At 41.9% G+C, this 1,138,640-nt stretch overlaps 19 protein-coding genes, 10 long non-coding RNA genes, 3 other non-coding genes and 1 pseudogene across 69 annotated transcripts; 15 read left to right on the top strand and 18 right to left on the bottom strand.

The window, feature by feature from the left end:
* Positions 1-7,142: 7,142 nt before the first annotated feature.
* On the bottom strand, positions 7,143-15,632 carry LOC113037538 (cholesterol 24-hydroxylase-like; annotated as a pseudogene). Its single transcript, XR_013901894.1, has 13 exons — positions 15,505-15,632; positions 15,202-15,291; positions 14,250-14,336; positions 13,928-14,066; positions 13,653-13,763; positions 13,399-13,561; positions 13,136-13,201; positions 11,300-11,372; positions 10,563-10,645; positions 10,368-10,478; positions 7,639-7,727; positions 7,406-7,472; positions 7,143-7,318 (listed from the first exon to the last, which is right to left on the bottom strand). The product of XR_013901894.1 is annotated as a cholesterol 24-hydroxylase-like (transcript).
* Positions 15,633-16,137: 505 nt separating this feature from the next.
* LOC113037514 (cholesterol 24-hydroxylase-like) lies at positions 16,138-26,341 on the bottom strand. The gene is made up of 15 exons (XM_026194699.2): positions 25,570-26,341; positions 25,427-25,504; positions 25,255-25,336; positions 24,072-24,145; positions 22,414-22,500; positions 22,143-22,281; positions 21,940-22,050; positions 20,502-20,664; positions 20,052-20,117; positions 18,225-18,297; positions 18,057-18,141; positions 17,767-17,877; positions 17,333-17,421; positions 17,142-17,208; positions 16,138-17,054 (listed from the first exon to the last, which is right to left on the bottom strand). The coding sequence occupies exons 1-15, from the start codon at positions 25,716-25,718 to the stop codon at positions 16,914-16,916; spliced, it is 1,515 nt and encodes a 504-aa protein (XP_026050484.1). The 5' UTR covers positions 25,719-26,341; the 3' UTR covers positions 16,138-16,913.
* A 553-nt stretch (positions 26,342-26,894) lies between these two features.
* On the bottom strand, positions 26,895-32,978 carry LOC113037512 (cholesterol 24-hydroxylase-like). The gene is made up of 15 exons (XM_026194697.2): positions 32,702-32,978; positions 32,554-32,631; positions 32,388-32,469; positions 31,922-31,995; positions 31,483-31,569; positions 30,589-30,727; positions 30,392-30,502; positions 30,138-30,300; positions 29,823-29,888; positions 28,696-28,768; positions 28,528-28,612; positions 28,178-28,288; positions 27,947-28,035; positions 27,751-27,817; positions 26,895-27,668 (listed from the first exon to the last, which is right to left on the bottom strand). Exons 1-15 carry the CDS (start codon positions 32,848-32,850, stop codon positions 27,516-27,518), a joined length of 1,527 nt encoding a protein of 508 aa, XP_026050482.2. The 5' UTR covers positions 32,851-32,978; the 3' UTR covers positions 26,895-27,515.
* Positions 32,979-33,023: 45 nt separating this feature from the next.
* On the top strand, positions 33,024-38,197 carry LOC113037515 (uncharacterized). 5 transcript variants are annotated; one of them, XM_080289901.1, is made up of 13 exons: positions 33,033-33,164; positions 34,038-34,063; positions 34,373-34,458; positions 34,607-34,639; positions 34,736-34,826; positions 35,234-35,305; positions 35,414-35,502; positions 35,615-35,717; positions 35,979-36,081; positions 36,161-36,213; positions 36,325-36,403; positions 37,320-37,511; positions 37,620-38,197. In XM_080289901.1, exons 5-12 carry the CDS (start codon positions 34,788-34,790, stop codon positions 37,325-37,327), a joined length of 546 nt encoding a protein of 181 aa, XP_080146027.1. In that variant the 5' UTR covers positions 33,033-33,164; positions 34,038-34,063; positions 34,373-34,458; positions 34,607-34,639; positions 34,736-34,787; the 3' UTR covers positions 37,328-37,511; positions 37,620-38,197. The 5 variants fall into 5 exon arrangements, 4 of the variants coding, with proteins under 4 accessions (XP_080146024.1, XP_080146023.1, XP_080146025.1 ...); XR_013901895.1 differs by lacking the exon at positions 34,373-34,458 and having other exon boundaries at positions 33,075-33,164; XM_080289898.1 differs by lacking the exon at positions 34,736-34,826 and having other exon boundaries at positions 33,024-33,164; positions 35,234-35,502.
* A 6,720-nt stretch (positions 38,198-44,917) lies between these two features.
* Positions 44,918-46,495, top strand: LOC113007075 (uncharacterized). The gene is made up of 4 exons (XR_013901897.1): positions 44,918-45,058; positions 45,327-45,423; positions 45,797-45,907; positions 46,357-46,495. It is a non-coding gene; the product is annotated as an uncharacterized LOC113007075 (long non-coding RNA).
* A 3,013-nt stretch (positions 46,496-49,508) lies between these two features.
* On the bottom strand, positions 49,509-50,333 carry LOC145420572 (uncharacterized). The gene is made up of 2 exons (XR_013901896.1): positions 50,195-50,333; positions 49,509-50,086 (listed from the first exon to the last, which is right to left on the bottom strand). It is a non-coding gene; the product is annotated as an uncharacterized LOC145420572 (long non-coding RNA).
* Positions 50,334-54,607: 4,274 nt separating this feature from the next.
* Positions 54,608-56,546, bottom strand: LOC113006479 (uncharacterized). The gene is made up of 5 exons (XR_003269759.2): positions 56,327-56,546; positions 55,584-55,609; positions 55,189-55,274; positions 55,008-55,040; positions 54,608-54,911 (listed from the first exon to the last, which is right to left on the bottom strand). It is a non-coding gene; the product is annotated as an uncharacterized LOC113006479 (long non-coding RNA).
* Positions 56,547-56,631: 85 nt separating this feature from the next.
* Positions 56,632-56,704, top strand: trnat-ugu (transfer RNA threonine (anticodon UGU)). Its single transcript has one exon. It is a non-coding gene; the product is annotated as a tRNA-Thr (tRNA).
* Positions 56,705-57,667: 963 nt separating this feature from the next.
* trnal-cag (transfer RNA leucine (anticodon CAG)) lies at positions 57,668-57,750 on the top strand. The gene has a single exon. It is a non-coding gene; the product is annotated as a tRNA-Leu (tRNA).
* A 9,862-nt stretch (positions 57,751-67,612) lies between these two features.
* ism2b (isthmin 2b) lies at positions 67,613-77,064 on the bottom strand. The gene is made up of 6 exons (XM_026143151.2): positions 76,434-77,064; positions 72,622-72,873; positions 71,467-71,794; positions 69,517-69,654; positions 69,327-69,395; positions 67,613-69,107 (listed from the first exon to the last, which is right to left on the bottom strand). Exons 1-6 carry the CDS (start codon positions 76,542-76,544, stop codon positions 68,590-68,592), a joined length of 1,416 nt encoding a protein of 471 aa, XP_025998936.1. The 5' UTR covers positions 76,545-77,064; the 3' UTR covers positions 67,613-68,589.
* Positions 77,065-79,941: 2,877 nt separating this feature from the next.
* On the bottom strand, positions 79,942-96,777 carry sptlc2b (serine palmitoyltransferase, long chain base subunit 2b). Its single transcript, XM_026142310.2, has 12 exons — positions 96,491-96,777; positions 92,520-92,714; positions 92,123-92,277; positions 89,473-89,621; positions 88,932-89,056; positions 87,508-87,601; positions 86,804-86,909; positions 85,350-85,569; positions 84,853-84,979; positions 81,781-81,916; positions 81,487-81,616; positions 79,942-80,369 (listed from the first exon to the last, which is right to left on the bottom strand). The coding sequence occupies exons 1-12, from the start codon at positions 96,632-96,634 to the stop codon at positions 80,256-80,258; spliced, it is 1,695 nt and encodes a 564-aa protein (XP_025998095.1). The 5' UTR covers positions 96,635-96,777; the 3' UTR covers positions 79,942-80,255.
* A 10,395-nt stretch (positions 96,778-107,172) lies between these two features.
* snw1 (SNW domain containing 1) lies at positions 107,173-115,249 on the bottom strand. Its single transcript, XM_026142837.2, has 14 exons — positions 115,109-115,249; positions 114,476-114,629; positions 114,179-114,340; positions 113,831-113,926; positions 113,064-113,170; positions 112,021-112,125; positions 111,693-111,762; positions 111,523-111,588; positions 111,311-111,427; positions 111,080-111,221; positions 110,388-110,490; positions 109,549-109,666; positions 109,242-109,405; positions 107,173-108,030 (listed from the first exon to the last, which is right to left on the bottom strand). The coding sequence occupies exons 1-14, from the start codon at positions 115,120-115,122 to the stop codon at positions 107,838-107,840; spliced, it is 1,611 nt and encodes a 536-aa protein (XP_025998622.1). The 5' UTR covers positions 115,123-115,249; the 3' UTR covers positions 107,173-107,837.
* A 49,325-nt stretch (positions 115,250-164,574) lies between these two features.
* On the top strand, positions 164,575-167,407 carry LOC113006869 (uncharacterized). The gene is made up of 2 exons (XR_003269816.2): positions 164,575-164,616; positions 166,744-167,407. It is a non-coding gene; the product is annotated as an uncharacterized LOC113006869 (long non-coding RNA).
* A 10,104-nt stretch (positions 167,408-177,511) lies between these two features.
* LOC113037117 (uncharacterized) lies at positions 177,512-180,699 on the top strand. The gene is made up of 3 exons (XR_003274580.2): positions 177,512-177,689; positions 180,055-180,142; positions 180,343-180,699. It is a non-coding gene; the product is annotated as an uncharacterized LOC113037117 (long non-coding RNA).
* A 43,526-nt stretch (positions 180,700-224,225) lies between these two features.
* On the top strand, positions 224,226-254,580 carry LOC113006527 (uncharacterized). Its single transcript, XR_013901908.1, has 3 exons — positions 224,226-224,418; positions 225,677-225,803; positions 251,569-254,580. It is a non-coding gene; the product is annotated as an uncharacterized LOC113006527 (long non-coding RNA).
* Positions 254,581-273,816: 19,236 nt separating this feature from the next.
* On the top strand, positions 273,817-594,921 carry nrxn3b (neurexin 3b). Of its 20 annotated transcripts, none has more exons than XM_080289990.1 (24): positions 273,817-274,091; positions 278,205-279,317; positions 284,381-284,398; positions 284,793-284,819; positions 348,812-349,113; positions 350,498-350,521; positions 352,127-352,288; positions 366,099-366,537; positions 376,321-376,704; positions 404,872-405,075; positions 406,658-406,684; positions 407,829-407,948; positions 408,339-408,451; positions 409,229-409,497; positions 409,865-410,055; positions 410,825-410,998; positions 411,785-411,811; positions 413,888-414,007; positions 510,849-511,030; positions 545,844-546,015; positions 555,676-555,765; positions 557,354-557,664; positions 581,527-581,605; positions 589,769-590,044. In XM_080289990.1, exons 2-24 carry the CDS (start codon positions 278,621-278,623, stop codon positions 589,876-589,878), a joined length of 4,242 nt encoding a protein of 1,413 aa, XP_080146116.1. In that variant the 5' UTR covers positions 273,817-274,091; positions 278,205-278,620; the 3' UTR covers positions 589,879-590,044. The 20 variants fall into 20 exon arrangements, with proteins under 20 accessions (XP_080146116.1, XP_080146117.1, XP_080146115.1 ...); XM_080289985.1 differs by lacking the exon at positions 589,769-590,044 and adding an exon at positions 592,299-594,921 and having other exon boundaries at positions 273,819-274,091; XM_026193776.2 differs by lacking the exon at positions 589,769-590,044 and adding an exon at positions 591,960-594,921 and having other exon boundaries at positions 273,822-274,091.
* A 9,606-nt stretch (positions 594,922-604,527) lies between these two features.
* On the top strand, positions 604,528-610,722 carry LOC113033268 (uncharacterized). The gene is made up of 7 exons (XR_013901928.1): positions 604,528-608,638; positions 608,747-608,815; positions 608,909-609,003; positions 609,428-609,554; positions 609,712-609,829; positions 609,937-610,013; positions 610,151-610,722. It is a non-coding gene; the product is annotated as an uncharacterized LOC113033268 (long non-coding RNA).
* A 4,071-nt stretch (positions 610,723-614,793) lies between these two features.
* On the bottom strand, positions 614,794-693,727 carry cep128 (centrosomal protein 128). Of its 8 annotated transcripts, XM_080289974.1 has the most exons (27): positions 693,594-693,727; positions 681,368-681,443; positions 681,104-681,265; positions 659,104-659,190; positions 658,211-658,331; positions 657,940-658,058; positions 655,698-655,798; positions 654,729-654,801; positions 654,014-654,136; positions 651,363-651,449; positions 650,784-650,858; positions 650,473-650,620; positions 648,226-648,365; positions 646,899-646,970; positions 646,491-646,676; positions 642,852-643,040; positions 642,130-642,591; positions 640,312-640,476; positions 638,703-638,867; positions 631,936-631,995; positions 629,803-629,995; positions 624,266-624,315; positions 622,798-622,821; positions 620,516-620,593; positions 618,833-618,946; positions 616,701-616,809; positions 614,794-616,009 (listed from the first exon to the last, which is right to left on the bottom strand). In XM_080289974.1, exons 4-27 carry the CDS (start codon positions 659,155-659,157, stop codon positions 615,936-615,938), a joined length of 2,982 nt encoding a protein of 993 aa, XP_080146100.1. In that variant the 5' UTR covers positions 659,158-659,190; positions 681,104-681,265; positions 681,368-681,443; positions 693,594-693,727; the 3' UTR covers positions 614,794-615,935. The 8 variants fall into 8 exon arrangements, with proteins under 8 accessions (XP_080146100.1, XP_025998146.2, XP_025998149.2 ...); XM_026142361.2 differs by lacking the exons at positions 681,104-681,265; positions 681,368-681,443; positions 693,594-693,727 and adding an exon at positions 659,918-660,851; XM_026142364.2 differs by lacking the exons at positions 681,104-681,265; positions 681,368-681,443; positions 693,594-693,727 and adding an exon at positions 659,918-660,845 and having other exon boundaries at positions 650,491-650,620.
* tshr (thyroid stimulating hormone receptor) lies at positions 661,041-687,144 on the top strand. Its single transcript, XM_026142368.2, has 10 exons — positions 661,041-661,575; positions 668,586-668,657; positions 669,453-669,527; positions 673,923-673,997; positions 674,917-674,991; positions 675,683-675,760; positions 676,345-676,413; positions 680,674-680,751; positions 684,406-684,594; positions 684,954-687,144. The coding sequence occupies exons 1-10, from the start codon at positions 661,406-661,408 to the stop codon at positions 686,407-686,409; spliced, it is 2,337 nt and encodes a 778-aa protein (XP_025998153.1). The 5' UTR covers positions 661,041-661,405; the 3' UTR covers positions 686,410-687,144.
* On the bottom strand, positions 691,960-702,630 carry gtf2a1 (general transcription factor IIA, 1). The gene is made up of 10 exons (XM_026142370.2): positions 702,397-702,630; positions 700,606-700,707; positions 699,394-699,571; positions 699,121-699,182; positions 698,272-698,347; positions 698,031-698,152; positions 697,396-697,500; positions 696,055-696,339; positions 694,746-694,835; positions 691,960-694,091 (listed from the first exon to the last, which is right to left on the bottom strand). The coding sequence occupies exons 1-10, from the start codon at positions 702,424-702,426 to the stop codon at positions 693,984-693,986; spliced, it is 1,158 nt and encodes a 385-aa protein (XP_025998155.2). The 5' UTR covers positions 702,427-702,630; the 3' UTR covers positions 691,960-693,983.
* Positions 702,631-706,470: 3,840 nt separating this feature from the next.
* ches1 (checkpoint suppressor 1) lies at positions 706,471-789,860 on the bottom strand. The gene is made up of 6 exons (XM_026143270.2): positions 789,406-789,860; positions 739,435-740,034; positions 726,815-726,966; positions 720,224-720,282; positions 711,291-711,399; positions 706,471-710,224 (listed from the first exon to the last, which is right to left on the bottom strand). Exons 2-6 carry the CDS (start codon positions 740,014-740,016, stop codon positions 709,666-709,668), a joined length of 1,461 nt encoding a protein of 486 aa, XP_025999055.2. The 5' UTR covers positions 740,017-740,034; positions 789,406-789,860; the 3' UTR covers positions 706,471-709,665.
* LOC113017401 (uncharacterized) lies at positions 767,622-783,576 on the bottom strand. The gene is made up of 17 exons (XM_080290268.1): positions 782,995-783,576; positions 781,921-782,029; positions 781,469-781,631; positions 779,541-779,733; positions 778,699-778,795; positions 777,564-777,625; positions 777,184-777,298; positions 776,888-776,949; positions 776,117-776,213; positions 775,967-776,028; positions 775,731-775,833; positions 773,992-774,056; positions 770,940-772,929; positions 770,799-770,858; positions 768,832-768,912; positions 768,179-768,244; positions 767,622-767,863 (listed from the first exon to the last, which is right to left on the bottom strand). The coding sequence occupies exons 2-17, from the start codon at positions 782,021-782,023 to the stop codon at positions 767,622-767,624; spliced, it is 3,561 nt and encodes a 1,186-aa protein (XP_080146394.1). The 5' UTR covers positions 782,024-782,029; positions 782,995-783,576.
* A 108,480-nt stretch (positions 789,861-898,340) lies between the features above and the next one.
* Positions 898,341-910,591, top strand: kcnk13b (potassium channel, subfamily K, member 13b). Its single transcript, XM_026143646.2, has 3 exons — positions 898,341-899,286; positions 903,549-904,315; positions 908,408-910,591. The coding sequence occupies exons 1-3, from the start codon at positions 898,950-898,952 to the stop codon at positions 908,561-908,563; spliced, it is 1,260 nt and encodes a 419-aa protein (XP_025999431.1). The 5' UTR covers positions 898,341-898,949; the 3' UTR covers positions 908,564-910,591.
* Positions 910,592-912,152: 1,561 nt separating this feature from the next.
* LOC145420494 (uncharacterized) lies at positions 912,153-914,865 on the bottom strand. The gene is made up of 2 exons (XR_013901815.1): positions 914,814-914,865; positions 912,153-912,844 (listed from the first exon to the last, which is right to left on the bottom strand). It is a non-coding gene; the product is annotated as an uncharacterized LOC145420494 (long non-coding RNA).
* psmc1b (proteasome 26S subunit, ATPase 1b) lies at positions 914,817-925,623 on the top strand. Its single transcript, XM_026142507.2, has 11 exons — positions 914,817-914,905; positions 915,420-915,473; positions 916,081-916,177; positions 916,470-916,594; positions 917,028-917,213; positions 919,025-919,153; positions 919,250-919,346; positions 922,050-922,239; positions 923,093-923,244; positions 923,687-923,841; positions 925,297-925,623. Exons 1-11 carry the CDS (start codon positions 914,903-914,905, stop codon positions 925,429-925,431), a joined length of 1,323 nt encoding a protein of 440 aa, XP_025998292.1. The 5' UTR covers positions 914,817-914,902; the 3' UTR covers positions 925,432-925,623.
* A 3,561-nt stretch (positions 925,624-929,184) lies between these two features.
* calm1b (calmodulin 1b) lies at positions 929,185-941,718 on the top strand. The gene is made up of 6 exons (XM_026194508.2): positions 929,185-929,423; positions 934,093-934,123; positions 934,866-935,009; positions 938,777-938,883; positions 939,771-939,906; positions 940,623-941,718. The coding sequence occupies exons 1-6, from the start codon at positions 929,421-929,423 to the stop codon at positions 940,649-940,651; spliced, it is 450 nt and encodes a 149-aa protein (XP_026050293.1). The 5' UTR covers positions 929,185-929,420; the 3' UTR covers positions 940,652-941,718.
* A 22,606-nt stretch (positions 941,719-964,324) lies between these two features.
* On the bottom strand, positions 964,325-965,871 carry LOC145420700 (uncharacterized). Its single transcript, XR_013902020.1, has 2 exons — positions 965,061-965,871; positions 964,325-964,991 (listed from the first exon to the last, which is right to left on the bottom strand). It is a non-coding gene; the product is annotated as an uncharacterized LOC145420700 (long non-coding RNA).
* A 10,968-nt stretch (positions 965,872-976,839) lies between these two features.
* On the bottom strand, positions 976,840-988,498 carry brms1lb (BRMS1 like transcriptional repressor b). Of its 3 annotated transcripts, none has more exons than XM_026142659.2 (11): positions 988,218-988,498; positions 987,910-988,000; positions 986,626-986,753; positions 986,054-986,133; positions 985,724-985,820; positions 984,190-984,279; positions 984,015-984,079; positions 983,884-983,923; positions 983,448-983,577; positions 980,955-981,046; positions 976,840-977,370 (listed from the first exon to the last, which is right to left on the bottom strand). In XM_026142659.2, exons 1-11 carry the CDS (start codon positions 988,351-988,353, stop codon positions 977,345-977,347), a joined length of 975 nt encoding a protein of 324 aa, XP_025998444.2. In that variant the 5' UTR covers positions 988,354-988,498; the 3' UTR covers positions 976,840-977,344. The 3 variants fall into 3 exon arrangements, 2 of the variants coding, with proteins under 2 accessions (XP_025998444.2, XP_080145566.1); XR_013901615.1 differs by lacking the exons at positions 976,840-977,370; positions 980,955-981,046 and adding exons at positions 982,609-982,682; positions 982,777-982,887; XM_080289440.1 differs by lacking the exons at positions 976,840-977,370; positions 980,955-981,046 and adding an exon at positions 982,609-982,887 and having other exon boundaries at positions 988,218-988,497.
* A 5,511-nt stretch (positions 988,499-994,009) lies between these two features.
* On the top strand, positions 994,010-994,675 carry LOC145420516 (uncharacterized). Its single transcript, XR_013901838.1, has 2 exons — positions 994,010-994,150; positions 994,358-994,675. It is a non-coding gene; the product is annotated as an uncharacterized LOC145420516 (long non-coding RNA).
* A 9,481-nt stretch (positions 994,676-1,004,156) lies between these two features.
* Positions 1,004,157-1,006,560, top strand: LOC113006948 (NF-kappa-B inhibitor alpha-like). Its single transcript, XM_026143213.2, has 6 exons — positions 1,004,157-1,004,493; positions 1,005,059-1,005,164; positions 1,005,260-1,005,467; positions 1,005,582-1,005,670; positions 1,005,774-1,006,034; positions 1,006,131-1,006,560. Exons 1-6 carry the CDS (start codon positions 1,004,270-1,004,272, stop codon positions 1,006,158-1,006,160), a joined length of 918 nt encoding a protein of 305 aa, XP_025998998.1. The 5' UTR covers positions 1,004,157-1,004,269; the 3' UTR covers positions 1,006,161-1,006,560.
* A 1,316-nt stretch (positions 1,006,561-1,007,876) lies between these two features.
* On the bottom strand, positions 1,007,877-1,013,511 carry LOC113006871 (proteasome subunit alpha type-6). The gene is made up of 7 exons (XM_026143098.2): positions 1,013,332-1,013,511; positions 1,012,365-1,012,459; positions 1,010,509-1,010,590; positions 1,009,962-1,010,117; positions 1,009,690-1,009,868; positions 1,009,422-1,009,516; positions 1,007,877-1,008,089 (listed from the first exon to the last, which is right to left on the bottom strand). The coding sequence occupies exons 1-7, from the start codon at positions 1,013,405-1,013,407 to the stop codon at positions 1,008,032-1,008,034; spliced, it is 741 nt and encodes a 246-aa protein (XP_025998883.1). The 5' UTR covers positions 1,013,408-1,013,511; the 3' UTR covers positions 1,007,877-1,008,031.
* A 26,014-nt stretch (positions 1,013,512-1,039,525) lies between these two features.
* On the bottom strand, positions 1,039,526-1,047,558 carry LOC113006844 (protein FAM177A1-like). Of its 5 annotated transcripts, none has more exons than XM_026143048.2 (5): positions 1,047,429-1,047,558; positions 1,042,789-1,043,001; positions 1,042,628-1,042,694; positions 1,040,773-1,040,870; positions 1,039,526-1,040,693 (listed from the first exon to the last, which is right to left on the bottom strand). In XM_026143048.2, exons 1-5 carry the CDS (start codon positions 1,047,507-1,047,509, stop codon positions 1,040,481-1,040,483), a joined length of 672 nt encoding a protein of 223 aa, XP_025998833.1. In that variant the 5' UTR covers positions 1,047,510-1,047,558; the 3' UTR covers positions 1,039,526-1,040,480. The 5 variants fall into 5 exon arrangements, with proteins under 5 accessions (XP_025998833.1, XP_025998829.2, XP_025998830.2 ...); XM_026143044.2 differs by lacking the exon at positions 1,047,429-1,047,558 and adding an exon at positions 1,043,225-1,043,749; XM_026143045.2 differs by lacking the exon at positions 1,047,429-1,047,558 and adding an exon at positions 1,043,225-1,043,749 and having other exon boundaries at positions 1,042,795-1,043,001.
* A 60,221-nt stretch (positions 1,047,559-1,107,779) lies between these two features.
* On the bottom strand, positions 1,107,780-1,107,852 carry trnat-ugu (transfer RNA threonine (anticodon UGU)). The gene has a single exon. It is a non-coding gene; the product is annotated as a tRNA-Thr (tRNA).
* Between the last annotated feature and the right edge of the window lie 30,788 nt (positions 1,107,853-1,138,640).

Raw genomic sequence — 1,138,640 nt, 5'->3', positions numbered from 1 at the left:
TTGCTTTAAATCTCGTTTTGGGATTATTTTTGTGGAAGCCCGTATTAGTTTTTTCTCGTGTGTTTTTGCCTTATTTTTATTTTCCTGCGTTGCACCCCGGTTGCCTAGGCCGGGGTGTAACATATGGGGGCTCGTCCGGGATTGCCTTCGCTGGGGGGTCCGGGGACCGCCCCAGCCTTTGTCGTCGCTGGAGGGTCCGTGGGACCGCTCCAGCCTTCATCCGCCTTCGTTGGAGGGTCCGAGGGACCGCTGCAGCCTTCGTCGTCTGCTGGAGGGTCAGTGGGACCGCTCCAGCCTTCATCAGCTTCGTCTGCCTTCGCTGAGGGGAGGGTCCGTGGGACCGCCCCAGCCTTTGTCGTCGCTGGAGGGTCCGTGGGACCGCTCCAGCCTTCATCCGCCTTCGCTGGAGGGTCCGTGGGACCGCTCCAGCCTTCGTCGTCGCTGGAGGGTCCGTGGGACCGCTCCAGCCTTCGTCGTCGCTGGAGGGTCAGTGGGACCGCTCCAGCCTTCATCAGCTTCGTCTGCCTTCGCTGAGGGGAGGGTCCGTGGGACCGCCCCAGCCTTTGTCGTCGCTGGAGGGTCCGTGGGACCGCTCCAGCCTTCATCCGCCTTCGCTGGAGGGTCCGTGGGACTGCTCCAGCCTTCGTCGTCTGCTGGAGGGTCAGTGGGACCGCTCCAGCCTTCATCGGCTTCGTCTGTCTGGATCAAACTTTTCACTTGGTGTTAAATGTTTGATCTTTGGGTGGGGGCGTATGTTACGGTTCGGCGTTGGCAGTGTGTTGTTTTTGGCGTGACTGTTATGTGTTTCCTGTCTTACTTTGAAAGTCTGTGTTATCTTAGTGTTTTCAGTTTGCGTTTCCCTGTCTCGTTAGTTCTGAGTTGCCCCAGCTGTGTTTCCCTCTTGTTGTCCATTTTCCTGATTGCTCCCTCTAGGTATTTAAACCCTGTGTTTCAGTGTGTCATGGTCGCGATCTTCCCCCCCGTTGTAAATAGTTTGGCGCCTTGTGTTGTGATGTAAATAAATATCATATTTTGCTTTAAAGAAAATAGTGGTCGATACTTTCGTTTTGGGATGATTTTTGTGGAAGCCCGTATTAGTTTTGTCTCGTGTGTTTTTGCCTTATTTTTATTTTTCCTGCGTTGCACCCCGGTTGCCTAGGCCGGGGTGTAACAGCCAGCATCCAGGATGTCAAAGGTCTGTCCCGGGACGAGAGTGAAGTCAAACCTTTGGAGCAGTTTGGCCATCACCACTTTAGCCTCCATCTAAAAAACACAACAGCGCCCACAGAGATGAGTCAGTGTGTTTATAGGTGAGCGGGTCTTCACATTATTTAGCCATCCTCACCTGAGCAAAGTTCTTTCCCAGGCACGCACGAGGACCGAGGGAAAAAGGGTAGTAGCAGTAATAAGGCCTTGTTGAACAGACAAGAGACAGCCTCAGTTACTGTGAACCATTTTTCTCATTAGGTAATAATGACCGAAAACAAGAATAAAACATGTCAGCATGGTGAAACAGTGTGTTTCTTACTTGGGAGCATCTGGGTGAAATCTGTCTGGATCAAATCTCAGTGGATCCTTGAAGAATCTCTCCAGTCTCCCACTCGCATAGGAGCTGAACTAAACATTAGAACAGTTTATTATTTATCTCGATTCCAGGTAACTTTTTTTTTTAAAGGACTTAAGCTGGTGGGGGGGCTGTTTGGGTTCTGTTTGAGTAAATGATTAGAAGCATACACGCATACACACACCCATCTTCAAACCAAAAGGTATTAAAACATATTTAAAATCTTCACAACTTACAAGAGCAACAAATCCTCCAGGTATGTGGATCCCATCAATCACCATGTCTTCAGCAATATGACGAGATGTGCCCGGAGCTGTGGGGTACATTCTCAGAGTCTCTTTTAACACCTGGGGGAAGATTACAAGGAATACGTGTAATGTGTATGTGTTAGTCTGCATTTAACCCAGTGAAGCAGTGGGCAGCCACTGACTACTGAGCTATCCCTGCCTGTAAACTGGTCTTGTGTCATAACACACGAGATGCAGCCTTTGATTGTTAGTTGACAAACTTTGATTTTTAATCTCATGGATTCACACTGAAAACATTACCACAAAGTTAAAAGAAAGAAAGAAAAGTAGCAGTTCTCCATCACGCTGGTTACTTCAGGGGTCTCAAGACTGACTCAGAGGGATTCAGGGTTCAAAACTCATTTTACTGTCATTCAGCACTACCTCAGGAAAGCGATGCAGAACAAAAATATGTGGCATGAGCTCAAATAAAAACACAAAAAACCTCATTGCGATGTTTAAAAAGAGGCAAGTGTGAGACATAAATAAATGTAAAATAACAAAAAACAGTGCTGCATATTTGAAAACACAAATAAAAATGATTCAATTATTGCACAAGAGAGCCGATGAGCTGATTGCACTGGAAATTCTTTCTTGACAGATTTGTAGAGTATAATAATCTACAAAATAGCAGCTGTTTGAGCTGTGCAACAGTCTGATGGTGGTTGCAAAGAAGCTTCCACAGAACTGCAATGACCTGCACCTCTACGTTACTGTCTGCCTGAAAGCAGGAGTGAGAACAGACCGTGGTCGGGGTGTGAGGTGTCCCTGATAAGGTTTTTTGCAGCGTTGTTGGGCCAGGCCCTAAATAGATGGCAGGGTGGCTCCACTTGTCCTCGTTCTCATGCTAGAGATATGCTGCTTGTCAGCACACTCTCAGCGGTGCCTCTTTAGGAGGTGGTGAGAACATCTGGACTCAGATGTGACCTTTTCAGCCTTTCTTGATCAGTGAGGTGGTGTGCAGGGACAGACCATACATCACATCAACTCCCAGGAAGTTCATGTGCTCCATGCTCTCTGCTGCGGTGTCGTTGATGTAGAGCAGTCTGAACGAGGGGTTTCTTCCTGTAGTCAGTCACCAGTTTCTTGGTTTCATTCACATTCAGGAGAAAGTTGTTGTTGCTGATCCACACTGTGAAAAGCTCCACTATCTCTCATCGCTGTCCTGGATCAGACCCACGGCTGTTGTATTCACAGTGTAGTTAACCCTTTAAAGCCGGTCGGATCGGGCACGCTCTGTTTTGCATAACTATTTTTAAATCCCGGTAGCACTGCAACCACGTAAGCTAGCGCAATTTTTTTTTTTTTGCATATGAAACCAGAGGTCAAGGTCAAGGTAACTTTATTTATACCCATAGGCAAGGTAAACTTGCCCAGCCCTGGAGCAGGGTGCCGCCGGTGCATCGAGCCACCTGGGGGGCTCTTCAACTGGTGGGGAAGATTGTCACATCTTGCAGGAGCTTTCCTCTCCTCAGGGGCTCTCTCTGCAGGAGGGGGAGATACAGGAGAGGTACTTAGACATTCACATTACTCACACTCTCATTACACATACATATAGGATCTTGGGGGTGGGCACGATACACGGAATCCAAAGTACCATCAGGGTGTACACCCCACCCCTGGCGTCGTTGCCCACCTCTCAATTTTAAATACACATAGACATTGAGGGCTAGCAGGAGGGACCATGCGCTTACCTGCTGCTCTCTGGCAGGTAGCTCCATGCCCTCCTGGGTTTTAAATGCACCTTAGAACACACATGCATCAACACTACAATGAGCGGGTGGAGGGAGGTTTGGAGTCTTCTCTCACCCCCGTTCTCTGCGACCTGCTGGAGCGGGGGGACTAGGAGGAGGAGTTGGCCATCCGACTGCGGTCTGGAGTGTGGGGCCTCCCTGCTGCTGCGGAGTCGGGGCGGTCTGCCTCCCCCCACCGCAGGGAAAAGGGTAACACCACCTGGGTCTGGGTGCAGTTCCCCCCTCCAGGGGCAAGGGTACCTAGACCCGGTTTGTAGAGTACGCTTGGGGAGTGTGATCGTGTGTACAGCGTCTCTTTATGTCTGTCTCCACGTTGGTTGAGTGTGGAGTAAGTGCATATGAGAGCATGAGGGTGGGAATGGATGTTTGTGTCTGTGTGTGCCTGTATGTCTGTGTCTATATGTCAGGTTGGGTGTCAGGCGCCACCTCTCTGGGGACATCTCAGGCCCTCCAAGGTTTGGAGGCCTATCTCCACCCACCACCACTTCCCCTGCCAGTGGCGGACTCCCTCAGACATCGGTGCGTTGGTGGTTCTTTGTGTCCGGGGATGGGCGTCCAGGTACACACCGGCTCACTCCTTGGCGGCCGCTTATCGGGGCCTGGAGCCTGGGGCTCGCTCGGGCCACTTCGGAGGTGGGGTGCCCCCGGCCTCTCGGCCTGGGGCTCGGTCACTCAGGCACGGCTGGCTGCCGGCGGAGCTCACGGGCGCGTCACTGCAACTCCCCCTGGCTTCTGCTCCGCGGCTGCTGAGTGAGCCCTCATCTGGGACTCTCCTCAGCTCTTTCTGGGACAGTGGCGCGGCTGCCCCTCTGTTGGTCTTCCTTGGTCTCTTGTGTTCTGGGGGCCTCTGGATGTCTGGAGTTTTGATCTCCTCCATACCTGCTTCATGCCCTGGAGGACGGGGCTGTGCCCCCCCACACCCTCTAGCAGATCATTACATGAAGGAACCTTTTAAAAAAAAAAAACAAGCGCGTCCATGCTCACAGGTGTACACACGGGTGATCACACCCACAAACTACACCCTTTTTGGCTCCTACCTCAAAGCACACTGTGTTCTGTTGATCTTATGTGCTGCACAATAATGTTTAATATTTAGTATTTACTGTCATATTCCCATATATCATTGTGATGTTGTTTATTCTATTACTCTTGTTCTCTTCTGCTTGTTTTCTTTTTTCTTTCTCAGCAGGTGATCCAGGTGATTGATATATGCATTTTTTTCCTTCTTTTTTTTTCTGCTCATTCTGTTGGTTTTTGTCTTTTGCCCTTCTCCCCCGTCCCTCTTCTCAGCTGTTTCTCTTTCCCTCTTTCTTTCTCCCCTTCTTTCCCCCAGTCAAGTCTGTCCCGTATTCAGTAAGTGAAAATAAAATAAACAATAAAAGGTGAATCAAATGGACCATTACGGCAAGGCTGGGATGGTCAATTTGGTAAAGTAAATCCGTTGGGCATCTTTCTTTGCCTTTAGACAACAATTCTGATGGCAAAAGAGCCAAACGGGACAGGCCAAAAAAAAAAAAAAAAAAAAAAAATGATAGCATTTAGCATCCCTTCAAAAACACACATACCCAATAAAGATATAAACCTCCCTGTAGCACATATATAGTAATTTAATATTTCGAATCAAAAACAGTTTTTATTTAATTCAAAGACAGCAACGGGGACAAAGCTATTTTTATAATGCTTTGTCCTACATCTCGGAAATAGAAACCTCCGTCCTGAGGAAAGAAGCTGAAATTCACCCCTTAGCGGATGGGAACCATTTTTAAGGATTGATAAAGCCATCCTCTGTACCTGCTTGGAGTACAGGGAGGCTAAACAAGACTGTGGCTCACCTATCAGACGACTGGACCATCTCACTATCTGATTTAGAGAGTTTTTCTCTGTGACAGAGGTCTGACCAAACCATGCCACCAAACAAAAGGATAAAACAGACTCAATAAACGAACGATAAAACAAAGTTAAAATTAAAAGAGGAGTTGTACTTACATCAGCTTGTCCTCGGTCACAGTTTCCTTCCACATAAAGCTTTGCAAAAACTGCATAAAAAGCACTTGCAGCAACAAAAACATAATATTCCAGAAACACGCTTTGCCGATCAGATCAGTTGTTTGTAACACTTCCTATGTCCATCAGCGCGAACTATCGCATGTCCGCCATGACTTGCCTAAGACCGGAAGTGACGTTATTTTGCGGAAATGTAGTTTTTTTTTTACCATCAGGGCTTTATGAGCCTATAATGGTGTTTTTAAAAGTTATGTTTGACTTTATGACTTTCTGTGTCGTTTCTGGGATGCTTAGGGTTAGGGTTAGGTGCACTGCTGAAAATAGTTTATTTTGATGCATATGCTTTTTTTTTTTTGTAAATTTGCATTATAATATTCATTTTCATTTTTCCTGCAGTATATAAAAATTGGTGTATTTCAAAAATAAAAATATGAAGACATTTAAAATAAATTTCCTGTGGTGGGAAACTATTTTGTGCAACTTTATTGTATTTGCAGTTTTGAGGGATAAGCCTCATAAATTTCTCTAACTAGAAATATATGTTAAAAAAACAAAAACAATTTTCAAATTTTTTGTAGTTTATTGCACTTTTTTGCAATTTATGTAATGCACTTAATGCGTGCATATTATTATAATTTGGGCTATAATGGTTGTATTGATGTATATCAACTTGAAATGCTCCCAGAAATGGCTCCACAGCATGTAAAAATATAATATAAGCTCTGGCGGACTTGGTTCTATGGTAGTTCTTAAAGGGTTAATAGGATTTATACAAAAATCTGTGGAACAATCGTGTCATCATGTCAAGGCTATAGTCACTTAAGCAGGTGACTGAGGGTTTCTTTGGCGCTGGGATGATGTGATTTGTAGCAGGATGGCACAGCATCTTGGAAGCATGCAGACTTAAACAAAAAAAATTCTGTGGGATCTCAAAATTTATTTTCATTTTCATAACATGCAGCACTTTTATGAAAATCTTGGATGCTATGCAGGCACAAAAGGTTCCTTTGCTCACTGGTTATTAAAAAAAAGTCACATCAAACTATGTGATGATTTTGTGCAAGATTAAAATGCTAAGTGCAAACGTTATTATACCATATAAATTATCATAATGAAGACATAAGCATGATTACATTCATTTCATATGAATTTACAGTGTAGTTCATACATGACACAATTTTTTCTTTAAATTCTTTTTTTTTTTAAATCACAAGTTTTAGACAGGAATAAAATTCAAATCAGTTTTACCCTTTAAACCAGAGGTGTCAAACATGAGGCCCGGGGGCCAAATTGGCCCACGGCCATTAATATTACGGCAATGAAATAAAATTTTAAAAAAGAAGCGAAAATCCATTCTGTTCTTGACAAGGATCTTTTTACACATTTATTTCTACAATTTAGACTCAAAGAGTTGTGCTGATTTCACTTACTAAAGAAGCATTTCTAAATCATGTAGCAAAACTGAGACATAGTGTTGAAGCTGTACTTTCTTTTCCCTATATTAATATATCTCAGGGACCAAAAATAGACCACTTTTTATGTAAAGTCCTTTAAGATCCTTTATTTTTGTAATCCCTGTGACTCAAAGTGCACAACACTCCACTCTTTGGTCTGAGTGTGCCAGCATCCAGGATGTCAAAGGTCTGTCCCGGGACGAGAGTGAAGTCAAACCTCTGGAGCAGTTTGGCCATCACCACTTTAGCCTCCATCTAAAAAACACAACAGCGCCCACAGAGATGAGTCAGTGTGTTTATAGGTGAGCGGGTCTTCATGTTGACTTACGCTGTCATCCTCACCTGAGCAAAGTTCTGTCCCAGACACGAGCGAGGACCGAGGGAAAAAGGGTAGTAGCAGTAATAAGGCCTTGTTGAACAGACGAGAGACAGCCTCAGTTACTGTGAACCGTTTCACTCATTTAGTCTGAGATAATAAAGTGTGTGCAAATATTAAACATAATGTTTAATGTTTAAACATTATGTTTAAACATTAAACACACTGTTTCAGCATGGTGAAACAGTGTGTTTCTTACTTGGGAGCATCTGGGTGAAATCTCTCTGGATCAAATCTCAGTGGATCCTTGAAGAATCTCTCCAGTCTCCCACTCACATAGGAGTTGAACTAAATATGAGAAGATTTAATTTTACATTTTAACCATAAATGTATTTGTAATTGCTTGAATAAGACCTCATTTTTTATCATCATCATCATCATTTATTTATTTATATAGCACTTTAAAAACACACCTGGTAGACCAAAGTGCTGTACACTACTAATATGCACATAATAATAAAACCAAACATAGCAATAAAGTTAAAAAAAAATAAAAATGTCAGTTACCCACGGAGTTAAAAGCCAGGGAATAAAAATAGGTTTTTAATAAAGACTTAAAAACTGGCACTGATGCAGCCTGTCTAATATGGAGAGGAAGGTTATTCCAAAGCATCGGCGCGGCAACAGAGAACGCTCGGTCTCCTCTAAGTTTCAGCCGTGACTTTGGGACCGAAAGCAGCAACTGCTCAGCTGACCGAAGGGAACGAGTGGGGACGTGGGGCTTCAACAAGTCAGACAAATAAACAGGTGCCAGACCATTTAGAGATTTAAAAGCCAATAAAAGGACTTTAAAACGGATCCTGAATTCAATTGGAAGCCAGTGTAAAGAGGCCAAAATCGGAGTGATGTGATCAAATTTTCTTCTGCCAGTTAAAAATCTTGCCGCAGCATTTTGCACTAATTGCAAGCGTGACAAAGTGCCCTGCCCAACCCCTGTTAAAAGAGAATTACAATAATCTAAACGTGAGGTAATAAAGGCATGAATAACGCTTTCCAAGTCACGCTTGGAAAGAAAGGGCTTAACCTTTGATAAACGTCTGAGGTGATAAAATGCTGATTTTACCACCCCGTTTACATGGTCATCAAAGGTGAGTGCAGAATCAATTTTAACTCCGAGATTTGTGATCGAACTCTTTAGTTGGGAAGTCAAAGCTGCAAGATCAACATCCAGAGTATGAGAAGAACGATTTGGGCCAAATAAAATTGCTTCTGTCTTCCGATCATTAAAATTTAAAAAGTTTTTTGCCATCCATGCTTTGACATCAGTAAGGCAGTCAAGCAGAGGTCCAGTTGGGAGACTATCAGAATGACTAAAAGGTAAGTAGAGCTGGCAGTCATCTGCGTATAGATGGAATGGCACTTTATACTTTCGGAAAATCGCGCCAAGAGGCAAGAGGTACAATGAAAACAATAACGGCCCAAGAATAGATCCCTGTGGAACACCCCAAAGCAGAGGGGCCACAGAGGATGAAGCCGACCCCAACTTAACACAAAATGTCCTATTTAAAAGATAGGACTTTAACCACAAAAGTGCCGAACCAGTAATTCCCACACAGTGCTGTAAGTGGGAGATCAGCAAATCGTGATCCACAGTGTCAAATGCAGCTGTCATGTCCAACAAGACCAGCACTGCATATTTACCACGGTCTGTCGCTATCAGGATGTCATTCATAACTTTTACGAGGGCTGTCTCCGTGCTGTGGAATGGCTTAAAGCCGGACTGAAAGATTTCTGACAATTTAGAGTCATTCAAGTAGTCCATCAACTGAGTATAAACAATCCTTTCCAGAATCTTACTAAGAAAGGGAAGCTTAGAGATGGGTCTAAAATTTGATATGACTGAACTGTCTAAGCCTGGTTTCTTAAGTAAAGGATGTATGACTGCATGCTTAAATTCCCTAGGTACTTGACCAGACAAAAGACTAGTATTAATTTTATGTTTTTCTGACAACTTTGTGACAGTTTATACATACACTACCAGTCAAAGGTTTGGACACTTTTCTTATTCAATGTTTTTTTCTGTTTTTTTCATGAGTATTTACATTGCAGATTTTCACTGAACGCATTAAAACTTTGAATGAACTCATATGGAATTATGTAATAAACAAAAAAGTGCGAAAGAACTCAAAACATGTTTTATATTTTAGATTCTTCCAAATAGCCACCCTTTGCATTCTCTTGATGAGCTTCTTGAAGTCATCGCCTGAAATGTTTTTCCAACAGTCTTGAAGGAGTTCCCAGAGATGCTGAGCACTTGTTGACTCTCTTGCCTTCACTCTGCGGTCCATCTCATCCCAAACCATCTCCATTGGTCAGGTGACTGTGGAGGCCAGGCCATCTGACGCAGCCCTCCATCCCTCTCCTTCTTGGTCAAACAGCCCTTACACAGCCTGGAGGTGTGTTTGGGGTCATTGTCCTGTTGAAAAATAAATGATGGTCCAACTAAACAAAAACTGGATGGGATGGCATGGCACTGCAGGATGCTGTGTTAGCCATGCTGGTTCAGTGTGCCTCCAATTTAGAATACTAAATTGAGACTCTTGGTCTTTCCTGGTGCGCTCCTCAAGTGAGCCAGTTTCATTGTAGCGCTTGATGGTTTCTGTGAATGCACTTGGGGACACATTCAAAGTTTTAGCAATTTTCCGGACTGACTGACAGACTTTCTTTACTTAGAATTCATATAATGGCGAGAACCAATCAGCTAACAGGTGACTACATCATGAAGCTTATTGAGAGAAGGCCAAGAGTTTACAGCGCTGTCAACAAAGTTAACAGTGGCTACTTTCAGGAATCTATAAAACATATTTAGAGTTAATTATCTTTTTTTCTTCGCTACATAACTCCATATATCTTGCTTCATATATTTGTTGTCTTTAGTATGTAGTTATCATTTAGACTTACAAACATATTAAAAAGAAAATGACTCACAACAACGCTAAATCCCCCGGGTATGTGGATACCGTCAATCACCATGTCTTCAGCAACATCACGAGACGTGCCTGGAGCTGGGGGGTAAATTCTTAGAGTCTCTTTTAACACCTGAAGGAAGGTTACAATGAGAAGTGCACACTTTGGGTGAGTTATTAAAATAAATAAATGAATAACTAAATTTACCACATGTACCTGTGACAGGTAGACCAGCTCTCCTAAGTCGTCATCTTATGTCACGTTTCATCCCAATGACATCATCGACCTCTTTCTTTGCTCTAAGAAATAAAAATATAATTTAGAAAACCAAAAATTCACTCTATATATTACACAGTTATAACTGCAGAAATATTACCTAAATCATCTTTAGAGGTTAACACAGGTCATAGGAGTAAATATGTAGAAACAGATGTAAAACTACATTTTTTATAGAGAAAAATGCACATCTACATAAATGTCTGTGGGCTTGAGATTTATATAATCTCAGGATTGGGAATATTTTTGATGTTTGATATTTGGATGGATCAAATTAGAAGAAGTTGTTTTCACACAACGGGTTGACAGTCAGATCTGAGGCACACACTGATTGTAAGAACTGGATCTATCAGACTGACTGTACAACAAATGGCCTGTATTTTATATAGCGCTTTACTAGTCCCTAAGGACCCCAAAGCGCTTTACATATCCAGTCATCCACCCATTCACACACACATTCACACACTGGTGATGGCAAGCTACATTGTAGCCACAGCCACCAACAAGTGTGTCACAGCAAGAAGATTTCTGAAGATCTCAAAGACTTTTGTTTAAGTCTTCTTTACTTGTAGGACCTTATAGGTTCAGTCAGATCATGTTTCAGGTTATATTCATGCAAAAATATAGAAAATTGTAAACAGAAAGTGTAAATTGTTGAGTTCTGTTTGACTTCTTACTTCTCTAGTATTTCAGGATGTCTTCCAAGCGCCATGATGCAAAAACCCAGTTGATTGGCTGTTGTTTCTTGGCCTAAAATGTTGCCAGTTTGTCAATAATGCGTCATGTAACAAAAATAAATCATACGTTTCTTTTTCTTGATTGCTATTTTATTCATTTGCAAATGTTATCGTCCTTGTCACAAACAAAGTTTGAAAAGAGTATGTGGCGGAGCGTGGTCTGTGGCGCGGCTATGGGGAAGGCGGACACACCTGAGTGCCATCAGCTCATAACACCTCAACTGCATTTAAGTCTGGACTGGTGTCTTGGGTGAGTTGTTGTTGGTGTGTTTGGCTGACAGCTTAAAAGCTGCATCCGAGTTGTAAATGACAACCGAAATAAAGAAGAAATGCTGAAAAGTGTTGAAACGTGGTCAGGTCTGTCATGCATCTTTTACAGAGTAATAAATATATATACACATTTTTTTCTTTTGGGGGGGGGGGGAAATTTGAGACAAACAGTCAGTAACCAGTGTTGGTCAAGTTACTTGAAAAAAGTAATCAGTAACTAATTACTGATTACTTCCCCCAAAAAGTAATCCCGTTACTTTACTGATTACTTATTTTCAAAGGTAATTAATTACTTAGTTACTTAGTTACTTTTTAAAAACACGATTTGCAACCTGAATAGGTGATAAAGTGATAGATCTTTCAGCCCAATTCTACTTTTTCTACATAATCCATCATACAAAATGTAATCAAATGGAAAAGCATCTTTTTAAAACTTGTTTTATTAGTTTTAATCTTTTAACTTTATGCATCAAGCAAAAATTTAATTATATGCAACATTCTCTGACTGGAAGAAATTTGTTTAACATTCAAACCTATTTTCTGCACATTCCAGCACATAAAATAATTTTTTGTGTTTACACTCAGTCTTTCAAATAGATGCAAGTAAAACACAGCAGAAAATAAATAAAGTCAAAGACTCAGCGGTCCTGTTGCTCTATTTCCACCTGTAAAGCAGGAGTGGGGCAGGCGGAGGTTTACCCTGGTGCAGGTGTGCCGCGGTCAGTGGAAGAATCCGCGAGTTTCTCTGTGAGTTTCCCATTACGTCGTAGCTACTCGGTGCTTGTTTGGAAGTTTAGGGGTTTTTTTCGCTGTAAAAAGAAGTTTTCTTCCCACGCACAGCGGACACTAATGTTTTTGTCACTTTTTATGGAATCAAACTCAAAGTAAGGTCAGTACTTCCACGCTTTAAACGCTGCACGCTCATACTCTCTCCCGCACTTGATATATGATCCATTGTTGATGCACACAGCTGTTGCCACGAACGTTGCACTCGCTTACGTCAGTGTCATGAGACATTCTCGCAAAAAAAAATAAATCACGGTTTTAGTAATGCAGTAACGCAGCGTTCCTACGGGAAAGTAACGGTAATCTAATTACCGTTTTTGCAATAGTAATCCCTTACTTTACTCGTTACTTGAAAAAAGTAATCGGATTACAGTAACGCATTACAAGCAACGCGTTACTGCCCATCTCTGTCAGTAACACAGGAACTAGAGTTTTGTGACACAGTGTGTGTGTGCAGATATTATGCAGCCCCTCTGGATAAGAAAGGACAGTTTTGTCCATGCTAAGTGAACACGTGTTTGAACGGTGATATCAGGATGCTCTACAATTAACATTAAACTGCAGCACACAGCAGCAGGATACAAATTCACAGACAACAGTGGCCACATTGTGTAAAACTGAAAATAAAACACACTCTTCAGTGCAGTGAGCTTCGTCTGACGCTACAAAGGAGCTTCCAGCTGCATTTCACACATCAAAGCTGAAACAACAGAGACTCACCTGCAATGAAAAATGTCACAAAATTGTCCAGCATAAATTCTTCATCTTCTTCAGTCATGTTTTCCTCTGAAATGAGGAGAGAATGGACAGATACATCGATATTTAACTTCTCCTGGTTTCCAACATTACTTACAAACCACATGCACCGAACTGAGAAGGCATCAAAAACTGTGGGTCACATTTGTTCTATTCACTCTGTCTCGTCACAAAGAGAATAAAATATTGCTCTAGTCTAGTCTAATGTGAAATTTGGGAACTCCAACCTTGGCTTGCAGTTTTGATGATTTGTGTCAGGATGTCTTTGGGGACCTCGTCACCGTTTTGCATGGCGGTCTTTCTCTCACTGATCCACTTGGCTCCAGTTGTACGGAGCAGGCGGCACGCTTCCCTCACCTCATTAACATTTCGTCTGTTCTTTGGATTGTACTGGAATGGCAGACTGAAGGGTTTAGCCTGGCATCCTGATAACAATGTTGTTGGCAGACATACTTCATAACAACAAACGCTGAAGTAATACCTCAAAAAATATGTCTCTAACATAGGTAACCATTCCTTTCAGACATGTCTCAATGGCTTTAGGGAAAGGTGAACTATTCTTCAAGAGGTCCAAGTCCACCCCGAAGGCAACCTGAAATATCAAGACACGGATGGACCTGCACTCACACTTACAACACGCTTAGAAACTTTTTAACAGTAAATTAAAACAAACGTAAAAGCTTGTGCCTTCATCAGAATTATGAAAAAAACAACAAAAAAAACCCCACGTTGCATCTGTAAAACTGACTATGATACCTTACTAATAACATCCAGGGTGACACAGTTGAAAAGATGGAGCATATTAGCTTCTGTTTTATTGTCAGCAAGCTCTGCAAGTTTATCCATCAGTTTCTCTGCCCTCTCATTGAAGGTTCCCATTAGACCTCTCAGATACCTGGAAGTATGATAGCTTTAGACGGAGAAGCAGCACATCCAGGACATCCCAACAAACCATCACAGAAATTCATTAAAGGATAATGTTGCACAGAAAAAAAAAAAAAGGGAGATGTTTCCAACCCTGGACAAGTGGTTAATCATACAGACTGTTGTGTCTTTATGTGGCAACTATGAAACTCACAGGCTGCTGAACGCAGGGTCCATGATGCGTCGCTGTTTGTACCACTGCTCATGATCCCGTGCTGTTACCAGGCCATTTCCAAAGAACCTGAAAAGATATTGAGAAAATTAATAAAAATAGCAAAATATGATTGCAACACAAATGATTTTAACTCTGTAAAAGTCAGGAGCTCAACAGATTACATTGTCACACAGCAGGTTTTATTATTATCATAGTTAAATTGCTGCTAGCATGGCTACACAGCATGTTAAGTTACTGCTGAGTTGCATTTAGTTTGAACAGTAATGTATGGATACATAAATACAAACTACTTGTGGTCAGATGTTTACATATATTAACCATTGGCATGAATGTCAATTCATGTTTTAATGATTTCTTTGAACGTTTCTTTCTCTGGGGTGGAAAGACTGTGCAGTATATAACTGGCTTCACAAGTGTAAATTAATTTCACAGTGGGTCAAAATTATACAAACATCTTCAAATATCTACATACACTACTGTCATGATCCGGAGTTTGTGACTCCGTGTTTTGTTTTAGTAGTTATTATTATTCTGGGTTTTATTTTCATGTTCCTATGTGTTCCCCAGTCTGTGTGAAGTTTGTGTGTTGTGTCATTGCGTGTATGTGTTTCCTGTTTTATTTTGAAGGTCTGCGTCTTATGTGAGTGTTTTCAGTTTGCCTCCCTAGTCTCGTCACGTTAATCACTCCCAGCTGTGTCCCCCACCTGTGTGTAATCTCCCTGTGTTCTTTGAGTGTTTTTAAGTCGTGTCTTCTGTCTTAGTCGTTGCTGGTTCGTCTGTGTTGTTTCCCCTCGGTCTCCCTATGTATTTCCCCGGACCTCCCTGCATCTTCGTTCAGGTTTGTTTTCTTAGCTCTGCCCAGTTTAGGTTTTCCAGTTTTATGTTCACCCACCATTGCTGTTTTTACCCACTCCTGTAAATAAATACTCACCTGCACCAGAGCTGCCGCCTTTTGGGTCCTTTCTACAAACTCCACACGTCTGCCACACCGGACGTGACAACTACACTCCAGCTGAAAACACTACGTCCAGATGAACAGAATTAACTTTCTTGTACACTACAGAAACTTCACCACCAATTAAAGCATTTATGAATGTATGTATATATATCCTAACCCTAAATAAATTCTAACTTGTGCACTCAATTCTTATTGAGTCAGCAGCGTAGTATGCTGTACAATCATTCCACCCTGGAAAAAGAAAAGCTCAAAGAAATAATTAAAGCCCAAAATTACCATGACCATGAGAAACGTAAGTGCCCGAGCAGCCAGGCTCAGAAGCAGGCTGGAAAGTGCCATCCTGGAAAATGTCCCGGAGACGTCCGTGTTAAAGGTGTGTAACAAGTGTCCCTTGACAGTTCGCTGACTTCTGCCGTGTGATTGGCCCAGGAGCTTTAAAAGGTAGTGGGTGTGTGAGGGGAGGTCAGTGGTCTTCTGTGGGAAGTTCCAGACCTTTGGAGATTAATTATTAGATCTGCAGTCTGCAGATCTAATAATTTATTATGGTAGGTGCCGGTTTTTAATGCGTGCTGCTGGACTTATTAGTGTGAACACGAGTTTTAATGGAGGAATCAATCAAGCTCTAGATCGACTGCGCGCGGGGAAATCGATCAATATTGTAGGTATATTGAGTGTTTGTTTTATATCTGTGATTTTGAATCGTTTAATAAAACTGATCTTTTATTGGATAACATTTTAATCGATAGTCTTGATCGTGGTTGTTGTGCTGCCTCTGCTTTAAAAGTCAGGTTTCTGTGCAGGAGCTTAGCGCCCCCATGTGTACACTGTTGGTAATTGCATTAAAAGAGCAAGTTGGGTACATAAGAAATCACTACACCGCAAACACAAATAACATCACACTGACAAACATTAAAGTTTCAGTTTTATTTTCAATTACATAAAACCTGTGCTTAAATTAGTTACAGACACTAAAGCTTCTGTGGTTCAATGGCTATGAAAAAGCAACTACATAATATAAACTAAAAAATATATATCAGCAGTGTATAAAAGTAACAAATGGCAATACCTTAGAGACCAGCGCCCCTCAGAAATGTTTCTATATACTGACTATTGTAATGGGTGGCTCTGAAGTGTAGTGGTTAACACATTTGCCTATCAAGCAAAAGATCTGGTCATTCGCACAGACACAAGACTCCTTTTGTTGTTGTATCAGAAAGGATTTCTTCCTCTTCTTTTTCCTGCTTCCTTTAGTAGTTTCCAGATCATCTGCCTCCACCTCATTCCATCCCTAGGATCCTCTTCTGTCACACCACCTCCACCAGTCATAGTCCCTACATTTTAAATTCCTACTCTCACCTCCACTCCTACCTTCTCTCTCTCTCTGCCTCCAAACATACCTTCCCCTTTTACTCTTCCTTTGTCTTCAGCCAACAGCAGCACAGTTTCTACAGACTCCCTGTTGGCCAACAAGTAGTTTTATATTCATTATTGTAATAAATAAAAAACACGACATAACTTCATATGAATATGCTATGTATTTAAATCACACCATTATTGTTTTCATTACAAGGTTTTCTTCTTCTTTTTTAAGTGACAGTTTTAGATATGAATAAAAGCCCAGTTTTACTCTATAGACTACTATGACCTCTTCTAATGTATTGGTGCTTTATGGCCATTTATTCTTTTTATTCCCTGTGAGCGAAAGAGCAAATTACTCCACTCTTAGGTCTGAGCATTCCAGCATCCAGGATGTCAAAGGTCTGTCCTGGCACAAGAGTGAAGTCAAACCTCTGGAGCAGTTTGGCCATCACCACTTTAGCCTCCATCTAAAAAACACAACAGCGCCCACAGAGATGAGTCAGTGTGTTTATAGGTGAGCGGGTCTTCATGTTGACTTACGCTGTCATCCTCACCTGAGCAAAGTTCTTTCCCAGACACGAGCGAGGACCGAGGGCAAAGGGGTAGTAGCAGTAATAAGGCCTTGAACAGATAAGAGACAGCCTCAGTTACTTTGAACCGTTTCACTCATTTAGTCTGAGATAATAAAGTGTGTGCAAACATTAAACGTAATAAAGTCAGCATGGTGAAACAGTGTTTTTCTTACTTGGGAGCATCTGGGTGAAATCTGTCTGGATCAAATCTCAGTGGATCCTTGAAGAATCTCTCCAGTCTCCCGCTCACATAGGAGCTGAACTAAATATGAGAATAGGTTATTTATTCGTCTTGATTCCAGGTAACTGTCTTGTAGGGCAAGACACTTTACCCTACCGCCTACTGGTGTTGGCCAGAGGGGCCGATGGCGCGATATGGCAGCCTCGCTTCTGTCAGTCTGCCCCAGGGCAGCTGTGGCTACAACTGTAGCTGCCTCCACCAGTGTGTGAATGCGAGAGTGAATGAATAGTGGCATTGTAAAGCGCTTTGGGTGCCTTGAAAAGCGCTATATAAATCCAATCCATTATTATTTATAATTATATAAAACAGAAGTTTATTTTCTGCTTTGAAGCTAGAAACACATAAAAAAAAATATCTATGACTCACTACAGCAACAAATCCTCCAGGTATGTGGACACCATCAATGACCATGTCTTCAGCAATATCACGAGATGTGGCCGGAGTCACGGGATAAATTCTCAGAGTCTCTTTTAGCACCTGGGGGAAGATTACAACGTTTATGGTGCATCTTGTTTTATAAAAACAAGACTGAGAGCCTAAGTTTACTGTTGATGCAGTCTTTCATTGTCAGTTGACTAATTTTGAATCCATGGGTGAACATGAGATTACAAATCACACTAAAAACATTACCACAATTTTCAAATTGCCACGTGTACCTGTGACAGGTAGACCAACTTGCCCAGGTCATCGTAGCTTATTTCACGTTTCATCCCAATAACATCGTCCACTTCTTTCTTCGCTCTGAGAAATGAGAAAACTCCATAAGAAACCAAAGTTCACTTGTTCTAATGGAAACTGTTATGTGCTATATTTTGACTTTTTACTTTTCCAGTATATCAGGATGTCTTCCGAGTTCCATGATGCAAAAAGCCAGCTGATTGGCTGTTGTTTCTTGGCCTGAAATACCACAAATGTATCAAAATTGAATATTACCACCATGAAGCTCAATAAAATGTTACAACATACACTATATACAAAAGAAGCTGCTGTTTTTCAAGTTTCAAGTTTAGCATTTCCTCCATTGCTTAGCATTTTTGAAACCAGGGGTCACAATCAAAAGACAGCTCAGACGGTGAAGCCAAGAGCACTGCACACTCATGATAGCAGCAAGCCATTATTTAGATTCCTGTTGATGCAGAAATCTACAAATACCATGTACTTCAGCATAAAGACTCGAATCAACAAGGCACAAGAAACCTGTAACTCCTTGATGCTGCTCTGGACTACAAAAATCAATAACATCCACCAGCAACTCAGTTCAATTGTTGTGTCTACCCCCTCTCCAGAACCTTTTCTCTATTTTGAGCCGTTTTCCACTTTCCATCTTCCTGATTTATCTGATATTTCTGAGTTTATATGTAACTCAAAGCCTGCCACATGTCATCTTGACCCTATGCCTACAGGGCTTGTGAAATCCTGCCTCTCTTCCTTACTCCCACTCATCTCTGCTATCATTCACTCTTCACTCACCACCGGTGTCGTCCCCTCCTTAGTCAAGATTGCTTCAGTCACTTCGTCAAAGGAGCTTGCAAAGAAGGGCGTCTGGACTTCTTTAAGTTACTTGAAGACGTTTCACCTCTCGTCCGAGAAGCTTCTTCAGTTCTAAGGTCAAATGGTGGAGAGTCCCAGATATAAACCTAGTGGGAGTGACCCCCCACAGAGGGACAAAAGGACCCCCTGATGATCCTCTAATCGCCTGAGACAAAGAGGATCATCAGGGGGTCCTTTTGTCCCTCTGTGGGGGGTCACTCCCACTAGGTTTATATCTGGGACTCTCCACCATTTGACCTTAGAACTGAAGAAGCTTCTCGGACGAGAGGTGAAACGTCTTCAAGTAACTTAAAGAAGTCCAGACGCCCTTCTTTGCAAGCTCCTTTGACTACGATGACCTGGATGACTGAGAACCTTCACAGACTTCAGTCACTCCCATGCTGAAAAAACCTTCTTTAGATCCTAACAACTTTAACAACCGCCGTACAATTTCTAATTTACCCTTCATCTATAAAATACTTGAAAAAGTAGTTGCAGTTCAACTTCATTCACACCTGGATAATAATAACATCTACGAGAGATTTCAGTCTGGTGTTCGTTCATGTCACAGTACAGAAACTGCTTTATTTAAAGTCACTAATGATCTTCGAGTCGGAGCTGACTCTGGTCTTCTCACCATTCTCGTCCTTTTGGATCTGAGCTCAGCCTTCGACACGATCTCTCATTCTGTCCTTCTAAGCAGACTTTCCTCTCTCGGCATCTCTGACCCACTCCAGTCAGTTCAGTCTGTAGTCCAGTCTCTGGTCCAGTCACTCATTCATCATCCTGTTCAGCTCCCTGACCTGGTTACAACCATAGCTCCTTGACCACTCCCAGTTTATTCAACTGAAAGCATTCCACTCTCGTCTATTCCCGGTCACTTCTGGTGTACCCCAAGGTTCAGTGTTTGGATTTAAACCAGTCTTTGATGAAGGGGGCTTCATATATGTGGACGAATATGCTGTGGCAGTTAAGCCTTGCAGTGTGCCAGAAGGAAGCACAACATCCAACTTATTTTGTAACATTTCACAGATCCATCCAACTACCCATCTACTTTGTTAACCGCTTATGCTCTTCAGTATCACAGTCTGCTGGAGACACACGAAATAACAGAGACTCACCTGCAATGAAGAATGTCACGAAATTGTCCAGCATAAATTCCTCATCTTCTTCAGTCATGATTTCCTCTGAAACAATAAGAAAATTGACATATAAATTAATATTTGGCTTCCTTCTCTTTTTTTCATTTATTACACGTCAGATGATACAATGTCTTCTGTGTTAATGTCTCTATCAGTCATCTGTTTATATTCGGCAAAGCTTCCAAAGTGTCCATTTTCAAGCGAATCACAGAGCCAGCCTTCCTGATCAGTTTATTTAGTTTGCTGGTGTCATCGGCATGATGTCGCTTCTTCAGCATCAGCACGCAGACCACAACAAAGAACACTCCACTCGCCACAACTAAAAACTCAGTGTATTTGTTTACTCTTGTGTGTACTATTCACAGCAATTTAAAATCAATGCTCAAGGCTTACTGAGTCTATTCAAATGTGAAATTTAGGGATTACAACCTTGGTTGGCAGTTTTGATGATTTGTGTCAGGATGTCCTTGGGGACCTCGTCACCGTTTTCAATGGCGGCCTTTCTCTCAGCGATCCACTGAGATCCAGTTTTGCGCAGCAGGCGGCACGCTTCCCTCACCTCATTAATGTATCCTCTGTTCTTTGGATTAAACTGGAATGGCAGATTGAAAAAGTTAACATTCCATGCAACAAGACTTGCAGTACATACTTTCTTCTTCTTTGGCTCTTGGAGGAGGCGGACGCCTCCCCCTCTCCCTCCCTTATCTTCTCTGCTGCTGCTTCTAGGTGTTTGTCTAGTCTCGTCTAACTCTAACCCTCAAAGAGTTTCTCGGTCTTGTTCTCTAAAACCTAAAGAATTATGGATTTGATCAACTGGTCCCGTAATGGAATTGACAACCTGCTAGGCTTGGGAGAGCCCGATTGTCCTGCAGAGACGTTTGCTGCCGGATACTCCATGGTCGGTTGCGTCGTGTGTCTGGCAACACTCGACGGAGGACATTGAACGACATCTACCAATTTGGAACCACGATAACGGAGTTCGGGCTGATTGGAGCTGGCTTGGAGCTGGCTTATCGAAGAACAAGAAGCGGCTACAGCTGTTCAAAATCCCATAAGGCTGGCCAACATGATAGACGATTGGCAGGGCTGGGAGTACTCAGACTGTGTTTTGAACGCAATATGGATAACATCTTGGAGAAGAACAATGGGAATTGAGATAATTGGTGACCAGTGATGGACATTAAACCAACTGTAAAAATTGGATGCCGTTGTTTGCACTAAACCCAAACATTCACCAGCTTCACTCATGTGGCTATCCCACCGGTGCCAGCTGAAGGCCTGCCAAGGTCGAAGCTGACTGGAACAACAAATTCTTCCCATGATAACAGGATTGTTGTCGAACTCTTTGTACCTCATTCAAGGCCACCTGGGTCAACTGGAGACTGTTGACTGATGCTTAACCGGGCGTGGTGACATTTTCTCTCAGTTGAACATGGGATACACACACACACACGCACAAAACATGTACGCTGATACTCACTATCACCCTCCCTCCCCCGAATCCAACGCCTCCTCCCATGCTTACCTCCCATCCGATGTGGACACCGGATCAGCTGGAGGTGCAATCGAAGATTGCAGTGGACCCAGATCAGCTGTACACACTGGAATACTCTCCCATGTTGCTTGTCTGTGTTTTATTGTGTTATGGTGTGTTGATATCTGTGCATTCCTGGATTATCCTTTTGTGTTACACATTTCGATGTTTTTTTTTCCTTGCTACCTAGCCTGACCTGTCTCCCCAATGTGATGTTTGTGTATTCTATGTACGGTCGGCAAGGTCTGTCATCTCAGTTGTGGGCAACTGCAACTGACAAATAAAGGCTATCTCATCTCTCATCTCGCTCATCAAAAAACACTAAAGTAATACCTCGAAAAAGTTGTCTCTAATGTAGTGAGCCATCCCTTTCAAACATGTCTCAATGGCTTTAGGGAACTGTGAAGTGTTCTTCAGCAGGTCCAAGTCCACCCCGAAAGCAACCTGAGATTTATCAAGGAAAAACACAAACATGAGGAAATATTATTTGGATAAAGACTGCTGTAAAAGCTGTAAAACTGACTGTAATATAAAACCTTAGTAATAACATCCAGGGTAACATAGTTGACAAGCTGGAGCATATTAGCTTCTGTTTTACTGTCAGCAACATCTGCAAGTTTATCCATCAGTTTCTCTGCCCTCTCATTGAAGGTTCCCATCAGACCTCTCAGATACCTGGAAGTAATGATAGCTTTAACCGGAGGAGCCAGAACCTGCCAACAAACTACCACAGAAATTCATTTGGAAAAAAATCAGTGGTTGAACAAACAAACTCTTTTGTCTTTTTGTGATAACTGTGAAACTCACAGGCTGCTGAATGCAGGGTCCATGATCCGGCGCTGTTTGTACCACTGCTCATGATCCCGTGCTGTTGCCAGGCCGTTGCCTAAGAGCCTTCAAAGAAGACAGTTGACAAAATACGTTATTTTATTCCTCTGAGTTTTAGTTACTGTTAGTTTTGCTTACTGTTGGCATTCAGGTTGCATCTAATCTAAATGTTCCTATCTGGTCCTCCTATAGTTTTAAGCTGTGCGTGCCATCTGCTGTCTTCTCTTATTATCCTGTGAGTATATATTATCTCTGTCTCCCTTTGTTCATTGCCACATTGCCCCTCTTCCCTCATGGTTGCGTATTACCTTATTCTGTGTTTCCCAGAAAATTCCTAGTGTTTGGATTCCTCGTTCCTGCCCAGTTATTGTTTGAGATTTTATGATTATTTTTGCTAGATTTGAGTTTATGTTCTGTCTCCTGAATCCACATCCTGCCTGCCATACAGCGAATACATGACAGAACGACGCGATCCTGATGGACTCACCGAGCTTTCTCAGACTGCCTCCACAGTGAGGGAAAAAGGCTACTTAAGTATGTGATAAAGTATTAGTACGTCATTGATTCCCATCTCTGCAGTACAGTCAGTGTTGGGGAGTAAAGGAATACATGTACCGCTGTTACGTATTTAAAACATAAAATATGAGTAACTGTATTCGGTTACAGTTACTGTTTATAAGGGTGGTATTTAGAATACAGTTACTTTGTTGAAATAAAGGGATTACACGGCGGTCTTTTCCTGTTTCATATGTTCAGCTCTGCCCTCTCTATTTTTGGTAATTCCACACCGGTGGAAACAAACAAAACACGCATTAAGAGGCTCAAATGCCAAACAGAGAGCCTGACGAGCCCAGTTGTAAGTAAGCTATTAAGACTCGAATGTACACCGTGTTCGTGTTTTCCTCCAAAACAATAAGTTCCGTTGCAGCAGCCTTTCAACGCCTCTCTCTGTCTCTCGCTACCAAAGTTGACCCAGACAACAAAGTAAAGCTAGTTTTTGGCTACGAGCCCGACACGAACCCGACGTATTAGCCAGAGGTCCTTTACTACGGTTCAGAGCCACAGACCTGTTTTATATACACGCGGAATAGTTTTCTATATGAGATCGCTGCAAAAAGTGCAGCCTTACCTAATGTCCACCTACTGTTACTCATTTATATTAAGATTTAAACATCTAGTTGCTAATGGTATGGTGAGTAGCCTTCAGTAATAGTAATAAATCACACAGCAATAGGACATTCATTAGTTGTTAAAAGGCATGATAATATATTAAGTAATCCAAAGTATATTACTTATATATTAAGCAATTACAAAATACATTTTGGGGCATGTATTCTGTAATCTGTAGTGGAATACATTTCAAAAGTAACCTTCCCAACACTGAGTACAGTGGTGGTCTGTATTATACCTGTGAGTCTTAATCTTAGTCCAGGTGTTAAACAAATAAGAGTATTGCAAAGCTCACTCCACCTCTAAATATTGGTAAATGAATGCAAAGTATCACACTGGTATCTACTGATATCTGCCTTTGTTGATCAATTCCAGCCAGTAACTGAAGTTAAAACGATATCAGTAACAGCACAGCCTTTTAGAACTGGTGCATCGCTACAAAAAAGCGCCTGATAAGGCAGTCTTACCTTTGACCAAACAGGTTGGCAAGTCTCTTATAAACAAGTTTATCTTTGGGGTATTTTGTGGACATCAATATTTGCTGAAGCCAGGAGCAGAAAGACAGAAAAAAATTTTTTAGAGAAAGAAGATTTGATACGAATATTATCAGGAGTTATGCTTAGTGAAACCAAAATGTCAGTAGTTCACACTTTGAAGTTAAGGGCAGGATTTGTGCCAAGCACTTTCACACACTCAGCGGCGGTCCTAGCCTGTTTGGCGCCCTGGGCGAACGGATGATCTGATATCGTCGCGTTGTTGTTCCTGGAACAGCATAGTAAATGTTGTTCCAGGAACAACATTGCAAGTGACCAATCACATTCTTGTGACGTTATTCTTTGGCGCGCCAAGCCATTCGTGCATTTATGAAATTCCAATGTTCCAAGGACAATATCAATTCTGCTTAGCGTTTATTAAAGGGTTAGGGTCAGGGTCCGTTGATCGGCGGACAGAGGCGGTTTCTCGCAGCTTAAGTTTTTTGTTTTACGGCGGTTTTTCCCGAAGTCGCAAAAGTATGACGTCACAACATTCTGATTGGTCACTTGCAATGTTGATCCTGGAACAACACCAGATCGTGCCTGGGCGAACACTCCCTCTGGCGCCCCCTCTGGCGGAATTATAAAGTGGAATTGTAAAGCGCTTTGAGGGTCTCAAAAAGCGCTATATGAAAGCAATCCATTATTATTTAAACCAACTGTTAACTGTATATTTCTGTACATTTAAGTATTATTATTATTCATATTGCCGCATTCATTGGCCTTTTTTACAATTAATTTTATTGTTTAATCACATTAAAATGTTCCTAATTTAATGTTTAACAGCACTTGAAAAAGGCAAAATCCCATGTAAAATTAGGGCAACAAACTGTATTGTCATTACTGAAAATAACCGTATTTTCATGAGAAAGTTATTTTCTGTTATTTTGTGGTATTATTTTGGCGCCCCAGCAAATGGGCGACAGAAAACCGATCGGTGCCTATGCCATTCCCAATACGCGCTGGCATGATGTCGGGGCAGCATGAATACGAGCAATTTGTTTTTATTTTTTGCCGATGCCCGTGATGCCGCCCCCCACTGCGATGCCGCCTCGGACCCATGTCGCCCGTATTAAAAACCGCTACTGCACACACTCATGTTGTTGTCACAGTTTACCTTTGTTGCCTCGGGACAGGACACACACACTACAGCGTAATGCAGAGCATATATCTTGTAGACAGGCCCATACTCATCCGCCCTGTAAAAGACATACTACCGCATAAATGATACGTTTTATCATTATTTATTAATCACTCCTACACACAACCATCGTTTACGTTCAAATTACCACTCCAGAAGTTTCTGGTGCATATTTCCGCCATTTTTCATTATCCTCAAAAGCGATGCTGAGTGTCCGAAGAGAAAACTGGGGAAGAAATCACGTGGTCAGCGTCGAGCAGTGTCAGCAAAAGTGCCGAGAACTTTACCTACCTGTCCGTCGGTGGGCCGGGTATGTGGTCATATTTCATATGAATGTGTTTAACATACAAGCAGTATCCGAGAAACACAACGACGAGCAGAAAGAAGAGAAAAGTTAGCGTCTGAGCAGCCAAAGACAGAAGTAAGCTGAAAACTGCCATCCTGAGAAATATCCCGTAGACGTCTGCGTCAAAGATGGTTATCCTTTCTATAACACCGCGAAGGATCCCTGGTTCAAGACCGAGGGGAGACACAAACAAGCCTCAGTGAAGTCACAAGCTGGTTTACCCCAGTGTCGTCGTTCTAAACTCGCATTAACGGGAGATCCAGCCGCCGTGGCTGTGGCGACCCTTTGGGAGGAAAAACAAGGGAGCAGCTCCAAATACCGACCGCACACAGCCAGATCTAATTAGGCGGAAGTTCGACATAGCGTACTTCAGAGAAGAGAGCCCACGGAGACGCACTGAATGTCACAGCTTTCGTGCTGTTATTTTGCGAACATTGTGAACAAGTGCAAAAACCCTCTACAGTTTAAAAAGGCTACTGCTGGGATTTATTAAACAGGCGCAGTTTCGATTTTGCGACATAAAGGAGTGGGCCTTTTTTTCGGCTTTGTATTTCATATGTGTTTGCAGAAGTTGTGCTTTCAGAGCGCAATATTTTGGGAAGAGAAAGGCGTCTAATTGAAGCTGAATTTCAGGCCAATAGAGGGCTTTGAGCTGGCGCACACACTTGGTAAATCTGCCTCTAAGCATCATCTTTAGTAAATAAAATGCATTCCACCTTAAAAGCTGTCGGCACCTGCAGGTTTATTAATTACTTAAGGTTAAGAGATCAGAGTCCCGGAACACTCTGCTTTGTTCATATTAACATTATATTCAAGTCTTCTTCATCAAGAACACAAGAAACAAGATAAAAGCAAATAAAATGCATTCATTTCATCTTATAGTGCGAGGCGTTTATTTATCTCAGCAGATGAAAATGTCTGACATCTTCACTTTTCGTTTGACAGCCAATAAACTCATCATCCACCAGTCTTTCATCACGACTTCTGAACCTCTCCCGCTGTGAAATTTCGTACCTTACGCCGTTTATGCAAACTTTCTGGATTTGTTTCAAATTAAAAGCGCTCACCAGACAGTAATAGAGCTTTTCTTAACTGGGCTCTTATTCTGAAACATTAGTAGGAACCTCTTGTGAAAAACTAAACCGTTAAGAAAAATGGCACATAGGATGTGTGCCTCTGAGATTTCACTCTCTAATAACAGTTTGTTAATTCATGTTATTACTGTATACAGTTTGTCTGAGGTAGAGAAAGGGGGCAACTTCTCAAAACAGACATTGTATTTCAGTTTTATTTCATTTACACAAAAGTCATGTTTAAATGAGTGCTACAGGCAGTGGCTATGAAAAAGCAACTGCAATACATTTTGCAGTTCTCTCCATATTTTGCTTACAAGGAGCCAGATTTTCCTTTAATTATTTAAAGTGGTATTAATCATTCAAGCATACAATAGGCACCTATAACTCAAGTGATGAATCAGTGATGTGTCTGCACATAACAGACAGCTTTGAAAGTGTCTTTTATATTTAGGAAATTTGTTACTAACAGAAAAGAAGTTCCTATGTTCTAAGCAAAATAAAAGAAATTAGCTTTGCACAGTATGTGTCTGTGTATATTTATATGTGTGTGTATATGTGTGTACATACATACAGTAGCAAATGGTATTGATCCTAGCTTCCTCAAAAATGTTTCCATAATAATAATAGATTATTCCAGTGAAGACATAAAAATAGTTATAAGCATTTCATATGAATATATTGCGTGTATTACGATCATACATGAGACTATTTTCATTACAAGGATTTCTTTAAAAAATCAGTTTTCAGACAAGAGTAAAAACTCTGCCCCACCATATAGATACCTATGACCTGTTCCAATGTGAAGTCCGTTAAGATCATTTATTTTTGTAATCCCTGTGACCCAAAGTGCACAACACTCCACTCTTTGGTCTGAGTGTGCCAGCATCCAGGATGTCAAAGGTCTGTTCTGGGACGAGAGTGAAGTCAAACCTCTGGAGCAGTTTGGCCATCACCACTTTAGCCTCCATCTAAAAAACACAACAGCGCCCACAGAGATGAGTCAGTGTGTTTATAGGTGAGTGGGTCTTCACATTATGTTGTCATCCTCACCTGAGCAAAGTTCTGTCCCAGGCACGCACGAGGACCGAGGGAAAAAGGGTAGTAGCAGTAATAAGGCCTTGTTGAACAGACAAGAGACAGCCTCAGTTACTTTGAACAATTTAACTCATTTTATCTGAGATAATAATGGGTGTACAAACATTATTATGTAAAACATGTCAGCATGGTGAAACAGTGTGTTCTTTACTTGGGAGCATCTGGGTGAAATCTGTCTGGATCAAATTTCAGTGGATCCTCGAAGAATTTGTCCAGTCTCCCACTCACATAGGAGCTGAACTAAACATTAGAAAATATTGTATTTACTTATCTTGATGTTTATACAGAAGTGTATTTCCTGCTTTGCTAGAAACACATCAAAAAATACATCCATCTTCAAACCAGGAGATATTAAAACATATTTAAAATCTTCACAACTTACAAGAGCAACAAATCCTCCAGGTATGTGGATCCCATCAATCACCATGTCTTCAGCAATATCACGAGATGTGCCCGGAGCTGTGGGGTACATTCTCAGAGTCTCTTTTAACACCTGGGAGAAGATGTATACAATTCATACGGCACATCTTGTGTGTGTGTGTGTGTATATATATATATATATATATATATATATATATATATATATATATATATATATATATATATATAACACCGTTCTACTCAACAGAGCAGTGAAAATGCTTAAAACCACAAATCTCATTAATGCAGAAGACCAAGGATACTTTAAGATACAGAAAAATAGTACCACAATTTTCAAATTGCCACATGTACCTGTGACAGGTAGACCAACTTGCCCAGGTCATCGTAGCTTATTTCATGTTTCATCCCAATAACATCGTCCACTTCTTTCTTCGCTCTGAGAAATGAGAAAACTCCATAAGAAACCAAAGTCTATTTGTTATAGTGGAAACTGTCGCGCAATATATTTTGACTTTTTACTTCTCCAGTATATCTGGATGTCTTCCAAGTTCCATGATTGCAAAAGCCAGCTGATTGGCTGTTGTTTCTTGGCCTGGAATAGCATAAATTACACACGACATTAGGCAGTACAAAAGATGTATGCAGCTATTGTAACATCATTCACTGGTCTGATTGCAAAGCTGCAAGATGAGAGTTTCCACCATCTTGATTCCAAAAAGAAAAGGATGTGATGATGAGGGGGTCAGCCCACACACCTGACATTTGACTGACAAACCAATGAATGTGTTGTTTAATACTACAGATCGGCCCCAGCCACCTTCTCCTCAAAGACAGTATGGCTAGCATACTGGTTTTTGATTCAGTGTTGACCCAGGATGAGTGCCTGAGCCTATAAACTCTGCAGGTTTTACAAAATCACATTAAAAACAGCACCACTGAAAGCCATTTATGGAAAAAGTCATTTTTCCATAGACTTCTATAGGAACAGGAGCAACCGCATATATCGCCATTTCGTGGGCTTCAGAAAGAAAGCAGGTTTAATTCACTTCCATTTTAAAGTTCACTTTTAAGACACTGTAAATGACCACGGCAGACCCGGGTGCAAGTTCATGCTTTGCAGCATACTTTATTGACTCACACGGTTGCTGTTCACAATGCTCACAGAGCTGCAGCTCTCCCGCTGCCTGCTCAACATTATCGCAACCACAAATACAGCACCCATTACAATGCGTGATTGCACGCCCCGCCACAGACACAAAAGCTATTTCCATCTTTGATATACAGTCTATAACAATACATCCATCATCTGGATGGTCAGTAGTCCATGAAAATGAATGTATGTTGTGAATACCTGCAATAGATAACATTTTATAAAGATGAAACCATTTGGCATTAAGTTAAAAATTGATGCTTAAAGTGGTGACTGCATTGTGCGCCTTTTAACACAGCAAACCTTTTGGTGTTCCACAAAGATAGAGCAAGCCCAAATTATTGTGTAATATTTCATACATCAGTCCATTTTCTTAATTGTTTTCTTAACCTATCCCAGCTGTCACTGAGAAAAAGGCACTATCCTCCCTGATCAGATCGCCAGTCAATCACAGGGCACTACTTCTAACATCAAAGATGAAATAACAGAGACTCACCAGCAATGAAGAATGTCACAAAATTATCCAGCATAAACTCCTCATCTTCTTCAGTCATGCTGTCCTCTGAAATGATAAAAAACTACCTATAAATGATTTGACATCTACCATGTTAAGATGTGCTCTCATCATGAACAGGTACTAACACAAACCTCCAAGGAGAGTTCATATGGGAGACACTGAACTTGTGCTGTCCTATCATTTTTTTTCAGTGTGTTTATTTACTCGTTTTTATGCTCTTCACACAGATTCAACAAGATTCTATATTATTGCTCTTATCTAGTCTAGTCTAATGTGAAATTTGGGGACTCCAACCTTGGCTTGCAGTTTTGATGATTTGTGTCAGGATGTCTTTGGGGACCTCGTCACCGTTTTGCATGGCGGTCTTTCTCTCACTGATCCACTTGGCTCCAGTTGTACGGAGCAGGCGGCACGCTTCCCTCACCTCATTAATGTATCCTCTGTTCTTTGGATTGAACTGGAATGGAAAACTGACAGGTTTAGGATGGCATTCAGATAACAATGTTGTTGGCAGAACTACTGCATAACAACAAACGCTGAAGTAATACCTGAAAAAATCTGTCTCTAAGGTAGTAAACCATTCCTTTCAGACATGTCTCAATGGCTTTAGGGAAAGGTGAACTATTCTTCAAGAGGTCCAAGTCCACCCCAAAGGCAACCTGAAATTTATCAAGAAAAAAGTATACACAAATATGCACACACACACTCACCCTTTGGAAGGGTAAAAATGACTGCAATATAATACCTTAGTAATAACATCCAGGGTGACACAGTTGACAAGATGGAGCATATTAGCTTCTTTTTTACTGTCAGCAACATCTGCAAGTTTATCCATCAGTTTCTCTGCCCTCTCATTGAAGGTTCCAGTTAGACCTCTCAGATACCTGGAAGTAATGATAGCTTTAGACGGAGAAGCAGCACATCCAAGACATCCCAACAAACTATCACAGAAATGAATTAACGGATACTGTTGCACAGAAAAAAGAAAAACCTTCCTACTATCTGCTACTATCTCCCTACTGTTTCTACTAGTTCTCTAGGTGAAATTGCCTTGTTGATGCCAGAGATGGGATGAGAACGTCCAGACTGCTACAAACTGAGTAACTACTCATTACAAATCCTCTTAAACTGGTTTCTTCCACCTCTTTCCATCTCTGTAATATTCTTTGTCAATATTTTTGATATTTAAAATTGAGCGATTTTTGATAAATTTGTGCTATTTGTCAAATTTGTAAATTCTGTAACATGTTGTATTATTTAATTAGTGTAGTCTGTTACTGTAACTGTCTTGGAGCAACTGTAATCCAAATAGTTTCCTTAGGGATTAATAAAGTATTCAGAGTCTGATTCTTAACCGTGCTAATGAGTTCACTGTGTTCAAATGGGCTCCACAGTCAGCTCTCTAATTCCAGCTGAGGTCCTTTAGGATGTGGCAGATTTGAATGATGGATGCACAGCCAACAAATGTGCAGCAACTGCATGATGCCATATGGACCAAAATACCAAAAATCAACCAAAACGTATTTCCAGCACTGGTTGAATGTATGCCATGAAGAAATGAGGCAGTTCTTAAGGCAAAAGTGGTTTCAGCCTGGTAAAGGCAAGGTATACCTTATAAAGCAACAAATGCATAACTCACGTGCTGCTGAACGCAGGGTCCATGATCCGGCGCTGTTTGTACCACTTCTCATGATCCCGTGCTGTTACCAGGCCATTGCCTAAGAACCTTCAAAGAAGGAAGTTGAGAAAACATTCTCACAAAACCCAATTCCTAATTGCTGTTAAAATAAAAGCATTTTTTTCAAAATGTCTTCAAATGGAATAATCATAAAAATATATAACATTTCTCATTTTTTAAAGTATATTATAGTGCACACCAGATCTGCGCTGGCTAAATCAGCAGAGGTAGTGTATTGAAGAGCTGGATGACTTTAAAACAGTTTGGTTATTTATTCATGAAAAGACATCATTTTATCGTGAGAATTTAATTTTGTTCCACTGATAAAGCAAAATGTAAATAAACAAGTCTGATGCTAATGTAGAGAAGCAACCTAAGTAGCCTGATAAGGCAGTCTTACCTTTGACCAAATAGGCTGAAGAGTTTTTTGCAAAGAAATTTATCTTTGGGGTACTTTGGGGACATCAGGATTTCCTGAATCCACAAACATAAAGTAGAATCAGAATCAGAAGACTTTATTTATCCCCAAGGGGCAATTAACAAACAATGTTCAGCATATGTTGAAGATAAGAACAATAAGAACAGGAAATAGGAGTGAAATAATAAATACACAGAATATACAGTATATACAGTTTTAAAATTAAAGTGACTGAAGGTGAATAAATAACTCTAAGTGACTAAAAGTGAATAAAGTGTCAGTAGTGTAGGAAGAGTGTAGTTTATGGGTGTGGGAAATGAAATGAAACATTGCAAGAAATTGGATTTATGCAAATATTATCGAGAGTTAGGCTTAATGTAGTTATTTTTTATTATTTGGCAATTTAACAATTGCAGGATTTCTGCCCAGCACTTTCACACTGTTTCACCTTTGTTGCCTCTGGACTGGACACGCACACTACAACGTAATGAAGACCATTTGTCCTGTAGACAGGCCCATACTTCTCGGCCCTGTAAAGGACATGCTGACCTTTAAATATTATTAATCACAACTTTTTAAAAACCGCACAAAAACATCGTTTACGCTCCACTTACCACTCCAGATATTTGTCGTGTACAACTCCGCCATTTTTCATTATCCTCAAAAACGACGGTGAGTGTCCCAGAAGAAAACTGAGGACAAAAACAGCTGGTCATTCTCTGGTAATGCCAGTACAGGGGTTTCGACGACGGCTTCACCTACCTGTCCCTCGGTGGGCCGGGTATGTGGTCATATTTCATATGAATGTGTCTAACATACAAGCAGTATGCAAGAAATGCAACGATAAGCAGAAAGAAGAAAAATGTAAGTGATGGAGTTGCTAAAGTCAGAAATACGCTGAAAACTGCCATCCTGAAAAAATGTCTGATATATGTCCGGGTTAAAAATTGCTGCTCTTTCAGTTAGGCAGCCCCAGCCTGAAAGAAGACGGACTTGTTTGGACGATCTGATTTCCTCGTGTCAGCATTTTTGTTCCCACATCATCATAATTAATGTTGTTCCAGGTTCAACATTGCAAGTGACCAATCACCTTCTTGTGACGTCATTCCTTTGCGACTTCGAAATACCCGCCTTCGATTATTTCGAAATACAAGTGAAGAAGCGAAAAACCGCCGCCTGTCCGCCGAATTTGAAGTCAATTTAGGATACTTTCCTTTAATAAACGGTAAGCATTATACATATGTTCCTCACTTGGCTTGCTGTTTGTTTGCTAGTGATAGGCTACTTGACGACAGCATTAGCTAACCGGTGTTCCCCAACTTTTTGGGTGTTTCGTGACCCGGGGGTTGGGTCAGGCAAAATTGCAGTAGCTTCCCTGATCATTTTACAAACATAAGTGAAGAGAATCTGGACTAAAAGGCCTAGACTTATGGTTGTGTGCTGAATCTATGACTCAAACTATCACCTGGAAACATAATTAACTGGTCCATAGCTGTGAAACTGGACATGAGTTCTTGATTCTATGGAGATTAACAGTAATCCAGAAATTTACAAATTTGTCCTGGTACATCGCGTAAATGTTGTCCCTGGGACATCGCGTAAATGTTGTCCCAGGGACATCGCGTAAATGTTGTCCCTGGGACATCGTGTAAATGTTGTCCCTGGGACATCGTGTAATTGTTGTCCCTGGGACATCGTGTAATTGTTGTCCCTGGGACATCGTGTAAATGTTGTCCCTGGGACATCGTGTAATTGTTGTCCCTGGGACATCGTGTAATTGTTGTCCCTGGGACATCGTGTAAATGTTGACCCAGGGACATCGTGTAGATGTTGTCCCTGGGACATCGTGTAAATGTTGTCCCTGGGACATCGTGTAATTGTTGTCCCTGGGACATCGTGTAATTGTTGTCCCTGGGACATCGTGTAAATGTTGACCCAGGGACATCGTGTAGATGTTGTCCCTGGGACATCGTGTAGATGTTGTCCCTGGGACATCGTGTGATAGCTTGTAAATAATGGAATGAAAATTATTGATTGTTATTAACTTGTGAAAAAGAAGTGTAACAAATCCACATGTTATGTTCTTACACCCTTACAGAAACTGTGACTCCTTCACAATGTCAGGTAAATGTCAACTCATGTTGAATAATCAACCAATCAAGCCTTTTATTATCACATGCAATGTTACACGTACAACTGCAATGAAAATTTCACCCCCTTCTGACCATACATATATTGCTTAAACATCACATTGGGAAGACAGGTCGGAAACAGTTAGGAAGGTCAGAAAACAATTTAATTAATAGATGAGGGGAGAGGAGGAGAAAAAAGAACTACAACCAGACAAAGCTCCTAGAAGACTGAAATGGATGATGGTTGCAGCATGCAAAAAGAAAACGATATCTGTTAACTACAGCATATGCTTTCTCACAGATTACCTTGTGGGAGTAGCTGGACCAAACTCTATTGGTATTTCAAGTTTGAAATCCCTGTTTGACCAGACTAACATTTCAGATGAGGTACCTCTTGACATAAAAATCCTTTTATGTTGTCATAAAACTAATGTTAAATTCTGCTTTAAATACACTTTATTGTACAATTTACTTAATGAATCGTATTCCTTAGTTCTGTTTTTATTTATATGTATTTATTTATTTGTTTTATAAGGTAATAGATGGCCTAATCTATTTGCAGTGTGAGGTATGTTGAAAAGCTTGTTTGATCATAATGACATAGCATGTTTACGTTTTTTGTAATGTATTTGAAAACATAGGTGTATTTATGTTATTTTTATAGAATTTCCCTCACATTTATCCAATACCAAGTCAAATCACTGGAAAAATTTTGGATGGGTCCACAAGAGCACAAAAGTGCATACTTTTTGAAGGTATGACTTGGACTGTGGTAACTATGTTCTTATCACAAAGGGTTTATAAGTTGCCACTATAAACAAACAGCATTTTCCAAAATTGAAGCCTTGTCTGAAGAACCTGAAAAATACCTTTCTGAAACCTTTTCTGTGTAAAGACTTGTTCAAAAGCAATGCACACAGATTAAAACATTTCTGTCTTGGCCAACTGATAAAGAACACCAAAAATTGAGTGGTGCGTGTTGAGTCTGTGGTCTTGATTTGTTTTGTACACACTATAGAAATTAATGTAAACCAAAAATGACACTTTCTATATGTTTGTGTATCTGCAGAATTAATTACAAGTCTCACCTGACAAGCTTTTGCAGTTTTGCAGTGTCATTCTTGACAGAAAAACATACTTGTCACATTCTTTTTATTTTCAGAAAAACATCTTTCAGATGTATGAGAAATTGATTGGAGCCTGTCTGGAAAACGGCAGCCACTGGACCTTGTTTGTAAGTTGCACAGATTTTGCACTCTCTCTAGTGCATGATACTTTTCAGTGTCCCTCATTAGGAAAGCTCAAGGCCCAAGCCTACCATATCCATCTTTTTACAAAACAGTTTTGTGACATACCCAAGAGGACCATAGTCTATATGAATTCATTTGGCGAGTCGGAGGTCAGAAAAAGTGCGGTGTTGAAAAACTGGAGGTAATTAATTAACATATTTAACATAACATATTTAATTTAATTGAAATCATTACCGAACGTGGTTATTGATTTCTCTATATGCTTTTTATTTGTAATAACTGCGATCTCTCAGCTCATTTGCTTCAGCAAGAGGCTGCGCTGGAGAGTGGACCTTGTCACATGTGAGCCACCCACATCAACAGGATGGGAACTCATGTGGAGTGCATGTCATAATGGTACTGAAAACTATAGCTTTAACCTATATAAGTAATGTTTACATTTTTGCCTATTCAGTTTTTAAAGCCTTAGAGGCAGGATGGTAAAATCTCAATTTTTTTTGTAGATTGAACCATTTCAGCAGTAATGCTTCGCTTTGGTTGCTCTGTTTTTGTTTTTTTTTCTCGGGGGGGGGGGTTAAAAACAAACAAACATTTCTTTGTTAATCTAATTCTTTTTGTTCTTTCTTTTTTTTTTTCTTCTTCTTCGTCAATTATTAGTTTGCCCAATCTCTCATTGATGGTAAAACACAAGTGGAGGAGTACAACACTGAAATCACAAAGCTCAGGTCCCGACTTTGCCACTACTTATTTTCCTCAATAGGTAAAGATAAAATTAGCTGCCTTCTTTTTCTCTAACATTGGAAAATGTAACTTGTACTTAAACAAATTATATTTTGCAGATCGAACTAGGAAGTGCAGTCAGTGCTGGTGTGTGATTGCAGCCAAAGACCGGGTACACTATGACATGTCCTTAGCCATATAGATTGTTTATTTAATGGACTTTGTTCATTTGCTTTTTGTTTGTTTATTTCTTCTTCTTCTTCTTTTTTTTTTTAATTCACAGGTGCAGTGCCAGAAATGTGGTGCATATAAGCACATGCGTTGTTCAAAGTCTGTTTGTGGCATCTGTATCTTCTGTGAGAGTAAGTCACAATATAACTAAACAATGTCCAAAAATGTTTAAAGTGAAAAAAATTTCGTAATTTTGCCTTTGCACACCCGGACTGTGTAATTAAAGTGGACGTTTCAAGATCCAGTTTTTACACAAAACTATTTTAGACATAACTGTGTCGTATTGTGGGGATTTCTCTTCACAATTAAATTGATATAGTGCTGTTTATATCATTCTTCTTTATGTAACAGCACAGTGCAGCACAGCAGAGGGAAAGGAGTTGTGCAGCATAGTGGGTGGCTATACAGGAGGAGCAATAGAAGTAGCCAGTGAAGAATGTCATCAGGGAAAGCATCAGGCAGCGAATGACAAAGGAAAAGTTCCTAAGGGAGAGAACATCTGCAGCAAATTGACAAGTAACAGTGAGATAGGAAGACTGACAGTCAGAGATGAAGGTACACAGACTGAAAGAGATGAAGGTACACAGACTGAAGACAACGAAAAAGAAGCAGAAGTATACGGCACAAGTCTGAGTACAGATAATGCTGCTGCTGATGATGTTGACAGGATCGATGCAGATACAGAATTCCAAACTGATTCAGAAGGAACTAGTACAGTTTACAGAGTGCATGGTCGCTTATCTGTACCAAGCTCAAAAAAGAAAACCTACACAATAACAGAAGACGAGATCAAGCGCAGAATCAACGCAGAGAACATGTCAGTTCATGTTTTCAGAGGTTTGATTGGGGTAGGTATACATTTCGTGATTTTGATGTCACCTGAAATAAATCCGGGTTACTCGTATCAATGAAGTGACAATGTGGCTGGAAATTGTGCATTTGCTGCAACATATACACAATTACACCATGTAAACAAAAGCATTTAACTTTGTGCGCGTGTGTGTGTCTCTCTCTGCTCTTTTGGTGTTTGCACTTTTTCTTTTTTAGGGCCGTAAAGCCAAACTGCCCGCAATGATTCTTGACAGGCCTAAGAAGGCCAAAACTAAAGTAAGTGTTTAGTGTTCTGAGTGAAGAGGAGGCTGGGGAGCTAGCCCTCGGGTTTGCCGGAAGATTGGCCTGCGATGTCACAACAGACATGGTCTGTAAAGGCATCGACCATTCAAGTGCTGATATGACAAAGTAAGTTAGTAAAACAATATGAAAGTTGTATCTTTTTTGGTATTATTTGTCATTTCCCCGTATTTGGGTTATTGGTGTAACATTGTTAATCTTACTTTCTAATAACAGACAGACTCTTCTCAAAATCCAACACAATCTTAAACATGAGCTGACTGATTCCTCAACCTTCAGTTTGCTGACACACACCTTTGGCCCCGCTGCACTGGATTCTGTCATTTCATTCCTGTGTGAAAAACTTGATCTTGTCTCTTAAATAATGAAACCTTTTGTGACTTTTGTTTGTTCTGTAAATCAGAATCTTGAAAATTGTTCATTGTTGTTCTAAGTTTGTGTTAACTATTTGGCAAAAATGATTGGTTCCTAATCCAAACAGCATAATGACTGTTCTAACACATATCTTAAAAATGCTACAAAGAAAGAAAATTATCACATATGTTTCAATATGAATGTAATTGTGTCACACTCGGTTTGTAGTAGCTTTCCTGTTTTATTTTGAGTTTTGGTATGTTTACACTGTTATTTTTATTTCCCGTGTGTTCGTCTTCCCTTATTAGTTTTACTGTATTTAATTAGTCTGATTTAATAACTTATAATTATTTACTTTCCAGTGTGTATATATGCTCCTCGTTTGGATTATTGTTTGTTTGAGTTCTGCCTGTCTTTTCTATTAAAGATTTGGACTATTAGTGGACCTCGTAGGTTTTTATTCTGTTCAATTGGTAATTGACTGGGTTTAATTTAGTGGCCTGGAAAACAGGCCGGAGGGGTCTGGTCATTTTAACCCCCTAAGACCCGAAATCTTCCATGGCATGCATTTTTAATTTCTCTTTGATATTTGGGCCGATTGGAACCCGATGAATGTAAAAAGAAAGAATTACCAGGTTTTGTTTTTTTTACCTAATTTTTGTTTCTGAGAAAAATGAGAGCCACATATGAGGACATTAATTTGAAATTTCGATAGAACAGTTGCAGTATAATGTCCTCATAACTGTATATCAGGCACTTGTTGATCAAGATTTAGTATTTTGGTCTAAATAACCCAAAATGTGATGTCCACATGTGGACGCCAGGCTGGAGTAAAGTGTTAGAGCTATTTATACCTATGTAAACTTTTATACACTGGTTTTTACCTGTCTTGTTTCAGAAAGGTTTAAAAGGGTAATGTCCACAGTTTATTTGTTTATTTATTTGTTTGAATTCAACATATTTTATTAAAGTAATTGAGCTTGAACACAGAAAAAACTGAATCAAATAATCATAAAATCAAATCACTTGCACTATACTGAAGTCTAATCTACTCTGAGCTAATGCCGGTTTCCAACACTAATGATCGGGTGAAGGAGAGAGATGAGGGTGTGCACGGCCACTGGTGCTCTTATCCCTGTTCTTTGTGATACAATCCAACAGGAAAGCAGTCAAACCCTTGGACATTAGCCAAGTTAACGTTCACAAATATATACACACAGAGGAACTCTGAGCCCCAATGTCAGCATTAGCACAAACATGCCACTTCATACCAAATCTCAGTGTGAGGTCAGGTGTTAGTCTCATTCCATTATTCTGGCTATATTTTCTTACTCATTACTATTAAACTTATACTTAAGACTAACTATTAACAAAATCACACTCCAATAACTCTGTTATTACACTTTGTATTTAATCATAAAAAGGCTGGATGTTGAAACCTTTTACTTCTATTTTGTATGAGCCAGGATTCTCAACAGCTGATACTCTGTCTGTATCAGCTGGTGGTGGCGCCTGTGTCCGGCAGCCTCGCCTCTGTCAGTGCGCCCCAGGGCAGCTGTGGCTACAGTGTAGCTTGCTATCGCCAGTGTGTGAATGTGTGTGTGAATGGGTGAATGACTGAATGTAGTGTAAAGCGCTTTGGGGTCCTATGGACTAGAAAAGCGCTATACAAATGCAGGCCATTTACCATGTCCAAAAAGTGACAGGTATCGTTTTATGGAGCAAAAAACTTAAGAGCGCATATTTTATAAATAATACCAACAATTACAAATGCAGACCTTTAATAGTAATAAGTAATCCTTTATTTATAATGCATAGCAATATAAAAATAGTAACATGTGAAAATATTACAATGGGCACAGATGAATTTGTATCAAAAACAGCAACCAAGCCAAAGTAATGAATAACACACATAAATAACAACTGCTTGAGAGAGCAAACAATTTCTTTTCATCTGTTCCTTGGCAGAAAGTTAAGACAGCTATTCAGCTTTAGGTTTCAATAAACAGAAGTAATGGATGCAGTCCCTTTGAAATGTCACACAAAAGTCTACTTGTGCATATACTTAGCTTTAACTCTTCTCTTTTTTGTTTTGTATTCCAAAAGGTTTTCATTTTCTCCAGAGGATGTCTCTCTTTCAGTGGTTATCGACTGTTCACATTCATTTTCACAGACTGTTGGAATGTCGATGCTGGCCGAACGTTTCTTGCTAGAATACAATGGCCTAATTTTGCGTGCATTATCTGTCGTCTTTATTTCGTACTGGCATATACTTTTGCCTACTTGTTTTGTTTTTAAGACATTTGTATGCAGTTCATCTATCATTGCAGTAATACCCTCTGGAATGAATGCCCACTGTTTAACTGTGTCTAAAACAGCATTTAGTTTTCCAACTGCATCTTCTGTGCATTTTTTGTCTGTGCTTTCAACTACAGGAGTGTCATTCAAAGTTGATAGAGGACTTTTCAGAGAGTTTTTCATTTGTTTAAAATGGCTACAAGCCACCTTCAGGCAAGCACATGTGTTATAGTGAGAGAACCTACAACAAGTGCACTGAAGTGTTTCAGCCGATGCAAAAAAACAGATTTCCAAACAAACTTGGCATTTTTATCACTTTCAAGTCCTCACAGTGTACAAAGTAATGCCTTTCTTTCACTGCAATTCTTGCCAAGGTAGAAATGTCTGTTTCCATGTTTGGATAGATGTCATTGTCAGCCTCTGCTAATTTTGCAAGTAACACTAGATGCTTGCAAAGAAGTCCTCGTAAGCCATATGTACAGTTGCAGTAGGACTCAACAGGGCAGACATCATACACCATGTCTTCTCTTGACTCAGATGGGACTTGATATGCATTAACTCCATGGCTGTTCTTGACTGTAATTTTAAGAGCCCAACCACTTTCCATCAGTCTTGAAGCAGAGTCTGAAACTTGAGACAAGGTGTCAGCAAACCTGTTTTTCATGCGGCCCACATCTTGCAGGGTTTTTATGACTGAGAAGTAGTCGTCGGCCTTCCCTAGGAGCACTTCAATCAGATCATCCAGACGCCTATTCTTGTAGCCAGATAAAAACTGGTATTTCAGGCGGTGGAAAAATCTGAAAAACAGTTATTTGAAATGATTAGTAACTGTAATTGAAGGAATTTAAAGTTTTAATCAAGACTGTATTATTTTTTTAAAAATTGGAATACCTATTGCACACGTCTTTTATAAAGGAATGCTCTGTGCCGGTTTAGCTGATTTAGGCAAATCCACCTACTCTGTTTTTTGTTGTGATAACATAAAAAACGCTGCTAGAATTTAAAGGATTTGCCTAAAACCTGTTCTGGCAATGACATGACGAACCTACTCAGTTTAGCCTCTTGGATTAAAGCATAATATCTTTTTTTCAGCAATACAATTGAATGAGGTCAAAATAATAAATCATACCTTTCAATCACATTGTTTGTTTCAGAACGAGCGTGACTGAAGCGACGGCCGTAGTCACACCACATGTGGCCAATGCCTTCCCAGTGCTTCTGAAAATACTGGCACACCAAAGGGTATTGCTTGTCTGGCAGAACTCTGCTGATGTGGCTTTAAAGTCGTCCTCCTAAGAGAATTGGATGCAACAGAATATATTTCAATCCATTTAACAGACCTATTGAAATCTTTAATATTATGTATTGAAGCCCTTTTCCTTTTATTGAATAACATTAAGAATTTTAAGTTATTAATAATATGTCGTGTTTTTGTATTAAGAAGCAATTATTTCTTCCCTTACAATGGCTATGAAGGAACACTAAACCTATAAGCATATTTGGTTTCAGCATCTGTCTGTGAAAGAATCCCACTCACAAGTTCTACTGCACAGTGGGTGACACAATGATGGTCTGCACAGCTTAAGTACTTGTTTTGATAAGCAAGATAAGAAGCCAGTTTTAGAAATTGTTTCAAAAATTTATTTTGTATCTCTCTGTAACTTTTTTTTAGCAACTGAAAGTTATTATGCTCTTAGTGTAATCAAGAAATCAAAATGTGAAATAGACAAATTACACTTACAGATGTGCAAGCTTTCAGCTTACAAAAGAAAGAAATGATTTCATTTCTCTTTTGGGTTTTAGAAAGCCCATGGACCCCGGACTCTGATTTTGAAAGCCATCGATTAACAGCCTGTGAATGTAAGAGGAAAAAAGTTAATCTGGAGAGAGAGACAGAGGGGCAGCTGTACAAAAAGCATAAAAGAAAGCTGACGTCCAAAAATAACTTTGTCACTCACTGGACAAGAGGACCTGTGCATTACAGAAATCAACCAGGCAAACATATTTTTAAATGTCAAAAAGAGCTTTGGGAAGCAGCCACCAGAAGATGAGTGCACTGTGGTCTTAAATGGATGGACATAGTCACTCAACATTTTATCCCTTTATATTCATTAACCTGAGTAGGTGAATATCACAATGAGGCAAATCATAACAACAGGACCCTGTTGTAAAAATGTGTTTCAGGTGCATCTTAGACAACGTGAAAAGAAAACAATGTGGTTTACCTGCAAGACATGGTACCAGCATAGAAGGATAGCTGACTCTGGAAAAACCTTCTGCAAAGCATTTATTTCCGCAAAGTCTTTGTCAACCATAAATGCTCTACAGAAAAAAAGAAAACACTAAATGAGATTAAACAGTATGAAAATGTTTTTGCTATCTCAAAGCACCACTTCAATGCCAAATTAAACATTTCAACTCACAAGTAGATGTATAAAATACTGCATACAGCCTATAGGAATAACTTTAACAACTGGAAAGGAAAGTTTTTTGCAGCCCATGCTGCAGCTATAGCATTAGATTCTGACATGTTATAACTTTTTTGAAAAGGAATTATTTCAAAATTAATAGCTGTCAATGTATTATTTACCTCGGGGAAGTTGGGAAATGCTCACAAACTATTCCAAGAACAGTTTCCAGGGTTTTCTGACTTTCGTTGCTGACAATAGCATAGGCCACAGGGACTCCATGCCCATGATCATCTCTTACAACAAGTGTGAATAAGGGAAATGAATACTGGTTAACGCAGTGCGTGGTGTCAACAAATACTAACTGTTTTGCATAGTTCTCCATGTTTGATTTCATTACAGGTGTCTGCAAAACAATCATTAGTTCTTGGTCAGATGTGTATGGTTGATAGAAGAGAACATGTTCTTGATGTTTTCCATTAAGTAAGGTATGTACACTTTGACTGTCTCCACAGTTAAAGTGCTTCTTCCTCATCATGCAGGTTCTAACACTGTCAATGTCACGTGGTGTGACAAAATGCTCTCTGTTGTGAAGATCTCTGTGTCCATGTTCTTTGGCCCATTTATGACATTCGGTTAGTATGATGGCTGGCTTAGTTCCAAGGGAAAGCAGTTCCTCAATCTTCCTCCTCAAATCACTGGAAATATTGTTGAAATGTGCGTCTTTTGGGTCCGAAGGATCATGCCCATCATGCTTATCATATGTACGCTGCACGATGACTGTGTGGTCTTTCCAACATTTGAGTACTTTAAATGAAACATAGGCCTTACAGCCCACTGCTCTGTAGCTGTTTCAACTTTTTTTCCCAGCTCTGATGCAGTTGAATTTGTAATAGTCTCTTTTCCTGTCTTTACCTGAGGCAACATTTAAACATTTATAATGTCCATGAAGGGTTAATGAGTTCAATTTTTCTAACACAACACTGAATGGGTCCTCCTGGCATTGTGACACATGCACACAAAGTTGTGTGTCTTTTCCAGTTCTTTTTTTTCGTCATTCAGAACACTTCTTCTAATTATGTCGTCCATTTCTGGTGGAAAAATAACGAAGGTTTAATTAGTCAATATTCATTAATTCATTTTAACTTGTTTTGGGGTTTTTTGCAATACAATGTAAATATTAAAAAAAAAAAAATAAATATATATATATATATATATATATATATATATATATATATATTGCAATATTGAACCTGGAACAACATTAATTATGATGATGTGGGAACAATGCTGACACGAGGAAATCAGATCGTCCGTGACCAATCACCTTCTTGTGACGTCATTCCTTTGTTGTCCCTGGGACATCGCGTAAATGTTGTCCCTGAGACATCGCGTAAATGTTGTCCCTGGGACATCGCGTAAATGTTGTCCCTGGGACATCGCGTAAATGTTGTCCTTGGGACATCGCGTAAATGTTGTCCTTGGGACATCATGTTAAAGTTGCCAGAGACATACCATATGAAAGTTTAGCTTCTTTTAGCCCCTGTTTGTTTTATATTATTATATATATATATTTTTTTTTAATATTATATTTAATATTTACATTGTATTGCAAAAAACCCCAAAACAAGTTAAAATGAATTAATGAATATTGACTAATTAAACCTTCGTTATTTTTCCACCAGAAATGGACGATATAATTAGAAGAAGTGTTCTCAATGACGAAAAAAAAAGAACTGGAAAAGACACACAACTTTGTGTGCATGTGTCACAATGCCAGGAGGACCCATTCAGTGTTGTGTTAGAAAAATTGAACTCATTAACCCTTCATGGACATTATAAATGTTTAAATGTTGCCTCAGGTAAAGACAGGAAAAGAGACTATTACAAATTCAACTGCATCAGAGCTGGGAAAAAAAGTTGAAACAGCTACAGAGCAGTGGGCTGTAAGGCCTATGTTTCATTTAAAGTACTCAAATGTTGGAAAGACCACACAGTCATCGTGCAGCGTACATATGATAAGCATGATGGGCATGATCCTTCGGACCCAAAAGACGCACATTTCAACAATATTTCCAGTGATTTGAGGAGGAAGATTGAGGAACTGCTTTCCCTTGGAACTAAGCCAGCCATCATACTAACCGAATGTCATAAATGGGCCAAAGAACATGGACACAGAGATCTTCACAACAGAGAGCATTTTGTCACACCACGTGACATTGACAGTGTTAGAACCTGCATGATGAGGAAGAAGCACTTTAACTGTGGAGACAGTCAAAGTGTACATACCTTACTTAATGGAAAACATCAAGAACATGTTCTCTTCTATCAACCATACACATCTGACCAAGAACTAATGATTGTTTTGCAGACACCTGTAATGAAATCAAACATGGAGAACTATGCAAAACAGTTAGTATTTGTTGACACCACGCACTGCGTTAACCAGTATTCATTTCCCTTATTCACACTTGTTGTAAGAGATGATCATGGGCATGGAGTCCCTGTGGCCTATGCTATTGTCAGCAACGAAAGTCAGAAAACCCTGGAAACTGTTCTTGGAATAGTTTGTGAGCATTTCCCAACTTCCCCGAGGTAAATAATACATTGACAGCTATTAATTTTGAAATAATTCCTTTTCAAAAAAGTTATAACATGCCAGAATCTAATGCTATAGCTGCAGCATGGGCTGCAAAAAACTTTCCTTTCCAGTTGTTAAAGTTATTCCTATAGGCTGTATGCAGTATTTTATACATCTACTTGTGAGTTGAAATGTTTAATTTGGCATTGAAGTGGTGCTTTGAGATAGCAAAAACATTTTCATACTGTTTAATCTCATTTAGTGTTTTCTTTTTTTCTGTAGAGCATTTATGGTTGACAAAGACTTTGCGGAAATAAATGCTTTGCAGAAGGTTTTTCCAGAGTCAGCTATCCTTCTATGCTGGTACCATGTCTTGCAGGTAAACCACATTGTTTTCTTTTCACGTTGTCTAAGATGCACCTGAAACACATTTTTACAACAGGGTCCTGTTGTTATGATTTGCCTCATTGTGATATTCACCTACTCAGGTTAATGAATATAAAGGGATAAAATGTTGAGTGACTATGTCCATCCATTTAAGACCACAGTGCACTCATCTTCTGGTGGCTGCTTCCCAAAGCTCTTTTTGACATTTAAAAATATGTTTGCCTGGTTGATTTCTGTAATGCACAGGTCCTCTTGTCCAGTGAGTGACAAAGTTATTTTTGGACGTCAGCTTTCTTTTATGCTTTTTGTACAGCTGCCCCTCTGTCTCTCTCTCCAGATTAACTTTTTTCCTCTTACATTCACAGGCTGTTAATCGATGGCTTTCAAAATCAGAGTCCGGGGTCCATGGGCTTTCTAAAACCCAAAAGAGAAATGAAATCATTTCTTTCTTTTGTAAGCTGAAAGCTTGCACATCTGTAAGTGTAATTTGTCTATTTCACATTTTGATTTCTTGATTACACTAAGAGCATAATAACTTTCAGTTGCTAAAAAAAAGTTACAGAGAGATACAAAATAAATTTTTGAAACAATTTCTAAAACTGGCTTCTTATCTTGCTTATCAAAACAAGTACTTAAGCTGTGCAGACCATCATTGTGTCACCCACTGTGCAGTAGAACTTGTGAGTGGGATTCTTTCACAGACAGATGCTGAAACCAAATATGCTTATAGGTTTAGTGTTCCTTCATAGCCATTGTAAGGGAAGAAATAATTGCTTCTTAATACAAAAACACGACATATTATTAATAACTTAAAATTCTTAATGTTATTCAATAAAAGGAAAAGGGCTTCAATACATAATATTAAAGATTTCAATAGGTCTGTTAAATGGATTGAAATATATTCTGTTGCATCCAATTCTCTTAGGAGGACGACTTTAAAGCCACATCAGCAGAGTTCTGCCAGACAAGCAATACCCTTTGGTGTGCCAGTATTTTCAGAAGCACTGGGAAGGCATTGGCCACATGTGGTGTGACTACGGCCGTCGCTTCAGTCACGCTCGTTCTAAAACAAACAATGTGATTGAAAGGTATGATTTATTATTTTGACCTCATTCAATTGTATTGCTGAAAAAAAGATATTATGCTTTAATCCAAGAGGCTAAACTGAGTAGGTTCGTCATGTCATTGCCAGAACAGGTTTTAGGCAAATCCTTTAAATTCTAGCAGCGTTTTTTTATGTTATCACAACAAAAAACAGAGTAGGTGGATTTGCCTAAATCAGCTAAACCGGCACAGAGCATTCCTTTATAAAAGACGTGTGCAATAGGTATTCCAATTTTTAAAAAAATAATACAGTCTTGATTAAAACTTTAAATTCCTTCAATTACAGTTACTAATCATTTCAAATAACTGTTTTTCAGATTTTTCCACCGCCTGAAATACCAGTTTTTATCTGGCTACAAGAATAGGCGTCTGGATGATCTGATTGAAGTGCTCCTAGGGAAGGCCGACGACTACTTCTCAGTCATAAAAACCCTGCAAGATGTGGGCCGCATGAAAAACAGGTTTGCTGACACCTTGTCTCAAGTTTCAGACTCTGCTTCAAGACTGATGGAAAGTGGTTGGGCTCTTAAAATTACAGTCAAGAACAGCCATGGAGTTAATGCATATCAAGTCCCATCTGAGTCAAGAGAAGACATGGTGTATGATGTCTGCCCTGTTGAGTCCTACTGCAACTGTACATATGGCTTACGAGGACTTCTTTGCAAGCATCTAGTGTTACTTGCAAAATTAGCAGAGGCTGACAATGACATCTATCCAAACATGGAAACAGACATTTCTACCTTGGCAAGAATTGCAGTGAAAGAAAGGCATTACTTTGTACACTGTGAGGACTTGAAAGTGATAAAAATGCCAAGTTTGTTCGGAAATCTGTTTTTTTGCATCGGCTGAAACACTTCAGTGCACTTGTTGTACGTTCTCTCACTATAACACATGTGCTTGCCTGAAGGTGGCTTGTAGCCATTTTAAACAAATGAAAAACTCTCTGAAAAGTCCTCTATCAACTTTGAATGACACTCCTGTAGTTGAAAGCACAGACAAAAAATGCACAGAAGATGCAGTTGGAAAACTAAATGCTGTTTTAGACACAGTTAAACAGTGGGCATTCATTCCAGAGGGTATTACTGCAATGATAGATGAACTGCATACAAATGTCTTAAAAACAAAACAAGTAGGCAAAAGTATATGCCAGTACGAAATAAAGACGACAGATAATGCACGCAAAATTAGGCCATTGTATTCTAGCAAGAAACGTTCGGCCAGCATCGACATTCCAACAGTCTGTGAAAATGAATGTGAACAGTCGATAACCACTGAAAGAGAGACATCCTCTGGAGAAAATGAAAACCTTTTGGAATACAAAACAAAAAAGAGAAGAGTTAAAGCTAAGTATATGCACAAGTAGACTTTTGTGTGACATTTCAAAGGGACTGCATCCATTACTTCTGTTTATTGAAACCTAAAGCTGAATAGCTGTCTTAACTTTCTGCCAAGGAACAGATGAAAAGAAATTGTTTGCTCTCTCAAGCAGTTGTTATTTATGTGTGTTATTCATTACTTTGGCTTGGTTGCTGTTTTTGATACAAATTCATCTGTGCCCATTGTAATATTTTCACATGTTACTATTTTTATATTGCTATGCATTATAAATAAAGGATTACTTATTACTATTAAAGGTCTGCATTTGTAATTGTTGGTATTATTTATAAAATATGCGCTCTTAAGTTTTTTGCTCCATAAAACGATACCTGTCACTTTTTGGACATGGTAAATGGCCTGCATTTGTATAGCGCTTTTCTAGTCCATAGGACCCCAAAGCGCTTTACACTACATTCAGTCATTCACCCATTCACACACACATTCACACACTGGCGATAGCAAGCTACACTGTAGCCACAGCTGCCCTGGGGCGCACTGACAGAGGCGAGGCTGCCGGACACAGGCGCCACCACCAGCTGATACAGACAGAGTATCAGCTGTTGAGAATCCTGGCTCATACAAAATAGAAGTAAAAGGTTTCAACATCCAGCCTTTTTATGATTAAATACAAAGTGTAATAACAGAGTTATTGGGGTGTGATTTTGTTAATAGTTAGTCTTAAGTATAAGTTTAATAGTAATGAGTAAGAAAATATAGCCAGAATAATGGAATGAGACTAACACCTGACCTCACACTGAGATTTGGTATGAAGTGGCATGTTTGTGCTAATGCTGACATTGGGGCTCAGAGTTCCTCTGTGTGTATATATTTGTGAACGTTAACTTGGCTAATGTCCAAGGGTTTGACTGCTTTCCTGTTGGATTGTATCACAAAGAACAGGGATAAGAGCACCAGTGGCCGTGCACACCCTCATCTCTCTCCTTCACCCGATCATTAGTGTTGGAAACCGGCATTAGCTCAGAGTAGATTAGACTTCAGTATAGTGCAAGTGATTTGATTTTATGATTATTTGATTCAGTTTTTTCTGTGTTCAAGCTCAATTACTTTAATAAAATATGTTGAATTCAAACAAATAAATAAACAAATAAACTGTGGACATTACCCTTTTAAACCTTTCTGAAACAAGACAGGTAAAAACCAGTGTATAAAAGTTTACATAGGTATAAATAGCTCTAACACTTTACTCCAGCCTGGCGTCCACACATGTGGACATCACATTTTGGGTTATTTAGACCAAAATACTAAATCTTGATCAACAAGTGCCTGATATACAGTTACGAGGACATTATACTGCAACTGTTCTATCGAAATTTCAAATTAATGTCCTCATATGTGGCTCTCATTTGTCTCAGAAACAAAAATTAGGTAAAAAAACAAAACCTGGTAATTCTTTCTTTTTACATTCATCGGGTTCCAATCGGCCCAAATATCAAAGAGAAATTAAAAATGCATGCCATGGAAGATTTCGGGTCTTAGGGGGTTAAAATGACCAGACCCCTCCGGCCTGTTTTCCAGGCCACTAAATTAAACCCAGTCAATTACCAATTGAACAGAATAAAAACCTACGAGGTCCACTAATAGTCCAAATCTTTAATAGAAAAGACAGGCAGAACTCAAACAAACAATAATCCAAACGAGGAGCATATATACACACTGGAAAGTAAATAATTATAAGTTATTAAATCAGACTAATTAAATACAGTAAAACTAATAAGGGAAGACGAACACACGGGAAATAAAAATAACAGTGTAAACATACCAAAACTCAAAATAAAACAGGAAAGCTACTACAAACCGAGTGTGACACAATTACATTCATATTGAAACATATGTGATAATTTTCTTTCTTTGTAGCATTTTTAAGATATGTGTTAGAACAGTCATTATGCTGTTTGGATTAGGAACCAATCATTTTTGCCAAATAGTTAACACAAACTTAGAACAACAATGAACAATTTTCAAGATTCTGATTTACAGAACAAACAAAAGTCACAAAAGGTTTCATTATTTAAGAGACAAGATCAAGTTTTTCACACAGGAATGAAATGACAGAATCCAGTGCAGCGGGGCCAAAGGTGTGTGTCAGCAAACTGAAGGTTGAGGAATCAGTCAGCTCATGTTTAAGATTGTGTTGGATTTTGAGAAGAGTCTGTCTGTTATTAGAAAGTAAGATTAACAATGTTACACCAATAACCCAAATACGGGGAAATGACAAATAATACCAAAAAAGATACAACTTTCATATTGTTTTACTAACTTACTTTGTCATATCAGCACTTGAATGGTCGATGCCTTTACAGACCATGTCTGTTGTGACATCGCAGGCCAATCTTCCGGCAAACCCGAGGGCTAGCTCCCCAGCCTCCTTTTCACTCAGAACACTAAACACTGTTTATGCTGATTTTTTCCCTTTTTCCGTGTGAGCTTACCTGCGATAACTTCTGGACACTTGTAGATCATTAGGACTAGAGTGTTCTTAACAGAAACAGCAATATTTTATGGTTACCTTGTCCTCAGCGCTCCGTGTGTCTGTGGCCTAGACACAGCTGAAGCCTGATTACAGCGTCTGGGCACCGAGCAGCCTCAATAGCCTGGAAAGGTGCTAACCGCTAGGCTAACTAGCAACAAGATGCCTTCCCTCTCCACAGATGACTACCACAGCCTCCTGCAGAAGATTGCAGTACTGGAGACTCAGTGCACTTTATCGACAACTTTAATATTTTTTGGGAACGCAGGCATCTGTTCAAAGCAAATGGATTTAATTTTAACAAGTCAGGGGTGAAACTGTTCACCTCCAACTTGTTTTATTCCATACGTCATCCATCCGTGCTTGGTGCCAAGGCTGAGATAAACGAGGAGTTATCTCATAAAGAGGAACAAACAGTACTCCAAGAACAGACAAAGCCCAGCAGAAACCTTGAGGAGGAGCTCCATTTGCCCCCACCCGGGAAGAGCCTCAGAAAGGAGAGACATCTAAGGCAAGAAGAGGGGTCCCTATTTGCCTCCAACTCTCTCAACAACACCAACGACCAGGACAAGGGACCACGACGTTCCCCAGTCCCCCAAACCCCTGACAGGCCATCACCCTCCTCCCCCTCCCTTTCTCCCTCCTCCCCACACCTGAAATTCACTGAGGAGATGATGGAGCGGGTCAATGCTGGGCTCAGATCTACCCCCCGTCCCAATCCCTTTTTGTCCCCCATAAACCCCCCACCAGAGCGGCCAAAGGTTCGCCATCGAGCCCCACCCTCAACAGAGCAATCGAAGTCACATTGCCCAGCCTCGCCCCCCTTAGTTCCTCTTCATGCCCTGTCTCCGCAGTCTGATGCGTGATGTGTGAAGGGTCCAGGCTGTGAGGATTATGGCAGTGATGACTTTTCCCAGGAGAAGCTGGGACCCTGTTTACTAGAAGGTTTTAAAATTTCTGTACTTTTAGGTGACAGGAGACATGTGGCCTGGTCAAAACACAGAGAGCTGCACTCTCAAAGATCTTTAAATATAGTAAACATACCTTGTGTGCCACAGACTGCTCCCAAACACGAGGGGACAAGTAATACCTCTAAAACACTTAAGTTGGCTTTATTAAACGTTAGATCTTTAGCTGGGAAAACATTTTTAATTAATGATTTAATCACTGAGCACAGCCTTGATTTTATGTTTTTAACTGAAACTTGGTTGGACCAAAGTAACAGTGGAGCTGTTCTCATCGAGACGACCCCTCCTAACTACAGTTTTATCAGTGAGGTCAGGGCGAGCAGGAGAGGAGGAGGGGTTGCTGTCTTATTTAATGAATCATTTCAATGTAAGCAGCTATCTCCTGGAAGTTTTCAGTCTTTTGAATATGTGGCTTTACAGCTGAAGGCCCCATCCAAAGTTGTGTTTCTTAATGTTTACAGGCCTCCCAAATACTGCACAGACTTTTTTAATGACCTCAGTGAACTGCTGTCTGTGATCTGTGTTGATTTTGACTGTGTAATTATTGCTGGGGATTTTAACATTCATGTGGACAACCCTCAGGACAAAGGGACTAAAGACCTGAGTAACACTCTGGGCAACTTTGGGCTGACTCAGCATGTAACAGAGGCCACACATAATAGAGGACACACTCTTGACCTACTGATCTCCAAAGGCCTGAGCATTTCAAAGGTTACTGTGTCTGATGTGGGCCTGTCTGATCATTACTGTGTTTAAAATCTCAGCCCACACAAATATATCAACAACAGTGATCACAAAACGGTGTATAACTGAACACAGTAGTGCAATTTTTAACCAGGTCTTCCCATTAACACCTGACCTGCCCAGAGGGTCAGTCAATGAGCTCGTCAATAGCTTCAATGCTAACATGTTAAATGTAATGGACACTATTGCTCCCATTAAGGTGAAGGTTATCTCAGGAAGGAAAAGGTCTCCATGGAGAAACTCCACACTGGTGAAAAATGAAAAAAGAGAGTGTAGGAAAGCTGAGCGCAGATGGAGAAAAACAAACCTCCAGGTTCATTATGACATTTATAAAGAGAAACTTCACAATTATAATTTACAACTGAGGAATGCAAGGAGGTCCTACTTCTCTGACATCATCACTAAAAACAGCCATAATGCTCGGGTCTTATTTTCTACAGTTGACAGGCTAACAAACCCTCCTGTGTCAGTGGCAGCTGAACTTCATTCGACCATGGCCTGCAATGACTTTGCCAAATTCTTCACTGAAAAAATCCAAAAAATTAGACAAGCAATTGGTACATCAACAGCAGATCCAGGATATGTACTGTGTCCACCAAAAAACTGTTTAAACACCATGAAACAGTTTCAACCTATTAACAGCAAAGACCTGGAGGACATCTTAGGTCAACTGAACTCCTCCTCCTGCTGTTTAGATGTCCTGCCAACAAGTTTTTTCAAAAAGGTCTCAAAGACTTTAGAGTCAGACCTGTTACAGATCGTCAACTTTTCTTTATTATCAGGTGTGTTTCCAGAATCACTAAAAACTGCTGTAATCAAACCTATACTGAAAAAGGACAATCTTGACAAGACACAAATGAACAACTACAGGCCGATCTCAAATCTCCCGTTTTTAAGTAAGATCATTGAAAAAGCAGTTTCTCAACAGCTCAGTTACTTCTTAAAACAGAATAATTGCTACGATGCCTTCCAGTCAGGTTTTAGACAGAACCACAGCACTGAAACCGCTCTGACCAAAGTGTTTAATAACATATGTCTGAATACAGACAGTGGAAAAATGTCAGTCCTAGTTTTACTGGATCTCAGTGCAGCATTTGATACAGTTGACCACAACATATTACTCAAACGACTGGAGAACTGGACAGGTCTTTCAGGAACTGTACTAAACTGGTTCAAAACATACGTAGAAAACAGGAAATACTTTGTATCAATAGGTAACTTCACATCTGAGCAGACAAGTATCACATGTGGAGTTCCCCAAGATTCCATCTAGGGACCCCTTCTGTTTAACATCTACATGCTCCCACTGGCACAGATTATAAACAACAACAAAATAAACTATCACAGCTATGCAGATGACACACAAATATATATCACAATGTCACCAGGAGACCGAGGCCCTGTACAGGCTCTTGGTAAATGCATTGAGGAAATCAATGACTGGTTGTGCCACAATTTTCTCCAGCTAAACAAAAACAAAACTGAGGTAATAGTCCTTGGCGCCAAAGAAAAACGATTACAGGTCACCAGAGAACTTCAATCTATACATCTAAAAACCACAAACCAGGCGAGAAATTTGGGTGTAGTGATGGATGCAGACCTAAACTTAGAAAAACACATTAAGACAATAACAAAGTCAGCTTACTATCACCTCAAGAATATATCAAGGATAAAAGATCTGATGTCTCAACAGGACCTGGAAAAACTAGTCCATGCATTCATCTTTAGTAGGCTTGATTACTGTAACAGCATCTTTACAGGTCTACCTAAAAAATCAGTCAGACAACTACAGCTCATTCAGAACTCTGCTGCTCGAGTCCTCACTAAGACCAAAAAAGTGGACCACATCAGTCCAGCTCTGAGGTCTTTACACTGGCTGCCTGTCCGTCAGAGGATAGACTTTAAAGTTCTGATGCTGGTCTATAAAGCTCTGAATGGTTTAGGACCAAAATACATCAGTGACCTCCTGACCCAGTATGAACCTTCCAGATCCCTCAGGTCATCTGGATCCGGTCTTTTATCAGTTCCCAGAGTCAGAACCAGACACGGAGAAGCTGCATTCAGCTTTTATGCTCCTTATATCTGGAACAAACTCCCAGAAAGCCTCAGATCAGCTGAAACACTCAGTTTATTTAAATCCAGGTTGAAGACTCACCTGTTCTCAGCTGCATTTGAATAAAGCACCAAATCCACACTTTAAGCTTAAATTTCAAAACTTACATTTAACTACTGATTTTATCTACTGTTCTGATTTTATCTGTTTTGATTTTATATACTGTTTTGTTTGTTTGTTTGTTTGTTTGTTAATTAGTTAGTTAGGTTATTTGCTTGTTTTAATCAATTTTAAATCATGCTTTTTATTTGTTCTTGTTTCTAATGTCTCTGTAAAGCACTTTGAATCACCTTGTTGTTGAATTGTGCTATACAAATAAACTTGCCTTGCCTTGCCTAGTGTGTACAAAACAAATCAAGACCACAGACTCAACACGCACCACTCAATTTTTGGTGTTCTTTATCAGTTGGCCAAGACAGAAATGTTTTAATCTGTGTGCATTGCTTTTGAACAAGTCTTTACACAGAAAAGGTTTCAGAAAGGTATTTTTCAGGTTCTTCTGACAAGGCTTCAATTTTGGAAAATGCTGTTTGTTTATAGTGGCAACTTATAAACCCTTTGTGATAAGAACATAGTTACCACAGTCCAAGTCATACCTTCAAAAAGTATGCATTTTGTGCTCTTGTGGACCCATCCAAAATTTTTCCAGTGATTTGACTTGGTATTGGATAAATGTGAGGGAAATTCTATAAAAATAACATAAATACACCTATGTTTTCAAATACATTACAAAAAACGTAAACATGCTATGTCATTATGATCAAACAAGCTTTTCAACATACCTCACACTGCAAATAGATTAGGCCATCTATTACCTTATAAAACAAATAAATAAATACATATAAATAAAAACAGAACTAAGGAATACGATTCATTAAGTAAATTGTACAATAAAGTGTATTTAAAGCAGAATTTAACATTAGTTTTATGACAACATAAAAGGATTTTTATGTCAAGAGGTACCTCATCTGAAATGTTAGTCTGGTCAAACAGGGATTTCAAACTTGAAATACCAATAGAGTTTGGTCCAGCTACTCCCACAAGGTAATCTGTGAGAAAGCATATGCTGTAGTCAACAGATATCATTTTCTTTTTGCATGCTGCAACCATCATCCATTTCAGTCTTCTAGGAGCTTTGTCTGGTTGTAGTTCTTTTTTCTCCTCCTCTCCCCTCATCTATTAATTAAATTGTTTTCTGACCTTCCTAACTGTTTCCGACCTGTCTTCCCAATGTGATGTTTAAGCAATATATGTATGGTCAGAAGGGGGTGAAATTTTCATTGCAGTTGTACGTGTAACATTGCATGTGATAATAAAAGGCTTGATTGGTTGATTATTCAACATGAGTTGACATTTACCTGACATTGTGAAGGAGTCACAGTTTCTGTAAGGGTGTAAGAACATAACATGTGGATTTGTTACACTTCTTTTTCACAAGTTAATAACAATCAATAATTTTCATTCCATTATTTACAAGCTATCACACGATGTCCCAGGGACAACATCTACGCGATATCCCAGGGACAACATCTACACGATGTCTCAGGGACAACATCTACGCGATGTCTCAGGGACAACATTTACGCGATGTCCCTGGGACAACATTTACGCGATGTCCCAGGACAAATTTGTAAATTTCTGGATTACTGTTAATCTCCATAGAATCAAGAACTCATGTCCAGTTTCACAGCTATGGACCAGTTAATTATGTTTCCAGGTGATAGTTTGATTCATAGATTCAGCACACAACCATAAGTCTAGGCCTTTTAGTCCAGATTCTCTTCACTTATGTTTGTAAAATGATCAGGGAAGCTACTGCAATAGCTAGGTTTCATTTGACGTAGACGTGACGTCGACGTAAAGCGCGAAATTTGACTGGCGGTCGGAAGTGAAAAAGATAAGCGCAAAATCACAGACAGACAGTACGCAAAATGCCTATGTCCTGTTGTGTTTGCCTGACCCAACCCCCGGGCCACGAAACACCCAAAAAGTTGGGGGAACGCTGGTCTAGAGAACAATGGTTAGCTAATGCTGTCGTCAAGTAGCCTATCGCTAGCAAACAAACAGCAAGCCAAGTGAGGAACATATGTATAATGCTTACCGTTTATTAAAAGAAAGTATCCTAAATTGACTTCAAATTCGGCGGACAGGCGGCGGTTTTTCGCTTCTTCACTTGTATTTCGAAATAATCGAAGGCGGGTATTTCGAAGTCGCAAAGGAATGACGTCACAAGAAGGTGATTGGTCACTTGCAATGTTGAACCTGGAACATTAATTATGATGATGTGGGAACAATGCTGACACGAGGAAATCAGATCGTCCGACTTATTTTTCCTTTCGTTCACCACTTCCGTGTTCCTCAGGAGTAGTAATAAATAGCTGTTTTAAGACTGGCGATACCAGCACAGGCTCCATAGCTCAGTGGTTAGAGCACTGGTCTTGTAAACCAGGGGTCGCGAGTTCGATCCTCGCTGGGGCCTGTCGCAGGACAACCTTTTAATCCCTTCAACATAATTAAAAAAAAAATTCAGGTATGTTACATTGTTGCTGTTTTTTCTTTTCGTTCTCTAATAACCATGTTGATCGACAGAGACGGATTTACGGCCGTGTCATTGGTGGCCAATAACATTTATATCTAGAATGTTTCAGTCAGTCATGTTTCGCACTGATCACCACCTGCACTCATGTATATATCTATCTACTTAGCACTTTTAATTCTTATTCTTATTTTTATTTTCATGTCTATTTAAGCGTAATTTATGACAGTATGTTTGCACTGAAGCACCGCAGCAATTTCCTAATGTTGTAAACCTGCTCAACATTTGGCAATAAAACCCTTTCTGATTCTGATTCTGATTCGCTTAACTCAAATTGTACAGGTTCAATTATTAGCTGGCTTTTTTGTTGTTCGTCAACTACGTAGTGTTACCACGACGAGCAAAACATTTCTCGTGCTACATCAATATTAAATGAATAGTCACAATAGTTATCACTAGGTAAACGCTATAATCGTCTTATAAACAGTTTAAGACATTTAACTTCCGAGTCATCATAATTAAAATGGCATATTAATATTCACAGATCAAAACCTACATGCTTGACTGAAAAAGACTGAGGTACTTTGAGTAATAATAATCATAAATAATCCCTCGGTTACATAAAGCGCTAATGAAAACAGAAGGCTTGGGCTTGATATAATTTCATGTTATAGCATTAGAAATACGATCCAACAGCGACCCCTGTCTCCGACTCTCGAAAATTGGTTCAATTTCTAATCTGGCGAGCCTAAATTTCTGAGTAACACAAGCAAGAGTCATCGCCTGCATGAAGCTGTACAGTACATAAGCATCATTATTACAGCTATGAAACATACCAAACAATAGTAGATGGGTCGATGGACTCAGTCACACTCAGAAGGGAATGTGATCTTTGGGTAACTCAACGTCAGGATGGCCGAGCGGTCTAAGGCGCTGCGTTCAGGTCGCAGTCTCCCCTGGAGGCGTGGGTTCGAATCCCACTTCTGACATCAGTTATTTTCTTGAACAACTGAGGTTCTGAAGACGGTTTTCCTGTGAAATGCTCGTACACGGTCCATGATGAGGCAAACTTGCTCTCAAACCGCATGTAAATGTGCTCTTATCCCCTTGGATGCTGGGAATTTGAAAACAGAAATTTTTAATTTGCAAGAGCTCTTAATCTACTAATACGAATCAACATTGCTATAAAACACTTGGCTGGAAAATATGAACCCATGAAATGTCAACAAGGAAAAGAAAGCTGTTTTTATTGTAATTATTTTTATGTGATAAATACCATGACCATAACCAACAATAATAAAAATGTAATTAGCAGAATTTCTAAGATGAATGTAGGCTATGCCGCAAAAGTGCTTCCTTAGAATACGTATGTTAGGTCACCCCATGAGCCATATGAATTGAATTAATGCACCAAAAGTTTAGCAGGAGCAGGCTTGTGTGGCACCGCGCCCTGTAAACTTCAGCGCACGATGTGACGCAGATGCAGTTTTGACTCATCACAACTTTTAAAACAAACTGTAAATGGGGGAAAGGCAGGGAATTCCTTCGAAACATAAAACAGGATCAGTTTTGTGCTTATTACAGAGATAGATGTGCTTCACACATCAGATCCCGCCTGCCTTTTCCCCTCTGCTGGCGAAGCGGGAAATACTCTCTCGGTTCATGCGATTACACTCATTTCCAGGAGCGCCGGGTAATTGCTTGAGTCAGCACAGAATCTCACGTAGATGTGATGAAGACACGCGTACAGAAGCGACGCGCTGAGTGATGCGAATGGGCATTGTGACTCAAATGCGCACTTATGTTCGCTCGTGTAAATGTGCTGGCTGAGCATTAAGCACACTGCGCGGTGCTTAAGCGGGCTGAAAGGCTGTGACTAAGTGAGCGTATAAACTGTTACTTTAACTCTCCTAAACTGATTTCTTCTCTCTCAGTCCCAGCAGCATGAGCCTGTGCAGCATCCTATTTATAGGACCCAGTATTGCGATCCATGTGATTAGGCTGACACAAAGCTAGAAGAGGAGATCCATGATTACTATCTCCAGACGTGGGTGGTGATATATACGCACACTGTGGGATTATTTTGACATGCTAAGCCGAGTTGTTGATTGCTTTTTAGTAACAGTGTGCTGGGTGAATTCACCAGTGTGAAAATCTAAGGCGGTTTAATACGCTATGGTTTCTGATTTACGTGGATCTTTTTTAGGTCACTTATTTCAAAAAGATTTAAGTGAAATGTGATTTCTAGAACAGGCCAGCAGTTTATATACATCACCTGCCGACTGTAAGCTAAAACATTTAGCCGCAAAATACATTTTATTTGTTTAAATTATTTTATTTTTAATTTCATTTAGTGGTTTAAGCTTCATAGATATGACTTTTTCATCTCCCTGTCATGATATTAAAATGTTTTCTTATATGGACTCCTGTCAGAAAGAAAGCTTTCAGGCTGGACTCTGTGCAGCTAAGTACTCCCTGTGATTCTGTAGCTTGTAGCATAACTTTAAGTTATTGTTTTCTGTATGTTACTTCAGTTCACTCAGGTTCTTTTAAAGCCCTGCCAAGGTTTTTCAGTCAGATTGAGGTCTGGACTTTGGGCCACTGCATCACCTTAATCCTTTTTCAGCCATTCTGTTGAAGATTTGCTGCTGTGCTTGAGGTTGGTGTTCTGCTGTATGACCCAGTTTCAGCCAACCGTCATCTTACAGACAAATTGGCCTCACATTAGACTCTAGAATACTTTAGTATACAGAGTTCATGGTTGAATCAGTGGTTGCAGGGCTCAAACCAAACCCAAATCATCACCCCTCCACCACGGTGTTTCTGCAGATATGCTGTCTTTGGTTTTCACCAGACGTGGTGCCCTGCATTAATGACAAAACATCTCCACATTGGCCTCATTTGTATATTTTTTTCAAGTCTTGTTGTTTGTTAAGATGCAACTTAAAAACCTAAGCTATGGCACCTTATGGCGTTCTTTCTTTCCTTCTCTGAGAATTGCACAGTCTGAAGATTTTGTCATTTTGTTAACACACCTGAGTGCTCCAGTCCAGCAAAACCTCTACTTTTATACGGGTGCATTTAATTGGCACCACATGGCTGATATTTACCCTCTTAATTCCTATACAATACAATACAGTTTTATTATATAGCACATTTAAAAACACAAAGGCACACCAAAGTGCTTCACAATAATACAGAAAATCAACATAAATCAATTAAGAAAGTACAGATTGGGCACTAGCACCAGCACAGACGGAAAGGAGGCACTAATAGACCAGAAGAGTTAAGTAAAATAGGTATCGAACATCCAAAGGTTAGGTGCAGCTGAAGCAAAGGCATGATCGCGTCTGGTCTTCAGCCTAAACTTAGGTTGGGCCAGGAGTAATTGACCTGATGATCTTAACGCTCGGCAAGGAGAGTACAGATTGAGGAGATCAGTGAGATAACTGGGCGCAATATTATTCAGAATTTTAAAAGTGACTAGCAAAATCTTAAACTCAATGCGATATTTAACCAATGTGAATCAACAAGAGCTGGAGTGATAGAATCTAATTTTCTAGCTCCAGTAAGAAGGTGAGCCGCAGCATTCGGAACAAGCTGTAGCCTATGAAGAGCGACGGCTTGGAGACCAAAGTAAAGAGAATTACTACAGTCTAACCTGGAGGTTCCTTCCTATGGAAGGATTTACTTGGATTTTGGAGAACTCTAAACCGTTCTTATTCACATGGCTCGATTTCATAAATACCAAACAAAGTCCTAAAATGATGAAAATAAATAATAAAATAATAATAGAAAATATTATTATTATTATTTTATAAATAATAAAATAATAATTAAATAAAACATAAATAGCTTTTAAAAAATTCTCTTTATTCTTTCAAATATTAGGTCATTTATTAGGCTACAAACAAAGCGTTATATCCAGGACTGCTGCAGTTCAGGCTGAATTAATAAGGCCTGTGTACTTACAAATGATGACCAGCAGATGGTGCTCAATGACAGCTTCCAAAATAATTCCCACCATTCTTTCTGGCCTTTTTCTTTAGAGAACTAAAGTACGACATACATAGACTTGCTAGAAAACACTGTAATGGTTTCTACTTTAAAACACACTTTTTTTTAATCAAACATTTAAACGAGAATGCCGTCTGTTTTTTGTTTCCAACATTTCCTGCAAGACAAGATCGCAATTCTGATCTAAGGAATCCAATAATCCTCATCTGACCTTAAATACCACTTTCTTTCTATTTGTTTGATACGATCCAGCCACTTTTACTGCTACGGCCGCTTCATACCTGTGCATATTGTTCGCAATAACCTTCAAGCTTGTCTGCATTCTTATCTTAAAAAGAACAAGCAATCATATTTTGGTCCAGGATCTTGGCTCTGTGTAAACGCTGGAGGCTGGGGGCCGTTTGATGTTGTTATGGCTGGCTGGCTGCCGCCTCAGCACTACTGGATCTGCAGGCCCCTCTCATGTCCAAAGGTATTGTGTTGGCTGTTCTTTTGATTATATTATCAACAGAGAGAAAATTAAGACTCCCACTGGACATGAGTAAACAAACAAAAGTTTGTAGAGTCTGGTTCATCCAAAGAATGTCAGCTATTCAGACTGCTCTGAGGATATTGATGTCCAGTGTTGGGATTATCATGCCGAATATTATTCTTACTTGAAAATGTTATCAGTCCTTGGTTTGCGAGAGAGATGAAAAGCATGAAAATACTAAAGAGGGAAGGACAAGTATCCCAAACTTGAGATTGTTCATGTAAATGCACGCCGAACCCAGTTTTTTTAATCTCTTAAGCTGGAATGTGACAGCGAGGGTTGTTTGTTTTCAGCTGAAATACATCAGTAATAACTGGATATGTCCTTGTGAAAATTTGACCGGGCGTATTTAGGTTCATCTCTTTGAAAAACTGTCGTGCAGATACCTTTTAAAATCGTACGTATTGATTGCAATTTAACTTGTGACAGGATTATATTATGCCTAGAGGATCACCTAATTATTTTTCCCCAATCACCACGATATTGTTATCAAGCCAAACCAATGCTGAAAACTGCATTTGCTTTAGCGGCCACTTGAGGCCTCTTGTCCTGTTGCCTTTCATATTAAATTAATTCACATAAAACACAGACTTAGCTTCTGGGTCTGACACGTGAAGCCAGCATGAAAGTGACTTAAACCATTCTTTTTACAGGCCACCAGGGGTGGTTGCAAAAAGACCTACAGTCCTATAGTATCTACAGGCAAACAGCCCTCTGCAAAGACATCTGTAACCACTTTACTGAGGAGTTCATGCCCTCATTTTGGGTCATACTGCACAAAACATGAAGTTTATTTTGTAAAATTGGGGTATTCTAGGCATCAGAGATGAGGAACAACACGCCAGTGAACTTGTAGCTTCACATGTCATTGGTGTCACCTCATCAAAATGTGACCTGAGAACCAACTGGTGATGCCATGGTAACTAAATCCCTCTCTAATGCTGTGTATGGTTAAAATGGCAAATACAACAACTTTGAAAGGCATATTTGTCATACTGTAAGCATACCTATGGGTAATTTCACCAACAACATTCTTGACAAAGAATGTCACTTTCCGAGTCACTGTGAGTCACTCTGTCTGCAAACTGGTGACTCCTTAGTTTTCTGTGGTTATTCTTGCATCTAGAAAGTTTTCTTGACATCTAGTATTTTTGTAGTCTGCAAATCAAGCTAGCTAGCACGCTCCGCCTTCCCATTTCACTGTAACAATCGTAGTGTATCCTCGTCCTTAACGGATGGGCTAACCTCAACAAAACCTTTCACAAGCATCATCACACATGCAGCGATTATTAACATTTATACATTTTAAAAAGGCTTTATTATAAATGCCAATTCTTTGGATTTTATGATTTTTTGAATATGGTGTTCCAACATGCAAAATGAAGCTGGCAAATGAGTCAACCAGTCACTGTTGACAACATGCAATTGCCATTAATTCGGCCTGCTGGTGTTAGCATTTAGCTTCAAGTACATTTGTGCTTAAGTAGTTTTATATTTGCAGGGTTTTCAGTCTGTAAGAGTGGAAGTACAAATTGTGTGAAGTGCCACTTGTATCCCACAGCTCCTCTTTTTTCAGACTCTCCCTGGGATAGAGGCTCCATTTTCAGATTAGTTTTGTTGACCACCTGAGAACAAGGCCTTCCTCTGTGTCAAGCTGGTCAAGGAATGGGATAATTCAGGCCTGCAGATAATCCATCAGTTCCACTGATCCTTTGGTATTCTCCAAGTCGCATAGGTAGAGCTGCTGAGGCATGTGTATGGATCTGTTCGTGTGTGCAGACATGCATATGTGAATTAGCGTTTAATTAGGTTTGTGAGCACGTCCGTAACGACCGCTTTACTCGACCTTACTGAACCCTTTTCTGTCTCGGTGAATATATGTTTGTTTGTGTGGAGTTACCCACGTCACAAGCGATCGGCGGGAGAGCTGGGGATGAGGCTGCCTGTAACAGGAGCAGCGAGGCACTTGAAGGACCGTGCTGTTTGCAGGTCGACCAGCCGCAGCACACCCAGAGGAAATCTCATGTTCCTGCCAGCCTGCAAAAGTAAACAGATCTGTAACCACCGAGGGCTGGCACCAGGCCTGGGCCACCAGCGCTATAACTAAAGGAATGAATCACATAACACACACACACACGTTCACGGCCTAAAATTAGAGTGCACGGCAAAGAGCGTATCCAGAATCCTCCACGCCGGTCCGGTCTTCTCACATTTCGTGCGTAAAATCAATCGCCCTAATTTGAAAAACAATGATTTTTGTCAGCTTGAACTTCTGTGCAACCACAGCACACTCCCTCTGTGACATGATCCACATGCTCTCCATAAGCTGTGAAGTGTATTCACCCAGTTTTAAACGCATCTGCCCAGAAAAAACTCCTGCTTCATTCAATATTCCAGACAACATCTTTCAGCTACAAAGCTTTGAAACCTCCCCTCCCTTTTATGTTCCCTTTCCCTCTCTGTTTCCCTCTCCCTGCTTTCTCCTCTGTCTACACATCTGCGGTTATTTATCTGTTATTCTGTGGGAGCAATGTGGTCAACATGTGTCTGGCTTCCCTCCACACAGCACTCATCTGTAGTCAACTTAGGAATCACTGGACGACCATAGTAGATCTACCAAACTCTAAGTAGATACTCTCCATGGAGATGGAGACTGATTTTTATATGTTTTTCTAAAGCATGTAGACATGACAGTAAATCTTTCTGCAATGGGGGCCCACTTTTAAACCAATATTCTTTTGTTTCTTGGGTGAATGTGGGCAGTAAATGAAGGTTAGCCAACATGACCTACAGGAATTAGGGGATCTGAAAGGAGTATTTGGCTTGCCTAAGCCTATGGATTTGCATTAGCCTGACCTTTAAACTTTTAATCTCAATGTTATTTAATCCTCTGGAAAGAGTATAGCCTCAGACAATGTTATGGTACGAGTAGGTCAACCTAGGCCACAGCAGAGATGGCTGCAAGGTGAAGAATCCTTGGGCATGATATACGAGATGCCCCCAGATGCATTTGATTGAGTGTAAATGGTGAACTTTTCTAGTAAGAAAATGCTCTGTGTGCTCAAATAAAGCGGAAAAGTGCTATATAAGTACCACACTATTTACCCACTTTCTGGAACATCAGTTTAAAGGATTTTCTAGCCAAAAACCACCATCAAGCTCTTTCTCTCTCTGTCTTGTAAAGTCTTTCAACTTTGGGCCCAAACCACAATTGATAAATTAGATTCGTGAATTATGCCTCACCCTCGTGAATCACAACTAGGACAGCTATAACATGTTTGTAAATCGTGACCCATGCGTGGCTCGATGAAGCTGTGGCTGATTGTTTGGAAGTCTTAGAGAAAATGTTAGTATGACTTTTGACTTGTAGACGTGAAGTCAAGTCTTGAGGCAGACCACTGTTACACTGAGAAGAAGCAAACACAATCAACAGAGTAGGCTGATGAAATGTTGGACTGTGATGGTGCAAGCAGTGACTCTTTGCTAACATGCTAGCAAGGTGCCTCACTCAGTATGTACTTGGTGACGGAGTTGGGGAAATTGGGTCCAAATCAAATATAGTGCCCAGTCGCTGCCCAGTTCATTATCTATATCTGTTTAACTGCTGGGGAATGCAGATATCTTATGAGCCAGTCACGTTGCAGCAACTCGATGCATTTAGGTCAAGGTGACCTGCTGAAGTTAAAACTCAGCATCAGAGTGGGAAAGAAAAATGATTCAACTGACATGGTTGCTGGTGACAAGTGGGTTGGTCTGTTTCACAAACTGTTGATATGCAGTGATTTCTCCACACAATCATCTCTAGGGTTTCCACACAATGGTCCCCTCCAAAATATCCAGTGGGCATCAGTTTTCTGGGTGAAAATGTCTTGTTGATGCCAGAGGTCACAGGAGGACAGAAGGTAACAGTAAGTCAAATGACCAAATGTTACTACCAAGGCTGTGGTTCCCAAACTTTTTTTGCTAGGCCCCCCTTTGTATTACAAGAAAAATGTTCGCACCCGTGCAGGTGAAGCCAAAGGGAAGATATGCTTCACCATATTTTCTAGTCTTTGGCTTGGAAGGAAGTTGGTTTGGAAACATATTTGGCGATGCTTCATCTCCTGCTTTGCGTTTGTGTGTGACGTCAAAAACCTGTCCATTATGCTAGCAGTGTCCGAGCGCTCTTTTTTTTTTCTTTTCTTTTCATACCACGCCCCCCTCCCACACTTTGGGAACCTCTGCTACCAAGGTATGCAGAAGAGCATGTCTGAACACACAACGTGTCGAACCTTGGAGCAGATTGGACCACACCAAGTGTCTTCCCTGAACTAAGAATGAGAAACTGAGCTCACATAGGCTCACCAAAATTGGGCAATAAATGACTGGAAGAATAGTGTGATGAGTCTTGATTTTCTGCTGAGATATTCAGATGGTAGCATCAGAATTTAAGCATGGATCGATCTTGCCTCTCCAGTGGTGGTGTAATGTGTGTGTGTGTGTGGGGGGGATTCTTGGCTGTAGATTTCAAATCTGCAGCACCTCTGCGATGCTGTTATGGCACTATAGACCAAAGTCTTTGAGGAATGTGTCAAGGACGTTGTTGCGTCTTTGTCGCAAAGAATGAAGGTAGATCTGAAGGGAAAAGGGGGTCCACTACCAGCAAGGTGTACCTAATAAAGTTGTTGGGTGAGTGTATCCTTCATATGTTTTGGATTAAGCCTGTAACCTACATACCGGTAGTTTTTTTTTTCTTTTTCTTAATTTTAGATATAAAACTGTATCCACTCCAGGCATTAGTAACATATTGTTGAACTCTTACATACTGTTCTCCTCACATTCAGTTTGTTGGGTTCAAGTCCCCCTCGTAGGCCTTGGCGCCCCTAGAAGTGTCAGTACGGATCTGGATTAGCATCCAGGAATTTTTTAAAGGATTGTTTACCATTGCTAGATAGGAAAAAACTGCACATTCAGAATCATTTCTTTCCAAATGCATATGGAATAGAAATGACTAGAAGTGACAGACATCCTCTTTATATTGCTATATCACAAGCTGATCCAGATCCACATGACTGTCTGGATACAGGGATTCAATTCATGCATGTTGTTGAGGGAAATTTCAGCCTTGGCGGAGGCGTGCAGTCTCAGGCTGCTCATGTTTTTAAAGCATTCAGCTTGGCTCTACTACACAGTACCTAAAGAGTGGAAAAAGAAACACCACAAGAGTCAGATGATGAATGCAAGGTCTTTATATATATATTTCTTCAGTATAATTGCAACATATTTATAGAGTACTGCAGTAGAACAGAATAAAACACAGACACCTGTTGTTGTTTCATGTAGTGATATGAGGCAGGAGGTTTCCCTTTAGTTAATGGGTGCCTTCATTATTCAGTCTTACTAGTGCACCATGATGAGAGTAGAGTCATTTCAAAGCTTCAGCAAACTTAAAAAACAAGAACAGACAAATAAATACTGTACAACACCATATATGTAATACTAGATTCAGAAGTCACAAAAAGGTCATGCTTTTCTCAACAGAACAGTTATACGTATATATGCACCTTCATATAACAATGCAGCATTTCTGGCGAGTTTCCCTTCACAATAACACTCTCATCAACAAATGGCAAAAGTAAAGTGCCTTTTCTTTAGAATTGGTGATACCAAAATGCAAATGCATGATTGCAAAACTGCATCTGGATGCAGACTTCCTGAAAAGATAAAGGTTTGGAGCAGACATCCATAGAATTAGACTGGATAGAAAGGACAAGTGGCACACGAGGTCATTTGATAGGCTGTTATAGGAGTGAGGATTGTTTAAGTGATGTGCAGTGTTTAAAAACCTCTGTAGCTACAAAGCCAAAATATATTCTGAGAGCGGTTAAACAGTCGCTTGATCAATCTCACGAGCCACACTTAACACTCTTAAGCCACACACTTGAACACACACCATATAACGGTAAGAGACTATTACCAGTATCCTGCGTCAGCCTGTTTATGGGTCGCTACCTGAATGACCTCTCAGGGATGTTTATTTGAGAAGCGATGTCCTTTCTATCCAATCAAGCACTGTACATAAACGCAAAGACCTTAAACAACAAACCACACAATTCATCAACAACAGGGATCAAAGGACTCCAACTGCACTAAAGCATCATCTGTTCAGCAATTATTGATTACACACCCAACACTCCTCTACTAATCTTTACCCACAAGACTGTACAAGATCCAATAGTGCTCCGCTGTCGAGGTAAATGAGCAAATTTGTTGTGATGGTCAGCTAGTCCCCCCCTGAGAAGATAGCAGAGACACAATCTAAAAGAACGTAATGTTTTCCCCACATTGCGTGGAGATACGGAGGTGGGATTTACACAGGCACCAACAGTCAGACTTCTGTTTTAGCTCTTTGGCACCCAGATCACATATACTTCCTGGCAATGAAAGAAAATGTGTGGAAACACTTGAAATCAATCGGTGTGAAATAGCATTTGAAATCAAATGTTCTGTTCTTTTATAGTCTCTACCTGAAGACTAATAGCATCATTCTCTCTAGCAAACTAAGCACTTGCAAATGAATGTTCCAAATCCTTTTAGCTTAGTTGTCTGGCTGAGACCTCAAATTTCTCAATAACCTCCTACTTCAGTTAAGTAACTCAGAGGACTGGCTGAATGAATGTGTCCTGTGAAACTAATGTCTTGTTCCACTTTATAATGCCTTTGTAAAACCTGAAGGATTTTATACTGTAGCAGCATAGTTAGTTATCACCTGGACTGTCCAAGCCATGTGCTTGTTCCATCAATCAATCAAGCTCATATTCATTATATTTCCTCATGTAAAATCTACAATAAGCATGATCAGGATGTTTCCTTAATGTTGGTGTTGTCAATCACAAGCGCTCAAAGATAGCATCAAAAAAGCCAGTAGGCAGACATCATGCTTACACACACCCAGGAGAGAGTACTGGATATAAAGAGAAAGAGCTTGGTGTCATGCCAGATGTGTAACAGGTTGGCAAGTGATGAGACAACAATGTATTTTTTGTTTTAGTTCAGCTTGGTTGAGGCCGATATAAGGATAATGTGCCAAATCCTAACTTGAGGAAACCAGACTTCACCAATATTCCTAAACCTCCGCAAAACTCCTAACCTGTAAATTTCCTTCAAGTCATGTCTATTTAATTATTTATAGGTGGCTTTGATGTAATATTTCATGACTTTTAAGGTAGGCTACCTCCCCTCAAATTAGGATTGGGCCCTCTGACTCTCTGAGTGAAGTGGTAGTTTTGGCTGTGGTCCTTCAGTACTCCCTGGCCTCTTCGAGTTCATTCATGAACACGTCCTCGTGGGGGTTTTCTGGGCAACTCAGTCCATTGTTGGGTGGTCGCACCGCATGGAAGCGACTCCAGTCTCCCTTGCACAGAATCCAAGGCAGCACATCCACTTTGAAGTGCAGCTCGGGCGAAAACTCGGTGCTAATCAGGTTCGGCGTGCCTGCGCCTTTTCCTCGTGTGATCAGCCTCCCGCGGTCGTCGTAACAACAGTGCTGTGCCGCAAGGGTAGTCGAGTCACTGGACAGTGCCGAGCGGATGCAGCTGCGCGCTGAAGGCTTGTAGATGTCCAGGCGCTCCTTGGAGCCGCTGGCATCGTGCCAGCGGAACGGCCGTCCGTGAGCGTCATCATAGACACTGACCACAGTGTACGCGGCTTCAAAAGGGTAGGAGCAGGGGCAGTTGGGCAGCTCAGACAAAACCTGATGGAGGTACCTCTGCAGGAACTCGCTCTTACAATTGAGCCATTTCTCACAGCTGTCTACATCTGTTGGAAAGAAGACAGCAACACTGCATTAATCTCTGCCACTGCTGAGAGCATGAACAGATGAAAAGACACCATGGAGTCAAGTCTGAATCCTATACTTGCATCTGTATACATCTGCTTTACACTACTGAGTAAGCCTAATCTAGATCCAGTTCCAGTATATATCTGATTGAGAAACCTTTTTTACGGTTATGGAAAACTTCCCGAATAAACACTCACCTGTTCCAAAAGGCTCTGTGCCATTTTCCATTTCGAAAGGGAAAGGCTCTACCACAGTGTTGACATCACCTACATAGAGAGGGATAGATTAGCCGATTAGTGAAAAAAAAAAGCCCTGCAAATCAGAATAAAAATCTGAATCATTTAATGCACGTGTTAAAGTAAAATATGCTTGGAAGTAAAATATTACCCGGGCAGGGCTCCAGGTCACATTTAGAAGCTTCTGTCAGAGTACAGGAGTACCCACAGGACTTGGTCCTCTTCCTCTCACCATGTCCACATGTCACTGAACAGGGAGACCAGGGTGTCCAATCATCTATGTCTTTCTCTGTGGAAGAGAAAATGTAAACATCAGTGTCAGGAACCCAAAGGTACACAAGTAGTGCTTAACAGATTTTAACTTCAGACATTTATTTGCTCTTACGCACACAAACATGCAAACGTGTTTCAGCCTTGTGGCTTTCATCAGCGCATCAGAGACTGAAAATGTAAGCATTTTCTGTGAACTCATTTCCTACTGATCAAAACCTATTCCACACAAACAAGAAAAAGCCTATTAAGATTAAAGCACAAGAGAATTTACACAATGGGAAAAGTGTCGTAGAGATTACGAGAGGTGATGAGAAGATTAGAATAGCAGCTCTGCACCTTCCTTTTGTAATAGGTGGAGCTAATTGGAAGCAGCTTCGAAGTGTTGATAAATAATTACAAGCACAAGAGGAAGAACCGGCAAAATACAATAACACCGTTTTGTGTTGCTATGAACTAAACACGCACTTCGACAGGCTAATCCAAAATGAGCTTTCAAACTTTCCTGACTGCCTCAGCCCAATTTTCTCCTGGTCTAACCTTTCCCATGCAAACCCGTGTTCTTTTTAAGAAGGCTTCAGTAAAATTAAAGAGAGAAAAGCTGTGCTGTGGCTGTCCGCCTCCGCGCCATGCTTCCTTGTGGTGTTAATAACACTGAAAACAAGTCATTCTTGATTAAAGGCGAGGTGGGTGCAGAAATACCAGCTTGGGTGTAGCGAGCACCCAATTTTACTTCGTGGGCGCTGCCAACTCGCCATGTGGCCATACAGGAATGAGGTCTCAGGAGAGTCTTAATTATAGAAGAAGCTAAGGCAGACATCCTTGATTTATGTTCACCAAGCCTTTAGATGTGACCACTTTATAGGCATTGTTGCCTTTGCTCGCTCGTCTATACGCACAACAGTTAAACAGATGGAGCCTATATACCGATATAAAGGACAGAGGAAAAGCGTTACAGTAAAACCTAGTTTTAAGCACCTGTTACTGCATTACAATAAAACAGAGGAGTTTTGTGCAGCGTCAACCTTCATAACTGTTCAAAAACACAAATAGATTAATTGTGCACAAATTTGTATCTATGGGAAAACCTTTGACGACTAAAACTTTCATGCTGTGGTGAGTCTATGGCTGTGCACTGAATTAATTTGCTTTTCATTCACTGTACAAATCTGACCTCTTCTCATCTCGCACTATTTACTATTTTTACAACTGAACAAATTGTCTGTGCAAGCTGAGACACAACACTAGTTATGTGGATCCTTTAAAGCACCCCGAAATTCTTGAACTCGCTCAAAAGGCCAAGCCGCCGAGGGTACTGAGGACCATCAGGGTCTGAGGGGGGCCCGAGGGGTCCCAGGGAAAGATGAAAGGGCCGGACAAATGGCCGCTGTCATTCTCTGTTCCCAATCTGCCCTCTAATTGTCTACAAGCAGAGGGCTGTTTTGTCCCAGGGAACAGTGCCGGCCTCACGCTGCCATTAGCAAAAGCATCAGACCCATCTTCAAAAGGCAGGCCTCTGCGACCAGCACAACCAGTGTCAACTTCAAAGTACCCATAACCCACAATGTCCTCATATTCAAGTGCTCATGCAGCCTCACTTGCTAGCATTGTTTGGATCTCTGTGACTACAGTTAACATGCAGTCTTTCTAAGCTACACTTCTTTCTCCAGCTCTACTTCAGGACCATCTTCATCGCTTTCAATATGATTTACTGAGCTATTTAGTGTCCAAAGGTTCATTTTTAAGCCTTTTTTTCCTTTGGGAAACAGAAACAGTTGTGTTTATACGGCCTTAGTTACACACAGAGAGTGCACCACTTTGCAAAACCTACCATAGTAACTCTGTATTGGATCCCAGCCTTCGTTCCAGTGAGTATCCCAGTCCCCGCCTACTCCGCTGGGTAAGGGCTCCTCACTACCGTAATCCAAAGAGTAATCTTCCTCCTCCTCTTCTTCGCCAGTTTCCTCCATGCCCGACCGGCTGTTGCTGTCCTCGCTGGAATCGGTGTAACTCCAAAACAGGGGCCAGAAAAGCTTCTTGCCTCCGAGCAAATCTACTGTGGATGAGGGGGAGGAGGAAGAGGAAGGTAGCCAATCTTTTTCCTTGGCAAGGTCCATCTCCACTTCCATTTGAGGATCATCGACTACTTCAATGGTCACCTGAGTAAAATAAGAGAGTGTCACTGATATCACAGCATGAACAACGCTTAAATGAATTATTTGGAGTCAATGAAAGATAATCAAATATTATCCATCTGAAATGTTCAATATCGCTACAATAAATCTGCTTTGCGGTTATGAAAAAGTACAGCATATACTTTTTGCAGCTTTAGTGCTTGACTTACAACTCTTCTTAAGAAATCAACCATGTCAAATCCTTGGAAGGGTATTTTAGTCAGGAAACCCGCTCTCCGGATCTAAGTAAGCCAGTCAGACGTAAGCATGAGCACTCAGTCAACTAAACGATCCTCTCAGGGAGAGAATGCGAACCTTTATTCTGGATAACTACCTCTCATTACCTCGATATGACTCATCCCAGATTCACAGTACTTCCAAGGGCCCACTTCAGCTGATGTAAAGACCAGACAGCAGTGAGACTAAAGAGAAAAGCTATGTTTCTGTAATTGTTGTAAAATGAATAGTTAGAAAGTAGCTTGACGATCGAGTACTATGGTCATTTCAGTATAGCTGGGTATATTCTTGCTGTTATCCTCGGCCTAGGGTAGGTCTTGTAGGTCTATGTTACATAAAATCTCCTCGGAAATCAAATGTCTCTGTACTTATATTGATGTACAGCAGATTGGTAAAACTATGTCTCGCATTCTGAATACTCTGACCAAACAGGAGAAGATAAGTGCCTGCAGAGATCATAGAAAAGACTAAATCTGTGTCTTCATCTGTTTGTTGTAGACATTAAAGGGTTTCCTTTTAGCCTCTAGACATATAACACAGAGGTAATATCACGTGACTCCCTTGTCCCTACTAACCTGTATGTTGGGGTTCTGTGAGTTAATGTCAGCTTTGGCCAGGTCTGGAAAGTTCTTCAGATCCAGTATAAAAGGTTTGGTCTCCTCCTCAGGCTCAGGTTGTGGAAGAACACCAAGGGAGCGGTGCTGGGGGTGAGACCACCTCCTCTGGTGGCTGTGGGGCTCAGGCAGCAGACTCTGAACCTGGTTCTGCTGCTCCAAAGCCTCAGAGGCAAACTGGACACCACCACTATGAATTGACTGGCCATGAGCCTGACGGAAAGAACAGGTAAATGCAGGTTACAGTGAGCACAAGTTATCTACTGGAATAATTTAAGAAACTAACCAAAAGAACACTTGACAGAAAAACTCTTAAGGTGCGATTCTGCTTGCAAGGTGACAAAGTTTGCAGACACCACCAGTGTGTGCTGCTTAAGGGCTGGTTGCAGAAAGAAAGATCTATTATTAATAGTGGCTTACTGAAGGGTCTAAAAACAATTAGTGTTCAGTTTTCAGGAAGAAAGCCTTTACACCATCCACCGCTTTGCAGCTTGGTAAGCAATTCCAAAAGGCCCCTGGGCATCCACTAACCAGCCAAGTCATCACCCAGCCTTCGGTTCGTTTTCTTTTTTTTTTCCCACAACAGTCATGCCATCCAGGCCGTGGACAAAGAGGGTCCTGTGCCAGAGAGAGATCCGCTTTTAGCTTTAATGAGAGGGCCTGGGAGGCGTGGGACCCCTGGGCTGATGCGAGTGTGTCTGAACCTGCTGTGCTGCCGCCGCTACTGCCACTGCTTAATTTGACCTTTCAGGTTTTACAGTTACTAAGAAGGAAGGCCGGCAGGAAGAATCGCTGATCTCCGAGATTAATGGTGATTAGAGGTGACATTATAATAGTGGGTAGTTGCGGAAACATGTACCAAATGTAGAATGCAGTCTCTAAAATGAGATGGTGTTTTTTTTCTTAGTCTGTTTTAAATCTAATAGGACACATGACTGTTTCATGACAGTCACTGGTAAAGAGGAAAAAAACAAAAACCCCTAATGAACCCTTGTCTGCCATTCGTTCATGTTTTTGTCATCCTGTGAAAGAGCTAACTGGCCCAAACATATGATTTGACAAGAATTTCAGATTGGACCTGTGCCAGTTTGTGGTACGCTCAGCACAACAGTGGCAGTCGGTGGGCTAAAGAGCAGAAGAAACGCTTTAATGAATGACCAGTCAGTTCATGATTTATGGTTATGGCCTCGAGAACAGGGCAGACTTTTCAGGGACCGCCTGTGATCATCCCATAAAGAACTTATGTAGTCAGTCAAATCCAAGAATGTGAACACATAAAGCTGGTTAGGAGGCGGTGCCTGTCGGGGATGATAAATGATGGATAAAGGTGAGCCCTCCTCAAATATGTGTAAGCTGGTGGTGACAAACAGATACTTTTTTCTGGAAACATTTAGGTGTTTTCTTTGCACTATTTGCCACTTTTCTTACAAGAAATGACAACAAAAGTTGACTGAAAATAGCGATGGTGCACATTTTTTAAGCAAGAATTTTAACATTAATTGTAAGAATATAAGTAGCGGTGAGTAACATTACAGTTGTATTTATATTACTAATGTAAAACAGTTATGTTTACTGGATTTTAGAATTTTTAGATGAACATTTAATGTGAATTTTACTGAACATTTTATACTTTACAATACATAGTCAGCCAAAGAAGACCGCCAACTTGCTGTGCCCCCAACACGCAACACCCCCCACACAGATCTAATGATTCACCATCTTCAACATTACATCTCATGTCTGATATAAGATTTCACTGGTAAAAATTCACCCCCACATTGCTGCGTTTATCCCCGTACCTGACCTTAGTCCATACAGGTCATAACGGGCTTACACAAACCAAACACACACAAAATCTCAAGTCCAGAGTCATGAAAGAGACCGCATACTTTCACACCCTCCTCATCTCGTCCTGTTACACATCTGGATCCTGTATTCTTTCGCCCTGTATATCACTCTCCTCCTCCTTTCGTCCTCCCCCTCATTCTCTCTGATCGTGATCTCCTCCTCTTGGTAGTGGGGCTCCTCTGATCAAAGGCATCATGGCTGATGGCATGCAGTGCGTTTTAACAGGGACACTGCATGATGCACCGGGGGTACTCGGCTCTGGCCTGGGGACTGGATTTTCTTCTTGAAACAGCCTGACAATACACCCTTTTGGCAAACCGCAGCGTCCTGCTTTTAAGTGCCCGGAAAGACTGAATGTTGGGCTACTGTCACTGCTACTGCTGCTGCTGACACGCATTTAGGTTAGGGAGAGGAGGTCCGGAGACTGGATGGGGTGAGCCAGAGTAGAGGGGTAGGGACAAGATCCGGTTGGGGTTTGGGGGAGGGGGGTATGCAGTATGGCAGCCCTGATTTATGCACCCGCAGATATCAAAGGGTCCTGCACTTGGCTGTTTCCAAACCATTACAGAAGAACAATAAACTATGGACTCTCTTTGATCACCATCTTTGTGTAAATGGAAAGAGGACAACAAATGCATGCCTGGTAGAATCAGGGTGAGGTAGTGGAAGTTGGTATGTATAGTGGGGGTACAAAGCAGAAGAGGGCAAACAGGTCCCAGTATCTGGAAAAGAGGCCACTTCAACACAACGCCCCTCCCTCTATTCTCCACCGAGGCATGGGGGTAAAGGCAAAAACAGGAAATTCCACATTAACACAAAAAAGAGCCAACGTAAACAATCAGATGAATGACACTTGACCTGAGCTCCAGTGTGAGAGATGCCTAAGGCTTCCCTTTCTCTGGTTACATAAGCATCTTCTTACTGGGCACCCTAACCCATACTGAGCTTGTCCTCCTCCTCCCGCAGTCTTCCTCTGCTAATCTCCCCTCTTCATCCACCACTCACACATGCAGGGGGGGTCACAGGCAGAGAGAGTCGCCAACATTTGGCTTTTTGGTGAATGAAATGAGCAGTCACAGCAGCCACAGTAAGATTTTTATTTTCTTCTTGTCACTAATGAGACCTTCCTTGTGTCTTTTTGCTTTGACATCAATCAGGCAGATGATGAGAGAGAGAAAGTCCCAATAGGGCATCCATGGGAGGCCACACAAGAAGGAGAGAGTTCAAAGGCAAAAACTGAACCCTGACACAAACACACACAAGCAGACTTTGATATCCAAATATGTCCATGTGTAACACAAACATTCCCCTTTGACACACCGCACAGTGTGTGTGTGTGTGTGTGTGCGTGTGTGCAGAGAGTTTGGATTTAGCAGAGTGAATGCCCAGAGATGGCAAACCTTACTATACATGGAGAGAGCAGTGGAACAAAAGAAGGCAACAAATTTCTAATGTGGAAATTCTTTAGTTGATTAAAGAATGCCTGGAAAAAGAGGGTGAGAACATTTCATTAAGGTGTTTGTGATTTTTAAATTTCAGCAAACAAAATTACAAACAAATGCACAACATAAATTTTAAATGTTGCAAACAAAGTGAATAACTTAAATAATTTGCACCAAGCAGTTATATTACCAAGAGGCTGAATGGGAAATTAAAGCTAAGCACCAACTTTCTGATATTTTATTGTGCTCTAGTTTTAAAATTATGTTGGTACAATTTTATAAGCTATTGTAGTAATAAAAGGAACAGGACTCAGGAGACATTTTACAACCATCAGCAAAAACTTCCAACGCATTAGCTAATTGCCTGTCAGTGGCAAGTGTGATCTATGGCTTTTTCTAACTTGTTGCTAAACTCTACGCCACAAAAAAAGCCAACACACAGAAAGGGAAAAGAAAAAGGAAAAAATGGAGAAGAGAACTTACTTTGTGGGCAATATTCTTGCGTCTGGTAGGTAACCCTGTCACCACACTCACAAGAAGTATTGACCAGAGCACAACCAGCATCTGAAATCTTCTCGGGACCTCTTGACTCATCTTTTCCACTTCAAAGCTTCCCGTGAAGCCTAAAGGCGGTAAAAGTGCTTCACTGTGCACTGTGTGTTTTAGGTTAGATTACAGCTTTACAACAACAACACAAAAAACGCTTGTGTCCTTTTCGCGTTTTCTTCTCTCCGACTTTTGGCTCAGGACAAATAAAAGTTTTCAGCCTCGTCTATCAAGAAGTGTCGCAACTTTAATAAGATGCGCACGAGCGTCCGCAGGTATCCCGCGCGCTATCCATTCCTGACACCAGCGCCTCGCGCAGCAACTGTCAGTCCGTGTGGCGGCTCGAGCTCGATGCTGCGCTTCTCCATAAACACCGCGGGACGGAGGAGCTTTAAGTACCAGAAAGAAGTTAAATACCCCACGCAGAAACTCCCCGTCCGCACTGTCGCTCACTTATTCAGCTACTTCAGAGTGTGACTCACTCGTCGTGGGCGGGTGCTCACTTCCAATACATTGACATCTGGAGTTCATAGTACGCTGTGCATTTTGCTAGCTGTCTGTCTGATGCGTTCATCCATTATCCAGCTGAAGTTCATCCACCGGCTCTAGAGAGGGTGTGCGCGCGCACCGCCCAGCCAACCGGTTTCGGTAAACTTTCCTTTTACGCACGCATTCAGGGGGGTTGATGCTGAGGGAGGAGGGGGCAGGATGCTCATTGCTCACAGCTGTGCGGAGGGTGGGTGCGCTGGGCACTGAGGTACATGGTAAGGTTTAGTTTGCGTTGCAGACGGCAAGCCACAAGGCGGACATGCTCTCACGTGTTACTGGGAAAAGTTAGAGATTATCTTCAATCTCGAATACCAGTGGCTTAGGGGAGGAGTGTCAAATATAAGGCCCGGCAATAATTGTTTTTTTTGTATTTTCATAAATGTTACAGCTTATCCTCCTGATAAAGACACACACATTAATACTACAATGATGAAGTAACAGATAAGCAATTAAATGATACCATAGAAATGTCTAGTTTTACTGTGTCCACGGTAAAATAAACAAAAATAGGAAATTTCCCAGGAAATTAACAAAAACTTTCTTTATAATTACAGGACAGTCTGGGCAGTGAGGTCACAGACTTCTCTGTAATTTTACACATTTCTTACAAATTTAAGCCCAAAGTGACAGATTTATTTCATTTACTACATCTTTATATAGGTAAACTGAGATGTAGAAACTGCACTTTTTGTCCTAATAATGAGATATCTCAGAGATAAAATGTGAAGTTAGACATCTTTATGCTGACAGAGGGTATTCTTACTTGTCCTCCTTACTTAAGATCAAAGCATGACCCTCGAATGTAAGATGAGCTTGACAACACTGTTAAGTGAATTATTCAGCTTTAGCTCTGTGAAATTTTTTAATCAATTTAAATTTGTGTCACTGCTTTAAAAGTAGGTTAAAGGGCAGCCAATGACTGGACTGTAAGGAATGCTGACTTGTAAGGCAAGAAGCCTTTGTAACGTATTCTTCGTGAGCTGTGCCTGCAGTCTGCGTGTGTGTGGTAAATAAACACAACGTCTTTCTAGAAGTTGATACAAAGAAAGTGATTTAATCTTTGCAGCACCATTTCCAACAGCACGGTCAACAAACATCATGGCTTTATAAACTCCTTTAAGTGGTTTATCTCCAACCCAAATACGATTCCAAAAGGCAAAAGCAACAGATAAGTTTCCACTGGTCATTGCAAGCAAGTTTACAGGTATTGTAAGCAGCTGTGCATTTGAATCATTTCTGCAGACATTAAACCTGCAGTTTCAGTGAGGGGAAACCAGGCTGAGAAAAACAGCCGTGTTGCTGTTTGCAATTACATTTTTTTTTTTTTTTGCCTCCATGGACAGAAATGTGAAGACTTAACATACTGCACGGCCCTGCAGGAAACTGAGTTTTATGTCAGGGTGCATACAGATCATAATGAAGTGTTCCACATTTTATTGCTTGTTAACAGCAAATGCATCACCGATCTGTTAGTCAAACTATTTTTTTTGTGGGAACACAGTACTGGAATGATACAGACCAAAAAAAAAAAAGAAAAAAAAAAAAAAAAAGTGACTAATGTATGATGGATGTACGGTTTAAAAGACCAGCAAATAGCAGTCACGCTGTGCTGAAATGCCCAAAACATTAAACACACACACACACACACACACACACACACACACACGTCTCTAAACTTGTGTTTCATCGAGTGTTTGCGGGAATTGGCCAGACGCTGGCCAGGTTTCTTAATGGCTACACTGACACTGCAGCTCAAATCAATAAAGTGATGGAACATAAACACACAAAAACAACACGCACTCAGATGAACAATGTTTGACAGTGGCTTGTAAAGCCACATGTTTGGGGTGACCTTACACAGTAATGTCGGACCAAAACAGAAAGTCAAAAAAACAAATGTGACACAAAAAGCAGGTTGATATGGAATGTCATTCCAGAGGATGATAACATCTGGTGAATGATAAAGTGGGGGAAGGGAAAAACCAAAAAGAAAACCCCAATGACATTTGGACTATAACCAAACAAACCTTACAGGTTTTCAGTGACTACGTCATCTGGACACAAAACGCCCGTCAGTAGTGCTGCACTGAAGTTAAGACATGTAGTCAAGTTGAAACACACTTTCCACTCAGATAATGGTTTCCACAAATAAAAAAAATAAAAGAGATCGCTAACGATCGACAAACACATGTTAAATAAATAAAGTTGTCTGTATATCAGATGAGCCCTACATCGTCATGCATACAGCGTGCTCAGATTGGCGATTCTCATGAAAGCGCTTGAGTGAGAACGATTTCAGCAGGTGAGAAAGCAACAAACAAGATAGAAATCACATGTAGCTCATTAGCTTATAGAAATGTTAAAGACACAAGGCTCAAGTTTTTGAGTGCAGGTGTAAACCGTAAATAAAGCTGAAAAATATTTCTAGAAAATATGCAGTTAAAAAAAATCCTTTGTCTTCCTCTCTGGAATTCTTTCCCTGTTAAATGTTTTAATTTTGAATATCTGCTTTGCATTTTAACAGGAAGGCTAGAAAACATATCTATACATATACTTAGAACCTTTGGTTGGGTAAAAGAACCCAATAATCTCTCTGTTCAAGTAAAAGCAGATAAATACATATAGTATACACATGCTTATTCCCGTGAAATAATGCATCTCTCGCTGAGGTTTGGGATGCTACCCCAAGGCAGTATTACCAACATTGTGATAAATAATATTTACATATATGATCGTTTCCTATCGACTTCATCATAGCACGAGCTATGATCAGATTTCAAGAGTGCAAGAGCAGGAAGTCATGGCAGAGCTTCTTCTACCTTGCTCTGAGTTATTTGAATTACAAAGAAACACCACGCTGCTGCTGTTATTGCACAAATAAGATACACATTCAATGTGCGCACAAGAATAAGACTTTATGTTAGACAGATGCAGTCGCAATAAGTTAGGACAAACTGGAAGGCTCTGAATGGACTTTGTAACAACGGACACGGACGCATGTGGCTGATTTTGGTCGCGGTGAAGCTGTTGGGACTTTGGCTTTGAGTCCACTGGAGTTTGATGTGAACAAATATGGATAGCATGAATGCAGACACTGGCTCAGACAAAAATACGTGGGGGCATAAGACTGATATCAGACGAGAAACGCTAAGAGAGGGGCCAGTGAGTTAGGAAAACACGCTCTGTGTGACAAGAAGAGGACGACGAGGCTCAGTCCTGAAGAAGACTCTCCTCGGACATCCACCCAAGCGAGGGAAGAGCCTGCTCACGTCTTGAGTATTTCAGCTGCAGGAGGTCGCCCACTTCACTGATGGCTTCCAATGCCTGACAAAGCAACAGGAAGAATGCAGTTAATCTCGATCCAAAATACAAGAAGAAAGCCACACAGTAAAAAAACAAAACAAAAAGACGGTACACATGCCAAAACTTAAGGGATTCAGCCAGACTGATAAGACTGGCTTTGATTTCTAACACGTCAGAGTGTTGAAGGAGGCGAGGAGTCCAAAAGCAGAGGTGAACAGAAGGCTCCCTGTATAAACCACAACTGAACACTTCTTTCCACCAGAGACTGTATCAGTGTTGCAACACACTGCAGGGCACCTGGAAACAATTTACCTTCCTCCTGACCTTTTTTCTGATTCCACGCTTTGCCTGGCTTTTCCAAAGACGGAAAAAACGGCTCCTAGAAGCTCTGCTACAAAGGCAGGCCTGATGCCGTTTAAACGGACTATTACAAATGGTGTTGACAAGCTTCCCAGTAAGATGAATGAAGTGTCTTTGGAGAGACAGAGCAGCTCAAATAAAAGTCTCTGCCTGAGTCACGCTGTAATCTTTAGAGACAGCTTGGCCCTTCTAGGTTCCTTCGAAATAAAAGGACATATTGGAAGCATTTATTATTCGACAGGCACGCTCACACATACATGGACTCGAACGCAAGGCACAAAAAGCTGTCAGTCAGCGGTCAGGCAGGCAGTTGATTAAAAGTGCAGGAATCCATGATCACCCACAGTGGATCAAAACAAACTCTTAAATCACATTGAGGATAAAATTAAGTCTTCAGCAATCAAATAGTCTATCCTGTAACAACAACTCTTGAACTGGCTTCAGTGGTGAAGGAGACCACTTAGAAGAGATCAGATGTGCCCCTCTCTTTACGTCTTTGATGATATTTAAGAACTTATTGGAAGCTGCAGATCAGAAGTGGCACTTTTGCAAAGCTCTGGTTTTAGGTCGTGCTTTACAAAGCAACATTGCAAACTGTTTTTAAAAGAGTGAACAATATTTTCAACTCAGTTTTGCACCAATTCTGCTTCCATGCGCACACAGATACGATTAACTTTTAGAGTAAAAACAGCCCATGCTGCAAGTATGAGTAAGGGGGGGGGGAGAAGATAAAAGTAAACTTTTGTCTCTTGTGTTTCATGTTAGAAATGGGACTTACTGTATCGAGCATCTCTCTGGTGTGAGCGGCTGATACACAGAAGCGTGCTCTGGATTCGATGATGGGCGTCGCGGGAAAGCCGACGACCACTGTACCGATGTTCCTCTTCAGCATCTCCCGACCGAAGGCGCTGATAAGCAAAGGAAACTTAGACAAAGGGCAGTGTGCTGCTATTCATACGATGGATCTACGATTAATGTTCTCATTAAGTAAAAGGTTATATTAAAAACAGAGCATATGCTCTTGTGCAGCTATACCCCAAAAAAATCTAAACAAACAAAATAAAAAACACACCCGATTTTGGCCGGCATGTAGAGCATCAGCGGTACAACGGGGGAGTCATCGTTGCCATAGATGATAAAGCCCATTTCGTGCAGTCTTCTGCGGAAGAAGGTGGTGTTCTGTGAAAGCTGTCGGAGGCGATCAGCACCTGGAAAAGGTAGACAGAGATCCAACTGGGCTTCAGAAGAGTTATTCACAATTTTGAGTCAATCTTTTGAGTCAGTTTACTCTTTACTCCCTGAGATTTCTTCCTCTTGAAGAAGTATCAACTGATTCTTCGCATTTTTGTCAAATTAAATATTATAATCTCTATTAAGTTAACTTTTTTGCAATTGGAGACCTCAAGTATTCACCAAGTAACATCTCCCGGCCTTGATTAAAGCCCCTCCACATCAATGGTGCAACCACACAGGTGTTTTCACTAAATCTGCCTGATAAGCCCTCTTCAGTACAAATTGTTCCTGATTGGCATCCCCCCACCCCTCACTCCCCATTGCACCTGTCAGAACAGGAAAACTTACACTTTTATGGCACTTTATTAGTACATGAACTTCAGTGATCTCACGCATTCCAGACAACCTGAGCAGACGTCTAATCAGCCAGAGTGAAAGCACCTGTGAGGGTGTGCTGCTCCTTTAAACCACACCGTTCTGGTTACTGGTGCTTGTAAGCTTCGTAAAATTTCATTATCTGCTCTTTTTCTGCAGCCAAGTGAAGAAAGCAGTGTGTACTTTACAGAGACCCCTCCCACCACCACTCATGACGTCTTTATTCCTCAATTTAGCTCGCTTTTGAGCACAACTGATCCAGAGTGAAATACGCAGTTGTGGTTCTAACAGCAAAACCATGTTAACAAAAACAAACAAACAAAAAAAGTACAAAACTCTCAAGAGGGCCACATTGTTTCCAGCCTTCTAGTTATTTGAAGACTAGCTTTGAAGTCAAACAGAACTCTAATATTTTATGGTCAAGAGGTCAACATCAATCATGTGTCAACCTGATGCATGTTGTGGATTCACTCACTGAGTCTGTCTGAGCCTCCAGAGATAGCATCGTAACCCAACAAATAACCATATGGCACAAAGCGCCTGCCTGGCTGTGCTCAAAAATGGAGCAGAAACAGCAGCTTCAGAGCACTAAGAGACACAACAAAGTCTGACATTACACTTAACCACATGCTTCTTTTCCAGTCAGGGGATCCAAAGGTATCCACAGAAGAGTGGAAGATTCTTAAACCTCCTTATATACGGATGAAAGCTTTGTCTACATACATTTGATTAATATAAGCTTACAGGCTTTCAGCAACAACAACAGTTTCGCAGGCGGCTCAAATGTCACTCGTGACTTTGTGTCAGCGCCTGGATCTTCAAAGGGTTTCATTTCGAGGGCTGACGGGGCTGCAACCAATCAAACTGTAATAGTTACTGCTGCAATGCTGCAAGGTCAGCTGGTCTGGCCTACTCCTCTCAGACTAACTTACAGGAAAAGCTGATGACACTGTAGAAAGACAGTAACAAAAGTTAACACCAGATGTTTATTCCTATGCCTAATGAGTTTCATTTCATCTTATATCAGCATGTTTTGGAACTCCAAGTCAGTCAAGCCCTGTGAAGAGTAAAGGGGTCCCACCCTGCAAGAAAACAAGACCCTATCATCTATTTGTGTGTGTGTAGGAGAGTCCAGCAGAGTTTGATCTGCACAGACCTCTGGTCGCGAGCACCATGCTGCTTTGTACCCACAGCGTGAAGGAGCACAAACATATACAAAGAAACACACATCTGAAAGCCATAAAGGGGGAGAGGGGAGGGGCAGAATAAAGCCTTCCATCAGCCTGGACTGAACTGGACAAAAGAAAGGAACCGTTAACAACCAAATGGAAGAGCCACAATCACACAAAGTTCAGAGCCTGACCAACATATGTTGGTTTGCCAAATGTTCTCAGCTAACTTCAGACCAACACAGATATATTGCTATCAGTGTATATGTTGTCAAATATGCAACTGGGCTTGGGAAGAGTTCATTTAGAATCAACGTTGTAGGTGAGCTTATTATTAACTCAACATGTTGCAGCAGATAGCCACCCTCCTCGAGCCAAGACTTGTTCTCATTATTTTTAAAGAGAACATAATGCAGAAAAAAGTGCCTGTAGTAATCTGGTCTCATCACATGCTTTGTCCAGCAGAGCGCGCTCCAATCTCAATGTTTATAACACGTAGTACCATGGACAACTAATCTATATGTGTCTGATACTTTAAAATAAATAAATAAATAAATAAATAAATAAATACTGCATTTCTCAGTCCCTGATAAAATTCTGAGCCTAAAACTCCATCATCAGTAAGCCAACAGTTTTTAAACATATTTAGAAATCAGAATCAGAAGTGTCTTGTACTAAACTTTGCACCCCATGCTGCAGTCACACGTGACACTGTCAGATTGTTTCTTATATAATATGGGCATGTACCTGTGCAGCATTTACAGCACACCCAGAAAGCTGTAACACACACACGCACTTTGATAAAGTGGCCTGACACACCTTTATGTATAGGTAAATATTTACCAGTTAGCTAATAACACTGGCTTTTATCTCTTAGCTGTGATAAAATATAGACCGTATGAAGGAGTAGAAAAGCTGGCAAAGTTGATTAGAAATTAAATAAAAGCAATACCATAGTAACTTTGCATCCAATAACCCACCAATATGTCTGCAGAATAATAGCTGAATGACTGGTCTATACTGCCATCTTGTGGTTAGGTCAAATAATAGCAGGAAAACTGACCACAAACACAAGGTTAAAATTTCAGTGATTTCTTAAGTGTTGCAACCAAAACAAAACTGCAGGGGGAAAACAAACAAAAAACCCCAAACCATACCAAAAACCATTTGTAATTAAAATTTTAAAGATTCAACTTTAATATTTGATTTGCCAGGCTAATTAACAAAACTTCTATTTGCAATTTGACCACCAAAATGTTTCTGCACAACAATAAATAAGCAGTTATCAGAAACAGTTTATGGATAAAAACACCGTCTACACTTCCCTTCCAGTATTCCAAACAGCTGTGAGCAGTTTTTCCACCTACCCAGTGTGGTCCCATCTTCTCCCATGATGATCTTCATAGAGGTGATTATCTGCTGGGCCACAGGAGGGGACATAGAGGTGGCATACATGGCGCTATGAGAGTGGCGGCGCAGATAGTCAATCAGCTCCTGACAGAATGCAATTAAAGTGAGGGGGGGGGGGGGGAAGTATCACTAGGACAGTTGGGACATGATTTTTTTATTTTATTTTATTTTTAAACGTGGCATACTTGAGTTTTTCAAACTGTCGTTTCTAGCTCAAAATGAAAGCATACACTCAATCAGATCCTATCTTGTAAAACAGGAAGCTGAATTCTACTTTACCAGTAAACACTGTTGGCCAACACTGAATTAAGCAATTTAGGAGTTAGGAAACTACTCAAGCTATTGACTATGAGTAAGTGTCTCAATACTGTAATAACCATGAACCATTGCTTTGACTACTTCACATTGCACAGACTAGACTTAGCCTTCTGAAAACTGTCAGCAGTTCACTAACCTTTTTGCCTCCAATATATCCCCCAGCAGCCCCAAAGCTTTTGGTGAATGTTCCCATCATGATGTCAACATCTTTGGAATCCAGGCCAAAGTAGTCCACCACTCCCCTGCCATTAGGGCCCAGGGCGCCGATACTGTGAGCCTCGTCCAGGTACAGGTAGGCCTTGTAGCGCTTCTTCAGAGCTATGACCTCCGGCAGGCGTACGATGGACCCCTCCATACTTCAGGATTATGAAAAAAAAAAAAGAAGAAGAAAGAAACTAAATTAAACGTCTGCAACAAACCTAAAGCCATTATTAACAAACACCCACAATCTGAACCAAAGCACCAGAAGGCTGCTGTGTAAAGCAGTTGACATTAAAAGGTACATGCCTAACACTTGCAGGGCTGTTTATGCATAGGTGAGTACAGTCTATTTTAGCAACATAAGGTTTAACTCTAGAAATCCCTGTGGAAATGAAACTCCATTAACATTGCATCAGTAAAGGGCACTGACTCTTTCAGGCAGTTGGTCTGAGAACTATATTGATCAACAGGATTGATTGTCCTTATAGTAAATCCCTTCAAAGAACAAGGAATTAGGGGTGCAACGATACACAAAATTCACGGTTCGGTTCGGTACTTTGGTGATACAAAAAAAAAAGTTCATGCCTTTTTAATTTATCATTTATTAAAATTATAAATATATATTTTAACTCAAAAGTACAGTTTTTAAATTTAATGTTGCTGAAACAACAAAATAAATCTGATCGAGGAATCACTCATCTTTGGAAAAGAGAGTTTATTACAGAGAAATGTCTCTTTCCAAAATAAAAGCTATACTATACGCTTCTTCTGGGCTATATTCTCAGCAGCATATTAAACATATCAGGTCCCCATTAGGAGAATTATGTGCTAACGGCTGTCTAAATGACTCGGGTAAAGTTTGTAGCATGCGTGCTTGTTGTTTTTGTCTTCCACTTGTCTTTGCACTAGGATGCTGTCGGAGTAAATGTGCAGTCATATTCATTGTGTTCCCACAGACAGACAGCTGCTATGTTGCTCAAAGACCGATCAACCAGCTCACATCCATGTTAGTCCCACACCACCCAAAAAAAGAAGCTGTGGTTGAAGAAGCTAACATATTAAACTACCAATCTGCTAACACCACCTATGTGTCATGATATCAGAAGTGGCTAATTGTTATCTCTTTGGGTGCAGCTGTCTGCCTTGGCTAGTGGCAGATGGTCATGTAACAACTTACACCCAACCACAGTAGTATAGTCATAAAATATTAATGATTAATTTGATTTGAAGTATTTATGAGGTTGAAATGACTAAGTATACATTACCAGCTCACACAGCATATAATCTATGCTAATTCGTTAAGGCAGTACATTATTTCGTTTAGGCAAGTGTAATGCTTTAGAATAGTATTTTATCGTGCTGAAAAACCACAAAAACTGCTGTCTGCACCTGTAGATGCCCTCCACCACAATAAGAATTTTCTTCCAGGGTCGGTGGGTTCTCGGCTGCCCGTGCACGATGGCATCTCTCAGTAGCTTCTCAAGGCTTTGCATGTCTACAACACAAAGGAGTTTGTGAATAAATGTTTGTTTTAGGTTACTCGTTAAATCACTGACAGTAAGAAAAGCCAAGTAATGAAAAGACAAGCAAATTTAAGGATTAACATTTTCCCAACAGAAATATGAGACCTGTGTTAAATGGATGAACAACTCTGTCAATATTTCATGATCACAGAGCATTTTCTCAGAAGCCACACAGCTTGGTTCCTGCCTGCTGACTACACGTCATGATCTCAGGTGTGTGTGTGTGTGTGTGTCATGTTTTTATCCTGAGCCGAAAAATAACCACACCCTATAATGTGTTATTTAGCACTGGAAACAATACAGTCAATGTATAACTGCAGACGTGAGTAAGCAAGTGTCCAAAAAAATCGTTTGGATTTTATAAAAGCAGCATGCTGAAATGTACGCACACACCCACGCTGAATGTCTTTGCTATCCTTTTGACTTAACGGGAATTATTGTTAATTGTTGCATAGAGTTGAAAGATCCATTCTAATCCTTTGTCTCCAGTGTAATGTCAAGCTTTGGGTGTAACGCAAAATACAGCTCAACTGCTTGCAGGTCAGAGGTTTAAAACTGGAAGTCACTCACTGTTGTGTTTGAAGACCCGAATCGTGGAGCCCGACAGACGAGCACCCAGCACCAGCGACGTATGATTCAGCTCATCGCTCAGGATGAGGCAACCCTACAACCGCAAACAGAAATGAATTTTTCAAATGAAAGCGACAAAGTTTACACATTTTCACGTAACTTTAGCAGCTCACCAAGTAGCCAGAACAGCAGAACGCCATCATTTCTCCAGAAATGTATATAGCTCAGAATTTAAAGAACTATCTTCGCTCATCCTTGTTTAGGGATGGATCTATTGTTATTTAGGTTACACTTATGGTAAGCCTTTAGTACAAGAGGCAAATATTACAAGAAGAAGAAGTCGCGTAACTGACACACTATGCCTGGCAATGTGAATTTTTATTACATTGAAGAGTGAATTAAATATGACAGATAAAAAATGGATCGATAATTGTTAAGTTCATACAGATTGAAAGCAAAAAAGACATCATTAAAAGCAATACCAACCCGTTTAAAAAACAAACAAACCGAAAAAAGATAACATAGCAAAATGGCAGCCTGCCCAGCTCTTAAAATCAACACGCCCAAACGGTCAAATAAAAGTTCCTCTAGCCAATGAAAACCCGAGTTCGTTACAACATCACACTATGAGGACAAGGATGTGAGCTAGTAGAAACGTGACAACCACAGTTAAGAATTTATTAATGTTTATGACCAGAGCAGTCTGATTAAATGTCAGTCTCGATGTTGTTCCCTTTCCCACGTTTGTCATTAATGGTCATAAAGACGTATGCTCTGACTCACAAGGTGCAGTGACACGCGCCTATCAGCACAGGTTTCTACCTCCCCACCAGCTACAGAAGAAAAGCATCACGGCTGGAACAACAGGAATTCCAACACTCAGATGTTTTGAAAACTTTCCCAGAAACTAACGGGTTTTAGAACAACCTGAACTCTACAAGCGTGGCTATCCATCTGAAAAAAATACCCTGTTTTTGTTTGTTGTTGTTTTTTTTTTTTTTAATCCTGTCCCCTCTGGCAGCCTCTGCAATCTGAATTATGATCTGAATGCATGATTGTGCCAAACACATTTTGGTTTTCCCACCAACACAACACCCCAGGCCCCACACCCAGAGACCCCGATTAAACCTGTTTGACCAGGATGTATTATGAATGGAGTGATTTTTTTCCAACTGTTTTGGCAAGGCCTTTGTAAAGTATTTAGTTTTACATTTATAAGTGACATTGGGCAGTAGCTCTGTGGGAGGGCAGGATCTTCGCCTGGTATCCAGTAAGTATCCCATTTTCACTTTATACAGGAAGAGGTGGGTTTCCTCAGCAGAAATTGCTGTTACCAACACTCACAAAGGGCTCAACGTGATAACATACGTACAGACTCAGATGAATACATTTGAGTGACAATGGAAGTGAATGAAATTCCTCACCTTCCCCATGAGAGCAGGAATATTCATGGAATTGGTTGCAAAACCCATGCCAAAGGCCATGGCTGACTCAACTCCCAGAAACCTGGCAACCAATTGCTCCATTTCCTCGTGGATGTCCAAGTTTCCTGAAAAATCACAGCAGCTCTTCAGGTTCCTCTAATATTTAAATTACAGACTTTTCTCTAAGTCACGCTGCCTTTTCTATCATATCGGTGAAGTCAGTCCATTTCCCTTAAGCTACACCCCCCCCAAAAAAAGTAAAGAAAAAAAGAGAAAAAGAGAGCAGCATACTAGGTGCTGAACTGTAAAAGGATTTGAATTTCAAAGCTCCCATCACAGATTATTATTTCAGCACTTGAGCTGTGGCTACTGATGCATCCTGAAAGTGAAAACAAATGTGGAGCAGCGGTTTAAGTGGAAGTGGAGAGTCTGGGCAATTCCACTTTTACTCATAGTGGAAAAAAGCATCCTTGAAGGATGACGAATCACAAGAAGGATTTCACAGACCAAATGTCAACATTCAAAAGATTTCACCCCTTACCCATCTCACAGCGAGTGCTGCCCACTCCCACTCCATACATTTTTGTGACCTCGAGAGCAGCATCGGCACAAGCTCCGGTGTTCTCAGCGAAGCCGAGGTAGTTGTATGAGCCCATGTTGATAACGTCCTTCACCACTTTGCCTGTATGCCTGACGGGAAGAGACAGAAAATTGGGTTTTAAAAAAAGTTGTTTCTTTAACCTTGTTTGCTCATTTTGCAATGCAAATCTTTTTTAGTGTTTACATTTCAGCTTCCAATGTTATCATGCACATTGGAACAATAAACTTATGTTATCAATAGAATTTGGCAGGTATGCTGCATTTTTTAAAACAATAGATACTAATCAGAGAAATATTTTTAAAGAATGATAGTCTTTAAAATAAGCAGAGCAGTTTATTGACAGCTACTGAACTAAATTCAGTAGCTGTCAATAAACTTTTCAACTCTTTAATTACAGATCACTTAACATTATAAAGACCCTACTGTACCCTATTGTAGGTAGCATGTGCTAGCTCGTGCTACCTACAATAGGGAGAAATAACAACATCCCCTTTAACAGAAAGAAACTTAGAGCAGAGCCGGACTTTATGAACAAAAGTATTGGGCCACACCTGTTTTCAGCCCTACTGCCAAATGCCGTACACACCTGGCTTTGCAGTCTGCCTTCACAAACTTTTGTGATATAATCAGTCATTCTAAAGAGCTCACTGAATTCCAGCATGGCACTGTGACAGGATGCCACCTTTGCAACAAGTCAGTTCATGAAAGTTTTCCCTCCCAGACATTTCATGAGCAGCTGTAAGTGGCATTATTGCAAAATGGAAGCATTTAGGAACCACAACAACTCAGCTACAAAGCAGTGGACCTTTTAAAGTTACGGTGGATCGTAGGTAGAGCTGGGCGATAGAACGATAACGATATGTATTGCGAAATAACTTTTCTATCGAGGAAACGTTAAACTATTGCGATAGGCCTCATCTCTCTTGTCCTCTTTAAAAAAAAAAAAAAAAAAAAAAAAAAAAAAAAAAAAAGGAACAACAGCCAATCCAAATTAAGTAGCGCAGAGCCGAACCAATCACAGCCGCAGCGTCACGTGACTTGTTACGTGCCGCACATGTGTATTTGTTTGGGAAGCAGCCAGCGGTAATGGAGGAAATGACTGACTAGAGAAAAATCAACCGAGCGTGACCGAAGGTTACCGAAGAGAAAACAGATGATGGTTCCAATGCCGGAGAGATTGTCGAACGGAAGAGCCATAGAAGTTCCGTAGTGTGGAGGTATTTCGGCTATTTCAAGTCTGACAAAAAACAGAGTAGCGTGCACTGTAAATTGTGCTGAAAGCAAGTCTGGAAATACAATAAACCAGTGCATGCTCAATCTCTGACTGGAAGCGCTAATTCGTCATTCGGCTTTTGTCAGACTAAAGTAACTGTTAAAACTGTTTGAAAAGCTCAGCTATACAACAAGGAGAGATTGAGAATTTCCTTTTAGTTCTCAGTTTATTTGATATTGACAAAAGTTAGTCAGTTTTGTCTGTTCTTCTGTAAAACAAACTAAGATTTATTTTTAGAATTAATATTTTGTTTCTAAGTGGAATTGACAATTTAGTCTGTTTCGTTTGTTCTGTTTTGAAACTTAAACGCTTTAGCGGCTGCCTTTTGTGTAGTTTGCAATATTTGCCTTTATTTATCTGAAAAAGTCTCATGTTCCTTAAGTACATCTACCCTGTTGAACTTATTATGGGAAATAAATATTTAAATCAAAAGAAGCTGCTGATTATTTCACATTTTACTTGTGAGCAACAGCACATTTAAATCTTACAAATATAGTTATTTGGCTTATATTGTGATAGATATCGTTATCGCCTGAAATGAAAAGAACATATCGTGATATGAAAAAAATCTTATATCGCCCAGCTCTAATCGTAGGTAAAAGTCGCCAAAGCTCTGCAGACTCATTAACTACAGAATTCCAAACCTCCTCTGGCATTAACATCAGCACAAAAACTGTATGCCGAGAGATTCCTGGCAGAACAGGAATCTGTTTGTATTTAAAGTTTTACAGAAGTAAGCTGCTCTTTTAGGGCACTGAGCTAAAGCACTCTGAACGCCCTTGAAGTAAACACAGAAATAAAAATGATCAACTCACTCATCTAATTTGGTTCGTCATTATCGTCTAATCATATTTTCCTAAATAGTACCTCTGGAAATCTACAGGTGTAAGGGAAATACATTTGAGGCTTTAAAGGACCGACTGCCAGTTTGCTTTGGGATGTCAGCATGTTCAGGGATGATTTCTCTTTCATACTTTACTGTAATGAGTTGTGTAGGGTGTATCTTAGGACATCATGTGACAGAAAGCAGTGGTTTCAACATAACCACGTGAATCATGCCTTGCATCACTCACTATCAGAAACACAAGGTCAGTAAACTGTGAGTGTAAATCAGTGACACAGAAATACACACCTCAGAGAGACTACGTCACTCTCATTATCAGAACTGCAAGGTCAGTGACTTAAAGTGCATGTTAATGGAACAGACACACACACACCTCTCAGGGGAGTAATGACCTTCGTGTGAAACACCTCTATTCAAAATAAACACATGGAGACAAAGAACCACAAAAACAACACAAAAAACAAGCGACTTACTCAAACGTCCAGTTGTAGTCGTGAGTTACTCTCTCTACCAAGTCCACCTTGGCACCAGGAACACTGCAGATAGGGCGGTTCCAGTTGTCTCGGATCCGCATGTACAAATTCCTGGTGTAAAAGTTTTCAAAATCCTGATAGAGGGGGACAAAATCCTGCAGAAAGAAAGCGAGAAAGTGCAGACGATTTCTAACATAATCTTGACAGTTTAAATTAGGAGCAATCTCTGAACCAGATGTAAAACAACATAACATGAACACCAACTCATCAAATATCCAAAATTCAAACATAAAACATGTTGCAATAAAAGTAGGACGACTAGATTATTTTGTCTTGTTTGGAATTTGTCCCCTGAATTTGTCTTGTATGTGAAAAACTTCAGTATACACTTCATTACCTTCTGCTCGTCTCTCTCACGGGCCACATGGCACTTTTCAATGTCCCAGTGTCTAAGGAAGTCTCTGAGGTAGCCAAAGATGGTGAGGATACCGTAGCCCATGTAGGTGAGCACAGCAACCCATAGAGGAGTCTCCTCGAAGGATTCCACAAATGGTTTCTTGTACAAGCTGGAATTATGGGGGACATTTTGGTTCTGGAAGTCAACAAAAAACAAAACAAAAGGTTAGAATCTCAATTTCAATTAACAAGTGAAATTTAAACATCTTTGTGCAGATTCAACCAGCCAATCTGAGTGTGAGATATAGATTTAAGACCATTTCCGCATCTCGCCAGATCTGTTCGCTTACTACTACTATACAAGAACTCCAAAACACAGCGGTCACTCCGGTTTAAGCTGGAGTTTGAGTTTGTCTTGCAAAGACTGTCAGAAAGCTAAAAGTTACACAATAAGCACATATATTCGTGGACACTGAGGCATTCCTGTGTCACTGCAGCCCCCCCCAGCCCATTCCCTCTAGGGCTCTGAGTCACTGAGCTTTATGAATAGTTATATTGATCTTGGATTGTGAGGTGATATAAATGTGGTCATAGATTGGTGGAGCAGCACAACATTGAAAAAAATAATAATAAAAAAAGCTTGGCTATTTGATTTTTTTGGTAACAGTAAACCGATGAGGGCAGTTACTCATTACATTGCTCTGCCCTGCAGCTTAGCAGCCATATCGCATATGACCAGTCATGCCTCTCCGAGAAACACCTTTGAGCTTATGACCAGGAGAGAAGCGTGCATGTGTGTGCACAGGGTGTGTAACTAAACCCAACCACACAGGTAAAGGTTCACTGAAACAGCACTGAGAGAATAGCACTCGGGCAGCCATGTTTTCTGAAAGCAGTGAGCACAAAACAGTCCTGTTCAAGTGCACTGTTCAAACAGACTGTTGCATACCGATGGCAGCCAACAAGACTAGATGTAGTTTGCCTGGCTTCAGATTTACTCTGTTTAAAAATAAAATAAAAACTACACCAGAGGTCCCATTTGTTTATAGACGAGCATCACTGAAACTGCACCCAGAGAAACAGCCAAAAAACAACCCTTTATGTTTGCTCTTTCTCATGCTTCCTCTGCAGTTCAGCAGATCATATTACACTGTATACATAATAAGAGCAGCTCTTGGTGTACGGTTCACATCAGACACAACAAATTATGTCTAATTGTCAGCTGAAAGGATCTTTCACTCTGCAAGCTCAAATCCTTCTTCCAACCATTTTTTGATAAACTTGTCATACGTGATTATTGATCCGTCATTGAAATCCAGTCTTTACTGTAAAATGTGTTAAATACTGCACTCGATCAACAGGGAACACTCATTTCAACTAGCTGACTGAAGGAAACAGTTTAAAAAACAAAACAGTGCTGCTAAAAGAGAGAAATTATTAACAGCCCTATTCCTCCATCAAACACAGGTCTCACCAGGAAGCAACAACAAATTCAAGGCCTTAACAGCAGCAAGCAGAGTGCCCAATCAAAGCAGGCACAGGAGAACGCTTTTTCACCATTTACAGCAATTCCAGTTTAAGTGTAAATACCATGTATAACAATGACCAAGGCCAATCACCCAGTTTGACATTGCCAAATAAAATTAAAGAGGTCCTAATGTGCGCATTTCTAGCTCCAGGTTTCTTTTTTTTGGGACTCCATTAGCTTTTACTTTTTGCCTTAAACCAGCTCATTACAGGCCCCGCCCTCATAAACTGAAGGTTTGAGGAGCAGGTGGGTAGGGCAGCAGTCAGCCTCGTGTCCCTAAGATGACCATATTCGCTACCAGTGACTCACACAGAGGCAAGAGTAGGAAAAAGAAACTTTTCTAAACTGATCTTTTGGTTCACAGCCTTTACCGCCACATACATTCATTTCATTATTTGCAACTTTGACGATGTTAAAACGAGCATCTATATATATCTTTAAGGATTAAGCTGTTAATATAGCCACAAAATCTGGATCTAGTAATGTAAATGCATTAGTGTTGAAATCAGCATTCTGAATGCTGTTGGATTAATGCTGTCTCCCTTCTGTGTTTAATTTAAACAAGCTAAAAACAACAAACACAAGGCAGACCTCCACTACCACAAAAAAAACAAAAAAACAAAAACACTTTCAAAAAGAGTTCTTTTCTTTTCTTTTTGTGGGTTTCATTCCTGCCTTGGGAATGAAAGGGAAGGACCCCACCCTTCACAGCCTGAAGACATTCCTCTCCTGCTCAAGTGTCATGTGAAAGTAGTGGTGTCCTTCTCTCCCAGGATACTGATAGGTTTCTGTGGTAATAACTCCGCAGGACCTCAGTCGTCTCATACTGGGGTCAGCGCAAACAAAGGCCTGTCTGATTTCACCTGGCACAGGTGCAATATACACACAAGAGGTGAAAAACAACAGAGTGTAAAGTTACAGAAAAAAGTCTCCACTGCAGTCAGGCCTGATCAGGTGGCATGCTCCCCTTGACAGCATAAGTATATGTAGCCTATACAGCGCAGTAAAACCCAATACAAGGTAGAATCACAGTAGTGACTTTCTAGATTGGAATATGTTAAAGAGAAATGCTTATTTAAAAATAAAAAGTACGTACAAGTTAATTTTAACTTAAACAGCTAGCTTGAGGTTTATAGTATTAGGCCTAAAAGTGTAGACTGTATGAGATCACCAGAGAATGCATTTCCTGAAGAAACTGCAGTGTGAATGCTGATAGCTGAATGTTTTGAGCTGAAATGTAATGTCATATTGAATGAGCTGAAATAGGCCGAATCATTCACCTGAAGGCTAAAATGTAGAACAGTTAAGAGCTAAAGTTCACACAGAAGTAGTTTCAAAATTGGAAAGTAGCTGAACATCTTTAAAATTGAGATGAGAAAAAGCGGACCAATACCAAAAGAAATTTAGAATCACAAAACATCTGAATGAATATTGAAAGTTCATATTCTTTAAATCACTGAAATGTGGGGAGAATCCACTACAGACACACAACAGTGTGTTCGTTATGCTCCTGCTGTCATAAATATGGCCACAGGAGCAATTTAAAAAGTGGAGTCTTTCCTGCTGTTGAGACAAACTAACTAAAAATACAACACAGTATGTCTCTATGGGTTGGTTAGAAGTTACTCCCTTCACTTGCATCCACAGTTTAAAAAGGTTACATGTGTTAGTTTTGAAAGATGCATTGTTGATAACTGTAGACCAAACTCTGTGGACACAGCAGCAGTTGAAAGAGAAGATTTTAAGGTGCATCTTTTGATCTATGCCACTCTGGCATTTGGCTTTTCTCACTGTAATTGCCAACATTCCATAGACACCCATTATAAACTCTGAAACGGGTGAAAAAAAAAGCATTAAACTCCAACTTTGAACACCACAGACACCATTCAAACTTTGTGTCTGTAGGTCATCGTATGTGGAAGTAGTTAGAGATGAAAGATGAGTAAGTTGAAAGAAGATTTGAACAGTCTCCCCCACTGAAATACATTATAAATATTTGTTGAATAAAGTTGAATAATTTGAAAATATAAAAGTTAGAAATGAGGGAAAATACCAGCAGTAATGTCCAAAAGAAGAGGAATCTAACGGTGGTTTACAGTTTTTTTCTATGCTGAATGGCGCTGAAGGCGAAAGCGTAAAACAAACGTACGGAATATGAAATAATAACAATAATAATAAAGACGTGAACCAACTGCCCAGACTTCAGTCTTGGCTAATTTCATTGACATGGCAGCTAACTCGTGAGGTCACAGTCATATGGCAGCTACTCACACTCACATGCCTGCTGTGGAAACACACTCCCTCACAGGAGTATGTGGCCACAGTACAAACAGAAGTAATACAAACGAACGGCTCACAGGCTAACACTAACAGGATTAATTCAAACTATGCTGAAGAGCTGTTTGTATATGAATGTGCCCTAGCAGTTGACGGTTGGGCCTTACCTTGTCTCTGGGGCGGCGATACTTCTGTGGCTGTTCAAACAGAGAGTGATCCTTCACGAAGCCATTTTTACTGGCCTTTTTACCATTCGAGGTCCGGTGACAAATGTCCCCGTTTAGCAGCTTACTCGTAGCACTTTCCGTCATCTTCGTCGACCGGCTAAACCTATAAATTTCCCGGTTTGACGTAGCTTAACTTGGGTAACGTTATCGTGAAGTATGAGCTGAAGAAGAAGACGCTATTCAACGCCCACTATGAACCATGAAGACACGAGACTGCCGGAAATCCCCGCCCCTCAATGGTGTTATTGGCCAATGCGGTTACTCCAGGACAAAGATCGTCTATTTAAGTCAAAAAATATTGTTCCTATCGTTTAAACAAAACAATGAACGATAAAATACACACACACACACACACACACACACACACACACACACACACACACACACACACACACACACACACATATATGGTGGTGTGTGTGTGTGTGAGAAATAGAGAGACAGAGAGAGAGAAGAGAGAAACGACTGTCACTGCTTATATACATTTCCTGCTATGTCTTACGTAACAGCTGCTGTTCAAATAACAAGAAAAGTGATGATAACTAATTTGGGGTCTTGGATTCATTGCAATTAGCACTTGTCACGATTCTCCCAATTTTTAGGCAAACAATTTGCCATTAAGCTCAGGAAACATAATCTGCAAATTTCGTGGCGGGATTTAACAACGTGATGACATTGCGTTTTATTAGGAACAGTGTGAGAGCTCTTACTCTACTCCTCCCTCCCTCTCTGCTAGGCCCACCCTCTCGTTAGCGTTGGACGTCCTAAAGCCCGGGCCTTGGAAATAACCCAGAATAACCTTCGCTTTGGCGTCAACTGAACACCTTTTTCCGCTGACGTTTTTATGTGCCGAGAAGATACAAAACAATGCGTCACTGTGTATACTGTGCAATAAATTAATTCCACTATTAACGCCTTAATTACGTATTACTTCATGGGAGAAACACTGCCATGGACCATATTTGAAGTACACAGGCAGGGAAGAGATCTCTGTTGTGAAAGCGTGCAGCAACAATGGCATTTCCTGGACACACAGCCAGGGTTTTGTGGTGGACCTCCTTGTTGTACTTCCTGTTCTTTTCCTGTTTGGTACATGTCTAGTGGGGAAACGTGCCTGGCTGTCAGCACACAGTGCTGGATAATATGTGACTGTTTGTACAATCCTCCTGCTGTAAAGCAGCATTACGCTCCTTTCTGGGTCCATCATTTGCATGTATTTGTTTGGTTGCTGGAGGAATATTTCATGTGAACAGGGCTGTTCAGACTCTTTAAAAACCCATTCCCACTTTTAGCCTCCTAGATGGCACTGTTGTGCTATGGAAAGGTTGAGCCCCATCTGTTCCCGTACCTGCAGTCAGAGGTTATATGCTGGTGCTGTCGGTCAAATATAGTTCAGAGTTAAGCGGCATCGGCGTGTTGCTTCGGTGTCACATCCGCAATTAAGACACTGATGATAAAATCTGATGATTTAATTCTCTAATCAATGGTCAGCCCTCCTCTCAAGGCGGTAACCTTGTTTGTGGATTAATGCAACATCAGCCTGGTCAGCTCTTACCACTGTGCACAAATGCAGTTAAGCACCCATCCATTCCAAACCTGATAAAGGTGATAAGGATCCAGCTTTAATAGGATCAGAGGCAGGGTTAAAAGGTACAGGGACGTGCTCTCATGGATGCAGATAGTGCAAGGAGCTTTTACGTTGATGGTATTCGTTCTGATGAGACTGTGGAAACCATACTAACGTAAAATGAGCAAGCAGTTTGTTTGTTCTTGGTATGACCTCTGTCTTCTCGTAATTATTAGCTTTATCCCTTAAACAGATCTGATGCATTGGATAGTCATTACACTGTTATTTGTTAATAATACAAATTCTATGTTATGTTACGCGTTATGATAACTGTGGAACAGATTCATCTCTGAGATATAACCTTAACAGTATCACAGACCTTTTTGTTTTTCAGCTGCTACTATCGCACGTCCAAGGGTTCCCAACTAAAGCAAGTGAGGCAGCAGTCCCAGGTACTGAGCTCCAAGAGCTGAAAAGATATTAAAAATTGACCTCCATTCCTGCCAGGGGTGCCAGATCTGTAGTTTTCCTAGAAGAGTGGGTTAAATAGGGTAGAATTAAAATGTATACCCTTCTCTTCTTCTTTCAGCTCGTCTTGTTAGGTGGATCATCTGCCTCACTATCTGCATGTCCTCCTTCATTGTATCCATGAACTTTCTCTATGGTCTTTCTATTTTCCTCCTGCCTGGCAGCTCCTCTTCTGCACATGTCCAAAACACCTCAGTCTCGACTCTTTAACTTTGTCTCCAGCTCACTCCCAGTGAAACTCTTAGCACCTTCCAATCTGTATACTCAAATCCTAACAAACTCCTAATTAAAGTTGCCAACTCTACTGGTATTGGGCTTTTTCTTTTAGTTTTCGATTTATTTTGGCTAGTTGTGATTGGCTGTTAGACTGACTTGTTGGCAAATGAATGCTGAAGAGGCCTGATTTTGTATATCTTCCGTAATTTGGATGACCATGACTTCATTTTTTGACTTTGTATCTTACTTAATATAATGATTAACTGGTCAATGAAACAAACAAGCCCATAATTACTCTCATTGCCTTACTTGCAGTTATAATATAGTTGTCCTACACAGTACTATAGGAATGAAAGTAGCAATTAGTTAACAAGCTTCAAGCCTTTGAGAGTTATTTAACTTTTCTTACTATTGCTACATACAGTTTTCAAGGCTGTTGATATCTAGCATTTTTTTTAATCTTAACAAAATGTAAAGTTGCTTCTATGTTCCTGAGCAATAAATATATAATGAATACTGAAGTCAGTGCAGATCTTAAACTTGCATTCTTTCTAATGGCCACCAGGTGACGACTCCACTGTATGCAAGAAGACGCTCCAGAGTGCAGAAGTGCGTGACTGAATGACATATCCTTGGTAAATGTTTCCAAATGTGTTTATGGTCTTAATGCTAATATTAGGTCACTTTGAAATTGTAGAAACAGTTGGACTAAAATAAACATTAAGCAGGCTGTTTTCTCATTGACGAGTTGCTACTGAGTGAGGCCTAAGTCACAGTGATTATTCCCATCATACATATACAGTCTATGCTAAGATTAATGGGGAATTTGCCAGATGGGGGAATGCTAAGATCCTATCTGTCGATGCAATGGCAGAAAATGACAACTTGTATTGTGAGTTCTTGTTTTCCTTATGAACTGGCTGTGAGTTTAACTGACCCGTGCTGTTGTTCGTCTGATGTTAACATTTCAACATCTGCAGCCCGCTTTAAAATAATATGGTCTGTTATGGGAACTGATCAAAGGGATTTTTTTCATCCTCTCCCCATCTCTGGTTAGACATGAGGATCTATTGTCTATAAAATATTTGAATCTAAATGCAACATGAGAGTAATTATGCCTGGGAGCATATGTACCTCAAGCCTCCTCTTTCAAGCAAACATCAACTTTCCAGCCAACTGATATTCAGCTTTAGCCTAGTCATGCTACCTGTTGGTGTTTTTTCAAAATTTGCCCAACAACAGCTTCATCCTCATCATGAAAACGGAAAATTATCCTTGCAATTTATTCGTATTCAAAAGGAGAACACTGCACATAGCAACTCTTTCCCTGGGCACCTGGCTGATTGGATACCTGCAGCGACTCAGACATACTATGAATGCAAAAACTCTTTACAGATATTGATTCTTTCACTGATCCGCGGTGCTATAAAACCTATGTGCCTGCTCTTGCATCATAATCCAAATACCTTATTATCATAATCTACCCAGCGTGATGCCCCAAGAAAACTTCCCTGATGAGAAAAACATCACAATTACAATATCTCCATTGACAAGGTCATATGTCCCCGCCAACGTTCTTACAGTGTAATTCAAACAGGGCATTATTTCCCATTCACCGAAGATGCATTCCTGCTCTCTGCTGCAATTTCCCCGCTTTGATGTCATCTAATGAAATCATCAGGAGAATCAATCTCTCCTCCTATTCCCACGACAGCCTATTAAGACCCAGCACTAGAGGAAGTCTAGGCAAGCAGCCATTTTTAACTTCGGCGGTGTCTAAACGCAGGGCGATAACAAATGATGAAATCAAACTGGTGCACAAGTAAGAATATAAATGAGTATAAACGAGGGTGCTCGTCGCTAGGAATTACGCTCCGCTTCGCAGAGAATTTGCAAGTCATATCCCAATCAATGATCCATCCCGGCGCTCACTAATAATTCCTGTAATCAATGCTTCCAACAATCGTGTAGGGACAAAGTGTTAATTAGAGCACCGCTTGTGACACTGTAAACGGCTAAAGGGAGAATAGTCAGTATGGGCGTAGCATGGAGGAGGATTAGGTGATACTCATATGAGCAATATTACTCCACCATCGTCATTCCTTGTTGCTTGTTTTATAAATGAAGACATCAGCTGCCGTGGTTATAATCCATCAGGGAGCGGAGCAGTCCATCCCATATGGGCGAGAAATTAGAAAAATCTTGTGGCCCTCTTCTGAGTTTTCTTATCAAGTTACGTATACATCAAGCAACCACACAATATAAGACAACTTTTTAATATTGTAGGCAATGGGAAAGGAAAAAAATCTATACGCGCACCTCCACAATGTTGGATGGATCCTGTCGCCACTGTGCAGCAGCTAGGCTGCTTTCTGACTGACACCACCATTAGAGATGGTTACACCTGTCTAAACCTCGCCTCTGTCACAGATTATCAGCAGAGAGAGCCACTGAGAAGAGGACAGAGCCTCCTCCATGGAGTCAGGTAAGGCAGGCGGGACAGACAGATTGACAGGTGGACTATTTTCCAGAGAGCAGTAGACTCTGTCCAGCTCTACACCGCTTGCATAATGAGGAGTGACTTCTGGCGTGAATGTGCGCAGATGAGGAACTAATGATAAGAACGTGATTGAGGGGCACAGAGGTTGCTCAGGTGTGTGCTGCTGTTAGTGCTGAGTGTCAGTTTGACATATTCAATTTCCAGACTGTGCGGCTTTGTAAACTGCACTAACCCTATAAATATCTCAGTATGTGTTTGAGTGAAAAACCATATCAGGCCCAAAGGGGAATATTTCAAGATTACAATATAAAATAAACATTGTAAGTAGAAGACTGCTGGAACATAATGTAGGTCATGTTTTTTATGCTAAATGTTCAGTGCATAAATAGATATTTTTTTCTGCCAGTTAAAGACGGTATGAATATTTCATATATTACAATCAGCATTAATTCTTTGACTTTTTTAATGGCACAGAAATAAGATGTAAACACAGCCCTGACACATTTTAAACTGACCAAGTTAATTAATAAGTAAGCAGCAGACAAGGGACAACACCTTAATTTGCAGTCAAATGTTCCCTTATATTTACTAGCGAGGTGCTAATTTGATCTTCCAGGCTACATCCAAAACAATGAGCTAAAAGAGGATAAAAAGGGTCTGCAAAGCTATGGTGGAATCATGGGAAGGCAACAGCAACTCAAATCCCTCATTACAACCAAGATATGCAGAACAGCTTCTCTGAATGCATAACTTGTCAAACCCTGAAGAAGATGGGCTTCAGCAGCAGAAGACCACACCAGGTGTGTTCAAAGCCTTTCTGCTTAGAACACGAAAGTGAGGATGCAATTCACACAGACTCACAAAAACGGGACAAATAGACGTTTGGAAGAACATTGAGTCTTGATTGGTGCTGATACATTCAGATGATTGGATCGGAATTTGATGTAAACAAAATGAACCAGTGAATCCATCCTGCCTTTTATCACCAGTTCAGGATGGTTGTGTTGTTGTAATGCTGTTTGTAGAATTTCTTGGCATTTTTTTTGCCTCCTGAGTGCAAGCTGAGCATTGTTTAAACACCACAGCCCACTGAACATGTACTTCTCTTTACGACCACATCATACCGATCTTCTGATAGACGGTTGGAGCACAATCATGTGTAATGTCATGAAACTCAGATCATCTCAGACTGTTTTTTTCCACAGTCTGCAAATCCCAATCCAATAGATCTCAACAAATATGCATTATCATCATCTGCTATCATGTCAATGTGGACTAAAATCTCTGTTATGAATGGAGGGAGTTCTGAAGGCAAAATGTGGTGGTCAAGTGAAAGTATATTTTCTAGATTATTGCTGCTGTAAATCAAATTTACATTTCTTGCACAGTGCCTACGTAAATAAAGAAAAATCCATCTCTGAGCCCATAGAGAGAGTAGGGATTTTTGACCTTTTGTCCTACAGAGCAGATAAGTCATGCCAGTTTCATGGCAGAGAGGGAATGGATCCAGTGTTTTCCGTGGATGCAGGGGTGTTTCTCTGACAAAATGAAAAGGTTGCCTTCAATACTGGAAGAGACACAGAGGGAGACAAGATCTCTCTCCGGCCACTGTTTTCGACAGGTCATCAGCAGCAGGCTAGAACATTTATCACCAAACTTATTGCTTTGCTGCCACCAACAGGAGGAAGGGGTGGGGTTGGGGGAGGGGGGGGGGGAAATCACAAAAGGAATCACAAAATAAACTAAGCTATCCTCCTTCAAGTCCAGCAAGTGGAAAGATGTGCCGCAACAACTCAATATTGTTTATTATTTCTGGGTTTGTTTCCTTGTGGAGCACAGATAAGGAGCTATCCATCACGGTCCCGGCTGGTGACCTGAGGATTCCATTATGTCCCGACACAATATGTTCACGGTTTACATTGAGCAGCACACAATGGCAATGCCAAGGAACCAATTTCCTCTTACCTTCATGAATAAAGAATCTCATTCATCTTCCTCTGTGCACATCCATAAAGGCAGACAAGAGTGGAGAGGAGGCCCATTATCAAGCTGTCCTCAGTGCTTCCACAGTGGTCTAAGCACAAATGCGGCTGAAGGGAAACACAACTTTCCTGTTGTTTTGAGATAGGAAAGTTTAAATTGTGTTGACTTTTGAGATTTTTTACAACATTTTTTTTTTACCTTCTTTCTTTTTGTGCCTCCACAACCACACGTGAGAGTCGTGCGTGACTACACTTGTGATTCAGTTACCCTCAGCTGGTGTCTGTCATATTGATTTCTTCACACTGACACTCATATCAAGCCTTCACAATAAACCCCCGCTGTCCCTAAAGTACCTCTCACACTGTTGAGTTTCTATCCCTCCATTCAACATTTATTCATATACAGCTTGTTCCCCTTTCATGTCATTGTTCCAGATAATATAACATGTTCGAGACAATAGAGTGATCCTAAAAATGATGCCTCACGCAGAAATGAAAAATCAGGACAGCTCTCAATATTACAATATCTGAGCCCTCTCCTACCACTGACTCGTGTTTTTTTTATTATTCAGCTCATTTCCTCAAGAGCAGAGGGGAGACTGTGACAAACCACCTGCTTTCCCCCACACTGGTGAAGAATTGGATGACTTTGGAGCATGTCGGGTTCTTTCTTCGCAAGTATAGGTCAGTGTTAAATCACATCAGAGCCACATTGCTGAAACTGAGCGAGAGTTTAATGTGTTCGCGCCTGGTTTCTCAGTCCGTAGACGAGGGTGGGTCTTTCACAGCTTTTTCCTCTGGTCCGACGGGAGGTGAGAACTGTATCAGCACAGTGAGGAGAATGAATTTTAGGCTATAGTCCATTCAACCTTTATTTTATTTTTGACTCGAATTTCTTCTGCCATATCATTACATATGTTTATACCTAGTTAGACTTATAGGAAAAATAAGGTTTTCATAGGAATCTATACGTTAAGTACACCCCATGATTCAGTAGGTTGTAGAACCATGTTCGTTACGATGTTCGTTACGATGTTCGTTACGATGTTCTTTACGATGTTCGTTACGATGAACCACTTGTTGTTCCTAGAGTACTTAAAAGTAGAATGGGAGGCAGAGCCTTCAGTTTTCAGGCCCCTCTTCTGTGGAACCAGCTTCCAGTTTGGATTCAGGAGACAGACACTATCTCTACTTTCAAGATTAGGCTTCAAACTTTCCTTTTTGCTAAAGCATATAGTTAGGGCTGGACCAGGTGACCCTGAATCCTCCCTTAGTTATGCTGCAATAGGTGTAGGCTGCCGGGGGATTACGGGTTTTTCCTTTCCAGTCACCTTTCTCACTCAACATGTGTTAATAGACCTCTCTGCTGAATAATACTTGTCATTAATCTCTGTCTCTCTTCCACAGGATGTCTTTATCCTGTCTTCCTTCTCTCGCCTCAGCCGGTCACAGCAGATGGCCCCGCCCCTCCCTGAGCCTGGTTCTGTCGGAGGTTTCTTCCTGTTAAAAGGGAGTTTTTCCTTCCCACTGTTGCCAAAGTGCTTGCTCATAGGGGGTCATGTGATTATCGTGTTTTTCTCTCTATATATTATTGTAGGATCTACCTTACAATATACATAGCCTTGAGGCGGCTGTTGTTGTGATTTGGCGCTGTATAAATAAAATTGAATTGAATTGAAATTCTATTTGTTGGGGTTTACAGGAATTTGTTTGTGCACAGCTCGCCCACCACAGCATTTCAGTCAGTCTGGACTTTGACTGGGGCATTGCAACAATTTTTCTAGGTTTGCTGCTGTGCTCGGGACCATTATACTATTGCATGACCCAGTTTCGACCAGACGTTACCTGTGTGCAGATGGGACACAGGTAACGTCTGTATACTTTGGTTTGGTTTATAGACCAAATCAGTGACTGCAAGGCCCCCAGGTCCCGTAGCTGCATAACAAACCCAAATCATTACACCTCCACCACCATGTTTAACACCTGATATGACGTGTTTGTGCTGATATGCTGTTTGCTTTATTCAGATGCAACTTTGCAAAGCCTAACTGTGCTAACATGTTCTTTTTTTGTGAGAAGCTTTCTCCTATCAACCCTCCCAAACAAGCCACACTTGTTCAATCTTTTTCCAGTTGTACTGTCATGAACGTTAACGTTTATCATGCCAACTGAGACTGTAGAGTCTGAGATGCGGCTCTTGGATTTGCTGCAGTTTCTCTGAGCATTGCACCGTCTGACCTTGGAGTGGATTTACTGGGACGATTGTGTCATTGTGCTCACCCACGCCTGAATGCTTCAGACCGACAAACTGCTTAAACTGCTGCTTTTACAGAGGTGCTCACACTTAACATCCTCTTATGGAAGCGGTGAGGCAGTACTTAGCTTTTCATGGCTGCAAAGACTTCAGTGAAAACTTTTTTCTTTACAACTACATATGCAGTTTGGATCGTCAGTGCCATTCCTACTATAGATGTAAATGTGTACAATGGTCTTGTGTTATTTATACCCTTAATATATATTGAGTATCATTTCAGGATCTGTGCTCAGTTGAAATATTAAATAGAATAGGAACAAGCTTAAGGGCTGAGTGCAAATTTGTCATCTCCATTTAAATTCTGGCAGACAAAGCAGGTTTTAAAAGTTTAAGCAACTTTAGGTTTTATGGAAATGGTGCAAAGTGTTCCTTTAGGGCTAGGATCGAAAAGCTTAGTTGCAATTTAGTGGGGTGGGGGCTGTGACTTGGAAATTCCTTGAAACTCACTGTATTTGTTAATGTTAGGAAGACTTAGTCTGCTATGAAAACTAAAGAAATAGATTCAGTCGTGTTTGGCTTTGGTTTATTTATTGTGTGCTAAACAGTGTATGAAGTAAATGTACAGTAGTACGCCCTTTCCTTGTGACATCTGCACGTACAATAAAATGTTATCACTGGCCTGCAGGCTACACTACACCCGTCTTTAAAATGAATTACACTTGGATATCCTAACTTGGTATTTAGAGGTCTTCAGTTTTGGAATGACCTTTCCAATAACCTCAGGTTTACATCAGTATCTGATCTTTCTCACGTCCAACAGAAAACATACTTTCTTAAAAAAAAAAAAAAAAAAGCCAGCTATCCAAAGTGGCTGTACGATAGCTGATATTTGATTTGTTATATAGACCTGCGAGTACGACCCCAGGAGTGCATAAATACAGGACTAAGTATTATTGCAGATGACCTTCAGCTCAGCAGTGAGCTGCTCACACTAAGCCTCCTGTGTAGCTGTGGCTTAAGGCTATAATTTCTCACCTGCTGGTAAAAAGATGTGCAACATAACAATCGCATTCAGAACCGTGCATGAGTCAATACCCACAAACAGCGCCCACTGAAGAACAGTCTTGTGCATGTAACCACTGTTTGTCCCTTTTCAAGCATCAGTGGAAAATGGCATGGTGCAAAGATTTTGGAGTCCACTGGGCTGTGTAATGCCACGCTGATTATTTTCCAGAGCCAGGGAAAATAAAACTGTCAGGCTGCATAAATCATAATTAATTGTAATTAATTGAACTAGTTTTAGCCTAATCATCACATAAATCGCACAGCCAATTTCCAGTGGGGGGGAAAAAGCCCTGAAAACTACTCACACACTGTAATTGATGGCTTTGCTGAATGCATTTCAGGCATTTAATCATCTATGTAAATGGGCTGCATTACTCAGGAAGTGATTAAAATAATGGAAATCTACTATGTACAAACTATGCCAATTACACAACTAATGGACTTCCCACTATGTTGGAAAAGTTTAGAATAACTGAAGCTTAACCGGACTAAAAATAACTGACAAGGAAAGACAAGTCAAACTTGTTTACTAATTAAAAAAGCACAGCAGTTACACACGATATGAAACTCAATCCATTGGTAGTAATGTACAAGAACTATAAATTTGGCTGGATTTATATCTTCTAGATACATTTAAGCTGCTGTACACATCTGCCATAAAACAGGGACTGTGCTCACAAATGTACGAGGGGTTTAAATAAAACACTGCCATAACAAACAAAAGGAGGGAATGTGAGGAGAAAGTGAGGAAAAAAAAAGGGGGTAAATACTGAGGAATTCCTGTTGAGTTTATTCTGTAACCTTCAGCATTACAGGTTTATAAAAACAAAAGCAGACAGTGACTAAAATCTACATTTTTTCCAGGGTCAGTTATCACCATTCCCAGCCACATGTGAAATGAAAGAGGTTGCACTGTATAAAGAGTAATGTTTCAGATGCAGAGCCCACTCATACTTTGCCTCACAACAAATGCTCAACATGGGTTAATGAAGTCTAATAGACAAAAAACAAACAAAAAACAAGCGTTTTACACAGCCTTACACCCTCTTTCACACTGAAAGAAGACATCAATCTTAATGTCCAGTCCTGACAGATACTTGTATACCACAACAACCCTCAACCGCTGAGGGGATGCACTGACTCCCCCTCTGTATGAGAAGTGCACCGAGCTGCTCTCACTCCTTCCTGCGCTTCTTGTCGTGGTAGTCATCCTTGGAGCGGTTGCTAGTGGATGGCCTCTTAGAGCCGCCGTGCTGCTTGGCTTGCTCCAAAAATTTATCCAGACCGAAGGGATCCTCCTCAAACTGAACAGGTCCTTCGCGCCTCTGCCCGTGGTCGGCGCCTGAGAACTCTTTGTCTGGGGCAAACCTGAAAGTGGACAGGAAAATAACTCATTACCAATCCCTACCTGATCTGCAGGTTATTAAACGGACTCACTGACAAGGGGCAGAACATTTTGAATGAGAAGAAAATGACCCTGAAAATATCATGGAGCAAATGTCTCTGGTAAGTCAGTCAAAAACTGTTTTCAACATTCTGTTTTGCACAATGGTCTTGCACCCTGTGGCCAACCAAACACTCCTGAAGCACAATGACAACCTGGTGACTAAACATATGGGACAGGCTATGCTCGACTAGCCGAGTGTAGCACTGCTGCCTCAAGGACGAGACTTCCTGCTGGGATTCATGTGAATGCTTGTCTCGTGCCTCAAAATAAAATTAGAATAACCTTGAAATTTTTTAGGTCTTTGTCATTTAAAAAAAACATAGATACTCCCTTGGCTAAAGGGCGCAGGCTTAGCCATCTTGGTAGCAGCCTAATTAACAGTTACTATGCTTAGATTCCACACATTTTCAAACGCAAAATTCAAACAAGACAACAGCGACGACTTCAAGTTATTATAAAAGTGAGAAAACCGCTGGCGATATGAATTGACCAGCTCCGGGAAAAATCAACTCCCAATGCGAGCGACTGAAGGAATTACCAATGAGAAGGCAGGATACCACTAGCTGACATATGACCTGGTATAAAAAAATATATATGACAAAGTTATTTAGGTAACCGGAGCCTGGAATGTCTGCTAGCAACAAACCGTCAGCACCAAACGATGCACAATGAGCGACCCACGTCCTGTGCAGACGGAGCGTATTGGAATACCAAATTGTATCCATGGCAGAAAGCTCTGAAATAAGGTTCACATGAGGAAGTATGATCACACATCTGTCACTGTGTTCCTGAGTTATGTTGTTAATTACTTGCTGGAACAATACGACATCCAAATAAAGCTGACACAGATACCACCACTTCAGCTTTTTTACCCTTTTAGACATATTAAACATATCTCTGAAATGACCTCATAATGAGAATATGAATATAATAAAGTAAGTCCAAGGTGTTCTTGATTTATTGTGTTCAGTCCTTCCTTGGGTGACTCTAAATTTTGGATGTGTTGTCAACACATTATGTTTTATCTTAAAGGAACATTTTTGTAATCATTTTCTTCCCAGAACAGTTAAAAAGGTGAACAGGTCAAATAACGCCGTCTGAAGAAAAAAAGAAAAAGAAAAAGTCCTCATACCTGTTGTTGTGCATGAGTGAGTCCAAATCATCTGCATAAGCATCTTTGTCTATATTCTTGCTGGGCCTGTAGATGTTGGAGGCCATATCTCTGCCACTGCGGAAAGGCTGGTCATACACGTTGTACGTCTCATCTTCACCACCAGCAAAGCCACTGTCCATACCCTGAAAAGAATGAGGGAAAAAAGAAAGACTAAGATCCAGTTTGATCTGGAACTGAAACTTTCAGCTACATTTATCTTCACAGCAAAAAACCCAAGATGTGAACGCTGGAAGAGTGGAACTAAAAACGTGAGAATCATTCCAACCTTGCTCTGATTGAAGAGTCTCTGGTCATATTGCGCCTCGCTGGAGGAACGAGGGTTGGGCTTGCCCAGAGCGATGAGCTCACTGACGTCCCTGTCCTGATCTCTCTGCAGCTTCGACCTGGGACGCGGAAAGAGGAAATCAAAGGGATGTTCAGCAGAAATCAAAGACAAGATAGAAGAAATGACTCATGGAAAACTTTAGAGAAAGTTTACTTTAACTTTCTTTAAAAGTGCTGTAATAATGTGAGTGCTACAGCTTCAAAAAATTAAAGAGAATAAAAGTGTCATTTCAATGTCATGTTATATAATACATAAAAATTTATTGGAAAAATGCTGGGAGAAACTTGCATGAATGCTTAAACTCTGTATCCTGGCCTTAAAGCTTAAATATATATTGAAATGTGAAGTTTTTTTATTCAGTTCTTGGTGACTTTAACATCTTGATTGTCCTTCAGCAAACAGTCATCTCAAAGTGAAGTGAAAAGTAATTTTAAGATAACAAGGTCTGTGCTTTCTGACAGCTGGAATTGTGACTGTAATGAGCTCTCCTCTGAATTTCACTTTCTTCCCTTCTCCACGGACCCACAGTTCCATCAACTGACAACCTGACGTGCAGAACACATGACTTAACACACAAATGCACACTGGCGGCGCATCCCCCATGCACAAACAGTCTGTGGATCCTGAGCGCGCTGCTGGATCCTGCTGCGTTTGTTCAGTATTAGCTCTAGCTCCATGAATGATTCAGCAGTGTGGACTGCATTCGTGTGTGCGTGCGTGTTTAGAGGGAAAGGGTGGTTGAGTTCACATGCGGTGCATTTAAAGTGCGTGTCCAGCACCTCTTATCGGGAGCAGCTCTGGAAATGTTCCTGTCGTGCTGCCTCTCTTTCCTTCTGTCATGGCGGATCTCGTCACGCTCCCTGGCCTCGCCGTCCTCGCCACCTGCCGCGAGAGATGGACGGATGGGAAGAGGGAGAGAACAGGGTGCAAAGAAAAAACGAATAATAAAGAAGAAGAGAGAAGCAAGGGGTACACATGAGGTGAAATGGTGCAACAGAAGTGTGGAGTGAAAAGAGCAGGGGAACAGGGCGGGGCAGAAAGAGAGAACAAGAGAAGGTTTTATAAGTAACCTTAGAATATTTGAATCAAAATCACAGCTGATGGATGAAGCATTTACCACAGCAAAAGTTCTATTTTATAATCACAGTCAATGTCCTGTAGCTAAACAGTCATTCAAGGCGTAAAAAAAAGAAGAAGAAAAAAATAGACACGAAACATTGATTTTTCCTCTCAAAAATATACGTGAATTATCAGTGGGGAAGCAGGAACATCATTTCACAGCTTACTGGTCCTGTCAACACTGGCAGACTGAAAAATGTTGTCATGATTTATGCCGGTCATGTTCCCGATTTGGAAGTGGTGACAGCACTGATAACAGAGTCCGCTCTACTTGCTCAGAAAAGCCTCACACAGATACACCCATGAATATTAAGTAAACTTTATATTCCTGGCTCTTATCTTCAGGGCTCACCTTTGTCACCGTGACTTTTGATCCCTGCCCTGCGATCTCGAGCCATTTGGGCCAGCTCCCTCAGCTTCTCCTCCTTCTTTTCCTTCTCCTTCTGAGCCATCTTCTTCTCTACCTGAGCTCGCATCTCCACGGCCTCTCTGGCCTGCAGACATAATCAGCATTTAAATATAACCAACAAACGATCACTTTAAAGCACAACCTTTCAGATTCCCTTTGACAATCATGTGTTACCTTTCTATCAGCAATATAAAGGGCCTCAGCCAGCTTGGCAAAGTTTTCATTGATGTGAACCGTTTGAAGACCCCTCCCATCAGCAGCCAGACGTTTGTCGAGTGGGATGGTGTAGCCCTGAGCGCAACCAAGCATAGTGAGGAAAAAAAAGTGGGCACACACATGTACAAAAAACAAAACCGACCCAATAACTATTTCAGATGTCATGTTACCTTAGCGTTCTTCCAGTTGGAGATGCACGGTGGAATCTTCCACTCTTGCTGCTCCTTGACCGTCATCTGTAACAAAACTGAGAAACTATCAAACATAGTGCAAGCAACTTGATTTAGGATGCAGCGTTAAAATGCCTGAAAAGCCGGACATCTGTTTGAGCCAACTCTACCTTTCTGCTTGGAGAATGCATCACAGGGGCAGGGGGAGAAGGCGGTCCACGAGGAATCTTCTTGTTGATTCTGAAGCACGAAGAATGACAGGCAAAATATTTTAGATGTTTAAAAAAATTTATCCTGTAAGACTTTTTAACACATTTTACTTGGAAGTCCTCATTTACTCCTTACTTTAAATTTCTAGGGTGATCAAAACACCACACCCACAAAAGGGACACATTCTAGATATCATAACTATGTATTAAAGTGTCAAAACAGACATTAAAGGTTAAATGAACACATTTCAAATTACATAAATTAATGATGGAGATAATGTTTACTTACTTAAAACGTGGAGGTTCCATGGGGTCTTTCTGCATTTCCACCATGCGGATCACCCTCTGTTTGGCCCCTGAATTAAATGCCACTCCCTGTTGGGACGGGGTGTACCTTGAAAAGAGGGAGAGGATGAGGGGAAAGTGCCAGACAGACAAAACTTTATCCTAACCCACACTGACATCCGTTAAAGCTAAAAATACAAGCATGTAGTTGCGCGGCAGCAATAAGAGCTTTCTGAATTCTCCAAATACTTCAATAGTTCATTTAATAGCCCTTTAAACAGCATCCTGTATGAAAGGAGAAAACATAAAGCTATCCCACAAGTTAGTGATACACCATTTGACCATTTATATAAACAATTAACATAACTGACAAAGGTAGTGTGAATGATAATTGTAAGTTAATCTTCCATTTCATGTCATGAGTTAGTGATATATTTTATCAGTTAAACTCTGATCATCACATTTTTCTAAAAAAAATAAAAAAAATAAAATCAGCTTCTTGTCAAGTTGTTGCCTTGCATAAAATACACAGATCTATGCATGTTCTCAGAATCACGAGTCAGACTAATTGATCAGTGTGTTCAAGGTTCTGCATAATTCTGCTTGCACCAGTACCGTCTGTTCTTGTATTGCAGCCTTTAGGATGAGCAGAAATTAATCAATAACTAACTAACTAACTAACTAACTAACTAACTAACTAACTAAACTAATACAGTCTAAGTGCAAAACTCTGGTTTTGTAGGCTGAAATTCAAGTGAATCCAGAGGAGAGCTGCATTATTAACAAAGAGGTAATTTTGGGGGGAATGATCTGAATTGATTCCTAGACTCGAGTAGTTATGTTAGCTAGTGTACATCATTAGCTTACTGTTAATAAGCTATACCCAAAAGCTGTTGTACCCACGTTAAAAGAATCTAAGAACAGGAGTAGAACTGAAAGAAGGCCTCAGGCCCATGTACTACAGAGCACTACAGAAACTGGAAGTCAACTTTCCGACCCTCCTCCCTGACTGTGTGCAGTGTTGATAATCTTCTGACTAATACATACCTGATGTACTGTGCAGGAGCTTGTTTGTCTGCGGCTCTTACAGGCATGGCAGCAGCGATTTTTTGAGACACCTGCTTCTCCAGGGCTGTACGGGTCTTCTCTGTGAGCTACAAAAGGATGATCATGTTTACATTCCAAATTCAAGAAAAGCACATGTCACATGACACAACAGAAACTGTACTTCTCAAACATTAGTAGTAAGAAAGCATCCTGACTGGAAACAACATCAACTGATGAAGGTTGAGCATGGTGCAAAATCGGGAGATGAACAATCTCAAACAATTGCAGGCTTTGATCTACTGAGAATCAGTAATATCTCAAGTACACTAAAACACTACAGCCTGAACTGTCTTTTTATTTTCTTTACTTATTTATTCATTCATTTAGGTCTTTATGGTTTAGTTTGCAGGAGGATTAAATAGACTTGAATCAGTAATTTTGTTAGACAACCTTGTATTTCACAATGACAACTAAAACGAATCTTAAAGATAAGCAGTCATCCTGGTGTCCAACACTTCTTACTAATTAAGTTTAAAAAGTCTAAATACAAAGTTGTCAAAACTAATTATGACAAATTGTTTCACTCGCTCAGCAACTTTACTGGGACAAAAATATACGTTGTCCATTTTTTCTTTGAAATCATCGATACCTCTGAAAAGCACTTTGTGACGGCTTTATATAAAATTTTTACTTCTTTGGTAAATGGTTCTAAAAATGACAAGTGAGCACTCAAATCTAAAGTAATTCTGAGGGCGACGTGCTCTTACCTCTTGTATAGCCTCCTCATCTGGCTTCTGTAGTCCTGGAGCATCTTCATTGAGAACTTCCTTTGGAAGCAGGTCTGTGTATTTACTGAAGATCACCTATAAGCATGAAAAATGAAACCAATAAAGGAATACCACTTTTTAAAATGAAAACAGAGCCAGAGATGCAAATAAACTAAAGCCTAAAAGTCATTTTCTGGCCGTGCGAAAGCGATGTACATGACAGGTTTTATTCAGGCCTTAAAAGAATTGCTGATTTTTATATTATGATTTAAAGACAAATTCTTGGATTGTATGGATTGTATTGAGAGGATCCCTGCTAACTGTCGAAGGGATAAAATGCCCATATACCTTATCCTTTCCCTGTCCTTGTCTGGCAATGGCATCATATTTAATCTTTCCTTCTGCATCCACTTGTACTGCCAGGGCATTTGATGTCTTCTTCTTTCTACCCATCTCCAGAGGAAACTGAGCCACATGGATCTCTGGGAAAGCACCTCCATCTCCAAAGTCCTGCAGAAACACATATTTTGCAGTGAAAAACTCAGGGTTGATTTCATCTTCAACCCGTAGAGGTTAGACAAAAAGGGACCCAACTATAAGCGAGCCAAACAAGAAACCTTATCCCATACGAGCAAGAGGTTTTACCTCGAGTGAGCGAGGTATCCAGCCTTTTCTGTGTCCATAAGGAGGGGGCTCTCTACGGGATGCAACCAGGGCGGTAGAGTAAGACTTCTGGGCCCGGAGCTTCTCCTCTGCCTCCAACTGATCTTGGGACAGCTGGGTCGGCGCCGGTAAAAAGCTGAACACACAGGAATCCTCATGTAAGTCTCAAAGTGATGAACAGTAACACAGGCGCTCTAAGCCCTGGCTAGCATTAGCCGCTAGTGACAACAAGTAGCTTCGAGGTTAATTAAGACACTCGTGTGTCAGTTCAAATAGCTAATGATCAAGGTAAGTTAAGAGAAAACGTTAAAGAAGCAAGCTTAAACACGTGGCTGTCTAAACTACGTCTACACAACGAACTACATCATATCGTGACCACAACTGCGTGCTGATAAGCTAGCTATGCTAAATGTGGAACTCGCGACATTTTTACTTGCTAGCCGTAGCCGTTGGCATCGACTAAATCAGATACAGAAACGACAGCGTAATACCACACATATCAGTGTGATACATTAATCGTAGTCTACACATCAGAAACCAATCGGTTGAATCGATATCTTATTTCCTAACAGTTTTGCAATTTATAACTACAAAAGGCTTTGTCGTGAAGCTCACCTCGTCAGAGACATCTTCCCGTTTCTTCCTAAGCAATGAACTGCACATGCGCGAAGACAGAGCAGACATGCGCAGAATAGAACAGACGACAACCACCAGAAACAAGAAACGTTCTGGACAAAGTATATAGGTGGAAAGTAGGCAGGGGCATTTGTAAGGTCTAGGAAACGATGGCTGGAGAAAGAAGAGCAGAATTCTTCATACTTTTAAGTTAGAAAAGTATCATGCAAAATTGAAAACAATTACTCATTTAAGAATAGAAGAAGTGGTAACTGATAACCTGAAAATGATAACTAATTCATGTTCATCCTATTATATAAAAAAAAACTTTATACGCAGTGATGCTCTGACCTTTTTAAACTCTTTACAAAACACTCCCAAACTGGAAGGAAGGTGAGGATTTATGTGACACTATCTGTCAAAAAAAATCTGTGAATAGTATATAGTCATTGATCAACGGTATTTGAAAAGTGGTTGTTGATCAATGGTCATGACAATGTGCATGTTAATGATTAAGGAACTGACCTCACAGCCCATTGTTTATTCAGTGGGCTGGTTTGAGTTATTGTGCAAAAGTACTGTTTATAAGGTTGGGGAAACCTGCAGTCAGCTGAGACTGAAGAAGTCACCTGGATGAGTGATGAAACGTTTCTCCCACTGAAAACACTTTGTCCAGATGAACAGATTCAACCTTTTGGGATCTATAAGAAGGCTGAAAAATAACAAATGGGACAGATCGCTTGTCATCTGAGTTCTATAAATTATTTCATCCTCAGTTGATGCATTACCGTGGCGTATGACTCAAGGATTAATTACTCTAATTCCCAAACCTAAAAAAGATTTGCTTTTAATAGACAGCTGGCGTCCTATTTGCTTATTGAATAATAATTACAAAATTGTGGCCCTTGTCTTTGCACAGAGAATCAAACCGGTGTTAGAGTCAATAACTGATGAAGAGCAATTTGGCTTTTTACCTAACAGACATATTTCCAATAATATCAGGCTTATTTTGGATATGTTGAATTAGTCATACCTAATTCCAGATAATGGCTATATTCTGTTTTTTGATTTTTTTTTAACGCTTTTGACACGGTTGAACATCAGTTTTTACATCATTCACATAAAAGCCTTGCCTTTTTGTAGTTATATAACAATGCCAACTGCTCTATTAAGCTTAAACATGGGTCATCAGCCAGATTTAATGTGCAACGAGGCATCGGACAAGGCTGTCCAATTTCACCATATCTTTTGCTTCTTGTTGCTCAGCTGCTCTGCTCACATATAAAATCAAGCAACTTACAGGGCATTTCTATCACTAACATTTCTCATTGATCAACTTGCTGATGACACAACTTTGTTTTTAAAACATAGCACAGGGATTTCTTTTGCAAGTATTTTGTTAGAATCATTCTCTAAAACTTCTTTTGCCTTAATCTTAAAAAGTTTGAATTATTTTAAGGAGTGTTTAAGAAGTGTTTTATTTGGAACAACAGTTATATTTTCTGTAAAAACAAATCATTTTTTTCCAGAACTGGTTTGATAACAGTCTCATGGCAAGCCAACTATTTAATCAAGAAGTGCATCTGTTTACTTATGCTGAATTTTTACACTACTATAAAATTCCTCTTTCTCCGAAATAATTCTCTGTTGTTTTTGACGCTATTCCCTCAGGATTGTTTTCACTTCTTTGATGTGTAACAGGAAATAGAGCCCAGCTTCTGCCTCCTCTGGTCTCTGGAACTGAAATTATTCAGACTAGTTTTCTACCCTTTTAACCACCTAAAACAAGAACCAGACAACTCAGAATCTGTTTCTTCAAGATGTGCTGTTCATGCTTTTATTTTTGGTGGTTATTTCTTGATTTTATGTTCTTAAAAATTGACAGTAGGCTTTCTAGATCATGTAGTAACAAAGTGAATAGAAAAAGGTCATCCTGCATGCTAGATTTATAGAGTCCTAATGCAGTAAGTGAGACAGTGTGCGGGAGTTATATTTACATTGTTGTGAAAATACAAAACTATACTCACTGCCTTTATAAGCCATCTGTATGTTTTTTTTCAGTTGGTGTTGTAAGTAATACTCACGGCTATCAGTGGAGTCTCAGGCAAGCCAGTAAGTGCAGACAGATCAGATTGTAACTTGCTGCAAAAAGCATTTGGAGATTCTGTATTGAGTGTACGTGCCAAGCATCAAACTGAAGGGCTGAAAAATGAACCCGGCACAGACGTGTCAAAAACTGCAGTTCCTGGCTGTGAATCAAACCCCACAGATGCTCCTGTTAAAGTGCCTACATTTAAAGCAAGTATTTCTTGCATGTTTTATCCATTTAATTAATTAAATTTAATTCATTGCTAAAATTCACAACTTCATTAGCAGCTTGGCTGCTCTAAATGGCAGGTGCCAGCACATGTGGCTGTCGATGGGAGCTTTCTGCTGTGCTCCAGTTTTGGTGAATTGCACCTTTCTGGCTCCAAAAACGCAAGTTAGCAAGTATTTAAACATATAACAGAAATCACGGAGGCTATTTCCATCTTTTATACCCTACAGTCAATGATATTTGCTTCATGACGCTTTTTTCGTGCTAAGTGTTGAAAATGGCAGCACACATGTCCTTGACATCTGTCATGGCATTACTATACTTGAAAGTTTCACAGCCCTGATGCCCCCCCCCCCCCCCCTTTAGAATATCTTTTGTTTTTGAAGCAAAGTGTAACAAAGCAACATTTTGGGCTGGATTTAGGTGGAGATGAAGGCTGAGGCAGAGTATAGCAGAGGCAAGAGGTGCTTATTTGTCCACATATGCTATAACTGCACAGACAATTAAGGGCAGGTCAGGCCTTCCAACAGTAACACAGCGCACACACTGTCTAAGGACAAATGGCAGCCTTAAATACTCTCATCTGTTAAAGGACTAAACCATTATTTGCTCACATGTGAGTTTACCAAATTCCAATATTCCACCATCTATAGACAACCCACATTTTCATAAATAAACATATGCATTTTACCATTTTCTAATAACAATGAAAACTATGATATATTTTAACCTTACATCTCAGCACCATCATAAAAACACCAAAAGAACATGTTCCCCACACTCTCTTAACCCATCGGCTTTCCTGGAACCTTTAAACGATGTCCGGACTCCCGGGAAAGCATTTGCCCAAACAGCCTGGAGAGGTCACAGAGGACTTTTTACATCAAAACTTTTACCTCTAGACTTCGCACATAAACCTTTGCCTAAGTTTTACTAAACACTAGACCTTATTTGCTCCCCATAACAATTCTTTACCCCTCCAGGGCAACCACCACACGTCTCAATGAGGAGCAGCTATGCAGGCCCTGGAACAAAAGGCTACCTGCTAATTATTAAACTACTCAATAAATATTCAATAAATAAACTTCTTTTGTGCAAATAGTTATTGGTGTGCAACTCTATGCCTAAAGTGCGGTGTTAAATAAAATGCTAGTTAAAGTGCTTTTAATAAAAATTGCTGAATGGACTGACAAGTCACTGATAAATTGCAGCCCTTTGGACCAACAGTCCAAGCTGCACTTACATGTTTCTGTTTTTGCAAGCACTGACTCTACAAAGTAGTGTAAAAGCACAAGCAGGAAAAACAGCTGACGTTATCTTGTGTAAAGCAGCTGGAAGGAAACCCTCAAGCAATCACGTCCTAGTTCCCATTTAAGCCTATATGTTTCACTTTTTTACATTTGTTTCAAAAACGTGCTTTGCCCAAGAATTGTAGGATTATGTCAAAATAATAGAGTTTGCTGTTATATTGTATGTGATGAATATCTTGAATCAACCCTTCTGACATGATGATCAGCCATAAAGCAATACGGGACATCCCCACAGGTGCTTGTAAGCTTTCTTTCCTCCCCTTCCTCTGTGTCTCTCCTGTGAGGCAGTCTGTCAGTCCCTCAGCAGAGACATAGTTTATTAATGTGACACAGGGTAAAAGGACACGTCAAAGGAGATCAATCATCGGGCTGTGGTACGGGACAAGAAAGCTTTTAATAAACCCAATCATCTGGGTGCTTCTCCCTCTCGCTCTTTATTTAATGTGCCTGACATTTGGCATTGAGGAGCCCTACACCATCCTGTGTGCACACCCTGGATATGCTGTATCAGGATTACTGATGGAGAGGTCATTGTTTCACCACTCAACTGAAAAACCTCCAGGGAGCTTCTAAGAAGTGCTGTAGACGCATGACAAGCAGCATTTCTTTGTGAATGACGGGGGATGTTTGAATTCAGTTTTTAGGTTACGCTGACAGAAGTGGTCACGATACATTTTTCACACAAGTAGTTTTAATGATTGATTGATCCCACATTCCTGGCCGTTGAATGAAATACAAGAGGCTGCACAAATCTCTTCAGTGGGATTTAAAAATGACAATGACAAATAATTCAATTTTTTTCTCTATTTTGTTTGAAGAGCAACATTTAATGGAATATATTCCTCAGCTTAAGGTCACACAAAAAGCAAACCAGTCGTGCATTTTCTACATCATGAGGCCAGACTAATAATAGTAGGGCGCTTCCGCATGTTCCTGGCTGTGTTTAATTTGGGGTCATGACAAAAGGTGATGCAGGCCAACACGGAGGTGGCAGAGCTCCTGGCGATGTGGACGCTCAGAGCAGCAGTAGTGTCTGAGGCTGGGGAAGGCGACGCATGCCCTGATACATGACAACATGGCCCCTCAGTGTCACTGTAGGGGGACATCAACCAGGGAAAAGTGATGTTTAAACTCTAGGGCACAAGATGAATGGACATAGCCATCATACATCCATCATTCATCCACACGTCTATACATACTGAATGTATCCCTCTGCCCACCCGGCCCACCCGGCTCCTGAATGAAAGTTTTAGGTTCCTTTTAGTGCTGCTGGCTTCTGTTGCTTAAAAAAACATGACCTATCCGTTCAAAGACTCCTTATGGAAAACCAACTGTGTTGATATAACAATGACAAATGTTTCATTATTAATGTACACGAGGAAAGTAATATGTTAACTGTGTTTCTTTAGAACTCTCATGCAATCAGCTGAGCATCGCTGTCATGCTCAGGCAAGTTTTGATACATTGTTAAAATAAAAATAAGAACTCTTAGAATTATTTGTTACATTGTTTCTTCATTGTTTCAGCTTCATGCAAATTTTAGTGCACAACATTACCATACAGCAAGACTGTCAAAGAATAATGGTTGTCATTTTTTAAAGTGATGTTAAGCAGTAGCTGTCCAGGCTTTCCAAAGGTCTTTCAAAGTTTTTCTTTGGACATTGGCTTCTTTTTCACCTTTTTTCAGTCACATCCTTATACCTGACCATTTTCAGATGATTATTTTAATGTGTGCTAAAGGGGAAAGAAAGGAAAATTAGTGGTAATGGGTCTGATGGGGTGCTCATTCCAAATTTAGACAGAGGAGGTCAGGAGAAAAATACAGTGTCAAGTATCTACAGCCATGTGTAAGAAGAGAAGGGTGTGTCATGGTTTAGCGTTGCATTTCAGCCAGTGGTGTTGGAGATCTTGTCAAAACTGATGGAACTATGAGGACAGAAAAATGCCATCAGATTTTGAGCCAGCATGCAATACCATCTGGAAAGCTTCTGATTGACAAGGATGAAATTTTTCAGGATGATCATGATTCTAAACACACTACAGGTGCAGTAAAAGCATACCTGGATAACTCAAAAGTGGACAATGAGCGCCGAGCTATGAGAAGTACTTGTAATTTGCTCGCTGGAGATACGGGAATCAAAAGAATTTGTCTTCTCCTCGCTCTATTCTTTGGAGAGGAGGAGTTGTTCTCACAGATGAGCTCCCCTCTGCTGAAAATGATTCATGTAAATTCAAGTAAAATTTATTTATATAGCACATTTCACAGATAAAAATCACAAAGTGCTTCACAATAAGATCAGACATACAAGTTAAAATTAATTAAAAGCCTGTTTGTATAAAAATGTCTTCAGCTGCTTTTTAAAGGAGTCAGTAGAGTCTAGACAGCGTAAAGACAACGGCAGGGAGTTCCACAGCCTAGGTGCCAGTGCCTGAAAAGCCCGATCCCCACGAATTGTGAGGTAAATACTGGGAGGAGAACAGGAATAAGTTTCAAAAAAGAGAGAGACATTGAGAGAACGCACGAGAGCCTTGTAGCTCCTCGTGAGGAGTGAATGAATAAAATGAAAACAACTTAAAGTGGGTCACCAGACTGCCAGTTCCAAGTCTGGTGTATGTACACGCACCCACACATGCACGCGCACAAGTACACATTTGCATGCATAATATGCGTGCACAAATACAAATTGACACACTCGAGAGGATGTTTACTGCATGCCATGCAGCACATTTAACAAAAGAGAGCAAAGCTATTGTGGCACTTTGTTTATTCATTGTTGCACTGCAGTCCTCCACCTGAGCTAACAATCTCATATAGCGTCACTATGTGTCACCTCAGATATTAGATACAGAAAGATGGTCTTAAACGAGTCTGTGTCTATTTCCATTTACCTGCCACACAAGGTTACACAGAGAATGCTGTTTCTGTTCCCTCTTCCGGCTGCTTGATGAAGAGAATCGGTTTGAATTACATGGATGTAAGTTCTTCGGTATTGTCACAAATAGAATCTGTAAATCTGTTAGACAGGTATGGACACCTTGCTCGTTATCCCTCACTGGTCATTAGTGCTTAATGTTCACAAAATGTTGTTCTCTTTTTCTAGCTAGAAACTGTTGGGATTTCTGATATAACTAAAGAGGGAGCAAAGAAAAAGGAAGATGGGTACAAATTTTACAATGCAAAAAAGACTGAGTGAAATTAAGTTATTTTAAGAGTGGCAAAATCCTGGGTTACTGTGTTGTCAAAGCCAGGGGCAATGCTCACTGGCCTTCCTGCAGTGGAGTCCTGCTCAGTGCTCCTCTTTGCCAGGATTAGGATGGATTCCAGAAAAAGACTGGGCCAAATAAGGTCGGCAGAGGGCTTGCACAGCTTATGGGGGCTAAATAAACCAATGGAGCTTGTCATCTAAAAGAAAGGGAGCAGCACTGCGGACTAAGTGGAAGAAGAACAATATTTGATTGTTCGTATTTGTCTTTGTGAATCCATTATTTTTAAAACATGCATGTTCAGCTGATGGACACAATAAGGTCAGGGGATGGATGATTAAGTTAGCAGAGGAGTGGGTGACTCAGTGCTGAAGACCTTGTAGTTTATGCGGCGGCGTAAACAACATTAACAAATGTACACATCCCTGCCCGAGGTTGTGAATGATTATTTTATTTAGCAATGGTTAGATAGAAGAGCAAATAATACAAACATTTTCCAATATATATATTGCATCAATCATGTTCTCTTTTCTTTTGGAATGCTTATTTTGATTTTCATGAATTTCGAGGTCGAATAAATAAATGTGTTTATTCACCCTTTGGCTCATTACATAATGAATGAACCATGTCAAGCAAATCATATCTACTCCTCAGTTCTCAGATTTGCCACTAGATGTCAGCACCATCCCGAGAAGGGTCATCAGTTCTGCACACACACACACACACACACACACACACACACACACACACACACACACACACACACACACACACACAAATCCGAGCACATCCACTATCACAAGTGAGAACAAAGATGCCTCCAGGTGTTTCTATGACTCTGAGCCCTACTACACTGCATCTGTTTTGCATAAGAAAGAGACAGACACTGAAATGGCGAGATGATGCTGTATACTTGTGGGCGACTGCATGTTTTTTTTTCTAAAGCAGGCGTGCTTGTGCGCAGTTCTGTGCGAGTGCCAGGAAACGCATTAGTAGACAGCGAGAGAGAGAGAGGGAGCCAACAGCGGCCAGTCAGAGCCTCTTTGCATCAGCAGGCGGGCTGTCTGAGATACTACCCCCCCCCCCCCCCCCCCAACCCTCGCTTCCTGCTCTTTTGGCATTTTCCCAACTTGGACAGTGCACACCCCATTTAGGGTGCTTGGTTTTGTGAAATGGGCTCCCATCAACACCAGCACTCCCATCATTTGCCTCCCATGTTGGAGAGGAAGTCATTGATTTCCTAATCAACAAAAAATTGCTCTGTCATTCAGAGAGAGCTTGTTGTTGAGAGGGCGGACAAGAACAAATTAAAATGCTCTCCGCACACACTGGCAAGCCTTTTACGCAATTATTCAGCCTGCTGCGTGTGTTCAAATAAACAAGGAAGCCAAGTTGCTCTCTGTTAAACCCTAATTTCATGCCGCATTCATGCATTCGTGGGCACGCCGTGGCTGGTTTTCGGCACCTTGATGTCGATCTGACCTTGAGAATGGGGAAGGGGGAGATACAGGCAGAGCTAAGTATGAGCAGTGGCACACGGGGCTCGATGAAGGGTGCTGATAGTGAGCAGCGGCAGCGTCTCCAACAGTGGAGATATGCATCGCTCCAGATTTGAGACAGAGCCCTCGAAGTGAAGCAAAGGATTTGAGAAGCGACTTTAAGAATCTGCAGTTCAGCCTCATTTCATGCGCTCCCTGGTTTTCAGTGGAGCTAGCGTTACACACTAAAGAAAGACAATGTTCGCCCAGGTGCAAAATAGTAGTTCTGTGTTACTGTTGGCTTCCACTACTATGACTGGTCTGTGTTACTTTTGTAAGGGATTATGTGTAATTAGCCCTTAGTAAACAGGGTAACTGATAGACAATAAACCAGTAACCAGTTTTATCATATTTCTGATGGAACAACACAGTTACAAAGTCAGATGCAGGACTAACATCGTTAGCTAGCGCACCACGTACCTCATCACGTCTCACCTGAATATCTTCCTTAGTCTGTAGAAGTATCAACTTTACATAAATGTATATAGTGCCTGTATACTGCTCTCACCTGAAACACAGCAAAATAGCAGTTCTGTGTTACGTGTGCAGTTCACAGGGAAGTAAGGAAACTTGTGCAAGCTGCTGTAGTAAATGTTTGATTTGGAACTCAGCACTTGTTGTCAAGGTCACATTAGGACACCATGGGCTGCAGGGACTTTTTTGGGTGTCTTTTTCAAGCCCCTTGATTTCTCCAGCACAAGTCAACTATCGCTCTGCTACAGCTCCAACCTGCACAAACAGAGCACAACACAACAGCTCAGGACTGTGGCTACAAAAACAAGCCATAGACACACACACACACACACACACACACACACACACACACACACACACACACACACACACACACACTGCTAGAGCTGCTTCATCGTCACAAGGCTATGTGTTGTTTAGTTTAGCTAGCTAGCTTAAATTTTTAATAAAAATGTTTAAATAAGATGGAACATAATCTTGCTTTGATACTTTTATTGAAGATAGTTATTTTCTAATATTGGTGCACACATTTACTCAAAAGTTCTGACTCTGGTTTTCCTCTTTCTGCTAATAATACTTATCTGTTGTGTTTCCGAAAAAGTGGACTGGAAGTAGAGGACATGTCATTGGAAAATTTGTAAAATAATTAGTTGTTGTTCTTTTTGGGGAATTCTAATTGTATTTTTTATATATAATCAGGGAATCTTAGTTTGTAAATTTAATTGTGGACCTATGTTAGGGTTTTTAGATTTATGTGATGTTTGGGTAAGCACCCCCACCCCCCTGCTTGTGTCTGGCAGGATAGCCCATGTCTACGCAATGTGACCAATCCTCTGTCTGTGTGTTCGAAATAACTAAGAGCAATACATAACTGAGGAATTTGTTGCTGTTGTGTTTAGAGGCATGAAACTCTCACTTTTGGAAAGAACTATCATTAAAAAATGCAATCATTAGTTATTAAACTCTCTCTCTCTCTACCACAGTGTGTCCTCTCTCCCTCCCCTCCCTGAGCCTGGTTCTGCTGGAGGTTTCTTCCTGTTAAAAAGGAGTTTTTCCTTCCCGCTGTCGCCAAATGCTTGCTCACAGGGGGTCACCTGATTGTTGGGCTTTTCTCTCTGTTATTTTGGCATCTTTACAATATAAAGCACCTTGAGGCAACTCTTGAAACTGAATTGAATTAAACTAAAATAGTCATGGATGGTTCCTGGTGAGGTCTAATACAGCAAGTATGTAATAAACTCTAAACTCTTATTAACTCTTGTATTTTCAAAACTATATATATTTATATTTTTTTTTAGCAAAGTTGTTACGTTTAAACTCAGATTAAAATGAGGTGGTGCGTTTGCTTAACTAAGTAGAAAAAGGAGAAGTAAATGTATCTGCTTTTGATGGTGTAACTGAGTTCTGATCATGTAAGGCCAACAGAACTGTACATATTTCATACCTTTTGCCTGGGATTTTTTTTATGTGGATTCTGGTTTGTGCATGTCTGTGTCAGTGATGTGCCATGTGATTTGTCCATAATTATCAGTGGGCTTACTCACACACAGCTGTGTGTGGGACATATTCCTGTGACAGTTGGGGAACTGCCAGGCCAGCCACGCCCTCTAACCACTGTCTGATTGATTCGTTGGAACAACGTTGGCCCTTGTGCTTTCATCTTTATGCATGGAGGCTCCCCAAGGCGATCAAACCCCAGATTTTATTCATTTCCCCTTCAGTCTCCATTCACCATCTTCTATTCATGGCTCTCTCAAACGTACCACAGGCAGCCAGTGTACTGAAATGGACCTCATTATCATAATAATTGCAGGCGAGGTTCACCTTAGGATGGCTGCTTCTCCACTACAACCAGATGACGTGTTCTGGTAGTGAGTGATGCGATGGGGCTGCTCCACCCTAACAGCTTTCGACAGTTGAAGGAAACTGGAAGTAGAATTTGCATCTTGGTTCTGCACGTACCTGGTAGCAGATCACCTGGCATTATCTGCTAAGCAAGAAGGGACACAGCAGCATCAGGATTTGATCCATGTTGTAGACATGTTGGTCATATCAGCAATCCAAAACATTATAAATGATTGATTATTAAATATTAAATATGCTAGCAATAGCAATAATGTTGTCTTTTAAACATAGACGCAGTAGTGCCAGCGATCTTCCATTGGTCTCTTATGACTAGCCCCGGCTGGTGAAGGAGAACTGTTCCTCAGAATGGTTGCCCCAATTTTGCACTCAGTTTTCCAAACATTTTCTGTGCTTTCTGATCTTCAGCAGCGCTAACTCAATTCAGTTTGAGGGGGTAGAGACCAAAAATGCACGTGAAGGTTTGTGAAGAACTTTGCATTAATAACTTGCAAACATCCTGGGCTTCAGCAGCCAATGAAATACCTCTACACTTATTGTTTTTTCACTTATTTGGTGTGGTGGGGAGGGGAGCCTTTGGTGATCACTGAAAAGTTACCACAGGCATAACTGGCTTGTGGTGGACGCGCATTCATTGTGATTTTGCTTTTTGATCCTTCCTCTCATTGTGAAGCAGAATTCACCAAGCATTGAATTGTTCTTTTAATCAATATTCACCTTTTTTACCTTAAGTTAAAAGAAAAGATTGGCACGACTTCTATACCACTATGGGGGCTTAATGTATTAGTGCAGATTGAAAACTGGAAACCAGATGAAACCATTATCTTGGCTCTTAAGTAAACAAAATCCAGCTCAGCACTTAAATACATTAAAGTGATGTGATTACTCTTTTCATTGATGGGTTCAGTAATTAGCCTAGATTACAGCTGCTCTAACCAACTGTTTTGACATTTCAAGTGCAGCTTCTTTGCTATTTAATTTTTTTGAGTTAAAAGGAATCTGATTATTTGCTATCATTTCAGTCTCACTACTTTCAGTGGACACGCTGATCTGATTGATTATGATAGGCTTGTGATTGGCTGAAGGACAGATGATATATAAAGAATGAATGAGACATCATTTCTTCTTTGGATTGCACACAGTTGAAGCCCAAATATCTGAGTAATGTCATACTGCACTGGTGACACTATTTGCAACTACCGTCTGCACATTAGTGACTGGGTGGGGTGACGGCGACGTGGTATCGATGTCCTGCTTCCAGGGAGCTGTAATGGTATCCAACTTTATATATAGTGAGCTGGCGATGTGACGTTAGTCTCAACAAAAAGAGGAGAAATGTGACTCCGGGTAACTCCACAGCTGTCTAATCCATATATTGTGTCTTTTTCATTTGCTTAGTCACACACCAGTGAGCCGATGTTCGAGAATCACCTGGCTTTTTGTTCAGGGCTGGAAAATGTGCGAAAATGTAGGCTGACGTCTCCTTAAACCAAAATATCTTTTCTTATTTGGAAATGGTTTGTCATGGGGTGCGTAACAAAAAAAATCTTATTTTAAACAATATTTTATGCTTTAAAAAGCTGAATAAACAGACCACATATTACTCACCATTATAGACATGAGAGTGGAATTTCTCTAAAGTGTCACATTTGTTCTTTAAAACTCTATAAAATCTTTAAAATAATGTATTTTTCCTCAATATCTATATATCTATCAATAGATATATAGATATATATATATATGTATTTTTTTTCTTTTTTCTGCCAAGTAGTGTGTTATGACAAAGGTATTAAAGATCAGAAAAGGCACAGCGGATGCTGGAGTGGATATTCATTTACATCTCAGAGCCAGTCAAGGGTGGCGAACCCAAATGGAACTGCCAGTACTGTCTCCCCCTTGGTTTTATCGGGCTTTCTCCGAATTAGCACTGTATGAAAGTAAACTGGAATATGGATTTTCAAGGCCCTCCACCCCACCAATGCCCCCACCGCATAAAGATAACTCAGACGCTACCACTTGCAGCCTTGGTTAAGGGGTGTATGTATGTGTGTGTGTTTGTGTGTGTGTGGAGGGGGTGGGGGCTGTGAAAGATCACAGGGCATGCATTTCATTGCGCTGGCCTGACCTGTGAATTAGCCATGCATGACAGTAAAATACAAGGCATGAAATTAGCTACAGCTCCCCTCCTCTGTCATTTGTCTCCCGTGACATCAGTTGCTCTCTGCTGTGTGTGTGTGTGGAGTTTTTTGGGGGTGGGGGGTATTTTTCCATTACAAATGAAGTAGCAGAAAAATGCAGATCGGATTTGTTATGGATCAGCACTGTGGAGTGGAGTATGGTTATGTCTAACGCAAAGCAGTAACATAATTTGCTGCTAAATAAGAAAGAATGAGCAATACATGATGCATTTCAAATGAGTACATATATTCTGATTTGGCAGCAAATGTGTGCTTTGAATTTTTAAAGACAAGGCTGTTTTAAGTGTGAAATTGTTTATGAGAGGAGAAAAATTGTGCAACGATGCCTTGAAAATGTCTAGGTTTTATGTCCCAACTGATCTCTACTCTTTACAACTTCAAACATAAAAATATCTCTCAGAAATAAATGATGAGACGCTCCTCTTTTTTTCCACGCCTCTGAGATTGCTAACACGCGTGGCCTTGATTTCTTTGGTTGTGTCTTTTAGCTAGCTGATGACACATTCTCACATGATACACGTCGCTATCATAAAGGACATCTTTATGGAAGTCTTCAAGGACAGTGACTCTGCAGGATCTGTCTCGCTCTCTGTGCATGACTTTCGTTTCAGGTGTAATTCCCTCAGCAGGCTTTCGCGAGATCAATGCATATAGTTACACCCACTGCTTTTATGCTTTATGTTCTCATGTGATGCACCTACACCTGGGTTGAAGTAACATTTCCTATCCCCCACACCACAAAAAAAGCCCATGGAAGAAAGGAGTCACTCGACATTGACTCAATTGACCTGGCTCTCCCACTGGAATGAGGTGTTTTTGGCTGAGTGAACAGTGTTTCAAGGTTATGGCGAGAGATGCAGTCAAACGTAATGGCAGCCTGTAATGAGTGTTTTCCTGTGGGATGGATGGTGACTTTGTGGATGGCAGGTGATTTAAGGCCTGAGGGAAAAAGGATTAGAGAGTCTTCTGCCATCTCAGGGTTCAAACTAATTTAAACTGATAAAGCACAGTTTGTTAATACCTGTCTTTCTGTTTGTGCTTCTGCACCCCTTTTGCTCCGCGTCAGTCAAATCTACGTCTCGTTTGTGTTTTTTCTGAATGAAATGTTTGCCTGTGCAGCTTTTTCTCAAGCCTGTTTGCCTCCTTTTGTGCTTGGCCTTTGTGATTGGGATATCCATTACATATTTTTGCGGTGCCTTAAAACGACGTGGCATGTCAGGTGCAGATGAAGCATTGTCACTACAGGGAACCGCTGGCATTGTGTTCGGGATGAAAACAAGTCAGTGTACGATGGCTTGATGCATGAGCAAAACATTTGCCTAAAATTTTCACCTTAGCAATAAAGACCAACTCAGCTGTACTGAATACACAATATACTTATTGCCCACAGGTACATTTAAAGCAAATGTATGTGTGGGCTGGAAAATAACGTCCCTGAAAACTGCATCTTTTCTAATGGCCACTTGAGGCCAGCTTAAAAAACCTGAGTCAATCCCCCATATAGCATTATGGGTCATTCCATCTCCAATTATTGTGGGCCTTCTGCTCAGCCGTCTCTGATTTCCCTGCAAATTAATAGTCCAAAGTTTGGATATGTGTAAAGATTTCTGTGAAATTTTAGCTTCATATATCAATTTTTTTTCAAGATATATGCATATATACAGTGGGGCAAAAAAGTATTTAGTCAGCCACCGATTGTGCAAGTTCCCCCACTTAAAATGATGACAGAGGTCAGTAATTTGCACCAGAGGTACACTTCAACTGTGAGAGACAGAATGTGAAAAAAAAATCCATGAATCCACATGGTAGGATTTGTAAAGAATTTATTCGTAAATCAGGGTGGAAAATAAGTATTTGGTCACCTCAAACAAGGAAAATCTCTGGCTCTCACAGACCTGTAACGTCTTCTGTAAGAAGCTTTTCTGTCCCCCACTCGTTACCTGTATGAATGGCACCTGTTTGAACTCATCATCTGTATAAAAGACACCTGTCCACAGCCTCAAACAGTCAGACTCCAAACTCCGCCATGGCCAAGACCAAAGAGCTTTCGAAGGACACCAGGAAAAGTATTGTAGACCTGCACCAGACTGGGAAGAGTGAATCTACAATAGGCAAGCAGCTTGGTGTGAAAAAATCAACTGTGGGAGCAATCATCAGAAAATTGAAGACATACAAGACCACTGATAATCTCCCTCGATCTGTGGCTCCACGCAAGATCTCATCCCGTGGGGTCAAAATGATCATGAGAACGGTGAGCAAAGATCCCAGAACCACACGGGGGGACCTGGTGAATGACCTGCAGAGAGCTGGGACCAAAGTAACAAAGGTCACCATCAGTAACACACTACAACGGCAGGGAATCAAATCCCGCAGTGCCAGACGTGTTCCGCTGCTGAAGCCAGTGCATGTCCAGGCCCGTCTGAAGTTTGCCAGAGAGCACATGGATGATACAGCAGAGGATTGGGAGAATGTCATGTGGTCAGATGAAACCAAAGTAGAACTTTTTGGTATAAACTCAACTCGTCGTGTTTGGAGGAAGAAGAATACTGAGTTGCATCCCAAGAACACCATACCTACTGTGAAGCATGGGGGTGGAAACATCATGCTATGGGGCTGTTTTTCTGCCAAGGGGACAGGACGACTGATCTGTGTTAAGGACAGAATGAATGGGGCCATGTATCGTGAGATTTTGAGCCAAAACCTCCTTCCATCAGTGAGAACTTTGAAGATGAAACGAGGCTGGGTCTTCCAACATGACAATGATCCAAAACACACCGCCCGGGCAACAAAGGAGTGGCTCCGTAAGAAGCATTTGAAAGTCCTGGAGTGGCCTAGCCAGTCTCCAGACCTCAACCCCATAGAAAATCTGTGGCGGGAGTTGAAAGTCCGTGTTGCTCGGCGACAGCCCCAAAACATCACTGCTCTCGAGAAGATCTGCATGGAGGAATGGGCCAAAATACCAGCTACTGTGTGTGCAAACCTGGTAAAGACCTATAGTAAACATTTGACCTCTGTTATTGCCAACAAAGGTTATGTTACAAAGTATTGAGTTGTATTTTTGTTATTGACCAAATACTTATTTTCCACCCTGATTTACGAATAAATTCTTTACAAATCCTACCATGTGGATTCATGGATTTTTTTTTCACATTCTGTCTCTCACAGTTGAAGTGTACCTCTGGTGCAAATTACTGACCTCTGTCATCATTTTAAGTGGGGGAACTTGCACAATCGGTGGCTGACTAAATACTTTTTTGCCCCACTGTATGTTTATTTTTGCATTTTGAAATCTGAGGCAATAATTCAACATGAGTATATCAAGAACTGTTAAAGGTAAGCCAGACATTTTCACTGGCTTTTATTAGTATTGGCTTGATCACTCTTGCGATATTATAAAAGGCATATAGTTCCAGTTCACAATAATGCAAAGTGAAACATGTAAAACACCTTTTGAAATGAAATTCTTAGTCATAAAAATGAAGAAAATGCTATTTTTTATTCATTTTTGCAGGTTGGATTGAACATTTATAACAACTTGTACCACAAAAACCAAAATATTAGTAGTAACCCAAATATATGCATATTTTACATTTTGGGACCCACTTTGTAAGCATGCACGTCCTATAATTTTACGTTTAAAATATACAAAGAAGCATTAAAAAAGCAACAATTTAACTGTTTTATTTTTATTACAGCTTGTGCAGCATTTATTCAGCAGTTGGCGTGCTGACTGCCTCAAGTTTGCTTGCATGTAGCAGTCAAGCCATCAGGGTTATGGTTAAGGTTGGGCTGCCAATCATACCAATGCATCATGTGGACATTGCAACATGGCTTTGCAAGACTCCCATGAAATGAGATGCTAATCCCTTTTTCACTACTTTTAATTGTTTTACTATGTTATTTGTGTTTATGAAAAGTTTTGTTATATATATATATCTTGGGGAACATTGCTTCTAATTCTGCTCTTTAGGTATGGCTCAATGGATTGGCCATGCAGCACGTATTTATATATCTTGTTATAGTTTCATAGCATGACTGTTGAATAATAATGGCATTTTCTTCATTTTACTAAGAATTTCATGTTAAAAAGTATCCGAGATGTTTTATTTTGCTTTATTGTATAATTCAGCTGTATACTTTACTTCTTTTATTAGTATGTGCTCTGTATATTATATATGTTGTATTTCATGCCTGAAGATGGAATGACCCCGTGTTAAAAAATTTTACAGGAGAAAAAACATTTATTGCTACCAAGGGTTTAAAAAAATTAATAATTGAAAATGAATTAATTGGCTGTGAGTGACAGACGGATGTTACACAGTGAGCTTGACTTTATCTCAGGAGCTGAACTGAACCTCTTGCTTATGTTTGTGGTGTTGTTGCCGTTTGCGGCATTTTTAATCCAATCCTGAGAAATATGATGTTTGCTGAGAGGTTGAATGTAACAGAATGCCCCAAAAGAGATTTTTATTTCTCTATAATTAACAGCTGGCTATGTGGTGCATACATTCCACAGTCTTGTGAAGCTTGCTAGGAAAAATGAACCAATAACTTTAGACTCTATTTAATGTGGCCACAAGGTTTGCAGAACTTTAATCTTCAGCATGGGACTCCTCCACTTATATACTGCATGTAAAAGATTAATATATTAATAATGATAGCTGAAGTGAAATAATATTTCAGGCTGTTCATTTAGGCTTAGGCATACAGTATGTATTATTTAGGGTTTTCACCATATCATATTTTCTCTATGTGATTAATAAAGTAATTAACTTAAAGGTGCTACTAGATGTCTAGTATAGACTAAAAAAACAGTGAATCGGCAAGCTGAGCGCTTCGTCTCTTTTTGGAATCAAACACTGAGGTCACATGTAGAGCACACACAAATGTAAAGATAAAGACACTGACATACAAAAGTGATAGTGAGACACAGACTTCGATTAAATTTCCTAATGAATATCGTTTTATTTAAGCTTTAGTCAAATTTTTAGAAAATGTGCAGGTGTCTCAGATAATGTTTATGATGCTTTTCATTTTTTCTCTTTCACTTCCATATTTCCTTTATCCATCCATCCATTACTCTGGCTACACACTCCATGCCTCACCAAGAGAGAGGAGGGCATGTGGTACTGCATCAGTGTGTGTCACTGTGCATGCCACTGCATGCTATGAACACTGAGGTGAGAGGAGGAGGGTGACAAAGTTGTGCCTTGTAGCGCTGTCAAAAGTCTTAAGCCACCCCTCATTTCTTTATATTTCACTAGGAAACTGGGAAATGAGTGCAGCGATTTATTGAAGCTTGTACAAACATACATGGAAATACAGTATATGAGGCAAAAACAGAGTCTGTACAACTGTAACAAGCTTGAAAGACAATATCTGGTACGACCACCAGATATTTAGTCTTCAGCCTTTATTCTTCCTTTGTCCTTTATTCTTGGCTGCCTTTTGTTCTGTTCCCTGTTAAGTTGATCCCACAATGTTTCAACTGAGGTCCAGGCTCTGGAGAGGCCAATCTATGACTGATAGTACACCACTGTGTGTTTTGCTATCCAGGTATGTTTTTACAGTGTTAAAGTGTTTTTGAGATAATTGCCGTGGTGAAACAATGAATCTGTTCCCAATCGGATGCTTTCCATGGATACCATCAGAAAATACCATCAGATTTGGATGAAAATCTGTGTTTTACAGATGGCTGCAGACACTGTTGCACCTCCTCTGTATGTACTGATGATGATGCTCTGAAACAAAAAGTTCCAATTTGGATTCCTGACCCTGTAAGTCCTGTTTTCCGTAACTTTAAGTCCAGTTCTTGTTTAATTTGGCATAACTGAGCCTTTTTGCAAACAGGGAGATATGCTTCTTGGCACCCACCCTTCCCCAGAGACCATTTCTGATGAGGCCTCAGTGAACAGTTGATATGTGCACATGAATTTCAAATACTGTTCACGTGCTGGTTTTTTTTAGGCCTGCCACTTCTCCTTTGGTCCTCCACTCTCCCAGTTTCCTTAATTTTTTTAAAGACACAATGAACAGCATGTCGGGATACGTGTGTGTTTTCAGTTATTAGCTTTTTTTGTTTGATGCAAAAATACTTTTTTATGCCTGTCAGTCTGTGCGGTCTTTGGAGTTTTTCTTAGATTCATTTCAAGAATTGGAAACAATATGAAAGCTGAAACTGAAGCACAAATAACTTGGATGGTCTGCAACGCACCGCAGGCACTTGTTATTTGTGAGATATATCCACTAAAATTGCTCCAAAAGGTGACAGCACCGCAGGTGCTGTGGAGCGGTCCAGTTCCAGGACTTGAATTAGTGGAAGTGAAGTCTAGCACACAGTGATCAGCTACAGCTGTCTGGCACCTGTCATTTGCTATGGAGGGGAGGATTACAGGGCTTCAAATTAGCTGTAAGCATGTATTTTTAATGCTGTTAGGGTGAACATTTTAATGTGAAATAGTCTATGGTGCACTCACATACAAACCTATGTGCCTTTTGATCTTAAAGAAATATTTTGCATTTCCTCAAGCTCAGATTCTTACATTATTTTAACAACCTTCCATACACACACGGAGCCTGCATCACTAGAAATGACACATTGCCCTCTCTGCATGTGAGACATACGCCGTGGCAGTAAACAGTGCAGAATACGATTTATGTGCCTCAGCGCTGTGGCAGGAACAAGTGATAAATCATGGAGTATTGTGAAGTGGACACTTCATCAGGCTATGCATTTTCTGAATATGTCTGCTGTAATTCTGAAGCAATGAGTGCTATTACTTTCTCCTCATTGTAATTAATGTCACCACAGAGAGAGAGAGATAGAAGTATAGAGGGAGAAAGACAAAAATAATACAGAGACAGGAGAGGAAATGAGCAGCTAGCAAGCCCGAGAGGAGAACATAATTCAGGGCTGGACCGAGTGCCTCGGCTGTGAGATAACGGTGATAATACAAGAATTGGGGCTGTTGTTTCAGGGATAAGCTAACAGTGTTAATTCCTGTAATTCTTAAAATTAGAGTTAAATTACTCAATGCATTACTGATTTAGCAAATATGTATTTGGAGCCTAACTGGGAGAAAATGTGAAAGTAATGTTTAGCACCTACCGGATTTTTGACCATTCAGGGGGAGTAGTGTCACACAGATCACATTTATAAACTACTGTTTTCACTACAAAGTTGGTAAGGCTGATGTTACAGACAAGCAGTTGCGTATTAAAAACCCAGTAGATACAAAAAAAAAAGTTTAGTGAATTTTTGTTCTTCTTTGAGTCCCTCTCAAATTTAAAGGTACAGTTAGTGATTTTTGTAAGGTTATTTAACAGAAAAAAAGGATACTGTACTCATAAATATACAATGAATACTGTGTAATTACATCTTCCAACAAACTGATGCATTCTCATAAACTTATGCATTGTTTTACTATTTCTGGAAAGATACTGGCCACATAAGTGGAGGAAAAGAGAAGTCGCAGGCATTCGCTTGCCATTGAGAGACATGTAGATTAATAACTGAATCTTTGGATTCTAAATATGAATATGTCATACCTATGTTTTATTGTCTGAGAAGGGATCACCTTCACCAAAGAAGGGAAACGTGAAAAAAAGAGACAACACTACTGGCACCTTAATCAAATATCATCCTCTTCCTTCTCACCCCAAGCCTCATTTCCTGAACTGAAATCAGGGCTCTAACACATGAAAATGTGCATAAACATGCTCATTTTTCCTGAAAATGTCACAGTTACTTATTGTCAGCAGGTTAGATATGTGACCCTGCCATCTCCTGCAGCTGACAAGAACTGGCTGGACAACAACAAGTGGCAATAAGCGAACATTATGCTAGCTAATGTTGGGCTGAAATCACACTTTCTCTCTGATAAACATTTTGATTAAATTCTCACATTGTATGAGAGTGTATTTGCTAACCCTCAGAATCCAGCAATGTTACATCCACTTCAAAAAAGCTTCACAGCAAACAGCAGCTAACAGAGGCTAACAGCAGCTAACACAGGCTAACAGCAGCTAACAGCGGCTAACAGCAGCTAACAGAGGCTAACAGTAGCTAAGAGTGGCAAAAACAGCAGTGCTCACTAACAGTTCAGCATATCCTCAACAACTCACCACAGTATCTTTATCACTGATCAGAACTGAGCTTCTCTGACTAACTGACGTGTATCAGACTCCTTTCCCAAAGTTTCACAGCCTCTTTCAGAGTAAATAAAGGTGGACGCTGCTCACCTGGCATTGACGGCTGAGGTAAAAGTGGACTCACAGCCTTCAACAAAAAATGGATCTGACCAGTTTATACTGGTAGCAGTATAAACATGCTGATTGGAACTGGCTGTTATAGGCTGTATTTTGATATAATGTTTTTGATCTCTCTTGACTAAAACCTGTTTGTCCTGTAGCTAGGATTATGCACCTAACTGTGATGGGTAAGAAAACAGACCTCAGATGACTACAGTCTGAAGCTACTGACAGCTAGTGGTAAAAATTGTAACCACCATAACTCTAATTTGAAAGTCCAGGGTGACTGTCAGGCTAACATGTGAAATATTTTTTGGCAATAGTTAAAAATAGCAATATTGTTAAATAATATTGGGTTAAATAAAACCTTTCTATTGAACAAATGAAAAACCTGATGACCGCACTGGCATTGTGACCATAAACTTACAACTGTACACCCACGCAAACTCACAAACCAAAAGAAGGTGACTGTGGAGTTACTACAGCCTTGAAGTTTAGAAAAGCCACATTCAGTCAAGAGATACTCTGTGAGAAAACCAGCAACACCCAATTCAGAAAAAGTACAAAGATGTAAAAAAAAAAAAAAGAATAAAGAGATAATTACAACATCAAAACATCGATTGCTTGGTTTAAAGTGCTCAGGTGTTAAAGTGAAAAATAAATCAGACAAGGCAAATCTTCCACATGAACTATTATCGAACTAATTACAGTGAAAAGAAAACTAAGTCTCAACAGCAGTGGTATAAACACCACACATACACGCACACATATCTTTCAGTTTAGTCTTTCACCTCCTCAAATTCCTTTCTGCAATTGTTATTTGCTATTATTACAAGCAGTTCATTTTATTAACAAACATGCATAAAAGGCTGTAAAAAATACAACTGTTAATTGGAAATTTAAAAAATAAAATACCTTGCATCGCCCATCGGGCCAATTGTTCACAAATAATATGCACCAATAATTCTTTTTTGAGAGCTAGAATGTGAATGTCTCTAAAGCACTCTGGGTCAACTTCTGTTGTTTAAATGTGCTACAGAATTTAGCACATGAAACAGATGTGACAGTCAACGTATATTTTTTCATTTCCCCCCCAAAATTCAACACAATTCAGTGGATTACATAATAAACAAATTATCAAGCCTATTGCTCTTGTATCGATCCGATACCAATGCCTGCATTGGTTTGGACACTATTGATATTTAGATCAATCTGCCCAGCTCTACTTCTTGTGGTGCCGAATTATTCCATAACATGTTTCATATATATGTAAAAAGATGTGCTGTTTTTTTTAAAAAAAAAATCTACTTAATGTAAAGAAAATGCTTTCTAAAAGTCTTTTCTGCAGGCTGAAATGTTCACAGATGCATATTTGACACCTCTCCCTGACACTGTGTATTTTTGACTGCTCCATTTTGTTTTTGAGATGTATTTTGCCTCGGTCAGCCTTGGAAATGAAAAGCTGACTGAGTGGCTGTGTATATTACAGGCCTCCAGGTGAATTTGAGAGAGGAGGGAGCAGCAGAGACCAAAAGCAGATGCAGGAAGCAAGACCGTCTGTCTGAGAAAGCGTGAGCAAAAACAAGGTTTTTGTGCTATTATTTGAAGTTTTATTATCAATTAAAAATGTTCTTAGACAAAGGGGAACATTACTTCTAATTCTGCTCTTTAGGTATGGCTCAATGGATTGGCCATGCAGCACGTGTGGACTGTTACGAGTACGCATGCTTCCACTTGGAAAGATTAAAGATTAAATACTAAGAGTTTTTAATCAACTCTGGAAGAAGAGAGCAGTTTGAGAAGTCATAGCCTGTACTATTGGAAGAAAAGATTGATTTGTCGCTTCAATTTACTCTCGGTAATGAAATACGATAAAGACTTTAAAGATCTCATTTTATTGTTGCCAAAGGGCAGAAACAGAGAAGCGAGTGCACTTCGACACTTCATAGCTGCTGTGATCTGCAGTACCTGCATGGCCAAATCCACGCTGCATACATCATCCTGAGCATACAAGGAAAAACAAGATGCATGTCAATGCTCAAAAAGGCTTACTGATGCAATATTGTTCTGTTGGAAAAACACCTGGCGCAATTTCTTCACTCGTCGCCCCAAAGCTCAGCAGTGTTTAAAATCCAGCACACCTTTGATCGGCACGCATGATGCATTTTCTCAGCCCCTCTAAACTGAAAGCGACAATGCATACTAAAAAACCTTGGGGAAATGCTACAAATTAAAAATCGAGTTGGAAAAACAAACACACACACACACAAACGCATGCTTGTATCCAGCATTGCTCTCACGTCGCCTTCTCTCTCGCTGCTGTTGCGAGTTTCTGTTTGCTTTAAACACAGATATCCCTCCAGTCCCTCACGCTGCTGCACACTGTAGCAACTCAAGGCCTGTTGATCAATGCAGCCTTAATTTGAGAGCATGGATTATAATAGAGGCATTAGCGTCCATTGATTGGAGCGCAGAGGGCCAGTTGCAGTATGAACGGAGAGTCGATAGAAACATCACTTACATTGACCAATACTTGCAAAAAGCCCCTCGGGGTGGGGGGATTTAAATGTCAAGAACAAGTTTGATGTGGGGGAGATTTGACCGGGCTCTATATTTGGTTTGTTCAATTTTTTTAAATGTTTTTTTTAATTAGAAGAAGAAGCAAAGTCCTGTGATCACGTCAAATAATTTAAAAGTGTTAGAAAAGCTGCTAAGGGGAAAGATTAAAATATTTTAGATACTAAAAGTAGCGTTGATGAAGACACTAACTGTTCGTGAACTGGAAGATTGGTGCTGGGCTAGCGTATGGTAATTTAAGGGTACATCTGCAAGGTTAGGAGGAAAATTACAAATTGATTTTGGCGATTTCACAGGGTATTATAAGCTCAACTTGTTGCGTGCATTTAAAGATCCACACCGAGCGATTAGGGAAATGAGAGCACAAGTTCAATGAAAGTAAAAACACTTCATCTTGGAAATGTCTGTGGAATCAGTGCAGGCTTCAAAATGTCTGTTCTAGAACACCATCTAGGTGCTCGGGGCTGTCCACTGCAGGTATTTGTGGGTGATAAAAAAGTGTTTCTACATACTAATAAACATCATGGCTTCTTTATTTTGCATGCAAATTTTAAACACTTTGCTTGTACTGTTACATTCGGTCTGTGAGATAACATACATTTCTCCCCTGTAACATCCCATAATATCCTAACAGAGATAACAGGCAGTCTGGTCAGTAATCGGATTAATGAAGCAATCTGGCAATCAGTATTAATTAACCAAATGAGCCTAAGAATGAGTTTTTGGGGGGAGAAAAAGGCAAAAACAACAATAAGTAGAGCCAATCGTCTTTATCTGTGAGAACCACATTGCTCATCCACACTCTCTGCAGCCAATCATTCGAACCCTAATTAACTCTCTGGAATTGGCTCTGTGTGTGTGTGTGTTTTGGCCTAAATGTTCCTTCCCACTATTTACAGTGCAGGAGATTATCTTTTTGGTTGTTGTTGGTTGTTGATAATCTGAGTGTGCTGCAGGGCTAGCAAAAGCATGCCTGGAGCAGCAATATTTCCTCTCTGCTTGCACTTTTATTGGCTGTGCCCGGGTTGACAGAACCTGTCCAACAGTCAGTCACAGAGAGGTGTCCTCTGCTGCTTGTGTCAAACTACACCTAATCCTTTACATTTTGGTGGATAGAATACCTTAAGATGTCCAAATGCTTACAAGCCCAGAGATGGAAAGGTGTTTGACCGTGGAGAGCGTTCACTGTCTGTCTCTTTTGTTGCACAGATTCCCAGCTGATCTACGGTATTGTTGTGCTCTCCATTCCTTTGAAGGCACTATCCTCCTTCCTCCTCCCTCTTCATGCTCCTCTTGTGAAGCATGAAGTAATAGTGGCTCAGTGAAACTGCTGCGCTAGCTCTTTCATCTCCCCATGGAGCATCTGGTTGGTTTGAGCCATGTAGTTGCGAGTACACACACCCCGGGCCCCAGTGTGAAACTTCACCCGCTAACACACTCTGATGGCGTCCTCCGACGGAGCATTTTTCGATTTTCACGGCTTATGCTAAATATGGCTCTCTCGTGCAGCTGGAAGTAGCTGCTGGAGACAGAGAGCGAGCAAGAGTGATGGGAGTGGTGGAGGGCAGGGTTGCAAATGGTGATGTGGGCACATGCAGGGCTTGCGAGAATGAGGGGCATGACAGAAGAGATGAGCTCGGGCAGGTGAAGGGGTGAATCATGTTGTTGTGTTTTGCAGCAGCTAGGGGTGGGGCAGAGGCTGATTTGGAAGCCCAGAGGGGAAGGGGGTCGGAGAGTGAATGCATTGAGGCTAATGTGGGGAGATACGAAGGGGGAATGAGCTGAACAGTAGGCTCAGTCAAGCAGGCAAGTTCACTCATTCAACGTATTCCCACAGAAAGCTAATGTACAAGAGAGGCAGACAGAGTGGGTGGGATAGAGAGAGTTATAAAAACGAGAGAGGAAAGAAGTAGAGAAATATGAGCTTAGGGCATAAGTAGGAGTGTTACATCATGGAATAGTAAAAGATTGGGTCAGGTGGGAGTTTGTCTCCTCTAGGACTGAATTCGAAATCTCTCTGCTGCCTTTTCAGCGTGCAATAACAGCCAGACCGATAACTCAGAGAGCTTATTATCTCACAGTCCTCCACTGCCAGGTCAAACAACAGTCTGCACCTCTGAGCCCCCAGGATGGAGCACTGCACCACAGGGGACCCAGGGCTGCTGCTCTCCCCCCTGCTGGTGGAACAAACTACACAGTCACCCAGGAGCACTTCCAACTGCGGAGACTTTTAAAATACAGACCTTGAGCCCTTTTGGTTTTAGCCATGTTTTTATTTTTTTAATGATTCATTAGGAAGCAGCTTGCCTCTTTTTGGCTTTGCTTTTAATCTTTGGTCCTGTTGGGGTTTTCCTGCCCCTGCTCACGGTCTTGGAAGAATGATCCAGATGCTCCATTACAATTAAAAGTCACTTACACTAAGAATTATTCTCAAATCAGAGCTTTTGGCCACTTGGGGGCAGCGTAAACAAATTGTCAACCTGTCGTCTTTTATATCACTAAACTAAGAATCGGTATTTCTTTGTAGTGATGCTGCTGGTCATCTGCTGAAAGCCTTTATTGCCTTTTTGGTTTGTTTTCAGTTACCTACATTCTGAAAACAAAAAACAACCAGCTTTTCAGATGCTAAATGCTCCTCTATGTTTGCTGTCCAAGCACTGGCTTTTCATTTGGCGTTGCAGAACTATGCAATAGTTACATGCTAAGACCAAGAACAAAAGAACAGCCGGGCTGAACCAAAGCAATAAAATGGTCATCCAATGATGTGAGATGGCTTTTCTATCACGAGCAACCCTTTATACATTTTTATCTTACGCGGTGTGTTTAGGTAAAAAAAAAAGATAAACTCTTGATATTCTCTTCTATCTCCTGTGGCGTTGTTATACAATGTCCCTTGCGGGGTTCCGTAATACTAGACATATATAGAAATAATAATAAAAAATTATATTTATTTCAGTGTAACACATGCTACCTATGCCTGAAACTGTAGTTTATATTTTATTTGAAATGTTTATAACAACAACAACAGCAACAACAACAACAACAACAACAACAACAACAATAATAAAAGTGTTACTATAATCATCAACTTTATAAACTTAAGGCAAATAATCACTTCTCTGAAGTGAAATTAAGATTCTAATTGATTCAGGATCAATGTGTGGCATTATTGATCATATATGTAGATCTAAAAATTACTCTCTTTGTCTGAAGACAGATCTCAGAAAAAAAGACTCCTAAAGACACCAGGATACATCAAACTAAACTCAGCTCAAGTTAGCATTCGTCACACTCTTGATTATAATAATTGTCTAGTTTAGTTCATTTCCCTTCAAGGTGAATTTTGTAGACATTTCAAACGGCATTAAATGTGAAAACTGAGAAAATATTAATGTTCTGCATTACTCTAAATGGTTATGTGGACATCTTTAGTCTTTATATTACTTTAAAGTATTCCCTGGCAGTATTTTCTAAAGCCTGAAATAGAACTGAGAGTTGGTTGGTTGGTCTAGTCCTCCTGTGGGCCTCTTGAATTACAATATTGTGAAAGATTATCGTTGATTTTTTTAGCCAAAAACATCATATTTAGTCTAGAACACAGGTGTTTTTAAAAACATAAAGGGCTGTCAAGTGCATACCATAGACGATAACCTAACCATGGAGGTATGTTGGCCATTAAATGGCCAACAAACAACCTGGCGCACAGTCTGATGTCCAAAAAAAGAGATAAAGATGTATGTCTTTCAAAGTTCTTCACCCTGTGTGAGTTTTCCAAAAACTACAGTAACCCAAATCCCTGTCTACATGGGAACGTAGCCTAGGTTTAAGTATTCACACTCAGGACATAATTGTTACCTAAATTAGGAAGTTTAGAAAGGTAGCAACAGCTGGTAAACCATCTCCACACAGGAACTCTGGTCTGGATTCAGGACGAATGGACCAGTTGACTACATATTAATAAGTTGCTGCCTTGCTCATTAAATGTATTGTTCTTATTTTACAAATATGCAGTGTCAGTTACTGTTTCAAACAAGCAATGTAAGCAAAGATTTTACAATGAACTAAGGTAAAATCATATAGTGTTTTGGGATGTGGTTGCTAGCGTAGCAGAAACAGTGGTTGCTGCTAACGCTATTAAGGTTAGCCAAAAAAAGCCACACATTTCAGTTACATCGGAAACATGATTCTATTAATGGTTTCATATAAAATACTCACAGAATAGTCTGTTCAAGGTTCTGAAGGTTTTCTGGTTTTTAGTCAACTTTTACATTTTTTTTCTTTGCTTTAAACGATTAGCAACTTAGTTGCTAGGAACATCTCTCATCAAAGTTGCGCTTTCTTACATGTTTCCTTTGAATTCTCCAGCTAATTACCCACTTTTTAAAAAAAATATGTGCTCAAACTACTGAACAGCTGGGAGGGTTTAAAAAAAATACTTCATGCCCTGTGTGTCTAATTGGTTATTTATTTTTCATCTGATACACCTCATCATGGTGTGTTTGGCTTCATCTTCTCTATATATTAAAAAAAAGAAATCTTCAGAAAAAAAAATGATACATTGAAATTTACTGGACTATAAAGGAGCATAAAATGTAATAATTCAAGTGCCACAACTCTGCTTAAAAGAATGTGACTAAGAAGGAAGACTACACAAGCTGTAGTGACAGCCAGACAACCGGCCAGCGTGCCAAACAAGGACAGGATCCCTTGCGAGCTGCTGGCAGGGCTGCTTTGTTGCATCCTCCAACCTGCTCAGGTGTGCTGCATCCTTAACTAGGCCAGCTTCACCCATCGGTTAAATTGGAAAAACTCCAATCAACAACCCTGTGGCCATCACACAAGTAAGCCTAAAAGTTAGACGCAATGGCACCATTGCCTACTTGTCGAAATCAGAGTTAGTGCATTATGAAATGGCTCATTACTAATTTAGCCTGCTTGTTGTTCAATAATTTGTGCTATTCATACACGCGCTTTCTCTATGCACTCAAATTCTTCTGAGCTGCAGACAGCCAAAGTCAAATACTTTATCCACACTGCTGCAGACAAAAGGTTACTCTGATTCTCCCTCTGTCATATCTGCTCACCTCTTTTCTCTCTCACTCCATCTGTCTCCATCTCTCTTCTTCAGTCTCTCTTTTCTTTTTCTCCGGAGAGCTCATTCTTCCCGAGCTTATTTCCCACGAGCCGTCGCTGATTGTATGATTGCAATCACCCCACGCAGCTGCCATGGTGACAGGTAGAGCGTATTCTTGCTCTGAGCGCAAATTTAACACCACATTTGATGACATAAGCAGAATGAGGTGTACCAGGATGTGTCCCTGTATGTGTGGGTGCCTGGTTGTGCAAGTGAGGCTAATTTATCTAACGGACTTATACCCATCACAAAAAGCCACCGGCGTCAGAAAGTCTTGTGACAGTGTGTTGTGTATTTCTCATTTTCTTATTACATCAGAAAATGAGAAATACCAGCAGATAGTGTGAAGTTATATGTCAATTTGTAAGCATTCTCTCCTAAGGGGCATGAGGTTTGTCAGGGAATTGGGGTTTTTATGAGTGTTGTCTGTCTCTACATCTTTGTAGCTTCTATGAAACCTCTCTGAGGGGTGGAGGGTGCCCTTGCTTGTGTCAGAGAAATCTGTTTTGACAGGCTCGGGGTGATGTTTGATGGTAAGGTGCCTTTTCTGTTGGATTTATTTTAGGTATTAGTTCCTCCTACGCCGAGCGGCGCATCGGGAAGCTAGTGATCTCCATCGATGTCGGTCAGCAGCGACTGCTTCAGCTTCGTCCCAGGCAATGTCGACAGTTCTCAGGTCGTCCATAAATGTTCGACGCCATGTGGTCTTTGGTCGGCCTTGCTTTCGCTTGCCAGTTCGTGGACGCCATGTCATGGCAATCTTAGCTGGGCGATGAGGGGGTAGGCGTAAAATATGTCCCGCAAAGCGAAAGCGTCTTTCTGCAACAACATCGGCTAATGGGCGGGTGCCTGCTCTTCGTAGGACCTCCTCATTTGTTATTCGGTCCCGGTAGGAAATTCTCAGGATTCGCCGCAAGCCACGTTGTTGAAGCACGTTCAGGTGTTGAATAGTTGCACTTGTTGAGCGCCAGGTTTCACTAGCGTAAAGTGCAGTAGGGAAGACGATAGAGTTCAGTAGTCTGATCTTGACCCTCACATTCAGGGAAGTCAAGTTCCAAATAGGTTGGAGACGTCGCAGGACACCAACTGCCTTCCCTACTCTGGCGTCGACATCCCGATCAGAGACCCCGTCATTCGAGATGATGCTGCCAAGATCTTTTCTGTTGGGAAAAAAAAGAAAAAAAAGAAAATTGTTTGGTCTGTGTCATACATGCCTCCCTAACTGGCAGAGTCATCGCGAGCAGAAAATAAAAATGGTTTGCATTGTGTGACAGTCCTTGAGTAAATTATGGTGAATGTGGGGAGAAATAACACCTGGAAAACCCTATTTCACGGCACATAAAACTGCACATCAAGCAGCTAATTTCCATTCTGAATGTATTCTCTTGCATTTGTCGGCAGAGGCAGAGAAAGCCGGCGCAATATCACAAGTTTAAGGGCTGATGTCACCCAGTTATCCAGTTATGTCTGGCTTTTATATCTGCGCCGCCGCAGTAATGTACAGAAAGCTCCACTATAGCTCACCAGGTTGAGTGGGTGACCCCACAGACTGAAGGGTTAGTGTAGATGCCTGTGTTGTTTCCCTCTTCTTCCCTTGTCAGAAAATTAATAAATAAAAAAATTGTTATTATTAATCTGGTTCTGCTGAAGGTTTCTTTTATTACTGTGCTGGTATCTATCTGATACCGAATAAATACAGGGCTGGTATTTCCAATGCCGATACCACTACCAAAAGCTGTATTTTTAACCCATGTTAGCGGATAGCAGTGTGTCATCATTTATGAGATGACTTTTCATTCATTTTCCAAATTCTGAACACAATTTAATGACCAGTAAATCACTGTTTGTTTACTTTCCACAATAGTCAGGTAACACAGTAAAACACACCTTTCTGCTTTAATGTATTTTTAAACTGCATTTTTTTGAGGTCACTGAGGCAGTTAAACAACTCCTTGGTGTCAGGGTTCTTGGGGTGGATGAGGTCCGCCCTAAGTTCCTAAAAACTCTGGATGTTGTAGGGCTGTCTTGGTTGGCACACCTCTGCAATTCTGCATGGAGATCAGGGGCGTTACCTCTGGATTGGCAGACCAGGGTGGTGGTTACCATCTTTAAGAAGGGGGACTGGAAGGTGTGTTCCAACTGTAGGGGGATCACACTCCTCATCCTCCCTGGAAAAGTCTACATCAGGGTGCTGGAAAGGAGAGTCCTTTAGTTCGGCTATCAGGGAGGGGCTCACAGTAGAGCCGCTGCTCCTCCACATCGAAAGGAGCCAGTTGAGGTGGTTCAGGCATCTGACAGGATGCCACCTGGGTGCCTCCTGGGTGAGGTGTTCCAGACATGTCCCATTGTGAGGAGGCCCCATGGCATGACAGTGTGTCCAGGACACGCTGGAGAGGTGATATGTCTTGGCTGGCCTGGAAACACCTTGGTGTTACCCCTGACAAGCTGGAGGAGGTGGCCGGGGAGAAGGAGGTCTGGGCTTCTCTGCTTAGGCTGCTGCCCCCATGACTCGGCCCCGGATAAGATGAAGAAAAAGGATGGAATGTAAACATGTCTGTCTCTAAAACATTTTTGGGCAATTTCGTTTGTTTAAATGTGATATAGGCTATAAAAAATAAATGTGACAGTCAACAGATTCAGACATTTTTCATACTACAGATTTAAAAAAAATACTGACATTGGTATCAATACTATCGATATCAGTCTGCCCACCTCTAGTTTCTTCCTGTTAAAGGGCAGTTTGTCCTTACCACTGTAAATCTTAGATATCAGCTTAAATCACTTATTAAGTCATTAATTAGCAACAGGAAACCATCTTTTTAATCCCCATCCCATCTCTTCCCTTTTGGCTTTTCTTACATATACTCCTGATTTTTTTCTAACCTGCAGCTCTCGATCCTTTTCTCTTTTACATTCACACATCATCTCTCCTCTTACTTTGACTTTACTCTGTTCATTTCCTTCTTCCACCTTCATCTTACTCCCCTTTTCCCCCTGCCTGATGATGCTTTCACTCCTCAGGTTCATACTTCATCTCCTCCTTTCTTTCACTCTACCCTGCAATTTGATTTAATTTCCTTCTCTTTCACTTTAGTCTTCCCCCCCACTAGTTTTTAATACCCATCTGGATATAAAAAGGACACCACGGAGCATAGCTTCAGCCAGGCTGAAGGAGATGTGCAAATGTGTTTTATTATGAGTAATTTGGTAAATCTACTTGGACACAAATAACAGATGACAGTTATACAGGAAATATAATTAAGAACTTAACTTGACTATTTTAATATTAATAATTCAAGCTTCTTTTGAATTACTTTTAGGGAAAAAATACACTTAACGGCCACTTTATTAGGTATACCTTTCTAGGCAGGTTGAGCCCACTTTTGGAGGCCGTTTGAGAAGAATGAGTTCACCTTTCTGTCATGTTCAAGGAACCAGTTTGAGCTGATCTGATCTGGCATTGTCAGCCACAACACTCAGGTAGGATGTTTTGTTTACAAATGTGGTGTTAATAGCCAAGAATATATCTCGCACACTCTTAAACCACCAGCAGCAGCCCGATGCAAAGATTGAGTCAGACCGTCATGCTGTTTATGTTGTTTGTGCCAGATTCTGACCCCTAAATCCAAATGTTGTAGCAGAAAGCAAGACTCATCATACCAGGCAATGTTTTTCTTTTATCATCCATTATATATTTTTTAACTTTATTATTACTTTTATGAACTTGAGCAAACTGTTTCCTGTTTATAACTGACAGGAGTTTCTCATTCTTGATTGGAAGTGGCAGTTTCTGGAATCCATCCTTAATGTTCAAGCCAGACTATAAGAGAGGGCAGCATCAACGCTAACAGCAGGATGTCTCTGTTTGGCAAAAACTAGCCAAACTATTGGCTTAGGGTAGCACATTGTGGTGGATTTAGCGTTCTGGTCGCAGGTTGTTGTGGTCGCAAGTGACTCAATTCAGTTATCAGTACAAACATTTCAGTTGTACAATCTTTCTAATAGCTTATGGTTCTGCCTCCTTGACACTGGCCTTGTAATGTGTAGCAGCCTGTCTTTTAGCTTGGCTGTATAAAATTCAGTTTCATACTGAGCTTTGTTGAGAAGAGTCCTCTGTGAAATGGATTGAATGAACAGACATGTTTGCTGTTGGCTGTTGTTGAGCTGAAAAAAGACACCATATCCACTGTTGCTCTGTGCTTTTCTTCTGTACAGAACCCAAATGAATTTTACTTTTCTTCACAACAAGAAATGCATTCTGAGCCAATAGTGAAATAAGAGTGAGCAGGTGGATGGTGCTGCCGATGTAGGAGCAGGATGCAATAGAAGACCAGTTTAGATATAGGCGACCCTGCTGTAGGGGGCAAATGGTAACAGCTTTAGTGGTATTTTAACTAAATAGTTTTATTGATTCTGAATTTATGTATAAAATAAAATCCCCAGCTGCTGCTGTTAAACTTCTAATTATATGTGGGGATGAATCCAATCTCAAAATGTCAAGTGTTAAGTGTAGAGAAAACAGAAATGTCCAAGGTTTGGTAACACCTCAAATAAGATGAGGTCTGAGTGACTGATACTGCTGTAATCTGATCATATTTTATGGAAGTTGTCTTTTTAAGAAGAGAGCCATAGGTTAATGAAACACACACACTTATAAGTCCACTGTTTAAAGAAAATCGCTCAAACACCTTGCTCTCTATCAGTTACAGATTATTTTTGCACACATAACTGCTGTTAAAATAATAAAAGAGGCAGTTTTATAACTTCTAGTTCATGGCACTCCCTGCAATGTCAGAATCCTGCTGCATAAATGTTTTGGAGGTGAGAATATTTCAACTGAAAGGTAAATTAATCGCAGTAGAGCACATGCAGCCACACTCTCATTATTGTAGAGCATTCATGGTGTCCACAAAGCGATGCACTACCCTTGCTTTATAGACTTTGATGTGTTGCACAGATCGGGGAGTTGGCCTAAACCCAAAGGCTCGTTCTCCTGGTATAGCAGTGTCATGAGAAAGCCTTTAAATTTAAACAGTCACTGTATCCAGACCTGATACACTGGGAGTGGACAACAAACAGATGTGGCTATTAATAACTTTTCAGCTTTAGTTATGGAAACAAACAACAGTCACATCGCCTCGGTTATTTTCTCCAGAAGATACAGAAGTCATCAAAGAATGTCTTCATTGACTCTTCGCTAAAATAGTCCCAGTTTGTGCTTCTCCCCTAGCTTAATCTCCATCTATTCTGAATTTGGCTACTCAAAGGAAATTTGATGATCGCTCTGGCAGCTGTGAATGAATTTTGTACTTTCATGTATTATGCTATAGTGCTCTAGTGTGTTTGTCTCATCATGCGTGTGAATTAAAAGCTGATTCTCTCCTTGACTGCCACTAAGAGCCACGTTGTAATGAATGAATGAATGAGAGATTTAAAATCTCTCATTCATTCACTACAACTTGGTTGTAACTGCTGAGCCAGGAGCACGACGGGCATCAGAGACAAGGAGTGACTGAGCTGGTGAGTGAGGTTGTGGTTCACACAGGTCAAGTCTCCATCTTGCTAAATGAAAGACGCATATGCATAGAGAGGGTGTGTGTCATAAACTGGCTGTGTGGAGGCAGAAGAGGACCCAAACGCAAAACTCACGGAGACAAAAAGCTGAACTCAAAACACTGCTTTATTGCAGGCTTCACAAAGAAACAGAACTAAACTGGGAATGCTAACTGAGGCCCGAGGGAACACAGAAAAGCACACATGTTCGGGGAGGAGACATTGACAACGCGACACCGAACTGAGGGAGACATGCACATAAATACACAGAGGGTTAACGAGGGAAGTGGGAGCACACGGGAAACACAGCTGACACAGATAATCATAACGAGACACGGCAGGCGTAACACAACACTGACGGGAGACTGTCAAAGTAAAACAGGAAGTACACAGAGGTGCAGACAGGAGGAGAGAGAGAGACAGAAGAGCACAGGCATAGCGGGCTGGGGAAACATGGAATAAAACACAAGGAGGGGGGACGAGGGCTCACAGATATAGAGGGGCACACAGGGGGTAAAAGTCACAAGAGGGAAATCAAATAAGGAACAACTTAACAGAGCAACCCAGGAACCATGGCCTAAATAAAGAACAAAATACAAAAATACATGAAAACTAAGAATGCTGGGCCAACATGGCCCAGGATCATGACAGTGTGATTTACTGGTGTTAATATTTAAAATGTTTATTATTATGTGTTTAGAATATAAATACTATCTGATAATATTATAATATTGTCTGTTTCTGGTCTCTTTCTCTAACCCATATACTCATTAAAAAGAGACCAAAGTACATATACAAAGCTAAAGATGAATTTATGTGATGACAATACTATTATTTTATTTATTATTTTACAAACTTCCATTGGTATCAAGACATCAATATTTCCGATTCTTTGGAGAACAGTGTTGTAGCAGCCTAATCCCATGTTGCGACAGCCCTGCTCCAGACACTAGTCGATAGGAGAAGAACAATTTAGTTTTGGATTAACAAGAGTTCAAAGAAAACACAAAGTGCTGCTTGGCAGAGCATTGCATGCATGCAGAAAGATGCTTGAAAGTTACATGTTTGCTAGCTGGTAAGCTTCTTGCAAGCTGTGGGCACTGGCACACACACAGCAACAAGCAAGGAACGGCACGAGCTGTGTCATGTGATTTGATTCTGAGCGACGGATCCTCACAATAAAAACTTTTCACACAGCTTTGCAATACTGAAAGATATTGGAGGTTACCTTACCTGCCCCTAGAGTGAGACGACTACACAGGTGTAGCGAGTTGAAGAAGTTTTGTTTCTCCCTTTTCACAAAACACAACATATCTAAAGCTGGGAGGAAGTCTCAGCATGACCTCTGTGTCATGTCAGTCATTGCTAACACTGGCAGCTAGGACTGTGATATTAAGTGACAGAGACAACCTGCAGTCTCCAAAGGAGTGATCTGCTATATGAAGTCTCTTCTCTCGAGTTTGCCAGGTCCACAAAAGACGGGAGGAGTGAAGGCTGGCGTCGCCCCTGATGATTCTGAAACACGAGCACTCCTGCACCGCTGTGCACTTTGCAAGGCTGTTGCTTTTGTTGAATCGATTTTATTTATTTTTATTATACGTGTGTGTTTAACACCACACGAAAGGCCGAACAAGGAGGGGTCTTTAGTGACCTTTTTGACTTTTTTATTAAAAGATGCAGCGAGACTGTGTTTGCGGTTCTATGAAGCATATTTTTTGATAGAGATGTTCTGCTGTGCCACAAGAATTTTAAATGGCTCAATAACAACCTTGTAAATGTCAAACGTCTTACTCCCATCTTGCTGTTTACCCCCCCCCCCCCCCCTTTTTACACGCTTTCTTCTTCATCCTTCGCTCATGTGTATGTCTCGCCCATCCTATCCTGTCTTCCTCTCTCTTCTCTAATTGTCCCCTATAGCCGAGGGGACGGAGCCAGACAGGGAGACAATTATACAGAAGTTGCTGTTATGTAATTCATTATCCTGCTCCGTCTTGATTGGCTCACTTGGGTGAAGTAAGGGTAGGAGGGAGGGAAATAAGGCAGTTCATGCATGGCGCACAGAGTAAAAGGACGGCCGGGTAGTGATGTGCCTGGCACAGCATTCTTACATGCCTCAGCGCTTTCCATATATACACATATATAGAGAGATAGAGATTGTTGGAGTTTGGCTTTATCAGGCTGCACTCAGGCCAACTGCCCCTCCTCCTGTTTCCTCTTATCACCACGCCGCTCTGAAGGTCAAATATTACTCCGATGTTTGCTCAAAATGCTCGAATGAACACGCAGGCACAAGTACAAATCTGTCCAATTTATTACAAACCAGAAACACACTTGTTCATTATCCGTATGTCAGGAGTTGTAGATATGCAGAGTCCAGAAGAGCACTGAAGGCAGCTTTTTGGGGCTTACATGTAAATTAAATAACCGTTTCTTCACTCCAACATCATAATGCACGACTTCACAGAGCCTCTATCGCTATCCAGTGACACATTGCTCAATGAAGCTGTTCATTGTGCTTGCAGCAAACATAAAGTTAATCAAATTATGGGTGTTCTTCATTTTTCTAGGACACTTCAAAAGCACCCGTGGTGCCACTTTGGCCATTTCCTTCATACAGAAGACAACAGATGGGACAAAGGAGTCGTTTCATTTCAAGGCCGAGGACAGGGGCTTGATTGTCTCCCAGACAATTTTAGGCTTATTTGTAATAAAAAAAAAAAAAGAGAGAGAAAGTGGGAATGACTTTCAAATGCAGCTCTGTATCGTTAGGAAAAAAAGCAGTCTAGTTTCCTCTGCGCTGCTGACTGGATGCCTAACATAATGGACGGACACCTGTTTGAATTAACCAAAACGTTGCAAGGTTGCTCTGACACTATAGGCATTGCATGGTGCATTTAAACAAAGGCTGTCTAAAAGAAATGATGCAGTGATTGAGGAGTGAGAGAAGAAGGGATAAAAGGAACAGGAGAAAGAGATGGAGGAGGGAGAAACAGAACAAGGAAGAGTCACACTGACGGGCGTCTTATAGCAGGGCCGATGTCCTCAACATTGTGCGTCTGTCATAATCTCCCTAATTCACCACTGTATTACATAATGCCAGGCAGGAGGCCTTGTTTTTATATAATAACCGTTTACTACAGGAAATGCCCGAGTCAGTGTGTGCTATTTAGTTTTGTATTCGGACTCGAGGAGTAGAGAACGGAACTTGGAACGTATTAAATGACCGTTCCACAAGCAGCACCTACGCAGCGACACTCAGCCTCGATCTCTCACTTCAGGAAATAATCGCTGTGTTTTATTTTACTAACATATTTACTTGAGCATTCCTGTGCACGGACAACTTGACACACAGTGCCGGTGTGTTCAGATTTCCATTATTTTTGTTTCTCCTATGTAATCTGAAACATTTATCCGTGATGCAAGGAGTCATCCCGGCAGCGTAGCTACAGAGATCGGTGCAGACTCAGTAAGTTGTCAGAATTGCTATGACACTTTATACTGACATTCATTGTCCCGACATCATCTTAAAAGCTTTGATAGTACCAGGATCTTTCCCCCTCCTCCATCAGGAGCTTGACATATGCAGTTTTGAGTAAAATACGTTGACATGTATTGGATGGACTGTCTTGAAATTTTTCCAGAGACATTCATGATCCCTTTGGATGAATATATCAACTTTGGAGATCTCAAGGCTTTGACTTTAGACACGTCTGGCATCAGGCAGTGTGAGGGGGCTCTGTGCTTTGGGAGAACATGCACATGCGTATCATCAACAGTGACAAGCAAATTCTTCCCTCATATAAAGGCCTGCATTTCAATCCAAAACCTTTTAAAGATGTTGAAGAGCTGGCCTCATTTGGCAGACTGTATAAACTGTAACAAGATCTGATGTGTGCTGACAAGCCTCTGCTGTGGATGTGGGCTTTGTGCAAAACTACCAGCTGTAAAACCGTTCTGCAAAAAGATGTACCAGGCTACCTTGAAAGAGTACATTAATTTGAGTAGTAAGATGCAACTAATGCAGTCCTGCTGCATCCTCTTTTCCGTAAGCCTTATTTACTGAAAACAATTTATACGAGCGTCTTAATTGCTATTGTATTTTTAAAGGTAAAGCACGTCTCTGGTGTTTTATCTCCAAGTTCCCTGCTAAATCTACAGGCCTGGCTTACATTTTAACACCTAGTGATTATAGCCAAGATGAGATGGCAACTTTTTTTCCTGTCTGGAGCATAGATTGCACATAAAATATGGACGTATAGATGCCTGGATCTTAAAAGTGTAGCCAGTGCTGTGTCTTAAAACTCTTTCCAGTGGTTGTTGGGAGAGGTTTATTTTTATTTTATTTTGTTTTACAAAATACGTTGTGTATGTATTCAAATTGTTATGTATTTATACAATTATAACCTGTTACTATAATGTGCAAACAATGGCAGTAAGAAACATAGTTTTAATAGCTCCGAATAGCATTATTTTCACCTTGACACTCAGATTCATCTGTTGAAGATGAAGGAGAGGTCAAAGGTCAAATGCAACATGCTATTTTAAATCTTTATACAGTACTTTCTACATATTGACAACACACGCCACACTTGTAGCAATCATGGCGTCTAAGTTATAAGGCTTTCTGACCATTTTTGACTAATAAATGATTAAACTGACTTTGAAGAGCTTGGTGGAAATAAGCAAAGGTGTAATGGATGGTTACCATGACTCCACTCTACAGCCGTACATGCAAAACTTTACAAATTATTGTGTTCACAGAAGAAATGATGGCAAGCAATCAAAAATATAAGCTCCTTGGCAGCTGTAATTATCTATGGAGAAGTGACCCTTCTTCTCAGTTTATGATCACAGAAGATACTTTTCTAATAAGTTTAAGGTCTTAATCGCTAGTTTTAAATCCCCAACAAAGACCAATTTCCTTTTTATAAATCATGATCACATCCAGACACAAAAACTGACAAAAGACAAGAAGCCAATCCTGCATGAGTGTGCAGTGCTCTCGATTCCTCAGTCAGATCCACCCCTTGCTTGCATAGTCTTGTTTGAAAAATTAAGATACCGATGGACAAACTGATGAACTCATGGCTTCAATATGGGGTCTGCCACACACGAGGTGATGTCATCTTGCTCACGTCAACTTTTAACATACAGCCTATGATCAGGAGCTTGTCAACATCAAACAAAGTGCCCAGAGCTGATCTGTTTGTGCAGTCGACTACAGCAGCTTCACTGTGTACTGTGGGTGGGGGAAATGAATATGTACAAACCATCAGTGGGCTTTGCCAGAATTTGTCTCCTGACACCTTGTGTTTATCTCTTTGAATGCATTACATCTTGTTACTTCAGATAATCAAATTTGAATGTGAGGCGCCGATTAAGCAAAGCTCACACAAATATATACATTGCACTCAAATATTCACGCACACACACACACACACACACACACACACACACACACACACACACGCGTGCATTTATTCTTGACCGTTTGAATTGCACCATTATGGTGATTGCAGTTTACATCCATCTTCTCTTTCTCTAGACAGCCACAGTCAAACCTAATGAGCTTTGCTCAGACGGAGCTCGTGGCTCTATTCAGGTTGTGCAAAATGTGTGGAACCTAATCCTTTCTTACGCAGATCACTAACTTACACTGATCAGCTAATAACTCTGCCAACTCTCTCATTAACCACTCTCAGTGACTCTGGTCCGGCGCCCATGAACTCACAGACCTGGCACACACACGTTTTTCCTCTCTCTTCCATACATGTAACAGTGCTGGGTGATAGCAAGCAGAGAGCTATATTTTAGGGTGCAGTTAATCCTTTACATACATAATGCAAACCAAAGACATTTTTATCACTACACCTGTAAGGCCTGGAAGCCTTCTCGATTTTAAGCCACTTCGATTTGGTCAGAAATGATCCAAATGTAAATCTGAGTGAGAGCTTACTGCAGCATCAATGACACATCTTTAAACATTTTCAAATGTTGAACAAAGTTTTAGGCACAATGGTTACTGTCAGAGGCCTCTTCATAATGTATTTATGGTACTAAGTATGCAAAATGGATAACTGTTGGCATTCTTATCCGAGGTTTGGATCAACATTAGGGCACTGCATCATTTAGCGCTGTTGCATTGGCTCAAGAAGGTCCTGGCTTCTGTGTGAAGTTCACATGTTTTCCCCACATCTGCTTGGGTTCCCCCGAGTACTCCGGCTTCCTCCCAAAGACATGCAATTATTTGGTTTACGGTAACTGGTGATTCTAAATTGGACATAGGTGAGAATACGAGTGTGAATGGTTGACAGAGAAACATTCAACCAAGGTAACCTTTCCAGGGTGTACCCCACCTCTTGCCCTATGGTAGCTGTGATCGCCTCTAGATCCTCTTGTGATCCTGCGTCAGATAAGTGAAAGAAAATGAATGGATGGATGGGTCAGCATTAATGAACGACTGCTACTTTGGAACCTTAGAGAAAATATATCTACATACAAACATATGTGCACATGGAGAGATGACACAGCTAGCTTTTAACATGGCGTCCTACAGCTCTTTGTAACCAGTGCCAGTATAGTGTCACTGATTTATTATATATTTGTGATAAAGAATGCAATGTTGGGGCCAGTATGTAATGCTGTGTTTAACTTCCAAACCTAATGAATTATGCAGGCTGTGGCTGAAAAGTAGCCTGAACATCCATCCATCCATCCATTTTCAACCGCTTATCCGAGGCCGGGTCGCGGGGGCAGCAGCCTAAGCAAAGAGGCCCAGACCTCCCTCTCCCCAGCCACCTCCTCCAGCTTATCCGGGGGAATATCAAGGCGTTCCCAGGCCAGCCGAGAGATATAATCTCTCCAGCGTGTCCTGGGTCTGCCCCGGGGCCTCCTCCCGGTGGGACATGCCTGGAACACCTTGCCCAGGAGGCGCCCAGGGGGCATCCTTGTCAGATGCCCGAACCACCTCAGCTGACTCCTTTCGATGTGGAGCAGCAGCGGCTCTACTCTGAGCCCCTCCCGGATGGCCGAACTTCTCACCCTATGTCTAAGGGAGAGACCAGCCACCCTTCGGAGGAAGCTCATTTCCGCCGCTTGTATCCGTGATCTCGTTCTTTCGGTCACTACCCACAGCTCGTGGCCATAGGTGAGGGTAGGGACGTAGATCGACCGGTAAATTGAGAGCTTCGCTTTTACACTCAGCTCCCTCTTCACCACGACGGACCGGTGCAGCGTCCGCATTACAGCAGCTGCAGCCCCAATCCGTCTGTCAATCTCCGGCTCCCTTCTCCCATCACTCGCGAACAAGACCCCGAGATACTTGAACTCCTCCACCTGGGGCAGGAACTCATCCCCGACCCGGAGAGGGCACTCCACCCTTTTCCGGCTGAGAACCATGGCCTCAGATTTGGAGGTGCTGATCCTCATTCCCGCTGCTTCACACTCGGCTGCGAACCATTCCAGTGCGAGCTGGAGGCCCTCACCCGATGAAGCCAACAGAACCACATCATCCGCAAAAATCAGAGATGAGATTCTGAGGCCACCAAAGCGAAATATATATATATATATATATATATATATATATATATATATATATATATATATATATATATATATATATATATATATATATATATGTGTGTGTGTGTGTGTGTGTGTACAAGAAGGCCTATCACGCAAGACCCCAGGTGCAGGCTGTGTAAAGATGCCCCAGAGACAATCCAGCACATAACAGCAGGGTGCAAGATGCTAGCAGGCAGGGCATACATGGAACGCCATAACCAAGTGGCCGGCATAGTGTACAGGAACATCTGTGCCGAGTATAACCTGGAAGTCCCGAGGTCAAAATGGGAGATGCCCCCAAGGGTGGTGGAGAATGACCGAGCTAAGATCCTGTGGGACTTCCAGATACAGATGGACAAAATGGTGGTGGCTAACCAACCGGACATAGTGGTGGTAGACAAACAGAAGAAGACGGCCGTAGTGATCGATGTAGCGGTTCCCAATGACAGCAATATCAGGAAGAAGGAACACGAGAAGCTGGAGAAATACCAAGGGCTCAGAGAAGAGCTCGAGAGGATGTGGAGGGTGAAGGTGACAGTGATCCCCGTGGTAATCGGAGCACTAGGTGCGGTGACTCCCAAACTAGGCGAGTGGCTCCAGCAGATCCCGGGAACAACATCGGAGATCTCTGTTCAGAAGAGTGCAGTCCTGGGAACAGCTAAGATACTGCGCAGGACCCTCAAGCTCCCAGGCCTCTGGTAGAGGACCGAGGTTGAAGGATTGACCGCCCACAGGGGCGAGCTGGTTGTTATATATATATGTATATAAAAAAAACCTAATGTTATTGGTTTACCACACTGTGTATGTGTGTAAACTTGAACAGAATAGCAATGACTGCTGAGATGTCAGTAGTTTTCCCTCACAGTGACACCTGGAACTGAAATGACAGTGAGGTTGGGGAGCTGTTTACTACTCACATCAAGACAAATGCAGTTCTTCACTTTTTTTTTTTTGGCCTGTCCCGTTTGGCTCTTTTGCCATCAGAATTGTTGTCTAAAGGCAAAGAAAGATGCCCAACGGATTTACTTTACCAAATTGACCATCCCAGCCTTGCCGTAATGGTCCATTTGATTCACCTTTTATTGTTTATTTTATTTTCACTTACTGAATATGGGACAGACTTGACTGGGGGAAAGAAGGGGAGAAAGAAAGAGGGAAAGAGAAACAGCTGAGAAGAGGGACGGGGGAGAAGGTCAAAAGACAAAAACCAACAGAACGGGCAGCAAAAAAAAGCATATATCGATCACCTGGATCACCTGCTGAGAAAGAAAAAAGAAAACAAGCAGAAGAGAACAAGAGTAATAGAATAAACAACATCACAATGATATATGGGAATATGACAGTAAATACTAAATATTAAACATTATTGTGCAGCACATAAGATCAACAGAACACAGTGTGCTTTGAGGTAGGAGCCAAAAAGGGTGTAGTTTGTGGGTGTGATCACCCGTGTGTACACCTGTGAGCATGGACGCGCTTGTTTTTTGTTTTTTTAAAAGGTTCCTTCATGTAATAATCTGCTAGAGGGTGTGGGGGGGCCACAGCCCCGTCCTCCAGGGCATGAAGCAGGTGTGGAGGAGATCAAAACTCCAGACATCCAGAGGCCCCCAGAACACAAGAGACCAAGGAAGACCAACAGAGGGGCAGCTGCGCCACTGTCCCGGAAAGAGCTGAGGAGAGTCCCAGATGAGGGCTCACTCAGCAGCCGCGGAGCAGAAGCCAGGGGGAGTTGCAGTGACGCGCCCGTGAGCTCCGCCGGCAGCCAGCTGCGCCTGAGTGACCGAGCCCCAGGCCGAGAGGCCGGGGGCACCCCACCTCCGAAGTGGCCCGAGCGAGCCCCAGGCTCCAGGCCCCGATAAGCGGCCGCCAAGGAGTGAGCCAGTGTGTACCCGGACGCCCATCCCCGGACACAAAGAACCACCAACGCACCGACACCTGAGGGAGTCTGCCACTGGCAGGGGAAGTGGTGGTAGGGGGAGATAGGCCTCCAAACCTTGGAGGGCCTGAGATGTCCCCAGAGAGGTGGCGCCTGACACCCAATCTGACATATAGACACAGACATACAGGCACACACAGACACAAACATCCATTCCCACCCTCATGCTCTCATATGCACTTACTCCACACTCAACCAACGTGGAGACAGACATAAAGAGACACTGTACACACGATCACACTCCCCAAGCGTACTCTACAAACCGGGTCTAGGTACCCTTGCCCCTGGAGGGGGGAACTGCACCCAGACCCAGGTGGTGTTACCCTTTTCCCTGCGGTGGGGGGAGGCAGACCGCCCCGACTCCGCAGCAGCAGGAAGGCTCCACACTCCAGACCGCAGTCGGACGGCCAACTCCTCCTCCTAGCCCCCCCGCTCCAGCAGGTCGCAGAGAATGGGGGTGACAGAAGACTCCAAACCTCCCTCCACCCGCTCATTGTAGTGTTGATGCATGTGTGTTCTAAGGTGCATTTAAAACCCAGGAGGGCATGGAGCTACCTGCCAGAGAGCAGCAGGTAAGCGCATGGTCCCTCCTGCTAGCCCTCAATGTCTACGTGTATTTAAAATTGAGAGGTGGGCAACGACGCCAGGGGTGGGGTGTACACCCTGATGGTACTTTGGACTCCGTGTATCGTGCCCACCCCCAAGATCCTATATGTATGTGTAATGAGAGTGTGAGTAATGTGAATGTCTAAGTTGTGGGATAAAATTGAGGCAGAGGCAGCCAGAAGGGGACAGAGGGGGGGGGGGGGGGGGGTAGCTTCCTCTGCACCCTGGTGACATACCCCTACTCCAAGGCCCTGCATGTGTGGGTGGTTGTGGTGGAGCGGGAAGAGGGAGGCAGCTGGAGATGGGGAGGGAAGGAAGGGAGGGGCAAGTGACCCCTCCCTGGGGCCAGCTCCCCCGCTGACCCCAGTAGGCACCCCCATACTCCGCGACCTGCCAGGGAAAGGGGGCCCAGGCCCATCCAGACCGGGGCCCAGTGCAGCAGCGCCGCCCGGCCCCACAGAGCCCGGGACAGTCCACCCAACCCCACCACAGAGAAAACTGCACCCACCCCACCATCCACTCATCTTCCAGACTACATAAGACAATAAACACCCAGGCTGAGATCTTCCTCCACCTCTCCTGTATCTCCCCCTCCTGCAGAGGGAGCTCCTGAGGAGAGGAAAGCTCCTGCAAGATGTGACAATCTCCCCCACCAGTTGAAGAGCCCCCCAGGTGGCTCGACGCACCGGCGGCACCCTGCTCCAGGGCTGGGCCCCCATGCACCCACCCGCCCACAACCCCGGCAACACACCAACCAGGACCCAAGCCCCCGAGGCCCGGTCCGGGTCCCAGCCCAGTTCTTCACTTTAAGACTGTGGCCGTTTCCTTGTCATTCACCACAGTGGGTGTGACTTCAGAGAACGGAAATATGTTAATTTTCTAATGATATCATATATGACTGTAATGAACTAATCTGTCAAACGTGTGTTGCTCCTATCTGCCAATCGTCTTTCATCAAATAAAGTGTTTGGTAGGTGGTTATGTTGGTAATCTTTATAGCTATTTTAATAGCTCCCATTATTCCCCCGTTCCACTGCTTTCACAGTGATTCAAAACCTGCTGACAGCAGCAGCTGCCTGGGAAGCAGCAACTGGCGTACTCATTATTTCACAATCAGGAGTCTTTTATTTACCTCCATTCCCTCTCATGGTCTCTATGGGAGCTAATGGGAGGAGGAAATGTTTTTCTTATTAAAATGAGACCAAGATGGGATGAACTGACTGGCAGTGAAGAACTTGAGGTGTGGCTTCCGAGAGAAATCTAACACTGGTCGTTTTGTAAATAATAGCAAATTTTTTTTGAGTTATAGTAGAAATTGTTTAAGTTGTTGCAAATTAAGACTGTTATCTTAAGATTGTACATACTGAAAAGTTGGAATAAAGTAATGAACCTGACTATGAAGCTGGAGAAGTTAAGGGTTTAAATTCCACCTTCAGAATAACTAAAGTGATCTGTCAAGAAGTCTAAGGAGCTTAAAAAGAAAAGCGTCTGGACTTCTTTAAGTTGCTTGAAGATGTTTCACCTCTCATCTGAGAAGCTTCTTCAGTTCTAGGGTCAAATGTTGGGACTCCCCACCATAGCTTCTCAGATGAGTGGTGAAACGTCTTCATGAAACTTAAAGAAGTCCAGACGCTTTTCTTTCCAAGCTCCTTAGACTACGATGACCTGGATGACTGAGAACCTTCACAGACATCTGTCAAGAAGCCAATCTTAAGGAGGAGGAACGGGGAGAAAAAGCTGAAGTATGCCAACTTAAACAAGAACTGGACTTAAAATCAGTGGCAACCGATTGAAATTTCTGGTTTAAGGTAGTGTCAATATCTATGGAGGGGGTCAAGAGAGAAGTGCAACGGTGAGTGTCTACAGCCTCTAAAGCACGGTGGAGGCTCAGTCATGATTTGGGGCAACATCTCAGCCAGTGGAATTGTGAACACAGATAATTACACTCAGATCACCATCTGACATCTTAATTTTTCAACACGACATTGCTGTAGTTCCATTTATTTTTGCACACATTTCAATAAATCATTGCTTGTATTTTCCAGACTTTGCAAACTGTTGTATAACTCATGTTTCAGCTATACAAACAAGGAAAAAATAAAAATGAAAGAAAATGTTGCAGAAAGCATGAATGACTCTATCTACCTGTGAACTCAGAAAGTACCCCTACATCCTACTACTTTACTTACAAGCTTTCTATTTGCATGTGTTTTAAGGTAAGTGAATAAGCTTTAATTTTATGGGGTGTGCATGCTGCAGTAACCAGAAAGAACCGGTAAACTGTCATTATGGATCTGAACGTCTTATTTCCTAAATCTATCTTTTAATCTTCTCCATGTAGAGATAGATGACTGCATCACTTTAGAAACAGAACCTGTTGCATACTACTGTCCTTTGTTATCTGTGGTGCATGTCAGACTAATTATGAGAATAAATTGTGCAGCCTGGTTTATTTTAAAAAAACTGGCCTGCAAGAAGAAAACGTGTCTTCCTTGCTGAATAATGCACAGCGTTAAAAAAAGAAATCCATATGATCCTTGTAGGAAAAATGGGTCCTTGTAACATTTAATTATTAGAAATTGCTGAGTAGAAAGGTTTTGTAATAATAGCCCTTCAGAGAAATACATAAGCATTTATCCTGTAAGGGAGAAGGCCTTTGGTTGTTTGGTTTGTAATTAAGGACGGTACAGCTCCTGCAGCTAAACAGCTCTCTCCTCCTCTTCCTCCTCCTCCTCTCTTCCTCCCCTCTTGTCGGGAGCAGTGTTCAGTGTAATCTCTGGCCTTAATAAACACATGAAGATACATGTGTGTGCACACACCAACACACTGACACACACATATTCTCTGTGAAATCCCTTTAGCTGGAAGAGCACGCTGTCTTAACAGTGGAGGCCTTCACCACGCGCGGCAGTGGCTATATATAGAAGTCATCATAGTCGGCTTTCAGGCCCCCTCATCTATTTCCCCTCTTCTTCTTTTCTGTATTAACCGCACCACTGGTTTTCTTTTCCTAAAGTGCTTTCTAGCCGGACAGCCCATCCTCACTGCTGTCCTTGAAAAGGTTGCACACATGTTTCATTCTTCTCCATTTTGACTGTCTCCTGCAGAGAAATCGGCGAAGGGCGACGGCAGAAGAGACGGAGAGCGGGAGACAGTCCCTTCTGATTGAGAATGATTAAAAGCAGCGGGATGTCACACCCTGCTGGTGCTGATGACACGACAAAATTACAGTGTGTTAAAGACAGTAAGCTGAGGAGGACGCCCGGAGCAGGAGGGAGAAAACGCTGGGAACGAAATTGCGATCCAAAATCAGTTCTGACAAATTGATGTTGAGGTGAGCCTGAAATCCCACACGTCTTGCCGTCTCAAACCCAGTCACCCCCCCCCCCCCCCCACCACCCCCCAGTTCAGTTGCCTCATTATACAGAGAGTGACCTCATTATTTCCTACAGAAACAAGCATTCCCTTTCACGACCCTTATATGAGGTGCCCCCAGGATCCCATTAAAGCGACGCTCTGTTTGAAGACCATTCGGAGACCGACACTGCTCCACTTGAATTGTTGATGTACCAACTGGTGGAGTGCAATGGCTCTGAGCTGCTTGTGGTGGTGTTGTTAAAGTTAATGTTTGATTATGGGCTCTCTGATTTGCCATCTGGACTGCATGGGAGGAGAAATTAGCACCGTTACAGAACTGTCACTTCCTATGCTCATCAACAGCTCTGGCTTTAGAAGATATTTGAGGTTTTTTTTAATAAGGTGCAAAGCAAAAAGTGGATTATCACTTCATTACAAATGTAGAGATCTGGTATTTCAGTGGAGACTGCAAAGTTTACGGTCTTTAATACCATGTAAAAAGTTTTATCAGACCAGCAACAGCCCTTTTTTATTAAAGAAAAGATACTAAATAAATAATAATAAAATAAAAAAAAAGAGCTCTCACATTAACAGTCTGAGACTGAATGCTTCCAGCAAGGATGGAGGTTCCCTTCCACACCATACAGGAAATGAGTGTCTTTCCAGAAAATTACCTAGATTTGGATTAACTTGTGATATTTTCTTGAAAATGAAGTATTTAGGGCTGTCAACGTTAACGCGGTACCGCGGAAGGATCCGTCATCGAGATTAACACAATTAACCCATCTGGAGTGCAGAATGACTCAAAATCCCTGAAATGTCTCCGTCAACACATTTTGGGCAGTTTGTCCATTTTGCGCTCCAGTTAAAACTGTTAAAAATTTAATTACGTTAATCGTGATGACGCGTTAATGTTGACAGCACTAGAAGTATTGATGTAAATTACAGAAAGAATAATTTTAAAAATTCCTGGATCTGGACCAAACTCCTAAGTTAAGCTGGGCCAAGCCTTATACATTAACTCATGCAAATTCGTCCTTAGGATAAACTGAAAAATCACATTTTCGTGGATTTTTGTTGGTTTGAGTCTTTTTTTTTTCTTCTTTTTCTAAGTTCTGCATCCTTGTAGAATGCAGAGATTTCCACCTCTGTTGTGCATGCCTGTGAGGTAGCATAACATAAACAGCAAGGCAGGTGATAAGTAGACAGCATCAGCAAACTAGTCAAGTTTCTTTTAAGTATTCTTTATTTCTGGTATCTGCATTCTGCCATAAAACAACCAACCAGGTAGGCAATACACACACCTGAACCTCATTAGTCTCTACCATTGAAAAAATAGGTCAGACCAAACAATGCGATTCTAAACAAAGAACAGGAATACGATTATGCATCAAATTGACTCATTTACTCAGCTAAATGGTCTGAAAAGTAAAACACTGCATACAATACAACTCAAAAGGCTACATTAAAGAAAATAAACAATACTATACAAAATGAAAAACCCTTCATTTGGTTGCACCCAGTGATGCGATCGATGACCTCATGACCCTATATAAACAGGAAGTACTGGAGCAGCTCCTCCCACACACCTGTTTTAGATACAGGACCTGACGAAATAGACAAGTATGGTAAGTATAACCAAAGCAGCATAAAGAAACATAATTTTCTAGACATTTGCCTGTGAACAGAAGAAAATTGAAGTGACTTGATGGTTAGTAGTAATTGCTTTAAAAACATGTGCGTGGGTGTAATGGATGTAACCACTGCTACCACAAACAAACCTGGTATAGTATGTTAAGCAAAGTTACACCAGCAATGTCTAAATTAAAGCATTATGGTCAACTGCAAAATAACAAGGAATAGATTATCAATATGGTTTTGGCAAAGGTCTGGTGTTCATGTTTTTAGCATGATTTGTGGTATTTCAATGAAATCTTTCTCTCTCTGACCTTATTAAGCACTACCTCACCTGAGGTCAAAGTGCCAAAGCTACAGTTCACCAACTAACGTGTGAAGATGCGTAATGGTTCCAAAAACACAATGGTTGCTGACACAGAATCTGCTAAATGGACCTCTTGGTCGTGTGTGTGTGTGTGTGTGTGTGTGTGTGATAATTTTTCTAGTTTTGGTGGCTTTGGGAGTGAGAACGGGTTGAAACTATAATGTAACTTTCCGTGTGGAGTTTGTTCTCCCTGTGCCTCTGTAGGTCCTCTTCAGGTAGTCATCCTTCCACACACATGCGTGTTAATAAATAAACTGGTGGTTTCTAATTGGTGATAGGTGTAAATGCTTGTCCATCTCCTTGTGTTACTCTGCAAAAGACTGGTGAGCTGTAAAGGGTGTACCCTACCTGTCAAGCAATGACAGCAGGGTCAAAGCTCATCCCATCTTGGCTGACGTGGCGAATATTAATGCAGTGATATTCCTTTGGTAAACATCTTGTGGAAGCCTTAGATTTAGCACCGTCATTCTTTCCTATCATGAAAGTTAACTTTAGATTAACATTAGCTGTGTTACACTGGCAGTGATAGATTACCATCAAGTTACAGAAATCCTATGTGCACGCTGCAGGCTCGTGGTTTGTTTTTCCTGTTTTGTTGCTGCTTTTTGCCAGATTGTAATTATAATTTGTATAACGAAAGTTGACTTCAGTTTCTTGTGGTAACATAAAACAGCATTACTGACATCTACATAAAGATACTGAATACAAAATACCTCTAACAGCAGTGCAACAACACACATGTGGCTAAATATACTTCGGGGAAGCTGAGGAAACTTGTACTAATTAGGAGCTGGAGTGTTATCATTTAGTTTTTACTCACTGATGAACAAAATGTAAATATTTCATTATAGTTCTTTTCTTGAAATCCTCCCCCCCCCCCCCCCCCCCCCCATGTTTTAGGTAAAAAAAATAAACAAGTAGTACTTTTCATCAGTTTTTAATAATCAGATCTTAGGTAACGTTGCACGATGTGCGACTCATTTCTACATGTTTCAGGATGGTGCCTGATGTCGCACTTTTTGTGGAGAAGACAAATTTGGTTTTAGTTTTTAATGGTTTATCAGACGACAAAAAGGTTAAATTTAGAAAACAAATTACTGAAAAATAAGTACAGAACTGCCGGCACTTTCAGTCGGTTCTTAAAAACAGAATGAATGCTTCTGGCATAACTGCACTTAATTCCATGGTTGGTGTGAACGGCTGCATTAGGAATAAGTGAGTCCGAAACTTGTATAAGGAGCAGGTTTATTGCTTGACCAACACATTTTGGCCCGTGGCCTTCATGACCCTGCTAAGGCCTCACAAACTTTTTCTTGCAGCTACCTCAGTTTAAAATGTATAAAACCAAAAAGTTCCCTTACAGTGGAGAGTTCTTAAAAATGCAAAGTTTATAAACACTACAAATGTAGGATATCGGTGAAGTCCTTTACACACTTTGCAAACTTAATCTATTTGTTAGATTCCTGAGTTGTGATGTAACAACATGACAACTGGGAGTTCAGGTGTGCACACAGGGAGGGACTCGCTTATCATTCATGTCTTTGAAGCTGACAGCTGATCACTTACAGACTAGGCTCCAGTTGCCTTTATAACCCTCTGCTATATTTACTACCCTGTCATATTCAAACAATAGTATCCTGTAGTATCTTAAGACCTTTACACATAGGAAGGGTAAAGTCTGTGTAAATATTTTGTGCATTAAAAATATTTTTGAGACTCACCTGTCCAATCAGATCTCATTGGTTTGTTCCAGGTCAGTCAGCTCTCTGAAATGATTTGTCCGGATCCTGAAATGTGCTCCCAACTCTGCCAGCAAAAACTCAAACTGCCACGCTGACATCCTGAGATATGTAAGAAAGTGGTCATGAAACAGCTTCAACTTCTGGATCAAACCATGAAATTCTCCCTGCTGCTGCTTTCTCCTAAGAATCTGCAGAATCTCTGTTTCTTCCTAGAAGATAGAAAAACACACGACAGAGCACCATCAGTCATGGATTGATCTCCCCAGAACTTGAACCTCCACATTGTTAAACAAAGTGTGATATCATCTCAACACAGAATGGGACAAAGTACAGTCAACATCCAAAGAAATGTTTGCACTGTTACTACTCAGCCATACCCAAAATTGACTTGGCAAGAACTGTACAAAAATATTTCAATAAATCACTCCACCTGCTATTTATTTTCCCAGCAAAATATAAGAAAAGAGTGACAGTTCAAGAATATTCCACAATACTGTAACGCAACCATATTTATTGTTTTAAGATGTTTTAGCTGCTTTGGAGTGATATATGAATGTATACAAAAAAGACTTTGGAGTCCTTTCAATGAAACTCTCTGATAAATGATTGCTTGATGTGCACTTAATCGTGCTAATAAACTGTGCCCAGGACTTCTGGTAAGTGAACCTAAAGTAATTTTTATTTACCACTTATTATCAGGAATCAATGCCTGTGCTATCCTCCTGCACAATTTAGGAATGCAGTTTGCCAACAGTGCCCCCTGCCCCCCACAAAAGCGTTCTAGCGAACAGTGTTGGGGAGTAATGGAATACATGTACCGCCGTTATGTATTTAAAAGACAAAATATGAGTAACTTTATTCCGTTACAGTTACTGTTTATAATGGGTGGTATTTAGAATACAGTTACTTTGTTGAAATAAAGGGATTCCACGGCGGTCTTTTCCTGTTTCACATGTTTGGCTCTGCCCTCTCTATTTTTGGTAATTCCACGCCGGTGGAAACCCAAACAAAACAAGAGGCTCAAATGCCCATGTCTCAATCTCGCGTCTCATAATGACGTGAAGAAATATTTTAAAAAAATGATTTAATATGAAGGCAATAGCAGAGTGTTACAGGCATCGCCCTAAAGCATGTAGCCTGATGGGCAGTGTAGTCCGTGCTGCAGGGTGAATGGACTGTCATACCCGTTATGTGTCTGTGAGCGAGGGAGGGAGAAAAAGGTGAGTGGAAAAGTACGAGCTGTCACCGAGCAGAAACGGGAGCTGCAAGCATGTAAATATAATAATAACCACTGCAGCCAAACAGAGAGCCTGACGAGCCCAGTTGTAAGTAAGCTGTTAAGACTCGACTGTACGCTGTGTTCCTGTTTTCCTCCAAAACAATAAGTTCCGTTGCAGCAGCCTTTCAACGCCTCTCTCTGTCTCTCGCTACCAAAGTTGACCCAGACAACAAAGTAAAGCTAGTTTTTGGCTACGAGCCCGACACGAACCCGACGTATTAGCCAGAGGTCCTTTACTACGGTTCAGAGCCACAGACCTGTTTTCTATACGCGCGGAATAGTTTTCTATATGAGATCGCTGCAAAAAGTGCAGCCTTACCTAATGTCCACCTACTGTTACTCATTTATATTAAGATTTAAACATCTAGTTGCTAATGGTATGGTGAGTAGCCTTCAGTAATAGTAATAAATCACACAGCAATAGGACATTCATTAGTTGTTAAAAAGCATGATAATATATTAAGTAATCCAAAGTATTCAGAATACGTTACTCTCATTGAGTAATGTAACGGAATATGTTACAAAATACATTTTGTGGCATGTAATCTGTAATCTGTAGTGGAATACATTTTAAAAGTAACCTTCCCAACACTGCTAGCGAAGACTGCAGATTGTTATGATAACGGAAGCAATTTATCCGGACGGCTTTTCAAATGAGCAAATGGAGGCATAAACTCCTCGTTGACAGACAAGCGAAAGGTGGAAGGAGAGGAATGGGTTTTTCAGTCTAAGAGATGACATGTCTACTTTGCTGTCCTGCCAGCGCTACCTGTTCCCTGGTAACATTTAAATTGCTACCTTGCTGCAGGCTCAGAGATGAGCAAAAATGTCAGTGTGTGATGACAAACAAACAGTGCCTCTACCATGTCTTGATTCTCTCTTTATTAGACAGAAACGCGGTAAGGTTCATTTGCATCGAAAAGAAATGTGGGCGAGAAAACCTCAGGCGCACACAAAGAACTGCCGGTGTGACGCTGCGAAATATGACATCGTGCCACAAATAAAAGTCAATCCCTCAAAGGCTACATGCTTTTTTTCTTGCTCTTGCTTTCTGTGAACAGTCTCTCTCTCTCACACACAGGCCCAGCGGCCATTCGTTGTTTGAGCAGCATGTACCCATCAAATCCTACCTCCCCTCCCATCCCCGCCACCTCTCTCTCTCCAAGTGTATATCACAGGGCTGACAGACAGCACTGGGGCTGAATCGCTCCCTCAGCTTCGGAGGTCTGCTCTAGTGTGTAATACTGATCTGTGTGCCATCAGCCACCATTGGCTTCACTTACACACTGCCTCATAGAAGCAAATTTTGCTTCAAAGGGAGAAACTATTTATTTTCTAACATTTGTACCAGAGAAGCACACAACTAAGCTCGCCAAGGATTGTTTTCTTTTTCCAGGTTTAAATCCAGGACATTAAAGCTGCTCAAATTGCCTTCTCAAAGCTTTCTTGGTTATCTGTCGACAAAGCAGTCCAACTCAGTAGTGCAGCATAAACAACATCTCATTTATCTTCGTTTTAGTCAACAGCAAACGTCTTGCTCTTCGATTCAATTTGCTTCACGCAGCTCCAATGATCAGAAATATAACTGCCAGGCATATGGAAGAGAGCTAATCCAGAAATGTTTATTAGTGTAGCAATTGTACCTTTATGAGCTTTCAGCACCACCCATCACTACACTAATGCAGATGCAGGACTCGCTGTTAATGAATGCTGCCTGAAAGATAATGTTTAATCTGTAAAAGAAAAGATATTAATCTGTTATTTATGTTGCTGATTTGCAGTCCCAGCTGGATCTGCTTTACTATTCATAGAGTTGAGCCTGAGCCTCGCTGCATGGGCCGTTAAGGCCGTGATTTGCACGAGACATTGCCCTGTGCGTATGTGTTTATACAATCATGCATGCATGCACTTGTGCTTGAATGCATGTCCATGTGTGCTTGACCCAGCTCTATACATGCAAGGCTGGCTTTCAGCACACCACACAGGCATGTTTTTTTTTCCCTATACAGCATATTTTTCTCTCTTAACCTCTGCAATCCAGCTGATTTGGTGACTCAACACTTTTGTTGCAAAAAGAAACACAGTCTTCACAATAAAATGCAGTGCATCTCGAATTAAAAAATAAATAAATGTGTGGACTATAAGCTAACTTGTAGGAATTTAATAAACCTTGTGAATAAGTAAAAGCCACCAGTACCAGTAGGTTTGATGGTGAAGTGCATAAATGAGGTTTTTTACAATAGCACAGTTGTATTGAATTGTCATCTAATATTCAATCAATCTGCTCTGCATGAAATTTTTGGAAATGAGACCTTAAACTATGACCTCAAGAGATGGTGCCTTTAGCAGATCCGGGATTAGCTATGTTGAGTGTACACAAACCCATAGTATGGTTAACTACTATATACACTGATCAGGCATAACATTGTGAGCAATGACAGGTGCAATGAATAACACTGATTATCTCTTCATCGCGGCACCTGTTAGTGGGCGGGATTATTATATTCGGAAGCGAGTGAGCTTTTTGTTCTAAAAGTTGATGTGTTAGAAGCAGGAAAAATGTACAAGGATTTAAATGAGTTTGACAAGGGTCAGATTATGATGGCTAGACAAATGGGTCAGAGCATCTCCTAAACTGCAGCTCTTGTGGGCTGTTACCGGTCTGCGGTGATCAGCATCTATCAAAAGTGGTTCAAGGAAGGAACAGTGGTGAACCAGTGACAGGGGTGACAAGGCTGAGGCTCACCGATGCACGTGGGAAGTGAAGGCTGGTCTGTGTGATCTGATACAACAGATGAACTACTGTAGCCAGTTGACGCTGGTTCTGATCAGAATACACAGTGCATTGCAGTTGTTGTGTTTTCGGCTATACAGCCACAGACCAGTCAGAGTGTGCATGCTGATCGCTGTCCACCACCAAAAGCACCAACAGTGGGGATGTGAGCATCAGAACTGGACCACAGAGCAACAAAAGAAAGCCTTCTCATCTAATGAATTATTTTTTGTTTTTGTTTTTTGTACATGTGGATGGTGTGGTGCATGTACACCGTCTACCTGGGGAACACTTGGCACCAGGATGCACTATGGGAAGAAAACAAGCTGGGGGAAGCAGTGTCATGCTTTTGGGAAAGTTCTGTTGGAAAGCTCTGGGTCCTGGTGTCCACGTGGATGTTACTTTGACGAGCACCACCTACCTAAGCTTTGTTGCACACAATGTACACCCTTTTACGGAAGCAGTATTTCCTGATGGCTCTTTCAGCAGCAGGAACATGTGCCCTGCCACAAAGCAAATATAGTTCAGCAATGGTTTGAGAATAGAATAGAATTTTTTTAAGGATATATATTTTTTTAGTTTTAGAATAGAAGAGGAGCACAAGATTCAGTTTGAGGTGTTGACTTGGCCTCTGAATTCCCGAGATCTCAATCCAATCGCACATCTGTGGGATGCACTGGTCCTGTTGCTTTCCTGGTCATAATGCTATGTCTGATTAGTGAATATGATTAATGCACTCTTTATCATGATTTGCATTTTCCCCCCGCTGAGCCATGCTGGATGATTTTCACGTACAGGTATTTAACCCGGGCTACAGTCTGCACTGTTATATCTTGGATGGAAATTCAGGCAAATTACCTTAATATTTCCACTTCACTGCTAACTGGATATGTATTCTAGCTGGTCTCATAAAGTGGCGAGGAAAGTGGAAGGTGAAACTGATTTTTATTATTTACCCCTGCAGGCATCATTTCACACAAATCATGCACTCACTTTTCCTTTCCTTCAAAAGAATCTTAAATCCTTATTTTTCTTTTTTAACCCCCATGAAGATTGTTGTAGAGGGAAAAGCTAAACATATTCCCCTGACATCAATTCCAATTCCCTCAACTGTACTGTAATATCACTGCATATTTCATAATTAAATATTTTTGTGTTCATATCACTAGTGATCTGTGCAATGAAAAACAGACAGGCAGCTGAAGCTCAAAGCAAAGTGTCAACCCTCTGTGTGGTACTTTTACCTTTACTTCCTGTTTTATTTTATTTTATTTTATTTTACCCAGAAGGCATGCCATTGCAGAAATTATGAAATCAATGTGGATATAATAAAAATGAATATACATTATTAAAAAAACAAAACAAAACCAAGTCAGAGTCAACAAATACAATATTACAAAAACATAAAGTCAGACTTATGAATATTAATTGCACCAAAGTTTTTATAAAAAGTAAACTTGCCCAGGGAGGCAAAAGCATTCGGCTTCAGTGTAAAGTTTATTCCAAACAGAAGTGCAAAATAAGACAAAGCTGTTCTACCAAGTTCCCAAAAAGACACCCTAAGGAGCAGCCATCTAGACAAGTGCAAATCATAGCAGCTATCTGTAAGTTGTAAAGGATTGCACAGATAAGGAGTTTACCCAATATAGCACTGTACTGGGGAAAGTGCTGTTGCGATCGTGTTGTTGCGATCGTGGCTCAAGAGTTGGATGTTCATCTTGTAATCGGAAGGTTGCCGGTTCGAGCCCTGGCTCGGACAGGCTCGGTCGTTGTGTCCTTGGGCAAGACACTTCACCTGCTGCCTACTGGTGATGGCCAGAGGGGCCGATGGCACGATATGGCAGCCTCGCTTCTGTCAGTCTGCCCCAGGGCAGCTGTGGCTACAACTGTAGCTGCCTCCGCCAGTGTGTGAGAGTGAATGAATAGTGGTATTATGAAGCGCTTTGAGGGGTCCTGAAAAGCGCTATATAAATGCAATCCATTATTATTATTGTGTCCTTCGACCTAAAGAAGGCCAGAAAAAAGTGTGATGTTTTTGTTCTTAAAGCGACTCATGGACCGGGCCGCGAGAGTTGACGCTCGGGTGTGAAATTTATGGTTTTCAGGGTTTTATTTTGTTGCATTTATCTGCGACACCTTAAACGCCGGTCTGTGAAAACATTGTCAGACATAAATAAAAAGGTTGGGGGCCGCTGTGTTAGACAACTAATTTGATGAGAAGCTTAAAGAGTTGTGATACGCAGTCCAGACAATGTAGCGTAGAAGAGGTAGTTTGCATGTAAGTAAAGTCACCACGAATAGTAACATTTAAGAATGTAGCCAGTACGTGGATTTTCTTAACTGGTAAATTAAGACAGTTTTTCATTAGTCTTTCAATAAAACCTCCTCCTAGATTACGAATGGCAGCATTAACTAAGTTATTTGTGGAAAACATGTTGGCATTTAGAACCTAATTGAAAAGATGCTGTGATGCCTGAAAGGCAGTCTGGAGCTCCTTAGTTTCCTGACTCAGAGTAAAGTATTGTGTCATCTTCATAAAGGTGAACTTTAGCTCAAAAACATATTATCCCAAATTTTATTTACAGAAATAGTTTTTTGGTTTTTTTGTTTTTTTTTAAAGAGAGGGCCTAAAATGGAACCAGGAGGGACTCCTTTGAAGAGATCCAAGAATTTTAACTGGAAATCCTTTCACGGATACACACAAGGTTAAATCTGCAAGGTAGCTCCTGAAGCACCATATTACCCCCTCACTCAAACCAGTATCAATGAGTATGCCTAACAACAGGTCATAGTCTTCAAAAGGTAAAGCTGCTGCTATACTGTGACCCACTCTAAAGCCAGACTGAGTTTTCAGCCCAATACTGTTTTATTTCATACAGAGAGGCTACAGAAGTATGCTGTAGCCTCGGTGTTACCCATGGTGTTAATTTATCACTTTGAATTACAATGCTACAACTGTACACTGAACCACACGACATACACACTCACACATCCATTAAGTGGCGTGTCGGATATCCAGCCGTGAAATCAACCGCTGAATAAGGAGTGCTTCCGTCCGGGTAAAGAGATCCATCGATCGCTGTCTCCAGACATAAAAGAGTGTCTTGATGCAATACCCCACAAGGATTTGTGCTAGACATGCAGACCGAGAGGAATCTCATACTGTACTCTGCGATGGATCTGACCTGAGTGACTCCTCCTGCTCCTATCCTACCTAACAACTTTCTACTCAGACACGATTTCTGTTGTGTGAAGTTCATTGCATACCTCAAGTGATAAAGCTCATACCAAACAAGTGAAACATCTGACACAAAACCTTTGTGAAATTCCCTACAAGGAAAACTGATTTTTCCAGTCACTTCCACTTCCTCCACCCTTTGAACTATTGTAACATGATCTTTTTGGGTACTTTTTTCCTCTCTGTCTGCTAAGGGACAAGACCAAGAAAACCTGATCTGAATGAACCAAGTGTGTGATAATGAGGCGTATGATAATAGCTACGCTACACTGTGACCCTTAGCTCCTTATTCAAATTCAGTGTGATGATGGGATTGAATTTCTTCCAGCCTGGCCCCTGAAATAGAGCGAATAACCATGGTCATTAAAACAACCTTATCCAGTGGAGACCCATGAGAAAAATGACCTATTTGAGTCTAAAGTATAATAACTTAAAAGAGCCAAAGTATCCAACTGTTACGCTGTAAGATCCAAATAATTCATCTATAACACAGTGCTGCTGAAATGCTATGTATTCTTAAAAGAATAGATATTTTACTGGTATGACTAGTCTAGTGAATCTAAATCTATATTTAATAGACTTGCAATGTGGGCTTCAACTCCTATAAACCGAATTTATTAGTGAGGAAACAAAAAAGACAAAAAAAAAGACTTGCTAAATATTGTGCCCACAAGCAAAGGATGTGAGTCAGTTTTCATGTTACACATCCCCAGTGGAACATTGGCTTATAAAGTGCTCCTCCATAAAATGTCGGCTGTTACGCCGTTCTGGCAGCCTCCAGGCAAAAGCTGTAGAGGTAGCTTGATCTCCTTAGACATTTAATTTTCTTCCGTGTAGGACAGAAAAACTTGTTAATGTGCTCTTATATGAGGTTTTTAAGCGCAAATCATCTACATAATCTGTTGTTTTTGTCTGAGGTTTGCAGGTTTTTGCGCTACATAGTCTCCTTTTCTATTTCAGTATGAAATTTGCAAGTAAGATGTTCTCTCCAACAGTCTGTCCGTCACTCAATTATCACCCCAGCACATGTTGTATACGTTTTAAGCAGGCAAGCTGCGATAACAGGGGAAGTAGTGTCGTTTTTAAGAATCACTTTATTCGTCGTGCATTTGCACGGTATGTTGTGACACACAACACACAGGTGTCTGCACGGAGCAGAGTCAAAAGCAGCTGTGTTACTTCCTGTGGAGTGGGTTCTTGATAGCTGTCTGTCTACCGGTCTGTGTGGACACACATCAAAGCCTCCTGTCAAAAACTTCTGATGGAGTTGGAACAGTGACATATTTCAGAGCTATAATCAGTCACAATATGACAGAGAAATTACCACCTTCCCTCAAGAGCAATCAGTCAGTTCCAGTGCCAATCAGCTCATCTGATGCTCACACAAATAGACATGTCAAAAAAAAGAAAAAGGATACCACTCCCACTCTGCTGTAACGCTAGTTCTTTCTGTTTGTGGAGCTCCGAGGAGAACCGAAAGAAGCTTTGCACTCCAGAGATGTTTAAGTCGTTCAGCGAAACACCTGTGCTTGTTTCATTAAAACCCATTTGATTGTCAAAATAGGTGCACACACTTATCAGTGGTCCTATAAATTCTTTCAGTTGGTGTCTGAGTAACTTGTACGCAAGTGCACGCAAATGATTGCAGCCGCATCTTTGTCAGCTCGCCTCGCTGTACGCAGCAGGCCGGTGCACCTAGTCAGTGTTAAATGATCATGTTCCAGTCTGATGGTCTAACCAAGCTCTGCTGTGCAACGACGATGCCTAGAGAGACGAGGCTCCATTTGAGCAGAAAGATAAGACGGCCTCCTGCCGGTCTGCCAGCGCAGCAGGGGGTGGGAGAGTTTGACGGTGGAGGAGCGGGGATGCATAAAGTGGGAGTGAAGAGTTTGTAGGGAGAATGTTTTCTGTCTCTTCCTCTGTAATCTGACCAGAGTAAAGAGAGGGACTGGAGGGTGAGGTGAGGTGAGTAGTTGTAAAGCAAATGTGCCACACTGGCAGGCCCCTGGGAAGACCCTGTAAACACTGCTCAGTCACAGCTCTGATTACAAAGGCAGAGAGGGGAGGGTTATAAAAAGAAGAATGGAAAACAAGGGGGAACTGGGAGGGTGTGACAGCAGGAGGGAAGGTGGGATGAAACCAAAGGGACAGAAAAGGACGTGGAAAAAAGAAGAGGAAGGGAGAGATGCTAAGTGGATGGAGCATAAACTAGAGGTGGCTGATGAAAGAGTGGAGAAAAAAAACGTCAGAGAGAATGAAATCGATATCAAAACCCTTTGTTATTTCTGTTTAGCCGGAAATATTTTTCTCTACAGGTTGAATTGTTTGCTTCTATAGGAAATCATCCAGCCTTGTTGTGCAGCGTATAACTCCATCACAAAGTCAACACATGGATTTACCTTCTGGAGTCGATACTGCAGCTACATCTAACTCTGTTTCATTTGCATTTCTTTAACCATGACTTTTGTGCTCCCCTCTGTGCTATTGATCCACGCAGCCCGTGCAATATGAGGATTTGAAATGGCGGAGGAGAAACGTTTGATATAATTTTCCTTTAAGCCACAGCGCCTAATTATGTGGCATGAGCATGAACACTGACAAGAAAGCAGGAAATTGGCCTCGGCTTCTGAACTGGCAATCAGTGCTCTTTGATAGAAAGCTATGGAGTCATATCATTGCATCAATAATTACAGCTGTGGATAAGCCCCAAAAACAAGCACCAGCAGAATAGGAACCAACCAATAAAGAGAGGCAAAACAAAGTGGGCCAATCAAAAGGCGAGAAACATTTAATATGTCAGCGTCAAGCCAAAGAGGCACAGCAAGAGGGATTTTGAGACTGAGTAATGAACGTCGGTGTTTGTCTGTGAGGTTGTTTGTGGTCCTGATAGCTATCTGTGACGTGGGGCAGATGGATTAGTTCAATATTGAATTAGAGCTGTCTTTTTAGAATGCCTCTCCGTGTTCACAGTTAGCCTGTTTAATGTCTCGTGCCATTCATCTGGAGCAGACTTCCTGCTGGTTCAACATGAGATTGTGTTCTTTTCTTTTAATGCATCTTAATACAACTTTAATAAAGTGATATATGGAAGTCTGTCGATTTCAGTATTAAATTTCAGTGCCTAATATGTGTTTAAAGTTACTCTAAGAAACAAAAACAAAAAATAAACTCACTTAGTATGCTCATAAATCATGAGCACACAGATGATAAGTTTATCAAATGTTCAACATTATTAATATACATACACTGGCCCCTTCAGTAGACCTTATGCGTCAGAATTGGCTTAAATTCACCAAGGTGCTGGAAACATTCCTCTGAGATTTTAGTCCAGCATAGCAGTTAGTGCACGTTTGTCAGTGTCATGATCTGGAAAATTCCATCAGGCACCTGAGTTTCCTTGGTCTCCACCCCTGGGCGGAGCCATCATTGCTCCTGCAGTCCTGCACACCTGAAGCTGATTCTGGGTAATCGGGTTGAGGATTTAATCTCCACTCAGACTCTGCTTCACTGCCAGTTTGTCAATGACATCATTTTCCCTGGGCCTTCTTCACCACTTGCCTTCAACCTCAGCTTTTCTCGGGTTATCTCCGCGTTCCGGAAAATACAGAAAACCTCACCTGCCTGCCCTCCAGCTGTCGCTCACCACCTCGAACGCAGTGGAACTCAGGTCAGCCCTCTTCAATACTCACCCAGATTCTCGCTGCCGCTCCCTCAAAGCCAAACTCACTCTGGCTATCAGTAAGCAATATCAGTCATACTCACCTTCCCTAAGTGTCCTGCACCCGCCACCTTTCTAACCACGTACTTTTCTCTTCCCAGTCGCACCCGCTCCATTCCTGTCCCACCTGTCAATTCCCAGTTCACCCTCACTGACCCACAGCCGCATCACTAGTAACACTTTGCTACGAATTAATCTGTTTTCTTAATAAAACACTAAAACGTACATGCCATCTCTGTGGTTCTCTGCATTTGACTTCAGTTTAGCTATCGGCCTCTGACCGTTGTGACAATCGGCTGCGTATTCATGATGTAACTGTCCCACTGTAACACATCCCAAAGCATGTGTGTATTCTGTTGAGAGCTGGTGACTGTGGTGGTACGATGACCTTATTGCCATGATTAAGAACCAGTCAGAGACAATCTAAGATGATTTGAGGTTTGTGACAAAGCATATTATCCTGCCATAAGCAGCCATCAGATGTTGTAACTTAAGGCATTTCAGTTGCAGCCATCCTGTTTAAAATATCCTTAAAACAAGCACTAATCAGGGCCAGTTGGATGTTCAGAAAACATCTGACATTATTTCCATGGGGAAAAAAAACAAAACTGCTGCATCATGACCCAAATAAGTCACACATGAAAAATGGTTTGACGTACATGACAGATGTTAGGGGAGGGGGGGAAAGGGCGAAGAAATTAATTAAATTAAAACAGAATGCATCTATCTCTGTCTACGTCTGTGGACACTCCACTTCTTACAGTCATCGCACAAACACACGCACCCTTTCCATTTCCTCCATTCCCCTTCCCTTAGCTGACTCGCTCAGAGTGACAGCCTGGATGATTTCTCTTGTCAGTCTAAGTGTGCGCTGTCACACCATAGCTGCACCTGCCTCTCTCCACCGCAGCACTCACTCTGCCCTCACCTTCTGTGCTGGCTGCTCTTTCCCCAAACTTTCTCCTCCTCCCTCTTGTTTTGCTTAAATCTTCTTTTATCCATCCTGCAGACTCATTTGGTCTCAATTCACTGCTTAACATCTTCTTTCCTCGCAACACAAACCTCCTATCCATGTGGGCGTAGGGGATGGAAATGGGAGTGATATAATTGACTTTCGGGTAAAGCTCATGCTCTGATGGATGATGTGTTAATATAGCTGCAGTGACCTCAGATCAGTGTTTGGTGTTCTGATCTTATCTGCTAATAAGTGGGTTAATTAATCTTAATATTAACTTTGACCCATTGGAGGGGAAAAAAGGATGTGGTGTGTTCATAGGTCTCTGTAGGGACTGGTCCACAGATATGAGTTTCCATGCAAATGCTGAAGTTGAGCCTATTTTAATGAAGCAGAGAAAATAAAACAACTGCTGCATCTAAATGTGAAACTGTGGGAAAACATACCCATCTTTGTTTTTAAGCTGAGGCGGAAGGCAGGAGTCGGTGAAAGAACACTACGTGAAAATTTTAAATGCCAAGTTTAAATTAAAGCCCTGCAGGTAAAATTAATGTAGAATATTTGAGAACTATAATAGACCGAAAGCAAAGGAACACTCATTCAAAGACGATAACTGTCAACATCTCAGTATCCCCATGTCTGTGATCGTTGGAGGTTAGTAATGTGCCTTACTGTCAGCCGCAGTCTGCCTTAATTGATAATCACTGTCAAACATGTAGAAATTAAAATTCAGTGATGGATTTCTTTTCTAGGATGGAGTCAGTATAGCTGCATTAAACATTTAAACCTGCTTTTTCTACAACCACGAGCGAGTATTAGTCTATATATTTAAGGTCTTATCTTGACCTGTTCTAAGGAGGAAGGTTTATTTTATTTATTTATTTTTTTAAAGTATAGTGCTGTCAGTTTGATTTGCAGCATGTTTGATTTTGTTTGGTCTGTTTGTGCTGGTTCTCCACACCTTAGTGTGGTTGAGGGGCTTGTGTGTCTCAGTGATCCCAGGGGCTTTGTTGTTGGGGGGCTTTTTGCCTCTGATTTCCCAGGAAAAATTGGGTAAGGGACCACAAAGAGCAATTCATTCCTATGTATGGGGGGGGAAAAAAAATCAAGGGGCAAAATTACCCAGTCTGGAATAAGTTTACCAGGGCCCCACCCTGGAGCCATGCCTGGGTGCACGCCTGAGGCAAATCGCCTACCTGATCTGAACCACAGTGCTGTTCTATTATTGGACTTCTCATCACATGATAGTTTGTCTATAAAGAGGACAATATCTGAACATAAGGGTGTCTGTAAGTGCATGTGGCACCAGGACACCCTAGGTCACAGGTTTAACTCAGCTCCCAACTAATCATTACCTAGGATCCAACTGAAGATCAGGTGGATGTCTTCAGTAGAGGAACCAGATTCTGGGGACGAGGGGGGCAATCCACCCATCACTGGGGACGAGGTAAGTGGATTGGTTGTTATACAGCACTTTATACAACATGGCTCATTTACCTACTGACACACATTAATACAAGCGCTTTATTCTAAAGATGATTTAATAGTTGATTCATATCCCCATGTTCATCTATGGTCAAAGCTTTGTATAGTGACCAAAAGAATGAGAACATGGATCCAAGTGACAAAAGTGAGCTTCCTTTGAAGGGTGTCTGGCATCGAGGGGTCCCTGGGATAGAAGAAGGACATGCTGGAAAGATTCAGCTGGTCTGGGAACGCCTCATTGTTTCCTGGATGTTGGAGGAGGTGGATGAGGAGAGGGGAGGGTATTCTGGGTTTCTCTCGTTAGGCTGCCCCTGCAACCTGGCCCCGGAAGGGGAAGAAAATAGATGAATTGTTCGTGCTGTTGGAAACTGATGTAATCAATCAAATTTAGAAATGTAAAGGGGGAAAAAAAAATCAGTGGTAGAAGTTGTAATTTGTTTAAAATGGGAACACCATTGTAAGGTGGTTATTAGTAATCTGTAATTCAACTTTTGTGAAAATAAATGAGATTAGCTGAAATTAAAATGATAAGATGTTTTCATAAGGTGTAAGTGCATAAACCATAAAGATTTAAATATGAGTCATTTAGCCCATTGCTAAGTGGTTACCAGGCAACATGTTGTGTTATATATCATATGCGATCGAATGTTACTGCAGTGAAATAGAAATTATATACTTTTATAAGGTGTTAGAGGTGCATCAATGTGGAAAAACAGGCCTTTTTAAACCATTGTGACATGGTTGCTAGGCATCCTAATGACCTCATTACTATACAATATAGATAAGAACCTTCAAGAGCCCAAGATATACCTGTGTATCAAGTTTGGTTGCTCAGATCCTGATTGTGTAGAAGAGGTTTGTAGACAGAGTGTGTGCATACTCTACCTCCTAGATTAGGCATGGGTTTTTCAGGCTCATCTGTATGTCATTATCACTTACCTGCAGAATTCAACCCCAGCTCAGGTTTCCACTCATCACCAGATCGCTGACCTACTCAGTGTGGTGAGAAGTTGAGTTAAATGAGTTGCTCTGGCTCTTGCAGGATCTAGCTTTGATGCTTGCCTTTTTCACTTATGTACCTGCCTTGTCCTCCTCTTGCTGTGTGTTATGTGAACAAACAAAACTGCCTTGCAAGTCTGAATTTATTTTCTAAAACACAAGGAGGAGGTGCAAAATCAGTGGAAAGCAGCAGCAGCAGGCTGCTCTTCCCATCCCAATACTGGGTCTGTCTAAGTTTGGCTAAGAACCAAATGTTCCCAGCCGCCATGTCCCATGGATTAATCTCTTACTACAGCAACACATGGAAACTTAATATTACGAAGAAACTTCATATCAAGAGTTCTACAGTCACTTGCCATGGCTCTTAGCAGTGCCAGAAGGCTAATAACAGGATCTAATAGGTTTTAGACCCTGCTAACCATCTGCCCGCCCCTGCTCTCTTCTCACACTGCCTACTCCTCTATGAGTGGAACCAGCACTCAACACAAGCACAGCTCAGTTCAGCTCCCTGCTCTCTAGATTTTGCTCTGTCTGGCTTCCTTCAGGAAACCACTGATCCTGCTCTACTCTTCCTAACATTCACTCTAAGCTCAATCCAAACTCTAACTTCTGTTCTGAAGTACTCTCGGGTCATTTTGCTATCTTCTTTTACAATAAAAAATCATATTAATTACAGCCTCCCCCTCCTTACTTGTAATATTATATGTAGCATAACCATTCCCAGTCTGATGGGCAATGATCTTAAAAAAGGAAAATTTGCTTTTCTAAGACCATTGCACCTGGATACTCCAGACCAGCAGACTTCTGCTCTTACAGAGATGTTACGGTGTAATCTAGTGTGCTGTTCATCAGAGGCTGAACCTAGCAGTGACCAAAATGTTTTTTTTATTTTTATAATCCTGATGCGTAAACCCTTAGACTCAAAAGAGCATGTACTTTCTTTTTTGCATGACCGTCTATAGGGGGAAGAAAAAAACCTTGGTAAATATTTTTCAAAACAGGGTTGATGAAAAACTTATACCTATCACATCAGACAGAAGCCTCACCAGAATCCAGCCAAGGTTAACCCCAGAGCACCCCTGGGCTAAACACAAAACTGACTTTGTGATCTGCACTGCGTCAGATTTCAAAAACTACCTTCAACACCTTTAAAGCAGCTCGGTCTCATGTGATTTGTTTCTGCAAATTTAGAAATATTTTTCCCATACAGTGTCTTCCCACAGGAGAAGCAGCATTAACATAAAATGAAGCCAGTTTACACTTACACAAGCTTGCTGCCATCAAACACTGCTACTTAAGGATATTTTCTAAATGTTCTCCCTTGAGTGCTACAATATTTGGATTGCAGCTCAGCAAACGCCAAATTTTCAAATGCTTTCATTGTAAGCAGGTGAAACAGGGGGAAAACAAAACTGTGCTAAAAGAGACAGGATGGTGGAAAGGAATGAATAATGTTCAACAACTGAGGGGACAAAAGAGCAGAAGCTGGCATAAATTGGCTTGCAAAAGCAGCGTACAGTCATAACGTACGTGTGTATCTAACCGAATGCGGATTCATTACTGGAAATGTTTGCGAGAACCTGTGCACTTGTGGTACAACTGATACAGAAGCAGAAAACCCAAGGTGGTTAGAGTTTTTAGGTTCGCAGGCAAACCAACACAGATTAAGAATCAACACAAATCGAAGACCCAAACTTAACGACTCTGCAGGGTGTTGTTTATTTTTATTTTTTTACATTTTCAGTTCAGTGCAGAACTAGGGTTACTGAGTGTTGAGGTGTGTGTGTGTGTGTGTGTGTGTGTGTGTGTGTATATATATGGCTTTAATATCCTCTGTCTGATCACTTGTTGGGTCAGAAAAGATGATCCATGGCTATTCATTCTTATCACGGCTGCTTTTGTCAATTTGTCGTATTATTGATTGGACCTGGAAGCGAAATCTCTGCAGCATCCGAACAAAGATGAAAGAGGAATAAAGATGGTACATCTGCAGTTTGACCGTCACACAAGATGGCTTAGGCCTGCACCTCTGTCCTTGTGTGCGTGATATGTGTGGAAGAACACTTCTGGGGTTCGCCCCTTGATACATCCACAACATAGATGGATGAGGCACACCAAAACAATATACCCTCTGACCTAGATACTAATAGAACGGCCCCGGCCTTCAGTCGCTCGCTGCTGTTCATACCACACTGTCTCTCACGAGAATCTACACAGTAAGAGAAGGATTACTGTGTTCCTTATATGGAGTAAACATTTTTAAGTGGTGTGTTGCTCCTGGTTTTGTGGACATAACTTCCTCTTAGGGAACAAAGAACAAAGTCCCTGAAGATGTTCAGCCTTAGGGTCACAAACTAGTTTACTCCTTCGGCCAGTCCTTAGTTTCTTCTTCTTTGTCGTCGTCTTCTTATAAAAACATGGTGTGTGTGTGTGTGTGTGTGTGTGTGTGTGTGTGTGTGTGCCCCAGTGTGCCAAAAAGCCATTTTTGTCCCTTTTCATTTGTAACACATGCCTTCATGCACGCTGTCCACATAACCTAGAGTAGTTGGCTCGGTGCATGTTTTCTCACACTGTGTTTGTGTAAATACCGGCATTCACAGTGAGACTGTTTGCCATTATTAAATATTAACTATGGGAGTGTTTGCTCTGTCTGACAGACCAGCTACTGCTAATGGCACTGTGAGTGTGGTTTATTTGTGAGATGAGGCTCTGTGTTGCAGGAGCTGCTCCTCAACTTATTGACAGAGGGAAACAGAGCTTGGTGAGGGTGGCTTACCCCTGAATTATCTGTCTTGCCTTCACATGCAGGCTCTCACATCCTCAGCCGTCTCTCCTTCTGGTCAGGTCTTAAGAATTGCTGCCTGCACTTGACCCTCACTGGGGTTTGAAAATGAAGTCCACTTTGGACTTTGTTCCAAGGTAGACTTTAATCAAAAAGATGGATGTGGAAACATTACAGTATCCATAGGCTTGTGGATTCCCAAGATTTTACTGATGTTATTGTCATTTTCTAGAGACATAGGTACTCCACGGCTTGACCTCCCATTTTGAAGCCTCAAGTCAACCAAATATATTTCAGCATCTTCTTAACATCTTGATAACTCCCTGGGAACTCTGAGTCACCGTGAGTTGTTCAGAGGGACGTTTTGTCAAACAACAGAGGAGTTATCAGATGGAAGGACTGCTCATGCTCAACAAGGATGAGACAAGAGAAAAAATCCAGTGATGACATTTAGCTGCGAAGCACTGCCCTTTACCAAAAGTCAATTGAACAGGAACACACAAAGGTCAGTGTGTTATAAACTGCAGCACAGCGATGACACGCAGGTGATTCACCTGTAAACAACACTGTAAGAGCTTCTGTTGCAACAAAATGAGGGGGAAACGGTTCACACAGTGTGGGCACATATTCCATATACACTGAAATGAATGTCAAAATCTTCAGTCGCTTTTCTCATTTAGGTCACCGGTCTGATGCTCTAAACTTTTGATCCAATCTAGTTTTGAAACCTTGCATTTCACAAAGCATTCCACGATTGATGCAATGTACACAGCAGTCTTTGTTAGAGCTTCTTTTCAGTTTCTTTCCACTTTAAGCTCCAGCAAAATGGTTTTTTTTCCCTTTTCATAGAAAACCCATTTTCAGAGGCTAGATGTCAGTATAAAACATGTTTTTACTGTAAGTGTTTGGCATGTGTTCTTGAATAGTAAACTTGTCTCACTTTGTCAGATGTATGATGGGAATTGTAACTGTTACTGGAAATCCACATTAAAGTGTTTGGTCCTGTTAACACTCAAACCTTCACTAATTTACTTTACAAAGGTTGTTTTCAAGAAGGCTACACATCCGCCTTGGCAGGCCAGAGAGACCTGGGAGGATACAATGAAACAGGAAAAGTATTGCTGACACGGGTTTAGGAGTGTTGTGCATTCACTTAACAATCACTTTTTCCTCTTTTGTACAAATGAAGTAATCATGCTAGAAATTTCAACAAAAGGTTTCCTTATAAATTCTTTCTGAAATTTCAAAGAGTCTCCCAGTGTTTTACGTTGTATTAGATGTGGGGTGATTATTGCTCATGAGATCAATTTGCAGTATCCAACACCTCCAATCGTCTTTGGCCCTGCTTTTTCAGGGAAACGGGAATTTTTATTTTTTCTGTCAAGTGAATGCATGATACTTTCATACTTAGTCTGAGTGTATCTGTTAAGCTTCTAATATAACAGTGGAATAAGTCCCACTGTTAGAGATTTTGCCCCACTTATAATGTAAAAAAAGCGTTATGCATTGAGTAATCCACTCTGACTCGATGCTCTACAATGCAGACTGCAGACTGAACGATTAACTGTAATTTCTGTGAGACAGACAAGGAACAGACAGCTTTTTGTGTGGATTGATCCTTTTATGTGGCCTGATAGCTCACATTTGTTTGTGGATTTTACTGCTTGTTTTGTGCTTTTCCTCCCTATTAAAGCAATAAAGTTTTTCTGTTTACTAAAGGTGAAACTGAAAGTTTGGCTTCTTTAGGGTGTCAAACGTCTTCACAATTCTGAAGTTACCTGAGGCATCTGGCTGTAGGGTTTCTATAATTATGGATCATTGTCTTGCATACGTTTTGACATGCATCATATTTTCCAATGATATCTGTTCTAAAGCTTTATTTATTTTTAGTTTTTTATTATTTTAAAATAAGTGCTGCATTTTCAGGATCTGTGGGGGAAAGAAACTTTGTTCCTTCCACTGGCTTCTACCTGTGCAGAGACAGGTGGACACAGCACAGTTAAACTGCTGCAAATCAGCAGTTTAACTTCAAAGATAATCTCATTTACAGAACTTTTCACCTCAAGTATGCCGATAGAGGCTAAGCATCATTTCATCTGCAGCCAACACCTCCTCCTTCAGTTGACGAGCGATACGTCCTATTCATAGATGCTTTTGCAAATAATGATAAATATGATTTACATTAGCATTGAGCAGAAGGGAAATATAAAACACTTTCACCATAGAAGAGCTGAAAAGCAATTTTAATTAACAATGTTTTACATTTCCATACTGAATACTTCCATTAATGTTCCAGCTATGGCAAACATTCGTCTGGGGCTTATTCAATCAAAAGTTAATTAAGTTTTGTTTGAATTAATACAAATGCATTACAAATAAAGGATTAGCATCTCAGATACCTACCACTTTTATCAATTACAATACTTTAGAAGCACAGAAATTTAATTGGAAACTAACCAGCTCTGCTGGTAAAAGCAGAAAACAACAAAGCCTTTATCGCACAGTGAAATGGCCTTGGTTTCAGAGTATGAAAAATGTTTTACAGCTCAAATTATCACTGCATAACAGTGTTTAGGATAATTTTCCCCAGAGGGTTAAACAAAACAGGTTCATGACAATTTATCATAACACAATTTTTACGCAGGTTTGAACATAGCTTAAACCTTGACAGTACACGCTCACCATTACACACATTTGCTTTCCCCCATTTCACCTTTTTTGCCTCATGTGATCTGTCTCCTGTGTGGATCTCAGAAGTTTGACTCAGACTTACGGTTTCCTCAGCCTCCTCTCGCTTCTATCATCCGGCTCTCATGCCGCCTCCTTTCTCTCTGCCCCACCTCTTCCCCATCTTCCTTTTCCTTTCTCCTTGTCTGCCATTCTTGCTGGTGATGAGAAGCATTATTTCTCAGAGCTTTTACACCCAGGAGGCCGCTGCCTGGCTTTTGGCAGACGTTGATAAGGGATGATGCTGCGGTTGCCAAGCCATACAAATTATTTCAGGAATAAAGAGATCAATAGCATCTTTTAGCAAATCCTCCCCCTTCCCAGACCACCGTTCATCCCGAGTTTATTTTTCACTGGCAGAACAAAAGTTAGAGGAAACAAAGAAAAAATCTGAGGGAGGCAAGTTTAAGCTGCGTAGTGCACCAGAGGTCATTCATAAGAAAGAAAGGAAAGAAACAGGAAAACCAAATGTCAGCTTTTCTGTTTGCTGAAGGTGCCAAGCTACAACTCACACATGTAGACACAAAGGTGTGTTTCTGTTCAGTGTGACTGACAATGTAAGGATGCTGTATGTAATAATACTGTTAGGTTTATCTAAGTAAAACCCTTTGCTTAGATAATACACTTATTTTTTTAATATTATGTTATTCTTTAAGCCTATTTGTGAATGAATTAGTGTAAATAATTTTGATATACTTGTTTGTATGATATATTTGCAGGTTGTTGTAGCCAAGCTTAGTTTAAACAATGGAAATTATGGGATCGGGTAACTGTTAAGCATAATGGTGGCTCTGCTGTGCAAAGGATCAGGAACACATGGGCATGTAGATTTTTCAAACAAGCTTTCATGAGTGAATCATGGATCCTACAACTTTTCCGAATGTGTTCATATGTCGCCTACAGTAGTCCTACCACCAGTGTTGGGTCCGTTACTCAAAAGTAATGTATTACACATTTCTCCTTACTTTAATTAAACGCAATGCCGTACATTGCTTAATTACTTGCCACAGAAAGTAATTCATTACACTACTTTGATGTTTGTATTACTCTGTAAAATGACCTGAAGGACATTGCTAACTGATAATTTTGTCACCATGTAAACCTGAAGCTACAGGTCCACACAAAGACAAAAACACAAAATTGACAACACAACAACGTTCAGCCCTGAAAGTTCATCACTGCCTTTGTTAGCTTTTTGTAGCTGCTGTTGGCATGTACTAGCTTTGTGTTAGCATGCTCTCTGTGCAGATGCTTGTAATATTCATGTGACTGCAGTAACATGTTACTGCACCCAACCCTGCTCACCACCAGTTTGATACTGACTGCTTGTGCATGAACACTAACGTTTCTTGCCTCTGGCTGAGGAAAAAGTTTCTGTTCTCTACTTTTACATCATTTCCTCTGGGATTAATAAAGTATTCTGATTCTAGGGTTTCTGTTACTTTGTTTGGTTTTCCTTCTGTTTCCTTCTGTCAAAATGCTGCAGCATGAAATAGCGCAGTGTGCTCAGTCTGAGGAGACAGCTGCTAGAGCATAAGGCGATCAAGGATCTAATGCAGTTAGCTAGCAAGCTAAATGAATCAGTGAAATCCAGAAACATTTTCATAGGAGAGCATTTTTATTGTTTGCTCAAAATGTGGCCCAGATGTAAGATTTATACCCAGTCATGGCATTAAAAAAATATATGATGGGGAATTGGAGTTTTAATTGATGCAGATATCACGGGAAACTGAACCGTGAACCCATGTATGTATTTTATTTAAATGAACTATTTATTCCACTTGTAAGACAAAACTAGTCAAATATGTTTGTGAGGGACTGCAGCTTACAGGCATCAGAGGGACAGAGGCAGAGGGCAACAGAGCATATATAGGTCAAGCAAAACAGACAAGACAGGTAAGTATTTCAACTGTGAGCTTTGTTTATGTACAAGAGTATATATTCCTCCTTTAAATACGTGTAAAACTTTTTATTGATAGGATTAAAAAAAATCACAAGTTCTTGTTTTTAATGTCATGACTTGTTTACATTTTTAATAGAGCCTCCTAATATATCATATGTATAGTATTATTGTTGTAGTATTGGCTTTTCTAAAATAATATACCAATACTATTGTCTACATTGTGCTATGTAGCAATATGACAAACTGTTCAGCACCTCGGACGGACAAGACTGTGGGCTGATGGTTTTTGATGAGAGATTAGTAAGACATCACATTCAGTCAGAAAATACTATATATTGTTATACTATGTAGGTCTATAATTATTTTTGTTTAAACAAAAGGCACCAGTTTCCCAAAGGTGTATTCTATACATTTGTAATTGATTCTTTAAAAGTTACTCTGCAAGTTGAACTGATTGTAAGGTAAGTCATCAGGTAAGGTTACACTGTCACGTGTGCACATATGCAGTAGCTGTATGATTTAGTGAAGTCTAAAGAGAGTGCACCTGTAGCTGTTTACCTGTTTAATGATCTCATCAACCAGCCTGAAGTGACATTTGCAATAATACTGTAGCTCAGTCAGATTTCTGCAGCAGCAGATGCCTGCGACTACACAAAGTCAATTCTGTTTGTCATTATAATAAGAAATGTTTGGTCTGGTTACAGATTTTTCTTATTCTGGCATTTAAACCTATTATGTTTGAACAACAAACTTGGCCACAATAAACAGGAGTAGTGGCTGTCTGCACATTTCCACCAGTCGAGCAATGTGACACATTTCCCCCAGGTGTGAGAACAAAACCACTGTGAAACAATCAGGAAGACATTTCATCTTTCTGATTAAATGCTTTGTTCTAGCTAAACCCTCTACTCCACATCACTCACCCAAACACTGGTTCTTTTTATCTCTCCCATTGTTAAGTTATGAAGGAGGGATAAACATTTGCACAAGCTATTATTATTATCTAAACCCACTTGCATTATTAGGTTGCTAGTACGAGGTTGGGCCCCCGTTTGCTTTCAGATCTGCCTCAGTTCTACATGCCAAGGTGCTTGAAACATCCCTTGAAGATTGTAGTCCATGTTGGAATGAAAGCATCACACATGTGCTGCAGATTTGTTGGCTATATACGCATGATACAAATCTGATTCCTCCAGGTGGTCTATTGGATTGAGCTCTGATTGAGAACCAGCCATCAGAAGATGGACATGGTCAGCAGCAGTAGGGAGATGCAAGGCAGGTTCGATCCCTGCTGTTTACATCTCGTGTTGTGTTTTCATTCAAGTCTGACCCTACCATCTAAATGTGGCAGCAGGAAAAAAAAATCATCAGCTCAGACAAGAATTTTTCAATATTCTATTTTCATATTTTCCCAAGCACATGTTAACTGTAGCCTCCGTTTCCTGTTTTTGGCTGACAAGATGAGCAGCCAGTGTGGTCTTCTGCTGTAGCTGATCTCCATATGGTACCATTCTGCATGCTTTGATTGTAACGAACGGTTATTTACTGTTGCTTGCCTACTAGCTTGAAACAGCCTGGCAATTACCACCAGAATTCTGGCTTCAAAAAAACATTTTTAGCCTAGAGATCTGCAAGTAACTGGTTATTTTTGCTTTTTTTGGACGATCCAGTGCAAACTCTAGAGATGGTTGTGTGGGAACATCCCAGTACATCAGTTTCTGAAATACTCAGACAAACCGTGCAATTTTTAAAGTTACTTGAATTACCCTTCTTCCCCATTCAGATGCTAAGTTTGAACTCCAGCAGATCATCTAAACCATGCAAAAAAAAAAATGTGCTGGTGTCATTACCCTAAATGGGTGAAATGTATTTTGTATGTTATAATGTATTTTGCCCCTAAATGGGGCAAAATACAAACCAGATTTTGTTCTTAAGTCTAAATAATCAGTGAGTAAGAGGTGGGAGGCTCATTAAAAAGTAACATTTGTTAACTCTTTAATTAAACATGATTCAAAATAAACAACTTCACATTCTGAGATTTATAATGATTTTTTGGAATTCTTATTTCCTACTTTACAAACAAATCCTGCAGCAGTTAACAGTTTTTTTTGTTTTGTTTTTTTTTTGTTTTGTTTTTTTAAATAATGAGATTTTTTGTTTCATTGTCAGTGGCACCAAATATTTGCTGAACTTTTCATCCAGCTCTCATAAATGGTTTATTAGTTAAGGTCATTCTGGTGCCAGTAGCACTATATTTCTACATATATCCTGCTTATGTGCCACGGATAATGATCTACAGAATCTCTCATACATCTTTCTGTGTATATGAAAGAAACGGCTGGACATGATGGGATTTCTACAGCCCTAAATGAGACATGGGAATGAATGATGGAGCATTAGGACTGTAGTCTTTGTCATCTTCGGCCATGTTGCAGCTTCATATCAATGTGCCCATTACTCATCATTGGAAATCAGTGAATGCGTGGGTGTATGTATGTGTGTGTGTGTGTGTGTGTGTGTGTGTGTGCGCGTGTGCATGCAGAGAGACATAGAGATGCAAACAAAATGATGCCTAGCCTCTATGCATGCCTGAGGTTTCTGTGTAAGCAGGCTTTTGTAACGAAATACTGTACAGGAACTTATCAAATCACCCACTCTGGTTATTAGATTGCTACGTTTCCCTTTTCTTGTTACCTTTTAAAAAAAAAAAGTGAAATAAGAGACAGAATGGTATCCTTTGCAGTTTTAAAAATTAATGTTGACAAGTGAGGGCTTGGTATTCTTTTATTTTTCTGAGAAAAATCTTACATTGTGACAAGATACGGAGATAAGTGTGTGTTCTGTTTTTTTAATATATCGATGTCTTTTTGTTATGTTTGCTACAATCTAAAAGAATAGTTATTGTGTCAAACGCACAGTCTGACCGTTTCATTACAAAAGAACAGCTTTTGGCAAGATGCCCTTGAAAATGGCAATTAACCCCTAGCTGCTGCAGTGGTGTTGAACACAACTCGAAGTGAAAAGTGTTAATGAAAAATATTAAGTCAGACCTAGGCAGCCTAGAGGTTGGATAATGACTGAAAGGTTGCCAGTTTGGGTTGAGAAAAGAAATAAAAAGAGCTCCCTGCTCCCTCAACAACTGTTGCCAATTTGTCCTTGAGCTGAGAAGGAAACCCCAAATGGCTCCAGTGGAACTGCTCAGCAGCTAATGGCAGAAGATTGGTGACTGTTGTGGGCAGCTCCCAGATGGGGATGTAAAATGTGTGCTTGCTGCTGTGCAACACTTTACTGAAAGATTTTGCAAGCTTAGTCAAATTTCTACAACATATTTGAACAGTTTATGTAGAACACAGTGGAGTGTTTACTTGCAATTTACTAAAAACTGTATTATTATTTTGTCTGTAAGCAGCACAGCATAGAATTACAGAAATAACGTTTTAACTACCCATCCATCAGTTTTTTTCCACTTATTCAATTTACTGGGACCAATACAGTTTTCACTAACAAGTGGTATTTACCAAGTGTTTGGTCTCTAAACCCTGCACGATTGGGGCTTTAGTAGCCGATTTCACAGCAACTGCGAGTAATCTCAGCTAACAACTCTCAACCGGTCATGGAATGCACATTATTTTTGTAGAAACTGGTGGTTGTCACCAACTGGTCTCATGGCCCATGTGACTGGAGTCACTGGTCTTGTTCCTGACCTGATGCGCCATCTTTTGGCTTGATCGCCACCAGAGATCCTCAACTATGAGATTGTGCCAGTTTCACACAGAATTTTGTGCTTTGTTACAGTTTTGTTTGGGAACACTGGTCAACAGTGTTCCACAGCATGTCTTTTATCCTGTCTTCCTTCTCTCACCCCAACCGGTCGCAGCAGATGGCCGCCCCTCCCTGAGCCTGGTTCTGCCGGAGGTTTCTTCCTGTTAAAAGGGAGTTTTTCCTTCCCACTGTCGCCAAAGTGCTTGCTCATAGGGGGTCATATGATTGTTGGGTTTTTCTCTGTATCTATGAAGCGCCTTGAGGCGACTTTTGTTGTGATTTGGCGCTATATAAATAAAATTGAATTTAATTGAATTTAATTGAAACAGTGGCAATAGTAGCAGCTGAGTTGAAACTAAGAAGCAACCCCATGTGTCTCCAGTAGCAGTGCCCAGCAGCTAATTATGAAGCTGGAAATTTACTCCTGCTAGTGGCAAGCACAACATTTCTGTGGAGCAGTCAAAGCTTATCCGTGGAGACAGGTGCAGCAGTGCACGAGGAGATTTGAAGGGGGAAACAACAAAATTTAAAGAATGTTTTACTTTTTTAAAAAAGAACTACATCCTATATAATTTATTTCTATATTCCAGCATGGTGAAATCCAACTGGTGAAAACACGATTTACAGATAACATGTATGCTTGTTATTTTGGCTTGTAAACACAGATGCTAACCCTAGCTGTAACCTTTTAATGTGTCATTTTAATGCTGTGTAGTAACAAATAACCTCAAAATGCAAAATGCGCCTAACGGGCATATTATTCATAAGTTATCCCATGTTGTACAGACAAGAGTCAATTATTAAGTCCTGGGGTGATCGTGGCTCAAGAGTTGGGTGTTCGTCTTGTAATTGGAAGGTTGCCGGTTCGAGCCCCGGCTAGGACAGGTTCGGTTGTTGTGTCCTTGGGCAAGACACTTCACCTACCGCCTACTGGTGATGGCCAGAGGGGCCGATGGCGCGATATGGCAGCCTCGCTTCTGTCAGTCTGCCCCAGGGCAGCTGTGTGTGTGTGTGTGTGTGTGTGTGTGATTAACACACTGTATTTAATTTGTTTTGTCCATAGAAAAACTAACCTGTATAAATGACAGTTTTCCTAGGCGGAGCTGTCTGGCTTTTGAAAATGTTTCTCACAGAGCAAAGAGGGTGTTTTTGCCGTTTTTCTGCCTAAACCCATAATTTGAGGTGCAAAGCCCACTTGTCAAAGCAGACATACCTATGACCTTTCGTATGATTGAAACCAGCCATGGTACGGCACATCATATTATTTGATGTCCTTGCCTTGATCGGTGCAATCATTCAAGCATTAAATGTCTACTTTATAGCTATTCTGAATGTCACTCTCCCTAGTTCATCTTTTTGAAAAGGAAGGTCTTCAGTTTTGAGTGAGCAACCCTGCGAAGCAGAGCACAACTCAATCCAACCTGTTCTACACAATTTCACAGCACAAAAAGAGATGAAATGGTCTGATTGCTTTCTCTACATTTTTGATTTACTATTAAACCAAACAATTGCTAACAGACTGTGTCACCCACTGTCTTGGTAAAGATAGCAGAGCACTTTCACAGGAGGCATAAGAGTTGAATTCAGTTCAAAGTCTATCATTATTTGATGCATTTGTCTCTTACAGCTTCTGCTGTGAGCACCTGTAGTGCTTTTTTTATGTTGTCAGTGCCATCTTAGTTCTTTAAATTCATTTCTTGACCCCTGTGACAACAAATTAGTGTCATCTAATGTCGTCGAATTAGACGAGTGTCGTCGAATGTTCAGTTCTGACACGATGACCATAAAAATAACAAATGAAGATAAAATACTTTTTCCTCAAAATTCAAATAAGAGTTTTAACATTTGAATAGCTAAATTTAGAAATAACTCAATGAAGTAAGTTATTCATGACGTACAAAAAGTACAGTCAGATGACTGTAATAAACACCTTGTATTAGGTCAAATGACTCATTTCACTGGAAAAAAAATCTACATGAAATTTGTGAAACTTCTAAGCCAGAAAGATCAAAAACAGCACGGTGCAAAACACATGCACTACTTTATATGTATAGAAAAGCACCTCCAAGTCGCATTTGGCATTCATTGGAAGGCTGCGTAAAGCAGACGGGATAAGTGCCTTTTTCTTCTTCCAGAACCATGACAGCAGCGATTTATATCACCTTAGGATGTCTGCTACAGGTATACTGGAGAATTAGTACAGGTAGAGAAAGATTACATTAACGGTCATTGTTTTACTAATTAAAAAGTACATTAGAATATTGGTTCATGGCAAAAAACCTGTTTGCAGTGTGTGGTTTTGCTATACTAATTTGTTATATGACTGTGTGTAATATGAAAGGATAAAGGGTATCATTTGTAGCTGTAGTCCTTCTCAGTATGTAGCATGCCTCGGCTAACTGTTGTGATTTTATAGCTCACATTTTTACTTTTTCTTTTGAATCTTCCGGTTCTATTTTTGGCCACAATACACATCCCACTGGATGCTGTCTGCTGAGCACTAGTTAAAAACCAGCTGATGAAGATGGAGAACCAGCTAGCACCAGCTGGTTAGCTGCTAGGTGCTTGTTAGCTGCCATGTGCATCCACTGCCAGGTGGTTCCCCGGAATTGGGCATTAATCTGATTCTGTCACATTGCAAACTAAATAGCTGTTATCATTTTATCCTTAGGTTATCTAAGTGTTTGTGACCTGTTGTTGTACATAAGAGTTGATTATTCATGACCTTTGGAAAAATAGTTTGAGAAACAAATCTCAATTATTTTAACCCCCAAACTGGTTGATTTTTAAAGGAAAAATAACTGCAATGTGACAGAATAAGAAGTTTTAAGTTACTGTCAGAGTTACAACCTTACCCTGGTTATTATTTCTGACGTTTTTCACAGCGGCTTTTTCAGATCTGGTATCACCAGTGTGGGGCTTTTTTTTTTTTTTTTTTTTTTTAATATCTTTATAAACACACCTATTGTATGTCCATCTGGCAAACAAGAATACTTATTATTCTTGCTTTTCAGCTCAACACTGGCAACTGGAATTATCATGTTAAGGACACAGCTGCCGCTGGGCAAAATGAGCCAAATGCCTGAAATGGTGCAGCGTCAAACCTTCTATTAAAACAAATGCAGAGAGTGGGTGGTTACACTTAGCGCTTATTCACCATCTGAAAATATAATTATAACAACAGCTGACACCATTGTTCTCACTTTAAACTTTTCTTTGAGGCTGCCAACACCTGCCGGGGTGAATTATACTAATGATGAGCACTCGCAGTCACAGTGATTGACATTTATCTGAGTTCACTTCCACTACACATAATGCGTTTTATTTTTTTTTCTTCTTCTCTCCCACCCTTAAAACCTGGGCCTTTTAGTTTGCTTTCCTTGCGAATTTATTTATGCATCTCCAGGTGACGGTGACTGGCAGAGAGCAGAGACTGTGAGACAAACAAAGAATTAGAAAAGCCACAGTGAGAAGAAGAAGTTGAGAAAGGGAAAGCAGAGGGGTGTGAAGTCTCATTTAGCTTCAGCCGCAACAGAATCTTTCAGCTTCACTGGTTGGTTTTGATAGAACAGGAACAGCCAGGCTCCCCCACAGAGAAAGGGGCCAGCACAGTGAGATGAAATAGCTTTTTCTAAACACCCTGATCACGCATTACAGCAAATTACTTCCCATCACACTGAAAAAAAGAAATAATAAATAAAGAAATCAGTGTGCATATTCAGTGAACCATGGCACTACAGTCTGTGATGGTGCAATGTGGAGGCTGATTTGTACTATACAAATGAGGATCCGGGAAGTGTGTGTGATTGTAAAGCAAAACTGCATACGTATAAGTTTTAAGAAGGGACTTCAAATAAAAGTTGCATTTAATAGACGCGTCTATGGCTATTACGTCTTGCGATGCACTTCATGTATTCATTAAGCCTGATCCATATTGCTAATTAACTTCCCCTGTGTGAGGCTTATCTCAAATTGCCTGTGTGCTGCACAGCTGTTCAAGAAGCATCTTTAAAAACTCTACGCTTTGTAAGAAAGTCTCCTAAAAAAATATCCTGCCTCGGGGAATTTTTTTTTCTACACCATGCAGTGACTTACAAGAAACTTGGATGAAAGCGGTGAATGTCAACTGTTCCAAAGTTATGAGTGGAAATTATGCATGCGTCAATGTGTCTGTAACTGGTAATTCAGGAGGCTCAAACTGGAAGGGGCTCCAACATTGACACGGCACTCCTGGTACTCATCCAAATAAGCATCCCCTGTTTTTGTGTTTTGCTTAATTTTATAGTAATGTTATTTTTCAGGGCATGGAAGAGGAAAGGTTCATGTTAGCGCCCCATTCAGTCTTTCTGTTTCAATTTAGTGCATAATGCTTACTTAAATAAAAAAGAACAAAATTAAAGAGGCCCAAGTGTTTTGTTCAGTTGGCATGTTGGTGCAATGGTTAGCACTGTTGTCCCACAACAAGAAGGTGAGCTGGTGTTCTCCTGTCTGCATGGGGACTTTGGCTTCTTCCTGTCTAACTGGTGATGGGTTGTTTTGGTCTCTCTCCATTGGCCCTGTGACAGACTGGTGACCAGCACACGGGGTATCCCTCTTCTTAAGAACTGGGATGAGCTCTGCATTAGTGTAAAAATATGAATGGGTGCTCTGTTTCTTAAATGCTCATATTAATTATGGCCAAATATTTGAATAATTAAAAAACTTAAACAGTAAAAAATGAATTGAACGGTGTATATCCAACAATTTGCTGTCAGCTAGAAAGCTGATTCTGGCTTTTTATGGTGTCCGACTAAAAACAACCATTTTTCTTTTATTATTAGGACTCTTTCTTGTTCAAAATTCTAAGATAAGAACTAATGCAAAAAACCCCAAAAGAAGAAGAAGAACAACAACAACAAAAAAACCCTTTTTTCCATCTGAATTCATTTTTAGTAATGAATCTTTCAGCTCATAATAACGGCAGCGATTATTGGACGTTATGTGACAGGTTTTGTTAAGTTTGAATATTTGCTACAAAAACATGTTAAATAAGAAATTTATATACATTTGATTTATTTAAAATGAATGTTATCATGAAATACTGTTTTCTGTTACACTGTCACTTTGTGGTTAAGCACTGTATTATATATGATGGATAAGTGCACATAAGCTGCTGTGCCTACACACTGTCTAAAATATAGTCGGGCTTTCTCTCTCTCGCTCTCTGTTCTTTATCTTTGACTGACTGAATGTCAATGAGAACAGATGAATTTTAATGCGATCATCACAGCTACACACCTCCGTCTATTAGCCCCACCAACACTTGAATTTTTTTTTTTTTTTTTAGATTGCAAGGACCAGTCAAATGGCATAAAAGGCAGGTAAATGGGAACTAAAAACAACTTCTTCTTTTTTCAGACAATAGAACCTGCACCAACACTCAGTATGAGATGAACAAGGATTGTCTTGAAGTGTTAATTGCACAAAGCTACTCTAGTCGAGTCCCAAAATAAAAACAGCTGGGGGCTGAGAATAATAATAATAATGATGATAATAATAATAATACACTTTTTCCTTTTTTCCCACTAATTCTTCACTAAGTTTACCTTCTACAGTGTAAGAAAAAAGTCAGTGGATTCCTGTGCGATATAAATATCAATTGATAAAAAAATATTATCACTTCTTAGTATTTAAAAGGTACCAAACTCATATTTACATATTTGACTTTGCATTTTCCCTGACACCGCACCAAAAGCCTCATAGAATAGAATAGAATAGAATAGCTATGTGCTTTGCAATATATACATTTAAATCTAAATAAACAAAATCCTAATAAATGTAAATATTTTGCCAGGTTTGGGACACTTGTTTGCTTCACTCGTGTATAAACACGTGTGTGTGTGTGTGTGTGTGTGTTTTGTTTGGTTTTTTTTTAGTCTTCAATATATCAGTCTTTATATCAGGTTTAATAAATGACATCTTTCAGGCAGATGAGTTACTGAAATTGGTTTCAGTTTTGGACATAAACCAGCAGGTGGCTCCATAAAAGCTGAAGGATCTATTGTGTTGAATCTACACAATCCTCTGAGCACCCTCTGAGCAGGTGAAAGCAAACGTCAGACTGCACTTGCACATTCAAATGAAACAATATTATTAATATCCACCAATAGTAGCGCAAATTGTTTTGTAACCAAGTATCATAAATATAAGCAGAAAAAAAGTTAAACCATCTATTTAAACAGCATTCGAGACAGAAACCTCTGGCTTACACCTCTGAGCTGTGGCTTACACCTCGGTGTAAAGTAAAGGGAGCACTCAGACTGCCATTAATCTTTAGTGCTCTCTGAACATCTCCTCGAAAAGCCTTCATTATACCAATGAGGCTCGATTTTAGACCAAAGTACTCAAAAAACCTTTTAAGATAAAATGGTCAGCACTGTCAAATACTTCTATTTGGTCTAATGAATCCAAACTCTGTTCCCTAAGTACCAGAGGAATCCAAACATTGCTGATTAAAGGCATAGCAGCCCTGTGTATACTTGGTTTTAAAATGTTTCTTGCACAGGCGGATTGTAAGTGGACCATCATGCAGAGACATAATCGTTCACACTGCGTCTCAAACTAGACTTGTCCAGTTGAGATTTCATCACTCAAGATGTCTTTGAAAAGCAAATATAAATGTGGCCAGAGCCTTACCAACCAGTCTGAGCCCTGAAAAATGCTTTGTAATGTAAACAGAGATGGGCTAGACAGTTCCTACTGTCCTCAAAGTCTTATTTCTTCAGAAGCACAGTTATCACAGCTCTTCTGCTTATCAGAGGTAGAATCAGCTATTCAAAGCTTTCACTGTAAACATCAATAGGATCTGGACTGAATTCACTGAAGAAGTTCTTCTAAAACTCAACTTGGAAGATCAGGGCTCAGAACAGAACTCGCAACATCCTTCCACACTCACAAGTTTCTGTGAGTTCTTCTCCAATAGCAGACCAGAAAGAGGTGATGTGCTAACTCTATATATTCCCAATCTCTAGTCCCATAAAAAACTTGGACGGAGCATGTATCTGGTTGATGGTCTGGATTCATCAGCAAGGTCTAATAATGAACTGTTGACCGAGCTGAACTCTCTCTTGTCCCACAAGTGTCATAAAGAAACGAACTGTTCTTTTAAGGCTTTTCCTTTCAGAATATCTAAAATACTTTTTTTTCCTGCCAAACAATTAGTTACCTGGGAAGGGGACAAAATTATTCTCTTAAATGAGATGTTACTTTGTCTTCACTATGTAAACTTTTCCACTAATTCCTGTATTTCTACTGTTAATCGCTCTCTCAAAGCCAAAAAGAAAAGAACTGCTAGTCAAAGTGTCACTTACATACTATCATAATTTAGACTCTAGAGGTAACAGTTGTTTTGCACTTTCTGTGACTGCAGATTTCTTTTCACATTACATCATGTCTGTATCTGCTCTTTCTGCCAGAATTAACTCTACAAGACAATGTCAAGTCCTTGTTGTAGTAGTTGTTCCAAACTGTGGATAACTCCTGTGAGACACTGCATGCTTAAGCAGAGGAGCTTTACTTTCTGATAGGAGTTTCTCTCTCTCTTTTAAAGCTGGGTACTAATTTTTTTTAATGTCTGGTGAAAGTGAGTGTGTGAGAGGGAGCAAGCCAAACCAGATACATGGGAGTTTACTTTCTAATAACACAAGGCCATAATTTCTGGGAATGAGAAAACTGAGGAGTGCACAAACACACACAACATGATAAATATACCTTAACGCCGTACGGCTGTGTTCATCTGCATTGCAGGCTGACGCTAATGGCAACTGTCAGGGACGAAGGTGGCTGTGTTATAGGAGACAATGATCTTTGATGTGCTGTTAAAAACACCTGCTAGAGATGCATATAGCTGGAAAAACAATTTTAAGGTGACTCCAAAGCAGGAGCGCTTTATGGAGATGACTTGATATTTTATGCTGTGTATTGCTATGAATAGCATAAAGCTAGATAAGTTTGCAAATTAAGAGTAATTATGATAACAAAATTACTTGATTGTTGACTATTTACAATTGATTACATTAAAAAAAATCTGTAAATGTACCTTAACAGCATATTTGTCATGTTTTAATGTTCTTGTTATCATGGGAGCATGATATATGCACATGTATGTTTGTTATTATTGCCACAATCCAAAACGATGACAAATACTCTCCAGAAAAACCCCTCAAAGGGACCGTGTGCTTTAAACAATGCCAAAAGTTATATATACTACCACACAGTAACTGTGTTTAAACTGCCACAGGGGGGAAATTAAGGCTGACAAAACATCCTCTTCTAAGTTGGATTAAAACAAAAACAGAAATTAAAAACCATAAATAAAAAACACATGTAAAAGTGGGGAGTGTAATACAAACTTAGGACTCAGCATAAAGTGCAGTTTGGTTAAAGCTTATACTTTAATAAAAAATTAAAATAATTATTTGATCCCCTGCTGAAAGAATCTCTAATTTTTATGGTAGATTGATTTGAATGGAAATAAAGTATGGATAGGGGCTCCATGACCTTAATGTGCTTCTTTTTTAGCCACACCTTTGCTGCCTTGGAAGTATGTTTAGGCTGATTGTCATGCTGGACGACCCATCGGCTCTAGCTGAGGAAAGGAGGTTCCTGTCCAGGATGTTATGGTACACGCCCTGTATAGGGCCATGTACTATACACTACCCTCTATTCTACATAGTTAAGCCATGCTGGCTGTTCCCTTAGCAGACAAACAGCACCAAAGCATAATGTTTCCATCTCCATGCTTGACTGTGGAGGTGGTGTTCTCGGGGTCACACTCTGCATTTCTTTTCCTCCAAATTCTTCTTTCTTGTGTCCTTGTTGTTTAAAATGAATACTGCACAATCATTCCACATCCTTAAACGCATTGAGTTGCTGCCTTTTGACTGGCTAATTGGATATCTGCATTAATGAGCAGTTGAACACGTGTAGTGGCCAATGAGTATTAAGAGATTTTCACTGGAAATTTGGCCAATGACATTGTTTGCAGAGTTCTTATCAATTAGGTTAATGGCATTTTAAAAGAAAGGCACTGTGTAAATAAGCCATTGATTTTTGAGCAATGGTACGTGCCCTTTTCCCAGTGCAAAGCAGTGTTTATTAAACCTACATTAGACCTTACTGAATAATTGATCTGTCTGTGACTAACGTGTCACAACATTTTAACTGTGCTTAGCTCTGCAAATCTGTTCAGAGTTCTACTGAAGGCTGTTTGCCCCGGTGAAGTGTGGGATCCCAGGAGATTCACCTCAAGGCTTGAAACATAAGCATTTCAAAATGCCCACGGCTTCTTTTAAGGTGTTTGTTGCTGTTGAAGTGAGTGTTTTAAAGTACCGAGGAAAAACAGATGGCTGCAACAGATTTGAGCCAGCAGCTGGGCATCACATGCCATTAGCTTTAAGCTGCCCTCTCTTGCTGCAGCACTGATCATATTGTCTCACCCCATCTTGTACATACAGATGTCTTCCTGCAGTACCAATAAATCCTAGACTCTAGCCTTAGCCTTCTGCCTTTATGCGTGGTGTGGGGAGATGTTTCACTAACATTTTCTCAATGTGCTGCAATATCTGCACAATTGTATTGGATGTACAAACATGGCTGATGATAAATGTGTGTATGTTGAAGTGCAGGTTCAAAAAGCACGTGTTAATCCGACAAAGCTTTTTCCTCCCACTCCTGTGGTGTCGGTTTGTCTGCTTTGAGAACATGTCTCCTGTTTTTCCATTGTGCTGATTTTCACAGGCAGAAAAGTTACCAAACAAAACACAAGTGAATAAGCAATACCAGCGACTACAAGCAGAACCTTTTAGAGTAAATAAAGGTTGTTTTTTTTGTGTCGTCAGTAAGAATTTGTAATGAAGAAATTATGCATGTTTGAACCTTTTCCTCCGACTCACATGTGCACAGTCATCAGGCTTATGAGTGGGATCTTGTCAGCTCGATGCATTTAAAGACACACACAGCAGGGAACTCTATCAGTATTTCCCACTGCTGGTGTTTTTGCCATGAAAAAAAATGATTTAGCAAGTTTTTTGGACTCTGTAGAAAAAATATATTCTGATGAGGAAACATTGACCCAGAAAGAGGTGGAAACCAGCCGGTGGTAAACAGAGATTCTGAACTTAAGTAGAAGTATAGATATGAGTGTTTAAAAATACTCCAGTAAAACGTGAAGTACTGATTCAACACTTTTACTCAAGTAAAAGTAAAAAAAAAGTACAGTGAGAAAGTAAAAGTAGTTTCTTGAAGAATATTTCTACCAGCTATTTTTATGCAAAGCCAACTGAACCTTGTTCTATATTAATGTAGTAATAAAATATTAATAGCTTGCAACTTTATTTCAGTCTAAATTTTTAATTCTAATAAAGGTACTCAGCTTGAATCAAGTAAATAGAACATGATCAGAGAAAAAAAATTGGAAAATTTAAAATAAATAGCTCAATTATTTTGCCTACATTATACAGCATGACTTTGCCAATAAACAGGAACATGAGCAGGGAAGAAGGTAAAGTGGGATTCAGCAGGTCTGAGATCAGTTGTAATGGCTCAGTGTGTGGAAAGGGTCATAACTCACAATAATTTCTATTGAGAGCTCCGGTAGATTTTCTTTGCTCTGCTCTGGATCTGCACAACTGAATTCAACAAGACGTCAGCAGATGTTTCCTGAACTGTCCTGGCTGATTTCCATCCTCTACACTGACAGAATACTGTTTATGCTGTCTTTATTCTAGACATTATAAAGTTGGTATGAATTCAGCGAATGAATCTCAGCATCATCAGCTTAACTTCAAATTCATTGATGCAACCTAACTCTGACCATGAGCTCCACAGCCGTTGTGCACCAGTCACACACTGTTCTTTACTTTAAACCCATCACAGTGCACTAAACTGCAGAGTTTTTCATACAGCTTCTAAATAGCTGCGTTTGTTTTACAGCACGTTTCACAGGGGGTACCCCACATTTATAGCGGTGCAGCACAGACAAAGAAAAGGATGAGGAGGGGTTCTAACTAATGAGGAGGGAAACCGCAAACTTGGAGGTTCTAAGAGTCCGATATATCAGGATCAGTTTGTGGTTTAGAACAGAGTTTGTGTAATTATAAAACTATGTAATTTATAACCTGGCTACATTAGCTCGCTTTCTTCTCTCTCCGTGTGAAATACAACAGCTGTACTTCTAGTTAGCAACACACTGTGCTACAAACTGCACACAAACACTCTGTGTTTGCTGATGTTTGTCGAGCTGATAGGAACACTGAATTTGAAATTACCTGACGCCTAAACAACGTCACTCCCTTTATGTTCGCTCCTCTTCTCTATGGCTAGCTAGATGCTGAAGTACCGTCACCTGCAGTCAATCCAGTGTATGATTTTAAAACACGCACACGCCCACCGTAACCCCTGACTATGGCACACAGTTTTGCCTCTCTCATCTCTTTTTATGCGACATCCTCTGATTTCTACATGAACAGGATTGCCTTTCATGTCTTACTGTTTAGCCTCAAATCGGTTTGATTTGAGGCCCTGATTTAATAACTCTCCTCACATCTGTTAACCCAAAAATAACAAGCCTGTCTTGAAAATGTAAGAAGTAGAAAGAAAAGATATTTGTTTAAAAATGTAGGAGTAAAAAGTCGTCAAAAAAAAAATACTCAAAGTACAAATACCTCAAAATTCTACTTAAGTACAGCAACAAAGTATTTGTACTTCATTACTTCCCACCCCTGCCCGGGAGGATATGATCCTAATTACTTAGAGAGACAAGTACTGCATCTTCTTGTCTGCCACAATGTTTTTGAAGGAGGTAGACAGTGTGCACTTCAAAAAAAGGGTTCTTGGGTTCATTAGGGGCTCTACACAGATCAAAAGGGATCAAGTAAACAGTCTCTGTGTGCTGTATTCTCACACACTTTGCAGCGTAGTGAAATCTCATTTTTGCATATATATACATATATACATGACCAGGGTTAATTCTTGCCTGCTATGTTAGGATGTTCTGCGAGAAATAAAATGTGGCAACCTTGTCATAAGCAAAAAGTTGTTGGTTTTAAACCAAATTCAGGTGCTGATATCTCCTCTGAGAGTTGGATTTATGCTCAAAGCTGAAGTACAGCCTCTGAGCATAAATGCATATGCACCTGCATATTTAGTCAGCATAGTTAGACTGCCTGATATTGTTTGTATGTACTTTCTTTATACTTTCACAGAAAAGCCTGTCTAGCTTTTCTGTTTGTCAGAATGCATGTAACAAAATACTGCTTTAATTCAACACACAGGCACCCCAAAAGAATCAATGGCCTCAGAGGAGAGGTAAAAGCCAAAAGAAAATAATAACTGTGTAAAAAATAAATAAATAAATAACATCCAGTGAAACAAAATTCAATGTCTTTACTAAATGTCTCACACACTAGTTTTTATGTGAATGTAATGATCTCTTCAGAGGATGACATAATGCTCATTAGATCAGATAAAAGATACAAATGGAGGTAGATTTAAAAGAAGTATCATGCCTTTTATCGGACAAAAGCCACCACAAAACACATGATTGTCTGCTGCTGCGCTAAACGTGCTGCCAGTGCTTAACCAGTGGAGGGAGACTTTAGAGTTTACCTGTACAAAACATACTACAAAAATAGCTACACAGAACATACAGTAAAATTAGGGCAGAGTAAAAATACCTTAAACAATAACATATCAACTTAGAGTGTGTTTTGTTATATGCAGTGGGATTGTCCGTTCATAGTTATGGACAAAGTCGCTTTTTTTTCTTTTCTTTTTTTTACTCAATCAATTATTTCTCCATCAATTTGCCTTAGAAAAGAAATGTTAATAAAACATTCAGGAAGGGGTTTTGTAATTGAACCTGTGTTGATAATGCCTATGAAGAAATAACAAATGTTTCTTGGCTGCCCCTAATTAACAGTAACTTTCTGACTGCAAGTGTAAAAATAATGTCTCAGGACTGGAACCTAGCCCAGGAACCATAGATGAGAGGCGGGGTTTACCATGGACAGGTGGTTGTCTGTTGCAGGGCTAGCACATATTATATTCTATTATTCTGCCATGCCTTATTGTCTCTGTTTGGATGCATGTTTAACAAGGCTCCACAGGGCTTGGGCTGGTCCAAAAGGACATTGAGAGACTGTCTCAAAGTCATTTAAGTGTCGTTGCTCTCGTCATTGTGCTGACAGACCAGCTCATGTCTCATAACTGTGTTGCAGCATTTTTCATGTATGTCTACCCAGTCCACAGAGAAGAGATCAGTTTCCCTCTCTAATGTCATTTGAAAGGAGCTCCCCCATTTAAGATTTGTCACCTTTGAAATAGATTTGTTTTGCTTTATGATATAATAGCCTGCAGCACCACATTTTTACTTTTGCATATTTAAAAATCCCATTAGTTCTCATTTAAAATTCCCTGAATACTTCATTAAATTATGCTTTGTTCTTAGGATGAGATGAAATCGAGAACAAATGTTTTGCTTCCATTAATAGATGATGGTATTAAAAATTCTGTTTTATATTTTCACTTTATTGTTACCAGATGCCTTTCCAATTATTTGCACTCACTTTACATTTGGTTTCCGTAAATATCTGAACGAAGATATTTTTTAAAATGATATGTTGGGGTTTTTTTTGGGGGGGGGGTTCGTCCAAAAGCGGTGCTCCACACTTAAAACTTTGCACACTGCATGATACACTTACACACATAAACAGCTGTGGTTGAGTTTAGCTACTTTGCAACCAAACTAGAGCTGCTGTTTGAACATTCGGTGACCCCCTGAAGGAAGGAAGCCAAAGAAACGAAGGCAAAGGACTACTATCAATTGATCCAGTTTTTGCTTTCAGAAGTGCTGTAGGGACAAAAAGGTTCAGAGATGGTGTAGATCTAATGTCCCATTAGGACACAAAGTCTTTCCACATCACTCCCTTAGATCTGCTGTTTTAGACCTTCAGGATGGACTGATGCATCAGGCTCCCTGACTGGCTATCTCTCCATCTCACAGTTATCCTTCACTGAATGCCTCTGGATTCAGCTGGCTCTCTGATGCCTCTGATCAAGTGAGCAACCATGCTCACACTCTCAGGGTGAAAGATTTTTATTTTTGGTTAGACATATTGTGAAATTTAGCCCCACAGATTTACACGACATGTAGCTCATCACTCACACATAAAAAAAGAAAAAGTGTCACTTCGAGCTCAGATATGTGACCTTGATTAATGTCATATTGAAGGAGTGATGGTGGTGGGTCAGTGCAGAAAAATAGAAGACATTACTGTTGTTGCATATACAGCAAAAGCAAAAATGTATTTATTTATTTCCATGGAAATGAGCTGACTTTAATATAGAGTTGACATATCTGTAGCGTATGATTATTCTCCTGATTTTTGGTTAATAGCAACTTAACATACACATAAACAAATTGCAGAAAAACAACATACACATATCAGAAGAGCTACAGAAAGGAGTAAAAGCACTTATGGCAATTACTGTGAGGTTAAACAAAAAACAACAAACCCGAAAACAAATGGTATGCAAATGTGCAACAGCAAATTACATCATTCAAAGCAGGATAAATCTCAGTGGATACATGGCATATAGGCTTGTAAATTACACAATCTACAAAGGCCAGACACTACCAGCTACTTTGTATTTGTGGTGAACGCAATTAAATGACAGGTACAGTCTCCAGGCATCCTGCAAGCAGTTAGATGTGTTTTTTTTTCCTTCTCTTTGGAGTAACATATGGATGTTATATCTGACATCAAAGTTTAGGCAAATCTGTTTTGCTTGGGTTTTAGAAATGTACCCACCAGTAATGCAACTTCATCTGGGATTGCATCGCATTTGCCAAACACATAGGTATGATTTTTTTTTTTTTTTAAGGTATGGCTGAATACCACACTTTCATTTCTTTTACCAATACCACAGCCTTGATCTGCCAATACAAGTATCAATCTTTCTCCCCTCTTGTAAACAACTGGGCAGTTAATAATTCATTTGTCTGGACATACGCCTGAGCTTAAGGTATCAGCTGTGCCTTTGAATCCTCATCTGTGTTATATTGTGGCAGGTAAAGGTTTAGATTTAACAAACAGTAACAATTTTGTTTTAATGGATTTTTCTCCAATATCTGATCCATAGCCAGATTTTAGTCAGTATCTGACTCTAGTGAACAGTGTACTGTTTGTCATTGCTGTAGTATTATTGTATTGCTGTAGTATAGTAACGGGTACTCCGGCATCCTCCCACACTCCAAAGACAGTCAGGTTAGGTTAATTGGAAACTCTAAATTGCCCATAGGTGCAACTTGTTGTTTGTGTCTGTGTGTTAGCCCTGCGAGCTGTCCAGGGTGTACCCTGCTCCGTGACAGCTGGGATAGGCTCCAGCCCCCCCGTGACCCTGAAAAGGATGTTTCAAAGATGAATGAGTAATACCTGGATCTGCAATTTAGAGTTTTGCAGAAACTCTTTGTTGGTTGTGATTCCGATTGAGACCTTCAATAAAGCAGCCTCATGTGGCATTAATATCATTAACATGCAAATAGCTCAGGGTCTGAGAGAAAGTAACATTCTGTGACCCTACAGGTGAGCTGTAAAACTCAGTTTATATATAGTAATTAGGTTTTGTCAGTGTGTCTGATGTGTGTTCCACTTAAACAGTATTTATAAATGTTGAGATTTATAAATCATCAGGATCAAAGAATCATTGCAGTTTGGTGGTGTCATATAGTAATCTGTCCCTGTACCCAAAGTTTTTACACAAACACAAAGCCTTACTTTGGTTACCTCCATCTGAAGCAGTTTGAAAGATTGCAGAGAAATCAGATAATAACTCTACCTTCATCATCAACCACTGCAACAGTAACTAAGAGATGTGAGGCGCATCTAAAAGTCCATTAAGAACTTGCGCTTCTACATCTTCCACCAACCTCTTGGCATACATCACTCCTGCTGAACATTTCCAATTTAAATTTAGAGTAATGGTTTGCCCTTTTGTTTATAGAAGTTGCACCGGTGAGGTTCAGGAGACAATTAGAGTTCAAGAACTCAATGTTCCACTTGACTGAGGACAAACAGACACTGAAACCCAGCGCCATGCAAATGAGTCCAATTAGCTGTAATATCACTGCATCGGGTCTGCCTCTTAAGCAAAGCAGTCTTTAAAGGATTTTGGCTCTTCTGCACAACACTGTGTACAAGTAGAAGTGAGAGCTCCCCTTAAAGCAGAGTCAAATATTTGCGCAGCATTTTATTTTTGTCATGATTTACAACTACCCAAAAAGCCTCCTCTTCCTCCTTTTTCTTTTTTTTGCCTGTCCCGTTTGGATCTTTAGCCATCAGAATTGTTGTCTTAAGGCCAAGAAAGATGCCAAGTGGATTTACTTTACCAAGTGGATCATCATGGCCTTGCCATATTGGTCCATTTGATTGACCTTTATTATAATTATGTATGTATTTTATTTTCATTTTTTTAAAGACGGGACAGACATGACTGGGGATAGGACAGGGAGAAAGAATGAAAGAAAGAGAGGGAGAGAAAGAAAACTAGAGGGGAGAAGTGACGGTGAGAAGGGGGGAAGAAGAAAAACAAAAAAACACCTGGATGATAAAAAAAAACAGAAGAGAAAACAAACAACAAAGAGCAACATAATAAAAACAACACCATCACAATAAACTAGCTAACAGTAGATAACAGTAGATACTTTTTTAATTTCACCTGTTGAGAATGAAAAAAGAAAACAAGCAGAAGAAAACGAGAGCAACATAATAAACAACATCACAATGATATATGGGAATATGACAGTAAATACTAAATATTAAACATTATTGTGCAGCACATAAGATCAACAGAACACAGTGTGCTTTGAGGTAGGAGCCAAAAAGGGTGTAGTTTGTGTGTGTGATCACCCGTGTGTACACCTGTGAGCATGAACACGCTTGTTTTTAAAAGGTTCCTTCATGTAATGATCTGTTAGAGGGTGTGGGGGGGCCACAGCCCCATCCTCCAGGGCATGAAGCAGGTGTGGAGGAGATCAAAACTCCAGACATCCAGAGGCCCCCAGAACACAAGAGACCAAGGAAGACCAACAGAGGGGCAGCCGCGCCACTGTCCCAGAAAGAGCTGAGGAGAGTCCCAGATGAGGGCTCACTCAGCAGCCGCGGAACAGAAGCCAGGGGGAGTTGCAGTGACGCGCCCGTGAGCTCCACCGGCAGCCAGCCGTGCCAGAGTGACCGAGCCCCAGGCCGAGAGGCCGAGGGCACCCCATCCCCGAAGTGGCCCGAGCGAGCTCCAGGCTCCAGGCCCCGAGAAGCAGCCACCAGGAGTGAGTCAGTGTGTACCTGGACGCCCACTCCTGGATACAAAGAACCACCAACGCATCGATGTCTGAGGGCGTCTGCCACTGGTAGGGGAAGTGGTGGGGGGAGATAGGCCTCCAAACCTTGAAGGACCTGGGATGTCCCCAGAGAGGTGGCGTCTGGTACCCGACCTGACATATGGACACAGACAAACAGGCACACACAGATACAAACATCCATCCCCACCCTCATGCTCTCATATGCAATTACTCAACACTCACCCAACGTGGAGACAGACATAGAGACACTGTACACACAATCACACTCCCCAAGCGTACTCTAAGCCCCGGGTCTAGGTACCCTTGTGCACATTATCATATTCTAGCATGCCATTGTGGTGATGGGAAATGTAGTTCTCTTCTTGCAATAGCTGTCAGTGTTCTTTTCCTGCAGCAGCTCTCAGACAGCTTTGTTTACCAGCGTTAGTCCTCTTGACATCACAAGCTATAAGCCCCATTGTTTTGCTCATGGGGGGGAAGGAGATGTAGACAATAGATCAGGCAGAGGAGAGAAATGAAGGCAGGAGTTTGACTATAGGGGTGGTGCGGGGAGGTGAAGACCGAGCTGAGTAAGGTTGTGCCACTGAAGAGAAAAGGTGAGAGAGGGAGCGAAGGGTGAGAAGTAAGAAGAAAGCTGGCAGGGTGAAAAGGATCTGAGAGGGGATATAGACTGAGGCGTGTATCCCGGTGGCTTTTGAAATGGGTTATGAAAGTAGGCCTAGAATCCTGTGGAGCGTGTTCTTATACTACAGAGGAGAACAATAGGGGGGCTCAACACCTTTCTGACCGAAAAAACACACAGTCGGAGGTTCCTCAGAACATTAAAATACAACATAAACACTCGTGTATTCCAGTGTACATTTCTCCGTGTATGTGTGCTTATGTCAATATTCATCACTCTCAAGCCTTTTAGTGAGTGTTTCCTTGTCTTTCAGTGTGTGTGTGTGTGTGTGTGTGTGTGTGTTCCTAGCTGCAATCTCTGAGACTCATCAGAAAGCAAAGAAATGAGGTAAAGAGATGAATGTGTTCTAAAGCTGTTGTCTTGTGAACCCACTACAATCTGCCCACAGTAACTCCCAAGTCTGAGAAAAAAACCCGGTTTGTTTTCATTACACATGAGAATACGTTTCCATATGTGTCAGCACAACTACATCTCCAGCCAGCCAATGGATATCTATATGTAGGCCTAATTAGCCCAAAACTCTGATGGAAAGAGCTTCCCTGAGTTGCACTTTGTTTGCCAAGAGCTGATTGGATTGAATCGCCAAGCTGGCTGAACTTCACAATAGCACTAAATCAAACCATATTTTGCTGGGGACCTTTCCAAGTAACTCTCCCACCACCCCTCTGTTTCTCACACCTATTTCCCACTTTTCTTATGTTCATTTTCCTCCGATGTTTTTGTATCTGTTTCACTCACCACGCTTTTCCATCTCTCTCTACCTGATGTCTTCTGCCTCTAACTGTGCCGGCATTTACATGTCTTTTTGTTTGTGTTCATGCGTGTGTGTCTGCCTGTGCTTGTGCACGCAGCTCATTGCTTTGCATAATTATATTATCTTATTTTCCATTATTCTTTACAGTTTCTTCCCACAGGCGGTAAATATAGGGAATCTGTTATTCTTTGTTTTATTTTTTTAAGATTTAATTTCTTCGGGGAAGAGAAGGTGTAGGAGTCTTTCTCTATGGTTTAGAGATTCATTGTTCAGGTTATAACTGTCTCCTTAGGGTGTGAAGTTGGGAGCTTACGTCCACAGTTTCTGCTGATGGATGCAGTGTTTGTATCCTGGTATAATAATAATAATAATAATAATAATAATAAGATTATTTATCTTCACTATGTTTTATACTGCAAGTGATTTAGGCAAAACTTTGATATATTATATTTGATATTAATAACAACAGCATCAACTTTTCTATTTATATGACACGGTTCCTAAAACTTGCAGAAAGTTATTAACAAATTACAAATATTAACAAAAAAAGAAGAGCAAGAATACAAGTTCTTAAAAACAAATAGATACAAAATAGACAGAAATAAAAGCAATATCAAGACTTATGATCATAAAGTGTTCAAGAATTAATTTAAAAGATGATAAAGATGTTGCTGGTTTGTTCTCAACAGGCAAAACGCTCCCCAGTTTGGGGGCTTTAATGGAAAATGCCTGGTCAGATAGCCATGACCTATAAATAACCAGCAGGGCCCAGTGAGTGTCGCATAAGGGGTTAATGAGTCCATGATGTAATGTGAAGCAAGGACATTTAATGCTTTAAAAGGCACAAAGAGGTTCTGTTTTAGAGGTCTGAAGGACAGAACAGGTCACTAAAAACCGGCACATGGTGCAGGAAAATTAAGCTCAATTGTGGCCAACACGATGGTTACAACCAAACCAAAAATGAGAAGGCACTACCTCTCCCAAAAAGTCAAGGAAATGTTACAATTCAGGCTGCGGAGATATTCCATGTCTCAAATATAAATTAAATACATTTAAAAATTTCTTACAAAGCATCCTTACATTCATCTGTTGCACTTCCTTCTGTGTTTCGGGGAGTATTACGTGGAGAGGATACAAGCTTATGTTACCAGCTCCCCACAGAGAACACCAAGAATACCATGTCCTGTTGTTGGAAATGGGATTCTAGAGGCAGGGCACAGATACATGTGGGGACTATCTACAGGTGTGACATTGACATGATGAGTTCAAGTCCAAAATAATTATTGTCCAGTTATTGACAGAAATTCAGACTTTTTCTGGAATGCACCGATACAGTCTTGCATTCCCAGAAGACTTTGATATTGGCTACACATTGACTGATGCATGCTGGGTCTCTGGAAACCACAAGTGGGATCAGGGAGTAAACAGAACTTTCAAAGAGCAAAACAAATGTGCAAAGATTTTTGGACTAGTTCGGAGCGTTCTTTACAGATATCACTTGAATGTCTGGTTCATTTTCAAGGTTCTGCTCTGTTTTGCCAACAGTGATAACTGGGAAGCAACTCGTTAATGCTGAACCTGTTTTAACATTATTGAAGATGGTATCACTAATGATCAGAGCTGTACCTTTGACATGGATGTTTATTTGTGGATTTGTGAATTTGTCTGCATTGGTCTGGGTGAACTGGTGGGAACCAGAACCTTCAGGTCTTGAGCCTTTTCATCTGGGTATAAGAGTTAGCTTCTGTACACTGCAGGCAGCAGCACTGAGAGCTCAAGGTCACATCAGCCCTGTGAGCCAGCTGGATAGACCAGGATTCCAAACTGTGGGTAAGAAAATGATCATAGCCTTGCTTTGGGCAGCGGTTGTGCATGTGGATTTATATCCACTGTGGCTCTGTGGAATGAAGAGCAAGGGAAGAGCAGTGAATGCAAGTCCTATATATCTAGCAATTATGGGAATCCCTAATTTTCTAGAATCGGGTCAAACTTGGAGATCTGCTGCTCAGTATTGCTTCTGTTCACCCAGCTGATGGCATCCCGAGCAGGCTCAAATAGAGGTGAGTGGAGGCACTGATTTTAAAAGGAACTGCAGTCTAAGTTATAAACTACAGCTAGTAGTAAACCAGAGTGCCGACACGACCAGCATCTCATGCTCATCCCACAAGAGCACTGAACAAATCGCTGGGGCTGGCGTGTGATTTTAACACATTATGTGCCAGTGCAGAATGCAGTGTTAAGAGGTCGTACTTTTTACTTTTTTTTTCATATTTCTTTGAGACCAGGCTGAAATTGACTGTTGTGATAATGGCATAGCTTGGAGAGTGACAAGGTAAAATGTCATTCAATATGTATGTTTATCTCCAACCTCGGTTGGAGCTATGTTTCTGTCTATCTCTCCACACGGAGCTGTCTTTCTGAGAAGAGCTCTGAGGGACTTTATGCTTGGTAATCCATTAAAAAAAAGCAGGCACATTACGAGGGCATATTAAATCTCACGCTTAAATTACCCCCTATCACAACCTCCTTCTTTTGCTTCTTGAGAGCAAAATGTAATGCATTCTCAGGCTGTTTTTCAGGGGGGGGCTGTTGTTTTTTTTTGTTTTTTTGTTTTTTTACACATAATGAAACCAATTTACAGGTAATTGCCTCCTCTGTACTCCTTGTCCAGTGCCTGGTAATGACAGTGCTGTGTGTGTGGAGTGATAAAAACGCAGGAAAACATGAGCCAGAGTGTTGTCATGGGGAAAGCAGGGATGTCACACTTTGCCGCGTAATTCCATGAACTGTACACACAGAGAGGAAACAAAATGCCTGTTTTGACATGTGTCTGGGTCTACTTTCAACTGATAAACAGGTCAAATTTTTTTTCATCCAATACACTCTGATTTGTGATTTTCTTTTGCCACCACAATAAAATTTACATGAGCATATTTGTTTGCCTTTAATTACACATTTTATTAAAAAACAATTGTGAAACCATGGTAACTATGTAAATGTATTATATGTTTACTACATTGGATATCCCTTTACCTGTTCAGCCCCTGCTAACATAAATATCTAATGAGCCAGCTATACTGCAGCAACTCAACCCATGACCTGCTTAAGTTCAAACAGAGCATCAGAATGGAGAAGGAAGGTGACTTAACTGAATGTCGTTTAGCTGTTGGAGCCAGACAGGCTGGGCTGAGTATTTCAGAAACTGTGGCTCTACTGGGATTTTCCCACACAACCATCTTAGAGTTCACAAAGAATGGTCTTAAAAAAAGAAAATATCCAGGGAGTGTCAGTTCTCTGGCCGAAAATGCCTTGTTAATACCAAAGGAGAATGACCAAACTGCTTTGAGCTGATAGGAAGGCAGCAGTGACATCAAATGACCAACTTTTAAATCCAAGGCATGCAGAAGAGCATCTCTGAATTCACAACACACAGAACCTTGATGGACATATTGGCTGCAGCATTGGAAAAACATTGCCTGTTTTGACGAAACTCGATTTCTGCTGCAGAGTTCAGTAAGTGTGGTCAGAGTTTTGCATAAACAGCATGAAATCATGGATCCATCCTACCTTCTATCAGGTGTTCAGGCTGCTGCTGTTAGATTGTTATTGCTATCATATCGATATGGACTAAAATCTTTGACGAATGTTTCCAGCACCTTGTTGATTATTTGCTCTGAAGGCAAAAGGGACTCTAACCCAGTGCTAGCAAGGTGTTCCTAATGAGGTGAACAGTGATTGGAGCTATTTAAAATAATTCAACAGTGAACCGGTTACCAGTCCCATAACATTTAAAGTGTGGATTTAATACACTAGTAATAAGTTTTTTGTTTGTTTTTTAATACCACAGCTGAAGTCCGTTTTATTCGCTGCTTATTTTCGACTACTGTTCCTCACAACAAAGAAGTAGATGAAAATATTGCTTTGTTTGGGTTTTTAAAGGGAAAAGGCTCAGGGGCTTCTGTCCGCTGAATGTTAGTCAGTCAGTCAGTGAGTCAGTCTGTCTGACTGACTGAACCACTGAACCAACCCCCAGGTGGATTTTTGAGGTGGCTATAAGTGATCACATCTCTTTGAAATTATATTTATATACCTCTAATTTTTAAAACAGTTTTCAAATGCAGCGATTATGCTTCCAGAGAACTGCAGCTGCTTTCACACTCGCTTCCCTCCTGCTAGATCAACCCAAAGACCTATATAAGCTCCCTTAACTGATGAGCAGTGTAATTAACCAAACGTTGCCCGAGTTGCAGGGACGACCCAGACATTTAAAAGCAATTTATTTTTGACTATTTTTCTACCTTACAGTTCTAATATGCACACACACTTAATCATATTAATACCGCACACATTACACTGATGAATGTTAATGGCTTTTTTGCTTCACGTCATCAGGGATTAATTAAAGTAGCAGAGGTCACTGACACAGCTGCCTGAGACAAAGATTTTGGGCGCGTTTATGTCTATGTGGGCGAGCATGAGCGCATGCGATTGCAACACCGCTTTGTTTTACTCGTCTTATCACTGTCAGAGCAGCTCTCTAACCCCCACCCCGCACCCCCTAAAAAAAATCCACCAGCATAGCAACTCAGCTAAATACTAACCTCCTCCCATCCTGTCACCACACACTCCTCCTATCCCCGCCACTCACACATTCACCACCTTACTCTGTCACCAAAATGTCCTAAATTAGCTCTGACCTTCTCTAATGAAAAGTGAAAACAGCACCGTGGCTTATTACGGTAGCAGGGCTGTGAGCCCGTGAAATAGCATGCTGTTATTTACCAGCCCCCCAGTGGCAATTATGAGTCGCACCCAGGCTTTCCACGACACTTCCCAGCTAGCAGGTGGTCCTTTTAGATACAATAGACACAAATGACAATGAAGTAAACAACTCCTATTCAGCTTCTCTTGCTCTGAGGTAAATGGCAATACCACTGCACCGAACGATAAAACCCATAAGGGGGGGAAACATTTATGAGAAAACGCTACCTGATTTTATTTCCTTTAGCGATAAGATTGCTAAGTATATGGAGGTTAAATATACTAGAAACTTCACTGTTTTCCAACAAAGAGCCAGGGTCTTCACTAGATAGACGCAGACTTGAGTGATGGAAAAGGTGAAGTTCAGAAATCTGTAAGAGATTCTGTAATCACATTTATTTGCATTTATTTTATTTATCACTCTACTTTTTCAATATATGTGATCAATTATTAGAAGTAAACGACAAAAATATTCTGAAATGACAAAACACAATGAACAAAATGTGCATTCGTCTTTTGACTTTGCAGTAATTTTCTGTGCAATCACTCCAAATCTTTTTCTAAGCCAATGGAAGGATTAGTGTATAAAGACAAAAAATATCAAATCATTTGTGAAGAAAAAATGCAAAACATTCTCTTCTCTTCTAGTTTTACTATAATTAAACATCTTTCTGTCTGTATATGAGACAAATAAAGCAAACTGAAGACACCCAGACTCTGTGAAGCAGTGATGACTCTGTGTTCACAGCATTTTATAGATTAAACTGTAAATAAAAAATACATTTTAATTAATATTGACAGTAATTTGTTTCCAGCCCAATTTTCTAAACTGGTTGACATAGTTCAGCCTGCCAGCACATGGAGATGGATTATTAGATCAATGAAAAATGTGCTGAGGTCGTATCCTAACACGACTATCTTCAACAGGGCACCAGAGTCAGTTAGTGTATTACATTAATAGGCTGTTCTAGCTGGCATTTGAAATATGGCAAAGGCACAGAACATAGCTTCTTTGCAAGAACATAACTTGAATGCTAAACCGATTGGCAAATTTATCTTGCTTACTAGTTTCTAAAGGTTCCACTTTGTATTAGTATTATTTCTTGTGGTAATGAACACTTCAAAACCCTCATAGCTTTATTCAGTGCATGTGCATAGTATGTGTCTCAAGGGATAAGAGCAAATGAGAATGTTTTAAGATCTTTCAGATCTTATGTCATTCCACCAAACAGCTGTCTAGCTTCGCTGAAGGAATAGTACTGTACCCGTTTCATCACCTTTTTAAACATTATCCATGTTTCAGGTAGTGCTGCAATTAATTAAAGACAAGAGCCTTCTGGAACAGATGTATTCGGTGTTAAGTCACTGAATACATTTAAGTGTGAAAGCTGATTTGTTCAGTGTGTCGCAGGTAAAGAGGGTTTGCATTAGTGCTGTTTGCTTTCAGATCAGCTCATGTGAGAGTGGTCATGAAGTCACTGTTGTAAACTGACTCTGCTCTTTCCCAGCAACGATGCACTTCTCTGCTCCTCGTCTCTTACGTTACCCATCTGTTGTAGCAAATTCTCATAGGCCCTTTTTGAGCAGCATTTCCACACAGCTCACACGTTTCTGCTCAGTATCGAGGGCAAATATAATCACCTAAATAAATCTGAGTCCTCTTGATGGCACTCTTCTTCTGAAGAACGAAACCGCTGCCACTTGAAAACACTCCAGCTAGTCTTGGTAACTTGTTTCTTGCAAGATACATTCCACTCTCCTAGATCTTGCTTTATTCAAGCATTCTAAAGGATTTGATATATAAGTTATAATGAAAGTAATGATTACTGGGGATTTCCAGTCCCCTTTAGAGCAAGTGCACTGTTTCCTGTAGAGTTAGCAAAGACCTTGCATGAGCAGCAGGTCCCCATAGTAGATGACTTAAGCTTTTAACAGTGTAGACCTTACACTTTATTAAAACTTCTAACAATAAAAATAAAACAAAAAAAATGTGTCGAGATATGCTGTGGTTTCATTTTCTATTTGTAGTACAGACGCGAAACTGAAAATCCCAGCACACGTTACATATGGGTTTCTTTAGGCATGATTTTTTGGAATTATTATTTATTGACACGCTCGGATTAAAGCAGCTTTATTTCAGTCCATCCACCCATCCATCCACCCCCCCACCCACTTCTGCTTAGCAGGGGGCAGCCTAAGCAGAGAATCCTAGACCTCCCTGTCCCCAGCTACCTCCTCCAGCTTGTCCACCCAGGGGGCATCTAGGAGGTATCCTTGTCAGGTGCCCAAACCACCTCAACTAGCTCTTTTCAATGTGGAGGAGCAGCAGCTCTACTCTGAGCCCCTTAACCTATCTCCAAGGGAGAGGCCACCCTTCTGAGAAAGTTCATTTCCGCAGCTTCAATCTCGATCTTTCGGTCACTACCCAAAGATTGTTGACCATAGGTGAGGGTAGGGATGTAGATCGAATGGTAAATCGAGAGCTTCGTTTTTACACTCAGCTCTCTCTTCATTACGACAGACGGTACAACGTCCGCATCACTGCAGCTGCAGCATCAGTCCATCTGTCGATCTCCTGCTCCCTTCTCCCATCACTTGTGGCCATCACCCGATGAAGCCAACAGAACCACATCATCTATGAAAAGCAGGGACAAGATGCTGAGTCCACCCAAGTGGAAGCCTTCTGCCACTTGGCTATGCCTAGAAATACTGCCCATAGAAATTCTCCAGAACATTCAATTCAATTCAGTTTTATAAGGTAAAGAGGTTCCCACCCTCTGAAAAGGAAAAAACCTCAGGCAGAACCAGACTCAGGGAGGGGCAGCCATCTGCATCGACTGGTCGAAGGGGAGGCAGATAGGATAAGGCATGGGGTGGAAGAGAGCCAGAGGTATTTTTATAATAAATAATGAGTAATTGCAGGGTGATGAATAAATCCACAGAGAATAAAAAGAGGTGCACTGAGTGTTAGGTGAGTGAAGAAGAGTGTTTCTTTTTCACTCACCTCATACTCAGTGCATCTTTAGAAGCCTCCAGCAGTCTAGCCTGCTGCAGCATAACCAAGGGAGGATTCAGGGTCACCTGATCCAGCTCTAAGCTTTATCAGAAAGGAAAGCTTTAAGCCTAAAGTAACAAATGTTTTGTGTTTGTCTCAAGTTTTCCTGTGTTTCAACTAGTAAATTAACATCACTATCTTTTGGAAACTGACTTGGATGAGACATCGCTTCAAACTTCAGTCCATAAAAATAAAACAAAACTCTGTCCTTATTTAAAAAGAAGGATCCTAAAATGTAAACGAGGCAATGTTTTTCATTTTTATGTGTAGAACTTTTTAAACACATATACTTCAGCTGCAGTTCAAAGCAGTGTAGCTAGACGTCTGTAGGAAGTGTAAAATGCTAATACACTTAGTTCCTACAGTAAAATTGCAATGGTGTCAGTCAGCTCAAATCAGTATATTTTGTCTCTTTATTTACCTGTCAGCCAGTACCTTATCCTCTGTTTCAGATAATTCCACATCCAAAGTGAAACTCTCCAGAAACATACAACATATGCATCACTGTTTCTTTTAAAACAGTTTCTTTGGAAAACACATTGTCTGCACAAAAACTGCAGTGTACATTTCTGTTGCAAGAAAGATGGTAATAAAATAGGGAGGTGCTTGGGTGGATGGATAGATAAGAACAATAGTAGACTTCAACACAAGAGAACAAGAGATGTGCTTCTTTTGTAGCTTAACCAAAATTCAAAGTTAAGAAGAAAAGAAAAAGGAGTACAATGTCCTATCTTTAAGTCTGCTGAAGAGGGTTAGTGGTGAGTAGTGGCCTTGAGCTCTTGGTATTAAACTCTCAAGATAATTAATTTGGAAATGTGAGATGCAGGTCATGGGAATATTGTGATTGGAACCAACCCTTGTACCAAAAGTCAGCAAAGTAATCAAATGCATTTGTTTAACTGATCAGTGTGAGCACCTCTGTACAAGCAGAAGTTTGAGCAGTTTGCTGGTCTGCTGTGTGTTAACTCAATCCCACCCTTCCCAGGAGTGCTTTTCCCAGCAAATTCCCTGAAGGACTGTGTGAGAAATGGAAAACAAACAAAAAAACAACATGTCTCAAAAGCCCCTTGTCCATTAGTACCTACTTGGATCGACTCAGTACAGTTCACCATGGCATTCAGGATCCAAGCATATTTTAGAATATGCTCGGATCGCTTGTAACCCTCTACTGGGGCTACAAGCGATCCGAGCATATTCTAAAATATCTTTTCGCCAGACTGCATGTCATCGATTGGCTGGTCAGTAGTGTTAATTGATGAGTCATGAGAGCATCTCATTCACAAAAATTAAAACCACTATTTTTGAAACCCAGCAACGAGAAAAATGGCTACAAAAACAATGGCATGGTCCCCGAGTCTGAAGTTTTACCTGAAGTTCAGTTCACCTGACGCTCGGACCGGCAGCCGCCTCGGGTCTCTGCTCCTCCTGCCACTCCTCGTCCCTCATCCACCTGCTGGCCTCCACCACTTGTTAATTTTACTGAATCTGTGGAAGCTCCGCCATAGCCACCACCAAACAACTGAGTTATTTTTACACACCGGCCAGCATCTGGCCAATCCACCACCTCTCATTGTTTATACAGTTACCAAAAATAAATAAATCATTGGCCCATAGAGCAAATGCCCGGTATGCTCGATGGTCAGTCCAGCTATGGTCGTGCCATCAGTTAACCCTAGGGTTGCCGACCCCTGTTCTAGACTCTAATGTGAAGCCATCTGACTGCTAAAGTATGTCCCACATTGGGCCATGCAACAGGACAATGATCTCAAGCACAGCAGCAAATCTACAACAGAATGGCTGAATAAAAAAAAGATCAATGTTTTTCAATGGCCCAATCAAAGTCCAGACCTCAACCTATCAATGCCGTGGTGAGAGCAATGCTTAAATGAATGACAGCAAACCTCAAGCAATGTTGAAAAGTAGAGTATGAGAAAAATAAAAATGATGTAAGAGATTGACAAAGTCATTCAGAAAATAATTACTTCAACTTGTTGCTGCTAAAGGATGATTCTACAGGCAACTGAATCATTGGATGTGCAGACTGGATTAATCCTGTGAACTCTCTTTGTCACCTAACTGAACACGTTTCCTTATTTTTAATTTTCCCTCTAGCAAACACACAAGCGTATTTTATTTTTACCTTGGACCTCGAGGTTAAAAGCCTTTTGCCTTCATTGTGCTTGTCCCTTTTGATTTTGCTTTTTGGAAGTTTGCACCTGTGCCTGTCTTGATCAGGTAAACGGTTGTCAAATTCTGTGTGCCTCATCAAATTAGTGAACTTTGATTATAATTAATCTGCCTTGTCTATGATTCATGATTGTACTGGTCTAAATCAGAAGACTGAAAAAGGGGACGGCATTTGGAGTTTTTGGTTTTGTTTGTTTTTGGTTAAAAAAAAAAATTGTATGTTGTATTGTTGGAGAATAACAATTAATGCAAATATAATTTGTCACCGAGTGCTATATTTGCTCTGCTTTGATGTTTTACTTTGATGTTTTTGTTTTTTATTCATATTTTTATGCTGTATTTACTGGTTCAGTTTGTAGAGACTGACTTTTTTTTTTTTTTTTTTTTTTTTGGACCAGTGTCATAACAATTAACACCAGAAACAAAAGCACAATGTGACAAAAACACTTGTGTCATAAAGATTTGTTTGTTTCTTATAACTTTTTCAGCAGTTGCTATTTGAAATTCTAGGCTCTAGTTGATCAGGTACAGGGCCGTGCAGAGAGGTTTAAAGGGGAGGGTGCTCAAGCCCCTCTAGCCCCCCCCCCCCCTGCACGTGCCTGATCAGGTAACCCTCGTTTATATTTCCAATCCTGTAACAGGTTTGTTAGCCTCTTAGCTGCAAATACGGGAAAGACTATTTCGGTTCCTTTCAGCTGAACTCAACACCTGTCTATTATTTTGCAAGTCACTGTTTCAAATTGCCAAACTTCATCAATATTCCCGACTTCTTCCCTACACCGTTACAATTCTTTCTCTGTGTCTATTTGGGAAGCTCCGCTAGCCAGATTAAGAATTTTTAATTTAACTGTAATTTTAAATGACAGTACTACTGAGGTACCTGCACCGGATAGGCTGAAAATAGGGCAAGATATTGTCGTTATTGTAGCATCTGAAATGGGTACCCTCCCTCTGGCAATATCCATCTTTATCAAAGCCAGTACAGCCCATCTGAATTGCTTCCAAATGGTTACGACCAATGACTGAGGAGAAATGCTCAGTTTTATGGAGGTGATATAGACATTGTAGTAAATGTAATGCCACACTAACACCACGAGTGTGACCTCTACCCATTCTTTTTTTATTTTTTATTGCTAATGTCTCAAGGATATGGGAGAAGCCTGAACTCAGATAAAAGTCGGCCCTGCAGTTATTGAGTGAGAGCGAGAACATGCCCGAGAGCAAACAAAGGGAGCGCATTTCACTCAAACTCTGTTTTTAATCTCATACAATACAGAGGTGTTTCTGACCCCCGTCCCCCCGAGCCACACCATTACACCGTCAAGAATGTCAAAGAATTGCTGACAGGCCAGACTGCAAAACCACAGAATTTACATCAATATAAAGTACGTATAAAATATTGAGACAATGAAGTAGAGCAGCTGGAAAAAAGTGCTTCATACGTACCCGGCAAGACTGTATTAAGTGTGGCTCTAAATGTAGCATTGAACAAGTGTAAATCCCTTCTAACCCTGCAGCTGTATCATATTTGTTCCATGAGTTTTTGAGGCCCAGTTTTCTTTTCTGAAAACCCTGAATTCATTGCACAATACATTTGAAAGCAATAAATTGTGCATAAATGTCACATTTGGCCAAAATGATACAAATTAAAACTCAAATAGACAAAAAGCCTTTTTTTTTTTTTTTTTTAATTGTCTGAAAGTTCAATAAACTCCCATTTTTTTAAAATGTGAATTTTCTGGCAATTATTTGACTGAACATGAGCAAATTGGACTATTTTCTTTTTTCTTATAGGAAATCACAGAATCAGTTGTGTAAACTGTTTCTACATGTCAGTCAACAAAACTCAATAAATGTGTGTACTTCTACAAAGGAAAGAAGTCTTTTTGTGGTTCTTGTTCTGAGAAGCACCTGATTTAGGTACATACTGTCAGAAGCTGTGCAAAGTAACTGCTTTCATCAAATCACTTGCACTCTGAGTTGATTCCCTGGAGCTTTCTACTGTACATGTGTTCTCTGTCGCTGACATAGTTTTTTGCTTGTTGCAGACAGAATGCCTTGCCTTGAGTGCTTTTTTTTCTTCCTTCCCCCTTTCTTTAAAACCAACACATGCAAGTCGATGAAAAGACGATCTATATTTGAATGGATTAGTTCTGTTTTGTGACTTCCACATCCACGTACACCTGTGGTCAGTATAAAAGCAGGGACAGCAGCAACCGCCTTTTTCAGACCAGAGTATCAGTGGCCATAGATGTGACATTGATTAAATCAGATAACATGAGAAGGAGGAGCTGGTGTAGAGGTGGGTTGCAAAGCGACCTGCAGATGAACAGCAGGTTAACAGGCTAAAGGAGCTTAAAGAGTGCACTCTATATGAGATTTGCCCCTGGGGTGCATAAAAGGAAATCAGCTGAGGGATTATCTGCTACCCTTCTATGCAGAGCTCGTCTGCCATGAGTGCAGCTGAGCTTGACCTCGTGGCCCGCCTGAACAAAGAAAAGCTGGATTTGTGTGATCCACAAATATATTAACTGATTAAACTGTTTTGATTATGCGGATTTTATGAGAGCTGTCAGTGCCAGCATAAAAACTAATCAGATGTTTTGGCTCAGATTTGATGGGACAAGAACTGTGAAGTGTATCCAGGAGACCTATTTGAACTATCTGCATCCTGTGGAGCATGTAACACTCCAACCAAGGAGGACTAAATATCAGTGAATTTGCAACAGAGCTAATAAGCAACTAAAGCTTCTGTCCATTATAGACTCTCCCACCCTTAAAGGTCAGCACTGTCAAGTTGATTTTCGATGGCTGACAGAACACTATGTGGACACCACAAATTAGTTTTATTTAGAGACAGAATATCAACCAAAGAAAAATAACAACAACAAAAAAAACCCAAACATGTTACATAAAAGTTATAAATTGAGGAAAACCCAGACAGAATTCTGGCCCTTCACAGATTAGCTATTATATTCAATCAGCCAATGACAGATACTCCTGAAATCAACTGTGTATAATGCGCACCTGTGCACAGACAGGCATTCACATTTCTACACAGACAAGCTCTAAGAGCTGGGAAAGAGCGTCAAGACTGTAGACCTGCTCAAGGCTGGAATGGACTACAAGACCATCGGCAGCAAACTTGCGTTTGTTCAGAAATGGAAGAAATATAAAATGACCACCAATCACCCTTGGTCTGGAGTACTGTGCAAGATCTTGCTTCATGAGGTAAGAAAGATCATGAGAAAGGTGGCGGTTCAGCTCAAAACTACATAGGAGGAGCTTGTTATTGATCTGATGGCAGCTGGAACAATCAACAGGAAACGTTATGCTTTGGGGCCGTTTTTCTGCTAAGGGTACAGGACAACTTCACCACATTGAGGGACCAGTGGAAGAGGCCATGTACTGTAAAATCTTGGACCAAAAGCTCCTTCTGTCAGCCAAAACACAGAAAATGGGTCATGGTTGGGTCTTCCAGCATGACACTGAGCCAAAACATACCAAAGCAACACAGAAGTGGCTAAAAAAGAAGCACATTAATGTCATGAAGTAGCCTAGTTAGTTTGAGATGCTCATACCTTGAAATCTGTGGAGGGAGCAGAAGCTTTGAGTTAGCAAGCGGCAGCCAAGAAACCTAAAGGATTTAGAGTTTATGCAAAGAGTAGCTTGCAAACCACGCACTAAGCCATGCTTTGCTTGAGGATCAATTACTTTTTTCATTCAGTGACCTGCAATTTGTAACTTTTATGTAATGTATTCTTTCAGAATTTGTGATTGATATTGTCTCTCTCGTTAAAATGAAACTACCATAGAGACTGTTCATTTCTTTGGAAGTGAGCAATCTTATAAATTCTGCTGGGGATGAAGTAATCATTTCTCTCACTGTACATAAAAAATAGCCACAACACAGAAAAATAAATAAATATTGGATAAAATATTGAATAGCAGCTTGATCACATGCTTTGATATACTTTCAGTCATACGCATATCATCTGTTATAGACAGTAGGATCAGTTTTCCCCCTTTGATTTGAGTCTGATTTGAGATTAGTTAGTATCCAACAGTGTATCATCATCACACAGTAATTTATTTCCAACAGGTCTACTGGAGCGCTCACTGGGCAGTGACATCCATCTGCATATCTGCTTGGGTTTGATCTCTTCAGGCAGTGAGAGACAGTCAGGGAAGTGGCAGCTTTCACAGCATGGTGGCTCAGACTCACCATGCTGTGAGAAGGAGGTGCAAGTAGAACCCGTCAATCCCCAAAATCACCCAGCATAACACTTGCATCCAGTGTCAGGTTGCCATTCACAAACTTGCAGAAGTGTATTTTTTACCTCATTTTTACCTCATCATACTTTGATGATTCAAACTAAGCTAATACAAGTTGGTTCAGTCGTGTGTGTGTGTGTGGGGGGGGGGGGGGGGGGTTCTTACTTCTTTAAATGATCCAGACTCCTCCTTTTGTTTTCACTTCATTTTTCAGCCAATTAGCTCTCTCTCTCTCACTTATATTCCGCTGGGATGGTAAGTGACACAGTCCAGTGGAAGCTACGTTACAGAGGCTGTCGACACCATCCAGCAGTCCTGACACATCACTGCCCAACTGACAGGTGAGCTTCTCTCACAGAATGGGAGTAATGAAGACTCAGTTTTTATGCCTGGAATGGCTCCATGGTCTTACATGGTAAAACTGCGTTTTCACATGATAAGTACTAAACTTTTTATTCTCTTCACACTACTCTTCTTCTTCTCATGGGTTTGTTTGACATTACTTTGAGTTACTCAGGAGTACCAGTGGTATTTAACTAGATTTTCACATTCAAATAATAAAAGAATCCAGCAGGTAAGGACAGATGGAAAAGAATTATTTGCACACTATTTATTTAATTCTCGTGGCTTCACCTCATGTATTTAGAGTTGATGAGAGCAGACGAAGGAATACTTGCACAACATTTTATTTTGCAAGACCACATTCAGACATTATACACATCGCAACCTTTAAATGGGGTTTTAGTGCAACATTTTGTTTTAAAAAGCAGCACACTAACAATAAATCTGTGCAAAACAACTTTATTTGTTCATATTTTCTAACACACACACACACACACAGACAGCTTTGGTTTTGTGCACAGATCTAGGCTTAAATCCAAAAACCCAAACGCAACAACTTGGTGCACACAACTGCACCTTACCCTAACCCCCACCCTGCATACCACACACACCACGACACACAACCTTTTCAAATACACAATCTACTTAGTATGCAAAATATGCACTGCAGTAAAACACTAGGGTTGAGCTAATCAAATTGTAATGATTTTCCCCAGGAAAACTAATTATAAATTCTTCAACTCCACTCATTCAATAACATAGCCATTAAATCATAATAGCAGGGGAAGAGTCTTATTGATATTTTCCTCACATGAGGAGGCAACATGCTCTCTTGTAAGAAATGAAGCTTTGATGCTGGTCTTTGAGGTTTACTTCAAAGAAAGCATACAGGCTAAATGATAGTGGTGCCGAGTTGAAGAGAGCACTCCAACAGGGCAAAAACACTGAAATACTGACGAAAAAAACACGCATGTTGTATGTAAACATATGAACGTCCATGTACCATCCATATGAAAACAGCAGTAAAAGCAGGCACTGCAGTACAAATGTAGCACACGAAGCCATAGTGACACAGACATACACACTGCTCTAAAAGTCAGAAAAAAATGAACATTTGGGGAAAATATGTCGTGAAATCTTTTTCCTCATTAATAACATCAAAACCAGTGTGGGAAAGTGGAATTCTATTATTGTCTTTGGAAAACATATAGAAGAAAGCATGACTTCTGTAGTTTATTCTGAATTTTTCTGAATTGTTATAATAGAAGCCAAGAATAAGCACCTGCTTGTTTGCATTGTTTTGCTATACTAACAATAGAATGAATTATTATATTTTTCTTCCTGCCTGGGATCACAACATCAAATGAGAACAAAACAAAGAGTTTTGTCAAGTCAGTCATAGTAGTTGCAAATGAGAATTTGCATAATTCAGGCAGACATCATGTTCATTTATGAGTTACTGTGCTAATAATGTAGTCACAGTACTCAGTAATATTAGTACTTATGTAATATTATATAGGTTCATTATAATGAAAGTAAGAATTGTCAAAGAAGACCTTGTTCACACAAGCCTGGTTGGTCACAAGGGAAAATATTTATTCTACAACCAGTTGAAAAGTGGTCAAAGGAGCTTGACTAGCCTGCAGTTGTTGGAGACTGCAGGCTAGTCAGTCGCAAAGATGGTGCTGCACAAAAAGCCTCGCTGCAATAGTTTTTTTTGGTGTTAGCAGATTCCTGGGGTTGCCTGTAGTTTGCATGAAAGCCACCAAATGCTCGCCATTTAGTCTATGAGATGGACTGAAACTTGACAAAATGCACCTTCCAAGTAAAAGTTGCATTTCAATAGGCACAATTTTAACTTTGAAGGAATAGGTTTGGCTTGCGCTTTTCATAGCTTCACTAGTATTTTGCAAATGTTTGCAGAAAAGTCAGCTGTGGTAGCAGGGTGTGGTTTTTAGCAGGTTTTTCCCTACTGACTGGTGGCTGCCAGATTGTTCCAGAGTGGTCGAGACGCTAACTTAAGATTTAATGAGTCACCTGCCAGTGCTGAAGCTACCTGCAAATTTAAATGTGGGCTAGATCAATGCTTTCAAGGCTGTCAAGGTCCAAAACAATTAGACCAAAACTATTAAGAGGGTGAGAGCGTTAAGCATTACTGTTGTGTCTAATAATATTATATGCACTGTACTGTATGGTGGCATGAGTACAAGTGGACTTTTTTATTGAATATTTTCATAGATTTCTCTGGGTTTAAACAAAGTTCACTAAGTTGGAATGACAACAGAACAATGTTAATGTTTACTTAATGTAGGTTGACTTGAATCCAAGTGTGAAGAAAGATGAAATAATTAGCACAGCTGGCAACAAAGAAGACTCTTCCTTAATGTGATATTTGTCTTTTCAACATTCTTCTTCCATATTAAACTCATAGTGATGCTTGCTTTTAGCTTTATTCGATACATCCATTGTGTTCATATATGATAATTTTTATAACATGAAATGTTTTTTAATGTGACATGATGAAAGAAGACAGTGGGGAAGTGCTTACAACCTGCTGGCGTCTCAGCGATGTGCACTGGGTGCCCTTCTGCATCAGTGCCTTGATGCAGTGGCTATAGCATTTTGCATTTTTAGATGCAGAGCGATAACAGCCTTCTTTTGAAGAGTGAAAAAGTCTGTATAATGAGGTTGGAGAAGGTCACGGGTTCACTGGAGACCGTGGTTCACGTCCTGTTTGTGATCTATGTTTTTTTTTTCCCACTTTTTTTCCTTGTTTCAACTCGATTTCTTTCTCTCTTTTTTGTTCTTTTTTTGTATGTTGTTGCACCAAAAATTGTTTCACTAGGTTTAGGGAAAGGGTTGGTTTGACCCTGCATGTTGAAACAAGATGCTTATCCTGTGTGTTTATGTTACTAATTGGGAATGAGAATTCTTTCAACACCTAACCCCTAACCTGTCTCACTATTACCTGGCCCTACTGTGTCAGCACAAATGATCAAGGACACTGTGTGTGTAATTTTCTGATGCCAGCGGCTTTGACCAAACAGTAGAATTTAATTCCACGAGAAACAGGCTACACATACAATGCAAATCCTAAAAAAGACTGGCTGGTGGAGTTTCACATTTAATGTGGTCTTTGCAGACATGTCTGATCAGATAGTGTTTTAAGTGCAGAGGCATTTGTGCCGTCTGAGTAGGTAACCTGAACCAACAACTTACACTGACACCATTCCCAGTTGGTTTCACACCAAGTCAAACCTCGATCTGTGATTCACAGCACTTCACTACAACACTTTCCCACCTGCTGTGTGACCTAAGTAAGAACATTCTGAGAATGGTGTCATGACTGTGAACAATCAGAGATGTTTTCCCACTACTCCCCACCTGATAACACAAACCGCAATGACCTGTGTGGCAATCAGATTCAAGTCTCCAAATAGTAGTTTCAAGCAGGCCAAAGGAAATATGAATGTGGAAGCTTAAAAGGTGGTTCTGTACACCTTACCCACAGACGTTACACCTAAAAATGAGAGGTGCAGTTTAGACTAGTTGCATTCGCAAAAGACTCCAAAAATAATACTGCAGTTGGCAGCAGAATATTATGGCAAGAGCTGAATTCAATAATATTAAAAAAGGCATTAAGAGCATCCAGGGAACTCATTTTACTGAAGCCACTAACGCTAATGCCAAACATATTATTTGAGCACAATACACACACACACACACACACACACACACACACACACACACATTAAACAAGCTTTGTCGAATGTGGTAGTTATTTATCTAAGGATCTAGCCACAGTACACATTTTTATGCCAAACACAAACTGCACAATCCGTCTAGTGATTCCCTGAACCACTAGACTGTCAGATGAGTGTCAGGTGCGACTCTTAGCAAAACAATGACACTTAATACCAGCATATAAACGGCAGGTTCCTTGTGTAGTGACGCACAGGGAGATGACGCACAAATTATAGCAGTGGCACTTTAATAATTCCCGCAGCAAACATCTATTACGTGAATGTGTGTTTTAAATTCAAGGACAAGAGGGAAAGGTAGAAGAACCCGCTCTCTTTTTTTCTGTTTTCTGATCAATTATCGTGCATGTGTCAACCAAACAGCCAATAATTGTGCCAGTCTCAGACTGTCATCTCTAATCACTCATTGCTTACTTCCTCGTCAGTTTTGCGTTTCCAAGCTGTTTTTACCCCAAATGAGCAAATCAGTGCACATAATATTAATCTTGGCAAAAATATTTAAACTGGTCTGAGGAAGCTGACGATGGTAAAACGCATGTTTCTTAGAGGTTTGCATCTGTTTTCATTCCTCTTTGGTCTGGTTTGTAGTTCCACTTCACTCAATCCTCTGTACGTGTGTGTGTGTGTGTGTGTGTGTGTGTGTGTGTGTGAGAGAGAGAGAGTGAGTGAGAGAGCCAGTGTATGCATTTATTAATATTGCTGCAGCCTGTAAGTCGCTTACTCACAAATGTAATTTTTGAGCGCTTGATTTCAGATCTTCACATTTGGCTGTTTGTGCAGTTCGACAATCTGTGCTCCCTTCGGCCTAATTTGCACCTCACACTCTCAAGGCTTCTTGCCACTCACCTGCTTTTTCACACATTTTTCTTTGGCCCTGTGAACCTGTTAAGTCTGTTGCTGGAACTGGTGCGTGACTCTGCCACGATCTAACGCCAAAGGGACAGATATGAAAAAGTGGGGGAAAGCAGTGGAATAAATACAGCATAGCGTTTGAGTGTTGCAGGCAAGCTTATAGTGCATGGTTGTACTCATGGTGCCTGCACTGTCACTGTATAAGCTCTGACACATGGTAGCTGGACCGTGTTAAGCAAAGGCAAAAAAAAAAGAAGAAAAAGAAAATCAATCTTGTAATCCACTACTTGATTGCATGAATACAGAATTGGAAGTTGAGGCTCCTGTGCCATCTGTATGGTGGTGCACTAAGAAAATAATCTATTTAATTTCCCTGGTGGCCGCAGGTGCTATCATTTATCTCATCCAGAGAGACTTCTAAAGTAGATAAATGCACTTCTTAGAATGAGATAAATCTACCTTACCATATGTGCCCCGCTGTGCTGCCTTATGGGAAAAGGGGGGGGGTGTGTTCCCTCAGCCATTTAATACTCAAGACGCCAAACCTTGGCCAGACGAAATTCATTTCGATCAGTTTCAGTGGGAAACTGTTGCATGGCGATCTGTAACTGCAATTTAATACCACCACAAGAAATAAATGAGAAAGCAAAGTGGAAAAGTCTGCGCTTAAATGGGGTATTTTTGAAAGAACATCACATCATGTTAAAAGATTTGCAGCCATATCAGTTCTTGAGGGCTAATGAGCGTATATGTAGTCTATCTGCATGATCCGAATGAGGCGCTGGACAGCTAACATAGCCTGACAACCCTCTGCATGTGTGCTCGTGCATATACGCGGTACGTTTGATCCAGCCGCACAGAGATAGAGTCGTGATTCTGTCCTACGCTGTGCACACACCCCCTGGTGTTTTTGAGTTGACATTTTAATTCCTACTTGCGTGACTGTGCTAAAGACTCTCTGCCCCTCCTTTAACGTCACTAATGTTCTCTGTCTTTGTCTCCTCCTATTATTCCTCCCTGTGCAGAACTTTCCTTCTTTACTTGTCCTTTGTTTCCTTTTCTGCAGGGCTGTCAACACTCCTCACCCTAAAATCTTCTTTCCTCCTCCTCCTCCCCCTCCTCCTCCCTGAGGACTTGCATCTTGCCTATCACTAACATTTACTGGCAATACAATGTACCTGCACTTGAATCTTTTGACCCCTCACCCTTTGGGACTATGAAGTGCTCTATAACCACTCCAGATCCTCATTGGTCACAGATGCTCATGACAGTTTTAGCTTATATTCTGTAGCTGAATATGAGCCTATGCATAATTCATAGAGTCAAGTCCTATGGCCTTGAGTGATGCTGCTGAGAAAGTTAAGTGTAGAAAGCACCCAACCATGGGGGGAGGTCTGTGTGCAGCTGCCAGTGCAACAGTTTGCGCGTCATAATATTTGATCTTGGAGCTAATTGAACTTGACATGCATTGGGGAAAAGTGCATCATGGTGTGTAGTAAAGAGAAGTAGGACTGCTCTGGGTTTGAGCTTGTTCCTGAAATAAAAAATGCATTATTTTTTTAAAGGGAAAATCTGGCTGCTCCAAGGGATTTCTAATGGGTCTGGTGTGTGAGTAAGTAAAGGTGGGCTTGCCTGTCGCATTCAAGTATGAACCTTCTCTCTGTTTTTAATGTGGTGTTTTGTTTTTATTCCTGCTGTAATACATTTCTATGTCTGCATACCTCACCCATACAACCCACTGTTTGACGGAGCAACAAATTTGCAGCAGAAGGCAAACAAAGGGAAAAGAAACAAATCACGTGGAGCTAAAGGGGTGCAGTGGTTAAATCAGGAGTCGGTACATGAGCTCCGGCATTGGATGTTGGGGTTTTTTTTCTCCCAAGCCAGTGGGCAGAAAGAGTGGGGTGAGAAGGGGAAGAAATTATTAAAATGTGCCACAGCCACAAAGTGCTCTTGGAGTAATTAAGTCGACAGCAGCTTGGCTTGCTGCTCCATTTTGAGTGTGTAATGTTTTTCAACAATGACAGAGCACGGCAGAAAACTGGCCTGTCGTCACGCTCTCTCTCCCAGCTAATCCTTTTACTGCTGACCACTCTGACGGGGTGTGAGTCCAGCCCTACTGCCTGCCTGCCTGCCACTTTTCTGGGGAAAGAGAAAAAATAAGGGCGGATGGGGGAGGAGGGATGAGAAAAAGCAGCCTGTTTGTTTTCCAATGTAATGTTTCACTTTGTTTGTGTGTGTGCGTGTGTGTGTGTGTGCATGTGCATGTGCATGTGTGTGTGTGCGTGCATGTGTGCATGTGCATATGTGTGTGTGCGTGTGTGCGAGTGTATATGTGTGTGCGTGTGTGTGCATGTGTGTGTGTGTGCGTGTGTGTGTGCGTGCGTGTGTGTGTGCGTGGGTTAATGTAATGTTTAATTTCATTTTGAATGTGTGAGATTTCCGTTGCTTGCCTGTGGGGTTACGTGCCAGCAAAGATGTTGGTGCATATCTTGGGTAAATGTTTATTCGGTCCACAGTGAATACACTCCAGCCCCTTGTTACTTACAGAGAGGGTTTTTAGCATCATCTCAGGCTCCGAGCCCATCCACTCTGCTCTGGCCACAATGGCTAATCCTGACATAGGCAGCGGCGGCAAGCAATCAGCACTCGCGGCCCAAAACATAATGGAAGTCTGCCTGTCTGACTAGATGTCTGTGTGGATGACTGGCAGGCCAACCCCCTCGTCTGGATGCTTGCCTTTCGTACCTCTGTGGCTGTGCTGATGGCTGAGTAGACAGTGTGTTAGACAATGTAAAGTTATTCTGTCAATAAATAAGAAGTCGAGCGCATCCCAGAATTGAAGTAATCAGCTAATTACAGAAAAATGTAAGAAAAGCTTTGGCATCTCTCAGATGGTTTGAAACACTATCTAATGAATACAGAGGGAGATTTAGTACGCAGCATTTCCATATGTATGTCTTTCTTTCTGCCTTGCTGCATTTTTTTGAGTTTCCGCAGGGCTGATGTGCTGAGCTAAGACAACTGGTCAGTCCAGTATTCCTAGTTCAGCATCTCTCAGGGATAATTCATGCTTATAATCTTTGAACGGTTAGGCGAAAAAAGAAAAAAAAAAGTAGTTACACATTTCAACAACATGGTCGGTTTATTCTCCTGTATCACAAAGCACTGATTTTCAGCATGCTAGCATCGTTGAAAGGATATCAAAGTCAGTAAATCCATCAGACTGAAATATCTCAGCAGCTGCTTAATGGATTGTCATGAAATCTGTTACATATGACAAGCATATAATCTTTAAAATGGTACATGTGATAATTGCTAAACTTGGTTTATGACCAACTTCCAGTGTAATGAAAATGGGTTTAATGCTGATTAACAAATATAAGCTAACACACAAAAATAAGATGGTGCTGTTAGTATCTTGTTGCCTGCTAACACTGGAAAGATGTTCTTTTGAGAATATTAGCATTGTTATGCTACTTTTTTACTGTCACACCTTTCCACATGCTTACTGGACCAAAGTTGCCTATTCCAGCAAACGCACCTATAGTCACATGAAGAAAAAAAAAAACCTGTGCTCTCTTTCAATTTCAAGGTTATTCAAATTAGGACCTAATAAGAAAAAATGATCAGGTCCTTATCAGGTTCACCATCCTGACTTCTTTCATACAAAGCAGTGTATGAAAAACTGAGTACGTGCTTTCTTCTTCCATGGGAATCAGGAGGGCAACAGTAGTAGCAGAGTAAGAGCCAAGTACTGATAATCAAATATACTTGATTAAAAGATCATCAGCAAGTGTGAGCACCGCTATAAAACCAAGGTTTGGCAGTTTGCTGGTCTTTAGGATTTAGGTGTGTGTTAGCATAAAAGCAAAAAGCTCTTTAGGAAGCACTTGTTGCTGCCTATCTGTCTGGAAAGGCCTATAAAGCCATTTCCAAACGATCTGAAGTCCATCATTCTACAGTGAGAAATATTATAATACACAGTGCAACAAAACCCGGCATATGAGCGCAAACACCTCATACCAGCTGTGAAGCACGGTGGTGGAGGGCTGAGCTTTTGGGCTTGCTTGAGCACTTTGCAGCAATTGAGTCGACCATGAATACCAAAGTATTCTTGAGGTGGATGTATCTGACAGCTAAAACTTGACCTGAAATTGAGATGTGGAGCAGGGCAACGCACAGCAGCAAATCTCTAACAGAATAGCTGAAAAAGAAAAGAATCAAGGTGCTGTCAGTCCAGACCTCAACCTGATTGAAATGCTCTGCTGGGACCTTATTGGAGCTTTATTGGCTTTTATAACTGAAGTAACTTTGTAAAGAAGAGTGGTCCAAAATTCCTCCACAATGATGTGAGAGACTGATAAAATCAAAAACAATACAATTACTTGAAGTTATTGCTGCTACAGGTGGTACAAGCTACCGATTAATGAGGTGTAATCACTTTTTCACACACTGCTCCTGTATTTTTATTAAATAAATACGATTTAAACTATGCTGTGATGATCTACGTTGTGAGGGAAGCAGTCAAAAAGCAGGGATGCCCAGACTTACCCTTTCCCAGAGTCTCCTCCCTTCAGTGTTTAGGAGTAGGGGCTCTAGTCGGAGCCCTTCTCACATTACATGAAAAGCTCATTTCTGCCATTTGCTCACACTGTCTTATCTTTTGATCACCACCCAATTTGCAGCCATAGGAATGTAAAATGACCAGCAAATCACTTAGAGCTGCTAATTCTCACTGCCCTGGTGCACATTGGAGAGCATCACTCAACTAAGGCATTAAAATGTCTCCTAAAATAAAGCGGTTTTGAGATTAGATTGCAACGCTCATTTCAGCACACATAAAATGAATAAGTGCTGAATTTTATTCAGGTGCTTCAGCTCCAAGGCCCTCACAGTTATGCAAAAACATGCAAGACCAAGGCCCGTTGTTCACAGTCAGTGTGTAGAAAGGCAAATTTTATGTCTCCAAGCCAAATGCATTCTCCATGTGTACCAAACCCTCGTATGGCTCTTTTTACTTCAAACACAAGCTCCTGAGTAATATTGCCTTTAACTTGTTGTGTTTTGCTTTAAAACACTGTAAAAGACATTTTTACCAGAAAGCTGAGCTGAATTATAGTAGATGTGTTTTTCCTGCAGTACCTTTCAAATATTGGATCACAGCAAATAGTCGTTAATGGGAGGAAATAGGTCTCTCCCTAGGGCTTGTTGCACTGAAGCAGCCCCAGTGCCTCAGACCTCTCTCTCTCACACTCTTATTCACCCACTCTCATTTTCCTGTTTTGTCTCTCTCTATTATGATGCACTTTGATGCTTAGACTCCACTGCTGTTTGTGAGAATGCACCATTGTGCACGCTGAAGCTTTCCCATAATGAGGCCAGAGGTTGTCAAGGGGAGGGCCAGGGGGGATAAATGGAAAGATGTGAGAGAGTCCGGAAGAGGTGGATAAAAGGGAAGAGAGGCAGATGAACTGGCAAAAGAGCAAGAGCTGTGAGTGTTTATCGGGGAGCGGTTAAGAGCTCTGCTGCATGCCCAAGGTCTGCTGTCACAGCTTGAGAGAGCCCAGCCAATAGGCACTGCGGTTGCACAAACTTAGAGTTCAAGGGTCACCAAATCCTATTTAACCTTTCCATCTAAAAAGTGACATATTATTTAAGGCTCGCATCGCATCACCTGAGACGTCTCCATTCTCAGGGATTTAAGATGACTGTGTAGCTTCAAGGGTGAGGCCACAAAACAACACAGCGGTACACTCGGCTTCTTTGCAGAGCCACAAACAAAGATAAAGTCCTTTCATGCCAAAGATCTCTATTCCTGTCTTTTGTCGCTCAGAGCTGTGTGAAAAAGATACTGTGCATAATCCAGTCGCATCCGTATGCAGCCAGTTTCAGAGCGATAGAGCGGGAGTAAACAGGATTCCCTCCGGCTGTTGCTTTCACCTGCTGGACGTGGACTGTAAAAGAAAAACAAGGCCACATTCACAGAGCTAAAGGCTTTTCATGCAAAGGACCGGCTTACAGTTGAAAAACTTACAGAGGGATGAATTAAATATGACTGGATGAATACCACATGACTGTTTGTGCAAAGGATCCAAAATATTTATGAAGGAGAAAAACAACAATCGTCACACTTTTTGGTGATTTGTTTCTATTTTTTTTAAGAAATAAAAACGAGTTTGACATGGATGGAGCTCACTTGTTGTTGCCCCATCCGTGCATGTGAAGTCTTTTTTACAAAGGCCATTGAAAGCTCATCGTTTGTTCATTTTATTTATTTTTTAATTTGTGGATTTGTTTTTAAAAATTAATCTGCAGTTATTAGATTTTCATGCTGGCTTCACAAAAATATTTCATTCTTGTCACATCTATTCTTCCTGTCATGCTGGCTTTAATTATGGATTTAGATATAAATGTACACATATAACACACACACACACACACACACACACACACACACACACACGTTTACCCCTTTTCCAACTTGTTTTTTCATTTATTTGCACTTTAGCAAGCTTCTGCCTTTCCTCCAGCTGACCATCTCTCCTGTATACCAATCTCTAACTACACGCCATCAACAGCACCCAGAGGGCTTCTACATGCAATATTGAAGATTTCCATTAGAGCTGAATTGTTTGTGGGGTGGGGGGTGGGGACCTTCAAGAGTGTTTTGTGCATCAGGAAACGGACATGAAGCTTCAGCATCCTCACAGAAAGGAGAGATGTGTAGTACGGGAAGAGGAGGAAATAGGGAAAACCTCAAGGGTTTGATAAAGGAAACAAAGCAAAAAGATCAAAATTAAATAAAACAGAATGCAGTGTAACAGTACATAAAATATCAGCATGCGTTGCTCCCATTTCACTTTTATTCTCAGGTTTAAAGTGAGTTTTCTACCCGTGAGAGTGACGGTGAGGGAAAATCCAGCACAGCGGGGAACGAAACTCATCCTCTGTTTATTTGAATGGCATAAAAAGATTCAAATACACAGAAATATACTTGAACATATTGTATACTACTTAGTACAACTACCTGGTGATATATCTCTGGGGAAGAAAGGTGATTTAAGTAACTTTGAACGCTGCATGGTTGTTGGTACCAGAAACTGTTGATGTGCTGGGTGAAAATGTCTTATAGATGCGGATGAGGAGGATGGCCTGATTGCTTTGATCTGACAGAAACAAAGAGAAGCTCAAATACTTCAAAGAACTATTAAGTTAGAACCAAGGTATGCAGAAGAGCATCTTTGAATGCACAACACATTGAATCTTGAAGCAGCTACAACAGCAGAAGACCACACCATGGCATGATCTTAAATGAGGCGAGAATAGGTGAAGAATCCACCAGACTGTCTGTGGACAGAGCCCACAGCAGCACCAGCCCAATACTCCACCTGAGAGTACAGAGAGAGGATGAGAGCAATAGAGGGCAAGAAAATCAGGCCTGCCTGGACCATGTCAGGTTCAATCTGGTAATAGCAAGGTGTGTCTAATGAAGTGGCTAGTGATTGTCTACGTTCAGCAAACACTGACCATTTTCATATCCAGTATCCACGTGGCACACAAATTACAGTCAATCAATTACAGATACTCCTGATCTCAACTCATTATGCATTTAAAGCACACCTGTCCAGCTTCTCCACCACTGTGGGCAAGACCAAAGAGCTGTCAAAGGACAGACCTCCACAAGGCTGGAATGGGCAACTAGACCATCAGTCACAAGTTTCGTAACAAGGTGACACCTGTTGGTGTAATTATTCAGAACTGAAAGACATATCAAAGGACGATCAGTCGTTCGCATTCTGCATTGCATGCATTCTTGCATGTACAAGTCTTCAGCTTTCCAAATAATTCAGAGAAGGCTTTGGAAAAAGTGCTGTGGTCACATGAAACCAAAACTGAGCTCTTTGGCTTCATCTCAACCCGCTGTTTTTAGAGTAAGAGAAATACTGTGTATGACCCAAAGAACACCATTGTCACAGTCAAGGATGGAGGTGGAAACATGCTGTCGGGCTGTTTTTCTGCTAAAGGTATAGGATGACTTCACTGCACCGAGGGACCAGAGGAAGAGGCCATGTACTCTAAAATCTTGGATGAGAAACTCCTTTTCTCAGCCAGAACACTGAAAATGGGTCATGGATGGGTTTTCTAACATGACAATGTAAAGCTTATTTCAGTGGTTCAATCCTATAGGAAAGGTGGAGGAAGCTGGAGCAGCCAAGAAATGTAGATTTAGATTTAAAGAGTTCTGTAAATAGGAGAGGTCCAAAATTCCTCCTAAGATATGTGCAAACCTGGTGACCAACTACAAGAAATGTCTGACCGCTGTGCTTGCTAACAATGATTCCTCCCCCAAGTTATACATTGATTTGCAGGTCATTAGGCAAAGGAAATATGTGATCCCCAAGCAAAACATAACTTTAATGTAATGTGGTCTTTCTGGATTTTTGGTCGATATTTTGTCTCTCTCCATTAAAATGAAACTACAATAAGAATTAGAGACTGTTCCTTTCTTTGGAAGAGAGCAAACCTACAAATTCAGTGGGGGAGGGGTGTCAAATAATTATTTTCCCCACTTTAAGTGTTTTACTACCAGACAGGTGCTCAGTTTCTCTCTGTGCCGACTGATTATCAGCATTTTCCTGCATAAAACTGCATGCTGCTGCAGCTGGACACCAAGCTGAATGTTGTGAAAGGAAAACCAATTTGCAGTAAATTTGAGGTGCACAAAGAACAAAATGATTGGCTAAAAGATGCTAAAGCTAAGGAAAAATGCACTTGGAATTGGATAGTACTTTTCATTAATATTTTTCACATTACATTGCATAACTACATTGCATTTGCATTACAGCCATTTGATTAATGGCTGTAACAATTCTAACATTGTTAGAAATGTTATATACGTAATTAATCAGATGCAGACGGAACGTCCCCCAGGTCACAGTACATTGATCTCATTCATCAGCTGACTCATATAGCTCTCTTTGATTATGTTTGTATTTGAAACTCCAATATTTATACCTTCTCATTTCTGTTTTTATCTACACTTACCTCTGAGGAAAATCTGACTCTTAAGAAGAAGTGCTCCACTAATGGTTCATCTGTCTGCTGGCTGGTGAGTAGAGATTGTGTATTCTGTTAATCAGTGATTATATGCTTAAGTAGCAACCTGCAACCAATAGAAACAAGGCTAACAAAAGGTAACCAAAACAATGAGCTGAAAGACACTAAAGCTGCAACGACTGCAAAGTCAGGTGATATTTTGATACATTTGTCATCTTTTTTTTTTAAATCTTTTACACAGTCATTGTTAATTTAAGACGTATAAGTGAAACAGGCCACTAAATTCAAACAAATTATGGGTCAAGCAAATACTGATCAAACCAGTTGGGAATAAAGCCACGGGCCACGTCTTGATCTACAACAGTGAATTAAATTTAAACACAACTGGTACCTGTGCAGAAAAGGAAGCATAATAGTGAAACTTGCCGGAGAAAAACAGTTTAACACTGTGTACTTTTCACGCTTAATTCCAATGTTTCAGGGTTGGAGTGTCTTGCAGAACTTATTCCATCAAAGGCTTTAGACACAGTTATCTAACGAAATCAGCAATTAACTGCAAAGAAGCAGAGACAATTCAGTGAATAAAGCAACCTAATTAACTTCCACCATGTGAATGTTTTTTCCAGCAAAACATTTTTGATAGTCGAGCAGATTCTCTAAAACTGTGTGTAGATGTAGCGCGAGGCAATGTGCTTCTCTCTTTGTGTGTCTGCAGATTTTGCTGTTTTCATTAGACACATAAGGACTCACCACGTCCTCTGTCCAGCTGTGAAAGTAGAAACTAAGAAGCCTCCAGGTGCATCGATGTGCAGTTAATTCTGTAGCTAAATGCTCTTTCCTGCTCATACGGACGCACACACACAACCGCCTCCACAAGCACACACATAAGCGTGAAGGCAGTCTTTCCATTTACTAGCAGTATCAGCTCCTGAGAGGCACTTTCCTTGAATGCCTGAAGTAAAGTGTGGGCTTCTTTTCCCTACCATGTTAGAAGCTGGAACAGCTGCCTGTTTTTGCCCATGCATAGTCACATAATGCATGTTTATAGTGTTGTGCAGTGAATTTGAATGTCTCTCTCACTCGACTCATCTAGCTTTCTTTGAATAGATTCAAACACATCCTGTCCCAGGCACACACACACACACACACATCGGTAGTCATGCATTTAGCTGTGGCCCTTTAGGTGGATACCCATCTCAGCAGGTGACAGCTATCAATCAAGCCCCAGGGTCAATGGAGGGATAGAAGAAAACCCCTTTCATCTTCCTTTTGACTTCTACTCAGTCCTCTGCGCTTGCTCTCTCTCCTGGCTTTTAACTGCACCTTCTTGTGTGTGCAGAATTCTCAAAGCTCTAACACACTTGTTCAAGATTCTTCAAACCTTTTTACAATAGGCGTGCCGGCATGTCCTTGTTTTGCTCTCTCTTCTGCCCTCTTTCCACTATCACCTTTCATTCACTCAGATTTGTTTGAATTCTGGGCGAGGGAGCAAAATCCCCAGCAGATGATAGACTTGGGCCTTAGAGGGAGCAAGTCACTGGCGCCATGCCTCCTGGACCAAAACTCAGAAAGAATTCTTGTACTTGTTGAATGTTTTGGCTCTGTGCATGGGCAATCACGCAAATCTGCTTTCCGCTGGGGCTCTGCGGGAGTCTATTTATGGTTGGCCTGATTGGAGAATAATTCTCACTCTTAAAGGGGTCATTTCAACTATTTGTGGTCTGTGACAGTTCAATCAATATGTGGAAATATGAGCAACTCATTCTCAGAGTAAGAATGCCTAAACAGAATGCCCTCCACAACGGCATATTTTTGCTCACATTTGAAAAGCACGGAGGGTTTTCGGCTCTATTGAAAAACTTTTCTTTTAAACGTTGTACAAATCGCATCTCCATCAATGCCTCTCTCCTGCCCTCATGAACAAGACAGTATCCAAGTGTTTTTCCTCCTCTCTTAGTCCCTGGGGAAAGGAAGCCCATTCCCACCCACGCATCCCCCCCCATCACCAGTTCATCATCCATCTGGGAGGCAGGATAAGCACTGCATGGGACATTAGGCCCATTACCCAATCACAACATGTTATCAGCCCCGGCCCACCAACTCTCCTCTTGCTCTCACACCGTGCTCAGATTTACTGGAAAGGACACTGTGCTTAACACAAGCTGCGAGGGAGCATTGGGGCTGTATCACACCACTAGATTGTCTCTCCATGTCAGATGTGTGTAGCTGTATTTCTGCTTTCAATTTGAAAGTCAGATTATCTTCATGAATGTATAATGACATTTCTAACCCTCCAAAGGGTAAGCGAGTATAGCTAATGGCTGGATGGATGCATATAAATAATGAAAATAGGCACAAGCTTATATGTTTCCATTTGTAATGAGATCTTGAGAGGTTTAAAATACTTTTTTGGAGAGGGGGCGGGGCATTTATAATTGCAGGCCTCTACATGTATGAAAGATTAGAGTGAGCAACTCTATTACATAAGTGAGTTTAAAATGCACAAATATGCCATGTATGCCAAATAGCAAGCGTTCCAGAATAAAGTTGATGTATGTAAGATCATAAAAATGCCAGTAGAAATTGCTTACCTGTTTACTTGTGGCCCGCTCTTAGCACCCAGCTGATAGCCTGGACTAAAAAGTAAATTGACCTGCCTATTGTGACTTTTACATAATTTCCACCATGGCTGAAAGAGTCCAATAATTATTAGTATAAATGACACAAGAGGAGGATATAACAAGCTTAAGATTGGGGTTAAAGAAACACACACACACACACACACACACACACACACACACACACTTTTTTCTTATCTCTTATTACTTACAGTTTGTAATATACAATTGCCCTCAAACCCGTCAACTGAATTTCTTTTCAGAGGCACAAAGTTTTCAAATCTGCAGAGAAAGTTTAGTACAACAATTCCTTCTCCTCTTAAATGTCCCTCATTTACTTAGTTATAAATTAGAAATTTTAAATAGAAATTGCAAATATACTTTGCAGAATATGGGGAACGGACAGAGTGAGATTAAGTTTAGACAGGTTGCCCTGGCAACAGACCTTAGAAAGGGGAAGTTCTTGCAAGCTGCACAGGAAGTTTTAGTGCACAGGCATATTAATAAATAAGACACAGAAAAGAGGAACTTTGCCATATAAGGAATGTTGGTATCGAAACTGTGTGACGTCTGAAGTACAGAAATAACACCATATAAGACACATGTTGAGATTCTAATGTTAGAGATCCTGCAACTGGCGTTTGGGCGGTGCAGGGGTCTCTCTCTTCTGGAAGATGATTGAATAAAAAGAAATATAAAATGTTTTGACCACTATGAGTCGGGTTTTCTCTGTTCTATCATGGGGACAAAAGAATCGGGGTTTATAGAATAGTCACAACAGCTAGATGTCTACAGAAATGTTCAATTGTAGCTGCTGCAAGAGCTGAATCGCAGTTTGTTTTTAATACTGTTAAAAGTGCAATCGCTATAACAACAGGGAGCTTCAGCACATCAGCAGCTGTTTTCATTATCTGCAGCGCTGCAAGATGCTGATGTTGGTAAGGATTGTCTTCCTGGTGCTGAGGCTGCTATATAGCACTGCATATGGTTGGAAATAGTGTTCCCAGTATGGGGAATGGCTGTTGCATGTTGACCAAGAAACAAGAAAACACAAACAAAACAAACTATTTGGTTTTTTGTAACCATTTTGACACACAAAAAAAACTGTTTCTCCATAGAAAAAAAAGTGTACACATTTTTGACACATTACATGACTCTGGTGTAGCTAATTATTTAATAGTTAACTAAATTAACATTTACATTTGTGTTGATACACACGCAGGCACAGCTACAGTGCTTCATGATGATTTATACTGTAATGTACAGACCCTAAAATATACAGAGAAAACAATCAGATGACCCCCTCTGAGCAAGCGTTTGGCGACAGTGGGAAGGCGAAACTCCCCTTTAACAGGAAGAAACCTCTGGGAGGTGAAGCAACCAGTCCAGAGGTTAAAGAAACTTTGTTCAACATTTTATATTTTAATCCAATATTTAGGTCAGTTCAAATGTAATAAATTAACAAATCTTTTGCTAATGTTATCTCAGAACTCATTTCTGCACAATCCTTCCAAAAAGTTTGTTTTTTTTCAGTTGTCCATTCTATACCTTCGACAATGATTTCAATATTAACTGCTTGGAATTTTCTAAAAAAAAAAAAAAAAAAAAAAAAATTTAATAAATAATAATCAAATAAATCTACTTAAAAGATTTGAATTCTTCCCAAAAGCACATAGTGTGCAGTAGTCTGCCAGAGTGAAAAAGGATGGTCACAAAAGAAATGCATCAAGTGAAAAAATGAAAAGATACCTCCTACAATACATTAATTATTTAGACCTTGGCTAATGTCAGGGAAGAGATAAAGCTGAATAGACCCTGTTAATAAGAGTAAAAGACTAAAAGAGGACAATTTACCACACAAGTCCTTTAAGTTCCTGCTTTCTTCAAAGTTAGATTTTACTGTCGGACTGTGGGACTCTGCAGCGCTGCTCCCAAACCAAGAGATCCTGCATAGTCTGTTCATAAAGCTGACAGAAGAAGTTGTATCCATGAAATATTGGCTATCAACAAAGCTTACAGTAGGAACAGTGTTTATCAGCGTATCTCAGTGTGTATTTGTGTCTCTGAGTAGTGTGTCTGTGTCGGTTCTCGGGGGTGGGGATCCGACTGTCACTCTCTGACATTGTAGCCTAGATCTAGCGGGGATTTAGTGTTTTTGATTCCACAGTACGAGTGACCGTTGGGCACACAGGCAGGACAGAGGGTGTAACCGGCCTCAAACCTCCAACTAATCTACTCATGGAATTATCTCCTGCTAAAGGAGCTTATAGAGCCACTGTTTACCCCAGGGGGGACCCCAGATGTACAGTAGACTCCACAAACACACATTGATAAGGGAACCCGATGCGACTTGCTCTCAGAATTATAGCCTGGGATTTCATTTACCTATCCAAGACAAGCCAACAACCAGATTTGGGTAAAAAAAAAATAAAAATAAATCAGATCTTCTTACATGTTTTAGCAAAAAAAATAAGGAACCAAGGAAATCTGCACAAGTTCAGCTGTGCTTCTCACATACAGCCCCCTCCACTGCTGGATATTTAATACGTTAGTTCTTTAATGCATTAAAAAATAAATATTCTGTCCCACTTTGCATGCTGAGATGGTTGTATTGCAGTAAGCTTGTGTAAGCACAAGGCACACCAACTGAGTGCTGATTCCAGTTTTGCCTGTCCAGTACGTTAACCGGTGGCTAAAACACGGGCTAAATGAATAAAGTCTCACAATGGATTTGAACAAATTGCATATTTTGGGATTTTGCAAAAAAAAAATTATCAGCATTTTTTGGGGTATCAGGCGATACAGCAGCAGCATTGAGCACTGACCTGATAATCCTTAAAACCTTCACATTTCAGTTAAAGGTTTAAAAAATAACAATGGCTCTGGGCATGGTAAAGTCTATTTCTCAGTTTCAAAAATACCTAAACAACTGAAACTTGGTATAGATGTCCATGGCACACACAGAAATAATGAATTTAACAATCTCCTGACTTTCACTCTAGTGTTACCATGAGGTCTTAGATCCCTTAAATAGCATCATGAAGGGAAATGTAATTTGAGCAGTAGACAGTAGCGGTTTTTGATACGGGCGATTGCCCGGGGCGGCATCGTGGTGGGGGGCGGCATCACGGGCATCGGCCAAAAAAATAAAAAATAAAAAATTGCTCGTACTCATGCTGCCCCGACATCATGCCAGCGCATATTGGGAATGGCATAGGCACCGATCGGTTTTCTATCACCCATTTGCTGGGAGTAAGGGCGCCCTCCGTTTGCGAGGTGCGCAGGGAGGAGAGGGCAGGGCGGCGGGGGATTCTCTGGCTGGCTGGAGCAGCATCTAATAACCAACTCGTAAAATAAAACAAAATAAAAACAAACCAACAAACAAGAAAACAAAATAAATTTAAAAAAATAAACTGCCCTCTAGTGACACTACACAGCTATAGCATGAAGAACTACAGGCATCTACAGGCTATTGCACTGTCATGGTGGCACCTTCATGCAGAGGCTGAGTACCCTTGTATGGAGTCCTTAAAGAAGCCAAATGCTGATTAGCTGGAATGTTGATATGGAAAGGAAAGGGCACAACCAAAGAGGAAGGAGAGGAAGAAGAAACAAACAATACCTTAATGACACTCAGTTTTCACTACTTTTTAAAGTAATTCTTTGTTCATTATAATTTCTGCATTTTTCATGACAAAAAAAAATCTCAGCGAAAAGACCAACAGCAGCACAAACATAATCAAGGGAAGCTTATGTTTTTGGCTGACATTTTTTTGACACCGCCTTTGAGCGGGGGCAGACAGCTACAACATGTAGACACGTGTAACACCAGTGCAGTACTATTTAAGATGCTGACTAGAGCTTTTAAGCCTAAGCACTGCTGTTTGTGGCTCCAGAGAGTCACTAGCATGGCTCTTCCTGTAGCAGGGTTAGTGGTGTGAAGATGATAGCATCTTATTAGTCTTTGTGCATTACCTACCCACTCTCTGTTCTTTCTTTATGATTTATGTTGTTATTGCTTATTGATCTTTTGTATGTTGTGTGCATGTGCATTTTGGGACAAATAATAAATAAATAAATAAATAAATAAAAGACCTTTTCAGTTTAGTTAATTTTCTCAAAATGTCAAAAAAAAAGAGTCTAAAATAAAAGTCACACTTATAAATACTTGCAATCTCACAGGTTCAACATTGCGGTTTTTACACAACATGTCTGTTGTGCCTTCTTCCTGGCAAGCTCCTCTCCTTCCCTGTAGTTTTCACACTGTGATTCAGCCAATTGGCCAAGGTGTTGATATGAGCCACGACAGCATATGAAAGCATGAGGTGATGAGAGCACGTGGGAGGCTTTGAGATCCAACATGAGCTGTTCATGGGTGTTTTCTGGCTGTTTTTGCTGAGTCCTCACTCCCACCCTTTGGAGGTGAAAGCCAATGAGTAAGAGGGAGAGGAGGGGGGAGAGAGAGAGAAAGAGTAAGCCAGGCAGGGATGACTCTCTTACATAATGTCTGCTGCTGCTGCATGACACGTTTGGTCACGCTCCGAATCACTACTCCCAAGTCCATCACCAAGAGGTGTGTGTGTGTGTGTGTGTGTGTGTGTGTGTGTGTGTGTGTGTGTGTGTGTGTGTGTGTGTGTGTGTGTGTGTGTGTGACTGACAAAGAGAGATGATGCTGAGAGGGTGGTCCGCAGTCCTGCCCGCGGCTGAATGTAGGGATTTGTTATTGATTGCACAGCTGTCTTCTTTAATTATGTTTCCATCCAATCAATGCAAAAGGTGACGAGAGCCAAAGTGACATTTCTCCACTCTGATTACTTGTGTCTCCTTTGTGGCTATTCTGTCCTCTGCTTTGACTTAGTGCCACACTGCACCCATCTGCACTCGTTTCACTGGACATTTTAGCTAGTGCGAGCATACGCTTTCATTCGTTTCGGGATGCACAATGGCACAAGTGAGATAAACCAGGAGTGTGTGCAAATACTTAGGCTGATCTATCTAGGATAAACAGTTAAGCCGAGAGGAGACGCTGTGCAGTTATCACCAATGGGGCTGTGAAAGAAGAACTCAGCTTTATTTTCCATTCACACCATGTTAGAGGACTGACTGGGACAGCATTCAGCACTGCTGTTTGTATAATCAGTCAAAAACGTGACAAACCATGTTAGAGAATGTGATTCTTTGACAAACTTGCTTCTGGACATAAATGACAGAAGTCAGTTGTGATTCTTGTGTTTTAGAGGCTATTTTTAAATTCAGTGACAGGCCAGAGCTAACGATTATTCTCAGCAAACCTGGAAAATGCTTTCAGCTGTTTGGACACTCTAATTCTAAAAATAAAGTGTTGGAACGACACTTTAAGTATAAGTATTATCAGAGTATTTATAACCACTCTTTAATTTTTTTTACATCAAGAACCATAACAAATGTATTTATTTACATTTACTTTTTAATTTAATGCATAATTTATAATAATTATGAACTAAATAATGTATCTGCTGCATTTTAACACATGCAAATATTAAACCCATGTTCCATTAATTATTGGAAACTTTAATCTCATATTCTTGGCTGTGCGCTGCCCTGCATTTCACTAAAGACTTCCCATATTATGCTAATAATTACATGGAATGATTTGATGGGGACTGTATCAAAAGAAAGTCTATTTTCTTTATAAATAATGCCAAATCACATTATTCTGCCAAGCAAACTTTTTTGGAACATTATTCAGAATTATGCAAATTGCTGTGGCAAAAAAATGCATTGGAACAGGCAGCCTCTTCCACTCTGCAGCTTCAGTACTGTGCAGTGCAGCGGGTGTATTTCGAACACAAAAGTGCTTGGGTGTTCAAATGCTCAAGTTGGTTCAAACTTCATCAGCCCTGCTCTTTGGGCAAATACTGCAGATAACATAAGAGATATTAATGGATCTGTTCCTGGATTGGAAGCATATTTGACTATCCGCCTCCTAAAATCCTCTTCATATCAAAGCAGCAGTTGAATTAAATTTTATTTATATCCCACCAAATCACACCAATGGTCATCTTGAGGAGGGGAGGGAGACAGGTCAAAATGCACAATTTAATAATAATTAATGATTAAATGCCGAATGGTGTATAAACACATGGTGAGTGAAAAGGAAAAACTCATTGCATCATAGGAAGCCTAGACCTATTACAGCACATCTAAGGGATGGATCAGGGTCATCTTGTGCAGCCATAAATATAAGCTTTATCAAAAATGAAAACTTTAAACCTCATCTTAAAAGTAGAGACAGTGCCTGTCTCCCAAAGCCAAACTGGGAGCTTGTTCCACTGGACAAGGGCCTCCCAATCTACTAGGCCACCCCATCTAAACCAGCAGTCTGAAAGCAAGTTGCTCTATTTGGGCTGATATGGTACCATAACAAAGTGTATAGAGTGTTCACAGAAATCCCTTTGTGCATGGGAAAACACTATCAATGTAATTTCTATTGAGTATTATCAGGGCTTCAGGGCTTGTGCATGTAGATACCGTGTCCTTTGAGTGGCAAAATGAAACTGACCTCCACAAGCCAAAAACAAATTTAGCGAAAGAGGATTCACGACAGCAGTGTGTTTGTAATTGTGACTTTTAGTGTTTGCCCTGTTAAAATTGAACGTGGCACTAAATCAAATGTTCCTCTGAATAACAAAAGCTCAGGACATATGAAATGGACACGGCTGGATTGAGCAAGCAGTAATTGAGGTGGTTGCAGGCCTGAGCTAACAATGGAGACGGTGCAATGCGCTACTGTCCATCAAAATTAATGACAGCGCCCGCTGATTAATTCCAGGTCAAAGAATATTACAAACAAATTTCTGCAACCACCAAAACCTGTCTTTCATGCTCTGCCTCTCTTTATTCATGATTTATTACAAGCTCTCCTTGTAACGCTGTCTTCCTATTACTTTCCATCTTTTCTACTTGCTTTCCTTTTCTTTGTGCCCTCGGAATGAGTGAGGTGTAGAGGTAGCTGCATCTGAAAGGCATAATTGAGTCCTTGAATTCTTTATGGGAACAATATTCCCCTCTGACTCACCGCATTCCCACATTAGCGCCACAGGATTCTAAGAGCTTTTATATCGGTTAGTCTTTAATTTCCACGATATTAAATTGCTTCACAGCTGTTGGCAATTCATGTTCTGGCAGTATACATTCAGAGCTCAATTCATCACTCAAAGCAATTTGAAATTAGCTGAAGCATGTCTCCGTCTACAAGGGGAAACCACATAAACACCTGTCCAACACTTGAGACACAATCTTGACACTATTTATCCCACTGCGCTCGTTAATTTCATTTGTCTTGTCTCGTACAGTGGGGGGAAAAAAGAGTATGTCTGGTGGAGCTGTAAATGTGAGAACAAAAAAACAACAACTGAGGGACACTTTAAAATTCTTCTTCCTCAGCTGGAAAAACAGCGTGTTCTCCGAGGAGTGCCATGCTCCCTTCGTCTCAGCCATTTTTGTTGTTTGGGATCTCACCAGGACAGCGGCTAACTGACCCCCATCCGTCTCCATGGGGACAGAAAAGCCATTTCTGCTATTACTGAGATTAGTAATCTTATCTGCTTCTGTTCTATTTTGGAAAAGCTCATGTAGACTATCAGGGGGCCTACTGCTGCTTCTCCAACAGCTATTATCATATCCACAATATCTACATCTCACATATCAAACATCAGTACCTATACCACTACTGCTAAACCCCAGAGATGCACTTTCTGGCATCACAGTTATCTGTTTTCCACCACTGCCGAGCCAGCGTATAAGCAGTGTTCCCACAGTGACAACCAACCCACCTTTCAATACATTTTGGAGGCCCACTCCCACCCGATGTCAGTTGTTCCAACTTTGGCCCGAGCAGTTTTGTGAGGTCTCACTGGAAAAGGAATGGATTTAAATTTACATTTAAAATGATGCAGCTGAGTAAATGCGTTTTAAGGAAAACTGTGAATAAACAACAAAAAATAAGATTAGTCCAGTTACTCAACCTTTGAACATGTTACACCCAAAAATGACAAACAAATGCACTCCCCTCTTTAAATCCTGTTGTTTGGGCACAGAGTGCATTTCAATTTGTCACTTTTCATGGGCGGAGCAGTAACCGAAATTACATTTTGACCAATAGTGTGAAACGACACATTTAATCCCTACCAACCCAATTTTCCACATCAGTATGTTGGTTGAATGCATTCCTCTGCAGCAGGCCAGTGCATATGTTCTTTTAATTTAAAGCCACGGCCAGTAGAATATAAAATGTCTTGAATTTACCTCTCCCTCTTCAAACCGAGCCCCACGGTACGCCTGCTCTATGCAGCGATTTGAAAGATGACTCACCACCACTTGTTTCCCCTTTTGCAGACTGCAGAGTGGAAAGTCATTCTGTACAGTAAAGGCACAAAAGGGGTGATGCAAAGACGTTATTATAAATATTGAATACAGTGACTGAAATAAACTTGCACAAATATGAATTCCTTTTTTTTCTCCTCACACTTTCTGCAAGCTTACTCACCAGCAGTGGTCAAGAGTCTTGACTTGGCCTTTTTGTGCGGAGGTTGCATGTTTGCACAAGTTTTCTCTTTGCTGGAAGTGTGATTGTGTTGCTTTATGTGCAGTGAAGATGAGAGGATATAAAAACTATGATTTCCAGTTCAATATGAGAGTAATTATGGTAATAAGTTATGACATGGTGTCATCATACTAGAACAATACTATCACCACTAAATTTGGTCTCTTCTTAAACGATATAACTCTTTCTGCCTATGTGAAAAAATTGATGTTTGGACATATAACATGTGCCAGACGTGTTAAACTGTATTCTGCCATCAGAATTCTTCTTCTCTCACATCCTCCCTTTATGGATTGTCATAGCGGCTCCATCAGCCTCCATCTCACCTTATCCTTGGCATCTCCCTCTGTAACACCAACCCTCTGCATGTCCTCCCTCATGACACCCATGAATCGTCTCTGAGGTCTTCCTCTTTTCCTCCTGCCTGGCAGCTCCATCTTCAACTTCCTTTGTCCAGTCTCCACTCTCCCTCCTCTGCACATGTCCAAAGTGTCTCAGTCTGCCACCTCCAGCTCCGTCTCCTGTCCTTTTGTTAAGGGCCACCATCTCCGAACCATACATGGTTTTATTTTTGTAGCAACAAAAGGTGCCACTTGCCCTGCTCTGATAGAACAAGCTCATTACTGTGCCCTCTTATGTGACCATGGTAGCTTAAATACATATTTGAACAAGGGGTATGTTGATCAAACACTGGATAATGAACACCACCACACATCCTGGAACTGTGAAATGTGAATAGAAAATATGTATATACAATGTTATAATTAAGAACACCATGAATAGTCTTGTAGCTGGGGATTGTAGATGGTTATATGTGCTGCCCTCATTTTTACAGCTACTAATGACCTCCTCTTCACTCTCACTGCTCTCTCCTTCCCTCGCTTTGTAGACTGAGTTCTCACAATCCCCCGGGGGGCCCGAGAGAGAGTCTGCGTGCTCCGAGTGATGATCAGCAAGTCTTAGAGAGATCCCGACAGCCAATCATCTGTCTTCCAGTGGCGGGCGTCCTGCTTGGCTTCACATTTCAGGATGGTGCCATTTCTTATATTCCTGCCCGGAGAGCTGTTTCATATTTGGAATGGACTGGTGGTTTTTCTTTGCCCTGACGTGCCGCTGAATGTGACTCTGATAGATCTGTACTGTGTTTATTAGGGGAAAATCTGCAGAGCTTTGTCTGCATGCACAAAGTGTAAAAGAAAATGTTCACCCGCGCTTCCAGAATCAGGATAGATTAGTTACACAAGAAGTATTTCTTGTACTGCCCCCCCACCCACCCACCCACCAGTGTGAAGAGGAAAGTTTCCCATTAAAAATCTTCCCAGACCCAGCTCAGTTAGTGTGGAAAAAATACATTAGGAGAGTTAATGTGATTTTGGCTGAGCAGATTAGAAATGTCTTTCATGGTCACATTCCAATATTAGTCCAGAGCTAAGCCTCAATATGTGTTTCTTTTGTGCTTAACCTCATAATGTCAAGAGACCCATAGTCAATTCTGGCATGGATATTCTCTACCGCTGGCAGCAAAGTTAGCTGCTCTACTCGTCTAAATCCGTGTGGAAAAGGAAAAGTTTGGGGAATAGCATGTGGCAAGGAGGAACACGAAATGTGAAAACGGATGTTTTGATAGACAGCCACTGTCAAACACTAACCTCTGCAAAAGCCACAAGTGACGCAGCATTGTCACGTACTGTAGTGGACGTGTGCGCAAAACAAACAGGCATGGGAGTCAATGGCCGCGCTGATGATCTGCCCTAACAGACCGAGAGTCCCGACTGTCAGCGGGAGCCAAATCCACAGAATAAACACGAGCGGTGACTGATCCACTTTCAATTTAAATGACCTCCATGCTGCCGACGCAACTCACTGAAGGAATCCAAATGCCTCAATCACGCCACACTCCCTCCCCAACTCAATCCAAGAGGGATTAAACAACCAAATCAATTAGAAGCTGCGGCTAAGAAGCAGAAGTCTGCAGCTATCTCTTCCTTACTTTCACTCACCCTTCATCTCTCCGCATGCAGCTCAAAACAAAAGATGCTTAAGTACATTATGTATATTTGGTGTGGTCACTGCCTCGGAGCTGAGTAATTGGAGCTACTTTTAAATATGAACTTCTTTTCGGTGCCACAGAGCACATGTGACGCACAACCAAATGTCGATTTAATTCTATTAAAAGAAACACTTTTAACTACTACTTAGACAGTGCACCAAAGACTCGAGCGGCGCTGTTCAAAATCTCTTCTCGTGTTTAATCCCTGACTTTTCTACCCTCTGCGTGGCCCGCTTTTTCTCAGCGAAATCTTTGCATGCAGAGCCTCTCGTTGCACCTTTCCCTCCCCACCTCCGTATCTCTCCGGCCCTGGGAAGAATACAAAAGTTCTGAGGGAAACAAGTGTGCAGGATGAGAGGACCGGGGCTGTTGCTGAGCGATTCCTCCATTTCTCTCTCACACACAATCTGGCTACCCCCTCCTCTTCCACCCCCTGTCTGTCTCATCCTAGTCCATGTGAATCAAAGGATATCAGCTATCTTATAGCCCTGTCTTAGAGGGGTTTGACTACAGAGGAAAGAGAGCGAGGAAGTGGGTTGGTGGGGGTGGGGGCACTCTTCCGATAGAAGTAACTCAGAGGGCAACACGGAGAACATCAAATAAATGCATTGAAAATATATTCAGCCTTTTGTGTCATTTTTATTCTTTTTTTTATTGTTTGTACATCTGTAGAAACTTTAAAGCAGTTTGTATTGTGTGTCTGTGTTTTGTTATGCACCCCTGCCTGTCAGGATATCTTAATAATGACTTGAGATAAAGAGAAAATCTTGGCTGAACTGATTTTACCACGGTTTATGGTTTTCCTCTTTATTTCCAATCACGTATCTGGTTGGGGTAATCATCTTACTCCGCATTGTCTGGCTTATGTATTCTATTAAAGCTTGTCCCGGCTCTTTATTGGAGCTACAGTAAAGGATGTTTAGCCACAGTGAAGTATTAAAACCCACAGTTTTCATCAATACACAATTCAATCAAATGGAAATAATCTTTCAAGCTTTTTTCTCACGTTCACTTTGACATATTTGATATCTTTGGAATTCGTTTGAGTTTAACAAAAGTTTAGCTCCACATCTCAGTCTTGTTAAGAAACATAATGGGGGAAGCTGGTTTTGAAAACTTGCTTGGAGTCATCTTGAGAGGTACATTCTGTCATGGTCCTGGGTCGTGCGACCCAGTGTTTTGTGTTTTAGCCTATTTTGATGTTTATTCTTTGTTTAGGGTCACTAAGGCAGTCCAGCCATTTGTACATATTACCCGTGTATTAAGTCTCCCTTGCCCTTCGTGTGTTTATGTCTGCGTGTCTTATATTGTCAAGTCCATGCTGTCAGTTATGTCATCTCCCCTGTACTACGTCTCCCCGGTTCATGTGTCTTGTTTAATCTCCATGTTTCCTGTTTTACTTTGAAAGTCTGTATTCACGGTCAGTGTATTCAGTTTCACTCCTTCTGTCCTGTCGTTAAGTTCAGCTGTGTTCCCATGTGTGTCTCCACTTCCCCTGATCACCTCATGTGTGTATTTAAGCCTTCTGTTTTTTGCATGTCATTGTCAGGTCGTCTGTTTGCATCCCCATAGTGTTTCGTCATAGTTTACTCAGTGTTCATAGTTTGTCATCGCATTTTCACTGAGTTTCTTAGTCCTTTAGTTTTCTGAGTGTTCACAGTTTTCTTAGTTTTCATAGCTTCATGCTTTTTCGTGTGCCAACATCCAAATAAAGGATCGTCTTCTGTTCAGCCAGCAACTCCGCCTTTCAGCATCTGCTTTTGGGTCCTGTTTCCATTCACATCGGCGCACCCCGCCGTAACACATTCCATACATACCCTTTTTTTTTTTTTTTCCTTATCAAGTTCAAAATCATGCTGCCCATCTTGGTTGATGTAGCTTGCATATCTTTGAACTGCAGGAGGAAGCTCAAGCACCTGAAGAGTACCCATGTACAGGGAACAAGAACAGGGAGAACCACATGGCATCAGATGACTGTTGGATTCAAATCCAGGACCTCCTTTCTGTGAGGCAACAATGCAAACCACTCACCCCGTCCAGGTTTTAAACGGTTAAATGTCTGTTTAGTGATCGTATATACTAATACGTATTAGTTAACAAATGTTCAGATTTATACTCACAGCTCTGTCAGGCTGTATAATAATGTTAGCTTAAAGCTAAATGCTCAAGTTAATATGCTAATATGATGGTGATGGCACAAGGTGTTCCCTATATATTATTTTTTATATCTTAAAAAACAGGTCATGCCTGCCATGCTATGTTATGTTACTTAGTGTAGTTCAGAGAGTATGCATGTTAACAAGCAAAGCATATCAAGAGCTATGGAGGATTTTGTCACAAACATATTGGATAAATAAATGTAACACTTACACTTAGACAATACCAAGTTTTTTCTGACTGTAATGCATCACTCGAATTTCCCTTTGCAAAAGATGCATTTTGTCTCATGTGTAAAGTTATGCGCATATTTTGTAGATTCCCTTCGAGGGCAATGTAGGTGAAGCAAAGCATTTTGCATAATGTTGGTTGTTAACCAAACAGATACTTTATAAGACAGAAAAGCAAAATACGTAACAAAGCTCATGTCCAATGAGGCCTTGGTTTGTCACAGGGCAAATGCTTAGGCTTTGATTCATGGTCTTACTGTGCTCAAGCCACAGTAAGCTTGTGCATTAAGGCACTAGTGCTCAAGTGCTGCTGAAGCCTCTGCAAGAACGTTTCACTGGGATTCTTGGCTCTGATTCCACACCAGCAGGAGTCTGCCATAAAGGAGGTAAGTGCTCCACTGGTTCCTAAATCACCGGCGCAGCTTAGTCCTTTTTTCAGAACCTAGTACTCCTATCGATGAGGTTGTCATTGCGAGGGCCAGTCGAGCTCTAACAGGAGCCTCTCCCTGTCATGAGTTGGCAGAGCGTGCAGACGCAGTTTTACGTGGAGGACCAAAATGCAGGAACACAGAGGCAGGTAGAGTTGAACTGCAGCTGAATGGCTTGTTGTAGAAAATCAGAGAAACACAAAAGTCATGAAGGAGTAACCAAAAAACAACTGAAAAGTAAACAAGAGATACCTGCAAACTGAAACAAACCAGCCAGACTGGAGCTAAGAAACACTAAATGCCTTTTCAACAAGGACAGAGACAGACGATCTACCGTATTTTCACGACCATAAGGCGCACTTAAAAGTCTTAGATTTTCTTCAAAAAGTACGGCGCGCCCTATAGCGCGTGCGCCCTGTGTGTTGTAATGAGGACGTAGTAGAGAACACCATGAGAACGCTAAAGGGTGAAGTGTGGCCGAGTTGGAGGAAAGACTCGAGCGGTGGATCATCGAGCAAAGAACGAGCGGGAGAAGCGTTTCGACACTTTTGACATCCCGGTGAGTCACACTGTGGAGAAGAAGGGGACCAGCACGGTAGCGATACGCACAACGGGGTATGAAAAGTCTTCTTTCACTGTTGTGCTTGGCTGCCATGCTAATGGACAGAAACTGCCGCCTATGGTGATTTTTAAGCGAAAGACTTTGCCTAAAGAGAAGTTTCCAGCAGGAATCATCATTAAGGCAAATGAAAAGGGCTGGATGGATGAGGAAATGATGAAAGAGTGGCTGAGGGAGGTGTATGTAAGGAGACCAGGTGGTTTTTTCCACGCATCACCATCGCTCTTAATCTGTGACTCTATGCGTGCCCATCTCACAGCCGATGTGAAAAAACTAGTGAAACAAATGAACTGTGAGCTTGCTGTCATTCCGGGAGGCCTGACAAAGGAACTCCAACCGCTGGGCATCGGTGTGAACCGCCCGTTCAAAGTAAGGCTGCGAGCGGCCTGGGAGCGATGGATGACCGATGGAGACCACAGTTTCACCAAGAGTGGAAGGCAGCGCCGGGCGAGTTACGCCACAATTTGCCAATGGATTGTAGATGCTTGGGCTAACATGTCTGCTGGCACTGTTGTTCGAGCTTTCGCAAAAGCCGGCATCATTTCCGAGGAGCCGCACGGCACGGAAAGTGACTCTGACAGTGAAGAAAGTGAACCTGGCATGTTTGATGAAGATTTAGCGCAGCTGTTCAATTCAGACACAGAGGATGAGGACTTCGATGGGTTTGATTGATGATAAAAATGTGAGTACCAAACTTTGTTTTGCTCCTGCTTTATTTTTAAATACGCACACTTGTATGCTTGTGTGTTGTTGATGATGACGATTACCGGTAATAGAAATGTGAGTAAGGTACCGAACTCAGGTTTGCTCCCGCTTTATTTTTAAATACGGTACTTCTATGCGCCCTATGATCCAGTGCGCCTTATGTGTGTGTTAAATACAGTAATGGCACACATAACTGAGACTGCGCCTTTTAGTACAGTGCGTCTTATGGTCGTGAAAATACGGTAACAAAGAACATGGAGAAACAGCGAGAACATACACATGAAGGAAACAAGGGAGGAGGAAACAAGTGGGAACACAGGTGACAGTAATCACAGAGACATGGGAAGGATGAGACTAAAGACCACCAAAGTAAAACAGGAAGTAACAGATGTCAAACTGACAACGTGTGAAACGACAGAGTCCAAAGGTAAACAAACACACAGAGGATGAGACTGAGGGAACAGGAAGGGAACACTAAAGGGCACTAATATACCAAAAGTCATCTATAACTAAACTAGAGACACAAACAATATTAAAGGAAACCAATTGAGGGATCAGAAAATCTTATTAATACGAACTAGGAACATAAACCACTTTTCAAAATCCAAAACAATAATGAATTTGCACAAATCCAAACACAGAAACTCTTGGTCAAAGATGAAAAACCATAACACTCCCAGCGCCATTTAGAAAGATCAACATGATATACACATTTAATCTAATAAGAAACACATTACATTTATGGAGGTCAAAGGAGCTTGCAAAGAAAAGCGTCTGGACTTCTTTAAGTTGCTTGAAGACGTTTCACCTCTCATCCGAGAAGCTTCTTCAGTTCTAAGGTCAAATGGTGGAGAGTCCCAGAGGGACAAAAGGACCCCTGATGATCCTCTAATCGCCTGAGCCAAGGTGTGAAACTGGGTGTGGGTCCCAATCAGCCAGAGTTTCGGGTGTGTTCATTGTGAAACCTGGCCCCACCTTATCATGCAAATTCCTGAGGTCAGACTACGATGACCTGGATGACTGAGAACCTTCACAGACATACATTTATGGAGATTATGAAATGGCATCTATCCAGAACTGACCCCGGTGGCATTTTTTTGGTGACCTTACCTCTTGTTTGTGTGGACTGCTGTCATCTGTCAGAGACCAACATCATTTCTTCAAGACCTACAAGAGATTGTTACCCGACTGAAGTACAACCATCTCTGTCTTCCACACTCATTCAAACCCACAGATGCTCTCTTTCTATATCTCTCTCTCCCTTTCACACACACGCACACATATACTCTCTCGCTCTTCAAAAGCTGTATTTGAAACAGCTCATTCATTCATAATGCAAGGACTTCCATTCATGTTGGACTCACGGCTGTGTAAACTTAACAAAGAAAAAAAAGGCACATCACCTTCCTGCTGAGATGGAGGAACATATTACCGGCTGCCTGGTTCTCAGAGTGCTACCACATTAAGTGTCCAAAATATTCACTGTAATAATGATGTACAATATGTGGGAAATTGTTATTGTTAATCAACTGCAATCATTTACCAAAGAGCTGGAGCAGCTGCTTCGGGTAGGTTCGGTTGATCGTTAATTTAAAGCTGGTTCATTGGAATAAGCAGCTCCCCAGAGATCTGGGGGTTCTGGGTTGGTGGTGGATTTAGATAAAGGCTAAATTTAATTAAAAATAGTAAAAAAAAAAAAAAAAAAAAAAAGAACATATCAAATGCAGAAACTGAGATATGAAAGGTTTCTGTGTTTGTTCGTGTTTTTGTTTTTTGTTTTTTTAAATGCTCATTTTGAATTTGATGCCAGTAACAAGTTTCAAAAAGTTGGGATAAAGGCATGTTTACCTCGGTGTTACATCACCTGTTCTTTAAAAAAAAGAAAGCAAGAAAGAATAAAGAAAGTAGTTTAAATGTGAAATGTTTTCCCATTCTTGCCTGAAATAGAATTTTAAGGCCTCCTTTGTCATCTTTTTCATTTCACAACGCACCAAATATCTCTCACTTTCAGCACTGATATGTTGGCTTTGTAGTTTTTTCAATTTCATATCATGCCATCCAGCATTTACTCACATATTACAGAAGTGCCCTAAAATTTTTAGACACAAGGTAGTACGCAGTTTACATATTCCTACATGTCTACGCGTGCTCTTCTTGCTGTGCCGGGTTTCATTCTTCTTTTTCAATGACTCAATCGTGCTGTTCTAGGTTAGTGTGTCTTTGAAAAATGTTACTTTAGTACTTTACATGTTAAATTTAGTATTATTTTATCATCTCGCTCCTGCAAAACCCAAACCAAAGCAAACAAAACACATTCAAAGAAAAAAGGTTGATGTGAATGCTGAAAGAAATAAAGCAAATAATAAAAACCAAACTTTTTTAAAACACAAAATACATAAAAGTTATCAGTAATACAAGACTTATGAAAAACAACCTTCACTCACCAATTTATGGAGATACCAAACCAGTAGCTCTGCTTACTTTACGTCACTGTAGTGCTTCATTGTCTGCTGTACTACTGTCACCACACAGATGCAACTGCTTTAGCAGCTTTGTATCCATTACTTTTTTTTTTCTTTTTCTTTTTTTTTCTTGCAATTATTATTATTATTTATTTTTTTTATTTATTTTTTGTGTCCCGTTTGGATCTTTAGCCATCAGAATTGTTGTCTTAAGGCCAAGAAAGATGCCAAGCAGATTTATTTTACCAAGTGGATCATCATGGCCTTGCCATATTGGTCCATTTGATTGACCTTTATTATAATTATGAATTTATTTTATTTTCAGTTGCTACAAACGGGACAGACATGACTGGGGGATAGGACAGGGAGAAAGAATGAAAGAAAGAGAGGGAGAGAAAGAAAACCAGAGGGGAGAAGAGACGGTGAGAAGGGGGGGAAGGAAAGAAAAACCACACAAACAAAAAAAACCAAAACACCTGGGTCACCTGTATGGAGAAAAAAACAGAAGAGAAAGCAAACAACAAAGAGCAACATAATAAAAAAAACGGCAACATCACAATAAACTAGCTAGCAGTAGATATCAGTAGATACTAAATAATAAACGATATTGTGCAGCACGCAAGATAGACAGTGTACAATGTGCTTTGAGGCAGCAGCCAAGAAAGCTGTAGTCCGCGTCTGTGAATACCCGTGTGTACACCTGTGTGCATACCTGTGTGGATCAGCATGCTTGCATTCCAAAGGTTTCTCCATGTAACGATCTGCTAGGGAGTGTGGGGGGGCCACAGCCCCGTCCTCCAGGGTATGAAGCAGGTATGGAGGAGATCAAAACTCCAGACATCCAGAGGCCCCCAGAACACAAGAGACCAAGGAAGACCAACAGAGGGGCAGCCGCGCCACTGTCCCAGAAAGAGCTGAGGAGAGTCCCAGATGAGGGCTCACTCAGCAGCCGCGGAGCAGAAGTCAGGGGGAGTTGCAGTGACGCGCCCGTGAGCTCCGCCGGCAGCCAGCCGTGCCTGAGTGACCGAGCCCCAGGCCGAGAGGCCGGGGGCACCCCACCTCCGAAGTGGCCCGAGCGAGCCCCAGGCTCCAGGCCCCGATAAGCGGCCGCCAAGGAGTGAGCCGGTGTGTACCCGGACGCCCACCCCCAGACACAAAGAACCACCAACGCACCGACACCTGAGGGAGTCCGCCACTGGCAGGGAAGTGGTGGTGGAGATAGGCCTCCAAACCTTGGAGGGCCTGAGATGTCCCCAGAGAGGTGGCGTCTGATACCCAACCATTTGTATCCATTACTAAGTAACACAAATCATCTCCTGATGGACATAAAGCACTGCACTGCTTATGCCCATATCATATCTTACTCTCAGAACCTTGAGAGAAAATCTGTGATGTACAAAAGCGTAACTTCACAGTGAAAATCAACTCAAATTTCAAATCTATAAATATGCGACTGGAGGACTGTGAAGGGTAATTGCAATGTTGTCAACAGCCACATCAGCCACTTCTTCTATCTGCAGGTGGCACATGCCATGCGGGGGCCTGTTCTCTCATGCTGGTTCCCATCCCTGCTCATCTTTTGTGCCGGGTTTCTGCTCTACATATTTTAGCTTTCCACTGAGGTGTCCATATGTCAGGCCTTGTTCTGTTTGAACAAGAGAATGAAATAATCGGGCTTCTTTTTTTTCTTTGCAAAATTTGAATTTGCAAATATAGCCATTATTAACAATAATCATTCTTCTTAATTATCATGAAACATTGTTTTTGGAAAGGAATGAGATGTAAATACACAATATGAGACACAAATATGATTTTTTTTAATGACCCTGTTTTTTTTCCCCCCTGAAATTTGGCATGGTTCAGATACAGTATGTAAAAATTGATTTGCCTTTCATTTTTCCATCTTGATATGATCCCTCCAACATACACTTTGGCTCTCTGCCTGTCAGCCTGTCTGTTGGCGTCGGGTCATCTCTCTCCACGCTTTGCCTTGTTTGTATGTTTATTCCACTTTTTGTCACAATTTCTCTGTTCATCTGTCTGTCCATCTGTCTAGCTGAGTAATCAATAGTCTTTTATTACACAAATGGAAGGAGATGGGAGGAAACTACATCAGGAAGTCAATCAGATAGCGTAAGAGGCAGGGAAGGACATTTCAGATTCAAATCAGCTGAAATGAATCACAAGGGCACAGCTGATTCATAGGGCAAGGCTTGATTTAGGGCTTCATGGGCGTGATTCAACAACAAACTGGCTCTGTTTTCTACCAAACATGCTTGTGTGTTTGACATTTACTAATAGTTACAAACTTTTGTGTTTACACATACACATTTGCTGCACATGGGCCCACACTTGTGGACATGTGCTAAGCAACAACCACCCACATTTTACATTCCCTGCTGGACGTGTGTGGATGGGGAATTGTAAAGGTATGTGCATTGCATACTATGCAGAAATGTGCATAGTACAGTATATGCTTAAATACTGTACTTGTATACTAAATTGTTGCCTCGTCTAAAAGTGTTATATCTGGATTGTTCCCTGTCTCGAACGTGACAGCTTACTTGGTCCTCTGAATTTGTTCGTTTAGCCTTTCGTTAGGTTTGCAGTGATAACTCTGTTCATTGATGAATGCATGTATGTGAATGGTTTTCCAGGTGGAGGCCACTGACACATTACCCCCCTCATCTTTTATTTGGCTAGATAGGGTGTCACTGCTGTTAGCTTGCGATGATACCTGCACCCTGCAGAGCTGCGCAGGTAGTCCAACTCCTCCAAGATGGCACATCAATACGTGTAATATGAAGCTTATCTGTAAGATCTGTAATCATTCATCTGCTAGATTTCCTTAGTGCTCGCCTGCTAGTCCATTCTTTACATCTCTACCACTTTCCCATGCTGTCAAAATCAATACTGCCATCATTACACTTCCACGCTGCGTGGTTTAAATTTCAGGGAGAGTGACAGTGCTCTGTCATTCTCCCTTTCATGCTCTCATTCCTACAACCCCACTCCTCCCCATCTCTACCTCACTCTAGTCACTCACAGCTCCATGCAAGCCTCCATCTTCGTCTTCACCACCACCAATGCCTAGACTCCAGGGGCTCCTGTCCTAAATCATATCACTGCTTGGACACTGTTCTGCCATGATGGGTCATCAGTTTTATTGCCAAATAAGTTCATTTCTCTACCATAATAAATCATGTCCAGTTCTTCCAAATGATCACTCCTTTTGAATGCTAGAAGGCTTGCTGTGTCTCCCAGCAGAGTCTCAGGAGCATGGAGGAGATTTCAGGAGACAGGCAGTTACTCTAGGAGAGCTGGACAGGCCCGTAGAAGGTAAAACCTTCACAGGCTTGGCAGTGACACCTTAACTGCGTTAGGTATCGGGAGGAAAACCTTGGACCCTCTTGTAGACCCTACACTGGCAGAAATATGAAGATAGCTCCTGAAGAAATTGACAGATTACCACACTGGCCTAACCTAAATCCAATAAAACTCCATGGGGACATTATCTTTCGATCCATCTGACGCTGCCAGGTCCAAATCTGGGAACCATCTTTCATCCTTAACACATTACCAGTCCATATCACTACAGATACTCTCTCCCCCCCCCCCCCCCCGCCCCCCAAAATAAGTTGTTTTTTTCCCAAAGAGCTCTGATGTGATGTTCCTTAACTTTTTTGAGCAGTGTATACAGCATGTACATTATACTATTCCTCACCTCCTCCACTCTCTCTCTACTAGATTGTACTGATTGCAGGAGGCAGATGTTCGAGCCTATCGTCTACATTTTTCTTCAGTGTACATTTCCTCTTTAGTTAAAGAAGTCCTCTGTTTTTGCCCCAGATTTCCTCTTTGTGCCAACCAACATTCTGTCAGCTCCTCTAATGTCAAGTGACCGAATCGCACTGAACTGAACTCAGGCGCAGGACCCAGACAGAGACAGCAGGTGGTTTAACAATATTTATTAGACTTAAGCTCTTGAAACGTGGCAAAAACAAAGCAATAGAAAGTGGAGCTTGACTTGGTGTGGCCGGGGAGACGTGGCTAGGGAAGTGCAGAACTAGGGCGAGGGAACAAGGCCTGAGATGCAGAGTGGAGCTGGGCAGGAATCGGTCACACTGAAGGGAGAAGATAGAGTTAGGGAGGTAGTGGAGGTAGCCTTGAAGTGGAAAGTAGTAAGTGTAGCAATCTTACTTGCAGTTAGGGACACAGAGTGTTGGGGGGGGGGGGGGGGTCCAGGGGTGCTGAATGGCGTGGCAAGGGCTGACCTGAGATCTATTTGATAGTCCCTCGCCTTGTGTGCTTTATGATCAGTTTGGATTCCCCTATCTCTTTGTGTCTAATTTGTCCCTGCTGTGTCTTTTGTATTTTCATGCTCAGCTTTTGGTTTTGAGCATAACAAACAGCTCACTTTTGGTTATGATAATCCTGTCTCCAAGCGTCTGCATTTGGGTCCTACACATCACGCACAGACCTGTGACAAGTGAGGTGAGGTGAAACATCCAGATTCAGCCTGTCTTTTTGGTGTCACGTTTGGAAAGGCTGATATAAAGCTCCTATACTGTATACAGACAACAGAAGTAATTACAGGGAGAAGCAAACATGTTATAAGTACGATGTCTGTGTAATATATGAAAAGAGACTTACACACTGAAACATATGAAGACATTCTTCTTTTCTGGCTCCTCTCCTTCTCTGCGTCCGCTTCATTTAAATGCTGAGAAGTCAGCAAATCCACAGAGGAAGAAGGATCACAGCACATAAAATACCAAAGGAGGTGAACCCGAGCCCTCGTCGGGGAATTTATCCACGGGAGATGAAAAATGGCCGCTTCCCAGACTACATCGCTTGTTCCCACCTGGAGTCTCTGTGGCTTAGTGAAGCGCTTCATCCCGAACTGCTCCATTTTGAAAGTCACTGCCTGGTTCCATATTCATAACTATTCCTGTATGAATGTTCAATTCCATTACAGCCTATTGACAAATCACCTGCTTAGAACTACCATTCCAGCCCCGTTCTCTATGCAGTGATTGATCTCTCTCCTATCTCCCGGCAGCAGCTTTATTTCAAATCTGAAAGCAAACATTAGCGGGCTCAAACATTACCCTTCTTCCTTATATTCTGTGCCTTTCTCCCTCTCAACATTACATCTTTCTCTCACCATTCTCTCACTATCTCATCCAGAAATCATCAGTCAGCGCAATGAGGGAATAATAGGAGCTCCCCTTGCTAGGTCGAAGTGACTGCTCCATCTTCCATTACAACTCAGAGATGAATGATGGCCTTGAAGATAGAAGGTGGGGAATATGAATTAACTGATCAACGTTAGGAAGAGAGAGGGTGGTGTCGGGATTGCTAGCGGCTACTTTGTTTAAGGCTAGGAGCTGTGGGATTTCTCCCACTACACATGACGCACTATATCTCCAGCTAAGCCCAGCATATTCCAGAGCTTTGATATAAGATGGGGCCTCTTCTTCTTCTAATACATATTTGCTTTATCTTCCAAAGGGGGACAACTTTGATGAAATGTGCCCGTTTCCTTTCTTCTTTCTTTGGCATCATAGCTCTTTTCCAAGGAGCCCCTTAAAGAAAGAATACAAATTGTGTCCCCTCTTGAAAGCATACAGCAGTAGTGTTGCTTGGTGGAAAGAAAGAAATGTCCACATGATTTATGTGCCATATGATTTCCAGTACAATTGCGGGGAGAACAAAAGAAAAAATGACTTGCGCTTCGGCATTGTATTGCATGTTGCTTTGATAAGCAGGCATTCTTTCTGCAAATGAAAGAAATGTGTCATCTTTTTCAAAATTCTCGGAGCTTTCATCACTTTGTTTGTCCCTCCGTGCCTGCTTTTGTTTCACCCATTCTGCCTCTGAAGTAGTTTTCGAGGGGCAGAGGGCTTCATTGTATCTTTTTGTGTCTGTCCTTTTCCCTCCTTTTCTCTTTTTGTCATTCTTCCTTATTCAGAATCTAGAGCCTGGCCTTTGTCTCTGTTCCCACAGTCTGACTACAACAAGGCAGGGGAGCAACTCTTGATGGATCACATAAGCTACCACATTTTCACGGCCTAAAGCACTATCCAAGTACCTGAATACATTACTTTTAAAAAGTTTGGGGTCACTAAATTTCCTTATTTATTTATATGTTTTGCGTGTTTGTTTTCATCTAATTCGACAGAGTTTTTACACTGGATGCCTTTCCTGACATAACCCCCACAGCGGTTTGTATCTCCACCTGGGATCGGACTGGGGTTCTTTTCCTTGTTAGGTAAATGTGTAAACCACTACGATATGGAGTGATGATGCCTGGAATCAATCAAAAATGAATTATTTCTAATGGAGTATGTTGGAGTACACAGGTCTATTTCCAGTGGAACATTGTGTACCTAATGCAGGTTTATCATGTTAAAGGCCTTCCTGATTCATCTGTTGACGAGAGAAGCAACAAAATCAAATAGCTGCGTGTCTGAAACATCAGTCTCAAAGCAGCCCTAAAGTAACTTTCACATAAAAATATCCATCCATCCACGCATGCTGCTAATCCAGCAGTCTAACTGGCAACACCCAGACTTCCCTCTCCCCAGCTACCTCTTTGAGCTTTTCTGGTGGGACACCAGGCCAGTGTTAAAAGCGCTGCCTCACCTCAACTGGCTTCCTTCAAATTGGAAGAGGGGTGGCTGTGCTATGAAGACCCAGCTCCTCACTGTATCTCTAGGCGAGAGCCCAAACACCCTCTGGAGGAAGCTCGTTTCTACCACTTGCATACTCTCTCATTTTTATGGTCACTACCCACAGCTGGTAGTCATCGTAGTTGCATTTGGAATGCACAATTGATGGCTGCTGAAAGTAAGCCTCTGTGGGCCGTAGCATATATTCCATTAAAAGTCATTAATTATTTATGATACTTTATTTCATTAATCATAAATTGTCACTTACAGCATTTCCAGTTTCATGATTTATTAGATAGACTTTTCTTCTTTTTTGTTGTTGTTGTTTTCCCAAAATAAGAACTTTGTCTTTGACTTTGTCCAGACTTTTGAGCAGTGCTGCAAATATATCATGTGAAATAGAGTAATTTAGTAGGTTTGGTTCATTTTATTGGCTATGTCAAGAAAGCAAGCAAACAAACAGGTGCATGTTTTTAAAAACAAAAAATGGTTACAGCTTAGGAAAGACACGTTTTCCGTTCCACCCTTTATGATAGCTGATAAACTGTCAGCCTTCAAGATAACATAAAACCTGAGCTACAAACTCACGTGTGGTATCGAATGCAAAACCCTTTCACCTTCCCATGAAGACACAAGCAAGCACAAGCGAGGAACATGAGCAGTATCTGTTTCTATGCATGTGTTTAAGACTGCAGATCTACAGTGCATCTGGCTCACATGAATAATTTGTGCGAGCAACTGTATGCCGATGTGTCTGCGGGTAAGCGTTTGTCTGCATGTGTGATCTCCCTTCACGCAACCATCTGGCCAGAGTCTGAAACGCTTAGGTAACACACGGCCAATCGTGCCAGGTGTCAGGGTGTCCTGGTGCCCAGGTGGCAGGGGTGTCTTGCCAAGCCCTTTGCCTGTCTGGATCTGTGATGTCAGCAGCAACAATTAAAGCAATATTTCACTTTTGATGTCAAGCTTTTTATTTTATGTTAGACTCACCTTGACAGAACTTAATGAGTAGTTTACCTTTCGCCAGCAAGCTCTGTACGCTCTTGACTTTCATTTCAAATCAGTTCCCAAACATGTGACTGAATAAATGAATAAAGTTTTCCGTTTCTGTAACAACAGCGGTTCAAGTTGCACGGCACAGAATCATTGCAGGATGTAGCTCTGCGCTGTAGCATTTCAGCCGTCATGATACCCAATACATTTTTCATTCTATCAATGTTCCTGAAATCTGTGGTGGAGGTGGCGAAATATCAGCAGTCCATACAGTAGGTCGACTCCAGTTTGAAAACATGTATTTCCTGTTTGTGTGCGGGCAAAACTGAATCCTTAAGTTGGAAAGTTTAGTTGTGCTAATAAAGGAAAAACAACTGACATATTTATTCCACAGATACTATGAGTTATAACCTTTGCGATTTGTAAAAAGTTACATTATTTCCATTTGCTTTACTGCAACTTTTCAAACTCTTCTACTGTCTTATACACACAGCTATTTACTCAGTAAAACAGGGCACAGAAAGCTCCGGTGGGCTCCCACCTGAGGTTAATGGGGTTGCACTTGCTTTCACACAATTCACAGCTCACAGTTTTCACAGGAATCATCTGAGCAGCAGAAAGACTACTTGAAATACTGTAATAAGCCTCAATGAAGGACTTTTGAACAAAAACATTTGCTCAGAAAGCTCGAGCTGTGCTTTGTGTTCTTCAAATGGCATATCTCAAAACTCTTCTGATCTAAGAGCCGCAATTTCTCAAGGTGGGGGAAGTGATTGATGCAGCATTACGGCACCAACACCTCTCTGGTGATTGTCTATTCAAGCTCCGAGGAATGTGGTTAAAAAAAACATGCAGGTACCCTGCAGTGCGGTGAGTGTGCTCTCGGTCTCTTTGTCTCTCCCTCGCCCTCCCTTCAGATGTATGTAGGTGTTAGGACTACAGTCCATGTGTCAACATAACAGAGTCTGACAGGTGCTTCTCCTCATTATTCAAATAGATTCTCAACAGTGGGAGAGGGAGTGATAGATGATGTGCCCTCTTGTGTCGTGTTCTATAAGTTCCTGCATATACAGTATACTGATGGGTTTGTATATGTGTAGAGTCGGATGTGTATGCATTGCCCCCCACCCTGCGCATTGATGGTTACATTAGACTGACATTTACAATGAAATATCACCCTCTTATCATCTGTATATCATCACATTTTTCCCCATAAGCAGGACTTATCGATCTAAATATCACATCCATCCTGCTTAGCACCAAAGCTGTGGACTTTGCACGCAACAGTTCCCAAACAACAGGAGATAAATGAGTGTCCATTAAGGAGGTTAGCTAGGACTGTTTGAGGACCCAACCTGGCCGAATTAGATTCTAATAGATGTCCTTGATAGCGTAATCACTTTGACCCGCTAACAGCCTCTTTACTGACCGGATGGTCAGCGTGCAGGTGTTTAGGTAGCGGGGATTTGAGGTAAAATAAGTACAATTAGGATCAATCAGCAGCATCACTGTGTGCGTGTCATTTTTGTATGTGTGTGCGGGAGAGAAACATGTGACCTTCAGTGTGGAGGTGGCAGCATTATTAGGACCCTCGTGGATTATTGATAGCACTGTGGCAGGTGGCTCCCGCTGGCAGGAGGCTTGTTGAAATGTTTTGTTTTGGAGTAGCATTAGTGGAAACAGCACAGACATCCACACAACTTAATCAGATACATCGTATTAGCTTAGCTTAGCTTCTGTCATAGCATAAAGATAGAAATAGGTGAAAGCGCTAATTTGTGCCTGAAAGCACATTTTGTGAGGTATTTGCACATTTGTCATGAAATATTATGACACATTAAATACAAAACATTTAATATTTATATACATATTTATATAATTGCAAGCTTAAGAGGTGCTCTGTTACCTTTATCTACTGCTTCCGCACAAACGATCGACCTTATGGCTGTCAGCCTGGTTTGATTTGTTGGCTGTTTGTCTCGGTATCATTCGCTCAGCAGAAATTAAAAAAAGCTTGGTTTATTATTTTGCATGCTGTTCATGTAAAATATCGCTTCACATCTTATCTAACTTCTTTGTGAGCGTGGGTTCAAAGACTGCTTTAAAAAACACTATGGCTGCAAAGAATAATTGCCCCCCCATAGGTTGTAAGTTGTTGTCAGTGATCTTTCCTGTCTTCTTTGATATGATAGAAGATGATATGATTTGATACTCTTCAAGCTTTTGTAATGACCAGGTTTGCCCTACAAAAGACATCCACGTGTCACTTCTCAGACACATTTAATAATCTGAAACTACTGAGCAGCAGTTACTATGAATATAAGGCAATAGGAACAGTAAATAAAGATAATGGATATTTTCAGCGTGCACAGTGCACACACACGCACACGAACAGCGGTGGCACAGTGTCATCTTTGTGTGGCTTAAATATAAGCCTTGTGCAAACTAAAGGCTAATAAGTCCATAGCTCATCTGCTGTATCGGTGGTAAGTGGAGGCTTAGCACTTCGGACTGCAGTTAGTATCATGCAGGGAAAAGTCAGCTAAGGATCAAACTCCGCTCCGAGTCTCCCGCTTATAGGGGCAGCTAGCCGAGCCAGGAGGCCACTGATCTGGCAAGAAAGCTGGACAGTAAAAGCCCTGGAAGCAAAGATACTACATTTTCTCTAGAAGTGAGTGTGCTTGTGTGCGTGTCAGGAGAAACAACCGTTCTCTGAAAAGCGCACAGAATAAACCAGGGTAAAAACTAAGACAGAGATGTGGGATTAGTCAGGGAAAGAAAGAAATCTGAGAAGATGCTCTCTTTTCTCTGTGTGATGACTAAGCATGCTTCCAAAACATCTCCATGCAGGAGGGGAATTCTTCATCCATGATTAATGTGTTTTTGCATCATGGCATATATAATACATTGTGAATATTACAACAGTTGTTGTGGCAGCTGGAAATTCATTTCAAGATTTCAGAACAAGTGGCTGGGGTGTTATTAAAGTATGCCAGAAGCTTTTGCGCTGAATTCGGTTTGAAGACAGTATCCAATGGTTAGAATTCATTTATTATGCTTTTTTAGTACAGGGGACAGCAAGATAGAGAACCCTGCCTGGGAAACCCGTCACACTCGGGGCACTTCCATCTTTGATTCTAGGAAATATATTTGTAGAATGAACACTTCTGTTTGTCATTCTGTTTGCATGTATCTTTGGCAGTTTAGCAGCTCATGAATGTTTGTTTGCATGTTCCATAATCCATCTTCCTTTAATTCCCAAGGGATGTAGCTCTGTCCGCTGCCTGTTTGCTCTTTGATTCAGCTCTACTGTAGCCAAGAGAGAATCGGTAATCTCTCATCACCCCAAAGACCTAATTAATGTGTCAATACATTCTCTTTAATATGAAACCCCTGGACGAGCCCCTACAGGTGACAGTTTGGCAGAATATAACAGAATAATATGTGACACAAATCAAAAAAGACCACAGGAAAAAGCAACGTTTCATAGGTGAGTTTAACAAGGGGAAAATGTGTAGAGCTGTCTGCTGGATGGGCTATATTAAAATCGCTTTAATCATATTTTATAATATCCATCTTGGTGGTAATGGTTAGCTGAAGCTCGATGGGGTCTTTATTTTATCGAGCAAATAGGTGAGATGCACTCATCCCGGAACCATTCGATTCAATCATTCCTTCATTCTTTTCTCACTTTATCCAGGTCAGGGTCTCAGTGGCAACTGGGCAGCAAGAGTGGCCCAGATGTTGTTTTAGCCTTGCAGCCCTATTCAAAGTAACAAATGGCCTCAATTTTACAGCAGCAGCAGGAGATTGTTTCATTTACTATTAGACTTCAGTGCCTCATTTAACGCTGTTCGTCCTGCAGTCGTAATTCACCTTCTCTACCAGTGGGTTAATGTCTGTGGCTTTCTGCTGCTTTGACTAACACCTCGCCTTTGTTACAGAACGTATCCCTTTGCTACAACTAGTGCTGCGTGTTCAGACATCAGAGTCCCTTATGTTAATGCCATCATGCAAAATACAGCACTCTTTTAGGTTACTCAGACCATAACATTTGATCTAAATATGCATATAAATGTGCCAAAGGTATTGTAAGCTTACTCAATGTCAGGGAAATGGTTTTAATAATATGGCTGATCACTATAGATGTCTTTAATCCTGTAAAACAACATTAGCTAAAATGCTGAAAACATATTGGGGCATATAGGTCCATTATGAGTTACTTTGCATAGAGCAAGTTTCATATATCTCAGATCGTGTCACAGTTCTCGCATACACAATTGTAAATACATGTTTTTTTTCTCTACCACCTCTACAAATCCATAAATCTCACTTGTGTCTCCAAGTTCTTTTATTCTTCACAGAACAAGAGAAGGTCACCGATGCTTTTCTGCTCATCTCCCTCCAGTCCTGCCATGTGTCAAAAGCCACTTTCATGCTTTGAGCTATTCCTCAGTGCAACAGCTAAGATTTGAGCTGGTGCCAAAGACGGACAGACCACATATCTCTGGATTTAGCTTCCTTCCACTGGCTGCAAGTTCTTATCATGTTTAAATTTGGTCTGATGCCCAGATATGTATAAAATGACCTGATAGTTCAGTGTAAGGGATTAGGTGAAGACTCTCAGGTAGCTGATCCTGAGTCTAGACCTGCACTTGAGATCCCTGAGCCCTTCAGCAACACGCACCCTGAGGAATTTTCAGTATGTACGTTTTACTTTGATGCAACTGTTTTTTATCCCCTTTGGGTTTTTTTCACCCAGTCCAGTGTCTTGCTGTATTTAATGTTTCTTAATTACTATTGTTATTATTATTCAAGTAATTCATTTATCCTGTGACAAATATAACATTTCTATTCCCTTACAGGATGGCAACACCCTCGTTGCCATATCTGCCCTGCCAAACACGCATGGGAGATTTTTCAGCAAATGTGCTAGAAATATGGAATGGTGCTGAGTCAGTGCTTGGTCAGGAGGTAGAGCAGGTCATCTACTAATCTGAAATAGGATGGTTCAATCCCTGGCTTCTCCAGTCCGCTTGCCAAAATGTTGTTCTTAGACAAGAGTGAATTCCAAATTCACTGGATTGTAAATGTTAGATAAAAAGCATAGAAATAAGTGTTGTATGAATGCGTGCATCAGTGGGTGAATGACGCTTGTAGTATAGAGCGCTTTGAGTGCTCAAGCAAGGTAGAAAGGCACTATATAAGAATCAATCCATGTACCACATCATAATAAAAAAACTCCCAAAACTCCAGTGTTCATAACTCCATTTGAGTTGCAGAGATTTGGAGAAGCAGCACCAAGCACGGTGGCCAAACAGCCTACTACAGCAGCAGCTACTGTATACCTGTGGAAGAAATGCTACAGAATATGATGGCTGGTGGTGTACAGTTTGAGTCAGGTTGCACTACTCTTGCAAAACATTAATTATCAAATGAAGAATGCACAAAGTGAAACATTGTGGATCATTACCTGTATTGGCAACACCTGGGTCCCAGGGCCTCATGGGAGAGCCCCTTATCACATTTTCCAAAAACAGTGCCAAAATATGTCAAACCAATAAAGCTACACAGAGCCTCTTTCAGCTGCTCCTTGTTTAACAAGGGGTCACCACAGCCGGCAGCTACACATGTTTTATTTAGCAGATTTTTCCACAGGTTGCCCTTCCTGAAGCAACCCCAAAGGGATTCGTGTCTCCTCCTGGAACCAACCAGGGATCTTTGGCTTGTTAGGTGAAAGTGTAAACCACTCCACCGTGGAGCCACAAACCAGTACAGCTGTTTGAGCATGTTAAATCCACACTACTACTAGCTGCATAATATCTTGCTATTATGACTACTTAGTAGCAAGTGTAATTAGTAGTATCAATAGTGTGTAGAAAAGAGACTAGATTACAATAAAAGGAGCCAGTGACAGGCCCAACGGTCATCTCTCTAGTTTTCCTCTCTTGTCTGAAAGGCTTTCTCTCTTTTCGCTCTCATTTACGCCTGACAAGCCTTCAGGACCTTGGACAGCACCCTGGCATCAGAGCTGCTGAGGCAACACGCAAAAAAACGAAAGATTTCCCCTCTGCCCAGGGTGCGGCTCGTTGGGATTTTGCACGTCGCCCGTAGCTGTCTCAAGACCAGGGGGTGCTGTCCAAGGTGCTGAATTTAAGCTCTAAACCCCTATGGTGAAAATTAAAACCAAAACGTCACATTTTCACTCTGTGCTCTCTTTTCGCCTGGGTTTGAAAAACTGCACTGAAAGAAACCAAACCTTCTGCCCGGAACAGCCCCCAGGAACATTTAGAATTGTGTGTATTAAACACACACACACACACACACATATGTATATATATATATATATATATACACACACACACACACACACACACACACACACACACACACACACACACACACACATATATATATATATATATATATATATATATACATACATACATACATACATACATACATACATACATACATACATACATACATACATACATATATATATATATATATATATATATATATATATATATATATATATATATATATATATATATATATATATATATATATTACATATTAGGTGGGCATGCCATGCACTACTTTTGCAGTACGTAATTTGCTTCTCGTAATGTCTCGTAATGTCTCCTAAGCGCGCAAGCAGCCTGAATTACATAAAAGCCTAGCTTAAAAATAAGGAATAAATAATTTTCCTTATTGGTAATTTGTCCCGAGGGGCTGTTGTCTCTGCAAATGGAGTAACCCCCCCCCCCCCCCCACCCACTGTGCTGATTACTCTGAAGAAGGCGGGTCAGATCGTCAGTGTGGGAGAAATCCAGGGGCCCATCAACAGTAGCGCTGAGTGAAGCAGAGCTGAGAGATGCGCGTTCACTGAGCCGGAGGAAGGAGCACGGCTGCCTTTTCCTCCACCGCGCCTCACTTATAATAACCGCCTCATCACCACCATCAGCATCCCACTCTCATCAAGAAAGGCTCGGGTTTGTGGATGGGATTTTGGTCTGGATTACTATAATTTGCAATATTTACGCGCGGGGCTTTTGTCCGTCCGGAGTCTCTGCGTGGGAAAAAAAAAGGTAGGAGCAGATTAAAACTGGTTTAGTCCTGTTTTATTTTAATTTTATTTATTTTTTTATTCTTTCCCTCCCCACCACCATCTTAATACGTTATTTGTTTCTGTGAGGATGCTTAAGTTGCGGGATTCTGAAGTTTTTCTGAAAATATTCTGCGAATTTGATGTGACTTTGAGCTGAGATGAGGAATTAGGCGCAGTGGGATGGCTTGGATCGTTAGAATTTTGAAAAGCCTTCACCCGCAGTTTAACACTAAACAGTGGGTAGGTCTGTGACGTGAGGGAGATAACGTGGACTTATTAGAGTTGATTTTTTTTTTTGTTGTTGTTGTTGTTCCTTTTTAAAGCAAACAAATTCGTAGGGAATGAGCGAAGCGCGTAGAGATGGAAAGTTTTAGCTCACCGAATCGCGTCTCTCGGTCGGAGAGAACAGCGAAGGAGGAAACTACCCCGAACTATTCCCGTTTTCTCGACAACTTCACCCACGAGTCCTGTTCAAATTTCGCTTCGTAATTTCCAAAAGCAAAGGTTCGTAAGCCCTCGAGCCACAGTCAGACTGCCACCGTGCGAGAGGCAGAGGGAAAGCTTGAGCGCTGCTGGGGGGGGGAACATGTAGCCCGCTGTTTTATTCATCCGTGCGGGCTTGCGGGTTGGATTTCTGGCAGGTTTTAAATGTTTCCTATCATCTGAAGGTTTAAAATATTCCATTAAGGGATGAAATTACTCATGTGATCGATAGCATCATTTTCTGTTGCACTTACATTGTGAAAGCTCGGCCGTGCGGAATTGAAATGTCCACCGGGGCTTTCAGCAGAGACTACAGCATCCCTCTAATTTAATATTTCTGCCAGAACTTGTGTCTCTGAGCTGACTGCAGAGTTACCGCTGATCCCGTCTCTGTACCTTATTTGCTCTAAATTATGGCTGGTGTTTTATAAAAGTCTGTTTACTGAAGCCCACGTTGGATTTCGTGATGCATTTAGGGGCCATTTGCTCATCTAAAATCTAAATACTGGGCTATTTTTTTCTTAACTGCAACATCTGGAGCCCTGCACAGATGTTCAGCGCGAGCGGAAAGAATCGTAATGTGTCCGTTCCTGCTGGTGCCAGATTGAAGTTTACGCTCTCAAGTTTTGCACTGAAGCTTTAAATGACTTCACTTTATTCCCGGTTCACCCTAAAATTCCCCTTTTGCTCCGTGCGCCCCACTTCCTCTTACCAGCAGTGGACTTGGCAGGTCCGGACACGCTTCTAATGCAGCATACCCTTGTCTGCTGTGACTGCTGTCGGATTAAATCGCTCCTCCGGGCTGCAGCATGTGATGGACAGGGAGCACAGCAGGGGGCTGAGGGGGTCTCCAGTGCGTGATAGGGGCTCGGCTACATTACAAAACATGCCTATAAATCTGCTGCACCGAAGCCGGACCTGTCAATGCATCATTTATGGGCAGTCAGTGAAGGTATCCCATACAGGTCATCTCATATCCTGCACTATTTAATAATTCAATGTGTATATCCCGGAAAATATGTGCTTATTCTAGCAGAGCAAGGTAGCTATTTAGAAATTATGCCACTTCCTATTTGTTTAACAGGAGGCAGAAAAAAACAGGTTTGGGTTTATGCTAGTTAAACAGAGTACTTAATTAAGAAGCCCAAAACAGCTTGTTAATTTTTCCTTTTTCGCCCTGTGGAGTGAGGACTGCTGGGTGCTCTCAGGCATGCTGTTAGCTGAAGGGCATCTTTCATAACAAGCCTGCGAGGAAAAGTGTCAGTAACATATTCTGGGTAAAACTCAACTTGGCACTATGTTAGCTTCATTTAGCTTAGCTTTGAGGTGGAAAGATTTGGATTTTAAGCAGGGCTTATAGTCAGTCGAATGTTAAGTAGTTAATGTCATGGTGGGCAAATGTTGTTTTTAAAGTCAGAATCAATTAAAGGTGGAAAAAACCCCTATTGTAAACAGCTGTGTTTAACACAATGATATCTCCATAACTGCTTGAAAGAGAATATGTTACCATTGTTAGCATTCAGTGTTAAAACCATGGTTTGCAGGCTATAGGGACACCCGATATCGCAGTTAAGCAACACACACACACACACACACACACACACACACACACACACACACACACACACACACACACACACACACACACACACACAATAACTCATGTTAATTGAATAGAGTCCAGGGCCATTTTTTTTATACCAGGCAGGCATCTCAGATTTCATGGGCATATTGAGCCTTGCTTAGTCAAGGGACACAGCACATAACACTCTTTTATAGTTGGTGGCTTGGGTTGATGCAGTAGCGTTCAGGGTGATTTCACCACACAGAACCTTTTAACCTCTCTTCGGACGCTGTCTCACAAAGGCACTTTTAAGACAAAGACAGTCGTCCAGCCAGGCAACCCAGCGTTGTCAGAGAGACACAGTCAGGTACACTCCTGCACAGGGACACACATGCATGTGTACACGGTGCATTAGCATAGGTATCAGTTTCTACAATTCAATAGCTTGCCTGCTGCAGCAAGATTAACTATTCAGGGCAGGTGGTTAAAGGGCCTATTGTGTTGCATGGGTCTGTGCTACTGTCATGATTGGACAATGCGTTTGTCTGGTGGGCAGCCCAATAGCAAAACAATTGCAAGGGCAAAGGGCTGGAAGAGTACACACACGTATAAGGTTTCACCATGTGAATCATTCCTGGCTCTGCAGAGCAAAATCAAACAGAACTAGATGAGTACAGGTGTAGCGTACAAAGGCCAGTGAGCTAGTTAATATTCAGTACCGCTGTCATCTGGGTTTGGGTGATGTGAACAAGTTAAAAACGTATTCACTGAAGGAAATTTAGAAAAAGAATGCTAGTGGTGGGATTTGGAAATGAAGTAGCACCATCGTAACATCTTTCTGAATAGCTGTTTATGATTGCAATCCCCCAAAGATACGCAAATGAGAAAAGGAGAGTGGCGGCAGATAATTAGTCATATTTATCAGGATCCCAGCAGGCCCTTACAGACAGCAGGCTAACGTCTGAGGCTAAACACATGCTCCGGCTCACCTCCATGGATTTCCTCTCATCGTGGAATCAACAAGGCAACCCAGCCCAGTAGATGGACTTTATTTATTTGTGTATTTTTCACAACGCCGCTTTGTTGTCCTTCGACTATTTGGGAATTCATCTCTCAAACGAAGGCTTTACAACTATAAATGATTATTTGAGTGGACCTTCAAATAAAATGAGTAATTGGCAGAAATAGAAAAGTGCATAAAATGGTTGTAAACCTTTAATGGGTGTTCAGTAGATATTTAGTGCTATTTAATGGCCACCTAGAGAGTCAAATCCACATTGAATGGTGCTCTCAGTATCCCTTCTAATTCATCTAAACTCATAGGCACAATTTGCCTAATTGCTGTTTTCCCTATTCCACCTCCTCTGAGTGCTGTTTTACATCTGAACCAGCTTTATAACTCTAGTTTAAGTTGGCATATTTTAGCAACAGTAAAGAAAATCCCTACAGTTAAGCCAAAAGCTCACAGACAGTGTTAGTTTGACAAATGATGTTTCCAAAATTCTACATTGTGTTGGCTAACTAGATATAGAACATTACAGGGTTTGTCAAATGTTTACAGGCAGGGGATCTCTTACAGAGGGGGTCATTTTCCAAGGACACCCCACCCCTCGTTGTCCTAGCAGTGATTTAGCTGGTCAGGGATTAGGGGTGTGGATCATTTGAAATATTTCCTACATAGCTAACTGGCTAATAAACCAAAGTACACTACAACAGGAATGGTTGATTGTAGCTGAAGAGGAGTGAGTTGTTTTATGACAGATTGTCATGATGTGTCACAATCATATTAATTTCTATGGGCCCTAATAGGATGATGGAGTGGACACAACATGCTTGGCATGAATGGGTCTCCTTTGTACAGACTTAATTGATACAACATTTTATAACCTTTAATAAGAATCTCTGGACTCCTCTTTGTTATGTTTCATTGGGTCACATATTTTATTTGTGTCACACATCCCCTTGCAGGTGGTTGCTTTGTTTTGCTAGAAAATAGAGATTCATCTTAAAGAAATGCATTCAGTGCTGTCTGTTCTTTCCCTGCAGTTTAAACCATGGGGCGTGGAACCGGACCAACGATGACCGTTCTGTGCTTCAACCCAGGAAACCGCCTTAAAGAAAAATCACAAGACACAGCTCTGAATCACTGACAAAACACGCTACGGCTCACCTTTACCATAGCAATTTTACGCGTTTATGTGGAAACTGGATTTTTTTTCCTTTCCTTTTTTGCACAATTCTCCATAGATTTGGCAGTTGAGATAAGATCCTTTATCAACGTTAGATCTGCCTCTCAGATAAAAAAAAAGGATATTGCGCTGTCTGCCTGACTAAGATTATCTATGTGGAATATAACATTCAGCAGAAAAAGCCCGGAACTAAACCATTATCAGATGTTCATATCACTTTGAGGATCTGTCCCCAGTTCTCACCCTCTTCTGAGCTCCCTGTTATTCTCTACCATGAATCCAAACAGCCTACCTGGATTTTTCCTTATGCTGCTAAGTACCATGCTGGGCCTAAGCATAGGCCTGGAGTTTACTGGCTCTGAAGGTCAGTGGGCTCGCTACCTGCGCTGGGATGCCAGCACCAGAAGCGACATGACGTTTCAGTTCAAGACTTCAGAACCAGAGGGCCTGATGCTCTACTTTGATGATGGCGGATATTGTGACTTTCTGCTTCTCGCTGTATCTGAGGGTAAGCTGCAGCTTCGCGTCAGTATCGACTGTGCCGAGACCACCATCACCTCAGATAAGATGGTTAACGACAGCCGCTGGCACTTTGCAGCCATCAACAGGCACAATTTGCGGACTGGCTTGGCCTTGGATGGCCAAACCAAGACGGAAGAGGTGCGGCCTCAGCGGCAGTTCATGAATATTGTCAGTGACCTCTTTCTTGGAGGCCTCCCAGGGGACATCCGCACGTCTGCCATCACCCTGCCCTCCGTCCGCGAGCTAGCGCCATTCAAAGGAATTATCACAGACCTCAGTTATGGGAGTAAGCTGCCCACGCTTATCAATAGTCAGAAAGTCCGCTTGGAGATGATGGGCCTATGCACAGAGAACCCCTGTGAGAATGGTGGGATCTGCTCACTGGCAGACGGAGAACCCTACTGTGACTGCTCCAGAACTGGATATGTAGGTCGATACTGCACTGAAGGTAAGAGGGTTGGCTCCAGAACCTTTCTGTGTCAAGCACGATTGCTGGTTAAAATTTTGAAATAAAAATTCAATGGGATTCCTTACAAATGCAGACTTCAACTAGCATCACATCTGCTGTCTGCTTCCAGGTATAGCGAAAAAAAAAGATTATATGATTACCCTTCATATTTGCTTTTTTGTTTTTTTGCATATGTTGCATCATTAAAATCATCTCATACCATGTGGCTGTAAGCAACGCAATAAATCTCAATACAAGCCTCTGAAAATTAGATTCAATTTCCATAACTGTGTTGCTATTCCCGCTGCACCTAATGCGATTTGTGCCACACCAAACTTCATTTATGAAATGCCTCGAAAAATGTGCATTGATTGCACAACAGTGTAATTTATATAAAGCAGGAGCATCTATACTCTGGCGTGTTTAAGCGGTTTAATGCAATTCATGCAGGACACCCAATGAAAATACCGAGGGTTTTGTTGCTCTTACGGCTTCTTTTAGAACGTCTTCGTATTTCACGTGGGAGTTAAATTGGAGATGATGTTCTCAGCATTTCTTCTCCCTTCACAGTTATTACTTTTGATCAGGCAGTGGTGGATATGGTATTAGCTGATATGACTAAAATTACAATACTGAGTTCTCTTTTTTCCCCCCTATTAAATGTATTCAGATTTTGCAAGGTGCTGCAGGACCTGAAGGTACACAAAGTTTGGTTGAGAAATAACTTCATGTGTTTTTCTTCTGCTTCTGTGCCAAGGCCATCGCTTTATTTGGAGAGTGTAATGAGATCCAGCTCTTTGAGGATATTCCACCCTATTCTATCATCTTCACACCCTAAAAGCTTTAGTTATTAAAAAAAGTTGTTTTTTTCTAATTGATACCTACGTGGTCCGACAAAACTTGCCACTGGTCTTTCCCTTCCTTTTCAGGAAATATATATTTAAAAAATAATCATGTTAAAATCTCTCATTGTTCAGAACACCCTGCTGCTTTACAGCCTTGAGATCAGTGCTAGCTGATGCCAAAAATAAGTTGCTCGTTTTTTTGCTATTCCATTCACCACAACACAAAATTTTCTCTTTTTTTCCATATTCAAGAACGGTAACCTTTTAAATACACAGTTTCACCATAACCTTACTCGCTTAACTATTTGTTTACGTGTATGGATTGCAGGAGATCCCTTTGTGTGAACAGACCCATGTCAAATTTCCTCCCCTGCTGACCCACTTCCTGCCTGTCTAAATCAAACTGACACGACTGAGGGATGACTCCATTTTGCCCGAAATCAGAGGAATGCTCACTGAAAGCTAGAGCGCTAATGACGAGCTATTTTAAACTGTATCTAATACAATTAAAATGTTTGTTTTTTTAAATGTCATCACTGCAGCGTGCCTTTAAAATGTGATTTTTTTGCTGTCTTTTGCTTCCCAATATGCACCAAAATTTGCTGATCAAATGAAGCTGTTCGGACGTCAGATCACGAGTGCTAGCCTGTGGCGTTGTTGAGGACAGCACGCGATGTGCTGGTTGCAGAGCAGTCGAGCAAACGGGCTGGACTTGACCTCTTTTCGCTTCATCCCATTTGCCCGCTGCCTGTGTCGAACAGTCGATAGAGGAGGAGCAGGAGGCCTGTTGGTCTGAGGGCTGACGGTGGAACTGTGACATCTTTGTGTTAGAAAGGCCGAGGTTTTAAGACGACTCAGTCGGGCGGTGGTCATATCTTAGCTGCAGGGCAGAACGAGTCCAATGTGTGAATTTACCACTGGCCTGTTGTACCCTAATTTGTCACAGGAAATTAGCTGTTGGACAACAAACCAACTCATGCTTACTTCCTTCTTCGTCCTTCTATCCTTCTATTCAGGCATCTGTTCTTCATTTTCCTCCGATTTCAGGCTATAAAAAAAAGGGGAGCTAGGGGAGGGTAGTCAAGTTAATTCCCCAGCTGAACTGACTGCTGCTCTTTTCTGCTCTCCCATTAACTGATGTGGCTGATTGTTGATTATGCCACAGAGACTGGGAACCATAATTAGGAGGATAATGAGAACAGAGATGGCTAATTTGCCTGGAAAATGCCTGCGCAAACACTGCCGTCAATTCAAACTGTCTGTCGGCAAACTCGTGAAGAGTTCTTTTACTGTTATGGCCACATGTCCACAAGTGGGCAAAGTACTTGTTGTTCATGCGGCGCTTGAGCACAGAATGTTTTCAGGGGATGTTCGCACACCTGTCCCGTCAGTATACTGTGATCATGCCGTACATTAATGAGCAATAAAATTAGCAATTTGTCAAATGTGTGAATATGTATATGTTACATTGTCGGATGCAGGAGTCCGGATGCATTTGCATTCACAGGCATGCGCGTGAATGCACGCGGATGCAGGCGAGGCCCTGGAGCTGCTCGTTAAAACGGGCAGATGGCTGACTGGCTGAGTAGACTGGGCCTTGGAAGAGTTTTCCCAGCCGTGTTTTTAATGGTAGCCTGCTAGCCGACTGGCCTGGAAGGGAAAATACAAGGACTGGGCAGAATTCACATGTGTGATGAGAAATGAGAAAATGGGAAAAGTGGGATAAAGCTTCTGTTTGCCACTTCACTGAAAAACATCCTTCTTGTTCCCACACTGGTATACCTCCCCCCCCCCCCTTTTCTCATCTGTCATGAATTAGTGGGGGTCAACCTTCTGCTAAGGCATCATCATTTCACCGCAGTGATAATTATGAAATGGTTCCGTTCTCTGAACGCCTGCAAGCCCTTCCATGCTTTGCACCATAAACAGTTGGCCATAAAACACATGCTCAGTCTCGCCTCCTGTGTGGATCAGGATGTATCAGTGTGGCTAACTGCGTCATGGCGCATGGATTGAAATTAGACAGTACTCGCTCTCTGCATGCGTCGACCTTAGTGTGCAGATCTGTAGCTGTAGCTTTAGTACTTGACCTTGTCATTGATCATTCTTAAACTGCTTCTTTAAGCACAGCCATCGTTATTATTCTCCTGCTATTCCTTGTGCAAAGATCACTGTCTTTAATAGAAATGATCTGGATGTGAAATCTCTTTCAGTTCAGCTAACTTAGCAGCGGTGACATTATGAAATCTCTTGAATACCTTGTGGTTTTTCTGGTTACATAAAGGTATGCAGAAGGTCAAGGTTGTTAAGAGCTGCACAGGATTGTTTAATGAATATGTAAAAATGATCATCCATGTCCTCTTTCAGGATTCCACATCCTGCATTTGTAATGAGCAGTTTAAGGACCTCCTTTTTGCTTAAACAAATATGCAGGGACTCGTTGGAAGGTTAGTAATTGAAGGCTAGGGCAAGCAAACTGTTAAGTAAGTGCTGAAATGGTGCCTTCGGGCTTAGCTTTGGGGATTAATAAACAGACATGGAAAAAATGACAGTTACAATAATCTTACTATAAAAAGTAGGTCAGCGAGAAAAAAAATGGTGCAGGGACTTGCCTGATGCCAGTGCACGGGGCATTTGTGTCTAGTGCCCATGCTGAAAATTATGCTTGGATTTGAGTGGTGAAGCTGCTGGTAAAATAGAGCCAGGGATTACGCTCGGACCACATGTCCTCCACAGCACATTGGCTTGTTCTGAGCACCGTCGCGACAAGAGAAAAGGTTTTATCTACACGGAAACTGAGCATTTAACACACGCGCACGCACCATATCTGGACACAAGCATTTGCACAGTCAGGGAAAAAAATATGTGTACCTGCTGATTCAGGCACATAAATTCAAGCATTAAGTCCCCCCCCCCCCCAGGATCATCTCCTGAGAACTAGAACAGTGCTGCCGTCCATCAGCTGGCTTCTACCCTCCTTTCCCACACTTCCACCCATCGCCCTTCCCTTTCCTCTTCCAATGTCATTTTTCTTGTGTGGGAGGAGAGGCAGCATCCATTTTAGACTCCCTAAAGGAGACAGAAGGAAATCTTCACCTCGTCTTCACCATCCCCTGCTGCAGAATTTGCCTCCCTACTCCTCCTCTCAAATGATATATCTGTCGTGGGTTGAGTTTGTTAAATTTAACATTAAACAAGGACTTAAAGCTGTCAGGGAGGCGGGTGGGAAAAAAATGAAACACAGAAATCCCTGGATGTATCTAGTAGTACGAAACAGGCCACTCCTCTTTGTAGACTGGGCAGAGATCAAAGCGCATCGCTAAGTCACATTAATATCTGATATCTCGCGTTAGAGCCAATATTTAAAATGTCTGATGTAGTCTGTCTTAATTAAGATGTGTTTAATTTTCCTCTCATCAGTTTTTGATGCTCTTTGGGGGGCACCGATTACAAGCGCGAGTATTCCTATTAGGATGCGAGCTTCAGGTTTGTGACTAAAGAAGAATAATAAATATATAACAGACTCAACTGATGTTGAATCCACTCAGTCATCTGTAATGTTGCCTAAATCACACTGGCATGTCTGAGACCCACAAGGTGTCACTGACGGGTGAGCTCTCGGTGAGGATGTTTGCCGCGAGCGAAGCTTAACATGCGGCTTTTTTTCTTCTTTTTTGTAATGTTGCCGTGCTCCACTATTAGCTACACCGGGACTCCCACTGTGAGCATTCTTCTGAGAAACCACAAGGGGCGTGTGATTGTGGGTGAGCGATAAGTTGAAGAAGAGGAGGTGGAGGAGAAAGGCATGGGTCTGAGAACAAGCAATCCTGCAATCCATAAAACTCACACCATAAATCCTCAACAGCGTGGATTTATGCATCATTTTACGTGTTCAAGGGACTCTGTGTGATGCGGAATATTATGCTACAATGACAATATTCGAAATGTGGAAGAGTTGTTTGCACAAATGTCGATCTGGATCCCGTGGGGGCGGGACAGATTCAGTTTTATGCCTTTTTCTTTCCACAGGTGTTCACACTGAAATAGTTTACAATCAGACATGTCAAGAGGGCGCCTCTTTGCTCCTTACATGATCGCCAGTGTGTTAGGGGTTTGGTTTTTTTGCATGTGTAGATGCAACATGCAAAAGTGGTTGTAGAGTGTTGCTAATGCGATGCTTCTCTTTGCTCTCTCTCTCTTTTCCTGACGTTTCCACAGCAGTCCTGAGAAAACCAGGTGAGTCTCCAGGCAAATGAGGTCACAGCTTCAGTTTAACTGCTGCAGCCATTCACGTCCCATCCAGTTATAAGTTATTTATGCATTCACCTTTAAAACGCAAGCAAATTTTTTTACCACAAGTTCTGTTTTAACTCTTAGATTTGACCTTTATTCAGCAAACACCCTCCACAGTTACTTTAATTCACGCAGACTGTTCCTCGTATAAGTCATTTGTCTGTTTCAGTGGAAAGCTTTCGAATGCACTTGGGGAAGCTTTGCCTTTAGTGTGATAGCCATTCTTTGCCATTATGCAAAGCATGCACAGTGACAATACAACTGTAGTATTGGCGTGTTGTGTTTTTTCTCAATTTTTCCTCTCTGTTCTCCTGTCTGTTTGATTTTTCTCTTCAAGGCCTCGCACACCTGAAGGCAGAGCAAGGTACTCTTTCCTCTTTCTTTGTAGATATCTCTTTTATTTATTTGTTTTTTAGCTCACTAACCCCTGTGTTGGTTGTGAGCTGTAAATTTACAGTGTGCGCCTGCACTACCTGTCCGTTTGCATTTGCGTGTTGCTGTGCGGCTACTGCAGAGAGGTGGGGTGGGGGTGGGGGGATGACTGTGTGTGTGTGTTTGGCGCAGAGGGGTGCACAACAGCATGGCATGTCCCACATCTCACCTTTGTCTCTCTCTCGCTGTGCTCGTGTGTGTCCTCAGCCTCGTTTCATCCAGGTCTCTGTGTATTACATAATTGTGTACTACTCTCACTTCCACAGCAAACAAGCAGTGACACGGTCCACTGTGTGGGAGCGGGGATGGTGGGGATGGGGTGAAAAAAAACAGGGAAGCTCGGGGGTGGGGTTGGGGGTGGATAAGGAAATCACTGGAATTTGGGGAGACAGCTCAGAGGAGAAAGAAGCTTATCTGGGATAGAGAGGGGTGAAAGGGAACAATAAGGATCAAAGAGTGTCAAGGTAAGGTGCATGTAGGAGAAATAGTAGCAGGGTTTGCATTCATATTTGATGAATCTGCAGCAACACAATTTACACTCTACATCCACTGCCAGTGTAAGATAATATTGAAGTCTGGGTGGTGGATGGGTGAAGACAGCAGAGCCCATTTCTGAAGTGGCACATTCATGGAATGTGAATTACTATTACTATGATTAAAATGGACGGAGCCGCTTCCTTTCTGTCGGATCAAATTCAGTAAAGCTGCATTTGAGAATCTATTTTTTGGAATAAGCTTAAAAATATCAGGCTCTTAGTTACTCTGCAATTTAGATTTTTTTTTTTTCAGATCTCGCTGGCTTGTTGAAAGGGAGTCTGAGACTTATTGTATTTCAAAATCAAATTCAATCTAGCTCTCCAGGAGTCCAAGATTATTAAGTTTGGCATAAAGTAACTGTGACTTTTCTCTAATTGTGCCCAAGTGTTTTCAGCTTTCACTTACCTAAACCGAACTATAACTGTGTGCCGATATTACAGAGAAAGGATGTTCGTTCTTGTTCTTGGAAACAACATTTGGCCATGGCTTCCAGTCATATGACGAGTTTGGAGTTTGCTCAGCTATCATGAGCAAACTATGGCTTATTTACAGTACCGTGCAAAAGTCTTGAGCCACCCATCATTTTTTAAATATTTTGCTTCCAAAGAGCCAGACTTGTCATTTTTAACCTCCTAAGACCCGAACTCCTCCACAGCATGCATTTTTAATTTCTCTTGGATATTTGAGCTGATTGGGTCCTGATGAATGTAAAAACAGAATTACCAGATTTTTTTTTTTTTTTACCAAATTTTTGTTTCTAAGAAAAATGAGAGCCACATATGAGGATATTTGTTTAAAATTTCAATAGAACAGTAGCATATAATGTCCTCGTAAGTGGATATCAGGCCCTTGTAGAGCAAAATTGAGTATTTTGGTCTAAATAACCCAAAATGTGATGTCCACATATGTGGACGCAGGTCCGTTAAAGTAGTCTTGAGCAATAGTTCTCCAGGTCTTTCTTTGGACAATAGCTGCGTTTACACCCAGTTTCAGTTTAGTCCTTGTACCTGAGCATTTTCACAGCAATGTTTTTTGTTTGTTAATCCACTTAACAAATCTATGGATCTGAATGAATCATTCAAACATAAAAGCACCTCCTGACCTGTGTTGTGTCTGCACATAATGAATAACTTAGCAAACAACCCATTTTTAACTCTATTAGCAGCAGTTTGTCACAAAAACATACATTTTTTGAGAGTTTAGACACTCTTGAGGAAAAAAGGTAGTTATCCCAAATAGTGACTTAGAAAAATATAAAGAAATGACTTTTGCACAGTTCTGTATATATACTTCAGCCAAAACTATGACAAATAGCCAGCGAAAACCTTAGCCGTAGACCTCAACTCTATTAAAACAACACACAACGGCATAAACAAAATGAAATCTAGAAAAAGAATTGTTGAGATTTTGAAGTGTCAGTTGTGTGCTGCCCGTGTGCGCTTCTCCCATTACTGCACAATTTGCATGATTGTCGACATGTTGCATGCAAGTGTCACAGGCTTTATGTAGACTAACAATAGCTTAAACCTACTTTTTGTTGTCTTTTTCTGGTGCTCTGCCTTGGATGACACTCTTCCTTCTTTTATCTCTACGGATCCTTTCTCCTCTAGGTAGAAGCAAAGGTACAGCAAATCCTTTTTCCCCTACTTTTCTTTCATCTAAGCTGCGAGAGATCTCTCTGTGTGTTTACATTTATGGGCTGAATTTTCACTGCCGCTTATTTTTAATTCACTTTGAGTGATTATTTAACATATTCATTTGCTCATCGTGGGAGGGAGCCAGGAAAGTCACAGGACCTGATGCTTTCCAGCTAACGAGCGGCCACAGTTATCGTTGCGTGAACGATGAATGAGTGAGTGGAGAGATGAGAGAGGGTGGAAAAAAACACAGTGTCAGTATCGCATACTAAATGAGTCTCTCTTAATTATCACGTTAAATATAAATGATGAGAAAAAATGGATTAATCATTGTCTTAGCAAGCAGTAAATATTAATAATAGCCTGTCTGTGTGAAGATGCCTGTGTTGTGACAGTTCTGTGTCTCGGAAAAAAAAGAGTAATTGGTGAATTTGACCTAACATTTAACTTCATTTAAATGAGACCATAGAAGCAACCTCTGTGTAGTGCAATTGTGCAGACAATATTCTCATTCTACACTGATCAAAGCCATGTGGCCCGTTTTCGTTAGTTGTGTGTGTTTGTGCGTTTTTACAGGATGTCCTGCCACGTTTGTGTGCTTCTCAGTGTCATCTTGATTGATATCAGTTTTAATGAAAATAGCATATTTCCTCATTTAAAGTAGCTTGCATGAGATGTAGTCATGTGCACAAGTGTCCCATGTTCACAACAGTGGATTGGTTTGATTGATTGTGAGCCCGCCTTCTTAGCTACTGTTGACAAACCTTATCAGTCTTTCTGTTCTTGCACGTTGCATATTGCTGTTTGCTCTAATAACGGGGGCGACTTTGACACTTGAAACTTTGAGTTATTTTGGAATCAGTCACTCCTTGCTTTCAGCAGAGGTAAAAGCAACAGCAGGTTTTCTCATTTTTAGCCTGCAGTCATTCAGTTTACTGACTGAAATGACTGCAGGCAATTTGATCAGCTTAGTAGATTTGATCAGCACTGCTTGGCTAATTAAGCTAACAGTAGCTCCTTGTAATTAACACGGGTTCGTGTTAAAATTTCATAAAGAGAGTCTTGTAAAAAGGATCTGAAAGAAGAGCTATTTTGCTCATTTGCACCTTCAAATTTTCGTTTGTAGCTTTGCATGGTTAACAGTTCAAAAATAATCCTCATTTCTCTTTCACTGGGTTTTTGTGCAGTCCCACAGTTCATCCTCTGTTTTAGTTCCTCTCCCTCAAAGCCTCTGCTCGCAGACAGCACACACAGAGTTGTGTGCCATGTTCAATATGAGCATCCACCCTTTTAACAGTATATGTACTATACTGGTACCCTTTATATTTACCCTTGGCTTCATGTATCATATGGTCAGTCTGAGGCTACGCGTTCCTAAAGACAGTAGGCAAAAATATAGCATCCTACCTGAAAAAGGCTTTCTGGATGAAACTTTGACAAACTTGACACAAACGTCCTCAGATCCATCAGTTCAGTCTGTCTCCTAAACTCTGATAGCGGTCAGGATCGGTTTTCACACGGTGGAAAAATGTTACAGTGGATGTGAACAACCTGTAATCTTACAAAGTGATGCAATCTAGTGATTTCCTTGGTCTTGGATACGATGCTGGGTTTCTGCTCTATGTAGTAAGCAGTCAAACACACTATATACCATCACTTATATTTTGCTTTTGTCTTCTAGGGCCACAGTAAACTCCATACCCCCCACTGTTTTGATACAGAGTTGATAGTTCTGCAACTTCCATCACATCGTTAAAAATCCCAATTCCAATAAAGTTAGGACACTCTGTAAAATTTAAAAAAGAAAAAAAAGACCTCAGAAATCCATAGTTTGTTCAACTGAGCTGACAGATAGTGAATTTTGAAAGTTTGCCTGAGCCAATGCAGAGATTTCCAGGACAGAATCCTCCCTGTTATCTATACAGTGCAGTCTGACAGATAATAGGCATCTAACATTGATCATTACTGTCCACTGTGAGCAGAGATTCCTCCAGAATTTCTGAACCTTTTGATTAAATTATGTTCTGTATACAATGATATAGTCAAAGTCGTTGCAATTTTACGTTGAGGAACATTTTTCTAAGGTTGTTTTATAGTTTTGGATGCAGTTTTTTCCCCCAGATTGGCGAGCTTTTGTCCATTTTTATGTCAAGGGGTGTGCTGTGGCAGGCAGGAGGAAGGACCCAAACGCAGGACTCGTACACGAAGGAGTAAACTCCAAATGGCAGCTTTATTGCTGGAGAAACATGTAATACAAGAAAACTAGACTAGAAACTCAAAACATGAAGCCCAAACTAGAAAAACAAAACCGGGAAACAGAGAACCAGAACATTGCCAGAAGCATGGAAGAAATACACAGCACAGTGAGGGGATGACACAACAACAGAGAGAGGGAAATAAAGGGCTTAAATACACAAGGGACTAACGAGGGAATTTGAAACAGGAGGGAATCACAGCTGGGACTAATCAGATATCACGAGATGAGGAGGAAGCAAAACTGAATGCGCTGACATAGGACTATCAAAGTAAGACAGGAAACACAAGACAGGCACAGAGACACGGACTTGACACTGAAACATCAGGAGCAGAAGGACAGGAGAAGAAAACTGTGACATGAGACACGACTGACTGTGGAACATGAAAATAGACATGAAGACAGAACTAAACATGGGGGGCACAGGAACAACACCCCAGAACTAGAAATCACGAAACACTGAAGAACTGTAGAGCTAGAAATTACAAAAGACATAACAATGAGAAAACTAATAAATTACGATATATAAAATAATTAAAACATAAACACTGGGTCACCAGACTCAGGACCATGACATTTTACCTCAGAGAAGCTCTGCTTCTCTGAGATACTCTTTTAATACCATATCACATCATATTACTGATTGTTGGAAATTAACCCATATGGAAAAGATATATATAAATCTTATAAAGTTTGTATCTGTCTTGTGTGAAACTTGAATGAAAAGCATACAAGAGTGAAAACAGATATAAGATCCCTTGAAAAATTCTATAAATGAAACTTGTATGTTTTGGATACTTAATAAAACAATATATGAAAGTAATGAGAAAGTGGCCACTTTCATGAGTAAATCATATGATTTATGATTCACTATATGAAGTAGGCCACATCTGATGCAAGTCTTTTATAAGCTCTTACTATTTCTTTTCCATATGGGAACCTAATTAGTTGCTAAATGTGTCTCTGTTGTTTTTTAATCTTTCCATCCTTTTGTCGCCCCATCTCAACTTTTTTTGAGACATCAAAGTCAAAAAACTTTATTTATCCCCAAGGGGCAATTAAGATAGACATGTTGCTGTTATCAAATTCAAAACGAGCTAATATTTTTTTTAAAATCAGAATTTATGTTTTCCATGTTCTGTTGTGAGTAAAATATGGATTTATGAGATTTGCAAATCACAGTATTCTGTTTTTGCTTACAGTTTACACCGGCTCCCAACTTTTTTATATCTGGGGTTTTATTATTATTAATCCTTTATTTATCCAGGTAAAAAATCTCATTGAGATTAAAAATCTCATTTCCAAGAGAGACCTGGCATCATAGCAACAAAAGTCACATACCACATAGGTCTATGTGGTATGTAGACGTCTTTATGGGAAGACGTCTACTGCCTGCAGTGTCTAAATGATAGTTCTGATTGGGTAGTCATTGTTTTGATGTGACTCTATGTGAGCAGTTCAATATCACCAATTTCCCGGGACCGTAATGTATCTGCTGACTTTTTACACAGATGGAATTACAATGAAGCTTCACTGTAATGTGTTTGATTTACCCATTGCCTATCAGACTGACTTTTCCCTGTGTATGGGCTAAAACTGAATTCCCCTGCATTTATATCACTTAAGCAAAATAGGTTGTAATGTCTATGTAGTTAGAAATCCTAAAGCTCTGTTGCACAACAGAAGGAGCCAGATATGATACACGGGACTTTCTATGCAACTCTCTTGGGGATTTTATTTTCCTCCCACAATCTGAGTCAGTCAGATGGACTGATGATTTAAAGTTACTAATAGGTGTAAGTGGGACTATTGTCTCTAGACTTGTGTGACATATGAATCAATATGTAGCCTTTTAATCAAGGAATGCTTAAAAATGATACAATATGACTCTAAAACAGAGACAGCAGCCAAGCCAGTGTTCACATTACACTGTGATGAGTAAAATGAGGACATGCCACGGTCCCAGTGTTATTAGATCCATGTCTCTGCAGTAGTGTGTGTGTCTGTGTGTGTGTGTGCTGTAAATGGCACAGCGGTCAAAGGGCACAGTAAACAGGAGGCTGGGGAAAATAGACTACACAAAAGACCCGAGTCCACCACAGAAAAAAAAGGAGTAAAAAAGAAAAATGATAGCTGCAGCCAAAGGGCCAGGCGAGAGTGTCAGTGTTGCAAGATTATATACTTGTAATGAAAAATGTGGAGCACCTTGTCATCCCTCTACTCAGATCTGGGGCTGATATTGCACGTAACCGTTAAGCCATCTATAGGGAAAGTTTTAGTCGCTTGCAATCCAAGAGAACCCCATTGTTCTTGGCTCAGAGATGCAACTTTTTGATGCATAGCATAAGTTGACATGGCAAACTTTTGTATAAGCTATGGCAGTGGACTGTGCTCCAGTTAGTAACATTGCTCTAGTTAGCAAAATGCTGAACTTCAGGCTACAGATATTTTCAGATTTGAGTGCCTCGTTTATCTAATTAATGTAAATGTGTGGTGAAGATTTATTCTTATGAGCAACTTTATTACTGAATTTAACCTATTTTGTCTTTGGGAGATGGAAAATAGGGCAGCATTTATAACAATCCAATTTCAGTCATACTTTTATGTCATCCAGATAATGAGCTTAGTCAAAGGAGACGCCATAATGTTCATTGTTGGTTTCAATATTTTGAGTTTGGTTATCTGTAGATAGTAACTGTGCTTCAGCTGCCAGACACATCAGCTGTTACATGTATCACATCAACACTTGAGGTGTTAATGTCAATCACAGATTGAATGTGTGCTATGTTTATTAACACGTCGAATTAACACGTTGAAACAAGGTTATTTTCTACTGTGTACTTAGCTGTACAATGAACAAAATTTATACCCTTAATGGTAATTATTCCACAAGATCCTATTTTTAACAGAGAACAACCACTCAGTACATTCAGTTCCCTTTTACATGATGATTTTTCCCCCTATGTCTCATGAGAGGTGTGCCTCCATCCAGACATCTGGTGTTCATCTGGTGGTAACAGTATCAATATCAGAGATGAGACTGCAAGGCAGATTGCACGTTTCACTACCTGGCTTTTCTCTGAGTTTTAAGAATGTTAAAGCCCAAATGAATTGTAGTCGAATCCAGGCACACACTTAAGAGAGACAGAATATTTTCACAGTTTGTAATAAATGCAATGTAAAGTTGATTCTGTTCACACATAGTCAAAGGGTGGAAGTTGTCTGATACAGTGACCTTAAGAGCTCATCTCACCTTTATGGGGATGATGTGGTTTTATTGGTTTCACTGGGCAGTGACCTCCAGCTCATACTTGGGAAATTGATGCTTGAGTTTGCAGCAGCTGGAGTGAGAATTAGTACTTCAACGTCCAGGAACTTTGAAGTGCTAACTTTGAGGTCAGGCACGAGTTACTGTTCTAGTTGGAGGACTTGTTGATGATTGAGGGGAGAGATGGATTGGTGTGGGGTCAGCGGTGATGTAGACTTTGTACTGGTCTGTTGTGGTGAGTTGAGCTGATGGTGAAAACAAAGCTGTCGATTTACCGGTTGATCTACTTTCCTACACACACCTGTAGTCGTGATCTCTGGGTAGAGACCGAAAGAAGAAGATCACGGATCCAAGTCACTGAACTGAGCTTCCTCTGAAGGGTGGCTGGACTTCATCCTATATGGACAGGGTAAAGAGCTAGGTGTTTGGGAGGGACTCAGAGTCGAGCCTTTATTCCTCCACATCGCCATTTGATGTGGTTCAGGCATCTGACCAGGTGTCTCTCAGGAGCTGGTGTTGTAGGCATCTCGCACAAGGAGAAGGCCCTGAGGCAGAGCCAGGACATGCTGCATTTCTGCTTACACTGCTGCCCCTGTGACCCTGGACTTTGGTAAGTGGCAGAAAATGGATGGATGGCAATCCAAAGGTGGTAATAATACATCCGACATTACTACAGGCTATTGGACAGAACTGAAATGTGCCAGATTTCTTTTTCTATAATTGCACTCCCAGTACTGTGAATGATCCTGAAAAGGCTACTGGCTTTTTCTGTAATGGAACAGTATGGACAGAGCGCAGGCACAGCTACAGTAGCTTGTCCCCATTGCCAAGTTGTCAGCGGTCCACTTTAGAGAGCAGTTAGTCCTTGGAGAGCGGGAGAGCGAGAGAAAGGAGTTCAGCCCAAGTCTAATCCCTCAGCATGAAGGCTTAGGACTAAGAACTTATTCTCCACTTCTGGAGTCACTCTCCCTAATTATCCCCTCAAAGTCCTGCCGCAGACTTCCAACTGACAAGATTTTTGCTTTCTGCCTCTGCAGCACTCATTCTGTTTCTGTCTCCTCTATATATACGCTCTCTCCCTGCACGTCACCGTTTACTTGATTCCTTCTTTCTCAGTTGGCCTCTCTGCCTTTGTCCCAACCCATTCATCTCTGTCTGCCTCGGTATCCTAGCCTTTCTCACTTTTGCTCTCCTCATCTTCCTCTTAGCTTTCTCTTCTGTTTCTCTACTTCAAAGTCATGTGGGCGTCACGTGTCTCAAATCACAGTCAGGCTTAAGATGGGAGTGCTTACTGCTGCCCACAGATGCTGCCAGGCTTCAGTGGCATTTATGAAGAGCTCTGTCCATACGCCTCTTAGCTTTTTGGTTTGGTCACCGGACTCGGACAGTACTACACCAGAGTACTCTAGTAGTCGCAGTGGTTTCAGAAAATACTGTAACTATACCTTCAGCACTCATGTAAGATTTATTTTAAACGTTAAAGGGCAGAAAAAAGATTGTATTTTTGCTTCAGAACAAATTTGCAGCGTATGTGTTTTTTTTCTATTGCTGTGTTGTGTTGCATTACTTGATATGTCAATCCAAGGAATGATTACATTTCTCCTCTTCTGAGTGGTTGATGTGTGTTGATGCTTGAAAATTTGTGAGTGACATATAATTCATGTCAGGATGTTAGCGAGTTAACACAGTGGGTGCTGGTGTTTTGAGACAAGTCATGAGCTGCCACTGAATGCCGGACTTCACTGGCTCCAGCATCAGCTTTCAATCGCTGTCACCTGAATCAGTGCTGGTTAAGTATGAGGGCAATAAGGCTAAGTAAGCCGCTGCAAGCCACAACTGCAAGTAGATCTGAGGGTAATGTCGGCACAACTTAAGTTGTACGTTTGCAAGAAATTTTATGCTGAAATAATAATAGCAGACATGGAACCAATGGGCTAACATGCACCTGCTCTTATTCATGTAATTCCCAAATCGAGAACTATATGAATTAATTATCCCAGTATAAGTGCTATTAGGGAATGACATTAACCGCTGTTTTCATAAAAAAGACAGCTGCTTTTACTGGTAGAAGCTTGAGTCATTTATGTTTTATATTAAAGCTATTATTGATATAATCACACTCAAATTTGTCAGCGTTAAACAGGAAAGATTATTCTGATGTAGTTAGGTTAGCTTAATACTTTTAAATAATGTGAAGTGATAAATACTGTTTTACATCTTTAAAAATACAATCATGTGAAAAAGAAAGTTTTTCACTGGACTCTGTGCACTCTTGCTGCTTCCATAGGAATGAGAAGGGTAAGGAGCAGCCAGGTACTGCTAATCAAATGTACTTAATCAAATGATCATTAGCAAAAAATCTAGCAGTTTGCTGGTCTGGAGCATGGAGCAAGTGTCTTCAGTGCCACAGTCTTCCCAGAAATGACATGCCAGCAAATTTAACTCAAAACTGTACTGTGCAATGCTCAGGGAAACTGTAAAAACAAAACAAAGAGCCACGTTTCAGTCTCTACACACCTCACTTAGCATGTTTACTGTTAAACGTTAAGGCAATACAACGAAAAAAGACTGAACAAGTGACTTGTTTGGAAAGGTTGCCAGGAGGAGACCAGCAGTTCTCAAATGATGAATATAAAATATTGGCTGAAAATTATTGAAATGACAAAAAAGAAAAGAGTCAAAATGTTTTAATGGCTCAGTCGAAGTCCAGACCTCAAACTGATTAAAACGCTAAACTGGGACCTTAAGAGAGTTGTGCATAGATGAATATCTACAACCTTCAAGTGCAGGAGGTGAAGGAACGTTATACAGAAGAGTGGACCAATGTTCCTCCAGTGATAGTCAAACAGGAAACAGTTACTTCAAGTTATTGCTGCTAAAAGTGGTTCTACAAGACACTGACTGATGGATCTACTTAGTTTTTCACAGGACAGGAGTCACTGGACAACATACTGTTTAACATGACTGTAACTCACAATCCAAACTACTGCAGTTGGTAAAGTTGGCCAACTACGGCGATTATTAAACCCCCGAGAATGTTGTTCAATGGGAACATAAGAACCAGTCCACTTGGAGTCTGTAGATAAATCTGATTTTCTGTCATTGATCGATATCCTTCTTAGCGGTCTATCTGTGGACTGTTGAGATGAAAGTTTAGACGAGGGTTTTCCATTAAAATTAAAACATATTTTGTGTTTGCTGTCTAAAAATGTGTTGGATTAATTTTTCCCCTTGTGAAATATCAAAGCTCAAGTTTTGGACAAATAATTCAAAACGTGCATTGAAAATTCATTAGACAGATGAAGTTTAACTAAAAGATTTTGGAATTATTGTGGTGTTGGCACATGTGTGAAAAATGTGTTAAGAGAACTTATGTGCTAAGAGCTGGGAAGGGAATATTACTGTATTTTACAGTCCTTTTTAGGGAAACACTTTGGGGAGCTAGGAGAAAACTCTGAGGATATCCCTGAATGCTATATTTTACTGAAGCAAATTGACATTAAATTGATTTTCTGCTTCTAAAAAAAGTAAGGCAGAAAACTTGACCTCACTTTATTCAGTCCTTTACTGACTGATGGCACGTTTGAAATGAAACACTTGTCCTTTCTTGTCCTTTGTAATGCATGGCACCAACAGGCAATGCATGTCATCGGAGGCCTGGTTCATTCCCATCCATGCCACATAGACAACGGCTGGGAGTTTTCCTGTCGTGCTTCAGACGTTGCATTCAGAGCACCAGCTGTCACTTATTGGCCTTGGCATGCGTTGGCTGTTCTGTTGATAAATAGCTATTTACGGACAGACGCTCACCCTGAAATTGAGTTTAACTTTGCCCATCCTCATTACTCAATCCAAAACTACACCACAACCCTCAAGGTGGGTTTCAAAGTTGCTACAAATTGAGGCCACTGGTCCAATTAAATTTCAGCACTGACCGGCTGCTCCTCAAAGCAGTCAGGAAATATGAGTAGTAAATGGAGACCTTCTCTTCTATACCTGTGGCTTTCCTCCCGCAGCCCATTGTTTCTAAAAGAGGCTGATTGGCTGGGCTAAAACCAAAGAAATATCTGGGAGTCGTAACATAAATGGCTCAAAACTCCAACTGAAAGTGGAAGCAACAAGCAAATTCTGTTCAAGGATCAAAGGTATTAAAAGATTTGTTTCTAGAATCTGAGAGCATTGATTGTGCCTTCTAATTTCCGTTGCATGTTTTCTCCCATTTCTCTCCACATATTATTTTCTATGCTTTGCCATTTCCTTCATTTCTCTCATACTCTTGTTTCACTCTGTTACTTTGGCCTTTTGTTTTCCATTTAGTTTAAATCATCCTCTTGTCGTTTTATTTCTCCTCTCTCGCCCTATTTTTCCATTTCCTGCATCTCCGGTTCCCCCGGACGTTGGGCAAAAATAAAAAAAGTCAGCTACAGTGCAAACTTCTAACTCACTGATGTCATTGCGATATTCGGTAGCCTTTCCCTCCTTCTCTTTGCTTTCCTCTCTGTCTCTCCCTGCTGCTGACCTCTGGGATCAACCGAGCAAAACTGATTCCCACTTTTTCACGGATCACCAGTACGTCAGCGGTTACACAACAGCGAACGAGAGAGAGTGAGAGAGAGTGAATGCAAATATGCAACTGACGTATTTGTCCATCTTTATTTGTGTCGCTGTTTATCACCATGAGAAATTTGGTTTTGGTTAAGCCTCGCTCTCATCACAGTAGTTAGTGAATTGTGATTATTAGCTGGCACGTGCAAAATGTGCACTGTTTCCTCTCCGTGACCAGTGAAAGATCAGCTGACACGTTACATAAATTCAGTACAACACATCTGCAAATATATACATGCAAATTGAAAACATCCTTATCATTCTTCCAAAGTCCGATTCGTCGACCACGTGATTTAACTTAAACTGCATGCTTGTCCAGCTCAGGCAATCTGTCAGAAGTAGGTCAAATCATATCTCGTGTAAAATAAATAAATAAATAAATACTGGAGTACGAGTTCACATTGGGCTGAAATCTAGGAGATGCTGTGCATTGTTTGTGAAGTGCATTAGATCTTACAAGTGGGATTTATGCGAAGAACTAGGTTAAGATGTGGCTTGAAGGGCTGTATTGTGAGAGCGTAAGTATGAGTGCAGGAAGGCTTAGCAATATGCAGGAGCGAGTGCGTCTGTGCAGAGCGTTGTGTGATCGTGCAGACGGGTGACATGTGTAGATGTGATGGCTGCAGCCATGCATAGATGTTCACACCAGGGAGAAAGTAAACAAACATGGCAGCAGAACGGTTTACGAAAGCAGCAACCGCTGCTAGAGCACGTCACCTCTTTCTTTCCCTTCTCCCTCCTATTATTGTTTAATTCTTCCCCCCGTTTCCGGTTGTCCTTGGCTCAGGAAGTCATTTTTTCACGTGTTGTTTGTTAGTTTGTAAAAATCACAAGGTTAAGAAACTGCTAAAAAAGGATTGCAGGTAAAATATTTAATTGAAAACCGCAGTGTGTGAAAAATTTGAGTGGTGGTTACAAACAGCTCTTTTCTGCTTTGGTTCTTTGATTTATTATTTATTTTTGGGGGGAGGGATGAAGAAAACAGGGAATAGATTTTCCAAAATGCAGTTTGGAAACCACCGGCTATCAGTTGATGATAATTTGCCTTTTAATTAGCTTTCTGCATTCATAAACTGCTATATGTCACTAGTTCTTAAGTTTCTTTTTGAAAACAACAACAACAAAATTCTCACTGTGCCCTATTTTAGGTTTGATTGCTGTAATTTAAAATTACAACCAAATTTAGAGCTCTTGTGCACAGACCATGACTCAAACATAGCTCACTCTGCTTTATGTGGTGCATTGGATTAACGAGGAACAGGTCTTACCACATGCAGTTATATGAAAGAAAACATTTTCAAAGGACTCTCTGCAGTCTTCTGAGAAACAAAGTATTCCCCGTGATTTAATAGCTTCTAGAACCACCTTTAACAGCAATAACTTGAAGTAATATTTTCTGTATGACTTTATCAGTCTCTCGCATCGTTGTGGAGGAGTTTTAGCTCACTCTTCTTGACAGTGTTGCTGTAGTTCATTCACGTTTGGGAAAATCCATGTATACACAGCTCTCTTAAGGTCCCAGCACTACATTTCAGTCAGGCTGAGGTCTAGAGCATCACAACACTGTGATTCTTTTCTTTTTCAGCCATCCAGTTGGAGATTTGGTGACCCAGTATCAGCCAAGCTTTAGCTGTCAGACAGATGGCCTCACATTTGGCTCTAGATTACCTTGGTACACAGAGATGTTCATGGTGGACTCAATGACTGCAAGGTGGCCAGGACCAGCGGTTGCAAAACAAGTCAAAATCAATACCCCTCCAATATTGCTGAGAGTTGGCTTGATGTGTTTGGGCGGATATGCTGTGTTTGGCTTTTGCCAGATGTGGTGTTATGCATTATGGCCAAATGTCTCCAGTGGGGCCATGTTTGTGTTTTTTAAACACAAAAGGGCCTTTTTCCTAGCAGTCCTTCCAAACAAGCCATACTTCCATACAGACTGTACATGAACGTTATCATTTAACGTCCTCACTGAGGCCTGTGCAGTCTTCTGGTCACACTTGCTGATGATCAGTTAATCAGTTGCATTTGATTAGCAGCACCTGGCTGCTGCTTACCCTCTTCATTTCTGCATCATATGCATCCTAGCTTTCATAAATACGTATGAGGTATAGATTTTTATGTTATGTCAATACTGGACTTTTTGGCATGTTTTTAAATCAGTTTCTTTCTGTTTCTTTCTGTTTCTTTCTTTTTTTCTATGTATAACTCATGGCAGTCTTTAGGCCTATGAAATGTAGTCGATTTTTCATGATTTCAGAATCATATTTGCACGTATCTGTATGAATGCTTATGTGTGTGTGTGATGATGAAGTGTAGTGCTCATGCAGTGTGTTTCCTGCAGTCTTCTAACACAGAGGAGTCTACAAAGGCGCTGTCTCAATTTAAAAACATTTTCTACCCTGGCTGGTGAAATTTTGACCCATGAACCATGAAGGCAGAGAGCTAATGGAAATGTGACTTCTATTAACTGCGGAGTTACAAAGTAAGCGATATGAAATGTTAAAAAGGTGAAATGAAAGAACAATTTTTTATACTAACCAAGGGCATAGTTATTTTAGATTAAGAATAAGTGACACCATCTGGAGACAATGAATATTCTGAGAGTCTTGATAGTATCTGATGTCTTTTTAGGCCAGTGTGACTGAAACGAAATACACGACACCGGTGACGCCCTGCTCACCCCTTTTCTGTGACAAAATAAGCAAATTCCAGTTGATTCGATTAACCATACCACCGGTTTGTTACGTAAGCGGATTCCAAGAGAAAGGTTCAGAGTGCTGAAACAGAAAAACTCAGGCAGTTAATATTGGCTGCGCAAACATCCGTGCCCACGTGTTTAATTTGCCTCCGAGACGACGATAATTGACTATACAGTAACTCCAGAGATTGTGCACAATGCAGAGAAATTATCTTCAGTCACATTTTTCTTTTATAATCATGCCCTCAATTAACCGGGCTGTTGAGATGTCTAAAGGAGCCATGTGACTCAACAAAGACGTCCAGCATATGCTTAGAACAGAAATGAAAGAGGATCTCTAACCCTCCACCACCACTACCCCCCCTTCAGAATGAGACATGGTAGAACCCATGTAGCAGGCAAATGCCCTTGCTCTGGTTGAGCCATTATGCAGATGATATGCTAATGAAGTCATCTGATTTGATTCTGCTTAGGGTGTGCTGCACTGGGGGGAAGATAATCAAGCGTTGATCAGCTCCCAGTACTGCACTCGCTGTGTGCTCATGTGTGTGTGTGTGTGTGTGTGTGTGTGTGTGTGTGTGTGTGTGTGTGTGTGTGTGTGTGTGTATGCAGTCACGTCCTATGCTGGTTGGCTTCAGGAGAGAGAAAATATATTTGGTTATACATTAAGTTTATGTAATTTTTTTTGTCCTTTTATGTACGCTTACTACACACACTGACTGCTTTACTGCATTTAAACACATCAGTGTACTTTTTGGTTGGATGTTGCTGCTGCTGGAAACTGCACCGTCAGTGGGGCTGTGGGTAGGACGCCAGAAAATCTTCAGTGCTCACAACCTGTTTGTATGTGTTACTTACATTTTTCTTTTGCTATATATTTATTCAGCTAGTTCCATGCTATTTACTAAAAGTCTAAAGGTTGTTTCATAGCCTTTTCTGAAGTACAATCTAAAAAAATATATTTTAGTGGAATGGTAGCTATTTCTGGAGGACTGTCAAATCTCAAAATATTGCAAATGTCAACCAAAATAGAGTACATAAAGCTTTGCGAGACGTTTCCAGATTCAAATCTAGGAGCTAACAAAATGCTTTGACTTATAAATGTATAAACTTAAACGTATACACATATACGTTTAAGGATGCAGTCTCCATCGCACTGCACTCTGTCCTCTCAGGCCTGGACAACAACAACACTTACGCCAGAATGCTGTTTATAGACTTCAGTTCAGCGTTCAATACAATCCACCCCTCACAACTCATCAGGAAACTGACAGACCTGGGCATCAGTTCCCTCATCTGCAAATGGTTACTGGACTTCCTGACCAACCGGCACCAACATGTCCGGCTGGATAACCACTGCTCATCTACCATCACGATGAACACCGGTGTACCACAAGGCTGTGTGATGAGCCCTTTCCTCTACTCCCTCTTCACCCACGACTGCAGACCTGCTGATGGTTCCAACACCATCATTAAGTTTGCAGATGACACCACGGTGATTGGCCTCAATGACAACGATGAGGTGGATTGTCTGGCTGAGTGGTACAAGACAAACAACCTGCTGCTCAACACCAAGAAGACCAAGGAGCTCATCGTGGACTACAGGAGGAATGCTGACCCACATCCACCCATCCACATTAAGGGGACGGCTGTGGAGCGTGTGAGCAGCTTCAAGTTCCTGGGAGTCCACATCTCCGAGGATCTCACCTGGACGACCAACTGCTCCAAGCTGGTCAAGAAGGCTCACCAGCCTTTTCTTCCTGAGGACTCTGAGGAATAACCATCTGTCCTCAGACATCCTGGTGAACTTCTATCGCTGCACCATTGAGAGCATCCTGACCAACTGTATAATCAGAATCAGAATCAGAATCAGAATACTTTATTGATCCCTGGGGGAAATTATTTTTTGTTACAGTGCTCCATTTTAAACCAACATTAAGACAAGACAGACAATACACTAACTAAGAATAGTACAATATATACATATATACATAAGTCACTTATAAATAAATATTTGGAAAAGAAACATGTGTAGTTGTAGCAGCAAACAGTGTTAAGTGGATGCGTTGTACAGGGAGATGGCCACAGGCAGGAATGATTTCCTGTGTCGTTCAGTGGTGCTTTTCGGTAATCTCAGTCTCTCACTGAACGAGCTCCTGTGACTGACCAACATGTCATGGAGTGGGTGGGAGGTGTTATCCAACATTGTCTTTATCTTGGACAGCATCCGCCTCTCCGACACCACCTTGAGGGAGTCCAGCTCCATCCCCACAACATTGCTGGCCTTACGGATCAGTTTATTAAGTCTGTTGGCATCTGCGACCCTCAGCCTGCTCCCCCAGCATGCAACAGCATAGAGGATCGCACTGGCCACCACAGACTCATAGAAAATCCTCAGCATTTTCTGGCAGATGTTGAAGGACCTCAGTCGCCTCAAAAAATAGAGACGACTCTAACGACTATAACAGTCTGGTACGGGAACTGCTCTGCCTCGGACCGGAAGGCGTTGCAGAGGGTCGTGAAAACTGCCCAGCGCATCGCCGGAGCACCACTTCCTGCCATAAAAGACAGCTACAGGAAGCGGTGTCTGAAAAGGGCTGGGAAAATCATAAAAGACCCCAGTCACCCATCACATGGACTCTTCACCCTCCTGCCCTCTGGGAGGCGCTACAGGAGCCTCCGGACTAAGACCACCAGGTACCGGAACAGCTTCTTCCCCACAGCTGTCAGACTCCTGAACTCTGCCTCCTGACATCTGACCCACGTTAAACTCATGGACTGAACATACACACACCCACAACCACTAACACTTTATACAGCCTCTGTAGAAAGTAGCCACATATTTCACTTATCTTAACTGCACTACTTAATAATTCTGTATAAACAGTCATTCTGTACAATACGATAATTATAATTCTACAACTGTTTACAACTTGCATATTTCTGTATAGCTTTATATTTATATCCTGTTCATAGCCTGTACAAAGCTTGTATACCCACTACAGCCTGTACATACTTATAGTTATAGCATATTCATAACATACCTTCATACTGTGTACATTGTAACATACCCATAATAGACCTATTTTTGTACCCTCATACCTATAACAGACCCATTTCTGTAATATATCTATATTGCTAATATATATTTTGTAATATATCTATATCATGGCTAAAGCACTTCTGGATGGATGCACACTGCATTTTGTTGCCTTGTACTTGTGACATGTGCAATGACAATAAAGTTGAATTCTGTTCTATTTTATTCTATTCTATATATCAGCTGAAACATTCCAAATTCTGATGGGTGTTGTGAACAACATCGATCATCTTGTTGCAATGCAGTGTTGTGCTGTAGTCTGGCATTATGTTGCTGTTAGTCTGACACAGCTACGCTGCAGAACAACTCTAGGAACATGACAGAGAGCCCAAGCTGTCTGCCTGCCCTCCCAGCTGCACAGTTTCCAATCCAGTTAAACAGCCAGACCAAGTTCTGGTGCCCAGAGGTCTGAGCTGTTTTTCTCGCATGGGCACACCTAAGTAAGTACGTAAGTAAGTCAAATTTGTATTGCTGAAAAAAATATAATGAATATTTTAAAACCACATCAGATATCAATGGGAAAAAATAATGCTGCATGTCTATAGTGATATGGCCTCGGTTGTGTGTTAGGAATGGAAAGATTCTGGAAGGATGGAAATGATACAGAGGGCTGAATTCAATACACTCGGAAAATCAAATTGGACAAATAGTTTACCTGCAGCAACTCAAAATTGTACTCAATATTTTGTTGGGCCCCCAAATACTTGTTTTTATGCCTGACAACATTCGTCCCAACATTGTCCCAATGTTTCATTCATTGTTGGGGCAATGAATCTGGACATTGTCATGCAGGACACACTGCACCAGCTTATGCTCTGACAATGGGTCCAAGGATTTGATCCTGATAACTAAAGGTAGTCTGGGTACCTTCGCCGAGGCCTTAGAGGTCTGTGTGTCCCTCCATGGATAAGCCTCCCCAGACCATCACTGACCCACCACCAAACTGGTCTGGGGTGGCTGTAGCTCAGGAGGTAGATCAGGTCATCTACTGATTGGAAGGTTAGTGGTTCAATCCCTGGCGCCTCCTAGTCTGCATGCCAAATATCCTATTAACCCCAAGGTGCTCTCCATCAGAATATGAACGTTAGATATTAGAAAGCACTTGAAAGCATACAAGACTGTTCTTGTGTGAATGGGTGAATGTGGCATGTTGCTTGGAGTACTCCAGTAGAAGTAGAGTAGAAAAGCGCTCTATAAGAATCAGTCCATTTACCATCAAGCTGAACGATGTTACAGACAGCATAGCAGCTTCTCGAGACCCTTTCATGTCTGTCACATGGTCTCAGGGTAACCTGCTCTCATCTGTGAAAAGTGGCCTGCTGGAGGTTATTTTGTACCTCTGACAGTACTTAACCTGTTCCTCCTTGCACAGTGGAGCAGATACCGGCCCTGCTGATGGGTTACGGCCCTGTCCAGCTCTCTTAGAGTAACAGATTGAGATTGTGCTGGGAGACACAGCAAACCTTCTGGTAATGTTGTGCCATCCTGGAGGAGTTGGACTTTCTGTGCAACCTCTGGTCCAGGAATCACCTTATGCTACTGACATGTACTGACATTGACCCTACCAAATGCAAATCTAGTGACGAAACAGTCAGAAAGGAGAAGTAGGGAAAAATGTCAGTTGCCTCAACCTGTAAAACCATTATTGTTTTGGGAGTTGTCTCATTGTTGGCCCTCTACTGCACTTGCATAATTTCGTTTACACCAAAGCAGCTAAAACTGATCAACAACCCTCTCTGCTACTTAACAGACCAGATCAATATCCCAGAAGTTGAACTGACTTGATGCATTACTCTGATTAAAAAGTGTTCCTTTATTTGTTTATTTATTTTGGGCACTATATTAGGAGGGTAGTTTCTTTTTTTAAAAAATCATCTGTGTACTTTAGTATGCATGTTGAGAAATACAAATCTGTAGCCTTTCACAGGCTATAAACTTGATTTTACAAAATACTGTTAGATTCATCACTTAACTGCTATTTTCTATTTTGATAGATTGTCACGTCGAACCTATCCTGAGATTAAAATCCAGCATGTGCACCAAATTTTAACCATAGGACATGAACTCCCTCACTATCATTGATGCATTCGAATTTCTAAAAAATACAGTGAGCATGACTTCAGTGTCCTCAGTGGTAGCTACAGCCCTAGTGCTGTCACAACAAATATACTAAGAGGACTCGACTGCGAGGCTCTGGTCTTTATTTATTTCTTACAGTTCAGCTGCTTCAGCTTCTCCTGTCTCTGAATGATTTTTCTTACTTTTGCTTCGGATTTCGCTGTCTTCTTTCCCTTCCCGGTGCTCCGTTCACCTCTGCAGTTCCTCCTTTTGTCTGTCCTCGCTTTCATCTCTGCGTCCCTTTTCTCCCGCTCATTCTCTTGTCACTCTTTCACCCTCACTCATTAGTCACACACCCACCTCCACAATTCCTCTTGTTCGGCTGTCAAACACTCATCAGTTCACTTTGTGTTTTTCACCCCCACACGCGTCTCTCGTTCCACCCCGTCTTTTTCTTCATCACCTCTTTTTTTATATAAAATGTGAAAATAGCAATTAAATCATCCATCTCATTCTTTAAAAATCTATTTTCGTGATCTCCCACTTTAAAAACTATTACTTTTCCAGTTTAGCTAAAGTTCAGCACCAGTTTGCAACACTCCTCTATCTCCCCCTGCCACTCTTTCCCGTTTCCACTGCACTACCTGTTCCCAATCCCGTCTCGTCCTAGCTCTGATCCTGCCCCGAGCCTTAAGTAAACATAGCATCCTTTCACTCTTTCATCTTTTCTCATTTTTTTTTCCGTTTGAATGTCGCTGAGCAGATAATGGATTCAACTTGCATGTTCTTGTAGGCGAATCTCAAAGCGCCGCAGCGCACCCATTAACCCCGATTGCCTCAGCGTCTGACTCGGGGTCCTCAAAGAGACTCGCAGACGCATTTGATCCCATTTGAGCATCATCTTCCCTTTCAGAAAAGCGCGTGCTGCTCGGACGAACACATCTTATTGATCTCCACTGCCCTGCGCTCGCACGGCATGGCAGATCTGTAAGAGGCAATAATCGCTCTGGTAATTGGCTGATCAGTTACATGGAAATTTGCTGAGCTGACACAGTTACTGGAACATGTTTAAACAGGTGTGGGTCTTTGTGGGCTTCCTTTTATGTGAGAGATGACACGCTGGGGATTCTTTCTAATTTCAGATCACACACTATAACATTCATTAAAAGCACAGTTTGGGGGTGATTAATAGAAATATTGAATTATATTTTGCTTCTTAATGAGATTTACTGTTTCGCATATTTTCTTTTTCTTTCTTGGGAGCAGGTGCTGCTCTCTGTTCAGGTATTTGATGAAATTCTTTTTTACTTGTTTTCAGTGGAAATCGAAGCGGGCTGCAGTGTGTTTAAAGAATAAGCGCAATAATATTTTGTGTGCCTCTTGCAATGAACAATTTTTAGAAAAAAACAAATCCCAAACCAGCAAGTTCATCAAGATTCAACTATGTAGCCAAAGCTTAATTGGAGCTTAAATTGGATTTCTCTGTGCCACAGAGTTTCATTGTTATGCAGCAGCTATTAAAACTACACCACCTGAGCCACACAGTTGCACAGTGACATGTCCTTTTCTTGTATCGTAAACACACTGTAGTGTTTCAGACACATGGCTGAAAGTAGTCTCTGACAAATACACTCTTTTGTTCTGCTTGAGTAACACTAGCTTAAAAACTCCAGTCCAGCTGGTTCAGGAACATATTCAACCTTATTAAAAAATAAAAGCACATAATCGAGACCAAAGCTATTTGGCCATTTAAGCAATCTTTTCTCTCTAGGCTGAGCACATTCAATTTGAAGTAAAGTAATGGATACGTGAATAGTGTAAGTGAATATTACGTTAAAGGGTTCGATTTAACTTTAATAGACTTTAAAGTATAATCTGTTATTTTACATTATTGGACCAAACGTGCATGGCCGCACTTGTTAATCTTAGAATTCAGTTAGTTTTAGTCCTATCTACATAGGTGTGTAAAATAAAGCTCCCAGTCATGCACTCTGCTTTTACAAACATTGGTGAAAAAAAGGGTTTGAGCATGATGTTATCACAGGATATCACCATTTTAACAAGTTAAGTGGTGACATTTGTTTCCTCCTACATATTCTGCAATCAGCTTTAAGTGGCATTAATGCAAAGTGGAAGTTTGCTGCTTTAATATCTGCAGAGTTACAAACATCAGCACAGAAACCGTGTGCCGGGAGTTTCTATGCCCAAACAGCTCAGTTAGCTGTAATGTGTAGGTTTGCCTGTATGTTTTATGCATGTAGCTTGCTTTACTGGACATTTGCAAACCATTTTATACTAAACTTTTATTTTTTTAAATATGATATGCAATTTTTGTTACATAAGTACAGATCAGAAATCTGTGAAATTTCCATGATTGGTATATATTCAGTTTATACCAAGCATATTTTTCCTAATTACTAATTACTTGAAAAGATAAATCCTTGATGTGATATTTTCACTGCATTTTATTAAAAATTATTGAGGACACAGAATCGTTTCTTGAATGTACAGAAAAATATTTCTATGCTGTTATAACAGCCCCATCGCCTGCGTGCTTTTATTTATGTCCTGTTCTTGTAGTGAAATGAAATAAAAAGGGTTGGTTATAGCCTCACTGGTAAACGCACTACTGAATACCACTGGTGCTTATCGCCTGTCAGAACAAAGGTTCACCCACAGGCTTACTTCTAATGTAACAATCATGCTTTCTCCTTACATGTAGTCAGTGCTACTGTTGTTCCACGATTGTTATTTCCTCACCTTTAACACTGCCGGATGGCTCTATAGATACATGTGACGATGCTGGTGTGGCTCTGTGAGTTCATGAGTGTAAACAGCAGAGCTCGTTCTTGTGAGTGATCAATAACTCTTTAAAGCATAACAGCATCACTATGCAAGTGAGTGTGTGCGTGCATGTGTGTGCGTGTGTCTACAGAGACATTAGAGGCTAAAAGTAGGTGATGGACTCATGAAGGGAATACTTGTCTCTAACAGTGGCTAACAGACCTGCTGGGTGAGGCACTGGAGAACAGATCTGACCTTCTTCTGACCTACGCTGTGGAATGTTCACACCATTCAGTGATGAATGACGTGTGCACAGACGTGTTAACTTGTCAAAGTATGATCATCTATGTCCTTGAACATGCTAGGCAGAGAGACGTCTGCTTATGCGTATGTATGACTGAGCGAGCGCCTTGCTGAATTATAGAGTATGTTTGCTTTTTAACAGATCAGCAGAAGAGGTGATGCCACAGTCAATGTCACAGCCTTCATGCATAATTGCTCCACTTTGTCATTGCCAAGGGCTGGGCAGAGCCACATCTGATTGCTTCCCCCTTTTCTCCTTCCCTTTGTGTCTTTTCATCTCTCCCCTTCAGTCTGTATTCTCATTAGGCTTATTAACTTATCCTGCAGAGACAGACAGAGCGAGACAGACAAAGAGCGAGCATATTGAGTACACTGGAGTCAAAACGAGTAGTCTGCACAGGGTGTCTTTTAAAGGTGCTCTACAGAAAGAGATACGTCACAGCATAAACCAAGAATAGCATCTTAAATCTAAATTAAGTCATGTATGACCTCATGTCTGCTACAGCAGACCTAGTGTGTGTGTGTGTGTGTGATAGAGCGGGCATAAGCGTGCGGGTGCAGCGGTGTTTATTTGCGAGAGCTTACCTGTTGGCACGGGAGTGATGATAGTAAGAAGACACTGAGCCGCAGAAAGCTTACCCCATCTGTGGTGCTGAGAGGTCACTGTTAGCCGCTGACTCACTGTCTGCCACTGGTTAAAAATGAATAAGAAAAAAAAAGAAAGCGCAGTGCAACTTTCTGGAATGACTTGATTTGGTAACATTTTATATTTATATATTTCCGCATGAAAGATAGATGCCTTGCTTTCCATTAAGGTACTGATGTGCTTCATATGAATGTGTCATATGAAGCTCAGATAACAGGTACAAACAGATGATTTTTTTCAGTGTGTATCTGTGACGGGATGACCCAGCTCTGAAAGGCCGGCAATGAGTGAAGTTGGAGTGTCTCATAGTTAAATGATGGGCCCCTTTCGGGTACTCGGAGGGCTTTGAAACACTAAGTAATTGGTTTTCCTGGCAGAATGGGGCCACAGCTATGGCTTTGGGCCAGTGTGAGCTCCACTGTAGCTCAGTACTTGTCAGGGACTAAACACAGGGTAGAGGTTCAGTAAGAATTGGAAAATATAAGTCATGTAAATACCTAGATTAAAAAAATTGAATAAATACTTACATATCTGTTCACTATTAAGAAAAAGACCTAATATTAATAGTCTAGGATTTGTTGTAAGTTATTACAAAGCATTTACACTTACTAAGCCTTACATATGATCTAAAAGTGTGGATGATGGACTGCCTCTGGTCTCCTGTGTGCCTCAGGACTGCATTACCACGACACTGTAACATGACGAGTGTGTGTGCACAGTAATGACTGAATGCCAAGAACATGGCTCGGATATGCACACACACAGAAACACATGCTCACAGATTTAGCTACTCAGTGTTTGTCCCTAAAAAGTCCCAGTTCAGCAGGCTTCTCTAACATTCACTCTGATAAACACACACACACGTACTGTACTTACATCCCCAGGTCTCTCAGCTGATAAATTTTCCCATACTTGTGTGTGTGTGTACACATGTTCATTTTTGTATGTTTGTGGGCAGATGCAGTGGAGCTGGCTGGCTGCAGCTAAAGGCTGGTTGGCCTCAGGCACAGCAAAAGCTTAATATATAAACTGGCCTACATGCCACGAACTCTGCTGGGAGACTGTCAAGGGCAAATTTTTGAGACTGATAGAGTTGTGTGGTAAAGATATGGGGAGGGGCACTATAAAGCTTTTTATGAATTGCACTCATCTCTTTTTGCTCTTCTGTTTCTGCATCAGTGCTTTTATAATTCAAAAAAGGATATATAACACAATGCATATATTCTTCTTTCAGTTGCCACAGTGGATAGATCTCTATGTTCGATTTGTGGGTTTTTTTGTTGTTGTTTTCTTTTTTTCTTGATGCAACCCTGTGAAGAATTTGTGTCTCCTCCTTGTCCATGGAAAGTAAAGACAATGCCCTAACATGTATTTTTATGCTATGGCTTTAAAAGCTAAAGAGAAGATGGAGTTCAATGCAAACCACCTGATCTTTGGTGTGTACCATCATGCCATTGTGAACCTGCTCGCAGTGCGTTGAAGGGCAGAACATTTTTAAGCGACACCAAAACAGCTGTCCCTTACCACCTGAGCTACCAGCCGAATAAGTCCCAGCAGAAGGGTCCAGCAGTCATGCAAATATGGTCAGAATGGGCCTTCCAACATATTAGGCATGTTGGCAGTGGTGCAACACTCCATAAAGAGGTAGCCAAATATGAATTGGATATGTTGGCTCTTTATATTTTCTGTTTTCTCACTGACTAAGAAAAAAATGTTTATACATTCATCAAAACGTTGAACATGATCAGGCTTTGCACGTTTTTCAGTCAAATATTGCAAATAGGAAGTCAGCGTATTTCTACATGTGCCCTCCAAATCCTTGAAATGAAGGGGAAATCACTGTCCTCACTGACCTTTGGCACTGACAAAGCTTGGAGTGATTTAACCAAGTATTGTGTAGTGTCATCTTTAAAGGGCTTGTGAAGCTCTGATTTTCCTCCATGACTTTCAGCCCTTGGTTACTAATGGGTTGTCTGTCAAAATCTCACTTTGAAACATTCTTTCAAAGCGTTTCCAAATTGATGGAGCTTTTTAGTGGAAGGCCTCCGTTTAATCCACAGGGTTGTAGCTAATTTGTGCAAAAAGTTGGGAAACTTAGTTATTTGATGTGCAGCAGTTACACTTTTAGCTTTGGATCCCTTCTCGACTTTCCCTTCATCCCTTTCAACATTAATGCTGTCCTGTAAAGTGGAAAAGGTGAATGTCTTCACATTGAATAGAGAAAGAATGCACATATGTATGTGCTTTAAAAGTTGTCTCAAATGGGCAGCTGATTTGCCTCCTTAATGCCTGTCGGAATGGTGTTTGTCTCTCGCTAGGAATATTTGATGAAAGCTGCATTTCTAACTTACCTAAGCGGAAGAGTGAGTGAGAAGTATGTAGACGATCATCATGGGACTGTGTGGGAGTGCAGTTTGTAATATAAAGTGGTCCAAGGCCATTTAGAGCTCCATATAGTGTATGTAAGCAGAGGAACTTGAAAATCAATTCCGAAATATACTGGAAGTCAGAGCAGTCTGACAATAACTGGCCTCACGTGATCCCTGTTTTCTCTCGGCTAGTTGGCTTTCCAGAAGCAAAGTTCTGAATCAGCTGAAGGCATCAATAGAATGTTTTGGAAGGATAATTTAGTCTGTTTGACATAAAGGTGTGCCTTATTTTCTCTGCAACATCTCAGATAAAAAAGGTCAAACTTTCAAGGATTTTCTAGTAGGTTTCACAGTCTGAGCTGTATTCATCGGCTCACGGCGTAACACACAATCACAACTACAACTCTTAGCCTGCAATGCAAAGCACTGATCTCATGAATGTGTTTCACCATAGATCAGCAGCCACACAAATACCCACTCCTCAGATTATTTTTTTACAGTTTGTAGAGGGATGATCTCTAGCTCAAGGCTTTTTCTGGTGCAAACGTTTAAGCCGCGTCTCACCCCGTTCCAAATTTTCTGAAAATCCTTGTTTTCCACAGTGGATAGAAATAGGAGACCTCTGGCAATATAAGGGACGAAGCTGTCAGTTCAGCTTGACGCCTGTCAGATGTTCCCTGTTTGGGGGTTGAGGAGGAACAGAAGCTGCTTGACAACAGATTCCCACTCTTGACCGTAAACTGGTGTCTTTGACTGGAAAAGCAGTACTAAGGTCAATCAAATTATCTGTGTATGTATATATATATATATATATGTTACAAGTTACAAGTACCTGGGGATCCCACAGGCAAATGGGAACCATGAAGAGGCCGCTAGAAAAGCTGCAACCACCAAATACCTGCAGAGGGTCAGGCAAGTCCTGAGGAGTCAGCTGAACGGTAGGAACAAGATCTGGGCTATCAACACCTACGCCCTGCCCGTGATCAGGCTGGGATAATAAGGTGGATAAAGGAGGAGATAGAAGCCACTGACATCAAGACCAGGAAGCTCCTCACCATGCATGGAGGGTTTCACCCCAAGTCCAGCACCCTGAGGCTGTACGCTAAGCGGAAGGAAGGGGGCCGGGGACTGGTGAGTGTCAGCACCACAGTCCAGGATGAGACAACGAACATCCACGAATACATCACAAAGATGGCCCCAACTGACAGCGTGCTCAGTGAATACCTCGATACGAGGAACCATCATGGAAGGACAGGCCCCTGCACGGTATGTACCACCGGCAGATAGAGGAGGTGGCTGATATCCAGAAATCCTACCAGTGGCTGGACAAAGCTGGACTGAAAGACAGCACAGAGGCACTAATCATGGCAGCACAAGAACAAGCTCTGAGTACAAGATCCATAGAGGCTGGGGTCTATCACACCAGGCAAGACCCCAGGTGCAGGCTGTGTAAAGATGCCCCTGAGACAATCCAGCACATAACAGCAGGGTGCAAGATGCTAGCAGGCAAGGCATACATGGAACGCCATAACCAAGTGGCCGGCATAGTGTGCAGGAACATCTGTGCCGAGTATAACCTGGAAGTCCCGAGGTCAAAATGGGAGATGCCCCCAAGGGTGGTGGAGAATGACCGAGCTAAGATCCTGTGGGACTTCCAGATACAGACGGGCAAAATGGTGGTGGCTAACCAACTGGACATAGTGGTGGTAGACAAACAGAAGAAGACGGCCGTAGTGATCGATGTAGCGGTTCCCAATGACAGCAATATCAGGAAGAAGGAACACGAGAAGCTGGAGAAATACCAAGGGCTCAGAGAAGAGCTGGAGAAAATGTGGAGGTTGAAGGTAACAGTTGTCCCCGTGGTAATCGGAGCACTAGGTGCGGTGACTCCCAAGCTAGGCGAGTGGCTCCAGCAGATCCCGGGAACAACATCGGAGATCTCTGTCCAGAAGAGCGCAGTCCTGGGAACAGCTAAGATACTGCGCAGGACCCTCAAGCTCCCAGGCCTCTGGTAGAGGACCCGAGCTTGAAGGATTGACCGCCCACAGGGGCGAGCGTGAAATTTTTTATATACACACACACACACACACACATATATATATATATATGCACAGTTTATTTTGTTCTTACTTGTAGTCACAATAAAAAAATATGGAGTTTCTCTTAAACTAATGGGATTTGGATACTTTGGCATTTCCCCAATTGGAGCAAAGTAAAAATAACGGAGCCTGAGTACCTTTGCAAAACTGACAACACAGTTTCATTAAATGCAGAGCGATGGTATGAATTCAGCTGTTTCAATTAAGTTTAATTGAAATTTTCTTTTTTTGATGCTTAAATTGCTGCTTCGAAAGTCCAAAAGAAACACTTCAAAGATTTTTGACATTGCATAACCGTATTCATATAATCAGATGTGGGGGCTTTAAAACACAATGCTGCCACTGAATTTTTGTGTTTTTTCGCCACACTTTCAGTTTGCCTGTATCTGTCCATTCCTGCCCCCCTCTCCCCAGTTCTCCGCTCTGTGCCTGGTGGTAATTGAGTCATTTTCTCCTCATTCGAGTACTGTCTCCGGCAGGCAGCTGTATCAAGGTGACCTCCCGCTATTGTTTGGGCCGCTGTGTTTTTGTCTCGCTAGCTCACCAACATAACCACTGCCTTTCAAGCAATGTTATGGGTCAGCTGTGGCAGTGAGACATCATTTCTGACCCTGGATACCTTGCTTCACAGTTGGAAATGTCAGTGAAGAGACAAGTAGGTACGACAATGAATGTAGTGATGTAATACTGCAGTCAAACCTTACCTTTCTTATGTATCCCTCTCCCTCAGAGCACACTGAGGTTTTTCGCTCAGCGTCTCCCTCGTCGAAACAGCCAAAGGGAACGTTAGGATCTGTGTGGAGTTGGTCCTCTCCTTTCCTCTCCTTGGAACACAGTTGCTCAGAGGAATAATCTCTGTCTGTTTAAAGCACTAATCCATCTGTCAATTCCTGTCTATTAATTGTACGGTTAGTGTTTTGTAGGGGAAGCTGGACAGGCGGGGTAATTAAATTGATTTCACTGCTACTTAACCTTTCCGTGGCCGCATCTTACTCAACAACAACATTTCAATGACACAACGTCACATTTATCATCACCATCAGCTCGAGTGCACATGACTTGTGATGTTTTTGAAAGTGTAATCTCTTATCCTGTACTGGGTATCCTTCTACTTCACATCCATAAGTTCTTCTCTAACTGGGACATAGTTCAGACAGCAGTGACTGTGTTCCACTGCCTCAATGTCATGCCGTCCTTTCTGAGGATTAACGATTTCTGAAGACTAAAGAGGAATCTATAGACTGTTGCAGGATTACTGATCATGAGGCGGACAGATCTTTACCCTCAAATCCTTTGAGATGCTCTCGATAGGGGGCCGATCATTATGTGCAAGTTAGAAAACATACTGTGATACCACGAACACGATACACATAATAAATGGTAAATGGCCTGTATTTGTATAGCGCTTTACTAGTCCCTAAGGATCCCAAAGCGCTTTACACATTCAGTCATCCACCCATTCACACACACATTCACACACTGGTGATGGCAGCTACATTGTAGCCACAGCCACCCTGGGGCGCACTGACAGAGGCGAGGCTGCCGGACACTGGCGCCACCGGGCCCTCTGACCACCACCAGTAGGCAACGGGTGAAGTGTCTCGCCCAAGGACACAACGATCGAGACTGTCCAAGCCGGGGCTCGAACTGGCAACCTTCCGATTACAAGGCGAACTCCCAACTCTTAATAATAATAATAATAATAATAATAATAATAATAATAATAATAATAATGAAAAACGTTAATGTAAATGCTGTTTTGGTAACTCTGTTTTTGATAACACATTCATGAAGACTCATGAAAAGAGCAGTAATTCATTTACATGTCTTTGCTTCTCTTGCACAGCATCAACAAAACAAAAGAAAAAATGAAACAGGTGAAATCAGCATTGCTTTTGGTTGGCAGCAGTTAGATAATTTGGTATTTCAAACATCTATATTGGCTCAAAATTTTGCAGCATCACAGAAAATTGTTGCACTCCTACTAAACACTTTGATCAGACTGGGCTTCTGTTTGCCCACAGTGTCCAACAGTTGTCTTAACTGCTTGTCCAGATCAGGGCCCCTATGCAAGCTGCAGTAGGACGAATGGCATGGACATCATTTGTGATGACCCTAACCATAAAAATATTCCATCATCCATCCACCTTCTTCCGATTATCCGGGGCCGGGTCGCGGGGGCAGCAGCCTAAGCAGAGAAGCCCAGACCTCCCTTTCCCCAGCCACCTCCTCCAGCTTGTCCAGGGGAACACCGAGGCATCCCCAGTCCAGCCAAGCGATATAATCTCTCCAGCAATGGCGACGCTGTCATGCCACGGGGCCTCCTCCCAGTGGGACATGCCCAGAACACATCCTTGTCCAATGCCTGAACCACCTCAAATGGCTCCTTTCGATGTGGAAGAGCAGCGGCTCTGCTCTGAGCCCCTCCTGGATGGCTGAACTTCTCAGCCTATCTCTAAGAGAGAGGCCAGCCACCCTTCAGAGGAAGCTCATTTCTGCTGCTTGTATATGTGATCTCGTACTTTCCTTCACTACCCACAGCTCGTGACCATAGGTGAGGGTAGGGACTATATAAAAACATCAAATATTCTTATTGCGCAGTGTCAGGTTAGGGAGTAGGTGGTAGAGGTAAGACAAGAGAAACTGACAGATCAATTTTGCTATGATAAATTGTTTGCGTTCATGTCAACATAGTTATGTTAATATTGTTTTCTTAAATGTCATTTTACCAAGAACGATTCAAGTTCCAGATAAACACGACAGAGTTTGAATTCAACAAAAATGATAAAAGCATGGAATGAAATATACAGTGAAATTCAAAGAGTTTTCTCAGCAGCCTTCGGGAAACACCTCTAAAACTTAGACCTCAGAGGCTTAAGAATCATTTTGTTCTTAAATGTTATTAGCAAAACGAAGCCCCGATCTGCAGTTGGGGCTTATGATCTGATTCAATTAAAGAAATGAAACAATCACCCTTACACTTTAAGCTGTTGGCTACGCCAAATTAAAAAGCGGTAAAGCGGTTTGGATGATGGAGAGACCACACTGCCTCTGGCTAAGATTATCTCTGACCTGGAAATTCACCCCTGCCTTCTCTATTTAAAAACAGCATTCAGGTTAGGAGTCCCAACAGCTACAGTTAAACCATACAGTAAGGCTGTTTGATGGGAGGATATAGCGCTGTAAAGCCCTACACAGTATGGTTGCTCATGTCCACTAACACATGTGTCACCGACTGTTGGCGAAATACATGATCCCTCACTGGTCAGTCATGTAACCTGCAGTGTTAAAGATGATGCGCTGTGCACCCTAAACATCTGATAGTGCTTAGGATATAGGGAGGGAAAAATAAAGGCGGCAATTCATAACAAGTGCAATTCTGAACTTTCCATTGGATAGTCCGTTATCATCAGAGGAGTGAGGACACGGAACAAGAAACATGTTTATTAAGAACAAAAGAGAATAAATGGACTACTGTCACAGGCTTTCTACAGCTGAGGAAGACTCACAGTTTGAAGGTGTAACTCACGAGCCCTAAGAAAAATAGTCCAGCCTTTCAAATAACCTGTATTGAAGTATTGTAATTCGCATTCGACTTCAGTGAGTGATATGTGATCGCCAGGTGAGCACGAGTAAGCTGGCTGTGACAGAGTGTGAGGGATGCTTTGTAAGTGAAGCTGAGCCACGGGTGGCAGTCAGAGCTGCGTTTACAGGCATTAAGGATGAGAGGCACTTGTCTCGTTCTGTCACTCCCTCATTTCTTTTCCTACCCCTTCTCTCTCTCGCTCTCTGTCTTTTCTTTTTTTCGGTCTTGTGACTGATTTGGCTCATTAAGATCGGGAGAAGGAGAATTAATTATTGTCATTAAATGAAGCGTGTTTCTCCCCCTCTTTCAAGCACTCCAGGGTTAGTGAAGTGTGGACAGCAGTGAGGGAATGAGGAAGGAATAGAAAGTAAAAGGATTGGGGGGGGGGGGGGGGGGGAGTAGGGAGTAATGGAGACTTATGCAGCAGATGTGAGGAAAAAGAAAAAGGTTTCGAGAAAAGGAAGAAGAGCGAAAAGAAATGGGACGAGAGAGTTTAAGATGGTGAGAAGAGTGGAAAGGGTGGATATGATTGGATGGAGGCCTCGTGGATAAAGAGAAAGGGACAAAATGGAGAGTGACCAGAAAGCACACATGAGAGTCAGGCATCATAAGATGGAAGGCTAAGGCCGCAGGAAAGGAGAGGAGAGGAAAGGGGACAGATACAGAGAGGCGGAGCCTGAGCAGGATTTCATTTTTTTTTCTTTTGGCTGGGCTGCATGCTAATACGCTGGAGCGTATTGTTCAGCTCAGGGAGCTGAAAAAATGTATAATCCAGGTCAGGCAGGGATGGAGAAGGATGGGGAGGGGGGATGGGAAGAGTGGGAGGAAGGGAAAAGTGCAACAGAAAGACAGAGCAGAAAAAAAATACAAGAGGAGGTCAGAAAACCCAAACCCAAGAATGCAGAGAGGCAACAGAAATATCACGCAGGAGACGCTAGTCACCTCCGTAATTAACGGTACGGCGGCTGCTGTTTCTGTAATCGCTGAAATAAGCAGGGAAGTGAGACAAAAGCATCAAAGAACAGCGGGCGAAGTTTAGTTTGTGCTCGCTCTCACTCGCCTGTCACCTGCAAAAATTACATTCAGATTTTTACACGAGAAGCCTCCAGTGGCTGCTGCACTGCCTGTGTTTGTGTGTGTGTTTGTGTTAAAGCTAATATTATTGACTGTTGAGGAGGAAGCTTGAATGCACAATGCCCAAGGGCAAAGCCTCTCAAGAACATCCCCTGCAATTCAAGTGACCTGCTTTCCTGATGTTGGCTCGTTCCCCATTACCCAGAGTGGCATTTCATTTAGCCTGTGTCATTCATCGTTCCTTTTCCAGATGGGATAGGGACTCTTGTGTTGCTGACACCTCCCCCCTCTGTTTTTTGTTTTTATTGGGGGGATGTTTTCTTTTTAATTTCCCTATCGCTGCCTTCCTCTTTGTCTTGCTTTACGTTTGTTTGCTCATCAAATGTGGTCTTTCTCTCTCCATCTATTTTTAAAAATCACGAGCTTCATATATTTAAGCAGTTTTCCATGCATGGAAGCTATTTGCCACACAGAGTAGAAACACACAGCTTAGGGCGCACGTACGCAGCCAAATTTGTTACACCACAGTCGTGCACCTGGGAGGGAATGGTATTTGAGGTGAGGTTCTATTGAGTGCTGCAGTTAGCATGACTCAGCCGACAAATATACCTAAGCGATAATCTCTGCTGCCCTTAAAGTGTTTGTGCTTCAAGACCAACTAATGCTGACAACCATATGCATTCAGATGGAATTTATTAAGTTGACACACTTGCTCTAACAGAGTGTACATCAGCAATAGGCAATGGTGAGAATGTGTTCTGTTGATACTGTGTTCATATTGAAATAGACGAGAAGATAACAAAATGATTTTATTGGAGAAAATTAGTCGGGAGATGCCAGGATCAGAACAGCAGTGCCAGCAGTTGAAAGTTGGGGTATGCTGTTATGTGTAAGGTACAGGTGTGCGCAGCGATAGCGATTTGTCTCTATTCTTATGTTATTTGGCTCTATTCAAGGAAGTGTTAACACTGAAGGTGTCTTTTGTCTCTTTTTGTTTAAGTAAAATGAAAAGAAACTTTCAAAAGCAAGATTTAGATTTTGCACACTAACAAACTGAATTGCAATACAAGCATTCTGGGATACACCAGAGCTGGATAAAATCAGACAGACAGACGGTATTAATGAAAGTGGTATTGCCTAGTACTTCTATCTCCACCACTGAATATCTTAAAAACTGGAAAGATTGCCTTGAGATTTTGTGCAGACGTTTATGGCCGCTTTAATGATGAACTGTAATACTGTTGCTGATCATTTTCACGTACAGCTATTATCAGTTCAGGATTTTAATTTATCTGCTGCTTTCCAGAAAGCTATTGTGGTTGCAGGTTGGGCTCAAGGCTAATTAGCCATTGTTGCCATGCTAACACTAAAGAGAGTTGAGAGACTGTCCTCCCCCAGAAAGCAGCTTAATACATTGTTTTGTGCAAGCTGTAATTATGATGTGTCCGTTTTAATGTTAAACAGCCCTTCAGAAACTGTCTAAGTGCTGCATGTGAAATACAGACTGTTGTGCTTTACATGTAAATGAACTACATGAACCTTTAAAATTAAACTTCTTCTGTTCAACAGATGCAATTAAACTCAAACCACTCAAATCTTTTTCTGACCCTAATCAAGACGTTTTTGTGCCTGATGGGAAGAAAACAGCGAATGCGGTTCAGGTGTCCCGTATGAGGCCAGGTGTGTGTTTGCGTCACAGTAACGTCATCTCCACCCTACCTTTTGTTTCAGGAACGATTACAGGGGGTGTTATCATGACTGACGTCGGTTTAGTTCATGGAAGACGTTGTAACATTGTAAAACTGGTCATGCTAATTATTATGTTTTACCTAAGAGAAGTACATACACTCACCAGATGTTTCATTAGGTATACCTATCTGTTCCACTCGTTAAATCTCATATCTAATGAGCCAATCACATTTCACTAACTCAGTGAATTTAGGCATGTAGATATGGTCAGGTTGGCCTATTGAAGTTTAAACCAAGCATCAAAATGGGGAACAAAGGTGATTTAAGTAACTTTAAATATAGTACGGTTGTTGGTGCCAGACAGTTTGGTATTACAGACACTGCAGGTCTGCTGGGATTTTCCCACCCAGCCGTCTCACCAGTGAAAATGTCCTGTGCACGTCCGTTCTCTGGGTGAAAATACCTCGTTGATGCCAGAGGTCAGAGGAGAAGGGCCAGACTGCTTTGAGCTGCAAACAATAGTAACTCAGATAACCACACTTTACAACAAAGGCATGCAGAAGAGCAGGTGGTGATGGTGTAATGGTGTGGGAGATATTTTCTTGGCACACTGTTGGCCCCTTTGTAGCAGTGGAGCATCATTTCATTCCCTTTATGATCACAGAGTACCCATCTTCTGATGGCTGCTTCCAGCAGGATAACACGTCATGTCTCAAAGCTCAGATCATCTCAAACTGGTTTCTTTAACGTGGCAATCAGTTCGCTGTACTCAGATGGCCTCCACAGTCGCCAGAGCTCAATATAACAGAGCAGCTTTGGGATGTAGTGAAACAGGAGACTGACATCATGGATGTGATGCTGTCATGTCAATAAAATCTCTGAGGAATGTTTTCAGCACCTCGATGAATCTATGCTGCAAATAATTAAGAGAGTTCTGAAGGCAAAACCCAGTGCTAGCAATGATGTAGCCGCTGAGTGTATAAACACAAGCAGAAATCATTGCAGTGCCTCTAACTGACAGCAAGTCGCTAGTCAAATCTAGTCCATTAGGGTTATTCACTCAATACCAGGATAGATAGATGGATATCAATGGAAAGAGCAAAACGAGGGGGAAATACTGATTTCTGGAACATTTCGTCATTTGCTGTGATGGCATTAATACGTTTCTTTACTGTATTTTTATGATCTGAAAATACAGGATGTAATAGTACTTTTAACCTCCAACCAATGGCACAAGTTTTAGTAGAAGGCACAAACCCAAAAGCAGACTAAAGAAACCTTTGACCATGGATCATCTCAGGCAGGTCTTGCCCAGGGGTCTGTATGGGCAGCTGCTACAAAGTTTGAAAGAGAGCTTCCTCTTTTTAAGATCTGACATATAATTTGACCTGAGTGGGGTACATGAATACACCAGCAGTTAGACTAAAACTGCTTTATCTACTGTATGCCTGAGGCAGTCCATCATTGTCTACTGCAGAAGACATATCATTTTATACACCATTACACAGCAATAAATGGTAAACCATTATTTTCTGGCAACAGCAATCCAGTTGAATTTTATATTTTGTGTACTCATCTGAGATATTATCCTGCAACACTGAAGCAGAGTGCACCATCTCACATTTGTAGTCGTCTCAGCCATTATTCTGCAGTCAATACCACTAAAGATCTAAGTTTTCAGGCAAAACTTACTTCACAATTCAAACCTTGAGTCAGCAATGAGCAGTGAAAGTCAATATTTATTTCTCACCTTCAGACTCTCCTCTCCGTCTCCCATATCTGTCTCTTAGTTCATTCATCTCTTTAGTTATGTAAAAAAAAAAAGAAGAAGAAGAAAACAAGGCAGCGGTTTTACTGTGTGCCATCGCCTTTTTATAATATAACACTGCGGTTGTGCAGACAGTCACCACAGGTGTCTCTGGAACCAGTGCAATCTAGAGATAGAGATGTAACCACACAAAGCGGAAAGGGAGAGACGGGAAGAGATGGGGAGACAAAATTGAGTAGAGCAACCAGAGGGAAAAAATAATGACACCAAGCCGAAGAGGGAGGGGGTGAAAACAAACAACAAGAGCAAAGATCAAGAGAGAAGAAAGATGGCAGCGAGCTAGAGAGAAGAGTTTGTGCTTTAGTGGCTCTGGGGCTTTGTTTGCTACGTAGATGCTCATATATGCCAAAGGTGCGCTCAAAGTCATGCTAATAGGTGCAGCGTATGCGAAGATGAAACAGTGGGAGAACAAACACTCGTAGCTTTAGCACGCCTTGTGCCAACATCTGTGAGAGAGCTGGGACTTTGGTATGAATGCAAATTATCGCTGCTGTCCTCTTCTGCAGTCTCCCTGTGCAGAAATAGAGTGGGATTGTCTGAAGTGTCTCAATATTCTGTTTCTTTTGTGGGTAGAGCATCTGTGAAAATAGCATGCATTATACCTACCAGAGAAGGACACACACTTGCACGCTTTACACCATCTGCACCCAGAAACAAGCTTCATGTGCTACACACGAGCTCACAAACCGTCCTCCACGTACACAAGAGCTCATAAAATTACTGTTTCCACACACAGACACACACACACATGTGCGCACACTCCAGGGTGGAACTTAATGGAGTGTGATTTGGTCTGAAGTCTCGGCGTTGGGTCCCTCATCTGCATGCAGGCGGTATTCGCCAATGTTCCACGACCCATGATAATAATAATAAATCCAGACTGAGGAATTGGCACACCTAATCTGACAGGCCTTTATGGATCGTCTCATTCATGTAGGACCGGCGTCACACTGTATTATGGTTCTGTAACTCTTTCATATACCCTGCACATCACCAATTGTTGAAAACTAAAGATTAATGATTTGAGGGAACATTATTTTGGAAAATTGGATAAATCATCTTTGACACATATAGATCACATAGTGAGATTGGGGGAAGTGGGGGAAAGAGTCGATAGCGAACAAAATGAAACACCGGCAACGCACAAAGCCAAAGATTTGATGCGAGCGCTCGCATTATTGGATCAAACCAAATCTTTAGAGAGGCTGGTGTTTTGTTTGACTTCACATAATAAGTGGAATAATTTGCTCTTTGATGAAAGTCTGTCTGGACCGAACGCGCTGAATTAAAAAAAAATCTCTTAATAGAAAAGGCACTCTTCAAAGTTAATGATCTCCCCGATACCACATCTGCATGAAAGCTACACAATAGTGCAAATGATAGTGTGTGTATTAGGCGTATATATTTATAACCTGGTCTGGACTTTGCATTGCAGCACCTTGATTCTCTTGTTTTTCTGCCATCCTGTTGGAGATTTGCTGCTGTACTTGGGCTCATTGTCCTCGAGGTTTAGCTGTCAGATGTCATATTTGACTCTGGAATACTTTGGTATGAAGAAGAATTCATGGCCGAATCGATGAGTACAAGGTGCCCAGGCAGCTGTAAAATGGACCAAAACGATCACCTCAAACACTGAGCTTGAGGTGCTTCAGCCTTTAGCCTGCATTTACACCTTGTTCATGACAGTCATATGACCCCCCTATGTGCAAGCACTTTGGCGACAGTGGGAAGGAAGAAAGGACAATTCCTGGGAAGATTTGCAGCTGTCTCTCACCATGGCTGCTACTTAACCTCGTAATTGCAATGGAAGCAGTAAAGCATGTACAGTACGCCGTTTGTGTTGTGGTTTGGTTTTTCTTAAATGCATGTATGTCATGCTATGTCATTTATCTGAGATTCTATTTACATAATTTTAAGAAATAGATGAAAAAAAGATGGAAAACGATGTGCATTCAAAGTGCATAGTCTTACATTTTTAGGCCTGCTTCATAAGTTTTATTACTGTTATTATTTTGCAGATATAGTCAGCATTAACATTTGGGGATCCATAAGCCATTAATTTTCATGATGTCATTAAAAAAAAGAATCGAGTTCAAGTGGCATCCTGTTTTTCTCTAAGCGCTGTTGCTGTTGCATATTAGTGATGCATAAACATCATTTCTTAGAGACAGAGTTGCTGCAAACACCCGCTCCCCAGCTTTCACTTATACAATGCACGAGCCAAATGCTGTGAGATTTAATGTCACACCTGGGTGCTGTGTTAGATAATAGTGTGTGCGGGTAATGAGATATGAAACATCTTTCTATATGTACGCCTTGTCGCAGTTAACACTCAGTGTACTTTTTTTTCTGGCCATTGACTCGGTATATTCATGCCACTTACAGTGGAAAATATATATATATATATATTTAAAATAATATATAACGTAGAAAAGGAATTGAGTTTCTGTGGTTAATCTATCATCCTTTTCATCATCGGCTTCATCGTTATCTGCAGTCGCTCCTCTTTAAAGTTGCCGACCCGCAGGACAAGCTTTGACCTTGGAGCGACAGCCATGGCTTTCTCCGATGTCTCCGGGTCTGGTTGGTAACAAAGTCCCTCTCCGACAGATCCACGGCTTAATGAACTTCACCCAGATGCTAAGGGGAGGAAGAGCCTCCCAGTAGCCCACAGTCCCTCTCCAATCTCCGCCTCATCTCCCAGTCCTCCCTGTTCGAGCTGTCTTCTAGCATTTCTCTCCCTCTGTCTTTGTCTCATTCTCGACTGGAGCTGGTTGTCATTTTGATTATAAATGACTTCCATTACCCGTTTCCCTCCTTTCCCTTTGCACAACTTTCCCCGAGAACCGTCTTCTTTCTTCTTGTCAGGGGTGTTAGGGAAGACGGGACAGTTTTCTACACATATCCATGTGTGCGCCGTCACGGCACACATGCTGTAATAAAGACTTTCCCCGCCCCATCTTTGTATTCTGAAGAGAAAAGGTAAATATTAAAAGGCTTTTGTAGTGCCGCGAGTCTGCGAAGAACAAAGTCATTTATCTTCTAACATCGTCCCTCTCTCCACCAGCAGCCAAAACATCGAGCGAGCGAGCGTTTCCATTCGCCTCGCCTCGTCTCCCCCCGCAGCAAAAATAGCTGAACTTCTCTTAGCTCCCGTGAAGAGGGAGGGCTATAAAAACGTTTGTTGTTGGAATTTTTCCCACACACTAAAGCACAAAATGGATTCATCTCCTTTTAGCACAGGGGAGCGGGGGGGAAAAACAAAAAAGCAAATAAACAAACAAACAGACACAGAAGAGTAGGCCAACCAAAAAGAAAGGAGGAGAAAAAAGGAAAGAAAAAACAGGAGCATGACAAATGGTTCTTCTGAAAGCTGCATAATTCTCCCATTCCTCTTTGCCTGGGAGTGTTAGAGCTATTATGTCACTCAAATAAAACATCTTCCAGCGCCTTGACCCTTGTTCATAATGGACTCCATATGCCGACGGTGATATAAATAATGGGGAGACGGCTATGGGCTCAAGAAGTCTATAAGAAGAGGTGTAAGTACATTACCTCTGTGTATGCGTTTTTTCCCAGCTGCCATACGTGATAATCATTCGCCCATTTTTCAAAGGGAAAACGTGCATCTTTAAAGTCAGCACATTTGCCTCGAGGTCTAATTTGTGATTCAGTTCAGCTGAATGACTCAGTAAACAAAACCCATGTTGGCATTTTCAAAGAAACCCTCACCGTGTTCTGACGTTTTCTGAGGCCATTTCGGTTGTATTTACTGACCCTCGATGGCCACTCATCACACACCGGGCAAAACGTACCTCTGCAAAACCAATGTGACACAGCGTGGCCCATGCTGTGCTAATTAATATCCTCCTGCTCTCATGCTGTTTTGGATATGCTGCAGAGTGCACTAGCTGAGAAAGAGTGCCAGAGACATGAAGTGTTGGTTTATTGAAAAAGGGATTCCAAGTCTCTTTGCTGTCAACAGGGGTTGGAACCCATGTTTCTCCTCTTATCTCGCCTCCTCTGTCTCTAGTGCTCTATTTGCATTCGGGTGTGCGACTTTTGTGCACAATGCATGTGAGTACACAGGCATGTCTCCCTGCATGTGCCTTCCGTGTGTACATATCCCTATGTACAGGCACAGATGGACCTGGGATTCACCATCCATTCCTTTCCAGGGTGTTTGCATGGTGCCTGCCCACCACAGATGGTCTTAATCATCGGCCATTTTGAGCGTGACGTGGCACTGAGAGCGTGGGTACGTGGGAAATCAGAGAGCGAGCGGATGGACAGAAGTCGTGGCAAGAGTTAGATAATGGCAAAATGGCACATGGCACAACTGAAGAAGTGTCAGTTACTCTGTTACTTTTTTTGATAGATTAGACAGTAGGATGTGATGGGATGAGACTGTTTACACAATTGACCATTGAACCAGTGATGCTTAGTAGTTGGCTGGCCTTCAAAGAGAAGATGAGACCTCTTCTCTTGAGGCACAAAGTCTGCCAGCTTTCAGCTCTTAAGACCACACTAGCTGCCAGGAAAAGCCATCGTTTGTCCTGCACACTGTGCGAATCGCAGAGGTGACAAATTAAAGGAAAACATGAACCCTTGATATCCACGGTGAGATGATCGAGCAGCTCTGTTATTCTGTGAGCGCCGTTTGGCTTCACTTGCTCTCTTGAAGTAAAGGGTTGCTGTGTATCCTCACCGTGCTGTACTGAGTGATCAACAGGCATAGGATCTCAGCACCATTAAGCACCTTTGGGAAATATTGGACTGACGCATTAGGCAGTGCTCTCCACGGTTATTCACAATACCCTGTATAAGAAGAATCATATCCCTCAAACTAATGCCTAAAGTAAAGTCATGCATTGAAGTTATACGGTGATCTGGGATTCTTTTTTATGAAACAGTTGCAGTCTCATGCCAATGTCAGTGTAGTGAGAATGACTTGAAAAGGGGACAGACAGATTACTTTCAAAGGAATGAAATCACTTGGCTTCAGAGATGGTTGGTCGGCGTCTTTATTACAGAGTGAACGATTTAAAGAGCTTTTTTTTAAAAGACATTCATAGGTCCCGTAGGATAATGCTATTAGATACAATGTACAGCTATAGTAGTGGATGTGGTCTAATGTTACTACCATTACTACTCTTGGATTTTATGATGCCATTGAGAGGGGATATCATATATATGCCCAATCAACAGGTAAGTGGGGCCAATAAAAGGGAAGCTGGTATAAAGAGGCGTGGCCTTAAAGGGAAAGGCGTTAAAACGGTTTATTTCGTACCGAGGGCCGTCCCCACGGAGCAGCATGAGATAAGTGAGGATAATTTTGAAGTGTAAAACATGCACAGCTGCTCTAGCAAAGTAGCTGCATATGAATAAGAGATGCACTTTAATGATACGGAAACTTTTCCACTTTAAAACTGGAATTTTGTGTTTTTTACCACATCTAGTCCAAAATTTGAGAACGCTTTTAAAAATAAATATCATTATTTATGACTCATGTTGGAAGAGTCGTGCACAACATTTGTACAGTTGCACAACAGCGTGATTTAGATCCAGGTTATGGTAAATGCTCAGTAGCGCACAGTGCGAAAACATTATCGGCAACACTGTGGAGCTGACCAAGGTGCTGAAATTTCATATGCAGTTCTCTGCAACATAGTTGGACTTTAATGCTGGACGTTAAAGATCCCACAAAAGCAATGAGGGTGGTGGTTGTTTAAACTGTCGGTGAAAAACAAGGTCCGAGATTTTATGGATGCTTGAAAACTGTTGTTCAGTTACACGGAACAATTGGAATTGTGCATATGACACATTTTGGTAGCGACTTCAACACATCCAAGAAAAGTAACAAGTTTGCTACATAATATGCGTTTTCCCTCTGGAAAATGTAATGACAGCGTGTTAAATCCTTGTGCTCTATTTTAATCCATCTGTTATATTTTTCGAAGCCCCGTCAGAGTCGGCGTGAGTGAATCTAACGCTAGAAAAATTTGCTGTTAGGAAAAAAAGTGCAGAAAAGGAAGCTGTCGGAGTCACCTGGCATCATTTTGCAGAGCAAATGGTCGCGCTGAAAATGTCAAACAGGTGCCAAAAGCATCGCTTAGGTTAGAACTCTTTTCGTTTGTAGATTCAATGCATCTCAATTTTTGCAGATTAATGAAACATGCACTGCTGTTGCCCATTTGCCCTGAAATCTTTTTTTCTGTCCGCTCGCTTTCAGCAATATTCTACTATGTGGAGCAAGAGAGGGACATAGACCGCGGGTCTTAAATTATCCCTGCTCTACATTGGCTCTGAAGCCTCTGAAGCAATGTGGGTGGACTGATTTTATGAGTGCAATGATGGTTTGACGTGGCGTAATCCTCTTTCGCTGATCTCCTCTCGTCCATCTGCTCCATCTTCATCCCTCTTTTCTCTCCTCCCTCAACATTTCATCTCTCCGTTCAGATGCACACGCATGTAGATACTCTAACATAAGCGTGTGCGTACACATGCACACATACCCTGCATATGCACAGCATTCAGCAGATTACATTTGGATGTTTTCTGCCGTCCCGGGGCAGCTCTGCGAAGTAATCATAGGTCAGCGGAGCAAATTTCCATCCGTCTCATACTCCATTGGCACCCTTGTGTTTTCTGATGTTTCTGCTCCATCACTGTCGCTCCAGTGAAATTGGTAAAATAAAACTAAGTGTTCCTATCTGATGAGTCTCTGCACTCGTGTGCCTCTATTTTTTTTGGCCAGAGATTGTATCACCTTCTATCTTTTTTTTTAGATAATCCTATTCACTGCTAAACAACACAAACAGTCTCAGAAGAAGCCACTTGCACTGGCAACATGTAATTTGTCTGACAAGTGGAACACTTGGTTTTCTGGTATATTTCTGGTGGCGTGGCAGGGACTTTCTTCCTAAAAGACAGCCAAGAATATCCTCTTTCACCCTGCTTAAAACAGTCTCAGAACCCCTTGTTGTAATTTGATGTGTTTAAAAGAGATAAATATAAACCGAGGGCAGCATTTCCATAATGCAAGGCTTATCATTTTAACAGAAATTACATTTTAAGAATGACACGTTCTTTTAAGTTTTCATTTGCTATCACTGGAGAGATTGCTTTTTCGTGTACGCACAGATATGTACATTCATGAAAGTTAATATTTCATGCGTCACTTCTGCTACTTGATTTCTTCTGACTTGGGTGGAAGTCTGCATTTGGTGGCAGGGAATACTCTGATTCCTTTTTTTCACATGCACAAGTTTGCATTGAAGTTCTGAATTTCACACACTACCTCCACTTACTCACCTTTGATGATTCCTTTGGCAATTTTCCCCATTGTCTCTCACCTCCCCCCTTAATCTTTTTTCCTTTCTCATAGCTTTTATCTTCCCTCAGTTTCTCTTTATCTTTCTTTCTCTTAGCCTCCCTTCTCATCATTCTTACCCCCACCCACCTCATCTTCTCCTCTCCTTTTCCCTCACTCTCTCCTTGCCATAGCAGTGGGTGTACTAAGCAGGGATTAGGCGTGATTGAAGTGCTGACGTGAGAGTTCTTCCGCCGGGGCCTCTTATCCTCTGCAGTTCCCCAGAGAGACCTCTCATTGCTAGGCTTCAGTAGCAGGTTGGGTCTGGCCTCTCCAAGGACTCCCCATGGAAATAGCCTCTCTTCATGCCTCCGTGCTTTATCCCCAGAAGCCTTAGTGCCTTTTCCTGATAGATGTGTGGCTTGGCCCTGATAGAGCTCTCTGCCTGCCCGACTCCAGCTTCTAATTTATTTATTTATTTCTCTCTCTCTCTTTTTATTTATTTTTTTAAAGAGAGAGGCCATCCCTGCCGCTGTATATCAAAGCCTGGACTGGAAGACTTGTCTTCCTGTCCTTCCCCGTCCTTTTTTCCCCTGTGCCTGCTTTGCTTCACGGTTTAGATGGAGCCACATGAGTGACAGTTGCTGAACTTACTCAAAAGACCCACTAGTTGAGTTTTCATGGAGGTGCCCAGCTTACCCAACTCATCGTACCATTTCAAGATCAAGCTCGAAAGGTCAGAGTGTTTTTCTTTAATGTGGCATATGCCCGCAACACTGTGTGATAGTAGCAGAAGTAAATTCATAATGTGGAGCAAGCAGATGCCAGAGAGTCGGGGTTGGGTGAGAGGTTGTGCGGTTGCTGGGGTGGGTGTTACGCCAGTCACTTCCCACGACCTAAATCTTCATTACATTCTCATTCGTCTTCCATCTGCTGCTGTGCTGATGGTGATTAACACATAAAAGAGTGTGAGATGTGTGATATGGCATACACTCAGCATATTGTGTGTGCTTTAACCCCCCACCCCCCAACCTGACTTGGATTCTGCAAGAGCGCTAGCCTTTGAAGTTGAGCTGTAGAGAAGAAGAGAGGGGAGCGGGCGGAAAAAAGACTCCTATATTCAGAATGTAGTGTTGCCCTCAGGGGCGGACGGGAATATTCATGGCGCCACTTGTTTCAAGTTTGTTGATTTAGCCAGTATTTGATTTCCCCTCTTTGCTTTTTCTTTTCTTGGCAGTGTTTTTACACGGCTTGTGTTTGCTCAAGAAAATGCTGTGATTACCTCTTTAGCCCAGAGTCAGACCCTCATCATCATTTTCGCATAGCAATCTGTGGCAATTGCAAAGCTCCGCTTTTGACCTTTTACGCCATCAGCTTGTGTCCTGTTGGGCCGCCGCGTTTAGAGGCGATGGTTACTGTGCTTTTTGAAATCACGGTGAGCAAGTCACAGTATTACTTTTGACTCTTTGCTGTGATTGATGAGAAGAAAAGGCAGAGCCTAATGTGAGCACAAGCATACGTAAACTGAAATGCTTTGCAGCCAGGCGACTCAAGTTTGAGATGATGGATTTATCCCAGCAGCAACACTCCCCACAAACATGCTACATATAAACCTGGGGAGTGATTAGTTAAATATTCCCCCTGAGCTTGCAGGTGAATCCAATATAAGAGCTAAATAATGGGCTAATTTCAGCCTGGTGTTCATCTATTATATGTTCACTGTTTGGCTTTTGGGGCTTCGTGGTAAGGCTGAGAATGTTTTTTTCTGGCATCCAGGTTTAAGTTTAAAGAGGCTGCTAATGACATCTCAGCACACTGACTTGGACACAGTGTGTCTTTTGTCCTGTCTTCCTCCCCTTAACACCAACCAATCACAGCAGATGGCCCCGCCCCTCCCTGAGGCTGGTTCTGCTGGAGGTTTCAAATAAATTCAAATTCAAATTCAAATTTTATTTGTCACGTACACAGTCATACACAGTACGATATGCAGTGAAATGCTTAGACAACTGCTCGTGACGTAAAGAAAAAAAAGGAAAAGGCTATGAATACGATAGGAAATAAATATGAAAAATTAAAAAGGGTAAATTTAACTAGGAAGGAATAAAATATATTTAAAAAAATTAAGGTTAAAAATGAAATAAGATAAAATATATAAATTAAAGTTGAAAATAAAATAACTGTACAACAAAATACACAATACACAATATAGAACTATATAACTATATAAGAATTCTTCCTGTTAAAAGGGAGTTTTTCCTTCCCACTGTCCCCAAGTGTTTACTCAAAGGAGGTCATTTGATTGTTGGGGTTTTTTCAGTCTTATCGTAGGGTCTCACTGAATTGAACTGACCTGAATAACCTATGCCCATCCAGCACGCACTTCCTGTAGCAGGAAATTGAGGCTCCTCTCCTCACTGCTGTGGACTGTCTTTGCACATTAACCCTTTGAATCAGAGTGTGCAAGAAATCCTGCTCTTTTTGCAGAAACACCTTGGAAAAGAAACACAGCAAAAGAACTGTCAAACAGCTCACTGTTCTCTCCCTATGTTCTTTCAGAAATAAAGCTTTAAAGGAAAGAATCACTGTTTTTTTCTCCCTTTTTTTGAAAACCTCTTCCTCAATACTGCTGAGAGGAAAAAAGGCTGCTCACAGGCAGCGTTTCTCCAGCTTGTATTGTGGTTGGGGGTCAATTGTATGTCCACAAATGAGTAGGTGAGCTGCAGTGACACTGCAGGAATGCCTCTGTCTCTGAGAACTCGAGTTATTTATCGGTTGCTTTGCTGCTCCCTGAGTCAACGAAGACTCAAAGGACAATTTTGACTTGTTTGCGAAGAATGAAAAAAAGGACTGGTTGAGCACTGTGTTTGAAAATAGGTGCCCACATGCACACGTGTAAAAACTGCTTGTATACTACGTGGAAACGTCGATGTTACACAGATCCATAGGGATGGATTGACTATGCATCCAGCATGATGGCACTGCTGGATGAACCTCCACTCTATACTAAAGCGGGCGTCAGCTAAATGCCACATCATAGACCGGAACCACACTAATCGCTGCATTGTGTAGCTGTGTGGCCGACTTCTAAACGCCCTTTCCCTTCTCCTTCTCACTCTCCTTGCTGTTGATTCTCAGGGCAGCCGGGAACGTATGGCACTTATTACAAGTTAATGGATCATAAATTGAAACTGAAAGTTCTATAAAAGAGCTCCAATTCTATGCGCATGTACTCACAAACACTCACACACACACACTGCTCACGCTGAGACTTCTTCCAAAGAATCCGACCTCAGTCTTACTCATTTGTTATGCCCAGCCGATGCCTGGTTTGAGGTCATCGTTTATGAATTACCAGCCTAAATTTACAACCTAATAGGTTTTGGAGCATTTATGTGGTGCTCTGCCCTTCATGTCCTCTACAGGGAAGTGCTAAAATAGGCGTCAACCTCCGGAGATTTTACTTAATGGACTGTTTCAGTTACTCCTTGCTGGTGATGTCATCTGGTTGTGGTCTGTGAGCATGTCGTGGTTGATATGTGTTTATGGATGCACATGGAGTGGCACAGTGCGGCAGCGGTCCCAATTTGCGAGTGGCGCTGTCGTGAGGATTTGATTTGAGTCCAGTGAAATGGGGAAAAGGGTTTCATGTTGAGGTTTGATGTGGATGACTATATCAGCTAATAGTGAATGACTGAGTTCATTGATCTTTACCTCTCAGCCATGAAAGATTGATGGGCGAGTGTGTGGCGTGGACACCCAACTTTTTCAGTTTGATAATTCGAGAACGAGGCAATGTAGGATTTTCACATTGATACCATACCTGCACCTACTAAACATCCACTAAAAATCTCTGACCTTGACCTCAGAAGCTAGATCAGGTTATTTACTAATTGGAAGGTTGGGGTTTGATCCCTGTTCAAGCTACAGTCTTCATGCCAAATATCTTTGGGCAAGACACCCCAAGTTACTCTCTGGTGCATTCGTCAGAGTGTGTGCGAATATATATAATATATATTAAATAAAAAATAGCTAATAGATAGGAAAACGTGATTGCATGAATGGGTATGAATGGGTGAATAAGGCAAAGATGTATAAAGCCGTTTGAGTGCTCAGTTAGAGCTGAAAATATAGACGAACCAGTCCATTTAGTGGAAACCAGTCCATTTAGTGGAAACCAGTCCATTTAGTGGAAACCAGTCCATTTCGTGCTGTTGGACTGTCATTGTTGTCGGTGGAGAAGTCGCACACCTCCACAAACATATCCACAGCCAGACGTTGCTTTTGTTTGAAAATGTTAAAATATTTAAATATGCATTTAAAATATGCAGATATATTTTCACGTGGTTTATCTCCGTGCAGTTCAAGAGGAAGCTCAAGCTGAAGCAGCTAGCCCATTTGTAGCTCCGATTGAAAGGCCACAATTCCCTGGATCATCAGCTACATCACATTAAATGTGTTTCTGTGAATAATTGCAAATCACCAGTGGTCATCATGATGGTTCAGTGGTGTGTGGTGTTTACAACATGTCCGATTAGATGGGTTCTTTTGGTTCCTCCAGCTGTCTCATTAGATACGTGATTTGAAAGCTGCTTTCATCTTCAGTGACATCCAGTGAGGCACGCAAGGGTTCCCTATGATTCGCTCAAGTATATACCCGAAGTATAGCTGAAGGAGTAACAAACTGATGACCAAGCAAGTGGACAAATGAGTGAACGCACTGAGACGAGTACTGTGGTTTTGACTGAGATGCATCATGTGCTGGTGAAGCATAGCCACCGAACAAACTGCTGAAAGAATCTGAACGAATTTTTTACATCAACAGAAATGTTGAAATAAATCAACTGTGTCCAAAATATTTTGCTCATCACTACTCCCCTTCTCCCCAGTGCTCATTAATGTTTCAGATATGGCACATGGATGTTCAGCGTTCGACAAAGTACATAAGAACACGCAGATGCGCAAATGTCCAATAAACATGAACCACGAGGACTCGTGTTCGTCTAATGGCGATTTCATGAACTCATTGGAATACTTTAAATTCCCCCAATGAGATTAAGAAACCAAAAAAGGCATTGCACCCCTCCTTCGTGCTCCTTTTTTCATTTTATTTTACCCTCCTCCTTGGCCGGCATCCTCAGCGTAAATTAGCTTCTTGACACGAGCTCTCTCACATAATTCCACAGACATTTAAATAAACTGTCATAGCCATCACCATCATCATCATTCCCATCGCTATCCACTCACCCAAATAATGGAAGTGTGTAAAGTGTGTGTGTGTGTGTGTGTGTGCACGTGGATGTCTTTATTTGTTCTCTCACCACATGGCCATTGTGGTACAATAGTCAATTAACAATCTGTGAAGTGGAGGAAGCAGTAGCATAATAAAGCTAGAAACCACTTAGGTGGATACGACACTAAAGCTAGCTCATATTCTTTCTGGACTATCAATTCAGTGAGCGTGCATCACTCTTAGCTCCGTAAGTACCACCTCACATACGCGCACCATTGTACTAAACCCAGCTGTACTCAAACCCCTCATCCATCTGGGTTAGCCTGTGATCGAGGAAAAGAGTCATACTCACCACCGGCTCTAACTGGTCAAACACAGATGCGCGCGCTCATGCAGATTCCAGAAATAGACATGTGGAGTGATAGCCTGCAGATTGGAGCTGACCAGTCTACCATACAGCCAGCTGTCCCACAGGAATTGGCATTTACTTAGACTGGTGCACACACAGTCGCACACACACACAAACATACACTTGTGTTTGCATGAGTCACGTGAGTTTCAAGTCTTATGATGACAGCTTGTTCTGGATTGGTGTTAAAACAATACTGAATCCCCAAAGTAAATAATATATAAATAAAGCTATTAGAGCTGTTCCTCATCGTAGAACTCTTTTGAAATGTTTTTATTAAGAAGTAGAAGCTAAAGAGTGTCAAACAGTATTTAAGCCTCTGGTTTTCTATATGTGCTAATGGTAAGGCTTCAACTGATTGTAATGACAAGTAGTTGAATTTATGTCTTTAATGATGAATAGAAACTACACTTGCACTTGTCTTTTTTAATCATTTGCACTGGACACTACACAAAGTTATTTCAAATGTGATATTAAGAATAGTAAATGGACATAGTCTCAGGATAAAGAAGGCTTGAATGTTTTGCTGACTTTATGACAAAATGTTTTGCTGTTGTTAGTTAAAAAACCTGAAAGTTTTAAATGACACTCGTGCTTTTTCTAACAGAGCTAGCCGACTGTGCAGCTGGCTACTCATTCCCTTTTTGTTTTTGCTGTTAGTTTTTTTTCTTGCGCCATGACACGATGTTGTAAAAATAAATAAAATATGTCAAAATTAATAGTGCTCACATTCCGAGTCCCAAATTTTGTTCTTTATCTATTTTTCTGTCCTCATTGGTAAGAAATTAACGACTGAGTTTGTGAAGTGGCTCCAAGGCTTGAGAGGATCCTTTTCTCTTTAATTTTAGAATAGACCGGCCCTTGGATACATAACATGGCTTCTCCCTCTTTAGACCGAAAGCTGTTAGTCTTATCTGTGCTGATGAGATATAGATGTATATGTTGTTTTTGTGCGTGCACCTAACCCATGCTTGTCCCATCGTTAAACTGAAATATGTTTGAAACAAGGATCTGCAACTGTGCTAGAAGCAGACAGACTCCTCCCTCTAACAGGGGGATCTGATCAAAACAACGGGGGGTCTAAACAAAGATGTAATTTGTTGGTTAACTTGAATGATTTCTCGAAAATTCGATCAAGTGAGTAGCCAAATGAAGCCAAACACCAGGTGTGCGCTGATGTCTCAGTAAAAGTGTCTTTACTTTCAGTTCAGCTCTAAAATACTTTATTCAGGCTTGTCAGTCAAAGTTCTGGGCTAAAACACAAGGACACTTAAAAGAAATAAAACAATTCAGATGCAGAGATTCAATAAGCTTCGCGCTATAATTCATATCATGGAAATATAAATGCTAATGCAATCTCTTTTGTGCATGCAATGTGAAACACAAAGCACTGCAGTGAGTCATTCCTTTCTCAAATTTCTGGAACCAGCCTAAAGTTGTTGATGTAATGTCCTTAGCCCAATGAAAATAGGCCACTGAAGTCCATGAGGTGTTCACTAGTGTGTTATTCAACTAGCAGTAGGCCTTCTGGCATTTGTTCCTCTCCTTGTATTTTGAAGGGTCCCGTGGGAGAGTGAGCCGGTGAAAACAGAGAGAGGAGTTGGTGGCGGGGGGGGGGGGGAGACAGCGACAAAGAGGATGCTTTTAGTGTACCGGGCCAAATAAAGCACCTTTTCTCTGATAAAGCAGTGATGAAGCTAAAGAGAAGGAGACTGTGAGTGTAATAGAAGAGAGAGAGAGGGATTCAGGGGTTTGGTGCGAAGAAACAGGAAAATTAGCTAAACCTCGTGTTTCGAAAAGACGTGTCTTCGGATCATTTCTAATGTAGTGTAGGAAAAGAAAGTCATACAACCTTGACTAAGTTGTCTCTCTGAGTATTCTTACTCTCATTCATATTCCCTCTCACTTCTCTTTGCACACTCATCCTTTCAGTGTGGTGATTTATCCCTTCATCTCCAGAGTGTCACTGAAGAGAGCCGTTTGGCTCTCCAGACTAATAACCGTCGCTGAGATGGAGAGAGGATAATGTTATTGACTTCCAAGCTAGAAAGCAGCTGGCAGTGTGTGTGTGTGTGCGTGTGTGTGTTTCCATGTGCCATGTACTGTCATTCTGGGTTGTATTTTTCTGTGTTGTTTAGATCTGGTGTGCGTATTTAAAATTTGTGAACATCTGTGTTGTGAAAGCTGCTTCATTCACCAGTACACCAAACAGTTAGCTATGCTGCTGCAAGCTTGCATTAGCATCGTTGTGCTAAATGTAGGCAGACCTTGCTTCACAAATAGTAAATACCTCTTTCCTCAATGACAATAATTCTGTATTTACCTCCGCATGTCAGGATCAGTTGATTTGATTGCAGCCAAACAGGATTTGCTAAAGCGGCTGACATTTGTTTTTCATAAAACACCCACTCATGTTGCCATATTTTTATTATTATCACGTGCAGGAACCTGGATCACAAAAGTTTACAGCATGTGTTTAAAAAAAAAAAAAGCTATGTATGAAACAATGATGGTCCAGATGATATGGTGGTCACACTCAAAGCACTGGAAAATCTATGTAGGCAAGGCAAGAAAGAAGAAGAGAGATGGCAGAGTTCAGAGTGAAAACTGATGCAGAGACACGGTGGCTGGGCATCCAGCATCATGTTTGCTTCCACGTGATAAAGAAAGCAGATGTGAGAGTGTGAATGTGTCAAAAAAATCCAAGCTCACCTTTTGCCTGTTGATGCTTTTGTGCATCTTTTTTATATATATGTCTGTGGTTGTAAACTGAGATGTACTGCATTGTAGCTTATTTACCTTCATGCTTAAAGTTTGCAATCAGCCCTGCAGTAAGGTTAAAAGGAGGAGGCTCAAGGAAGGTGAGGGTAATCCATCGCTACTCTTATCTCTTGAAGGAGCAAATCGTTGCAAATGCTTGCGCACACTAACACACAAACACGTGGGCGTGCACGCACACACACACGCGCTACCGAGTGAGAATCACATATTGTTTTGGCTACGGGCTATAACTGGTTCTAGCTGGATTTAAAGCTACAGAAGGGTTTTCTTTCTTCATTTTGTCAAGCTCAATGTTAAATGTGCTTCCCTGACTCGTCTCCAGCTTTGTCCCCGAATCTCGTCTGCTCTCCAAGAAATAATTATTACACTCAGCCCTCACATATATTTGTAAATGAGAAGGGATATACTTCTTAGTTATCTTGCAGCCCGTGTTTCATGGTTTGAACTAAATACTCGAATGTCTGCGTGTAACCAAATTGCTGTTTCACCGCCTTCTTAAAGCGCCACTCAACACGATTGGCTGTTGAGATTAGGTCACAGATCGAGCCTGAGGTTTGGCACCTTGCTCTTCCTCGCCATCCAAATTATATTGGCTTTGAGGGCTCTTTCACAGTGAGTCATGTTTATTTCATTGTCCCTTTTATGGCACCGCTGTTCCCCTTTTAACCCCTCGCCTCCCTGCGTGCAGCTAAATGTTCTGGCAGTACACAGGAGAGTAAGTTATGGAGGTAATAAATATTAGAAGACCTCAGCTCCGACTAGGAATGTGTGCTAATCTGTTTCAAGTGCTGTAGAGGGACTTTGCCTCTCGCCTGCTCTCATCAGTTTCATCCAGGAATTGCATTAATGCTATATTAAACAATTTAATATGTTATTTAAAAACTGTTTAGTTTTTTTTAAGGAACAAATGCAATGACCGGGAGCTATCTCTGCTGTTTCTGGTTCCCAGTGCTGCTTCAGATCTGTGCGTCATGTCATGTTTAAAATAACAGCACAGACAAAGATCTTAAAAGCACCACCCAGTTAGTTTCTTTATAGCTGATTCTTTTTATAATGTAATTTCATGTATAAATGCAACTGTGACAGTTCATCAAACGTCTGTTTGATTTATTAGCATGTCATTCCAACAGCAGCGGTAAGAGCTACACAAATCTACTTTTCTAATTGCGTATGCTGTGCAATCTTTAATCGGCGTGTCACGTTATCGCAACTGCACATGTTGACTCGCATGCATATGGGATGTTCGGTAAGGAGGAACTGCAGAAAAAAGCCTTCACATTAAGCGCACAGTGTTGCTGTAATTACAAGTGTGAATTTTGATGTGGGCCCACAGATTTCCCATGTGGCATTGCAAATTCAGAAACTGTGTCAATATAAGCAGTAAACATACTGAGGAATCCATGAATGTCCTCGTAAATCAAAATTAACTTGCGGTGGGATTTTATTTTTGTTGTTCTCTTTTAATTTGAATGAGTACCATTTTGCAAGTGTTGACTCTCTTGAATGACAATAACTTCTTTTTCCTTAAAGATCTGATGTGCAACTGCTAACTGCCATTCCTGCGATGTAAAAATGATTCAGGTGCGGCTGGTGACATGTGCTGCAGTGTGAATTCACTTAATTAATCGAGGTTCTCCTGCATGTGGACAGGAGCAAAACGGCATGCCGCAGCTGTGTCATTTTAAATAGTAGCACTCAGAATATCTACGTAGCTGTTCCACTCGTTAAACAAGTCAAATGATTTTATTAGCAAAAGCCTCAAAATAAGAGGTGACATTTGGGTTTGGAGCTGAAACCGTGAAGTGGCAGTAAAACTAATGATAAGAGTAGCGTGCAGCTTCATGCTCCGTGGCTCTATCCACAGGCAGGTTGGAAACTGACAGAGACTGATGTGGTGAGGTGGAGACACAGCCAGGCTTCTGACAGGAAAGATAATAGCCAATAAGGCAACGCCACTCTGGATGACTGACAGGCTCCAGGGAAGGCCTTGCCTTCCCGCAGTCCTGCTCCATGGAGCAAGTCTCTGCTTAGATATAAACATGATGAGTAGACACACATGCACAAAGGCACACGCTGAGGACTTCTCAATCCAAAGTGACATTTCACCGACTACACAAATTACCGAAGGACAGCTTATTATGAGTTTGTGTACTAGGGCTCAGTCTATAGTGTACATACAGTGATCCCAGTATGCTTTTATTACTCATTTTAAATTGAATTCAATTTTAATCTGATGACAATACAAAAGAAAAAGCATTATATTAACGACATGAAAGAAAAAACACTCAATTTTGATCAAACAGCATTTTACATCAAATTAGATCAAGGACGGCTTTTAGTTTTGGCTAAACTTTAGTTTGTAAAGATAAAAATGCCATGATAAAAAACATAAATGATTGTTGACAATTACTAACAAATTAAATATGTATAATGAATTCACAAAATTGAACTATGTCACCAACTAAAACTAGGCTGCAGAACTTGGGGGATATGAAACAGGCCACTGAATACTGAGCCGCAGATGGATATGGAAATGAGACAAAATCTGATTGGATGACGTGTAAAGCGTAGAAATCTGTAAGAGTTAGCGATACTTCCATGTGTGCACAATCTAAAGGATTCTTTCATTGTCACAACAGTGGATGGACGTGCTGAAGTTCTTACCTCGATTACATTGAGGACCTCTGAATTCCAGCTTCAGACATTCTGCATGTTTGCTTGCTCACATTTGTGGTGATTCTCATGAGCGAACAACAACCCCTACACAGAGGAGCAACAGCTTTGCTCTTTTATGTAGCAAAGCCATTTGATTTTAAGATAAAAGGGTTTGAGTGGACTTAGAATAAAGTATGTGTTAATTAGGGATTCCCCTACATATTGCCTAATTAACACATACTTGGCTTTTTCACTAATATCAGGCTGCTGGCATAGATGATGGCTTATAGACAAGAAGCTACTTTTAGCTGCTCCCTCATCACAGAGGATGGCCACAGTGATAGCTCCACATTTTTTTGATTTGGCAGCGTTTTATGCCCAAAGGGCGTTTGTGTCTCTGGTTGGAATTGAAATAGCGACCTATTGACCTATCAAATGTGTTTGCTGTGAAACATTCATAAGAAAATCAAGACATTCTTACAGTCTACAAATCTTTAAAATAAGCTGAATGTCAAATAATCTAAGTGAAGGATGGATTGTAGTCCTTTTACTCTATTTATATCCAACAGTTTTAATCCCAAGCAGAAAACCCCTCCTAATTTTTACGGTACATGTAGCATATAAAACATATGTCAAACCAACACAGATGCAGAGTGGTGAAAGTTTATAAAGACGCTGCCATGCAGAGCAGCGGAGAATATGAAACCAATGCAATGCTCACTGCCGTCACTTTCCATTTGGGTTCAGGATGGCAGCTGTCAGGCTGACGCAAGAGTCGGCATTGGAGAGACACTCTGTCAAAGATCGTTTGATTGTTAAAGGAATAATAGCGACTGCAGATGACGCCATAGTATCATAACACACACTTATAGACATTAAAAAAAATGAAAACAAAAAACCTGCAGTGCATAAAGATTCAGTCAGCATGTGACAGTATTAACCAGATGCTAAAAACACACAAGTAAATAGCTAATGACATCAGCTAAATGTAAAACCTCAAACTGTGTCAGGATGTCAGGACTTTGAATGCATATTGCACATTTAAAGTCAGAAGCATGGCTCAGGTGTCTTTCTTTTTTTGTTTGTTTGACTAAGGTTTCCACTGTTTGCAATTTCTGTTCAGTTTCTCAATAACCATCACTGTCTGTTATGCTCTGTGTGCACGTTATAACTGCATTATGCTGTCACACTCGGCACAAAACTTGAAAATTAGCAAAAGGTTAAATGTGCAGCACATCTATTGAATGTTCTGCACAGGAATTAAGAAAAACAGTGCTAACTAACAGTTAATGTAGCTATCTTAGCAAAGCATTGACATTGATATATTGCTTACAGAGGCCACTATTTACTGCTTTGCACTAAATCCTTCAGTAGAACAGAGTCATGTTTTACTTACTTTTTTAAATTTAAATTTAAATAGCTTTTAACAAAGTCAATCAACTCTTATCAGTACATAAGACTTCCTCGTGATTTTAGCCAGTTAATGCCGACATATAACTTTGGAAAGCCAACGTTAAAGGGGGGCGCCATGTTCTGAGATTTCTACTCTTTATTGTATACTATCACAGACTCGTAGTCGTACTTAATAATGGGAATGCAGGATTTCTCCCTTTCTCCCCTTTGCAAGCTCATCTTCAACCTCCACCTCCTCGCTCCAGCATTCGCTCCGCACAATTGCCTCAGTTGATGGGATTGGACCTCAGGCGCCTGCCCCCATTCTTCAGACACCCTCCATCCCTCCATCGTTCACTCCCACCATTCGCACCATCCCCCGGCTGTCATTCCAGACCTCATCGCTCACTCCATGGAGACTTCACCATCAGGAGCCAATAAGGAGCTTCACACACACACACACACACAGACGTAGAAAAACACATTGAAGGTGACAGTGACTGTTTCAATCGGTAGCTGGAAAGAAGCCTCTGGCCATGTCTAAACGAATGCAGATAAATTAAACAATAAAATTTATCTGTCCAAACATTTTCAGATCCTTTTCCTTTGGACACCCAGTACAAAAGTGAAATCTTTCACATTCTTCTTTTGCCCATTTCACTGCAGCTCTGTGTTTTTTCTGCAGTTGCTTGAAGAGTAGCTGCATGTCATTCTCTCGTGGTATCATATCAAAGTCCACGGGAGAAGTAGCATTTTTAAATGTTACGCTTGAATAACTCACCCCTTTGTGGGCATGAGAGACATTTTTAGTCATTGTTAACAATTAAGTCATTATAAATTCAGAATACACAAAACGACACAGTATGTGTGTGCACGTGATTCATTTCAGTGCCATATTCCCCCTCCTCCTAGTGCTGCTTTTTTGACTTTACTGAATCCTGAGGGGACAAACACTTCTCTATATCTGGTAACGCTACATTATATTTATCATCTAATTTAGAACTTTTTCAGTTGCCCTTTGACCCTTTAAGCATAATTTATACAACTATGTCGAATCCCTGCATCGTTGTTGCGTGCATTTCTACGTATGCCCTCTTGTGTCTGCGCTGCTCGGCCATCATGAGTGAAACTGAGCTGTTGATGTTGGCACTAATACACTTTGAAGTTAGTTGTTACTTTTACTGAAAAGCAGTATACTGTCCATGGCTAGTAAAAGAAAAAACTCCAGAACGCTCACTACTTCATGGTGTAATAATCAAACTAGATTCTGTACAATTACAACCTATTCGGTTTTTTTCAATAAAGCCTTTCTGCTTTTGCCAATCAATAATATGATCCATAAATAAAGCATTGATGCTAATGCTGTGTTTATAGACCATATTACCAAACAGTCTGATTATGGTTGACTTCAGTGTCACTGCAACGTTAAGTCACATTTCTGGTAAGCTGCTCGTCGTAGCTTTAGCTCTATGTCATAGATTTAATGCAGCACTATTAATCAAACATTAGTGCTTCCGGAAGTGCTACAGAGTAAGTTTGCATGTATATTATTAAAATAGGAAATGCTAAATCTAGCTCACATGCAATAAGTGAAGTGGTATAGTATAGTGGTAAAATATAAATTAGTTTTGCTGCTACTAATTAAAGGCATGTGGGTGTTTAAGCACATAAGACTAAGGCCTCGCCCATGCATCCTGTGTATTTTATCATCATCATTTGTAAAGTGTGATAGATAATCTGCTGTTATTTTATTATTATTTTTATTATTTTCATAAAAATAATCAAGAACATGTCCGACAAATGGAATTTGCACTCTCATGCAGACACTACAGAACAGGGGGAGTAACTCCAGGCCTCAAGGGCCGGTGTCCTGCAGGTTTTAGATTCTCACACCTGAATCAAATGATTAGTTCATTACCAGGCCTCTGCAGCACTTAATTTAGCCATTTAAATCAGCTGTGTTGGATCAGGAACACATCTACAACCTGCAGGACACCGGCCCTTGAGGCCTGGAGTTCCCCCACCCCTGCTACAGGACCTTGAGGGTAAATAATTGAAATAGCCCTTGGCACTGACCGCTAAAGTACTGGACTTCTAGACAGCCAAACCATGGATACACACATGACTTTATTCTTACATGAGTCTCTACAAGTAGTTTAAATGGTTTAGTATGCATATCACCAGCCAATAAAGAGAAACACCAATATCATCTCGAGCTTGCTCTCCTGGCAGTTTGTGATAATGAAATTGCCCGTCCACTGAGAATAATATGGTGTCCCGCTTAAGTGTAATATAAAAAGGAAGCTGTTTGCTCTGCTGCCATTCCATGTGCATTACTTGCCTTCCTACCAATAATGAGCCACATGCTCTCACAGTCAGGATGTTGCATTCTTTTAAGTCTGCCTCGTTTCTCCCTTCAGCAGTTTCTATTGCGTGAAGCATTTTGAAGTTGAGAGGGGTTTATTTTATTTATACTACGTGGTAAATATTGCAGTAAAATGAGCATGTACTGCTGTATAAGTAATGATGGTTTTGAAACTCTAAATGAAACATGTTTTTTTTTTTTGCAGTGGGAGATCTTAGATACTAATTTAAACAAGCCATTCATTGGGGACTGTACTTTTGCAGGGATGATCTTCCGAGTGTAAAAGGTATCGTGGAAAGTGTTGGACTGGCAGAGTTATTTGTGTTTTCTGAGAGGTTAAAGGAGGTAAGGAGAGACGGGGATTTGGTGATGTGTTATCAGGTGCAGTAATGAAGAATCGCAAGCCGGAGGGACACCTCCTCACTGCTAGTCTTAACACACAGTGTCACTTTGTTTCTCTGGAGAGCCATTGGTAGCGTCTCTGTCTCTCCTTGCTTCCATCTGCCAGTCTCACTCTCCTGCTCTGGCTCTCTCCATCTTCCAATCTCTGCGTCCTTTTTTCTTTTTTTTTCCATCTCAGTCTCTGCTTCCATCTCTCACATCCTTTTGTCCTAGACTCTTTTTGCTTCCGCTGTGTCACTTCTGTTTATGTTTATCTCTCTCTTTGTCTCGCTCTTTGTCAGTCTTCCTTTCTCAATCTGTGAGCGCAGACATCAAAGGCAGTCTCAGACAGGCCGTCTGCCACGGCTTCACAAGGTTACATGAAATACGAGATGAGAAAAGAAGTGTCAGGGTGACAGTTCAGTTTAACCTCTTAGATATGTCGTGTGGCATCTTTAAAGCTGTCATGAAAAGGACACACTAAATGATTTTTATGTGTAGTTTTTGTCTTGCAGATAAATGCCTGAAATCTCTCATGTGTTGCTTTTTCACTGCATTTTTGTATTCTGAATGAATGTAATTGTTGCAGAGAGTACGTCGGTCATAATTGGCCGGTAAAATATTAGCAGGGAACACATTTCCCACCAAATCTCCCTCCAACATAAGCCTTTCTGACAGTGCTGCTTGCTTTTGAAGAGAGACATCACCCATGGTGCTCCAAATTCATTTGACATGTGATGGCTCACCACTGAACCAGAGCCGCACAGTCGCATAGTTAGCATTAGCCTTGCATTGCAGTAGAAAACCATATGGTTCATATTGTTTGGGGTTTTCTGGCTAATTTGGGCTAAATGTAGTCTTTTAGCAGTTTTCAAGTGATCCTGTTCTCACATATTAGGGAAGGAGGTACAAAGTGGTGATGATTTTTAAGCTCATTTTCTTTTGAGTGGATGCAACCTTGGATAATCCCTAAGAGTACCCCACAAATGCTAGTAGCAGATACTTAAATCTTCTATGTTTAAGTTTCAATCTTCAGGCTTGTTTATCTGAAAACACAGTGCGAACATGTATTTGATGTGTCACACATCCTGTTCACTTTGCCAGTAAAGTGTCCTTGGGACTGGTGGTCATGCTTACTACCCAGCTCACTTCCTTGTGAGGTTTGGGGGTTTGGTGGCTCTGCAACTGTAAGTGAGCATTTTTGCCACAATCACAAAGTCTCAAATCTGATTAACATCATCTTGTTTCCCTTTTATATGTTCCAAGTCTTTTTGCCAACAAACGATAAAGGGCAGTTTGGTGTCCTGCAGTTGTTTCATAAGACCCTTGAGGTCAGACTGGAGAGAATTCAGCGTGTGTGACAAGAGGAAGCGGAAGAAAATGGGAGATGGTAATGAAGGAGCTAATTGCTTCCAGTGGATTTTGAAATCGAACGCCAACCCCCAGTGCATACACCAGGCATCACACAAATGGAATATTGATGACTAAGGCGAAAATAAGAGAAAATGACCCCGCTATGTGATCAATATGAAAGCCACAGATCTGTGCAGAACATGTCTCAACAGGCAATACATTTCCCCTGGTCTTTATGGATCCGTATACACTTACCGCAAGCTTTGTATTGCTGAAGTGCACAAATAATGCATATCAATTTGCACTCTCTGTTATTCAGAGCAACAATGCTATATTAATGGCTTTTTACAGCTCTACAGAAACTTTGTAATTACATCATTGTAGATAACGCTGTAACATATCATAGTAAGCTTCTATTTGGAATTTACTGTCAGTGTAATTTATGATAAACTAGCTTTGACATACACATATATACATTTCCATTCATTTTCTTTTTTGCTAGCTGTAGATTCAAACTATATAGAAATTTGTTTAGCTTTAAAAAGAAGCACAACACCTAAGCTGTAAACCTTGGGTTTGATATAAACATAGAATACTGTTGGTATAATAATAATGTTGACCTCTAATCTTAAAAGAGACATTTAAGGGACACAGTGCATATATTTTGACAATAATTTTAGATCCTAATATACATTGTACCCTACTGGATTCACATGTCGGTCAGGCTGATCATTTAACCTCAAACTTCTGCCTCCATAATTATTCATTCATAATGTAAATTAAAAAGAAATGAAACTTGCACATAAGATGATGAGCATGATCACATTTTATCTGCCATCAGTCGTTAGCGATATTAACATGATGAACATTTTGGTTGACATTAAAATGTTGACCAAAAGTTTAGGAATTGGCAACATTATGTCAATATGATACATCCAAGGCCCCTCAGTTTCCCTCATTTCTTTATATATTACTAGGAAAATAATAAAATAAATGAGAAAGTTTAGCGATTTATTGAAACGAGGGATAAATGGAAATAAATAAACGGAAGAAAAGAAAAAGCTGATTCTAATGAGCCAAGTCCAATATTTGTTATGATCACCCTTATTGTTCAACACAGCCTGACTTATTATAAGCAAGCTTTCTTGTAATTTCTTTAAATAGGTTTCAAGAATAGGTTTCCAGGATTCTTAAAAAACATTTCAGAGCTCTTCTTTGCACGTTCGCTGCCTTTTGTTCTGTTCTTTGCCAAAATGATCCCTCATTAGTAATCAGTAATGCTGAGGTCCGGGTTCTCAGGAGGCCAATCCATAACTGATCATTGTGGATGTTTTTTCATCCTGGTATACGTTCACTGTCGTGCTTATATAATAGTCCGAACAGGTGCAAAGAAACAGTCTCTCTAGGCTTGTTGTGCAATTTGAGCAGCATTCCTGAGATAGCCAACCTAATTAAAGTGTGCTGTATAGTAGAGGGATGTTGCCATGACAATAACCTTTCTACCTTAGGTCAAGGGAGAGCATACTAGATCAGGTGTCTGGAGATGATCTAAAGGATAACACTGCTGCATGCCTACAAAGAAAGCTTGTACACAGAGGTACTTTCCCTGTACCTTTCAGTTTCAAATCACAAGTGTTCTTCGTTTAAATGCGTTCATTGCTGTGTATACAGTAGAAAGGTTGCTTAGTATTCAAGTGAGAACAGCTTCAAGGATAATTGATTTGGAAAAGTGAAAGACGCAGCATTTTATGCGTCTCAATCAGTTGGGAAAATTCAGCCCTGTAACCATTTTTGCTGTCAGTTTGCCATGCAAGAGGCCTTCAGGCAAGATGTGACAGAAGGCCCACAGAACATATAGCACTGGCTCTCTCTGATGCTAGTGTTAATGTTCAATAAAGCCAACCGGAGCGAGGGGCTAGACTCTCATTTTATTGCTGTGGATGTAAAAATCAATATTTTATTAATAATCTGAAAGTGTTTTGAAAGAAATTACGGCCCTTTCTGGGGGAGCTTTTGGATGCGACATGCCGCTGTCTGTTTTTCTTCAGTTATTACAACACTATCGTTTTGATTTTGATGCCCAGCACAGTATAAAGCTTTTGCGAAGAACAATATTACATGAATATACAATCAGGCGAGCTTCTCCACGCTGTCAGTGCTTGTGTAATTTCTAAGATGAGATGCATAAAATCAGTAGAGATGGGAGGAGGGCTTTTTTTTGATCCTCCAATGTATATTCTTTTAGCTCTGTGTTGTGCTGTCTCAGTGGTAATAATGGGTTTCTATTTATTCCCCCGGCACATGGATGAGGGCTTTCACAGTTCCTTTGTTTCCTCCCATACTATTTCTTCCTGTTTCTTCGCGCAGTGCAAAGACACGAGTTTGACATCCCACAGCCTCGCTCCCCTTTTTCATTTGTTTCTATCTCAGTATTGTCGTTCTCATCCTTCCTTCCTTTCTGCCAGCTTCTCAGCACCGCTCCCTCATGTTTACATATTGCCTGATCCGAAACAACAAAACTGAAGCTCGCAGCGCTCGTGTTCTCCCCCTCTCTCCCTTTTCCTTTCTCGGCTTTCTTCTTCCACATTTGTCCATCATGACTTGTCTGCGAGTAACACAAAGGAAGAACCCCAGGACAGTGAGGAAATGAAATGACACATTGAAATGCCTTTTGTTGGCAGGTAGCATTGTAGTTACCGTCACAGCAGTGCCAGAGCAGTTAGTAGGTTTGGTTCATGTTGTTCTTGAGGTTGAAATTTCTGAAAGGTGACACCTTGAACAGTGCGCCTTCGGAGGAGGAATTATGTAGTCGCTGCAGGTTACTGTTGCCAGCTTAACACAAATGATAGTGAGGGTGTCTCTATTAGATTCACCCACACCCATATTGACCATGCAGCACAGAAAGCTACACTGAGAAACTGGGAAAACAGATTTCTAGAGTCCTCCCTTTCCCCGTCTCCAGCTGTCTCACCATACTTATAGCGTCAATTTAAAAAAAGGGACTCAGGAAGTCACTTTGCAACAGCCGAGTGACATAAAACTGTAAAATCAGACTAAGTTTGATTTATGCGCCCCATTAGCGGGGAATAGTGTTCCATCATAAGTAGCCTGTCTGTCTGGAGGCTGTACGCGAAACCCAAACCCACGGTCGTACAGATCGGATTTTATGATCTCAGCTGAATGATGGGATTATCATAGCTGTAATTATAGTGCATTGTGTATGTGTGTGCTTGCCTGATGGAAGCTTTTGTGCAACATGCAGCAGTTCCCTATTTACTCAGGCTGACTCACGATGAATGAAGAGAACAACACTCATGCTTGTTTCATGTTTAGGAGATTTTATAACAAACGGCAGAATAAATGCGGTCTTGTGGAAGAGTGCGATGAATCATAGCACGGCACCGCAGCAGGGGGCTTAGCTGCTAGACGTTAACGCCGAGCCTCGTCGTCTGTCAGAAGATGCATAACGCCCTGAAAGTAACACTTTGCTTCTTTTCCCTTTCCCATTCAGCGAGGGAGGAGAACGTGGCCACCTTCCGCGGCTCGGAGTACTTCTGCTATGACCTGTCACAGAACCCCATCCAGAGCAGCAGCGACGAGATCACGCTGTCCTTCAAGACCTGGCAGCGCAACGGCCTCCTCCTGCACACGGGGAAATCCGCAGATTATGTCAACCTGGCACTGAAAGACGGGGCAGTCTCGCTCGTCATCAATCTAGGTTCTGGCGCTTTCGAGGCCATCGTCGAGCCGGTCAATGGAAAATTCAATGACAACAGCTGGCACGACATCAAAGTGACACGCAACCTGAGACAGGTAATCGGGGGTAGCGGCGATGGACGGAGTTTGGAGACACAGTTTTGTTTTGTTGTTTTTGCTTTAGATAAGCTGCTTCTGAGAGCTTCTGAGAGGGAGCTGGGATTAAGAATGTCACTTTGTTCTGATTGGTTGTCATTCCATTGCTACAATTCAGACAAATGCCATTATACTTTTACAGAGATATCTTTTATTTCAATGTCATTGTCTAATTTCTTTCTTTCTTAGCAACTAGTCAATAAGAACACGGAAAAGCAGTTCGCAGCATATTCTAGGTACCGTCTTTCTAGGTGTTTTCCTCTCTCCTGTTTAGCGGCGTATTGAACTTGAGCTCCCTGTGTTGTCAAATTAAAGTTATCAGATATTTCTGTTTTGCTTCACATTCCTCTAAGATGACACCTCTGTCAGGCACTGTCACTATCGCTTTCCTTTGGGAAACTGTTCGTATGCTTGTGTAGACCACGCACTTCCACTTTAAAGGCAGACACAGTGTTTGCCTTTCAGCCGTCCATTAGCACTGTATTTATAGCACAGATGATCGTCGGGCTTTTTAAAGGCAGAGATACATCTGTATGGCATAAACAGAATTAGTAATGCGACATGTATTGTTTCCTATCATATTGTAGTAATTTATAATTAGCTTTTCTTACTGTTAAGTGCATATATTAGATCTGTCTACAGGCAGCTATATAAAGAGTGGAGGTAGTAGTAGCGACACGTGTGCGTTTGCTCATTGTGTCGGCCGACCTTTAGTTTGTCGGCAAGGTGAGACAGCCTTTAGTGTTGCTCTCAGAGCAGCGGAACAAGTAAGTGTTGATTTCCTGACCCTCCCTGACAGTAAGCTTTTGTTCCACAGGTTAGTAAATAGTTGTTGCTGAGAATCCCAACAGGATAGCCCGTAGTTTAGAGGTTAGAAGCTAAGAGTCAAGGACTGCTGGCCTGCTTTCTCTTTCTTTCTCTCAACAGATCTGTCTTTCTATCATTTTCTTTCTTCTTTTTTGAAAGGCACAATTTGTTAGACTACAGGTGAAAGAAACACTGCAAGATTTGTGGGATTTAAGCCGTCCTACACAAATTTGATGTGAAAGTCCTCTCTGTGGTCCTCGTTGACGTTTTCATGTAGGACTCTGGTGTCGAATATTTGGAAAGGATGGCACGATGCCTCGGATCTCTGGCAAATCGCACAGTGTTTATTCACTGTAACACTAACTCATCCATGATATAAGTCATTTTTACTACTAACCAATATCTAACCAACTAATGTACTAACTAACATCCTAATTCCTCATCGTTGGTTTTGGTTTTTCTTTTCTGTCCATCCTTATTAACAACCTTTTTTGTTCACTATTCTTTTGATTTCCTTTCTTCCCCTTTTTCTGGAAAGCAATCAGGCATTGGACACGCTATGGTAAACAAACTACATTGTCTGGTAGATATCATTCTTATTGTCTTTTTTTTGGGTTTGCCGTGTGTCCCCCCCCCTCTCTTCTTTTATTCGTTCTCTTTGAGTTCCATCCTAGACACTCTTATCAAAAAATGAGGAGATGGGTTTGTATTACCAGGCAATTCTTTCTTCGCTTCTTCTCAATTTCCTCCCTGACCTGCCAACAACCTCCTTCTTTACCCCACAATCCCCATCCTGTTTTTTTTTCACTTTGGCTTTTACTTTTTTCTCTTTGTTTCTTCCACATTACTGCAGATTTACGACAAATAAAAATAATTGACTTCTTTGCCTTTGTCAGGGCAACTTACTTTTTATTTTTATTTTTTTCACACAAAAAGTCCCCATTTTTTGTGAGGACTGTCGTCCAGAACTGACAGAAGCTTGCCACAATCCCAAAGATGGTGACCTCGACAACGGGCCCTAAAAGAGAAACTATCAAAAAATGGCAACCCCTAACCTTCATTGCGGGAGCTCTGACAGTTGTTTCCAACACACAGTGACGCATGGCATGCCCACACCTCATTGACCTGTCACCACCCAAAGTCATATAACAAACATGTCACCCAGAATAACCACTAACACTCTAATTCATCCGCTCACCTTCCACCTATCACCTTCTCATTCACTTTGCCCTCCCCGTGTGTGTTTTCGTAGCATGCTGGTGAACGTGACGTTCTGTGTGTTTTGACTAACTCCGATCACCCTTGCCCCCGGGCCCATATGCGTAACATATCCAAGAATAAGCAAACTGATCTAGGATTATTGGTCTGGTGTAGTGACACGGGCACTGCAAAGCATGACACCTGAGCTAAACCTGATCAAAGATCAGCATGAGCTATTCTGAGAGTGTATATGAATATGGGCTCTGGTCTTGATTGTGCATGAGCGCAGCAACCTGTGTGGCTTGCTCCAGCTTTGTATGGCACCATCGATCCACTTACCCCCTTACATGTCCAGTTAAGTGTGTTTAATTTGCCTTCTAACAGTGATGACCTTGGTTTGCACATGGACGTGGTGTGAAAAGCCTTCCCTTTGTTTTGCATGTGCGTGGGTATATACATGTAGTCGTCTGCAAGAGAGGCGAGAATGTGAAGATGGTTGGTGTGAGAGAGAACGTGTGGAACAAGTGAGGACGTGCGTGTGCACGTCTGTGTGTTTAAGTGCAGTCACATAGTGTACTGTAAATGTCTGTGTCTGCAGTTACAGATAAATCCCGAAACCTAAGACAAGTGGAATCAATTTGTCCTTGGTTTGAACATTGTACTAACCCTCCCCCAACCTGAAGTTTCAGAACCAAACCTAGAATCCATTCTCTTACTCCCATCAAAGATAAAGAAAATATGCCTCTGCCATATTTTCTTTACCTGTCCTGTGAATCCTATGGCAAAAATTCCATTAACAAAATCAAAAAACGCTGTCTTATCCAAAGGTTCAATGAAAAACCAACCTATCGTCAGGAGTCTTATAGCTCGTTTTGAATGCAGACCAAGGAAGGAGGTGTGTTGTATCCACAGCATAGAATCCCAGAGTGTAATAGCTTGGCTTTGGCTATGTGTTGCCCCTCAACAGGTCACAATCTCCGTCGACGGGATCCTCACCACCACTGGCTACACCCAGGAAGACTACACCATGCTGGGATCCGATGATTTTTTCTACGTGGGTGGGAGCCCCAGCACTGCAGACCTGCCTGGATCTCCAGTTAGCAACAATTTCATGGGCTGTCTGAAAGAGGTAGGAGGGGCTCGAATGGGAAAATAGGTGCATTATCAATTAGCGTACCATGCTGGTACTTCACGGTCACGCTCTCTCAATCTGCGCAGTTGTTTTCAAAGTGTACAAAATAATAATCATTATACTGGCCCTGAAAGGAAAGAGAAGAAGAAAAAAGAAAATTACATTATCAATTAAAGCTGCTGAGTTGGCAGAGGGAGTATCAGACTTTCAATATTCACCCCCTTAATCTAATTCATAACACTTACTGCAGTTTGTATGTGAGAAAATATTCCAAAATTGCTTCTGTCACATGTAATTTGCAGCATCAGCTTGAGTGCGCTGCTAAAACGCCTCTCAATAGGCGGCAATCTGAAAGAAATATTTGCTTATGATGAAATACGAAAACGCATTGTTGTTTTGGGACATTTAGAATGTATTTGCTGGCTCTTTGAGTTTGTTAGAACCAGAAGACATATAAAGTACCCCATTATTTTTATTCTGCTCACCATTACTTATCCTGCAGCCAGTAATAATAATAATAAAGTGCAGGCTGGTGGCTCTTCATGGCTGTAAAAAAGTCTGCATTGATTCCTGCACTTCAGCAGCACCGTCAGGAATAACCTTCGCGTTTTACTTGTGATTCAGTTTGTCTTTATATGATGATACTTCTTATTATAAATTATATTTTATTGCTTTTTTAAAGGTATTTCTGAGCTCTTACTGGGCGGTTACACTATTCTGTTTGAAGGCTGTACTTTTCTACACTTAAAATATCTTTTTCTGTTTTCATATGATAACATTAAAGCTGCTGCTTTAAACTGTTGAAATGACAGAAAACCAACTCCTCATGATGGGAATCCTACCTGAAAACTGTTGCCATAGTTATAGCACCAGTGCTGAAAACGTGAATAACAACAGTGGCTCTGAAAAGATGCAGGCAGTCGTTCAGTGGGGGATATAATTATTTAATCCCCTGCTGAATTTGCAAGTTTGCTCACTTACAAATAAATGAACAGTCTCTCGTTTTTATGCTAGTTTCATTTTAATGGAGAGAGACAGAGGGCGCCAATATGGAGGCCGAATTCTGGCTGTGATATAGGGGATCAAATACTCAATACTAATTCCGTACATAATACTTATGTTTCTCTCCATTAAAATAAAGCTGCCATAAAAATTAGTGACTGTTCACTTATTTGTGAATGTGTGAAAGTGAGAAAACTTACAAATTCTAGCAAGGAGTCAAATAATTATTTCCCCCACTGTACATAAAACGCTAATTGTGGCTCCACGGTGTAGTGGTTAACACACTCTTCATCTTAGACATGAAAGAGACACATTCCCAGTGTCGGTCCCTTCCCTAGATGAACGCGAGGGTTGCATTAGGAAAAACATCTGCCATAACGACTGTGCTGAATCTAACATGTCCAAAATGTCGATAGGGCTGATTTCTAGGCCAATATTAGCCATTTCCTGGTGCGTTAGTATTTTGGATTGTTATCTGTGTATCTGTGGTTTGCCATAACATGCAGTATTTCAATAAGAGGTAACTATTAGCTGGTATTTTATTATTGTATCTATTGGTATTACTGTTTCTAATGGCAGATGCATGAAAATTAAAACAATAAAGAGAGGACAGGAGAAACACCCTTCAAACGTGTTAAGAATGTTGACATTTCCCAGTTTTTCCACCAGAGGGCACTCTGTAACATCCCTGCTGGCAACGTGTGTTTGGAAGCCACACACAGCGGACACAAACACAACAACCAGCTAACTCTACTTGGATAAACAATGACACATAAAACTGTTTTAGGAAATCTGGTTATTTTTCATGGTTCTGATATATCCAAGTGTCAGGTTGTTGTTTCTTGGTCCAAAAAGAGATGCCAATGGAATAGTGACTTAAATTGAGGTTTATAAAGGCCAGCAGAGAGCGACTCCTTCGGTTGCCCAAAAAAATACAGTCGTATAGAAGACTATGAGTCATTTGGCCTACAGCTCTTTTGACCTGTGAACCTAATGAATTTTTTCGGTGAGTTTATGATCTCAATTACGAATTTTAAGCGTTATTGAACACATCATCATGTCCATTTTGTAAATTATGTTCTCATTAGTGTCCAAAAGGATTATAAAGCAGATCATGCTTTAGTTCTATGATTGACAAGTTATTATGTGAGAGTGCAGTGTCCCTCAGTTACCCAATCAGATACATCAGTCCCTTGTCATATCCTATTTCAAAGCACCAAGATGGCGAGAACCAAAATATACAGCTTTAGACTAGAAAGTGAGGTCTCACTAACCAAAGGGGACCTCCCCGTGGCTATCTCCATCAGTTTTATCCAGTTTATGGAAATATTATACAACCTCATTTCTCACAGGACTCACTCTATCCTCTCATCTAGGCTGTTTTTCTCTTCCATTACAATCTTCTCAATTTTGACAAGGGCTAGTAAAGTGTATGATGTGCTGGCAAACTCACTGGGCCACTGTCCAACTTGACACACACGCGCAGGTTTGGGTGACGGATAAGGGGAAGGTCACCTTGTCTGGACTGTTGTATGTTTCGACTGAGTGGCTCAGATTGCTGTTCCTTTAGTCATTACCACCCTGGCTAATGCATCCCTCATCAGCCCTCAAAGTGCCATGACCCTTTGTGTGTGACTCTCACACACACAGATACATGTTTATGGAACATGCTGTATGATTAAATAGTTTTCAAGCTTTTGATTGATTGCCAGTGTTTGTTTTAGCACCAATGTGCCAAAACGATACACAGTAGAGAGAAGAGGACTTATTCTACTTTATTTTTATAGATTAATTAATGCATTAATGGGCTACCTGGCATGAAGCAAGAAGGAATGATCCAAGTAACCAAAGCACACATCCTGTTATAAAAATTCTCTTCCTAGCTGCGTCGTGTTTCCATGAAAAATGAGCATCAGTATGTATATTGTCTTTTTTGCAGCCTGTGAAAATCTGTTGATGTTTAGTTCTTGACAGTACTTTACAAAGCATGAGATATAAATGAGCAGTTTGGCCAGTTTGCTGCAAAGCAAGTCTCTCTACAGCGTTACCGGTAGTCTAAATACAGTTCGAATTTTTTGTATCAAAGCAACACAAAGTGGATAACAGTAATATCTGACCTGTTTAACATCTACATGCTCCCACTGGCACAGATTATAAACAACAACAAAATAAACTATCACAGCTATGCAGATGACACACAAATATATATCACAATGTCACCAGGAGCCCGAGGCCCTGTACAGGCTCTTGGTAAATGCATTGAGGAAATCAATGACTGGTTGTGCCACAATTTTCTCCAGCTAAACAAAAACAAAACTGAGGTAATAGTCTTTGGCGCCAAAGAAAAACGATTACAGGTCACCAGAGAACTTCAATCTATACATCTAAAAACCACAAACCAGGCGAGAAATTTGGGTGTAGTGATGGATGCAGACCTAAACTTAGAAAAACACATTAAGACAATAACAAAGTCAGCTTACTATCACCTCAAGAATATATCAAGGATAAAAGATCTGATGTCTCAACAGGACCTGGAAAAACTAGTCCATGCATTCATCTTTAGTAGGCTTGATTACTGTAACAGCATCTTTACAGGTCTACCTAAAAAATCAGTCAGACAACTACAGCTCATTCAGAACTCTGCTGCTCGAGTCCTCACTAAGACCAAAAAAGTGGACCACATCAGTCCAGCTCTGAGGTCTTTACACTGGTTGCCTGTCCGTCAGAGGATAGACTTTAAAGTTCTGATGCTGGCCTATAAAGCTCTGAATGGTTTAGGACCAAAATACATCAGTGACCTCCTGACCCAGTATGAACCTTCCAGATCCCTCAGGTCATCTGGATCCGGTCTTTTATCAGTTCCCAGAGTCAGAACCAGACACGGAGAAGCTGCATTCAGCTTTTATGCTCCTTATATCTGGAACAAACTCCCAGAAAGCCTCAGATCAGCTGAAACACTCAGTTTATTTAAATCCAGGTTGAAGACTCACCTGTTCTCAGCTGCATTTGAATAAAGCACCAAATCCACACTTTAAGCTTAAATGTTTGTTTGTTTGTTTGTTAATTAGTTAGTTAGTTTATTTGCTTGTTTTATTCAATTTTAAATCATGCTTTTTATTTGTTCTTGTTTCTAATGTCTCTGTAAAGCACTTTGAATCACCTTGTTGTTGAATTGTGCTATACAAATAAACTTGCCTTGCCTTGCCTTGCCTGTGTGATGGATATCAGGGAATGTACCTGGACCCACTGTGTTTTTTCCAAAGCTTGCAGTTCAGTGTTTGACTCATTAATTGAATATTGATTTGTGAACACAAACGTGTCTCCTGTGCTCTGCAAGTTTGGCATAATTGTTTGGATTTCAGTCAAGACGGCTATAATCGAAAGAAGAAGACGAGTATTTGGCAAGAGCTATGACACTGATTAAGTCAGGAGGAGCATTAAAGAGGAGCTGGTGTGGATGTGAGCTGCAAAGTGGCTTGCAGTTGTGCAAATTGCTAAAGCAGCTTAAATGTTGCTCTTTATAAGATTCGTGAGATTTGCAGAATGGATGTGGGAGCTGATGTGGCTGTCACCAAGATCAGCTGAGCTCCAGGATTGCAGCTGAGTTTGGTTTTGTGTTTTTGCTTAATCTGATTGTAGATTTCTGGGTATATTTCATTACCATTGGTGCATTACCTTGAGAGCCAGTACACAAGGTATTCAGTAGGTACACGTGTGCATTCTGAGTGGCTGTAGGAAAATACTTAGTCCTCTGCATTTAACCCATTCACTCAGTGGGCGGCTACCGGGGAGTAGTGTAAAAGCGGTACCTTGCTCAAGGGTACTTCAGGGTAGCCATTCGCTCATGGGGCAGACACTCCACCTACTGAGCTAACCCTGCCCCCTAAAACTGAAGGGCCATGGGTAGGAGTTGAACCCGCGCCGCCCACTGTCAGGGCGCCTGCTCATCTTGCTTGAGCTAAACCGGCGCTCGTTAGCCATGTGTGTTATGATTACTTGTCGTATCTCAAACCTCAGTCAGTCATTTATTTCCCAAAATTGTCCACCCTGCTTAAAATTATTTATACATTAAAAAAAATAGAAAAGTATATGAATGAACTGTGTAGTATAATAGTGCTAAAGCGTGAAAGAGTTCCCCCGCCCAATAAAGTGATTAATGACAACGAGCAATACTTACTACTTGAAGCTGGATCACTCTGTTTGGGGGGTTTGGCCTCTACATAATAATAATAATAATAATAATAATAATAATAATAATAACTTTTTTATAGGCACTTTTGAGACCCTCAAGATCACCTTACAATAGTACAATAACAGTAAGAACAATACAATATAATAAAATATTGTACTCCATAGCAAGATTGGATTTCGGAAATATTTTTGCCCTTTTTAGAAAATAAAATAAATAAAATCTACACGTTTGCTAGGAGGTCCTTGTTGGTACATAAAGAGACAAGGATCCATTTAAAATCTTAACACGGACAATGCAAATCTATCATTCTCTGTCCTTCCACCACTTGTCGAGGAAATATCTTTTTAGCTGTTAAATCTTCATCAGCGGTCATCGGCTAGTTTCTAATTGGAAACACCCCAAACACTGTCTCTGAAAAACGCCACCGAGCTTTTAAAGAAGCAAATTTGAGCCGATAAATAGCTTGCATGTTTCCTGAGCCACGACGCGGAGACGGTTGTATAAAATGTTTGTTTCCATTATTATCTCAACAAGCGTGACTCAGCATTAGCTGGCACTTGAGTGTTAGGTGCACAGAATCACGAAGTGATTCACGGTGTGTTTGGTTAGTGGTAGTGTCGTGTGATGCTCAAGTGTTCATCATACATAGCTCCATTAAGTGGGCACGATGCCAGCTGCTACTCAGCACCGTGCAAATTGCTCACAAGTGGCACCCTGATCTCCCTTTCATACTCTTATTCATTAAAGGTATTTCTTTGATTGTTCCATTAGTCCCACATTGTACGCATGTGTGCATTTCCCCTGCGTGTGCTCCCTGTGTATCATCCCTTTGTCTCTCAGCCTCTCTCTTGTTGTCCGTATTTATTCCTTCCTGCCCCCTCCGCCTCTTCCTGTGGATTCAATATCCCCACATAATGAGGGAATGATTCAGTTGAGTTTGGCCCGCTGCTCAGATCAAGATGCGTCAGTGTTTCTGTCTGCGTGTGTAATGTCTGGCTCGAGCACTTTGAAATGCTGGTGAAGCAGGAATGTTGGTCTCTGTTCATTCTGAGACTTTTTAGAAATTTTTTTCAAAGAACACCTTTTTAAGCTGATGAATACGCTGGTGGAGACATGTGTCGCCACAGCGAGCAAATGCTTCCTTTTCTTGTCTGATAACAAAAGAGATGCCTGCGTGCTGCCATCACAACCCCTGTCCTGTTCAGTCTTCGCTGCACTCATCTGCGCCCGTAGGCTACATAGGATCTCATCCATACACGATGCAAGCACACATGTCCCACCCACACTCGTGTTCCGCCATGTGGGCTGCGGTGTATCACGTGACCGACTGGCCAGCGGGCACACTCTGGTCAGCCTGATGTTTGGTAGTGCCGTGCAGTCTGTGCCTTCTGCAGCCCCTTTGAACTCTCACTCCAGGCCCCTTCAAGCACAGGGCGGCACTGCGTAGTGGCAGACTATGGGGGCGGCTGGGGAATACAGTGTCAACCCTGTCAGGAGAGGAGGAGCAGCATCCAAGAGGTGGAAGCAGAGAAAGAGGATGTTGAGTAACAATCAGGGAAGCAAGTATGTCAGGCTAGAAAGTGGGAGTGTTAAAAAAAAAGAGAGGAGGTGGGTGACAGAGTGTAGGAGAACAGAAGTGAAGTGCAGGTGGAGAGGAGAGAAAATCAGGATGGATGGACATGGAGAGTATGATGAGTAAGTGAGAAAAAGAGAAGGGGCAAGAGACCACTATTTGACATTTGAGAGAAACGATGTCGTCATCAGTTTTGTGTTATTCACTGCTGTATGTTCAGGCAGTGCTTCTTTCCCTCTATTACAAATGCAAATGTCACCCTGTCCTTTTAATAATTTGACTTTTTTTTAATATCTCCTTCGAGGGGAACAATGATGGATGGGTGCAAACAGAAGACTTTAATGGAATACCTTCACCTTTCCCATCACCCGCCCCCACAGGGCTAAGCTGTGCCACTGGTAAACAGTTTCTGTTTAGAGGATTTGGCTCCAGGTGACACCTTTTGTACAAAGCACCTTATGCGCCCGAAACACAGGCTACCTGTAAATCTTATATAATGTGATAAAAATAAAATTGCTGAAAGATATTTTTAAGTTCTACAACCACTTGCTCGGGGAGAGCACAGTTGTGGCTATGATAACGGCGAGCATTTGAGAGGAATGATGTTTTTAGAGTCGATAAAATTAGATCTGTTTTGTAACTCTTTTGAAGGAGTGCAGCTAAAAACAGATGTCGTTTTTTTGAGTTATTTGGAGCCATTTGGTAACACGGGTGAAATTCTGTACTTGTTATGTATGAATACAATACAGAAATCGAGTTCACGACTCCATGCTTCAGACTTTGCTGAAGTATTTCACACATGATGATCCTGTGCAGACTTTGTAAGGTGCAACCCACCACCATTTCTAATGACCTATAAATGGTGGTGGTCTCTGTCACATAGAGACTAACAACCATCTGCACTCACATTCAGACTTATGGGTAATTTAGATTTACCAATTAACCTAACCCTAATACTTGCATGACTTTTAACTGTGGGAGGAAACCAGAGTACCCAGAGAGAAGCCACTGCAAACAGCCAGACCTTCTTGTTGTGAGGTAACCACCACCGTGCCACCGAGATGTCGATCCAGGCTTAACAAAAGTAGCAAAGCTATGACTACAGGGCTTTTCCTTTTTGTCCTCGACAGGTTAAACCACAATAAATACCAGTAGCATACAGATGGCGTGTGTATAGTTGTTTGCCTCTTATAACCCTGGTGATTTTCCTGTGGTTGGAAATCTTGTGTGATGTTGTGAATTTTGTGAGTCCAGGCAACTAACTAGTCTCACTAGATTGCATCATGTTATCTCAACAAGAACAAATTAAGTTGTTGAATTTCATGCAGATCCTACATGATTTAATTATGTCCACCATAGAAACGTGAAACTATTTTGTTCAAACTACAAGTTAGACTTTTGTAAATGTAACAACCACCCAATTTACTTTTTTTCAGTGTACCCTGATATTCTTTGATGAGTAATGATGCAGAAGTATTGAAAAATATTGATGTTAACACTTGTTAAAGATCATTGACTGACAGGGATAACAAAAATGTGCATGTTAACTGTGACGCAATTGATATAGAAAACTGTTAAAAAAATGTTAACAAAAATACCAGAATCTCAAGCACCCGGAGATTAGCTTGTGTGACGCAAGCCCAAAGTGTACAGTGCTGCAACGCTTTAATCAGCTGAAGAGCAAAAGTGTGATCATAGATAAAATGTTTCAGGTTCAGTATTTGACAGATGACACAGCCGAGTGGATTTAGGTCAGTAAGCTTTAAAAAAAACTAAAAAACACATTGGTTAAAATCTGTGGTCAGAGTCAGTGAGAGTCCTCTATGCTGCACACGAGTAGTGAAATGTGCTTAAACTGTAATAGTGATAGCATGCTGCAGTACAGGAAGGATTGCATGGCACAGGTGGGTGGTTTGGGTGTTGCCCTGAAACAGGAGGGATACGACTGATTTAACAGTAAGCATCTCTAAAGCACCTCTGATGAGCACAGTGTGTACACAGGATGTGTTCAAGCACAGCACTAAGTGTAGGTCGTCAGCATTCGGTTCTTCATAAAATTCTTGTAGATGTCCTCATAACATTAAAGCAAATAGACTTCTGTTAAAAGTGATGTCCCGTCATGTTTAAGGCTGAAAAACACTCCTGTGTGATGTACAGTATATGCAGTTAAACCACTCAACTTGTACTGCTTTTGCTATGGTGCCACTTTTGACTGTTTATTTGACTTGATGCTGCAACAGAAGGACGTGAGAGACTAACGATCCCCACAGGTGTAACCGTCAATAGTGCTGAGGGGGGGTAGCCATAGAGACAGGGCTTTCACAATGTCATATCTTCACTTCACAGTTATCTTGGTCAAAAAACGATAACAATAATGAAATACCAACATTTTAAAATGAGGAATAATTGCAGTATTACAGTCAAATTTGGTGAATTAGTTGAACTAAAATTACAATAAAATACGAGTGCTTGGTGCAGAACGGTATGCACTGCAAAAAAAGGACAACTGCACAGTTATTTATGATAATATGTGATATGTGTTACCATCATTTGTATGGTTGTCATGTCATCCCTGCACACAGCCAGAGGACAGTATTTTAAACAGGAGGGTCAGTAATGACTCCATGACCAAGATCATGTGACAGCCCAAACAGGAACGCCTCCCTGTGGATGCTGCAATGAATAATGCACCATGTCAACAAACTGAAGCGCTGTGCCTCAGTTTTGCCACATTAAGGGTTCGCCCAAATCATAAAATATCTCTCCCACGGAGTTACCAATTCATTATTTCTTGAAAGACGTGTCTCAGAAAAGTCATGCTTTGTTACTTTGAGAACCACAATGCTACATTTGCACGCTGCCTATGTTAAATGCACGTGTGACAAAACATCTGTTTGCTTTCCGCTTTGCACTTTGACTATCTCGACAAACAGATTGTGTGCATGTCTGTGTACATGGCGGCTTGTGCGTTTGGATCTGTTCACATCCAAAAGAATGTACTGGTTTTGTGGGTCTGTGTGTGCACACTTGAACAAATTGCCATGTCCCCCTGCGAGGCTGTCTTTGTAAGTGTGTGAATGTTGTTGTGTGTCTTCACTGCACTTCACTGGAATTATCCTGCTCCTTCATTAACACTAGGGTAAATCAGCAGCTGACAGCAGCTGTGTTTGGGGCCGAAAGGACATGAGCACTCATCTAAAGTAGATTAGGGAGGAGAGCGTGTGTGTGTGTGTGTTTGTGTGTGCACGCGCGCGTATGCACGCTTACACATGCCTGTTTGTGTGCACAAAGCCTACACTTCCACCAACCTACCCTTGCTCTGTACCCTTCTTCTTGTAGCTTTACTGTGTCCCAATCAATACTCAATCCGTGGAGGATCTGGACTTTATGGAGCTGTTACAGTCCCCCTGTGCGTGCATTATGAATGAGCCCCATAAGGCTGTTGGCTAAAAGATAGCGTAACAAAGCACAGCAATAACAAAGGGAAAGATGAAGCGTGTATAGCCGCAGTAGTCCATTCTTCTGTTATAACAAAATTTCGATTACATTATCGATCAGCCTGCAGCGGGACGGACGAAATCATAATTCCAAAACAGATCAGGGATGGTTGATTGGAAGATTATCGCACCCTCGAACAACACCGCTGCGCCTCGGAGAGTTTGTAAAGACTTCACACTGTCAAGAAAATGAAGCCGGAGGGCAAGTTAGTCATGAGTTAAACAAACTGAGGTTTTCAGAGCACAAGACAAACCGTTGTTCTTCGGATAGAAACCTGAAGGAATCTCAGGGCTTAATTCCTCTTTCCATGTCTACTTGTTATTTCTCAAAGATATAGACATAGTGCCTTGGAACTTTGGCAAGTTTGAGCAATTTACATCTAAGAACTGCACAGTCACTATCCCTGTACTATTAAAGAAAAAAGTTCTTCATTGCAAATGAGTAGCATTAAAGCACCTCTTTCTTCTTCTTTCTCTTTTCATGTAATATTCAGTTTGTTCTCTTGCCCAAGAGTGGTCTTAAGCATGCCGGAATTGGAATCCAAGGTATCGGGCTTCAGACGAAAACATGGTAAAAACGTCAGTGTTTCAGAGAGATCAGTAATGATGGTTAAAGCTCAAATATGTTAGAGCTACAGGGCGGCTGCAGCATTTCAGTATTAAAAAAAAAAAAAGAAATTCAAAATCATCCCCCATTTTTCATCTGGTGCTTATCATCATCTCAGAACGTGCGTTGCATTTACTTGGGTAAGTACAGCAGAGCAACAAATGTTGCTGCTGCTGATTGATAATTACCAGAGAGCAAAAAAACACAAACAAAAAAATCTCTCAGATCTCTCAGAACTGAGTGGGGGGCAGAAACGACCCCCCAAGCCATGGGTCATATTAGCATATTTAGCATATGCAAACACTTTATTGCTTTTTACTGTTTGATTTATTGCCTAAACCTTCTTCTGTGTAGTACGGAGGACCAAAGCTGCCAACATCCAGAATAAATAAAATGCCATGCATTCTTCGTGCTCACTTCTGTTCCGCCAATACGTGAGGACTTGACCCTGTGGCGTACTTCGAATTACACTCTCCCTCGTTTGTGTAGTGAAGCAGAAAGGCACAAAGACATAAATAACTCTGAGGAAATAAATTGGCAAAGAAATAAAAGCATGGCTAAGTAAACGGGGGCATTAATGCAAAAAGAAATAAATACAGAAGCAAATTAAAAGAGGAAATGTATTTTTTCTTGTTTTTGGCAGGATGGGAGACAAAAAACCTGATTTTGACATGTTGCAGTAAAAGGAGAAAAAAAAAGCACGGGATTAATTAACGATGGCCCAGTTCCATTAAGTGTGCCAGTAAGCCATGACAGTGAACCAGTGTACACAAAAGCATTCGTTTAAGTCATGTCTGAAGCACCAAACAGTTTCTAGAAAATACTTCGTACTTATAAGCTTTTGCTTTTATTTGTTTTATATTGGAAGTACTGGGGACTGTGTGTTTGACAGATAAGCATTTGGATTTTATTTTTATGTATTTTTCATACATGTTACTTGTACCTTTGCTTGCATTGCAATTTTTTAGCATTCCATCACAAAGGTGGGCGCAGTAATAGAAATGCAGTTTGAAACTACTCGCAGTTATTACATATTAATTATTTCTTTGCCAGTTACATATTTATATAAGTGTATTTATTGACATATAAGATAATCAAAACTGCTGTTAGGAAGCAGTTAGTACCTATTAGCTATTGACGTTTGTGTCTAAGTGGCAGGTGGGTTACACAGTGGCCTTAACACTTTGCATATGACTAGATAGCATCTGCAATTTATAGCCACCAGCCTGTGTTGTTAATGTTTTTTTAAATAATTTTTTAAAACAAATACACAACCTTTGCTTTTGATTAGATTGAAAATTTAAGACTGGGTGGGCCTGGTTATCAAGTAGTTTTTGAGTAGTTTTAAGTAATCTAAGAAACCTCTTATTAACCCTCACCTGTAAAAGGCTGTGGGGGTGTTGTTGTCACGCTGCTAGACGGCCCGGCGGTGCAAGATTTTGAATGCAATAAGTCAGAGTTTGAAATTGATAACATAGGTGTATCTACTAAAGGCTGAGGGGTAGCACTGGCGGCTACCAGTATTCCCAAAATGTATCTCAGGCACCTTTTTCCAGTTTGTGTTCTTACTGAAAGTTAAAGCCACAGGTCTATACCCCATGAACTCTCATTTTTACAGTAAACGTCTCAATTAAATCGCTGCGTTGTGTTCCAGTTGGCTTTGGTTTTCTTTGTTAGTGTACTTTTGTTTTCTCTTGCTATTCTGTATAAATGTTCATTTTTAATTCAGAGGGTTTCTTTTACTGTGTATTTGAAAGTCAAATCACCTGTAACAGTACATAACCAGTGGATTAACAAAGCTTGACAGTGAGCGTATTTTGTTGTGTTCATGTTCAGAAGATTACATGTGGTCATTAACTGCACTGACATCTGCACACACACACACACACACACACACACACACACACACACACACACACACACACACACACACACACACACACACACACACACACACAGGACCCTATTTGACCTTTTTACTTGTGTCTTGACATGTTTGCTGCCCTTGTTCTCACTAGCTTGTTGTTGGAGCTTGTTGCCTCCCCCTTAACACACAAACACACACACATTACACCCCTCTCAACCCCACCCGCTCCCCTCCTCAGTCCTCCTCAGCGCTTGGGTCACCTGTGTTGATTTACTGTCAAATCTTCCAGGATTATCAGTAATCCCACAGAAGTACAATCTGTTGGCTGACAGCTGTGCTCGCTCTAACAGTGTTGCTGTTTCCTGCGCATACACTGCCCTATATACCCGAAAAAGCCTCTCTTCCTCCTCAGAAAAAAAGAGGGAAAAAAAACATTAATTTTCTGCATCAATGGATTCCAATTGACAATATTCTGCAGCCCATATCTGTGGTATTTTGTTGTATTTGACTATAATGTGGCGCTGCTTTCTACTTTGATGGATTAGAGGGTTGGTGTAAATTTATTGCTGGTAAATAAATATGATATTGGATATATTCTCACACTGTCACAGATCCTCCTGTGGGGTTTCACCCTCGGTTTATCAAGGCTGGTCTTTTTGAATATTACAAGAAATGACTCGCTAATAATTTAGCCATCACGTCTCACAGTTCAGTCAGTGAGTAGGTGTTCAATCAAGCCCAAAAGAAATAGTCGTGCATCTCCTTTTTGTCATAGATGAATTGAAGCGGGAATAGAAAAATGACTGAGACAATCAAAGCTTTACATATATATTAGTTTTATTGATCCAGCTGCCCTTTAATTTGCAGTATATAATAATGTCAACATGATGCTATACTATTGCACTTTGAAATGAACTGCAATTCATTTCCATAGAAGTTATTTACCGTTGCTGCACCGGCAAATCATTTCATATACTGAAACATTGGAAATAAGCTTTGAAAAAGGACGAGAAAGTACAGTAATCGTACAGGATTCTTGGTGATCGTTTCCCTCATATATCTTCCACAGGTGGTGTACAAGAACAACGATATCCGCCTGGAGCTCTCCCGCCTCGCCCGCATTGTCGACCCCAAGATGAAGCTCCAGGGTGACGTGGTCTTCAAGTGCGAAAACGTTCCCACCCTCGACCCCATCAACTTCGAGACCCCGGAATCCTACCTGGCCTTGCCAAAATGGAACACCAAGCGCGTGGGCTCCATCTCCTTCGACTTCCGCACCTCTGAACCCAACGGGCTGATCCTCTTCACCCACGGTAAGCCTCAGGACAGGAGGGACGCGAAGGGCCAGAAGAACAACAAGGTGGACTTCTTTGCAGTGGAGTTGCTCGATGGAGGGCTCTACTTGCTGCTAGACATGGGCTCCGGGACTATCAAGGTCAAAGCAACGCAGGCTAAGGTCAATGACGGCTCCTGGCATCATGTGGATATCCAGAGAGATGGTCGCTCAGGTAAGGATGAAAGAAAAAAGACAGATAAAGGTTGAAATGTCTGTTTTTGTGTTTTTAAGTTATCTGTGCTGAACTTTCACAGATGTTTAACATCCCTGTTAAATCAGCTCTGTGCTTTGAGAAGGCACAGTGGTCCTGCCATGTCACTGGTGTCCTGTTTTCTCTGATACACACACAAATACACAAGAAAAAAATGGCTTCAGTCAAAAAAATTGAACTTCTGCTTCAGCTCAAACCGTGTTGCCTTTGGCTGAACGGTACAAAGTATAAATTTATAGGCAGAGAACTAAAACATGGTCAGAAACAGAGTAATAAATACAGAAGAAAAGAGAATTGCAACTGTGCAATATTTACTTATGTAATACACAGTGAAGCATATCTTGTTTTGTTCTATTGCTATTGGGACTTTTCTATTTTTAAGCAGTAGTCAGCTTTTTAAAATGCCAAAAGAATTAAAGACAAAATTGCATCTTTAATGCAAAGACATCAAGTTTACATCCACTCACCATGGGCATGGATGGAATTTGGATTTTTGGATTCTAATGATTTCTTTGAACTGTGCTTTTTCCAGGCTGAAATGACATCTTTAATGAATTTGAAAAGCAACTCTTTCAATTTATTTTGGATTTTCTCCACTCCACACAGGGTCAAAAGCATACATACACACATCCACACTGATATTTGTGTCACTTAGCACCAGACACTTTTGCCATGAACAAGTTTCTGGCATAATTCTGGCTGGATATTCATTTGTTTTTTTCTTAGCACATTTGGTAGAGTTCATTTAAATTCATTGGTTTCATGGCACAGACCCAGCTTCAAGCTTAGTCGAACTTGAAAACTGTTGATTTTGGAGCACAGGCTTCTTTCTTGATTGGTACCCACTCAGCCCACAAAGGCGTGGACAAACTCTTGTCACGTTAATCTGGATAAAATCCAAATCTTTAGTGAACATGCTGAGACAGAACATGACACAAGGAAAAATACTTGGAAACACAACTGGAAAGCTTGACTGCACAGTAGACGAAGAACGGCAGGTGACAGAGCATGGATATATTATATGTGTATATAAATGAACAGGACAAAGTGAATCTGACAGCAGTGCAGAAACATAAATGCAACCAAAATCCAAAAGCATGGCCAAAACTGCAGAACTGCTCGCTTGACTGTTCACTCACATTTTGCAAAAACTGACACACTCTTCAGTCAATTACAAACAAAAACTAAAAAACCTAAAATAGCAACTACAAATAGGGAAACATGAATTCATTTGCATAACCATTTATCTCTCAGTTGACTACAGTCTTCGTAACACTAGTGAAACTAGCTTTGATGTAATGAAATTGCTTTGCTTCAAAAAATACAACTTGTGCATACTTACAGTGAATTATACCAGCTCAAATGTTGCAATGCTGCAGTGATTCTACGTATTCCAGCTTTTCCTGCATCCCCACAGCGAGATGATGGAAACCATCTCAATATATTAATACAAGCATTGATTTATTGCCAGGATAAAAGTCGTATCTCTCTCTAGATAGCTACTGAGTCCATTTCCTCTTACCTACCGCTATCTGGATGTTCTCTGACCTCATAACATGGGCAAATACACAGAAAGTACTAGAAGAAGATTATATTAGAGAAAGGGGCTCGAAACTTCTTTCGCCTTGAGCTCCGAACCCAACACAATCTCTGCATTAGGTGAGATCCTCCAGAGGACTTGGTTGTGTTAGACGGCATTACAGCCCATGTTATATATCAGATTAGAGCAGCCAATTTAGCCATGTGTCAGAGCTCGCTGCTTTGATTAATCACCGGCACAGCCCCCAGTGCGATAGCAGAGTAAAAAGTAGGATTTTCAGGGGGAAAAAAAGAGGAATGAGACAGATATATGGATACCAGACTGAGGGATGGTTAAGAACAGCCATAATCACACTTGTGGCTTGAGTGAAATGTTAATAGGAGTTGCAAGTGAATTAAATTTTCTGTCCACAAAGAGCTATATCCAGGATCTCTCTCTGAAGGACGGCAAGGTGAATATAACATAAAGTGAGAACTCACAGTGCACCACTTTCAGACAAGCCAAGTTTAGGCTTTGTAGTGAAAGTGATGTTTTCATCTGTTGTGTCCCTCGCATTAAAAAGAGCTGATAATGAGCTGCGGGTAGAGGCAGTGTAGTAGAAAAAGAGCTAATGAACCTGTTTATTTCTTCCTGTAAGTTCATAATCATCGAATAAGGTCATAAAAGTGTTAAAATAATTAAAAATCTTGACATAAAATATGAATATATGGCCTTGGGTAATGACATTATGTATGCATGATGTTTTATAGACACGCAGAGCAATCTGGGGGATTTTTATGGAGTTTAAAAAAAACACACACACAGAAAAGTCTATAATTTGGGAGACAAACCAGATTCTCTTTGCTTACCTTTGAGTTTGTTATTTGTACGTCTAACACCAAATGTTAACTTGAAAAGATCTGAAGTGTGAGGAAAATAACATGAACAATATAACACAGTCTACCACAGCACAAAAAGAGTGTCTCGTGACTGCAGGGGTTATTTCACCTGTTGCATTAAAGTGCAGCTGTAAAATGTGATCTATTTCCTCTGGACCCATTGCTAGGACAACGCAGCAAAGAACCAGTGTTAAATCTTTAGGCACTTTGTTACTAGCAGCCTGCCACAAAAACACATAATTTGTCCTCATTTCTTTAGTTGAAAGAAAGATTACACAGTTTGACAGGCATATAATGGTATTTTTGCACCGGCAAGGTTATTTCAAATAACTGTTATTACAAAATAACAAGTGGAGGAAGAAGTGGCTGGCCTTAAAGGGTATCTGCTGCTGATGAGTCGTATCTGAAAGTCATATCCTCAAGAAAAGGAAAATCCAGCAAAAACCTCACACAGGACCTGATGCATCTGACCTCCAGCTGATTAGATAGATGTGAACCCAAAGGCAGACGATGGAAACAGAATCTTATTTTAAATTGAAAGTGTACCGTTTATTTTGGCAGAAACACAAAAACACGGATTTCAAACCAAACTGGGGAAACTAAGGCAAGGCAAGGCAAGGCAAGTTTATTTGTATAGCACAATTCAACAACAAGGTGATTCAAAGTGCTTTACAGAGACATTAGAAACAAGAACAAATAAAAAGCATGATTTAAAATTGATTAAAACAAGCAAATAAACTAACTAACTAATTAACAAACAAACAAACAAAACAGTATATAAAATCAAAACAGATAAAATCAGAACAGTAGATAAAATCAGTAGTTAAATGTAAGTTTTGAAATTTAAGCTTAAAGTGTGGATTTGGTGCTTTATTCAAATGCAGCTGAGAACAGGTGAGTCTTCAACCTGGATTTAAATAAACTGAGTGTTTCAGCTGATCTGAGGCTTTCTGGGAGTTTGTTCCAGATATAAGGAGCATAAAAGCTGAATGCAGTCTCTCCGTGTCTGGTTCTGACTCTGGGAACTGATAAAAGACCGGATCCATATGACCTGAGGGATCTGGAAGGTTCATACTGGGTCAGGAGGTCACTGATGTATTTTGGTCCTAAACCATTCAGAGCTTTATAGACCAGCATCAGAACTTTAAAGTCTATCCTCTGACGGACAGGCAGCCAGTGTAAAGACCTCAGAGCTGGACTGATGTGGTCCACTTTTTTGGTCTTAGTGAGGACTCGAGCAGCAGAGTTCTGAATGAGCTGTAGTTGTCTGACTGATTTTTTAGGTAGACCTGTAAAGATGCTGTTACAGTAATCAAGCCTACTAAAGATGAATGCATGGACTAGTTTTTCCAGGTCCTGTTGAGACATCAGATCTTTTATCCTAGAAATATTCTTGAGGTGATAGTAAGCTGACTTTGTTATTGTCTTAATGTGTTTTTCTAAGTTTAGGTCTGCATCCATCACTACACCCAAATTTCTCGCCTGGTTTGTGGTTTTTAGATGTATAGATTGAAGTTCTCTGGTGACCTGTAATCGTTTTTCTTTGGCGCCAAAGACTATTACTTCAGTTTTGTTTTTGTTTAGCTGGAGAAAATTGTGGCACAACCAGTCATTGATTTCCTCAATGCATTTACCAAGAGCCTGTACAGGGCCTCGGTCTCCTGGTGACATTGTGATATATATTTGTGTGTCATCTGCATAGCTGTGATAGTTTATTTTGTTGTTGTTTATAATCTGTGCCAGTGGGAGCATGTAGATGTTAAACAGAGGGGGTCCCAAGATGGAACCTTGGGGAACTCCACATGTGATACTTGTCTGCTCAGATGTGAAGTTACCTATTGATACAAAGTATTTCCTGTTTTCTAAGTATGTTTTGAACCAGTTTAGTACAGTTCCTGAAAGACCTGTCCAGTTCTCCAGTCGTTTGAGTAATAGGTTGTGGTCAACTGTATCAAATGCTGCACTGAGATCCAGTAAAACTAGGACTGACATTTTTCCACTGTCTGTATTCAGACATATGTCATTAAACACTTTGGTCAGAGCGGTTTCAGTGCTGTGGTTCTGTCTAAAACCTGACTGGAAGGCATCATAGCAATTATTATGTTTAAGAAGTAACTGAGCTGTTGAGAAACTGCTTTTTCAATGATCTTACTTAAAAACGGGAGATTTGAGATCGGCCTGTAGTTGTTCATTTGTGTCTTGTCAAGATTGTCCTTTTTCAGTATAGGTTTGATTACAGCAGTTTTTAGTGATTCTGGAAACACACCTGATAATAAAGAAAAGTTGACGATTTGTAACAGGTCTGACTCTAAAGTCTTTGAGACCTTTTTGAAAAAACTTGTTGGCAGGACATCTAAACAGCAGGAGGAGGAGTTCAGTTTACCTAAGATGTCCTCCAGGTCTTTGCTGTTAATAGGTTGAAACTGTTTCATGATGTTTAAACAGTTTTTTGGTGGACACAGTACATATCCTGGATCTGCTGTTGATGTACCAATTGCTTGTCTAATTTTTTGGATTTTGTCTGTGAAGAATTTGGCAAAGTCATTGCAGGCCATGGTCGAATGAAGTTCAGCTGCCACTGACACAGGAGGGTTTGTTAGCCTGTCAACTGTAGAAAATAAGACCCGAGCATTATGGCTGTTTTTAGTGATGATGTCAGAGAAGTAGGACCTCCTTGCACTCCTCAGTTGTAAATTATAATTGTGAAGTTTCTCTTTATAGATGTCATAATGAACCTGGAGGTTTGTTTTTCTCCATCTGCGCTCAGCTTTCCTACACTCTCTTTTTTCTTTTTTCACCAGTGTGGAGTTTCTCCATGGAGACTTTTTCCTTCCTGAGATAACCTTCACCTTAATGGGAGCAATAGTGTCCATTACATTTAACATGTTAGCATTGAAGCTATTGACGAGCTCATTGACTGACCCTCTGGGCAGGTCAGGTGTTAATGGGAAGACCTGGTTAAAAATTGCACTACTGTGTTCAGTTATACACCGTTTTGTGATCACTGTTGTTGATATATTTGTGTGGGCTGAGATTTTACTTTCAAAGAAAACACAGTAATGATCAGACAGGCCCACATCAGACACAGTAACCTTTGAAATGCTTAGGCCTTTGGAGATCAGTAGGTCAAGAGTGTGTCCTCTATTATGTGTGGCCTCTGTTACATGCTGAGTCAGCCCAAAGTTGCCCAGAGTGTTACTCAGGTCTTTAGTCCCTTTGTCCTGAGGGTTGTCCACATGAATGTTAAAATCCCCAGCAATAATTACACAGTCAAAATCAACACAGATCACAGACAGCAGTTCACTGAGGTCATTAAAAAAGTCTGTGCAGTATTTGGGAGGCCTGTAAACATTAAGAAACACAACTTTGGATGGGGCCTTCAGCTGTAAAGCCACATATTCAAAAGACTGAAAACTTCCAGGAGATAGCTGCTTACATTGAAATGATTCATTAAATAAGACAGCAACCCCTCCTCCTCTCCTGCTCGCCCTGACCTCACTGATAAAACTGTAGTTAGGAGGGGTCGTCTCGATGAGAACAGCTCCACTGTTACTTTGGTCCAACCAAGTTTCAGTTAAAAACATAAAATCAAGGCTGTGCTCAGTGATTAAATCATTAATTAAAAATGTTTTCCCAGCTAAAGATCTAACGTTTAATAAAGCCAACTTAAGTGTTTTAGAGGTATTACTTGTCCCCTCGTGTTTGGGAGCAGTCTGTGGCACACAAGGTATGTTTACTATGTTTAAAGATCTTTTAGAGTGCAGCTCTCTGTGTTTTGACCAGGCCACAAGTCTCCTGTCACCTAAAAGTACAGAAATTTTAAAACCTTCTAGTAAACAGGGTCCCAGCTTCTCCTGGGAAAAGTCACCACTGCCACAATCCTCACAGCCCAGACCCTTCACATATCACATATCAGACTGCGGAGACAGGGCATGAAGAGGAACTAAGGGGGGCGAGGCTGGGCAATGTGACTTCGATTGCTCTGTTGAGGGTGGGGCTCGATGGCGAACCTTTGGCCGCTCTGGTGGGGGGTTTATGGGGGACAAAAAGGGATTGGGACGGGGGGTAGATCTGAGCCCAGCATTGACCCGCTCCATCATCTCCTCAGTGAATTTCAGGTGTGGGGAGGAGGGAGAAAGGGAGGGGGAGGAGGGTGATGGCCTGTCAGGGGTTTGGGGGACTGGGGAAGGTCGTGGTCCCTTGTCCTGGTCGTTGGTATTGTTGAGAGAGTTGGAGGCAAATAGGGACCCCTCTTCTTGCCTTCGATGTCTCTCCTTTCTGAGGCTCTTCCTCAGATGCCTTAGATGTCTTTCCTTTCTGAGGCTCTTCCCGGGTGGGGGCAAATGGAGCTCCTCCTCAAGGTTTCTGCTGGGCTTTGTCTGTTCTTGGAGTACTGTTTGTTCCTCTTTATGAGATAACTCCTCGTTTATCTCAGCCTTGGCACCAAGCACAGATGGATGACGTATGGAATAAAACAAGTTGGAGGTGAACAGTTTCACCCCTGACTTGTTAAAATTAAATCCATTTGCTTTGAACAGATGCCTGCGTTCCCAAAAAATATTAAAGTTGTCGATAAAATGCACTGAGTGGTCAGCACATGCTGATATAAGCCATTTATTCAGTGTAAACAACCTGCTGAATCTCTCGTCTCCTCCTCTGACCGGCGGTACAGGTCCACTGATGAATACAGCTGCATTCAGAGAGTTTACAGTATTTAATAATCCAATAAAGTCCCGTTTCAGAACCTCCGACTGTTGTTTGGACACATCGTTTGACCCTGTATGCAGAACAATGTTTGTCACAGTTGGATATTCATCTGCAATTTGAAGAATTCTCTCCTTCAGGTTGTTGACCATATCCTTAGGAAAGCAGAGGACTTTAGTGTTCTTACCGCACATCCTTTGTACATCCTTTACGGCAGAGTCACCCACAATCAGAGTTTCAGGCCTAGCCTTTAGCTTTCCCTGTGGTCTTTTGCTATTCAGCATATTTTCAGACCTTACTTCGCTACTTTTAGATGGATGGTTGTCCGATATAGATCCAGGGTCCTTTGATAGTGGAGCAAATCTGTTCTGCAGTTTCACATTCAGTTGTTTTGGAGGTTTGTTGTTAACCTTCCTGTTCACGGTTGTCCAGTCCTGTTTCCTCCCGTATACAGGGGTAGAAGAGCTTCTCTGTCTCGTAGGAAGTGAAAGCCAGTCGGTTTCAGAGAATTCAGCTCGCTGTGCCCTGCCTGTGGTACGTCCTCCCCCTTCCAGGAGACATGATTTATGTCTTGGTTTTGCACCAAGACAGTCCAAGGGGGGATTATCACTTGAGGATTTATAATAATGCACAGAGTCTACTTTCTTGGTCATGTTATCTGTGCTCCTTAGCTGTGTACTAGCTTGCTCATCGCCATTGTTTTGAATCAAAGGCAAGGTTGTTTCATTTCCACACAGTCCATTTACCTCCACGTTTACTTCTAAGCGATGAATTTTTGTCTCCAGTACTGCAATATTCTTCAGGAGGCTGTGGTAGTCATCAGTGGAGAGGGAAGGCATCTTGTTGCTAGTTAGCCTAGCGGTTAGCCCCTTTCCAGGCTATTGAGGCTGCTCGGTGCCCAGACGCTGTAATCAGGCTTCAGCTGTGTCTAGGCCACAGACACACGGAGCGCTGAGGATAAGGTAACTATAAAAATGTTGCTGTTTCTGTTAAGAACACTTTAGTCCTAATGATCTATGAGTGTCCAGAAGCTATCGCAGGTAAGCTCATAAGGAAAAAAGGGAAAAAATCAGCATAAAAATCAATAAAATCAATAAAAGAAGCAAAGCATTAAAGAGCAAAGAGATGAAGCGTCCACACTCACAAAACTAAGCAAAAAAACCACTAAAACCAGGGGGATGGAAACCAGGAGGGAAACACAGCTAGTGCTAATCACACACACAGAAACTGAACACACTATACACAAGACAAGGAACTATCCAAATAAAATTGGAAACAGGAAACAAAAACAGAAACGCAGACTAGACACCAGAGCTGTGGAAGAGCAGACATGAAAACTTAACTAGACGTGGAACACAGGAGGAGGCACAGTAACAAATCTGGGAACAAGAAATCACTAAATACAGGAGAACGTAGGGAGCTAGAACTACAAGAGACTAAACCATGGAAAACACTAAATCGAAGAATATACAAAACCCAGAAAAACACAAACACTGGGTCCCAGACTCAGTACCATGACATCATGAGATTTTGATCCACCTTGAAGTGCAATCTGGAATGCATCTGACTGGCAATAGCTTCTGTAGATAGAAAAACACAGTGGAACACCATCAGTCATTGATTGGCCTCCCCAGTGCCCAGACCTGCATATTACTGACGCAGTGTGGGATCATGCTGACAGAGAACAGAACAAAAGGCTGAAATGTCCAAAGAAGAGCTTTGAATGCCTGGAGAACTGTTCCTGAAGACTACTTAAAGACGTGACATAAAAGCTTGGCTAAGAGCATTCAGACTGTGTTGAAGAATAAAGTTGGTCATACCAAATATTGACTTTCAGGCTTTTACACAGTTTCTGCCTTAAACACCGTTTTTCCACGTATGTTTGTGCATCTTTCAATAAATCGTTACACCTTTTGTCCTTGCAAAATAAAAAGAAATGAGGAGTTTCTAAAGTGTTTTTCGGCAGTACTATATGAGCGATCGTTGAGTGTCCACAGGTGCAGACAGTGACCTGCTCTGTAACCTTTTCCCAGGAGACGAGTAGTTTTGTCAGATTTGAGGGTTTTTTTCTTTGATTTTTTTTCGTTCAGCCTTCTTTTCTGTTATTTGGTGACACAAATAGTTTCCCTGAAGAGCTTGTTAAAGTCTGTGATCAGTGCAATTTTGGCTGCCAAACATAGGTTTGCACCTCCGCTTACTCAGCCCACATCTTTAGCACGGGGTGGTGTGCTGCGCTATTTCTATCTTTCACAATTTTGCTGAGTGCATCTCTACTTTGTTAAAGCTCAAGTACAAAATTACAAAAAGAAATCTGTCATTTTCAGCTCTGTCCTCACCTTGATGAATGAAAAAAATGACTGTCAGTCTCTTTGAAAGGTTCTGGAAAGAACTATAGACTAAAGGTAATAGATGTTACTTGGGTTCAAGAACTGTAGCTGAAGCAAGCAGTGTTTTTATTTGTCAGCCAGTAGAACATGGCAGATCACTTAGACTGTAAAATACGAGGCCTGCTTTGAAAAACACCACCAAGAAACATGTCAGAGTGGATACCCCAGCATTTTTCTAACACAAGTCGATTTAATGATATTTTATTTGTCAGTAATCGCCTTTTCCCCCCTTCAGGCATCATTTCAGTAAACAGCCGTCGGACCCCTTTCACAGCCAGCGGGGAAAATGAGATCCTGGACCTGGAGGGGGACCTTTATCTGGGCGGTCTGCCTGACAGCCGAATGGGCTTGGTGCTCCCGACTGAGCTCTGGACAGCTATGCTCAACTACGGCTATGTGGGCTGTGTTCGGGATCTGTTCATCGATGGCCGCAGCAAGGACATCCGGCAGATAGCTCAGTCGCAGAACATGACCGGCATCAAGTCTTCGTGTAGTAAGGTGACGGGGAAACAGTGTGACAGCAACCCCTGCAAGAACAACGGGGTCTGTAAGGAGGGCTGGAACCGCTTCATTTGTGACTGTACCGGGACCGGCTTTTGGGATAGTACCTGCGAGAGAGGTGAGAGTCCTTTCCAGCCACTTTCTGCGTACTGTTTGTCTTGCGTCTTATGGTGATGATTTTAAAATCTTACTGCCTTTGGCAGAGGGTTTATCGGTCTGAGAGTACAAGACCTTTAATGCGGCTCACTCAGCTCTCCTTTTATATTCTAAAAACCATTTCTTCAGTGAGCTTATGGAGCGGTGTTTTGCTGCTTTTAGACAGTATATTGTGCATCTTACAAGGTGCAGTGGTTGACAGTGAAGTAGCTTTGCAGAGTTCAAGTATCTTTTCTGTCTGTTTTTCTAAATATGGTTGAAAAGTGGTGGCGGTGTAGCTGCTGCTTACTAACTATAGATTTTCTAAGGGTGTGGACAGCGCTCTGTTACAACAGAAGTGTGACTTGGCACACTTGGTTCACATTATTTATGGAAGGATTTGCTGAAAGATTTAATAGGAGGGTTTTCAAGCATTTTCTTTCCTGGGAAAGATTCTAGAGAGAAATTGAACTTTTCCCAGTTGGTGAAATGGGCTCTCCTTGTCTGAGTTTTAAGAGCTTGGCCACATAAAGGTTTTATGAGATGGAAAGAATAGGGACACTCCAAGCTGTGGGAGAGTATATTATTGGACTATTGTTCAGATTGCTCTTGACTCTTTCACTATTTTACAAAGATTTTCAGGATTCAGTGGAGAGATTTAAGTACTTTCCCAAGAACTCGAGGCCCGTAAAGAATCGTACGTGTATGACGGATAATGAGCATCTAGAGAGTAGGTGCTTAAAGCCAGCATTAGGTGTGAGTGTAGCATGTGGGACAGTATTGACTGATTAACGCATTCAAAGGGGGGAAATCAAAATGTACCCAATGTAGATGTAGGTCTGTTTTGTAGTCATTGGTTTGGAAAATGCATTCAGGTGGAGACAGAAATTTGTTCCCTTTTTTGTTGCTGATACTGCATGTTTACAAAAAAGAAATCATAAAGTAGCTCAGAGTTAGAAAAGACATCAATATTCAATAATGTACTATCATAAATAATTTTTCTGCAAAAGTAAATTTTGCATTGCAGTAATGTGGAGAATGTTGAAATGTGAAAGAGGTGAAATTCCAGTGGGAGCTGGCTCTTTTCATTGAGTTAACCTTGTGCTAGTCCGACTGCTGCGCCTGGCGTAGTGTGGACGTCCGTCATGTTTTATTTGCACAAAAAAAGGGGAAAAGAAAAAGCCAGATGTGTGAAGCCAGCTGTGCCTGGCTAAAAACCACTCAGTCAGTGAACTTCTGTCACCTTAAACCTTCGGGAAGAAAACTTATCACTCGTCTTTGTCCTGCTCTGCTCCTTCCCGCACATCAGTTTCATAATTGTCATATCTCTGCATTCATGCAGACCGTTTGCCATTGTTTGACAACTCAGCAGGTCTGCCTGAGAACAAAGCTTTACACTGTTCAGCAGTGGATTGTTTTGGGGGGTTAAATAGTGAGGCTTGAGGTGTAATGACATGGTGATGTTCCTGATGCTGTTATGACTGAGTGAATGCATCATCTTTATGTGTTATGCTGCTAGAATTTGAGATAATGTTGGACTGCAACACACACAGCAGCTGAAACAGGTATTTTTCATGGCCACTCCATAATGGTTTGTTTCCTGATCCTGGTGAGAACGATGTCACTTCACCAAATTCCAAAACAGTTGAAATGATGCAGTCTGTTTTGGCTGTGGAGCTTTTTTCCTTGAGGGTATCATTTGGATTTTCATGGCTTGGGTTTGGAGACTAAAGTTTTTTGTTGTTTTTGAAAGATAAGCATTAACTGTTGATGACTGTTTGTCCGTTGAGTGCATCAGGCAGTGCTGTTTGTTGCAGGCAGCTACCACATAATAGGATGTCAGGATATCTTGGCCTTTAGTGCTCCAGTTTTTTAATTAGCAGGCAACTAAGAGTACCACTCCAACTTCACACTTGCCAACAGCAAATATCATGAAAAAACAAACAAACAAGCAAATAACTGTACAGCTGCATATACAATGATCTCCGACATACACACAGTGTTGTATAAGCAGCCCACTCACTGCATTAACCTTAACAAGCTAAAGTTATTGTGATAAGTAATGAAAACATCTCAGGTTATGAACATTTTACGCCATACTGTTAATTTAATGTTTGCATCTGAAACTCACACTGCTCTTGTAAATGCAGAATTCATCACCGGCTTTGAGGTGCACTGATGGTGAGCGTTCAGATTCCCGTTTTTTAATTCTGGTCCATACTGTTTGCTTTCTGCCTTTTTGTTGTCTATAGCCTGTCGATATCCATCCTCCTCAAACACAAAATATCTCAATACCCAACTCTTAGTCATACGCTGCATAAAAACATGGATGGATCTGTTTCTGAAAGGCAGTGCATGAAAAGCCTTAAAGCTGCGTCTTCAGACTCCTGCAATACAGCGTGATGATCATTTAGTAAATTATGGTGAACAGATAATTGAGCAGTGTCGTTCTTGGTCATATTCACCCACTTCAGGACTTCACAAACCAGCACGGTTAAAGAGTCCTGTATATCTTTATGTCTTTCCTTTTTCTTTCACTGACCTGCTGCTGGATATTGTACTACACAAAAACAGTTTACTTGCGATTCCTCCAGCCTTCTCTTAAGAACTCAGTCTTTCTTCAGATGTAGAGAAAATTTCAACCCAAAAACTAATTATATCAAATCGGTGTCTTAATGGTAAAAACATGGACAGAGCTGCCTCGACATCCTTCCCACACAGTGTGTTGTCCTTGTGGTCTGGCCTGAACCATGTCAGCCAGAGCTCCTGTTAGTGCAGAGGCACCACAGCTCGATACTGTAGCCCTCTCAGTTTGCGGCTCACTTTCTCATATTGAGTGAGGCTAGCCACCCCGCAGAGGAGTCTCATCTCGGGCTGCTGGTATCAGTGATCTAATTCATTCAGTCGCTAACCAAAGCCCGCGACCACAGGTAAAGGGCCGTAAAGAAGGCTGAGCAATAAATTGAAAGCTTTGATTTGTAGCTGTCAAAGTGAAGACAGATCTCAGTGTTACTCCCTAAAGGTGAATTATTGCATTTAGGTCCTCTGCAGTGCTCACTGTTTGTTTTGAATAGGAACTCCTTTGATTTGAGCTCCTTGTTCTTTTTTAGGTTTCGTGGCTTCATACTCGTGTTTGACCTTTAGCTGCAGGCTAAACATGGGAGGTCACAGTCACATTAAAGCCTCTTCATTACATCAGTGGTAAAAAAAAAAAGAATCATTTCTCAAGGCGTGGATGTTAGCAGACGGTCTACTACTGCATATTCTCACACTGAAGAAAAGAATACATCTGCCTGTTTAGAAAACAGTAGCCCTTGATTTAAGTGATCCTTTGATTTGAAATGTTGGGCTTGAAACGGCATGAGGTATTTTCTTTTTCTCAAAATGAATGCGCGACACTTTAGACTGAATGGGATTATATTAGTCATGCTGGTAGAGGAATTTATTTTCCTTCTCCTCCATGCTTTTAAGCAGACCCTGGAGCTCCCCGGTGACAATATCAAACAACCACTGAGATGTATTTGCACATGGCGCTCGCTATTGATCTCAAGCACGCTATACAGTACAGCGGAGAAGTGCGCGTGTGTGATGAGACAAAGGGTGAAATGATAAAGATCAGCACTCTCCCAGGGAGTGTAACCAGGCTTATGCATTTACATCACAATGTTTGGCCTTTGCTTGTGACTTTTCCATCTAATGTAAATAAGCTTGTCTTTTGTTTGTTGGAATCAGCCTCAGACTTTTGTTTTGTGATATTTTAGTCAAATAGATTTCAACTCCTGAAGTCAGAGACTTCTCACACCAGCAAAGTCAGAGTTGGGTAAATCAATAAAGTATGTACACAGGTTTCTCAGATAATGACTGTCGTAATGCACCGGTGGTGGGAAGCACAGTCAGTTTACTCCAGCCAGGCAGCTGAACAGATTCATGTGTATTTGGGTATGTGACGATAAGAAGGGCAACGTTTATTCATCGCCTCCGTGTGGTCTCAACAGAAGAAGCCACTTTCTTCCACTTTTTTCCCTCTGGTTCTGTATTAACATCTGAAATGCGACGGATTGTTTTAGATAAGATCCAGTTTTGAATGCAGCTTGTTGACGTGCTAGAAACACTTTGAGATTAGCTTCAGTCCCATTTGCCACAAGTGTTGAAACGTCTTAACTGCAGCTCTCTTGTTAAAAAAATAAGGTGCACCGACTCACAATCAAAGAAAAGTTACTTTAATCACTACTGACCAACAGTACTGCACAGTGATGGTCAGAAACAACCAGCAAAATGGAGTAGTACAGGAGCAAGTTCAAGACACAAGCAAAGCCAAAAACAGAAGGATTAATCAAATTAGAGAGTAGCACACAAGCAGGGGAAACAGGCCATTTATATATTGAAGCCAATGGGAAATAAGAAACAGGGGCGGAACAGGTCACAGGTGAACGTAATCAGGATAATCAGACTGCCTGTCAAAAATGGGAAACGACCTAACAGACACATCGCTAAACACAAAGACAAGACAACTCGCTCTAAACATGAAGAAGGGAGAGAGGAACGCTGAAAGATGAGGGTGCAAAAACAGAAGGAAGAAGCACAGAGGGAACGAAACATGCCAGAAATAACAAACTCGGTGCAGGAACTGAAGCTAAATTAAGACTAAGAATTGGAAAAAAGAATTAGGGGAGTAAACCATCCAGCACTCCATAAAAACTAGAAACTACAGCTCAGCATGTTAGTTGAAAAAACATGAATTAACCTCCTAAGACCCGAACTCTTCCACTGCATGCATTTTTAATTTCTCTTTGATATTTGGGCTGATTGGGTCCCGATGAATGTAAAAACAAAGAATTACCAGATTTTGTTTTTTACCTAATTTTTGTTTCTAAGAACATTTGAGCCACATATGAGGATATTCGGTAGAACAGTAGCAGTATAATGTCCTCGTAAGTGGATATCAGGCCCTTGTAGAGCAAAATTGAGTATTTTGGTCTAAATAACCCAAAATGTGATGTCCACATATGTAGATGCCAGGTCCTAGGGGGTTAAAAACGAATAATGGAAACTGGATCCAAATATAAGAACGAAGCCTTTAAACAGGAAACCCAAACTGCAGTATATAGCTAACAATGCAAAACTCCACAGAACCCCAGGACCGTGACAGATTTTGTTTTACTGATTAACTAATTCTTTGTGGAAGTATTCTGCAGCACCACGGGTGGAAGTGGAAAACCTCCTCCTTATGTACCACTGATGGTTTTTAGCAGAGGAAAACCCAGGTCCCATGAAAGTAGTTTCAGCCCATTTTTCGCTGATTATATTTTTGGATCTCAAATAATGGAATCATCAGAAATGAAAGTCTCACGATGATTTCATCACAGTTGTATTGAATGGAGCACATCGCTCCGTGTAATTCCTTCTCCTCCACCGGGAGCTAAAAAGCAGGCAATTTTCTTGCTCTGTTTACTAGAACGAAAATGCAACCTGACAGATATTTTAGACTCTTTGAGGAGATCAAAGATCGTACCAGGCGACATTAACAGACAAAAGCACTGCTGTCTGCTTGCTGCTTTCTACCTAGTATCAGTGCCGGGTTTAGTATACAGATGATTTCTGCCTTTTATCTGTTTTTTTGTTTCGGTTTTCCTATCATATTTGTTCCCTTTCTTGTTTCTCTCTTGATGTTCTTCCTTCTCTTTTACCTTCCGCATTTCCCATTTTATCACTTCCCTCTCTCTTCACCCCCACATATACTCCCACCTTTTGGCAAATCTGCTTTAACCTCGCCCATGAGACATGACAGCGCCTGTGATCAGAGGCTTGCCGTGGTATGGCACAAACAGATGTAGTGTCAGCATGGTAGCTAGAGTGTGTGTGTGTGTGTGTGTGTGTGTGTGTGTGTGTGTGTGTGTGTGTGCGTGCGTGCGTGCGTGCGTGCGTGCGTGCGTGCGTGCGTGTGTGTGTGTGTGCGTGCGTACTATGGATATGCACCTGGTGAATATGATGAATAAAAAGCTTTAAGTCTCATCATTTACAGTTTCTTGTGACCATATGTTTCTGTGTCTTCACACTGTATATATTTGCATCCATTATTATGATTAACTCCAGTAGGCCTGTGTGAATGCATGTTTTTATATGCCAGCCAAGCAGCGCCAAAGCCGAACAGTATGCAGGTGTAGTAACAGGGCCGTAGCCCTGATAGGCCCCATCATATGGGCTGTGACCAGGAGCTTGCCCCTGCCAGCAACTGTCTTCCTGTGATCTAAATTCAAATGGGGCCGCTTGGCTTGGTGCAGCCTCTATAGACACGCATGGCAAACAGAAAAAAGAGAGTCTTGCTTCGGGCTAGGCAAGCTGACGATCCTGGCTGATCTTAATTTGGCATCAAGGAGCACTGTCCAAACTTTCCTACTGAACTGAGAGAAAGTGTGACTGGTTGTGACAAAATTAGGACAGCGTTCACCGGATGCTCTGGAGGTGTAGCTTCCTCTTATAGGTAGAAGACAGAAACCACTTTTAACCACAGGGCACGTTCCACAGGTCATGAGTTAACCTGTGTCCAAACAATCACTGCCCAGCTGGGGCTGCAGACTGCAGTCACTCTCAGACAGACTGGTGAAGGTCTGCAAATACTGTTATCTAATTTATAAATGCAGACAGATTGCCAACACATTGCAATCAATCTGATTCACTCTGTGCCCAACACATCGCGTCTGTTAAGCATCTCTTTTGAGGCAACTTGAATCAAGTGGTTGTATTCTGGTTACATTCACATATAAAAATCGTTTTGAACTTTGAACTGCAGCAACTACATCACTGTTTGTGGAGGAAATTGGTGAGGTTCAGGCTGGACTCTAAATGTAAGTAGTTAATGTGAATGCTCTGTGTGTGTAGATTAGCAGACAGCTTGATAAACCAAGAGCGGTTTGAAGGGGCCAAAAGACTGCGTGTCCTCAAAGACACGGTCCCCGTCTTCAGAGTAATCAGTTCAAACGCAATGAGACCGCTAGTTCATTGCAGATAGTCACAATAATTTTGCTTGTGCCACGGTCTCCAGTCACTCTTTTCCCTAGTGTGACTTGTAGCCTTAAGTTTATTTAAATCTTTAGAAAATCAGCCTCAAAAGACTCTCATGTAGTCTTTTAACCAGATCCTACACCGCTGATCCTGCTTTAAATACAGGCATAGTAAAATGGTTCACCCTTAGAATAAGAAGAAATTCTTCTTCTTTTTTTAAACTTTGTTAGACTACTTTTATTCATCTGCGGTGCCAGCTTTAATCATTTGCCAAACCATGAAAAAGTTATTTTTGTAACTTAGCTCTTGCTGCGTGGGAAATGTCTAATTGGGTTGAATCGGGCGTGCAGGTTTAGTTTGGTGTAGTGCTTTAAAACTGATGCTGAGAAATGATTTTCTTCTCGCCTGCAGTCAGATCCACAGAAAGCAAAGAGGAAAAAGGAAATCATTACCCTCCTGTAATAATAATGTTTCAAGGTGGGCTTTGTCCTCTTTCCCGTCTTTGGGAGACAGCTCGAGGCTTTATTTCTTTTTGATTGTTACATTCCATTACATGAAAAGGTTACCCAAATGTTATTCCCCATAAGGAAAACTCTAGCACAACAGATTATTCAGGTCGTATTTGAGTCTAACTTGTAAGAGGTGACATTAATTCAAGACTACAGGGAGGTATATTTGATGTCATCCTCTGAGTCTGCCGAGCGAAGGAGAATGCCATCTTAGGCTTTGTTTCAGCAAGCTAGTCAGTCATCCAAACAGTCAGTCGGTAAGTGGAGGTTTTGTGTTTGAGTGTGGGTCTGTTTGTGTGGGTGTGGGAGGGGAGCTTTTAGGGAGCCGGGGCGCTGCTGACAGTTGTGTGTTGCAGAGTGCTGTGCAGCTGATAAAGTAGCCCAGTTAATCAGGTAAATAGGCCTGTAATGAAGTGTGTTTGTCTGATGGTGTGCCAGCCAAGCGCCAAGTGATCCCACCGAGACTCTCCGCTTTCTGTCTTTCTGCTGCATTTACACACACACACACGCGCCGCACACGAATACACAGCGAACGCCAGTTGGAAGCGCACACATACACTCACACAAACACACATCAATCCACTGGAGACAGATTGGATTGTGTCTAATGCATATTGCATTTTCCCTGACAAGATGCCACCGCCCACGTACAGTAAGTGCTTGTGTTTTCCCAACTGTCAGTACAGAAGAGTAGCGATGGCTCCAGGCCCAAGCTGATGGCTGGAAGTGTGTCCACCGCAGATCAGTCAATACATCACTCAGCACAGCACGAGCTTCCTCTTTCCTAATGTTTTCACCGGAGGCGAAAAACATAATTTGCACGTTGTTTAATTATTTGAATTTAATACTCTTTAACTTGTAGGCACGCTGAAGGAGTTGTCCTCAGTTGGTCCTCATGCTGCCATTTAGGGAAGTTTTTTTTTTTTGTCATTACATTACTGCCTAAACTTAATGACAGCAATCACACCGGTTCTCAGAAAGACCGAAGCACCAGAACACACAGGCTGTGCAATTACCTGCTCACTTTCCTCGCTGTTCATTCATAGTGGCAGTGAAATAATGGGTTGCCACACGGCTTTTACAGTTTAATCACAGGTTATAATTGCAGAATGTCAACCGGGTGACATTGATGGTTGCCACCTTTCAGTATGAAATTCTGCAACCTGGCAGTGATGTTACGTTCTTTTACCTTTTAGGTTATGCGCAAAGGCTAAAAATGTTCTGTGTTGTGCTCAAGATTTGCACAGATTCAAGTAGATTTACTTTTTTAAACTATTGCCGCTGCTTCCATAACTTTGAGGTCACACAGCGAATAGCCAATCAAAAACATGTATAAAATAAACACTCATTTCCATCTAAGGAAGGAAAAGGGTGGAGGGGAGGCAGCAGAAAAAAAGTTTTCAATCAGCCAATCAGCATACAGCCCTGTTTGGGGGTTACAAAGTATCAAAATGTTGCAGTAAAAGAAAATTAGCAGACAGCTGCAGTTCTCACTGATGCCCACTAATAATAATCAAACTGATGCAGCAATGCCCCCTTTTTTTTCTCTTGCAACACTATTGACATCATCAAAGTTAATTTTTAATGTCAACTTTTTGGAATGTCAGAATCAGGATGAGAGACGTTGCGTGTTCGGTAAAAAGAGGCCAGTGAGGGTGATGGTGGCAGATCTTCACGCACATTCATCGTGAATAGTTTACTCTAAATCAACGATTGTTTTCTATTGTGTCTTTCACAGTGTTGTCTGTTTCTAAGATGATACAGAGACTATACGGTTCCAAACAGGCCGCGATCTCCTGCTGCATCATCTCTGCACTCAGAAAAAAAATCTTTCCCAAAGCCATTTGTATTCAGATGAGCTCGGTTCTCAGCTATGCTAAATGCCGCTTCCACTGGTGTTAGAGTGGCATAATTTAAATGCTTGTCTAAACGCCTTTTCCACCCACAGAGGGAGGGGAAAAAAATCTATCTGAAAGTCTCTTTAATCCTCGAGCCCTATAATAGACCTTGCATAATTGCCAGACTGCCTTTGTGTGAATAATTTCTTGAGGTCAGGTACCAATTACTGCCACATACGATTTTGATTCCATATGTCAAACCTAGCCTATGCACACTGTGTTTATACAGTACAACAAATCCAAGCAGACAGAAAGAGAAATCACTGCACCATTATGGATATGCTATACAGATATGAGGCCTTGTTCTGCCATATTAATCTGCGTCTTCTGCATATTTTTAAAGCTCTGATCTTTTTTTTGACACCTACCAGCATATTTAAATATGTGTTCCCATCAAAGCCTCGGGACGAAATATAAATTTAAAGCGTACCCTTAATTTAACAGTGTTTTTACCCTACAACATGCAGGTACAGTAGTGCCATGTTTTCAAATTTTCCGTAATTAGAAGTGATTGAGTGCTACTTTTATATTTAAAGTGGCAGCAGAGACGTGTTTAAACTCCAAAACGTTTCAAACTAATGGATGGAGAAACAGCTCGCTGTTTCAAACAGAAGTTAACAGCATGTCTGTAACTTTTTATCATAGATGGAAAAAAAACTTCTTATTTTGTATTAATTGAAGGGAAGTACTAGTAAATATTTGAAGTGCCTCCTGAGCGTTTTACAAAAGTGTTTTTACATGCCTGCCATTATAAATGCATTCAGTGCTTTTTAAAGGTTTCTCTATTATTTGTTTTTTTTTACCTTTTATCAGTAAAACACATTGAGTTTTGTATGGTTTCTCCTGAAAACCGTCCTCTAAATTTTTCTTTTTTTACTCGACATTTCTTTCTTCTCCAATTTTTCAAGTTGCTGCCATGAACCTAAAGTAAAATGGCCGACATCAAAATAGATATGACATGTGTGGATTTTGACCTGACGGAGTCTGTAAATCTTCAGTCGTATAAAGCACTGGGGAGGGCGGTGCCTTTACTGTTGCAGAATGGGGGGAAATTAGTGAATCTCCAAGGTCACGTTTCTGAATGGCAGCGTGCGTCGATGCTCGCAATAGAAAGCTTCGGCCCAATGCTGGACGATTTGGTTTGAATAAAAGAACATCTCTTCAAGGTCGATAACTGTGCAGCTGTCTGAGTACGCACTAAACAGTGACTCACCTTTTCAGCAGTTTTTTTTAGTTTAGCTGTCGGCATTTGGAGGAAACCATTATCGCATAGTGAGATAGAATGAGATGTACAACTAGGAGCCTTCGAGATACCTTTCCAGTGTAAGAAAGTAGATATCCACCCAAACACAGAAGGATAAGGAAGTCTTTAGAAGTAAGAGGAGGGATTCATGATTAAGGGTTCTGCAATGCCCTCAGTTATGTCACTTGAAGTGAAAATAATTTAAGTTCTCTTCTATCTTTTGAAAGAAGAGATGTTAAAAAAAGGTCCAATCCCATTCTCTTCTGTTCTACTGGTACCTCCTGTCATCTTGTTTGTTCTCGTGCCTTTCCCTGCTGCCCCTACTTCTCATCATAAATGGGTGATGAGCACCTTTGCTAGGACATTTATCTCAGCAGAGAGAGAGAAAATGACACTTGAAGGTCTGCCCTGACTAACTGGCCAGCTCATAGAAGAAGGGTAAAAAAAGGAGGATGGCAGTAAATACATAAACAGATAAAAACGAGAAGAGGATGAGGCTAAAAATACAAAACAGGCGGAATATGTTGGAAACACTGGCAAATTAAGAATGGTGGTAGACTAGTGCTGTGCAAATCTGCAAATTGTGGTAGACGTCCGACACAAAGTATATACAGAGCCGGTATTGCTGATACATATTTAACCTATAAAGGCAGCTTTTTTAGCAGAGAGCACTGTGTCGTCATTTTTCAGATGAGTCATCATTAGTTTGCTAGTTCCGAACACATTTTAACGACCACTAAATCACTGTGATTGTTACTTTCCACAATAATTAGTGAACAAGAGCCGCATAAGTTGAGGCTTGAGTGTGAAATTCATGGCTTTCAGGGTTTTTATCGTTAACTCGGTTTCCTTGGGTCTTTTCCCGTGTGTTATGAATAAATCTTCTTTTTTTTGATACCAGTGCCGATTTTATTCTGTTGAATTTATCCGCGACACCTTAAAGGCCGGTGCGTGAAAATATTGTCAGACATAAACCGGTCTGTGGCACAACTTGGGGACCGCTGCTGTCGGCTACCCAAATAGCTCCTCAAATAAATGTGATAGTCAACACAGAAGGCTCAAACACTTTTTAGTGGCGCATGTTTGAGATCTGTTTTCTCATTTCCAAATAAAGTATTTAACACAACTCAGCGTATTTAACACATAGATAGAAATGCAATATCGATCTCATTGCTTTAGTATCGATACCGTCGATATTGGGGCCCGCCCACCCCTGTCTCATACCTATGATGTGGGAATTACTGTTTCTGTGCAGATGATTACATTTTTTAATGATAGGACATGCTTTTTTCATTTCAAATAGATGACTAGACTTAAAAGACCCAGTCGGAGTGTTTCCTTATTTATTTTTTAATTTTAGTATTTTTTTGCCTGAAAGGGCATCATCTGATGTTTTGTTTCACATAAAGCAGTAAAGGCTCGCTGGTCGTGGATGTGGTAATTGATTCGCATCATTTAGCACACAATGTCTCTGTGGCGCACTGCAGGTGGTACATTTGGAGCAACATTAGCAGCTGCACCTGCAGTTCACTTTGGAGCAGCAATAACGCTATATGTCTCTGTCTATTATTTACCAGCCAGACAATGCTACCTCATATTTTATTTATTCATCATGTCTGTATGCTGTGAGATAAATCACCTGTCTCCTTCTCTTGACACAGGAGATATATATGTGTGTATATATATATATATATAATTTATTTTTATTTATTTATTTTTTTTCCTCTGGCATGTAACTAACAAGGAGATGGCAGGACTGATATCCTCGAATATATGTACGTATATATACTTAGGTGTCAATATACCAAGATGTCAGCAGTCGCCAAAACACCAGAAAGTGTTTGACTAAGTTTAGAATAGACGTGTCGAGGTGACACACAGCTTGAAATTTTTAGTGCATGCTGAGCTTTTGAAAACGCAGAGGCACGTCAACATGCACAGATCTGATCCTTCCTGTGTGTTGCGTCTTTTAAAAAAAATCACTGGCTTTGACAGGATTTCTCAAAAGCCAAAGTCAAAGTGAAGCACTTAAAGCTCCTTTGGTTGGTAAATAAAAAAGAGAGAGATGACCTGACGGGTATGTGAGTGAATGTGCTGTCCTGAATTACACGACTGCAATTTGCCTCTTTTCATTTAGCTTTCTCGTCTAGCTTATGGAATGTTAGCTGCGCGTATACATATCTAAGCCTAACTGTTTGGCAGCCTAGGGAAGCATGCTAAATTAATCCTTTTTTTCATTTGAAGCTGAAACATTTTGTGCTGGGTGCAGAAAAACCCTGGTCCTGCATTTTTTCTTCTTTCTTTTTTCCCCACCAGCGACGACTCTCATTCACTCTCCCCATCTGAGATTTGTTCCATTTGTCTTTTAACACTTATCTTATTTGCTCTTGTTGAATAATTGTTAATTGAGCAGAATAATGGGTTTGGTATCTTCTGCACTATCAAGCAAGTCTTGTTTTGTTTTTTGGTTTTTTACCCAAATTTAGTGGTTCAAACTGCATCAGGTGAGGTATTTTTTTCCCATCGAAAGAAAAAGGCTCCACCCTAAATCATGAGCCTTTTATTTTCTCCTTTTCCGTCTGCGGAAAAGTCGATAGAAGAGATCGACGCCCATGTAGATTGAATTTTAATTCTTGTGGTTGCCAGCTGTTGTAGTTTCCCTGAACACATGCGGAAGAAATGGAATAAAACGTCTTCTCCTTTCTTCTCCTGCTGAGGAGATTTGAGTTGCCTGCCATTAAAGATTGTGCTTCCTGCCTCCGGTGCCAGAGGACAGGCTCGTGGCGAGCTGACAGTCGGCCTCCTGTGCTGGAACACTACGCCAGCGGTGCCAGACTCATCAGCTGATCTGCACAAAATCTTACAGTGCAAGAAAATGGATAGGAATTAGAAAAAGGCTGACGTAGTCGTAGATAGAGGGAGAGGGAAGTACAAACTGTTGACTGAATCACTGAAAATGCCAGAGAGGCAGTGGTAGAGAGCCAGAGATTTGTTTGACAATGTTTACCCGGGAGAAGAACAGATCCTCATGCACTTTAAAACGATCTGTTCGTTTCAGTTTTTGACTGCTTGGAACGTTATGCCGTTGCTCCCTAATCCCCATTTGTAATTAAATGTGTGCTTAGGAAGTGTGCTGGGTTATGTAAACTCAGGCTCTCATTGTGGCACTATGCAGAGCGGGAACGATGGGAGCGCGTCGCATCCATCTTCACCGTACTTTCTGCATCGTGTGACTCGTTTCATTTGCCTTTGCCTCTATATATATTAATTTTTTTCTTTCACTTCAAGACACAGTCACGGGCAACTTCCCCTCTTCCCTTCGTGTGGTTTTCCTGTCCACTCCCCACATATACAGAGATAGAACAAGAGCTAGAGCGAGAGAGGGAGAACACACAGAGGAAATCAAGCCTTCAGTGTTCGGCCATCTGAGAAATTGACAAGTCTCCAAACCTCTCGGCAGCAGGGAGGATGGTTTCCAGAGGGACTTTTTTCTGGATGAAGTAAAAATAAAAAAGGGGGGAAAATAAGATTGTACACTGTACTCCTTTGCTGGAGATAATACTTTATCCTCTTAAAGTCTTCGTAGTATTTGAGAATACATAATTTAGCATTTTCTAACAGTACTTTCGTGCAGCACGATATTCAAGGACCGATTCTCACGTTTAATGATTCTGTTATTCGAACAGAGACTCGATTTGTTTCCTCATGCTGCTGTACTTTCATCTCAGTTTGCTGTTTCTTTTTGCCTTTTTTTTGTTTCGGTAATCTCTTCTCTTTGTTTATGTTCCCAGCCTGCTCATCCCCTAACAAATCAAATGAGAAGCTGGTGTCAGCAGCAGCTGGCTGCCTTTGACTTTGCTGCCCCCCAATGGCCTGATCCTGGTCTAGTTCACTGCTTTTGTGTACATGCAGGTGTGCTCACGACACATTTGCTGCTCAGGCTCGAGGACTTTCTTTGTAGCGATGAGGGAAAGAATAGTGCAACGTGTTTTGAATGTTTGTGATGCGACGTTTTTCACAACCAAGAGTGCAGTGGTGGAGAATCACACAAGTGCATGGGGGGATTTCTTCCTCCAGAGTCCAATAAAGGGAGCTGCTGTACATTTAATTTGCAAACTCAGTGGTTTGAACACAAAGCAGGAGGTACAGCTCCAGAGTACCAGATGTGAGATTTGTTAGATTTACAGCAGTACAAGGTTTTTTCATTTGTTGAACATGTTGCTGGAGTTGCTGGAAATAAATCAGATAAAATTCTCTCGGCACTAGAGTATGAGCCAGACTTTCAAGGAAGCACAGTGAAAAACCACACTGTTCCCCACACGCCATCTAATTTACATATATCTAAGAATTTTACTAGTTGGGCTCTGACTAATAATTCATTTTCTTGATTAATTAATCAGCCATTTATATTGGCTTGTAAAATGCTCCTTTTAATTTCCAAAGCACGACAGCTGTGCAAGGCTCCAAGATGTTAACTTGACAATATGAAAATCTGTGAAAAGCAGGAAATAATCTCAGTAGCACGTCAGCAGAGAAGAATAAAGTGGTAAAGGGACTGCTTCTTAAAGAGTACTCTTTTCAGTGATTTCTAACATTCACACTCTGTATCAGAGATTAACTTCAGCTTAGCATCTTGCCCAACGATATTTGGTATGCAGACGGGAGCGGCCAGGGATCAAACCACCAACCTTTGTTTGTAGATGACCCGCTCGACCTCCTGAGCTACAGCCACTAAAAAACCCAGTGAGGCTCGATTTCCCGACCCCGGGTTTACAGGACCAGTTCTCTCCCTTTATCAGCATTCAGAGAATATTGGTCAATTACGTATCAATTGGCCAATATTAGGTATTTGCCACTACCTGATATTGACTGGCCGATTGTGATTATTTATAACCACTGATTAATGACAATTTAAACATGTAAAAAGTAGAAAGGAAACAGGAAAAACACCCTAAGACAGGGGTCCCCAATCCCAGTCCACGAGGGCCAGTGTCCCTGCAGGTTTTAGATGTGTCTGTGATCCATCACAGCTGATTTAAATGGATAAATTACCTTCTCAACATGTCTTGAAGTTCTTCAGAGGCCTGGTAAAGAACTGTGTTGACCCAGGGTGAGATCTAAAACCTGCAGGGACACCGGTCCTCGTGGACTGGGATTGGGGACCCCTGCCCTAAGATCATGTTATGAGGGTTGATGTCATGCAGTTTGTCCACCAGAGGGCACTGGTGGACACTGGCTATTCTCTGTCAGAATTTATAAACACCAAAAAATGAAAATTAAAGTAAAGAAGAAACGGGAGAAACATGGTTCCAATGTGTTGTTTGTTGATGTTGCATAATTCGTCCACCAGGGGGAAGGCTGCAGGTTTTGTTTTGTAAACGCATGAACAGAACAACCAGCTGATCCAAGCGCAGTCAAACCAAGGCAAAGCAAAAACAAGTAATCCACAACTTATAGTAATGACTCATAAATAGCTACACTTAATAAATGTTGGGGAAATCTGTTTGCTCCTGTTTGTGTCGTGCCCGAAAGAAGAAAAATATAGTGGATCTATCTGATTTTTCAATCACCAAAAACTGGTATCGGTCTTCAAAATCCTTTATCAGTCAGGCTCGGGTTGCTTCAAAGTGGCCCTCCATGTATTAGCTTCACACACTCATTCGCTCCACCACACTCCCTTTGGGTTAATCTTAGGAACTCGTAAAATTGATCTTTTTCTTTATCCCACACACCCAAACACACCAGCGCTAAGCACATTTACTGATGTGTCTTTGTCCTCTCTTGCCAGATGCAGTGACAGAACGCACAGTCGAGTTGGGGAAACTCAACAAGGGCAAAACAATAAATCAGACTTACTTTATCAAGAAATTCTCCTTGCAGAGGATCACAGGGGCTACTAGGATCTGCAGAAAACACAATTCTGTGGCTTTTTTAAGTTTCTAGTGAGATTATAGTTGTGAGGAATGGCCATTCAGCCTGTTCTGATAAATACGTTTTGTTCTATTGCACTTTTCAATTCATTACCTGTGTCCATGTCTGTCCCCAAATTATCATTATTTGTGTTGATATGTGGCGTGTTCCTTCAGACTGACCTCCTTGGTGGCGTATGGGCTGCACTGACAGCAGTCTGTGGATGGGTTAATGTAAAGTTTCATGTAAGGTATTCAGACTTTGCAAACTTTGTTTATGTGCGTATACTGTATGAGACCCAGCGTGTGCCCATGTGTGTCGCTATACCAACTAAGCAGGAGTTTTACTCCCATAAATCACTGTGTACTGTCATTAATCATAACTTCAACATCCTTTAGGTCAAATGTAGCCGCTTGGCTTTGAATAATCCATCTTACAGTGGCATAAGCTACCACAGAGACTGTTGCAACTGAGTGCTGTTCCACGACTTATATCACCGGTGGATTTAAGCCAACAACACCGCAGGAATGATTTAGCCTCTTTTCTGTCCTAAAATACAGCACGGAATAAATAGTACAATATGATGTCCTTTATAAAATTATACTTGAAATTAAATGTGTAGCAGCTTGTTTCAGATACCAGTGTTATCTGTCACATGTTGATAAAGCTCCACGGATTTACCTCATCCCCATGTAAAGCCTATTCAATATGTCTGATGCACAAAAGCGCTTACTGTTTCATATTGGCGCTACATTAACCCCTGTGATTTTTTTTTTTTTGTTGATATTCTGATAGATTCATCTTGGCCTGCTTAGGTTGAGCATGACAGGATATTTAATAATCCCTGCACTGACCTCATCCTGAGTTTTGCTGCCTGAGGGGTGGAGGGGTGTCATTCTTCAGAGTGTTTGCTGTGGACGTCTTCTCAAATCTGGGTTGAGATTCAGCATTGTTGTGCACGTTTTTAGGGTTTTTCTGCAAAAAAACCAAATCAAAAATGGAAAAGAAATGATAAAAAAAGCCTCTGTTGTGAACCACAGACTGCAGTTATTTGTTAAGTCCTCCATTATTTGACTTGTTTTTTTCATTGTTCCACCATCAATATTTTAACAGTGGATCAAACGGGTGTTTGTAATTCGAGACGGGTCTCTTTCAGGGAAAAATAAAAGAATTCTCTCTGGACCCGGGAGCATTTTGATTTCATTTAAAGCAAATCAGTCTTCAACTGTGAAATACTAATAAAAAAAAGTGAACAGGTAATTAAAAACAGGAACAACCACAAAATGATCAAAGATTAAAATAAATTTGATCATAAAAAGGAAAACTTGTAACATGTGGGTCTTTTTTCCTTTTAATTTTAGAGCACTGAAATTACAACATTTATGAATAAACAGTGCTGGCTTTTACATCAGCCTTGGGCTTCATGATTGATGTTTACATTTATTTTTAAACCTGATTCTGGGAGCACAATCACTTTCTAGTCCTACAGTTACCAACTAGTTAGTAATAAATGTCCAATTTCTAACCAAGAAATAGTCTTTTTCTCAATTAGGAAGTGGTGAAGATCAAAAAATAAATAAAAAAATAAAACTGAATGCTAATGTCAAAAGAGTATTCGGTTAGCATTAGCCACAAATTTGGCTAATACTATTAAAAGCTTTGACTAGCAAACCAATTACATAAATCTGGCTAACAGCAAACCAAACTTTGATAATAGTACAGAAATTATTAAAGAAAAAACTCTTACAATTTTTTCCATTTAAACAAAGGCATTTTTTCCCCTTTATCCGCTACATTGCAACATTATAACATCACACCAATGATTGGTCAGCTGTAATATTGATCTGGGACCAACATTGTTATGATAATGGAGGAACAACGCCAACACGGGTATATCTGATACAGCGTCTATATGACAGGTACTGCCCCCTGGTGGCCATTAAAAAGAGTGTAGGTTTAAATTCCTCTGTCTTGGCTTTAATGTTCAGGTCTTGAAGCTTCAAGTCTTCTAAGCTGAACTAAAGTGTAACATGTGAATTATTTTTCTTTCATAACGGTATTCCTTTATTTAGTAGAAGGCGGAGTTTTCTTATAAAGTAACACAGTGAAACACAATGCATCTAAATTTTGACATTAAAACAAACACTAATTGTAACTATTGTAAGTAATCAGTGACATTTAGATCAGCACACTTATAAAATCCCTCAGTGATATTTCCAAGGTCATTTGGTCTTTAAGGGAAGCCAAGTATCATGTAGTAAAACATTCAAACAGCAACGACAGGATTGAAGTCACTTTGTTGGATACACTTTGTGACTTAATGTAAGGACACACTAAGAGCTTCATACTTGATCAGCCTAATGAATGCACAGTATTTCAATTATTTAAAGTGCTTTGTTCTTTTCTTTTGCAGAGATTATTCAGCTAGAGCATCCTTTAAAAGTCTAGTCTTGTCTGTTGGGATATTTTTGATGGTTCTGGTTATAGCGGCACTTTATGTGCGTGTGCAAATAGTGAATCACATGGCGAGGATTGCTGTGGATAATGTCCGAAGCCAAGATTCTCTACTTTCAAGTGCAGGCATTTTATGCATACATAGAGTACACAAACACTCGGCTGTGGATGTGCGCAAAACACATTGAGACACACTTAGTGCCCGTAAGATTCTTTATCAGTGTCCTTATCCTTGCTGTCAGGATGACGATATGATTTTTGAACTTTAAAGACTCTTGACAGCACGCTCTACATTGTGTGCCCGTGCACGCACGTGTGTATAAAGCAAGAGAAGGCAAGTTTATTTATATAGCACAATTCAACAACAAGGTGATTCAAAGTGCTTTACAGAGACATTAAAGAACAAAAACAAATAAAAAGCATGATTTAAAATTGATTAAAAAAACAGTAGATAAAAATCAGTAGTTAAAATGTAAGTTTTGAAATTTAAGCTTAAAAGTGTGGATTTGGTGTTTTATTCAAATGCAGCTGAGAACAGGTGAGTCTTCAACCTGGAGTTAAATAAACTGAGTGTTTCAGCTGATCTGAGGCTTTCTGGGAGTTTGTTCCAGATATAAGGAGCATAAAAGCTGAATGCAGCTTCTCCATGTCTGGTTCTGACTCTGGGAACTGATAAAAGACCGGATCCAGATGACCTGAGGGATCTGGAAGGTTCATACTGGGTCAGGAGGTCACTGATGTATTTTGGTCCTAAACCATTCAGAGCTTTATAGACCAGCATCAGAACTTTAAAGTCTATCCTCTGACGGACAGGCAGCCAGTGTAAAGACCTCAGAGCTGGACTGATGTGGTCCACTTTTTTGGTCTTAGTGAGGACTCGAGCAGCAGAGTTCTGAATGAGCTGTAGTTGTCTGAGTGATTTTTTAGGTAGACCTGTAAAGATGCTGTTACAGTAATCAAGCCTACTAAAGATGAATGCATGGACTAGTTTTTCCAGGTCCTGTTGAGACATCAGATCTTTTATCCTTGATATATTCTTGAGGTGATAGTAAGCTGACTTTGTTATTGTCTTAATGTGTTTTTCTAAGTTTAGGTCTGCATCCATCACTACACCCAAATTTCTCGCCTGGTTTGTGGTTTTTAGATGTATAGATTGAAGTTCTCTGGTGACCTGTAATCGTTTTTCTTTGGCACCAAAGACTATTACCTCAGTTTTGTTTTTGTTTAGCTGGAGAAAATTGTGGCACAACCAGTCATTTTGTTGTTCTTTATAATCAGTGCCAGTGGGAGCATGTAAATGTTAAACAGAGGTGGTCCCAAGATGGAACCTTGGGGAACTCCACATGTGATACTTGTCTGCTCAGATGTGAAGTTACCTATTGATACAAAGTATTTCCTGTTTTCTAAGTATGTTTTGAACCAGTTTAGTGCAGTTCCTGAGAGACCTGCCCAGTTCTCCAGTCGTTTGAGTAATATGTTGTGGTCAACTGTATCAAATGCTGCACTGAGATCCAGTAAAACTAAGACTGACATTTTTCCACTGTATATATTCAGACATATGTAATTAAACACTTTGGTCAGAGCGGTTTCAGTGCTGTGGTTCTGTCTAAAACCTGACTGGAAGGCATCATAGCAGTTATTCTGTTTTAAGAAGTAATTGAGCTGTTGAGAAACTGCTTTTTCAATGATCTTACTTAAAAATGGGAGATTTGAGATCGGCCTGTAGTTGTTCATTTGTGTCTTGTCAAGATTGTCCTTTTTCAGTATAGGTTTAATTACAGCAGTGTAGGAGAAGAGTTGACAGGCATTCACATGAAACACCACAATGACAGTCAAGGCCCTTGTTGGATTGTTTATCAAGCAAAGACTTGTCACTCCGTTAGGGGGGAAAAAAAAGATTAGATAACGCAACAAAGCCGAGGCAAGTAAATAATGGAAATGGTGGGAGAGGCAAAACGGAGAGGAAGAAAACAGATTGAGAAGGACTGATGTGTGTATGTGTTTGTGTGCGCGGTGTGTGCCGAAGAGATTTGCCTGGCTTACTCCCCGCTCCATACCGTGAATATTTGTGGAGTTTTTCACTTAATAGCTTTCCTCCTCCTCCATCTTCTGCTTCGGTTGGACTGCTAATTATGTAAAGTGCGGGGCTCATTGGAAAGCACACACATACACGTTGCACACACAAACACACACAGAGTGACAAGCAGCGGCTTAATTACCATCTGAAATGACATCCTCATTGCCGCTGATATCTCTCTTAAGAAATACAAAATTACAGAGAAGAGCGCGCTGTAGCTCCAACTGTGCCTCTCTATTGTGCGTGCCGTTGATGCTGTATAGTCACGCATGTTTGCAACACTCACCATGTGGCTGTATTGAGTGCAGTCACCTGCAGTATCTCACTGATGCGCATTATTAGCTTTGCACTTGGCGTGAATGACAGTGATTATAGAAGAAGTCGACTGAATATTTTCGGTTTTTACCCTCTAAAGTGGCGTTTGGTTCAGCTTCTTCTTCGCTTCTTCCTAACTCTGTTCTTGCAAAGGGAACTACTTGAGCTTTGCAGAATCCCACAGTGTTCTCATAACTTACTGTTATACATTAGTTAGACAAATAAACAGCTGCAAAGACTGAGGATTGGATTGAAAAGGAAGTTTTGATGTCGTACAGCCTGACACCAGGTTTTGTAGGTTTAGCGCTCGTTCCTGTTGGAATGATAAACCTGCACACATGGAAGAGGCGGAGCTGGGTGAGATCTAAAAAATCTGTGAGAGATTTGATGTGCTGAGAAGTGGAAGCAGTCTGGTGAACCTCTCGGGAGAAAACAAAGGCTTAAAAGTAAAAATGTCAGTCGTTATCTGCCTGTGAGCATCCACTGACATCCAGTGGTTTGTGCGTGCACACCATTAACACAGAACTACACATGAAACAGGTTGGCCCAGCTGTGTCTAACCTCATGTTGTTCTCTCCATTTCAAAGCTTTGGAAAATAAAATAGACGATGAAACACAGTTATATTTAATCTCATTATTTATCTAAACCTGGACACATTAACCCCTTTGGTGCTGATGGAACATGCTGACGTCCCATCACCTGAAAGGGAAAAAAAATCTTTAACATTGCACCTTGTTAAAAATATCATCCCACGCCAATAAGTTCAGTTTGACAAAGGCAGGGTGACTGTTCCACAGCACAGAAGTGTGCCACTTGGGGCTTTTGTTTTATGAACAGGAAGATGTGTTCAGCACTGCAGAGCTGGAGGCAGGACACCAGTATGAACCTAGAAAGGAGGACGCTGAAAAGTGGAATAAAAATTCAGTGACCAAAACATGTACGGCTGCAAGGCTGGTCTTAAAAAATACATTTTGCTCCTTCCACTACTGCTGTAGTTAAAAGTTATAGTCCACCAGTATGTTCATGCATTGAGGCTGAAAGGCAGCAGCAAAGAACAGAGTGCGCATCACACAGATTAAGTCCGATACAACATGAAAAGGAAGTACAAGGGGGGAACATGGGTTGCAAAGTGGCTTGCAGATATGCAGCAGCTTTGAGGAGCTAAAGGATATGAACTGAGCTATTGGCTGATGTTGAGATTACAATGAATAAGTGAACATTTTTGGTCAGTGCCTCTTGCTGCTGTTATGTGTTACGGTATAGGTCAGTTGGACCACCATTATTACTTGAAAGTGCTGAATGACTGAGAGGCAGGAATTTTCTCCTGTCAGTCACACGCTGTCAGTTATCTTGGGAGTTTGCACTTTATTCTATTTGTGTCTTTTCCTCTTTCTCTTTCTTTCCCCTTTTCCCCTCTTGGACCTATCCTCAGTAGTTCCAATCTAAGCAGGTGGACATCTTTAAAATGAGCCCAGCCTTTCTTTGGGTAAGGCTTTTCTGCCTCTCAGTGCAGCTAAAGACCTTGGGACAGTGGGAATAAAACACAGCAAACAGTCAACTAAAAGCTGGACTTTGAAACATAATTTCAAAGTCAGTGGAAACAATTTAACACAATCCCGAGCCAGATAAGATTGATTCATGTTAGAGTAGATAACACAAAAAGGGTTCTGTTGTCTAGTCCAAAATATTCATAGGTTTAGGGTTTACAGAATTTTGTATTGCATTTACATACATACATGATTGACAGGTGGAGAAAGATATGGACAGTGAATAATTAGAACTGCTGGAACAGATGAACAAAAGGCAAAGCAAATAAAATGTGGTGATTTAAAGGCTCTTTCAGTCATGCTAATATTGTGGCACAAGGAAGGGATAGTAACGGTGGGTCTGCCAATTGCTCACTTAAAACCTCAGATAACCATGAAATTTTGTAGTGACGTTCATGATTCCCTGCATTAGTGTTTTTATACACGCAAGCAATAGGGCCCACAATGTGCATGACAGAAATGTGCAGCTGACAAAACCAGAATGCAATGCAATAGAAAACAAAATAAAAGAAGACGTGAAATAAAAGAATGTGAAAAATTAACGGAACGCTTTCATTTCAAGCAGTGCAAAAATTAAAAATTCATAATGCATCAAAGCAGAACTGGTGCCAGCAGCATTAGCCAAACACTTACATAAACGGATACGTCTGTAGTTGACTTTTGGAGGAATCCACACAGCGAACACAGTCAAAGCATTTCTGTGAGGGACTGAGTATAGTTTTTCCATTTTTGACATAAGAGTGGGAGCTGAGGAGGGATGTTGAAGGAATGTGGCCTGACTGGAAAGACTTCTGTGTGAAGGTGACAGTTTTAAACTGACTCCTGAAAACAGCAGGCTGGCAAAGGGGCAGCATTGTGAATTGCCAGCAAGCGATCCATGCCAGATGTACTAAGCTAGTCATTATGCTCGTCAGTATAGATCAACATGAATGCATGTGTGCACATATCTCTGCCTCTTCTGTTGAAACTGTATTGCTCTGTTCTTACAGTCGAAAAATAGAGTGGAAAGATTGTGCAAGACCAAATTAAAGCTATTGAAGTTTCTCAGGTGGCATCATGGTCGCTTTGCTCGACAGCTGTCAACCATATTGAAGGCAATAGAACAGCCAGTCAATTGGGAAAATGTGCATCCCCTGACTGGTTGGCTATGGTTCCTGGAAGTGGCTGGCTGTCACTGGCTGTCACTGGCTGAAGGAGGTGCTGCATCAAAAATGTATTGGCATTTGCCACAGTTGCTTCTACTTTTTTATGCTCGCTACTTGGGCGATATGGCCTAAAATTTATATTGCGATATAATTTGAAGCATGTGTGGTAACGATATATATCGTCATTTATTCTTTTCTTCTGTATAACGTATTTTCCACACTATAAGGCGCACTTAAAATCCTTTAATTTTCTCAAAAATCGAGAGTGTGCCTTATGTATGAATTCTGGTTGTGCTTACTGACCTCTAACCGATTTGGGCGTGCAGAAATCTGTTAAAAAATGTTTTAGTACAACTTTGGTAAGCAGCACTGCTGATTGTCAGAGCATTACGGCTGCCGTAGTGAGGAGCTTCGCGGAGTAATCTGGGTCCAAAACTGCGTCCATTTCAGGTCCCAAAGTCAAACGAACACTGAGAGTTAAAAACGGTCTAAATTCTTTCATCTTTAATTAAATCATCAGCGTTGCTGCTTTACCAGGTGTAACAATTAAGTTTTACATCCATGAAAACAGAAGTTATTAAATTTAACGGAGTTAGAAGTTAGCAGGAAGTTAGCTCGCTAGTTTCCACCTAAACACAAGACCTAACTATGACATACCATGTTCTGGCTGAGAGATTTCTGAAACTAATTAAAACGTTATAGCTCTGCTACCACCACAGTCAGGAGAACAACTGAGATCATTCATCCACAATACGAGGTTAGTTATTAATATACTGCAACAACATGGGAATAGAGCAGCTGCGAGAGAATTCAACATTCATGAATCAACGTTACAGAAGTGGAGGAAGCGCAGTTTTTGGCTTTCCCCATATTTCAAAAGTGCTTCATGTCTTTGCTATGACTGTCTGCATAATTTGCAAATGATAATGGTTTTTCAGCGGCTATCGCTGGGATACTTTCGACCAAAACAGGCGCAGCTTGATGACATCATCAACATGCGCTATCGCGATAGAGTCAAAATCTCTATCGTTGGCCAAATTTATTGTTTCTATCGTATATCGTTTATATTGCCTACTCGCTACTACCTTAGAAGTAGTACAACTTGAAAAAGTGTGACGCAATCTGGAAATAGAGAAGGTTTACTTTCTAGTAAAAGCTCAGCCTCAATTGCTGCAGTCAGCGTCTTTAAAAAAAAAGGTAATCTGTCTTTATTTCTTATTTTTTATTCATTTTTCACTCCTTACAGCTCAGAGACTAGCTGGCAAGCTAGCAGCAATAGCTAGCTAGCAAACAGAGCAATCAGGAGGTTTTTGCCAGCCAGTGAGGAAATACACATTTTTTCTCAAGCAAATATTGGTTGCCAAGAGTTCGCAGACTGACATCTATGCCTGTGTGACTGGGGACCTTATTAATTTGATGCTGCACTATCACCATGATTGTCACATGTAAATAATGGCGCATGGTCACATGTCTACGAAACGTCAATTACGGCTGTAATGTCAAAATGTTATTTAGGCCTATCTCCATGTGGTTGGGAAGAACACACATCAGCATAACTGTGCAGTTTTCTTCACTGTTGTCTGTTGTGTATTTCTGCCACTTATTGGTTCCAGCGGGGCAGAATCCAACAGAACTCTATTTCAGACCTTGCAATTAAAGAGAAAGAGAAAAAGAAAAGAAAGTTGTTCACTAAGTAACATGTTCACTTTTAATAATGGCTCCATAGCATCCCACTGCCATATCTGCAAACATCTGGGAAAAACTTCCAAACTAAATCTGTTTCAACTCCAGAGTGGACATCATAGTTTGTTTCAAAGGGTGCTTTTTATGTTCTCCCTGGTTGCAGATTTATTCTCACCTCATTTTATTTACTTTTTTCCCTTCTACTGTGAGACCAGGACCAGACCTGGCTCACAAATCAATACATGCACTGCTAGTTAGGACATCCTATGTGGTACGTATGCATGTGTGGATGTGTTTTTTATGTGTACGCACAAGAGAGCAGAGGAGATACGAAGAGGTAGGGAGCCAGGGCAATTTAAAATTGGGAAGAACAATGTTGAGCCAAGGTTTCATTATCCTCCAGGCTACTGTACCCACACAGTCGACAGCTTGTTCATAGAATAGATTTTTACAACAGCCCTAAGAGCAACACAGACGAAAGTGGGATTTTTATAGCAGTGTGCTGTTTGGTGGGATGAATGGTTGAGTGATTTCACACTGCTTATACATGAATTTTGCAACACATCACACAAATTTTGACATTTAGGTGAGGAAAAATCCAATATTACTTATAATGCATTACCTTTTGCATGGGTAAACATTCGCCTCTAAATATCGACCTGGAAATGGCACCTTAGTCTGTAGTTGAACACAGTACGTGACAAGGGAGATTTCATCGTTTACATGTACAAACCGTCTGTGGTGTGACCCCCCCCCCACACACACACACACACAGCCAAATGGTGGTGCATTTCTTAGGCCACGGGGCTATTTTTTCTTTTAAAAGCTGAGGTGTCAAAACAGGTATTTCATGGTTGGATACCCTTTTTAATCTGTCTCTCTCTCCCCAAGAGGCTTCTACTCTGCTGACAGTCTTCCTCTTTCTCCACCACACTCACTCAGGCTTTCTCAAAAGAATAGAAACAGAACAGTGTGGCCCAGCAGCCATCAAACCCTGTTTGTATTGTCTCTATTTAACTGCAAAATATTTTATATTATTTAGCACGGAACGGCAGCTTTTATATGATGTTAGCATATGACTGATTTTACATTTACAAAACGAGATCCTGTGATGAAAGTAAAGGCATCATCTAGCTAGCGCACATAGTGGGGAGTTGCCGGGGAAAGGAGGAAGTAGCATGATGATTTAATTTTCTGCAGTCTGAGCAGCATGTGTGTGACACTGACTTGTCAGCTGATGGATGATAACTACAGCAACTACAGCTGCAACTAGGCATGAGGGACGTGTGTGTGTGTGTGTCTTAGTTCCAAAAAATGAGCGCATGCAAGGATTCCTGTTCCAAATTTTAAAGTGGATGCTCTTTTCATAACAGACCATGCTTAGTGGGGTATATCAACCAAAAACCAAGAAAACTGGGTGTCCACAGAATCGGTTTCTTCCATTCCAACCTCCTCAAAACAATGAGACAAGATTGTAGACCTGCACAAGGCTGGAGTGGACTACAAGATCATCAGCAAGAAGATCGCAATCTTTCAGTATCTGCACGGTCCTCCTGCTTAATGGATAGACCTGTCTTTACATTTTCCAGTGAACTCGAACTTGGTATGATTCAGACAAGGCTTGTGAGAAAGTGCTGTGGTCAGAACACCATCGTCACAGTCGAGCACAGAGGGGGAAAGATTATGCTTTGGGGCTGTTTTTCTGCTAAAGGTACAGGATGACTTCATCGCACTCAGGAACCAGTGGAAGAGGCCTTGTAAATCTTGGATGAGAACCTTTTTCCGTCAGAGACAGCACTGAAGATGGATGTAAATCCAACATGACAATGACCCAAAACATACTTCCTACTACATTTCTTGTAGTTACTGAAAAACTACAAGAAATGTCCTTGCCAACACAGTTTTCTGCTCCAATTATTAAGCAGTCAGTGACCTGCAAATCAATTCATATCCTTTATGTAATTTGATTTTCTAGATTTTCGGTTCATATTGTGTTTCTCTCCATTAAAATGAAACTGCCATAAACATTAGAAATTGTTCATTTCTTTGTGAGCAATCTTACAAATTCATGCCGGGATTAAATAAATATTTCTCTCACTGTATTTGTTTACTTTCAGGGCACACGGTTTTTTTTTTTTTTTGTAGATTTCATCTCCTGGTGCATAAACAGCTGTCTGAAGGAGGTGAAACATATGGAATGATTTGATTTGTGCCATTTATCATGTTATCTCTTGTTTTTGCACCCACGCGCTTGCCCGTGTCACTTTTGCTAATTAAATTAAACCCGCTAATTAAAGGTGTAATTAATATTTATGCCGAGTCGAGATCAGCATTTGAGCTTTCTCGTGTATTTTTTTTCCCCACAGAGGCGTCAATATTGTCTTATGACGGGAGCATGTATATGAAGGTGGTGATACCTAACATCATCCACACTGAGGCTGAAGACGTCTCCCTCCGCTTCATGTCCCAGCGAGCGTTCGGCCTGCTCATGGCCGCCACGTCTCGTGAATCTGCAGACACGCTGCGGCTCGAGTTGGACAGCGGAAGGGTCAAGCTGACGGTCAACCTAGGTATCGTATTAGCCGTCACCTCTCTTCCAGTTCCTGGGGTGGCCTTCCTGTTTCGGTATTTCTGTTCTTTTTGTAAAGATTTTCTTTATGGTCCAGACCTTCTCTCAGACCTAACACATACTAAACCCGTTTTGTAGTTTGTCTTTGTAGTTGCATGGATTGTTTTTGACTTGCCTGGACTGTAAGTTTTTATGCCTTGTTGCGAAGATGTCTTTGTAGATTTTATATCCATCAGTCTAACTCTTAACACACTTATCCATGCACCGCAGCACATCTTTTGAACTGGTCGTAGATCACTTTAGTCATGCCCATTATTGTGCACAAATGGATTTTCTTTCCAAAGACACACATTTCACTTTTGAATGATTTCAATAGATGGCATCTCTGACACATGCGTTAATTCAAATACACAAACACTTCACTTTATCTTCTGCCATCTATTCTCAACTGCAGGTAGGCGTTACTGCATTGTAGTGCTGCCCTGATAGTTTGCATTTTTATCATGTGGTTTGTTTCTTTGTCCGTTTTATTTGATTTGATTTCCCTCATGATAGCAGGTTCATGTTTCCCTCCATCCATTAGTAACCCTTGGTCTAGCTGGCATCTCCCATGCCTTGTTCAAAGATGGCACTCACCCCTTCAAAGGCCCAGAGCCTGCGGCCCGTCTGGCAAACAGCCCGATGCCACGGCACCTAGCTCGCCTGCAGATGGTGGCACGAGTGGTACATTTAAGTAGAGTGCAGGCCTTTATACCAGTAAGGCTGGAAGAGATAGACTTGACAGAAAGAATATGTCTTCTGGTAAAGTATTTGAACATAATAAAAGCTAAAAGTATAGAACATTTGTAGAGAATTTTCTTGGTCATTTCTAGTTTATGTTTGAATCTGAATCCAGTGTTATTGAAAATTCAGTTTAACTCATGTAGCTCATTTTCCACAACTTGCGTAGGATCCTCTGAAAGGGGGGGTCTTAAGGCCTCTGTGTGGTGTTGGTGCTGAGTGGCACGAGGCTGTTTGCACCCACTTTTCTGTTGCGGTTGACGGCACATGACCAGCCTGGTCACATGGATTTCAACCCGCACCTGACCATCACAGGCTCAGTTTTCCCCCTTAGGTGTGGATTTGAATCTAAGATTCTTCTTCTCCTGGCGTGCCATCTAAAACGGCTTTGTTTCATACAACTAGTACAGTATTTTGGACTCTGGGTGCTGGGTTGCAAAATCGATGTGGCCAATAAGTTGCAAGTGACCATTTTGAAACATGATGGGTTTTTAGGGGGGAAATGACACAGGTTTAAAAATGGAGAATAAAAAGCTTCAGATGGTTTATCCAGAGCAGTAATATTGAGCCGTGTTGGTCCAATATTGCTGGGTACAGTAATACTGATTAAAAGAATTGGACTGGGGATTACTTTTCCAATGCTAATATAGAAACGCTTAATGTCAGTCGCCAGCTAAGCTAAAATGGTCGCCAGTGTCATGTGACCGTCCCCGGAAGGTGGCTTTTTTTGCTCTTGGATGTCTGCAGCTGTAACCTTGAAGGATGCGATTTCATCTGTCACTTATTCTCCCCTCCCCATCTAGACTGTGTCAGGATAAACTGTAACACCAGTAAGTCAACATTCTTCTTCTGCAGCCTTCTTCCTTCAGTCAATGTTTGATTGTAGCCTGTGTGCTAGATGTAGAGGCAGGGATGTGTGAATGCAGGGGACTGAAAAGAGGATTTCTCAGATAAAAGGGGGGTATAGCCAAAGTTCAAAGCTATGCAAATCAGACTTAATGTGCTCTATATATGTTAAATGGCCCATGTTTCCAATTTAATTCAGACACTAGTTGTAAATGGTTTTTGTCGGTTTGTATCTACTCGTCTTTTGCACTTTCAGACTTTGTGGGCTGTATTGTTTCTCAATTACCCCGTAATAGATTGCAGTGTCTCTTTTTCCTGTTCTTCTTATTTAACACATACTGCAGAATATGGGTTTATAATGCGAAGTACAGCTGGTGTCAGAAGTCATGCTGTTATTCATTAAAAGGACCAATACTTTCAAAGTGCTCACAGTCTTGTAGAAAGGACAAAAGACAGAACACAAAGAGTCCTTCAGCTGTGTGTGTGTGTGTGTGTCTGTACTGAAGTGCTACATTATAGATGCCCTTTACGTTGATAGCTGCAGCTGTATATGTAGTTCTTATTATAGTAAATAGTGAATATAATGAAGCATTGTTAGGTTTGTGCATTTATGATCAGATATGTTCAGGATAATAAAATCACCAATTGAAATTTGGATTGAACCAGCAGCCACAATGCAGCAGACTCTGCTCTGAATCAGCCGCTCTGGCCTCTTCATCGGCTCGATGGGGCTGCATTGCCCCCTCGTGGTTACTTGGATGAATTACTTCAAACTAAAGCGCTCAATTAAAAGTCACAATAAAAAGTGTGTTTCTGGCAAAGTGTAAATTTAAAAATGATTGAACACTAGAAAAAACACTGAGTCTTTGTATGAGTAACAGCATTGCTGCCAGTTTGAATAACTTTTTTCCTCTGCTGTGAAAAACAAAGCAGATTTTTTGTAAGTATTTTCTTTTTTGTTTGAGTACCTCTAATCTCACTTAAAGCTCAGATGGAGGAGATGTTATCTGTATGTCGCGAGGAAGAATGCTTGGTTTGAAATTGAATTACTTTATTTATGAAAACAAAGATTTGGTTTATGCTTGTGCCATCCCCGCTGTCCCTTCACTAACTAACCCTCATCTTCAGGCAAGGGCCCTGAGGTTCTTTATGCTGGACAAAAGCTCAACGACAATGAGTGGCACTCAGTGCGAGTGGTCCGCCGCGGTAAAAACTTCAAACTCACTGTGGATGACGACATGGCGGAAGGTAACGCTCTTGTAATGCATTTCTTTATTGTTTTGCTGAGATATACCAAACGTACATGATCTCGCATCTTTTTTCTTTGTTTGTTGGGCTGAATAATGTGCTTTTATTTCTACTGCTGATTTCGTTTCATGAACAGTTTACATAGAAATTACACATAGTGTGAAGAATTATGCCTTTCTTCACTGGAAAAGGCATGCCTGTTGCTTTTATTCCTAGTATTACTCATCCAAAACATTGTAAATTATGAATATCCTGGAAGTAAGTCGTGCTGGGTATGAGAGTTTTTTTCATTTTGTTCCACTGGCATTCATTATCCACACAACCAGGGCGTCTCGCTTCCTGCTGCTGGGTCATTCCCTTTGCCTCTTTTTCCTTTCTCTTCCCTCCCAGGTCAGATGGCGGGTGATCACACTCGTCTCGAGTTCAACAACGTGGAGACGGGTATCTTGACTGAGAGACGCTTTGTTTCATCTGCTCCTTCACCATTTATTGGTCATCTGCAGGTATTAAGAGCTTATCAGAAGCTCGTGTCCTGTATTATTCATTATATAATTCAAAGTCAGCAGCGGCATGTATCTGTGAGAGGAAATCAAGCATAGCTTGCAGGCTGATAGCAGATGATGTAGCTGACACAATAGGTGGCTGCAAGCCGCTTTGCAACCCACATCCACCCAGCTCCTCAACAACAGATGACATATTACATTATTCTGTCATAATTTATTTACCAAATAAATTTTATTTTATTACTCTGAACTTGGAGCTCTGAACATATTAACTGAGGCTGCTGGGTTTTTTGTAGTTGCTCTGAGGATGGGAAGGTCAGACTTTGGGGCAAACTTTGGTCAAAATGCTAAAATCTTTGCTTTTATAGAAATGATCTGTCTGTCTAATGTTATGAGTCGCTGTTATGGGTCAAGTTCATTCCAATGGAAGCAGCAAGTAGCGGTGAGGGTGTACGTGTATTTCGATTTGTTTTTTCAGTTTAGTAGATTTTATTTACCTCATTTTAAGACCTGCTAATGACATTTTTTAATATGTTCTAATATGTAAAACTTTAGAACTTGAAGAGGGTGTACTTTTCTTCACACTATAATTAATGTAAGGTCTGCTGTCAGTGCTGTGTGAGAACCACACCAGTCATATTTTATTCCTTGTGTATGTTTTTAGAGTTTATTAACTTGCTATGATTCCTCCAGTCTTCGGTTGAGGTCTCTTGGCAGTTTTGCTCACTACACAGTCGTGCTTCACAGGTAGTAATAACAGCACCATCTCTCCCCCAGAGCCTAAAGTTCAACGGTATGCAGTACATTGATATGTGCAAGAATGGCGACATCGACTTCTGCGAACTCAACGCTCGCTTCGGCATGCGTTTCATCATCGCCGACCCCGTGACTTTCAAGACTAAGGGCAGCTACCTGGGCTTGGCCACTCTTCAGGCGTATACCACAATGCACCTCTTCTTTCAGTTCAAAACCACCTCACCTGACGGTTTCATCATCTTCAACAGCGGAGATGGGAACGACTTTATTGCCGTGGAGCTGGTTAAAGGGTGAGTGGGACGAGCCGTGTTCATGTTTTATTCAGCAGTTGGAGTCCAGATATGGATTATACATTTTAAATAGCAGGGCTGATGTGGGTACAGTTGGTACCTTAAGGCTTTATGAATTTAACAGAGAAGCCCAAACAAATTGATCCCAAATCTCCTTTTGCACATAAACACGATTGTGCTGGGAAGAAGATTGTTTTCTCTGTCAGTTTAACTCCGATTAGTGTCAGAGCAACGTGAGGTGATTGTGAGAGTTTTTCCATTAAAATTTAATCCCTATTGTAAGATAAAAAGAGACCTAGTGCACACACAAAATACCCCCCTCCCCAAATACTGATGTGTTCATCTGCTCCTTCTTCTTCTCTGCCAGATTTATTCACTATGTCTTCGACCTGGGAAATGGGCCCAGTCTGCTGAAAGGAAACAGTGACAACCCACTGAATGATAACCAGTGGCACAATGTGGTCATTACCCGAGACGCTTCCAACACACACACGCTCAAGGTGGACGCAAAGTCAGTCACCCAGAATGTCAACGGAGCCAAGAATCTGGACCTCAAAGGTACCTGATCTCACCTTTTCATCAGCTTCTTCACCTGAAATAACATTATGTCTTCATCTAAGGTAAATAGCAAGTAAATAAAAGCACAAATGAACAGTTTACTCACACAAGTATATACACTATACCAGCGGTCCCCAACCCCCGGGCCTCGGACCGGTTCCAGTCCGTGAGTCGTTTGGTACCGGGCTGCGAGAGTTGAGGCTCAGGTGTGAAATGTCTGGTTTTCAGGGTTTTTATCGGTTTTCAGCGTTATTTTGTTTTCGTTTTTATCGTTTACTCGGTTTTCCTGGGTCTTTTCACGTGTGTTATGAATAAATCTTCTTTTTTTCGGTACCGGTACAAGTCTTATTTTGTTGTATTTATCCGCGACACCTTAAAGGCCGGTCCATGAAAATATTGTCGGGCATAAACCGGTCCGTGGCACAAAAAAGGTTGGAGACCGCTGCTCTATACTATGAGTCAGGGGTTACCTGAACCTAGAGTTACTTTTAATCCAAAAAAGGTTTGTAAATGAATTGTATCAAAACAGTTCAATATCAGATTATTCTTTTAACCTGCACCAGTAACGTCCTGGAATATCTTGTGGATATGCTAAAAAAAATTATGTTTTTCAAGTATTTTATGTGTATTTCATTACATTTAGACAAAGTCAGCCCACAATTGCTGGCTGGAGCTAAATAGTGACACTATATGACAAATCGTACCACTCTTCCTCTCGGCAAGAAAGTAAACAACAGTGATGTAATCGCATATTTTCCTCAATTTTCAGGCGACCTGTTTATTGGAGGTTTGGGACCTAACATGTATCAGAATCTCCCCAAGCTGGTGGTTTCTCGGGAGGGCTTCCAGGGCTGCCTGGCCTCGGTTGACCTCAACGGCCGTCTGCCAGACCTCATCAGCGACGCCCTTTTCCGCAGCGGGCAGATCGAGCGCGGCTGTGAAGGTACAGATGGCCTACAGCATAGGAGATTCCTGACCTGCTGCGTGAGATTTATTAGACTAATTAGAGAGCTCTTCTGTAGCCCCCCCTAAAGCCATTTGCTGGCACCGTTAATCCTCATTCTGCTTTCCTTTGCCAGGTATTTGTCACATTTTAGGATAATACTTGGAGTAGAATTTGTCAGTCTGTTTATCTAATATCAGCTTTCTGAGCTTTTGTGTTGCATTCGTATATTTAATGATAACAATATGTTGTAACCTCAGGAACAATTCTAGATTGCTTTACATTGTAACTCATTTAAACCGAGCACTTTTCCTCCTAAAATTCACGTCCTAAGGCTAAACTAACGTATTGCTGTTACAAAATATAAACGAGCTGCTGCCAAGGTTGTATTTTTTACAGTAAAACAACCCATAGCTCTTTTGACCTATATCTATAAATTGAGTGCTTAATAAATACATTTTCCCATGCTAATGCTTCAACTGTATTGAAATGGAATTGATTATTCATGCATATGGAAAAGGTTACAACACATTTCCTCTAGAGGGCAGCAGAAGATTAAGATAACAAACACTGCCATTATGGTGAACTCGTATAATTTAACACCTTTATTTTTAAGCAGCTCAGCCCTCACTAAAAAAAAACCAGTCAGCGCCCCTCGCCTGCTGCCACAGTAACAAACTTGTACAAGTTTTAAGAACACTAACGATGCTGCTCCCCACTAACCTCTACTCTTGTTTTCCGCTCTGCTCTGTTCTGTTTGTTATTTTTCTTTCTGCGCTAACAAAGTTGGTTTCACCAAAGCCGACCTGCAAGGTAGAGGGTTAAACTCCGCCTCACGGAGGCCTGCTCGCCTGAAAGTCTGCTGTGTGCAATGCATCGTGGGTGTCACCATGGCAATAAGGACCCCTTTGTGTGCTGCAGAGGTGGCTTGCTCTCTGAAAAAAATAGACAGAGAATGCTGGCAGGGCAAAAATGAGTAATCAAGCAAGTGTTAAATTATTACTTTTTAAATTATTTGTACTTTTTTATACCACAGCGCGGCAGCAGTGTGATTGTAACCACATCTGATCAGATATGTAGCAGAAACTGGCAAACTCGGCTTCTTTCAGGAACACATCTGATAACGTTGCGCAGCGACTTGGAGCGCACGTGTAATTAAAGGGAGTAAACAGATCGGGTCAGATAAGTGATGGACTCGTGTCGACGGTCCAAAAGTCTGGTTAAAAGCAGAGGCAGACAGTTTGTGGGAGTGCTGTGTTCTTGAATAAAAATGCCAGTTGTGACACATTGCAGGCTGGCGCAGACAGCAGAAAGAGGCTGTCGCAGCACATCTAAACACTCAGTGTGCCGCTGATGGATCAGACCTCTCTTTCTGTCTCCATTTTTTTTTTTAAATAAAAAATCCATCACATCTGCTGCTTTACCCAGATGAGTGTTGCTATTATTTTTTTCCAGAGAGGAAGCAGCCTGCTGCCACAACACTGGAGTTCAGCAAAATCCTCCATCTCTAACAAAACAAGCACCGATGTGTTTGATTCGCGCTGATGAGCCGCTCGTGCCCGTGCGGTCTCTGGGTTGCCTGGTTGACCACCGTTACTGTCCATTACACAGTAAATGCACTTTCAGCTGGCAAACTTGCTCTGTTTATTCCACCTCAGATGTCTTCTTCTCCTTCTTTTCACATTGTCTTGCACAAGACAACTGCTCTTAAACTGTGTTTACTTGCATTTGTCTGCCATGTATTTGGACTGTTTATTTAATTTTTGCTTTATTTAATTTTGTTTGTTTCTCTACGGTTATCAGAAGGGTTACTGTCAAGTTTTTTCCCCCCCCCTTTTGTCTGTCTAGACTCTCACGGGGTGGGGGTGGGGGGGTTGTTTATCTCGTTATCTATGCTGTGCGCTTGTCCTTATCTGCATTCCCTCTCAGTAAAAGTATTCAAAAGTAAGAGCTATGTGTGGCGTGTAGAGGAATAGCAAACACACATCCAGTTTGACTTTGAATACCCTCCTCAACTCCTGTCTGACTGAAGTGCATACACGAGGATATGCACTGCGTGTTCTCGAGTACTCTTTCCGTTTTCTCTTCGTGAATTCCGTCTGTCCAGTGTATCCAGTGTTCGCCGTGTATTCTCTCGCAAGTATTTGTCAAGGAAATGACCGGGCTCGCTTTTTTAATGCCATTTTTTTTGTCTGTTTGTTTTTTAAATGTGGGTATTGTTAAATGCAGTTTTGAATCCATGAGCCGTCTGCTAGGAGGTTTATGTCTTGTCTTGCCTGTTTTATAGAGGGAATGCAGCGAGTTTTACTCTGATAAAACTATTTGGAAACATGTTGGAATGAAATGAAGTGCATGCGCGTCCACCCGCACACACTACCAAAAAGAAGGAAACTTAACAGTGTCATCACATTAGCCCAGACGGGGGTCCAAGTCATTTGCAGCAACGTGTCTTAAGCGCTAATCGGAGTGCATCGCACACGCTGCAAGCGGCGTCTTCTACAGCACTTTTTGCAGTAATTAACTGAGAGTATATGCTGATGTTCCCCCCAACCCTGCTCAAAGGGCGTGAAGTCGACGCTGCGAAAACCTGGCGCCTGTGCGTCGCCTTCCCAGTGCTACAGCAGCTTTACCCAGCAGGAAGCAGGATTCATCAGGCAGTATTTTTTAAACTGCATTCGCACTGCAGGTCAGGCCTCGTGTGACGACACTGTTTGCTCCTTGTTTTTTTCTTCGAGGCCCACATGGTGTAGACCTGTCTTTCTAGAGTGCATTCCTTCTGCATGGGTCCTGCATTGTTTAGCCTCAGCGGTCAATCTTATCGTTGCTTGACTGTGCACCTGTGGTATCTCTCTCTCTCTATGTTTCTTCTCCCCTTTCACCCTTTTTCAGGGCCCAGCACCACCTGCCAGGAGGACTCATGCGCCAACATGGGCGTGTGCATCCAACATTGGGAGAACTTCACCTGTGACTGCTCGTTGACGTCCTACTCGGGGACCTACTGCAACGACCGTGAGTGCTGCTGGCTTTAGGATTTTTCTGCATTTGCCTTACATGTGCATTAAAGGGGGACTCCAGAGAGAAGTAGAAAGCCTTTAAAGGACAATGCCTCATGGGCTTTGAAGGACAGTTGATTGAGGAAAATTAAAATATGGAAGGCTCAAAGCCAGCTCATCTCCACAACAGTGTTATCATGTGGAGGTGCAGCACAAAGTTGATGGAATCCTCCTTTAACACATGATGCACGAGGTGCACAGAACAGCACAAAACTGCACAATACTGCAAGGTTACAGTTCATAAGTCGTACCATTATACATTCTTATGCACATGCACATTATTATATTTCACACTCTCCATGCTAAAAACTGGCTCGACCCATGAACTCACGCCGTCCTGTGTGCAGCACTGAGAGCCGCATCCTTGACTCAAGGACTCGTTGATTCAGGCCTGTTAAGTTAAAGCTTTGTTAAAAATGCTGCATGAATTCGGAGCTGAGAGTGTGTTGTGATCTTTAAATGAAGCACCTGAGAGATGCCGGCAGTTGTTAAGGGCATCTATTTTTTTGCTTTGTTGCAGGTGCTTTGACGTAACAGGTTTGCTTGATGTCGTGAGCTTTCGCGGTTCGGGCTCGGGAGTTAGCCCGACCGCAACTGATGATGTGTAAAATATCCACTTCTGCCTCAATCGCCTTTTCATAAGCGTCCTTCAAATAGCTTTCGCTAAAGACGAATTGCGAGTTTGTGTGCGTGTGTGTCTGAAAGTGAGGGAGAAAAGGGATCTCTTATCCCCATGACGACAAGGGACTTCCCCGCAGTAATCACGGTTGGCGGTCTTTCATTTAGCGTTTAATAGTGGGGGCACAGCGCTGCTGGGCCAGACTAATGAGGTGGTGGAAGCTGTTAGGAGAGCTGCTATCTGTGAGTGCTGGCATCCCCTAATCATCCAGACCTTTCTGATGTCAGGCCCGGCTGCTGTGTATGACTTTATATCTCTCGGTTCCACATTTCTTTCTCTCGCTTTTTTTCCTTCTCTCCTTCTCACTTCCCTCTCTTTCACGATCCTCTGACGCAGTGTTTTCCACACGGGGGCCAAACAGCCGACCTCAGCTCTCACTCGGTGATGGGAACTGAGTGTTTATGTGTTAATTAGTGATGAGAAGCCCTCATTAATTCCCCCCCGGCGCTGCCCGGGATGACATAGAGGGAGGTCTCATTGATTTCATATCAACAAAGATGTAATTCTTCTTGAGACACAGGCGCTTTTGACGGTGACATATTTTACATCTTTGTGACTCTGCAGGTTTAGGTTCGCCTGCTTCTTTTGGAAATAGATGTGCACTAATATTGACTAGGCTGTCCAAGCGTGTAATAGTATTTTTAGCCGTGCGGTATTAGTCTTAATGAGAATTTCGTGGCTGATTTTCTTTCTTTGCGTAACTCTTTCGAGCAGTTTCTCTTTACTTGTTTATGGCAGAAAGGAGATGAAGAGAGGTGAAAGCCAGGCAAACAGGCACGCTGCTGCGGGAATACTCCAGTGCATTGGAGTTGTGCTCGTATTGCACAAGTGTGCATGACTCCGTCTGCCTGAGATAAAGGGTCTCGTTTACTTTTCTCGGATTGAGCCAATCTTCCGACGTCCACTCTGATGCCTTTGCTTCCTGTGAGGTTTCTGGAGCCCCTACAGAGTAGTCACGCACCACCAGGTGGCAGTAAATCCACAAGCTGGACCGCACACAGTCTCCCTGTGCTGGGAGAAAATGAGATGCAATCCCCCGAGCATGAAATCAGTTTTCCTGTTATTTTCCTCCGCTGCTTTGCCTCTTGTCGTTCTCTCTTTCTCTATACATCCCACTGTACCAACCCACAGCCCTCTCGCTGGCTGTAGTTATTGATCACTGAATGAATAATATCTTCCGGACATTGCAAGAATCCAGTGTATTACATGTACAATTTGTGATTACAATACAGGCATGTTGCCAACAATTTTCTTAAGTCCTTGCCTTTGTGCGTGCATGTGTGTTCCAGGCATCTTTTATTCAGCAAGCGCAGCGTGAGAGAGGGAGAAAGATCTTCTAATTAACAATGTGGGAGTGGAGCTTCTCCCTCGGTCTCTCTGCCTCTCCATCTCTCTTTCTCCAGCAGATAGCTGCTAGCAAATATCATTAATTGTCTGTTTCTGTGGCTTCATCTCTACCCATTGTCCAAATGAAGAAACTTGAATAAAGTAAAGTGAACACTTCTGCCAATAAAGCCACTATTTGCGATTGTTAGCACTGAGCCTCTGTGCCCTCTTCTCCATCATAGCTAACAGGTCGCTAGGTGGTGGAAAAGATGAAAAAAATAAAGGGGAAAAAAGCGCCTCAGCAGGCGAGAGCTATCCACACTGCTTCCATTTATTCCTGTGTACCCTTGCAGCCTGCACATTGTGACTGCACACCTTCACTTATGGGAACGTGACTGTGGAAATTCAGAGGGCTCTTTGAACCTCGCAGGCTGTTTTCAAAGCCTCTCGGACAATCTGTAGGTACATGTTGTGCCCAGCACTGCTTTAAAAAATGGTTGGGGGGTTGGAGGGGGTTTATCCTGCTGGGTTCTGGCTCACTGCTTTTGTCGTGCTCATTTCCATCTCCTTGTCGTCTCACATCCTTTCCCCTTCTTCTGCTCCGCTCTGCTCTCCTCTGCTTTCGGAGCGGACCCTCTCCACGTCTGGTTCCGTGAATGCCGCAGAGTTTCATTTAAATCCAAGGACATGAGAGCTTTGGGCCAAGCAAGAGGAGCAATCGGACACTCCTCTTCCACATCCAGAGCAATTACTCAACTTACGTAATAGAATTATCTCTGCAAAGGTCGCTGCATTGTTCTACTGTCAGGGGCATGGTAAACAAACAGAAAGGAGAAGTGGAAGAGGGAGCAGGAGGCGGAAGACAGGGAGCAGAGCACTGTTCGCCAGTTTGACGCTCACATCAGTAATTGCACAGATAGATTTAGTGATGAATTTCACTGTCAGTGCTGTGATTCCTTCAGAATCCCTCTGCTCCAGCTTTTAGCCAGTGTCCTTAATTTATTTTTCCAAGGCATGCACAGAGGGTTGCGACCATATCTGCCTAACTGCTTACACAATTGACAACAAAACAGCTTTATTACTTCGTTCACTATTTATAAGAAAATAATCATGGCGTTTGCCACGTATTCATTTCTCCTCCGCTTGCTTAGCAGAGGAACAAAAGAGGTCGGGGCACAATGTATTTGCCTGCATTCACAATGTTCTAGTGAGTGGAGAATACACAATAACCACGGCATTTTCCCACTATTTACTGATGTATCTGCTCAACAGTATTAAATCCCGAGGGGTAGGGGGGAAACGGGGGCGGCCACACAATGCAGCCTTTCACTTTGATATGACGTCGATGATGAAGTGATGAAGGGTTTTTAGAATGAAAAAGCAGGTGAACGTGCAACACACACCCACGTGCGCACATGGAAATACCATCTGTAGATATGTGAGAGCGTCGTGTGAATATTGAAAGGATTTTCATCGGAGCATTTAATATTTTATCGTGCTGTCTCTGTAAATAGGATTGAGTAGCTCGAGCTGGCCGGGGCCGGCCAACAGGTGTGGAGCAGGGTTTGTTATGCAGCGCCCTCCGACAGCCGTTGGAGCTTGGCTTGGTTTCAGCTGGGCACAGATGTAGCACCTTTACATCATAATGCATGGACAGCGATTTCAGCCAGCAAATGCATTCGATTTGAAGATGAATCGGAAAGGTGGAAACGAGCACGCCTTCTTTCATCTTCATCTCACAAAAGCCCGTGTTTTCATGCAGAGTTTGACAGCACCTTTCTGGTGAAAGAGGGCTTATAAGTGGAGCATAGCAATACGAGAACATTTGCCTATAAATACCACAGGTGGATCAAAAATGGGCCAAAAAGAGCTCTACGGAGAATGATTTGTCCTCAGGGCACAACCTATCCCAAAAGCACACTTTGGGAAAAAAACTGTCGTAGTATTTGAGGCAATCGTTTTAGCTAGAAATGCTCACGTGATTCAGCAGCCATGTAATCAGGTGGCTTAAAGACTGCCTGCAGTATCATCGAGGTTTGGGAGGGGGGTTTAGATGCCGCTTTGAAGGAAGTTGTTGTTGTGTAGCTGTGACTCGAGGAAAAGTAATTGCCCGACATCAGCCCAGTGGAATTGCCTGAAACACAAAAATACAGAAGAGTGCACAAACATAAAGTTGCTCCTTCAAGGTTTATAATCTCCTTTCCGCTCTCCATCACTTTGTCACTCGGCTTCTTTGTCCTATAATATCTGTATTAGAACCAGAACTGCATGTCCAGCCCCGGAGGAGGTCTAACGAGCTGCCCCGCTATTGGCTGATCAGGCTAATGATGCTTGCTCCAGCACTGCATCGTGTCACTGTGATAAGACTGGATGTCACTCGTGTCAATCGATGTGTCACCGTCGTGCTCAGAGCCGCGGTATAATTGGATATATGCAACGCCGTGGAGCCTAAACGCCCCGGGGGCAGAAGAAAGAGAATAGATAAAAAGATGGAGGAGAACAGTGGGAGATGTTCATCCTCATGAGTGTCAGTAAATGGATGTGTTGAAGAAATATGCACTTTTCCATATTCATACATTTACAAAGTATTGCTGTGGTTCTGAACCATTACTTGTTTTGTTTTTTGTTTGCAGAATTATCATAAAGAGCTTCCAAATGTCAAGTGAAAGGTGACGCTTGTGATGACAAGCCTACAAAGTTTCACCTGATTGTGCACTTTCCCTTAGCTCAGCTGTGCCATTTAGCTGCTTCAGCTCGTTGTTTGGCCGGCTACAGAACTTGGGTCTCATTAAAGGTGCCCTGTGGAAGTTAGTTGGGGACTTGGCATCTTTTTTTTTTTTTTTTACTTTTTACATTGTTTATACTGCTAGAAGTCAATGTCACTTTTTTTTGCCACATCAGCAAAGTATGAAACCAACCAAGCGTCTGTATGTCTATCACACTCTACATCCCACCCAGACTGCAGCAAAACTGTGATTTACATCTGCTTTTATTCCAGAAAAACATCATCTTTTTAATTGGCATTCCAGCCACTTCCATGTAATCTCAGAAATCCAATACAGCTATGCTACTGTGTAACGCGAGCTCAGTCTCAACATTCAAGTCAGAACGTGACTTTTCCATCACTTCCTCTCTTCTTGAGAGAATCTTGCAGAGTGGCAATGGCAGATGTAGTTAGAAGTAACCCCCGACATTCTGGAATAAATGTAATTAATTCATTAAATTAATGAATAATAGTTTAATTCACGCTACAGTGCTGCCACTTGTAGCTTCGTAGCTTCCGCTTATATATCCCTCTATACAGAAGAAAGCCTTGAAAATGCTGAGAAAAATACTCGTTTGCTTCTCCTGCATGGCAGCTTATTATTGATAAAAATCAGATCTGAGCAAAAAAATCTGAATTTAAAAATGAGTCTTGTATCAAAAAAAGCAAACTGCAGCCTTTATGTGCTTCAAAATTAATTACTAGCTAGTAAAGAGATGGCTCACCGGTGCTGTGGATGGGACGTTGATGCCAGCCCTGGCCAAGAACTAGAAAATGCTTAACTAGCCATATATATATGAGAGTATGTCAGTGTTGTGTGACTGAGGTTTGGGGTGAGGTGGAGTTGTTTTCGCTGGCTTTCATGCTTTTTCTAAACTACATAATGCACAGAATTGTAGTCCGACAGAAGAGTAAGCTAGTACACGCTAAAAAGGCCAAGCATATAGCGTGGTAGCGTTACATCTCGGTTACTGCACCCAGGATAAGATGTTGAATTTCTCCCAGCATGGCAAACAAAAGCACGATTTCGACTGCTGGCTGTGGATGCACAGTGCAGCTCGGGCTTTCTGCGAGCTGCTTCCATGAGTGAACGAGGGAGATGTTGCATGGGACGGGAGAGGGAGGGAATGATTGAGTTGAGCACATTAGAGACAGTTACGATGAGGGGCATCCATCTGTTTTGGTGCACGGCGGGTAACCTTGAGGCTGTCAGAGCGTTCCCAGCATCCACCCTGTAGCCCTCACAGGCTGAGCCCAGCCACAGACACATCCATCAACACATGTTCTTAGACACATTTCAGCTGCACCAGCAACACATACAAATCACCCAATCAATACCTTGAACACACAGCCTGAACTGAAGGGTTTCGATCGGGAAGATTTTTTTTCTTTTGCAGGTGTGTAAGGTGCATGTTTGCTTTGTTGTAGTTAGAGTATTAATTTCAGATTTGCATCACATTGTCACATGCACACATACACAAACACACACATATAAAATATATAAACAAAATATACAACACTAAGATAAATGTGGATGTTTCGCTGCTGTTCACCAAGCAGCAAAACAGCAGTAAAGAGCTTCAGTTAAATGAGTGCATATAAACGGCCAACTAGCTTAATGCACAGGACTGCACTCCGCCATCTTGCTTGTAGTCACAGGAATGGATTTATGCACACTAATACAGACTGCTCATGGAGCAAACATACACGGAGCGAGCTTGGCTTTAAAATTTAGTTTTGCATCATTTTAATGGGGTCTTATCACACATACAAATAGACATGTATGCTGCTGCTGTTTTGCTGCTCTCCTCTGTCTGAGGCTCTCTGAGGCTGTCTTAATTCTCTGCTAAAGATGTTGTTACTGCACTCTAATTTTGCATAGCAAATATTTCTTAGCTGCTATAATAATGCTTAAAATTTCACTTAATGAACTCCTAATGAATACTAATCATTCAGATTGTTACTTTACCAAAATTTTACAGCCTCTATTCACTGCTTTTGCAGCTGTTATGGCTATTAAGGCATTAATTTGACTCCCATGATTATTTAAGCTCTTAAGTGTGTTTGGCTGGACTGCAGATGGTAGCGTGATTGCATTTTCTCTCATTGCTGCATTTGTCTGTTTTTGGGCAGGCTTCCTAAATTTTCTTTTTCCATGTGTCCTGTTTTTGTACAAATAGAGCTTTAGTTTACGTATGTGGTCACAAGGGGTTGCGGATGAAGTTGTTTGTTTACCTAACAGTGGGGAGGATCAATAGGAAGCTTCTCATCACTTTCTTTCCTCGCTACACTCAACAAATGCTTGTGCAGTGTGGCGGATGGTTTGGAAAGGCCACACAAATTCAAGTTATTTGTCACTGGCCGACAGCATCCCCACTCTGTACTCAATTGCAGCAGCGAGTGTCTGCAATAACCCTCTTTCCTCCCTGCTGCTGAGGCTTCACAACACCAGTTTAGCAGATTGTGGATCAACAAGTAAGGTGAATTAGTCTGATTCTGTTCTATCACTCTGTTGTTCTCGTTCTCTCCCCTTTTCTCAGCAGTGTCATCACAGTGTCACAGTCTCTCCACTCCAAGCACTTCATGGACTTTATTTACTCAGAAACCAGGAGAACTGGATATATGTTTTAATTTGTGTTCTTCTCAGAGTCGATCTGTATGTCACACTGGCTTTAAACCAGGCTTGGATAGACTTGAAAATAAGTCGTACTGTATGTCTGATTCCTACTGACACCTTTGCACACAGGCGTTTACAAGGTCCTCTCCCTTTCAAATAATTCTTAGCACCTGGTTTTGCAATTAGAAAGGAGCGATTTCAACCAGAGGGCAGTTATTCAGTCAGTTCAGTTGCCATAGAGAGGTCACTTAGTTATTGCATCATTGTGGGAGGAAGCAGTTTGGCCCTTCAAGCTAAAACAAGAAAGAATTGGCCAAATTGCGCTGGCTGATAGCTTACAGCCATTAATTTTAACCATTTAACAGCTCTCAACAAAAGAACCCCTGAAGGGCGCTCATATGGCGAATACAGTTCTTTGAGAAGAAGGCCAGGGCGTTTAGTTTCCATGTGACGAAACTGATGGTTTTCATCAGGTACAGTAGGCATTTTAAAAGCCAATTACCTCTGACATTTTTATTTTCAAAGAACTGACAGTAAACTCTCCAGAGTGTGCAAGAGTTCAACGCACAGGAAGAGCTGGATGTACGGGATGCACTTACCTCAGTCTAACGACCCTGAAACAACAAAGACTGTGATCTAAATGTATTCAATAAGAAAAGAAATATATAAACTGTCAAAGCATTTCTTTGCATTTTAGCAAATTGCCTCCTTTATGCTAATCACAGTATGGAAAACTGTGTTTCACACAGCAGCACACACAAAAATGATTGCAACCATGTAATAATGATTGCATGTGTAATGAACTGTAGCAACAGGTTTGCTTTAAAGATGCAGAGCATGTCGGTGACCCTTTGCAGTCAGTTGCAGTTGATGTTTCACAACGGCAATAAAGTAGCAATTAGACAAAGTCTGTCTGCTATTAGTTTGTGAGCGTTTAGCGTCACGAGACACGTCACAGATAAGTTGCACAGACTGACTCTGATTGGTTGCAACATGTTTGCAGATTAGATTACAACTGTTTACAGACCTTCATCAGTTTGTTTGAGAGTGACTGCCGTCAGCCTGAGTCAGACCACAACTGTTTGGTGGCAGGTCGCCTCCCACCTGGCAACCTGTGCAACTGCCTTGCGATTGAAATTCGTCACTCAGACCTTTGGGCCATTAATTTTTCTGTCTCCTTCAATCACAAAGAGGCTGCTAGGTCCTATTTTCACTAGTGTGCCTGAGACGTAATGTTTGGTCATGAGGTCTCATCATATTGCCTTGAAAATGCACATTAAAGATCCTTCATTTCTCAGCTGGCCTACCTCGAAATAGAGCAAGTTAGCCATCTTATCTTATCTTGGTAATATGTTAAAATCAGGGTTTTGCAGCATACAAATGTCACTTTCTTGGTTTCCCTTGGCTTTCACTATTTTTGTAAACATACATAATGTAGTGGGCTTATACATAGGAAGCATTAGAAGGCTAAAGGATCTCAGGCTGACATCCTATGTTGTCCTCACCCACACGAACAGCATCAGCATCTGTTAGTTTTGCTTTGAGTGTAACTTTTCAAATTTGATGTGACCCTGGGGCTGCAGTGTGATGACTTCTACTCAGATCTATTTATTGTTTTGCAGCCAATCCTTAAAAGACCCAGGTTTGTTGTCGAACACCCACACAATTCTCTTTTATTATTAATAAAGAGGATATGGGATTACTGTACTGTAGTGATTCGTATTTCAGCATGCTTTCTCTTTGCCCTTTCCAAAAAATAAGATCAAGCAGATTGAGATGGTTCATTCACCTGTTGGATGCTATGTTGTGTTCATCATGTGGATTTCTAGCACTCCTTTCTGGTACTCAGTTTATTGAGGATATTCCTTTTTGGTATCTGAATCTCACACACACACAAACTGGGGATGACTCATGTTCTATAACCGACATCTGACCAAACACTGCTTTAGTAGTTTAAAGTTGAGAAATACCACATGCTTAGTGCTTCATGTTCACCTCCTCATAATTATCAAGCTCTCAGCTCAAGTTCTCGTCCTGTCTTTGCCTATGCTTTTTTTTTTTTTATTCCTCTTTTCCTCAGCCTCTTTGCTAGATGTCAGCAATTACTGTGTCAGCAGCTTCCCAGTTCCTCACTTAGACCCCTAAAAATGGCACTCACAGACTTTTCACTGTAGATTTTACACTGAGGTGCCACAATATTAAACTATGTAGGTTCCCTTTCTGCCAGCAGCGCCGTTGACACCTTGGAGGATAGACACAAGGCTGTGGTTCTTCTGGGTCTTCTGGATGCCGGGTTTGGGCATCTGTGGATTGTGGATCCCGTGCACCGTGTAGATGTACATTTAGATCGGGTAGATTTGGGAATTAGACGAGGGAATTTGGAGGCCAGGTGACTTTATCTGAAGGGATGTTTTTTGTGGTAGCATTTTAAAGACTTGCCCACAAACATCCCTGAGCATTTCCATTTTAATAGAAGGGTCAGTGTTTTGGGGTTGAGTGTGAGTTAGATGGTCAAAGGAAGGGGTCTAGGTGTGTGAAACCCCGTCATCCTAGACTGGTTTTTGGTATGGAGGAAAAAAAAAGAGCTAGAGCATGTATTTCTGGGCATGTAAAGCTTCTGTTATCTTTCCTGTAATGAAACATTACCTTTTTATATTTTCATATATTTCCACTAAAGTGGCTCATCTTCAGCGTGCTTTAGGAATCATGACATGAAAAAAGCTTCCTCTCTAAAGGTCATCATTTATATTCATTATACAATGGCCTGGATGAATAAGTAATCCTGATTTGCTCAAGGGTTGTTGATTAATTTCACATAACAGCACTCTTACATACTATACTAAGTCCTTGTCCTTTTATTCTTTATTATCTAAATTCATGTACCTTGTTCAGGTATGGCTGCTGCTCTAGAGCAAAGGAAATGTGGATTCAGATGAATGTCGGCGGTTCCAAACATGCATATGACCACAATCAGACCTGAGTTTTGTCTTTGGACTGGAAATACATTGAGTATGAGTTACTAGAATTCACTGACAACAGTTTGCAGACAACAAAAATAAGCTAGTTAACAAATTAGCACTCATATATGTTTAGACTTTAGTTGAAAATGACTTTTAATTTTTATCTGATTATGTCTAACTCTTGTAATGTTGCCCAGTTTCTGTTCTGGCTGTGTATTCTAAATCACACAATAAATGATTGAGTTGAAATTTTTAGAGAGAAGATGAACAGAATAAGTAGCAGTAAAATGATCAGCCATAGCTTTGCCCGTGTTTTACCTTCTCTGTATTTACGTTTTAGGGACTAATGGAAAATAAGTAAACCACATTGTGTGTGCAGTTGTCATATTCATAGCAGGGCCCTGCTACAGTACAGCCCAGTCACAACCCTGCACATAATATGAAAGCACCCTCTGCTCCTCAAAGTTACTGCACCTTTCTTGCTTTCCATAGGTCTTCTTCTCTCTCGCACACACACACACACACACACACACACACACACACACACACACACACACACACACACACACACACACACACACACACACACACACACACACACACAAATAGGACACTGATGCCATTTAGATTAGTATCCCATGTGACCAATGCTGACATGAATTTGCTGGGTGACAAGGGACCCAATTACAGCAGAGAGCTGATCGTCCACGGACCAACCGTTTCAAATTGTCTCCTAGGCGTCAAGCAGAGGGAACAGGAAAATGTGTATTATTGAATGTGTGTGTGTGTGTGTGTGTGTGTGTGTGTGTGTGTGTGTGTGTGTGTGTGTGTGTGTGTGTGTGTGTGTGTGTGTGTGTACTGTATTTGTCTGTAACTGTGTCACTCTGGTTTCACATCTTTGAGAGAGAGGCTAGGATAAACACCAGGGTCAAATACATCACTGTGGCTAAGAGTAACTCAGAGTGACTGCTGTCAGTCTTGAGATGACAAATACAAGTTATGAGCTGACACACACACAGACACACACATGTGCACACACACACACCTTGCATTGCTATGTGGGCTTACTCATTGACATTATGCATTACTTGAGCCCCTTACCTTACGTTAACCATAATAACTCAACACCTAACCCTGAAGCTCAACCCTAAACCAATCTCTAATCTTCACCTTGAAACCAAGCCACCTTGAAAAAGCAGTCCAGGTCCCCACTGTGACACAAGTCGCCATGAGTTAGTGTCCAAGCAGGTTAAAGGCCCTGCAATACACACACACACACACACACAAATGTAACCACTTTAGGTGGTAGTGCGGTGCCAGTGTGCTCTTTCAGCCATGATTAGTGTCTTGGTAACTTTTTAAGAAGTAAGAAAAAAGAGGGGGCTGGAGGGGGTCATCATAAGTTTATCGCTGTTTTTACAAAGCAAAAAGAGGCACACTGCTCTGTTAGTTGGCATGTTTATACCAGCTGGGCCTCGCAGACGAAAAACGTACTCTCTCGGTTCAAATTTGAAATGTTAATCTTTTCTGCTAAAAAGCACTGCTTCAATATAACGAGCAATTTCCAAAGGTCACGACGATGCAGTGCAGAGTAATCATCGCGTCAGACACAACATTACGCTGCTGAGGTCCTTTGTATATATCATTTTGTTTAACCGCTCTCTCGCTTTTCTCTGCTTGACAGCTATCTTAACCAAATCTAGCTCAGCGCATTGATCAGTTGGCCTTTAACGGCCAAACAAATACTTCCTGTGGTGACATAATTGATTGTAATCAATCTTTCTCGGCTGCAGCTGTCCGGCGTGCTGCTGGCTCGGACTCGAGGGTTGCATTGCGACGGTTAAGCCGAGCGTCTTCGGGTTTAGGTGTTTTGCATTTACATGCTCTGTGCACGCTCACTTTAGCAGCTGTGCCGTCTTTGTTCTGTCTCGGGCTATTTTCAAACCTCGTTCACTTCAACACGCAGCCTTCTCCTCTGCCCCACTTCTTGAAATGTCTCTGCGGCAACGTGAACCCCGCGCTCTGCAAGTACCGTTTGTTTTCCCTCCTCTCCGCCTTTGCTTCGGTGAATCGAACCTCCTTCTCACTGAAACGTCTGCCAGGATAAAAGTGTCTCCCATCGCCCGGGTAATGCTTTTGAAAGGCCTTGCGTGCATATTAGAGGCAGGCTCGGGGAGCACACTGGGATGTCATATGTGCCGTCCTGGCATGAGACAGAACGGCTGAGGGAGCCAGAACGTCCTCCCTCCTCCCCTGTCTTCCGTTTACTGTTGCTCCACACTGAGCTGACTCACCTCAGCCGGGCCGGGGTGTTTGTTTGTTCTAAATAATTATTTTACAAAAATGGTGCAGGTAATACACTTTCGGCTGGTTTTATTCTGCTCAGCGAGCGGCTGACAGTGATGGTGGTGGTTTCCCTCTTTATTATTCACCATGTAGTGTGTGGTGAATGCGTATGTGTCAGTGAGACTGGCCCCAGGCTTTTGCCAGCCCATTACTCCCTCGCTGTTCTACATGTGTGTGTGCGCGAGTGGGCTGTGTACACGGCCCTTACTGATTGTCTGCCCGTCGTAGGGACCCTCATTACCGCCCCCACACTGTCACAAGCATCTGCTTCCCTCCCTCTTTCTTTTTCTCCGCCTGCCATGCACTGCAGTGGGCTCCTAGCATCCGCTGCTCTGTTCTGACACCCAGTGAAAAAGAGATTGGAAAACACATAAAGAGTCTATATCAAACAATGAGGGAGAACTCACATGGGGGGAACATGGAAAGTAGGAACACATGAGTGTGTCCAAGCTGAAAGTGTCAGCAGGTTCTTGGCAGGGAAACAGACCTCTTATCAGACTCTGAGTGCTAGTCCCTAGACGGAGATCGGTCTGTGGCCCTGGTTCGACCCTTGCCAAGCAGGTCCTTCACCACATGTGACCCCTCAGAGATAGGCGGCTTTTACAGTGATCTATCTCACAGCCTGGCGTGGAGGAAGGTCAGGGCCTGAAGAGGAAGAAGAAGGTCTGTGTGAGGCAGAAGAAAGGCAGGCAGAGAGAGAAGGTATAATGAGTGTTTCAGAATTAGCCTGGCTCACACAGAGAAAAACAGCAGTATGTGTTACTAATGATTTGTTCGAGTAAAGCCCAGCGAGAGGGGAAAAAACCCCGGAAAGGGCACAGGAGATGGAAAATGAAGAAGAGGATGGAGGGGAAGATTTTTCTCAGAGCACAAATTGGAAACATGGCTCTTTCTTTTGGTCTCTGTTATTAGGGATTACAGTGACAGGCAGACACTTGGAAGGCTCAGTTTTGTCAGCGCTCAAAGTCTTGACAGCTTACGGATTTGCAGACGAATACGAGTAATATCCCTTTTAGATGAAATATTGATTTAGACATTTTGAAAGTGATCAGCTGCATATTGTCCTAACGACGTATCAAGTAGCATCCTTCTAATCCCTTACAGAGAAGCATGCTTACGCCACTTTCAAACTTGTTGATGCGCCTGTGAATAATAAATGTAGCACGTAGCATGTTCATTCACACGTTCATGTACATATTTAAAAAGAACGATACACACGTACTCGTTTCGTTTTTAACTGCTTAAGACCGGAGTGATGGAACGTCCTACTTTAAACATGTGCTCTTAAACCTACGACAAGATAATTATTTAACAACCTCAAGGGGAAAGCCATCCATTATCATATCTGCAGCTAGCATTGCTTTCTGCTGCCTCCGTGGTGGTGCGGGTCTGTTTAACTTGGGCTAATTCTTCAGAGATGCAAAATGAAAGTGATTAGTCTTCCCCGGAGACTTGGTTTTTTTTTTTTGCATTTGCAGAGATGTAAAGCCTCTAGCTTTTCTGCTTGCTTTTTGCCACTCCTATCTGTATCCTCTTGCACACTCTAAATCTGAGAAGGAATAATTGATGGGGAGATGATATTGCTTTTTCCCAGCTGTTGAATCACAGTTTATTATAGCGCTCACTATACAGTAGCCAATTATCACATGGCACAGTTTCACACCTGTTTAAGACACACACTTGTTTTTTTTTATCCTGACGGCGTCTAAACGTCTCAGCTTCATGAACAAACTGATGTTACTGGGTCTGATCCAGCAACATTTGCATATCACTTTCACCACAGCTCTAGTCTGAATGCATTCAGTCACATTAATGGATAGGCCCGTATAAAATACGAGTGCACTTGTCTCCAGTGCATCTTTGTGAGCTGCACATCACTGTTTTGACCCTGAAGCTCTATAACACAGCGCTCCTTTATTTAAAGAAAGCAGTCGCATGTAATGAACATGCTTTATTCTCTACATGCAGCATCAAGAATTTGCACATTTGCAAACTGTTCGACATGCATGTGCAAAACACACACTGGGTGACGTTACATGAAGGAGAAGCACAAAGAGCTCGACTGCCATATTTCATCTATGTAGTTTTCTGTCTTTGTCTTACAGATTGAAATCCTTCTAAAGTACAGGGTGGGCCATTTATATGGATCCACCGTAATAACATGGGAATGGTTGGTGATATTAAAGTCCTGTTTGTGGCACATTAGTATATGTGAGGGGGCAAACTCCTCAAGATGGGTGGTGACCATGGTGGCCATTTAGAAGTCGGCCATCTTGGATACAACTTTTGTTTTTTCAATAGGAAGAGGGCCATGTGACACATCAAACTTCTTGGTAATGTCACAAGAAAAACAATGGTGTGCTTGGTTTCAACGTAACTTTATTCTTTCATGAGTTATTTACAAGTTTCTCTTTGTTCACAGCCATTGACATGTTGAAGAGGTTGACACGTGAGGAGCGGATCAAAATTGTGTTGATATCTGGTGAACGCAGTAACCGGGTCATTGCAGCAGATTTCAATGCAAGACACCCTACGAGACCACCCGTCTCCCATGCTACAGTTAGCAAACTGCTTGCTAAGTTTCGTGAAGCCAACCATTCCCATGTTATTACGGGAATCCATATAAATGGCCCGCCCTGTACAACTTTCAAAATATATTGTGTTGTTTGATGTTTTCTCACATTTTTTGCACAGAGCACATGAAACTTGCTGCATCATGACCCACAGGTTTACATTCTGCTTATGGATGCAGTGCTAGAGGTCCATATTCTTATATGTGCACAGCTGGATGTATGCGTGTGATTAAAGAATATTATATATGCGTTTCCCCCTCTGTAATTATTTTTAGATTACAAACGCATCTATCCATCATTTCCTCCCGCTTATCAAATTTAGGGTCATGGTTGGGCTTGAGCCTATCCCAGCCCCGGACAGGTCGCCAATCTGCAGCAATGACTTCAAACCCCGTTCTGAAAGTGGTGGGATTGTTTACACTAAGAAATGGACCATTTAAAAAAAAAAAAAGGTAATTTTGAATTAGATGAAGATCAAACGCATCCGGTATTGATTTTGATTATTTTGAACTCTGCTGTCTTGGATCATAGCTGCCTGAGCTTAGCGTAGCACACATGAGTCAGTTCACCTGCTGCAGGTTCTCGTTTGTATGGGTTTCTAGGCTGCAGTAAATCCCTCGAGCAGGTCTGTAGTTGCCAGCTGCAGTCCGGGAAAGTGCAGGTACAGTATGTCCACACACAGAATAAAACTCTCTCTGTGGTAGAGCTGAAAGATAATGAGCTCTGCTAAAACTGCAACCTGGCAAGGAAATTTCAAAATAAGAGCAAGAAGATTGTCATTCTTTCAGTCCCCTACACATAACTGGGAAAGGTTAATATCTGGGCAGCTTGCCCAAAATAGGTCTGTATGTGGAAAACACTGCACTGTGTAGATGTTGTATTTATATCTGTTAGTGTTATTTGCACATAAAGCCATGAGCAGCAGTAATGTAAAAGTGACCCAGAACGCTGTGACTTTTACAGATTGATGGTGCCAGCAGTGTTATATAGTCCCTGTCTGAAAAGGGCTTGAGTCATAAGTTATGGACATATTTAATGAAACTAAATAGGGGTGTGTTCATGCCCACAGCAATGGACCGGTGTAAGTTTGTATGCACACTCACTTTTAATTCTATATTCCTGGCAGAAGATCAATGCTTTATCGCCTGTATATTATTAGCTGCCCGCTGTTAGTAATGTGATGCATGTTGGTGGTAATGCTGCTTGTCAGACTTGCATTGATTGGTGCATCTTAGGCTCTGAGAAGGATGCGAGACGATGACATCCATTACATGTGACCGTGCTCATTAAACATTAAGAAAAGGAAGAAATCAAAAAGCAGAGCTGGTTCCGTTATGAGGATACTGCGTAACAGGTCAGAGGTCACGATGCAGTTCGACACCACGGCTCATAATTAGGAAGGTACGTAATCAAAGCTGTATGAGTAACCTTGAGAGGCATCAAACGCTGAGCATTAATGGGCTAATAAGTGACCTTAAATCTCGTTTGGGTAAAGTTGGAGTTATATATCCCGAGCAAAGTGCAGGTGACTCTCCCTCCTAAATCATTTTTATAGTTAGTGCCTGATAGTTATCTGATCTTTATCCTTAAGTTTATGCCAGCCGGCGCACAATAAAACACTGCAGACAGATTTATGTGGCGGAATAGATAATTACTGTTCTTGCAAAGTGGCCGTGGATACCTTAAAGCAATTTTTTATGCCAACAATGGGAGCTCAGGTTTTGCATCTGCACTATTCTATCACAGTTACACAAAATGCTTCATTTAAAGTTCCAAGAGTGAGAATTAAGTTCCTGCTAAATCCAGAAGATTGGCATTGCAATTACACACCCCTGCACTCGTGTGAAAATAACCTCCTCAGCTGAGGTATTTTGGTGTTCTACCTTGCTAAACTAATGGACTCCTCATCTCATGTTTTTCCCCTTTTTATTTATTTATTTATTTTACATTTTCAGCAATAAGCATCTGACTGAAAATCCATAGATATCAGATTTCTAGTGCCAGATGCAATTCCAACTAGGGCAGCCTGTGCTAAAATTGTATTCCCGGTTGCTTTAAATGAAAGCACCCAGTGTGAATAACAAAAAAAGTGATGATTTTGTATTTCCACTAGCACTGCTGCTATCAAAGCTTCTCTAATCACACAGGACATCCCTGGATGTTGGAGGATTCTAGCGATTCCTTAATCTCTACCTTTGTGATTGGGTGGTTTGAGCAAAGCCACCTGGCTTCTGCTAGCTCGTGCGTGGAGCCTCCTTGAGAAACAGCACAAAGATTTTCTTTTTTTGTTTTTGCAGCTGACTGCGGTCTTTTATTGTAGGAACTTTCTCCTCCTTTCTATTCTTTCTGTTTTCGTATTTGAAACTCACAGAGGGGGGCAGACTGTGCCATATATATATTTGTCCTCCCGCTATCACCTCAAGGTGTCACGTGACATGCATTGCCATAAGCAGATAATTCTCACTTTGCGTTGCCTGAAAGTGCACCGTAGCACATGAGCACAGAGTTATGTGGAGCAGCGTTTGTGCGTCCACGTTTTGCAGGTGTTTTTAGAAAGTTTAAGGTTTGAAATACGCAGTGTGAGCGCCGTGCTGGGGGTTAGGAACACGGGGATGTGTGCTCGAATTGCATTTTTACAGCTGTGTGCTGTAAAAACTAATTGAAAAGAAGGGAAGCGGGTGTTCTTTCACTTTGTTGGTGCTACAGTGTCACAAGCGCTGACCTCCAGAGCTTACATCATGATGCTGACCTTCTGCTAACTGCCTCTTTGTACGTTTGGAGACATAATTCCTGGGACCCTCAACAGAGTCAATATGCTCTTTTTCTGCTCCATTTCTGCTCTCCTCCTCTGTGAATCATCGCCGTCGTTATATAAATGACTTTAAAACACGTTGAGACACCATCAAGAGAAATTACGCTCGATTCCTGAGTCACGCCTCATTTAATGGGCTGGCTGATTTTGTTTGGGCTCAGCAGTGTTGCTATCCTTCGCATGTTCTGTATCCCCAGGACACGTTAGCCCAGCACGTGGCGGCTGTGCGTGCGTGTGCCTTTGTTCACTTTTTACGCAGTTTATTCCAGAGAAACAGGACTGATGTGTGTCTGCTCGAATCCAAGTGGGGTATGTAAATCTCTGTGTATGAGGATTAAATGGTTGAGGGGGCTGCTGTGAACTAAAGCAAAATTTCAGTCTCCCAAGGTTAAGTCTATCTGAATAGTTCAATTTATATTAGCAAATACGCCTGACCTCTTTACCCAGAAATACATACTGATGTGCAGCTTTGTTAGGGAGGATTCTCAGCAAGGGCAAGCTCTCGCAGGGATTTCAAGGATACATAAATGACTCCAGCTGAAAAGCTTGAGGTTCAAAAGTGCAGTTATTGGCATGGATTTTCTGATTTTCATTTTTAAAATGTTGAGTAGTGCCATATCGTAATTGAAATTTCTATTTAAAATTTAACCTGTTTCTTTTCTCCAGTCTCTACAGTCCCAAAACAATAGAACCGCTCCTATTTGTTCTGCTTGGAAACATGTTAAAAGAGTAATGAGCTTTACTTTTAACTCACTGAAATGAAAATATGGTTTCAAAAGATGGAAAGTTGCTTTAGAGTGCAGACACTTATCCCGAGGTTTATTGACTGTGAAGAAGCCAGGGGATGGATAACGTAGCGGAGGTGATTGTTCTGTGATAGCAGCTGATACGTCAAATAAAGTAGGCTGTGTTGTGTGAACACCAGCATTTGATTTAATAATAGGAAACGCAGTAATATATTGTATCCCTCCTGTTTTTCCCCCAATATCATTTGTAGTAAATAAAGCCACTGTGGAAATGCAATTTAGCTTGAAACTTCTGGAACAGTTTTGGTTTGAATTATGTTTTAAAAAACTGCTGTGTAATAACTCCGCTTTAAAAAACCACAACAAAACAGTGTGAATGTAGTAATATTTAATACTTCTACAGGTGTGTACTGTTTTGAGGTTTGGGGCTTTTTTTTACTTTGTTTTCTCTCGACCAGAACAATGTCCTTAGTGCACGTTAGGCTCTATAGGAAAATATCATTTGTGTCACAATAATACAAATTTGGTTGCAGACTGCGACAAATTATTGTGTCTGTGAATTAGAGTTATTTTGGAAATGGTTGCTTCAAAGACCGGGACCAGGTCTGCGACCACTCAAAGCTGCTTATCAAGTGCTCATCAACCATGTTTCAATAGGAATATATACCCAGAATACAAGCCCCTGCAACCAGTTGAGTCAAGTCCCCTCTTGCAAAGAGACAAGCTGCTCTCATTGGTGCAGACTGACTCAGATTGATTGCAACAAGTTTGCAGTCTGTCTGCATTTCTAAATGAAATGGCAATTATATGCAAACCTCAGCAGTCAGCGTAAGTGCGTGAAATTCAGTGTAATCACTGGATCACATTATTCCTAGGTTGGTGTTCTTTTTTATTTTAGCATGGCTGAGCCTTAAAAAACATAGCATTTCATTAATCTGAATGTAACAAGGGTTTCGGTGATAAAGAGTAAAAGCTTAAATGCTCCCTTCTAAAAGAATGTATAGAATTTTATGACATGTCTTGAAAGGCTCAAAGTGAAAGTATGCTCCGCTTTAGCAGCACTTACATAACTTAAAGTTTTTCATGTTATTATGGTCTGAAGGTTCTTATTTCTGGAACATTTTACTTTAAAAAAGTAACAACAAAAACTTTGACCCTAACAATCCAACAAAGTGATGAAGATCTGTTGAAAACTCTCGTTACAAAGAAGATGTACAGTAGCTCCTAATGTAGAGCAAGTGTTGAAGGCGGTTGCAGAAGTAATAATAAAAGTACAATCAGGCTTTAAAATGTTATTACAGTTATTACAGTATGAGCAGGTTCACAGGTGGATATTCATGTGTTCATGTGTATTTGATTAGTCTACTTGTGTGGTCCAGCCAAGCAATACTAGCAGACAAAATTTGGAGATGTTACAATCGTCCATTGTTCTCAGACAATGAGTCATCATAGTTTTTGTTTTTTGCAGTCAGGTGTGAAATGAAAGACAGATGCCGTCATTCAATATCAAAAAATAAAATCTGGCTAATACTTCTCACTTAAGTGCAAAATAATAATAAATATATTTTAGACCCTTTGCATAAATAGATCCTCTTTGAGTCACTGACATTACAGAAAGAAGAAGTTCGTTTAAGAAAGTGAATGTTGCATTTCTAAAATTTCGTATACATCTTACTTTCAAACAGCGATGATCACTCACAGACGTCAGAGTGGGTCCAGATTTTTTTTTACTTCTGAGATGTCAGTGTGGATGCGGTCGAGAGCAACTCAATGAACAGCAGCTTTGCTATTAAGTTCAGCTACATCATGTTCCTCTCCTATCTTTTCGGCCTTCTACATCTACTACACTGGGTTCAACTCACTGGGATCTGTTGTGATAGCAGATGAAAGAAGAGATCCCCCCCCCGTCATGTCCGCTGCTGCTCTGGAAGCCTCTTATCATCGTGTAGTTTTCCGGTGTAACCGTATCTTCATTTGTGCGTATCGTACGTGTATAGTTGTTGGAAGTGTGTGTTCAGCATTCCAGCAACATTACGTGCTCATGTAACCCTCCAGCAGTGGAGATTGACAACCAAGATCGATACTTGCACTGGGATGTGAGAGTAGGGGCCATAAGGAGGGAAACAATATGTTTAATACATGGAGATCTGACAGATTCAGCACGTTATTTGCCATCTCCATTCCACCCCACCCTGCATAATAATGCTAGCAGAATACGTTATGATCTCACACCATATAGTTTGCTTCACATAATTCAAATGGATTTTCCTGACATTAACACAGTGTACAATCCTGTTAGTCACAATACATTTGTTCCAGAATGGCTCGCTGTGGCGGCGCAGCACAATGCTCTCTGTTGTGTTTGCTGTGATGTTTTCGGAACAATATTTGACATGATGCAAAAATATCAGCGCGTTGTAATTTGTGCATTTAGAGGTGCAACCTGCTCCTCTTCCTGTGGAAATTCACAAGCTTCCATTTTAACCTTTGCGTGCCTAACTTCTTAAGAAAACGCTGCTTTGTGCCTCTTAGCATTCTGCATGGCACAAAGTAGGGAGGAAGTGAGGAGAGTGCCTTATTTGAAGTAAATATTCTGCTCTGTAGTCACAGGTACACCTGCTATGATCTTTTTCCAAACCCAGAGTTGCACTGATTGGGCTTGAACGGGCTGTAATGAGTCTGTGTATGCTCACACGGTGCCAGCAGAGCCTGGGCGCTCCGAGGGGTCTGCAATCAGGACGGCAAACCTGTAATTCTAACTTCTGACTTCTTTGGACTTTGGTGCGTGCAGCCGATTCTGTGTACGTCTGTGTGACTGCACGTAAGTGGTGGTTATTACAAGCTGTGTCCTCGCCATTTACTGTTAGGGTAGAGGGGGCGTCTACCGTCTCATTTTGGTCAGCACCCCAATCAGACCTCTCAGGCCAGCTCCTGCAGGGTTACCTGCCCGGAAGGCGCCGTGGATGCACGTTACTGTATGTGTGTCTGACCTCGAGCTCAACCTCCTTCTGTCCGCATCACATAAACACCTCCAGGAACCACAATGCCAATCTGGACGACTATTCATCAATTCCATATCGCGGCCTTGATGAGAAAGGCTTTAATAATACATGTTCGAGGAGATAAAATCAAGGGAGCGAAAATTAATATTCTCTGGGCTTGTCAGGCTCATTTAAGCAAGCCCTGTGTTTTGTTGTGTGGCCTCTGACACAGATGATTGCGTGGGCAGCTATGCAGTTTTTCCTCATAATTACTTTTCACCATGCCGCTCTTGTCCATTGTCAGCCTCAATAAGGCAGAGGTCTATGAAAGAGAGAAAGAGAAAGAGAAAGCGAGACGGAGAGGCTGAGATATCGGCTTTGAAGCACAACTCTTAATGTTTTCGACCAGACTTCCTCGGTGTTCAAGCGCAGTCCCCTGCCTTAAAAACATTTCACTTTGCCTTTTCTTGCTCTCTCCTATCTACAATGCTGCATTGGGGTCCACTGATAATGGCTATTACCGAGGCTTCATCTGCTGAAAAAGAGCTAATTAAATCGGGTCAAATTTATTGAACTAATTAAGCAAGCACATTCAAAATATCAAGATTTGGATGCTTCCTGAAGTCTTAAAAAGTACATTTATTTTCCTTTTTTCCTCCTCTTCAGCACATTTCAGGGAGAAACAAAAATGATGTCAAGCATCATATATATAGATATAGATATATGATATAACATCCATATACGTGGCCACACACGTATCCAGAATTCAGCAGTCAAGCAAAAAAATAAATCATAGAATAATAATTTGCTTACTCCCGTGACAAATAACTGCTACTCCACACTTATCTATTTTACTTCATCTCACTCCTGCTCAGCTGCAGACCCAACAGCAGATGAAAAGCAACAAGGAAAAAAAGAAAAGTCAGCTAAGAAGCATATCTGTGCACAAGGCAGAGTCATTTTAATTGAGTGTGCTGAGCGATGAGCTTGCTTGGAGGTGCTTTAATTTGCAAGGATGGCTAAACAGATGTAGCATCATAAAGTAATGTAATGGATTTCCCCTCTACCCCTTGGCGTGAAAGCATGCGAATAAGCCTGCCTAAGTGATGGCAAACTTGGAGAATGAATTGGAAAGAGGATTTTTACACTAAAACATACTTAAGCAGGATGACTTCTCTCCCTTCTTTTCTTTTCTTTTCTTTTTTTTGACGGGGCCTTGTCATTAAATGCTGCAAGGCGAAAATAGATGACTGGCAGTGTTTTTTGCTGTTTGAAGATATCAGATGTTTGTGGAAGTCTTATTTTGCCTAAATGTGGTGCATGCATGCATGGTACATGTCTGCAGCATGCAGAGAACAGTGTGCTCCTTTGAAGTGTGTTTGCATGCATGTTTTTTCAATGAGTGTGTGAGGACTGTACAGTGTGTCTACTGTATAGTATGTTCCTGTTTGCGTGTGTGTGTCTTTCTGTGCTTGTGAGCTAGGTAGCGGGCTAGATAAATCCAAGGTTAACTGTTGTCAAACCAGCCTTCGGGCCATGGCAGTGTAGTAGACGCAAGAGCCATGAAGTGCTCCCAGAAGAGAAGCCGCTCAGCCCAGCTCCAGCTGTCGAGCTGCAACTGCACACACCTACCCCACAGTCCCGACCACACAGACATATGTCACACTCCCGGTTCGAGCCACATCGGGGAACTGTGGCACGGAGGCAGTGGCATGCTTTCTCTTGGCCGGAAAGCGCTCAGCCGGGCCGAGTGCAAGAGGCCATGTTTCACAGTAGTGCTGTTACAGGGTTTTCACAGCATGCGAAAAGAGACAGACACACACACGCGCACACTCGGGGAAAGGTCGAACGTGATCCGCCCTCTGTCAGCGAACGAAGAGCTGGCAAGGTGAATGTTGCGTGTGTCTGCACTGGCTTGCAAATGACAGATGGAGCCCAGGTGCCATTAGGCAGACGAACGACGGCTTCATTAGGACGTGCCACTGGCAAGTGATGAATGCTGCCCTCACCGAGCCATATTTGGAACGAGATAAAAACTGGGAAAAGAGGTGCGAGATGCTATGTAGGTTGTTCAGAAGGCAGCTTTGTTTTTCATTTCAAGTCTGTGCTTTCAGGCCACATTAAACGGGAGGGGGGGGCATCAAATGTGGGGAATAACATCAAATAGCTGAGATGAAATCAAAGACATTTGTTGTCTATTTTAAGGGTATTTTTAATGCAATTACCAAAATGGCTTACTAGCCAAAAGCAACGCGTTGCTGGGGATGCTCGGTGCTTTTCAGGGTTCTATTTATGCAAATTCCAATTCGTTGCGTCAGTCCAAAATGTCGCTCACCTACTTTAATGAATGTTCTGAGGAAATACAAGCATATGGCAGAGAGCTGTTGCTGTATGAGTGGAGCTACTCTTCGCTCACACTTTACTCTCGACATCATCAGCACAGCTCACAGTGGCTCTTGCTTACTCACAGAGGTAAGACAGACAACAGAGGGGGGTGTTGGGGTTGAAGTGACAGCGGCGGAGAGGGCAGAGAGAAGTTAAAGGGGAAAGGAGGACAGGGAACGAGCTTGAGAGAGATCACGAGAGACAGAAGCGGAGGGAGAGAGAGACGGGGAGGGGGAGGGAGCTGTGCCAGCGGCCGCAACCGCTCTCTCGCCCAACTCACATCCATGTGTCACCTCACCGTGTTGCAAATTAGGCTACACATGCTCCATGGAGATGTCAGAACATATATCTTGACTGTTGGCTTGAATTTGCATAGGTGCACGGTGGTCATTTTTTATTCAACAAGATTATTTGATGCTACAGCTAGAAATCTGGACATTTCAATAAATAAAGAATTCCATTTTACATTACACATACATATAATGACCGGAGCCACATGTACAAGCATGAACTCCACGCTTCCATATTTACCTTAAAGTAATAGCATGACATTTTAGGAAATGTACTTACTGATATTCATGCAGGTTTGAAAAAGCATTTTGTGGTAAGGTGAAGTGATAGCGAGAGCCGGTAGACGGTACAAATGTTGGGACGTAGCTACTGTTACGTCAGCCACTGGTTTCTGAAGTCCTGTTTTGAAGCCTTGAGCGTTTCCATTGTTTAAAAAATGGATCTGAAGAGGAGGTCAGGTCAGCATGACAGCATGCTAACACTAAGCTAGCCTAGAATCCAGAGTGGAAGCAGCCAGAGCCTGAACTTCAACAGGTAACAAGCAGATGAGCAGTCAGGCTGCAGCCTCCCTTTCTACCTGTTCACGTTGCTAAAGCAGAATCACTGCAACGATCGCTTTTTGTGCTGGTTTTCATCTTTGCTTTGTGCAGCCAGCTTTGTATTCTACTAAGAGAAAGATCTCAGAGACGTGTGTGTGTCCTCATTAGGGATTTGTGTTGGTGTGTGTGTCTGTAGCCTCAGGTTTGTGCTGTTAAATGGTGATTATGAGACAGTATGTTTCAGCTATTTTACAGAGTAATGTAATGAATTACTTTTTCCAGGAGTAATTAAGTAACGTACTGCATTACTTATGAAAGGTGTACTTTGTAATATGTGTATTAATGACGCATTTGAGTAAAAACTTTTTATTGCTGCTTAGCAACAGTGGTGACTCTCAAAACGGGGCCAATGAGAACCCAATGAAAATCGATAAGGAATCAAATCGATATGCGAATCGGAATTGCTAAAATCTTATGATTTCCCATGCCTAGTAACCACCGTATCACCGCTTTTTTTTTTTTTTTTTAAACACTGTATGACCAAAATTTCCCAAACTTAAATTTTTCTTAAATTTCACAAAAACAAGCGAATAATCCCCAAAACTCATCAGTATAAAAGTTTTCACAGAACTCGACAGCTAAAATTTTTTTCCCACTTTTATAGCACCAGAAGTCTTTTTGCAGCCAAAGCTATCGCCACCTGGTGGAGTTCAGGTGCAGTAGGAGGCAACTTTTAAGGCACTTTTGCACTGGCTTAATTTTCCAACCTACTTTTTGAACTGCCTTTGCTAGAGCCAGAATCCAGTTAGCTTAGCAACCTTGAAAAGCCAAAGAGCAAAAATTCCTCCTCTTCCCTAAATTTACTTATTGACGTATCATAGCTTGTATCACCTATCCAACACGTTCTCTCTCCCAAAGCGTAACATTTTACGCTAGGTGGCAATTCGTCGATATGTTACTTCTGGGCACCCAACACGTCGCTAGATTACAAGATTGGAAAAATGAGGAAACATGAGAACCGTTTGGAATGAATCTGCACGTGTACATTTTACTTAAGTCGCTTTGGAAAACTCTATCTAACATCATTAAAGTGCTGGTAAGGTTAGGGATTAGCTTATGGTTAGGGCTGGAATACATGGCTGAAACATGTAGCATCATTCTGCTGGATTTCATCCATAACCCGGCAGATAGCATAAGAACGAAGACAGTCACCTGTCGTGTTCCTCAGGAACGCCGCGGGACTTGACAGATCGTCAGGATATTATGCCTCAGGAGTGAGAGCGGGCCGACCTATAATATGGACAAACTGTGCTCTCTCTGTTCCTTAGTTGAAACCAGTTACTTTCTTTTTCTTTTTTGGAGTCCTCACTGTTGACTAACAAATGTCTGAAATAAACAGTTTGGCATGAAATGCATGTATGCATGTTTCAAGCATTAGCTCGAGGTTAGCTAGCAATGAATGTGCTGCTATGACTACATGTTGTGTTTACAATGACCCACGGGAGGGTTTTCCGGCGTCTGTGAAAACACAGACATGTTGAGTAATTATGTTATTCTTTTCATTATATCACTGCGTATAGTGAGATGGCAACAAGGTTTTTCATAGACACCAAACAAAATAAATAATAAATACATATATTTATTATTATTCACATATTTAAAGAAAAAATATAAACATTTATTTACAGATATGCATGACGACACATTCCAGTGGCCCCAAAGTGCCACAGCACTTAAATTAACAAAATTAATTTACAAAAACCAATATACATGTACCCATAAGGCACACGTTTGTGAACAAGGTGCATACACATGACTTGGCGTGATGTTGTCATTCGTTTTGAAAAACTACAATCATCATCAGTAGTAAATATAGTAAATTTCATCCAGATTGATTAAGACGGCCAAGAGGTTAGCTAACAGGCGTGCACTGTAGTAACAGACAAATGACATGATGACACACAGAAGAGGCGATAGCAGATTCAGTCACTTTTAGCTAAGCTAAGCCAAATTCTAAAGCTTTCACTACACGCAGTATTTATACAGAAGGCTAATAATTTGAACTTGATATGCAAATATTCTTTTCTCTTTAAAAAGTTTATATTTCTGCACAGTCAGATTTACAGTGAACTGCCTGCTGTAAGAAATAAGCTGTACACGATACATCATAATAGGCCTGTAATGTTATATTTAAGGACTTCATTGTGGAAAAACTGCCATTAGTGATAAACATATTACTCAATCACTGGCTCCTGTTATTTCACTAATAAATAGTGTTTCAGTCACAATTCTCCCTCGGAAACCTTGCTGTAATTTGACTTCATTAAATTTGTTGGGGGAGAACTCATGAAAGGGAAGCACAGAGCCGGGTCTGCCTTGTGATTTCACCCCCCCGCTGCTCAGGAGAAATATGCTCTTTGATGTGCCGGAAAGAAGCAGGATTCCACATTTTCTTTATAAATTCTTTCATTTGCTATCTAGCTCGCTTTAACAATTTAAAACTAGAGTCACCTCGAGCTGCACTCAGGGATGACGAGCACACGATTCACTATTTATAATTGTTTGTTTCTCCCTCTCCCTCTACCCCGCTCTCTCTCACTCAGTTTCCTTCCCGGCCCGTGTCTCTAACGCAGCTCCGTGTTTGGGGGCAGGTGTACGGGTTATGGTTAGCGTTCTGCATTGTGGGCTCTGATGGGACTGGCGATGCATTATATTGTGAGCCAGATATGGCTGCAGTCAGACGAGCAAATGGATACTGCCTGTGAACCCTGCCTGGGGATAAAGAAAAAGACAAACTAGCAGAGCGAGGAATCTGCCCAAAAGATATGATTGTGCCTGACACTTAACCCCTGAAACCATTTAACTTCCTGTGAATCTCAGTAAAAGCGTAACTGCAATAATCATCACATCATTATCCCACAAGGAATTGTGGTTGAATGAAACCACACACAAGAACTCACTCTGATGCTTTAAAGACATTTTCGCTCTGTGGTGTAGCCAGACATGACTAAAGCAGCCTCTCGCACTGGCTTTGAGTTAATGGCGGTGTTGATCAATGGCATTTGTTTCCATTACAAAGAGCCATTAGGGCAGTCTGACATGTTGTTTGGACGGCAGGTCTGCCTCATTGGCACAAACTATTTGATTTGGATGGACAAAAGCCAGCTGGTGTGGCGACAGGGCAGCACTTTTTTTTTCTTTTTTTAAAATTTAACACCTCATGCATATTTAGGTCACACACACACACGCACAAAATAAATGTGCTGTCAGGTGAGCGCCCACATTTTCTCAGTTTGAGGTTAGATAATAAGAAGTGCTGCGCAAGTGAGAGAAGATTTGCAGCGGTAGCCTTACCATTGTTATATAATGCTGGTCGAAGAGGTGAGATGTACAATTTTTAAACCAGGTATGCTTCTTTTGGCCAATTATAATCACATAAATGGATACATGAATGGCAGCAAGATGAGCAAGCGAGAATTTGAAAATGATTAGCATCTGATGTAAAAATGAATAGTAATGTGCACGTCTAATCAATACAAATTTGTCACATCTTGTGCACGTACGTGCTGCACTTCCTTCCCTGCAATCTAAAATAAGACTTCTCTCCAGGCAGCCATGACACACGCAGCTCAAGCAAGCAGGAAAGAAAAGTGTTCAATATGGTGATCTGTGTGACTTACATCTGTCCTACTTTTTCAGTGCAATTCGACAGGACGCGACTTCACAGGCAGTCGCCAACGATTTTCAGCTCCTTTCTAAATTGTTTCCAGTTCTATAGAGATCACAGCCTTAGCAAAACCTGCTTTGGTCCACTTTGTGCTGTCTGTGACAATCACAAGTCTTTCAGCCACCACATCATTGCCACTGAGATTACAAAGCCAAAGGTTGGCTTGTATGTGTGTGGGTGCACACATGTGGCTCTCTAAAGGAAGCATCCATGCAATGTCTGGCCTGGCCAGGTGTTGTAGGGTGACGCTGGACCTATTTTCCAGCTGGCTGCTCTTGTTAGAAGTCTGCCGGGCACACAAATCGCACCGATTGATTTTGCTCACCCACAGTAAAAAAGGAGGGCTGTGATTACAATGCATGCTTCAGCCAAACGTGAACAACTTTCAAAGTCTCCTGTCCTCCCTTCTGCCGTCTCTCCTTGCCTTTTTTTTTTACATTGTTCGGAAGGTAAACTATTCTTTTCTTGTTACAAGAGGAGCCTCTGAAAGGAAGAATTATGTTGTGGGTTTAAGCGCTACACCCAACTATTTACTTTCCTCGGAAGTTGTCGCAGTTAACATTATTTGACTGTATAATGCATTGGTAGGATTCAGTCACAGGAGCCTCTGTGGGTCGGGCACGTTGCACTCAGAGTTAGTGTTGTTGCAATAAAAGGGTGTGCTTGTTCTGCAGCATTAAACCAGCATGTTTTTCAGTAGCAGGAGAAACCAGAGCCTCTAGAGAAATGCAGTGCAAACTCTGAACTTGTGTTTTTCATGGAAAAATGGGAGGTGCATGGGTGACAATAAGGTATATGCTATAGCTCACCTAGGTTGAGCAGGTGCTGCAGGGGCCTTGGTTTGAGTCCATCCCAGACCCCATATCCTGTGTACCATTTCCCCCTCTCCTGTCTACTCTGAGCTGTCCTTTCAACCAAAGTCTAAAATGCCAGAAAAAATCAATCTCTGGAAGAAAATATGAACTGTATATACTCACAAAACAGCCTTTATTGTTACCCAGCATTCTCTATTCTGGACCTTCTTCAGGATGTCAGTATACTCCAAAGACAATTGAATTTGGCATGCTCTCAAAGGCTGTCGAACTGCTGTCTAATACGGCTCAGTGAGCAAATGCCAGTATACTCGATGTAACTGAAGGTCTGTTCATTTAATAGCATCCACACCAGATAGATCTAGCAAGTTGTGGTTGGAGGAGATGCAGTCAAAGACAGCTCCCTGGAGAGAGAACACAAGTCTCTTATCTTAGCTATTGGAAAACAAAAAGTCAAGCAATGTGTTTGCTTTTCTTTTTTCTTCCAGGGAAACGTCTTTGACAAGATGAGAAAACACGAGGCCTAGAGGGCTTTAAAAAAAAAAAAGCCACACAAACAACATATTTGACCAATATTTATTTATGTTTTCTGGTGAAAGTGTATGAATTATGCCAGGCAAAATTTCTGATGAGATCAAAGCAAAATGTGGGTGTGCATTTTCCTCCCATTGTTTTTTGTTTTTGGAAGTTCTCCATTTTGCCTTTGTTTTTGGGGGATATTATATTCTGTTTCTGTTACAAAATCCCTCGTCGCTTTCAGGCCCGATGAAAAGGTTTCACCACTGACGGCGAGCCTTTTCAGCCGTGTGGCGCTGTGCACGAGGACTCATTGGTCTTCATCCTCCTGGCAGTTTGGACAACTTGATTTTTTCCTAGTGGAGGCCTGGTGAACAGTGTCTAGGAAATGCATCTTAAGAAGCTGCTTGTTATGACTAGTTCTAGGCTATCACTAAATCTCTTGGAAGGTATATGTGTATGATTTCCATATTAATAGAAAAAAACTGAAAAATGGTCTCCTGATACAGATTTTTTTTCTTGCTTATTTATGGGTGCATTGCAGCTTCCCGTGCGTGCTAATGGTGGCTCTGTAAAAGGCAGCTCCTTCTCACCCTCAAACAACATGCATCTCTTCAGCTTTCTGCCAGGGCCCTGTTATTTAGTCTTCAAAGCAACTCGGCGTCGGTGTAGAAATAACTTATCAATATGCCAGGGACATCTGTTTCTGCATTTTTTTTTTCTTTTTGTATGTGCTCATCATTTTTTTCTCTTCACTTGTGTTCCTGTTCTGCAGCAATGTAGCAACAGCGTGAGAACTCGTAATTAATCCAGCGCGTATAATTGCGGTGCATCTGGGTGTTCTCGTGTCGATGCCATTCCCCTGCATCCAGATGTGTCTGTTCCATCACGGGCTAATTAGCCTCTGCGAAACCCTTCTTAAATACAACCTGAAGATGTGAACAAATCAATTTCAACTGCTCAAAGCTTGTTTGGATAGCAAACAACAATCAGTTGGGTTTCGTCGTCTTCTTCTTTCCGTCTTCGGGACAGCATCGTCTGCGATGTTAAAACGCCGTTTTGGTTTGCTCCCATTTTGGACCTCTTGTTCCGTGCGCATCGATTTCCAGTTTTCGCTTTCTAAACCTCGACTCCATTAAAACTGTGAACCGTGACCAACATGGAGCCTTCCTCTTAACACTCCATATCACCGCAAGGTGAAGAGCGGGCCAAGAAGGCTAAACAGAGAACCGATGGCAGAAATAGAATGGAGGAGAGGAACAAGAGTGAGAAGATGTAGAGGTTTGAGGTTCACTCGGGGTAGCACTTTATCAGCCGAGCACAGCTTCCCTCCACCAGATTGGTCTTGTGTGTTTACGTGCAAAAAAAGAAGAAAAAAAAGTGCCTATCTCGGGGCTACAGCTCAAGCTCAGGAGGGCTACGCCTGCCCGCCCTGCTTTGCGCGCTCACTCAGCACGGAGTTGAAGAGTTCACCCAGCGGGCTGAGAGTTGCTTCTGATCCAGTAATATGGAGCGTCAACCCCAGGCAGGTCTACAGAGAACTCAGCAGCAAACAGTGCTGAGCCTAGCCTCCCCCGTGTAACATCCCCCTGTCGCCTCCTCTGCTCCTCGCCACACACAAACACATCTATAGTGAAGATATTTTGCACTCTGTTTACTCCGTTTGCTCTGCGCTGGCAAGGTGAAAAAAGTTGGGCCATGAAATCGACAGAGATGAGCAAGGATTGAAAGTTAGGGTGGGTGTTAATTATTTATATTTCTGCAGTCTAGAGAAGTGAAAAGTGTTGCGTGCAAATGTCCTTCAGCCATCAGGTATGCTCCAGTCTTCTAAGCGTTAGCTTTAGTGCAAATATATTTAAATCAGTATAGAGGATTTGGATATTTTTTTTCTGTTGTTAACTGTCATTATTATTATTGTAACCAGACAGAAGTCCTGCTGAAATGAAGGGAGAATGAGCTCTGATTCTTGGTTGCCTCGAGTGGAGCTTGGCATCATTGTCCCAGAGTATCAGGAGCCTGAAGGAACAGGAAGGAGGGACACAGAGATCTGACTGCATGGAAAACTGCAGGACTGGGAAGCAGACAGTTAGGCTGAGAGGGACACTCTTCAGATTATTAATAACTAGTATCGACTAGAATGATGCCACACCTTGCTAACAACTTGTGTGTTGTGTGTTCCTTCCTGTTAAAAGGGAGTTTTTCCTTCCCACTGTTGCTCGCTTATAGGAAGTGATCTGATTACTGGGGTTATTGGAGGGTCTTTGCCTTACCATATAAAGCACCTTGAGGCAATAGCTGTTGGGATTTGGTGCTATATAAGTAAAACTGGGTTGAACTAAATATTTTAATTACAGAACAAACATTCTGTACTTTCAGATAGGTGCTATGAAAAAGTGCCAATTTCTTTTCCCAGTGTATGTTTCTTTCTGCATCATCTATCTGTAGTATGTGTTGATGGGAGGCCTTTTTAATATGTGCTTCTCACTAATGCTACTTCTGTACTCTAATGGTGATTGCACTTCTCTGCCCAGTCCTTTCATTTGTACCAGAGGAGCGGGCCTCATCAATGATTGAGCACGGGCTTGCACAGAAAGACGAGCAGTGAGCCGACAGGAAGGCTGGTTTTATTTTCAGCGGCTCTGCATCTGTGTGTTTGCACGCATGTGTGTGTGTGTGTGGGTGGGTGGAACAGAGGCCATTTTCCGGCTGAAGAGACACTGGTTTACGTTTTGACCTGAGAGACTTGGCAGAAAAGCTGGCTGAAGAATGATGGTGGGGGTAAACAGAAATTGAGGTGTGTATGCGTTTTCAGCTGAGCCCTGCTGTTATCTGGCACAAAATACAACAGAATCTCAAAGGTGTGTGTTTGCTTCTATTAGCCTGGGTGTCAGTTCACATTCTCCTGCTATCTATATGACTGTGAGATAGACTGTGTTGGCCAGCTCGACCAATGAAGCGTTGCGGGCTCTGTCTATGATGGACCCTGTATGGCCTTTCCGGGAGAAATGCATGTATCAATAGTCTTATAATGAGAGACAGGGGAGGGTGGATACACTCACTGGTCTTAACAGAGCCTCACCTTTATTTATGAGACAAGACACTGGTTTTCTCACAAAGAAGAGACAGATAATGACATCACTGTCAATGTTGCATCCTCCCCCTTCTTACTTCTACTGTCAGCTGCACAAGGATATACCGTGAGCAGATGTAAGTGTGTGTGTGTGTGTGTGTGTGTGTGTGTGTGTGTGTGTGTGTGTGTGTGTGTGTGTGTGTGTGTGTGTGTGTGTGTGTGTGTGTGTGTGTGTGTGTGTGCGCTGGTGGAAGCTGAAGTGTATCCATTCAACAGGGGCCACTTTATTGGCCTTTTTTCATTTCATGGATGGGAAATCCTTCATTTGAGCCTCACTTGCTGTCACCTAGTGTCCTGTTTACCATCACTCTCCTCTACACAGCCTTAGTGAAAATCAGTAGTTGATCAGCTACACCGGGTGACAACCTCAGCCATGTTGGCACATTTCCTTCTAATCTTCACCAGTATGGCTCTGGTCCAGTATTATGACTCATGGTCCATAAAAGGGAAATAATGAGAGCGCACTAAGATAGTAGAGTCAGCACCTAAAACCTAGAGATGAACTACTGTTTGGTCAAAACCACCAATTTAAAGAGGTCACCAGGTATACTGTAGTCTGTGATAATATCACGCTGGTCCACCGTGTCCATTTAACTGTGTCCATTGCCTCTGCTAAACGTGAAATGGACAAACATGCAGACGCTGCATGTAGTGCAGTGCAGCTTTAATTTTCTCCCTCATAGTCAGCAGCATATTTGAACAAAGCTTCTCCAAGTTCACTGTGAAAAAGATGTACATCTAAAATTTGAATGAATATCTTGTGACCAAAGAAGAGGCACCTCTGCTTACCTAAAACCTGCTGTGTGGTTCTTTCCACTAACAATGGACCAAAGAAATCAGCAATACGATGTAAGGCATCAGCCAGACAGGTGGGAAAACTGCACTATCCTGACTGTGGGTATGCAGCGTGTCTACTGGTGGATTTCAAATGTGGATGTCTGCCAAGCTCGTATTGTGGGATTTCTTTTTTCTTTTTTTTTGACAACCAGGCAGATGTTGCAACTCCATCCTGTCATATCTGTTTAGAACATATCCATTCAATTATACCTACTAATCAAGGTATGTTGGATGGTGGCTGCATGCAAGTAAGGTTAAACCTAATCTGAGGCTTTCACTTTGGTGTGTCTATGCATTGCATTTTTTCATGCTGGCAGCGTGATACTCTCTAGAGTCTTTCACTGTCTCCTATCTGCTTCTGAGCTTCAGATACAGCCCAGCTTTTCTGTCTGCGTTACCACACAGTTAGCGATTAGCACCATACCACATGTTACCCTAACTGAATGTAAAATTACATTTGGTCTAATTTCAAATATCTAAAGTAAATGTCACTATTTGGCTTCTATTTTTCTATAAAATAACCTGAAACATTTAGACAGAGTGCATGAGTAGTTATTATGTTTCACAGTGCTTTACCCGGCTACAGCAACTTAGTAGCACTTTCTAGCATATAGCTAGTATTAGCTGTATGCTAATACTCTAACAGCCAGCTTGGATGCACTCATCCAAGCTGGCTGTTAGAGTTACAGCCCTTGGTTTCATATTCTTCCACTGGGTCGGTGGGGTGCTCTGTGACTCTGTCTCTGTGGGTCTATTCCACAGCTGCCATTTTGACATGTAATTATAGGGAAACACAGGTGTTGCTAATGACATCAATGAAGGTTTTGTTCTATTTAGATTCAGAGCCTTAATTAACACCTGTGTTTATGTCAGAGCAGCTGCTGGGGAAAAGATCCCAAGCTTATCTAGCTTATATAATATAAAAGATAGACAATTTAAAACACTTGTATGAGTATGAGGTGTTTAATACATCACTGTACAGTAGTGTTTGTTTTCAGACTCGCGTGCATATTGAAACCCTTGCCTGTTTGGCTATCACCCCTCACATTTCCATTTTCTGCAGAGTGGGATTCAAAGAACATGTTAGCAGGAGAGGCAGAGCTGCACAGAGAGGCACACGGCCGAGCGAGTGAAGCAGAGAGCGAGAGTTCAAGGAGGCTGACCTCACTCGATACGCTATTGATTTGCTCGTTTGGGTTCACAGCGAGAGTCTGACACTGGAACTTAACAGCTGAAGGCTCCATCTTCAGTAGCCAATATGAATAAGATCAGCTACTATCACTTTATTTTCTCTGTCTTGTCCCACTTTAAAAGAAAAAAGGGCGCTGTTAGCGTGTAGCAGCAACGGTTGTTTGATCACACTGGATCCACATTTTTGGGTCATTTTGTTTGTTTTATGGTGCTCATAATTTATGTTCGCTATGAAGTTGTTCTGTCTGTGTGCAGTGCTTTCGAGTGTGAACTGTCCTTTTGTTTATGTTTGCCTTAAATCCATCTGCCCTGGCTTAAAGCTGTTTCACCCCACTGATATTTCATTTTCAGTGATGGGTTGCTCAGCCACTAGTCTCAGTAATCTCACACTCTCAGCTTTTCTCCTCTCTTATTTTCCGTCTTTTCTCTCTGTCATTTCTTGTGTGCAAATGGGATATTCAACATTTATGGTTTACAGAGGCTGTCATGTATAATTCAGGCGTGATAACTTTGGTGATGAATTTGACCTTGAGGCGCAGCGAGGCTTTTGATTACAGTTCAGTAGCCCCACGCTTCAGCTGCTTGAAGGTATAGTGCGGGCTATTTAGGAGAGGCTGGCCTCGCTTTCTTGCTAATATGCACCATCTTCTTGCTATTGTTCATGTGCAACACGCATCTGTAGTTACTCTAACAAGAATCTGCATACACATACATGTCTTTTGTCTTTTATCTGTGTGATTTTACAAGCTAAATTTCTCAGATGGAAGCAGTACAAACACTCGTATCTACTCCAGAAAAGGAATCAAAGCCAAAGCACAAAATCCCTACCTCTCGGTAAGTGTACAAGAGAGAAGAGTGGAACAAGATTTAAATAGACGAACAAAGATTGGTGACGAGCCAGCTACTGCTGTTGACAGTGCCGTGTTCCCCATAGTTTTGCAGCCCCACTTTGAAGACAGATTACTGTGGATTAATGTAGCTGGCAAATGTAACGACTCTGATGGTGTCCTCTGGCAAAACGGGGACGAAATGTACTTGAGGTGAAGAACGGTGTCTGGAAAGTCGCTTTGATTACACTGAGAGCGTCTTGGGTTTCACATCACAACTATTCTGCACCTTTCACTAACTCAGCCCTTATTGGTACCAGGCATTAACTGTTAAAAGCAGAACAGTTTAAAGGAAATCTTTCATTTGAGATTGTGAATCATGTATGCAAGGAAAGTCAAACTTTCCTGCTACTTTTCAATTTGCTCTTGAGATTTTTTCACCTTCTATTGGCTTTACAATGCTTTGGGTTTACATTTGGAATTTGGTGGTAATAGAATATCTCCTGATGAATTATTTCACACAGCTTGGCTAGAAAACCTTGTGGACTGCAGATGAATAATGGCAAAGGCTAGTCATCTCTAAGCTTTGGTTGTAGCACTGGCCTGTTTTGCTGATGCTACAGTCATACTAAAGTAAACAGTGGTTGGAGAGTGCAGTATGACCAAAATTATATTGGCTAAATGTAATAAACGAAATCTCTTTGCCTTTAAAATGGTTCCTTCATTGACAGGGACTGGGTATGACACTAGTCATTTGGCATCTTCAAAGCACTTTGGTGAATCAAGATGGTGACAATAGGCTAATAAGATGGTACAGCCTGCTATCAGTTTATGACTTTTGCAGACTGATACCAGTTACATTCAATCTGGTATTTCCATGCAGTCTGTGATAATATATAGATAAGAATTACAAGTCTGCATTCACAGAAAGTCATATTAAACAGAAATTCACATTTCAAGCAGAAATGTAGAATTTCCTACACAAACACTGAAACAGTTGCTGCAAAATGGCTCCAAAATAACATGGACGCGACCAGATTGAAACTATTTGAGTCGAGTCTCCTATTGCAAGGAGACACACTGCAGACAAGCCACACTAGTCAATGCAAACTGACCCAGACTGACTGCAACATGCTGGGAATGTGTCTACAAACCTTCGCCAACCTGTATGAGAGTGATTGCATTCCATCCAAGTCAGACTGTAACTGGCGGGAGACAGGTTGTCTCGCACCAGGCGACCTGTGCAGGCACTTTGCAGTTAAAAGGGCAACCAGGTGGTTTATGCAAGCCTAGTGCAATCACTGAAGATGCACCTATTTTTTTTTCTTGTCACAAGGAAGTTCTATTTTTACTCCAGTGTGAGTGAGGCATTACTCAAAAAGATTTACTTGTCATCTTGGAGTCCATTGCATTTATCTGTATGTAGTTTGTTGAGCTTCTGAATTAGTGTACTTCAATTTGCACACCAGCTGGCAACCACGTGTCTCACTGCCTCGAGCACTTCCTATAGTGGCGTAAAGCTGTACAGTTATTAGTGCGGCTCCTCCAGTCGCTCTATCTTCTGTCTCATTATGTGAAAAGCTGTTGATGTTGATAACATAACATTGCACAGCCAGCTATGGCATTCCTCTGGCACTATCGCATGTGTTTTCTTGTGTGAGAGAAGTGATAACAAGAAATATCAAGTTCAAAAATAAGAAAATGTAATTGATAGCTGTTGTGAGTCATTTCTTTCACTCAGTGGGTAAAATTAAAGGAGAATTGGAAGGGGTTTGCGTTAAAAATTCCCAATATGAAACTGCAGTCAGACATGTATATATATTTTTTTAATCCATTATATGCGTTGCATTATTCATGACTTATGTAAAGCGAAACACGTTTTTCCTTTGCCATGTTGCCAAACGTCCAAAAAGTCGGCATTCAGAGGACTGGGTAGGAACTCTGTGGTGATCGGGTCTTGTCCTCTTCAATGGTGTATTTTTAACAGACTTTCAAAGAAATAATCACTAAGTAATGCGCATGGGCGTTATCCTTTACCGTATGTGCTTGTGCTTTAAATGCCATGTGATTACTCCTTGCAGCTTTTATAGTACAGAGCAGATTTAGACGGGAGGCTGTAACGGCCTATCAAGTTCTGTGCGGTAGTTTGTTACGCCCGCTGCACATGTGCAAACATCTGCATATCATTGGTGTAGCTCCATTTATCCTCGCAACGTTAAATCCATTTACCTCTTGCATGCCATGAGTCTAAATCTAGGGCAGAGTAATTAAATGCCATTCTCTTCCTCCATTAGAGAGATAATTAAGTAGGAAACCAGCACTCGTCTCATTGCTCTTTTATATGGAGGTAAATCGGAGCTGAGATCGGCTGAAATAGGTGCTACCTTGAATGAAAATTTCCTTATTAGTAGAGCCATCTGTAATATCGTCACCTTTGCCTTGCAGCGTGTTTTTGCAGTCTTTCCTCCTTCTGCCTTCTCTGTAATCATCTCAGTGTTTCTTTCCTTTTCTCTTTGTTTGTTCTAACACGATCATCAGGTGTGAATACCGTAGCTGATTTTCATCAAATGTTAAAAAGTTCCAGGTTTTATTGCACCTTTGCTTAAACAAATAACTTGCTGTGCCATTAGGTGTCTGTCACTGAGGAAAAAAACAGGCCATCTGTTCTGGAGAAGAAATACTGACTTCATACTCTTAATTTGACAGTAACAATTCACAGTTGGTCACAGAAGGGTGCCGCGGTTTCCATTTTCAGAGTTGCTTGAAAATCAGCGACGGAAAGTGGAAAAAGAAACGCTAAAAAATTTGAGGAGGCTCACAATTGGTGTGAAATCCAAATAAACCTTCTTATTTTAGCACAAGGGTGCTATTCCACTGGGGATTATTGGAGATTAGGAAAACCAGTGAATATAGAGTTGGAACATGCACTGCAATCCTGTTATCTGTCTAAAGAAGCATGAAGGTAGTGTGAGATGAGATCGAGTGATATCCATTTCCAAGATAAATGTTCTTTGAACATTCATCCAGGCCAACATGAAAAAAGTAGGATTTTTATTCTATAACAAAGCTAACTTTAGAATTTAGGTTAATGGAAGCGTTTTATTCTGTGAGACCACTTTCGTGAACACATTTGTGTTCTCGTATAGGACACAAACTCTCTCGTTTCTCTGATTCAGTCTGAAAGCTCCTTTCGTCTGCTCCTTTATTCAGATGGGTCAGCACGGTGGATGAATCAGCATATTTGATTTAGCACAGATTGGGGTTTTTTGTTTGTTTTTACATCGGATGCCTTTTCTGCTGCAAGCCTCGCTGGGATTTGTGTACTGTAATGCCCCAAATACAAGAAACATGCTTTTTATTTGTTTTTGGTTTAAAAGGTTTCAAAAGGCTGATATTCAAGAACTAGACAAATGTTCATATTATTAGATCAACCAGCTTTTTGACATGAGAGAGTTTCAGTTTGTCTTCTACAGAGACTGTTTAATTGATCGTTTGTAGCTCCAGTTTTCTGTCTGTTTATAGGCTTTACTTATTACTGTACTTTGATTTTTCCCTATTAAAAATTAGATGCTTTAAGGAGAAGACTTCCCTCAACATTAGAGTATAAATGGGGGGAAATTTCCCAGAAATTAGAATAAATCTTCAGTTTGAGGTTTGTTGCCTGGTTGGTTTGTTGGTTGGTTGGTTGCATGGTTGGTTTGTTGGTTGGTTGCGTGGTTGGTTTGTTGGTTGGTTGCGTGGTTGGTTTGTTGGTTGGGTGGTTTGTTGGTTGGTTGGTTTTGTTGGTTGGTTGGTTGGTTGGTTGGTTGCATGGTTGGTTGCGTGGTTGGTTAGTTGGTTGGTTGGTTTGTTGGTTGGTTGGTTTGTTGGTTGGTTGGTTGTCTGGTTGGTTGGTTTGTTGGTTGGCTGGTTGGCTGGTTGGGTTTGACAATTACCAGATGAGCAATGATTCAAAGGAAAAGCTCAAAGTGAAACAGATGACCTCTTAAACCCTTCAGCAGAAGAGAAAGGTTTGGTCCCCTCACAGGCTACCTTAATGACTCCACTTTTACATGAAGGCAGGCAGCTCGCATTCCCTCTAAAAGGCAAAGGAATGGCAGGACAGGGCACAACATAGGCATGAGACAAGGTATGTTGCAAGTGTATGGGAGGCAGTGTCTTTTTAAAAGCCTAAAGCTGTCATCAGCATGCACAAAGTTTAGAGACATTCAGGCAGATGTCCCTGCTCAGGCTTGATTGCCTTCACCAAGACCCATCACGGATTGCACTTAGCCCAGCTCGAGTTGGCAAAAAAAGACACAGAATCCCGAGTTATTTTTGCTATGCATGGTTCCTCCATTAGGTACAACTGAAATATTGACGCTGCTTGCTCTTTACACTGCTCTCCTCCATGTATCTTGCATATCATAGGTCAAGAATTAGCTGAACTAGACTTCTCTTTTAGCCAATAATGGATTTTCCACTTAAAGTTAAAAATTTGGCAGCGCTCGATGGCTTTTTTTTTTTTTTTAAATAGTTTTTTTTACTGACTGTATGGTTCGTTTCCAGGCCCAAGGCTCTTACAGAGAAATTTTCCACATTGCAAAGATTTTTAAAAAAGCACAACGCACATGTCTGCAACATTATTGCCAAACAACTTCAACAAGCACATTTCACATGTGATGTTAAAAAGTGATGGAATCAACTAAAGGTATTTATATGGGTCTTGTCTGTTTTGTGTTTATGCTACAATATTTACTTAGCATCAATTAATTGCAGGTGTTTTTCACTCTCATCAAATTGTTATTGTTGGTGTTTTAATTAGCTCTACATTAAATAGTTAAAAATCATGTACAATCAGCATATGCAGCATTCAATTAACAATGATAACAAGCCAATAAATGAGAAAACATGTTTTATGAATAGCAGCATATGGAAAGTACCTGGCCTGATAATTAGAGCTTTATGCAAAACAAACTCGATGTAGAAACATCATCTAATCTTGTTGCAAACAATTCTCCTATGAGAGTGAAATAAGTGAAATAATTCTCCCTGATGGGTGTGTATGTGTGTGTTTTTGTTTTTATGCTCTTATTGTGTATCTGCCCATCAATAAAGGTGAGTGCACACATGTTGTATTTACTCATGTCTTCTTACCTGCTTTTTGTAAAGCCAATTACTGCATGTCAATAATTTAGAGTTGAACTACATGGACAAACGTATTGGCCAGTCTACATATTGCTCCTCAACTGCTTTTATGGCATCGCATTCTAAATCTATAGGTAATAATATGGAGTTGCTTCTCCCCCTTTGCAGCTGTAAAAGCCTCCACTCTTTTGGGAAGCTTTTCTTACTAGATTCTGGAGTGTGTCTGTGGGAATATTTGCCAATTCTTTCAGAAGAGCATTTGTGAGATCAGACACTGATGTTTGGCTTGCAGTCTCCCTGTTGGTGCCTCCCAAAGGCCTCGATGAGGTTGAGGTCAGGGCTCTCTGTGGGTCAGTGAAGTTCTTCCACATCTAGCTATCATCTATAAATGCCTTTAAGGACCTTATTACTTTGTGCACTGGGGCACACTCACACTAGAACAGAAAAGGGCCTTCCTCAAACTGGTTCAACAAGTCGGAAGCCTAGAATTGTCCAAAATGCCTTAGTAAGCAGAGCATTGATTTCCCTTCCCTAGAAATAAAAGGCCAAGGCTTAGCCCAGAAAACAACCCAATTGCATTATGCCTCCTCTATTCTCCAGACATTTACCAAACCCAGACTCAAACATCGGGCTGCCACATAGAGAATTATGATTTGTCTCGGTGTAGAATACTTTTCTAGAGTCTACTTGCAGTGTGCTTTTACAACACTTGCATGACCAAAACACATTTGGCATTGTGCTTGGTGACGTAAGGCTTGCATGAAGCTACTTGGCCATGGAAGCCCATGCAATGAAGTTCTTGGAGAACACTTTCTGTGCTGGAGGTCTTCCCAGAGGAGGTTTAGAGCTCTGCAGTTGCTCGAGTAAAGAGAACATCGGCAAAGTTCCCGTACTGTGCACCTCAGCGTTCAGTTTCTTTGCAACACTGACTGACGTGTTGCAACAGTGGCGTCATATTACAGTGTCACAGTCGATTTCAGTGAGCTCTTTACAATTATTTGTTCTTTCACAAGTGTTTGTAAAGACTGCCTGCATGGCTAGGCTCTTGATTTTATGTGGCAGTGGCACTGAACACACTTGGATTCAAAGATTAACCTGCAGCCTAATCCATATAGAGCATATTTTGTGAATTTCTTGCTATTGGTTACCACAAAAGCAGAGCGAGCCAGGCCATTATGAAATAGGTTTATGTCAGATACAGAACTTTATTCAAAATTTCCTCTGTTGGGTTTGTTTATATGAACAAGTTTCTGTTCAAAATAACTTCAGTTTTTGATTATTTGTTATTTTTGCTTGGTTGCTTTTTGGTTTTTGTATTTTATTTTTACCTGATCATTTCAGGACAATACACTTATATACCGCAGCAGCAGTTACTCACCACTCTGTTACTTTGCAGTTCCTCCTTCCAGTTCCATTTACAAAAATGCTACACAAATTATCGAAGCTCTTCAATCTGAATGAAGAGAAATTGTTGTTGTGAAAATGAAAGGTTTTTACCGTTAAACTGTGAGAAGTGCTGAGGCTGGCAGTACATAAGTGTGTAAGAAATAGCAAAATATAACCACAACAGTAATTGTGTGGAAAAATAGCGACTTGTTATGTTGTTGTTGTCATGAAATTAATCCTGCAGTAATGCTGCATTCAACAATCATGCCTTTATAACACAGGCAATTGGACGGAAATAATTAGAGACCAGTCTTTATTTGTTTGGGCTGTCCGAGCAACAAGCTGGTATTTGCAGGCATTCATCGATTGGAAAATTGTTTTTCAACTCAAATGACTGAAAATCTCGACAATTTTAATCGATTTTCTGAACAAATAAACATTCATTATTGTTTTTTTTCTCATTTAAAATGTTGCAAATATTATTTCACTTGTCAGGCTTGTATTTCAAATCCAATCCACACCACAGTTGTTGACCTGTGGGTCATCACGAGTCCCCTTCAGTGCCCAGCTGCCTACTGCTATATCTTTACCTCCCCTGAAAGTGACCTGATGTCTGTGCATCCACACGTGGGAAAAGGCAACGCGGCTTTGCAGCCGTAATTACGCTCCTCCATATTCATGAGAAAGAGAGAGTGCCCGGTGCGAAATGTCAGTGTTTTTCCCACAATGCTTTGTCCTGTCCTCATCCAGCTCTAATTGGACCGGTGCAGGTAGCCTAAGCAAATAGGAAGATGGAAACCAGCCTGGATTGTGGTCAAAGGGGCCTATGGTTGAATTTTATCGCCCCACCACAGTATCAGCACAGAGTCTCACCAGGACAGGATGGCCAATATTCAGCTACCCTGGGGTAATTAAAAATGTCCTCCATTTAATTTACACCCGGCTGGCGAAGCATGATATCATTATTGGAATGCATTATAACTCAAGGTTATTATGGGTTTTATCTGCTGTGTTTTAGAGCAGGCAATTGTAAGATAGCGGAAGCTACAGCGCTGTGATATTACAGAGAGAAAAGAAAGGTGCAGCAGTCCTCTGCTCCGTGCATTATGTCATCGTTCGTACCCCCCTTGGGATATGACCCAAAACATTTCTACACATCATAAGTTCCAGGCCGTTGGCAATTTTTGCAGTGACAGCAGTGTTGTCGAAGCACACCTGGCGGAGAGGTTTGCATACCTGCTGTACACCAGCATATGTTATATAGTCTAGTTTTTTTTGTCTTTTTTTTAACACCATGCCAGGATGCTCTCAACCTCACCGAGAACACAAAGACAACTCAGCAAGTGAGCATCGTCCCTCCTGTCACTTTGTTAGCAAAGTGAGACAAGGAGCAATATAAGTGTGTATCCGTTTATATATGCGCGTGTGCGTGTACAGAATGCAGGAGCAGAGGGTAGTAGGTGAACGTCTATTGTTTTACAAATTAGCTGCCAGTCAACCTCCAGATGGCCGGTGGGTGACGCACGTGGGCTGAGTGGCAGGTGCGAGAGATTCGAGAGCTTTGTAGGTGCCCCGTGTTTGCTTTTGTCAACAAAAAAAAAGCAAAATTGAGGTTGTGAACGATAGCAGAGGCGTCAGGGTTGCTTTTGAATAGTCACTCTGCCAGCACTCGAACGCACAATGACGCTGTTTTCAAACTACGCTATCTGTATTGTTGTCCTCTCACAAGTGGAGTTGAGCCTGTGGAATCTTGGATAACACCATGATGGTTTTTAGAGGAGGCGTTGAATTGAGTTTTTGACTTTTCGTTGCTCAGAGTTATGTAGCTATTTAGCTTTCTTTATTCTCTCTCCCTGTGAAGGCTATTTTAGTTACACAGCTCCTTTGGATGCAGTACTCTGTCAGGTGCAAACACGTTTGTGCCCACGCATGAGAGAATGCACCTATTTGCATCGTAAACTGTATATAATACAAGAATGTAGCCGTGATGATGTCACCCGCTCGAAGCAGCGACTGCGTGCACCACGATTGGAGGAGGGAGTGGAGTTTTTAGCACATGCTAACAAGTTTTGTTAGCAAGGTGCAACTCCAAGCAAGATTTGTTGAACAGACACAGATTTGGGTGGGCTGTACCTATAAATAAGCACAACTACAACAAACTACACACATTTTCAGATGACTATTTAACAATATAATGTGCTCCAAAATGCACCAGTCAGGAGATAAACTGAGAGGTGCAGACATACAGCTAGCAGGCTAGGCAACACCCATCTGTCTCTCACGGTGCACACACTGCTTATAATTTAAGTATTAAATACAATTTAAACAGGATATGGCCACCAGTGTAGGAACATATGCGTTATTAAGTAACACGTTACAGTAACTACGTTATTATTGTGGTAACGAACACGGTAACTAGTTATTATGCCCAAATCAGGAACACGTTTATCGTTACTGGGTTTTTTATAGGGTTGTTATTCATTACTTCGTGTGTTGCGTTCAACTTACCTTGGAAATCGGAACACGGACGTGGGAATGATGTCACACTCAAGTAAACGGCGTTCTGTTTAGCCTCGTCAGAGAAATTGGGATTCCAATATGGCGACGCCCTCGAAAACGGTTGTTTTGCTAGCCCTCTACAAAAACAAATTACTACTAAACACATATGCAGCTCATTTGCTGTCTGGAGATACCTACATCGTCCTACTCGGAAGGCCGAATTTCAGAGATCCGAGTACAATCAAAAGCACCACAACTGCAGTTTCCGTGTTGGACATAAAAAAGTGCACGTGACGCTGTGACTAGAATCATGGCGGCAGTCGACGGCGGTCCAGGCGTGGGATTTCTCTCGTGGAAATATGCACATTCAGTTAGGGAAGCAACACATTAATAAGAGAAGTCTGAGTAAAACCAAAATTACTTTCCCTAGTAGCTAGTTACTTTGAAAATAACGAGTAACTTGAAGTAACTGAGTTACTTTTGATAGAAGTAACTAGTAATGTGACTAAGTTACTAATTTAAAGTAACTTACCCAACACTGATGGCCACTGGCCTTGGATATCAACACATGTTTATCTGAGATTTAAAACTGAGAATTTTAACGTGGGATTCCAGGATGATCGACTTGCTTTTGAACCGAGCCTCAAGTGGCTCTTTTGAGGAACTGCGGTTTTTAGCTCTCCTACACCAGCTGCATTTTTCAGCCTGCGACTTCGCCGCTTGGTTTGCATCGGTGTGAACACACGGGTAACTGGATGGCATCCATACTTAAGCATGTGTGTTCATATAAGCACAGGCAACATAAACACGCGACAGTGGTAATGGTTTCTCATTCCTTTGCCATCCCATAAGCAATCACCTCAGCCTCTCACTCACTGAGCCATCACGTTTACCACACACACAGCACAAAATCCTTGGCCTCTTTCTCCCTCAACGAGGTATGATCCATATTTCATACATTGCCTGTAAATCGCTTGGCCAGAGCTGTTGTGACAAAGCCCTGGAAGTGGCAGGGGGCAGATTGGCTCTGTGCCTGACGCTGACTGTACCTAGAATACAAACAGCCTCCACAGAAACTGTAAAATGCTGTATATGGGTGTTTTTAGTGTCAATTTTCAAGGTTGAAATGCTCCCTATTACTATTTCATTGCAATCTGGTGTGTTGCAATAGTTTATCATCATACTGGCAAACCAGTGTGTATTCATTGGAACCAATTTGCCCGAGTGCATTTAGATAGGGATTAAAATGTTGCGAAATGGAAAAAGGCATCATCGGGCTTCGTGAAATAGAGCAATCAAACTCCCATTCTGCTGTAAAGCGGTGCTAATTCCACAAGCCCTCTCCACCCTCTGTCTTACATCAAATAACGCAGCCTGTTTGAGGTAAGCATTTATAAAGTGCGACTAACACAGAGTCTGGGTAGTACTTCCCTACAATATACCGGGATATGTTTTTAAGTGCATAACCATTAAGTCAAGTCATCCGAGTCTCTGAGCTCTCCGAGTGTTACACTTTGATCCTTTGGCGTCAAAGTTTATCACTTCTTCTCCTTTGATGGAGGAACTCGGTTGTGTGTTTGTGCATGCGCGAGTGCCTGTGTGTTAATACGTACTGAGTCTTTGATCCAGGATCACCTTGAGGACAGCGGCTGAGGCAGCGTTATGTGGGTGACAAAAAAAAAGATATATGCCATAAGCTGCTCTGTAATATAAAGTTAGAGCCAGCAACCACTTAGCTTATCTCAAAGATTGGAAATCTGGAGGAAACCGCTAGCCTGGTTCTGCCAGTTTAAACAAACAAGATATATTGCACAACTACTGAACTTTTTAAGGTGCCAGTAGGCAATGCTACGGAAAGCCAACTGGCTGCTGGCTTCAGCTTCAAGTACATATTGAACCAATACAAGCGTGAGTGGAATTGAGTTTCTCATCTAAGTCTCGGCCAAGAAAGTAAATGCGTAAGTGTATTTTTTCAGAATGTTGAACTTCAATCAAATGAAAATGTATCGATTCCAGCAAAATGCACATGTTACAATGTTACAAAGAGATGAGTGTGAGGACAAAAGCAGCACTTTTTAAATTGTGCAGTCCAGCACAATAAAAGCTCTCTCTCTCTCTCTCTCTCTCTCTCTCCTTATATATAGAGATATGTAGGTTATAGTCAAGATGTTAAGGTAACTCTGTTCGTTGGGTTGCGCTTTACCATTTTCATGCACTTGTTTCTTCCTCAGCTGGCTCTGGGTTAAAATCATATTGAACTTCAACAAAAACCACACACACACACCCACACACACACTAGCCTTTTATTATGGAGTGAATATTTATTGCTGGGACCTTTGCTGGGATACCGTCGCATTCCATCCCATTACACAAAATGCCACATAATAACATTGCCCTGTCACTTATTCCTGTTTTTGATGAGTATGTGGCAGGATGTGGGTGTAGGGCGCAGTATCAATGGATCCATCTTTGCCAGTGAAATGACAGAAACAGCAGTTTTTGTGAGTCGTATAAAAGACCAGATTTTGTCAAAGAGCATTTTAAGCCTGACACATGATTGTTTGAAAGCATTTTTGTGTGAAATGCTACAGTAAGAGAGTCATACAGACCTGTCCCTCTGTCTTTTTCCATTTGAACGCAGAGAGCTCGATGAGAGATTTTACCCAATCAAGGAGGAGGGGAGGTTGAGCAGTGCAGCCCCACAGAGAGCATTTTATCTACTCTTTTGGGGAATGTGCTTTATTTTCACAAGTGTGCAGTTAGTGCTCTGTTGCATAACTTTGATGCACACAAATGGAGATAGTCTCCCTCTTTATCTAATTTATCTCCCCACACACCCTGCTTTTTTTCTTCTTCTTTTGACAAAGCCACCCGAATCAATTTAACTCTGCTACTGCTCAAAGTAATCTCTGTAGGCGAGGCTATGCATTTATGCTGAGCTTGGCCTGTGTGTCCAATGTGCTGCCTGCTTTACTTGTGCATATTGCATGTGTGGAAAGTCAAGGCCATCAGACAGCTATTATAAAATCGAATGTCTAAAGAATTAGACCAGATTATTTCCTAATGTGATGATTTTACTACCCTCTTCATACGTAGATGTGTGGCACGCACTACCCATTTGCTGTTATATGCTTCTGTTTTTTTAGCTAAGACCTTTGTGTGTGTGTGTGTGTGTGTGTGTGTGTGTGTGTGTGTGTGTGTGTGTGTGTGTGTGTGTGTGTGTGTGTGTGAGAAACATGATGTAATACCATCACAAAACACTACTCTCAGTAAGATGCTGTGGGTGAGGAGAGGACGACAAGACAAAGACACGCTGAGGAACCCATGGTATCCGCAGCATGTTGCCTCTCTCTGAGTATTGTTCTGCTGGTCCGTCTCTTCCTGTTAAAATGCTGTTCTTCCTCCTCACAGTCGCCAAGTGCTCAAAGGGGACTCTCTCTCTCTCCGTAATATTTTACATCTTTACCGCTCAATACAAAGCACCACGAGATGACTGATGCTATAGAAATAAAAGTTAATTGAACTGAATTGAGTGGTTTATTTATTTTGCTTAAACCTTTATTTGAGTCATATATATTTTACTGATTTATATATGACTTTATATATGACACCATTCTATTTTATAAATTATAAATGCATCTAGTTTACACATGCTTCTGGTCTCTGTTACAGCAGGATTTTGTTCTGTTGTCGGTGAAATCAAGATTTTCAGGCGCCATTATCTGCTTCAGTCTCTTGTCATTGTTTTCATTTGAATTTAAAGACTGCAGGTGTTGCAGTTAACTATATGAATATCTGCTCCAAAGATGTCATAAAAATTGTAGGTTGTAACTTTGTACACGGTTAATGTGCCGGTGCAGAAGTCTGTTGCATTGACAGCTTAATTCCTTACAGTTTTTTTATTTGTGAGATATAAAAGGAAGAAACAGACATCTGTATGTGCAGAATAATTTTCTGTGCTGTAGAAACAAAGTCTGTGGGGATTGCATCGTTCCAAGTGCCTGCACTCAAGGGAACACATTGTGATGTGGGTTTATCTTGAATCAAGTTTTGTATGAAACCCAGAAGAAATTTTAGCAGTTCAGTCATTTATTTTTAGCAGATTTCCACTGGAAAAAAATATCTTTACTGCCGCTTCACAACAGCTCGCACGATTTCATCGCACGACCTTGTTGTTTGACAATTTGATGCAGATCTCTTCTCATCATGCGTCATGTATTCTCATTTGCGACAATTTGGAAGTCTTTGCCTGCGTTTTGTGCGTTCGTGGCACTCGGCTTGGTTCAGCTCAGCACAGCTCAGCCTGAACTGTCGTCCAGTTGAGGTTTCAGGCTTCATTCATAAGTCATATGGGGGGGGGGGGCTGCTGCATTTTTAATCTTTCAAACAAACAGCCACGTTTCAATTGCTGCTTGTCAGTTTTGATTTTGTGATTCATTCATTATTAAGCGTGTTAGGCTGCAGTGCAGTGCAACGGATGGATTACTGCACTTTAGCCATGGGCGCGGTATGGCTGTGTGTGTGGGAGAAGAAGACAGATGTGCGATTGCACATGTGCATGTTTTCATCCCACCAAGGACGGCTCTCTTTTCCGTTGTATCGTTTGAGAGGTGTAAGGCGACACAGAAAAACAACAGCCAAAGTTCGAACACGTCGAACGTTTATTTTGGACGTGCTTTTTAATCGGTCTGCTTGATTCCTCCATCAAAATGTTCCAGCTGTATCAGTGCTCTGAACGTTGGCTGATTTTTTTTTTAAGCTATTTTTTTCCCAAGGACAAAAATGAACCTTCAAGCTTGACCTATCTTTGATGTTACCAGCCGTTCTTATTTGCGAGGAGATTGTTTTTCACCCCACTGAGAAGATGATTTCACTGACTATGGTCTGCTGTTTGACAAAGATTATGTGTTCAGAATAAGTTATCCCAACAGCCACTGACCAGATTGCCTTGACATTTCCTAATATTTATGGCAGCTTGTTGAACCTGTACAGTCTTCACCTTCAATAACACTTCTCCACAGCCATCCTTCTGATGTTTCTGCTGACCTTTAAGCTATTCTTTTAGTACCACCATTTCAACATCGCACTGAATAGGTTATCATACAATTTCACCTGCTGTAATTTTTTTGGCTTATTGGGGATAACAGACAACATTTGTGAACGCACCACATCATCAGCGTTTAGCAAAGACTTGCTTATTTAGGTGACCGACAGTTGTAAAGTAATAAGAACATTTATTTTGAGTTCTGGCCTCTAATAAAAAGTTGTGAGGAAATAACTGGCTCTTTAGCTAAAACTCATAAGCTGCCTGTGGAGTAAGATTTGAAGTGGATTTTAAAACCTATTCTGTGGTTGTTTTTTGTTTCCCACATCTAAAAATGGTAATAGCAGTAGAGTGAGCCACAACAATAAAACCAGGATCTACACAGCGAATCTGTTAGCTCAAACTTTTGTTTGTTTGAGGCAATGATTATGATTTTATCCAATTATTTTCCAATTTCATTTGTTACATATAATATTTTAGATTGCAGCTTCTTTAACTTTATTACATTCAGTGAGATGTTGTTTACCTTCAGGCCAAAAAGGCCACAATTACACATTATTTACTTTGCAAATTGCTATGAAAATGATAAGTGGACAATTACATCTGCGCTCATTCTAGAGCCATCTTCTGGACACACGTGGCATTTTTCTGCTGCTTAACAATAAGGCTTTAGGCTTTTATTTTATTATTTTTTTCCATTGTATCCTGTAGGGGGGCTATTCTTTAGATTTTTCGAGGTTATTTCTTCTGCATATAAGAATAACAGTTGAATGTGTAATGAGTTGATGCCCTTGTTAGAAGGGTTTTGGTGAATGGATGCTTTAAACACTGTTTGTTCCACTGCTGTCAATATTGTTGATTTCCTTTATCTGCTGGGGAGCTGGTCATGTGTCTCCCGTGCCAGGCTGCGATCCTCCAAAATGTCATGCAGTGCTCTTTTTCCGCTGCCAATCCTCCTTTAAATCCTGTCACTTCAGACGAGAGGAAGTTTGTGTGTGGGTGCGTGAATGTGGAAACATCCAACTCCACCAGTTCTTTTTTTTTTTAATAATAATAAAGGAAACTAAAAGAGCAAATCTAAAGAAACTTTGATTAACCTTGAAAGTCAAAGTAAAATCATGAGTAGGTATAAAAACAAGCTTTTATGTTTCATAGACATTTACATAGAATTTTATAGAAAGTCTCATTTTCGAGATATTCAGTGTAAAATGATTCATTTTGAACATGAAGTAAATTTTGTCTTTTTTTCCCACCAAACATAAAATAACAACAGTTGTGATAACTAATTAATTAATTACAGAAATGCTGCTTTTTAAATGCATTTTTAATATATTTTCATTTTAAAAAATTTCTGGACATATTAATAGATTCGTTTAATAAAAATCAGCTGATTAACTAAAACCATTATTTGCAGTGCTCCTCTCATATTTCAGCATCAACACAGCAGTAATTGTGTCACTTCAGGCTGCCGTTGAATCATACAGAAGATGATGAATGTCTTGTTATGGGCTGCTACTCTTCAGTTATGAATCATGAGCTGAGGTTAATAGAGTTAAGAGTTCTTATCCTGCTTTCTCCCGAGTCCCCACTCTTCTGTGACATTAAGATGTTTTTGCGCTCCATTTGCCCGTGTGCAGGGCAGGCAGAACAGGCTTCATCTGTCACAGAGAGACACCGCAGAGAAATCAGAATGTAAAACACTAATTAGCCCTGATCCTGACGAGGGTTCATTACCGAGTCAGCGTGAGACTCCGTGCTCCCAAGGTTCCTATTGGTTGGGAAGTTGGGAGCAAAATACGCAGCATTTGGGATTGAGGCGCTGGGTGTGGCAGTGCAGCAGAGGATCAAGTTGTGCAACTGCTACTGTATAATGTGTGCGAGTGTTTATGTAGTGTACAGGTGGCTCGTTTGCTTATGCCTGAGTGCATGTATGCAAATGAAGGAGTGGCTGGTGAGCGGCCGTTGTGGCGGCGGTGCAGATGAGCGAGAGCCTCCATCTGCAGTATGAATATATCTTATTCACTGTTGAAAGGCAGAGCACCCCCGATGGCTTGTTTCAACCACACTGTGGATTAAGTGCTCACTCTCCTCTACTGTGCTATTAAGAGAATAAATAGTCTGGATTATCCACTGTAACCGTCGGGGAGTGAGTGCAATGAACATACTGGACATATTGGTTATTTCTGATGATAACAGCACATGTTGAAAGTTTGTATTTCTTTGTCAAATGTTTTTTTTTTTTTACGCAAGCGCAGGCTGGGTGTTGGCATAGAAACAATACCGTCGTTATTTACAAAAAGCATGTTTCATTTCTTGTGCTTGATGCTGAAATGAACTGTCTCCACCTTTTATTTAGAAAACATCACCCATGACAGAGCGCACACCACCGATGAGCCCTAACTCAAGATTGCGCTTACACACTATTCTGCCCTGTTTAGTTAATCTGCATTTACAACCATGCATGTGCCTGAAAGAAAAAAATATATATCGGCCAACATATAAAATTTTTAAATCACTACATCATAGCATTTCAAATTATTGGTTGAGTTTTATTAAAGATGAAGCAACTTGTTTCCCTGCATCTTAAAAGATTTTATTAGAGATGTACCAAACAAAGCAAAAGGATTCAGACAGCATATGAAATGAAGCCACACATGTTGTGTTACCAGATAAAAACCAAAAATCATCCTGTGATTTTTAGATTTGAATTCTAAGTGATTAGAGCCCAACTGATACATCGGCTGATATTCAGCCGTTTGCTGATATATCGGTATCTGCATTTTTATCAGCTAATAAATACAATAAATAAAGTGAATTTAAAAAGCATAGGCGAGAGAGGAAAAATCATTATCTAAGTAAGAAGTCATAAATAAGTACGCACGACAAAGCTTAGGGAAATCTGTTTATGTTTCATGTGCCAGAAAGATATATCGGATTTTTAAATCGCTAAAGATCAGTATCCGCTCAGCCCCAAATGACCCTACGCCTCTCAGGTTTTATTAGAGCTAAAGCAGCTGGTTTCCAAGAAATATACCAAACAAGGCAAAAAGTATTTACACAGCATGTGCAATGAAGCTACAGGTGTTGCTACCAAATGGAAAACAAAAATCAATGTAGCTGTGTATTTTCTGTCAGCAAATTTGCTCGACTCTGGGAGCTGATACTAATTAGCACTGTGGCAGGATGATTGACATATGTTCACACAAAGTCACAATCTCAGCTTCCATCAAGGTGTAAATGACATATAGAGAAGGTGAAAACCACAAAACAAAAACCATAACGATATCAAAATGTAAAAAATCATGAAATATTGGGGCGTCTTTCATCAACTGAAAGATTGACACGAACAGATAATTTGGATGAAATGTCAGAGATGACATACCTCTTTGTTGACTTGTCAGCTTTCGTTACGTTCTCTTCATAAACGATCAGACTCACAGCATGAGAATGACAGTCAGTCTACCCTGAGAGCAGACGTGGAAGCACGACGATAACTCTTCTCGGTAAAACTGAAACATCAAGTGAAGCTTAAAATCACTGCATGCAAATTCAGTTTTCACTATAAATTCAGGCCAGACTGTGCTCTCGTGATGATATACAGTACTTAACAAAGGCACAAGCTGCTCTTTACCACCGATTCACATTTTACTTGCTTGACAAGTAACACAAAAAAAAACTCAGGAAAAAGCTACCGTTCATCCCTATGTCAGGCACTTTGAAACACAAAGTAACACAAAAATGTTAGCAAAGTAGAAGTGGGTGGGGCATAGTGAGAAAAAAGGGGTGATATCAGGAACATCAGTGCGGTAGTAAAACAAAATCATGTGATTAGTTGTGCAGTTGGTGCTTATATGCTTTCAGCCAAGTCTGATCAGACATTACAGTTTGAATCTTAAACTAATATTTTAAAATTCAATTCAGTTTTATTTACACAGCACCAAATCAAAACAACAGTCGCCTCAAGGAGCTTTATATTGTAAGGTCGACCCTACAATAATACATACAGAGAAAAAACCCAACAATCATATGACCCCCTGTGAGCAAGCACTTTGGCGACAGCAGGAAGGAAAAACTCCCTTTTAACAGGAAGAAACCTCCAGCAGAACCAGGCTCAGGGAGGGGCGGAGCCATCTGCTGTGATTGGTTGGTGTGAGAGAAGGAAGACAGGATAAAGACATGCTGTGGAAGAGAGAAAGAGATTTATAACAAGTATGATTCGAACTCACCAGTGTCAATAGTTAGCAGGTGGTGGTGTGGACTGTATCTAACTAATTATGCTTCTTGGCTGCTACTCGGCTACATCTTATTATATCTGGTAATATAGCACGGTGGCACAGAGGTGCAATGCTAGCACTGTAACAGCAGAGTTTGACTCCCCTGCCTCAGTACAAAGCACAATGAGCCTAAGTGTGGAGATGAGCATGAAAGCCCATCTTTCTGTGTTGGTAGAATGGATTGATAGTTATACAGACAGTTATGTGGTACGTGAACTGCTGCTTTCTTTCAGCATAGATCTGAAACTCTTGTGCATTTGGATCACATTCCCTCATTTTAGGAATGACATGTATTGTGTAGCCCGAGCAGACTCTGATCTCTGTTCCCTCCCTGCTCTTGTTCATTTGCCCATGAAACAAATCCAGCAATAACTGCGCCACCGTGTGCCTCAGATAAGGACTCCTCTTGAATGGGGGGGAGAAAAAAAGTACAAAGGGACATCTTGACAAATGCAGCAAACCAAAGCAAACTGAAGCTGTGAAGTGGCTGTGCTTGGCGCCTTCTCAAAGCTAACAATGAGTCACACGCTGGAAAAGTTTTGCGTCACTTATAGCACATTGATGAAATGGCTTCCACTCAGCGAACATGCGTCCCCCTTGCTGTTTTGGAATATCTCGGTGTTGATCCAGAAGGTCAGCAGCGAAAACGCTGAACGCTCGCGTCAAATCGCATTACGGCTTGAGAAGAAACGTGATTAAACTGCAGTTTGACTTTGAGTGTTTATTTCTCCTAAGGCCTAGAAGACAGTTCCCCCTTCAGAAAACAGAAAGAAAAGATTGACAGAACAGGGACTGGAAGCCTTTCTTCGCTGTCATTTATATTTGAGTGGGGAGAGATTTCACCCTTTTTTGAAATTCACTAAATCTGTTTCCATGTGCATTATGCATGGGATTTTTTTTTTTTTTAGTTCAGTGGTTTGGCTTCAATAGGCTTTCAGAAGCATCAAAACATAGAGGGAGACGAGGTCACATGTAGTTGCAGGGAAAGTGACACCGCGTCACCCCGAGCTGGGCTCCGAAATGCAACTCTAGGAATAGCAGCTACACTGGTCCCACTACTGTTACACATTCCTTTCGCTCCCTTCATTATTGTTTTTTTTGCCTCCCATACTTCCATACTTCTTTTCCTCTGCTGTTCATTCCCTCGCTTTCCCCCTCTCTCACATCTCCTCTCTCTGTGACTAAAGGCAGCCCACTCCTCTGCAGTGGCTGCCTGCCTCCCTGATTTGCTCGCTGCTCAGGGAGGATTTGCATAGGCTGGCCCACTTGCCGCTTCTCCCCTCCCCCTTCCCCTCCTCTCCCTCCCTTCCTCCGTCCCATCATCTTCGCTTAGTTTCACCTGAGCCCGCTCCCATCCTCTCTTTCTCTCTCTCTCTCCCTCCGCCGTTCTCTCGTTCTCCTGCACCCCCCCCCCCCCCCTCCCCTTCCTCCATCTCGCTCCCTCCCACCGGTTTCTCATTTTCTCATCCTCCTCTTTTCTCTCTCTCTCTTTATCTGTCTGCAAATCTGTCTCTTTCTCTCATGGAGTGATACAAAGAGCTATCAGTCTGGGTCTCCCTGGGTTAACAAGCCAGACCACTTCACCTCTCCAGGGAAATTTTTTTTAAAAAGAAAAGAAAAGAAAGAGCTGGAGAAAAATGAGAGGGAGGGGGGAAAGTCTGACAAATACTGGATCGAAACTTAAGGATGGAAATAAAGAACAAGTGGAGATCTTCACCTTGCACTGATGCTCTGTAGCTGAAGAGTGAGGAAGGAAAGGAGTGCGCTGCAGCCGAGGCGATAGAGAGACAGAGAGCTGACAGTTTGTCCGCGCCGGGGTGCGTGGAGCTCCTCATCTTTCTGTCGTTCCCTCCCATCATCTCTCCCTCCTCCCCGGTCTCGTAGCTGAGGCTGTGTGTTATCTGTGGCTTGACAGAGCGGGGCTGTGCACAGCAGAACGAAGCGGAGCGAGCGGGCTGAAGGCTGCAGCGTGGGCTGTCCCTTCCTGTCACTCACTCTACACCCGCAGGTGAGGAAGGGCGCACGGGGACAAATTCCAGGTGTCTCCCACCATTGAGTGCACGCTCTGTCTTGTCAGTTGCTCCCGCGCACACACACACACACACACACACACACACACGCAAGCAGGCTACCTGGTCATCAAAGGAACAGCCACGGGGTGATCCTGCCGAGAAAAGAAAGTAAATACATATTGGATTCTGGTTCAAAGAGCCAGCAAGCAAACGAAGAACAGCGGGATATCTGCTGCCTTCCAACCAGTGGAGTCCAAGAGACGAGCCCGGGCTGCATTTTGTTCGGGGGGAACTGCTGGATCCTACCTTAACAGGGAGCTTTGTTGATTTCTCTCTGCTATGGAGTTTGCTGCTGTATTCTGGCTACGGGAAGGTCACTTTTTCTGAGATCCGCGCACATCTCATTTACTCTCTTTCAAACATCCAGTAGGGGGGGGGCGTGAGCCATGCTCCCCAAAGGAAAGCCCCAGGAGGGCCAGCTGATCTGGATGTTGCTTTTGGCTGCGGGATGGATGGTGCTGGGTTCTGCTCGGGGCTCCTCGTCCTCATCGTCAGATCTCCATCTCCTATCTCCTACCTCCGGAGCCCCCCCACCCCCAGCCCTGCCTCGACCCAATCACCCACAGGGCCCTCAGGGGCCCAGGCACCACCAGCCACCTGTGTCCATATACCGCTCCCCGGCCTCTCTACGAGCTGGCCACGGTGAGTCCCGTCACCTGTCACCTTGCTTCTATCTCCCTCTCGTCACCGGCTCTCCTGCTCGCTGTCCATTTATCATTATGAATGATCAGAGTGAGAAGGAGCCATCTGTAACCAGCTCTCTGTCATTTTCTGTCTCTCTCTATATAACTAGCTCACTTCCTCCCTCCCACTGTCCCTCCGTTATTGTCTTTCTTCTTCACTCTCCCTCTCACTCATCTTTCCACCACAGCTAACGATAGCTGACAGCAGCTCTGCATCATGGAGCTGTACATCGTCTATGAAATTATAGGTTTAATTGTCAGTGAAAGGCACTGACAAGCAAAACACCCACGGTGACTCTATCAGCTGAGGAGCAAGCGGTGACTCTGTCTTACCACGATCCCTGTAGGATTAACACTTTGGTAATTGATGATTGATAGAGAGTAAAAGGCTTTCAGATGGTTCTCCACATGCTGAAAATGTGCTGTAGCAATCCTCTGTTTACAGAGGAGCTTAACCTCAGAGCTGTTAGGATATCGTTACACAAAATGACACGCAGGGATTTTTTGTTTGTTTTTTAAGTCAGGTTAAATTTTGCAACCTTTAAAAGTGGACTGATATAGGATTTCATGCGTCTAGCAGCAACATGAGCGTCTGATCTCTGCAAGAGAATGCACACGCCCAAGAGGGGAAAAGCAGCGGTGGTCAAAATGCCTTTTTCAATATTGACTTTTGTTTTATAGGTATTTAATGCGATCTGTTTGCACCATTAGCTGCAGCCCAGACATCAGTTGGGGGATATTTAGTTTCTCTAATAGTACAAGGTGCCGCTTACTGTATGGCCATGTCGTCATTCATTTGAAGCATTTATACATCTCTCTGGATTGGTTCTCTGTTGTAACAGCCTGGCTTTCAATGAAAGGCCGTAAATATAAGTGGACAGTTACCGTATGCATGAAAGCATGCCATAAATAAGTTTGAACCTCGGTAAATGTTTTACATCTGTTATTTTAAATATGTGTAGGTGACTGCTTGTTCTTAAGGTCTTCTGTGATGACAACAACTCTTTATGTGCCAAATGCTTTAACCTCCTAAGACCTGCGTCCACATATGTGGACACCAGGTTTGTTATTTAGACCAAAATAGTCAATTTTGCTCTACAAGGGCCTGATATCCACTTACGAGGACATTATCCTGCTACTGTTCTATCAAAATTTTAAACGAATATCCTCATGTGGCTCTTATTTTTCTTAAAAACAAAAATAAGGTAAAAAAAAAAAAAAAATCTGGTAATTCTTTGTTTATAACATTCATCAGGTCCCAATCAGCCCAAATATCAAAGAGAAATTTAAAAAGCATGCCGTGGAAGAGTTCGGGTCTTAGGAGGTTAAGACAAACTGAATTATCAACTAAATTCTGCCTGTGAATCATGGCTTTACGCTACTGCCTCATAGTAGTGGCGAACAAAATCAGCAGGCCAAATGCAAAAGGCCTGAGCTTTATTTTTCACCGGCAACGTTTGGGATATCCAGTCTGTGCCCTCGTGTCACACTAGATCAATCAATCCCTGCGCGGGGATCGAATCTGTTTAAAAAGTAAATTCTAGACAGGTCTGTGCTTGACTCCTTTTAACACATCGAGGGCTCATTTTTAGCACGTTGAGGGCTATTGGAGCAAATGAGCCTGACAGACCGAGAGGTGGTGGAGAGAGAGAGGATCTGCATTACTAATGTGGAATGTGCAAACCATACAAAGTGCAAGTCTGGGCAGGGACTGGGTGGCAGCCATTTAAAAAGCTGTAATAATGATGGTGCATTAGAGATCGAGTTGGCAGAAATATTCATTTTTATTTGTTTTGCTTTTTGCTTTTTGTCTCCACACAGATGCTGCTTGAAGAAAGCAACATGTGACTTTTTTATGTACGAGCTGAACGGTTTTGTTTGTTTGTGTTAAAACCTTTAAATCTAGTCGGGGGATAAGGACCTTATCTAAATTGTATCTACATGTTATAGGCACTTTAATTCGCTGCTCTCCACCACACTTCTCTATGCCTCAGTTGCAGAATTATATAACTGCGCGCGAGTTGGTTCAGATTGGTTCTGGTTGACTTTTGTGTACATTTGCATGCAGAATGCGGTGACTCAGTCTAGGGCAAGATAAGAGAGAGGATAAAAATCAAGAGATTATCAGACTTGTGTGTCTGTCTGTGTGTGCGCATGTGAAGGCTATTTACAATTCAGCAGCAACCGACTGACCCTGGTATTGGCGTGATTGGTATTACAGATTCTGAGGTACACTTTGGAAAACTACACAGACACAACAGATACATACTAATGCTCACTTGTGTAACATATGTATAGTATGTGAAGGCACGCTGCCTGATTCATGTGCATACATAATTTATCTGTACAGTATATTAATCCTTGCACTAGCTGCATACAGTGTGTAAACTCTTAATTAGACACAGTGAATTGGAATGATTGTCTCTGTCACAGAGCAGCAATATTAATAAATAAGTAGTTTGGTCAGGCCATTATATCCATGAATATCTAGTAACAAATTATTTCTGTGTTTGATTTATTTATTTAGCAGTTGCTGTTTCTCAAGAGCCTTTAATTGTTCACAGGATGTTGCATAAGCATAGAAATTCTATCATTCCTGAAAGCATAATAGCTTTTATTCCACTAGACGAGACTTTTATAATCTCCCAGGTGTTGACGAGATCGTCGAAGGTTTTATTTGTTATTTTATTTTATTTTTTTATTTTTTATTTTTTTAAATGAGTGAAAACATGACAGACCGGATGTGCTGTCACTATCACTGCCTCTGCCTCGGGATGTGTATTTTCTGAGCTGACATAAACAATATTCAGTGTGTTTCATGTTCCCCGTAGCTGCTTTTCAGTCAGTGTTCTGGTGCTGCCAGATGACCTGCTGTATAAATTAATCAACGTTTAAAAATTGCCCAAAATATCTCTGCTATACTGCTTACATTATAACACGCAATCATCCCAGCAGAGGCGCATGTGTGTCTGTGCTTTAGGAAACACATCTAAGTAAATAGGATAGAGGGGTTATTCGTCAAATTCAGATCATGTGTGCTGTGCTTCGTATACAGAGTACGTGCACAGTGGGAGTGCTGAAAGTGATAGTACAGACATTATTGTTTTACTAGAAATTGAACAGACTTTGTTTAAAAGTGAATGAGTCAACTGAATAACAAATGTGAGAGTGGTTTGACCTGCTTTGAAGCTTTGCCCTCAGCACTTAGGAGGAATAATAGAGCGAGGTTGAGAGAGTGCGTGTTGTTTGCCTGTGTGTGTATGTGGCAGTCGTTTGATGCGGGATCACCTTGAGGAGATTGGCTTTGGCACCACACCGTGTAGAACGGCCCTATGCTGTACTCGAAGTCTCAGGAAGGTTAAAATGGAGAGAAGAAGGAAGGCAGATCTCTCATATATATATTTGTTTCACTTTCCTGACGTAAGCTGTAGCGCTGTGGTTTGAATAAAAGTATCAAATCCTTCCTTTCTTTCACAAATTATCGAAGGATTTTTTGTTTCCTTCTTGAGCCCTTGACACAGTGTGAAGGAAAAGTGGCAGTATTCACAGTTCAGCTTGACTGAAGAATGGTTTGTTCTTGCTGCTGGGAGTATAATTCAAAAGAAGCAAAAGAGTCTAATGCAGCCTTTGGATCAAGACTATGATGTGGTGAACATTACCTTAAATATATTATAGGTGCGTTTCAGAGATCTCATGTAAAGTGGGAGGACCACTGTGACATCAGTAATATGCACTGGAATCATGCTGAATTATTTATGTCGTAGGTGTATTCTCTCTTCTCGTTACTTCCTTTTAGTTTTGTGCCCAGCCAGCAGCACAGCCTGAGTGGATGCTCTGCTAGTCCAGCTGATCTAGGGTAACATATTTAAACTAAATGATTGGTCATGCAGTTTAGTGCATTCATTTGCCTAGATCCCCACATAAGTCAAGTCGTAATAGATGATGTAGTAGAGTTAACCAATACCCAGAAAATTTTATTATTCCTTGTGCTTCTGGTCATTTGGCACCATATTTTTTACTGATTAAATATAGCTGTTAGCTTCTGCTCCAGTCAGCTTCAATCTGGGACCGTACGGGAAACAAAACAGTTTTTAGATGCTAATAATGTTGTTATCCTGCTAAATTAATGCTGTTTATTCATTTCACAGGCAGGCCTGATCACATTTGCTGCCTAGCTTGTTGGGCATGTCGCCTGTAACCATGTGTTGACAGTAGGTGAAGACGGCACTCTTATTATCTGCTGTTGACAGCAAGAAACATCATGTTTTCAGAGTTTAGGTGTCAAAATGTACCATTAGCATCGGTTATCATGACATCCATGATAAAATGATACACTTTTTGCTTGCTAATTGTAAGTTTATAGCAATATGCTAGCGCTGTCATGATTCCCATGCTGTACACTGATAATTTAAAGGTCATCATATTAGGGGTGGGGGAAAAAATCGATACTGTGTAGTATCGTGATATTTTGTTTGCTAATAATGTATCGATACAGGGACAGCAGAAATCGATATTTTGTTACAAAAAAATGTTTTTGTGGACTGGAACTCTGACTTCAGAGCATTTTGATCAGCTCCTTTTTCTGAGCAAGAATCCTGACATTCCTTCACTGTCCAAATGTGTTTAACTTGTTTTTTGGCAGCAATAAACATGACAGTTTACTTATTTAAATTTAAGACATGTTTTATTTTAATTAAGTTTAAAACTTTTTTATTTAATGTAAAATTATATTTTGTTTTAATTTACTTTCAAATTCTTCAGTTGCCGAAGGGGCTGCATAGTTTTCATAAATTGCATAGTTCAGAATAGCTCGACTAATACAAACCGTTCAGCTTGTCAACAATAAAACTGAAATGAGAGAAAGACTGAGTGTGGACTTTGATATTAGATAAAATGAATATTGATAAAGTTTACCTTTATGTACAGAATCTGAATATTGCAAAATATTTTTAAAAATTGCAATAATATCGTATCGTGAGTTAAGTATTGTGATAATATCGTATCGTGCGTTAAGTATTGTGATAATATCGTATCGTGGGATGTATGGTGATTCCCACCTCTACATCATATACACACTAATTATCTTTATATTGCCTAATAAACATGTTAGCGAGAGTATAGCACACATAGATGTAAACAGGGTTATTTTTTATTATCATTCACATGTATGTGGAAATAATTGCATTTAAATCAAAAGAAAAGTAACAAATCATGAACCGAGAGTGACTGCCTCAAACCTCTTGGGCTAATAATGCTTTTATTAAAAAATGTTAACTGTGACATTGGCACTGTTTCCATATATGAAGGGCAACAGCTGAAATGTATTTTTCATATTGTAGCAAGGGCAAAAAAGAAAAAAAGAAAATTTAAAATGGTAAAGTATTTGCTTTCCTTCTCAGTAGGTTCAGTAACTTGTGGCGAGAGCATAGCAACACACTGGAACACTTCCTGTTGTCACAGCTGAAGTTATGAAAAATGTATTTGACCCTTCAGTCTCCTGTAAAATGTATTTGTCCAGGTGTGGTGGCTGCATAATAACTTGTCCCACATGTAGCACATATATGAATTATTCCAATGAACCCGGAGCACTGTACACTTTGTGTTGCTGTCTACCTTGATGAGGCGTGCGTGTGCAGGTATTATACAGCACATTGCTAAATGATTTTGCCCTCTGGCTGTTCATGATGGGCACAGAATAAAATAAAAAAGGAGCAAGATAATTGAACGATAGAGGAGAAGAAACTTGTGGATGTTCTGTTGTTGTGTACAACTGAAGAAAGACACAAAAAGCTGGATTTTCATTTGAAAAGATTTCCCTCCTCTTCTTCTTGCTTGACTTCTCGCCCTCTTTTCGACTTTTCTCCCTACTTCCTGTTTTTGCTCTAGGCAACAAATCGATAGGAAAAGCTGTTTTGGGGGCTTAATTATGTGGTTATTTCAGGTTTTTCCCTTCCTGGCCTCTGTTTTTTGCACTCACAAGCTTAGGCATTTTATCTTGGAGAAAGACAAGCCCGTTTTTCAGGCTGCCACAGAGAAAGGAAAGGAGGCGAGGAAGGAGGAGGAAAGGAGAGGGCAAGCGACGAAATGAAACAAGATGAAAAAGAAAAACTAAAGTGAGAAGACACAGTTGAAATCATTAATGAGGTGACAGTGACATAGCAATGCCTCCTCCTGCAAACTCTGACCTTTATTTCTCTATTTTATGCCTGCTCAGCTCACAAACTCAGTTTTTACCTTCCTCCGCCTGACTTTCTCCTTTCAACCTTGCCCATATTTCTTTTCTTTTACCACATATAGATAAACAGCTTCTTTTTTCTTCTAGAATTATTCCTTTCAGTGTATTTTTCTCCCTAAATCTGCTTGCTCTGCAAATGAACCAGAAAAAGTCTGTTCTCAGAAATTCATCCTGTGGAAACTCAGCGCTTTGCTTTCTCCACCATGCTCGGTCGCTCCAGCCTTAGCTTATTAATTATATTTATGCTCTCTAGCTCTTCCAATTATGGTGGTGGCTCTAACAGGAAGTAGTTGAACACATCTCATAATTATCCATCAAATGATTATTTATTTGAGCAAACCCCCACTGATTGTAGATCTATCTGAATAATATAACTGTAAATGAATAATCCATTCAGCAGGAATTGAGCCACGCGAGGAGAAATTTTATATTTAATTCCTTTTTATGTTTTTTATTATATTCGTCTTCCATTGAATTCACTTTTTTTCTATTAGGATTTTTTTACTACTATCACACACATCACAAACGTAAATGTAGAAGAGTTTTTTTTCTGTCTTCACCCTTTCTTTTTTTTCACTCTTTAGTTTTGAGCCCAGAGCCAATTATGTTGAATAACTGTCTCTGTGTGTCACATCTGTCTCTGTGTGTCACATCTGTCTCTGTGTGTCACATCTGTCTCTGTGGAGATGGTGACAGAAGGTTAGATTTCCTACGGAGGTCATGAATCCTGTTGGATGTGACCTACAGTGACATCATGAGGTTAAGTAATGGGTTGTTCTCTGGACCTCACCAGCGTTTGGTGACTTCACCCTGAGCTCATTATATTCTTGATCATAACTGCGACTGACACTTAAAAACATCTTCCAAGGGAAGTGCCTCATTTTCTCATTTAGATCTGGACATACGAGGTAACATGACCAGTTCTCACCACTGAAACCATCAGGAATTATTAGAGGATTTTGCACCGCAGACTGTGACCTTGAGGCCACCGAATGAATTATTTATACATGTTATAGAAAGGACCATCCTTCGTCATGCTTCCACCTATCCTCAGATGTGAACTAGTCAGCATTTAAGTGATTGATTCTTGATTCTGTCGCAGAAGTTATTGCTTCTGTTTTTTGGAGCACATTGAATCCACTGCCTTAGTAGTTTATACCACACTATTACTTAAAAAAATCAGCACAATTATTTCTTTATTCTTGGTATGAATTTGAGTACATTGCTCCTATACCAGCAGTCCCCAACCTTTTTTGCACCACGGACCGGTTTATGCCCGACAATATTTTCACGGACCGGCCTTTAAGGTGTCGCAGATAAATACAACAAAATAAGACTAGTACCGGTACCGAATAAAATTCATAACACACGTGAAAAGACCCAGGAAAACCAAGTTAATGATAAAAACGATAACAAAATAACGCTGGAAACCGATAAAACCCTGAAAACCAAACATTTCACACCTGAGCCTCAACTCTCGCAGCCCGGTACCAAACGACTCACGGACCGGTACCGGTCCGAGGCCCGGGGGTTGGGGACCGCTGTCCTATATCATGCAATACCTTTTGTGCAATACTTTTGATAATAGTCAACGGTGCAATAGACTCAATACTTGAAATTAGAGCTGGGCGATAGAACGATAACGATATGTATCGCGATATAACTTTTACTCGATAGAGAAATTAAGCTATCGCGATAGACCTCGCCGCTCTTGTCCTCTTAAAAAAAAAAAAAAAAGGTCAGCCAATCCAAATTAAGCAGCGCAGAGCCGAACCAATCACAGCCGCAGCGTCACGTCGCGTGACTTGTTAGTACAGCACAAGTGCCAAGCCGCACGTGTGTTTGTTTGGGAAGCAGCCAGCGGGTAATGGAGGAAATGAGTGTGCCGACTAGAAAAATCAACCGAGCGTGACCGAAGAGAAAACAGATGATGGTTCCAACGCCGGAGAGATTGTCGAACGGAAGAGCCATAGAAGTTCCGTAGTGTGAAGGTATTTCGGCTATTTCAAGTCTGACAAAAACAGAGTAGCGTGCACTGTAAATTGTGCCGAAAGCAAGTCTGGAAATACAATAAACTGGTGCATGCGTCACACTGTGCGCCACGTTATTGTTTCGGTGAAATGAATTTCTACAATACTGTTAATTCTACTCTCTGCAGTGTTTAAATGCTTACATATACACACAGTTACTGTCCCTCCACACATACGACTCGGTTCTGCTTCTATGCCCCAGCTTTGTTTACTTTTTCCCACCGAGGCTTCTAGACTTCTGATTGGCCAACATTTCTGCACGGTTAGGAATCTAGCGCCACCTGCTGCTTTGGCATGTTCATAGCAGCGTTTTCCTTCATTTCTGCCTTTATGTGTGGACGGGATTATTTTTTAAAACGAAAACGGAAAATCTCCGTTTTCAAAAATACCCGTGTACGTGTGGACGTAGCCTCAGTCTCTGACTGGAAGCGCTAATTCGTCATTCGGCTTTTGTCAGACTAAAGTAACTGTTAAAACTGTTTGAAAAGCTCAGCTATACAACAAGGAGAGATTGAGAATTTCCTTTTAGTTCTCAGTTTATTTGATACTGACAAAAGTTAGTTTTGTCTGTTCTTCTGTAAAACAAACTAAGATTTATTTTTAGAATTAATATTTTGTTTCTAAGTGGAATTGACAATTTAGTCTGTTTCGTTTGTTCTATTTTGAAACTTAAACGCTTTAGCGGCTGCCTTTTGTGTAGTTTGCAATATTTGCCTTTATTTATCTGAAAAAGTCTCATGTTCCTTAAGTACATCTACCCTGTTGAACTTATTATGGGAAATAAATATTTAAATAAAAACAAGCTGCTGATTATTTCACATTTTACTTGTGAGCAACGGCACATTTAAATCTTACAAATATAGTTATTTGGCTTATATCGTGATAGATATCGTTATCGCCTGAAATGAAAAAAACATATCGTGATATGAAAAAATCTCATATCGCCCAGCTCTACTTGAAATGTGCAATTCACTTGTATTTTTATTTTTATTCCTATTTATTCTATTTATCCCCTTCGTATATTTTATTTATATATGTCTCTGTATTTATATATGTGTGTGTGTGTGTGTGTATATATATAATATTCTCCTCACGCTCTGTAACTTCTATCGGTGCTGTGCTTTTGGAAACCGAATTTCCCAGAGCAACCTACCCGAGGGATTAATAAAGTTTTATCTTATCTTATCTTCTATATAATACAGGAAGAAATGTTCCTGTTCAATTACAGTATCGGCAGCATAGGTTGCCTACTGCAATCAACAATCAACAGTTTCTTACTGTGAAAATGTTACAGAGCTGCAGTGTATAAAAATAAGCTCTACAGCACAATCCTGTGTGATCGCTATTAAACTGTTATTTTAGTGCCGTCTCAATAATGATCACTGTAATGTATAACTCTGTATCCTTCTCCTTTTAGCCTGAATCCAGTTTCTTCTCTTCTATTATGATGATTTTTATTTATGTTCAATTACATTTTATTAATGTAGCACCAAATCAAAACAACGGTCACCTCAAAGCACTTTAAATTGTAAGGTGAAGACCCTGCAGTAATAAAGAGAAACCCCTAACAACCAAAGCAAAGCACTTGGCAACAGTGGGAAGGAAAAACTCCCCTTTAACAGGAAGAAAACTCAGAACACTTACAGCACATTTCACAATTAGTAATGTAGAAATGCAATTGTATTTAACATTTTAATAACTGCACTGAAGATAAAAACTGTGCGGATGTGATTGAACGCTACAGGGGTAGAAAACACTGTATTTAAAATCATGCTTCGCTGCTCGAGGACAGAAGCATTTATAGTAATCAACTGTGTTCACAGGAACGGCACTCTGTGTTTTTTTCTTATGTGTGCGTAAAACATTTATGACTGAGTAAACAGTCTGCGTGTGAGCTGGGATGCTAGCCCCCCGTCAAAGGTGGTTTTTGTTACTGCTCAGCGCTTTAGAGCTGGGACATCTAGACAAACATGTTTTTGCAGACACATGCGCAACCAAGTGATAATTCATCCCCTGATAAATATGTTTACAGCCAAGCAAATATAATATTTGTAATCCTCTCCATCTTGCCCTGCAAGGTCTGGATAAATATCTCTTGCTCTGCCAGGTTTCCAGTGCAGTATTTCTCATTCATTGTGCTTTATCAGGGCAGAAGGAAAAAAAACTGCACAGAGAGAATGAAACATGGTGACGTAAACCATGAATAAGTGGGGGAGATACAGAACTATTTGGAGAGAGGTGGCAGATAAAGTGAGATGAAGATAGAGAGAGTGCACATGTGATGGAAAGAGAGGTGCAGCAGAGAGGCAGACAAAAAAGAGAGATCGGGATAGCCTCTCCAACCCACTCTAGTCTAGGCTAAAGTAGCTAATGGGCTTGCCCAGACGCACTGAGTGGATATTGCGTTGGGACTTCCTGCAGTCCCACAGCAAACAGACTACCAGGGTTGGCTAAGAGGGCTGCTGGCCAGCCGGAAACATAATATCATCTTGCAAGCACAACTAATATGGACACACAGGCAGAAAGCGAGAAAGACAGGGAGGCCGGCACGAACCCAGTTCTGATAGATTCCAGGAAGGAGCACCTGTAGGCACAAGTGAATGAGCAAGTCGATGGGTCAGTGGAAGTGCTCCGACATGCATATATTGTGTCCTGACATGGACTGCCGACACTGTAGCTTGCTGAAGGACAAGCATGTGTGGCGAACAACTGGCAGAAAACGTGTGTCCACACTTCTCTCACATACAAAGCTGAAGGACATTTTCACTGGACAAGAATGACCGTTACAAAGCTGAGGCGTATTTGGAGGACACTCGACTTGCAGTCATGGACATAGCTTACACACTAGAGGCCTCAGTGGACTGTTAAAGTTTGATCTTACTCTGCATACAGAGGCACGCGTGGCATCGAATTATTGCGTCAGCCCTTTGTCACATACACATTCCACTTGTTTGCACATAAAAACAAAAACAGATCCATAATCCAGGAAGCACAGAAAGAAAACCTTGATGTAAGAACAGACACTTCGTGCTGCTTTTAGTGCTGAGAGAGGTTTAGAATAAAAAGAAAAAAAGGTATTTTAGGTGCTGTGTAAGCACAGTGTCCTTGTTCGAGTCGAGATGGATGCCCTTGGTACATGTCGCCTCTTTAATAACCACACTGCCTGATTAAAAACACCACTTACCAATGCTTATCTCATTATGCAATCTTGTCACATAAAATATACATATATTTTCACATAAAATAGTTAGTATAAGCACGTTAATTTACATAATTATTGCTGAAATTGCAGAATTTATCCTAAAAGTCACACATTTAAATTATGAATTGCATTGGAATTGCATTATGAATTGCTACCTAACCACACTCCCCTGTGCAATCGTTAGCACTCTCAGAGGAGCACTGGGCCACTGCATGTCACGAGTTTAAGTGCAGGTCAGAGATCATGAGGTTTTTTGGGGGTTATTTTGCCTGCTCCTCATTTACTGTGCTGAAAACTGCTTTTGTGAAGCAACTACAAGCAGCCTTCCTCTAACCACATTTAGGGCTTCGAAGTAAAGCTCAGGGACTCTGCATTAAGCAACAGATTTTGTTTTCTGCAATACCAAATTTTAATGAATTACCATTAAAAGGCATGACTGGGGAACGAGGGAAAGGAGGCTCACCTCTCCTTCATTCAAGTCTTATAAGCGACTTTATAGCTCGTTTTAACCCGTGATTCATCCTGTTTTACTGGGCACTTAGTGGATATGGATATTTCTTATGGATTCCGAAAGCCCCCCAGGGTCCTGTAGATGTAAACAATATATGTCCCATATTTGTCAGGATGAAGAGTGCAAGGAGCAATTTAGCCTAGCTAGCAGGATGAAACTACCCTGCCTGAGTAAGATTGATTAGATGCTCATTACTCCATGCACGTGTGTGTGTGTGTGTGTGGAGGGGGGGGGGGGGCGGTGAGTGGATGTTTCCTTGATTTGATTTATCAAGTGTTCAAAAGCAGGCCAAGGGATTAATCGCAGCAATGATACCGTGCCAAGTTATTATCTACATTGCCTTATTTGAAGATGCTGACTTGCACTGGGGACTGACTGCGGGTACGCGTGCGTCTGCCATTGTTCCTCCACAAGAAGCAGCTTAAACTGAAGAAGAAACTGCTGTGCCCATGTGCTGATGTGTCTGTTTGGCTGCCAAGTCCTTTCGCCTGATGTTCACGCACTAACTTTCTTCCATTGATCGACTGACTTGTCGATGCAAGCCAGGACTTTTTTTTTCAAGTAGACCTTTGCTCAGTCTGCTTTAAAGATGCACTTTGATGTGTGCACCCAAACGGAGAGGTCTTACATGATGCACGCACGCTGCTGCAGGTATTGCGCCATCTGCGTCTTCTCTCACGCTCAGTGCTGTGAACCTGATGAGACCGTCACACACATGCAAAACACGCTGCCCTCGCTCTCAATCCCGTTACTCCGTTTAATTGAATTCCTCCTCTTTATGGCCGTCCTCTAGCCACCACATTTGATCTTTACTCCCCTCTCACCCCTGCCTCCCCTTATCACCGCTGACAGCGGCAGATTTTGTTTGTTTTATGGAATTTATGCTAATCCGTGCTAAATGCTCACAGGTAAATGTTAATAATACAAGACAGGATTGAAAATTCAAGGCATCACACTATCCAGGTAGCTATTTATCTATTTCCCCACCTTAAAATCTGCTATCAAGATGTCTTGTTATCTTGCTATCCTAGCGTGCAACAATACAGCCCTGTGTTTCTGTAATTCGAGTAGAGGAAGCTCTATTCACATTCTTAGAATAAGCAGTATACAGTGCAAGATTACATCTGTGAATGCAGCAGATAGAAACAGGCTTATCCCGATACAGTATCACGCTCCTGCATCCATAGACAAGCGTCCATGTGCAGCTTGAATCTAACACGCATGATTAGCCACCAGCAGTAATTCCACAAACCAACGTGCCCACTCGTTCATTTTCATAAATAGCCCCTGTTCGTGTTTTATCTCTGTCCCTTGTCCAGTCATCGTGTTGTTTTTCTCTGCTTATCTCTCAGCTAAGTCTCCCATTTTATCTCTGCTTTTCGTTCTGTCTGTCCTCTCAATCCAAGCGCTTTTCACTCTCCTTTTTCCCATCATGCCAAGTAGCGGGCTCGGGCTACTTTGATCCACATTTGAAACGGCGTCTGAATGAATTAACGCAGTGCTGCCACTGTGTGCAGACATGTAGGACATGCAACAAAAAACACAAAAAAAACACAAGCCCTGTCCTGTCTGTCAGGCCAAGCTGGAGCAGAGCTTATCAGGCTCTGCTAGAGGATATTCACCCTGCTGCAATGCTAGAGTGTACATATCAGTGCCAGTGCAGGCGACATAGTCCCAGTTTTCAAATGTCACATGCTTCTGTATGTGTGTTTGTGTGTAAGTGTTAAGCTCCAATAATACTGTAGAATTAATGCTTCAGCTGACCTTATTGTTGTCTGTGTGTGGAAGAGTGCTCAGCATCACTGCTGAATATGTCTTTAATACCAGGACTGACTTTGTTGACACCAGCGCTATTATGAGCTATGATACACGGCCCTGTGTGATGCTTAATTAATTTCTGTTTTGCATCACTTTCAGCCATTTGTGCTCACCAGTCAGGATTTACCCGAGAACTGCGTGCAAATTATTAGACACTATATCATCTAACTTTATTATCTTTACTTATAAGAACTTCCTAATTATTGTGACTAATCCCAAGTAGTGCTTTCAAGTGGGAGGGAAAAACATTTTTTATTCCTTTTCCAGGTGGAAGTGATGAGTGAACAGTGGTGATTATTGGAGCTGGCATTGACCGCGGAATCAATTCCAAAGTGCTGTATTGATCCTTATAGCGGCTGTTGATGAAGTGAAGAGGCTCATTGTGCCAATCGCTGGACAATGATTCAGTGAGCTGATGGGTTTTTACTGAGGGCTTAAGACTGCTGTCCAGCGGGCTTTGTTAAAGTTCAGAACCTCTGCTATTGATTTGGCTCAACATTATGGCCACGATCGCCTCCTTGGCTTTATGGTATTTACCTCGGCGTGAGCGGGTGTTTATATCTTTTATTTGTTAGGATATGAAAACAATGCCTTTTCCTCTCTGGGCCTTAAATACAGCTGTTTAGTTACTATGGCCCACACTGTGGGCAATATTAGACACAGACATGATTGCCTTCTTTTGAAGGAGATAAAGTCCACACACACTGTTTGGAGGGAAAGTGGTTTTACACAGGTTAGTGTGAGCTGTATGGTTTGCATGTTATTTATCATGGATCTCTTTGGTGGATACGAGGTTAGGATCAGGCACTTTTTTCTGTTTACTCTTGTTTTCTTACGTTGCTGGGCATTTGAACTCTCAGGGCCACCGTACATTTAGCCGGCATGTTTAAACATCACAGCAGGGGCCTCTTTACAGCTGATCCGTATGTGATGAGTTGATGATATGTCTTTAAATTGAAGGCACTCGAATTCTGTCACAATGTTTGTTGCAAATTAATATTAAGAGTTTCAATTATCCTTAAATATAATATTTTATGATAGTACAGTATAATTTAAAACAAGCAGATGTGGTTAACAAAAAACATCTATTTTGTTACAGCAGACAAACTTGGCGACTCTGGTTAGTTCTCGTTTCCAGGAAGTTGCCATCTAGATAGGAACTGGCTGGCCTGCTGCCTACAGCCCACTCTCCTGTCTCGTGGAATACTGTCAGCCCTCTGTTTTCAACTGCCTCCAACTGTGTGTGTCCATGTGTGTCCTGTATTTGTCTGCAGGTGTGTTTGCCCTGTGGATCCTTTCACTGTGCTGCATAGCTTTAGTTTTGCCAGGAGCTATCCTCCTGCCATGCAAAATGCACCTCAGTGTGGATCCACTTCAAAGCTTCTCCACGTTCACATCCACCCCATAGCTGGGCAGTGCAAGAGAGGGTTTTTTTGTCTCTTACAGATGCATTTGCACTGCTGACCTATGTTAAATATCTTGTACATCAAGACAAAAAAAGGACCCAAATATATTCAGTGATGTCCACTTAAACCTCAGTCCCAAAGCAAAGGTCCGAGTACAGTGACACAGATTTTAAAAAGTAGATTTTGCAGCTGAAAAAGTCTGTAAACACTGACACCCAGATCACAAGAGGATACTTTAATTCTGATCCTGCCAAGGATCATCATAACCGTCATAAACTGTCACAGAAATAAATAAAAAGACACGAGTGGCCACTGATTAGAGCTGCAAAGAATCAGCACATCTACATGTGCATCTTATACACCGGATATTTCTCTCTTTAATAGCGCCGAGCTTTACCGATCATTTATGAGGCGTTGGAGCCGAGCAGCCTTCTGCTTTGATGCTACACACAGTTGAGGTGCGTAGGTGAATAAATGGATGTGTTTATGTGTGTGGGGAGGTACGGCATGCTTCTGTGTTTCCACCTGGAGTTGAAGGATACATCAAATCCACATGCTTTACGACATTGACTCACTTTGGGTTCCAATTTGTTGCAGGACTTTTAGGATGTCTGGTTAAACAGGATTAGTCAATATTATTCACAGTATAGAAGGACTGCTGTCAGGCTCTTGAAGAGAAATCACCATGCACTGTAGGAGATGGCAGCATCTCTCGATGATTTGTTGCTGTAACCGTATGATTTTTCTAACAGCAGTGAAGGGAAAGAACGACAGAAACAAGACACAACAACATTTCTGGCACCACTCAGAACCGCTCTTTGAACCACTAGGACATCTGCATCCCCCGGTTTTTTTGTGTGTTTTGGTTTTTCTGTTGGCAGCTTTGCATCTTTTAAAATGCTTGGATGAGATTTGAGAGAAATGAAGGAAAAAAAGAAGAACAAGGACACCGGACGGACAGTTTTCTATCCAAAACCATTAGACTCAAATCTCAAAGGAGACACTTCACTCTCCATACAGTCGTCGCACATTAACGTGCGCCTACTACCGATCATCTGTTTTATTGGCACTCCAATTCAACTGGTATTCATTTATCATGAATATGATGCAGAGCAGTGACCATTAAAGCGTCTCCAGTTGTCTAGTTAGAGGTCTATGAACAGGAAGCAAAGAGCCTATCACTTTGTCTTTTCATCTTCCTACTGCTCTCAAATGGAGTGGAGACATTCAATTTAAAGTCTAAGGTCTCGTAGAAGCCGGTGACTTTCATTAAGTTCATCTCTCTGAAGTAGCTGAAGGAGAGGTACGGCATCAAAGAACTTTAATTATCCTGCCCCTCAATGAGAGACAAAGTGATATAACTGATACAGAAGAGAAGGACTATATACGGGAAAAGAGACTAAAGAGGCAAAAAAGTATGGATCACCTCTGATATATTGACAGAACTTGCTTTATTTCTTGCATTTTTATTGTTTAAAGACCCCTGTAGGTTTTAAATTGCCTTCCTTGCGTTTATTACCTGGCGTTTGATTGGTTTGCGGAGCCCCGCTGAGGTACGCCATCAGGAAATAATGGCCACATCCAGTTGCATCATCATTTTATTTTGAATCGATCTCCACCCCACGTTGAAATTCACCTGCAACTCTGGAACATGTTCACAACTGTTAATACCTTTGATCACAGAGTCGTAATGATAGGCTGCAGGATGCTTGAAGATACGAGAAATAAGTGCGAACCTCTGCGAGACCAGAACGGCCGAGGAAAAGGTGAGAATTTTACAGGGATGGATTGCTTTCCACGGAAGTGCAGAAAAGGAAAAAAAGACAGTATATTTCTGCTTGGGTTTTTTTCTTCCTTCTTTTTTTCTGAGTGGGCCAGCCAGGAGTGATAGTGGGACAGACATTCAGACAAAGTGGTGGAGTGGAGGGCGGTCTGTTGGGAGCTTGGCGGTAAAGGTCAGGGACGGGGAGATGGCTCCAGCGCAAGGACATAATTGGCTAGGCAGAGAGCCAGTTCAGCACACACACCCACGCACAGGTTGGAGATAGTGGCCTGCTGAGGGAATTTGAGCCTACCGAGGAAATCAGAGCCACCTGAGAGAAACGTATAAAAGTCTTGACAAAGACTGTTTGGTTCTTCATCCGTCATTCCCTTTCTTTTTCTTTTCTAGCTTTTTTTCGACCCCTCTGCAACTCCCGGGGACGCCTGCTGCAAGCTTTGTGGCTTTGCTCTCCTTCTCTCACTTTTTGTCTCTCCCGAGCTCCCTATCCGATCTCTCTCGACACTTTCATATCCAAATCAGTTTTTGCAGGTTCCTCTCTCAGCAGTATTTCACTGTTCGTCATCGAAACTTTAATGCGATCGACTCTCTTCTCTCTCTTTTCTCAATCGCCTCCTCTGTCCTGGAGTAGCTGCAGACTTCCAGCAAGCCGGTTCCAACGGAATACCAATGCTCTTAAACGGTGCAGAAAGCACCGAGTCAAATCCTAATCTGCAGTATGTGTGTGCTTTTTGATAGAATCAGAAAGTGCTCCATAAAGGGGGTAATTCATCATTTATGGGGTTATTCTTTTTCATATATGACATGATTGTTTTATCAAGGACTTCCAGGAAGGTGTCTGCTGTCCCTTCTGGCGCTGCTCAGGTGGCATTGATAGCTTTAGCCGGCCTCATTTGCAATACAATGAGCGCTAATAAAACCTTAGATAGGGAGCTGTGACTAAAGCCACGACCGCCATAGTGCGCTCCTGTCTCTGGGCTTTCTGCATTTAGGTCACATATGTGTATGCGCATATATATAGAAAGCCCCAAAGTTTGATTGCGTTTCACATGTTAATGAACCCCTCAATGCCAGTGCAAAGAGAAATGGAGTAGGCAGGGAGAGATTAGGGTTAAGGGCACTGTGTTAGATGCCTATCATCAAAGAGAATTAAAATCTTGTAATAGATGTAAAAAGCACCCTTGGGCAGGAAGAGGAGAAGCGATTTGGCAGAGGGCAATGTAAAGTAAAGAGTGTATTCAGGATATATACTAGTAGACAGGCTTTGCTTTGGGGAGGGTGGGGAGGTTTCTCCAATCAAACTATCCACAGGCATTGATTCAATGTGACTGCTGTAAGTGGCTGTAAGTGAGAAAATAGTCAAACACTCATTGGCTTGTACTTAGAGATAGCTCTCTTAGGCTTGCACAAGTTGATAGACTGTCAGCACTGGGGCTCAGCACATGGTCATTTCTGCACCCGAGGGTGCATTAACGGGCCGTCCCTCTTCATGGTGTTGTGTAAGCTACATAATAGTGAATGTGAGGGTGCAGTGAGCCTTTTTCCTGGCCTGTTAGCGAGCAGTGCTCATTCAAGCACACAACTGAGCATTTTAATTGGTCCGCGCACGCTGATGCAGGTAAGAAAACGAAATAAAATTCTTGTTTTATTCGAGCTGAAATCATCCATCATATAGACAGAACAAAGATGCGTAACTGAAAACGTCTCTCTTTCATGTTTTCATCCCACTCCTCTCCTGTTGAAAGTGGGCTAGATGAAAAAGAGGCAAAAAAAGCAAGACAGCGGTGGCGGCTAGCCCCTCCCCGCCTGTCACGTTTCTCGTGGGAACTCTTTTTGCATCAGCGTAATGTTTTATTGATTTATCGGCAGCGTGAGAATGATCCATTTATCCCTGTCTCGGAGAGAAATATGAGTGTTGGTGATGTGTTCTGGCTGAATAATCCTGGTATTAATCGAAGCCAAGGAGTGTCAAGATGAGGCGATTGGGCTGTTTGAGGTCTGCAGTTGGAGTGGCATTTGAATGAGGCGGCTTGGCATGGGGATGGCGAGTCGGGCTTAACGGGGACGCCGCGATTCATCACACTGGGACAGCCTAACAAAAAAAAGCAGGAAGAGTCAAACACATCAGCTTGTCGCCTATTAACACGAGCTTTGAATACATTTCGGTGCTATAAAGGATGCTGCTCGTTTCATTTGTAAACACTGAGCCGCAGAAAGTGATTGGGACTTTTTTTTTTTTTTGGTGGGGTGGGTTTGGTGTCCCGGTGGTGCTGTGGTCGAGGACGAGTTAAATGTGGCATTTCAGGGAGCCCTAAGTGAAATCTAATATGGCATTTGTTTAATTAAAACCCAGGCAGTGTTTTGGGGGCAGCAGATTAGCGCTAAAAGATCCAATTAAAGTGTTTGGTGAGAGAGGAGCACTGGAGCCTGTTGGGTTTCCTCTCTGATAAGTGAAATACCTCGCAGCCAAACCTGATAGTGCTGATAGCACATAATGAGAAAAGAAGCGTCGGTGTAACGAAGGGCTACAGCAAGCCGCTAAGTGTAGCTCCTGCTGCTCATGCTCCACGACTCCCCTGCCCCTACTTTCATCCAGATACGCATCCTTGCGGTGCCACCTCTCAGCCCAATCGTTATCCCAAAGCGAAAAATATCAGAATCGCCTCGGCGTTCCTCTTTTTTTGTTTTTATGGTTTTGTGTTGTTTTTTCACACGAAGCCTGATTTGCTCACGTTCTGCTGAAAGATGCTGGAAAACAAAGTGAGATAAAGGCAGAGAAGAATCTTCTTTGGAGTTTGTTTGTTAGTCTAATCTCTCCCACTTGGTTTCGAGAGCTCAGATAAATGTCTAAATCTTTTATTAGATTCCGAGGATGCTAGAACAACTGCAGTCTTAATGGGATAAAATGGGGATATTTAGCATGCAACTAATGTTTCCTCTTCTTTTTCCTTTGTGCGAGTAATGCTGGCGTAAATTATTCCCAATGAGTAACACTTCTTTTTTCAGCCATGTTTGCCTACAAACGCAGCTGGCCAGGATGAGCAGGACAGTTAGTCATGGGAGGCGTGTGCAGAGAACATTTGTGTGAGTGAAATATTGCAGTGGGTAATGGGATGCGAGGCTTCATATATTCCCATTTCTCCATGCTTTTCTTTTGTTCTGTCAGCCTGGCACATTAACAGTCATTTCAACACTAGCCCTCTGACTCCTGCCACCCTTAGTTACTACCCTGGAACCACATATCTCGCCTCGCCGGCCCCTTCATCTCCCCACGATAGAGCGCTGTGAAGCAGCCATCAGAGAAGCAATCAGCATACTGTAACGTAAATATTTGCCCGAGGCTATTTCATAAGGACCCACAGCCAACAGAATAACTACGAGAGTCTCTGGATGAAATTTACACTCGAAGCCTGCATGTGCAAACACGCACCTGCACGTGCGCACCTGTGTATCCACGCGCAGCCACAGAGATCATGTTAAGTCACCGGCGCTCGCCCACGCAAAGCTTTTCTTTTCTCTGTCTCGGCAGCGGTTACATTCTCCGCTGCGTGAATGCCTCTGTGCTATCAGTCTGAAGAACTTCTATTGTACTCGCTGGCAGGGTGCTTGTGGTGCACTTGATGGAACAAAATAAAAGTTTAAATTGATCAAGGTAATGTGAAATTTGACAGAGCAAAACGTTCTCCGCGAGACAGCTTTGATGTTTTCACTTTGTTTCAATGTTTGATGTCAGGGTTGCTCGTTGAGTGGATGTATACATGCGCCGTTAAGGCAGAAAGATGCCTCCCAGTCCTATCTTTCATCCCGCCTCGCTCTCTCGACAACGTTTTCATTTAAAATTCCATTATTGTCGTATCCGGGGTTTTGTTTTTGTTTCGTTTTTTTGGGAACTGAATATGTTTTGGTGGTAACGAGTAGAATTTGGGTCTTCCACATCACAGTGCTTCTATGCAAACGGTCAGTGTTGAAGCACTTTTCCTTTAACCCTTTAAGACCTACCATAGAACCAAGTCCGCCAGAGCTTATATTGTATTTTTACATGCTGTGGAGCCATTTTTGGGAGCATTTCAAGTTGCCATACATCAATACAACCATTATAGCCCAAATTTTAATAATATATATATGCATTAAGTGCATAGAAATTACATAAATTGCAAAAAAAAGTGCAATAAACTACAAAAAAATTGAAAATTGTTTTTGTTTTTTAACATATATTTCTAGTTAGAGAAATTTAAGAGGCTTATCCCTCAAAACTGCAAATACAAAAAAGTTGCACAAAATAGTTTCCCACCACAGGAAATTTATTTTGAGTGTCTTTATAGTTTTATTTTTGAAATACACCAATATTTATATACTGCAGAAAAAAACGAAAATAAATATTATCATGCAAATTTGCAAAAAAAACAGCATATGCATCCAAATAAACTATTTCCAGCAGTGCAATTTAAGTTCTAAGCATCCCAGGAACGACACAGAAAGTCATAAAGTCAAACATAACTGTTAAAAACACCAGTTTAGGCTCATAAGGCCTTGAAGGCAAAAAACTACATTTCTTTTTTTTTTTTTTTTTTTCTAAATGACATCAGAAACAGCAGTATGCGACATTACGTGATGGCAGAGCTTCAGTTCATCCTTTGTCATTTTTTTTTTTTTTAATAAATAGGACAGGGGGAATGAATGAGAGAAAGAGGGGGAGAGAAAGAAAGAAAACCAAAGGGGAGAAGAGACGGTGAAAAGGGGGGGAAGAGAGAGAAAAAAAAAAAAGAACTCCTGGGTCACCTGTATGGAGAAAAAAAAAAAACAAACAAAAAAAAACAAACAGAGGAGACAGCAAACAACAAAGAGCAACATAATAATAGAGAAAACAAAGCACCATCACAATAAACTAGCTAGTCATAGATATCAATATTTACTAAATAATAAACGATATTGTGCAGCACGCAAGATAGACAGCGCACAGTGTGCTTTGAGGCAGCAGCCAAGAAAGCTTTAGTCCGCGTCTGTGAATACCCATGTGTGCATACCTGTGTGGATCAGCATGCTTGCATTCCAAAGGTTTCTCCATGTAATGATCTGCTAGGGAGTGTGGGGGGGCCACAGCCCCGTCCTCCAGGGTGTGAAGCGGGTATGGAGGAGATCAAAACTCCAGACATCCAGAGGCCCCCAGAACACAAGAGACCATGGAAGACCAACAGAGGGGCAGCCGCGCCACTGTCCCAGAAAGAGCTGAGGAGAGTCCCAGATGAGGGCTCGCCCAGCAGCCGCGGAGCAGAAGCCAGGGGGAGTGCCCGTGAGCTCCGCCGGCCCCCAGCTGTGCCTGAGTGACCGAGCCCCAGGCCGAGAGGCCGGGGGCACCCCACCTCCAAAGGGGCCCGAGCGAGCCCCAGGCCCCGACAAGCGGCCGCCAAGGAGTGAGCCGGTGTGTACCCGGACGCCCACCCCCAGACACAAAGAACCACCAACACACCGACACCTGAGGGAGTCCGCCACCGGCAGGGGAAGTGGTGGTGGGTGGAGATAGGCCTCCAAACCTTGGAGGGCCTGAGGTGTCCCCAGAGAGGTGGTGTCTGATACCCAACCTGACATATAGACACAGACATACAGGCACACACAGACACAAACATCCATTCCCACCCTCATGCTCTCATATGCACTTACTCCACACTCAACCAACGTGGAGACAGACATAAAGAGACGCTGTACACACAATCACACTCCCCAAGCGTACTCTACAAACCGGGTCTAGGTACCCTTGCCCCTGGAGGGGGGAATTGCACCCAGACCCAGGTGGGTCTGTCATTTCTGCCAAATGACATCACTTCCGGTTTCAGGCAGAACATTAAATATTTTCTGGCCATTTTCCACAACGTGCTGCTTAAATATTCCGTAAAAAGAGAACAAACAGACAACAGTTCATTTCCAACTTCCAGTGTTAGTAACCCCAGCACACATGCGTGCAATCACAATCCATTACCTCACACTGCTTCTTTGAATCAGTCTCAGACCTCTCACCGAGGATCTACAACCTCCTCGATGGAGCTAAGGGTGGGATGCGCTGATAGGATGGGGGGTGTAGCCAGGTTGTGTAGGTAAGATAAGAAAAGCCTTCCTAAACTGTGATTTTCAAATGTGCACAAGAAGCGCTGTACAGTGAGATTCTAGAGAAGCCTGAGATTCATTCTGTGTTGGTGCACGGTGCTCCGGCTTCTGGTGAGGAGAAGTGATGGACTCGCAAGAGCTGCAGTGACGCATTATTTTAATAATCGTCCAATAAAGGGTTAGGTTGCACATAAAGTGTATTATAATTGTACTTTGATACCTCAAGGTGAGCAGCCAGCTTTATGTAATGTAGACACATGCCTTTTGTCCACAGCGTCAGCCGGGAGACCGTTATGGGAACCTCCCGACCTACATACAAAGCAGTAGAAGTAATGCTTTATATACACAAATAAAGCCACAGTGAGAGTTCAAACACGTCCAAAGGTCTCCTGGCATTGTCTGTTCTTCTATTTGTGCCTCCTTTGGCACAGTATAAAACGTCTCTATCAGTATTCATATCCAGTGTTGAGGTAAAATGAAGTCAGACCCTGATAGGCTCTGTGTGACTGTGGCACCTGTTGCCCTATTGGCTCAGCCCGTGGATTGATGTCTTCCCTTTGATGAAACAAGCGCTCATGTCTAGACTCTACAATGGGCTCTGTCACCTTGCCTTTTTTTTACTGCAACATACTTAAAGTGTGTAGGTCACTGAGCGTTTACAGTTAACAAAACGAATCGTGTGCCTATAGGTGGGTCCTCCGTGTAATGGGGAGTAGCAATATGTTTTAATGAGCTCGACTCCCCAGGGCAGTGGAATAAATTTCTCAATTTGGCATGGAAGTGGGAAAAAAACCCAATAGAAAAGCCATGCTTTGTTCTGATCTATTGTCCCACGGCAAGGAGAGAAAAAAGCTGTTCAATGAAGATATGCCAAAATATATTTGAATGATTCCTTTTTGGTTTCTGTTTTTGTCAAAGCTAGCTCAGGGGCCCTGCCGGCTGAGACTTTGTCTTTCCTGTTCACGTGTTCATTTTTATGTGTGCCATATGAGCCGAGGTGTGTGCGCCCGGGCTGAAGGATTGAAGTAAGCTTTGTACAGAGGTTTTGCCTATAGTCCCCCGTCCCCGTTACTATGCCGCTGCAACAATTCCCCCATCAATTTGACTCACACAGAGTGGCAGATTTCTTCTGCCTTTCATGAGCTGTTGAAAGCCACCAACGCTTTCTTTAAATTTCTTGTCAGTTCAGCTAAGTACATCTTCAAAGGCAGAAACTGGGACTGGGTGGTGCGGGTGGGGTTGAGGTGTATGAGCGAAGGGCTAAAAGAAGAAGAACAGGGCAGAAGAAAAGGAAGAGAAAGATGGAAACACTTGGTGTTCCACGAGGCACCAAATGTTTCTTCTTCACTCACAACGTTTCACTCTCTACGTGTTTATACACCACTCTGCATTTAATCAGCCGTTATTAATAATCTCTGGCTCACATAAACAGCGTCTCTTTCATGGTGTCTTTCTCTCCTCACCCCAGCACAGCAGATGGTCTCCCCCCTCGCTGAGCCTGGTTATGCTGAAGGTTTCTTCCCGTTAAAATGACGTTTTTCCTTCCTTCTGTCGCCAAGCGCTTCCTCATAGGGGTCGTCTGATTGTTGGGGTGTTCTCTGTACTATTGTAGCATCTTTACTTTACAATATAAAGACAACTGTTGTTATTTGGGGCTGTATAAATAGAACAGAATTGAACTACTTAACAATTCTTTTACGCAGTATGATGTTTAAGACAGAGAGTTGAAGCCGATGAGCTTGAAAAGTTTCGTGTGGAGTATCAAGAGTAGTAACACGACACAAATTAAATTTTGAGGCTTTCCTTGCGTTTGTGTGTTCATACTGTCAACAGACACACTTTCTTTTGTGTGCACATGCTTACACACACAGAACAGCATCAACAAAACAGAGAGCTTTCTGGCTTAGCCTTAATTAGGCCGACTCGAAGAAGCACTGAGAGGCCAGTATGTTCCATCCCACTGCCCTGCAAAGTCCCGTAGGCTCTCTCAAACTCACCCTGGGCAAATTCAGCTAAGCCTTGGCCTCCGACCAGCCAACGCATCCACGCACGCATCCTCATGAACTCACGTCATACTCTGAGGCTCGCGTGCGGATGTGCCCGGTCTCCTTAAATGTGCGCTCACTTGACATCTTTGTCCTCATTCCAAATTGCTTACACCCTGCTGCCTATCACCAATCTTTAGCTCCTGCTTTGGGATTTTGTTAATTACAGCTTTAAAGAAGGAGCCTTTACCTCACATTTGTCCTTTTCTTCCTTCTCCTGATCGATTACAACTCTCCTTGCGTATTTGCAGATAGGCTGTGTGGTGGCAGCTTTTAGGCATCTGTCTTCATTGCTCTCCCCTCCCCTCTTCCGTTCTCCCCCTTCTGATAAAGGATTGGAAACAGATAACGGAGGAGGTGGTGCAGGACCGACCTCTCTGTGGCTCTGTGGCTAAGTCGCTGCAAGGAGATGGATTTTGCCTTCGCGGCCAAATATTCCTCCCATGGTTTCACTGCTGTATTTTGCGTCTGGCTCAATGTCCTTGGTGCATTGGGTGGAACTACAAGCACGACTCCGTTAAGGTGGCTGGTCAATGGTGGAAGAAGAGGAATTGTGAGGAGAAGAATGGAGAGGACAGAGTGGAGGTGAATTAAAGTGAGGGAGGGTATTAATTATAAGGTTGACACATTCAATAGAGGGCTGAAATCAAACCGCCTATTGGAGGGGATTAGAAAACAGCAGCTGCAGAGTACGATTGCAATATTGGAACCCAGTTGCAGTGATAAAGAATGTCTCAGTCAGACAATGTGCTATCTGTCTCAGTGTGTGTGTTCATGTGCATATCTGTGTGGCTCTGATATGAAGAGACAGACTAAAATAAAAATAAAAATGTGTATGAGCGCTTAAGTGAATTAAGACATGTACAGATGGCTGGTAAATTAAGTGAAGTTTTGCTAATTTGTCTTGTTTGATGGAGGAATTTATTAAATGTTACTATTATGTGTTGATATCGAAACTTGAAAAAAGGTTTGGATTAACCAAAGAGGCATTTCCAGCGCTTTTGTTTGACAGTTGTAGCTGAAATAGTTTTGATTCTGATATCCCTTTACTTCATTCTACACTAGCCATCTTCTTATTTGCTGAACTGTATTTAGATTTATAAGGCAGTTGTGTTAACTACAATTCCCTCATCTGCTCCGCCTTGTAAAACCAAACTCGATTCACTTCAATGTTATTTTGTACAGACAACAACAGTCGCCTCGAGGTGCTTTATATTGTAAGGTAGACCGTACAATAAGACATACAGAGAAAAACCCAACAATCATATGACCCCCTATGAGCAGCACTTTGGCGACAGTGGGAAGGAAAAACTCCCTTTTAACAGGAAGAAACCTCCGGCAGAACCAGGCTCAGGGAGGGGCGGGGCCATCTGCTGCGATTGGTTGGGGTGAGAGAAGGAAGACAGGATAAAGACATGCTGTGGAAGAGAGACAGAGATTTATAACGAGTACTGGATGTACTGTGGCCATCTTTCCACCAGCAGCACTGATAAACATTAATGACCCTCTCTTTAGTTCTACTTTTCATGATTCATAATTGTCAGAAACTCTTCCTCAGCAACAGCCCTGGATACATCTTTACTACTTCAGTTTCATCTATTTTTGATTAAGAAAAATTTAGCTTGTATGGCTGGTTCCAAATGTTAGCAGATGGAGAGAGACCTGTCTCCAAGTGTTTCACATTCACCCTCAACTGGAATAAATAATTTCTTCTGTCTTTATCCAACAATGTGTGAAGCTGCATCAGAAAGATTGTTACCATCCTTTGTGTAGAATCGATGGAGCGCCGGTCCAAAAGCTGTTCTTTGTTTGGCACTTTGATGATGGCAGTGCAAACCTTTGTCGAAATCCAAGGACTCCCATAGTTGTTTGATTTTGAACCTGACATCAAAAGTCATCATTTGTATTCTCATCCAGCCATTCAGTGGTAGCCCTTGCCCTACATAGAAACTTAATTAGATAGGGTCTTTTTCCTTGTAAATTTTCACTAGTCTGTCTGTTCTTCATGTAAACTGAAGTGATTACCCAACTTTACCTACATCTCTGCAAGCTTTCATAAGTTCTCACTGATTGCTACCTGAACTCTCACCTATTGTTACAAAGGGCCAATCTCAGCTCAAAGTGTCACTTCAAGTCAACTTATCAGAGACTTTGCTGTGAAATCTCTCACCTCCCGCTGCATGAACCGGTACTGGAGGACCACCATCAGCCTTAGCGAGGGGTTCGCGAAGATGAAACCCCGCAGAGCGATAAATTCTGAGTCCCTTTGATGAATGACCGTTACCATGTACTGATTGCTTCCATAAAAGAATGGCAGTCTGTGGCCTCTGTGAACCTTAAATGTTGCAATGCATGTCACACTGAAATAAGAGCCACCTGTAAAAACCAATCGCCTCATCAAGGCTGCGACTGATGGCAGGTCTCAGCTTAAATTGGAGAGTTGTTTAGTGTGAACAGCGGGACCACAGTGAGTGCAGCCTTAAATGTTACTGGGGAATTGAAGTCCTTGGCTCAGAGGGTGGTGGCTGAGTAAACTTCAGAAAAGTACAAACTTGATTGAATTTTTTTTTCTTCAGTCTCACACACCAGCCTGATTTTTCTCTGTGTGACGGAGAGGACGCAAGAGATGTGGGAACCGCATTGCAATGCGCAGTTGAAGCATTTCCGTCCATCATTAGTGGGGAGGAGCGGTTTGCGAGTTAATCAGTGAAATGTAAAGGTGTTTGAAGCAGGTATGGTTGGAAACAATGTCAGGTTTGTCGCAGACGTTCGTGGCTGAGAAGTGGGGTTGCTATGCCAACCGCTGGCACAGCTGGTCTATCTTTAGAGAACACAATGAGGCTGTGTTTGAGGCGGGCAATCATCAAATTCAGACAAAAAAAGAGGGCACAGAACGAGAGAAAAAAGGTCATTAGACAAGTTTATCCACAGTTTGAGTTTGATCTCAGAAGCAGACATCCATATTGTCAGCTTACTTGCGTTGTTTATTTTCCCCCCGTGAGGACGAGCCGCCACCGTGTATTTCAAGTAGGTTCAAGTGTTTTTCTATTTGATGTTGTCGATATCAAAGGGAAGATTAGCCCCGCTTTGTACAAGACACTGATTCCTTTTAGCATCTGTCCGTCCATTTCTCTAATCCATATTCTTCAAAGGCAGGTAGGCATGTGAGACAGCGAGTCTCGGGTCGTTTTATAAATAGAACCTGGCTGTAATAGAAATACGCAGCCGGCATGTCAGAACAATGTACGATTTAATGAGGCTGGCATGAAAAATTAAAGCTGCTCATTTCTTCACTTTGCAACATTTGTTTGTACCTGTAACTTTCCATTTAAAGCTACAGGGAAGACTGTACACAGGGCGCCACCTTAATTATCACCTCTCACACGTTCAGACTTTCCGTTGCACCCAAAAGCGAGAAAGATGTGAAACACTTCCGTAGCTTAGTTTTTCATATTTGTGTGTGTGTGTGTGTGTGTGTGTGTGTGTGTGTGTGTGTGTGTGTGTGTGTGTGTGTGTGTGTGTGTGTGTGTGTGTGATTTTATGTCAAATTTCTATACTATTTTTGAACTTTGGCTATGATGTATGCGTAGTCAAAGTTCCAAACCCTAATGAAAAAAGCACAGCCATCCAGTGAGTCAAGCCCCTTCTGCTTCCAAACTGAACTGACATTAGAACTACCTGACATCATGCAAATTGCTAACAAATAGCATGGTGCTTTTTGTGCCTCACAGCAAGAAGTGTCCTGAGTTTGAATCTGGCGCCTTCCTGTGTGGTTTGCATGTTCTTTCCGAGTACTCTGACAGTCCAAAGACATGCAGTTAGTAATGTTAGGTTAACTGGTGATTCACCACCAGACAAACTGGTGACCTGTCCAGGGTGTACCCTGCCGCTTACCCCATGGTACCTTGGATAGGCTTCAGTCCCCAAACACGAGCCTACATTGAATAAGTGGAAGAAAATGGATTGAAACTTGAAATGACACTTAAAAACTTCCAAATAGGCATACTTATTTACTTAATGATGCCACATTGGTTTGAATGTTTGGCCATGCCCACGAACAGTCTGAGAGCCAACTTCATAATGGTATTTCTCCAGTTACTCCAGAGTAACTGTCAGAGTCAACCAACAAACATTGGACTTAGAGACAGAGTTAGAAGTTAAGTTTTTTGTAGCCTTGGGAGCAGCAGAGATCTCTGCAAAGGGCTTCGGTTGGCCGTTGATAACCAAGTGGTTGCACTCATCAGGGAGCCTTAAAGAGACAAGAACAGAAATGGTCATAGAGGGCTAATATAATGCCTGATGCAAATACAGCTTATTCCCTTGGAGCCCTAGTGGCAAGAAAAACAGGGCTAGAAATGAGCATATGTCACCATTAAGAGTAGCTACCCTACCATCAAACAAATGCTGAAACGGCTTGCTTGGTGTAGCAAATGTGGCAGCCAGTTGGACAGATAGTCAATCCCTCCTGACTTATTACATTCTGTCCACAACTAGTCTGAGGCAAGCAAACAGAACTAGCAAAATCCATTTGCTGCCGTGGTTTGTTGACATCATGTGAAAAATAACTCTGCAAAACTGTCTGAGTCACTGGAAGGGTCTGCTCTTTATTCAGCCAACATGTCTCAGCAGAGGGCCTTTATCATCTATACAGTAGGGATAAACAGCCCTATCTGTTCACCAGGAGAAGATGGACCACAAAGAAGCTTAATAACAGAACCGTCTAATGCAATGTTCATCAGTATAAATTAAGATTATGGCTTGGATAAAATGGTAGCATTTAATGACACAGTTTGTCTTGTAAACAAGCTTCTAGGTGTTTAAGTGTCACTAACCAAAATGCGCTGTATCCTAGAGTTCTAATAAAACATTTGGGACACTTCCTTCCATTTCCACTGAGCTTGTGCAAATCCATTTATTTATTTTCTTAAATAATACTTTCAAAGGCATCAATAATTGTGAGGCCATTAGTTTGTGCACGAGGCGCAAAATAGGTTATACCACTCATCCTGATAATTAACTGCAAAGGTCTCCTTCGTTTTATTAAATAACTACAAAGGAAATCTGGAGTTAGGAGGCAAGCTTTGGAGACCATGAGTCCTTAAAGCGCGTCTCTCTATTCCACCCTCCTCTTTCCCAAATGAATCATATCAGTGCCATTTCAAAATAAGTTCATCACGAAATATCAGATCACCGCATATTTTGACTGGGTATTTTATGAAAACTATCTTTTCTTTTAATGAGTTCCTGTTTGTCTCTTGTTATCCTGCCTTTTAATTAACTTGGTTTTCATCTTAGCCCTGATTGAATGACTGAAGCCAATGCACAGTGTGAATCCATTCTAACGGCCAGTGGGGGTTAGGAGGCACCTTAGTTGGTTTCCAAAAGGACTCTAGGTGCAGAGAAGTATATGAGAAGAAAATGACTACACTTCTTGCCTAGTTTAATACCTCATGCCACTAGCTGGGACCACAGCCTCACTCACATTTGACAGCATTTTAATGGATAATGGCAGGTGGAGTAAGCATGAATTGGAGCTGTGGTTCGGAGAAGGACTCTGAGGACTGGTGGCAGCTCCTGAGCCCGTGCATACTCCCATGTACTAATGAGAGGTGGATGAATTAATGAATTGGGGAAAAAAGGAGGAGGCGGAGGACATATATAGACAGAAACAGGAGGGAAGTGTATGAGGTATGGTCCCACTCCTGAAATTCAGATGAGTTTTCTCCGATTAGTGCTGCTCCAGTTTGTTTCTGGTCTCAATTCCTGGTTTTCAACACGTGACACGATGACGATGATGATGTTTTTACGCCACAGCAGCTACACAGGTCTGTCATATACAGTGTAATTATCCAAATTAGCTTTTCTTTTTCCACTAAAGGGCAGCACACAAAAGTGTAAAGTCTCAACTTTAGCCACTCCTTGGACCAAAAGTTTGCAAAAAGTTCAGAAACGAGTAAATGTGTCCAACTGGGGTTTGAGTCATAAAGGCCTTAGGATAAGATCAGTGGATAAAGTTGCAGTGTTGTATTTATGTATCAGGGCCTTTCAGTTATTGCAGAGAAAAGGGGAGAGAGAGACAGACACAGGCTTTTGCAGAGTGAGGGCGAGTGGAGCTACGGGCTCTCTCGTGAAGCCTTGGCTAAGACAGACAGGCTGCACTGCCCTCTGGGGAAGATTCAATTATAAATGATGCTTCCACTCGGAGCCATCTTGGATTCCCTTATTCTTCAGGAGGTCTTCTTCACCTAATCCTCGCCAGGGTTCGGTGTGGCCTGTCTCTGAAGTGATATGCCTCACACACATTGCGTGTCATGCATTATGAATGATGGGAAGGAGACGCTCATATCCTAATTTTCTGAGAGCGGCGGGAGCGTCAACACCGGATCCGACAGAACGTTAATATTCACCATGCAAAAGCACGGCATTCAGGTTGTACAAAGCTTTGGAGAGAGATGTCACGACTATTTATTAGTGATATTTTTGTGACTTTGAGCTCCTACAAGCTGACTTGGCTCCGCCTTTGCCGTCCATCTGACGGTGTCAGCCTGTCTCCAGCATCCTTCCGCATCTTTCCTAGCTCGTACCTCCTCTCCTTTCATCTCTCCACAACGTCGCTCTCCCCTCTCTAAAAAAACCCCCACTGGTGGCAGTGAGCAGCATTAGAGTCAGCAGACAGGTCTTCTTTGTAGCCTAGAGAGCTGTGTAGATCTCAGCTGCAACCCCACCTCCTCCCTTTCTCCCTGCTCCCCCAGCCTCTGAAATCCTCTTCAGACCCCCTTCCCGCTTCCCCTTCCTTTTACAACCAGAGAGAATAGGAGCTGACATCTCCAGAGAACCGAGAAAAAAAATCATTTAAAGCCCTTCCTCTCTGTCCGCTTGCCGCTACAACAGAGAGGAGTGTCAGTAATGCAGCAGGAGGAGAGGCAAGAGGGGGTGGGGGGGTAGGAGGGTGAGACTGGCTGGTTTCGCGGTAATGAGAGGGGAGTTGTTATGGCTCAGCTTCTGCTGTTCAAGACTGTGTGTATGTGTGTGTATTTTCACTTCTGTGTACTCACATTTGCACCTTTGCAGTGTTGCATGAATCTGAAGTGAGGCTACATGACTGCTTTGTTAATGGGTGTCAGCGAGTCGATCTTCCCGTTCTTCTATAGCGATCTGAGGATGCTTTGACATGCCTGTGAGTAAGGAGCCAGTGTTACAAAGCCTTTTCCTGTTGCTCAGAGAGAGTGGGGGTGGAGGGGCTCGGATCATCTCGGGTTCCCATCGACACCGCTTGACTCTCTCTCTCTCCATCTGTGTTTTTCCTCCCTTCTCCGTGTCTTGCCTCCTTCCCTCCCTCCTGCAGCAAAAAGTGACTCTTTCCCCACTCGCTCCCCGTTCACCATCTCCACATCTTGTCGCTTCTGCCACAACCACACGATACAGATGGCAAATCAAGCTGTTCGTCATGGAAATATGTCAAGTATGTCCAATCAAGGGTGACAAGAACGGGAAACTTTTTGATTGAGTCCTTTTACTTCCTGTTGTGTTGTTGGAAGTACTCGTTCGGGGTTTATTGTTGTAGTTATGTTAGTAAAAGGAACAAAGTCAGGAAAGTAGCAAAGGGTTGGTGATTCATTAGGATCTGGTCAGATTTGCAGACTAACACTGGGTAACATGTTCATGTTACAGCTGAGTTATATGTTATTATAGTAAGTACCTGTATATACAGGTATGGGTTTCTGTTATTATGCTGTGTCCCATGAGTGTGAGAAAGTGTTTCTCATAAATTAGCAACAGAGTGAACAGTGGGTTATACAAGAAACAGTTGGTCCTAAACTTCTAAATTGAAATTGAGTTTGAGTGATTTATCTGCAAAACCAATATATCTGAAATAATAAGTATCCGATAAAATGGTACTGATATCATATCATTCATATCATATGTTCATTTCTAAGCCTGTGAAGTGGCAGATCTATAAACATTTGAAAGAGATGGAAGAAACACCCTTCAGCTGTGTTATTAGTGTTGACTGTTGCATGGTGTGTCCACCAGAGGGCACTCTGCAGCATCCCCTTTGGCATCATGACTTTTGGATGTTACCGTAACGATGACAAACTGAGTTTAACTGAGTTATCTGCCACTCGTTGTGACAGTAAAGCAAAATGCATTTCAAACTGCATTCATTTAATATCTTAGTGAGGTGACATAAATTGCTGCACATAACAGAAGTTACAGAAATTTTATGTGTTTCGTTAGTCTGAAAAAATCAACTGTCAGATTTACTGCACCTGGTATCGGTTCTAAAAGTCCTGTGTCAGTCAGGCTCTACTTGACAACAAATTAGATAACTGATAAATATTCTTCAAGCAAATCCTTCACTGGTCGCACCTCCGGTGTGAAGATGTGATGCCTGGAAAAAAAGGTGAAAAAGAGGCAGCTTTTTTTTGATTTAACACACTAAATAACTTATAAGTTGACACACAAATCAGCAAAATAAGAGAAAATGAAAAACATTTTGGCCACACTTCCACAGACACTACACAGAGCACAATATGTTCCTGTTTACCCTCCTGATGTTGCAGCTTCTTCTCCCACAGCTGCGCTCCATCAGAGCTGGCACCAACAGCCACCTCCAACATAACTGGCACTAGCGCTAAATCCCACCGCAGCACAAAGGCCTCAGTTTCCCTTGGCGTTTTTTGGGCAAGTGTAGTACTATAACTGTAGTTTTGACTGTGGAGCTGCTGCCCAGCGGCTCAGACTTTATCATCTTGGCTGCTGGTGCAACTTCGCAGCCCAAGCAGAAGCTGCCTAAACCTTGGACTCACTGCGCTGCATTTGTCAGTTTAGCCTGGCTCATAAAGTTAGAATATGACTCTGACAAAATGTTATACAATGCAGAGCAAGCTGTACAATGCTCTGTACGTACTGTGTACACTGGGAAATAACTCTGTAGGCCATTATCGCCGTTTGTACTGGTGCTTCATATTTTTTCAGCCAGCTTTTTTGACATTTATGTACGTTTCTTTAAGAATACACACAAAAGCCGTCCTCCCTGTCCATAGCAGAGCCCAGAACACGCAGCACACATAAAGTTTAATTAGTCTGAATTATTAGAGTTTTAAAGAGCGATATTGCTATAAGCAAAATATGGTGGAAACCTTACATCTTTTGTTTGTCACAATCCCAACGCTTTGTGGGTCTTTACAGCTTGCTGTTTGCACATGCATCATAATACAGCTCTGGCTGCGCGGGTAAAACCACTTTGTGCTATATATGCTCAGTCCATTCTGTGTCTAGTTTTAGCTTTTCCCTGCTTCCATTACCCCTGGTTTTTGGCGCGTGAATCCATATAGTGCGGTAATGCTACAGCTTATTATAACGGGGAAACAGACAGTGTAAATCATTCGAGGCTGCCTGTTTCCTTTACGTAGCCGTTCTTCACGACACACCGCCCTTCATCCATCATGTTCTGCATTTTTTTTGTTCGGCATTGCTCTTGAGAGATGGGACACATGGCCACCGTGTGTGATGACAGCAGAGACACATGCAAACACGCACACACCGGCCGCCACAGAAGTCCTTTAAAGCACAACAACACACACACACACACATAGGTATCGCTGTAAAGCATTTTAGCTATTTCCTCTAAGCTTACTTCTGGCAGCTGATTGAGGAGCGGCGGGGAGAAGGAGAACGTTCAATCATTAGTCCTCCTCTCACTCTATCCCAGAGGGGAGAGGCAACAGTTGGAAATATGAATTATGAAATGATAAGAGGTTGTAAAATGGAGATAAATCCCAGTGATTACACAGCTCAGTATCTCACAATTTGATTCCTCTGCCAATGATTCTTTATTGTCACTGTGTGAAGGACAGCAAGCCTAATAATTCCCTATGTATGAAGCACAGCAGGGGAAAGTATTGTAATGATAGAGTTCTTTTGAACATGATTGAGGAGGCAATTACATTTTGCATCTCACTTCCAGGATGTTTTTTTTTTTTTTTTGAGCTCCGCTTTCTTTTCTTCGTTCTCCGATGGCAGAAAATTCGACCACATCAAACCGTGTTTGTCTTCTTTCTCCATCCCCTGGGGTGCCAGTGCTGCAGAAAGCCCAAGAGATAACAAGGGGAAAAACATAAAAGCACATAAACAAGACACACACACACAGCAAGGAGAAAGGAGAGAAAATGTGTGCACTTGCAGATGTGCGCATGTGTGTGTGTGCATGCTTTAAGACTCACACTGGTCTATGCAAATGACTCTGAGCGTGCATGTGTGCACGCTTGCACAAAGAGTTGGAGTTTAGAGCATTTACCCGCTGCAGTTGTGTGTGCCTTGTGGGTAGCTGGTAGTGCCACCTTCCTCTTAGTGGTGTCTAACACACATGCATGCAGCACACACACACACTCCCAGTACTCCATCCAACTTAATCTGAGAGAGAAAAAAGCTCGACCAGCACCTCGCCCTGGCTTTTACTGTAGGTCTGCTGCCTCTAAATAGTGGGTTTTATCGCAGCATGGTGTGAAGTCTGAATACAACCAATATAACCGACATGCATCACGGCAGCTGCTCCGCTCCTTTTGCTCCTTTCCAGATATCATTGCTGGCTGCTGAAGTTCATATGTGCATGTAGAAGACAGACAGAGTGGAGCCAGAGCAAAATTCTCTTGTTGAGGTTGAAACAGGGAATTGAGAATTCCAGCGTATTCCCCTCATTTCTCCCCACACTGGTCAGGTGCATTGAAAGCAGTGACCTGCAGTGATTTCTGGCTCTGTGTGAAAATCCTGTGTCCTCCTCCCTTTTCTCCCTTCATCCCTTTAGTTTTGTAATGTCATGTGGGGGCTGAAGGACAGAACATAGCTCTGTCCTGCAGACAGGTGTCCTGACCTTCTGTCTGCTCTTCCACGCCTCAGGGGACCTCTGTGAAATAGAGGCCAAGGCTTTGACCTAGTCTCTCATCTACAGTTTGTCTCTAAACGGAGCCATGCTGCAGATGCAATGAATCACAACTCCTAGGGAGCAGCGCATTAGTATGTGGCCTTTATTTTCACAGCTATACTCCCTCCATAGGTTTTGGGGGTGTTTTTGCTTGTTTTCTTTAAAGAGAAATCGTTTGAAAAATTCAGCATTGGTCATTTTTCTTGTTTCAGAGATCTTCTTATCTCCAAGTCAATGTAGCACCAGTGTGTTACAATTAGATTTCAGATGGCCTCCCTCCAGTACCCAGTGGCCATAGCAAGATTGCATTATTCAAAGCTGGAGATGAAAGTCCCCTCTGATAGACTAAAATAACGCTCTCTACAGTCTGTACTGTGTGTAGATTTGATTCCTTTGATGATATTTCCCCTACAGTTAGCTTTTCACCAGGCTTCGTGGCTGTGAAAGCCCATGTGTGTATTTTACACATCATTTCTGCTATTTATTGCTTATTAATCCTCCAACCTTGTAAGCACTGATGGAGGGGGGGGGGGGGAGTTGTGGCCAAAAGTGATGGCTCATCTCTTAGAGAATGCCAAGAATGAGCACAGCATCAGAAGAAATAGTCTGTGGTAATTACAAGGGAGAAAGGAAAGGGACATTGGAATAGTTGGAGCGTGCTGAAGTGAGGAGGACTTTCAGACATTTCCAAGAAGCAGAGAACAAATTAGCCTGCTCATCACCTCTTTTATGCAGCCGAGTGAATTAAAATCCTAGATGCTGTCTCAAAATCTTTGTTGCATTGTTACCAAGAAAATCAAGGCGAAAATCGGTGCACCTGACCCTCACTTTGGTGTTTTGATCGGTCTTAAAATGCTTGCTGGCTGAAGTGAATATAAGAAATCAACATTTTCATTGCACTCAGACAACTTTCCCAAAAACAGAGACCCAGAAACGAAAAAACATTGAAGATTATTGTTCCTTAACAGTTTGCAGGACAGGTAAATGTCCGAGGACGTTTTAGTAAAGATATCTGAGAGCATGAGTGTGAAAATATGCTAGAAATGTTATAACACGCCATCGCTTACCCCTCCGCCCTCTAATTAGTCTCTTTGCAAAGCTGCTGAAATTTATATTGGTGCTCAGTACATCCACACTTAAATGGAAAGTCCCAGCAGCTCTAGCTTCAGTGAAATTATTCAAATCAAAGTCTTGACCTTGGAAATGTAGCCTGGCATGTGCATTCTCTCTTTTCAGCTGCGTAACAGTCACACAAATCTTTTTTTTCCCTTCATATGAGTATCAGAAATGATGCCATTCCCAGTACTCTTGCATGCATAGGCTGTTGATATGCAGTGGACTTCCTCTGCGTGTGGAAATGCAGCTGGTGCAGTCTGGGCCCCGGCAGGTTGTTAGGGAAATGTGCTACATCTCGGCGATCTCGGGTTCTTTCTCTTCTCTGTACTTGTGCAGATAATCACCCACTTGTGTGACTGAAAATGTGAGAAGGCATCATGTTCCCAGTGTTTGTGCGAATGCGCACGTGTTTGCACACTTTTAGACTGCATCACGATGTGCATTTATGTCTCCGTCAGCCCGCCCGCTCTGTGTGTGTGTGCGTCAGCCCGTTGTGCGTGTGGCAGCCTGTGTGTACTTCATGCTGAACATTGTCTTCTTGAAACACTAAGCAAATCTCCTCAATGTGATAATTGGCTCCCCGGGGTGCTTGTATCTTTGCTGCTCATCATCGTCATCCCCTCCAAAAAAAACGAGTGTGTGCTAGATGAGATAGGCGAAGTTTGCTCGTTTGCCGGGGAAACTGATCCCTAGTCTGCCCGAACTCTTTTGGCAAGAAGAAACTTTGAGGCGATGAGACAGTGCAGCCAGATCGGGTGCAACCTGGCTGCAGGCTGCTGTCTGCCGCCTCTCGTAGCATCAGGGGCTTGTTTTCTGATGCACTGCAATGGGTGAAATATGCTATTTGAGGCAGGTGATATGCTCAGTAGTTTCATCTGCAGTAAAGTCTCTGACAGAAGCTGAATGATTTTATCACTTCTGTTCAGGAAAAATAAAAATATCTGCGTTAAAACCATCCGTTTATGATTATTAGCTATACGGAATGAGGCGGATTATTCGAGGCTCGGTGCACGGACGACCTTCGCTGGTGGTTTGCAGTGCTGGCGCCTGAGTTGTGTAAAATACAGACCTGTTTGTGTGCCTGAAGGCAAATAGAGACGCTCATCTGGTCACTAGAGTCTCTCCCTCTTTTTTAGTCCCTCTCATCCATATGTTCTTGGAGTCCCCAGGGTATTATAGACCACAGAGCAGATTGTTGGCTGCTTCATTGGGGAAACAGCGAGACAGCTGGGCACCCATCACACGGCCAAACAGATGTTCAGGTGACTTGCAGAGGAAGTGAACGGAAAAGAGAAATGGCGAGGGGCGGGAGGTGATGCGGAAGAAAGGGAAGCCGAGAGTTGATGGAGGCAGCAAAAAATGAATTAATACATTGATGCCAGAACTCCGAGACTTCATTAGGAATCCAGCGTAGCCCTCTGAGGTGGGCCACACGCTTTCCGCTCTCCTTAGGCCACAGGAACCGGTTTTCTCCCATATTGATTCACCTACTAGACTATCTGCTGCAGGTCTAATGCCTCAGATCTCCCGATTATCTTTGGCTAAATGCGGACGAGACGGCTAAGCGGCTCAGGGAATCAACGCTTTAATTCAAACTCACCTCAGGGAATATTCAAAAGTTGGAACTGAATCCCACCCTGAAAACAAATAGCTTTGGTCTTTCTTGCCAGTTTCACATAATGATAAAAAAGGAAATCCACAAACAGTTTTCACAGATTCTCTGGCTGAGGGCCGAGCTTGATCCAGGCAGAGGCTCTAATCTGACACAAATCTGCATATACATACATACATATCTATATATATATATATATATATATATATATATATATATATATATATATATATATATATATGTGTGTGTGTGTGTGTGTGTGTGTGTATATATATAGATAGATAGATAGATAGATAGATAGATAGATAGATAGATAGATACAATTCCCTACTGGTACTGACTCCTTTTTTTCAACACTGCATTTGTCAAATTAAACCAGACAAAAGTTCTTCGATCCCCCTCAGTCCCCCTTCTCTACTTTCTTGGGCCAACCTTTGTTCTTTGGTTGCAGGTTTCATGTATAATACATGAGGATTGGGAGACTTATCCGTTTCTGGCCATACCGGCTGTAATTCCCTGGGAAGGGGCTATATTTAAGAGCTGGATAGGTCATAGATGGCGTCAGGGGAGCAGCTGACTTCTACCCGAAAGGTGGCGGTGGCTGAATAGCATTAAAATCCTAAAATAGAACTCGACACAGTTACATTGTTGCCCCGGCGAGGAAGCTGTAACGGAATTACCGTAGATTTAGCCCCTAATGGAAGAAGCGTTAATCCAGTTTTGTCAGAAACGTGTCTTGTTTGTGACAACACGCTGCTCCCTGGCGTCTAGTTAGTCTCTGTTTGTACATCACAGATTTCAGTTTCTTTCTATCTGCCTCTATTTATCGTACGACAAATCTAATTCCTGTTGTTGTTGTTTTTTTATTTCCACAGCTGGCACGACCTACATCTTTGGCAAAGGAGGGGGTCTGATCACATACACGTGGCCCAATAACGAGAGGCCAAGCACCCGGACGGACCGGCTAGCCGTGGGCTTCAGCACGACCATAAAAGATGGCATCCTGGTCCGCATCGACAGCGCCCCACGTCTGGGTGACTACATCATGCTCCACATTGTATGTATTATTCTTGTCTATTCAAAATTCAGTGTGTTTCAAGTGTTTAAGGCATTACAACCAAGGTGATGACCACAAACAAACCTCCGATTCATTCCTTTCCTTGTGGCAATCTTCAGGCAAAATTCATCCCACAGTGCTCCGAATGATTTATACGCACGATGTAGACCCAGTGAGGAAAAAAAACCTTACTGCTCTACTCGAAGTCTTTGCTCATCCAGAATAACCCCACTTCTCCACCACAGTCAGGCTAACTCCCAGCATCTCCATACCTATATATACCTCTGTGCGCACACACACACACACACACACACACACACACACACACACACACACACACACACACATTGGAGAACCATAGGAAACTGCGATTTGGAATTCTCAGCCAGTCGTCTGTGCACCCGTGCAGCATCTTAATACTTTCACATCGCGACCTTGCATTTGGCTCGTTTACATAAGCATTACGCATTTACATAATCATCAACAGCAGCTTGATGAATGCAGTGTGGAATCACTGCAGCGAATGCATGTAGAGGTAGTGTGGTCGGGAAAAGGGACGAGTAGCTGGTGACGCAAAAAAAATACAAATAAATTAAGAAAGAAAAAAAAAAGATGCGATGATGAGGAGGAGCTACAGTTGCTAAAGCAGATTGAAAGTCTTTTTCTTCTTAAAGAGCTCCCCTCATCTCCTGAGTGCTGGCCATGTGGTGCAGAGAAGCAGCCATCTGCTCTGGAAAGATGAGGGCCAACAACGAGCAGTTTGGAGCTGCCTTTACAGTATAGAGAGATAGGAGTGTGTGCACGTGTGTGTGTTTCCTTGTGCGCACAGGTGAGAGAGGAAGTGGAGTGGCACAGGCAGAGGGAAAATAAAGACGTAGAGTGGGTTGCGAGGGTGATGTGGGACATGCCTCCCTGCGTGGTTCTAACTGATTGGGTAATTGCAGGAAACTCTAAAGGAAGGAAAAGGGATGCATTTTTAATTCTGCTTTTTAGATATGGCGGCACAGCTAGCCAAGCAGGGTATCTCGCATAATTTGGCTGCGAGTCATTGGGCGATGAATGTCTTCGTTCCTCCAGTCTAACGCGCTAATGAATTTATTAATAGAAAGAAAAGCAACTGGAGACTTCACCAGTTCATTCAGAGAGGCAGCGTGTTCTGAACACAGTGTCGGTTCTAGCTGCTCGCGTGGGCAACACTGCAAATATTTCAGATGATTTATTGACAGCCAAGGGTGTACAAACAAAGTGGGTTTTGTTTAATATTAAAAATGATTGTTGCCTTAAACTATAGAATAGTTGGCAAAAAAAATGCTCCATTACAGAGCAGAAAGCCGATGAACAAAGCGAGGCTTTTTGTTCGGCTGTGAGCTCGGTAATCGGCGTTGTCAGGAATAATCCTCTGCATGATCTCACCTCTAACGACTGCTGTTGTTACAGGGAAGCATAGATTATCATTTGCCTCACACTTTGAACTCCTCGTATGTGCAGTTGTGGGAGTATCAGAGACCCTCCTGTCTCAGGGAGTTGTGTACGTGTAGTAGAAATGCTTAGAAATTGAGATTTGTTATTAAATAATATTTCCTAATGACAGATATAACATCTTTGCTGTTAGTGTTTTTCATTTCGCAGTAACTCTGGAGGAAAAGGTTACGGGCTTTTTGCCTGTCGATTCTGGATTTATGTAGCTTCATCTTTACGGTTTATTAGACCGCTTCCTCAAAGGAGCGCGCTCTCTTGTCAGACTTTAACGTCTTTTCGATGACAGGATGTGGTCAACAAAAAGTAAAATAGCTTTTGTAGTTTTCTACTCCAGTTTTCTAACTGTGCAAAAGTCTTGAGCCACATATTTTCATCCATGGAAATGCAGAATACAAGGCGAAGGACAGAAGTCAGTATTTGGTATGCCCAACTTTATTCTTTACCACAGCTGGAACGCTCTCATGCAGCTTTCTTGTCTTTTCTTTAAGTAGAACTCAGGATTAGTTCTCCAGGCTTCTTGAAGGACATTCAAAGCTGTTCTTTGTTCTATTCTATGATCCCGCACTGCTTCACTAATGTTGAGGCCAATCGATGACTGATGGCGTTCCACACTGATGGTTTTTTATTGAAGCCGTCGCCAATCAGATGCTTTCCTACGGAGCCCCGCAGGGGACATGGGAGAAAAAAAATTAAGACGGACTTTTGCGAGATTTCGCAAAAGTTTTAGCCGCATTCTTCGAAGCCGACCGGGAGGTCGAGGCACGATGTGCCGGGAGAGCGGTGTTCCTCCCGGCTGTAGTAGGTCTCGACCTCCCGTTAGCTTCGAGATGGTGGGTGTCAGATCTCCGAAAACGTCGGAACACTTTTGCAAATATGTGATGTCTTGTAAACCGAGCAGGTATCAACTACAACTACATTCACGCCTCAAAATATCTTAAAAGTGTATTTTGTGACCCAGAAAGAGTAATATTACAACTAAGTAGCTGCCGCCATTGTTGGAATTCAACTTTTGCGAGATCTCGCAAAAGTCCGTCCTTATTTTCTCCCATGTCCCCTGCGGGGCTCCGTACTTTCCAGGTGGCATGATGGAGTGAACTCTGATGATACTGTTTTTCTGTAGACCCGCACTATTGTATCTCCCTCCTGACCTCCTCCAGACATACTGATGATGATTTAAACCACAAATTTAGATTCATCATTAAATAAGACCAGTTACTGCTGATTTTGAGTCCAGCTTTTCAGTTTCCACCATTCCACTGACACCGTTTCCGATGAGCAGATGGATCAACTGAAGGACTGGAGGCATCTCTCAGGTCCTTCATCTCTCTTAAGAACATGACTTTCAGATACTGAAAGCAGCAGATGCAGTTTTTCAGCCCTGCTACATCTTCCTTTGTCCTCCATTTGCCCATTTTCCTCATTTTTAAGGACAAACTGCACACCATGCTGAGATGTGAGCTTTTAGCTAATACCTCTTTGGGAATGACGTTCTTGCTGCAAATTCCAATTTTATCTTTAGGAATTTTGGTAGATTCAGCTGCAGAAATGGGAAAGAATGACCCGTTTTTATGACTGACTAATATTAAAGTCCCTAAAAATACAGTTTCACACTGGTTCTTTAATAAGTTATCTGTTATGTGACACAACACTGGTTCATCCCTCGAGTTCGGTGTGTTTTTATGCTTGAATAATTTGTAGGTCAGTGTTAAAGGGCTCAATAATCAAGACTGCAACTTAACTATCGCTCAAGACCTTCAAAATTACAAGTAAGTCTGACTCAGACTTGGAAGCAAAATCTAAAGAAAACAGGGGTGGCTCAGGACTTTTACAGTTTACTGTAAGTGAAGGATCATAAACAGCGTGAGTGTTTCTCTGACCTTGATTTTAACGCATGTGTCTTCTGCTTTCAGCGTAGATAAAACAGCACACATTGCATTTTCTCTGCAGAGCCCAGAGCACTGAGACAAAACAGGCATCTTGAGGTGAGACCTAATCACAGACTCCCTCCTTAGTCTTCCTCTCCCTTCTTGCTTTCTTCATTATCTCCTTTCCGTGATTAGCTTACGGCTTGTTTGGCAATCATGAATTAAAATACTGATTGTAGTGTTTACATTTTAACCGCTAAGAACAACTGCGTGCTTGCTTTGAAATGCGAGGAGCAATTTGGCATAATTTTGGGAGGTGAGTGCGACATTTTACAATCGCCGGTAGCTCATTTAGGAGTTCGTCTGACGCGAATACAAAGAGTAAAACAGACGAGAATCCTTGTCAGCTTCATGTTGATAAGATAAGAACTGTCATATCATCCTGTTTGAATCGCAGATGACTTTTAGGTGCAAGACAAGTCAAATCTGGCTTGTGATAAGACTGCAGTGAGGTAGTAGTAACACACGTATGTGGGTACATGAGGTGCACATTAAAGTCACACGCGAGCAGAAGAACTTTCAGCCGTGGGCCAGATATATGATGGTTGTGTCACACAGTTTCTCTCTAGAGACTGTTTGAGTGCAGCTGAAGATTACCCACGATGTAACACACACACAGGCTCAGCATCAAAGAGTGAAATGCTTCAGAATCTCACCCGCACTGCATTTCTTTATGCCGAAAATCATCATTACAACAGCAGCTTCCACAGACAGACAATTAATGGCACAAAGTTAAAGAAGCTGCCTAATAGACGTTGACAAAACCTGTTTCTTTCTCTTTACAGCGATGACTCGGCAGGTGGTAACTGTTGTTAAAGGCTGGAATTTCAAAACTGTCAAAATATTGTCTGGATGTTAAAGGAAAAACATCCCAGTCTGCTGCTTTGAAGATGCAGTCTCACATCGTCTGTTTTAATCATTAGTGACTGCAAAAAATAAGACAGACGTTATTAATTCAGCCACTAGTAATTTACATACACATCATGTTCTTCAAAGTGGTATTCTGCTGTGTAAGAAGTTAAAGGGGACCTATTATGCTTATTTCCACTTGCATGTTTTTCATTCTTGAACTGCACAAGAGCTCACAGCTCTTATATGATGGAGCCTCTCAGTTCATCCACTGTCGTTGCTTCCTCAGCCTGTGGGCCACCTTTTCTCTGATTGGCTCTCCTCAGTAGACAGAAAGTCTGACCACATTAGGGCCGTCACCTCTCACTGACATCATACACAGACAGGAGTACAAACACCGGTCTGAAACAAGGTGTTTAGAGCAGTCTGAAGCTTCTGGCTCGCAGGAATTACTGGCACAGCCGCTGACCTCATTATTTGAAAACCAGAGAGAAGTCCAGGTCTGCGTTCTGATTACACGACACAACAAACACACTGTGCTCAGGCACCACAGGCATTCTTTGTTTTCTCTCCAACATTGTTCAAATACTACGGCGCGAGTGAGCCGAAGCCTGGTTAATCACGACTCGGCCGTGCCCGGATAAACTCGCTTGGGTGGAGTTGCTGTAGGTGACAAGTTGGAGTTGTGCGAAGCTGAAATTGAAAACGATCCATCAGGCTTCATGTCTGGCAGCTCTTTTGGTTTCTAATCAGGGGAGGAAAGGTACAGTAAGGCACCTGACGAGATAAATGCAAATATATGTTCAATGCAAAATCATTACGGTGCAAAATCCAATTACAAGTTCAGACATTTAAGTATTGACTGATCTCAGAGGCTTCTGTTCGAACCATAAAATTAGTCTTAGTAATGCTGACATTATTATTTGTTTGCTTTCTCAAACTTTGAGCTTGACAATTTTTTGTGATAACAGTGACGGGCTCCATAAAATGCCTCAAACACATAGACGTATGCTCCAGATGCGTACCAGATGTCACCAAGCACATGCAAAACACCTATATCCCGCCACCATCCATCATCCTCACTCCCTCAGAAAGATTCACCAACCAGCCAGCCTCGTCTCATCTAATGAAGAAACGGCACATGGAATTCCATTACCCACTTGAGTTTTCCCCTCATGCTAATTCACTGGGAGAAAAGGTGCGACTGCTGGATAATTGAAAACCCCAGTGCAGGCACTCAGTCACAAGATGCCGACCGGGATGAGTGGCAATGGATGGTAAATGCACCAGAGCGGTGTGTGCTTTTGCAATATACACGTGCATGTGCAAATACATACACCTTTATTGATTTCATGCAGGAGAACAGTCCATTCAGTTTTACACACTTTGCACATCCATCAGGTTTGTGTTTCTGTGTCTAACAGTGTCTCGTTGCCTCCTTCCGTCTCCTTGTGACAGAGCTAACGTAAGATGTTGGATGTGTACCTGTGTGCATCAGCGCGTATAGGGCCAGCAATGTATCGCTTCTATCAAGTTACTCTTGGCCCGGCAAGGAAAGATAGATATTATCTTGGTTACGGTTCACGGCCTCTGATAACATTACAGCTTCTTATTTTACTTTGTATTCCACCATTTGATTCCCTCCACGGAAATAAAGAACAGAGAAAATACACCTCGCAGCTGTTTTCACATCTATTTGCTTGGAGTACACGCAGTCAGCATTATGGTAACCTTGTTGGTAAATAAGTATTTTTATGAGGCTGAACAGCAGAGTCATTTTTATCTCCACTGCGTTATTGTTATTCATATTTTCCAGGAGATGCAGCACATTGTTTTAGCTCGTGGCTGCTGCCTAAACGCACAGCAAAAACATTATTACGAGAATATTACTGACTTTCACTTGTATCCTATGAAGTCAACATATGACACCAGATTATTAACATTACTTGGGTGAATATTTTGGGTGCTCACACCTGAAGATAGCTTGCATGCTTGCTAGCAGATAGCGTTTGGACAAACTGTCGTGTATTTATACAAAAAGAAGCTGGATTTTGAAGGAAATGAGGTATTTTGACACGATTATTTAAAATACAGGACTAGTGGCAGGCTTCTTTTGTGAACTCGTAGCAGAATTGTATGGATGATGCTGAGGCAACGCTGATGAAGCGCACAAAACAGAAGCTAGCTTTGTGTGGTTGATTTAACTTGTTAGGAGGCCAAATAGATTAGATGAATTACCTGAGCACTGTAGGCTTTATATGCACTTTATTTCCCATTATGTAGAGAGCACTAGCAGCTTCTTTTATACACTCACAGTCGGCTTTTGTTACCTCTGCTTTGGCCGTTTTCTAACGCCAACACCAGTCTGAATTTCCTTCAGCTGTTAGTCTCTTCCACGTCTTACCAGAACACTCGAATAGAGCGAGGTCATCATTAATCATTTTTGCAGCACCCGTTCTTTTATCACACTGCGCTGTATACTGTAGTGACTTGAGATGTGCTATAATATCCCATTTAAGTAATGTAGTCAGTCTTTTACTTAGCTGAATGCACAAAAATGTTAACATCAAAATATACTATAAAATTGACGAGTCTTAGCTTATTTAAATAAATTGAAATATTGATACAATGTTACTAGCACATTCACTGTGGACACATTATGCACACCTAAAGGAGCTTCTCTGCCATAGTAACGCATGTCATGAAGCTGCTGGTGCTCAGTTTTTGTGCTGATGTTAAAGCTACTTAATTGTTATTGAATAAATGTAGGTGAAACAAATGTATCCTGGAGCTTTAGCAGACTAGAAGATTATAAAATGTACGTAAGGTAAAAAAAAAAAAAAAAAATCCCCCAAATCGTCCCTAAACTGACTGGCTTGGATAAATCTAGTGCTCAGTAATACGAAGGTAACATGGGACCAGGTCAAGGCTGCAGGTTTTCAGCATGACATCGGCTTTTTGTGATTAGATTAAATGCAGTTTCATTAAGTACAATGCACAGAATAAACTAAAGTCTTAAAGGTCATACAATTACACTTTGACTCTGTGTCCCTCAGTGAGACAGACAATAATACAGAGCCATTTAATTAATTACTACCAACTGACAGCAGTGAACTCGGGGCACCGAGGGCTCCCGGGAGTCTGGGCCTCGAGGCTGCTTCACCTGCTTGCTAATCCAACCTCGTGTGCAGCGCTTACTAATGAAAAAAAACACATACGTAAGATTTTGTTGTGCGTTAAGAGAAGCGGAAAGCTGCCTACAGTGCTGCAGTGTGAATATGAATGGGCTGAAGTCACGCACGATTGCATATATTGCAAAGTACCAGGAAGTGTTTGTTTTTTTTACATGGTTTTCTGTATATTTATCGAGGGACTAACCCTGAAAACCCAATATTGTAGTGGCAGAAAATTACCAGGACTTTGATTTACTCTTGAGAGCTCTTTGCATTCGAGCTACAAGGTATCAAGTCATACGTTAAAGTACTTTTTTGTGTCCTGATTTACAGTTGTTTGCTCCGCCAGAAAAATATTTTCCCTGACATTCGTGAATTGACACAGAATAATCAAGGAACGAGGGTGGGAATGTGGTGCTTGCGGGTATTAATAATTAACAACATCAGCAGGCACCTTCACTGTGACTGAAAACACAGGAGAAAAGGATGCTCTGACACACTTAAATGCACATTACAAGGAAAGCCTTTTTGTGTCTTGTATTTTTTTTCCAAACAACACATGCATGGATACACCCAAACATATGTAACACGGGTGCTTGTACTCCTTCTTTCTCTCTTTCTGGCTCAGCACCCACATATTCACCTCGTGCCTCGCGTTCCGCTTTGGCCACGTACATGCAGAAACACGCACACGTTTCCACAGGCTCCGTCAACAAATTTTCACACCACGGCACACTGACACTCCAAACATGATACGAAGGCTCTTCAGAGACATCTGCCTGTCACTCATCCATGTCATCCAAAGGCACTTTTGGGAGAGCAGTTTATGTAGCAGACCTTCTGGTACACACACACAGACACACACCACATTTGGGAGAGCTACAGCAAGTAATAACTGCTGGGGTTAGACAAACAGGGCACAGCATTATTACAATGTACCCATGTGGTCTGTGGCCTTAGCCCTGGCCTCAGCGATGTATATTTCATGGATTAAGATGAAAAATTCAATGAGCTACAACAAACTAGTGTGCCTGCCTCGGTCTTCTTTGCTCTGTGACAGCCAAAGCCCTGGGGTATGCTTGTATTTTCACAGCTTCATGGTAGGACATGAATTCCATTCGCACTGTGATGAAGAGACAGAAGAAGAAGGAGATGAAAGCGAGGTGGAGCCGAGTGTCGCACGCATTCGAAAATGTAAAAAGCTGATACAGGAATTTGAATGGAAATAATAAAAACTAAAGAAACAGAAAAAGTGGGAGTAAAGAGGGAGAGTTTGGGAGAGAGAGCGATGTTGGGTATTTTAGAATTCAGAGCAGGATCAGAGACAAAGTTGGCTCAGATAGGTCTCGGCACACGAGCACATTGGCTGTGAATTCGGAATTACGTGTTGCCTTTCTCTCTCGCTCTGACGCCGCCGCACCACCACCACCCGTTTTCTCCCTCTTATCTCCCACTCCTCCTTATCTCTCTCGCCCTCCCTCTCTCTTTTTCTGCACTATTGTTTTCACACTGAAGGCTAGATCGAGTGCCGGTCATTCAGCTGGCTTCAATCCGACTGCAGCGTGAATAACAGCGTTCCTAAAGCTCCCGGTACAGGTTCTACTGACTGAGGAGGTGGACAAAGTCCTTTCAGTGGCTGCCATTTCCATTTCAAAACCCTGTCCTCCTCACTAAACAACAATTTGTTATAGCAACAATATTTGAGAGTGTTCATCCTGACACATTTTTGGGAAGATACCTTTGGTTTCTCACTCCTTCACTAAGCACTCGGTGTTAGATCTATCACAGGGCGCCTGTGGCTCAGGAGGTAAAATGGATCGTGCACCAATCCGGCGGTCGGTTGTTCGATCTCTGCCTCCTCAGGTCCACATCCTTGGGCGGGATACTCAACCGCTCACAAAGGGAAAGAATCAATCACAGTGTTAATGCATATTTGTGTATATATGTGCTTAAGCCATAGAATAAAGTGCTGTACGAATGTGTCTGAATGGCTGAAGCATCTTCTTTATGTTGTTCCACTCAGCGGTGTCAAAGGTATCTTCCTACAGCTTCATCTGTATAATACTTATAAAAAGTGATTGATGAGCTGATAACAAAAATTTAGAAAAAAAAAAGACGCATATTTCCCTCAGATCAGCTGCTTGATGTGTAAAAAGGGCGACGGTCTGCTAACTGTATGTAAAAGATGGTCATAACCACCATGTTGTCACCCTGTAATAGCGTTGTGCTTTCCCTATTATGGGAACAACATGTTTGCTTGTTTTGTTGTGTTGTGTTGTGTGTCTGTATGTAGATGGTTACAGTGTAGGATCTTCATAAACTGAAGTAAAGCTAGTGTTTGTTTCATCTTGGTGTTTTTAAACCGGACGTGAGGAGGGAGGTCTGAACCTGACCGAGATACTGAGGGATTGTAGCCCAGAGTCTAACCTGGTTTGTTGTCTGTTGACTCCATCATTTGGACTATATTTTACACATTGAACATCAGATTGTATTTAATTAGACTTGAAGCATAAGAATATGAGTAAAAATGTTTATTGTGGTCACAAATCCAGTGAGAAATATGACATCCCACCTCTGGATGTTAGTGAGAATGCTTCCTAACTGCAGCTTCACTTCTCAGTTCTGGCTCTATCTACCTTTTATACGCAGTCTACTAAGTCACAACATTTCTCCTAAAAACAAATGAATTTAATTAGCTTCACTTTCTTATATGACACAGATGCTACAGTATCTGAGATCAGAGCGCGTCACTTCAGTCGGCAGCATCCTAATTTCTTCTGTTTATCCAGCTGCAGATGCAACGCTATGCGTACTTGAACGCTGAGCGGGGATATCTTCTGACGAACACCTAATGAAAGATCAGAGGGATTTGGAGTCGACCGGGGTGTCTCTCACGCACAAGGCTAGGAGCCGTGTCAGCTCCAAAGACACTCCTAAATCCTCCCGCGAGGCTCGGCATTACCCCGTTACAGCCACTTTCTGCTCCCCCGCCGTCTCTCACCTGAGCCGTCACAGGACAAAGAGTCAGACAGAGAGTCAGAGATGGAGGGAGAAGGAGCGAGTAAAACGAAATAAAAGAAAGGGATTCACATTTAGGCAAATTGACTCTTTCGGATTATTGACGAGCAGGAGGGATGATGAATTGCAGGCCAGCTCAAGTGATAAACGTCAACATTAGAAAATAAATCTAGCGGAAAGAAGGCGAGAAGAAAAAAAAGTCTTCTGCCTTCCGTATCAGCAGCAGCGTGGCAGATTGGCTGCCTCGCAAACACGCGCACGCTCACGTGCATCCACGTACGTGCACGCTGCAAATGTATTCATTGAGGATTAAGGACCTGCTGGTATCAAGAAAAAGCTGCATGAAGTTGTTTTTTTCTCACTGATAAAAAATAGAGGGATCAAATTTGAGTGTGAAACTCACAGATGGAGTGAGAGTGAGTACCTGTGCATTTTAGAGCGTGCCAGTTTCTATTTATTTAATCCTGCCGTTATTGACTGTCACCATGACAAAGCCCTATTGACAAGGTGACAAAAAAAGACTATCACTTTTTTTAAGAAGGAAGGATCATCACTATACCAATCTATATGGATAAAAGATATTTCCTACTGGATGGCTCGTATACAGGATTATTATAAGCACTGAATCACTGAAGGTTATAGAGTTTATGCCAGAGTCATATTGATCCTCAGATGTTCTGGGTAGGCAGCGAGGCACATGGCCAAGGACATGACAGGCAAGTCTTCCATCCTCACATCTCTTGTTCTGCTCTTGCATTGCCCTCAGCCATTTTCTCTGTCTCTTCATTGTGGTGAGAAAAAAAAGAATATTTTCTATTTTTAGCCTCAGCTCCACTTCTGCAAAGCCCTCTGTCTACGTCCCAGCACACACACACACACGGACAAAGAACATTTCCTGTCAGGTCAAAGTTTTCTTTGCAGAGGCCGTGGCCCCCAATTGAGTCCAGTCTGATTGGGTGTCCATTTCTGGTGATGACCTTTTTATCTTGATGCCTGGGGACTGTGGGATGTGCATGCGTGTCGACTGGTTTGGAGATTTTCTGGCTGGTTTGAAGTTTCTCACGAAGTTTTTTTAAGGTTAGGGGTCAGGGGTTAAATCAAAGAAAAACGAGAGGCAAAAAAATGCGCTGCAAAACTTTGAACTCGTTTTTAATCAATACGTGATCCTCATTGCATTCTGGTAGTTATTTTCTGGTAGAGTGCTCGAGTTTAATTTTCTGCTCTTTAAATCCAATATAAGCAACACACACACATGTGGTGGAAATATCGCAAAGTAATGTCTTGTTGTCTGAATTTGGTTAATCTTCTGGAGAATACAGATACTTTATTTTACATGGTTTTCTAATAATTAAAAAAACATGTATTGCTGTTTGTGATGTTTATCTTCAGGGTTCTTGGGAATATCTTTGCTCGTTATTATGCATTTTCAAATGAATGAGTTTTATCAATATCCAGGAAAAGCTCAGTTGGATGCCAAAGCTGTCAGTCTGTAGCTCTGCAGGTCGACTTTATGACTACAAAAGTCTAGAAAGTGTTTTAAATAAATAGTTTAATTTAAATTGATCCTTTTTTGTGCCATTTTCATGATTCTTCCAACTGAATTACAGTCATGTGAAAAAGAAGTATTTACAGTACACTGTGTGCTCCTGTGTGCACCCAGCTATCCACTAACTTGCAGACCCACATTTAGCAGCAATAACTTGATGTCCTTGTTTTCTGCATGACTGTATCAGCCTCACACATCATTAGGGATGGGTATCGAAAACCGGTTCTTGTTGAGAACCGGTTCCCACTGTCTCAATTCCTTGGAGTCGCCCTGAATGACGTCACCACGTTGCGGAGCGTCATTTACCTGGCAGGAAACACGACGCGTAAGCGGCTCAAACGCTCAAAAGTTTGGTTATACTTTACGAGAACGGATGACAACAGGGCAACTTGCAATACTTGCAAAGTAGATGTTTCATTTAAGGGAGGAAACACTACGAACATGCAAAAGCATTTGCTCACAAAACACGCGATGACCTTAAATGAATGTCGTGTTTTTAATTCCGCTGCAGATTCGTGAATCTCAACCCAGCAGCAGCGCTAACGTTTGCAGGTCCTCTCCCGTTAATGCGGCAGGAAAATAATCAACTAACAGTGCATATTATGTTAGCGCGATCTGCCTTATTACAAACCTGCCATCACTGTGCATTTAGTGACCATGATGAGACAGACAGAGTCTGGCTCAGATGCTGGCAGTTCTCGCTGCAGTCTACCGGTAGCGTCTCCTTTCAGGCCAGGATAGACGAACGTCACCGAGCAGTGACTCAGTTTGTGGTCAAAGGCTTGCACCCGTTTGCCACAGCAGATGATTTTCAGTAAGTGAATGTGTTTAATTGTAGGCAGGGACATTACTGGATATTCTTCTGTAATTGATACAGAATAGTTTATGTTATACTTTGTTATTGCTACAGAAGAATATTTATTTTATTATTTTACATTTACAATGTTTTTTCCTGGGGACCCTGTGACACCCCATTGAAGAGCCGTAGGCTGGATCTCTTAAGATCTCACTGTTGGGTTTGTAAGGCCATGTTACTCCTAAATTTCTATCTTGTTCAAAGAGAAGATATAAAACAAAGTTCTAAGCTACTCGACCTTAGTGTTCTCCTTTTTTTTAAAAGAATCGATAAAGAATCGAATCGTTAAACAGAATCGAAAATGGAATCAGAATCGTGAAAATCTTATCGATACCCATCCCTACACATCATTGTGGAGGAATTTTAGGCCACTGCTCTTTACAACATTGCATCAGTTTATCGAGTTTTCCAGGCATTCGCTGATGCACAGCTTTGACCAGCACGGCTGAGGTCTGGACTTTGACTGGGCCGGTGCATTACCTCGATTCTTTTCTTTTTCAGCCATTCTGTTGTAAATTGGGCTCATCGTCCTTCTGCATGACCCAGTTTCAGCCAAACTTTAGCTGATTGACGGATGTCTTCATATTTGATTCATGGTAGACTTGATGACTGCAACGTGTGCAGATCCTGTTGCTGCAAAATAAGCCCAACTCATTGTCCCTCCACCACCATGCTTGATGAGAACACTGGTCCAAAAGGTTTGCGGCTTGTTCAGATGTAGCTTTACAAACCTAAGCTGTGTTGTCATGTTGGCTTTAGAAAGAAGAGGATTTCTACTGTAATGAACTGTAACACTAACATGCTGAGGTCTATCTGAAATGTAGGTCTTTGGTTTTCTGCAGTTTCTGGTATCAGACAAACTCAGAAAAGCAGAGAAAAAAGTTACTTTTTCTTTACTTATGTGCTGTTATGTCGCAGATTTATTGTTTAATTAAAACTGCCAATTGTTTATGAGCATCATATCAAGATATTATCTGTTATAAATTTGCAAATGTTCCATATTTATCAGGAACGCATTAACTGTGAAATTTTTTAAACAGGTGTTTGCACTGATGAAACGAAAGAACAGTAAGTCCTCCAGCTCTTTATCTGTGAACGCACATTCAATTATTCAAAGCCGATTCAAAACTGATGGGACACAATAGATAAACATGACCCACCGGCATGTCATTGGCCTTATTTACTGACAAATAACACAAAAAGTATATTTTGGCCATTGCGATGCTTGGCAGATAAACTAGTCTTTATGAAAACAAATGAATCAGGTGGTTATCGCTTTGAGCTGTTTGCACACAGCCAGACAAGTTTTCTCCATTTATTTATTTCATTTTATTAAAAACAAAAAAGGACTGAGTGCACTTGTGTGTGGCGTGCGCAGTATCAGAACACCCTCTCATATTACCAAAGTTTCTTCTCTAGAAACATCCTTGGAGATCTTTTTAAGAGGAACTGAAAGTACAACTGGATATTTTGTGAGTGCATTTAATGAGAGCGTGATTCATCCTGAGGGGCTATTGCAGTGAAGTGGCCATTTGCAAAGCAGCAGCGCACAATGAAAAGATGCTATTAGTTACATCAGGATTCAGTGTTTTTTGTGCTTCACCTGCATCTACCGTGGCTTAAAAGTCAAGATGTCTCAGCCTGTGCTGCGTTTGACTGGTTTATGGAAGTCGAACGCTAACCATGCGCACTAGAAATACATAAAGAAGATTTTAAAGTTAGATTGCGGTGATCACATATAAAGTAAAAAATATGCACAAAGCTCACCAAGCAGGATTTAAAAAAACAAAATTGTGAAATTAGTGTCCGCGCACCCTGCAGTCATGCCCGGTGCGAGATCTAAGGCTGTGGTCGTGACAGTATGAGTCAGCACAAAGATGGCCGACGTGAAGCGCAGCTTTCTTGACCCCCTCTGCTCCTCCTGCTCTGAGTTTCACAAGATCCCTTTGATTGAGTTGGTTTGAAGGCTGAAGAGCACATGCTTAATTCATTCTTCCCACATTATCTTTAATTCATTCACATCTTGTGAGAACATGGCAGGCAGGCCAAAGAAGAGAAAGGGAAGACATGCTTGCCCCGACTTTGATGGTTTAACCAGCTCATTCGCTTCACACAGAACTGCTTTATTCATCATATTCTCCTCTCCCCGTGATAAGACACATTGTCTTTGATAAAGGGATGTGCTTGTCACACACATGATGTAATTGCACACAATTTAGGACCAAAAAAAATCCGTATGTGGCTGTTGTTGAGTTGCCCTAACCTGCACGTGTGTTGGCTGTTTCCCAGCAGGCTTCTGCCTGGACGGCAATTAATGTCATTTGGACTGAAGAGGGACCTCGTGACTCATTACATATGCCTTATGCACAGAAAAGCCTCCGAGGGGCTTCTCCTCTTGTGTAGCAATGCTGCCACTTGGGGGATGGCACAAGTTGGATAACACTCTAATTATAAAATTCACTATGAAAAATGTCTTGTGCAGTGCTGGCAGGGAGGAGATTAAACCCTCTTTTGGCTTCAGTTTACTTTAACTTCTAGTGCCTACAGACTGCTTAGCTGCTCGCGTGGATTCTGTTGGGTTTTGCCATTTGTGCAAATATTGTCTCGACGCCTGCAGTGCAAGTTTTTGAAGTTTTATTTCCTGAACGGCTGCATGTTAGCCACGTTATTGTGGAGGACTACAATAGGCCTAAGTTAAAAACAACTTGCTTTGCATTTCATTGTCAGCTGCAGGAGGAAAAACAAAGGGTTTTAACAGTGACTGGTGCATTTTTATTTTTGGCATTGCAGCGAGCATTATCGGACATTATTTAGCTGTCAGGAAAAGCTCGAAGGAAGGCGTGAAACACATCATGTGCATTTTTATGCTATAACCTGTGTCAACAGTCTCACCGAACGGACAGGAAGGCCCATCTGTGCCTCGCATGGCTGATTCTGGTGGGCCTCCCCTCTTGACTACTGTAACCTGTTCACAGTCCTGGCTCAGTGGAGCGCGCACTGACAAATAGCGGGAGGGAAAGGTTGGCAGAATGAGATAGAGGACAGAGACGGTGAAGGAGAGGAAATGTTGACGGGGAGAGAGAGGAAGAGGGAAGGGCTGGAGATATGGACAGAGAGAGAAAGAGAGGGAAAACACGCGTAGATAGAGGAAGAGCGAGTCGGTGCAGTGTGTCTAATCTCCCTCCAGGAGCGACAGTGTAAGGACACCTATGACAGATAAACTTACCCGACAGCAAGCCCAAAATGACAGACACCCACTGGGACAGTCTAGGCTCCAGAATCTTCACAGCATCTAACAGAGGGAAGGAGGCAGCACCTGGTTTTCATTCAGCACCGGTGGGAGAGGCAGAAGAAGGTGGAGGCTGGGTGGTTTTGTTAGTAGGGCGATGTAGCAGGGAGGTAAAAGGGAAAGAGTGAGTAGAGCCGTGTTTGCTCTGGTGTGCTGAACACAAATGGGGAAGGGAGTAGCAGCAGGTAGTTTTGTTTTTCTTTGCTCAGTCTCCTCCTTTCACTCCGCTGCAGATTGTTAAGATGTTAAAGTAAAAGCTCGACTAGACACGTGAACTATTTGTCACCAGTTCTTTTTGGATTTGGACTGAAATTGCACTAATCCGATTCAGATTTTGTTGGCTTGCTGTCTCTGCAGTTGTACAAAATGTACCACACATCTCATTATTTGGAGCTTTCAAAGAACACGGACGTTTGAAGATAAATTACACCATAAGAAAAAGTTTCTGACCTTGCGTTTCCACATATGAATTTGGGGCCAGAATAAACCAGAGTAGTGTTCAAGTTGCGGTGGGTCTACTTTATCACCTAGTGCTCGCAAGCTTGTTAGACCTGCTGGTGATCATCTACTGTAATACCTTCTTGCTGTTGCTTTGGTTACTAGCTTTTCACAGTGACCTATAGTTTGTGTAAAAGCTGATAGTAAATGGTAAAACTCAACTTGCCAAGTTGTAGTCAAAGTGTAAAAGGTGTGACACAAACCAAAGATGAAGAACATTCACAGTCAAAGTTGATGCTTTTGAAATCCCTGCTTGCAGCTACAGTAAGAGATGGATTTTACTTTAACCTCCTAGGACAGGGGTGTCGAACTCCAGGCCTCGAGGGCCGGTGTCCTGCAGGTTTTAGATATCACCCTGGGTCAACACACCTGAACACGTCTAAAACCTGCAGGACACCGGCCCTCGAGGCCTGGAGTTCGACACCCCTGTCCTAGGACCTCACGTCCACATATGTGGACATCACATTTTGGGTTGCCAAGACCAAAATACTAAAGTTTACTCTACACGGGCCTGATATCCACTTACGAGGACGTTATACTGCCGCTGTCCTGTCGAATGCCCTTGTAGAGTAAAATCAAGTAAAAAGATAATTCTTTGTTTCTACATTGATCAGGTCCCGATCAGCCCAGATATCAAAGAGAAATTGAAAATGCCACGAAAGAGTTCAGGTCTTAGGAGGTTAAACGTGAACATTCTCTGCTTCTGGTCCACAAGGTTCACTAAGGCTCAGCACAATTTGTACAATTAACCAAAGGACACCTGGTTATTTGTCACTTTATCATAACTGCCTCAGAAATCACCAACACTATAAACATAGTGAAAAGGTCCAATCCCATGATTTGAATTATGAGAGGTAAGTTTTCTTCCCTGTTAACATTCGAGTCGATGCAAAATTAGAGTCGCTCCGTTTTGAAGTCAGCTTCAAGTGGCCGTTTGCAGAACTGTTTGCAGAACTGTAGTTTTTGCCACCTCAGCAGTTGCTTTCGCTCAGGACATCTTCAGTATTAAGTCAGTGTTCCTGGAAGCTTCTGAACAGTCACGCTGGCAGATGCTCGAGGGTTTTAGTGAGCGCGTGTGCGACTTTTTCTTTTTTTGTTCGCGTGACCGGGTGATGATTCTCCTGCAGTCGTCTTTGAGAGCACCAGCACAGGTCGACCTGGGACAGACCCCGAGAGCCGCTGTGACATTTGAAAACGACCTCCCGCTGTCTTGCAAGATAGACAATATATTTGTCACTTTTCCCCGGCTCACTATTTTCTGCCCTCTGTGCAAACCTGTATGTAGTTATCTCCAAACAGAAAAAGACAAAGATGTATATGTGTGCCAACATATCTAGCTATAAGTGTTTGTCTCTCTCTGACCTTTTCATGTTGCTACAATGTGGATAAAGCATTTAGCCTCACATCATTTACGTTTGTTGGAATGCCCTCTGCGGATACAGTCTTCCAATCTCCTAAAATAAGAATCCCAGAAAAAGGATAAAGAACAGCTTCTGTGGTTGTGCACTTTGACGTTCTTACAGCACGCGTGCAAGGCTCCCAACATGGAAGAAGTCACCTGCATAATCAATCATTTGGATCCCCTGATTACCTCTAATGGTGTTTCTCTGAATTATATTGGCATCTCCTCGTATTCCAATCACCTAGATTTCATGGCTGCTCTCTGCAGGCAGCCCTGTTAATTGTGAGAGAGGAGAGCTGCAATAAACGCTATCTGCTGAGCCTTTGATATGCACTTATCTTTTAGCAGTTTCATATTATGGGAAAGAAAATTGCCTTTAAAAAATGATTGGTGCTTTATTGCTTTTGGGCCAATTAATTTCATGAAAAATAATGCCTTTTTGAAATAGTGAGGAAAAAATAATTATGGAGAATAATTGACAAGGAAGGACAAATACAGAGGGAGGATGTAAGCAGATGTGAATGCAAATGTAGCATTATTTTGCAGTTAATAAGTCATACTTGGTGATCTTTCTCAGAACGGGGGAGAGGGCTTTGACGACAGCTTGGCCTGAAAGTGTCCAAAGCATTCAAGAAGTAGGGCACTTGCCTCAACGTTCCTTGAAGTGGGAGAGACAGACCGACCTAGATTTCCTCCTGTTTATTCAGCCATTTTAGGTGCTGGCTATTCACGTCTCCATTTCAGCGCTCCCTCTTCTCTAGCGCCACGTCCCGTGCTCCTCAACGCGACTGCTTATCTTTTCTTGGTCACTTTTATGTCTTACCTGCCCTCTTTGCCCTCTGTTTATATCGCCTCACAGTCTCAAAAGTAACTCTAAATGCCACCGACACGTTTCGACAGCTGCTGAGATACCGCATGCTGTTTTCCAGCAGGGGGTCTCATTGTTTGACTCATCTCTCCAAAGCTCTGTGTGACCCAGCCCTAAATTTCACAGAAAACAATCCAATTTTTCCAATCTTGCATTCATCCGCAGCTGATAAGTTAAATGCAAGTCCTCCCCATAACGCAGAAAAAAAAGTCGAACAATTGGTGAGACAATTGCTTCAGAAAGCACATCTTTAATCAATCATCAGTGCTCATCATCTCTTTATGCAGTCCAAGAAGTTTGGTGCAGTTCTGCTTGATTTAACACAGCTCTAATGCACCGGATGTGGTCATGAATTAGAGATGAATAAATGCTAAGTGAAATTTGGACTGTAGACCAATATCAAGCTGATATGACAGCCATGCACACAGAGATGGCATATGTTTCCCAGTGTGGCTTCTGAACCATCACCACAGGAGAGTTTAGACTCTGCTGCTGCGTGCCCGTTCAACTATACAGCCATACATTAGATTCGATCTGTCAGAGGCTGCTGTGTGGAGTGTACAGCAAGAGGCCTTTGACTGGTTGTCATCAGCGCTTTAGCAGAACCACCTTTGAGTTCGGACTATCTGCAACAACCCGTACCCCTCTGTTTACCCATATTTCATGTCTGCAGTGAGCTCGGTGCAGGTTTCATTTCCTAGTTTATAAATTTGTTTGATAACTCATGCATCGCTGCTTTGGTGCTTCGCTTGAAAAACATCACATCCTATTAATCTCTTAATTTATATATGCTGCACAGTGTATACCTACCAAGAGCCAGGTTCATGCAAGACTTAGAGGAGAGGTCATATCATTAAGTGCACTTTTAATGCCAAGTAAAAAGATAGAAATACTGCATGCTATCATGCTTCACTGTAAACTTCTTCACGTATTAATTCTCAGTGAATGTGATCTTGGAACTGCCTTAGAGGCATTCGTGAAGACATAATAACATGCAGGGCTCAAAAACACGCGAAACCACAGACTGTATGTAAAAGATGGTTTGAAGTTGCGTGAACCTGCATTCTTTACAGTCACCAGCAGGGGGCTCCAGACTCATAACAAACCAGAAGTTTATGAGAAAATGACACCGCTTTTCACTCGATTTATGACTTTATACATGATTCCTGACGAGTTTATGATCTCAGTCTTCAAACAACATCATGTTCATTTTTTACAATTGTGGTCACATGAGAGAAAAGAAGGCACTAGAATAGAATAGAATAGAATAGAATAGAATAGAATAGAATAGCCTTTATTGTCATTGTACAGAGTACAACGAAATTGGAGTGCCACTCCCTTGGTGCAAGTTTCAATAATAAATATAAATGTAAAATATAAAAAGTACAAAAAAAACAATCGTAAGTACTCAAACAATAGTATGTACAATATATACAGGATAGCAGCATTAATATGATGACAGTGACGGTATGGAATAGGTTCAATTGTTTTTGTGCTTATTTACTACGGTGATAGCTCTGGGAAAGAAGCTATCCCTGAATCTGTTTGTCCTGGTTTTATGTGACCTGTACCGTCGGCCTGACGGTAATAGTTCAAACAGTTGGTTGCTGGGGTGAGAGTGGTCCTTGATGATATTGCCAGCTCTGCTGAGGTACCGAGAGTTTGCAGTGACCTCCAGGCTGGGCAGACTGTGGTCTATTTGTCAGGAAGTCCTTGATCCAGAGGCAGATGGGGGTGGAGAGTCCCAGGTGAGACAGTTTCTGGACCAGGATCTCCGGGATGATATGATTGAATGCTGAGCTGAAGTCCAGAAAGAGCATTCTCACATAGCTTCCTCGGTGCTCCAGGTGACTGGAAGTGGTGTGGCAGCTGAGGGCCTGGTCGTCTCAAAGCGGGCGAAGAAACAGTTTAGATCCTCAGCCAGTGAGGCATCAGTCCTAGATGTTGCCTGGTTATTAAAGCACTAAAGCAAAGTATTTGTTTTATTTGTTTTTCATGATGTTGTATCTATTCAACAACAAACTTTTCCAGCTTATATTGACGTTTATTGCTCAAGAGTTGTACACCACACTGAACATGATACAACCACTGGTAGCTAGGGGAAAATGTGTATTGTCTGAGCGGTTAGCAGTGATTTTGCTGGCTGTTGCTGGTAAATGCAGTTGCAAAGAAGACGCTACACCAAAACCTCCTAGTGATGGCTTTGGTTGCTAGCAGATTGTCAATCCAACCTCTATTTTTTTCACATTTCTCTGCAAATAGTAGATAGCTACTAGCCGAGTGGTAGTAAAAAGGAAAGTTACAGTTCACCTTCAAAGTAGCCAACAAGTTCAAAGAGGTGCAGCTTTTACTTTGAAGGTGAACCGTCTGGTTTGTGTCTCACTTCTCATAGTTTTACTACAGCTCTGAGAGTCGTTGGACAGTGTTTATAGAGTCTATCACTTCTATTCAAACTATGACTGCAACATTAAATCCAATAACCTAAGCAATCACAAGGCTTCCAGTTGGGAAATGCATGTTTTTCCCTAGCGACAGGTGGTTTCCAAGTGGGTCAGTGTCTATAGGCCTATACACCTGGGGCTTTTTTAAAGGAGTTGCCATAAACCACCAGCAACAACACCCAACCAATCAAGAAATACTCAATTTTCCCTCATGACCAGTGGTTGCTAGTCTCTAGGCCTGTGTGCCTGGGGTTGTAATCACTTGATCCTACGTAGTCACCATAATTAGCACATGTCCAAAATGGCACAAAATTAACATGATCTAGTTAGTGGTTACTTATCTTAAAAACTACATATACAGACTGTGGCACATCCTGTCATCAAGATAAAACAATAAAGTTGCCTCAGCAACACATTTGAAATCACAATCCTTTTTAGATTAGATCAAAGGGCTGTAGGATGAGGTGCCCTACAATAGCAGATCATAAAATGCTGTACAAATTACACACCGATTGACTCTCTGTGAAAAGCACCCTGACTCTGACCTTAACCTAAATCCTAACCCTTTGACTTTAAGGCTTGGGATGGCGTGCAAAATAAATAATAAATAATAAGCTGCACCTTATTTATATGCAATCCAGCAACATCCAATCAGCCAAAGAGTAACACTGTTAGATGGCAAACAGCAGCTATTGCAGAAGCATTGTTTTTGCACAGATTTCACAAGCTCCGCTAATTTATCTCCATTATAACAGTGTTTATACCAACTGGAGATATACTTTATCTTCGTACTAAATCATAATCTCTCCAAGTTGAAGCAATTACGCTGCAAATGGTGTGAATTTAAACAGCGGCAATCGGTGTCTTATGCGCTTAGTGGGAGGGAGCGACCCACGAATTGATATTATCACAGAGAGACTTGGTGGATTTGAAGCTAAATGAATCTCAAATCAAAACCAAATGAGTCTCCTCTTCAGCAGACTCTCAAAAACAGAGAAATTGAAAGAAGAAAAAAATGAGTGTGGTTGGACCGGGATGCCTAATGCGCTCTATTCTCAGTTAATCATTTTTCTCCACCTCACCTCATAGCCTCTCTTCTTGTGTGCTTTTCTTTTTCTAGACATTCACTTTCATGCTGCGCGTCTTTTCTCCCCTCTTTCTGTTTTTTCGTTCCCCCCTCTGCCTTCATCCCTGACACCTCAGCAGGCGAGGTGGAAGATAGAGTCTTGATCCCAGGCAGGTTACCCTTGGCAACAGACCACCCACCCCTCTGGTAGTCGCACGTTCAGGGCAACCCAGCTAGCGCCAGTGTTGGTATCTGTCCCCCCCTCCCTACCCACCAACCCAACCTGCAGAGATCAGAGGAGGCAATTTCTTATTTTTTTCTGTGTCATCATCTCCTGTAATTTAGGAACAAACACCCCTCCTTTGTTTTCCTTCACTTCAGCCTTCACAATCTAGCCCAGACGCCACCAGCGAGGGATCAGAACACCGTCTACTGTAGATGCCAGCCATTAGCATTAGCATTTTTAACACCTGTTCCAGCGCACGGGGGCGTTAGCACTTCTAATTTTAATGCATCTCGCAAAGACAACATTGGGCAAACAAGGGCTGTGACAAAATTTTAAAAAACAACCATCTGTGTGTGTGTGTGTGTGTGTGTGTGTGTGTGTGTGTGTGTGTGTGTGTGTGTGTGTGTGTGTGTGTGTGTGCAGGCATACAAGAGCGTGTGAGTTCACGTGCACACTCTTGTGTTTACATTCATCAGTCTGTCTGTTTGTGCCTGGAAGTGCGTGCCCAGAATAGTATGTTTGTATAAACAGATGGATGAGAAGCTGTGCCTCTCTCTATCCCCGTCTCTTTGTCGTCCCCCAACACACACTCACACACACACTCTCACACACTCACACACACTCAATGAACTGCAGTCCAGGCTTTGCTCAGCAGTCGGAGACATGCTACCACAACATGGGACAGAGAGCAAGCGTCTTCGTCCTGTTATATACGATATATGAGCGTCTGTGTAATAATAAGCCTCCCCCTCAGTCTCGCATTTGTCTGTCTTGCTCCAATAATCAGCGTCCTTCTTGTTAATTGGGACTGCAGCTATCTAAAATAGCTTCTGCCCCCCCCAAAACACACACACACACACACTTTTTCTTTGTCACAGTTGTGGTTTTGTTTTTGCATATTACCCGAGACATGGGAAGGAGAGCGTGCAAAATACGGAGAGCAGCTCTTCAAACAAGCTAAAATCTTTTGTGTGTCTATTCAAATAATTTCAGCCCGTGACTCTTTACCAAGCAGCTGCAGCGATGCATGCGATTGTGACTCAAGGTATTCTCTGTGGGGAAAACACAAAGGTCAAAGATAAAGTTTGCCTGTGATTTTTTTCCCCCCCGTTTTAGTCTGGTATGTCTTTTATCTCGTTTCGTTTTTGTTTCGACTTAAACGCTCAGCCTGTTTCTGTCTGAGAAAATGGAGCGGGTAGGCATTTTGTGAATACATTAGAAAGTCGTTCATTTTGGAAAAATGAGGGGAGGAAAGAATGTAGGGTAAATTGTGTGACCGCTTGATTTATTGTATGCTACTTTCACTCTGGGGCTACCAAATTGAAAGTGCTCAAATTCAGCAGCACATTAAATTAAATATCTGCCGAACAGATTCTAATTTGATCACCAAGCTGTTTCAATTTCATTAGCCTAGTCCCTAATGGACTTTCACAGCATATTATTCCATCTAGCACAAATCCCATTCATTGACTTTTTTCTCCTTCTTTTAAATAAGCCCGTGGTGTACAGGGACCACGTGGCCCCACATGTGCAGTGTGAGGTCATATGAAACCTGCTTTTTCTGTTACGGACACTTGATCAGGTAACTTTGAACCCAAACTGAGTAAATCCGCAAGTAAGCTCCCGATTTATGTCCGGCGACTTCCTAACAGCTGCTGTAAAGCAGTCCAGGAAGTATATGAACACAACCGTGGTAGTGTTGAGACTCTGTGTTTGTGTGTGTTTGTGTAGGGCACCAAGGCCCATTGCTTTTGCTTACGGCCTGATTACATGTTGTTGAAGTCCAGCACACGCTGCATCGTAATGGTCCGAATGAAGTAGTGCAGCAGCAGGTCAGGCAGATGAAAATTAATGGCAGAAGTTTTACTGTGTTTCTGTGGTTTAGCACGCTTTTAATTATGCAGTCTGCATTATAATAACGTGTGTGTGTGTGTGTGTGTGTGTTACTCTGACTATAAACAGAACAACACTCTTTCTCAGCTTTGCTCTCCATAGATGTAGTGTAGTACAGTACTGTGCAAAAGTCTTGAAACACCTCTCGTTTCTATATATTTAGGTCTTTCGGCTACTTTTACATACAACCTCGTACCAGCACAATTTCAGAGGTTTGTTTGTATGTTTGGCACTTAACGCTGACCTAACGTTAAAAAAGAAGCCTAACCTAAGTGATGAACCACAGTTGTGTCTACATATAATAGACAACTTGGCAAAGAATCGATTTTCAATTTCCAACCTTTTCTTTATAAATCTATGATAAATGCCAAAAGATAAAACAGGCAAATTTGACAGACATGAAATGATTTTTTTTTTTTTACCAATGAGGTGATTCCCCAAAAGATATTAGCTGAAAATGTGGCATATCTCAGCATGATGTGCAGTGTGTCCTTGAATATTTAGAGGAAACAAGTGGAGGACAAAATAAAAAGCGTTAGGCCTAAAAAGTATGTGAAGCAGACATTTTTAGCTCATGTCTGACTGGGAGAAACTTCATTTTTTAGCATGACAATGATCCCAAACACACTGCCAGTGTAGTAAAAGCATGGAGAGTCATGGATTGGCCTCCCCAGAACCCGGACTGCAGCATTATTGAAGCAGCGCAGCATCATGTTAACAGAGAAAGCAACAAAAGGCAGCCAAGACTGAAAGAAGAGCTTTGAATGTCCTTCAAGGAGCCTGGAGAACTTTTCCTAAAGACTAATTAAGGAAATTACATGAAAGCTTGACTAAGAGAGTTCAGGTTGTATTGAAGAATAAAGGCGGCCATACCAAACACCGATTATTCGTAGCAAAATATAAAGAAATGAGGGCTGCTCGAGGCTTTTCCTCTGATATGCATGATTTAATCCTTTTAGGGTAAAAACCACAAGAAAAAAAAGTTTATTCTGGAGGAACCACAAGGTTCAGGACAAAGGTCAAAGAGCAGAACCGATCAGCCTGATTGGAGTTGCTAAATGTAAAAAAAGACCTGAAACGATATTAAACAGAAGCGTTTTATGCAGATAACGAGCAACATATTCACTGGTAGCGCAAAGATGCAGAAGCCAAAGGTTCTTTGAGGTGCAGCCACTTTACTGAGACAATGCAGCACTGTCGCAGGCAGCAGAGCACGCCGGTGACGATTAGGATCAGTGCACCGTCAGTACTCTAAGTTCCAAAAGGCTGAAAGTGATAGTATAGAACTCGAGAGGACTCTGCGGTAACATTGATAAATGTTTTCACCAGGCCGTCCGCCATTAGTGTCAAGGCAAGTTACAGCCACAAGAGCGGACAAACAGGAAATAGAGAAAGAGTGGGTGTAAATAATTGATAAGGCTGACCCTGCGCGATTCATATTCTGCAGCAGAGGATCAAAGAGCGCGGAAGAGAGTTTGACATTGAGCCTGAGCGCTGAAGTCAAAGCCATTACCTTCCACAGTAACGCTGCTGCTTGTGTTTATATTAAAAATGCAATGTCTCTTCCTTCTCAGTCTGGGCTAACACTAGCTGGCACTCCTGGGCATTAACCAGCTGGCTAATGGACGCTATGGTATAATCCCGGCAATTACAGTAGCTCTAAGTAGCGCAAGGTGGAAGCCATTTTGTTCCTGTCCATCCGATGAAGCAGTTTCTGGCTCTCTCAGGTGTGAGATACAGCCTGTGTTAGACCTCAGGGTTCTTTTAGGCCTGATCAATATTTCAGAGGCACCCAGGCCTCTGCACGTGGTATCCTCCCCCACGGCCTCGCACAACAGCTCTGCAGCCAATTATGAACATCTGAATGAACATTTGAGCCAATTAATCATTTATGAAATTTCACAGTTTTCAGAGGAATGTTTATTTGAATAGTCACTGTACAAAGCTAGGAAGCCCGGACGCTGCAGCTTTTAATATGAGAAAGTAAAACCGTGTCTGCGGTGTTTTATTCGGCTCCACGGTAGAATAGATCTATCCCAAATTAGATCCTATTTGTGGCGCTCTTCTGTCTGCGGCGCTGCGTACGCGGCGCTGCCACGAGGAGCCGCATGTCCTGTGTAAAAACAGAGCTTTCTTTCTTATTCAAAGCTCTGTGCCCCTTACAGAGAATCGGGCAAAACAAATAGCTGCCCAGTACTTACATCTGTTTAAGTAAATCCTTTAAAAGTTAACATTTTGGTCAAATTGTGACCAGACAGGGCAAAATGTTTCGGTTTGTTTGCCCAGTTGCCTGATGGGTCTTTTAACCATCGGACTTGTTCGTCTGTGTAATTCACACAAGCTTTACTCTTGTATGATAATTCTGCATTATTAAGCAATAAGAACAAGCAGTCTGATGTCCTGTAATCATTATGAAGCAATAATATAAAAAGTTTTTGTACAAAGTATCGGTATCGGATCAGTATCGTCGATACCACCCTGAATTTTACTTGGTATCAGATCAGAAAGGAAATCTGTGGTATCACTACCAGGTACCACAGCACACCTTCAGGGGTCTGGTGGAGACCATGCCTCAATGGGTCAGGGCTGCTTTGTAAGCAAAAGAGGAACCAACTCAACCAACATTAGGCAGGTGGTTCTGATGTTCTGCCGGATCAGTGTATGAGAGCATGTGCTTTTCAGTGCATTTATTGTTCTGATGTTGATGCCAACAGTAAGCTGAGTGTGTTATTGAATTTGGAACAGTGAAGCTCAGTGAAGCTCTCTGGCACATAGGGATATGATACATTATGCTTTGGATACATGGAAAACCATTTTAGCAGCTCCATCATGCTGCTTTTGCTATTTTCTAGATAGACACTTATTCTGCATAGAAATAGGGCTGCCACGATTAGTCGACTAGTCACGATTACGTCGACTATCAAAATCGTCGACGACTGATTTAATAGTCGACGCGTCGTTTGAAGCTTTGTAAGATCCCAAAAGACGCAGGAATAAGTAGCAGGATTTAAGAGTGTAATAACGGACTGAAACAGAAGATGGCAGCACTGCATGTACAAGGATGCCAGCTGCCGTTAAACCCCGAAGAAGAAGCAGCTGTGTCCCAGAATTCATAGCGCAGCCCAGCTCAGTTTCCAACAATGGCGGCAGCTAGTAAGTTTTAATATTACTCTTATTATTCTTTCTGGGTCACAAAATAAACGTTTAACATATTTTCAGGCGAGAATGTAGCTGTGTAAACCTCAAATATCTGCTCAGTTTATCAAGACACCGCATATTTTCAAAAGCGCTCCAACGTTTTCGGAGATGTCTGTTACCCACCAGTTCGATAGCTAGCCGGGGGCTAGGCTAACTAGAGCCGTGAGAACACCAGACTCCCGGCAAATCGTTTTCAAACCCACCGCTGTCTTTCACTACTCAGGTTAAACATATAAGTCACTTAGATAACTTAAAATGTTATTGTTTGGCTTTTTTTAGTATTTTATTTGTTCCTGAGTAAATCGGTTTGGCTGAGATTAAAGTTATAGTTTTTACACAGCTGAATAAACGTCAAGCAGACAGCTGATTATCAGAAGTGTGAGATGCTGGAGAATTTACTCCGGTGTCCTGTTATAGTTTAGATAGCAAGGAGTTTATTAAACTTCACCGAAACAATCTGCAGATTTCATTAAAATTTAATAAACTATCATCTTGTCTTTATTTTTAGTTAGCACAGACCTGAAACACTTAAAGCTGTAAGCTAATGATAGTTATATAAGAGCAGATGCTGCTGGTGCAATAAGCTGTACGTTTTATGTCCAATGGATGATGATCTGATTAGTCGACTATCAAAATAATCGTTTGTGGCAGCCCTACATAGAAACATGCTTCAGATTAATATAATTTTCACAGATGTATGCTACTGAAGATTATATGTTTTCTTGAATGTTTGTAATAGGTAGAGCAACCATTTTCTGGCTTTTTTTTGTAATAGAAAGTGTGGCTGTGCCAGGGTTTCTAAATTATTTTTCATAACTAGGTGTGATTTGCTTTGTAGACCTAATCAATTTAATCTATTGTAGAAATAGAGACATTCTTTATGTAATTAGGGCTTTCAATTTCGCCAACAGCGCTTGCAAGACCACAGAAAAATATGCCAAGCTCTTGACAAGCCCAAGGCTTGTCGAGTTGTCAGCGCGTTCTGTACATGAAGAAACGACTAGCTGCAAAGGCCAGCGCACACTCGCACACACAAACCTCTCTTTTACTGCCTCTAACATCCTACCCTTTAGCAAATTTCTGACACTAGAGCTTGATGTGCACAAGAATAGACAGCTACAAATCACCGCGCCGTCTATGAGTTATCTCTGTCAATTACTGACGATAAATGGCTTTGGCAGTGGGAAGGCCAGGCGCATCAATCCTGCATGTGCTAGCTTCTCCACTCTATTGATTCTGCTTCCACTGCGTCCATGATCCAGTTTTGTTGGCCTCTGACCGCGAAAGCTAACTTGAGCGCTGATGTCAGATGAAAAGAGGGATATGTAACCCAAACTCCCACCCTGGGACATGTTCACATTCCTGGTATCAGATATTCCTCCCTCCCAAATGAGCCTTTATATAGATCTGCTGGAGTCATCCTGCTACAACTGCTCTGTACCCGTACTAGATTACAATCAGGGTTTGATTGTAATGCGATACTTTTTATTACAATTCTCTTTTTCTGATAACATTGTATTTTGTTCTATTCTTATTCTTATCATCCTATTCCAGTGTTTTTTCTTAATTTTTGCTACTGTAACTTTGCACTGTCCACCTTCTGCTGTAACAAAACAAATTGTGGGACTAATAAAGATTATCTTATCTTTTTGTATTGAGACAGGTCCCCACCTTTAATAACAATGTCTGACCTCAGAGTGCGTTCAGTGCACATCTTCTTATAGAAGATATCTGGGTCATAACTACTTATTTTTATGCATTTCTTTCTCCATCTTTCTTTTCCTCCCCAGCACAGCTAAGCTTATTGCTTATTCTGCCCATATCACCTGCATAAAATGGCTGTCAGATGTATTCATCTGTCTCAGGCTTGTGGCTTAACAGAATGACCATTCAGCGAGCGGGCGATGGCGTCTATTGTGAGCGGCTCGTCCTCCTGTACAGCAGCTGTCTGATGAGGGCTGTCTGCAGGCTCGCCCACCGCTGCCTTGAGTGATTCTCTCTCCTTCACTCTGCCCCGGGCGCTCCATGTGTTGGAGGCATTGATCGGCCCTGAATTGGATTGCAGCGAGCCTGATTACTGATGTCAGTGTGTGCCGGGACACGTGGGAACGCCGGAGATCCTCGTGCCGAGCTCAGGCTAGCTCGCAGCGGAAGGATGAGTCGGAGGGAGGGGTGCATTCGCTCGCCTGGAATTACATTTATCACTCTTAGTTACACAGAGCGTGAACACAACATGCCCACACATACTGTACGCCTTAAGTGACCCACACACGTATACTGCAAACATAATCGTGTTTTTGATCCTATAGCGGCGAGCAGTCAGTGTTTGTGGCTGACATTAAATAAAGAGTGTGGGAGTCTGTTAGTCTATAAAAGGGCTTACGCGCATCATACCAGTAAATTACAACTATACTGCTGTAATTTGATTGTTACAACTAAATGTTGTTACACTGTATTTTTCCTCTAACACGACACTAAAGACACTAAAGATTCTTTTCTTTGTGAGGTTACACTTCATCGTCCGCGAGTCCGTGTGCACGTGCGGCGGCGTCCGCTTTCATTTGAGCGCGCGCGCGGGTTTGGAAGTGATTTTCCGCGCATCATTTGTTTACACCTAGAATAGCCGGCCATCATCTTTTCCACTAAGAGAACAATAGCCATTTTTTCCCTCTCCTTTTGCTCGGGAGACAATGAAGTGCCTTCCCGCCTCGCGAGCGACAGGCCAATAAAAAACGTAATTGGATCTGTCAATCAAACACTGCTGCAGCGCAGGGGGTGGGCGGGCAGGTGGGTGGGCGGCGGTGGCAGAGGCGGGAGGGTAGGACGGACACTGGGAGTAGTGCAGATAGAGAAGAGAGAGAGAAACGGGGAGGTGTGCCATTGCAACGCGCTAATACACACAGTTCCTTCTTTGCACTGCCCGGAGGCGCTCAGCAACAGTTACAAAGGTGTACAATTGTTGTGTTTTGCTGTTTGTTTGTACAGGGGCCGGGGGGGTGACGATCTGTCTTTGTTTGTAGGTATTAGTGGGTCGCTGATGTGGCTTTGATGCGACTACGCAGGAGAGCCAGGGCTGCCAGAGCCTCTGAAGGTCACAGTGGATGTACTAGCGCTGATGTTTCTGTCTGTGCTTTGTATGCGCTCGGCCCGTCAGACATGTTGTTTTTTCATACCAGGGAAAGGTCTTGTCTTTAGTCAGGAAGGCCACGATGCTTTAGTAGTATTTTTCACGGTACAACAGACACGCCGAGCATCACCTTGTCACATTAAATCATCTGCATACTGGCGCGTGTGCTTATCTCGTCTCGGTGCTCGGATTATGTGTATTTGCTGTCAGATAAGCAGCGTGCGTAAACGTACACGTGCGCCCCCACACACACTTTTGTTGGAAGTGTTGCACTAAGTTTTAATGACAACTGCTTAAATTAAGAGCCCATTTACAAGCTCTCTGACAGAGAAGTTAAGTGCGCGTTGAGGTATTCTGCTCGCCTACTCTGCGCCCGGGCTCAGCTTTTAGGAGATGGCTTTCTTGTGTCTTTGGTGACATTGTTTTTCCATTATTAGCCGAGCTGCTCCATCGTTCCTTCCATTACGGTCTCAAGCACATTGAAATTCTGTATCTCTTTTTATGAATAGATAAAGGATGTTTAAACTGTAAGTGTGAGCGTGGCAGTGAATACTGTTCAGTGTCTTTTGACCACTTTGGCAGTTAAAAGGAGCTGAAGAGGAAACTACAGTATGCAGAGTCACTGCAGGGGTACATTCGCTGCCTATTTTCTGGGCTTTCTACCTTTTTTAAAACTTTGAAAGGCTCCTCTGGAGGATGCTCCGCGCCTTGAATCATGACAACTCCTGCCCTGTGCACTTAAAAGCAGTTAAGAAATAAAAATGGAACCTTAATTAACAGAAATCAAAAGAAGCGCCTGCTTTCTTCCAGGGTTTTTAAGGTGCTCGAATTAAGAAGATGAAAAACAAACTTAATTAAAAAGTATTTTTTTAAATTTCCTATTGATGTCATGTGTATTTTCAGCCTGTTCTCTTGCCCTGGGTGTCAGCTAGGGCTGCCACGATTTGTCGACTAGTCACGATTACGTCGACTATCAAAATCGTCGACGACTGATTTAATAGTCGACGCGTCGTTTGAAGCTTTGTAAGATCACAAAAGACGCAGGAATAAGTAGTAGGATTTAAGAGTGTAATAACGGACTGAAACAGAAGATGGCAGCACTGCATGTACAAGGATGCCAGCTGCCGTTAAACCCCGAAGAAGAAGAAGCAGCTGTGTCCCAGAATTCATAGCGCGGCCCAGCTTAGTTTCCAACAATGGCGGCAGCTAGTTAGTTTTAATATTACTCTTATTATTCTTTCTGGGTCACAAAATAAACGTTTAACATATTTTCAGGCGAGAATGTAGCTGTGTAAACCTCAAATATCTGCTCAGTTTATCAAGACACCACATATTTTCAAAAGCGCTCCGACGTTTTCGGAGACGTCTGTTACCCACTAGCTCGATAGCTAGCCGGGGGCTAGGTCACTAGCGCCGTGAGAACACCGGACTCCTGGCAAATTGTTTTCAAACCCACCGCCGTCTTTCGCAACTCAGGTTAAATATATATGAGTCACTTAGATAACTTAAAAATGTTATTGTTTGGCTTTTTTTTAGTATTTTATTTGTTCCTGAGTAAATCGGTTTGGCTGAGATTAAAGTTATAGTTTTTACACAGCTGAATAAACTCAAGCAGACAGCTGATTATCAGAAGTGTGAGATGCTGGAGAATTTACTCCGGTGTCCTGTTATATTTTAGATAGCAAGGAGTTTATTAAACTTTACCAAAACAATCTGCAAATTTCATTAAAATTGAATAAACTATCATCTTGTCTTTATTTTTAGTTAGCACCTTAAAAGCTTAAAGCTGTAAGCTAATGATAGTTATATAAGAGCAGATGCTGCTGGTGCAATAAGCTGTACGTTTTACGTCCAATGGATGATGATCTGATTAGTCGACTAATCGCATAAATAATCGGTGACTAGTCGACTATCAAAATAATCGTTTGTGGCAGCCCTAGTGTCAGCTAATACTGTTTCGTCCAACTCCATCGCACTTACACACAAGGCATTGCCAGAGGGAAAGGTCATAACATGAATGTTTCAGCTGGGCATCTTTCAGCAAGCAGGATGACTGTTGTGAAGGGCTGGAGTTTAACCATCATCTTCACCCCGACCTTATTAAGACCAAGAGAACAGTTAGTGAGTCGTGGCAGCTTTCAGTCACGTGGCTGTTGTCAGGCTGCTCGGAGTGTGTTGCACTGAAAACCTCCTGTGGTTGTACGTTTTTGCAGTCATCTTTAATTTGTGTTACACTCTTCACAATTTCATTACTGCTTGGTGATTATTTCGTGCATCTTTGCTACCGAGTTGGCGTCTTCCATGCAAACTGCACAGCAGTTCACTTACGACCAAAGTAATTACAAGCAACTGCCCACAACCTCCAACAACCACTGACAACTGGCTGTAGAATTCCCTAGCAACCCCCTAGCAACAGAGGTTCACTGATTGGTCTCTAGACTTTACTCATGAAATTGATTGTTAAACTCCAGTCTTTAGCAATCAATTTCATGGTAGCTTCCTGCAACCTACAACGGCCACATGAAAGTGGTTGTCAGATGGTCCCAAGGTCTGTGTGAGTGGGGCGTTTGTAGTTTAAGCATCTAACCAGCAAGTAAAATATAAAGTAAAAAGCAAGTAGTGGGGAAAAAAAGATTTCGACAGTGCATGATCCACATTCTCCCAGCAGATGAATCAGCAGCTTATCCAACAGCAAACCTCCAACCTGGTAATGTGGACTTTGTGGTTCTCTGAAATGGAATCACAGCCATTAAGGCACCTGCTCTAGTGACATCTGACCAAACAGCATGAGGACACACTGCTGTTTGATTTGTTGTTAAACTAACTTAATATAGCAAAATGTGTCCGGGAAAAAACATGACACGCTTCCTGTTTTACTGTACAGTGAAGCTTCCTTTGGTAATCGGGTGGTATAGTCTCACCATATAGTCTCACTTACAGCAAGAGGAACTGCATCAAGCATAGCTTGGCCTTATTAAGTGCTCCTCTTAGGTATGAAGAGCCTGTAAAATTAAATAGAGGTCAGCAGGTTTAAGTGTTGTGTCATTTAACTTGTAGCAATCCTGCAGCGCCTTTACACTGACGAGCACTGTCAAATTCAGCCTGACATTATCAGGGTCTGTATAGTCACAGTCAGCCATGCAGGGCCAGTGTCTCTGCTGATCAATTAGCAATATGTGTCTGCTCTGTGTTCAGGCTTTCCTAATTTTGGTTTTGTTATGAGAAATAGTCCCACTGCTCTGGGCTTCTAAAGAAGGTAATTACACTGAGAGATTCCCTGTGGGGGATTAAAACAAATGACACAGAAAACACAGCCTTTCCCCATCGCCACTCACTCAAGCCCTGCCTCCGCTTTAAAACCTTTTGCTTGTAACGCCTGCATGACCATGAATACACAAGCAGTCACAATAAAACACACTCTGGCAGCTTGTGAAAATTAGTGGGGTCGAGGGGAGAGAAATCAGAAAATGACGAGGGGGCATCACGATTTACGGACATGGTATAACTGGTTTAGCATTAAGAGCTAAACAAAGCATATGGTATTCATGCATTCTGTAAGGACCGCGGCAGAAAAAGCATCTGTCCTGCCAGTTTTGTGGTGACAGGCTGCAGGGAGCATTACTCATCATTACAATCTCTGCTGGCAGCCTATTTTCATCACATTACAGTGGTATAATGAAGCGTAGCGCGCTAGCGTCCTCAGGTTCTCTGAGTAGTTCACCATTAGCACCAGCCGGGGGCATTCATCCAAGTAGCTTTATTGAACTTTTTACAGTTAGTTTATTGTATAATTAATTCATTACGGCACAACAATACATGTGGGTGGAATCTGCGGTTCAAATTCATCTCGCGCTGACAGCGGTGCCACACAATTTCGTATCGCTTGCATTTATTAAGCAGCGCTCACTTTGTTTGATGGCGTCAGACCAACTCTTTCGTGCTCTTTGTGTCTGTTTCAGGAACAAGGCAAAATAGGTGTGACGTTCAACATCGGAACGGTGGACATCAGCGTCAAGGAGGTAAACACGCTGATAAACGATGGCAAATACCATTTGGTCCGATTCACCAGGAACGGGGGCAATGCGACCTTGCAGGTGGACAACTGGCCGGTCAATGAGCACTTTCCCACAGGTACCGACCTCATTTTTAACTCAGTCTATTTGATATTCTGTTATTAACCCAATGAATCCTTTCTGGAGTAATTCAAGGTAAATTAGTAGTAATAGCTTTAAAACCACTGGACACCATCTATTTCATCATGCAAAGGGCACAAGCAGGAAGAAAGGATTCACCTTCACTTGCTCTCCGGGGTAAAATATGTGAGATGACTAACAAGCATGTGGCCATCACCTGGCCAACATCATACTCGTACTGTAACATGTGCTTCAAAACCCTTCAATAAACACGATAACGCTTGGCTCCACGGGAGGGGGGGGGACACGAGCTTGAAATCTTTTGTCTTGCAAGACGCATTAACTGCGCAACATTCGGTCAGCGGGCAGGCAAGGAGAGCACTGAAGGCAGAAACCAAGGGTGGCCTGTTGGCCAGATAAAGCTGCTGCCTGCCTGTATCTCTCATTCCCAGGTCAGCAGAAGCGGCGCACCAGCAGAATACAAATAGGGTCATCAAACGGAGCGCGCTCCATTTGGAGACTCAGGCACTCCCTCCATTTGGAACAGATATGTGCTGCTCAGCTAGCTAGGTGAGAGAGTGTGAGAGAGGGAAAGAAGGAGGGGAAAAAATCCTCTCCTGCTTCTACTTAACAGTCCATTAAATTGAGTTGGCTCTCCTCAACTTTGATATCTGTGTCTCCATGTCAGCCGGCTTAGGAGAAGCTACCTTTGTTTGCTCGTTTCCTATTACCCTCCTCTTCAATTTCACTTGGTCAAACAGAACAGACACACGGGGAGACAACATGGGAACAAAGTGGCAGTCGAGCCAAGAATGACAAAAGATAATATGAAACGTCATTGATCTCTGTGGAACAATTGTGCCGCGCTGGTAGGACGAGAATGTACAGGATTACATGTCGACTAAAAAGCCAATGTTAAATTTCCTTGAGATATGAGCTCGGCTATATCTAAGAAGCCATCACGCATCAATAATTGAGATATTCTGTTCTGAAAGCTTTTAAAAAAAACATATGCAGAAATGTTGATACCACGTAATCGTAGGAAGCCAGCAAATATGAGTCGATCCCTTTCACTATGTCTCAGCAGCCCTACAGCATGCTCCTTTTGCCTGCTTGCCTTCACCGATGACAGGCCAGCATCCTCTCCTGGCGTGACCTGGCACGCTGTTGTGGTTTGGTTCAGTGCCAGCGCAGGTGACGTTAATCTCTTCTGTCTCTGGCTTTCTTTTGCCGCCGGCTGTCTTTCGCTTTTCTTTGAGCAGATAAGGTCGGACGGGTTTCATAACCGCATTTCAGCTGCAGTAACGCTGCGAAATACTGAGAAACTCCGCAGCGCGCACACAAGTGACATCTCCGTGGCGTACACATTGGCGCTCGCGTGTGCGCAGCGCTCGATGAAGAAATTGAATTAATCAGGCAGAAGCGGGCGCGATTGCTGCACAGAGGTAGTGTCATGTCCCTTATGTTCCCGACTGTGGATCGCGCAATAGTTCGACCGTTCTTCATCTTTAATAGCCATCAGTTTGGGATAGGAATTGAACGCCTACCACCTTCATAATTACCTCAAAGGGCCTGCTTGCATAAGCTTGCAGTGCTTGTTTCCTTAGCTTCTGCCAATACGTATGCCGGAATCTGTGATCCAAAGCCAGCAAAGCTCAGGAGTCACTGCTAAATGGTCGTTAAGGTTTACATCTCCGCTTCAGGAATGCACAGCAGAAAGAAGTTTAGCTGTGGATTTCTTTCAAGCGATCCCACTGAGGTTTGTTCCCTTTTCTGTCCGCCTGCCATTGTCTTGAGATGGAGTTGAGGTCGGCGGATCGAATGCGTGGTAATTTCTTTTTCTCTTCTGCACAGGTAATTTGCAGGACATTCAGTGATAGTAATTCAACGATGATTGATTTTTTTCCCTCGCCCTCCCTCCTTTGTAAAGGGGTTGTCATCTCGTGAGTAATTACATGTTAGGGTCCAGACTCATCGACTGCCTTCTCACACTTCTAATGCTTAACTTGAAGGCAGTAGCTGCCACGAGGCTCTCAGGCCGCTCAATAAACAGTTACCGGATCTGGGCATGCCCTCTCCCTGGTGGGGGAATAGGTGAGGACAAAGGTGTTGGTGGTTTGCTTGTCAGTCAGAGCCGCTTACAAAATAGGCCTGAGGTGTGTAAATTGGACGTCTTAACAACAGTGTTTAGAGAGTTGGCCAACAAAAGCATTGAGACATTAGGATTCACTTCAAATGGCAGCAGCCAGTTCTGACAGCATGACGTGCTTCTAAATAACGGACGATTTCATAACTCCACAACTTTGGTGTTTCTTTGCTTATTTCAGCCTCATTTTTAACACTGACTATGAAATTGCACCAAATCTTCCTTAAGCAGCAGCCACAAGATTGTTTTGATTTAAGCTGTTGTAAGATTCAGTCTTTGGAATAACGTTACAGAAAGCCGTTACTCTGATGAGCTTCGGAAGGAAGTTTGGGTGGGGGACACTCAGCGAGGCAATTTCATTCCTCCTTTAATGAGCTGAAGAGTTTTCATCTGCGCCAGAATAATTGGTTACGAATTCTTATAATGATCAATTAGAATTTTTCAAATGATGAGCTTACATCACGTAAGTGCTATTTGAACACCGGAGGTGAGGATCTCTGAACATGGGCGTCTGTACTCCTACGTACATGTTCCATTAAAACGTGCACTTAATTTGTCATTAAGTGCACGTTTGTATATTCATTTATTTTATTCGAAATCAAGGAAAATTCTAAGTGAACACAAACTTTTGAGTGGTAGCGTGTTCCAATATAACATGGGTGTCAAATATAAGGCTCGGGGGCCAGGATCAGTCCAGAAAATAAATTCCAATCTGGCCCACTGAATTGTGGGAAGTGTGAAGAAGGGCCTGTCATATTTTAATTGTGCTTTCAGGGGTTTCATACTGATAAACACCTCCTCGCCTGGAGGGGACAGGACTGTCCAGGCAATGAGCTAACTTCAGTTTTTTTGTTTATGTTAAAGATTGTCAGTTTAAACTCTGCTGACAGACGTCTGTCATTTTCTACACAAATTACACTTTTTTCTTATATTAATATATATGAGGGATTTAATGTATAGTTAAACATCTTTACACTGACAGAAAGGCGAGTTTCACTTGTCCGGCCCACTTATGATCAAAGTAAGCTGAATGTGACGCACGTACACGGGTATTTTTAAAAACGGAGATTTTCCGTTTTCGTTTTAAAAAATAATCCCGTCCACACGTAAAGGCAGAAATGAAGGAAAACGCTGCTATGAACATGCCAGAGCAGCAGGTGGCGCTATATTCCTAACCGTGTAGAAATGTTGGCCAATCAGAAGTCTAGAAGCCTCGGCGGGAAAGAGTAAACAAAGCTGGGGCATAGAAGCAGAACCGAGTCGTATGTGTGGAGGACAGTAACTGTGTGTGTGTATGTAAGCATTTAAACACTGCAGAGAGAACAATTAACAGTAACCGTATTTTGTCTACGTCCGCCATGGTAGAAATTCATTTCAGCGAAACAGTAACCCGGCGCACAGTGTGACGTCAAAAAAGGCACACACCTTTGATGCTGCCTTTTCTCCGTTTTCCTCGTCCACACGTAAACGCAAAAACGGAGTTTTCAAAAATCTCCACCCTGGCAGGAGTTTTTAAAAATCTCCGTTTACAGTGACCGAAAACGGCGTTTACGTGTGGACGAAAGGCGCAAACGCACAGAAAAATCTGCGTTTTCAAAAATACCCGTGTGGACGTAGCCTGAGTTTGGCATCCCTGCACTTTGATGCTAAAGCCATATTACCATCGTTAACTGTAAGAGAACCAGTCACAGTAAGCCGGTATGGTACAGAAATGTAATGGATTGCATTAGATTGTAATTTTATTATAAATATAAATAATAACATAATCATTTTACTATATAGTGTCAAATCACAACAAAAGTAACCTCAAGGAGCTTTGTATTATAAGGTAGAGACCCTGCAACAATCATATGACCCCTATGAGCAAGCACGGCGACAGAAGGAAGGAAAAACTCCCTTTTAACAGGAAGAAACCTCCATAAGAACCAGGCTCAGGGAGCCAGGTGGCCCTGCTGTGACCTTTTTGGGTTGAGGGGAGGCAGAGATTTGTAATAACTAATGATTAAATGCAGAGACGTGTAAAAAGGTCCAGCCCTAACTATATGCTTTAGCAAAAAGGAAAGTTTTAAGTCTTAAAATTAGAGATAGTGTCTGTGTCCTGAATCCAAACTGGGAGCTGGTTCCATGGAAGAGGTGCGTGAAAGCCTCGTCTTCTAAATATCCTAAGAAGCACACGTAAGCCAGTAGCCTGGGAGCGACATGCTCTATTGGGGTGATATGGTATCTATCTCCTATCCATCCAGCCGTAATCATAACCATTTATTCAGTTCGGGGTCACTGCGAGACCGCAGCCTATCCCCGCTGTCATAGGATGAGAGGCGGCGTCCACCCTGAACAGGTCCCGTCTTTCTCCCAGTGAAGCAAACAGGTTGAAGGGTTCCCTTTGCAGTAAGATTAAACACAGGCAGTGAAGCTAATTCTGACACGCAGCTGAAGAACAGGAACATTTTATTAAATAACTGAATGAATTATGCAAACTGCTACACACTGTCTGATTGTCTGTTTGTTTTTCTGCAGTGTTACTGGGCTCTCCTCTCAGCTTAGTTCTCCTTTGTTCCCGTCTCATTATTTAGCATTCAGTGCTACCATAGCTGACAGCCAAAAATATAATAAATAAATAGTTTCAATAATTTAAACTGTCTTTTCTTCCATTTCTGCTGAGGTCTGCTCAAAACATGGAAGGCAGTGCACGCTGTACAGAGAGATAGGATGGATAACCTTAGTGTCAAGCTGAGCGTGCCCAGTACACAAGCGCTCAGAACTTGATATTGTCAGTATCAAAGGTGACTTAAACAAAACTGCTTTCACTGATAAAAAAAATCCACACTTTAATGCAACCTGTGTTAAGAAACAAGACGGAAAAGAACTTGTGCACTTCACAGCCCCATTCTTCTCTATAACAGTACACCCGCTCTGATCCCACACTGGAGCGTTTCCACGAGGCTTCGGCAGCTTACGCGCGCGCGTGTTTGCGTGTGGGCGTCGAATGTATGCGTTGACTGCTTTTGTCTTCCTTTCTCTAATTATTCTCCCCCTCTAACAGTGCCCTCTCAGATCTCTGTTCTGTTTTTGTCCTCAAATTCCTTTTTATCCGTGTTTCTCCGCCTTTTTCGAGTCGGTGCTCATCGTGGCTACGCATCTTTCTCGCAGTCCTGTGTACTTGTGTGACAACCCACATTACTGCAGGGACTTGTCTTTGTCTAGTGAGAGGCTTCCAATTTCCTTATATAACACTCCGAATCCCTGCACTCTTTGATTTCGGATTACATGATCTCTTTTTTTATTTGCGTGAGTTCGAATCTTTGAATCAAAGAATTATTAGACCGAGCCAGGCGGAGATTGTGCATCGCACGTTGCCTCGAGCTGGCTGAGGTCCAGGCGTTGTCTCAGATGAATGACCATTGGCCTAACTACTCTGCTAGTGCCTTGGGGAAAGTATGTCCGTGTGCGTGCGTGTTTGTGTGTGGTCCATCATTTGTGATGGGTACAAGGGGGTTGGTCATAGCCAGAACAGCCTTGTGTTCATTTTCAGACACACGAACGCTCGAAAACACGATTACTTTCATCCACACGCTGATGCGCACAATGTTGCGACTCCCACAACCTGAAACAGACACAATGAGTTGCACGGTTTCAAAATATCTGCCAATCTTTGTCTTGAAATACAGACAAAACAATTCCTCAGGAGCGAGATAAATCCCCACGCGTCCCTGGGGCCAAACATGATTAGCCCTATCTGAGACACAATCTTTGTCGCTCTCACAACTCAGACTAAGCCGAGTGTACAAGCCGCCAATCTAATTCATCTTTTCAGCACCATAAATTTCAGAGCGACCTGATAAATGATGAATTTACTCCCTGGCTTCGTCTGACGCCCGAGAGAGAATGGAAGGAAGATCGGGGGCAGGCGTGCAGGAGAAAAAGAAGGGACGTGGGTGAATAGAAAAGAAGTGCAACCGGTGAAGGAATACAGAAGCGTTTAATGGAATACGTCGACAAAAAGTGAGAAAGAGCTGACATGTAGACGGGCACAGAAGAAGAGAAAGTGAGTGAAAAGTAGATAAATTGTGGCTGCAGCTGTAGAGGCCGGATTCAGCCAAGAAGAGCAAAGAGAGCTGATTGCTGAGTCTGGGAGACGGAGAATAGCGGGAGCAGATGAAGGAGCTGGAATATCGCTGGATGGACAGTGTGCCGAAGAGAACGAGAGAATGGAAAAAAGCTTGAGTGCACGGATGAATAACCAGGGAGCGAGGAGGAGAAACAGAGATGAAAGTCAGGTGTAGATGGGAAAGAAGGTGGCTTGTGCGAGATATTCATTACCAGGGGGCTGCGGTGGCGAGCTGTGGAGTTGAGCTGTGGAATGATGATTTCTGGACAGGGCCACACTATATCAAATGTACTCATCATCCCCAAATAGAGAGAATGCCAGGAGCCTGTCACGGTGGCCATTTTCACAGTTTCGATGCGCTCTCAGCACTGGCCCTGTGATGGAACCCCGGTGAGATTAGTCTGGCAACCAACTGCAGAGAACGAAGCAACCGACCAGCAGACGACTGTCACCGTGCCAGTGTTTGTGTTGACTGAATGGCTGCCACCAAAGGGAAAAAACCGAGACACTGTTTTGGCTAGGAGGAAAAAAACAGTGATGGCATGCAGCGGGGCCGAAGTAAAAGCCGGCAACGTGCGCATAAGCTCGCAGCAAAATAATATAATAATGATAAACATACGTAAATATTTATATTCACCTGGTCTTCTCTATAAGGGCTGTGTGGTGTTATCACACTTTACCTTTTAAGGCCCTGCAGAAACACAGAGAGAAGAGACGGATGACAAACTCACCCATGAGGCGGCCTTCCTGTACAAGCAAAATGAAAGTGTCCTGGTTGGGTTAGCTTTCGACTGACTAATACCAAAACCAAAGCAAACATAGCTAAGTTAGCTTGAGTTAAGGTTGGCAAATTTAAGGTAAGATTCCTGGAAGATCAGCTGATCACAGAGCTGCTGCTGCCTCTGCAAGCCCTTTTGTAACCCATTTCCAAAGTAGCTCCACCTTCGCTGACATTATATTATGCTGCTATTCATACTGTCATCATATTAATGCTGCTATCCTGTATATATTGTACATACTATTGTTTGAGTACTTACGATTGTTTTTTTTGTACTTTTTATATTTTACATTTATATTTATTATTGAAACTTGCACCAAGGGAGTGGCACTCCAATTTCGTTGTACTCTGTACAATGACAATAAAGGCTATTCTATTCTATTCTATTCTATTCTATACCTGTCCGTACTGATGGGTGTTTGTTTCTCGCCCTACAAATATACAGTTTTTCTTTTGCTTGTTTTCATTATGGACGTTGACTGAAAATGAAACTGGTTCTCTGGCTTTAAAGAACATCAGACATATTATAATGTCAGATTGCTCATTCGTCTCTCTCCTCAGTGCACTGGCAGGAAATATCTGTCCACTATGTTTAGGGGGAAAAACTGAAACCCTTAGTAGACTGACTTTTTAATAAACAGTAGTGCTTTTATTGGCAAGGTCATCCATTCTGAAGTCACCTCTAGAAATTGAATATCAAATTGACAAACTAGAGAGAATTTTCTCATTAGTTGCACAATTAGCTGGTGGTGTATTCATTACGTGGGGACTGTCACCTCATTAATCACCTAGAACAATGTAAGAGCTATACCTGAGACCACGCCATTAGCAATGCACAGCAAACTTACAGCTTCTTCTCCGTCTTCCTCTCAGTCTCGTGATTCCACTTCGTCTAAAGGACGACGTGAGGCTACGTTTGAGACTTTATGGAAAAGACAAAGCAGAAAGAATGCGAAGAGATTATTTGTCGATGGCACTCATCCACCCTCCCCCCGTGTTTCCCGGCTCGCTCGATCAAACTCCAAACCTTTTCCGAGCGTCCTCTGATTTCAAACACGAACATCTTGCCTCCCTCTGTGGCCCTTGTCCAGAGGAGAGTGTATTTGGCTGCCACCTGAAACCTGCTTGAGATCAAAGGAATGGGGAGGGAGTCCTGCTAGTAGCTGATTAACCTGCTGGCACACTGCAGAAACATTCGTTTAGCTCCTTGAGCTCCCTTGCAGCCATATCTACACTCCATCCCAGCTGGCTGTAAACTGAGCACTTGGATGTTTTTTTTCTGTGAAAGGTAGCAAAGAACGCAAGGAAGACAGAAAAGAGAGAGGGAAGGGAAACTGGTACGAGCTCACGGTTTTATGCAGTTGTGACGCGTTCGCGCGTAATGTTATGGAAGTTTAGTCAGCAGGTCAGAGCAGTGGTGACTTACACCGAATGTAGCTTATTGCCAAACCAAGAAAGAAAATGAAATACAACCCGGGCGGGTGTCAGAACGAGGGCGTGAATGTAAGCACGTTCAAAAGCTCCAAACTAAACACACTGGCAGGTGAAGCTTTGCCCTTTCAGTTGTATTATACTGTAAATGAGTCAGTGCCAGTGCCTTTCTTCTTTCTTCCTCCAAATCCCTTTCCTTCTGGATACTGAGTGACATCACACTGCCATTCGTCTCTTTTGTTAGACCTCAAAATGTTTGAAGACGGACTTGTACGTCTCCATTCTCGCTGTCGACAGATCCGCGGCACCTTTCAAAGGGAGAGGATCCCTGTTTGTCAGACAAAATGTTGCATCCCGGCACATTCACAAAGGAAATTTGTAAATGATGCCAGAAATACTCAGTACAGGCTCCAGATTCCCTGCATAAGTGAGGCTATTATTATTACACTACTGTTATATACCTCCAGCCCAACAGGAACATTCCCAGAAGAGGTGGTTGCGTTCTTTTGGTGTTTCTTTGAACCCAAAAAGCCTCCCACTATGTCAGTAATGATCTCATTTGTATGCATTGTCCTCTTCAAATCTGTGTCACTGTGGGACTACCCCCCCCCCCCCCCCCCCAAACAGGTCTGCTGTGCTTCAAATTACCACCTCCTCATCTAACGTTGCCTCCTTTTCCCCTCAAAAGCTGCTACACACTCATTCCCTCCAAGTAGCTACCCCACCAAATCGTTCCTTGGCCCTTGAAATGTGAAAGCAGGTGGTGTCCAGTGGGAGAATTAGTGCACATAAATTACCTCCAATTTGCTTCAGAGAAAGGCGCTTTATGCATGTCTGCCTTTTTAACCACTTGATCTCCTTCCTTTTGTCTCTATTATGTAAAATGACGTAGATGTGATGCATTTCCTGTGTTTTGACTTCTTCTTGCAGGATTTTTCTTTCCCTACAGTTTGTTTTTCCTCATTGCTGCTGTGTGTGGAGTGTGCTGTATAAATATGAGTTTTAAAAAATTTCCACTAAAGTAACGCTACTTTGGGGTAAAAGAAATATACATATATATTCATATATATCATAAAGCTTTTATAAATATTTCTAAACAAAGATAAAACTCTTCATAAACCACTGTATAAATGTGTGATGTCTGTTGCTGTTGCCAACTGTTTGAAGCTGTTTGTTAAACTTTCAAACTTTAAAGGCAACAGCGACATTGAGCGCTATCAAATGGCAAATAAGAAAATCCCGTTCAAATATACCCGGCCAGTAGAAGATTGGCTTCAGGACAAAGGTAAATCTTTATCGAACTTCTAGAATGTTCTTTATTTTCTGTCATTTCATCGGCTTGTTCCCTTTCAACCTCTGAGAATGAATAACCATCCCTTAAACCCTTTAAAAAAACCAGTAAACCAAAGCAATTTGTTTTATTTTGTTTGTGTTTTTAGCCTTTTCGTCCTTTCCCTTTGGTTCAGTTTTTATGATGCTTCTTTTTATTATTTCTTGTCCCTTTTTCTGTCATTGTCATCTTTAAAAAAAAAAAGTTGAACCATGGTGTCTAGTTAAAGGGACTGGGAAGTGATTTTGTAAACAGTGTAACAACAAGATATGAAATATCAAGTGCTGCTAATCTTTTGTGCAAAATTGACTAGGCGGAGGCATTATGCATTATTATCTATGCCGCAACAGTCGGCCGATTGTTTTGAGAGGAGAATTAACTCCCTTGGCTCAAATCCTCTGCAATGTTTGAGAACAAATTAATCAGTGGGCATATCCCCCTGAAAACTTTCCAAACAGCAGGTGCCTCTCCCTGCTGTAATTCATCTGATTGTACTTAAACACATCAAACACAATAAAATTCTCACTTGTTTGGCGATGGAGAGCTAATTGGAGCCTTTTTGACGGCAAAGCGTCACAGCGCGCCTGCCAAGGTGCACTGTGCCCTGATAGAGCTGTGCTTTTTTTCTTTTCCAGTCGTTAGATTAAAACCAGCACCTTGTTCGTATTGAACATTTTGTGGGGATTTTCCCAGAAAAAGAAGAAGTCTGTTTCCCCCTTTGTTTTTTCTGGTGCTTAATCCATCATAAAAATATCATAAACTGCTTTTAAAATTCATTGCACATAAACATCAGCATAACTTCATCATAAAGTCCCTTTAACAACTGTAAAACAAGGCAGGTTTGGAAAAAAAAATCCCATTACCGCTGCATGCATGACTCCACACGTGCTATTTCATTTTTCTGTGATATGAACGTTGCCCCTGCCATTTCATACCTAATGTATTATGTATTACATAACAAACAAATGTAGCGGGCTTGCGGTGTTATGTGTCTGTAAATTATACAATGGAGATTTTTAATTATGATTCCTGCATTGTGAAAGTTTGCTGTGCTTTTCTTTCATTGGGAATGCATGAGCAGTGTGTTTTGATAATGATATTTGGGCTTCTCCTAATGAAAATCACATGAATTGTAGCAACTGGGCATTGCACATTATTCCCCATATACATGCTGTACTTATTGCTCGAGACCCTTTTGTCCACAGAATAACAACAAAGCTGTGGAAAGTGTTACAACACTGCTGCTGCTGTGACAAGTGTATCTGTTTCAGCTCTAGCAGCAGTTTGAAATCTACTTATTGTACAAAATGTGCTCAGCAGTAGGTAAAAAGTAGGGCAGCTGTAGATACTTTTTTCAGTACAAAGCCAGGTTGCGTCATCATTACAGTTTGAAAACCATCTGCAACTTCTTTTAATCAGGGAAACAAGACATTTCATCAAACGTTCTCTATCACCGCATCTGTCTTGCAATGAAAGTTTAATGTTATTGTTACATTAGATTATCATCTCTTAAGCTTATCAACGCTTTTCCCTCCCGCGCCAGGCCGGCAGTTGACGATCTTCAACACCCAGGCCACTATCTCTATCGGTGGAAACGACCGGAAGCGGCCCTACCAGGGCCAGCTCTCCGGCCTCTACTACAATGGCCTCAAAGTCCTCAACATGGCCGCCGAGGGCCACATTAACATCAAGGTGAACGGCAGCGTGCGGCTGGTGGGCGACGTCCCCACTAGCCGGGGCGCGGCGCGCACCACCACCTCAGTACCGCCAGAGATGTCCACCACCTTTATAGAGACTACCACCACCTTGTCTACCACAACCACCCGCAAACAGCGCTCACCACCCACTATCCAGGTAAGGGAGAGGGTGTATGTGGTGATGTTTCCAGCAGAACTGTTTGTTACCTGTAGACATTCTAGTGATTTATGGAAATTTGAAAAAGCTGCGTAGAGATCTTCAAGAACTCTGCACATGGTTAGAGTTTTCCCATTCCCACGCTGTCACTGGTGTTGTCCTGTCAAAGGAGCTGGTGTTGCACAAGGTTGCTCAAGGCTTCTCACAAAGAACCCGTCAAGACATCTTTTTGTGCCAGTGATGACTTAAAGGGTGTATTTCAGCCTAAACTATGATCTTCTATCTAACCTAACCAAGTAGTTTTTGGTGCTTTCGACCAATAAATCTTGAAGCTGACCTTGAAGATCTTGGAAAGTCAACGTGACCCCGCTCTACCTCCCTGCAAAGTTCATTCAAAACTTTTTGAGCTATCGTCTTTACAGACAGACACGCACGCATGCTACCAAAGACCAAACTTCCTTGACAGAGGTACTGAATAAAAGAAATGACAAATGAATAAGGGAATGAAAACAAAGACCAAACCTGAACCACCTTATCTTGGATTTCAATCTCGAGATTAACTCCAGTTCTGGCCCTGCAATATCCAAATGTGGATTTTGTCCCTGTTATAAAAAATGACTCTTCTAGCATCTAGTACTTAACAATCAATCAATCAATCAATCAATCTTTATTTATAAAGCACTTTTCATACAGAAATGCTTTACATGGTTAAAAGCAGCCCTCCCCATCCCGCCCTCCAATTCACTCCCCACACTCTCATTAACATAAGCCGTCATGGATACATACACACAAATTCTCTCTCGAAAAATGATTTAAGTCACTCTTAAAATAATATTTTGTTCAAGTCAGCTAATGCAGTACATGCAATAATCGTGCACCGCTGTAATTAGAGAGCTTTAAAGGTTCTGGAGTTGATTACCTAGCCAAATAAGGTTCAAGTCTTATTGCTACATAAGCTGAGCAAACAGTCTTTAGAGTGGCCTCTCCGGACATGAGAGTGGTGTTGATTTTCTCATTTAACTGTCAGCAAGAAAGTGACAAAGCCTACTGTGTTTCCCACCGTGTCAAACTAATGCTAGGAATCTTACACCGTTGGACACATGTGGCACAGGTGTCTGTGGGTTCAGTGTTTCCGATATGACCAGAGCTAAAAATGTGACAAAAAATGTCCCTTTTCTGCACTTAACAGCGTTTCTGTGTCTTCTTTGTGACTTTGCATGGATGGATTATAGGTTTGTTTCTCTCCTCGATCAGTCAAGGTCAGGATACTGTATCTCTCATCCTCTGAAGGATTGAATGCCGCTGTTCACTGAGGCGTGCAAAGCCGGCCTCGCCGCCGCTCCCTTTCTCTACCTGTCTCTCCCTTTTCTCCTTTTTCCGTCTCTCACTGTCACTCATCCTATTCCGGCCTGACGGAGGCCTTTCTCCCAATACGTCCTGACCAAGCCAATGATTGTCACTACTGTGCCAAGAAAGTAATCACCGAGCCAGTCCTTTGACGCGCACAGGACAAATTGAACCATTCATTGTCCACATTAAAGCAGTAAGTCTCCCTCGAGGGTGAGATGGAGTTGGGGTTGCTTGTTGTATGACAGACAGGGACCACTGTTATCAGCCTCTTCACCTCAACGACAGATAGCTTGCCTTGCAGCGATGATGGCCCTTCGAGTCGGTGCTGTCACTTGTACGTCTGTATCAGAGCGGTGTGGAGGAGGCCACTGCGAGGGAGTCCTGTGATTGGGACTGACATAGCCTTCATATGTGAGGTTTGAAGATCTGGAACAAAGGCAAAGCAGTACATACTCATTCTGGCTGTGTGGCATCGGTAATCTGCAATGATGCCCGAGCTGAGATACGTTACAGCACCGTGTCTGGCACCATCAACAAGGTCACATCAGATAAGAAGTAACGTGGCTTCGCTGGGAAAATGGCATTTTGTGTCACAGGCTATTAATATCAAAGGAAGTCAATAAAGTGTGTGTTTTGAAAGAGCTTTTATACAAAGCACTCTCCTTTTCAAGGTGAAATGATGAACCGATACCTCTTTAGTCAATAACCAGGATGCAGCTGTCGGATACCAGATGATGCACTTTGCTTCCTTAAGATTATAATATTTGTAGGGTTTTTTTAGGAGGTTTTTTGCCCTCACTAACTTTTCACTTTATTTTTGTATTCCTTCTGAGAGCACACCTTGTTCATTCGTCTTCCACAAGCTCCCAATGCAGGGCCTGCTTTGATTCATGCTGCCATGTCACAGAATTTCATTTGCCAAGGCCTTTAATTTTACAGTTCCCTAGTTGGTTGTCAAATACCGTAGTGTGAGAGGTAAGGAGAGGACCTGTACCAGTTTGGCAGATTTCTCCACCCCTCTGGGTAGTATAGGGGAGTTGAGGGATTTGAGCTATCAGTAGTGATGTACTGCAGTGCTGAAAGAAAGCTATAGGCAGCTGGACCAGAACATGTGTGCAGGAGCTTGAGAAGTGTGAAGGCTAAAATGTGTTTTCTTTTGTATCTGGTGTGTTCTCACACATCTGTGTTTTGTCCATTTTACCAACACTGCCTGTTTCTTTGTCTGAGGTGAGAAGGGCGAATCCCCCTGACAGCTCAGGATCAGCAGAACGAGCGACGGGGGTGGGACGCGGAGGGAACCAATCTCACGGTTAATTAATGATAGCTCCGCGGGGACATAACGACACGACGGACATGTTTCGCTCGCTCTCTGTCACTGTGTTATGTGATTTCACTTAATCTCAGCTCCAATTATGTTTACGCGTAATGTTCTCCGTTTCGGAAAATATATTGGGAATTTTACATTTTAAATGAAAAGAAGGAAAGGTTTATCATTTAAAGCTTAAGTATTCATATAATTTCCTGAGTAGCAGTTACATCTCCAGTACATAATCCGGTTGTTCAGTCTGACGTCACTAGCCGTGTCTGGGCCTAAACTCCGCTGCAGGTCCATATATCAAACGATCACTATGGCATTACTGAGAGTTGAAAAACTGTCTAAAGTCTTTCATCTTTAATAAAATGATCAGCGTTCTGCTCTACCAGGTGTAACAATTGAGTTTAGCATCCAGGCATCCATGAAAACGGAATTTATGACATTTAACGGAGTTAGAAGTTAGCAGGGAGTTAGCTCGCTAGCTTCTATCTAAATACAATATAGCATGTCCTGACTGCGGGGTTTTGGAAACAAATTCAAACGTACAGCTCTGCTATCACTTCCAGCATAAATGAAGACAGGAAACTAAACAGCAGTGATGTTTGTAGGGTTACTGAAGTTGGGCTAGCTGGTATATAATGATGTGCTACGTGACCGCTAGCTAACACAGCTATGTTAGCATAATATAAACAAGCTAACTTTTTTTCCACTCGATAAAAGTTAACGTGAGTGTTCTCGGTGGATAGGAACAAATGTAATCGCATGGCAGGATGCTGTAAAAGGACCAAACTTCAGCCAGGAGAACAACTGAGATAATCCATCCACAATACGAGGTTAGTCATTCATATACTGCAGCATGGGCTGGGCTGTAGTTACATCCTAAGGTTTTAAAAACTGAGCTTAAATAAATGATTAGCGGTAATAAAAGCCGAGGGAGGTCAACAGTGATCACTGACTGTTTTAGGAGCTTTTTGAGATCAAATAGAAGAAAATACAAAACATTAAACATGTTAACAACACAAAAATCATATTAAACGCAGACTACTTTAGACCCGGAAGTAGGATTCGTCACGTCATCACTTAACAATCGGATAATGGTGGGACTCTCCACCATTTGACCGTAGAACTGAAGAAGCTTCTTGGATGAGAGGTGAAACATCTTCAAGCAACCTAAAGAAGTCCAGACGCTTTTCTTTCCAAGCTCCTTGGACCCTCCTGTCTCCTTCCAGCACATTGTGTACAACATAAAAATAGGAAATGAACATTCAGGTGGTGATGTCTATAGTTTTCTCTACAGCACCTTTATACATCACAATTTGTTCCTCGTTGCCTTGTTAGGAACGGTCTACGAATGCAAACATCAAATATTAACTACATAATGTCTTGTTTACACGATCCTGCTACACTGTTTACGTTAGGCAACAGTGTGCCCCTCCTACTGTTATCTTCAACTTGTCCTCTTAAAATAAAAAGTAGTAGCCTGCTGCGTGAAAGTCCGATACAAGGATGCTAGCTGGTTTCTCATTAATGAAGAACACCAGTTTTACACATGAGGTCACGGTTGCTGGAAGTTGTTAGGTACTGCTTCTACATCTGCAGCTCCAGATGGAGCGTCTCAAAATTGAAAACTTTGAGCGGCACTATCATCTGGGAGTGTGACTTCAGAATGAAGTGAGTTTAGCAGGCTTCCACGGCACGCTGCCAGTCTGTGCTTGAGTGTAGTGGCCCAAAGTTACATTAGCCACGACTTACATTAGCACCGTGTGTGTGCATCAGAGTTTTTTGAGTTTGGCTTCATGCTAGGTTTGGGGGAGAGTTGTATAGTGTTATGAGATACTGTGGACAGAACATATGAAGCTGGGCATAAGAATGATTCTCCATGATGCAAGTTCTTCATGGCCAGTTCTTTCTTAAAAGGGGTTAGACATCTCTCACTTACATTTGCTGGTAATCTAGAATATTCCCGATGCAGAATCGCAAAACAAACACACAGAGGCACAGTTTAAGGCTTGTAAGTCCTTCAGCTCTGCCGAATTTTGTTGGACCAAAGAATACATTTCACGCTTGCCGATTTAATGCGGATAGTCGTTTTGGGAATACTCATTAATGCAAGGTTCTCTATCATGGGAGATCAACTTCTCTCGTTCCCAATTAACTCACGCTGCCGGCGTGAGATGTTTGGGAACAATTAGGATGGGAGGCTGCAATCTACAGTACCATGAGGGAAAACGGCTGAGGGAGAGAGACTGAGAGTGATTTGCATTGTTGCCGTGTTCTAGAAATTGCTCCCGTCCATCATCTTCAACAGGCTCGATGCTCAGGAGACGAGAAAATGAGAGGTAAATTGTTTGTCGTTTAATTGGGCTTTTTTCTGCTGAGATGCAGCAGTTGTTGCTATATTGATGCGTTTAGATACGCACGCCACAATTATAGTGACGCTGCGTTGAATGACACAGATTCTGATGTTTTCTGATTCATTTTGGTGTTTTGGTGGAGCCTTAAACGGAAGACAGAAATCCATACAGCACAGGTCACGAGCCAGATCCACCTCACACTGTTGCTGGGTACAGTTTTGCTCGCTAAGCTCCATCGCAACATTTCCTCACCGCTCTCCTCAAATTGCTTCCATCTCTCTGTCGATAAACTACATCAGGGATGTTGCTGAACACCTGGGGTTATATGATAATCACTGATTTATTCTCTCTTCAAGCGGTGGGGAGGAAGACGCTGCGTGGCGTGCTGGTGTCTCCACATGGTAGCCCGCTAGATGATGTTTGATGAGTGTGTTCATCTGCTCATGTGTGAGAGCAGCGCAGGTGTGAGCACGAGCAGGCAGGCGCGCTCCACTTCTCCGGTCAGTCTCTGTGATCACCTTCCCACACTTGCCAGTAATTGTGTAAAGGTCAGACTAGTAGGCAGGTGTTCCTAGGATTTCTTTCTTTATTCCTTCTCTTCCTTTCCAATTTTTTTTTCTTTGTCGGTATCTCTGGCTACTCTGCACAGCACCGCAGCTCACTGTGTATTCTTGGAGATGAATGCTGGAGGTCCGCTTGTTGCTCGGTGTAGGTCCAATTAGGAGACAGCAGACTGATGGGGATCATGCTGGCGCGTGTGGCTTCATTAAGGCAGGCACACACTGACACTTACACACAGACCCACACTCAGAGAGTTTGTACAAGGATCTCTTAATCTTTGTCTCTCACATTTCCAGCGTGCACAAGCAAATTAAGCTGCTGTAATTTGCATAAGTCTGTGCACACATAAAAAACATCACTCAGGCCTGCTGTGGCCACATCCACTGTCAAAACACTGAAGCAAAGCTGTCAAAGATTTTTCATCATGTGCCACCAAATATGCCCCCCTACCACCAACATGACCACCTCATTTCAGCACTGTCATGGACTGTCTGTCTTTTCTGTCACCGGAATTTGTTTCCAACATGCGGCTGTAATTCCCTCGGTGCTTGTCACCTACATAAGACTGTTTCTATTAGATCTCTCTGTGTGAATATATTTGTTTTATGTCCACAGATCTTGTGTTTCTTTTTCTTTTGTCTCTTTGTGAGCAAGTGTGTGTGTATGTTTGCATTCAAGGTAGTTTGTCTCTCAGTGTGTGAGAACCAGCAGCTAGCTCCAGGGGTTTTGGACCATGGGAGGTTTTGTAATGGATGTCCCCCATGCCTCATAACACATCTTATCTGGATCCCCCGGGAATGCGCGCGCGTGTGTGTGTGTGTGTGTGTGTGTGTGTGTGTGTGTGTGTGTGTGTGTGTGTGTGTGTGTGTGTGTGTGTGTGTGTGTGTGTGTGTGAACCTGTCTTGTCAGCCGCCACTGTCACAGCAGGGCACTCACACACCAAGAGGCAAACAAAAAAAAGAGACACATAGCAGCTACACACCCACACAAACACACACGTGTTGTGCAGTTTGTTTCTGCAGGACATCTAGCACATGCGCTGGCTGGTGTACGGGCTCACCGCATGCTGTGCTCCTCCGGAGATGGCTGACTGGTTAAAACATGATACACATGTCCAACTAAAAACTTTAACTTACAACTGAAGCAAGAATGTGACACCACCCAACTGAAACTGTTTCATGTTTATGAGGCCAAAGAAGCTTTCTTTTTACTGAGTGTGTGAATGTTAATGATCAAATACGCAAACCACTAGTCAACCATAGTGCTAATTTAAGCAGGCCATGATGTCAAGCTCAGCCACAGCTGCATAAGATCAACTGATCTTAGCTCAGCTGATAGCCGCCTGCACATCTGCACAATAAAACACTTGCGGCGTGTCTTATTTAAGCTGCTTTAGCCTGCCTATGTTGATATAATGCCATTGCTAACACATTGGGTTTGTACGGAAATAGATCCACAGTTTGAGACCAGAGAGGGGACACAGAACCCAGCTTTGGTTGGTTCATAAGCTAGCGTACTCCTGGTGCCAGTCCCAAACCTGGATAAATGGGAGGCTTTCATCACAAAGGGAATAGGGCGTAAAATTGGTGCCACATCAAACATGCAGATCTATCGGCTGTGGGGACAGTTTGGGAAATAAGGGAGAAGCTCAGAGGACCCAGCCTCCCAACCGCTGCTGCTCTTCTGTAAGTTGCTGTCCAGCCCACCTCCATGCCGGCTCCATTCATTCTGTTTCTGACTTAATCAGAGTCATATCTGTCATAACTGATTCGGGGTCCAACCACTCTACTCTTGCTTTCCTCACAGGCACGTGGGGACAGTCTTCTTTAGTCTATGTTTGTCCTGACAGATAACTTTAACCAATCGTTTTAGGCAAAGGATGATCGGTTACAGATGCCTGAGTCATCTTGAATAGTTATTCCAAGCATAACATCACAAATCCATATTCTCCTTCTTATTACGGTCATCTCTCCCAGCGTGCTTGAATGGTCACGATGGAGCACTCGGTATTAAATCCTGCTTTTTAAACCCTTTTTTTAAAACTGCGAGGTTGCTGTGAGATCCCACGCTGCACTCTTTGTGGCTTTTAATTAACTTTTTCTCAGCACAACAGTTCTGGGAACAAAACTATTCTAAAAGTTTAACTTTATATTCATGAAGGTCCCACTTTCCTGTTAAAACGCCGCCTTCTGTCTTTACAATAAGAAAGGTCAAAGAGATATTTTATTAAACACAAAACAGACACTGGTTATTGCATGTATTTTTTTTTAAGTGTTACTATAGCAACACCATTTTTTTTCAGGTGCAGTTAAGGCTTAAGTTACAGGCGTATTCACAGGCCTGGTAACTTTATTCCCAGGAATAAAGGATCTACACACACTGCTGCAGTGTGACTACATTTGCAGCCAGCCTGTGATACGCTCTGGAGTTTATGTCTGCGAACGACGGAGAGAGAGACTAGATGTATATACGCAGCACTGCTGTATCTGTGCGTGCAGATACCACCGTGTGTCTGTGAGCGGCAGTAGGATTTAATTAAATATGTATCACACAGACAAAGCCTTTGATGTTGCGGAGCAATAATGTGTTCTGTTTCATTGCTCAGCTGAGCTGTTAGCAAAGCCCAGCGATATTTCTCCTCTGTGACCACCGAGAGTCTGTGCAAAGTCCAACCAAACCTGTTGCTTTTAATAGTAGCGAGTCGGGGATAATTATAAGGACGGGTAGTCATCCTTACGTGTGTGCGAGCATGTATACGACACTGTGAGAGGGCTCCGACGTACAGAATATTTGGAGTAATTTCTCTGTTGGTTAGTGATTATGTTTCAACTTTCATCTTCAAAAACGGGGCAAAATCAAACGCTTAATTTGGTTTGTGCTCATTAAGTACTGAAACCAAAAGGGATCGCGGGCTAATACGGGACGTCATAAACTGCCGGCAACAGCCATTACATGATGCCTCCATTGATTTACAGCTGTGAAGTCATAAAAGCCTCTGACTTTGAAAAGTACTGTAATGAAATGAAAGAGGAGACCAAAATGTAGTCGACAAGACGAAAGAGCAAAGTCCCGCACCAGCTGCTCCACACCTTCTCAGCTGAAGGCGTCGTCCTACTTATTGAGTGTTTTCTTCCAGCTGATGAGGTCAGCTGAGTTTTTCTTATAAAGCTGAAAATACAAGCCTACCAAGCTTTAGCCAGTCATGCTTTGGGATGATATGAGACTCGTGAGACACCAGTACAGCTATAATGTTATAGAGGTCTTAAGCTGTTAAACTCACTGGTGTTTTGCACAGGATGAAACGGAAGTTGCAGATCACTGTGAAAAGCCTGGATTAAGAAGACTCATCCAGAATTAAATTTCTCAGTAATGTGATTAGATTTACTGCGAGCCTCGTTAAAATATGTATATTCATGATTTAATAAGACGGAGCCCAAGAGGACATCAAGACCGCATCAATACACAATGAAGGCAGAGACGTTAGAAGGATATTCTGCACAGCAGCAAGTGTTAAACTTAAAAATGCATGTGCGGAGAATAAAATTAGGCAAAAGAATGAAGCAACACGCTTCCATTAAAAATGGCGGACATTTGGCGGCACTTGAAATTCCGACAGTGAACACAGAACTCGAGACAAGAACAGATGTTTGCTCCTCTTTTAAATGATCTCGCTGCAGAGCTGTCGTAATCACGTCATCCTGGATTCAAGCCCGGTGTGATTAATGTGGACTTAAAATGTACTAAATTAATTGATTGGCAACAAGTGCGATAACCAGTTTGGTAGCTGGAAAATGAAAAATGCAAAGTGGAGACTTTGTGTTGTGTTTCGGGGGTTTAACAGTAAATTTGCTGTTTTTGAGTTAATGATCAGAAAGAAATAAGAAGAGTGCTGCAACAGTCTTGATAAAACACAAGCAGCTGTTCCTCGAGGACATGGCCCGAGTTGTCATCGCAGAGCAGAGAACTCCGGTTGATCCATGTTTTAATAAACAGGCTTTTATTTTAAAATGAACCTCAGTACTTTCATTATTAACAAGCAGAGAGTCTTCTTTTTTCATTCATAAGCAGAAATAAATAAGTCAGCTTGGGTTCTGGGAAATGATGAACGCTGATGATGATGTGATGAGCATTGTTAGCAATTTTCTGGTATTTTATAAACCAGGCAGTCAACAAGTGGTCGTGGAATAACCGTCCAGATTCATAAAAACCTCAAGTAAAAACTCGTCAAGGAAATTTACTGCCTGGATGAGGTGAGCCTGAACCCTCCGTTAGCTACGCAGTAAAAGGCCTAGGCTGCTGGAGTTTCCCATGATGCACAGTGTTTCTCCTTCACTCTCTGTGTGCTTACACGTGCATTTAATCATTAGTTATTATTCACCTCTGGCTCTCTCCCACAGAGCGCCTCTTGTCCTGTCTCCCTCGCCCCTACGGGTCGCAGCAGATGGCTGCTCCTCCCCAGCCTGGTTCTGCTGCAAGTTTCTTCCTGTTAGAAGGGAGTTTTTCCTTCCCACTGTCACCGAGTATTTGCTCATAGGGGGTCTTCTCATAGTTGGGATGTTCCTCTGTATCATTGCAACATAAAGCACGTTGAGGCAGCTGCTGTTGTGATTTGGTGCTGTATAAATAAAATTGCTGAAATATTAAATTCAAGTCAACAGTGAGTGTCAGGGAATAACTGAGGGCTTAAATTAATTAACTTACTTTGAAAAAAGACAAAGTGATCTTGTTTTAACTGTGCATTATGCAACACAACCTGGTTTGAAGTTAGTTCTGTTGAGCGGTCCCAGTGTCTCGTGAACCTCGATAAAATGAAGCCTTTCCCATTTCTGTCCTGACTCCACTCACACACATGCACACACTCTCATCTTCTCCCAGCTTTTTTCTTCGGTCACAGCTTTCAGCGAAGCTCGACACCGCATCCACACGAATTCCTCACTTCCACTTTGAACTGAGAACCACAATTGGTAACACAAACCGTAACTCTGACCCAAAATCGCTGCTACAATTTCACCTGAGGACGGCAGGGACTTGCATAGAGAGGAGAAATTTCTCCACGCGTCCTGCCCGCTCACCTCAGATCTTATGCCCCTTCCTCTCTCGTGCCCACCCTCTGCCTTCCGGCGGCTTTGTTTCCGCATTTGTCTGCATACATGCATGCGGGCGAGCGTGTTTGTCACAGGGCTTCCCTGATGACCTTGCGCGCTGCACCAGGGGGGTGATTAAGGATCGGGGCCAAAGACCATTTCCTTTTCATGGGAAGATGAATGACCCTGTTTGAAAGTGGCTGCCTATGGCCTCAGGGCAATTAGAGTTTGCTGTGAGCCAGCAACGCTCACTGCTCTGTGTACAAAGGCAGGTCCTTGAGAAAAAGAGAAATACTCGGCACATAACCCATTCTGCTGAAACCAGCCCGCCGCAGTAACGGGGAACAAATTAAATGAATTTTCTTTCCTTTTTTCCCTCTACCTTTCCAGCTGTTCCCCACCTCTGCTCTCCTCTTGCCTCCTATCCATTTCTCCATACACTTGGGAAGAAGAAAAAATGTGCTGACTGTAGGGGGGCACTAAGAAAGGCCCACCAAGGGTGCTCATTTGAAATATCAATATTAGATCTAGCAAACCATTTAGCATGTGACTTCTGTTCTCAGAGCTCATTTCACTGACGTTTGTAAACTATATTTTAGTGCTATTTGTTTTTGCTTTCCTTCTCCAGCAGTTTGATTACTAATGAAGACAAACTGATGGAATATCAGACCAGGTTCACCGCTGTGTGATATTTATAACATGCTTCTGTGCTGTGCTTTTTTTTCCTGGATAAAGCATCTTATCTGTCACAGAGCAGAAGCAAAAAGAGTTGTGGCAGACTATTGATAGGGATATGGCCTGGTGCCATTGATTCCCACTTGTAATACAAGCCTCTCCCTTGTCAGCCTGTCAAAGCCTAGATCGGACATGATAACGCACACATCGGGCAGCCGTCAATAGGCGAAGCTTCCACCGTCGAGATGACTATCTTGTTTTGGTACGAGGGCGATGGGAACCAGTGAGATAGAAGAGAGAGCAGTTTGTGCGACCTGTGATTTCTGCCACTTTCTGAGCCACTTCTCTCATATATATCTCTCTCTATATATATATCTATATAGATATAGATATATAGATATATATATTAGGGGTGCAACGATACACAAAATTCACGGTTCGGTTCGATACTTTGGTGTCACGGTTCGATATTTTTTCGATACAAAAAAAATGTTCATGCATTTTTAATTTGTCATTTATTAAAATTATAAATATATATTTTAACTCAAAAGTACAGTTTTTAAATTTAACCCTAACCCTTGTGCGTGTTTTTTATTTTGACAGCGAATGCACACCTGCGGACCACTTATGTGCAGCCCTGGTTATTTAGCTCGTCATATTGCAGCCACAGAAATTATTTTGTCCATGAAACCATAAAGCTGCACTTTCTTTTTGCCTTATAGTCTGATTTGTCATAACTTCTCCGTTTTGTGGTAAGCTTTTCTTTGGCTGTCACTTCTTCACCCTGACCTGTCTTATTTGACTCAGCAGAACTGAAATGCTTTTACACACGCACTCACATAATTTCAGCGATTCTCTGCGCGATCAACCTCTCACATGTTTAAGCTGCGGGAGATTTCACTTGTCATGTTTGCATAGTAAGCTAACGATTAATAAGACGATGTCAGAGGAATTGGTGCACAAATTATCATCACTCACAGATCAGTGCTGTCGCTCTCTATACACAGTTCACGTGATTGCAAAGTGAAAGCAAAAAAACAAAATTCAAACGCGACTTCAATATGTCACATATTGACAGTGGCTCACCGATGCCAATGACATAATTACCCAGCTACATTTCTGAAAGAATGCAAAAGCATTGACATATATTTTTCCTACAATAGCCCGACGGGCAGGGCAGAGATAGATTTTGGTAGCCCAACTGAAAAAATCGCTAGCTCCGGGACGTCGGGCTAGCGATATTGCGAGCCCTGTATCTGATTGAGGAATCACTCATCTTTGGAAAAGAGAGTTTATTACAGAGAAATGTCTCTTTCCAAAATAAAAGCTATACTATCCGCTTCTTCTGGGCTATATTCTCAGCAGCATAAGGAGAATCCTGTGCTAACAGCTGTCTAAATGACTCGGCTAAAGTTAGTAGCATGCTTGTTGTTTTTGTCTTTGCACTAGGATGATGTCGGCGTAAATGTGCAGTCATATTCGTTGTGTTCCCACTAGTGCTTTCAGGTTAATCTCGTTGAAATGACCTTAGCGCCACAACACGGCAAATCTCCGTTAACGAGCTACCGCCGATCGCTCCATGCATGGGGCTAGACGGCCAACACGTTAACGAGCTAACTGCGCTAACACACTAGTTCACACCAATGTAATTGAGCATTGCATGGCACATCCAACATACTGTTTTACTTTAGTCCATGACTCGCTTACCTTCAGGGTCATACGTCACATGAAAACCAAAATAATTCCAAACGCCAGATCTGAATGAGGGTGGGGGAGGTCCATGTTGTAAGGAGAGCTTAACTTCTGTCTCGCTAGCTTGCCCTGCGCTCTTCCTTCTGACTATGCTGTCTGTGTGGAGCGCTCAGTGGATCTGCGCTGGACAGTGCAGCCTAGGCGGAGTAGTCGAACACAGATTCACTGAGCGCTCAACACAGACAGCATCGTCAGAAGGAAAATTGATAAAATAAATTATAAATGTTGTATTGTTCGATACATATGCGTACCGAACCGAAAGCACTGTATCGAACGGTTCAATATCGATACGAATATCGTTGCACCCCTAATATATAGATATAGATATATATAGATATAGATATAGATATGAGAGAAGTGGCTCAGAAAGTGGCAGAAAGTGCTTTCGGTTCGGTACGCATATGTATGAACAATACAAAATTTTTAATTTATTTGATCAACTTTCCTTCTGACGATGCTGTCTGTGTTGAGCGCTCAGTGGATCTGCGCTCGACAGTGCAGCCTAGGCGGAGTAGTCGAACGCAGATTCACTGAGCGCAGGGCAAGCTAGCGAGACAGAAGTTAAGCTCTCCTTACAACATGGACCTCCCCCACCCTCATTCAGATCTGGCGTTTGGAACTATTTTGGTTTTCATGTGACGTATGACCCTGAAGGTAAGCGCGTCATGGACTAAAGTAAAACAGTATGTTGGATGTGCCACGCAATGCTCAATTACATGGGTGGGAGCTAGTGTGTTAGCGCAGTTAGCTCGTTAACGTGTTGACGCCGTCCAGCCCCACGCACGGGGCGATCCGCGGTAGGTCGTTAACGGAGATTTGCCGCGTTATAGCGTTAACGTCATTTCAGATTAACGCTGACAGCACTAGTGGGAACACAACGAATATGACTGCACATTTACAACGACATCATCCTAGTGCAAAGACAAGTGGAAGCAGACAAAAACAACAAGCACACATGCTACAAACTTTACCCGAGTCATTTAGACAGCCGTTAGCACAGGATTCTCCTTATGGGGACCTGATATGTTTAATATGCTGCTGAGAATATAGCCCAGAAGAAGCGTATAGTATAGCTTTTATTTTGAAAGAGCCATTTCTCTGTAATAAACTCTCTTTTCCAAAGATGAGGGATTCCTCGATCAGATAGATTAATTTTTTTTATTACTTTGTTGTTTCAGCAACATTAAATTTAAAAACTGTACTTTTGAGTTAAAATATATATTTATAATTTTAATAAATGACAAATTAAAAAGGCATGAACATTTTTTTTTGTATCGAAAAAATATCGAACCGTGAATTTTGTGTATCGTTGCACCCCTAATGTATATGTATGTATCCAAGCTGACCATGGGGGGAAAAGAAACTGCTTTGAATTGTGTCTTTGATTTGCCCTTGCCTTTTTTGCGTCATCCCTTTGATCTCTGAACGTGCAGCCACATTGGGTATCTGTTGCTACTGGCTGCCAGGATGAGGCGCTCAAGGAAAATTGATTTGTTTGGGGTTTATTCCCATTAGTACAAAGAAAATCAACTTTAGCCACCGGGCACGGCGGCATTGTAAATAAACCAAACTGGGTTTGATAGCAGCGTTGTAATGTGGCTCTATAATGTGGTGTCTCTTCTCTAATTCTCAAAAGGCTTCGTTTCTCAGTGTTTCCTTCAGCCTCTGGGCCCGAGCTGTGTGAAGGTCATTTGTTATGATAAGACTATGTTGTGTTCAGGAGCAAGCCTCCCGCACCCCTCCCCTCACGCTTTGTCTCGCGTACTGTACTTAAGCATGTGGATCCAGCGCCTCTCCGAGACGCAGCACTGCTCGTGCTCATATTTCACGTTGTGTTTGTAACCCGGGGCCGTGGCTGAGCTTTAGCCTTTACTCTGATATTACTGACCCAGGGGAAAACTATAGACAGCAGTCCCAGTACATTGTGTCTTCCTTTTCCCTCGCTGAGCGCGAACCATTGCTTTGATGTGACCGTTCAAATCACTGTCATGCTCAGTAGAATATTCAACCGTAGCCACGGCCGCAGATGCAGCAGCTGCTCTTGTTACCATCCATGTATTTGACGAGTTTTTTTCCCCCAAGTTGAATCATTCACTGCTTAATTAGCGCGACCCCTCAGACGTTGGCTGTCAGCGCACGAAACTTTAGAAATAGTTGGTTATTATCTCACTGTGTGGCATTTTTCCCAGAATGAAGCACAGCATTGTTGAGCCTGTTTAACATCAGCGCTGTGCTGATGTTTCATGTTCTGCTTCCCTCTTTATCTGTGCCGCATAGACAGATTCAGGCGCACGATGTTTCGTTCACCATCAAGGTCCATAGTCGGAGAACTGACTCGCGGCAGGGCTGTAAATGGCGAGTAGTGGGTTTAAGCTCGCCGCTGAACTGAGTTCACTCATATTTATTATCTGGCACAGGTGTGAAGAGATGGTGAGAATGCACTTTGGTTCCTGCCGGCACTTTATTAGACAGAACGATTCAGCGGTTATGCACAGTGGTAAAAATAATTTGATCCCTGCATCCTTTTATTTATGCAGTTGCACACTTTATTTCTCAACAACAACGACTGGACTCTAGGAGAAAGAAAAGCTGAGCTTTTTTTCTGTATTGAAAAGTGGATTTGATTTGACTCTGGAAGAAATCTGTCAGACACCAGCCGCATTTATCTACTTGATGTATCAGAGCCTGGCAGCCAGCAGCGCTACTGCTGCTATTATTTAAGAATTTAAGAATTCTATCTTAAAACAATAATCTCGTGTCCATATGTCCTGACATGCCAGTTCTTTCAATACGTTGCTCTTCTTTATACTGGGCCTGTAGACACCCCTGCCTAATGTGGCTCCAGTCTGAACCGCTATGCTCTGCCACTCGCACTCATGAAAAGCACAGAATATAGCAGACACCAATGACGTTGATTAACCCTTTAAGACCAACCATAGAACCAAGTCCGCCAGAGCTTATATTGTATTTTTACATGCTGTGGAGCCATTTTTGGGAGCATTTCAAGTTGCTATACATCAATACAACCATTATAGCCCAAATTTTAATGATATATATGCATTAAGTGCATTACATAAATTGCAAAAAAAAAGTGCAATAAACTACAAAAAAATGTAAAATCGTTTTTGTTTTTATTAACATATATTTCTAGTTAGAGAAATTTAAGAGGCTTATCCCTAAAAACTCTAAATACAAAAAAGTTGCACAAAATAGTTTCCCACCACAGGAAATTTATTTTAAGTGTCTTCATAGTTTTATTTTTGAAATACACCAATATTTATATACTGCAGGAAAAACGAAAATAAATATTATAATGCAAATTTGCAAAAAAAACAGCATATGCATCAAAATAAACTATTTCCAGCAGTGCAATATGAGTCCTAAGCATCCCAGAAACGACACAGAAAGTCATAAAGTCAAACATAACTTTTAAAAACACCAGTATAGGCTCATAAGGTCCTGATGGTAAAAAAACTACATTTCCGCGAAATGACGTCACTTCCGGTTTCGGGCAGGTCATGGAGGACATGTGATAGTTCGCGCTGATGGACGTAGGAAGTGATACAAACAGCTGATCGGATCAGCAAAGCGTGTTTCTGGAATATTATGTTTTTGTTGCTCCAAGTGCTTTTTATGCAGTTTTTGCAAAGCTATATGTGGAAGGAAACTGTGACCGAGGACAAGCTGATGGCATAAGATGTAAGTACAACTCCTCCGGTTTCATATGCAAAAAAAATTATTGCGCTAGCTTACGTGTTTGCAGTGCTGCCGGGATTTAAAAATAGTTACGCAAAACGGAGCGTGTCCACTCCGGCCGGCTTTAAAGGGTTAAGGTGGGTTGCAAAGTGGCTTGCAGGTATACAGCAGCCATATACCATGGTCCAGTTTAATCCCAGACAATTTTTCATTAGCTGGTCGGTCACTAAATATTGGATGTGGAACATGTGAATCACCTGTTGCGATGAACGCCTTAACTTCAGTGGGATTCTTGATGTTTTCTTTCTTTTTGTTGGCATTCTGAGACTCTTCTGGTGTCTCATCTTCGGCCTGCGAGGGCTCCTGGGTTGGGCTCCTGTGCTCTGTATGTAAATAGAGTGCATCCATCGGCTGATGTGGGATGACATTAAAATCAGTTGATCTACTGGGATTACAGGAGAACTTGAATTTAACGCCATGTTCAGTTTCAGCACTGCGATGAGGGTCAAACTCTAGGCCTCACTCAGCTTTACGCTGACTCACCGTTTCAGCCGCCAGAGTTTGTCAGATTTATGCGGTTGTCTTCCAGTGGACTCTTTAGAGTGAAATTCCCTCTTGTGTTTTGATGTTTTGTCACACTAAAGAGGTAATTCAAACCCAACAGTGCTTTAAGTCTGGAAAATATCCATTTGATTTGTGTTACACGATGTCTACGCAGGCCCGTAGCAAAACAAAAAAGAAAAACCAGACGCATTACACAGAACAAATTTAGGCGCAACACCGAGAGTAGGTCACTGATGTTTTGGCAGAACTCGAAACCCAATACACAATCGCTCTAATTATGCGCTTAAATAGAACGAAGGAAGATAGTGCAAGTCTAACACACCTCTGCAGGTTGTGTTAGACTTGCAAATAACGCGTGTAAAACATAAGGCTTTATTCAGACTATGTGAACAGCTTGATTCATTAAAACAGAATCACATGTGTTTCAGTAGATGGCAGAGACCAGTAAGGGAAAACATCTTCATATGAAGTACATTTAAAGGCTGATAATGGGAGAAATGCCTCACACCTTGGCTTATTTAAGCTATAAAACTGCCCGTCGTGTCAGTCCTGCTGTGGCCCTGCCTGGTGTTTTGGCCCCTCCAACCACCGCGTCATCCCCCCTTTAAGATCCGGGGTGGATATTTACGTATCGCTCCCCAGTTTCTATATGTTGGGTATTTGTGGGGAGTGATGAGCTCAGAGCCTAGACACAAAACTCTGACTGCATTCTGCTGCGGCAATACATCATTTGAAACCGGAGCTGTCTGACTGAAATAGGTTCTTGCAATGAGAGAGAATTTTAGATTTTGCTCCTTATCTCTCGCACTGAATCACTTTCAGAAAGGATTTCCTCACTGCCAGAAAAGCAACTGTGAATCAGCGCAAAGCAAAGGGGTTTTTAAATGTCCACGGGGGAGTGTAGGGGGGGGGTCTGCGTATCGTTTCATTCAGGCCTCATGTTCAGATAATCTTAATTCCCAAATTAAGAAAAAATGTAGTCTGAGCAGGTGTAGCTTTTTTATTCTGCTGCTGAAGAAGTTTTTAATGAAAATGTTGCTTTCCCAGCTTCGCGTTTATTGCTAATCAATCTTGCATCCTCTTTGTTCACTCCCGAGGTCAAGCCCGACTGGTGATGTAGCATGCTCTCCATTCGCTTGCAGAAGTAATTGCAGCTTGGCCTGATAATGGCCTCTGCACCGCTGCTGGCGGATTCACATCACAGGATTCATGATTAAACACCAGAGGAACTTTGTAGAGACAGACGCCCGGTTTCTTTGCAGACTCTGCATTCTGTTTGTGTCGGTGGCTCTACTTTTGAAACTGAAACTGTCACTTTTTGAGACTCGTCTCCCAAGGAGGCTGTCTATCTTTATCGATCGCCGGGGCGATCCTTTTAGTTGATGTGCTCTGTGGTGGTCGGCGGTAAGAGCTCCTTTAATGAAGTCTGGCTATTGATTAGGCCGTGGTGTTTGTTGGTGGAGTCGGGAATTTCAGCGTCAGTCGAAGGCACGCTAATCGGCATAATCGAGCGTGATGAAAACGGCCGTTTTATGTACTGAAGTCATTGTGCAGAATACGCTTTCTTCACACACAGGAAGTAGCGGGCACGAGCATTTCCAAATTTCCCCACACGTGAAACAATGTGGGCCGTAAATCCCACAACCAAGACTCTTAAAAATGATGAGGATGTTTGTTGAGAATAATTAGACCAAAAAAAGAAAATGCCTCACTGCCAAAATATATCCCACTCTATGTTATGGAGATTTAGCCAGAGAATTGGATTTTGCCAGCTGTGAAATCAGTTTTTGTAGTCCCGCTGGCCAACCAAATCATTATGCTATACCCCGCTGTAAGCTCCCATCAGTGCACACACATGAAGTCTATGCCTTTTCCACTCTGTGAGTGGAGCGTTATACGCCGTTCTCCCCTCCGGACGGCCGTGAGAAGACTGCGAGCTCCGTGTGACACTTGATTGCTTCTGCATTAGTCCAGATGTGTAAAAAGCCCCACATGACAAGTGCTTCACTCCGAACCGCTGTGACGACTGAGATACGTTGTATGTTTGCGGAAAGCCACACAACTAGTGGATCTACACGTCACCTTTTTAAAAAAAAAAACTCTTTCATTCATCTTGGAGTGGAATCAAAGTCGCTTCAGTGCAAGGGTCTCTTACTTTGAGTTTGAGGATGTAGTCATATGCAAAGTGACTCCGTTGAATGGAGTGTGTCCTCCTGCCTTTTCATTGGGACTTTTACACTACGCGAGGCTCTTTAATGTGGAGAGGATAAAATGTGAAGTACATGGGTTTTTCTTTTTTACTGAGTTGCTGGCAGAGTTCTGGCCTCTGGATGCCGACACATCAAGAGATGTTACTTGGGCTTACCTTGGGGCTGAGAGGCTTGCCATTTGAAGACACTTTATTATACTGCAGTTAAGGTTGTCAAAGGTATTTTTACACAGCTGTGTGCAAAACCTTTGAGCCACTCCTCATTTCTTTATATTTTGCTGGAAAAATGGGAAATGCAGTGATTTATGGTAACATGTAAATGGAAATACAGTATATAGGGCAAAACATTATGTACAACTCCACTGTGCTTGAAAGTCAATATTTGGTACACCTGTATTTAATAAGATAAGATAACCTTTATTAGTCCCACACGTGGGAAATTTGTTTTGTCACAGCAGGAAGTGGACAGTGCAAAAGTTATGAGGCAAAAATTAGAATACAATAAGAATAAATACAGTACACAACTGTACAGAATAGAATAAAATAAAATACTATATACAGTAGAATAAAATAAAATAAATATACAATAAGATAAAAATAGAATACAAATACAAATACTATATACAACTGAGTAAAAATACAACGATGACAGAAAGGATTATTGCACTTAGTATTATTGCATATATATATATATATATATATATATATATATATATATATATATATAATCTTGAACACAGCCTGTTCTTAAACAAGCTGCATTGTTATAGCCTTCAGGAATAGGAACTACTGCACTGACAGGGTGTTTGGGCTGCTGAAAAATGAAGCATATGGTGTTGTTTCATCAAAATCTGATGATACTGAAATCAGTTTTGACAAGATCCCCAAAACCTGACTGGAACACAACCACAACCCACAGCAGAGCCTCCACCGTGTTTTACAGATGCCTGTCGACACTCACTGCTGTTCCTCTCCTGACCTCTGCTTAAACACTGACAGCGATTCATCACTCCATCTCACCTCAGCCTCCTACTTTCATCCCTTAAGAACAGTGTTGGTCAAGTAACTTGAAAAAAGTAATAAGTAACTAATTACTGATTACTTAATTAGTTGCTTAGTTACTTTTTAAAAACATGGTACACAACCTGAATACGTAATAAAGCAATAGGCCTTTCAGCCCAATTCTATTTTTCTGCATAATCCATCATATAAAACTGAATCAAATGAAAAAGTCTCTTTTAAAAATTGTTTTACTAGTTTTAATCTTATGCACATTGCATCGAGCAAAAATTCAATTATTGCAACAGTCTTTGACTTGAAGAAATTCTTTAACATTTAAACTTATGTTCTGCATGTTCCAGCACACAAAATAAAATGTTTTGTGTTTACACTCTTTCAAATTAATGCAAGTAAAACACAGCAGGGGGGTCCGGGGGTTTCTCTGTGAATGCCACATTCCCGTGGCAGCGTGCTCGCTCAGATTTAGTTAAATTTTTCGCTGTAGAAAGAAGTTTTCTTCCTGCGCAGAGTGAACAGCGGACGCTGTTTTTGTCACTTCTTACAGACTAAAACTCAAAGTAATGTGAGGACGTCCACGTCGCTGCACCGTCTCTCCTTCACTCCATGTTATCCATTGTTGATCCGCACACGTCTGTTGCTGCCACGCACGTCGCACACGCTTACGTCATTGTCATGAGACACTCTCACAGATGTGAGTTACTTTAAGGGAAAGTAACAGTAATCTAATTACTTTTTTGCATTAGAAATCCCTTACATTACTTGTTACTTGAAAAAAGTAATCTGATTACAGTAACCAATTACTGGTAACAGATTACTGCCCATCTCAAGCTTCAGAACGACTTCTTGAAATGGGGATAAATGCTGTGTTTTTCTAACAGGCTGCAGGTAACAAAGCGCCTAAAGATACAATTTAAAATCGGTTCTTTACTAAAGTTGGCTGTGATGTGGAGACACGAGGCTCTAGCGACCTAACTCTTCCCTTGACTTAGGTACTGTTTTATGTTTGATTTTATAAGTTAAGTAGCTTAACAAAGGTAGGAGACCTGAAAATGAGTGAAAAGGTTTTGAAAGCTTGGTAAAGTTGGTCAAGACTTCTTTGAAAGTCTGGAGACTTTTGCAGTGACCTGTAGAATCTGTGACACCAAAACTAGTACTGAAGTGTTACCCACTGCAAGTATTCATTTCCCAAGCCCTTATTTCTACTGTATTCACTCAGATAACAGGAAGCCCGAAGTGATCTAAAAGCCAACCAGCAATTGGTAATAAGTCACCTCATTGTGATCTTTCATTTCCTTGTAATCCTGTTTCATAATCTCATTTCTGTCATTTCCTCTCTGTAGTTCTTCAGTGTTTGGTGGATGCTCGGCAGCAAATTGAGGTTACAAAATTTTTATATTTTGCTTTTTTGAGATCAAATCACGCTGATTTCCCTCGGTCACATGGAAATGGAAATTAGCTGGAATTTATATCGCACTTTAGAGAACAATCTGCATTTACCCTTACACTCATACAGCACCTTATATCCACTACAAGTTAACCTAATGTGCATGCCTTTGGGCTGTGGAAGAAAACTCACACAGGAGCAGAGGAGAACATGTAGACATCTCACAGCAAACGAAGCCTAGATTTCACGTCATCTTTAAGGCTAATGTTAGGAGCCCCATCACGTGTTCGACCAAACGGCGTCCGCTTGCTCGAGCCAGCCTAATGCAGGACTACTTTCTCCATAACAGCAGGTAAAAAAAACAATGACCCTCAGCAAGAACTTCTAAGAAACACCACAGTACCCGCTGCATCTAACTGAATGCCAAGTAGCTGCCTGAGAGTCTTCGTGCGTGTGGGTAGCTGCGCACAAATTGGTGTGATCTGTTTAACTAAAACGTAGCATTTTGGAGACGCACATGGGCGTGCAAGGCTCCGTGAAGCAAGCGCATCCAAAGCAGTGAAAATATTCACCGTGCGGAGACGCTGCCGCCATCGGCATGAATGGACGAGAGAAAGGCAGTGTTTTCAGTCGATGCCGGGTTATGGCGTGATGGTCTCGGGGCTGAAATTGCTAGAACAGACTTTGAAGTGGCTCGGATTTTTCATCTCTCTCTCTCTCTCTGTGTCCCTGCCTCCCACATCTGCTGCTATCATAATAACAAGCAATAACCCTCTTTCAGCAATAACCAAGACTTTTACGCCCGTAATGTGGCTTCAATAAATAATGTCATGTTTACCAAGGGGCTATATTTTACAGCAATTTAGTTTAAAGCATCCCCCCCACCCTCACATTGCTTTTTTGCCTCCTCTTGGTGGAGTACAGTACATAATGTGGTGCATTAAGCATACCAGCAAAAACGCACATTAACACATTATCAAATGTGCTGATAGAGAAAACAGCACAGCCCATCATGCATAATCATAGCAGACATTAGGAAAAACAAACAAAAAAAACAGCGAAAAATCTGCCTCCTGTGTGAGCTTTTGCAGACACGCGTGTGCTGCACATCAGCATACGGTGGGAAGTGGACGGCTTTTTCTGGGCGCCGTTGAAAGCGAGCGGCACAAGCATGGGGGCGCGTTTCATTAGTCTGTCAAACTCAATGATATTTAGAGCCCCACACCCTTGGCCAGGACTGGAAAACTCAATCAGCACTCTGATTTCATAACCCTGCTTGGTGACAGGGCTTATTTTATCGCCCCGCTGATTCATTCTAATAAACGCCGGCTGCCCAGCGCGCCGCCACTGAAATACAACCCTCTCCCTCCTGCTTCTGTCCTCGACGGGTCGACCTGGAAAAAAAAAAGGAAAGAGAAAAGGGGAAGGGAAGGGTTGGTCGGGTGGGAGGGATAAATCAGAATTGTGGGAACTGGAGGGTGCAGATAATCCATCGCCGGGCCGGGCGGTGTAACGTGTGCCACCCCATCCCCATCCCTCCTCCTGCACCCTTTAGCACAAATCAGGGGCCGGGGACGCTGCTGATCTGTGTGGGCTTAGTGCGTCCATTGATTGCGGGCGATGGAGGGGAGGGGCAATAAATAATCGGAGGCAGAGTGCGGAGGGTGAAGGAAAACAATTATCTGCGGAGGTGGAAAGCACATAAAGCGAAGAATGATAAACGCTGTGAAATATGATTGACTCCAAGTGATATATGGAAGCCGAAGGACAGGCGAGAGAAGTCTGCGCGTGCAGAGATATCCTTGAGTGGCTGAGGACTCGCTCGCGCTGCCCCTGGCCTAACCACAATTTCTTCTGTGTTTGTGTTCGTGTGCGTGTTTGTGTGTCTTTCTCCGCAGACGACAGATGACATTGTTTCATCAGCAGAGTGCTCCAGCGACGACGAGGACCTGGAAGAGTGCGACTCCGGACATGCAGGTGGGATGAGTGTGTCGAGTTGTGCTTGCTCTGAAACCTGGTCTATTTCTCCTTATCTTTCTTTGAGTTGCTACCGAGGAGCTTCTCCTCCCTTAGCATCATGTCCCATGGGAGCTTCAAGTGTAACTTAAAAAAAAAACGCCCACTTTCCCCCTCCCACCCAGAAAAAGTAGCCATAGTAAGCACAACGGGGTCCTCAGTGTCTGCCAAAAGTTTAAAGAACACTTTTTGGAGACGGGCGAAAGCAGTAAGAATGCACTTTCTACACCCTCGGCATGCTCTGCTGTAGGAAGTCCCACTCGGAGCTTGTACTGTGTATAAGTAAATGCACACAGCTTCCTGCCGGGACGTGTTAAAGCTCACGCCTTTCATCTCTGAAACAAGTTACACTTAGCTATGGGGCCACTGGTTGCAGACATGACGACGCGTTGATACTAATTTTGTTCTCTCGGCGTTCAGCTGAGAGCAAAACTTTACTCAACAAAGTACGAAATTAGTATCAAGCCCCATGTCGCCCGCACTGATGCTTCAAAATGTATCTGTCCTGTACTTGGTTGATTTCCTCTTGCTGTGCGTGTGTGCGTCTCTCTTGACAGAGGATACATTTTGAGATTCTTTCGAGAACAAAGATGCTTTCAGCCTAGATACTGTGATATGTAGCAGACTAACTGCAACAGAGCCTCTTCCTCCCTACTCCTTCTTCTTCTCTTGTTTGTACCTCTGTTTCCTTCGTCGGAGGCTTGCCTTACCTGAAACATTCTAATAGAGAACAGATATCCTCGAATTTCTGTGCGCATCGTCTCTCTTCCCTCCCTCCCTTGACACACACACACACAAACACGCACATATCACTTTGTGATTAGATCAAAGTGATAAGACACTCACTCAGTGGAAAATAACAACAGAGCTGGAAATAATGCCGCAGATTTAAAAGGAATGGTTATTTTTGAGGCAACTTGGGTTTGGATGAGTCGAATAAGCAGCTGTCAATCACGCTCCTGCCCAGGAGCTGTTGGCACGGATTCCTAATAACGCGGAGCAAAGCAAAGACTGTGAGCTGTATTGAAACTGGCTCACTATTTGAAAAGCAGCTCCCCTTAGGCGCTCTGGAAATCATTAACAGCTCCGGCTATTTGATTGCTTCAGTGTCCTTCAAAATACCATCACAGCCGGCTAATTGACGCTGCGCTAATCTGGCGAAACACAGCTCAGCTTAACACCGAGCATATGTCCACTTTTCACAGCTAATAATACGCCACCGCCGTGTTGCCCTTCCACGTCTGCGGTTGTGGACGATCGAGCGTTTATTTTGTTCTTAGGGAAAATCGGGCCTTTCCGTTGTAACAGATTTAACCATTTCTCCCCCAGTCTGAGAAAAGAAGTCGTCTATCGCTCGCTGATGGCGTTTGTTTTCTTGAAATTATGACCACATTTAGGTCTTATGGCTTTTTGATGTGGCTGGGGGGAAAAAGCCATTTCCTTTCAGCATTTTAGGTGCCTTATCTAGCGTGAGTTGCTTGGGTAAAGGCAGAGATTATTGAAATCGAATGGGCACGCAGCTCACATGTTTCAATTTATTTATTTTTGTATCTCTTCAGACCATTAAAACCTCAAACCCAAGTATTCTCAAAAAAAAAGAAAAGTGCAGTCAAGTGAAGCGCAAGAAGCTTTTGCTGAGAGAACACGGTACCCTCCCCTCATATAGTGGCAACATACACACACTTACGCAAACATACCGTACATCCCATCATGTGGACACAGAAATTCATATCCTCATTCCTCGCCCCCACCTCCCCCTCCGCTTCCAGTCGTATGAACAGTTGTATGACATGATGTTGGGTTTCTTTTCCTTTTTTTCTCGTGTGATGCACATATGAACATCTCTCCTCTGTATCGATTTGGACCCAGCTGCTGGGTTTGTGTTTTTCTTTTCTTTCGTTCTTGTCTTCTTTTTGCTTTCCTTTGGGGCCTGGGAGGGTTGGGTGCGGGCTGCTTTTACTTTCCTTGTTTTGTTGTTGTGGTTGTTTTCAGTTTTCGTTTGCTTTTCTTTTATTATTATCATCACTCTTATCGTTTCTTTGGCGTCCTCCTCATCATCCGTCGTCCATCATCCAAGCAAGGATAGAGCCGCTCCTCCCGTTTTTTGCCTCATCTTGTGCCGCATGAACTTTTGGTGGTTGGAAAAGTCAAAGTTCTCCTCCTCATCAAGTTTTGTGTTTTATTTGTTTATTTTGTGCCATATGGCTTCTAAAGGATCATCCCTCCCCCCACCTCAGCACATTTTCGATACAACATAGGGAAATGAACGGCAACAAAATCTTTTCTTGCCATCATCCTTTTTTGGCCTTGTGCAGGCAACCCCATTCTGTCTCAAGAAAGTTGTGTGTGAGAATGACTCCCCCCTGTCGCCCCTTCCGAGCGTTACCCCGACCCCACCCCCTCCATCCTGTCTCACCCCACCCACCTTCTTTTAGCCTTTCTGCATATACATGTCTGTTTGGATGCAGATGGCATAAAAAGACTTTTATTGCCACAAAGTATATCTGTTTTTCTATTTTATCTGTTGCTCCAAGTAGAAGGCATTTGTGGCATGCACTCTTGTACTGGACTGTACCGCAGCTCTGTAGACTAACCAGTAACCCTCTCCTCCAACCATCCCCTGCTTCAGCGTGGATATGATTGGCGTCCATTTTTACGCTCTGCTTCTTTTTCTCACCCATACGTCCCTCCACTTGGCTTCTACATGTCAGCGTGTGCGTGCTGAGGGGAGGGGGGGGTCTGCCCCCAGCAGCGGCAGCTCCTCCCTCCGAGGCGTCCCGTGTTCGTGCTCGTGCCTGCTGTCTCTGTCAGTGCTCCGTCTGCGTCTGCCAAACCAGCCTGTGTTGTCCGCTGTGCGTGCGTGCTCGTCTTGTGCTTGTGTTGTCTCCGTGTTGAAACCAAAACTGTTGAAACCTCACCTTGCCCCCCCCCCCCCCTTTAAATCCCACGCGGGTTCCACGAGAGGGCCAATAGAGCGAATCCCGTGAGATGACTCACAGTCCTCTGCGTGCATTTACAGAATTGTCGGTTCAAGCTAAAGAAAGCGCCACGTGCAGAAATGCGTGAGTGCTGCGAGATGCTCAGTTTTGGAGGAAGGCAAATAAGTCGATTTATGATTTCATTTCACGGTGATTAACGGCGCCGTGGCTTGTCATTACCGTGCAATCAGAGCAATTTTATGATTAATGTGTCATTATATTGGGGTAATTGATTCAAATGATTTCAATCTATCCGCGAGTGCATTTCAAAATGTTTGATTTGTCCGTACAGCACCTACAAGCTGCCACGAGTCAGGCCTGATGGAACTAGGTTTTAATCTGACTCACGATAGGCCAAATTAAAAAGTCTACCTCCTAATGAGACGAAGCAGTGGATGTGGAAAAATGTCTTTGTCGCAGCAGAACTGTTTTTTTTTTGTGAGAGCTGCAAAAGCAAAGGTGTGACTAATAACATTAATGATGTCTTTGCTCCACTCTAGCAGTGCCCAAAAGCCATACCAGGCAGGCAGCTTTCATAAATCTTGGAACAGAGCCATCATCATTGTTATTAGTTACACCTCTGTCTCTATGCTGTGTAAAAACGTCTTATCTTAAGTCAAACATGGAGCGTTACGGTGGCTCTATTACAAACCTACTAGTAAATGTTCATAAAACCTGTAATATGTGAACCTTCCGAGCCCATAAAAAAGACATTTCCACCTATTTGTGAAAGGTTTGATCGACTAATGCCACAATATTTAAACGGGAGCAGTTATTCTGTTCCTTAAGATGCTCGATCTTCATGTTAAATTTCGGCCAAAGTTTCATATACAAATGAACCTGTTTCAAACAGCCTGTTCTCCTATCTGTAATGTCAAAGCAAGTGGATACTAACATGGTCACCCCAGGCACAGAAGCTCCACCCACCTCTTCAAACCTTTTCGAGGGGCAGCCAATCAAAGGAAGGAAGGCGCTTAAACTGCTTGTTTTACCCAGTTTAAGGTAAATAATAGGATTCGATATTTCAAACTATGACCAAGCGGGATCCAAAACATCAGCTGCTTCAAGCTGCTCACTTATATATATTATAACTTTCACAATACCTCTGGATCAGATGACTGCGTTTAATGGGCAAGTCTTCTTATACTGAAACTCATAACTCAGAGAGGATTATCACTGCAGCGTGTGTTAGTTTCATGCACCTGCAACTTTACTGCTTTGGGTCAATTTCACACTCGTCATTAGCGTCGTTTCCAGCTGCAGCATTGGAAAAAAAGGGACAGGCGCTGAGCTCGCTGCTGCAACAAGCTACTGTTAGTGAACACAGTTGCTGTATTGACTTTATAATATGAAGTTATCTTAATTTTTGTCTTCAAGGGGCCAAAAGAGAGTTTAGTGTAGATTCAGGAGATGAGATTCAGTGGATTTTGTACACTTCTTGCACCCCTGAAGCACCGCAGCTCCCTAACACACTTACTTTTTGCTGTGCTATAAGAATGACAGACTACCTGCTGAACATTAACGCACAGATAGGTTGTTTGAGCCTTTCTGAGCAACAGCCAGTCCAGGCGTTTTCTATAAGAGACGGCTCTCCTGCAAAATTGTGCAGCAGCAAGCACGCAGTGTAACTGTTGCATGCCACGCTGCAGTCAGCTATGTCATGGGAAGAATGTTTTTCCATAAAAAGGGCATAAATGATCCTGCATGCACTGTTACCCTCTGCCTTTGATCAAGTGCAGCGCAGATCAAACAGATGTAGTGTATTTATAGATGTTTCCTCATCTCGTTTGCCCGGGGTAGATAAAGTCCAGGATCTGGCGTTCAGATTAATCTTAGACTGGAGGCTGGGATGTAATGTTGTGTGATTTCTTCACTGCTGTATATGAAGAGCAAAGTGCAGGGTACGGAATGAAGTATGATAGGGATGGATCACCGAGTTTCCTTGTGGCATCGGCTATGGATTCCGTCAAGCCCCGCCGGGCCGGCTGTCACTTCGACACAGGCCTCGGATCAGTTTAAAGGTTATCCAGCTGACACACGTCTGCCGAGTGTAGAGGTGCAGCCTAATGGCTGTACAGCAAATCGACCAGCTGACAGGGGCGAGTCGCCACGCCTGTTGGAGACGCCAATTTAATACACCGGAATGCGGCCCAGCCACATGATGACGGATTAAGAGCTATCCGCCATGCGCCGCGGCTACACAGGCGAGCACCTTCTTCCGGGGGTGCTTCGCGCATCCATGACAGGACAGACTTCTCCATCGGAGCTGTGAACGGAACATCGCTTAATGTTTAGAAGAGAAATGAATGTCCATCAGTGAGAAATTAGGTTTCTTCTGGCAGACGTGTGCGCAGACACGATAAGATAAGTTTAATGGTGAGGTAAAGTGCTTTGAAACGACATGCTTCTAGAAAGCTCCGCCGCTGCACGGTACACCCTTATAATCCCTGGCAAGTGTATCCACGCTGAGAATCTGTGTGCTGCTGGCCTTCTGGTAATCAGTTCCCTACCTGTAGTAGGTAGGGATGAATGAATCTGCTACAGCAGGTGTCTGGGCACAATGCTTGCACCACAATGGGATTTCAGGGCCCCAAACCACTGACTCACCCACAATTTGCGTCAAAAATCCCATTCAATCAGTTCATCCGCGGTGCACCGGCTTTTCTGCTTTTATGGCGGAGCGTTGTCAAATCCCTGACACACCGTCAGGATTCATCTCCATTCGGAAGCCTCAGCAAACTTTTTGGATGGACACGGGGATCAAACCAGGGAGCGAGGAGAAGGAAAAGAGTGGGGGGAGAGGAGGAAAGTGAAGAGTAAGTGCTTTCTTGGAGATTTCTGCATCTGTAGCTCTCAAGCTGCTGAGGTAGTCAATCAGCCATTCAGTAGTTACTGTATTTACTTTAATTCCTCTTCAAAAAGCCCGCAAACAGGCATGCAGCCTTTATTACATGGTGGGATGAAAAGAGGAATGGCTTTAATATTGAGTTTGTTTCATATTTTCATTTTAGTAGATGGGTTTCTCTCATTGATGCAAAAGGAGGGAGAGTCAGTAGGCGTGCAGAAACACACTAGTCACAAGTCCTGACTTCCTTTGAGAAACTGGCTGCGGCTCTATCAGAGCGGAGAGTTTTTTGGGGGGGTGGTCTTGCTAGGATGGCAGGGTTTTAGAATAAAATCCCCATCCATCTTGATGAGTTTCGAAAAACAAACGCAATCTGGTTGAGCAAACCCATTAGAAAGCGGCGTGTTTGTCTGCTTCTGAAATGCAGCAAGACGTGCGGCGCTTGTGCAAGAGCTTACACAGGATTAAAGTGTTTACAAAACATCAAGGTCCTCTGCGCTGACTTTACTAAAACGGGGGGCTTCACTGCAGCGTCTCCCCTCCCATCCGAGTGTTTTGTTGATATAGCACAAAGCTAACAGTAGCCGAAAGCTGTTAGCCAAGAACGGAGTGAGAGGATGCAAACAAGGCCAAGACAACGAGGGCAGAGTTGGATAAATAAAAGCCTCGGATGCAATCGCTTTACTCCGAGACGCTCCTGTTTATTTAACAGGGCAGAGCGGTTTTATGGCTGTTTGCTGGAACGTCACAGGTAGCGGCGACGTAGCGGCTTTCCCCCCCCTTTTTTCAGTGAAAGACGAGAATGGCAGCGATGCAGTGCGAGGCCTCCGCTGAATCATGTCCTATGACATCCTCTGAATCAGGGCCGGAGCAGTGACAGGGACATTCGCATTTTAGATGCCGGCGTGGATAAGGAGCCGTCAATACAGTGTGACAGATGCCATATTTACTCAATAATGCTTCGCTCGCAGAGACAGTGTGCTTAAAAAAAACCAAATGAGGTTTCTGTAAAACAGCCTGCAGAGGATTAACCCAAAGCTGATGTGCAGAGATAAATCCACCACGTGCCCTCTTGTGGAACTGCAGATGCTTATCTGTCAAACGAAGGCTGTCGGTTATGCACGTAACACAAAGCATCTAAACGTCCGACGATCTCTCTCTACCCCGTTCTCTGTATTAATTAGTGAAAGTGCTGGTTACATACGGTGCACCGTAACTGCTAGTGAATGACTTCTTTACATCAGGAAAATATCCCACAGCCCTTTGCTGGCAGTCACCTTTACTGACCATTGGCCCGCCCCTTCTTAAGCCCCTCCCCCTCCCCCCACCATACCTGTCCCCCCTGGCTTGCTGTATTGTTATTGTATTATTACTCTCCCTAAATGCAACTTACTTAAGCATGCATTAACCCAACTTCTTAGAGTGGAACTAAAACAAACTCCAAAAGAAAGGAAAGAAAGCGTTTGTGTGATTTGCCTCTCTTTCTCTGACGTACATCCAGATTGCACGCCCTGTCCTGTGTTTTAAAAAGAAATACTAACAAGAGAAATGTATTGAGGTAACTAATAATAACCCGCTTATTATTAGTTAAACGAAGGTGGCGACACTTTCCTATAAACTGTCCCCCCCCCTCCCTCTCTCTCTCTTTGTCTGCCTCAGTGTGTGCTTTCTGGTTGTTCATCTTTGATAGTGTGAGAAATTTAATGCCTTTCTTTCTTGCTTGCTAATCTCTCTTTATCTGTTATTTTCCTCCTTTTTTGTACATATATGATAATCCACATATATGTGAACCTCTCTGTTTCTTTTCTGACAATGTTAAATTTAAACTGCTAATTTGTTGCGAATCACAATTGCGATGTTATTTTTATTATGACCCCCCCCCCCTCCTCCTTTTTAAATTAGAACAAAACTTCCTCTTTTCTCTATGAACTAATTAGCGTTTCGTAAACAGCAGAAGGCTCTTAAGATTGGGTATCAAAACCATGCAGCTGCACTGAGATTTTCATAGAGAAAAAAGAGAAGCTGCCTCGAAAAACTGCTAATCCTGGCCCCGATCTGAAAACACTGCTTTCCAAAACTGTTTCCGTGCCGATCTCGAACATCCACCTGTGAAGTTAAGCGCTTGTCTCCGATTGGAAATTGGGATCGAATAGATTAACGAGTCTGAATTCTTTTTTTGTGCATGGCAAAAGAAGTTGCAGCTTAGGGTTTGTAAAACTGTCAGTGTTGAGAGTGCTGTTCTCTTTTGTAGATGGGCATGTATATGCTCATTGTTTGTATATCCCCATCCCTTCCTTACAGCCAAAAGCTCTAATGCCGCCCGACCGCTTCGTGCCGCCTTTACATGGACATGGCAACTGATGTACACGTTCACCCCCATCTATGTCATTTCCTTCCTAGTATGTTCATAGGTCCCACCCCGTCTCACACTCCCTCCTCCCGAAACCCCCTTTACGTAGAGATTCTAAGATATGTACAGTCATCCAATTTGTTCGTAGCTGACGAGCAAGCTAAAGCCGAGCGAACGAGCAAAAAAAAAAAAAAGAAAAGAATGAGAAAAAAAAAGTCATCTAATCCGGCTGTAGATATTTATGGAGAGACTTATCAATCAAAGCAAGAATTATAGATATACTGTTTTCTTTTTTCTAATAAAATGATTCTGAAAAATCCAAAAATAACAACAAAAAAGATCCTGAACAGAATGGTGAAGATTATTTTCATGTCATGATGTGTGGATGTATGTGTTGTTGCCTCCCTGTACCATCCTGTCTAAGAACAAAAGAGAGAAATATATACTTACTTAATCAGAAAATGTTAAAAAGAAACTAACCTAACTTGTCCAAAGGCATTCTTACACAACTTTCTTTTGTAAATTTTTTTTTTCTTCCTGCCAAAATCATGCGGGCAATTTGTTGATGTAAGTTGACAAAACTGATGGTATGCTTTCTTCCTTTGAAAACTGTTTCATCTTTTTTTCGTAGGCTTTTTTTCCGAGCTGACTTTGTTTGGTTTTCTTTCTTTCTTTTTTTAATTTTCCTCTTACTAATCCTTTCTCTAAATAGCTCTATCTGTGGCTTTACTTTGTGAATGTTTCTTACGATGTTTGCTCTAACTCTAAACTCTTTTCGTTTGTTTTTTTTGTAATGCCTTAATTATTATTTCTATTTTTTTTTCCTTTTTCATTTTCTGTTGTGTTCTCTTTCTTTTTCTTTATTGTTCCAAAAGGTTTGCATCTCTTTATAGTGCCCTGTTTGTGAGCCTTTGCAATGTACAAACAATCCACCTTGGCAAGAGGATAAGCAGCTTCAATAGACATCTGAATGTTTCAAAGTCTTTGTAGTCGTCCAACAACAGGTTTAACCAATGAAAGGCAAATGACTTTATTATAAAAGAGGCAGACACATGTGGAAGCATGTCTCTGTCTTTTGATCTTACGTGTGAATAATTAATAACGTCCAACTGCTCTTACAAGCTGTTATAAGCCAGCAAACATTCAGGTGTCTCTGAACTGCCCGGTGACTTTGTGCCACTGTGGTAACTGTAGGGGTCAAAAGGCAAGAGGCTAGGGCAAGTAGGGGAGCCCGCTAATGTCGAGGGAAGGACAGGCTCGCTCATCTCCAGCAGCATTTCAGCTGTGACTGCAGCGAGTAGATCAGTCAGCCAGACCTAAACTTGCCTATCAGCTTCCTAAGAGGTGCGAGATATCGTTTTGGGACTTTGGAGACCCTCCAGCCCAAAGACACAACCTCTCATTTTTCATCATTGTGATGCTTTGTGAAGCTTGTTAGTATTTTCCAGCCCGTGTAGGTCAGCAGGGTTAAAAAGCGTCGCTCCGAGCAGCTACGGTATAAGAAACACCTTACAAATAGTTTCTCATTTCAGACTTAGTTAACTTGCTTTCAGGCCCACTGGCTTGCACTTGAATTGCAAAACCAATGCTAATACCCTCTGCTTCTTTTTTATCCACAGAGCACATCTCTCGGTGCTCATAGTTTTAGGCTAAAAAGGATTTACACTTGAAGATAAATGAAACATGCCTCTTAAAAGCCCGGGCTAGTCATTTATGTGCAGATATATGCAGAATTACGAGGTAGAACTAATACGAGGGCCACAAACTCCACAGCATCACAAGTAATTCCCGCTTTCCTATGCAGCAGCAGCTTATATAGGAATTAATTTGAGGCGTCAGTTTAACGTGGCTCACCCTTGTGCATCCCTCAAAGCCTTTTGATGCAATGTATACTTATTTATGGCTGTTGTTTTCTTTCATTTGGGTCTCGTTTGGTTCTGAGTTTCATTGTTTTTGCACTGGTACAGTGTTTTCTGTTTGATTCTTTCTTTCTTTCTCTTCAGTACTTTTGATTCCCTACGTTGAGCTTTGCTTTTTCTACTTTTCGTTTTCCGATTCTTTTTGGTGCTTGACTGCTTCTTGCTTTGCTGATGGAACGCTTTCTGCCGTCTGACTGGCGCTTGTTTCTGTTTCACTTTCCAGGAGGGGAGCTAGTTATCCCCGTGCTAGTCGAGGACCCCATAGACATCCCTTCTGTATCCACCCGTTCTCCCTTCATCCCCCTCCCCCCAACCCTCCGCCCTGTCCTCACCATTATTGAGACCACCAAAGAATCCTTGGCCATGGCCACTGAGGCGGGGGTACCTTGCTTGTCGGACCGAGGCAGCGATGATTGTGATGATGGTGATGGTGGTGATGATGGTGATGATGATGATGATGATGGCATGGTGATTTCGGGGTTTGGCTCTGGCGAAGCTTTCGACTCTAGCCTGCCCCCGACTGACGATGAAGATTTTTACACCACCTTCTCCCTGGTAACAGATAAGATCTTGACCACATCGGCCTATGAAGGCAGCTACAAAGCCCTCGCGCCCAAGTGGGAGGCCAAGGACTTGAGGCCTAGCAAAGCCTCTGAGGCAGGTAGGACTGCACCCACCTCGCCTCTGCCTGACCTCCGGGGCACGCCGCCGGCGGCGGTCCCCTCGGACACGCCACCCAAGCTGCCTGCCGGGAAAATGAACAACCGCGAGGTAAAACCCCCGCAGCCGGACATGGTCCTGGTGTCACTGCCCACATCCTTCGATCTGGACGGCACCAAGCCACGAGGCCCCTTCATCACCTCGCCCATGCTGCGCACGGTGCCTGCCGCCCTGCCCACGGTGCCCGGCGTGCAGCGGGTGCCCCCGGGGGCCTCGGAGGTGGTCCGGGAATCCAGCAGTACCACGGGCATGGTGGTGGGCATTGTCTCAGCCGCCGCCCTCTGCATCCTCATTCTCCTCTACGCCATGTACAAGTACAGGAACAGGGAGGAGGGTTCCTACCAGGTGGACGAAACACGCAACTACATCAGCAACTCGGCGCAAACCAACGGCGCTGTGGTGAAGGATAAAGCACCCAGCGGCAGCGCCAAAGGCAGCGCCAGTAGCAAGAGACCGAAAGACAAGGACAAGGAATATTATGTATAGAAATCCAGTCATTTCCCGACCCATAAAGCTACAAACTGTTTGGAACAAAGTTAAGAACACTTTGACAGTACCATATTGGCAACTGTGATTTAAAAAGAATCAAATCTCTTTAGAACTCGAGACTTACTGAGTCGCAGAAACATTTACAAAAAAGAACTTTGGCTTATGGAAGCACACTTACTATTGTAAGCATTACAGAGAGACAATGCAGTAACAGCTGCACCGGGACTCAGCGTGGACACTTTTAAGGAGTCCCTGCTGGAGACATCCGGCAGTGTGAATAACATCACTTTAACACCCACACGACCCCAAGTGACTGTCTAAGAGGTGTGTGATCCTTGGAGTTCTGACGACCTTGTCCATTGTAACCCTGTAAAATATGATCACTGTCATTTCGGCCATTCTGAGCATGCATGTGAGGTGTATGTGACGTGGTGCTGGCATCTTGTGTAAGTGAGGGACCTCAAGAAACAATGATTGTTGGGGAAAGTTGGAAGTCAAACCCTGATTTTGCGTTACAAAGCGGTTTCATTAAATGTAGCTTTCATGGATGCGATGTGAGGTAACGTATACGTGTTTCTTGTTTTTCTTTTATTATTTTTTATTTATTCAATCAATCAGTAGTTTGTTCATTTATATATTGAGTTTCACTTTTTTGTTTTCTTTAGTTTGTTTTTCTAAGGATGATGGCCAGTCAGGGTCGACTAGGCAGAGCTCAGCAGGATGTAATACAGTAATGTATTTCAATATTTTTCTCCCCCCGCCCTCACGTCTCAGTTAAGGATTGGACTGCTATGCAGGGCATCCAAATTCTAGACGGCATTCAAGCGTGCAAGAGTGGATCCACCAGGCAAACTGTACAATGTTAATTCTCAGAGTTTCAAACGTCTGATAGCATTTTTCTTCTTTTCCCTTTTCATTTGATTTCTTTTTATTGTTTCGGTCGTTCCTCTGTTTCCTTTTACCGATATGACGCCGTGGCAAAAATGCATTACCATAAAATGTGTCTGATGAAGATGTAATTGTCACAATCTTAACGAAGAAAAACAAACACAGGCTGAAGATTTACTCCGGTGTGATTCTAGCTGTTCAGACGACTGTGTCAAAAACATGTTTACATATTTTATTACATCTAGCCGTCGTGCTTTGCAGGTCAAATGTTGTACAGAAGATTCCAGTTCCTGTTGAGTTATTTTTTATCCTCTTCTTGTATAGATGGACCGTTTGATTTGATTTTTCTGCTGTAGCAACATGACTGGAAAAAGGAAAACAGCAAACAAAACGAAGCATTTTTATTCTTTTGCCTGGAGATGAGAAAGTGATGTGCACAGGAACATTTGTTTAGGCAGGGAACAAATGCTGTTAGACCACAAGTCTGGTCTCCCTGGATGGTGTTTGTCTTCAGTCGCATGAATATTTGACCACCGGAAGCCGTCAGTCGGAGAGAAGACGCCTCCCTCAGATCTTGTCTTAGGGACTCCTCCTTATTCTGAAGTTGCTTTCATCATGTCATTTATTTATTTTTTTATTGGAAATTCAAAAAAAATGAAACGAGAATAAAGACAGATTATGATGGATTTGGAGATCTATTGCTAGAACTTTACTGGCTTACAGATGTTTTTTACTTTGTTCCTTTTTTCTGTCTTTTTTTTTTTTTACTGTATCGTCTTGTCTGATCAGCTCGTCACTTTTTTGCATTCGATTTTTTTCTGTCGTTGTATAGCTAATTTCATGTCTCATTTATACGACATTATCTTCCGACAATATGTCGGGTTTTTCTTTTTTAATGTCATTTATTTATTGCTGAAATTATTTGTCCTCTTCTGTTTTCATGCAAATCAGTCGGTGTGTATGTTCACTTTGATTTTTTGTGTTGGTACTTGGCTTTTTCAGCCAGTTTAATTATCGTCTTCTGCTTCTCCTTTTTGACTCCAAACAATTCCCAGAAATAAAAAAGGAAAAAGTTGTTCCCAAACTTATTTTGGGTGGTTAGACTGCAGGATGCTGTCACTCGCTTCGTCCCTGTTGTGCTAAGAAAGACGGGAGACGACGCTGAAAGAGGATGGAGATAGATTCTATCTGAGGCCATTCGCCGAAGCGCAGTTTCTCATCCATTTGTTATCACTTCGCTGATTTCCTTTTATACCAAAAAGTGGCACCATTTCTATTCAAATGAAGTCCGGAGCGGAGCAGCTCAACGTTATCATTTACCTATAGATGATTATGCAAATTCATACACTGCTCATTGATGCAACAAGAGAAAAAGGGATGAGGGGAGAGAATGATTATTAGAGGGTCCAGAGTCTTCACAACACTAGAGGAATGGCTTTGGGTTTTAGAGTTGAGTCTTTGTGAGAGCGCGCAGCCAAATGAGATTCTTCACGACCATATGGCCGGGTTATGAGCTACTCAATGGCGGCAGCACCTGCTTTCCCAGCTCGTTTTTACACTGTCCATATTTCGTGCAAATGGGCCTTCACAGAGCTGGTCATTAACTTGCAATAGCCCATTGATGTAGGATATCAGAGTGCCGTGTGTGAGTATATCCAGCTCACACAATGACTACATATTAACTCATTCATCCTCCCAGGCTATGGGAACAAGGAGGCCAGCAGGGGTTTCGTTCAGCTGAAGGAGGAGTGCCTTTTTTATTATTATTATTATTTATATATTCAGAGGCAGAGGGATTCTTCTTTTCAGTCCTCCGCCAAAAATCAGAGGAAATTTGCTCTGCATAAGTCAACACAATAAAAAGTTAATGCGCAAGCAAACGGCATTCATTTTAACAAGCAGCGACATTCACTCCTCACTTCATCCTGCTGCCAAAAGGCGAGCGGCAAAATCACCGTGAGAAGGGCGCCACTCGTATAACAAACCCCATTCGGCTCAGTTCGCCTCAGCTTTACGGTGCACGCTGGTGTTTTGCACTCTCACTGCTCTCGTATTTAAAACATTGCAAGCAGCTGATCTTTGCAAAAAACTGTCAAACGACAAAGGTTCAAGGTTCTTTATTTGTCACATGCATAGTTATACAAGTATAACACACAGTGAAATGTAACCTGACACTGGGGGGGGTGACACCATCTATTCTGCACCAAATAGCAGAGAGAGTTAGCAACTTAGTGGTTAGTTTTATTTATATAGCGCCAAATCATAGCAACGGTTGCCTCAGTGTGACGCGACAAATACAGAAAACCCCAATGAACAGATGACCCCCTCTGAGCACTTGGCGACAGTGGGAAGGAAAAACTCCCTTTTTACAGGAAGAAACCTCTGGTAGCACCAGGCTCAGGGATCCTGGTGGTTGCCTCTCTAACTTTCTCCAAACTGTCCCTCAAAGCACTCATTTCTAATCCTGTCCACCAGGAAGAGATTTTACGAACATCTTTGCATCTTTAACTCTGCTGCCGCCAGCTGACCCCTCGTGTAACATATCTAAGAAAAGGACATATCCAGTTTATAAGAGCATGCCCTCCAAACAAATCGATGGCCACCCCAATATATTTTGTTTTCATTATTATAGGCCTAGTCGTAAAGACCAGGTCGCTGGTTGGTTGCCTTAAAATATAAGTCAGCTGTTTCACCAGTGTCTTCTCCCATGGTTGATGTCAGCTCTATCTTACACTTTAGCTGGAGGCCCACAGAACCTGCAGCAGATGGAAATGCTACAGTGTTTCAAGGCTTGTTATCCTCCTGTTACATCACAAGTAACATTTTAACCAGGACACCAAGAACACTGCACACTTTTTGTGACTTGTAAAACAAACCGCACTGTCCTGTCTGACTCTAAAGGTACCATAATTTCCTAAATGGACTTTGTACTATGATAAATAGGATTTAAAAGTAGATACTGAGACCATAAGCTCATCAGACAAGGATTTACTGAGGTCATATTAATAAGACATAGGTTCATTTTCTCGTAGACTTCTGTGCAATGAGATTTCTATTTGCAAGCAGTTGAGTCGCCACCTGCTGGCCACTGCAAAGAACGTGAGTTTCATGCAGTTCCACACTTAGCTGGTTCTCGTTGGTTTGTGTAGTTCAGGCTCACTCCAGGCTGTGATTTAGCTCTGTTTTGTACTTGATTCAACAGGATATTAGCAGCAATTAAATGTCTTTAACTGTGATAATTGTTTAGGTTTTTCTAAGAGAGAAATCTGATCTTTATAATCTTTATATCGCCGTTCACCATTCGCTCCTTTATAAGCTCTTTTTTTTTTTTTTTAAATCACTAAATATTTATCTGGTCTTCTTTTTTATTGAGCCGGAGGCTGCAGAGCACCGTGCACCAGGGGCAGAACTTCTCTACCTTTATCTCTCAGCTGTCAGAGCTGATTTATGTTCAGGAACGTCTGTCACAGCCTCTTAGCCTCATTTACAAGATTACACTGGAATGTGAATCTCAGTCTAATTGCAAGCTTGTTTGTAAAGAAAGGAGGCTGGTTTCATGGCAGTCAACAAGCAGAAAATCCCCTTAATCCAAAATATAACTGTCTTCTGCATATTTTTATGACGTGCTGATAAAAAGTCATTTTTTCTCTCCACACTGCAGAGGCCAGAGATTAAAATAAAAGGCCAGCACTGTGAGCCACTTAACATGACACTTAGCAATAACATCGAGAGAAATGAGAAGCAAAACAAACACCGGGGAAGGTAATTACAGCATAAATCACAGCAGGAAATACAGAGGGTAAAGAAAAAGCGCTCTTATTTTAGTCAAATATTTTCCCAAATAAAGAACAAGTAAATATTTGCAGTTATCGTGATCCAAATGAATACCCCCCTCCCCCCCAACAAGCAGCGTGTAGAAAAAAGAAACCGGGTTTAAAACATTTAGGTGGTGTAATGCCCACTGGCACACTTACTGAAAACAGTGAGGTATTGTTATTTTCACAACCATTAGTCACTTTCAGGTTTACACCAGCAGGGTGCCAGTGGAGGAAACATATCCATTTGATATTCACAAGCCATTTGCTTACACAGTTGTTGGCTGACAAAGTTTATTGATTGGATTTTATGTGTAGCAACTACTTTTCCTTTTAGTCAAATTAGTAGAAGTAGATTACATCAATCCCTCTGATGTCGGCTGGATAATTCATATCTTAATTGACAGAAAAACAATTTACATTTGCTAATGGCTTTTCCAAATGGGTTGCTGCGTGCATTTGACTGCATTAGCTTTGCTTTCGCGCCGTATAGGGCCCGTGGAACGACAGCGAGGGAGCAGCACAGCTCCCGTTGGTGCATTTAAAGGCCGACAGTTGACCTGTCATGAAATTTTACTTCAACTAATGAAGTGGTTAATTCCACTTAAAAGCTTTATGCCATGTTTTTTTCCCTTTCACATAAACAGCAGCTTTATAAGGGCAGCACATCAGCCCTTTTGCTGATTACAGGTGGAATGTGTTTTGCTGCTTCCCACACTGGAGCAGGATGCTGTAAAACACCTTTGCGCACTGGGAACGTCTGCAGCTGTGGCATTTTATAGATCCCCTGTATAGATTGTAGAGATGCAGGATCTCGGTAAACATTCAGGAGAGATGCTGTATCCTCCCCGGGAACGAAGCAAAGCAGCTGTGAAGGCGACGGTGATCAGTCCTGACAGGTAAAATATGAGCCTGCTGACCTTAACTTATGAAGGGCGCACACGCACGTTGACACACACTCACCCACACACACACAACAAAAAGATGAGCGTGTCTCTGTGGGTGTAGGTGTGCATATCCATTAGGTATGCTTAAGCCATATCAAAGTTTGCAGAAAAATGGCTTAGCGGTTGTGCTCGTGTGGGTTAAGCATTCATATTCATATGTCTCAGTGGGTGCACGCTGTGATACATTAGCAGAATAGTCAGGTGTACATATATGTGTGTGTGTATATATATATATACTAAATTCACTGTCTCGTTGTGAGGGGCACACCACCTCCTATTCTTCTGCTCCATCACTGTGCAGCCAAAGCTTTCAGTTAGCTCCTCAGCCCTAATTAACTGCCAAGATATGAATGTGCTAATCGGGGCTCTAAATCTTCACTTCCATCGACAAAAGCTTTTACAGGCTGTCACCGCTGCATGATAAACAGGGGGGCTGCTGCTTTCTCGACCAGTGGACACAGTGCCATCTAGGGACCGCCTCCAGGACCTCAGGAGTTTTAACACGTGAAGGTATTTGTTTCCATGCATACATAATCATAATGGCATGAGTATATATACTTTTTTATTTGGTGCCATTTATTTTTATAGACTAAAATCACAAATAATTTCCAGACACTTTATTAAGCTGTAAGGTCGCATTATTGGCAAAAAACTCAGTTTGACGAGAGGAAACCTTTGGTGGAAGCGGGCTCCGGTGAGCTCCCCATGGAGGAACTAGGACATCCTGATAATGGATGGCATTAGGACCGTCCAGCCTAACTTTCAATTCAGTTTTATTCCTACAGTAAGGTAAAGACCCTACAATAATACAAAGAAAACAATTGTATGACCCCCTCTGAGCAAACACTGACTGTGGGAAGGAAAAACTCCGTTTTAACAGGAAGAAACCTCCAGCAGATCCAGGTTCAGGGAGGGGCGGGGCCATCTGCCGCAAGTGTTAAGATGAGGAGAAGAAGAGCGGACAGAGACATACTGTTGGAGAGGCAGATAGTAACTAATAATTAAACGCAGAGAGGTGTATAAACACATCGTGAGCAAAAAAAGTAAGTGAAGAAGAAACACTCCAGGCATCATGGGATCCCACAGCAGCCTGGACCTATTGCAGCGTACCCTTGGTAGGATTCAGTGTCACCTGATCTACTATATGCTATAACAAAAAATACTCTTGGAGCCGCAAGTAAGCCAGCAGTCTGAGAACCAGACTGCTGCCTCTAATCTGGTGATCTGGTACGACAAGGTCATTAAGATGAGATAAGATGGGCCTGATTATTCAAGACCTTTTATGTGAGCAGCAGGATTTTAAATTCAATTCTGGATTTAACAGGAAACCAGTGAAGAGAAGCTAATATAGAAGAAATATGTTACCTCTTTCTGGTCCCTGTTAGTATTTTTACTGCAGCATTTTGAATCAACTGATGTCGTTTCAGTTAGTTTTTTATGTTAAGGCATAAACACCTGCTGTTCCCTGCAGTTTAACTAATTGGTGACACTGTCTAAGTGAAGCACGTATAATGTAAACAGAACTGGTCCTAGCACTGAACCCTGTGGAACTCCATAATTAACGTCAGTGTGTGAAGGATAGTGTCCATTTATTTAAACAAACTGGAGTCTATTAGTCTATTAGATTTTGCAATATTGTGCAGCAGACAGAGTGAAGTCCCTAAAAGGTTTATATTAATATATTTTGGTCAGAAATTCTTTACAGTTGCACTGACGCGAGTTTAGAGCCAAATACAACAACTTCAGTTTTATCAGAATTTAGATGTAAACAATTTTCAGTCTTCCAGGCCTAAATGTCTTTAAGACACCATGTGATTTGTTTCACCTGCTTCCACAGAGAAATTTATGTGGTATATGTCACCTGCAATGCAATTAAAATGTACTGAGGCCTAAGACCAGGATTACATTAGAAACAGTGGTATTTTAGCTCACTGGTTGAGCAGGCACCCTTATAGCATTTGGCTGGAATGCCACGGCTTACGTTCAAGTCTGACGTGTCTGTGTTTCCAATCGTATTCACTGAAGGCAAAAAACCCTCAAAAAAAAAAAAAAAAAAAAATCAGACCTGGCATAGAGCCCTGTGGAACTCCATGAGTAGTTTCCGTGTGCATACAGGAGTCACTGTTTGCACAAACATAAAAATATTTTTTGTGAAGGTTTGAAGACTTGAAATCAGGATTGAGAGTACACAGAAGCAGAGAAACGGCTCTAGTGAAAATTACCAGACAAGGGAGTTAAATGTTTTTACAGACTACAACCTAGCATTAAGATTTAAACTTCTTTTGTCTGATCGATCTCTTTGAGCATTTTAGTGAAATACATCTACTCTGTTTTAATTTACTGACACTGGAGAAATATTACCATAACATTGAATTGATTACTACTGAGGTGGAACAAAATTCAAGCAGGCTAGTTTCCTCGGATGAATCTTGGCTGCAAAAGATACAGGAGAGAGGAGCCGTGCACCAAAACAGCGCTCCGCTGTTGCTCTGCAGTCAGGAACATCAGCAGGCTTGTGATGATAGAGGTGTGCGATGCCAGAGGAGGGTGTGTGAGTACGTGGGTGCACATTTATACTGTATGTCTGCATCTCCATCTGTAAGTGTCAGCGAGTCATGTTCAAAACTCTGTGAGTTAGTGCGCGCGCTGTATCCGCTGCCTGGGGAGACAGGCCTCGTATCCAAGCTTGACAGTGTGATTGGATCCAGTGAGAATCCCAATGAAGCAATAAGTATCTCAGCGTCAGCTCTGCTCCCTGGGGTTTCTGTGCGCAGCCCACAGGCCCGGGCCCAGCCCTTCCTGTTCAGTCCAGATGGAAAGTGAGGCGGGGTGGGATCTGGGGATGAAGAAAGGCAAGTGAACTTCAAACCCTTTCAGCTACTGTGAAGGTGACTGCAGCAAAACAGGCAGCAATGGATGGATGGATGAGGGTATGGGAGGTCTTTGAACTAATTTGGAAACACCAAATGTAAAAAAAGAAAAGTAATTTTTATCACTACTATAACAAAAACTGGGACATGAATTTGACTCCTAAATTCAGATACTTTTGTTTCACGTCAGCCTGTTTTTAATTGACAGACAGCTGAAGAATTCTCTCTCTCTGAGTTGAGATGTGGTCCTGATTGGTTGGGGCCCTGTGGAGCTGTGGTCCCAAAAGATAATATCGTGTCATTTGATTTTTACTACAATAACTTTCTGTAATAATTAGGGACATCAGCAACCGTCACACATTTTACAGCACCCACAATTTGTTAAGCTAGCAGCAGCGACCTGAAAGCAATCAGCATCAACCAGTGCAGCCAGTTGTTTCTTTTGCTTAGTTATTGTTGTGGTTTAACATCTGGCTATGGTTTAGAGCAGTGTGTGTCATTATGGGTGTACATCGAATGGTCATAAAGAGGCTCATCAGCAAACGTAAGCAGCATGCTAGCTAGCATTTTGTAGGCAAAACTGACTCATGTTTAAGAAACACCAAAGGACATTAGTGTTGTTTAACACAATTTAGACATGCTGTATGTAAAAACACTACATCCACACTCTTTGCTCTGGAAACAACCGTAAAAAGTTATTTAATCTGTTTAGCATTTACTTACAGCGAGCAAAGACAAACCTCCAGGCTGAACCGCAACCAGGAAGTAATGGCTCTCTTACTGCACATCGCTCCTCCCACAGAAACCTACTGCATAGGTTATTTATGAAAGCTGCTGTTATAATCTTTACATTGTAAGTTAAGTAACTTAAAGTGCTGTCACCTCCAGTTACAAAAAAAGGAAAAATAAAGAAGCGTATCCTGTTAACATCAGATTAATGTTATAAAAAACTGTATTTTAAACCCACTGACCATTTCCTAACTTTACCAATGAAGCAGACCTGCTCCTATTCAAGATTACAGGGAGCCAACTTACCATTTAAATACAAGCACCAAACGGCAGATATCATAGGAAGTGTAGCTTTCCTCACACATCCCCATTATTTGACATAGATGTCCACCCATCCACAGATTTAAGTGTTAATTAAGCATTAATCTCCCCATTCTCCACCGTGCCAGCTTTTCTTTAAACATCATTTCCCCACAGCTGTTCCAATCTGTCTAAGGTAGCCAAATTCTATTCCTGCCTGTTCCAGTTGGTCACTCATATCGCGGCAGCTGCACAGAGCAGGTTTCGTCATTTGTTTTGTGTATTTCACCGAAACACTTTCAAAATCAGTGCTGTATGAAATTAAAGTATAATAAACTAATTAGAAATGTGCACAGGTGAAATCTAAAGAGAAGTTCATGCTCTGCAGAGGGGCCTGGGAGCCAGTACCCTTATCTCCCCTCTGCAGGCTACACACACACACACTCGTGTGATGCAGGGAGTGATAATGACACTGAAGCTATGGCTAGTACAGCTACATCACTCAAGTTAATTCACAGCTAGGTCGTAGCATTTCCCCACCAGTTGCTGTGAGCCTATGCAGGGCTGCTCCATATGATTTAACACAGGTCCTCACAAATGATGACACTTGATTGTTGCATAAAGGACGCCATGAGGCTCCTGCTCACCGTGCCAGGAGAGGTCATTGTGACATCACCGCTGGCAGCCTGAATAGCTGCTCCTCCACCTGTCTGCCATTAAACATGGAAATCACTGCACTCATCCGTGACTGTTGAATATTCAGTGAGCAAACACAGTGTACAGCACTTCATCTTATTTTAAAATGGGTTATAAATACAAATTGTTGCACAACAATTGCACAAAAACATGATTTTTTTTCTCCCCTAAGCCCAGGAGAAAATGAGGTTGATACGGAGACTCAGCTGCAATAACCCATTCACTTATTGAACGACAGCGGCTGGATACACTCTCAGCCTCCGGGCTTAAACGAAAAAGCAGAGCATGGCTGCCTGATTGAATGGGTTTGTAATGCAAGCCAAATAGGTTTGTTCTAATGGGAATCAGCCTTGGTGACGGCTGCAGAGGCTTACGCTAGCACTATAACAGCAGTAAGCAGAAGGGGCAAACACCCCATTGCTTCTTGATTGGCTCTGAGAGGCAGAAGCAATACTAAGGGTTTGCTGTGTTTACTAATGGTCGTTTTAGTGGGGTAATATTCAATGAGCCTTAACTTTAGGAATCTGTAGTTCAGAGAAAAGGTGCAAGTTTGTGTTGCGTGCGTGTGTCACTTCCCGCTCATGATCACATGTCTGTGCAACTTAATTAGGTCCAAAGTCTGCTCTGGTTTTAACACTGGACATCCTGCTGTCCTGCCTTGAGCCATACAAACTTTTGACGAGCTGGAGTGATGCAGAGGTCGCCCAGTGATCTGAATGTCCCGTAGAGGTAAGAAAGGTAAGAAGTTCATACTATAAGGTAGAGACGGTACGATGTTGGTGAAGTTCAACAATCCACCAAAAACCTCTAGAAGTAGGCACTTGGCAACAGTGGGGAGGAAGAACTCTTTTTGAACAGGAAGTGACATCCAGCAGAAGCAGATTCAGGGAGGGACATCCATCTGCTGCAGTGGGGATGGAGGGAAAACTTGGAGACAAAAGATTAGCAGCTGTGACACAACAAACATCTCACAATGGAGACAGAATGGAGGGCGGAGCCTTCAGCTTTCAGACAGCTCTATCCAGTTTGGCTTTGGGCGACAGACACCCTCTCTACTTTTAAGATTAGGCTTCAAACCTTTCTTTCTGATAAAGCTTATAGTTAGGGCTGGATCAGGTGACCCTGAATCCTCCCTTAGAGCTGCTGCAATAGGCCTAAGCTGCTGCAGACTTCCCATGATGCACTGAGTTCACTCAGTTCTTTTTATTCCAGTTTGACTCTGCATTTAATCATTAGTTATTCTTCTTCTCTGCACTTCCTCCGACGGTGTGTCTTTTGTCCCGTCTTGGTTCTCTTCTCCCTCTTGGCTGCCCCTCCCCCTCCCTGAGCTTCGTTCTGCCGGAGGATTCTTCCTGTTAAAAGGAAGTTCTTTCTTACCGCTGTTGCTCATTGGGCATTGGAGTGAACATTGTTTTGCTGTTGGTGTTGGATTGCAGACATCCTGTTTAAGTGATAAGCTTGCTCTTTCTTTGTTGTCAGACTCTGTGACAACTCCACAACACCATAAAACAGAGAGAGAACCCCAACCATCAGATGATGCCTTATGATGAAGCACTTGGTGAAAGTGGGGAGTGAGAACCTTATTTCCACAGGAAGAGAACTCCAGGAGAAGCAGCCTCGGGGAGGGGCAGTCGTCTGCCACGATCAGGCATGAGGAAAGTTTTTCTTGGAGATAAAATAACCCAGGCATGACTCTTGGCAGTCACCAGTGAACCAGTGCATGTCACATACTAGAAAATGTTTCCTTTCATGCATTTATTTTGTCTTTACATTTTTTACATTTAAACAATTTTTATTTGCCAAGATTTTTCATTTATCGCCCTGTTGTCATACTACCGTGAACATTTTTGCTTTTACAGACCAGAATCGTCTTCTGCAACCATGATGCAACTGAGGTAAAACATATAAAGAGAGAAATTAACAAAATAAAACAAAACCTATCTATGTTTCTTTTAGTAGGATTGTCATGGGTTTGATTCACCCTTTCACTCAGCTCTATAACATTGGTGATCATTTGTATGTGCATGCTTTCCTTCGGCATATGTAGGAACAGATTGGAGGGTCAGAGCTGATGTCAGCACATGGGGGTGGAGGAGTGGGGGGTGTCTGCCTCCTAATTAGCCACAGACCGGAGGGAGCACTGAGGGGGCAAAGGTGAAGAGTTGAGCTGCAGGACACCGAGGCTGCAGCAAAGAGGAGGGTTAGCAACATTCTCATGCAGTTGCATCACATTCATGTGAGCAGAGATGTCATTAGTGTTTGTGTGCCATTGTCAGCTCTGAACATGCATCATGTATGTATGAGAATCAAAGAGCAGGTCCTCGTGACCTGATCTGAATACTGCTGGCAGATGTTAAATAACTCTCACTGTCACACTGCTGCAATCTCTTTGACAAGTGCAGACAGATGTGCGTTCAGTTTCTCATACATGTGCAAATGCAGATTATAGACTCTTTTTTTTTTTTTTTACATTTAGAGAGTGCATTTGCTGGAAAACACAAACCAGAGGAGCGCTCTGAATTTATTCATTACCACCCCAACGTGACAAACTGGAGCAAAGCTGGACTAATGATGGGACAGAATGCAAATGTGGGGAAACTTCGTCTGCTGGGAGCAGCAGGCCTGATCTATGAGTTTGCATGTGTTCTGCAGCCTAATACAGCTCAGATAAGTAGACACTTTCCTCGGGACGTAGCTGCAGCGCAAAGCACATCAGGAAGGCAGCTCGTCCTCGGGTTTGTGCATGCACACATAAGTGAGTGAGCGAGTCGAGCCTGCCAAATGTGATTTATTTAGACAAATGCGAAAATATCAATCCAGTGATGAATGAGCGGCTGGATAAGCAAAACTCTTGAGATTGCTCATCATCTTCAAATTTAAGGCCGAGCACAGGTTCCAGCCCTTACGGAGAACAAATAATACAGCTGATTCTCGTTGTGCTCTCATCTGACAGGTGAAATTGGACTTACACAAACTATTCAGGGTTTTCAATCCGACCGTCTCCGGGTATTTGTTAGACTTTCAGGACTACTTGAGAGATCAGCGTGCGCGTTTAGCGCTAAATCCTATAATTGAACCGACTGCAGCATATCAATACAGAGCAGTAAAAAAAAGAAATGTTTGAGACTCACGTGCACATATGCATTCGATCTGCAGCCGAGTACGTGCTCACAGAGTCAGTCAATAGTTTCTCTGGACCTTGACTTTTCAAATGTGTTCAGAACTTAAGAGGGGAAGCAGGGATTGAGCGGAGGCTTAGTAAAGCTCCACAGTCTGTTTTTGCTGCAGGCTCGGCCGAGCCCCGCTTCTCCTCCACATGCTGCTTCATAAAACATTTTGGCAGACTGGACACATAATTGCCCGCACTGTTTGAAACACTTTGTTTCCTCCACTTCTGTGTTATTAAGTCTAACGAAATCTCTCCTTTCCCCTCCACTTTCACTGTGACGTTTGGGTACGGTGGTATTAGAAGTGCAGTGTGTACAAAACGACAAAACACACTTTTTTATGTAGAGGGGAAAAAAAGAAGCACTTAGCTGTCAATTATTTTTCTTCTCTTAAATATTACAGGCTGCTGCACAAAAGACACCAGCAGGAGCTTTTAAAACAGGGTTTGAGTTAGACAGCTGCTGAACACAGAGCTGCTGTATATGTCTGTTTGCACATTTTTAAAGTACCACCAGAAATTCTGAACTCACTACCAAGCGGTGTCATACATAGTAGAGAGATGCTCATTTTACATTGTGGACCACATACAGCCGACTTTGATGTGAAGTGGCCTGAACCCGATCTGGTAGACTGTCCTTAATTATAGGTTTAGAATATAAAGTTTTCATTAATTCTTTTACCTTTTTGCAGTATGGATGGCAATGGGGTGATAAGATGTAAAACTTACGAAAATACAGTTCAAAGTTCTAAATCTGTGCACTACTTCACATTGGATTGGAGTCTTTGCCGAGCCTGGCAGCACCAGACAAGCCCTAAAACCAACATGCAAAGACAGGCAGGGCAAATTTCATCCTTCATTCTGTAATATAACACTAGATAACAATGAAATGTTTCAAATCGACTTTGTAAAGAAACGTAAAAGCTTAGTGAGACCCCTTTAACCACATTCAAACTTAGCTGGTTAAAACAGTCGGCTCTATTCATCTTCCACACTCTTTAATCCTCACCTCCTTCATTTGTCTATTATTTGATGTTGGCACACACACATTTGATAATTTGTCTAATCCTCATTTCTCCCATGCAAACATTTCCAATTTTGCTAATGATGAAATGATAATGAGATGGGCGTACCCATGCATAAAGAGAGCAGCGGTGCAGTCATCAGCTGCTGCTAACTAACATGAATTCCCTGACTTGCGTAGCTTGACAGGCCAGAGTGAAACACTGAAATCTGCACAAGCTGGTGGGGAAGCAGGCTTCAAAACAACACCTGCTGTCTGCACTTCATTAGGAGGTGAAAGAGGCATCGGCCCCGTGACACTGCTGTACAATCAGAGTGGGCTGAGGGTTTCATCAATCAGCAGAGCTTTATTTGCGTAGCATCAGTCATGCTCAAGTTAATGCGGCTCAAAGCGCGCGGCTGCTGCTATTACGACCAAAAAGATGAAACGGGGAAAAAGAAAAACAATCAAATAGGATAAATGAGTGAATGAAATAATACAACGACTATAAACTGAATGCAATCAGAGGTCGAGTCATAGAGGCTGGTTTTCAGTCACGTTCAGCATCCCAATGCGCTCAGGTAAAGTTTGGGGTCATATCAGATAATAATACGGTGGCCCTGAGAACTGCGGTCAAGTGAGCCCTCACTTACGAAGTCACAGTCCAGCTAGCCGCACCGAAAATGTGGTTGCACTACTCTTACGCATATTACGGTATCGGTGCCGACTGGCTTAGAAACGCAGTCTTTTCTGTCCTGACACTATTGTACTTCACAATCCACTCCCAGTTTTAGTTTATCTCCACTCCTCCCCCTGTGATCCACAGCCCAAATTACTGTATGATTCAGAGAAAATTAACAATGAAATTTACCCAATTTACTCTACTGTACTTTTAATGTCCTCATCTTTGAGCTCAGATTACAGGAAAATTAGAAGAGGTACTGCATAAGGTTAACGTTAAAGCTGGGGCAGAACATTAGTTGTTCCCTACACATTCAGTAAGTACTACTTTAGATCGACATTCCAGGCATATCCTCATGACTGAATACTGAGTATACGTAAGTAAAAAAATCTTTATTAACCTTTGTATTCCAAAACTTTATCATGTTTACAAAGTAATAAAAGGTTATTTATTAAACTCCTCAGGTCATTGAAAGTCTCCTGCACCACTGGGCCATTCGGCTAAATCTGGGGAATAATATCTACATTATGAACCACTACACGAGCGGTGTGATCCTCTGTGGAGAGAGAACTAATCAGGAGACAAAGCTTGTCCAAGGTAAAAAAAAATTAAATATATTCTAGAATTAATTTTTTAAAATTTAATTAATGTCTCAAAATGGAAAAAGTATCGTTGCAAATTTGTAATTAATTCCTAATATGTCAGGTGAACTTCGACAACTACAGAGCCATTTTATCCTTTGTGAACGTTGGAAATGTACATTGGAAGTTTCTGGTTAGTATGAGCAGCATTTCTGTGAAAACAGTTTGTTTCAATAACACATTATTCATAATTTATGTACTTTTTAAATTTATATATCTATCGCAGTACATAAATGCAGATGACAGCTGTCTGTATTTGGTCGATCCGTCAAGAAACTCTTTGGAGCAGGAAGAGTCTGACCGTGCAGCCAAAAGATTCCGGTAATTATGCGTTATTACATGTATATAATATATATAATAACATGAAATATTAGAAAAGTGACAGGAGGACTTAGGAGGTCTTTTTCTAAAGGTGAACGTATGGTTGTAGATTAAAGTTTAATAAAATCTGTGGTTATCAGTTCTTTAAAGAATTTAAAAAAATAATTCAAAATTACTCACATATGTAATTTTAAATAATAAAAAAAACACTGACAGTGTTTAAGCAGTGATACATTTGAGACAGTTAACATTTGTAGATTTAAAAGAACATGTTAATAAGTTTGATACTTCATCTAACATAATGTAGAGCACAGGGCTTTCTGACACACCATTAAAAACAGTGATATGTACTATATGTGTCTTTTTCTGTGTGACTTTTATCTTTCATTATTATATAAATGTGATGTATGTTATGTTCACAAAGTGAATACTTCAAAATGAGGAGGACATGCTACAACAAAACAGACTGGGTGAATGTGAGACTTCGAGGAGGAGTACTGACACATCCATTTCAACGGGATGGTTCTAGCTGCGGAGTAATGGTCATCATGGTATGGCACCACATTGATGCAATAATATTGTTCTGTAAAATTAGATAAGAAGATGGGGTGGGGGAAGTTAAAATAATCTTAAAAGGTTAAATTGTGTAAACAGGAAGTGTAACATTTGCAGATGTTTTCAATTAAAAAATTTTTGTTTTGATTTCAGATGGTCAAAGCAGTAATGGAAGCATTCCCAAATAAACCAGAAATGACATTTTTGACGACAAAAAACGAGATGGCCCAGGCACGAAGGACATTTGCACAGACAATACTTGAGGCCTCTGGTGTGTAATATCTTCTTCAAATGGACATATTTATTTGTGTCAAACTGATGAACACTAACATATATATATATATATATATATATATATATATATATATTATGTTTTAGTATTTGACAGTGACAACAACTGTGCCATGTGTGCAACGGCGAAACCACCTAATCCAGGACCCTCCATCACTGACTGGGTATAGTATTTTTTTAAATAGTTTTATGTTATCTGCAACAAAGTATTTGACTCTGTGTCTTTAAGGATTGTAATTGATTAAAACATAGAATTATTTACTTGATGTGTTTATGAAAGTTCATATGCTTTTGTTTACAGATCCTGTGTGATAACTGCAACCGCTGGTTCCATTCTGAAGGCCTGGACATGACAAATGAACAGCTCAGCAGTGCTCAGAAGACAGAGTGGAAGTGTGTGCTTTGTGTAACCTAATTCCACACGCAGTGAAAGCTACTTGAATAATCTGCTTATAGTTGTTATTGGTGTTTTGAGGAACACATGTGTAAAACACAATGTGTATAACATTCTTGCTTTGTGCACGTACTTCAAGTATTTCCTTTTTGATTTTTTTGGGTTGATTTGTGTGATGACAGATAATGAATAACAATATATCTAAACTGTGTAGTAGTAATATGAGAAATCAGTAATCTGAGTAATGTAATTTTTCACCCTGACCGGTTGCAGCAGATGGCCCCGCCCCTCCCTGAGCCTGGTTCTGCCGGAGGTTTCTTCCTGTTAAAAGGGAGTTTTTCCTTCCCACTGTTGCTCATAGGGGCTCATATGATTGTTGGGTTTTTCTCTGTATGTATTATTGTAAGGTTTAACTTATTATGTAAAGTGCCTTAAGGTGGCTATTGTTGTGATTAAGCACTGAATAAATAATGTCTAAAACTAAAGTTGCTACTTGAGGTGGTGTGTGAATGACATTTTGAAAAATTTTAATTGTGTGTGGAAAGAAATTTCTTGTAGTTAAGCAAATACTTCAATGAACTCATTTTGTTCGGTAATGGATTAGGATTTAATTTTACAGTAATTTTGGCTGTGGATGACAGGGTGAAGAGTGGGGGTCACCCAGAGTCATAATCCAGTGAGATATCTGCGTCACCTCTTCTAGTTTTCCTGTAATCTGAGCTCAAAGATGAGGACATTAAAAGTACAGTAGAGTAAATTGGGTAAATTTCATTATTAATTTTCTCTGAATCATACAGTAATTTGGGCTGTGGATCACAGGGGGAGGAGTGGAGATAAACTAAAACTGGGAGTGGATTGTGAAGTAAAATAGTGTCAGGACAGAAAAGACTGCGTTTCTAAGCCAGTCGGCACCGATACCGTAATATGCGTAAGAGTAGTGCAACCACATTTTCGGTGCGGCTAGCTGGACTGTGACTTCGTAAGTGAGGGCTCACTTGACCGCAGTTCTCAGGGCCACCGTATTATTATCTGATATGACCCCAAACTTTACCTGAGCGCATTGGGATGCTGAACGTGACTGAAAACCAGCCTCTATGACTCGACCTCTGATTGCATTCAGTTTATAGTCGTTGTATTATTTCATTCACTCATTTATCCTATTTGATTGGTTCCCCCCCGTCTCATCTTTTTGGTCGTAATAGCAGCAGCCGCGCTGGAAGCGCGCAGTTACAGTCCAGCCGCGCCGTAATATGCGTAAGAGTAGTGCAACCACATTTTAGGTGCGGCTGGCGGTGCGGCTAGCTTGACTGTGACTTCGTAAGTGAGGGCTCACTTGACCGCAGTCCCTGAGAGGCCAAGCGGACTGCAACAAACACCAGCAGAAAAACGCGGCAAAAGCACTCAAAACACAACGGAAATAGGAAAAATCACAAGGGAAATAGGAAAAAACAAAAGGGATGTGTTTCTGGGGAGACAATAAGAATTTCGCTGGAAGACACTTAAAATAAGTGGAGGATCTATCGGTTTTGTGAGGAAAGATGAGAGGTGTGTTAGCCTAACTATTAGCCTAAAAATCCATCAGTATGATATGAATCATGATAAAACACGCCTACCAAGTTTTGGGTTCCTGCAACTGGTCCGTCGGGTTCAGTGTTGCCAACTTAGCGACTTTGTCGCTATATTTAGCGACTTTTTTTTTCTAAAAAGCGACTAGCGACAAATCTGGCGACTTTTTCTGGTGTTATTGGAGACTTATTTATGACGACTTTTTGACGTGAAAGAGCGTGTTGCTCTTACTCTCAACAAGCAGCGGTGCTGCCGTGGGCACCTCGCCCGTGCTAAAGCGCTCACGGGCGGAGGACAGTCCTCCCCCCGCTGCAGGAGATGTTCACACCTATGCGTCCAAACTGCAAATGAGTCGCGTATGAGCGAAGCCGCCGCTCCGCACTGACTGTAACGCAGTCAGTTCTTCTTTTACTGTTATGCTGTTTTGTGGATCACAAGGTTTAAAACTACTTATAAACACACACACAAAGTAACTCCACCAGAGTGCCTATTTCGGGTCACTTTTGCCGGTCGAAGCCCGGATAAAGGAGCAGGGTTGGAATTGTGACATTAAAAAACAATAATTGCTAAAATAAATTTAATTTGTAGTTCTAAATAAATTCTAAATGCATTTAGGACGTTTTTTGCTCTCTTTGTCTTTTCCACGATGTTATTTCTCTCTCCAACAGCGTAGGTTACAATTATATTAGCATGACCAATTATGCAAATTAGGTGATGACGTCATTTAGCGACTTTTAGGACAGCCAATAGCGATCTTCCTTACTGAGGAGTTCGCAACACTGGTCGGGTTATTGTCTCCCCAGAAACACTTCCCCTGTGTTTTTTCCTATTTCTGTTGTGTTTTGTGTGTTTTTGCCGCGTTTTTATTATTCCTGGTGTTTTATTAGGTTGCAGTCCGTTTGGCCTCTCAGGGCCACCGTATAATAAGCTCAGGAGTTTCAGTGTTTTGGGAAAGTGGAGTTACCAAACAAAAATAAATGAATGAATAAATAAAATTTAGCATTTGATACCAGTGAACAAGAAATCAACTTGATGCCATTTTTCCAGCCACAAACTGTATATAAAAGATGGAAACAGCTTCCAGGACTGAAAGTTAAGCCTGTATTCTTGACTCCTGCAAAAAGAAGGAGTGAATGGGGAAACAGTCCTGCAGGTCTCATGTCTGCACTTCACTGATGAGTTCATTGTTCTCAGCTTGACACTTCACAAACCAATGCTGACGTTGCAGTGGCTACACCACTCTGTTATACTGTGGTTGTAGCTAAAGGTTGCTTTTATTTCATTTTGACTTTTTGTTTTTAATTCGGTTTAATTTCAGTTAGTACAATATTACAATATAAACACAGTAAACTATAATAACCTTGTTTAGAACTCCTTTTTTCTTCTCAACCTGTGTCTTACTTTAAAGTTTCAGTATTTTGTCACAGGTCAGAGGCCGGGCACAGCCTGTTGCAGGGCTAACACAGAGAGGTGAACAACCAGTTGTACTCTCATTCACACCAAGGGCCAGTTTGGAATCAACAGCTAACCTGACCCTACTAACTGCACACCTTTGGACTGGAAGAAGCCAGAGTTCCCAGACAGAGCTCAGACAGCCACACAGGGAACAAGCAAACTCCACAGAGAAAAGCCGTGGCGAGCTGGTAGATTCAAACTCATGACCTTCTTCCTGTGAGGCGTAACCACCACATCACCATGCTGCCTTATCCTAAATATACAGGCAGGGTAAAGGCTGTTTGTAAGTGGGTACATCAATAGACTACAGTGCTTTCCTTCTTAAGTTTGACGTCTTCTGTTAAGTCCTTCTTATCCACAGTCTTATTCATACTACACTGTATGATAAGATAAGATAAGATAAGATAAGATAAGATAGAACTTTATTAATCCCTCGGGTGGGTTCCTCTGGGAAATTCGACTTCCAAAAAGCACAGCACCGACAGAAGTTACAGTTACAGAATTGTTATATATATATATATATATATATATATATATATATATATATATATATATATATATATATATATATATATATATATATATATATATATACACACACACACACACACACACACACACACATATATATAAATACAGAGACAATATAAATAAAATATACGAAGGGGATAAATAGAATAAATAGGAATAAAAAATAAAAATACAAGTGAATTGCACATTTCAAGTATTGAGTCTATTGCACCGTTGACTATTTACAAAAAGTATTGCACAAGGTATTGTACAGTGAGGTGAAGAGGCACTACAGCTTAGTTGTTCCCCCCTCCTTTGTCCCCCTGTCTCCCCTCCCTCTCCCCTCCAGAGAGGAGTTAAACAGTCTGATGGCGTGTGGGACAAAGGAGTTTTTAAGTCTGTTAGTTCTTGTCTTTGGGAGAAGCAACCTGTCACTGAACAGACTCTTCTGATTGTTTATGGCCGTGTGCAGAGGATGCCCAGCATTGTTCATAATGTCCATCAGTTTCTTTAATGTCCTTTTCTCTGCCACTGTCACCAGTGTCCAGCTTCATGCCGACCACAGAGCTAGCCTTCCTGATCAGTTTCTCCAGCCTGGATGATCCTTCTTTGCTGTGCTGCTCCCCCAGCACACCACAGCATAGAAAAGTACTCCAGCAACCACCGACTGGTAAAACATCCTCAGGAGCTTCCTGCAGATGTTAAAAGACCTCAGCCTCCTGAGGAAGTACAGTCGGCTTTGGGCTTTTTTATACAGGTGCTCTGTGTTGCATGACCAGTCCAGTTTATTGTCCACCCACAGCCCGAGGTACTTGTACTTGTTGACCACCTCCACCTCCTCCCCCTCTATCTGAACCGGCAGTGGACCTTCTCTGGACCTTCCGAAGTCCACAACCAGTTCCTTAGTCTTTGAGGTGTTGAGTTGCAGGTGATTAATGTTAAATGTTTACTCTGATCATTTCAAACTTTTTTTGCATTTCTCATAAAGTTACAGCCATCACTGCAACAGAAAACAAACACACGTTAATAGCATGTTTTATTAAGGCTGAGAGGAATAAATGACATAATACAGGCAGATAATGGCAGAAGTGTGACAGGCCGATAAAACATGTCTTTTGTATTTGCAATTTTTTATTAAATCAGTAGTGATGAAAAAAAAAGTAACAGTATTTAATGTATTTACTTATATACGGAGGAATCTTTGACCTTTGCATCAGTTTGAGCTTCCCTGCTCTGCCAGAATCCAGTGACATCTGGTTTTATGCTGTACACAACCAACCCGTGCAAACACAGAATGTCCAAACAAAGATTATGTAAACATTTTTTAATATTCACGCACCGGGGACTGTATTTCTGCCTTAACAGCCGAGCAGTAAATTAAAAGGACGTTCCTCTCGTGTGTGGCTTTAGGTTGTCCCTCTGAAGGATTTCAGCTGAAAGCAAAAGATACCGCTGGGAGTAGCTGGAGTCTCTCAGCTGCTGCAAAGCAAACACTTCAGTCTGAAATGAAGGGGACATCAAGTGTGCATAGAAAACTAGACATTTAGCTCCATGCAGATTTATTCACAGTGCATACACTTCCTTCATATTTCATGACAAAATAACCATCTAACTGTGCTCATTTCCTTCTTTCTTACAAATATAAATACTGCAGTATACAAAACATAGAAAGAGTTTCTCATTCATCAAGAGTTGGATGGAAACGCACACACAAAAACATTTGTCACATTGCGCTAGTTTTAAAAAACTGCATATTGTTCAGAAGGCACCACGAGTTCATTTATGGAGTTTGTCTTTTAGCAGAAACACATGATGATAAGAGCAGAACAGACATTTAACCACATCTAGAACAAGACAAGAACGTGGAACAGTGAAACCGTTTTGCTTTGAAATACATTCATGATTATAAATAACAGTTAAACTCTTTACAGCGTGCAGATATTTAGCTCATGTTTTAAAGTGTTTCTTAAAGTTCTGCTTTAATAAAACGTCACAGTCTCGGTCCCGAGCACATTCGCCGACTGCCTGGCTGAGGTAGTCGTGGAGGATTAGCGTCGAGTGCAAGGCCTCTCACTACGTTTCGCTCCGGATGAGCACCAGCAGGTAGAGTCGGTGTGTGTGTGTGTTTGTAGAGATGGATAAAGGTTTGCTAAAGGTTGAACTAATCTGCGAGAGGTTTGGCCCCGTCGACTCTGGAGTCGTCCAGGTCTGAAGTGGTCAAGTGTTTGAGAGGCGCTGTGGCAGAGGAGAGAAGAAAGGATACACAGTTACAGTCCTGCTTCATTTACTAACCAATCACAGCGTGACATTTGTGAACAAGACATTTCTCACTAACAAGGCGCATAAAATATGATTTGCACTACCTGCTACAGCCGAGGAAGTCGCAACTATGTGTGGGAATTACTCTGTATATTAACACCAGTGTTAAACAGCCACGAACATGTTTTGGCCTCCATAAATCTCGGAGGTAAAATGGACACAAAGCCACAGAAAGTACGCTCCTCTCGCGCTGAGCCAAATATTTGTAAGCGGCTTAGGAAAGTGCTACAAGTGATTTTGGCTGGGAGCCACTGGCAGTGATACAGGCAGACTCATTTCCAGAGCACTGATGGAAAGTTTCAGCGCCGGCTGCCATGTTTACATACTAAATGAAAGCGAGACTGTGCCCTGAATGTAACATGGTGAAATTTGGGTTATTGGTGAGCGTTATACTGAAATGAATGCAGATCAGAAACACCGAAACATCCTTTTCACTACAGTCTGGATGCAGTTATTTAGAAAAATAAGAATACTTTGACAATAATTTTACTCCAAAATACCGCCGTACTGTATATTTTCAAATGATCAGCAATACAGAGATGCAGGAAATACACGACTCCCATCAAAGCATAGAACAGAAAGGCTGTCAGAGCTGCTCCGTACTCACACAGTGTGTCAGATCTCAGCGAGCTGCTAAGGAACGTGCTGGAGCCTTTGATAGTGGAAGAAAGAGCAGCCAGTTTGAGGCTCCTGGAAGTGGCATCCAACTTCTCGTGCTGGAAGAGGAGGACATGGTAACGAGAATGTAGGCTACACACCAGATTTACAAAAAACAACCAAACACACACAACAGCTCTTTGGGTGGAAGGAGAAAGAAACCTTCAAGAGATTTATAGTCGTAGTGAGCCTGAGGATGGCATCGGTGCATACACTCTGCTGTCAGGTTATGATACAGCTGGATAAAGATAATCTAATGCAGCCGTCCTGCTATAAATCCAGCCTCCGTGAAGGAGATAAACTCCAGTTTTTATTGAAACTGTCTTAGAAAGATGTCGAATCAGCTGTATGGTTGTTTTGGAGGCTACGGTCTGTGCTGCCGATGCATTTCTATTACTTTATTCAGCCCTTTACATCACTGAGCCTCAGACGGCAGTTTGCTGATCTGCAGTGTTCGTGATGTGAAGATGCAAAAAGCCGGTGAACTGAACGAACGGACAATCCATCAAGAAGCTGGTGAGACATTATGAGTGTGCTTAATTTAACAATAATGTAAAATTTCCTTTACGCCATGCAATGATCAACATGGACAGTGAAGTGTGCTGCGCAGGATTCTTAGATTATGCACGCCAGGCCATTTTATTATAGCTAAAATAAACCATCTGAATGAGTCTGGGCTCACGGAAGGGAACAAGGCAGACAAATGCACCACGCTAAAGGAAAGGGGCTGCTGTCTGGGTCCCCAAAATACCTGTATGCATATCAAAAATGCTCGACAAAATGATTTACATAAGCAATCTCAGTCTTTCCAGTAAGTATACGCCAAAAAGTCATAACATTAAAACCTGGCCACCTACTTGATCACTCCTGCAGACAACAGAGACCACCCCACCTGCACCGCCTCAAGGCACTGACACACAGAGGGCTTCCCTCCATCATTTTGCAAAAAGAAAAACTGCTCAGAAACAGCTCGAGTAATACAAATCAGAGTCTTGGGCATACCAGCATCTACTGGAACAAACCTGATCCACAAAACATCCCAGCCCGAAAGATCCACTGCCAACGTCCCAGTGCCAGACACCACAAATGTCAGAGGCTGTTTAGGAGGCAGGAGGAAAGCAGGTGTTTTTAATATTGTGGCTGAATGCTGTGTACCTGTGCTGCCACACTTGCAAGTTTACAGGTCTCCAAAAACGCTGGTGTGCAGTTTGAAAAAATCCCTTAATATTCTGTGGTTCTTTTGCAAGGTCCACAAAGGTGCAGCGGCTGCTTAAAGTATGACACGGAGCGCTTGTTGTCTTTTATCCTCAGGATATGGATCACTAACTTTCCAGATGTCCTACGAGGCCAGAGCAGCGGCGGACCAAAGAGATAATCTGAGCAGAAAAGTCCGAGAGCCTCAGCTAAACGTGATGTGGAAGCTGTTTGTAAGCACTGCTGCCTCTGTTTAAGATGGAAGTCTTATAAAGACATTCATCCATCCTTTTTCCTTAAACAAACCCCGAGTGGGCAGCAGCTATTAAGCTAATGCAATCGCCACTTATCACTCAACGCAGGAGTCATTTGGCAAACCAATGGGGTAATCTGGCAGATTAAAGCCATTTAAAAAGTGACTGTATGGCTGTTTAGGGGAGGCTGTAAACTGCTGATGGCAATCAGCTGTCAACGACGATGTCTTGATGACTCCCTCGGCTGCTTTATAACAGAGAGGATGACAGTAGCAATTAACAGTGAGTGGCAAATTCAAGTTGGGGTTTTGTTTTTGTCTTTTGGGGGGGGGGGGGTACATTAGTGGCACCCCCAGAGCCTGTCCCGCTCTGTCCATCCATGCTATGTTACCACTGTGCGAATTTATTCATTTATTCAAACGAGCTGCAAATTAGGTGCAGTGCACACACCGGCATCTGTGTGGGTGAGCCAGACTCATAACCGACTCTCAAAGTCAGGCTATCCTTATCCAAACAGCTGCTGTTTGAACAAAGCGCTGCAATTAGTGACTGAAATAGAAAAAGTGTAGGTTGTTGTTCTAAAGTATCGTCTCTTGCTAGGCATCAAGGTACTGCAACCATGTGTCTAACATACTCTGTACTCTTGGATCCTGCGTTTGGACTCATCCAGCTGGTGCTGCAGGTCCCAGACGATCTCTTTGTATTTGGCGTGGCGCTCCTCTACCATCTCCCTCTGCTGCTGTGAGTCCTGAACACACAAGACAGAAGCTGTGTCATCAGATTGTGCGACTATTTCTAAACAGGCAGAAAAGAAAAGAATCTAAACAATCTTAAACAGTTTTTCTTTTTGGGTTAATTAGTCAGAGAACAACTGAATAAATAGTAGTGGTGTCAAAGTGCACAAGCTAATCTTTTGAATTCACGAGTGCTTCCTATAACAGTAAATTGGAGCCTGGCAGTCCATTACACTCACACACAAGTGTTGCAGGACTCAGCAAACTACACAATACCTGGATGTGACAGCACTACACATAGGTGGGCGTGATTGTGAAACAAGACAAATATTTCGTTATTTGAGGTTTAGTTAGAGCTCTGGACTTATCAAATAGATTTACACTGACTACTGATCAGCAATGAGAATAACAGAAAGAATTTAACATGTAGATTACCTCCCTATCAATAATAAAAGCCCAAATAAGCAAAATCAATAAACTAACCATTAATTTTTTAGCTAAAATCTAGTATAACGCACATTGGCATTGGTGTGCATGGAGTCAACATGACATAACAGGCTGTGTGTCTGCCAGGTTAGACTGAGTCACTCACACAGATGCAGTTAAGCTGTTGTTATGCTGCTGAGTGAAGCAACCTGCTGAGGCTCAATTCTTCATTTACTTACTGAAGTCTTTTTCTGCTCTCTGCTCTCAGCACAGTCTGACCTGAAACCAACGGCTCCGTTGGGCTGACTCACAGTTTGGTGCTCGTTTTAGCTTCACATGGATGTGATCCTGCTCTTTGTACTGGTTTTAATTTATTTTTACACTATTAAAGTGTTTCTTAAAAATTTAGTTAGCTTCATTTGTTTGAGACATTGTTCTGGACATCACATCACCACTGCCCCAATTGGTTCCTTTGGCAGTCCTGGTCTTTGCTTGTTTTGTGCATTAGCAAACAGATTAGCAACAGCTAAGCTTATCTTCGACAGCTGAGCAAAGGAATAAAATACTTTGAGGCCTCTGACAATAAACTTAGCAGTGATGATTCTGCTGAGTCATGCTGCTTCATGATGCGGAGCTTTAACCATGGAAGATGCAATTAGTCACATCTGCCCGGTGCTGAGCCTCCTCCAGCTGTTTCAATGCTTCACTGTATGTGTCAGGAACTTGAGACTGACAAAGGACTAAGAGGACCTTCGCTGATAAACATCTGTCATTATATTGAAAATGATGATCAGGCCATTTAGGTTAGTGCTAGAGTTTGACAATAGGGAGATGCAGACAGAACTTTTTCATGTGATTTTGTGGCATTTTGACTGTCTTGCTGCAGCAGCTTAGTGAGGGAATCCTCCTTATGTTACGATGATTGAAAGTTTAACTGGCTCTTGTGTTTTGTCCATTACGTTTGCCTGCTAATCAGTTGTGCAGTGGTAAAGTTAGTAAAGCATTAATTCCATAGTTTTGCAATTAATAATCCATAATTATAGGATTTAATCCTCTTATATGTGACTCAGAGCTAATTGTGCAGTTACTCGGTTAATTTTTGCGCGTTCATTAACAGTCAAATAAAAGAAGTAATCTAGATTATATGTGATCCCCACCTCCAAATCTCTGAAGTTCTCCATAAGAAGCTGTTTTTCTGGAATAGACTCCAAGTGATCCAGGGCTACTCTTGTATTCTTAAAAAAAAGAAAACACACACACACACACACACACACACACACACACACACACACACACACACACACACACGAATATTTAACAAATGTAAATGGAAGATACTGAAAACTGTCAGAACTGAAAACAGCATCTGTGTTTTTAACATCATAATTACAAGTGATCCAAGTGATCCCGACGCAGATGTCAGTAAATCCAATAACACAACGAGGAACCCCAAAAATCATAAACACGTAGACACACATGCTACAAAACCAAAACAACACGTGGAGATTTAATGATTAATAATATTGGGGCCACTTCCCAATTCCATTAATTGCCTCTCCTTTTCCCTCGCCACGTTTTCCTCGTTCGTCAGCACTTCCCACTTACAGCCAACAAAAAAGATCAAAGAACAACAGCGAGGAAGGAAAAGTCGATGAAATAAGAGTGAAATGAGACGTCGCTCCGAGTCGAGGTTCATCTTAAACGATAATCACCGATGAAGGTTGCGCAGCTGGATGTTCGTGGGTTTAACTGCTCTGCAGAGTCGACTGACGCCTTTGTATTTGCACACATAATGGATGTACTGGCTAAACAACAAGGGTCCGTGGCTGATACTGTTAGCAGCACATTTATGTATTATTTATACCCTCCCACATGACAGTACTGAATGTGGAGTAGCAGACACTGCATACAAAATTAACCTGAATTCTGACTGTGCACACATCAGTCCAAAGTTGTTTTGTAAATGCATTTATGATCCAGATACCAGATCCATAATGGACTTCAAAATAAAAGTTTCAACACATTTCAAGGTGAAAGCACGAGCAAAAATATGATGTTTTTCTGTACTTGACCACATATGCCCCAAAAAGAGCCGACACGTGGCAGACAGCATCAAAAAAAGCCAATAATCTATCTACATCCTGAACAGTGTGTGACGCCTAAATCTCTGCACAACGTGTGGAGCTGAGCTGTGCCATATTGTGCCCATTCTACATGAAACGATGCTTTCTAACAATTTATTGGCAACAAAAACAAAAGCACAGTGGCATTAAAAATATATGAGAGCTCAGAGTATGAAGGTGAAGGTATGAAATCAAATGTCCCTCCATGGCACACAGCGTTTCCTCTGCCTTTGGTGCGTATGTAACCAGCTACAAACTTAAGACACCATCAGTTGAAAGGGAGACGTCCTTCCTGGGCACCGTACTCAAATATGGTGGAGGAACGTGATGGCATCCACAAACTGCAACCCCTCTGTGTTTTTAATAGATTCATTATAAGTTTCTGAGATGAAATCAGTTTGTTAGAAGATTAATTACACACAATTTTATGGATATTTATGAGTACAGTAACCTTCTTTTTCCTGTAAAAGAACCTCAAAAAGTTACTGACTGTACCTTTAAACAGACATGATGTCATACTGCTTGGTCAATTCAAAAGCTAATTGAGGACTTGTTACAACACACTCAGCACCATCTTTAATTAAGTACTACTCTAGCTGCACGCCCTTCTATTCATCTCTTCACTGTACCTTCAATAGCCTTTTGTTCACATTCAGAAGGAGCATTTAAGCATCAAAAGAGCTGGCTGTTACAAGGCGTCACACTGATTGCTACGCTGAATGGCACGCTGACATACAAGTAAGATTTACTTGATGGTCCCCATTTCCCAGGCTGGTGACAGATGGGTCGATGTGTCCTGCCACTTTGTGATTGCAGTAAGCAAAAATGATGTTGGCGGTCCGGCTATTTCTTCCTTCTTTCTTGTAACAGCTAATTGAAGCCTGAAGTAGACAAGCATGCTGCATAATAGTGATGGATGGACAGCGTGGCTTGGGTGGCTTCGTTTATTTATTTTTTTAAAGAGAGTAATAAGCGATTGGGTCAATACACTCTTTCAGTGGTGCTAATTAATTTCTGGCTGACACGTAAAAGCTTATTAGAGATGTTAGTGGTAGACGTTAACCGTTCGGATGGTGAGGTCGATGCTGCATTGTCAGTGCAGCCTGGTTCTTAACCTCATCAGAAAGAGTGATGATGATTAACAGAGCTCTGAGCCTTGACTAAAGAAATCATTTTCTGTGTTAGCCTCTATGGGCTGCTGGGCAAACACAGCCTTAGGTGAACCTGCCTACACGGCTGAGCCAAATACAGCTGAAAACCTGGGAAAAAATAATAATAAAAATAACAGAAAAATGATGTAAAACATCACATCTTACCAGCTCCAGATCCAAAACACGGTCCTAAAGAAAACACAAACACAGTAACATTACTGAACTGTAGCACTGGTCTTTAAATGCATATAAATGCAGACAGTGAGTCCGGGGAACGGCTCAAAATGGTGGCTGAGCAGAGAGAAACCACGTGTTTGTGTTAGCGTGTGTAGGAGGAACAAATTGACAAAAGAGAGAAATAGTGTGCTCCAACAAACGGGTAACAAGGGAATGAAATGCAGGGGCTAGGGAGAGTCTGTAGCACACAACAGACTTCTTATCACACACACCGACACACTCGCACAAAGACAAACCGCTCTCGCCGCTCATCCAGCTCCTGACTGATGTTCCCTCTCTAACGATGCATAAGTGATGCTATGCCTCTTATCTGCCACTCAAACGCACACCTGCTCTTCCCTCCAACCGACTGCTTCTCCCCCTGTGCCTGTAATGTGTTGATGGTTTCTAACAGGGGGACTTTTTTCCGCCTCAGCCCACCCCCAACTTCTTTTTTTTAAACTCTACGTCCTTCACACCGTCTTTTCTTTTTACATCTCTGTCTCCTCATCCTTCATAATTAAAAGCTCGGTGGTGTCTAAAACAGTGCACAAGCTCTGGCAGGTGCCATTATGCAGCCACAGATGAGCCCGCAGACTCCGTGCACAGTCACACAGAGCTAGACGGTCTCTTCTCAGACGGTTCGCTGCCTGTGTGTGTGCATGTGTTTCTTGCTGTTTAATAGTGAATAAAGGACCAGTCCACTTGAGACTAGGTGGGTTGGTGTCCTGCCAAGTGTAGCTGCTGCAGTATTGAAAGACAGAAACAAGGCCTCGAGTGGCTTTTAAACTCCGAGCCATCTTGTCCGCAGTAATTAGCTTCTTGTCCAAGCTCGGCAGCAAGGAGTCTGTCAGGCCTACAGCTGTGAAGTAATGTTTGTAACACACCCTCAGAGAGCTCAGATGACCAAAACCCAGACATACAGCACTGTGCAAAAATCTTGAGTCTCCAATTAATTTCTTTATATTTAGCTTCCAAGGAGCCATACTTTATTTTAAAATTGTTTTTATCTATTTTTAATTAAGACTTCTTAAGCAATAGTTTGTAATGGCTTCATTTTCCAGCATGACAATGATCCCCAGACACACTGCCTATTCAGTAAAAGCATATCGTAATAGCAAAACACTGTGTTCCTGAAGACGACTTAAATAAATGATAAGCGAGTTCAGGCTGTGCTGAAGAATAAAGATGGTCACACCAAAATACTGACCGACTTTCAAGCATGTAGAATCGTACAAACTCGGTTTGTCTTATTGCTGCATTTCCATGTATGTTTGCATATGTTCCAATGGGTCTCTGCACCTATTCCACATTTTCCCTGTAAAGTTAAGAGAAATGATGGGTGGCTCAAGACTTCTGCACAGCACTTTGCCAACTTAAACACAAACTAACCATATTATATATATTTTACACTAACCTGAAGGCTTCTCATTTCGTCCTCTTTCTTGCGACTTCTCTCCAGCAGCTCTGGAATGACATCAGTGTGTAAGAAGAGATGGTGCAGTTGATGGAGCGAGTTGTCAGATGTCACAGTAATATCTGTGGTCCATATGAGCTGTGTAAGGCCAGGCCAAATAATACTAGCTTCTATTGTGATGCCTGGTCCACCTGTGCAGGTGCTGGATGTTTTTAATATCTGAAACCAATACAGCTTCTTGATGAAACAACTATTACTAATTGCATCATTTTGCAGTTTAAGTGTAACAGGATGCTGTTGTCATTCACGAGCTGCTCACTTACTATATTTTGCCTTTTGACTGTTGTTTCAAACACAAGCCTGCTTGGGGTTTTAGTTAATAATAAAAAATATCATTTCTTTTTTAAATGGAGAAGTGATTTCCTGACATTTAACCTCCAAGAACACAAGAAAAGATGATTTGTTTTATACTGATTACATTCTGGCCATGTGATGAACCCTAATCCAAACACAGCTCGGTGCTGTGCAGTGCTGATGGATTATTTTTACCCCGACAGGTAAATGAGGGACAAACTGCTTATGTCGCTCATCTTGATTCTGAAGACTGACAAAACAAAAGCTGTATTTTCTAAAAGGTATGTAGCATAAGTGTAAGTAGCATAGAACATCATAGCAACAGTGAAACATGGTGGTGGTAGTGTGATGCTCTGGGGCTGCTTTGCAGCTTCAGGACCTGGATGATTTGCTGTAATCGATGGAAGCATGAATTCTGCTCACCACCAGAAAATCCAGGTAGTTTTAATGCCCTAAAGATTGATTGGATTATTCAGCAGGACAATAATCCACAAGTGGAGCACACTAGTCAAAGTCTGGACTTCATTCTGATGGGGATGCCGTTCATTCTGGGAAACCCTCCAATGTGGCTGAATTCAAACTATTCTGCTAAGGAGAGCGGACTAAATTCCTCCACAGTGATCTCAAAGACTCATTGCCACTTATCGCGAGTTAACCAGTTATTAGGTTTATGGGGCGATTACATTTTCACACAGATCCAGCTTGGTCTGAATAGCTTCCCCTGACACTAGAACTGCCATTATACCCTAACTCATAAGAAGCACCAGGAGGGCTAATTTTGACTCCATCCTACCACAGCACTAATGGCAAATAAATCATTTCTTGAAGAAGTTCAGTTACTAATTTCCTTCTAATTATTGAAATTTAAGATTGAAATTAAATTTAAGATTCAACAAAACGAGTATTAAAATAACATTTTGAGGGTTTTCATTAGTTTTATAAATGATTTTGATAATTTCATTACAGATTGTAAAGTTAAACAGGGCAAAACAATTAACTAATAAGTGATAATAAGTATACAGAATAACTAGCAAATAATTGAAGTATTACAGAGAAAGAACATTATGAAGAGTTAAGTTTATTCTGGATGTAGCGCAGCTACACGTTTTGTAGCTGAGCTACAATAAACACTGTGACAACGACTGAACAGCTGATTGCCTCCTTTTTAAATCTGACCTCACAGTTACCCACAAAAATGTAAGAAACATTTTTTATTAATTACCGTAATTGTCGGGCTATAAGCCGCTACTTTTTGCACAAGCTTTGAACCCTGCGGCTTTTAGTCAGGTGCGGCTTTTCTATAGATTGTCCATGATTTTTGTCATATCGTAAGACGATTTGTTTTGTTTGTTCCGCTGTTGTACGGCACTACGTTGCCTGGCGGAAGGATCGGGGTTCAAGAGTGGTATGTTGGTCACATGTCCATCCGCCAGGCAACATAGTGCCGTACAAGTAGCGCGAAAAACAAACTTCAAAGTAGCGCTACACGTTCAGCTGGATGATGAGCGGCGATAAACTTGCGAAAAGCAAGTTATGCCCAACTCCACCGGTGGATTCTGACAGCGTGGAAAAGTGCGCAAACATCCACGATCACCAACGGATTTCGAAGGGCTGGACTGCTGCATGATGAAGAGGAGGACACCGCCACGGCCCTTCAGAGGGTGTTCGACTCCGACACTGACAATGACAATGAGGATTATCTTTGGTTTTGAAAGTGACAACGAAGGAAAGAAGCTGAGAGTGGATGACGAAGCCACCCTGAGCCTGTTCGTTTCCGACACTGGAGAAGAGGACTTTGGTGGTTTTAGTGGCAGGAAGAAGAGAAAGATGATGGTGAGTGACTGACTTTTCTTCTTGTTAAAGCTGTGTCACTGCACCTGAGCCTAAAAGGTAGTCCGAATCTATTTTTCTGGTGTGCTGTAGGTTACTGTTATGTACTACATGTGCAAATATGTACCCATAACTTGATTTTCAAAATATTAATAAAAGGGGTGTGTCTCCAAACAGCCATCTCTTTCCTGACAATTCGATTTGTGCATATTCTCTTACATATGATAAGTCAACATTGAAACACCTGCGGCTTTTGGTCAGGTGCGGCTAATGTATGTACAAAACAGGATTTTCCCCTGATTTTAGCTTGTGCGGCTAATATTCAGGTGCGCTCTGTAGTCCGGGAAATACGGTACTGTAAAAGTAGAAGAGTCAAAGTTTATCATCTAGTTCACGTCTGCCTCTGATCACCAAACCTGCGACCACACCCCGCGACCTCGTCACCTCGATCAGCTGCTCTGATCTGGATTTATTTATTTTATTTATATTTAGCCACTGTAGTTACATATTTATGAATCACATCCAGATAATTTTGGAAGCCTTAAAGTTTAAAAAATGTGTGTAAACCATTGTGATGTTAGGTAGGGCTGCTCGATTATGGCAAAAATGATAATCACGATTATTTTCACTGAAATTGAGATCACGATTATTTGACGATATTTATTTAACCCTTTAAGACCTACTATAGAACCAAGTCCACCAGAGCTTATATTATTTTTTTACATGCTGTAGTGCCATTTGTGGGAGCATTTCAATTTGCTATGCAACTGTTATAGCCCATATTTTAATAATATGTATGCATTAAGTCCATAGTAATTACATAAATTGCAAAAAAGTGCAATAAACTACAAAAAAAATTGAAAATCGCTTTTGTTTTGTTTACATATATTTCTACTTGGAGAAATTTAAGAGGTTTATCCCTCAAAACTTTAAATACAATAAAGTTGCAAAAAAAAGTTTACAACAACAGGAAATTTATTTTGAGTGTCTTCATAGTTTTATTTTGGAGATACAGCAATTTTTATATACTGCAGGAAAAACAAAAAACAATCCTATGATGCAAATTTGCAAAGAAAACAGCAGGTGCATCATTTCACTGTGGGAAGTGTTACGAACAGCTGATAGGAACGGCAAAGCCTGTTTCTGGAGTATTATGTTTTTGTTCCTGCAAGAGCTTTTTATGCAGTTTTTGCAAAGCTATATGTGGAAGGAAACCGAGACCGAGGACAAGCTGATGGCATCAGATGTAAGTACAACTCCTCCGGTTTCATATGCAAAACAAATTATTGCGCTAGCTTACACGGTTCAGGTTCTACAGGGATTTAAAAATAGTTACGCAAAACGGAGCGTGCTGCTCTGACCGGCTTTAAAGGGTTAACAATGACTTTAAAAAATAATATAAAATAGTGTGCAACACCACTGAAGTTTGTTTTTTAAACTCTCTTTTCAACCAACGGCAGTCACTCTCCAAATAACTTCTGCTTAGCTTTCCGAGCTTCCCTCGGGTCCTCTTAATCAGCGGTCTCCAACCTTTTTTGCGCCACGGACGGTTTATGCCCGACAATATTTTCACGGACCGGCCTTTAAGGTGTCGCGGATAAATTAGGGAGGGGCTAATAATCGGCTCAGTCATTTTTAATGATCGTTGAAAGCCCAGATCGTAATCGTGATTAAAATTCGATTAATTGAGCAGCCCTAATGTTAGGTAATTGGTAATTTCACAGCAGCGTCTTTGGTTGTTCTAAGTTCATATTTTTTTTACCCCCACACACCCCAAATTTCAGTACTTTACCAATAAGCCCATTTTAGGAAAAGCCATGAAATATGAGATTCTGTGGTTTTAATTTAACAGAATTACACAGTTTTTAATGCCATGCGGTCAAAATCATTGTATTTACTCGACTTCTCTTTACTAATCTAAAAACTGGTTTGATGATCTGAAACATGTAACTGTGACAGACGCTACGTTTTCACAGCTCAGTGTCTCCGCTGACCGACACGTCCAGCCCGTCGCAGCTGCAGGAGGAGCTGTAATACTAGAACAGCTGTTTCCACACATACACTGCAGACCTGTTTTTAAGGGAAAGGGCCAACAGGGAGCACTGCACAAGTGATGAAAGGTCTTAGGAAAAATACACAAACCGCAACCGCAATCTGACACAAATCCTGTACACCACACAATGTCTCCGCTGAGTGCTGGCAATAATGGCTAATGTGTTGAGATAAAAACAAGCAGCTCTCAGAGCTCACGAGAATACAGCTCCCCCTTTGAGAATATTCATTAATTAGTATTTACCATAATGCATGGTTGAGGATATAGTTGCAAAATGCACCATGTAATTACAGCCGTTACTGAGAAGAAGAGTTTATAGCAGAGGTTATAAAATCCACACCTTCAATACTCAGATACTGCTGCTGTGACAAAAGATTACTCTTAGCTCTAACTACTAAAGAGACCACATCACTGCTCCTGCCTGCAGTGCAGACTCAAACTGCTGATCCAGAGACGGGAGGAGCTGATTCCAAAGGTGATCGAAATGATCTTGCGCGTGTATCATTAACTGAATTGTCCAATCACTTTACTCGAAAGAAAAGAAAAATGTAAACAGATAGCTAGCTCTGTTTCCATCTCCTTGACCATAGCCAGCTATCCAGCTGTCTCCAGTCCCCCTGTGTCTTTTAGATCTCTGGTAATGGAACACAAATTAGGTTCATTTCCCCGTATTGTTCAGACGAAGCGCTGAAAACAAGCTTCTCTTCCTCTGCCAGTTACAGCTCATTAAGAGAAATTCAGTCAAAAATGGGGCTCACATTGGGAAAAACAAGTCATCTTTCCACGCGAGGCTCAAAGTTCACAAACCATTAAGATTCTTTCTCAAACATCTGCAACTACAAACAGTCAGACCCATCGTAACAAACAAAAAACAATGATTCAGGCACACACACAGTCATTTTCACCAGCATCCATTACAGCAAAACACAACAAACAGTGAGCAACAAAAACACTTCTGTCACACGCCTGCACTGAATGACTTTCTTAATGATGGTGTGATTACATGTAAATGTGAGAGGATGAAAACGGGAGATTGGAGTCTGACAGCTGTGTTAATCAAAAGGAACCATTAGAGAGAGAGGAGACTTTCATGGAGAGCTGGCTGTGATAAGTACAACTTCTCACCCTCGTGAATGCTGAGAGCATGGAGAACTAAAGGACTTCTCATCCTGTGCACTCTAACAGCTGCTAGCTGCCTTTACAGGCAGAATGACTGTGATTTGTGTCGCCTGATGCTGTGCAGGGGCATCCCGAGTGTGAGTGAAATCAACATGAAGGCGTTTCTCCAATTAGATTCTACCTTTCTTTTCAGTGCTGAGAGAGTGCATCAGCTTCTCCTGTTGGTCCAGGCGCTGCAGGAGAGCTCTCTGCTCTGAGTCGCGGCTTTGCCTGAGGGCCTTCAACTGATCCTTGGTCTGCTGATGTTGCCTCCTCAGGCGCTGTTCTCTAGTGTCGCGCTCACGCACCTCCTCACACAGCCAGCGCAGCTTGGTCTGGTTGGTTTAATAAATACAAACATTGTTGTAGTTAGTCTGAAAACTGTGGAGGGGATCAGGCCAGCCAGCCTCAGGCCCCACCATGACACACTACATTTAATACACAAGTTGGAACATGACAAGGGATTTTCTGGGTTTTCTAACATAGAATCCTGCACGCCAATCAATGCAAAGGACACTGAGCAGGAGTTTAATTAAGAGGACAAAACTTCCTGATCCTTATTTTCCCTGTGCAGCCAAATCATTTCAACTTAATTTTTCATTACTTTCAAAGGCGTTTTCCTGTCTAAGCTGGCAGTTTACAGCTCAAATCTCAACATTATTATTTTTTCATTTTTGTCTTTTAGCTGAATCCAGACCCAGGTTGTAAAGTCACGTCAGAAAAAAAACCAAACCACACAAAATGAGCACAGCAGTGTAAATTTACTGTTTCCTACAACAGGCTTCCACAGCAGAGCCAAATGACTGGTTCAATTGTTATTCCAACTGTGCACTGTAAGCCTGTAAATCATACCTACATTATACTACCATAAAAACTCTTAACAAGGGAGCTAATTACCTCCCTTGTTCTCCAGCGTTTTACTCTTGTAAATGCACATTACTCTGAGAGAATTTCTGACAGGAGATACATTACAGTGATAAACACTACAAATTGTGCAAACACATTTTAACACGGTATCATGCATCACAGCCACAGCTTTAATTACACATTTCTTTTGAAAGTTTACAACAATAAACAGGGATTGATTTGTCTCGGAGAAAGGCAGGTGGCAGCTAAAAGGGCAGAGGACGACAGCGAGCATCTCCTCTGTCGCATGAGCCCCGCGAGAACATCATGGAAACTGATAACTGATATAAAAGCACCGATGATAACAAGATATGGCTGCACGTCTGTGAGAAGTTTAATTTACAGCTATCGTTGGGGAACCTGGTAAATCTCAACTCTTATCTGACTTTCATTGACATTCGAATGACACTGACATTTATTACAAACTCTAAGCACACATTGGTGCACAGCAAAATAGTTCAACAATGAAGCGTCATAGTTTTCTGAGAAGTTTTTACCACAGTAAATGTTTGCACAAATATATCTCCACATCTATGGTGGAGGGCTTTCCTGGCATGAAGACATTTTTGGCATCGCTTAAAGCAGTTTTATCCAGACATGAAAGACTTCGTGCAGTTTTGGTAATTGAGGTTTTAACTACTCAACCATTGTTGTTCAGAACTCTTAGCAACTTATTAAGAAAATGCACACGTTTCTGTCAAATGAGGTAAAGCCAGATAACTAGAGGCTGCCTCTGACTGCATGCTGCTCACACTTTCCATCTTGCCCATATTTCATGTTGTTTAGCATGTTGGGGACAAACTGAGGAAACAGTCACTAAAGCACAGGAGTCTCTTTATAAAAAAAACCCTTAAAAAAACTGGACAAAAAAGTCTGGCGAGACGTCATTTAATGAGTCTGAAAAATATGAAATCATTTTCCGAGATGTGTTTGGTATTAAAGATCTTAAACGGTCTGGCAGCTCCTCCACCGCCTCATTTTTTAAACTTTCGCACAGCAGAATCTGTCAAATCTACAAGGTTATCTTCAACTTAAGACTGCGCTGCACGTTTTCATCCCTCTGCTTTCTTTTTCATTAAGAACTGCAGCTCTATCACCAGCTTTAAAAACTCACAGAATATGAACACTGATGTCTATTTTCTCATAGGTGTGCGGACGCTTTGTTTGTTTTGTAATTTACGTTTATGATCTTCGCCATGTAACCTGGCAAAGAACTGCAGATGCAAATTAGTTTTAAGCCAACTCTGGCAAACCCTTATGTTAATATTGTATATAATCCCTTGTTAAAACAAAAATCTTCACTATGTCTTGACTGTATTATTTGTGTGTGTAAGAATGGTTCTCTCCAGGGACAAAAGCTGAATCAAACCTTAGTCTCAGCCAGCCAGCGGTGCGAGTCCTTCACCAGTTCAGGTCTCTGAGAAATTGCCTGTTAGAAAATTACAAAAACAAGCAAATAAATACAAAAGCAAACTTTCCTGTTGCTGTTACGTGTATATGCTGTAGGACAAGGCGAAGTTAAGTTGGATAGACAGCAAGTGAATCGAAATGCAGATGGACAAACAAGAGGACAGGAACCAGATCGAACAGCCTCCTGTCAAAACTCTTAACTTTAGTGAAGAGGGGCCTCTGCCAACTTAAATTGGCGTGCGCATGTTAAACAGCTATGACACAACACACACACACACACACACACACACACACACACACACACACACACACACACACACACACACACAGTTAGTGCGTGTCATAAAAACGAGCTCAGGGAGTATGTTCCAATCTTTCCCAGACAAGCTTGTCAGCATCAGCAATACAAACTGACTGCCTGCCAAGTCCTAATGACTGCTGACACACACACACACACACACACACACACACACACACACACACACACACACACACACACACACACACACACTCTTAAGGCAAAAAGATAGACACAGATAAACGCAGTCACATAACTAGACGACACTCAGTTGAGAGCACACCTCTGCCAAGTGCTATGCAGCTGCTGAAATGTGCCAGCTGCACATGTGGAGTTGTCAGCAAAGATTAATAATCCCTCTCATGCTTCTTTATCTCTTTGTTACACATGAGGTGGTGAATTCATGTGCATGCTAATTAGATTTGGCTGTGCTGAGCCACATTTAAGTTTCTGCATTTCTATGTATAGAATATGATCGATATGTCTTTAATAGCCACTGGGGTTGCATTTCAAACACAGCGATATGTTTCACAATGCATAACCCCCCCCCCCCCCCCTTTTTTTTTTGTTAGCTACTGGTGTTGTTAGCATGGAGAGTAAGCTCGCATAAAGGAAGAATAACACACTCATGACAGAGAACCAAAAGATGATGTGGTCATGTGACACAATTCTTAACCTCGTGGCCGCTTTAGGTTCACGCCAAATTCAACTTTGCTTTTTCTTATTTGGCTGTTAATGGGGGATTTGTCTCTCCTGTCTCTGCTGATGGTTAATCGGGAGCAAAAACAAGGTTAGTACTTAAGCACAGTGGTGCTTGAAGATAAAAGATAACATCAGTATTCTAGTACGGTTATAAACACTGCAGCATGTTTACAGTGTTCGACATCTTTGGTTAGCCTTTCATCCTTTGCTATTTAGCATTAAATACAACATAAAACAGAGTCCGATGCTGCAGGTTATAAAAGTCATCAAAGTAAAGCTTAAAAAAAGCCAAATAGATGAAGAGCTCACTGAGGCTAACACAGTCCATTAAGGTATTACCAGCTCGACATCAGTATCGGCCAACATTTATCACTTGTGTTTCATCAATATTGCGCTGCTGCTACTTTCTTCACAGATAGTGTTAAGTTGTTGTTGTTTTTAAGGAATTACAATTCCTTTGTTTCCTTGGAAACAAATAGCAACAAAAAACAAAAACTAATAAAACAAAACAACTGTTATTTTTAATTTCTACATTTCAAAGTCTGTACATTCCACAATTCATCCTAAGACAATCATTCACAAAACTGTATTAAAATCCCTGCACCAGCTGCAGCCTTTAGCCTGCACTAAGAGTAACTTTACATGCATTTTTACCTCTGCTAAGGATGTTTCTGGCAGCATTTGTGTGCACGTCATCTGTTTATAAACACAATCGCTCAAAACGTTTTGAATGAATCCTAATAAAACTTTGTAGCCAAATATACTATAGGATGATATTAGAACAAGTTAAAGTTAATCATGTTGAAATACCTTTTACTCCTACATAATGTTTGAGTCATCATTTCTCAACAGCTGCCATTGCTACCTTTATTACTGCAGACTCACAGACTTCTTAGTAGTAAAAGCATTTTAAAAACAGAAGAAAACAAAATGAATATACACATAATACAATAATATTCCCTTAAAAATAAGCACTGTCTATAGAATGAGCTGCCTCCCAGAGTGTTTGTTGTTTGTTTCCCCGGAAAAAAAATGGCTGTCCTCTCCTTCCTCTGATTGGCTGGCCCATACAAACAGAGGGTCTCACAGCAAGGGGGTGGGGCTTCTGTGCTTATAGCCCGAGCCGGTGCTTGAGATGACCATATTAATTACTAACAGCCCCCCACACACACACAGACAGTGAAAATAGGGAAATGCATTCTGTCAATAAGTGCCCATTCATTTAAAACAGGAACTATAGTTTTAGATTATGATCACAAGCTTTTTAGGCTCCAATGGCCGTGAAAGCTGCAGTACCACGTTTTGGAAAACTGGGGTTTTCCCTTCATCCAAAACAGAAAAGCCGTCCTGTGCCTTCTGATGGCACAAAAACATTTCTTTAGACGTTTCATGACTGGTAGAGTGATAACACACTCCAATGGATTTTATAAAGGTAAAAACAAAAAAAGCCAAAAAACAAAACAAAACCCCACCCCACTCTCCTTGACAAACCTTTTCAAATAGCTTTTTGAGCGTGTTTATAGAGACTTACCCACCCACCCTGCTAACAACGTGAAACCATACCCCCTCCTGCCACCTACCGAGGAAAAAAAAGAAAGCCAGCAGATATAACAAACATGAATTCACATGGACGAACTCACACACAGCAATGAACAAAGTAGACAAAAGCAGAACCCTTTTTCAAGTACACCCTTGTGGCAAGGTGTTTACACATGATCAACAGACATGGAAAACACACAGCAGGAGTTTTTGGACCCTTTCTGTCCTGCGCCTTGGCGAGCAACGTCGTCACCGCGCAGGTGTCAGGCAGCGTTTTCAAGCTGCCACTCAAAACCAGATACAAACAAAAACGCATCTCCCAAGTTGTTGCCACGGCAGCTCAAAGTACAGCAACAGAGCACCGCTGTGCAGAGGTCCCCGTCTCAGGGAGCGTACAGCCATACACCAGAGCATGTGACTGTGTGGGAGGATAAAACATGCCTCTGCGCTTCTCGCTCACGCTCTCTTTACTTTTTTCAAAAACATCAAAGGCCACACGGCAGAGTAGCAGACAAAAAGGAGGTGAAACTGTTGAAAAACTGAACAAGTAGGCTGGGAGTTGAAAGTGCTGTGAAAGGCCTGAAGTGAAAGAAACACCACTATTCCTCACAGCAGCACAGCAGCGGATTCCAAGCATCTGCCACCGCTAATTTAAATGTGTGACTACCCGGTTTACATCTCTCTCACAACGCGAATAAATGTGTGGCTGTTTTTCTTCTTTGGTTACAGTGTGTTTGCTGCGCCTCCCACTGTGACGACGGAAAAGCTGGGAAGAATTTCGAGAAGCAAAAAGACAGAGACGTTAAGACCAACAGCAAATGGAGAGGACACAGAGAGATGTTTTCATAGAGATTACCAGCATTACTCTTCATTAAACAGTTTATGAAAAGACGAGGAGAGAAGATGGAAGGGAGAGAAAAAAATAACGACAGATGTCTCGAGTTGGATTTAAACACAGATCTTTGATGCAGCTCAGCCCAAAACAGAAGAGTGGGAGCATAAAATAAACCACAATTGAAAGACAAGACACACAGGGGTTTATTATAAAAGGAGATGACTCACAAGGTTAGCGTTTAAGGAAAAGAACCAAAATGACTGTGTTGCCATGCTGTGGTAAATTATGAGACTAAAGAGAAGAAGAAAAAATGATGCCTATGTGGAAGTGCCAAAAAGACGCAGTTCTGGTGGCCACAGAGACAATCCCACAGACGTCCAACTAGCAATCAGAGACATGTTTACAGACGGGGCCTTTATGCACACAGGTCACAAGGATACCAGCTCAGGTCTCAGTTACTGGCTTGACTTTGACAGGCGTGCCACATGTTTGCCATCATCTGTCACCTCAAACAGTTCAAGTCGCTGAACTGGAGCTCTCAGGCATGTTGGTGGTGCTGGTGCCTTTTTCAATTGGTTTTAATGGAATTATCTAACAACAAACATGACGTGTCATCCAAGGAATTCTTTCCTGCAGTCCTGGTGAGTGAAACTGAAATATTATATTTGTCTGTTACTTCAGCGGCCCCCCAACAGTTTTTGCGCTACGAACCGACAATATTTTCATGGACCGGCCTTTAAGGTGTCGCGGATAAACACAACAGAATAAAACTAGTACCGGTACCAAAAAAGAGAAGATTTATTCATAACACACGGGAAAAGACCCAGGGAAACCAAGTTAACGATAAAAACGGTTAAAAAATAACGATAAAAACCGATAAAACCGTTGAATACCATGAATTTCACACCCGAGCCTCAACTCTCGCAGCCCTTAAACCTTTTGGCTACAACCTGTTAACGTGTGAGGTCTCACTGACTGTCACGGGGTCCCCTTCCAGACCTCTCCCGGACAAACACAGGCGTAGTCGGTAAGGTATTAGTGTGGATACTTTATTTGAAACGGCCTCCCCAGTGCATAAAAAGATGGTTGCAAAGACATAAAACTGAGAGCCACGCTACACAGCCTGTATGTTACAACACACACCCCCCTTCATATCCGGCTCGCCGTCTCTTATATCCCGTAACCCCTCCCCCTTGGCGTCACCACCAATTCTTTATTCTAACTTTAATCCCCGTCTCCCTCCCCCAGAATTTCTTTTTCATTATACACTCACAAAACATATACATTGATACAGGCTCTCAACTATTTCCCGGCAGTCTACCCGACTTCATATACCCATTAACGGCCCACGTAATGAGGCCATTCTCATGACGGTCCAGACACACGTGAACTCATTATTTAAACCCCACACCCCCATACCATCGGCTTGCGTCACCCTGCACGATTGGCGATCCCCCGCACGTCTCCCCGACCGACGCCCTTAACAAGTAAGTGGGAACCAAAATCTAGCCACCCCCGATGCGGCTCACAACTTGCTCCTCACCCCTTTTATTCCTCTACTCGGTCGTCAGAAAGATACGCCGCCCCGGGTGCCAAATCGAACTAATGGTGGCGATCTAATGATGGCGGTGCCATACTCAGCGGACTCTGCCTTGAGACGGGTCACTCCGTCACACTGACCGTAACCGTAACCTGTCCACTAAATTCTTGTTAGTTGATTAATGTGTCCAAAGCACCATGAAGAGGTGAATGAGACATTTTGCATAAAGCTGCTTTCAGTGCTCAAATACAGTAGAAAAGCCATATATGAGTCATTTTGGCATAAAAATATCACCTGACTCGTCTTACAATTAAAGTTGTATTCAGCAAAGTTTGTTTTTTCTTGGACTTTAAATATCTTTACACCACATTCAAACTTCCTGCTTCTTAGTGCTTTTAAAATCAAGGAAGGAAGGAGGGTATCATAAGGTAGCTGAAACTTAATCCACCCTTTAACCGTTAATGATCCCCCCATTAGCCCGATCGCTATAAGTTGACTTCTTTCGGCATCATGGATTACAGAGGAGGAAAGGTGTTGGCTCGCATGTTTGACTGCAGCACTGCAGGACCAGCTGGAGAAATCTATAAGAGCAGATAAGAGCAGCCAGGGTTCATTAGCCTGGAGCAGCAGAGGAAAACTAGCTTTAAGCGAAGTGGGTGGTGGGGGTGGGGTGGGGGGGTTAAAGAATACACTCAGTAGGTAGTGTGGAGGCTTTACAGTCTAATAAGCAGATTTATAAGTGCATGGTTATGTACAGGTGGGTGATAAATAAATAGATCAAATAAGATATGGGGTATGGAACGTGGATGCTTCAGTCTGTTAAAAGGCAATGACACAGTTCACTTTTATATTCATTTTCCTCAAGACTTCATTCAAAGATGCTCACATTTACACAATGAGCCACAACACTCACTACTACTATTTTTCTCCCCATTTTCATTTCCTGTCTCACTGTGCAGAACCTCTTCTCAGCTCCTTTACTTTGTCAGACTACAGTCGTAGTTGTTATTAATGAGCCTTGTCAACCTGACCTGTCACAGACGTTACGCTAAATATTTGCTTTAGAAACGTTTCCATCTGAAATAGATGGGACATTGTAGAAAAACATGAAAGACATGCAAACTTGATCTTTTGCACTTTCTGTGACGTTAAAGAAAGTCTGAGCTTGATTTTCATGTTTTTTTTTCATGTGTGTCTGTTCATCATGGATTTTTGGACATAGAACAGATGAGTCATAACGAGTATTTCCTTTGGACTTTCTGTCTCTGGTAACACACACATGCAACATTTATATAAGCACAACAACACACACACACACACAAGCTTATCAGGTAAAACTTGTAACCAACTGTAAAATACTTTCCAAGGTTCTCAAAATAGTTGTTATTCTTGCCACTGGCAAATAAACAGAAGACACAGCCTTATGCAAAATCACAATACAAGAACAGGTCTCTTCAGCACAAGTCAATGTTATTATTCTGACAGTTAACAACAACTGAGCAAACAGTGGGACAAAACAAGACTGCTGCTGTCACTAACACTCCAGCCTGTAGAGACCTACTCTTGCCACACACTGTCCAGCATGAACCGACAAGAGAGGCAAACCTAACAAGAGACTGTTTAAGTTTGCATCTAGTGCAGCAACGACCGGAAGGACTATACACGTTTCTCCAGAGTATGTGGACTGGCAGGACTAGATTGTTACTTAGAAAATGATCCGTGCTTGTCAAATGTGCTGTGAATGTATAAAAGCAAGCTGACAGTATTCAACACCATTCAAAACACAAACAAAATGTAATAGGCAGGAAATACCTGGAGCTTGTCTTCGCCGTTCCTAGCCAGGCTGCGACAGGCTGCGTCTAGTTCCTCGCCCAAAGATGTAAGGACTGCCTCTTGCTCCGATTCCATTTCCAACACCTTCTGCTCCAACTTAACAAGTTCCGACTCCGAAACACGTCTCCGCTCGGCTGACCTGACCTGTGGAGAACGGCAGACAGCCGAGCGGAGTAGAGGTGCTGCAAATTAGCAGGTGTTTCAATTCATGCCATTGTAGTTTAAAAGACACTGATAAGAACTTTTTTTCTTCTTTCGTAGCATAAATGACATTTATGTCACCTGTTACAAGATTATTGTCAGATGTTCTGGTTTTCCTCAATAAACACATTCAGACTAACAAAAAACCGTGGGCATCAGAGACTTGTTCAGTTTCCTCTCAAAAAGCAGATACTACGTTTCTTTAGCTACAGTAGTTTCAGGGTCTCTACCAGGACACAGTCAATCAATACATTCAAGGATGGAAACCAAGTGATCAGTTCTGCCCTGGGAACATGGATCATTACCCTGTCCCTGAGATAATAAACTGCCCATGTTACATTAATAAGAGCCCTTTTTCTGCATGCAGACGATTTCAAATCAATAAATGGTTCCTGTGAAAAAGACCCATGCAACTTATCAGGGTCCTGTCAAAGAGGTGAATTGGGATTCAATACTTCATCAGCTGTTGTGAAGCCACTAAGGACATATTGATAAAGACTCTTTAAAATAGTGCTGATTTGGCACCACTTAACCCCTGGAACTCTTCTTATGTTTGGATTATCTGTCCTGAACACCTTCTGAACAGTGGAAAGTCGAAGCCTGATGGGCTCAGATTTTACCATCTGACTAAATGATACACACAGGTTAAACAGCTGGATTGAAATCGCTCAGCGGGAAAGTTAGAAGCAGCACAGTGTCTCTCTCACAAACTGAACTCAGCCTCAGTGCTGCTGGAAGGTGTGCCTCACTCTGAGCTAAAGCAAGAATTCCCACAGTTGGGAATTTGAAAAAGAATCACGAAAAAGGGAATGAAATGTTGCAGCACTGAGTTATACTTTTAAGCGTTATTATCGCTGCTGGAGAGCAATGGGTGTAAGGGCTCCGTCTATAGATAACAGTACTGTCTATAGATATTCCCTGCAGCCACTTTTTGGGGAAGAATCTTGCGAAAAAGGTTATAAAAAGTCACCAATTCTTGGGGAAAAGTGCTGATGATGATGATCTCTGCTGAGAGTGAGAGCGCCGACATGTAGAAAATAATCCCATTTCTAAACAGTTAATGCAATAATTTTGTTAAACCCTGTGAACCAAAGGTGAAAGGCTGCACCTGAGTCATATTTGATTTAAAATCCACTGTGGTGGTGTACAGAGGTTAAATCCTGTCAGTGTCCAGAAACATATGGACCTAACTGCAACAGCAACCAGTTTCTGTCACGCAGTCGCTGACTGCTTGCTCATAGCCAAATGTCTTGTGTTTCTATCAAGCAACAAATATCATATATTCCTAAAACGTAACATCTGCACAGACACACACATATATTAACAACTGGCCCGTAATATTAACCGAAGAATTTGGAAAAAGCACGCCCAAAGAAGCCAGGCTTACTTTGTCTTCCACTTCCTGTTTGAGTAGCTGGTATTTTCTGTGGAGAAGTGCATGCGCCTCCTCTTTTGTGCTCAGCTGTGCTGCCAGCTTATCACATTCATCCTTCATCCTGTCCAACTTGATGCGCAGCGCCCCACACAGCTCTTTGTCTGACGCTGCATCTGCCTAGAAGAGAGTGGATGTTTTTAATGCCATGATACACAGGTAATATTTCGAGATCATAAACACGGGCGGTTTATCCGGGGTAAAAAATTATCAACACTAAACAGGTGGCAGTTCTGGGAATACCATGAGTAAACAGAACAGATACAAGTTCTCATGTCACTGATTTGAACCCAGATTTAATTTATGCGCCAAATTTATCAGTGGATCCAAACATCTTAAGTCAGTTCTTGCAAGTAAAAGCTGATTTCACAATACAACGTGACATTATGTGCTGCAAAGCCAGAGAACATCAAGTAACAGGTCAAGAGAACGAATAACGAGTCCTGCTCAAGCTCGCAAAGGCAAGCCTCAGATTTTAGCTTTCTATATATAATAATAACGTAATAACTACACAGGATACAGCAAAGTGGAATGAATGACAATTATTCAGGACCGGGAGTGACACAAACAGAGGAAAAAATGGAAAAACATTAAAAGCAAATAAATTCTAAGTGGAGGGAAGCAGAAGGAGAGCGATTAAGACAGAGCGAGGCAGGGGAGAGGGAGAGGAGGAGAAATCATGAGTAAGAGGACAAGGACATGGAAATGTGAATACTTTAAGCCATTTCTGACAGTTGACTGTGTCATAACTGTAATACAGGCTTCTGGCTATGATACGTGAATATTGGGTGGGCTTCTGAGGGACATCTGCCGCCCCTGTAGGCTCATATTTAAAAACATTCCAGCAAACGCCCTTGTCCTTACCGCACTTGGAAATGGCACCATTACAATGAGCTATGTCAGATATTAATGCCATTCAGCGCAGCTAATGGGCTAAACTCAGCCATATCAGGGAGGACCATGCCCCTTAAGAAACAATGTACCCGGGAGGGCTCATCTTTGGAGATACTGAAGGTGGGAGGGGGGTGTGGGTGCAGTGGGACCGAGTCAAGTGAAGTTCCTATCTCCAACAGTGCCTTGATGAGACTTTAGGGGGTCTGATATCTGGGTTTTTAAATATTCACGCTTGGAGCTGTAGAATGGCCCCACAGATCCACAGGGCACCACACACCATTAAAAGCTCAGCTATCCTCGATTCACCAGTACTCAGAGGACAGGGTCACGACCAATGAAGAAAATTACGCTAAATGAGAATTTAGTCTGTGTCTCACTGGGTCGGAAATATACCAGATGTTTAGCTGCTGGGGTACGTTACCCTGCACTGAATTTGTAGAAATGCCAATTAAAGTTTGGCGCCCTGTGATCCATGCCTGGGTAGGGACACCTTGAACATCTGAAAAGGTTTGACAAAATAAAAGCATTTGATGCAGTTTTTAGAGTTTAGCTTTGATGAGGAATATTTAAAAAGAGAGAATTCTTGGATTTGGAGAATAAATAGCTACAGCGAGCAGCTTAGCCCAGAACAAAGACTAAAAAGAGCAAGAATAGTTTTGTTCAAAGTTAATAATGTATTTCTTGTATTTTGCTTAATCCTCAAAAAAAGCCTGAAGATTATGTGTCAGATTATTTCTGGGCTGTTAACAGTTACCACACAGCTAACTGACACTCGTGTAAATAATGCCTCTGGATTTTTTCACTCTTGCTGATACCGGTGATTATACTAAGCTATCCATTTCCACATTAGCTGTACAACATCTTAATGATCACAGCTACCTTCAGCTCTCTCATTTGTGCCTGTGTTTCGTCTCGCTCCTGACAGCAGACCTGTAGCATGTCCTGCACTTCACGAGCCTTCTTTGCATTGCTGTCCTCCATTGTGGCCTTCAAGCCGTCTAGCTCCTTCTGATGCACCTCTCTCTCGAGCTGCAGCTGCTTGCTGAGCACAGTCCGTTCTTCCTGTAGCGCTGTCAGCTTGGCCTGAAGCTCTGATGTGCTCTTTTGGAGCTCCTTCCTGCAGTTCTCCTCTTCAGACAACCGCTGGGCGAGCTGGGCGTGGGCTGCAGTCATCTGCTTCAGGGCAGCCTGGAGCTCAGCATGTGCGTCCTGGTCCCTCTGAAAACGGCGAGCTTGGGTGTCAGCTTGTTCTTGCAGCCTCTGGTTCTCTTCTTTCAGTCTTGCTCGGACGGCGGCCTGACGCCGAGTCTCATCCTCGAGGGTGGCTGAGGCCTCCCTCACCTGGGGTTGGGAGTCCTGTTAGGATCTTATCACAGCTCTTTAATGACTCTAATGCAACATCTTATATGGATTTTTGGATTTTACATGAAAAATAAAAAACAAATAAGCAATTAAAAAGGAATTACTCAGATTACTCGATTGAGATTTTTCAATAAAATCCCTGCAGTGCTAGACATTTGAAAACACTGCTGCATATTTTAAAATCCTAGTAATTAAAATAATGAAGAAGGAGAAATCTATCTGGGTGTTGGACCCCACACCTCCCGGATTTCCTGCTGCAGTGACAACTGGCGCTGGTGTGTCTCCGACAGCTCCACGTCCTTGCGGTGGAGCTCCTCTTCACGTTGGGCCAAGCGGCCTAGGATTTCAGCGAGCTCCCTGCGGGCTGCTTCAGTCTGCTGGCTCAGCGCCTTCAGCTGGGCTTGAGAGTTTTCCTTTTCCCTGGCTGCCTGGAGGGAGAGAGAGAGCGGGAGCAATAAAGAGAACGAGCCGGGTAGAGGAAGAGAAAAAAAAGATGAATGAAGAATGACAAATGAAGAAGAGGAGGGAGATGGTGTACAAAGAAGAGCTCTGACAATGATGATGAGTGCATGAGAAAGAGTGACAGAGAGACGGAGCGGGGGGAAACATATGCAGTACCGGCTCCTGCACTGATAGGAAAATGCTTGCACTCAGCTTCTCGATAAGGGACAATGGTCAGGTCTGCTCAAGGCAGATTGCTTCTAATACTCCGGCTTTGACTGGAATTTGCAGAGACTTTGCAGCAGCTCAGAGCCTAATCATTTAATTGAGCACTTGATTCTCTCCCCTAATTCATTAAGAGGGCAAAAATGATTTTGTAATTAATTCGCATCACGTCGAGTGTGCCAGGTGGGAGTCGGTCTGACTGTCTGTCTGTGAGGCACAAGGTGCTGACTGCCAGTTTGGAGGTGACTCCTTCAGTCCGAATGGGATGGGAATCGATGGGGGGTGACGTCTAAGCTAATAACAATAGACGGGCGTTAATTATTTAACGAAACACGACCACTTTAACATACCAAGCAACGGTAATCTATTTGTGGTCATGGCGGGTGAATTCAAAATGCATTATTCAAAAGTTTAAATTGGACGATGACACAAAGTCGTCCTCTATGACACGAAGACAAAATGAAGGATGAATGAACACGAACAAAGAGAGGAGTCAGGGATGCAGTGATTCTGATGTTTATGCTTTTCCTGATTTCTTTGTCTTATAAATATTGTTACAATGGAGGATGCTCATATTAATATCACCAGACTTTCAAATGATGTACTTGTAATCCCTGAGAGGTCAAATTTCTGGTGTCAGACTGCGATTAACATCCTTTCACATTCAGTTTTTTCTACTCCTCCTTCTCCTTGATGTCACTAAGCACTGTATCAAGGCCCAGTAAAAGGTAAATAAGGAGTATTTTGGCAAAGCTACTTTAGTGAGCCCAAAAATAAAAGGTTTATATAAATTCACTTCATTCAATGAAGTGGCTCAGCCAATCACATGGCAGAAACTCGGGGCATTTTGGCACGTAAACATGGTCATCACAGCCGAGTCAGGGAATAGGGGAGAAAGGTGATTTAAGGGACTTTGAAACGTGGCAAAGCTGTGGTCTGAGAGTTTGAGTAACTGCTGATCTGCTGGGATTTTTCTTGCACAACCATCTCAAGGGTTTATAGAGAACGGCCCAAAAAAGAGAAAATATCCAGCGAGAGGCGGTTCTCTGGGCAAAAATGCTTGTCGATGCCAGAAGTCAGAGGAGAATGACCAGCATCAACTCCACTTTAAACTCCACAGCCTGCCTCAGTGGTGTTGCTGAATGTGTCCGTGCCTTTAGGACCACAGTGTACCGATCCTCTCACAAAGATGCCACGAAGTTCAAATAATCTCTGGGTTCTGGAACATGACAGTGAGTTCACTGTACTCAAATGGCCTCCACAGCTGCCACATGTGAATCCAGTTGAGCACCTTTGAGATGTGGTGGAATGGAAAATTCACGTAATAAATGCAGCTGAAAAGAAGCTGCAGGAACTGTGTGATGCATTAAAATCTGTGAGGAATGTTTCCAGCACCCTGCTATATCGTGTAGCCATGAAGCATTAAGCTGAGTCTGAAGACAAACAAAGGATCCAGGTGAGGTATACCCAATGAACTGTCTGGTGCTTACACGTTTTCTTGTCTACAAGCAGCATCTATCACAATCAAGCCTCTTATGAGGATTTACAATTGCAATTTGGGACAGGAAGCTGATAACATCACACCATTAGCATGTTCTTGATTACATTTGCTCACCTTACACTTTACAAACACTTACATATTCAGGCTCCTCAGGTGCTCAATGACCTCTGGGGTCTGGGCTTTGTAACACATGGATCATACAGTGGGAATTGTGTCATTATACAAATCATTAACTGGACAAATATTTCCTGTTTGTGCTGGATTTTGGCTCACAGGGCTTCATACTCCTGTTGTAATGTTCTGTCTATATTCTGAGTTCAGATTGTGCTTTTTGTTGACTCCTGTATATTTGGTTTAAAAGTCCATCTACATACAAGAATTATCTCAGATTAATTAATTAATTGCAATACAAACTTCCCAAAATATGTTACAACAAACATTTAAACAAAATAAACACATTTTACAACACAGCTAGAAACACAAAGTTGCTAACAAACATGAAACATCAGGAAAACAGGACAGGCTGTAACTACTAGTTTTGTGGTGTCCATAACGTCCACATTAGTTGCCAGTATTATGTATGTAACTGTAGCCTTCCATCATCCAACCACGTATCCTGACCTCACTGAGCAGCACAGCTACAGTTTTGTTTCTCCCTGCTGCCCGAGGCGTCACTACTGAAGCATGATAACTGCATTTTAGTACAGACATTATTGATCACTTCACTTTTCACAACACACCAACAAAGTCACAGAAGTTGTGCGTGAGCCAGACTCTGCTGCTAAGACAAAGCAACAAAGAGGCTTGGTTCTAGCTAACAGTGGTGCCAGCTGTAACACAGCCTGTACCTGCAGCAGCAGCAGCAGCAGCAGAGGGCGGAGGTGGAGCATTTAAGACACAACTGCCACTAATGCTGAATTTATGCTGCAGTTTCCCACCAGATCCAGCTAGATTTCCCACAGTGAACCTTTGGTGGTTCACCTGAGAGCTCTCACTTTGATCAATTATAAACCGAAAGCACTACCAGAGCCAACAGAGCAAAGTGGTTTTAGCAGTCCTGGTTTAACTTGCGCTAATACACATTAAAAGCTAACCGGTGGCACGATCTTGTACACAGTACAATGTATTCTGTACGTACAACGCTTTTTTCACGTTTCATTGCAAAGATGAAAGCCTCTCACGTGGTTTTAGAGTTAAAAGAACACATTAATATGAACCTAGGCTGGACATTCACACATGATTCATGAAAAATGTTGTTTTGCAGAAGCAATCAAGTGATTCAGCACTCTGCAGCCGTAAGGTTATTCGACCCACAGTGGGTGGATTAAAGAAAACAGCCAAAATCAATGCAGTGGATGCTGAGATATTTAGATTTTCTGGCCCTTAATACGGGTCAAGCTCTTAACGCTGACATTTCCCATAATGTCACTCATTAGCACCTTTCATTAGACCCCGGCTGAGTCCAAATCAGGAGAGCAAAGCGCTGCTTGAGATAAGGAAACCAATTTTGATGTGTAAAATTGGCAGAGTGCCCATTTTGAAAAGAGCAAAGATGTAGTTTTACAGACAGGGCAGATCAGTTCACTGGAATCAATGACGTTTTAAGATTCTTGCTTTTTATTTCAGCGCTGAAAGTCAACATTAACAGGATCAGCTGCTTCTGTGAGCTGTGTCCAAAAAAACTGCTATGAAAGCATCTGCTTCAACCAACCTGTGAGGCCTTGTCAGTATGAAGTTGAGCCCGAGCCCTCGCCTCCTCCAGCTCCTTCTGCAGTCTCCTGCACTTTGCCCTCCACTGGCGCACAGCCTCTTGGGCTCTGGTCTTCAATTCATCTCTGCTCCTTGTGCTCTCGAGGAGTAATGCCTCCGTCTCTCTCCTCTCTGCTTGCCCTCGGCTCTGAAAGGAAGACTGAATTTATGAATAAAATGTATATTCATCCTTTAGAATATAAAATCGTGTGCAACCATTCCCATACAAGAAGAATCTCAAGCATCTTATTACCACAGGATTAGTTTATTCACATCTTAATATTAAAATCTGATAAAGTTGTGGCTTAGAATAAAGAGGTAAACATCATGTGAGTGTACTTCAGTATAAAAGGTTGATTATTTAAGCGACCTGTATGTCCCTCAGCTGTTCCAGCATTCGCTGCTGCTGTTGTTCTCGCACCGCCAGGTCTGACGATAATTCCTTGTATATATAGAAAAGAAAGGTCAAGGTGTGTGTCTCTGTGGAGCAGAGAATTGCATTTTAGATTATTTCAGTGAGTGACTATTGCTAGTGTGAGGGGGGGTTGGGGAAGCAGGAAAAAGGGAGAGTGGAATAATGGGTTTATGCTGGGTAGGAAAAAAGAAAAAGGAGGAGAGAAGCAAAGAAAAAAAGGTGTGATATATTTAGAGTAAAGATAAAGAATAAAGGGTTGGCATGACAGAGCTAAGAAAGAGACAAAAGACAAAGACAGAGAGAGGTCAGAGGCGGCTGAGGGTGTTTACACGCTACGTACAATTGGATTATCTACATCGCTGGTCTGAAAAGTAATCTAAAAGAAGAGTTGCTCTGGATTAACGTAATATCCACAAGAAAATCACAATCTCTTTGAAGTTGCAAGTTTGAAGTGGAAAGCAAGGGTAAATAAGGTAACCCTGTTGCCGTTTAGGCGTTTATACTGAATAAGGCTGTCAGTTAGGAGTAATTAGTAATTAGTAATTAGTCATACACTGATTAGTCATAGTCATAGTCATTAGACTGTATATAAATTCAGCCACTGAAAAATTGAATCTTCCATCCCATTCTCCTCATTATACTTCATTTTTCTCATTTACCACTAAAAATGAAACACTTCCAACGTCTATTTCGATTTAGACATAAAAACGGCACGAGACGCCCCAGGTGATACATGCAAACACCCGCATATTCTCTCAGCACCTACTCTGCAATAGGGGAAGTGTGGGTGTTTAAACACATTTTCAGTAAAAGAAACATCAGAGATTAGAGAAATGTGCCAATGCTTGAAGTGCAGCTATTTCTACTAACAATTTATTGATACCAACTGCAGCCTTGAACGCCCCAACTTTGCAAGGAATTGCAATACTCTTTTTTTCCCTCCATCATCTTGTTTCAGTGATGGGAGTGACACATTGCACCAGTTTGAGAAGGATAAATGACTGCCTGTTGACTCCTGATCTATTCCAAATGTCGCTTCATCTGACGATATAAAAGGGATCAAGGGGTATGGAGCAGGCAGGGGATGCGACCGTGGAGGAGAAGCAACAGACCCACATACATAACCTCAGCACGGGGTGGAGACAGCAGCATGGGCAGAATCAAAAGCATGCTTGTGATGTGTTCGTTTGAACTCCAGCTGAGACTTCTTTAGTCTTTGGAGTAAGACGACCCGAGAAATGCACCGTCTTTCTTTTTTGAACCACCTGTGACTCGCACACACCTTCAACTGTAAGCTGAGCTGGACCCTCTCCCTCTCTTTACAGTCCAGAGCCCTCTTCAGTTCTTCGACTTCACCACGGACCGAGGCTTTGCACAGCTGAACACGCAGTTCTGCCACTTCCTTTTCCAGGTCTGAGCGATCTATTGACACATGCACACCACTATCAGCAGACGTACATCCAGAGTGCTGTTACTGCACGGTGGAAACAAAATATAAAAAAAGTGGAACAAAAATGACAATCAACAGGTAAGCTACAGCATCGGGTTTTTGGGTTTATTTTTTAAGGGAAATGTAATAAGATTCACTCTCAGTTTATTTTCAGAATTCTTTTGCAAACTGTCCTTCAGCAACAGCTGGTCCCCCCAGGTGCCACACGGCGTGGTCCCACTGCTCCTAGAGCTCACAATGGGTATAATGCCGTGGATGATATTCTCTACATGGGCCACTAAAGTTAAAGACTTGGTCACTTTGGTCACCGACCAAACATCTGGCGAACAGAATACAAAAGTAGTGAAAAGTTCTGCGACTCATGAAGGATTCTCCACAACTTAAGTACTGATTTGTAGAAGCACGCTATGAGGATTTAATGAAGTTATTATGAACTAAGAAATAATCTTTCACTCAACCTAATACTAAACAGCACAAACCCTTACATAACCTAACCTTCTAGAAAACGTGAGACACTTAAAGAATCTCTCATTTTGGAGCTTTCACTGCCTTTAAAGACACTTTGATGTCCTAAAATCAATGTTGCAAAAAAAACAGACGCACAGAGTTGGATTTTCAATATTTTTCTCAAATATACACTCAATTTTTTCTCCTTTCATGGTAATAAATCTTTGATATTCTGTGTAGTTCAAACCAATTCTCAGTCCTCTCACCAACATTTAAGTTTTCCTTTCACCATCTTGTTTCTTGCTGGCACTGAAGCCTTTTTACTTCGCTCTGCATTAACCAATCAAACCTTCAAGACAGAAACACAAAAACACGACACGAGGATAACGGGGGATGTAAGATAAGCTTCTAACTTTATTTTTATTCTTGAACTCAACTAGAGTAGTTTTACACTTTGCATGATTTACTGTTAAATATAAAAAATACTGTTCTTAATCTTTTATTGGGCTGCCTCTGTGTCCATCCTCTCTATGAAACACACAGTTTTAAGCCCCAGTCAAACACGCCTACAGACTGGTCTGCAACCACCTCGCAACCTCTGGTCATGAGAGAAAAATGTGTATTCCTGCTTGCAAATTGTTCCTGGAGGTTGGTGGCAGCTTGTGTGAGTGGTGCTACAGCACCACTCACGCAGCTCTAGAGACGGGTCAGTGACTCCCTGGTAACCACCAGTTGCTAGGGAGAAGTGCATATTTCCTGCACAGTTGGCAAGAGGTTGCACGAGATTGCAAAAAATGTCATGTTAGAATGGTTGCACCAAAAACGTCCTGGAGACTTGTCTGCAAACACTCAGAAACTTCTTTCAAAGGAGTGGAACTGAAAAGTGCAACGCAAATTGTGAAAGCAATCACAAAAACGTGCAGCGCCCTCTTTGCACAACAACTGATTTCCCCTGGCAACAGCCTGCAACCCCTTTCCAGACATTCAGGGAGTACACAGTTGTTGATAGTGATAGGACCCTGCTCCTGTGGTCACTGACCGCCCTCTAGGCCTGTGTGACTGAGGCTTTAGCTCCTCTTTCTTCTGATTCGCAGCCCCCCCTAAAAACAACAGCAGAGCCATCATGAGTAAAAAAAGCCTAGTTAAGTATAGATCGACTGGAAGCCCAAGATTTTGGCTGGTAGAGATGAGCTACACACAATGATGTTATTATTTGAAAATGTTTAAAACGAGCATCCACGTGACAGATAAATCATCCCACGATTTAAAAATTTCAGTATATCTTGTGAACACATTGTGAATGAATGTAAGTCCACACTCAAGTTTTCACAGTGAGCAGGCTGCATTTTTTGTTTTGCTCTGTTGTCTTGCGTCACCTTCTCTGCGTTTCATTTCTGCTGCTCACTTGTAACTGTGCTGTTTTGCTGTGTTTTACTGAACACCCCGAGTATTGAGCAAAAGAAGGAAACAGAGCTGTCGGTGTTTCATTTCACAACTCTGTACATTTAAAACCCGAAAGTTGTCATCCTAAAAAACAAAATCTTAGCATCCATTTCCACTGGCACAGCAATCTTTAAAACCATCCATTTAACTTGCATCCATACACTCTCTTCTCCCCTGACAACCGAATACCTGGCCCTTGCAGCCCACCTCTTCCACCATCCTTGTCAGCATAGCTGCCATGTGGCTGAGCACTGGGCCGAGAAGTCTCCAGCCGTGCCCTCTCATGCCCCGTCTTCTCCTCCCTTGTCCTTTGCAGCTCGCAGCGCATGTCCTCCACCTGGGGATCATCAGCCGTGTAAGAAAACGCAGAAAAAAGACATCCGACTGTCTGACAGCAGGCAGAACAACACTGAAGATTTCCAAAAAGTCTCTTCTCATCTTACTGTTTTGTCTCATGAGCTTTACTGGTTTACATACAATCAGGCAGAGGACAAACAAACCTGTTGAACGAGGGACTCTCTGCTATCTTCTGACTGTTCCAGCAGTCTTCTGGCTCTCTCTAGTTCCTGCCCCATCTGAGGACAGCGAAGCAAAAACAATTTACATGAACAGGTGTTTCAGAATTTGAACAGTATCAGGGTTTAATCCAGAAACTTACAGCAGAACGAAACAAAAATCATCAAAACAAATTCAATGTTTTAAACTTAACTTTCCTTGCCTGGAAAATAATAGACATACCTGTTCAACAAAAATTCCCAAATAAGAAGAAAATGAACAATCTGTCAAATAAGTACAAATCATAGCCTTCACATTTTGAGCCACAATTAAGTTTTCTATATCAGTAAATAAAAAGTAAACATTATAATTTGTATTACTGCAATTATGAAAACCGTAACATTAAATAGAAAGTTTCAATGTCATTTTCAGCTACAATGCAATAATAAAGTCTCTGCATGCCTTATTTAAAACGATCGTTGAAGCAGTACGGCAAAAACTGAAACCAAGATTCTCGAAGGCGTTTAGATCATCCCAAATTTTCTCTAATGCAAAAACGCTCCTTTAACACTCAGTTTCTTTACCTTGAATTTCTCCCTGTCTGCTTTGAGCAGCCTGGCTGCCATCTTCTCCGCTCTTTCACTGGCTCCAATTTGGCATCTCCCTAAAGTCTAAAACACACAAACAAAATTCCATGCAGGAAACACCGTGTATTATTGTGAGACACTATAAAGATGACACATGAGAAGTGCTATTGCATCACAGTATCCCCTGCCCTCCCCCCATCATCATCGCCTTTTTCTTGGAACGAGATACTGGCACCATGGTGGATTTGTACAAGAGCTTAGATCCCACTCCATCCCACTCACTCTAAGCGGGCTGTGGTGATGAATTACCGGCTGCTAGCAATAACATCTACCCAAGTGACTCATCATCTATTTGATTCACATCACAGCGGGCCCATCGGTGGGGAATAAATGTGCCCTCTGCTCTCCCTCCTCTCCTGCTCTTTAGTAGTGAAAGAGATTATTTTCCTCTTCATTTCCTCATGCTTGTTTATTTACCCTTAATTTTTGGGCAAATGCATTATTTCCCATCGCCCTGGGCCCCGCTGGTGTCCCATTAGGGCACGACAGAGGAGAGGGATGCAAATGAATTGGTAGCTACCATCACTACACAGCGTGTTGAAAAACTCTTGCTCACACAGGTTATCAGTCTGGATACACAGCGCCCCTCTGTGGTTCACCGGTAAAATACAACAGACGTGACATTGGGAGAAGATACAGATGAACCAAGAAATATCATTAAGCGGCATTATGCTGATGATCTATAATGTGGAGGGTTTGTGTGGTTAAATGTAAAGTAGCAATAGAAATGAGTAATAACACAAGATAATGCGCATCAAGCTACATCACTAAAGTGCACCTAATGACAGCGCTTTCACAGCCACTTGTGCTTTTAGACAAATCACGTCTTGACAACGATCGTGATTGGCATTAAATATAAGAAAGCATCAATTTCTTGCTTAGCAACCATCTGCACTATAACAACGCAATTACTTAGTGTGTTTTATAGTCTCATAAAGCAGAACGAGCTTTAAGAACCTTATAGAATCTGTTATTGAAGGTACAGTAAGCATGAAAGCCACTAGAAACCTCGATGTTTCCCTGCTCTGTAACTGTATTTGTGAGGGAGAATAACCATCCTTGTATCTAAACCTGTAGAAGCTCACTAATCCCACCAAGTATGCTTATTTTGACTTCCCACAAATTCTGAACAGACAACCTGTTTTTGTTTCTACGGTCCACTATACTTTCACTGTAATATCTCTGTACCACAGATGGCAGCGTTATTATGTTGGGAAAGTCCCAGTGTAACAAAAGACTGCCTGAAAGCCCCGCGCTGTTTTGTGGAAGGTGCTACTGACATGCTTTCATCAGCCAAATTTCTGCATATGTGACAAAGAAGGACTAAAGAGAGATTTGAACGTGTAACCTTTCCAACTGATCTCAAAGACTATTTTGGTTAAAGGTGAAACTGCTGATGAGCCCGTCTGTACATAATAAATCTGATTGTCCAGTAAACCTCAAAACATCTATTATATTTTCATTGAGTGTTCACTCTTCTGATGAATTTGAGCTTGTTTTCTTTATGCTGCGCAGCAAAACAAACTCTTCTTTATTTGCGCCTAAAATGCCATCCAAACTTTTCTAAAGCAGTTTCCCATTCACAGACTTTACCTGGGTAAGCTGCTGAGGTGTATTATTGGTAATCCAAACACATTTGGCACACACTCCTTTCAGCACTTTTGTATCAGTCTTAAATGGCCTGTATTTATATAGCGCTTTACTAGTCCCTAAGGACCCCAAAGCGCTTCACATATCCAGTCATCCACCCATTCACACACACATTCACACACTGGTGATGGCAGCTACATTGTAGCCACAGCCACCCTGGGGCGCACTGACAGAGGTCTTAGACAGTCTTAGACAAAAACACCAGCGATTTAACACTGGACAATCCCCTCGCTCTTATTTGGTAAAGAAAGTAGGTCCTTTGCTCCGACCCTTTCCATCTCTTGTTCGCCTGCTGGCTGGCTCGGGGCCAGGTTGTGCTTGTTGCTGTCCTCCATATTAATGCAAATGCTTCCCCAAAACATGGAGCAGAATGATCGCTGTCGTTATCCCTTCTAAACTGCAATGATTGATGAAAAGCTGGACTGAGAAGCAGCTCATTGTGTTTATTATTATTCATTTATTTTCCACAAGTGTTTGTCCAATTAGATATCTGCCAGAGAAACGTATTATTTTGGTAATAATTCCATTCTGAAAGTGTGTGCGCCTCATTTCATGACACACATCTGTGGGAAACACGGACCAACACATTCTTATGCAACGGCAGAAGGAACACGAATAAATATATAATCACATTTGCACGAGGCTTGTATTACAACAGGAACTCTATGTTGCTGTATAATCTATTGTAGAATTTGCATTTTTAAAATCTTGGATGAATTATAGATATATTTGTGATTAAGATCAACTTTGCTGATCACCAGGTAACACGGATGCCAGTCATAACTTTAATATTCACTTGGCGCTTTTAAGTGTTGTCTCTAATAAATGAATGTGGTCATTAGTTATAGTTAAATCGTTCCACTGAATTCATGTGCCTCCATCTTGCCCCTAGCGATAAGAGCCAGGTGTGGGAGGTGAGTGGCGAGGAGGAGTGTCACCTCCTGCGGCTCGTCAGACGCGGCCGCCCGCTGCTCCGGCCTCCTCTCTCCGTCCGTGCTCCTCTGTTCGCCGTGCATCTCTCTCTCCAGCTCCTGCAGACGCCGCTCCACACGAGACGACACCTACAGACGGCGAGAGAGAGAATGAGCGCTCCTCGGGTCACGCGAACATTTGCGCCGGCGCAGGAATGGCATCAGCGTGCGATAGATGAGAAAACAGGAAATTAAAAGTGCGGATGATAAAAATATCTTTCATAACTGACTGAGTGTATTACATTCGCGTTGCAGCGCCTCCCTGCCTAATCAGGAAGCATCATATCCACCTGTAAAAAGCTTTATCTTGTCACGCCCACAGACAGGATGAGATAAAAAATATTAAACATATTGGGCGTCATGTGGGGCTGTGTATTTGTCACAGTACTGATGGTGCAGTAACAAGCTGTGTGCCTGGAAATTAAAGGGAAATATTTGCTAAAGTTGGAGCACTATGAGCCTACTTTAAAAAAAAAAAGAGGAAGCCATTTGTCTTTTGCCATTTTCTATTCCAGAAACTCCAGCTATTTGCATATTCCATGCTTTATACAGCAGCTTTCATCCATCAAAATTTGTGATGCGATGGCCTTAAATTCTGGATGCCTCCGCTTTTCTTTACACATTCACAGAGCCAGAAAGCACACTTGAAGTACTGGCAATGAAATACACAGCCACAACTCACTGAGTCCTGTCTCAGGGAAGCTGTCATGTGCTCTGTGAGGCTTTCCATCGCCCGCCTGGTGTCAATATCAGCCCTACAAAAGAAGGGAAAAAACAAAAACAGACAAATCAAGCTGGCTGAAAATATTTACACTGCAAAACACTGGAAATACTATTCCAGGACCCATAAATGCATTATTTGACAGCACTAAAAAATAATTATGCAGCTTCGGATGCTGAAATACGACGCTGGATCAATTTGCTCTGGTCAGCGGCGCTGGGTAGGAGTGATTTTTAATAACTTCAAAATGTCAAATTCTAATCCGTTTTGACTGCGCGGCGCCGTCTCTTTAAGTTCCCTGTGACACTTTTATCACCTTTTCATTAAGGAGACTTCACAGAGATGGAAACCGTGCTTCTGTTTGCAAACCCCAAGCAAAAAACTTTTTTTATGTTCGGTGCATATGAAAAGTAAAAGATCAATATTCCAACACTGTCTTCCCAGAGCCGAGAACTTAAACTGATGACTCTGTGGGCAGAAGTGAAGAAGAAGAGACTATAAAAGCCTGCTTGCATTCATTGTGGCTTACCAAAACAGTGCGACATACATAGTAATGCTCTTGGAAACGTATCACTCTTCAATTTAATAAACTGTAAGAGAGCCGTCTGCTGTTACTAAGCCACATTTGTTTTTCAAAAAACAACCTATTGTAATGAGCGTTTTTTTCAGAGGTCAATGCAGTCAGACTGAATACAAATGAGAATAATCGTATTTAGTGTGTCTGAACGACTCTGCAGCTTTTCTAATTTGGCAAAGAGAAACTAGCACCAGTGCTGCTCTGGCTAACGGTTTAATTATGCTACTTGACAACAACAAACCATTATTGGAGATTTGGCCATAAAATGACTTTTGCAGTAACATAAAAACAATAGCTGTCAAATTCAATTGTGAATGTGTTGTGTGAGAAGGTATGAGCTTTTATGTTCAGACTTCAGATACCGGTTCCTCCGGAGGATTTCTCTATCCAGGTCATCAGACAGTCTCTGCTGGTCACAACGCAGATCCCTCATGGACTGGTGCAGGGTATGAATCTGTGTGAGACAGCCACAAACCCACGCTGAATACAAAACGCGAGACACGAGCAGGGCACGGCTGAGCGGCGCTCCACATCGCTGCATCGTGAAAACACACTACAGATATCTGAAAGGGAAAAACTAACACAAATGAAAACCCATGTGAATAAAATGATGTTGATGGAAAATGCTGCAGTGAGCGCACTCTCGCTGACAGGGGCTAGAAACACAGCATATTTCTCCCATACTGGCGACTCTTCATTGGCTGCCAGTGAATTTAAAATCCTTCTCTACACATACAAGATCTTAATAATCAGGCCCCATCTTATATTAAGTACCTCATATCACCATGTTAGAAGAGGTCATGTGGAACCAGTTTGGATTCAGGACACAGACACCGTCTCTACTTTTAAGATTAGGCTTAAAACTTTCCTTTCTGATGAAGCATGTACAGTTGTTAGTGCGGGATCAGGTGACCCTGAGCCCTCCTAGACTGCTGGGTGTTTCCCATGATGCACTCAGTATTTCTTTGTCACTCATGTCTCTGCATTTCATCATTAGTCATTATTAATCTCTGGCTCTGCCCAGTACTGTTTCCTTTATCCCGTTTTCCCCTCAACCCCCAGAAGGTTGCGGCAGATGGCCGCCCCTCCCTGCTCGTCCAGTCCCACCAGAGATTTCTTCCTGTTAACAGGGAGTTTTTCCTTCCCACTGCCAAGTGTTTGCTCATAGGGGACTGTGCTATAGTTCGGGTTTTCTCTCTATTATTCTACAATCCTTACCTTACAATATAAAGTGCCTTGAGCTAACTGTTGTTGTTATTTGGTGCTATAAAAAGACTTAAATTCAACTGAACTGACACATTAGGCCAAAGGTGGCGTAATAAATGTCTTATTTACAGGTGATTGCTGCTGTCCAGTGAAAACATGCAACCACACAGATGCCATATTGGTTCAGAGAGCTGTGCCTCCTGACAATGAAAGTTTCAGGAGGCATTTTGGTTTGTTACAAATACTAGAACTATATTTATTATACAGGATGCAGAGGTAAGTTTACACCATAATCCTCATCTTATATGAACAGTAGCTCAGGTGATAGACCAGTAAGGTGAGCGGTTACTGGATTATCATAACTATCCATCTCTCTATCCATCCTCTTAACCGCTTATCAAGTTCAGCAGATAACCTATTGTTATGTATCAAATGAAAGAGGTTTATTCAAATAGGAGATGATAAATCAGCATATCACCTGATGCTTTCTTTCATTCAAAAAATTAAATAGCAGCAAAAAAGTCTGTCAGGAAAACGTCAGTAGCCACAGTCAGAATCCCTGACCAAGACGGCAGCAGCAGAGACACATCCACAGAACCCGATACTGCACTTATGGGTTGTAATTGAACAGCCAATTTTGCTTAGGAGGTTTCTAATTAAGTTAAATGACCCAGAAGTATTGTTTTGGCAGTCACAGTAAGAGCTGCACAAATTCTACAAAAACTGAATAAAAGTGCTTCAAAGCTTCCTTTACCTCCATCAGCAGAGGATACATTACACCATTCTTTAGGAAAGTAGGAGGTCATTCCCATAATCTATAGCGACTGAAAATGATCAACAAATCTGACAAGATAGCACAGCTCATGTATTAAACATGACATCCATGTCCACAACCTGATCCTATGTTTTTAATTTTTATCACACAGCAACAACCACAGTTTAACTCTTACACGACTACAATAAAATTGGCTTCTTGTTGAGCTTTTGCATTGTTAGAAGAACGCAGATTTATAAAAACTTTCTAATTTCAGATTATGAGCTGTATTAACTGATCAAAGTGCCTTTAAGTTCCACTGTTGTTCAGCTGGTAAGAACATGCTGAGGTGGAGTAAGTTGTGCATTTTCTAATCTATGTTGTGGATGTTGTACTTTTCAATACAGCAGACATCCGCTGTGACACTGTAAAGGAGTCTAGCGTACACTATCCTCCTCTTTACTTATCAAGTCTCCTTCACACCTTTCCTTGACCCCATGACATTTTCCACTGTGGCCAGTGAAAAGTAACTTTTTTGGACTATACAACATACTCTATGTGGATCTACCCAATATGCCCTCTAGTGGCAATATGCTGAACGTGAATGAAGCACTAGCTGGTCTGTTGTTCCTTACACCGTCTCCTTCCAGGCTTGTTTCCTTGAAGCGAACATTGGCAGATTGAGACCTCCTCCTCCTTCCTGGAGGGCTCGTGTAATCCTTAAGTGGAGAAGTGGGGTAGAAACGCTGGCCTTCTGAAATCACAAGCATACATTTTATCAGAGGTTTGCTTTGCAAACTAACAAACAATATAAACATATAGCAGGAAGTAGAACACTTTCATACTCTGAAAAAGACTTACTAAACAAAACTCGATCACTGGTTCTACTGGTCATTTTTTTCATACCTGATCCTGAGGAAGCTTCCAGGTCGCTGGTATGCAGGGTGGAGGCTGAGGAGCTCCGAACCCCGTTGGATCGCCTCTGTGTCTGCAGCTGGCTGATTGACTCCTCTAGGTTCTCCCTAAGCTGATGCATGAAAAAGTATAAATGACTTAGAAGGAGGCAGAGAGACGTTTTTGTTGTTGTTTTTAAGCATAAATGGGAGTGTCGTATTTGGGGCCCTTTCTTAACATACTTAGAGAGAATGGATTTGACCTCACTGTCAGCATCTGATGATCCATCTCTAACCAGCCATCTCTGACTGCTTAGTGTTGCTACCAAAGGCCCCATGCAGCTGTGTATGATAAATGGGTTCAACTGGCAAACTGACCCCTAAGAAGTCACTCCCCATTTTTCTATTTTTCTGGGGGCTTTTCCTTCTTTTCCATACAGTTTGTCCTTGTTGATTGCCTTATGTATACTGATGTATAATGCTGTCAGCAGAAACTGATCTAATAAACATATAGTTGGCAAAAAATTGGGAGTGTCATTCACTTAAAAAAACCTGAATAAAAAGGCATAAATTAGTGGGTGAAACTGCTAGAATTAAGATGTGCTTTATTTATCACAAACTTTGGGAAATTCTTGTATTATAGTAGCCTTAACATAAAACATACAGCAAAACAGCTTAAATAAAAGACAACAAAACAAACTAAATAAGGAAAAAAAGGACATCGATCATCAAATTCTAAATAAATAATTTTAAAAAATGAAACTAACTTCAAGTGTAAACTCAAGAAAAAAACCTAAATGGCTCTATAACGTAAAATAGCTAAATAAAGCAGAATAAAACAGCCTTAACATATGTAGTACAGCAATAAAATAAAATAGAAGACATCTAAGAGAACAGGCATCTCACCAGTGCCATGGCTTCAGCCTGGTCGTCTGTGTGCTCCCTGTACTGACCCAGCATCTTGTCTACTTTGGTCAAGTTCCTGCTGGTGTCCTGCCATTAAGACACTTCCAGTTAAAGACTGCTGAAATGTGTTAAGGATTCAAAACAGGCTATGGATACAGAGCTATCCATCCATCCATTCATTTTATTATATATACAGGTGCTTTCATTAGCCGGAAACCACAGGTGGAAAAAAGCACATGAAAGACAAAAGGATGTCTCTGACACCAGTGGTTATTTTTTCATTCCCAAACTATGAATGTTAATTATGAATTTATACCAACACTAAATCTTTTGTGGCAAGTTTGACTGGTATCCATTTATTACTCATGTAAATAGGGAATACATGCCATTTAAGCAGGTTAATTCTCCAAAGAAGAGACACAAAAACAGGAGCACTCTGAATCAGACAAACACAAGGAAGAGCATCACTGCATTATGCTGCCTTCTCACACAGCAATTGATTTTTCTTTTCTTTTACATAATAACAATTGAACCATAAACTGATGGAAAACCCTACATTTAAAAAGTGTATAAACATCATTTAAATGCAGTAACTAAAGAGTCTGATACTGAAAATTTGCCGAAAAAAGGCCAACAGACCATTGTTCAGTGTGTTCCCAGCCCATGATGAGATGAAACTTATACCTAAGTGATTTGTTATCTCCCAACACCTGACTTGGTCGTATGGTTGGGGACAAACACAGGTGAATGCTTGCAGGTGGACCCTGAACAGATCCACATAGCATGTCTTTTGACGCAAACCTGCGCAAAGTACCTGTAAGGTGTTTGCAAGAGTGCTGATTTTCTCGGAGATGTCTACGGTTCGCCCGTCGATTTCTCTCCCGTTGCCTCTCGCCCTGTCCCGGCCAGGTCTGCGGTGGGCTTCGCGCCGCCGTGACCGGTGGTCCGGGGTCCTGTCGTATGAGTCAGAGTCGCTGGATATATCCATACTTTGAGACGAGGAGCGGACACCGTAAACGGCTGACTTCGCAAAGTATGGCGCAGCACTACTTTCATCAGCGGAAAACGCTGTTAAGTGCACCGTTAATCAGATTAAGAACGAAAATGGGATGCCTATGAACTTTTTTCTTTTCTTTTTTACAATTGATAACTCTGTCACAACACATGGGAGCCGTGTCACCATTGTTTTGACCACACATAAGGAAACAGATATCTGTCAAGGAAACCACGAGAACCAAGGGTATCCTGGCATTGTTGTGGGCGATGCTCCTCCTGGCTAGCAACAAGTGGAAACTCCTGTAAACGTTAGCCAGCTAGCTAACTAAACGTTAGCCAATGAATTTAACCTTGCGATAAGACTACAAAACAAAAACTACAAAGCAGAATCACATGGAATACAAGCGACCGTTAGATGCTAATTAAAGAGAAGAGGTTGAATTCACGCTATGCGGAAGACAGCCATCAGAAGAACAACCCTCAGCTTCTCCGCGCTGTGGCAAGTTGAACTAGCCGCGTCTGAGCAGCAAAACAAACGGACCAGAGCAACTCTGAGGAACGCTGGGAAGTGTAGGCTGCCCATCATGGAGCAGTGTGGGAATTGATTATTTGAGAACTACATTGTCCAAAGGTGTGTTTTTTGCGCCAGTACTGCCGCCCTCGAGGATAGAAAAGGGGAAAAAAGAAAATTTTGTCCATGTGCATACTGAAAACCACAAGGTGGTATTAAAAAAAGAATTGTGTTAAAAACGTATACATTATACTTTAAGTTGTATTAAAATAATAATAGTAATAATAATAATAATAAATAGCATTATTATTATTATTATTATTATTATTATTATTATTATTATTATTATTATTATTATGTGCTTATAACATAATTACAACGAACAAAAAAGTTGTGTAAAAATGTAGTTTATCTATTAGCAAAACTTTTAAAATTCCTGCAAATCCTAGTCAAGAAGGGGGTGGACTACATTCTGCACAACACCAGACTGTCTCAATAATTTCACCCTCCCCTCCAGCAGCTGAAGAGAACCTCCAAACCCACCAGAGCCGCAGCTGCCCGTCCTACAGCATCCCCAGCTTCACAGAAAACTCCTGTGGCCCGGTAAAGCAAACTGTGCACAACAGTGCAGTGCAGCTCCACTTGGTCACTCTAAGGATTATTCATGAAAAACAGCAAACAGCACAGGCTATTAGGGACAGCTTGACTCAAACTGGTAGATTTCTTTGTGGCTGTGGACTTCAGGGGGACTACCATCGAAACCCAACACTTGCCAGTGTGCAGCAGCACTTCAGCATGCAGGTGATAACGTGCGCATTGTTTACGCTCGTCACCCTCCCTATCAGCACTGCATCTGAGGCTGACTCCTGCCCTGCCGTCTGCGAGTGCTCCGAGTGGAAGACTCTCACTATCTCCTGCTTTGACATTGATATTCTCCCCAGGTTCCCAGCGAGCACGGAGACGCTGTAAGTAGGCGTTCAAAACGCGTCTGTGAAAGTAATCCTGCTGTTTTTGTTTTTTTTCTTCCAAGCACTGTGAATGTAAAGTGTTCCTAACCCCGAGGAAAAATCATTATAATAGCATGAATATTCCAAAGTGCACCCAGGGGATCCTGAGACTGTCTATGTTGTTAAGTAGTTATTCTTTCATTTTCAAGGTATCGTTTTTGTCTGTTATAGCATTACTGTGATCTGCAGTTGTCTGTGTCACTTGTATTTGACTATTTGTTATTGTAAAGCCTTAAAACATATGAAAAAGAACACTGATATTTTCATTTTTCATGGAGATGCATTTAACAATTACAAGATTAATTGTGAAATAATATGACCCCAGTTTAGTAGGTTTTATTTAAAACGACTCAGTTAAGCCACCTTTATAACCTGAAACTATACAAATAATATAAACAGAACATTTCAAAACACGAGTGAAAACCTCTCTTGGTTTTATATTAAAAGTTCATGCTAATCAGTTTTAATGTAATATTTGTTTTTTACACTCTGTCTTAAAATAATCACATCTGCACTGGAATATTTGGAAATCACCTTTATGGCTGGATCTCTGTTTGCTGACTAGGCTATATGTATACCACATCGAGTGTGCCTTTGTCCATAGTTTATTTTATTTTGCTCTGGTAAATCAGCTGTAGGACTTTTCGAGATAGGAAGAAGAAAGAAATAATCTTGACACCAACGTCTGAGGAGGGTTTGAGCTACCAAGGTACTGACAGCTTTCAGGTTAGGGTCCTGTATGTGAGACCACTGCATGGCACAAATGTACTGCAGACACCAGAGATGCTCTTTGGTGATAAGAAATGTTTTAACAATCAATAACAGGCTCATATTTTCTCACATAATTTTTTTCACTTTCTGCTTTGACCTCTAAAATGTGCTTCTGTGTGTATCTTGTATTAATTTACAGTGCTAAACCGCCACTGATGATGGTATCATCAATGACAAGAATACTGCTAAAAGCCAACATTCACTCACTTGTTTTCATTTTGCAAAGACAGTGTTTCCTCTAGCATCACTGCCAGCTCAGGCTGCAACTAATCATCATTTTCATTATCAATTTTCTGCGCACTGCTTTTTCTAAAGCTTGTCTTGTCTGTGAAATGGGAAATAAAAGTGGAGTTTACTCCTAATATTTTCTCAGAGACCAATGTGACATCTTTAAATATCTTGCTTTGTCTGGGAAAGTCCTAGTTTAGGAGGGAAATGAAGCAAAGCAAAGTTACACTAAAAGCTTTATAGTTTGTTGGAATCATGTGCTGACTGTAAAAAGTTAAAATATAAATAAATAAATAAACTAAAAGTACAATAGTCATCTTGTTATCTGAGACCCCAACAAAATCTGTCCTGGGAGCCAATGATGTAATTCGTAAGGATCACCTCTGAAAAATGTAGCAGGGCTTTTACATTTCCCAAACTGCTTAAGTAGAGGGTGAAAATTATGCAATAGAGAGCGACCCGTTTGCTGTGGCCTTGACTGATGGAAACACATGCCCCTCAGATGGACTCCATCGCAGATGTGGAAACACTGGAAACATCAGAAAGGGTATTTCCACTGAAATCAGCAAACAGTAACGTTTAATTGTACACGATGTACAGCACTTTAGTAATGACCTGGAACATAACCAAGTGGGCATTTTTTTTTAAAATATAATAATATGCCAGAAACATCAACGGAGAAACATGGTGCTCAAAGAATCTTTGAGATAATTCTGCAACAGCAAAGTGGCAACAGCTTTTTATCACCTTATTTTGGGGTAAAGTCAGAATAACTTTTTAGCAGTTTTAATAAGATTTGACAAGTGATTCTATCCAGGTAGCAACTCCGACCTGGTAAAAACTGAAAGAAAACATTAGTTTAATTAAAAACTTAAAAAAAAACTACCTCGTTTGTAGAAGGACTTGCGCTGTACTTCAACAGTTACTATACCTAATACTTAATAATGACTTAATATACTTTACTGTGCTGTAGGTTATTACTTTGAATGCTTACTATGATTGTCATTTTTGAAGTTTTGGTCTCACAGGTCAGTCGGCTAAAATTCAACAACACTGATGTACTCTCTTTGTCTACCACACGTGTTTGGGCAAGCAAATTATTAGAATGTGTCCACTATCATCATACACAAATCTTTTTCTTCTTTTTTCACCCCAGTACTCGCTATATAAATATAATTCTTATCTCCTTCAGTTTCATGCTAATTCTAGCATCTATTGCCATTGTTAGTATGGAAATGTTAGCATTTAGGGTAAAGCAGCCTGGTTAAACACACCTTCTCAGAGTTCTTATCATTTCATGATGGACTTGAAAAATCCACATTTTCTAGTAAGCTATGATATAAACGGTGATATTTACACCTTATAATTTGGTTATTGATTTGATATTTTAAACTGTTCCTCTTCCAACTATCCCTGATGTAGTGTTCACTAAAGCCCAGGAGAAGGCTCTGCGCTGTGCCGTGATAATCCCCATTCCTCACTTCCAGTTACTAGAGCGTCCCTCCATCTCAAAATTCCAAATACTTTGCATTGCCTTCATCAGCACCCATCACATAAAATTACCTCCCCGTCACTGCTTCAATTCATATGTCCACGTGAATCGATGTCCTCAATGTTCTTCACATTCTTGTTCAGTTTGCCCAGCCTAGCACTGCCAGCGCTCCTGATAAAAATATCTGCCAAATAAGCCCAAAATACACCGGGTATTGAGCGGGATGTTCCAGCAGATGAGGTGTGATAAAGTTAGATTTTCCTATAGCCTAGACAAACACAGAGGAACAAATCCCCCCCAATGCCCTCGTCAGGCCAATACTGTCCACTTTTTGCGACTCCAACTAGGTCCAGCTCTGCGTTTATTTTGGCCTTTCACCTCGTGGCTGCTGCCAGAGATGTCTTTCACCATTTGGTTTTCCTTAGAAACTGTCGTGATAGAAATTCAGGAGTTAGACCAATACCATTTACTACATATGTTGCCATTATAACAATGTTATAATAAGGGATGGTACTTATTAAAAATTTGTATTCATTTTAGGGTCAAAACTCAGTTCAAAGCACTCACATTACATGATTTTGAACTGGGAAATTGAAAGTTAAGAATTAAATATTCGTATATGCTTTTTGAAGCATAAAAGAGCTTAATGCCAGGAAATGTAGCTTAAAAGCAGAGGCCAAAATAGAGCTTTTGTACGGTTTATACAACTAAACCATATCATTATTCATATTATTAATATTTTACAGTCTTACGTTATAATTGATGAACCTTTGAACTGCTGGTTTGCAGACCTTTATTTTACTGGACAGAGTTAAGCTGAAGTCGCTGGGGTATTAATTTAGCCATACAATCTGTTCATCTCTGCCAGAAAGCAATCGAGTGTGTTACTTACTCTTCTCAAGCTTTCCTTTGAGACATTTGTGAAGCTGTGAGCTATGACCTTTTATAAAATGTCCCATTGTGGGTAAAAGCCTTGAAGCTTTCTGTGCTAATTTAGCCATTAGCACAAGAGTTTGGTTAAAGATTTTAAAGATAGTTTTGTGCGGGACAACGTGTAAAAGTTCCCACAAAACGAAATGGGACTGCAAAGCAGCCGTCTGAGTGTGTGTGTGTGCGAGAGTGCACATGTGGATACTTGGAGTTTAGAGTGCTTTGTGTGTGGAGGTTACTCCGTGTGCCACCGGGACTCTGAGAGGTGGAAAGGAAAAGCACAGGCGTGCTGAGAAGCCTGCCTAGCGTGACACCCGCCTGCGTCTGGACGTTGCATTCAAATACAATATTTACCTTTTACAGCACATTTTGCAAACACCCCAAGAGTTCCATTTGCGAATAATTAAGAGGGAAAAACACTTCAATGGAAACGCAGCAGTTCCAGTTCTTCAGAAACCTCAGATTTTTTTTTTTTGATCAGAGTTTAAACATGTGACAAGTCAACGTCTAATAAAACAGCCCCTCACAGTGAAATCCTAATGCCGTTTGCTGAATGGTAACAGATGAGCACCCTGATTAATGCAAGAGGAGAAAAAGCAGGATGTTGAACGTGATGAGATGCGATTAATGGAAACACTGACAATTTACTAGCCATTCATTTCTACCAATGGGTCATGCAGTGGAAATTGTTAGTGGTGCATTAATTTCTGCACGTGTTTATGAGAAAACAAATCACTTTTTTAACAGCGCTTCTATACGTGTCTATTGCAAGACACGACTGAACAAGTAAATGTCAGAAAGCAAGTGTGCAGTGGACACTCTTGCGTTTTTATGGAACTTTTATTTTTTTAAACGATTCCATCTGGAGAAAGGTTTGTAGCACAATATGTAACAGAGCCTCTCTACCAGCCAACGCACAAAATTAAAGAGAGCTCATAGTAAACACAGCTATGTTGTCAATCGGGCGCTGACACCACTGTGAATTATGTGGCCTCTCCCCACTTCAAAGTCAATTCCCAGCCTGTTTGTTTTTTAGGTTTTCTATCCAAAATGACAAATTGGGGTAGTAATTCTCTCCTTAAGCCCTTCAAGATGGCCTCACCGGTCTTCTCCCTGTACTCCTGAGGGAAAATGCATTCTGGTTGGAGTGTGGCGGTGAAACTGCGTGGTTCTGAGCGGGGTGTTTGGTGTCAGGGTCTGCTCTGTGTCGCTGTGTTTGTTTGAGTTTGTCAGAGCGCGTGCAGAGTGCCGTGCGCCCGTGTTTGCAGACTGACAACCCCGCTCCACGTGCGAGCGTGATGCGGACTCATCGGCCAAATCTCAGCCTCTGAATTAGTCTTTTGTTCCCCTGATGAACCAAAGGTGCGTGAAGATGCTGGCTTTGGCTGAGTCATGTTCTTTTCCCCAAATGCTTGCGTACACTGTTGCTAGTTGAATCAGGATGTGGTGGAACAAACTCTAAATGTGCATCCCATGAGCCTGGAATATAACATGACAGCAACACATGTGGATACCATCTTAATCCCTTTCCTCTATTATTATGTTATGATTCCTAAGTCCACCGCAATAAAGTCTCCAGCAAGGAAAGAAATAACACTTTTTATTTGCAAGGTCGTGTGTCCTTAAAGAAAAGGTTGAACATTTTAGATGATGCCCTGGTGTAAAGATTTAATGATTATTATCACTCATTTATTTCCTATGAAGTAGCGAATTAGTTGATTAATGTCAAAAAGGCTAAACTGCACTTTTTAATAACACATTTCATTTACTAGCACATGTCAACACATTTCTTGTTTCGCAAAAAATGACAACACCCTATCTATTAATGTGCGTGTTTTTTTTTTACATTTTTTTATATATATTGTTGTTCGATGTTCCTGGACATAGCCACCGCCCATTTCGTAGTTTTGTTTAAGCCCCAGTCACATAAGGCTAGCGAGCAGTGGGCGACCCCCTGACAATCACTTTGCCGTTTAAATGTTTTGGCGTTTACTGATTGCTGAAGGTTGCAAAGAGTTTGTCTTGCCAGGTGGTCTCAACTGGTCGCTAGGTAGTCACCAACTGGTTCCTCAAAATATTTTTTGTATACTTTCTCAATAAATCTAGCCTGCTTGATGAGGTACATCGTGACAGGATGACACGTCCCCTCTGAAGAGTCTCAAAAAGATATGTGCAACCAACATCCATACCAGCACATAGCTTTCTTGTAACGAATTGATGGTTCCATGGTGTAATGGTTAGCACTCTGGCCTTTGAATCTAGCAATCTGAGTTCTAGTCTCAGTGGGACCTGCTTTGTCTGATTGTGTATGTGATGGATTTGAGTTCAGTCTGGGTAAATTGTTGTAGGTAGGCATCCATGCACTGACGTTTAAGTAGAACCATGCAAGATGTTTCGCCATGAATGTTTAAAGATACTTCTTTAATAGGCTAATCATCTTCTGGCTAAAGCCTAAAGGCTAAAGTTTATGAATCAAAAAAAAGAGAGAGAGAGAACAAAATTCCCATAATCCCATTCTGAAATTATTTCTTATTTTGAAATATTTTCTTTTAGTGTTTTAAATTTCATTTAAAAGATTCTCTCTTTTACAAAATTAAAAAAATATATATATTTAAAATGGTTCAGATACCATTATTTTCCCCATAACATAAAAATTGTTTAACCGTTAGCTATTCTTCCACGTGAATCACATACCTTACCAGCTTTTTTTAGTTCTCAGTCTTGGTCTTTTATTTCCTAAGAACTTTCCACCTGTTTTCTTCTCCTTCATGACAACTTACCCATTAAATCTCCTGAACTCTAATGTCTCGCACACTACACTTTCTGAAACATCATAAACACACCCAGACATTGTTTGATTTGGTTGCCAGCTTACATTCATGTCCTTGTTTTCCTTTCTGTTCCTTCAGGGGGGATCTGTTTCCCCATTATCTTCAGAGAAAGCTTTCATCTTTTTCTCTTTTTTTCCGGAGACCCGCTAGTATTTGGACTTTGTGATATTGCTTTCTTTCCCTCATTGCCTGTACTGTTTGTTTCCTTCTTTCTTTCAACTGAAATGTGAATATGTAAATAAACTGCTATTTTGGGAAATGCACTCCTGACTTTGCTGCTGACAGAAGATGGGATGGAGGGAACAGAAAGGGATAGCAGATGAGCATCTCTTTTGTGTATAGTTAGCTAAGTGTCAATACTGGAAAAAAATAGAGAAAGACTTCTCTGACTTTTATCACAGGTAACAAAACCACCTTTAAATCACTTGTCCATTATATCTTCTATCATTTGTTTAGTCTGCAAAACAACTGAAGTGTAAAAATAACCACTAAACCAGGCTTTTTCCTTACATCTCTAATCTTTATGCTAAGCTAATTTGAGCTAACTTAGCTTAGCAAAGTGACGTGCTGGCTCTGGCTACTTACTGTAATGTCATTAAATGTAATCTAATCATACAATTACAAAAGAAATTACAAGTAAAATTGGAATTAAACTTTTTTGTGACAAATTAAATATTCATCATTATGGGGTTTTTTGTTTGTTTGTTGTTAACCAGGTGGCTTTTTGAGACCCGTCTATCATCTGTGCCAGCGGATGCCTTTGCCAACGTGGTCAACATCTCAAGAATGTGAGTGCAGGTTATTCCCCTCACACCCAGCCACCCCTTTCCCTTTTGTCTCTCACCCAAGCAGACGATATGCTCTCTGTTTAGTGTCACCGCTGGCTTCTAATCAGAGCTGGAAGAGCTAATGCGTTCCTGCAATAGGAATGTTTCTCCTTCCACCACAGCAGGGCTTGGACATGGCCTAGGTATTCCAGCAGAGATTTTTGGGTGTAGAGGTGGAGTTTTTGTGCTGAGGTAAAATATACACTTGAGCCTTGATCCTCAGCTGCTGAGTTCCACATCTGCGTCCAAGTCATGCATAAAGAGAGACGGATGTGTGGAGGAGAGGTTTTCTATAAGCCTGAACCACACAAAAGTGCACACGGCCAGCATTTCGACTGACTCTGAACAGGCAGACTTCAGGACAGAAAATCAATAAAATGTCAATTATATTTTCAGATACACAGAGGTGTGTTTTATCAAGTAACTCATAATAACAGTAAAAAAGTAAGTGATTATTTTCAGAGCATGCAGCCGAGTGACTGATGACTAAGTAATGTATATGCGAGGTGCATGCCTGTAAAATTACCCACGACTTTGGAGGCTTTACACAAGGTGGACTTATAAATTCAGGAAAGACTTTCAGGCTTTAGGATGATTTTTGGAGCCACAAACTCATTTGTGAAAACATGTCTTATGTTTCCCCCCTCCTAACACGACCACAGTACCTTCATTCTTTAAAGTCATGTGCTACAAAGAAGTCGTTTATGTTTATATTACACAGACAATTTGTCCGATAGCTTTGTTTATTTCTCGTAGATATATATCTGTGGACATGACGCTGCAGAGGCTGGAGAAGCACTCGTTTTACAGCCTGAGGAAAATTACCCACATGTGAGTAACTAAAGGAAAAGGGCACACTCTTTATTGATCTTTATTGATCAAGCTGTTCCATTTGCTCTCTCTCGGGAGAAAAAACTGCTTAATTTTGAACCTTGCCAGCAGCAAATGAAAGCAGGGAAAGACAGGAGCTTATTTCTCCCTTTCACACTGCTCGCCACTTGTAATCAGAGCGCTTTTGCCAGTTCATGAGGCTAAAGAAATAACCCTGTTGTGGGAATACTAAATGCAGATTAGATAAACAATTCAATTCAATGAAATAACTCATTATCTTGGATGTATTTGGTGAGCTACTACTGAGTTCGCTCTAATAAGATGTTAGAGCAGAGAGGCTAAACAGCAGCCAGTGTTTGGCTTCTCTGCTCTTTTTCTTCATGCTCCAGCTCTCGTTGAAGCAGCTCAGGGGAAAAAGTCTAGCAAGGTGCACTCTATTCTCAATTATGGGATAGAGATTTATGGCTGAGTGTCTTGCGTGGACCACACGCTTTCCAGCAGAACACCTCCCAGCACTTCATATATTACTGCAAGACTTCCTGCTCATGTGAATGATTTGTTCCAAGGTATAGCATCCTGTAACACAGGAGCTTGTGCACATGCCAATTTGTTTCCACTCTTAAAAAACGCGGGCGTGTGCAGTCGTTTGAGACGGAAATTATGATTAACAGCTAGAAAAGTTAATTCGACATGATTTGGATGTCTTTTCTATCCGAGTTCTTTCCTTATTAGCTGTTGAAATCCAGATATCAAAACACAGACAGAAGTAATAATTCAAGCTGCTAGCTGAGGGTTGTATGTGTGTTCTGGGGGTGTATTTTGGATCTCTGGGGCCTATTTGCCGCTGATTGGTGTGGTGTAGTGCCATCCATAAGATAATAGCATCTCTCTCAGGTTTCCTTCAGGGTCAGACACAAATTAATGCTCTGCTTCCTGTTGGCTGCTTGAGGCCGACAGCAGCTGTGGATCAAGGACTTGCCATTGGAGCTAAGAATTCAGAGGGGGTTGGATAAAGTTTCCCTTGTGCCACCATAACATGAAACTACCAGTGCGATGAATACTTGGTTTTTTAGGGAGGTAAAAATGTTGAAATCTCTCAACGCTACACTCGAACTATACGGCTCATATGTAAACTTTCACGCTGCTTTAGTCTGGATATGACTTTTTTATGAAAGTGTAAACTCTTGTTTGGCACAAAGAAAACACAGGTCTTTACCACATAAAGGCTAAAGCTGTGCTAATCAGTATTTTTATTTGAACTATGGTCTGAACTCACTGAACTGGAATTCTTTAGCTCACTGCTCTGGCTCATCGTGTGCCTCATGTACAGCTACAGAACTGTGCAAAAGTCCCGAGCCATCCTTCATTCCTTTATGTTTTGGTTCCAAGGAGCAGGACTTTGTTGTAATTTTTAATAGTGTCTTGAGCAATAGTTCTTCAAGCTTTCTTTCAGTGCCTTTCTTTGGACATTGGCTGCTTTTTAAATAATTTTCAGTCCAGTCCTTGTACCTATGAAATAATTCAAGCATAGGCACCTAACTTAAGGGATAAACCTGTGCTGTGTCTACACATAACAGACTTAGCAAGGAAGTCTACGGAGCTTGGAAAGAAAAGCGTCTGGACTTCTTTCAGTTGCTTGAAGACGTTTCACCTCTCATTGAAGAAGCTCCACATTGGAGAAACCAAACAGCCACTTCATAAGCGCATGGCACAACACAGAAGAGCCACCTCCACAGGACAAGACTCGACTGTCCATCTGCATCTTAAGGATAAAGGTCACTCTTTCGAGGATGCCAATGTTCACATTTTGGACAGAGAGGACAGATGGTTTGAAAGAGGAGTGAAAGAAGCCATTTATGTCCACTGTGAGCGACCATCTTTGAACAGAGGCGGGGCTTACGACACCAACTGTCTGCCATCTATAATCCATTTTTGAGATCCTTCCCAGACACCTTAACGCCCACTCACATCCTGGGCCCTGATAGGGTGGGGCCAGGGTTTCACAATGAGCTCACCCGAAACCCTGGCTGATTGTGACCTACACCCTTTTTCACACCTTGGCTCATGTGATTAGGTAGGGGATCATTAGGGGGTCCTTTGTCCCTCTTGGGGGGTGGGGTACTACTACAGGGCTTAAATCTGGGACTCTCCACTATTTGACCCCATAACTGAAGAAGCTTCTTGGATGAGAGGTGAAACGTCTTCAAGCAATTTAAAGAAGTCCAGACGGCTTCCTTTCCAAGCTCCTTAGACTACGATGACCTGGATGACTGAGAACCTTCACAGACACTCAGCAAGGAAGTGATTTTAAATTGTATCTTTGTTACTAGCAGCCTGTCAGAAAAATGTTTCATTTGTTCTCGTTTCTTTAGCTGAATCTATGAAAAATGTCTGATGGGCATAAAATAGTATGTTCCCACCAACAAGGGAATATCCAATGAAAACATGGCACATCCTGGCATAGTGTATCTTTAAGAATGTAAGGAACTGGGGCAAATGGAGTACAAAGAAAGTGGCAGGCCCAAAACGCTTTTACAGCTGATGAACAGCATCTGAAAGTCATGTCCTTAAGAAAACAGCAAAGACCTGACCCAGGACCTGAGAGATACATCTGGCCCTTCAGCTGTCAGCTGAAGGGCTGTTCGCCAAAGCCTCATTAGAAATAATCTCAGTGGAAGGGTGGCTGTCAAGAAGCCATTCTGAAGGAGGGGAAACATGGAGAAAATGAGGCGCTATGCCAAATTACACAAGAACTAGACTGAAAATCAAAGAATTCCTCTCCTGACTTGAAATTGTCAAGTCAGGAGAGGAACAGCACTGACTGTCTGCAACCATCTGTGAACACGGTGGAGGCTCTGTCATGGTTCAGGGCTGCATTTCAGCCTGTGTGGATCCTCACAGGTGTCATCGGGGTTTGATACTCCATGACAGTTATCCCAAACACTCTGCCAAAGCAGCCAAAGCATACCTAAATATAACAACACACAATGGAAGACTATCAGTCGTGGACAAAGTCTGAGCCTCAATATTATTTAAGCAGTGAGGGATCATTTTGATTTTGCCTTATATACTGTTTTTATATTTACATTTGCACATGTAAATAAATCACTACACCTATTTCCCATTTTCCTAGCAAAATATAAAGAAAGGAGGTGTGGCTGTACAGCATAAGACATAGAGAAACACAGATGGTATAATCAGGTCTGTACCATGATTGAGTATTTTTGATCCCCGAAGTCTGGCTTGTTCGACCAGTGTATGAACTGCATGCCATGACTGAGCACAGTTTAAAGGGTGGGCTAGAGTGCAGTATGCATCCTTCAGTCTGGGGTTAAGAAAAGCCAGGGGGAAGAGCAGCGGGGGAAATTCTGGGAACCAAAGAACAGAATACAAGTGAATAAAAAAAACATTTTGTCAGTGTATTGCAGGTTAACTGAGAAATTACGGTGATAATTTGTAAATGTAGTATTTATAGTTTGTGCTGGTGCCCCCAAGTGGCCAAAAAAAAAAAAAAATCAATGTGTTTGTCAGTGACCAGAATAACACCTCTTTCTCTTCTCTTGGCTTAAAATGTCATTTTCTCCGTGTGTCCTTTATTTTTATGTACAGGGCAGAGCTGTTTCCTCTCTGTCATGATTGTGCCGTTTACCTTGGCTATGTAAACCCAGTTCTAGTTTTTACTTAGGCTCGATGCAACAGCGCAAATTGCACGGTTGACATCACCCGCCAAAGACAAAGAAAAGAGGACCACCCACAGAAACACAAACTTGATCGACCAGTAATCCAAGTAAAAAGAAATCAAATCCCGACCCCGATTTTGGAGTTCAAAGGATAATAAGAAAGACTCCGACTCTTCAGCTTACCTGGTTTCCTCGCCCCACTGAAATGCTGCCACTCATCAGTTTAGTAGCCAACTTAACAGACTATGGAAAAGTTGTATTTGCTTATTTAACTGCCTCCGATATTTTGCTGTAAGCCCCGAGTTTCTACACAACAGCACTGGGAAGATGAACCTCATCTACCCGGGAACTTTAAATGAGGTTTGCCAGGCGTGTGAAGAAAGGCCAGGATACACGTTCCAGATCACCTCATGGCCTCAGACAGCAGTGAGAAGAGTTCAGTGCAGCACAGGGCGCACCAGAGTAAACACACTAATGAAACACTAATTGGACTTTACTTCCGATCCTGGCTGTCTGCACCAAGTTTCCCTTCTCTTGCTCACTGCATCCACCTTGCTCTGTTCCCTCGGCAGGTCTGAAGATTGTAAAGCGCGTGTGTTTCTGAATCATCATGGCGTCGACACACCTTCGTTTTCTACCTATGCTCTGCATTCGTTTGGATTCAAAGGTGAGCACATTGGCAGCAGCTGACACCTCTCCGTGTTTGCTCTTTCAGTGAGATTCGGAACGCGAAAAGTCTGACCTACATTGACCCAGAAGCCTTTAAACATCTCCCAGAGCTCAAGTACCTGTAAGTACTTTTAGAACAGGTCTTTAAAAACGTCAACATTAGAGTGAAGTCAAAACATGAGGGGGGGGGATCAGTCAAGACATTTTTCCTTTCAGGAGGCCAACGTTTAGCAGTTTGACATGATGTCTTTACTCATGGTTAGCTTCTGTTAAAAAGCCCATTGCCTCTACTTGGCTATTAAAAGCTTATATTTTAAGGACTGTTTATATTAAATGATACAGTCTGTCTTTTCTTTCCTCTCACTTTATGATGCATTTATAATGAATTCAGCAGAGAGTCAATAATGAGAGTAGCATGCATTGCATTTTTAAAGTGGACGTATAATGGTTTTCTTTATTTTCTGTCATACATAGCAGACTAGTGAAAGCTCACATGGCCCAAATGTTCAAATAATGAGGTTTGCACCTGTCACAGTAATCCCTGCGAGGTCAGGGTGCTCTAAACACTGTCTCACAGGGTTGTTTTCTGCTCTTGGCGCTGACATCAGTGAGAGTGGATATCTAAAATATGATCATCTCAGGCACACAGCCCTGTTTGTATTAAAATCACAGATAGTATAAAAGATGGACACAGCTACTGTGACTCCACCAATTGGTTTCTGAAGTCACGTGTTTCCACCATCAGCATTTTCATTGCAGAAAGCGGGAACGTCTGACTGTGAAACTGCACGCTCATTGGCTAATTACTTGTGATTGACAACTCATGCACCAATAAGCGTGTGGCTTCATACCTCAGATAATCTTATATTTTGAATGACTGAAATTTACGAAACAGACGTAACTTTTTATCAATGTTAAAAAAATCTAGTATCAAGGATGCAAAAACACTATTAGAGCCCAGGAAGTGGATAACGAGCATAGTAGGTCCCCTTTAAAGGTGATCAATTACTGATGAATGTAACCTTCTCTGTGCCATTCAGGGGGATTTTCAATACTGGCCTCACTTTCTTCCCTGATTTGAGCAACATCCATTCTAACGACATGAACTTCATCCTGTAAGTTGCTTCTTAAAACTCCTACTTTGAACATCAACACAACTGATTACTATAATATGGTAAATCAATAAGACTTAGAAGGATACTTGGCCATTATCATCTCCTCTCTTTGCTACATTGTTGACAGAATAATGTAGTGTTTTTATTCTGAAAAGTTAGCATCTCATGGTTCGTGGTTATTGTTTGTGTGTCAAAGCAGACAGAATGAAAAGACTGATAATGCTCCTTTGTACTTCACAAAACAAGGCTGGGCAAGTCATTTGGAACACAACCCAGCGGGAATAATGGGAAGCGTGGCCACGATTTTGTGAAATTCTACCACTTTTCTTTGGATTTTATTTTATTTTGTAAGTTATTGACATACAAAATTTGCCAAGTCCTGTGTGTGTGTGTGTGTGTGTGTGTGTGTGTGTGTGTGTGTGTGTGTGTGTGTGTGTGTGTGTGTGTGTGTGCTCGTATCTTATCTGCCTCCCTGGTGTTGTTTAAAATGAGCTCCATCCACAGTCTCATCTCTCTTTGTCCTCACCCACTCAGTCAGCTCCTTTATTTCCTAAATCTAATTTTCCTACCCAGCTGTAACACGTGCAAAACAATCATCAACACCACATTTCTCCCCATGCCTCTTTCCAGTGAAAGGCATTTATTTACAACACCACTTCATTTCCTGCCCGTTCTCCGTCTTCCTTTGCAGGGAAATTGTTGATCAGCCCTACATCACCGAGATCCCAGCCAACGCGTTCTGTGGCATCACCAGCGAAGTGCTGACAGTGTGAGCTATATGAACCGCACTCACAGGGGGGACCACACGCAGATGCACATATATGCTTTGTATTAAAAAAGCTCAATCGCACACCTGATGCAAATCCATATTAATATGTTACGCTTGCATGTAGCTTATAGAAGAAAAACTGTAACATTGTTTTCAGCCAAGCAAAAACCTTAAAATAGCCACCAGAGGAAATGGGGGCCGTGCAAAATGACCTCACTTTAAAAACATGTCCTCACCCCGACCTCACTCGAGCTGACAAAGATAGCAAAAACAAGCACAACGGGACAATCACTCTCACCCACCACTGACGGGCAATCACATGCATGCGGTTGGATTTGGGAATGAGGGAAGTGAGGTAAATGCTGGGTTTAAGAACCGCTAAATTGCACGGACAGACAAGTCTCACCATAAAAAGTGAAACAAGTAGGCCCCACTCATCTGTCACTGGTGCAGAGGAGCGGATGAAGGATCAACATGTGGAAAGTATTTTCATTCACCAGCTTGGTTATTAAACCGAAGGAGACAAGTCCTGATGAGTGCCTTCTCCTTTTTTCTCGATGTTACTATTTATTGCTTTGTTCCAGGATGCTGTATGGAAACGGCTTCAGATCCATACGACATCATGCCTTCAACGGGACAAAGTTAGATCAAGTGTAAGTATTTCTGGCGACTGAACACCACGCTGAAGTAAAACTGGTATGACTGGTTATAGAGCTGGGAATTTTGGGAAATGTGCTTTTTTTCCCCCCATGCCTTCCAGACTTTAATGGTGAATGGTAAGGTAAATATGAAGCTACAGCCAACGCAGTAAAGAACGGAAAGAGTAAGAAGGAAACAGCTTGTCTGCCAGGTTTTAAATTTAAACTGTCCCATTTAAACTTTATAAAAGCTGAAGAGAAACAACAACACTGGTACTGTTTCATTTGTTCCCTTCTGTTTCCAGCCTTTAGGCCAAATTCAAGATAACCGGCTGCTGGCTTGAGCTTCACTGGCACCTGTTTGGGGAGAGTGTAGTTTTTGCCCCTACGTATTCTAGTTTTTACTACTTTTGAGGAGGATACACTCGCTGCATGTGTGTGATAGTAACTGCTCAAAAAGTCAGGGTTGGTACTGTGAGACAGATGCTCCTCAGCGCGGCGTCTCTCTTAGTGCAGTATTTCTTTTTTAACCTTTCCATGTGAAATGCACATTTCAAAATAAAAGAAAATACAGCCTTTGTCTCATCTCGATATTTCCATCTCTTCTGCTTGTACTGAAGGGACTTTTGCGAATGATACCTTTAATTTCATTGCTTAGCAACAAGCTCCACCAGCAGCAGTATCTCCTTATCAGACACAACTCATCTGAACCTGTCAGGCTGATTTCCAGGTGCCTCCACACTGTTGTTTTGTTTTTTTGAAAATATTTTTATTGAAAAAAGAAAACAACAGTACTTGCAGTTACCGAAATACAATCAACCTTTCTTCATTTTCCTAAGTAAATAAACTTATATATATATATATATATGAAAAAAAACAACGCATTCTAAAACAAAGACAAAATTTTTTCAAGTTTTAAAAAAAACATGACATCTTTAAGCCGCCGGGAAATAGTAGGATACTTAACAGACTTCCAATGCAACAATATTAGACGTCTCGCTAGTAGGGATGTGAAGGCAATAATGTCCTTTTGTGTGGAATCAAGTGTAAGCGAGCGAACAGGAATCCCAAATACAGCAATCAGAGGACAAGGATGAAGAGTTGCCCCAAGAACAGTTGACATAATAGCAAAATACCCGGTCCAGAAACCTTGTAGCTCAGGACACAGAAAAAGCATGTGGCTAAGGTGACAAGGAGAACCGTGGCATTTATCACATTTATTTTCCACTTCTGGATACAATTCAGAAAGTCTAGACTTAGAGAAATGCACACTGTGTATGATCTTAAATTGAATAAGTCCAAGACGAGCGCAGGAGGTGGAAGATCGTACCCTCGCTATAGCCTGTTCCCAAGACTCCTCATGTATTCGAATTCCTAGTTCTCCTTCCCGTGTACGCTAAAGCTTAACATTAGAGTGGTTACTAAAAGACAGAATAGCATCATAGGGTTTCAAAATGGTTCCTCTGTGATGAGGAACAAATGATAACGTAGTTTCCCACTGCTGTTCTGGAGGTAAAGAGGGGAAATTTGGGAAACACTTGGCAACAAAATTTTGAATTTGAAAATAGCGAAACAAATGGGTAATAGGGAGATTGTAACGAGAAGACAACTTGGGAAAACTATTGAAAACACCATCCACATATAAATGTTTGAACTGTTTTATACCCTTGTCACACCACACTGAGAATGTCGAGTCCAAAAGTGAAGGGGGAAACAAATGGTTGTCGCTTAGAGGACCCGAGGAAGACAGCATTACAAAATTAAAGTGAAACTAGATTTTGAGTGTGTTAAGAACCACCTGATTATCAGTGTACAGAGAGGGTTTTACGGCTAAAGAGGAATAGAGCAAAGTTGTTGTTGTTTTTTAACTCCTTCCAAGAAGTGTTTAGCTGAAGCAGCTCTCACATTAGTTTCTCCTGCTAGTTTTTCTTTTCATCAGGTGGCTTTATGTGGTTTTCACCACACAAAGTGATCAGTTTAAACTCTTTGAAAAAGTCTATCCTGGGTGCTGGTTTATCTCGCTGGGATGAGCAGGCGACCATGTGTCGCATGTCTTCCTCTCTCCCTCTGCTTTCCTGTCACTCTTCACAGATTGTCATCCTCCTCACTCTTAGTCAGGGCCTTTTATGTGCACTGATATAGTAAACTGGAGTTGTATTTATTAATATCTGTGCTGCTACAGTAATAATGTTCACACCACAGTGCCATGTGTCATGGTGAGACATTGAAACGACAGCAGGAAATCACTCAATCCTGCACGCACAGCATGACTGAATGTTAGCGTCTCACAGGAAACAGAGACGATGACTGAAACGGTTACATGAACATGTCCATCTGAGATAATATCCTGAAAAAAAGATGTTTTGTTGAATGTGCACTTTTCTTAAGGTTAGCCATCATCTGCTTTCTAAGTGAACCCCTCATTAAATGAGAAGAACAATTTAACAAGAAAAACTTTTAGAGAGAGTGGGGTTCTTCCCTGGACCCTGGTTGTCCTGGCTGGTGTCCTTCCGGGGCTTTGGGTCTGTTCGCTGTGCCTTGGCTCCTGTGGTGCTGTGGGTTCCTCTTCCTGGCTGTCTGGGCCCTGCTGGGTCTCAGTGGGCCTTCCTGCATGTTTCGGGCTCGACACCCTGGTGTCCACTGCATGTTTTGGTCCTCTGGGGTGTCTGGGCTCCTGATTTAGGTGGCCTTATTCGGAGTGGGGATGTCCTCACAGCATGGAGCACCACAATGCATGCTGTTGTTTTCTCTTAGTTCTCTGTTCTTGCTCGAGGGTTTTGGTTTCTGGATTTCATTGTGCTGCATTTGGTTTTCTTTGAAGGTAGATGGTTTTTGGGTGGGATGTTGGTGAGGACTTTGCACACATGTTCACAAGAGGGGAAAAAGGCCTTAAGATGTATCTGAAGAATACAAGGTGACGGATGTCTCAACCTGTAGCTGGTGGCGCATATGACATCATCATCATCATCTGTTCCACCTGTCAGCACTTTACTGAAGCCCAAAGAAAGAAAAACAACGAAACAAAGGGGTGTGGGTTTGGACCTTAGATGTGATGGTTAAAGGGTTAAAAGGTCTAGGAATTCATTAATGCTGATAGATAACCAAACACCCCTAACTCTGTGTTAGACCTCTGTGTTTACACAAAGTTAACAGGCACTGGGAACACTGGAACGCCACCAGCCATCCAACCCACTGGGTTGGATGAACAGCTGTTAGGCAAAGAAACAACAGTGATTACTTAAATTATTACTAAAATATTGAGAAGCTAAAGAAACCTTCTTAACTCTGACCAACAAAGCAAAAAAAACCTTTTCCCATCACTTTCAGACGCTATCACACTGAATAATCAAAACAATGATTTAAAAGTCTTTTTTAGCGTATCTGTGTAACTATCTGTCACTGGGGCCCTGAAACAGTTTATTGGCCCTCTATTTTCCCACAAATTAGATTATGCAGCATTTTGCCTGGGTTTAACACTTTCTGACATCTGGGATGTCTATTTCCTTACCCAAACTTGCGCTACAGAAGGATCATAGTTGGGCCTTCTCATATGCACTCAAAAAGTCCAGCTCTTGATTAGCAAGGAGGAGCTCTCACGGGGAAATATGTTTCCAAATATGTCTTTCAGGAAGTCTGCATTAAGAGTGGCCTTCTCCCAAATACTCGGTGACACGAGTCCTCAGGCTTGTAGAAATCTATTTCATGCTCCTGCATTCAATAACCTCATAAATCACCGAGCAGAGAAAAGGTAACAATATCGCCTTTTCCCTCCTTGTCGCAACATGTTTTCTGCTTTTCACCTCTGGTCCAGAATCCTGCATAGTCAGGATATGAGATATTAATGATATTAATCTAAGACCCCTCTCCTCTTTTACAACACCTACACTCAAGTCCACGTCCTTATAACAGCCCAATTAAGCCATTGGTCGGTAACTAGTGAGTCTTACCACACGGGTGTTTGTGTTGGCGCCTGATCTGCGCTGAGGGGAGAACTGATCCCAGCACAGCCTGACCAAGACAAACACATCCCTCACATGTCTATTATCCTTATTAGATTTAAGGGATTCAGGGAGATGTGCACAAGGGTGAGAAGTAGGTACCGTCAAACCGTATACTTTCGAATTTGAATCAACAATGCAAGTGAGACGTTTTCTGTGATGTTTTGACCCTAAAGACAAGAGAAATATGACCCCGCACCTCACCTTTGTCAGTCTGACTTCAACGTGCAGGTTTTCTTTCTCTCGAAAAAACGTAATTTTGTGCTTTCCTGTCCAGCGACCTTCACAGGAATAAGTATTTAACCGAGATGGATGACAGATGTTTTGCGGGAACCATCAGCGGCCCCATTCTCCTGTGAGTACCTGAAAATTTGAGCCACTCTCATCAACTCCTTGTACTTCTACACACTTATATATATATATTTTTTTATTATTGCATAATATTTTATTGCATATTGATAACATAGACTGTATATAAAAGATGGACATGACGTCAGCCATTTATTTCTGGTCTCCAGCAGCCCTGTTTTTAAAGCAGCCTCACCTCTACCTTTAAGCCTTACATCACTCCCACCCCTGCAGTTGTTGCTAAAGTGGAAATGAGGTGTTTATAAACTCCCAGAGTTGATTCTGTTCATCTGGACGTAGAGTTTCATCACTCATCCAAGTGACTTTTTCAGTCTGAAATCTTTTTGGGATTTCCTTACCTGAATGATTGAGCATGTTTTGACTTCTTGTCTGTTCCTGTGTTAGCGCTGATGTAGAGGTTTTATCTGCCACCTGCAGCATAACGATGAGCATAAATGGAATCAAAGCGACCACGCTGCAGGCATACTGGGGACTTCAGAGAGCTGTGCATAAACAAATACCTGCAAATCACAATGAACTAAATCAGTGTTGTCAAGTAGATGGGGCCAAAATTCCTCTACAGCAATGTGAAAGACTCACAAAGTCATACAGAAAATGGTTACCTTTCATTTTTAAAGGTGATTCTACCAGCTCCTGAATCGTAGCGTCTACGTAGGTTTTCACACTTTTCTTCTGTTTCTGGGTAAATAAGGACACAACCTGAAACTTTTAGAACTGGCGATAATGTTAACAGACCTCTCTGCACTGAATCATACTTGTTATTAATCTCTGCACTTTCGGTTTTATATGGCTGTAGGTTTTAAAACATGAGAAGACAGAACAGAACAAAGATTAGAAAACACACCCACAGCAAACCGTTTTGAGGGATATTTAGCACCAGAGATGTAATCTGATTACTTTTTTCAAGTAACGAGTAAAGTAAGGGATTACTATTGCAAAAACGGTAATAAGATTACCGTTACTTTCCCGTAGGAACGCTGCGTTACTGCGTTACTAAAACCGTGATATTTTTTGCGAGAATGTCTCACGACAGTGACGTAAGCGAGTGCGACGTTCGTGGCAACAGCTGTGTGCAGATCAACAATGGATCACATATCGAGTGCAGAGAGAGTATGAGCGTGCAGCGTTTAAAGCGTGGAAGTACTGACCTTACTTTGAGTTTGATTCCATAAAAAGTGACAAAAACATTAGTGTCCGCTGTGCGTGGGAAGAAAACTTCTTTTTACAGCAAAAAAACCCCTAAACTTCCAACAAGCACCGAGTAGCTACGACGTAATGGGAAACTCACAGAGAAACTCGCGGATTCTTCCACTGACCGCGGCACACCTGCACCAGGATAAACCTCCGCCTACCCCACTCCTGCTTTACAGGTGGAAATAGAGCAACAGCACCGCTGAGTCTTTGACTTTATTTATTTTCTGCTGTGTTTTACTTGCATCTATTTGAAAGACTGAGTGTAAACACACACAAAAAATTATTTTATGTGCTGGAATGTGCAGAAAATAGGTTTCAATGTTAAACTAATTTCTTCCAGTCAGAGAATGTTGCAGATAATTAAATTTTTTGCTTGATGCTTAAAGTTAAAAGATTAAAACTAATAAAACAAGTTAAAAAAAAGAGACTTTTCCATTTGATTACATTTTGTATGATGGATTATGTAGAAAAAGTAGAATTGGGCTGAAAGATCTATCACTTTATCACCTGTTCAGGTTGTAAATCGTGTTTTTAAAAAGTAACTAAGTAACTAAGTAATTAATTACTTTTGAAAATAAGTAATCAGTAAAGTAACGGGATTACTTTTTTGGGGAAGTAATCAGTAATTAGTTACTGATTACTTTTTTCAAGTAACTTGACCAACACTGTTTAGCACTAGCCCTGTTTAGGAAGTTACTGACGGTAAGTCCAGTTAGAGTTCAGCAATGTGCTCGTTCACAGTGTGTGGACTAGATGAGACATGTCTGTGAAACAGGACAGAGGAAAAATCCTTCCTCCACAGCTGCGCCTTTCACCAGGAAACCTGACACGCATTGTGTGCGAGCATGTGATGGAGAGACTTCCGACGTTTCTCCGATACCGTTTTCTTTTTTGCTGTGACCTCATATATAAGGACATTTGATGCAAACACCTTTAACCACAGCTATCCGGTTGCTGTTGTGGCTCGGCTCTAGCTGCTAAGTGTCTGCTAAGGTAAACTGGTTTTGTGTGCAGGTATTCTTCCTCTATTCCACTGAGGAACATGTCCTGAGTTAGGTCACCTCCATGAGGTCATGAGCGAAACATCTGGAAATGACAAAATCGGACCAACACTCTCAGGGTCTGCGCTCCTCTTTTGTTATTGTTTCCTTTTCTTAAAACGGCGTTTCACAACGAGCCCCACGAGAGAGACCAGAGGACAGAGAGGAGCGGAGAGCAAACGGGACTAAAAAAAGAACAAATGAACTCTTAGAAAACATCTGATTTAATTAAATGAATTGATGACTTGGAGCAATGTAGGGTTAGGAAACTACAGCAAAGCGGAGCTTGGACTCTACTTGGCCCGTGGAGGGAGGGGGGGGCGTGTGCGGCACTGTAGGTTGGAATGTCCTGATAACAGGATCACGCAGGATGTTGGTGAAATTGTCAATTCCCTGGACGTCTTCGTCCCGAGGAGGTTGAGCTGGCTTTGGCATGACAGCTGAGTGCGAGAAATACCGCGTGTAATTACTTAAAGATGATGGGCTAAGGAGTTCACTCCAGGAAACAGATGCAGGGTGTTGTTTAATCCATCCGTGAGCTCGCTGGTCTCATCATGTCTAGCTTTTTTTCTGGGTTGCTCAAAGTATGTCTGTTCCAAAGTCTGGACTTGAAAGTCGCCGAGTGTTGTTCTTTCACTTTGTGAGATTAAAGTATTGTGCTTGGTATTATTTTAGCATGCTTATGTTATGGGATACAGAGTTTTTTACCTGCATGTTATCAGCTGTATCACGGACGTAGCCTCATTTGCAGCCTCTGAGCTCATAATGTCTTATTTGGTAATTCCATTTTCAAAGTGTTATCCAAGACGCGGCTGCATCACCTCTTGAGTAACCTCATAGCCCCACAGATGTGTGGGATTTTTGTGGGGGAAAACAATGTTTAAATCCCATATTTTCCACAGACTGTGGACCTAATGTAAATTCCAGCAAAGAAAAGCAGCAGCAGAGTGGAAATATAGCAAATATTTGAGATATCGAAGGTACCTTTGAAAACAGAGCCCACCATTGGGCAAGAGCATTTGTTTGGCCTTCTCCCCAACTGTTTCTGAATCGTCTGTGCTGTGTGACTGACTTGCATCCCGCACACTCTCCCATCATGACCAGTCTGCCACTAATAAGGTCAAAAATCTAGATCTATGGCGATCCCTTCGATACACCCAAGTGTTAAATCTCCTCTGTAAGCCTCTTTGCAACCCACCTACACCTTAGTTCCTCCTTTTCATGTCATGTCTGTTGTAATCAGTGTCAAATCTTTTGTCTTGCTGCTTATTTCTCCATCTTGTGCATGTGGAAAGCTGAGGAGGTCCGAGAAGATAACGTGCCAACAAATATAAATTACTGCAGGTGGAAATAACCATTTTCTTTTGGCCAAAATTGAGGTCTTTTATTCCCCACCTGTCTTTCAGAGACGTGTCCCAAACAGGGATCACCTCCCTGCCAACCACAGGGATGGACTCTGTCCGGGAGCTGAAGGCACGTGATGCCTGGGCCCTCAAGAAACTGCCACCCATCAAGACCTTTAAGCACCTCACCGTCGCCAACCTGACATACCCGAGCCACTGCTGCGGCTTCAAAAACCTTAAAAAGAAGCGAGGGTGCGTTTGTCAGTTCTTCTTTTTTGTAGCTGGTGGAGTGTAGAAGGCAGCATGAAAAATGTAGTCCTTGAATTTCATGTATTTGGATGATCCGGCACAGTGAGCGGCAGCAGCTGCACTTGCATGATGTAGATGTTGGCAGGGATTGAATCAACTCTCCTGACGTGTTTACCTATAATTCATTACAGTGCTTCCATAATTAGTGTCACTCACTGCTGTTATTGTAGGAACGAGGTCGAGCCAGACTAGTAATGGCTCTCAAAACAGGATTCCCTTTTCCTTCAAGTGGATATAAAGATGACTGCATCATTATTTTATGGGCTCAATGTTCTGTGCGTTTGTCTGCATGTGTTTTTCAGCTTTTTGGAGTACATCATCTGCAACCTTACTGCTTTGTATGACCAGCATCAAAAGCGCTCCGTGGGGCCCCTGCGCATGCCGTCCCTCCAGGAGGACAGTGTTGTGGAAACACTCCCGGACCGGGAGCTAAAAGACGGGGATCACAGAGAGGCCCAGCAAGATTGGAAGAGCGGTGACGTCCACGGCAGCCTGCACTACCACGCCTACTTTGGAGGCCACCCAGATGAGGATGTGGGTTTCGGAGAGACCCTAAAGAACCCCCAGGAGGACAACAGTCAGGAGTTTGACAGTCGTTACGACTATGTGGTGTGCGAGGAGGGAGAGGAGGTGGCGTGCGCACCGGCGCCCGATGAGTTCAATCCTTGTGAGGACATAATGGGTTTTGGCTTCCTGCGGGTGTCTGTGTGGTTTGTGAGCTTGCTGGCTGTTCTGGGAAATGTGGTGGTGCTCCTGGTGCTCCTCACCAGCCACTACAAGCTCTCAGTCTCCCGGTTCCTCATGTGTCACCTGGCCTTTGCAGATCTGTGCATGGGGATTTACCTGCTGCTCATCGCCTCTGTAGACCTCCATACGCGGGCCGAATACTTCAACCACGCCATAGACTGGCAGACGGGCCCCGGCTGTGGACTTGCTGGGTTTTTCACAGTCTTCGCCAGCGAGCTGTCCGTCTACACCTTGACGGCGATCACTCTGGAGAGGTGGTACGCCATCACCTTTGCCATGCGGCTGGATCGCAAGCTGCACCTGCACCACGCAGCGGCTGTCATGCTAGGCGGCTGGGTCTTCTGCATCCTCCTGGCCTTGCTCCCACTGGTCGGCGTGAGCAGTTACCAGAAGGTCAGCATCTGCCTCCCCATGGACACAGAGTCCGCAGCGGCTCAGATCTACATCATGTCAGTGCTCGTCCTCAACATCTTAGCATTTTTCATCATCTGTGCTTGTTACTTCAAGATCTACTGCACGGTGCATAACCCTCACTACCACTCCGGATCCAAGGATACCAACATTGCCAAGCGCATGGCTGTCCTCATCTTCACTGACTTCTTGTGCATGGCACCAATTTCCTTCTACGCCATATCAGCCGTGCTGGACCGGCCGCTCATCACCGTGTCCAACTCCAAGATTTTATTGGTGCTCTTCTACCCGCTCAATTCCTGTGCCAACCCGTTCCTCTATGCCATCTTCACTAAAGCCTTCAGGGGAGACATATTCATCCTTCTCAGTAAGGTGGGCCTGTGTCAGCAGCGAGCACAGCTGTTCAGAGGCCAGACGGTCTCGTCAAAGGGCAGCAGCGGGACATCTCAGATAAGGAGAGACAAGGATAAAAGTCGCAAAGGAGGGAGCATAGGCCAGGAAGAAGTGCCTATCCACCTGAAAAGGTCCGCAGGACATACCTCCCACCAAGCAATCAGCCAACAGAAGAATCCCGAAGAGAGCCAGAGGTTGGACACATGAGGCCGGCTCAAGGCAGTAACATAAGACAGGCTCAGGTGAGAGAGGAGAGACCTTGAAGTGTTGGGATATTTAACAGACAGCTCCAGCATCCTGTATCTGCTTCAGCTTTCAGGCTGAGTTCAGCTGTTTTCACAATTTCGCCTGTGATGATTTTATGGTTCCAGTTGTTGGAGAATATCAAGTGTCACGGAAATACGAGCCTGACTTCATCTCACTTATAGTCCTTTGCAGAATAGAGATCATTTTAAGGGAAAAATGGCAGGATTAACACTCATTTATATGTTTTCAGTATCTTAATTATACTTTGAGGCTGATACCAAATGTGTGGCACAGTCTGGCACTGAGACAGGCAAATATTACTCATTATCTGACGTACTTCAGCTTCCAGTGACACGAAGCTTTTTCTGAGGAACTCTGTTTATATGTGATTATCGTGTTCAAGGACAGCCTGCTGGCTCAGTGCCGTTCAGTGGAAACTAAACCCAGGATGTAAAAAAACGTATTTTCAAATCCATTGTATTAATACCTCTGTATATACTATAAATATATGATTTAGAACAGAACACATAGCCTATTGCTATTTTTTTGCATTTCTTGTCTAACTACATTTGGTGATTACAGTAATTTACTGTGATGTTGGAAAGTTTTTTTTTACAAAAAGTGCATTTATTTGCATATGCCAACAACAAACTGATGTATCACTTAATTAGATTTATAAAATATCTGTTTACTTTTGCTCCATGTGTGATTTACTTTAACTTTATCAAATGTTCGGTCGCTAACTCGTTCAGAAACCCACTCCAAAAAACTAACATCTCACATCGAACCATGCGATCCAAAAACAAGACCTATTTGGATTATTGGCAGTTTCTGCAAATCACACAGTGGTGTGTTAATCACTAATGCATACTGTTAAAGCTGTGTGTCTCCTTTGGGATGTCCTGGTTGTTTTTTCCAGCGTTATCGTGGTATTTTTCCATCCCTGTGTGGAAACCAGTGACTTCTACAATCAGCGGGGAGCTTAAAGCTAGCATACCTGAGACCCATGTGAACTTCTGTGATGCTGAGCTGTTAGGCATTAAAGGAAACCTTCTGCTAATAGTGGCTAAACATCAGGTTAGCGTTTCCTCTCCTGAGTGACTTTAGAGATGAACAGGGCGAGTGGGGATTAGTTCACATCTTTTTCTTTAAAAAAAATAAAATACATTTTGCATCCATATTTGTCTTGAAGATATTCGATCAGATTGCTGCAATTTGTGTCAGCATGGAAAATATAGTGCAACATTCCCAACTTTGTATCACTCTAAACCTCACAAACTGGAATGGTCTCTACTTTTTAAATTAAGAGTGGCATCCGCTGACTGCGTTCCAGACCTCGCTTGGCGGTGAATTTCCGAACGGACGGGACATCATTTTCAGTTGAACGTTTTCCACGGCTTCAGGTCCATCTCTTCCAATCACGTATTAACAGCGAGCCAGTCTGGACCCTTCAGATGCAAAGCACTCTGGAGCTGGAGCACGATGGGCCTGGCTGCCTTCATGAGAGGACGTCTCCGCTGCCAGCTAGTGTTAACTCACTGTTCACGAGTGTGTGCACGACAAGACTGATAAAAATCAAAGTCTATGCACATTTGCGTAGGTGTCTGGGTGCACACAAAGCGACTGGTGGTAGTGGCATATACCTGCAGAATCCAGCATTTTCCCGAATGATTACATGGAATTTTACAGACTTGCAGGTACGGTCATGGCCCAAGTAATAGGCCGAGCCAAGCAAACTGAATGAGACTGTGAAATGGATTTATTTTGATATTCTTCTTCTAGCTGGGTCTCAGGCCTGCCTCATCATTCCTCTCCCAGTATTACAAATAAACTCATCTCCAAGCCGTTCCTCAAATAAGCAGGCCCGTCCCCGACGATGCACCTCGATAACACCGGATTAGGTTGCCAAACTCAAATAGAGTGGGAAAAGGAGTCGTGAACAGAGGGACTGACGAGGTCAAAGCCTACGAGTATGCATCCAGTGTTTGGTTGTGGAAACAAAAAGAAATCTCTTGCATTTTTGGCGTCATTCCTTTCGTTGGCCCGGTCAACGTGGATGGCCCTCTTAAAGAGTCAAGTTCCTCTGTCTCCTGGAGAGCTCTTGAATGATGACCAGAGCGAACTGCAGGGTTTTAGTCAGTGAAAACATTCATTCTTCTGTTGTTCTGCAGGTGGTTTCACTCATCAGGAAATGAGTTTCATATTTAGGATCTACAACCTTTGCAGACACTTGAGTTAAACCAGGAAAGAAAAATGGCTCCAAGCCTTCAACAAAATACATTCTAATACTTTATACACAGGATGATGTGACAAGTGCTACTCTATACTACTGATAGTAAACCTTAGTTATTGTGCAGGTGTGTATGGAAGGCAATTTAGAACATGTGTCTACTTTGGATCAATTATTTCTAATAAACTGGAAATTGTTTTTATTGAGAAAGTTCCTGCTGACAGGCGACGTTTCAAATTACAGCTGTTGCCGTGTGAAGATGATCCTAAACCAGAAATACATGAAACAGTGATGCAACTCCACCTGCACAACCCCAGTAATAAAACAAAAAGCAGAGAAGTGCTGGAGCATTCATGCGTACTGAGGTGAACTAAGACTGCAGACTTTGCAGCACCGTACTTGCAGATTTAGCCGAAGATGATTCATCGCAGGCTTTCTGTCCCACGTGGACTTAAATCACATGACTTTTACTTGAGTCAGACACAAGTATTAAAACTGATGACTTTAGGGTAAGATTGGGAATATGCTTAAAACTAACTGCTTCATATAATGTCGAGGGCTTCTTTGGTTTTATAGTGCAAGAAACCAAAACAGCTCAAATATGGGGACAAAGCTAAAGTGCCTCCCCACCTAAACTAAAAATGACCAATTCTGAAAGGTGTTGAAAGAGGTATCAAACACAATAAGGTTTCACTTTAATACACCTTTGTTCCCTAGTTTTAAATAACTTACCCATTCGTGTAAGAATGACTGAATCAACTCGGTAAGTACTCCACAGAGGAAATCACCCCATAACAGCACAGATAGCAATTATATGGCATTGGCTTTTTGAAGCAGGCCTATAATAAAAAAGAAAAGTGACAAGCTGTTTAGAACAACATTCACAGCTTGACGTGAGACAGTCTAGGATACTATAAAAGTCCTGCTGCAGCCAAAGTCCGGATAGACAGAATCTCTGCTGAAAACAGATGAAGGTTTTTTGTCCCGTTTTTTCTGTTTTGTCACAGTTTGCTGTTTTCTAAGACTTTTGTAAGCTCTACATGCCACAGCCAGCAGGCCCGGCTACTCCACTTGCTACGTAGCTGATTGGCAGTCACCACAGGTTAGCTGGTAAGCAGAGAAAGCTGTAGAGTCTGAGCAAGACATCTCCAGGGTCTCATTATAAGCCTCATTCGCCAGCAGCTCAGATTCTTATGTCTGAGTGCCCAGGAGTAGCAAAAGGGCCCACTTCATCAGAAGCAGCCAGGGATACACTGCTCCTCCGCTACGTCTATTCAGCGCTGAAGTGTGATATATTGTAGAAGTGACAGTCTGCCCTCAAATCCATTTACAATCAAGTGCAAAAATCTCCATGTAGTTTCTGATTCAGCTTTGATCCCCGACTGCACCACACCTTTATCTCATAATTACCTGAAAGGAAATACGCTGGGATTGTGTCGGTTTGGGTAGGAATTAGAGGAAAAGCCGGGAAAACGCCCATGCTGTGCAAACCCTGACAGTCATCCAGATGGTGGGATATAGAAAAATGGAAAAGAAGATTGGGCGATGCAGATTCGGGGTCTCGTGCAGGTTGCAGCAAATGCATGAAAGTGATCCTACAGAGCTGTTACGCAGCGACAAAGACAGAATGTGCAAGGATTATATTTCAATCAAGAAATCTGAATCGTGCTGAGTTAAAGCCGTATTACAGCACGTTCCCGGAGCACGTGGGCCACAGTGATGAAGACTTGGATGGTTGGTCCTTGCAGACAACCATGTCTGCCCATTTGTTTGTGACTGTGTGACTCATCCACAAAGACGCCTAACATAAACACAAGTACATACTTCAGAGAAGTGTCACAGAAAGACTTATGAATGGTGTTTACAGATACCCATGTCTGCAAGGAGGATAATCCCCGCTGTCTGTCAGACAGTAAGCCTTTGACACCGAGCGCCTTTAGCTGGTTAGCAAGTTAGCAAAAAGATAACGGTTTGCTAAAGACAAAAATAACTGTAGTTAGCTACAGCTTAAGACAAGATAGATTTAAGACATTTCATGCTCCTTTGAGTTAAATCGAGGGCCAACTTAACAACTTAAACCACAGAAAGAAAAGAAGAAACAAAAGTGTTTGGCTCCTGATGTTTGTCCGAGGCGCTGCTTAAAAGAAATTAGTCCTTGTTGTCATCTTTGTCACTCAAAGTTTCAATGGATTCAACTGCCTTGATTCCTAATGTGTAAAATGTGGCTCACTCTCTACACAAAACAATGTACCTCATATATATTTACAGTACCAGCTTCAGCCATGCTACAAAACTCCGTCGTCATTGGTAGCTAGCAGACAGGACTACTGGTTTGAGTGTCTTGGAAACAGATTTAAAATTTAAATGTCAGAGAAAAAAACAACCAAAAACATTTAAAAAGTATGAACGCCATTAGAAGTTTCATTAAAGAATAATGAAACACATAAGTAATAAACTCATGAAACAGTTGGCTCACTAAATGGGAAGGGGACTGGTATTTGTTAAGGTCTTGCAGTCATGTGACTGCTAATTTTCCACCATTTCAAATGTGTAACACTGTAGCAGTTGCAGTTCTACTAAAGACCAGTCCATGACCACCTGCCAACCACCGTTTGTGAGGATAAGATGCATCCTAGTAGCTGCCAGAGGCTGAAGGCGGTCACGATCAAACTGACTGCCATCTTGCTAGAGATTCACGACCCCCTGGCAACCACCGGGAAAAATGTGTGTTGACGCTCACAGAAAACTGATGCTATCTCACGTGCAAAATGAAACCGTTTACTAAAGAGTACACAGTACTGACTCAAAAACCTTTGATTGCCTCGGCCGCTAACAGATTGCTCCAGACGATACTGACGATACTCACCAACTACTCCCCTAGAAGAAGTGTGACACAAATCGGAAATGGAGACTGAATTGGTGAAGCGCAACTTTTATACACACATATTTAAACACTTCCTAATGATCTTGGCCAGGAACCCCTCCAGCTGGTAAACTGGAGGAACCGCTGACCTTCTGATTATTAGACTACCTGCTCTACCGCTCGAGCCACATCTAATAGTAGCAGTTAAAAACGGAGTCTCAACAGGATTAAAAATGTGAGCAAAAATAGTTTAAAAGTAACTGAAATAACAGTTAAATAGTTTAGTGTTCAAGATGCTCCCACGAGTAATCGATAAATTTGCTTTTATCAGCGCAGAACCAAAAAGCTGACCAGGTATCACAGAAGAAGGTAGGAAGAAACAGAGGGGGCGAGAGTGACACTGATTTAGGCCACAAAATAATGCAAAAATTAAATTTTAATTTTCTTTCTTTCTTTTTATGCAAAAGACAACTTTATGTATTCAAAGCACAACCTTGAGTTTGATTCCAAACTTGATTTAGGAAAATTACACGAATACCAACAGTACAGTTCATTAATCATCAGAAGAGCAGAACACACGACAAAATGGTTATAGAGCACAGTTTAATAAGACATCCTTCTCAGTCTAACATCTGTGACCCCCCCCCACCAAAAACTGAACTAAAGTTCAAAAAGGCACGCACGACATCTACATATGGAAATGACGAACAGAGGAAAGGAAATAAATCTACTGGGGGCCATGTGTGGAAAGTCTTCCTTTGGCCTTTCATGTAAAAATTTCATATAATTCAACTAAATCGTGTGAAAAATGTTCTGTTTTCTCCATCAGGTCCTGTATCAGGGTTTTCTTTGTGCAGCTAAAAAACAACTATGGAGCCACCCAAGCACCACGTCGACACAACAGTCAAAACACATATATACTTTATTTCAAACTGCTGCAACAGGGGCACTAAAAACAAACTGCAGAGACACACACAACCCCCCCTCGAGTTAAACTCACTTGGATAGAAAATATCCTCAGTTTAAAAGTCATGAATAAAACGGAAGCAGACGAGAACATACGGTGGACGAAATGGTTTGGAAAACAGCGCCGTGCAGCTTTTATCAGGCTGACATAAGAAGAAAGGAGAAAAGAAAAGAAAAAGGAACACTTGTTAGATTATAAGAGCACAGTTTGGTGCGGCTTTCCAACCTTAAAAAAAAGAAAAACAATTTATGAACTTTCAGAAATAAATAGAAAAAACAGGACAGACACCAACCTCACTGCTCTGTGACATTTTCAGACTGTGAGAGAAATAAACTGAAACCTTTTCACAGAAAACCAGCGACAACGACACACACTCACCACGTGTCTGTACAGTCCCACACACACACACACACACACACACACACACACACACACACACACACACACACACACACACACACACACACACACACACACACACACGTCTCTGCGGCTATTGATTAAGTGGACTGACTGACTTCACAACACACTGATAAACCGACAGTGCAAAATTTCCGACGGCTGCAGAGAACTAAAAATAAAAGCAAAGGCGATTCACCAACAGGACAAACTGAGACACCTTTGTACAATCCTTAAATGAATTCAGTGTCTCACGCTTTTATCTTTATTTTATTCTTAACGTTAAAGATGGAATGAAGCCCCAGAGAAGCCAGTGGGGGGGTGCTGGGGGAGGGGGGGTTAAGTGCTGCGACGAAGATAAAAAAAATGAGTTATTGTAAGGTGATGTTATTTTACCTTCTTTTTTAACTCCTTCATTAAACGCATTTAAAACATAATGTTTAAAGAACAGGTCGCCTACATAAAAACACTCTGGAGCACCTTTTTCATAAACGTGAATTCAGACAGAATTAGGATATTAAAAAAAGAAGCCAAAAACAGGTGATTCTGGTCGTTCTAAAGGCAGCGATCTCGACTGGTGGCACTAAGTTTGGACACGAACGTAGACACGAGTCAATCCAGTCAACCGACTACAGTGATTGCAAAGGTGTTTCTCATCTATGGGGTTATAACGAATGACCTCTGACCTTGTGTGGCAGGGAAGCCGAGGTCACCCTGGTCCTCTACACCTGTATGATGGTGAAATGCTTTCTTTCCAAAGTTAGGTGAATTCTCTGGGGGGGAAAGGCAGAGAAGCCTGGAAGAAGAAATAAAGAGAAACGGTGCTCGGCTCACGGGGCTTTTCCCTTCCTCTGTTGGTTTCTCATCCCGCAAGGCTAGTCGAGTGTTTTCTGACTACACCCGGGTTTTACAGTACCTCACAGTCCTTTGGGTTTGTCTCAAGAGTTCTGAGTCTCAGAAACAGTTTCCTGAATGAATCCAGTCACAGGATGTGGAAGGATGCTAAACTGTCTGTTAACTGGATAGGAGTTACAGAGATCCTGCTCCTGTTGCTTTCTCCCGTTCCTTTTTCTGCTTCACCACTCGGCATCCCCGATGGCTTTGGAGAAGACGTAGTCTCTCCCGTTCAGATTCATGATCCCATCCTTCAGGTGGAATTTCCATTTGTTCTTACTTCTGTGAATCTGCAGAGTAAAGAGAAGGAAATGAGTGTTGTAGGCGTCAAGGACAGATGGACATTGTTTCAGCTTACAGTGGACGCAGACTGATGTCTTTAGCCTCTGCGCCGAGGCCAGACAAACTCACTGTGGCATTAACCGCTGCTGGAGCCTTTCTCCACTGAATTAACATCAAATAATGTAACAACTCGATGCTTTGTGATGGGAATCAAAGGCAAACAGTGAAGACTCACAACAAGGAATGTGAAATACCTCTTTAACGATTTCTGACATTTTCCCCCAAAAACGAGGAGGCTGCTGTGAAAACTGTTTAAGCCCCGTCCTTCAATCTACAGCAGCCTTTCCAGCGCCCTGAATGATACTGGCAAACAAAGGCTGACAGCGATGCTGAGTACCAATCACATTAACACGGTAAAACTGCTCTGCGCTGTTATTTTATAATCTCTTTGTTTTCACTGCTTCTGCAAATCTCAGCGTTAATGTCTTTGTCTGGATGCTGATGTGAAACTAAACGAGTCGGATATGCATAAAAGCCAACGGGCCCCAGCGCAGGAGGATCTATATCAAGACATGTCATAAAAGTACCAAAGAGGCACTCGCATATTTATACACAGGCAGGTTTGAACACACTGCAGCCTTTCAGAATATATCAGTTCCTACCTTGTCGTACTGGCACACCACTACGTTGTCTGTTTCAAACAGCTCCTGGTCCTCTTCGTCGCTGACGTCGTCTCCACTGTTCAGCGGCTCCTGAGTAGGAAACCAAAACAATCAGATTCATCACAAATGTTTGCTGCTCAGAAACGTGGTTTAAGATTCGGGATTTTCTTTATTTAAACAGTAAAAGCACAAATCTAGATTGCAACAAGTAATAGTTTGATTTTAAACCCGTTCTCCTTTTTGCCCGATACCAAACAGTGCCAAATATAACCTGCTGTGTTATAAAATCTTCTGCAGAAAAGCCACACAAACTACAGAGTAACCTTTGTAGTAGGGCTGCCACAAACGATTATTTTGATAGTCGACTAATCAGATCATCATCCATTGGATGTAAAACGTACAGCTTATTGTACCAGCAGCATCTGCTCTTATATAACTATCATTAGCTTACAGCTTTAAGCTTTTAAGGTCTGTGCTAACTAAAAATAAAGACAAGATGATAGTTTATTAAATTTTAATGAAATCTGCAGATTGTTTCAGTGAAGTTTAATAAACTCCTTGCTATCTAAAATATAACAGGACACCGGAGTAAATTCTCGAGCATCTCACACTTCTGATAATCAGCTGTCTGCTTGAGTTTATTCAGCTGTGTAAAAACTATAACTTTAATCTCAGCCAAACCGATTTACTCAGGAACAAATAAAATACTAAAAAAAAGCCAAACAATAACATTGTTAAGTTATCTAAGTGACTTATATATCATGTTTAACCTGAGTAGTGAAAGACAGCGGTGGGTTTGAAAACGATTTGCCGGGAGTCCGGTGTTCTCACGGCGCTAGTGAGCCTAGCCCCCGGCTAGCTATCGAGCTACTAGCTAGCTAGTGGGTAACAGACGTCTCCGAAAACGTCGGAGCGCTTTTGAAAATATGCGGTGTCTTGATAAACTGAGCAGATATTTGAGGTTTACACAGCTACATTCTGGCCTGAAAATATGTTAAACGTTTATTTTGTGACCCAGAAAGAATAATAAGAGTAATATTAAAACTAACTAGCTGCCGCCATTGTTGGAAACTGAGCTGGGCCGCGCTATGAATTCTGGGACAGAGCTACTTCTTCGGGGTTTAACGACAGCTACCTGTGGAAAGCTACTGCTAGCTACTCTGGAAAACAAAAGCTCTGAAGAGGGGCAGAAACATCAGTGCTACAAGTTTACGGCTTTCTTACTTCATATTAAATGACCATAAAATTCTTGCCTACTGCAACTTTAACGTGCGAGTTTTTGAACACTCTTATTTCCTCCCTTGCTCACCTCTTCAACCTGCCCATCTTCTGCTCCATCCTTGTCTTTCTCCTCATCGTCATCTTCGTCGTACTCCTCCTCATCCTCGTCCTCTTCTGAAGACGTCTCCCCGGTTCCGTCCACCTGCAGCATCATGGGAGGCTGCTGTGCCTGAGGCTGGGCCTGTTGCTGCTGTTGGGCCTGGGGCTGCGCTGAGGCTTGTGGTGCAGTCGCTCCTGGGGCCTGCTGGACCTGCTGGACCTGAGCTGTTGCTGCCTGGCTGGGCTGTGGCGCCATAGCTGCTGCTTGCATCACCTGACGGTAGAAAGAAACTCAGAGTTTAAAAACATGTACGCCCATATGATGTTAGCATTGCTTTCATGTGGGACAAAATAACCAGCTCTTTACACAACAGACTCCAACTCAAAGCCAAAATAAAGTCAAAGTCAAAGTCAACTTTATTTGTTGATTCTGCCACATGTACAGGACATACAGAGAATAGAAATTGCGTTACTCTCAATCCCTAGATAAATAGCAAATGAACATTTAAATATATTTAAATATAAAAGTGATTAAAAATGCAAGTAAAATAATTAAAAAGTAAAAATTTAAATAAATACAATTTTACATATAACAAGAAAGCTATACAATATACAATATAATGGGTAAGTGACATTGAGTGTAAACCAGGCAGAGTAGTGCAAATAGGCAAATAGTGCAAATGGAGATTTAGTAATGTACGGTAAGAGAAAGTGTAACAACAAAGTCTTATGAGGTAATGGCAGTCCAATGCTCCACAAGGTGACTGGTAACAGGACAGGACAGCAAAGGACAGGACAGCAAAAATGATGCGACTTCAAGGAGCATTTTTGTAGCAAAGATAAGGTCTGCCAGCTAGTCGCCATGTTGGGTATCAAGATATTTGTCTGTGTTAGCAAGTAAGCTAATGCTGGCTAACAGCTGAAAGAAAAAGTTATTAAAGAACTGAACTCGTGGAGGGAAGACCTCTGCTCTGAGCTAATGTTAGCCTGTTGATTTAAAAGCTAACGTTGCAGATTTTTGCAGTGTAGCTCAGTTACACTGGCCAGCTAACCAAATCTTTCCATAGTTACTCACACCAAAACTACATCTGAGTGGAAATGCTGTTTGTCAGTGTAATCGGCTGATCTGTGACACTGACTGATGCGCGATGCTTTCACAGTGCAGGTGTTATTATTAATAACAAAGGTTTCCCAGACGCTCCTCTAAAACATTAAACAGACTCTAATTTCTCTAAACAACAAAGAGAACAGAAATGGAGGAAACACTACTATAGAGCATAAACTACTTCCATATAAATGGAATGAGTGCAGGAGGAACTGAAGTTCTGACCTGTGTATTGCCTTGGACTTTGTTTCCTGGGGTTAAGACAATCTGCTGCGGCTGTATGATGACTCCTGCTTGCTGGGACAGGCCTCCTGGCAGAGGAGCCAGAACCTAAACAGATATTAGAGAAGGGAAAAAAACCCCAAACACGACATGTAAACTCTATTTTAAAACAAGATCTCCACCTGAATATGCACAACACTTTTGCAACATTTTAACCGACTCAATTTAAACTGAATGAATGAAATTTGGCACTAGTTTTGATCTGAATCTGTGTTTTTATTTAGGAAAAGTCACAAGTAGTGGAGTCATGGATCTATTTCTTTTGGGGTAAGTGGTAAGCTCTGAGCAATCAGCATCCTCCCGATTTCCCAGAATCATTTCATGTTTTTCATGGCACTTCTTACATATTTCGAGGTTATTTTTCCAAGAATTGATTCTTCCACTGTGTCAGAGCCACAGGGCCCACAGATATGTAGCCTTATTTAACCTACTTGTCACAAACGGACACTGAACTGATTACGCAGATAAATCAGACACACCACGACTTTTTCCCCCCACCTCTCTCCATTTGGCTTTGTTTTTCACACACATTTCCTCCTGTCATATGCAGCCCTGCCCCTCTGCGTGACAGTTCTTACCTGCTGTATTACCGGTGCCTGCACGCCACCAGGCTGCATCTGCTGCTGCAGGAGGATCTGCTGCTGGGGCTGGATGATGTACTGAGCCCCGTTGGGACCACGGACTAACTGCAGGATCTGGCCTGAGACGTTAAAACAAAGCATGTGGGTGCACGTTGTGTAAATATAGTTTTACACATGAAGATAGTTCAGAGAGAAAACAGCATTTCTTTGCAATTTAATGCAAATAAACATGTTTTACCTTGGCTGGTGAGGAGCTGTTGGTATTGGGTGACCGCTGTGGGCAAAGCCAGGGTTGCTGCGGTAGCTGCTGCACTCTAGAGGAGGAAAGAAGAACACACGCGGTGACAAGCATGCAAAATAATACAGAAGCAGAGGATTTCAGGGTTCAAGAATGAAAGACTTCAATGTTAAGTACTTAATGTTTTTGAACTTCTTTACAATTTAAAGCACTGAACTTCAGATTGCATTGACTGACATGATAAAAGCAGCATGTTTGTCCTCTCGCTGCATCTACAAAGCCACTGGAAAACGATTAAAAATTGGCAAGTGAAGCTTTGAAGAACCGTTTGAGGATTATACAAAAATCACTTGCAGAAAACAGAAAGAAGCAGCAGCAGAGATGAAAGCTTCATATGGACAGATGCTGCGTTAAACATGTGCTGTTGAAAAAAGTGGAAAAGATCTCCTGCATATTTCACTCGATGACGGAAAGGTGTGTTTGTCAGTGCGTATTAGACACAGCAGTAGCATGTGGGAGGATGCATTACTGCTGGCTTATATCCACTGCAGTCCTGGCTATTAAATAGTCCGTTAATCTCTTCCAAGTCCTGTTGCCCCATCCGTGTGACACTTGATCAATCATTCTGGACTAAGGAAGAAGCCTGCAGAGACCCTCTCTTGCTTCTCACTTCTACTCAAAGAAAATATGTCTGAATTTGTTAAAAACGTAAAATGAGCAGCACTTCGTTCTGTTCATCACACATATGGATATCGCATCACCTATGTCTGTTAATAAACACATTTGCTACTTGTTATATGCCTCCCCGAAAAACAGTTTCATTTATTTTTGGTGCTATGATCCACTCACCATCCCCGTTCCACCCATGTGTATAAGCTTAGATTCCTGAACAATGACTTGCTGCTGGGGAGCTGCGGAGACAAACATTTTCAGGTCAATTCCTCATATTTTTCATAAAATGTACAAAGAATGCACACGATCAGTAAGCATTCATTGTTTCCTGTGCCAGTTCGGCAAATAACTCAAAGCTGCAGGCGACATTTTTAGTGCCCAAAAAGGCGTTCACGGGTTTTTGCACTTGTTCAGAAATGTTTTTACCACTGTGTGCCACTGCTGGCTAACCTTGCTGTTGCTGGGGCGGCAGGATGACTTGCTGGGACTGAGCTGGCTGGGTCACCTGCTGGACTTGTTGGACCTGCTGAACCTGTTGTTGCTGCTGCTGTGCGGCCTGCAGGGCTTTCTGCTCGTCAGTGTGGAAGCCCTCCACTGCCTTGGACTGCAAAAGCTTGTTCTCCCATAGCTGTAGAGACAAACGGAGGCAGCACAAAGACATGTGTTAGAAAGCTGCCAAAGACGCCATTTAAATCCATGCTAACATGTTTTCAAATGAAAATCTCCATCCAGGTAAATGTTTAGCGCAGATTCTGTCATTATCGACACACCTGTGAACGCATCACACCGACCAGACGTGCCGATCGTTTAAATTAATTCAGTTTTATTTTTATAGTCACAACAGTCATCTTCAAGGTGCTTCATGTTGTAAGGTACAATAATACAGAGAAAACCTAACAGACGACCCCCTTTGAGCAAGTGTTTGGTGACAATGGGAAGGAAAATCTCCCTTTTAACAGGAAGAAAGCTCCAACACAACCAGGCTCAGGGGGGGAACCAGGTAAAAGAGACTGTGGAAGAGAGCCAGACATCAATATTAACTAATGGGTCACAAACTCAAAGTGAGGTCAAATAAACTGGTTTAATCCATGAAGCTAAGACTGAATTTTTTGCTTATTTGTGTCAATCACATTGCCTAGTAGGCTTATGTGCCATAGCCTCCTCTTGAATTGAGCATATCATGCAGTGTACACACTGTTTGAGTTGTCATTTCAATGGTATTCAGACACCACCTTCTCACAGGCATACGCAGGTGTTATAACAGTAAAGCAACACTGAAAGTCACACTGGAATATAAGGTGGTGATTGCACCAGAAAACTCATACAGAAATCGCTGCAAAGCAAATTCTGCAACACATCAGTGGCAGTGAGAGCACCATCCATCACAGGAAACCATGGTAACGGGGGAGGGGGGGGGGAACAAGACATGAATGACATTTTTGTGAGTTAATCAGAAAGTTTCCAGAAGTCTGTTTTCTGTCCATCCAGACAGCAACTACAACAGCTTCCAAACTAGGAAGTGGTCAGCAGTTATTCCAAAGCGCTCTGGTTTGGGGGAGCGTGCTACAGTACACTTTACTACAAAGAGCGCACACCTCTGCAGGAGGCGGCATTTCCCCTGCAGTTACTATATGCAGGCGCAACACTGACAGGGACGGTTACCGTTTTCAGCTCCAGAAGAACTTGCTCATCTACTCCCTCGTCCAGGAACAGCTCTCGCACCTCATTGATCACATCGTCAATCACATTCTTGTACAATTTAGGCTGTGAGGAAGAAAAAAAAGAAGAAAAGAGGAAAGAAACTTTTACAGTATGAAGTTTATATTAGAGACACTTTTGCTTTTCCCAGTAAAGCATGAACAACATGTCTGGTACAGTCAGTATTGATCATTATGAGCTTGGGTTTTATGTCAAAATTAGCCCTCAACAGTGTACTTAGCAAACACACCTCCTCTTTGGGCTTCCCAGCTGCCAAAACGACAACAAAACATCAAGTATACAGCTGATGGTGTTATAATTATCACATTTATTTACGCCTCGCCACACTGACTTTCATTGGTATGACACGGTAATAGTTGTTGCACGCGGGCAGCTAAACTCTAAAACTGCCCCCACTTGAGTATCATGTGTGGGGTTCGTGCTGCAGCGTTTCCACGGCGCTACGTGCCTTGTTATGCTAACCCATATAAACTAGCTCTTTATGTTACTACTACTAAGGTAAACATCATGTCCCCGGGGTCTGAACTGCGCGCGCGCTGGAAAAAGCAGACATAACGTTTATAGCTCCGCCAGGGCCCAACGGTCCCGTCTCAGCGGAGTGATACGAGGCTGAAACAAAGCGACACACGCGCGGGCCACCGCACTGCGCTGCCCCGATGTCCGCAGCGCAGACCTCGGTCTCTCCTTCCCTCCCCCTCGGCCTGTCTGCTCCTCACTATTTAAAGCTCAGTCTGCTGTTTATATGTAGAGCCGGTGACGTAGCGTCGAGTAGCACCTTCCCATCCCGGGCAGTCTATATTAGAGAGCCAATATGGCTGTATAAAAACCAGGCAGCGAAAAGGAGGAGGGCCAGAACCGAGAGAGAAGGGAGACGAGGAAGCCATTTTACGGAGCCGCAGAGTGCGCGCTCGACAGCCTTTTTCTTTTAAATAGTGTGTGGCGGAATGTGAAGGACATTTTCGGTGTCTTAGCTTATCAGTGCTCAGCTTTGGCTAAATATTTTTTGGCTCTGCTGGCAGGTAGCAAGGACAAATTTGATATGGTATGGGTTAAAGAAGTGGTTTGGGACGGCTACCCTGCCTTCTGGTCGTGGAATGGTGGACAATGATGAGGCAGTTGACGACTTTCTACTGAGGAGGCTTTAATATATATATATTTATATAAACTATATATATTAAACGCTCAATTCTCTCGGCGTGGATGATGACAATGTGCTTTGCGTACATCTGTATTTCATAAGCTATCCAATAATAAAAGCTTAAATTGACAATTTCTTCCTCCTACGAACAAACAAGCATTTTTAGACAACCTGGCAGCTCAAGCGTCTACCAAAAATGAATTTAGCCATACACGCTATTAGACTGTGATCACGTAAAGTAACCTTCCAACTAATGAAAGCTTCAACCTGCCGATAAACCACTAAATTAGAATTACATCTTCATCGCTAAACCTCAGTTTCTACACGTGTTCTTATTTTTACTCAAACACTGCCTCTCTAAAGTAAGCCATTCCTCCTCCGAGATGGTTTCAAATGAAAGAACTACCTAGTTTCGAAAACTAATTATAATGGCCGATTGACTGAAACTTAAGTATTCCCTTTAATAGATATAACAGTGAAGTGTTTGTTAAAGCAGACTCATTTTACTGTAATACATAAAACCAGCTCGTCGACAGCTTTCCAATAACTTTACCCCCATTTTCCCCCGCTGACAATCCTTAGAGATTGATCCTTACCACTGGGTTCGAGTTAGCCGAGCTCGCCATTATACGCGTAGTGTAAAAACCACACGGAAATAGGCGAGGAATAGAGCCAAAAATTACGAAAAACGATTTAAAACAACTGGGAAAGATATTTTAAAACAGCCGGCATCACTTTTGTAAATAAAACACAGTTTAGGCGGTCTTATTTACAATCCCGGGCTGCGACTCCCCAGCCGTCCTCCTTCCGTCGTTGTCCTGCTTTATATACTGAGCGAAGAAGCTGCGAGTGCGCGAGACATAGGGCAGGGTCAGGTCGCACATAGCGCGAGATTTCGTGCGGAGTATGACGACCAATTAATAGAGCCGCTCATGGGAAATGTAGTTTAATAATACTTTTTTTTTTTTTTAGAAAACGGAACTGAATCCTCAGTGATCGCATTAGCTTAATGCTCTGTGATCTTGTTTATTGAGTTAGGGAAAGTGTAAGTATTACGAACCATGTGATGAATTAAAAATAGAGGAATTAATTAGATAAAAGTAGCTGGTTACTTAAAATGCTAATAAAAGCCTATTAGCATATAGCTAAGTCATTTTAAATTAACTTATTTCATTTTTTCTTTCTTTTTCTTTCTATTCTTTTTCCTGTTTTCCATCATATATTAGAACTGTATGCTGTAATGATCGATGCTCATATTAAATATGGGAAAACATTCAAATAATGCCTTCAGCATATGTACAAATCATGAGCTAAAAGCTCAGGCCTTGGGGTGGCTTTAGACAGGTTTTCTCAGGGGTTTCTGAGGGGCTGCCAATCAGAACCTAAAGCATGTCATTTTAGAAAGCGAATAAACCAAAGACCACTATAAGATAAATACAGATTATTTTAAAACTATGACTCGTGTAAAGCTGCACTAGTATAGCCCAACAATAATAATAAATATCAAGAAATAGTATGTCTCCTTTAATGTTAACAGTTTTATTCAACATGTTTGGAGAAATGCTTTTGTCTAATAGCCAAGGTTGGTTGTTGCAGATTAAATATAATATTTTAAAAAATATACATATAGAACAGAATAGAACAGAATGCCTTTATTGTCACTATACAGTTGTCAGTGCCAACATTTTTATAGATGTAACCATTATTAATAGGAAAAACATGATATTCTTATCACATATAATGCATAAAGGCTATTTAAGAAATAGTGCTAATAATTTTTTCATGTATTCACTTGTAACAACACCAACAGTTTAATTGACTTTTGCACTTAATCGTTGGACCTTGTGTTAGCTCAGCACTACTTTTACCTAAGCAGAGGATCTGAATGCTTCTTTCACTACTGGTCCACACTTTAATACTTTCATGCGACACAGGTGCCTCTTAAACAAGTCTGACCTTTACCAGCTTCGTAACTGCACCTGTAATGCTTCTCTGTGGGGCCAGTGTGCTTTATGTAGTAACATCGTGCCACCACAAGAGGGTGATCACACCACGCACCAGGAAAACAGGCTCTCTCTTCCACATTTCAACACTCACACTCAAACACACACTCACACTCACACAATCCACTTTGTAAAACACGCAACTGTTTTCCACGTTATTCAATAAAAGCAGATTTAAGTGAATTTTTGGATGAGCAACATCCACTGGCCTTGTTTGCTTGCTCTGAAACAGACTTGCCCTGACTACCAAAGGGGAAATTTACCCCCCACAAAAAACAATAAAGCTTTGCAATAAATGAGAGCTGACAAGAGAACGTTACCTCCACTTCTGTCTCCATGGAAACTTGCCTCGCTGGTCATTCTGAGGATATGGATGATATAGACCGGGGAGCACACAGCTCTCCGCGTGCATCAATCCACTCAGCGGTTCAGTTTGGCTCTTCTGAAATGGCATATTACACCACCTGAATTCATTTCATTTAGTTCACTGAGATGAAATTAAAGGCCTGTCCGCCCCTGACAAGGATGTGCTTTTGGATTCACTTTAAACCTTTTCCAGTGGAGAACAGTTGGGGAGGGAAAAAGAGGAAAGAAGTGACATGATAGGAAAAAGACTTTGTTTAATCTGTGCTTCTGAATGTGAGATTTCATCAGACGTGAAGCCATGTTATCCATGAAATGTTGTCGCTACCTTTGAGTCTCACTCTCTGTAACTGAGTAGTAAGATGCCCTCTAAAGATCCACAGAATGCACACTTTTCTTTTCTCACCCCCCTCTTCTTCTTCGCTGTAGTTGCATAGCAACAGAGGAGCTGCTAGCTCCAGTTGTGTTGTGGTGGGAGCGTGCTGCACAGGGAGGCACTGGCTCAAGATTAAGCCGGTCTCTGCTTCAATTATGAATGGGCTTCCACTGCCACACGGTTCCAAAATGGCACCACTCAGATTGATAAGACACTGAGGCACTCTTTGGTACACTTAACTCTTTTACTTCTTTCCCTTAGGGAGGGGGAGCAGGACTTTAATCAGAAGTATTGAACTTAAATGATTAGAGGAAGCAAATGAATAATTAACTGGCGGGAAAGGCTTGGTTATGATAAGACTCTTGTTGATGGGAATATGTGAGGTTAATGATTGGGGTCAGTCTTGAGAGCAAATTAGAGTCTCTAGTATCACTCTACTAGTAAGTGTGGGTTTGTGTGTGGTGCTGAGGAGGTGGATGACAAAGGCTGACATCCTTTACTACATTTCACTTGAAGTGCTGAGATGAAAACAGCTAATTGTTTAGTACTCTGATCAGCTTCCAGTCAATATTTTCTTAACAAAACTCAGAATGGTTGATTTACAGCAATTTATGTGTGGTGGAGGTGGGTTGCAAATGGGCTTGCAGTGTGCAAAAGTCTTGAGACACTTAATTTCTAGATTATTTTATTTTGCTTCCAAGGAGCCAGATTTTCTCGAATTTTTAAGAGAAATTCAAGGTGGGCTCAAAGTGGGATTTCAAAGTTTTCTTGTGCTTTTTCAGTCATTTCCAGTCCAGTCCTTGTACCTGACCATTTTCAGAGGAGCTGTTTAACACTGACCGATGCATCATTCAAGAATAATATAAGGCAACTGAAGAAATTAACCAGTGTTGCACCTAAAACAGATGCCTTAGCAAAGAACCTATTTTTAGTAGTATGTTAAGGTACTTTGCTACTGGCAGTCTGTTGCAAAAACATATAATTAATTAAAGTCTTACAAAAATGCCCAAGATAGCACAGCTTGATGGGCAAAGGTCTGTCGACAGACCAGGTCAGCACCTGGACTCTTGTACTACAAAGAAATCGTGCTCTCCAGAGAACACGAGTCCAGTGGCAGCGTGCTTTACACCACTGCATCTGACGCATTGTGCTTGGTGATGTAATCTTTGGCTGGAGCTGCTCAGCCATGGAAACCCGTCCATGAAGCTCTCTGCGCACTGTTCTTGAGCTAATCTGAAGGACACGTGAAGTTTGGAGGTCTGTAGTGACTGACTCTGTAGAAAGTCAGCATGTCCTGACTCCGCTCTGCGAGTTTACGTGGCCTACCACTTTGTAGCTGAGTTGCATTCCCAATCACTTCCATTTTGTTATAACACCATTAATAGATGAATAGCTGACGGTGGTACATTTAGTAGAGAACATTTTATTCATGACTGAACTTGTTGCACAGGTGGCATCCTATCACAGTACCACGCTGGAGCTCACTGAGCAACTCATTCCTTCACATATGTTTGCAGAAGCAGTCTGCATGCATAGATGCTAACTTTTATACACATGCGACCACTGAAGTGATTGGAACACCTGAGTTCGATGATGGTTTTTAGCAATAGTGCACTTTTCCAAAGTTTGGTGGCCCATAAATAAAGGTGGTCATTCCAAATATTGACTTTTGAGCTCGTTTGAATTATGCAAAATCATTTTTTTCCATGTATGTTTGCACATAAATTGCTGCACCTATTTCACATTGCTTTATCGAAATATAAAGAAATTAGGGTTGCCTGATACTTTATGTCCCACAGTACTGTGTGAGATTTGCCCACTGGATGAGTAACAGCGGTGCCACTTCAGTTGACGTCCATATCTCCGACTGTAACTATGCTTTTGTCTTTTGTCTTGCATGATATCCACTGAAGAACAACAGCCAAGCGTAGCTTCTGCAACTCGTATTTTTTTTTATTATTGCAACCAACTGGAAGACAATACATCACATAAACATCATTGTAGTTTCTCAGAAAATGGAAAACAAAATAAAACAACATTTATATATTTTTTGCCACGGTATTGGACAACGTTGATATTTACATGTAGTGATGAAATAGGTCTTGAAATCATTCTTTGGCAATATGATTTGCACAATAAGGAGAAAACTGAACATTTACTGAAAAAGAAAAAAAAAACAAAGAAGAAGAAGAAAACAAGAAAACAACACCTGGGTGTACCCTGCATCACATCGCACAGATCAATAACAGTTTTGCATTTTGACATCTCTAACCTATGGCTTTCCAATATTCAGCTCAGACAGTCACGGAAAAAATAAAATAATGGCAGTATTATAGATAAGTCTGTCAGAGAAAGAGAGAAACAAAAAGAAACAGGAAAATTTAAAAGGCGCGTAAAAACGTCAACAAATAATAAAAAAATAATAATAATGGCAACTATTCTTCTAGGAGCTTTTTGTGGTACGTTTGGCAGGTTTGAAAGAAAACACTTTGCTGTTTGGGGGCTTTTCAGGCAGTGAAGTGGATGCACTTTGCTTTAATACGTCCAGGTACAGTTCATGTGTTTTACCAGGACTCAGAGGTGAACAGATCTTCTTTCCTGCATGTCACAGAGTGAGCCCGAGGCAGAAACCCCCAAAAAACAAACGTGCGCTGCTAAAGCGACACGTTCTACCCCCTCGACATGCCTCTTGCCAACTCAACGCGGTTACTAGTCACCACAGCGGCGGATTGGTACATCGAATACAGCAGAGTGCTTGACCCGGGAGCACTCAGACACACATCAGACGACAGACAGATGGCACACAACGACAACACTAACAGTGTCTCCTTTACCCCCCCCCCCCCTTTTTTTTCTTTTTTCTCTTTATGGGTACCACACAAAATGCAAGGCCAGTGATGCATGCTACAGGTGGCGAAAGACTGTGCCGGTGGATGGGAGCATGCATTTGTTTTCCTCCCGCTTGGCTCGCTGACGATCGTTCAACGTCTCTTCAGCTCAAACAAACCCCCACCCCACCTCTCCCCCGTCTGGCTCTGCTGCTACAGCCAAAGCCCAGCCTACGTTTTCACCTAAAAAGCGGCTTTATTTTATACGCAGACGAGGGTCGGATAATACTTGTGCGCGCATTCCCGTTTTAGCCATGATGCACCTGGGGTTAAAAATACTGTCTGTAAATCAGAGAAAAGAAACGTCCCCTTCCCATGTCGTCTTTTTTTTTCTTTTCTTGGAGATATGAGGGCATCTACAAGGTCTCCCGCGCCCCTTTCAAACATTTACACCGAACAATGCCGATGGAGAGGAAGGACACGCGTACATTTACACACTGAAGTAAAAGTAAAAACAATACTGTTATAAATAAAGACAGGTTCTGTCGTGACAACAGAGGTACTGAGGGCAGGCAGGCAGGCACGATGTTAAAGGGTGTGTGTTCCTGGGCACACAAACGCACACACTCCACAGACGTGTTCTGGGATAACACCGGGTTTAACATTGAACACCTAAAACAATTAAATAAAAAAAAAATAAAAGAAATCACTGTACAGGCAGAAGTTGTCGTAAGCCCACCCCCCCAAGAGGTGTTTCAGCTGGCCTACGTTATAAGCCTGAACCCGAAGCCCAGAGGTGGCGTCCTTTGGGCCTCTAATTGCAGAGTGATCTCCCACGTTTCCTCCCTGAAGACGTGTCTTTGAAAGCCCGCTCAGAAAAACAAGGAGACGAAATAAAAAAAAAGAAAAGAAAATCTCCAATATAATCACGGGTATAAGAATTGGCGGCAAAACTTTTTTTTTCTTTCCTCTAGGATCAAGGTTTATATGAAAATAAGTCATGCTTCATGCTAAATACATCGTTTATCTTACATGATCTTTGAATAAAAAAGATTTGCTTTTTATCTTATTTACAAGCACCCATGCAATATAACTGAGAAAGTCCTGCAGGTCAAATTGCTTCAATTAAGAAAAAGGAAAAAAATAAAATATTTTCTAACCTTTTTACAGAGTTGCCCGCACAGGGGCAAATTGCTTATATCTTTATGAGGGTAGAGTGAGGGTAAACAGACACAAACAGAAACCTAAACCCACAGTTCATGTATATAGTTCTTTGTCAAATGAAGAGGAAGGTGGTGGCAGCTACTGGCAGCTATGATATCTATACCAGGTATCTACGTCGTCTAATGGAGAGAAGTACGAGGGGGTGGAGGGAGGAGGTTTTACATTATGCAACAACAACAACAAAATGAAGGAGATATTGCCTCAGACCCGGCACACTATCCGTCTCTATGGTGATAAAACATGACCTTTTTTTTTTTTAAATTTTAATATATTTATTCTTAAATACTATGAGTGCTCTTGAAATAAACCATGTCTTTACCCATGATGCTTTTTATTATAAGTGGCGTAAAATAAGTGCATGAATATATATCACATTGGGTTTTACATTTATTTCCACACTTAAGGTCACTCGCTCTCTCTCGTTAGCTCTACTACGCCATCTTTGAACTTTTTTTGTGTTTGTTTTTTTTCTTGTCAGCTGTCGTATCGGCTACATGAAGCAACCTGGTCGCTTATCTTTGGCACAGTCTCACATTTGTGCTCGTGGATGTAGGAGAGTGATGCCGGCGGGCGGCCGACCCGCCTTTGCCGGCATCACTGCAAGATTGCTACAGATTCACATAGAAACAAACAGGTAAGACAAACAGCCATCATCAGCTCCCGCCCTCCCCCTCCCGGCAACGTGACTCGGTTTTGTCGCGCTCGTCCAAATTAGTGACAAAACGTGCTTTTGTTTTTTCCTTTTTTTATGGCTTTCATCCCCTTTTTAAACAACAAAAAACCAACAAAGACATATGAGAAATACCCATCGATGTTTAGTGTTGCTGAACATGTAGGAAAACATAGATTTTTGATATTGCCACAAATAAGTAGGATTCACCTAATGCCCTGCAGATAGATAGAGGGAGATGACAAGTGTCCGTTGAGACTAATGCTGTAGTAATGTTACCTGTTGACCTAGTTGTGTGTGTGTGTGTGTGTGTGTGTGTAAATCTGTGTGTGTGTGTGTGTGCTTGGAGCTATAAGCCGTCTGTGTGTGTGTGTCTATGCTTTGTTCTATGTGTGTGTGTCTTAGTTTCTCAGGGCCTCTTTCTGCTCCTTCTGGCCCTTGGCGGTGCGGTTTGTGATGTTGTTGAGGCAGGCTCTAACCCCCGCCAGGTGGAGCAGCGATCCCGCCGCCTCTTTCATCTCCTCGTCGTCGCTCTCCGGCGGCTTCTCCACCGTCGCCGCGCGCCGCTTCTTCAGCGGCAGCGTGTCACTAATGCCTCTCGCTCGGCTTTTGGTCCAGGGCAAACTGCTCCCAGCCAGAGTCCCGGCTCCCCCCAAACTACGTCTCTGTCCGCGCGGGGGCTGCTGGGAAATGTAGGTAGTGGTGGTGGCGGCAGTGGTGACGTGAGAGTCCAGTGGGATCTCCCGGGGCTCGGGTTTGACGTCTGATTGGATTTCCACGGCGATAATGTCGTCGTCGTCCACGGGGGAGGAAGGGGAGGTGACCTGGGAGGAGCACAGCCTGCTGGGGGATTTGGCGGTGCTGTAAGTGTGGTCGTCCTGGAGGTCCTCGCCGCAGGGCGGAGGAGAGTAGCAGGTTGGGCTGTCCTGTCCTCGGCTTAGATAATCGCCCAGGGATGATCTGTATGGATCGAGGACACAGAGCGGGAGAGAATAACGTTACTCGTGCTGTCACACTGCCAGGCGGGCTGCCTGCCTGGACCTGCTTCACTCCACTGACACTCAAGCTTCTCTGCTTTACTAGAAAGAAAGTTCAGGTTCTAATCTATCAGCCACAAATAGCTCCCTCGGGCCTCATGCGCATATTTCTGAGGTCAGATAAAAGCCCGTATTTCACAAAGACTCAGCCATCCTTTTCAGAAACGAGCTGCCTCATTTTCAGATTGCCACCTTTGCGCCCCCCACCCCAATGACACGGTGCATTTTTAGCAGCACCCATTGTCTCGAAGGTTGCTCAGCACATAAAGAACCTTGCGAACTCTAAAGTCAGAGCGCCTCGACGGTGACGATTCTGCGGCGAGGCCGTTTAACTGTTCGTCCTCGTTACACTGCGACGCCCATTTTGCTCTATTAGTCAGGAGACACTTTTCGCTGTAAAGCGTCAAAGGACGGCGTGGGATGGGGGTTAATCCTGACAACCCATAAATCAAAAAGTAGCTTCAGCAGCGTGCCCTGTCCCCCCGGACATCCCCCCCTCCCCCCAGAATGAGAGCGTGAGCATATTAATATCTCATAAGAAAAACATGCACTCCCTTACAGTGATCAAATATTCACTGCAAACCTTTAGTGAGCCTTTCGGGTATGTTTAATTCATTATGCAGTGCAGGCCATCATACTCTCGTGCTCCTGTGATGGATGTGCATGTCCGTGCATGCTCCCAATGTTCTTTGAATCACGAGGCCTCTCCCTCTAATAAACCTGTTTGTGTTTGTGTGTCTGCGAGAGGCCATTATATAAACACACCTGGATGAAACGTTGTGCACGGCGGGAAGCGTGTGAACGCCTCTGACTTTCGAGCACAATAAAGATGTAATTATGTAAACTATCAGTGGAAAATTTGGGAGCTCCCCGAGCTTTGTGCCACTGCATGTAGGTGCAGGCGTGTCTGTGGGAGAGGGAATGCGTCTGTGCAGCCCCCGCTGGTGTTAATTATACGTTTGAAGGCAGCAGGAGCAAAGTTTACCCACCTTATGGCCGAGGTTCTGCTCCCCACAGGGCTTACAGGTAAGGGTCTGATAACAGGGAAGAGGGCCTGGCTCCTGACACGGGCGCCATTTTGGATCACACCTCGAGGAACTGAAAGAGAGAGCAGATGGAACATCAGTTACACGCAAGACACGAATCAGTTTCAGTGACGAGCGGAGGGATAAAAAAAAAAGAAAGAAAAAAAAAAGCCAGCAACAGAAGAAGCTCCTAAAAAAACAAAAACCTCTCAGATCCGACCTCCATAAGACCCGGGAGCAGCTCGATGAGCATCCACTGTCCATTCGAGGAGGCCAACGGGGCAATATTGATGAGCGAGGCAAGGTTAAATTGAGCAGGAAAGCGTCATAAATGAGTTAAGGCCGCTGCAAATCATTCAATTACCAACGACCGCTGGGCACGGCCAAATCCAGCCTGCCTGATACAGCAGCCGCTGGAACGCAAAGGGGGAAACCGCAGATCTGAAAATCTGAAAGGCACATCTGTTTCGAACCCAAGTGTTAAAATAACCAAGTAAATCTATTTTTTGAGGGAGAAAAACGGGACGAATTCACATCTTTTTACGTTACTAATTTATCTGCTGATCTTTTTTATTGGTTCGTCTCAAATGTCAGAAAGCAACATTTTCCAAAGCGGGTTAGTATTTTGAAATTAAAGCTGCAGATAAAAATGATTCAGTGTCTATTTTATGAAACCGTCATTAAATTTCACTTTTTCCCCCCGTTTCATCTGAACCTGAAGCCTGAACAGGTCTCTCTTGTAAATGAGACTTTGTGTATAAATAAAGGTTAAATAAAGACATTCAATGACTTTATTTTTTTTACCTTCAAACTTTATTCAGTGAAGAAAGTCTTTTACTGATTAATGGCTGTGTGGCAAATACATTCAGTGGTTATCTAGGCAACAAGACTTCCATTTCTTTGTGTCAGACATGAATATAATAGTTATCATGACTTTTTCAACTAACTTTTAACTACTTGATCACATGACAAATGGCCTATAAGACTTCCATCATTAGCATTAAACTTGAAGGTGAACTAGTAGCTCAACAGATCAGTGTTAACGCCACAGTAAGAAGCTCAAAGAACCCTCAGCAGACCTGCGACATCCGACTGCGTTGGGCAGCGAGCTCTATTGTTGTGGAAGAAGTTTGTCTTCCAACAGTCGTCCATCTGGTCTAGGCAAGAAAAGCCTTGGTCAGGGAGGAGGAAGTGTAGCCAGTGGTCACGCAAACCAATTTTCAAAGAAACTAAAGAACCCACCAGAAGGACAACTCTGCGGCACTCTGCCTAAGTGCCATTTTACTCCGCTGAAAAAACAGGCATATGGCAAGCCCACCTGGAGTTTACCAAACGATACTTTCTGCAGACTAATGAGACAAAGATTGAATTCTCATGTCTGGAAAGCCAAGCTTTTCTACTGGCAAAGACAGGTGCTGCTAATCACCTCGCTAATGTGGTCACCACATTGAAGCATGATGTGACTGGTGCAGAATACAGAGAGGTCACTGGAGAAAGAAACCCACACAGACAACATCCTGAAACACACGGTCGTGGAAATGGACTGGCTTCGGAACAACTTGGGCCTAAAAATCTGTAGTGACAGACGAAGGTTACGGCTTACAAACCTGAGCCAATCTAACAGCAGGCAGAAAAACGTCCAACCTTTCACCTTGATATTTTAATATCGTGTGTGTGCAGCTAATGTATGGAAATTAGCTTAGTTGCTCCTTTTTGCTGAGAGTTACGTAAGAAGATTGATATTATTCTCGTGATTGTACGGTAAATGTAGAGCTGCAGTGCAGCGCTAGTTAGCTTAAATTAGCTCAGTTTAGCATAAGATAGAAACACTTAAACAACAAAAAATATGATATATATTCATTTATTTTTGATTTCCTAAAAGTTGCTGTCTGGTGGCAGACAGTTTATATTAACTTTAAAGAGAACCACCCTGACTGTTAGCTTTTCTTTCCTCTCTTCACGCTACACCAAGCTAACCGGCTGCTAGCTGTAGCTTCATATTTAAAGTACAGACAGTTGACAACATTTAAGAAGCTTCAGTCTTTCAAATAAAGTCACTTTTATGTGTGTAGAACAGGCGTTTATGCAAAGTGTTTTCCAGCTGCCCCAAAAATTCTTATATACAAAACTATAAAGAATGAAAACGCCGAGCTAACCACAAATCATGAAGAATAGATAAAAGAGATGGCAAATATAACCAAAGTAATCACTGAAAGAATAAATGTAAATACAGCACTGGGTTAAAAATACTCAGGAGGCAGAGCAGCTACTAGTCAGGTCTGTGAAATTTCGACATATGGTTTTAATTTGTAATTATGAAAGAGATTGTAAACTAAGGGTAGACAAAGTAAACTTTTACAGCTAACCTGCAATCAAGATGCTGGAGAAATAATGTAAAAAGTTTTTTTAGTATTCAGGGTGTTTAAGTATATACTAGAACTTTTTCTAGTTTACAACAATGCCTCAGCTGGAAAAACATTTCAGATTTAAGACAAACATTAAGAAGTTCCACATGATAATTTGTTTCTTAAGCCATTTCAGATTTTCCACCGAGGCCAAAGTCTTGTCTCTGGTTTCCTACTCAGACTGGACTGTGGCAGACCAGAAGGAAGATCTAAACAGGTTTTAAGCTTTAATTGTAATTTATGTGAATCTATATATAGTTTCTACACAGATTATACACTTTGAAGAGAAGAGAAAAGAAGAGCGTACATCTGATCCAAAAGCTCTCATTATTCAAGGCTGGCTGCTCACCACAGTCATCCCAGTTCCCTGGAACAGCTGTCATTTTCATCTCTGGGGTCAGTTTGTGTTTCGCAAACGATGACCTGCTGTTTCCTTTTGTCTGCCGCAGAAACATTTGTTAAGGTGTGACTGTGAACACCGTTCATCAAGCCATCAATACACTGCAGCTGAAGCATTTTTGGGAGGAGGGGTTAAATCTCAGCCCATACAGTGAATTTATGATCGATGTTATGAGCAGAAATTTAATTTGCCTCGAGAACCACAAGCTCATTAAAACATACAAGTCCCCCCCCATGTGGAAAGCAATCTTGTATATTTGGTTCATGTTGCCACACACACACACGAACACTCGTGCATTATGATTTTGTCATTGTAAGTGTGCGTCTGCTGCCTCTCTCTGGCCGCCTGTGTCCACAGTAATCTTATTGACTCCTGTTAGCGCGGCTCTGCCCCTGATATCTCCAGCTCTGCTCTCCATAACCTTATAAGTAAGTCCCTGCACAGAGTCTCTTTTGTAATCTTGATCACTCACTGCATGGATGTGTGCGTGTGGGCAGTGGTCTCCCCGGGTTGACACGCACCCACCCTTTCTCCTCCCCACCTCTCGTTCCAGTCAGGCTTTGGGTTACCATAGCAACGGTTCCCTTTCCACATGCCACAGAGTGGTAGATCATGCATCAGAAGGGATCTACCACTCTGGGAAAGCAGGGCAGAGAAGCCGTTTCTTAGTTCGCACCCTAAACTTTTCACGACGTTATCGAGCAGACGCGTCGGTTCGGTGGACGGTAAACAATCTTTAATGCATCAGTTCTCGAATGTGAGAGCAGAGCAGGCGGCTCTGTTTGAAACCTCATCACAAACGGCTGGTTGCTGTGTGTCAGCCTGCTTTAAACTTGCCTCGATAACAGACTGTGCATAAAAGATGAGCAAAGTCACTGGCCTTGTGTCACGGATAAATACAACAAAATAAAATGATACGACCGAGACAAAAACTGTGCTATTTTGTAAATAATAAACATGAATTCGCTGTTTAATTGTGTAACTTTATTAGCAGCATCCTCCTGAAATGCGCCAACAACATTGAGAGTCACATCCTCCTCTCTGCCCCTTAATGCTCTCTGGTTGCTGTGGTAACGTGTGAATATTTCTTTCAAAATAAGACACACAACTACAACACGGGAAAGACCCAGGGAAACAGAGTTAACGATAAAAACCCTGAAAACCATAAATTTCACACCCGAGCCTCAACTCGCGCGGCCCGGAACCAAACGACTCGAGGACCGGTACCGGTCCGTGGCCCGGGGGTTGGGGACCACTGACCTAGATGGCAGGTTTGGCTAGCAAGCTGCTTCCATAAACAACAAACAAACACTGATATCTACTAATTAGTTTTAAGTAACACACGAACAAAGTAGAACTCAAAGTTCTTAGTCTGGTGGTAACACTGTAAGACTCATTATTTTGCTAATTATCGCCGAAAAGGCACAAACACAGCAAATTCAGTGGGCTGGATTAGCTGAGGTGACACCTGGTGCAAACTTTAAGCTTAAATAAGAATTAAATTGTATGTTATTAAAAACAACATAAGCATAAATGTAATATACAAACCAAAACAGCTGTTTGTATCAGACTGTAAATCGGGACATTTTAGCATGGAGATCCAAGGGGACTGACATGTTATTGGGAGTGAGCTTCTAGTGGCCATGTGCGGAACTGCATCTGCTTTATCTTTCATCACTGGCTAATGCAGCTGAGCCCAAACCAGTGGGCGACGTCCAGATTCAGTCTTGTCTAGATTTCATGAGTGAAAACAGTGAGAGAGAGAGAAATGTTTGACATGGGCTCTCACACCTCAGCAACAGCAGTTTATCCTAGATGCACACATCTGCACACACATACATATAACCTCTACTATAGGTGCGAGCTCCTCTTACATATGTGACCTCTACATTCACCTCCTCGCTCTGCTGACTGTTTGAATTTCTTTCTTCCATCCTCACTTGTTGATTATTTCCCCTCTGTGCATCGATCTGTCATTCTATGTATAGTGGTGACTCATATCTCCAACCGAGCACGCACGCCGACGCCACAGGTAAAAAACCTGGGACATATGCTGTGGATATGAGGTGACAAACTAAGCTGAGAAAGACCAGGCAGCACTCCCAAAGCCCGTCCCCGCTCGCTGAGATCGAGCATTACATTTTACAAGCTTGGAGAAAGGCAGAGGAAAAAAAGCTCTGTGTGGTTGGAAGCAGAAAACAAGAGAAAGAAATGTATGAACAGACAAGAAAAGGTGTCTGTCTGCATTTCTATCTCTTTTTTCCTGGAGAGAAAATATCCTCTAGTCTGTCTTTTTCCGATGTCTGGTCAGCTGCTCTGCCTTTTCTGTCTGCTTCCTACGTCTTCGCCTGCCGCCTGTCTCCCTGCCTGCCTGTTTTCCAGGACGAGCGAGAGCCCTCGGCCTCCCTCCCCTCTCATGTGCCGTAAATGCATTCAACCTCCTCTGCTCTCCTGTTAAATGAGTTCCACATGGCCCTGCAGGCTGCAGTCTCCACGCGGCCAGCAGAGGCACCAAAACACACAAACACTCGCTGAATTCACACACACACACACGTGGAGTGCAAAGGGTCAAAGGTTACTCCCAGCAGACCTTGAGAATGCAACCGTTTGAACGTGGCCTCTCGCTCAGTCAAAACGTGTCCCACCCCCGCCTCCCGCCTCTCCCCCGGCCTGGCTGCTGTGTGTTAAAGTCTGAGGGCAGGATGCATACTAATGGTGTCTGACTGACTGGCTGACTGACGGACTGGATTGCTGGTGGGCTGAAGTTGCTGGCAGTTTAACTGGATGTCTAACTGGCTTGTCTATCTGACGCTACAGCCGAGTGTTTAAGTGGTTGGCTGACTGACATCTGCTATAACTTGCAGGGGTGGGAGATTAAAATAAATAAAAGCAACACTCGATTACTCGGACTTGAAAAAAAGCCCTTTAAACACAACTACAAACAGGCGTTATCAGGCTGAAATCTAATCAGCACCTGTGATTTTCAAATGTTTCCTCTACGCCTATTTTGATCTTCAGTATGCGCAACGATAGGCTTCTTAGAACTCTTTTAGTCTCGTTTTAGCTTTGAGGGATATTACATCAATTTTATACTTGAAGCAGAGTTTACTTGACATGAGGAGCTCTTCTTATCCTGAGAATGCTGTTGTAAAGTATCTTCTGTGGCTCTGGAGAGAGAGAGCACTTCAAAGCATGAGAAAGTAACCCTGATTATGTCATCGGCGTTCTCTCGGTTTAGGGCAAAAGACCACACATTTTAGAACAGACGTGCTAGAAAACACGGGAACAGGCCTGTAAGAGAACTGCATGTACCAGGCAGGGAGGGTCTGACGTTATTCAAGTATTATTATTGTTTATTATTGATCTCTGGCTCTCTTCACACTCCCTGAGCCTGGTTCTGTTGGAGGTTTCTTCCTGTTAAAAGGGAGTTTTTCGTCCCCCTTGTTGCCAAGTTCTTGCTCACAGCGACTCGTCTGATTGTTGGTGTTTTCTCTGTGTCACCGGAGGGTCTTTACCATATAATGTAAATCGATTTGAGGCGACAGGTGCTATATAAATAAACAACACTGAATTGAATGAACCAGTGTAAGCTGCATACATTATTGAGGATTTTGAATCCTGTGCCTTAATTCCTGTTTCATGAAGTCTTTCATTATTTTGTCTACACCTCATATGAGGCGTAATGAAAAAGTTCAGCAAACCTGTCACAAATAAAAGCTTTTTTTGGCCAGTTCAACAAAACTGTTGCTCAACATCAGAGATTTTGGAAGTTCATATTTGAGTTTGACACAGGAGCAGATCCAGTAGTACGGAGAGCAGGACTTCCTGGGTGCAATCTTAAAACAGCACAGGACTGGAGATGGTCTTGGAGGGCAGGATGGCCACTTTTGAACCAAAGTTGCTGAACGTTTTAGATTTTTTAAATCACACCTACACGGCGCTGGAAGACGTATTTAGACTTGAGTAAAAGCGTCAACGCTGCAGTGCAAAAAGACCCGACAAGACAGGTGGAACCTTTCTTTTACTGAAGTACCTGGTTTGAATAAGTACACATGCATACATAATCATCACGATCTAGTTTTTACTCGGCTCCATATATTTTATATCACGTGCTTTTCTAGATTTTTCTTCCACATCAAACATAAATACTGATAATAATGAAGTTTTGCAAAAGCAGAGCAGAGAGATGATTCATTTTATATGTATTATAACATACTGACTTAGTGCAGGTTTGCTACTTTTATTTACATCTTCAGCTAATTTTAATATTGCAGCCGGCTGTTTTGAAGATAATTATAAGAATTTTACACAACATCAGGTCGTTAATTAACTTTGGGCAGCATTTCACTTGTTAGTTATGATTTAAGCCTAAAAGGCAAATTAACTCAGCTGATAAAAAAATGTCGTAAATATTTTTTTTCTTGAATTCCTCCAAATTGTACTTAACTTTCACCTCTGCTACTGCAGCAACACTGCGCTTCCTGTAACGGCTTATCATTTACTAGAACAGCAAACCTATGGAGAAATGTACAAGCATATGAGTTCCCACCATTTGGCGGGATTTGCAGTCCTGCTGGAATTGCTGGTAATCATTTGTCAATAGATATCTGTCAACAGACATAAAGCCGATGCTTGTTTGAAGCGATTGTGATGCACCGGTTTGCCTGCGATGAATCATTTACAAGCTGGTCAATTTTTCTATTGACTTGGATACACCCTTCATTTGCAGCTGACAGGTTAATAACGGCCCAGAGCTGGTTCCAAATGAGTTAGCTCCAGAAATGATAGAACTTTGAGTTTAAAAAGAGCACTTAGACCGAGCAGAAGCTTTATAATTTAGAGCTACTGAATAATGAACCTCGTGGAGGTGGGGTGATAGGTTGCGTCGAGCACTCGGCTCCCAGCCATTGTCCTTGCATTCTTCCACGTCGAGCGGGGAGAGGCACATTTCAGGACACATCACCTCAGAGCGGAGCAGCTCTGAAAGCTCTGGGAATGGGAGATGGAAGTAATAACTGAGGGCACTAACAGCCCCAAACTCGCTCGCTCTGGCACCCGACCACCCCCACCCCGACTCTTCCCTCGTCTTTGCCTCTGGCTGTCTCTCACAGCTTTCCCGTCCCTGCTGCCTCTGACGCTCCCACCTGTCCATTCCTGCACTCGCTCCTTTCAGACACACATTAAAAAAGGAAAATTAAAAAAAAGAAATGACTTTTTTCTCCTGTGTTTCCTCCTGACATGCGCACTCCCAAATCAGCTTTCCACCCCTTTCTTTCCATCCGTCCATCTGTCCAGCTGTTCAGACGCATCACTCAGACTCTCTGTGTGTGTCCAGAGGGAGTCCAGGTTTTCAGACACTCTCTCCAAGCCCGGCTCCTTGACCATTACTACTCCATTATCAGCGGCGATGGAGGGCGCGCCGCAGACGCCTAATGTATCCATTTCCTCCTCCATTTAGGGCTCGGCAGCCCAGCGAGCTCCTGGAGTGCTCCCTGATTGGGATTGAATGTCCATTTAAACGGCCGTCCAACCACCAGGGAAGGGTGGGGGGTGTTCGGCAGGGAGGGGAGGCAAGGAATAATGGGAAATGGGGGGTGGGGGGTGCACAGGAGTAAAAATAAAGTGAGACTGTACATATGTTGCACTAGATGAGCAAAGGAGGCAAGGGGATTGCTCCCCAGCCTCTGATTTGAAGCTCAGATTTTCTTCCTTTCTTTCTCTCCCTGCCTTGCTCGCCGTGTCTCGATCACTCCTCTCCCCCCCCCCCCCCCCCTTTTTATAAATTTTTTTTCTCCACAAACTTAGAAAACACTTGGTGCTGAGCCAAGTGTCAGAACTCAGCACTCAGTATTCTCAAGGTGCGCTTCTAAAAAGAGGGATTTGGAATTGAGATGATTGGAGTTGGCACATCCGTAGAGGGTGGAGGGAGAGAGGAGGAGGAGAGAGGAAGCGGGTGAGACAGAGGGAAAGAAAGAAACAGGCGGGAGATCACACACACACACACACACACACACACACACACACACACACACACACACACACACACACACACACACGCACACACACACACACACTCGGAGGTGAAACAGTACCTTGTAGGAGTACTCCTCCGTTCTTTCTGAAGAGGGGACTCCCCGACCACAACGGAGGACTAGAAAGGAGAGAGGAGAGAAAACTGGTCAATCATTTGATCGCGTCGCAGCAGCCAACCAGCCCAGCCGGCTTCATCACGAGGCGGATAGCAAGGCAGGAATTTGAGCCCATAAGCCAGTGCTTCTGATTATAGTGATTAGATTCCCGGGTGTCCCACTGTTGCCATTATTCCCTGTGATTACCTCGGAGAATTACAGCCTCGACGCTGTAGTCCATGGGGGTAATTTCTCATGACAGCCCCCCACCGCCCGCCACTCGTCCATTCACACACATTAAAAAAAAAGAAAGAAAAAAGAAAGAAAGAAATCATCAGCTCGCAAACACTTAACACGCACTCATGCCAGACAGCCATGTTTAAGACCGATCTGTATACGGCGCGCGCGACACATTAAAACACACACACAGGAAAACACAAAGCCGGCGACTCGGTTTAGGTGATCATTGCACCACTAATGAGGGAGGTAATGACGGCATTTCTCACATAGACAGAGATATCTCCACTCACACATACACACAAAAGGGATGCTGCTGGATCTGTAATTTAAAGACAGAGCGTTGGGCCAGGTTGAGTGGTCTTTAGCTCCCAGTCAGACGAGCCGTCTCTCAAACACAGTCAACACTGGTATCACACACACACACAGACAGGGCACAGAAAACACCTGGGGAACGCTGTGAACTTGCTTCCACTCATTTGGAGAGTTTCCTTTGTAGCACGAGTTGTGTTTTTATGTTGCTGAATGAGAGGATTCACGTCTGCACTCGTGAAGCGGTTCTCACCTCGCCAGATGCCGGGGAAAGATGGACGCACACACGCAGATATTTACTGTTCACACACGCATACAAACGCAGCGGAAGCAGCAAATTTCAGCCCCTGAGCCACCTGCTGTTGCCATGGAGAGTTGCCACATTGCGTTGCCACGGCGATAACATATTTTTCCTGTGCTAACAGCCTGTCTGTTTTCCCCAGCCCCCCCACTCCCGCCCGTCTCACCCCCATCTCTCTCTCCCTCTCTCTGTCTGTCTCTCCCCTCTTCCCCGCCTCACCTCTCTCACTCCCTCCCTTTCTCAACAAATGGGTTTGCAGCGCGACAGCACCTGACTTATACTACATGTGTTGCCATGGTGGCGTTCCCGTTGCCAAGACGACCCCTGTGCATTTAATGCGGTGGGCGAGGGGCTAAACTCGCCGCTCCCCTCCTTCAACATCCCCTCACTCGGGAGAAAAGGGAGGAGAGAGAACTGGAGGTAGAGACCCCCTCCTCCTCCTTCCATCCAGATGCTGATGGGGTGTGAAGGAATGCACCATAGAGCTGACCTCCTACCCAGCATGCTCTGTCTCTCACACACACACACACACACACACACACACACACACACACACACACACACACACACACACACACACACACACACACACACCATTACATGTGTCAGACACACACACCCATTTAAAAAAAGCATGAATAGCACAGAGCTGGACTGAGACACTTAAGTGAGCAGAGTCTCTCTCTCTCTCTCTCTCACACACACGCACACACACACACACACACACACACACACACACACACACACACACACACACACACACACACACGCACCCATATTCTGGCGCACACAGCACGTGGGGGCTGGCTGCTGTGGTGTGAGTTATTATAGCCATGAAAAGGCGAGAGGTGCGAGCGACAAACAGCAGAGGACAAAGGAGCGTCACTGCACTCCAGCTACACCCCCCCTCCACCCCACCCCACAACCCTTCTCAGCCACTTCCTCCTATCTATCTCTATCACTCCCCGTGTTCATCTCCCACTTCTGTGCTGTATAGAGCGGCTTGAGACAGTCCTTGACCTTAACATAATAGACATGCTGTGCAACCATTCACGGTCATTACACTTCATAACATAATATTCTTGAGCGTGAGAGCTGTTGAGAGAGATATTGTGTTATATTGATTGGACTTGAGTTCCAGGATACATATAAAGGACAAAGCTAATGCCAGACATTGAAAGACGTAACGTAGCACCTTTTTCAGAGTGAAACGGTAGCGCTACACTTCTGATAAAACACACGCACAAAAAATCTAAAGTAATGTTTAATAATTCATCTTTGTGATAGAAGATGAGGGTGAAACTGCAATCCAACTTAAAGGCACACGATCTGCATCTGCAAGTAAAGCTCGCTTTGTTTTAATGCGAAACGAGTGAGAAACACTGACAGATCCATCGCCATAACAACCACTGACTCTGTGCATATAGTGAAGAATGGCTTATTTAGTTCAAAGCCCTTGTTGATTCGTAACTTTACCCTGAGTTGCCTGTTTTTTCATGAAATTGGTATCCAAGGTCAAAAACACTAAAAAGATAAGGTGTCATCTTCCTCTCTGCAAAGTGAAGTCAATATGCCTTAAACCTGTAATAAAAGGTTGTAAAACTTGTTGTTCAGTGGACCAGCTTGGTGTCTCTGCTGGGCTTAATTTGGCCCCTGAGCCTTATTTTTGATTTACAGCGTGGAAAGCTTGTAATGTAAACGTTGCTTACGGGTATGTTACATGTTGTTCCACAGAACAAGATTGTGATGTCAAGGTGATAGTGCCATCTTTTATATACAGTCTTTTTAACAAGAAAAAAAGTGCCATTTATGACCATTTTTTTCTGTCTGCTTGTTCTTCTGCTGCTATGAACGGAAATATTAATAATTCTTGACCTCTGAACTCTTTCATTTCACACCAGTCTGTTTAAACACTAATAATAAATTCTTTCCAAAGTGCTTATATTGAGTAAAGCTTTAGTTTTTAGTCTTTATGAACTTTTTGATCCAGCAGGTCCAGAGTGGAGAGCATGCTGTGATTGTGCATTTACATTCAACTGCTGTCTAAAGCACACCAACAACTTGTCTATTATTATAACAAATATTCATGTTGTTGAATCAGAGGTCAGAACTGGAGGGAAACGTATAAATCTCATCATTTCCTCTCACCAGTAATAAGTGAATTTTCTTTGACTTCATACTGAAAACTCGGAGAATCACAATAACCTGTTGAATTGTCTCATTTATTCTTCACAACACCGCGTCCACTGTGTTCTGGTGTCTTCTTGTGCTGCAGTACCCTGATTTATATCACTCAAATCTCTTTGAGTTTTTCCAGTAACTGTCAGAGAAAACAAAGCGCTCACAGGCATCAGCTTACATCAAAACTGGGATTAAGCAATGAAATAACTGGACATACACAGACACGGGGGGATGCTCTTCAGGTGCAGCGTCTCAGTGGACCTGCAGCTCGGCTCAAACCGAGAAACACACTCTCATCTCCTGCTGTGTGCCACGACGCAAATGAACAACTACCCCTCCACACTCCGACCTCTCCCTGCACCCCTCCGCCCTCCCGTGCATGTTCCAAATCCAGCCTCCAATTTGTTCCACTTCCACATACCTCATTGTTCAAAATGACACTTTTACATTTTACGGTGAACCAATTATTCTGTCTTACACAGTCCACTGGCTCTGCAAGCCAACCTACCCGGATCAACCGTGGAGCGGGTTGTAGGGCTGGCAGTGGCTGTGTAGTCGCAGAGAGACAAAAAATAGAAGGAGCGGATAAATGAAACAATAATAATGAAAAATATTTAAAAAATAAAGCAACTCATAGCAGCTCTCTCTGACGTATCAGTCGGGATGGGCAAAGGTGCTGGAAACTGAGAGGATGGAGGAAGGAGGTGAGGTCAGGAGAGGAGAGAGACGTGGAGGAAACGACACAGGTGGATGCCGCCGCACTGTGGAGGGATGTGTGTGTGTTTGGGGGGAGGCTGCGAGAAGTCGGAGAATAAAGTGAATGTAGACAAAGGGGAATTTAATTGAATGATAAAGTGATGGAGAGAGAGTGAAAAGAGTGGAGAGGGAGAGAGAGGGAATAAATCACAGCAGGGATAAATAAAGAAGATGGAGTACTGGGTGCCCCACTAGTTGTAATGCATGCCTGAGGATGAGCAGGAGGGTGTGTGGGATATTAAAAGAGGAGACAAGAGAGCGAGATGAGTGGAACAGAGGCACAGTAGGAGCAGAGGAAAGGCAAAACAAGGGGGGAGGAAAGAGTGAGGTGGAGGGGGGGGAGAAAAAAGGCTTTTTACCTGTGATGTGCCTGAGGGGGGAGGGAGATAGGAGGAGGGACAGAAGTGTTGTTGCATCAAAAGAGCATGCAAAAAGATTTAAGGAAAGGATGGTGCAGGTCAGGTATATAACGCCTGGAGAGAGTGGGTGTGAAGAGTAACAGATGGAGGGAGAGGATGGAGAGAGTAAGCAAGCAGACGAGAGTGCAGGCTTTATGTTATATGTGGATGCTGGCACCGAAGTCCCCATTTCATTTGCTCTTTATTTGCTTCTCGGAGATCCACTTACATCAGATAAATACTACGAGAATGAACTTATCTCTCTCCGGATAATTTACCCAGAGAACTTTCTTTTTCATTCCACGAGTAAACAGCCACGGCTCCCTCCTTAGAAAACTGTGAAACAAAAGAGCGAACCCACCGAGTGGCACGCACATTCATAAAAAGCTCCCGTTTCCAGCCTTTCATTGCAGAGTATCCACGACTTTTTTAGAAAGAGTCAAACAAAGAGAGAGGTTGAGGTGCTGTGTGGAATTAGGAAACAGAAAAACTAATAAACAGTCGACACCAAAGACTTTAGAGATTGTTAATGTTTAAGTTCAAATAGTTTATTTGCTCATCTTTTGATTGTGGCCACTGTGTGAGGTGGTTTCCATTGTTTGTGCGGCTGAAAGCTGTGCTGACTTTTCCCAAGCAATTAGCCACGGGGACAAAGACTCAGACAGGGCACTAAACTAATCCTGTGACACAGCAAAATCGAATATTTCTAGTTGACTAAATGCGTTTTATCCCTGAGTTTCATATTTTAGAGATGACTGATTTCTCCTCTGTGGTTAGTAGGGCAGGAAGTAGTACAGTAAAGCTGTTTGAGTTTAGGAAAAACAATAACAACGATTAGTGTGATTGCTACTCTAATCTCAATTATAACATAATTATTCAAAAACTTGACAAACTTAAACACTAGACTCACTTTTGATGTCTTCAGCTGCAATAAGGAGTCAATGAATTTGAGCTGGTAGGTGCAACACTTGATTACCATATTTTTCAGATTATAAGGCGCATTAAGTGAAACAAAACAGTCAGATAAGTCGACTCATTCTTCTTGCTTCCTCCACTTCCGTAACATTGATTCATTAATGTTGAATTCTCTGCAGCTGCTCTATTCACATGTTGTTGCAGTATATTAATGACTAACCTCGTATTGTGGATGGATTATCTCAGTTGTTCTCCTGAAGTTTGGTCCGTTTACAGCATCCTGCCATGCGATTGCATTTGTCTCTAACCATCAGGAACCCTCACGTTAACTTTTATCGAGTGGAAAAAAGTTAGCATTCATCCTCCAGCTTCACTGTGCTTATTATGCTAACATAGCTGTGTCGCTAGCGATCACATAGCACATCATTATATACCAGCTAGCCCAACTTCAGTAACCCTACAAACGTCACTGCTGTTTAGTTTCCTGTCTTCATTTGGAAGTGGTAGCAGAGCTGTACGTTTAAATGTTTTCAGAAATCTCTCAGTCATGCTCAGAACATGCTATATCATGCGAGCTAACTTCCTGCTAACTTCTAACTCTGTTATATGTAATAACTTCTGTTTTCATGGATGCCTGGATGTTAAACTTCATTGTTACACCTGGTAAAGCAGCAACGCTGATCATTTTGTTAAAGATGAAAGAATTTAGACCGTTTTTAACTCTCAGTGTTCGTTTGACTTTGGGACCTGAAGGAGGCGGAGTTTAGGACCCTGATTACTCCGCGAGGCTCCTGACTACAGTAGCCGTAATGCTGTGCGGTGCGGCTTCGTAGCTTAGCAAAGTCGTACTAAAAAAAACATTTGTTTTACAGATTTTTGAGCGCCGTGTAGCACATAAAATCGGTTCGATATTTTAGCTCAAATATGAACATCAGCCGATATCAGTGTTGCTCCAACATTAGGCACATTAAACCTAAAATAAGTTCCGCTGTTATCCCGTTATATTAAGATCATTTGATTTATCATTTAAGCTGTTTTGTTTGGTATATTAAATATACTGTGCTTCACTACTTTAAGTAAAGGAACTCATATGTTATGGCGTAGAAAACGTAAATAATATCACAGCAGCAAAGACTGGAACAGAAATAAAGACAGAATGAAGAGAGATGCTGAAAAAAGCAGAGTTAAACACTTTAAGCATGTGCGGGACTCAGGATGACATTTCTGGAACACCGCTGAATTTCATTCATACCTAAGAGACAATTCAACACGACAAGTACATGATACCTTTGAACAGGTGGCTGCCACAAATTCTCTTGAACGTGTTCATTTCTCTAAAGTCTCTTCAGAGAGGCAAGCATGACGAGAGTCTGGCAGCATCCCCTCCCTGTCGACGGGTTTATCAATTAACCGGCCGAGATTCACTCAGTCAGTGGATAAGAGGGTCCGTCTTACCTGTGGTGAAATGTCTGCGGTAGGGTGGGTGGGGAGGTGGAGGGGGTGGTCAGGCTGGGCGAGTAGGGATGGTACGGCGTCTTCTTCAGAGCCTGGATCAGGTTGTGCCTGTACTCTGGATCTATGGACCACAAAGAGCCTTTGCCTATGCTCTGCAAGACAGCAAGAAAAAACGAAGAGGAGAAAGTTGTTATTGAAGAACAATGACTGCAGCCCAAAGCTCAACTTCAGCCTTTCACAGGATTCCTATTTACCAAACCACGTGCACACACAGCCATCCTGCATTCCCAAGGAAGATAAAACTCAGAGGAACGAGAAGTAAAACATCCTCAAAGCCACCTTGCTCCGCATTTTCCTGTCCGTCTTTATGGAAAAAGAAATCATGAAGCTTCTTTCTGATGAGGACGTAGGCAAACTCTTTAACTTTCTCCATTCCAGATGGTGCGTATTTTTAGATCAAAGCGGCTCCCCCCCTCACCTAATGAAGCTGTCGGCCCCCCAACCTGAGTGAAGCCAGCCTATAGATTATAGAGAAGGGTGCCATGAAAATAGACTGTCTCTGTCTCTCAGAGCCTTCAGCATGCTTTCATCTGCCTTGTCATCTGAATTTGGAAAAACTGGGTGGGTGGGGGTAGAGACAGAGGCAGAGATTGGGGAGGAACGCACAAAACAAAAATTTAAGGTGTCGTCCTCAACTCAGTTTATAGTGCTCTGTGATATTAAAAAAAGGTACAGGCTATGGGTGGGAAGACGACGGGACTCCGGGCTTCTGATTTTCAGTCGATATGAAAGGAAATCAAGGATGCAGGCTTTATTTTAGAAGTGGGGGGGAACCAATCAGTAAACACCTGGAGAAACAAGCACCAGACAAAAAACTGGTTTAAGCCACTACTGCCAAATAGTTTTCCCTGTTAGTGATGGCACTTTGAGGAAATGTCTCTAAGAGGATAATGTATCAGAAACAAGTGTTGGAGCCGCTCTGCTGGACAAACTATGAGATGATGCAGTTTCTACAACACCCCAGCATCTTTTCCCCGCCCCTTTTTAATGTCCACTCCTGACAATCTCCTAATTCTAGCCCAGGAATCTATAAAGAGGGAAATATCACAGTTATGCAGGCGAATATTAATTAAGGGTTGAATAATCACCATATTGCTACATTAGAGGGTCAACCTCTTATCTGTAGTGGTACACAAACCACTATGCAAATCACCCCAGTTTAGGGTATTGATAAAACCTCTAATTAATATATTCAACAAAGATTTGTCTATCAAAGAAGATTTTACTAATATGTGAATATTTAAATCAGGAGGAAATGACAGGATGTCGGCTGGAGTTGGATATTTGGTTGTAGCACCCGATCAAATCTGCAGATAACACATGAAAGAAGCAGCTGCAAATAGTGGCTAATGCCTCTGCACTTAACTGGAAAAGTGTACAGAGCTCTCTTAAGTTTCAGTCTTTTTTCCCTCCTTTGTCAGAAGAAATTCGACGAGAAAGCTTTTCCTCTCAGGTTCCTGATCAGGCCTACATGTGAAACGTATGTATTTTTTACACTTCACATAATGAAAACATTTATTTGAAAAACAGGACTCAAAGGCGAGGGAGCGATGAACTAAATTTCCTGCGATGCTGTATGACCTGCTTTCCTACAGCTCTGCTCCGGTTAAACATTAGAGCAGCAGGTCACATATACACTAACCAAAAAACACCAATATCTGATGTCTTGCAGCACAGGTTCAAAACTTCACAATCACGTCTGATATCCAACTTTATCCTTCAGGCTCCATCATCTCCACCGAGCGGTGACCGTGCAGAACCTCTTGTGTTTCTCTGCGTGGCTCTTCATCCTTAGATGTCCACAGAGTCAAAAACTGTGCTACGGGCTGCTGCAGCTCCCGACCTTGTAAGAATGCAAGAAGCTAATAGGATGTGTGCGCACTGTTGATTTGTGTCCCCCCGTCTGGATCTTTGCATTAGTATGTCAGTCGTGTTGAACACAGGCCATATGTGCCTTGTTCTGCTCTGTGTGTGTGTGTGTGAGAATGTGTGTATGACGAGTTCCCTGGGGAGTGTGATATTACCCAGCGTGGTGTGCTCCTGGGAGTGCTTCTATTACTGCCAGCAACGCCTCTCCTGGAGAGCATGATATTACACACACATACACTCGCTCCCACAGAGGTGACCCCCACTGGGCCAAATTTCCCCTTGCACCTCCAGCTCGCCTGCGTTTGTATATATACCTCTATGTATGTGTGTGAGTGTGTGTGTCTACTGTCTGCCAGCCGATTGAATCAATGCTCTCTCCAGAATCTCTGTCTGCTGGGGCTCCCGCCGCTGCCAACCAGCCAGCGAGCCAATCAAAATGCTTAATCTGTAGCCTATCTGTCGATAGGCCAATCACAGGGCGCATCTCACAGGAAGGGCCCGCCACCTGGGTTAGAACAGTCGCCTTGGCAACAAGCATCATAATCTTGGAAGCTGGAGAAGGTGAAAAGGACTTTTTTTTTGTTGTTTTTTAACAAATCTGCAAAGAAAGGGGGTTACATTTTGTGAATTTTCAGATCTGATACCACACAGATTAAAAAAATATTCCAATCTAGAAATTTCATGCGTTTCCTCTCTCCTACATTTTTTAAACACTTGAGTGCACGGCTGAAACAAGGGTGCGTCACCCGCTGTTTCCAAATTGTGCTGTCCTATCAGTTCATCCACAGGTGGAGGGTACAGAGGGGTTTGCATCCCCTTTCTGGTACTTTACTCATGACCTCCTGAATGCATCATTGTGAAAACATGAAATAATACTCTAAAATTCACTGAAAGCTAAATTTAGATGTCAAATTTGAATGTTGTTTGTTATTAATTCCCACTCGTGTACCACAGTGGTTTGGTGTACGGCCTGCATTCTCTAACTCATTTAACGCTGCAAAAATAACCTTAAAACAGGATGTGTGACACGCTGTTCTTTGAGTCTTCCTCTCATTAGAATAAACCAAATCTACAGTTGTCACCCTCCTGCATTTCTTTCAGCTCCATTAACTTGTACTGAAAATTTGTGCTTCAGCAAAGCTGCCAAATTATTAGAGGGCGGCCACATTTCCTAATCCAGATGTATGGAGGCAGGAGGCGTGTGCACAAGGTGAACCATTAGGACTGAATTTACAACCAGCGTTCAAGTAGTTTGGTGTTTATTTTCAACAGAGTTTTACACAAACTGCAACCTGCCTGGGACGCATCAGGATGTGAGTAAAAGACAAAAAGGGGAAGAAGGGGGAGACAAAGGCGGGGAGACAGAGTGCGAGAGGGATGACTGTGTGTTGCTAACATCTGTTTCCTGTGTTATATAAGCTGTGGGGGCTGGTCTCACTTCGAAATGGGAGATATTTTAAAAAAAGTAGCATACACTCCTCACTACATGACGAAACATCACACATATCCTGACATAACCTACACTACACTTTAGTGTTCCCCTCATTTTAGATTAAATCTATGAGCTTTGTTCACATGAACGCTGAGCCTTCAGATCTCATCACTTTCAACAGGTTGTATTGTGACTGCTTACGCTGATTCTTCCACATCCACGGCGACACGTTCATTATACATTCACTTTGGCACCGTTTCACTGCTGTCCGTGCTGCTGTGCTTGAGAATGCTTAGAAAACAAAGTCAGCAATGCCGGTAATTTGCTGTCTGCAGTAAATTTGTTTTCATCTGGAAAATGGTCAGGTAATGGCAGCAGGGGCGTGTGCCACATCCCCCCCGATAGTGAAAATGCATTCCCAGAGTGTTCAAACTAAAATGGGGTCAGCAGTGTTTTTCCAAAGATGCCGTATGCTACACTTTACAATAAACAAACGATATCTGTGAGCTCATGATGTAATTCAGGATGTTATACTTCTCTGAAGGTGATGCTGCTGCTAATCAGACACAGCTTTGCATGATCCACAGTTCAAAACATCTTTTTTGGACTCATGAATAATGATCTGCTGCCTCAATCAAGCTGTTTTAGCTGCCTTTGAGCCCTTCCTTGTGATTGGCTGCCCCTTACAAACCAAAGGTTTGAACAGGAGGTGAGTTATCTGCTCTCAGCGACATCATCCAGAGTCACGAGCACAAAAACACTGTGTGTGATGTACGCTGACCTCGTGTTTGGAATCTTCTCATCAAGTACAGCAGCGCTTCCATTTTCCTGAAATGTCAATAAAGCTCATCTTATCTCATCTAAACAGCAGAAGGCAAAGAAAGGTATATAATAAGCCACTTTTAAAGTTTTCCCATAGAAACAACAGAAACAATACATTCATCCAACTAATACGTAACGTCTGAGTATATTTAAAGTGATCTGATGTTCCTCAGTGCCACAGCTGTACGTTAATCTCGCATTAACGTACAGCATCGGCTCATTTTCCAGTCAATCCCATAGACATCATCATAGCTGTAAGAACCCACTGGCACTAAACTTCCGTCTTCATGCTCAGCTGAAAATAGTACCCAGCGACGTCCTCCCGTCTGACTAATGTTTGCTAAAACTAAAGTCTACAGCTGTTTACAGAACTTACCTAACAGTTTTAAAGGTTAAGCTCGTCATTAGAATGAAATGGGCTCTGGCGCTCAGTGTCACGGGTCTGAGGAGTCAGAAAGCAGCCAGGAGTTTTAGATTTGTGTCCAAACTGCAAACAAAACGTGTCCTGTGACTATTCCTCAGCACAGCTGTATATCCTCAACTATAATTACAGCTTTAAACAGTTTTATCATCATTAATAATGGCATCCATACACCACGGAGACCCATTTCAGCAGTTTGCAGTGGCTATTATGAGAAGAGACAGTAAATTTTGTTTCCAACTCAAACAGCGAAATGAGATTAAAAAAAGATGCATGACGCAGAGAGCACAGAGCTGCCACTCTGCGTGGAAGCATCAGTGTAAGAGGCTTTCTCGTCCACCGTGCAACATGACTTAACCTACACCACCAATCCAAAGTATCAGGCCTGCGCACAATTTCATGACGGACCTCCTCAGATGCGGTAAATGCTTTAACCCCGGCTTTTTTAAACCCTGATTAACCCGCTGCGACACAAGGATCCATCTTTACTTACACAGAGATAATCAGGAGGATTAATAATATACCAGAGGACTAGTGCAGCACGGACCAGATACATGTCTGAACACTAATTCAGACACTGAGTAAAGCTGGAGATATGATGTCTGCAGCTCACGAGCACAAAGTTTAATGCAGAGTAAAGAGAGCTGAGGGGGGGAAAAGGAGTGGAAAAATACAAGAAGGCGAATATTCTTTTGAAAAAGGGTCCTCGAGACGGACAATTTCAGCACTCGTCAAAAGCCCTTTGGCAACAAAAAGACAAAGCGGCACAGTTGGGAATGAACATTACACGTTGGCCGGACAACAGGTAATTTTTTTTGTCAGGACGTAGAAAAACCGAGCGGTGTAATGCGCCGAAATGTCGTCTACAGGTGTTACGAATTCCCTTTTCCTCCACGGCTGACAAAGCTGTTCCCCACGTGCTTTCGATTGAGCAGAGTTCTGCTCTTCCCGTGCTGTCGTCATTCCTTCATTTCAGTTTTGGTTTTTCGTTGTTTGAATCGGTGATTACGTTTGTGTTTCGTCAATAATACAACAAAGCAGACTCTAGAAGACCCGAATCTGTTGTTTCAAGGCTCTAAAAAGCTGCTACGGCCGATTTCACGAGTTCTCCCCCTCCAACTCAAAAACACAGCACATATAAACTCTGACAGGACAAGAGACACAAACTGGACTGAGCCCAAGCGAAGCGATTCCCAGAGTGCTTGTGATATGCTGTCACTGAGCAATTAATTAGAGCGAGATCACCGGGGTTTTGGTTCCTCCATGGCTTGTCACGGTACCTGTGGAAAACCTCTCCCAAACTTCCCAAGCAGCAGTCTTCCAGATGTTTACAGTGCGTCCCAAAGGCTGCACTGGAGAAGGGCAATGAGGTCACAAGGCTCATGACTTGTGAATCACAATGACAGAAGCAAACTTGTTACAGAACAATAACACATAGACAAAGGCAGAGATGCATTTAATGACCGCTGTCTTTTTTGGCTAAAGGCAGCAATTACATCGTGCCTTTTACGGTGGACTTTGAGTCATGTTTTCCTTGTTTTTAGCTCATTTTTTGGCCTCCACTGACTCCAGAGCAGAAATATCTGGTATATTAGCTGCTAAATGCGACACTAGCTGCAATTTGTTCCACTGGCTGTTATTGAGAAGGTAAAGAAAGCAAGGGGAGAAGTCGGAGAAGCCCTACCAAGCCCAACCTCACAATCCAAGATGGCAGCAGTAAAAGTAAACAGAAGTAAAATTGTAGATCTTCTGCCCCGTACATCACTGCTGTGTATTTGTCACCCACACACAGAGCACAGACCAACTCTATCTGTCAATATTCTACAGAGGTATTTTTAAGAGAAAAGACAAACATTGCATCTCTATCTGCATTAGAGAGGAAAACAAAGCCTGTGTTTCACTGCTCTTCTGCTCACTATGACTGGAAACATCTGATGCATAAAAGCAAAGCATTCACCTGAAAGATGCTTTAAAAAACTTCAGTCAAGGAGCCGATCCTTGTGAATTTATCCTTTTTCAGTTACAAGTTGAATTGACTTGTTTTTTTCCTGCTTGCAGTTTTTGTTCCACATATGATCTTATATGCATACCTAAAGGATCCAGGAAAATCTACCTGTAAAAGAAAAGTCTGGAAAAATCAGTACAATATGTTTGGAAATTTGGGGGTTTTCAGCGTTTAGATCGGCCGATGGTATCCACATATCCTGCACCCTTCATTTCTTTATACCAGGGTCATTTTACACCGCGGCCCACGTACAGCCTGCGGTGCAGCAGTGAAACTCCCCTTTCTGTCAGTTTCAAGACGTTACATATGTAACTGTTTTTCTACATGTTCTCCCTCTCACCTCTGGGGCAGGGGGCATTGGGGATCAACAGGTTAACTGTTTATGGCTTAATTATTTTGTGTAGTGTGAACGGCCATGAGGGAGGTTTTTATCAGTAGGAAAAGCTGTAAAACTTACAGATAAAAATCCAAAACATATGTTTGTGCTTGTTTGAGGTGAGCAGCAGATCAAACACATTCAGGCCTGTGAGACTCATTCAGACACTGAGCCATGGCTCTGTGCTACATGCACACATTTCTGCATCTCTAGCATTCAAAGACACTTTCTATATAGTTTATTTTTATGTAATATTTAATCTGAGCTGTAAATGTATGCTTCCACGCTTCAATGATTTTAAAGTCTGGGTCCTTAGGAGGTCGATCCATGACTGATAGCTGTATGTTTGTCTATCCAGATGTGGTTTTTGTGCATTAACAGGCATCACTGTCGTTCTGAAAAATGAAGCCAATCTGAGGTTTTCCAGATGGTATTTCACAGAGGATCAAAATTTAATTGTAATCTTGTGTATCGATAATTCAGTGACTCAGATGATGTCAAAGCCTCCACCGTGTCTTACAGAGGGATGTAAACTCTTACTGTTGCACCGCCTCCTCTGAACATACTGACAATCTGAACCAATCTACAGGCAGTATTTTAGGCCTGACACTTATCGTTTATGTCATGACCATTTTCTTTGTAACTTTGGCTACGTTCACTCTGCAGGTCTTGATGCTCAATTCCGATTTTTTGTTCAAATCCGATTTTTTTGTCTGCTCGTTCACACTACAAATAAAATGCGACAGCAAACGCGCTCTAGTGTGAACGCTCAAAGCGGCGCATGCGCAAAAGAAGACGTCACACACAACGCGCTCTGTTTAGACCCAGAGCAACAGTATGTTTGACTGATGGCCTTAATATAAAGACTTCGGACTTCATGTTTCCCAATTTTTGCTTTAAGTTATTTTGTTATTTACATAATAATGTAGATAACCTAATAATGATCCTTATTGCTGTTTTAGAGGAGCGCTGCTTCAAAGGATAGCTGCAGATTTCTGTCAGAATCTGCAGATTATACAGAACAAATAAAATGTTCACATTTCTCCAACGTTGTCTTCCCAACAGTTTCACTGACATCTACACGGGATGGCCAGGAAGCGTTCGCGATGTCTTCTCCGGCGCTGATAATTGGTGTCTGTCTTGTGTCGGTGACGTAAAAGACGGATTTAATGCGACTTGACCATCAAACAGCAGTCGCTTTCTGAAACATCAGATATGTATCGGATTCAGCACCACATACGAAAGTGGCCCAGATCGGATTTGAAAATATCGGATTTGTGCCGTTCACACTGTCATAGCATGATCAGATATGGATCGCATAGGGTCAAAAAAATCGGATTTGATGCGCTTTCGCCTGCAGTGTGAACGTAGCCTTTGTCATTAGATCCATTAGTCGAGCAGAGCGACTCCATTCTTTACAATACTCGTGTAGATCATCACAGCTGATGTAGTGAGAAGTCAAACAGCAGCTGGAAAGTTCATGAACATAAACCTTTTTATTTTCTACTTTCAATACAACTAACATACAGTATGTATGCACACAGATATCTTCTCTTTGGATGAAACGAGATATTTTTACTCCATTACAAGTGTTGCTCGTCCTTTAAGGACCTTTCACCTTTCTTTGATCCCACTGTGACAGGATTTTATGGCTCAAACTGTCGTCATAAATGTTTTGTACTTGTAAATTAAATGCATAGTTGTGAACTGAGTTTTGTGACCTTGTAAACCAAAATATCTGAAAATTTAATGTTTGTGCATCTATAGATGAGAATTTGTGTGTTTGTAAGAAATATTTACACAAGTTACAATTTTTTTTGATAAGATCTGGTTACAGATACCAGCAAGAAACTTGTGTAAAACTCTGCGCTGAACTTCCCTGGCTGTGTGTGGGTTTCAACTTACGAGTACAAATTTTGACCCAATTTTTCTTCCTTTCAGCTGATTGGTCAATGTTATGTCAATCACAAATGTAACAATCCAATCAGAGAACAGAAGGGTTTGGCTGTGGGTGGGGTGCTTTACTGAGCTCCAGGTCCTGGAAGGGTAATACAGTTATGACCAAAATTTGAGCCTATTGGATGCTTAAATTGGCAAAACTGAGAAGGAAAAATATTTAGGTCACAGTGGCTTACACGACCAAAGTCTGGGAAAGTCAGTGGTTTTTATCAATTTTGACTGAGACTTAATTAAATGTTTTCATGTCCTGGTGACCAATGAAATGAGAGTGGCACAAGATAGATAAGGCATCAAAACAACCTATCTTCAAACAAGTTGTTTGAAGATAGCTGAGTTGTGAGATCAACTGTGAGAAGGACTCAGACAGCACCCTCAGTATCAGCCCTGGCTTACTAACACTGCACTCTAGAAAATGCAACACAATCATATCTGTGCTTTCCCCCCAAAATCCAGCAGTGGTAGTTTTGTGACTGCAACAAAGTCCCGACAAATGAACATCAAAAACCACCTTAAACTAACAGATTTTCCTGTGCTCACTTCAAACACTCTTCATAATGCTTCGAGTGCTGAAACATAAAGGCATCAAGGACGCCTCTCATCTGAACGGGGCAAGGTTAAGTTAGAAGGTGACACACTTAAGTGCAACACCGAGAGACTTCGCAGCGAGTTTCAGATTACAAACCTGCCCATTCTCTCCGCTGTGATTTCATAAGAGGCTTTCAGAGATATATCGCTGACTGTGTGTGTGTGTGTGTGTGTGTGTGTGTGTGTGTGTGTGTGCTGTTACAACACTCATCCACAAGTCTGAGGGCAACAACACTTGTCATTCAGCACAGTGAAGAATCCTGTTTGTAAACAAAGCCATGGCAACCGTGGTACTCTCTCACGCTCTCTCTCACAAGTTTGCACTCCCACACGCAAAACTGACACACACACACACACACAGGGAGCAGTAAGCTTATTCTAAACTAGTCCCCATCTTGTCATCTGCCTGGATATGACCCAGAAATACAGCCACTGGAACAAATAGGCCACTGTCATATTAATCTCCACCTCTGTAAATTGATGGAAATATAATTTGGTGTGTTCAAAGCAAGCCGTGTCTGCACGCTTTGCCCATCTCTCTCTCTCTCTGCCTGGACAACGATAACTTGACCTCCCCTACACCAAACCCCCCTCACCCCCACCCCAACAGTACGTAACACATAATGACGCCCCGCAAATAGAAAAAAAAGAGCGAAAAATATCTTACACCCTGTAATTGCACACTCAACTGAAAAAGACTTAAACAGGTAAAGGAAAAAGCAAAGCCGGGAGGGAACAAAAAGCTGTATTCACATGCAGATATTCTCACTGAAAAGCTTTGAATGGCAGAGTCTGACTAAAAATGACAGAGATTCTGTAATTGCAGCTTCAGATAAAGCACAGCACTTGGCAGGTAGAGTAAGAGTCTGCAGAGATGTGCCCTCATTTCCACACCGGCACAGCGCATATGTGTGTGTGAGGCTTTTTAAGCATTCATGCATGCTTGTGAGTGTGTGCGCACTTGTTTGTGTGTCAGACATGCCCTGTGTGTGTGTGTGAGCGAGAGAACGAAATAGGTTTGAAGGGTTAATTAGTGTGCTGTCTTAAACTGTGTGCAGTGACAGGAAGACAAGACAAGCTGTCCTTGCCAAACTCACCTCTGCACACGCTGCTCTACACACACACACACACACACACACACACACACACACACACACACACACACACACACACACACACACACAGGCACATATGTGCATATAACACTAGATGAGGACGTATACTCTTTCTCCCCCACTGAACACCTCAGTGCCCATTTCAGGCTAATGTGCACGCACACACACACACACACACACACACACACACACACACACACACACACACACACACACACACACACACACACAGTTGCCTAAGTCAGTAAAGCCAAATCAGTTTTCCCGTTGCTACAGCAACAGCATACTTTTATATCAACTGCAACCTTGTTACTATGGAGATATGTATACAAGAGAAACTCTGTGCCGTTGTAGTCAAGGGCCAGATGACAGCATAGCGTGAGGGCGTGTGCACAAACTCACACACCATCCTTCATCCATTTTGTTCTCTCTTTCTTTTACACACACACACACACACACACACACACACACACACACACACACACACACACACACACACACACACACACAAGCTCAGTCAGAAGAAAGAGTTCAGATTCACACGCTGGTCAAGGAGAGCACAGAGAGCTCTCATATCCCCCCAGTATGATCGCAATCAGCTAAACACGCAAAGCTAGCATTGATCCTCACTGTTTGTGCCCAACCTTCCCCGCCCACCCCCGACACCCTCGGGCGAGATGAAATCTAAAGTCTGTTGGCATCTGTGTTATTAAATCCTCCAGTGTTAATTTAGCGCTAATTGAGTGAGGGATTCATTCCCCGTTTACCCCGAGTCTTTAATGGAGCAAAATCGGGATGAGAACGCCGGTATAAAAGACTGTATCAAGTCTTAAATCAAAAGCGAAATGCTGTTCCCACTGGGGAAGCACATATCATCGGAGTGAAAGAGAACTATGAAAGCAGAGATCATCAACTATTGATAAGGCCGAATCTGGTACAGCTGTAGACAAAATACAGAATATGTTTGACTTCAAGTTGGATATGCCTGCAAACTCGCTGATAACTGTCTGGCTGTGAAATAAGCTATAACCACACATGAGAGAGCGAATAATGGGCCTGTGTTTACCATCTGGCTACAGTGATGCTGTACATCACAGGTATATACGATATAGATTAGGAAAAGAATCAGCAGTAAGGATGAATCAGTTCTCCAAATCCATAATCCATGTTTGAGGGCACAGTTTCGATTCATAACTCGTTTTTTTTATTTTTATTCATGAAATGGAAAGGCATGATAGCTGGATCACGAATAATCTATATCCAGCTCTTCACTACTACAGCTTTCACTAGACTAGCATGTTATTCCACATGCAATCAGTGCATGCATACACACCATCGTGGCTCTGCCTTATCAAGTCTAACCTGCCAGCTACCATCTCGAATGTTTTACAGGACTTTGGAGTGCTGTAATTCTGCATCGAAAACACTAGTTGGCAGTGTTGAGCCTTTTCATGTGCATAAATCAATGCTTTCTATGGTGCTTGCTGAGCTGAGCAAATCATGTTCGAGCTATTGAGCAAAGATTAATTGCACAAAATGAGCATCAAAAAAGTACTGCGTGCATTTCCAAAGACAGCACAGGCAGCATCTGTATTTCTGGGAGTTTCTTTCTCAAAGTGCAAAATTTAGGAAGGAGAACATTTAAATCAAGCGGATGCACAATTTACTGCTAACTGTCCCGACAGTCCCATTTGTTCTCCCAAAGTACAGCACCGGCAGTCAAACTGGGAAACAAATAATCCTCGTGATAATCTTGTGTAATTTTGTGCATGCATGTGGAAACAAAGAGATGATTCAAGGAAAATTGTGAGCAGTTTTGTATCAGATTTGATTGGCAATTCAGTTTTTAAGTCACTGAAATCATGCAAATTCATCATCTGATGAAGTCAATGACTCAACAATAAACCTCGTTTTCCAAACGACCTTGGAAGGAGCGATTATGCAACATTCGTCAGAGTAATGTTGAAGTTCTTTACCTGGCTGCGATCTTTATCCACCTTCTTGAAGCACTTGTTGAGCGACAGGTTGTGGCGCACTGAGTTCTTCCAGCCTGTGGGGGCGCTTGCAAAGTAAGGGAAGTGCTCCAGAATCCAGCCGTAGATATCCTTCACCGGCAGCCGCTTGTTTGGCGCATCCTCGATGGCCATGAAAATCAGGCAGCTGAAGGAGTACGGAGGTTTTCGGTTGGCCCCCGCCGTCAAGTCGTACGCTGAGTGCGCGTCACCGAGCAGGGGGTCGTCTGGGGAGGGAGACGAGGAGGAGGGCGAGCGAGGGTGCTGGCCATCGGGGTCCTGCAGAGGGGAGACGCTACGAAGCCCAGAATGGCTGAAGCTGTTGAGGAGGTCCGTGCTCTCGTGGAGCCAGGAGAGGCTGGTGAGCTCTTCGTCTTCGGCCTTGGAGAAGGAGGCGGACAGGGAAAGGGAGAGGTCAGCCGCCTCGGCTTCAGACGCCGCCGTGGCGGCGTCACCTTGCCGGTACAGTGGGCTCATGCCCTGTGAGGCACTAGCTCCACTACTGGGGCTCTGGGCCTTCTTACTGGGGGGCATGGTGGGTCCCATCCAGCCCAGGGCTCGCTCCTGTAGGCAGCAGAAAAGAGGGGTTTTGGGGGGGGAGCAGGAGAGAAAAGAAACAACATTAGCTGATGAAACTGTTGGTTCATTCATTTTTGTTAAAGGCCAAAGGGTGGAGGCGCGTAACAAGATTTTGACCACATTCCCAATTAGGCTGCGTTAGATCTGAAGGAGAAAGTATACATCATCATTTCTCTCCTGGGCTTTCTATCCACTTCTGACTGAAACAGCAAATTTAGTGCTTCATCGGTTGAGGAAATCCTGCCTTGTACAACTACCCTCTAATTACTAGCGTAACAGCAAAGTATTGACATTACATGGGGTTGCTGTCATAACATATGAGTACTGTTAAAGGTCTTATAGTTGTGGGGTCGCAGAATCGCTGGTGATTTAACATCTCTCCAGCAGGAGAAAATGTAATTGTCAAACGTGCTGCGACAAATGAGTGCAGAAGAAGAAAAAACCCTTTATCTGGTGGATTTGAAACATTAGAAATGGAGTCCGACGGTCAGACTTAGTTCCACAGCAGGATGTGATAGGGATGCGATGGGAAAATTTGCAAAGAAAAGAGCAAAACAAATTACAGCGTGAGTTCAAATCTATCCCTATTCTAATCAGACCGTTATTCTGCTAACATAAGAGCGATGCTGTGCTCGTTACACGCAGGCAGAGCGCCGTAATTGAAGGGGAACGGGTCTGAGTATCACACCACAATCAGAAGGCTCGCAACCGGGCCTTTGATTGTCCTCTAGCACAGACAGCTGTGGGAAGGACCCAGGCAGCGGCTACAGCAAAAATGTAATCTGCTCCGCTCGCTCTCAACACGTTTCAGAGACGAGACACACATGCCTGCTCACACACACACACACACACACACACACACACACACACACACACACACACACACACACACACACACACACACACACGTGAAAATGCAAATCTAAATCTAATCTGCACAGGTCCGGATGAACATGCAAACACGAGCAGGGGTTCTAAAAGGTTGTGAATGTAAAAGCAGATGAACACACACACACACACACACACACACACACACACACACACACACACACACCATTAGGACTGGGGGATTAAGTGGAGATACGTTCTGGGCGGCCCCCGTGTGGTGCGATCGCTCTCTAATCCAAGGTGATCATCAGCCGATCTGTCCCCTCACTCTGGATGATTGACTGACAGCTGTCACCCGTGGCGAGTTGTTGCACGGTGACAACTGTCAGCTCGCTACAGCTTTGGCCCGCTGCGTCGCCATGGCAACAGAGCAAAACAACTCATCTCCTTTTCTCCTCTGCCGCGTCTCCCTCCCATCTCGCCCTTTTCTCACTTTTCTCCCAGCGCAGATAACTCTCTTTAACGGTGCCGACGGGCTGCAGCGGAAGGACGGCGCTAAATATAGAACAGTGATGTATAGCGCTTGCTCCACGTATAGCCGGCCAGCCTACAGTCACCTCGCCGCTCCATCTAACGGTCTCCATGGGCGCAGGAACACGCTCGGCGAAGCTTTGATCTCGTTTCTCTCTTCTCTCTCTCGTCCCTCTTTTCCAGTCCTCGCGCTATTTGACAGCACGCGCGCTCATTCAACAAGCTGTACCTGTCTGAAGGTACAGTGTTGCTGCACCAATATTGACATTGAGCATAATGAATTCAAATTGCCCCGGTGACGATAGCTGAGAATAGTGAGAGCACAATCAAAGGGATGGGCGAGGTGGGAAGAGTGCTTGACAGGCTTTTCAAGGTGTGCGTGTGTGTGTGCGTATTTATGCGTGTGTTTGACAGGCTTGTCACGGTGCATGTGTGTGTTTGTCTTGAGAAGGAAGAAAGGGCATCGGAGTGACATTGTTCCTAGTAGGAGTCCACCGGAATGCATAGATGGCTCAGATGCTCTCTTTCTCTCTGTCTCCTCTTCCTCCTCCTTGTTATGTTGCCATAGCGGCAAGGGGGCCATGAAACATTACGGCTGACAGTAAAGTCATCTCATTTTACTGTTGCTATGACAACAAACTCCTCACTGTTGGTTGGGGCCATCGCGAGCTGCCGCCCAAGCCTCGTGCCTGAGTGTGCATGTGTGTGTATGAGGGGATGCATGTGTGTGTGTGTGTGTGTGCTAGCATGTCTCCCATGGGCTCTCATAAAGCTTAACACACTTGCTTGGCTCTAAACAAACTTTCATGCAACTTCTACTGCGAAGCCCTCAGGACCAACTGCTAAAGGACAAAGGCAGCTATCGCTCAAGTTCAGGCTAAATAACGCTTGCTGTGAGTGTGCGCGCGCGCACGTGCTAGAAGCATCCTCACATTTGTTTGACAGATGGGACTGTGCTATTCTCTCTGTCTTCTTCATTCGCTGGATCTCCTTTGTGTTTGCATGCTTTGTTTTGATTTGTGTTCGTCTCTGTTTGGCATGTCCACATTTGGCTTAGCGTGCGCATGTGTTTTTTTTCTGCGTTTGTCTACGTGTGTGTGTGTGTGTGTGCACGTGCGCATTGGACTGTAAGTACACTGTCTGACTAGTTGTCTAGTGCATTCTTCATGCAAGTGTCTGTGCATACCAATACAATTACAAGCAGCTGAGCTCTGTACAGTGTGCCTGTTCTCACTGTTCCTCTGCACCCTGATAATATAAACTCTAAAAGACACCATTCAATAAGAATGAAAACTCCATCCAAAAGGAAAGTGATGGGCTGTGCACTCGCAAATGTTATGCTGCCATGAATTCAGAATCCACGGGACTCAGGTAAGAACTATGGATGTTTGGATAGGGTATCCTGACCCGGAAAGCTTGACAGGGTATCCGTGGAAATTGGCCAATCTATGATGTAACTCAACTGTTTAGGTCATCAACTCAGCTCATTCCTGTGGAAGCTCAAGCTTCAAGTTAGGTATGTCAACAATTTGACTTAATATTTTGAAATTCTGATTTCTTTTGCATCAGCTCTGCCAGTCAGGACGCTCCATGAAGGATGCCCTTTTCCCAGAAGCAGATGACGCATATGCACGAGCACTCGAATAGTGACAGGATCAGTGAGCTACCAATGTGAACAAACTGGCACCACGTTCTTCAGCTTTGAATGCCTTCTAGTGAACGATAACATAGCATGAAGGTTTGGAATGTGGATGCCTTTAGCTTTCTGCTTCCGGGTAACAAGGAAATGATGTAACTTCACAAAGCTTCCTAATTGGCAGAGCTAACTCGAAATTAGTTATTTTCTCAAAATGGCATTTTTTTTCATATATATTTGAAATATTACAGTATCCCATACTCTTGTATGGAAAAACATAAGTGGGATTCAGACTGTTAATTTTGTAAAGTAGTGAACACACCTGAAGCTTCATTCCTTTGAAAAAAAGAACCAAGCAAAAGGCTAACTGTGAGCTGTGTTTAGGAGCAATTATGTTTTCTTTTGAAAGGGCCTTGCTTTCCTAAGTCAGTGTGTGTGACACAGTTCCTGCTGCATGTTTCCAGCTCAACGGATCCTCGGCTTTCGAGGTGTGCAAGATTTAAAATAAAACGTTTTTTTAAATCAATCCGGCGTTTCTTCATGTCACAAGTGTAAAAAAAAAAAAAAAACAGGAAGGAAACGATCAGAATGCTATTTTAGGTTCAAGAGCTAATAGTGGATCAATTAACTTGATTTAACAGAATGAACAGATTTAAAAAAGGAAGGAAAATTGAAGATTTCAAGGAGCTGAACTGAGAGCTAAGACCATTAAGACCTTAGACGGAAACAGAGAGCATCATTGCTCTGAAAACTGTCAGCGACCTTGATGTACCCCTGCTGACCTCTGACCTGGCAGTCTCTGTAGCTGAAGGCAGAGGGGACCGGTGTTTACATGGAGGGGAGAAGGTTAACAAACGCCTGCAAGAGTGGACAGGCTGTACGCTAATTCATGCGCTCTAATTGACGGTGTAATCATCTCGCGCTGCATTCATGCTCTTGCAGACACTTGTCTAAATCACATGCCACTTTTACGTAATCCTCAGAAGATCTCCGTTCCCCGTTGGCAGCTTTTTCTGTCTTACTTGCAGTCGTTCACAGCGCCGAAAGCCAGAGGAAACATTTCAATAATATCCTTCATTTCGCCGTCTTGTTGTGGAGTCTGCTGTGATATTAGCCAAACTGACTTTCAGCAAAATCCCCAAGTCATCAAATTACAAAAAAAAAAACCCACATCAATGCACAAACTAGAAAGTGCATTTTCTGAAGAAACTGCAGTGTGAATGCTTGAATCTGAATGTATGGACTGAAATGAATTAATTGCTGAATTTTGAGTTAAAAATTTTGAATGAGATAAAAAACAAAACAAAAAAAAAACCCGAATTTAACCTGAAAACAAAGGTGCTGAACTGCTAAAAGCTGAAGGTTACACAGAAGAAGAAGTTGGAAAAAAACTGAAAATGTTTTAAATGTAAATTAGAAAACCCTAAGAAATGAGAAAAGAACATTTAGAGTCAGAAAACATCTGAATGAATATTAAAAGGTCATATTCTTTGAATCACTGAATGACTAAAATGTGATCCCTCCACTTTGATCCACACAGTTTAAAAAGTTTAAATGCCTGAGCTTTCAAAGATACGGTGTTGGAAAGAGAACAATAATGGCGACAATTTGAGGGTAAAATGATGGCTGTAACACTGTGGACACAGCAGCAGTTGAAAGAGAAGTGCTTAAGATGAATCTTGGTACAGTGGCAGGCAGAGCTCGTTAAGCAGGCAGGTGTGAGCCTGGTTGCTATAGTGACCGCACCCAATGGCTCCATACACACGTACACAGACATGCGCCTCACTTTTGCTGCTTAAAATGAACAGAAAAGTCAGGCCGAAACAAATCGTTCCCAAATGAAAAGTAAAAGTCGTATTGACAAAATTCTTTCACCGTGAGCGACAGCAGCTTCTAGTCTACTGAATTCTCAGTTTTCATGCCTGTGGAGTTTATTATATGGACGTGGTGACAGTGGAAAGACACCATGCTCTTCTGATTTTCAAACGAACCTTCTGAGACATTTTAACATTAGAGTCTATGGAAGAGTTGGAGGGAGGAGGCTGTGCATTGGTGACATTTATGAAAGAACCATAACTCCTAGTACAATAGTAAACACATTGGATGAAAGAGGACAGCCATGGCTACGTTTTGAGGGTAAAATCATACCTGTAGAGCAAACGCTGCGGACACAGCAGCAGTTTTAAAAAAGATTTTAAGATTATTTTTTTTGCTCCTCTCACTCTAGCAGTTGAGCTGCCTCACTCTAGCCCCAACATTCCGTCCCATACACACCCATTATAAACTCTGAAACGGGTGAAAAAACATCATGAAACTTAAACTGGAACTGAAGAAAAAGTATAATAGATATTGAAAAGATAAATACAAGTTGAATAGTTGAATGTCTTGTCTTCGTTTTAAAGTTTGAATGGTGGCTCTATGTGAACGTATGTTGAAGTAGTAAGAGTTTAAAAATGAGTAAGTTGAATGAGAATTTGAAGGGTCTCCCCATTGAAATACATGGGAAATTTTTGTTGAATAAAGTTGAATAAAATTAAAAATATAAATGTTAAAAATGAGAAAAATACAAGCAACAGTGTCCAAAAGAATAGGAATCTAATGGTGTTTGAATGGTTTTTCTAAGTTGAACGGTTTTGAAGGAGTAGGCTTTCAAAAAACGTACGGAATAGATAATAATAAAATAGAACTAGAAAGTGCATTTTCTGAAGAAACTGCAGTGTGAATGCTTGAATCTGAATGTATGCACTGAAATGAATTAATTACTGAATTCTAAGTTAAAAATGTTGAATGAGATAAAAAAAAAAAAAACCCAAATTTAACCTGAAAATAAAAGTGCTGAACTGCTAAAAGCTGAAGGTTACACAGAAGAAGAAGTTGGAAAAAAGCTGAAAATGTTTTAATTGTAAATTAGAAAAACCTAAGAAATGAGAAAAGAACATTTAGAGTCAGAAAACATCTGAAAGAATATTAAAAGGTCATATTCTTTGAATCACTGAATGACTAAAATGTGATCCCTCCACTTGGATCCACACAGTTTAAAAAGTTTACATCTCTGAGCTTTGAAAGACAAGATGTTGGAAAGAGAACAACGATGGCGACGTTTTGAGGGTAAAATGATGGCTGTAACACTGTGGAGACAGCAGCAGTTGAAAGAGAAGTGTTTAAGATGAATCTTGGCAGAGTGAGAGAGAGAGCTCGTTAAGCAGGCAGGTGTGAGCCTGGTTGCTATAGTGACTGCACCCAAGGGCTCCATACACACGTACACAGACATGCGCCTCACTTTTGCTGCTTAAAATGAACAGAAAAGTCAGGCCGAAACAAATCGCTCCCAAATGAAAAGTAAAAGTCGTATTGACAAAATTCTTTCACCGTGAGCGACAGCAATGTCTAGTCTACCTAATTCTCAGTTTTCATGCCTGTGGAGCTTATTATATGGACGTGGTGACAGTGTAAAGACACCATGCTCTTCTGATTTTCAAACGAACCTTCTGAGCCATTTTAACATTAGAGTCTATGGAAGAGTTGGAGGGAGGAGGCTGTGCATTGGTGACATTTATGAAAGAACCATAACACCTAGGACAATAGTAAACACATTGGATGAAAGAGGACAGCCATGGCTACGTTTTGAGGGTAAAATCATACCTGTAGAGCAAACGCTGCGGACACAGCAGCAGTTTTAAAAAATATTTTAAGATTAATTTTTTCGCTCCTCTCACTCTAGCAGTTGAGCTGTCTCACTCTAGCCCCAACATTCCGTCCCATACACACCCATTATAAACTCTGAAACGGGTGAAAAAACATCATGAAACTTAAACTGGAACTGAAGAAAAAGTATAATAGATATTGAAAAGATAAATACAAGTTGAATAGTTGAATGTCTTGTCTTCGTTTTAAAGTTTGAATGGTGGCTCTATGTCAATGTATGTGGAAGTAGTAAGAGTTTAAAAATGAGTAAGTTGAATGAGAATTTGAAGGGTCTCCCCATTGAAATACATGGGAAATTTTTGTTGAATAAAGTTGAATAAAATTAAAAATATAAATGTTAAAAATGAGAAAAATAGAAGCAGTCATGTCCAAAATAATAGGAATCTAACGATGTTTGAATGGTTTTTCTAAGTTGAACGGTTTTGAAGGAGTAGGCTTTCAAAAAACGTACGGAAAAATAATAAAATATAATAATAAAGATTAGAAGAACAATACTGTGAATGCTTTTCAAGCATTCACACTAATAATAAAGATTAGAAGAACAATACTGTGAATGCTTTTCAAGCATTCACACTAATAATAAAATAAAAGCCAGATAGGCTGGAGACATGCTGTCAGCAGCTCATTTAGCTCTGCTCTGGGCCTCAGTGGATCAAGCGACTCTTACAACTTTGTCAGTTTGATGGTGGCTTGTGACACAAACTGTATGTCGTATGTCATATCTTCCCGTTCCCCCCTCTCCTTGTCAGTCTTTACTATACAGCCCAATAAAGCAGGTGCCACGAAAATAATCCCCCCCACCTCAGAATGGAGTAGTAATAGTAGTGCAGCAGATAGCAGCAGAGAATAGAATAGTGGCTGGTAGGAGTTATTACTTTGCAGAGGGGTGAGCTGAACCTTGTGGCTCCTCTGGCCACAGTGATAAAGCGGAGAGTCAGATGCACCGAGGCAAAACTAATCTGGAGTTTTGATGACAAAAGGACGACCTTTATCCCTCCTACACATATACCGGATGGATGGAAGGGGAGAGGAAGACCAACAGAGAGAAGGAGAAATTGAGAACTCTCTCAGAGACTGGGAAATAATAACTTCTGCTACATATGTGTCAACAAAGGTTGTAGGAACCCTTGTGATGTCCTCAATTTTCAACCCATGAAATCATTCCCCCGTCCACCGTCTACATTTCCTGCTTTTCCCTGGTGACAAATATCAGGGCTTCTGACTGCTTTAAGGAAGCGGAGCAGGGCCGATCACATCCTATAAGGTCTCACTGTGTTCTTCTTTTATGTCATCCACGACAGCAAAGAGCTACGGGATGAAGGTCAGGGGTCAGGAGGCGTCCTGAGGGACGCCTCCTGACCCCTCTGTGCTGGCGGCTGCTCTCAGCTGCCTGGCAGCTAAAGCTGTTGCAAACACATGTGCATATGAACGTGTTACAACTTGATGCCTGTTCTTATTTTTACATCTGTTGGCTATTTTCTTTGCTTGCATTTTACCTCAATCAAAATATAGTAAATGTACATTAACTGACCCGCTCTTTGAATATTTAAGGTTCTTCTATTACAGGTTACATAGTCAATCATAGACCGTTTGTTTGTTTTTGCATTTATTGTGTATGTTTATTGTTTAAATGGAGAAAATACACTCATGTTATTGCACTGAAAATATAAAAACTATTCCACATCCTGTTTTTCATGAATATTGATTTGTGTACGTGAATGTAGGCAGCCTGTATAAAGTTTAGTTTGATGTATATAAGGGGGTGGGTCCTGACAAGTGCTAACATTTACACCATCATGAGTTATGTCTGCATTTAGTTTTGTACTTTGTTTCTATTTATTGATCTTATTTATAGACTGTGGTCAGCAGCCGGCTGTCACAGTCACCTGTGGTTTGCAGGGACGATGCTGACTTGCCTGCAACCACACCTTCAAAATAAAGGTTGTGCCTTAACAACTGAAACAAATGCACTTCAAAGGGACAACTTTTAGTTTTGAGGTGAAAGTTTCTGATTTTCACTTCACTTTTAACCGTTTCCGAACCGTTCGGCGAGTAAACAGTCCACAGAGAAGTCAGACCGCCTTCTATGCAAACTATAGTCAACTGCAGAAATCTACTAAAGAAATAACAAGGGGTTTTGCAACCATATTTTACCAAGTGAGTGCCAGCTACCTCAAGCAGCCACCTGAAAACCAGTCAGGAAATACAACCTAATGACTGGTATGTCTTGATGCATGCTCAATCATAAGCCTCTTTTCCACTAGTACCAACTCGACTCCACTACACTTGGTTTTGGTCCATTACAACTGATTATGTGTGTGGCATTGTCATAGCAACGCAGCCAAAAGTCCCATGACACCATTTGTATATAACACAAGTACAACACAACAATGGAGGCCGTCTATCTGCTGCTCAGTCTGAGGGGACCACAGTGTTTATTTTTGTGTAGCCATTTCTCTCGCTGCCACATTTCAAAAGTGGCAGTTTTGATTTTCCTGAAGAAGTTTTTGTGCTCTCATGACTCATCGAGTGACGCCATCGACTGGCCAATCAGCTCCCTTGGAATTGTGAACGAGCAGCTACTAAAACAAGCACCTGGTACCGAGTAGGTCTTCAGGTAGATATTTCACTGAAACACTGTGACCTGCTGTTGGAGCTGCAGAGAAAGAACAAGGGAATTCAGATGGATGTCGTGGAATCTTTATTACTGTTAGTTAAGCTATTGAACAACTGAACAATCAACACTGTCGACTCTAAAATGTCAGCTGCTTAACTACGAGGAATAAATGCATGATTTGGGTGAAAAGTGAAAATTAAACCTCTTTGGGGTTCAGACAGTTGTTCAGAAAACTCAAGTGAGTGCAAAATATTACCTTGAGCTGTTTGTTCCAACTACTTACTGCCAAAAGCACAAAATCAAAGCTATAATTAATAAGGCATAAGAAACTTAACAAAGAAAGGTCAGGACCCTTGTGTTGCAATGCACGCTTAATATTGCAGAGCCTGCTCTGCCAGAGGATTAAACATTATCCCCACTGTCTATTGGCAAAGCAACTAAGCAGATAATAAGCACATAATATACAGTATATTTAGGGGAACTGAGCCCCAGAACTTTCAAGTTGAAAAATGAAAACATAAAACGCATCAATTCACAGGGTCACTGGTTCTGCTTTAAGAGCAGCACCAGGCTGCTTTACTCAAGGAAGCTGAGAACGGACATGTGTAATGCACGGTGTGAAAAAACGAAGAAGGAAAAAAGCCAAATCAAATATTGCTAGTGAATAATTCAAGACGACGAACACACACACAGCCTCCATCCTCCAAAGTAGGCTAACCAACAAAGCAAACAGACATTTGCATCAGGCAAACACAGAGTAAGTTTGGGATGATTCATCAGCAGCCAGCGATCATGGAGTCACGCTTACCCCCCCCCCCAACCTCTCTCTCTGCGGATGGCGAACAATCAGAGTCAGAAACACACACACACACACACACACACGCACACACACACACACACACACACACACACGCACACACACACACGCACACACACACACACACACAAGTCACCTTCAAGCATCCACATTCGCAACCTCAGTTTGTGTGTGTGTGTGTGTGTGTGTGTGTGTGTGTGCAGCCTGGAGGTCCCTGGTGGACTGCAGGGCTAGACTGTGTGTGCAGAACTGCCTGTGACAGTCAGGTCAAGCTTAAAAAAAGCCCAGGCCCAAGGCTTTAGACTCCTATGGTTATGGCCATGACACACCATAGGCCGACATGCAATCGCACATTTGGGCACTCTCACATGGTTACTCACTCTGCCCAGCGTTTTCTCGCACACTTTGTCCAAGTCAGTGTATTGTCCTAGCATGGCATTAGTCCCTGTATCTACAGAAGTCCTTAAAGTGTACATGCATGTATGGTTGTTTGTGACTTGTAGTCTAAAGTGCTTTGAGCGGTTAGTAAGACTAAAAATGCATTATATAAATATAAATAAGACTATCTTAGCATTAACCCACACTCCTGCTTCAGTTTAACCAAAGCAGAAAACACAGACTGTATTAGAAAGATGGCTATAACCTCAGAGTCTTAAAGTCAAGTCCATTCAAGTCTGCATCGTTTCTCACGGCCAGCGAGGGAGGGGGAATCCTCGTGATGCAATAATAAGTCTTAGAAAGAGACAGCAGCTCACTTAGTAAACAAACTCCTGATGAGTTCATGATTCCAGCTGCTAGTTTTAGGACTTAATGGGTAAAACATTATGTTTAGAGTCACACTGCGTGAGAAACCAAAAGGTGGTCCACCCAGGTCCACACCATGCTTGTTCAAGAGCCGCCTGTTCAGTCTTTCCAGTGAGTGCACGTGACTAGCATCCCTACTGATACCAGAGTGAAGAACAGACACAGCAACAGATGCAAGCTAGTTAGCTTTAGCGCCAGCTGACCAGTTCTAATCTCTCACATCACTGTGTCCAGTTTCCAAAGACAGATCCCAAACTAAAGAATCCACAAACACACTATTTATACAATCTGTATATCTAAATTCATCTGTCATTAAAAAACACGATTACATGTAACTTTAACTGCTAAATAACATCATTTACACGTTTTAGTATCTGAGTGAAACAAGCAAAGAAAATTCTTCACATGAACAGGTTTTAAAAGCTGAATATTTATGTTTGTAACATTAGCTTTCTGTCCAGCTTGATGCTAAGCTACGCTAATTACCTCAGCGCTCCAGAGCCACACACACAGACCTCACAGTGTTATTATTGTTTGGATTTAAGATAAAACAAGAGCTCATTTATTTAAATGTAAAACTACGGTTCAATGGAGTGTACACCGAGTCGCTCTTGACCAGACCCACCAGTGCAGCTGGAAGAAAAATGTCGAAAGCAGAACCTAAAGTAAGTAGTTTAAAAGGATCCTTATACAATAACCAGATCTAATACCAAGGTCAGATCTGATAAAGATGCTATCAAACCTGAGATGACATCGGCAACAATCATAATTATAACAGTAATAAAGATAACACTATCTGACTGCTTCCACCTCTCCTTCCATCACCCAATCCCCCCACCCGCTCTCCCTCTAAGGCCTCCCTGCCTTTTCTTTCTGACAGTGAGCAGGTCCCTGTTGGCGCTCAGTGCTCTTTTATAATACTGTAGGAAAGGAGAGACAACGCGAGGGAGAGACAGACCGAGAGCAGGGGAGAGGGAGAAAGAAAGAGAAAGGGAGACTGCCAGAAACACTATACCATATCAAAGCGGCCAGAGCACAGCCAACACAGCTTTGATAGTGGGCAGAGAGGAGTGTGGGTCACAAAAGCGCAAGGAGAAAGGTTTAGCGAACGGTTTAAAGAGGGGAGCGTGATCTATCGGGATCCCCGCATTCAGGGGAGAGTGGGGTGGATGAAGCTTTGAGGTGGTGAGTGTTCTTCAGTCGGCTGTCCTGCAGTCAAAAAAAAGGGAAAAAAGGAAGAAGAAGCAGGGCTCCCTCTCTGTGTCTGTCTGTCTCTCTCCCCTCTGGCTTTTCCACTTATCTTTAACAAACAGCAGCTCAGGCGCTCAGCCACTGGTCGACAGTTTGTCCCGACAACAAAAAACCATGGCAACAAGCGCTGGAAGAGCCTGTCCGGTTCCAAAGGTTTGCCCTCTTTGGCTTCCCCAGCTCTCCAGCTTTGGCCACAGACTGGAATCAATAACAAAACAGCTCAAAGAGGCTGAGAGAAGTTTGCGATCGAGAAACCGCACCGCCTTGTGTTTAGACGAGAAAGTAAAGCAGTTTAGTAGATCACCCTTATCCCAGAGGTGGAAAGAAATTGCGTTCCGGTTGCGTGAAAAGAAAGTGGAATTTGAAAGATAGTGAAACGGGAAGGACGAGGGGGTGAGGCAGCAGTTTGTCAGTAACCTATGCGGTCCTCTCCTGCCTTTGCTGACGATACTTCCACGGCTTCTGCTGATGATACAACTCTGCTTACATCCTTCACTCCTCCCTCCCACTCCTACAAGCTGTTTTTAACGCCACACAAGATACCTTATGTCAACTGAAACGTGTTCCGAATGCTGACAAAACAAAATTCAGGCTGTTTACAAACTCGCAAACAGGCCAAAAGAGAAAAAGTGATATGAGCTATCGCTCGAACGGAGTCCCAAAAAGGCTCTTTTTCTCTGCAGGGCATCCTCCGGCACTTACAGGACTGATTTATCCCGTAGATACATTGAACACGGGCTTTATTCGCTGACAGCTTTCCAAGTATATTAATCCCGGTTATCCGAATACTTTCTTAAAGTGACAGAGCGTGGACGACCTAAAAGCTTTTTCCATGTTTGTGTACTCATGGCTTCGTCTATCGATGAAATTCAGGTAAAGTGAACTGACATCAAGTTTTTAATGCACTTTGACTTCTCTTTTTAAACCGATGAGTGAGCCAAGTGCCAATGAGACTACTGATACTGACTCTACAGATGTATAAAGCTTAGAAATAGTAAAAGGTTGTAACTAAGCAAGGTTATTAACGTCAACTAAACGTAAACTACAAACTAAAAGTAGACGTGAAACAATATTTAGATACCTAAATTAAAATTTAAAAAGTAGACAGACCTGTGGTATCAATTTTAAAATCCTACGTCCCTTGTTCTCCGGTTATCACATCCACAAAGTTTTCCAAAAACTTGACCTCTGAGATTCCAGCTCATCCGAGATTTTTAGCTGAGGGGTAAAAAGTATCCTTTTGAAAAAAAAAGAAAACTAACTGAAACAATTTTGTGAACGTGGCGAACAAACTAAAATTCAGTAGAAACAATCTGTTTGATAAAAATGTTACAGCTTCGTGCCTGATAACAGATGTTTTTATTCTGGATATCTGGCAGACTGTGTCACTGCTTTCTGTACCTAAATCTTGCCTCTGACTTACAGCCTGCATACAATAATAATTAAAAAGATTACAACTAACAATGAAACTAATAAAAACTAAAATAAAACATTTCCAAACATTAAAAACGGAACTGAAACAAACCCTGGAAATAGACTGAACTAAAAACAGAAAACTACAACTGCAACTAAGTGTCTAATAAGAAATGCTTCATGCTGCAAGCCTCACCTCCAGATCCTGAACCTGGTGTGTTGGTGAAGCTGGTGAAATTCAGATAACTAGGAAAAGAAAGCGCAGCTATTTTAACACACAAACTCCAGAAAATGCTGGAAGATCCAGGAATCCTATTAAGACGTGCCTTCGATGGTTTTGGAGGTGGTGCTGATTGGGTCGCGCGTGCAGGTTAAAGAGCATCTACTGCTGCACACTGGCATTCAGAGCTGCAGAGCATGTGTGTAAACGTCTGAAGCTGGTGATGCTTTGCCCATCTTAGCACAGTCACAACCTTTGCAGCTTGTTTTGCAGTCGCTTAGGCTGAATGGAAAAAAAAAACGAAGCTATTTTGGGAAGTAGGAAAAACTTGTGCAACGGAGTGAGTGGTTTTAAAAGGACAAAAGCTGAATTTGGGTCATGAGGGTTTTTAAAAAAATCTTTTTGCTGACAGAGAAAAAGTTTTTCACTTTCATGCAAACACTAGATTATATTGTTTTATATCCACACACCGTCACCCACTCCGTTACAGACCGCACTCTGTTGCTCATCGGTGCCACCACCCTTTCTTCACCCTATCCACCTGCCGTTTTTTATATAAACATTTGGGAATCCTCTCGATGTAGCAGTTAAGTCTTTTTACAGTCTCGTCATTTGTTTTTGTCGTCTCTCTCAAAACCAAATTAGGCACGAGTGCCTGTATGTGCTCGTCTCCCTCTTCATGGAACAGGCTGTGAAATTATCTGAAGCTCACTTGCTGAGTTTACACGGTTAATGAAGGTTCTTGTGGCAGACACAATAAGGAGCTGCCTTTGCTTTGTTCAGTCAAGATTTAAATAGGTTTGGCAACGAGCCCGCTGGTTTGACGATGAAGTGTTGTCTACTGGAGTGCTTATAAAGTAGTCAGTACTCGGCTAGGATTGCTTTTTTGGGGTGTGTTTTTCTGTCTGAGGCTTTGAGAGAGTGTGTGTGTGTGTGTGTGTGTGTGTGTGTGTGTGTGTGTGTGTGTGTGTGTGTGTGTGTGTGTGTGCGCGCGCAGATGCTGAGTCTTGCTTGGCCTCTCGTGATGGAGGAGGTTTTTAACCTGCGGGGCTGCCCGCTTTAAACAAAGGTGGAATAACATTTGAACAGAAGTTCGTCTTCGCGTTGACCCTTAAAGACTCCGCAGTGTTTCCACATACTAAATAAAAAAAAAAATAGGCATGACTCCCTGTTTCCACTCACCCTGCTCTGGGTTGTGTTTTCTAATCTGCAGATTCAGAGAGAGGCAGTGAAAAAGAATGAGCATGACCGCGAGTAATAAAGACAGGAGTGGACAAGGAAGAAAGAGAGAGTGGGAGTAAAAGACAGAGGGGAGTTATATCCTAGGGTCATTAGCAGCATCTCAAAGTCACCTCGTCTTTCAGCGTATGCTGTTTGACAGGCCCTGCCAACAGAATTAGGGATGAGGGATGATGCTGCTGTGATTAGATGTGTAACTCAGGGGAAAGGCAGGTCCTGATCCACGGTCACGCGCGCGAGAGAGGGAGGGAATTGTGGGTATAAGCGATGCGATAACCTGCGTTTTGAGATGCGGTCAGTTATTGACTGGATAGCCCCCAGATCCTCTATTTCAATGTACGGCGCTGATGCGAGTCAGCCCGATAAACACCGCAGGCTCCCCCCGATGAGTGAATTGAATTCCCAAATTACCAGGCTTAAGATAACATACCTGGCTAAATTGCCGCTCTTTATAAGTCTCAAATCTCTTTGTAGATATTCATCAAAGGCTGTTTCACTCCTGATGCGGAGAACACAGGAGATGGGAAATAGGAGAACAACACACAATGTGGTTCATATTAAGGCCTCTGATCTTCTATCTCGAGTCCCTCGTTTTCCACTACATTCCTTTAGCCAGGGGTGATGTGTGTGAGGGGGAGGGTGGGGGTGTGTGCTGACGTTCTCTCTGCCAGTGCAAAATATGTGATGAAGGCTCAGTGTTGGTCGGAGATTTTTACAGGAAAGTAAGGGAAACCTTGTGCTTTACCGGGCCTCTTCTTCCTCAGCACAAACTGAATTAGCCCCAGTGCAGCAACTGTAAGTCTTGACTTTCTCTGTATCGCTGCAGGAGGTATCTGAAACCCTCTCTTTTATGCTTTCAGTTCGTGAACCCAAGTCGGAAGTTTCCATCTGTCAAGTGCCAAATGAATGCCAGTGATAGTGGAGTTTGTTGAATAAACTGAGAAGGGTCCATCTGTTTGCTGCCCGACATTAACCCTGAAGACGACCGAGGTACCCACTCAGAGGCAGGCTAACACTTAAGCAGGCTCGAGGGGCTCTGCGGTTGTGCACAGGAACTGCGGAGATGTGGTAACACGATCCGGGAGGAGTGTAGCCGTGACTTTGATGGCTCATCAAATCCCAAACCTCTACACCCGTTTGCACTCTATGACGGGGCTTTGCAGAATCTTATGTGACTTTATCCCTCACCCTAAAAAATGGCTACTCGTGCTGCAATCTAATACTTGCATTCATTTCAGTAAGGACCACTGTAGTCAAAAAGAAGATTATTTTCATCTGCGGTTATATATATTTGGCTGCACGTCTCTGGTATCCAACCCCCCCCCTTTCGAGTGCAAACATGGAAAGCCTGAGAGCAGCAGCGAGACCTCAGCACAGAACAGAGCATCTATGACAGGCATTAAAGGAGGAGCTGGGGTGGGTTGCAAAGCGGGTTGAAGAGGGTAGGAACTCTAGGCAGGCAACTTAAACAGATTTGTCAACTGGATGTGTAGAGAGATATAAGGAAAGTCATCAGCTGATCAGCCTGGATTGTGCCTGAGCTGGACTGAAATATGGCCAAAGACCACCATCGAAACAGCTTTGAGCCAACTTGAGTCATTCAGCATATCAGCAGCACTTTAATAATCGCTGCACACCACTCACATTTTGCACCTCGTCATCAAATTGTTAGACTTTTACTTTGTCAGTGACCCGGCATACAGACTGATTGCACCCGACTGACAGAATGGGCTCAGTATTAAGACCTCTGACAGTGTGCTGATGACCTTATGTTCACTATAGCCTCATCCAAAGGGTTCATGTGTCTGTGCAGCTGTGTTCCTTAGCACATCTACAAGAAGCAAATGCATGCGTTATGCATCTCTACATGAAAGCATTCAAATGCTTCACAACTATTCTCTGTTTCAGCCTTGAAAAGTGAGAAAGTTACTTCATTGTGTACACAAAATGCATATGGAAATGTAATAAAGAAAAAAAGCATACTACTTCTGTAACAGTAGCAGTGATAGTTGCTGTTCGGCTCGTAAGACTGCAACTTTGAATGCTTTGGCAGAAAGGTGAGTCAAAAAGGTAATTTCAGTAATCAGTGCACCTGAGAAAAAGCACTCGGGTGTGTGGTACTACGCTTGTCAGTGCAGGCCATGCTAATAGAATACTTTAAGTGTTGAAAACTGTCCAGATAAAAAACACACCCTTAAACATGCAAAGCAAACCGGTCCAGTTCAATTCTAGTGCAAAGTGTTGGATATTTAGAAATTGGCCTATTATGCTGTCCTTTATCTTCTGTAATACATATACACTCAAATGATGAGGTTAGTATACACAAATAAACTCTGCGCCAAACGCTCAGGCTTCAGTCTGCTCTGAATGCTCTGCTTCAGGCAGCATTTTTCCACCCTTGGCTTGGATGATGTATAAGGTGCCACCAACACGTCCATCTCAGACACAAAGCTCTGGTGTCTACTCAAGCAGAACGAAAATATAATAAGTCCAATTTAACATAACTTCACATTAATATAGTTCTACTGAGCCACAGAGAAATAACAATATAACAAGATAAAGGGTGTTGCTCTCACTTTTTTCAGTAAGCAGTGTCTTTACAAAGTATTTCAGTTTGTAGCGGTCTTCAGTAAAGTGGCAGAACTCCAGATTTCTCGACTAAGAAATCCTGATGGAACTCTACACGGACATTAGACTCCAGCAGATAAAGATCAATCAGGAGGCTTTCTGGGAAATGTAGTAAAAGACTTTGTTGTGAGGGGGGGCACAACAAAGAAAAGCGAATGACAAGTGCACATTAGGAAAATGACAAAATACGTTGGACATCCCAGCCTGATGATTTACAACAGCGTGGGATGGAATTTTCCTCCGAGGCAGGGCGTTCTACGCTTTCACCGAGCAGCCAGGGAATCTCCGGCGTTCACACTCGCACACACGCATGCTCGCATTCCTGCAAGGATCCACGGATGAATACAAATTACAAAAAGGCAAAACCGTGCACATTTGGATGCATTTGCACATACGTGCACTTGTTCTCTCTTCCTCTCCTTCTTCCCCTTTCGCTCTTTTACAGCGGTTTCCTGTGCGCACTGTCTACCTCTCATGGTACATTCAGATCATGAACACCCGGAGTCAGCAAGTCTGGACACAGCTGTTAAATATTCAGCCCAACATTCCCTCTCGCTCTCTCTCACAGTATCTCTCCGTCTTCCACCTTAAAACTCTCCTCTTTTTTGTCCCCACCTCTCTCCCTCCAACGTTACTCTATTTCTAGCTCAATTCTGTAGCTCTCTACGCCGCTACCAACACCGGCACCGCTGCTGCCTCTGCTCTCTGCGCTCCACTTTCATTAAGGGGCTCTCCTCTGATAGCCCTTCATATAACACTTAATCATCATAACAATAAGAGCACTCGCTCCCCGACGAATCACCTCGAGGGGCCAGTCCTAAAGATCCTCCGCTAACTGATGTCATTAACTGCCAGGGTACCCGATTGGCTGGAGCAGCACGGGAGAGCCCGCCTTAGGTGTTTGACGGAGGGCTCAGCGGGAGCAGCGAGGGTCGGACAGGCCAAGGACATTCCTCTTATTGGAGAAGAGCTGAGAACAACGCACAGGCGCCCGCTTGTGCGTGCACAGGCGCAAAGGCTGACGCTGGGAAGCAGAAGACAAGGCCTGTTTGGTGTTACAGTCAGGAGAGAGATGAATAAGACTATTGAATAAGGGGGAGGGAGGTTTGAATAACAGTATTTTACATGAATGGATCTTCAGGGAAATGACTGCTCCATCGCTCCCTCCGCTCTCTATTTTCAGCTGCAATTTGACAACAGGGTTGAGCGAGTGTGTGTGTGTGTGTGTGTGTGTGTGTGTGTGTGTGTGTGTGTGTGTGTGTGTGTGTGTGTGTGTGTGTTGGGGGGCATTTTGGCTGATTGAGTCTCTGCCGTTATCACGCTGTGGAAGTGACAGCGTGCCATATTATGCTGTAGTGGGTGTGCGCATAGATGAACAGTGACGGCAGCTTCTTGCAAACGCACAACAAATCTGCACGCACACGCTCGTCCGAACCACAGAGAAATCACAGCTGTTCTCGGTTGCTATGCGGCAGTCTCACCATCGTCTCGGATAACACTCACGCGCGCATGCACATGCAAGTGTGAGACGGGGACAGTAACACCAGGCTTGGCAGGGTCGGAAGGTCACAGGGGTATTGTGACAAAGTCGCTTAGCAACAAACCTACGGCACATATAATTTGCAGTGCGATGGCCTCCCACCAACCCCCCGCCCCCTCCCAGCGTGCCCCTGACCACATCTGAATGTGGTTATAATGAATATGATGACAGGTGATGATTGTTTTGCACCTGGCTCTCCCACTCACTCAGTGTTTGAGGAGAGATGTGTTGAATGTGCCTCACGACAGACCATAATAAATCTTGTGCCACTGTAAGCGCTCCACGGTGAAAACAAAGTGTAAAGTTAGCAGAACACCAGCTTGTTAGTGTGCCACTAAAGAGGAACACAAACATCAGTGGTTTAAGAGTTTTTCTGCTCCTGCTGTTCGAGTTCAAGTGACACCTGTCCCCTCCGTTTGTCTGAAAACGAGCTTTAAGGTACGGTTCCCTTGTTTCGTGACTGAGCGACGTCCCTCGATGACTTGCGTCCCTTGCGGCTTTCCGTACAGCAAATCCCTGCGAGCAGCTACCAAACACTAACACGAGTACAGCAAAGGGAAAGTGACTTTGCCTCCAACTTTAAAAAAAAAAGTGTGTTTCATCAGGACTGCAGGTAGCTCAGCCCATCTGTGTGCTGAATTCTTTATAGGTTATCACAGGAACGAGGCTCCTGTCCTCTCTGCCTTGTTCCCTTTGTGCACGGTGACGCTTCAAAACAGAATCGGTGAGCTGCAAAATCTGGGCTGCTTCTGCAGAGGCTCGACTTTTAGCTGGGAATACGCCTAAATAGTACATTCGACAGATTTGTCTCGTTCGTCGAAATGTAAATGACAAACTGCCCCCGGGGTAGCAGCTAGCAAACATGGTGCACTCGTGCAGAGACAGCAGTTTTATAATGTCATCTGTGGCTGAAAAAAGTAACCACTAATGATGTCATCACGATTGCTGTAGGCTTGACAACTAGAAGTTTTGTGCTTTTTTTAAAAACAAAAAGCCATCATTGCAAGCTCAGGGTTAAAAACGCAGACACCAGTGTTTTCCATGCTGCATTATGGGAAGTGTAAATGTAGTGTTTTCGAAGCCTGATCAGTATTTACTACTAAGAGTTACCATGATGTGACTTCTGACGTTCTTCTACTACTTTTTTCTGAAAATCTCTTAATTCTCTGTTGTAACTGATGCACTGTGTTGGGGGTAAATCATTAGTATTTGAATTATTTTATTAACTAAACTCAGCAGCTCCACAGCACCAGGGGTAAGGAGAACCACTCCGGTGTGGCGTCTTCTGAACAGCTAGCTAGCTTTCAGCTCAGCTAACGCTATCATTGCGAGGGAAATTCACAAGCTTGTTGTTGGTTAGGTGCTGGAAGAGAAGCTACCAATGTAATAATTTCTGGTAACACATGAACTCTTGGTTACAAAGTAACAGAATACTGTTTCAGCATTCTTTAGATGTTACTTTTAAATGTAACATCACCTGACCCTGAGGCCTACCCTTTAGGTGGAGGTGTGTAGCTTTTCTAATGTGATGTTGTGTTATGTACGTTCCTTCACTGACTGAGACTGGGCCCAATGCAGCAGAGCCCAAAACTGCAGTTTTAGGGGCGACTTGAGTCTGGTTCCAAAAACGAGACATTTCCAATAAGCTTGGGTTTATAGAAAGAAAGTAAGTGTACTTTACTGACCCCCGTGGGGAAATTCCTCTCTGCATTTAACCCGTTCACACAGTGAAGCAGTGGGCAGCCATTGGGCACCCAGGGAGCAGGTACCTTGCTCAGGGGTACCTCAGGGTAGCTGTTCAGGGGAATCTAACCTCCGACCTTCCGATCATTGGGCCACCACTCTACCTACTGAGCTATCCCTGCCCCTTATAATAGTATAGTATATAGTAGAGCAGGGCGATATGGCCAAAAATATTTATCACGATATATATTTGAAAATTTGCGATAACGATATAACCGACGATATAATTGATGCGAGACAAAATACAACTCCACAACATTACTAGTGCAAAAAGACAACCTTCCATTTATTTTCACTTAAACAAGAAGCTGGTTTTATGTACATTAAAAATGTAACAGTGCAAATGCAAATTCCTTGCTGAAAGTTTAACCAAAAGGCATTTCCAGTAGAAATGGGCTGACATATCCTGAGCATAACCATGTATAATATCCACTGAAGTTAAAAAGAGGTGCTTTGCAACATTAAACTGCAGTGTGCAGTACGTATTTTTCGGACCATAAGGTGCACGGGATTATAAGGCACATTAAGCAAAACAAAGCAGTCAGATAAATCAAACTTTATTAAACTCATTCTTCTTGCTTCCTCCACTTCTGTACCATTGATTCATTAATGTTGAATTCTCTGGCAGCTGTTCTATTCCCATGTTGTTGCAGTATATTAATGACTAACCTCGTATTGTGGATGGATTATCTCAGTTGTTCTCCTGACTGAAGTTTGGTCCGTTTACAGCATCCTGCCATGCGATTGCATTTGTCTCTAACCATGAAGAACCTTCACGTTAACTTTTATAAGTGGAAAAGTGTTACTGTTCATCCTCCAGCTTCACTGTTTATGTTATGCTAACATAGCTGTGTCGCTAGCGATCACGTAGCACATCATTATATACCAGCTAGCCCAACTTCAGTAACCCTACAAACGTCACTGCTGTTTAGTTTCCTGTCTTCATTTATGTTGGAAGTGATAGCAGAGCTGTACGTTTGATTTTTTTCAGAAATCTCTCAGTCAGAACATGCAATATCATGCTTAGGTAACTAGCGAAACTAGCGAGCTAACTTCCGCTAGCTTCCTGCTAACTTCTAACTCCGTTAAATGTAATAACTTTTGTTTTCATGGATGCCTGGAAGTTAAACTTTATAGTTACACCTGGTAAAGCAGCAATGCTGATCGTTTTATTAAAGATGAAAGAATTTAGACAGTTTTTAACTCTAAGTGATGCTGCAGTGTTGTTTGACCTGAAGAATACGGAGTTTAGGACCCAGATTACTCCCAGATTTAAGAGCATCTTAGTCCGACAAATATGACAATAACAACGGCCGCTTGCATGTTCTGCAAAAAAATGTGCTTTGTTGTGTATCTGATGGACAAACACCAAACCAGTTCCACATCACTGAAGTTGCACCATTTTTACAAACCAATTCTGGTTCATCTGTTTCACTCAACAATCGGCCATGTGCGTATGAAAACAAAGGCACTGCGCATGCGCGTTTTACTCATATTCTATCGCGATATTTCATTTTCCTATCGTTGCCTAACATTATACCGGTATTACCGTGAACGGTATAATATGGCCCAGCCCTAGTATATAGTATAATAGTTCATAAGAGATTTTGATTGACAGATGTGCCGACACAGGGCTCTGTGGCTGATTAGTGTCTGCTTGGCTTCACTACCAATTGTAGTCAATGAATCAGACTTTTGGAATATTTTAATAGAATTAAAATAGGTAATATGGCCTACAGTGTGGTATGGACCATGAGTATATTTCTGCTTTGTTTTCTGTTGAGCAGACTTCTGTTATTATTATTATGAGTCAGTCTAGTCATCATTAATTAGCAGATATACATGTTTGTGTGTCTCCAGGCTTCTTGAAGGACATTTAAAGCTTTTCTTTGCATGTTTCTGCCTTTTGTTCTGTTCTTTGTCAAGATGATCCCACACTGCTCCAATAATGGGGAGGCCAATCCATGCTTTTCTGCACTGACAGTGTTTGGGATCATTGTTATGCTGGAAAATGAAGCCAATGCCAATCAGACATTTTCCAGACAGTGCTGCATGGTGGATCAAAATCTGTCAGTATTGTTCTGCATTCATAAGTCCATCAGTTCTGACAAGATCTCCAACACCACTGGCTGAAATACTGCCACAAAGCATACACAGCCTCCAGCATATTTTACAAATGCTTGTAGACTCTCTCCTGACCTCCCCCAGAAATACTGACAATGATTTGAACCAAAAATGTCAAATTTGGAGTCATCACTACATCCGCCCTGCCACTGATTTTCAGTCCATTTCTTGTGTAATTTGGTATAGCCTAGCCTCCTCTCCCTTCAGTTAGAACGGCTTCATGACAGCCGTCTTTCCACAGAGACCATTTCTGATGAGGCTTCAGTGAACAATAGATGGATCTACTGAAGGCCCGGTGTCAGGTCTTTGCTGGGTTTCTTTTTTCCTATTTCTTAAGGACATGACTTTCAGATGCTGTTTATCTGCTGTAGGCAGTTTTCTTTTTTAGGTCTGCCACTTCTTCTTTTGTCTTTCACTTGTCCGGTTTCCTCACATTTCTAAGGATAAACTGAACACTGTGCTGAGATATGCTAGATTTTCAACTAAAAGCTCTTTGGGAATCACCTTGTTGGTGCAAAAATACTATGATGTGGCTGTCAAACTGTGTTCCCATTGCTAAAGAAATGAGAACAAATGATGTGTTTTTGTGACAGGCTGCTAGTAACAAAGTGCCTAAAGACACAATTTCAAATTGGTTCTTTGCTAAGCTGTCTGTTATGTGTAGATATAACACTGGTTCATCTCTTGAGTAAGGTGCTTTTTTTTAAGCTTGAATGATTGAAAAGCAGACAGCGTCCAAGGAAAAACTTTGAAAGACCTTCAGAAAGCCTGGAGAACTATTGCTCAAGACCACTTTAAAAAACTACCAGAAAGTCTGGCTCCTTAAAAGCAAAATATAAAGAAGTGAAAGGTGGCTCGAGACTTTTGTAGTCCTCAGAGGATTAAGAGCATCTGCCATCATTTACAGTTGACCAGCTGATACGTGTATGCTCACTAATGACAGGAGGCTCAGCTACTCACTGCACGCTCCTCTCCAATCTGCATCTATACATCTCTGTGTGTTACCTGCATCTTTTATTCCACCTTTGCCTTCTACCTGCCTTCACTTCAGCTTCGTTCCACAATCGAACAGTCAAATATCAGGATTCATTATCGTATGCAGAATATTCGTTGACAGCCCTGAAATGAAAACCCCACAAAGGATATGCTGCGTTTTAACTAACAGCTCTTCGTTGAGTTAACTGTAGCAATAATTGCCAGTGACATTTTCTTCACTACACACACATTTAACGTGTGAGTCATGCGCGTTATTAAACCAAAAAAAAAAACCCCCCACAAAAACCAAGGGACCTGCTGAAGACTCAATAATTATATTTCCTATAAAACAGTAGAAATAATGAAGTCCTCTTGTTTGGCATTAGTCAAAACAAAGTGCTGCCTGCACTAAAACCATCACAAAATCAATAATAGAGATTTTTATGAATCGAGTTAAAAGCAGTGGCCTCTCCTTTTTTTTAACCTCACTGCCTTCATTTGGTTAGTGATGTCACACGTCAGCCCCTCTGTCTACTCCGTCTTTCTCCTTTCCGCTGTGTGCAGTGGAACAAAGCAGAGATGGCAGAGAAACTTATCTTTAAAAAGAAACTGCACTGTGTTGTGGAATAATTTGGAAAACTGTCACAGCGAGCGAATCCTATCTCAGAGGGTGCCAGTCACACACACACACACGCATACACATAGTGTTAAAAGCATGCGTGCACACACACACACACAAACAGGGACTTTGGTGTTTACATCATATGGGAAGGTATTTTTTCCCCTCACCCTGCCAGGGAACAGGCCCACGCACGGACACAGACGCTGACTAAGGCCCTAAGACTCCGGGGGGGGGGGCGCATGTGTATATAATCAGTTTGGTTGTGTATCTATGTCGAACTGTTACTAGCTGAAGCGGACTTCGCTTGGACAGCGTTCATGATCTGCTTGTGCTGCTATGGTCTTGTGTGTTTGTGTGTATTTTTCTTGCTTGTGTGTGTATATTTGCGCAGTGGTATCAAACAGTCCTGTTCAGTGTTAAGCTGCTGCGCGGTTATGTACAGTACTCTGTTTGTGGTTTGGCCTTAGCAGGGCTGAGCTAATGCTAATCAGTTTATTGGGGAAAATCTGCATATTTTGTGTTTCTCTGTGTGTCTGCACGAGTGTGTCTACTTAAAGCATTCTTGTGTGTGTGTGTGTGTGTGTGTGTGTGTTTTGCTTCCCGGTTCATAAACTTTTAAGCCACCGTGCGGTGTGATTTCCCCACGGTTTGGGGTTTGAGGTTGGAACGAGAAAAAACTATCAGAGGACAGCAGAAAGACAAAGTGTGTTTGAGCGCACGTCTGCGTGTGTGTATTCAGGTCCGTTAAAAGCTCCCAGTTCTCCCATCCAGATTTAGATGGCTGATGTTCAGAGCGTCAACCACAACACTTGGAGAACACAACAGGCGGCCTGTTCAACCCGAGACACAAATAGAGCAGTCTTCCTCTGTGCTTAAAAACCCCGTAGCTCAAACGGAGAGCTAAAAACAGATATTTCTGTGGCGCACTGAAGAAGGCCAACCGCTAAAAAAGAAAAGAAAATCACTCTTTCTCCGTGACGCTGTGTTTTCTTTTGCTAAAATAAGAACTGGCGAGTACAGTATCCGTGGAGACGACCCAGCACCATCTCTTCTCCCTTTTCATTCACTGCCTGCCTGCAGTCGTCGGCGAATCTCGGGATGAGAATCGACAAAGGTCAGACAGTCGCAGATGGAGGGCAGCAAGGCGATGGAGTTACCCGTCGCGAGACACTGGGGTATCCATTTCAAATAGAAGCCTCTCTCAGGGGGCTGTAACGAGCTCTAACACTGTGTGTGTGTGTGTGTGTGTGTGTGTGTGTGTGTGTGTGTGTGTGTGTGTGTGTGTGTGTGTGTGTGTGTCTATGAACGATGCATACAATACCAAAAAGTATCCATTAGCTGTAAAGTATCTTCACTTTAACAGAAAAAAAAGGGGGAGGAGTAATGTCATTATATAAATCAGATGGCTCCTGAGGTCATTTTTGTCTTCACACATGCTTTTGCATGCCAGCATACACACACACACACACACACACACACACACACACACACACACACACACACACACACACACACATACCCGTTTCTTGGGTTAGAGGGACAATTTCTGAAATTTTTGGCAAATCAGACTGGACATAGGGCTATGGGGACACCGGGTTCCAGAGGTGCTAGAGCTACAATATGCATATCAAAAATCATGAAAAAAATCAGCAAACCTATACACAACTTAAAATTTAAACATTTTCTTTGCTCGACTGAGATATAAAAAAGGCTATTTTTTCAGACATTCTGGTGGTTTGTAGAGACTTTTCTGTAGCTCGGTCTATAAGGACAGTCTGGTGTACAAGGTCAGTGATGTCATCATACATATACACAAAGTATAGTCTGTTCTGAAGGGACACATGGTGTGTAAAGCCAGTCTACTGTACACACACACACTGAGTAAATCTGGTTTAAAAGGACACATGGTGTGTAAAGCCAGTTCACTGTACATATACTCACACATGCACTAAGTATAACCTTCTTAGAAAAGAAGGTGTATTATAAGACTGTGACTGATACATCATTATAGTAAAATTGAATAAATTTGCTTAGGCTGCTGCCCCTGCGACCCGGCCTCGGATAAGCGGTTGAAGATGGATGGATGGATGAATAAATTAAAAAAAATAATAAAAAGACTATATTTTGGTTTTCTCTGATGAGCATTACAATCTGACATACAAGCTTACATAAAACACCACAGATCATATCTGTTGTGATCTACTAACAGGTGGTCAAAGTGTCATTAAAACAACTAGAAGCATAATAATAATAATAATAATAATAATAATAATAATAATGGATTGGATTTATATAGCGCTTTTCAAGGCACCCAAAGCGCTTTACAATACCACTATTCATTCACTCTCACATTCATACACTGGTGGAGGCAGCTACAGTTGTAGCCACAGCTGCCCTGGGGCAGTCTGACAGAAGCGAGGCTGCCATATCGCGCCATCGGCCCCTCTGGCCAACACCAGTAGGCAAGTAGGGTAAAGTGTCTTTCCCAAGGACACAACGACCAGGACAGAGAGCCCAGGGATCGAACCGGTGACCATAACACAACAGTGCTTGCATCAACTAGAACAAACTATGTATTATAGAGTTTTTCATTGTCCTGAAGAAACTGGCACTGAGTGGCTGACCAATAAAAAAGCACCTTTGCACACCAGGGGTGAGTCGGGCTGACACCATGACTTATACATAAGACTTATATCAACACACAACACATTTGTTGAATTACTGAATTATATTTAATATAACCAACTCAATAATCAATTCCTTAAAAGGACAGCATTGTAACAATTATTGAAGGAAAATAAAAGTGAATCCTGGCATTAAAAGACTCAGGCTAACCACACATCAAAACAAAACACTGCCTGTGAGCACAGTGAAGTCATTTAGTGTTTAACATTTATTTTTTTTTTTTTAAAGGCCAGTCCTCTGTTGCGCACAAAATCTCGAATGTTTTGAATAGATCTCGTCTCCAAGATAGGTTGTTCCTTTTCTTTGCACTTCAGACACTGCTGGTTGGTGACAGTGATACCGTTTTCAATAAAAGGCTTCATATGTTTCATCACCGCTCCTATCTCCTCCTCAGACCATGGTCTCTTCACACACCGCCTTGATGAAACACATAAACCTGTTCAATAAAACAAAACAAATTTGAAGTTTAAAAAGATCATGTGAGATGCACTTGTAGGTAGAGATGGTGTTCAAAACTGTGAAAACAAGCTGGTACTTGTCTAAACAAATTGTGTGAGATAATAAATAGACTGTAGACCTGATAAAATTTAAAGTTTGATTGTTTTCATTAACATGATAGTTCATCACACTGCTTGGTAAGCACAAAATACATTCAGCTTCTTTATATGTTATATAATGTCTAACCACATGATGTTGGTGTTGACTGCACATAGTGCCTAGTGATGGACATGGCATCTGATTTAGATCATACCTTTAGTAACTGAGTCAGGGACAGGAGGTGAACCAGAAGTCACACAGGCATCATTCCCCTGGTCATCTAAAAAATATTGCACAGTATAAATGTATGGGCTTAAAGAGGCTTTCTGCCTACCAATCAAACACCATGGGCACAGAGGGGACAGTGACAGCCAGTTCTATTATACTAACTATACACATGGCAATGGTGCTGAACTGGATGAAGTCAACAATACCTTGGGTAATAAGTTTACTGGGAAATGATGTAGATTTTGCACAGGCCAAATCTTGCTTGGCCAAAACTGATGAAGCATCAAAATACTACTCATAAAGCATTAGTGTCACAATTAGGAATGGAACTACTAACAATTGACCATGTAAAAATGTACTGATGGTTAGTAATATTGTTCTATACACAATCCCAGGTTATCGTAATCAGCATAGTAGTGTTAATAGTAAAGTCTGATTTCATTTTTAATGCAATGAAAAACAGAGATGCAAGTGGCATTAATGAAACAAGAGAGCATCTTTATCATACGTGATGTGCGCTGTTAAAATACGTTACTGCACATTTCACTGGATTTGTCTCTGAACAAGACTAACTCACAGATCCCAGCTCATTACATAAGATATGTTGGGCAAACTTTGAGTACAGCATTGAAAATGTACCTTGAGCTGCAGTCTCGGAGAAGTGAGGCAAATCAGAAGTCACAGAAGTTAATATTTCTTCATTGTCATTGATAGATTTTTCTAGCAAAAAAAAAAAAAATAAATAAATAAATTATATATATATATATATATATATATATATATATATATATATATATATATATATATATATATATATATATATATAATACATACAGTGAGGAAAGTAAGTATTTGAACACCCTGCTATTTTGCGAGTTCTCCCACTTAGAAATCATGGAGGGCTCTGAAATTTTCATCATAGCTACATGTCCACTGTGAGAGACATAATCTAAAAGAAAATTCCGGAAATCACATTGTATGATTTTATAACAAGTTTTTTGTATATTTCTTTGTAAAATAAGTATTTGAACACTTGAGTCAAACTATATTAATATTGCCTTTGTTAACAATTACAGCGGCCCAACAGTTCCTGCAGTTCTTCACCAGGTTTGCACACATTGCAGAAGGTCTTTTGACCCACTCCTCCACACAGATCTTCTGTAGATCTGTCATGTTTTGGGCCAACACAGACTTTTAACTCCATCCACAGATTTTCTATTGGACTGAGGTCTGGAGACTAGTGAGGCCACTCCAGAACCTTGAAATGCCTCTTACGGAGCCACTCTTTGGTTTTCCTGGCTGAGTGCTTCAGGTCTTTGTCTTGTTGAAAGACCCAGCCAGAACCCATCTTCAATGCTCTGACTGAGGGAAGGACGTTTTGGCCCAAAATCTCACAATCCATGTCCCCGTTTATCTTCTCCTTAATACAGTGCAGTGGTCCTGTCCCCTGTGCAGAAAAACAGCCCAGCGCATGATGTTTCCACCCTCATGCTTCACTGTAGGATGGTATTATTGGGATGAGACTCATCCTTCTTCTTCCTCCAAACCCCAACAATGGAGTTTAGGCCAAAAAGTTTTATTTTGGTCTCATCTGACCACAGGACTTTCTCCCATGACTCTGGATCATCCAGATGGTCCCTGGCAAACTTCAGACGGGCCTGGACATGGGTTGGCTTAAGAAGGGGAACCTTCAGTGTAATGAATGATTTTAAACCATGACGTCTCAGTGTATTACTAATAGTAGCCTTGCCAACGGTGGTCCCAGCTCTCTTCAGGTCATTGACCAGCTCGTCCCGTGTAGTTCTGGGCTGATTCTTCACCTTTCTTAGCATCACTGACACCCCACGAGCTGAGATCTTACGTGGGGCTCCAGTCCGAGGAAGACATTAGCCTCTTCCATTCAGGGGCGCCTGCAGGAGTCTTGCAGAGGGTACGCACAGTCACCTGCACGCGCTCCATCGCGCACGCACTCCATCGCGCACACGCACATGCGTGCACACGCACTGTCGCGCACCGAGCTGCTTGGCAGTGTCTCTGGAGCCCTTTCCAGCTTTGTGAAGGTCTAAAGTTTTGTCTCTTGTGTCGTTGGACAGCTCTTTGGTTTTACTCATGTTGCTGCAACACTTTTGACAGATTGTGGGGTGCACATGTGTCTTTATGAAAGCTAACGGCATCAAACAGGTGCTGCTAAATTAGAATCATGAGCAGAGTGTAGTTGGACTGTTTAAAAGCAGAATAACAGGTCTTTGAGGGTCAGAAATCTGCATGATAAGCAAGTGTTCAAATACTTATTTTAAGCAGTAATATACAAAAATATTTTAATAAAATCATACATTGTGATTTCCGGAATTTTCTTTTAGATTCTGTCTCTCACAGTGGACATGTACCAACGCTGAAAATTTCAGATCCCTCCATGATTTCTAAGTGGGAGAACTTGCAAAATAGCAAATACTTACTTTCCTCACTGTAAATGGTATTAACTACACAGCAAAGTACAAACAGAACTGCAATAACATTATCTAAAATATATATATAAAATGTAAATTTTAAATATTTTATCAATACAACTGCAAAGTCTATAACACAGAATACAATAATTTCAGTACCTCGCAATGTGGAAGCATCAGGGAGTTGCTGTGATCCAGTAGCCATCCCATCTATGTCATCTATAAAATTGAAAAAATGTTATTAGACCAACCATATTCACAAACACCAAGCCGATTTAACAACATATAAACCATGCATACCACCAATTTCATCCAGAGTTTTTCCTTGAATATCCTTCACACTTCCCTTCTCCATGGCCATGAGCAACTTGGAGATCTTAGCCAGCTGAATTGTTGATTGGGGCAGTCGATAGTATTCTCTATGGACCCTAATGTCATGGCCGAGGAAATCGGCCAGCTGGTCTAGTTCATTATCTTTCAAGTTCATGACTTGGCTTATCGTGGCAATCTGTTTGCGAAGGTTAGTTGATCTGAGGTTCTGAGGATGTTCAGCTCCGCAAGCATCTGCAAACTGACCAAACTGCCCTCTGTAGTGACCATCACTACAAGGAATGGCGAAAAGGTACATATTGTTTTCAGATACCCCGCACTCTTTCCTCTTACTAACGAGGAGTGACAGGTTATCGGTCATATCAGAAGTCAGGATCACAGCCACCTTTCGTCCTTTTTTCCCCTTCAGTTCCACTCTGGCAAACTGTTGGCAAAGCCTTTTCTCAACTTCTGTAAGCCCAGAGCTGATGTCATCGTTTAGTTTGGACATGTCACGATCTTCAAAATTTTTGACAGTCATACGTGCTACTTCACCTTCCCTCCTCCTATTGAACAAAATCACTTGACAAAGGATCACCTTTGCTAGTGCTGCATAAGTTCCTACTGTTGGGTTATCACCTAGTTTCTCCCTAGCCGATTCCACTTGCTGACCAAGATATAACTGCAGCTTCTGAACATCTCTGGTCAGTGGAAGGCTGTCGACCTTGTTGTATTTTGCCTCACTCAGGTTTGATAAGGCTGAATGGGAAACTAATTCAGACCACTTTGTTTCATGAAGTGTGTGAAACCTCCTGATTGAATCGATCGCCTCTTGATCCTCTTCCATGAGAGCACGACACATGATAATATCACTTATTTTTCTGAGAGAATGTCCAAGCTTCAGGGCCAAACTTGGGGCTTTGAATGTGCTGGTTTCAGTATCAAAACCTGAAACTCTCTTGACAGCATTAGTAAGAATAAAGAAGTTGGCTGGTTTTATTGCCTCTTCCATATTATGGATTCTTGTTGTGTGACGCAAAGTCACAAGTAATCTCCCAAGTTCCCTTACTTTCTGTCTTATATACTCATGCTTTGATCTGTCACTTCCATGCTTATTAAAAAGAGACTGAGCCAACTGCATAATATAATGATCATTCCTTATTGCACTAGACACATCATCCTTGTGCATCTTGCCCAGTACTGAGTAGAGTTCACTTGAAATTGGCTGAGACATTGTGGATTGAGTAGATGCTATACCAAAGACTCTATCTTTCAGCTTCTCTTCAGCATTATTCTCTGGTCTTAAAGCACATCTTTTCATATGCCGAGAAACTTCTTTTCTGGATATCATACCCTTACAGTATAAGCAGTACTCGTATGTCTCAGCGCTGCTGCTGCTCTTTTTTGAGATCCTTTTCACTTTAAGACAACCTGATCCTGTGGTTTTAACAGCAGAGTTGTGCTTGAAGTTACCAAGGTTTCGTAACCTTTCAAGATTAACTTTTCTGTCCTTTGATGATTTGGGTAACTGAAGCACCTGGGCGACTTCAGCATTTTCATTTTCATGCGTCTCCAGATGACGTGCAAATTTTGTTTGAGGTTTTCCACATACAAAACAAAAATTGACTGTGCTTTTGATTAATTTTGTTGACTTGGTTGGGGATTCATTTTGGCACAGCATATCCACAGTACTCTTTTCGCTACATGCATCTTTTGTTTTCTGCTGGCATGACTCTGAGCTGTCTGGTTCTTGGTCGGGATGAAGATCATCAGTAGTTTCAAGATCATTCAAAATGTGCTCAAAGTTGTTCTTAACATCCATGGTCTGTTCTTTTTCAGCAAAAGTAACGCATAAATCAGGCATGCTAGCAGCATGGGAGTTTTTTGATGGTCCAGGTAACTCAATAGACAACTCTGTTCCTGAGCTTTCTGAATCTGATGCAGAATTTGGGATGTATTCTTCATCAGATGAGACATCACCCTGTTCGTAAATACAGCATAGATTAAATAATAGAAATAAACATGGGAAGGATAAATGCTAAATTGTTCACGTCACAGAGCTCGGGACGTAAACCAAAGTCTCTAGAGGTCTTAAAAGTACTAAGAAATACCTCCTGATTTAAAGAAGAAAATGTGCAGCAGATATGTATTTTGTGCAAGTATTTTGATTCTGCTTGATCAATTTGCAATCTGTGATCGATTCAGTACTTTTTTTGATATTTGTCCCATTTCTAATATTCAATTTATATTTTTTGAACAATGACATTAACAAAAAAACAAACACAAAACAAAAAAACTAAGACACTAGCCCTAACCTGGTCCCAGAGCCCCTCCCACAATGACCCCCACAGATCAAAATTTGTAAAACCTTTGAGACTAGATTGTAAAAAAAACAAAACAATTTCATACAAAGGATTATAATAAAATCTAAGTAATATTTTTACAATGTGTTTATTTATTTCTGGCCTCTCTCACATAACTTCTACACTCTATCCAGTCCAAAATCTATCTGCTTTCAATTCTCTATCTGAGACAACACTTACAAAACTGATTATCCTTATAATTTTGTGATGAAAGAAAAAGGAAGAGCAAGCAACATGTGGCAATCTTCACGAACTGCATCTACGTCAATATTAACTATATTATAATGAAGCCTGCTTAAATTCAACCTGGGAGACACACCTGCACATCGTCTCCATCATCATCATCATCTCAACTCCCTTCAGCTGCTCACTACGTCACAGCCAATCCGGAGCTCCCTCGCACCTACGCCTCCATTCAGCATCCGGGCATTTAAGCTCTTTCACCCATAGCTCGGCCTCGCATCCCTCCACCACCCCTGCACCCCCATGCTTGCCCCCTGCCTCCATACCACCACCAGTGTCCAGACCCCGGGGGAAGACCTCCTACTTCAATCAGCAATGCTTTTATCAACAGTTTTCCCGCCGGGGTCTGACCGCCAAATATTTAATGTTCAATAAAGCATGTCTAATTCTTTCTCCATATCTGAGTCTTTCCAGGTTGAATTTCACTGTACACTTACGTCGGACATATCCCAGTCTTCTGAAGATGTCTGGAGGCAGATCTTATGCCACACACAACGGCATTCTACAAATACAAAGAAACCACAGCATTAGACAACAACCGATGATTCATTAAGTTATAATTTAAAAAGTAGCGATCCCACACGTCACAAATTATATTCACTAAGACCACTAAATATAAACAAGCATAAAGTAAATTTAAAACCAACGCATAATTCAGAATAAAAAGCAGATATATATATATTATCTTAAATTGACCTGACCAAACTACTCATTATGGGCCACATAGGCCATGTTTCAGAATGCATTCTTGGCTCAAAGACTTCTGGCAGAATGATCTAGTGAGAAACAGAAAAGCTAAAATGTTTATCCTACATTAATTAATAAGGATTGAGATGAAAAGGACTTCTACTAAAAAGTCATTGAAAACGTGTAGAGACACCATCAAGCATTTGTATTGCAAATTGCCTGATTGATCTATTGGAATAGGTCTGGATTAATCAGACCCAGTACCTTACTGGGCTTCCTATATTGACATTGTAAGAAGTTTGCAAGTTTGATGCAATGTTTACTCAACGGGTTTATTATCATTAAAACATCATCTTCCAAGTTTGTGTGTATATGTGTAATTACAGAATGACAAACAGACTTGAGGGCAGTTTACTTCATACATGTTGATACTCTCTTAAATATAATTAAACATTTGTGCATTTTGCTTTATCTTTATATAACAGATCAAATCAGGAACTGTGGTTTTTGCATTGTAACATCACAAATAAGCTAAATCAGCATTGTCAGTACGCATGCACGGCGCGGCCGGGTCAGAGTACACCACTACCCACGATGTAAAGGCTGAATTATACTTCTCCGTCAGATATAGGCTTGGTTCTTTTAATACATCCATGGATATAGGCCTACGGGGAAGTGCTGTGCCAGGGTTGCCAGACGTCAGTGGCCAAACCCCGCACGAGCGTCTCCGGGCACCACAGAGGCTGATGGCTCCGGATATGAGGCTTTGAAAGTGAAAGTTTATTTGCAGCTGTCGATTCATTGTACCAACCTTCTCTCAGCTCTAAGGGATCTGGAATTGTCATCTGACAACTGTCAGTCTCGATCTCGAGCAGAGACTTATATCCAAGGTAGCATAGCCTCCCGCTCCTGCTGTTTTGTTAAAACTATAGGGGCTTTTTGTAGTGAAAACGCCCAAGCGAGGGCCACGAGTTCTTTCTTTCTCTTCCCAGCAGCACTGTATCCCCGTTTCGTACCAAATTCTTTTAAAACATTGACGTTAGGACGCTCAAAATATTCAATATCGCTATCACACGCGGCCGTGTTTACTGTTTACAATGCATGCTGGGTAGTCGTGACCCTTGACCCGGACCGGCATGCCTTGCGCGCGGTGAGATGCTCATTTAGCTTATATGAGCTTGATGTTGAAAGAGTGAAACAAAGATTTAAAGTTGTAAAGTTCAACAGTCTAATCAACAAAGAGTAAGAGGGCAACATACATTATTACAGTATGTTCTCTGTTCTCTGCCACACTAAGCAGACAAACTCAAATGCATGATATGTGATAGTATCTGCCATTACACTGTGTATCATTGCAATGGTTTGAATTGATAAAACTTTGAAGTGATTTTTTTTATTCTTTACATATGAAAATGTAGACCTGACTCATGGTAACTTAGGGTATAGTGAAAAAATGCATTAATTAACACAAGATAAATAATACACTTACGCTTGCATCTTAGACCGTGCCATCTGATAGCTGTCAAAGGTGAATGGCATATCCCGCATTTGTCAAGTTTCACCGATTCAAATACCAGCCTATGAATTGTACACTGGAAAAAATTAAAAACATGAAATGAAACATAAAACATTGTTACCCAAATATTTTATGATCTTTACAAACCACACTATTTACCAAACTACACATTGATACAATCTTTAGTAAACAGATGAATCCATGCTAACCTCATGCTCAGAGCTGTCTGCTGTAGGTCTAGATGACTGACACTCTGCTCTTAATTCTCTGTCTGTAGAAGAGAACACAAGACATGGAGGCATAGTGCTTTGCAAGACCCCAGGGTTTAACAGGTAGTGCTTACTCAAGCAGGGACTCACCTGTGAATGAGTCTGTAGAGATCACATGGTGCTCCACGTCATGGGCAATAGGCTCTGCAACACACTGTTGACCAGAAGGGATGCTTGCGATCTTTAGCTGGGTATGAAAAGTAGAACAAATATTGTAAACATCTGGCAGCTACAGTGGAAATGTATTTAATCCACTACGAGTGGTCTTTTCTAACCAGTGTCCCCTCAACCCATGTGTTTTTCTGAGTATGCCAAACACTGGAGATGAAACAATGAAAGACTCAGTTTGAGCTCAGATGTCAGGACAGTGTTCTCACATACCTTGAGTTTGTCTGTGTCAGACACACACACATAGTTAAGCATTTTCTGTTTCACCTTCAGTTAAATACAGTTCTAACTCTCACCCTAACTGCAAGGAAACAGAGTGATTAACCCTTACCTAGTTAAGTGAAGCCAAAGTAAGACAATACTAAGAAGCTAAAGTGACTGTGAGTAAAAGGTGCATGTATATGTCTGACACAGAAAAACCCAAGGTTTACAAGGACACTGTCCATCAGCCTCATAATGACATCTGAGCTCAAACTGATGCTTTCACTGTTTCACCTCCAGTGTGTGGCCACTCAGAAAAACACACTTGTTAAGGGGACACTGTGGTTAGAAAAGACCTCCTGTTCTAAATAGAGGACATTTCCACCACCGCTGCCAGATGTTTGCTAAAATACTCAAAATGGGGTTTCATGTAAACACCATAACACTTCTAACCATTGGTCAATTTTAAAACAAAGGTCAATTTCAACTCACCTCACAAGCAGAGTCGTTAGGCACAGCTCTGGATGATTGTGGCACCTCTTTCGATTTGCTCTCTGTACAAGGGAACATAAGGAGATTCAGTGCTTGACTTTCGTTAAGTCAAAAAAAACACATCTACGCATAACGCAATCAATTCACATCCCTGACTGTTACAATTCTACTCAAAATATCCATCAAGACACTATAGAATCATCAGAAATGTCCCAATACTGGCACATTTTTCATGCAGCAAACCTTCAGGCATGTCATGCATTGCCAGAAGTTAACAACATTTACTCAAAACTGACCACTGGTAAGTTCTTCTGAGAACGCTTGGGGTGACAACTCCTGATACTGGACACCAACTTCACCAATTAACTCTTTCAGAGAAGAAGTGCCACGCTGACCTCCAACAGAATGCACCTAAAAAGATGCAAAGATGAACAAGCATCAATGGTACAGTGTCCATCTGATCAAGAGGGACACTCTCAGTCAAACCTTAAAACACCCAAATGATGTTGAGAGGGAAATGCAATGTTAAATGATGACTACCTGTACTTACAATGGTTTAAAGACTGTACATGCAGTATAATTGTAATCAATTGATAAACATGATCTTTACAAACCACACTATTTACCAAACTACACATTGATACAATCTTTAGTAAACAGATGAATCCATGCTAACCTCATGCTCAGAGTTGTCTGCTGTAGGTCTAGATGACTGACACTCTGCTCTTAATTCTCTGTCTGTAGAAGAGAACACAAGACATGGAGGCATAGTGCTTTGCAAGACCCCAGGGTTTAACAGGTAGTGCTTACCAGTGTTGGGGAGTAACGGAATACATGTACCGCCGTTACGTATTTAGAATACAAAATATGAGTAACTGTATTCTGTTACAGTTACCGTTTAAAAAGGTGGTATTCAGAATACAGTTACTTTGTTGAAATAAATGGATTACACTGGGGTACTTTCCTGTTTCATTTTGTCGCGGGTCAGGACTGTTTGGGTTTTGTTTGACAGCTACGTGCTGTTGTTCCAGGCGGCAGCGTTACGGTTGCCATGGTTACAGGGCGATGCTCTCTCTCTCTCTCTGCGACTGTGTGTTTCCTGGGTGAGAGAGAGCGCCTTTTCGTTGTTGTTGTGCTAAGCTAACAGGCAGAATGCTACAAGCATAGCTCTAAAGAATGTAGCATCATGGGCAGTGTAGTCCGTGCTGCAGGGAGAATGCACTGCCATACACGTTATGGGTCTGTGAGCGCTAGGAGGGAGAAAAAGGGGAGTAGAAAGGTACGAGTTGTCGTCGAGGAAAAACGGGAGCTGGAAGCATGTAAATATAATAATAACCACTGCAGCCAAGAAGAGAGCCTGACAGCCCAGTTGTAAGTAAGCTATTTAGACTCGACTGTACACCGTGTTCCTGTTTTCCTCCGAAAACAATAAGTTCCGTTGGAGCAGCCTTTCAACGCCTCTCTCTGTCTCTCGCAAGAAAAGTTGACCCACACAACAAAGTAAAGCTATTTTTCAGCTACGAGCCGACAGGGACCCCGCCGTATTAGTCAGAGGTCCCTTTACTACAGTTCGGAGTCGCGGACCTTCAGTAATAGTAATAAATCACACAGCAATAGTACATTCACGTTGTTGTAAAAGGCATGATAATATATTAAGTAATCCAAAGTATTCAGAATACGTTACCGTCATTGAGTAACGCAACGGAATACGTTACAGAATACATTTTGGGGCATGTATTCTGTATTCTGTAATGGAATACATTTTAAAAGTAACCTTCTCAACACTGGTGCTTACTCAAGCAGGGACTCACCTGTGAATGAGTCTGTAGAGATCACATGGTGCTCCACGTCATGGGCAATAGGCTCTGCAACACACTGTTGACCAGAAGGGATGCTTGCGATCTTTAGCTGGGTATGAAAAGTAGAACAAATATTGTAAACATCTGGCAGCTACAGTGGAAATGTATTTAATCCAATACGAGTGGTCTTTTCTAACCAGTGTCCCCTCAACCCATGTGTTTTTCTGAGTATGCCAAACACTGGAGATGAAACAATGAAAGACTCAGTTTGAGCTCAGATGTCAGGACAGTGTTCTCACATACCTTGAGTTTGTCTGTGTCAGACACACACACATAGTTAAGCATTTTCTGTTTCACCTTCAGTTAAATACAGTTCTAACTCTCACCCTAACTGCAAGGAAACAGAGTGATTAACCCTTACCTAGTTAAGTGAAGCCAAAGTAAGACAATACTAAGAAGCTAAAGTGACTGTGAGTAAAAGGTGCATGTATATGTCTGACACAGAAAAACCCAAGGTTTACAAGGACACTGTCCATCAGCCTCATAATGACATCTGAGCTCAAACTGATGCTTTCACTGTTTCACCTCCAGTGTGTGGCCACTCAGTAAAACGCACTTGTTAAGGGGACACAAAACAGATAAGCTTGCAATCATCACTTGGGAAAGTCATACAAATTCAAGATTTAGTTAAACCAGATTGAATACCACCAAGAGGACATTTAAATATCGTGACTAGGGCTGAAACAACTAATCGATTATTGAAATAATCGTTAGTTGCATCCCTAATTGTGACATCTAGATATGTAGGTTTTAAACAACAATTCATAGGGGAAATTTTTTTTTAAATGACCCACCTTTTTCCGCCAGGGCCATTCTTTCCCACCATAGTCATAAGTAATTTCACTTCCTGCCGCAATTTCCTTCAGTGCAAAAAGGCAGAGATGTGGCTTCCCTTCTGCTTCAATCAACTTCATTCTGCAATTTGGTGTCCTGTGTTCATCGTTTACTAGTCGCCCAAATGACCCATCTTCAAGTGCTCCATCAATACTGCAAATTTGGAAACATACATCAAACAAACATTTATAGTGACACGCCTATGAACTATACTATAATTTTTAAGCACCAACACAAACACAACATCCAATACAAGTTTAGTTGTTAAATGCATAGTTTATAACTGCGTCCATCAGTCAAGGACGCGTTGCTTTCTGACTGAGATAAGTGTTTGCGCTTCTACTTGTGCTTAGAGCTTAAACGTGGTTTTGTTGTACTGTTGCGCTGACCTAGTAGGTGTGGCTGTTACTCTTCTCTTCTCTTCCTCCTCTTGCCCACTACCTGCTCTGTGCTGCTGCTTGCGCGTGGCCACTGATTAGACCTTGTGCAATCTACAGCTAAGCGCAGCCTGGTGTGCACTGCTCTGCCAGGTGAGTTGAATTAGAGCAATCAAGGGCGGGCGTGCCTAGTAGACCTTAAAATGCATGCAGCAGTCATTTGACCCGAGTGTGACATACTGAGAGGACAGCAAACCAAGCACAATCCACTTTCCACTGTGAGGAAGACTTTGAGTTAGACGGGCTATCGGTAAGCTCGGACTCATATTTGCTGCTTATATGTTTGGGAAATATGGAAGCTCAATTGTGGAAATGTATTTATGCTTTGGGAAATAGTTACTGCATTTAAGTTTAAAAAATTATATTGATATTAAAATGTTTAAGTTTGAAAAGATTGTTTATGTAGATAGTGTTTCCCACACTTATGTTAATTAATACTAAAAGTAATTACCCCAAATCCTTGGTTAAATCTTAAAACTAGTGTAAATATGTTTGGTTTAATTTAAGGAAAATAATTCTTTGTAAAAGAAAATCCTTGGTTAAAGTCTTTATTAAAATATTTGTAAACTCTAAAATGTATACTTTAAAAATTGTTACAGAAAGTGTAAAAAATGCAAGGTAGACCACAGTTTATTTCATCTTTGTTGTTTGAAATTACTCACCTCTGATTCAAAAACTAATGAATGTAAAACTAAAACTAGGATAAATGATAGTTTAGACAAAAGTGGCTTTACTGAAGTGTATATTTTTGTTATTTCATTTCTGTATAATGCATTTAATTTATCTGAATGATTAATGAAATGTTCTTTATTTTTTGTGTTGAAAGGTTTTTCACCGATCCATCAAGCCATCTACCTACCTCACAGGCAGAGAACACTTGACATGTACTATTTTGGCATTGTACATATTATACAGTAGTTTTGGACACAGTATAACAGTGCACGGGTCTCCGTGTCCACATGTGCCAAATGCGCACAGACACATGGGCGCTCATTCAGCCCTGGCCATTTGAATTTTCTCTTATTATTTTCTCTATCTCTATATTATATTTTAAATCTTCACAGCAGCGTGAGCACACTGTCTTAGCTGTAAGATGTAGGCTTATATTATTACCCCTCTAACCCCGTACATTACGCCCGTGAGTGTGTATTAGAGAAGGCACACACAGGCTGAATACGGGGACTAACGGGCCCTCAGCATATGTGGGAGTCCCGTCAGTCCCCAGTACCGAGAGTTCCCGGGGACCACAGGGTCACCGGGAAATGACGGAGCCTTAGTAAGAATGAGATCCCGCTATTCCACGGGTCCGTCACTCCCCCTTCTATAGATTCTGGGGACTGACGGGGCCGGGTACCAGAGGTAAGGACTCGTTAAAGAGCAATATGAGATGTTTGCTTCAGAAATCCTGACCTTGCAATAGAAATGTAAACATTCAGTCATTTTGAATTTACCACAATGTCTTCTGCTTCCATATGAAGTCAAACATGAAGACTGAACATGCGCTGGGGTACAGGTTACGTCTGTGTTCAGCTTCAGTTGCATCAATAAGCTCCCCTCTATACTCGACCACGAAGTCTCCTTGTTTGAAATTGGCTAATGTGAAGATGCCACGACCTGAAGAAACAACCATATTAGAGACACAGGTGTGGCAGCACTGCAAATAATCAATTCATTAAATATGTATATCTGTAAATTGCAAGTATGCAATGTTGTGCTTTTTTCAATTCTACATATATAATAAAGAAAACATGTCCAAGTGCAGAAAACATAAATAGCCAGGCTCGCTAATAACTAAATTATTATTAAAATACCTTTCATTTTAATTTATATTGATGTTTGTACAGGTCACCACTGGTGATGCGTAACCCCTCAGTCTAGCCTGCAGTGTGTCAAAGTCACTCACCTTTAACTGAATTAATAAATTTGATTTCTAACATTGAATTCTTGTCTCTTCTTGCAAGGATGTGATTAATGGCATCCTGAAGGGGAGTAGTTCTCCGTGACATGATTTTCTAAGGAAATAAGATAAAAATGTAAACCACATCAAAACTTCAAGCCTTTATGCTTACAAGGGCATTAGTAAAGCCTGAATGAGAAGCACCCCCCCCCCCCCCCCCCATGTTAGCGTATTATTAGTTTAAGGTTATTTTAGTTTGGTGATGAGTGCTGGAGGGATTCTGGTTAACAGATAAATGGATGGGGGCGAGGCTGTATTTGTGCAGATTAACTTGACTGTGTTCCACCTGTGTTGATTAAGTCAAGTTTCTGACATGCTCCACCCAATTTTTCTTATTTCACTAATAGCATGGATACTGAAACTGTTTCAATTGAGTTCTATGCTTTCATTACATTCACATAACAGACACAGACAAGGCTGATGTCTGAGTTGTTTTAACAGAAAGCATGCACTTGCAGATATTAAAGATACTTAAATGTCCTAATTTAACTAAAGCCTAACTCTGACTTAGCCTAAACCTGTCTGTCAAACTAAGCTTTAGATCTCTCAGGAATAATGTGCTTCATCAACACAACTATAAGAGAGCAAAACAAATGTGGTGTTTGGTTTTTTTTACAATATTTTATAAACAAATGTGTGCAGAGTGACATCAATACTGTCTCAATTAAATTTCATGAATCTAAAAAAGTTTATTTGTATTTGCCTTCCAATGTTTCCTTGGTATTTGGGCAAAGATCATCTTTTAATATCTTAAATAATCATCTCAGAACAGAACAGGAGGAAAACAGCTCCAACTACCACAAAAAAGACAGGTGTGAGTACTACTGCTAGTACAACTGCATCTACTACAACTACTCCTACCATTAGTACAATAGGTAGTAGTTACTAGTTACAGAAGTAGTACTTATAGTAGTTGTAGTAGTAGCAGCCATTTTACATTAAACAAGTGTAGTGATCTTGTAGTGAAAAAGGCCTTCTTTCAAACTCAGTGAAACATCACACACTTGTGTAATTTCTTACCTTGAAACAAGTGATGAGATTAGGCCAGGGTAAAAAAAACCATCCCGGTGCTTGGGACAGTCCGGGAATCCCCGACCAGCGTGTTGCTGTGACCTCCGTGAACCGTTCCGCGTGCTCCGGCCCGCTCTGCCGTCCTCACCTCGTCGTGGTCCGGTCCCCGCGGTGCGCTCTCCGCCGTCCGCTCGTCGTGGTCCGGTCCCCGCGGTGCGCTCTCCGCTCGTCGTGGTCCGGTCCCCGCGGTGCGCTCTCCGCCGTATGCTTTCCACCGTACCTCGTTGTTCCCTCACCTGCCGCCTCACCACGGCTGTGCCTACTTTGAAGCACTGTGTCTGTCAGAACGTCCGTCTTTTAAAAGTTTTATAATTACCTTCTTACCTTTTCTCCAAAGCGTGTCAAAACTCTGCCAAAATTGGGCGCTTCCTATTCATCCATCAATCAGTCGGTCTAAATCATTGATGTAAATATCAATGGTGTAAATGGGTAATGTTAAAATGCGCATGCGCAGCTTCCAATTTCGCGCCATGTGTATAATTTCCCGCGCTCGTGTATAATTTCCCGCGCTTGTGTGTGCGGCATGCAGGGACAACTCCAACCGACAGGGGTCAGTGGCGGACACACAAATATACAACATATGTCAAGTTTTTGGTTTACAAAGACTTTTGAGAAAAACACTTTTTGGGTATTAAAACATGCCCAGAAACCATTTTAAAAGGTCAATTTTATGAGGACAGCAAAATGTCCTCATGTAACAGAGGGTCCTCATAGCTCTTTGATTTGTCTTGAAAATTGTCCTCCTAAAACAAAAAACAAACACACACACACACACACACACACACACACACACAAGCAGTGTATGGCTGCATCCATTTATGACATCACTGTAACTAGCCAGAGAGAGGAGAGTCAGAGAGAGCCAAGCTGACGTCATCCCATTCACTCAATGTCAATTACGTAATCACGGGGTCCGACGCCTGCAGGACAGGCACGCCGTGCACGGGTTTTTGGGTTTTGTTTTGTTTTTTTGTGATTGCATGAAGGGCACATAATTGCAATCTCATGTGCGAGAGGAAACATAAAGTGAGGCATGCTGATGACATCATCAGCGGGAGGCAGCTTGGCGTGAGCGTGGTGGCTGTGACATATCGAGAGTGTTGGGGTAGAAGAGAAGGAGACAGAGTGCCGCAAACAGACCGGCTGGAGGAGTTATGCAACGCAAATCCAACTCAGACTAAAAAAGGGCCTTTTTTGCCTTTTCCCTGTGTGTGTGTGTGTGTGTGTGTGTGTGTGTGTGTGTGTGTGTGTGTGTGTGTGTGTGTGTCCTAGATGACTTTTATGTAGCACTTTGACTTGAGGCAAAGAGTGCATTAAAAACGCACAGGCACTCAAGCGTACCACTGAAATCTGCACACACGCGCGCACTCGCTCGCCCCCCCACTTATAAACAAAGCTTCCTAAGGACAGGAAATCCTTCCACCCACGTTCCTGTGTTGCTTGGCAACCAGAGCAGCGTCACCGTGTGCATGCCTCTGCCGCTGAAAATGCACAAACAAGCAGACAGACACACACACATTAAACTGCAACTCCTTAAACGCCGCTCCTTTAAAAGCACCGAAAAAGAAAATCGCCAGATCGCAGAGCCAAAGCCGAGCAGACTGATACTCGCCACAGCTGCCCTCCGATTCGTCAGCTATGGATCTACACCAAACATGACATCACCCCTTGTAAACATAAAACACTTTTTCCCCCTATTTATGAGCTCTATTTTTACACCCGCTGACGTCTTTCTATGCACGATGCTGCGCGTGCGCGTTTGTGTGTGTGTGTCAGTGAGCATTTATGTGCGTGCACTATCTAAGGATGCGACCGCCAATAGCTCAGCAGGACTTAAGGAGAGAGGGGCTAATTGAGCAGAGGTGCCCAGCACTGTGGACAATGAGTCCATTTCAAATCAGCAGGAGGCCTATTGAAGACAATTATAACCTGGGGGATACAGAGGAGCATTATTCTTCTAAGCCATCTCGGCTACTTTGGCCGGCTGCGTTTCCACTGCAATTTACAGCCCGTCTTTTAACTCTCCGGTTGCATTAACATATGAACCTGTGCATGAAAGGCAAAGTTCATCAGCCCTAATCAATCACAGCGGGCTCAGTCATTAACTAATAAATAATTCCTGAAATACAACGATTACCGCAAACACACAGAAGGAGCGGCTTTCTTCTTCACTGCAATCAATAAAGCACCGCCACAAGTTCAAGTTTACAAGCTGTTTCTTGTAAATAAATAAAAACTCACGGTATATCTAAAAGTCACATATTTAATTTGTTGTCATGCATATTTGCCAACTGACGATGCTTTATTCAGGAGAGAATCAAAAGACACTTCCCATCACAGTTGGTGCATTTACCAGTGAGGCGACGGCGTTAAAGATGCTTTTGCTTAATGGCTCGTGCTAAAAATTTTCCCGGCTTGCTATCAGTGTTTTCAGAGTCAGGAGTTCCTGACTGAGTTTTAAAAGATCTGAAGTCAGCTGGGACAACACTGAATCTCGGGGCACTGTTGGGTGCTTAAAAATCGCTATTAAGAAGTTCAATTATTTTTGGAGCTGCTTTGCAGCTGTTAAGTAAAAAAATACGGCGAGTGGGAGTATTCTAGCATCTCGTGGTGGACTACGGATTACAAGCATAGACTGTATAACTGACCCACTGGTTAGCAGACCTGAGCATTTCTGAAACCAGATACCACATATAACAACAACAGGTAGATCTGATTGTGACACTCACTGGATAATTGAGTGTCAGTCACACAGAACAGCTCATCCTGCTTTGTCCAGCTTTTGACTCGGGGAAAATAATTCACAAAATTTGAATGGTTTATTCAGTAAGATTTAAATAAACCATAAGCCATAAACGTGTTGAGAAAAAAACATTGACAAGGTGACAGAGAACGGGAGCTGAAGGCTGTTTTCTCATAGACTGTTTTGTACTTTAATAACTATGTCCATCTTTTATATACAGTCTGTGATTCCAACATTAATGAAACAAAAGCTCTTTTTTCATCTCTGAGTGGAAATAAGTAGGAGAAAAATAATCTCAGTTCATAAACTAGCATGTTAGTTAACAGTCCTGACATTATGGCAAAATATGCAGAGATATCAAATGAAGCTAGCATGCTATTCAGCTAGCCCTGGCCTGTGCTGTTTTGTAATACCACACTTTACTTCAGCGCCTACCTGTAGCGTACAATCAAGAGGGGCTTATGTTGCCTCAGAGAATTTAGCAGTGTAGAGGTGGAAATATAAAACTTGTATAACTCTACACAAGGGGTGGCTGTAGCTTCTCCTGTAGCTGTCGCCAATCTCAGGGTCAGCTTTGCTATTTTTGCTGCTAGGTTAGCAAGGTCCATAAAATGCTAATTTTCTCAAAACTGGAGCACTCACTTCTTGGAATTTCTGTTGGTTAAAATGACTCTAACTCATACCGTCAGATAATTGTCTGAATTATTATTGTCTGAATTCACTTCAAAGTTCCAGTGTGGTGACTCATATTAGCTCAAGTGGCGCTTACCCAACAGCTACCGGCAACGCTTGCTTGTCGTGGCAACCATCCACCGCGCATTGCAGCCATGCTTATAATACTTAATCACTTTAAGCATTAATAACACTTCAAAAGGCTCCGCCTCTGTACAGTAGTTATGAAGAGGAAATTAAATTAAAGACCAAAAACATATTCTACCCAGGCTCTGAACGTGCTTTTTAACGTTGTTAAGTTCGGCATTTTAACACTGGCGTCTATGGGGAATGCCCCAAGTGGACATTTAGAGGAACTGCAGTGTTTGCCCCTGTGTTGAGTTCATTTCTAAATGTTGCCACCAGCCAAATGCTCCACTGAGGGCAGAGTGGACTAAACAGTAAAACATAATTCTCTCTCGTATACAGATATATTTAGTTTGAAACAAAAATATTTCAATATAGTATCCAGTTACTACAAACCAGATCACGGACCACAGATGTCCACTTTAAGTGGAAATTTCTTAATAAAAAAGTACTCCATTACACAAAGTAGTGATTATATTTGCACCTGTGTCTATGCATCAATGTATTTTGGAAGAAAGTTTTGCTACATGGTAAAATTCAAGGGTTTACAATGAGGATATTGGCTAACAATAAATATAAATAGTGTAACCATATTTAGTTTGACCAGGCAGGAATCAAACTCTTTACAATGGAAGTAGCAGTGCGATCGTCGTCTGTGCACTGCCTTGCTCTGAGCCCAGATATGGGCCATATCTTCACACAGCACAACAGCTGATTTAACTATAATCTGGTACTTTTTTCTCCATTGTTTTTTTCCGCCAGTTTACCTTCGTGCTGTGTCCTCTTTTCACCTATAAAACTTAAGAAGTCAGGACATTTTTTTCCTCACTTTTGCTGATAAGGTGCACTTCTGTAGTGTTTACCTTTCAGAACTAAATGTGCTGTAGCCTCTGCTGTATACTTTGTTCTGACGGTGCATTTCAGACACACACGTGGCTCAAAGCCACAGCTGACCAGAGCGCTTACTGCGTAGCTCTGAGCCTGACCAGTGCAACGAGAAATATTAAAACTGCCATTTTTTTGAGTGTTTATGTTGAATAAATCACGAGATGACATCCAATAAAAACTGTATTCAAACTGCATACTACTCAATTCATTCACACATGAATTATAGATCCATTATGGGCTGTTTTAGCTGTGCTGAGGGAATCAGACAAACAACAGTTGTGCTGAGAGCACTAACCCACTGATCCATCCATACCAATTATCTGTGTCTAGGGTGGAGTCTGAATTCAATATTCAATTTACACAGTTCAATCTCCCATCAGAGCTTCCAGCTGGAAAAACTAAAGGCGTCAAAACGGCCATAACGGACAAAAGCGGCATAAGCCTCGTCTGAGAGCTTCAACTGTCTCCAAAGTGAAAAAGAAGCGGGCTAACTGAACGTCGCACCACAGGGGTGTCCATTGAGAGACAGTGAGAGGTGGAGGGGCGAGAACTCCATTGAGCTCAGCCATGGGGGGTCAATATGTGAATGAACGTTTGCCATGGAGGTGAATTATGAATGAGCAGCTCTCACAGCACTCCTGGAGAGAGCATGTCAGCCCCCCTGTCTCCTTCACTCCATCCTCTCTTGCTTTCTTTCCATTTCTCCTCCTCCTCCTCCCCCTGCTGCTGTCCTAAAATCTCCATCATCCTCTCCTCTCCCCTCCGTCTCTGTCTCATTTCTCGCTACTGGATTAATCTTCTCATCTGCCTCATTCTTGGTCAACTGATCTCCTCCCCTCCCCAAACCTCCTCCACCTCCTGTCTCCAGACCGGGTTGAGAAGGGGGGGGGGGGGGGGGGGTGACGGAGGTAGAGACACGCCGTCTGTCTGAGAGAGACGATAAAACCCTCGTCCTACTGAATTTGCGCAAATTCAGTAGGACGCACACACGCACACGCACCCGTGCACACACACAGTGGCACATAAGATAATGCAAAGGCAAACATTCCTGCATGTGAAAAAGCAGATGCATGCATTAAGTGTAAGGCTTTCAGACACACACACACTTCTCCCAGCTGTTCTCCTGGCCACAGAGCTTGTGTGTGTGTGTGTGTGTGTGTGTATTCGCGTGTGTGTAATCCAATGTGCTGCTGCTCAGCCTGTGCCATGCTCTCTCCTCTGTTGCTGTGCGTCTGATCAGATCTGCCTCCGTCAACCTGTTTGCCGTCTATGGCTCACAGACACACACACACACTTTTTCTCTCCCTCTCTATTTCACACACAGACACACACACACGTTTCAGAAGCTGTTACTACTTATCAAGCCTCCTTCAAGCTTGGGAAAAACAACATTCATTCAGCCTTGGTTTCGTCGCCGCCAAGTGATGTGTTACCTGCTGCACTCCAAACACCTGAGCGCGCACACACACACACACACACACAGTGAAAGAAAGGGGAAAACGGACTTAAAGAGAGTGTTTTGCCCCTATTTTTCTCTCCTTCAGCCTAAAGTAGCCTACCAGGAAAAAGAAAAAGTGCGTTTGTGTTGGAATGAGATCACACTGTTCCCTTAAAAAGTATCCACTCCTTTTGATCCCTTCACTCCAGTTTACAGCGGTCACTTCAGCTCACTTTGGCCCCTTTTTTAGCTTGTGGAAAACAACCTTCATAACTCTCTCTTTCTCTCTCTCTCTCTCTCTCACACACACACACACACACACCTGTATACTTACATACTTACAGTGACACACACACACACATGCACACGCACCTCCACAGCACTTCCCTTTAAGTGCAGAGCCGTGCAGCACATGTCATCATCACACACACACACACTCACACACACCTCTGCCAGACCTGCATTAATGCCACAAAAAGCCCAGTAAAGTCACCTTAGGATCCTTCTGTGTTCCAGACGAGCCCCTTCTTCACACTCTTCCTCTCCTCTTTTAGACTTCTCTCTCCTCCTCTCCTCCTTTCCTTCCGTCCTTCCTACCGTGCTATCCGTCAGTCCTTCTTCTCCCTCTCTCCCTCTTTCACTCTTCGTTTCGGTACTCGGTCAGTTCCCAGCGTTTTTCCCGAGCCCCTCCATATCCGCCCAGCCAGTCGTTTCTAACCGCCGAGCAAGCGTACCTACACACACACACACGCACACACACAAGCCGCTTCTGCGTTCCTATGGTCTCTCTCGCTCTCTCCCTCTGTTTATTCCTCTCTGAGCTCGCGCTCTCCCTCTCTCTCTACTGTCGGAGAAGAGCTCGGTGAGCGTGTGTATGCGCAAGTTTGTGTACGTGTGCGCGCGCGTGGATGTGTGTGTTCCTGTGCTGTGCCTGCTTTGCCCCGCCAGCAGCAGCAAGCAGCAGAGGACTTCCCCCGGTGCCCGCCCTGGGTCCTAGAGAGAGCCCTGTTCCCTGAAAGAATGCCATTGTGTACGGAAGACATGTCCAAAGATCGTCTATAATCTTAACAAGACGATTCATTCACCAGTTTTTTACCACACACACACACACACACACACACACACACACACACACACACACACACACACACACACACATATGTAGCAAAAAAATGCAGTAAAAAAAGGTAATATGATAATATTAAAGTATAATGATTATCATATTACCTTTGATTTAATAATAAATCTTCTAAATCTTCAGTAAGATGCATTTTGAACACACAAACATTACTAAATTAAGGAACTAATATATCTATCTATATAGATATAGATTTATAGATATATATCCTTGTGACATAGATACAAATAATTAAGTATTAGAACATAAGAAGGCTATTCAACAAAAGGTTCGTTTAGCCATTATGACATCCAAAGCTAAAATGTGGGATTTTATTTATTTATTTATTTATTTATTTATCTTTAAGCCAGTAAGTTGTTTTGATTCTGTACCCAAGTGGTCGCTATGGCAACAGCAGGGCAGAGAGGCAGATGCAGGGAGTCATGCAAGGGAGTAGAAGCTGTTATAGATGGCGGATGGAGGGGCATTCTGTCCTTTTGCACATCAACTAGACTGAGCTCCGTTGGACGCATTTGCCCGGGTCATAAATCACATTTTCATTTGCTCATGTCAAGTAGCCTTAACACCGCTTCCTTTACCTTCTCTGTCTCTCTCTCACGCACACAGGCACACGCACACACGGGGTTCACTCGGGTCTACTTAGAAAAACTTGACTGCGTCGCCGTGTGAGGCAGAAGTACAGCACCTTTATTAAAATATGGCGTACGCCTTTCTTTCCTAACAGAGTGAGTCATCTTCTTGAACTCGTTTAATCTCCCGTGCAGCTACCGTCTTCCTCATCTCCCTCCCCCTCCCTCCTCTCCTTTCCCCATCCTGCCTCAGAGCGTCATCAGGTTACCATAGCAACGGCCCGCCTATGGGAGACAGAGATCAGATCATTATGGACCATGGGATCCAGAAACTGAAGGACATGATTTTTTTTTTTTTTTCCTGTGAACACAGGAAGCAGGAACCCTTAACAGGAAGGCTTGAACACCTTAGTTAAACAGCCAGAGTAGTGAGAACTTTGAGCAGGTTTTTTGACGGGCAAAAAGCAGCTTTGATAATCCATTTAAACCCTTCAATAACATAAGTAATGCGTGCCTACCACTCCTGCACGTTGCTAAAAATAGAGTAAACTTCATTAGATATGCAAAATAGGGTGCTTTGAGATGTAAACACGTAGCCTCCAGAAACAGTTCACCAGAACTTGCTTGCCACACTTCTGAATTAATGAATCTGACAGACGTGGCAGTGATCAGCCCACTGAGAGCCCACAGCAAGGAAATCCAAATGTGCTCTCTTTTTATATATATGGGCGGGGAAATGGAAGCGGGCAAAGTGCGGTGCTTCAAGTTGAGCTCAAAACGCACCAAGGAAACTGTTATGTTTAATAAAGATCAAAGACGAGTGTTGGGAGAATGAAGTGTGTTTACAGGCCCTCATATCCAGGCTGCTTCGCCGTGCCCCTATTATTAGAGGGAGGCCGTGTGTGTGTACGTGTTTGCATGTGTGCTTGTATTGCAAGCCTAGGGGGCTGCATTAAGCTGAAGCGACAGAGGGGGATCTTTAAGATGTCTTCCAAAGTTTGCTATTGAGGGAGATCTTATCTCTGAGCCCCACAAACAGCCTGGGAGAGGAGAGACGAGCCGAGGCTTAAGACAGTGAAGGAAAAACAGAGTCCAGGTAGCAGCACAGCTAAACAAGATATGTGTGATGATTTTACTCGTCAGCTACTGGTTATCTTGTAAGTTTTAAGACTGAAACTGGGATCAAGTCATTCACTGCCGTAAAAATACACACCAATAGAGCATTTATTACAGGTTTACTATAGTCACTAATGATGCAGTCAACTACGTCAGTTATTGATCACACAGATATAACCCGGGTGATTAAATCAGTCAGGTTACTACTTTGATCCAGCACCAGAGGACCAAGTGTGTTTGGCATGTAGAGTGATGGGTAATTTCAGCAAAGAGTCCGTTCAGTTCAGAATTCGGATTAAAATCAGCAGGAATTTATTTAATAATTGAAATGCTGAATTGTTCTTGTTCTGCCCCTGTCATCAAACAGCCAATCAGCAATAGGATGGAAAAAAGAAGCATTGTTGTCCCACTGCATTTGGACAGCTAAAGTTCCCCAGTGTTTATTGGCACACAAATTTTTAATCTCCAAGTCTGTGGTTATCATAATGAGTAAGTAGACAAGTGTAGTCATTGTATTTCTTGGCTAGTCTTAGCCACAATGTGAATTAGCCTGGCACTGGCTCCAGGCTCTGGTGGGTTAAGCCAGACAGGAAGATCATGTCAACACATTAAGAAAAAGCCTTAGTGTTATGAAAATGTGCCCACATGAAAAACTAACTTGCGGTGAAGAAAAAGATTCTTACAACCTATTTTGCCACACAAAGCATATTTTATCAAATACAGCAGGGTTTGAAAAACTAGGCAGCAACCTCTGGGGCTAAAGAACGGACTGTACTGGACTCATTTATAGGTATAAGCATTTCAAACTGCCAATAAAAATAAAGAAATATAAAAGAGTCAGGAGAAACACCCTTCAATCATGTCGTGAGTGTTGATGTTGCACAGTTTGTCCACCAGAGGGCAAATTCTGTGCCGGCAGCACACGTTTGGGATGCAAAAAACAACAACCAGCTGATCTGGTTTTTATGTCCATGTGCTCTCTAAAATAACTAAACTGCTATATGCCCTGTTGGAAGTTCCATGAATAGCCACTCGAGGCTAGCTCCAAACTTGGACAGTTTAATAGATCGATGTCACCCACTGGTTAGTAAAGTCCTATTATGAAGCTCCAGTTGAATGTTTTCGCTGTTGTCATTTTGTTGTGATGGCCTAGACCAGATCTGTTTGTGAAACCACGTTCTCATTGGCGAATTACTTCTTAGAATGACTATAATTTATAAAACTGACTTAATTTTTTAATCAATATAAGCAGAAATGAATGACTGAGGCCATAATCTCATCAGGAAACTGTTTACAGAGTTCAGAGCCAATGAAGGACTTCCTGCAGACTTCTGCAGGACTGGAAGTCGTTTTGGTCTCCATTAGATGAATGCTGAGTTAAGATACTTCTACGTTACCTTCAAACCTGGAAGCTTGGTCTTTGATAGTGTTTGTGTCTTCAAAAGAGGACTACTATTTAACTCAATACTGGATGCAATTTTAGTATTTTATTTGTATATTATTATTAGAAATGGTAGCAGAGGTTCTTTGTTTTAGCAGTCCTGTCCACAGTGGGACTGGAACATTTAATTAAGTGGTTATAAATGTCTGTCATTATTGACAGTTCATTTAAATTACATTTCAGTGATCCATTTCATTTGCCGCTTAACACATATACAGCCGAACTGCAACAGAACAGCACGATAGGGAAGGAGAAATGGAGAGAGTCTGTTAAAGAAACCCAAGCTGCTGCTACAGACAAACATATTATTTTATGATCACAACATTGTCAGATAAAATTAACTAAACTGCAGGTGTTGCCAATCCACAGACTGCATTTACGCTAGGCTGACACCTAATCATGCAAGCCAGACTTCCTCCAGATGTGCCACAGTACAAATTATGGTATTTCGGTTTACTGTGTATGCATTGATGCCCTCTATTAATATGTGTGTCCTTTAACCACAAAAATACATGTTTACTTATTTATGTGTTGTGTTTCAAAGCAGCTCCATCTTGGGTCAGCATGCTGACAACCAGTTAATTACATATTGTGACTGTGGCATCACTCATGATGATTTAAATTATGCTCAACTAAACACTTCTAATCACAAACTACATTGCTGCATCCACCTGAAACCCAAATAAATCTCCAATATCTTTGTGGATAGCGAGAACATGACAAACTGCTTGCATTATTGGGTTCTACTTTGTTTAACAATGCCAGCGCCCCCAAAACTCCAAGAGCTAATTAGTTTTTAGTTGTACCAGTAATTCCCAGCTGGTCTTTACTAGCTGAAACAAGTAGAGCCTGACTGGTTTATCTGTGAGCTGATATTATCAGCAGATATTAGCTATTTGCCCGTGTCATGATATCAGCATGTATAACTGCCAATGAATGAATGAATTGACAAGGGAAACACCCTTCAACCATTTTACAAGTTTTGATGTTGCATAGTTCGACCACCAGAGGGCAACACACATGTTTGGGCAGCCCGTTCTCACTCCCGACGCGTAACACACTGACGATTTGTCACATCCTGAGGCGTTCCATGGGAATAACTAACAGAAACAAAACAGAAAGAGATGCAGGGAGGCACGACAGACGGAGAGACGCAGACGAACCAGCAACGAGGACGAGGTAACACACACTATAAATACACACACCAGGAATCAAGGGATGGGAAACAGGAGGGGACCACACCTGGAAGACATCACAGCTGACGAGGCAGGGAAACATAAACAGAACGCACTGACATCAGACAGGGACCTTCAAAGTAAAACAGGAACACATACACGCAAAGACACAGACTAAGAAACGCGAACTAAACACGGAGACTAAAGGGGACACACAGGCAGGGATGACACCAACCAGAGGGAACACAACTAAACCCTGGGAAACCAAAACACAACAGTCATAATACATAAAACTATCAAAAGTAAAAGTACAACAATCAAAAACACTGACCCAGGACCATGACACCGTCTGCGTTCCTATGCTACGCGCCGAATTGTGGATGAAATCGAATAGAATGACGCTCCCGCGATAACACACGTTCCAGCCGTGTATTCCAGCCCTGACCCTGATTTTGTCCCTAACCGTAACCGCCACCTTAAATGTGTTAGATAGTGTTTTCCAAAGCGATTTAAGTAAAATAAACGCACATGTGTAGACTGATTCCTCATTTTTCCGAACTCGTAACATAAAGACATGTTGGGTGGCCGAAAGCGCAATATACCGACGATTTGTCACCTAGCGTAAAATGTTACGCTTTGGGAGTGAGAACGTGTTGGTTTGGGACGCCACGAGCAACAACCATCTGTTACCATAAGCGAGTAAAGCAAATAAGTAAAACAACTACACTGAATAAATGTTTCTTGTGCCTGAAAAAAAAAAGTCCTTTATTGGTCCATACAATAAACTGCAGGGAAAATTCTTATGGGGTCAAGAGTTTGAAATCAGTGCTAATTTTAACAGGATGCAACTGGGTAAAATGCAACTAAACCATAAAACACAACACACAAAAATGACTGGATTCAAGTAGTCTATAATTATTAACATAATATGTATGTTTGTTGGTTTTTGCTTATTTTAGGGTAACGTTTATCTAGTAGTTTGCTGTCTGAAATAAACTGGGAGTGCAACATAGTATATTTTTTAATTCCTCTGATTTCCTGTAGACGTATTTTCTCGTGATGTCAGGGTTGATTGGTGCTTATTTCCATGATTTCAGGCTTCTCTTGGTAACCCTGCATTTAATGTCACAACGCTGTGAACTGCAGCTAATTCCCCTATAGGCAAAGGCTGCACAAATTTGGACTTACAGAAAAGTGTGCATGAAAGGCTCAAAACGTCTGTGAGAGAGCCCCTCGTGCACTTGACAATTTCACAGTGGGACAGCCTTAAGTCCTCATGGTCTTAGCAGGAGTGCTCCTCAAAGTCTGCGAGTCCATGAGTGTGGAGATTGGGCCTAAGAGTTAAAGAAGATTTGTGGTTTTTAAGCGAAATCCAGCTACTTTTGAAGTGTTGCCACAGGTTACTTTTTTTGTCTGCTCGATGGGTAGAGCTGTTTTGCATACATATACATAAGCTGTAACTCATCACATTAGACTATTTTAGGACCAAGGTGAAAGTCTATACACGCATTGTCTGCTCTGGGACTGCAGACTGGAACGTAGCTGTGCACGGTCCCTGACAAATAAAGATTTGAACCGAGCTAAAGAGCTGTTTAGGGAATCTTGCATTTTTAGTGTTGCTTTGTTGATATTACAAGACATCTGGGATCCTGTCGGGCTTTAAAATCTGCATATATGGCTGGACAGAGACCGGTTTTGATAGCTCACTGCGGTGGTTTGGTCACAAAGACCTGGCAACCCTGCATTTCCACAGATGCCTCTTTTTGTTGTTGTTGTTGTAGTTTGACAAGAATTTCCTGTGTTCTTCAATTATATTTGCTTTCCTTATCTGCTTGTTCACATTATATACTTCCGAAATTATGAGATGACTTTAATATAATGACTCAGTTCTAGTAACTCACTGCGCTATTGTTAACACGCATTCAGACACACACGCAAGCTCGCAGACGCTGAGCAGCCTAGGAGCTATCCATCCATTCATGATACTTCATTCTTTAAATGGGGCTGCCATCTTTGCCTGTCTACCCAGAGGCTTTGGCCGGGCGGAGGGGTGGGTCAGCAATCATGTGGGTGACAGGAAACAGGCAGGCGTATTGGCTGTCAAATAGCCTCTTTATTTCCTCTCTCTGTGCTGCCTCTCCATGTGTGTTTCTCTGCTTTTCATCGTCTCTCTTTCTCCCCCCTCCTCCTCATCCCGTCTCTCCCTCAAGTCTGACAAGGAAAAGATTTTCTCTAAGTTCACAGAGGAAAAAAGAAGTGAGAGGGAGGTGTAAGAGTCTCCCCGTCTCCTTTTAACATTCCCTGTCTCTGTAGCCCTCTCGCACACATTCACGCGCGCACACTCCCAGCCTCACACGTCTGAAAGACAGCTAGCAGTGATTTGTCATTGTAACACTTTAGTGGACTGTGTTTCCAAATCATCCCGTACACTTTTTTCTTTCTTTTTTTTGCAGACATGCAGACACGTAACATTCCTCAGAAGACAGGTCGGGTTGAGAGAAGGAGAGAGAGAGTGAGAGAGACACGAAGTTGCATACTCTCTCTTTCCAAATGCAGCCGAGCGCTCCGCACGGATCGATAGTAATCCTCGGTGGGAGCCGTTTATTTTGGAATGTGTGTGAGGCCCAGCGGGTGACAGAATCCACATTCGCACTCACACATGCGTGCCACGTTATAAATCTCGCTGCAGCTGGAGTGGGCGCTCGCACACGTAAGCACAACACGGCGCGCACTGGTGCAGACAAACTGGCACGCCGACTTACACACAGCGACAAGTACACACTCAGCACGCTCAGGGCCTGACAAGCAAAGCCTCCCGTTGGGCTGAGCTCTCTCCTCTCCTCCAATAAGTAGAGCTCGCAGAGCTCCAGGCTGAAGGAGGGGACCCAGTGTGTCTCAACGCCGTCCCCTGCCAAACACTCAGTTCTTTGGGAATGGCAGCTCTCAGCAGCTGGCTAGGCCGGACCTCTGTACGCTGGTTGTCCACTCCTGCCAGGAATTTATAATTCTACCATCACAGCGGAACTTTTTCCCCTTCTTACAAATATTTAGACATGTGACAAATTAAAGGAAAATGGACTAGAAGGCGTTTTAATGTGCTGTGCTACCGTGCTCCTCCAGAACAGCTTTAGTGCAGTTTGGCATTTGAATCTCTGGTCTCTGAAACTCTGGCGGATCACCATTCTACCAAAATATGTTGGTGTGTTGAAAATAATGATGGAAAGCACTACAATAAGCTTTATTTATTGTCCTGTGCTGAATCTAACTTGGCACTTGCTCCACTCTGATGCCCATGTGTTGAGTTTATTTGAAACCGTGGAGACTGGAAGTAAACTTGTTGCTTCTATAGAAACTTACAGAAATTACAGAATCCTGGAATTTGTCTTATAGATACAATAAAGGCAATGAAAGACCATCCAGCACAGGCATGATCTTTGGACAAATCGTTACTCAAGCCAACCAATCACAGCAGCTTCGACAAAGTGTGGATTTACTGCACAGATAAAGCTTTAGACACAGGAACATGACCGTGTTACAACCACAGCACTTCTCAGCATGTTTTGCTACTCGCCAGCCATCTTATTAACACCCTGGAGCAGTTTTTGAAGTTAATAAGCTCAGTCCCGATTGATGATCACTGTCTGTGGCTTCTCCTACCAGAACTATCGATGCTAATTCATGTTATGGATGCTGGCTACAGTGGTAATGGGTCTATCTGTCTACCGCCACACAGATGAGCTAAGTGGAGCTTCAAGTTCCATTAAGTGACTTTTAATGCCTTTGGTTTAACATATATATATAATTATCAGGCTTAACAAATGCGTTTATAGTCTTCTGTAGGTTTTTAATTTCATTGAGATCTATTTCCTACGAGTGCTGTAACATGTGATTTACATTGTTTTGACACTACTCAAACTATTTGGTGACCCTTTGAGTGGGGGCATTTTCACCCTGGAACTGATGCTGAGGGTTGATCATCTATTCTTTCTTTTGACATTTAGAATCAAAAATCAAGACGGGACAAGAAGGAGACAGTGCAGGGATAACAACACAAAGAAAATGACCTGGAGTGGGCCTCAACCCAGGCCCTTGGAGCAGCCATAGGTGCCTAAGCTGTACAAATAGGTGTACAGCTTAGGAATAAATTGAATTATTAGTCCATTAGCACACAGAGAATCATATTGGCTAATAACTCAGACACATTAGAGTAAAAATATGAATTTGAATTGCTTTTGGAGAGCGATTGCAGCAGCAGCAGCTACTGGTTCCCCAGAAGTTGATGGTGCAACACCCTCAACCTCGGGGTACCTGCTTTAAGTTGCAAGGTTTTTGCACAGGTCACCACATACAAGGTTTGTAACAGTCTGAGTCTGTGGCGATGAGCCAAACTCATCTGCGACTTGTCTCTTTGTGGTATGGGACTCAGCTCAAATGGCTGCCAACTGGTTATATTCTGTTTCTACTCCTATGAAAAAGGTTGCCGAGTGCCTATTTTATTTTGCATTAAATCCAGGACCAGGTCCAAGGACCACTCACAACATTTGCAAGCAATGTTTCAAAGGCCACAAGTTTGCAAATTTGTGGTTGCAACATTATTGGTTTAGCTGCGGTTTCCAAACACTGTTAGTGTTACTCTTGCATAACATGGAGGTAAAACCATAGGTGTACATAAAAGTTAGACCTAGCCATTATGATGTCACCCCTTAGTTTGTAAAGGTTAAGTGTGATGGTTGGGGGTTGGGGGTTGTTTTACCCAGAAGTGACCACAGACTTCATAGACTGAGAGCTTCTTTTTTAATCAGAAATGGACTTAAATGTTCCAAAAAGCACCAAAAGCCCAAATACAGTCAAGGTTTCCAGTTTAGTGACTTGAGTCAGTGGAAGCGAGGCCTAGCGGTTAGCTAGCATCTATAACCTGTATCTCCATCCACCTGGCATTCAAAGTGGACAGGTGGTGCCCCAGGTAATGCATTCTTTTAGGCTACTCAATGAAATTTACCTCAGTCACTACATGTCCCTGCTTGTCTGGATATTTCTCAGAAGCTTTGTGGCTTTACATTCAACCACAATTTTTAAAAAATGTTTTAAAAATGACTGGAGGGTGTGCTTCAACGAAAGGGGGGGTTAAACTCCTCAGCCTCCCCATAAAGGTGTATGCTAGGGTGCTGGAGAGGAGAGTCCGTGCGTTAGTTGAACTTCGGATACAAGAAAAACAATACGGTTTTCACCCTGGTTGCGGAACACTCGACCAGTTCTTTACCCTCTCGGGGATACTTGAGGATGCATGGGAGTTTACATGTGCTTTGTGGACTTGGAGAAGACATTTGACCATGTTCCTCGGGGTGTGCTGTGGGACGTGCCTCGGGAATATGCCGCTGCAATGATGTGGGTGCTGCACTGGTCCATCGCGGTGAAGAGAGAGCTGAGCTGAAAAGTAGAGCTCTCATTTACTAGTCGAACTACGTCCCTACCCTCACCTATGTTCACAAGATTTGGGTAGTGACAGAAAGACCTGGCCTCCCCCTTTGAGATAGGGTGATGAGCTCCAGAGCCGCTGCTCCTCCACATCGAAAGGAGCCAGCTGAGGTGGTTCAGGCATCTGCCTCCTGGGTTCCTCATGGGGGGTGGTGGGGTGTACCAGGCATGCCCCACTGGGAGGAAACCCAAGGGCAGACCCACTGGAAAGACTATATCTCTTGGCTGGCCTGGGAACGCCTTGGTGTTACTCCGCACAAGCTGGAGGAGGTGGGTGGTGAGAGGGGGTCTGGGCTTAGGGTTAAACCTTCCCTGCTTAGGCTGCTGCCCCTGCGACCCAGCCCCAGATGAGTGGAAGAAAATACAAAGATTGATAAAATATTTCCTTTGATATTATCATCATTTATAATACTATTTGGTTAATTAATAGCTAACATTTTGTTAAGAATAACTGGACCATTTAACTGATGGTTCTAAAGTCTAATTTATAGTCATGCAAATGTGTTCATCTGCATATACGTTTCCATTCAGACGAGGTGGGAGAGGGGTCGTCCAACACTGTGCAGTCCTGACTGTGTGGAAATAGATGACGTGAGCGTCTGCTGAACGCTGAATGTTTGACTAGTGAGAACAGAGCAGGTAGCGACAAACTTGAATAAAATTAAGCATAAAAAGCACAGACAGTGCCTGCAGTGGACACTTCACTGTTTTTAACAGTCTTTGTTTTACTTCAGTTCTTTGTGTGTTATAACTTTGCTCTTCTCTGTGGTTGGCTGACAGACCAACAGCACAAGCAAGAGCGGCCCACATCCTTTGTACAGTGCCTCCATCAGACTACAGAGCTTTCTACAGGCAGGCAGGCCGTCCCCAGCAAATGTGCGCTTTCTCTAGTCAACCACAAATTTTGTGTAAGACGTTACACAGAGGGTAGCAACTTGTTAAGTAGACAGTTGAATTCAGTTTTTGAAGCTGGCAAATGGGAAGGAAAACCTCCCTTTTAACATGAAGAAAGCTTCCATAAAGCATACCTTGATGAACAGCCCATTTGGACACCTTAATTTACTAAATGAACTTCAGTTCAGAAACTAGCAACTAACACTATAAACCTATCAGGAAGGTGCTTACTGAGCTCAGTAAGCAAAGGACCTGAGGGCTGTTTTCTCAAGAGGACCTGCACAGAGCTATAAACCCTTCTGCAGCCAGAGTGTTGCCCCCTGCTGACCATTGGGGGAAAAAAATGCAAGTTTAAGGCATTGACTTCACTTTTCAGATGATGTCATACAGCCTGAGGTTCTAGTATATCCCTGGGCTATCGGAAACATGCTAGCACTAGCTCTGAGAAGACTTTGAGAAATGATTAAGTCATTTCTGATCCTCTGCAAGTGAGCCTAATTAGTTTTTTTAATCATTAACTAATTAACACCCAGCTTCTGCACATGACTTTAAAAAAAACTTCACTGCAAATCAGTTTTTACATTTTCAGATATGATGCTCCAAATCACTTTGATTTGTGTCTAATAATGACACCAAAAGCTCTAGAGTGTATGCCACTCTGTAAGGACTCGTCTGGGCTTGCTTTTACACCTTTTTGGGGGATCGGTTTGGATCTCTGGGTAGAAGCATTCCCCTCAGAGGCAGCAAGGCAGGCCCACAGCACACACAAACCTGGGCTCCGCCTGAGAGCATTGCATTATCTGAAGCAATCTAGCAGCAACCCAAACCCTGCTGCCCTGCGAGGCGGCATGATGGTCGTAAAAATGACCATCAGTGGAAAAGCTGTATAAAGTATATAACCCCCCTCACCTTCATTTTCAACATGAAATCAGAATGACACACTGCAGTTAAACACCGATGAGGAGAACGAGCTTTGCTACCATTATTTACTTTAGTTAAAGCTTCCACACTGAACGCACAGGGTTTAAAATAAAGCCCATTTTGGAAATTGACTGAAGCTCATTTAAAACCATCCTGTCAGAGAACTGCATCATTACATGACGGACACATCACCGTCAGGTCAATTTTAGACTGACGCACTCTCAATGTAATCAGAGAAGGGAGCTTTTTTTTATTATCAGATAGTATATTTAACTATGGAGCAAACCTAGTGCCCTTAAAATGTTCAGAAAGGATAGAACAGCAATGCAGTAGAGCCATATGCTGCGTGTAGCTCTACGGGCACATGGGACCTGACCACTCAACTATCTGTGGGCTTTGCAGCAGTCAGCAATACAGACATATCCTCAGCAATACAGCCAGCTCAATAGCGTGCCTCCTTCAATGCAGCATAATCGCCTCTTGTGACAACATTCCTAGCTCCCTGAGAGTCTATCTACTTTCTCAAATATCCCCACACCATAAGATAAAGACATTAGAGACCATGGGATTTGAAGAGAGTTTTGTCTGTGATGTGCAGTGATACAGACCAGGAATGCCTAGGAAGTTTGGGATCGCTCTAACAGATACCATCAAATGAGTAGAGTGGACCAGCGGGGACAAAGCTCAGCATGTTGCTGAGCTAGTTGGGAAGGAAAAGGCATTTTAAAGGAGAATACGGGAATGTTTAGGGAAATCATTTGTGAGACTTCACATGGGACCGGTGAGCCTCATCATGCATGTTTGGAGCCAATAAATGGCTGTGAATTACTTTTAGAGCGAAGAACACATTGGGATTTGCACAGCAGTGAAATTAAAGGTCAGTCAGGAGATGCTTTGCGCCATATGTCTTCTCTGTGAATCTATTAACTTGCTTTTGCCTCTCTGCCGTTGTGTCGCCGCTCACACTCTCCAATTCTTCTCCTCTCCCTTTCTCCTCCCTCACTCTCCCTCTGCCTCGCTCGCTCACTGTCCCTGGGTGGGATGAGTCATCGAAGAGAGAAAAGAAAGGAGAGGAGGTGTGTTCGCGTGTGCTGTATATGCATGTGTGTTTGTGTCATTCCTCCTGAGGTGCTGTGCCCTTCACACTCCTTCTCAGCTTCATGTCAACCTTGCTGTTAGGGTGTAGACATAAGCTCCATAGGTATGAACAGCGTACACACACACACACACACACACACACACACACACACACACACACACACACACACACACACACACACAACTTGACTCTGATGTCTCTATATGTTATGATAAGCATTAAAGTTCTACCTGAAACAGGCAGTGGGCGGGTCAAATAGGTATGTGTGTAGGTGTGTAGGTGTGTTATATACAAGTGATTTAAATCTTACTACTGTGTAAACATCTCTCATATGAGACGATGGAAACACCTACACTGTGACCACCTACATTTGTTCCTAGTAGACAAAAAAGTCACGCACAGGACTTTTACACTTGCTTTCCTAACAAACAAACCAGCATAGGTGAGGTATTTCTTTTATAACAACTTAAAAACAGTAAAGTGAGAGCAGATTTTGAAGTTCATAGCTGATGAAGTTTTGCTTAATTACCAAGGAGCTTTGGCTTTTCAGTATTTAAGCCAAGCTTTCACTAAAATATATATAAATAAAAAATATGCATATTTATTTTATCATTTTGGTTCCTCATATGTGCTGAATAAAATTCCTTCTTCGTTAAACTTATGCAAGATCGCTAAGCTGTGTACGCTGGTGTTTGCCACAGCCATAAACTGTAGTGAGGGTGGTGCCACCTATTTGTTTCTACTGTGTTTTGTCTGTTGTGGGTTATCGAAATCAGCAGTGACCAGATGATGGAATGTTAAGCTAATGCTAAGGCTGGCTAGCTAGTTTTGTCAGTGAGTTGCATGCATAGATGAGCGTGGACAAATATCACATATCACTCGGTGACTTGGTGAATAAGGTCTCACATAATGTGAGAATGCTAAACAACAACTGTTGTTGTTCAGCTGGTTCATTGTGTGCACATTTTTGCTGCTTTGGTTTTGCTTGCTTTTATAAACACTGTGTACTTTTATGCAGTTGTTATAAAAGAAGAAACACTGACCTTTCTTTGTGTGAGGGTGTACCCTTGTTTCTTCATGCTACAAAGGTTCGCATTTTACCTTGAAAGTCTTGTGGACTGTCTCGTTTTTGAAAGCAGCCTCAAGTGGCCACTTGTGGAACTGCAGTTTCTGTCACTTCCGTTCAGACTTCATTTTTCAGTCTCTGCTGCTTTCTCAAATTAGATGAGATGACAGATGATAAATCTAAATTTCTGATGATATTAGTAAAAACTGGAGCTCACAAAGCATTTTACTCAATTCACCTTAAAACTCTAATGAGTCTATATTATGCACCTATACAAGAATTACACAACATTTCTCTGACAAAGGTCCGTGCATGGTGATAAAATAACAGCACGTCTTGGTTAGATGTAACCACTTGTATATGTATTAGAAACATAATAAAAGACAGCAAAGCTTTTGTTGCTAATAGTAAACATGGGATATAATTGCTAACTAATTTTTCTATCCACATTCTATGAGCTAACATGTACTTAATAGTGTAATATTTTTATTTGCTTCTTCTATTTTTAATAGACTATAATGCTTTAGTGCATTTTTTTCATGACTTAACACCTTCACACACAGTACCAGCACTTTTTGTGTTATTGTGGGCGTCCTTTGGCATTAGACTGTACACCCGGAGCATCGCAGGTGCACAACCACTACACAAACAGGAGAGATAACATGCTTCATTAACCAAAGACCTTGAATACCGTCTGATGACATATGCACCCTCATTTTTAATGTGCCGCCTGTTTATTTCACTGTGCAACGGCGTTTCCTGTGCAGCTGTGGCTGCTGGAGTCGATTCAGTCCAAATACTCCAAAGCGATAGGAAGTCTGATCAGACTGGGCTGCCACAGAGCTGTCCAAAGAGACAGAAAGAATGGGTAGAGAAAGACATGGCCGCTCACTCTGGCTCTCTCTCCCTTTCTTTTTCTCCTTCCTCTCAGTGTTGCTCTCTCAGACAGTCAAAGTGGACTGGTTGGAGGATAGTTGACTTTCGTTTGCAGTGACAGGTCAGGGTCGGCGCTCTCTTGCCAAATGTGCAGAGCAGTCCAATGCAAGAGATATAGACACACAGAGAAATAAACAGTAATGACCACTGACGCAGGCTCGCACTCGCACACGCAAGCTGCCGAGTTCTTTTTTCCTGGTAGATGTGTACACATGCAACACACACACACCTTAAGCAACAAGCGAGCAGCGTGTAGCCGTCCAGAGTGCTGTCCTGTCATTTCCATAAATACTCCTAAAAGGTGCAGCCAAAACCATGGACGGGTGCGATTGCCTCGCGGCTAGAAATGCACAAAAAAGCTGTTTTCTCTTTCAAGAGACTGTAGGAGAGGATGACCCACTTAATCGAACAATTTGGAGCGCCTGCACATGTGTGAGTGTGTGTGTGTGTGTGTGTGTGTGTGTGTGTGCGCGCATGAGTAAAAAAGGCCTCCCAGTGCCTGGAGACTAACAATAAACAAAACCAACAAGCTTATGGTATTGCCGAGACACGGCATGACGACTGTCTTGCAAGAGTTACATGCTTGTGTGTGTGTGTGTGCAGAAGAGAACTGTGTTATGTACTCTGCATTTATGAGTCAAAGCTTTTATGTTTCCATCTACTGTAGAGGTTTGTGTAATGACTAAAGGTGGGGAAAAGATGCAGGGTGTGAGCCAAACATTTAATTTTCAGTAAAATCTCTGTGTGTGTGCATGTGTGTGTGTGTGTCTGTCATCCTCAGAACGACAGCAGTAATGAAGTCTTCCATCTGCCGTTTGGAGCCCGGTGAAGTGGAGTGGGGCTGGCATGGGGGCTGTGCCTGTGTGCACTATGAGTATGCATGCAAAGGTCAATCCTGGTTTAGCCTCCAATGTTTCCCGATGTCTACCAATTTGAAAAAACGTAGTTGCTCATGTTTCCTTCTACAAAACAGTTACTTAGCTGCAGAAGGTAATGGTCCACTTTCATTATCGGCTAATGAATATCGACAGCATCACGCTCAGGACGCCCCGCCGCCCTTAATCCCCTCATATTTTTTTGTTCTTTCCCATATCCCTCACGCTCCCCCCTCTCCCTTCCCGGCCATTGAGATCCACTTTCATCTCATTTTATAAAGCCATGAAACATCAGGCAGCAGCATAAATCTAACATGTGATTGCCGTAATGACCAGGAGCTGCACCATCCCATGACAAACGCATAGCAAGAGGATGGAGGGCTCACATCACACAGCGCACGCAGGGTCAAGGCTGTCCCATAGCGACAAACAACGTGCAGTAATGCAACACAGCCAGCTAGTTTGAAATGCGACTCATGCGCAGGCTTGTACATGCCATAGAGGGGCAAACCTTGCCCACTCAGATTGCACTGCATGTTCATCCGGAGATATATGCAGAATAAAACACTAATGGGATTTAATTTTCTTGGTCCTCTGGAAGCCTGACACGAGCCACAGCGCCTAACACAAATATCATTCACAGAGCGTACAACACAGAGAGCCATTGACAAGAGAGAGGACAATGAATGCAGGCACTTTAAACACCACATCTTCCTACACACTGTGCAGTTTCATGGAAACACAAGTACAAGCACAAGTGGGGCAACAACAGTGCAGCTCTAAGTCAGAGTTTCCACAGTAATATTTAGATCCCAACCCGACGCTATTGCTGCCGTTTGCTTTGGGTGGAAAAATTCTGTTTTAACACTGAAACCTAATGTCCCTAAACTGGATCATTGCTTGCATCTTCCAGAAACTTCTCATGATGATGTCATAGGGTTGCAACAAGCAGCAATTGAAAAACTCTTTGTAGGTCATTTGATCCATATTCATGAACAGTGGTTACACATAACTAATGTTCATATCAGTGAGTTCTCACAAGGCGTCTCTTGTTGGAGTGGCAATATTGAACAAACAAAGTCTATATCTTGGGGGTTGGGGGGTGATGGAGTAAGTCAAGTGTGGTCAGCAGTGGTCAGGAGTAAGTCAGGACACTACAATTTGCACAATCTGCATCCCCTTGGGGATTTTATTTGCGTTAAAATGTGTTTCTTGTGTCTTGCCTTATGCTATGCAGAGTCTAGCACTTGAAGTGGCTGGAGGTCCATCCATCCATCTTCTTCCACATGATCATAGTGATCATAGGTGAGGGTTCCCTTTTACGCTCAGCTCTCTCATGCACCACATACCGGTACAACATCTGCATCACTGCAGCCATGGCCCATATCTGTTTGTAAATCTCCCACTCTGCTCACTCATGACAGCACGCCACCCTTTCCGGACTGAGAACCACAGCTTCAGACTTGGAGGTGCTGATGATCTTTTTCCCTCTGCTTCACACTTGGCTGTGAACTATTCCAGTGTGAGCTGGAGGCCACCACCTGATGAAGGCAACAGAACCACATCATCTGCAAAAAGAAAAGAAATTCTGAGACCAACAATGCCTGGACTTCTGTCCATACAAATAATGAACAGAATTAGTGACAAAGGGCAACACTGAAGGAGTCCAACACTCACCGGAAATAAGTCAAACTTATTGGCAGCAATGCAGACCAAGCTCTTGCAATGGTTTTCAGGGACCAAAGGGATGGTAGTGTGGGACATCCCATACTACCATCGGATCCCCCACAGAATACCTCAAGGGACATGAATGAATGCCTTCTCAAATCCAGAAAACACAGGTAGACCTCCCACGCACACTAGTTATCCTTGAGAGGATAAAGAGAATGTCAGAAAACTAGAGAGGAACACTGGGGTGTGATTGACTGGCAGGAACTTTAAAAAAAACCTCAGTGTACATTGGCAACCATCCCCCTCATCTACTTACCTTTAGTTAGGCAAGTGAAGACATGGAGGGCAACCATCCTCAAAGCCCCATGCCTGTAGAGGACCCGAGGGTCCACTGATCCATTGTGTTTATTAGTTTAATTAGTTTATTTGTAAGCACTGATTTAATTAATTAACCACTTGTAGATTCCTGATTTCTGTCTTGTAGAGGTGCACTATGGATGGGTACCGGTATCCGGTGCCATTCTGACATAAACGGCAGTAACCAGACCGAAAAGCAGCGCACATTTCGGTGCTTTATTGTTCATGAGATGTCATACACTTTGGATTCCAGCCAATCATTTTACCTTTGCAAGCGTAGTAGGCGGGTCCAGGTACGTATGTTCTTTTAGAGCAGAGCTACAGATTAAAAATGCCCAAAGCGAAGCGGTCAAAGTCTGGCTGTACTTCACAGCAAAAGATGCAAACTCAGCAGCAACAAGTGCTTTAAGCTGATACTGTGATACTGTCAAAGGAGGTAACTCCTTGAATCTGATGAAACACCTGGCGACGCATAGCGTTTTTTTAAAAGCCGAGAAATGCGCCGTATTTGATAGCTTGCTGCGAGACCTCACACCAAGCACATCTACTGCGGGTGTGGTGCCTGTTATCGGACCCGGAGTTAGCAACATCCCCCAAGAACACGAAGAGGAGAGTCCTGGCCCCTAGCCCTGCCAGTGTAGCAGAAATGATGAGGATGATGATGCAGCAGCAGCCGTTCTTCTCTGCGTGAGTAGCTTCATGTTGTTCGTGTGTAATTTACGTTGAGTAGGCTAACCACGTTATTACATTAATGCACGTAAGGTGAACTAGCAAACACCATCATAGCTACATGCGGCTGTCTTCTTGTTTGATGGCAGATACTCCCTTCACCCTGGCCAAAAAGGCTAAAATGACCAAAGAAAAAGTGGAAAACAGCTAAACATGAGAGGTTTAGGACAAAGTTTGTGTTTTTTCCATTGTTTAAGCACTGCTTCCAGCCAAGAGTGATGCCATATATGCCCCATAGCTGCAGAAAAGGCTAACATTGTTATCTTTTTACAAAAAAACAGCTGAACATGAGAGGTTTTTGGACCAATTTTGTGTTCTCCATTCTTTAAGCACCGGCACCGTTTCAAAAGTACCGGTTTGGTACTGGTATACTGGTAAAACCAAAACTATACCCATCCCTAGGGTGCACTGCCCTTTACCTCATAATAAACAGCTGTTGTTTAAAAAGCTCTGTCTAATGGAACCAGTGCTAAAATTTACGCTTTATTTTCCCCAAACCAAAGGAAACCTTCCAGCTTTGCACTGAATGCTATTTCAAGAAACGCTAAAAAAAAAAGTGTTTCCTGCAAAATGCCATACCGCTGTTGGCTGTGTGAGTGTTAAGTGTGTCCACATGGAGACAGGCCTGACCCTGGCAGCAGTGCTGAGGGCCGTACATCGCTGTGACCTTTCTGATCACCGCTCCAGCCTGCTGCCTTTGTTCGCCTAATGTGTTCCACACAAAGCGACTTTTGACCAAGAACAGAGGAAGAAGCGGGGCAGAGATGGAAAGATAACGACAGAAGGGACGGAATTAATGGATAAAGGGACAGGCGTCGGCTGGAGGTCCGCGCTAATGGTCCCTACGCGTTTTGTAATTAGGAGCAGTGTCAAGAGACACAGGGGAGGAAGTGGGGGTGGTCAAACAACGGGCAAAGAGAAAACAGGCCGACGGGGAAAGGAAGATGGAGAGAAGACAGATATCCAAGCAGACAGATGGAATAAAGCCAGAGTAGAGAGGGGAAGAAAGAGAATACAGAAAGGAGAGATTAGAGGCCAATTACGTGGAAACCAAAGAGCTTGACTTCTAAAGAAAGCCAAGAGAAGGAGCCCCCATCATCTGATCAGCAATTGATCTTGTGCCTTCAGCATCAATGTGAGTGTGTGTGTGTTTGCATTGGGGTGGGGGTTTAAGAATGGACCTCTCATGCCAATAAACCTTTGAATAGCACTTTCTGAAGGGGAACTTAACAACTTCAGGGACAACAATGATAAGCAGAGCACATGTTTTGATGGGCTTATCAAGTGAAATTATTTTTGCAGCGCTGAAACGAAATGATCTCATGGTACCGGTACTTAAGAAGTTGGTTTGAAATTCAAGAGCAGATTTTGTGCTCTTTCTTAATCCGCCTTGTTGTTTATTACAGTAATAGTTGATGCTCCCTGATGATTTCTAATTCAGTTTTTCTTTCAAACCCTAATCATTATGTTTCTTAGCATATAGGGTTCATACCAAGGCCGCCAGTTTAATAATTTCAGCTTCTAAGAAATCATTTCAGTTTGTCAGTGCAGACGGGTTTAAATACCTCCCGGGGCACCAGGAGCTCCTCCCACTTCAGAACAAGCTCATGTTTGTAATTCAACACCATTTTCAATGTGTACATCAGGCAGAAATAGCAGCTGTCAGACCAGGCAACAGAAAGATTTGCCACTGTAAATAAACCTCACGTAAGGCTAATACATCTGACCACGACTGGCTAACGTTAGATTGAAGAGTAACAGCTTGGTATCCTACAGTGTCGTGTCTTTTTGTGTGTAGCATTGACTCCAACTGAGCAAAAAACTCCCCAAATGAAAAATTTTCCTTTCATTACTCCAAAGATTTGGTTTATCTCTGTACTATAGGAATGGGATCATGTAGTCATATATTGTTACTGTGAAAAAGTCAAATTTAAGCTAATTCTCCATGCAACCAGCTAGAAAATATATTCTTGTTTACTGTTTAGGAAAATTGAACATTTTGCACACCGCAAAAGTTGATTCTGTTCATCTGGATGTTTTCAGTGGGAGAAACGTTTCGTCACTCATCCAGGTGACTTCTTCAGTCTCAGCTGACTGCAGGTTTCCCCGATCTTACAAACAGTGCATTTGCACAATGACAGTTTTTCTTGAGCATGCATCAAGACATTTTGCGTGCAGTGCAGAAGTGCAGAGCCACCCCTAAGTAGGTGCTGTGATTTACTGAAACTTGTGCAAACATAAATCAAAATACAGTATGTTGGGAAAAAACAGAGTTTATACAGTCCAAACAAGATTAAAAGTCAGTGTTGATCACTTTTAATCTTCAACACAACTTGAACTCTCTTCGTCAAGCTTTGTGTCATTTCTTTAAGTAGTCTTCAGGAACAGTTCTCCAGGCTTCTTGAAGGACATTCAAAGCTTTTCATTGGATGTTTCTGCCTTTTGTTCTGTTCTTTGTAAAGATGATCCCACACTGCTTCAACAATGTTGATGTCTGTGAGGTCTGTTACTCCATGTGAGTCCTTGATTGCTGCACCTCTCTCCTGGTATCCTTTGTACATATTGATGACAATTTGAACCAAAAATGTCAAATTTGGATTCATCCCTCAGTAAGACCTGTTGCACTGATTTTCAGTTCTTGTGTAATTTGGCATCCCTCAACTTTTTCTCCCAGTTTCCTTTCTGTGAGAATAACTTAACAGCCATCCTTCCACTGAGACCATTTCAGTTGAGGTTTTGGCAAACAGCCCTGCCACTTCTTCTTCTTTTGTCCCTATTTGTCCGGTTTCCAAAAATGTTATAAAGACACATTGCACACCATGATGAGATATGCCAAGTTTTCTTTGGGACTCACCTTGGTGGTGCAAATTTATGACTGTGCTATCTTTGCCAGTCTTCAGAGATTCAACTAAAGAAATGATAACAAATCATGTGTTTTCAAGACGGGCTGCTGGTAGGAAAGTGCCTAAAGATAAAATTTTAAATTATTCTTTGCGATGTTCATCCCTTGAGATAGATTCCTTTTAAATGTCTGAATGATTCATAGGTCAGTGTTAAGTGTCTTAACAAACAAAAAAGATTCCTCTGAAAAAGATCAGGCACAGCTGTAGTTCCTGTGTCAGCTCCACTGTCAGCATCTATGCCCCTACATTTACTCTTTACCTGCATCCATATTGATGAGTTCACCAGGTCTACAGCTGACAACAATTTTCAGCCGTATTTTGTCTGTTTCTTTATGTCATTCTTTTTAATACTAATTATCCGCCCATTTTTAACATGGGATCCTATGGAGACTCGTATCCACCATAAAAAGCTATCTGCCTAGTGCTTAGCAGCTTTTGTGCTTCGTATCTTGCTGAATATCTGATAACACAAGACTACACAATTAAATACTTTTATATTGAAGATGATAATTAACAACAAAACCACATTTATGTGGTTGAAAAATCTCCCACAGCAAGCTAGTTAGAGAGCATTAGCATTGCTACAGGTTAGCTGTGCTCTTCCTGTGTTTGGTGTATTTCTGCCTAAACCATTATAAATCCTATTATTTCCTTTCCACTATACTTTAGAACACAGGGGCAACGGACTGGTACCGGTCCGTGAGTCGTTTGGTACCGGGCCGCGAGAGTTGAGGCTCGGGTGTGAAATTCATGGTTTTCAGGGGTTTTATCTGATTTTATTGTGATTTTTTTTTATTATTTTATCATTAACTGGGTTTCCCTGGATCTTTTTCCTGTGTGTTATGAATAAATCTTCTTTTTTTGGTAGCGGTACTGGTTTTATTTTCTTGTATTTATCCACAACACCTAAAGGCCGGCCTGCGAAAATATTGTCGGACATAAACTGATCTGTGGCGCAAAAAAGGCTGGAGACCGCTGATTTACAACCCATAGATTCTATGTAAGGCTTTCTACACATGCTCTAAACATGCCTATGCAGCTCCTTGTTCCCTGTGTGTGTGTATTAGCATGTATGAACACGTGGGTTTCCAACACATGTGATAAGGGATGGGCATCACCAGGGCAGCGCTACGAGTGAACGAGGCAGATCAGTCAAAGACTTAAAGCCCTGCTCCCCAGTGGAGGAAACAGACAGGCTTTGATGTTGATGTGAACAAATAAAAGGAAGCCAAAATGAGTGGAATGGACTATTATCTGCTGTGGAGAGGCCTCCCGTGGAAGGGAGACTGCCTGCCTGCTTTACTTGGAATCAAGAGGATGAAGAGAGGAACCGAGGAAGATGGAGAGAAAGATTTTGTGTGAGAGAGAAACACACACACAGAAAAACTGCAAGAATCCAAATGATTTCTCTTGAACTAAACACCAATACTGCAATATTTTACATTTCCTGTGTGTAAGGAGTCTGTGCGTACTCAATATCTACTTAAACACTATAAGAAGCCAAGTAAGGCTCATTGCCAGAGAATGCAGAAAATGGTCCTTGCTATATACGCTGTAGTCTGCTCAGATAAACAAATAAAAATATGATTTCTTAAGCAAGAGGGAACAGTGAATTTCTGTACTGGAATTAATTTTAGAGGCACTAATAATAAGACTTGGCATGTCCAGTTTAGTACTGCTAATGTTAACTCACAGAGAAAGGCACAAGGCCATTTGCCAAAGCCACAAATAGACTGAGTCCAACAATAAAATCTGCATTAGCTTCTTGCTGAAGCTGAAAGTGGAGAAATTGAATAACCATACCTACATTAACTGGTAACTAAGCAGAAGTAGGCCATCTAATTCAATTACTGTTGTATGTTTGTCATAGGCCAATTCAGAACCAGACTTTCCCCAAAGCAAAAACCAGCATGCAAAAAAGGTCATGTATTCTAGAAATGAATAGAGGAGCATTTAAAGGCACAGGGAACTTGTTTGCACAAGCTGACACATGTTAACTATCTTTTGTACTGGCTGGAAAAAGTAGGTCAGATGTACCGCCAGCAAGTGTACAGGGCTAACAACAGAAAGCAAACGAGACACAGAGAGGATTCGTGCAATGCTGACCCACTGAAGGTAGCTCTGTTTATTTTTAACAGATTCCACACACTGCAGGTTATAGTATTAGTACCAGAATGTAGCCATTAAAAAGTTTGGAGTCACTGAGAAATGTTACTGTTTCTGAAAGAAAAGGTTTCTCTTTACCGAGTATAACTGATCAAACTAAAGTGAATGGAAACTAATAATTAAAGAAGTGATACCAGGTTATATAATACATCTACATAGTTATACTTCTTACCGTTTAAAGCAGGGGAGGGGGAACTCCAGGCCTCAAGGGCCGGTGTCCTGCAGGTTTTAGACGTGTACTTGATCCAACACAGCTGATTTTAATGGCTAAATGACCTCCCCAGCAAGTCTTGAAGTTCTCCAGAGGCCTGGTAATGACCTAATCATTTGATTTAGGTGTGTTGACCCAGGTTGATAAACCTGCAGGACACTGATCCTTGAAGCCTGGAGTTCCCCACCTCTGGCTCCCTCAACAAATAACCTTCTGAAATAAAAGCTTTTTAAGTTCCCAAATATTTTGTTTTTCGTGCAGCTTTGCACAGTCTGACTCTTAAAGCTACCGTGTGAACAAGCAGCTAGTTACAGGCGTATGAGGTGTCTGTTTCTCAAACTAGAGACTTTGATGTACTTTGCACACTTGACCTCCCCCATGAAGGGAGTAGTACACGCTGTGTGGAGTTTAACTAAGAACATATTCAGGCAGTTTAATGTTATAATAGTTATAAAAACCACTATTTTCTTTATTAAAAACAAAAACATTTCTTTTTTTACATTAGTCTATATATTGCAGTGTACACATGCATTGACCCTGAACTAGATTATGAATATTATATTCCAGTTAGCAAGATGCCAAATGACACTGCAAATGAAACATCTGAGCAGAAAGTTAAAAGGCATCAGGTAGGAAGCTGTGCTGTATGGGATACACACATACTGCTTTTACCTTTTAAAAGCCTCACACACAGCAGAAAATAAGAAAACATCCAAAGGTTTACAAGAATAATAACACAGGTGGTTAAATGGCCCCTCATAAGAGCAACTAATATAATGCAGGAAATCCGATGATAGATTGTTGGCCCCTGCAAACCTACAACTTTGATGCAATTGATAATAAATAATTAAAAGTGGAGTTTTTACTTGGAGGATGATACACAGTCTAGTTCCTGCATAAGGCATGTGCTGAAGTGAAGAATGACTGGCTTTTACTTTTTACCGAGTTCTGGCATCTTTTAAACTTAGAAACGACTCAACTTCAGTTTTTTCTGTCGCAGAACTATGACAGTGAATGAAGGTTTGGGGGCGTCGGCTGCTAAAAGTTGTAATTAGTTTGCGGTGCCACATCTGCTGAAGGGCAGTCATCTTTAATGAACATCAGCAGCCCTAATGGAGCGTAAAATGACACTAGGAAATACAAGATGTCATGGTCAACGAGGGAACGGCTACATCAGTCAGACTCTTCATTTCCTTACACATACACTTTAGTTTAGAGAAGCAGCTCACTCACTTTTTAAATGTCTCAGGCTTTGGCACCAGAGTTATTCAGCAGAAGTTAAACATCCAAAGATGATTCATTCTAACTATTCTGCACGCTTAGTAAGCAATGCTCAGATGTTACACATCTTCTTTGCTTTGCTCCTTTTCCATCCTTTGTCTCCTTCTGTTTTATCTCTAAACATATTTCAGGTTTTTCTGTTGTGAAGTCGTGCTGTGGAACGCTGAGCTTGGCCAAGGTTTTGATTTATTCATGAGGTTCAATGAGGAAGGTCTTTGATGTCCATGAATTATTTAAAGACAACACTTTTTAAAATAATTCCTTACTTTGGGAATTACTTCCCAGCGCTACCCCACCAAATCTTTATCACTGGAGTGAGGAGAGATACCACGAAAGAAAAAGGCACCCATGACTGGCAACGCCTGAGACTGTGCTAGAATTCCTTTTTCCAAAGAGTTTGCACATTTTATCCATTAATACAAGTGTTTTATAAACTTTTGTTCTGTCCTTTAAGAGTGGGTGTCTCTTTTTATTTCCAAATGGTGGGCACAGTGTCTTGGAACAAAACACTTTTTACACAGTTGGTTGGTGCTGCTATCCAAGTACCTAAAGTAAGTTGTCTTCAAACACAAGTAATTCTCTGGTAGATTTTACAGCAGTTGCATTTGAAGTCCCAACCTGCTCTCTGTCAGTCACGTACTCTAGGGCTATTTTTGCATCTCAGAGACGACGTTAGGAAAGGAAAAAGTTTAGCCAATTGTATACATCCCAAAAGTCTTGAGCCACACCTCATTTCTTTATCTTTTGCTTCAAAGGTGGCAGACTTTGTTGTCACTGTAAATGTTGAGCGATGGTTCTTCAGACTTTCTGAATGCCATTCAAAGTTTTTCTTTGTCACTGCCGACTCTTTCACTCATTTTCAGTCCACAGGAATGTTTCTTTTTGCTTCTTAAGCCACTTAACGTTTGCCTATGAATTATTTAAGCATAAAAACACAAAGAATGAAACAATGTTTTGCCTGAATATTAAAAAAAACTAGCAAACACCCATTTTAAATGGTATCTTTAGGCACTTTGTTATTAGCAGCATGTCACAACAATACATCATTTGTTCTCAATCTACGAAAAAGCTGATGGCAAAGATACAATATAGGTATAAAGGATAATATAGTATCTTCGAACCAACGAGGTGATTTCAGCTGAAGCCTTGGCATATCTGGGCGTGGTGTGCTGTGTGTCCTTAAAACATTTGAGGAAACTGGACACACGAAGAAGTGGCAGGCTTAAAAACGATCTGCAGCAGATAAATGGCATCTGAAAGACCTGACACAGGACCTGAGAAATCCATCTGACCCTTCAGTTGATCCATCTACATCAGTGGGGGTCAAGAAGCCATTTTTAAGGAAGGGAGAAAAGGCTGAGGTATCCCATATCACACATGAACTGGGATGAAAATCACTGGCATCAGGTTTTATTGAGTGATAAATGCGAATTAGAACATTTTCGGTTCAAAACCTCATCAGAAGGTCTGTAGAGAGGTACAGCCATCTGTGAAACACGGGGAAGCTTCATTTCAGACAGAGCTGTCGTCAAAGTCCAAGGAACTACAAACAGAAAGATACCATCAGATTTTGATCCAGCATGCAGCACCATTTGGAAAGAAACAGCTTCATTTTTCAGCATGACAATGACCCCAAACACACTGCCAGTTCACAACCAGCATACCTGGGTGTAGAAACAGACAGTGGAACACCATCAGTCGTGCATCGGCCTCCCCAGAGCTCGGACCTCAACTTTACTGAAGCAGTGTGGGATCATGTTGACAGAGAACAGAGCAAAAGGCTTTAAATTTCCTCCAAGCAGCCTGGAGAACTCTTCCCGGAGACTACTTAAAGAAATTACGTGAAAGTGGTCACACCAAATATTGAGTTTCAAGAAAAATATAAAGAAACAAAGGGTGAGTCAAGACTTTTGCACAAGACTGTAGTTTGAAATTACACTGTAATTCATTCAGTGTCACCATAGGTTTATATTTAATGTTATAATTAACAAGCATGATTGTTTTTAAATTATGGCCATGTACAGAACTTTTGCTTCACAATAATCTAGACTCTGCAGAGCCATTTTCATGTCCCCCACACTTCTCCCAAAAAAAGAAAAATCTAATTATAGCTGAAATTATTGCCAGTAATTCTGACCCACTTTTCCTGAAACTGAACAATTTAAAATTCACTCTTTTTGTAGACATAAAAAATCGTTATTTTTTTGTTTTTTAAACCACAGCAGGTCCACTAGTTCAGACCCACGACGGACCCAGTATTTTAATTCCTTTACAAGTAAGAAATAAGAGATATGACTGATGTGTAAATGTTGCTTTACAGTTTTGTTCTTTTTAATAGTGCTGTCTAACCTTTAGGTGTTGCAATGTTACCTCCTCATCCCCAAAAGCTTGATTCTGTTCATCTGGACGTTTTCAGTGGGAGAAACGTTTCGTCCAGGTGACTTCTTCAGTCTCTGACTGCAGGTTTCTCCGATCTTTTAAACAGAATCCACTTTTGGGGATTTACTTACCTGGATGACTGAGCATGCATCAAGACGTCGCCTCATTTAGGTCATCACATACGTTTAGATTTACAAGCCCACTTTCTCTTTTTCCCTCCCCTTGTTTTGTTTAGTTGACAGCAGGACTGTGCTTCAGTCACCTAAACATAGCGCTCAATAATCTGTCTTAATACATCCCAAATGTGTCCACATATGGCTTTCTGTTTTTGACAGTTTAGTAGGATACTGACATGAATGAAATATGACAAATAATATATGTGTCATTTATCCTGGCTGGTGGACTACGCAACCTCATAGGAAGCTGTAGCATTGCTGCATGCACGCAGTTCAAACTCCTGGTGATTAGTGATAGCTGAGACCCCCTGCTGGTACCAATGTTAAGTCCGGTGAGTGCCCAACTAATCTCAGCTCGTCTCTCATTTGATTTGTCCACTGAGTAGTAACAGAGTGTGGTCTTTTATCACATTGTAAAACCACCCTTCTGTCATGTACAGTACTGCAGCAGCATTACTCTTTCTGCTCGGGCAGTTCTCCCTTTGTCTCAGTTTCTCGTTCACGTACCAGTGCAACGAGCGTGCAGGCACAAATTCCCCCTCCCTGCCCGCGTCCCCGTCTTTCCTCTTTCTTTGAATGCTGATATTATGCGATAGCATGGCATAATGTGGTGTAAGGGCAGCGGAGAGAGCAGAGTCTTGGATCTTCACCCAGCCGTGCTCGGCTGTTTTACCCCATGCGGTGGCACACAGCGCAAGCAGAAGTGATATAATTAGAATGGAAATTACAGAAAGTTACAGGCGAGCTAAATCCCCCCGCGCATCGCGTGGCTAAAAATGTCCCGGGCAACGCCAGTGGATGTATCACCATAGCAACAGCCTTCTTCTGCACTCTATTTTCAGACTGAAAAGGGAGAACCATCCAGAGAGAGAGAGAGAGAGGAAGAGGAAGAGAGAGGAAGAGAGAAATGCAAACATTGCCGTTTCTGTAGAAATTGATACATTATTCACGTAAGGAAAACATCTCAGAGTGAGTGCTGGGGGGGAGTCATGTGTGCCGGCTTGTCAGGGCTAAACTGAACTGTCTTTGGGGGCATCAGTGTGACGGTCGTACAAGGAGAATGGGGGGGCTGCAGGGTTGACTTACAAGACTGAGCAGAGGTCAGTGCTGAAATCCACACCAGCAACCAGAGATGTTAACATCAATGCAGCAGCGTGATGAGGCTGCACCCGCTTCTATTTTAATCAATCACACATCAAATGGTTAGAGGATGAAGTGGCGAGGAAAGTGACTCATCTCGTGGAGGAACCGGAGTCGTTCGGGCTTCAATGAACCTGAGTGGAAGCGAGCGTTTAAGTTCAAGGGCGAATCAAACATCTGATTTGTCGTGTGGCTCTGAAAAATTAGATTCATGATCAATTCGTGAAAAGAAATTATGAAAAAAAAAGAAGAAGCTCAATCCCGAAGCACTTAGTCTCTATGTCTCCCCTTTTCAGTTTGGTTCAATTTATTATAATTCACTTCAGTACAATGTGGTTCATTAGCATAGCGGTTGAAATGCCAAAGCAGTGAGACAAAAGATCCACATTTTCTCTCTTTCTCTGCTGGTCTAATCAGGCCTTAAATGAAAGCATGCTCTCTCTCAGCACACACACACACACACACACACACACACACACACACACACACACACACACACACACACACACACACGCACACACACACACACACACACACACACACACACACACACACGCCACTCTCTGTCCATCTTTCTGTCTCCTAATGTTTGGCTCACCCCCTGGGGGTCTGATTGAGCCGGCTGTGAGGCATGGATCTTTCTCTATTGATCCGCCTGCTGAATCACTTATCCCTTTTCCAATGGCCTTCATCACCACACTCAGGTTTTAGCACTCTCTGCATGCACAGATTTCCTTACTTGTACAGCCAAGATCCGGGGCTGGAAAGAAAATGGTTTACCCCGTGAAAGAAAAAAAAAAGAACAGAGTGACTGGATTGCAAAGAGCTCGCTAACCGCAGCGAATAACAGTTTCTTAGGAAAGCAACACACTTAATTACTCTGATCGGATAATAAATACCTCGAGGAATAAAAAGCGATGTCTATGATGAGCACTTTCCAGCAGCAATCATTAAGAGTAGTTGAGGCAACTGGGTCATTGTCATCTATAGAAACACAGGAGATCCCGAAAGCTTCAGATCCTGCCTTTTCTGGAAGGTCTCAAACTTAATTTTGAGGTCAAAGCAGCAAATGGACTCTCGTGACAAGATTTAAAGAGTCTACACAAGTATGTCCAGGGAGAAATGGGCAGAAAAAAAAGTCAATTTCCATAAAGTTCTGCACCTGGTTAATGCAGCAAAAAGAATGAGTAATGACTGTGTCATCACATGGAGCCACTCCGCAGAGTCTGTTTTTTTCTCTTTTTTTAATCGAGGTGAAATGCTAAGTGAGATCCTGTTCTCGTTTCCCACAGCGTTACTCGGTGACACAGTCCGCATTTAGTGCAATCTGCTCAAAGACAATGGGCTTTAATCTCCAAACAAAACATCTGAAAGCTTTTCAGCCGGACGTAGAAGAGGATCAAAAGAAAGCCTGGTCACGCATAAAATTCCATTATGTAAGTCAAAAGCATGAAAAAGCCGAGTATCTTAATGAAAGCCAGAAAAAAATGCCAAGAAAACACAGTTGTGATGCGAAAACAAATGGTAACATGTAATAAAAATTAAAGCCCATTACTGTTGAAGGAAACATTTGCAGCGTGTGCTCCCATATGGCCGCGAAACTATGCAGACCAGCAAGCATGCATTTAAACGGCTCGCTACAGCGTGTAGACTACTGGAGATCATTTGAATGCCACAGTGGCCTTATACAAACCCTACTATTATCACCATCCATCAAGTTGTCACGCATCGTTTTTTTTGGTTGTTTTTTTGCTTCTGGCGAACCGACAGGCTGAAGAGAAGAAACTCTCCCGAATGCTTGTAGGTTTGACTGTATAAATCAAAACATCCACGTGATTCATTCATCCGAGCGCAACGAGGAAAAGGAACTCCATCCAAATGCCCGGACTCTCCTGGATGTAGCGTATTGTGGGTATTTTTGGCTCGTTCTATTCGGCGGATAACTGTGGCGGTGTAGCCCGCTGTAAACATGTTTTCAAATCGGTGAGGTTTTTGGGGGGAAAGCTTGAAATGTTTCAACACCTGGAAAAACGAACACTAAAAATATGTTTTCTCTCCAATCCTGCTGGGAGTGCACAAAAACAACAACAAGACACAAAAAACATGTTGTTACCACTGGAGGCAACAAGGAAGAGGAGGCCAACGCTGTAAAGACCGGTCCCTAGTGGTCACACGGCTTTTTGCAGTGTCAACCTGTGGGCTCGTACAGCTGCTTTCTGAGCAGGACGCCACCATCTCTGCCTCTGTCCAGGAACAAAACAAATCCCTGCATCCCGGTAATATCTGCTCTCTCTGCTCTCTGACTCTGCTTCTTTTAATTCTGTAATTCGGGTCATCCCCTTGTGCTGTTTTTTTTAACTCGATCTTCGTCATCAACCATGCCGACCCCTCACTGTAGACATAATATGCTCTGGCCTCCGGTGCGCTCCATCATTTGAACCTTTGCCGTCATTCTGCTGGGAAGGACAATGTTGTGCTAAAACGTGATCATCTGCCAAAAGCGATTTTAAACTGTTATAAAAGACTCGTTGGCTCAAACATATCTCTCATGTGCAATAAAAGTGCAATACTCTTTTCTGACAAAGTTGTATTTTTACTCAGTTGCATATAGAATTTGTATTCTATTTTTATCCCATTGTATATTTTATTCTATTTTATTCTACTGTATATAGTATTGTATTTTATTCTATTCTGTTCAGTTGTGTACTGTATATTATTCGTATTGTATTCTAATTTTTGCTATATAACTTTTGCACAGTCCACTTCCTGCTGTGTCAAAACTAATTTCCCACGTGTGGGACTAATAAAGGTTATCTTATCTTATCTTATCATGAATGATATCAAATCATTCTGCGCTAGAAAGAACATTTGTATCACAAGGCACAAGCTGCAATCAGTTTTTAAGATAAGACAAGATAAGATAAGATAAGATAAGCTTTATTAGTCCCACGTGCGAGAAATTTGTTTTTGTGTGAATTTCAAATAAAACCTTTATTTATCTGGGTTAAAGGTGTCACTGACATTAAAAAATGTCCTTTTTAAAACAGATTTGACCAAAAACTGTAACAAATATAACATCACAGATCTATAAAGATACTTAAGTAGCCAAAAAGGACGGGGTTGACTGTAATTTGGCCCATTAAAGAAAACAGCTTGTTCTTTATTTTATATATAACCCTCTGATTAAAATGAGCTCTTCACTAAAGTCTATTTACTAATATAAGAAAAGATATTAGGCATAAATATACTGATGGCTGCCAGTGCCACTGCTAGTTATGGCATTCATAAGACTTTCAGAAAACTTGACCTTTGACCTTGACCTTGAAATTCGAAATTGCCTGAGATTTTTAGTAGCTGTACAGTGGTGTCAATTTCAAAATCCTACAGAGCTTCGTTCTCAAGTTATCGTACTCACAAACTCGGGTGTCCACGGTGCCCGCCCACCCAGCAGGGTGTTCAAAAACGCCCACACAGAAACATCAGACATCTCTTTTTGGACGCAGACAGACTGACAGACAGAATAACGATGAGCATTTCACACGAGGTTGAAATTTGTCTCAGAAATAAGGGCGACGGATCAAAATGAGATGAAAAACAAAGGCGAGAAAGAAAGTGGAATAAAACTGGCCGATTCCACCCCAAAATAGCAACCATCTGTAACAGCGCTGCAGCTACGACTGTCGTGTAGCGCAGACAAAACTGATGTAGGATCCTGCTAACTTGTGATGGCAGCTCCCACACATGCACACAGCGGGGTCATCGGAGCTATTCCTGGCCAGTAAAGATAAATGTATGGCAACACACGACTAACATATACACAAACACACACACAGAAATAGCGAATGCAATATGTGACTTCTCCTTAAACCCAACCTCTTTCTGTCAATTACAGATGCAAGTTAAATGCTTGACTCAGATGTGTAATAGCAGGCTGTGGTAACTGGGACTGTGAGAGTGAAGGAAGACAGGGAGAAAGGAGGATGAGGAAAGGAAGGAGGGGGAACAGGAATAACAGAGAAAGAGGCCTTAATGACAAAGTCAGTGTTAAAGTGTGAGGCAGGAGGCAGAATGGGAATCCTGGGAGAAGCAGGTTTCTTGCTGACAAACTCTAGAAGTGCTGCTGTAGGCCGGCTCCAATACCCAGAGTGTCTGTGTCAAGAAGATTATGATCCCCTTGTTGAGCAGGGTGAAGTACCTCCTTGTGCGTACCTCACGTAAAGAGGCATTTGGTTTTCCTTCAGAAGGAAGAAAAAGTTATTTTTATTTTTTTGAACGTTCACTGTTTTTGGAACTGGATGGAAACCAACACTGAGAGGGAGGGGGGAAAGGGAGGAACGGATAAACACACAACCTGCTTTTGCCAAGCTGTCTGTACCCTCAAACCAATATTTTTTTTGAGCCAACAACACTCTCAAACAATCAGAATGTTTTAGTGGCTCTTTTTGGGGTTTTTCCTAGACTAATTGTGTCTTCATGTGCTCCTCGTCAATTTGTTTTCGCAGATTAGGAAACTGTACAATATGCGTTCCAATGCCTAAACAAAAAATAAGCCAGATGGATGCAGTTGTTTCATTACTGCAGGCGAGCAGCGGAATATTTAGCAGCAGATTGAGGACGAGAGATGGCAATATGTAGATGCTAGAAACGCAGAAATCCATATTAATCCAGACATCTTTACTGAGAAATCCATAGTCAGGCAAAAAGATCTTGAGCAAACAGTCAGCGGCTCCTAAGTATGTTTGAGGCAATCACTTTATATCCTGGTTCAGTTTCCCTTCTCTAATTGTTTCAGACTACAATTTGGGATAATTTGGCCAGAGGATTTAAAGGGTTTTGGCAAAGCTATAGCAACCAGTTTATCTTTAGAGACTGCACCAGTCCGCATTTGTGAACCCCATCAAATGTTGACATGGGATTTCTGGAAAGCAGCATCTCAGTTTATAAGAATCACAGGAGAAATGAAGCTGTTTTATAAGTTGATATACCAAAGCAAAGGCAGGATTAAGACCAAGTCTACAAACTGCACTTATCTGAAGACAATAAATGAGTCATGTGAAAAAGAAAGCACACACTCCTTCAATTCTGCGGTTCTTATGTATCGATGACTTGTTTCTCAGCAGGGTCTGACATTTTTTAAATACAGTGTCAGATGAACAATAACACATGATGCACATCATGCCATTATTTTTTTTAACAAAAAAATACAGAAGCCGACCTGTCAGCAGCTACGTACAGCCCATGATTCAGTAGCTTAGCAGCAACAACTTTAAGTAACTGTTTTTATATGACTTTTATCACTGTTGAGGAGTTCTCACTCCTCTTTACAATGTTGCCACAGTTCACTGAGGTGGTCATTCATTTATGCACAGCTTTCTTTAGTCCCACAATCCGGTTGTTCAGTCTGACGTCACTAGCCGTCTCTGGGTCTAAACGCCGCTGCAGGTCCATATATCAAACGATCACTGTGGCATTACTGAGAGTTGAAAAACTGTCTAAAGTCTTTCATCTTTAATAAAATGATCAGCGTTCTGCTCTACCAGGTGTAACAATTGAGTTTAACATCCAGGCATCCATGAAAATGGAATTTATGACATTTAACGGAGTTAGAAGTTAGCAGGGAGTTAGCTCGCTAGCTTCTATCTAAATACAATATAGCATGTCCTGACTGCAGGGTTTTGGAAACAAATTAAAACGTACAGCTCTGTTATCACTTCCAGCATAAATGAAGACAGAAAACTAAACAGCAGTGACGTTTGTAGGGTTACTGAAGTTGGGCTAGCTGCTATATAATGATGTGCTACGTGACCACTAGCAACACAGCTATGTTAGCATAATATAAACAAGATAACTTTTTTTCCACTCGATAAAAGTTAACGTGAGTGTTCTCGGTGGTCAGGAACAAATGTAATCGCATGGCAGGATGCTGTAAAAGGACCAAACTTCAGCCAGGAGAACAACTGAGATAATCCATCCACAATACGAGGTTAGTCATTCATATACTGCTGCATGGGCTGGGCTGTAGTTACATCATAAGGTTTTAAAAATTGAGCTTAAATAAATGATTAGCAGTTATAAAAGCCGAGGGAGGTCAACAGAGATCACTGACTGTTTTAAATGGCCTGGTAAATGGCCTGCATTTGTATAGCGCTTTTCTAGTCCATAGGACCCCAAAGCGCTTTACACTACATTCAGTCATTCACCCATTCACACACACATTCACACACTGGCAATAGCAAGCTACATTGTAGCCACAGCTGCCCTGGGGCACACTGACAGAGGCGAGGCTGCCAGACACAGGCGCCACCGGGCCCTCTGACCACCACCAGTAGGCAAACACGGGGTTAGTATCTTGCCCAAGGATATTTGGCATACAGCCTGAGTGCCTGTGGCTGCAAAACAAGCCTAAATCATCACCCCTCTGCCGCCGTGCTTGGCAGTAGGTATGATATGTTGTTGCTCATGTGCTTTGTTTGGTTTTGCTGCACATTATAACCAAACAGCTCCACTTTGCTTTCATGTGAAAGTCTCCTTCTTTGTTTAGATTAAACCTAAGATGTGCTCTCGTGTCTTTTTTTTTGTCCAGGAGGCTTTCTCCTGGCAATCTGTCCAAACGAGTCATACTCATCCATCTTTTTCTGATTGTACGCTCAGAAACTTTAACCTTTAACATGCTAACTGAGGCCTGAGTCTGACATGGCACTCTCGGGTTTTTTGCTGTTTCTCTGAGTTTCCTGCTGTGACCTTTGGGTGAATTTGCTGGGACCACTCGAGGGAAGACTGGCATCTGTTTTGAATGTTTTCCATTCATGAATAACATTTCTCACTCTAGATGATGGACGTCAGATAGTTTGACCTTATATGGGGAGGATTATCCTCCCCATATTGATGGGCAGCAACAGTTGCTTCTCAGAGATCATTGCTATTGTCTTTTCTCCCCAGTATTGTATTTGATTACCTATAAAGACATAACCTTGGACATACCTTTTTTCATAAGTCCTATCATCAGACAGTAACGAGTATTTGGTTTAATCATCGGCTAAAACGTCTTTGTTGTGAGTGCCTGTCATTGTTTATGAATGTCAGAAGGCTACAGCTGCAGATGTAAAGGCCGATGGTTTTGACGCAAGTGCGATTTGTCAGTTGAAAAAAAGTCACCTGGGCCAGTTCTCAAATAGCCACTGGAGGATCACTTCTTAAAGACTACACTCCTTTGCTATAAATGGTGGATTTTACTTGTTTACAGCCTGATTAAAATACTATTTGATCTCTATAATTATAGATTAAAAACAAAATATTTATACATGACTAAGACATTTCGATTTTTGCCACATGTTTGGGATGCTGGTGCCTTTTGGACGATTTTTAATGGCATGAATCCAAAACTTTTGTGGTAAATTTTCACTGAGAGAAAAATCTATTTTTTAGTAGAAATCTATGTCTGTGGGTTCTACTGATACCTTATGGACATTTCTTGCAAGCTAAACCTACTAGCATTATCTAATATTGTAGCACCCCAGTCCCTTGCATACATAATCTCACTCCCAGCAGTAAAAAATCAAGACGGTGATGTCCATAAAGCTAAAGGCAAGACTGGGCTATGTCATGGTGGCTACAGCCATCTTTGATATACAGTCTTTGAAATATGCATATGTAGACATCTTTTTATTGAAATTATATCGAGTCCTTGTTGATTTTATGTTTTCAAAATCAACTTGTAAATGCTTTTGAATATCTTTTACTGTAACTCTGCTCAAGGAACAAAAACTCAAGCCTTTAGTGTGCATTTATTGTGAAAGAGCATTATTCTAATGTGAAGGAGCTTTTTCTTCCATCGGTACTTCCTGTGTTTATGCCGTAAACCTTTCCTGTCTGTCTAAATAAGTGCATGTTAAATCTCCCCACACTTTAAGCCTTTTTGAGAGTGATCGAAGCTTGTTCTTCGAAACAGGAGAAATCTACCTGCACTGGGACTGAACTGGACTATTCTGTTGTTGAGGAATGACTACACTGGTGCCAGCATCTGGTGCCAGCATCTTATTTTATAGGCAACTACATGGCAAAATAAACACTACAGAAAGTATTCAGCTTACAGTTTGCATGTTGCTCTGGATAAAAGCCGAGTGTAAGCAAATAAGATCAAAGAAGATTATTTTATGCTTTTTCTTTTTGCGAGCAGTAATCAGTGATTTGCAGTCGAGAACATTTTACACCAGACCTTTTTTCCATGCAGACATTTCAACTCGTCACAGGTGGCAGGATCTCCGCTTAATGGAATTGAGCCATCATTAATACGCCTGTGCTTTCTCTGCTGTGACAAGTCAAAATGTCAGCTGTGAAATCTATCACAGTTTCCCCGAGAAGCAGAGAAGTTCTTGCAATGAGCATGACGGAATTGCTGGAGGCTGACTGGCGAAAAAGAAGATGAATAAAAATCACTCCACAGTAACCAAAGCAGAGATTCGGGGTTCGTATTTGCTCCAAACAAATGTAAATGACAGTCTATCGTTATACCTCCACCGACTCTTATCATGTGTCAACCTGAAATATCAACAATAATAGAAGCAGGTTGTAAACTGCATTGGATTGACGGCACAACTGATCAGCCCGCACGAGGCCGATCGTGAGTTTCAATGGGAATCAACGAGCACGGCTCTTTTCCTTTTCACCAGTCTCTCATTAACATATGTGTGCCGAGCATAAACGTGCTCATGACGGCAAATTCACCCATGTACGCGGCGCAGCGAAGCGGATGCCTGACATGTAACTTTGCGATTAGAAGGAAGTGAGTGACACCTTTAGTCACGCAGAAAGACAACAAAGGAAGGGTGGATGTTGCAGAGGAGGGGGAGACAAATAAACGGCACGTCAGTCAGGCTGACGCTGTATTGACAGCAGAGGTCACGGTGGGAGATCGAGTCTCTGTAGTTTCGAGCATAGAGGGCAAAGAAAGGGGCCTTCGGTGTCAAAGAGAGGGCGTGCTGGGAGTTCACGTTACATGTTAACACGCGTTTCTATTAACCAATCTGCTGTTCCTAATTAGTCACGAGCCTGGAGGTCCTCCCTTTGCACACGGGCTAGTTAGCGCACACATAGCCTCCCCTCCACACCTCCTACACCCACACACATCACAACATATGATGTTGCCCCTGCCAACCTGCTGCTCTGTGTAACCTCTTGATTGGGCTCCCCGAGGACGGAACACGCCCACTCTAACAGACGCACTTTGGCAGCAGCAGATGACTTTAGATATGTAGGGATTTAATCCACGCCCGGGGTGCTGCAGAGGTATTATAGACAACAAAGGCCTGATAAAGATGCCATTCTAGTCCATTTAGCTCCGGGACACGATTAGTAACGTCTCAGACCAGGTGAGACGCCCGAGGCTACCGCGTCGCTATGACAATAATGAGAGAGGGAACGAGAGGAGAAGAAACAGAGTTTGAAGGAGAGTGAGAGTCTATGGGAAAAAGGGAGTGGTCACCTTGTCAGGAAATTAAACCCTCTTTTTATTTCTTTTGGGAGATGAGAATGAGAGACCAGCTTTCTGGTGATTATGGTGAAGCACGGTAATAAAAGAGATTACATAAAGGAAGAAACCACTGATAACAACAGATCATTATTCAATTAAAGCAGGCGGGAAAAAGTAAACCAAAATTTCAAGCTGAGGCCTACGGAAGGGAAGGAAACGAGGGAGGAAGGAGAATGACTGGGGCAAAGGGAGGAGACCGCGACAGCTCTCTGTCGGGCACAGCAGGTTAATTTGCTCTTGTCACAACCAGGGTTTTCCCTCTAGCCCTCCTTATCTTTGTTGTCCTCCTGGATGTTGGTGTCAAACCGAGAGGCTGTGCGGATCCCGCCTCTGCACTGTCACCTCGCCGGTTGCGGCACTGAAGTGACAGAGTAGCAGCTTTACACTGTAATCCTGTAATTATGTCAATTAAAGGGCTGAAGAATGGAGAGGGCCAGGAATCCAAATTCTTCTTGTAATGCGGAGAAAGTACAGGTACACACAATTACACGACAAAAAGAACCGGTGAAGGCAAAACGGAGCAGTGCTGACAAAGTGGATGTAGGCTTAGTTAATTATGCTTTAATGAGTTCGGATGATTTAATTGGTTAAAGGAAACCAATCAGTGTTGACGGCAACGCTGAGAGCAGCCAAAGAAAACACACAGAGAGAAAGAGAATAATGAAGAGGAGCTAAATGCAAATTCAGGATGAGTGTCATGCAAGAGGACTTAGGGAGCCTTAAAGTGTTCTACATTACCTCAAATAGGATTTACAGCAGTCATAGTGAGAGATTACACAATAACACAGAGTACACAGCCATGTACTAATCATGTATATGTCAGATCCCAAGGAAGACCACTGTTTGTGACTTGTTTTATAAATTTAACAGAGTCACAAGAGAAGGTGAAATACTTTGGAGTGCTGACCAACAACTACAGCTGAGACTGAGGCTAATTCACTCTTTACTTCTAGTATTTTCTCTGAGGCTTGACAAGGAGAAAACCAGAAAAAAGTAAGCAAAACTCAAAAGGTTTCTATGGCGGCCCAACGACGAGTATACACTCCAAAGACTGAAAATACGCACACGAAATAAATTTACTACAAGCAGCTAACTCTGAATATATGCACTTATACCAGAAGTTCTTATAGCGCGTGCTCACATGACCTAGAGCAGCGGTCCCCAACCTTTTTTGAGCCAAGGACCAGTTAATGTGTCGCAGATAAATACAAAAAAATAAAACAAGTACCGCTACCAAAAAAAGAAGATTTATTCATAACACGAGGGAAAAGACCAGGGAAACTGAGTTAACGAAAAAAAAACAATTAAAAAATAACGATAAAAACCCTGAAAACCATAAATTCTTGTGGCCCGGAACCAAACGACCCACGGACCGGCCCGGGGGGTTGGGGACCGCTGACCTAGAATAAAGCAGGGCCCTGTAATTGTGCATGGATGAGTAATATAATTTATGCTTGATATATGCACTATATAGTATTTTACATGTATTCAGTGTGGGGTTTTTTTTATGTATATGTGAAAAGACTATAATTGGTCACAAACATAGGCATTTAAAAAAAGTGGATGTAGCTTTCCAGTCAGAAATTTGAAGCCATTGTGGAAGTGCCTTAAAGATGAATTTTATCTGTAGGGCACCGGATGATGATAGCTGTGGTTCCAAAAATACTTCCAGTTCCATAGAAATCTATGGGAAAAGGCTCTTTCTCTGCTAACCTCTGTAAGCACATCGTTCATGATCTTGGTAACTCATTTTGAGTAACTTTTCACTTCTGCTCATAGAGTAGTTGGCTTTGTTTGGAGAAAATGCAGCGAATCGCAGCAACCTGCAGTGACCACCGCGTACCTCTGCCATCAACCTCTGCCAACCATTTGCCAATCGGTCAGGGAATATATGTCTGATATATATCGTGGTCGCTGGATGGTCTCCGTCCTGCTGCATCACACGTACAATGTGGCAGGCAAGTTATTGCCACGTGTTTAGAAATGATGTGATTATTGTTCATGTTACTTGAAAAATGCTGTTTTGGAATTGTCACGTAACATGTAGTGTTGACTGGTGAGACAGCTCCAGTAATTCATCCATGTTATGACAGTCATCATTGTTTTAGCTTGTGTGCAAAAGCCTGAACACAAGACATATACCTACTAGAGGTCACTCAAGGACTCGCTATTCTTGTAATCCATCCATGCTGAGACCTTTTATTGCTACAAACCTGTCCTTTCACTGCTAGGACGAGTCAAAACATTTAAACACATCAAGAAACATAAGAATCTTATGAGCTGTGGGCGATAGTATAGATATTAGTCATTACAAAACTGATTTATTGGATAAATAAAGTTGCCAGTGCCAGCTTTAGCGAGCCATTTGGCTTGGGTTTTGGCTGATATTTTTTTAATTTGGTAAATGTGGACTATTTCCATATTTCCATCATTTATTGTAACCATCTTAGTGACTTGTTCATTTGATTTAGGAAAAAAATGCTTTGGAGCAAACAGAGCTGCAAAAAACTGGCACATCAAGTCTGTTCAGTGAGCACCAAATTCAGTGTTTACAGTTTTCAGGTTGCGAGTGAGTTCGCTTGTATTTCAGGAGCTAAATGGAGGTTGATGATTTCAGTGTGACGTACAAGACACGTTATCTCTGTGAAGGGGATGTATAATGTCACAGCTTACTTAAAAAGAAAGAATATGGCCTGCAGGAGCAACAAAACTGTTTTATTTTCATGCTCTTATAATATCTTCCTTGCAGATTAGCTAGTCTCTGGTGAGCAGATATTCAGAGATCCCCTGGTTTTATTCAGAGCTGGAGGGCATACGAACCCTGCAGCTTCCCTGTCAGGACTTCTAGAGTAATGCATATATTCAGCAGAGCTGAGCAAGCTGCTCATCACGAGTAAGTAAATACTGCTTATTAAGGGCAGCATACACATTCACATGTGTTTTCACTTATTCTGGCTGATTAGACCTCTGCTCAGGTTGAAGGTGGGAAGCCTCGTAAGGTGGGTGTAATTTGTCCCCCCAAGGCTGGTGCGACAAAGCAAATAAGAGAGTGAACAAGATGTCAATCAAATACAGTCTTCACACTCCCACAAACCCGCAAGATGAGCTCCAATTATCCAAAAATAATGAAATCATATGTGTGGGTGTGCAGTGGTTTTGCAGGGAATTGCAATGAGACAAGAGTGTGGCAGCTTTGAGACGGCAAGAATTCAACTTTTGACACTACTGCGCTGAGTGAAAGAAAGCAATGTGACTGCTTCATTAATTGCTGCTTACATTAGTAACTGATTACATTTGCACATTATGTAATGTCCAAAACACTTTTACTATTATTATTGTGCTAACAACAGACCACATAATATGGACACAGCTTTCACGTCTTTAATGTCCACGAGGGGGTTACCTGTGGCTGCAAAAACAAGTCTATGGAAAAGTGACTCAGTAAACACTTTCTTGATGAGTTCAGGGGTCTTTCTCTCATTTTCAGTCGTATTAAAAAAGCACAAATGAAAAGCATTGAATCTATTTTGTGGCTGTACTGAACCCCAGAAGGAGGATTATCCTGAATATGCTCAGTGAGTGCAGTTTCACAGTTAGACCCACACCAAGCGAAAAAGGACTTCACTGAATCATGGCCGGGTCCTTCTTTTGTTAATGCAACTAACAAAGATCCCAGAAACCAAGCTCCTCATACTGAGTACAGATTCATGTTTATAGTTAATGTATTCTTTGGTTAATTTGTATTTATTAATATGACAATTAATGAGAATTGGAAAAAGACCAAACAGTGAAAAATATATTCCTATAAAGTTTTTTTTTTTTACCTTTATATGTGTGCTACATTCACTGACCTCAGTGGGAGTCTGCTGTGTTTTGCTCTCTTTAGTTTCCCTTAGTTACGCTGCAATGGGCCCGCACTGCTTCCCATGATGCACTGTGTGTTTCATTTCACCTCACAATTGTGTGTTTATACACCACTCTGAATTTAATCATTAGTTATTATTAATCTCTGTCTCTCTTCCACAGCATATCTTTATCCTGTCTTCCTTCTCTCACCCCAGCCGGTCGCAGCAGATGGCCCCGCCCCTCCCTGAGCCTGGTTCTGCCGGAGGTTTCTTCCTGTTAAAAGGGAGTTTTTCCTTCCCACTGTTGCCAAATGCTTGCTCATATTTTATTTTCCACATAAAATTGAATTGACCTGAACTGATTGGGCTGACCGTCCATATGGAGTGGACGAAACCTCCAACTGCAGATATATTTTAAATGAACATATTTACTTTTAGTATTTCCATGCACATTCTTCTTTTGTGTCTGTTTGATTCATTTTTGACTTGCATCAAATTTCCAAAACCTTTGGAGGTTTGTTTGTTACTGTTTTGTGTTTTGAGATGTTTCTGGATTTGGAGTGTTTTTTTGTTGCGTCTGTGTGTTGACTGGTGTGCATTTAGATGTGTAGTTATGGGTTTTGAGTCGTTTCTTCTAATATTCATTTTTTCCCATTGCTATGTCTTTTTTAATCTTATTGAAGTAAGCGGGCAAATGTTTACGTGAAAGTTTTTGCACATAAACATGGGATTTGAAAAAAGTTCCACACTTAAATCCATAAAGGGAAATAAGCAAGGGCATTTTCAGACCTAGCAGCAGCTGATGCACCATCATGCCATCAGCAATGGTCCCCCAGGAGACGTCCCTCGCTGATGACATCATCTCTCAGCGTGGGAAGTTGATGGATCCCTCGCCATTTTGGTGCCTGTGGTTTTGATGAAGTGGTGAGCAGGTAGCTGAGGGGAGGATGACTGCCAAAAACACCCATAGTGCTTTGTCAACGTCAGAGAGGTGCACACAGGGTCCCGGTGCAGCCCAGACAGAGATAAAGAGCAGGGAGAATAGTGGAAGCAGTGTGTGTGTGTTTATGTGTGTGCATGTTTGCGCCATCATCAGATATATCAGGTTATCTCACTACAGCGCCATCTATTATATAGTGAAATATTTCGCCATGACTCACTAGAGCAGTGGCTGGGATTTGAAGTCACACCGATTCCATCCAATCTTAAGTGAACTTTTAGCCTGAGAACCAGCGTAAGACAAAGAGTCATGGGGGGTTAGGGGGGAGTCAACAGAGGAGAGAAAAAAAGAGGGATAGATGGAGTATGTTGAGCTCAATGTGAATTTGTACAGTCTCTGTTCCTCAAACGGCTTCGTCTCACTTAAGTCTCGAGCTACAAAGAGGCCAGCAGGGGGCCGGGAAGCTCGCCACGAGCTCATACAGTTAAAATGTAATTTAACTGCATGTGTAGAGCATATGGATACGTGTGTGTGTGTGTGTGTGTGTGTGAAAATGACAGGTTTATATACTGTAGATGAGACAAGGACACGAGGAGATGCGAGGCCTGTAGCCGTATTTCTGTCAAGGGCAAATCAGACCTGTCAAAGCATCAAGCGTCGCTGCCATGGCAACGACGTTAACACCCGCGAAGGTCACAAGATGGAGTGTGTGTTTCCCCCCTGCTGGGCGGCTGTCATGAGTGGAACACAGCTAAAGCCACGTACACACACACACAAACTACCGGCTGCAATACTGTTTTATCACCGACTGTTTTTTATGGTTGAAGCAAAGCAGGCAGGATGTTGTTGTACAAAGGAAGACAGATGAGAGCAGTGATTCAGATAAAGTTGATTTCATTTTGTATTTGGGGAATATGAAGAGCTGGTTTTTGCAAACCATAAGAGATGCATCACTCTGAAAGGGTTCTATTTTTATTCAGTCTTGGGATAAGAATTACAGATTTGAAAACACAGGACTGTCTACACACCGCAGTAAACACACACACACAGGCGCTCACCACATCCTCGCACGTCCACACACATACAGACACACACACACTTCTCAGCAGGTTCACAGGCTCATTAGAGTTTTCCCAGCTGTCTGGAGAGGATCTGTGGGATGTCGCCATCACTTACCTCAACTACGCAGGGATCTAACACCATCAGCAACACACACACCTGCAGCATCGTGAGCAAATGCGAGCTCAAAGCAATGTGTATTGTCTTATCCGCAGGGCCGGCTGCTGGTTGGATGATGAATGCGCCGCTGTGCCGTGTGTCCTCCCTTTGTTAATAAAGTGATAGAGGCACAGTGGCACCCTGCGCTCGCCACCTCCCTCCCCTTAGCTGCACGCAGGAAGCGGTCATAAATAAGTGCATAAAGCCCTCGGTGTCTTAAACGGGTCAGAGAGCTTTGTAATTTTTCCGTCATTACAAAGCAGGGGCTGATTCTGAGCCACCAGCTCCTCGAGACAGTCTTTCTGTAAAGCTGGTTCACTTAGAAGAAAACAACCTAATGAGTAATGGTGACCTGACAAGCCTTACGCGGTGTGTGAAAAGATGATTGGTGCTGTACAAACTTCGCCCTCTGGGCCCTCGCAGTAAAAAGCTCTTAAATGATCACGGTAACACCCGGCTACCAGATGTAACTTTATGCCTTGAGGTAGGAAGTGTATCGTCAGCTCCGCCCTCCTCCTCATACTCAGTTGGCCAAGTTCGTACCCCAGCACCTGTCACTCATCTTGACGAGCTGTCGTCTTTAAAGCAGGATTTAGCCCGAGGCTGCAGGCTCAAGCTTCCGTGAAGCTGGCAACAGATGCTGAAGAAACAGGCTGTGTTTGAATGGCTGTCTACCAAAAACATTTCCATTCACAGTTCTGCTGTAACTTTTCTACCTCGGCGCGATGTTAACTGTCAGCCCACACTGATATGAAAAAAAGAAGAAGAAAAAACAGAAACGACAAGCAGAGTCGAGTATGCAACTCGGTCATCCTCCCATGTGCACTGATGCATGCATGCAGAGGGATACGTGCTAATGAAGCAAACTTTTCACTAGCTGCTGCATACAGTGGGGCAAAAAAGTATTTAGTCAGCCACCGATTGTGCAAGTTCCCCCACCTAAAATGATGACAGAGGTCAGTAATTTGCACCAGAGGTACACTTCAACTGTGAGAGACAGAATGTGAAAAAAAAATCCATGAATTCACATGGTAGGATTTGTAAAGAATTTATTCGTAAATCAGGGTGGAAAATAAGTATTTGGTCAATAACAAAAATACAACTCAATACTTTGTAACATAACCTTTGTTGGCAATAACAGAGGTCAAACGTTTACTATAGGTCTTTACCAGGTTTGCACACACAGTAGCTGGTATTTTGGCCCATTCCTCCATGCAGATCTTCTCGAGAGCAGTGATGTTTTGGGGCTGTCGCCGAGCAACACGGACTTTCAACTGCCGCCACAGATTTTCTATGGGGTTGAGGTCTGGAGACTGGCTAGGCCACTCCAGGACTTTCAAATGCTTCTTACGGAGCCACTCCTTTGTTGCCCGGGCGGTGTGTTTTGGATCATTGTCATGTTGGAAGACCCAGCCTCGTTTCATCTTCAAAGTTCTCACTGATGGAAGGAGGTTTTGGCTCAAAATCTCACCATACATGGCCCCATTCATTCTGTCCTTAACACGGATCAGTCGTCCTGTCCCCTTGGCAGAAAAACAGCCCCATAGCATGATGTTTCCACCCCCATGCTTCACAGTAGGTATGGTGTTCTTGGGATGCAACTCAGTATTCTTCTTCCTCCAAACACGACGAGTTGAGTTTATACCAAAAAGTTCTACTTTGGTTTCATCTGACCACATGACATTCTCCCAATCCTCTGCTGTATCATCCAGAGGTGGGACCAAGTCATTGCTTTGCAAGTCTCAAGTAAGTCTCAAGTCTTTATCCTCAAGTCTCAAGTCAAGTCTCAAGTAATGTCAGGCAAGTCAGAGTCGAGTCTCAAGTCACTGGTGTAAAAGTCCGAGTCAAGTCACAAGTCTGAAACTTTGAATTTCAAGTCCTTTCGAGTCTTAAAAAAAAAAAACGAAAAAATAATGTTGCAGTTATGCTAAATGTAAATATTAGACCATGTAATTTTAAAATCTGTGTTTTTCTCAACACATGACAAAATAGTGAACTTAGAAAATATACACAAATTGTGAAATTGCACCTCTTTAAAATGCAGCTCAATTAAACCTAGCTCCAAGAATAATTTTCACCGACAGTTCTGAGATACGCTGCATGTTATTCTTGGATGCGGTTGTAGGACCGGCCTTAAAATCGCATGACAAAAATATCATACACATTAAAAAAAACTGTATCACCAACGTAGCCTGGACAACATTTGCTAGTTAGATGAAGTCAGCTATCTCATCGTAGCATATTTATATGCATATTTATAATTATACGGTTCTTGGAGTGAGTGCACACACTCGTGAAGTTTAGTAACTTCCGGTCACTGCAACAAGCCCAGGTACAGTTTACCGACGGATGGGTGCAGGACCTTGAAATGCACCGTGTAGAACGAAAGACTATCGTACGTATCATAAGTTTACCAGTCTCACAAATCGTCGTCATAAATACACATTCCTTAACCGTTTATTAATATAACCTTTGAGCTCAACGGTAATTAATTAGCAGTGGAAATAATTTCTGGTAGCATCACAGAAATGTAGCAGTGACAATAATACTGTATGCTGTAATCGCACTGGGCAATTAGTGATACAAAACAACAGTTTTATCCTGTGAATAAAAGTATATGTTTTTGTCAATGTACCATAATAACAGAAGCGAAACGCAATATTGTGTCAGGACAATTCACTATTTATGCACAATAAGTAAAGGAGCATAGCGCGACAATTTCTGTTCAGCGCCAGACTTGCTTGTAACCTATATCACCAATTATGTTAAGAAAAATGACGTATTAACTACAACAGCAGACTGACCTGTGTGGAAATGCTTGGAGCAGACTAACCTGTGAGCTGGAGAGTTCTGGGACGTTATAATTGGTCTTTGAATGGCTGCAATCCAGTCGCCTCTTTATTACTTCGGAAACATGGCTCGAACAATTTCTCTTCAACGACATAATCCGATAACAACCGATCTCTTTACCCGTCGGCTTCCCGTGGCTGTCATGCGACCGGCTATTGCAGTTAATAATACAACAGCTTCTTGACATTTTTGTGTTTCTTTTTTATCGCTGTATAACTGATTTTAATTGAAAGCCTGCGTGAGCTAGTACCGCTTGCCACGAGTTCCCAGAATCCTTTGCGGTTCTACCCGTGAATGACGTCACATTTTCAATCTCTATATAATATGCATGTTAAATTTTATATTTTGGGTAAAATATCAAGTCTTTTCAAGTAAACCGGTTCAAGTCCAATTCAAGTCCCAAGTCATTGGTGTAAAAGTCCAAGTCAAGTCACAAGTCTTAGAACATTTTTTCAAGTCAAGTCTAAAGTCATAAAATTAATGACTCGAGTCTGACTCGAGTCCAAGTCATGTGACTCGAGTCCACACCTCTGGTATCATCCATGTGCTCTCTGGCAAACTTCAGACGGGCCTGGACATGCACTGGCTTCAGCAGCGGAACACGTCTGGCACTGCGGGATTTGATTCCCTGCCGTTGTAGTGTGTTACTGATGGTGACCTTTGTTACTTTGGTCCCAGCTCTCTGCAGGTCATTCACCAGGTCCCCCCGTGTGGTTCTGGGATCTTTGCTCACCGTTCTCATGATCATTTTGACCCCACGGGATGAGATCTTGCGTGGAGCCCCAGATCGAGGGAGATTATCAGTGGTCTTGTATGTCTTCCATTTTCTGATGATTGCTCCCACAGTGGATTTTTTCACACCAAGCTGCTTGCCTATTGTAGATTCACTCTTCCCAGTCTGGTGCAGGTCTACAATACTTTTCCTGGTGTCCTTCGAAAGCTCTTTGGTCTTGGCCATGGCGGAGTTTGGAGTCTGACTGTTTGAGGCTGTGGACAGGTGTCTTTTATACAGATGATGAGTTCAAACAGGTGCCATTCATACAGGTAACGAGTGGGGGACAGAAAAGCTTCTTACAGAAGACGTTACAGGTCTGTGAGAGCCAGAGATTTTCCTTGTTTGAGGTGACCAAATACTTATTTTCCACCCTGATTTACCAATAAATTCTTTACAAATCCTACCATGTGAATTCATGGATTTTTTTTTCACATTCTGTCTCTCACAGTTGAAGTGTACCTCTGGTGCATATTACTGACCTCTGTCATCATTTTAAATGGGGGAACTTGCACAATCGGTGGCTGACTAAATACTTTTTTGCCCCACTGTATGATGGAGTTTTAAACTGCAGCTTCTGTAATTGTAGCCTGTTTAACTCGGCCTGTTTGCTGGCACTTCATTGCTTTGCTGACTAAATTTTTCCAGATCAAGTTAGATTTTTTACCATTTGGCTACAAGTGCACTCACAGCCTAAAATAGACCCACCAGTACTCAATATACAAATAGTAAAATGATACTATTTCACCTCACACACAGAGCTGGTAAATCGGGTTTCTGAAATGATTTCCCAGCCTCCTCAGATGTGGTCCCAACTCTGTCAACAGGAGCTCAAACTGCTCCACTCACATCTCGAAACATGCACTAAAGAAGTTGTGAGCTTCACTCCTGCTCCGGGATCAAACCATGAAATTCTCCCTGCTGCTGGCTTCTCGCCTTGAGGCGATTGTTATTGTGATTTGGTGCTATATAAATAAAATTGAATTGAATTGAATCTTGGGAATTGGATGAACCCAGAATCTTGAGGCAGATGGCCCCGCCCCTCCCTGAGCCTGGTTCTGCTGGAGGTTTCTTCCTGTTAAAAGGGAGTTTTTCCTTCCCACTGTCGCCAAAGTGCTGCTCATAGGGGGTCATATGATTGTTGGGTTTTTCTCTCTATGTAGGGTCGACCTTACAATACAAAGCACCTTGAGGTGACTGTTGTGATTTGGTGCTGTATAAATAAAATTGAATTGAACTTGGACTACAGATGAAACCTAGGCTGTCAGAGTATCTCAAAAGAGGAAATGCAACAACTGGTGATGTTCATGAGTTCAAAGTAGTTTCATTTAAATATTAAAACAAATCTTATGTTTAAATTTATATTAGTTTGTCCCATTACTGTAAATGAGAGGACTTTGTACACAAAGGTTTATAATTCTTAAACAGTTTGTGCTGAAAACCCTGAAAAAAATTTCAGTCATATCTTAATTGTTTGATTAAAAATCCACTGGTGTGTTGCTCAGAGTAAATAGTTGTGTAAGGTTCTATGACGTGTCAAACCACCCACGCATACTGTATTTTCTGTAACACACCAGGCGGTGTTTTTTCTTTTCGTTTCGTGCGTCCCATTCTGTTCTCTCAGATTTATCGTCAGTAAGCCGCAGAGCTTTTTAAACAAACCCTTTGATGAGGATCACTAGTACCTCAAAAATGAAAATACAAAAGTAGTGGCGGTTGATGGTCGGTTCAGCTAAACACCCTACTTCACAGTAAGTAGAGGTTAGAGCTTATTTAGGACAAGCTGAAGCAGTAAACAAGGGTGATGTAAAACAGAGCAGAAACACGAGGCTTTACGCGATGAGTAGCTTCACATGAATGATTGTGCTTTTCTTTCTGTCTGTTTATATGAGGTGTCCAAAAAGCACCACAAGAGTGTTTTTCGAGCACGGTAAACTTACGGTGGTTACACAGGAGTGAGCGTCATCAAAGACTTGTTTGCCAAGGACTCGCTTCATACATCGGCTGCAGCGCATACAGGTATTAATAAGAAATGTCAATATATTTCTGTTTTCTACAGGTATTATAGCACCAGTGTTGTCAGCATGCTGCTTTTCTTTTCAAGCTGCATCGTCAGTTATGATCTTTTATCACCGTGGGTACCACGCTCTGTGTGTGTGTGTGACACACTTTCATCATGGTGTAGTTTAACTGTATTCCCTGTTGAACAAAACAAACCTCTGCCTCAGGGGTTTCTCGTGTCTAAATATAGACCTCAGAGGATCATTCTGAAAGACTGCCGAGTTCCCAAGGTGGTGCTTCAGTTCACTCGTGTTTCACTGTAAATGTATTGTCTGCGAGCCAGCCTGGCCATGCATAAAAGGAAGAATTCAAGTAAAATACGTGGCATTTGAATATAAATTAAAGTCATTTTCACTTTTTCTTTTTATTTGCTGTCGCTGTAAACACTGATAAGGGGATTGGAGTTTTCTCGGTATTTAACAGGGAAAAGCCCTCGGGCATGAGGCGGTAATGAATCTGCTGTTTCTCTGGAAGCAGCAAAAGTGGTTTGTTTGGAATAAATTGCAACACCGGGCACATAGCACCCGCCCTGGCTGGGCTCACAGAGAGTCAGTACCTGCTGCACAAGTGCACCAGCTGAAAATCAAGCATTGTTTGAACGGTGGAGACTCTGGTCTTCACACCAGAGTGTTGAAAATCTGCTCCTCTATTCAAGGACTTATAAAAAGAAAGAAAAGCCCGAGTTTGAGAAAGAACTGAGTGAAAGTGGAGAAGGGTTGATAAGGGTTCAAAGTATATTACACATACTATTTGATAAGAGGCAGGTTGAAGCTCATAAAAGTTGATGATTGATGATCAACACTATTATTGCTAGTTCTTCAAGATGGAAGGGCTTTCACTAAGTGATGGGGTGAGAATTCCAGTTATTCGGGAGGGTCTCAGAGTGCGGCGGCAACTCCGCCACATCTAAAGAAGCCCAGCTATAGCGGACGTCTTCTGGGTAACATGTTCTGACTTGCCAGGGTAGACCTGGACCCATTGGAGAACATGCATCTATCAGCTGGCCTGGCCTCTACATATGATAAGCTGCAGGAGGCTGGTGAGAGGGAGGTCTGAGCTTCCCTGCTTAGGTTGCTGCTCCCCGTGACCCAACTTAAGATAAGCATAAAAAAATGGATGGATGATTTATTCTTCTGTTATTTTAGATTTTAATTTTTATTGAAGTCGTTGTCATGAATCTTTGAACAGCGTGCAACATTCATAATGGACAATTTTTCTTCTTCGTTGTCTGGAGTATTACACGCAATGCTGACGATGCGATGAGCCGCGCAGCTCAGCGACGTGATTCATCATTGGACAAAGTGATTACTGCCTTTAAGTTTTTTGATGTTAAATTGTCTCAAATTTAACTTGATATCTGAGTAGGGCTGCCACAAACGATTATTTTGATAGTCGACTAATCAAATCATCATCCATTGGATGTAAAACGTACAGCTTATTGCACCAGCAGCATCTGCTCTTATATAACTATCATTAGCTTACAGCTTTAAGCTTTTAAGGTGCTAACTAAAAATAAAGACAAGATGATAGTTTATTAAATTTTAATGACGTTTGCAGATTGTTTCGGTGAAGTTTAATAAACTCCTTGCTATCTAAAATATAACAGGACACCGGAGTAAATTCTCGAGCATCTCACACTTCTGATAATCAGCTGTCTGCTTGATGTTTATTCAGCTGTGTAAAAACTTTAATCTCAGCCAAACAGATTTACTCAGGAACAAATAAAACACTAAAAAAAGCCAAACAATAACATTTTTAAGTTATCTAAGTGACTCATATATCATGTTTAAGCTGAGTAGCGAAAGACGGCGGTGGGTTTGAAAATGATTTGCCGGGAGTCCGGTGTTCTCACTAGTGTTGCCAACTCCTCAGTAAGGAAAATCGCTATTGGCTGTCCTAAAAGTCGCTAGAAGTCGCTAAATGACGTCATCGCCTAATTTGCATAATTGGTCATGCTAATCTAATTGTAACCTATGTTGTTGGAGAGAGAAATAACATCGTGGAAGAGACATAAAGTGAGTAAAAAACGTCCTAAATGCATTTAGAGTTTATTTAGAACTACAAATTAAATTTCTTTTAGCAATTATTGTTTTTTTAATGTCACAATTCCAACCCTGCTCCTTTACCCGGGCTTGGACCGGCAAAAGTGACCTGAAATAGGCGCTCTGGTGGAGTTACTTTGTGTGTGTGTTTATAAGTAGTTTTAAACCTTGTGATCCACAAAACAGCATAAGAGTAAAAGAAGAACTGACTGCGTTACAGCACCTGCTGCTTGTTGAGAGTAAAAGCGATACGCGCTTTCACGTCTTTTTTTAGCGACTTTTTTTTAGAAAAAAAGTCACTAAGGGGTCTGAAAACTCGCTAAATATAGCGACAAAGTCGCTAAGTTGGCAACACTGGTTCTCACGGCGCTAGTGACCTAGCCCCCGGCTAGCTATCGAGCTAGTGGGTAACAGACGTCTCCGAAAACGTCGGAGCGCTTTTGAAAATATGCGGTGTCTTGATAAACTGAGCAGATATTTGAGGTTTACACAGCTACATTCTCGCCTGAAAATATATTAAACGTTTATTCTGTGACCCAGAAAGAATAATAAGAGTAATATTAAAACTAACTAGCTGCCGCCATTGTTGGAAACTGAGCTGGGCTGCGCTATGAATTCTGGGACACAGCTTCTTCTTCTTCTTCTTCGGGGTTTAACGGCAGCTTGCTTGCTTGCAGCATCCTTGTACATGCAGTGCTGCCATCTTCTGTTTCAGTCCGTTATTACACTCTTAAATCCTGCTACTTATTCCTGCGTCTTTTGTGATCTTACAAAGCTTCAGACGACGCGTCGACTATTAAATCAGTCGTCGACGATTTTGATAGTCGACGTAATCGTGACTAGTCGACTAATCGTGGCAGCCCTATATCTGAGTGTTTCTTAGTTTTAGACCAGTCAGTCTAATTGTTTTCCACGTTTAGTTGACTAAGAAATTAGTCGTCAGGAACATCCCTGATACATACATATGCTGTGACCATTATAGTAAGATGTGGATTTCTTTGGACTGTGGGAGGAACATGCAGACTCCATTCTGGAGTTTTAACTAAGAATCTTCTTGCTGCTCTAAAAATACTACCCATCAGTTACACACAGAATACATTCAAATATATTCATCCACTAACGTAGAGGAGCTAAAGGCAATGTGGAAAAGAGGGACTGAGCAAAAAAGTTTAGGCACGTTAGATTTCCTGTATTCTTCCCTGATTTCAAACTCATGTGTTTCTCGGATTATGTGAGAAGATCAAAGAGGCTGAGACAAAGTAAATCCACAGAAAAACTCCAGCTTACCTTTGAGCTTCACAAGGAAATGAGTGGAAGTACTCAACGCCCTGTCCTTATTTTTGACACCTAAAACTTTACACTGATTATTTTCTTTAATTTTTATCATTTCTGATGAAAATGGAAACATTTAAAAAGCAGTGCCTGTATGTAGCCAAATGAACTATTACTACACTGACATGTTGTACACACAGTTCAAGAAATCTCTGCACATCCATTGATCAGTTACTGAACTGACAGGTGTGATGCTGAGCGGACCGGGGAAGTGCAGTATCAAGTTTGAGGTCGTTGGGATGAGTGATTGTCAGATTTTAAGCCGAGTGTGCCCCCTGTGGTCTAAGTCGTCAACTAGATCCCAACACTAAAATTGATTTTGTGTTTTTCCGCTGAAAAATAAATTTTGCTGGACTCCAGAAAACATGGCTAGGTCAGGATTCATCACTGATGATTTCTTTGATGATTGAAGATGAACTATCCTGTATAAATGTTACCCCAAACCTAACTAACCCTCACAATAAAGTAAACCTACTTTTGGAGAAACAAAGAAATGGATCTTTTGGAAAATATATGTGTCAATTAGAAGGATTCTTTTATTTGTTCCCTGTTATTCACCAAAGGTTTGGGAGAACAATTGAATAAAAACAGAAATGACATGTTCTGTTTGCCTGGGATTTCAGTTATGGTTGGACTTGTTACGATGATGTTGAAATTTTAGACCTCAAACTGAGTCTTAAAAGTCTTGAAAAAGATATAAAAACGTTCTATGGTCTTTAATGCTCACAAAGACAGCTGGACATGGACACATTTTTTGTTTATCATTATCAGATTGTAATTATTTTTAGTGCTCATTTCTTTACCAAGCACCTGCCCTGTGGGTCGTGTTTTTGCAGACGTGTACGCTAGTTTATGACGTTATTCTTTTGATCTTTACTTGGGGTTATAAGTCCTGTGCCTGTGCCGGCTGCTCATTTTGAAATTGTCGCTATAAGAAATAACTCGAGTAACGCGCTCTGTTAACAGGCATGTTTGATTCATGTCTCAGTAGAAAACTGTCAGGCTGCTATTTATAGTGTCCTTATATATTTAAGTGGAGGGTCATCAGCTGCTGTCAGCCCAGTGATGTCAGAGTAATAGTGACACTGGACTGAAGTGATTGGTGGGCAGACCAGTGAAAAACACCGCAGAGGTGATCGTTTAGCACCGACATGTTGCCAGAACAAGAAGAAAAAAAATCACAGATTATCACTTCAGCACATGGTGCTGGAGGCCTGCGACACCCTTCAAGCCAGCTGATGGCTAAGCTTTTCTGGATCAAGGTTTCTTGTATCTGGTCCCTCGTGTTCGCTTAGCGTTCAAGGCTTTGGCCTGATCTCTCTACCGGGAACAGGGGAAGATTTAGAGTAAGACACATCGCTCAAAGAGCATGAAAACAAATACAAATGAAAGATGTAATGCCTCTCAGCGAGTATCAAGAGTTACCAACCTGTGCAAGCTTGGTTTTTTTTTCTTGTTTGGCTCCACTTTGTAACCTTTAGATTGCCCCCCTTCACCCACCCACCCACCTCTTTTTTTAAAACTCCTGTCACTTTCAACAGAAGTGCAATTTAGAAAAGCAGAAGCACCAGAAAAAAACAACAACCCCATAACAGCAAGGGAAGGAGAGCTTTTCAAAGCTGTGATGTTTGACCTAGAAAAAATGCCTACGAATCCTCTTTGAATTAGCGTTTGGAATTAGTGGCAGCAGCGCACGCTCTCACTTCAAAAACAAACGGATAACAGTCAGGTTTCGATTTCCAGGGTCAGGCCGCAGCTTTATTTGCTCGAGCTGCTACATCATTGTCTTTGGTATTTGGTACATTCTCATTAATGGCACTGGTGGATGTTTGAATAGCTATTTGATGTTTATCGGCTTTGATGATAGGAAACCGCTACCATCGTGGACCCTCAGGAGCGAGCGCGCACATTCACGTGCTGATTATGGCTTCATTCATCTACCATCGAATCCATGCTCAAAAGCACAAACACATAACCCCGAGCAGTTTGTTATTAGTGCAGTTCTAGGCAGGTATAGAGCTGCCTGTATAGGAGCCTGTGCTGCAAAGTGCTTTGAGAGGCGCGCATAAACATACGCACACACATTCACAGTCACACTACGTTGTGACTGATAAAATGATCAAACAGCAGCAGAGTGCTGATTACAAGGAGTGATTCACCGTCAACAGATGTTGTGTGATCATAAACAAGAGGATTTTTGTCAGAGCCATGAATCAAACCGCCTGCCCTAATGCTGCAGTGTGCCGCACAGAGCCTCATCAAGGTGCTATTATTATTCCAGGCAAACTTGGATTTCAACTCTGAGGAGAGAACAAGTGGCTAAACTAAAGCTCGGGTTGAGTCACTCTGCCTCTTTGATCACAAGCAAGAGATTCAAAGTTTCTTCAGGAGCTCACAAGTCCAACACTCTTCTTCTGTCTTCATCACGCTGCTTTTGTCAACTTGTTCTGCTAAGACTAAAACACTGGATACCACTACGACTGCACTGCAATCACTAAGGCTCACTCACTTATAAGACTAATATTGTCTGCCTTCTGTTGTATTTACTGATGTGATGTGGACAGATGTTTATCAACAGCTTTTCTTGGCCCTACACTAAAAAGTAGTTCAGTAGTGTCTCATGTTTAGATGAAATTATATATATTCTGTATTAACTAGAATACTAACATTAAACTGGTGTTTAAAACAGCCTCTGTGTGAGATAAATAGTCATAATTCTTCAAGTTACTCGCTTGTGGGCTTGGTCAACCCACTGGTATTTTCTTCTGCAGCAATTTCTATTTGACAGTATGGCACACATGGAAAGCTGGAGAAAGCAGCAATACCTGGCACAAAACCGATCGCACATCCATGAGAGAAAATATGACATTCGCTGAATCAGAAACGGCATGAACAGAGGAGCTGGAGTGGAAGGGGGTTGCAAAGTGGTTTGCAGAAATAGCTAGCCCTACTTGAGATGTTCCGATTGGACGTCTAGCTTAGCAACTGAATTAAAAGCTTTGTCTCATTATTTTCGCTTATTTGCTAGACAGGTGGTTCATATCTTTTAAAAAAAAACTTGCCGTGGTTCTCATGTGGTTTCAGGCTTTCTGAGTATCCTCCATGTTGTCCCAGACTGATGGAATTTCAGGACTCGTTCTTCCATGTACGATGGTGTATGTCAGCAGTTCCCAACCCCCCGGGCCACAGAGCGACACCAGTCCGTGAGTCGTTTGGTACCGGGCCATGAGAGGCTTGGGTGTGAAATTTATGGTCTTCAGGGTTTTTCGTTTTTATGGTTAACTGGGTTTCCCTGGGTCTTTTCCTGTGTGTCATGAATATATCTTCTTTTTTTTTGGTACTGGTTTTATTTTGTTGTATTTATTCGCGACACCTTAAAGGCCGGTCCGTGGAAATATTGTCGGGCATAAACCGGTCCGTGGTGCAAAAAAGGTTGGGAACTGCTGGTGTATGTTGTTGTTCTACGAAAAAAAACAAAAAACTGATGACAATGAGTGACGGATAAAAAACTCTACATTTTTGCACAGCAGCTCCATGATTGGTGGCTTATTAAATGCACTGGGAAAGCAAAGTTTATCCAAAGAGAACTGGGGTTTGTCTGCAAATTCTGGGTTTCTCCACTAGTGATTTATGCAGTTATGCATTAATCCAGTTGTGTTTTTTTTTAAAAAGATGTTCATCTATGCTGGCTGCCCTTCAGGAAATTTTGAACCTAGAGAATCCAGCTATAGTTGACCTGTAAGATCCTTGGATGCTATGTCCCAGAAAATAAGAGCTGTGCATTCGGCTGTGTGTGCAGAGCACATCCGACAGCTACTGGGGACCACCTCATTAAGGTGTTAATTGGGTTGGCTACCTGCACTGTCCCTCACTGCCCTGGGCAGTGTGTGTGTGTGTGTGTGTATCTGTATGTGAAGATGTGTGTTCATGTTCATCTGTTTAATTTTTGCACTGTTAAGATACGATATGGGCTCTAGTCAGAAGCCCAAAGAAGGGTGATGGAGATGAAATCTGGGGAGTCCCGTGGATCTCTTGGGGGCAAGGGGGAATCAAAAACAGACAGGGGGTTTGATGAGATGTTATTTGATTTGTGATTGATACAAGACCCTCTCTAATTGGTCTGTGCTGTGAGAAAGATGGCTCGCAGGCACAGCTGTCACTCGATCAGATGTGTGCTGATGTGTCCCCGCATCATCAATGACCTTTTTGAAAATGAAGGGCCCGTGGAACCGAAATCTGTCATGTTGAACAGAGTAAGAGACGACGTTGGGGTTGCAGAAATCAAGTTACCAACCTGATTCCACTTGTCACAATTTATTGTCCTTGACAAATTGGTTCTTTATTAAAACGTGGCACAGAGGAATGCAGCCATTTGAACCAGCACAATAATTATAAATATCCACTTTACATTTGCTCGCCTGTCTATGCTTGTACACATCATTACTGGCTCAGTAAGGGTGGGATCAATGTATGTTGTGCTGTGCCAGAGACTTTTATGAGGGAACAAAAAGCTGCGCTTTGTTTCTTTGGAAAACACTAAAAGAATGGGATGTCTTATATAAGCTTCAGCATTACAACCTTTTTCTTTTTCTGATATGTTTAAGCTGAACTCAATAGTTAGGAATCAAAGCATCATTATTTTAATCAAGGTGTGCAAATTCATCATTTCTTCATTATACACAGAAATACTGGATCTGACTCTTTATGGGAGACATTAATTTAAAAAAAAAGATTAAGATTGGGATTTAGCCACAAAACATTTGCCCCAGACACTGATCAGAACAATCTCGTGAAATATTTCTGAAAAAACACAAGAGTTTGCTGTCAGATTAGCAGCCATGCTAACAGCCACAAAGGCACTTTAAGCTACATGCTAAGGCAGCGGTCCCCAACCTTTTTTGCGCCACGGACCGGTTTATGCCCGACAATATTTTCGCAGACCGGCCTTTAAGGTGTCGCGGATAAATACAACAAAATAAAACTAGTACCGGTACCGGAAAAAAGAAGATTTATTCATAACACACGTGAAAAGACCCAGGAAAACAGAGTTAACGATAAAAACGATAAGAAAATAATGCTAAAAACCTTGAAAACCATACATTTCACACCTGAGCCTCAACTCTCGTGGCCCGGTACCAAACGAATCACGGACCGGTACCGGTCTGAGGCCCGGGGGTTGGGGACCGCTGTGCTAAGGGACATGTCACAGGTGACGTGGATAACACTGATTATATCTACTATCTACACATGATAGTGAGTGGGAGGGTGAAAGTGAACATTTTGTCCTCAAAGTTGAAGCAGGAAAAATGGACAAAGATAAGGATTTGAGTGAGTTTGATGAGGGCCAAATTGCAAAGGCTAGAGGTGTTGTGGGGTGTTCCCAGTTTGGAAGAAAGGAACAGCAGTGAACCAGTGAAACTGGACAAACAAGTCTGATCCTTGGAGGCTCCACACCACAACATACAGGACTGTTGCTAACATCCTAGTGCCAGATCCCACAGCACAGCTTCAGGGGTCTGTCCATGCCACAATGTGTCATTTTACAGCAAAAGAAGGACCAACACAATATTAGGAAGCTGATCATGTTTTGCTTAATTGGTGTATATTTGTATGATTGCTTATTAGGGCCACTGAACTGTTCTATATTACCTTAAATATCACAGAGTGTGGTGTCATGGTCCTAGCCTACATGTTTTTTGCGTTCTAGCATTGCTTTCTCGTCTGTTCTCCACTTGCCCACCCATTGCCAGAATGGATACCCTGTTTTCCTGAATTCCTGTTTCCGTGAGGAATTTAACAGACACTTCCGGTTATACCTGAGCATTCCAGCTGGTCAGTACGCTTGTAAAGGATAACACTTGCCTGTTACTCACCTGCCTGCCTACTCTTCACCAAATCTCTTTCTGCCATTTTGGAATTCCACCCGCCTGCCAGCTGCCACTCAAGATACAAACAGGTAAGGTCTCAGAATGAAACTGAGAACATCACAGGAGTCTGTGAAACCCACCTTGGCAATCGTTTTATCTCCTCTCTGGCAGAAACTCCGGTTCCACTCCTGTATAAAAAACACCCACCAGCACGACTCACCTGTTCTTTGAACGCTCGTTACATTTTTACATTAAAACTCCTGTTAGCTTCTTGATTACAGCTTTTGGCAAATAATGACACAAAATCACTTCACACATCAGCGGTATCCTGTTGATCGTGCTACAGGTCTGAAAGAAGGCGATCATAATCATTTGAAGGAGATTTTTTTAAATTATCCAATAATGTCAAACTAATAAAGCGAACATTTGATAGTATTTCAATATTTTAATTTAGAGAATCTCTCCTAAGTTTACAACTTAAAGGCCACACATTATTTCTTTACATTTTCTATGAATATGGAAAATAGGCAGAGTCAATTGAAATGTACAAACATTTCTACAAAGAGCCTGATTTTCTTATAATTTTTTTAAAGTAGTCTTCAGATTAGTTCTCCAGGCGTCTTGAAGGACATTCAAAGCTCCTCTTTGGATGTTTCTGCCTTTTGTTCTGTTGCACTGCTTCGATAATGTTTATGTCCGGGCTCAGGGGAGGCCAATCCATGACTGAAGCTTTACCATCTACAGATGGTTGTAGACACTGTAGACATCTCCTGAACCCTTTTGTATATATTTGCAATCATTTGAACCAAAAATGTCCCCTTTGACAGCCACACATCCACTGACAGTATTTATAAGGAGATTTCAGCAAACAGTTGCTGATCAACTGAACAACCAGATTCTTCTCTCGGGTCTTGTCAGGTCTTTGCTGGATTCTTTTTCCTATTTCTTAAGGACATGACTTTCAAATACTGTTTAACTGCTCTAGATAGTCTTTTAGGTCTGCAGCTTCTTCTTTGGTCCTCTTGTTCAGTTTTGTGAAGTTAGAATACAACTTGGTGAAACTGGACAAGTGGAGGAGTATCCGATTGTTCAGTCTGACGTCACTAGCCGTGTTGAAAAACTGTCTAAAGTCTTTCATCTTTAATAAAATGATCAGCGTTCTGCTCTACTAGGTGTAACAACTGAGTTTAACATCCAGGCATCCATGAAAACGGAATTTATGACATTTAAGGGAGTTAGAAGTTAGCAGGGAGTTAGCTCGCTAGCTTCTATCTAAATACAATATAGCATGTCCTGACTGCAGGGTTTTGGAAACAAATTAAAACGTACAGCTCTGTTATCACTTCCAACATAAATGAAGACAGAAAACTAAACAGCAGTGACGTTCGTAGGGTTACTGAAGTTTGGCTAGCTGTGCTACGTGACCACTAGCAACACAGCTATATTAGCATAATATAAACAAGATAACTTTTTTTCCACTCGATAAAAGTTAACGTGAGTGTTCTCGGTGGTCAGGAACAAATGTAATCGCATGGCAGGATGCTGTAAAAGGACCAAACTTCAGCCAGGAGAACAACTGAGATAATCCATCCACAATACGAGGTTAGTCATTCATATACTGCTGCATGGGCTGGGCTGTAGTTACATCCTAAGGTTTTAAAAACTGAGCTTAAATAAATGATTAGCGGTAATAAAAGCCGAGGGAGGTCAACAGTGATCACTGACTGTTTTAGGAGCTTTTTGAGATCAAATAGAAGAAAATACAAAACATTAAACATGTTAACAACACAAAAGCCATATTAAACGCAGACTACTTTAGGCCCGGTAGTAGGATTCGTCACGTCATCACTTAACAACTGGATTACTTTATTGTCCCTCATTGGGGAAATTTAGTTGTTCAAGCAGCAAAGTGACAGATTCAAAAACAAATTAACGACATAAGGGAAGAAATATTGTACAGTTATTAAGTATTTAAGAACAGAAAAAAGACTAAAACAGAAAATTAGAACACTGCAGCAATAGAAACAACTATAATATAATTATAATATTAACAACTTATTGCATTTGTTGGGAGCAGTGATGGTTAAGTCTAAAATTTGCTGAGAGTAACAACATGCGATAACACTCCTTTGTGCATCTAGGATGCAGCAGTCTGTCACTGAAGGAGCTCTCCAGTTCTGCAATAGCTTCATGCATGGGGTGGGAGACATTGTCCAAGAGTGATGTTATTTTTACCAAAGTTATTCTGTCTCTGACCACCTGCACTGGCGTCCTAGGACACAGCTGGCCTTCCTAATGAGCTCTTCCTCTCAGCTGTAGATAAACTGCTGTTCCAACAGCCCAAAAGAAGATGGCTGACGTCACCATAGAGTTAAAAAAGGTCTTCAAGAGCGCCTGCTGCACTTCAAAAGATTTCAGTCTCCTCAGAGGGTAGACTCTGCTCCGACCCTACCTGTAAAGAGCATTAGTGTTGTGACTCTAGTTCAGTTTATTGTTCGGGTGAAAACTCAGGTAGTTACAGTATAAGAGTTCACCTTCTCAGTGTCACCTGTGTTCACGTGTGCCAGTGTGGTGGGTCTGAGTCATCCTCACCTGTAATGAGGCCAACTATGGCAGAGTCATCAGAGAATTTTGTAGCCTGGGTAGTTGATGGAGAAGTCTGCAGTGTAGAGGCTGAACGGTGCCAGGACAGTTCCCTGCAGGGCCTCCATACTGCAGACCAGCCTGTGGGCGGCCAGTGAGGTGGTCCAGTATCCACTGGGAAAGTGGTGGGCCACTCCTGATAGCTCCACCTGACCAGACCTGAAATTGTCTTCAGCCTCTTCCAAACCACACTGATGTTGTTCTGCTGTAGTTGGTCCTTCATCTTCTTCCTATAAATGTTTCTTCCATCCCTGAGCCTCCTTCTCAGTTCCTTCTGCACTGCTCTAATCTCCTCCTCATTCCTGATCTAGAGGCTCTCTTCTTCTCCTTGAGGAGAGCCTTGAGGAGATGAGCTTTATGCCTCCTTGGTGTTGGTCTACAATAAGTCCAGCGTTTTATTGTGTCTGGTGTGGCAGGTAACATATTGGGTAAAAGTGGGCAGAGTGGAGAACATGGAGATTATTAAATTTCATGGGGACGCTGTGTTTGGAGTCTGCTGGTAACAGTATGGATAACATTACAGGCTATTGCTGCAGCCTGCAATGTTATCCATTACAGGCTGCAGCAACAGCCTGGGGGGGCATACATGTGTAAACTCCTGCGGTAGATAATACGACCTCATGCTAACAGCTAGCAGCTCAATGTCCTCACTGCAAAGTGTCTCTGTGATAGTTAAGTGCCCATCTGTCATTCACAAACACAGCCTAACCCCTTCCTCTCTTAACGCTCTCCTTGGTTCTGTCAGCCCAGAGTAGATAAAAACCATCTATGTTTATGTGTGTCCGAAGCTAGTAATGTCTCAGAAAGAATCATTAAGCTGCTCTCTCTTTATTTTGTGTAGTTAAGGATACACGTACCATATCGCCTTTATTGTATCCTACACTAGCCCAAATATGCAGTCATGTATTCATGTATCAAATCTAATATTAGATTTAGCTGTATTGCATATTCAAGGGGGTTATTTTAGTATCCTATGTATGAATGCTAATGTTAGCTAAGGTGTTAGCTAGCTACTGTAGCTAGCTAAAGCGCTTAAATGCTTTATTAATTGCAGCTTTCTAATTGAAACACATTTCACTGACATACAAGCTGTAGTACAAGCTACACACTGTCTCTTACTTACTCTTCAGCTTAAATATCAAAAGTATGAGACCTAAAACTGACATTACGATATCTGGGTTACTGACTGCTATCAGTTTCTCAATCTTTCTGCTGGTATCTAGTTTTTTGACCTGATGAAAGACTCAATTCAGCAGCTTAAAAATAAAAAATAAAACGAACAAAACTTGAATCTTGGATCATATACCCGTTAGGCATTTCTCACTCTTTTCTTGTTTTTTCTACCACAGGGAATTGTCAAGAAGGCACCTTCACATCATACAAAGTTAATGAAGTGCCATGAATTATTTCCCCCTCTAGAGCCAAACAGATTGCTGTAATCAGCTTATAAAATACTGACTATGCATTACATTTTCATGTAAACACTAAATAACACAATAAAAACAAGCAAGCAAACAACAACCAAAAACAACAACAACAGAAAATATGATTGCAGGGTCTACAGGGGCACTTATACTTCTCAGCAATATTTTTGCTAGCTGCAGTCAAGTCAGACCTTTGCCGATTCAAACACAAATGTCAGGTTCAGCCTCAGGTGAAAATGTCAGTGTCGACTCTGTACTGTCCAGCTGCTTGGAACTGGCTCATTCACCAAATCCATTGATTTTCCTGAGACCAATTACCCAGGCGTCAGAGATCTCACTCACAAGTTCCGGGCGGCAGTGGGATTCTCTGACTTTAATCACACATCAATGCTAGCCCCTCAGAGCAATCTTCACTGTTTATCCCAGGCCCCAGCCCTTTGCCAGCTATTTATCGATTACTACCCAGCTTTAGCCCTGTACTGTGATTCGTCGCTCTCTGTGCCCGTCCTCCGGCTGTCCCCCTGACTCTAGTCATTGCAGAATAAAAACAGCCAGAAGGGACTCAGGCAGTGGAGAACAGAAAGAAAGAGAGATGATTTCCGCATGAAACAGTCATCGATTTTGAGACTTTCTGATGCCATTTCTTTCTCTGTTAAGAGAGAGAGTGAGCCAATGGTCTGGTTTTAACAGAACAGTACTGGTATGTAAAACTGTGAAAGCTTTCGATGAGCGGGGTGCAGCATCAGCGGGTGATTCACAGCGAGGCAGGTAGATTGTAGTACTGTTTGGTGATTTACTCACACTGTAAATGAGTTTTGTTTTCAGTCAGAGGTGTGGAATGGCATTTCACGGTTTAAACAAAAGTAGAGGGTAAGCACTCGTGTAAACTGATAACATCCATTACAATCCAAAACCCCATGAGCTCAAAGGCAGAAGCTTAATGGAGCAGAGCCATTGTTAATGTTTGTACAGTGTAGAGCTTTTTGTGCAGTACAATTACCTGAAAACTGTACTTTACTTGAGTTTCTTCATCTAGTATAGTGGTGCTCAATTTCAGATTCAAGAATAAGCTATTTATGTGACAGCTGGACTTACTAATTGTTCTGTAAACTGTCTTCTTACCTGTTCGGATGGTCTTTTTAGGGGTTGCCACAGCAGATCACCTGCCTCCACCCTTTCCCTGGTATGCTCTTCTGTCACACCAACCTTCTGCATGTCTTTTCTAACTAAATCTATGAACCTCCTTAGAGGTTCCTGTTTTCCTCCTGCCTGGAGGATCCATCCTTTGTCCAGTATATTCACCCTCCCTCCTCTGCACACATCCAAACCATCTCTGCCTTACCTCTGACTTTGTCTGCAAACCGCTCAACCTGAGCTGTCCCTCTGATATACTAATTTCTAATCCTGTACATTTTGGTCACTTCCACTGAATATGTAAGCATCTTTATTTGCTACGGAGCCCCGCAGGGGACATGGGAGAAAAAAAAATTAAGACGGACTAACTCGTGATCTCGCAAAAGTTTTAGCCGCATTCTTCGGCCTTCGACCTCCGGTTAGCTCGAAGCTAACCGGAGGTTGAAGGCCAAAGAAGGTCGAGACCTACTACAGCCGGGAGGAACACCGCTTTCCCGGCACATCGTGCCTCGACCTCCCGGTCGGCTTCGAGGCGGCGTCCGAAGAATGCAGCTAAAACTTTTGCGAGATCCCGAGTTTGTTTTGCGAGATCTTGCAAAAGTTTTGCGAGATCCCGAGTTTGTTTTGTACGGAGCCCCGCAGGGGACATGGGAGAAAAAAAAATTAAGACGGACTTTTGCGAGATCTCGCAAAAGTTTTGCGAGATTTCGCAAAACAAACTCGGGAAAACGAGATCTCGCAAAACTTTTAGCCGCATTCTTCGGACACCGGCTCGAAGCCGACCGGGAGGTCGAGGCACGATGTGCCGGGAAAGCGGTGTTCCTCCCGGCTGTAGTAGGTCTCGACCTCCCGTTAGCTTCGAGCTAACGGGAAGAATGCGGCTAAAACCTTTGTGATCCCGAGTTTGTTTTGCGAGATCTCGCAAAAGTCCGTCTTAATTTTTTTTCTCCCATGTCCCCTGCGGGGCTCCGTAGTTTTGCGAGATTGCGAGATCTCGCAAAAGTTTTGCGAGATCCCGAGTTTGTTTTGCGAGATCTCGCAAAAGTCCGTCTTAATTTTTTTTTCTCCCATGTCCCCTGCGGGGCTCCGTAGTTTTGCGAGATTGCGGGATCTCGCAAAAGTTTTGCGAGATCCCGAGTTACTTTTGCGAGATCTCGCAAGAGTGACAAGGGTAGGGATGTCGAGCATGCTACAGATCAGGACTGTGAGTTGACTTTTGCGAGATCTCGCAAAAGTCCGTCTTAATTTTTTTTTCTCCCATGTCCCCTGCGGGGCTCCGCAGCTCAGCCTCCTGTTTTTTGTTGATATGTCACCATCTCTATACCAAACATCAGAGCTGGTCTCACTACCATGTTGCAAACATTCCCTTTTACTCTTCCTGCCATCCTTCTGTCACAAATTGCCCCTGACACTTGTCTCCTGCCCGGCCTGCACTCTCTTCTTCGCCTCCCGTGTGCACTGTCTGTTACTTTGGGTGGTTAACCCCAGGTATTTAAACTCATGTACCTTCACTAGTTCTACATCTTGCATGTTCACCTTGCGTCTACTGTCTTTCATTCGAACTGTGATTGTTTTAAAAGAAATAAACATATAAACCAATTACCTGACAGTTTATAAAGTGGAAATAAATGAACGCCACCTTTCTTTTCCCCTCTTTCTTCAACGTGATATAAAGAACTTCCTAGCAAACAGCTGCTTATTTAAACACTATTCTTTGTACTTTGAAAATTGTTAAATAGAAAGAGGAGATTTCTAACAAACACCTTGTGTTAGAACAGTGTGTATTTGATCCTAAATCGTAATCTTTTCTCAGTGATATTCTGTCAGAGCAAGCAAGGCTGGCAGTGCTTTCCCAGTGAAATTGTCACGCTTCTGGGTCATTTTGAACCAGCATCTTGAGTTCTTATGTTTTGGTTTGATTTTGTATTATGGGATGTATTCTGCCTGCAACAGACTGGCGACCTGTCCAGGGTGTGCCCCACCTCTCGCCCTATGACAGCTGGGATAGGCTCCAGCGCCCCTCGCGACCCTGAAAAGGATAAGAGGAAGCGAATGGATGGATAGGTGGGTTGTATTCTGATTCTCTTGTTATGCTTTGTTGATCATTATTATAAATCTATGTTTCAGTTTATTCTGGTCAAGGGTTTCGTTTTTAGGTGTAGTTCAGTTACAAGTCTGCGTCTTTGTGAATTGTTTCTTGTTTCCTGTTTTATTTTGAAGGTTTGTCTTACATCAGTGTTTCTAGCTTCACATCTGTCTCGTTAGGTCTTGTTTCTCCCGGCTGTGTTCCTACCTGTTCCTACCTCGTGTCGTACCCTCAATAAGCTGTGTGCTTTGCTTCCGTGCTCCCAGTCTCTCATCTCCAGGGTTTTCCTAGTGTTTTTTTTATTAGCCTTGTGTTTTCAGTTTAGGTTTGTTCTTGTGAGTTTATGTTTGGAGTTTCTGCCACAGCGCAATAAAGCTGCCTCTTCCTGCGTTTGGGTCCTCTTCTCCTGCCTGCACACAGCACACCATGACAGAAATCTAAAAAGAGTCAACGTGAAAGTGCTCTCTCACTTCCATTTGAAACACCATTCTTTTAGTCACACACTGGAATTACTCCACTGTTTGAAAAGTAGATGCTATTGTTAGCTAATGTTAGCATTAACCAGAAAGATATTCCTATGTAACTCACTTAATGTAAACAGTTTATTGCTATAACAAACTCATGCAGGCATTAATTTGTAATCTATTTTTGGATATCTTGTCTGCCTGATTTCAAATGAGGCAGTTGTAGGTGACCATGTATTAAAGGGAAACAATGGAGGATGCTCCCAAGATCATGAGAGAGGCAGTGCATAAAGGATGGAAAGTGTAACCTCTTTGATAGCGTGGCTAACTAGGTTAACATTTGGTCTACATTTTGAAGTTAGAGCCAACTAATAAGTTTTCTTGCAAAAGATACCCGATAAATCACAGATTTTGACTTATAAAATTTATAATATAGAAGCCCCTCAAACATTGCTTTGTTTTAGCATATTATAAAAAAAGGTAAGCAAATAGAAGGTTACCTCAGCAGAGGACATATTGTCTATTTTCTGCTTGTGCCAATCTCCACTGATTTATGATGATACCTTTGAAGCAACTGACTCAAGAGGGCGTTATTTAAGCTAGGGAAATGTGCCATTATCCTGTTATTGCAACTTGTGCCCACAATTTAGAGCACAACAGTAGGCTACAAATGACATTACAGGTGCAGTGATCTGGCACCATTTCCTGTCATTGAGCTGCAACAAATACTCACCCTGGCTACAGATTTGGATCACAAGCTGCATTTTAGCAGCAAACTCTCTCTAACCTAAGATGTGAGATTGTTTGCTGCAAACATCACTCTGATTACTTCATCGTAATTTAATTCAATGGCATCGGTCGACCATCGGGGAGACGATGTGGCTGGTGTGTGTGTATGTTTCTATGTGAATGTGTGGCTTAAAAAAAGTGTATTTAATCATGCTTGTCTGAATATGAGTGTGTCACATTATTTTTGGAGTGTATGGGTTCCAACAGAGGTGTGTGTGCGCATGTGTGTGTTTTGGCTGAGTCACTGTGGTTCTGGCAGGGTCGAGGCAGGCTGGGCTGCGATGGGTTGAATTTGGACGAAGTGGAGGAGCGGACGTGGGAACCCTCTCTCCTGTTCTCCCATCTGTTCTGCTCGACGGAGGTGCAAGAGGTGATAGAGGTGCTGAGCGTGTGTGTGTGAATGTTACAGGGACGCAAAAATGACAAATCAAGCAAGAATGTACAAACACGCACAGGTGTGTAAAGAGATTCAAATATCCAGAAAAACACATTTAAAAATGTAACATTAAAACAAGCACTGGTAACATATATGTTTATGAACGCAGCATAAATTACTTGATATTACCTCGCCGCAAAAGTTGCTTAAACTAATTCTGTTGTATGCACAAATAACACATTCCTGTACTCACATATGCCACACACACCCCTGAGCCACAGATGGCAGAGTGAAGGGGTTAGGGCTTCCTGAGGTCTGCGGCTGAGCATCCTGTGGGCAACATCTCTAGAGCCAAATTTTATCTTCCTCGTCCTCCTCTTCTCCTCCTCTAGTTCCCCTTCCCTGATGACATGACACTCATTCATCACCCGCAGACAGGGATTCTGCTTTACAGCCATTAGGATGCAGGCGGTGCATCATTCTAACCTTGGCCGAAGGTCCGACTCCCTCAGTGGTGCTTCATCACCATTGAGGATTTGATCAGGCAGTGGGCACATCTCACTCTGGCATTTTCAACTGTTTTCACTTTTTTAAAGCTTAGAGTTCTAGTTTTTCACAATTTAGGGTTTATCCTATTTTGGGGGGAATGGTTTATATTGGTCACGATCATTTAAAAGCTAGCCAAATTAGCTTCTTAAAAGCAGACAATGGAGTCCCACAGGGCAACAGTTTAGCCAAATTATCTAAACTGATGAATTGTCTAAAGCCGAATTCTACAACCTCAAAACTACAACTTCTGTCTATTTATCTTCCTGGAAAGTCAAGAAACATTACCAGTGGAGAAGCATTAATACTTAGTAGTTGGTGCCTGCAATAAGCATTTATATCATTAAGTGATTTACATGTGTTTGACAGAGGAATAGGAAACTGTAATCTATGTCACAGGTTTTCTTAGATGCAATTATTTATTATAATATTATTTGAGCTTCTGGACTTTCAGTGGTAGAGTTTAAGTCAAAAAGTGAATTCATTTGCGCAATATAATATATTCAAGCAAGGTTTTCCTGGGTCTTTTCACGTGTGTTATAAATCTTCTTTTTTTTTCAGTACCGGTACTAGTTTTATTTTGTTGTATTTGTCCGTGACACATTAAAGGCCGGTCCGTGAAAATATTGTCGGGCATAAACCGGTCCGTGGCGCAAAAAAGGTTGGGGACCGCTGGCTTAGAGTACTAATCAGGTGGAACCAGATAATCTCCCACGGCACACCTGATCATTTCTCACGGCACACCTATGTGCCGCGGCACAGTGGTTGGGAAACACTGGCCTGGAGTCTATCACAGCTGCTATAGGGCAAGTGTCTGTTGCAAGACACAGCACTTCAGTCAGTTCTGATCTGGACTTTGACTGGACCTTTGCAACATCTTGATTCTTTTCTCTTTTTTTTTTTCAAATTTGCTGATGTGCCCGGGGTCATTGTCCTGTTGAGCCCATTTCAACCAAGTTTTAGCTGTCACTCCAAGGTGCTCAGGTATTGTGGCTGTAAAACAAGCCTAAACCATCACTCCACCATTAAAGCAGTGTGCAGCTGGTATGAGGTGTTTGTCCTGATATGCAGCGTTTTCGTCTGGTGTGTATTAAAGCCAAACACCTTAGTCTGTCCAGACGACATTGCTCAAAAGTCTTGTGTTTTGTTCAGATTCAGCTTTGCAAATCTAAGCTGTACTGAAGTGTACTCTATAGAGAAAATAAGTCTTCTTCTGGCAACCCTTCCAAAGTAGCCATACTTGTTCAAGCGTTTTCTAGTTGCACTGTCATGAACATGTAACCTGCTAACCAAGGCTCTGAGGTTTTCTGTGTCTCTGAGCATTGCCCGGTCGGGCCTTGGGATTCATTCTTGGGATGAAGCTGCTGGGATGTCCACTCTTAGGAAGATTGCTGCATGGCGTTAACACAGCAGGATGCTGCAGCAAACTGCCAGAGCTTTAGTTTTAATGAAAGTGCTCACACTTGACGATGATGAGTTAATCATGTACATTTTATTAGCAGCACTTGGCTGCTGCCTATTCTCTTAATTCATGTGGAAGCAGTAAGTGTGCACAGTCCTGTAAAAATCCTTCTTTTTCCACATCTTTACAAATTATATACACCATTTTATAACAAGTTTTAATTTTTAAAATCTATTTATTGTTGCAATGGTAGATGCTCATAAAGCTTCAAAGCACAAACACAAACAAATAACTGATAAGACATAAACATAGTTGGCAAATAGGTGGTGAACACAGTTGAACATTTAGCAGATTAGCAGAAGATCAAAATGGAAACCAAAAACAGAGCTTAAGGAAAGAGAGTACTTAAAAAACCCTAAAACACCTCATGTTGCTCCATAGCTCCTGGATAGGTAATATATAATATACAGTGTAAAATACCATCTGTGTCCTCTGCATTTTCTCTGTCCACTGCATTCATGGTTATACTAGACGTAGAAACGTTCTTAAAACGCCTCGTTCTCATTCATCATTTATACTGCTCATGCATATATGCACAAGTATAGCTATTCATAAAATATGCAAAATAACATTTATGACTTAATATTTTAATCATGTACCTAAATCAAATAATAAAGGCTGATTTGTATTAAATTCATGATTAAGGCAAGAACAAAGTGTGAGTCTAAACTGAGTGTAAAATTGAAAATGGGGGGTGGTATCAAAGTAGCATTTAGCCAGACACCAATATTAAAAAGAAAAAACAAGAACAGTTGTGTATGTAGAGAAGAAGTTCAGATGAAAATGAAACTGGTCTGTGCATAAAAGGAGGTTATTGGTGGCTTTTCGTACACGCACTTTTTAGGCAGTTTTAACAGCTCAGCAGATTCCCATTTATCTCTTTTCTTTTTACATCCATGCATCAGCCTATCCCTAATCTTCGGCACGAACAACATAGATTCTAATGCACATTTAACCGAAAACAACATCATGTAAAACGGGGGGACTCTAATCAGATATGATTAAGTCCTCCCAGAAGCTGGTAGTGCTATCTTGTAGTCATCTGTCCATTTCCTGCAGACATTCGATTAGATGAAACTTTCTGAGTTGTTGCAGCAGCAAAGATTTGGTTACTGTTTAAAAATAGAACAAATTCAGATAATTGAAGTCAGTGTATGAAAGAACTGCAAAAAATACAATAAATTAAAGGATGCTGCATCTTCTTTTCTCCTCAGGGAGTCTATTTATGATGAATGTATACATTGCTAAGTTGGCAGCTATACTAACTCACATTAAACACACATACATGTGTTCTGTGACTAGACTGGATGAGAGAACACATTGTCTTGAGAAATTCACTTTCATACCTCCTCTCTCAAACACGCACACACATACATGCTTCCCCATAATCCCACCTCCCCTGAGTCTCTACAAACAGGTGACATCCTGTGCTGTTCCTGGTTTGAAATAATCTCATACAACAGATGGGTCTTTTTCCCCTAGCCTGCCAGCCAGCCCCGCACGGCACCGCAGGCACTCATGGCAGTGAAAATACAAATGCTACCCACGCCAGCAGAGCGGTCCAATTCTCTGCCCACCATCACGGCAAACCACCGCATGCACTGCTTCGCCGGTACAGGTTTCTTTTCCTGAAAGGCCGGTGAACGTTTATTTCACTTCCTGTACCCTTTGTGGTGAGACGTTAATGCCCGCAACTGTGATATTTAAATGTGGAATGGCCAGAGAAGCGCAGAATTGGTAAGAGTGAAGCTGCAGCGACAGGTAGGTGGCCACAATAGCACAATGTATAAGTGGGCAAAAGGCCAGCAGCAGGAAGGGGACTGCACACAGGAATGTATGAGAAACACAGGTCTTTGAGGTGCTTGTTTCAGCTTCCCTCTCAAGTTTCCCCAGTCAGCAAAGCCCCAGTCTGCCTTACAACAAAAGCTGCTAACATGTAAATGGAGCCATGGAAGCTTTTAAAGACAGATTTAACAGAGTGGTTTGATAAATTATGAAATCTATCATATTCATTTTCTGTCTGTATGAATGGGTAAGCATGTCCAAAACTGTTACTGTATATATATCTTCTTGCTAAGAGTTAGATACCATTTAGCACCATCAAACATAAAGCTAAGGTCAGGGTGCTAGTTTAGCTTAGCATGAAAACTGCTGCTAGCTTGGCTCTGTGGAAAAGGTTAAGAATGCATATATTGACAGCTAATGGAGGTAGCAGGGAGTTTGGTTTGGTAATCCCCAGCAGGATGTTAAAGGACATGTACCTGCTAAATGTGTTGTTAGCTATGGCGGTGCGGTCAGTGAAGATGACATTGAGCTCTATTAGAGTTGTGAATATTTGGATTAGCTCTTAAAGATGTGACTGTTAGCATGTTGATGGTAAAGTTAGCTGTGTGTAATAGAGATGTGCACAACTTGTTGGTTTTAGAAATACTAGTTTGGTTAAATATATTATTCTTATTTTATTAATTCACAGTTAATTAATGTGCTAATTAAGGTGCTTTGCCATAGACTTTTATAGGTGGGAGTCTGCCAGTGGACAATGGAAAAAATGGAGGTTTAAGGCCTTTCCACGTTGGCTTTGCTTTTTTAGACATGGAAGTTTTGACCATCTTTTATACTCTACACTCATGTTCTGGTCTGCTTCTGAACAGGCTAGCAGATCTTTTTTACCTAACCTAAGCTAACCACGTACGCTCTGTACCTTCATGTGTAACAGACAGATACTGTGACAGAGCGGTATAAATCAGCTCATCTTGATTTTGATATAAACACCATGTTGACTGTAGGTACAGCTGTGACCTTTTGATAAGCCTATCCCGAAGTTTTCATTGTATCAGGCTGATACCCAGCTCTGAGAGCAGGTTGATATTTGGCTTAAAAGGCCATCTTTCTACAAGTACTACATCCATTCAGATCCTGATGTGTGAGATTGTGCGTGTAAGCATGCTGACCAAAAAAGAGCTCGCTGCATCCTAAATGAATCACGCTGCTTTAACATCTATGTGTTGTCTGCTGAGCCAGCTCTAAAGTTAGGAGTGAGTGTGAGAGAAAGAAGAGGAATGCTAAGCAGCTTCCCAAACAAGCATCACAAGAGAAACTTTGAGCATTCACTTCTTTTATATCCGTCTTTGCTCCATGAACCATCGCCTCTCTCCACCTGCCTCACTTCCCCACCTGACCAACTTTTATATTTCTCTATCAGTCCCCTGTCCTCCTCCTCTTCATATCCCATCTCTGTTACCACATTAATATTATCACAAGTCATCCCTCCTTCCCAATATTTTCCCCCACGTCCTCTTCCTCCAGTTCTTTTCTTACTCCCCCTTCCTCCGCCTGCGTCCTCCCCCATCGATGCCCTCTGAGCTCTGTTCTGTAACGGCTCAGCTGGTGACGGCGTGCCAGGAGACTGCTCCTTTTGTGCCCTGCTGAAAGGGACTCGTAGCCTGTGAGAGCAAGTGGGAGAGAGAAAGTGTGTGTGTGCGTGTGAGCGTGAAGTGGGTGAGTGGGTCAGAACGATTGACATGGACATCCATCAACGGCAAGCGTGCAGCCCTGCCTTTCGCTATCACCGAGATTTCAGTCGAGCTTGTCCGCATCAATTATCTGTGGTAGATAACTACACACACACACACACACACCGTTACCCTCTCCCACGCCAAATACCACCAACCAAACACTCCTAAAATTGTATTGATGCCAGCCCTCCTTTAACCACACACACACACACACACACACACATAAAAAGCTAAACAACCTCAAACTCATCTCTCTTTCAGCGAGACACAAAAGAGGGGTGCATGTTTTGAAGCTCAGTAGAGCATGACGCTGGATAGAAGAAGTAGCCTTGTTAAAAGCTCGAGCAACTCTGTCTTCTTCTGTGTCTCCCACTAATGGATGGGTAAATTTAGAAATATAGTCAAAAGGGAAGACAAGAGAAGGGCGGAAATGGTTTCAGCCTAAGGAAAATTCTTTTTTTTCAGTGGAGGATTGTAAAGAGCTTTCTTTAATACGCTGAAAAGGGGTTTAAAGACAACAACAATGCAACCAACCTGCACAAGGTTTTTTAATCCATAGCCAAAAAAAAAGAAAAAAAAAACTCAATAGGGCATTTTCTTTTGTCAGGTCAAGAACAAAGTACCGGTAAGTTAAAAAGCATTTGGCAAAATGGTGTTGTGGTGGTTAGCCATAAAATATGATAGGTTGAAAATGGCAGAAGAAAGAGAGGACCTGTGGGGGATGATATCATCATAATGACATTCATCCTAATGCACCATCTGGAGTAATGGCTTTGGGATGCTTCTTTGACCAAGTCTCAGGCTACAATGATTTAATGAGTTATTGACAGTAGTATGCCTTAAGGATATGCAGCTGAATAAAAGCGTGTAATCACGTCATTTTAAAATCATTATAATGTCGGTGGCTTGACTAGAATAGGTGGCACAAAAACTCCAAATGTCAATTTAGGGTTGTCAGACTGTTTTATAATCCTTGTTGGCCGTCCTTTATAACTTGGGCAGCGTATTGGTGTATTTTTGTCATGGTCCTGGGCCATGTTGGCCCAGTGTTCTTAGTTTCCTTGTATGTTTGTATTTTATTCCATGCTTCCCCTGCCCTTTATGTCTAAGTTCTCCCCGTGCTCTCTCTTCCCCCTGTGTGCCCTCTATGTATTTATGAGCCCTCGTCCCCTTTCGTGTTTATTCCATGTCTCCCCTGCCTGTTACGTTGGTGTTCTACTCGTGCTCTCTCTCCTCCTGTACTTCCTGTTTCACCTCTCCCGTCAGTGTTCAGTTCACCCCGCCCTGTCTCGTTATGATTATCAGTGTCACCTGTGTTCCCCGTGTGTTCCCACTTCCCTCGTTAACCCTCTGTGTATTTCTGTCTGCGTCTCCCTCTGTTCAGTGTGACGTCGTCCCTCATGCTGCGTGGATTTCCCTGTGTCTCGCCCTCCGAGTGTGAGTTTACTTTTCCCAGTTTAGTTTTGTATTTCCTATGTTCTGCCTCTTCAGCAATAAAGCTGCCTTTTGAGTTCATCCCCATTTGTGTGAGTTTTGCATTTTGGGTCCTCCTCCTGCCTGCCACACAGCCGAGCCTTGACAATTTTTATTTAGTATTTTATATTAATTCATTTATCCTGGTCAATAAATTAGGGTGGTACTTTAGGGTGGTTAACTCAATATCAATTCAAATTTTTTAAATTTTCTTTTTAATATTCACAATATAAAAAAGAGTGAATTCAAAACAAATATATGCAGTGAAAATGCAACTATTTCAGCAGGATTAGGCCTCAGTCACACGGGTCTCGAGGCCACTCACTGACCCCGGGGCATCTACAGGTCATGAAGGAAAAATCTGTTTTCCCTGAGTGGTTGCTGGAGTTTGCTGGCTGTCGCTGGGAGATATCAGACGGTGCTGCACCGAAAACATTCTTGCGTTTGCTTTGGTCACTAGCAGATTTACATGGGCACCCATCATTTGCGTACAAGACACCAGTTTTCATGCAAACATCAACTAGGAAACAGAGTTGAGGTGAAACTTGAGAAAGTGCTACACAAACCAGAAATCGAGACCGTTTACATTCAAAGTTAAGGCGTCCCTTTTGAAATGTGTTGGTTTCAGACAAGGCACAGCTTTTACTCTGAAGGTGAGCATTCTCCGCTTCCAGTTTGCTTTGCACTCCTCACAGTTTCACAACCACTTAGCTGAAGTTCTCCAGAGGCCTGGTAACGAACTAATCATGTGATTCAGGTGTGTTGACCCAAGGTGAGATCTAAAACCTGCAGGACACCGGCCCTCGAGGCCTGGAATTGCCCACCCCTGTTATAGTCAATCCGGTTGTTAAGTCTGACGTCACTAGCCGTGTCTGGGCCTAAACTCTGCTGCAGGTCCATATATCAAACGATCACTATGACTAGGGATGGGTATCGTTTAGGTTTTTTCCAATACCCGTGCCAAACCGGTACTTTTGAAACGGTGCTCAAACCGGTGCTTAAAGAATGGAGAACACAAAATTGGTCCAAAAACCTCTCATGTTCAGCTGTTTTTTTTTTTGTAAAAAGATAACAATGTTAGCCTTTTCTGCAGCTATGGGGCATATATGGTATCAATCTTGGCTGGAAGCAGTGCTTAAACAATGGAAAAAAAAATCAAACTTTGTCCAAAAACCTCTCATGTTTAGCTGTTTTCCACTTTTTCTTTGGTCATTTTAGCCTTTTTGGCCAGGGTGAAGGGAGCATCTGCCATCAAACAAGAAGACAGCCGCATGTAGCTATGATGATGTTTGCTAGTTCACCTTACATGCATTAATGTAATAACGTGGTTAGCCTACTCAACGTAAATTACACACGAACAACATGAAGCTACTCACGCAGAGAAGAACGGCTGCTGCTGCATCATCATCCTCATCATTTCTGCTACACTGGCAGGGCTAGGGGCCAGGACTCTCCTCTTCGTGTTCTTGGGGGATGTTGCTAACTCCGGGTCTGATAACAGGCACCACACCCGCAGTAGATGTGCTTGGTGTGAGGTCTCGCAACAAGCTATCAAATACGGCGCATTTCTCGGCTTTTAGAAAAACGCTATGCATCGCCAGGTGTTTCATCAGATTTGAGGTGTTACCTCATTTGACAGTATCACAGTATCAGCTTAAAGCACTTGTTGCAGGCTGCTGAGTTTGCATCTTTTGCTGTGAAGTACAGCCAGACTTTTGACCGCTTTGCCTTGGTCATTTTTAATCTGTAGCTCTGCTCTAAAGTACCTGGACCCGCCTACTATCCTCGGAAGTGTAAAATGATTGGCTAGAATCTAAAGAGTATCACAGCTCAGGAAAAAAAAGCACCGAAAAAAAGCACCGAAATGTGCGCTGCTTTTCGGTCTGGTTACTACCGTTTATGGCACCGGATACCGGTACCCATCCCTAATTATGGCATTACTGAGAGTTGAAAAACTGTCTAAAGTCTTTCATCTTTAATAAAATGATCAGCGTTCTGCTCTACCAGGTGTAACTGTAATTGAGTTTAGCATCCAGGCATCCATGAAAACGGAATTTATGACATTTAATGGAGTTAGAAGTTAGCAGGGAGTTAGCTCGCTAGCTTCTATCTAAATACAATATAGCAGAGGTGGGACCAAGTCATTGTTTTGCAAGTCTCAAGTAAGTCTCAAGTCTTTATCCTCAAGTCTCAAGTCAAGTCTCAAGTAATGTCAGGCAAGTCAGAGTCGAGTCTCAAGTCACTGGTGTAAAAGTCCGAGTCAAGTCACAAGTCTGAAACTTTGAATTTCAAGTCCTTTCGAGTCTTTAAAAAAAAAACAACGAAAAAATAATGTTGCAGTTATGCTAAATGTAAATATTAGACCATGTAATTTTAAAATCTGTGTTTTTCTCAACACATGACAAAATAGTGAACTTAGAAAATATACACAAATTGTGAAATTGCACCTCTTTAAAATGCAGCTCAATTAAACCTAGCTCCAAGAATAATTTTCACCGACAGTTCTGAGATAAGCTGCATGTTATTCTTGGATGCGGTTGTAGGACCGACTTTAAAATCGCATGACAAAAATATCATACACATTAAAAAAAACTGTATCACCAACGTAGCCTGGACAACATTTGCTAGTTAGATGAAGTCAGCTATCTCATCGTAGCATATTTATATGCATATTTATAATCATACGGTTCTTGGAGTGAGTGCATACACTCATGAAGTTTAGTAACTTCCGGTCACTGCAACAAGCCCAGGTACAGTTTACCGCCGGATGGGTGCAGGACCTTGAAATGCACCGTGTAGAACGAAAGACCATCGTACGTATCATAAGTTTACCAGTCTCACAAATCGTCGTCATAAATACACATACGTTAACCGTTTATTAATAGGACCTTTGAGCTCAACGGTAATTAATTAGTAGTGGAAATAATTTCTGGTACGAGTTACAGAAATGTAGCAGTGACAATAATATTGTATGCTGTAATCGTACTGGGCAATTAGTGATACAAAAAACCTGTTTTATCCTGTGAATAAAAGTATGTTTTTGTCAATGTACCATAATAACAGAAGCGAAACGCAATATTGTGTCAGGACAATTCACTATTTATGCACAATAAATAAAGGAGCATAGCGCGACAATTTCTGTTCAGCGCCAGACTTGCTTGTAACCTATATCACCAATTATGTTATGAAAATGACGCATTAACTACAACAGCAGACTGACCTTCGTGTAAATGCTTGGAGCAGACTAACCTGTGAGCTGGAGTGTTCTGGGACGTTATATTTGATCTTTGAATGGCTGCAATCCAGTCGCGTCTTTGTTACTTCGGAAACATGGCTCGAACAATTTCTCTTCAACGACGTAATCCGATAACAACCGATCTCTTTACCCGTCGGCTTCCCGTGGCTGTCATGCGACCGGCTATTGCAGTTAATAATACAACAGCTTCTTGACATTTTTGTGTTTCTTTTTATCGCTGTATAACTGATTTTAATTGAAAGCCTGCGTGCGCTAGTACCGCTTGCCACGAGTTCCCAGAATCCTTTGCGGTTCTACCCGTGAATGACGTCACATTTTCAATCTCTATATAATATGCATGTCAAATTTTATATTTGGGGTAAAATATCAAGTCTTTTCAAGTAAACCGGTTCAAGTCCAATTCAAGTCCCAAGTCATTGGTGTAAAAGTCCAAGTCAAGTCACAAGTCTTAGAACATTTTTTCAAGTCAAGTCTAAAGTCATAAAATTAATGACTCGAGTCTGACTCGAGTCCAAGTCATGTGACTCGAGTCCACACCTCTGCAATATAGCATGTCCTGACTGCGGGGTTTTGGAAACAAATTAAAATGTACAGCTCTGTTATCACTTCCAACATAAATGAAGACAGAAAACTAAACAGCAGTGACGTTACTGAAGTTTGGCTAGCTGGTATATAATGATGTGCTACGTGACCGCTAGCAACACAGCTATGTTAGCATAATATAAACAAGATAACTTTTTTTCCACTCGATAAAAGTTAACGTGAGTGTTCTCGGTGGTCAGGGACAAATGTAATCGCATGGCAGGATGCTGTAAAAGGACCAAACTTCAGCCAGGAGAACAACTGAGATAATCCATCCACAATACGAGGTTAGTCATTCATATACTGCTGCATGGGCTGGGCTGTAGTTACATCATAAGGTTTTAAAAATTGAGCTTAAATAAATGATTAGCAGTTATAAAAGCCGAGGGAGGTCAACAGAGATCACTGACTGTTTTAAATGGCCTGGTAAATGGCCTGCATTTGTATAGCGCTTTTCTAGTCCATAGGACCCCAAAGCGCTTTACACTACATTCAGTCATTCACCCATTCACCCATTCACACACTGGCGATAGCAAGCTACATTGTAGCCACAGCTGCCCTGGGGTGCACTGACAGAGGCGAGGCTGCCAGACACAGGCGCCACCGGGCCCTCTGACCACCACCAGTAGGCAAACACGGGGTTAGTATCTTGCCCAAGGATATTTGGCATACAGCCAGGGATCGAACCACCGACCTTCTGATTAGTGGCTGACCTGCTCTGCCACCTGAGCTACAGCCACCCCCCGAGCTTTTTGAGATTAAATAGAAGAAAATACAAAACATTAAACATGTTAACAACACAAAAGCCATATTAAACGCAGACTACTTTAGGCCCGGAAGTAGGATTCGTCACGTCATCACTTAACAACCGGATAGTAGTTGCCGGGTGGTTACCAACCAGTCTTGTGCCCTGTGTGACTGATTAGCTCTTGGCTAATCTGATTGATTTTTGAGTTTGTTTTGGTGTTTTAGTTTGCTAATTTGGTGGTCTGGACCAGTGAGGAGTCCACGTCCTGAATAATAAATTTGTGTAAACCAGTTTTTGTTACTCTAAGCTAAAGTTTAGAGTTATACAGTGACAGTGAGGTTGATTCTTATTCATATGACTGGTGATTGGTTCGTGGACTGGAGACCTGAAACTGCATGGTCCACATGTTGCTTCCAGTCTCATAGAGAAGGCCCTAGTCTATCTTTAAGTAGAGCTGAATTTAAATCGTCAGTTAACCACAGGGAATCTGGGACTTTCAGCTTGTAAAACTTGGCCCAGCTGTTTAATTTGCCCTCACCCTCTTTGGTTTTTCAGCCTTACATAAATCATTTTTGAATCTGTTCGCGTACCTTGAGCCACATTGTGTCACATTCTGTAGAACTAAGGACCAGTGTGGGTGGGTCTGTAGTTAAGTATCCCTTGTTGGACGGATGGTTGCTGGTTGGAAAATTTTAATGTGACCTCCATATCGATGCTTAAGCAAACCATATTCTGTGATAACAAAGACAATTTTGGTAAAGGATGCTTACGAGTAAATGCGTTTACTGTCAGAACAGCACAAGCTCAGCAACTTATAATGGAAGATACCTGCCACTCAAATCACGGGAAATCATTGAAAATTAGAGTTACTTGAGCCTCTTTGCTCATTGATTGAGGGCTGCGTAGCAGCATGGGTTCCATTCAAGGTGTGAACAGACCTCTCTCTGTCTGAGCAAATTGTGTTTTTGTCAATTTACACCTCCCTGACATCAGTTTCTGCACCAAAAATGAGTAGTTTAAGATTTTGTGAAATTAACTCACTCAGACTCAGATGAAGGGATCATTTTCTTGTCGGTGCGTGCAGCCTAGAAACGCTCTGAATCAAAACTCAACAGTGATCATTTTATATCTTATTTGTCAATTTATGAAGAATTACAAACATATGTTGTGATTCTGTAGAAATTATTATCTGACTTTCTTAGCTAAAAGAAATACCTTCTCAGGAAGTAACTGTTGTTAGCCAAAGGATAGCGCTTTTACACCACACACTGCCGCTGAGGTCTTCAGAAAAGCTGTATTCTTGACATTTTTCCTTCATTAGGCTTTGATATTTGGTATATACTTCAAATAAACAGAGTATTGGTTTAGAAGTTTCTAGAAAGACTGCTAGTGTGGGATTTTAAAGTTCAATTCAATTCAATTTTATGTATATAGCGCCAAATCGCAACAGCAGTCACCTCAAGGCGCTTTATATTGTACAGTAGATCGTACAATAATAGATACAGAGAAAAACCCAACAGTCATATGACCCCCTATGAGCAAGCACTTTGGCGACAGTGGGAAGGAAAAACTCCCTTTTAACAGGAAGAAACCTCCAGCAGAACCAGGCTCAGGGAGGGGCGGGGCGGGGCCAATCAGGGGGTGATTGGTTGGGGTGAGAGAAGGAAGACAGGATAAAGACATGCTGTGGAAGAGAGACAGAGATTAATAACAAGTGTGATTCAATGCAGAGAGGTCTGTTAGCACATAGTGAGTGAGAAAGGTGACTGGAAAGGAAAAACTCAATGCATCATGGGAATCCTCCGGCAGCCTACGTCTATTGCAGCATAACTAAGGGAGGATCCAGGGTCACCTGGTCCAGCCCTAACTATATGCTTTAGCAAAAAGGAAAGTTTGAAGCCTAATCTTGAAAGTAGAGATAGTGTCTGTCTCCTGAATCCAAACTGGAAGCTGGTTCCACAGAAGAGGGGCCTGAAAACTGAAGGCTCTGCCTCCCATTCTACTTTTAAATACTCTAGGAACAACAAGTAGGCCTGCAGAGCAAGAGCGAAGTGCTCTAATAGGGTGATATGGTACTACAAGGTCATTAAGATAAGATGGGGCCTGATTATTTAAGACCTTGTATGTGAGGAGCAGGATTTTGAATTTAACAGGAAGCCAATGAAAAGAAGCCAAAACAGGAGAAATCTGCTCTCTCTTTCTAGTCCCTGTCAGGACTCTTGCTGCAGCATTTTGGATCAGCTGAAGGCTTTTCAGCGAGTTTTTAGGACTTCCTGATAATAATGAATTACAGTCGTCCAGCCTGGTCTCAGTGAGTAACTGAAAATACCAGACGTAGAAGTGGAATAAAACTCCTCAAGCTACAATAGAGCAGTCCAAACTTTTCAGAAGCAATCTTATGAAGAAAAAGTGCACGGTTTGTCTGGCTGGGAGAAAAAAAATCATTGAACATATTCTGTCCACACAGAAACTCTTAAATGAAGTGCATGAGCTGAGAACTGCTACAATGGAGTTGCTTGAAGTCCATGGGGGCTGCAGCAGTTCCCAGGTGTGCTTAGTTCTGCCACTGAATATGCAGGACATGCTGAAAAAGAGCAGATGTGTTGTGCAAATGCACTGCAGGTTAACAGAGGCTTGAACAAGATGCCGTTTGGGCATTTAGAGCACGTTTTCCACACTGTTTAGAAATCTGAAAAACAAGGCTGCCCTTTGTGTACTCAATGCAAAAACTAAAAGATGTCACATCTCTGGAAAAGGTAAACGTGGCGTGTTTCAAATCATGCCCAATGAAATGTTCCAGTGCAATTGCTATGGTTTCAGCAACAGCCTGCGTGCACGTCTCCTGCCTGCCATAAGACACTCAGGCACAAAGACACACGCCACAGCCATGCAAACAGGATTTTTACACTCTCAGACAAAATGAGATTATTTTTTGCCATTGAGATTATTCCAGGCAGGCACGCGTGTTGTGTCTCAGCCCCGCTCGAGCGTACAGCACACTTCTGCACATCTAAGAAAAAAGAAGGGGATAATATAATAAGAACAGGAGTCAATTGCCTGGTTTCACCTACGGGGCTGAACGGGCTGGGCCAGGACTCGCTCATTATTCACATCATTCATCCTCCGCAGCAGAAATGAATTGTCTGATGGGCTTTAGTTTAAAATAAGCGAGCGGCTCTTTCAATTCTAAGTCGGAATGGTAAGCCCGGGCAATGGCCACTTAAGCCTGTGGTTGATAAGTGTTTATTGTGGGCTGAGATTGTGAATCAGAGGAGAAAACATCCCATCTTACCCAACCCCATCATAAACGCCACAATTCATCATCTTAACATCCCTCCTGTTGGGCACGACTAAATTAACCACAGAGTGCTGTATGCTTTAACTTTGTTAACCTTTTTTCCCTCTTCATTATGTTTCCTGCACAGATTAAATCTCACACACTTTGCATTTTAACTCTTGAGATGCATCAATTGCCACCGCGGGCGCTGTTGCAGACAGAAACACATTCTCAGCATGGTTGTCAGAAAATTGAAGTGTCAAAGTCTGGAAGCAAAATATAGTTCTGTGATTCTAAACTCTTTGATCTACGCTTTCTTTGGGCTGCTCTAATTAAAAGATCAACATCTAACAGGTATGCCTGGTGCAGACAGCAGCGCAGACACTGTAGTAGTTAATTTCCCATACCACTCCTGTGTGGCTTCAAATTGCAGCAATTGGATTTTAATCTGTGTACCACTGATTAGTCATTTGGCTCCCCAGCCGCTGTGTAATTTGTTCCACAACAGAGAGCGGAACAGGGACGTGCACACACACGCACGCACGCACACTGTACACGCAATCACCGGAGACCCAGACGCAGGCAGGCAGGCAAGCATGCAAAGTAACACACGTGCAAAGAGAATGGCGGACACATGACAGAAGCAAAAAAGAAGTGAGAGAAAAACAAAGAGAAAAAAAGAAGGCTGGGGGGGCAAGAAAGAGCGCCACGGTAGTTTGTTCTGAGGGATTCGAGAGGATCTCAGCTCCCTCTCATGGCCGTGCAGCGCACCACACGAGGTTCAAAGATCTGACTGATTTGTCTACAGCGAGCGAGCGTACAGACGTCCAGAGGGGATGGACAAGGTCGCTCACTTGAGTCAATCCGTTTGGACTGTCACAGTGAAGCTGGGCCTCCTCCAGCCATAGGTCAAGAGCATCGCAGGGAGAGGAGGGAAGAGAGTCATTTTCACCTGACAGGTAATGAGCGTGGACCGTGTGTGTGACGGCCAGCACAGCTGTTGTCCTTTTCCTTCTCCCTGGGAAGGTTATCAAACCATGCGGTGACTTTTCACTTCAAAGTTACAGCATGCTATATATGATATCTTTTTTTTTCTTTCAGCTTTTATTTTTGCAAACAGAACTTTATCACAACCTGAAAGTTTTCAATTTTCTCCATCCAAAGTACCAGTTAAAAAAACAAACAAAAAACTTGTTTTCTGGAAAGTGAAACTTTCTTTTAATGCTTTTTTTTGCACTAAATTGTTTTGAAATTCTTCTAGAAGCTCTGAGAATAACTCATAACATGATCCCACAACCTGTTGAAGTGTGGTGCCATTATTGCACAGAGACTTGACTTTCAGCGACGCAGGAGATGCATCATATATTTAAAATATAATCTTCTTTTTAGTGACGGACGAGTGTTGGGTTTCACTTCATTTCTTCTTCTGATTTTTTTCTTTTGGCTTCTCCCTGTAGTGGTCACCACACAAGGTGCCACCATGCCACCTTTATGCCTAGCATGCTCTTCTGTCATGCCTTTGTGACCTCTCTAGCTTTGTCTCCAAACTGCTTAGCCTGAGCTGTCACTCTGCTGTCCTCATGTCTAATCTTGTCCATTCTTGTTTCTAGAGGATTTTGTTCCTCTTCTCTCCTGGGCACATCTCCACCTCTCTAGGCTCTCTTCCACCTGCTCCCTACTCTACCCTAACAGACTTAAAAACTCCTTTGTCCCACACGCCATCAAACTGTTTAACTCCTCTCTGGAGGGGAGAGGGAGGGGAAACAGGAGGACAAAGGAGGGGGGAACAACTAAGCTGTAGTGCCTCTTCACCTCACTGTACAATACCTTGTGCAATACTTTTTGTAAATAGTCAACAGTGCAATAGACTCAATACTTGAAATGTGCAATTCACTTGTATTTTTATTTTTTATTCCTATTTATTCTATTTATCCCCTTTGTATATTTTATTTATATTTGTCTCTGTATTTATATATGTGTGTGTGTATATATATATATATATATATATATATATATATATATATATATATATATATATATATATAACAATTCTGTAACTGTAACTTCTGTCGGTGCTGTGCTTTTTGGAAGTCGAATTTCCCAGAGGAACCCACCCGAGGGATTAATAAAGTTCTATCTTATCTTATCTTATCTTATCTTATCTTACTCTCACTAAAGATCACAAAAAGCAGACAACATCGTCCAAAGAACCTGCTGCACATCCTTTCCAGCTCTCTGTCTAGCCAATCGAGACAAGTTTTTATTTCTCCTTCCTTAACATCCAGCCTCATACGTATCTCACCTTTGCCTTTGCCACCTGTCTCCTTGCTTTTTGCCTGCCCTCCTGTTCTCTTGTCTACTTTCTTTGTCTCTCTGCCGTTCCCCATTTTATCTTTGCCAACCTCTAGTATTAAATCCTGTATTTGTCTGCTTCCTTGTTCTGCTACCAACTCTCCTCTGTCCATAGGATACACCAAATTTAATGGATGCATTATTAATACTATTAGAAAAAATTATAGCTAAAAGCAGAGGATTTCTATTCAATATATCATAACTGAAGGGGAATTTAGGCAATTATTATGAGTGTACTATACACCATATTCCACTAGATGGCAAGAGTAAACTGATAACTCTTGTCCTGTGCTGATTCACAGAAGGAAAGTGTTTGAGCTTTTCTGCTCACAGCTGCTGACAAGCGTTATAATACAGACTCAGTTCCAAGGCTGAAACAAACCTAACCTCTCTTCGGGTTATACAATGAACATGACAGTTAAAAGGAAAAGGAACACAGACTACACTGGCAGGTATTTAGAGTTGTTTCTCTCTGTTCTGGTCGTCACTAAATCCTAATCGAAATTTCGATGAATTGCTCACTATTTTCACCTGCTGCCTGCCAATTCTGACTGTGTGTTATTTGGTGTTAGGCTACAAAATCGTTGATTTGTAGATATGTCTGTGAAGGTTCTCAGTCATCCAGGTCATCGTAGTCAAAGGAGCTTGCAAAGAAAAGCGTCTGGACTTCTTTAAGTTGCTTGAAGACGTTTCACCTCTCATCCGAGAAGCTTCTTCAGTTCTAAGGTCAAATGGTGGAGAGTCCCAGATTTAAACCTAGTGGGAGTGACCCCCCACAGAGGGACAAAAGGACCCCTGATGATCCTCTAATCGCCTGAGCCAAGGTGGGAAACTGGGTGTGGGTCCCAATCAGCCAGAGTTTCGGGTGTGTTCATTGTGAAACCTGGCCCCACCTTATCATGCGAATTCCTGAGGTCAGATGGCCCAGGATGTGAGTGGGCGTTAAGGCGTCTGGGAAGGATCTCAAAACTGGATTATAGATGGCAGAGAGTTGGTGTCGTAAACCCCGCCTCTGTTCAAAGATGGTCGCTCACAGTGGACATAGATGCTTCTTTCACTCCTCTTTCAAACCATCTGTCCTCTCTGTCCAAAATGTGAACATTGGCATCCTCAACGAGTGACCTTTATCCTTAAGATGCAGATGGACTGCTGAGTCTTGTCCTGTGGAGGTGGCTCTTCTGTGTTGTGCCATGCGCTTGTGAAGTGGCTGTTTGGTCTCTCCAATGTAGAGGTCTGAGCATTCCTCGCTGCACTGTACAGCATACACCACATTGTGGTGTATGAAAGAGGAGTGAAAGAAGCCATCTATGTCCACTGTGAGCGACCATCTTTGAACAGAGGCGGGGTTTATGACACCAACTCTCTGCCATCTATAATCCAGTTTTGAGATCCTTCCCAGACGCCTTAACGCCCACTCACATCCTGGGCCATCTGACCTCAGGACATCACATGATAAGGTGGGGCCAGGTTTCACAATGAACACACCCGAAACTCTGGCTGATTGGGACCCACGCCCAGTTTCACACCTTGGCTCAGGCGATTAGAGGATCATCAGGGGTCCTTTTGTCCCTCTGTGGGGGGTCACTCCCACTAGGTTTATATCTGGGACTCTCCACCATTTGACCTTAGAACTGAAGAAGCTTCTCGGATGAGAGGTGAAACGTCTTCAAGCAACTTAAAGAAGTCCAGACGCTTTTCTTTGCAAGCTCCTTTGACTACGTTGATTTGTAGAGTTTTTCCCTAAAAATGTGGCAGCTGTAAACAATAAGAGACAAAACAAACAAGAAAACTAAACTAAACACCTAATCAGTGAAGCTGTAAAAGCAGAATCATGAAAGGAGCCGACACGTGGTGTGACTGCAGGATCCTACCCAGCTGGACGATCTGTGCCTGTGGGTTTATCACAACAGCTAAGCATTTTGCAGTGTTTGTTAATATAAGAATACGGAGCAGCTAATAATAAGGATCGTTTTAATTTTTGGATAGATGAGAATCCTTTTCCATCTATGACTACCTGACATCATATCGTCTGTGTAGGTTCTCAGTCATCCAGGTTGTGCTAATCTGAGAAGCTTGGAAAGAAAAGTGACTGCACTTCTTGTTTCTTGAGGACGTTTCGCCTCTCCTCCCCAAAACTTCTTTAGTTCTAAAACCAAATGGTGGTCTCAGGTATTTTAGGCCCCAGTGGGAGTTTTCCCTTAAGGTGGTCGTTGACCTCCTATTGATCATGTGTCTCATCACATGAAAAAGGGTGTGGGTCATATTCAGCAGAGGTTTAGGTTGAAACCATTGCGAGACCTTGCTTCACCGTATCTTCTTGAGATCAACTGATGCAATATGTGAGTGGGCCTTAAGGCACCTGGGAAAGGAGCTCAAACTGGATAATAGGTGGCAGACAGTTGGTGTCGTGAGCCACAGCCACAGTAGACATAGATGGCTTCTTTCACTCGTACATCATGCACTTCAAACACAGCCACACACTCACTCAAACACTGGTTCATCCCAAGTCCTGCTATGAGCTGTTTCTCACCTTCTCTGTACTTTTTCTTACCATCATTTTGGTACAAGCTCATCTTACTTTCATCTTTCCAAAGTTTTCTCTGGCAAGAGCTGTGCAGGCTCTTTAAGATGTTTTCTGGCTAATCAGCTCTTCCTCATCTTGAGTGCAGCCAGTGGTTTGCATCTCATTGTAAACTCTGTATTTCCATTCCTGAAGGTGTCTCTTGATTGTAGACTTTGGTGATGATGCGCATGGTTGGATGTTGAGGGAAAGAATTATGGCCAGTGCATTCCTTTCTTTTTTGGTGTACCAGATTGGAGCTCATAAAGCTTTCTGTCTGAAAGATTCATTTGGGGGTTTTCAGCCTAATAATACAAGTTCAAAACTTGTCATTGGTCACAAAATAATACTACTTAAAAATGGGGTACTTAGTGTAAAAACAGCTGTAATTCCAAAACAGTTAATGCAATCCTTCTGTTAAAATCCTCAATTAACGTTATAAGTCTCTACTTTGATCAGAGAAAAGCAAAAGTACAAAAACATTACCATAGTCCAAAAACTTATGGACCTGCTTATGTGCAGTAAAGTAAAATCCAAAGACTTCAGTTTAAGAACAGCTTGGGTTTCAGAGTGGCAGGCAGCTCTTTGCGCTGGTGTGTGTGTGTGTGTGTGTGTGTGTGTGTGTGTGTGTGTGTGTGTGTGTGTGTGTGTGAATTAGAGACACGTTGTAAAGTGCTTTGTACAGCCTAGATACAGGTTAAAAGTCACAATGTAAGTGCAGACCATTTACCATTTCGCCAGTCATGTGTTTCTAAGGAACATTAGAACAACATCAGCAGCTGTACTGTGTTTAATTATTGTCAGAACTAGATAAGGCACCATTAGTGTGAATGAATGAAGCTCTATTCAGCAGCCCTGCCACAGTGAGAACAAAGTCACTGATGACCGTTTAGTGTGTGTATCGCTTAGCTGCACTACACTATTATTAATTGTCTCTGTCACAGAAGCTGCCTAATATTCTGACTCATGTGGGAGTTACTAGTCGATTATAACAAGAGAGATCCTCATCATTGTTTAGCTCAAGGACGTCAAATAAGCATTGGAGACGAGGGATATCCTCACTGAACTGATGAGGCCATCAGCAGACATATTCAACTGTGGATATTAATTTCCTCTATATTAAAGAGAGTTTCTGGTGGATGTTTCAGACATGGAAGTTGAACTTCACCAGGAATGAACACAAAATTCATCCATCCAGCTTTCATCCCAGCTGAACTTATTATTAAGAGTTTATTGTCATTTAAAGATTTCAAATTTGCCAAAAAAGCACAACTTCCATCAAGTTTCATTGGAATTGGGAACAGTGGTACCTTGAAGCACATTTGACTTTACAATTTTGACCTTTAATTGCACAGCCATCATTAGGTATGTGTGAGGGAGCAAGTTTTTTTTGTCAGTCAGCGTTTGATGGGAAATTGGGCATTTTCAAAGATAGAGAATTTGACCTTTAGTTATGGTGCACTGGCATTTTTAAAAGGCTGGAACACTTTACACTATAGGGTACAGGCTATCATTTTGGCCAAATACAGGGTGACCACAGATGTGAAGGACAGACTGAGCCTGATAAACAAGTATCGCACAAATAATATATTACATATTATTTATATATTATTATTTTATAATAATATATTCTTTTCAGATTGTTTATCCCTCTAATGCGGCCTAAAATCATAGCAGCAGAAATGCTGAAGAATCTCCTCAAAAGTCTGTAATTGTTCTTTCCTCCAGTTCTTCACATGTCTGTATGAATATATTTTGTATGTAATTTCCCCAGAGCCTCTAAGATGGCTCACCTCTTGCTCTCTGTGATTGTTGAACGCTTGGCATTGATCCCCAGGTCTTATAACCGATAGCCTGTGGTACCTACTTAACATGTTCCCCATGAGCCACCAGTGATCACATATCATATCTCTGCTGAACTGGTAACATCAGTCTTTGTTGAAGCTAATCAATACACAGAAGCTGACACAAGCTGTGTCCCAAAACGTCGGCTGCATCCTTCGGAGGACCTGGCCTTCGCGGTCTACGTAAAAATCCCGGAGGAACCCACCCGATGGATTAATAAAGTTTTATTTAATCTAATAATATAATAACTTTGATCTCAGCCAAACCGATTTACTCCGGAATAAGTAAAACACAGAAAAAAGCCAAATAATTACATGACTTATATATCATGTTTAACCTGAGTAGCGAAAGACAGCGGGGCTCTGAAAATGATGAAGCCGGGAGTCCGCTGCTCTCGCCGGCTCGAGTGACCATTGAACCCCCCGGCTAACTATCGAGCTGGTGGGTAACAGACGTCTCCGAAAACTTCGGAGCACTTTTGCAAATATGCGATGTCTTGATAAACCAAGCAGATATTTGAAGTTTACACAGCTACTTTCTCATCTGGAAATATGTTAAAAGTTTATTTTGTGACCCAGAAAGATTAATAAGAGTAATATTAAAACTTAGTAGCGGTCGACATTGTTGGAAACGGGAATTCTGACTTTTTTCTCAGAAGAAAAAAAAAGAAGAAAAAAAAGACGTGCCCAATCCTCTTTCTTAAAAAATGGAGGCTTGCCAAAACAATGACACATTTTAATCATATGATGCAGTCACGTGACCAATTCAACTAAGATGGCGGATGGCATTGTACAGCTGTTGTTTTGTTTGCTCTCAATTCTGACAGCCCTATTAAAGATTAATATCAGTTTGTACTCTTGCAGCAACAACATTGTCAGTCCATTTAAAAAACTTGGTGCTTTTCCTCAACGTTTTGCCGCGATGTTTCAAAGAAAGTAAATAAATGGCAGATGGAAATGACGCAGGTCAAATCGTCTTACGCTTCACGCAAGTGTTTTCAGTGTGGATGAAAACGACTGAAAACGATAGTGTGGATGTGAAGTGTTTTTAGACGAAAACATCGTTTTCAAATTTATCCAGATTAGTGTAACTTTTAGATCGAGATTTGTTACAGTTGGTACGAAGATTTCAATTTGCAACCTTTTAGACACACCTAATCCACACGGTCACGCTCACTTGCCGAACAAAGGCGTTAAAGACAGAATACAATCAGTCACCACTGCCCGTTATTTGAGTATCTTCAAAGATCTGTGGAGACACTTCAGACCCTGCGAGCCAATCATAAGCCTTGTTTTTCTCCCACAATGTGACAAGAAGATGTTAATGAGGCAGGCGGTTGAGATGGATGCCTAAAAATAGCACTGGCATGGTGACACCGCTGACAAAATGTGCTGAACTCCTTCAGGAATAGAAATACAGGCTTCTAGGGGGGGAAGAAGAGCTAAATTGCACTTGTGGCTGGAATGTGAGCTGCTTTAAACAGTGCAATCACTCTCTCTCACTCACACACACACACATATTTCCATCTGCAATTTTTGGTCCTTGAGGGGCAGACTCATTTCTCCTGTATGGGAGTCATTTGTGCCAGCCTCTAAGCTCTCACTCTCTCATAACGATCACTTGTCATCTTTTGAAATTGGTTTCTCTTCATCTTGTTATCAGTTCTGTTTCTTCTCAGCTCGTTGCTAAATTTCCACTTTGAGTCCCGTAGTGCTCCGCAACTTACCGAACTGTTGAAGGTAACAAGCCAGCTGATGGATATTGCCAAAGAGCCAATTTATGTCTCACTGAGGCAAATTGATGGCAGCGGGAGTGGCAGGCATAAGCTTTTTTTCTGAACTAAAGGTATTACTTAACTGTGGAGCTGGGATTCAATTTAATATTCTTTCACATTCTTGGCACTTTCCTGCTCACCTGGCTTTACCCTAAAAGCCGCTGGCCACGATATCACTCCTACTTACACACAGATGCGTCTTCACCTCAGCTCGACCCCATCTTCGGCCCCTCCGTGGCTGCCGAACCTTCTACCCCAAGGTTGCCAGGGAACGGTGTCCCCTTGAATTTGCATAGTGGGTGGATGCATGGACGAGTGGAGCAGTGGATGGAGGAAGATGTGTGGGGTAGGGGAAGATTAAGGGCCTCCAGAATGCTACTCTTTACGCTACTTTTCTTTTTGATCTTCTAACTGTCCCTCTTGGCAGGCCGACGCTGTTTGAGCCCAATTAGACTGTTACAAATGCTGCTCTCGCATGTCTTTGTTCCCCCTTTTTGTTTTGTTCTATGCACCACTACAGACACTAATGTTTCTCTTTGTACATATTCATGCTCTACTGAAGAGAATGGAGTTAATGAGTCACTTGGTGTATTGGCTGCGTCAGATTAAAAAAAAAGAGAAAAAACTATGAAAGTATAAATAGTCTTGTTTATGTGAAGTCAGCAGAAGTGACCTGTCTGAAAACAGTCCTTGCTGAGCACTATTTAAATATACAGGCAATATTTTTTTTTTTTTACAAAGCTTTCCATCATGACCTTGGATGATATCCCACATAGCAGACAGGTGTGGCCCAGATCTGGTGTCAATCCAGCACTGCTTGCTGACTTCTGGCATGGTAAGTGGTATGTCGTCCAGATATGGGCCAGGCCCGGTATAGATGGCACTGTCTATGTGATGGCATGGCATATCTGGCCAGTGAACAACGGTGGCAAGAAATCATCACCAAAGAATAAGATGGTGACTAAAGTGCCACAAAATTTCCTAAAGAGCTGAATTACATTTATAAACTTGCATGTTTTAAGGCGTCCTGCTGGTTTACATGCTAACAGTATTATACCGTAATTCTTTTGGTGAGGTAAGTGGAAAACGGTAGAGATCTGTGTGAATGGAAGGAGGGGGTTCTACTGGAAAAGAAGAGCTCACAGCATCTCCAAAAATGTTAGGAACGTGACTAAAAACTGAAACAGCAGCACTCACCTCTCTGTTTGCATAAGGCTTATCCATGAAACATTCGATGTGCCTTACTGTTCAAGTTCCTAAGCAAAAAGGATGAGCACGCTGAATCGACAACCAAGAGACACAGACTTAAAACAAGGGGAAGCAGGTAGTTTGGCTCTGCCCAAAGTTCAACACAATCCCCCAAGGCTCCCTAACTGACATGTTATATCTTGTTTGTTGCATCAGTACACAAAGTCTCTGCTGCTGGTTGCCAGGCTACCAGACTATCAGACTCCTGGAAGTTCCCAACATGTAACTCGACCCTGAAAAACACAATTTATTTTCACGTGTTAAATAAATGAGATAAAGTGTAATAGAGTGAGGACATTTACAGCTTAATCGCTTATAACTATATTGGGATGACAGTGCATTCACCCTCCTATCAAACTGTCTGCAACAATAGGGAGTAGAATATTTCCCAAGTGTCACAGAAATCACTAATAGCAGCTGGACGATTACATCCATGAAATACTATATAAGTAACCTGTGATGTCACATTGTGGAAGTTACGTTTTTCAGATGTAAAGACACTAAACACCCCCCCACACCCACTCAAAAAAGTAGATCTTTTGTTTCAGTCGTTTCCACTGCACAAACATGTCCAAATGTAACTGTGAAAGAGGTGACACACGGTGGCAATAAAAGCAAAAGACGCAAATTGTCATGACTACACAGCCTCCCCACCCCTCTTTTCAATATCAGTCCAATAGCTTTAGATCCCCAGGTCCCTGACAAGGTTTATTAGAGTGCGGTGCTGCTGGCTAACTGCTGAGAGGCTGAATGAGGAAGGGAAAAGTGTTAATTTACAGCTGTTGCAGTGACAGCATAATCACTGAGGCTGGGGGGGCACGGATTGCTTCTTTACCAGCTGGATGGGGTGATGATGGTTGGTTGGTTAGTTAGCGTGTGTAAAGTTAATAATACAGCTTGGCAGTGTAATTGATTTGTTGTTCGTTAATTAGTTGTTTATCATTCAGAAAGATGCCGTCTGAAGCAGAGCCAATCCGCTGTGAGCGCTGCTGCTTCGGCTAATAGGTCATTACCAGTACAGTGTTTTCAGGCAATCTCATTTAACATGCATGGATGTTCTATTTCAAACAAAGCTTGTTTTTCTGCTTTCTGTTCAGTTATGACTTGCTTTGCAATATGAAAGCAGGGCACATACCATTCAAACCATTAGCGTATTTGTGTTTGACATCAAACGCACATCTTTGTGGACTCTGAGCACTTTCACCTCATCCAGTCTGTAGGAGATGACCGCAAGGCTATTATGCTGACCTGCTGATTCCTGGCAGTCTGGGAAAGTATATCAAGTCTTTTTTATCACTGTGCTTTGAAAAGAGAGCAGAAAGGAGTGGGCTGGGTTATTTAAAAAAATGGCCCTTGTGGAGCATTAGCGGATTTTATCCAGAAATCCCATTTGAGCAAGTAGTTGGTGACAATAGAGAGAAAGGGCTCCCCGTTAACTGGGGGGGAAACAAACTTGAGCAGAACCAGACCCAGGACAGGCCAAGGGGAGGGGGTAAGGGTGGAGAAAGACCAGAGTGAGTATAAAAAGATAGGAAACATCACACAGCCTGACAACAAACACCACAGGAAAGTAACGTGCAGAGTCTGGACCCTAAGAAGAAAAAACCCAGCATGTAGTGTTCACATAGAAATGCAAAGAGACTGAAGAATGGAGGACAGGTTCCCTTTGGATTACAGGAGCTCCAACTGTGTTCACTGAGGCTGTTATTTCTTTTTCTCATGTGTTGTAATGCTTTGTATCTGGTTTTATTTAACATAATCAAACCCTTAAAAATATCAGTGGTCATTTTCGGCTTCCTTCATGTGCATCGCCTCTTTAAGGTCAGTTTTTAAAACCTTGTGATGTCCCTCCAGCCTATGTGCTCACATTTTTCCAGACAACGAAATTTTGGAAAGCTTTAGAAAAAGAATCACTCTGATGTAAACTAAGATTTCCAAGGACACATGAAGATGAGGGTCAGGAATTTTTCATAGCAAGTCATCCAAACTTACCTCATGCTGTGGATGAATCATCTCACGTGTTCTCTTGACTTAAGCCTACAAGGTTTTCAGCATCATTTCACTGCCATGTGATTGCACTTATTTCTGTCACACTGACTTAAAGTTATGCTAACGTGTTTACAATATTCTAACCATTTGCTCTTTAGCTAGACATCACTATATGTCAGTTAGCCCAACTTTAATAACCTCCAAACATCGCTGCTGTTTAGTTTTTTATTTGATTCATGTCTGTGTTTTGGCTTTTTATAAATCCAACATGGTTTAACATCATTAGGTGGGAACTAGCACAAGCTAACCTCCTGCTACCTTCAAATTCTGTTAAACTTCATAAATCCTCTTTTTCATGGATGCCTGGGTATAAAACTTTATTGTAACACCTGGGAAAGCAGCAGCACTGACCATTTTATTAAAGATGAAAGAATTTGGCTATTTTTCAACTTTCAGTAAGAGATGGTTTATTATCACCTGACGCTGTCGCCGTGGCTACGTGCTTGAATGTGGGAAATACACTATAAAGATCGCGCATCAGCTTGTGCAGCCTGAAATCATGACCCTACCAGAAAGGTTATGAATGTACATGCAAAAAGTGGTTCATGTAGTTTGGCCCCAGTCACACATGCTCAGAAGCCAGTTAGCGGAAACCAGTCATCGGGTATGTCAATCTGGCTGCAACCAAACTTATCCCAAAAAGGTTTTTTGGTGAAGCTCTTTGCGAATGAATTCAGCAATCAGTTGTCAGCTGATCAAGTTGACAAGTGGTGGTTGGCAGGGGGTTGCTGATCAGTCTCTAAGACTAGAAAAGCTCTATTATATACCAGTGATTTCGATGCAGTCTGCTATGCAATGATTTACCCAATGAGCCATTATTATTGGTACAAACGTTTGTGTCCACATCTGTCATCATTTAAAGGATATACCTTTTGGTGTGTTGCATGTAGAAATCACATCACCATTTGCCCTCCGGGGTGACGTTATCACATCCACCCACTGTGTATCCCACCATGTAGTTGTTGCTTAAACTGGTGGATCAATCAAACACGAAGTATAAGTAAACAAATTATATTAATTTGTGTAATAATAAAAATTGCACTGATAAATGTGATGCATATGTCACTAACATATGCATGACATATGCATATCAGATCCATAGACGCACACACATACAAGAATGCAATGTGCACACACACTGGTGGGCTGCTCTAATAAAGTGTCTGATTTCCACGCTGCTTAGTGGAAAAAGAACCATCTGCTACCTCTGAATCATCAGAAAACGAAGAGCATCTGTTTTTAACACTTCCTCTGAAAAACAGCAACTTTTCAACACCTCCTACTGTGCATGAGCTTCAGCTTGAAACCATGGTGATGGTATTTATTATTAGGATGCTGGGTGAAGTGTTAGACTACAGTGGCATAAATGCTGCTAATCTAGTACTTTCTATTTCTTTTGATACTTAGTTTTCCTCTCTTAATCTGAACACAACTATTCATTCATCTTCACTTAAACACAGTTCTACCTGCAACACGGATGTGAAAGGTTGAACAGAGGCTAAGCAAGGCCTGACTTCCTACTTCCTACTGTTCTATTTGGGAGGCAACTTGTCTTCTAGTTTGCTTAACTAAACACACATGTGCATGAAAGTGGTTTAAAAGGTGCATCGCTGCCATATCGATAAGAACCTGTGTTGGAGTCACAGGGCAGGGTGGTACAGCACGGGTAGGAAAAGCTGCAATGATACATCAAAGGGCCCGTTACTGGAAATAGCCATGACAACCAGTGTGCATCACCATGACATCCCCACAGAGGGCAAAAACACCGTGCGTGGCCTTTCGGATTTTTCTCCTGCTACGTCTGATTCACTGGAACAGAGGAAAGATAAGAAAGAAGAAGAAAGTATTTGATATGTGTCCCTTTGAATTTGCAAGATCATTTGATCAAATGGACGGCAGGTAATAAATACGCAGCCCTGCTGAAACATGATCCGCTTTATCTGTGCAAAAATGTGCATCAGTAAAGATACTTCAGTCTAGCAGTTTCTGTCACAGTCTTCAGGTAACAAACACAGTTCTCACAGCCAGTACTAGTATTTTCAAATCGCACTGATAGAGCTGAATGCACATAACAGCAGAATAAAGAGAATCTTTCGTGAAACGGCAAAAAAATAGTGTCTGCAGAAAAAGGACTGCTGCACAAATGTGCAAATCAGAAATGCTGTGGCTGCGTTAATCACTGAGAGGACAGCAGAATAATGTTCAAGGTCAAGGCAGATGTTAGAAATTGATTGGCTTCACTCTTTTTATGAAGTTGAGTGAGCGATAACTACTAACTGAGTTTTTTAAGAAACTGGAAAACTTCAAGCTAACAAGGACATCTCACACTTGAGGGTTGGCTATTGGTAAAATTCAGATTCCGACTACAAAGTCAGTCTGAAGTAGTGAAGTCATTATGACACGGATCAAGGAATGCCAGATTTCTATTGTATTTTTTCAGTTGCTCTGAATACGATTGCCTGTCAGCATTCACGCAGGCCTCCGAACATCGCTGAGCCATTAAGTTATACAGTGTAATTGCCTCATTATGTGCTTATCGCCACATAATGACTCGTGCACGTTGCCCCAAATGTTAAAAAATGAGCCCGCCACGTGTTGAGCAAACATCTCCGATGTGTTTGGATCTTTGCTGACCAGCAGCTACAGTAAAATCCCAGAGGGGCAAAAACAAATCAACCTAGCAGCAGTGCAACACTGATCTGTGGCTGCTGCTTTTTTGCCATCTTGGCAAATTGGGATCCTGCTGTAGAAAAACCACAGAGGCACGTTTTGAGCATCTTGACAGGTGGTTAAATAACTGTTTCCTCATATGAACTCTTAATCTGTCGTAGTGAATAGCAGCAGATACTCTGCTTTACAGGCGCTCTCACTACAGGAAAACTGTGATTGGTGTAGGCGAGGCTGCTGCCAGCGTAGAGCTCGCAGGAGGCAGGGTTACCCTTAAAGGTAGGTTTTTACATCCTTTACTGACCTATGATGCAGGGCGGGTTCAAGGTTTATTTTAAGTGTGGTGGCACGTTCCCATCTGCCTTATCTGTAACTATCCAACAAAGGCAAAAAGGTCAGTAAATGTTCCCGTTCATAGTTGATACCTGGTGTTGTGTCTGCTGCAGCAGTCCATCTGCTTCAGGTTTGATGTGTTGTGCATTCACAGAAGCACTTCTGCATACGTTGGTTGTAACGGGTGGTTATCTGACATACTGTTGCCCTTCTACCAGCTCAGAACAGGTGTTCATTTTCAATCAAGAAGGTATTTTCACCTGGATGTTCACTTTTTCAGACCATTCTCTGTGAACTCCATGGATGGTTGTGTGGGAAAGTCCCAGTAGATCAGCTCTTACTGCTACACTCAGACTAACCTCTGACCTCTAACAAGACTGATTCTGTGAGAAATACACAATTTTAAAAAAACATCAAAAATTTGATGACATTCAAAGAAAAGTGGAGCAATCTCTAAAATCACTGCTGACACGTTGTCGTGCACAGACCCACGCTGGTAGTTTGTCAAACAGCCGTATTCAATTCCCACATGAGTAGCCTAAAGCTGATGAATAGCTCTAGCAATATTGCAGTTGCTGCTATATACTGTCTGTGTTTGTGATAATTACCAGCTCATAATGCACACGTGCGCTCTTTGCTTTAGAAATGAAAAGAAGAAAAGGCAACAGGGCAAAAAAAAAAGGCAATACAGGTGGGAGAGGTTTCATCGCTATTACAGACCACTAATAAGCTGCCATCACCTTTCTCGCTCATGAATGATGAATCATTTCATTGACACTGGTTATATCAAAGAACCAGTTTGAAGGGCAGCTCTCTGCGAGTCAGTCAAAGTTTCCCTTTTTCTGTGGCCGGCGATACCTCCGCAAATTGAGCAAGTTCATTATCCGTGCCCGAGCAGTTACGCCGGGCTTGTGAAGCCGCGGACTCTACTGGCTGCTGATTGTCACGTGCCACAGTGTGAACCCCCCCCCTTACAAAAGAGAGAAAAAAGCTGTGAGCATCAAAGGCATTGGAGATGAAGGCCTTTTACACTAATACCCAGAGTTGCACACAGTCACACAGACTCCCTCAAAGAAAACGTCTCATGGATACACAAACTAATTGGCTCGACAACTAATCCCAGCTCTGCGTGGCTGCTGATACAACTCCTGTGCAGTAAGAACATGAAGTGAGCAGGCCAGGAAACAGGGATGCAACCCTGAAGAACAACACATTCAGGCATTTACACGAGCAAAGGTGAAAATTTAATAAACCTAGTTATTTCTTTTTATATGAACTTTGTGCGAGTGTGATTTCAGCTGGTTTTTAGATGAATGCAGATTTATTTAATTATTTTTAAAAACAAAGCTTTAGCACTTCTTAGAGGATCTGAGGCGTAACAAATGAGTCTGGCAACATTTTGTTTCTGTCTGTCCAAAAGATGAAAAGACTAAAACCAGCTGGGTTTGATGGCCTTTGATACATTGATTCCTTCAACAGAGTAAATCTTTAATCATTCAGTTTTGTTTTGTTTATTCTTTTATGAAGAGACTGTGAGCAAACATCACGCAGACAATAAAGACAGAGAGAGACATGGTTACACTATGGAAAACTACATTGATTGACACCCTTCATGCTGAATGAAGAAACATATTACTGAGTGTAAAGACATGTTTCAAATTAAGCAGTTTAAAAAGGTCATAGTATTGTATCCCTCCACAAAAGCACTTTTCCTTCACTCTGCTGCTTTTCTTGTGTTTCCTGGAGTGTTTAGAGGTAGAATGGGAGGCAGAGCCTTCAGCTTTCATGCCCCTCTCCTGTGCGACCAGCTCCCAGTTTGGCCTTCCCAGTTTAACAGACACCCTCTCTACTTTTAAGATTAGATCATCCCCAACTGGTTGCAGCAATATAAAGTGCCTTGAGTGCTGTTGTTGTGATTTGGTGCTTATTAAAGTTGAAGAAGAACTGAAAATGATGAAGTGCGGCCCAGTTCCCACAGGCCTGTCGCTAAGGAAAAAAAAGAGTGTTCCCCAATCGGCTTTAAGTAATTGCTGGTAGCTGCTAGCATGAAATTGGTCACAAACAGACATACAGTGCTGCAGTGAAAACCTCCATGCAATTGTTTTGTTCAATAACAGGTTGTTGTAGTCACCTGTAGTTTGCATGGACGACATCAACTTGTGTGCAGTGACTCACAAACTACAAATAATGAAAGCAGAGAAGATTCGTCTTCAAAGTAAAAGTTGTGCTGTTTAAAATGTGACGGTAAGATACAGCTTTTACTTTTGCAGACAAACATTTCAGCTTTGAGACTAAACAGCAAGTCTGTGCAGATAGGTCAATATAGTTTATGCAAACTATAGATGATTGTGGAAATCTGCCAGCAACCAAAGCACCTGCAAGTGCAGCTTCTTCTTCTTCTTCTTCTTCTTCTTCTTCTTCTTCTTCTTCACTATCTGAAACAAGCTGTTTGTTGCAGTTTGAAAACAAACAAAACTGACAATAGAGATGGTCATCTATCTGTGGAGAGGATAGATAGATCTGTCTCAAAAATTTGAACAAACTAAAGGACTAAAGATTAAATCACACAATGCATCATTTTCCTGAAAATGATGAACTATGAATTCAAATCAAAAATGTCACTTTTTATATTGGACGTTTTTAAATCATATTCCTGATGATGTATCAACTTGTTTATTGGTTGACCAGCACTCCCCCACCCAGCACCAGGAAGTCACTGAATATTGTTTCCTGGGCTTAATCTGGTTAGTCAGTCACATCCATTTTACATCTAAATTTGAAAGATGAAAAGTGGTGTTTTCGGGCCATTATAACGACTACAATGTAACCAATTTCTCACTGAGTAATTTTCCCTTGATTAAAAGTCTAAAAAGCATCTAGGTGATACACAGCAGTCAAGGTCAAAATCAGATTATCTTTGAAACAGAAAATGTATTTCTATATAAAATGTAAACGTGTTTTCTGTGCGTCTGGATTTTAAATACATTTGATTTGGTTGTAAAAGATGTTCAGATCAGCCGTCTCACAAAAGCTGCCTTCAGTGTCTGAGTTTTTGCAGATTAGATTTAATCTACAAAGCGCTCACCCTGGTGATTTCCATACAGTATTTACTGTAGCTTCTGTACAGGCAGACTGCCTCATGTTTCTTTAAAAAGCTTTGCAGCCAGAGATGCTGTAATATGTGAAAGTGAGTCAGACGGTGAATAAAGACAAAGCCAGACACACATCCTGACAAAGATTTCTATTGACTGATGTGAGGCAGTGCGCTCTACGCTCCTGTGCACTCTACTGTTGTTTATATACTGTACTTTATAACCTAGTTTCTAGTTACTATGGTTACCTCATGCTCAGTGCATAGATGTCTCACTCCAGAGCGATCGAGTGAAAGAGAGAGAGAGAGAGAGAGGGAGTTGGTTTGTGTCTGTGCTCAGCAAATTTCACCTTAATTTAGTAATTTAGCCAAAACGGAATAAAGATTGTTCATTTGCCGTGTTGTCACTGGCTTAAAATTAAAGTCCAGAGACATAATTATTCAAATGCAGATGTTAAAGCTCTGCAAGTAGTACTCAATATCCAGCTAAAAGTGATTTTATGATTATTTCTATGATTAAATTATAAACAGATTTTATGTGCTGAGGACTCTAAAGAAGAAAATGATTGTTATATTTATATATATATGTATATATATATATACACACACACATATATTTATTTATTTATTTATTTATTTATTTTTTCTCTGTTTTCTGTTTGCATCAGACTAATTCTATTATCACTTAAGGGTTTATTAACAAGTGTTTGCAGACAAATTGGTGTCTTTCATGCAAACTACCACTGACTGCAATAATCTGCTTGCAGCCAAAGCAACCACACGGGTATTTTGGTGCAGCAGCCTTTACGTATGGCACTGATTTCATCCACCAGCAATCTCGAGCAACTATTCTCCAGCCAGAAAGATAATGCATATTTTTTCCTGGTAATGTGAGGTTGCCAGGGGGGTTGTTAACTGGTCTCTATGCCTGTGTGACTAAATCCTCAGTAGTTCAGCTTCTTGCTAACCTGATTTTTTTACTCTTATTTTGCTACACAGTGAGGTCAAAGGTCAGGATCAGCTAAATAAGAGCAGCTACCCTGGAGCAGCTCGAAATGTTTAGATCTTCGCTCAGAGATATTTCAACGATGCAAATGAGTGTGGACCCACAGGAGCTTAAATTAGAGCTGTGTGTGTTTGTGTAGCAGTTATTAGCACACTAGCCTAATGATGCGGCTTTTAAACTGGGGCGAAATAAGGCGAAGTGGCCACTTAGAGCTCGAGAGATGATGACAAATGGCTCTGACCTTGCCAAATTACAGCGTTGCTAATGTTGGAGTCAAAGTAAAGCTTCAAGGGTGTCATCGTGTCAACTTGTAAAAAACAAAAACAACAACAAAAAAGGAAAACCTGGACTCGTGCACTTTTACACTTTAAACAAATGTTTTGTGATTAAAAAAATGACAAAGAAGGTTGTTATTAGGATGGAGCAGGTCTGTTGCTGTGGTTACAAAATGTCGTAACGCTCATGAATAACCAGTTTGAATATTCCCAATTTCCATGGAAACAGATCTCATTCCTACCACAAAATAACAACAACAGTAAATTACATGAAGTAATTGCATGCTTGTGGATATGTTAATTATATAAATTAATAAAGCCCACAAACACATCTCGCAGGTTAATTCTTCTTCTCCTTCTTCTTCTGAATTTATACATACACACACACGGCCATAACAACGACATCAGAAATTTTAAAAAAATTATATTCAAAATATATCTCATATGAATGAAACCATTATGTCTAAATTATTCTGCTGTGTGTCTAAAACTATCATTTGAGTCGTTCGTCCGTCTTCGTGCTGAATGTAAAACAGGTTTTGATGCTTCAGTAGCCAAGTTTATACTCAAATGATTCCTGAAAATTGGCCAAGGAAAATACAAATTAATTTCTCTTCATGTTCACTTGCTATGAAGGAATATCAGGATTTGAGTGCATCGAGATAAACAGCAGGTTCATTCACTGCAAGCCAAATCTCAGCGGGTAGAGGACCTGATGAAACATGACGGAAATACAGCAGATTTTGTTTTAAATTTTCAATAATTTGTTTTTCACAAACTCAAAGTGTGCAAAAGAAATCTAATAAACTAAGTTACACTAACTAAAAACTCAAATACTTTATAAAGTGTCTCTGTAAATATAAAGTAACGTATTTTCTCACAGTTTAGAACAGGCTACATTAAAGATTTGCGATCTTGGAAACAGTTACATTTTTGCAGTGACTTTGTTTTTCCCATGACTACATAAAGCTCGATTTTTCAGACTTTCCAGAAAATAATAAATAAAGTGGTATCCTAGCTCACTACCACATGTGCAGCTTTGTAGCATGTCCTGTCAAAGGATCAATTTTTCCGCATATTGTAATGCTTGCTTTAAGCTAACCAAGTAGATTTGTTGGCTAAAACTAACCAAACACATGTTAAAACAAAAGGCTACACAGTACTTGGACCAGTTAGCCTCCATCCATCAATCTCATCTTCCAGTTGTCCAGTTCAAAGTCACATATAGTTACATAAATGTGATGTACGTGATATCTGATGTAAATCTACATGATATGTGATATATCATGTAGATCATACAGAGTTACATATAGTCATATAAATGAATACATCACATATCATAGAGAGTCATATATGTACTGTATCAGATCTATCTCAGATGTGCCATGTTTTAGAGCATGGGTGGGCAATTCCAGGCCCCGAGGGCCGGTGTCCTGCACCTTGGGTCAACACACCTGAATCACATGATGAGTTCGTTACCAGGCCTCTGGAGAACTGCAGGAGCTAATTTAGCCATTTAAATCAGCTGTGTTGGTTCAAGGACACATCTAAAACCTGCAGGGACACCGGCCCTCGAGGCCTGGAGTTGCCCACCCCTGTTTTAGAGCCATGTTTTAATTCAATTCACAACATTTGGAGCTTTGTGACAACATATTATGCCGTCTTTCAGTCACAAGCGCACAACAGTGTTTAAGTTTTGTCCTGAAAGTCCCATCATGCCCACTGATGTAGAATATGCGAGTTTAATTACACTCACATGATAAATATATAAATTCATAACAAACTGACTTTTTAATGAAAGAGTATGACAGACACCAAAAAAAAACACATCACAGAAAAACCCATAAAAAATTAATTGTCTAAACGGCAACACAAGATGCTTGAAAGACATTTAGGGAGCATTATTTAAAAAAACTTTATTGAGAAGTCGTCATTCAGTCCAACTGGAAATTAAACCTTTTCTCTTTTCCCTGAGAAAATTCTTCTTCCCATCGCTTTGGCTGGTCTAATTGCTTCTGTTCCTATAAAAACAGAGATGAAATGTGATGTTGCTTTTAATTTAAATGTCTTGCAACAGGACTGGTTGCATCATTCCTCTTAATGGAGCTCCTGTGCTCACTCCAGAGATACGAAGCAAGCATATCACGACCTACAGAGCTCACATAGTTTGGTATTTTGCACAATTTACACAGACGCAGGTTCAGTCTTTCTATCTGCTAGCCTGAATAAAAGACTTTTTGCTCCTGCTAAGCATTAAAAGCAGTTGGCAAATTTTCTAAAATGCTGAAAAGCTGCTGTAAAAGTGCCAGCTGCTTGTGTCAGCGCTGCTCTACCTGTTAAAAGTAAGACAGTATTCACGCAAGTAGCAGAATTGCGACCCTTAAAGCTTGAGTCTTAATGACATGGTACTAAATGTCAAAAGAGTGGTCCAAGCAATCCATCCAATCATCTAAATTCAAATTCAAATCAAATTCAAATTCAAATTTTATTTGTCATGTACACAGTCATACACAGTACGATATGTAGTGAAATGCTTGGACAACTGCTCGTGACCTAAAGAAAACAAAAAAGGAAAAGGCTATGAATAAGATAGGAAATAAATATGAAAAATTAAAAAGGGTAAATTTAACTAGGAAGGAATAAAATATAAATTAAGGTTAAAAATGAAATAACTGTACAACACAAATTAGAATGAAGGGTAAATTTAACTGGGAAGAATAAGATAAAATATATAAATTAAAGTTGAAAATAAAATAACTGTACAACAAAATACACAATATAGAACTATATAAGAATGTATGAAGAAATCTAAATATAAATAAATATATACACAATAACAGCAGCTGTACAAGTATTAACTGGAAATGAAGAATATAGTGACCAGTGTTGTGCAAAACCAAAGTCCAGAAAGTCCAGTGTGTGTGTAAGAACTGTATGTGTGGGTCAGTACTGTGTGGTGGTGTGATTGAGAGACCGTATCGCCTGCGGGAAGAAGCTCCTCCTCAGTCTCTCTGTGTTGGTCTTCAGGGAGCGGAATCGCTTTCCTGACCTCAACAGAGAGAACAGTCTGTTGTTGGGATGGCTGAGGTCCTTCACGATCTTCCTGGCCTTGGTCCAGCACCGCCTGCTGTAGATTGAGTGCAGGTCAGGGAGCTCGGAGCGGATGGTGCGCTCAGCTGACCGCACAACCCTCTGTAGAGCTCGTCTGTCCTGCATGGTGCTGTTCCCGAACCAGGTTAAGATGTTTCCCGCCAGGATGCTCTCTATGGTGCAGGAGTAAAAGTTCCTGAGCCAAACCTAATGCCAAACCATCTCAACTGGCTCCTCTCAGTGTTGAGGAGCAGCGGCTCTGTACTCTGAGCCTGTCTCGAATGACTGTACTCTTCACTTTATCCCTGATTGAGAGGCCAGCTCATTTGTGTCTTTCAGTCACAACCCAAAGCTAGCATCCATGGTTAAGGTTGGGGACATAGATCGACTGATCATAAGCTTCCAAAACAAAACACACAAAAAATGATGGTCTTTTCTACACATGGGGCTATTTTTTAAGTAAATATTGACTGTGACAGTGACACGGTCAGAGTCTTACAAGGCGGTCAGGTCTTTGCATTTAAAAATATCAAATGCACATCCATAACGTGCTAGACCAGGCTAGGTCACAAATGACCGCCTCTAATCGAGGCCATAAAAGCACAAACAGGAGAATATAGATGCAAAGTCCTGTTAGTAAAGCTGCTGTTTGGAAAATCTACATTATAACATTTACATTTCATTTACAGTGGGGAGAAGGGTGGCTGATCATGCCTCTTCCAGTAATGGAGTGCTAATGAAACATTTACTGCTTGAACTAATATGCAGCGACTCCTGTCTGAACCCAGAATTAAGGGGAAGATTTTCAAATGTGATGTTGGTTCACTGGACTCTACTGTGATTTATATTATTCATTAATCCACCATCGCTCTGCTATTCTTCCATGCTTCATGAAACAAGACCAGAATGGTTAAATGAATCTAATTTTATTTATGCAGCAGCTGTCTGTTAGTGCTGCAAAATCAGAGTCACTAAAAAGTATTTAAAAGGAAATGAAAGTGTTCTGGAAGAACAAGATTTGAGTTGCACAAGCATAAATGTGGGCGAGGAGCAAAGGAAATTGCAGCTGAGAGCATTTTTCAGATTTTCATCTAAATTGTACAGCTTTGAATTGTTACTAGATAGCCTTCATTTTCTGCTTTTTTAGCACTTGGCAAATTGCTGGAGCGAGACAGTCAGTTTGCCGTCTCTGCAAGGAACTACGGCTACTTTTGCAAAAGCAGACTTTGCTTTGATTCAGAGGAAGACGTGGAGAAGCACAGCTCCTGACAGCTCCTGCAGCAAGTTATGTAAAACATAAATGTTTAGGGGTAATAAATCATATTTATTATCCCGGTCCCTGGGGTGCAAAGTCATAGAATAATTAACAGCACGCACTTTAGTGTGAAGGGAGCTTCAGCTGTTATATTTCACTGTGAGAAACAAGATACGACACAGATTTCATTAAATCAGAACCAAACATATGCAAACAGAGTTGATCAGTATTAAAGTTTAATTTTAGGTTGTCAGTTCAGTGCAGCATGGTTTAGCATAGTGAATAGTAGACTGTAATAAAATGTATATATTTTCTATTTATACATAGGGGATGTAGTCTAGTTTAATCATTAATAAATTGAGGAATGTTTGTATGTGCTCTCGTCTTTCTCACCGGTCTCAACATCTGTTTATCCTGCTTACTTCAGACTTGGCAGGTGTCGTGCTGGATACATGAATATGAAAAGCACAAAACTGAAGTTTTTCGGATGATTGGTGTTTTCATTTGCTGTCTGTTCCCTGTTGGAATGACTGGCTGGAGTCAAACTAATCCTGTCATGTGATAATGTGATCAGGTGTGTTGTAGCATTTAATGGTTGGAAGCTTCCAGAGGATGTCACAGAAACATCTGCCAGGGAACTAGAAGATCTGACTCACACGAATGCATAAGATTTACTTTATTTATCGCAGATTTGATCAATTATATTATCCACAAAGCAGTCCTCTTCATAAGAGTAAGTGTTATCACTTGGCAGCCACCTTGAAACTCCCACAGGTGCTTGTGTTGTTGTTGCTGTTATCTTCGAAATCTGTTTTTAAAACTTAAAGGTTTTGCTGATGTTGCCTCGCTGGAATTTATACTTCTAACACAATCTCTGCTGCTGTTGCATTCTCCCACAGATTTTAGCTCAGCTTTCTTTAAGTGTCTCGACCTTGTATCAGTTGTCCTGTCTTTACTAGTTTGATGTTACTACTAAAGAAATGAATCTCTGTATGTGTGCTTGTTGCTACTGATGTCAAAGCACTGACCTTAACATTTACCTTTACTGATGCGGGCAGCGTTAGTGCTGTATAGTATAATATGCCCGACTATACTTTAGTGTAGCGCAGTATAGTGTAGACTTTCTGTGTGGAGTCTGCATGTTACCTGTGCTGTGTGGGTTCTCTCCCACAGTCATGCATGCTAGGTTAATTTGTGGGTGTAAATGGTTGTCAGTCTCTCCGTGTCATCCCTGTGATGGACCAGCGATCAGTCTGAGGTGTACCCCTCATCCAGTAATAGCTGTGATAGGTTCCAGGCGCCTTAGGATGCTACTGGATAAGTGGTTACAAACAAAAAAAAAACAGATGGATGGTAAAGTATTTGTCAATAGAAAACACGGTGTTTCAACCCTGAGTGTGAAGAATTGCAATTCGTATTTTGTCTCAGTGACCTAAGTGCTTATTTATCACTTGTCGATTTCAGATCCATGTCAGCTTCTATGAGTGAAGAACCTCTTGTCAACACTAATCTCCAAATAATTGCCTGTGAAACATCAATAATTTGCTGTGTGTTATGGATTCAAAACTAACAGCGCGTAATGATGCTGTGAGTCGTGCATACACGTAAAGATTCAAGTACATAATATTCAGTTCTGTTTGTTTTATTTCAGGTGTCTCTAGAATGTTTTCGAATATTTAAAAAAAATATTTAAACAAACATTAATATTAATTCGAAGCAGCTCTTAGTTGCTGCGCATGTTAAAAGTTAAGATCGAGGCATTTAGGGAGCGATGCTGCTCTGTCCGTGGTTCTGAAACGGCCTCGACTCGTCCTCATTTTGTTGAATTCCCAATTTTACAGAAATAGCTCCTTTGTTGTCCCTGTGATCCTGAATTATTTATTTCAGACCGTCTTTCCGCTGTGACATTTGCTCACATCGTCCCCGGGTAAGCATGTGCGGGAGCGTGAATCCCTCGTCAGAATTCGGAAATGTCAAGTGATTGATTTCACTATGCAAACACGCTCTATATTGTCAGGATCAAACCTCCAAAGTTACGGATCGGGTGGAACATGACAGGTGACATCGGGGCTCGTTGTGAGTGTTTGCTCTCGACATGCAAACTGAACGGACAGCTGTTTTAAGTTTACGCACATGTAAGTGGCCGATCCGTGATGCGTAAAAGGTGCGCTCCGGGGTGGAGACTTTCTCTGGAGAGGCAGCGGTAGAGAGCGCAACAGCACGACTCTCTGCATCCACAGGTTGCATCTCTCCTCTTCTCTGAACATCTTAGCAACCCGCTGCAGAGTGCAGTCACAGGACATGAAGTCATTTGAGCACGCGCCGGGCTGAGCACTCCGGACCCGGGCTGCAAACAGAAGCTCGCGAGCACGATGCCAAACCCAGGAAGAACTGCAAGACCTGATTCATCAATTTAAAAACGCATCTTTCTGATTTAACCGGTTGTCATGTGAGCGTCTCCTCCGAGGACTGCGCGTTGTGTTCGAGAGCACCATGCTACGGGTCCCTCACTGCAGCGGCACCACGGAGACAACGGCGGCATAATGGCATGCAGGAGCGGCTGCTGCTGCGGCTCCGGTCCGATAAACGAGGATAACGCGCGGTTCCTGCTGCTGGCGCTGTTCATCGTTGTCTATCTCCTGTGCGGGGCCGCCGTCTTCTCTGCGCTGGAACACCCAAAGGAGAGAGAAGCGAAGGAGCGCTGGGCGCAGAGGTTCGAACATTTCAGCCAGAAGTACAACCTGAGTAAGAAAGAGCTGAATAACTTCCTGAGGAACTACGAGGAGGCGAACGTGGCGGGGATCCGCGTGGACGCAATCAGACCTCGATGGGACTTCACGGGCGCTTTTTACTTCGTAGGAACTGTGGTGTCAACCATCGGTGAGATGAAGATGCTGGCCTCTGCAAACTCAGTCAGATACATCACTTTTTCGTTCTTTTACATAATCAGTTTCTGGCTTTTTGTTTCGTGACTCTGTGCTTTTGGTGGATGCAAATAGCAAACTCCCACATCAATGCGTCTCTTCATCACTTTATATTCCTTTCTCCCGGGAATGTAAAGACTGGCCAGGTTCAGTTTGATCAAACTTTTATACAGGCCAAATGAAACGCAGTAGTAGTCTTTACTGAAAAGTAGGCAGATCCACTTCAGCATCAGTTTAGAGAGTTGACTCAGTGCTTACAGTGTGGTTCAGTGGGTTCAACAGAACTACACACCCTCTCTCACACACAAACCTTTTAATGCCTACTTCAGAGATTTGTCCTTGACTGTTATTTCTCCATTTCAGGACTGGCTGCCCGTTTGAGAGCATTCAAGTCTTTAGTGTCAGTGAGGCAGACAAAAACACAGCCATCACTCACCGTTCTGCAGCTGATCCTTTTTTTTTTTGTCAAAACTGCTCCTCTGATTTGTGCTTTTTAAGTCTTTTCAGATTTTTTCATGTTGTGGACAGGTCATGTTTGCAGCCATTATAACAACTTGATTGGAGTTAATTTGTTTGTAATGACTGTAACTGGCTTGCCCGTGGCAGTTTAAATGAGTGGACTAGCTGAACATATTTTATATAGAAGTACTCTCCTTATACAGCTTAATTCTTTGGGTTTTCAAGTGAAAGTGCCTCAAAAACAGACCTGAAACCACACTTTCCTCTGCTCGAGTGTCAGCCGTTGTGCACTTTTCCCTCTGACAGTGCACAACAGCTTTATTTAAACAGACATTTAATCCCACCTTAGTTTAGCTTCTAAGGATTAAAAAAACAAAACAGGATTGTCTTTTTGAGGTATGACTTCACAGTTATTCATGATACAAGCGCAGGGGGAAACAGCACCTTTGATCATGTTATAAGTAACAAGAGACGATCTCTGATCTTACAAATGACCTTAAAGTAATTTGATGGTATATTAATCGCTGTGTCCAGCCACTTCAAAACAATCATATGTAAATTGTTATAATATTTAATTCTTCCCCAGTTTCATCAGTCCCTCCTCATCTTTATTTCCAACAATCACCTCTCAGTGTTTGCCAGGGAAAGCCCCGTTAGGAACACATCATCATTTTGCATCTTCTCTGAGAGCACTGTGTGTATCACAGCTTGGATGAATGTGTCTCGATTATCAAAGAACAGCAGCCTGAGTGTATGCGTAGGCACAAGAAGTCTATTTCAAAGGCATCTCGTATGTGTGCTGAGGAAACCAAGTATAATTCATTATGTTTAGAGGTCGACTTCACCGAGTAGACTGGTGAAAAAAATCCCTTCTCTTCAGTATTTGAGTATTTTTATTACAGATATGTAATAATGTCGTCTGTTGACTGGTTAACTGTCAAATTTAAAGCATCACTGCGACGTTTAAGACAGCGGATCTATTATTTGATGGAAAACTAGATGACAGTTTCAAATCTATATTAAACAAACTTATGAGGTGCTTTAGACTGTCAGGGGGAACTGTAAAAAAAAAAAAGGTAAAAAAGAGCATAAACATTATGAACAATTTATGAGCACAACACATTAAAAACTGGGTAAGAAAAAACAAGTGTATCCAGAAAGGAGGCCGTTACAGCTGAGTAACTGCAGGCTTAATAATGTAGCAAACATCCAATCGCAGTTTAAATTTGAATCCTGAGTCGAATTTACAAATGTAGAAGAAGTGATGTGATGTTGGACTCCACTGTGGCAGGACTCCCACAAATTAGTGGCTTCACTGTAAGACTTTGTCATATTTTATATCCTCTGCAGTAACACTGGTATAATCACTAAAACACATTCATAAAGATCCTATTTTTACATTTCTGTTTTTCTATTTGTAAAAAAAAACTTGCCAACTACGCTAAAGGGTTGTTTCATGCTGCGTACATCCTGTAAAGACACAATCGAGTTATTATTTAATGATTATTATTGATCAAGAAGCAAATAATCACCCAAAAAAGACAAACTTTAGCTGTGCAACCCCAAATAACCCCGACTGTGTCCTGAGAGCGCTGTAATGGCGCTGAAATTTTACCTTTTTTCTTTGAAGCGCCGCATATCTTGTTCACAGGACTCATCAACATCAAATTTACAAAACAAGTGGAAAGAAATACACATCTATAAAATCCAGGCCATTTGGCTTTATTGTTGCATTTGGATGAAATCTCTGTTTCAATTAGCACCTTGAGATCCTTTCTGAATGTGAAGGCAATCAAACCCTCCACAAGACGCCTGCCTCTGGCATGGAGGCAGCTAGTCACGCTGCACCGTGTGTTTTTCCTGAGTGGATACAGTCATGTTTAACTTTGTTTTTAGTAAAAAGGACAATCATATTGTTAAACAATAATTTGTCGCACGAGCGTGTATAACTATGACGTTTCCACTCTAAAATAAAAGCCAGAGTTCGATTTTTCAACAATTGGTCAAGAAGAAGAAGAAGAGCAGCAGAGAGACAGACGGCACTTCATGAGCTTTAGTGTTAAATGAGGGATGAAAAGACATCAGTGAGAGTGGTGCAGCTGAAAGACCTCATGTTCTGACTCCCATTTTCTTCATCTGCCAGTTCAGAAGAGACAAAGTCAGTCACAGAAAAACATCTTCAGATCCCGTTGGAATAAAAATCTGCAAAATCTGTTTGACCTTTAAAAATCTGGAGAAAAAAAAGCTACACCTGAGGCGTGGGGTGTCTCCACTGCGTCTTTCATTTGCCAAAATAGTGTGGAAAAAAATACAGTGAAATGTGAGACTGGAACACCTCGGCTCTCAAACTGAGTGTTGCTGCACAGAGAGACAAAGCGAGAGAGGGTTAGCATGTCACCAATGGCAACCCTGTGGAGGAAAGCAGTCGCATGAGCACGTTTTTCACTTAGTAGGAGTAGAGAGTTGTAATTGGCCGTCTTTGTTGATGGCAGATAGGAAGAGAGCTTGATTTAAAAGATAAAGCAGCTGCAGGTTGGTAGCCACTTTTCTCTAGTTTGCTTGTGTGTAAGAAAAAACCCAGAAGTTATGGGCAGGACTCGCATTTTCAAGTGAAGGTGACGTTTTAACGTACGAGAACTCTTTTAGTCTGTCCTTTCATTCAAAGATGATCCGTACAAGCTGAGGATTTAAAGTTCTCTCATTAATCATTTTTCCTCTGACTTTGTCCTTTTTTACATGTAGCACAGTGTAGCGACAGCATGATGCTGCTTTGAGAGTGTAAGGAAGGAAACAAAATAGCCTCATACAGTTTTAAACTAGTTTCATGAAGTAGACGTGTGGTATGCAGCCTTGGTTATACTCTGCTAACACAGCCAGCAGCCTGACAGCAAAGCAGTCCTTCCTCTTTAGTCTCAGTTACACTTTCCGTGTCCGTGATTTCGCTTCGGTCCAAATGTTGTTATCAGATGGAGAGTGTCAGGGTCTGTGTGCATGACCTCACAGGTCTGACCACACAGAGTTTAGATTACAATACCCCAACTACACATGCTCCCCAGTCAGGTGGCAGACTTCAAACTGGGCGCCAGCAGAGTTGGCGAGCTTAGCTCCTAGCATCGTTGCAGACATGGCAAGTAAAATCGAGAGTCCACAGATGGGACAAGCCACAGCTCAGTCATCAACGCCTTTGGTAAAAAGAAAAAAAAGAAGCTTGATGTTTGTGAAAATGTGCATCAAACCAAATTCTTTTAAGGTTTCTGTCTTGATTTTAGTTGCTGATGATGATGAGGATGATTTTCCTCTAAGAGTGACCATAAAGTAATCTTATCACATCAAACCATTATCTTTTCCTAAACGTCTTCAAACAGATTTGGTGTCTAAAAGTAACAATAGTGTAACATCCATCAACCTTCACCTTAAGGCAGTGGGGGAGACTATCCTGGAGGACATTAGGTGAAAAGCTAGATCAGACTCTGTTGGTCTTTATATGACCTCTGGCTTCTGTTAGTCTATTTTAAAAGGCTTTTGTCAGACGGTCTTTCTGCTAAAAAGCACTGAAGGCAGACTTCTACCGCTACAATCTTTGTCAGTGTAGCTACAAAGCTCACATCACAACACTGAGAGTGTTCGGTTGTAGTACTAGAGAGGGTAAAGACCAATAAATGTGAGCTTCCACTGCTATTGTCATCTTATAATGATAGCAGTAACACTGTGTAAATTTACTCTCACTACGTGATCTATTTCTCTGTGTGTGAACGTCAGGGTTTGGGATGACAACCCCGGCCACCATTGGAGGAAAAGTCTTCCTGATGTTTTATGGCCTGCTCGGCTGTGCGGCTACCATCCTGTTCTTCAACCTCTTCCTGGAGCGTGTCATCACCGTCATTGCCTTTGTCCTTAAGTCGTGCTACGAAAGACGTCATAACAAGGCTGTGCTGCCACAAAACGGACGTCAAGTCTCTGAGGGAAACAGAGCAAGTGGAGCCGGGGAGGAACTTGCAGGCTGGAAGCCCTCAGTCTACTGCGTTATGCTCATTTTAGGAGCGGCAGCCGTTTTGGTGTCTTGCTGCGCCTCGCTGATGTACTCCGCAGCGGAGGGTTGGGGCTACCTGGACTCGCTTTACTTCTGCTTTGTAGCCTTCAGCACCATTGGGTTTGGAGATATGGTTAGCAGTCAGCGAGTCGCCTACGAAGGCCACGCTACGGTTGCGTACAGGCTGGGCAACTTCTTCTTCATCCTGACCGGCGTCTGCTGCATCTACTCCCTCTTCAATGTCATCTCCATCGTCATCAAGCAGGTACTCAACTGGCTGCTGAGGAGGCTGGAGGCCCCCTGTCGCTGCTGTTTCCCCAGGAGGGGTCACCACCCGCACCGGCATCCCCGTCGGAATGTGGTGGCCCCGGGCCACCTCCGTGCCCGCAGAGACCCATCCATCGAGACAGACGCCATTAATGAGAGCGAGACCGACACTGGACGCAGGTTGTCTGGGGAAATGATTTCCATGAGGGACTTCTTAGCAGCCAACAAGGTGAGAGTAGACTGACCACTCGTGTGACTCTGCACCTGATGAATGAAATCACACCTGTCTTTACAAGCAAGCAGTTCATTCTTAGAGTAATCTGATGACTGACGCGAGTAGTGGAGGGAAAACTCCTTTGTCCTGCTGCTGTCAGATGTCTCTTTATGAGCCATAACCTCCACGTGATTACCGGTGCATATATGTTCTTATTAAAACTGATCAAAATATTTGTATTCGCTGTACATATGTGTGAAAAAATACGGGGGAGAATTCCTATTTTGATACAAGCTTATGCTTCATATTCAGTGTCTTATGTTTGGCTGCTGAACTGCTGGGCTGCATGCATATGCAGCGTCAAAGTTCTTTGAATATCAACAGCTAAGCAACCACCGGCACTGCTTATTCAGCAGCTCTTGTGGCCCCTCAGGAGTGTCAGTTGTCCATACATTTCCATATCTACTACTCCACCATGTAGACAAGACTAATGAGCAGTGTGAGCTACAATTAAATGTCAAAAGTGTGCGCCCTTCTGCACTGGATCAGAAATCCTTCTTAGATCTTTCTTTACAGGTCCTGGAAGTCCTGACTGAGAAAATTAGAAGGCCGAATGGTTTAATTCTGCTGAACTGACACAACCAAGAATAAGTCTTGTGTTGTGTTAGGATTGTTAGTGAAATATAAGATGAATGAAATTTTGTACAGTTCAGGAAACTGAGTTTAATCGTCTGATTCAGCCTCAGAACAAGCTGATGACATCAGAAACCTGTGTGAATACTTTTTATCAAGCTGTAGGAACTCATGTCTTTGTGTGTTGGTTGATGGTAAAATTTATTGCAAATTATGATATTTCCCTGTTAGAGTGAAGCACGGTTTCTAACCTCTGAAGCACCACATGTTCATTTGCGCTTCTTTTTTACGTAAAACATAATAATTTATGGGTAATTGATGGTAATCGATTTCACTCTGAAAATGTGAGCCTGGAATTTCACTGGAGCACCTGCTAAATCTGAGAGACCGACCACCTTTGAATGTTATGTACTGCTAATACAACAATAACAGAGAGAAAAGGGGCGGGGGGGATATATCACAGAAATCAGCAACTTATAACAAAACTTATAACCTTCTTTACAAGTACAAACACTTTATAGTAATCTCCACTGCACAGTTAAAATAACTTAGCACTACCAAAGGCTTTAACTCTTTATTAAGGTGGAAATGCTGTTTGCACGATAAACCTGCAGCAGAATAATGGGCAGAGTTTGCTTTTCGGCCGGTTCCCTGTAAGCTCTGCTTTCATTATAAGATAAGATAAGATAAGATAAGATAAGATAAGATAAGATAAGATAAGATAAGATAAGATAAGATAAGATAAGATAAGATAAGATAAGATAAGATAAGATAGAACTTTATTAATCCCTCGGGTGGGTTCCTCTGGGAAATTCGACTTCCAAAAAGCACAGCAACGACCGAAGTTACAGTTACAGAATTGTTATATATATATATATACACACACACACACACACACACACACACACACACACACACACACACACACACACACACACACACACACATATATAAATACAGAGACAAATATAATATATATATATATATATGACAGTCCGTCTACCACTGTGTGCCCGTCTCAGGGGAAAGCAAAGGCTTAATTGTGAAACCAAAACAGGAAGAGGACAGTGCGTTTGTGTTCCCTGGTGTCTATCTGTAGCTTTCCCCAGCTAGCTAAAACGGTGGATGCTGGAGCAGTTGGAGTAGCTGTGAAAAGTCTACGAGATAAAAGAGAAAGAGTTGAGGTAAACAAGGTGAAGTGAGCGAGTGATGGTTTAATAAGGCTGTACCCCAGATGGGTATTCATTCATGGAGAAAGATCTGATGGTTTAGAGGGTTCAAAAGCTCTGGTGGCGTGACTTCCACGAGCTCATTAAGTTACAAAAGCTCTGTACTTATTAACCTGATACAACTGGGCGTTTAAAAACTGTGAGGTCTCTGAGACAGCAGCGAAGGGGGTGTGTGTGTGTGTGTGTGTGTCTAAGGCATGTTAATGTAAGTCTGTCCGTTCCACATCAAAGCGTTGCTTTCACTAACAGCAAAGGAACAAGAAGGGAGGTTGAGGCTTGGAAATTCAGCTAGAAATATGTACATTTGCAACATTTTTCCAAATTTCAAAGGACGACTTTGTATCCAGGTTAGGAGGTGGCTGATGTAACTTGTAGTTGGTAACACAAACGAGCTTTTGCTTTGGGGTGAATATTTCAAGGAACGAACACCGTCCACCATCTGTGAACCATACATGACAGCAGGCCTCACTACACTCGTCTCCACCCACTCCACCCTACCTGTGCTCTCTTGCTTTCCATGGTTGATCTCAGGCATTTAAACACATCTACCTTCACTATCTCTACTCCCTCCATGTTCAACTTTCCACCTGTCTCCCTCTAATCCACAGTCTTGTATTCTGTCTTGCCTCTACTGCCCTTCATTCCTCTTTTCTCCGGAGCATACCTCCACCTCGCCATACTCTCGTCCACCTGCTCCCTACTCTACAGATCAAAGTGTTATCTGCAAACATTATAGTCCACGTCTGCCTGGCCTCATCTGTCAGTCTGTCCATCAATTTTCAATTCAATTCAATTCAATTTATATAGCGCCAAATCACAACAAAAGTCGCCTCAAGGCGCTTCATAGATACAGAGAAAAGCCCAACAATCATATGACCCCCTATGAGCAAGCACTTTGGCAACAGTGGGAAGGAAAAACTCCCTTTTAACAGGAAGAAACCTCCGGCAGAACCAGGCTCAGGGAGGGGCGGGGCCATCTGCTGCGACCGGTTGGGGTGAGAGAAGGAAGACAGGATAAAGACATCACCACTGCAAACAACAAGGTGCTGATGGAATCCACTTGTTACTCCTACCTCACCACTTTCTTGTCCTGCACCACCCTCACATACTTCTCTGCACCTCCTGACTTCCTCATACAATGCCACAGTTCCTCTTTTGGTACCTATCGTATAGTTTCTCTAGTTCCATAGAGGCAGAGTGAAGTTTTTACTGACCTCTATACTTCTCCATCAACACTCTCAAAGCAAACATTGCATCTGCTCTTTCTCAGATTAAAGCAATACTGCAGCTCACTGATTGTCACCTCCCTTCTCAGTGTAGCTTCAACAACTATTTCACACGTCTTCATGGTGTGTCTGATCGGTTTTATCCCTCTGTAGTTACTGCAGCTCTTCCTATCATCCTTGTTCTTGTAAACTGGTACCAGTACACATCTTCTCCATCCTCTCATTCTCCTCATAATAAACCATGATGTGCCAAAACAAACAAAACAGTCTAAAAATTGTGCCTCAATTTGGATCATCTGCAGGAGCGGCCACATTTTTGTAAACATTTGCAGCTTTCTAACCTCCGCGCTAGCTTACGCACTCACAATATATCCTCTTTCTGCTTGCTGAAAAATGTATCCTTTGATTGGCCTCTTGATTTCTGCTATAAAGCCAAAATGGCAAGCAACGGGCGTCAGAGGTGTGTGGTGTTTCAAGTGTTTGTGGTGCACTTATTCACCCAAAACAGTATGGAGGTGAACCGTGTGCCAGGTTTGCCAAAGTCAGCAGATACACTGTATTCACTCACTCATCCAATTCATTGAATTCAGGTGTTCCAATCACTTCCATGGCCACAGGTAAAATAAAGCAGCTGGGAATGGAGAAAGCAAAGTCCTTAAAACCATAAAGTCCTGACCTGACAGTGGATACATTTACACCCGATTATATACAAAACAAGCCTGTTGCATTTTCTGCTCTTTGTTGTGCAGAAAAAAAATCAAAGGTAAAAGTTGCTGAGTGGCAAAAGTTAAATCACTGACACTCGCGTCAATACTTTTCACCTTTGTTTGCTTAAAGCAGCCCACTAAAGAAGAAATACCATCTGGCAGCTTTTTAATGCACCTGTGAAATCAGATGCTGCCGTTCGATCTGTGTTTGTTTGCCAAGACTTTATAGCTTGAATGTACCACTTCACTTTCCCCAGTTTTCTGCAGTTTCCGTTTCCTCTTGTGATGATTTTTTTTAATCTCTTCCTCTAGGTGAACTTGGCCATTATGCAAAAGCAGCTTTCGGAGATGGCAGTCGGGAACCAGCGCCAGTCCAGCTCCAGTTCACGTCAGAACGGCTTCTCGGGAGGGGTGGGTGCACTGGGCATCATGAACAACCGCCTGGCAGAGACTAGTGTGGACAGATAGGGAGAAACAGCGCGAGATCCTTTTAAAGGAAACAAAAGACACACGAGAAAGAGTATGACACTTACACTGAGCGCCGCCTCCCCGAGGAAGAAGAAGCTTTGATGTTGGAGGAGGAAGGCTGACCCCAGCAGCTACTGCTTAGACGGAAACCATCTCAGCCCAGCTTCTTGCCAAGAACTTGGCAAGATGAAAGATGCACGATAGCGTGCTGGATTTCCACATCTGGACCAGGCGTGCTGGAATGTTCCCCTGTGAGGAATCCAGTTTCCATGGTGATAAATAAAAGCCTGCCTAAAGCCTGTATCTAAGCTTTAAAGCCTGATGCACTACGTGCTGCTTCACATAGACCTGCAACTTTCACTCATTCACAGCACTTCACAACACTTACTACGACTCTGCCCGGTCCATGAAAGGTATTATTGTCAGAGAAGTAGCTTTAATAAAGGTGGTGTTTCTTCAGTCTCACAGCAGTCATTGCACAAAGCCCTGTGTCATGTTTGGAAAGTTAAAAAAGACGGGAAAACATGACTAACTAAAAAGATTTTAGTTCTACGCTCACAGCATTTGTGGTAAATGTTTCACAGCCATGTTGTTACACTATTCAGTGGCTCGCATCCATTCATTAAAACAACAAATAGCAACAACAAAGACAGAATCTCCCTCATTACAACCCTGAGCAGCCCTGCCCTCTGCAGAATCAGAGAGCCTGCACTGATCCCCATTATGTAGGATTTCTGTTTACTCCGAGTTTGTTTCACATTAGTCAAGCACAAATACAGAAATTATGGCATTTTCATATTTTGTTGTGACACAGGCCTGCTGGTGTTTGGTACTGATACAAATGAGGTAAAAACATGTAGTTCCAGGGCTCATTATTACATTTTGGCTCAGTGCTGCTTGCTGTTTCTTTTTTCTGTTAGTCTGGATCCACACGACAAGTGCAGTAAACAATTAGAAGAATATTCGAGGAGCCAAAGCCAATCCTTGTGTTGCAAATTTAAAACCAAAAGTGATCTGCAGCAACTCCAAAGTGTTTTACCTCCAATGTTTTACCTCCTCGCCAGGTTTCATGAAATTCGGCCTGATAGTTTTTGTCTAACCCGGCTGACAGACGACAGACTCTGTATCCTCAGCAGAGGAAAATAACTGAGGTAAATACTTCTGACTCGGCCTCAGGCACAGAGTGAGCATTGTCAGATCTGTTGTCAGAGGTTTGGGTTCTAAGGAGAATATTATGGATCCAAAATGTAGCCAAGCATACAGCATGGAATTATATCTGGGATATTTTCCCCATTGAGATCTGATGAGCTTTCAAAGTGCTCCTTTAATTTTTTTTAGCAGTTCATATTTTGACCATATTAAGATATTTTCCCCTTCAACATGTATTACAATAATGGTCTGGCTTTCTGCACTGAAATTACAGGGTTGTTATCCTCCGGGCTCCACCTCTGATAGTACCTGCTGTACATGTGACTTAAAGCGTGTAGAAGAGGCTCATCAGAAATGTTGATGACACGAATTCATTTAAATGTCAGTATTTTAAAATAGGCATGGCTTTCCCTGCAGCTCTCCCCACTACTTCACATGGGGTTCAAATCTCAGTCTCTCCAGGGAGACGTCCTGTACACGTTGCATCTACGGAGTTATTTTTTTCTCTTCATGCTTCTTTATACAGCTCATCTGATTTGTTCTGAAAAGACCTGTATTTTTTCACAGACTTTCTGCAGCTTGACGACAGAGCCGAGAAGGGGTGCAGGAGTGCAGTTCACTCTCAGACCACTTGAATTACAATATGCTGAAAGGTTATTATGGATGTTTTTGTCTGCCCCAGCTTTAAGTGCGTCTCATGACCGAAGATGAAGAGCAGAGAGAGAATACTCTTGAGTTTTGTCTTGATGAGATGACAGCCATGCAAACCTGCCAGGGAAGTAAGATCCCTGCATGTAGTATTAGTACAACACAAACTGCCAATTGTAGTTTTTTTTCTGTCTACTTCTCTTTGAAATAAAGAAAATACCCCAAATTTAATATGGTGCATCTACCATTGTACATGTTGGTTTTTGGGTGTCACTGGTTGCTTCAAAGAAAAGCTGTGGTCCTGACAGCAGACCACTGTGCTGAATTTCCCCACTGAATGCCACCTGATTTTAGCTTCACCACAGACTGAGTGAAAGCACAGAGAAGTGTGGGGGGGTGCAAAAAATTTAAAATGGTAAAACTGGGAGCACACACTTTTTTTTTAGAAACACAATCAAAGTTTGCAAAAAATGGCAGGTTGATCCTTTAGAAAGTTGGCTCGTTGTCAAAGTCAGCTGGCTCTGCTACTGCACGTTCATTATGAGCTGACAGAATGCCCGAGTGTTTCATGGACGAAGCCTGGAAAACTTTTCGCTGTAGAACAAACAAGGACATTTCTATATTTTCATCAAGTAAACTAACCTGAAAATACACATTTAGACTGATTCTTTGCTACGGACACACAAACGCAATCACAAACTGCAACACACACAAACTATTCAAACGGAGAAGAATTATGAATATGTCAATATGCCTACATGGATAATAACAGCTTTGAAGAAATGTGTGTTCCTGTTTGTGTGTCTCAGAGTGCACAGATACATTATGAGTGAGACAGCAGAGCCACGGGCAGATGTAGACACACAAAGACTCTTTGTCAAAGCTCTTTTTTTTTAAACAAGTCACGACACCACCCAGAGAGTGACTGATACCACTGTCATATCCACTCTGTTTGATACGCACTCTAATGGAGGAGCCACGTGGGATGTGACAATATAGTTGATTCCACACTGCTGCACGGGTGGCCTCAGTGTGCTCCACCTTTCATGCTTCACTGAGAATAAACCTAATAGGTGGCTATTTTATTATTATGCTTGCAACAGGTGATAAAACGTTGTGTACCAGGGTAAAAAAACCATCATGTGTGAATACAGCAATTTTGGGAATAACTGAAAGTGGCTGTAGTTATCAGACTACAGAAAATGCAAATGATACTAAAGAAAGTCAATAAAGCCTCAGCGTTATACAGGTACTGTAAAGGACAGCAGCTGCCACGCGGTGACTTTACACATGTTTGACTACAGGGATTAGCAAAACAGTACAGCTAATTACCTTAAACTTTTTAATAAACTTTTTAAAGCATATGCATCGTCAGTGTGCACATAACTCTTCATACGTCATGTGCCTGAGTGTGTCAGGGGAGAGTAAACAGCAAATCAGCCAATTAAATAGTGTCTGTGAACACCGAGGCTGTGAGATTCAGCTGGTGCTACCTAAACATATGCAGAGTGAACGCTGGATGTTCACAAGCAGCACCTTAGAAAGAGCGAAATCTCTGCAGCTCCCTCCAGTTGACTGCAAGGACGTTAATGCTTCTCTTAATGCCGTACATACATCAAAGTCTACTTTCTGTTTGTGTTCTTTGTACATCAACCAATAAATTGACTTTTTGTCTTTCTGCAAACACGGGACTCTACTCACTCTCTTGTCTATTTACGTGGCTCACAAGATTAATAATCAGCCACTCTACGCAGTAATGTGCGGTTAAACCTTGGAAGCACACGACATGTGATGTTCATTAAAGTTAATTTAATAAACAAAAGTGACACTTCATTAAATGAATATATTACAGCAGAGTGCAGTCAGTAACCAGCAGAAAGTCAAAGTAATGCTAATAATTACAGATTTAACAGTAAGATGTTTAATAATTAGAGGTTTGTGCTGCTGTTTAAAGTCAACTAATGGTCAAAGAGTCATATGGAGTTACATATACATATACACAGATCAGGTATAATATGATAACCACCTGCCTCATACTGAGTTTGTCCCATGGACTCCATTAGACCGCTGATTGTGCTCTGGTATAGTCCAGAGCATAATCAGCATAATGAGTGGTGATGTGGGGCCTCCATGGATGGGACTTGTTTTTCAGGCACATCCCACAGATGCTTGATTGCATTGAGGTCTGGGGAATTTGGAGGCCAAATCAACACCTCAAACTCGTTGTTGTGCTCCTCAAACCATTCCTGAACCACTTTTGCTTTGTAGAAGTGCGATTTCTGCTGCTGAAAGAGACCTCAGCCACGAGGGAATACTGTTTCCATGAAAGGGTGTACATGGTCAGCAACAATGTTTTGGTAGGTGGTACACGTCAAAGTAAGACCCAAGGTTTCACAGCAGAACATTTCCAAAAGCATCACACCTGCTGGTTTTCTTCCCATAGTTCATCCTTGTGCCAGGTGTTCTCCAGGTATGCACATGCACCTGGAGAACAAACAAACACATGATGTACAACAAACCGTGATTCCTCAGAGCAGACTAATTACTTCCATTGCTCCATGGTCCACTCTGATGATCAGGTAGCCATTGTTGGTGCTTTCAGCAGTGGACTGGAGTCAGGATGGGCACTCTGACTGGTCTCAGGCTCGGCAGCCACACACACAAGAAACTGCGCTGCTCGGTGTATTCTAGCACAGTTTTGGTATCAGAACTAGTGTTAACTTTGTGAACAATTTAAACTACAGTAGCTCAAGTGTTGGATCGGACCACACAAGCCAGCTTTCATTCTCTATGTGCATCAGTGAGCCTTGACCCTCCATGCTTTAGAGACTTATTTGCCTTACTGATTATTGCTTTTAGAAATTAATGTGAACAAAATACCTTGCACAACAACAAAAACAATAAAACTGAACATGTTTATGCTAGAAAGATTACCATAAAGAAAGTATGTTTGTAAAAACCATAATTCGTTTCCCTATAATTATAATACACTTGGAGGTATTCATAACACTTTCTGGTGGTAAGTGTTGTCAGGAGGTCCAGCAGGTCAGCTACTAAATCAGAAGGTTGGTGGTTCAATCCCTGGCTACTTCAGGCAAGGTACTAACCCCACTTTGCTCTCTGATGGGGTGTGAGTGTGTTTGAATGTTAGATAAAAAGCACTTACATAGAGAAGAACTGCTTGTGTGAACTGGTGAGTCAAGTGGTGCAAAACATTTTGAGTAGTCAGGTAGAGTAGAAAAGCACTATATTTACAATTCCACATACTTCACTTCTTCCACATTTGTCATGTTACAGCATTATTTCAAAATGAATTCAATTAATTTTTCACCTCAATACTCTACACAAAATAAACAAATAAAAATTAAAAATAAAATACAAAAATATAACATGTACAGTATTCACAGCCATGACAGTCAAAATTGCATGGAGTTTGCCAAAAGTCACCTGAAGGACTCTCAGACCATTAGAAACAAAATCTCTGCTCTGATGAAACAAAGATTGGCATCATTGGCCTGAATGCCAGGCCTCATGTCTGGAAGAAACCAGGCACCACTCATCACCTGGCCAGTACCATCCCTACAGTAAAGCATGGTGGTGGCATGTATCATGCTGTGGGGATGTTTTTGTGCAGCAGGAACTGGGAGACGAGTCAGGGTTGAGAAAAAGATGAATGCATCAATGTACGGAGATGTCCTTGATCATAACTTACTCCAGAGCACTCTGGAACTCAGATGGAGCAAAGGTTCATCTTCTAAAGGGCAATGACCCAAAGCACACAGCCAAGATAACAAAGCAGTGACTTTGCTACCACTCTGTGAATGTTCTTGAGTGGTCCAGCAAAATCCCAGACTTAAAACTGATTCAAGATCTCTGGAGAGATCTGAAAAGGGCTGCACAGCTCCCATCCAGCCTGATGGAGCTTGACTTGTTCTGCAAAGAAAAATGGAAGAAACTGCCCCAAAACTTTTAGCGTCATACTCAAAAATGGACTGTAATTGCTGCAAAACATTCTTCAACAAAGTATTGAGCAAATGACACGTGGGACTTGTTTTTTAAAGTGGTTTTGAACAAAATGTGGAAGAAGTGAAGCACTGTGAATTCTTACCAGATCCACTGTATGTAATACCACTTAAATTAGATGATGTGTTTGGCAAAGATGTTCAAAATTTGGACTGGAGTCTGCAAACATCTCTATCCCTAAAATGAATTGTGAACAAAAAATATCTGTGTCCTTATTAAAATGTACTAAATTGGTGACTTACTTTCTCTACTTATCAACTGCTAAGTATTCACTTTAAGTATTTCCATGCTAATCAATAAAAGAAGGACCAGTTGTTTTTTGTTTTATTCCACAGTAACTACATAATAATGTTTAATATCACGTTCACGGCTTTGGTCGATAACCTTACACAGAACGTTAAATAAAACATAGAGGTTTTTGCCAACTCACTTCTCCATGCAGTGAAACTCTTCCGGCTGACACATTTTTGTCCTGGAGTGTTGCCGTACTGTGACGTCACTCGATAGCGACGAGCAACAATGGTAAGTGAGCAAGCAATTTTCTCTACGGCTCTTAAAATTAAAATATTGAAACCTATTATTTGCTACTTAAACTTTATTCTTCTCATTTTAAACTCCAGTATACGCGCTGCCACGTTCTTTCAGACTATTTTATGTATAACATGTGGAGTAAAAATGGAATTAAACATAAACATCAGTCTGCTAGCGAAAGGAAAGGCTAGCGACATTTGCTTTTTTCCTCGGGTGCCGTTGTCAAAGCTCTCAGCCATCTAAGCCATTCATATTTTCGATCGATGATTTCATCTATTTTTCTAATGTTAGTAATGTTTTAAAAAGCACAACGGGTTCTCTGTTAAAGTTTGTTTTTCCCGTGGTGTAAAATAAAGGGCTAGCACTTTCCAGTTGCCTGTGAGGCGCTAAATATATCGCTGAGCTAACTGGTGATTTTGGCTTACAGATATAATCGTCTGTAAGAGACAAAGTGAACTCGTTCTTTAATTTCTACTGTGTTAACACAAGTGTGTTTTTCTTCTAGGGACAAAGCCAGAGTGGAGGCCACGGTCCAGGAGGAGGCAAGAAGGATGACAAGGTGAGAATGCCAGCTGATTGTTTTGGTAGCAAAGGTTTATCTTTACAGTGACGTCTGAACAAGTACCTCGTACCTTCTTGTCACTATTTTTTATTTCCAATACTGTGCAAAGGTTTTCATGCCACATTTTACTCCTAATGAGCCAGACTTGTTTTTTTAATGTGGCATGGTAATGAACCCAACACAACCAACACAGTAAAAGCATTTGTGGATAGAATATTACGCAATGGAACACCATCAGTCAAGGATTGGCCTCCACAGAGCCTGGACTTAAAATATTATTTAAACTCTGTGGGATAATCTTGAAAGAACAGAAAAAATATGTGCATTTTTCTCCATGACTGTACAACAGACGAGTGCCAAATGAAAGACATGAAACTGAATTCTTACCTCTAAAGTGAGGGGATCTGGTGGCTTCCTTACATAGTGGGTTGCATTTTGCTGGCGTCATGGTTTGAGGAAATGGATTGTATGTATTGGTATGTATTCAAAGGTCCTACATAATAGGCTGATAGGATGTGTTTATGTTGTTACATAAGTAGTTTGAGCTTTGAAACTGTATATAATGTTTCCCACTGTTAATTTGTTCTTTTTCTGCTAAATGAAGGATAAGAAAAAGAAGTATGAGCCTCCAATACCCACCAGAGTTGGCAAGAAAAAGAAGAAGACCAAGGGACCAGATGCTGCAAGCAAACTACCATTGGGTAAAGGAGTGAAAAGCTTTGCACTGGGAACAAAAATCTCTGCTGCCAGCTTGTTTTCCTGTAGATCAGAAAATTGACATTCATAATTACATTTTATTCCATGCTTTTATTCGATATTCTGTGTGAATTCATTGGATGCATCCCTGGACACTTTGTTTTTACTCAAGATATCATGGATAATTGGCAGTTTCTAAAGTTGAAATCTTTTCCTTTGTGTGACATAATATTTGTGGTTGTATCAACTGGGTTATATGCTGTGCATCTTTTTGACGTTCTGCTTGTTTGCTTTCAGTTACACCTCACACTCAGTGCCGCCTGAAGCTGCTGAAGCAGGAACGGATCAAAGACTACCTGCTTATGGAGGAAGAGTTTATCAGGAACCAGGAGCAGATGAAGCCCCTGGAAGAGAAACAGGAGGTCAGCATTTGCACCTCAAATACCACACTTCTTTCTGTGTTGCAGGTCTGGGTGAAATGAAGTTACCAAAAACAAAACAGTAGTGTTGGGGATCTTGTCAAAATTAATTATTAATTTAACTAATTTAATTAATTATGACCTCAGAATTCAAATTCATCATGCAGTACCACCTGAATAGCATCTGACTTCCAATGACTTCCTTTTTCAAAATGACAATGATCCCAAACACATTGCTGTGCAGTAAAAGCATATCTGGGTTAAAAACACACAGTGGAGCTTTAATTATGCTGAGGTCTGGCTTGTTTTTGTAACCCAGATACCTCAGCATAATTAAAGCAGCGTGGGATCATCTTGACAGTATTTGTACCTGACTTCATTTTGTGCTCCATGTCTGGATCAAATGAAGTTATTCCAGTGCTGTTTGTGTTTACAGGAGGAAAGGTCAAAGGTAGATGACCTGCGGGGGACCCCCATGTCTGTAGGCACTCTGGAAGAAATCATAGATGACAACCATGCCATTGTGTCCACCTCAGTGGGATCAGAGCACTACGTTAGTATCCTGTCCTTTGTGGATAAGGATCTTCTGGAGCCAGGCTGCTCTGTCCTGCTCAACCACAAGGTAATATTAATATTTTCTTATTTGGATTAGATTAGATTAGATAGAACTAGGGCTGCTCGATTATGGCAAAAATGATAATCACGATTATTTTCACTGAAATTGAGATCACGATTATTTGACGATATTTATTTAACCCTTTAAGACCTACCATAGAACCAAGTCCACCAGAGCTTATATTATTATTTTTTTTACATGCTGTAGTGCCATTTGTGGGAGCATTTCAAGTTGCTATACATCAATACAACTGTTATAGCCCATATTTTAATAATATGTATGCATTAAGTCCATAGTAATTACATAAATTGCAAAAAAGTGCAATAAACTACAAAAAAAATTGAAAATCGCTTTTGTTTTGTTTACATATATTTCTACTTGGAGAAATTTAAGAGGTTTATCCCTCAAAACTTTAAATACAATAAAGTTGCAAAAAAATAGTTTCCCACCACAGGAAATTTATTTTGAGTGTCTTCATAGTTTTATTTTGGAGATACAGCAATTTTTATATACTGCAGGAAAAACAAAAAACAATCCTATGATGCAAATTTGCAAAGAAAACAGCACGTGCATCATTTCACTGTGGGAAGTGTTACGAACAGCTGATAGGAACGGCAAAACGTGTTTCTGGAATATTATGTTTTTGTTCCTGCAAGCGCTTTTTATGCAATTTTTGCAAAGCTATATGTGGAAGGAAACCGTGACCGAGGACAAGCTGATGGCATCAGATGTAAGTACAACTCCTCCGGTTTCATATGCAAAACAAATTATTGCGCTAGCTTACACGGTTCAGATTCTACAGGGATTTAAAAATAGTTACGCAAAACGGAGCGTGCTGCTCTGACCGGCTTTAAAGGGTTAACAATGACTTTAAAAAATAATATAAAATAGTGTGCAACACCACTGAAGTTTTTTTTTTAAACTCTCTTTTCAACCAACGGCAGTCACTCTCCAAATAACTTCTGCTTAGCTTTCCGAGCTTCCCTCGGGTCCTCTTAATCAGCGGTCTCCACCCTTTTTTGCGCCACGGACGGTTTATGCCCGACAATATTTTCACGGACCGGCCTTTAAGGTGTCGCGGATAAATGAGGGAGGGGCTAATAATCGGCTCAGTCATTTTTAATGATCGTTGAAAGCCCAGATCGTAATCGTGATTAAAATTCGATTAATTGAGCAGCCCTAGATAGAACTTTATTAATCCCTCGGGTGGGTTCCTCTGGGAAATTCGATTTCCAAAAAAGCACAGCACCGACAGAAGTTACAGAGTTACAGAATATTATATATATATATATATATATATATATATATATATATACACACACACACACACACACACACACACACACACACACACACACACACACATATATATATATATATATATATATATATATATATATATATATATATATATATATATAAATACAGAGACAATATAAATAAAATATACGAAGGGGATAAATAGAATAAATAGGAATAAAAAATAAAAATACAAGTGAATTGCACATTTCAAGTATTGAGTCTATTGCACCGTTGACTATTTACAAAAGTATTGCACAAAAGGTATTGCACAGTGAGGTGAAGAGGCACTACAGCTTAGTTGTTCCCCCCTCCTTTGTCCTCCTGTTTAGAGGACCAGTGAAGACCAAAAAAAAAAAGTGTTAATGAACTTCCCAGCAGTGTTTTTGACCCAACTCCACCACCTAACTTAATACTCATTGACCTTGGGTCAGTGAGTATTAATCAATTCCCCAAAACTGAATTTAGCTGACCTCAAAAATTCACACTAGTTGTCTTGTGTTTGTATATTATTGTAGGTTCATGCTGTGATTGGGGTACTGATGGATGACACTGACCCCTTGGTGACGGTGATGAAGGTGGAAAAAGCCCCACAAGAAACCTATGCTGACATCGGAGGACTGGACAATCAGATCCAGGAGATTAAGGTACACTATGACAAGAAGCCAGAAGCCAAACTGACGTCTTATAGTGAAGTGCTTCTTTTTAGAGATTAACTGCATTTTTAAACAAATTTCTAACAGGAGTCAGTGGAGCTGCCTCTTACACATCCAGAGTATTATGAAGAGATGGGCATTAAGCCTCCCAAAGGAGTCATCTTATATGGACCACCTGGCACAGGTAAGTCTCTGAACTGTGGGTTTAGGCTCTTAAAATTTTTTTCTCCTGCCAACAAACATTAGTGTCCACACTGATATTAGTCATGCTGTAGGGAAATAATAACCTATGAAATCATTTTAGTGGTTTTGTGTCATCTCTCCATTCATCCTACTTCTTAGAAGTTTTAAGATCCTTTTCAGATCTAACCTTTAAATATTAATACTTTTCTGTAATTTTCAAACTCCACTATAAGGCACTATAATATGATATTCAGTGTGAAAGAAAGAAAAACTCTGCCATCAGTTCTTTTTAAGAAAGTGTCCAAAGATCAGTTTCTGCCTTTAAAAAGAAGTGATAGTCCTGTTTACTGTTGTTGTTGTGGTGGTGATTGGTTGTACAGTGAACTCCACCACAAGTGTTTATAATATTTTAATCGCTTAATGTCTGCTCAGAAATCACACGACACTGTTTGAATATCTCATTTTATGAGTTTACATAAAATCTGTTCTTGACTGAAGACGATGTCAGCAGCATGTCCCAGCACAATGACTGGGACATGCATTGTGCTTTGACTTAGCTGTAAATTTCACTGTCGTGTCTGGAGCTCGCTGGTGTTTTTTATGAGGCGCTGCATGTCATTGCCGTTTCACGTAGAAAGATGCTTTGGGCTGCTTTCCCGCCACGAGGGGCGTCGCCACAGCAGACAGCTCTGCATATTTGATCTGGGAGAGTTATACGCCAGATGCTCCTCCTGACACCTCCCCAGTGGGGCTTTGTCTCTCCTGCTAGAATTGAACCAGAGATGTTGAAAAACACAAAGCTAGAGCAGGGCGATGTGACCAAAAATATTTATCACGATATACATTTGAAAATTTGCGATAACGATATAATTGACGATATAATTGACACTAGACAAAATACTTTACAACTCCGCAACTTTATTAGTGCAAAAAAAAAAACCCCATCAATGTATTTGCACTTAAACAAGCAGCTGTTTTTTATGTGCATTTAAGTTATATAAAAATGTAACAGTGAAAATGCAAATTCCTCGCTGACAGTTTAACCAAAAAACATTTCCAGTGGAAACTGGCCGACATATCCTCAGCATAACCATGTATAACATCCACAAAACTTAAAAAGAGGTTACACACACACAATACCGTAATATTATGTTGAAGCACAGTACATATCACTCCGCGAGGCTCCGCCTACAATAGCCGTAACGCTCCGACAATCCATCAAGCGGTGCGGCTTCGTAGCTTAGCAAAGTCGTACTGAAACATTTAACAGATTTTCGAGCGCCGTGCACATAAAATCGTTTCGAGGTCAGTAAACACAACCAGAGTTCAGACATAAGGCGCACGGGATTATAAGGGGCTCTGTCGATTTTCAGAAAAATCAAAGGATTGATTTTAAGTGTGACGTATTTTCCAAAAACACGGTAATAACGACGGCCCGCTAGCATGCGCTACCAGAAATAGTGCTTTGTTGTGTATCTGACGGACGAAAGCTGAACCAGTTCCACACCAGTGAAGCTGCAGCATTTTTACAAACCAGTTCTGGTTCATGTTTCATTTAACGATCTGCTTTCACCGCCATGCTTTTTCCGACGTGTGCGCATGCGCGTTTTACCCATATTCTATCGCGATATTTCATTTTTCTATCATTGCCCAAAATTATACTGGTATTCCCGTGAACGGTATGATATAGCCCAGCCCTACACAAAGCTATGTATTTTGGTACACTTCATATGTTTGGCTATCTATTCTGTAATTTTCAAGGGCGTCCAAACAAACATAGCAACATAGTTTCACAATTTCACTCTAAAAATGGTTGTCTTGAGGGGATTTTGAGAAATATCTTAAACAGAAAAATAATAGTACGGCGACTGCAGAAAGTTGACTTTCTTTCAGTGAAGGTATTTTTGTGTGAAGGCCATCGTGTCTGTGAACTGTGCAGATGATTGAGTTCCTAATTTAGCTGCTCAGTGTTTAATATTTTATCTTCAGAGTTCATAAAATCCTTTTAACGTCTAATAAAACATTTCCAGTAATGTTAAATACATAATGCATGGAAAGCGATAAAGCTAAGTGAGTAATACAAGCGAGTTAGCTGTGATTATGTTATGGAAAGCTGTGTAACTCTTTCCCCTATAAAGATTCCATCTGATGATCTCCCGTCTACCCGTAATGATGGGTTCTGACGCCTCAGTATAAATCAATAAAAACTTTGTTTGAGGACAATTAGAATAGAAAATTTACAAAAAAAAATTTTTCAAGGGTAGCTGCGTCGGCAGAGATCACCCTCACTAACTTCTGATGCAAAGCCAGTCGTTGTGTTCTGTAAGCAGGCCTGAAATATGACACAAACTGCACAAAGCTTAAAGCATTACTTTTAGGAGGCTTCCATAGGGGTAAAGGGTTAAGCCTTCTTAGAAACTGTAGCTGGTGATCTTTCTGTCAGCAGCCACAGGAAATGACATTTGTGTAATGAGCTCTTTGCGACGCCATTTTTACTGGAAATGTCCGCAATTGAATGCAGGCTCATGGTCACAGACTAACTGTTCTTCATGTTGCATTGAAATGAAAGATTAAGGTTCAAGTGAAACAGAGTCCAGTCCTACGCTGGACTCTGTTTCACTTGGATTAAACTATACTCTTTTAGGGAGTTATATAGACGTGTGGCAGGTATGTTTTACGCTTTCCTCTGTTATGCATGTACCAGGTAAGACACTACTTGCCAAGGCTGTAGCCAATCAGACATCAGCCACCTTCCTGCGTGTGGTGGGCTCAGAGCTGATCCAGAAGTATCTGGGAGATGGGCCCAAGCTGGTGCGAGAACTCTTCAGGGTAGCAGAGGAGCACGCCCCTTCAATTGTCTTCATCGATGAGATTGACGCCATCGGCACAAAGAGGTAAAAAGAAGCTCTGAAAGCATCGGCACAGTGATGCTTTACCTGTGCTGCTGAGGAGCTGGAAGGGGACGCCAAGGTGTTGATTAGTATGTGTGATAAATGGCGGCGTTTTTTTTTTATATACTTTCACAGCACATTAACAGTGCAAGGTGATGTGCTGCTGCAGGGTTTTCGTCATCTCAAGTACAGGATGCTGAGTTTATCAGTTACACTGCACAGTCCTTTCTTACACGTTTTACACTTCATTTTGCCTCTCACCCTGCTGCAGGTTGTAATAGTTCAGGGTGTAGTCTTTGCAATAGGAAATGTGTTTCTGTGACCACAGGCAGCTTGCACAAAGTGGTGGCTGCACAGTGTAGTGCTGCTAGGAAAATATGGCACTACTTGACATTAAAAGCTGCTCAGTTCCCTGATTTGTTTGTAAAAACTTTAAAGGATAAAACAATTCTGAGCAGTGTGTGTCACTGTTCCCATCCTCTGCCCATGTGTCTATTGTAACTGTTTTCTTTTTCTTTGCTTGCTGCATGTGCTGCTCTTGTTGAGCGCTGTGAGATCACTGCAACAAACAGACTTTGTTGTATGAACCTCAGACTGCAGGTTACTAGGCTGCACTATGATTTCGACAGTCAGTGCACCTCCTCCTCCTTTTCTCCTCGATGAAGGTCTACATTTTGTCCAGCACATTCTCCAGTTTTTATCTTGATTAATTCTCAGCCTTCACTTTAAGCTGAATAAAAGGTGCCACACAAATGAAGCCTGTTTGATGGAGGACCATAAGCAAGCCCATGACGGGAGACAGTGTAGGGGATGCCTTTGCTTTTCACGTGGTGTGTTCACTGCCTGTGTTGTGTAGGTACGACTCTAACTCCGGCGGTGAGAGGGAGATCCAGAGGACCATGCTGGAGCTGCTCAACCAGCTGGACGGCTTCGACTCGCGGGGAGACGTTAAAGTTATCATGGCCACCAACCGGATAGAAACGCTCGATCCAGCTCTCATCAGACCCGGTCAGTACCAGTGTGACTGTCACCGGCCTTCCATCTTTATTCACATCCACAGTACTGTAAACTAGACTGACATTCAGGACATGGCTGCATTTTGTTGAGTCACTGCAGCGCTGCTTTTGGAAGTGACTGTTCATATTTTGTTCTAATCAGCCACGAGCAGTAAAATGTTCTTCCTCAGTGTTTTTCCAGAAAAGACTCAGTGCTGTCTAAGCTTTAGCAAACACTGCTCCAAGTCCTGCTTACGAAAAGTGTTGGGAGTGTCATGAGAAAAGTAGCTCCATAAATATCTTCCCTGCATTATTAATGTATGATTGATCACCTGAGTTTGATTAACAAGACGGTTTTTGAGTGAGACTCATTGATCTGCTGAAGACTAACAGACTCGTGGCAGAACAGAGTCACAGTCAGTTTGTGATGTTTTGTTTTCTGTCGTACTCCTCAGGGAGAATCGACCGTAAGATTGAGTTTCCCCTTCCCGATGAGAAGACCAAAAGAAGGATCTTCCAGATCCACACCAGCCGTATGACAGTAGCAGATGATGTCACCCTCGATGACCTCATCCTGGCAAAGGATGACCTGTCGGGAGCAGACATCAAGGTAAGAGAAGACTACAGGCTTTTTTCTCTCTCTTTGGCACTCACACCTTTTTCTTCAGAGTACAAAGAAGCACAAAAAACAATAACTGAAGACAGAAACTGACACATTCTAGCTCAGCACAAGTTTTTCCCTCCCAGTCCTCCAGCTGTGATGGTTTGACCAAGTGAATGCTGTGAGGCTGAACTCGAACTGTATTGAATTTTCTGCTCAATGCAAACTTCAGTTTGCTCATTTTTTCCCTTCCATGCAGACTCTGCCGAACAGGAAATCCATTTTTAATTCACAGGGAAAATAATTTTTCACATTAAAACTATTTTTTTAAACTTTAAAAATTAGTAAACAAATAAAACTACCATGAAATGACTTGTTCAGTGTTAAGAAATTACCCCACAAAGTTTGCTGTTCACTTCCAAAAGCTGAAACTGTGGCTGTACTTGTAGACCTGACAGTTTTAGCTACCAGTCTATTAACCACTTTACTGCTTTAGCATTAGCTAACACCAAGCTCAAATTGTCTGCCAAAGCATTTAGATGGTTTTTAAATGTTTCACCCCATTAAATTTTTTTGTGCATTTGTGTGAAAAATAGAAATCGATAAAGATGCTCAACCTGAAATCTGAATTGGCGTAGGGATCTCTGCTGGACTGTTTAAAACATGAGTGAAATACGAAGCATGTCCAGCCTCTTTGCATCCTAGCAGAGGAGCTGTGTCCTGCTTTCTTCATTTGCTCCGGCCTCGCTCTGATGCTGCAGCCATCTATTGATTGTGTGAGGGCTTGGCGGCGAGCCAGTTCACACTGTGGCTCAGCAAAACGGGGAATAAAATGAGCAGAAAAGGCTGCTTGAAGGAAAGCAAGCGGGGGTTGATTTTCTAAATGATTTTCACATCAACACTTAATTAACTTTATTAAGTTCCCCGTTAAAAAAAGACCTGGCCCAAAGTGTTCGGATCACTCACACAGCTTTGCTGCCCTCGTGTGGAGCGTGGCAGAATGACACATGGAGATTTCTTGGATGACATTTAAATGGAAATGTTTGGGAAGCAAACAATGAGTTTGAATATTAGGGATGTCCTTTCTTTCCTCAGACAAACATTAAACATTAAGGCTCTGTCTGACTCTGACTGACATGACTGTTCATGGTCAGTTTGACATCAAGTCAAGCCACAAACAACCGGCTGTTTATTTATTATAGCTCGTACCGCTTTGTCACATATTTGTATCGAATTCCTTCAAGTAAGCCGTTTTCACGTTCTATTTAGATGTTCGTAGGTTTTGCCTGAGATTATTCAATGAAGCATTTATCCAGGAAGATAAACTTAAGAATCTAAATAACAGCACAAATCAGAGCTGTTATCACAACCAGTCTACGTTATTTTTAGACTGTGTAACGTGCTTGTTTTTCCTCCAGTTTGACTCTTGTTGCTCTCCCTGTGTTTCCTCCTTTCATCCTCCAGGCCATCTGCACAGAAGCAGGCCTCATGGCTTTGCGAGAGCGCCGAATGAAAGTCACCAACGAAGACTTCAAAAAGTCCAAGGAGAACGTTCTGTACAAGAAGCAGGAGGGCACGCCAGAGGGGCTTTACCTCTAACCTTGAAACATTTTTGTTTTCTCTCATCCTCCCCACCCCATCACTATCTATCGCTGTGTGAAAGAGAGGAGGCAGCAGCTGAGTCGCCTCCTCAGAGAGTTTGATATATTTTGTGCATGTCATGTCTGGCTTATCCCGCTCTCCTTTAACCGTTACGTGTTAAAACAATAAATGACAAAATATAATATCTAATCACTGCGTGTTCTCATCACTTTTTCTTTCACTTTGCTGCAGCAGCATCTGCTTCCTTTTCACTTCCTGTAGTCTTCATTGGTTGGCTACAACATTTTGAGATATTCACATGAATTATGAGACTTCTCCCGTTGACCCGAGTGTCATAAATAGTCCTGTTAATACACAAAGTCTTGTTTTGTGTGTTCCCCATACGCAGCACAGCACACTGGCTATTTAGAGATTCTCAGAATGTTTGGGATGAAACGCCCTGATTGTGATGTTTCACTCAGCCGTCACCTCCAGGAGCTGCATAATGTCACTGCACTAATGCCCAACTTTTTAAGTGTTTAGAGAATGCAGAGTGGGTTTTGGTACATGTTTATGTTTGTGCGCACAACCCCCTCCCCTATTTAAATCAGCCTCCAAGTTAAGTAAATCCAGCTAAGCTGCCCTTGCTGCAGTGTGACACACGGAGAGCGGCAGCGTTGATTTAATTCCTCTTGATGTGGAGCCATGTGCAACTCGCTGCTCAGCAGAAAGTGGCCCCATGCAGCACGGGCATCAAACCACTCACCGGGCTCCAGTGAGGACCGAGCTGCTGCTGCTGTTCTGCAGCCCCCTCCTCGCAAGCTCTCTCGCCTTATTAAATCAGTCACGCATTTCAACTGCAGCTCATTCAGCAAATGGAAGAATTGAAGGGGGTAAAAAAAGAAAAACATTTAAATCAAGCGCAGCGCGTTTGGGTGCCGGCAGATGGGTGCCGTGTTTTATAATGAGACATTTGCCCTGTCAGCTCAAGGCTGGGGTTGGGTATTAACAGCCCCCGTGAGCGCGTGCACACACACGCACCAATATGAGCTGATGCAGCTGGGTGTCGACACACTTTGATAGTTTCCATTTAATGCGCTCTCCCAAAAAAACAACAAAACCCCTGAAGTTCCCCCGTATTAGAGAAAAAAAAGAACAAAGTGCTGTATCAGAAATGCCTTTAATTGTCTTTGTGTTGGTTGGAATATTTAAATACTTATTTGCCTTGCAAATCTTGTATCAATGTATTTGTATATTTTAAACAGCTCAAAGTCTTTCCTAATGGCTGACTAATCATTCTCTGATACTGTCTCAGGTAAGCCCCACATATCCCCCGCCCCCCTTAATTTTTTTAAGAACATAAAGGTTTAAGGTGAGAAAAGGGGATCGTAAGGCATACATACAAAACAGCAATATTATGTTTCATATGCCATTTGTGCTGGAAAATAACCAGCAGAGCTCATGCTTTCGCCTCTGTGATTCTGCAAAGAGCAAACAATTTAAAGAAAAGACACAAATGTGTGAGAGAGAGTCGGAGAGATGCAAAGCAATAGCAGGAAAAATGTATATCTGCTTATGTAATGGCCATTTCTCCCGTTAAACAGGGCGAAACACTGAACAAATTCAGTAAGAAGTCACGATTAGTTCCAGCAGATTAACAAATGAAACGGCTCAACTTGAGTTAGTTACTCGACCTGATGAGAGGGCTGCGAGGAGCCCGGCTGGAACACATAGACGCACTATGCCGGGCTAAAGCTTCCACTAAGATATCTAAGAAGATATTTAAAGGATGATCTGTCTTGGTGACCAGTTCCACTGCTACTCTGTAACTGTAGATATATTAATCATATCTAATTATAAATACAGTCATAATGACTGTTGCATCATATGTTTTTTTTATTTATTTTTTTTGGGGGGGGGATTGTATGGAGAAGAGTCGTAATGTTCAAAGTTCTGCTGTTAAAATAGCTTTGACTGTGATTTAAAACATTTTGGGGCCTTGTATCAGTTTAGTCTCAGGATACCAAAGGTCTTCTCTCTAAGATCAAGGTTGAGAAACAAAGCTGCGACTGATGAAACATTTCAGCAACCCACACGCTGTCATCTCACTGTTAGAAATGGTTTATGAAGGATTCATACCCTTCATACGAGGCATTTTTTGTCCTTATGAAGTGTGTGGCGTCCTCCTGTTACCCGCTTGGCTGCTGTAAACAAGCGTCCAAAATTTCTCCACTTTGTCCGCTGGGTGGTGCTTTGTTGTCGGGCACGCTTCACACTCTGTGGCGGGGGTCTTGGTGGTGTGTGTGCGGACTCTTGTGACAGCACTGCGATGCCGTCTGCTCTGCCAAATTCTGCACCGTCATTCCCACCTGCCCAAGTCACAGTGTTATACCCAGGAGTCAGCCACTGTTATTACTAAGAGTAATAACACAGGACGGCTCATTTTTAAACCCACTCCCCTTTTCTCGTCTGCGACCGAAAACAAGCAGCTAGCAACCCCGCCGTGCTTTACTGTTAATTTCGCGCAGGCCTTCCAAACCTTTGTGGCAGCCAATAGCAAATGTGCGCACTTCCTATATCGAGCCTATTAAATGTTTACCCCTCGCCAATGAAAAGCCGTCGCTTCTCCTCTCGCCCCAGTCAAATTTATTATTATACAAAATAAATAATTGCTTAAACTCCTCAAACAGCGAAAGCGAGGCTCTGAAAGGCGCGTTGTTTTTAAGTTTTATGTATTTGTACTTATTCTGTTTCCATCAAGTGCCACTGCCTGGTGCAATGCAGGTCCCGTGTAGCCAATCGATGGTGCCGACACATGGAGTATAATATTGCAGGTCTGCAGCGGCCAATCAGAAGCGACCTCACACACCGGCACAGCAAATCTCCGGCGTCAACCGGGCTTCCTACACTGGCGGTATCCTTCCGCGACTGCAAACTAGTACCCATATTAGTAAAACATACCTGCCCCTAGAATAATAATAACAATGTAAATCCTGAGCTATAGCTGGTAGCGTCAAAATTTCTTGTAATTTTTACTTTACAACTCGTTATTTTATAAACCCAGTGAAGTTGCCAGACTTCAACTGTTCCGATCTCTTTTTAATTTAAAGACACAGTATGTTTTTTACCACCACATCGTGAGTTTTGAACATTGAATGCTAAACTTGTTACCAATAATAAAATAAACTTTTGGCTAACGCTAATTATCAAACTGTAGGAAAGGTTTTTACAGTGTTTCCAGATAAGTATTAATCACTGGAGTTCGGTCAAACAATTTACTAGTGCATCCTATCCTCTGAAATGTGGCCTCATCTTATTCTTGATAAAGATGAAGGTGTTAATGGTTTGCTTCACACTCCTTCTTTTCTACTTAAAGTTAATTATGGTCTTTATATGCATCTTAATGGCTCCATAAATAGTTGGGCTTAACTTTAATGTGCTGCTTTACTGCTGCTTCATTCAGTTATTGCCTAAAAGCTCCCGAGGGGAACTAACCATGTAAATCTATAAGCAATATTAGTCTGCATTAGTCAGCAAACATCCAAGTGAATAAAAAGTAACATCTAGAAATATTTATTCAGATCATGTTTACTAGCAGGCTCAGAATTTCAACAACATGGGCAGCGGTGTTTGTCTGCATCAAAAAGAAAAACAACAACACAAAACGTAGAATAATGTGTAAAATAACTGCATGTCTGCCACATCCCAAGTTGTGTAGTTTGACACGAGTGCAGGGACGCTCTCTCCATGTACTGCAGGCGTTTTGGCCCCAGTGATTGACGTGTCCACTGCTGGAGGCCCGCGTCGCTGTTGCTGCTGCAACAGCCCTGAATTGAAAATAAGGAAGTGAGTGATCAGTGCTAGTGTGGCGGAGGGATACACGAGGCAATCCCCATTCTAACCACGGCCAATACACTCACTCCTAACCCGCCAGTGGAACTCCATCTAAGGAACGACTACACTCCTAGTCTGCCTCCACAGACCAACAAGCACACAACCCATCCAACATGGTATGTATTGTCATTCATTCCGTTTAGTAGGGCAATGTGTTTTAAACGTAGGGAAAGCCTGCTTATTAGAAGCGCAAACCTACCATACGTGTATGTTTACTGTTTAGTCATTGATTCCTCTTATCAGCTATCCGGTTTGCGCGGAGGAGGCGGAAAACGCCCGCCAGGCGCATTTTTTAAGCTAGTGCATGGGGCAATATGAAGTACACTATTATGTGTTTTGTCTGTCCGTTTTAGTGACTTTCTAAATGGAAATACTGTCCACTTCCAAATGGGTTTGCTTTATGCTTCATAACTGCGCAATTCACACAGCATTATTGGCTATTCGGCTATATGGGGTCAAGTAGCCGCTTCACGGCTGCACGGTGCATATCGAATTAATTCTTGGACTAGTTTAACGGTGTAACTAGCAAGCTATTCTGGGTTATTACGGCATAATTCTGGAGCCACGGGTGAGTTAGGGTGCGTTTTTACAATCCGCCTGAGGAGCACACCTTACCGAGAAGCACACCTATCGTTCGGAGAAACGTAGCCGAGCCATAAAGCGCTGTTTCCCCAGCCGGGAGAAGCGTGTTTGAACAGAGAAGCGCGGTAAATTTCGCAACGTGAACGCAGCACTGGTAATTAGAAGGAAAACGAACCGGCTGCGTTTGCTTCTCCCTCCCTCCATTTTTCTTTCTTTCTTTCTTTTTTTTAGGTTGCACCACCTTGTTGGTCGAGCCGAGCCGTGTCATGATGGGGAACGGTTGTTGTATCTCGTCAGTGTTCCGCAACGGAAACTGACCATATTTATGTAATTGCAAGGTTATGGCTACATTATACGTGTCATCCCGGCCTGTAAACAACCACTAATAGACGCAATTCCACCTTTAATGCATGCAGCCTTTACTGGTGGTTTATCGTAAGCGGGGTTATCTATTTGTGTTATGGTGGCTGATTTGCTTGGCTCTTTGCAAATTTTTCTCGATGTTATGCAAATGTGGTGCCTGTGTGAGTTGTCCAAGAAGCTCTTTGTGGCGCTTGGTCACCGCAAAAAAAAAAAGAAAAAAAGGCATCAGCAGCTGGAGAGTTCAGTCGACTTTTTCCAAAACCAGATGTTGCGAATTATGGGAAGTGGCAGGCTTGCACTACAGAATGCAGTAACCTGAATTCTGTGAGGGGGGGGCAACTAACAATTTTCACCAGATCCCTGAAGCCACACACACTCTTGACATCTGCAACCAGCTAACGAGGCAGAGCCTCTCTGCTGGCTGTGAGGAGAAGTTAACAAGTGGAAATGATCTGGATGTGGAAAAGAGGCCTTCGAGCTTAATCCATTGATTATCGGGCTTGATAGCTCATTAATGGCTCAAGGAGGTCAAGAAGCTGTAGACCTCCTCCAGCCCCTTTGCTGCAATCAAATACCCCATATATGGTAACAAGCTGTGATGCAGTTTCATGTTGCAGCGCAGTGCAGTAATTGGAGTGTAAAGGGGAATAGTTGTCCCCGTGTATCAGCCGCTCTGAAAAGTTTAATCCACGGCCGTAAGCCCCCTTGTCTGCATCAATACATGCGCTGAAGTGGAAACAGACTCCCCCATTGAGGTGGACGTATCGAATATGTAGCGGGACCGGGCTAAGGCCCTATCCTGTTCCTGTTACGCGCTTGCTTGCTGATGCATGTTTAGTAACTCAGTTGACATCCTATCCAGTGCAGTGAATAATTTATACGCTTGCCGACAACACCTAGCCAGGTCCCGTGTTCCCAGTGTTTGGCGGAAATGAAGTACAATGGAGTACCCGGTCACCTGCCACCACCAGCCATATGGTGAACGGGCGCCCCCATTGCAGGATGTTGGGAGCCTGGTGTTGTTTACACCATCCTCACTCCCATTAGACACAGCTCGGCCCTGAGGCCTCGCTGTTCTTTTTCTCTTCTTTTTTTTGTCCAGCCTCAAAGAGAAGAGGTGTTAAATGCGCTGTGGAGCTCAGTGCTACTATAGAACAGGACCGTGTGTGTGTGTGTGTGTGTGTGTGTGTGTGTGTGTGTGTGTGTGTGTCATACCCATCTGTCAGACTGACAGCTGGTTCTGCACCTTTCACTTGGTGAATGCAGAGATGCTAGCTCAGGAATTGTTAGGGCACCTCGGTGACAGATGAGCAGCAGCAGAGAAAAAAAATGCACATTAAACATTGATAACAGGCTGTTAAAGAAGAAGATGATAGTTGATGGTGTTCTCTTGCGCTATTTTGCATCCCCTATCTAATTAAATCAAGTATGAACATAGGCGAATGCAGTGTTTGTACAAGCCTGATATGGAAGGAAGTGAGAGCTAAAAGCTATTTTACGCTGGCCCAGGGAACTGTCTCCTGCCTCCCGCAGTCCTGTTTGGAGTGCATAGCTAGGGCTGACTGCCCAGGCAACAGTGGGAGTGGTTGACCCACTCGTGCCAGTGAATTATTGCCAGCAGAGCACACTCCATCCCCAAACAAGCCATTTTTAACACCGGAAGCCTGGCAGCAAACATGGCTGTCCATAAGACAGTGAGGATGGTGAATCATTGGGAGTTTCCTCTCAACAGTATGCCACATATGGAGAGAGAAGAAGGGACAGACAGAGGAGAAAAGGTCTGAAGGAGGAAATATTGGCAGAGGTACAAGTGCCAGGGAGAGGAGGAAGGACAGGAAGAGATGGGTCAGTAGTGAGCCCAGTGGTGCTGCGGCACCATAAGGCCCCGACAGCTTGGGCCTAAGCCAGGAGAGGTTCCATAGTACTGAGTCACCAGTGCCCACACCCTGTCCGCTTAGAGAGACAGCAAGAGACAGCACAAGCAACACAGCTTGACAAAGAGGGTGACTAAGGGAGGACTGGAAGGTGGAGTCATGAACACAGTGAGAAATTCACACAGGGGTTAATAAGGGACGAAAAATGTAAAGAGGAAGAGAGCAGCAGCAGAACTCAAATACAAAGATGAGACTGAGAATATCGGTCGACCCAAGTGGCACGTCAGCGTCGGGGAGGTTGCTTTTGTCTCTTGACATTTCCTATTCCATCAGATGGAAGTGGAGACAGGAGGAGGGCAGAGGCAGGGAGGAAAAAAGCAGAAAGAAAGAAAGAAAGAAACGTGTTCAGAGCAGGTTATTGAGTCAGGTCAGCTAATTGTACGAGTGCTCGCGAGGTTCTTCGTGAACCCCTTGCTGACTGAATCGATCCATCCCCAGCCTGCTGCTACTGCTCAAGCCGTGAGGCTTCTTTCTTTGGTGAAAAGTTAAAGGTCATCTGGCAGCACATTGTGTGGTGATCTGCTAAATCGTATCCAGTCAGAGCAAATGTATGAAGCAAATTTGATTTACTGGTTTAACTGAGAAAAACAAGATACTCTCACTCCCAAATGTGAACTTCACAAGGGTCAAATCGCCATAGCTACGGCGTATAGGTACGACCTGGAGGGCGTGTTTGTCTGTACCCAATGCAAAATTACATGTGCAAACACATAAACACACTGATGGGCTGCAGGAATTCGCTTTGAGGCATAACCGGCTACTCTGACTAATTCACAGGAAACATGGGGGTGGAAAGTATTGGTGTTGAGGAAGAATGCTATTAAAAGGGACTCTGTGTATGTGTGCGCCCTAGCTTACTCTTCCATGTTTGTCTGTGTGTGTTCCTTCCTTGCTGCCAAGCACAATGATGTCAGAGCGTTCTGTTAACAATACTAATAAAAAACCCAAAATCATGTTTTATAAGGCAGAGATTGGAGTGTACCGGTGGGAGTTATCTGCACCAGTAGCTTTGTATTCATACTTTTACAGCTGAAGGTGTTTGTTTGAAATCGCTGGCTCTTTTTACAAGCAAGCTTAATAAATCTATGTAAAAGGCGTGGTGGTGGATGCTCGGTTTCAAGCCATTTAAAGTATGTGTGAGTCACTCTGAGCTATTAAGACAGCTCCAGCTGGCACAGCGAGCAGGGCTGGGAGGGCAACCAAGCCGGGCCAACCCGCCAGGCCATTATTCTTGTTACTACGGTTATGGAAAACACGCCGGCACTGATATGTCCTGAAACAACCCCGCCTAAACTTTGACTCCTGGTCTGGAGGCAGCACTTAATCAAATTTATTGCAGTATCTTGTTACCCAGCAGTCCTCCTTGTGAGCACTGCTATGGTGTAGCCTACTTTTATACACGAGGACGTCAGTCTTAGGGAGCCACTCTTCGGCTGGAAATTACATTTCATACATCACCTTCATGTAGTGCTTTTATGTGTTAGCTCTGTGCCAGTCTTACAAATACAACCTTGACGGTATGACGGTAAGCCTCCGCTCTCACTGTGAGCAAAACCTGATTACTAGCTTTTAGCGTCAATTTTATAGCATTACATTTGAGACTTACTGCCATGTAATTGGCAGTTAACTATTATATGAGAGAACAAAACACTATTTTGATAAGAAATATAAGGAAACCCATTTGGAGTATTGTTGTGGGTAGGTTTTGGCAGCCCCAACAGGAGCTCCTAGCTGAAGCCAGCCAACCCCAGAACACTGTGGCCAGTGTTTAGCTGTGTGGTGGTTGCACGGTGGGGATGATGAGGAATGTAATGACAAAACTACTTGGGATTTGCAATCTTTGCCCTGTGACTAAGACTTGTTTGTTTGTGACAATAACATTCCATTCTCCCCCCCAACCACACAGGCTGACCAGCTAACAGAGGAGCAGATTGCAGGTAAGAACAAGCAGGTTTTCCCTACTTCCCCTTTTCTCTTGGTGCGATGTCCCCTGTGTACTAGTGGATCACTTACATGCTGTAAAGTTCCAGAACTGAGTAAGGAAATGTCTCCCATTAGCTGTTCTGGCAGTTTCCATGTTGCTTATAGGGAACATGAAGTGAAAGAACATTGAAAGATTCGGCACCCGCCCTCCCTCAGCAGATCATTATCATTTCAAAATGAACAGGACATAAGGGGAAGAACTATTTGCAGCAATCATAAGTCAAGGCTGAAACCCATGCAGCACATAGACGGTTTTAAAGCCAAGCTTAGGAACAGTTTCAATCACTGAGGCACCTTGATATTCTTAATAATAAATGATGGGAAAAAAGTGAAAGCTGCACAGTTTCTTCTCACTCAAAGCCCCTCTGTGGCTAATTAGCTTGTGTTAAGCCTCAAGGCTGATGCTCACTATTGCCTATTTTCAATCTCTGGATGGGTTTTTATGGCCTGTAGTTAAGAAGCCTGCTTGTTCAAAAGATAAAAACAGACACGCTGGCTTTTTCCCACTTCCAGTCTTCTGAGTCTTATAAGACTTCTTTGTGCAGTCAGAGCTCGGCACACGTGTGCATTAGCTTTGCAGGTTAGTTGAGAATCAGTTGACCTTTCTAGACCTGACCGCAGCGTCCCAACACAACCTATTCTCTAACTGCACAGCAACAGCAATCTAACTGGCGCTCTCACCTCCAACCCCCACAGAGTTCAAGGAGGCTTTCTCCTTATTTGACAAGGATGGTGACGGCACCATCACCACCAAAGAGCTCGGCACCGTCATGAGGTCGCTGGGCCAGAACCCCACAGAGGCTGAGCTGCAGGACATGATCAACGAGGTGGATGCTGATGGTCAGTATACTCACGCTTCATTTCTTGGCATTAGACTAACAAAACTGTGTAAAGTTACTCATTACAATTATGATTTGTCAGTTCAGTACATGCCTAGGTGCCATATAAGGCAGTGAAGTTTTCTTGATTGGTTGAAAAAGTACTACCCTAACTTTATGTTGACGATTATCACTTTTATTGAGAACATTTTTTTAACCCCGTCTTTGTGCCATAAGGTGAAGAGTTTGTGTTTGATGTGATAATTGAACAATAACGTTTTCCAAATCCAAAAACAATATAGGCGACTAGAATCAGGGATGCACGTGGATGTTATTTGTGGTACGGTGCATCCAGGCTACAAAAACAAGACTTACGTTCTAAACCAGGGAGATGGGTTTGAACATTTGGGTTAATATGATCCTTTCCTGTAACGGCCCCACTTTTAATCAACAAAATGACCGGCAGCTGTCATTCCCAACAGAGAAGCAGCAAAAATTACACAACTGCGACTCATTTGCCTAAATACAGTTGGACATAATTTAACTGATTTTCAGGAGTGGGACTTCACCTCCATGCAGACCCCTTCTGGTTCTGTCTATATGTGGACCCCACCCCCACGCTGCACGCTGTTCGTTGTTGTTTTGGTGGCCCACCCACACACCCACCCTCTGTTTTTCAATTCATTCACTTCTTGTCAGTACATGGGGATCTGCATCCAGTCCCCAGACTGCAGCCTCAATTCATGTTCACGCCATCTGCCATTCTGTACTAGAAACACTATCAAACCTAAATGAGGATGTGGTCCCAGCTAGGGAAAAGAGGACTAACTGTTTGGAGATTTGTCTGTTAATTTGATTGGATGGTCTAATGGGGTGGGTGGGACTTTAATTTCTAGTTAACATTTCATTGCGTGACTTTAGCGATAAAACCTCTGTTACAAATGGACGAGGGATTAGTTCGACCATCCATTACGGCCCTTTCTCGAAACACATCAGCGGTGCTGTTGCCCACGTCCCTCCCTTTTCTGCCAACTGTCAACCAACTGTCCAAGCCAACTGTCCGGCCAGCCTTATCTTTAGATGACGTATCCTCTCTGTGTCAGCAGTTTAGTCACCGTGCGTTCAGCTCCATCACAGTTGTCAGTGTCACGCATATGGATGTGCACGAGGAGTGTTCAGTGCTGGTGAGTGCTGTGTGTCGAAGGCTCAGCGTTACCGAGCCCATGTTGAACCACCGTCGGCTGACATAATTCTCTTCTCCTGTGCATCCGTCCCTGCGCTGCAGTGTGAAACAGACATAGTGAGACAGCAAACTGAGTTAGAGGACAGGAATCCAAGTTGTTGGCTAGTAGCTCAAAAGTTGGCCGTCCTTGAGCTGCACAGGATGTTAGCTTTCAGTGGGGCCTTTACCTCAGTGCTGCTCTGTCAGCTTATAGGATTTCGTAAATGGGAGCACATTGATCAGGAGAAATCAATTGCGTCGCAGCTTGGCTGCCCCTTTATTGAAACGTCCTCCCACAATCCTTGATGCCCTCCCCTTCTCTTACACCCAAGAACGAACACGAACACACACACACACACACACACACACACACACACACACACACACACACACACACACACACACACACACACACACACACACACTAACATCCCCTGATGCAATCTAGGTCAGACAGCAGTGAAGCTAGTAATGGAAAATAAAAGTGGTTACATAAGGCCTCTCTGCGCTTTGCACATCCAGTACCCACATCAGCAGCCATGGGATGTCAGCTGGCCCATTGAAAATCAGCTTTATTTACCAAACAAGGAGGCTGGGGTAAAGAATTACAACAAATGGAGACAGGATGGAAGGCTTTAGCTAGAGACGGCACTGTGTCGGTGTGGTATCAGATAGAAATGCTGGTTTTTAATTCGCCACCGCACAGAGTTGAGCACGAAAGCATAACCACACATGCTGTAAAACACCCGGGAGCTATTATATTCCTCAGCCTAAAAGAAGATCACATCATGTTTAAGACAGGATAAAAAACAAGCGTAATTATGAATTAAAATACAAGCTTTAGCTGCAGCACATCACTCGTCATCATTACACAACCCGACCCTTCCTTCCCGGCTCTGGGATGGACGCTGGCTTTATGATGCAGGAAAATCCAATGACCACACACAAGTGTCGAGATGCCTCAGCCTTCTATAGTTTGCGTCAGCACCTCTTATGTGTAATCGCACCATCTCCCACTCGGTTCACTCCTTACATTCTCTCCTCTTCACATCTCCCTCATCTCCAGCTCCCTCTCTGCCACCCACTCACTCCCTCCCTCTCTTTTTTTCTCTCTCTTTATCTTACCACCCTTTTCTCTTCCTCTTCCCATCTGCCTTCCTCCCTATCTTCATCCATCTGCTTCTACCGTTCTTCCTCATTTGCTGTTGCAGCTGGCCTGAGGTGCAGCTGTACAGATATCGCTCAAGGGCTACCTCTCTTGTTATTTTCCCCCTTGGATTGTGGTCCCCCCCCCAATATCCATCTCTCCCAACCCCCCAGTGGCAGCATGTGTTTTCCCTTCGGTGCTGCTTGATGTCTCTGTGTTAGATAACAGGTCCTTAGACTGCTACCGCAGGCCATGAGATCGCCATCTGCCCCATCACATTACGACATTCCTTTTTTGATATACACGTCCATCCTCTTGTTCACTCTTTAGCTCTCCCTCTAAGGCATGCTCTGCCATTGGTTAATCTGCCCACAATCCCACCCCAGGGCTAATCCTCATGGTTACTTTGCCCTTGGTGTCCCTGACCTTCATTTCAATTCCCTCATAAATTTCTGGGTATTTTTTGTCACTTGTTAATGAAAATACATTTCCCATAGTTCTTACTGATTCTTCAGATCTTGTAATAGATCTGGAGATCTGTTACGTCCCCCACCAGCTTTCCCAGCCTCCTTCTTATGGTGTTATTGGTGAGCCACTAAGCTCCCCATAGAGCCTTGCACTGTCAGGAATGTCTGATCCTTTGGTAATCCTGTCTTGACAACACCTACATGGATATTGATCGATTTGCACACACATGCATGTGTCACTAGCATAGCAGCTACCATTAGCACCATCTGGAAAGCCATCGCTGGTTCACGTGTGCCAGATATTGCACTTTTTCTGCAAACAAAATAGTAGATATTTTACAGGGAACAGGAGCAACAAAGATGGATAGGAGGGACGGAGCATCCAGACCTTTTCTCGTTCTCCCTCCAGCCTCAGTTTGTGACTGTGGGGCCACAAGAGATCTTTCGATACATGCAGGCTCCTTGAAGGCAAAGCTGCACAGTACACTAAATGTCTGCATTATGGATGACTGCCCATGGGTCCCCTCACTGCAATCCTGCTGCGTTGCTTATAACATACGCAACATTTTCCAAGGGCTTCCCCTAAGGAAGAAAAGGAAGCACATACATACACAGAGTCACCCTCACACATACCCCCCTCCTCCTCCTCCTCCTCCTCCTCCCAGCCTTCAGTAGATATGTTTAGCACAGCAGTAAAGGTGTATGATAAATTATTTTTGAACTGTTCAGCCTCAAGCTTCACTGTCAAAAACATCTTTGAAGAGCAGACGTGGCCTAAATGCTAATATAAATGTTTCTGTAATACACAGCAGCAGCAGAAGGACATAAATGAGTATTTTTGTGCTTTTCATCAGCTAAATGCTGCGTTGTATTATGTCTACTTATCAGTGTTTGCTTTTACGTAATTGCAGTTTTTTGCTGATTAAACACGCCCCGTTGATCACCCATTGCAGGTAATGGAACCATTGACTTCCCAGAGTTCCTGACCATGATGGCCAGAAAAATGAAGGACACAGACAGCGAGGAGGAGATCCGCGAGGCTTTCCGGGTATTCGACAAGGTAAATAAGCTTTTAAGAGCATCATTAAGGAATTACAGCACAGCGTCCGTGCTTTCCAAGCTGAAGTTTTGGTTTTGGTGGAACAAGAGGTCGACGGATTGTTAAATAAATGGTAAATGGCCTGTATTTGTATAGCGCTTTACTTGGTCCCTAAGGACCCCAAAGCACTTTACACATAATAACAAATAAGCCCGATAATTCAGAGCAGGGAGAGCTTTTTGTTTTCTTTGCCTTTTTAAGATTAGTTTTAGAGGGGGAAGAAATGCAGCAAATGCTTTGGTAACGCAGGGACTAAATGGCATTTGGATGCATGTGGTATGCGCCTTAACCTCTTGGTTATTAAGTTGCATGATAATGTAAATTTATTACAGCAGGCCAGGCTAATGTTCAATTAAAGCAGAGCTATTCTATTCATTTCCAGCTCAGTGGTTTTTATTTTGGACTCTACTACAGTAGCGTTAGACAATCCACACAATAATCCTTAGTTGTCTCGTTCTTGGCCGTTGTGAAGCCCCTCAGTTTCTCCTCTGTGTGGAACAAGCTGCCTTTCTTCCTCCTTTATGTCAGCCTTCTTCTGATTGGCTGCCCTTCCTAAACAGAGTTTGAACAGCAGGTGGGTCAAACTTTTTTGAGATGACCATATTGGGAATATCCTATTTCTTTGACATGAAGATCCAAGAATTGAAGACGAGCATCTCCCGTTGTAACAGTAGACTGTATGTGACAGAAAGTAGACCTGATGCAAAGAAAAGTCGTCTGTTCGTTTACTTCCTGCTTGCGTAACACCTTCTCCTTACTTACTTACTCCATTTTTACCTGAGCAGTTGTCAGCCTGCAGGGTATTTGTTTTACCGCTTGATGCGATTGTTCCCGTGCTCCGTTTCTAGGACGGAAATGGCTACATTAGCGCCGCAGAGCTGCGTCACGTCATGACGAACCTGGGAGAGAAGCTAACGGACGAGGAGGTGGACGAGATGATCAGAGAAGCAGACATCGACGGAGACGGACAGGTCAACTACGAAGGTAAAAGACTGTGACGAGCGCGAAGGAAAGTGCATGCTAAAATGTCACGCTACACAAATAGCTTTAGTTTCTAGGCCAGGGTGCGAGCTTTTATTAAACAGGGAGAACGGAGCGCTTCATTTGCCAAACTGTATTTCTCTGAGGGCGACCGCAAGACAAGCCAGCCGCACATTATATTAGTTATTAGATGGGGGGTATAGATGGAGCCTGCTGAAACAGAGATAGGAGAAAGCCATCCTCCTGAATTATCATCAGTGCGCCAGGAGCCTTTTCACTCTTTCTCCCTCGTCCTCCCTTCCTCCCACTGTTGGTCCCCTGGCACATTACACGAGAGACTGCGCTCATTTTCTAGAAGGCTGTTGATATATTATGAACAGTCCATAAGTCCTGGCTGCAAAGTGCCCTACTTCTACACTCCGACCGGATACACGAAAACCTCCTTTTATTTGTTCACTCTTGTCAGTTTCACCATCACATTTCTCCCCAGCTGTAAGCACAACGCTCGAGCTTTTTAATCAAACGGGTTTAATGAGATGAACACGGAAGCTGTTTGGAAAGGGGACACTAATTAGTATGTGTGTTCTGAACCTGCTCAAGTTGATTAAAAAATTAATAAAGCATTGAACAATTTAGCAGGTGACTGCTCTTACTGGCTGTGCCAAAGCCGCACACCCAATGTCCTCATTGTCTCTTGTCCCCTCTCTCTCTGTTTGCAGAGTTTGTACAGATGATGACTGCAAAGTGAAGCTTGCCTGCCCCGTCCTGCCCCCTCTTAGAAGAAAAACAAACAAAAAAAGGATAAAAAAAAAAATCAAAATGTTTTACTTACCTCTTGGAAAAAATGTTCATTTATTCATACTGTTTCTGTATAGAAAATAATTGAATGTTGAAATAAAATATCCTTCTGTCCACACAGGAAAAATATAAAAACATACAAAAAATATCTGCATGAAAATGGTTAGTGATCCTGTCCCCTCCCCCCCGGAGATCAGTTTAGCATCAGTACTTAACAAGTAAAAATAATAACGACAAACCCTGTAACTCCCTTCAGACTAAAGCAGCAGCATTTGGTGAACTCCTTCCAGTTCCATTTGCTAGTGGTAAAGTCTGGGCTGGCCATCTCTTCTTTCTCTCTGTTTTCTGTTCTTCATGCATGCAGCTTGAGACCGGAGCACTAACCTAACCCTCCGACCCCTCCCTCACCTCCGCCCCTCCTCCGGGCTACCAGAGCGTGCTGATTCCACTATGAGCTGTCCTCTTGTTGGTTTGGTACAGTTTTTTGTATTTGGAGAGGAACTCTGTACTGTTAAGATGAGAGAATATAACAGGTTCTAACTCAAGCGTTAAAGTGGAACGGGACTTAATGTATGCTAGATAAAAAGTGGAAAAAACAAAACCCCACAATGTACAAAAAACATTTTCAAATGTTTGGCATGTTCTTTTGTTTTTGTTATGTTATTTGGACGGCCATCTTAGTAGTTGTGCGTCCCGCCCTTTGAAAGGAGGGGGGACTTAAAGAGTCTTACGGTGAGCTTTCTCATTTCTTTTTTCTTATCTTTCTTTTTTCTCGCTGAGATGCAGTGTCTGTCCTCTTTTCTTGCAAGAGAGAATCACTGGCCTTCACTTTTCTTCTTCTGTTTCTCGACTCAGATGTGAGCATAGTGAGGGGTGTACTGTGTTCGCAGCGCATGCTGTTAGGAGTGTCGGCACACCGGTCTTTGCAGATGTTCTTCTGAGTTCAGTTTACATTCATTCCAAGTTGTACATGCTAGTCTTTATTTCTTTTTTTCAAATAAAAGACCATGAACTTTATCGTGTCTTATGTCATTTTTCTTATGCTTGATTGTGAAAATGATCTATAAAGACAGCATAATGAGTCTGTATGTTGTTTACCGAGTAGACAAATGTGTCAACAATAAATAATTCTGATCATCCTCTCCTGTGCCGTGTCTTTGGGTGGTGCTGAGAAGGACCGGGTGGTGTGTGATACTCCTTTACATGGCGGTGAGGTTTACGGAGAGCGAGCGCTCGCAGGGGAGGGAGAGGCAGCAGGATGTGTTTGCTTTCCCGCTCAGCCGTGGATATACATACACATCCGTGACGCCTCTTCCCTCTCGAGACCCAGCTGGTTGCTAGGCAACAGGAGCATGCTGTAACTGGGATGTTGGGGGTTTTTGAAAAGGCAAGTGGGAGTTTGAATAAACCCTCCTGCTTTCTGCCAACGACTCCATGTTGGCTTGTCCTAGTAAGGCAAACCGGGCCACAGCTTTTTACACAACACGCACGGACAGAGGCAACGTAACAGGGAGCAAGCTCTGCCATGCCTCAGTGCTACCTAAAGGTCTGAAAGTAAAGCCAGACCTAAACTGTTTTACTATATTTGGACTGTAACGTCACCGTGTTTGGAAAGAGGAAAAGATGTGGCCGCTCTCCTCCCACCAGCATGCATGTCTGGCAAGCTCGAGCTTGATGTGAAGACTTGCCTTAGACATATACGTTGAAGAAAAAACACAGAGGGGTTGGAATCTGCTTTCAAAAGACAAAACACAGAATATTCTCTGCATACCTCACGTCATCATTATCTCTGCTGATCTGGTCTAAATTAGGTGGTATTTAGCTTCTGTGGACTTGCCTTGCACACGTTAATCAGATAAAAAAGGAAAGGGTGGGTAACAAGAAACAGCGCCACCCGACTACTGCCAGGAACTGGGAAGCCTATCTAATTACAGTCATGATGTTTTATTTGGAAGAAGACATAAACTCGGCTTTCCTGCTTTGCCCCTCCCTGCAGTATCAGATGAGCTAATAGCAACTGCTGCTCAGCTGATTGACAGCTGGGACCGTACCTCGGTTAGTCTGATGCTCCATCTGTGATTTTACTTTGAAAGGAAGATAAAAGAGGTCTTCATGAAGCCCATAGATCAATAAAATCATGAATGGTGGGATAAAATAATGAAAACAATGCGCTTTTGTGAAAGTCATCCTGCTGCTATAACATTAAAACTTTAGCATTAGTCTCACTTCTGTTACAAAAAATTTTTTTTCTTTAACTGAGCCGTAGTCTTTTTATTTCAACATGACATCCTTGGATGTGGAGCTCCTGTTTGCTACTATTATCAATTTCAACTATATACACATGTATATGTGTGTGTATATATATGTGTATATATATACACACACACATAGATATACATAGATATTCAGTTTTGTGTAATATTTATAATTAGAGCTATTTTGTTACATTTAGTACATTTAAAATATATTGTATTATTTAACTTCGTCTAGTTAGTTACTGTTCTTGGAGAAACTAATAATTTTCTCCTGGAATTAATAAATAAATAAATCTAATTTTGAAACTATGTTACTGTGTCTGCTTTAAGGAGACTCTTTGTGCCAAAAACATACAGCCAGATAACTGCTGCTTCTAACATGAGCTCTACAGTTTGATGCCCAGAAAAAAAATCCAGGCTCCTGTTAACCTGGTTTAATCAGCCTGATGTCAGAGGATAATGGCCAGACAGGCCATTCCTGTAACAGGAATAACCACTCCTTAGATGAGCAGAAGGGCACATCTGAATGCACAACACAGCAAATATTGAAGCAGACAGGCTACGGCAGCAGAAGACCGCACCAGGTGCCTCTACGGAAAACCGTGGTCTCAATTTTTGCTGCGACATTTAGATGCAGCGATCAGAGTTTAGTGTCAACAACATGAAAGAGCAGAGCCACCCTGCTTTCATGTTGTTTACTAACACGGAACGGTTTGGGCTACTGCTGGGGGTGTAATGTGTGGGGGATCTTTTCTTGGCACACTTTGGAGCCCCTCATCACCGACTGGGCCTAATGGCCTACACAGTCACCAGCTCTCAATCCAACACAGCACCTTTGGGACGTGGTGGAAAGGGAAAGTCACATCCTGGATGTGCAGCTGACAAATCTGCAGCAACTGTGATACTACCATGTCAGTATGGCCCAAAATCTCTGTTGAATGATAGTAGCAAGGCGTACCCAATGAAGTGGTTGGTGAGTGTATAATAGATTTATTTTCTTAAAAATAGTGAATACTAGGAAGTAACACAGTCTTGGAGCCAGTAGCTTGGTGACTGTAAGCTGTAAAGGTGTGCCTGCAGGTGCCTGTTCCCCCCCCAGCATCAATCAACACTTAAACGCTAGCAGACTGACAACAAACCGCCACACTGGCTTGTTTGCCTGTAAGCACTAACCAACCAATGAAGAAAAAGCAAGCACATCCTCTCAACCAATCCCAGAAGAACAGGGGTGTGGTTTCAGTGTGGAGGCTGCAGGTTCTCTGGAAAAGGCCTCTCCCCCGGCTCTTTGGGAGAGGAAGGGACACCTGAGCACCCCGGGGGTTAAATTAAGAACATCAATATTTCACGTGTAAATGAAGCAGCTCACTGCAGAGGCGGTAATGTGAGAGGGACTGACCGGGCACGGATATCAAGTATCAATGCTGCTGGAAAGAACGGGCACGCTTTTAAGACAGACCTATGACATACAGGATGAGTGTGTATCCTGTATTTAGTAATGTGTGTGTGTGTGTGTGTGTGTGTGTGTGTGTGTGTGTGTGTGTGTGTGTGTGTGTGTGTGTGTTGGAGGGCAGGGCATGGAGCTCTGCTGGTTGGTGTAACGTCCAGCTGTAGTAGCAAGTCAAGGAAGTGGATGAGCGGAGCTGACGGAGACGTGCAATCAACATGAGAAAGCTTCTAGTACTTTCTATAAGTACCCCTACACACACACACACACACACACACACACACACACACACACACACACACACACACACGTTTTCACATCTTAATCAGGCCTTCCCTGAAACCACATTTTGAGCCTCAAAATTCCACGAGTACAGTCCTCACAAAGACATTTAAACAAGTACACACGCGCACACACACAGTAACACAGGTCCATTTGCACCAGCGTAACGTGCTTCGGACTTTGCTATATCGACCTAAACAAGCATATTTGCCTTTGTGGTGGCTGGAAAGGTGGCAACGTTTTAAAGGCCCACCTGTCTCCAGAGTGAACGGCACAAAGCCACGAGGACTGTAATAAAGAAAGGCAGGCACGACCTTTCAGAGCGGTTTGATCTTTACCCCTCGCGCTCACGCTGTGTACGTACACACACACGAACACGCTAATCACTTGGAAACTTGTGTTTTGTGTGGAGACGTTACCTGCAGCAACACAAGGACCTTCCCCAGCTGTGTTTTATGTTTTGCCTTTAGAGCCGTCTTTACTTATTTCACTTCCTTTTGCTGTATTCATGGTAAAAAGGAAAGAGAGTAAAATGATGCTATTGCAGCCTCACTGCTTATTATGGGCCTTTGAGGGTCATTTTCACCGTGCTGCACTAATGACGACTACAGAGGTGCCGGAGCAAAGAGTGAGGGGGGGTTCGGCTGTTCTTGTGTCCTGGACTCTGCAATGCAGCGAGCTCTCCACCAGCACCATCCCACCAAACCCAGCTAAGCTTCCTCTGTAAATCAGTCCCGCTGCCTTTTCAATTACTGGGCCAGCGTCGGTCTCCGTCTCTCCAACTCTAACTCTTTCTCTCAACGTCTAATAGCTCCATCACTCTCATTTTTTTAATCCTCCGCCTTCTCACGTCTTGTCTTTTCTTACTGTCTCCCTCTCTTGTCCTCTCCCTCCCTCTTTCCCCCTCATTTACCTTGCTCCCTCATCTCTGCCTGCTCCATTTGTCTTACAGTGTATTTTTATGGACTCAATCACTCTTCTAGCATTTTTTCTGGTCCCTTCCTCTTCCAAGCTCCCCACCCACCCCCACCCCACTTTATAGCACGTCAGTGTCACCGTCACCATCTCTGGGTTCCTCCTCATTGGTGCCAGGCCTCCCTCTATTTACCTAGAAGAATAGGCTCATCCATCTTTGATTGTTGTGAAATATTATGGCGGTGTCACGACAACCAAGCCTCCCCGAACCTCATGCAATATTCAGAGGCGATGATATAAGATTCCTGCTAATGAAAAAAACAGCAGGCAATACAAACAGCCCTTTAATAACGGCCCGGCAGAACAGCAGGCTCCCTGTTGAGCTCAGGAGTTGTCTGAGACACAGAGACAGAGTGAGAGACCCTGTATATCAGTGCTAGGCCCCTAGGGTGGAGGCACCAGCACCCAGCACCCGTTTGCTCTAAAAACCCCACTTCATTAGTACCATGGACATATCTAGAACAAATGCATGCAAAATACTGTTTAACATGTATATAAAAAAGAAACATATGTAGCTACTTGTCATATTAAAATATTCCTCCATGTTTCTCAGATCGTTAGAGGAGAGCTTGTAATGATCTGCAGTTTGTTTGGGACGCTCCACTCCAGCAAAGCCTAAAGTAAAGCCTGCATGTTGATCCACTTTTCTAACCCTGTCACGCTAAATTGCACCAGTCCACCTGCTCCTAAATCTCCATAGCAACTCAGGCTGTCGATGGAGAGTGATTTCAAACTTAGATCAACGCCATTACATACTGTGTTAACCTGGCCGACACATTACCGACTCAACACTACTGCGCCAGAACTCTAGCCACCCTGAAACTAACCAGCTGATTAACTCTCACCTTTGCTTCACCAACAAAAAATATCTCATCCTTCGCCTCCAGAGCGGCAGCGCTGCAGCACATCAAGCTGAAATAAAACTCGTTACTTTTTTAAACTTTAATCCGAGCAGCAGTATAAAGGAGACAGATAGACCTTGCCAAAGTGGCGCTGCAGAAAGGATTTTTTCTGTAGTACTGCAGCTACACACAGCATACAAGTGTCCAAGAGCTTCAGTCTTTCAGGATATCTCTGTTTTTCCTTTACAAGTATTTGGGGCTTGAAACGAGATGATAAGATCACAGTCGGTGTGTTGGAACGGCGTTTCAAGATCCTGCAGGTGTATCACGCCGGTCACATGACTGAAAAATGTGAAGGAGTGACAGGCCTGGAGCGTGTATCCTTGTGTTGTGTAGAATTGTGTAGTACGGGGTTCAGCATTACTTCAAATATGCCAGACCACATTTTGCTTATTTATTACAGAAATATACTTAATAAGTAAGAGTTATTTATTACGTAGAAATAAATAATCTGTTTATTTATTGGATGGCGCCACAAAACGAGATCTGGTAGCATCAAGATGTCTGTTTTATCAAACGATGGACGCACATGTCGTTCCAGAAACTATATTTACATATTGTTCAGTATCAGTGGTGTTGGTCAGTGAATGAATTTCAAATTGTGACCACAAGATAGTTTTCCACTCCGCCTCAGTACGTCCTAAACGAGCCCTGGAACAGAGACGGTGGCTGTTTTTCACGATCATGTCAAAGAAATTTGGCACATCAACTCGTTTTCTGCAGTTTGACACTGAGAAATCTTCTCAAACAGTGAAATCACTGGCCCATGCAGACGTCCACTGAGCGGTGATCCACTTCCCTGAAAGCCTCGCAGAGTCGCTCCCTTTATTCCCACTTGCATTAGGATTCAGCTTCAGGTGTGATGTTCTACCAGTGTCTATGTTTTTTAGCACTGGACAACTTTTCCTGTCCTTTTTCTGCACTACCCCAATTTTGTTTCAACATGCTGCAGGCATCAAATTCAACATGCAGTAAATTGTCTGTGTCAACATTTTACTATCTTCAATTAAATACGAGGTCGATGGCGACAGCAGTTCTAACAGTGTCACACACACACACACACACACACACACACACACACACACACACACACACACACACACACACACACACACACACACACACACACACACACACGTTAAGTGTATGATCAAAAGGGAGGGGTTGGCTTAGTGGCAGTGCATTGCGTCAACAGCAGGGATAACCCTCGTTCCTTGTCCCAAATGCGCAGATCAATGCAGAGGCACCTATCCAAGCACGCAGCAAAGAGACGCACCAGTGGGAATAAGGAAAAGATGGGAGGGAAGGGAAAATGATGCAGAAAAATGGAGGGAGGAGGAGAGAGGTGTCAGGGAGAAAGTGCTGAGCTGGAATCCTCCAGCCAGGGATTTCCTTCCTCTGATGTACCCCCACCCAGACCTTGTCCTTTTTGTTTTCCCCCCTTTTTTCCTGCCGTAATCTTTCTGAAGTTTGCTGCTTATTCCCAGCAATACCCGGCCTGTATGCAGAGCAACTCACTGCCAAGTCTCTGCAGACAGGCACTACCCCGACGCTGGAGACAGTGATGATGATGTTAATGATGGTGAGGGGTTGGAGGGAAAGAAAAGGAGACATAAAAAGGGCAAGGGGAGATGAGAGAATGAAAAGGGGGCCAGTCTTGCAGAGGCAATGCAGAGGCAATACGATGCAAATGCAACATAATGCAGTGGTGCTGGGGGGAGGCACTGCAGATGAGACGGGGCAAGGGCGTCCAAGAGACGTCTGCTGCTGCTGAAGGCCCCGCCAGTGCTAGCAATGATCTTTGCAATGCACCCTTGACCTTGATACATATACTTTGTGAATTACATACTAGTACGCAATGGAAACGCGCGACAGCAGACGCAGACGAAAGCGAGAGCAGCCAGACATTGTCCCCTCCATCCCAGACGCCAGATTTGTTTGACACGGCATCAAATCCAAATTCCAGCCCTCCCCCCTCCCAGTGCACGCTTAAACATTCATCAACTCGTACGTGCGCTCTAATAACGATCCACGTACTCATGCCCGACTCTTCAATTATTCATTACCAATATACGCTCAGTCTGAGCAAAACACAAACAGCTCAAATGTACCTCGACACAAAAGAAGTCATTACTGCAGCCAGGCTGGGTTTAGGTAACGCAGACATGGCGATCTATGCTGACGCAGTACAAACTAATACAATTTTCACAAGTAATCTTGTTTCAAGTCTTGTTAGACTGCATACAGCCAGAGAATCACGATGCCGCTCCCTCTTCACTCGGGGTACAAGCCTGGAGAATGTTCCCTTAAATGTTAACATCCTCTTTTTTCCCCCCTGATTTAATAATTCAATAAAGCTAAACTTAAAATGGTCTGCGCTCTCTCAGCACTGCCAGGAACAATTCAATTAGCCAGACAACGTGTTGTGACAGCCCGGTTTACGCTTGGATCCCTTATTTGTTTGTCCCGTTTGTATAACCCCTCAGCCCCAACCACCTTTCTCTCCCTCCTCCTCTATCTCGCTCTTTCTGTCAGTTATTTCTGCATCGACAAGAAAGCTGAGGCAACTAGCCGACTCAGACTTTTTCTGTCCTACTCTGACGAGCCGCGGGCCACATTTGCTGTGGGGATAGGGGATAAAAAAAACCCTGCTGTCAAGGGGTAGCTGGAACAGTGGGGAGAAGTGTGATGGGGATGGCGACGTTCTGCATTTGTACAATGCTGTATGTGAAAGGTGCTGACGGGCGACAGTGTGGAAAGGGCACAGCATTTGTTCCCAGGATGGGACGGCCAGCCGCCCGTCAGTGCGGGCTAATCCGGAGCTGTGTTGATTGACAGAGAGTCAGCTGTCAGCAAGAGAAAAGCGCTTTGTTTTCCCAACACACAAAAGCGTTTCTATTCGACGGCAGCGCCCTGCATGGACACGTTCACCTCGGCCAACGGCAGAAAAAGGAGATGACTATTTAAAGGAAACGCTTTAAATGGTTAGGCATTAGATATTCTACAGAAAGGCCTCGATCGAGCACATGTCATTTTGCAGTTTGACACTGAGCAGCTACTACGTCATGACTCTTAAATCTATTTACATAGTGCCAAATCACCCTCTAAACTCTTCAGATCTCACAGGACCCAAAGTTTCCCAAATCAGGAGCCAAAGATTTGGAGTCTCCAAACTGGGAGAAGGTTTCACACAAGAAGGGCCTGAAGGCTCTGCGTCCCGTTCTACTTTTAAATATCTTATGAGCCACACCTAAATCTGCAGTCTGAGAGTGAAGTGCTGTGTTGGGATGATACAGTATTACGAGGTCTTTAAGACAAGAGGGGCCTTGTTGTATGTGAGGACAAGGATTATAAATTCAGTTCAGGATTTAACAGGGAGCCAATGAAGAAAAGCTAATGTGGGAGAAATCTGCTCTCTGTTTCTAGTCCCTGTCAGGACTCTCGCTGCAGCATTTTGGATCAACTGAAGGCTTTTCAGGGGCTCCTTAGGACATCCTGATAATAATGAATTACAGTAGTCCAGCCTAGAAGTAACGATTGCAGGATCACTCTGAAACAGGATATTTCTAATCTCAGAGTTGTTGCGCAACTGCTACCACTGAATTCTGAATGCAAGTGGCTGATGCAAATATCTGCTTACTGTGAATAAACAGAAATTTCATTCACAATAAACAAAGATTTGTGAGTTAGGCAAATTTATTATGTGATTAGGTTAATAGCTGTATTATCACAGACCACATGTAACTGCTACCTTGACCCATTCAACTGCAAACAGATAGTAGGCTCATAGCATGCTGACTCCATCTTATTTTATCATCATCTCGACGCACCAAACCTGCTTTAACAATGGAACGTGACTGCGAGGTGTTGTATGGCTGAAGCAAACAATTCAAAGTTCATTGCTCATCAATTCATTGATCATATCACAGTCTCCAACTGCTGTTCTCCCTAGTGTAACAGTAGCATCGGGTACTGCAGTCAGCAACAATATTATAGACAGGTTCAGACAGGTGAAGGAAATAAGATTAAACTCTCTTTCCCTTTGACAACTACCACCCACTGAGACACAAGCCCCAACCCACACAGGCGGATGCAGCGTCACATGCATATGGAAAATCTACGATGTTCAAACTCTCCAGATGTCACATGACTCAAAGACTCTATGTGACGCTCCCAGAGGTGCCTGCCTCGATCAGTTTGTTTTGGCAGTTTTCACCTCATCGGCATTATCTGGCTTTATGTGATGATTCAACTGTATGCACAAGTGTTTCCCATTAAACATCACCAAATGTTTTCCGTGTTTTATGTCTGAAGTGAGAAATGCAGTCAAGCATAATGCAACGTCACTGCTCGTGTTTGGCCTAATGAGTGAATGTCAAAGTCAGCTAGCAGTTCAGCTAATAGTTGTTGAGTTCATGTGGTCTGGACCAAAGTGGGCAGACTGACTGACAATAAGCCACACTGACAGCACAGCTAAAGAGCTGAGATATTGATTTAACTCTGTTGCAAAGTTGAGCATTTTACCATGCGAGTCTTTAGGGAGGAATGCACTTTTGGAAAGACGGTTAGTAGCAAAAGTGCATTGGCTTCATTTTTCTGCTCAGATGCACCAGACTGTGTTTACCTTTGTTTATATGAGCTCTTATTTGCACTTATACAAAGAAAAGACAAACAACTCTGAATAAAAAGAAACACAGAATCTAAACAAAACATGGGCTGCTTGGTCAAAGTCAATCTGGAACCTTTGTTTGCTCAGATGTATTTGACAAACTGAGGAAGAAAACGTGTTGTTTGCTTTAAATAGCAAAGAGCAATATTAAGCTTTCTGCATATATAAAAATGTGTCTGTAGGTAGAACCAGAGACAAGCCTGGAGAGCAGCAGTGTCTTCTCCGCCGTGTCCACCCACACAGGGGCCTAGTCACCAGGTGGGCGGCTGGCAAGTCCACTTCTATTGGCCAGCCGAGAATGCCTATCCAGTGGAAACTGCGAGAGCGCAATTTTTCCAGCCAAAAGACGACGATTTCCATCTCCTCATCTCCCCGCACGAACGTACCCCTGCCACAGTGATGAGCACGGCTGATTCAGAACAGAGAATTGCCTCGACTAAAATAGTTATGCCATCATCATCATCCTTCTTTGATAAGCACTTCTGTGAATTTAAAGCAACGCTTAAGAATTTTGAGACGTGTGTGTCATCATGAACTTGGGTGACCTGTCAGACCTTGGCTCATTCTTACATCGTTCAAATTAACAGAAACAGATGCGGATGATGTAAATGGAAGTCAGTGAGGGGAAAAACAATCACACAAGGCACCATTAAAACATTTTGCTGATGGGTTCACTTATATTAAAAAACTGCTTTTGGCTGGAAAGTGATTAATCAGACTGTTGAACACCTACAACACTAATTTGAAAACCAAAAAGCCTTACTGCAGAGTTGAAAATGCTTTCATAACTACTCATATGACTCTACGTAGTTAATGTATGACGTCTGCAGTACAGGGGAGTTTTGGAAATTTCAGGATTGTGGAAAAGTCTCAAGCCTCCCCTCATTTCTTTGTATTTTGCTTCCAAGTAGCCAGACTGTTGTTTTTTATTAAAATGGTCTCAGCGACAGTTTTTCAGGTTTTTGAAGGTCATTGGACATTGGCTTCTTTTTCATGTTTTTTAATCAACTTAACATTGGTCTCTAGATCATTCATAAATAAAAAGGATCCTAACTCAAGCAAAGAACCACATAGCATCTCTCTACAAAGAGCCTATTTTAAATTTTATACTTAGGCACTTTGTTACTAGCAGCCCGTCACCAAAGCACATAATTAGTTCCCATTTTTTAATTGAATATAGAAAAATGCTTGTGAGACATGAAATAGTATTTTTGCAACAATGTGATTCACAAAGAGCAACTGGCCTAAAGCATGGCAGGTCTCGGCACAGTGAGCAGTGTGTCCTCAAAAACAATCTTAAAGTGGAGAAGGAAAGGTAGGCCTAAAAAAACAACTTTGCAGATGAACAGTATCTAAAAGTCACGTCTTTAAGAAACATATCCACAGGATCTGAGAGCTGCATCTTCAGCTGGTTCATCTAATGTTTACTGAAGCTTCATCAGAAATGGTGTCAGTGGAAGAGTGGCTGTCAGAGAAAAAGTAGAGACAAATAACACAAAAATTCGAATGATTCATCCAGATTTCAAGTTTTTGGTTAAAAATGAGGAGGTCAGTAGAGAGTCATGGCAAAGGATGTCAGCTGCTACAGCTTTGGATGTTCTTCCAGCAACACGGAGAACTGTTCCTGAAACTTATTTGAAGAAATTACGATAAAGCTGTCCGAAGAAAGTTCTGATTTTAAAAAAAGGGTAAACGTGGTCATAGCCCTCAAATTTTGCGGTTTGTGCAGACTACTGCTGCAAGTTCTTGGACCAACCACTCTGGTCCATTCAATTCAATTCAGTTTTATTTATACAGCGCCAAATCACAACAACAGTCGCTTCAAGGCGCTTTATATTGTAAGGTCGACCCTACAATAATACATAAAGAGAAAACCCAACAATCATATGACCCCCTATGAGCAGCACTTTGGAGACAGTGGGAAGGAAAAACTCCCTTTTAACAGGAAGAAACCTCCAGCAGAACCAGGCTCAGGGAGGGGCGGGGCCATCTGCTGTGATTGGTTGGAGTGAGAGAAGGAAGACAGGATAAAGACATGCTGTGGAAGAGAGATAGAGATTTCTAACAAGTATGATTCAATGCAGAGAGTCTGTTAATACATAGTGAGTGAAGAAGAAACACCCAGTGCATCATAACTAAGGGAGGATTCAGGGTCACCTGGTCCAGCCCTAACTATATGCTTTAGCAAAAAGGAAAGTTTGAAGCCTGATCTTGAAAGTAGAGATAGTGTCTGTCTCCTGAATCCAAACTGGAAGCTGGTTCCACAAAAGAGGGGCCTGAAAACTGAAGGCTCTGCCTCCCATTCTACTTTTAAATACTCTAGGAACAACAAGTAGGCCTGCAGAGCGAGAGCGAAGTGCTCTAATAGGGTGATATGGTACTACAAGGTCATTAAGATAAGATGGGGCCTGATTATTTAAGACCTTGTATGTGAGGAGCAGGATTTTGAATTCTGGATTTAACAGGAAGCCAATGAAGGGAAGCCGAAACAGGAGAAATCTGCTCTCTCTTTCTAGTCCCTGTCAGGACTCTTGCTGCAGCATTTTGGATCAGCTGAAGGCTTTTCAGCGAGTTTTTAGGACTTCCTGATAATAATGAATTACAGTCGTCCAGCCTGGAAGTAATAAATGCATGAACTAGTTTTTCAGCGTCACTCTGAGACAGGATATTTCTAACTTTAGAGATGTTGCACAAATGGAAGAACGCAGTCTTACATATTTGTTTAATATGTGCATTGAAGGACATGTCCTGGTCAAAAATGACTCCAGACTAAAGCAAACCAACCATTCGGTGATTTGACGAAGACACAGCAAAAGAGAGAAGAATTAGCCGATTTTGCAATGTTGAAATATGATACAAAAAAATGTAGCAATCACTTTTATACCACTATTGCAACAACCATCATGTCACACTTGGGTATTTCCCAACTATTACACTATGTAGAACAGCCATTATAACTTCACTGATGTACAGTATAGTTTCCTGTGTTGAGCAAAGTCAGTTTCCTTTCACTTTTTTCTCTTCTCTCCATTTTCTCTCTAATTACTGCTTCACAGACTAATGAGGAGGATTCTTTCTTTAAATACAAACAGCACCCTGACCCTTAATGAGCAGCGTCTCTGGTTTTTGAAAACATTGTGGCACAGATAGGAATACAGCATCTAATAAAAGATGGATATAGAAACCCAATATTTTGTGGACTGCCTTCATGAAACTCCCGGATGAGCATTTTGGCTGTTGCCATTTTTATTTTTATTTTTTTTATTGTTGCTGATCACGTATGAAACAAAGAACCAACAATCATGACCATAAACTCATTAAGAAAATGTCCCAGTATCAAAATAAGACACATGTAGGCTCATTTTCTCTGCGAGCTTCACTGAATCTGAGAACTAGAGAAGTTGCTTGCTGGTGGATATTAGAAAGGATGAGCGTGTAAGGCACTGGCTACATCCATCTCCTACATACAGTCTGTGGGCACAGATATGTAACTGGAAAAAATGTTGCAACCTTATTGCAGCCTCTATCACATGACCCTTTTAAGAAACAAATCAACCACAGAAGCTCTGACCTTGTCTGTGCTAGCTGCTGTTATGCTGTTATTGTGGGAAGATAACATTTTTAATTAAAAGCTCTTTTCATCTTTTCAACAGATTGCTGGATCTTGGCAGATAAAAAATGCAGCTACTACTAAAGAGTGTGATGGTAAACCAGTACAGCATTCGAGTATTGTGGATGCGCTTTGCATTTTCTGGATGAAACAAATGGTTGTCTAATAATATATTTACTATTTATACGTTCCACTCATTTGCATATGTCAAGACCCCAATCTGAGCGAACAAATACTGAGCCAGTGAAGCCAGTATAGTGCTAATGGAGGGTCAGAGGCTAAACACAGAAGCCTACTGAACTGTGAATATTTCCTCATTCTACATTTGTTTTGGTGATTAAGACTTTAAATTCCAAGTACAATTCTCGCTCTTTCCTCATAAACACAGTGAGCAGGCACGGCGGATGCACCTTCATCCGCAGTTACCAAGAAGACCAGTGGTGGATTTGAAGATGAAAACCTGAGATGATGTCAGCAGTCTGCTGAAACTCACCACCATCGGCTAAGGTGTCTTCAGTTTCCAGAGCAGCACCTCATCCTCAACAAGAGCCAGTGCCAACGATTCTGTGCCGCCGGACTGGGAAACGACAGACGGCCAAGGATCAAACGGTCGAGCGAGGGCAGGAATATTTGAGGAAGATGAACTGACTGCTAATGAGACACTGGATCCTAAATGATAACAGAGTGTTTATGAGAGGTCACCTGAGATGGCTGATGAATAATAAAGGGACCGTAGCCGTGTGAGAGCAGGATAAACTCATTGGGCTGTGGTTAGAATCGGTGCAGCCACAGAACAACATTTAGGGACTCGTGCATGGCCTCAGCAGAGGCAACAAGTGAGCAGGGCAAGTAAAGGCCAACAGAGGGCAAGCAAAGGCAGCAGCGGGTCACAGAGTGACAGCAGGAGAACTGGAACCTCAATACACTCTCAGTACTGACTGAAATACTTTAAGAGCAAGTAAGCCTCCTAATTTATTATTTATTACTCTTATATATATATAAGAATACTTCTTCAAAAGCATTGTTTTTTCTGGCGCAGAGACACGTTCAAGCTCGAGGCATTACACAGAAAAAAGCTACTTCAGTCCTCTGCTCTGGTTTGGAGATGACGTAACCGTATATTCATTTATTAGTTTAAACTTTCTTCTCACTATGATGAATATTTGAATTATTGTCTGGTCTTCTTACCCAAGTACAGAGAGAACCATAGCATTTTTATTTGTTCTTTTTTAAGTATATATTTTTGTATTTAAATGCATTTTAAGATAAGATAAGATAAGATAAGACTTTGTTGATCCCACGACGGGGAAATTTTTGCGTCACCTCAGCTCAGGTACAGATATCAGAAGGAAATACAAAAATACAAATAAGTACAATCAATGAAAAAAAGTAAGTTAATACGCTATATACAATGGTAGCATACACAGTATGTGATTATGGATATGGTTGGAAATAAGACATAAACTATATACCTTGACATAACTATTGTACCACTACTATTCCTATGTATAGACATGTACACACTAAATATACATATGTATACATATACAGTGGGGCAAAAAAGTTTTTAGTCAGCCACCGATTGTGCAAGTTCCCCCACCTAAAATGATGACAGAGGTCAGTAATTTGCACCAGAGGTACACTTCAACTGTGAGAGACAGAATGTGAAAAAAAAATCCATGAATTCACATGGTAGGATTTGTAAAGAATTTATTCGTAAATCAGGGTGGAAAATAAGTATTTGGTCACCTCAAACAAGGAAAATCTCTGGCTCTCACAGACCTGTAACGTCTTCTGTAAGAAGCTTTTCTGTCCCCCACTCGTTACCTGTATGAATGGCACCTGTTTGAACTCATCATCTGTATAAAAGACACCTGTCCACAGCCTCAAACAGTCAGACTCCAAACTCCGCCATGGCCAAGACCAAAGAGCTTTCGAAGGACACCAGGAAAAGTATTGTAGACCTGCACCAGACTGGGAAGAGTGAATCTACAATAGGCAAGCAGCTTGGTGTGAAAAAATCAACTGTGGGAGCAATCATCAGAAAATTGAAGACATACAAGACCACTGATAATCTCCCTCGATCTGGGGCTCCACGCAAGATCTCATCCCGTGGGGTCAAAATGATCATGAGAACGGTGAGCAAAGATCCCAGAACCACACGGGGGGACCTGGTGAATGACCTGCAGAGAGCTGGGACCAAAGTAACAAAGGTCACCATCAGTAACACACTACAACGGCAGGGAATCAAATCCCGCAGTGCCAGACGTGTTCCGCTGCTGAAGCCAGTGCATGTCCAGGCCCGTCTGAAGTTTGCCAGAGAGCACATGGATGATACAGCAGAGGATTGGGAGAATGTCATGTGGTCAGATGAAACCAAAGTAGAACTTTTTGGTATAAACTCAACTCGTCGTGTTTGGAGGAAGAAGAATACTGAGTTGCATCCCAAGAACACCATACCTACTGTGAAGCATGGGGGTGGAAACATCATGCTATGGGGCTGTTTTTCTGCCAAGGGGACAGGACGACTGATCCGTGTTAAGGACAGAATGAATGGGGCCATGTATCGTGAGATTTTGAGCCAAAACCTCCTTCCATCAGTGAGAACTTTGAAGATGAAACGAGGCTGGGTCTTCCAACATGACAATGATCCAAAACACACCGCCCGGGCAACAAAGGAGTGGCTCCGTAAGAAGCATTTGAAAGTCCTGGAGTGGCCTAGCCAGTCTCCAGACCTCAACCCCATAGATATCTGTGGTGGGAGTTGAAAGTCCGTGTTGCTCGGCGACAGCCCCAAAACATCACTGCTCTCGAGAAGATCTGCATGGAGGAATGGGCCAAAATACCAGCTACTGTGTGTGCAAACCTGGTAAAGACCTATAGTAAACGTTTGACCTCTGTTATTGCCAACAAAGGTTATGTTACAAAGTATTGAGTTGTATTTTTGTTATTGACCAAATACTTATTTTCCACCCTAATTTACGAATAAATTCTTTACAAATCCTACCATGTGGATTCATGGATTTTTTTTTTCACATTCTGTCTCTCACAGTTGAAGTGTACCTCTGGTGCAAATTACTGACCTCTGTCATCATTTTAGGTGGGGGAACTTGCACAATCGGTGGCTGACTAAATACTTTTTTGCCCCACTGTACATACATATATACCTGTACATGTCCATACACATGGAAGGTCCATTATGCATGAAGTGGTGACCGTGGATGTCCACAGTGTCCAGTGACTTATGACACCGTGATTGAGGAGGGTTTTAAATGTATTTTTCAGATATATTGATGATTGATTCTATTCTATATTTTTACAGGCAAAGAGAGATCTTTAAACTTTTCATCATGCCCAAACAAAAGGCTAAAAGTGCCAGGGCAGTAAGTTACAAACTACTGCAGGTAGTCGACAATTCCCACTGGGACACTCTCAGCATCCGAATGTGAGGTCAGGGATTTATGAGTCGAGCCGGCCGGCCTGAATCCAACGCTGTTTGCTAAGTTCAAAAAACTGTAAAAGAAAAATGCACTCGAAAAAAAAGTGGAGACAGTTGCAGATGCAGGATCAAAGCAGCAGTAAATAGAGAGTCACTGACATTTTATTAGCCACACCTGTTCAACTGCTCGTTACTGTAAATATCTAATCAGTTAATCAGATGTCAGTGACAAAGGGCCAGACTGCTCCTTGCTGATGATCATTTGCTTCACCAAGGTATGCACAAGAGCATCTCTGAACACACACCATGCTGAACCCTGATGCAGCTACAGCAGCAAAAGAACACACTGGATGTCACTCCTGTCATCTAACAGCAGGAAACTGAGGCTTAGCAAAACTGGACGTCAGACTGTGTGTCGTCTCCTGTCATGCTTAGTGTCAGAGCATCAGCACAAATGGTGATGCTCTCCTGCTTGTTTGTGTACATTTTTTGTGTCTTCAAAACTGAGTTTTCCCATTACAGTGATATTAAACTTTGTTAGTCTACAACCAGTAAGCAATTTAATACAGTTCATTGAATTTATGTTTTCTCTGCATTACATTTCGTTCGCTTTCATTCACCTGAAATTTTGTTACACTGACACTCAAAAAATACACAATTTCACAATTGATCTCGTGTGCTGGACTGGAGTCTTTGGCAGTCTATTTCAGGTCCACGTCCCATCTTCAGAGCATCAATACAAAGTTGTTTTAGGTGATCCCTTTATGCAGCTCTCCACAGGGAGCTGTGTCTGTGTCTCCATCACTGTCGTCAAAAGATGGTTGTCCATCCGTCCAGCACAGTTCCAGAGATCTAGAGAATCAGTGCAAAGCTGTACTGAAGCTGCACCCCAACAACTCAGTCTGTTGATTTTTACTCTAATCTGTGATCAGTAATCATCAGTTCTGCAAACCGGCTCGTCTGTATAATGTAGACGGAAACCTGACACCCAGAGGAAGACAGGGAAAACATGCAAACTCGATCCAAGCAGGCTTCACACACAAAGGTTGCTGTAAGTTTACTTTGAACTCAGGAGGCTGCTTGATGTGAGACATGCTCGCAACACAGCTCGACTTTTTCATCATTTTTCCTGATGACAGTTATTTGCATGGATTGCTTTTTTTGGGCATTGCTGCTCCTAACCTTGGCCCAACGAGACATTAATGAGAACAGGTGTACTCTTAATGACCTAACTGGAAAATCTCACCGAGAACCGTTCACAATGAAGCACAGTTACATCATCTGTGTACAGTACTAATCGCCCCAGAATTCGTTGCTATTAAAAGCCTGTTGGAATTATTTGGACTTGAAAATGATTGGATGACGGTGAATTCCATTAGTGCGATCTCTCTTTTCTCTGCATCTGTGCAGCCTCCATCTCTCTAGCCCATTAAAAGATGCATCCATTTCACAATAAAAGCCTTTTTTTCTGCTCCGCAGCTCACTGCATTAGGCTGCTGACGGATAAAGAGAACAGAGTGTCTCCTTATGAAGAATATGCAGACACATCATCTATCCGCATGCAGATGGATAGATGCATGGACAGACCAGGTAGTCGGAACTGCTTTTGCTCTGAGGGCCTTCTGTCTTTATGTATGTTCCAGTGCACAGTCTGCGGGGCTTAACATGCACCCATGAGCATCACTGAGGCTCAGCGAAGCCAGCACATAAAGACGGATCGAGCCTGCTCGCTTCAGCTCGCCCTCCTTCTGAGGGTTACATAAGAATGGGAGATGCAGGCATACCGGCGCTGTTGCAGCTGGAGGTGAAAGTAGGCCTGTTAAGCCAAAGGGGTGATAAAAGTGTGTGAGTGTGTGCATGTTAGAGAGGACCATGTGAGGATGAGGGAAAAAAAAGACTGCTCGAAGCGGTGGGCTGGGCCGAGGCAAATGGAGCCACTGCTGGACACGAAATTCTATTTACTTATTCATAAATCTAGACCTCAAGGACTTGTTTTCTACACACTCACTGAGTAAGTGTGAGCCTTTTATTTTTTTTTAAATGTGAAGCAAGGAAACATATCAGCCAGTAGGTAAAATGCAGATATTACAGAGTATTAGTGTGTGGAGAATATAAACTTGCTGCAAAAATGCTTTGTCACAGTCACAGTCACGATCCATATGAACGCCACCAAATGCTACAGGACGAACCTGCAACTGACAAATAACCCAAGCTCTGCTTTACCCTACCTTTCTGACCCCCCCACCTAGCTCCACCCCCTTACCCCGAACCCTCTGTGGAACAACATGAAGCTTTTACCAAAGACAAGATGACCTCATGAATATTCATGTCGCAGACACTGCTGGAGACGCAACAGAATTCGCTGAGCTCAGCGCTGAGAAATCCCCGTTGTGTGGCAAACATGCATGGTGGGCCTCCCTCTCTTTGTCTTTCACTCCTGCTGACCCACCCGCCTGCCCCATCCTGGTGCTGAAAATATGTGCATTCATGTTTACATGGGCTGACTGGTGGATACTGGGGCCGACATGTTCTACATTTTTCCATCGAGGAGGCCTGTAGTTAAAAAACTTGGACAAAATACATGCCATCCTAAGAGAATGCATAACCTGTAAGGCTGACAGTAAAGTCATGAGGAAAGTTGTTACTCAGAGTAGCTGCGAGTTAAGAAAACACCAGTAAACAGAAAAAGCCTGAAATGGAAGTTGAATAAACCTCAAAGGAAGATGAATTTTTTTAAAAAACACATGTATCTACAGTATTATATGACACATGTGATTAAAACACATTAGCTGCATCTTTTTCCCCTCACAGCACTGCAGTGACCTTTACATGTTTTGGTTTCTGTTGTTAGTGGTCCCCAAAAAGGCTTTTGTCTTGTCTTGAGTTTTGCTTGAAGTCATATTCAGCTTTTAACAGTCTTTTGAAAATGAGTCAGAATACCTGGAGCCATACTAGTGAGTGATATCTGAGTTTTTCTTATATCTGCATATGCATTTGTGAAGATATGTTGTAAAATCCCTTATTTGGCAAAGGAAAATAATCCTTCTAAAAGTTCCCAAATCCACATCCAGGTCAATCACTTCTGAGACTGAGCCCCTCCCACCAGTTGGCTACAAATTTTCAGGTAAAACTTGCTAACAAACAGAAAAAAGTAACCAAACCAAATCAGTTGCATAAAGCAAGCATCTGTGGAAATGAGTTTAGATTATGTCTGTGAAGGTTCTCAGTCATCCAGGTCATCGTAGTCAAAGGAGCTTGCAAAGAAAAGCGTCTGGACTTCTTTAAGTTGCTTGAAGACGTTTCACCTCTCATCCGAGAAGCTTCTTCAGTTCTAAGGTCAAATGGTGGAGAGTCCCAGATAGTCCCAGAGTTTAGATTTTCTGCAATCCACATGTTGACAGTTGCTTCTCTTTCACATTACTAGCCATACAAACACACACAGATTTGTGCTGAGAATCGCAGCATTGGGACAGTTTCTCACTGTGGTCCCTCTGTCGTGTTCACGAGTCAGTGCTTTATCACGTCCTCCGATGGCTCTGCACCGCGTGCTCAACACCTGTCTTTCAACGTCTCAGTTGAGAGGAGCTTACAGTACCTTAGACTAGGGCTGCCACGATTACGTCGACTATCAAAATCGTCGACGACTGATTTAATAGTCGACGCGTCGTTTGAAGCTTTGTAAGATCCCAAAAGACGCAGGAATAATAGCAGGATTTAAGAGTGTAATAACGGACTGAAACAGAAGATGGCAGCACTGCATGTACAAGGATGCCAGCTGCCGTTAAACCCCGAAGAAGAAGAAGCTGTATCCCAGAATTCATAGCGCGGCCCAGCTCAGTTTCCAACAATGGCGGCAGCTAGTAAGTTTTAATATTACTCTTATTATTCTTTCTGGGTTACAAAATAAACGTTTAACATATTTTCAGGCCAGAATGTAGCTGTGTAAACCTCAAATATCGGCTCAGTTTATCAGGACACCACATATTTTCAAAAGCGCTCCGACGTTTTCGGAGACGTCTGTTACCCACTAGCTCGATAGCTAGCCGGGGGCTAGGCTCACTAGAGCCGTGAGAACACCGGACTCCTGGCAGATCGTTTTCAAACCCACCGCCGTCTTTCACTACTCAGGTTAAACATGATATATGAGTCACTTAGATAACTTAACAATGTTATTGTTTGGCTTTTTTTAGTATTTTATTTGTTCCTGAGTAAATCGGTTTGGCTGAGATTAAAGTTATAGTTTTTACACAGCTGAATAAACTCAAGCAGACAGCTGATTATCAGAAGTGTGAGATGCTGGAGAATATACTCCGGTGTCCTGTTATATTTTAGATAGCAAGGAGTTTATTAAACTTCACCGAAACAATCTGCAAATGTCATTAAAATTGAATAAACTATCATCTTGTCTTTATTTTTAGTTAGCACAGACCTGAAACACTTAAAGCTGTAAGCTAATGATAGTTATATAAGAGCAGATGCTGCTGGTGCAATAAGCTGTACGTTTTATGTCCAATGGATGATGATCTGATTAGTCGACTAATCGCAAAAATAATCGGTGACTAGTCGACTATCAAAATAATCGTTTGTGGCAGCCCTACCTTAGACAGAGCACAGGCAGACTCTTGATCATGAATGGAGATGACAGACAATCGGATGTCATCTTTGGAGATTTATGACAGGGCTAAGCCGAAGGCCCAAAACATTGACAAGTAACCTCATAATAGCGCTGTACTCTGTGATCCCCTGACAGTGCTGCTCAGCTCACAGCTGCACATTTCATATGAGTGACAGAGGAAAGTGATTTTGATTTAGTGATTTTGTAAACCCATGCACTGTGTGCATATTTCTTTTGTACTGAAAGACGTTTCTGAGAATGTGGCTCAGGGGACACGTTCAACTGGATGACTGGATACGACAGTAAATAAAAGTGCAATCTTTTACACCTGCTATTCTAAACAGTTAGCTTACTAGATCCTGGTACAGGAAATCTGTCAGATTTGATATATTTTCAACAGCTGTTAATATCATTCTACGTAAACAAAGAAAGGTTAAAGGTTAATCAGTAGCTGTTACTGTCAATAAAGCTAAGAGTCTACATCCACGCTAGCAGATTTCTGAGGCCATGTTAAGGCACTGCTGTGAATTGTCATCGTGATCACAGTGATGATAAATATGCATGCTGTTTAGAAGATGTAATGTCACAATTACATTGTCACAATCATTCGAGCTTAATATGTTAATATGCTAAGGGCTACAAGTACAGCTGAGGCTGATCATGTCTCTACTAACATCTCAGGTGAACTGGATAAATGATGACAAAGTTGAAGATCACAAAGTCCCACAAAACTGTTTGCTTGGTCTTCCAATAACACCTCAACACCCTACCGTCAAACTAGGATTCTTGTCTGTGAGGATCATGAACATGCTCGACTCATTTCTCTTATATTTTGCTTCCATGAAGACAGACTTTCGTGTCATTTTAAAGTGGTCTTGAGCAATATTGAGCACTAGTTCTCCAGGCGTTTTTGGAGGACTTCCAATGTTTTTCTTTGGACATTGGCTGCTTCTTCACTCATTTTCAGTGTATTTATACTTGACCATTTTGAGAAGAATATTTTTTATTTGTTAAGCCATCTAGTATTGACCTATTGATCATTTAAGCACACAATACAGACAGCTTTGACAAGTGCACACATTTGTTCCCAAATGTTACTTTAACACTAGGAAGGCCCAGGCTTCTACCTTTCTACCTTTAAAACCCGGAGAGCAGCCAAATGGCTGGTAGGCTTTTAGCTAAGCTTTAGCTTCAGGCAAGTGGAAGCTAAATTGGCTAGTCATTCATATGTAAATTGGGTTGTTACCTGGGAATTCTGGAGGGAGGGGAGTGGGGGTGTGTGGATGAGGGGGTGGGGGAGCTGCTAAAAGCGGTGAGCTTCCTTTTGTTTCATCTTGATGCATTCTCAATCATCCAGGGAAACAAATCTCCAAAAGTCACCAACTTGGAGTGTTTCAGTTTGCCATCTTAGGGAGAAATCAACACACATGGGTGTAGGTCCTTTGTTGCTGAGATTTATTGATAAAAACAGTACAAAAAATCAACCATTTGTACACATTTTTACAAATAATTATAAAAAGTGAGTGAGTACATTTCAACATTTTCAGCAATCACTCACAATCCTGGCACTGCCATGGTATCTGTAGTCTGCATTTACCACATGTGTATCTGTTGCAGTGAACACATCGCACAGTGGCATGATTGTTCTTGCAATTGTGTTTGACCTGACACATGGCTCTTTTTCCAGGGCTCGGTGTGGAGGGTTGTGTCAAAGGCAACTGTTCTTTTCTTGCCTTCTTCGCAGCTACATGAGAGTGAGCTAACTCCCTTGCAAGCTCCACCAGGAAGTCCACCCGTCTTTCCTTCGTCCCGGAGCATGCTTGATACAGCACATGTGCATTCAGTGCTGCCATGTCAATCATGTTATAAAACACGGCAACTGGCCAGCGCCGTGTTCCTCTGCGGACAGTGTACTCCCGAACCATCTGGTCCATCACATCCACGCCACACTTTGTTTTGTTGTAAAGGGTGACAGTGTTTGGCTTCCTTTTGGTAGTGTTATCAGTCTGAACCACGCCGTGCATGCTGCTAAGAATATAGACTGTCTTCTTCCGTTTGGCCGCATACGCCGTCAGCGTGGCAGCAGAGGTTGAAAACACCTAAGAAATAAGATAAATTGTTATTTCCATAGCACTTTTACACACAATGAAAGGGAGACAGGTCCCCACCTGTTCTTCACGCCACACTGTGCCATCTTTCGCTGTCTCAGTCCCCAAACAAGCTCTCTTTTTAGGTGGAGAAGCAGTCTCCTCATCTGCAGTGTGAACAAATTCAAATTGTGAGCAATGGGAAGGTCCAGTATCTCCTCCTTTTTCACATCGCTTTCACTTGCGCAAAAACTTCTTAGACGGAAAACCACCATCCTCGGCACAGTCAACAAGATTCGCAGGGAAATTCCTCAATCCACTAGACAGACAGATCGCAATGAATTCACCACTCAGGTATGTTGCAGGTCTTTTCTGGTTCTATGTTTATGTGTTTCATTGTGTGTAAAAGTGCTATGGAAATAACAATTTATCTTATTTCTTAGGTGTTTTCAACATCTGCTGCCACGCTGACGGCGTATGCGGCCAAATGGAAGAAGACAGTCTATATTCTTAGCAGCATGCACGGCGTGGTTCAGACTGATAACACTACCAAAAGGAAGCCAAACACTGTCACCCTTTACAACAAAACAAAGTGTGGCGTGGATGTGATGGACCAGATGGTTCGGGAGTACACTGTCCGCAGAGGAACACGGCGCTGGCCAGTTGCCGTGTTTTATAACATGATTGACATGGCAGCACTGAATGCACATGTGCTGTATCAAGCATGCTCCGGGACGAAGGAAAGACGGGTGGACTTCCTGGTGGAGCTTGCAAGGGAGTTAGCTCACTCTCATGTAGCTGCGAAGAAGGCAAGAAAAGAACAGTTGCCTTTGACACAACCCTCCACACCGAGCCCTGGAAAAAGAGCCATGTGTCAGGTCAAACACAATTGCAAGAACAATCATGCCACTGTGCGATGTGTTCACTGCAACAGATACACATGTGGTAAATGCAGACTACAGATACCATGGCAGTGCCAGGATTGTGAGTGATTGCTGAAAATGTTGAAATGTACTCACTCACTTTTTATAATTATTTGTAAAAATGTGTACAAATGGTTGATTTTTTGTACTGTTTTTATCAATAAATCTCAGCAACAAAGGACATACACCCATGTGTGTTGATTTCTCCCTAAGATGGCAAACTGAAACACTCCAAGTTGGTGACTTTTGGAGATTTGTTTCCCTGGATGATTGAGAATGCATCAAGATGAAACAAAAGGAAGCTCACCGCTTTTAGCAGCTCCCCCACCCCCTCATCCACACACCCCCACTCCCCTCCCTCCAGAATTCCCAGGTAACAACCCAATTTACATATGAATGACTAGCCAATTTAGCTTCCACTTGCCTGAAGCTAAAGCTTAGCTAAAAGCCTACCAGCCATTTGGCTGCTCTCCGGGTTTTAAAGGTAGAAAAGCCAAATGGCTGGGCTCTGGGCCTTCCTAGTGTTAAATTGATGGAAAATGCCATAAACAACACAGTTTGACAGGCATAAAAGTGTATTTTTGCATCAGCGAGGTGACTCCCACAGAACCTTTAGTGGAACAGCTAGCATATTTTGGAATGGCGTGCAGTATATCCTTAAAAAAAGTTGAGGAAACTGGACAAAAGAAGAAAAAGCTATCAAGAGCTGACAAACAGTAAAAAGTTACTTTCTTAAGAAACAGGAAAAATTCAGGAAAGACCTAACAGAAGACCCGAGAGAAGCATCTGGTCCTTCATTTGATCTATCATCAGAAATGGTCTCAGTGGAAGGATGGCTGTGAAGAAACCATAGTTAAGGAAAGAAACTGGGGAGAAGGTTGTGGTCGAGGTAAAGGTGGAGGCTATGTCATTGTTTGGGGCTGCATTTCAGTCGGTCGTGTTGGGGATTTAGCTAAAATTGATGGAAATATAAACACGGAAAATTATAGTCAGATTTGATCCACCATGCAATACCATCTGGAAAATGTCTGATTGGTAACAGCTTCATTGTGCGGCTTGACAATCATCCCAAACACACTGCTAATGTCATGCAAATCTACCTGGATAATAAAGGCGGTCATCCCATACATCGACGTTCAAACTTATCACATATATGCAAAATATTTTTGCATTATATTCTGTATTTCCACATAAGTGCAAGTTTCAACAAATCACTGCACCTATTTCCAATGTTCCTAGCAGAACACACATTTATGCACAGCACTGTGCAAACAGGGAAAATACAAGAGTATTGAAAGTAGCGAATTCTGGACACAACGTATTAACAAAGTAATACGCTGGAAACTAAACTCACGATATTTCGTGTTGGACTAAAGTTGTGGATCTCTCTGACTGACTTCATCATTCCATCACCCACTGTTTGATTTCTGAGCCACCGTGTAAAATATTACAGTTCCTCCTCTTGTTATTGGGACTCAAATTTCAATATGTGGGGTTTCTCAGCGGACAATCTATCTGTTAATGTCAGATAATAAAATCACAAGTATGGTCTTATATAAAAGCCCAGCCACAAACAGTGACCAGAGTAAGGGCAACTGAGGCCACAGCCTCTAGGAAATATGCAAAAATGGCAGATTCTAACATAAGCAGTGTGATCACAAGCCATTGCTGTCCTCCACTGCATATCTGTAGTCACATGTAGGCCACATGTTTTTGTAGAATGATAATAATTTCCCTTAGGGGAGAAAAACACAGTAATACCCTCTTTGGCACCAGCCTTTGTTAATGCACTTGTGGTAAACCCCAAATGTCTTCCCAGAATTCCAGTGTAAGGAAGACATTATAAACTCACATATTTAACGTCATTAGCTTACTACAATATATATTGTAGTAATATGGGAAGATGGCACACTGAGGACGGGTACAAATGTATTTGAAAATCACAAAAACGCTGCTCTCAAATGGGGAAAAACACAAGGGATCACAGATGTCACATGTTATTAGCTCACTTGGTTTGAACAGTTCTGGTGACAGAGCTTTATTAAAATTGGAACATCCTCTGAATATTTTAAAAAGCTATATTTAGTAACAGGAGGTGTGCTCTCAGCACTCTGAGTGTACTGAACTTTGGACCATCCTGTGTCCTCTAAGCCATTTTGTCTCCAAGTCATCCTGTCAGTCAGTGACTCATCTGAAGCAGGAAAAATAAAGACTCAAAAATTAAACCTCTCAATCTGTGAGCTGCTCTGTTATTACTGCTGTTTGCTGAGTCAGTAAATGGTTAGGAACAGAAAAATGTCTGTGAAGGTTCTCAGTCATCCAGGTCATCGTAGTCAAAGGGCGTAACACACAGAAGAGACTGTGCTTTAAAATGCGGGGTCATCCCCTGATGGCTCTGAAATTTGTCTGCCTTCCTTCCTGCACTCAGCCAAACAGCAGTTTCACCTTTTAAACTCTCCCTCCAGTTTAAGGGAATTAAGAACGCTTCAGCTCCTCTCAAAGCAGACGCTCCCACGGGCCTTACACATTAGTCTCCGGCTTTTTCTAGAGCATTCCCTGAAAGAAGTACGCAATTAACAATAATTCTGAGGCCATACGCCACAATGTTGATTATGATCATGACAAAACGTTATTTAAAAGCAGTGAAAGTCCTTTTTTCATTATACGCCAGTCGTCTTCTTGACTGAGCATAGATTTACTATAGCTGCTGTATTTCCTTGTCTTTGGCATCAAACCTGCTACAAATCACGTGAAACATCTGTAAAATATGCAGGAAAAAAACAATATGACAAAAACAAAAAACCCCCGGCACATTTCTGCATGTGGCACAGTAAAAACCATTTTATAAAAGTTTGATCTTATTTGACCTTGAAGAAGAGGTCACATGTGACACGATATTTAAAATCTATATAGGGTGCTAAGTTAGTGAGTTTCTAAGTTATAAGGCTTTTTGTCAATTTTCAACCAATTGAAAGTTGACTTTGAAGGCCTTGGTGGATGTAAGCCAAAGTTTAATGGATTGTTAAAATGACCCCACTCGACACCCCCCCCCCCCCCCCCCCCCCTCCGTGTTTATAGACAGAACGACGACACGCATACACGCAAACGCTACCAAAAGCATAAGCTCTACGGTAATAATGATGTTTTGTGTTTCTCTGTGGAGAAAATCCACACAGGCAAACTCCACCTGACCACACATATTGATCTACACACAGTTCCTGACACTTCACCTTTCGGCTGATTCTCACAGAGCCGAACTCCAACACTGTTTCCAGAAAACCTGCACTCTGCTCTTGGCAGAATGCTCGGCATTGTTGAGATAAACTGCACCTTTGTATACTGGAAGTGTTTAAGCTGCTGCCTGATGCTGCAGGAAACTTCAAGGAAAGACTTCTGGAAACAGCTGGAAGCAGCAAGCAAACTTTCATTAGTGGTCATTGAGTTGAAATGTCACAGACAGTGTTGCCAACTCCTCAGTAAGGAAAATCGCTATTGGTTGTCCTAAAAGTCGCTAGAAGTCGCTAAATGACATCATTGCCTAAATTGCATAATTGGTCATGCTAATCTAATTGTAACCTATGTTGTTGGAGAGAGAAATAACATCGTGGAAGAGACATAAAGTGAGTAAAAAATGTCCTAAATGCAGTTAGAGTTTATTTAGAACTACAAATTAAATTTCTTTTAGCAATTATTGTTTTTTTTAATGTCACAATTCCAACCCTGCACCTTTACCTGGGCTTGGACTGGCAAGTGACCCGAAATAGGCACTCTGGTGGAGTTACTTTGTGTGTGAGAGTGTGTGTTTATAAGTAGTTTTAAACCTTGTGATCCACAAAACAGCATAAGAGTAAAAGAAGAACTGACTGCGTTACAGCACCCGCTGCTTGTTGAGAGTAAAAGCGATACGCGCTTTCACGTCTTCTTTTAGCGACTTTCTTTAGAGAAAAAGTCGCTAAGGGGTCTGAAAACTCGCTAAATATAGCGACAAAGTCGCTAAGTTGGCAACACTGGTCACAGATTGCCTTCATTGTATTTTACAGAGATTTTAAAAGGGATGTGCAGGTGTGCAGCGTAGCGAACATGGGAAAAATGTGCTTTTAGAAATGTCTGAGAGTGAGAGTGCAAATTCTTGTGCAGGCCTATCTGCTGACTTTTTTTTAATTTTTGACTTTCAGGTTAGTGGAAAGGAGGTCTGAAAGGACTTGAGCCTGTTTTACCACAAAAATGGTGAACTATCACTTTGTGCACAAAACACCCCCAAAACAACAAAAAATCCCAACACTGCAAAAAATGTAAGAGCAGGAAATAGCTAGGAAAAATAATACAGGGTGATCCTGACGTAGCTGATGTTTCAGAACTACGACGCCCTGACGGCAAAAAGCACATCTCCTTTATTCTTGAGTCTTGACTGACAGATACGATGATGCCGAGTTATTCTTTCTGAACATACCTGACTGAATGCACTGTTACACCTCTGAAGTGAATACAGTGCGTGACATAACCTTACGCAAAATGTACACAGCGTGCACAGAAACCTTAAGGGGTCTCAGACTCAGTAAAGGTATTCATGAATGACAGGCAGAGTGAGAAAGAAGTGCCTTATATGCGAGCATTGTGACCCATCAAAATAAAGTGTTGGGTAAAAGCATCCCGAGGCGGCGAGCTGTCCCGTCTTTTGACATGCTTCATTTAAGATGTTGCTTATATCCCCTCCCTTTCTTCCGTTCTCACTGTGGTCTTTGCCGTCTATCAAAAGCTCTCTTGTGGGCATGTGTGTTCTTTAGAGTCAAGTATGCCATTATGATGAGTGGTACTCATATGTGAGCTCAGGATGTTGGGATGGGAAAATGTTTTCCTATATTTTAAAGTGCAAAGTCGATTAGCCATTTGCACCGGCATCGATATGCATGTATACCTTTGCCTGCTCATGCTAAACATAAAAAGGAATCCCTGTATATACACATACATATATGCAGACACTCAAAGGCCAACCAGGTCACCAAACAGTAAACCACAAGGCCCGACAAGCAGCACAGAATAGTCTCATTAAGGCTGGACTAACTCCAGGTTCCACATTCCCATTTTCTCTATCAGAACAACAGAAACAAAGGAAAAACGAGCTTTGTGACTTGTCAAAGGGCACCACTTCAGTGTTTTTAAGCTTAAAATGAGTAAAGCAGGAAAGTCCTCTGAGGAGATCTTTACAAAAACACAAAAGATGAAACAGAGAGGAAAAAGAGTACCTGTCTAAGCGATGTGCTCCGTCAGCATCCTGTCAACAGCACGCAGCCAATTAGGACTGCAGCCAAATGGCTGGGTGAGCTTTCTGTTTCTCACTCCACTGATCCTGTGTCCAGCACAAACATACACACTGAGATATTTATTTATTTATTTAGGACAGTGCATGTTAATGAACATAAATGTAAAAAAAAAATTACATGAATGTAAACATGCCAGATTATAGCCAAAGGCTAATTTCCATCTGTTGTCCTTAAACATAAAAAAATAGACATAATAATTCATAAAAATTCATCATTCATTCATAATAAAAACTCCATCACCAAACTTACACATACACACCATTCTGTTCCCAAATAAAACATTAAAACTATACATGCACAAACATGCAGGCGGTAAAGAAGTTCATGTGCACTTTTAGGCCAAATGTACACATATATATACATATATCTATATATACATATATATACATAGATATATATATATACACACACACACACAAACTGCAGTCACGGGTATGCGATAACTGGCAATGAGTCAATGTTGCCCTGAAAGAATTTTGCCCCGCTCATCTTTGCAGAGTTGTTGTAATTCAGCCACTTTGGAGGGTTTTTAAGCAGGAACTGCCTTTGTGAGGTCATGCCACAGCATCTCAATCAGATTCAGATCAGGATTTTGGCTAGGCCACTCCAAAGTCTTTATGTGTGTTGTGGATCATTATCCTTCTGCAGAACGCAAGTGCGCCTCAGCTTGAGATGGTCGGACACTCTCCTTCAGGATGTTTTGGTAGACGGCAGAATTCATGGTTCCATTTACCACAGCATGTCTTCCAGGTACTGAGGCAACAAGTAGCCCCAGCCCAACACACTAACACCACCATATTTTATTGTCGGTATGATGTTCCTTTTCTGAAATGCTGTGTTAGTTTTTTTCCAGACGTAACAGGACTCAAACTGTCCAAAAAGTTCAGCTTTTGTCTCGTCAGTCCACAGAGTATTTTCCCAAAAGTCTTGGGGATTATCGATACGTTGTTTGGCAAATGTGAGATGAGCCTCTGTGTTCTTTTTGGTCAGCAGGGGCTTTCTCCTCAAACTCTCCCATGGAGGCGATTTTTGCCCAGTTTCTTTCTCATTGTTGAATCATGAACTCTGACCTTAACTGAGACACGTGAAGCCTGTGGTTCTTTAATCTCGTTCTGGATTCTTCTGTGACGTCCTGGATGTGTTGACGATGTGCTCTTGGAGTAATTTTGGTAGGCCGGTCTCTCCTGGGAAGCTTCACCAGTTATACACAAAAGTTTTCTCCATTTGTGTATAATGGCTCTGTTTGATGATCTAAAACATGTAAGCATGACAAATACGCGAAACGCTAGGAAATCAGGAAGGGGGCAAACACTTTTTCACACCACTTTACATTTGCACAAGTGTGCCTTACAGGAAACGTATGTGAAAGAAAGGAAGGCTGTATGCAGCAAAGCTGCCTGTTCCAAGTCTATGTAGCCTCCAGCTGCTGATGCCAGTTGGCCATTTGACTACATTTTCATATTAAGGCCGAGTCTCCGAGAGGAGGATAAGACGTGTGTGTTTTATCTGTCTGAGCCAATGACGACAACCCGATAGCCTCTCCATGTAAAATCTTTGCTACAGTCCTGCCACCAGCTGGGAAACCTTCAAAACACAAAAATACAAACATAGAAGGACAAACACACACATCCTCTCTAATGTGCGCACACACACAAAGACAAACACCCTATCCCTGTCTGCCACTGCCATGCTACAGTAGTTCCCGAGGCTACTTTGCATATCAGACCTGACATAATGAGGAGATACTGTATGGTGTCTGAGGACAGACAGCGGGTGTGGATTTGAAAGGTGATACTGCCACCTCGTCTGGTCAGCTAAATAAACCTGACACTTACGAGCCCGGGAGCTTGTTGGAGCTCCTCAGTTTTGAGCTATCGAGTCGGAAGGAGGTATAACTTTGGAAATGAATTATCTCTGCGCTCTCACAGAACAAGAGCAGAGTCTCAAAGGAGGCTGAGGTACTTATTTTTAGGTAGAAAAGGGTCAATGAGGAATGCCACCAAAATCCACAAACAGGTTGCGTACACTCATCGAGCACTGGAAATACACCAGTGTTAGCCAGCTAAACTGACCATTTACAGCTGTGAACTCTGTGAGCTCCAAAAGCTTTGTCACTTGTTCTCATGCATCTGTACGTTTAAGATTTGCATAGAGGAAATTTTTCCAAGTACATTCACCTTTGGGCATAATCCAACAGGATGCAGTCTAAATGAAAATGGTGCACCAGTGCATGATACTGTTTTTTTGTAACTGCTGTAGGCGGCCTGGTTAGAGGAAATTTGTGCTAAGTCTCCTTAATCACAAACTTACAGATGTCCTGAACAGATGTTTCACTGAGAGAACCTGTTGCCGCCGCACTCCTTTGTTAAACCTACACAGCAAACACTGCAGCCCGAGGTTCCCATTGGACAGCCACTGGTAGCACCTGAGGTTTCTACTAGTAACTCTGCAACATGGAGAAAGGTCTGCTACTATTTTTCCATTTCTCTGTCCCCCGTAGAACTGCAGAGGAAAAGCACTGAAACTGAGCCGCTGTGCACCTAAACAACCTTTTACTATTTCTCGGCCAAGAGAGCAGATTCTGGCAGCACCTCCCCAAGACATCTCAACAAGGATGCAGTTTGGGTAGCACAAAACGACGCATGAATTATTCACCCTATTAGCTATTGTCAAAGTTTGATGGATAACGGCTTCAGAGGTACCCTCCCAATGGGTAAAAACTGGCAATTTCTACTGAGGGGCAGAGGAGTGAACCACAGGATGTAGTATGCTTTAGTCAAATTCAGTAGAGGGTGGCTAAAAATAAACTCTCCCCAAACCCCTCATGACAAGAACAGATCAGTGATGCATACACCTTAATAGTAGATTAAGTTCTCCCTTTCCTGTGACAGACAGGAAAGGGAGAACAGAGCAGATTGGGCCAGCTCCCTCTGTTCACACTGCCTCTGAAAGCCTGGCTGTTTTGCCTGTTAAAGAGGCAAACACTATTTCTTTCCCTCCACTGCTGGGGTCACGATGCATCCTGTTTATGTCGGAGTCTCAGATGAAGGGCACTCTTGCCCTTCATCTGTGAGGCCCCCATCTGTGTGCCTCAACCTAGTATGGAGGTGTCCACAGCTCAGCAAACATGTCTATTCCTAAGGTTAGATGACCCCGAGGTGACAGTGAATCTGTCAGAGCAGGACACCGATGAAGACCTGGCTATATCACTGCTGTCATGGATCATGTCTAGCTGATTTGAGATCAGCAAGAGAAGCTTGGGACTCAGTGACGGCTCCGACCTTCACCACAGCCTGTCATCTAGGAAGAAGTTCTGGAAACCTTTCATGCTACAACTCATTTGATCTCAAATACTGCTTAAATGGTAACCCATCTTCTCATCCTCGCTGCTTCATCCAGCAAATAGTGTTTACACACCATGTTAGGGACAGGCTGAAGATGCCAGGATACTGGATAAGACCCAGTTAGGCTTGTTTGTTCACGTTAAGTCTTGGAGCGTGGAGCTCCGTGTTCCTCATTACAAACACTGGTTCATTAAATGAGCAGGTAAATCGTGTAAAAACCATGTTTGTGCTTTGTAGGGCTTGATGGCAGCTGATATAAGTGCTGGTTGAGACTTCAGAGCCATCACAGATTGTTCCCATGGGTAGGAAGTAAGCCTACAAGCAAAGCTAGCAAACATCACGTGAAGCACAACTGCCTCATAAAATAGACCTTTGGGTAATCTCGAGGGGACTTGACATTATTTTCCTCTTCCAGCCAACCCTGGGCCAATTAAAGTTGACTAATGCTCTTTTTGTCCTTCACGATGTGCTGCTGGGTTTTAGACAGCATGAGTCTGACATTTTTCATCCACCAGCCTCATCCTCGAGTGTTTTTTATAGTTCACTTTTCAAAAAGCAAAAATGTAGAAAATAGAGAGACTTGTAATGGATTCCTTCTTACATAATGCTTTTCTACTGAATGGGGTTCAATATCTCACCAATGTAGACTGGAGCAGTCAGAGGCCGAACCATCAACTTTCCAATTAGTAGATGACCTCCTCTACTTCCTGAGCTCCCTACAGTAGTAGTAGTTGTACTGAGGGTAAAGACGCTTGATTACTTCCTGTTGTCATCCCACTGTTTTGAGCATGTGGCGGTCACCATCAAACATTTACAGAGATTGATCTTTTAGTTAGTACGGCATCAAGGGAAAAAAATCTGTAACAGCACATAAGGTCATTCAGATTTGCTTCCACGACTGAACGACAAGATAGAGAAACAGAGATAAACTGGGCGCTGATGGTGAATCCTTGCCCACTGCCAGCATTAGCCAGGCTCGTGTGGAGCGCAGGATGCGTGCTGCAGCCCTGTCCGTTTGAATCCACCTCACTCTCTGTCTCCCTCCACATCTATGCAGGTGATGCTTTATGCCTTTGATGGTAACTTATGGACGCGTGCATTTAACATTCTCTTACACAATCGCTAACAAAGCCGCGCGCCCACACACAGGCTCGGCACACAGCACATGCATGCATGCGCAGAGATGCACAATGCACAGCGTTGCTCTCCTGAAAACACATGGAGCACATACATCACACAAAGGGGCAGGGATATAAGTAATTTAGCACACTGTGACACTTTCACGGTCTAATTAGCCCCAGTGTTGCAGTAAACACGTCCCAATGACCCCGCAGTTCTGGTTACTCATTAAGTATAGATGGAGCTGAAGATGGCCCAACCTCTCTCGTCTGTCGGGACCTGACTCGTCATGGAGGCGGCTCCCCAGAACCATCCAGAACCTCAGGACCGACCGCAGGATTCAACAAGCACTTATACAAACACAATCAAGACACTAGAAACCCCTCGTTTTTCTTCTTCCAGTCGTGTGTGAAGCTAACAGCATCCATCCTTCCCTGACCACATTCATGCATGCTTTCATGTGCACATTGACAAGAAGACGTAAAGCAGATTCAAAGAAAGCTCTAGAGAGAGTGCTGCACGGCTTGTGCAGAGACAGACAGCACCGTGCTTGCTGCTGTTTCTGCCTTTGACGCGGTGATGGGGATTTTCCTCTCCCTTTCTCTCTGTTGCGGTAGCAGACGTGGCCAGCGAGCTGTGATCAAACTGTGCCTTCATCCCTCCTCTCCCTCTCATCAGCTGGAAGGCTTCAGCAGCAGGGTGCCCCAGATTAACAGGCCACCTCCCTCCTCCCATCTAGTGCAGATGATGCTTCCTCTATTGTGGAACACTACTGACACCTTCTGGTCAGACAAAGGACACAACGTGTGGCAGTTCGAACTGTGGGATTTTCTAAACTTCATGATGTTGACCTGGTATGACCATAGCAGTCATTTTCTTACAACCTCTTATTCGCCATTTCCACATTTTTACCATCAGACTGAAGAACAGCTGTGTATAAGTCGGAGTTCAACATCGTGCCTTATTCATCTTGGACTGGGCCTTCGTGCAGCTCCAGTGCAGCTTCATCTGAAACAAGCCGTTACCGCTCTGTTTGCCGTCTCTTCAACGCTACTTCTTCTTCTTCTTGTCCAATAGATGGGTGGGGCTTGTTTCAGTGACACCACACAGAGCCATGAGGAAAAAAAACCCTGAAACTGAGTGTTTACTCTGATCTTATTTGAATCTTAGGGCATGTTTAATGTGAGTATTCAGGATTGTAAGAGCATATACACCAATCACGCACAACATTATGACAACCCTCTTAATATTCTCTTCGTCCCCTTTTGCTGCAAAAACAGACCCTTTGGGGCATGGACTCCACCATCCCTGAAGGTGTGCTGTGATATCTGCACCAAGATGTTAGCAACAGATCCTTAAGTCCTGTGAGCTGTAAGGACCAGACTTGTTTGTCCAGCATATCCTACAAATGATTGATTGGATTGGATTTAGATCGAGGCAATTTGGAAGCAAAGTCAACACCTCAAACTTGTTGTGCTGGCAGGGTTTCCATGAAAGAGTACACATGGTCTACAACAATGCTTAGGTAGGTGGTACGTGTCAAAGTAACATCCACATGGATGGCAGGACCCAAGGTTTCCAGCAGAACATTGCCCCAAACATCACACTGCCTCTGCTGGCTTGTTTTCTTCCCATAGTGCTGCCAGGTGTTCCTCAGGTTAGTGACGCACATGCACCCGGCTATCTGCATGATATAAAAGAAAACGTGATTCATCAGACCAGACCAGCATGAGTCAGCATGGGCACCCTGACTGGTCTGCAGCATACAAACTGTGATGATTCTGACACCCTTCGATCAAAGCCAGCATTTATTTTTCCAGCAGCTTCGGAGATGCTCTGACCCAGTCATCTATCTGAACTCACTCAAATCCTTATGCTTGTCCATTTTTCCTGCTTCTAAGCACATGAACTTTGAAATAAAATGTTCACTTGCTTCCAAATATATCCCAGTCTTATTCAGATGTGCCAGTGGTCATAATGTTATACCCGATTGGTGCATATATGCCATAGAAAATATGGTAAATATTGATTTACAATGGTACCTTTGAATTCCAGGCTGCACTGCTGCATCTGATCAATACTCCCGATAGATCAATCAGAGGCTGCAGTGGTTTCTTGTATGTGGTAAGTGGTACATCAGCGCCAATTCTCAATCAATATCAGAATGTGGTGTTAATCTAGTGATTGGCCCTCTGGCAGAAACACATGACTGAGAGTTTGAACAGCACAGCAGAGCAAAGAGCCATTATCCAACAACACTAGATCAGCAAATACCTTCAAATTACGTTACTTTTTTCCCTCCATCACAGAGGAGCGTAGCCTGGCTCGCCGCACCTCAGAGGTCACTTTGGGTTGAGCACCGTCAGGGACTTTCTCTCTTTGTTCAGTGGCGTATTATGTAAGATTGTATCTGGGCTTTTTGTGCATGCTAGGCCAAATCTAATAGGATATAACAGTTCTATGCAAAGCTCAAATTTTTCTTTTTTCATCTAAAGCTGCAAAATCAAAAGAAGTTAGCTTGACTCAAGCTGAGCAGTGCACAGTGATACTGTAATCACTTCAAAGCACAGACGCTTTCCTTTTCCTTCTTCTTTAAAAGTATAGAAAGAACAGTGAAGCTAACACTAGCATATGAAGGTCAGGCCACGGTGATGTGAATGTGCAGATTAGACTCTTCAAATCAAATGACACAAAGTCTTTAATCAGTTGTACATGCATTGGCACAATATCACATTTTTATTTATTTTTCTTTTTAGCTGTGATGTGAAAAAAAGAACCGTGATGCATAAAAAGGTTAAAAACAAACAAATGAAAAACATGTACGCTGATGCGCCAGGACTACGCATACTTTTTTTCATCTTTTATGAATGTTGCAAGCACCTCTCTTTACAATACTGTTGGCAAGTCATCATTTAAAAACATGTTTGCAAAGATAAAAAACAAAGAGCACGGTAAACGCAATGCAAAGCAGGATCTCCTTCAGTTAATCGAACCTAATTTACACGTATGAAGGGACGTCTGATTGGATGGATCGTACACACGCATAAAAAAGAAAACCAAAATCACATCAAATACATCAATGCTGACAAACTGTTTTTTGTTTTTTACTTACAGCAAAGAAGAAGACAGTGGAATAAGGACAGAGGGGTGACATGAAGGACAAGAAGGGAGGACGGGGAACACAACATAAAAACTGCATGAAATGGAACGATTTACAGATTTGAGTCTTTTGTGACTCCACCAGCACATAAAAAAGCAGCTCGAACCTGGGAGGTGGAGGTTTCTTTCTTTTCTTTTTTAAACCTAAAGTCTGGAAGTTTGAGGCACTGTCAGAGAAATGGCAACATGACAGGAGGCAGACAGAAGAATCACAAACCACACAGACGTCTGTATGTACAGGGCAGCTCTCTTTGTCGTAAATTTAAACTGTCGTGTTTGCCTTGCTGATCGGTTTGGAGTAGGGCTGCCACGATTACGTCGACTATCAAAATCGTCGACGACTGATTTAATAGTCGACGCGTCGTTTGAAGCTTTGTAAGATCCCAAAAGACGCAGGAATAAGTAGCAGGATTTAAGAGTGTAATAACGGACTGAAACAGAAGATGGCAGCACTGCATGTACAAGGATGCCAGCTGCCATTAAACCCAGAAGAAGAAGAAGAAGCTGTGTCCCAGAATTCATAGCGCAGCCCAGCTCAGTTTCCAACAATGGCGGCAGCTAGTTAGTTTTAATATTACTCTTATTATTCTTTCTGGATCACAAAATAAACGTTTAACATATTTTCAGGCGGGAATGTAGCTGTGTAAACCTCAAATATCTGCTCAGTTTATCAGGACACCGCATATTTTCAAAAGCGCTCCGACGTTTTCGGAGACGTCTGTTACCCACTAGCTCGATAGCTAGCCGGGGGCTAGGCTAACTAGAGCCGTGAGAACACCGGACTCCCGGTAAATCGTTTTCAAACCCACCGCCGTCTTTCACTACTCAGGTTAAACATGATATATAAGTCACTTAGATAACTTAAAAATGTTATTGTTTGGCTTTTTTTTAATATTTTATTTGTTCCTGAGTAAATCGGTTTGGCTGAGATTAAAGTTATAGTTTTTACACAGCTGAATAAACATCAAGCAGACAGCTGATTATCAGAAGTGTGAGATGCTCGAGAATTTACTCCGGTGTCCTGTTATATTTTAGATAGCAAGGAGTTTATTAAACTTCACCGAAACAATCTGCAAATGTCATTAAAATTTAATAAACTATCATCTTGTCTTTATTTTTAGTTAGCACAGACCTGAAACACTTAAAGCTGTAAGCTAATGATAGTTATATAAGAGCAGATGCTGCTGGTGCAATAAGCTGTACGTTTTACATCCAATGGATGATGATCTGATTAGTGACTAATCGCAAAAATAATCGGTGACTAGTCGACTATCAAAATAATCGTTTGTGGCAGCCCTACTTTGGAGTTAAATAAAATGTAGTGCTGGAAAAAAAGATAATCCTAAAAGACCAAGAGTTTGTTTAGTACAGTGCCCTTCAATAAATCCTCTGGGGTGCTTTAATCTCATGGTGTTCATAATATAACTACTCACATAATATTGATTCTGTTACACTTTTTAAACTAAATTAAAGTTGGTCTGGGGTCCCTGGGGATCCCAATACAGATCTATCAGGCTCTGTACGAGCATGAAATTCAAGTGTAACTGGTGCGTCTGGAGAGGCAAATCAAACACACTGCTGATGGCGTTAGTGTTTCTCACTCACACATTCGCTGACCCGCTTCTTTTCTCCCGCTCCTGGTGCTAACCCAGTACAGAGTATGGCTTCACTGCGTTGATATTGTTCAGGACTTTCTGTCCCCCCCCCCAAAACCCCTCCATCAGCCGAGGCATTGTCTAGTCTCAGAAAGGCACGCGACTGAGCTCTGTGGTTCACAGTTTGCTAATGCTCTGGTTCTTCACCTTTCTGTTTAGCAGCACTTTGCATTGATCTCCGTTCCAGAGAAAATGACACTTTGTGACCTTGTCGATAAGATACATATACATATTTACAGAGAAGATCGTCTCCTTATAGCAGAAGGGTCAGTTTATGTATTTGCAACTTGTGCACAGAGGGAGTGAAATGAGATGTGTATGTGTGTTGCAGTAGTAGTAAAATGTACAAAAATACCACATGGAAAAGGACACTGAGAAAGACAAACGCAGCAGAGATGATGGTTTTTGTATGTGGCCGTGTTTTTCATTTACGAGTGTTTGATTGTGTATTTGCCTTTCTGCAGCTGGGAGATGTACAGCTTTGACTTGGTACCATCCAGTCGTTTGAACCACACCTCATCATTGTTGATGGTGGTGATGATGGCACTGCATGACACACAAAAAACAACAACAACAACAACGTCAGTGAACAATCGCCCCCCAGTCCTCTCAGATGCCAAAGACGTGTGTGATGACTGTGTGCAAACACACAGGAGGACGCAGCTACTAAGCAGGAAGCCAAAGTCAAACCTGCTCTGTAATGCTCAGCAGGCTTCTGGTTAGAAAACAATAAAGATTTAATAGATGCGTCCTAAACATGTTCTTGATTAGTTTATCAGTGTTTCACATTGTCGTTCAGGGTTTTTGGCCCTCGTCTTTACAACAGAGCCTCGTGGCCATTCGTTTATGCACAGCTGTCCTAAATATCCCGCCACAGCATATCAATCACTTTGATATAATCTCTGGACTTGTGACTGGGCAAACTGATTCCTTCCATCACACCTCCACCACTGTGCGTTTGGTATGAGGCATTTGTGCTGATATGTTGGACCTGTGCATTACGGTCAAACATCTCCACTTTGGTCTCATCTGTCCAAAGGAAATTGCTCCAGACGTCTTCGCACACCTAAACCCTGCTGCACAGTGAAAGTATCTAAACTGTTGGAGGCATCGTGGTAGCGCTCCATCTTTTAAATACAGTCTATAGTGCAGAAGTGACCTCACTTACTCTCCCTGAGCCGTTAGCTTGCACACTTTCTATAAGCAGAGAAAAAACACTAACACCAAAAAACACTGCTCTAATACAGACATTATACAATCAAGTGGACAGACGGGTTGAAACTAGGATGAGCAGGAGCGAGTAGATGAGCTTAATTGAAAAACAGCAACAAACCATTTCATATATTCCACTGAATGGCCATAGTTTCCTAAAGACAGTTATAAAAACACATTTTTATTTTGTTGTCATTGGGTTACTTCTGTGTTCCAATCATTGGCAAATAATAGTGAAGAATGAAGAAAACTGACCATAAAACTGGCAGAACAATTTAATAAGTAGTGGCCTAATTTGTGGTTTAATAAGTTTAATAATGAGTTCTAAATCTAAAATAACAAAGAGTGTACACAGATTTATAAATCTGAGACCGTGTGTCCACACTTTGGATCTCACAGATCTGAGCTGCAAACATACGAGCATTTCATACACCCAGCCTCAGGTGTCTACAGGTCATCCCTGATGCAGGAGAACAAAAATAACTGGATCATTGCGAGTCCAGAGCTGCACAGGAGGACTAAAACCTAAATAACAACATGAACATTTTATCCTTCTGATGTTTTGACCAGTTAATTAATAGCTGTCCAAGTATATCAGGTGTCTGTTGTTAGCAGTGTTGGTCATGTGAGCACTTCTCCTGGCTTTTATTTCAGCAGCTCATTTGCTGCTCTGACTGGCTCCTTGTTGCAGCATTACTGGAAACACGATTCATTCTACACATGGATGAAACTGCTTGTACTTCTGTCACTGTTGCAGTATCCTTTTACTGTACTACTGTTACATGAGATCTGGAAGTGGAATATACTGTAGATTAGTCATTTCTAACCCTGGTAAAGGGTTTAAAAAAGGACCAGATGTTTAACTGCTTGTAAATTGCTTCATCGTCCTTCTGTAAAACGTTTCATTCAGTCCTTTATTAGAAGAGCTTCCTCTACGACTGCAGTACAGCAGATATGTTGAGCACCTTTTCTGTGAAAGGCAGACACAGGAAGAATTTGTTCACACCTGCATAAAACAAATGAGTTTCTACTACAGACAAGGAAGTGATGTTCAGGTTCATTACTGAGCTGCTTCCACAGGAAGGATCTCATCACATGGTCAGAGCTACTCCAACTACACTGTCGTCCTCAGCCTGCTGAAGATGGTAGTTCAAGAGCACAGTGCTGGAACACATCTGCAGAAAACAGCTGCATTTGTTGTTACAGTTCTTAATACTTAACTTGGCCCCTGTGTATTTGTATAAGTTTAAGTACATTACCTGTAATAATTATAATAATGGATTGCATTTATATAGCGCGTTTCAAGGCACCCAAAGCACTTTACAATTTCACTATTCATTCACTCTCACATTCACACACTGGTGGAGGCAGCTACAGTCGTAGCCACAGCTGCCCTGGGGTATATTGTCTGGTGTGCATGGCTGCCATATCACAGCTCTAACTGCTCATAACAGCCACCTGCTTGTTTCGCCACTCAGTGGTGGCGGTAAAAGCGAGGGGGAGGTGATGTGGCATCATTGCGTGCCTTCAACTGACAGCGCATCCTTTCCAGACGGCACACAGGGCGCGACGCAGAATGTGCAGCCACATTCAGCCTCGTAGGCACATTGTCTCCCCAGCATGTGACTAGAGAGCCATTCAGTCACGTAGCCTTGCACAGTGTGTCACGAGCAGACGCACACACATTCAGAATTCATACTAGAAGCTGTTTCCAATAAACCCCCTTCCCACACACCTAGTTGGGTACTCGTCCTTCCTGTTGATACAGATGGCCTGTCCCCTGGAGTACCACTGGTTGTCATAGAAAAGTCGACCGTCCTCGGAGCGTGCCACGTGGTGATGTCTGTCAGGCTTTACTGCAGGCACTGGAGAAGGAGCAGGAAAGAGAGGAAGAGACGGAGAGGTTTCAAGACAAGCGACGGGGACAGAGTAAGGTTAAAAGAAATAAAAAGTCTTCTAAAAAAGGAGGGAGTCTCCTCTGAGCACAAAGTACTGAGTCAAAACCCCTCGTGTGTAAGTGCGGGTCGATCGCCACACTCAGCCAGGTATCGACTGTAACCAAGGACGAGGAGAAACTCTTAGCGTGTCAGGCTACATTTCACTGTGTGTTATACTTGTATAACTATGCATGTGACAAATAATAAAGAACCTTGAAGAACCTTGAACCTTACCATCCACCTTCACCCTGTGGGGCCCCAGTGATGCCATTGCCTGTGAGGGGAGGACACAGACACAACTTGAAAGGTTAAATCACAGCTTGGACACATTCAGCAGGTGACAAACTCTGCTTTCAGAAGAATACCTTTCTTATTGCAGTCCAGTCTTCAAGGATATCCAGGTCTTGCAGCATGTAAACAATATAAGGCCGTGATAGAAGTTGAGGAAAAAAACAGGAAAAACAAACAAAACATTGGTTTTAACAGCACGTCTGTGTGTGGAGATGAATGAGACAAGGACAGAACAGCAGCGAAGGATATCAGAAACAACAACGGGCTTCTTCTTCTTGACCGGGCAGAACGGGTCCTTTTTCTTGTTCTTCCGTGAGTGCAATCCATCATTCCACAACTCTGCAGAACGGAGAGAGAGCGGAAAACAGCTGTGCGTTTGACCACTTCCTTCTACACTGCTCAAAACAACACATCAGATTTCAACAAGGATCAAAATCATGCTGGATATCTATACTCATAAGAACAGGAAGGCTCCACCAGACAATGTCCATCCCTCAGGCCACCTGTGTAGGATCACCTACGAGCAGTGACACTGACCCCGGTCGAATGCAAAACTAGTGAAACAACAGTCCTGTTTTGGGGTTGTCTGTTTTGAAACAGTGTAGATTTAACTGACAATAAACTCATCCGATGTCATTACTTGGATTATAAATCAGATGAGCAGTGCAGCTGTGGGTCCCCGCAGGTCATCACGAGGATTGCAGAATTAAAGCTGTACCCGTCCATCTTTTATTTACAGTATAGTACAGCTAGGCAACCTAAATGTGAGTCACCATCAGTGTTGGTCAAGTTACTTGAAAAATAATGAGTAACTAATTACTGATTACGTCCCCCAAAAAGTAATCCTGTTACTTTACTGATTACTTATTTTCAAAAGTAATTAATTACTTAGTTACTTTGTAAAAACACGATTTACAACCTGAATAGGTGATAAAGCGATAGATCTTTCAGCCCAATTCTACTTTTTCTGCCTTGTTTTATTAGTTTTAATCTTTTAACTTTATGCATCAAGCAAAAATTTAATTATCTGCAACATTCTCTGACTGGAAGAAATTTGTTTAACATTTAAACCTATTTTCTGCACATTCCAGCTCATAAAATAAATGTTTTTTTTGTGTTTACACTCAGTCTTTCAAATAGATGCAAGTAAAACACAGCAGAACATAAATAAAGTCAAAGACTCAGCGGTCCTGTTGCTCTATTTTCACCTGTAAAGCAGGAGTGGGGCAGGCGGAGGTTTACCCTGGTGCAGGTGTGCAGCGGTCAGTGGAAGAATCCGCGAGTTTCTCTGTGAGTTTCCCATTACGTCGTAGCTACTCGGTGCTTGCTCGGAAGTTTAGACGTTTTCTTCCCACCCACAGCGGACACTAGTGTTTTTGTCACTTTTTATGGAATCAAACTCAAAGTAAGGTCAGTACTTCCACGCTTTAAACGCTGCACGCTCATACTCTCTCTGCACTCGATATATGATCCATTGTTGATCTGCACACAGCTGCTGTCACTAACATCGCACTCGCTTACGTCACTGTCGTGAGACATTCTCGCAATAAAATCACGGTTTTAGTAACGCAGTAACGGTAATCTAATTACTGTTTTTGCAATAGTAATCCCTTACGTTACTCATTACTTGAAAAAAGTAATCGGATTACAGGTAACGCGTTACTGCCCATCTCTGGTCACCATAGACCCAACTTCTGACAAATGTTTGGTAATTCCTGACTAAACTCTGGATAAATACCTGATAAAAATACAGAATAATAAAAAAGGATGTTCTTGTTGCTACCTGAGGTAATGTCGATACTGTGCCTGTCTTCCTCCAGTCTTCTGATCTTTTCCTCCAACTCACTCTGCACAGTATCAAACAGCAGCAACTTCTCACTCTAGAAGGCAGAAAACACACACACGCACACACACACACACACGCACACACAACAATACTGAGCAAAAATGGTCAAATAGCTTAAACTAGTAGGATTGAGTTGAATTTACTCCACAATTAAGCAAAACATCTCAAAAATCTAAAATTACAGACGTATTTGAAACTTCAAAAGAAAGAAAAAAGATAAAGAATTCTGTGTTTTTGAACAAGATGTATTTTAACTTGGCCTCTCACCTCCCAGTGCTGGCACGCTGCTTGGATCTCACACTCGTATTTGTTCTTTACTGACTCCAAGCACAGCTCCCTGTAGATCCCTGGAAAAAAATCATACAAATCTAATCTGCAGGAAGGACAAGATCCTTTTCTGTAGCTGAGAGTTGTACATAAAGGAGGTGATAGTATTTCAAAGTTTATATTCCCATTTAAAATGCCAAGAAAATATAGTGAACCCTTTAAATGATCAGGATCTCTACACATAAATCAAGATCGATACACACGTGCTTGAAGCACAGATGAAATCTGTGGAAATCTGAGAAGAAGCTACAGAAACGCTCTGATGGAGATTACTGCTGTTAAACAAGTTCACTTCAGGGATGCACCTAATTTCTCCAGCCTGCATGATTCAGTATTGTTCAGTCAGACCATCTTTGCTTGGACTTGTGACTTAGATGGAGGTCAGACCTTATTTTGTAAGTAATATTTGCAGAAATACTGTTAATCCAACTGGGTTCACAAACTACAATGTAAACTTTGTATGTCAAGGTCACAGTCAGACCTATACGTCTCCATGACAACTATAGACTCACCGGCCACTTTGGTCCTGATCTGCATGTTCTCCTGCAGGTTGGCTAAAGGTTCCAGATACTCTTGGGCACAACCGGCCATGACCTCCTGGAGCTTGATGTCCACCTGGCTCAAACGCTCCTTATACAACCTGAACGGCAGATAGTTGCATTTTAAAACTGTGTTGTAATGTCTGTTGTCAAACCCATTTTAGAACTGATGTATAAATGTGACTGGCATGGCCCGGCCCGGTGAATGACAGGTAGAAATCTCTCCAAATATGACATAAGTAAGTACCTGGACTGGACAGTAATAACCCAGGAATGACACAGAATCCAAAGGCACACTGGAGGTCTGTACTGTGAAGCAAGATTTGGGGCTTATTGATGCAAATCCAGGTTCACCCTTTGGGTTTTCAGTGTTACGAGGGTGTGTTATGACTCACTTCTTACTGGGGAATTATGCTTCAGCAGGAAATCTATGGCACAACCTGGTGTGAAATGTAGCACCTCTCTAGAAATGGAGCTACACGACCAGTTGAGGCAGCCCACAACTATTGCAACTGGCCTTCAGCACTGATTGCTGTTACTATCAGAAGGGCTGTGGGACAAAAGCAGTGGGAAAACTAGAGGGACAAATATGTTAACCCTGGAAAAACCGACCACAACAAAGAGCGGGGGACGACGGAGGGGAGAAAGGACATGGTAAATAGCATGTAATGCACTAGCACAAGCATGTTTCAATGACATCGGCCACTTGTATAGGTTACGTCGTAGGTTCAGCAAAGATCATGCACAGAAGTCCCAGTCAGGTCATGGCGGGGTACATTGCCATGGTAATCTACAACCTCCTCCAGAGCAGGTTATGTCAAACTATCGTGTGTGGATTTCAGTGTGCAGATAGTGAGCGAGTCTGCAGTGTTTATAGCTGTGTTTGAGCATCACTACGCTCATGTCTCCCCCTCCCTGTAACAGCTGGGATAGTTTCCAGATCTCGCTCCACAAACCTCTATGTTGGGGCAAACTGGTAGATGGCTGCGTGGGTATGTTGAACTTATTTTGTAGTATAGGCCTCTAGACTCACAGCCTCACAGCATACTGGAACACCATTTCAGAACCAGTACTTTATACAAACTGCCTGAAGGCAACAAGACAAATCCATGATATTGACCAGTAATACTGGCTAAAATGGACCAAGATCCACGGTCCATGTCACTGGGAATATCCCAGTGAATCTGACAAACACCTCAGAGTGTGAGTCCCAGATGTCAGAGCTGCTTTCAGTGTGAAACATGTCAGAGAGCTTACTGTTCCTTCAGGTCAGTGAACTGCTTCTCCAGTGTGGTCATCTCATCCAGGCACTCCATCCTCCTCCTCTCACAGTCTTCATCGTCCATCTCTGTTCACATACAGACATGACAGCTTTGACAACCCCTCCACACCACAACTGCTTTTTATCCTCATCCACATGACAACCCCACACTGCACTTCACACCCAAGCAACCTGTCAGCCCATTTTTAAGAGAAATCACGCGCACTGTTAAACATATAAATTACACTCGAGTATGTAACACGAGTTTAACTGTCGGTTGATGTTCAAGGCCTATTTTTCCCACCCGAGCTGTCTCCATCTTCAGACACGGACGAGCTAACGGTATCCTCCTCGTCTGTGGTGCTGCCGTCTTGCTCGGGAAAGTCCACCTCCATTTCTTCGTGGTTGCTTTCTTTCTTCTCCCGCGAGTGGACCGGCATTGCGACTGTCAGATAAGCCGGTGTTAACGGGGTGGCACGGCCTTTCTTCAATGTTTCACCCCGAAGAAAGAGCCAAATGCAGCGGTAGCTAACCGGCTAGCTAGCCCGCATCTACCAGCTGGAAATACAAACATGGCCACCGTCAACCAATCATAAGGCGCTTTACTGAGTTTGTCCAATCAAATGCTTCTGTGAACGAGCTTGCGACCGGAAGTTTGCAGGGATTTGTAGTCTTTAAAAAAAACTTTTTTCAAAACGTCTCTTTATATCAAGTCTGTTGTGAGGATTAATTCTTTATTTTGTCCATAGATTAATTATTGTACACTTAACTTAAACATTAACTCCTGACAGCAATTTAGAGACTCTCACAAATGCGTCTATATTTATATTTCATGACAAGCACCTTTTGTTAATATTACAAATCTTTAATTGATTTAGACAGGCTGGCACTGCAGTCTCTGGTGCTGATCAAAATCCATACCTTTAAAAAAATTGTATCCTTTTCATTTTCTATCTTTGGAGGTCATTTTTTTAACCCATCAATTTACTATAACTAGATGCTACTTGTAGTATCTAAGCTATACTGTTACTGTATTAGTTTTTCTTTCCTATTTTCTGTCTGATAGTTACACAGCCACATTTTCAGATAATAAGTTTAGTGTATCTGGACGTATTTGTGTAATCCCAGACTTCAGGCTTCTGTGAATGCACCAATACAGACAGTTTGTGATGGGCAGCCAACCAGAAGAAAGTTGGCTAAAGTAGCCCAAGGAAGGGAGAGTGGTTAACCAGCAGGCACATGGGCGGCCAAGGCTCGCTCATGACTGTAATCTAACAGATGAGCTAACTCAAATGACCAAAACAGTTAATGCAAGTGTCAGAATACACCGTGCAACAGTTTGTTGGGTCCTGCCATCCTTGTTGATGTTACTCTGACACGTATACCACCTACCTAAGCATTGTTGCAGACCATTAACATGGTTTCATGGAAACTGTATTCCCTGATGGCTGTGGCTTCTTTCAGCAGGAACAGCGCACTGCCACAGAGCAACAATGATCTAGGAAAGGTTTGTGGAGCACAACAATGACTTTGAGGTGTTGACTTGGCCTTCAAATTCTCCAGACCTCAATCCAGTCGACCATCGTTTGGATGCGATGGACAAACAAGTCTGATCCATGAAGGCCTCACCTCACAGCTTAAAGGATTTGCTGGTAAAATCTTGGTGCCAGATACAACAGCACACCTTCAGGTTTAGTGGGTCAGGGTTGTTGTGACATCTAAAGAGGGACCAATATTAGTCAGGTGGTCATAATGTTATACCTCATCAGTGTGTAAGTCAACTGTAGGGGTTTATAAGTTCCTCCAAATGGTTATTGTGTTGCCCCTTTTCTTTACTTCATAATGCAAATCATCTAAAAGAAACTTCTCAAACATCCTACGAGCTTTATTTATTTATTTTTTTTTTTTTTGGGTTGTATGGAAGCCCCAAACGCAATTTCATTGTTCTTGACAATGACAATAAATAAATAAATACTAAAATACTAAATACTATGAGCTGTTGGAAAAGTATTGTGGGAAGTGTTGTTAATGCTGATTTTATCTGTTGTCACGCTCTGTTTTGTAATTTTAACTTATTTTATGTATTTTATGACTATTGTTCCTTTTATTAATTGTGTCTTTTTTGTAAGGTGACCTTGGGTTTCTGAAAGGCGCCCTCAAATAAATGTATTATTATTATTATTATTATTATTATTATTATTATTATTATTATTATTATTATTATTATATAATATAAAAAGCATGTAATATAATATATTCAATAACTTGAACTCACTCAAAAGGCAAGATGACATTTTGGTTAGATCACGATTAACCTTTAAGGCTGTTATTTCCACCTTAAAGCTGTAAAAAACCCATCTCAACAGAAATGGATACTATTCATGTTTCTTTGTGTTGTTACTTGCACTTAAATAGTAAATACCACCTGAGTTATGGCTCTGTGAAGTGTTTTCACAGGAGTTTAAAGTAACTCACATCTGCAGGGAATATGAGAGCTGCAGGTGTGGAGCTCTAATGAACATGGAGACTGGAAGCACAGAGAAAGTCTCATCAGAGCTGACTCATGAATGACAGCGTGTTAGTCCTGCAGGTCTGGACCCTTTATTTGGCTCTGGAACCAGACAGGTTCCAAGCACCCGGTGCAGCTGCAGGAACACATTGCAGAGGTGTTAGAGAGCCTCTGCAAGCTGAGTGGCAGATGATTCAAGCACCTCGGGGTTCAAGCTGTCACGGCTCGACGCTTGACTCTATTCTCACTCACCTGGGTGGCAGTGATGGATGACTTGAGGAGCGAGAGGAGGCTGCAGTCGTGATGTTGTGTTGTGCGGTGATGGACAGTCGGAAGAATGAAAGTAGTGCATTTTCTTTCACTGGAGAAGATTGCAGCACTTCGGTAAAATAAAATCAGTACATGCCGAATGGTGTTCAATTTCACTGTTTAATATTTGCATATGCAGGGATAAGAGACAAACCCCATACAGGCTTTCATACAGATATTAAACTTAGGTATTTACAGAATAAGCACCATGAAATTGCAACCTTTAGAAGACAGAAACTAAGCCAGAAAATGTGATTACCTGACAAGAAGTTGCTTTTTAACGTAGTTTAATGATCCCTCACTTGTGATAGTCTTGTCTTTATTTTGAGCTCCTTCGGTTATTAATTTACTTGTTGCCAGGAGAGATCTGTGCACAGCTCTCTTTGACTATACAGTGATCCATTTGTTGGAAATGTAAACGCAGCTTTTTGATGTCTGATAAAATGGATTTTGGTGTCCTGTAATGAGGTAGTTTACGTTTTTTAAACATTTGCTTTCATGAAATGTACAATATTCGACTTAGTATAGTGCTGTACACATTATCCACTCAGAGCCCACAATCTTCACCTTTCAACCACACGAGGGCGATAGAGGCCTTTGACGGTGGTTCTCCAAAGCTCCTCTGTTCTTGAAATCACTCAAGTGAAAGAGAAACAATTAAGAATAATGATAAACTCAAACAAATAAAATAGTACACAATTTAACTACGAATAGCTGATTGCATTACACAATAGACAAATAAACTTAATATGCTTGCTGTTGGCTGCACAAATGGTACAAAAATATGAAACAGCAAAGCTTTACCCAAGACAGGGATTGTGAATTTCTTAACCCTTTAACAAAAGTCTCAGGATTAGGCAGGATTTTACCTGAGAGTACAGTCAAAAGCAGAGGTGTAACAACTCCACAGAAAGACGGTGATTTGTCTTTTGCCCTTCTCCCCCGTCCCTCTTCTCAGCTGTTTCTCTTTCCCTCTTTCTTTCTCCCCTTCTTTCCCCCAGTCAAGTCTGTCCCGTATTCAGTAAGTGAAAATAAAATAAACAATAAAAGGTGAATCAAATGGACCATTACGGCAAGGCTGGGATGGTCAGTTTGGTAAAGTAAATCCGTTGGGCATCTTTCTTTGCCTTTAGACAACAATTCTGATGGCAAAAGAGCCAAACGGGACAGGCCAAAAAAAAAAAAAAAAAAAAAGAACGACGGTGATACTTGTTTGGCTGTGTTGCACAAACCAATGAGAATTAGGATACAAAGAAATCCAGTAAGCTCATACCCTGAACAGTTCAATCTAATTCACCGAATTAATCAAAGTTCAAGAGTATTATCAGTAGTAACCATAAAATACATGGAAATATGTGAACGGCATGTCGCTGCGCTGGACCACTCCCTCCATGATCAGTATTTGGCATTTGATGACTTTCCTTCTTTATCATTTTCCATACATACATTCTGTTGTTGGCTCTTATTCAGCTGCCATATGTTGGGAGGCAGACTACACCCTAGACAGGTCGCCACTCTGCCGCAGGGCTAACACAGAGAGACAACCGTTACAGTCAACCTATGATTTAGAATCACCAATTAAATCAACCCCACTAACTGCATGTCTTTGGCCTGTGTGAAGGTGGAGAACCAACGCAGACACAGGAAGAACAACTCCAGAGAGAAAGGCCCCGGCCATATGGGGGATTTGAACCCAGGACCTTCTTTTTGTGAGGCAACCGTGCTAACTATTGCATCTTGTTCTGTACGTTAGGAGTAAAAAACCCCATTAGGTGCTCGTTGTGTTTGTAGGAGTAGCAATTTTTGTGAACTACAGATGAACCGGTGGGATGACGGATGTGTCACGGCGTGGGCTCGTCTGTCTTTAGGCCGGTTGAGCTAAAAATTACATTCTGTGTCTTTCCTCAGATTTTTTTTGTCCACAGTGGCGAAGGATGAGATCTCAGAGAGGACTCGGTAACACACGATCCGACTGCACTCACACCGCATTTTTATGTTTAGCCATCATGAATAAAGAGGGTCACCTGAATAACAATGTCTCACATCCATTTTTGCATTGTAAACAAGTGGATAGTGTGTCCCATTGTGGGATGGCATTATTGGCTTTCCTTTCATAAAGGTTGACCCAGTGTATCATATGCTCGGGGGGGATAAGAAGGAAGGCAGTGGGTGAGCTTTCAGGGAATTAAACCGGTTGTTTTCACAATCAGCTGACTATTAGGCCTCAAGGTGACGGCACATGGCTATTTTTAGGGGGCTAAAGAGGTGTGTTAAGTTCCCCATGTAGACATTTGTAACATTTCTGCACTATCAGGAAACAGACAAGAAAAACCTTTTAATTTTTAATGTTCTTTTAAAGTTACATTAAAGTCATTTAATGAGCTTTTATTCTCTGTGTGGTGGCTGCACATGCAGATCTACTAATAATGTCAAATAATACATACTGCTGCATTTTTTTAAAGGTAATTTTTGTACCGTCACATTCAGGCCCAGAAACTCAAGCCTGGCCTCCACGAGGTATAAATGTCAAGAGCACAATAAGAACCCTCTGATACGACCTGTAGAGGGTAAAGCCCCAGAGACAGGCTGCTGCCCATGTAACAGTACAATAAGCACATTAAGAGAGTGTTGATCCCTTTGGCTCAGTTCACTCTTTATCTGTGGAAAAAAGAAGAAAGAAAAGTAAGCAAAGATTTTTCTAATTTAATCTGGGCCTCGTCTTGAATCAGTGCATTTGTGTTCATAATCTATAAGCAGCTGTGATTTCAGTTGTTCCTGGCCCTCTGTGTCTATTAAGTCTTTCTTTGGAACTTCCAGTCCTTATCCACATCCACAGCATCCTCTACTGGCCACATTGCCATATTGGTCTTGGTGCTATAGTTGCTTTCATAGTGATAATAAATGATTAATCAAAACATTTAAATAACTGTAGATAAACAAGATTTCCCCCCTTCCTTTCCCCCCTTATCTCTTGAGTTTATCCTTTATAAATCATCTTAGTTTCTCCTTTATTTTTTAAGCCAGTTGTTCATGATTTCCACATCTCGGATGCAATCTGATCCATTCCATGCTTTCTAACTGCGTCTCCTGTTACTGCGTTACTGCAGCTAGACTGAAGGGGGAGGCTGTAGCAGATCACAAAGGTACTTTTTAGGTGGAGGCCAAAAATACGCTGTGGCTTTTCGGGTGGTCTGACACGCAGTAATGAATCCATTATGTGTCTGCTGGCTGCATTTGTTTTTCCTCTCTCCAAAAACACACAGAATGTTCCAGTCGTCTTACCAGCGACTGCTGATTCTCTGAACTCCTTTAACAGTACGGGTCATTCTAGCAGCACGAGCTAGTGCACGACACCAAAGCTGACAGGAGGCCTGCCTGATGTTCGGCAGATGCAGAAATATACGGGAGAGTGTTAGACGGTAAAAGATTTTGCTCAGTTGATTCGTGGCTTATCTTGTAGACTCACTATTTCCGTAGTGCGTAGCGCTTCACACGGCTCTAAGTGTGTCAGGAAACTTGGCTTGTTTAATTTGTATTTAGCGCAGTATAGTACTCAGGCAGAAAGTCTGAGCTGTCTTTGTGGTTTATTTCAGAACACTTGTAATGTTTTTTTTTGTTTCTCATAGTCTTATACAATGCTGGGTTGGCACAACAGACAATCAACGAGAAACTCGAGAGAAGAGAAAGAAAACTAAACAGAGAATCACAGTTTGTGGTCGGGCTGCATGTTTCCTAATTTCCTTCCAACTGTATTACTTAAAGCTTTGCTGGAAGAAGCTCACTGTCACCTGCTTTAACTGCTTTGCATGTCCAGTCACATGGCTGTCAGCACTGTGATAATAATGTGTAAAGCAAAGTAAATACATGAGCTCAGATCATACTTGTGTGCACAGGTCACTGCCCTGCCTATTTTCTGACATCATTAAAATGTGGCTGAAATCACCTGTAGTTGTAATTATGATCTATTCTTCACTTGAAGCGTTTTCTCTTCTGTCTCCTTTGAACCACTGGAGCTAATCGTCTCACTCTAAAGACAGTTTGAGTTCTTGGGCTCATTGTGCTGTGGGAAGCTTTGAAATGGTGTAAATCCCCTCCATTAGCATTCCTCCTCTGCTTAACACTTTGAAATTTTTATTACAATGTTAACTGCCGTTAGCCTGTTTCACTCACTACACGTGTAAAGGCAGAGCTCCAACAGCCCCACAGCTGTCTTAAGCTGAACTGCATGTTGGCATAACCAGTAGACTAGGATTCTACATGTTGTGTGAAAGTACACTAGGTTTTTATGTATTAGTACACAAAATAATTCATCCAAGGCCCAGCAGCGGCTGCACTTCCTCCGTGTCCTCTGCCATGCCTGGAGACAATCGCCAGCTCCTCCTGTCTCAGGAAAGCCAGGCCATCACAGGTGACCCTTGCACCCCGCCCACCACCTGTTTGACCTGCTGCCCTCTGGTCAGCGCCTCAGGTCAATCAGGTTCCACCCCTCCAGACTCTCAAACAGCTTCTTCCTCTGGGCCATTCGGACTGTTAACAAACACTATACACTCACACAAATATGCATGGTTATCCATCACGTTCGTATATATTTCTCTTGTTTGCTTTTTGCTCCTGCCGTCCATTATTTATATTTTATTCTGGCACAGCTGGTGTGGAGCACCCATAATTTCATTGTACAGATAAAATGATGCCTATTCTATTCTATTCTATTCTATTCTGGCCTTAGCAGGTTCTAAAATTATTTAAGTGACCTATTGAGCTATTGAATGTAGGAGTAGTGTGTGAAAAGTACACCCTTACATCTTCTGTGACAATTAAGAGGGTAAGTTAGAGCCAGGCTCTGCTAATCAAATGCACATGATAAAGTGATCATCAGTAAACGGGAGCACCTTTATAAAGCAGAGGTTTTGGTACTTTGCTGGTGTGGAGCATTCAGGTGTGTGCTAACATAGTACAGAGGACAAACGTGCAGTTATTGCTGCCCATCAATGTAGGTAGAGTTATAAGGCCATTTACAAACTATGTGGGATTATCATGAGTGGAAAATATTCAAGAGAGTTGCCCATTTTCAAAGGAGTGGATGTCGCAGCAAATCCAACCCAAGGTAAAAAAAACAACAACAAGAAGTACGTCTCAGACTCTATGAGCTTCAGTTAGCATGTTAAATGTCAAAGTTCGTGACAGTACAATAAGATAAAGACTGAACAAATACAGGTTGTTAGGAAGGGTTGCTGGGAGCGCGCCTCGGGCCTCAAAAAAAGGAACATGGCAGCGTAGATATGCAAAGTTGCATCTGGACAAAGCAAAAGACTCCTGGAACAGACAAAACCAAAGCGGAAATGTTTGGACCAAATGCAGCAACACACTCGGTCAAAAGCAAACACAGCACATCAGCACAAGAAGCTCATAACAACTGTCAAGCACAGTGGTGGAGGGGAAGGATTCGGGCTTGTTTTGCAGACCCAACCTTGCAGTCATTAAGTCAACCATGACCTCCTCTGTGAAGGCATCTGTCTGACAGCTAAAGCTTGGCTCAAACTGAATCATGCAACAGGACAACAAACCCAAGCATAGCAACAAATCTACAACAGAATGGCTGAAAAAGAAAAGAATCAAAAATACGCCCAGATAACAATTCCTCTATAATGATGTGAGAGACTGATAAAGTCATAATGAGAAAGCAAATTGCTTTAAGTTATTGCTGTAAAATGTGGACCTTTTATTTGTTTGGTTTTTTTTAAATGTCCCAGTATGTAAAACCTTGAATTTCAATTCATGTTTTCATTTCAATTGAAGTCATTCCAGTGAATGAATTGCCAAGAATGAAGAAGAAGGACTAATGTTTCCCAGGTAAGAAGCTGTTTTGCAACATGTCGAGGTGGTGAAGGGGAACCTAAACCTTTGTTCAAACGACTGGTAGCAGCTCCCATTTCGAGTGAAACTTTGAAGAATAGGCACATTAATTTTTAACGTTACATACATGCCAGTTACCTTTAGCGCAAGATAAGCATATTTATAGAAACTTTTAGTATGTATCCCACATCGCCAATACAGTTCCAACATTTGTAACAAACCAGACTGCAGGAAGTGATTTTAATTATGCATTAAGAGCACAGACAGACATCGCTTACGCTAACGTGGAAGCGACTTATGCTAAACTTACACTGTTTTTAATAGCCAGGAGGGATTAAAATGATGACTCATTGAATAGAAGACCATTGTCCCACTTCATCTGTGACCTCTGATTCCTTTCCAGCAGTAATAAACGTAGCTTAGCATAGCTTCGATTGTAAATATGACGAAACAGCTAGCTTAGCTGAATGGTTAAAACAGATCTACAAGCACCTTTAAATTAATTTCTGGTGTGGCTTGATTAATGCAGAGAAGTTCTTTTTATTTTCTTTTTTCCCCTTTTTTATTTACTGGGAGTCACATGCTGGAACTTTTCCTCAGCTGACAACAAAGACTTCCTGGAAACCCCACTAATTTGCCTGGCAACCTTGTGACTATGACAACAGCAAAAGTACTAGTTGCTGTTTGTACACTTTGTGTACAATTTGGCCAGGCTAGCTGTTTCCCCTGCTCCTGTTTCTTAGACTACAATAAGCTAATGAACTACTGGCTGTAGCCTACATACATACAAGCATGAGATTCTCCCAACATGCCGAACAATTTCAATAAATCTCTGAAACTCAAACATTTAAAAGACCAAAAAAACAAACAAAACAAAAAAAGTCCTGAAATGGACAGAAAATTGTCCCCAACTGTCATATTGTCATAGAGCTGATGTTAGAGCCTCTCATGTGTTTGCGTGCTGCGCTAAGTGTTTTTAACCTGGTAGTTTGACTGTGAGAGATGCCTGTGGCAGTAGGGCAGTGGGGCAGGAGGAAAGGATATCTAATGGATCCTTATTCCTGCTCTGTATATATATATATAGCCTACAGCTACAATATGCATGTACATATAACACCGTGGGAATGCCTGGGAAGGGTTACAAAGGTATTACCCCTTCTCCGAATAACGCCTACACTTCCCTGAAGTAAATATGCATTTGCGCATTCAGCACGAAACTAAGTCAAGAAAGGGGAGGATCTCATAGATTTTCACCTCACTTTGAAAGTTTCAGTCAATACACTGAGTCTCAGATGTCTTCTGTCAACTTTTTCAGAAGTTATAGCAGAAGAAAGAGAAGGAAACGCAAAATCTTATGACCGCACACACCACTGAAACAGGTATGGAAACCTGTTTGAACCATTTCTCAATTTGTTATGGGAAACACACAGGGTCAGTGCATTTCCTCGGCCATGCAGACGCAGTGAGATCACTGGAAAAGTACAAACGTCACTCACATTAACTAATCTAATCCTAATGATTTTATTAAAGCGCATTATATATAATATCTGATACGTTATCTACACGGTTATGCACTAACAACTAATTATGTTGCATCAGTGCGGTGAAGTCCCTTTGACAGAGAAACATCCTGACTCATATCATTGAACCCTACCTACCCATTATCAAATATCACCCATGGAAAACAGCAATGTGTGAACTTGTCATAGTAAAATACTCCTTTTTTACATCAAGCCACACATTATGAAAACATAAGGTGGGTGTAGTTTGTGTCAACTTTGGGTGTAGAACTGCTGTGTCAGTATGCCCACACAAAAAAGGATCTTGTTTAGGTTGTCCACTGAGTGATTACTGTAAAAATGAAGTAATAGCTCCCTCCTGAAACAGGAGGGAAGTCGTCATGAATGACAGGTCCACATCTGGGAAGCTGAGGCTATTTTTAGACGCTAAACTGAATACAACCAACTAATGCAAGCGACGTAAAAAAAAACAAAAAACCTTTCTGCTTATCTTATATTCAGTTTACCTTTATCTTGCACTTCAGAGACTTGCACTCTGACACATTTGGGGAGAGAAAAAAAACATCTCATTTCCTGCCACAAGTAAGATTAGAAGCCTTAAGGTAGCAGGCAGGAGGAAACATGTAGCCTTCAGGTTACAAACTATAAATAATCTGGAAACATCCACCTTTGAACAGTTACACTCTTAGTTGTGATGTTGAACGCTGACTCCCTGAACTGACACTCAGTCAGAAATGGCTGAGAAATCAGCTGGAAACATGGAAAAATAAAATAATAAATAAATGAGGCTAGATGCATGTATGGTTTTTTTGTTTCTTGTTTACTTTCATTTTGGGGCTTGCCACTGGCACATCCTTGTATTTAGGCTAAAGAGAGCATTTATCTTATTTTTGTACCACTGCACAGTGGTCAGCAATGCTAGCTCACAGCAAGAAAGTTCCTGGTTCAAACCCCAACCAGGGCACTCTACTGTGCTATCCAAATAAACGATAACTTCTGGCTTCAAAAACTAATGTGACACCTCCTCTATGAGCTCCTTAGAGCAGTGTTTCCCAACCACTGTGCCGCGGCACACAGGTGTACCGTGAGAAACGATCAGGTGTGCCGTGGAAGATTATCTGGTTCCACCTGATTAGTACTCTAAGCCACCAGCGTGAGTAACGGGCTGAACAATTACATTCTCTTCCATTAGAGAGCAGTACAACTACCTGCTCTAATTAAACGGGTCGCCAACTTCCAGTAAAACAGAAGAAGACGAAATTACATAATAGTCATGCTGTGAGACGCAGCGCATAATAGCAATAGATAAATATTGGAAAAGACAAAGTGGTCAGTCTGACCTGAGTCCTGGAGAAGCTTCGGACCCAGATGAAGCCCGAGCATGAGCAGTGGTCAGAAGAAAGCAACAAAGATATACTGGGGATAAACTAACCCGCTAAATGGATGGGAAAATGATCAATATGCTTTTTATGACATTTTAGTCATAAAAAGTCACCACTCTCTCCAACAGAGCCACTGCCTTAGACTAACGTGGCATCAGCTAAATGCGAATAATAAAAATAAAAATAATATATAATAAAAGATGGAAGGTGACATCATTCCTTAGTTTCTGCAGCCTTGAAATGAAAAACTGCGTGTTGTAAAGAGTGGTGGGTCTTACTGTGAAGCTGCACGCTCACTGGCTAATGGGCACCCCCCCCCCCCCGAATTATCCTCCATTTTTTGATGCATGGTAGATTTACAAAACACACTTAATTTTTTGTTCAGTATGACCCAAAATGAGGAACTGAGACCTTTAATGCATCATTTAAGTGTTTACAGACGTCAGGACGGAGAGCTGTTTCCCCATCGATTTCTATAGGATCAGAAGGGTTTTGCAGCCACAGCTATCGCCATCTGGTGGCTGGAGCATCATGTTTTATCTCGTCTATAATATCTGGTCCAAGTGAAAGAATATACTGTATGCAGGCTAATTATGGAATGAGAAACTGATAAGTGGTAGGACTGGTAAATTGGTATTTCCAACTTAAAAGAAATTGAATTGCCCAAAAAAATTAAAAACAAGAACAGACTGAAATGGTAACTAACACTGTCGGGAGTCAGAGGCTAATCCACCGACCTCCAGACTCCATTTGCCTACAAAGAATGTCTTCAAGTTAGTAAAATTTTTAAATGAAAGTAGTCACACAGTGCAGGTGATGTGAATAATGCTTTGCAACCAGAAATACGGGCAAAACAACAGCGAGACAAAAAAAAATAGAAAGGAAAACTGAGGCTGCAAACACACCCTGGCAACAGGCTGAAATGCCCTGAAACCATTCTAACAAATATAAGGGTGTGTCTTTATGCTAATGAAGGAATCAGGGCTGATCTTGAACAGGTTTGCGTACAGATTATGCATAATAGCTCTCGTGTCTGAAAGGTGCAGAGAGGTGTGTCTTTGAATGCAGGCCAACTGTAACCCTGCTCCAGACGAGTTGGCCATCGACTGGCTTCAGACTCACACTTTGTGTACAGAGAACTCGATGCTTTTCATTAATCAGTGGGAAAGGAAATGCGTGCATTTCCCCAAATTGAAAGCTAAAGCCACAAAAATAGATACTTTCCAGAATTTGCCTTGTTTCGGCTTCTAAATATAGTCCTGCAACTCCAGGATTTTTTTTTTTTTTTTCTTTGGCCTGTCCCGTTTGGCTCTTTTGCATCAGAATTGTTGTCTAAAGGCAAAGAAAGATGCCCAACGGATTTACTTTACCAAACTGACCATCCCAGCCTTGCCGTAATGGTCCATTTGATTCACCTTTTATTGTTTATTTTATTTTCACTTACTGAATACAGGACAGACTTGACTGGGGGAAAGAAGGGGAGAAAGAAAGAGGGAAAGAGAAACAGCTGAGAAGAGGGACGGGGGAGAAGGGCAAAAGACAAAAACCAACAGAACGGGCAGAGAAAAAAAATGCATATATCAATCACCTGGATCACCTGCTGAGAAAGAAAAAAGAAAGCAAGCAGAAGAGAACAAGAGTAATAGAATAAACAACATCACAATGATATATGGGAATATGACAGTAAATACTAAATGTTAAACATTATTGTGCAGCACATAAGATCAACAGAACACAGTGTGCTTTGAGGTAGGAGCCAAAAAGGGTGTAGTTTGTGGGTGTGATCACCCGTGTGTACACCTGTGAGCATGGACGCGCTTGTTTTTTTAAAAGGTTCCTTCATGTAATGATCTGCTAGAGGGTGTGGGGGGGCCACAGCCCCGTCCTCCAGGGCGTGAGGCAAAACAACAGCGAGACAAAAAAAATAGAAAGGAAAACTGAGGCTGCAAACACACCCTGGCAACAGGCTGAAATGCCCTGAAACCATTCTAACAAATATAAGGGTGTGTCTTTATGCTAATGAAGGAATCAGGGCTGATCTTGAACAGGTTTGCGTACAGATTATGCATAATAGCTCTCGTGTCTGAAAGGTGCAGAGAGGTGTGTCTTTGAATGCAGGCCAACTGTAACCCTGCTCCAGACGAGTTGGCCATCGACTGGCTTCAGACTCACACTTTGTGTACAGAGAACTCGATGCTTTTCATTAATCAGTGGGAAAGGAAATGCGTGCATTTCCCCAAATTGAAAGCTAAAGCCACAAAAATAGATACTTTCCAGAATTTGCCTTGTTTCGGCTTCTAAATATAGTCCTGCAACTCCAGGATTTTTACATAAAACATGCACTGCACACCAAAACTTCCTCATTGTCATCTTTTTACTGGAAAAAAAAGTAGCCATGCACGTCATCTGTATACCAGACTTTTGGTATTACTGTAAAACAAGTTCAGAAAATTCAAAACACACTGTGTGCTTTTTTTTGTTCCCTTTGTGGCCATACCCTGGATGTTTTTTGTTGCATTTAGCAGTTTTTGATGGAAGCAAAAAAAACCATTATCACCTCCATGGCTGCAGTATTTATTGCAGAGCTGTTATGTAAGACCACATCGGTTTCAGCTTGGACTTAATAAACCGGCACCGGTGAGGTTGGAGTTGGTCAGTTACGAAAGTGGGAAAGTTTCATGACTTTCGAGGTGTGAAGCCCCTTGAGGCATTTTACTGACTCAGATAAGTGGTAATTTACCCACACGCAGACAGAGGGCAATGTACAGCGTCAGTGGTTGGTGTCCATGGGAACCAGCGGTAAACACAGGGCCCGTGGAGACGAGAGCGCTTGCATAGCTTCACCAAAAAAAAAAAAAGGCAGCTTTCATAAACGTAAAGTGGAAGTCCCGGCATTTCTCACACACGGTGAATGTGTGACCATATATACACAAAAGCACACAATCACGGCAACAGGAAGAAAACATAGAGGTCTGCAAGAACAGTTTGTCCACAGATTCCTCATTCTGATACTTGGCAGCGGTTAAAGTATGTCTGGAATTTCTAAAGGACACAGAAAAAGCCGTGCATGCTTGCAGCGGTGACGTTTTTCTGATGTGACGCACTCTCACACACACAGGGATACAGCAGGCTTCTAGATAGTGACATCACAGACCCTCCTCCGGGTGTGTGTGCTTTCTTTGCAATCTCTACTGAGAATCGCCCCACAGAGGCGTGAAAGCTTCGCTGCGCTTGGATACTGTTGCTATGTTTTCACCAAGCCTACCTTTTACAATGCAAACAGAAGTGATCCTGGGATTTTTTTCATGTGAAATGTCAGGAGAGCACATACAGGTAGCTCTGTCACACACCTTTCTACCTTGTTGTGTAACAGAAAGGAATTTCCTTTAAAAAAAAAAGATCCCAAGCAAGATCAAACCAAGAAAACTTCCTAAAATTCCTCCCAAAAATCTCAGCAGAGTTTTCTGCATGAGTTAACACAGTGTTTTCCAGGAGCTCATGGTGTCAGGCATGTGCAATGCTGAATGGGCAAGTCCAGAACATCCTATTGTGGAACATGCAGTGTTGCTTTCATAAGGGAGTCTCCATGAGGAAACTTTAGAATCTTCCCCCCAGAATCTCTGTCTGCATAACTTCACTTTGTAGCGTAAACCGAAATCTGTCCCAGTTAAACAACATGAGAAGATTTTTCACGTCTCTAAATGTGATGTGTGATCATAACTGTGCTATTTTGATTATGGAAGAGAAACATTAAGGTGCTTATCATTTTGTTTGATTATATCCATCAGGCGAGCTCCAAGTCTCCATAGACTCTAATGTTAAAGTGCTCAACTTTACGTGTTTACAGGACACATAAACAAGTAAATAAAATATAGTTTTGAGTTCTGCAGTTATTTTCTGCCTTCGTGACAACTGTAACTGAAACGAATCCAACCTTTAATATTTTTATGTTTTAGTTTTGGACAGTGAAACGTTGGTATTTTTTGAGCGTGCAACTCGGGACTAAATGACAGGTGTCTAGGTATGGATTCAATGTATGGAAGACCATATATAAAAAGGTCCAGCTTTTAATACAGTCTTTGTATTTCGTGCCAAAGTCCTAAATCTTTAATAATATAATAGTAATAATAATAAATATTTGAGCTGTACATTTGAACGTATAGCAGGCTGCACGTGATATTGATTTGGCTCTTTGTACTTTGCACCAATATTAGGTTTGTCTGTTACTGAGAATTACAACCACAGAATATTTATAGGCTTCACGCTGAGGTTAACTGCGAAGAGCCCGTGATATGCGTATTTTTTGAAACACAGGAAATTTGGATGTCTGTCTATTTAAAAAAGTATTTAGATTTGGTTGAAAGCATAGGAAGGAAAGTATGCAGTGCTACTTTGGTTAGCCACTTGAAACAGATAATTTCCCCAGTGCAGTAGGGAATTCTTCAAGAGCCAGTCAGGGGCTGTCTCCCTATCATTCATGCCAATCATGTCTCATTCACTGAAATTAAATCTATGTCCCCTAACCTACATCACAGGTGAAAAAAGGTGTCTAATAGGAAACTACAAGTTTTCAGTCTGAGTCTTTTGGGGGGGATTTTTCTCACAAAAGCACAGGCCCGATGTGATTTCCCTTGCTAAGATAAGTCAATTGGAAATCCCCACTTAGGCGCCGCCCCGGCAGACGCGCACACAAAACCCAGCGCGCCCTCCCTCAGTAGCACAACTTTGCTCTCGCCCTCTGAAACAGACGGAGCTTTTGCTTATAGGAGAAAGGAAAGCCAGCATGTACAGAGTTTCTAACCACAACCAAATGGATTATAACTTGGACAACATGGAGCCCAAACACGGGAAAATGCTGCCTTGCCAAGAGGACCGTTTTGACAGCGGTGTGGATTCGCTTAAGGAAGACGAACTGGCGAACGACTTCGAGGAGCTAAGATTGCCGAGCGAGGATCACTCGCAGGAATACGAGCCTTGGAGAACTGTGGTGACCGAAGACGGTGACACGTAAGTGGATTATTATTGTTTTTAAAAAAAATCAATGTATTTATTTAGTATGAACATGTATATGTGTGTGTGCGTCGATTAGTCGAACTTTAATTGCGCATTTGCAAAATTCCGCTTTGTGCGTAAATTGAAATCGGCTTTTGCACCAGAGCGCAGGATCGGTGCACATGAAAGATCTGAAAAGCTGCACAGAAATATCGGAAAAGTTGCATGGAAACAACATCTTTTAAAGGTCTTAAAAATACTTTGTGCGCATGTGTTGGCAGCGCAGTGCATAGTCGTGTGTGTGTGTGCGTGTGTTGGCTGAGCGTGCAGTCTGGGCGGTGCTAAAGTCCGCTCTGCGCGTTCAGGAAAGTCCCTGGCCTGCTGCCAGTAACTGATAAAGCATCAGATGTGTCAAGCCACAACTGGTGGAAATAACCCGACAAAACTCCATTCTTGCGAAACGCTCCACTGCTCAGGCTTTGTTCTCTCATATTTGACTGGAACCACTTCCTCTGTGCGTAATTTTTCTTTGAAGGGCTCTATTTTAACTCCCCTCTCTTTTTCTGTCCTCCCCACACAGACTGCTCCATTTGGCCGTCATTCACGAAGCCACCGAACATGCCGTCCAGATGATTAAACTGTCTCATAATCACCCGTTCCTCAATGTGCAGAACCACCAGAGACAGGTAATAAGCGGCACTGTGCCAGATCCACGAATCCCTTCCGAAACCTGCACACTTTGCAGTCAGGTTAACATATGTTTCTGTTGTGTCCCACACAGACTGCCCTCCACCTGGCAGTGATCACAGAGCAGGCCCACTTGGTGGACAGACTCCTGAAGGCCGGCGCTGACCCGCTGCTGGCCGACGACAGCGGAAACACAGCCCTCCACATCGCCTGTAAAAAGGGCTCCCTGGCCTGCTTTGGCGTCATCACCCAGAACTGCCAACGTCACCTCACCTCCATTGTGTCTTTCCCCAACTACAGTGGTAAGCATCGAGTTCAAATAGCGCCCTAAGAAACAAACACACTCTTATGTTTCACTTACACAGCTGTTGAAGTGTGTGTAACTGAGTTTGCTCTACTTCCTTCCCTCTCCATAGGACATAACTGTCTCCACTTGGCATCCATCAATGGCTACATTTCTCTGGTGGAAAGCCTCGTTCGGCTTGGTGCAGACATCAATGCACAGGTAGGTGTCTCTAACACGGAAGCCATTTGGATTATATTATGATTATTATTCTTATTCACACACGTGCAGAAACTTGACCTCGTGTTTCTGTTGCTTCCTGCAGGAACAGTGCAGTGGACGGACGGCGCTCCACCTGGCCGTTGACCTCCAGAACCCCACACTAGTCTGTCGCCTCCTCGACCTCGGTGCAGACGTCAACTGCCTGAACTACGGTGGCTTCGCCCCGTACCACCTCACCTACGGGCGGCAGAACGAGGAGATCCGCTGCCAGCTGTATGAGAGAACGGCACAGGAGCTCAGGGAGCTGCCTGAAAGCGAATCGGACGACAGCGACATGGAGGATCTGGACCTGTCAGAAGACGAGGTCAGTATCTGCTCAGCTTTGAATATCACACTGAGATCCGATGGAGTCAAAACACTTTAAGGCGTGAATCTATAACATTTTTTTTCTTCTCTACAGCTCTATGATGACATAAAGTTTGGAAAGTAACAAGAACAGCCTGTCCACTGGTGATGTAAAGCTGCTACTGGGTTAGTCGAAACCACGGCTCCCAAACGGGGGGACAGCTCAACCCACGTCCCTCCCTCTCCACCCTCCGTACCCTCTACCGTCCAAGTCCAGAGGTGCTGGTCCTGGGATCACGAATGAGTATGAAGGTGGCGCCCAGTCTGGTCGGGATCGCTGAACGATCCGTACCAAAAGACCCCACACCAAAGCAAGACCATGACTTCTGTATGGTCCTGATGTTACTGTAATAACTGTACAAAATAATGTGTATATACCAGAACAGACGAGTGTAATATTTTGTAAATACAGAGACTATTTTTGTACATGTGTGTGAATTTTAAACACTATATAAAGAAAAATAAAAGGAGTTTATGAACATGAACTGCTTTGAGCGGCTGCTGTGCGTTTCCTTCCTCATGACGATGATGACTTTGTCTTGGCCTTTCCACGCTGTAATACGAGCATCATTTCTCACTTATAGTGATGAAGCACAGTCACCAACCAGACTTGTGAAAGAGAGAGACACACACATAAAAACCCCCAAAAAGATCACACTCAGCCGCTTGGAACAGTCTGGGATTTCCTTTTGTTGGGCGAGGTCACAGGGTCTCTGAGTCACCGCGCTGAAAGTCCCTGGGCGGCATAAGAGGAACATGATGTGCTTGAATATTCCACCCTCCCCTGGAATGGCTGTGAGTGGCAGCTAGGAACTGGCGCTACTGGGTAGAAATACCAAGGAGGAAATGTTTTACAAATATGGGCAAGCGTTCCAGAGAGCTCAGTGACCCTTTCTTTTTCTTTTTCGCCGTGTCATTAGGACCAGGAGACTTTCTTTGCTTTACAAGGAAGTCCAGGCTGTCCCTGTCAGCCGACACATGCAGGTACTTAGGAATTTTTCAGAAAGGAATTATCTGAAGCAACCGAAATGAATTTCCCAGTAAAGTTATCCTTGAAGCAACGCTCGAATGCCCCAGAATGACTCGGTTACACAATTGTGTTTGCTGTATCCTCTCTGGCTTGTAAACATTAACTATTACAGTAGGATGGGGATTTTTTGTTTCCAGTGATTACAGAACTTGTCAAGGACAGCGGAAGTTTCAGACAGAATATCAGCCTGGAAATTTGGTCGAGTAACTGACTTAAGATTCCTCTTTGATTAGAAGAAGAAGACGTGAAGACTTATACTCTGGTTAAAAGAAACTGGTGTGTTGCAAAGAATTCCAATATGGAAGGGGGATTTTTTTAGAAGCCACTCACAATGACACACTGAGGTCACATCGCCATCATTTCTGCTCATGTGGATGACAAAGAGAGCTGAGAAAGACAAGTCCCCCCCTTTTTCTGAATTATAAAGTTTCCCCTCGCAAAGAGAAACTATTTGTGTTGTGTGACATTTCCGGAAAGTTAAAGTATTCTATTTCTGACATGTGCGTAGAAAAAAAAAAAAAGCCAAAAAAAGTAGAGAAAACAAGGTCAAATCAAGTCTGCATCACCGAGTTTGTAGTAGAATAACCTCTCCGCAGCACCTTTGTAAGTCATGTGATTTTTGTGCACCAAGAGCCACAACAGGAAGCTCAAAAGTAGAAGCTCTGCATGTTCCCACAAACAGTTTCCCCTGCTGCTAAACACAGACGGTAAAAGGTTTCAGTTGACAAGCAGAGGACCTAAAAAGAAATGATAAAAAATGCAAACAGCCCATTTATAATAGTTTTACTCAAAAAACCTCTTTTTATTGTTGAATGAAACAGTGGGGTAAATGTACAGCAAACAAAGATAACACGAGCCTCCAATCTGGGAACTGCATTTCCCATCATGCTCTAACTAAATCCAACAGGCGACGCCGCTCTGCTCGCTCAGTCCCGCTCGGTGAGGGACATTAGGTGGGTGTCCACTTCAGTCTCTGCGAGGATCCTGCAGGACAAAAATGAGATGAAGATAAAGACTCCAAAATCTAACTCGTTTTTAAAGTGAACATTTTATGCTCACTTTCAGCTCCATATCTTTATTCTTGGCCTCTACCAGGGTGGCTTTGCATGATTCACAGTCGAATATAAGCCGTACTTATCATATAGTTAGCTCTTTCTTCTGATTGGCTAACTCTAGTAAGTGGAAGGTTTGAACAGTAGGTGGGTGGGGCCTCTGCGCTCTTAATGACCATACATGGGCTAAGTTTAAGAAAAAAAGGGTCTCTAACAAAGCACTGTGAGCACACAGGGATGTTCCCATTAGGGTCAATTGCTCGTGTGGCGTCCCATATTTAGGCATCCACCATAGCAACAGTAAATGAGATGAAAAGCACAATATGTCCCTATGAAGTCATATTTCACTTAATGCCAAACACCTGTAGCACATGATGTCTTAAATTCAAATATTTTTAAGTACTTCAGCATTTCAAATACTGTACGAAGGTCTCGTCGCTGTGTGTTTTACTATGGAAATGTGAAATTGCTGCAGCAATTTGTTTAACCATGTGCAAACATTCATGGAAATAAAGTGCATAAGGCAAACACATGGTTTGCACAATTTAAATAAAAGTCAATATTTGGAAGATCTTCAGCACAGCCTGAACACTCTCAGGCAGCTTTCATGCAGTTTCTTTAAGTTGTTTTCAGGAGCAGTTCTGCAGGCTTCATGGAGGACATTCAAAGCTCTTCTTTGGAGGTTTCTGCCTTTTGTTCTGTTCTGTGTCAGGATGATCCCACACTGCTTTAATAATGCTGAGGTCCGCCTCTGGCGAGGCCAATGCATGACTGATGGTGCTCCACTGTGTCTATTTATGTCCAGGTATCCTTTAATTGCACTGGCAGTGTTTTTGAAACAAGCCATTGTCAATCAGATGTTCTCCAGATAGTACTGCATGATGGACAATCTGATGATGCTCTTCTGTGTTCACAATTCCATCAATTTTGACAAGATCTCCAACAATACTGCCCCAAACCAGGACACAGCCTCCACCGTGTTTTACAGGTGGCTGCAGACACTCACTCTCTCCTGACCTGCTCTGTAAATAGTGACGACAATTTGGGCAAAAATTGTCACAGGACCAGAGACATCTTGCAGGTCTGAATTTCTTCTCAGTTTTTAATGACATAACTTTAAGATGCTGTTCATCTGCTGCAGATAGGCCTCTTTGGGAATCACCTTGTTGGTGCAAATATACTATTTCAAATAAACCTAACTGTGTGCTCTAATGACTCATAGTGCTCAAAGGAATACAACAGAGTTGTGCTGCTGAACTTTTACCTGAACTTGGGATCCTGTGTTGTTATGACGCCCACCTCTAGCTCAGAGGGCTTGAAGTCAATGGAGAGAACAGTTGACAGGCAAGAGATTGCCGTCTGAAGGGGAAAAAAGGAGGGTTGGGGAAAAAAGGTAAGTTGGTGATATTTTCATTCTTAGAATGTTGGATGCCTGGAAACCACCACCGCAAAGGCACACACTTTACTTTCACATTGGTGTTTGTTCCGTATGAACCTTTGCTACACCAGCAAAAGAAAATATTTTATGATACCTCGATCGTTTGTTCAAAGGTCCAATCCAGTTTCTTTTTCACTTTCTTCTCCAGGAAGCTGGTGGCTTCTGTCTGCTTCACGCCGGCGGCCGTGGCCTTGAAACCACAATAGTAGCCTGCTGGGTCGCATTTGTACACCTGAGGGCCGTACTCTTCATCTATGCCGATCACGATCATACCTGCGTGTTAGCATGCATTTAGAAAGGGCGCTCAAACGACATGAAGTGCTACGTGGAGAATCAGCAATGTGAATGTGAATGCGCAATACTCACAGCAGCCCAGTGGTCGCATCTCAGCGTTCTGCGTGTAGACTTGTGAGATATCAGCAATCCTCTTACACAACATGTCCACTGGAATCTCATAACCGTACTTGTACTGCCAGTTGGCTGCTTCATATCGAGCTCGCTGGACTTGGGACCTGCTATCGGCTGTAACACATTAAATGATGCGTAAGATGGACCAGAAAAAAAAATAAAGGTCAATTTCTTTTCCCAAAGAAGCCAATAAATGTGACACTTCCAGTCTCTAACATCACACTTATGTAAGAAAGTTGTTCTTGCTGCAAAAGAAATGATTACTTGGAAAGAGGAAGTGTCAGCTGCCGTAAGAGCTCGGACTGAGAAGAAAGGCTCGCCAAGTTTAACTCAGAAAAGTACCCTGATGCTTTCCCCCCTTTTATGTATCAAAAACCAGCCTTTGTCTAAACAGCTGTTTCTGTATATTTGAAAGACAAAATGGATTTGGGTGTTTTAATGTTCAATTTTTATGTAACAATAGTAGATTTGATACAATTTTACACATTTTGAGCCTTTTTCTTACCTGTCATCCCAGACATTACACATCCAATATTATCTGTTATTCTGAAAAGGTGGGTCACTGTGGAGGCATCCAGAAGCTTGTCCTGTACAGGAGGAAAGCATGAACATGTAAAGGAACAGAACTGTGAAACTGACAAATTACTCAGTGTATTACATAACTTATCAAACATTTAGTGTAAATATAATCAGTAACAATCAGGTTTGAACTTTTTAGAATTACGTGAGAAAATAAACACAACAAGGAGCAAGCTGCTGGAGAGACAAACGAAGCAAATTAGCAGTTCGACTTGGGGAAAAAAGCATTCTGTCAAAAAAATGTGACATTTTTCATTTTATTTAAAACCTGTAAAAATCTCCTTAAATCTACACTGGGATGTGCCGTGTAAAACACAGCCTCTTAAATTCCCCTCAGAGTTTAGGTTTCTCTCTCACAGGCTGGACTGTAACCCGTTTGTTTGTTTGTCCCCAACTACACCAGTTGTGCCTGAAACATTTTGCCAGTGCACAAACTGTTTCCATTGGATGAACAGGATATCGCGCTGAGCCGTGAAAGCTGGGCAGACGTGCTGGTAACTACAGGTCAGCTTGCAGAAAGCCTCTAATCGCTTCGAAATGATTACATCATGAACTAAATTAACTCTTATTTCCAGGTCACTTATTGCCATTAAGCACTGCAGCTTTCATCACACTAACATGCTGTGAGCAATCATTCACAGCTCAACATAAGGGAAACTGGAAGTTTCTATTGTGGTTCTGGTGTTGGACTTGAATCAGCTATTTTAAACCTCTGTGACGAGCCAACCCGAATTACTTGTTGAGCTTAATTGGACTGCCAATCAGGAGCTCTGGGCGCTTTGGTCCAGTACTAATTCTGAAAAAGTTGTTTTTGTTTGTTTGTTTGTTTTACGGCCATCTGTGTTCTCAATTGTTACCCGGGCTAAATGCAAATTGTAAAGTACAAATTCCACTGCTAGTTCTAATGGTTAATTGGTCTTAGATTAGAATTAGGATTAGAAATGAGTACATAAGCTCAGGTTTAGCAGGTTGGAGACGAACATAGAGAGCTGAGGCTGAGAATGTTTGGACATGTGCTGATGAACGAGAGTGGATATACTGGACAAAGGATGCTGAAGCTGCAGCTGCCAGGCAGGAGGAAAAGGGGAAGACCACAGAGAAGGAGGACATGCAGAGAGTCGGTGTGACAGAGGATGCTGGGCATAGGGTGAAATGGAGGCAGATGATCTGCTGTGGCGACTCCTGATTGGTGCAGGTTTTAACGGTTAGTTCTTAGGATGCACAGATATACCAGCCAAACATCTGTGGCATTTACACATGGTAGATGCTGATGTTTACCTGCTGTGTGACATCAACTTTGTGCTGGGTAAATGTTTAAAGATTGGGCGACGAAGAGCCTTAGGAACAGTTCAACTACTTGGACCATATTTTCGTGCAAAGAGAGTCACTTTCCACATTATCCCAGAATTATGAATATGAGACGGTTTTGGGAGCCTGGGTATACCGCTGACAGGTTGTTAGTCTGTCATGGGGTCACCGCAGAAAGACAAACAAGCATTCACACTTACTCTCACAACCAAGGCCAAATTAGAATCACCAACTAACCTAACGCATGCTGGTCTCTGAACTGTGGGAGGAAGCTGGAGTAACAGGAGAAAAGCCACACAACCTCAGCACAGAAAGCAGTAGAAGCAGCATGTATGGATGGAGGGACGGTTGCATTATTTATTCATTTGTTTCTAACTACTACTCCAAATTTCAGAACATCTATAGCCCTTCTCGTAACACTGCTACTGTTATGGCTGTAAGAAAATAACAACAAACAATCTGACATCAACTCACCGGTACTTTTTTCTGTGTTACAACAACTGCACAATCCTTTCCCCTGACTGCTACTGACGTGAGCCCACCTTGGTTTATGGCCTTGAAAGCATATTCTGCAAAAGAAAAACAAAGAGGGTGTCTTTAAGCACACGTTTGCTTGACAATGGCTACGAGCATTAGGATTCGTGGTTAACAGTCACAGAGAGCTGTTTTGTTCAGCTGGAAAATTGGGGCCACAAGTGAAGAACTATTATCAGATGTCATCTGGTTGAGCAGCTGACAGCGAATTATGTACCAATTCTGTGTAGTCTGGCTTCAAACATTACATCCAAAGCAGTAGTAGTAAAATAGTGTCATTTAAAACCCTTCACTTTGAGTAAATTTGCAAACCTTTGACTTGATTTTAACTGTTGCTGCAGGTGCTCGGGCATCTGTAGAATGACTGCTGATTAGAAGACAGCAACAAAATTCATGGCCATGTTCAGTTCAGCTTTATTAGAGGAAAAACCGCTAATTTACAATATTAAATGTTATCTTGTCTCTTTCAATCCATCCAACTAGCAGCTCTCAGACAAAATAATATTCCTGTGACTAAGAAAAATTGCAAAAAAGCTAAATGTAGTGCAGTCACAAAAAATACTTTATTTAGCCAATATATTTAACTGAATAACACGTTGATTCATTCAGCAATGAATCAGCTTGCTTGGCTGCAATGCTAACTATGCTAACTAGCCTAACAGCCAGCTAGCTATTTTGATCCCCTGTGTTTAGTTTGATAGTAGCGTCGTAAAAGGAGCCCCATAATAACAACTCGCACAGGATTAGTAAGACTGTGGTGGTCACATATCATACTACTTTCGATTTGGCGGGTCGCTTTTAATTAACTATAACCTCGGCTAAGCGAACCATGACAGAGCATTTAGCTAGCTAGCAAACAAGTAAGCCAGCGAACCGGCTTTTTATGTAAACAGATCCCCATACTGACCGACTTGATAGAGTCTGCCCTCAGGAGAGAAGATGGTAATGTGTCGATCAAACCCTGCACTCGAGCCTCGGGACATTTTACAAGGATAAGTTGGCCGAGAAGTTCGTCCAAATGAATTTGCAAGCAGACTTCACTTGATGCACACTATTTCTACCCGGAACTGAACTGAAGGGACGTGAACTTCATCCGGTGACAAAGGCTTGCTTCGTTTCTATGGTGATAAAACCAAGGGTCCTACTGATGTTTGTGGTTTCTGGTAAAGTAAAAATGTACAATAACACAATAACATGTGGTCAAACTTGTCCTTACTTTTTATGACATACGATCTTTTAAGCCTTCACAAAGAAATATAAGCTCGTTTTCCAGTTTGTTACATTTACTCATCATGTCCACTTATCAGCTATTTTGCAGTGAAGAGAGCATTTCTCCAAGTATTATCCATCAGTCTTGTCTCCCCACTACATTCTTTTAATTGTCATCTCTTTAAATGTTTTATTATTTCAGATTACAAGCCTATTGTGTCTTTATAGACTGCTCTATGAGCACAAGTTTTAACTTGCCATCAGAAATTGAAGTGGTTATAAGTAGCTACACCTCAGCTTCACCATAAAAATGCTATTTACATTTGATCTTGCATTACACAAAAATGCATTAGTAAATATATTTTACTGTCATGATGTTGAATAATGCAAATTTACAACTGAGGCTGCGCAATTGGTGTAGCTCTAAACATTTTTATTGTTACAAAATTTCCCATATGGAAAAGAAATAGTAAAAACGTATATGATTTACTCATGAAAGTGGCCACTTTCTCATTACTTCCATATATTATTTTACTAAGTATCCAAAACATACAAGTTTCATTATATAATTTTTCAAGGGATCTTATATCTGTTTTCACTCTTGTATGCTTTTCATACAAGTTTCACACAAGACAGATACAAACTTTATAAGATTTATTTATATCTTTTCCATATGGGTTTAGACACTGAATTTAAATTTGTGAAAATAATTTCAGTGTAGCATGTCGCATGTTTTGAGCTATTCCTACACAGTGTGTGAGTACTTCTTCTAGCATACTTGCTTATCCAATGCAATACAATACAACTTTATTTATAGAGCACATTTAAAACCAATGGTATACCAAAGTGCTTCACATAAAAGACAGAAAATAAGACATAAATATTATAAATATTAAATATGATTAAATATTATAGGACCATAACAAAGTACCAGGTATGGTAACAGGTCAGTGTCACTAATACACAGGAATAGCATAAAATGCATATCAAGTAAAACATGTTAAAAGCACATGTATAAAAGGTAAAATAGAGTAAGTCGAGGGATCAGATTAAGCTGTCAGACTGTACAATCTGAACTGCTCCCAACAAACATAGATGTTTACGTCAATGCTGTAACTGCAATAAGTTAGTTAATTAACCGATTCGCACTACAACCTGGTTTGCCTCTTACCTGTAATTATTTTAATTTAATTTAACAACTGTACAGTACTCTCTGTTTATAGTAACCATTGTCCTTAATGTAAATATGTAAGAAAAAATTGTGTATGTTTCTGTTCCGTGTCCTGTGTATTGTTTGTTTGTATATTTGTCTTTTTGGCTGCTGTTACAACCAAATTTCCCCTTGTGGGACAATTAAAGGATTATTCTATTCTATTCTAAATAAGGCAAGGTTAAATAAATGGGTTTTTAACCGTGATTTAAATGACTGGAGAGAATCAGACGCGTGGATAGCAAGAGGAAGGTTATAAATCTGGTGCAGCCAAGGCAAACGCACGGTCGCCTCTAGACTTCAGACGAGATCTTGGCTGCACCAGGAGTAACTGAGTAGATGATCTTAGTGCTCGAGTGGGAATGTATGATCTAAGGAGTTCGATAAGGTAGCTCAGGGTTGTGTTGTTGATCATTTTAAAGGTAAGCAGCAGTATTTTAAATTGGATGCGGTATTTAATGGGTAGCCAGTGCAGGTCAGCTGGAACAGGGGTAATAGAGGCAAACCTCCCAGTTCCGGTCAGAAGGCGTGCCGCCGCATTTTGAACAGTTTGCAGTCTATGAAGAAACGCAGAATGAAGACTGAAATAAAGGGAGTTGCAGTAATCCAGCCTAGAGGTCACAAAGGCGTGGATGAGCTTTTCCAGGTCCTTATGCGGAATATAATGCCTAGCCTTAGAAATGAGATGCAGAAACTAGATCTAACTACAGCGGACACATGTTTATCAAATTTAAAAGAGCTATCCAGCAACATGCCCAAATTGCTAACAGTGGCAGAGAGGGAACTGGCAAGGGAACCAAAGGCATCACAAAGTTGTCTGCGAGGAAAATTACCATCAAAAACCACGATTTCAGTTTTCTTATAATTTAAGATAAGAGAGTTTCCTAAGAGCCCTTCTTTGACCTCGCTTGTCACTTGTTTGTGTTATACTCATACATAACACAACACTCTGACGTCATTATTACTAATTGCAATGAAAATTGTTGATTACCAAAAACAAAGTGATCTATGAAATATGTATGGTATCTAAAAAAGCCCAAAACAAAACATTAAAACATCACCACGCGACATCATCACCAACTGACTTACTGTCAGCAGTGATGCAGAACCACATCTCACTAATCCTATATGCTTCTATTATGTTGATATCTAAAACATAGGAGTCTGTAAGGCTTGTAAGGATCTATTTCACCCCAACTTTAACTTTATTAAAATTCTTTAGCCATTAATTAAGTTCAGTTAATGGCCAAAGAAAGAGAAATGTATAGTGGTAACAGTAACTGGCTTTGCATCTGTTCCATATGTAGCAGTATAGTCTGTATTACCCGAAACAATGAGGAAGTGATGTATTTTTGTGATGTACAAAATAATTTCCCCCAGGGATCAATAAAGTATTCTGATTCTGATTTTTACAATTTCCCGTTGGCACGGAGCACTTACAGCATGTTGACTGCTTACATGCAACCTGCAACAAAAGTATGCATCAGTAATGGGAAAATAAAATTAGAAAAACTATGTGCACCCTTACTGCGTCCATGGATATTAAGAAGATGAATAGCTGCCAGGTGCTGCTATTCAAATGGACTTGATTAATTGACCATCAGTAAATGTGAGCACCTCTGTAAAAAGCAGAAATGTCATCAGTTTGCGGGTCTGGAGGTGTGCGTTAACACAATGCTCCCTGATGGGACGTCCCAGCAAATTTACCATTGCGAAACTAAAAAAAGGAATAAAATCTCACAATCTTCAGTTAGCAGGTTCAAGTTTATGGCAGTACAGTATTATTAGGAAGGGCTACCTGGAGAAAGCCTCTTCTTTCTAAAAAGAACATGGAGGCAACACTTTGGTTTACAAAGTTACATCTTAACAAGGCACAAGACTTCAGGAACAATGTCCTTTGGACAGAGGAGACCAAAGTGCCATGCTTGGTGAAACCCAAACACAGCATATCAGTACAAATACCTCATACTAGCTGTCAAGGACAGTGGTGGAGGGGTGTGAGGATTTGGTTAAAGTAAGGAATCACGGTGTTGCAGTGACACAGTTAAGGTCCAGACCTGAACCTGACTGAAATCCTGTGACCTTAAGGCAAGGCAAGGCAAGGCAAGGCAAGGCAAGTTTATTTGTATAGCACAATTCAACAACAAGGTGATTCAAAGTGCTTTACAGAGACATTAGAAACAAGAACAAATAAAAAGCATGATTTAAAATTGAATAAAACAAGCAAATAAACTAACTAACTAATTAACAAACAAACAAACAAACAAACAAACAAACAAACAAACAAACAAACAAACAAACAAACAAACAAACAAACAAACAAAACAGTATATAAAATCAAAACAGATAAAATCAGAACAGTAGATAAAAATCAGTAGTTAAATGTAAGTTTTGAAATTTAAGCTTAAGTGTGGATTTGGTGCTTTATTCAAATGCAGCTGAGAACAGGTGAGTCTTCAACCTGGATTTAAATAAACTGAGTGTTTCAGCTGATCTGAGGCTTTCTGGGAGTTTGTTCCAGATATAAGGAGCATAAAAGCTGAATGCAGCTTCTCCGTGTCTGGTTCTGACTCTGGGAACTGATAAAAGACCGGATCCAGATGACCTGAGGGATCTGGATGGTTCATACTGGGTCAGGAGGTCATTGATGTATTTTGGTCCTAAACCATTCAGAGCTTTATAGACCAGCATCAGAACTTTAAAGTCTATCCTCTGACGGACAGGCAGCCAGTGTAAGGACCTCAGAGCTGGACTGATGTGGTCCACTTTTTTGGTCTTAGTGAGGACTCGAGCAGCAGAGTTCTGAATGAGCTGTAGTTGTCTGACTGATTTTTTAGGTAGACCTGTAAAGATGCTGTTACAGTAATCAAGCCTACTAAAGATGAATGCATGGACTAGTTTTTCCAGGTCCTGTTGAGACATCAGATCTTTTATCCTTGATATATTCTTGAGGTGATAGTAAGCTGACTTTGTTATTGTCTTAATGTGTTTTTCTAAGTTTAGGTCTGCATCCATCACTACACCCAAATTTCTCGCCTGGTTTGTGGTTTTTAGATGTATAGATTGAAGTTCTCTGGTGACCTGTAATCGTTTTTCTTTGGCGCCAAAGACTATTACCTCAGTTTTGTTTTTGTTTAGCTGGAGAAAATTGTGGCACAACCAGTCATTGATTTCCTCAATGCATTTACCAAGAGCCTGTACAGGGCCTCGGTCTCCTGGTGACATTGTGATATATATTTGTGTGTCATCTGCATAGCTGTGATAGTTTATTTTGTTGTTGTTTATAATCTGTGCCAGTGGGAGCATGTAGATGTTAAACAGAAGGGGTCCCAAGATGGAACCTTGGGGAACTCCACATGTGATACTTGTCTGCTCAGATGTGAAGTTACCTATTGATACAAAGTATTTCCTGTTTTCTACGTATGTTTTGAACCAGTTTAGTACAGTTCCTGAAAGACCTGTCCAGTTCTCCAGTCGTTTGAGTAATATGTTGTGGTCAACTGTATCAAATGCTGCACTGAGATCCAGTAAAACTAGGACTGACATTTTTCCACTGTCTGTATTCAGACATATGTCATTAAACACTTTGGTCAGAGCGGTTTCAGTGCTGTGGTTCTGTCTAAAACCTGACTGGAAGGCATCATAGCAATTATTATGTTTAAGAAGTAACTGAGCTGTTGAGAAACTGCTTTTTCAATGATCTTACTTAAAAATGGGAGATTTGAGATCGGCCTGTAGTTGTTCATTTGTGTCTTGTCAAGATTGTCCTTTTTCAGTATAGGTTTGATTACAGCAGTTTTTAGTGATTCTGGAAACACACCTGATAATAAAGAAAAGTTGACGATCTGTAACAGGTCTGACTCTAAAGTCTTTGAGACCTTTTTGAAAAAACTTGTTGGCAGGACATCTAAACAGCAGGAGGAGGAGTTCAGCTGACCTAAGATGTCCTCCAGGTCTTTGCTGTTAATAGGTTGAAACTGTTTCATGATGTTTAAACAGTTTTTTGGTGGACACAGTACATATCCTGGATCTGCTGTTGATGTACCAATTGCTTGTCTAATTTTTTGGATTTTTTCAGTGAAGAATTTGGCAAAGTCATTGCAGGCCATGGTCGAATGAAGTTCAGCTGCCACTGACACAGGAGGGTTTGTTAGCCTGTCAACTGTGGAAACTAAGACCCGAGCATTATGGCTGTTTTTAGTGATGATGTCAGAGAAGTAGGACCTCCTTGCATTCCTCAGTTGTAAATTATAATTGTGAAGTTTCTCTTTATAGATGTCATAGTGAACCTGGAGGTTTGTTTTTCTCCATCTGCGCTCAGCTTTCCTACACTCTCTTTTTTCATTTTTCACCAGTGTGGAGTTTCTCCATGGAGACTTTTTCCTTCCAGAGATAACCTTCACCTTAATGGGAGCAATAGTGTCCATTACATTTAACATGTTAGCATTGAAGCTATTGACGAGCTCATTGACTGACCCTCTGGGCAGGTCAGGTGTTAATGGGAAGACCTGGTTAAAAATTGCACTACTGTGTTCAGTTATACACCGTTTTGTGATCACTGTTGTTGATATATTTGTGTGGGCTGAGATTTTACTTTCAAAGAAAACACAGTAATGATCAGACAGGCCCACATCAGACACAGTAACCTTTGAAATGCTCAGGCCTTTGGAGATCAGTAGGTCAAGAGTGTGTCCTCTATTATGTGTGGCCTCTGTTACATGCTGAATCAGCCCAAAGTTGCCCAGAGTGTTACTCAGGTCTTTAGTCCCTTTGTCCTGAAGGTTGTCCACATGAATGTTAAAATCCCCAGCAATAATTACACAGTCAAAATCAACACAGATCACAGACAGCAGTTCACTGAGGTCATTAAAAAAGTCTGTGCAGTATTTGGGAGGCCTGTAAACATTAAGAAACACAACTTTGGATGGGCCTTCAGCTGTAAAGCCACATATTCAAAAGACTGAAAACTTCCAGGAGATAGCTGCTTACATTGAAATGATTCATTAAATAAGACAGCAACCCCTCCTCCTCTCCTGCTCGCCCTGACCTCACTGATAAAACTGTAGTTAGGAGGGGTCGTCTCGATGAGAACAGCTCCACTGTTACTTTGGTCCAACCAAGTTTCAGTTAAAAACATAAAATCAAGGCTGTGCTCAGTGATTAAATCATTAATTAAAAATGTTTTCCCAGCTAGAGATCTAATGTTTAATAAAGCCAACTTAAGAGAGCTGTGCGTAAATGAACGCCCGCAGGCCCCAAAACTGAAGCAACGCTGTAAAGAACAGAGGCCCAAAACTCCTCCAGCGTTGTGAAAGACTGAGAAACTCATGCAGAAAACATGTCGTGCCGAATTAGAACTCAGCAAAAGTTATTAGAGTTCTACATGTTATTGTCTTACTGTAGAAGAAAAAGCATTATGTGTCCCAGTGTGAGCTGCCAGTGAGGTAGCACTTACAATACATAGAGCCAGTGATTCATTTCATCGTTCACACCTGGGCTTTACTTGGAAAAGTTTTAAATGGCTGCTGATTGACTGAAACATTGTGCATGCATGGAGAGATGCCAGGATTTTTGAGCATTTATAAAAATGTGTTCTTCCCATAATCACTAATGTTTCCTGTGAACTGTGACGAGTACTACCAGATACACCAACAGATCCTTACAGTGTAATGAGTAAGTTCTGTGTGCAGAATGTAATCAGCATGTGTCTGGCGCAGTCCCGATGTACACTGTAACATTGGTGTTTTGAATACATACAACATGAATTCATGCGCTACACTGTGCACTACTGCATGAGATTAAAGGCTAAAACTGTAGCTGTATATTGCCTTGTCACAAATGAAACCAGTTCCTCTTTTCTATATCTGGACACCAATAAAATATGGCGCAGACTATATTTAAAAGAAACAAAATGATATCCTGCTGCACGAAAATGAAAATAGATTTCAACTTCTCCCTATCACATAACAAGCCAAGGTGAAAGTGATGCCACGGTGTAACAATAAAATAAAATAAAAAAACCCGAACAGAGGCAACATGATCATTTCAAGGAACAAAAATCACTGTCGGGTATCCTGGTCAATGGCCAATTCCCATTTCCTTATTCATGAAGAAGCGTCTAATGTCCATGTGTCAGCCGGGTTTTCCCCTCTGTCTAATGCAGCTGAACAAAAGATGATCACTTCCTCTTTATGAGTTACTACCACATCCAGGTGATGACTCACAAAACCTGTTCAGTGTGATTTCGTGTCGATATGATTAACAGAAGTCAAATCTTGGGCTTCCTTGTAAAATTTTATGATTATATCTTTGTGGGGAAAAAAAACAAAAAACTTAGTGAAAAGTAATTAGTGATAAATGTCACACATGGGAGGGCATTTGAATTTAACCCTGTGACTCAGCCCCGCACACAGTAGATGTCATACGATGGTAAAAAATAAAGACCACGCGATTAATCATGTGAGCTCAAAACCTTGTATTACAAAAAAGACAAAAATGCATCCACTCATGCACAACCACAAACACTCCTTTTTAAGTGTGCAGCACAAAAAAACTCCAAAATGTGCAGTTTGTAGAAAAATGACTATTAATAGGACTTTTTACATGACTCTATCAAAGAAGGCCAAATGTAGCAATGATGATGGTATGAAATCACTGAGCTTGTGCACCTCTCGTTTTTTTTTTTTTTTTTTGCTTTGACATTTCATGACCTCGACCGTCCCCTGCAGATGCCCCCTCCATCACAATGCCTGTCCCCTTCCTTCCCCATCTCTGCTGTCTTTCTCTCTTTGTCTCCTCCAGCTTCTGTTCTGAGTGCGTGAAAGCGCGGCTAGCTCGAGCTGCATCGGTGCAACGCTCGCAGCATTTGCATCTGAAACCAGAAAGACCCCCACCCCCTCGCCAGCACAAAGAGGCGTGGGGCTGATTTCTGGAGTGCAGGGGGATCTCCGCTGTCGATGAAAATACTTTTTCAGAAAGCCACAGCCTGGTTAATGTTTTCCAAGCTCAAAAGTTTAGATATTAAGCAACAAGGGGAACGGCGTGATTAAGCCCTTCTCTGAAAACCTTGACGGTGTAAGATGAAATGTCAGCACTTTTTGACTCACTTTGTATGAAACGTTTTCTTTCCATGACAATGAACATTCTTAAATGTGTATTTGAAAAACTTTCCCTGAAATCACTTTTTTTCCCCTCAATTTTTCATATTGCGAGAAACCCTAAAGACATAAAGCAGGCAAAAAAAAAATCATTTTACAAACCAAAACAAAGCACTGAGGTTCTAAGAACCCCAGTGCTGTGAGCAGCTTCTGGGAACGGCTTATCTAAAGTGCACTAAAGTGCTGAGTGATGCAAAGATGATATAAGTCTGCTGAACGTGTGTGTGTGTGTGTGTGAAAGAGAGAGATAATGCTTTGTGTTACTTCCTTCTTCTATATGCATATTCTTTAGAATTTGCATGTTGTTCTTTGTAAATTGTTGAGTGATTTGTCATGTTGCAAATGCTTAAATGGTTGCAACAGCAGCCTCAAGGTGTGTTGCAATTAGTGGTGCCACAGTTACTTGGAAATGCTTTCGCCTGTTGTGCTGAGATGCATTAAGCAGAACAGAGAATGCCGTCGTTCCCGTCTGTTTGCAAACATTTTGTTTTGGTTTGTTTTTGGCTGTGCTTTGGACAGGGATCAGCATGTACAGTATGCACTAAGTGTGGTTTTGAGATGTAAATAAGATAAGCGTGAGATAAAGATCACAGCTGGTTTATATCATAGCTATAATAAACCTTGGTTTCCTGTCTGGTGTGATGATCTGGTGGTTGACACAAGAGCAAACTTTCCCCTCCATCAAACGTCTGCACTCCAGCTTTGGTGAGCTGGCCGGCTGCCAGTTAATGAATTGGCTCGTATTTACTTAACTAGCAAGAAAATTGCACTTTTTTGACTATCCACTTGATGTGACCCTATTCACTACGGCGCTGCTCTGATGATCAAACTGGAACACTTGCTACTCATCTCTTCTGGAAACGGGGGCACTAAACTGACTGTACAATGGAAAGCGAAACACCGCGCAGCCATTGCGTAGCATACCAGTAAGGCCAGTTCTTTCCATATAATTACTTTGTAAACGATAATGAATGCAACGACAGTAGCTGTAGCAGGCGGAACCTTTGCAGCTTTGCTTGCCCCGACAGGTTTGTTGATATGTCCAGCTGATTTGCATAGTAAGACGATGCAGGCTCTGAATCCGTTTCTTACTCCGAACAGGAAACAGGTGAAGAATGAAGCGAACGTAAACATGCCAAAACCTGAAGTTGCCACGTGAGACTGGCTCTGCAGTTAAGCCAGTTCCTGTACGGGGTCAATGTTAAAAATAGGTGTTCTTTCCGGGTACTCCTGCTTTCTCCCACATCCAAAGACATGCAGTTAGTTTGGTTAGGCTAACTGATGATTCTAAATGGCTCGTAGGTGTGAATGTGAGTGTGAGCGTTGTCTGTCTCTTTGTGTTAGCCCTGACTGGTGACCTGTCCAGGGTCCAGGGTGCCCGCCGCCTCTTGCCCCTGTGGTAGCTAGGATAGGCTCCAGCCCTCTCCAACGACCCCGATAGGGACAAGTGCAACAAATCGCATGGATGGATGGTAGCTATACCTAACATTTCTCTTCATAACAAGTTTCTCTCTTTTATCTTATCCTTTCTTTATTTTAGTAAGACTTTGGGTCACACTGTGTTTGGGGTGCTGGTGCCTTTTTACCTTTTGCTGTGCTGAAAATCTGCAGTAACAGATGATCCAGATCCAGACGTCTGTGCTCCAGTTATGGTGAGTGAATTTCTACAATTTTATTTTGACTTGGTTTCCGATCCGTCTCCAAAAATCGGATCCTGCTCAGCACGCTACAGTGAACAGGTACGGACCACCAGGTGAGAAGGCTAGTGCTAATAAAACCCACAGTTTTCTTAGTTTGCACTGTAAGAGAAGCCATTTACAGTTTATCTTGCATTTGCTTTTAAAACATTGGTGCGGGTGGTGACCCCCTTATTAAATCCAGCTAAAATTTAGTACATTTCGTCATGAGAAGGTTAGCACAAGGGTCTGTAGGGATGTCTACATGCCTGCCTTTCCAATAAGAACCTGGCATGGTGATCATAAAGACAGCTTGCCAGTGTCTTCATGAGGTAATCTGTACTCACTGTCACTGATAAAGTGTGATTGATGTGTAAAATATGCGCATTGCACCTTTATAATATTATATATTTAACTTATGGCACTTTGTCATTTATCCAGGTTTTCTGCTCCCAGAAAACATAAACACACACCACCCAATAACAACTGGTGCTGTGGGTCCACGTGACGGGGCCAGCATCGTAATTCTTATGCAGCATGAACAACTTTCCAAGTGTTTATGTCAGGCGGTTAGGACATGTTTATACAGTTGCCCCCAAAATATCCACGTTTCATTTTGTTGAGTTGTAGCTGGAAAATTGAGAATTTAACTTTGATAATGATGCGGTGCAGTGACAGTGCAGTTTAAGCCAAAGTCAAAGGCAGGTTAACTGCTAAGAGCAGAAATTACGATGGTTACACAATCATGCCGCACACTACAAGTTGTGCAGTTTATCACATGCAAGTCCTTTGTGTTCCCCCTCGAGTCCTCTCCTGATTTAAAATAAATGTTAGTAAGGGGGTATTTCAAGGCTGTGACCTCCCAGAGGTTTCTTTGACGTGTTTCCAGCCTTAACGACTTTGTGATGGTAAGTGTGCAGTAACGATCGGTAAAGTTCAGCTTTTTGACATGACCTCCGCTCTTTGTTCTTTTTCCAGTAAAAACAGGGTCTATGAATCGTACAATATGGTATAATATGACGAGTGAGCAAGAGCTGAGGGGTTTCTCTGAGTGATCTGTTTAAGAGCAGGTGTCTGTGGTAACAATAGAGCGAGCGTTGAGGGGAGGGGAGGTATCCGTGGTTTTAACCCACATATCCTATTATAAAAGTCTCAGGAAAAAAAAAACCTTAAACAACACATGAATAGCACATGAAATCCCCTGGACAGACACAAAACAAATGACATTCACAGGCGCTGAGTCTATTTATTTTGAAGTCAATGCATTCTCTGTCTAATCTAAAAATACGCAAATATGCAAAGAAACCCACATGCCTGGATGTGAGAGTGGTGGGTGAGATCAATAGCGGTTTTAAACAGCCATCTCACTCCCACAGACTTCCTCTTTATCCTGTATGTATCACCAAGTTATCCTGTAGGATGGACATATTCAAACAGGCCCTGTATCTGGGCTTACTATAGACTATGGGCGTTGCTACGCTAGAGCTAGGCCTGAATGTGTAGAATTCAAATGAAGAAGGCAAACTTAAAAGCCAACAAGAACAACCTGAGCTTCTTTTCTCCTAAGCTGAGGAAGTGAACATGTCTCAGTCTGTGTCACAGGACTGCATGAAACCCAAACCCTGTTTTTCTTTTTCAAAGCCCCCTCTGGCTTTCGCGCCTGCTTTTGCAGAGCCTCTCTCAGTACATGCCAGCAGACGTATTCAGACAGGTTTTCCAAGTAGGCTTTATCAACCGTGCCTTGTGTCCTGTCCTTGTATCATCCTCTGCAGTCTTGTGTGCAGTGATCTCATCATGTGTACTTCCAGTGCCAAATGTACAGTGATGCAGCTGAGACGCCTTACTCACAAGCTGAGTGAGTGCTACTTTAGTCATTGCACCTCAGGCTTTAACTGGATGATCAGCTCCTGTTTATGCTACTTTTTTTTTTTTTTTTTTTACAAAGTTGACTGATAATTAAATCGTTTTCATTACCAGAAGTCAATGTATTAAAGTGTAGGCTCAATTTGTGGTAACTTTGAGGCACTGACAGCTGCAAATACAACAAAACCTTGTAAAAGCTTTTAGCTCTCTAGCTAGGCCTCAGCTATGCTCCGCTACAGTCACCAACAAATGTTACTTTGCTGTTCTAACTGCTTTAAGAAAAATGGCATGAAAAGAACAATGAAAATAAAAATAAGAAAATCTAGTGAGCTAATTGCTAAGCTAACTCAAATATGCCCCCAGTGCTAGCTTGGCTTAGCACAAGCTCAGGTCAGCTAACAGCATTAGCCAGCTTTATAGACATGAATTAAGCTTAGTCCTAGACTTTGAATAAAACGTTTAGTTTAAGACCATGTTTAAGCCATGTCTGGAAAACTGAGCTAAAGAGTAATTACTGCCCCAGCAGCCTTGATGACAACTACAAAGCTAAATGATAATTACCTACATAAACTAGCATAAAGTTGCTAGCATTGCATAACTTTTTGCACTTCTTAAAACGATTTGATCAAAGTATACAAAGCAGTAATGTTGTGTGTTGTGGTTATTAAAGTTCTCTGAAAATTTCCCTTATGTATTTATTTAAAAAAAAAAAAAAACAGACAAAACATGCGCCTTTCTCTTAAATTTGTGTCAACAGTAAGAGACTATTGCCTGCTACAGTCTGTATTTCTAATTTCAGCTGTCGAAGTCAGTGGGTCATTTCTGAAATGCAATAAAGTGGAAAAACTGCACAATACCAGGAGAAAGAGGGATGGTAGATACAAAAAAAACTGGAAAGCCCATGTCAAGTAATTTTGGAGGCCATTATTTGGTGGTGGCCTCAGTAATAACAGACTGAAGTCAGTGATCTCCTGATGGCTTAGGAAGAGAGGAAACACCCTGCTGCAATCGCAGCAATGCCAACTGTACCGTGCAGCAGCGGCCAAACCAACCGGGCTTTGGACCAGTATATACACGAGGATGAAAGAGAAATATCAAACCGGTGTCAGCAGCATACAAGAAAATTATACTGTTGTGCTACCAAATATTAAGCACCCTTGAAGTGTGACCACTGCTTGATAGATTGCGGTGCGCTAATAAGGAGAAAATGAAAGATCCCAGTTACCCCCCTATAAAAATCCCCCCTTTTTGCACACTTATGTATTCATTAATTGTGTATCCACATTGTCCGCAAATGGAAATCATGCTCTCATCGACCTTATTTGGTTATGTTAGATAGGCAAACGGGATTCGGAATAAATAGCTGTGAAGTCAGTGAAGGGAATTCAAGGGGAATTTGGAATGAGAAAGCTGTTCCTGAAAATTATACAAACCATACAAGGTGCTGGCGTGGCAGAAGCATAGACCCTGGTTCGTTAATTAACCTTAATACACATTCAGATTTAAAAAAATACTTTCAAGCACCTAGAGAATTCCTTTCGTCTCATCCTCTGCCTGTTCCTTCAAGCTCTCTGACATTCCCAGAGTGAGCTGCATCCAGGAAATCTAGCAGGGATATGAGCTTACATGCAGTATCCTCGGTCTGGGAAGATTTATTGCTAGCTTGAGGGTAAACTGGATCTTCAAAACTGCCCCATAACTGCAAGTTTGGCTTTCATTTCAGCTGTGAGATGTTATGAAAAACTCAGGAATGTGTTCACAGAGGACTGCTAGAGTGGAATTTTTGCTGGGAATTTCCCAGCAGCGTGAGCGAGCGGCGGTGTGCATGCGCGCCGTGTGACTTTTAGCTCGTGTGAAACGGCTGTTGTCTCTGACTGAACACAAACACGCCAGCCTGACTCAGGTGCACGGCTCCGTTTCAGGAGATAAAACAGGTGTGTGTCAGGTAAAAGGTGCCAGGCGATGACTCCGGTTTATATGAGTGTTATTACAGGTCGATGAGTAAAAGTAATTCTCTGTTCAAGAGGACATCTTGTCCTCCAAATCTAGCAACAAACTGCCCAGGCAAGCATGCTTACTCATTAATGCCTCTGTTTTTAATACCAAGAGTAGACTGTGCCTTTCAAAATGCCCACATGTGTTGGAGTTCATAAAACTACATGCTAAAATTGAAATTCTGCAGAGGCTGTAGACTACTGCTGACCTCCAGCAGCACCAAAGCTTACAGGCTGCATCTCTCCTCTCTGAAATCCCCCAAACTTTCCGCACGCCAAAATCTATTCTCCCCGCCGCCAAGATAATGGCCTTTTCAGGACTCCCGTGATACACGCTCTGCTACAGATCCACCGCAGCCGGTACTCTGGCTGCCTGGCAAGCAGCAGTTTACCGCGGCCATGTGTTCCACCTAATTACTTTTCCAGGGTAGAGCGCAGGGCAGCGTTATACAGATGAGACGTGGAGGGCTCGGCGGATGGAAGAGGAGGCGCGGGGCAGCTTTCTGGGCCCAGATGTGCACAGTAGCGGTCCGCCAGGCGCACATCTGCAATCATTTGAACCTACTAAGGGGAATTCCTCTCTCACTGCATGCCTCCGTGTGTTTTCGTCCCCCTGAATCCTCAAGTCGGGACAATGAATTGGTCGACTGCTTCCCTCTGTTCTTCTTCTCATGTTTCCCCCGTGTGTCATGATCGGCTTCCCCACAGACAGACAAACAGGCTGGTGTGGGATCCTTTGTGTTAAGGAAATTTAAAGGGAGGATAAAAGAGCCAAATCTTTTTCTGTAAATATACGGTGCAGCATCTGAAGCACAGACATAACAAGCACTTAACTGTGAAGCTTTGTTTGGTACCGTGGGCTCTGAGTGCACCTCACCGCACGTCCTATGACAAGGGAAAAAAGCAAAACAAGAAACGCTTTTCAGCCATAAGTGTTTCATTAAAGCAGCGAGCAGGAGACAGGACTCTGCTTGCCGAAAACCCTCAAGAAATGAAAATAGCAATTTTAGTTTAACGGCACTGCTAAGTGGGTTAAATTTGACAAAGGGGGCTAAAAATATCTATTGTTTTGCTGCTGCGTGGGTTGGCCGCAGCACAACAAAAGCAGGGAGTTTCCTCTCCTCCAGGATGACGGGAGATTTCCTTGTATTAGCATTTTGAGACTCGGAACGGGATGTTCTCGTTAACGCTGATGCAGGTCAACGTAGTCTGCAGCTCTTCGCATAACTCCTTTGGAACAGGGAGCACAAAAGGCGTCGAGTAATACGAACCTGACTTTGTTTAAGAAATCAGGGTCTGTTGTGTCTCTCTGGGCTTGGTTTGCTCCCATTCTCCTTTTCACGTGGCCTTTAATAAAACCGTACCACTTCCTTGAGAGTCACGCTCTCTATTTATTTGGCCTTCTTGTCTGTTATTCCTTCAGGAACATGTAGGTGACTGGGCACACCCTGGTTTGAGTAAAGTGGATGCTGTAAAGACATATTTTTATCCCGTCGTGGAAGGGCGTTCAAAACAGTGGCGCTTTGTCCACCATGTCTTGTCACATCTGTTTCTGTTAGCAGACAGGAAGCTACGCTATAAATACCAGAGCTGACGTTCTTCTTTCAAGATCAGTACATCTCACTATGAAATGAAAAGAGTTTCAGATGCTATTTTTGTGCTATGAATTCCACATTACTGAAAGCACGGGAGTGCTGCTGCACCCTGGAAATGAATGACATTTAAAGCTGAACTCTGTTTCATTTTTATAAGATCTCAGTTTGTGCTGTGACGTGTGCTGCTTAATGAGAATTATGATCTCCCTCTATGGAATCAGTTTAGCGTCCCTTAGCTTTTTTTTCTTATATCATTTGCTTTAAACTTCCAGTTTTTATTGAATTCCTATTATTTTAATTTGTCACTTTTCAGCAAGAATCCAGTGAAGGATGTTGCTTATATAATTGTTCTTTACAGCTTGGTGTGCTGCACCCAGGAGAAAACCCAAAGTAAAGGAAAAAATACATTCCTATTAACTATTGTCAGTACCGGCCCTGTATTTACTTGGGATCAATGCCAAAATCTGGAGTATTGCACACCACCACTTTTTATACTCTTTAAAGTAACGTCCTATTTGAATATGCTTTTTAGTTATCTAACATAGGAGGAGAAGTTTTACCTGTTAATTTCTTATTATTGTCACGGCAGCCGAAATGAAATGAATGAAGCGTGGACTCAAACACAGGCAATCGGAGATAAAGGGTGACGATGAAAAGAAAGCGAGTTTTTATTGAACTGAACAAAACTACAAATTTAAGCAAAGAACGACTACAGGCGGCTAAAGGAACTGTTACTAGGAAAACTAAACACTACATGAAGCCTGAAAACTGGAAACAAAAATGTAGAAAACCTGGAAATGTGAGGGGAAGGAGAGAAGAGGTATCCAGAGGAGACACACAGGATGACAAGCCAAGGCAACATGGGGGAAAACGAGGGACAGAGAGAAGCACAATTACACACAAGGTAACGAGCGAAATGCACAACAGGAGGGAGACACAGCTGAGACAAAAAGTAACAGGACGTGGTGCACAGGGAGGACATAAAGACAGACAACCAAGACTAAGCATAGAGCACACGGAGAACAGAAACCTAGAAACCAGGAACTCTAAGTATCATACAAACAGAATAATTCAGAGTATAACTTAAACCAAACACACAAACACTGGGTCACCAGACTCAGGACCTTGACAATTATCATGTTATTTATAGCACGTATCATTACATTTGTGTACAACTGAGCTATAGCATGAAAATAACCACAGACTGTATATGAAAGATGGATGCATCCACAGTGATATCACCCAGTAGCTTATGGGCAGTCTCGACTTTTGCATCGTAGCAATTTACATTTTGTTTCTTTGCAGAGCTGGATGACCATCAAATATGACCATATTTGAACAAGAATGCAGATGGGTGGCTAATGCTAACTTGGTCAGCTAGGGCCATGATATTAAACGATAGGCTATGCTAACTTTGGTTTAACTTTATGCTACTGTTGTTGTCATAACAGATTAAACAAGCTACATAATCTCCCCTGGAATTCAAGTCAGAATGCCAGGGGAGAAGTTGCTTTGTTACAGATGCTCAATCAACCTATAAATGTTAAAGATAGAAAATATGAAAATCCTGTAAATAAAAGGTATTCCATATGAAACAAATTGTAGAACATAAACAAGATGGAAATGGGTAGGAATGATATCCTGCAGCGGATCATCGTGGAAACAGTCTTGTGTTGATCGTCCTCCTGTCACTGTCCAGCACGTTGTGGTGGGAAGGACTGTCTAAACACCACAATCAGATAGGCGAGGTCCACACCCACAGTGTTACTGACTTTGCAGCTCAGTCTGTTGAGTCTGTTGGTGTGTTTTACCCTCGGTCTGCTGCTCCAGCACACCACAGCACAGAACATGGCACCAGCTTAACACAGAATACACAAAACACATCATCCGACACATATTAAAGGATCTCGGTCATTTCAGAAACTAAAGCCCTCTTGCAGCGGGCTGCTATGTTGTGCAGGGATATTCACGATGCAGAAAATGCAACAATTAAACAAACAGCTCCACAATTGCTTTGCCCACTGTTCTTAACCTCATTGACTATGGTTATCAAATGAATGATAAGAAGCAGAGAACTTGAATCTCTCTTTTGTTTTGTAGACATTTATCATTCCAACTTCTGTCTTTGTTTTGTGAATGGTAAAAACGAGAGTGTTTCAAAGAGTGCACACAAATAGAGCCCCCATTATTTTTGTCACCGGCAACCCACGAAACACCACGAGCTGACCTGTAAGCCACCTGACATATTCACTGCCTTCTTGTTTCAGATCCGTGTTCACGCTGCTCAGATCTGACAGCAGTGACAGACACCATTGGAGGTGTGGGAGGGGGGAGGTTAGGGGAGGGGAGGGGGGGTGGTTGTTGCTCTTTACTGAGGAAAGTACCTAAAGTTTACATTTGGACCTTAATGTCCTTTTGTAGTGCCACACTCCGCCCATGCAGGCACATTATTCTGCAGAGGATGTTTCACTACTCTTTGCCATGACCAGCAGTTACATCAATCTTTCTGAAAAAAAGCACCAGGCCTCCACCCTGCAGAACACAGCACTCGCTGACCATTCAGCTTTTTTCAGAGTCAAAACGCCCAAAATGACCCACTGCTGCTCCTTCAAACTTCCAACGGCGCTTGAACTGTCGGGCAGATGTCAACGATGAACAGTTTGCACACCTTTGCTAAACCTGTTTGCACTTTACATCCCGACTACAGCAGCACATGAATAGTGAAAGTAAAATGTAGGTTCATTAACAGACACGTAAATGGTTCCCCTTCCCCTCCTACATAGAGGCAAAACACCCCGAGTGAAAAACCCAGGGCCTAAAAAACCCTGAACTACTGTCTGTGGTGGTTTTTTGGTTTCTTTTTCAGTCAATTTGTGTCTTTCTTTTAGTCTTTTAGCGCTTTGTGATTACATTGTCTCTCACTTTGCAGCCACACTGCCTACATTTTTGTAGCTTTTTTTCTATTGTGGTAGTTTTTACATCACTTTGTAGTTTATTCGTGTTTGCAGTGCTTCATTTGCACTGCCTTCAATAACAGTTAAAAATCAATTAGGTCTGTGCTCCTGGAAGGTTAGCCAATCAGATTTAAGATTATCATCTTCTTTTCTCTCTTCTATTTCATCGCACGCAACACTTGGAAACTGTTAGCAACAGGTGGCTGCCCTTTCTAGTGCTGGCAGAGGTTTCTTTCTCCCCACAGTCACCAGTTCCTTGCTCATGCACAATTATTAGATTGTTGCATTTCCTGCTATAATTTTGATAATCCAATCTAAAGTGATTTGGGGTGAGAAATGAATGCATTAAAACAACAGTTTATGCTACCCTTTTTGTTCATTTGTTTGTTGCAGTGGGTATTTAAGCATATGGCAAACAACACAGAACACAGAACCGCAATATGTTCCATCAGGAAATGTGCATGAGCCAAAAAAAAAATAACTGTGAGTTTTTTGTGCTGCTCTTATCCTCTTTCTAATCTCTGAGAGCTATTTTGTGATATAGCATGTATCAATTGCTTTTGGAAAACACCTAAACGTTAAATTGGGTTCATAAAACGGATTTTACCACCATTATAACCTTAAAATGGTTTTGGGAAATGAGACTGATGTCAGCCTCATGCCGGGACTTTTCACAAAGCGTCAGCACTTACCATGACTTGTGTCCAGATGAAGACAACTTACAGATTGTAATCAAGGACACAGTGGTTTGATTAGTGTCATGAGACGGAGAGATTTCGCAGGTCTTTCCTCCCCACTGCTGTCAGACTCCACAACAAAGACTTTAACTGAACAAACACACACATCCACACATGTGCAATAATCTTTTCTGGCATCGTTGTATTTTTACTCAGTTGTATATAGCATTCGTATTCTATTTTTATCTTATTGTATATTTTTATTCTATTTTATTCTACTGTATATAGTATATTATTTTATTCTATTCTGTACAGCTCTGTACTGTATTTATTCTTATTGTATTCTAATTTTTGCCTCATAACTTTTGCACTGTCCACTTCCTGCTGTGACAAAACAAATTTCCCACGTGTGGGACTAATAAAGGTTATCTTATCTTATCTTATCTTATGAGCCGGAGTCATGGCTTGATAAGAATGATATCCTGTCCGGTGCTTTTACTGACTCATATATATATATATATATATATATATATATATATATATATATATATATATATATATATATATATATATATATATATATATATATATATATATATATATATATATGTATGTATGTATAAAGCAGCATGAAGACATCAACATCAAAGACCTACAGAAAAAAAATACAGTTTGCAGACATTTCCTTCTGTATCAGATGCATGTTTGAATTGTAAAAGTGAGTTTTGCACTTTTTAACTATAGCGATGGTGTTGCTTGCCAAAACTATAGTGCAAAGCAAAGACTAGGAAACATTTCTGTGCATTTATCCCACTGCAATTTGTGTTTTTTATTTTTTTGCAGTATGAATTAATAGACTAGGTAATGAAAATATTGCACATGTGATGTTTATTACTTAATTTTAGCCCCTGCAAGGTTTATTACACCTGCAGGTCAGTAAAGTACCCTGTGGGTTCACAGGTCATACTGTGTTAGCCTTGTTGTCACCGTGGCAGCCACCTGTACTAGCAAACTTGTAGCTGAGATAGTAGGCAGCTAGTGCCAGGGACTTTCCACCACATAGTGTGTGTGTGTGTGTGTGTGCGTACAGTACTTGACAGTGAAGTGCATGTTTCTGCATTTGGGTGTGTGCATGTGTGTTTGGGTGTGCAAAGGGCACTGTGTGCAGACAGCCAGAGAGTGTAGTGTGGTGTGAACTGCAACATGTGTGAGAAAAAGAGCTTTGGCAGTAGTGAAGCGGAGATCCTAATCGTGCATCGTGTGTTTTCGATGCATGTGAAAAAGAATCAAAAAATCAACACATGCATATGTGTGGGTCTGTGTGCGTGCGTTTGAGGTAAAACGAAAATCACTGAAAAAAATCAACAAAGTGCAACAAAGCATGCAAATGTTGCACTGCGACGCATACACGGAACAATAATGATTCCTTAGTGTCATTGTGTGGCATGCAAACATAACCAAACTTTATCATGTGTACCCCCGTCCCCTTTGGGAACGTGGGACTGTAACCATGTGTTATCACTGGGATGACAATAGCTGTCATTCTCAAGTGATGGTCCTGGCTGCAGGGGCTTCGTCTTTGAAGACAGGCTCTCTGTTTTTAAACTGTAGCCCACGGAGGAAGCAAAGGCTAAGGGGGTGAGACAGAAGCCCGAGCAGTGCTGGAAATCCCCTTCCCTCAGCCTCGTCTTAGACATACAGGGCCCCGCTGAGGCCCACATCAAAGGGGCTGCTGCTGTTCTCATCATCCTCCCTCTCTCTGTCTTTCTATATGTCTCACAGTCTTGATGTCCTTACCTCCTCTCTTTTGTTTCCATTTATATACATGCCTCTTTTTCACACTCAGGAGTTATGGTAGCATCTCAAGGACAAGGCAGCCAGGTGCCAGACTGATTAGCAGGTTGTCTTACATCTGGAGTGCAAACTGCACCTAAGCCTTGTGTAAGAACAGTAATTTGCGAGTGACTAAACAGCATGTGCACCCTGATTAATCGCAGACTGGAGGTATCAGCACATATGGCAGTCTAGCATGGTGTATTACTTTTCTGTTTTTGGATCCGTGATTAGAATCGCGCACCACATCTGAGTGATTCAGAAGCCAAAATGCTCGCTTGAATGGCTCCCTCCAGATCACTAAACACCTTCTCTCCCAGCCCCCACCGCTCACAACCCACAAAAAATGCCAGGTATGCTCGGAGCAGCAGACAAACAGAGTCTGCCGTGTTGAAAGGGAGAGGAGGAGATTGGCACATGAATGTTTAAGCAGCAGTTTGGGACTGACCCTTTTGAATGTGCACACACATTTGCATGCGGATGTTTGTGCACGTGTGCTCATTCATGCCAACGCCAGTAAACACACAAGTCACAAGGAAAAGCATTGTGAATTTTCAAGTCTGGATTTTCCCTCTTAATCACTGAGTGCCCGATGACTGCAACGTGTCTCACATCTCCATGAAGGAAGCAGCTCAGATAGACGGTTTCCTCTCTGTTGATCCAGCTGCTAGTCAGTGCTGCTTATCGTGATTAGATTTCATCAGGAAAATTCAGTTTGCAGTTTTAATGAGGTTTTGCTTTTGTTGCATTTGAGGCTAAATAAATAAAGAAAACAAACCCCAATATCATCCACAAACTTACTTCATGATCAGTGTCACCTACACTGTTTTAGCTTAGCTGCTCCCCCGCTCTATTCTAACCTCAGTTAGTCTCTCCTGTTAAAGAGAGTGCTGCCCTCTGCTGGACTCATAAGGAATTGTTCAATTTGTAAAGGAAACAAAAATAGCCCAGCCATTCTCAAAGACAAACATCTAAGAGGTAGTTAGTGGTTTGGTTTGGATGCTGCTCTACTTTTGGTGTACAAGAGGAAGGAAATGCAATGTAGTAGTGAGTGGGTACACTGTAGATGTAAATAATGTCCACATGTCATTTAAAATATTGCCATTACTTTAACTTATACTATGTTTTGATTCAGTTCAATTCAAATTTTATTTCTACAGCACATTTAGAAGCAACAGAGTTGACCAAAGTGCGTCACAATCAGTTAAGAACAAAAGTAGAAAAACAAACACAGAATGAATTAACATTAAAAAACAGGTCTGATGGTACTCAAACTGAGCTTGAATTAAGTCAGCGTAAAAAAGTGAGTTTTAAGACGTGATTTAAAAGACTGAACTGACTCTGAAGATTATTCCAGAGTCTGGTGCTGCAACTGCAAACTGCACTGATGGGAATTTAACTTAAAACCTGAGATTTGTCCTGGTGTGCTTGTGTAACAGCGCCTTTGTAAGTATTACATACACTATGTACATATAACACACACAGACACATGCGTGTATGTATAACAACAACAACAACATATAATGAATTACATTTTTAATTTACATTTCCTTTTTTAAGAGAAGTTAGTGCAACTCTGCTTTTAGGTTGAGGGTTCGATTTTTCGACAATCGCCACAGATGGAATAAAAGATTTAGCCATGATGTCACCCCCTCATTAGGGAGGTCCCATTATGTAGCCTTGAGCTGAGTGTTTTTGAAACCGAATGTAAGTATATTTGCAAACTTATCAGATTTTGAGGTTTTTAAAGATGAAAAGCCTTTTGTTTCCTTTCATTGGGGGCTAATGACAAAAAGGGCAAGCAAATGCCAACGTGCCCCGCTTGGTTGGATTAGACACACTTTCCAAAGACAAAAAGAACAGAGAGGTTCATGGCTGATGCAACATAACACACTTTTATATCATGTTCCCCGGTGGTTCTTATTTCTTATGCAATGATCTCAAGCATAGCAGCGAGTCTACAACAGAATGGCTGAAAAAGAAAAGAGTCAAGGTGATACAAAATTCAGACCTCAGCCTGATGCTGTGGTGGGACCTTGAGAAAGCTGTGCTTAGACAAATGTACACAAACCTCAGAGAACAGAAGCAGTTTTATAAGGAAGAGTGGACCGAAACTCCTCAGCAACAAATTCCGAGGACTAGATACGACTATGTTTGAAAACCTGACCTCTTTCTCAAGTTATCGGATGTCCACACAACCATCCCACCGTGCCCACAGTGCCCCATCAGCCTTTTACAGCTAAAATAAAAAGGTCCCCAGGCTGAACTGAGATTTGAAATGTATGCGTACGGAGATACAGAAGCACATAAATAAATAATAGATCAAATGAGCTAGGAGCTGTTTTTGGTTTGTTTACAGCAGGTTGGACAAGCGCTGATATGAATCAACCTTCAGGCTCGCAACAACATCAATATTCCTAACAAAAATATTCATCTTGCAGCCTAACTCACAACAATTTAAAAATCTGCCCTGTCTCTGTTGAATTATGAGCATAATGAATGATCAGTGTGCTATGACTGTGTACGGGGCTGCACAGCCTGTCGGTGGGTGGTACTGTCTCCCAGCGTGGGTGCTGTGTGAGGATGCCTTGTGTGGCTCTGGCTGTGGAGTGAATTCACTTCACTTTCTGAGAATTAGAGATGAGCCGTCTCATCATGGCACCACTGTAATGATGCGCTGTGATATGTAAGCCACCACCAAATGGAGCTTCATGCACCAACAGGCTTTTCTTTCCTAGCTTGTTTGCTAGTTTGCAGTTTTAGGTGTCCACATATATCATTTCCCAGCTTGTCAAAATGACCAGAGGGACAGAGAAAGCAGCAATTATGCTGAAGGGGAAATTCTGTGCTCACCACCTAACATACACCGTAAGTCATTCAGGTTCTCATTAAGCCCCAAAATACTGGCATACTACTTTTTTTCAAGCCCTGTTTTATTTTTAGAAAATAAGTGAAACTCCTCTGAAAGCGGAATTTCCTCACACACCAAAATCTCCGGTTTGTCACGTTAGTGTTTCTTGAGCTCTAAAATTTGTTCTCAGCATTAGCAACACCACTTTGACTAATTAACCTTAACACACTGGCCTTGTCTTTTCGGGCGCTGTCAAGGGGAAACTCGATTTGCATAAAAAATCAAAATGAAACTTAATATTTTATCAAAAAGATCTTTTTGATTGCAGAGGTGGAAAATTCAGCATTTTGGAAACAAGAATGGCGATGACGTATCTCATTTGACTAATGATCCCTCACAGTTCTCACTGCTTGGAAAAACACACGTGACCTTGACTTTGAGCACTGAGCCCCCATTACGTGATCCTCATGTGAAAGGTAAATTCTGACAGCACTTCTAAGAAGATTAAAGATTCTTATGAATTGTGCATAGACAGCTGAATGCCTCATCGTGGTATAAGCTAAAATACTGATTTGCATATCGGTCAAAAATGACATGGAGCTAAAACCAGCAGCTGTCCAGTTTAGCCTTACTTACTCCAAACCCTCCAGAATAACACAGTTTTGGATAATCAATACTTTTAATCTGCATAAAAACTGAAGCACAGCTTACAGGAGGCTGCAAGGAGCTTTGTGTGAAACAAGGTTAGCTCCTTTTTGCTAAGCTAAGCTGTTAGCCCATTAGCTTCTTGTGTACACAGGGATGAGTTTGGCTAAGAAAGGAACTGGTGTATTTATTTTAAATAGGAAGTGTTACATCGATTTAATGTTGTTACTTTTTTGGTAACATTAATTTCTGGTAATTGAAAATGAATGTCGAGGCTGATTTGTGGCAGATGAATAGCAGCAAGAGTGAAAGAGAAGTTTTACAAGACAGTGTGAGAGCTGCTGTGATTTGTGGTTTGGAAACGACGGCACTAACCAAAAGACAGGAGGTCACGCAGGAGGTGTAAAAGACTTTGAAAGAAAGAAAATGAGTGCATCCGAAGGGAAAGCTCACTGTGGAGTGGTTTGGAGACAACGTGGATGTTAAAATGTGCAGAGGAGGGAGAGTGCACATGCTGAAGGAAGGATACTGAAGATGGAGCTGCCAGTCAGGAGGAAAACAGGAAAACCACAAAGGTGATTCATGGATGCAGAGCAGAGGACATGCAGAGGTTTGCTGTGGCACTAGGTAGAGGCACGTAGTGGCGACCCCTACAGGAAACAGCTGGAAGGAGAATTTCATCCTTTTTGAGCATAGAGCAGGAATCGACCTGATAACTTCCCCAGTTTTTCATTTTTCATTTCATGATTGCTTGCAGCAATAACAGGGAGACTTTTTGTCTTCACTTAAACAAACGGTTTTTCTTCCTATTAATTATTTGACTTCATAAGCTTAAAGTTATTCAGGGTTTCTTCCATAAGAACTTCAGAGAATATTGGAGAATTTTTTCTGTAAATCTAAAAAATATTCATTTTTTCTCAGTGTCCTTTTCACACCTGCTGCCCTACTGAAACTCATGGCGCTCGTCTTAAATGACTGTAATGTGCTAAAGCTGTGGTTTGGTATTGAATTGGTTTGAAATATTATCAGACGGATATTCGTGCCACCCTCTTATTCAAAACTCTACCAGTTTTGAATATTCTCCCACCTCTGAGCTGAGCTAAGCGTGCGTTACTGTTGTTTATGTCATCAGAATGACTGCAGAGGAGGCCGTTCATGACCACAGAAACCTCCTCTGGCCTGAAAATGGGCACATTGTGCTGCGAGCGGACAGGGTCTGTGACCTCAGAGCGGTCTGCATACACAATGACACGGGCTGTTCGTCAGGACTGACAAAGCCAATCGCTCATGTCGCTCGCACTGTGGCCGCGCTCTGAGCCTTTAAAGGGCACGAATCAGCAGCACTGCCAACATCGACTTTTAAAATGAAAGCTGCCTCTATTAATCTTGTTTATGTTTGCCGTCCTGAAATTAAAAAAACTCCCACACAGACGAGTCTAAAAGTCAGACAATAAATTTATTAACAGTTTATCATGAAAAACAATAGAAAAATCCAAAAATTAAGTGCTCAGTCAGTTCAGTAAAATAAATACATAAATATAAAAATGGTAATAAAAACAGTTAGAAATAAGTCATTTTGCAGACTTAGTGTCACAATGCTCCCTGCCATTACCAAAGGCTTACGCGCCACATCTGTGTTCACATTTACAGTGGATGAGGCAGAAGAGCCACACAGATCAGCTGAACCTGTTTCCACTGGTTTTTTAAATTAGATGTCAGTCCTGTGATCCGTAGTTGTTCTGGTAACCAGGACTAAATCTGCTCAGTGCTTCCACAGACATTAAACGTAACGCAGGCTTAATACACATCAACACAAAAACAGAACCAATCAGCGTGTGAGGAGTGTTAGGAAGGCCAGCTGGTTGGTGCAGTCTGGTGCTCCAAGAACGACAAAAACTACAAAACCTACGTGTAACACGTTATCCAGTGTAGAGTGCGCTCACTAAATTCAAGGCTGTTTTATGTCTGCAATGACAACACGTGGCGCTGACTTGGCTGTATCGGTGATTTAGGCACAGTACCGGTGGAGGCACAAGGGAGCGACGCTTCACTGCACACTGGATGAACTTATCAAAGAGGAAACCTGCTCTAAAAGGGCAAACGATGGAAAGAAAACTGTGTTAGCAGTTGGCACATGACATTTCCCCAAGCTATATTTCTCTCTCTCTTTTTAACAATACACCTCTTGTTAATTTGAATTTATTCAAAGATCAAAATACGCTACATGTTATCCAGGAGTTAATTCCTGCACTGTCGCAGCTCTGCTGCCACCGCCATTCAACCACAAAGCAGCAGTGCCGCCCATCTAAAGCTGTGCTGTACACAAACCAAGACAGTGTTCCTGCTTTAAAAAACAGACACCGGGAGGAGATTCTCCTTCTTCCAGGGATGGTTAGGTTGCTGTCACGATGGCAGGGACCCGGATGGTGCTCGGAGCTGCCTGATTTTCATTCTCCACCTGATAGGTGACATCAGGGCGAGCGGTCGCCGCCTCCTCCTCCACGCGGTCAGTGATCGGCTCGTCCACCTCTTCCCGGGATCGTAGCTGTTCGAAGGATCTCTCAGCTTCTTCTGACAGACGGTTTTCCTCTTTCTCTTCCTCCCTCTGACCAAATGACACAAACATGTTTTTAAATGACACAGAATAATCATGAACATCGTCTCTGAATTAGACAGCTTCCTACCTCTTTCTTTATCCTGTAGTACTCATCAATGGCGTACTGATATTTGGCTGATGTTATCCCAAACAGGGAGGCCATCCTCTCCCCGAGGTAGTCGCAAGCTGTGGAAACAAAAGGAATACGTGGTTATAAAATACAAGCTGATCAAGTCACGCAGCAGTGAGTCAGGTTTTAAGTGTTAGCCAGCTTTGGTCGGCCATTCACAGCTGGCTGTCAGCTTCATCAAGCGGTGACCTCGAGCTGGCACGTCGCACAGTTTGCAGCTGAGTGCAAATTGGCTAAGATGAGAATTAGCACCTCCGAGTCAGAGGTCACGGTCCTGTCAAGCTGCCCGACGACAGCCGCCTCAAGTGAAAGAGTTCAAGAACCTCACAAGCAGGGGGTGGAGGGATGAAAAAGAGGATTGGCAGGTTGATGGTGATGCTGACGCCGTACCTGTCCGTTGTGATAAAGCTGGACTGTGTTAGACCCGCCCCTCCTATATCACTGGACAAGGTTGTGACAGGAGCTCGTCTGTGTTCGCTCTTCAGTCGTGAATCTGGTTTCTCCTACAGCAGAACGCAAAGCAAGCTTCTTTAATTTATCACTGCGTAGTGCTGCGATATTTTGCACGCGTATAGTATTGATAGAGGAGCACCAAATACAGATATCTTATTAAATAAATGTCAATACTACGAAGAACACCACCATGCTGACATAATGTTAGCCGAGCCCCTGAAACACCACAAAGCTACCTGCTGATTCAGAGCTCTGTCTCTCGCTGTCTGTTCATTTTCTGACACTCTGCAGCCGACTGCAACTTGTGGCGATTAAATGATTGGCCGCAGTTTGAAGGTGTTGCTTTTGATGACAAGGCGAGGTAACTGCTGTATTATGATAAACATTTCACTGCCAACTTGACACCATAAATCACAGAGTGATAGCAGACTGACTCCATCGTATGGCAACATTTATGGCAGGTGTAGCGACAGTGCTGGCCTGCTTGACAATCTCATTCTGTAGCGAAAGAAAAAACCCCAAACTGGAGCAAAAGATACAGGCGACTGACAAATGACGTGATGGGTAATATAACAGAAGGTTCCCCAATATCCACTAACAGTCAGATGCTAGCCACAGCGTCATCTGGAATAAGCGAGTGGCATCATGTGTGCAGAAACTGAGGCGGAGCCAGTGCATGTTGTAGAGATTAAGCTCTCAGCCAGGTTAGGAAGGCCTCGGTGTCCCACCTGGAATACTTGATGTGGAGGAAGACTGCTAAATAAAACGGATGGGCAGCCAGTTTAAAGCAGTTTTAAATCAATTTACACAATCTTGGTTTAGAAACTGATGGCTTGTTGCTTGTTCTGTAACACTGTGGAGCTGAAACACATCTGTAACGACCCGCTACTGGGTGAAAATGATAACATCCAAATATAAAATAACCGAGGACGCTGCAGTAAATTGTGTAAGACTCTATGTTTTATTTTTTATCAAGACTTCTTCTTCAGGAAAACTTTCAATTGTGGCAGAACATCCATAATTGACTATTAGGACTAAAATTTCACATTTATGAATAAGCAAGTTAAGTAACCGCATCCTGGAGGTGATCTGAACCTGTGCAAAACCAATAATCTCCTAAAATTAAAAGATATATGCAAATCACTGCTTTTTTTTTTATTTCTGTGAGAAATAAGAGGTAAATATTATCAGCAATATTACCGCTTTTTCAGTTTCTATTAAACCTCTGCAACATTTCCTAAAATAAGAGCCTAAGTGATGCGATGCATAGTAAAACTAAGATGACATATGCAGTTCCAAAGTCAGAAGTGTCCTAAAGAGTTTAATAAAGCATATGTAAAATAAATGTTGCTACACAAACCTGAGATGGTGGACGTAGCCGCTCTCCACATATGGAACCAGAAGTAAGGCCCCCAGGTCATCTTTGACTGCAGCACGAATCAAATGTAACAGTTACTTAAGAACAAAAAGAGACGACACAGTTTCTGTTATCTAATCTACTGTCCGCTCACTGGTCCTCACCCTCACCGCATCGACCGGGGAGGACAGCAGGTCCTTCCTCTCCTGCTCCTTCTCCTCTCCATCCTCCTCCTCGTCTGTGCTGTACTCCTCCATCGTCTCACCGCTGGAAAAATGGATGATCCGCCGGGGTGCCTTCTCCTTCTGCTGCACTCCTTTATCCAGCTCCTCCAGCTCCACACTCTCAAAGTCGTTGGGAGGGTTTGGACTGTGATTCTGGGGAGACATAGCAAGGAAGCAGAGATATTCAGACTAAACAGCAGGTCAGTGAAATAAGAGAAACCAGGAGCTGGAAGGTGCCTTTGTGAACAAACACACATCACAAACAAACAAAAACGACAAATATCTAATAGTAACATCTTCACCAAGGAGAACAACCATGACACAGCTGACAAGTGACAACAAGCTACACTTTCATCGTTAGCAAGGCTGCTATCACCTCGCTAACGGCGGTAATTATGGAGGCGAGACTACCGACCGGCCGCACGTCCATGTTCCGTCCTATCGACACATTAACGTTGGTGAGATAGAGGGATATATCGGCCATTGTTGCGTCTTCTTTGTATCTCGGGATGCTCCGCCCACAGCAACGTCGCGCCTCCGTACGGCCCGGCCCGGAAGTGCCGTCACGCGCCTCGTGCGCGTAACGGTCACGGCGCTTTTCACGACAAATATCAAAATAAAATATAAAAAAATACATAAAAAGAAAATAAAAGGCGTCTTTACTGTTTGACAAACAGATATGTAAATATTCTGAAATCTTTCTGTAAATTATTGTCAGACTTGTTATGTATTTGTTGTGATTTATTTTATTTATATTGAATGTTTATTGTTAGATTTCATTTATAGTTTCGGTGTAACATTATAAAAAATATACATTACAACTACGTGTTATTTTAACAAGGCTTTCCCCGCTGCAGCAGCAGCAGCAGAGAAATCACAGGATTCAAATAAAGGCGACTGTGATGAAGTTTCAGGGTCCTGGTTTTGTGCTCAGTGTCACGGAAACCAGAAAAGACCTGCCATTAAACTGGGATATCCGTGGATCAACCTAAATATCTAGGGGACATGTCAAACAGGAAGGCTTTTTAAAAATTTTATTTCAGACAAATATTGTACGGTATGTGTTAATATCACCTTTGCACTGTACTATAGTAGGTTTGCATTATTTACAGTTATACATAAATACATACATTTGATCTCCTATTTAAATTTTTGCTGACTGTCTGTCCTCACAAACACAGTGTTTATCAGCCACGCTGGTGGGACATCTGTGCTCACAGGCAGAGACACGTGCCCAAGATGGCCATATTAAGGATATTCACTCCCACTGACATTATCGAGCCAAGAGTAGAAGAAACAGTCTGAGAATTTAGATCACGCTGGGTTTTAGGCTCACAGGCATACACTGACCTCTTACACTGTTTATGACATAAAAGAGACAAACGAAAAGCATAATTGGTCCCCTTTGAACTCACATTTAAAGCCTTGACGCGATAGTGTTCTTTTTTCCAATCCTGGAATCAAAAGAATTAGTTCATGTAATCACAGACAGTGGAAGAAGAGAACATGTCCATAATATAGGACTAAATCTCAGCTATAGTTAAGAGAAAAAGAACATTAAAAAAGCTTTAAACTAATGTTAACCCGCGGATTAACCATTGAACAGCCTGCTGGAATATTCCAAGAGGCAAAGAATCTGTTAAAGTGGCTGTAACATTTCATTTTGAACCTTATTTCATGTATAAGTACATTATTATGGCCTATTATTATAAATTATCTATATTATTACCCTGCTGTGCAAAAGTCCCAGACCAACTGTATTTAAAACCAACGTTTTGCTGGGAACATAAGAACCAGCTACAGTGATTTATTGAAATTGGTTTGTACAATTCTAAAAAGCTTGAAAGTCAAATAGTTGGTAAGACCACCTTTATTCTTCAGCCTGAACTCTCTTAGTCAAGCTTTCGTGTAATGTATTTAGGTAGTCTTCAGGACTAGTTCTCCAGGCTTCTTGAAGGACATTCAAAGATCTTCTTTGGGTGCTGGCTGCCCTTTGTTTTGTTTTCTGTCGAGGATCCACGCTGCCTCAGTAATGATAAGATCTGAGTTCTGAGGGGGCCGATCCATGACTGATAGTTTTCCATTGTGTGGATTTTCTATCCTGGTATGATTTTACTGCATTGACAGTGTGTTTGAGATCATTGTCATGATACAAAATGAAGCCATCTGCAATCAGATGCTCTCCTGATGGTGCTGCAGGATCAAAATCTGACTGTACCTTTCTGGGATCATACGTCCATCAAATTTGACAACATTCCCAACACTACTGGCTGACCGCAGTCTCAAACCATGACAGAGCCTATACCGTGGTTTACAGATGGCTGTAGGCACTCAGTGTTGTACCTCTCGGCTGACCTCCTCTGGACATACTGATGACAATTTGAACCAAAAATGTCAAATTTGGATTCATCACTGCATTGTCACTCATTTTCAGTCTAGTTTTTGTGTATCTTGACATACACTCACCCCTTTGTCCCAGTTAACAATGGCCTCTTGACAGCCACCTTTCCACTGAGCCCATAAGGCTTCAGTGAACAGTAGACGGATAAAGTCTGCTGTAGATAGTTTTCTTTAGGCCTGACACTTCTGCTTTTGTCCCCCACCTGCCCTCCACACCATGCAGAGATGTTTCAAGTTTTCAGTTAATAGCTCTTTGACTGTGGGAAAAATACTATCTTATGTCTGTCAAACAGTTTTATCTTTGGCATTTTTCAATGACTTTGGAAAAAATGAAAACAAATGACATGTTTTTGTTACAGTAACATAGCGACAATTTAAAATTCTTCACTAAGTTATCTTTCATGTGTAGAAACAATGCTGGTTCATTCCTTGAGTTAGGCGCCTTTTTATGCTTGAATGATTCACAGGTCAGTGGCAGTGGCTTACAAACAAAAAGACATTCCTCTGAAAGTGATCGCGTACCAGGAGTGGCCTGAAATGTGTTAAAAAACAGCCGATATCCAAAGAAAAACTTTGAAAGACCTTCAGGAAGCCTCAAGAACTATTTACCACGAGCACTTTAACCCAAACGTCTGTGTCTTTGCAAGAAAAATATAAAGACATGACTGGCGGCTTCTGCACAGCACTTTACACTGATGGCACTTTGAATACGTTTAACAGCTGATAGAACTCTGACTGCATCATCTCTGCTTGTGATTGGTCCCACTCATGAAATTACATTTTTAACCAGTAGATGTCAGTAGACATTCATCCAACTCTCTGAGGCAGCTGTGCAATTGAATCGGTGGTGAATTATTTGGCTCTGGGTGCCAATTTATACAAATCACGAGCAGGAACCTGAATATCTGCACATCGAATAATCACTCATCCTGTTTAGTCACGAATTCCCTCCCTGGGTAGCTGAAAAAAGAAATCACTTCAACAGGAAGGATTTGCTCAGGGGGCCAGCAGCCACTAACTCTCACAGCTATGATGTCATGAGATCTAAAAGCTAAAGTCACCCCATAAAAAATCCCTGTCTGCCTCATTTTGTGACTTCACAAAAATGTTTGCTTGAGGTCGGAAATCAGCTTCATTTAAAAACAGTTTTATTAGTTCTGAGCCAAACTAGACTACGGTACCTCATATCTAGAAAGTCCCTCGATCCTCTCACGCTAAGGTTCTTTTAACATCCTCCTCCTTTTCTGTGGATATTGCTTTTGCCCTCTCGCGGGATTCACAGCTTTACCTCTTCCCACCTAGTTTGCTTGAAATAGAGCAAATCATAAATTGTCTCGCTGTTTTTCATTTGTTCAGTCTTGTTTCCCATTAACAGCGGACAATAGCACTTAAACAGGCCATTTGTAATCTGTCACACGATTACTCAGGTCGGCTGCTGGAAATCAGATAAAACATTGTGGAAAATTATGGAAAAGGTCACTGCTGTTAGAAGTTGTTACATATTGTTTCACTGCAGATCCAAGAATCTGCTACCACACTAAGGATTTTTGTATTATACCTGCTCCAATAAAGCACTAATTAACAGAGGTGGGGGGATCAGTCCAAATATCGATAGCACTGATACCTACGCTGATACTAGCAGAATAGGATACTTTGTTTCTGTCCTTTAAGTTCAGTAAACAGCACAGTGAACTGTGCTAAATTATTCTTACTGTTGGAAATGAAAAATGACAACATAAACATGCAGCATGGAACATGTCGAACCTTTTTGTGTTGACTGTCATGTTTATTTTCTTTAAAGCTTATAGCTCATTTGAACAACAGAAGCTGCGTTAGACACATTTACATTCCAGGGCTCCAAAAAACCCAGTTTCAAAATTAACCAAGGTGTGTTTAACTAATGTTAAATAAACTAAATGTGTCCAGAATTTCCAAATTAATGATGATTCATCTCGTGACCCTCATCTCCCTACATAAGCTGTGTAAGCTCTTTAAAGACAGGATCTGTGTTTATAGCAAAATTTGCATTGCTGCACAGCACTACTTATTAAATAAGTAGGTACAGTTTAAAAGTTATTTTCATTTTTTTTACTTTGTCTTTAAAACTTGAGAGAGATCGAGGCTTTGGATTTTCTACAGAGAGAGCACTTAAAATTTTTTTTTTTTGACTGGATCCTCACCTTAAATTGTCCTCTCCAGGATTCAGTTGGAAGTGGCATGAAATCACCTGTGTCGGGCTGGCTGGGGAGCTGTTGTTTCATGCTGATCTGATTTGATTGGCTCGTGCTCCACTCCTGCCGGGAGCCAACACCGAGAGGGTAAACAGTCCCGGATTTGATTCAGCTGCACCAAATAAGGTGTTAAAAAAACAGCAGCCAAATAACAACCTGCGTTTGTGGATGTGTTCACCTTTTCTGGCTTTGAGAGAAGCTGTTCGCGCTTTAAATAAGGACTCACTGATTTGACTTCCCGGACTGGATAAGAGCATATTTATGAAATCAGTTCCAGTATAATCGCAGATATTAGGACTGCGCCGAGCTATTATTCCTAAACCCTGAGCAAAGTTTATTCAGGTGTTCCGAGCAAACTCTGTGGAAATGATGTGTGTGTGCAGGACAATCCTGTGCGCTGCACGGTATGTGTGCTCCTCGCTAAGGAGTGCATTGTCTCAGCTTTTCATGATGGCATCCATATTATGGCATGCTCTCTCTCAGCGATGTCCCTTTTACACCCGGAGTGATATGAGCTCTGCTGTCGAGATGAATCATCCCTCTCGCTGGCCCATTGCTTCCAGATAGTTATAGCTTTATACGGCCTCGCGCATACCTTTCATTGAGGTTGTAGGAGTACCGTTAACGGCTCTGCAAAACACGGGAACAGACAAGGGAGATCTTGAGAGGTGATGATTCAACCAAGACAGCTGAAATAAAAATACGCTGTCTGACACATGGTTACGTGGCAGAAATGGCTTAAATCCACATGCAGAGTCTGGCTCACTGCTGGGACTCTCCAAACTCTGGCGTTAACAGCACATTCAGACTCTAACTTTTAGATTACTTAGACTTCTTTTATTCACTAATCGCATAAACTCCACAGTCCGTGTACCAAGGAGTGAGTGGCCAGGCTCACACTTACACATGTCAGGCCCAAAGTCTCTATTAAAGCTCCCCTACCATCTAAAAATGGAAGTAAATGAAACGGCACCTGTAAGCCTCAGAAATACATTTGGAAACTTTTTAAAACTGATATCTGAATTATTCCATAATTTAACCTCCGCAACACAAATGGATCTCCTTTTAACCCCCTTCTGTTTTCTAGCTTTTTGCACAGTGACACTTTAAATACCCCCACGCTGCAATCATCTGTGCTCCTCTGGTTTGAAAATCAGAAAAGGGAAACGGTACATTTTTGTAGGAGCGACTTTGATTTTGTTTGGAAAATTATTTGCACTATCTAACAACAGCCTCATTAATATGGCTCCTTTTTGGTTTTTTGTAGTAAGTTGCAGCAGTTTTAAAGGTTGATCTCCAAACTTCTACACGGTGACAAATGTAAGGACGAGTTTAAAGCTTCACTCGACTGAGACAGAACTGTTGTTTCATGTGAATTTATGATCAGGTAAAATGTTACTGCATGACCTGAACTGGAAGTTAAAACACCATTTTTATATATAGAAAAGCCATAAATATAGTTTTCTTTTTGGCTCCTGAACCCTCGAATATCTGTATGTGAGACTATAATAATGTCACTTTGTCATTGTTGATGTTTAGTATATGAGGCAGGCGGTGGAAGGGTAGCTAAGCTGTTTCCATGTTCTCAAGATTTAAAGATATAAACAGAACAATATTAGGAAATTATGAATTATTCTTGCTTAGCATATATATCATGTTTCATAATGATAAAACCAACCTTTATACACCCTGTTGTTAAGACAACAGGGTGTATAAAGTATAAGGGCTCAATAAGTTGCTTATAGGACCACTTTGTGTCTCCCTCTTATATTTTATATTCCCCTTGCTATAAGAGCTGTGTAGCACCAAAATTTCTCATCTGTGGGATAATAAAGGTTTATTCTATTCTATTCTACTCTATACATGCGCCTGCACTACTAGACTGTTCAGTTTGGATGTTTCAGATAATTTTTCTGATTTTTTTGACATTATTTAAAGACCAGCACACGTGAGTTTAGAAAGGGATGTGATCGTCTTCCCAGCTTTGAATGTTACGCTGTGATTTCAGTAAGAAAACCAGGCTGTGGTTTCTGACAGTGAAAAGTATGAGTAGCAGGTCTGATGCTTTTTTAATTTTATTTCTACCATTGTCTCATGTTAACTTGTTATTCGTCAGCTTAGCATGAGGATTCATATTTAGAAATGTGATGCGTGCCACAGTCATCACCCATGTGGTTTGTAGCCGTCAGCGCGAGGCTAACCTTTCAGCATCTTTTAGCACTAAAGTAGAAGGTACATGAGCAGCTCACATTTTAGATCAGATGCATTTGTCCATTTGCATTTGCTGTGAAGCATTATATGATGATTTTTTTTCTTTTTTTAGTTTAGAAGTCTTATTACGTCACAAAAAGCTCTTTTTGATATTTATCTGCCATTGTGGAAAGTTTTCTGGGGCTCAGTGAGGCAGAAACTGACCAGTGTTCCTTTATCCATCAGTTCTGGTTATATGCTTATAGAGGCACTGCAGCAGAAACGTAGCCACCTTCTGAAAGGAAAAATATTTCATGAGTCTTTTCAGTCTGCTTCGACGCTCCATTCCCTTCACTAATGACAGTCACAGTAGTCAGCCAGCGAATGAATCACTCACTTTTCTTCAGCTCGCATTAACTCCTCGCTCATTGTCACACTTTAACAAATGTCTTAGCACCTCCCCGGCAGTTATTGTGCTCTGCCCGTATTTCAGCTCAAGGTTAGCCACACTGAAAGGCTGAAGTAGTGAACGGTGACATTCCCTGTCATACAGCCGAACTACTCCTTCCCACTGGATATAATACTAATCAACCACCAGAGTTATGTCCAAGAAATAATCCCTTCTTCTCTGTGAAAAAGGGAATTAAAAGATGTACTCAAAACTTCTGTAGCCATACGTGACAGACAGTCCAAGTCAAGCATGCATTAAGCTTAATTCTGTGTGACTGCAATGCAGTGTTCAGTTAAGATTTATGAATAGTGCTGTCGCCTCTGTCGAGCTTCTTATTCCTGCTTACAGCAGTTTATTGTGACACATTTATTTGAAGGTTTGTTATCATTTCTGAAACACAATCAGTCATAAAAATATTTGCACAGCACGATCGTTAGCACAGTTTCCTCACAGCAAGAAGGTCCTGGGTTCAAATCCACCATCTGGCTTTTCTGTGGGAAATTTGCATGTTCTCCAGGTACTATGGCTTCAAAGACATGCAGTTACTGGGGTTAGGTTAATTGGTGAATCCAAGAGCGTGAATATGAACGGTGGTCTGTCTCTATGTGTTAGTCCTGCAATGGCCTGGTGACCTGTGCAGGGTGTACCCTCCCTCTCAGGTAGTTGGGATAGCCTGTAGCCCCGCCCATGACCCTGCAATGGATACGCACAAGAAGATGGAAGCTAAATATCATAGGGAGAAAAGAAATGTTATGAAATTAAAAAAAAAAAAAGTTTATATTATAGAGTTTTTAAGAAGTAAAAATGGGAAGTTCACCAATCTGCAATTAACTCCACCTGGAAATTGTTGAACAACTTCAGAGTAACATTCCTCAATTTTAAATTATAAAAACTTTAATCTATAAAACATCATTCAGAGTCTGAGAATATGGAGAAATCTCTGTGGGAAAAACACACGGCTTCTCTGGACCAAATCTAATTTAATATGGACCAAAGAGAAGTGGAAAACTGCTCTGTGGGCAGATAAACCCACATTTTAAGTTCTTTTTTGGAAAGAGTGGACAGCACATTCAGTGCCTATGGAACTGGCAGCTTGCAAAAGGCACCAGTAATGCTGACAGTTATATACAGGTGTTACAGGAACATCTGTTCCCATTCAGATGTCTTTTTTCATGGAAGGCCTTGGCTTTGTAGTAGAAAAGTCCAGGTGCTGAACTGACCTGCCTGCAGTGCAGCACATTCACCAATTCAAAGCATTTGGATCATCATGAAACAAAATATGCAACAAAGACGACCCTGGACTGTAGAGCAGCTTAGAACAGCGATAAGAATGGGACAATATTCCTCTCCCAGAAATTCACCAAATCCCGTTTGCGGACTGTTAAATAAGGGGGATGCTACACTGTGGTGTTAGTAATGTTTTTCACACAACGGTCCATTAAATGAAGTTTAAACATGTTTTCTATGCTCTATTCTGAATAAAATACAGATTTACAATATTTATTGCTTTCCATTTTTATTCCCATTTTTCACAGCATCTCAACTATTTTGGAATTGAGACGTATGTTAGGTATGATAAATTTAAGCAAAGCACCATGCTGGTACTAAAATACTGTTACCAGCTTACCAAATGACGAAACAGCATATGACTAAGGCACCAAATGCTCCCAAGGCACCTGGAATGCTATTCGGAGCATTTTATGCTTTGTGGTGTGTTGTTTCACATCATGCATTTGGGGCAATTGACATTGCTAGCCCTATTCTGAACCCTTGCATGTCATGTAACACTATGAAAAGTGATAAATGTGCAGATATAAGACACAAAAAACACTGGAGGTGGTGCAAAATTTGCTGACATCACATGGATCCCATAAGCCTATATCATCCACCGAATAACGGACTACAAAACTGTCTGATGACGCGCCAAAAAGTAGTCCACCCAGACCATCTTCCATTGTGTCCTGGATGTTTGTGGTCTAGAGAAAAATAAGAGGCCAAGTGAGCTGAGAGTGCTCACAGAAATGCTTTCCTTCTGCTCAGCCTGAGTAACATTATTAAAAATAAAAGCAAACAATTATTTAAACATCAGCTGGAATCACATACGACAGCTGCTTATTAAACATTTGCAGCTTTGATCACACTGGGACTCCTGCTAAAAACGGCTATTTTTTAAAATTTATTTATTTTTGCTTTAATGGGATCATTTACAGCAAATATGTTACAGATTTGTACTTCATAGCACAGTCACATCTGCAGTTTGTGTCATGCTTTTGTAGGCAGATACAGTTCCACCAAAGTTATAAATGAACTCAGGTACACGCAGATGTGTGTTTAAAACATGTGTTTAACCGTAGAGATAGATTAAGGATATCGTGGCCGTCAATAAATAGCATTGTTGAGGAGTCTATGGCATAAAATACAATGAGATAATTAGAAAGATAATAGAAAATTATTCTGATAATTCTGGGTGTGAAATGTCTCCACAGCTGCCTGCACTTCTTTCCTATTTACTAGATTATGTATCATAGTAAATATGAGTGATATAGCACATATAGCACATGAGAGATTGAAGTGGGAGGACAGTGTGAGCGCAGCCACACACCCGTTCGTCTGATAATCATCAGGAAGGAAGTTTGTGTGATTTTCAAATCAGGAATTTAAAATAGAAAAACTACAAATGACACATGCACAACTTGCACCATATTTAACATAATCATTATTCAAAGAAAAAAAACATGTTTAAATAGCATCTCTTGATCATTTAATCAATGCAGGGCCCCGTACTATTCAGCTGCAGCTTCAGTACTGCTTTCAGGCTGTACGTGTTGCTCGTCTGCTTCTAAATGTTAAAAAACAGAAGGACGATTTCTAACTGACATGTAACACTAACACGCGGCTCGTGGTGAGGGCTAGCTGGCAGCAGCTTTCAGACAGCTTACCATCTCTGCTGCGATGCCACTTGGCAACTCGCAAGTTCTGTATTTTGAATGTGTGGCTTCGGGCTTCCTCCCATCCTACCAGCATGTGCGCACCACAGGTATCCACGCCCGCTCATCAGAACTAAACACACCGGTGGGGAGCTCAAGGATGGCGTTTAGCTACATTAACATGATCACTACCTTAGATGAGCACCTAAATGTCCTTAAAACTACTTAGGAACAAGGACACTTGTTCACTCAAGAACTTGCTTGAGAATGAGCTATTTAGCAATTAGCAGTTTTTCCAAATGTGAATGTAGTTGATAGCACTTGGCTAGCACGTCCAAATATAAAGAAATGTTGCCTGAAAAAGGTCCCGCAGCTATATCACGATACACAGGGCAATATTTAACTCCCTGCTTTATGTTAGAGGCAAACAAGCATAGCTATTAGAATCAGCATAAAGCTCGACAGTGCACATTATCATAACAGTACGCTAATAGGACCTTTAAAAGAGCTTACATCAGAGTAGCATATGACAAGCAGCAGGTAGGCGCAGGCAGGTCTGACTTTCTGTAATACAAGAGCACAAAGGAAATGAGGCAGCATCTCCTCAGTGAAAGAGGGGGAGAGAATATTAAATACTATTTCACGGGATATTTGGGCACCAGCTGTGCTGATAAAAAAAAAAAGGCTTTCATTGCTTACTCTGCTTTTGTGTGGATTTTGCAAGCAGTGAAACCACAGCAGAATGAAAAGCTAGAAAGGGTGTCACCGGGTTTATGTGCCTTTTACATTTTGGTGGCATTCGTGCTGCGGTAGATGCATTTGAATTGTTAATAGAGCGCAACCTATGATGCAAACCCTCCCAAAACATCCAACCAAGACACACAGGCGTGTTTCTTCCATCTCTAGGTGTCTGTAATGAACAAGCTTGGCTTAATCAACAACACCTCATCTAAAGGAGGAAAAAATTAAGGCAGCATTTGTGTGTCCTAATCACTGCCTCTGACTCTGAGGTGTTTATCAGCTCTGATCCATCTTCCTCTGAGGGAAACTGCCTATCACAGAAATTCATTTTCCCATGTTTGCATTCTGAGTCCACACATCAAAACATCCAGTTAACTCAGGGCCTCGCTGTTTGCATGGGCATATTAATGCAGCTCATTACATCTGAATCAACAGAGCAAAAAGGCAAGGATATAAGATTATTCGCTAAAAGCAGAATAAAAAAAAAAAGTACTCGGAGGGAAAGAAACTTATTTGTGAGCTAAGGCACTCTGATTCCTCTTTATGCATTTGAAATATTTCCTAGTTCAAACACCTTAACTCAAAATACCTTTCAGGGCAAGCTCGAATACGTTTCATCTGTGCCCCAGGTGCTGATCGAGTTGCTGGCATTACAGACATCAAGTGATAAATGTGAAACGTGCAATACGTTAAAAAGACATCACTGTCTGGTTGGAATGATTTGCAGCTTTAGAAAAGATCCAGACGCCATAAATATGAAAACAAAGCACGACAATGAAGGGGAGTATGAATCTGTTCTAGCATGTTTTAGTGCGCAGTCAGCCAGACACATTTAGGAAGAGTCGATTTAGCCATGGTCAAGATGACCTGCTGAAGTTCAGAGCATCAAAACGAGGAAGAAAGGTGACTTTAGCGACTTTGAATGTGAAGAGATCTGCTGGGATTTTCTCTCACAAACACCTCGAGGGTTTACAGAGGAAATATCCAGTGAGCATTTTTCTGGTGCCAGGTCAAGGGAGAGTGGCTTGAATGCTGATAAGAGGGCAACAGTAACTCAAATAACCACTTGCTACATCGAAGGTATGCAGAACAGCAACTCTGAATGCACAGCACATGTCAAATCTTGAAACAGATGGGCTACAGCAGCAGAAGACACTGGGCTGTCACTCCTGTCAGCTAGGAACAAGAAACTGAGGCTACAATTCACACTGACTCACCGAAACTGCTGAAAAGAAGATTGGAAAAATGTTGCCTACTCTGATGAGTCTCGATTTCTGCTGCTGGTGTGATAGCGTGGGGGATAGTTTCTTGGCACACTTTGGGCACCTTAGTATCAACTGAACATTGTTTAAATGTCACACCCGACTCGATAATTGTTGCTGACCATGTTCATCCCTTTAGACCGCTGTACCCATCTGCTGATGCCTGCTTCTAGCAGGATAACGCACAATGCCACAAAGCTCAAATCACCTCAAACTGCTTCCACAGTCACAGATCTCAAACCAACAGAGCACCTGTGGGATGTGGGTGTGAAGTAGTCAGACTTGAATGTCAAGGAAGGTGGTAGGGAAGCAGACATTTCAGGTTTCCACAGTGGACTCCATCATACGTGAAACTTAACAAAACTCCCCCCAAAGTACCTTAATCAACAAAACTCGAAAGTACATGGATGCAGTAACACAGCTCACGCCTCCCCCCTCATCTGAAGCTGGCAGAGACTGGTTATATATAGGCCCATCAATTTCCCCTCAATGAGTCCAGCCAGTACCACTCACTTGAACTGAGGGACCTAAAACTCTACACAGATGACAAAAAATGACAAAAATCTGCTCTCAACTAAACGGCTCTATTTACAAAAAAAAAAAAAGTCTAACAAATCCCTTTAGACCTTGAAACAAACAAAAGGAAGCATTTCTATGGTAGAACAAACCCCCCCTCTTGGTTCCACCTGCTGATGTCATGTTTGACAAATCAGGAAATGCTAGGCGGGCTTTCCCTCACACCTGACCTACATGAAGACTGAAAAGAAAGAACAAAGGAAGTATGAACACATGTCAAAATCGGCAACATAATAAAATATAAAGAAACATGTAACTGAGTATTTGCTTTCATTTGCAGAATGTTTGTTTTGCCAGCAGCAGAATGTTTACACAAACAAACCCGGGATAGTTAGAGCATGTTACTTTGTTACTTTGTTACTTTGTTACATTGTTACTTTGTTACATTGTTACTTTGTTACGTTGTTACGTTGTTACTTTGTTACTTTAAATATAGAGACAGAATAATGTGCATAATGTGCAAAAACAAGTCAACACATCTGGGACAAGTGGAGAGCATTACAACTGCTCATCCACTTTGCCACAGTGGGAGCAGATTTGTATGATGGAAGTACAGCCAACAAATCTGCAGCAACAAATACTTCCAGCACCTTTCTGAACCTTATCGAAGAATTAACACAGTTCTGAGGGTGTACGGAGGTCTATCCTGAAATTATCAATCTAGTGTCCAGTGAGTGTTTGTATTATGTAAAAATGTCTCTTATTATGTTAAAGCGTAAGTGTACAAAATACATGGAAAGCAAACTGCATCATAATTTGTCTATTTTAATCAAAGAGATGACGCGGCGTTAAACTTCCAAGCTTAAACACAGCTGTCACACGGGGACCAGTTGGGCTGTTTGTGTCCAGATGTACTCTCAGATCAGTTCACATGGTTGAGCTTCTGATATATTTATCTTGTGAGTTGTTGTCAGGGGAAGCAGAAAGCGCATCGTGTTGGAATTCATGAAATAAAGAAGATGAAGCAGTGACAGTGCGGCAGCTGAAAGCGATCGTGACGTCCATCGTGAATTACATGGCCTCATGCAGCTCTCGGTAGTCGCCGTCTGCAGGTAAATCTATACTTTGCTTTAGAATGTTTCAGTAGCACCGGCTTACACTCGCAAATCTCTGTTTTTGTACCATTTGTGTTCATGTGATGGTCAAAATTCAAGATTCTTTATTTGTCACGTGCACGGTTATACAGGTATAACACTCAGTGAAATGTGACCTGACACGTCGACAGCTGTTACAGTCTCCAGTGTTCTTACAGAGACATATCATAGAGACATATTAATGTTTATACAGTAGAGGTATTGATCAATAGTGTAGGACTGATACTTTGTTTCTATCCTCTGGGTTCAGTATGTAGCTCCCTGGATTGTGATAAATGAATTATCTTTCTTGTCTGAACATTTTGACCCTCACAACTATTATTTTAATAGAAAATATCTCATTTAAACAACAGAATGTGCTGTGAGACACATTTACATTGTTACTTGTACTGGTATTAGTACTGGTAATATTAGTATCGGTATCTTGCCCTGTAGTTACTTGGTGTAGTACAGAAATCTGTAGTATTGCAGGGCTCTATTATAAAGTGTCTACAGTGCTTACGTTGAAATATTCCATTGTAACAAATCAGAGTTTTTCAGGTATTTTCTGCTTGATCAGCAGATCTCAGGATGTCATTAGTTTAATCAGTTTGTAAAGAAGACATTCTCCTTTGTTGCTCTGTCTTCATTGAATACATTACAAAGGGATTTACGGGTCTTGACATGCAGTCTTAAAAAGACATATAAATGATTTTGTGAAATCATCACTGGGAAACTGTAAAGCTTTGAAAATTTTAGCTATTTTATTTTTCATTTTTTCTTGTTGAGATTTTATTAAGCTGACTGGAACAAGTTTCTCTTGTAAATGAGACAATGGCTCTTAATGGGATAAAAAAGGTTAAATAAAATAAAAGTAAACAGTTCAGCTGCATTTACATCTGGGTAACCTCATTACAGGCACCACTGAGGGTAGGGCTGCAGTGACTTAACTAACCTGCCAGGAGCATAGCTGGTGCCATGAAGTCGACTGTTAGCAATGCATCATGGAAATCCAGCTCAAAAAATACTTTTCACTCAGAAAATGTGCATTTAAAAAATGAATTAAGTGAGCGTCACAATCTAAAACTCCAAATAACCTTTGTTTTTATAAAAACCTAAATAATAAGAGCTGTACTATTGATTTTATTTTTTATTCCATTCTTGTGTTTTGGGAGCTAACAGGAAGTCAGCCTGTTTGGCCAGTGGAGGCCTCCATCATTGTGTCCATGTGTTCAGCTTAAAAATGACTTTAGTGTGAATCCTCTGGGGGCCAAGAGCCAAGAGTGACCACAGCTGAATGATGTTATTGACTTGGTGTATATCACGGGTGGATGTGACTGAGCTCCTGCAGACATTAGTCACACCCGTGTGGTAGCAACTCATCATTGATGGTTTCAAGCATATGACCTGTGAGCACAGACAAATCACAACAAAGGATCTGATACAGCCGCCTGTGTAGCTTTGTTAATTATTAAACTATATTAAAATTAAAAAACTAATAAGTTCTAATAAGAGTGAAGCCCTTTGCTGGAGTACACATTTTGTGGGCTTTTGACTGTATTTTGCACCACAGTGTGTTGCAGGTTGCTCAGAACAGATTGTGTCATTAGAGCGGTTGGTCATCATTAGCAATGAGATTGTTTACAGAATGTACTTGAATGAAATGTGATGATTAAATGTCTGTATTTAGGTTTATTGGTGTAACCCAGTAGAGATCAAATTGGGCTAAAATGAGTTAATTAATGCTAAAGTAGAACAGAATGTAACAATATTAATGTCACATGTACACAGGAAGACTTGAGAGCTCCCTCTAGTGGTCCCTAAAAAGGTTTAAGGCAATTCTGCTTTCTCTTCCCTTTTCAGACCTACAGCTTACGTCCATGTATTTTCTACACGCTGCTGTGTCCCTCGCTGGATTGCCAAGAGCCAAAAAAAGAGAAAAACTAGGTAGACCCAAGAATAATTGATCCAAAATGCAGTGACGGCGCTAACCTAAGCCTCAAGATTAATTTGGTCAATTAACAAGCAGCCTCTGCGGAAAAGAGCAGCAATGTAGTACAGATAATCTCGTAAAGTCATGCACCAACAACCTAAAACTGTTATTAATGAGAGAGGGTGATTCCCCAGCGCTCAGGTTTATTCAGATTCACGTTTTTACGGACTTACTGATACGCTCAGGCGCTGAAACAGCAAAAAGACACCCCACTGGCTCCAAACGTCCCCAGAAACAGTTTAAACTGCGAGGACCTTTTTCTGACACCATTCTGCATTAATACATACGGACAGACCCTTTTTCCTTGTAGGGCCCAATCACGATTGTTGCTGTGTCTAGACAACCCACACAGTTTAATCAGTTTTAAGCAGTTTTGGCCCTTCAGGCATTATGATACGATATTAGATGTTAGTCACCTGTGTTTGACAGCGCCTAGGGAGCAGTAAAAGCAGTAAAACTGTGTTGCAAGGCAGCCGTGTCTGTTTAGACAGCTGCTTTGGCTGAAATATATACATGATGGGCCTGATACCGTAAATGAAACCAATACTGAAGTGACAAAAATTCCAATTCTTATAATGTTCAGTTGTTCACACCTGCAGCAAATCAATGCCAATTAGACTCCTAAATCAAAATGACCAACTTCACAGTGTTATAGTACATTTACGGCTGGTACAACAACTGGCCTTTTATCAGCTGCCATGAATAGTTGAGCCCTTCATAACAACTACAGGGGTGTGGCTGCTTTGATTGACAGGTGTCCTAAGACAGCTGTAGGTGATCAGTACTCGTTATTCTTGGCGTCACACTTTGTAAACAGCAGATATGTTTAGGAACTTTTAGGAACTGATATTTTAGATAGCTTAGATCGACAACCTGTTCAAATATGCGAGTTTCAAGCTCCACAAATCTATAATAGAACGTCCGCACACATTCAGTTACAGCATTTCGGTCTGTGTGACCTTTGTCAGGTACAGAGACTATTTTCCCCAAAACTGTTTTCCTCTATGCACCTATCATTGGTTCAGATGTGCAGTTTCCTAAAAAATGAAAAAAATATACATTAACTATGCTGTTCCGACCATCTTTTATATACAGATGTCTACAGATAGGACTGTGTGGTGCTTTCAACACAGCTTTTATTTAGATTTTTTACTTTCTTATTGTTTCGTTACCACAAACACTGATTGGTGGCACGCTGCCATGCTTTATCACATTTCAGCCACAGCTAGCACAGGTAATCTTTCCTTTAGAAACTGTGGGGTTTTTAAACCATTCACTTATTCACTCATCATTCTTTCATTTGCAAATCTGCTTCCCACTGTGTCAATATTTGCGCTTGGCATTAATGCGCTGCAGCTGCATGCTCAAGTATTAAACAGAGGATGGAAGTAGAGACAGAGAGGAAGAAATTCACAAACCACTCGCTGTTCTGCTTTCTGACATCTGCGCCTTCTGAGCTCTTCACAAATCAGAACAGGCTGCCTCCTCTTCCTCAGACAGGTCTGAAGATGATGCGCTGTCAGAACATCTATCAATAAAACACATTTCGCACACACTCACACAACCTGACATAAAGATGAACGGCACACATCAGTGTTTCCATCTTCTGCTCCGTATGGGACCCTACGGAGGGGCCTCCGCTGCAAAGAGGAGCCAAGTTCAGCTCACGCTGCTCTGTCATGACCATAAAAATTATTGATAATAACTTATATGACATGTCTGCGCTCAGAGGAGGAGTTCTGAGAGATGCTGGAAATTTGGTGAGAAAAATGCAAAAGAAAACTCAAAGCAGGTGAAAGCAGCGGTTTTATGGCTCGTGCCCTGAAGTAGGCATCCAAGGTTAAGACCGCCGTCTCCCAACATCCTTGAGATGCTGGGAGTGTGTCTGAACAGAAAGCAGAACACAACACACACACATGCGCAGAAGTGTACATACTCAAAATCGGAGGATTATTTTCATTTCAACTCCACACAGACCTTATTACTCGTGAGCCCCTGATGTGTGACTGGCAAATAAAACAGGAAGCTGCAAAGAATGATGGGATCATGGGGCTGAAGGCTGACACACCTGCGCTGAACTCATCTGCAGAGGTGAATCTGGACCTGAAATCAGATCCAGATTCACTGTGGCTAAGCCCAGGATTAGTTTGTTGCAGCACAGCCTTGGTATTTGTGTGGGAGACTGAAAAAACCAACTTTTTAGCTGTGATTTGTTTGTCTGACTGTTTTTTAATGTATTTAATTTAATTTTCTTTAAAAAAAAGTAATTTGAGATAAAAAAGCGAACAAAAATAGGCAAAAATAACTCAGTTATTAATTATTCATGAATGATGAATAGAAATGTCTAATTTTATTTATTTGTCTTCAGGAAAAGTCCCAATTTATATAAAAAGCTTTTATCTTTCGTAATAAATAATACAAAATCCCATTATCGTCCTGGTGACTGTCAAAGCTAAAGGCACAATTCTCCTCACGGAGCTCAGTTCTGTGCACAAAAAAGCAAAGTGAACCGGGCTCCAGGTGAACTCTGGCAACCTTGGCATGCAAGAGCAGGCTGCACTTAAGTCCAGTGAGATGTTTACCTCTCCAAACTGGGTTCAACCTCGACAAATCTCCAAACCAGGGGTTACAGGAGGATACAAACAAAGACCGCAGAGTTCAAGGGCCTCAGATTGAGGCCAGAGAAATGTTTCTGTCACTGACCAACCACAGCAGTGCAGTTAGCCGTGTCATTTTGCTGTCCTGTCCTCTTGATAGATGGGTAGTGGTGAACCTCAGAGGACTCACACACATGCACACACACTCACAAATCACACGAAGGCCTGAGTCAGCCTGCGGATGCCTCTCAGCACATGTGCGTTTAAATGAATGTGTGGGCACGCCGCGTTGCTCCGGAGGCAGGATGCCGTTTCCACATCCTTCTCTGCCTATAATTAGCTGTCCCGATAAAACACCGGTTTGCTGGCGCTTGCAGGATCAAACAGTGATGAGCAGGCACCTCTCTTCACAGCACACTGCAGACGCCAGGTGGCTGTCCTTGAGTTGAGTGCTGGGCTATATGCAGTACGCATCTGGAGGGCAATTAATCAGAAAAGGCAATTGTGATATTATATGATGCCACTCTTGCAATCACATTACTGGAAAGACAGGCCTAGTGGTTGGATGTAAGCTTTGATTTGTGGTATTAAGGAGATGTGTAATTGTTTAGAGGGTTGATTCCAGTTTTATATTTTCACCGTCTCATCTCATTAAAATGCCCTCAACAGGCAAAGACTGACTCTATTACAGCGGCTGCTTCGCTTTCCTGCATCTGTCATCGTGCAAATGCTGAAAGTGTCGCACGTGCCTGCGTACACAAACTGTAAATTACAAGCAGGCGAGGGACTGTATGACAATGCGCTCTTATTGTTTTAAAGGAAGGCGAAGAGAGGGCCATTAAACCTCTTCAATCCTCTCTAGGTCCTGCACTGTCAGATACTCCACTTCTTAAATCGAGACTGAACTATAGATAACTGGTTGGAGGGGTTTGTATGTCCCAGTCATCATGGGGGCTTTTGCCCCTTGTAGAGTCTCCTAAGGTGAACTGGTACTGTGTGATGGGCCAGATGAAGAGCCTGCCTCAATGGAAGGAAATAAATGAAGGGGCCAGTTTATGCAGCCCAGGATTGGGTCCGGTGCTGAGCTTCAGCTCATGGCACAGCCCGAAGAGAAGACATGGTCCCATCCTGGTGTAGGCCCACCACCCGCAGGACGCTCAATGTGTGTCAACGGCAGTCTAGGACAGAGGCACTGGCATCTGATCTGTCGCTACCGAGGCTGGCTCAAAATATGTACCCGGTTTAAATTGGTCTGTTAGGTTCATCTGTTGCAGGCATTCATCTCTCACAGGGCTTCTGCTACATTTGGATCACACCTTGGAAATTCAGTTCCGACCACTTGGAAGTGAGCATCGTGCACTGAGTCTCCTCCACTGTGTCAGAATAAGAGCGTTTAGCTCTGGTTTTATTTTGGGTACATGGGTGCGACTGCAAAGGAGTCAGATCTGGTGCAGATTGTATTGTTAGTGTTTGGCAGACATCCTCCCTCCCTGCTGACATTTTTTGGGGGGGAGGTGAGGAAGGCAAATATGGAAATGAAAAAAAAAAGAAGTTCCACTCTCTAATATTTAGTTGGACCACCTTTAGCACACATGCACAATGGCAGTGTGACAACAATGGTTTTTGCATTCATTTTTCACACAGATGTACTGATGGAAGGAGACTTGAACTACTGTTTTAAATCTCTCTGACATACTAAATACTCTCAGCTGAGTTAAGGTCTGAACTCTGTGGTGGGGAATCCATGAGTGAAAATGATATCTCTGTCACAGTTTGATCCCGATGGAGTCTCTGTTCACGGAAGAACAACATCCACTGATGGAAAAACCTAATCGTTATATTTAGGTGACCTCATGTTTGTGTGGATATAACATAGCAGAACCTCAACCAAACCAAATGAAGCCAGATCACAGCTCTGTGAGCAGTCTGATGGGAGTGTTGTTCTTAAGCCTACACAGCTTTTTTAATTAGTCTTTGCATTGTGTGTTTGGAAATTCTCTTATTCTCACTTATATGTTTTTTGACTTTTTTATGATTTCACCAAATGTCTTCATTGAAGATGATGTTTCACCTCCACCTTCCGTGTTTTACTAAAGCACTGGATATTTCTTAACCCAGTTTAAGAAGTTTCATCCATCTTTAGCCAAATGAAAGAAGTTTTCTTTTTAATTTGGCTGAATCTGAGCAGGGAGTGTCGCCCTGTACGCTTCATTTCACCCAGCCACTATCAGCAGCACATCAACAGTAAATGCAAGTGGAGCAGATCCACCGCTGGTCAAATACAGTTAGGTCCATAAATATTTGGACAGAGACACCTTTTGTCCCAGCTGTGGTTGTCTACAGCTTTAATTCAGTCAGTTGAACAAAAACATTGCATAAACATGTGAGCATGTTTAACACAATCCCTTCATTTCAGGGGCTCAAAAGTAATTGGACACTTGGTTGAAAACCATTAGCTGCCAATGACGGTCTGAAATGTTGAACTCATGGACAACATGTTTACTTTATGCCAACCTCCCTGAGAATGGTTTGGACTTGACTAGAAGTTGTGAAGGAGTTTTTTCATTATAACTTCTTCATGCATGCTAGTTGTCTCCGATCGTCTTTTGGGCCTTTTGGTTTTGCTGAGCTGGCCTTTGCAGTCATTCTATGTAAGAATCCAAACATTTTTCCTTTTCAGTCTAATGATGGCGGGCCTCACTTGCATCTGCCTCTTTGGATCTCATGTTCAAAGTTCCAGTGAAAAGCTACCAAATGCAGGTTCAAACACTGGAATCAACTCCAGATACTTAATTCATTATGGGATAAATATCCAGTTTAGTTCAGTTCAACTCAGTTTTATTTATATAGTGCCAAATCACAACAGCAGTCACATCGAGGTGCTTTTTATTGTAAGCGAAAAACACCATCTGCATAATTTTACAGAGAAAAAGCCAACAATCAAACGAGCCCTATGAACAAGCACTTGGCGACAGTGGAAAGGAAAAACTCCCTCTGAACAGGAAGCAGCCTATGGCAGAACCAGGTTCGGGGAAGGGCAGCCAACTGAAACATGGGACAGAAAATGGGGGATTGTGTATAAAAAGTACCGTAATTCCTAAACAGTTAATACTTCTGTTGAAAACTAAGCTTCATTCACGTCTTGATTACTTGATTTAAAATTCGCTGCAGATGCAAATAACAAAAATTCTGTCACTGTCCAAAAATGTGTTTTTTCTTTATTTATGACTTTGTGTTTACCGTTAATTGCTCACAACAGTGTGATTGACTGTGAGCATGATGACATTAACATGAGCATTCATATGTTGGGCACAGTCTTACAGCACATCTGGGAATCCTGTTTGTATTTCCCACCGTGAGGTGCTGGGGACGCTGTTGCAGTTTGAATATCTGACATGATTAGCACAGAGCAGCGTATTTTTATGAATTAACTTCAAGCATCTGTCCCCACCCCAATCATTTTTAAACAGTCCCTTAGTGGCACAGTGTGAATCTGCCGTGTCAGTGCCTGTTAAACTGCCGCTCCAACAACCTGAGAAGAGACGAGAACATTTTTCATGCTAAAAAGGTAAAAGTGGGTTACCGGCAGGAGGCTGCATGGATTTTGAGCCTTGACTACACGCTGTACTTAAATGTCAAGATATCCCTTTGGAAAGATTCAAGGTCACAGTGTTCCAGAATATTTTAACCTGACATGGTGAAAGTTCAGATAATGTAACAGGAGCTTTTACATTTACTTTTTCTTCAGAATCACTTTGAAAATGTCGGGAATCTTAAAACGAACTGTCAAAAACAATATCTGAAATAATGTTGATCAGACTGGGTTTATTATAATTCTGAACCATATTGTTACTTTACTCCACTTTTGCTTTTTCTTGCTTAAGCCTTTACTTTAAACTGTCGTCACTGCAGCTCTGCAATGACAATGAAACTCATTTACAGCCTGCAGTGGCCAAGTGCCTGAGGCTTAAAGCTGCTGTGTTAAATTGACACTTTTGGCTTTGTCTGGCGGAAGCTTTTGTGATAAAGAGAAACTCTCATTGTAAACTGTCATTAAAGAGGCAACACTTTACTTACACTTTGAAATCCCGTCTACTGCACCAACACAAATAGTGAAAAAGAGGTTATAATTGGCCATCATGCAATGATAATGGCTGTCGTGTCAGCCCCTCACAATGGGCTGTTTCGCCTCTCCCTTTATCCGCCTGATTCTGTCTCCCTCACGCTGTCTGCTATCTTTTGAGAAATAGAAAAAGACGTCAGCGAGACACAAAGATACTGACAAGTGGGGAGAGAGAGCGACTGAGTCAAATAAGAAGGAGAGGCACTAATCTGACATGATCAGACTGGCAGTGTGTCCGTTGACTTCAGGGTCAAGGAAAAGCCTCATGTGAACTGTGTGGGGTGGAGGTTGGGGCCCACACTGCAGGATGTGTGAGGGCAGGGGAGGTGAGAGGCGAGGAGGAGGATGGGGAGGCAGGAAAGGGTAGAGGTGGCAGGAGACCCAAGGTAGAGAGTACAGAGAGCAGTGAGCTTTGTGGCTGCTGAATTGATTATGTGCGCGCAGTATTTGCCTCTTTTACCACACGCAACCAGCACACGGTAAGACGGTCAGAGTTTTCCTATTAAATCTATAATCTGTTGCAATATCATTAATGATTATATTGAACTAAACATGCGTTTAATTCATACACATGGATCAGGATGTACTGACATAAGACTGCGCTGCAGGTTTGGGACAGACATTAATTAATGGTAGCAGGTAAAGATTGTTGCTTCCTGGATGGATCTTTGAATGTTCTCCTACCAACAGGCTTGATTTCATCTTTCTGTGGAAACAAAACAAGATTGAATGTAAACCAGTGAAACACGGAACGTCTGTTTGAAAGGCCAGATCGATCCATACACTGACAGCATCAATAACAGCGCCGGTGTCAGATCGATACAGACGCGATAGGTCGATGTGTTGGCTGTCGCGTCAAATTTCTAAAGTTTCACATGAAAAGTGTGTTTTACTGTGTTAACCTGTTGTTGTGGAAAGAACAGATCAGACTCATTTAATGGTCAGAATTGGCAAATTAATTATTATTGGTCTCCACAGAAGCTCCAGAGCAGTGGTTCCCAACCTTTTGGAGCCACGGCACATAATTAGAAAAATCACGCGGCACACCACCAAACGAAAATGTCACAAAAAGCATATTGATCATTTCCCCCTGAGCACCAGGTATAGCGGATTTGGCTCGGTTTGTGCCCAGTGTACCTTTGTTGCTTTCTTCTGACCACTGCTCATGCTCGGCCTTCATCTGGGTCCGAAGCTTCTCCAGGACTCAGGTCAGACTGACAACTTTTCAAATATTTATCTATTGCCATTACGTGCTGCGGTGTCTCACGGATTATTATGTAACTTCTTCGTTTTCTTCTGTTTTACTGACATTGGCAGAGACACAAATCTGTGCTTCACATAGCAAGATACTAACTGAGAATATAGACCTCGGTATTAACACAGAACCCAAAAGATTTCCATTGATAATGAGCCTTAATTGCATATATTAAACACAAAGCATCAATGAATGAACCACAAACAGAAGCTGTAGCTTTAGAGGCTTTGGTTGTTCTGAGCCTCGGGGCATGCGCCTCCTAATCTCATGAACTTTTATCAGTGAGTGTTAAGTAGAGCTTTAGTGTGAGATCAGCTATGCAAGCATTTTATAGTTCCTCTCGTGTACTTGCATCATTTTCCAGCCTTTTCGTTGTGTTCTGTGAGTGACCAGAGACATGCAGCAACTTCAGTAAAGCCTCCTTCAGTATCCTCCTCACATGCATCCAGTAATCAGAGTTTGCGTGCCCAGAAAGAACAAAAACAAAGACTCGAGTTTTCCCATTTGCTCTCAGTGGGAAATCTGTAATGTGAGGGCAAAGGGCTCAGTGCGCTCCTGTCTGATAAGTCAGGGCGTTCGGTGTTAGTTGCATTGATGAAAGAAAATCCTTTAAAGGGTTTAACTTTTCACGCTGCTGAAGCCAATACGGATTTTCTATTGGGTGCCGGGACAGTTTCAGCCCTCTCACTCTTTTCATTTTCCTCTGTCTTTGTTTCTCTCACGGTAATTCATCCTCCCTGTGAAATTCTTTCTCTTTCTATCTCTCAGAGTATCCTTTGGGTTATTTCTTGGGTTACTCTCCCTTGTTTTCACATATTGTACCTTTGCTGTGGGGCATCAATACCAGTCCAGAGTGGACAATTTATTGCGACAGGAGGGGGATGAAAATACCTGCCTGACAATCAATTCTCCTCGAGACTACGTCTCGAATCAAAATGTATCTCCATTGTTGATTTCATCTCACATCTTACAGACGTGTCTGTGCTTCTCTCAATCAATGACGAACATTTCTTTTTATTTTATCTCCTTGTCCGACCTGAACCCCGGTCTCATGTTTCAGATGTAACATCAACACAAGAAGGGAACAGTGCATAGCAGAGGATTTGCAAATGCAAGTGGAAGTCAAATAAAAGTGGAGACATTGTTACTGTGAGAGGTGGTTTTGTTCACAGGGTTCGCTTCGTCGTAACAGGAAAAACTCCACTAAAGGACAAGATAATGATTACATTGAGCTCAGCTCAAAGATGTAAGGAGGCAGAGAAGAGCTGCGGGCATGTTGTGCCCATTTTCACAGCAGTTTCTGAAATGATTTCTATAACTTGTGGCGTTATGTGAAACGAAGTGGGATGTATACCACGCGTACTAAATTCATGCTTTGTGCTCAAAACATCAGGGACTCAATGAAAAGTCTTTTTTTTACCTCTAATGTGTTGTTTGCATCTTGCCACTGTCGTCTCAAGCAATTTGTGTTTGTGTTTGTGTCAGTTTTGATGGACGTGTGGAACCAAAGTGCTCACTTTATCGTCCTCCGTTTTGACAATAAGAGAAAGTCAAACAAGCTATTTGCAGGGTGTCAGTGTTGCACTAAGCACTGCAGCAAAGACTTCTACCTACTGCCTAATGTTTTTAGCATGAGAGAAGCATGCAGGTTTTCACCCATTAGCACAAGATTAATCTAATTTGGTTGCGTTAACTAGCTAAAGGCTGAAATGCTATTCTGTAGACTGGCCTCAGAGTTGTCCGGCTAACCCGCACACCACATGCCCGCTGGACCTGGTAGCCGCTCCTTCCTCGCCAAACCGCCGTTACAAGCTAAGGTAGGGCTGTTGTAGCTTATAGTGTAAACAATTCAAATGCCAACACTAAAAGCAAATCTGCATTTAACAGCAACTTCTGGTATGCTAACTATAGATTTATTAAAACTCTTTGTGTAAAAGTTTAAATATCAGCTATTATCGACTATTTTTACATCTTTTGCTGGAGTGTCATGTTTGCTGTTAATTATAATAGAATAAAATACACTGCGGATGTTCAATAATATGTTTAAAAATAATTTAAACCAATTTGTAGCATACAAAAACTGAATGGTGATTATTATTTCTACACCCATGTATAAAACAGGCTAACTGTAATGTTGGTATGCAAGTGTAATATGTCCAAGGTACTGTACTGCAGGCAGAAACTGTACATCCAGTGTGCCACATAATTATAATCCTTTGTTCTCCTGGAAACCTTGTGCTCGAGTGGCATCGCCTAAGTGCTGTTTGAAGGACAACCAAGAGCTATTTTCTTTACATGTCAGCAAATTCAGATTTTCTTACCTCGAATAGAATTTTATGACCAAATTGAATAAAACAAAGTTTGACATTTTTGAAGGTGACTTTGACTGATGAATGTAAAAAGTTAACGTTATATAAGATGCAAAGCTACAAAGCATGCACAACCCAGAGTCACATACAGAAGCTAATCTGAACAGCAAAAGCTACCAAATATGAGAAGAAATAAAACAGATATCTCCTCCTGGTGTACCGAGGAGTAAACAACATCGCCCCACTCATTGCTTTTGTCTGATATATACTCCTGACCATATGTTATCTTTAACAGGGAGCATGTGAGTGTGGAGTGAGAAACCCCCCTGAGGGTATCAACAAACAGGCAGCCCTCTGACCCCCACTTAGAATAAGGGCTTTCCATCTTGCCCTTGGAAGATCTCTGCTGTCACTTAAACGGCTAATGCCTCCCATTCCCCCTGATGCAAAAAAAATTAGGGGGTCTAATATAACAAAGTGGCCTGGCTTTTGGTGTTTTGGGGATAACAGATTGTTTCCAAAGTAGTGGAAGGGGGCACGCTCATCGTGAAGATGCCTCATCAATCATCATTTAACAGCTTTTAAATGGGTGTGTGCCTCCCTAAGGGATTTTACGATTGAACTGCCAAAGATATAAAGGGCAAGCCTACTGTGTGTTTTCCAGCCTAAGCAGTTTTTAAAGTAACTCTGTGCTCAACTCATCCTCAGACTGAGGGGGTGGGGGGGGGGATGGGGGTGTTGGAAAATTCCCCTACAAACTCCACATACTTGCTAAATAGTTTGAGCAATCAGGCCAACTTGCAGTATAAATGAGTTCCTGCTGACACACGATGGACACTCCTCAGCGAGAGCCGGCATTAGGCTACTTTATACATGGTTTCAGTGTAAATGGGGAGGGGAGAATGCTGATGAAGACGTGAAGAGGGGTTTTTATGCCCTCTTCATCAAAAAACAATTACATGCAATTTCTGCAATCCACATCTCCTGCAGTAAACATTTCAGGGAAATCAGAAAAGCTGCACATCAGTCAGTTAATTGCTAGACGTGAAATATGCAGACATACATACACATGCCTGAAATCTGTGCTTAGAATCCGATTCATCACATTTATTTGTTTTTTTTGCTTAACTGAACAGATGTTTTGCTCACAGTCATCAGAGATACTTTTCACCTCGCCCCTCCCACAAAGGTTTGTACCACTGCTATATGTTTGTGCGCAGCCGCGTGCTGTAGCTTTGTATAAGCAGAACAATGTCACCTCCATGGCCATCTTTGCAGGCTTTTTTATGTTAACCAAGCTAACCAAGTGCTCCTTATAGCTTCTATCTGACAAAACCACAAGAAGGATGTTTAACATTTCAACCGAGTGTCAATGAGAAAGACAGCGGGCGTGTCAAGCAATGCCTCTGAACAGCAAACCAAATATCTGCGTCTCACATATTTCCTCCTATTTAAATGCTTGACTTTGGACACAAACCTCTCATTTCCACTTAAGTGAAATGAAAGCACGTTGAATCGTTTGAACCTCACCCTTCAAACTGAAAAGCTACTCAACTTAGATAATTGTGGTGCTATTTCCCTTTCTTACCTCGATTTTCCAGGTTTGTTTTTGCATTTAGTGCTAAAGAGCCTTCTGAGATACCCAAAGCAGCTAACAGTATGACGATTATGTCAAGTGGGACAGCAGGCAGGTTTGTGGGGAAGACCAAATGCCAGTTTGTAAAATGGGTTTTGAGGAAATTTCTTAAATTGTCTTTGGGTTTCAACATTTCAGGAGAGCGTTTCACGGAGCTGGAGCCCCGACACGGAAGGCTTTTGGTCCACGGAAAGGTCTGAAGAACAAAGATTACAGGAGGGTGTGTAGAGACGAAGAACACGAGGGGCACGGAGGAGGAAGACTTGGAGGAGAATCTTGTAAATAATGCAGGACTATACCGGGAACCAGTGTGCGTTAATGAGAGTACCAGGATTTAGCCATAGTTATGAACCGCTTGTTCATTACCTGTCTCCAGGTGAGTGTAGGCCAAAGATAAGGATGATGTCCAGGCTGTGGACAGTTGTGGTTGGGCAGCTATGAAAGCCTTTCTTGGCATCACCACGTCCACCTAAAACAATCTTCCCTGTTGACAGGACAATGCCAGAGGTGGCAGTTTGGCTCTATTCTGAGGCAAAAGCAGACCAGCAGTGATGTACGAGGAGAAGTCTTGCTCAGTGACAGCTTGATGTGAGCCTCTGAATACAGAAGAGGCGAAAATTATTAAAACAGCTTCCAGCACATTTTACTCACACCGCAGCCAGTCATGTGCTGCACTTCATTGCTGTCCTAAAGACATTTCTCTTAAACTTGTCAACTGAAGTTAGTTTTTTAAAAGGAAATAAAGCATTTTCTTCTTTTTTTTAGTGCTACCAGCAATTTTACAGCAGAAAGGGCTTTTTCATGAACTGAATACGCCGTCATAATAACTCTTGATCGGGAGGATGAAATCTCCAATGTTTATTCACCGCACACGATGATGAATGGCTGCTCTGATGGTCTCCAGTGTCAATCAGTCAGGTTGACTCATTAGGTCAGCAGAGTCTGAGCCACAGGGGGATAGTTATTCAAATTTCTAAAAATATGCAGAGACAGTGAAAAACACCTTGCCCATGAATAACAATAGCCCCATACCACAACAGCTTCCTGTGTAGAATACAGTGGCTGTAATTCACAGAATATCAGTGAGACTCAGAGGCAGCTGCGAGGGGACTTTGACCCTTGCGGTAAATAAAAACACATTATACACTGCATATTAAAATCGGGAGCACGAGAACAAAAACATGAAATGCCAGTCATGAGCAAACGCAGTGCACACCGACATGCACCTGCACGGTGCCACACGCCGTCAGACGCAACACCGCAAACCTCCAGAATGCGGTTAATGCGAATTACGGCTCAGTTACACCAAAGTACAAATAGGGCAGCAACGCGCTGGCTCCGAGGAGAAATCGATGGTTGCCGAATGATTGGATTGAATTGTTTTCACGTTCGATGACTCAGAGATTGAGTGTGCAACCTCAGGGCAACCACTTTTGATCGCAAGCTGATTGCACAGGTTCCCCCTCTCGAATCCTCTCAGTCTCTGACACGACTGGTAAAGGTTAGCAAATAATTACTCTCTAATCTATCTTTATAGACGCAGACAGATTGTTGCATTTTATGAAAGAGGAGGTCCCAATAAGTGTTCTCCTGTTCAGGTACAGTATGTACACACTATGGAGTGTAAGGGTCAACTTACACATATACTTGATATACTTTACGCAGAATAAACTACGACTAAACATGTTGCAATAACTCATCTCTTTGCTATCGGAGGCTCGACTAATCTGGCTGTATTCTCCTTACAGTCTAACTGAAAAGTGCGGCCTGTGGCTTCTGCAGTTTGGCGCCCTGCAGAATCTGCACCACTGTATCTATGAGGTTCTGGTCAGTGTAAGCAGTTAATCTGAATTTCTTTTTTAATATGAATTTCTATGTATGCAGATTTGGAATAGACAACAACACATTTTTGATTTTTGTTGATTTATCACAGTTAATTACCCTGTTATTACACAGTTTGCATGCAATTCCCAACTTTATCCTGTTTTAAAAAAAGCTGATTGCAGACTGATACCAAAGTTACTCTGTAGACAGCAACCTTCTGCGAATGGTTGCAGACCTGCTTCCCGTCCTGATGCAAACATTTCACTGAAAATTAGATCAAGTATGTTGCATAATAATAACAATAATTTGGTAATGCTGTGATCTCCAGCCACTGTTTTAGCAGAATAAAATAGAATAGCCCTTTATTGTCATTGTCCATGTACAACAAAATTATTCCCCAGTGAGACTGTAGCATTAGTCCTTACTTAATCATATTAGTAATAAGCATTATTCGAAAATAAACTATTTTGTACAGTATGCTATTTTGTATCCAAACAATATGGTAAATGGCCTGTATTTGTATAGCGCTTTATTTAGTCCCTAAGGACCACAAAGCACTTTACACTACATCCAGTCATCCACCCATTCACACACACATTCACACACTGGTGATGGCAGCTACATTGTGGCCACAGCCACCCTGGGGCGCACTGACAGAGGCGAAGCTGCCGGACACTGGCGCCACCGGGCCCTCTGACCACCACCAGTAGGCAACGGGTGTCTTGCCCAAGGACACAACGACCGAGACTGTCCGAGCCGGGAACCGGCAACCTTCCGATTACAAGACGAACGGCCAACTCTTGAGCCACGATCGCCCCACATGCAGATTGAAATCAGATACAAGTGCTTCTGTGTCATTTTAAGAATAGTTCAGGTAGACTCAAAGTGAATTTGCATTCACACTATTAGCTTATGATGACAGCATAATGTTTTTGTGTAAAAAGTATGTTATTCTACAAACGTCTACTTTTAGTAGCTTTTTGATGAGCATTGAATTTTGCACATAAAATGATCTTAATGTGAGCAGATAGCACAAACCTCTGGACATAATCTGGGCTTTTATTTTGACATTTCCAGCTCAGTTATGGCACTGGTAAATGTGGTGCGAGCCAGTCGTGGCACAAAAGTGGACCTAACTTGGGCTATGGCGAGTGCAGCCTGGCCAGCTGTGGTGCAAGCGTCACATCACATCTGGCCCACACTAGGTGGACCTGCGGCTCAGTCGCGGCACCAAACTTCATGAGCCTCACCATATGAGATATCTTCATCAAATAAGGTTTAGCAGCTTTAACAGAGAAATGTGTCATCCACTGATCATTTCACTCCCAGTCTTTGTACCTCTGCCTCTGCATGCATTGTTCGGGCCTTCCCTCCTCAGCAGATATCTGCGTTCAAGAGTCAGCCAGACAGTGAAAACCGGGAGGGGAGGGGAACAGAGGGGCGAGACCATAAACTCTGAGGATGTGCCAGCACTGTTATTTTCTTCATCACAGAACCCGCCTTGACACAAATAATGGAATGCACTGGCAGTCTTTCAGAAAGCCAGTGAGGGGAAAGTGGGCCACTGCCAACCTTAGGCTATGCAAATCCATCCGCAGCCGTTTGAGTTTAGAAATCTAATGATAAGACTGAACACAAATGCATTCCATCCTCTCTTTTCAATCTCTGACTTTTCTCTCATTTCCTCTCTCGATTTCTCATTTCTACTTGCCATTTTTTTCCTCTCCAACAGCTCTGTTACTGGCTCTGCCATCTGGTGTTGGTGCCCATGAGATGGACTCGGCTCTGGTTTGCAACCAGGGGAGCTTAGAGTGGGAGCCTGGCACGGCTGCTGCTGAGTCCAGAATAATCTATGCTGCGCTGCTGTGACTCATTTTGCCTCTGATGGGCACCGTGACCACTCGAGCATGTGCCTGCAATTAAGCGTTCTGTTAAGTAAAAACTGCAATTTGCAAAGGCAAGCATGAAGGTGCACTTCACTAGAACAAAGTAAATTGAAGGAGTGGCGGAGGGATAGTGGGGGCTCATACGGATAAACCGATCTCTCCACCGCGAGGTTTTGATTTTGGCTTTTGCTGTGGTTTTGTGGACCAAGGTGCACACTGAAAATACTCTGATGACAGTAGAGATGTAGACTTTTGTAACACCAATATGGGGAACTCATAAAAATAACGTAATTTCTGGGAATACAGAACAGAAGACGAGCTGCATTTGAATTTGAAAAACAACCATAGGAAATTTGCAGTTTTGGTAAATTCATTCAAAAACAAAGCGCCGATCTGAAGCCGTCTTTGCAGCAGTGGTTTGTCCATTGTTTGCTGCTGCTGCTCAAAATGTTTTAATTTCTTTCACCACACAAAAGCTCTTCACGAGCAATGACAAGGGCTGCTGTCACGAGCTGATGTGACACATTACTGTATTTAGCACATATTTCGACGTCCGCTTGGAGTTTTAACGACGGGCTGTTATGATTTCACTTGGAAGTCTTCTCTTATTTTTATTTTTTTAATCCTGTCAACAGCGTCCACTTAATGTCACGTCCAGCTGGGTGGAGGACGAGCAGACGATTTCTGCATTTGTGCAGCGTGTCCTCACTCAGAGTGGGAGGAACTGTTTTTGTGGACGTGCTGGAAGAAAACGTCTTTTTTCTATGATTTCGATGAGATGACTGATACTGTCACCTTTTTAAAAATACAGCTGTAGGTCAGGAGACTTTAAAGTTCACAAACTGTAGCTCAAAGGCTGAAATCAATGTTGCTTTTTTCTGCTGGGGGAGGAGCTGAGCTGAGCAAAACTTTTAAAGGTCACAAATTCACTTGTTTGTAGTTGATTTTGTCATTACTAGAAGCCACAAAGTGACAGAAGAAACCAAGTGGCCCCTCATGTAAAAGAGTCAGTGGTAAAATCCACTGGATACAGCAGAGGCACATTCATTAACATGATAAATGAGTAGAAACAACCTCAGTAAAAGTACATCAGAGACAACAAAGAAGAAGTAGAAAAGCCAGGCCAGTCAAATGTATTTGTATTCAGACACGAGGAATTCAAACTGCTTTACTTTACATGTATGTCAGGATAACCAACTTTCTAATTTTGCTAGAAAATGTATCTATGTTTAGAAAATTGTTATTTCAAGTATTTTAATGATTATAACCTGTTACTTTATGGACAAAACAAATGCAAAATAAACTCAGAGTATCTTTTGCTAGCATCTTCTTAGCAGTCTGAAAAATCTGTTGTTGCTAAAAAAAAGTACAACTGTAAAGAAATGTGTCCTGGATGATGGTTGGAGTAACAGACGTGCAGCATGTGTGTGTGAATGTATTGTGCTGACATTAAGTCTGCTATAAGGCTTTTTGTTGGTTTTCAACCGACCATGACCCCACTCTGCACCTCTGCAAAGTTTTATTAGAATCCATTCAAACCAATGAATCCAAACTTTTCAAGCCATTAATGCAAATGCTACAAAAAACATAACTTCCTTGGTGGAGGTGAAAATGATGTAGATACTTGTGAAACCCTGTTTTGTGATGAGGGACACAGCACCCACGCACAATTATGACTTTTTAAACACAAGATTGGCACTAAGCATAAGCATGTCAGTATTTTCTGTGCTGGCTTTAGTTATCAGATCTGGAAACAACACACACCCCAAGCATATAACAGCGCTGTTCTTCTCCTCATACACCCCTCGGAGAATAAATAAACATCTTTTCTGTTACTGTTTAAGATTAGAATTTAAATGCTCCAAATATTCAATCTAATACACAAATCTTAGAGAAGTAGAAGCAAATTGCTTGAAGCGCAAGTGTGCAAGCCTTTCAGTTAGATTCAATATACAGCATAGACTGGAAAGGTAAAGAAAAGCTAAAAACACTGTGAGAGTGACTTAAAATATGCTATTGTATTTACAATCAACTGTTTCCATCCACAGTTAGATAACTGCGCTGATTAACCTGAAAAAAATATCAGGGATGCCAATTATGGCAGTAAATGAGAGAAAATGACAAATAATATGAGCACATAATATGTAATGATTACGTGCCGTTGGAAAAGCTAAAAATGGCTCATCCAGCAGGAGGATCACCTGAGGAAAAGAAAAGGAGATGTTAAAACTGGTTCAGTGCATTTTTCACCTTGCAGAGTAAACTCAAGGGCACAGAAGAAGACAAGAAAACAAATGCTGGTTTCAAACTCACGAGCACACCGCGGCCTTAGCGGGCACGTGTCTGCGTTTGTTCTAGACGGGGTCACGTACGTTACAGCTTCTGTGAAATCCACGGCTCATCTGACTCAAGGGAACGTGTCAGAGCAACTTGAGGTCTTGCTCATTGCAGCCTTGAAAAATGGCAGAAGCCTGGATTCTACAACATGCTGGTAATTTATTTTAAATATTGCTTTTTGTGATTTCCATTTTGTATTTCTCCTCACATGGTCAGCTGGAGGCGTAGCATGTAAATTCATATCTATTGTGTAAAAGTGGCTATGAAGGATTTATGAATAAATCATCTGAAAAATGGATGATTTATGGAGACCTGCGTACATGAAGCTTGTGTTAACACAGGACAGCTGCAATGCAAACACACAACTGCACAGGATGAAAGAAATCTTCAGCCACTCCACAGACGTGTCTGCTTCATTTATGTGTTTTCATCTAACCAAAAATGTCTGACACACACACACACACACACACACACACACACACACACACACACACACACACACACACACACACACACACACACACACACACACACAGCAGGCTTACCAAGCTGCACAAACACACTCTCTTTATTCCCTCCTTCATAAATTGCTAATGAGTGACAAACATTTAAAGCAGTCCTATTACAGCAATTTTCAGCTCCACATTTCTATTCTTCTACTTGACTAAATAAGCTTGGCGTGGGTCACAGTTCAAAATCATCTTTATTTATCTTACATGTCATTGGTATAACCCCTCATCTCACCTACTGTCTTCCCTGTTTTAGCTTCTTTCCTCTGCCTCTGAATGACTTTGGCCATGTTCAGTAGGAGAATCTACCATTGTAGTACAGTACAGTACACACACACACACACACACACACACACACATATATATTAGGGGTGCAACGATATTCGTATCGATATTGAACCGTTCGATACAGTGCTTTCGGCTCGGTACGCATATGTATCGAACAATACAACATTTGTAATTTATTTGATCAACTTTCCTTCTGACGATGCTGTCTGTGTTGAGCGCTCAGTGAATCTGCGTTCGACTACTCCGCCTAGGCTGCACTGTCGAGCGCAGATCCACTGAGCGCTCAACACAGACAGCATCGTCAGAAGGAAGAGCGCAGGGCAAGCTAGCGAGACAGAAGTTAAGCTCTCCTTGCAACATGGACCTCCCCCACTCTCATTCAGATCTGGCGTTTGGAACTATTTTGGTTTTCATGTGACGTATGACCCTGAAGGTAAGCGAGTCATGGACTAAAGTAAAACAGTATGTTGGATGTGCCACGCAATGCTCAATTACATGGGTGGGAGCTAGTGTGTTAGCGCAGTTAGCTCATTAACGTGTTGGCCGTCTAGCCCCATGCACGGAGCGATCGGCGGTAGCTCGTTAACGGAGATTTGCCGTGTTGTGGCGTTAAGGTCATTTCAACGAGATTAACCTGAAAGCACTAGTGGGAACACAACGAATATGACTGCACATTTACGCCGACATCATCCTAGTGCAAAGACAAAAACAACAAGCATGCTACTAACTTTAGCCGAGTCATTTAGACAGCTGTTAGCACATGATTCTCCTTATGCTGCTGAGAATATAGCCCAGAAGAAGCGGATAGTATAGCTTTTATTTTGGAAAGAGCCATTTCTCTGTAATAAACTCTCTTTTCCAAAGATGAGTGATTCCTCAATCAGATACAGGGCTCGCAATATCGCTAGCCCGACGTCCTGGAGCTAGCGATTTTTTCAGTCGGGCTACCAAAATCTATCTCTGCCCTGCCCGTCGGGCTATCGTAGGAAGGAAAAATATATGTCAATGCTTTTGCATTCTTTCAGAAATGTAGCTGGGTAATTATGTCATTGGCATCGGTGAGCCACTGTCAATATGTGACATATTGAAATCGCGTTTGAATTTGCGCTTGTTTTTTGCTTTCACTTTGCAATCGTGCGAACTGTGTATAGAGAGCGACAGCACTGATCTGTGAGTGATGATAATTTGTGCACCAATTCCTCTGACATCGTCTTATTAATCGTTAGCTTACTATGCAAACATGACAAGTGAAATCTCCCGCAGCTTAAACATGTGAGAGGTTGATCGCGCAGAGAATCGCTGAGCTTATGTGAGTGCGTGTGTAAAAGCAGCAGGATATATATTTGACTACGATGACCTTCACAGACAGATATATATTTTAGTTCTGCTGAGCCAAATAAGACAGGTCAGGGTGAAGAAGTGACAGCCAAAGAAAAGCTTACCACAAAACGGAGAAGTTATGACAAATCAGACTATAAGGCAAAAAGAAAGTGCAGCTTTATGGTTTCATGGACAAAAGAATTTCTGTGGCTGCAATATGACGAGCTAAATAACCAGGGCTGCACATAAGTGGTCCGCAGGTGCGCATTCACTGTGAAAATAAAAAACACGCACAAGGGTTAGGGTTAAATTTAAAAACTGTACTTTTGAGTTAAAATATATATTTATAATTTTAATAAATGACAAATTAAAAATGCATGAACATTTTTTTTGTATTGAAAAAATATCGAACCGTGACACCAAAGTATCGAACCGAACCGAACCGGGAATTTTGTGTATCGTTGCACCCCTAATATATACAGTATATATATCACATTCACTTCTACAACCAATGAACCTAACATTACTAACTGCATCTTTAAACTGCAGAGTCTCTGACGGGGGAAACATGCGAGCTTATTTCTCTTTGCTGGTGACTTTTATGTGCGGGCAAAATACACGTAACGTGACACGAGAAACAAACGCAAACAGAGAGTATAACTATGCATTTACAGGGAGGATGATGAGATAAATATAATATATAATACGTAAGTAAGTAGTTTATTTATTAAGCGCTTTTCATAGACAGGCTGTCGCAAAGCGCTGTACACGAAGGTTCAAATAAACTGAATGTTAAGTAATAAAAAAGACAATATAAACAATACAAAGGTTTAAAAATATATATATTAAAATTTAATAAGGAAATTAAAAGCTATTAGAAGCTATTAAACCCATTAAGGAAGAGGTAGAGTTCACCCACACATATATATGATCATTATAGTAAAATTATTATTATTGTCAGTAGTAATTGTAGCAGTAGTAATATATGTACCATCAAACCAACACTGCAGCAGGTGAAGAACCTGGTTTGAACGGTTTGGATTGGACGCTACAAACTAAGCTGCTCAGGGAAGCAACTCATGCAGAACTCTGCCAGTTTCAAGGCTGTCAGTCTGGATGTGACTGTGTTTACCTGAGCGTATGCGAACTGGACTTTATGAGAGGCGTAGTGCTCTGTGGTGTGCTGACAGCAAGAATCATCTCCCAACATAAATCTCAGGCTTTTTAAGAGACTTGCTGCATGTTTTGCTGAGATTTGTGTCCACAGACAGATTTCATTTAAACATTGATATGTAGACATGTTTCATAGGAGCAGGCATTTGTTGTTTTCCTTGTCACGTGTAGATCATATGCTGTTCAGACTTTATGTAATTAATTATAACTCAAAAACAACCTGTTTTGATTTCACTTTTCACACAGTTACATTTCGACTGTGTTGTCTTGAGCTCTTGAGCTAATGTTGAAGTAGTGATTGACACTATGATTTTGTAAAATTACGACTCTGCTCCAACATCGATATCCAAATTCAGTCAGTGATCTGATGAAATGTCTTAAAGCTACAAATAGAAATGCAAAAAGCCTCACATTAAGCTTCAAACCACTTGAAGACAATAGAGAGTTACGGGTTAAATAGGTTCAACGTAATTCGATTTTCCGCTGTAAACCTCATCTGAGGAACACCAGCAACACTGGGGCTGACATTTGAAAGTGAGTGACAAAACCCAGCGATAAAAAAAGGCGGCAGACAATGAAACTAATTTGTCTTTAATTGCCAATTAGATTGAGATTTTGGCTCAGAGTATTATATTTACATCTAGTGTCACTGCGTGTGTTGCATACAGGGGCTGATATTTTGTTTCCTTGCCACCCAAAGAGAAGAGAATTGTCCCCTCTGTAGACTTTGATGTAACTGTATGGTGATGGAAGCCAAATAACCACTCACGGTGCTTTTAGCTCCATTACAGGATGTATTTTAAAATCCACTTTCTTTCTCAAATTTTTGCAATGACAAAGAAAAGGTACAGGCAAAAAGGGCACCGAGTCTGCATAGGGCTGCACATGAAATATTACTGAAACAAAATAATTTTGTGTTTTTAATACTTAATATTTGAAAAAAACAAACAAACAAACTATTTGCCATCAGCATCATCAGAAATTAAGAAAAATAATTAAATGTGTATTTAGTATTAGTTTGAATTGTTAGTGAAAATATTTTGTAACAATAACACATTAATATGATAGTTATGCATTTGTAATACAGCACAGGAACATCATTACACAAAAATATAGATATTTATGACCTATTTAAATTGACTGCTGGTTGTACATTTATGCATAAAGGTTATTATTATTAACGCCTGACCACTCAGATGCTCTGAGAACATCCTTTCCAAAATGCAGTCAACACAGGCGTCTGAGAAGAAGCCGCTCATTTTGCTGCTGTGTGGTTTGAATTATTCGTTGTCAAAAATCACGATCCTTGACTTCATTTCTGCACCAACATTTTTAGCAGGCCTGACACTCATTCATTCCTGAAGCATTAAAATACTGAAGTCCGGGACATTGTGAGCCCGGAGGCTTTAAAGTGCACTGTGAGGTTTTAAAAGCTTGGCTTTTGGATGAGCAGTGCTAATGAAAAGGTGTACTGGGGCAGAATAGCAACTGAATATTATTTTTGTGCCTGAAAACCAAGATACAGCGCGGCGTACACACTGACACAATCATCATGCAGACTAAACACTGTCACTGCTGGAAAAGGAGAAAAGTCCCATTGAAAAAAGATTACCCTGAGCTTACACTACATGCACAACATAAACACTATTTCCAAGTCATGTGATGTATATTTGTCCCGTCAAAGTAAAAGCCTCTTTATAACTACACTATTACGTGCAGATGCTGTATTGCAGCGCTTTGAATGCACTGACATAAAGTAATTGTTATTATGCAGTACAGGGTCATAGAAAAGTCTGAAATGTAAACAAGAAGTAATTTGATAAGAAATGTAATTATATATAATAGAACAAAATTATATGAAGAAATTAAATATTAAAACAGTCATTTTCCACTGTGGTGACTGGAAGGTATTTTGGATGTTTCCTTAGCAGAGCAAGTCTCCGAGCAGAGTGTTTTAGTAAGATGCCAATATCTGATCGCGCTCCACTTGCCAAATCCAAATTGTTTGATATGTGACATGTAACCCCAATATGTGAGGAATTATTGTTTCATCTTTGGGCTGCTGAGGATGGCAGGGCGGGACGGTTCAGGAGCCCCGAGGGAGAGAGAGACTGAGAGAGTGAATCTGTGTTCTGGGAACCAAGACAGCTTTTGTACGGCGGTTTTGATCAGCCCTCAGGCTGGATAGAGCCGAGATGTTAGTGTGTGTGTGTGCGGACAGAGAAAGTGTATTTGAGGAAATGAGCAGGTGGTGGGCAGGTGTGTGCCCCCCCCCCCCCCCCACCACTCAGTGCTTACATTTACATCTAGGCTTATTTAAGCCATATGTGTGTGTGGACTTCATACTTCATGTGTGGAGCAGGCAGGTTGTGTGAGGTGCTGTTTGCATGATGTGAGAGGCTCCCGAAAAGGAAATGGGCTTGTCTGAACGCTCACTTGAAGGTGACAGCCTGTAGAGAGGGAGCGTGTCACCGCCGCGTTTGCACAACCAGGGTCAGACTGCGGTTATAGACACAGGAGAATTAACGCATCGAGTTCAAAGGTTCAGACATGCCCAGTGGTGCTCAGAGCCAAGAAGCCAACACAGACACGGGAAATTGAATTTTACGACGCAAAATGTAGTTTGATGTATTCATTTTCCCCCAGTGCCTTATAAACATAGCTATGTGCAAAATCTTATAACAGGAAGAGGCAGCTCGGGGCCCACAGGTTAGGTTATCAGTTCTTTCCTCATCTGCATCACAGTTAGTTATTTCATGAAGGAGCTCCTAAAGCAGCAAAGGGACAAAAGAAAAGAGATATTTAGTAACAAAAGATCCTTTAATTTAGGTCATAAAAAAGAGACAATTTAACCATCTTAAGAATATATTTTAGCATAATTTAAAGAGGTTATAAAAATATGCAAAAAGAAAAATACATGAAAATACATCTGTCGGATGTATTAATTACATATAATGGCATCTAGGAGTTATTTTAAAAAATCCCAACTAAGTAGTTCTAATGTGCAGGTAATCCCCGGTAGGCACCATGATGCTTTCCAGCCATTCATTTGTTCACATCTAATTGCCTTTAAAATCCAATTTAAATGTCTCAGTTCCCTAATGAGTGAATGAGCAGATAAATTAACTGAATATTTGGGTGACGCATTCAGTTTTGTGGCTGTTTAACAAAACCCAGCAAACTATGTGGCCCTTATTTCTCACCCAGCCATGTGATGTCTACATTAAATATAGACCCACTGTTAGTGCCCTTTTACTCGGCCCACACACGAGTCTTTTAAAGCCTTCACTGCATTTGCCATTACAGACAGAAAGATCCGTTGTTTGACCAAACACAAACAGCGATCAGTCACTTGTGAAGCGGCTATAAAGGTGACAGCGTCATAGCTTATGAAGGCTAAAGTAACCGGCGCCATGCTGGGCTGGTCATTCTCTGGATGTGGACCAGCGCCCATTAACGCAGCAGGAGACAAACAAAGAGCCAGGGCACCGTCTGATAATCTTCTGGCAGCTCCTTTATATGAGAACACTCTCTGCTCATCAGATTTGTTGAATATTAGTTAAGAATAAATTCTGTTTTAACCATTAAGGATTTTTACACGCAACAATGTTGGCTATTGATCTGAAAGCTCATTATTTTGTAGAGCCTTTATTTTAATGGCTCCTTGCTTGCCATTTTAATTTAGGCTCAAAGACGGCAGAGTTTTGCTAAGTGGCGCCTTGAGACAGAGTGTTTGAAGATGTTGCAGTGGAAAATTCATTTAACATCTTTTTATACTTTGGTGAACTTTGGGCTTCAAATACTTTGAGTCTGAGCAAATCCGCTGGTGATGCAGAGACACGCACGGGGTGCTCTTTGGCATCGGGCCTTGATGTGCCGGCAGATCGTAGTTCTAATTTGAAAAGCAAGAGTTACACTGGAACTTTCTGACACCTGTGACAGTTTTATTTTAGCATGATCAGTCTCATCAGTGATGTTTCAGGCAGCAGGCACCTGTGTCCAAGGTAAAAACATGAATATAGGATCAGGGCTGCCGATGCTCCGATATGCTGTTTATGTACAAATGCATCAGCCATAACTGCTTCTATGCCAAGGAGTTGTTTAGAGCATTTCTGTGCTGGAACAAAGGAGAGAGAAAGAAATGGTTTAAACATCGATACTGAGACAAATCAAATATCTAGCAAACGGCATTGGGCAAACATACTAAAAGTAAACATGTCACAGTTTTTTTGATTTCTTATTTCTTTGTATCAAATGTCACTGCAGATTGCTGCAATACTAGACGAGCAGGTATACGTGATTCAGGGACGCTTAGCAGACTTAATAATTTTGCAAAAGTTTGAAGTGTCCAATGTCTAAGGTGGCTGCATTCAGGTTTGCCGAATGCGCGAGTTTCAAATGAAATCTACTAGAAGACACTTTAGCTGCGAGTTTGTGTCTCGGACGTGTAGCACTTATCCACGATGATGAATCAGTTTTATATTCCCACCGTCAAAGCAATCGCTTCACGGGCACGGATCCCACTGACGTCTACTGTTGGCTATGTTTATTATTAATGTAACGGGGAATCTTATGGGATCCATTCAGTTTGCATGGGCTTTATATCTGCTTCTCCGTCTCACTCTGGTCTCTACTCGATGCGTTGCCTTTTTAAATCTCTGCGCTTTCAAGTGTAAACAGTATATATGCGATTTGAGATTTGTATCCAGCTGATCAATACATCACAGTAACAGAGAGAGGATACATCTAAAGTAAATGACTGAAAATCTCGATAATGCACAGACGATTGATTTAAGGACACGGGCTGACTGCCTTTTTCATCTGCTGTGGGTATATTACGAGAGTAGTCTGAGTGCTCCAAAAAGGACGTTCAGAAAGGTTGTAAACAATTACAGAAGCTGCAACATATTTCCCAACAATCAGACCTCAAATTCAGGCAATTTGACACGTCTCGACTGCCATGTCGCGCTGATGAATGGAAAGGATCTCGCCGAATAGCCGAGAACAGGAAAGCTTCACTTACTGTTCTGATTATTAGAGGGCTCCTGATCAAATTTATGACTGTAATTTTGTCTGGACATGCTTGTGTTTTCCATTTACATATGGTTTATAGAGCTGTGATTTCATTTGCATAATAGCAGCTCAAAGTGATATGCTGATGAAAGCAGAAGGGAGGGCTCTCAGTAAAGTTTTTATGGGCTGCAGTTAAAAGGGGAGAAAGCAAATACCACGCTTCACATTGAAGGTGTGCATGTGTATCGTTCTATTTTCTTCTTCTAATAAACACAGTACGCGTGCACACAGACACACGTATGATGGGGAATAAATATCAGGATCCTAGGTTCTGTAGTCACCTTCAGTCTCTGTGAACAGTGAGAATCATTTTCCTCCAAACAGCAAAGAAAACAGCCATGAGCCAATATGTTCTCTATGCACAGCTGACGCTAAAAAACAGGCTAAAGAACAAAAATGACTGCCTCATATCTGAGACATTTAAAAAAAAACTATATTAATGAACTTAGTTAACTTGAAGTGGGCCCATCATGGCCTGTTTTCCTTATTTACTCCCATATATATCTATATCTATATATCTATATCTATATCTATATCTCCATCCCATCCATTCGCTTCCGCTTATCCTTTTCAGGGTCGCGGGAGGCGCTGGAACCTATCCCAGCTGTCATAGAGCGAGATATCTATATATCTATATCTATATATCTATATATCTATATCTATATCGATCAATCACAGCAAGCTTCAGTGAATGATGTCAGCACATGTACAAGCTATCCTTCTGAGCCAAAAGCTCAAAGCCCCCAAAAAACAAAACACTGAAAACAGTCTAAAACTTCTGTAACGTCACAGAGAGCAGCTGTAAGCTAAGAAGCCCCGCCCATCTGCAGTTCAAACCTTCTGTTTGTGACTGGCAGCCAATCAGAAGAAAACCAGATTAAAGGAACTGCAGTAAGATGAACTCACGGGCTTCGCCAAAGCCCAGTAATAAAGTATAAACTGTGTCTTGGGCAAAGCTACAACTCCGAGAATAGAAATATGGAGCTGGAATAGAGAATGAATAATAGGTGCCCTTTAAAGTAGGTACTGAGGACATTTTGCTGATGCATCTGTAAAACCTGAACATAAAGTATGCAGTTCCAGAGTGAGGCTACAAGGGTATATACTCCCAGCATCAAATACAATAAAACCACCAATAACCACAGCATATGAAACCCTGCACAATTTGCTTAATGTGGACGCTGCTCTGCTTGATCAATTCTGAGAGTAACCTTAGTACGGAGATTAACTGGATCATCAGCTGGGAAGCCTCAGTCTAATAGCTTTCATTGCTCTTCTTGCTGTATGCAATGCACAATTAATAGCTTTTTCAAAAAGCAAGCTTTCAATTAAAATCTGTCATTTTCTTTCCTAGACGGTGTCCAAAGTCACAGGTCTTGCAGGTGAATCATGCATTCATTTGATGTTATAGGTGGAAGGAGCTCTGGGAACATTGCACCTGGGTAAAAGAGTGAAAAGTGTATTTGTGACCTGCAGCTTTAGATCAAACAGGCAAAAATTGAACACCGAGGTCAATGCATGTGTTTCATGTAACGACGTGGTATGAAGTACTTTTGAACCCCCACTAAGTGATTAACAGTGCAGGTTTTTTCTTCTTTCACAGATATTTATCGAAAGATGAAGTTTGCCGTTGTCAGAGTTCTGAAAGTTCAGACTGCAAAACAAATCATCTCATCACACGATAGTTGATGCTTTCATGTGTGGCTTGGTTTTGATCTGCTGCTGCCTCGGGGCTCCGACGGGGGGGGAACGCTCCCCACCGATGCGTGGTTTCTTCAACCATTTCCCCTTTCTATTCCGCATGAATTTCATAATTCATTACATGTGGTTTAACTTTTAAAACACAATTTTAATAATGTAAAAAAAATGATAAAAGGATAATTTAGTCAGGATAAGCCGCACTGAGACAGAAGATGTGCCTTCATGGATATGTGACTTTCTGAAGAAGCTCAGTGCAGACATGTGAAGAGGAAAGTGCTGCATTGGTCTTCTTCAACCTTCACTTCTCCCCTTACTCTTTTTAAAGGCGCCCTCAAAGCACAGATTGCTACAGTGGAGTTGCATTGTGGGTAACGTGGTTAATCTATTTTTGGACTTTAGAAAAAACAAAAACAACTATGTGTTGTGAGTGGAAAGTAGTGAAAAGCTAACAGGAAACTCTTACAAAGCCACAGTGGCAATTTACCTATAGAACAGATATTTCTGCTTAAACTACATGCACTTCTTATTGTTTTTGACTTGTATGCCTGAGATAATTGGTGAAAAGTTTTGCAGACCAGCATCTCCTCCCCGGATCTACTCCATCATTAGCTGGAAAACAACTTATTCAAAGGGCTCGGGTAGGGGGAAGCCACTCTCTTCCAAACAGGGCATGAAGAAGAAGGAGCTGCTTTCGAGCTAGCCCAGTGATAGAACAGAAATGATAAATGATGCTCTGCATTGTGCGTGCATAATTAGGAACAGTAGCAGCTGAAAGAGTGTGTTCAACTGACAGTTGATGGGGTTGTAGATTAGGCAAACCTTGTCTAATGTCACTGCAGCATTACATGCTCCTCTGAGGGGGAGAGCTGCAGCATGTAAAGAGTGATGCCGCCCCTCTTCCCTTCCACCAGTCTCTCTCTCCATCTCTGGTATCTTGCCGGTTGTCCATGGCCATCCATCTGCACCAGTGATCAGGGGGTTTCAAACCATGGCTTTGACAAGCAGGTGTGGCTCTTTCAAGGTGCTTTTTGTGTAATGTTGGAGATAGGGGCAGGAGGTTGAGAGAAGAGCACGTGTATATGTGTATATACGTGTATCCCTGTGTGCAGCAGGGAATATTGTTGCCAAGTTTGCCCTTCCCTGGAGTGCTTTGGGTCCAGACTGTCTGCTGTTTCTCAAGCGCGCTTGTAGTCTGCCAAGTGCGGCTGGTGAGGTTACGTGTTTTGACCCTCCTGCAAAGTGTGATTAGAAGTGACAGCCTTCCAAATACTCACCCTTTATGTCTCATAAAAAGTAATTTTTTTACTAATGCCTCTGTTGTGGATCAGTGGTGAAAGAATCCAGTGTTATGTGATCTACATGCAGCTGAACATTAACATTCATATGATTACGCACAGTTTCAGTTCATTTGGAGCTTTTATGCCACGATAAACTGTATTACAACATTAGGACATAAGATTTATATACTGTTCATTAGATCATTTCTGTCATAATTGCAGGCAACTTAACTTTAAGATTTTTATCTGCAGTTTTGGCAGAGCAAACTATTCCACAGATCACTGAGAAAATTATCTCACTGACAGCTGCTTTAGGATAATGTTTCCTAATGTGCGCCGTCATATTTTTCTCGAGCACCTTTCCTATTACTGAGTGACAGTTTTTCAAACCTTCTGTGTATACTACTCGTCCCTGGTATTTACCCACGAACAAAGCAGAACCAGTAGCCTTGCTTGGGCTTTTTTAATGATCACTGATTGTGCGAACTCCTCACATGGTTGATGATTGAATGGGACTTGTACAACAGTGAGCGGCAATAAATGAAGAAAAACAGATTTTCAATTAAAATATTAAAATGTTTCTGCAATAGGAACAATAAATGGATTCAATTACCGAGGATATCTTGTAGAACGACACATGAAACATTCTGTGAAATTGTTGAAATACCAGAAGCTCCTTTGTGTCCACTTTGTGTAACACATACACAAACTCTTAAACATCGACATGTAACCGAGTCAAAGAACTAAAGCGGTGACAGAAACAAAACATTTATAATGACGGTAACACACACTTGGCTACCAGCTCTTGTACAGTTAAGTTCACAATTTGCTGGACAATTACACATCTTCTCATAATGTGACTGAAGTACAGACTCTCAACTTTATTCCAAGTTGTCTTACATAATTTCTTGCATTGTTTAGGAATGTATTCACAGTCCTCAGTTTTGGAGGCTAAACATTAATTGGACAAACAAACATAAGTATTCAAACACTTTTAGTACTTGAACAAAATTTTGAAATTTGTATGTCAGCTTGCAGCTTACCTGCGTGTGTGGAATCGCTGGTATTTGTACTCCTGTTTTCCTCTTAGTAAACCTGTTGAAGGGGCTGCTGGACATAGTTCACTGCTAACTTGCCTGACCCAACCTCACCCCTCCAGCTTTCACTGCTTGTCTGCACAGAACTGGACCTCAGCCCAGGAGACAGAGAGATCTTTCAGTTATTGTTTGCTAACAGACCTAAAGACATTTACTTGCCTGTCAACTTATCCAGTCGTTAAGTGATGACGTGACGAATCCTACTTCCGGGCCTAAAGTAGTCTGCGTTTAATATGATTTTTGTGTTGTTAACATGTTTAATGTTTTGTATTTTCTTCTATCTAATCTCAAAAAGCTCCTAAAACAGTCAGTGATCACTGTTGACCTCCCTCGGCTTTTATTACCGCTAATCATTTATTTAAGCTCAGTTTTTAAAACCTTAGGATGTAACTACAGCCCAGCCCATGCAGCAGTATATGAGATTTGTCACTCTTTGTGAACGTTGCCCACTTTCCTGCGTTGGATTACGAGCGTGCTGGTGTGTGGATTCGTGTGGTGGAGCGCAAGTGTGTGAGAGGACCTTTCCCTTCCCGAATCACCCCTCGACTCCCTGGATTTTCCCCCTACATGTATATATTGGTAGAAATAAACTGTTGTATTGAACTTTGAATTCCAGTCTGTGCCTGAGTCCTCTCCCTACCCGTGACACCGCTATTAGCCATAATATCCCCCCCACTGTGCTTTTCCCTTGCCATCATTCTGGTGCTACTGGTTTCATCTGTGTGAGGTTTTCTTTTCCAGATCTGAAAGTGTAATCCGGCCTTCTTGTTCTTCAGTGTAACCAGTGGTTTGCACTTTGTTGTAAACTCTGTATTTCCACTCAGGCGCGTGTATTTTGATGGGACAATAATAAGCCTACTTCCTTGAGAGTGTACTTCACTTGGTTACATGTTTGGCAGTTTTTAGGGTTTTTTGGGCCACTGTAATTGTCTCATGCAGTCTTTCAGACTTTTGATGTTGAAATTTAAAGAAGAGATATTTTCTTTATCTACTTCTAAAATATATGCTATCGCTCCGATAGGATCATTTTACATTTTTCAGCCAAATGAATGGGTTGCTGTACTTTCACGGCCATCACTTTGAACATCGTATTAAAAATTACAGTGAAAACGTATAAAATAAAAATTGACACTTCGAATCAACTTCAGATCTTTTTGCTTCCCAGTTACTGTTTCTGTTGTGTTTTTTTTCTTTAAAAGAAAAAAAGGCTGGTTGAGGAGAGTGCTGACAGAAAAGTAAACTCCTGATCCGTCTTTGTTACTGCCTGAGAAATGGTGAATTTACATAAAATTTCACACGCATTAAAACTAAAATAAACCAGCAAGAACAGTTTAAGAATATTTCTTTTGGTGTCTTCAGTTGTTACCGTTTCTCTGTGCAAGAATGATTTCTTTTTCATATGGGGGAAAGCGGGGGAGTGGTTCAAAGCCCAAGTTTCTGACAGATGGTACGGGCCCGTGCCAACGTAGGCCTGGGCGATAGGCCGCGTACAAGGTGGGCCCAAGTGAGAGACAAACCACACACAGCTAATCTGGCACACCATCAAACCACTTGGCAGCTCTCCGAGGGTAACAATTACCGAAGCAAGGTGCTGTACAGCCACCGCTTTGAAAATGAAATGAAATGAGTTTTTCCCTCTGCAGCTACAACCAGTAAAGAAATGCTGATTACCTTTCAAACACTTTCCTTTGTTCCCACTCCACTGAGAAATTTAAAGCAGATTCAGCAGACAGACATACAGAGAAAGGAGGGCTTTGTGATGCGGCTCAGCACACTGAACATTTACTTACACCAAATCTCTCCCTCAAAGAGGCAACGGTATATTTGGTTCAAGAGCTCGAAGAAAGACAGAAGTGTCCAGTGAAAAACATGGGGAGGGGACAGGCATGGCTGACTGTAATGAGGCATCAAGGGGCCCTGTCAGACTGGAGATAAAAGCCCCCCTCCCTCAACTTCTTCACACTCACAGGGTAGAAGTACAATTCCTCTGTCCTCTCCCTTTGGGCTTGACACTCTGAGTGGCTCCGTTCTACTCTTAGCTACTGATCAATACATCCTGTTCTCCTCTTCTCTGGCCAGCTAGTCACTGAGCCCTTGGGGAAATGTGAAGAAATGGCAGAGATCCATAAAGCAGCTGCGGTCCAACATCAGCTGCCAGGCACTGCTTCCGAACGTCTGTTTTTGTGGAAGCTGATATCGCCTATGAGGAGGTGACTGAGAACTCGTACGCCAGCGAGGGAACGACAGGAAACCAAGTGCGACTGCTGTGTGAACAGCAGGTATATCTTCATAAGCATGGAGCTCTGTTCAAATTTGGCCTTAAATTCTGTCTCAGCTAATTCATCGAACAGTTCATCAAAACAAAAGCACATTTTTCACTCGGAATACTGAAAAACAGGAGAAACTGGATTAATATACACAAGATGTTAAAATCTAATGACTAAAGCTGCACTTGCAGCTTAATTGATTTTTGGCCATGTTAGTGGTGTTGATGTCAGTCTGCTGGTCCTTGGCTTTGGTCCAGGCTGTAATATGTCAATAAGTAGATGCATTAGATGGATTTTACTCCCTTGAGAAGAAATCCTTGTGACTTTCACGATCCATATTATTTATCAAGCTATTTCATTGAAAATACACAAAGGCACAAAAAGGGCCAGGAATTAGCAGCAATCGGCAAACAATTCATTCACACTAGCAAAAGAGCGTTTGTAGAGTTCAGCAAGAGCAACGAAGTTGTGACTTTCAAACGGCTCCTTCGCATGTCTGCGGACGCTGCCGTCAGTTTGTGATTAAACGCATTACATCCGTCTGTGAGAAATAGCCTCAAATCTGTTTCTGTCTGTTGTCAGTTTGCTGCTGTCTGCATACACAATGTTCACTGATATAAACTGAAACTGATTATTTATATTCAGAGACCAGTCTGGCCTCAGGTTTGAAGCAGAACTTCCCTGATAAACTGACGTAGTTGCTGCAGGATGACGATTTAAATGAAAAAAGTGCTCAGCAACTTTGATTTTGTGCAGGAATATAATGCAACCAGTTGGCAATGAGGTGAGTCATGTCTCCAACTGCAAAGTGAGGCTTCATAGGTTTATGAATGACAGTCAATTTCTGCCAACTTTCACCAGTCAGTCTGAGAGTGGCTGCAGTCGAGTGGGATCTTGACTTTTTGAAGAAATGCTGTCTCCCACTAATCGCCTTGTGATCAAAAGTCGTCACGTAACTACTTGCAAGTGGTTTCCAAATCACAGGTTTTTACTAGTTGCAAGGAGGTTGCTGGTGTGACAAACCCAAGGGGAGCCCTGACGGTCAGGCTGTTTTTAATATGTGTTTTTACATTTTAGCGCTTCTGCTTGCACCAAACAGCCTATTTGCCAATCACACAAACGTTTGTGCTGCTGGCTGGTTACCAACAAATTAACACTTTTCAGATTGAATTGCACATGTTCTGTGTCTGAAATATTTTTAGACACAGTGCATGCTGTGCTGCCTTGCTTCTTTTTAACTAACTTTGAATGCTTTAACATTGATCTCGTCTTACCTACTGAACCATGTTTAAGGCCACACTATCTTTACACCATATACAGAAATTACAAAATAAATAATACATAAAAAACATGGTTTAAAACATGGACGTAACGTGACAGAACCTGAGCTTTTAAAGCAGGAAACACACATAGGGACATAATCTAAATAAAAAGTGTCCCATAGCACACTACAGGACTGCCTGCTCAACTCTTTCAGTTTTGCTTGTAGTCCCAGACACACTGGGATTCAGTTCATTTGTCTGTGCCAAACAACTGGGACAAGGTTGTGAAGTCTGTACCTGAGGCAAGGTAGCAAACAGCCAGCTGCACAGCCAAGTTTATACATTTCTTTTCTTTTCCTTTTTGCTCTCTTTGCATTGTTTAAAAAAGAATAGGAAATATTCTCATATACGCTTTGGAAATATTCGAGAGTCTGATCAGAATCAAACACGTGGGAACAGAACCGCAGCCACATAACTCATGCATTACTTCTTGACCGTGAAAGCAGAGAAGGACAGTGTTGTTCATCATCATCTCATCTCAGCTGCATCATTCGATCTAATTATCTCACAGCAAGTGAAAAACAAAATGTGCCAGAGGTGTGAGATTTCATTTGTTTCTCTACATAACACAGGACGACATTGCCGTTATATAATGTCATTGTGAAACACAGATGTCAGCACTATATGAAGCTGCATCATTTCCCTGAACACGATAGGATCCCAAGTGAGTCAGTGTGTCATCATTATTATTATATTATTATTATTGTCATCATTATTTTTCTGCATGCTGGTTTTCCCTGATTCAGGTCCACAGTTTAATTCAGTGTAATAATGTTTGTGGTGCTGTCGTTTTGTGCAATCCTTTTTCCTGATAAAAGTTTCCTCTGTTCGTGAAATGGGATGTTTAATTAAAAATTTATTTTAATGGACTTTAGTAGAGAACAATATGGTGGCCCTGCAAGGTCAAATGGACAGCAACTCAAGAAATCACCAGCAAGAAGAAAAAATGCTGCAGAAGGACACAAAACACGTGGGGAAAATGAACCGAATGCAAAGGATAAAGACGAACTCGACAACTGAAATTTAAAAATAAATCTTTTTCCTCCTCACAACACGATGAACTTCTTTTAAGTGTGTCTAAGTACAATTTGCATGTTTTGGCTTATGTGGTGCGTTTTTCCCATTTCCCTTGTGTTTTGTGCTTTTGCAGCAATTTTCTATTTGCTCGTCTTTTCTTAAGTTGCAGTCCATTTGACCAATTCCAAAGAAAAAGGGAAAATTATTGTAAAATTTCTTAAGCACCCTGTGATGATGTGTAATTCACTTTGCAAAAGTGGTCTTGAGCATACTTGCCAGCCTTGACACCTCAGAATTAGGGAGACATTCAAGGGGGGGGGGGGGGGGGGGGGGGTTTGCGGTCAATGTGGGCCGGGTCCTCCGATAGATGGGAGGCCGGAAGTGAGCGACTGTGACGGTCTAGCCTTCGGAATTATGTCACGAGCTCGCTCAGTGGAGTGAAACTCAGCCGTCTGCTCCTCGCTATCTAAAATACAACAGGACGCTGGAGTAAACTCGACCGTCTCACAGTTTTCTGTTTGACGTTTATTCAGCTGTGTGAAAACTAGAACTTTAATCTCAGCCAAACGATTTACTTGGGAACAAATAAAACACTGGAAAAAGTTCAACAATAACATTTTTAAGTTATCTAAGTGACTTATATCACGTATATATAGACCGCGGGGGTTTGAAAACGATGTGCCGGGAGTTCGCTGTTCTCGCTGGCTCAGATGTTTGAAGTTTACACAGCTACATTCTCGCCTGAAAATATGCTAAAAGTTCATTTTGCGACCCGGAAAGAGAAATAAGAGCAATATTAAAACTAAGTAGCTGCTGCCATTGTTGGAAACTGGAATTGGCTGGGCCGTGCTATGAATTCTGGGATATGGTTTGTAATTTTTGTTGTCCAGGTGGAAAATCAGGAGAAATTCAGGATTCTCCCAGAAAAATCGGGAGGGTTGGCATGTATAGTCTTCAGTGAAATTTCTTCAGGATTTCTACACTACAATGGGAAAGTACAAGAGGAAAAAAAAGAGACCTCTACTCATGCTGGGCTATAGGAGGACAGCATGAGAACAGGAAACAAAAAAAAACCCTCCTCTGCACAGAAAGCACATAAATGTCCACAGTACAACATTATGGAGCACGTGACCAGCAACAGGGCTGGGTAGGAGGTGAGGAGTAATCCCAGGCAACACAGCAGCCATCCTGCCACCAGCGCAGGCCCAGACCCGCCTCGTGTTCCCAGGAGGCAACAAGCATCGAAGGCATATTATTTTGGAATTCCTTTTAAATACAATGTATTTCATTCATTTAAAAGAGCGTTTGGACTATATATGATTTATTTTTACAAGCATCCTGTTGTATTGTGACGAGAGCTGTAGGAGCGAGTGAACGTGGTCGTGATCGGTAGCAGGACTGAGACAAGTTGCGACAGTAAGAACGACAAATTTGTGCAGTTGTGTATGTATGAACTGCAGTATCTGCTCGACAGTCTTTGTCGATGTGCACGTTTTCAAACTGTCTGTGAGAAGCTGGGGAGATTTCTCTGTGCAAAATCCACCGAGCAGCTGCTCACTTTCGTTTTAGCTCAGGAGCCCACACCATCTTGGAGATGTCAGCTGATCACTCTGCATTTCTTCACACATAAATGATTCTGTACAGAAAACATTTCCTCCACTCTCTGGAAACATGAGACTACAGGGCCTATGGAAGCAGTATAAAAACAACGTCTGTAACGAGTCGAAGTTTGACATCAAAAAGACGTCCACAACAACCACACTGTGGCCTGTACACGGAGGTCGCATGGTGGACAACGGCAGACGTTCAGTAGTCACCTGGTGTTACAAAACATCCCCTTCAGTGGAGCGAAATCCGACGTCCAAAGAATGACAAATAAAAGAAGCCATCCTGACGGCACTTTTCAATGGGTTAACCCTGACTTATGAACTGTTCATGCATAAAATGCACCTAATTCAACTCAGTGTTGTGTCTGTGTAAGAACTTAGCAATGAACCAGTGTTAAATTGTGTCTTTAGGCACTTTGTCACTGCCATCTGTCGCAAAAACCCATCATTTGCTCCCATGAAAATGCCAAATATAACACAAATATATATATTTATATATAGAGAGATATTTATATATATTGACACATTTTAATATTAAAGTCTAGAGTACTACAAGTCCTTCTTCTCTGCAGAATTGTTTGTTGACCTGATAGTTCAGGTCATGCAGGTCTTGCAGCAGTGAAGCTCGCCTGAATCGGCATCTGTGTCAACGCCGGTCAAATGTTCTATTTTTGCAGTTCAATGTTAGCCTAGCAGGGTCTTTTTCCCCGTCTCACTTTACAGAAAGTGGTAAACCATGAGCCGAGGTAGATCTGGAAAAGAAATAAATAAATAAATAAACGGTCCTGTTGAGAAAGAGCGTTAAAAATACTCCTCTGTCCTCCCTCGGCTGCAGTCAGATGGATATGTGGAGAGAGGAGACACAGGAAGAAGACAGAAGACCTGAAATAGCTGCCTGAAATAGCCTAAAGCAACCAGGGAAAGAGACCTGCCTCCGCCTTCTGCTAATTCCCCTCTGTCCTTGACTGTGTGTGTGTGTGTGTGTGTGTGTGTGTGTGTGTGTGGTCATGTGAGATTGTATAGAACTAGATGCATGCGTGTTTACTCTCTCCCATAATTTCTTATCCTTCCATTTCCTCGCTTCCTCCCAATTTGATTTAAATAAAAGCCACCCAGTTAAATTGAAGTGTCAGAATGAAAATCCAAAATGTGTTTAAGTGAAACAGGATTTTTATGAGTAAACATTTTGTCCCCGCACCCTCTCACTCATGTTTATTCATTTATGGCGCAGCTATGAAGTAATGTTTCGTTTTGGTTGCTTGCACTATTCATTAGCCAGCGTATTGCCCGAGGTGTAGCCACTTATAATAGTCGTGGAGCTGTGTTGGCAGCTATGATATTGACAGAAGCATATGGATTTCATTTCGTATTCATCTCGCCAACCCCGGAGAAAAAAGATCCGCGAGAGAGCGTGTCTTCATGGGGCGCTGAGACAAAATCATGTTTCCGTGAGAGAAAGTAAGTAAGAAGGAGGGGAAACAATGAGGTGGAGAGTGTGGAGGTGTGTGCGTCTGCGTCTTAGATCTCTATTCCATCCTATCTGTTTTGTGGGAAATTGTTTCAGAGACAGCACCATTTCTGGACGCTATCATCACTCAAGCTGCCCAAGGTCTCGGGTGTGAGATGTTGCCATACATCAAGGTATTGTTGATCAATACTGATTGATCTGTGTAACTCCGGGGAATATCGGTGCCCATCTCTGCTTCTCACCCGACTCCGTTTATGTAATTAATATGGAAGACGAGTAGCAAGTCAGCCATAACTTTTTCACCTTGCAGAAAGCCCCAATAAATCACAAGCGGGGGACACGAGACGAAGCGAGCAGGCGGGTTGTTGTAGTCTTGCTCCGAGCTGCGTGAGAACAAGCTCACATTTTCCCAGATCATGTTTGGGTCACGTCAGTCTGTTCACCACACATTTTTCAAAGCAGGGAGGCCGGCTATGTTTCCATGTGAAGGAATGTGGTCAAGGTCCTGTTTGGTTTGAGGTTCTGGTGAGGATTTCGTCCGCTCGCCATTTGCCATCAGACAAATCAATTATAATCACAATTCTCTCAGTTACACAACTCTGTTTGACTTTGCTCATAACCCAACAACAACCAAACCTCGACCTTCCCCACACAATAGCGCTGAGGCTGCCAGTATGCTTTCATCAAAACTGCTTGTCAGATGATGTTGTGTGATGGTGGCAAAGTCAGCAGGGTTTGAACGTACACAACTGTTACACAGCTATTTTGTTTGTACACTTCCTACACACTATTTTACTCAAACTTGAGTGTTCTGGGGCCTGATCCACAGAAGCAATTTACAAACAAATTGTGCCAGCTTCCAATTCACGAGCGATGCCTCTTGCAGATTGTGGATTAATTCACGAGTTCCTCACTCAGCTCCTTTTGATCATTTAAAAGTGCCAAAGTTAACACGAGAGAAGGCGATCTCTGTAGCCAAAACCATTCTTTTCCACTCATCTTCGCCCTTAAAGGATGTTGTGCTGCTTATTGTATTATCATTAAGCACAGCTACGAGGCTTCATCTGTAACTCTTGTCACGGCTGAGCAGCCGGTGGGTTTGTGGAGCGGACCGGACACAGGAGAGACGAACTGAGGTTTAAACAAAAGCGGCTGATACAAAAAACCCAGAAAGACGAGACGAGGCGAAGTGAAACTAAAGTAAAACCTAAACTGAGACTGAACTAAATTATGAAAAACATGACGTGAGACATAACATGAAAACTTAACAGGAGCATGTAAAACCTTGAAAGTGAAGTAACTTTAACCTGACATGAGCATGAACCTGAACAGTTTAAAGCAAAACCTCTGAGAAGTAAACAGACAGAGACTTAAATACACAGCAGGGTGATGAGAGGAGTGGAAACACCCGGAAACACAGCTGACACGAATGAACCCGACGCCACAGGGGAAGTAAAACTAAACACACTGAACATGGAGACACCAGAACCTTCACAATAAAACAGGAAACATGGAGAGATGTAGACATGACAACACAAGCTGGACAACAGGATGTGGAACACACACCCTGGGAACACAAGCAGAGACATGGGAACAGATAATAATAAAAATGGATACTTTATTGATCCCCATGGGGAAATTACTTGTTTTTCTCTGCATTTGACCCATTCACTCAGTGAAGCAGTGGGCAGCCCACTAGGCAGGCGCCCGGGGAGCAGTGTGTAGGGACGGTACCTTGCTCAGGGGTACCTCAGGGTAGCCGTTAAGTGGATTTGAACCGCCGACCTTCCGATCATGGGGCGACCACTTTACCTACTGAGCTATCCCTGCCCCCATATAAGGGAGTTAAACAAAGACAAGACTTACACAGAAGACAGGAAAGACTCATAAATCAGACTAAAACAACTTCAGACAAACTAATATTAACACTACAACTTAACATTATCTCATAGTAAATCAAAAAATACAAAATAACTCAGCTACCCCCTTAACTAAGAATAACATACGAACCTTACATAATTTTAACATAAGAAATCAAAAATAGAGAATAAATAGAAAATAAACTGAAGACGCCCTGACATCTCACACGTTCATGGACAAACACGGTTTTGTTTCCTGCAAATAAAATCAAAATTCTTTTGATTTCTTCATAATATGCAAGAAGATGTTATTATCTTCAAGTGGACACGATATAAAACACTACATGTATCAAGCATGTACGAGTTTATTATGTTGTATCTCTCCATGCCTTTTACTCAGGTGCAATGAAACTTAAGCAGAGTTTGCTTTTTGTTTTGCAAGTGATGCAATCAGCTGGCAGAGCGTTTGTCCACGAGATGCGATCAGCATTATTTTACGTAAAAGCTGACTGAGCGGCTCACTCTAGATCCCCGACCTGACGAGGAAAAATTAAACACAGTTCAGCTTGTCGGGGCACCGGGCTCAAATGATGTCTCGTCTCCACGGTCCTCATTTATAAAGTGTCCTAAAACCCCAGCAGCGCGACAACCCAGACCATCCATTTCAGTCCAGCTAGCCAACAACGAACAGAGAAAGAGTCTGTCCTCGGTTTGTAACATAACGCTCGCTGCTGCCCCTGAAAAAACTTTGTTGTTTTAGTCATCTTATATTCTACTGAGTTATTTTCTGTCTGCAGTTTGTTAACAAAACCTAATGCAGCAGCATTTCGGTAACTAACCGAGCGAGGTCATATTCAATACTTGGACAAGATGGTGCTGCACATGTTCTAAAAGCGGTAACTTTAAATGCACATTTAAAAAAAATCTATTTAAAATCTTAAAGGAGGGGCAAGAGGTCTAAGCAGGGTGGCACACAGACCTCTGTAGTGACGCAGGTAAAAATCAAAATACCCACAAAATACGCTCATCATCATTATCGCTTCTAAAACAATTTTTTTTAGGTATGATGAGACAAAAATAAACAAATACAGAAAAAATAACTGAAAGTACTGTACAGGACTGATCTCACCTGTCACTTTTTAGGAGACCTGAAATTAAAATCTCGTAAAAGTGACGGCCATAACAGTCGGGGGGGGGGGGGGAGCAAGGCTCAATTAGTTAGTGTTGTGAAATCCTAAATGGCCACTCACTCAACTTTAATTCGTTAAGTCTGTTGCTGTACTTGTTTTGCTTTTTATTTCTCAAAAAGTCAACAAAGGACATGTCGCCATCCAACATAGGCTCAAGACCACATAATCATAAAAGCTTCATCTCACACATCCAGCCAAACCCTATAACAGCAGCTGTTTATTGACTAAAACTCATCAGAGCTTAAACGTGTTATTTTATAGCAGTTTTAAGCTGGTTGTTTAGCTTAAGTGAAGTTCTCGTAGCAGCTGCTGTATTTCATCTAAAGAGGTCAGTGACTTGGAACTAAATAGTTTTGGTGTAGAAGATACGTGACCGGTCACAGAAGTGTTATTTCAGGCTATATTTGACCAATATCCTGTTACGTCTTGGACTTCACTTATTGTTGAAGACTTTAGCAGAAAGCAAGCATTTTTTAAAACATCATGTATGTACATATGTCATGGACAAATACGGCTGAAAAGTTGCATTATGGGAAATGTAAGATGCGGGTTTTTAAAAGCTAGGCAGTCCTCCTGTGTGTGTGTGTGTGTGTGTGTGTGTGTGTGTGTGTGTGTGCTCCTGCTGAGCTAAAATATTCTCATTTCAAGCCTTAAAAGCAGAAACTCTGCTTTCCTAAAGTAGTAAAAAAAATCGAATGTTTCTTTTTTCTTCAGTCTTCGGTTTGTGAAGGTGATCTTTTATCAAGTTCACCCTGATGTCAGGAAAGTATTTAATAATTCAATTATTCTCCTGCAAATTTTATGCTGCCTAATGCAAAGTGTGGATATGCTAAGTATGAATGGATCCTGTCTGATATAATTCCAACAGCACCTGTTTAGCTGCTGAATCAGCCCAATGCCAGCAGTCATCGCTTCTCTAAGTACAGCTGCAAACCGTTCTGACTGAATCACGTACTGGTGGTCGATGTTAAGTCTGCATCTATTCATCTCTTTACTCAGTCTTAAGAACCTATTATGAAACAGTCAAATTGTGGAGACAGTAATCGTGTGTAAATAATACTTATGCTTCTGAAATCTGATACATTTCCTCATTATGGCTACTGTGTTAATAAAGTCTACTTGTATACATCAAAGACTGGGCTGAATGCACAATCTCATTTTTTAAAGGTAGGTGTAAATGTTTGTCACATTTCTGGACGATGCCTGCTTGACATGTCTTTGACCGCCATGATGCAAATGTGACACGTAGTCCAAAGCAATAACATGCCTCCCATTTGCATTGCTGACATGCAAGCTTGTGGAAAAGATGTTGACTACAATAATAAATAATCCATGATTGCAGTTTACATCCACCCAGTAAAATATAAATGAACTCGGGCATGTACTCCAAAGCTGCCGTTTCAAATCATGCCGAATGTCTTCAAACGCATCGTGTTACATATTCAAATGTGTGGATTTTGTATGTTTGTTGTTGTAGCTCAGGACTACTTGATCAAGGATCTGAATTTTTTTTGCACTCAGTTGAAGCTCTGACCTCTTTTCTGTGTGGAAGTGAGAAAGGAACTGGCTCATGGATTCCTCCTTTGGGCTCTAAATTCACTATATTATTATTTCTTACTTTGCGATTTGCTTAAAAATCTCATGTAAATAGCACGTAAATCCGATTCATATTACATATCCAGTCATCCACCCATTCACACATTCACACACTGGTGATGGCAGCTACATTGTAGCCACAGCCACCCTGGGGCGCACTGACAGAGTGGCTGTGGCTACAATGTAGCTGCCATCACCAGTGTGTGAATGGGTGGATGACTGGATATGTAAAGTGCTTTGGGGTCCTTAGGGACTAGTAAAGCGCTATATAAATACAGGCCATTTACCTTTTTTTTTTTACAATGAATGTTCATGCAACCTTCTGCTGGTAAACCTTGAGGCCTTGAGGCCTGACTTGTAAGCAGTGCTGTGGACCAAGAGCAGCACTCGAATGTATCTGCTAGCAGAGCAGGACTTGAATCACACGGCCTGTTGTCTTTCACGTATTTGAAAAGATACCGTTTATTTCACTGGTGTAAATCAGAAGCTCCACAGGGCTCTGCTAAGCTATTTGATAGTGTTTCCATCTGATAAAACATGAGTCAGTGTGTGATAAAGACTAAGTACATCTCCCTCGTGACTTTCACTCTTATGTTGTAGCTCCAATGCCAGGTTCAGGTCTGTTTACTACTACAGTGGCAGAGCTAACCCAGGGGGTCAAATATGAACTTTAAAAATAGTTGCAGCTCCCACCTACTGGGACACCTCATCAGACCGGTACTTACATATAGTGCCTTGCATTTCTAACTGAGCACTTTTTCACTACAAGCCACATTCACCCTTTCATACAACAAAATCCACAGGAGGTAAGAAAGGAGGAGCCAGACATTTATAACCTTACTTGACACCTTCTGGTAGCATCCAGTGAGCTTCTTTGCCCCGGGCTTTGCCTCATGGGCTATATGCACATTACCCTCTACTGCCAGGGGTTGTTGGGGCCCTACGGCACATCGTGACATGTTGTTGTTCTCTGGCAGTTTTGAAAAACAAATATTTTTATGTCCAGTCTTTGTCTTCAGTTAAATAACTTTAGTTTTACGTCTTTTATGTATTCATTTACTGTCGCTCGGGGTTGTTTTGTGACTGTTTTCCTGACTGCCGGTGTCAGACAGGTAGCTCATGTATCTCGACACATGGTGTGGGTGTGGAAATATTAGCAAGCTTTCTGTGAGTAGGAAACACGATACCCTGGAAACAAGAACATCCACGGTGATCATTTTTTCCAGAAATCAATCTGAAAACCACTGAACTGCATCAACCGGTTAGCTAATCGTGCTTTGATATGGAGATCCTCTTGCTCGGTAGCTACCACAATAAACACACCATGATTTGCATGTATAGATTTTCTCCCAGCACTGTGACGGTCGTGTCTCATGTTCTTGTTCGGGGGAAGAAAGAAAAAGAAGACTATTCATAGCAGCCTCATGGTTTTCGTCTATCACAAAGCTCTAGGGAGGCTGTTCGCGGCATTTAGGCTTTGGGGAGTTGGAAAAAGGGTCTCAAGTGAGGATGATGCATTGGATGAAAAGCAAAAACAAAAAGTGGCCATGTGCTTCAAAAGACAAAGAGGTCATATACAGTTTATAATTAACAGCTACTTGACATTTGAAGATTTGAATCCAGCACTGCCACTTCATCCCTTACACCCACAGTCAGACACATCGAGGATTTATCTAATAACGCTTCCAATTTGTGATGAATTATTTGCTGTCACACGAGAGACAGTTGTGGGTGAGTCATCTAATTTTGAGTTGTAATATTTTCCTCCCAACGGTTCTGATAAAAAATTGAAGCACCTATGTGAGATAATAAAGCCACAGTTGTTGTCTTCAGTGTGTGGCTACCTCCTAACTCAGTGTTCAGAACAATACCAAAAAAAAAAAAGACACGACAGGCAGCAAGTAAATAAATAAATATCATCCAAGAATAAGTAAATCAACTTTAAGGTGTTTGCCAGGAATCAATGCAGCACCCACTCGTCCCCTCATGAACCAACGAGCTTGTTGATGTGCAGTTCCTCGTGTCCTGCAGCCACCATGGTGCATCTGAAACACCCATTTGCATTTATGGATTTTCTGTGAGTGCCCTATATCTGTGTGTGTCATGCTCTAACTTGGGGAAAATGGAATCTCTATTCATAGTCTTTATCCATTTCATCTCCACCTCGGTCTTGTCTGAGGGCCTTCGGAGTCGGTCTCCCTCACGCCGAAATGACTCCTATGTGCAGGCATCTCTCAGGGCGCTTTAAACGTGACTTTAAACGCTGCGATTTAATTTCATTTAGCGCTTTACGTTCATACTTAAAGGGTTAAACTGAGGAGATTTGCAGTAAATTGAAAGTGGGCCTAGATGTGAATAATATGCAAATAATATTATGCAAAATTATTATCAAGCAGCAGATGAAATGATTACAATATTTTGAATGAATTCTGCTGTTTACCTCAACACTTCCATTAACTCTGGTAGAATAAATTATATCTGGTGATATAGAGGTGATGTTAGTTAAACACAGATAAATCCTTGAAGCCTTAACGCCTTTACACAAATCAAAGTATGAATAGTTGAAAATACTTTTTGGACTCAGCTACTGTATTGTTAACGCAGACATTCACACTGAAGGCGTCATTATGCAGGATGAATTTATGGCTTTCATTTCAAAAAGTTAAAGTTCTGAGCACTTAGCTCACATAAATACTGAATAAATGTAAGAGAGTGGAAACTGTAGATAAGGACAAAAACAGTATGGTTTCACTCTAGAGCTTGGGACTGAAATTACGACGTTTGACCAAAACATAACTACTGACAGACGTTTACCTCACTGGCACAAAATACAAGACAGCTCTGATCATACAGAGACTTTTCCTGACTTCTGTGAACTTTGTGAACTGAGCTTTTTCTCTCGTAAAAGCAAAACATGAAAACACTCAACACTCAAAAAAGCCTCAGGCTATTAGAAGTAATCTTTAGCAATTATCATTTATCTGATTGTAATGTTACATCTAAACTTTGTATGGAAGCAGGATCTCAGTAAAGGCTCCCGCCCCTGACTGCCACCCAACCCACAACAACAAACCCTTGCAGCCCCTCCAGCATGGGATGGGCCCAACAGGAGGCTCAGTCAGCCCATGGGACTGGGCTGGGGCTCCAGGCCTGGCTCCAGAGTGGGACCCTGATAATCCTTTCCTCGGCAGGGTGAACTTGTCCTTTGTCTACATAAGTGTACACAATGCTGCCCTTTGACCCGAACAGTGGAAAAAGTGGATAGACTGATGGAAGGAAAATCAATGAGAGTGACCAGAAGTGCTTTTGTAGACCAATAATTTATTTTTTCTATGGCAACAAAGCATGTGTACATAAGCCTTTAGACACTGATATAATACCAAATCATAAAGCACACATCTTGGCAGGTACTGGCACTTGTTTAACGACGGACTTGTTACTGATGGCAACATTTTCATTCTACTTTCTCTCTTACAGAACAACAGTATTAGCTACCCTTGATGGATAACAGCACTCTTATTAAACATGCAATTTTCCCAGTTATTAGCAGAGGGCAAAACATGTAGGTGCTATGTAACACGTGGTTATCACTTGATGAAGTAACTTGCCTAACATCAAACTTTAGCCAGTTTACAAGGACTTTGCAGCTAGCTAGAAGTGGACGTTTCATGCCTACCTGTGGCGATGACACCTTGAATGAAACCTTCAAACCAGGAGTTTGTGTTTATTCCATGTGGTTAGTGAAGTGCGTCACATGCTCACAGGCTTGGTTCCACTTTATCAAGACAAAATAATTATATAAGGTTAAGTAGTCTACTTTTTATCTTACCTGATCCACACTAGGTGTAATTAAATTTTTCATATGTAATCCAAATCCAACTCTTCCGACTACTCGTCTACAGAAAACAAACAAAAAACACCTAATACAACATTTATATACATGCTTACACCGACACCACATGTGCAGTTTTCAAACCAGCACTTACTTTGTGTCATATTTTGAGCCCCGAGCTTCTGCTACTGTTCCAGTAGCTTTCAAGAGTGAAAAACAAAAATTGCCTGATTATTGAGTAAACAGCATGCGAGTTAACTCGAAACAGTTTTTAGGTCAGAAACATAGTGTTTAGAGCGCTCATGAAGGCAGGGACACACGGCCCACCTTCATCCCGAATTTGTAGCTTTAAGACTGTTTTCAGAAATGGGGAAAAACGAGTTGAATTTTTCTCTTTCATGTCTCATACACTGCTCCAGCTACAATTCTGAGGCAAATAGGAAGACTTCCCAAAGTGTCGTGTGAAAATATAGGACAGGTGTGTCTGTGCATGTCCGACTGAAAGAATCACCAGTTTGATGGACGCGAGCTACGTGAACAGATGTGCTTTTTAACATGGAAGAACAAAAAAGCCATTTGCTGCTTGATGTAGGCCTATTGATGCATCACACGAGGTTTGATTTTGGCATGTGTGCACATTTGAAAAGTGTGGAAGAAGCTGTAATTTCATGCAATTATTCAGCACATGTGAGAGTCACTTGGCAGCATTAGGAAATGTGGAAGAAAGTGTCCTCAACCAAATTGGTGTCAAGGTATTAATTTGACTCTGCAGCACACTTTTACTCTGAAGTGCATTTGTGACGAATTGCAAAGTGCAGCATTTGGAATCCATCAATAATTTGCTACTATGGGTGCTTTTCTCTTTTGGGTTTGAAACCCTGCTCACATAAGGAAACTTGTCTATAAAGAGTGTGTGCAAGTGTTATAAAGTGGGGATGGGGTAGTTCTCGTCAATGCAAATCACTCCCCGCCTGCCATCTAGCTCCAGCTGGCGTGATGCTCTGGCATATTGGCAAGTGAGGCGGGCGGGTCGATAAGGATTTTAACCGCATCTTAAAATGGGTAATGGTGGCCTTTATGTGTGTCATTGTCACTTACCCAAAAGTCACGGCTCCTAAGCGCCACCATCCATCACCTGCCTGCCTGCCACATGCCTCTTTCTGCCTAACTGATTCACTTAAGCTCTGTTTGTTTGTTTGCTCTCAAAGTCACTTTCATTTATGATCGAGCTGGGCATGGGTTACGATTGCTCGCAGTGCTTTACGGCACAGAAATAGACAGACAGGGGCGGGTAACTTGCTCCGAAATTGCTCACCCGCGCTAAAGCCTGTCACATTGGATATTACGCTTGTATGAAACTATTTTTGTACCCTTTCTTCCCAACAAAAAGGTGAAAAAAAACGATGTTGTCTCTGAAGCTAGCTTGCTTCAGTCTGACTCTTAAGCCTGCAGTGAATCTAAGCTAGCATGAAAGGCTTCAGCTGGAATGCTTTTATAAATAAAACAACTTTAACATGAACAACTCAGCTAAGGGAAATAAGATCTAAGAGTGATTCACAGTCACTCACTTTACTTCTCAGGGCAGTTTTTCCCCTTCTTACTTTCTTTCTTTTTTTTAAACCACAGACATTTAAGCATATTTTAATGATCTGTGCCGTGGAAGAACAAGGAGTCGAGTCTAAGCTAACACTGTAAGGATTGGGCTTTTGAAATGAATTCATGCTGTTGGTCCTTGATTAAAAAAATATGTTGCTGTTTGGGTACTTTGCCTTCTAGGTGAGACCCAGCATGCATTGTCAGTGCCAAGTGGCTGCCCTTGAAATACTGCAGAGTGTGCTTCACCTGTTCAACAAAAGTTGCAAATATATGTTTTCACTGCATAATAGCTACAGGCTTTGGGAATGGGGATGATAACAACAAAAAATCTGATTTTAATTGACTCTTGTTACACTGTAACACATTTCCACACAGAATTTATGGCTACATCTATAACAAGTGTAAGGACTCTTTTACTTGTGTGTCGGCTTCGAGACTATTGGACAATCAGTTGCCATAAACTTGGCAGCGGTGCCAAGATGGGATCACAAAACGTTAAAGTCCTCCTGGGTTTGTTCCATCCATTCGTTTTCTTCCACTTATCCAATTCCCAGCTGCCTTTAGGCTAGCGTGCACGCTGGACTAGTGCAGTCGCAGGGCCAAAACACAGAGGCAGGCGACCATTCACTGATTAGCTGGACATTTATGAAATTTGCAAAATGTTTACATGTATGTAAAAGAAGTTGGCACTGTGTATTCTAAGGGATGCATGCACGCTGGGTCCAAAATGCTCCATTTTTCCCATAACGGCGAGACTTGACGTCGCCTGCACGATTAATGAGGGATTTTGAGACCTCTGCATAGATCAATAAAGAAGTGGTTTGCCATCAATCAGGAAAGTCCCGGCATTTCTCCAAGAGCATGGTGAGTAGACACTTCATTTTTTAGCACATCAGAATGAAATTGTGCTAATAAGGTAACACAGGTAAGGCCCCAGTGAGGATCGAACTCACGACCCCTGGTTTACAAGACCAGTGCTCTAACCGCTGAGCTATGGAGCCTACACTCTGATGATGAGGTGGACCAAAGACCTCTGTGAGGACCAATATGCACAGGTAAAAGCTGCATGAGCAGAGACCACCGACGTCTGATGCACATCCAGTCACTGTGTTCTATAGTCAAAGCTGAAATATGACAGAAACCGCTCAGTTTCAGAAAAGAGCTTCACGGGTTCCTCGTGGCAGGCGGAGTTGGAGGATATCCAACAGTGAACAGCAGCTTGACATTTCCAACACTTCAATTTGTCATTTTTAACCTCAGATTTGACATTTGTCAAAATAAAAAATATATGAAATGTGAATTTGCACCATTAACTGAAATGTTCTTACAATAAACCTTTAAATATTTTTCAGTTACATTTAGATAATTTCTGCCTTTTTTGTGTGTTTTGTAAAGTATTTAGTATTTTGTAATGTTGTTGAGTACTACTATCATCATTGTTATTATAATTACTATCAATATAAAATGTATAACAGTCACAAATGGTAATTAAACAGCCAGCAAAAGCCTTATAGCTCATTATTAGCCTAGCCATCGTCCTGTCACATAGACATGTAGCATTAGCAGGCTAGCAGCAAGTGCTGGATCCTAAGACTTCTTGTTTCACTGTGACGAGGCAGCTGGTAAATGCAAAAAACCCAAATAAATAAAAATGCAGGGCTACAAAGCGATATATTAAATACTGCTGTAGATACAAAAGAGGCGCCTGCTTTCCCTTTCAGTTATACTCAGAGAATATAAAAGAGACAAATTGTTAAAACGTTCCAGTAAAAACTTTACATGTTAGCTGTGCGCAGGATTCAGTGTCCTACATATGTGCAGGATATTCACTACAGTGACTACGGCTCACTGAAGTACTTGGTTGTGTACTTCTGTACTGCCACGTATACAGTGACCCGTGCATTATATAAACTACAGTAAAAATATCCACAAGTTGCTTTGCAAATCTTCACGGTTGGATTAACGAGGTGTCACTCTGTGATTCCTGATGGAGAGAGAAGAGAGCAGCCTGTTGGAGGGTGATGGATGCTCACCACAGCAACCCCACTGAGGAGCTGTAACCAAACCACGGTGGAAAAAACACATTTTAATGCTACTATTAATGCCACCATCACGAGAAAATAAAAGAGTGTAGCTCACACAGGAGTTAAACTGATGTATATGATTTTGGGCCTCATAAACAGGCTTTAGCCAGGCCTTGCTATTAAATGTGTTACACCAGTCTGGCTCGTGACTCACTGTCGTTATTCTTACTGGATATCATAAAAAGTCTTGAAGTAAAGCATTATTCAGAGGTCAAACACATGTTGGGCAGCTGTGCAAATGTGTGTCATTCAGGACAGAAAGGCTCCATTACAAAAAGTTAGCATGAAATATACTTCATTAGAGCTTCATTCCCAGTGTACCAGAAGGAAGTTGGCAGAGCTGTTTCATCTTCATGTATATTTACAAAGCTTTGGCAAGCTTCCCACTCATTTTAGTGGCTAGCTGGCAAATATGTTGAGTTGCCCTGAGCAACTGTGAGAAGCTCAAGAGAATGGATGGCAGACTTTAGTCGGGGAAGAAATGCTCGTTAAGCCAAACTATGTTGTCATGGTTAATTAAATACCCACTCATTTTTGAAGTTTGTTTTTGCTTGCGGTTCGACCCTTCCTGTCATGAAGACGCCACAGCGGTGAGAGCCGGACCGGGGTCATCGCTGCCGTTCTCTTCACTCTGACTGATGTATTTGATTAACTGGCATTACCTTCAGACTTTCTCAGGTCAGTGGTAAACCTCGGAGGGGTGGGGTCGAACAAACAAAGGTTCTGGCTTTCATCTCTTGTCCCAATATTGTGATGGAAAGCTTAAAGGCTCGCTTTGAATAAGCGCGTGTGAGGCAGAGCAAAAACAGATCCAAACCACCTGGTGATTTTCAGGATGTTAACAGCCTGGCAAACACAATGTCTAATTCGATTGTTTCTGAGTCAGTGTGAAGTGCGAGGAAAAGGAAAACAAGAGAAAAGCACTTGAATGGTGGAGGACGACGCAGTCACCTCGCGTCCAGCCTGCTGGAGGAAAGAACTTCACGAGTATTTTGTTTTCATCTAAGGCAGAGCACTGTCATAGTCACTTGGTAGACGCGCGTGCATGTGCGTGCGTTCTTCAGCTAGGATTTCAATGTGTGTGTGCGTGACGACGTGCTTGTTACAAGGCACTCTCATTTACATATAGAGCACCGGGCCCTCAGGAGCTAAGTGGACTTTAACAGTGAGATAGCTTTGCTATTTATTGCTTTTCATGCTGCAGTGAATACCTGAGAGCCGCAACTTCTCAAACGTGGCAGTGAAATCCATACACAAATGACCAACAGCCATCACTGTTCTCCAGTAAGTGCCTCTGCACTCTGAAAAAGACAGCAAGGAAGCTGTTAGACATACAGTTCACCAATATCTATAAGCTGCATCCCCGCTACCACCCGAGCCACGGGATGAGTCACTCTATGCGACGTGGAAATAGCAAACAGCAAAGTTTGCCCTCCAAACTTTTTCACTCAGACTTAATAAAAATTTGAAAATCTGACAATCTGAGTTGATTTTTATTCCCACAAACCACTGATGAAGCAGCCCACCCACACAATAAAATAACGTCAAATTGTCAGCCTGTCAACAAAAAAAAAGTCCGTTTGCATTTTGAGAGAATGATGATGCAATCCATCAATGTCAGGCTAATCTGAATTGGAAATTATATTACAAACCCCCAGAATAAACTTGTGTTTTTGTCCAGTCCAGTCAGCACCATGGAAGATTTATAGCTATGTTATTATTCTCAACATAATCTTAGTTCTGCTGTGTGATTTACCGGTGATTTATAGTCATTCCATTTACTTGTAAACCATGGCAGGAACTGGCAGAAAAGGACAGCCTAATATGCTAACAGCCGCTGTACTGCTGATATGAAAATACAGCTGGGCGAGGAAGCTTTGAGCTACGCAAGGACGTCATCTTTCTCTGCAGCTGCACGCCTGTCATCAGCCCCCAGCCTGGCAACCCCGATTGCATCAAAACATTGAAATCGTTGCTTAGAAAACCATGATGATACTCCTGTCCTAATCACCTCTCTAATGTCATCATTATTCATATAATCAACATCATAATTAGTCAGCCTTCCTTGACACCAATTTTAAGACTCTTGAGCTGAGGGCGATAGCATTGCTACTGTTACAAGTGCCACCAATAGCATAGTTAGGATGTTAGCATTCTAGTGGTGGTCGAAACTTTAGAAGTACAGCTCAGACTAACTTTTTAAGAACAGGAAGTCATTTTCAAAAATGGTTTTGAAACAGACTTGGACGATCAGAAGTAAGAATAAGCTGCTGGCATTCAAAATGAAGTCAACCAGAATATGCAAATTAGTGACATTTGGAGCTGAGAAGCTGTGCATGTGTGTATTCTACAATAGTACACACAACTGAGCATTACAAACATACCTGCTAACATTAATCATGCACAGCTGTGCACATAACTGCATACAGCTTCGTTATATATAAGGCTGTTTTCTGTTATAGCATTCTTTTGCTATTTTCTTGCTAGCAGAACAAATATAGAACAAATATACCTACACCATGTTCAGAGAGCTGTTCACTAACTTGGAAATGAGCCGTGCTCAGTGATGCGCCGCTAGCTATAAAATGCACTATTTAAGTTCTCTATATATAACAGATAAGCATTCGACTTCTCTTCTATTCCTAATGTATTTGCATCTTGCTGTTCACTCCAGTTTCTTTACCGTGATCCTATACACAGTATAAAAGATGGCTTTAGCTATCATGATCGAGATGAGCATTTCATTTCCAAAAAACTGACCTAACAAGGAGCAAGAAAGTGTGCACTTATTGGCCAAAACAGGCTTTTTTCTGATATTAGCCAAACTACTGAACTAAGGCCATAAACAGAGCTCACAACAGACGCCCTCTTATTGCAGACTTCTATAGCAGCGGTCCCAACCCCTGGGCCATGGACCGGTACAGGTCCGTGAGTTGTTTGGTACCAGGCTGCGAGAGTTGAGGCTCGGGTGTGAAATTCATGTTTTTTATCATTATTTATTTATTTATTTTATTGTTAACTGGGTTTCCCTGGGTCTTTTCCTGTGTGTTATGAATAAATCTTCTTTTTTTGGTACCGGTACCTGTTTTATTTTGTTGTATTTATCCGCAACACCTTAAACCTTCCTCTTTTTAATGTACACATTATACTGTAGTTTTCATGGCCTCCATATATTTCTCAGTCGTATTTATACCTATAGTGTCTATGAGCCCTTTAGTAGTCCAGAGCTTTGTGCAAAAGGCAAAGAAGTGAAGACATCATTGCTTTCATCACAGCAGATTGATGGAAAGGACCCTGGAACCCAGAGCTGTATTGTAAAAAGTCTTGAAGGTCCCTCTTCTTATTAAGGCTGAGCTCTGGAGAAGCATGGTGGCCATTGACTGAGGTGGAGTCACTCAACCAAATTAGCCTTTAGCCTTGGAAGAATTCACCCTGTACCTTTGACTAGTTATTGCTTCCTTCTTTACAGATCATACATCTATGCTATTGATTGGCCTTGCCTGCTCCACAGCTCTAATTGTTGTCCGGGCCTTGCATTTCACAGACAGTAATAGGTTACACAGAAGAATAAAGATGCAGTCGCTGGATATTGATCACGAGGAATCCACACCTCTGGCGAAATTAATGAGACAATGCATATGGATCGATGCTGCCCCCCCTCACCGCCACCACCCCTTGGCAAAAGCTTCTTTTTTTCCACTTCTTCTTCCTCTGAGCCGGCGCCTGCACTCCAAGGAAAAGTGCTGATTTGAGCTCATCTTTTCCAAAGCATCTCATTAAAGTTCATCATGGAGTATCAATGGCAAAACAGCCAGGAATCTCATTATGGATTGTGCGGGGGTGGTGCAGCTGGGGGACCAGGAGGCGTGGGCACGACTCAGTTGTTTAAGTGTAACTGAGACGGCTGGTTTGGTTGTTGTGCTGTAAATGATTGGGCTGCGTTTGTGCGTCAGCAAATATGACTTTCCAATACGGGAGGACGGACTCGGACCGCATCCTGTCCTCGTTCAGAAGTAGCGCACGAGTTTGTTGTTGTTGAGGACTGCAGAAGATTAATGGACCAGTATGTTCACTGTGTATACTGTGGCTATCGCAGCCTTTTAACCCACAGAAACTCATCCCATTTGTTAAAACACGAGCGCAACCCACAAGGATGTTACAGCACACGAAAATCAATTCTCGATTCCCATAATTAGCACGCCTGAGAGACATATTGGAACAATATGAGAGTGTGGTTTTGCAGTGTGTGCCTGAGAGACTGTGCAGCTCTGTGTGGGGAGATAATTATGACGGGGATTCTTAGAAGCTACAGGGCAGCAAAGTACTCACACATGTAATTACTCACACTCGATGCAGTGCCCTCCTGTGGTGGGACCCGGCGCATGGGTTTCGGGTGTCAAGGATCCCGCTGCCTGTTTTCTCTCTGCGTGCTTACCAACAGAAAGGAATCGTTTCATCACTTTCTACTTTAATCTGACACGGACACACACGCCTCCACAGATACACACACAGAAGCTGAACGTTTTGGTTGTCAACTCTATGCTTTTCCAACCCTGGAGAGCACAGGGTCTCTTAATAGAGAGGTGAGAGAGGGCCAACTTTCCACAGCAGCTAATTAAGGAGCAGAAAATAGCATTAAAAAAAGTGCTTAAAGTTTGTGTCCATGAGCACAGGCTGAAAGAGATGTTTAGGTTTGGGTTACAGCATAAAAATATAAATATGCTAATTCAGTATTACTTATACTGCTGGAGGTGCTTTCAAAAGGTTTTCAGAACCTCCACAGTTTCACACACAGGCATGCCCACACACACACACACACACACACACACACACACACACACACACACACACACACACACACACAGAACACTCTTCTCGAGTCTAGTCTGAGTGTCCTATCATCCAACAGTGTGAGAAAAAAGAGGGCTAAAATTGGGTTGTATTCTCTTTGCTAGAGCACTCTGGTGATTCAGGTGTGGTCTCCTTTTTCCAATTAGATCCTACAACACACTTCATGCTCTTCTGAGCAGGAGCAACTGCATAGCTAGACCCCAGGTACATGCCCAGGTACGTATAGATCCATTGTGCCCCACTTAAATCTCAAGTTGAGGTTTTAACAAGCTGCTGCATTCGGGAGTGGAGTCGTTTAGATTGACAGACGGAGGGAAAAGCTTTTCTAATGCACAACGTCAAATCAGTGCAGTTTGATCCAACATACAAGCTGATCTTACAGCGCAGCACTCAGTGGGTCAGCACTCTGCGTATATCAATGTATGATAACACAACCTGACTGTAAGCTGAGCTACTGTCAGCTTAATGCTCAAAGTCAAACTTTACGGCAGTGTGTTTTTGGCTTTCACATGATGTATTTATGACACTTTATTTTAAGAAGTTGACCCAAGTCAAGCTTTTTAAAATTCATTTGTTATGACATGGAGATGAATGCAAATGTGCATAAAACTCAAGCACAAGTTTAAAATGTGTGCTGGAATAGATCCATGCATCCATCCAGGATATCCAGGTGGGCAAACCCCGAAACACGTTGTAATACCAACAGACAGACAACTATTCATATTCACTCCCACCTGGGTGGTAGATTCAAACCCAGGATCAGTGCTAACCACTGTGCCAACATGCTATCATTATGCTGAAATCTACATTTTAATAAAATAGATTTATCTAGGCCAGTTATGTCAAACTCCTTTTACATCGAGAGCCACACAAACTCTGATATCTGTCAGATAACGACACATTGAATCACTGCAATATCTTAATGTGAGATAAAGAAACACAGTTTTAACAGTTTCTCTCAGTTTATTACATGATACATGCTGCTGGAGTAAATGAGAAGAAATCTGTCAGCACGACTTAAACTGTAAATATAAAAATATAATAAACATTCTCGCATGAACATCCTCTAATTATAAAACAGAAACTCTTCTTAATTCATAGAAAATATCCAGTTTTTTTCATAAACTGTGGAACCATTCGATATAAAAAACGAACGGGCAGACGAAAAAAAAAAACAGTAGAAATTGAAAAATTAAGAACTTTTTTTCACAACAGGCCAAAGGCCAGAAACAAAACTGAACCCAAGTGCAGCACAGAGGCAGCAAAAGACTTTTACAAGGTTTATTTGGCTAAATGCAAACCACGAGGGGACGCGGCGACTCGAGGGTGGAAACGGAGACTAGGGAGTTGAACTGGAGTGTAGCAGGTAATATTTGGTGGTAGCAAGAGGAGAGAGGACAGAGAGGGGTTAGCGTGGTGTCGGCAATCAGCCCCGAGCAGAAACGGGAGCTGGAAGCATGTAAATATAATAATAACCACTGCAGCCAAACAGAGAGCCTGACGAGCCCAGCTGTAAGTAAGCTGTTAAAACTCGGCTGTACTCTGTGTTCCTGTTTTCTATTGGAGCAGCCTTTCAACGCCTCTCTGTCTCTCGCTGCAAAGTTGACCCAGACAACAAAGTAAAGCTAGTTTTCAGCTACGAGCCCGACACGAACCCGACGTATCAGCCAGAGGTCCCTTTACTACGGTTCGGAGCCGCGGACCTGTTTCATATACGAGATCGCTGCAAAAAAGTGCAGCCTTACCTAATGTCCACCTACTGTTACTCATTTATATTAAGGTTTAAAACTCTAGGTTGTATCGGTATGGAGAGTAACCTTCAGTAATAGTAATAAATCACATTCATGTAGTTGTAAAAAGCTTGATAATATATCAAGTAATCCAAAGTATTCAGAATACGTTACCCTCATTGAGTAACGTAACAGAATACTTTACAAAATACATTTTGGGGCATGTAATCTGTAATCTGTAGTGGGATACATTTTAAAAGTAACCTTTGCAACACTGCAGACAAAATTTGCAGATCTGAGTTTCTGGACATTTCTTTCCACTTTTAGTTCATTTTGCTGTTCTTTAGGAATATTACGGTCTAAGAACAGCAAATAGCAATCGCCACATCATAAACCCCCTGATAGGTGAGCTGCACCAGTCATCTCTTTATATTGCAAAGCACTGCTGGGAAACCACGAGTGATGATATTTATGTGGTTATGGCTTCACCATGTGCCAACCATATTGCAAAACTGCTTGAGAAATACAAAGACTGAAAGAGAAATATGCACACACCAGGGAGGGGATTAACAAAGCATGTGTGAACTCAATCAAAACAATAACAAGGGCAGGAAAGGAACAAAGGGAGGATTAAAATCACACACAGCTACATTAGGAAGCAACTTTCAAAATAAACATGGAAGTAAACTGAAGGAGAGACCAAAAGTGCGCTCACATGCACAAAAGTAAGACACAGACTGGAGAATCAGGGAGCACAAGAGAAGGGAAGCTGCTCGGGAAATGGAAAAACACTTAAACAAGATTAAGATTCCAACAATAAATCGTGAGTCAACACAAATCATTAAGGCTGGTCCATGGAAGCAGCAACCAACAGGCCAACTGCACACAAAGCATGCTAAATGGACTGATTCTTATATAGCACTTTTCTGTTCAAGCACTCAGAGCACTCTACTCAACATGTCTCATTCAGTCTGAGTTTAATATCTTGCCCAAGGATATTCGGCCATACAGACCAGAGCAGAAAGGGCTCAAATCACCGACATTCCCATTAGTGGTAGACCTGCTCTACCTCCTGAGCTACAGCCCCCCCACAGGAAGACTAAAGGGGTCCCATGTCCAGGACAGGTTTAGAGACGTCCTGGCTCCCCAGGCGTGACCTTCTCAACATTGGGGCTGCTGTGGCTCAGAAGGTACGGCAGGTCGTCAAGACACCAAACCCAGAGTTGCTCCCAGTACATTAATTGGTAGCGTGAGTATTTCAGTGTCAAGTTAAAAGGCGCTGATTAAAGTGCTTTTATGAACAGCTGGAGCTTTGAGTGAATAGAGCAGATAAGCACTATATAAGGACAGTTGATTTTAACGTGTCCACAGCAACCAACTTCCCATAAAGGAAGAAAACTGACTGGATTTTCGCCTCAGTTCTTTTCAGAAAGGATTCTTTTGAAATTCAAGGTAGGCTTTCATGCATCTTGACACCAAATTTGCCAGGTACCTGGAATGTTCAATAGCGCTGTTTTGTAGAGCAAAATAAAGTAGATGCCGCTCCTTCCTCTACGGGCACCTTCATTTTCTTCCGTAGCCCTCTGAAGCCTGTGAAAACCAATCTGTTGCTGCTGGAATGCAATTTAATCCAATGATTTTTATATATATAAAGAGAACTCAAAAATGAACTTATTTTTGGTCACCACATAGCATAATTGTGTTATAAGTACTTTGATTGGGGCTATTTTTACTGCAGTCATTGGGCTAACCCCTGCCAGCAATGACTGAACTTTCCCTGGTTGCTGGGAGTGTACAATTGCAAATCTCTGAGGGGACTAAGTAGTACCATGTGAATGATGGTGATTGGCTGTTTATTAGATTCAAAGGTGGTATTACTGCCAGTGATATTGAGCCTGGCAAAGAGGCTCTCTGCAGTACGCTACTCAGGAGAGAAGAAAATAACAATAAAAATACAAGGAATCTCTGTGTGCAGCAGGAAGCTCTAAGTAGTTAATGAGGAGGTTTATTTTGTTCTGACTAGAGCATCTTTTTCAGAGTAACCTTTTATTTTTGTTTTTTTTTACCCTCAGGTGTGGGTAATGACTAAGTACCATTAATTTGAGCAGTGACAGGAGCGGTTAAGATTGGAGCGGAGACATTAGTATGGAGATAGGACGCCTTAACTCAGAGCAAAAGTGCTAAAGGGAGGAACATAATTTGCTGCACTCGCTAACACATTCATACACACATTTTCTATTTGCTCCTTTGTTTATGTATTGGCTTCCTGATGAAATGTGTTATGTAACACCTTTTTTTAATAGTCTCACCTGCACACAAGTAATTTGCATTTCTCTGTGTTTTGCAGTTTTTTCTCCTCCCCTCAGGAGTTTTATCTCTATGCAAATATACAGATTCAAACTTAGAAAAATAACAAAGACTGCAAAGAAGAAGAAAATCACCATATTAAGCATTGTTTTTCTTTTGATTGTACATTATCTGCTTTTTTAAGCTCATGTCTGGGCTCTTAAGAACCGGCTCGCTCACGGCTGTGACAGCAAACGTGAGGTGAAGCTTTCTGAGCGGTGAACCAGTGCACCACATCGTCAGTAATGAGGAATTAAACTGGGTCCAGCAGCAGTTCCTATCTGCGTGTTTTATCTTTCTCCCACTTTGACTGTTTTAACGGCTCTCCTTCACGTCGCTGCTTAATGCGAGGAAGAAAAATGGTCACCAACAAGGTCGCGTTATTGATGGCGCTGACATTTGTGGTTACACCTTTCAAGTATGTGGGAATATCAGTTTTCTGTCCACTGAGGCTCCACTCTTTTTCCGCTGGCATACAGCGGAAGCACGCAGCCACCGCGTCGATTCACGCTATCCCTCCAGCTGAGAGCAGAAATCTTAAACCATCATTTACATCCCTCGCCGCGTGCATTTTGAGGCATAAGTGTGAAGAGACGAGGCCGACTCCATTAATTAGGAGCACGGCACCGTTAAAATGGATCTGTGGGGAAGGATGGTGATACTTGCTCCTTGCAACCTGCCCACTGTCCTCCCACGGTGCCGGTGATTAATGATGTCAGACGTATCAGGGGGGCCCTTATCAGACATGGACGCTCCCACCAAACAAAGCCAGGGTTAGGAGCTCGATGTTTAACTGATGAAGTGGGACTGATGGCAAGGGGGAAGCAGAGAGCTGCTGTGAATGCTAATGACCTGTGGCATCGACTGTTAGATGAGCACCGAAGAACAGCAACCGTTCGGCTCCCCGGGTTAGTGCTCCAACTGTGATGTGTATGATTTTGCTGTGCAGCACGGATTCTGGGATTTTCCTGGAATGCACAGTGGTGGACATTCAGATCATTTACATGAGCAGCACTAGGGAAGAAATAAGCTTCAGTTTTGTCTGTGAAGGTTCTCAGTCATCCGGGTCATCGTAGTCAAAGGAGCTTGCAAAGAAAAGCGTCTGGACTTCTTTAAGTTGCTTGAAGACGTTTCACCTCTCATCCGAGAAGCTTCTTCAGTTCTAAGGTCAAATGGTGGAGAGTCCCAGATATAAACCTAGTGGGAGTTTCCCCCCACAGAGGGACAAAAGGACCCCCTGATGATCCTCTAATCGCCTGAGCCAAGGTGGGAAACTGGGCGTGGGTCCCAATCAGCCAGAGTTTCGGGTGTGTTCATTGTGAAACCTGGCCCCACCTTATCATGTGATTTCCTGAGGTCAGATGGCCCAGGATGTGAGTGGGCGTTAAGGCGTCTGGGAAGGATCTCAAAACTGGATTATAGATGGCAGAGAGTTGGTGTCGTAAACCCCGCCTCTGTTCAAAGATGGTCGCTCACAGTGGACATAGATGCTTCTTTCACTCCTCTTTCAAACCATCTGTCCTCTCTGTCCAAAATGTGAACATTGGCATCCTCGAAAGAGTGACCTTTATCCTTAAGATGCAGATGGACTGCTGAGTCTTGTCCTGTGGAGGTGGCTCTTCTGTGTTGTGCCATGCGCTTGTGAACCCACGCCCAGTTTCCCACCTTGAAACGTCTTCAAGCAACTTAAAGAAGTCCAGACGCTTTTCTTTGCAAGCTCCTTTGACAAGCTTCAGTTTTAATTAAAGGCCCGACTGAAGTCCTTCCAGACCATTTTCAGGTGAATCAGATTTCATTTTGTTTAGAAATACACGAGTACAGGAGCAGCGCGGTGCTGGTGCGATTAGCCTGCCGTCTGTGTGAAGTTTGCGTGTTCTCCTCGTGTCTGCACGGGTTCTTCTGGGAACTCTAGATTCAGTCCCTCCAAGACATTTCTCCTAATTCCATCAGTAAATATTATCATGCACTTTCTGCATAATAACAGGTCTGTGATGCCCTTAGATGTCCACAGCTGGACAGACGGCACACTGAGTGGATGTTTGTCCTTTATCCAGGATGTGTTTTTGATGAGAGGTGTGGGTAACCTGTTGAGCCCCACTGTTGGGGGGGGGGGTTGTAGAAATTCCCACTAAGCGCGGGTCATACGCTTTGGGCTGTAGGGCGGCTGTATCTCGGGAAGGCTGGCGGTTTGATCCCTGACTGCTCCAGTCTGTGTGGGTAAGATACTAAACACAGAGTTTCTAAGGTGTTTATTGGAGTGAGAACGCTAAAGGAAAGCACTTCCCAAAGAAAAAAGGTGCTTGGGTGAATGAAGTATTCAGGCAGAGTAGAAAAATGCTATATATTCGTGTGCAGTTGTGAGTTATAGGAAGATGTAAGTGAGTCAGAACTGTGACTGCAGCCAGGCACCCTGGAGCCTGATCCCAGCGGTCACCAACCTTTTTTGCGCCACAGACCCGTTCATGTCCAACAATATTTTCACAGACCGGCCTTTAAGGTGTCGCAGATTACCTGTTATAAATACAACAAAATAAAACCAGAACCTGTACACAGGAAAAGAGAAACTGAGTTAAAAAAACAACGATAAAATTTCACAGCCGAGCCTCAACTCTCGCGGCCCGATACCAAACGACTCACAGCCGGCCCGTGGCCCGGGGGTTGGGCACCGCTGCTTTACCCTATAGAGGACCGTTTAGCACGTTGGATAACAAAATGTGAAAATGTCTGTAATTCCTAAAGAGTTGAGCAAATTATTTTGTTAAACTGCTTGAATTGAAGGTGAAAGTCTGCACTTACAACAATCAGATTTTAATTGTTTGATTTTTAATTGTCACTTCTGCAAAAACAGCTGGATCTAACTGCCTTTTTAATCACAGTGCTGCAATAAAAGTTAAGGAAATTATTGATTTCTTTTAGTGCCTGTTAATGTTTTTTTTAGTATTCAAAAAGAAGAGACATGAATCAGGTTTAGGGGCATCAAAGCTGCACTTATGCACGTGATTGTGGAGGAAATGCATTTAGTTATTCTGCATCACTGGAAAAATGAGTGAGGACCTGAATGTTGTTTAATGGGATACATTTAAGTAACGATCATATCACGTTTGATGGAGCCACAGAGATCAATAAGACAATCTCTGTGTCCAATCAAAGTCTAATCTTTGTCAAGTTATTTAAGTTATCTCCTGCTGATCTGATATCTGCACTGATGTACTTGCTTTCGATTTGATCGCCCATTTCACGAAGGAACTGTGTGAGGCCTGGCATGGAAAATATAATCAGGTCTATCAGCTCCAGCTAAAAGAGAAGGAGAAAGAGGAAGATGGGAACCTCTTGTCTTCCTGACGATCTGCCACTACAAAAGGTGGCTTCTCTCCTCCGTGCTCACGTTGCTATCTCTGATGCAACAAAAATAGAAAACTGTAGAGGATATAAGACACTTATGTGTTATTAAGCTGTGGGGGGCGTCCAATGAAGCGGGAAGGCGCAGCCGTTATGCCAGTGGACGCTCTTGGAACACATCAAACAGAAATTTGCAATTAAAGGTAAAGAAATAAGTACTTTACACGTGGAAGGCTACTGCAGCGGTTACCATCATCATATTTGCTGTTTGAGTTCGAGTAAGAGTAGTGTAATATGCTACAATAAAATCCACTTTACTTCCAGAGATCAAAGAAAGCAACACACGAAGATCATTTGAATAAAGTCCTTTGAGAACATGGAGTAAACACCACCTACAGGAACACATTCTTTTCATGTTGGAGAAGAAAGCACAGGATGTGCGCTTTAAAGCTTTACGTGTAAGAAACGTATATAAACAGGGAGGCTTAATTTGTTTCTGCACGGCACCTTATTTGCCCGAGGCAAATGTCAAGAATTCATACAAGCCTGCAAATTAATACTTAATGACTGTCATTTATTTGCTATTCTTCTACTATCCTGGGAAATGTGTGGGGATGTTTGACAGAAAGCACAAATCACAGTGTGTAATTTGACCGAGCTCTTATGAGAAACAGGAGCACAAAGTTGATTGCTCGTTGATTGTTTCTGCATAATTGTGATTTGGACAGGGCTGAAATATCTCGACTGCTGTTTGATGAATTTAAATTTTGTAAAGATATTCCGTAGGGGGGGGCAGGGTTCAGGTGGCGGAGCGGTTCGATACCCGGCCTCTCCGTTTACCCAAGTGTCCTCAGTCGAGACGCCGCATGGCAGCTCTGCCGTCATTGTTGCTTGGGGTGAGTACGTGAATGAGAAACATATTGTAAAGCCGTTTGTAGAGCCCAGTGAAAGCTGTGCAGACTGTTTACATTAATCACCCAGGATGGCTGAATATCTACTCTCTGCTTCAGTGATCTCCTGACTCTTTCTCTGGGCTCTGAGAAAGACCAAAGTAGAGGAAAAGCCTATTTTTATTAATGCAAAGATCTATTTTTGCTTTTCTATCCTTGCGCTACAATCCACAGACGTGTATCCATCTGGCATAATTACTAGACCTCAAGTTAACTATGCGTACCTGTGGCTGTGGGTCACTTCCAATAAAATAGCTCGAGGCTGGAGTAAAATGTGTCCATCAAATGTTAGACTTTATTAACGAGCCCACATGCTGACACAGGAAAGAATCCCCACCTTCTAAAGGGGAAAGGCTTCCTTTTATACTCTACCTGATTCAGGTGAGCATCTGGAATAGACCAAGTCTGGGGGTCAGCAAATTAAACGAAAACATAAACCTCCCCATAAGAAAACATCAAGCACAATATAACACATCATAGACATAATTCGATTTGTAACAATCCTATAAATAAGTCAATAAAATATTGACTTCACACACTTCTATATACATTAAAGCACCTTAACCACACCCCCCTAGCCTGGCCGCTGGTTCGCTCCAGGAGCTCATAAGCAGGAGATTGAGCTGCTTTTACTCTTCTGCTCCACATCCTGCAAAAGAAGCAACCAGGAAAGGTGAGCGCTGTCACCACTTCTCTTTTTACATATCCAAATAATTTAAGTTACAAACAAATGATTAAACGTGAACAGCTCTAACTCATCCCGACACAGGTCGGATGGCCAGTCCCCCGGGCTCTTCACCTTTCACGAGCAGTCACTTAAATATTAACCCAAATAACCCTAATAAAGACTCACTATCAACCAATGTGTGATTTCCTTCATTATAGTTTTTAATTCCCAACCAGTCAGTCAAGAAAGGCTAATGGAACTCCTGGTCTCCATTACAAAAAGGCACATATAATGTATGAAAAAGCACTACAGGGTGTCTAAGGCTACATACGTGGTAAAAATGTTAATGTTTTAATTCGATTTCAACATTTTAAGTTAGTCATTGTATTGGCTGCAGGTGCAAATGTCACAGTTAAAGCTTCTACTGGTCAGAACTAGAAGAGTGCTGAACAAATCCTACTGTAGTAAGTTTCCAGGCGTGTAAAATAAGCAATGAGTAGCCTGAGTTCTTCTACCATTATTACACTGGGGTCAAAAAGTGTCACCAGAGGTTTACGACTTTTCTCATGTCTCACGGCCCCAGTGTGGCACCTGTGAAGAGACACTAATGTTTCTTCTGACGGTGCTACGAGGAGGTTAAAGTGAAGATTTGTAGTAAAAGTGTAAAGAAGGCTGTGATTTATATACAGACATATATAAAGGCCTTAGTGGATGCTTCTTCATGAGACTCGTGTTTTTTTTTCAATCAAGGACCAAAAACAGGGGAAATGCATCATGACCAGAACATCAGCAACAGAGGACACAAACAGGAAGAAGAGGAATGAAATGAAACGATGAAAAAAACCACAGTCTCTACAGACTGACGACATCCTCCTGCCATCACACACGAGGTGAGGCTGCAGGACAGCAAGCTAAAGGCCCCACGGTGCAGTCGAGTGCACATTATACATGTATTGTTACATACATTCAGTGAAATGCTCCAAAGTCACATCATCAGCTTACAGATGGTTTTGGCAAACAGAATATTTATGACAGAGGTAAGAAAAGCAGCCACGCGGCAGTCTGTCGCTGTGTGAGAATCCAGGCTCACGGCTTCCACCACTTAAAATATTTGAGCAGCTGTCACAAAAGAAGCACCGTCAGGGATTAAAGTCATTCTGAACCTGAAAATACCTCCACGTGTGTTGGATGAATGGTAATTAAATTCGATATGGAAACGGTCACAACGGTGTGACTTTTAATGCAGCTCTATAATTACAATCTGAAATCAGCTCAACCAAATGGCTACACACATAAGATACGTTGTTAATACTACCTGCTGAACTTCTTCTTAACCTTTTCATCTCGAGGATTTTAACTTTTGCTTAAAATGACCTAAAATTGTTGGTTGGCACAACTGTCTAATGCAGTCGAGTCATTTCTTAACTGGAAATGAGTCAGTTGGATTTTGGCACCTGAATTTTGGAAAAAGTGGGTCCTAATTTTCAGACGGCTCTTTTTCCTAATTATTCATCTGGTTTTGAACAAACTGAACGTGTATGTTTTCTTATCATGCAACTGATCTTTATTTTTTATTCTTTTTAAATTTTCTTTCACATCCTCCTCTTTATAAGCACTGCGTCTCATAGAACATGCACCAAATGCAAAGGCAAGATAATTGTTTTCGGATTAATTAATAATATAGCTATAAACTATTTATTAGCATCTATAAGGGGAGCCTTATTGTAAAGTGGTACCTTGTTTTCTAATATGTTTCATATTCGAGTCTTCTCTCTCTATACACACTTCTGTGGTTATTGATGTGCTACATAATGAAGAATGGACCTCATTTATAAACAGCTGTGCATAAATGTGTGTGTAAACCGTGTTACGAACACTTCACACACGAGTACCTGAACCGTTCCTACCTCACAAACAACTTTTTAAAGTGCCTCAGACGATGCACACAAGCAAATAATGAAGCTCTGGCTTTCCTACAAAATTTAAAAGCACGTTTTTAAATTGAATATTACTACTATTGTTTCCCTGAAGGGAGGGAGTGTGCAGCTGCTTCAGTTTGGTTATCTGTCTGTTAGAAGTGTAGCAACCACATTTTCAAGATATCTTGTTCAAATTTTGTGTGTTGGTAGAAACAGACCGACCAACATGAATATCGGGCCACACCCGTTGTCCGTAGCGATGAGAAAAAAAAGCACTGGATGGACCGAATCGAAGAGGATATGAAGGCTGCAAACATCACACCGGAAGATGCTCTGGACAGGAAGTGGAGGAACAGTGGAGAGAGAGAGAGAGAGATCGGGTCAACCAAATGTGAAAATCAGTAAATACTTTATATGAGCCACAATTTTTTATGGATTGTTTTCAAACTTCACAACAATACACTAGACCTCGGAGGACACAAGTATTTAGGTTGGCTAGGCACTTTGTCTCGACCTTCACTGTTAGCGTCCACTGTGAAATTGACCTTAATAAATGTGAAGAAACCATAATGACTAATATAACTAATATATCGCATGAAGAGACGTGTACACATGCAACAGGCTGATGTCATCACATTGTAATCAAACAATCCACGTTTTAGTATTGATCTTGCACTTTGGGGGAGTTGTGCTGTTATTATTATTATTATTATTATTATTATTATTATTATTATTATTATAGAATAGAATAGAATTCAACTTTATTGTCATGCACAGGTACAGGGCAACGAAATGCAGTTTGCATCCATCCAGAAGTGCTTTAGTGATATAGATATATTACAATATATATTAGCAATAATATAGATATGTGAGTATATTACAGAAATGGGTCTATTATGGTATGTTATAATGTACACGGTATGAAGTATGTTATGAATATTCTATAACTATAAGTATGTACAGGCTATAAATATGAAATAAAAAACTATACAGAAATGTGAACTATGCAAGTTATAAACAGTTGTAGGATTAAAAATTATCGTATGTACAGAATGATTATTTACACAGAACTATATTATACTATATTTATTATTATTATTATTAACGTTCTTGCAGCATTTTCCCCTAACGATTGTCTCTCTGGTGGAAAGCTGCACTTTTTCTCAGGAACATAAATAAAATCCTTCCAGATCCAACAAACTCTGGTGATGTTCTGTTTAAACATTTATCTTCAAGGCGGCGTGTTGTTTGATTTTTACAATGTTACAACACAGTCTCATAATTTACATGTTTACAACTGCAGTTTACTGTTGCTATTTACTCACCACCGGCAAATTGGAACTGGTGTAATATGGAAACAGTTATAGACACATTTGTGTGAATTTGAATTTAATTGAGTGACTGTGTCCTCTGCACGGAGAGAATTGCGCCTGAGCTTTGTTGTTCAGGGCTTCATTGCTGCAGTGAGACTAAAGTCGGAGCTTCTCCTGCTTTTTTACCTTAGCGGTGCAGCGTTCTCGCTGCTTGTCCTCGGGGTAAACATCATTGCTTACACAATGAGGGGAAATAATTATTTGATCCTCTGCTGAATTTGTAAGTTTGCTGACTCACAAAGAAATGAACAGTCTCTAAATTATTTTGGTGAATTCATTTTAATGGAGAGAGACAGAATATCAATCAAAACTCCAGAAAAAAACATTACATAAAAGTTATAAAGTCATTTGCATGTCATTGAGTTTGGCTGCGCGCTCATGCGGCTCACAGCCAAACTCAATGACAATCTGCAGGAGTCAGGTTGTAGAGCATCAAGAACTTCTTTCACTCAATGACATCCAAATCAATTTATGACGTTCAAGTAATGCGTTTCTTCTTGATTTTCATCTGGTATCCTGTCTCTCACCATTAAAATTAAACTACCAGAGAAATTAGAGACCGTTCATTTGCTTGTAAGTGAGCAAACTTACAAACTCGGCAGGGGCTCAAATAGTTTCCCCCTCTGTATGGTGTAAAGGGGCTGTGGAGGTATGCAGGTAGCGTGCAGACTGCAGGCAGAATCTGGAATGAGGCTGATTCACTGATTCAACACATGCACTGTGGGAAGAAATTGGCCGGTGTGCACATGTCATTAATCTGATGGGGATTTTGTGTGCTGAGGGTAAGAACGTTTCCACAAATATATTAGCGAACGAGGCCCAATATTATCACATGAAGTCACCATAAACAGATAAGACGACATAAGCTAACAGTTAATGATTATAAATATGTATAAATAGCCAATCAGCTATTATGATTACCATATTTGGACTCAGCCCAGTAAAATCCATGAGAAATGGCCCAAACGACCATGATTATAGACTGTTTCTTGTTAGGGTATATACTCTGACCACACACCTGGGGGGACCGGGGCATAGATGTGGATAAACAAGTACTTTGATTGTTTCTGTATCACTGTGGTCTTTATCCCCCCCCCTTGCTTCCTCTGTCTTTCTCATGCTGTGTGAAACCAAATAGTGTAGATATGTTGATCATCGCGCGCTCTCTGTTGATCTCTTTGCAGTGCGTCTCGATATTGGCTGCCAGCAGAGAGTCTGTGGGGTGCATGTCAATCCAGTTTTACCCACCGAAGGATCCCTCTTCCCTCGTTTGCCACGAAATTTCCAAAGAATATGAATCATCTTCCACCAAGAGCGGCTCCTTCTTCCCTTTCAGTGTGTTCTCTCCATCGTTCCCATTCATCCTGTGTGCCGGAGAGGTCCGCAAGACTCATTAGCACCCGCCTCTGTGTTTCATGCCGTGTTTCCCCAAAGGCATAACTAGCACCATTAGCCCAGGCAGCAGTGAGATTTCAAACTGCCTGGGCAGACGGATGCCTTCCAAACCAAAGTGTGCGCCTTTCTTTAATTAGCATTTTTCTAACATCAATATATTTTCCTCTGGCCTCCTAGGACCAAAACTCTGCCGAATTAATTATTAACAGCCTTGCTGTCTTCCACTTTCATTTTCTCCCACTTCCTCCTCTTCCTTTTAAGGCAGTCATGGTTTCCAAGATTCTGCCTCCAGTTGGATGTGAATGCGGGGCGGACATTCGGCGACAGCTCCATCCCTTAGGTATGCTTTAATAGCACACATTTTGTGCATAAAATGATCAATTTGAGTCCAAATCAAGAAGGCAGGCTGCATTAATGTCCATGAACGCTGGAGTGCACCAGGCTTCGGGGCCCACAGGACGCATTTAATTATGTTTACATTTGCCTCTACTCTAATTTATTGTCTACTGTCAGATTTTGGTATTCATTGTGCCAGCTTCTAAGCCATGCAGAATGAGAGTCACCTGCTGAAAATAGAGTGACTGCTTTTCAGAATTCCCCCAGGTGAAGAACAAAGAGTAATTCATTTTTTTCAATCTGTCACGAAAAGGAAGAAAAAGTGAGACCAGACACTTTAAAAGGCAGGGATTGGACTGGAGGCACAATATGGCTGAGGAGATAAAGTTGAAAAAGAGCAAGATAACCCTTTTGCTTGGCTAGCCTTTGTGACAGAGTGGGAATAACCACAGCACAGGATTGGTAACCACCATAATTTCAGGTTAAACACAAACACCCCCCACTCAGTCCAGCAAATATACACACACACATTCATTGACACATATGCTGACAGAGTGAGCAGTCGTCTACCAAGCATGCGCTGCAAATGCTACGCTGTAAATAAGATCTAAGAACAGTTCAGCTGTTTGGGGTAAAATATGCAATAATGGTTTTTCATGACTGATTTATAGAACAAAGGCTGTTTAAGTAAACAGCCTTTTGCATCCAGCTGCTGCTTGTGGTTGAAAACAAATCTAGTAAATCGACATCAAATATCTGTTAGTCTGCCTCTGAATATTTTCTCATTTCTTCATGAGTGTACTCTCCACTTTAGTGTCTGCAACTAGTTCACTTAAAAATGTGGCTTCTGTGTTTTGGATAACGTCGCAAAACAGGAAGAAATGAGACTTTTTATTAGCTGATTATTTTCAGATGGATGGGGGTACTGATGTGTCGTCCTTTGGTTTTAACTGCATTTTAATGCCGTGCCATGATGGAGTGCTATCAGCTAACACCAGCGAGCTTCAACAGACACACTCATGTTGTATAATTAGTGCTAAATAGTTAAACTAATAAACTTTGTACCATAGCAAGGATTTTGTTTGTGTTTGTTTTTGTCAGACCATCAATGAAAATGCTCCAAGTAAAAACATGGTGGATTGGTCCAGTTCAGTGATTTATGTCAGCACAGGTGGGGCGTAATGCCCAATTCCAGGAATCTCTGAACTTGGAAGTCACTGTCATTCACTGCTTCAGGTTGACCTCTGATACTCTGACCTCTGATATTGCACACATGCTTCTAAATGCTGTACAGTTGGCCAGCCTAACATGGGAATTTATGTTTTGCCCTTTATTTGAGCCAGCCTCAAGTGGCCACTAGAGGAACTGCAGGTGTGGAATGCAAAAATGTCCTTTTTTGCATTTCTTGAGGTCTTCTTTAGGGATAAAGTAATAACTGCTGAAATAATGTGTCACGGTCCTGGGTCTCCTGACCCAGCGTTTTTAGTTCTTTGTGATTTTTGTATTATTGTACTTGTGTGTGATTTATTCTATGGTTTCTAGTTTTGATCCCTTGCCCTTCATTTCTCTCTGTGCCCCCTCTGTTCTGTGTAATTGTGTCTTTGCATGTTTGAGTTTCTTGTTTTCTGTCCCTCTGCATTGTGCATTATGTTCTCATGGTTGGTCTTTTGTTACTCCCTCTAGTCTAGTCTCTTGTGTTCCAAGCTGAGTATTTCCCTGTGTATTTTGGTTCTTAGACCTCTGCCTTATGGTTTATGTCTCTGTGTTTCTTAGTTGCTGTCTCCACTGTGTCAAGTTCGCGTCTCTGTGTGATACTTCCTGTTTTACTTTGATGGTCCGTGTCTTATGTGAATGCATCCTGCTTTGCTTGTCTCGTCAGTCCTGATTTCTCCCAGCTGTGCTCTCCTTCTGTGTCTCATTCCCCTCGTTACTTCCCAGTGTATTTAAGCCGTGTGTTTCTCTTTGTCAGTGTTGTAGTCTCCCTCATGCTGTGTGTGATTCTCCCTGTGTCTCCTGGTATACTTTATGATTAGCTTTCCCAGTTTAGTTTTGTATTGCCTGTGTTCTAGTTTTCCAGCAATTAAAGCTGTGCTTTTGAGTTCAAGTTCTGTCCCCGTGAGTTTGCCTTTTCCTTCTTCTGATGTTTGTTATTTCCATTTGTAGTAATTTATTTTGGCAGCTCTGTTTGGGGACCTCCCTGCCCTTTGTATGTACACATGAATAGCCAGAGGTTGGGAGAGCAGCAGCAACACCACAGCACAAAACAGAGCAGACAACAGCTGTCTGTTGTAGATACAGACGACTGCAGACAGCACGGACAGGTAGTCATCCTTTTTTTGAGGTTCTGTAAGTCCATGTTCACTTTCTGTCCACAAACCGTAGGTCCCTCAGACCTAACCTAGCAGACGCAGAAGCACAACAAGCCTGTCGGTCAGACACAATAGTTGGAGGTGAGTTGCAAAGTGATTTGCAGATGTGTAGCAGTGATGCACATCTGCAGGAGGTGGGCTGATATGGATGGATGTGTGTCTTTGTGAATCTTACTTTGTTTGCCTTGGTGTGTGTGTGTGTGTGGGGGGGGGGGGCTGAGCCTGGGTGGGTTTGGGGATTGCCGAACCAGGTCTCTGTGGGACATGGTCATGGAGGGTGGTGCGGGATTTCCCTGTCAATTTCGGCTTTGTATAACCACACAGATGAATGTAATAATAAAATACAAACAAAAAAGAAAATACTAACAAGATGACCCTGTAAAGAGTCAGCAGTGCTCCTCTTTGTTAAGTAAATGTGTTTGGCACAACAACAAAAAAGAAAGAAAAAACCGGATCTGCTCTGAGTCCTGTTTTGTTTGCACTGGTGATGGACAGGCTGACAGATGAGGTCAGGCAGGAGTCTCCGTGGACTCTGATGTTTGCAGATCTGTAGTGAGAGTAGGGAGCCGGTGGTACAGAGTGTGGAGAGGCGGAGGTATGCTCTGGAGAGAAGAGGAATGAAATTCAACGGGAACAGTAAGACGGAATACATGTGAGTGTGTGTGAATGACAGGGAGACAGGTGGAAAGGTGAACATGGGGGAAGAGGTCGCGAATTAAATAGGTGGGTTCAACCATCCAAAGCAACAGACGGTAAACAAGAGATGCGAAGTGAGGATTAGAAATGAGCATGACAGTTGAACGGTTTAAAGACAAAGTCAGGCGAAGCTGACATGGTTTGGACGTGCAGAGGAGGGAGGCTGGATATACTCGGCAAAAGATGTTGAAGATGGAGCTGCCAGGTAGAAGGAAAAGAGGACAGGAAGATTCATGAATGAAGTAGGACATGCAGAGCATTGATGTGACAGAGGAAGATGCCCGGGATCGGGGGGATCTACAGGGGTGGCGTGGGGGCCATGTGCCACCCTGAAATGATCTCTTGCCACCCTAGTTTTGCATGTGACAGCGTTGTTTGTTTAAAAAAAAAAAGCCAGCATTAACACTTTGAGCATGCTACAGTGAGATGGTTCAGCCCATAGTGTGGACTGGCTTTATTTCTTGTTGTCAGTAACAATGGATGCTTATGATGCCAGAGCACACCTGTGTTTTAGATTTTAACACTGGTGGTTGATTGGTACACTCTGGAGGTGGAATGAAGGTGAGTGTTATTAACCCTCTGGGTCAACGGGCACGTCGGCGCCTCCAAATCACATGACCGATTTAAGGTTTGAAATTCAAACTGTATGCCAGTTTGAAGATTTTGTTAATAGGCCAATAAAACCAGATTTATGTAAAAAAAAAATATATAAGCGATGCTTTTTTCTGAACGCTGTCGTCGTGTTTAGTGCAGGAAGAAACCGTAAAACTGCATTTTCAAGGACAGCACAAAAAAAGAAATTACAAAATGCCACTCCTTTCCTATTGGTGGAAAAATCACCATGTCGACCAATAAAAAAGTTATATGGCAGCACGTGACATTTGGTTGTTTAGGATGAGGGGGAAGTTTTGGGAGTGACGGTGGAGGGAATAAGCAAGTGGGAGAGAGAGAGAGCTACAGTGTTTTGAGATGTGAAAAATGAATCAATCAAAAATAGTGCGGCATCTTATTGTGACAAACAAATTGAAGATGAAAATAAAAGTAGTCAGAAATGGCCAGTTCCACCCTGGACTCCAGAAGCTTAACCCAATAAATGATGAAAAATTACTGTGGATTGTGTGTAAATGTAAGAATGTAACAATTTGATACTTATTTTAAAAAGGCTTTGATTTTGCCATCCCATTTGTTTTCCATAGCACCATAAGAACATTTTTCTGGCTCCGCCCCTGCCAGGGATGGGATGAGATTGAAGCAGGTGAGCCCTAAAGGGAGCAGCCAAAAAGCAGAAGGAACAGAAGAAGGAAGCAGGCATCTGAAAACACCTTAACATGGATTAAATGCTGCCCCTGGTCTGTGTGAAGTGTTAGTAAAATTCAGCAGACTGTAATTACAAAAAACTAAATTTAACACATATCCAGCGAACCCTCCCACACGAGGGGCACAAATTAGCCGATCAATGCTTCATAAAATTCATGTCTTTTTCTATTTCATTCAAGCCTATAGCATCTTCACAAAGTTTACCCCGGTGGTTTCTCTGCTCTGTGCATAACTGCTTCTGCAAATTTCACAACATTTAATGCAAAGCCTGCGCAACGAGAGAAAACAATCAATATTACTGACAAGCCCAAAAGCCTTTGAACGGGATAGGGAGTTCTCACCTGAAATGGCTTAAGGCTGAAATACTGGTGAAACTGGCTTTGTTAAGATCGTGTGTATTCTCGAGAAGCTGCGTGTGAACTAACCTTGAAAATCCTTGGAGAGGGAATGAGAGCCTAACGCAGCAGATCAAAAATAAAAATGACAGCGCTTGGATCAGAACACCAGGTAAAAGTAGTTCAAAAGAGTGGCGTCAATTAGCATTTGAATACTTCTTACAGGTAGCAGGAAGTTTTAATGTCACATTAAGGAGACAGTCCTCTGGCAATAAACATCAAAATCCCTTTCCCACGTTTCATTTGAACTCAGCCTGGGAAAACAGTTACATAATGTCCTCTACGGCTCTGAAGGAGCTTTGTCAAGTCTGACAAAATCACTGTGATGATGTCATAGTGATGTAATCAGGAGACAAAATGATAAAACTGGTGCAGTTTGAAAAAGATGGGTGTAGAATAGACTGGAGGGGTTGAGTGACAAACACTATCAAGTTGCATGATGGAAGAGGAGGATTTAGAGTTTCTGGTGACACATGCGTGTGGGTAAGGATACCTGAGCCCTGTTAAATCATTCTTTTCATCCCCCAATATTGTAAGAGAGCAATACTAAATCATTGTAGTGCATATCATAGATATGAACTTTATACCGAGAGAACCATGGATCCATTAATTCCCTATGAACAAGATCTGGTGAGGAAAAACCTTCTTGTAGCAGGAAGAGGCCTCCATGACAACTAGGCTCCAGCAGGGGAATCCATGTGCTTGTGAGCAGCTGAGGGAGGGAAAAGAGGAGCATAAGGAGATGACGAACAGCAGTACGGACTATAGCTGTGAACTCATCAGCTGTCGTCTGAGGAAAACAATAGGACTTCCTGTCCAGTCTGCAGGTAACTAACCCAAGTCCCGCTAGTATTCACAAAGTTACTAAAAAGGAAAGGTGTCATCTATGTTTGATCCGCTTGTGGTAATTCAGCCAGTAGTTCCTTTACTGCCATCCACACAGACTGTTTAACTCCACGTAGCCAAAGCCCCCCCCTCCCCCAGGAAATCCTGAATTGGATAAGTGGAAGAAATTGCATTGATGGATGTTCATTCTATATAAATCACATCATAGATTTATCTTTCTGTGTGTGTTTGCTATCACGGCAAGATGTGTTAAGAAAGCCTCATAATGTAGCTAGAACCCCCATTGTGGTTTCAAGACCTCTGGCAGATGTGACTGTCGCTCCGTCTGTGTGTTTGTGGATAAGACAGCTCTGCAAATATTCCAGATACAATCAGGAAGCCTGACAAGTTCAGTTCTACGACGGTCCAGTAACCCTGCGAGCTCTGAGTACAGGACACTGGAAGCAGGTCAGACAGTCAGTGGGCACATTACCCACCTCCTAACACACACACACACACACACACACACACACACACACACACACACACACACGTAAAGTGTGTGTGTAATATTTTCACATGGTGTGGGTGTGGTCTAACACTCGCTGGCATCACAGCCAGTGCGAGCCCATGAGTAGATGGTCTCTAGTTAATATTTGTCTGAGATTGCAGTTATATTTTAATGCCTTCATGCATTAATAAACAAACAAACAAACACATAAATAAATAAAAATGGCCCTTTGCTCTGTCTGCTGATTTTTAATTGGCTGTTTTTCCTTGCAGAGAGCAGCCCAGTCTCTATGAGATGCTTGTATAATTAGGACTCCAGTCTGTCAGCCTGCACCAGGTCCATATGTTTGAACTGATGCAGCCTCATCTCGCACGGCTGGTCCGATCTCCTCAATTTGATCCAGATTATTGTAACACCCTCAGGGCAGGCTGATGCTGCTGCTGTGGATCAGAAATTTGATTCCTTTCCGGGTTGTGCTTTTCTGTTCCTTATATTTCGTGGCATGACTTGTTGATGCCGTGTTGTTGTGTTGTTGGGGTTTTTGTTTGAGTGTGTTGCTGTAGGGAGTAGAGATGGGTATCGTTTAGGTTTTATCCGATACCAGTACCAAACCGGTACTTTTGAAACGGTGCCGGTGCTCAAACGGTGCTCAAACCGGTGCTTAAAGAATGGAGAACACAAAATTGGTCCAAAAACCTCTCATGTTCAGCTGTTTTTTGTAAAAAGATAACAATGTTAGCCTTTTCTGCAGCTATAGAGCATATATGGTATCAGTCTTGGCTGGAAGCAGTGCTTAAACAATGGAAAAAACACAAACTTTGTCCAAAAACCTCTCATGTTTAGCTGTTTTCCACTTTTTCTTTGGTCATTTTAGCCTTTTTGGCCAGGGTGAAGGGAGCATCTGCCATCAAACAAGAAGACAGCCGCATGTAGCTATGATGATGTTTGCTAGTTCACCTTACATGCATTAATGTAATAACGTGGTTAGCCTACTCAACGTAAATTACACACGAACAACATGAAGCTACTCACGCAGAGAAGAACGGCTGCTGCTGCATCATCATCCTCATCATTTCTGCTACACTGGCAGGGCTAGGGGCCAGGACTCTCCTCTTTGGGTTTTTGGGGGATGTTGCTAACTCCGGTCCGATAACAGGCACCACACCCGCAGTAGATGTGCTCGGTGTGAGGTCTCGCAGCAAGCTATCAAATACGGCGCATTTCTCGGCTTTTAACAAAATGCTATGCGTCGCCAGGTGTTTCATCAGATTTGAGGAGTTACCTCCTTTGACAGTATCCCAGTATCAGCTTAAAGCACTTGTTGCTGCTGAGTTTGCATATTTTGCTGTGAAGTACAGCCAGACTTTGACCGCTTCGCCTTGGGCATTTTTAATCTGTAGCTCTGCTCTAAAAGAACGTTCGTACCTGGGCCCGCCTACTACGCTTGCAAAGGTAAAATGATTGGCTGGAATCCGAAGTGTATGACATCTCAGGAAAAATAAAGCACCAAAATATGCGCTGCTTTTCGGTCTGGTTACTGCCGTTTATGTCAGAATGGCACTGGATACCGGTACCCATCCATAGTAGGGAGTGTGTAGTATGAATGTAAAGGGAAATGAGTAGTAACACTTGTACCCATGTTGATTGTGCGTTGATCCGTTGCTCTCAGGGTCTGTAGGGGGATCGCGCCTCTCTTCCCTTGTGCAATACAGACGAGGATTCATCGCAGCACATACAAAGTTTCACAAGCACACCCACAGCATGTGTCATAATTGGATTACTCTTTTAAAAAAGCCAAATGTAGCAAACCTCTTTTAAAGTAAATATGATAATCAGCAAGCCGGGCAGAAAGCTCCACAGCAGTGCACCATCGCCTTTTCTTTAGCAGTTGTGGAAACAGATGCTGAATGAAAACAAAAGCAAATAAACAAGGTTGGAACAGAAAGCTTTATTTATTTATTTGTATCATCATCAAAGCCTTTTTAAGTGCACATTATCCAATTCTTTGAACATCGCATTCACAGCTCAGCCTGGATACAATCGTGTCTGCCTGTTAACCTATAATACCGTATATCAACATCATTATGCCAGAGGTGTTTGTTGAATCGCTTTGAGCGATCGAGTTTAAACACTTTGATATGTTAATGTTTTCAATTAGAAATCACTTCTCGCATCCTCTGGGCATCTTTATTTTTTATTGTTAGTCTATGTTCAAAGTACACGTACACATTAATAACTTATTATTTTAAGTGGTTTTATCTGTCTGAAACAGGGAGAGGTGCTTGATGACGCACAAAGACAAAAGCGTGAGGCTCGTGCACTGATGAAACATTAGAAGAACAAGCTTTTATCTGTGCGTGTAATGTGTTTAAAATGAACAAGGACCGTTATGTTGCTGTTTATCTGAAAAACAAATGAGTGAAACGTTTTCTTGTTTCAAAATTTTCCATTGCATTAAATATGTTTCTGAGAGCAGCGGCATGTGTCGCAACAAAGCAGGAAAGAGCAAAGAATACAGTTACTGTGCAAACAATTCAAACTATGACTCGTTTCTTTATAGTTTGCTTAGAAAATGGAAATTGATGCAACAATTTATTGAAACAGACATGAAAATACAGTAAATAAGGCATAAACAGAGGATACAATTACACCAAGCTTCAAATCAATATTTGGTATGACTACCTTCAACACAGTCGGAGTTCTCTTAGTCAAGCTTTATGGTCGTTTCTTTAAGTCCTCAGGAGCAGTTCTCAGGCTTCTTGAAGGACGTTGAAAGCTCGTCTTTGGATGTCGGTTGCACTTTGCTCTGTCAGGATGATCCCACGCTGCTTCAGTAACGTTGAGGTCCGGGCTCTGGGGAGACCAATCCACGACTGATAGTGTTCCACTGTATTCAAAGAGCTTGGAAAGAAAGGTGTCTGGACTTCTTCAAGTTGCTTGAAGATGTTTCACGTCTCATCTGAGAAGTTTCTTCAGTTCTACGGTCAAATTTGACCAGGTTAGCCTCTGTGGAGCTGTTAGAAGTACAGTGACCTCTGTCTGCTGACTGAGGTCAACTTACTGGGTGTTTTGGCTCTAAACTGGGCCACAAGGACAGCCCAGCTGCTTGTAGATGTGCACAGACATAATATTTTCCTTATCTGGAGAGCAGACGTAGGAGGGACTTTATGAAATGCCACCATGAAAATGACACCTATAGCTCAACACAACAGTCAGAAAGTATAAAGTAGATTTTCTTCTTATTTCATGCTTTTTATTGAACTTTTCTGTATATTGTGATTGCGTGCTGTTTTTTTTATTTTATTCTTTGTATTCTGTTCAGCAGTTCTACAGAAGACAGTCTCAAAGTCTCCCTGCAAAACACTACATTATGTTATCTAAGTCAGTCTAAGGTAGTTGATTTTATTTCTTTTTTTAAAGCCCATTTTTGATCCCTGCCTGCTTCCCCGGAGGGGCTCAAGCTTCAAAAGCAGGACGACTTTCTAGGATACTTGTTCTATTTCGCCCATCGGTGGTGTCCGGATACATTTTTGAACTGCCAGTTGGAATAAATTTAACAGTAAAATGTTTTATACTGTAAGTTATTCGACCAACTGTGACTTGAAGTATTAGCATATGTATTGGATGGGAATGGGATGGGGGAGAATGCTGCTTTGTGAGAACTCTTATGCCTTTAGCCTCAAAGCTCTGCAGAGCAAATCATCCCAAGGGAGAAAACTGTGAAATAATCAGAGGGAAAAATGGAAGAGGAAATCGTTGCTAATTTATATTTAGTTGGAAGTGACCTTTAGTAGAAATCTTGGGAATATGAATGTTGCTGCTTGCATTTCCATTTTTTATTTTATAGTTTGTTCATCTGAGTGCACTGTAAGCTAATTTTTATATATCCAGATCTCATTATTCCTCTGCCTATGTCGAGTATTTTCTGGCACAGTTTGATTTCTGAATTTATCTCAAAGAGGCAAATGCTTGTTTTGGATCTGTCTATACTTTATTACAACAAACATAAACATCCTGACCAAATGGGAGAGCATCATCTGCGGCTGCTTCAAATTGTTTGATTTAATGTCCCTGAAAATAAGATGATACAGAGACATTTGTGATGGGCTTTCCATCATCTCCCCGCACATACAACCATCTGTAAATCCATCGTGCTCGCTGCGCTGTTCTTTTCCACAGGTGCTCTAGCTGTCATGCGAGTCCTTCTGACATTTGCCTTGGATTGTGCAGCCATCTGTGAATGTGATGAGGTTTTTTCTTGTGAACCACCACATGCAGTGCCGAGGGTAGGAGTTGTTTACAATACACCCCCACATCCCTTTTCCCTCCCTCTGCCTGAAATTTTATGGCTCTCAGCTTGTCTTCGATTTTTCATGCAATAGGAAGACACAAAAAACAAAACCCCCACTCTGAGTCAAAACTAAAAGCCATCATTACTTTTCTCCTCATCGAGTCATGTTTCATTTTTTGACACATACATGCATAATTAGCCTGGTCTTACATCCAGCCTCAATGACCATTTCATTACCACTCAACAAAATCATTCTGCAAACTTTGAGATGCAGGCAGTGATTTGCAGATCTGAGACCAAGCTCTGATTAGTATGCCACTGATGTATGAAAGGAAAGGCAAGTGGAGATGTTGATGTTCACTTTGCAGTCCAGCCTATATTCAAAAAACGCTCAA

Source organism: Astatotilapia calliptera, chromosome 15 (genome assembly GCF_964374335.1).
Source record: "Astatotilapia calliptera chromosome 15, fAstCal68.1, whole genome shotgun sequence".
Taxonomy (NCBI): domain Eukaryota; kingdom Metazoa; phylum Chordata; class Actinopteri; order Cichliformes; family Cichlidae; genus Astatotilapia; species Astatotilapia calliptera.
This window is presented reverse-complemented; position numbering and strand designations above follow the sequence as displayed.

What these genes read in the sequence shown, in the direction of transcription:
- LOC113037514 (XM_026194699.2), bottom strand. Translation starts at nt 25,718, where the DNA reads ATGGCAGTTTTCAGCTTACTTCTGTCTTTGGCTGCTCAGACGCTAACT. An exon ending in AGTTGGTCTACCTGTCACAG is followed by an intron (nt 17,878 to 18,056) that starts GTACACGTGGCA and finishes ATCTTCCCCCAG; the next exon opens with GTGCTAAAAGAGACTCTGAG. An exon ending in TGGGAAAGAACTTTGCTCAG is followed by an intron (nt 17,055 to 17,141) that starts GTGAGGATGACA and finishes TGTGTTTTTTAG; the next exon opens with ATGGAGGCTAAAGTGGTGAT.
- LOC113037512 (XM_026194697.2), bottom strand. Translation starts at nt 32,850, where the DNA reads ATGGCAGTTTTCAGCGTATTTCTGACTTTAGCAACTCCATCACTTACA. An exon ending in CCCGGCCCACCGAGGGACAG is followed by an intron (nt 32,632 to 32,701) that starts GTAGGTGAAGCC and finishes TTTTGTCCTCAG; the next exon opens with TTTTCTTCTGGGACACTCAC. An exon ending in CTGGAGGATTTGTTGCTCTT is followed by an intron (nt 28,036 to 28,177) that starts GTAAGTTGTGAA and finishes TCTAATGTTTAG; the next exon opens with TTCAGCTCCTATGTGAGTGG.
- LOC113037515 (XM_080289897.1), top strand. An exon ending in GTGGAGTGCATGTCATAATG is followed by an intron (nt 35,718 to 35,978) that starts GTACTGAAAACT and finishes GTCAATTATTAG; the next exon opens with TTTGCCCAATCTCTCATTGA. An exon ending in CTACTTATTTTCCTCAATAG is followed by an intron (nt 36,082 to 36,160) that starts GTAAAGATAAAA and finishes TATATTTTGCAG; the next exon opens with ATCGAACTAGGAAGTGCAGT.
- ism2b (XM_026143151.2), bottom strand. Translation starts at nt 76,544, where the DNA reads ATGAGTCAAGAGGTCCCGAGAAGATTTCAGATGCTGGTTGTGCTCTGG. An exon ending in GCAAGAATATTGCCCACAAA is followed by an intron (nt 72,874 to 76,433) that starts GTAAGTTCTCTT and finishes TCTTTCCGTCAG; the next exon opens with GCTCATGGCCAGTCAATTCA. An exon ending in TGACCTGGAGCCCTGCCCGG is followed by an intron (nt 69,396 to 69,516) that starts GTAATATTTTAC and finishes CTCTCTATGTAG; the next exon opens with GTGATGTCAACACTGTGGTA.
- sptlc2b (XM_026142310.2), bottom strand. Translation starts at nt 96,634, where the DNA reads ATGACGGAAAGTGCTACGAGTAAGCTGCTAAACGGGGACATTTGTCAC. An exon ending in GTGAGAGAGACGAGCAGAAG is followed by an intron (nt 92,278 to 92,519) that starts GTAATGAAGTGT and finishes TTCTTTCTGCAG; the next exon opens with GATTTTGTCCCCCTCTATCA. An exon ending in CAGCACTCGCTGTGAGATGG is followed by an intron (nt 89,057 to 89,472) that starts GTAAGGGGTGAA and finishes GTGATTTTTCAG; the next exon opens with GAAACTTGGACATCCACGAG.
- snw1 (XM_026142837.2), bottom strand. An exon ending in GGATACCTCGCTCACTCGAG is followed by an intron (nt 114,341 to 114,475) that starts GTAAAACCTCTT and finishes GTGTTTCTGCAG; the next exon opens with GACTTTGGAGATGGAGGTGC. An exon ending in ATGGAACCTCCACGTTTTAA is followed by an intron (nt 111,763 to 112,020) that starts GTAAGTAAACAT and finishes TTCGTGCTTCAG; the next exon opens with AATCAACAAGAAGATTCCTC.
- nrxn3b (XM_026193776.2), top strand. Translation starts at nt 278,621, where the DNA reads ATGAATCCAAACAGCCTACCTGGATTTTTCCTTATGCTGCTAAGTACC. An exon ending in CATTTATTGGTCATCTGCAG is followed by an intron (nt 408,452 to 409,228) that starts GTATTAAGAGCT and finishes TCTCTCCCCCAG; the next exon opens with AGCCTAAAGTTCAACGGTAT. An exon ending in GTGCGACTCCGGACATGCAG is followed by an intron (nt 581,606 to 591,959) that starts GTGGGATGAGTG and finishes TTCACTTTCCAG; the next exon opens with GAGGGGAGCTAGTTATCCCC.
- cep128 (XM_026142361.2), bottom strand. Translation starts at nt 660,091, where the DNA reads ATGGATATATCCAGCGACTCTGACTCATACGACAGGACCCCGGACCAC. An exon ending in AACAGCTGAGGGACATACAG is followed by an intron (nt 646,677 to 646,898) that starts GTCGCTTAAATA and finishes TCTTCCTTTCAG; the next exon opens with AGCCGAGGGCAAGCAGAGAG. An exon ending in ACGGCGAAGACAAGCTCCAG is followed by an intron (nt 631,996 to 638,702) that starts GTATTTCCTGCC and finishes ATTTTCTAACAG; the next exon opens with GCAATTTCTCAGAGACCTGA.
- tshr (XM_026142368.2), top strand. Translation starts at nt 661,406, where the DNA reads ATGCAGGTGATAACGTGCGCATTGTTTACGCTCGTCACCCTCCCTATC. An exon ending in GTGGTCAACATCTCAAGAAT is followed by an intron (nt 668,658 to 669,452) that starts GTGAGTGCAGGT and finishes TATTTCTCGTAG; the next exon opens with ATATATATCTGTGGACATGA. An exon ending in AACCTTAAAAAGAAGCGAGG is followed by an intron (nt 684,595 to 684,953) that starts GTGCGTTTGTCA and finishes TGTGTTTTTCAG; the next exon opens with CTTTTTGGAGTACATCATCT.
- gtf2a1 (XM_026142370.2), bottom strand. Translation starts at nt 702,426, where the DNA reads ATGGCGAGCTCGGCTAACTCGAACCCAGTG. An exon ending in ACATGGGTGGAACGGGGATG is followed by an intron (nt 698,348 to 699,120) that starts GTGAGTGGATCA and finishes TTCCTCCTCTAG; the next exon opens with AGTGCAGCAGCTACCGCAGC. An exon ending in AGGCACCGGTAATACAGCAG is followed by an intron (nt 697,501 to 698,030) that starts GTAAGAACTGTC and finishes ATATCTGTTTAG; the next exon opens with GTTCTGGCTCCTCTGCCAGG.
- ches1 (XM_026143270.2), bottom strand. Translation starts at nt 740,016, where the DNA reads ATGGGACCCACCATGCCCCCCAGTAAGAAGGCCCAGAGCCCCAGTAGT. An exon ending in TGGATAAAGATCGCAGCCAG is followed by an intron (nt 726,967 to 739,434) that starts GTAAAGAACTTC and finishes GCTGTCTTGCAG; the next exon opens with AGCATAGGCAAAGGCTCTTT. An exon ending in AGCAGAACCTCGGCCATAAG is followed by an intron (nt 710,225 to 711,290) that starts GTGGGTAAACTT and finishes CGATCCATACAG; the next exon opens with ATCATCCCTGGGCGATTATC.
- LOC113017401 (XM_080290268.1), bottom strand. Translation starts at nt 782,023, where the DNA reads ATGTCACGGAGAACTACTCCCCTTCAGGATGCCATTAATCACATCCTT. An exon ending in ATTTATTAATTCAGTTAAAG is followed by an intron (nt 781,632 to 781,920) that starts GTGAGTGACTTT and finishes TTGTTTCTTCAG; the next exon opens with GTCGTGGCATCTTCACATTA. An exon ending in CAGACAGCTCTGAGCATGAG is followed by an intron (nt 775,834 to 775,966) that starts GTTAGCATGGAT and finishes AATTTTTTCCAG; the next exon opens with TGTACAATTCATAGGCTGGT.
- kcnk13b (XM_026143646.2), top strand. Translation starts at nt 898,950, where the DNA reads ATGGCATGCAGGAGCGGCTGCTGCTGCGGCTCCGGTCCGATAAACGAG. An exon ending in AACTGTGGTGTCAACCATCG is followed by an intron (nt 899,287 to 903,548) that starts GTGAGATGAAGA and finishes TGTGAACGTCAG; the next exon opens with GGTTTGGGATGACAACCCCG. An exon ending in ACTTCTTAGCAGCCAACAAG is followed by an intron (nt 904,316 to 908,407) that starts GTGAGAGTAGAC and finishes CTCTTCCTCTAG; the next exon opens with GTGAACTTGGCCATTATGCA.
- psmc1b (XM_026142507.2), top strand. An exon ending in GAGGCAAGAAGGATGACAAG is followed by an intron (nt 915,474 to 916,080) that starts GTGAGAATGCCA and finishes TGCTAAATGAAG; the next exon opens with GATAAGAAAAAGAAGTATGA. An exon ending in TGTCGGGAGCAGACATCAAG is followed by an intron (nt 923,842 to 925,296) that starts GTAAGAGAAGAC and finishes TTCATCCTCCAG; the next exon opens with GCCATCTGCACAGAAGCAGG.
- calm1b (XM_026194508.2), top strand. An exon ending in AACAGAGGAGCAGATTGCAG is followed by an intron (nt 934,124 to 934,865) that starts GTAAGAACAAGC and finishes CAACCCCCACAG; the next exon opens with AGTTCAAGGAGGCTTTCTCC. An exon ending in CAACGAGGTGGATGCTGATG is followed by an intron (nt 935,010 to 938,776) that starts GTCAGTATACTC and finishes CACCCATTGCAG; the next exon opens with GTAATGGAACCATTGACTTC.
- brms1lb (XM_026142659.2), bottom strand. Translation starts at nt 988,353, where the DNA reads ATGCCGGTCCACTCGCGGGAGAAGAAAGAAAGCAACCACGAAGAAATG. An exon ending in CAGCGTGCCAGCACTGGGAG is followed by an intron (nt 985,821 to 986,053) that starts GTGAGAGGCCAA and finishes TCTGCCTTCTAG; the next exon opens with AGTGAGAAGTTGCTGCTGTT. An exon ending in AAGGACGAGTACCCAACTAG is followed by an intron (nt 981,047 to 983,447) that starts GTGTGTGGGAAG and finishes TGTGTCATGCAG; the next exon opens with TGCCATCATCACCACCATCA.
- LOC113006948 (XM_026143213.2), top strand. Translation starts at nt 1,004,270, where the DNA reads ATGTACAGAGTTTCTAACCACAACCAAATGGATTATAACTTGGACAAC. An exon ending in GTGACCGAAGACGGTGACAC is followed by an intron (nt 1,004,494 to 1,005,058) that starts GTAAGTGGATTA and finishes CTCCCCACACAG; the next exon opens with ACTGCTCCATTTGGCCGTCA. An exon ending in GTCTTTCCCCAACTACAGTG is followed by an intron (nt 1,005,468 to 1,005,581) that starts GTAAGCATCGAG and finishes CCCTCTCCATAG; the next exon opens with GACATAACTGTCTCCACTTG.
- LOC113006871 (XM_026143098.2), bottom strand. Translation starts at nt 1,013,407, where the DNA reads ATGTCCCGAGGCTCGAGTGCAGGGTTTGATCGACACATTACCATCTTC. An exon ending in CCTTTGAACAAACGATCGAG is followed by an intron (nt 1,009,517 to 1,009,689) that starts GTATCATAAAAT and finishes TTTCCCCTTCAG; the next exon opens with ACGGCAATCTCTTGCCTGTC. An exon ending in ACACAGGATCCCAAGTTCAG is followed by an intron (nt 1,008,090 to 1,009,421) that starts GTAAAAGTTCAG and finishes TTTGTCCTGCAG; the next exon opens with GATCCTCGCAGAGACTGAAG.
- LOC113006844 (XM_026143044.2), bottom strand. Translation starts at nt 1,043,485, where the DNA reads ATGTATTTTTTTATATTTTATTTTGATATTTGTCGTGAAAAGCGCCGT. An exon ending in TAATTACCGCCGTTAGCGAG is followed by an intron (nt 1,043,002 to 1,043,224) that starts GTGATAGCAGCC and finishes ATGTCTCCCCAG; the next exon opens with AATCACAGTCCAAACCCTCC. An exon ending in GGCTACGTCCACCATCTCAG is followed by an intron (nt 1,040,871 to 1,042,627) that starts GTTTGTGTAGCA and finishes TTGTTTCCACAG; the next exon opens with CTTGCGACTACCTCGGGGAG.